Source organism: Bombus terrestris, chromosome 16 (genome assembly GCF_910591885.1).
Source record: "Bombus terrestris chromosome 16, iyBomTerr1.2, whole genome shotgun sequence".
Lineage (NCBI taxonomy): Eukaryota > Metazoa > Arthropoda > Insecta > Hymenoptera > Apidae > Bombus > Bombus terrestris.
In genome coordinates, this window is record NC_063284.1 from 6,760,104 (window position 1) to 7,890,615 (window position 1,130,512).

Consider the following 1,130,512-nt stretch of genomic DNA (forward strand, 5'->3'; position numbering starts at 1 on the left):
ACTTTCGACTAAATTTCCCTACAATTTTATACCATGTTTGTCTGTGCTGTACATGTGTCCACAATTGTTGGAACACTTTCTTCAAGCTTTCGGTTCCTCATGGTTTTTAAATGTTTTATCTTGCACTTTATCAGTTTGAATTGGTAAAACACCATGACCTATGGATTCACCACTTTCGACTAAATTTCTCTACAATTTTATACCATGTTTGTCTGTACTGTACATGTGTCCACAATTGTTGGAACACTTTCTTCAAGCTTTCGGTTCATAATCGTTGTTAAGTGTCCCATCTTCCACTTTATCAGTTTGAATTGGTAAAACACCATGACCTATGGATTCACGACTTTCGACTAAATTTCTCTACGATTTTCCCCGTATTTGACGAGTTATACCTTTCTCTCTTAATCTAAGGATCTCAGCTCACGAATTGAAATTGGTCGTGCAACGTTATTTCAAGCGTCATATGTACGTGTTCTCTGACTGCTAATACGAAGCAGACATACGATTTCACCTTTATTGTATGTGATTTGCCCTGTGCCGGTTTACTATGCTCCATCGCATATTTCAGATGCACAGGAGCCATCCTATCTTTTACAATTTCTATCTCTTAGTTTATGAAAGGAGGACGTTAAGAAATGGCCACTTTCGAACCCACTGGCGAACGAAAAATTCTTCCAAGATATTTGGCAGCATCTCTCCAGGAGCAATTAGCATTTATATGATGTTTATATAAATACAATTAAATACCATAAATAGCAAAAGTGTTAAAGAAGATGTTTGCAAGGATGAGAAAGTGGCCGCGGTCAAACTTACCCATTCATTACACTTAGTTTTCGTCTTTTTCTCATAGTGGCCCATTTACGAAACGGTGCTTTGGAAATTCCGGTAAATCGGACGAATCAATTTGAAATCGAGCAAATCCAAAGTACCGTAAGATCTTTGTCACGTACGAACAACAGCAGGTGCGCACTAATTCTGCGTGAAGTCTCATCCTCATGCTTAACTCTAGAACTACCACACCAGTCAAATTGACTGGGTTTACAATTTTATTTTAATTACAATTTCAATTACAACGATGTAATGAACTTCGCAACGATAACTAAAAGAATAACATAACGAATTTTATTTTGTCTTTTATGTATTCAAACTGAAAATAACTTTATATCAAGGCTACTTATACCAATACCAGTGAAGATGACTGGTATTTGTCAAAGTGTAAAAGGATCCTGCAATCTGTTTATCAAATCCCAATTAACCAGTTTCCTCGTTTTCTACAACTTGCCACACGTTTTTCAAATTTTTGCTGCGTATCATTCGATATAACGATATCAGTTATCAGGAAAATCCCGGATCGATCGCTGGATCATTAAATGCTAACACTAAAAACACCACAGCAGTCAGAATGACTGTTTCTACAATTTTATAAACGTTCCAACCCTCGTTTAGGAATCATGACCTCAGATGGATTAATAATAATGTATTACATAAAATGGAATTCCTTCCGTAAGAAATTAATAAATCAATAAATATAAAAATATTCTATTATTAGGTATTTTTTAAAGACCAGTCATTTTCACTGGTTTTGGTAGAAATAGCTTCGTATTAACTATCGGTAGTTCCAGTGCTAAGCAGGTGCAAGAATCAGCGTTTTCCTCACACTGTCCTTCATCCTTGCGTTTCAATTATCCCCAAAGATATAGCACATCGATGATGATGAACGTTTCGATGCACGTGTCACGCATCTTCTCACAACATTACAAATTCCTGCTGTTCGCTGAAACCGGGGCAAAATTGAAATATAAAAATCGTAGTAGCGGTCTTGATCCTTCCGCTAATAAATTAAACCATGCGTAAATTCGACAAATGATCCAACAGCTCGGATCTCTTGGTCCACCCCCTCCACCCATTCCCCCTCCTTTCCTTAACCGACGAAGACGAACGAATCGTCGACATGATGGATTAGAGCGAAGGGTCTCGTGTGTGGCACCGAATTTCTTCGAGAACACCCGAGACCGCGTACAGCACAGAGTATCGTTCCCTCTGGCTCTCGTAATGAACCGCCTATTCAGCCGACGGCAAATTTCATCTTTCCCGCTGCTCGCGGCTTTAAACCGCGATAACTCATCGAGCGGTTACGAGTCGTTGTGAGAAGTCGAAGAAAAAGTAGAAGAAGAAGAGAAGGAGGAGGAGGAAGAAGAAGAAGAAGAAGAAGGAGAAGAAGACGAGAGTGTTGCGTTGTTGGAGACCGGAACCTATGGTAAGAGGGACCTATGGTGCGTGTCGTGGACGGCGGCACGGTCGAAAAACGGAACGCCATGCAAATCGCGTGCACTCGGTGGAACCTGTTTTCGAAACGGTAGCTCGTCTCGGTTTTGCGTTTACACTTGGCAAGACAAAAAGATGGAGCGCGATAGAAATCCGATGTTTCTGCAATTTGTAGGTGATAAAACAAATTGAATTTTCACGATCCATCGTCTTTGTGTATATAACATGGAGTTTGGTTATTAGAAAAGAGATGATAGTTATATAGAAAAGGGCGTAGCTGGCCGATTTTAACGAGCATGAAATATGCTGTCTCAAGGTCAACATCCCGAGCACCTCTTCCATGTACAGATCACCGACGCTCGGCCTTAGTTTCCCAGATATTCGCAACAAGCTTCGATGTAATTTGTGTCACGATCGCGTTTCATTCTGTAAGAGACGTGTTTTTCTACTAACGCGGCCAGAAAGTGCCGATACAGCGGCTGGTCCGATAAAACGTACATTGTGAATTTATTAGAATGCGTTTGTGCCAACCAAGTTTTTGTATTTTTCCTTCAGCTACCTTTTATTGGGCTGGCAACTAAGTGATTGCGGATTTTGTCATTAGGTGGTATTGACAAAAGCCGCAATCACTTAGTTGCCAACCCAATATAACCGGCTTTCGGAACGCGTAACGTATTCTCATCTATCGCGTCTATCGACTGAAAACCGCGTGCGTGAAACCGTAATTTTAGCCGAGGAAGTGAGAAAAAGTCACAGGGAGCCATATCGGGCGAATACGATGCTCGCGGAAAGGCGTTGGTTGCATTTTTGGGGAAAAAATTACGAGCCAGAAGAGAGAGAACATTACTGAAATTTGGCAAATTGATTTAAGAATCGCTAAAAGCAGTTTCTCTCAATAACAGAGATCTCGTTCGATAACAGTGCTAACGACATAAAAAAATGAGACTTCTGAAGATCAGCAAAAGTATATAGCTTTGGAAAAAGGAAAAACTACGATCACAGACACTGCAGAACAAAAACATATTGAAATATATTAATATTGAAAATCACCCGAAATAAACAAACGAGATTCCTCCGATGCTGACAACAGCATCGGATACACCAAATGTATCGATGCAACGAAATAGCTTCGTTACGACGAAGACGATAACACCGACGATTTTGTCCGACGAACGACGAAAAAGAACGAAGAATGTGACTCTAATATTATATTACTTACGCTGAAAGAAATACCTGTGTTAGTAACCAAAGAGCTATGGGACGCATAAATATTGGAAGAATCTATCGATCAACGTTAATATGTGTTTGAACAAGTGAAATTTTATATCGGAAGAACAACACGTTATATCGAAAATTCCATCGTTCGAACAGTTTCGTCTCTTTATCAGTTCAAGAAATTAAGGGAAGCTATGCTTCGTGTTTAATAACAAAGTTAAGCGAAGCAAACAAACGAACGAGCAAAATAGTAAACACGAGGGGAAAAAATGGGCTGCAAGCGCAACGTGTATTGGAAAGAAACGAGGCTCTCATCCCACGTGGTTTAAAAAAAGGGAGAAAGAGTTGCCGCGGCGAATAAATAAATAAATGATTTTCGGCGTGTCGGCATTTAGACAGGCAGGGATGGCTTTTTATTTGTAGGAGCCCGGGCCTCGGCCTGTTCGCCGCCTAGTAATCAAAACCCGCCGAAATTCCCAGCTTTCGCAGCGGTTATTACGCCTTCGGGCAGGCTGCTCGCGCGGATCGTTGATACGATTTTTCCGTCACGGTGCTTTGCCAAATTGCACCCTCCGCATTCCATCGCCTTTCTTTCCTTACACCTTTGCTCGCCGCTTGTTTTATCTTCCCTTTTATTTCCATCTTTTTTTAACCTTCCTTTTCCTCGCAGCAGCCTTGCTTTTCTTTTGTCTTTCAATTTTTCGTTTCTTCTTTCCTTCCTTTTTCCGCGTACTTTTCTCTTTCGTTCTACGTATCTCTCGCTTCTCTATTTTTTTTTTCTTTTTTTTTTGCGCTTTCATTTTTCTTCTTTCATTTATTTTATTGATTTACCCAATCACAGACTAAACTAAAGAAATAGAATTGCTAATAGAAATTTGTTTCTTGGATATTCTTCGTATTGTCGCATGCATTTTGACATTTGCAGCTGCCGACGTTAACACTGACCTTACCAGGCCCGGTTTCAAAATTTCATTTCAAATTGTACGTTCTTTGTTATTTCTTTCGATCGTCCAACTTTGTGAAAATTCTTCTGTTATCTGATTGATCAATTTCTCAATTCTCCTTTTTGCTTCTTTTTTACCGAGGAAAATTCATCATCTGGCTTGTTTACCGCAACCGGTCGGCAAATATACGTCTTCTAAAATTCTCTGCCTGGGACCTTAGCTCTGAACTCGAGCGACCAACTATAGTTGTATACATCTAAACGCGGTATGTGTTTGGCTTCGTCGTAAGCGCTTGAATAGTCCGACAGAGTCCTTGTGAGGTGACGCATGAACACAACCGAGTGTTGTCGGACAGTCTCGAGAAATATTTCTCGAGAATATACTCGCTGCATGATGAGTTCTCTATAGCTAAACGAAATCTAAAGCAGTATCATTTTGAGAGTCACGGAGTACAGATCGAAGCCTCCGAGAAATGAAATACGACAAGGAGCGAACAAATCTCATAATATTTCCTACGTTGGCTTGTATTTTCTTTTATCCCAGAATATGTGCACGCGTTCAGTGAAAAAGTTATTGAAAAACATAGAAAATATAAGCGAGGAGTGTTGAGACGGACGAAATTCCAAGTCCGAAAACGAGCGAATCGAAAGCGAGAAATATTCAGACGGATGAAATTCTACGTCTGAAGATGAGCAAACTGAAAGTGAGGATGATCTGTTCGACTATCATCTCCTGTTTATATTACGTACAAAAATGAAAATATGCGATTGATTATTTTATTTTTTAAAAGTTATGTCGTGCGTTATTTCCTACAATAAATTGACAGTTTCTCTCGAAAAAAACACGTCTATTTAACAGTAAAAATAGGTATATGTGAAGTGTTAGTGTTAAAATAATGTTCAGAGTGCAATTTCCTCGTTGGATGATTTTATTTAACCATTTCACATATTGTTCATACAAAACGTCAAATTCAAAGTATACATTGAAAATATAAAAAAATATAGGTAAAATTGAAAACGTTAAAGATGACTGAAGATAAATAAGACGACTTGAAGGTGAAATTAAAAATTCATAATGCATTTTAATATCTTTTTACAGTGTGGTATCGTTCGATTATAACTTTATTTAGTCATAACCGATACTTTAACTTCTTAATTAATTTTGACACCACTAAATTCCTGTATTTTATTATATATTGTACTTTATAAAAGCAGAGAAAGTGGCGCAATTAATTGGCAATAATTCCAGGTAAACAATAACTGATAATAACAAAAAGAAGGGGAAAACGCGTTGCTAAAATCAAAAAGGAAGATCTCCCTATTCGGTTGACTAAGTGTTAATATATCGCTAATTATTTACACCAGGACACACCTCGTCGATTTTGACGACATTTACCACTTTGACAAAACATATTTCAAAGTCATCGAAATCGGTGAGGTGTCTCCATAATTCTTTAAATAGTTGGCACAGATTTAATCATTGTATTTATTAATATCAATTGATATCATTTCGAATGTTGAAATTGAATCTGCAACTTAATATTAAAACAATATAAATAGACTTTAATAAATTCTATTTATTATTCAACTTTTAATATTTCTTTTTCCTATGATAAACAGTGTAACAATCACCTACGTGTAATACTATACAGCAGCTTTTGCAAATGTATCTGGTTTCGCTGCGTTTTCATTTTGAACAGCATACTCTACACGCTCTAGTCGGATTTGTTTTTCTGTCAGTGACTATTTTTTCTAAGATCTGGTCTCTTAGAGTGCATCATTATAAGCAGCTGTTTTAGAAATTCGAGAAGTGTCGAGTGCAATGCCTCATTCTTTGGAATCCACGGTTATTCATTCTCTAGCTACTTCCAATAGAAATTCTTTGTATCTTGTTTTATTTTCTAGCGGATAGGTAGAGTACATTTTATATGCATTGAACAAGCTACAGTTTATCAAAAAAAATGCTAATTTTTTCCACCACTTTAAAGCTAAACGACGTTCATGCGAAAAAAGAATCGCATTACGAGTTAACTCGTGGTCGGTTGGCAACGTTTGGCTATGAAAACACGAGTTAACTCGTGAACCCGGTCAACAATGTGTTAACAAATTTCTCTCTTTGAATGTGAGTAGAAATGTCAGAAACGCGAGTAACGCAGAGGGCTAATCGTTTGTCGTGTAATTTACAACGCGTATCCCTCGTCGTATTAGTTTCATAAATTGAATTTCGCGAGTATTGTCACGAGCGTGTCGGATTTATAGCCGGCGGCCCCTTATAATTCTCGAAAATGGAGCATGCTTTTAATAATCCGCCGAGCGGAATGAAAATCCGCCGCGTCGGCGATTCCTCCGCCACCGGTTAATCGACTACGTTGTTCGAAAGGGGTTCGATTGGCCGCCACGTCGAAAAAATACTCTTCTCCCCGAATAAACGTTTACTTTTTCCATGACAAAAATCGAATTTGTCAAATTACAGGGCAAACCTTAACTTAACTCGATTGAAACACCTCGAAACATCTTAACACTAGAACTACCATACCAGTCAAATTGACTGGTTCTACAATTTTATTTTAGAATTCCTACTTCATATTATATTTTTCCCCCAATTACAATGATGTAATAACTTTCGCAACGATAACTAAAAGAATAATATAATGAATTTTATTTTGTTTTTTATGTATTCAAACTGAAAATAATTTTGTGTCAAGGTTACTTATACCAATATCAGTCAAAATGATTGGTACTTGTCAAAGTGTAAAAGGATCCTGCAATCTGTTTATCGAACCCCAATTAACCAGTTTTCTCGTTTTCTACAACTTGCCACGCGTTTTTCAAACTTTTACTGCGTATCATTCGATATGATAATATCAGTTACCAGGAAAATTCCGGATCGATCGTTAGATCATTAGATGCTAACACTAAAAAACACCACACAAGTCAAAATGACTAGTTCTACAATTTTATAAATGTGTCAACCCTCGTTTAGGGATCATGACCTCAGATGGATTAATAATAATGTACTACATAACATGGAATTCCTTCCGTAAGAAATTAATAAATCAATAAATATAAAAATATTCTATTATTAGTGTAGGATCTTACTACAATTCCTTTATTTATTACAAATGGATTAAACAGGTGTTGGTTAAACAGGAAACAATGGTTGTTTAACGTGAACTAAATACAATAACGTACTATAATTAAGACAATTAAATAGTTAATTTGCAACTCTCGTCACCACAGTTCCAACGCGGACCACACTCTCTCGACAGCGCTAGTGTCACGTCGGAGACACAAGAAATCACGAAAATGATAGATCACCGGTGATCTCGCGTCGCAGTTCAAACGTTTCACAAATAAGATGAAGAAATTAAACTTTGTATAGAATTTATTATGCAACAGAGTGACGGTTCAAAGTGTTACAACAGAATGATCTCTAGCGCTAATTTGAGAGTGTTTTTATACTGAAGTTTTAGTCCCCCTGGAGAGGTTATCATCGTATATATATCAAAGGTGGCTATTCCGTTACTATTTGGTTGGTGTTTCGATAGCTGTGGCATGCAGGATGTTTACCCTATCGTATTACTGTTTCTGAGCGTGTGACCTTCTTGAATGTGTGACACTAGCAACAGTCTCTCTCTTTACACTGATTGTTAATTCGTCTTTCTCCCTTAGCTTCCCTTTGTCTTTTCTCCCCACCAAGACAGTGTTCCGCAACTACTCGTGGCCAGGGTCGCGCAGGCCTTTTCCGCGAAACTATTCGATCGAAGGACCAACGATACAATGATGGGCCTGTCGGCACTTAGGCTTTCTCGCGACATTGTTTATGGTTCATCCGATATCTCTTAGGCCTCTTGTTCACGATACTACATTAGGTATTTTTTAAAGACCAATCATTTTGACTAGTTTTGGTAGAAATAGCTTCGTGTTAACTATCGGTTCTAGTGTTAACACTACCGACCGCTAGCGGTTCAACAACATACGCACGTCCGACCGACATCTCAGGCGCAGATTCTCCCTAGCGTCGGCTCTGTTTTAGTTTAGACTCTCCAATATCATTCTTTTTGTTCATCGCGAACGGTACGTTTTTCAAATTGTTATAAAACTGTGGGAGTTTGCAAAGCAACGCAACTGACGCAACTAGGCAAGGTACCTTAGTACTAAATAACAAATTACTGCTCAAATAATAAGAAAGATTGTCCACCGACAAAAAGCCGATTAATAGGCTATCGGTCGGTAAGCGTCGGTGACAAAAATCCGATTAACCGGCTATCGGTCGGTAAACTGTTAATAAACTCCAACCGCTTTACGTACTTAGCTTACAACCTCGACCACGTGGAACGCAGAAAAGGGGAGAAACGAGCCTATGGACGAGCATCTGCGTTTCATCCCTCGTATTGAGAGGCTTCACCCTCGACAATCTAATATTCTCGTCGCATTAACCTCGAAACACGTGTTAGAAAGTAATCGTTTCGACCCTAACGTGTAGAGGATTGGCCTTTGTGAGTAGGCGGACTTATCGACCAAGATAATCGCGCTTTGACTTCTCGCGTCGCCACGGGACACGGTAATAGCTTCTTTCCGTCTGTGACGCGTGTATTTGGATTAGTAGCTTCGCTACTACTGTTTGCTTTCGGTCCCGCAGTCATTTCGGATCTTACAGTGTGCCTTTTCTAAGACGATGATTCGCATCTTACGCTGATCTCGTACAATGTGCACGGTCGATATTTCAAGGTTCTCCACATCGTTGTACGTTGTAAAGAAATTGTCGTCGATACGTAGAGGGAACAGATCGACCTGTTGACGATATTTGGAACGTTTACGACGTGGGTCGACGAGGACCCAAACGTTTTCATCTCTCGTATTCTATGCGTTCGAACAGAGGTATAAGCCGGCTTATACGTGAAAACGTATGTTTTCTTAACCCTTTGAGTGCTGTGGGCGCATATAGGTGTCTGGCGAAAGCTATCGGTGTGGACTAAGAACATATATATGCGCTTTCTGTAAGTGCCCGGCATGGGCTAAGGACGCATGTATGGGTTTTTCAATTTTTCCGAACACCTACGCAGAAGTAATACTATTACGTTTGTGTGAAATAAATATAAATGCATTCCTTACGGCAGTAAACAAATGCCAATAGTGCCTCGTTATTGTTGAAATGGTCACCACTTGTAAGAAAACTCTACATCTGGTTTTTTTAGTTTTCTCAAGCACTGAATTTTTCACACACAACTAAATTATTAACTTGTGTTATATTTACTAAATTTAGTTTTTTAGTTTATTGTTTTCTAGTTTATTACCCAAATTCTAGTTAACTGTAAATTTCAATGTTTATAATAAATAATTAAAAATAACTAAAAAATAACGTTCTTGAATCATTTAATCTCGTGCAAAAAAATTACTATAACTTATTACGATTTGCGCTTTGAATAGTCAATCAACAGAGTTCAGTCTGACGAAAAAGTATTCCGTCCACAGCGATCGTCAGCGCTAGACGCGCGCCGTCCGTACGGACGACATAGGCCGCGAGTAGTCAGCACTCAAAGGGTTCAGCTATTTCGCACTCTTTTCTTCTTCGGTTTCTTCGTCGATGCTGAAATATTAGGTTATCCGAAAAGTTTTTTTCGTTTCATAAGGTGATGATAGATGAACAACAATTTCTGTTTTATATTATTTTATTGAATTAGGTATCATCTATTTCGTTCTATTTCTATCATGTTCCTGCATAATTCGATAAACTGATACAAAACAAAAAACATTGTGCGTCTATTATAAAACGAAAGAAACTTTTCGGACAACCTAATAATAGTCGAACGAGCTTTTTTTCTACTGGACGTGGTCGGACCAACGCTAAGTGGAAACTGACCGCTTCGTCAACAAATTTATCGAACGTACGAGGGAAGTGCGGTATGTTGATAAATATCCGCAATATCGTATCGATGATAAATATTGATCGCTTTAGTTGAGACAACCTTGATATATTGACGATATATATATCGATATTCTGAGCCAGTCTCAGAGCACTCTGGCGACCGTGTTCGTGTTTGCTAAAGAATACGAGCTACGTTGATAGAATTATGACCCACGGTGTAAGTGTTAAATACGCTTCCACTGAATAGCTCAAGTCTAATAACATAATGGATAATTGGCTGTTTAAGCACTTTCGTGATCCGAATCCCACGCAACCGGGACAAGTTATAGCTAGAACATAGAAAAGAATTTCATTACATTTCGAACGACGTACTACCATCCAGTGTACACTTCTCGCCTAAGAGATAGTCCAGGTGCGCTATCTTTAATTTCTCAATGACGCGTGTCAAGTTTTTCGTCTGTAACGTATGATATGAAAACATTCCGAGCTCAAAATATTCGGTTCGTTGAAAATAATTAAAAATATTACGAGGTTTAGTGTGTAACAAAAAAATTGTTTTATTCTAAGAACGAAATGAAAGCACACTGTGTTAATACGTTTAGAAATTGCTCAGTAGTTCATGATCTATCAACGAGTAAAGATTACAGTACAATATTATACAAATGTGTAAGTATGGGACGCGGAAAAAAATTAAACGAGTCTGAAAAAAAGCAAATTCTTGAACTGAAACAGCAACAGTTATCAGTTTTTTTTTTTTTATTTATTTATTAGAATATTTACAATCAATTCTCGTTGAGAATTTTCAGTAACTTAATTTGGCGTGATACAATGACATGGATTATAATAGTTTTATATTGTTGGTTCTAGTAGAAACTAAGGATTTAATCTAGAGGGTATTTTCTTTTTAGTCTGCGGATCTGGTCCGTTGTGTCCAGTAGTTGGGCGACTGATGGGTTGTGGTGGTTGTTGACTCTTGTGTTATATCTGCTTCTGGACTTGTGTATTTCATCTTTGACTGTAGGTATCTTGAGGTCACGGTGGAACAGTTATCAGTAGCAGAAATATGGAAAGTAATAAGAAGAGGTCGTAAAGTAATGGAGAATTTCTTAAAACATGTTGAAGATTATGGGAAAAAGAAAAGTACTGGTTATCCGATCGTGATAAGCGAGTAATTTTGAGTGTAGCTTCCAACTGGCAGTTAACAACGAAGCAAATAATGGAAAAATCTAATGTTAATGCCAGTGTTTCCAGTGTTCGTCAAGCTCTACTACCCGCAAAGATATTAAGAGGCTAAAATTGAAAAAGGAATCTTCCTTAACAACGAAACACAAATTAGGACGTTTACGCTTTGCAAAAGAAACAGTGCATTGGAAAAAGAAACGAAAAAGGGTACTATTTTCAGACGGAGAAAGATTCAACTTGAATGGTCCTGATGGGTTGCAATATTATTTTCATGACATAAGAAAAGAGACAAAGTCAGCAATTCGACGACAAATGGGAGGAGACAGCGTGATGGTTTGGGCCGATATCGGGTTTACAGACGAAAAACTTAACACGCGTCATTGAGAAATTAAAGATAACACACCTGGGATAGTTTCTTTCGTTTTATGAGGAAATCATAGACGCACAACATTTTTCGTTCTTTGTTATTTTATCGTATGATCCATTTTGTTCTATCGAAATAAAGATCACAACGTTCGACAGATTAGGTTAGGTTTCATGTTTGTATACAGATGCGTCGTTGTAAAAGACGTGTCCGTGTTAGAAAACAACCTAATACCTCGAAAAGCGGCGTTTCGAATATCTCGAAACAAAAACGCAAATTTTCGTACGTAAAGTCGAATCGATGGAATTTCGTATTCTCCGTAAAAAAATCATCGAAGGTTGATCGGTTTAAAAGACGTTGGAACGCGTTGATCTCGCGAAAGTTGCCAACTCGAGGAATTTTTCTTTTCAAGTAATCGACGGATTGATATCGCGCCAGATGTTCGATTAATTCCGATTGCTAATTGAATTATATGTACAATATATGAGAGGCGCGTGAATTATTTTCACACGTCACAGCGATCTAATCGTTGCGATATTCCTCGGGTTATTAATCTTCACGATGCCACTAAAACTTAACCCCGTTTGCTCTTACGTTCAAGAAAAAACATCCCCGAGATACGATCTTGCAAGCCTGATGAGCATGTAAATGAAGGAACACTGGTGTTTCGTCATTTTTCCCGACCTCCTGTACGCGTATCTTACGCGCTAATTTATATTATTAAAATTATAAGTACACCATATTATTATAATTATTTCACCGCAGCCATGAAAATCAGTGTTTTCTCTACGATTATTCTTCAACCAAATTAATATAAAAACGATCCATCGATATTATTGTCAACATTTACGATTTTCCACACGGTGGAACGATCATATACAGTGTGACAGGATGTAAAAGAACACGTGCGATTCGTCTCGCCGGATGATCGCACTGCACGAGCTAAAAACGATGGAAGAGCATACTGTACCGTGTATCGGGTTGGCAACTAAGTGATTGCGGATTTTGTCATTAGGTGGTAATGGCAAAATCCGCAATCACTTAGTTGCCAATGCAATATATCGCGCAGAAGATTTTCTACGGAGAATCCGAACGTTGAGAATAACGTGGAGGCGGAACGACGAAAGCAAGAAACCTCTTATCGTCGAATGTATAAATTCGATACGACGGGAAAATATCGAGCGTGTTAAAATAGAAAAAATTCGTGCGAGTGTTGTTTCGTCACGGTAAATCGACGCAAGCAGATTCGTTTACGATTGAATTCAGATTTTAATGGATAGACGGGCGCGTGCACGCGTGCCTTGCTGATTCATCGATAGCTCGAAGGCTTGCGCTTCATTATCACACAATGCGTGTTTCTTTCGTCTCAGTGGAACGGATAAAGATCGGTTCGTAAAGATGCCGGTGGAAAAAATCCGGTGAATTACGCGCGACTCGAGAAACCGCTCAACGTATCCGATCTTCCGATTTCTCAACTTCTTAACGCGTTAAGCGAGAAATAACGTGTCATCCGCAACATCGTCCGAGCGCCAGAGTAATAATTTATTCTCGGTCAGCTTGTTGCCGATCGAAATCGTTCGAAACGAGAGGTGCTTGTTAATTATGTTGTGCTTGTACTGTAGCTTTTGAAATTTCCGCCACGGCGAAGTTGTGGCTGATGAGAAACGTTGCGATATATCTTGGCAAATGGCTGGGGAAATCAATCGGCAAGAGAATCGAATATTTCGTTAAAAGAAAATCGCAAGTATATTGAGATTTTAGCTTCGCATGGCGATCTGTCGTCGAACGTAGCTGATCTGTTGCTGAGTTGTTGCGTTTGAAAATGTATAAAAAGAGTGTTTGAGAGAAGAGTTGTAAAAAAGTATCGCTTTCGCATGATTTATTTCCTAAACGATTAAACACCGTTCGAGCGTTCCAATGAAATTTACCGTTAGATTGATTTCCTTCTTACAATTAGTGTAATTATTACGTACGCGTGTACCAAGTATGGCGCACGTTCAACGTACGCGATATGGAACATGCCAGAGATGACGACAATGATACAGAATCCTATTCATTTTGAACGACACTGCAAACGCATTCGCTGTTTTCGTTGAGATCGAAGAGCGTGAAAATTAATGGAACATAATACGAGTTGAAAAGTGGAAGATGTTTGTTTACTCGTTTTTTTTATTTAACTAAGTGTGTATTTGTGACAGTAAATATTGAGTTCTTGAGATTCCTTGCTTCACGTGTGTCATTGTCGTGTTCAACGTAGATTGAGGTTAGGTTGGGGTTAGGTTTAGATGTTTATTTTTTCGTTTTCTTCATTTAACTAACTATGTATTTTTCGCAATAAAAATTGTCTCTTTTTTGTCATTCTCGTGTTCAACGTAGACGTAGAAGAGGAAGACTATTAATGAACATAATACAAGTTGAAAATTGGAAGATGTTATCTTATTCCTCTTCTTTATTTAACTAAATATGTATTTTTCACAATAAAAATTAAGTTCTTCAGATTCCTTTACAAATTTCTTCCATTTCTTCCATATAGTCAATTATCTCTCATAGTCATCTATCAGCAACACGAATATCTAATTTATCATTAATTTTAACATTAACTTCCTCTTTTCAACAAACACGTTTCTCTTTCCAGAAGCTTCTTCTATCAAATCAAGTGGTATCCTAATTATCGCAATCAGGTATCTTAACTGTCCTAATCTACCTTTATCAAAAACCATTCTCGTAATTTCAGCCGATTAATTAATAAAATTACTCGACAAAAATCTCTCATCTCCCCATCTCCTCTCATACACCTGCTTCCACGTTTCCACAACGCAATACCACGCGCGACAACGAAAAATCGCGCGATATAACGCGACTGTGTCTCGGTTCGCCGTCTATTGTTCTCCAATCGTTGGGATCGAAATCGATGATGGAAAAGTGAGAAAGACCATCGATGGAGCCGGAGAAGAAGGTGGCCGAGACGAAGAGGGTGCAGCAAGGAAGGCACTGGTCGGCAAAGGGCGCATTAGCGGCGCTCGTAAAAGCGTACGCGGTGCTCGTAGCGTAATGCAGCACGAAGCGAGCCAGCACGCCTCGTAACGCTCCTTAACCGAGCGTATTTACGCTCTCCGTGGCAGAGTTATGTAACATGGCGGCGCAAACGGCCCGTGCCGGCCATTAGGAGCCAGTTCGAGAGGCCATTTTGTCGAGCCACCCCTCGACTTCTCTCTTTCTTCGCCTCTTGTTTTCTTACTGTCGTACACGTAGCTATGTGTTCGTATTCGCTTTCGTCAGCGAATCTTCTATCTTTTCATACGCAATCTAAATTAACAATCTAGAAAGGAGCAGCGAATAGGGTTTCCTGGACGAGTAATCTTCCAGCTGCTTCTTTGTTTAAACTTTGCAAGCTTCGATCGAGTTAGAACCTGGTTGCTATAGAGAACTTACCAACTGACCGATACTTGCCAACGCTTCTCACGTGATTGAATTTCTAGACCGACGATAGAATCATTTTTCATTGTTTTCCATGGCCATCTTTGGCCATTTCGCACGGTTAACGTGCTTCATAAATTATTGAAACCCGATGCACGCGATCTAACAAGGATGAATACTGCAGATTCATCGATCCGCGTTTTGTGTTTCTGGCGGATTACGATCTTGCTGCCTCCACCGTTCCGCATTGATTTTATTCCGAAAACTCGTCTCCTTCTTCTGGTGGCTTTCGTCGGTTGCTGGTTACGTCGCTGAGCCAACAGCAGCTGTCTTTCGTCAGGTTGTCCGAAAAGTTTCTTTTCAAAGAAAAGTTTCATGAGGTGATGATAGATGAACAATTTCTGTTTTATATTACTTTAATGAATTTCGTTGTGTTTCTATTATTATGTTCCTGCATAATTCAATAAACAAATATAAAACAAAGACCATGTGTCTATCTGTTGTTTCCTTATGAAACGAAAGAAACTTTCCGGACAACCTAATGCAAGCAGCGTTCTGTTCTATTGGATTGGCAACTAAGTGATTGCGGGTTTTGCCATAAGGTGGTATTGGTAAAAGCCGCAGTCACTTAGTTGCCAATCGAATATTCGCTCGTTTCATCTGCCACGACAAAATTGTAAATAATATGCAAATGGATGGAATTTATTTTGACTGAGACGTGAGAAACGTTTGAGCGGTGGAGCGGAGAAAAATGGCGCGCTAAGGGATCGAAGAAGCAAAGAAAAGAGTCTGTTTGTACGTGGAGACAGCGAGTCGACCTTGTCGAACCACAGTAGCAAAAGCAAGTGGAGTGAAACGAAATTGGCGGTGACTAAAGCCCTCTGGCTTTATTATTTCGGGGCCATTGTTATTAATTCAGCGTGTGGCCTGGCTGTGCACTAAGAGCGTAAGCTTGTCACGGGTCTGCCACCCCGTGCCACCCCCTTTCACGTGGAACCGCGACCAACGTTGTTCTTTACTGAATTCATTAAATCATCGACATTCCACGCGGCACGTGGCCGGACCCTTTTACAAGCTCTTTCGCTAAATTAGGATCCGGCTTGCTCCTCCGCTTCTTTTTCCTTCCCTCGCTCACCTTCCCTGCTTTCTCTATACAGGGTGGAACCGTAACGCGATCGTTCAGATTTTCCAATTTGTAGAAGCGAAACGACAATTACGTTTATTTTGCAAAATAGACGAATCAACGAGAAATTGATCGTCGATAGGCTGAAGATATTTTACGAACACAACTGAACAGATGGAACCTAAAGCAGAAAATTGTGCCGTTCGCAAAACGCTACAGGGTGTAGCGTTTTTCTTTCTTATCTTTTTCTTTCCACGTCGCTTTTTCTTGAGGTTATATCGATCATTGTGGTCAACAGTCGTGGATCATGCAATTTTATTATCATCTTTAGACGCACCAACAACAAAATTATTATCAAAATCGGTCGTCCAATTGAAGTAAATAGAAAGAGAACATTTTTGATGATTTTGCGAACCGGTTAGTTGTTGCGATCTCTTTCAGAGCTTTGAAAGTGTGCACCTGAAGTGTGCGAGGAAAAGTATGCGACGACGAGTATACTCGTCAGACACAGACTACGTGTAGCTGTTGTATCGTAGAATTAAGATTGGAAAGATGATCGATAAATCGTTGAGAGAGGGGTGCAGACAACAGGGCACCAGCTAATTCGTTATTTATATGAAAATAACAAGAAATTTCGTTCATTTAAGGCTCAGTTTACGAGAAAACCGAGTTTGAAAATTTATCAAGTACATGGAAGATTGTTAATTGCGGACTAGACGGGACTAAATAATCGACAGGAGATTGTTGTACGCGTGAAAATAAGTGGAAAACGTAGAATAAAATTTTCTCTCAAGACGCTTTGTTTCCGAGAAAAATAAATTTGAATATCTACGAAACACGTTTTTAACTAAACACGTTGGAACTTTATTTTCTTGAAAATGATGGAAAAATCTTATTCTACATTTTCCACTTATCTTTACACATAGAACAACTTCCTATCGATTAGTTCAGGTATACCTGATGAATTTTCAAACTCGATTTTCTCGTTAACTAAACCTTCGATGAACAAATTTGTTCTTGCTTTGTCACAAGAAATAGTCTCGTGCTCGCTTGCACGTTATTCGGTTACACCCTGTAGTATCTGGCTTTATTTCAAATTTATTTTCCAATAAAATCAGCGTTCCTCTTATGCTACCTTAACGACTACCATATTTCGGATATTTAATTTAATTTTCAATATTTTATTTTAATTTGTGATAATAAATTTACGTTAATTTTAAACACATAGAAGTACGTTGACATTGATTCTCCGATGTCATCGCTTGACGTCTGTTCAAAGTCGTTCACACGACATTCCCCGGAGTTGGCCGCCGCGTCACGAAATCCCGTCAACTGAGAAAAAAGTGACGCCCTTTTAGGACGATATTTTTCAAACTGCGGGCTTCGCTCGACCGTGGAGAATCTCCCCGATATTTTGAGTGATCCAATTTGCCGCTTGCTGCCAGCCATAAGGAGCAGCCTGCGTAGCGCACGAACACGCGTGAAGTTGAAAGACACGTGAAAGGAATTCGCTTCGAGACGTGTTTGGTTAACGAAGAATGAAAGTTCATGTGCTCTGTTTGTTTCTTCTTTTATCTGAAACGATCCTAGAAAAGCTTGCAACTTACTGCGATAGACATTCGCGCAATCTCACAGTTTCGCTAACGTGCTGGACGAAATGCCTCGTTAAGTGACGATTTACCTCGCGCACGAAATATCGCTAACGAATGTTTTATTTCGCAAATTTCACGCTGTTTTTTCTTTCTCATATTACGTACACTCTTCGACTCTGCTTCTTCCTCTCGTTGTACGTAACGCGATAAACAATAGCAGATACAAAAGGACTGCGACAATTACAGTGGCTGCGCAAGGCTACCAAAAGGATGCAGACGACACGCGATGTACGTGAAACTATGAAACGAAGAAACATCGTCTCGTTTCCGAGACGCAGCATTTGCAAGACGACGTAAAGCTGCGAATTGCGAAGCTTGGTCGATCGAAAGCTGTCGTAAACGTAGAATCGTTGGAACATAAGAAAGTACGAGCTAGGGAAATGTTTTCAGTTAGTCTTTATTAAATCATAAACAGTGAGTTTTATCAAGTATTCGCTTATTCTATCTGCAGCGTCTAGCAATACCCTCGTAAATGGCCAACGATCGTAAAGTCGAAACGACACTGTGAGAAATACTCGTTCGTAGACCACAGAACACATTAAGAGGGATGAAAACCATAAACTGCGACTTCTCGAAGATAATGTAGTAGACATAATCTTCATTTTTTCTTTTTTTCTTATCAAAAGTCTGTTGTCCGATCATTGTCAGAAAGAAAACGTATTTTGCAATATAATTAATAGAAAATAAAATAGGAATTATTCTTCGTAAATACGAGTAATTCGATGGAGTGGGATAAAATCGATGGAAATAGTCGAGTAAGAAACGAGAAGAACGGACGTGTAAGAAAATAGGAAAATAATGGTGGTAAAGGATTTTCCTGTAAAGCAGTGTAAGGGAAACGATTACCAGAAAGGAATCGGAATCAGAGCAATCGTATAACGCACGAGGCGCGAACATCTCGATAAGACTATGCGGTTGCTGCGCTATTATCTTCAAACGAGCCTATAATTTGAGAATAATGGAGTTGGATTATCCTTGTCCTTTCTTCCTTCCAACCTTCTGCGTTTTTATCAGCCATAACCGCGCCGCTTACTATCCATTCGCGTTTATTGAAATCCTCAGCCTCGGATTCCATTTGCCTCCGTACAAAATCATCCGTATTATCCAAGCGATTTACATAATCTTCGTGTTACGAAGAGAAAGAAAGACGAATCGGCGAAATTAATATTGGCTTGGCAACTAAGTGACTGCGGATTTTGTCATTACCATCTAATGACAAAGTCCGCAGTCACTTAGTTGCCAACCTAATATTTTAATTCATCACAGAAGAGACAACGTTCGAACAATTGAAGCCTATTGTTTGTAAAATGATAAAACGCGTAAACCTTGCGCTTAGAAATCGATAAAGTATCGCTCTTCTTAACCGATACACCAAATATTTAACGCTATCTCGTGCAGACGAAACTACAATGTGTTAAATTAACCCCTTAACCTACGATTTACGTTCGAGAATTTTGAGCCGAAAACGTAAACAATCTCGCGCAGCTTTCGAGCCACTCGCACGACTTGTGTAGTATGTGACTACGGGCTATGCCCGTAATATTTACGTTTGACCCGATCATTTACTGCGGGGTGTGCCCGTAATATTTGCGTTTGGTCCGAACATCTACTACGGGTTATGCCCTTAATATTTACGTTTGGCCCTATTATATATCACGGGCTATGCCCGGAACATTTACGTTTGGCTCAATCACCTACTGCGGGCTATGACCGTAATATTTACGTTTGGGATCATCGTACCACGGGCTATGCCCGTAGTTATAGATCGAGGGATTAAGAAACCTGAATATTTCCTCTTACTATTTCACGCAATTTCATTCGGTTTCCTCGTATTATTAATTAACACTCGAATTATATTAATTATGGTTCGATGGTCTCGCGACGATTACGACAATTTGGCATAAGAAAGTAAACCGAAAGATAAAAGCCGATACTTTCTGCAGTCACTGTAAATACGAAAACTAGCAAAATGTTGGCGAACGCTGTGATAGCGTTCCATCGCGCTGCCTATCAACCCCAAACACACGTCTAGCCACCCTTAGAGCGACGTCGTAGGGTGAAGAATGGGAATAATGGAAAGAGAAGGGCGCGAGCCGTAGTGCATTATATTCGAATTACAGACGTGTTTTCGGGGGTAACGTTGTACATTGGGGAGGCAGGCGGCCCTTTAATGCCCAGAACAAATCGTAGCCGGCGAATCGGGCGGTTATATTTAAAATAAATTGCCCGTGGCTCGTTTTTCTTGCGAACCGCCGAGTTGGCGCTTTGTCGACGGCCAGACCGTGAATCATTTCTGCTGGAGGAAAGCTGCGATCTTGTTGGCCCAACAACGAAGCAGAAGGGCCACCGAACCTTCTCTGCCAGCTATTATACAGATAATCGCCGTGAATGCCATCCAACCGAGCACAGCCACTGATTTCTCGATCGGTTTCACGGAAAACTTTTCACTTCTCTTTTGTCCAATTTTCTTTCTTTTTCTTTCTTTCCTCTCTATCATCTTCCGTTTCTCTGCTTTGCTTTCAGTTGGATCGGTCGATTCGAGACGTGCAACCGTGTCACACTTTTGCAATTCTACGTTTCTAGGTTGTACGCGAAGCCATCGTAAATTGGTGGTAACGTTAGGTTGCTACGCTTTAGAAACGCGTCAGGCTGCTTCAAGTGAAACAAGACGAATATCGCGTAAGAAGGAAACAGGCGAAACAAGCGATACGATTGTAACGCGTTAACACTGACTGCCACACCGAAATCACGTGTTTCGCTGAGGACGCTACGGGAATATTTTTGTTATTCAAAGCTATTGAGATATGTATAATTTTGTGTGCTAGACTAGATTAGTCGCGAGTAGTGACACACGTATGTCAATATGAGTGTATAGAGGTATATGCGTGCGCAGCGTCTCGAAAAACAGACGAATACAACTGTTCCGTTGGTAATGTGATATGGAAGATGGCGAGACAAAGAAAGTATTGAGATGCGTGCAAATGTGTATCGACGAAGATCCTGGAAATCCTTTATTAAATAAATCTAAAACTATTTTAATATGAATTCCAAGTGTAACCTTAGTATTCCTTTACTATTATTTCGGCGATTAAGATCCACAATTCTCAACAATAAACGAAGAATATTTCATGAGAAAGCTAACCAAGCTGTAGTTAGTCGCGCGATAACAATGCAATTCCCGATAAATATGAATATAATTCTATGATGTGAAATATGAATTCGAAGTGCAAACTTAGTGTTCCTTTACTTTTATTTCGCCGATTAAGATCCACAATTCGCAACAAAAGCATATCATGACAAAATAATAATAAATTGATGATGGTAAGACAACATTCTTCCCAAAGGACAGTTTATCTTATTGGTAGTCACGGATGACCATCGTTGCGCCTTGGTAACAATTGATAGCGACATATTATAACAAGGCTTCGTTTATTTCGACGAACCATACGCTTTCGTTATTTCGTCGTGAACAAAACATGCAGAATATATTGTTGAAACGTGTAGAAGATATCAGTAAACAGTATTATGATTATTTTTATGATTTCGATAAAACATTCGGCTGAAATGGTAGAGGTCCGCAAAGAAAATTATGTTTGCGATAAACCAATGGTAATGGTAGATTACAAGAGAGGAAAATGTGCTGTAGACTTGTCAGATCAAATGATAGCATATTCTACACCACATAGAAGAACCCTCAAGTGTTATATAAAATTAGCTTTAGAGTTATTATTAAATACATGAATTTCAAAGGCGATGATACTCTTTAAACAAGCAACAAAAACAAAAATCAAGGTATCAGATTTTAGAATGGTATTGGCAATGCACCTTACACAGAGCCATTCACCAGAGCAGTCAAATATACCTATTCGACAAAGATTGCCACAGGAAATACAGAAGAAAGAAGGGCAAGCGTACCTGGCACGAAAATTTTGCAGAGAGTGGTATAAAAAAATGTTAAACAATTGGGATGAAAAATTGCTAAGAATCAGAGGAAAAAAGTGACCACCTATTTTCCAAATTCTATCAATGAGCCACATTTATGTTTAATGTGTTTTAACACAGTGCACCGTTAGATGCAAGATTTCTTCTCATTTCTTTTTATTGATGTTGCAATAAAAATGTTTAATCGTTCAATAGGGTACTTTTCATTTCAAAGTATTTTCTATTTATCTGTTATATTAAAAATACCCTAATTGTCAATTTCCATACAATTTTTACAATTGTAAGAAGTTGAAGCGTTCCGGTCACCAATGACCACCGTGGCGTCACAGGAGAAATCGTGATGGGTCATATATGACCCACGTGGCTGTCAAAGTGTTAAGAAGGTAGGATGAGCGAAGCGGTGGTAAGCTTGGATTAAGACTTACGGAGAAAAGGCGCAAGAATAGATAGCCAACTGACTGCGAGCCAAACGTAACGAGTGGCAATTACAAGTACGCAAACCAAATACATTTCTGAAGCCGAGAAATAAGTAAATAAATACATACAAAGTGTATCGTAATATGTGGGATCCACTTGACGAGTGGATTATCGAAACACCGAAATGGCTATAAATTTGAAAGAGGGTCGGATGGATGTCATATATTACGATACACCCTGTATATATCAGAGGGGAAAAAACGTACGTAATAAGTGGATCAGAAAGTTGTTCGTTTTTGCTGAAGCGAGAACAAGATTGAAACGTGAAGGTGGAAAGATCGGTGTGGTGTTAAATATTAAAACACGCGATCGTAGAAAAACTCGTTTCGTTAATTAATATGAAGATAAAAAGTCAGTAAAAGCGTAGTTAGATCGAAGATAACTAGTCAATGCAAATATTCACCGTCGCAAAAACCTTGTTAACCAGCGTTACTTCCAGTTTTTTTCGATAACGTTCGGTTTCTCTCTTTAAACTAAAGTCCTCTATTTGTTCAAGTGCGTACGCCATTTATCAATAAAAGCCCATTGTAAGCTGCGTTTCCTAGAGGCAGTGTTTTCACTTTCACTTAATAACGCGCCGTTTCACGTGAAAATACCACGTGTGCGATTTTAATACGCGTCTAGCTAATTGACTGCCGCGAGTGATCCAACTTTTACATCGGTAGACTAATTACCGATCTGTCGGTAAATCTGTTCGGTTGTCGGTATCGCGATGGAAAGCGTTAATGTTGGTCCGTTTCTTTTTATTTCTTCCTTTTCGTCCATACATCTGTACGTAGATATTTATCTAGACGTCTATTCAGAGACGTGCGAGCGCTCATTTCGCGTCAAATGGCGCGATATTTCGATCGTCTTGTAGAAAGCAACAAATATCGAGATCGTGCTGCGCCCGAACGTTAGTTCCAACAACTGTTCTTTACACTTTCTGAATAAGAAATTTTCACCTTTTGCGGGATTTCAAACGTGTATTGCAGCGTTGTATTTGAAATGTATAGATAGATTGTATATGTTGGATTGGTCAATAGATGGAAATAGTTGAAAGTTGGGTTTAGAAATTTGACAATTAGGTGGAAGAGTTTAGCGGTTGAGGAATTTTGGGATTCACAGGTTTGGATATTTGAGAATTTGACAACTTGGAATTTGGTTTTGTCATATGCTAAACCCTTTGCATTCGTATGTAGAGTGTGACTCGACATCAGTTTTTATCTCAGCAGCTGCTTTGTCCAGTCTCACGTTTTTTTGTGGAACGTGCGAGAGAAAAGCAGAATTGCATTCTAGAAATAGTTTCAAGATATATCGTACACTTAAAAATTAGAAAATACAACAATAATGTGAATAAAACTGGTATTTAAGTGAATTTCTTTCTTCCTTTATTTATTTAAATTGTGTTATTTTTTAGTTCAAGTAAATTACAAATAGAACACTTAAAAGCATTGCGAGATGCTACTAACGAAATTGAAATAAAATTCGTAGTGCAAAAGGTTAAATAACAAGAATTGTTTCGCTCAACTTTTTTCGATAATATACTGCGCTGTATTATAACGAAAATCATTGGTCATTAAAATTGGATGCATCTATTAGACATAAATTACAGAAATATCAAATTTCTAAGATGCACTATATTTCTGTTATATTGATTTTCGGTTACTTTGTAATGCGCTTAAATGGTAAGACTCTTTCGCTCGACTGTTTACGATAATAGACTGCGCTACATTATAACGAAAATCATTGGTCGTTAAAATAGGATGCATCTATTACCACAAATTGCAGAAACATTAAGTTTCTAAGATGCGCTATATTTCTGTAATTCGCTGATATAGCGATCCTTGTCCAATCATCTCTCGTAATAACACGGCTGACGGTTTTGTGAATTTCTATTGGCTCGATAGACGTTGCGTAGTCCGTGGAACAACATCGATTGTTGCGCCACGACATTGTAAAGCCTGTGACATGCCACGCGCCAAAAACGGAAAGACATCGTTCGCGGCAGCCATTCCAGACGAAACGAAAAATTGTCTTTGTCTGTAAACAGTTTCTGGCTCGTGCTTTCCACTTTTGCTTCCTTTCGCTGCAACTTCATGTTTTACCAATACGATGAAAACCGTGCCAAAATTCGTGTGCAGTGATTGTCGAACGAGATTAGCTCGAACACGCGGAAGCTTCGCAGTAACTTCGTTCTGCACAATGTATAGGAAGCTATCGATTTCCGGTTGCTTTTAATAAAACTTTGACTGCCACGCCGAAATCACATGTTTCGCTGAGGGCGCCACGGGAGTATTTTTATTATTCAAAAATTTTGAAATATGTATAATTTTGTGTGCTAGACTAGATTGGCCGCGTAGTAGTGATACACGTATGTGAATATGAGTGTATGGAAGTATGTGTGTGCATAGCGTCTCGAAAAACACACGAATACAACTGTTCCGTTGGCAATGTGATATGAAAGATGGCGAGACAAAGAAAATGCTGAGACGCGTGCAAATGTGTTTATTAAATAAAAATCGTTTATTAAATAAATCTAAAACTATTTTAATATAAATTCTAAGCGTAACCTTGGTGTTCCTTTACCTTTATTTAGGCGATTAAGATCCATAATTCACAATGAAAGCATATAATGGTAAAATAATAATAAATTGATGAAGTAAGACAACATTCTTCCCCAATGGACAGTTTATCTTATTGGTGGTCACGGGTGACCATCGTGGTATCTTGGTAACAATTGATAGTGACATATTATAACAAGGCCTCGTTTATTTCGACAAACCATACGCTTTCGTTATTTCGTCATGAACAAAACGTGCAGAATATATTGTTGAAACGTGTAGAAGATATCAGTAAACAGTATTAGGATTATTTTTATGATTTCGACGAAACATTCGGCTGAAATGGTAGATATCCGCAAAGAAAATTATGTTTGCTATAAAACAATGGTAGTGGTAGATTACAAGAGAGGAAAATGTGCTGTAGACTTGTCAGATCAAATGATGGCATATTCTACACCACATAGAAGAACCCTCAAGTGGTGTATAAAATTAGCTTCAGAGTTATTGTTAAATACATGAATTTCAAAGGCGATGATACTCTCTAAACAAGCAACAAAAACAAAAATCAAGGTATCAGATTTTAGAATGGCACTGGCAATGCGCCTTACACAGTGCCATTCACCAGAGCAGTCAAATATACTTATTCGACAAAGATTGCCATAGGAAATACAGAAGAAAGAAGGGCAAGCGTAGCTGGCACGAAAATTTTGCAGAGAGTGGTATAAAAAAATGTTAAACAATTAGGATGAAAAATTGCTAAGAATCAGAGGAAAAAAGTGACCACCTATTGTCCAGATTGTATCAATGAGCCACATTCATGTTTAAAGTGTTTTAACACAGTGCACCGTTAGATGCAACGTTTCTTCTCATTTTTTTAATTGATGTTCCAATAAAAATGTTTAATCGTTCAATGGGCAATTTTCATTTCAAAGTATTTTCTATTTATCTGTTATATTTAAAATACCCTACTTGTCAATTTTCATTCAATTTTTACAATTGTAAGAAGTTGATGCGTTCCGGTCACCAATGACCAGCGTGGCGTCACAGGAGAAACCGTGATGGGCCATATATGACCCACGTGGCAGTCAAAGTGTTAAGACTCTCTCCTGTTCAATTTTTTACCATAGCAGACCTCGCTGTACAATAAAAGCCGTTAATCGCTAAAGTTAGATGCATTTATTACGCGCAAATGGCAGAGACGTTAAGTTTCTAGCACGTGCATTATCCTTTTGTGTGCAAGTGTAGCCTGGAAACAAGCGTTCAGAGCCATCACAGGGCACAGCCATAGAGGAAGAAGAGTTCTGGGAGGAACAATGCGTTGTCCCGCGGTAGCTGCTCGACCAACCAAAGCAACAAACGAAGAATAAGAAGAAGAAGAAAACGATGCAGAAGTACGTAAGCACAGTAAGAGGAGGAGGAGGTGGTACGGTTCCCTGGCGAAAAGTGCACGCGCAATTGCATCGGAATGGCATATCGCGGCGCATTAATTTCAGTAATGCGCGGCTGAAACGACCTGGAACCGCGAAATAAGCGGTCCCTTGCTTCCTACCTTCGGCATTAATTATTGGCATTTGATGGGCCGGGTCGAGGATCTGGCCTGAACCGTGGGTAAGACGCCACGTTTCTACGCTGGCTTCCTCTTTCTGCGCGACTCCCATATAATAACGCGTTTCTTACAAATTTCCCTCTTTCTTTCTATCTTTCTTTGCTTCTCTTTTATTCCTCCTTGGTTCTCGTAACTTTTTTCCCCTCGTGTTTTCCCCATGTGCGACAAAATTATGCAAACAGGAAGATAAAATAAAGAAATAAACAGTCGAGTCTGAAATTCGATCGTCGAGATATATACGACGATAATAATTGAGATTGTTCGCGTAAAGAAGAGTGACGCAGAAAATCGCACGTTTTTGGTCTTCCTCGTGACGAGACAATTTCGAATTGAATTTGAAGAAATTGTCGCTAGAAGCTTTGCAAATGTCACCAGGACTAACGAAATTTTGGTTTGACGTTCGTAACGCAGAGCAACAGATAAAGCGACAGTTGGAAAGTGAATTTTCAGAACCAAAGTACCTAACATTTGTCACGGTTTTCGTGAATAATAATTTATTTCACCGTGGTAAGCAACACCGCACTTCTGCACTTGTCGAGAAGGCTGAAACTGGATGAGAATCAATCGCAGGATATCGCTCCAACTGTTGGCTGTTGCATTCACGTTATGACAGTTGTCAGCTTCTTTGGATATGGTCAGATTCTTGAGATAAGATTTTGATCAAAATCGAGAAAAGTAAATGTCGCTGAGAGGCGATTTTTTAAATGTAACATCTACCAAGTCGAATCTGCCATCGTGAATTTTCAAAATCCACGCTCCAATTTGTCGTTAACAGTCAGTAGAAGCTCCATGAACAATGTCAAATTATCAAACTGATGCGTCAAATCGCGTTAATGAAGCTTCGCTTTATCAGCTTCCTACATCCCAGAAACTATTGGGTTGGCAACTAAGTGATTGCTGATTTTATCAATACCACCTAATGACAAAATCCGCAATCACTTAGTTGCCAACCCAATAGTTGTCGACGTAACTTGGTAATTTGGTAAAATTGCATTGGGCACAAAATTGGGTTGCAAAATCGTAGGATGGAAATTTTGCCACAGTTTGTCGCTACGATCTGAGATACGAGAATCGAAAGATCGACCTTCGACCCAGGGATTCGTATCTTCCATGGAAACGCAATTTTACAGAAACGCTCGTTCTTAGCGTGAAATATTTGAAATATTCGCGGTTAATCTGCGCGGGATGTTTAAACACGCGGCCAGATTTAACTAAATTACAGCGCATCGTTGGGCAGATGCGAGAGCGTAAAACACGTAGCTGATAAACACGAGACTAAAATATACTTTTGCGAAACGGCTTGTTTATTACGGCATATAAATACACAATTTATAACGCCATAATTAAAGTTGCAGGCCTGAAGCGATAAATCGGCCGATTCAAATTGCTGCATAAAGCGTAATTACTGTAAATTGTACGGGCCGATTCTCGCAGCGTGTCACGCTGTAACCGTTATTTATGATATTTATTGTCAAATGACCAGCTGATTTTGTTACGTATTAACAAACCAGCCGCTGATTTACAAGCGGATTTTACGCGTTTATATAGATTATGCATACACGCCGCTTCCAACCTACAAGTTCATTTCTTATGGTATTTATCAGTTAGTACGTATCGCAAGGTTTATGGGTCGCATAACATAGAAGCTGGATGATGAAAGATGTGGCAAAGTATCGTCGTGTTTGCTATGTCCATTTCTATATTTAAACATCGCGTTTTTAAAATCGGTAAGTAGAGTTAATATTAGTCGTAAAGTTTGATAATCGAAATATCGAGGGAACTAGAGGCGAGATGGCACTTAGAGAGGGTGGAAAAAGCGTAGGGGTAGAAATTGGAACGAAAGCACGTAGATGGGGTAATTAGATCAGGCCTGGCATAATTAATAACTGCGGAGCCCCGTTTTTTCTTTGTTCCACGAGAGCAGGTCTGATTTATGATATCGGCCACGGCACTTATCGAAACTTTAAGGATAATAAAAGGCCGGAAGGAGCTGGAAAGGATTAAGGAAAGTGATGGACGATGACCGATCAGCGCCGTCACAATAATGATCCGCGTAAATAATAAGACTCGTTATGGTTCCCCCTTCCTTTGACCCTTTTCACCCTCCCTACCTTTATCTCTGTCTTTCTTTGTTTTTCAGCCTTAATAGCGAGCTGGCTGCTCTCCACGCCACGTCGCCGACCACCAAATTAAACTTAGCAACGTGACGCACCACGAAATGTCGTTTCTCGAATCAAAGCTGCTCGGTGCAACGGTTATTTTGCTAATTGTTTTTCGGCTAATGGTCCTGCTGGACGAGAATCTTCTCTTTTCGCTGGTTCGCTTCAATTTTCTTTCACGTAGCATCTTCACTGACTCGTGGGAAATTTAAAAAGCTGCAGAGATGCGCAGGATACGAACCATTCCGACCGGCGTTCTAATAATTTGTCGTCGTATTCGATGTTTCTATCCTGTGATTCTTCAGTTCCTGAAGACGCTTTTCGGTGTCGTGTCTCTTACGTCGAAATGTGGCAATCAGACGAATGGCCAGGATCCATTGCAAATATTCTAAGTTTTCTTCGAAGTTCTTCCAATTATCGTTCTAAGTTAAACGATGACAATATATCCGACGCAACTGTGAAAAGGTGACTTTTCAGCAGACGAAGGAGACCAGTTTCATGTGGTGAACCTTAGTTTAGTTAAATTAGGAAGAAAATGCGTTGGGACGGACGACGTTGTTTGCATCCTCCAGGTATTTTCAAGCTCGTCTGCGACGCCACTAACACTTGCGTCGTTATTGCTACTAATTATAATTAAAAATAATAATATATAATAATAATAATAATATAATGTAAATATATATAAATAAAAATAAAATAATAATTATAATTAAAAATAATAATATACATACTAAACTAATATATACTGTAGTTGGATATTAGTTTATATTAGTATATATATACCATAACCAGGGCGGGCGTGACCTTTTGCGGGGCCTGAATACACATTCAAATTCTAAATTTTTAACTTAAAAATTACTTAAAATTTACTGAAATTTCTACTTAAATTTTACAACGGGGAATTATTTATTTGCAAATGCTGTTACATATTATATATTTTATATAAGCAGTTTTTTTAAATAAATCCAAGTAATATTTTTCAGCATCCGTAATTCGCTTTCAAAGGGGAAAAAATTCAATGAAAGTACAAAATCTGTAATCATGTATGACTTTTCCAAAGAACTATTCATGTAGTTTAATTTCTCTAAAAAGTACATTTCACTGAAAGCGCCTGAATTTTGTTTATCTAAAGTAGTTTCCAGGATATGAGGACTTTATGGAGTTACACTGAACTTTGACGATTTTTGTCGCTCCTTTAAATCGAATCATCACTACTAAAAAAATATTTTGCATCTATTAATAGTATCATGGTTCTGCAAAAAGTTAATCAAAATCGGTGTTTTTTAATTGGGTAATTAACGCTGAACCTGCCTTGCGCCGGCCCTGACTATAACTATTAGTTTATACTATTAATTTATTTTACCATATATAACTATCAGTTTATTAATTAGTTTACATTACACAAATAAAAACATAACTAAAAATATAAGTAAACTACTAACACTAAACGCCATAGCCAACAACCGATACAATTTCCACAAGAACGTTACGATGTTGGGAAAATTATGAAATTCTTTACAACGGGGAGATCGGATACGACGCATTTATCTAAACATTCTCAAATTTCCAGTTACGTCGTTATCGCGCCGTAACGACGATACGCAGATATTTATCGTGTATCTGCCTCTGATCCTCGTACATTTCGCAATAATTTCGACACATGGATCTGGCAATCGCGACTCGTTTCTGTCGAAGTAACTACTTCAAGAAAAACTCTACATCTTTATTTATGTATATCCGTAACCTGCAGACTGCTATTACGCAGAAATATTCTAAATAAGAAGCGGTGTATATTATTGTACCGTTGAGTATACATTGTGTTTTGGGTTGCAAGGTCTAGGAATAAAGGAACTGATAAACAGATTTCTATTTATATTCCCTGTAGTCTCTAAACAAAGCTATAAGCTTAACTTTTTTAGTAAAATCCTTTTGCTATAAATATATGAACGTGCTCCTTATCATTGCATTGTCTAATAACACTAAGGGAGTAAATATCTGAATCAGCATAAACTTATACTTATACCTTTAATTATTTCAATATACTTTTCTATTACAAATTCATCCACTCGTTCTTCAATTAGTCAACCTTAACCTCAACAGTTTCCAACAGCTGGAAAGCCGCGCGTCGGTTCTCTTCGAATTGAAACTTCTTGGACGGTTCGTATTACGTGATTGCCGAGCGACCGAATAATGGCCGACTTCCGGTCGGCCGAGAAACACGCGACGCTTGAAATGTTGTTATTAGCCCCTTATTTGCTCAAGGAATGTCATCGGCTTCTTTCAACGGTCGTGAAATACCATTCAACCCGTCAGGATACGCACTCGGCCACGTTCTGCCCCGTTTCCTTCTGTTGCACATGGGTTTCATCGCTTATACACGAGAATTACAGGTTTCTTGACGCCAGGCAACTCGACGTCACGGATGTCGAACGGAGCGGACGTTGTCACGTGAAGATGAGCAGCGCAACGTCTCGAATATGGCGGTTTGCTAGCCGAATCGATGGCAATGGAATTCTAAGTTACCGATCGATGCGCTGCAATTTGCGGTGGCAAATGGCGAAAGTAAACAGTGTACGCGTATTTCCAGGCCACGTTAGAACTTCGTTTGCCGACGCGAACTCGCTTTACCCAAACGACACGTCAGTCAACTTCCGATCGAGCGAACTTTTTTTGCTTCGAGTCGTTCGCCCGAATCTTAGCTGCTTTCGCACGAACGAAACATATCGGGTTACAGCGATAATTGGTCAGCTTCTATTACATCAACTGCGATTACTATATGGGGTGTAACTGCGCGAACAGATCTAACAATAAGACGCAAACAGCAAGGACACGCTGTCACGCTTCGCGATCGATACAACTTCGAAACATTACTTGTTACGTATTTAAGAACAAATGTTTCGTGCAATTCTCTTACACGAACTCCTATCAACTGAACGAAAAATCATCGCTGATGAGGACACCTTGTATCTCTGATTACATCAACAAGCTTGTGTATGGGTTCGTAGAAGCCACGTTTTACTAGAAACTGTTTGTTCCCCGACAAGTTTGGACAAACGCAGTTCCACCGTAGTATGGCTCTTGAAGGAACGCGTGTGGGAATAAAAGAAGCGGTTGAACAACATTTTTTACAGCGAACGGTATAACTGAATACAAAGCCTTAACTCTGAATCTGTGTAATTAGATGGAGAAATTTATTGGAAATAGAATTGACCAGCTTAGAGATGATCGAACGTATTAATGTGATGTGTATTGTATATTTTTATATAAGTCAACACACACGATTTTGATTGTTCATTGTGTTTTAGATTTGTGTTCTAGATATTTAAGATATGTAAATATATTTTTTTTATTCTATTCTATTCTACTCTATTTCTATTCTATTTATATAAATATATATCTTTTTTCTATTGTATTCTATTTTATTCTATTTCTATTCTATTTTTATATATATATAAATCTAAAATACAATGAACAATGAAAATCGTGTGTGTTGACTTTCGTGTAATTGCGCAAACTGTTAATTGCTAATAGCAGCAAATGCAATTGTTTCTACGGCAAATGTTGCAAGTTTCTACCGTTCGATTTTTCATCGCTGCTGCTGTCGTCACTCGCAATACGCTTGGTTGTTTCATTGTGCTCCGTAGGAAGTAATCTACCGACGTCAAAGCTAGAGATCGTGATCGCTGGAAGAATTGTCCAACGCTGTCCTTAATTAACAGGTTGTACGTGGCTACAGTTAGTTGAGCGGTAATGTACGTATTAAAAAATAAAACGCGAAGCATTTAAAGGTTGTCAAAGCTTATCTACTCGTCTTGATACTTTCGAAGCTTGGCGTAATTTTAAATTCAAAAATAATTCAAGTACACTTTTTTTTATCCATATGAAATATTGTCGATTGTTAAATTGAAATTTTCGAAATAAATCGATATCGTCAAAGCTTATCTACTCGACTTGATACTTTCGAAGCCTGACGTAATTTTAAATTCGAAAATAATTCAACTACACTTCTTTTATCCATATCAAATATTGTCGATCGTTAAATTGAAATTTTCGAAATAGATCGATATCGTCAAATTCGTCGTATCATACGTAAAATAATATTTTGATATTTTTCCAAGCATCGTGTTTTGTGAGGGAAAAACACATTGTACGTGGATGCAACGAAACTTCAACAAAGTTAAATATTCTCGCGGAGAAGGAAGTAACAAAGCCGCGAAATGAAAATTATACAGTGGTAGAATACATTAAAGCTGTGCTTACAATACACTATCGTGGACGAGACCAAACGTTCCTTTTAAATCACGCATAAATCTTTCGCCCCTTTGTTGAAGATTTCTACACAGGCAAATAATTGATGAGCCTATAGGAGCACCTTTATACCGGCAACAGAACAAGAAAGAAAAGTTTCTGATTCTTATGCGTGACGTGTAAAGAGAACGGTGGCACGAAGCATTAACTTCCAGACAACTAGGTTATACAATCTGGCAAATAAACAAATTAGCTGAGAATACATTTCAAAAATTCATTTCGAACGTTGTCTATCGATTTGAACTTTATTAACGCAATAGTGCGGTACAAATGTGAAACAGATTCAAAGCAAATTTCAACTTTCCTTTAAACTTTGAATCTTCAGCAATTTCTGTTCATTTTATTTATCACTTTCTAAAACCCAAGTTATATTTATCGCGTTTGCAACTAAGTGATTTTTTAATTAATTATTAACGCAATAGTGCGGTACAAACGTGAAACAGATTCAAAGCAAATTTCAACTTTCCTTTAAACTTCAAGTCTTCAGCAATTTCTGTTTATTTTATTTATCAATTTCTAAAACCCAAGTTATATTTATTTCATTGGCAACTAAGTGATTGCGGGTTTTGTCAATACAACCTATTGACAAAATCCGCAATCACTTAGTTGCCAACGCAATATACAAAAATTCGATTTTTATTTCTCTTTGGTCGCTAAAACGCGGAGAACTTTCGTGTGTAATCAGGTTTGTTACGCGAAATGCTTTGAAATCTCATTAATTCTGCAATCAGACACGTGATTATTACAATGAAATTTGCAACTGATTTGATATTGTACGTAAAAGTATTACCAAATTTTACCATTACCATTACCATTATTATTTATATATTTATAATTACCATTATTACTTATATATTTATAATTACCACTATTACTTATATATTTATAATTACCATTGTTATTTATATATTTATAATTAACATTGTTATTTATATATTTATAATTACCATTATTATTTATATATTTATAATCACCATTGTTATTTATATATTTATAATTACCATTATTATTTATATATTTATAATCACCATTGTTATTTATATATTTATAATTACCATTAGTACTTATATATTTATAATTACCATTATTACTTATATATCTATAATTATCATTCTTATTTATATATTTATAATTACCATTGTTATTTATATATTTATAATTACCATTATTATTTATATATTTATAATTACCATTCTTATTTATATATTTATAATTATCATTCCTATTTATATATTTATAATTACCATTGTTATTTATATACTTATAATTACCATTCTTATTTATATATTTATGATCACCATTCTTACTTATATATTTATAATTACCATTCTTATTTATATATTTATAATTACCATTCTTACTTATATATTTATAATTACCATTCTTATTTATATATTTATAATTACTATTATTGTACGTATTATTATTTACCAAAATACACTCGGCAAACATCACCGACGTATTTGAACAGTCAACTACTCGCCATATCGATAAGCCATAAAATTTAGCAAGACCATCATCCACGCTAATTACGTGTTTAAGACTATTATTCATAGCGTATACTAATTTTTCACCAACGACAAGCGTATGTTCGCCATAAACATCTCGTAACTTGCACGCGTATAGATTTTCAGATCGCTTTCAAATCTTATTAGTCGTGTCCGATCGCTGTGCTAATGAAATTTCAAAACGTTTCGCATAAAACACGTAATATACTCGTAAAATGTTTCCACGAGTTGTTGTTGCAATACTTTGACGAAGCTGTGTGCACGTAATGTTTCCTACGATTCGCGTATGATTTGATCATAAGGTTTCACGGGGCTAAAGAAACGTCAGGTTCTTATTCCATTTGATATAAAACCACCGCTTCCGGCGCGCTTCTTCCTCCGTTCTTCTGCAAAGTACGCTTCATAACTTACCAATTAGGACGAATTTGCCCGTAAGAAACGTATCGAAATAAATGGCTTCGTGTAAAGCGGCCACCCTGCTCGCCTGATTTAAGCTCAACACGGTTTTTTCGCCGAGAACAGGGTGTAACATTTGTTGCCATCGAAGGGCCAACGAAACGTGGCAAAACAAATTGCACCATCGGCCGGAAGTCGGTGCAAGAAAAGGCCCGTTTTCGACCTGCCGCTGCTCGCTCTTCGAATTTTCCATCCCGCGCACCTTGCAAAACCAAATCTTCAATTTACTTTTTAACTTTCGCTTAGAGTTTCCGGGGCATTCGATCTCGCCACGTCGTGTCGATTACCAGCGCAAGCAATGTTTTATCACGTTATCAGTCGGTCACATTTGCAAGAATTTTTAACTGATTCTCAAAATTAGGGCGCTTTCACGTTTATTAAAACACTGAAATTTTGCTTCGGTTAATACTTCGCATTATAAAATACGCGTAACGCGAATGAGATAACACGCGGTGGTAAAATGAAGTGGGAAAGGAGCATCCAATTTGTACGAAACGTTGGGAGCCTTAGCTGGCCACTGTTCAAATTTATATTCGGCTGTTGTTGGGTGATTTTCACGTCGGATCTTTCGCAAACTGAAACTCCTATAAGAAAATCACGCACGTGCTGCGATTAGTCGTTCGATAAGCGTGATTTATAGCCAACTGTTTCTTCTTTAACTTGCTTAGCTAATGGTTGGAAATGGGACGAAACGTAGAGCGAGGTGGCTGCACGGGGACAAGAATTTCGAATTATACGAAGCGTGGAATATATTTGAAATGTGTAGCGTATGTTGCAAGTTATAAAGGGTGTCATGAAAGTAGCATACAGATATACTTTTTATTAACAATTTCTCGAGTCTTTGTTAAATTATGTACGGAATATCACATGGGGATATCAAATGAAATGCTCTGGCTGCTTTAAAGATGCCCGCTCTTTCGAGCCATTTTCCCTGACATTTTCACTCGTTTTCTAGCCAAGAGACCTCGCCACGAAAATTCTTTGGTACGTCAACTTCGGTAAAAATAGTTGCAAATTTTCAATCGCGCGAAAAATGGTCGTCTTCGACCGAAAATTTCTCGCCAGCCAGTTTCTGTTTCAGCAACGAATAATATACTTTCGCCATAGCCACACGTTGTTGAGGCGTGGAACGAGCCATAGTAAAATTTTACGGTCACATTGCACGTCTGTTAATCGATGATCGATGCAACTCGATGAAAAGAAACGGCGGTGAAAGAAATACGTATCGCCTCTTCTGTGACGCCCTGTAGCTGTTTTAGAAAATAACATTTCCTTCTTCTATGCGTAGCAACGCCAGGAATATTTTTAGCAATCTTTCATCGATAAATATTCGCGAAGATCAACATTAGAACTCCCACGCCAGTCAAATTGACTGGGTTTACAATTTTATTTTAGTTACAATCTCAATTACAACGATGTAATGAACTTCGCAACGATAACTAAAAGAATAACATAACGAATTTTATTTTGTTTTTCATGTATTCAAACTGAAAATAACTTTGTATCAAGGCTACTTATACCAATACCAGTGAAGATGACTGGTATTTGTCAAAGTGTAAAAGGATCCTGCAATCTGTTTATCGAACCCCAATTAACCAATTTCCTCGTTTTCTACAACTTGCCACGCGTTTTTCAAATCTTTGCTGCGTATCATTCGACATGACGATATCAGTTATCAGGAAAATCCCGGATCGATCGCTGGATGCTAACGCTAGAAATACCACAGCAGTCAAAATGACTGTTTCTACAATTTTATAAACGTTCCAACCCTTGTTTAGGGATCATAATCGCAGATGGATTAGTAATACCAAAAATATACTACATAACATGGAATTGCTTCTGTAAGAAAGTAACAGATAAATATAAAAATATTCTATTATCAGGTATTTTTAAAAACCAGATTTTCATTTTCACTGGTTTTGGTAGAAGTAGCTTCGTGTTAACTATCGGCAGTTCCAGTGCTAAATACTTTAATTTCTTAGCGCAACACGCTTTGTAAATACAAAGAGACACAATCTGGCCAGGGAAAGTGAACTCTCGAAAGGAAATTTGATCGCGTCGTGATATTGTACGGTAGCTGCCGTAAGGAAAATCCTTCTAATTCCTAATTTTCTAATCGATTTATACGCGGTGAGAAATAAATAAGCGTCCATAGATGTTCGAGTGGTAACGTACGTCAGCTGCGTGTTATCAGAGCTTAGTTTCTAAGGACGAGACACCCTGTGTGTTGGATAACCAGTCGCTTGAATCATCGGCTTGAAAAATAAAGGAAAACTGTGGATATCGCTAAACTTATCGTAATAAACATTTACCATACTCGTTTTTCCTTTTTTCTTTTTTTTTTGTACCAGGTGGTGTAATTAGTCGCGATAAAAATATTTCTGCGAGAGAAACTTGTTAATCACGTGAGAAATGGCAATATTCTAAAGGGGTGAATTTTCCAATAAAATCGACGCTTTTTGTTTCGTTTCTCATCGTACACTGTTATTTCGTATAGTTTCTACATTATATTGAACATTCTAAAAATAATATTATAATATGCTAGAAACTCTAATATTCCAAGGGGATTTCTTCTACTAGAATTATTTATTCTTTATAATTGTATGGCTTTATCGCGGAACGTTAGTTTGAATATCCCAAGATGATCATTTCCCCTTACTCGTATTTTCTTTTTCAAAATAAAACCACCACTTTTCCTTCGAGCTTGTCGTTTTACTTAGAAGTTTCCTATTCTCATTTCGGTATTTTATCTTTCACACATTTTCATTCGGCTTGAAACTGTATACTTGTTAATTTGCTTTACTTGGCTTATATTTTGCATGGCGATATTTGGCGGAAATATTTTTTAACGTAACGAAAAATCACTTTTTCGTCGTTAGAATACTGTACGAGCGAGAAAAAGTTATACGAACGAAGAGAAATAAATTGTAAATGTATCATTTATAAATAATACGTTTATAAATAACAAGTAGCATAGAATTCATATAAATGTATGATGATTGTATAAAAATAACGTGACGCTATAATGAAAAATTAAAATCATTGATTCTATACTTAATGATAATCCTGATTAACGCGTCAGACAAAAGTAATTATTTTCAAATTTGCATAAAGTTAAACGAACAGCAATTCAATGGAAACCAGACATAACGATGGTTATTTATTCAAAGAAAGCTTCGCGAAACGTGAAAATACGTGGATGTAACGAAGTAAGTGCAGGAGATTAAAATCATTTTAATCGGCTGAGCATCGATTTATCGAATATTTCTTGTCGTATCACGACTATTCCTTTGAAAGAAGTTCCATTTGTTCGCTTACGCAACGATATCGCGGTGAAAGCAGCCGTCGGACAAGAAAATTCCACCAGTTGACTATTATTTTTATTAAACTTACGATCGTTTTACTGGGCGACAGCGTTGAATATTTTTCGAAAAACCTTTCACGCGGTTTGCTACGACACGAGTGCTTTTTACAGCAAAGAGATTTCTAAATTTTGCTGGTTGTCTCGATAAGAAATGGAGTCCGACGGATGGAGAATTCGATCGCTGACATCGTGAAAATGTTCCATTGGTTTCGCTCCGTGTTAATTTATTTCATCGACAATGTACTGTATTTCTATGAAATTACTTTCTCTACCGTGTTGTTCTGATAAAATGAAGATTACAACATAGTCGAAATGATTTCTTCCTTTCTCGATCATTTTCCAAGCCTGATGATCGATGATGCTCAACTGGAGGTATTGGCTTGGCAACTAAGTGATTGCGGATTTTGTCATTAGGTGGTATTGAGAAAGTCCGCAATCACTTAGTTGCCAACCCAATAAATGCAACAGGAAGCACAAATAAGGATACCTTTGGATTGTCGATATTTCAAGTTTCTTAACTAGAAACAGATCGATATGTCTTGTTCATATAACATTGTCAATATTACACAATGACGTTGAGAAGGTAAGAAGATAGCAATGGAAGATCAATAGGCTAAATGAGGTAGACAAATATACAGTTGAAAAAGAACTGAGGCAAATATGTGAAAAAGTCAGAATGGATGAAACACGTGCAAACACAATGTTAAATGAATGTCCTAGTCTGGACCAAAGATATTTAAAAATAAAAATAACAGGCAAATTGTGGCAAAAATAATAGACTGCACCACTTGGCACAGAGTGCAATGACAATTGGAGTAATGAAAATCAGCAAAATGAAAAAGTAAACAAATACACAGATGAAGGAGAACTGTGGCAAATATGTGATAGGAAAAATTCAGAATAAAACACTGTATAGCGAACCTGGACCAAAGATACATAGAAATAAAAATAACAGGCAAATTGTAGTAAAAATAATAGACTACACCACTTGGCACAGAGTGCAATGACAATTGGAGCAATGAAAATCAGCAGAATGAATAAGGTAGACAAATACACAGATGAAGAAGAACTGTGGCAAATATGTGATAGGAAAAATTCAGAAGAAAACACTGCATAGCGAACCTGGACCAAAGATACATAGAAATAAAAATAACAGGCAAATTGTAGTAAAAATAATAGACTACACCACTTGGCACAGAGTGCAATGACAATTGGAGCAATGAAAATCAGCAGAATGAATAAGGTAGACAAATACACAGATGAAGAAGAACTGTGGCAAATATGTGATAGGAAAAATTCAGAATAAAACACTGTATAGCGAACCTGGACCAAAGATACATAGAAATAAAAATAACAGGCAAATTGTAGTAAAAATAATAGACTACACCACTTGGCACAGAGTGCAATGACAATTGGAGCAATGAAAATCAGCAGAATGAATAAGGTAGACAAATACACAAATGAAAGAGAACTGTGGCAAATTTGTGACAGGAAAAATTCAGAAGAAAACACTTATAGCGAAACTGGACCAAAGATATGTAGAAATAAAAATAACATATGTACCATTTAGCACAGAGTGCAATGACAATTGGGGCAATGAAAATCAGCAGAATGAATGAGGTAGACAAATACACAGATGAAGGAGAACTGTGACAAATATATGACAGGCAAAAATCCGCTAAATACTGCTAAAACACTGTTCAATGAATAGCTAGTCTGGACCAAAGATATTTAAAAATAAAAATAACAGGCAAATTGTGGCAAAAATAATAGACTGCACCACTTGGCACAGAGTGCAACGACAATTGGAGCAATGAAAATCAGCAGAATGAATAAGGTAGACAAATACACAAATGAAAGAGAACTGTGGCAAATTTGTGATAGGAAAAATTCAGAAGAAAACACTGTATAGCGAACCTGGACCAAAGATACATAGAAATAAAAATAACATATGTACCATTTGGCACAGAGTGCAATGACAATTGGAGCAATGAAAATCAGCAGAATGAATGAGGTAGACAAATACACAGATGAAGAAGAACTGTGGCAAATGTGTGATAGGAAAAATTCAGAAGAAAACACTGTATAACGAACCTGAACTAAAGATACATAGAAATAAAAATAAGAAAAATAGAAAATCACGGAAGCTAAGTTGGTCGAGGTTGTAAAAACACTGGTTCGTACAGAGCGCAGTGAGAATTGGAGTAATTTGTCGAGAGAACTGAGATAGCGTGTCTTCGTTTGGGACCATGTAACGTAAAGTGCTAGCAGTGAGACTCAAAGAAATAGTACAAATAATACGAATCAACACTGTATCAAAGAAAGATTACTATAATACGTCTTATCTATGCTTCTGTACTACCGCTTATTACTTAGTTAGCACAATAATAATAGCAACAAATAATAATAAAATATAAATTCAGTAAGAAACATTAGAATATCAGAAATAAAATATAAAAATGAAAACGCGAAATTCTAAATAAAACGAGAGCTGCGAGGAGTTCCAGTCAGGAAACTGACTTCGATTATTAGAAATAATAAGCTAAAATAAACATGCTCGTTTCCGATATTTGTTTTATTCTCGTTATCGATGGCTCGGTACTCTATACGTACGTATATTCACGTGGAGCTGTAAAGAGGAAAGAAAACACCGACGGTTGGGAACAAGGGCTGGCTCGTAACGAAACACACGAATTACGTCGATATCCTTGTTACCATTAGATCGTAAATGCTTATGCGCGCGATACATGCGATATTCGTGCACGTAAAATACGGAAAAATATGCAAAGCGCATACGATAACGCGCGTATAAAACGTTATCCACAGCTGTTATTGATTCTAACGTTTCAATGAATTTGTGGTTTATTGGTAGCGAGAACGCGATTAGCCGAGTGTCTACACATCGAGATGCGACAGTACTCGTCAAGTAGAAATTTGTACAAAACATTTGTACAAGTATTTCTACTCTGATAATTTGCTGCTTTAATGTTTGAAATTAATTTGTTAAATTAAATTAAATTTCTACGATTATCAGCATCTCGATTTTATCCCAATACTTTTCGATTTTCTTCTAAGTACGAAGTGTCCAAGAGTTGCAGATTTTTTTATTATTATTTTTTAACGCTAATTGCACGTTTATACGCGTCGATCTTTTTTTTTTATTAAATAAATATATGCATTTACTTTGCTATGTTTGCGGACAGCGCTCATTGCCTTGGTAACTGACCATCGGCCATCCTGTTCGTCGGTTTGCCTCGAAGCTAACGCTCTTTCGTTATGAGGCTTCTCGAGATAAGAAACACGAAAAAAGAAGTCGCAAACGGAGAATATAATTTACTGCGCGCTTGAAGATAATTTGCTCGGCAGGCGAGATAGCAAAAGGTAAATATTTAACATCTTCTTAAATCGGAAACAAATTTCTCTGTAATTAAACTCTACCTTGCTATCAACTTTCTATAAAAATACGCCTACGCACGATCTACTTTTCAACGAACCTTCCAAGTGCACAATATAAAATCGATCGTTTGATAGATCAAGCGTACGTTCATAATCGCTGTACGTTGTTCTCTACGTCGAACTCGTTGTATTCGTTTGGCAACTAAGTGATTGCAGATTTTGTCATTGGGTGGTATTGACAAAAGCCGCAATCACTTAGTTTCCAACCCAATATTTTAATATAATTATATCTTATATATATTATTCTCTTTCAGTAAAAATTCGCTCACCTAACGACTCTAGCTTCAATTTAAGTTTGTAATTATTATCCAAAAAGTTCGACGTTTAATATTGGCTTGGCAACTAAGTGATTGCGGATTTTCTCATTGGGTGGTACTGACAAAAGCCGCAATCACTTAGTTTCCAACCCAATATTTTAATATAATTATACCTTATATATATTATTCTCTTTCAGTAAAAATTCGCTCACCTAACGATTCTAACTTCAATTTAAGTTTGTAATTATTATCCAAAAAGTTCGACGTTTAATATTGGCTTGGCAACTAAGTGATTGCGGATTTTCTCATTGGGTGGTATTGACAAAAGCCGCAATCACTTAGTTTCCAACCCAATATTTTAATATAATTATATCTTATATATCTTTATAAGTTATATAATTTCCATTTTATATTTTGTATTATTATATAATTACGTAAATATAGAAATTTAATATTTTTAAACACATATACACGGCGTTAATATTGACAATAAATTACAAATATATGAATTTATCATGGCCACATAATTCACAAAAATATGGCGCACCGTTATCAAACGAAGAAACCGAAGTTTGTTGGACAAAGTTCAGGATTCTCACTTCGTTTGACCTGAATAGTCAGCACACATAAATCCAACTGTTTTTGGGCAACACAGAAATTAGTTTCCAACTGCTGTGCCAGCAACGACGGTTCTTCCTTGACAATTTTCAACGACGCAATGCAAAAAGCAATATTACTGTTTATCGAGAAAATCTCGACAAACTTACATAGAAAACTGTTGTTATTTCTATATTCAGAGGTAGGATCACAATAGTTATTACAATATTGCACGGATAAATCTATCACACCGTTCTGAGCCGAAAAAACATTTGTTGTACACGTTTACATGGTCTAGGGAAAAAACAAAGGAGCATCTAAAAACTATCGATCGAGTCTATCGATTGCATCTAGAACGATCTTCTAGTTACTGCTTTTTGTAACTAGCGCATCCGCATGTAGAGGGCGAGCGCGAACTCACGTTGTCATTTTCAACAAAAACTTTGCATAGAAAAACAGATGATCGCGTGTTTAGAAATACTCGGAACGATGAAAATGAATAACCTAACAATAAAATTTTCTACGATCTTACCAGTTAGCACGAGCAAAGTTGATTGTTTCCCGATTACAATGATCATAGGTTAATGCGTGTGTACATAAGATCGCGCTGGTATCGGAAGAAATCACAGCATACAACACGACATCAAACTATCGTTCTTTTCAATTATATCACGTAAATAGCTGTTCTTAACCCGAGTGCAGTGCGAAGAAATCCATTTAACACAGACTTAATAAGAGCATCGCAATATCGTCCTAAATGTTCAACGACCGTGAAGAAACAGATGTTATATATAGCCAGGGAAAATTAGAAAAATCTTTGACGTAGAAACTGAAATAACAATTCTTAGACGGTGGATTACGTTTCGAGAAATTCGATGAATTATGGATGATGAAAAATGATTAAAGTTAAGTAATTTAACAGGCAACGCTATTCCGAGATGTCTATATATACACAGTGTACATGTTAAATATTCTTCCCACGTAATACCTTACATTTTAACTTGGAACAAAACTCCTGTGTGTTCTAAATATAGCTATCGCTAGAGGATCAAGAAAAAAGAAAGATAAGGACTTATTAATATTAATTAGACAAACAGGCACGCGGAACGGGCAAACAAACAAACAGGAAGCCCGAGGAACAACGAATCGTTGGCTGCGTTCTCTGATTTTCAAAACAGATATCTACGTTCTGTGTATTTGTATGTATTCCGTTTTTTCCTCGCTCGTTTACCGCTAGATCTATCGGTTTTTCATCTGGCGAGCACGAGCCGTGTACAACAGCCGTAAACAGACGCTTGAAAGAAGAGAACCGGCCATTTAAATTCGACACGAGGATCCCGGGCGATGGCTACCGGACGCTGATAACCAGATAACGTGCACTCGTCTAATTAACGAAAACACGTGCATTTAATTTAAACAAATGTTCAGTGCGCACGGTGGTTGAATTTGACAACATTTCATGGCATAGAATTAAGCTGTTGTATTATACTTTTTTAAGATGACAAAAATAAATAAAAAAATTCTTTGAAATCGGGTCAAACGACGTGCTGTTTTTCAGAAGTTAGAACAATTACTTTACTGGATAAAATAATTTTCAGAAAATTCCGATTGATCGAGATGGCGAAGAGAAAAACAAGGGATAATTTTCTTTACAACTTTTCTAGCCTGTAAGGGAAACTTAAACAACGCGTTTTCAAGAGTTATGTCGCGACTGATGGTGTAAAAATGAGTCAAAAAGAGAGAAAACAATTTTTTCGTAGGACGGGAAAATTCAATTTCCGAGAAAATCGAACTTAAACATGTGACGAGTATACTTGAAACTTGGCTGAGAACAAGTCGAAAATTCAGGATAAAATTCTTTTATAAAATTCTTTGTTTTCGAGAAAAATAAATTTTTAACTCTTTGAGTGCTGAATTCTCACGGCCTATGCCGTCCGTACGGACGGCGCGCGTCTAGCGCTGACGATCGCTATGGACGGAATACTTTTTCGTTAGATTGAACTCTGTTGATTAACTATTCAAAGCGCAAATCGTAATAAGTTATAGTAATTCTTTTGCACGAGATTAAATGATTCAAGAGCGTTATTTTTTAGTTATTTTTAATTATTTATTATAAACATTGAAATTTACAGTTAACTAGAATTTGGGTAATAAACTAGAAAACAATAAACTAGAAAACTAAATTTAGTAAATATAACACAAGTTAATCATTTAGTTGTGTGTGAAAAATTCAATGCTTGAGAAAACTAAAAAAACCAGGTATAGAGTTTTCTTACAAGTGGTGACCACTTCAACAATAACGAGGCACTATTGGCATTTGTTTACTGCCGTAAGGAATGCATTTATATTTATTTCACACAAACGTAATAGTATTACTTCTGCGTGGGTGTTCGGAAAAATTGAAAAACCCATACATGCGTCCTTAGCCCATGCTGGGCACTTACAGAAAGCGCATATATATGTCCTTAGTCCACACCAATAACTTTCGTCAGATACCTATATACGCCCACAGCACTCAAAGGGTTTTAAACATCGATCGGAAGAGAATTATCCGCCGATCGATTTGTAATCCGCGAATAGCGACATAATTGTGTAAAATGCGTTGCTTAAATTTTAAAATAAAGAACGATCTTTACGATTCCGATCGATCGCAATTTTCTCAGAATGTTTTTCCTACGCGTCATCCAGCAAACTGATGCTCGTAGTTTCGAGGAACTCGTCGGTCGTTTGGTCCAATTTGAAAAGAATTGTTCTATTTTAAAAAGTATCCACGACTGTGATTAATCTTTCCGAAATAAATGTACACGTTATTTTAGATTTACACAAGCAGAGAAAATATTTCCACGAGTATCGGTTTGTTTGATTTTCTCGTTTGCTCGGTCCAACTTACACGACGTCAGACGGTAGGTTGTGAGGTTTCAGGCTGCAAGGTAGGTTATTTAAAGTCGTGAAAACTGTGACGTGAATTAAACTCAGCCGGCTCTTGCAATTCACCGTTACTCACGACTTTCGAGCTTCCTCAACTATAAAGTGTTTTATAGCGTGTCAACGTCACGCTGATGTTTTCCAAATTAACACTTGCTTCTGCAAACCGATTCTTTCCTATGAATAAATCAATCATATCGAGCAACGTGTCTATCTGTTATTGCTATTCCAAATACCATGTTACAGAGTATTTTCAGTGTATCGATATCAATCTATTAAAAGTCAGGCAAATAGAAAGTCATTAAAAAAGCATGCACAACCAAAGGTCGATCTAAACGTAACGCGATAATATTGAGTTGGCAACTAAGTGATTGCGGATTTTGTCATACCACCTAGCGATAAAATTTGTAATCACTTAGTTGCCAACCCAATAATAGCTCGATCGTGCGACACAGATTCGTCGATTACATGAGAAACTGTTAAAAATGACAGCGTGCATTCGCGCTCGCCATCTGTATGCAGATGCGCTAGTTACAATAAATAGTAACTAGAAGATTGTTCTAGATATAATCGATAGATTTAAGATATTCTTTTCTTTTTATTCCTAGTCCATGTAAGAATGTGTAATAAAGATTATTCAGCTCAGAATGGTATGATAGATTTATCCGAAGAATAAACTAATAGCTATTGTGGTCCTACCTCTAAATACAGAAATAACAATAGGTTATGAGTTCAGATACGATAAATAGTTATTATTTTATTGAAAATATTATTAATAGTAATAATATTGAGGAGCGCAGAAGATAACCTAAAAACCAAAAAAAAGCGCGATCGATGTTGTTACCAGTGTTGAATATCATAAAGAAGGCGCTTTATCGAATATATAATAAACGCTTACGTGATGATACAGTTATCAAAAGAATATAGTAATGTCGAGCAGGGCGAGTTTAAGTGCTGAAAGGCTAAATAAAGAAATAACAACAGAAACGTTTCTTGTTTTCTGTTTTTTTAAACTTGTGAAATTGAAACGAGTAGAGAACGTGGCAGAAAATTTGTCCCAATTGCAGTCTCGGTTTCGGGAAAATCGAATTTGAAAATCTATCAGGTACAAGTGTAGTTTTATAACTTTAATGAGGTACCTTGAAACTCTGAAAGTAAACACACACAGAGGGAACGTGGAGTTACTTGAAATTTAGGAATTCTAATTTCGTCCTTTTCTCGAATAAGAGAAATTAAAGAGAAAATATTTGATCGTGGTCGTACGGTATCAAAGGTATAATTAAGAAAACGTTCGTTTTGATATTTAATTAATCGTATTAATTACGTAACTGTCATGTCGCTAAAAACACTTTCAAGTGGAATGACGATAATTAACGGACGATTTTTAGATTTTATTTTCGGTATATAATTACAAGGTGTTTAAAGAAGAGGCCAGCTCCTGCTCGAGCAATTAAATTGGGAAAAGTTTCGCGTAATTAGAATCTGTCGTGTGAATGCAACAAAGTAATGAATCCTCGGGCTTAATTGAACGTAATTAATACCCCGAGAATTCCAGCCTTCTTTCTTATCGTTTCAGCACATTCGCGAAATATGAAATCAATAAAACTCCTCAAATATTCGTATTAATCGTAGGTTATTCTTTTGAAGCATCTGCCTTGTAAGGAGAATAAACGACGCTATTTCGTTTAACGCGTATCTTTAATTTCGAAATCGTTTATATTCCAAGAATCGATTTCTCTGGCTGAATTTACCGGGTCGTATGAAAAACGTTCGAAGCAAACGAGAGAGAATTCTATCGATCAATTCTTCGTTAATTTAAGATCAATAAAAGACGCGAGAAAAATAAACGAACATAAAGAGTTGGAGGAAAAAATAAACGTAAGAATTTTATTATACCGCTAGACATTCTCATTTTCAATTACGGTTCGTCCATTTCCATAAAAAGTTCGCTTCTTCAAACATTTCTACGAACAGTAAAATAAATCAGAGATCAAGCAATGGAAGATTCCATTCCATCAGCAAAGTCCTACTATTGCCAGTTTCCACGTAGCCTAAAGAGTGGCCGTCCGAAAATAAAACAGGCAACGTAAAGAAGCCAATAATGAAATTTGATTACCGTTTTAAAGCACGTCGGCAAATCCTCGCGAGAATATAAAGCACCTAATAAGTGAGCATCCTCTGGCATATAGCAGATTTCGACCGAAATCCCAGTGATCCTCGAAACGAAACAGCGCCCTCTTTTAGCGCACATTCGTACACAAGCGTTTGGGTCTCGTGAAAATTTTTGCAAACCCCAGTTGATGTGAAAGAATCGTCGAGAAGTTGTTAAGATTCTTAGAGACTCGAACAATGGAAAAATTATTGATCGTTACGTGTAAGAAAATTAGTCTTTATAGAAACTATTTGTCTGCATTTGCGCAAACAAGTGTTTCACTTGAACGATCCATTTACGTATATCGCGTTGAATGGAAAATTCGTGCGTTTTTGAACAGATGTCTCTGTATCGTTTCGCTCATAATTCTTACTTGGTTAGTCCCTTGTTCTTTGTAACTTTATTTAGTACATTTGTCGTAGGTAGGTAGGTAGGCCGCGAGTAGGTAAATTTTAAGCGCTCTATTTGCGTATTTTGTTGTTAAAAGCGAAAATGTCTATCAATAAGACGCGTGTTCGTCATGTCGTAAGGGAATTACAGGTACGGGAACAGTGGAAAGCATTTGTAAAGCGTATGGAGAAAATTCGTATGTGTCACAAAAATGGTTGAGAAAATTCCGATTGACAGATTTTAACTGAGACGAAAGTAACACAGTTGAGGATAATTTGATGGCGATAATCGCCGGAATTCGTCGAATTATTTTCGTTTTATTTTTTTTTTTTTTTTTTTCGAATGACTGGAAAATTGAACTTTTTAAAAATTGAAAGATTAAAACGCCCGAAGTTTTCCTGCAACCTGTTGCTTTTTTTCTAATTTAAAGCGTAGCTATTTCCGAATAATTCGCTAATTTAGCGTTGCAACAGGCTTCTTGCATTCTATACCAAATTCGAAATTAACCTTCCGACGCTGAAACGAATTTCTTTCATTTCGATGTCGAGATGACACTCTTCGTCAGTTACGAGCGCTTAGCGTGCAGCTTCCGTTTGATGTGTCGTAATTTTTCAACATGAGAATGCGGTCGTGTGGTACTCGTATTCACTGCGACCAGAATAGTCGCTGAATCGAAATATCAGCGATGGAACGCCGATCGAAATGACCTTGTATCGTAAAAAGTACTATACTTTGGTTTTGTATTTTGTAACTGTCAATGAACATTGTATTTTCGCATATTGACAGCTCTGTGCGCATGTTTACGATTAGAAGTCCAAACAGTATCTCTTCATAGTAACTTATGACAGTTTAATAGATAAATTGTAATTTATCGTATACTTTTGTGACAATTACAAGAATTATAGAATTAGAATTAGTATGGAATCTTGCAATATTTTCAATGGTTTTATTATTTTGTCTACGCAGTTTCATAAAATTAACCGCTAGATGGCACTGCTAATGAACGGCCACGTTTTCATATTTATAAGAACACTTGCTTCTTTTTGCTTCCTCGGCGTTGAAAGTCTCTTCAACGATTCATCAACGGCTGAATATTTTCAATTTCCTAGCTAAGCTACGCTCTCTGAAGAATAAGTTGTAACATCTGGGTTGGTTGACCACCTGGTGCAATTCCATCGAAAGCTTCACAACGTTGTCATACGTATCCTCTTCCTTTAAAATCCTTCATCACTCATCGGGTCAACTTCATCGCTAATCGTCCTTTTTCTGAATCTGAATTTCTTACCAAGAATCGCGACCGCAAAGTGTCACGAAGCAAACCATCATCTCGTCTTACCTAACGATCGCCCCTAAGCGAACCAAGTGGCAATATCGATGGTCTATACAAACTCCATCCATCCATCCAGCGATCTCCAAAAATATTGCCGCCGCGAGTGCTGCGAGGCCCATCACGGTGAAGGAGTCGTGCTCTCGAGCAGAGTCGGATCGCGGTCCAAGGTGCCAGGCGTATTCCTGCAAAGGCATTCGATCGTTAGTTAAAGGGCAATCCGTTAAAGGTGCAGAGAGGCGCAGGGGAAGGTTCCCCCGACGCCTGGTACGCACACAATACCCCGGCCGCAGAACAGATAGAGAACGAGAAGAGAAGAGAAGAGAAGAGAACGAAACGCGTCCGGAGGGTCCCGTGCCGGCAGATGAATCCTAAGCAATTTCTCGCTGGTCGGGCCTCTTTGATGCTTTGAACTCTCACCGCGCTAACCGATCCTCCTGGTAATCACGCGGCCCTCGCCACGCCCCGAAAAACACCTTCGATCCTCCAGTCTCTCGCCTCTTGCTCTCTTCTCAGCCTCCTTTGATCCTTTTCTCCGCTCGAAAACACGCTATTCCTTTTTCTTTTTTTATCCCTTGGCCTCGTCCTATCCTTCTTCGCTCTAAGCTGTAGCATTTACTCTGTTTCTATCTGTTCGCTCTACTCTTCAGTCTCTTCGAAGGTTCTTATATATCTCTTCTCTTTTTTCTTCTCTTCTTGCTCGCTTTTTGTCTTTTTCATTTGCTTTCGTTCGTTCGAGCTTGGATCACATAAGAGGAGAACACTGTTTTCGATGGTTCATCGACGTGTTTCTCGCTACGTGTAGCAGTTCGTTGCTGTGTTTCAGCGACTTCTCCACATCCAAAGGCTTCTCAGTCCGAGTTTACACCAAAGCGGCGATAGCGTTATACCGTAAACAGTTATCGAATTTCACGAATCTGTTCGCAAACTCGTCTACAACGATTCCAAAGTCATCTAAACTTGGTCTTGGTCCCCAAGCGCGCGATTGCAGCCCTTAAGGCTGGTTCACACACGGCCAGTAGTTTAAGTAAGTTCAAGCAGCGAGTTGAATTGACGCTTTTCGCGTTGCAGGATCACCGTGGACGAAGACGAAAACGTTACTTTTCTGCGAATCAATCAGCTCCGCTCGTCCGCCTTGCTCGATTAATCCTGTAGCCGTGTGTGAACCAGCCTTTACAGCACTTAGACGTTGGATTTCCGGTTCGACGTGCGATCGCCGAGCAACGAAACAGCGCTCGTCCGCGCTTGAATATTCGCAAAGCGGAGGGAAAAAAGGCGCCCGCAGAAGTCGGTGAAAACGCACCTTCACGAGGGCGCGCGACTGCCGACAGTGGCGACTAATGTCTGCACGCGCGAGCGCACGAGCGAACGTGTTTTCTTGGCACCTGTTTCACTCCTCGTTTCGAAGGTTTTTCTGCCTACCGCCACGCTCTGCGTTTCCTCCTTCGCTGGTTTCTTTGGCGAGGGTTTAGGAAGCTGCAGCGCTCCATGATAATACGCCGGAGCTTCCGTTTCTTTTTGTCCACCTGACTTGTACAGATCGCGCCCTACGTATTTATATTGGGTTGGCAACTAAGTGATTGCGAGGTTTGTCATTACCACCTAATGGCAAAATCCGCAACCACTTAGTTACCATCCTAATACATCGTGATCTTGTTATTCGGCCACGTAGTAGATATTTCTTCACATTAAACAGGTAACTTGCGACGCGCAGCTAAGTATATTCTGCGTATCTACCGCAACAACGAACACGCAGTACAAAACTGTGTAGCAGTGTGAATCCATCTATCCTCGTAGCGACGTGTTGAAATTTACGGTTGTCGTTGAGAAATATACAGCCACTTAATTGTTTTTCACGGAATATAAATCGGTTAGAAAATTGCAAGTGGGAAGGCTCGGCATGAGAATCCTATCGCGGTATATCGCGAGATAAAATTTGTTGTTGAAGGGCAGCGAAAAGATGGGCATCTAAGAAGCGCCAACCTGTCGATCGATAAACTATCTTACATTTTATTATCGTTTTATGTCACGGCAGGAAGGGAGCGCGTTACAACACTCCGTGTTTATTATTATAGCGTCGTTTTATCTTACGAATATTTTGGAATATCATGGAATTGGAAAGGCAGCGACGTGTATCTTAAAAATGGAAAATATGCACGAAAGATGAAAATAAATGGGAAATTGGGATACGTGGGATTGCGGACGTGGCAAATATTGAAAGTAATAAAATTTCAGGTTGATACGATCCCATTACCTCTCATGACGCCATAATCACAACCGTGGGATCTGATTTCAAGCTTTTGATCGGCAATTCCGGAGATTGTATCTCTAACGACCTCGATCGGCTCTTTAATTTTTCCTCCTTCCTCTTCCTTATCCTTCTGTGCGCAGCATCAAACTACATAATCAGTATAAATTATGCATCTTCTTGTTAAAAAAAGCCACGATAAATTTTCGCTTATATAAATTTGCCTGTTCATATTGCTCTTGCTTTTGCTTCTATAATTATGTCGCTATTAAATAGCTCGCTATAAAACGATTGATATTTTTCCCTCTGTCGTTTCTTCAGTTAAAAGTAACGAACGATCCCCTCTTTCGAGTAGTTATTTTTTATTTGTATTAGAAATCAAATTTACCCGAGCCTGCCTCCCATATATAATCATTCACAAAGAAAACATACAAAAGAAAGGACGGATGAAAACGTAAGGTTAATAAGTTTACAGTAGAAGCCAATAATACAGCAGGGGAGAAAAAAGCGGAATCTCAGATGTTAACCGAACAACTATAATCATTAATCAAATCTCCCTCGCCCTTTTCTCGCTGCCCCGATCCTCCCTCAGCGATAAGTAATTCATTAGGCATTGACTAACTCCATCTGGCCGTCTATTAAGAAGGCCAGCGAGAGGGAAGAACCGTGACCAATTGAGTAAATAATACACGTGAAATTTGAGAAAGTCCGCTGTCCTTCGCTGTGAAACTTGCTGAGAGCGAAACGCAGGATAATAGAAATAATGATCCGTCCAAGAGCTGATTAATTTCAATCTTCCACTGCACGCCTCTCCGTACAATCTGCCACTCTATCGGTTTTCTTCGTCCAAATTTCGCTTCTTATTCTTCTTCTTCTTCTTCTTCTTCTTCTTCTTCTCTGGCAACGGTATACGTAAACGTTATTGAGACGATTAAAAAATCAACGAGATACCGATGTTCATGTACTTGCGAATTTTGACTGGAAAATTTAATCGTGTGCATCAATGTATAGAAATTGTGAAAAATATTTCTACAGTATGTCAACATAATACTTACGGTGTTTAGGAAGTGAAAGGAGTCTGTGTTTAAGCGTCTTTTCTTCCAGGTGTCATCTGGCGCGTATCTGGAATATACGCGTATCCTTGGATTAACCGGTCATTCATTCATCCAGTTGAGGTCGTATAAAGACCGGTTGAAAGAAACTCCGCCGTAATTGCTACCAAAATTGAAATTCCTCCGCGAAATACCAGAAAACAAAAAAGAAACAGAAGAACAGCGGGACATCAAGAGTTACATCAAGACGCTCGTACCAAAATCTAACGACCACCGACAAACCAGGACGAACGAGCGGCCAAGGCAGCAGCGCGAGAAGGCGACGAAGACCCTAGAATAGGATCAAGGACACGAGCAAAATAGCCGGCGAAGAAGAAGACGAAAATCAGCGAAGAACAAGAAGAAGAGGAAAATAGCGGAGGAAGAAACAGGCGAAGACGAAGAGGAGGAAGATGCAAGGAAAGAAAGCAGCACAAAGGGAAGCAAAGGAGAGGCACGAGAGCAAGCAAGATGGTAAAAGGAGGAGAAGGATGCTCCTAATTCGTAGTTCGGGGCGGGGTTTTTTTCGGCGATAGAGAGGAGGAGAGCGAGGCTGAGCGTTGGTGAAACAAAGACAGAGCCAGGCACAAAGCGAGCTGAGGTATAAATTGGTTTGTTTGCCGCGGAGATAAAAGGGGCCGCTAAATGTTATCTTTAAGGTGTCGGATCAACGCAAATGTGGCTGAGTTACTCGTAATTATAGTATACACGGGCCGAGACCCTCGCCTCTACCTGCCGCGCCATCGGCCGCCGCTCTCCTCTCTTCTTCTCCTTTCTCTTTCTCTCTCCGCTGCCTCGTTTCAACCCATTGGCGTAACTATCGATCGCGATCCGATCTACGGGTCGAGATACCGACCGACAGAGGCGATACTTGTTTGGTTAGACCGGAATATCCACGGGTGGGGCAACGAGCAGCGCCAGGGACCATCCTCCCCTCTATCGTCGACAACCACTTGGCTTGGGTCAGAAGCGATATGCTGTTGCTCGCCTTGATATACGCACTCTATGAAGAACTCTCTAAGACAGTCAGTTTATTGATTTCTACAAGGGGGTGTTTTGTTTAGACACTTACAGATGGAGCTGACGGAATGCTGCAGTTAGAGAGAACATGAGCAAGGAAACGAATTATACTCACGGTTCTTGCGACTTATTGTCATTTAATTCTCTTGATACGCACAGTTCCAACTTCTTCGCTAGACAAACGTTGCTCTCGTTATCGAAACGAGATGCGATGTACGTAGATATATGTACGTAGGTGAGAAGACAGATTAGAATACTTGAAATTTGAATAGCCGACAACTCACTGCAACAGAGGGAGTGACTTGAATAACGCGTTGCTGATGATATGAACCTAGCGTACCTTGAAAATACGCGAACGATTTCTTTTCAACAGAAAAACGGGTCTTTCTTCTTTGTTTACATTTTCTAATATCTGCTAAAAAGAAGTAAAATGTTATTTTGGTGGTACCAACGACGCACAGAATTTCTAAGGGGCGACGATCACCCATCTTAGTATTCGCCGTGTCACGCGCTGCTTAACGTTGGAGATCGCATGAAAACCAGCGTTTTCAGCGCGCTTTCGTCGTTGGCGCAATTTGTATGTTTTTTTAGCAAAATCAACGACACAGTTTGATAAAACTTAAGATGAATGTTAAGTTAAATGAAAATAATTTTAATCAATTTTATTGGCTTTTCCATTGCCAGAAAATACAGTTTTAAATGTCTACGTATACGTGTACATATGTTTCATAAAATATGGATAGAATATAATTAACTATGAGAAGATATATATTATTAACGATTTGTTGGAGAATTATTTCGTTTCTTTCAATGATAACATAAAGGATAGAAAGATACAAAAGCATAGTACTTGTAAAGATCTGATATAGCACTTCCCATTTCCATAAATACAGGCCTTGTAGGACAAAGATAAGGAAAAAAGTAGAAATGTTCGGGAGACCATCTATCTTCAATGGGAAAAAGTTGGTAGGTAAAAAAACACAGTAAGGAAGTATACATAAAAAAGAAAGTAGAATACATATATGTAATTATATGTATCCCACGTAGATAATTATTTGCTTTGAGCTTCTATGTTCTATCGACGCTAACGTTTTATGTCTACTAATAATAAAGGGAAACACCGTGGAACATCGAAAATTACCAGTTAACAAGAGCAATAAGGAAATTAATTGTACGACGTAACAAGCATGAATATCTTTTTAAATCAATACTTTGATTCTGCCATGTATAAGATATATAAGCAAAGATATTAATTAAATTACCTGTAACTTAAGTCGATAAATAGAATCGAATACCGTTCGTATTATAAGCATAATATCCAAAGGTAAAAGTGTTAATGATCATTGATTTCTTACTTCGAAATAAAATATAATACGGAATTTATTGTTATAAGGAAACTAAAATTTTTCTGTTATCCAGATACATTTCATACGGATTTCGTATGGAAGCTATGAATTTTATCTGAAATGACAAATACCTCGTAGAAATGACAAAAAAAAAAAGGGAATTCAAATAATTTCCTTTCTTTCCTCCTGTGTTTTACAATCTCCTTCTCCCTAGTTCCTTCGTCGTGATACGAATAAACAACTTTATGGATCTTGGATAATTAGATAAGATTGCCGTAATTATATGCAATTTATATAACACAATGTAGAGTCTGTTTCATGTAAAATACGTAATAAATTAGAGACTACTTCTGCTGAGTCAATTTACATAATACATTTCTAATTAAATACGATCCTCGAGGTTATTAATAAACTCAAAATCAATTACTGAAATCGTGAATTAGTTATATCGGTTGAAACGTGCGACTGTTTAATTAATTCAGAATTAATTGGACATCACATTATTCGTGATGGATGATTATAATAGAGGATTTAAACAGAACTTCTTATCTTGCTGAATATAAGAATTATTTCGCAAGGATAGATCTTTCCTTTTTTCTGAGAAGCGAAGAAATATCCATATTATGAAAAGATACTGAAACAAAGAATAGGACAATTATTTTCTACTAGGTAAAATAAACGGAAATACCGGAAATCGGAATAATTATGATATTCGTATAACATTTAAAACAATGTACATATTTGGCAAAAAAAAAAAAAAATTCAATTTCAAGGTAAAGATGTATCGTTTTAGTAGATTTATCCTAAACTTCTGGTTTTTGAAGAGATTACGCCAATGGCGGTGCTTTTTATCTCAGTTTCCAACAAGATGGGACTCCCCATTGGTGCGGCTTGAAACAGCCGCGCGTACAGTGGGGCCAACATTATAGTACAAAATAATAATTCATAAATTATACGCGCCGCGACCGTTTAGAGGCTTAGGTATACAGCTCACTGCACATGCAGGTGATTCTGCTGCAGGTATATCAATAAGCTTCGCTAGATATAACGGGTGACTTAAAAACACTCACCTCTTGTGTCTTCTGTCTTATGGTACGAACATATGGGAAAACATTTTAAAGTCATAGTTTAGAATTAGTTTTAGAATTAATTCTTGCGTAGATATTGTAATTATCATAATCGTTGACTTGTTTATTATACCAAGCGTAGACTGCTGTAGAAATGAGATATTATTTTTATTTCAATTCTGAAACCCTGTTAATTTTTCAATTTTTCATATAGCAAAAAGGCGTATGTGTTTATATCTAAAAAGAATCGCAAATTAAATTATAAATTAACGAGTAAAATATATTTGTTAGGGTAGTTATCGCTGGCAAAATTTAATTAATTTAACTTTTAATTCTAACTTTTTTATTCAATTGATAACACGGAAAATTCTTCAAAGTATATCCCCCTTATGGAAAAGTCTTTTATGTATACAGTGTGAAAATATGTATATATTTTGTTCTAATTATTTAATTAATTAATTACATTCGTTTAATGTAAAATGCGCTATTTTGGGCATGGTAGCGTTATCTATCGGTTGAAAATTGTACTTCGTGTTAGTTCCACTGATTCGCCTGTAGAGTAAATAGACTCGTAGTCAGCAGATCTGAAATCAAAAACAAACGAGCTGAACAATAGTTAAAACATGGAAAATCAGTCAGAAGTAGAAGAAATAACGAATAGCGATTGTGACGTTAAGTTTCACGATTTTGTGGCAAAAGTCGGCGACTTGTCAATCTCATGTCATGTAATTAAAATGGAAAATTCCCTCTATTTGTGGGTAGGTGATTATAATGAGAATGCCATGAATGATTTGTCATTCGCAATCAAATCACCATACGAAAAGGAACCACTTACAACGAAGATTATGGGATCAATTGCCAATGAATTTTCAACCAGTCTTGCCAAGAGACTTTCAAAGAAACTTTCAATAGCTGTTTATGTCAGCTTTAACATTCAGGTTGATAACCTATCTCTACCTGCAATTGAGAAGAGGTTACGAGATGAATTTAACTCACATCCTGAGATTTTCTGATTTATATTATTAAGTTGTACAGAGACATTCTAAAAGTACAACTTTTGTACTGTCTAGAACATGTGTTTACAGTTAAGCCTTGTATATTTTTTATTAAACTTGATTTATATATAAAATAGGTATTCTTATTTATTTTAAGTATCTTAAATTTTAAATTGTGTAATAAGTACTAAGCGTGGTTTAAAAATTTCACAGAAACAAATATTTATTCTTGCAAATAAAATAATTTTATATTTTATCATATGATAAAAGAATTAATTTGAATTTCATCATCTAAATTGCCAATTTATATATATATAAAAACAATTTCATTGCAAGTGGTTAAAAGATTACATATTATTACCTTTTATTATTGTTTCATCTAATTGTTTCAAATAGTTATGCATAATTCTTGTTATATAGTCTGAAGATGATCTATAAGTTGAAAATATTAATTGTATTATAACAATGTTACATATATATGATGATAAGATTTATACTATAATATTATAACAAAACATATCAATTTTATTAGAAAAACTAAATTAATTAAAATTGCCACTTTTCATATATCAAATACATAATAATAATAGCACTTATTTTAAGCACTATAACAAAATAATGCTCAAAATCATCTATAACATACTATTATATATATAAAGATACTATTTTTATTTCTGTTAAAGCAACTTAATGGATATCTTTTCTTCTTTTACAATAAAGACATATGAAAAAACATTTATATACATTTAAAAAATGTATATTATTTGAATTTTGGAAATAAAGTTAATATTTAACTTTTCATTGGTAATTTATAAATCATGAAATTCTTAATATCTGCTTATATGAAATTATTTCTACCTGTAGCAAATTATATTAATGATACGTAATTTACGATTGAAATCATTGCAATTATTTTTTAGCTTCAAATTTTAACTACATACTTGATCTTATATTTCATAATGATAGCAAACTTATGATAGGTAGGTTTTTAGTTTTAAGAAACCGCAAGTAATTTAGGGAATTTTTTTGTTATGAGTCGAGGAATTGTACGGCTTAAAAAGGAACATCCGAACATTGGCTACTGATTGTAAGCACGTGGTTGCTTACGCATTGATTTCAATATTTATCCGGCACTGCACGTGTAACTTGATTTCTAGTTTTTCAAATATGTTTTCACAAAGTTTGTCAGTGTTTATTAAACGAAACGAAAAGTATGTGCAGAAACTCTCATTTTTTAGAATTGACAAAGTAAGTAAGAAACATCTTTTTGAAATATTTTAAATATCCTCTTTTCGTTTGTTAATATCACAATTATCAATATCTGTATTCTTATTTTTCCCTGCTATTACTATTTCTTATTGTATAAATTTCACATTGTAGGTTATTGTTAGTAATTATGAATTTTAGTAATATTTTCATCTAATTTTTAATATATAATAAATGGATGAAAATAATGTACCTTCAAACTGTGTTTATTTGTAATACATACAATGTTCATTTTATTCATTCATTTAATTTTATACGCGAAATAAACATGACAAAATTTATAGAAAATGCAAAACTTTTTCTAATGCTTTAATTACTGTTTATTTTTAAATTGAGTTTTGATTAAAATGTATCACGTGTCTTACTTTTTCATTATTTAATAATGTTATATTCTTCAAAATATATTTCATTAATCTTGTTTCATAACATTGTGTAATTTTATTGTAGGAACCAAGCGAGGATGAGCATAAACAAATTTTAGACATTTTATGTGAATTCTTAATGAATCCAGAAACAACAGAGGATGTAGCAGAATGTTTCCCACAATTATTGTCAGCATTAATTATGAAAAGCATTTCAATGGATAAAATTTCCTTTGATGACGAAGATTTGATTCATAAATTAAATTCAGTTATCTTAGCCAAATTACTTTCCAAGAATCAGGATATATTAGTGTATGTATTTTTAATGTTACATAGAATACTTTATATTTTATGTTATTTTGTATGTGTATATATATATATTTCTTTTACACTAATATGTGATTATTAACAGCGAAAATATTATCATGAAATTATATTCTCTTACTTATAGGCAATATATTTTAGGTTGAATAGTACTTTATTCAACATTATAATTCTTTCATATTCCATAACATTTTAGGTTGAATCTTTCAGGTTGGAGAATATCCTACAGGATACAAACAATATTTTTCTGATACTCTGTGTATTATACTTTTTTTATTACTTAAATTTAGAATTATCAATTGATGAAATGTGTAATAAATGTAAAATATATTTGGAAAAAATTAAAGGAGTTTGTAACACAGTATTCTGTGTTGTTTTCTTAGTTGTATTATTAATTTAGTGCAGACATATACAAGTAATCTTTTTCTTATTTCGTAAATATATAAGCATAGTCGTCTATGTTTAGTAGTATGTAAATTTGTATACTTTATAGCATAATTATATTAAACTGTAACGTTGAAAAGTGTGTTTGGGAAAGTCTTGTTTATTTTATAGCAATATTCAGTAGTGTAAAATATGTTTTCTACGAATCAAATATACAATTACGGAAAAATAAAAAATTATTAATTATTTAAAAAATAATTATTGCCAACAGTTCTCTATTGAAAATAATTATAAGATATATTTAAATGATATAAAATTTGAAATTGATTTGTAAATGAATATTGTTTTATTACAGATTTGTTCTACATTATTTTGATGTAAATCCAGCTCCATTTGAATTTATAGAAGTTGACCGTGGTCCTCCTTTAAAGAGACGTAATAGGCAAAGAGTAATATCTGTCACAAAAGTATCTGATTATGATTTAGTAACTGCTTGTTATGATATTCTATGTAGTGCACCAATACACTTTAAATATGCGTGGAATTGGTCTAAATTTTATAAATATTTGACTCATGAAGATGAAGGTGTTAGATGGTAAGATATGAAACTAAAAAATATGATATCTCCTTTTAATATTTTCAATAAAATTACTAATAGGAAAAGATTTTAATCCAATGATTTTTATTAAATGGAGTAGTTGTTTGGGAATAAATTTGATAAAATTCCGTTTTAAATAAGTAAAATAAAAAAGTGTCTTAAGTCAAAACAAAATATACAAGAATAATTTTTAATTATCTTTCAGGGTAGCAATAAATTGTATTGCTATTGTATTAGGAATGTCAGAATCTTGTTATCTATCTCATGTGAGTGATTTTGTTTCTAACAATCAAGAGTACTTTGTTAAAAGTAAAGAAGTTAATCGAAATAATATAACTTGTGAAGATACCAAAGAAATAGATGGAATTCCTGATGTACCTTCTGTAGTTTCCATTGGAGGAATTTTACTTCCAATATTTGAAAAATCTGGAAATAGAAATGAATTAAATCTAATTCCTGTACCATCTACACGGCAAAATTTACGAAATTTAGCTTTGGCAGTCTCTTCCAATAAATGTGTATGTTTACAAGGTGCAGTTGGTTCTGGAAAGACTGCATTAATAGAGTTTTTAGCTCAAGCTACTGGTCACGATGCACAGAAATTTGCAAAAGTGCAATTAGGTGATCAAACAGATTCTAAAATGTTATTAGGAATGTACAGATGTACTGATATTCCTGGAGAATTTTTATGGCAACCAGGAATATTGACTGAAGCTGTATCATCTGGCAAATGGCTGCTTTTAGAAGATATTGACTGCGCTGCGACAGATGTTATTAGCGTTATCGGACAACTTATAGAAACTAAAACATTATCAGTCCCTGGATACAGAGACTTGATACACGTGAAAAGTGGGTTTCAGTTGTTTGTTACTAGAAGATTGAGTTCTGGAGGAACACAAAAATCATTTCAAATGCCAATGCAGAAACAGTGGTCATGTGTTAACATAGAGTCGTTATCAAAGAAAGAACTCATTACAATTGTCCAAACCTTATTTCCAATATTGCATACAGTAGCTGTAAAAATGGTTGATGTGTTTTTATTGTTTTCTGCTGGAAACCATGAAGATGACATTGTGAATAGTGTAAGGAATACTAGACAAATTTCTACCAGGGATTTGATTAAGTGGTGCTTTAGAGCTGTAGTTGATTTTGATGTATCCTCACCTGCTTCAGGCCTGAAGATTTTTCAAGATGCTTTAGATGTCTTTTGCTGCTCTGTACCTAATTCTGGTATGTAAAGTATACTTTATAAAAATATCTATTATTGCTGAATGATTAATGATTAATTAAATGCTTATAAAGAAATTTCATAAGTGATGAATCATGTTGTTGTTTTTTTATTTCAGTACAACGTTTAAAGTTGGCAATAGCTGTGGCACATAAATTAGGTATTGTAAAAACAAAAGCAGAATTTTTTTCTCAAGTACATAAACCATCTGTAAATCTCCACAAAGAATGTCTTATTGTTGGTAGAGCAAAGTTAGAGATAAAAAAAGCTGATAGAGTTAAAATAGAGTCTAGAAGTTCCAATTTTTCTTATACAAGACCATCTGTATGTCTTTTGGAAAGAATAGCTAGCTGTATTGTACAGAAAGAGCCAGTTCTTCTAGTTGGAGAAACTGGCACAGGGAAAACAAGTTGCGTACAATACCTTGCGCAGATAACAGGCCACAAGTTGATAGTAATAAATATGAACCAACAGAGTGAAAGTACAGATTTACTTGGTGGCTACAAACCGGTAGATCTTAAACTTTTGATTCTCCCAATTCGCGAAGAATTCGAGATTTTATTTCGATCTTATTTTGCAATTGAACCAAATTTAAAATATTTAAATCATATTGGGCGTTGCTTTGAAGGAAGAAAGTGGAAGATGTTGATTACTTTAATGATTCATAGCACTAGTGCTGCTTTGAAAAGACTGAAGACGTCTACAAAAAATCAAAATGAGGTAGAAGTTTTAAAGAAATGGGAGAAACTAGCAGAGAAATTAGAAAAACTTCAGTCTCAGGTGCAAAGTCAGTTTTCTTTAGCATTTTCATTTGTAGAGGGTAGTCTAGTCAAAGCACTGAAAAATGGAGATTGGGTTTTGTTAGATGAGATAAATTTAGCTACTGCAGAAACATTAGAATGTCTTTCTGGTTTATTAGAAGGATCTTGCGGATCTCTATCTTTATTAGAGCGTGGAGACAAAGAACCAATTAAAAGGCACAAAGACTTTGCAATTTTTGCTTGTATGAATCCTGCAACAGATGTTGGGAAAAAAGATCTTCCCATGGGTCTGAGGAATAGATTTACAGAATTCTTTGTTGATGAACTCACAGAAAAATCAGACTTACAACTTCTAATAAGTTCATATCTGAATGATTTAAATCTGCCACCAGAAAAGATTGAAAATATTGTCAAATTTTACTTAAGTGTCAGGAAAGAAGCAGAAACCAGTCTTCTTGATGGAATTGGGCATAAGCCACATTACAGTTTGAGAACACTATGTCGTGCTCTAAGTGTATCTGCACAGAATCCTTGTGGAAATATAATGAGATCCTTATATGAAGCATTTTGTTTAAGTTTTCTAACACAGTTAGATAGTAAATCTTACCCAATAGTACAAAGAATGATTGTAAAGGCTATCTTAGGAGAAAAAGCTGCCAGTGCTGTTATTGGAACTCCAATTCCAAGGCCACGTGGTCATGCTGAGAGTTTTATATGCTTTGAGGGCTATTGGATCTCTAGAGGTGATCTTGAGCCACAGATTCCAGAAAATGTAAGTTTGTATTCTTTTAAAGAGAATTTTACTATTAAGAAGTTTTTAGCTTTCATTGCTATAAAAATTAAGCAGTGTGTTAAATATGTATATACAAAAAAAAAACAGATCTTGTAGGCAAAGTAAGATAAAGGTAAAATAAGTAAAACTTTAATATCTTCTTTGATTTTAGTATATCCTCACAGAAACAGTGAAGCAAAATTTGAAAGACTTAGTGCGAGTAGTGTCTATTGGTAAAATGCCTGTATTACTGCAAGGGGATACTTCAGTAGGAAAGACCAGTTTGATAACATACTTAGCGAAGGCTTCTGGACATACCTGTGTGCGAATTAATAATCATGAACACACAGACCTGCAGGAATACGTTGGTACCTATGTAGCTGATTCTTCAGGAAAGTTAGTTTTTAAAGAGGGTATTCTAGTAGACGCTATGCGAAGAGGTACGATGAATTTAATTTTTGATTATCCTTTTTATTATGATATTATATGTTTCAATTATTTACTTTTATACCTCTGAAATAATTTAATATTCTTCAGGATATTGGATAATTTTGGACGAGTTAAATTTAGCACCTAGTGATGTTTTAGAAGCTTTGAATAGAGTTCTTGATGATAATAGAGAGTTGTTTATTCCTGAAACTCAACAAATTGTAAAAGCACATGATAATTTCATGCTTTTTGCTACGCAAAATCCTCCAGGTTTATATGGTGGAAGAAAGGTAATATTTTATAAACAAATAATCCATTTTAAATAAATGTATTGGTCTATAACAAATAATTTCTTGTTAGTATTTCATGTGATTTTTTATTTCTATTTCTTACTAGGTATTATCACGTGCATTTAGAAATCGATTTGTCGAGTTACATTTTGATGAAATTCCACCTAAAGAGCTCCAAATAATTCTACACAAAAGGTGTAAGATGCCAGAAACATATTGCAAGCAAGTAATCAATGTAATGACAGAACTTCAAGTACGAAGAAAGGGTACTGCAACTTTTGCGGGAAAAAGAGGTATATTATTGTCTTAAGGCATTATTTATTAGTAAATATTTTTAAGAAGTAAATATTAAGAAGGTAATTTTTCCATTTTTTGTAGGGTTCATAACCCTTAGAGATTTGTTTCGCTGGGCAGAAAGATATCACCTGGCACCCGATATTGTAGGCACTTTGTATGATTGGAGTCAACATTTAGCGGACGAAGGATATTTGGTTCTCTCTTCAAAAGTTCGTCACTCAGAAGAATGTTTAGAAATCATAGAAGTGCTAAAGAAACATTTAAAAAGAGATGTTAGTCCAGATGCTCTATTTTCACTCTCTGAAAAAACTTCTACTGTGACTAAGCCAATCTTGGAATCTCTTTTGTCAAAGAAGATTCCAGGATTTGAACATGTAGTCTGGACATATCAAATGCGCAAAATGGCAGTACTTCTCTCGAAAGCCTGTGACTTTAAAGAGCCAGTTCTTTTAATTGGTGAAACAGGAGGTGGAAAAACTACAGTTTGTCAACTATTGTCTGTAATTAGACAACAAGAACTTAGTATTGTCAACTGCCATATGCATACAGAAGCTTCTGATTTTCTTGGAAGTCTCCGTCCAGTTAGAGAACATAGAGAAAATCAGAAATTGTTCGAATGGGTTGATGGTCCTTTAGTGAAATCTATGAAAGATGGAGGCTTCTTTTTAGTAGATGAAATCTCTTTGGCGGACGATAGCGTACTTGAAAGACTGAACTCTCTTCTAGGTAATTTATTATTTTTATTTAATTAATTTATTATCTTGAATTATTTTTAATCACATAACAGGTATTTAATTAGGATTGTTTTATTTAAATAATATTAGAATTAATTAATTTTTTCTAGAACCTGAACGTAAACTTTTAATTGCTGAAAAGCCATCAACTGAAGAAAATGCAACAGTTACTGCACATGAAAATTTCATTTTCGTTGGTACAATGAATCCTGGTGGTGATTATGGCAAAAAAGAACTTTCACCAGCTCTTAGGAATAGATTCACGGAAATTTGGTGCGAAGGTTGTGTTTCATTGGATGATCTCAAGTGTATTATGGTACACAATCTACATAAAGAATACAAGGAAACTGTTCCTGCAGCAATAATAGGATTCATAAAGTGGATACAAACTACAGAAATAGGAAAAAAGCTTGTCGTTAGTGTCAGAGATATCCTTACATGGGTGAATTTTATTAATTCTTGTCAAAATTTAGGGGTAGGGGATGCTTTTTTCCATGGTGCAGCTTTAAGCTATATCGATGGGCTTGGATCTGGTTTAACTGCAGCAGAAAAGTAAGCGCTATGAATTATTATCAATTAGATTTTATAAAATTTTAATCAAATTCTATTTTAATGAATCATTACATATTAGTTAATTATAATTATATTGATTAGTTTTTTACCGAAATATTTTAAATTATTTTAGTTCAAAGAAGTTGAAAAGTTTTAAGGATTCTGCATTGAAATTTATTAAACAGCAAATACAGAGTACATTAAAATCTGAATTAATATTAAACAATGAAGAATTTGATGTCGACAATTATAAGGATAAATTTGGAATACATCCATTTTATATTAAGAAGGGAAATGTACAAATTCCAAGCAATGTAGGATTTGCTTTTGCAAGCCCAACTACAAAAATGAATACTCTGAAAGTTTTACGTGCTTTGCAATTAAAGAAACCAATACTATTGGAGGGTAGTCCAGGAGTTGGCAAAACTAGTTTAGTCTCTGCACTTGCCAGAGCATCTGGACATCGTCTTCTTAGATTAAATTTAAGCGATCAAACGGTAACTATTCCTTCTTCTTTCTTTATTATATAATTTATTAAGTAATTCAACTGAATAAAATAAGATGATTTGCTATTTCTATATACTGGAATATTAAATTTGCAATTTTATAGTATCATCAGCTTTAATGTATTGCATTTATTTTATAAAACTTAAAATGTCGTTTATGAGTCTTTTGTAAAAAAAAGAAGAAAAGAATTCAATTGAACCAAAATGTTAAAACTTATTATTATTATAAAATTTTTAAATATTACGTAGGATATTTCGGATTTATTCGGAGCGGATTTACCAGTGGAAGGAGGGAAGCCTGGTGAATTCTCATGGAGGGATGGTCCTTTCTTAAGAGCTCTAAAAAATGGGGATTGGATTCTTCTGGATGAATTGAATCTTGCATCCCAATCGGTTCTTGAAGGATTAAACGCATGTCTCGATCATCGTGGTGAAGTTTACATCCCGGAATTAGGAATGTCTTTCATCGTAAAGCCAGGAACTCGATTATTTGGTTGTCAAAATCCTCTTCGTCAAGGTGGAGCTAGAAGAGGGCTTCCAAAGTCATTCTTGAACCGTTTTACACAAGTAAGTTCTTTTTATATTCAAAACAAAAGAGTAATAGAAGAACAAATATATTGCTATAATAAGGGAATGATAATAAATAATATTAGGAAAAAGTCTATAAAAATATAATGATCCATCTTTTCTTGATCATTAAATGTAGAGTTATCAGATATATCAGTTCATGATTTTGCTTCTTTTGCTGTTTTAGGTTTTTGTAGATGCTCTGGAACAGAGGGATCTAAAATTCATTTTAAATGTTCAATTTCCGGAGCTACCAGAAGATTTACTCGATAAGATGATTCAGTTTAACGAAGAATTGAGCTCTCAAGTTGGAACTACTTGGGGCCATTCGGGATCACCTTGGGAAATGAACCTTAGAGATGTCACTAGGTGGTGTGAAATAACCATGGCAGCTTTCAAAAAGAGTTCAAAAAAGATTTTCAATCCCGGAAATGGCGCTCAACTGATTTACGTTGATAGAATGAGGACAAATGAAGATAAAAAAAATGTAAGACATATATAACGTAATGTTTTTAATATTTGTAATATCAATAATTTTAATTCACGAGAATATTATTTGCTGTGTAATTAAATTTCATGTCTTTACAATTCTACAATGTATTTCTTACAATATATGATGAAATAAACTTCTATCTAACTTTTAAATGTTTTTTAATTACAGGTGATCGAGATATACAATAAGATTTTCTTACAAAATGATTGGCCTTTACCAGATCCAGAGTACCCAGTCCACTTGACGAGAGAAAAGGTCTTTTTAGGAGACGAAATATTGGATCGCAGCGATTCTGCAGTGTACGAGAACGATGATTTATTACTCCTGAGGGAACAGAAAACTGTCCTCAAGGGACTTGCGCAGTGTGTTAACATGAATTGGATGGCCATTCTCGTAAGTAGTTTGCAAACTGATTTAACTTCCTCGAACAAACTATCAAGTAATTATTTGCGACTTATCTGCTCTTTTAAATAATTCTTATACAATTTATATAATTACGTAATGCTACAAATATTAATTATATACTATTTTGTTAACTAATATATGTATCAATTCTGTAACAGATCGGTGGATCTGGAACCGGAAAGACCAGTCTCGTACATCTTCTTGCAAACCTGGCCGGGCGGAAGCTGAAATCGATCGTCGTCAATTCTGCGATGGATACTACGGAAATTTTAGGCGGCTTCGAACAGGTAAGTTATTTTATAAAAGTAATATGTTTTTTATTGCACGTTTAATGTATCTCTCGTAAGACAGAAAATTCTGTCCTTTAATCGCAACTATGCGAATACGGTATGAAAAAATATTTTGAAATTTAATTAGTAATGTTAGGAAGAGAAGCAACATTGCTTCCAGCGTAGATGTTAAATAGCAATACCTTATAAATAATAAACTAACATTCAGTAAATTCAGCTCTGGTAGACAAGATAATTAAAATAAATGAGCTCTCGACATTTACATTACTTCATGCGCGATCATGAAGTAGATTTATGACATAAAATGTAATTGGTAATATATCAAATTCAGGTTTCATTGCTTTTTATTGTCTAATAATTTCACAATCAATGTGACATAAACTTTATTCAAACTATATCATTTTTAAAAAAAGACAAAACCTATACATTTACTACGTACAAGGAGGGGAAATGTATCAAGCGATAACATTGAAATTTTTAATTAAATCAAGTAAGCTTCTTGCTTACAAATTTGCTGCAGCAATCTTGCTTAAGTAGAAGTAGTAGCGATCTGACCGAAATTTTCTAAACTCGTTTATGCACAGAGCGATCTCAGCAACCGGACCAACTCCGTTTCGAATAAAAATAAGGAAAAAATAAAAGGGGGAAAATTTGCATGGTTTAATGAGTTCCGTTCTCCGCCGACAGGATTTTTTTATGGGTGCATCGATTCGTCCGTAGTAGTGTAATGGAACTTTTCCCTTTGAGCCGAAACTGAAATTGCGACTTTTTCGTACAAATCGATTTTTCAACACGATTTTACGAATGACGGAGTATGGTATAGCCGTGGAAGAATTTAATTTAATTTACAATGCATTTCACGTTACATCCTCTAATAAATATTCAAACGGCGTGTTTGAATTTTTTGAATTAATTTGCTTGCGCGTTCAAATTTATTACAATCGCATTGAGAAAATTTATTTACTCTGTTTCTTTATTTTCTTTATCATTTATCTTCTTATGGTCGCGTCGTTAACGTTCTACTCGATTTGCTTGTACCATTTGTTTAGTCGTTTCATCTCAGTTCTTCCATTCTTCCATTGGCTCTGTATCTGGCGTACTATTTTCTTTCTATTCGTCGTATAACCAATGTTATTCTTGAAGAACTGAAATTAAACGCCCCAAAGGGAGTCTTTACTGTTATAAGTTGATGGATGAGCACCATTGTCAGACTCGAGAGGCCAGGTAATCGCACGCCACCAAAGGATCAATGAGATTTCTTTCGCAGAAGCTGGAATATAACGTCTGTACCCGACGACTTGAAGTGCTTCTAGCTTTTAGTCTCGCTTCGGGCAACTTTTCCTGTTGCTCATTGCCACTCGGGCCTCTTCTATTTAAATCCAACGAAATATCAAAATAACGTGTGCAGCTAGCGCAAGCAACATGACGTATCAATTAAATAATTATTTTTAAACAATTATTTTGTTCCACCAATACCATCACAGCCTTTGTGAAGTTTCTAAAATGGAGGAAGATTAAAAAATATTACCATTGTCAAAGATAACCTATCTTTATTTACACGCTTAGTAACATCGATGTCGTAATATTATAATATTATAAACGCAAATAATTGTTGTATAATCAACGATACAAATATCGCAATCAATGTTTTCACACGATCTTCGCGTAATATCTATCGATCTGCCAGGCACCGTTTATCCATCAACTTAAACTAATTATCCTTAACGCTATCGTCGTTCTGGCTAACACTCACGTTCTAATAATTTTTAAAAGACATACTTTACGAGTAATGTTCGTAAGTTTACTCCGCCTTCTCCTACGAAAGTCTTTCCAGAGAAATTGACATTGTTTCAGGGATTTTCCGGACTTTATTTCTTTCGTCTTTCGAATGTTGCTGGATTACGGCTCAGCTCGCGTATTTCCAGCGTTTCTCGCTTTTAAATTTCCTTCCACGCGTATCGATCGACGGCATCGACGAAAAAAAAGGAAAATTTCTTTCCAAAGCAAGAACTACGTGACGAATTATAGAAACAGAGAAATATAACGGATAATAAAGAAATGTTCATCCTGCAAACTTTCCCAATAAATATTACGGTTTTCAATTTCGCTTTTATTTCTTTTCTTCTTTTTCTACCACAAACGAAAGAGCGGCAGATGATTTCGATCGAAATTGCAAACTGTTCTCACTGGAACCAGTTTGTTTCTGTAATTGTTCTACCCACGTGATATAATCTGCAAGCCACAATTTCTCGATCTATTGCTATAGTTGGGTGAGAAATTATCCCACCAGAGGTCTATAACTGTCATGAGTTGTGCAATTCTCTTCTCTCTTTCTCTTGTTAGCATCGACACTGTTGTGTATAGGAAGCTGGAAATGTGAAGACACTATCGCAAGGCAGATGGAGTTTATATTCGAGGATTTCGACCGATAAACGTTCTAGTTATCGCAGTTTGCATTCGTAGATCGAATGCACGGATTCTCAGCGTTGCGTGGTAATTATATTATGAATTCTGTATTACGTTCGATCCATTATCGAAATATTCAACGCGATGACGCGCAATTGCTAGAATTGCGTTCCGAATGATACCGATTTTTCGCAGTTTACATCGTAAGAAGCAGCAGTTGGCCATTGTATTGCTAAATTATAAATAATTTATTATATATAATATATAAAATTTATAAAATAATTATTATAATATTAATAATATTAAAATAAAATAATAATCGCAGTAACGAAATATTCGGAGTCGTGTTCTACTGTTCCTTCATTATCGCAATTCTTAGATATTTCAACGATTTATTCATTTCTTGGCGGTTAGGTGGTTCTTGCGATACAATTTATGCAAATTCTTAAAATCATCTACGAAAATTATTCGTACAGAATGAGAAGCTTTCGTGATTTTTGTATCGTAGAAATTGATCGTTAATTTTTCTAATTTTTTGAGGATGAACCGATGTTGCTGATTTTCGTATGCTTTTAAAGTTTTGTATATTTTGAGTACTTTAGGAGATTTCGATCAAAAAGGTTTTTTACGCTTATCAACTGTTAATTATAGTGAAATATATCGTGGCTTGTACTGTTCCAAGATTTTTTTTTTCAAATTAGAATTTGCAACGATTAGGTGAAGATTTGTTTAAATTTTCGTCGATCAGTCGTCGTTAATAATTTCGATTAGCGTCAGTTACCAAAGATTTAGTTGCTCCTGGTATGAATAATACAGCAAATGAGGGAAAATATAGTTGGTTTTGTCTCAACTGTTTATTAGAAGTAGGAAATATACGTTTGGCAACGTTAAAAAATGGAAAAAACGTCGACCATAATATTTCTATAAAATTCAATTACAATACAAGTAATATAAAATTAAATATAATACAAATCTACAAAATTCTCAGACACGTTATGCGAGGTCGTATACCAAATATTGGCTTGGTAACTAAGTGATTGCAGATGTTGTCATTAGGTGGTATTGACAAAATCCGCAATCACTTAGTTGCTAACCCAATAAAACGCTTCGTTCTCATTTTCGATGGAAATTGTTTAGAACTCGCGTAAAAATATCTGGTAAATTTTCCATTAAATTAAAACCACCGCTGTTTTTCTATTTCCCTCTCAGCAAACTCCAATAATTTTTATTTACTGAAGAAAAGTGAAAAAAGATATCTTTAATCACAAACGAGAAATTCATGCATTAAAACATGTATGTATTTTTCTTTTTTTTTTCTTTTTTTTTTTTTTTTTTTTTTTTTTTTTTTACAAGAAAAAGTAGCTCAGAGAACGCACGTCCGGAAATCCCTAAATTTTTGCATAGAAAATATATAATATATACATACATATACATATATACATATGTATAGGTATATATTTATCTGCATATACACATATACAGAGTGACTAGTTTATTCTCATTACGTTTTCACTTTGACAACACGTTTCACTTTGACAACATTTCTCGAAAAGTGTCGTTTCTTGCAGATATTTGACGAATCTAAAATTTTACTAATTTTCATAAATTTCATTTGATAAATAGATTTCGATATACCGTGAACTGAAATTTTTATATCGAATTTCTGTCATCATTATATTCTCGACAGTCGCGAACGTGTTAATTTCTTACCATCGAAAGAAGTAAATGAGAAATTGTCAATACAGAGTCGTACAGTCTTTTATTCCAATACATAATTCCATTATTCACGAATTAAATATTTATTCATGGCTGAAGAATATTTCAAACGAAAACAGACAGTACAGTATATATATATATATATATATATTGTAGTATCGTGGACGAGAGGCCTAAGGGATATCGGGCGAACTATAAACAATGTCGCGAGAAAGCCCAAGTGTGCCATTGGTCAATCGAATAGTTTCGTGGAAAAGGCCTACGTGACCCTGACCACAAACGGTTGCGAAACACGTGCGTGGTGGGGCTAAGCAAAGGACAAAGGGACACTAAGCTGAAAGACGAATTAACAGTCAGTGTTAGTTGAGAAGTCAGGGAGTGCGAGATGTGTTGTCGAGAGAGTGTGGTTCGCGTGAGTGAGAGCATTGACGAGTGTTGCAAATTAACTATCTAGTTGTCTTAATTATAATACGTTATTGTGGTTAGTTCACGTTAAACAACGATCGTTTCCTGTTTAATCAACATCTGTTTAGTCCATTTATTATAAATAAACTAATTGTAGTATAAGATCTTACAATATATATATATCAAATATCCGTTAAACGAAGAGTCTAATTACAACGAAAATCATGTTACAGTTTCACCATTATACATCGTATATCGAACAATTTCACGCTCGACACCGCTACGAACAGCGTTTAATTATCGGACACCCTGTATATGCGCACATGCGACTCCGCTTCTGTATATAATTATCTGTATAATACGTGTATAATAAGGATAATCGTAATAGTAAATAATATATATATATAATAATAGTAATAATCGAGGCAAAATCTCGATCACTTTGAGTCCCCAGTTTAATGGAAAGCTCATTCGAAGGTGCAGACTATCTAACGTATCCCTAATTAATCGCTTAATTGATCGCTAATTGGTGCAGCTAATGCTCTGTTCGATTCACAATTTAAGGAACTATTTATGTTTTGTCGGTGACATTCTGCGCTTTTCTACTTTTCTTGAATAATCTCTAGCTTGTTTCTTCGTGTCGCTTTCGCTTCTGCTTCGTTTCATTTTACCATTACTTTACTTCGTTTTATTTTATTTTCATTGATTTTTTAGTTTCATTGAATAAAGCGTTATCTAAACAGAGTCGTCTAGAAAGCGAAGTTTTACATGGAAACGTGCTTAACGTTGGCGAAACGATCATTCTCCTATCTCTTCTTCTCGAGTTTTGGCAATCTTCGAAGATTATTGTTTGAACGGTTCTTTACAGAACCTCTTTGGCAACGATTTTCCTTTGTCTTTCCATCTCTTCGCTTGTTTCTACGCGCCTGTATCTCGTTACGAGATGCACGTTGCTTGTTACGACCGGAAAGTGAACGTCCCGCGGATTTGTCTTCTTTTTCTTCTTTTCATTTTCGCGCGTGTCTTGGAAAGTTTGCATGTTTCGAAGAGGATTCCTAGGCTATGAAGAGGAATTTGCAAGTGGACAACTCAGTTTCTCGGTTGTTGTCCATTTGCAATCTTCTGTCAGTCGATCGACATCATGGAGTTCTACTCTTCAGCGCTGCGAAGATATCGCGCGTACGTGCATATCTCTTTAGTAAATTGGACAAATTTCATTTTGGAAATATCTTTGGTCGTTTTTGGAACGGCTTCGGAGAATTCATAGGAATTTATAGAAATTCTAAGTATCTTTTTAATATTAAACGTATACTATTCAGCATTTTTTCGATATTTCTTTCGAAGGACGAATTGAACGTTTATTGCAGCTTTTCGTACATTACAAACATTAAATTGCTCTTTCATCAAATTCATCATCGCTGACGAATATGATCATTTTACAAAATTATCTCGCAATACCATCGATTAAAAACGAATGACAAGTATCTTCTGAAAATTGATAAAAATTTCTTCCATCGTCTTCTTATACACCAAATATTTATTTTTCATCTAACTGACATTTAATATCTACTGTATACTGTTTCTTGATTTTTTAATGATTATATTACTCGTACGACTAAAGATACGCCAAGTATGGTCACGACAATAAGAATCGAATAATTCGATCGAAGAGATTTTACGACAATGCAACTAGCGACATACAAATTTTTATTTTCTTCCGTTTAGTTATCGATTTTTCATCGATACTCGAATTATTATTAATTTTGTAACGGGAGGAATTTATAAATTAGAGATTTGTTTAAATGTAAATTATAGATTAGTTTCGCAGATTTCGCGACAATCGATCGCGCAATTGTGCGTGCGTAGTGTAACATGCGATGGATCAACTTCAATCAAAGACTTTTTTACACAAATTTACAGAGCTCTTTACAAACATTTTAACATTAAAAAATTAATTATTAATTTTTAATATAATAATAACATCACGCACAATCTATGCTCGATTAGATTTAAAAATAATTGAAACAAGAATTTACATAAAATTCTCGAAACATTCTTCTTCTTGTCGTTCGAAAATCTTCGAATTGTTAACGTGTTACACTTTGTTCTCTGTTGGAAGAAGCATTTGTTAAACAATTATTAACGTAAATTAACAATTTTTAACGTATCTTCTCTCAAATCTCAAAAATATCGTATTCTTATTTCCAACATAATTTGATCGAATTTTCTAGGGAAATTGTTGAAAAACTCGTTAGTATAGTTTGAAACAACTGCAAGGAAAATTTGTCTTTTTCCATCTAACAGGAATTTTCTGCTTTATAAAATAAAATAACGTACAAGCTATGGACGAACGTTTACGTAATTCGTAATGAAATTGTTTCGAAATTTTCTCGTTGAAACTTTCCAAATGATATGCATAATAAGCAAAGCAATGAACCAAGTTCGCGAAAGAAAGGGAATTCTGTAATTGAATCTTGCTGGTTTAAGGAAACATGTTAAGAAAGTTTATTCACTAGGTAGATCGCTGCTAGTTGGGCTGACGTTCACTTCCGAGTCGGTTATTTTCGGGGCCGGCGGTAACAAAATGCTCGATCTTCTACTAACGTCTTCCTCGTAAACGCTTGACGTGCTTTTCGACCTTGAAACCAGAGTCCACGGATCCGGCGGTACGATCATAACGTCGTCCTGTACGGTTTAATTCCGCGATTAATTACGATTAGTTAATCTTAAACAGAAAGTGTAGAGAGGGACACCTTTATTAATGACGAACATCATAGAGTCACCGGTGGTTTGCTTTGCATGCTGTTCTCGTGCTTGCAATTATGCTCGAAATTGTGCATACAGCAGATACATTGCTCGCCAAAAAGATAGGCCAAGTGTGCTATCTTTAATTTCTTAATGGCGCGTGTCAAGTTTTTCATCTGTAACGTATAATATGAAAACATTATGAGCTCAGGTCAGGTAATCAGATCCAGAAATGCTTTCTGCATGATTATTTATTTGTTCTTTGATTAAATTTATGTGTCGGACACTATTCATTCTAACATTGATGAACTTGATACTTGTCTTGGCGAAATAACCGACACCCGCCCAAACCATCACGCTGCCTCCTCCCATTTGTCGTCGAATTGCTGACATTGTCTCTTTTCTTATGTCATGAAAATAATATTGCAACCCATCAGTACCATCCAAGTTGAATCTTTTTTCGTCTGAAAATAGTACCCTTCTCCGTTTCTTTTTCCAACGCACTGTTTCTTTTGCAAAGCGTAAACGTTCTACTTTGTGTTTCGTTGTTAAGGAAGGTTCCTTTTTCAGTTTTAGTCTCTTAATATCTTTGCAGGATAGTGGAACCCGACGAACACTCGAAACACCGGCACTAACACTAGATTTTTTCATTATTTGCTTCGTCGTTAACTGCCAGTTGGAAGCCACGCTCATAATTGCTCGCTTATCACGATCAGATAACGATGACGGCCGACCAGTATTTTTCTTTTTTGCCATAATCTTTAACTTTTTTTAAGGAATTCTGTATTACTTTACGACTTCTTCTTATTACTTTCGATATTTCTGCTACTGATAACTGTTGCTGTTTTAGTTCAAGAATTTGCTTTTTTCCAGACTCGTTTAATTTTTTTCCGCCTCCCATACTTACACATTTATATAATATTGTACTATAATCTTTACTCGTTGATAGATCATGATCTACTGAGCAATTTCTAAACGTATTAACAGAGTGTGCTATCATTTCGTTCTTAAAATAAAACAATGTTTTTTGTTACACACTAAACCTCGTAATATTTTTAATTATTTTCAATGAACCGTATATTCTCAGCTCAGAATGTTTACATATTATACGTCACAGACGAAAAACTTGACACGCGTCGTTGAGAAATTAAAGACAACACACCCGGGCTATCTTTTTCGCGAGGAGTGTACGTATCTTGCTACTATCGCTACTTTTTTCTAATATTTTTTCTTCTTAAACGATTACTGTACTACGAAATTAGAACGAAATTATTTTTGAAAAATCGTTTATTAGCTATACGAATGAACAATCCAAGTATTTTCAGCGAAACTCAAAGTTTATTTTAAAAAAGGGATACCGCAAATCGTTCGATCAAAGTATTTGTTTGTCTGTTATTGGGCTGGCAACTAAATGATTGCGGATTTTGTCATTAGGTGGTATTGACAAAATCCGCAATCACTTAGTTGCCAACTCAATAAACCATTGCAACGTTGGATCGCACGCTGCTTCTGCGATGAAAAATCGTAATGAATGTTGTTGGAGACGCATTGCAGCAGCTACTTTAGTCGCCAGACATTACTCTCCTTATCAAATACCTATCTCCAATTAATGGATCAGATACTAAAGTAATTCGATGATCGGATCCCGGCCGGAAGACGCAGCATTTCTCCGATATAAATCCATCACTTGGCTGATGGATGGTTCGAAGTTAGGGAAGAAACCAATGGCGAATACTTTGATCGAGAAGAACTTGCTGTATTTTCTTTTAAATAAACTTGCAGTTTCGCTGGAAGCTTGCAATCGTCTGTTTGTGTACCTAATACTCGACAAACTTTTAATCATTTGACACAAAGATAAGAAATAAAGGAAAATTGAATACTCCTTTGCGCAAACTCATATTTATTAGGCTGGCAACTAAGTGATTGCGGGATTTGTCAATACCACCTAATGAGAAAATCCGCAATCACTTAGTTGCCAATCCAATAGATCAACAGAAACGAAACGTCGTGCAAGTCGACCGAATTATGCGAATATTACAACGAGTACCGTGTTTTCGACATTTTACGCGTATTTTTGCATCAACAAATTTCCCACGAACAGATGAACATCCACGGTGGTCTACGCGAATAAGCAGAGAAAATGAGCGCAGAGCTTTTCTAACAAGCGAAAAGCTACAAGCCATTTTTCCATAGCAGCCAGTTCTTTGATCGTTTCGTAAGCAACAAAGTTGTATCAGCAGCTCGTAAAGCAACGTGACCTTCTTTCCGCGATGCTATTCTACGATGACTGTCATAGAAAACGTAGAAAGTGGCGAGAAAGCGTTTCTTTGAAATACCAGTAAATGTTTGCCAGTGGGTGGCAAAGGTGGTTTGAGCAGTGCCACGTCGGTTAGATCCGGACACGCATCGGGTTGCACCAGCGGTGGTTCCGGCGGCGATGGCACCGCCTCCATGGGTTCGTGGTATCGTGGTGGCTGCACGCTTTCCACGGGGATGCTTGGACCCAGAATCCAGCTGGCGATCACCTCGCAGCAGCCGCAGAAGAACTCCGACAGGCCTTGACGTAGGCCGCGGTGCATGCTGAGGAAGAGCACCGGGTTCACGAATGCGTGGACGTACGCGATATGTAGAGTCACCTGGAATTTTCGTTGGCCCACGTTTGTAAAAACGATCGATTTCTATCAACTCGCATGATCTTAGAACGCAGCTGCTCTAGTTTGTGCGTTTACAAATATCTTTAAGCTAATTGACGCGTCGAGGATTCGTTAGGTAGGACAGCAAACAAATTGAAACTTTTTCTAAAACTTTTGCTGAATTTATATTCCCGGAAAGCTTCGTGAAACTGTCTCCAAACTTAAGCTCGTATGAGAAGATCGCTCGAATATTCCAATTACGTAGACGTTAGAGTAACGTCAGAGAATGTCAGGTGCCATTCATCGAGTGATGGGAAGGGAAGAAGCTAAATGCTTTTGTGGTGTGAGAAAGTCGAAGGAGAAGTGTTATTTATCAGAAGACTAGAGAAATTTGTATTTTTGTCTGTTTGAGGCAATTTGGGCAAATGAATTTGGCCTGTTTGAGACAATTTGGCCAGATCAATTTGGGCTGTTTGAGACAATTTCATCGACCATATTCATCTGTCGCTTGATGCATTCAGTTCATTGCTCACCGGTAAATTGTCTCACGAATAAAAGAAGCATTCAGCACTGTCTTCTCTTACGAATACTCGTGAGCTGCTTTCGTCTTTTCTCAAGTGTCTCGTATTAGAAATGTCTTGGATTCGAGGGAAGAACTGAAACTAGTCTGAGGGAAGTTTATCAGTGTTTTGTACTAACGACGATACTAACCCTTTGAGTGCTGTGGGCGCATATAGGTGTCTGGCGAAAGCTATCGGTGTGGACTAAGGACATATATATGCGTTTTCTGTAAGTGCCCGGCATGGACTAAGAACGCATGTATGGGTTTTTCAATTTTTCCGAACACCTACGCAGAAGTAATACTATTACGTTTGTGTGAAATAAATATAAATGCATTCCTTACGGCAGTAAACAAATGCCAATAGTGCCTCGTTATTGTTGAAATAGTTACTACCTGTAAGAAAACTCTACATCTGGTTTTTTTAGTTTTCTCAAGCACTGAATTTTTCACACACAACTAAATGATTAACTTGTGCTATATTTACTAAGTTTAGTTTTCTAGTTTATTGTTTTCTAGTTTATTACCCAAATTCTAGCCAACTGTAAATTTCAATGTTTACAATAAATAATTACAAATAACTAAAAAATAACGCTCTTGAATCATTTAATCTCGTGCAAAAGAATTACTATAACTTATTACGATTTGCGCTTTGAATAGTCAATCAACAGAGTTCAGTCTAACGAAAAAGTATTCCGTCCACAGCGATCGTCAGCGCTAGACGCGCGCCGTCCGTACGGACGGTATAGGCCGTGAGTATTCAGCACTCAAAGGGTTAAGACTGGAAATTGATAGAGAAACTGATCAAACGACTTGTTTTTGAATAAAAATACTCGCAAGAGGAAAGTAGGCACTTAACGGGGTGTTACTGAATCGATCGTGTTCGCGTAAATGAGGCGGAGGACATTGTCCTGACTTATGGCAGTTTTGAACTCTTGCGCAATGTTACTTCTTTGTTCTTAGAAATTCTCGTACGATACGTATGAAACAACGTGTTTCATATTTTTATCGTAGATCTACTTCACCTTGAATGTACTCGATTTACAGTAAATTTCCTCTTTTTCGATACAGTTGACGATCAACGAATAATCTCTCACTTTGACTGCATTCGCGTTTGCTATTAATCAATGCCTTTGATCTGGCGAACTTATTCTTGCATCTCGTTGTGGAAAGACGAGAAACGCGCGAAAAAAAGAGGAAGAAGAAGAAGATGGAGGTCTTTGTGACTGGAACAGAAGAGCGAGAAGATGGAACTTGAATTCGTATTGTGCATCCAGGAAGCGAAATGACAGCGCGTATCCGTTGTTCGTGAATGGTTGTCACGTTAGAAAAGCTTGTGCGTCGATGTTTGAAAGAAACTGACGCTTGCTCGCGTGAAACACAGGAGAAGTGCAGTAGAACAGTGTCGTAGCATTGTTCGAGTCGGAGGATTTTTCAGTAATTTTTCTTCTAATTCTGAAATCAAATTTCGCCTGCTCTTGGCTACCTAAACGTGAACTGATCAACCAGAAACCGGATTCTCCGGTGAAATTCTACGTAGCTTTGTGAAACGATCGCTTGTCCAATTCTTTGAGAAATCTGGTTTTCCAATGTACGCGTTTCCTATACGTTCGGTTAGTCTGCGTGTGGAAATAGAAATTAGAGTGGAAGGTGTTAATTGTTAGCGAGAAGAATCGTTAAGAAAAATTCGATATTTCGTATCGAAGGCAAAGAATCATCGGCAATTAAAGATGTTGAATCTTGGCGATTCGATATACCGTTAGGTGGCCTTAATTGCAGCTGTGTTGAATTAACGAGGCCCTTGTTCCTGCAGAAATTCGTCCAACTTGAATCCATTTAATTATAAAAACACGACTTCGACGTTAAATCAGAATCCATAAATGACGAAATTGTCTTACTCTTTGCTTTCTCGCGAAGTTCCATTTAAGCAAACAGCTACAACGTGTACAGTAGTGCTGTATCGAATTATTGGCTTGGCAACTAAGGGACTGCGGATTTTGTCATTAGGTGGTATTGACAAAATCCGCAATCACTTAGTTGCCAACCCAATACGTACGATTATTTGTCTACCGTGAACGACGCTTAAAAAGAATCGTAGAAGATTTGAATTTCGTCTGGATATAAGAAAAAAGGACGCTGTAGATTGCAAGTGATGTCTTTGACTGTAATAAGTTGTTCAGACGTTTATTCGTTGTTTAAAATGTTACGCCACTTCTGCCAGGAAATTCAATGAGCTCTCGTAACCTCGATATTTTCAGTTTTAGAACAGCGAAGAAGGGGCAGTCGCATAGTACTCGAGCGTCCTCGAAGCTAACATAAAACTAAAACTAAAATCTTAAGTAAACCACCTACACGGTGTCATAAACCCGCAACATAACACACCTGGATATAAGTAGACGGCCCTAATACTAAAAGCAACATAATGTTTCTTTAATCTCAGCGACTGAGAGATAAGAGAAACCAGTAAAAAGATAGGAATCTCGAAAAAAGGCGAAAAAGAGCGCGTTACCTCGGAAGAATTAACGTTCTGATCGTTCGACCAGAGATAGAAGAATCGGCTATTTCTGGTTCAACGTGCAGAAGTCGTTTCAAATTGTAATTTACACGGCTGGATTCGATCAGTTGGATCGTTTCATTATTTCAACTAAAAGTAGCAGTGCAATGTAAACGAGGTTTAACTGACTGAACGGAGAGAGCGTGAAGAGTCACGCAACAACACCAATAGAGTCAGTTTTACCTGTTTTCGTGCGGCCTTTTTGTCTTTTGAACTTGTTGGCGTGAATTTTCATAAAACTGTCATTTAGCGGGCGATTTCGCAATTACCTCGTAACCAGTTGGATTCCCGATGATAGGATGATTCACCAGAGTGACGAAGAACAGTGGTCCCCAAAAGATAACGTACGCGGCGATGACCACCAGAAACATCTTCACCCTCTGCACGCCCTCCCTCTCCATCCTCTTTAAGTAATTCCTCATTTTCCGGTGCTCCTCCGCCGCTCCGCTCCTCTGAAGCAATACTTCCTTTTTAGCGGATCGACGAAATCAGATGCGCTGACATTAGAAGAGCGTTTTGTGCCGGTCGACGCTGTTCCTCTTTCAGGGTGGCCGCAAAGGGGTCGACTCAGGTGTTAGACCAGCGAGAAATTTTAGCGAGTCGTCTCGTGTCAATGGAAATTTGGCGTCGAGTGGCTCGATCATTGACATATCAACATACACACACATTGTATATATATACATGTAAATTCTTACATTAACACGTTGACTGGCACGCGTGTCTTCAATGAAATCTCCTTCAGGCTACGCGTGCCACAGTACCAAGCGTTCTCTGCTAGGTACTCCTATCGATATTTTAGATAATTTAAAATCTCTGTCCTGATTCGTTAAAATGTCGAAAAGAAAGATGGAAAACTTATTTCTTAGTGAGTCAAATAGCAGTGAAGAAGCTTTTACGAGGCTTACACAAATTCGGATAGCAGCTATAAGAAAGAAATCAGATTTCCTAGAAATAGAAATATAAATAGAATTACATCGTCTGATTCTGATTCGGATATTGATAAGTGTAATCGTAGTGATACTGAATGTAATGAAGATACTGTTGACGAGATCTTACAAGAATTGGTCATTGAGGAAGAAAGAAGAACTGATGATACCGAGGAAAGTACGATTCAATTTGGTGAATGGGATGAATTTAGTGGTCGGCAGAAGTCATTTCCTTTTTCCGAGACAGATGGCCTCATTAGGCAATTACCTAGCGATGTTAATCCATATGATGTGTTTGAACTGTTCGTTGATAACGAAATAATAAACTTACTTGTATCAGAAAATTGCAACAAGGAAGGCTGTAAATATTAGAAGATTTAGAGAATTATTAGCTGGAAAATTATTAGGGTTGTCTGAAAATACAAAAAATCCTTTTCTTCGACGGAGTCAGCATAATATCGCCGTTTAGAAAAATGATTCCGGAAGAAGCATTAGACGCGCGTGCAAACTATGTTATGCAGATAAAAGACGTCGAACGGACCGATCAGAGACACGGGAGAATTTAAAGAAAACAACAACTTATTGTCCAAATCGTCCCGACCAACTTCAGCTTTGTATAGAATGCTTCAAAGTTTTACATTCTAAATAATTTTCTTAATAAACCATTTTCGCATTACTTTTATAATAATTCTATAGTTTTATTATTTCCAGTGGAATATCTTTTCAAATATCTACGACGATCCTTCGCAAGTAGTCAAATAATCGTCACCCGAATACGGGTGACGCGGCAGTCAACATGTTAAGTAAAGTTGAGAAATTGATATAATATAAAGTCAGACGAGCGAAAAAAACGACAGTGAACGTACAACTTCGAAGTAGATTTTGAAAGCGGTCGTTTGACCGGATCTGGTGGTTCTGTGGCAGGTTCGACCAGCGAATTCAACTTTTTCGATCTTCCGCTCCCTTCGGATTCTTCGCCAGGCGCTGCTTGCCGAACGACCGCTTACAATTAGTCGATTAAGCTAGTCGACTGTAAATTTGCATGTACACGAAGCGACTTGGTAAAATTTCTTGTCGGTCGACCCGTCTGCAACCATCCTCAGGTTAGAGCTGCCTTTCGAGCGTATCTCGCGATTGTCAGACGTATTGCAGAGGCTGTCTGTGATAATGAGGTGGCTCGGTTGAACAATGCAAATGAGGTTACCAGGAGAAATGAACCGGCCGTGCGTACAACATTGGGTGTCAGGGTTTTAATCTAAGCAAAAATAATATTCTGCATGGTGTTGCTTTTATTTTATTTTTATTTTTTTTTTTTTTGTTTTTCTTTCTTTATCACTCTGATTTGTAGAGAATACGATCGTAAGATCCTCTCTTTTCTTAAATGTTGTGCTACATGTCGGAGATGCCGGATCTATCGAAATGTGGCGAGTTGTTTGGAATTTTTAATCTGCGGGAGAATAAAATTGTCGATCGTGTTTCTCTGTCTGTTCTTTATTTCCAGAATATGTGAGGTTATGTGTTGTTTCTTTCAAACGTTCATATAGCATTTTGAGAAACGGATAACGCATGAATTTTTTGGTTTTTTTCTAAAGTTTTCAATGCGGCAAGCTTTCTACAAGAGAGAAAATCGTACGCTAGATAATTCGCAAAGAAACATTCTGAACAGAAATTTCTTCGAAATAATTGAATCTTCAACGAATGGTATCTTGAATACGCGAGTCCATATTTTTAAGGAACTGTTTTACGAAGAGACACGTAATAACAGCGTTTTCTTTTTCTTTTTTTTTTTTTAAAGAGAAGCAGATTCATAGCGAGTGATTTATTGTTCGTTATTACCTTGGGCGTGCCACCATTCGTAGATGCGGCAGAATTTTCAGGAACCGCGTTCGTTTGTTGGTTACCCGTTGTATTCACGAGAATCGTTAGTAGTGCTACCTTTACCTGATACAAAAATCGATTATTTTCAGTAGAAAATGAAGGAAAATTACGTTGGTGCGATTGATAGCAAAAATCCTTGTGTTTTCTATCTCAAATCCCTGAAATATATTTGTACACAGTGCGATCAAACTTTGAATAATTTAATAAAATTGTTAATAATAAACGAGAATTAATCGTATTGATTATGAGAAAAAAGTTAAGAATTTCGAGAGATATGTTCATTCGCAAAAGAACGAAAAAAAAATTCTACTACGATTGTTAGTTACATAAAAAGAAGATTGTAAATTAATCGTTTAAATTGTATAAACAAATTATACTTAAACACTTTAGTATACTATATACGCTATATCATGCTATATAAAAGAATTTAGTAACTACGAAAAAAATTCTAATTTACACGCTAAAACGACTTTCATATTTAATACTAAGAGGATGAGAAATGAAATTCCATGGTTAAAAGAAAATGACTACTCTTTCCTCGTCGCAAAATTAAAAAAAATGCAAATTATGAAAACCGCAAGAGAAAAAGAAAATTATGCTTCGAATTGCTGGTTCCACTAAAACGATTCTACTTCGACAGCAAGTTAAAGCCAAAGATTTCAAATTATAGAAAATCTAATTACTTCACTAACTTAATTATTTTCTCTTTACCTATTTTGCTAATTACAAGAAAAATGATAAATTAATCATTACCATTCAAATAATCGTTCTCTAAATTTAGCAGTAAATCTAATCGAATTTAAAAATTATGCTTAAAAACTACTACACTAAAATAAAATAAAAAGAAAAAGATAATAATGATAATAATAAGAAAAAAAATTCCGTTGACACTGCACCGAAGAGAATAAAAATTCTAGCTTTTCAAGCCACTGTCAGCTTCAAGTCATCGTTGTTCATCGGTGTTTTAACGAACGCTCATTTCTATTAATATTGACTTACAACTTCCTCAACTGGTAAGCGGATTGGCAAATTTGCCGAACAAAATGAAATCAGTGGCTACTAATTACAGCCTAATCAGTCGCCACCGTGTCTGACGTTTGCGTTAATAAAGCAAACTACCTGTTAAGTCGCCAGGAAACCGTGTTTCAGTTATAGAGGACGTAGTATTCTTTGTGTTTGCTCTGAGTCAACGTTTCGTAGAACTTAGCATGTACACTGTCTCGCGAAAATATTTTATGTGTTATACAGAACGTTTTGAAGTTTTATCAGCGTTCTACACCGCCTAATAGATTCCTATCGATGAAATTTATTAGACTTTGGTCGGCTTCTTTCTGCACGTTCATGAACTAGTGTAAAAATATTTCTTCCGGGCCATGGTGAATGCAGTGAAAGATGAAAAGAAAGTACGCGAGTCAGAAATAAATGTAGAGAATTCTCGTCTTTCTGGAAGAATTGTCTGGCAACGCTGTACATCTGCGATTGTTCTCAAACTCCAACATATCGAAAAGGACTATTTAACATTTTACCGACCTCTAGCGGTTCAACAGCATACGCACATCCGACCGGCAACTCAGGCGCCGGTTCTGTTTCGGTTTAGACTCTCCAATACCGATTCTTTTCATTCGTCGCGAACAGTAAGTTTTTCGAATTGGTATAAAACTGTGGGAGCTTGCAAAGCAACGCAACTGACGCAATTGAGCAAGTTATGTAAATAACAAATTACTGCTCAAATAATAAGAAAGATTGTCGGCGATCAGAAGCCGATGAATAGACTATCGGTCGGTAAGCGTCAGCGACAAAAAACCGGTTAATTTGACTATCGGTCGGTAAAGTGTTAAGAAGGTAAAATGCCATCAAACGAGTGTCGCTTCTGTACTTTTAATTTTGTATTATAACTAAACTTTGGTTTAAGCGTGAAAGCACTTGCTCGCATCGTAAACGAGTTTCCACGTAAAGTGAGAAAATCCAATACGAGTTTTAGGTTTAATTTTAATATGGGATTAAGATATACTTTTAAGATATACTTTTTTTTATGACGTTTTACATTTTTTTAAATGGTCCTCTCCAGTATATCGAAGTTGGAAAAGATCGCAGGTAAATCCGACTAAATTGTAAAATATTGCAATTTTTATATAATACATGGTTTATGGTTTTATTCTGCCCTGTACGACTTTATGCGGGCTTTCCGCGTTATGGGAATTTATAGACGTAAATCGTGCGGAATCGAGCAACTTTGAAATTTTGATATTTGAGGATTACGAAGCTTGGAAACGAACGAATTTAGAAACTCATGAAAATTGAATGAAATACACTGCTCTGGGCTATTATCAAACATTTTCATCCGTAGCATCGTTTTTAGCTACGTATTTACCTACGATAAAGGATCGTTCGAATATTTTTCGCTTTGCGATCGGTGCACCAAAGCTGCGCCGAAATCAACGCGTACGTAACGCTTCGTATCGTTCCTTTACGAGGCAGATACGCGATATTAACGACGGGAAGTGAAAGAGAAGGAGAGAGAGAGAGGAACTGACGAACGGCGCTAGCTTGGTTTCTCTGTAGTCAGACATGGATCGCGTTCAATACGTCAAATTCTCTACTTGTGTTATCGTAATATTTCTGTAACACACATGTTATATCGATGGATTATTTTCCAAACAACAAAAGCGTACGCTATTCTTTTAAATCGTTCGCTTAAAGCGGCTACGAAAAAAAGGTATCTGTGCATGCTCTTGTCTCTCGATGAAGCGTTTACTTGTCAGATTTGTTTTAGTCGTTTACCAAAAACAATGCAAAAGTGGTAAGTGTTAACACTTAGCCAACCGCGTGCGCCACAGCGAGCTATACGTTTGCATCGCGCTCGGACAAGCCAACTTATACGACGTTGTCCATCGCGCATTTTTCCAAGCATCGTGGACTAATATTAGGACTCAACATAATTAGTATTAATCTAGGACTATCAAAAAAACAAAGAAGTTTACATATTGTTTATACAAAACATCAAACTAAAAATATAAAAAGATATAGGTGAAATTAAAACCATTTAAGATGGCTAAAGATAAATAACAGGACTTGAAGATGAAAATAACATTCATAATGCATTTTAATATTTTTTTATAGTGTGATATCGTTCGATTATAACTTTATTTAGTCATAATTTGTTGTGTAACTTTTTAATTAATTTTAACACCACTAAAGTGGCGTATTTTGTTATATACTGTATTGGCAACAATTCTAGGTAAACAATAACTGATAATAACAACAACAAAAAAAAAAAAAAAGGAAAACGCGTTGCTAAAGACAAAAAAAGGAGATCTTCCTGTTTGGTCGCGCAGCGATGTTCTTCACAGAGGGGGGATCTGCCTACTCGGTTGGCTAAGTGTTAACACAAATAGCCAAAATGAAGAAGAGACGTCGATGTTACGAAAAAATCGGAATTCCATTTATCTTTCGTTGTAAAGTGCTGTGGAGGAGATTGTGCCGTTTGGATTTCTCTCTTGTATTCGAAAAATGATATTCGCTATGCATCACCTAGACATCATGCGGTAATTGTTCGCAACTTCAGCAAGTTATCGATGTATCGCCGCTTCGTTTACTGATTTCTACATTTTAACACTTTGACTGCCACGTGGGTCATATATGGCCCATCACGGTTTCTCCTGTGACGCCACGCTGGTCATTGGTGACCGGAACGCTTCAATTTCTTACAATTGTAAAAATTGTATGAAAATTGACAGTTAGGGTATTTTTAATATAACAGATAAATAGAAAATACTTTGAAATGAAAAGTACCCTATTGAACGATTAAACATTTTTATTGCAACATCAATAAAAAGAAATGAAAAGAAATCTTGCATCTAACGGTGCACTGTGTTAAAACACTTTAAACATGAATGTGGCTCATTGATACAATTTGGACAATAGGTGGTCACCTTTTTCCTCCGATTCTTAGCAACTTTTGATCCTAATTGTCTAACATTTTTTTTATACCACTCTCTGCAAAATTTTCGTGCCAGGTACGCCTGCCCTTCTTTTTTCTGTATTTCCTGTGGCAATCTTTGTCGAATAAGTATATTTGACTGCTCTGGTAAATGGTACTGTGTAAGGTGCATTGCCAGTGCCATTCTAAAATCTGATACCTTGATTTATGTTTTTGTTGCTTGTTTAGAGAGTATCATCGCCTTTGAAATTCATGTATTTAACAATAACTCTAAAGCTAATTTTATATAACACTTGAGGGTTCTTCTATGTGGTGTAGAATATGCTATCATTTGATCTGATAAATCTGCAGCATATTTTCCTCTCTTGTAATCTACCACTACCATTGGTTTATCACAAACATAATTTTCTTTGCGAACCTCTGCCATTTCAACCGAATGTTTCGTCGAAATCATAAAAATGATCGTAATACTGTTTACTGATATCTTCTACACGTTTCAACAATATATTCTGCGCGTTTTGTTCACGACGAAATAACGAAAGCGTATGGTTTGTTGAAATAAACGAAGCTAAATATGTCGCTATCAACTGTTACCAAGGTGCTTGTTACTAATAAAATAAATGGTCCATTGGATAAGAATGTTGTCTTACATCTTCAATTTATTATTATTTTGCCATTATATGCTTTGAATAATAAAAATACTCCCGTGGCGTCCTCAGCGGAACATGTGATTTCGGCATGGCAGTCAAAATGTTTTAATAACCTTCACGCACCATCCTCCAGAGTATGAACATGCACTTTCGAGTCACCCTGTATATCCATAATCAAAACCCATAAAGCAAAACCCCGATATAAAGATGTAAAGCAGCGTAATCTTTCTCTTTATACCTGAAACGAATCTGCGAAACATCATAATTCCCCGAGGAACACTTTGACCCAATTCTCCGGTGTAATCGCAATAATTCGCGAAAATGGCGAACACGTGATCTCGTGCAGCGATTTAGCGAGCAAAAGGGATGAAGCATGCGTGGAAGTAGCTCATTTATTTGGAAGAATAAACGCGAAAAGTGATACGTACCGCTTCAACGTTCGCCTTGGTCAGGTCTTTGTGCAGTTTTCGAAGATGGATGAGGGTGAGAGCGACGCAAATCATATTGATGGCGATCCAGAGGACGTTTAGGATGTAATGGCGGAATGGGCCATGTACCAGAGGGCAGCTCGGTGCATTGTGGCCCGATTCCGTGTTCGCGGCTAGCGCTCCGCTTAAAAATGTCGGGCCCAGGTTGATGGTGATGCTCGCGAACCATATCATGAACGTGCCGAATAACACGCACTGAAACAGAGCGCGTCTTTACGAGGCTTTGTGCTACTCGATACGTCTGTTGGATGCTGTGAAATGTGGCGTGTGATTTTTCACACGCTTCTACTTGTCGCCAGTTTTCTTCGAACTTTGTAGTCAGACTCGTGTTGGATGACAAAGAAAGAAATCAATGGGAAGAGAATTGTTAGGATATGAAAGGAAAATGAACGTAAGAACGACTTGGTTTATTTCAAATTTTCTTCACTGTATGCATAGGTTTCGAGTGGAATTCCAGAACAATTCTGCGCACAGAACAATCTAACACACTTTGTCTTATTAAATTTCGCGTTTTATGTTAGAAGCTAATATTGCTATATTAAAAACGCGTTATTAAATTCTGTAGCACGTTCCAGATAGTTCATTAAAGTAGCCAAGAAACGTTCAAGAGCGTTGCGTAACGACAATAATTATGAGTTAAATGAATTTGATTGAAAAGTTATTTTATTTGAAAATTAGCTGAAAAGTTGAGAATAGAAATATTAATTCCAATGGTTTAAAGACTAGATTTTATTCATAAACGTGACTAGAAAGTTGAAAATAATCTGCGTTCGTCGTATGTGACTTCTACGAGGCGTGGTTCGATTAAATAAAACCGTGCTTGCTGCATCTATTGTTAAAATGACACTCAGCGCTTCTTTCATGACATTTTTTGTTTCCATGAATGATGGGTCAACTAAAATAGCATCTATTGGGTCGCTCGGAAAATTCGTTCCGATTTTTGGAGAATTTAATAAAACAACAGATTTTGCTTTGTACCTCTCCATTAGGACAGTTGTTTTCAAACGTATGGCAATAAAAAACGTTACTAGAAGCATCTTCAAACATGCTCTTCCATTTTTAACAAAATATTACACTTGTCAAACGCTGTCCGGAAAGTTCGTTCCGATTTTTGGAGAATTTAATAAAATAATAAATTTTGCTTTGTACTTCTCCATCGGAGAAGTTGTTTTCAAGTGTATCGCGCTAAAAAACGTTACTAAAAGCATCTTGAAATATTCTTGTCGATTTTTAATAAAATATTACACTTGTCAAACGCTGCTCGGAAAGTTCATTCCGATTTTTAATTCTTTAGCCGGCATAAAAAAATCATATTGGAAGGTTCTTGGCCGAAGAACCTGAGAGATTACGGAAGGATGGAATATTCAAATTGCGTGAAAAATGAAGCAAAAATGGCACCTATATAATTCGGTAAATGTATATCGAATGGAAATGTAGATCGGAACGAACTTTCCGGGCGACCCAATATATTGTGAAGCGATGATATCCCGAGGCTATCGAACGAGATTGTGCATGATCGAACGATTCTTATTTAACGAATGGAAGCGCAAATAGGAAGAGGCTCGTGCAGACAGAAAGACGAAAGGTTCCCGAGAATATAATAGAACCATGACACGTATTGTTAGAACGAATTAACCAGCGGACAAGTGCGGTGTAAACTGTCCGCAACGGAATGCTGGCGTGTCGGGATTAATCGCCACGTGTCTCGTTTATTCGAGGCGACCTTTTGCCGACGTGCGACGCCTCGATTAACCCGATTCGACCCGACGATCGCTCCTATTAATCAAACTTTTAATTATTCCAATATCCCGTAGCCATTGATTCCGATCGCTCGTTATCGTTATCGTTTCGACCTCGTTTCTTAATTACGAACTTTGCATAATCGACTTTAATGTCAAGAACAGGTCCTATGTATATAGAAAAAGTGTTAAGCTTATTCTAAATTGTTGATTTTTAAATTTCTGCCGAGGTTTCAGGTGCGATCGTCGTTGTTCTTCGCAAAGTATACAGGGTGACTCAATCAAGTGGGACCATCTAAGTATTTGCCTTATCGACGATTGTACGGAAATGCCTCTCGGGACGACTACTTCGAAGGGCACGTGTCGCGATGGAAAGAACTTTTTCTCGTGACCATCTTTTCACGAGATTTGAAAGTCATCGGTATATTAATTTAAACGTAAACCTGTATTTTAATATCCATCGATCTTGTCTTCTTTATACAAAAGTATCAAAATGTTTAGTTTCTAAGATGTTTTGATCTTCATTTTGCAAAGTTCTATTTAAGAAAAATACCGAGATACTTGTAGAGAAAGTAAAATGGACAAAAGATTCTTTCCACTGCTGGACACACATGTGTCCACGTGACTTTGAAACCACATAACTTTGTCTTGAGAAACTTTTTCATGCAACGATACGTGAGCCAGATATTCAGTTGAGACACCCTGTATATTTTTTCTAATACATATCCAGGTCTCTTATAGCGTGAAATTAAATTAATTATTTTATAAGAAAAACACCTATTTTTTTCGTTTCGGAGTTAAGCTTGCCCCAATTACGTGGGACGCCCTGTATAAAAGTTAGAAAAAGCAAGCGTGAAAGTGTGAAAATCATCTGTATATCTGCGACTAACGCTGTACACAAATGCGGCAGCGATAAAACAAAACACAACTAAAAGAGCAATATTTTTCGATATGCACAATCAAATTGGCAATTGTTTCCGAGAGAAGAAATACAGCGACCGAGATTGACTGGATTTTTTCATTTCACGCTCTAGCAAATAAATTCGTAGGGGTTTTAATCGTTAAACGCGACAGAATCCACTCAGAAATCTATAAATAATTTTTCCAGTGCCACTTTGTCACAGTGCTTTCAAGTTCGATGGTGAGAATCGCGTTCTACACTCTTCCCTACGTGCTATATGCGCTCGTTAAAATCGATCAGAAACTTGAAGCCGCCTCAAAGGCAGCCGGTCGTCACTTAAGGCCGTGATCGAGTTAAACCAGACACGACTGTGAAAATGCACAGGGGAAAACGCGTAATTCTTCCAAAGATCCGCGGAATTCGATTTTGTGGGCTGTAGGAAAAAAAGCTCTTTGAACCTCGTGCTTCGCTTTATCGAATGGTTTCAGGTAAAAACGCGTCGAGACACGTGTAAGGATCCTGTTGTATCTCAAGGGTATTCCGCAACTTGTTCAAGTGTTTACGAATCCAGGAGTTTCGCAATCTGGAGATTCGCCAACTTCACTAGATTTGATCGTTTAGATGTTTGGAAATTTGGAATTTTTATTTATTCAATTGGAATAATTCTATTAGAGCTTGTTCGGCAGTTTAGGTGCGCATTTAGGGATTTAACGACTCGACAATTTGGATATTGAGAGATCTGCGAGTATTACGACCGTCCGCGAAGAAACGCGTCAGCGAGAGGCGTAAATTCTCGCTACGATTCTGATAGTCGACGTCGCGAACCAGTCGTTCCCCTGTTTCGATTAGGATAACAGAGGTAGTTCAAATGATTGTAACACTGAATTAACAGGGTTAATATAAGCTGCTATTTTTAACAATATTTAAAATTATAATTGACACGTTACAAATGATTTAACGATAATACAATTAGTTTATTATTATAATTCCACTTGACTTTATGATATTCCTCAACGTATTCGTTTGACTAAGCGATCTTGATTTTATTTCTCTGAACCTCTCGATGCATTCGGTTTGAATCCTCGTATGCTACTGACTGTCCTTGGATTTTTTCCTTTGTCTTCTCTTGGAGACGATCCCCACCACGCTCGGGTCTTGCAACCGTTTGCGCCTATGATCACGTATGCCACCTTTTTTGTGTAGATAAAATAACGGTCCGAAGGCGAATCGATGTTTCTAGAACTCGCTGCTTGACGACAACTGTGCGTTTATCGCTATTTTGTGTATATCTCGACGGTCATGTAAGACGATCTGTCCGCGACACTGTAGTACCAAGGGAGACAGTTAGGAACATGGCCTATAGTATAAGCCTCGGGGTGTAACAGCGAGTTTGGAACTTGGAAATTTGGAAATTTCAAGCGTTTCGTATTTTTGGTAACGTTTCCACTTTATTCTTTCCTATTTATTCTTTAATAATAATTTGTATCCTTAATTTGTAACCTTTAGAAATTTTTAGTATTCTTTGTCTTTTATAACGTTTCTAGTGATGCAGGAAATATTATCCATCGAATGAAATCAGCAATTTGTGCGAATTAGTGCAAATGCAAAGGAAGGGAGAGGTTGAAAGTTTCGTTCAACTACCCAGATATTAATCTAAATTTCATGCTTCGCTCCAATTATTGGTGAAGATTTGTAAACTCGTTTAAATACTCGTATTAGTAGCGTCCCCTGTGAAGATAACGTAGACCAGAGATTACACGGTTTCCAAGTTTGCACAACTCCTAAACTAGTTTAAAGGATGATGACTCAACGTATGTTGCGTTGCGCTTCGGTCATTAGGAAATCAGCCACGTTGTCAATGATATTATTAACATATTTTATCAATATCAATTTACTTTTTTTTATTAAATATTCACTTGCAAGGAAAGATAGCCAAATTTATAAAATTATACAACTTTGAGAATCATAGAACCATAGAAATCGTAGACGATAGACAGGCGTTGATCTCTGAAAATCCGGTTATTTTCCGATTTTCCGTTAAAATTTCTCGACTCTAAGAGACAGAAAAAAAGTTTTCAGGCGAAAGCTATTTTTGATGAAAAAATTTATCGACGCTATAGCGAGTTGTCAAGTGTCCACCCAAGTGTTCACCCTTGGGGTGAATTTGAACAACACCCAAAAACATTACGTAATAAGACTTGTAATTCTTAGAATTTCCGAGTTGGAGATGTTCCCTTGTTCGTTTGCAATCGATTGTTTCATCGTTAAATGATAATTTCTTTTTCGTAGTCGTTTAGTTTTTTTTTTTTTTTTTTTTTTTGAAATTAATTTTTTAATTTTTAATGACGAACATATATATTTCTTATATCTAAGTAATTCGACTGCTCCGTAATGAAACGTTGAATTCACAAGTAACCGATACGTACGTCCAAGTAGGATAATTCACAGATTCGGCTACGCTACGATTGTTTGAATGATACGATCGATGGAGCGTGGGTACGCGGCGCGTCATCCGATTACCACGGATGATCGTTCTATTGTAAATCTTCCCTCGCTAGAATGTACTTGTCCAGCAGAAGTTTCTTCATTACCAGAGCGCGTGCCTTTGCATCGGAATTTCCGTCGGCAGTTTCCTACCATCGAACCTCTTTTATCGTTCAACAAATTGCTTCGTAATTACAAGACACCTGTTTCCCTTTCGTTTTCTCCGATTTTTCTTTATTATCCTTTGTTACTCTACGCTCTTTCCTAACTTGCAGTTTAACACTTTACCGACCGTTAGCGGTTCAACAGCATACGCACGTAAGTTTTTTAAATTGGTATAAATCTGTGGGAGCTTACAAAGCAACGTAACTGAACAAGGTACCTTAGTACAAAATAACAACTTACTGCTTAAATAACGAGAGAGATTGTCGGCGACAAAAAGCCGATTAATAGGCTATCGGTCGATACGCGTCGGCGATAGAAAGCCGATTAATAAGCTATCCGTCGGTAAGCGTCGGAGACAAAAAACCGATTAATCGGCTATCGGTCGGTAAAGTGTTAAGCAACTAATGAGGGAAAGTTTGAAAGTGAAATTAACGTTTTCCAGAATTTCGTTACGTTCTTAGCACTTAAGTGCTAATTATCATTCATCAGGATTTAGGAGCTTCGAATTCTTCGAATCTTCTGTCAATTTTTATCGTCCAAATTGTACAACTTTACGTACGATTACGTTCGAGTGTAGAATGTAGAAGATGGAAGATCGCAGACGAGTAAACTGTGACGTTATTATTCAAAGCAAACACTATCCTATGCATAATAATTTAGACGATGTATAGTTAAACGTGTGGGTAAAAGGGTCGAAGAACACTTGCCTGAGGCGAATCCATGAGCAAAGGAGCCGCTAGATCTGCCTCCTCGTCGGTTTCCGGGAAAATCGGACTGTCGTTCAGCACTGTCGTCAACATATTCACCGTCGAGACTGTCACCAGCAGCAGAAACGCTGTCTCCACCAGGGAACACTTGGTCATCGGCTGACAGTTGAGTATGCTCGATCCGAGGGGCAATAAAATCGCAGCTCGAGCGCAATCCACCATCGCTTGGTGAAACAGCAACCCCTGTGACCATCTGAAACGCATGAAACATTTTCGTCTCCTCTGTTTTTCCCACATCGACTGGACGTACGTTTATCAACATCGATATTCAGCCTGTCGCTGTCCCTACATTTGCACAAGTGGCAGCAAATATCAGCGTCCAAATATTAATTTGTCGAGATGATAAACTCTCGCAGGAAGCAATTGCTGGTGTATTTTCAAGCTACGACGAATGCTGCACATTCTCGTAGAATAAACAGCACAAATCATCTTCTCTTACGCGAAGCAACAAATTACACAGATAACGTCATCCAAATATTAATGTTAGCAACCACGGTATATCACGCGCGCCTTTTTTCTTCTTTGTAAACATTGTTTAATTATTACAAAAGAGAGGACGTTTTTCTCCACTCAACATGTGGCAACTTCATGACGCAGCTGAACCTCGTACGTTGCTCGATCGCGCGTTTTTTCCTCGTAAACCGTCTGTTTTGTTGCGCTAGTAAACGTATTTTCATCGAGTTTTTAGAAAGTTTGCTGTTGGTGTTATCGGAATTACCTGCGCAACTGGCGTTTGGCCAGGATCAGCGCCATCAGCAGGAAGTTGGCGCCCATGCCGAGGGCGCCGAGGCTGAAGATGAGAGTGGCCTCGGTTGCACCACCTGGATGACACTGGAACACCTTGGTCGCGTTCGACGACCCGTTTCCCGACGCGCCGATGCCGAATCTTAGATTGGCCCCGATCATCGCCATCAGTTAACCTGTTTCACGAATTTTCAGTAAGCAGAACTAGCTTAAAATCGTTCAGATTTGATTTTTTTTTTTAGAAGCTGGAGAAAACTGTAAATTTGACAAAATTATTGCAAGTTGTTGGGAGAAGGTCGCGACAGATCGGCATCCTCTTGCGACGTTCAATATTTTCCATATAAAAATTCACGCTCCCAATGAAAATTTCACGTACTACTAATATCTACGTGATTAGGGATTAGTTTATTTGCGCATGATTAATACGATTGAAAGTAATTAAATTTGCTTCGCATGGATGATAGCGATGCGAACGTAAGCTGACGTGTGATGTGGTTGCGGCTGTGCAATCATCGAGAAGCGTAAACAGAATAATTAGAGAGCAGGTACAGCGTGCGCATTTGGCCAATCTCAGCGTTGTAATAATTTACAGTATTTGAATTCCATTGCAACGACACGTTCTCCTTCTCCTATAAATATTTATATCATACAATAGCAATGGATTTACTCGTATAAATCACTATGAATTATTTATTACGACGTATACTTGCGCAGCCAACATCACTTTTAATGCCGCGTCTAACCAAACGTATCGCTTTCTTCGCACGTGTTTCCACGACACCGTAAAAGTTTTGTTAACACGTTAGTCGCCACGTCACCCATATTTATGTGACGGGTCTGCTTCCGTGGGCCGCCCGTAACCCAAATACGGCTGACGCTCTTTTTGTTTGAGTTAATTAACCCCTTAACCTACAACTACAGACATAGCCCGTAGCACGATGATCGGGCCAAACGTAAATGTTACGGGCATAGCCCGTAGCACGATGATCGGACCAAACGTAAATGTTTCGGGCATGGCCCGTAGTACGATAATCGGGCCAAACGTAAATGTTACGGTCATAGCCCCTAGTACGATGATCGTTTCAAATGTAAATGTTACGGGCATAGCCCGTAGCACGATGATCGGGCCAAACGTAAACGTTACGGTCACAGCCCGTAGTACGATGATCGTTCCAAACGTAAATGTTACGGGCATAGCCCGTAGCACGATGATCGGGCCAAACGTAAATATTATGAGCATAGCCCGTAGTAGACTCGTTAAAACATTGCAAACACATTTGGGGCGATTTTGGACACTTCGAACAATATGTTTTAATTTTTTTTACGTTTTCTCTCGCTTCTTGGCGTGCGACAATTTGCCTCTTCTTCTCATAACCTAGGATGTACATTCTTCTTATAGACTTATCCTGTTTATTCTTACGAATCTCCAAATAATGGGACACCTTCTTCGTTTTCTTCCGATGGTTGTCAGACATAGTGTTTTCTGAGGACGCATCGCACCATTGGTAAACGAGAATTTCTCGAAATTTTCTTATCTGTATCTTTTTGTTTGTGGCTGTTTGATACACAATATGAGCATTTACTATACTTGTTCCTAAGAGTAAATGTAGTGCTAATTTCGAATACCACTTGATGCTTTTCCGTATCGTAGTGGCATATGAGACCATCTGGTCATTTCTGTCGATACCAGTTTTTCCATTATTCTATTCTTTTTATTTATTTCCACGCTATCTACTGAACATTTTGAGGATGAAAAAATCACTGATGTGCGTCTCACAAGAAGTATGCTTCTCGACTAAATGAGAGATCTAGGATATCTGCCGTGAGATCCCTCGGAATACTTTAGCCGAAAAGCGTACCGTCGGTCAGATTTGGGTCCCGCGGGGAACTTAGCCGACCAAGTTACGCTGGGTGACCAACGTGTTAAATCTTTTACAGTGGAAGATTTTGGTATTTTCAAATTTGCAGTCGCGTCGTTGCTTTATTCGGTCAGCGATATCATCGAAGGATTAAGTCAATTATTCATCTTCTCTTCACGTAGCAACGGCTTTTTCAGAAATTCCTGATGGAAGCTGTAGTCGACATCCGGTCTATTCGAAGACGGGAACACGTCAAGTTGCACGGTAGTCGCGCTTAGTGTTACATATTCAACGTTTCAGCCTTTAAACTTCGTTGTACCGTGCTCTGTACTAGGAAATTCTTGCTGAAACATGGTTCGCTGTTACGATAGAACCGCATGTTTCGTTCGAAGACTAACTTTCCTCGGAAAGTCAATACTTTTTGAAAAATAAGACAAACGTTTGGAAGTAGAATAAATGAAATATAATAAAATAATAATAAGTTTGGGAAAGATTCCAAGATTGCAGAATTCCCATGTTCCAAAAAGTTGAAAGATTCTCGGTTTCTCAGGATCTGCGATTGTAAAACTCTGAAATCCGAGAAATTCCACGATCTCGAAAATCTCAAATATTCGAATCTCTGTTCTATCAAGTTTCTAAATTTCAGAGTTCCGTGATTTCAAAAATTCTGTAGAAAGAATTCCTGTAGATCAGATAAACGCCAGTATACGCGTTCCATCTTGCAATTTTCTCGTCCTAAAGTCGACGAGAAGGCGAAAGCCTAATTAGCGAGTTGAGAGATCCGGAGATCACTTTCGTTGTAACGCGACCATGGCAATGACATAAATGGCCGTAGCAAAGGCATAAACCCAAGGGAGCCTGTCCAACCATAATTTAGGATTGCGGTTCTAGCAAATTAAGGACACGTGCATCGTCCTTGGCCCGAGCACCTGCAGAACTTCCGAGTCATGCGCAAAATCCGGCAAATTGCTCGAGATTCGGCTTTTCACGTCGTCGAATGAATGTTCAACCTGAGGAAACATTTCTACGAAGAAGATTTTTCTTATAATTTTCCCTTGCAACAGACCCATTCCATGTGGTACACGCAGTCATCTCGTGAACCGTATTTATTATGCAAAGAAATATTTCCAGCGAAGAAGCTTACTTTGATGAAATAAGAAAGAATATCGTTTATTTCCAACTGCTGCGTGCTTTCTGTACCGTGCCATAAATTACTGTTCAATGTATGCAAAGGTGTTTAAGCTTGCAACAAGGTATGCACCTTCTCAATGGAAATCAGCGGCTGCGTTAACGACTTGGAAAAGAAGTTTGCCCGCGAACGAAACTTTCTTAAGGTTTCTATTTCTCGCCAAGACGTGTCTCGGTTACTTTGATTAAATTTCTTGCGCCCTTCTGATCGTTACATCGATGCTGCTCGGGCTTCCACCCTCACGGCTTCTCGTTTGAACCGAAAGAATTCTGCGAGTACAAAGAGCTTCGTATTTGTATCTCGTTCAGCTCTCGCGTGATTCATCTGTATGAGCTCTGTAGTGGAGAACAAATTGCAGACAATTTGCAATTATTTTTCATCCCTCCTTTGCTAATTATTGGACAGACATTAGATAGTGAAGGAAAATAATTGCGAATCGAGTTGCTTTTATGGCTGAAAATAAACCACGCTACTACTATGTCTACTGACATGCTGCCATTATCGATGGTAGTTTCAATAAATCGACAATTTACCTTCTCGTTGTGAAACGATATTTAACATTGAAATAATTATTTTAGGAAAAACTCTACACCTTTTCTTTTGTAATTGACCTGGAGACAGCTGTTACGAAGAGAATAGAATTTAGTGAAAAGATTCAAAATAAGGAGAGGTGCATATTATCGTGGCCTTGAATATCAATTTTCTTTTCGATTACAAGGTCTAGAGACAAAAGAGTTATAAGTAGATTTCTATTGCTGTTTCTTGTAGCCTTCAGCTAGAGCTACACGCCAAGGTTAACTTTTTGATTATGTCCTTTGTTACAAATATGTGAACGTGCTTCCTATCATATCTTCTTCTTCCTATCGTACTGTAACACTGTAAGAGTGAGGATTTGGATCAGCATACGCTACACCTATACTTATTTCAGTATATTTTTCTATTAAAAATTGGTCCACTCGTTCTTCTATCAGTCGACCTCAACATTTAGCTACCGAACGCGGTGCAGTGATAAGGCGGAGATAAAATCTCTGTGTGATGTTCGACGAATATTCGTGGGATTATTACTTCTCCGATAGGTAACCGGAATGCTTCGATTAACGCGAGTATATTCGCGTGCAGCTGCGATCAATGCTCGCTGCCAGATAGCAATTTTTATTTATTCGCCCGCTCGTTCCTTTGATTTATTCCTTTCATTCGTTTATTCGCTCGTTCTCTTTTTTCTATGTTGTACGTGTTCCATGTTTCGATTGAAAGTACCGAAACGTCTAGATGGTGCCAAATAGTTTAACGAATTGTGTAAAACGTTATACATTTGTCGGAAGCTTTTGTCTTCTTTTATTTGGCATTTTATATTATTTGTGGGTGAGGATGAATTATATTGTTTATTACAAATTAAAGTAATAAATATTTGTTACAAAAAGGTTGTGTCTTCTTTTATTTGGCATTTTATATTATTTGTGGGTGAGGATGAATTATATTGTTTATTACAAATTACAAATAATAAATACTTATTATAAAAGGGTTTTGTCTCCTTCTATTTGGTATTTTACATTATTTATGGATGAGGATGAATTATGTTATTTATTACAAATCACAAGTAATAAATATTTGTTACAAAAAGGTTTTGTCATCTTTTATTTTATTTTACATTATTTATGGGTGAGAATGAATTATGTTGTTTATTACAAATTACAAGTAATAAATATTTGTTACAAAAAGGTTGTGTCTTCTTTTATTTGGCATTTTATATTATTTGTGGGTGAGGATGAATTATATTGTTTATTACAAATTACAAATAATAGATATTTATTATAAAGGGGTTTTGTCTCCTTCTATTTGGTATTTTACATTATTTATGGATGAGGATGAATTATGTTATTTATTACAAATTACAAGTAATAAATATTTATTACAAAGAGGTTTTGCCTTCTTTTATTTTATTTTACATTATTTATGGGTGAGCATGAATTATGTTATGTATTAGAAATTTCCTCTTCATTTCATATATTACATTATTTGTATTACGTTTATGGATTAACAAACTACTTTGTCGATGGAAATTATTTTATTTAATAATTTGTAGGAATCAATGAATTGTTAGGATAAAACATGGAGCGCGACTACCATGGCAAATAGACGAAATAGAAATAGAAATTCGTAGTTGTCCCGTTGCCGATCATCTCGAGTCGCAGCTTGCAGCTAGCATCGCGAATTTCTCGAAACTTGTGCCATCTGCGAATTTTCGTCTTTCATGCATAAAAGAAAAATACAACGCAGCAGCACACACGGGTCTTCTACCTTCGATATCTCTTTTACGAGTCTATTTTCCGATGCACAGTCTCAACTAGCTTTTACAGCTAGCCATGAAAATTCCCGTATACCAGGATTTTCCTCCTCTTGTCTCTAGAGCTCTTACATCGCCTGCCTTCCATTGATTCTACGACAAACAAATCCTTACATAAGCTACATAGGAAAAGTATCCGTACACACGCTGCTGCGTGCAATGAAGCGCCTCTTCACCATGTTAAGTTTTCATATCATTAACTTTAATAATAGAATCACAGATCGTTTTCAAATATTAGATCATTTTCCTCGTATTAAAGCAGCATGTTCAAATGACCATGAACTCATCAGGTGCCACATTTGTATCACATTCCTTCGGTTTCATCATATTCTGTATTATATTCTTAAAATTCTCACGATTGTTCTATAAGTCCTGTAGCGGCACTCAACAGCAAAACTTTCCAACGGGTTCTGTGTCCCATGGCTTGCTACACAAAGACCCTAACTTCGACCGGACGAAGGTAGAACTGTGGTTAGCGCAGTTGGTTACGAACGTTCAAGACCAGGTTCGAATCCCTGGTTTCATAGTTCGGTTTTTTACACAATTCCTAACTGGGAAGAAGGCAACCTAGATGAAGACAAAAATCTGATACACCAGCAGTACCTATCACGACATATCCACCTCAGTCCTAAGGTGTTAAAGTACAATTGTTCGTGGCACATTTGATGGTAAACTTATGGAATGACGTTTTATTAGAATCTTAGGTGTCTGAAGAGCTACCTTCTCATCGTCCTCCGTTCGTTTGTTTTGACATCTAAGCAGCCTATTGTTGGATTCCGGATGATGGGAATTTGACAACGAAATTAGAGGTGTTACATTTGTATCATATTCCTTCGGTGTTATCATATTCTGTATTATATTCTTAAAATTCTCACCATCGTTCTGTAAGTCCTAAGGTGTTAAAGTATAATTGTTCGTGGCACATTTGATGGCAAACTTATGGAATGACGTCTTATTAGAATCTTAGGTGCCTGAAGAGCTACCTTCTCATCGTCCTCCGTTCGTTTGTTCTGACATCTAAGGAGCATGTTCAAATGACTATGAATTCATCAAGTGCCACATTTGTATAATATTCCTTCGGTGTTATCATAATCTGTATTATATTCTTAAAATTCTCACCATCGTTCTGTAAGTCCTAAGGTGTTAAAGTACAATTGTTCGTGGCACATTTGATGGCAAACTTATGGAATGACGTCTTATTAGAATCTTAGGTGCCTGAAGAGCTACCTTCTCATCGTCCTCCGTTCGTTTGTTCTGACATCTAAGGAGCATGTTCAAATGACTATGAATTCATCAAGTGCCACATTTGTATCATATTCCTTTGGTTTTATCATAATCTGTATTATGTTCTTAAAATTCTCAACATCGTCCTGTAAGTCCTAAGGTGTTAAAGTACAATTGTTCGTGGCACATTTGATGGCAAACTTATGGAATGACGTCTTATTAGAATCTTAGATGTCTGAAGAGCTACCTTCTCATCATCCTCCGTTCGTTTGTTTTAACATCTAAGCAGCCTATTGTTGGATTCCGGATGATGAGAATTTGACAACGAAATTAGAGGTTTTATTCAGAAGTACCGAAATTCTCCTTGGACAATTCTCCATGGAGAAGTGGTTCTTGTAGCTTAGTGGCGAGGATGAGGACACGGTGAGGGAGAAATGACGAGAAAACAGGGTCAAAGTTCGGGATGATTGAGGAAGGAGAAACAGAGATTAGGCTGTTTGTTGCAGCATAAGTCTATGATGTTTGTTGCGGTATGAATAAGGAGCTGGTCATCCAACAGCATATTTTTTCATCCCCAAACTGTGTAAATTTACACAGTACATTTCTTTAATTGTATAAAGAACACGTATGGCATATTTAATAACCAGGAGAATTTCTCGTCAGTAAACTGACCGTAAGTCTCTCTGTTTGCTTTGAAGAAGTTTGAAGAAATGTTATACACCATCGTGTAAATCACGTTTAGATTTTCGACAAACTAGATTTCCCAAGGTTATCTTGTTTCAATAGATTTTTACGTTCATTTTCAGACACCTTGTACGTTTCAAATGAGATTTTCGTAGAAGGATGACGATGAGAATGGAGTGAATCTCGTCGATCGACTGCTTTATTCGATAACTGCATAATTGAATGGATACTGTCGTATGGCTTCCATGATTTTAGAACGATGGCGAATGAATTTAAGCCCTTCTGGCGCCCTTCACTCGTTTTATAAAGCCACCTTGTCGTAGAAATGAATAAAAGAAGAGGATAAAAGTGGGATCTAATAATTTCTATTCACGGGAAATTCGATTTCTATTTTTACACGATGATTCCTGCGTCTCTATTGCTCTGTTAGATTAAAGAGATTATTATTTTCTGTGAAAGAAATTATCGGGCTGTTAAAAACAGACAAGTTTTCAATGTTGTAACTAATAATCAAATGTTATAAATAATGAAAGACGATATGACAGGGAACGATAAACAATGAACGGGGAAGGGGAAAGGGAAATAAATTACGGATGACGATAAATCATGCGGATGGAGGAGGGACGTGTTAATTTTTGAAAATTTATTTCTGACTCGCGATTCATGATTTCGCAGTTGAAATTGAATTTCACTGGAATTTACATGTCAATAATGTTCACTGTGTATGTCATCCTGTGTTATATTCATGTTTTTAAACATCATGTACATCATAATACACTGTATATTTAATATTATCTATCGTAGATTTATTGTTTATTTGTCCACCAGCTAACAATAATTACGCTCATTCATTTCATATTAACGCGTTTGCAGAATTTTGCGATGTGAGAATTTTAGAATTATTATTGGGTTGGCAACTAAGTGATTGCGGATTTTGTCAGTATCACTTAATGACAATATCCGCAATCACTTAGTTGCCAACCCAATAGAAACCCGATTGAAGCTTCGGGTCTTGAAATATTCTCATAATGACGAGTTCCACTGTAATTAGATGTATATACCGTAATTAATTAGTATGTAAATGTCGTATTAAACGCAGTGGTGTGTCAATAGCTTGCGCAGCCACTGTATATATGGCATATCTCGTTTAACAAAAGAATTCCTGGTTCTTTGAACGCTTTGAAAAACATTGACGAACTTAGCTTATTTGAGAGCTGGTTGTAACCGCGAGAAAGGAAGAAATTTCCGCTTGGCGAGGAGAAGAAAATTCCTGGTTTATATAGGGCGTTTTTTTCGCCGTGGAAAAGGGCAAGAAAGCGGCGGGCCAGGAAGAGGAATTCCGTGGAAAGTAAAGTGGGAAGTTTAAAATGGCACTTGGCCGGCGAAAGTGGGCTGCTCTCTTTAAAATTTTAAATAGCTCCAGTTCCGTCAGTTCCTTTGCCGAAATAGACAATGAACCTTTCCCTCGGCTTCGCCACGCCCTCTTTTCGATTCATCGAATGTCACCGTCTAATTTTGAATCACCGCCGTGTTCAAAATTTATACAGCTTACTCGCATTAATATTCGCAAGCATACTCGCATTCTCCGAGTGAATCAAATTGCAACCTCGTGAAGAATTTTACTTTCCTACCCATACACAGTGACAGCGTTCCTACGCTATTCTATATATCACAGTATTCGTACACGGATTAATTAGGTCAAATTAAGATTCGTATGATTTTTCAATTTTTAACATGTTGAATTTCATGCCAGTTTTACAAGGTTTGATGAATTTTTTATTATACGATACATATAATGTTGAAATATTAGCTACAAAAGATATACTACGGTGTATAATCATCATTAATGAATTTATCTCACTGAGGTCACCGGTGACCCTCCTGGCGCTGTACTGCAATTTCGCTTGATTCACTTATTTTTTGCGATTATCAATTATCTCATATTGTTTCTTCGCGTTGCGAAGATAATTATTCTATGTTGTTACGTCTCGATACCTACCATAAACCATAATCTGTCCCCTCGGTCATACTTATTCGAACTCTCAATAATCCTAAAGAACCGTCACAAGATTTAGCATTTTTTACTTTACCGTCAAGGTCCTTAATTGCTATCAAACATCTTTCAAGTCGAAACGTTTCTTACAGTTATCCTTCGTTAATGTAAAACGGGGGGAAAGCTGGGTTTTCCATGTTCGACAACCACTGATGGGGGGCGCACATAATAGATTTATATTTCATGTATAAACAAAACTATTTTTCTATGTTTTATACTGCATTAATTTCGTCACACCATTGTGGTAACAATGGTAATAATACAAAATTTATAACTATTAAAATATATAATAATATAATATAATATAAAATTTATAACTATTGACATTTGTTCAAATTATGTATTTCTACTAGTCTTGGTGCGCCGGTCACCGGTGACTCCACGGTGCCATGGGCGTCGGATGCCGATCACCGGTGACTCCCACGGCACCACGGCCAGATTGCATGCCGGTCACCGGTGATCCCCACTGCGCCACGGCCAGATTGAGTGCCGGTCACCGGTGACCCCCACGGCGCCACGACCAGATTGAGTGCCGGTCACCGGTGACCCCCATGCCGCCGCGGCCAAGTTGAGTACCGGTCACCGGTGACCCCCATGGCCAAGTTGAGTGCCGGTCACCGGTGACCTCCATGGCCAAGTTGAGTGCCGGTCACCGGTGACCCCTATGGCATTCAACGTGTGAAATAAGTTTCATATCATTTGGAAGTGAAGTGAAATATTCGAAGACTTATTATCCGGATGTTCTATTGTCCGGACGTTTCGCTACATAAACCTTGTGTTAACCGAACGTTTCGCTACATAAACCTTGTGTTAACCGAACGATATCTCTCGTTTACGTATCCTTTATCGTTGGATGTCCTTTCTATAATTTCGTATGTTTCCTATTACTTGAATAGTTGGTGGAACACTTGGATCATAAGCAAATTACGAACGCCAGCTATAATAAAGGACTAATCGGTATGTGACAGCTATTAGTATAGTTTATGTCATGCAAATGTATGCGTTGTTATCAGAGGCTGGTAATTCGAAACTACACATCGGATACACATAGATGGATAAAATGTAGATCTGTCTTATCAATATTAATAGGATGCGGCGATGCAGATGTGGCCAAGTGACAGGAGCAAATGCATAGAATAGACAGATACGTGGAAAAGTTTACACAGTAAAGCGGAAAAGTGTCGTAAAATAAACGACGAGCAAAAGTTTCTGCATTTGGAACGTGACTGCGTCTGACTTATTTTATGATCTTCGTGTGTTATTACCGAATGTGTCGCTGATATCCGTACGAGGAAAACATTTCGAACGATAGCTGGTAAAATTGCACGAGTTAAGCGTCGGTTTACTTAGAACGTGAAATATACTCGGTGAATTTTTTACACGCGCACTTGTTTTCTTGTAGCTTACATGGGCGTGCATCAGATTTCGATTTAGATTCGATAGAACCGTTTTGCCAGATAGGAAGTCACGTTCATGGAGAAAATAGCGAATGTAATCTGCAAGATTTGTGATGCTATCGTGAAAAGAAATAATATTTTGCGGTAGTGAAATTTTGTTTCTCAAAATTTTCTTCGTCTTTCCATCTTTCTTCGAATGTATCAATGAGATATTAATTTCATATTAAAATATTAATATCTCATAAATCTAAATAATGAATTATCTTCATATTAAAATATGGATAATTCTCACATAAAAATGTAACATGCGAAAAGCAAACGGTCAATGGTTTAAATTCGCTGTATTCCTTTACGTAAAGTGGAATAACCTCGGAGAGAGGATCGATGAGAATAATTAAAACTTGAAACGCTTTGTAATTGGAGCAACAACCCAAAGATACCCTGTTAATTAAAAAGTAAACTCGATTCTCATCCATTTAGAGCGGATCTTAAAAATACACGCGTACATACGTTTAACTTCTGGCGAACGAATGAAAATTGGATTGGCTGCGACAAGAAATCGGTTTAAACCAGTACCTCTGTACGATCGCCATCTCTGGCCATGTTCCAGCTTCCAGCCAGTACTTTTTGCCCAGAAACATCCAAACAGATGCTTCAGCTTTTCTAAATTTAGTTCCTCCGCCGATGATATCGGACGTTCATATTTACTATCAGCTTGCACCTATTTTTCTGCTTTACTTTGTTTCTGTCCTCTGCTCTCTTTCTCACTTCTTGTTTTTCATCCTCGAAATAAATATATTTCTGTATTTATTAACGTCTGGTATATCCCTTAAAGCGGTTACTAAATATTTGTCAGTCTACCTGTTCGTCGTTCTAAATAAGCCAAACGACTTTGTTATTATTAACTAATTTAATTATGTTGCTAGATGTGTACCTTTATTGACACAAATAAGATGGGAATCGATAGAGGATAAATAAGGAAATTTCGAGTACGTGGCAAGAGAATGTGGGAATCAGAAAGGGTTATTACTTATAAGGTAGACTGTCGACGAAAAAGATAAAAAGGGAAGATAAATTGGGAAAGAAGAAAAATGGGATATCTAGTAGTATAGAATATGTTTATTCATCCTGACAGCCAAGAATTGCACATGGTTTGCAAAAACCTATAGTTCCAAAGCTACTTCTCCTCATTCACACTCTGTCTTACTCTGCTGACTAATTACCCTACTTATCGCACTCTTTCGTTTCCTTTAAAGCTGTCTTTGGTCTGCTTATAGCCTGGCTTTTCTTTTCTCTTCCAGCTTCTCCAGCCACTCCACGATCCTCCTATTCTCTAGCTTCCACTCATCGCCAACCTGACGCTTCTTTCGGTTTCCCTGCAGCCCCTTGTTAAGTGCTTTCGATTGCCCGATCTGTTCTGTGATATTATATTTCCTAGTGTTTGTCCCGAATTTCCCAATTTCCACGTTTTGCCTGTGCTGTTAACTTTTGATCTCTTTCTCTTTTATTTTCTTTTATTTTTTTTTTTTTTTGTAGATATTCTAGCATATGTTCTATTGTTTTATTTATTCATTTATTTATCTATATTACTTGGTATCTTTCGTTATTATGAAATATTTTAGCGTTTTTATTAAATAAAGTTTGCCAGTTTACAATGAAATTAGCGTTATTATCGACAACTCTTGCGCGTAAGCTTATTTTAATAATCGGTTTCGATTATCGGAATTTTAATGTATGTAAACGGTTTCAAGTTATTAACGAAGCGTTGGTTAATCCAGAATCGATTTATACAACAAATCCGCTGTACCATTGTCCGAATTAAACGTTTCGCTCGCTTTAAGAAAACATATCATAAATTCTCTTTTGCGCCACGCTGTACGACACGTTGGCTTTCACGTGCATCTCACCATGAATATTTCATTTACTTGTACAAAAGCCGCACCGATTGTCGTCCACTGGCTTGTCCCTATTACACGCGCCACATCTCATTGTTCAGCTATTCAAAAGGCGGTTTCTATCCTATCCATTATAGTCATTCATGTCAGTTATTCTTCAGTATCTAATTGTTGCGGCTTGTTTCGAGTTAGTGGCGTCTTTCCCGATCATTCGCCGCATCTCTGTTCCGCGACATAACCAACGATTTTCTATCGAAATCGTCATAGCGCTCGTAACTACACCTTTGATCTCTTCATCGATAGTCTTTAAACTATTTAACACTTTACCGACCGCTAGCGGTCCAACAGCATCGTCCGACCGGCATTTCAGGCGCAGATTCTCCCTGGCGCTGGCTCTGTTTCGGTTTAGACTCTCCAATACCATTCTTTTTGTTCATCGCGAATGGTACGTTTTTCAAATTGGTATAAAACTGTGGGAGCTTACAAAGCAACGCAACTGACGTAACTGAGCAAGGTACCTTGGTACTAAATAACAAATTACTGCTCAAATAATGAGAACGATTGTTGGCGACAAAAAGCCGATTAATAGGCTATCGGTCGGTAAGCGTCAGCGGCAAAAAAACGATTAATCGGCTATCAGTCGGTAAAGTATTAATTGCTAAATATCATGTGAATGGCTACCCCCAGAGGGTACCATCTTCGAGTTTGACTATTTTGTTTCTTTAGAGAGGTCAGTGAAGTGTTTTCTTTTCAGTCTTCTTTCTATGAAAGATAACAGCAGAGAGTGTAATATTTTTCTGTACGAAAGCTTTTAAAAACGTTTACGTATTGCGATGAAATGCGTTAAAACGCGGGAGATATAACAATGTGCGAAGAACGTGTTGTTTGCTTTTTGTGTACGATTTTTTTTTTTTTTTTGCACGATAGGTGTAAATGGGAAATTTGTAGGAAAATATTACAAGTAGCGGATATTTATGCGAATTCATATAAATGCGATTTAGATAGAAATTCGTGATATCTTATTACGATGTTAATTAATGAAATATCAGAAAGTTTTATACGACGCGCTTTCTATATTCCACTGTGACATATCCTCGAGAAGTTTTCTGACTCATTGCGTATCAGATTCGTTGGTTAGACGATAAAACAATTTATTATTTAATTATCACATCTCCGTAGAGGATGCAATAACCAGGGGCAGCTATGGCGATATATTCGTAGCGTTCGCCAAGGGTAGTTTCTCGAAACCGAGGTGTGACTTAGCTGCAACTTTGTCGTACTCTCCACGAACTTCATGCTTCTGTGATTCTACCCGTTCTGTTTACCCAAACTTTGTTTGGAATATATATAGGATGTCCCGTAAGTTTCTACTTTAATATACAGGAGTATCGGGGTATTTTTTAAATAATAATAATAATTTAATAAGAACTGCGTCGAAGGTCACCGATGGTAACTAGTATTAGCAGAGTCCTGAAGTCAGTGAATATCGCAACACCATGGAACGTCTACTTTTGCTACTTCGTCAAATTACAAGATACAAGACGTGTCTTAAAAATGGCTAACAATGTATAATCACATCTAATTAGCAAAATAGTCAAACTTGAAGATGGTATGCCGCTGGGGGTTGCCATTCACATGTTATTACCAAATATTCAGCTGAACAAATTGTAAAGTACAAATTAAATAATAAAAAAAAAAAATTTCTAATTAGTAGAACACACCGTAAAAAGCTCGGAAAAAAAAGAAAAAGAAAGTTTCCTAAGAGAAATAGTTCTTTCGCATGGCCTGTAAAAGTATACGCAGCTATATTAATTGTCTAATTATTTCTAATTAATAGTAAATTAAATAAATAATGGTCACCAACTAATAGCCATAAATAAGGTAATCGTAACAAATTAAGCGTGTAAATACTATTTCGATATTTATATTTTGTGCGAAAAAAGGAATAATTGAAAAAGAAACGTTAATATCAAATTACTCTTATCGAGTGTGACAAAAATTATAAAATTATTTCTTTAAGTTTGTAGAATTTAGAATGGTTTAAATATTTTCGATTCTCTTGTGATACGTATATTCGTTAGTTTATTTAAATATCTTAGGAATAGAGGGAAATTGAATAAACAAAGAGCACAGGTGGCAACGGGGAAATTAATAATTATCTGGCTGTGTGTATATCGCTAACCTGATCAACCTCTAATCCGACTGAAGCCCAGGTGCTTGCCAGTTAAGCGACTGTTAAAGGCTTGACTGGTTCTAAGACTGATTTACTATTAACTGGAAGGTTAGATTCCTGTTAACAGGTTCCAACCACGTGATTATTATTACCGGCTATACTTAGTTTCCATCAGCTTGATTGGAAATTTATGTTGCCTTCTAACGATATTAAGAAAGGAACTATGTGAAACGGTTCGTACGAAAATCACACGGATATTACGGTTATACGTTGATGTCGCGATAATGAAGGTTCGTGTTTTTACCGATTTATGGTAAATTTCTTCTTTAATACAGTTGATAATTGGTGCGGCAAATTCAAACTTTAAAGAAACTTTCATACGCATCGATCTAATAACTTTTATTTCTTGCGGCGTACAGTGATTTAACAAACAAAATGATAGGATAATCCCAGAGGTAATATGGCTGTACTAATGAGAAAGATACACGTAACGTCTAGTTAGAGTTTCGAGTATTTGTAACTAAAAAATGAGTACACTCGGTAACGCTAATGAGTTGTCGTTTACCGATCGCTGCGAAACTTTTTGATTAACTAAAGTGGATAGCACGTGTTCTGGATCTTCAAGGCTATCACGAACTTCCCCCACTGCACGGTTCGATCGTTCTTCCAAATTCCTTTGCTCTATCCCGTGCCAGTGCCAGGTTTAATACAGCTCGTAACCTTACATAGGGTGTCTCAGAACTAGTGTAACAAAATTTGGCAAAATTCTTCTTCGAAGTCGTTCCAAATAAAATACATGACTTTTTAGTATCTAATTTAGTTGATGAATTTTTGGTATTTCAATTTAGTTACAACTACCCAAGTACCGATAATGAAATGTTTTCAGACATGTCTTCCTACGAAATTTCTATTCCAAATAATTATCTAACTAACTCTGAGTTTTTTAAATCTATTTCAAATACATTCTGTATAGTGGAAATTTTAATATATAAGTATTGGATAACAATATTAGATGTAAACAAAAGCTAATAACAATATTTATCTTCATTTTGATGATCTTTGCGATATATATAGAATAGAAGTCCAGCTGTTCTAATAAAAAAAAGGATAAAGGTTAGAATGATAAGAATGGCAAGGATTATTCTAAAGTGTTATATTCTACAAAGAACAGGAAATTTCTTGTAAAACTGCTCATCCATAACTGTGTGGAGAGCTGAAAAACCGAAAGTTGGAAAATGGTACTTTTAACAGTCGTGTTTACTCTGCGCCGCGATTCTACCGAATTTGAATGACCAAAACACCGTATGCTGTTTTTCTATGCAAACTGTTGTAAGTCGCGAGATTTTCTCGATAAACAGTAATACGATATTGCTTTTTGCATCGCGTCGTTGAAGATTGTCGAGGAAGAACCGTCGTTGCTGCCACAGTAGTTAGAAACTAATTTCTGTGTTGCCCAAAAACAGTTAGATTTATGTTTGCTGACTATTCAGGTCAGACGATGTGAAAATTCTGAACTTTGTCCAACAAACTTCGGTTTCTTCGTTTGATAACGGTGCGCCACATTTTTCTGAATTATGTGGCCACGATAAATTCATATATTTGTAATTTATTGTTAATGTTAACGCCGTGTATATGCGGTTAAAAATATTAAATTTCTATATTCAATTAATTATATAATCATACAAAACATAAAACGAAAATTATATAACTTAAAAAGATATATATATTAATTAAGATATAATTATATGATATTATATTATATTAATTTATATATTATATTATAATATATTAATTAATTTATATATTAAATTAATATATATATATTAATATATATATTATTAATTTATATATTAAATATGTTAAATTATATTAATTAAGATATAATTATATTAATACCACCCAAAATCCGCGATCACTTAGTTTCCAACCCAATATTTTAATATAATTATATCTTATATATCTTAATTAATATATATATCTTCTTAAGTTATATAATTTTCATTTTATATTTTATATCATTATATAATTACGTGAACATAGGAATTTAATATTTTGTCATTGGGTGGTATTGACAAAATCCGCAATCACTTAGTTGCCAAATCAATATTAAACATAATATTCAATTACAAAATTAAATTGAAGTTAGAGCTGCTAGGTGAGTGAATTTTTACTGAAAGAGAATAATAGTTTCAGTGGTAGGTGGTTGTATCGTAGGGAATCTGCCAACTAACAAAGAAAAGACGATATTTCTGACAATACCGCTATGTCCTGTACAATAAGGAAGGAAAGTAACAGTTTGGATTGAGAAGTCGAAGAGAAGAGAAGAGAAGAGAAGGAAACGCGAATAATATAGAGCGGTAGATGGGAACGAGACAAGCGGAAGCAGGATATAAAATTTAATTAAAGCAGCGAAGAAACTAATAAGAGGAAACAGAGCGACGAGGAGGTAGATACAAGAGATGAAGCAGGATATCTGCATGAAAGACTATAAAGATTAATCCATTGGATGAAAGAGTGAACTACAAAGAAAGAAAGAAAGAAAGAAAGGAGAAAAGTATAGAAAAATGAAATAGCAGAGTGCAATAGGAAAATAGAAAGCGTGGAGGAACCTGCAGAAAGTAAGATTCTTCCTAAACTGTATTTCTCGTACGAAGTAAAATATGACGTGACTCTTCAGTGATAAAAAGTAAGCAAAGATAAAAATATCAAGACGGACGACGATAGAAAAGGAGAAAAATATGAAATCGATAATTTGGCTGAATAGAAATGGAGCGTGCGAGCCAACAAGCATCGTGTCTCTTTTGGGCATCGCGTCACTAAATTCGTCGAAACGACAAATAACACGCTTTTTTAGGTGCGAAGCTCGCACCTTGGAACGAGTAACGCAAGAAAATGTCGAAAACAGATTTGAGAAATTGTCTTGCGATCTGCACTATACATACAGTGGCACACGAAAGTATTCAAACGCTTACACTTACAAATTTCAATTAATAAAATGAGGTATACTAAACTAATTTGTTAAAACAATTTGATATCTATAGTGATTGAAACGTCTCAAGATTACATGAGTAAAATTTGAAAACGATTCAATAATATAGACAGGAGTTATGATACATTTACTAGAAACATTCATGTTAAGTGTCTCACAAAAGTATTCGAATGCTGTAACGCTGTTGATAGTTTTCTATCTTCCTTTGCACCGAATGTAAACATCGTTGCTAAATGAAAATATTGGTACGTTCACTTGATGTTAGGATTCGTTTTAGTAAGAGTAACGTAAAAATATGCACAATAGTATTTAAAACGAATACCAAAAAGTCTGAAAGAAAAGTGAGAAAGAGAAATAATATTCCGATTACACGAGGACGGCAAATCACATAACGAGATTGCCAGAATTGTGAACAGAAGTAAGAGCACGATACATTATATGATAAAAAAGTGAAAGAATGAGAGAACACTTGGAAACAAAGCTCGATCAGGTCGAGCAAAGAAATTGACTGGAAGAGAGGAAAAAGTTATCATTAGCGAATTAAAAAAAAACCTACTACATCCGCTACTCAACTCGTAAGTATGGTAGCTGATATGTTTCATAAAGAAGTTCACCCGGAATTACGTCGACGAATCTTATGAAACAATGATTTTCATGGCAGAGTATCGCGAAACAAGTCATATATGAATGTAGTAAATCATAAAAAAAGATTGACTTCTGCAAAAACCTATATTAATAAAGATAATTCTCTTTGGGACAAAGTCATTTTTTCGGACGAGTCGAAGTTCAACATTTCTGGCTCGGATGGTCAAAATTATTGTAGTATCGTGGATAAGAGGCCTAAGAGATATTAGGTAAACCATAAACAATGTCGCGAGAAAGCCGAGGTGCCGACAGGTCCATCAATGTGTCGTCGGTTCTTCTATCGAATAGTTTCGTGGAAAAGGCCTACGTGACTCTGGCCACGAACGGTTGTGGACACTTGCGTGGTGGGGCTAAGACAAAGGACAAAAGGACGCTAAGGGAGAAAGGCGAATTAACAGTCAGTATTAGTTGAGAAGTCAGGGAGTGCGAATTGCGTTGTCGAGAGTGTTGCTAGCGTTGTCGAGAGAGTGTGGTCTGCGTGAGAGAGAGAGCGTTTGATCCGTGGTGACGAGAGTTGCAAATTAACTATTTAGTTGTCTTAATTGTAGCACGTTGTTGTATTTAGTTTACGTTAAATAACCATCGTTTCCTGATCAATCAACATCTGTACAATTTGTTTATTGTAAATAAACTAATTGTAGTATAAGATCCTACATTATGTGTGAAGAGAACCAAATACGGAATTGGAAATTCGACATTTACATCAAACAGTGAAACATGGAGGTGGATCGGTCATGTTGTGTGAGTGCATGGCTGCCAGTGGCACCGGAAATTTGACATTTATTGATGAAATACTTGATAAATATAAGTGTATAAATATTTTAAAAAATGATGTTAAAGAAAGTGGCCGTAAATTAGGATTATTGGAAGATTTCTACTTCCAACAAGATAATGATCCTAAGCATACTGCTAGAATTGTGAAAGAATGGATCGTATATAACACGCCATACATGTTAATTACTTCACAGCAAAGTCCAGACATAAATTCGATTGAAAATTTATGAGCTGAAATGGGAAAAAGATAAAATAAATTCCAGATAATCTGAAAGCAAGCATTGAAAGATGAAATTATAGAAATATGGAACTCCGTTGAGTGTGGTTTTACAAAATCATTGGTTTACAGTATGGAACGTCGATTGAGACACACTATTGCTACTAAAAGTGGTTTAACAAAATATTAATATCAAATAATTTAATAATATATATCGCCTTCAAATACCTTTGTCAGTCACTTACAATGCGTGTTTCTTACAAATGTATCATAACTCTTATCTACGTTGCTGAATCCTTTTCAAATTTTACTGACATAATCTTTAAGACTTCCATCTTCCTATTCACATTTGCTTGTCTAAGCAAATTACTTCAATGTACATTATTTCGGCCATTCAAATTCACCGTATCTTTTACATTTCCCGATTTTTCCTTTTATAGGAAATCCAAAAATACTACAAACAGCAAAGTACTAATAGCGTTATTTCAACGCGAGACTTTAGTATCTTGAACGTAAATCTTCAATGTTCGATCGATCTCACTATCGGCCCGTGGAGGAGCAGCGTTACGTTAACGCAATATTTTATTCACAGCTTCTTTGGAAAGTTGCAGTAGAATTTTTGCACCAGTGAACTTTCGACACTTTGAAGACTATGCTACTATGATTTTAATTAACGCGAAACAAGGTTAACCGATTAGTATTCAAACAGCGTGTGCCATAATTAGCTCGCATAATCAAGATCCTAATGCAAAAGGAATTTCGTAGGAGACTTGGTCGCATGATTTGAATATTCCATCAATTTTAATTAGCAATATGAGACAATGAATTAAATGAATTCTACTTTAGAGTGCCCAGCGAGTTATCCTTGATGACTGTTCAGCAAATCCATTCTGCCAGCTCATCTAACGACGGAGCGAAAAACAAGCTTAGAGTCGGTCGTAGAAAATTTCTGCAAAGTGGATTGCCGGGCAAGAATCGATAAAATGCAGGAGAAATGTGCAACAAACGGAATTTAAATATTTACACATTCCAATGAGACGTATGGAGACGAAAACGGTGTGTTTTATCGCGCAAGTATAGTTTTCGCAAAGCGAATGTTTGCATTGTCGAATGTATGGAAATTGTAACACTCTCGTTAATTGACTGGCGATTTCTATGCATTTTTAGATTTTTATCTAACGAAACGGATCTAAATGGAAAAGTTAAATGGATTTTATTGAATTTCAATATCGTGCGAAATTCGATGAGATGTGTTATTGTTTTAAAAGAGAAATACGATGTTACTTGCTACTGCGTATTTCCATGACGATGATTGATCCATAATCTTTGATGTAAGAGCCATAATCGCGGTCAGTGTGTGACGAAGGACGTAGAATGACCCGTTTTATGCGCCGAGATGCTAAAAAATTTACGTTACGCCATGTCCCAGAGCAAATTACCGGATACGCGGTGACATTGCACGCTCCAATTGCGGTTATAGATGGTGTGACACACGCCAGATCATTGGCAAATGCCGAGGTTTGTCATCGAACTTCCATTTGCTTATTCGCTACTTTTATCGTCGCGTGTATTGCAATGAATCTAACTTTTGCAAAGTAGGCAAATTTCTGTGAAGATATTTCAGAACAGAATACCATTCTTCGTCTTCTTCGTTGTTTCCCCTCTTCGTTTTCGTTGCTGTATTATGTAACGAGAAATCTATAAAATGACGCTAATTATGTCTTATGTGCATTGTGTAATATATAATGACGCAAAATGCATAAGAATCCGTGGTGTGACGTGGCGATAGTATTTTTTGAAATTGTGTCTTATTCAGGATAATTCATTAGGACAAGGTATAACAAACTTGGATAACGAGAATGTGGACTTGCTTCGAGTAGATCATGCGGCAGACGGTTAATTGTCCACGTTCGTAGAATAAATGAAATGTAAATTAGAGGAGATGCCACGGTTAGTTTACCCACCAATGTCTGTCGAAGATAAAATAAATAGGATCGCGGCCTGATAAATCGTCGTGCGTGAACTGTGAGCAGATGAATTAATAAAATGGTAAGTCGACGTGGACAAGTCTTCTTTCTGCTTGAGGATTCGATCTATTTTCTCTGAGTATTTTTTCTTCCGTTCTCCTTGTTCTTGATCTATTTTTCTGGAATTTTTTGAATAATTTACGCACTAAAAAATTGTCCCGGCGAAACGAAAGTCTTTAACCTTCCCCAAGTGTCAAACTTACGCTTTCAACAGCTTCCATAGCCTTTTCACAAATTCAAAACTCGTACGAGGAGTCACTTATGGCAAATGGAAGTGTAAAAAATTATTGAAAGTAACCAAGGCATTGTTAAATTAAATGAAATATAGTAGACTATAGTATTGGACGTTTTTACTATGAATCTTCTTTTACATTTTACTTCGTGTCTTTTGCAACAATGCGTCTTTACACAAACGCGAAACCTAATGTATCAAACGTTGTGGTCTACGTCTTAATAGAACGAAATAGATGGTACACATTCAATAAAATAATATAAAACAAGAAATATTGCGCATCTATCATTCTCTTACGAAATGAAAGAAGCTTCTCGGATAACCTGATACATATATTTTCAAATTTCCCATAAATGCATAAATAAAGAAAGAAATAGCCTAGTTATCGCTATAGTAATCTATTCCATCGTCTGTCTACTTTGGCACAAGTTTCTTTTTTCTTTTTTTTTTTTTTTGTACAAGGTTTCCCATTAGCTGCCATCGTTTCACGAGTAACGACATAGGGTAATGTTTACGGGGCTTTCTCTCTAGTTTCCGTATTCACAGGCAGAAACATCTAAATCGGAAACAAAACAGCTAGGGCGGCGCGAGAGTTTACGCCCAGGGCGACTGAGACAGCTCTCGTGACGATGGGAAAAGGCCACACGTCTACTCGTGACGGTCGTCGACCGCTTTGCGGATTTATTTCTCTGTGTAAACTTGAACAAACTTTCCTTGAAATTGAGCGCTTCGTCCCTTAAGAACTGGGCTTTTACGTCGAGTATAAATATAAATTTAAATTTGTTAACACTAGAACTACCACGCCAGTCAAATTGACTGGTTTTACAATTTTATCTTCAAATTTTTACTTCATGTCTTTTTTCCACAATGATGTAGCGACTTTCGCAAACGATAACTAAAAGAATAATATACTGAATTTTATTTTGTTTTTTATGTATTCAAACTGAAAATAATTTTGCATCAAGGCTACTTATACCAATACCAGTGAAAATGACTGGTACTTGTCAAAGTGTAAAAGGGTGCTGCAATCTGTTTATCGAACCTCAATTAACCAGTTTCCTCGTTTTCTACAACTTGCCGCGCGTTTTTCAAATTTTTACTGCGTATCATTCGATATGACGATATCAGTTATCAGGAAAATTCCGGGTCGATAGCTAGATCACTAGATGCTAACACTAAAAACACCACACAAGTCAAAATGACTGGTTCTACAATGTTATAAATGTGTCAACCCTCGTTTAGGGATTATGGTCGCAGACGGATTAATAATACCAAAAATATACTACATAACATGGAATTGCTTCTGTAAGAAAGTAATAAATCGATAAATATAAAAATATTCTATTATTAGGTATTTTTTAAAGACCAATCATTTTCATTGGTTTTGGTAGAAATAGCTTCGTGTTAACTATCGGTAGTCTAGCCACGTTGGTCATATATGACCGGCCACGGTTTCTCCTGTGGCGCCGCGGTGGTCATTGGTGACCGGAACGTTTTAACTTCTTACAATTGTAAAAATTGAATGAAAATTGACAGTTAGGGCTTTTTGAATATAGTCTAAAAATAGAAGATGCTTTGAAATGCAAAGCGCCCCAGTGAACAATTAAACATTTTTATTAGAATATTAATAAAAAAAAAATGAGAAGAAATCTTGCATCTAACGGTGCACTGTGTTAAAATACTTTGAACATAAATGTGGTTCATCAATACAATTTGGACAATAGGTGGTCACCTTTTTCCTCCGATTCTTAGCAGCTTTTGATCCTAATTGTCTAACATTTTTTTTATACCACTCTTTGCAAAATTTTCGTGCCAGGTACGCTTGCCCTTCTTTTTTCTGTATTTCCTGTGGCAATCTTTGTCGAATAAGTATATTTGACTGTTCTGGTGAATGGCTCTGTGTAAGGTGCATTACCAGTGCCATTCTAAAATCTGATAGCTTGATTTATGTTTTTGTTGCTTGTTTAGAGAGTATCATCGCGTTTGAAATTCATGTATTTAACAATAACTCTAAAGCTAATTTTATATACCACTTGAGGGTTCTTCTATGTGGTGTAGAATATGCTATCATTTGATCTGATAAATCTACAGCACATTTTTCTTTCTTGTAATCTACCACTACCATTGTTTTATCATAAACATAATTTTCTTTGCGGACCTCTACCATTTCAGCCGAATATTTCGTCGAAATCATAAAAATAATCATAGTACTGTTTACTAATATCTTCTACACGTTTCAATAATATATCCTACACGTTTTGTTTACGAATGTTGTCTTACATTATGAATTTATTATTATTTTTCCATTATATGCTTTGAATAATAAAAATACTCCTGTGGTATCCCGAGGGAAACATGTGATTTCGACGTGGCAGTCAAAGTGTAAAGAAAATTAAAAATACAGTAGGATCTTACATAGTAAACAAAGAGATAAATAAACCGGTTATAGCCAGAAATCGCGACGTTTGTTTAGAGTCGAGTGTCGGTGCCGACGATTCCTCTTCATCTTGTAAAATTCGTCAACGCTGGAAAGTACAGTTGGCGCAAAATAAATATCGTAATAAACTCTTTTCAGAACGAAGCGAGCGAAGAAAATGCATTGGAATAGAAAGTTGCGCTGTTCTTTCGTCGAAGTATGCAATTTCGCGACTGACAGAATTTTCCAATCTTGCGAACTTGCTGCAACCCCGAGTCTCTATGGCTTGGAGAGATCGAGCCGCAGTTTCGATACTCTGAAACTTTTACGCCTTCATACGGTCTTTTCTTCGTTATCTTATATTGTTTAAGACAACATTCAGAAATGGTTACCTTTCGTCATTCGCCATTTCCCGAGCCAATAACATCTTTTTATTTACCTGTCGTCTAATTTAACATTTTCAGTGTTTGCCAATTATTTGCTTTCCGTAATGTTCGCAATGGAAAATTTACAGATTCCTAACTTGCCTCAACAACGTTTCCCTAACTTTCGCGTCGAGCACTGTACATTTGCATTTAAAATACGCATTTTTCGATTCTATTATCGTCGATACTTGGGTTTCTCGACATTATCGTGCGTAAGGAACCACCTTCTAGACACTACACTATTCATATACAGGGTGTCCTGCGTAATGCAACCCACTGTTTCTCTGTTATTTGCGGCCATGCAAGAGAAAATATTTCGAACTGTACTACAACCGACGATGAAATAATTCCGGAAATACTTAATTTTCCTCGCGAAACCAGGTTCAGCTTGGGTAACATGAATGGGACCTATACATAGTTATTATAAAAAATTGTTATTATGTATGAGTGTGTAAATAATAACTGCACTGGTAAATTGGAAATCGGCTTAAACACGAAGGATCGAAGATCGCGGGAAGTTACCGGTCGTATGCAACGAGGGGAAAAAGAACGAGCTGGAATCGATTATGGTCCTTTTGAAGGACTCTGAAAAGACCTTAAGAGCAGGAAGATATCGGATCCTTTTTGAAGCTGGTACACAGAAATTCAAGACGGCCTCTCGCAGTTCAATTTCCTCGGTGCTTTGTGAAAAAAATCGTCAGACAAAAATTGTCCTTGTCTCTACGCTTACCCGTATCGGGTGAAATTGTTCATGAAAAAAGAATCTCAGGACACAGATTCCCTCTTTTACAAAGCTATACTCTGTATATTTATTTTAAAACCGCTGAAACGGATCAGGTTGAATTTTACCTTCATCGCTCCTTCTTTTTACTGTCCCTTCAGTTTAAGACTCCTTTTTTCCATTTTGATCCTTGAACGTTTTTGGCTTTTCGATGACACTTCACATTTTGCTATTATTCGATCGTTAATTCATGAAATCACTAGTATAGTATAGTATAGTAGGAAAAGGAAAACTCTGCACTTTTTCTCGCGCTAGCGAGCCAAGCGTGTCGCAAGAATAAACAGCTATCGAAAGTCTTCATTTTTCGTGTTCGACAACTCGCTGTCGAACAAATTTTATTCCACAGTCAGTCACGGTGAATGATAGAAATCGTAGAAAAGTGTGGTTATGAAAATAGTCGTGCGACCAGGAACGCTCTCCGAAGTCATAGAAAATCAATAATCTTATGGAGCTATCGAGATATCTGAGGTGTTATTGGGTGTAGTGCGTTAAATAATCACTCGGTGTTTAGGTCAACAACATATTTATTAACAAGAGTCTTCTTTTGATCGCGTCGCGTATCGCTCTTGATTTCGCTAGTCAATCTCGCTGCCCAGTTACAACTCAACTTTATCGCTTTTTGGTTCGAACCTAACTGTCGATCGGATTCGATTCTCTTCCTTTAGTCGCCCCTCAATATCCCCACTATCCACGCGTTTATCAGGCGTCCGCGACCGTTGCCATGCACGCTTTCTTTTCGGCGGAAGGACCGTTGTGACATTGATAACTCATTAGGCATTTCGCATTGTTGCCGACTGCTACCACATATGTATAATTTTGTGTGTTAGACTAGATTAGCCGCGTAGTAGTGACACACGCATGTGAGTATAAGTGTATGGAAGTATATGCGTGCAGAGCGTCTCGAAAAACAGATGAATGCAACTGTTCCGTTAGCAGTATGGTGAGACAAAGAGAGTGCTGAGGCGCGTGCAAATATATATCGACGAAGACCTGTGAATCATTTATTAAATAAATATAAAACTATTTTAACCCTTTGAGTGCTGTGGGCGCATATAGGTGTCTGGCGAAAGCTATCGGTGTGGACTAAGGACATATATATGCGTGTTCTGTAAGTGCCCGGCATGGATTAAGGACGCATGTATGGGTTTTTCAATTTTTCCGAACACCTACGCAGAAGTAATACTATTACGTTTGTGTGAAATAAATATAAATGCATTCCTTACGGCAGTAAACAAATGCCAATAGTGCCTTGTTATTGTTGAAATAGTTACCACTTGTAAGAAAACTCTACATCTGGTTTTTTTAGTTTTCTCAAGCACTGAATTTTTCACACACAACTAAATTATTAACTTGTGTTATATTTACTAAATTTAGTTTTCTAGTTTATTGTTTTCTAGTTTATTACCCAAATTCTAGTTAACTGTAAATTTCAATGTTTATAATAAATAATTACAAATAACTAAAAAATAACGCTCTTGAATCATTTAATCTCGTGCAAAAGAATTACTATAACTTATTACGATTTGCGCTTTGAATAGTCAATCAACAGAGTTCAGTCTAACGAAAAAGTATTTCGTCCACAGCGATCGTCAGCGCTAGACGCGCGCCGTCCGTACGGACGGCATAGACCGCGAGTATCCAGCACTTAAAGGGTTAATATAAATTCTAAGTGTGATCTTAGTGTTCCTTTACTTTCATTTCGGCGATTAAGATCCACGATCCTCAACAGGGGCAATACGGAACCGTCCCGTTCCAGGATCAATTCAATTTTCACGCTCGGTCTCTGCTCGAAACGTTCACTCGTTAGGGGATTCAGGTCAAGTAAAAACAACATTATGCTCAGCGACTGTGGCCGGTGTGCACAAGTGTGCACGTCGAACAGAGGAGTACACGTGTTCAAACAAAGGGCGCCACGCTTTCCGATTGAAGTGAGGTGAATCGAGCGTTAATCGATTAACCATGCTGATAATGACGAGCTTATCGAAACGGCAGAATGGAATCATGAGACGCAAAAAGTGTACTGTGGCCTACGAAAATCCTAATCACGATAGTCGTATCGATACCAACGAGATTTCAAAAAGTTTCGCCTAACGCGTGTAATGTTACTTTTATTCCGGAACAGATGGGACCACGTAAAAAAGAAAAAATGTTCAAAGATGTTCGAAAGCTATGTGATCCGTCCGAATTGTGAATCTGTAAGTTTCATTCGTTTCTTGTTAGTCTGATATTTTCGAAATTATACGCAGGAGCGTGTCTGCCGAGCTTCGGTTTTTCAGCGAAACTGAAACCTTATTTTTAAAGGAGATATAGCGATCAAAGTACGCGCCGCTGGTTTTTAATTAACTTTAAGCCATCTATCAGCTAACTGATTGATTTCATATTAAGAAAATGCTGCGTCTTCAGACAAGATCGTCGAATTACTTTAGTATCTCATTGGTATCGGATAAGGCGAGTAAGGTAAAACTGTTGAAGTAATTACTTCAAGAAAAACTCTACATCTTTATTTATGTACATCCATGACCTGCAGACTGCTATTACGCGGAAATATTCTAAATAAGGAGCGGTGTATATTATTGTACCGTTGAGTATACATTATGTTTTGGGTTGCAAGGTCTAGGAACAAAGGAACTAATAAACAGATTTCTATTTATGTTCCCTGTAGCCTCTAGTCAAAGCTATAAGCTCAACTTTTTTGGTAATGTCCTTTTGCTATATATATATGAACCTGATCCCTATCATTGCATTGTCTAGTAACACTGAGAGAGTAAGGATCTGAATCAGCTTAACCTTATACATTATACCTTTAATTATTTCAATATACTTTTCTATTACAAATTCATCCACTCGTCTTTCAATCAGTTAACCTCAACCTCAACAGGAAGAATGTGTGTTTTAGCGACGTTCTCCTTTGTCAGTATCCAGACGATTGAATTTTATCTACAACATTTTGTCTTCAAGTTGTAGGAAGCAACGAGGAATACTTTGACCGAACATCTTGTGGTACCTTCTTCTTCTTTTTTTTTATAAATCATCTTTGAGCTTTTCTCAAAAATTTGAATTACTTCTAACATATTCCTTTTCTTTTTTATTCATATAATTTGTACTTTACAATTTGTCCACTTGAACATCTGATAAATTTGTCTAACTTTATTGCTAAATAACATGTGAATATCATCTTTGAGTTTCAGTGAGATGTTTTCTTTTTAGTCTTCTTTTTATATGCGTTTTGCTCGTTTCAGTAGCCAGCTGGTTTGCATCATTTCCTTGTATTTTTTTACATATCTACCGATACATATTCGTAAACGGAGATTCTGTAATAATCATTGTTAGAATATTCTCGTTAACGATCGCACGTAGCCAAAAATGTGTTAAACCCGATGTCGTCATTAGCCAAAATCCTACCGATCGTTCGTTTGGAAGCTGAACTCGTGGTGTTTGACTTGTAGAGGTCATCGGGCTACAGTTGGTCCGTTTGCCCAAGACTCATCGGCAGACAATGGCTATTTTCGTAACCCCTAGAGGGCAAACGAAGGAAACAGAAGGAAACCGACACTTTCAGGCCAAGTTGGATAATAATGGGAACGAAGTTGGCTCTCGTTTATCTTCAATGGGAGCGGGCAGTTTCGAATTCCTGCTGAATTCACCCTAATCACCCGAGTCTCGGCCACTCGGGTTCTGCAAGAAAAATAATCTTCGCTTGGTCGAGGAAAAACTTACTTATCCTGGCCGGAGTGAAACGTTGATTCAAACGTTGAAATGAAATAAGAAGCAGTCTATTCCTTCACGGTGAAGTAATTAAGCCAGTGTTCTATCGCGAGACCAGTGTTTTCCCGTCTCTTACGTATCTCCTTTCCTTTTTATCAGCAAGCTGTGTAACCATTTTCATCGGTGCTTCGGTACAGCATCGTTTAAACATTGGCAAAGAAGGGTGAGAACAGCTTCAGAATGTCAAACATCTGTCTGTCGCGAACTGACTGAAGACGAGAAAGAATTTTAACGTCTAATAAGGGAAGAATATTTTAATTTATTTAATTCTCCATCAAAATTACTGAGCGTGTCGAATCGAAGCTTTGCCAGCGTTCGGATTCTCAATATCATGGGATTATAAGGTTCTTGCTCTCGTACGATCAAACTCAATAACTCGAAGATAAACGATAATAAGGATTTCTTCAACTTTCTTTCTGTGACGGCGCATGGTTTTCACGACGCGTGAGAAGATTCAACGGAAGTGTAGCGAGTGCTTGCGAATAGCTGAACTTTCGTCAAATTATTCCTGAATTGAGAGGATGAAAAATAGCGGAGTTTCGGTGGAAAAGTCTCCTTCTATGCATAGTCGCGAACTTTCACGAGGACTGGACAGTTGCAGATAGCAACCGGTCTTATCGACGACGTCTTCGGCCGCTACTCGCCGTTTAAACTTTCTTGAAAGTAGCTTTCTTCCTGCTGAATTCTCAGCGCTTCTTCCGTGCTACAGATATACAGGGTGGTACAGATATCTCAGCCAAACGACATCGCCTAAATACAATTTCATTAATATTCCGCACAGTAACACCACTCTCTATCTGTTTCTTGCTTATTTACATATCGCGTTGCTTCTTCTACTTCATAGCTCGAGAATACGTAAATTGTTTCTTCCTGTGTGTTGGAATTTTCCAGCGATAAAATCTGCACGACACTTCGGCTCGCTCCAAAGTCTTTGTTTCCGCGGCTCTGTGTTTGGTTGCTGTTCGACCTAAGGACTTCGAATCAGTCGACAGACGACCGTTGACTGATCCTCCTGCCACGGAGCTTGAAACGGTGCCGAATGTAACACTTAAAACTTTACCGACCGATAGCCAGTTAATCGGTTTTGGCGCTGACGTTTACCGACCGATACCTTATTAATCGGTTTTTTGTCATCGATGCTTACCGACTGATAGCCTGTTAATCGGCTTTTTGTCGCCGACAATCTTTCTCATTATTTGAGCAGTAATTTGTTATTTAGTAGTTGTGTCAGTTGCGTTGCTCTGTAAACTCTCACAGTTTTATACCAATTTGAAAAACGTACCATTCGCGATGAACAAAAAGAATGGTATTGGAGAGTCTAAACCGAAACAGAGCCGACGCCAGGGAGAATCTGCGCATGAGCTGCCGATCGGACGTTCGTATACTGTTGAACCGCTAACGGTCGGTAAAGTGTTAACCATTCCAGTGTCGCTAACAACGACATATTCGCTTCTAAACTTCGGCTAGTCTCGGGTTAAATAAAACATAGAAAATGCAAACGACATATCGTCGTTAGCTACAGTTGCGAAAACGATATCGACAGGAAGTTTGGGCTTATGGTAACAGTTATTTAGGATAATGGTCCTCGATAACTGTTTCAAAAACCGCAATCCATGTCATCGTAACCGTTTTCAGTGCCTAGCTGATTCGACCACAGCTAAGTAACGCGAAGCGTAGTTTCAAACTACAGTTGCACAAAGACAGTTTAACATGGTATTATTGGGTTGGCAACTAAGTGATTGCGGCTTTTGTCAGTACCACCTAATAATAACATCCGCAATTACTTAATTGCCAACCCAATAGTTCTCGTAAAGAGTAGTCCATTGTATAGTTTTGCCTTGTCGCTGGCTTGATACGTACCCTCAATTGAATTATAACGACGAAATTCGCCGCTGTCAATACTAATCGATGAAAGCGTATGTTCATTTTCGCGATAGCTCTCGAAGAGGAGAATAAAAATCACAGTGCAATTGTTTTTAACGCTCTTTCGCAATCATTTCGATGAAATTTGTACAGGGACGAGCAGCTGACAATTTCAACACCTGTTTGCGTATCAATTGCTCGCATCCGCAGCTCGCGTGGCATCGATCATTTTGTGGCGCGGAGTCACATAAAAAAAACCAGTCAGTTTTTAAATTGAATCGGCAGAAATAGGGAGAAGAAGATGGACGAAAACTGTCTTCTTTCCCACTCTTCGTTCGCTCCTGAATTTCTTCATATATTTATTTGTTTGATATATTTCTTCTTTCTTCTTCCGTAATTTTTATTATTCTACACCTATTTATTTCTTCCTTTATTTTTCTCTGTTAGAATTATTCTATTTTTATATTTTATATCTTCATCATCTCTTCTTCATAATTTCTTTCGCGAATAAAAATTCTCCTCAAAATAATTGAATGAATAAACAATAAATCGTAAAAATAACGAAATGCAACGAGTATCTAATGTTAGATTCATGTTTCCGCAAGCCTTCGTGCCACTTTTCCCAAATTCATGTCTCTTTCCTGAAACGAAGAAGAAGAGAAAGAAGAAAATGGGAAACATCGTGAAGATCGTAAAACTAAATATTGATGAAAAAAGGAAATTCCACGTGTAACTATGCGGTGAAAAAGGAAAAGTAAGATGTATAGGTTTCACTGTCATCAACGACTAATTCTGCCACTGATTCCGGCTCAATTTTAATTAATTAACGGTGCGCCGAAAACACGAGGCTGAAAGCTGATAGAGAGAAGCCGAGGCGACGAGGAAATGTTGGAATTCTGCAAACAGGCTTTTCACTTTAAAAATGTGTACACTCACGAGGGAAAATGTTGACGATGTGGAAAACAGAAACATAAGAGCGAGAGAGACAGACAGAGAGGGGGAAGTAAAAACTGTGTGATGGCAAAAGTGGTTGCCGCGCTGCTAATTTAAAGTGAGCGCAGCGGGACGCGCGAAAAATAATTAAAGCGAACCTCCCAAACGACCGATCCCGCGGGATTAACACACGAAAGAAGCGCCGAGTTAATCCTTCGTCAATTTGCTCGTCAAAAGGACGAGTTAAAGGATGAAGTTCCAAGACTGATTAGAGAGGAGACAGAGTACGAAACATCCTTCTTTTTTTCCTTTTGTCTTTTTGTTTTAATAGAATAATCTTGATTTGAATATTTGAATTGTGATATAGTATATACTTGCCAACAGTTTCGAATTGTTACATTCCAATATTTCTTTTCATCTTGACAAAAAGAGGAATTTTAGCGAGATACGATTGTCATCGTATCGGTTCGAACAAAACCGATAACAAATTCTTCTCGTTTTCTTTGGACACGTGAGATATTTTTTTTTTTATTATTATTGTTTAATTTGTACTTTACAATTTATCTAGCTGGACATTTGGTAAATTTTTCTAACTTAATTGCTAAATAACATGTGGATTAAATTAAAATTTTAAAAATTCTACTGGCTCATTGGCAGACGTTGCAACTGAAGCGTGCAGAGTAAAATAATGTAGTATCGTGGACAAAAGGCCTAAGAGATATCGGGTGAATCATAAACAATTTTTTTTTTTATTTGGTAGAATTTTCACGATCAATTCTCATTGAGAATTATAGGTAAATTAAACCATAAATAATGTCGCGAGAAAGCCCAAGTGTGCCGTCGGTCAATCGAACAGTTTCGTGGAAAAGGCCTACGTGACCCTGGCCACGAGCGGTTTCGGAACACGTGCGTGGTGGGGCTAAGCAAAGGACAAAGGGACGCTAAGGGAGAAAGACGAATTAACAGTCAGTGTTAGTTGAGAAGTCAGGGAGTGCGAATTGCGTTGTCGAGAGAGTGTGGTTCGCGTGAGAGAGAGAGCGTTGGATCCGTGGTGACGAGTGTTGCAAATTAACTATCTAGTTGTCTTAATTATAATACGTTATTGTGATTAGTTCACGTTAAACAACCATCGTTTCCTGGTTAATCAACATCTGTACAATCTGTTTATTGTAAATAAACTAATTGTAGTATAAGATCTTATAATAATGCTATATAAAGCCATATTAAAACCTGTTTGGACCTATGGGATCCAACTATGGGGAACAGCGAGTAATTCCAACATAGAAATTCTTCAACGATTCCAATCAAAAACTAAGATTCTTAATAGATGCACCTTGGTATGTTACCAACGAAACAATACATCGCGACCTTAAGATATCTACAGTTAAAGAAGAAATTCAGTAATAGATGTAACATAAGAATTAACAACCACCAAAACCTGCTAGTTACTCAATTACTTGACACGACGGATCAGATCCGCAGACTAAAAAGACATTATCCTCTAGGTTTCAACATTAGATTCGGCTACAACCAAACATACGATAATCATTTATTATTCACGTTATAGTACTATGCCAGAATAATTGATTTATAATCCTCAATGAGAATTGATTGTAAATTAATTACAAATAAAAAAGAAAACATGTGAATGGCTACGCCCAGCGATACCATTTTCGAGTTTGACTATTTTATTTCTTTAGTGAGGTTAGTGGAGTGTTTTCTTTTTAGTCATCTTTCTATAAGAGTTTTGCTCGCTTTAGTAGCCAGCTGGTTTGCGAGAATTGCTGTTCTTTTCTTGTACTTTTCTGCGTACCTGCCGATTTCTTTTTTGACCGTTGGTATTTTTAAGTCTTTGCATTTATCTTCGTTTCTGACATTCCGTGAGGCGTTCACTATTGTTCTCAGTATCTTCGATTGTAGCGACTCTAGTTTATTTATGTGGCTCATTACTGCTGTCCCCCATAATGGTATTCCGTACGCCCAAATTGGTTTTATTATCGTTTTGTAGATTTTTTATTTATTTTCTATGCTGAGTTTAGAACTTCGACTAGTTAACCAGTACATTCGTTTTCTTTTTATCCGTATTTTGTTTATAATTGATTTAGTATGTTGCTTCCATGTAAGTTGTGTGTCTAAGTGGAGTCCTGGGTATTTAACTTGCCTTGTTTGTGTTATGTACATGCCATTCAATTGGACATTTGGTGGTTTCCGTTTCCTTAACGTAAATGTAATATGGTTGCATTTACTGGGCTTCTATTTCTTTATCTTGCAGACATTTTTTTATTTTTTCTGATGCTGTTTTATTTTTCTGACTGCTGTTTCTGGATTAGTGTGCCTGACTAATATAGCCGTGTCGTCCGCGAATGTCAGTATTTTGCTGTTAGTAATTGTTGGTACGTCGGCCGTGAATAATATGTATAATATTGGTCAACCCATTTGCATCATGGCCCTACTTAAGGAGACATTTGAAGACATCTGCGGCGTCCAACTGATTGGTCTCTATGACCGCGCGCGGTCGGTCGTTGGTGATAATCGCGTAATAATCCGCACTTGGTGATAGAAGACAGTTGCAGATCGCGTAATAATCTGCGCATGGTGATAGAAGACAGTCGCAGCGCGCGGATTAATCCGCGCTTGGATGCTAATGGGTTAAGACGCTTCCTTGCGGTGCCCCTACCTTGATGTCTTTTACCTCAGAGTATACATCCTTTATTTTTACTACAACGGTTCTTTTGCTTAGGTATGATTTGAGTAACTGGTGGATTTGTTCTGGGAAGTGTTTTTTCATTGTTTGTAAGAGACTTTCACGGTTCACTAGATATTTTTTAACGCGGAAAAGATACAATTGGATCGCGGGAAGGATGTGGCACGGTGAAACTCACGTGTGATGTTCGTATATATTGTTTGTTGCTATATTTAACTATAAATCCTGATAAACGCTACTGGTTTCTTTATACATCCATTTATACTACTTTTCTCGTACTACGTCTATCTATACTACTTGTTCCCTTATACGCTCCTTTATACTACTTACTGGATCACTAGAGTATTTGGGCACGAGAACCTTGAATGATCGTCTCACTGAAGATTACTCGTTGATACAATGAACAATTGGCAGTTTAAATACGTTTATGATCTTTGTAAAATCTACATATGATCTTCATAGTAGCATCGAATATTTTGTAGCGTCTGCGTGCATTTTCAGGTTCGTTCGTCTGAAACTTCAGCATCTCGATCATAACAGTTAAGTCTCGTTCTAGTGGCAATGAAATTTTTCAATGATTCATATAACACGCGTTATATATTCACGAAGAAACTGCCTATAAATATTTAAATACCTTCATGAATCGCTGTATTCGTTCATTCCTAAGACGATACACCATCAAGTATTTATTGCTTTTGTTAGTTCCACGAGTTCACGCCAGTCCAACTATTTTTCTTCTTTTTTTACGACCTACAATTTTTATTTATTTATTTGATTTGTACTTTACAATTTATCCAGCTGGACGTTTGCTAAATTTTTCTAACTTTATTCCTAAATAACGTGTGGATACCATCTTCGAGTTTGTCTATTTTATTCCTTTAATGGAGTGTTTTTTTTTTTTTTTTAGTTTTCTTTTTATTTCATTTCCTTGTATTTTGTTGCTTATCTGCCGATTTCTTCTTTGACATATTTTTAGATCTTGCGTGTGTCCTATGTTGCGTGTTTTTAACATACCATGGAGCGTTGACTATCGTTCTGAATATTTTCGATTGCAGTTTATGTGATTCATTGCTGCTGCCCCCCCATAATGGCATTCTGTGCGTCCAAATTTGCTTTTATTATCGTCTTGTATATTTCTCATTCATCTTCTATGCTGAATTTAAAATTTCGACTAGTCAACCAGTACATTTGTATTTACTTTATCCGTATTGTTGTTAGTTTTCTTTCTATCCGTATTTTCTCTACAATTAATCTACTATGTTGCTTCCATGTAAGTTGTGTGTCTAAGTGACGTCCTAGGCAAGTGCAATTATCTAGGCGTGTATTAACACTTTACCGACCGATAGTCGATTAATCGGTTTTTATCGTCGATACTTACCGACCAATAACTAATTAATCGGCTTTTTGTCGCCGACAATCTTTCTCATTATTTGAGTAGTAATTTGTTCTTTAGTATTAAGGTACCTTGCTCAGTTGCGTCAGTTGCGTTGCTTTGTAAGCTCCCACAGTGTTTTGAAAAACTTACCGTTCGTGATGAACGAAAAGAATGGTATCGGAGAGTCTAAACCGAAACAGAGCCGGCGCCAAGGAGAATCTGCGCCTGAGCTGCCAGTCGGACGTGCGTATAAGCGTTGAACCGCTAGCGGTCGGTAAAGTGTTAAATTGTCCAAGAAGTTTCTTCCTTCGTTCTACAAGGAAATGACAGATGCGCGACATTTCTCGTTTTACATTATTTTCTTCTATCGCTATAAAATGGATCACACGTAATTCAGAAAAGTAATATCAAACGAAAAATGTGGTGTATCTGTTATTTCCTTGTAAAAGAAAAAGAACTTTTCGGACAAGCTACTATTTACTAGCGACAATTTATGCTACGAAGAGAAAGACAATTCGCAAGGGAAGCTGCAAACACAGGGTACAGGGTAACAAGGTCAAAGCATCTCTTGATGAAGATGCACACCTTTACGGATATTCCCCTGGCCAATTACGAGGGTAGCTCTCCCTCTGCATCTCTTGCAATGAGATAACGTGCTAAGACAGCGAGAGAGAGAGAGGCTGGTGGCGACTGGCTGCGCGATCGATGGTCGGTCAAGGGCCATAAGATAAGAATCCACCGATCGTGTCCACCAGGAACTTGATCGGTGGATTCTTATCTTATGGCCCTTGTTCCACCAGGAACTTGCTCTGAAGAAATGGAAATTTCAAACTCGTTGCTTAGTTTTAGATTTAACTTGAATAGGCGGCTTATCCTTCAGGCGGATTCTCAATTTCGATCGAACGTCATAACTAGATTGAATTCTCGCTCAATTTTATATTTTCATTATGTACAGTTAACGAAATGGGATGATGAACGCGAACACTTATTTTACCTACTTTTTTTTTTTTATTTAATTTGTACTTTACAATTTGCCCAGCTGGATATTTGGTAAATTTTTCCAAATTTTACTTATGACGTGTTATAACAAACACCTCGTTTCCAATATGTATTTACATGTATACGTAGTAGGTTTGAGAAAGGAAACATGGAAACAGTTGGAAATGTAGAAACATAGAATGATCGACAATGAGAAAGCTCGTTGTACATTATCTGTGATAAGCCAGTAATATCCTGACTCGATACAGATACTGTTCAAATAAAATTGAAAACACTGGGACGTTGTGAAAACAAATCGAAAGAATCGACAATTTATATGTATTAAAATTGGAAAAGCTTGCGTTAGTTGCGACAAACTGCGGATATTCCTGCTGGCAAACGACTTGCTTTTTATCCATTGCAAAACCGTTACTCCATAAACTGTGTCGGCATTGTGGAGAAATCATGGACAAAGCAAATCCCTTAAATCATCGCGGTTTTAGAGGAACAGCCGAGAATAACCTCTGTGAAACCAGGACATCGAAACAATGGAGGCTGAAAGCTCGTGGCTCGATAATTCATTAGGCAATCCGGAGGAACGCACGAGAAAAGTGACGGCTTGTTTGGAGGGATGATTGCATCGGCTCTCCCTTGGGTGAAATAAACGATGACAGAGTGGGGGGGGAGGGAGGGAGAGACGATAGAGTGACGACAGAATCGGCTAGCACGCGTTACTGTGGTTTAGCGGTGCGTTCGAATCGGAATTGCTGTTAACTAATAAACGAAATCGCCCGGTTCTTCGAGTTAACGATGCTGTTCGGATATTCCCTGTGTTGTCTCGTTTGTTTGTCTTCGTTTGTGCATATTTGCGCTCACTTGCGTCTGCCTGCTACCTTTACTGCGCTACACATTTACTTTTGCTAACTATACAGAAATTTTTAGGAAATTTTTTAGGAGATTTTTAGGAAAATCTATATTTTTTAGTAGATTTCAATGAGCTACAAATATGTCACAGAGGACGACATTTTTTTTCCTGTTGCTGTACGTTGCCACTGATCGGTTTTAATTTCCGAGGTATTGGGACGCCCGGAAAGTTCCTTCCGATTTACATTTCCATTCCATGTACATTTATCGAATTATTTAGGTGTCATTTTCTTGCACAATTTTCTCCATTTTTCACGCAACTCGAATGTTCCATCCTTCCAGAACCTATCAGGTTTTTTCGCGAGAAGCTTCTCCGTATCGTCTTTCGTGTCGATCAAATTGCTGAAAAATCGGAACGAACTTGCCGGATGATCCAATATCATACAAAAATAGTTTTCATATCCTGAAATTTGCTTCTGAATTTCGGTTAGTCTCGGATTAGATGATACGTTAAAATGCGACACTCGTACGAAATTTTATGGTGTATTTTTATTCGTTTATTGAGGACATTTCGACCATAATACAGAGAAACGTAGTTATGTGGCTATCACAGTTGAAATAGCGACGAAATAAAAATTCAGCGGTGTAGTCAGCGTAATGCTTTTTATTCGTTCTGCGGTAGGCGGCTGCATTTTTATACCGCGCATCCTAAACCGTTTTTAATTTTGTGTAAATAGAAAAGGCAAATAAACGGGTTATGGGTTGCACTGGAACAGTATCCGGCAATGCTGGCGTGAAATAATTTCCAATAAATCTATCGATATATCAAATGTTGCACCGTGTATTATCCGTCTGTTCCTCACGTACATACAAATTAATTAATTAATAGAATCTTAGTTTATAAAACTCTTTGAAACAATTCGCTGGACAAGCTGGATGTCTTTAACGTTCCCTAAATGCTAATTTGATGTTTGCAGAAAACTTGGTGTCGCTTCTTCTTCCAGATCGAAGTACGCGTAAGAAAATCACACGTATAACGAAGTTTCGTTACTTTTAAATCTTCTTGACATATAATGCCGATTTACAGCGATGTTCTTCTTCTTCTTTTTAGGGAAAAATCGAATGTCTGATACTAGCGCGGCAAATTCCAATTTCAAAGAAACGAAGTTTCGTCCGTTTCGATGAAAATTCGCTACGTTTTACGATACAAAACAATAATTTACAAGGTCAATCGACTTTTGTAGGCTTCGCGTGCTATTTTTAATTTCCGCGCGTATCTGCTATTTGTCGTCCGGATTGCCGTTTGAAGCGGCGTTACAGCGTAATAACAGAGCCGGTTTGTTGAACAAAGCACAGCGGCAATAAAGTGGCGAATGGAATTTTTCGCTCGCCTCGTCTTGCCGGCTGCTTACTCATTTTAATTTTCCCTGGCTTAATTTCGGCCAGCACTCTACCGGCACTTAATTTAATACAACTATCTCACGCAGACTTTTTACCCTGCGTTTCCTTCATTCTCTCAGAGACGGAACAAAGCTTGTTCTCCCGTAGAAATTTTACGTCTCAAACAGGTCAACCGTTAAGTTTCGTGGTTAAAACGTTATTACGTTAGGTGTTCAAATGTTAAAGATATTTTAGAGTTTTGAAAATATAATCAACTAGATGTAATTATTACGATATAATTGAGCAAATAGTTTAACACTTTGACTGCCACGCAGAAATCACATGTTTCGCTCAGGACGCCATGGGAGTATTTTTATTATTCGAAGCATATAATGGCAAAATAATAATAAATTGATAATGTAAGACAACATTCTTTCCCAATGGACCGTTTATCTTAGTGGTCACAGGTGACCATCGTGGCGCCTTGGTAACAGTTGATAGCGACGTATCATAACAAAGCTTCGTTTATTTCAACAAAACCACTCGCTTTCGTTATTTCGTCGTGAGCAAAACGTGCAGAATATATAGTTGAAATGTGTAGAAGATATTAGTAAACAGCATTTGCCCACTCTATATATAATAATAAGATATGTTCACACATTTAACTTCAATTATATGATTATAAAGCAGTATTTACGATTATTTTTTAAGGTGTGTGGTACAACTGTTCGTGGAGAGACGCGATCGCGAGGAAAACGCGTCAGCGAGAGACGTAAATTCTCGTTACGATTCTGATAATCGACGCCGCGAATCAGTCGTTCCCTTGTTTCGATTAGAATAACAAAGGTAGTTCAAATGTTTGTAACACTGAATTAACAGGATTAATATAAACTTGTATATTTAGCAATATTTAAAACTATAATGAACACGTCACAAATGGTTTAACAATGATACAATTAGTTTGTTAACTGTAATTCGACCCGACTTTATGATATTTATCGATGTATTCGTTTGACTAAGCGACCTCGATTTTATTCCTCTGAACCTCTCGATGTATTCTGTTTGAATTCTCATTTGCCACTGACTGCTCCTCGATTTTGTCCTTTGTCTTCTCTGGGAGACGACCTCCACCACGCTCGGGTCTCGCAACCGTTCGCGCCTATGATCACGTATGCCACCTTTTTTGTGTAGATAAAATAACGGTCCGAAGGCGAATCGATGTTTCTAGAACTCGCTGCTTGACGACAACTGTGCGTTTATCGCTACTTTGTGTATATCTCGACGGTCATGTAAGACGATCTGTCTGCGACACTGTAGTACCAAGGGAGACGGTTAGGAACACGGGCTATAGTGAGCCTCGGGGCGTAACAGTGTGTTTATAGTAATATTCGTAGATTACCTCTCAAAGATATGGATGCAAACACAGTGCACCGTTAGATGCAAGATTTGTTCTCATTTTTTTTTTTTTTATTAATGTTCTAATAAAAATGTTTAATTGTTCAATGGGGCACTTTTCATTTCAAAGTATTTTCTATTTATCGGTTATATTCGAAATGCCCTAACTGTCAACTTTTATACAATTTTTACAATTTCAAGAAGTTGAAGCGCTCCGGTCACCAATGACCAACGTAGCAGTCAAAGTGTTAACGAATTTCGATAACGTTGTCTGCAGCAGCTATAAATAATAATTGCCAGCAATTCCATGTATATTACGCGACCAAATTTCCTACAATAGGCTGAATCACGATTATCACACCTGTTGTCATTGTGGTAAATTGAAATTGGCTAGGGGTTGTGGTCGAGTGGTTGGCTTATTTGTGTTAATGGAGAAGGATGGATGGCGCGGACAATCGAAGAAATTGAGCGGTGGTAGTGGAAAATACAAGTGTCATAAACGCAAACCTATTTCGTGGATAATAATTCGCAAGCCTGCGTGTGATTTCTTTCATGAAAAATTTTTACGGAAATATTTTGTGATAAACGTTTGGTCACTAGATCGGTGTACACGAGACGTCGTTTCTTTAGAGTTTGAATTTGTCACGCCAATATCATAGAATCTTTATTTTCTTCTATCGTTAATTTTAATTCTTGAGGTTATTAGATGTATAAAGAGAGAAAACGCGTGGATAAAGTGTAAGGTACAAAATATATATATTTAATTTAATAGAGAAGTGTAATAATAAGTAGGAATACAATTTGAGTTGGTCCAGATCCGCACGCTAGCAGTGTTCTCTTATAACTGAAAACCCCGAAGCCAACGTCGCCTGTTTACTGTTTATGGTCTGCCTTCCTGCTATTCTTCTGTCTATATGCTGTCGATGGCTTCAGCGCTTGAGAAAACTAAAAAGACCAAATGTGGAGTTTTCGTAGAAGTTGTGACCACTTCAACATTAATAATATTTTATAATTATAATATTTAATAATATTTTAATAATAGCCTACCGATAAAACGTAAGAATTCTTCAAAATTTAAAGCGATATTCGAGATTCCTTTGAAACGCTATATTCCGAAATCTAAAATCTAAAATACATTTGGAAATACGTTTCTTCGTGTTTTGCGCTCGGTAAGAGAGCAGAATAAAGCTGGCTGAAAGGGGAACGTAGAAAAGTATTTCCATTTATTCCCTTCCGTGGAATCCCATGGCTTAGGGTATTTTCAACTACGAAAGAGACCTCTTTGTCGCGAGTAACGATGCTACACGACGCGATAAACGTTTCACCAACGACTTTTACCAGCTCCCACGCGATCGAATCACCGACAATTCCCCGGCGGATCGGACGCGCTTTCTCTTCGCTGTATTTCCGGTTCCGCTGTTCTGCACGCGAGCATGCGCGTCTTTCCAGTCCCCTGTAATTTCGTTACCGAGTCTGCAAACAATTTCAACCGCACACCGAATTTCCAGAGAGCCACGATTGCCAATCGAAGTTGCTTGGATGCTGTTTTTTGTGAAGAAGTTGCCACAATTTCCGGTGAATATTTCGAACGTGGCTTGAAAACTTTCTAACACCGACGGTATAATTCGAGGAATTGCAGAGCACGCGGATACGTACGACATTCGACAAATTGTACGAAACACGACGCAAGTGGATTAATACAATTTTAGATGACGTAAAGGGAACAAGGAAATGAACAGAGTTAATTTACAAAAGGAGAGAAGAAGCAACAGTTCGAATAACGCCGTTATTAGCGACTAAGCCGCAAATTAAATTTATCGTGCACAGTAGTTACTTCGTCCAAAAATTGTATTATTGGACATTATGAACAAATTAAATGGGTAAACGAAAAACCAATTAAACGGGTAAACGAAAAACGAATTAAAACGACGGGCTAATGGGCTGGTATTGGATCTAAAAAAAAATGGAAAAAACGAAATGAGAGAAAAAAACGCCGCAGTTTTAATAATTCCGACGCCATCAATCCAAACCGCAAATTAAATCCTCCGTTTATGACTGCTTCCCGTCAAAAATATTCGAGCTAGAGGAAACGTACATGGTTGATACCGCGGAGGAAGATAATAAATAAATTAGCGTTTACGTTGTGTTATCTTATGTGTATTAACGTCATATATCTTATGTTTTTTTTATAAAAAAAAAGTATTCATTTCATATTTTTAGTTTGTCACTACATGGCCGACACGTCGTTCTCTCACATATCGTCACTCTTCGATTATCGCCAACGTTAGATATTACTATATAATATATTACAATACACAATATAATATAATATAGAATATAATATGACATATATTATATTGTATAGTATAATATATGTAATATACAATACCGTATAGTATACATAGTATATATAATAATATGTATTGTATGTATACTATACAATATAATATTTATTACGATGTCATCTATCAGCTATCGCCAACGTTAGAGATATTACTATATAATATACTGCACTGTATAATATAACAATGTACAATATAATATTTATTGCAATGTCATCTATCAACTGGTCGTCAACGTTAGAGATATTACTTTATAATATATTACACAATACAATATAATATATATTATATTATATTGCATAGTATAATATATGTAATATACAATATATATTATATCGTACAGTACACATACTATATAGTAGTATGTATAGTATGTATACTATACTACATAGTGTATACATACTAAATAGTATATATTGTATACTATACTACATAGTGTATACATACTATATAGTATAGTATGTATACTATACATACTACTATATTTATACAATAATATTTATACAATTGCGTACAGTACACATACTATATAGTAGTATGTATAGTATACATACTATACTATATAGTATATGTATACTATATACTATATTTATACAATAATATTTATACAATTGCGTACAGTACATATACTATATACTATATAGTAGTATGTATAGTATACATACTATACTATATAGTATGTGTACTGTACGCAATTGCAATATCACTATTGCAATATCATCTATCAGCTATCGCCAACGTTAGAGATATTGCTATATAATATATTATGCAATATAATATGTACTATATACATATAATTTAATAACATACAATATAATATAATATACAATATATATTATATTGTATGATATACATGGTATATATAGTAGTATATATTGTATATATATCATACAAAATAATATATACTGCACAGCGTAGTATATCATATATACTATACAATATAATATATACTGTACAGTATAGTATATATACTATACAATATAACATATACTGCACAGTATAGTATATATACTATACAATATAACATATACTGCACAGTATAGTATATATACTATACAATATAATATTTATTGTATAGTATGTTATATGTAATAGAAGAACTTTATATATAATATCTCTCTATAGAGATACAACTGTTTAATTCTACTTTATTCCGTACCTGTGAGAACAATTGCACAATAGGGACATCAAAGGTACCTGGAGAGAGATTTAACATGTAGTAATTGGAACGAATGGAGGGAATTTCAAGACGAAATCTGAGGCGTCGAATATTCGAGAAGAAAAAAATAAAAGTAAAACATATATCCAGTGAAATGACAGCAGCAAACTGCTTGACCAGACCTTTCAGTGGACCAACTTTATTAAAAAATCCGAGAAAATGTATGAACGCGATAGATCAATGAAAACAGCAAAATGGAGATAAATGATCACAAAATTTTCCTTTGCAAATGCAAATTAAAAGATCAGATGGTGAATTTACATTGCTCTAAAAAAATAAAACACGTTAGAAGCAAAAGTGCAGCAGTTGTCACATAATATAACATTGTCACGAGTGTCATCCACTTAATTAATGTCGCGAATTATATTTTCCAATTGTCACAAAAAAAATTGTAAAGAGAAGATCAATTGAAAAATCACAGAACAGATACATAATACTTTCCAATGAATAATTGGAAAAACAGAAAAAAAAGAAAAAAAGACACAGCGGTGGAAGTATAATAATGACGAACTGCATGAAACTGTGAACTAAATTTCACCGAACACGGCAGTTTCCGATTGAATCATCGGAAAATAAACAGACGGGCCTGGCATAAATTACGCGAAACGCTTTTCCATGAATTTAATGGCTGCGTGTCGTATTAACGAGAGGAACGTTAGTTTGCTTCTGTCGTTCACCTTGCCAAGTTGTTATTTCCACGACGTATTAACGCGCCGCAATTTGAAGGCTGCCGCAATAAACCACGATCTCGTTTTTCGTGTGCTTCGTTTTTCCCTTTTCACGAATTTTTCTCTCTGTCTTTTTTTTTTCTCGGCGTCATGATCCGGCTTGAAACGAAAACCGGAAAAATCATTGCAACCACGATGAACAGGAACGCGGTGAATAAAGAGACAGACAGATTGGTAGAATCGTTATTTGCTTGGTCGACGAGGATCTGCAGTGTCAACGATATTGTTAGATTAAGTTTTATCGTTCAGTTGAAATGTTATCTTTGATAATATTCGTCTGGTACGAAAGTTACGTTCAATCGATCAATTTAGATTGTAATATGATACAATAGAATACGCAACGTAATACACCGACGGAAACATCTTTTCTCTATGAAAAGAGACGCGTTTGACAAAATTTGAAGAATTTGTGAATGAAGAAAATTTGAAGAAAATTTGAGGAAATTTGAAGAAATTTTGTAGAATAATATCAAGCAGATGTGGAGAAACTATAGAAAGAAAGATGTTGCGTCTATCCTGAATTGTATTAAACATATTATAATTATGAAAACTAAATAATTGAGATACAATGTAAATTTTGTAGAATATTTCTAATATCAAGCAGATAACGCGAAGAAACTTTAGAAAGAAAGATGAACTGTATTAAAAATATTATAATTATGAAGACTAAATAATTGAAATATAATGTAAATTTTGTAGAATATTTCTAATATCAAGCAGATAACGCGAAGAAACTTTAGAAAGAAAGATGAACTATATTAAAAATATTATAATTATGAAAACTAAATAATTGAAATACAGTGTAAATTTTATAGAATATTTCTAATATCAAGCAGATAACGCGAAGAAACTTTAGAAAGAAAGATGAACTGTATTAAAAATATTATAATTATGAAAACTAAATAATTGAGATATAATGTAAGCAAATGATTCGGTTCAAAGATAGTAATTACTGCCTCTACTTTATTCATTAATTCGTTAAACTAATTTGTACGATTCGTTAAAATTGAAACAGCGTTACTACAAATCGATTAAAGCGTTCTAATGTGCTGGAACGTTGGTGCAAGTGGAAATGTTTGGCGAAACAGCGACAGTAAAAGCGGCAATGTTAAATCTAACAAGGTTGTAATTCTCGTCCCATAAATTTCGCCGCGTCTTCGCTCTGAATTTCGAATGGTTCGGTTATTTCCATGGCTAACTGCGTTTCGTTCCTGTCTGCGTTATCTAACGTCGTCCATAAACCGTTAAACCTTCCTGTTGTCCCTTTTTTTTTTTGGTTTTCGTTAATCGTCGAACCTGTTAGTCGCCGGTGAAATATCAGATTACTTTTTAACGGAGAATTATTTTTCCTCGTGGACGTTCTTGAGAATGTTAGGTGGAAAGCTTGCTCGTCTAACTCCGTGTTACAGAATATTATTAAAATTTTAGAAAAGCAATAAACGTCCAGATAATGGAATTTTCTAGTAATAGAAAAATACATAAATCTTTCGATATTTACGTTTCGTATATTTGCTGAAATAGATTTCAATGTGTCACAAATAAATTACGTTGAAATTAAAAGATATTGCTCGTCGTAACAGGTCTCAGAGATTCTATTTTTTCAATCTCGAATTTGCATGAATATCCGCAGCCTGATTACGATTATTTCCACAGTGAAATAATTCTTTGCTCAAGTTGCATCTGCTCGTTTAATTTAATTATTAAAATTAATTATTCTGCTGTGTAAAAATACAAATTTTAAATGAACACGCACTGTTTACCGGCCGATGTTAAAGTCAAAATACACGTGGAAACTGCGGAAAATCGCTAACAGCGACGGCTTAATTATGCATGGAAAAGAGCAATTCCGCCCGATATTCTACGCCATAGGAGACAAGATCACATTCTTGTGCCACTCGACTGCGCCCTCCAGCTCCATCTGATGGCGTTCCTCGCTTATTAGACCCACAGGGTGTAAAGAATCCTATCGTTCCTCCAATTTCGCTGAGTTCGCCTTCGTTTTCCTAGTGATGAACACATCTAAGTGAGAAACTTTTTCGGCAGAAAGAACTTAATCAACCGGCGAGATAAACTTTTTCTTATTTAACTAGTTTTTATTTAAGGAGCTCGTCGCACTCGGCTCGTCTGGTTGGCAAACTATGGATCAGATGGGAAATGATTTTCCATTTGTATCTTCCATGTACACTTCCTCTCATTAGTTTATTTTATTATAGCCGCTATTAGGCCATTTCTCAGCTTTCGTACATTAGATTGCTACATGTGAAATATCGTCTTTTTTTTTAAGTTTGTTTGGTAAGTACGAGGAAATTTACTACGAATCGGTACATTCGACGTTCAGAAGATTTTTCACAGCAACGTGAAACTTGGTTACCGCCACGTTCACGCACGATTGGAATATTCGTGCGATTTCCTTGCGCGAACTTCAACTTGGAAGAAGCGCGACGAAGCTTTCTGGAAAGGTAAAATTAGCATTTGGGAAAGATTAAAGACCTAATCCACTTGAGCAGTTTCTTCACGCGTAAATTGTCTTCAAGAGATTTATAAACGTTAGGGATCGTAGCAGCTCGGTTTTAAGACTCTCGAATTTTAAAATCCAGTCCTGCGGGTTTAGAATAACGAAACAAAGTAGTCCCTGAAACAGTTTGAAAGGTTGAATGATTTGGAGAATTTAATTTTAACGACATTTAATATGCATCGACGTAAGAAACGTAGAACGCAACGATTAACTCAAATGATCAAAAGCAATTAGTCAATCGATTAGAGTTTTGCGTTTATCTAAAGTTACAATCCAACATATCTGTACATAGAAAAAGTGCAACACATTTACAGAAATTTCAATAATATAGTAAATTACAGTAATTATATATTGTTCCCGAAAATTGTTTAATCATCAAAAGTGCAAAATGAATTTGATAAGAAAATTAATCACTAAAAATCTGAGTCCGTATCGTAAAATTGTTCATAGCGTGCATGGAACTGAATAACAACAAGTGAAATGATAAAATGAATGCCAAAATTAATCGAAATAGATAGTGGATAGAAAAGAAATTAATTTTACTATGGAAACAAAAGTTGATAATTATTGTTATAATAACTCGTACGAAATGATAATTCTTAAAATTCTCAGAAAAATTTCTTAACGATTGTTTAGATAGTCCCAATACTTATGGACGATGACGTATTGGGTTGGCAACTAAGTGATTGCGAATTTTGTCATTAGGTTAGGTTAGGTTAGGTTAGGTTAGGTTAGGTTAGGTTAGGTTAGGTTAGGTTAGGTTAGGTTAGGTTAGGTTAGGTTAGGTTAGGTTAGGTTAGGTTAGATTATCGAAACAAAAGTTGACAATTATTGTTATAATAATTCGTACGAAATGATAATTCTTAAAATTCTCAGAATAATTTCTTAACGATTGTTTAGATAGTCTCAATACTTATGGACGATGACGTATTGGGTTGGCAACTAAGTGATTGCGAATTTTGTCATTAGGTTAGGTTAGATTAGGTTAGGTTAGATTAGGTTAGGTTAGGTTAGGTTAGGTTAGGTTAGGTTAGGTTAGATTATCGAAACAAAAGTTGACAATTATTGTTATAATAATTCGTAAGAAATTATAATTCTTAAAATTCTCAGAATAATTTCTTAACAATTGTTTAGATAGTCCCAATACCTATGGACGATGACGTATTGGGTTGGCAACTAAGTGATTGCGAATTTTGTCATTAGGTTAGGTTAGGTTAGATTAGATTAGATGAGGTAATGCTAGGTTAGGTTAGGTTAGGTTAGAAGCAACTAGCAAATTCTAAAGAGTCACTTGATTATCGGAAGGTTGGAAAATTTCGCGTTTCGATAGCCTTTTGCTTTTCATGGAAATGTATTTCGCGAAATATGTACTCGAACGTTAGCGCTTTTACGTACTCTGTTTTACTAGAAATAATGCAAAGCTTTCGGCTTGCTGAATTAATTCACTTAAAATGAAAACTTGCGTAAAAGGGTATAGGGTTGGTTGGGCACTTAAAACTTTCAAATAAATTGCGGAAGTTTCATCGTTTTATTTTAATTCCAATTTTAAAGTGCATTTCATACGCGCCTGCCTATTTCAAATTCTCTTGCACACACTTCGAATAATACGATCGATATTTTTATACATTCAATTACGTTTCGATTAGCCCTTTTTAAACTTATTTTGGCCATCTAGTTACTAAAAAATAATAAAATATCATCCATCGTGGTCCAACAGATACTATCAATTTCTTTGGAACAAGAAATTAATTGTTCTACGTATACCAAATGTAAATGAATATTTTACAGTAATTCTATAATTCTATAATGGTAGAAAATTTCTGAAAATAAATTCTTGATTTATTCAATGGGTGTAGAACAGTTTCAGAAGAAGATAGACAAGAAAGATGGGCTCGGCCCATCAAATTCCATCGACTTCCTTGAAACAACACACAATAGCTGAAGCTCGGAGATATCGAGTGGCAACGACCTAATGGCTTAATGCCGCCACGATTATTAGTTAAGGGTTAATTATGACAAACGCGTGCTCGCTCTCTTAAGTCCGATTTGAAGGCTAATTAGCGCAGAGTGCTCTTGCAATCGAATTTGTGGCGGGCCTGGAAAATTGTTTCAAAGGTCTGCAGCTGCGTTTCAACCAGCTATGACACACTTTCCCAAGTCAAAAACCAATCGAACGTTGGTTCAACTCTGTATGGCGTTGAATACTTTGAAAGGGAAATAAGAAAAAGGATAACGAGGCCCATTTGCGAATCCAGGCGTTTCTCAAATCCTCCATTTCCATTTCCATGGCTCGTAATCGGATTCGCGTATTTTTTTTCTGCTTCGTAGTATCAAATAAAGCAGACAGTTGTTTCAACGTTGATTACAAATTAATACAACGAACAGTATAAATGAATTAGTGATGACAGCTTTTGTATAAATAATTTTCCTTGTGAGCCCTAAACTCTACTTTCGTGTGTTCGTGCTTTCGTTTCGAACTATTAGTAACCTCGATGATGTTCGTATTTATGTTCGTTTCGACGAATGTGAAATAATTTTCAAACGAAATATCAGTTTTTCGGATTTCTTTTTGAAGAATTTTATTTTATTTTTATTCGGCTGATCGTAAATTTAGTTTAACAAGAAGAAGAGCCACAGTTTGCCACTGCCTGCAATGTACATAACGATATATCCCAATCTCTAATTAATATGGATTAATATGTATTTTATGTGGGAATTCATTTCGCAAAGTCAACAACCCACGATGGTCCATCGTAACAAAAGCTTTCACAGGAATTCGAAACAATGGCGTATACTATCTTCATTCTAAATACAGAAATTCTTTTTTCTTACTGCAGACGTAAGACTGGGTAAATCGACTTATTCCATTCTTCTTTTCAATTTATGAAACGTAAGACTCTTTCCTTGGTATTTGCCCCTTAAATAGGAGCTTTTAGTTTTTACCAAAGGCGATTCAATCTCGTTCCTTTTCCTCGTTCTTCGCGGGCGAAAAAATGAAATTCTTTTAATCTTGCGAAGGAAGCGTAACACGTTTTAGTTAGAACAATGTTTGATCGATCGTTTAAGGAAATTTCGTATGGTCGATACGAGAGAATTTTCCAATATTCAGTAGGTTTAATATTGAAAACCGTGTCAAGCATTCGACAGTTGAAGAAAGAATCGTGATCAAGATGAAAGAGGCAGCGTTTCATTTTACCTAGAAATATATACCGTTAGACTTTCCGTCTTTGCTATCTAAATGAGGAACAGTATCACAGCCAGATAACCAGAATGAGAAGAGAAATTTACTTTTACATACAGAAAGCTAGGTAGCAAGAAAGCCGACTAAAAATATTATTTTTACTATGAAAAGGAAAAGCAGATAAATTAGAAATTAATAATTACATTATATAACAACGAGTAATTACATTCGTTGCAATGTTTTCTAATTACAAAAATTACAAAATCCCAATTATAACAACGTTACAAATTCTTCGATATTTCATATCGTGAAATTGTCGAATATTTCTTTCAAATTTTTCTTCCGAGATTTACATTCTTCCAAACAAAGTAATTTTTGTTTTTTAATTATAAAACTCGACCAATGACCTTGACTAAGTTGCTAATTCTATAAATCATAGCGATCAACGTTATTGCAAAGAATTAAGTTAAAAAAAGAAATCTCCTGCAACATGGAACACCAATCAACCATGATTTATATTCACGGAAAAGGGAAAAATTCGATTACGTTTCTCGTGGCAGAGTGAAAAACGCTGATCGTCTGTCATCCTTCTTTTCAGTGGAAATTCTTTCATAGAAAATTCTATTAAAGTAGAAACGCCGTTGCTGCAGTCGGCGCTCGAAACAGCAGCGAAGCTTGATTTTCGAAAATCCGGTTACGGTTTGTAAGAGGCTGTAATCAACCGGGTATTTTATTATCACAGCCGAAGAGAAAGGATTTACAATTAATACGAAACACCTAACGAACCGAGATTTTTCAACATTTTCTCGAGCAAACAAAATCTCGTATTACGGTCAGTTTTACAAACAACAGTAATTTGTGCCCTTAGGCATGTACATAGTCTCTGATTTATTCTTTCAAACGGAAAGAAAAAAGACTCAAATACGTATTGTCGAGAGATTTAAGTAAAATTGAAAGAATTTGCATATCAAACATTTTTTTAAAATAATTCAACTGTACCATTTATGACCATTGTTCGTAAAAGTCGTATAAAACTGACTATTCTTGAAAGTGGCGTCGTTCTAACAGATCTACGATATAAGCCACGATAAATCAGAGACATGTGTTAAATTTCCACATCCTCATATTTCAATATTCCATACTGTACATTTAAATAGCCCAACATCTATCATCCCGTCACTCTATGTTTCTCAAAATATGGTAAACGGTTCTTCTGGAATCCACGAAACGTGATCAGATATTTCTGATCAAAAAAGCATCCAAATTGAGCCTTAAACAAAATACGCAGAATTAACAATAAATGAAATTAGAGGTCAACAACTGACTCCCTTGGATCTTGGCGCGTGCGTGGAGTCGCATAAAACGCCACCCAAATCAAAGGGTAAACAAAAGAAGCTGACAATGAATGTTGAATCAGCCCAAAACGACTGATAACGTTGACCATCTTGAAAATTGAACGTATTTTCGGCGAAAATACTGGGAACCGCGATAGATCGAGACCCATTTCGCCATAGAATGTTCAGTTTTTGTCAAATGTATGGTTTCAGGTCGATTCTACCTGACAGTCTTATCCAAGTGATCCGCGCTGTTGAAAATTTCCTAATCCACGAAAAGGTATATTCTATGAATCATAAAAACATTGTATGAAAACGCGAGTGAACATGTGAACTATTAACGCGTGCACGGAATCCCATAGATACACGCGGCGCCTAAAAGCGAGCACCAGCTGCAAAATGGGTGGATGGGCGTTTGATCGTCCCAATTAACAAGGCGCTACGCAACCTGAACGAAAAAGAAAAAACGCTAATAAAGCATTAACCCAGATAACCACGCAATCTGGCATCTTGCTGGAAAGAGAAGAAGCGACGAAACTCGTTCTCATAGGGATCCTCACCCGGTCCAGTCTAAGAACCAGTCGCTTGCTGCGGGACTTAAATCCAACCGCGAGCCTGATCACCGGTCCTCTCATCCCCCTAGTGTCACGTCTTCTCCGGGGGTGTGTCTCCGTGAAAATTCACCATATTTACTACGACAAGTATCACCACCCCCTACCAACCACCACCACTTTCACAACCACTACCACTTTTCTTGCCACCACTACCGGTCTTCACCACCGCCACCACGTTTCTCACTGGTCAATGAAACTTTTGTCTCCGTGTGTCATCTGTATAACATGTACATATGTGTGTGTGCATATATATATATTTATACGAGCCGTCCACAGGTCAAAGTGGTTAACTCCTCTTTCTCAAACTTTTTACATTTTAACGGCAAATCACTGGTGCGTGAACGATGCTTATCTCATATAATTCCGTTTGTTTCCTCGCGGAGTTAACCGATTTCGTAACTAAACGGCTCATATATATATATATATATGTATATATTTACATGTATAATTGATTATACGATAACGCGAGAGATACGAACGTGTGGTAAGGTGAGTATGTAAATGCGAGGGTGTGTAAGAGGGTAAGGAGAAAGAAAATAGACACGAACGAGGATGCAGAGAGAGCGAGAGATCGCGATTCTGGCCTCCTGCGGTACTCTCGGCTCGGGGTGCGAGAGAGCACTGAGTTCCAAGTGGATGGAGCCCCTGATACTGAGGGTGCACAGGCCGAGGGAGAGAGAGAGAGAGAGAGGGCGAGAGAGAGAGAGAGGGATGTTGGGACGACGGAAGCGTCCGCTCGGTGGAATCGACGCGCGCGCGTATTTCGAGCGTGTTCTCGGTGTTGTTTCGCGAGCGCGTTTTAGGGGTGGGAAAGTGGGGTTGGCAGAGGGATACCGATGGTTCGTCGAGTGGCACTCGGGGCCTCGAACTCGACGTCGTCCTGCGCCAGAAATTCTGACGCCTTCGGTTATAGCCGATCCGCTTTTGTTAAGGATACCGCGGCGTGAATACGTACGAGGGTGAAGGTGAGCGACGAGAGCGATTTTCGGGCTGCGTGCTTTCGCCGTTGCTCGTCGACTTGGTTTGCAGTGGCTCGTGAAAATATTTGAACAGTTAGCAGAGAAAATTTCTATGTACGTACGTAGTACGCGCGTTATATAAGACGTTCTACAATTTTATATAGAAACGCTTCACACACAGACATTGTTTGATGTGGTAAGAACATTTCTGTACGTCGATTTGTAGCTTCTTTAGGCGTTGAGTAAATTTCCGATATGTAGAACAGACGAAGTTGCAGGCGGGATGTGGAAGTGTTGGAGCAATTATCAGAGAAAATTTGCATGTGCGTTGTATGATTCAGTTGGATAGCAGAATTTCTGTACGTGGATTTTGAAGAAGGCCAAGCGGAAGCTATCAGACCAATCGACTTGATCTATCGCGCGTAGTTCCACATGCCAGCGGCGTTACTTCCGCCACTGACACGAGGGGATCATACTTTTTGCTCGGGTCTCTGATTGTCCCGAAAGAGGTGGAAACGGCGCCAAGTGAATTAGAATGGGGGCTCGCAGCACGAAATATTCGTCTTAGCTCGGTCGACGTGAAAAATTAACGGCACGTAAGATACCAGCGCACGAGAGATATTTTTCAGCGGAACAGGCATCTGGAACGTCTTATTATTAGACTGTAGGCTGTGGGGTCAACGTTCACGACGACCACGATTCATCGAGCAAAAATGAAGAATTAATCAAGTTCTCGGGCCAAGTCGCGATGTCGGTCCTCCTGTTTCGCTGTAATTCCACTAACATTATTAGCTAACTTTCGCAACTCGGGACGCTCAACGCTGCGTCTAATACCAGGCTTTCCAGGCTTCCAGGCCGCATCCAATAGAAAGAGATTTTCTCACGTTTCGCCAACAGTTAGCTTCATCGTCAGTCGAAGAAACGCACCGATCTTGCCCTGAAACTGTGTTAGACACAGAATCGTCCTCGGCGTTTCTATATGCAACTAACTAATTCTTCTAACTAATTAAAAGATCTATACACTCTGTAGCTGTTCCATATTCAAAATTTTGTCCGCGTGTTTTTCTAAATTGAGATGCCTGGTATCCTTTCATCGACTAAATGCACATGACATTGCTATCGATTTCGCTTGAAACAGTAAAACACAGCGAGAAGAAAAACGAACCGGATCTCGCTTAGTTTCGGGGATATTTGAGTGCATTGATTAAAATTGCACACCTCCCATATACCGGGTGGCCCACTTCACTCGTACACCTTAAATATCTGTTTAACATTGGAAGGATTAGGTCTATTTCGCGCATCCTACCGATTCCGAATATTCGCGAACAAATTAAAGTAATTGCACACCTCCCATATACCGGGTGGCCCACTTCACTCGTACACCTTAAATATCCGTTTAACGTTGCAAGAACAGGGCTATTTCGCGCATCCTAACGATTTCGAGTATTCGCGAACAAATTAATATAATTGCACACCTCCCATATACCGGGTGGCCCACTTCACTCGTACACCTTAAATATCCGTTTAACGTTGGAAGAACAGGGCTATTTCGCGCATCCTAACGATTTCGAGTATTCGCGAACAAATTAAAATAATTGTGCACCTCCCATATACCGGGTGGCCCACTTCACTCGTACACCTTAAATATCTTTTTAACATTGGAAGAATAGGTCTATTTCGCGCATCCTACCGATTCCGAGTATTCGCGAACAAATTAATATAATTGCACACCTCCCATATACCGGGTGGCCCACTTCACTCGTACACCTTAAATATCCGTTTAACGTTGGAAGAATAGGTCTATTTCGCGCATCCTACCGATTCGCGAACAAGTTAAAATAAAACCACGTAAGATAGGTTAGGTTTACCGCGTGTCGACGATTAACAAGTTCTTTCTCCGCCATGGTACCAGATATTTAAAGATCTCCTGTTGGAATAACAATAAATTAATAACAATGAAACGAATGTTTATGATTCTACGGTAACATAATTATGGTGGCTGTGCTCAGGGTACGTCGTTTGACACTTTAAATCCTCGAATGGTAAATCGCGTGTCGGGTATATTTTACGAGTAAGAAATGGTCCAGCTAACAGGTTAAAGGACGATTTTGCTGGATGCAATATACGAGGCTACTCGTTGGTTTATGTTATAGCAAACCAATAATAGTAGAATCTGGCCGCAGTATCTACATTATCTAGAACAAGCAGGCCAGCAGCTGAAACTGTGTATACAAGCAAGAACCTTCGTATGCAGTTTCTCGTGAACATTGTATCCTGCTTGACTGTACGCGAACTTGCGTAGAAACGACGTCACAACATCTATTCTATGTCCTGGATAACATGGATATTATCTGCTTGTTTTCTGTGTATGTAGTTTCGATTTATGGATACAGCTTATGACAAAATTAGGCCAGCTTCGGAGTAACAATTATACGCCATTACGTTAACTTTAGTTAGGAAATTATGAGAGATTTGCAGTAATTCACGGTTAAACTTGTTTAATATTTTTCCGTATCCATTGAAAGTTACAATTTTCGATTTTCGTTAAAAACTGAAAGATCACACGACCTAGGAATAACTTCATTTTTTAAACTATGGTAGTAAAATATAATACTCGTTAAATTAGTTGATGGAATCATTTTGGCGCGAAAATTAACGCATTTAATGGTAGTGCGCTGATGTTCTCATAATCCTACGCCATAAGCATAAGCCGCGTGCTAAATCCTATCATAACAGATTAAGCCTCGAATAATACGAAACTCGACTAATACCATGCACTGTAAATGATATTTGCCAATTTTACATTAAATATACACAGAGTGTAGTTAAAATAATTACACCACAATTGTTGCCTTCTGCGCGCAATAATAACAATTTATTCGATGGACAAAATTTACCAAATAGCCGTAAATTGATCATTGAGGCAAGAGACTTTATCGCGAGCGTTACGGAAGAAATGGTAAAACGAGGGGAATATCGTAGCATTTGCTTAAACAATTTATCGTTGACCTACTTGATACTAATAACTAAAGGAAAACGATATTAATGGTTGGAAATTCGTGCATAGATTATTAGCAAAAGATATTAGGCGAATAAAGAAACCGATGGAACTATGGTACGTATTTATATGGTAAAACGGTAATTTCGCGCGGACCATCTGTTTCAAATGTCAGTCGTAGATTTCGCGTATCTGTGCGTGTCATTTGCCATGGAGCTTTGCTCGTACATCGGAACACAAAACTTGGCGTTGCTCTTACGTTAGGAATTTAATTAAATTTATATACAATAAATAAATATTAATTAAGAAAATTAATTTACAAATTAAGTTTAACTGGCACTAAATTTATCTTTATTAAAATTATTTCCTAAATTTAACTTTCATTAATTTGCTAAATCTAATTGTTAAATTATTATTAATATTTAATATAAAATCATTTTATATAAGTATATAAATTTAACTAATTAATAAATCAACATAAAATTTATTTTATATTATTAATACTTATTAATACTCTTAAAATCAAAATTTAACATGCAGTCGATCCTGGCAACAAAAATAAATTATTGCCACGTACGTTGTGTTAAATATAAATCGTCTATAGTCATAAACGAAGAATAAGAGACACTAGGTGCGATTCAATCAAAACGTCGATACTTTTATCGTATCTTCAACAATTTTCAAAGATACTTACCACGCGCGAAGAGCTTCTGAATGACAACATTTTTAAATCAAACGATAGCTTCTGAAACTTGTAGCTAGCTATTGAAAGTTGGCTTGTATTATTTTAACGACGACGAGGAGAAATCGTTTCTGCAATTTTCAAAATGTAATCTGCTACCAAGTGATAGATTTATTATTAAAAAATGATTCAAATTGTTTCTCGTTTCTGTTAAAATGCCGTAAATTTCAAGAACAATTTACGTGGAGAAACAGGAACCTTAGGCTCCGCACGATTCGCAGATTTTCAATAGAACCTTCCTTCCGTACTTTTAACCCGCAACGCTGGCGGCTACCTTTAGTTTTTGGCGAATCGATAGGAAAATATATTGATACCACTCTTATCGCAATGTGCAGTTGTCTAGAAACTTTGGTCTAGTTCGGAGTATTCTGAAGCATTTCCAGTTAAGAGACGAAATATAAGGCTGGACGAGGCGCTACAAAAAGTAAGATTGTTAGTTAAATTATTATTGAAATTTATTATACCACATCGAATCCGAACTGAGTCTCAGCGTTCTAAGCAAATTGCACTAACTGTCAGTGCAGCCTGCGCGAAATAGCGCGATCTTTTCACATGGTCTTCAGTGTTCGCTGTCATAATTTGCCAGTTGTCTTTATGTCGGCGTATTTTTAGTATCGGTTCACTATACGTTGCACAGCCTTTTGGGATGTATTCAATTGATTCTGACTTTTTCCTGTCGCATACTTGGCATAGTTCTTCTTCATTTATATAGCGTGGTTGGTAACTGGTGGTACAAGCGGAAAGGGGATGATTCTACGCGAAAAAAGAAGTCGAAAATATAGAATAAAAATTTTTCGTTTGAGGCTTTGTTTTCGAAAAAATCGACTTTGAATTTTCGCTCGGTACGCGTGCACTTTATCACGTCTCGGTATAACGGATCTCACTGTAGATCGTTTTCTCAATGGATATTATCGCAGTTTAAGTTTGTTTTTGCCGTAACGGAAAATTAGGAATACATAATGAAATAATATGAAGTAATCATAAAGTTTATTATTACAAAAATTGCTGAAAATATTGTCCATTCTGCCATACACATACTTCTGCTCTTCTAATTAAATTTCTATGAACACTTTCTAACGTATTCGATTGTTTTAAAGTATGAAAGAGTGCAATAAAATGCACGCGTACCGAGCGAAAATTCAAAGTTGATTTTCTCGAAAACAAAGCCTCAAACGAAAAATTTTTATTCTATATTTTCGACTTCTTTTTTCGCGTAGAATCACTCCCTTTCCGCTTGTACCACCAGTTACCAACCACCCTGTATATCGCGATACTTCGCTGATTCTACTGCTTTGCTATTCTTCTCCTCCTGCAAGTCTTATTTATCTTTGGGCTTCTGCTCGAATATAATGTACAGGGTGGATGATATGTAATTGACTGATTTCAAAGTTTCGCCACTCTACGTTACGTTATCTTTTGTTCCGCTTTTACGCAACCATTGCATCGAACATTACGTCAAAGCAATCCGTGGATGACGGTGATCGACATGACGACGTTGGCCATCTCGATCGCCTGATTGAACTGCGCTTCTTTTTATGGTGTTTCCTTAAACGCGAAGCGTATGTCGATAAAGGAAACACTATGCGACAGTTGAAGAAAGTTGCTATTGGAGAAACAATAGCCAACATGACTTGTGAAACGTAGCGAAAAATGCGATTGAAAGGACTGCACTTTGTACAGCGTCTGGAGGCGAACATCTGTCTGATGTTATATTGCATACGTAATTTTCAAATATTAATTAGTGACTTGTATTTAAAACACTGTGTTTCGTTTTGTTTAAAAGTTATAATTAGCTGGTGACGATTAGAATCAGTCAGTTTTATTTCGTCCACCTTGTATATTCAATTTATCGATACAAATACGATAATAAACAGCGTAATTTCAACGTAAATAAGATAAATAATGTTATTTGAAAATAAACGTAAATTTCGATAGAGATACAGAATAATACGGAATTTCAGCGATAATTTCAGGGTGAACAAAGTGAATGGAATGAAATAATGGACCGATATAAATTAGCTGTTGTAATGGATGAAGAAGATGGAATGAAGCGAAAAGAGTGTAAAAAGAAAGGAGTAATATACGAGCACGATTTCCCTTCGCTGTTTATTATCTCGTTCATTTACACGCGAATACATCGCGTGCAATGAGCCAATAATTTTTGGTACACCGCGTACATTCATTCAGCAGATCAAAATAAAAATACGAAATACTGTACGTTCTCGGCTTTGCTTTATTATTATACGTGTCCTGTACGTTGTATCACGTTTCACCATTATCTGGCCCATTATATGAATTTTTTAACCAAACGAAGATAAATTATTTTCAATTTGATCGACAGCTATCCCTTTTTATCGTTACATGCGTTGTGATTTCTATATCCTTTTTAAAATAATTATCAGACCTACGAATGAGCAATTCAAATAAACCTAACTAACCTTTACTCGCCTTCGTTCACACGTTTTGCTGTTATAAACGACATTTTGTTTGGCGAAGATCAGTGCAACGTAATCCCAATAAAATAATCAATTCGTAATCGTCAATAATGGCAACGAACAATTACGAATTCCAACGAGGAAAAGACACTGAAGAGAACGCGCGAGTGGATTTGTCGTGTTCTCGGTGAAGGCATCATCGTTATCGTACATGTACGTGCATTTCGCTTTTAAACGGTTTAACGCTAGAACTACCGATAGTTAACACGAAGCTATTTCTAACAAAACCAGTGAAAATGATTGGTCTTTAAAAAATACCTTATAATAGAATATTTTCATATTTATCGATTTATTACTTTCTCGCAGAAGGAATTCCATGTTATATATTTTTGGTATTATTAATTCATCTGCGACCATAATCCCTAAATGAAGGTTGACACGTTTACAAAATTGTAGAAACAGTCATTTTGACTAGTGTGGTATTTCTAGTGTTAACACTTTCACTGCTACGCCGAAATCACATGTTTCGCTGAGGGCGCCACGGGAGTATTTTTATCATTCAAAGCATATAATGGCAAAATAATAATAAATTCATGATGTAAGACAACATTCTTCACACAGTTGATAGCACACATATTATAACTTCCTTTGTTTCAACAAACCATTCGCTTTCGTTATTTCGTCGTAAGCAAAACGTGCAGAGTATATTGTTGAGACGTATAGAAGATATTAGTAAACAGTATTTACTCATTCTATATATAATAATAAGGTATGTTCACACTTATAATTTCAGTTATATGATTATAAAGCAGCATTTACGATTATTTTTTGTTGTTATTTCTATATTTAGAAGTAGGATCACAATAGCTATTATTTTATTCTTTTGATAAATCTATCACACCGTTCTGAGCCGAAAAACCTTTATTGTACTTCCTTACATGGACTAGGGATAAAAATAAAGAAACATCTTAAACCTATCGATTAAATCTATCGATTGAATCTAGAACTATCTTCTAGTTACTATTTATTGTAACTAGCGCAACTGCATATGGTTAACGAGCACGAACTCACGTTGTCATTTTCAACATTTTTTAAGGTGTGTTTATAATAAAATGCAAGATTTGTGCTCATTTCTTTTTTAATCGATGTTCTAGTAAAAATGTGTAATTGTTCAATGGGCACTTTTTATTTCAAAGTATCTTCTATTTATCGTTTATATTCAAAATCTTTTAACTGTCAATTTTCATTTAATTTTTACAATTGTAAGAAGTTGAAGCGCTCCGGTCACCAATGACCAACGTAGCAATCAAAGTGTTAAAGGCTTCGGTTTGATCGACGAGCAACACTCCAGAGGCCCAGAACCAGCTGACAATTCGGGACAAACGCGAGAACAGCTCGAGGAGCAGCCCGGGCTAACGCAAGAAACCGTTTCAAATCATCTGCATAAGTCGAGAAAGATGCAAAAAGGAGGAAATGTGGCGTGAAATTGCTTCTCATACTAATCAGATATCATAACGAGTCTTAGATGGGAAACTACGCAGTATCACCCGGTGTATCCATTTCACGGTGCTTCCTCAGCTGAACGACTTTATCGAGTGAAAAGATCATGGCATTCTTTCGAAGCGAAATTCGTTAGCAATCTGAATGATGACTTAACCGTTTGAGTCGTAGGAATCATGGAAAAAACAGGGTCGAAAATTTTTGTTATTATTATTATTATTATAAAATATTATATGCGTACTATTAGTTTATAAATATTTCAAGTTTTATTCAATAAAAATTATTGAGAACATAACAATGAAATGAGATGAAATCAGATGTCAATAGCGTTCAAATGTACTGACACTTATCGACACAAAATCTAAAGAGATTTTTAAACAAGGGGGGATTATTCTGAATAAAAAGTCTGTTTGACTTTCTCTTTAAATAAATCTTGATCTTGCCTGAAAAATATGGATTATTTATTTATGTATATATATATGTAATAACGTAAATCCTTAGGGTAAATCAGACGATCGATTCTGGAAAATCGAGTTTGTTTTGGCAATAATGAAATTAAATACAATAACAGTTAATAACAAATCTACTAAAAATTTTATCTGGCAAATCGAGGATCGATCTTCCAAGTCCTAAATTATTGCTCTTCTCTCGTGATGTATTGGATTGGCAACTAAGTGATTGCGGACTTTGTTAATACCACCTAATGATCAAATCCGCAATCACTTAGTTGCCAACCCAATATTCTATTTGGCAAATGACTGCAAAACTAAAAATGTCGATTGGCGGGTAATTTGAATTTTATAGAATTATAAGTATATAGATGTAATAATATGGTGAAAATGTAGCAAAGTACTCGACACGCTGAAGTGTCGCACAAATTGATAATAATTAAAGAGCGATCAACGAGAACCGTGAAGACGATCGAGTTTCCTCAGCTACTCGTATTTAGGCGATAATGGAGATCTCGTTACGCGGAAGAGCCAGATATTAATTAATTTTCATTCCGGAGGAAATGAAGTTTTCGAGGGTTCGTTTCCGTTTTCCTGTTTGCCTTGTTACTCGGCCGGTAGTCCGCGTTTTTCAATTCTACGCATCGGCAGATTACCTTTTGCTTTTCGCTCGCGACTTCTCCAATTGGAAACGAATTTTCCACCGTCTACTTTCTTCCGATCGAGCGTTGATCGCGTAGTGTTACCGGAATTAACGACGATTTGAAGTCATCGTAAATCAGAAGCAAAAGAGTATCAGGATGAATATTACACAAATTCTACCGGCGTTTTTAAATCAAAATAAATTATATATTAAATTGTTATAAAATTAATCACATTTAGCTAACCGATGTCTAATGGCGTAGCAATTTACGTAGCCCATTAATCTTCCTAAAATGGGCTATTAACGCTGCACCTTGATCAGCAACATTTAACGACGAATTCTTGAAAATTTCATCTGCTTCGTTGTAACTGGAAAATCAATAAACTCTAAATGTTGCAGTGCTTGTAGTAAAAATACTACTTTGGTGTACGCTAAATAATATGGGGAAAATTTTGTTCCAATAACAAGTGATGGATTAAGATAAAAAATAAAATAAAGATTCAATCGTATAAGTATTTAGCCGAATAAGAAATTATTCGTGTACAAATTTATCCGAATAAAAGTTTCATTTTAATCAAAATTATATATTATATGTATATAAACGAGGATAAAATTGGTAACGAAAATATATTTTCAAGCTTCACTGTCCACTTGTAGCATTGGCTTTTATAATTAACATTTTTCAGATACCAAATTGGTAAGCTTGTTTTTTCTTGGTAAATTAACAATAAGAATCGTATTGGAGTCTGCGTATATTTGTACAAATTCCCATTATTATTCGTTATTCGAATAAATATAGAACATAATTTGCTAATAACATGGATAATAAATAACGTGGATAAGAAATAATTATACCACAGGTAAAATATTCAGCTTATATGAATTTATCCCTAAGATAATTATCGTAAGAAAATATTTATTCGAAACAATTCGAACGATGACCAACTCTGGTGCTAAACGGGAGGAGAACGTCCAGTCACCATTTTTTAAATTGCAAACTGTTTAAATATTTTAAATTTAGAAACCGAGTTGAGAGGGAAGTTTGTAAGTTGGAAATTTTCTATGAAATAATAACGTTATTGTTATCAAACAGGAGGATAATAATAATAAGATCGAGGACATGGATAGAATGGATTTTGGCAATGAACAAGAGCCACTTTCTTACAATAGCTGGCAGCAGAGTAAGAACGAAAGACGATGAATCAGCCTGACAAATTTTCTCACGTGTACCCAGCGAGTGCTGTTGACGCGAAACTGTCTGCCAAGAATTCGCTCTTTTGTGACATAGGTAGAGATCATGATGTCTGATGAAATATAGACTTGAGTTTCTAGCCATCGGATAAAATTGATTAGCTTGCAACTGGTTACTTGGTTGGAAAATATTTATTAACAATGAAATAATGTAGAATCTGAAAATAATAACGAAATATGAGATAAACATAGGAGAAAATATTATTACATATTAAAATATAAAATGTACAATATACTTTATATATTTTATTATAATATTATATATAATTAAAATATATTTATATAATGTATTTAAATATACATATTAAAATATATTTTATGTATTAAATATAAAAATGATATATTAAATGTAAAAATATAATATATAAAATATATTATATGTCAATAATAACATATATAAAATATATAATATATAATATTATTAACATTAACTTTGCTTTTACGCGGGCGTTCCTTTGTAATTAAACAAACAATTAGACAAAAGGGCACGCCTCATCGATTTCAATTACCTTCAAATACGAATTTCATGCTAAGATCAACATTCCGAATAACTTTCCTCTACATACAGTAGATCCTCGAACATCGAACACTATCCGTTCCAGGAGACGTTCAACGGTTCGAGCCTCGAGTTGGTCGAACATCGAATTAAATTGTCCCATTTGAAATGGCGTAAGTTGAATCGATCCCTCCCATTCGACATGTTCTCAATATGAGACATTGCAAATACCTGTCCCTAAAATTCGTATTAATAAATGGTAAGAAAACAAATTTAGTACACTCGCTGAGACAATCACAGAAGAACTACACCGACGACTGCAAGAACGAGCGTCGAAACGACAAACGTCCCTTTGTTTCTCTTTCTTCTTCTTAACCTGCATTTCACTGTCCCGATCCCGGCCTGAGCAGAGAGATCAGGCGACAACGTGACGCTTACACAACGACAAGCAACTGTCCGTCTCTTTGCTCCAACTTCCAGTTTTCCTTCGAGTTCAGAAGCTGGATTTCCCTTGACACGTTCGTTCGAATTGAAATTGTTCGAATATCGAACCGTTCGAACTTGCGCTTGTCCTACTGTATATGTTACCGTCGCTTGCGACCTTAGTTTCCGACATACAATTTTGCTTGGAAATAAGCCGCACGCTCAGGATCGACGAGATGCTCATTACGAGTCTGGCATGCTATTCGGTTTCACTTTGTTCTCGAACGGGACAAGCGAGAATACGGAGAACGAGCGAGGAACTCGAGATAGCGACGGATCGTATAAAGCGATCGGTTGAGCAGCACGTAATACGCGAGGATTGCTAAACCAGAGTCAGGAAGCATTGTACGTATTCCATTGGTCTTTTACTGAAACGAGTCACTGTTCGTTGGATCATAAAAATTGATGGTTTCTCGCTTTTACGGATCGCTTACTCATTCTGCGATTTCTTACTCTGTCGGTAAATCAAATAAAAAAAACTTCAAATGGAAACATAGTGAGTTGTCTGTTTCCAGTGAGAAACTAGTTGATTGTTTTGAGGAAAAACTGTATCAGCGGAAACCTTCGATATAATTTACGTCACGATTACGTCGGATTGTCGAGTAGGTGGCTACATATATTTCCTTACATAATCCAATATATATTTCCTACATATATATCCTTACATAATCCAATGTAAACTTAATTAGCTAATGAGAGAGAGAGAGAAAACCACTTTAAATAGATAGAAGAAAAAAATGGGAAGGCTACTGGATAATGCTAACGTGAATTATTGGGTTGGCAACTAAGTGATTGCAGATTTTCACATTAGGTGGTAATGACAAAATCCGCTATCACTTAGTTGCCAACCGAATGATTTTCAGTGAATCTATCGATCTATGAAATGTTATACTATGTCTTACTTGTCTGTCAATAAATTAGAGTCAGCAGGTGTCTATAAATGCCCTTAACGCGTAACGTTTTCAGCTATAGACAGAAGCGTATAATAATAAACGATAGTAGTCGAATTTACGAACACTTACAAAAGCGAATGAAATGAATACCAAGTCGTGCCAACGTTGTGAAATATATTAATCTAGCATTTAACTAACATTTAACTAAATTCTAATTTAATAATCTACAACCCATTGATTTATCTTTTTTTTTATTTATATTGAAGATAATTAGCATCGATAAGTTAAGGTTAGGTTGAACTATACAAAAATTGAACGACTATCTATACACCAGAATGAAGCGTAATGGAACTCAAATTTAATTGAAGTTTTTTGGAAATGTCTCGGTAAAACGAGGACCGAGCTGTGGCTGCGTATGTAGAAAAAAGTAGTTCACTGTGTCGTCCTTGACAGCGTATCTCATGCCCATTGAAATCGGGAAGATGTTCTTTTTTTCTGTGTAATTACCATTTTCTTAAACGCTTTAGAAAGAGAAACCAATTCTCTTTCTGCTTTTCCCTTTTCTTCGCTTTTTTTTGGATTTAATTTGTCTTAACATGGTTGAAACGGTGTCTCGAGTTTCACGCTTTTGATGTTTAAAAATATCCATTTCAATGTAACATTTTGTACACGAAGAGATTTTTTTTTCTTCTCTGATTTTTTCTCTTGGATCTGCACTTTGATTTTGTTTCACGTTTTCCCTGAAATTTAATTACAAGCTCTTGCCTGTTGTTTTTTTATTTTACTTCCTCCTTTTTTGGAAAAATAGTTCAAAATATACTTGGCATGGAATAAAATAGTATCTTTCATTTCCTGAAATAAAAAAAAATTGAAAGAAATAGAGAAGATAATAAAATAAACGAAGTAAAAAATTACTGGAAACTAATTTCCTTTAATTAAATGGACTAACCACGTAAAACCTCGATAAACACTGAAAAAAGCTAACAACCGTGTCTGAATAGCGCAGGATAAACGTCGGATGATCGTGAATCCTGTGATTCGGAACAAATTAAGAAGGAATGTTGTCTCTGAGCTATAGATAAAAGAGATGCGGTCTCCGCAGTGCCGTAGAAAATCAATGGTGGGAAGGGAAAAGGGCGGGAAACGCGTATTTCCAGCCAGAGAAGCTCACGCCCCACCGAAAAAATTAGAATGTCAAGCATACCATGTTATTTACATCTGCGAAACTCGTTGTTCCCACGATTTTCACTCAGACCCGAACCTTAACAATTTTTAGAAATAACTCTGGTAAAAAGGGCGTATCTCTTTATTTCGCTTAAAATGTAGCCGCTAGCGCAAAATGCCAAATAGACAACACAAAAATCTATTAAATGAGAAAGTTCTGTCTTCATTAATTAAAACCGAGAGTATAATATTTTATATTTCAAGCCATTCTTGTGAAAACCAAAACAGAAATAGATTTGACCAGACACGCCTACTTGGTCTGAGAATAAAAATAAAGAGCCACTGTGCTTGCAAAGTCAGCAAAATAATTGCAAAAATATTCGCCACTTGGATCCTGCGCACTCTGTTGAGTGGTTTTTAGCAGTAGGAAAATTCGGCGACGACGACAACTCAACAGAGAAGAGGGAATTATGGTCAGGGGCGATATTTTGTATCTTTTCAGTTGCTGTTTTCGCACCGGTAAAATTGAAAGGCGGCCACGTCCTCGTTAAATCTTAAAAAGCTCTTGAATACACCGGCGAAAGAGAAGCGAAATAAAGAATTTGCCATTAAAATAATGCGACAGCACAGAGAGCTAATGTCATTATCCATTGGATCGACTGAAAATCCTCCTCGTTAACGCTCCACAACTTTTGTTTTCCACAGATTCGTTTTGCCGGATAATTATGAAAAATAACGACTGCGTTGTTACTTGCGTGTCGCGTTCATATTGTCACGTTCCTCCGTACCCGTCAGTTTCCTGCAATTTTTTTTATTCCTATTCCTAACTATTTCCATAACGACTTGGTTATCGTTTATCTGTTTTTCTCAACTGAATAACTTTGGCATTGAATCAATTCGAACGGAACTCGGCAATTGGGTTTAACACGAAACAAAATTTGGATACTTCGCTGGATCCATCCTATATCTTCATTTGCTCGCATTTCCTTCTTTTCTATTTTTCTATTTTATTTCTTCTCTTGCACAATATAGACAAATTACACGGCAATTTCCAGGACACTTCGGGTCACGTCCAGCCGAAACTTTGGCTGGCTCTATCTGGCATGTTGTTCTTTCACATCCTAATCTCTATAGTTCGAAAGTACTGTAACACTTACTTATGTTTAACGGTTTAATTTAACGACGAAGGAGTGCGCACGTATTCATAGGCAATTTTTGTCAACGTATTATAATTACTACGCGATATCTCTGATGTGTCATTGGGTGTAGTGCGTTAAATAATCACTCGATGTTTAGGTCAACAATATATTTATTAACAAGTGTCTTCTTTTGATCGCGTCGCGTATTGTTCTCAGTTTCGCTAGTCAATCTCGCTGTCCGGTTACAGCTCGACTTTATCGCTTCCTATTTCGAAGCTAACTGTCGATCGGATTCCATTCTTTTCTTTTAGTCGCCCCTCAATATCCCCACTATTCACGCGTTTGTTAGGCGTCCGCGACCGTTGCCATGCACGTCTTCTTCTCGAACACTCGGCGGAAGGACCGTTGGGACATTGATGGCTCATTAGGCAGTTTGCTTCGGCATATTGATATACATTGTTGTCAAGCGCTGCCACAAGTTCGCACGTATGTGTACGTTTTATAGACAATTTTTGTAAACGTATTTTAATTACTACGCGATATCTCTAATGCATCTCGAATATTTGTACGTATGCATTCCGTGCATTTTTCTTATACAGTTTTGCGCATGAACGTGTGCAATCTAAAAGCAAATGTCTAAATAACGAAGAAATTCCTTCTTCCGGACGGAATATTCATGGAAAATTCATGTTGCTGTATTAAAGTGGATGTCCAATACGTAGCGGCGCTCCATAAACGATTCAATAGAGGCTACAAAAAGTGTGAAAACACCATTGTATTTGTTACATCGTATTCAGATGAAATTAGCTGCGTATGAAACGTTTCTTTGAAACTTGAATTTGCCGCATTAATATCGCACGTTTAATCGTGTTCTATCGTTAAGTATCAATTAGATAAAATAAAAGGAAATTTATTACGAATCGGTACGTTCGATGTTTAAAGAGATTTGGAATAAAAATATGAAACTTCGTTATCGTGACGTTAATCAAAATATCCACGTAATTTTCTTGTGTGAACATTTCCAACATTTGGAAAAAGTGTCACGAGGGATTCTGGAAAAATAATATTAGCATTTAGGCGAAGGTTAAAGACGTTTCCATGTAAGCAACTTTCTCGTGCGTAGATTATTTCAAGCAGATTTATAAATGTAATTTTTAGTTGAATCCTAACGTCGATTTAGATTCTATCACGTCGTACGAAAAGTTTCTTTTGTTCCATGAGGAAATGATAGATGCGCGATATTTGTTCCTTCATATTATTTTATTGAATTACGTATGATCCATTCTGTTCTGTTATTATAAAATGAAAACTTTTCGGACGACCTACTATCTTGATTAGATATACGATATTTCGGACGAAGTAATGAAAATTTTATTGTACAAAACGACATTTCATATGCACCGATCTGATAATGAGATCGAAGTATGGTAAATTTCGTATCATTTTGTAGTATTTTCACACGAAAATTTTGAAAACGAAAGAGGAATTATGAAAGCAAAGCATTTCCAGTCTGATAGAGATGCTTCATTGAGAAATAAAAGCACGTAGAAATATTGTACTTTGTGCAGAATGTGTCGTCGGAATAATATTCGTTTTAATGATGATAACAACGTGACGTGTGTTTTCTCGCGTTTCAAACAATTTTACAAAACATTGTCTCTCGAAATTTCCCGCAGAAAGAGATATTAAAAGCGTTAGATCCAACGTACGAGCTATAATTTTATTAGATCGTTATCGCAAGGATCGGTTCCCGATGACATTTTTTATTGTGGCGAATCGAGCATAGACAATGCCACGTGTGATACAATAGCTGTCGAGGAATATCCAGCTGAACTTTAATATTGTAAAATATTATATCGAAAATGCAGCTTCGTTGAACAGTCAACTCCCTCTACAACACAGTTAATTCGTTTCGCGCACTGTCGAAGCCAAACAAAACTCTGTGATGGACACGTTCGTGCTATATGAGAGTTGTTCAACTTTATTAAGTCGCGCCATATGGAACTAATTTTAGTCGCCATTTTCCCACCCTGTGATTGTCGAAACTGTTTTTTTCAAAGTATTATACGTTGAACGGTTGATTGTATTTAGTCGAAAAAAAATTCATTTACGGAAATTTGATCGATGATCGGTACTCATTCGATGGAATAATTACGCAAGTGGAAATTTGCATATTTCTTAGGAATTTTTCCAGTTGTTATTTCGTTTATTATACGCAGTCTTCGCTTATCGGCTCAGGACGAACTTTCCATTTTACATTTTTTTTTCTGCCGCATTTTTCTGCTTAAACGCGTGATTCTTCGTAGGTGGTTTAATAAGAACATATTGAATTTTAATTTATTTTCTCTTGTGACCTTCGTATTCCAGCATATCGTAATTAGGCGTTTTTACTTGTCATGTAAGAATCGTACGTATCGTTAATCGTGCAATTTGAAATTCAAAGAATTTCAAATATGTTATCTTAGAGAATTTGAAGGATTTTGCAGAGGGGAAGGAAGGCTTTTAATACAGTTTTCGCGAGATTTTCACGAGAATGGATATTCCACCGTTCTATTTGTACGTTTTAAGGTGGCGATGCTAGCAGGCTATTTACTTTGTCTCTTGACGCGTGATTTCTGATTCATAGCTTGATCTCCGGGGATTCCAGGTGATTCAAACTTTCGTAAAGGGAAATTCCTTCGAAAGCAATTTTCGTGAAATCCGTGACATTCCGCTCAGCATTGCCGAAAAACCTGCCGCCGCAAACTCTCCTAGAATAATAAGTAAGGTTCCTTCATCTAATGCGAGCAACTCGCCGATCAAATTTTTAGTCGCCATACAAAATCGTGTCAGTGTACAATTTTTATCGTAAATATGCAATTTATTTTCATGTGATCTTATCAAGCCCGGTTTCAAAATTTCATTCAAAATTCTACTTTCGTTGTTATTTCTTTCGTTCGTCTAACTTTATGTAAATTCTTCTGTTATCTGATTAATCAATTTCTCAATTCTTCTTTTTGCTTCTTTTTTTACCGAGGAAAATTCATCGCCTGGCTTGTTTACCGCGACCGGTCGACAAATTTACATCTTCTTCTAAAGTTCTCTGCCGAGGACCTTAGCTTTGAACTCGAGCAACATCCAACCAGCTATTGTTACATACATCTAAACGCGGTATGTGTTTGGTTTCGTCGTAAGCGTTTGAATAGTCCGACAGAGTCCTTGTGAGGTGACGCATGAACACAACCGAATGTTGTCGGACACTCCCGAGAAATATTTCTCGAGAATATACTCGCTGCATGATGAGTTCTCTGTAGCTAAACGAAATCTAAAGGCAGTGTCATTTTGAGAGTCACAGAGTACAGATCGAAGCCTACGAGAAATGAAATACGATAAGAAGCAACCTAACCCCAAATCTCATAATATTCCCTACGTTGGTTTTGTATTTTCTTTTATCCCAGAATATGTGCCCGCGTTCAGTGAGAAAGTTATTGAAAAACATAGAAAATATAAGCGAGGAGTGTTGAGACGAACGAAATTCCAAGTCCGAAAACGAGCGAATCGAAAGCGAGAAATGTTCAGACGGACGAAATTCTACGTCCGAAGATGAGCAAATTGAAAGTGAGGATGATCTGTTCGACTATCATCTCCTGTTTATATTACATATAAAAATGAAAATATACGATTGATTATTTTATTTTTTAAAAGTTATGTCGTGCGTTATTTCCTACAATAAATTGACAGTTTCTCTCGAAAAAACACGTCTATTTAATGGTAAAAATAGGTATATGTAAAGTGTTAGTGTTAAAATAATGTTCAGAGTGCAGTTTCCCCGTTGGATGATCTTATTTAACGATTTCACATATTGTTTATACAAAACATGAAATTAAAAGTATATATTAAAAGTATAAAAAAATATATGTAAAATTAAAAACATTAAAGATGACTGAAGATAAATAAAACGACTTGAAGTGAAATTAAAAATTCATAATTTTAATATCTTTTTACAGTGTGGTATCGTTCGATTATAACTTTATTTAGTCATAACTGATACTTTAACTTCTTAATTAATTTTGACACCACTAAATTCCTGTATTTTATTATATATTGTACTTTATAAAAGTAGAAAAGTGGCGCAATTAATTGGCAACAATTTCAGGTAGACAATAACTGATAACAACAAAAAAAAAGGAAAACGCATTGCTAAAGTCAAAAAAGGAGATCTCCCTATTCAGTTGGCTAAGTGTTAATATGTCGCTAATTATTTATACCAGAACACAGGATTCGTTGATTTTGACGATTTTGACCACTTTGATAAAACACATTTCAAAATCATCGAAATCGACGAAGTGGCTTCATAATTCTTTAAATAATTGCCACAGATTTAATCATTATATTTATTAATATCAATTGATATCATTTCGAATGTTGAATTTGAATCTGCAACTTAACATTACGCATTTTCCATTAGTTTTAGCTTTACGACTAATAAAAGTCAATACCTGTTTACTCAGAATTCAACATTTTTCCGTATTTCTACATAAAAGATATAGCATTCCATTTGAAATAAAATTAATCTTGACATCTCCACCGGTATGAAAAATACTCTATAAATATACAAAATATAAAAATACAAATAAATACTGCACAATGTGCGTGCATATAAAAAATTCCTCTATACAACACCATTATCAATATCAAGGATTGTCAACATCGTATTGAGACAATATACGCATATTAGCACGTTGACTGTCGGGCGTGTTTTCAACGAAATCTCCTTCAGGCCACGAGTGCCGCTGTACCAAGCGTACTCTGCTAAACTCCCACCGATATTTTAGAAAACTTAAAATCCCTGCTTTAATTCGTTACAATGTCGAAAAGAAAAACGGAAAACTTATTTCTTAGTGAGTGAAATAGCAGTGAAAATGAAAGCTTTTACGAAGCTCACACAAATTCGGATAGTAACGATGAGGAAGAAATCAGATTTCCTAGAAATAGAAATATAAATAGAATTACATCGTGCGATTCTGATTCGGATATTGATAAATGCAATCGTAGTTATACCGAATGTAATGAAGATACCGTTGACGAGATTTTACAAGAACTGGTCATTGAGGAAGAAAGAAGAACTGATGATACCGAGGAAAGTAAGATTCAATTTGGCGAATGGAATGAATTTAGTGGTCGGCAGAAGTCATTTCCTTTTTTAGAGACAGATGGCCTCATAGGCAATTACCTAGCGATGTTAATCCATATGATGTGTTTGAGCTGTTCGTCGATGACGAAATAATAAACTTACTTGCATCAGAAAATTGCAACAAGCAAGAATGTAAATATTAGGAGATTTAGAGAATTATTAGCTGGAAAATTATTAGGGTTGTCTGAAAATACAAAAAATCCTTGTCTTCGACGGAGTCAGTATAATATCGCCGTTTGGAAAAATGATTCCAGAAGAAGCATTAGACGCGCGTGCAAACTATGTTACGCAGATAAAAGACGTCGAACGGACCGATCAAAGACACGGGAGAATTTAAAGAAAACAACAACTTATTATCCAAATTGTCCCGACCAAACTCACCTTTGTATAGAATGCTTCAAACTTTTACATTCTAAATAATTTTCTTAATAAGCCATTTTCGTATTACTTTTATAACAATTCAACAGTTTTATTACTTCCTGTGGAATACCTTCCTCTGGAATACCAAATACCTACGACAATCTTTCGCAAGTTGTCGAGTAATCGTCACCCGAATACGGGTGACACGGCACTGTCGGAAACTTTGCTGTCACCCGAATACGGGTGACAGGGCTGTCAAACTCTAAATCGACGATAACATTGATCGTCTGAACGCTCCTTAAAAAATTGCAATTACGCAAATTGCATAGACCACCTTATATAATCGTAACGCACACAGGTACATATGCGAGTTGAAATGAATAAAATGAAGACAGAATTTTCGTAAAATTCACGCGAGAAGCTTGCGAGGGAAGAAATTCAAATCAGTCGAAACGCTATTCGATGGAAATGGCACGTGTCACAGACAAAACGCAAGTGATTGTTCAACGAATCGAAGGGAAGATGTAAGAAATGAAGAGCGTGGGAAGCGGGGAGTGTCTTTCCGGGTGGATGTTCGTCGGTATTATCCTCAGGAGGTCGAATCAAAGTGATTGATGCATCCTGGTCGACCTCGATGGTATGGATTTTTCCGTGTCCATTTTTGCTGCAAGGATCGTCCTTTCGCCCGCACGACAAACCAGATATCATTATGTTCCTATTGATGTACGTTGGATCTTCCGAGGGATGTTAGAATTGTCAAATAAAAACTCGTCGAACGCGTATGTAAAATCGTATTACAAATCAGGTTTAAGATTAATTTGATAAAATGGTCATTAGCAGGAGAAATATCATCACCTACTACGAACACAACATAAAAGATGCTATTGATTATGTGAAAAATTAGTTTTCCAACAATTCTTATTGTAAATCTGTAAAACTTGAAAATTCTATACAATGAGATGGTTGTTTATTACAGTTGTATTCTGCGACTACGAACAATTAAAAAAAGAAAAGAATACGCTACCTCCGGTTTTATTTGAGATATCTTCGAGCAGAATATTCCAGATTATATTTTCCTCTGTTATTTTTTAATACGGCAAATTTTTTTGTTTCTTTTATACCCTCCACCTTTATTCCAACTTTCCCTGATTCTTTCATTTCCATTTCTCCATGCTGCTTCTTCTGTTATAGAACAGTCGTCGTTTTTCCCTTCCCCTATCGTTGCTTTTCTCCCCCCTGTTGTTCTACTGCTTGTTTATCCCGTTCGCAATGGACACTGCAGAGAGACGAGCACGAGGAAAACAACGTTAGAAGTTGAAATGCGTGACGTCCCGCGCTAACATTTTCCTCTAATGACGATTTACGTTAACGTTTTTTTCGTCGTTCCATTAAAACTTGCCGCGCGTACTAGCGGCCAAAAATCTTTATTGAAACATATTACGAAAGTGTGTGGAGATAAAAAGAAACGAAGACTTTGGAAAAGAATAGAAGAAGAGAAAGGAAAAACGTGTAACAAATAAATGTAGCAACAAAGAAAATTTGATATTGTAATTTATACCAGCATTTTATCTACTATCAAACAATCCTTTGACTGATAATTTTTTAACACCTCCTGATCGGACTTTACAATTTCACATTGCTCGGTAAAACGTTGGAAATAAATAAATAAATTTCATATTATTCGCACGCCATGTTTTTCTTTCTTATTTTCCTCTAAATATAGAAATAAATAGAAAAAATACATACGCATTTACTTGTGTTATATTTATATTTTAAATATATTTTAAATATTATACAAATATGTGTAAAAGATACGTAATATTTATACTTTAAACAAAAAAATAAGAAATAGAAAATTCGCAGGAGTTGAAAGCAATCGGTTCGTCCGTCAAAGACGTAAAAATTGATTAATCGTGAAAATAAGCAGAGAGATTTATTATGGAAGAGAGTAGGAAACGTTTGCATATTCTGTTTCAACGCGAATTAAAAGTTGCTTCGTCGTGAATATCGAAACGAATATGGAAACGAGTTTAGCCTTTCGCGTGACCAGAGATGTTAATGGAAAGTTGAGTCCCCTCCTGATTTCTTCGTTCATCGGAGATGAGTGGCTTGGACAAAAAGGAAGAAAACAATTATAGAGGAGAGGCACTTAGCTGCAAGCGGAGAAAATTAATGAAGGAAGCGGAGAAGCATTTTTCAATTTCTAGAGAGTAAAGGAAGGTACCATTCTACCTTAAGTACCTTATCCTGCCCAATGGAAACTCTACTTTCGCGTTATAATATTTAACCGCTCGTATATTCTTTCTGCTGATCTATTAGTTCGTGTTTCTTCTTACTGTTGCTCGCATTATCCACCAGACACCCGTTAAAGCGATGAACAACATGATATTTCTTGACAAGTTCAATTATTGGGATGGAAATTAAGTGATTGCGGGTTTTGCCAATACCACCTAATGACAAGATCCGCAATCACTTAGTTGCCAACCTATATTACGATCGGTTTACCAAACGACGCGTAAAGAGAATTTTAAAAGATCTACAATCGATAAGAGTTACATTTTTCAGATTGATTTCTCATCAGATTTTTATCCGAGTTTGTAATGAAAATTGAGCGTCAGAATCGTACATACGCTGAGATTCATCGATTCACGAAACACGTAGATTCGTTGCAGTTACAGGCTGCGACGGTGGTGAAAAATTGCGGTCTTCGTCGTTTGAACTTCGTAGCTCGTAGTAACGTTTACCGATTTCGTATGTCGGATCGGATATTATCTTCTTTGGTATCGTTCCAGTCGATACATTTCGTGTTATTTGTTTGTTGCAGACGGATTACGATAGACACTTGGAGGAATTACTGGAACGTGTGCAGACACTTTTGATTGGCATCTTAAGAAAGAAGTTGAAGAAGGAGAACTTGAACGAGGTGGCCCGTTACCATGCTCTCTTGGAAAATGTTCGACATACATCTACAGGTAAATCTTCTTACCCATTCGGAATCACCGTTGTCTTTTAAATATCAAACGTGGCGGAAACGTTAGCTCTACAAATTTTTCTCACACTTTAACGCTTTACCGACCGATAGCCGATTAATCGGTTTTTTGTCGCCGACGCTTATCGACCGATAGCCTATTAATCGGCTCTTTGTCGCCGATAATCTTTCTCATTATTTAAGCAGTAATTTGTTATTTAGTGCTAAGGTACCTTGCTCAGTTGCGTCAGTTGCGTTGCTTTGTAAGCTCCCACAGTTTTATACCAATTTGAAAAACTTACCGTTCGCGATGAACGAAAAGAATGGTATCGGAGAGTCTAAACCGAAACAGTGCCGGCGCCAGGGAGAATCTGCGCCTGAGCTGCCGGTCGGACGTGCGTATGCTGTTGAACCGCTTAGTGAAGTGTTAACATACGTTCATTCGACTAAAGTAAATTTCATTCGGAGTAAAGATCGAAGATAACAATTTCTAACGATAAATCGTTTCGACTGGTTTGTCATTTTCGTTGTAAAACACAGCGTAGTGACGAAAGTGGCGTAAAATTGTTGTTGAAATTAACCGCTGGCAGCAATGGTCTCTACGTTCGCTGCAGATGAATTTTAATGACGAGCGAATAATTTAGAATTTCTCTATTTGTTCCTGTTTAACTTCCTGCTTTCTTCCTGCTAATAAATTGCTCGCCTTTTAATTTATAATCAGTTGAAAATCTGCGAATAATATTAATCCGAAACTCGCTTCGCATCACCACCAAGTAAATTGATAAAGTGTAAATTTATTTCCTCGTTACTTGCACTCTCGAGGAAAGCGAGGATTTAAGTTTCTGCTTAAGTTGGTAACTTTTAAACAGTAAACGTCTTTAAAACGTCGCGGCGCTCGCGGAATTAGTCTCATGAATCACTGTTTTCCTTTTACTTTCACCATGATACTTCATTACGGGATTTTAGCTGTCCAGACTCGCTTATCGAGATCTAACCTTTAATGAGTCGAGAGGCAAATTTACCAAGCATAGCTAGACCATATATCCATCGTTAATTCGTTTCTAGAAACGAAACCACGTCGTTCCTGCCCTCCTTTCTTTTATTTTTTCTTTTTTCCTCTTTTTCTTTCTTTTTTTGCTAAACTCCGTTCCAACGAAATATTTTCGGTTTACGAATGTTTTGTTTGGATTCAGGGGATGAGGAAACAATGGAAACGACCATGTCGACGGAGACCAAGCAGTTCCTACGTAAAACGAAAGAATTATCGAAGCTGGTGTCGGCGATGAAAGAGCTCGAGGTTTCCTGCGAACAGGAATTACACGAGATCGAGAAAAAGCTGACCGATCTATCGATTGCTGTAGAGAAGGACAAATGCTTGAACGCTGGTGGAAAATTCGAGTGGGTTGACAGCATGTTGGTGAAGGTAAGCAGTTCTTTTCTATTTTATTTTTCTCTATTCACACACTGTCTTACGATGATATTTAGACACCAAAGCACAGAAAACTGTGTTAGATTCATATTCTACAGTCATATTCGCATTCTCTCTCTTTGTTTCTTTCATTTTGTATTTCAATAACGCGCATCGCGTAATTATCCTACGAGTTTCTATTGGGTTGACAATTGAGTGATTGCGGATTTTGTCATTAGATGGCATTGACAAAATTACTTAGTTGTCAAACCAATAGTTTGTGGAGTATGTTTAATCGTGTTGGTGTACATAGCGATGAGGCGAGTTGATGCTTAGTGTAGTCAATATATTTAAAACTATTTGCCGTACACATTGATGATCGCTCTAAGATTGCTCGATACTCACTAACTGACTACTGATTAACTAATTGATAACCGACTCCTCCAAAGACTGATTGTCTTAACGAACGTGCTCGGTTATTTATACTGGTCGAGGGAGTAGCGCAAAGTTTAAATTCAACTTCGATCGACGGTTGCACGTAGTGGCGACATTGTTTTGCCCGGAGTTTGTTTATCGCTAAGTTTGGTACGTCAAGACGGTGTCAATGTCCCAAGGCAAAACAACAACATGAGTCGCTCTCGATTCGCATCGTTCTCTGAGGGACAAAGAACAACAAGGAATTTTATTCCTTCGTTGTACCGAGATTTCTGCCTATTTACTTAATTGTTTGTACAATTACTTTCGTCCATTTACATCTTAGTTTACTATGATACAAACCTGTGTATGTTACTATGTGTCTTCTGTGCGTCAGTCATTGATATTATGTTTGTGTTCGTTTTCTTTCGTTTCTTTATTCGTTCATGCAGAAGGTCTTCAACTTCGTACTTTCCTTTACGAAGTTTGCCAGTTTTCATTTGTTTTTCTATCGTTCTTGTTATTGTTTCCGTTCATTCCTTATTTCTCAATGTGATTGGTCTCATTTTTATGTGTTTTGTATCCTCTGTCTCTATTTCTCTGGTGCTGCATAGCTGACATGCTACGTTCTCTTCCAATTTATATTTCATTTCTTGTCTTATCGCCGTTGTTCAACCTAGTTTGCCGGTTAATCTATCCAATAATTCTTTTTATCGACAGTGGTATACATTAAGGTCAGGTAGTTTGTTGGTTCTATCGCTGTGGAATTCAAAATTCTTTCGTATGTCTCGCTGTATGCAGAGTTTGTCGCTCTGCTTTTATCGTCTTCTTGTAGTTTCTTGTCTAGTTTCTAAACGATGCAATAATACATAATGAGACATTTATTTTATTATTTTATATCTTATTTTTAATAACGTGTAGTATTCTTTGTTATTCTGGACGATTTGTTCTCTAATCTCAAAAACTACCAACTAGCTATAAATGTATATATGTAGCTGGTTAAAGTTTTCATTTACATCGACCTAATTAAATTTACGTTTACTATATCGAGCACTTATGTTGCAGATAATTTATTTGCAAAACGTCTATTTATCAAGTTACATTTGTTGCATTCACTAAAAACATTATAAAATAATATCCATTTGTATTTGTTCTTATATTATATGGCTTTTTGCTTCTAATGATAGTTTCTTCGCTTTCTATCTATTTTTAATACAAATTTTCTGTTGCCATTTATAATCTTATCCGTTAAAGGAATGGAAAATTAAGATGAATGATTGGCTTCTATGAAATCTGTTATCAAAGCGTTGGGCTTCAAAGGAAACCGATAAGGGAATTCCATTCTCCATTGCAGTGTCTACAAAATGGCACGTGGTTACTGCTCGACCAGGTGAATCTCTGCAGCCCAGCAATTTTGGACCGATTGAATGGCTTGCTAGAACCAAACGGCGCTCTAACGATCGGCGAGAAAGGCGTCGATGAAGGTGGAAATGTGTTTACCGTGCAAGCTCATGAGAACTTCAGGTTGTTCCTCGCTATGGATCCTCGTCACGGGGAAATATCCAGGTAAGTAATAACCCTTTTATTTCTGAACGAAAAGATTGTACCTAAGCGAGGAATACCGAACTAATTTGATGTAATTTGATAATTGTAATTTTGGGAAAAATATCCCCAAAAAAGGTAAACATGATATTTAGAAAATTCATAAAGGAACATATCACGAAATGTAGCGGTATATGGTCGTAAAGAAAGGTCCAGGGGTTAAGCGTATATATTGGCCACATCACCTGCCATAAACCCTGGGATTTGGAAAAATGCGCAACGGCCTTCCATAAAAAAAGGAATCGTTTCCCCACCCCAAAAGAAAACTTTCTCTTTCGGGGGCAACCTATATAAAGGGAAATGGGCAGAGGCTCGAGACTGTTAGTCACAGACAGTCAGTCGGGGTCACATCTAGCGGATCCTTCTCCTAAGGGGATGGTCAACTTAGCCTGTGTCATACTACTGATTTTGACATAAGTATGGTAGATCCCAGCAGCGATAAGTGGTTACGTGTCATGTCTTCATTTAATGATGTGGAAACACCACCTGTGAGAGAAGGTCCGCTTCTCCCCTTAGAGATAAAGGAAGAATAAATTAATGCCAATTGTAGTTGAAAACTTGTTAAAAATCATAATGATAATACTTATTCAAAATCGTTAGGAAAAATGGAGAAATCAGTTTTCTTTTATAAACACAGTGGTCCGATCATAGTTTGATGTAGAACAGAGTATAAAGTATAAATACTGTATTCTCAATTATATGTAACACAATTTCTAATATTAAAATACAAAACTAAATATAATGCCATGATGCGCAATAATAGGTTAGGATTACTTGCTTCAGAACAAGTGAGCTAGTACAACATCACTGAAATAACATTCTGACGTTATTATAAACATTTATAGTTACCCGGCTATTGAAAATGTGTAATATTTACTTATTATTACTGACACAAATAATTTACTTGGCATCGATGATCACTAACGTAAACACCGTGTAATCCTTTATTGCGCAGATTACAAATTGTGCGCCATGTTCGCACAGGCCCGCAAAAAATTGTACTCTCGTCCTGTCGATGCAAGATTATTTTGTGAAACATAAGGAGATATTCTGTTCTAAACAGTGTCATCTGAAACCTGTGACTACGACCTCTAGCAAATCTCCCGTATCGGATTTCTATCTTATGGCATTGGCGTATACACAGTCTGGGTATCAAGTATCGCGGAATATAACAAAAAGTTAAACCCATAAGCAATTTTTTCAATTTGTGGAACATCTCACGCAGGGCTTCCACAGAGAAATTCAACCATTTATAACGTTTTACAAATTTATTTCGAGATAAAGTTGTCTCGCGATGCGAATAGTAAGGCGCCGTCGCATACGCAACGATATATCGTCGTTGGCCCTTTTCGCAAGTGTTGCTAACAACGATATATCGTTGTTCGGCACTAGAAACGTTAAGTTCTGTCAAGGGTTGCCCCAAAAGTTCTTGTCGTTTTATCGTCGGACATTAGGTGTGCGATATTTCATGTTCTCTACAATATTATCGAATTATATACGTTTCACTCTGATTTATCGCTCCCTTCCATCGCTTGCAAAGCCTTGTGATGCTATTTTTCCGAAATTTCTCTGCTTTGCTCGGAAAATATTGATCAACCGGGATTTTATACCGTCCAATGAGGAAATTTTATACCGTCCAATGAGGCATTTGAGGAAATTTTCTTAATCAAACTGGTACAAACTTACTTGAATTCTAGCTATTTCGCAGCTATTTCTCTATTTCTCTATTTTAATTATTTAATTTCTACTTTACAATTTGTCCAGTTTAAGGTAAACTTGAGATAGCAATCGCCACGGAACAGTTGGAATTAGCAAAGACGCGTGGGCGTTCGTTTCCACCAACGCTAAGCACCGCATATCTTCAGCCGCCTGAAACAAACTACTGCAATTTGATTGGCATATTCTACTTCGTCCTTTGTGCTCTGCAAACTTTGCTCCGCATCGTTACCATTCGTTTCTTTCATTAACAAAATTTCCCCGTAGTAAAAGCTTCGACTCGATAAATCAGATGGAAGATTCACTTTGTACGATATTTTCTGAGCAAACCGTAGCAATTTTGTAAAAGTAGATTTGTTTGCGATAACCCGATGTAAAACCAGTACAAAAGCATCTTTCTGCGCGTTGTTACAGAGCAATGAGAAACAGAGGCGTAGAAATCAGCGTGCCGACCCCTCAACACTTTGCACTAACCAATCCCTTAGACGTGATGTCTTTGTTAAACAATTGTGGCATGGGGAACGTGAGCCATCAAAGGTTGCTGCTAAAAATTCACGAAAGCCTGTTCGATAAACAGTACAAGCTAAACGAAATGTTGCAAGTGGCATCGTTCACTGTCCAACAAATGTCGAAAGGATTTGCTTTCGAGCAGTCGTTGAGAAACTCGTATCGTGAACTTTGTGGCACGTTTGACGCAAGGTCGAAGCACGAAGCTTTGAGAAAAGTCGACCAGATTTTGTCAGAGACTGTTGGAGACGAGGAATCTGGTCTGTGCTGTGAACTAAATCCAATGACCTTGAGAATGTGCGATTTTAGGAAGAACGCAAGACTGGCGATGATCAAGCAACAAGGATTCCTTTTGAAATTAACTTTAGAGAAACTCAGGTAAGGAAAGTCAACGAATAGCTTTAGGAGGAGTAAAATAGTCGACGTACTTCGTTATTTTTTTCACTCGTTGTGATACTTTATATGTGATATCTACGCTTGATAAATAAAGCAAAGCGTAGATAAATGATAAATAAAATAATTTACATAAAGAAACTCTTATATGTATATACATTATCGCTCATAAGTGTCCAGACACTTTGATCCACTTGTCATAATTATGTGTGAATTTTATAAAACTATACTTATAACTAACGTTCTATGGAATCGATTGGATGCAAATCTAAATTACATATTAAAATTTGCAACAGTTTATTTTAGTGTTTACTGTATATACTGATGTACTTGACTAATGTATTTGCTATTTGAATATCACTGGTTATACTAACGTCTTTCTACCTATTATTTATTATATATTAATATCTATATATAATATATATAAATTAGTAATAGTAAAATAATAATAATAAAATAAAATAAATATAATATACAATATACTTGTATAAAACCTATATATTAATATGTCTTGTAATAAAAATATAATTTTATATTTAATTTATATTTATTTTAGTGCTTACTGTATATACTGATATACTTGACTAATGCATTTGCTATTTGAATATTACTGGTTATACTAACGTCTTCCTACCTATTATTTATTATATATTAATATCTATATATAATATATATAAATTAGTAATAGTAAAATAATAATAATAAAATAAAATAAATATAATATACAATATACTTGTATAAAAGCTATATATTAATATGCCTTGTAATTAAAATATAATTTTATATTTAATTTATATTTATTTTAATGTTTACTGTATATACTGATATATTTGACTAATGCATTTGCTATTTGAATATCACTGGTTATACTAACGTCTTCCTACCTATTATTTATTATATATTAATATCTATATATAATATATATAAATTAGTAATAATAAAATAATAATAATAAAATAAAATAAATATAATATACAATACTTGTATAAAACCTATATATTAATCTGCCTTGTAATTAAAATATAATTTTATATTTAATTTATAACAAATTAATTATAAATATTTATAATAAATATTTGTATATAAAATATTAATGTAATTAATAAGATAGAGAAATGGCCAAGTAATGAAATAGACAATTATAAACACCAGTTCTGCGATTACACGTGTATCGATTTTCGAAAATCAATTTAACCGAGCTATAATGTACGAAACTATAGCAATTACGTAGAACGAAATCGTTGCAGTTTTATTTCACTGTAGCTTTGTCATTAAACTAAATTTGAGTATTAAATAACTAAACCGCACTATTAAACTAAAAGTAATTTTATCATTAAAGTATCGACTTTCGAAAATTAATTTAATCTGGCTATAATGTACGAAACTGTGGCAATTACGTAAACGAAATCGTTGCAATTTTATTTGACCATGGTTTTGCCATTAAAACGTGTACGTCTTCTAAGAGAAAGACACGAGTGTCTGCGAATACTCTTGAGCGATAGCGTATGTATAATTGTAAACGAGTTTCAATTTAACAAAAGAATATGATGGCTGGCGTTATCATTCATTTTATCAAAGACAAAATCGAAAAGCCTGAAAATCAATATCACAAACGTAGTATATATAACATTTCTAACTTGCCCCATTTTCAGCGGCGATCCGCGGCAAATTGATTTCCAAGATTTTTTCCACCGACCTCCCATCACAGACACAATGGCATTCTTCGAACACATTTTACTCGATTTTTACGGACGGTCGTCCCTGGATGACCTGCAGATACGACGACTCTGGAGTTGGGATATTTTTTCGGAAAGTAAACTCCATAAGTTGGCAAAGATAAATGAGCATCTTTACAACCAGGTTGAAAATATGGGATTTTTATTCAGGAAGAAATCTGCTCTAGAAATCCCACTGAATCTCGTCGAACCTCCGACGTCCTCCAACAATTTGCTTATCGTGTTGTACTTTCGATTGATAACTTTGCATTGCCAAACGGAGAGACATCTTGAGAAAAACGAAGATGTGATGTACTTGGAGGAATATTCGGCTGCTGTTTGCTCAGGTGAAGCGAGATATTTATTAAAAACTTATTGGAATTGCCTTTTCCATACTGCAAAACATTAACGTTATATTGTTGCTTATGTATGTATGTATACTATTTGTTGCTGTGAGACTTAAACTCGAGCTTTGTTCATACAAGCGCGCGTTTAGTAGAATTTTGTTTGTTTTTTAACGCGTTACTTGTATCCAAATGTAGCGCAATTATATTTTGTGTATTCCAATGTAATTTTTGTAACTTGTATCTCAAATTTTACTTATTGCTATATTGCGATATATTTGTGCTTTGAATTACCACAATTTTTAATTATGATATGTATGTGGAATATATATATATATATATAATATATATAATATAGTATATTATAATATAGTATAATACCTAATATTGCAATATATCTCAGTATTGCAATATTTTTGCTAGTTTGTGGTTTCTTTGAAACTACTGATGTTGCAGCTGGATCTACTCTTCCAGACATAATGTCCTTAGCTTTAGACTTCCTTTTATGAAATTTGTCAGCTCTCATGCTTGTTTCTCGATGCTTCTTATCTTTGCTATTTCTGGCCATTCTTTATCTTGTAATATGCTTGATCCAATTTCTTTATGACACACTTGCTTAATACATGGTTTCTGTCTTCTGTTGCTTCTGTATCGCGTTCTCCACATGGCAGATTTCCTTCTATTCTGTACCTTGTGCTTCTGTTATTGTTATGTAGCTGCTAGTTTTGGCTGTGCCAATATCCACTTAGTTAGTCGATAAAGGCTTTCCGAATATTTCCATATTTCTAATATTTATTATATAATATGTATTATAATATAACTTATTGCGATACCGTTACATTCATTTGGAAGAAATTTACGCGATTTTTCCGGAGATCTATACTAGAATTTAGAGGAAGAAATATATTTATATTATATATAAATATATTATAAATATTTTTAAATTTATTTATATTGTACATAAATATTTTTAAATTTATTTATATTATATAGAAATATAATATAAATATTTTTAAATTCATTTATATTATTCTTAAATAATACTAAATTAAATATTAATCTTAATAATTAAATAATAATTAAATATTAATCTTAAATATTTTTAAATTTATTTATATTATACATAAATATAATATAAATATTTTTAAATTCATTTATATTATTCTTATTAAAATATTATATTTATTAAAAAATGTAAAAATATTTATATTATATTTATATTATATTATATTGTATTATGTTATATTTATATATATTATATATAAATATAATATAAATATATAAATTTAATATTTTGTATATAAAATATTATATTATATTATATTTATATCATAATAATAATATAATATAAACATAATATTATTATATATATTTAATATTATATATTTATACATAATATAAATATATAAATATTATTTTATATACAAAATTTCTTATAAAGAGATACATTTAATTCCCTTCAATTCACTTATAAAGAAATATATTTAAATCATCCTGTACATATAAGTTTTCGATAATCCATTTTATTAAATATTTCCTATCTCTTCATAGGAAGAATATCAACTACGTTGAAGGACGAGCTACTAATACCGAAATTCGTAGAAATTTGTGAACATTCCGGAAAGATCATCGAAACGATACTTCAGAACGAAAACTTATCGTTAAACGACAAGGACTACGTAGAATTGCGAGATGGTTTAAAATGGTACCAAAGATTTCATGACATGGGAAAGATGGAATTGATCGATAAATCACAAGGAACATTCTTCGATCTGCGTGAAATCTCCTCGTCGCTGAAAGTCCATTATAAATGGCTGATGAAATTTTTCAGGAAACTATTTACGCTGATCGATGCAAAATTATATGATTCAAAAACGCAAGAAGATCTGTCAGACTTTTCGAAGAAATATCTAGACTCGTTGATCGACGTAGATAAATTTGGGAAAATTCGGAAGAAAGTCCGGCAGGTTTTGTGCATTCCGTCGCCTCATTTTTCCGAAAATTCAATGACTTTCCATGAGAAATTACGATGCATATCGAGAAAGCTGGAAATCACCGAAGAAGATTTGATCGATTCGTTGAAAACGAAATTAAAAATCATCACGATTGGATCCCCTGAAAATTTGCCCTTCAGAAAGAGATTCGCTGAAATTTGTGTCGAAAATTTCGGAAATAATCGAGAGAATGCGAATACAATTGGTGATATAGGAGAAATTGAAGAAATGGCCAAAAATATTATAGAAGTTAAAGAAATCAACGAGAGTGATGTTAGAACGAATAAAAATTTCGAGGAAGCTAAAATATGGCCAATTTACGAATTTTTCTTTTTGTTCTTCGCGTATCGTTTCCAGAGGAAATTTTGTGACGAATTTGCGCAAGATATTGGAGAAGAAATACGTCGAAGTTTTGAAAAGAATTTGAACGAGAGCAATGAAATTTCTGAGAATCTTATGGACTTGGAAGAATCGAGAAATTTTGTTGAGACAGCTTGCGGAGGATTTGGGAGAATTTACGACGAAAGCGTGTTTAGAAAATTCGAGCAAGTTCCAACGATACCGACGCGTTTGATCAGTTTGATGAAGGCTCTGAATGCTAATGAGATGCTAACTAAACGAAGGATCTCTTTGTTCCCTGAGTTGCTCTGCTCTGTCGAGGAATTTGCGGAAAGATCTTTCGCTGTTAAAAATTCAAATATTCTTTTACATTGGTATGATAACGAAGAAGATATGACGGAAAACGATTTTAATATTTCCCAGGTATATTTCTTCTTATTTAATTATTTGGTAATATCTTACAATCGTTTAAATGTATATATTTTAATTCTTAAATTGAAATTAAATTGTAATTAATCTATACCTAATTGATCTATTTTTAAGTTTCTAATCTACTATTTTTATTATACAACTTTCAGACAAATTTCGTCAACAAATCAGCCCTCTGCAACCTAATCTTTGAATTATTTCTAAATTCAAAATCTGGAAGCAAAAGAGAATTAATCAATTTTGGAAATTACAAGAACCAAAAGAAACTTCTGCAAACGATTCAGACATTGTTATGGAAAAATTCTTTGGTTTTAAACTCGGATGAATTCAATATGTCCAACAACGACTCTATCCTATTACGATTTCTCATAAATTATTACCTGTCTATCATGGAAAAAGTCATGGAAGAACAAAATGATTTAGGATATAGGCCCTTTAAACCAACTTATGCACTAACTTCACTGCAAAAATTTAAAGAAGAATCAGAAAATGGAAACAATGTCATTACAACAGGAAGTGGATGGTTGACCTTAGGCTATCTACAAATATTTCTCTTCAGTGATCTAGGATCCATTGATCCAGTTCAGAAAATTGCCTTGAAATCAAAATATATACGAGAAAATATTTCTGAACTGGAACATTTAATGTGTATTGAAAATTTGCAATCTATTATCCTTGGAACCTCTATGTCGAAAGACCAAAAAATATCAAGAATCAATCATTTGAAAATATCATCCAACAAAGCAAAAGACTTTGGAAACTTTCGGGCAGTGAGACCTATGTCAAGCTTCCAAAATTTGAGAGAAGAGATAGAGAACTTTTCTAGCAATATAGGTTCGTTTGAATCGATAATAAAACAAAAATACCAATTGACTGACATTGCTAAACAACTTAAAAAAGGGGAGTTGCAAGATTCACATAGAGAAAAGTTGCATGAAGCTATAATCTGGAAGAAATCACTGGAAAGATTCTCTCATAAATTGGAAAAGAATTTCCTGGTTGGTTTTCCTGACTTGGTTTCGCCAATGATGTCTGCAATTTTCAGTTTACATCATGGTGTATCAATTTTAATTCATGAACTCTCAAACATGCAATTTCAAAACGTAAATAGTGACATCTGTTATAACTTGCTGCGTTTTCCTGTAGTTGGCCTGTGTCAAGAGAATTATATAAACTTAGTGAAGCTGTGCTCTTCAGAAAAACTAGTGTTCATTCTAACAAAACAATCAAAATCAAAGGCTATTCAGAGAGACAGGTTTACAATGGCTAAAATTGCATTGAAGGAGCTTGAAAATTTGTCTCTGGTTAAAAATAATATAGAATCCCTGTGGGAAGAACTAAACAAAATATTTTTCAAAATAAGAATCTTGTGGAAGGAGCAAGAGAAGCAAAGAGAAGAAGAGATGAAAGAAAAAGAAAGTTTGTTTAAAACAAAGTCTGAGAAAGAAGAAGAGGAGTTGGATTTTAAAAATATGTTCCCAGGCCATCAACAGGAATTCCTAGAGTTGGCAGAAATAATCCCAGGTTTTCAACAGGACCTTTCAGAACTCCAAAAATTTCCAGAAAATATCTCCACTGATAAGGAATCCTTTATTGAATTGATATCTATGAAGGATGCTAGAATAATTCAAGAAATTCACTGGAATATCTTGAAAAGTTTTCCTGATGAAAGAAATTTAAGAACTCTTTCAATGAATATTTCTCCAAGATCTAAAAATAATTTAGGAACTTTTGAATCTAATGTAGAACCAAATTTCATTGAACCTCTGATACAAAGATTTGAAATGCTAGGATCCTCTGTGAAAACTTGGTCTGAAAATTTGTCCTCTCAATTAGTATGCTGCTTAAACGTGTTAATCTCACAAAAATCCAATTTTGATAATAGAAGTAGTGATCGAGAAGTCTATGACTTCTATAAAGACCCTAATATTCCAGAAATTGAGCAGTGTCAACCACTTTTTGACAGACTTTGTGAAAAAGTCAATGGGTTTCTAAAAGAATGGCCTGAAAATCCCATCTTAAATTCGATCAAACTAATAATTGACAGACTTCTCAGTTTCTCCATCGATTCTTCCTTGTCTAGATTTTTGGTTGGAGTGGAATTATTGCTAACAAAGATGAAACAGTGGGAAGAAAATGCTCGTTTCGATGTTAGTTTAGCAGAATTTATCGTATCTTTTAGTGAAAAGATACTTTGTTGGCGGAAACTTGAGATTTCAAGGTGGAGGGACTCATTGGAAGTACTTGAAGATGATTTGAAAACTGGAGCTTCAAAGTGGTGGTTTTTTTTGTTTAATTTAATAGATCAGTACCTTGTAGATGATACTGAGAATGTTGAACAGTTAGAAGAAACTGAGAAATTAGAAGATGCAAGTAAATCTGATAAAGTTTCAAAAGAAAAGGTGATTGAAAGTTTAGAACGTTTCTTGATAGAATCATCTTTGATTGAATTTGAAACAAGACTTCAATTAATTTACCTTTTTTATCAACATATTAATCATCTACAAGAAACAAAAAAACAGAAAGAATTATTGGCTATTTTCTGGAATATTTATTTATATTATAGCCAATTTCTTAATGATGTTCAAAATAAGATAAAAGTTTTAAAAGAACCTATAGCTAAGAAATTGAAAGATACCATCAAGATTATAAGATGGAATGATATAAGTTATTGGTCTGTGAAAAACACTGCTGAAAAAACACGTAGAACATTGCACAAATTTGTCAGAGAGTTCCGAAAAGGTTTACGACTAAATGTTGCATCCTATTTGACCTTGAAGACAAAAGCAGAGACAGAGGAAACAGGTTCCAGAAGAGAACTCCGATCTTCTGATTTCTTAATCAATTTGGAGTCAAGAAAACTAAAAAAGATTGAGAAACTAACTCACAAAACTCGTCAGTTCTGTGAAAATATTATTGAAAGAAACAATTATTCTCAAATTCGAAAGGATATTGAAACTTTCATAGAAGAGAGTCTAGAAGAAAGCAAAAGACTGAGAAATTTGGAAGTTGATAAAACCTTGACAAAAGGCAAGCAACAAGCTCAGTTAAAGAGCATGCTTCAACAAAAGAAGTTGGCACTGACAAATTATTTCAAAGCATTAAATCGACTTGGAATTTCATATAGAATTGGTATTTTGACTTGGAAAAATAGAAAAAGTGAAATTACAAACTTCACATCTATGCCTTTAGATCTGCAAGAAATACAGAGATTTGAATTCAAAAACAAAAGTGTAAATGTAGATAAAGGATTACTTGAACAATGGTCTGATTGTAACAAGTATTATTATGAATCTTTAATTAAATTGAATTTCCTTGATGGTATATTAAGTTCTGGGAAAAGTAATCTAGATATCCAAAATGCTGAACGTTGTCGCGGCCTTTCAGTTCACCTTATATTGTTAGCTCATCGGCAAAAAGAAACGATTGCAAATTTCTTCGAACGATTTCTTCCATTTAGAATCCAAGTGTCAAACCTTGCACTAATGGTAGAAGACATGGTAGAAAAGACTTCAAATGAAAATGACACGCAAGAAAATATTTCCAAAATCGTAGAATTTGAAAAACTTAATATTCCCGCACAGAGGAACTTACAGGTAATCATAAACAATTTCCAGGAATTATTAGAAGTATTACAAATGTCTATGAAACAAATTATAATTTTCTTGGAGAGTTGTCCAATGGAATCTCTCGCAGAGGAAAATCTTCTTGATTTAAATGAAACTGCGGTTCCCGTTTTAAAAGAGGCTAATATTTCGAAAACTTCAATTGCGTCTATGAGACATAGTTTAAATTTAATAAAAAATATGGCAAATAAATTAAATTCGTGGCTCATAACTTCAAGAAAGATTGTGAAATCAAGCCAAGTCTTCTTGTTTCATCAAAAGCACGTTGACTTTTTGCAAACAAGTTACGAAGAAATCAATGAAATCAAAAGAAAATTAATTGATCTTAGATGTACCTTCACGTTAGATCATCCACTCAGTGAAAATTTAGATTTCTTAGTTCAAAGGATTGAAAAAAGTATTGAATTATTCAAATCAACATTTACTTCAGCGATAAAACAATCTTTTGAATCTGAAAATTTAGCAGAATATGGAGCTAAATTGGATAAATTGATTACACAAATTCTGCTTGTCATTCAAAAGAAACTTCAAGATAGTCAGAAGTCTATTGGAGAAACAACTGATCCTGAGAAAGAATCTGCAGATGATTTTGAAGAGGATTTAATGACAAAAGGATTAATAGAACCATTAAAGAAGATTGTTCCAGATTTACGGTTGAACACCGTATCACAGATACTTGGAGAATTATTACAAATTATTTATGAATGTGATGTCAATTCTGCAAATAATTGCATAAGGTAAGTTTTATCATCACGCTTGTGGACCTTCCACATTTTTATAAGGTAAAAGTAAATAATAAAATAATTTTAAAATAGAGGATCTTTATTTTATTATCTCAATGTAGAATTTTATGCAATTTTTAACATCTAAAAATAGTTTAATGATTTGTATTATTTTTCTAGATCACTTCTGCAACATCTACCTCTTCTAGAACAATATACTTTGTTTCTTCACTATTATCTTCACGAACAAGTCGCATCATTCCGCCTAACTTGCAAATTCCTCTATCTTCAGTTAAACGTCTTTTTGGATTTAGCAACAAATGGATTTTGTCAGCCAGAAAACATGGATGCACCTGAAGATAATCAGGAAGATGGTGGTACAGCCGAGGGAGGAATGGGATTGGCTGAAGGCGAAGGTCAAAAAGATGTTTCAGAGAGAATTGAAACGGAGGATCAGTTGGATGAAACTAGAGGCACAAATGAAGAAGAGAAGGACAATGAAAAAAAGGATACAAAGGAAGAAGAAAAAGGTATAGAGATGTCAGAAAATTTCGAAGGTCACATGCAAGATCTTGAACAACGTGAAGAAGAGGAAAATAATAAAGAAGACGATGATCTCGACAAAGAAATGGGCGAAACTGATGAAACTGCAGAGAAACTTGATGAAGAAATTTGGAAAGATGAAGAGGAAGAAGAAGACAATGAAAATGAAGATAAAGAAAATGAGAAAGAAGAGAGAGGAACTGGTGAAAAGACTGGTCAAGAAGAATTAAGCGCTAAAGACACTGATGAAAACAAGAATGAAGATGGAAATGCAGAAAAAGAACCTGATGGTGAAAGGAAAGAAGAACAAAAAAAAGAGATTAACGAATTTGAAGAGCCTGAAGTAAATGAGGATCAGGTTGATCCTTATCATGGAAAAAATCAACCAGAAATAGAACCAGAACCTTTTGAACTTCCAGAAGATATTAATTTAGATGAAGAAATGAAAGAGGATAATCCTGAGGGCGAGGAAGAAGATCCTTTTGATATTGATCAGATGAAGGAATCTAAAATTCCAGAAGAGAAAGAAGATGAAGAATCTGAAAATAGAAATGATTCTGAAGAGGACAATCAGCAGGATTCTAGTGATGGGGAAAATGAAGAAGAAGAAGAAGAAGATCCAAATGCAGATGCTAATAAAAAGAGGGATGAGAATGTTATAAATCCTGAAGAGGATAAAGGAGATGGTACAGAAGAACAGAACATAGAGGAAAATCAAACAGAGGAAGATAAGGCACCACCTAGTTTTGACACAGGAAGCAAAGAAGTTGATGCTTCGCAAGAAATTGAATCAAGGAAAGATGGCTCTAGAGACGCGGTACAAAGTCAATTGAATGATGAACAAATGGAAATAGATCCTACAGAAAATAGTACAGATGACAAAAAAGATAAAGGTAATCTTGCTCCATTTTCTAAAACTTTAAAGTAATTATTATAAGTAACTATTTTTAATTTACATAAAATATTTGTAAAAACTTTAAAAGATTTAAAGTTTGCAACTGTTTAAATCTTATACATAATATATTCTTAAATTATGTTTTTCTATTTTGAAGGAACTGGTCAATCACAAACGGAAGAACGTGAAGGACATTCTGGATCTAAGCAAGAACAGAATATTCCTACCTCTGGCGAGGAGAAATCTCCCAATCCTGTTTCAAAACGAAAAAAACCAGGTGAAAGCGATGAAAATCGAAGTTTGCTTGATGATGATACCAAATCTTCAGTGAAGAAATTGAAAACCACTGCAATGCAGCAAGATCTAGAGGATCAAGAAGAAAAAGAGAAAAATGAAGGAGGCGGTGAGAGTGAAACTTATGAGCATATTAAGAATACAGAGAAATTTGATGATTACGTTTTTGATGCTGCAACTGAAGAACAAATTAAAAAACAAGCATCGAATTTAGAAGAAGGTAAATTTCTTCCCAAGTTTATTTATTTTTGAAAAAATTTCGTTATTTACTTGCTATCTAATATTTCCCTAATTTTTAGAAAATAATTTTATTTTAACTATAAAAAATCGAAAATTGATATTACTTAATGTAACAATAAGTTAAAGATAATATTCTGTATATAGTCTAAACTAATTACCTAATTACATTTAGATAAAAAGGATCAGATGGAAGATAAATTGGAAGACAATGACATTGAGATGCATAGAGATCCGGAATCGAAAGATCAAGAAGAAATAAAGAAAGAACAGCCTCAGAAAGTATCAGAAAGGAAAAAAGACAAATCTACAAATGTTAAGGGTGAAAAATCAGATGATGTGGAACAAATTGAAATAGGAGGTGAAGTTGAAGGTGAAACAGTGGCAACAAGTCGTGTTTTACGAGGAAACGAATCCACTATTCACACAAAATTGCCCGAATCAGAATCCTATGATCTTTCTACGGATGATATTGTACAAAGAAGGACTGAAATCGAAAATATGTTAGGTCAGTGGTCTCAAGGACCATCTTCGATAGAAGCAGCGAATGCTTGGAGTTCAATAAGTGCCCTAACAGAATCAGCTGCTAGAGAATTATCAGAAAAATTGCGATTGGTACTAGAACCTACACTAACCTCCCGGTTAAAAGGCGACTATAGAACTGGCAAGCGTATAAACATGAGAAAAGTAATTCCCTATATCGCCAGCGAATTTCGAAAAGACAAAATTTGGTTGAGACGCACAAAACCATCAAAAAGAGATTATCAAATAGTGTTAGCTATTGATGATTCTAGTAGTATGGCTGATAATCATTCAAAGGAATTAGCATTTGAATCCCTTTCGTTGATTGGTAAAGCTATGACATATTTGGAGGTTGGCCAACTTGCTGTTATCAATTTCGGGGAACGAGTGAATATCCTTCATCCCTTCGGGGAAAACTTTACAGAGGAAAGTGGTGCTAGGTAAGTGCAATAGGAAATTAAATAAATGTATTATTATTTAAAGTTAAACATCCCTCTAGGTTAATTCAAGAAATGAAATTTGAGCAAAAGAAGACAATGATTGGTGAACTACTTGATTTCATAATGGAAATGTTCACATCTCAAGACAGTTCTTCTGACAATGCGAAGTTGGTAACCATCTTATCTGATGGTAGAGGCATATTTTCAGAAGGGACAGAAAAAGTAACTGCAGCTGTGAGGAAAGCTAAATTGTTGAATATTTTCCTTGTTTTCATAATAGTTGATAATCCTTTAAATAAGGTGAGCATTTAATAAAATTTATAATTAAATAAAATGATATAATTTGAACTTTTTAATGAAAAATCTTTAAATTCTATTAGACATCTAACGAAAATTCATTAACTTTGAAGATACTAAATAAGCTTTTTCAAATATCTATATGTTGTTTTTATAGTTATATACTAATAGTCTTCAAAATTGCTTTCTTTATCATGTGTATTATTTTTTCTAGGATTCAATACTTGATATAAGAATGCCAATTTTCAAAGATGGCAAGTTATTGGGTATAAGTTCCTACATGGATAATTTCCCATTCCCATTTTATATTATACTTAGAGATTTGGATACATTACCTGTTGTGTTAAGTGATGCATTAAGACAATGGTTTGAGATTGTAGGCAGGATTGATATATAAAAGTAATTTGTGTAAATAATTTTATTTTAATTTTTATGTGTAATTAAACTTTGTACTTTCATTATACAGTGACGTTGTAAATATAGTGATTTTTTTACTACATTTTATTTTTAATCCCTCAACAACTCAACTTATATAAAGAAATTACTCATATTTAATGCTTAATAAATAGAAAAATATACATTGGTTTGCATTAATACACATCATATAAATTAGAAGAATACATAGTATTTTCAATTTTTAACTATATACCTTTTTACAATACAATTTTTAATTATATACTTTGTCTGTATTAAACTTTCATAAAATTTTAACTGGAAATGCAGTAACTTATATTAACAGTAAATGAATTTATGTAAATTTGTACTAATCACTGATAAAATAATTAATAATATAAATACTAAACACATTTACGCACGTAAACATATTTACATTATTACTGCTCATGTGGAAAGCACACAGGTTTTAAAAGCGGGAATTTAAATTTCATATAAAACGAGGGTATGAAAACTATAAAAGATAATTACACAAATTTGAAAATGTAATGTATTTATAATTGTAAAAAATACTAGTATAATCAAGTAGTTCAATATAGTTTTTTTTGGTAAAAATGTAAATCTTTCAAAAGAATTTTAACGAATATCTACATACACATTTGTAATAGTTTCATGAATTTAAAATATTTATGTAAATAATTAAAGATTTTTAAAAGTTTTATTCGTAATTTTAAATACGAATGCCTAACTACTCTTTGTAATTTAAAAAATAACTTCAATTAGAACATCACGGTAAAATTTCAATTCTTGATTGGAAACTTGCTTTTAGCTAATGATCATGTTCATGCACAATGTGTGTTCTATTTGTGTATAGCCTGTAGTGACAATATTTGAGCAATTGTATATCTTGTATCTATTAACTTATAATTTGTAGTTAATTTGATTGTTTGCAATACCTAGTTTATAAATAAATATGAATTCGCTAATAAGCTGCTGTAAATTACTAAGTACAAGAGTGAACAATGTATATATGTTTGGAGGTTATTTGAGCCGCGGAATGGCTCAAACTATCGACGATTATAAAATTAAGTGGACACGGCCAGCCAAAATTCCGAGCATAGATCCACGACAAACCGGTGATTTGGGAGTAAAAGTATCTGTAAAACCTACAGATATTAAAGCCTATTACCAGAATTCGAAAGAGTTACAAGAGTAAGTAATAACTATACATTTGTATTGTCCTATATAGAAGATAATTTGTTATCCCACAAAAATGAATAAAAACTACATTTATTAAAGTTCTTGTATCCTAAAAAATATATATTCTTTAGTTATGCCTATCTCTTGTGTTTTATTCAAAATAAGAGTCTAACTAATATAGACAATTAATCATTGTTCAATTATTAACGCAGTGCAGATGAAATTGTAAAAAGAATGTTCACTTTGGAGTTTCAACCAAAAAGAGAATTTAAAAATTTAGAAAGAGAAAGAGTGATAGGACTTGTGAAGAGGCATGTTTGTGATCGAGGTTCTGCAGAAGTTAGAAGTACATATACTTTTGTTTTATTTTTGGAAAGTATTACTGTTAATTTAGATTTATATATAATTTACCACATGCAATTTTATAAAAATTTCTAGATGTTTTCCAGTTATATATTCAAACAAAATAAATTATTTCAGTTGCTGCAATGACTAGTGAAATACAATATCTTCAAAAATATTTGGAAAAGCATCCAAAAAATGTAAAAACCAAAGTATTTCTAAAAGAATTAATTGATAAAAGAAGGAAGTTTCTTACACATTTGCGAACATGGGATTATAGACGGTTTGAATGGCTTCTTGAACGTTTGAATCTTGTTTATGTAGCTCGACCAGAGTATGATATTGCATACTTTTGTATATAGTAAATTGTTTATTATATGAATTCTTTAGCTTTTAACTGATTATAGAGTTCCTGGCTCAGTGTCGAGAAAAAATGCACTAAGGCAATTGACCAAAAATTACTGCGATGGTATTATTCAGCAGAAATTAAATGCATTTAAAGCTGAATTAAAAGAACAGCAAAAGACATTTTTCGCTCAAAAGGTTATAAACTTGGAGTATATTTTAGAAGAAGAAAAAAAGTATGGCCTAGAACCAACTGTAACTCAAGAGCAAATTGATGCTGCACGACAGAGAGTAGAAGAATTATCAAAAGAGATTGAATAAATAAATGTTTCCTACATTCCTTAATCATCTTTTTAATCTAACTTCTGATTTCCCAAAACTGGTTTCTGGTAAATAATAAAAAATGTAAAAATTTATAAGATTTATGATATACAGAAAATTCTTTTAAATTTGTAAAGCACATGGTATTTTGAAAAATAGAAAAAATACTTGAGAATTAAAAAACATCGAAATTTTTCTAAAATATTAATATTTTTACTTCATATTATCTTTGGTATTTTATAATACAAAATTATTTCCAGAATGTAAATGGGAATTATCTAATTATCAAACATATTTGAAGGAAGTTATTTAATTTTAAAAAAGTTATTTAATTTGAAGTTTGGCATTACGTGAATAATCGTAAAAAATCACCTTTTTAGAAGGAGAAAATCTGTTTTCTATCCAGAAGGTATTATTTAACATATTGGTTTGATAAATAATCAAATAAAAATATTTATTCTATGTAATTCGAATAACTAGTTATAAGTACAAACTTGAGTATTAATAGATATTTAAGAGTAAAGATAAACATATAAAATAATTTAAATATATTATGAGATCGTAAATTTTTTATTGCTATTGCATTGGTAGTTTAAGAACATCAGTTTCAACAGGTGATGACGTTCCCACGGTTGCCTGTTGCGCATCCCTTGTATCAAGAGAGATCCAAACAATGTAAGTGAATGTTCTCGTACATACCGGGTGTTTGAAATAATTTAATCATATACATAATTAAATTATAAGAACCATAGTATCTATAATTCTCATTTATCATATTTTGTACATAACAAAGAATAAATCATGCGAATTTCTAATTTCATTTTCTCTATTAATGTTGTCTAGATTTTCTTTCTTATTTACATAAAGATAGGAACAATATAGATAAAAATTCGCATGTATATAGAGTGATTAAAACAATTCAATTATTGTATCTGTAATTAAATAAAAGGCAAAATTTGTTTGAAAATATTGTTTCAACTATTAAAAATTATACCAAATACTTTTGTATCGAAAAGAATCGTTTAACATTGTTAACACCTTATATAAGCCGTATATAAAGATGAGCTGGATGCTGAAGTTCTATTCTTTGACGGACCGCCGTGAAAGTTTTAGTAGACCTTAAAATTTCGTTTAAGTTCTATTCATAAGTGCATACACATGTACAAATATTTACAAATATTTGAGAAGACTCTATGTGTATGTAATTAATTATCAAGAATATTTTTTTCTTTGAAACAAGAAAAATGTGATTTATTGATAATCTTTAATGGAAAATCAGGAAGAAATCTAAGAAGTATATCTCTGGTGCAAATTTCATTACACAACGCTGATTTTATAGTTCTCTAAATATGCAGTCGCAGTTCTCGAAAAGTGTTACCGACAAGGTAAAATGAAGATTACTATTTATACAATTAATTTTTAAAAAATAATAGATATTGAGTACTAAATTATTTCGATAAAACTTTTTACATATTATATTTCGAATAATTTATGTTAATCGTTTTAAATTTGAGAAGAGACGCGCAGAAAACATTTTAAAGGAATATGCATAAATATTTTTATAACAAGATATAAAAGTTGATTTATCAAATTTAAAAAAAAGAAACAAGTCACAATAACGATTATAATGGAGCATAAAAAAATGTTTGACGCACTTATGTAATCTTAATGCACTTCTCTACCTTAAAAAGACTCGATTTCATAAATCTTTATAAATGTATCGGTCACTTTTTATTTTGTGGCCCCGCGGTTGCTAGTTGAAAGTGCGGTTGCTTAATGTAGCGGTTCACAATCGGCAAGAAACGTATATAAATATCAATTCCCACGTTCGACTCGACTTCTTTCGACCTATGATATACGTTCTTATAGTTAAAGGAACATTTACATTGTTTTTTTTTATTTATTAGTCATCTGGTCAATCGTTTCGAAGGTTTAAGATTTAGGTTGTTTTTTTATTTCAAAACGTTGCTCGAGAACCACTGAATGTGAATAGCGACACTCCTTAAGACTGCAGTAGACATTGTGCAATGACAATCCAATCTGCGCATGCGCGGTAGATAGTTCGATTCTCGGGCGTCTTCGCTACAACTTCGCGCATATTTATACTTCCAAGATATTAAACATTTTTCTAAACTTTTCTAAACTCCTTAGCGCTCCCACAAATATTATGTATGTATATTAGAATACATCTTATTTTTCGAAAAACGAATTTGTTTTCTCTGTGTACCTGTGTAAAATTTGAGATCAATCGGACAACGTGAAGAAACGTGCCATATCGAATTTGAAAATTTGTGTATTTTTATAATTCGTTTTAGATTATAATATCGCACCATTATACGAATATAAAAATAAAATATATGAATACTTAAAAAAGAATTTTTAAAAGTAATCGTGAGAAAACTTTCTCTTCGGCACTATATTTACTTCGTCGAACCTTCGTACTCCTTTCATCTAAGAAACTTTTCCATATATACGCAAATAACGAAGACATTTAGATGTTCCCATTTTTTCTGTTCATATTTTCCTTTCCAATTTGCTCCTTTCTCTTACAGATCGTGATTTTGTGTTGTTTTCTGAAGCTGATCATTGCTGGTGTCCTACAACAGTAAGATTTCATAATCCATTACAGTTTTACAAACTTTCATTACTACCGCTAGCAATTCATTAAGCTTTAGAATCATCTTATATAATGAAACGATTGTTTGATATTTAGAAGATTTCCTTGCGCGCCAATCGATGCAATCTCCGCGAGTGGGGCAGCAGTGCCAGTGGCGTGCGCCCTTAAATCAATCGGAGGCAAAGTAGAACCAATACTTCCGACTTATGTGAAAGTTTCCACTCCGATCTCGTACAGACCATTGCCGAAGACGTCATCATTGGTATACGTTGCGCCACCGATTTTTAAAACAGCGTCTGCCGTTGTCGCGACCGATACGAAAAATGAAAAAGAAGCAGAATTCACGGTAATTTGTAAAGGACACTTTTAGCTATGTTATTTACAATAGATTTGTTTGAAATACGATAAAAACGATAATTATACAGAGCGGGACACGCATCACCGATTTCAATGAGCTTGAAATATGTTGTCAAGATCAACACTGAGTTTAACACTGGAATTTACGATACACTTACAAAATCGTATGGAATAAAAATTAAGTTGTGCTAACGTTGGGCTATGTAAAAATTTGGCCAGCTATATGCCAGGGTGAAGTATAACGGAAACTAAATTTAATTAAAGATTTCCATGAATATCTCGGAAACGAAGGCCAAGCGGTGGTAACATGTATAGGCAAAAGTTATTCTGAATGTTGTCCTTTATAATGTAACATATTTGACTATCATTAGACTCGGTAAAGTGTGCCCTTTTCTGTATAACTGTCATACAAACTTATGATATTATAAAATAAGAAACCTTTTGTTGAAGATAGCAACGTGAGTTTGTGCTCACCCTCCACATGCGGATGCGCTAGTTACAAAAGGCAGTAACTAGGAGATTGCTCTAGAGGCAATCAATAGATTCGATCGATAGTTCTAGATACTTTTTTGTTTTCCTTTTTTTTCCTAGTCAGTAAGCGCGTGCAATAATGTTTTTCCTTGGCGGCGCGCGGATCTATCCGTGAAACATAGTAATAAGTAATGTGATCCTACCTCTGAACATAAAAATAACAACACCTTTTTATTTCAGGATAAGAAGTTTTAGTACTATGTAGGAAGTACAATCTTATTTACGCAAGAAGTATAATTCTATTTATTCACATAGAATCTTATTTTTCTACAGACTCATCCAAGATATTCGTTTAATTATGGCGTCCTGGATGGATATACTGGCGATTCTAAGTCAGCGTGGGAAGAGAGAGACGGTGACACGGTAAAGGGTGAATATTCTGTGGTCGAAGCGGATGGTTCAATTCGAACAGTCACTTACACGGCTGATGACCATAATGGCTTCAACGCAGTTGTAACCAGAAACGAACCCCCGAAGAACGTGAGAAAAGATAGTAATTTGAAAGCATTTCTACCGGTAACTGTTATTTCCAATCCTCATTAAAGGTAAATCGAATGTTCTGCGAATAAAAATTTGTATTTAGTTGTTATCCCGCTGCGTTCTTCCGATCATTTTTGATCCAATTACATTTTTCTAACGAGAAACAATACTTTAAAATACTTGAGAAAAATTCATGTTGAAAATTATTGTTTTTTTTTCTTTGTTCAATACAAAGGCATTTAAAAAAGAACTCGAAAGTAACGGATAAAATGATAAAGATTTTCCAACGAGTAATGTATGTACATTTTATCTAAATCGTACAAAAACGATATTTTATACTTGATTTGATAAGGATAAAATTTCGAAGCGTTCATTTCTTTTGTTTAATTGTACTTAATTACGATGGAATATTCTTAATATTTGCAAATATTTTGAACGTATAAAAAGGAAGAAAAATATAATAAATGGTAATGAAAATGGACGTTTCAAGACTTAAAAAGTAAAAATATAGAAAAATACTCCGTTGTATAAGATTTTATAAATAAATAATTAATTAATAAACGAACATAGTACTTTGTAATTTTACAAATAAGAATATATAGCGTTGATTAATTAAAATTATTAAAAAAAAATGTGTCGAAAAAAATAAAATGAAAATCTACGCTACGGATCTATGATTCAATTAGGTACTTTCAAATCCTTTATTAATAATGCTTTATTTAAATACAGTGGTTACAAAAAATATTTTCCAATTTTTTTTATACTTTCTGTTAAAATTTTAATTTTACAAGTGTGAATAATCATATTTTGCAAAGGATAGATAAACATATATTACGTAAAATATCAATAAAAATAAAATTGACTTAAAAAAGTAAACAAACAGTTTGAACCTTTAAATTACCACAACGTAATCACAAATAATACTTTGATCATCCAACTTCATTTCTTTGTGCAATTATCAGTTTTATTTTCACTACAGCTACAAATATTATGCTATTTTTTATATACGTATTAAAATCATTCGAGGAACCTTATATATTATAAAAGTAACAAAATGTACCAACTATTTCTAACACAAATCTTTTATAAAACAAACTATCGGATCGTTAAAATTGGGACAGAAAATACGAATTACTAGGATCTCTTATAACGCTTAAATAGTGGAGATGACAAAATTTGACTGAGCTTAACTAATGGTAACAGATTTGATATTTGTCGTGAAACACGGAATTATAAGAAATAAAATCTCAAGAACTAAAGATTTCATAATTCTACATTATCTCTTAAGCGTAATACATACTGTTCAACTAACCGAATAAGACGATTGATATCATTTCATCTCTAAACCTGAAATTTATCTTTGTACAATACTATATACGTTGGTTTACAATCATAGTCTTTATGGAAACAGAAATAGAAATTCTATCCGGATGGTAAAACGACACCCTTCGTTACCCAAACTGCTATTCACTTACTAATCCTAATACTCTTATTTGTTAACAATAAGCCTATAACGTTCACTCTCCCATAAAAAGTCAGTATTCCGTGGTGCACTTATTGTATAAAACAGTGAGATCTGGTACATCGACAGAATCAAATGAGAATAAAAGGAAGGAATGTTTCGTTGATAGTCCTCACGTGGACTATCCAGAGATTACACCGGCTCGAGGTTATTCTACCTATTTCTGGACCTCTTGTTGCTATTCTTTTTCGCGCTGGTCCCAGACTTATTTTTCGAAGGCTCTTTTCCAGTGTTTTCCTTCAAGGAGACGTGCTCCAAGCTGCCATTGCTCGCGTGCCCGTTCGCAAATTGTCTGGCAATTTCGGTTGAAGAGGCGATAGATCCATTCTGGCTATACTGACCAGTTACAGAGTGGTTTTTCCCGGACGACTCCTTATTACCGTTGTTATTGCCGCTATTGGCAGCTGTTCCATGAGAATTTACGAGGCTGCAATTGTCCTCACTACCGCTGTTGCCGATCTGCGACTCCGATTCACTGTACCGGTCAACTGGAATCAAGTTTATAATGGGAAAACCGCGATCCCCGATCGGCACGTGGTACGATCGACCGAACTGAAGAATTAATTAGTCGATTACTCGATCGATAGTTGTGCATGATTTATCCAGATGCAGATTGACCGATTATTCATCAAACAATTAATCAGTCAAGGATTGTTTAACCGCGAGTGTCGTTTAATGAAAATATACCTTCGCTTGATCGATTAAACTATTGGAAAGATCGAGAAATTTCGAAGGCTACGCGTGAGAGAGAGTATTGGTACATTTGGAAGACACAAATGTGATAGTAGTAGTAGTAATAGTAGTAATAATAGTAGTTAAGTTCAAGTAGTTGTGATTCGTAACTTATAATATTTGAGTCATATCGAGGATATAGGATTTCTAATTTACATGTTACTATTATTTCTCTAATTATTTTTGAAATAAATCTTTATTTCATATTTCCTATTTGAAAAATCATTCTGCACTATAATTTCACACTTATACTACCATTGATACTTATAGTGCCAATACTCTTCGTTCATATAATGTTCATATGTATCAGATAAGTCATAAGATTGAATCGCAATTAGCATTCACTAGAGTTATAACACTAACAAGGAAACAGTAAAATACCAATAAAACTGGAAACTAACAATAGGACGATAAGTTGAAATTAAAATCTAAAATTGTTTAATCGATCAAAACATACATTTTTTAATTCTTTAACATTCTGCGACTTTAAAAAATTGGCTATCTAGAAGCAAATATAGCAAGTATGTATGAAAGTATACCATGTAAGAACGATGTTCTCATAAAAGTGAAAGAAACAACACGCTTTAAATGTAAATAATTGTTACTTTACCATATTTTGATCGATTTCATAAGCATCACTGTGAACAATTACTTTTAAAAATTATCTTGTATATTGAGAGTATAAAAGAAATGTTTCTGTTATACCCACATTAATACAGAAAACACGGATTTATTTAAAGCTTAGATACAGAGAAAAGATAAATATAGAAAATAAAGATAACAATACTCAAGCTAACGTTCTTCTACACTTTCGACATGTACGAGAAAAGCAAATTACAAGTTTACTACTGACATACACGGAGAACAAGACAATGGTAGCAGATAGAATTGTTAAATCGAGGAATAACTTTTTATAAAACTTCGAAACAGGTAAGAGAAATAGACATTAAATTTATTTATAATTAGATACAGAAAAAAGGTGAATATAGATGAAAATAGACAGAGAAAAATCAACACGTAAAGTGCGTATGATAAAAAGTTACTTTCGAAAAGTTCAAAAACGAATTATTATCAAACTAGGTCGAAAAAATGAACTAAAATTTATTTATAACTTAAATACATAAAAAAAGAAAATTACTCCACAAAAATTGGAAGCAACAATGAATATCCTTTGAATATTCTTTCTTTGTTAGTGTAATAAACTGCACTTTGCAACAATCGATATTTATTATGCTTTCTTTTCTTTTTTTTTTGGAAGACAGTCTGATCGATACATTGAAAAGAAAAAGATAACAATCAAGGATAACTTAAAAACTAAAAAGAATTATTACCAAGGAGAGGATAAAAAGAAAAGTTGGAAGGAGGGATAGGATGAAAAATAAGTTGTACTCTTTTTTTTTCTTTAAAGAATTAACTATCTCAGGAATATCCATTGAGGTCCTTACTTTTTTCCTGGGTGTTTTCAACAAGTCCACTGACTGCCTGTAAAAATGTAATACTTTTGATTTATCAACAGTACATTCAATATAAAGATTTAAAAATGCCCGTGCGATTAGTTTTTCTTTATAGCTCATATTTTTATAATACTGAAATTAAACGTAATAGTTTCTGTGTAAAATATATACTTTTATTAAGATGCTATAGCTTTTAAATAATTTCCTCTTATTAATAATTTGAACAATACATTTCTGTCTATTTTGACAAAGTACAACATTATATAAAATAAAATATTGATTACTAACAGCCATAGAGGTAATAGAAGATTTTGAGAATAGTCTTTCAGCTTCTTTGAATTTCCTATTGCGTTTATCTGCTTTACTGTTAGTATTTTTATTACTGGCTAAATATCTGTCCCAGCCACGTATTATATTACCATACAATTGTGTGTCTTCCAAATAACTACCTTCAAATGCATAGATTTGGCGTTCTAAATTGGCAAGAGTGTCCTGTAAAATTTTAATATTTTATGAAAGACACAAAACAAATTAATATTAATATTTAATTTAAAAAGTGTAATATTAATGTTCTAAAAAAGATAGTAATTACGCTTATATAAATTTTATTTAAACTTTGCTTTTCTTTCGTGTTAAGATAACAATTTATACAATAATCGCAATAACTATATTATTTTATTTTCATTTAAATCGTATTCAATATATTTCTGTAACATAGGTAAAAATCAGAAACTTAAAATATTAATTTACTATTTAGATAAATTTTTTCTTAATATATTATATAATGTTAACAAGGAGATCGATATATTATTACAAATATGATTTAAAACATTAAACAGAAACATTAGCATTATTCATATTTTAATATAACACAGTGTGAACTATTTTATACATTAAAAGATATATTTAATGGTAGAAGTACCAGCAATATGCAAGTTTATTAAATAATACAGAAGTGTGTTATACTACATAAGCAAAAGAGATTTTCTTTAATACTAAACAAAAGATGAAATAAAATAAAAGAATTATTATTCTATTTTTCAATAGATCAGATAAATAAACAAAAACATATAATGCGCCAAATCATACTAAATACAAATGATGAATATACTCACTAATATGAAAATTAACTATTGAGGTTAGGTACATTTTAAAAATTGAATTAGAAATTCACAAGCAATTAATATTTTACATTAGTGATAGTTTAGGAATATAAGTAAACCAAAAAGTAAAAGCATTAATTATTAACATGAAAAAATCAGAGGTCGACATAACCTTACAATATCTAAAAGACAATACAAACAATTTATTACAAAGTTTAAGCTGGTAATTGGGTGTAAATAAAATTGTTCTGTCTCGTGACAATAACAATAATCTCAATTATACCAAATATATAATTGATAAGAAAATAGAAATACATTACAGGAGGCACAGTTTGACAATTGCTTCAGTACTCACAGCTATTTCTGCTTTCCTTTTCACTAATTCAGCGAGTTCTGCTCGCAAATCGACGGAGGATTTCGTCGACATTATGTATTTAAATATATTGATAAAACAATAACAACAGATCCAACTTTCTTTGCGCAAATAACGTCTTTACATTCAACCGATTCAACAAATACCAACTCTAAACGAAAACACTCTTCATCGACTTGAAGTTATCATTAACTGGTTATCTAGTTTTATTTCCATCTTCATCTCTTCCTTCTTCATGACATTAAACTTTTTAAAACATGTAATTTGTCTTATATAATTTTATTTTCGCATTATATTTTTATTTATAATATTATATACATATATATAATATTTACCGTCACTTACTATTACCTTTGATTTTGGGTTTTTTTTTCAGGGAGAAAGTACGTGGATTGGTGCCCATGGAACGCTAAATTGCACTGCTTGTAGAAGTGCGCGAAGATTCAAAAAGCTGAATCGACTTGAACCCTCTTCCTCTCTTCTCGGACCAGCTACATTACAATATTTTACAATATTTTTTTCACTAAACCTTCCGTTTCCTACACAGAATATGCATTTATTTTAATAAAGTTAATTTATCTTCTTGTTTTTATAGGACCAGTTACGGATGTAACTTAATCTAATCTACGATTCAGAATTAAAAAACGTAACTTAGAATATTGAATTAGATTAATATCTGAAATTCAATTTATACTTTCCAAAATTTCTAAAAATCTAAACAAGATTGCAGATGATAATTCAGGAAACATTAAGTCGCAGGCCCAACTGTCAACATTTTATATCGAAGACAATTATTTAAATTCAAGAAAAACTTATTGTTAAAAGATTAAGCTATAGACAGTTTTATTTAATAAATGCGAAGCACCAGTGCACCACGAGCACGCATACTTTTTTCGTTGTCACTTTCGCATGAGAAGAGTTGTTATAATTTCATCGGTCGGACAACGAAATCGAATTATTATAAAACTAGGATGGCTGCGCCCATTTGCCGCTTATGACACCCCCCCCTCCCCCTACTAAGAACAACTTCCATTTCCTGGACAGGTTTTTGATATGGTCAACCATCAAAACTTGAAAAAGCCTAAGCAAAATAAAATTATGAGACTCAATTTCTGTGACGTTTTAGTTTATACATTTAATACGAAATAAATAGTCGAACAACAAGCACTTTTTCAATAAACACGGATAAATTTAGAAAAAGAATTACAGATATCATATAGAAGTATACGCAACTGTGAAGTTCGTTCCCAGTTAGATGCGTTACAAAGCAACATTGCCTAAAAGAATAACATGAAAAGTTGCAGATTTTGACTAATTTTGTTATGTATATGTATAGGGTAGATTATACAATTTATGTATTGTACAGAAAACTATGAATTCATTGTAAAACTGTACAATTATCGTAAATTTCTAAATTGAATTAAGTAAAACTTAACCTTATTTTGCAAATGAATAGAGCGTTTAATCGTTTAAAATCCTTCCATTCACGATCCTTAAATCCTTTCCAATCCTCACTGGTTTAAGAAACAAGTTTATAAAGAATGACGAAAAGCTTTGAGAAAATCGGCAAGTATTAAGATAAGTATTAAGGTAAGTATATGGTAACTATATAATAAATACTAAGAAGAATAAAATAGTATAAGAGGTATATGAAACTTTTTGGAATTTTTGGAAATGACGTCATTATCCAGGAGTTCGAGAAATTGAGATTTCGACAAAATTTTGTCGATAAAAATGGGGTCATTTCTAGGAATGTTCGAAAATCTTTCTGCGGCTTCGATTTTTAGAGTTGTTTCGTGAATTTTTATGGGATTGGGCAGCGAAAAAGTAAATAACAAGACTGTAAAATGCTGTTAAATTATTCTAATTTATTGAGACTCTTTTTAAGTACGTTTGATGTAATTATTTTATAATAAATAATCTCATTTTTTATTGCGTTATATAATTATTTCTAAAAAGATCGATGCTGCTGGCTACTTGTGGTACCTTGATTGTTGTGGCTTTTCGGTAATCAATATAAAAAATTTAAAAAAGAAATTTATTTCCGATGTTTAATTCAAGTTTTAAGCAACTTTATACTTTTTCTCGAAGGGTACCATCGATACTAATGAAATAAAAAATTTAAAGAAGATTAAAAAGTATGGTAGCTGGAAAACTTTACTTAGAAGTCTTCTTAATTAATAACCCAAGTAGATAGGTATCGTCCTTGCTTGGCTTATTTATTAAAGGCATTACGTAAACTTTAATAGATATAATCTCGTAAAGGTAAGTACAAACTTTAATATATATAGTGTATATAGTATCATATATATGGAGTATTAACTGAGTTTTAAACTTGCACTAATGTGAACCATAAAATGCATACTGCAAGTAACCACACAATCCAGTTCCCAGAACAGCCATGAAAGAAAACTGTAATTGCTACAATCTAACACGAATTATACGTGCAACAACGCCCAATCGTGGAATATCAATATTCCACAATACCTGGAATAGGAACAAGATTCGAAGCTATAGTATGTCCGTAACGAATTCAGAATCTTTCTGCTAGCTATTGCAAATAACCTAAAACTAACAAATTTGTTCCTCTCATATTCATAAAATAAAGGGAAACTTTGTAACAATTCAATAATTATTGTTTCATAACAACATTGTATGACCAATTCGTTGCGATCAGTTATTCCTACAAATCTCGATAAACGCTGGCACGGCGTTTACACCGAATCAGAATATTTCTAACATGGAATTTCTACGAACGAAACTCAATAAACGTCCGGACCTGTTGCTCGTCTCGTAACAACGACGTTGCGTGATTTAGCACAATAAAATAAGAAGAATTCGTATAAACATAGCTTAGCATAGACTTTGTTTTCGAATTACAGCTTATTTTCTACATACCTTGCTTGCTACGTACCTTCAAAAAAATTGGCCTCGGAATGATCAGGTCCAGTTTCGATAGAATCTCAAATGCATCGCGTCGTAGATCGTCAAACTTGTTCGAACAACTTACAGACTTGTGGGCAACTTCGCTCTCCACTTGTTGAACAGAACGAGAGACACTGTGACCTTACGTTTCATCGACGTCAATTATTGATATCTCAATATAAATCGGAATAATTTCAACTCATTATATAACTTTCACTCTTTTATCTATGATAACCTACAAGTTGTCTTCCAGACATCGTTGACTACTGAAAAGTAGACGTCGACATCATTGAACTATTTCAGTTACGAAACAAGAAATTTCACTGTCCTCGAGTTTTTCCAGCGGCGCGAGTTTTTCGTTCATCCAGGGTCGTGGAAGAAAAAAAGCAACGGGAAAGCAAGAGAGTATGAATGTGTCGTTTCTCCCCTCTCACGAGCGATACATATACGACGTGTTGCCGATGATATATGAAAGAACACGTGTCACCAGGTACTCAGTACACCCACGCGAGTCGTTATCGTTAATTCGTTACATTTTCAAGAGATTTCTGAATGAAAGTTTGGTGTTTCACTTGATTTTAATATCGTGTTGAATTCGAATAATACTATACATATATATATATTCATATATATATAGTAGTAATAGAACAGGAGCTTTTTGGACAAGAATGGATCAGAAAAATGAAGTCAAAGGATACAATGGGAAAATTAATCACGTGAGTTTTCGTTAGTTCTTGCTCTTCGAGTTATTCGTATTTAGATTTAGATTACTACTGAGCAATTGGGATTGCCTCTAATATTCACGATTTGTGCATCGTTTTAAGGAAACGAATTAAGGAATAAACAATATTTGATATACGGTTTTGGTCCCAGCTTTCTCCCGCAACGCTTAACCGGCATACTCTATCGTCACTTAAAAATAGAAAGAAAGAAGTGTTATATGAATATAGACTCCTGAGTTTTGCTTTATCAAGAAGTCACATGAAAAAAAAGGAAATGACAAGGGACTGCTTTCTTGCTCGATACTACATAGGAATAAATTAACACGTTATAATTCTATTTCAAGTTGTTGCTCCTTTTTTCTTATTCGTTAATCTTCTTTATCCTTTGTTCCTTGTTTGTTTTATGAATCCTTTGTTTTAACTCCTAACCAGTATAAATTGTCCGCGAGTAAACGTCCATTGACGCGATATTTGATGATCTCGGCGGGTCAAACAATGGATTCTGCTCGACTTATCGTTTAATTTGACGATACCTAACATTTCTTGCTTGACATTTTGATTGACGCGATGATCGCTTAATGATTTTCGGGGCGATCGATTAAACCAACGGTCTCAACAAGTAAACAAGTTAAAGTTTGTGCAAGCATATCAAACGGATATGGAAATATATTCTTATACTGCGTCGATGAAACAACAAGTTCATTATCGTCACATTTTGATAATGCGTTTAAGAGTCTATATTGACATAGTGTTTTTGTTTTCATTTTACTTGTAGTTTTAAATGGCAAAGCGTTTCGCCGAAAGAACGTTGAGACATTCTGCTTAAATATGCATTATAAGTAAAGCATGCATTAATATACGTATATATATATATATATATATATATACGTAATATATATATATTAATATATATATTAAAATATGCATTGAAACTAAAGTAGTTTGCCATTTTTTCTATGTCTTTCAGTGCGATTGTTGAAGGTTTTATTCGCTTATTACGCGTTGTTTTATTTGTATTTTCTTTTCGCAAGCAGCAGTTTTTCATTGCCCTTAAGTCATTGCACCTTGCGCGACTCTGCCGATTGTAGGATTTTGCAATCTAAACTCATCGTAACATGTTATAATATTTTGTTATAAAACATACATTTAATTAAATTATATATAATAATATATATTATACATAATATATGTAATAATATAATTATATTAGAATATAATTATAACATAATTTATTAATTATACCATATATGTTATAAACATATATAAAACATAATATTTAGTTTTAATACATAATTCACTTTCCATAGCACATAAGTACAGTGCATAAACGTGATTAGTATGATGAATAAGATTACTGGTACGTAGATAACAATGTATTTTACGGTGCCCTGTCAAGAATACAGTCGTTGAAGCATTTAGGATAAACGTGAACTGCATATAGTTAGAATAATTGAAATCTAATCTTCTCTCATGAAATCATAAATTTAACAAACATAATTTTTATTGTAACATTCCAAATTAATTATGAGAAAAATTGATAGCAAGAAATAGATCACAAAGCTATTCCCTTTCCTTGAGAGACAAAATAATTTGTACACCGAATATATTGCATTTGTATCGTCACGTTCGCATTGACATTAAATAAATAAAATTAAATAAAATGATATTTCTAGCAATTAAATCATTTACAGATATTCCGAACCTATTTGCCCTGTTTTTATTGGTCTGTCAGCAATAGGATTTCGAAACATTTATCAACGTACTTTATGAAAATATGCTAATTGCATTATTGCGAAACTAGTCGCCAATTATTCTTCACGCGTTCTCTTTTTCTTCTATTTGCGAAGAAAAATGAACGTGTAACCCACGCATGAATCGATGATTTGTAAACTCGTTTGTAGCATCTTCGTATTTGAATCGATAGCCTAAGTTGCCTAATCTACTTTAAGCGATGTAGACATGATTAATACACGTAATTATACATTGATAAATATAATAATCTTTTAAAGATAGTCTAATAACAATAACAATAATTATTATTATATAAAAGTATATGAAATAATAATAATAATAATAATATAATAATGCATATATATTATTATATAATATATTATATAATTATATAATATATAATATATTACTATATTAATATAATACATAATATATATTATTATATTAATAATAATATATATGTCGAGTTTTCGTTAGGATTTCGGGCGTGTGATAATTTTTCATTAGAATTAGCCATCGTGATGCACAATAAAGATTATATTTACATGTATAAATATGTCTTTACAAAGTTTAACGAATAATTAGTTTAACGAACAATAAATTTAACGAATGCTTTTGACAATGTTCTTGGGTTCAATAACGAATCCACGGTCAACGGGAAAACTCTTTGTACAATAGAATATATTTTGTAGCACCCAGACGCGTCAGCTCAGTCGCTGGGTTACTTCCAGACTGACTGCCTAGACGATATCAGTAAACTCTCCAAGGTGATTGCAAAAATAAAAGACAGATACGGTCACATTTGTCAATTACATATTGATGGGGAATATCAACAAAATTCCAAGCGCCGTTACTAGGCAGTCCCGCGTAAAGCCAATATTGCACCTGGCTGGGGCTTGATTGTTAATACAGCGTGTCCCTCAACATCGGTACTTCTTCTGTTAGACATAACGTTCATCCCGTGACCGTGGCTACGTTCTTCCTAAAGAAAGGCCTGATGTCCCTACATCTCTGACACATATAATATATATTATTATTTACAATAATAATTAATAATTAATAATTAATAATATTAATAATAATATATATAATATATATAATATATATTATTATATTATAGTTATTGTGTATATATAATATATATATTGTTATTATTATTATTATATTATTATTATTATAGGTATATGTAAATCTAGAATATAGGACGAGCGTGAGAAAAAATTCTGGCTTTGTGTATAACAAACCGCGAATGATATCTGAGTTAGACGATGACTTTTATTTAAATAAGAAATTGAATTCTTATTCACGGCCGAAATATTAGTCTTTTCATTCATAACTAAAATATTAAAAAATTTCTTTAATTTGTTATTTATCATTTAATAAGGAAATGAAATATTGGTCAACCGTAACAGCGACGACACTTTAAATCACAGATTCAAGTAACAGATAATTCATAGTATTTCAGTTTTTGAAAGTCTGTGTTACAGTCTTTTACAATGAAACTACTAATAACCGTTACGTAATTGGTCAATCTTGTGTTCGCTTGTAGAAGTGAACTTCTTATCTTACAGGTGGGCTCGTATTTCGTGAAGTAACTCGCCTTGTCTTTCCGGTATCTGTAATTGTAATAATATAACTACTTCCGAAATGTTGTCTTTCTTTTCAGTTACGTTATAATTGTACGTAGACGAAGTTCGCAGAAAAAGCGTTACGTAATGGAAAAATTATATTAAATTTCCAAATCATTGAGGAAAAAAAAACAGGTTACCTTCTCTCCATTTTGCACGAGTCTTCTTAGAATTTCGCAAATGCTAATAAAAAAGACGAAAGCGTAATTTTATTAGAGCAGAAAACGTCCGAGTGTTAAAGGACAATTTAATCTCAAATAGTCGTTCTACTGTGAACAAATGTAAACAACAACAAGTATCAGTAAACAAGTAAAGCGGACAAGTATCAGTAAAGCGTATTACGTAAAGTTCAATTCCCTTTATGATTTCTCATTTCCGATATTTTTCAAGCTATTTCTCCGAGTACAGTCGCTGGCAAAAATATAGCACATGGAAGTGCGAGAGAGCGCACGCCAGCACGTGCGGGGAAAGAAACAAAACTTTTTGGGCAAACTGAACTCGCTATCTCCGCGACACGCATCTATGAAGCATCATATCTATGCGCACGCATACTTACATTCATTCAAAATTTCATCGAATTACGTACTTTGTACTTCTTTACCTTCGTCATTTTTGCCATTTTTCAATATAATATTCCTGACAGTTTCACGTCGTATATTAAGCTTCGGATAAAATATAGTAATAAGTAAGGAATAATAAATAAATAAATAATAAATGAAGAGGATTATCTGTTAATTGTGGAAACCTTGAGGCTCGCTAGCGTATCTTACGTAGAGTGAAAAATTCTCCGATCCCCACTCGATCCAACTTTCCTTTTCACTTTCTCGTTTGACGGAACTCGCTGGACAAAAATGCTCGATAGTCGCGCAGTCGATGCAGAACTACACGCCTGGATAGATAGCAATCGATAGTGTTCTCTATCGAGTGAGAAAATCGAACATCCGAACGACGTCATTGGCTCTGTTTTAGATCTCGTTATTAAGTTGAATTTATTTCATTCGCAAAGAAACAAATTGATCGAATAGATCGTCGCACAGTGGACATTTAAAAATAGTCGAATCAATAGTATTTTATAAGAGTTCTTATCGTTGTACGAAACTTAATGATCAAATATTGCGTATAATGGGGATATATACGAAGCCTTCGATGGAAAATCGAAATACACAGAGGAATAATCGGGTATAATAACATACGTATTTTTAATAATTTATCCAGTCGTATGTAAAATAATCAACCGTCGAATGAATTATTTTCAGTAATAATATTTCGATGACTCTAAAAAGTCGGATAAAGTGTATCGATCTCCTAATTTACTTGAAAATTTCAAACAGCAAATAAAAGATACGTCGTCTTGAAACGTCCCGCGTTGAAATATTTGCAGGTTCTCGCGACCAATGTGATCGAACAAATACACCACGTGTCGAGGGAGAGACGAGGGGAAGCCTGTGGAAAATTCAAAGAATTCCGTGGCTGTACGATTTGGTTGACAGGGCTGTCCGGTGCTGGCAAGACGTCCATCTCGTTCGAGTTGGAGAATTATCTGGTTTCTCAGGTAAACTTTTTGTTTTATCCGGCCAAACGTCTAAAGTTACAAATTCTCAAATGGTCATATCTCGAAATTTGCAAATTGCCAGACTCTTGATCGGACCATAATTTTCAAACGCTTCAGGATCATGTAAACTTGCTTTTGCAGGGACTGCCAGCCTACAGCCTGGACGGCGATAATCTTCGTCACGGATTAAACCGGAACCTGGGCTTCTCAAAAGAAGATCGCGAGGAGAACGTGCGAAGAGCGGCTGAAGTAGCAAAATTGTTCTCTGATTGCGGTGTGATCACCATTTGCAGCTTCGTTTCGCCCTTCGAGGCGGACAGAAGGCTGGCGAGGAAGATACACGAAGATTTTAACTTGAAGTTCTTCGAGATCTTCGTGAAAGCTTCCATGGAGACGTGCGAAGCCAGAGACGTGAAAGGCCTCTACGAGAAAGCTAGAAAAGGGATGATTAAAAGCTTCACAGGCATCGGACAGGAATATGAAACGCCCAAAGCTCCTGATCTCATCGTGGATACGGAACTTCATAATTTGCAGACCTCGACGAGGATGGTGATCGAGTTGTTGAGGACCCAGGCAATTCTTCCCAAGACTCGAGACCAGGTTCAAGAACTGTTTGTCGAAGAGAGGAGGATAGAGGAGGCGAGAAAAGAGGCGGAGAATCTTCCGAGTACGTTGCAAGTGTTTTCTCACTTAATTCTGTATTTTGCATTTTAATTAATCTTCTGCCTTCGTTTGCAAAATAATTCCACTTTTTGTTGACTTTTGTTGATTGGACAAGTGGCTACTACGCTGTGGCTAAAGAACACGTGGACGGTTCTTTATTTCTGACATCATGTAATTTGCTTATGAAATTACGGAAATATAAAGATTTGGTGGTGTCATAGAATGTTATGACACGCAACATTTCTGGCTAAAATAATTTACGTGCAAAACGTCAAAGATTTATTGCCACAATACACACAGATAAGATAGAGACAATTTTTTTTTATGTTTCCAATTGACAGAGAGATAAGCTTTTATGTAAATAATTTCCATTAGTACTTGATAATTCTCTAATTCCTTAAATCCATATGTTCGATTTAAGATATCCACATCAGTAAGGTCGACTTGCAATGGGTTCAAGTACTCGCTGAAGGTTGGGCTGCTCCGCTCACAGGTTTCATGAGGGAGTACCAATATTTGCAAGTGTGTAATTAAAATTTAATTAACGAATTGCATGAGATTTAAGCATTAAGAAACGAGTTCTATCTTTGAACGATATTAATTATAAAACACTAAGTTTGTAAAGGTAAAAAGTTGTAGAATAGAGGCAGATTTTTCCAACGAGATAACAAATAGAATGCATGTGCATGTGTGTGTGTTATTTTCAAGTGTCAACATTTCAAAACTATCGAAGAAAATGGGGACGTGATTAATCAATCGATACCTATTGTGCTTGCGGTTAGCACAGAGCAAAAGGAAAGCTATACTGATACACCGGCACTGACCTTGAAGTACAAAGGAAAAGATATTGCAATTCTGAGGAGACCAGAGTTTTTTGCTCACCGAAAAGAAGAAAGGTTCGATTATGTTTTTTCAGTAAACTTTTATTTCTCAAACATTCTCCAGTTCTCCTCTTATGTGAAAATAAATTGGAAACATTGCGATGCAACAGATGCAGCAGAGAATTTGGTACAAACGACCTTGGACATCCTTACGTCAGAATGATCCACGAATCGGGCGATTGGTTGGTTGGAGGAGAATTAGAAGTTCTGGAAAGGATTAGGTGGAACGATGGTCTCGACAAGTACAGGCTCACGCCAAACGAAATTCGTAAAAAGTGCAGAGAAATGGAAGCGGATGCTGTTTTCGCCTTCCAGTTGAGAAATCCGATCCACAATGGCCACGCACTCTTAATGCAGGTTTTTGATTAGTTCTCATCGAAAACAACAAATTTCAAGTATAATATAAAAGATAAAATTATTTGCTTTAAAGGAGGTTCCATACGAAGCAAAATTAATTCAGTTTTCATTATTTTGATAACAAACTAGTTGAGGGTTAAAGAAAATCCAATAAATCCAATCAATTACGATATTTACTTTATCCTGCTCAAAAATTCCTATTCTTCTTTTTTTTTAATGTAATTATTATTCAAATTGATACCAGGATACGAGAAGATACCTCGTGGAGGAACGTGGTTGCAAGAAACCAGTTCTTCTACTGCATCCTCTGGGAGGATGGACGAAAGAAGACGACGTACCATTATCAGTTCGGATAAACCAACACCAAAGTGTTCTCGAGGAGGGTGTATTGCACGAAGACACCATCCTCGCTATTTTTCCAAGCCCGATGCTTTATGCCGGGCCTACAGAGGTATTATTTATTTCCCTAAAAAATTAATGAGCAATTAAAATATTTTAAATTTGAGAACTGTTTAAAATTTGCGATTTTTATTTTAGGTGCAATGGCACGCCAAAGGAAGAATGATGGCTGGGGCAAATTTTTTCATCGTTGGTCGTGATCCCGCGGGTTTGCCGCATCCTGACAAATCTAAAACCCCAGACGGTAATATTCCGATAAGACGAATTTCACTTGTCCCTTGATTCCTAAGATTACTCACATAAAAAATTAAAAATCGTACGCTTTTATTCTTGATTTATTGTGCGAAGTAATTTTATTGTTATATTGAAGGAATTCTGATATTTCATTATCGTGATAAATCAGTGGTCGCTTTAAATGTAAAATTAGGAAATCTGTACGATGGAACGCACGGCTCGAGGGTACTGTCGATGGCACCGGGTCTTCAGAATCTGGAAATCATTCCGTTTAGGGTAGCAGCTTACGACAGTAGAAAAAGAAAAATGGCTTTCTTCGAGCCAGAACGATCGCAAGATTTTATTTTCATATCAGGAACTAAAATGCGAAGTGAGTTATATTTCTTTTCATGTACGTGTTTCTTTTCTTTTTCTTCTAAATCTTCCTGCAATTAATTTGTATATCCTATCTTGTCTATTTCATTAATGAAATCATTAGAAATGAATCATTAGTAATGAAATTATTTTAAAAAACAATTTCTTATTTCACTTCATATTTAAAAAGGTCTGAAAAAAAATGAATTAAATTGCCAACTATAAATGTAAATTACATTAAAAATACGAAATATCGCATTAAAATAAATACAAGATTTATATAAAAGCATTTATATGAAACATCCAAATAATAATAAAAAAAGCAGTACTAATAAACATTAATATACTGTTATTTCAGATTTAGCAAAATCCGGGGAAAATCCACCAGAAGGATTCATGGCGCCAAAAGCATGGCAAATCGTTTCGGATTATTATAAAAAACAACTGAAAAACTAATTTTAAATTACTGTTAGCCGCAATTCTTGTACTAGAGGGTAATTATTTACAAGGACCAAAATATTTTCTGTTTAAATTAAATTTAATAATAATTTAATTAAAATGATAAATACAAACATCTGTTCCGCACAAAAAATGGTTGATTCTTATTGTTCATTTATAAAAGATAATAATTTCGTCAGATACAAGTAAGGTACACCGAAGTAATTTATTTATAATCTTTGTTAAAAATGATTCCTAAAAAGGTTGGGAATGGGGGATGAAAATAAATAAAGTTAATTTATTTCTCTACTAATAATGATATACATATGTGTACTTATATTTATATATATATATTTACGTTTATTGCGTCAGACACGAGAAATTTGTAATTTAGAGCTTTACCTTAGAGACGTTTTCCTCTCGTATTTTTTTTCCTACTTACTATTTTTTTTTTCTCTGTTACTTAGAAAGACAGTGGAAAAGAGAAGAAAGTACGACGACTAGGATTTAGTCCGTTTAGTTTCTAACAAAGTATCGCTTTAGTCTGGTACACCTGGGGAAAAATAAGATTTCAATCTCAGCTTCTAATGACATTTTATCATCTCTCTCCTCGGTGTAGCAAACAGTTTTGCTGGCACGAATAATCAAACTTTCCTTAATTAAATTAAATAATTCTCTTAAGCTCACCTTCTTCCTCAGAATCTGATATTCGCGTAGCTTGCAAAGAACTTTGCTTTGACAAAGTCCTACCATGAGCACGAGGTCTAGCAGGTGGCGACTGTTTGTTCCAAAGTGCTTCGAGTTGATCAAAGTGTTGCGACTGGGCGAGTGCAGCCTGTTCCGGTCCTAAACCGGATGGACTGCTCGTTAATCCAACTTTGCTGATTTCGTCCATGGAAGCGCTTACGCTGAATCGTCGTTGTAATCCATCTTCTATCGATGAAGTTAAAACTCCTGGAATTATATAGTAGTTTAATTTTGAATATAATTAATAGTTTAATTAAAATATAATTTTGAATATAATGTGATCTTCGTCAACAATACCTGATGTGAGATGGCCATATTTCCTATGCCACGTGTCGCTATCCAATGACACTTCTTTCTTCAATAATCTCTTATTGGGTCTCTTCCGTCCAGGTGGCCTTAAATCTCTGGTATCGCACCAAGGTGCTACGTAATCCGGTAATTTCACATATTGAGCTGGAGTATTATGCAAACATAGAATAGGCATGCATTTGTGTTCGAGTAAATGCAACGCGAGCCTCGACATATCCGTGGCAACCTCAACACCTAGCACAGGGACGTGTAACATTATGCTGCTCAGTGAACAGCCCTTCTTCGTGTCCCAAATGATCAAACTCTTGTCTTCGCTTCCAGACGCTGCTAGAGTTCCATCGCACGACAATTTTACACAAGTTACGTAACCTAAATGGCCTTTTAAAGTATGCAAATCGCTGCCAGTATTTATATCCCAGACGATTAGGTTCGCATCCTTGGAACCAGAAACTACGATGGATTTGTCGAGCACAGAGACTGCGACGCAAGTGACGTGATCCGTGTGACCAACGAGGACCTGAATGAAAATTTCTTGTACTTTCTTTATTTCTAAAGACTTTTCTAAATTAAATATACTAATATAAATAAATAAAATAATTAAATATAGAATTTAAAGTTATTATTATAATATGTATAAACCTGAGATAATTTGCCGCCAGCGAGCTGCCAAACCTTCAAACTCATGTCTCTCGAGCCCGTAATCAGTGACTGAGAATCTGGAGTAACAACTAGACAAGTAATTTCTTGAGAATGCGACACTTGGTACTTTTCTTCAGGACCAACGCCTAAACTTACTATCCTTAATTGATTGTCTCCTATTCCGCATACCGCGTATCTGAAATTTAGAAAAGAAAAGAACAATTAAATCTAAAAATATCGCAATTGCTAATTTATTATAATTACAATTATTATTATTAATCACTCATTAATTATTAAGAAATTATTCAAATAACAATCATTATAGGAAAAATTGAAACAAAGAGACTATTGGTATTATAAAAGATTCAAGAAATATTAAGAATTAATAGAAGAAAGCAAATTTCAGTATGCAAATTAAAGTATCTCAATTTATTAATTATAGCCACTATATCATACCTCATATCGGAAGAAACAGTGAAACAGCGACCAGGCCCACATACTGATTGGATTAGGGTGCCAGTATCAGCTGCCCAAACTCGAATTGTACCAGCTCTATCAGAACTCACTATTCTTCGGCCGTCAAACATAGATGTAACTGCAGTAACAGGTGCTTGGTGTCTAAATGTCGATACCAGCAAACCTAAGGTCAGACCCCATACACGAACTGTTTTGTCCTCAGAACCTGTTTCCAATTTAATTTCCTGTTACTGTATTGTATCAATTTCATTTTTTGTTACTTGCTTATTGAACTATCATACTTTACTATATTTTGATTGAAAGAAAGAATGGATTTCTTCGGTTTTGGAGGCAATACAAAATTATGGTAGTATTTGCAAAACTGGTATTGCAAAAAAAGCATACAAACAAACGAAATAAATGAAATTTGTTTGTAATATCTGCTATATACGTATATGTATGGGAGGCTCTACTGTATTTTATCTACAGACCTACCAGAAGCAACAAATAAACCAGAAGCTGAGAATGCAATGCAGGTGACGCTAGCGATATGTCCTTCGAAAGTGGAAAGCAATTCGTGAGTATTCAATTGCCACAGATTTACGAGAGAATCGACTCCACCGGTAACTGCCATTGCTCCGTCCCTGGATATATCCAAACAAGATATGGGAGCAGTGTGTGGGTGCAACGATACCTCCTTCACGAATTTTGGGGGTTTAGCGTGTATCTCCTCGCCACGGAAACTCCAGTAAGCCACTCGATCACCGGAGGCTGTTATCAGGAAGTCGTCCTTCTCCGTCACCTTTTCGAAAAGATCGAAGTGAAAAATTATACATATTTCGCTGTTCCTCTTTTTTATCTTTCTCTATTTGTAATTTACTCATTTTCGATTCTACCTCTTTTTATTAATATAAAATCGTAAATACGAAATTTATAATTTACCTTGACAGCGGTAACATCCGCCGAAGGATTCGCCAGCAACGTTCTCGTCAATCGTCCACTGTGCATATCGAAGACAGAAACCTTGCCCTTGGCTCCTCCGGCAATAGCTCTTCTGCAATCTTTTGCCAAGCAGATACTTTTCACTTCACCTTGATGACCTCTCAACGTGTGAACCTCAGTTCCCGTGGCCAAAGATCTCAAATATAATTTCTGATCTTCGCAGGCTGCCAATAGAAACACCGAATCGGCCGATACGTCGAGCACAGTCACGGCGGATGGTAAAACGATGCTTTTTAACAGTGTGAATTTTTCTAGACACCATAAACAGACTGTACAGTCGGAAGAACCGGAAACCAGAATTTCTCCCGCAGAATCGACGCGAATGGATTTCACTGGTCCTCTGTGGTGGTCCACTTTGATGAGAACATCGCCGGTTAGGAGACTGGTGACGATTATTCTTGAGTCTTCGCCACCGCTAATGGAAAGTGGAAGGTTTGGTGTTAGTTGATAAATACGGAACAAAATAACTTAGGAAATAATCTATAATTAATGCAAATAAGAAATACTCAGAGAAAATTGAAATCTTTTCCTATTTTTCCAGTTACTTTTTTAAATAAAAATTAGGAAGAAAGAGCTTTTTACACGATAAAGCTATGAACCTGACAATCACTGAATTCTTGAGCGCGGACGTCAAGCACAGAACTGGGGCAATGTGTTCTTGGATTCTTAACTTCAAGGTCAACTCTTTCATATCCCACACTATAATTGAAGTGTCTTCAGAGCCTGTCAATAGATATTGCGAATGTTGTGTCACGGCTAAACACGAAATTGGATTTGTGTGCCCTGAAATGAAAAATATTTCTCATAAAATATTAAGTAGCAGATAAAAATCCGTTTATTTGATATTTGACTTTGGCGGGCTGATACCACATATTGGAACGAGAATACTTATTTCGCACGATCAATATACCAGACTTGTATTAAATTCCATCTTCGTCCTTTTGTGAAAAAGCGAAAATACCATAGCAATATCGCGTGCTTAAAATGGCACTTCAAGTATCATATACGTTGGCTGGATTATATGCAACTATATTCTCACAAAAGCTGACCTATTTTGAATTGCAAATTAAAGCGACGCTGCTATTTAAATGCTCGTCAAATACAGATTCAGGGACAACGTACAAAGGAGGCTTTTTCACAGCAAATTACCAAACTGAATATAAAGTGACGAGTTTTCATCGTTGCTTCTCCTTCCTCCTCGATAAGAGAACTTTTAAGCTTTAGAAGCTATGCTAATCTTCTTAAAAGAAACAAATTTATTCTCCTTCAAAGGGCTCAAATTAACGTTACAATGTAGATTGTTTGTTATTTCCTTTGAAGGAGTTAATTGAAGGAAAAAATTGTTTGATCTTAACGAGAAATATGAATTTATTTTATCTACATTATTCCTAACACGAAAATAATAAAATAATTGAGACAATTTCAAGAAGCATTGTTTGCCATTTCCTTTGAAGGAGTTAATTGAAAGAAAAAATTATTTGATCTTAACGAGAAATATGAATTTATTTTATCTACATTATTCCTAGTACGAAAATAATAAAATAATTCAGACAATTTCAAGAAGTTTCGTATAACGCATACAATGTATAAAAATATTCTGTGCTAAAAATTCGAATATTTTCGTGAGCTACCAGTAATTAAATAGTTACCTTTAAACGTATGAACCAATTGTCCAGACATCACGTGCCATAATTGAGCGTCTCCCTGGAAAGGGATAATGATAACGTGTTGTCCCGAAGGAGCAGCTTCAACGAGTTTCACACCTTGCGGACAAGACAAAGTGCGAATTTGAAGAGGTAGAGGCGGTTGGAGCCACCCATTTAATGGCACCAATAATGGCGCTGTATAACCATCGCACCACGCCATCGCTGCTGTAACCATTCTGCTGACCTTCAATCACAAAATTTTCTTCCATTCATGGTCAAACAATTTTGCAGTAATTATTGTTATTACCATTTTGAATTAGAATATTTTGGTGTTATTTTATTGAAGCTTCAAGTACATAATTATATTATCAGCTATTTCTTACCAAATCGCCGCCATCTTCAGCCACAGGTCTAAGCCAACAGATTAGCTGCGCCCCAAGTTGAAGAGGATCTCTCGTCAAAATGTCACTGGACTTTCTCACTGTATAATAAACCAATTCCAAATCTCTCTCCAGCAGATACTTCCTCGAATGCTCGAGAACACATCTCAAATAACTAACAGAAATCATTTGTACGCTCGCCAAGAGGAAATCAAACGCGCAGACTGCCAATTTCTTTAACTTTTCTACGTCTCCGGCTCTCAATAAATGTAACCAAGCTTCTTCCACGTGTCTCATATTGTACGCTGTGTCCTGCGACCTCGGTCTGCTCTGGAAAGGCGTTTCTTTCTTCGGAGTTTCCTCTTCGGGCGATGATTTGTCATCCTTGTCTTCGAAATCTTCGGAGAAGAAGAGATTTGCTAACTCGCCGTGGTAGCTTTTCAATGTTTCTTGATTGGGGAAGTACCTTTTTCGGGCTAAGTCGCGAATCGGATAACGCCAGGAGAAAAGCAGCCTTCCGCCCATTACACGAACCTGTGAATAGCGAATGATGGATTTGTCAATTCTTCTGCTCGTTTCTAAATAAGAACAAGATCTTTGAAGATTATCGAGTCGAGACGTTTAACTTTTTGAGAAGATCTGTTCTCTAAATTTTATGCGAGAAATTTAAACGAAACTTACCTTAAGATATTCGTTGAAGGTTCTCCTCACCAAGCACCAGCTGCCAAAATTGAACAGCCCTTCGTTTAGAAATAATGGCCCGTCGCCTCCGGTTGGCATGATCACTTCGAGAATCTCCGTTTCGGATAAACCATACTCCGTGGAAGCCAAAATGGCACCGATTCTATTAGCCGCGTTTTCACCTATCAATTTCTCTAACGTGTCGAAAACGTTCTCTGTCTCGTGGAAATCTGTACCCGGATCTTGCAGTTCGATTAAAATTTCATTGCTGCGTAGTCTTTCCTTTTGTATTGGGGTGAGACGCAGCACTTCCGGTGGAAGAGCCGTAGTCACGATTAAGTGCACTCCTAAAGTGAATGAACAGAGTACGTTTCGTTTTATGCTTTGCAACGATTGTTGTTTGCTTTCTTATTTATTTATATATTGTATATCGTATATATTATCGTTATATAATGATATATATGAAACTTTGCGAACATTTGTGACCATCGTTCAGAAATTCTAGCAATGGCAATTACCTGGTGGAAGATTCAAGGGCAACCAAGACAGAGCAGCGACGATATCGCAGTCAAGAGGATGTAATCGATGAAGATCGTCGAGAAGAATCACCAGTTGCTCTATCATTGGTTGCTCTTCGATGCGCCTCAGAATTTGGCCCAACCAATTGTTCAGGTAAAGCGGATCAAACGAGGCGTCTTTAGGAAGATTCCCGTCCAATAAACCAGAAAGAAAACCTACATGTTGACAGAGCACTCGAAGTAACTCGAGACTGTACGCTGATCGAGGAGTGGAAGCACAGAGTCGAACCACTTTAAACGTGGTGCAATCCAACCAGGAAGAGGCATCCGCATAGATTCTTGACAATAACGATGATTTTCCAGAATATTTGCTACCCTTTATCAATATCGGACCGTGTTTCTGCGATTTGCCTGTTAAATATAAAAAAAAATAGCTTGTAAAAGGTAAATAGATGCACTTTGAAAAACATAATGAACATTTTTTCATTGCTTTAAAAAATTAATTTTCTCGTTCAAGCAACTTGCCAAGCTGCATAAAATCGCGGATAAAATATAACCCTCTTGGTTTTTCCTTCTTTACTGTAATTTAGACGAGTAATACGATACGGAATCTGTTCAAAGCAAACTGCCTTGTAAGATAGAAATTAATAGGCAGAAAAGTGTGTTAGGGGAGCTGTTGCTTTAATAAACAGACATCAAAGTGTTCTGCCGAGGAATCGTGCACGTGCCTCTGCCTTTAATATTCTCAAACGTTCAAAGGATTATGCCTCCGGATAGCGTGAGACGACGAATTAAATGTTTCAATTAAAATCTCTGCCATTACTTTGCTGCGTTAAAAAATTCTTTCGCTTTAGAAGGCTTGCGCAGGTATAGTGGAATAAGTTGAAACTTAATTCGATGGTAATGAATTACATTTGAATTTCGTTTTAGCGAATTCACCTAACATTAAGCGAATAATAAAACTATGATATTAAAATTAAAGCAAAGCCAATTGACATGCTTATGAACCACTCTGTTCATAATTAGACACCAAAATTGTTATTATTAATCTCACCAGCTATCAAAAACTCCTTGATCTTCTCCACGTTCTCGTTATCCTCGCAAGGTGTAATTTGCCTGAGAAGTGCCAAATGCATCAAACTCTCCGCGTAGATCTCCTGCACCATCTTCTTCTTACTTTTAATTTCCGGGTCGGCCTCGATGGAGGCGTTTACCAAATTCTGCACGCGATTCATCACAAGGCGACAAAGATGAGCCAGGTAACCCTTGTGCGACCTATTGTCAGGATTAATTCCACCTTGTTTTTGATCCACTTCAACGTTGATTATATTGTCAGGTGGGAGACGACTGTTCACTAAAGACGTCAACGAAGACACTGCTCTGGCGGCTTTCTTGCCTTTCCACGAACGTGTCACGGCTATTACACCATCGCCTGTTTCGTCCAGCTCTGGAAAAATTTGTTTTAGGGTGACAGAGTAGAGAGAAAAGGAATCGTGTGGCAGAGATGTCGTATTTTCTGACAAATTACGTTAACAGCAGGTGGGTGTTTTAGTGGAATATCTCGTGTTAAACCATTTTTATAAAAATAAATTAAAATTTTAACTACATATACACGGGTTCTTCACAACTATCAGATGCGCAAACGAATAATCCAAATTTTCCAATGAAACTCAAGTTTCATTTTTAAAAAATACAGCAAATGCTTGCTGTAACTTTCAGCCATCTATCAGGCAAGTGAAGCATTCCATCACGGAAAAATGCTGTCTCCGGGCAAGATCCAATCATCGAGTCATTTTGTCTAGTGAATAAGCTGGTGCTACGGGACATCCCAAGCAACATTCGTTACCATGTGTTCCGTCGCAGAAGCAGCGTGTGGCGTAACGTTGGCAGACAGCAATTTCACAGAACATTCTCCTTTGTCAATGTCCTGACGATCGAGCCTGGGTTGGAAGATACAACATTTCTCCCTGATGGAATTCAACACACGCCTAACAGATGTCCTATACTTAGGTGTATAGGAAGCAAGGATAAACACTTTGATCGAACAACTTGCGGTATTCTTCCTTTTTTTTTTTTTTTTTTTTTAATAAACTGAATTTCAATGAAAAATTTGCACTCGCTTGTACACCTAAAATAAAATCACATTAAAATTTTTAATTCAATGGGAAGCATGTGATGCTAATTCAATGCAGACCAGAGCAATTGAACAAATATATGTTAATATCAGTAGCTTACTCAAAGCGTACTCCAGCTGTCTCTCCGCAGTGCTCTTCAATATATTCTTAATTTCTTCGTCATCACATTGCTGCGAAATTGCAGCTTCCGCAGCCTTCTTCAACGCCAGCCTTATCGTTGGTTCCGAATTCTGCCAATCGTCTTCCGCTGTTCCTAATCTGTTAATTCATTTTTTCCAACGTAGACGATACTCCATAAATATCAAATATCTACTATATTCAATTTTCCATTATTTTTCACATTACTATTTCACACTCCTATTTTCTATCTAAATTTGCCGAAGCTTGGCGAAAGATATCATGCAGCTACGCGGAACAAAATGCTAGCGCGAACTTTTGTACTCTTCTCTATCAAAATTATTCGTTTCTTCCATGGAATCGCCGGTTGAAGCTAATGGTACGAGCCTATTATTTCCAGTAGAAAGCGGCAGGAATTCAGCGAAAGAATAGCCGAGACAAAAGTAATTGTGGAAGCTTTAGGAAAGCAGCGACGGGAACGACTAGGGGAAAAAGGGAAAAGAAAGAAAGGGAAGGATGAAAATTGGAACGGATGGAAAAGTAAGTTCAAGGCGACAGGGAAATCTCGAGCAGATGCGAAAACTGGGCTGACAAAAGGCAAACGAGAAGCCTATTAAAAGGGGAAGTACGAAGCGAGCTTGGTAAAAAGAATTAGTTAGGGTGAAAATAGAAAGGAAAAGGCGAAATTTTTATAAAAATGGCAATTGTATTTGTCAAGTGATCGCATAAATATTACAAAACAATAAACATACGCCGAGCATCAAATTAAAGAGTTTGCTGAATTTTCATCAAACTATTCGAATAAAAATGAAATTCTCAAATCTATATATCGTTCCTGAACTCTGATGTTCCTAACTTTCTGAACTATAGTATCAGGTACATTATCGTAAAGGTAGTGGAATCGCGATCAGTACGAGGCAGTTGGAGTCGAAACGAAGTTATCGAACTAACTTTCACGCAGAATAGAGTTGATGAAGGTTTGTTGACACGTGAAAGAGGATTTCAGATTTGCGTGATAGGAACTTGGATTCATCGAGCTTCGCCCCCATCTGTTAGATCGCTTCAACTAATATCAGAATCTCCCCTTTAATTCTAAAACTGTTACCTCTGTTATTCTCTATTCTCTGTTATTACTCGGATATAGTCGAATGTTCTGCAAGTAAAATCATTTCCAATGGAACTTACCATTTATTATTCATTTTATTAGTTCATAAAGCGAAAAATAAGGAAATATGGGGTAAAGCAGAAGAAAGGAAGAAAGTGAAAATGAAGACAGTGGAAATTGTGGGTCAACTCGGAGTAATAAAAGCAGCTTTCTTTTTTATTGTCCTCGCTCACGCCTTCACCAACCGCGCATTCCGCATCAATGCAACGGCACAGTAAAAAGTAACTACTTGCCTGCCAGCCTTTAGAACGTAGCAATCATTGTTGTCGCGTTCGTAGTACTCTTGCATATTGTCGCAGTGACTTGAAAGAACATCGTACGTTCCGCAAGTGAGCTTCGTTGGCACCCATCCTACGTTGTACTCGTCACCGATTAGTAGCTTCAAACGAAAGGGTATTTCATTTAATTATCATTTCATTCAAAAGGTATTAATTGCAATGTGAAAGTGTTACTTAGATGGAATGAGATTCGTGGAAAAGAAGAAAAAGAAAGGAAGATAATAACTCTTCCATCTCTGACTCAAATAAAATTTCTGCGGGAAATGAAGAAATTTTTCTTTGGTAGTTATCGTTGACAGAAGCTTACCAATAAGAAACAACCCCTCGAGTGTTGATAAGCGGCGTGTATTTCGTCGAAAAAGTATTCAGCTAAATATGGATTTCTATCAGGATTCACATTCGTTGCGTATTGCATATCCACCAGCAGAACCTATAGTGTTTCGATTTTTAATCAGTCGTTCGAACACGCAAATAGAAGAACAGAAAATAAATGAAAAATGATCGAGGACTTTAATTAATTTTGTTAAGAATTTCATAGTAATGACATTAAGGAGGTGTCTTGAATTACAATGTTCTAAAACAGGGTTTTCTGTGATTTTTTTAGAAGGGAAAGAAAGAAACGAAGTTATTGAATTTTGAGGTATGGTTTTATATATATTTAACGAATACAAAAACATTTTTTTTTAAGTAAAAAAAGAAATTACAACAGATTTCCAAGCCTATTTCATGGGCTGCAGTCTTCAATCGACGGGAAAGATCCACCTCGTAATTCTTGACTGAAACAAAAAACCAAAAAGGGATTAAATTATTATATATTTTTCTTCTGGCTAAACTAAACAAAGGCAGAAAAAAGTTTATTTAAATAATTGTTATAGCACCGTAAAGTCTATTTAAAAAAAAACACACATTTTTTTAAACCAGCCAAAATTTTTAGTTTCACATTTGTTCTGCCGTTGTTTAGTTCACCCAGAAGAAAAATATATAATAATTTAATCCTTTTGTGGTTTTTTGTTTTTTGTTGTAAGAATTACATTAGTGTGTGGATCTTTCCCGCCGAGTGAAGACCGCAGCAACAAGACGCGCATGAAATAGGCTTAGAAATCTGTCATAATTTCTTTTTTTAGTTCAAAAAAAATTTGTTTGTATTCGTTAAATATATATAAAACCGTATCTCAAAATTCAATAACTTCGTATCTTTCTTTCACTTCTAAAAAAAATCACAAAAAGACGCTGTTTTAGAACAATCTAATTCGGGACACCCCCTTAAGAAATAGATATCCAGTGACATCCACAAGAACAATTGAATATTATTATACTACTTTATGCTATATTGATATTATGTTCGAGCATATACAAGCATATTATATTATTATTTCTGTATACTACATTTGCGTGTATAAGCTGAAGAATAATTATCCCTGAAATAAGAAAATGTGTACTGAGGAAAGCAATCGGCTGTGTGAAAGGACCTCCTTGTCATAAACGTGCAGTCGAATGTACAGAAAAATAAATAAAAAAATAAATATTATTATTATTATTACTATTTTATTATAATAAACTTTATTTCCGAATGAAATGCCCTTAACGTTATAAAATACAAAGTTTGTATTATTTGAAACGGATTTTTCCAGAAAATAATATGTTTCGTTACGATTTACTTTAGAGATCAAATCAACGCTGATTTTAAATGAATTTTGAATAAAACAGCTCTAAACTATTACCTGGAAAAAAAGTAGTAAAAACTACAAAGGAACGTTGACTGAATTAAATTGTAGAGTTTAACGAGCTACAAAGGAAAATTCATTAAGGAAATTCCACTGTTTTTCGTACCTCGATTCCCATGTCGTCGTAAATCGATTGCAGTTCAGGCCCGACAAGTTCCAATAATTGCTTCCTTTCTTCGATAAATTCTGGAAATATTAGAAACAAAGAAAAAGTGTTATAACGGCGTGACCCAAAAAGGAAAAAAAAGAATGTGAAACAGATATCGAGCCAGAAACATCGATAAGAAGCATATGCGCGTATAATTTTACTTGGAACAATTTGATAAAGCTTTCGGTTCTCCCCAAATAGGAAATATTCCTCCGATAATATATTCGATCTTTAACTCTGAAAATGATTTTATTCGTTCGTCTAGTCGCAAAGATCATAAAAAAGTGTAGCTAAGTAAATTAATATAAAAATCAGGCGAAATATCTGCGAGACTGTGCGATTCTTTTATCCCTGTGCAATAAATTTAATTTCCTTTTTAAATGGAAAAAGCCAATTTCCACGAAAAGCAAAGAGAATATCTTCGAGATTTATTTCTTCGCTGGTAGAGGACAGAATTTTTTCTTTATGGTCTTTACTCCTGGACATCATTCTTTCATTTTCTTCGCACGTAAAAGCTCAACGATCCTGAAAAACCGGGAATTCTCCGGCGATAACTCTTTAAAGAAGCATCTCCCGGATCCACGTTTATTGAAACAGCTTTGCACAGAATAGTTTTCGTAGCTCACCCCATATAACAGAACTAAGGAAGAGTGCGATAAAATAAAACGATAATAAAGTAGGTGGGAACATCGAATGAAAGCACTGGCAGGGAAAAATGGACAATTTTATAAACAGACAAACAAGTGAACGGATCGACAAACTGGTTTATTCAACGATTAACAAAGTTTATTAATTTCCCCTCGTTGCCTTCACCGGTTCATGCGAACAGGATATACACAGTGTGGTGCAAAAGTTTTTCATCATTTTCTCTCCAATACTTTATTTTGGCATGTCAGAGAGCCGTCAGACTATCGATATACAGGATAGATTGTGTCACGCTTTTAGTTCGAATAAAAGCAAATTGCAGGAAATAAGCAAATTTTTAAAATGGAGATTTTCTTCTTTTTTACGTACATCGAATTATCTGATTGTTCTACGAAAGAAATTCTTAGGGTAATCATGGTCGATAACTGGTTAGTTTAAAAGATATTTTAACTATAATTTGATAGAATTTATCATACGTAAGGCAAAAAGAACATAAATACAAAATGTACTATTGCGTTATGTCTTTCCTTGTCTTTCATAATATTCTACTACTAATTTCATTATATTGTATATTGTATCTTATAATTTTATTATATTGTATATTGTATCTTATAATTTCATTATACTGTATATTGTATCTTATAATTTCATTATATTGTATATTGTATTGTATAATCTCATTATATTGTATATTGTATCTTATAATTTCATTATATTGTATATTGTATCTTATAATTTCATTATACTGTATATTGTATTGTATAATCTCATTATATTGTATATTGTATCTTATAATTTCATTATATTGTATATTGTATAATCTCATTATATTGCATTATATTTCATTGTATTGTATTATATGTATGTATAAAATATCTTTCACACTAATCACTTTTCAACCATGGTTACCCTGAGACTTCTTTTAGTAAAACGACGAGAGGATTCCATGTATGCAAAATAAGAGGAAAGTTTTCATTTATAAAAGAGCAGTGCAACTGCAAGATACACGTGCATTCTTGCACTTGAGAGAAAGATATTACCGCGAGTGTGTAGCTCACTTTCAAGCATTTATCTTTCCTCGGTTTCACCTCTCTTCTCAACTCGGTTTCACTTTCCCCTCATAGCTATCGTTTACAAGAAAAACGCTGGGAACTAATACCGTGAACACTCTGTATATTGTCAATATTTGAACACTCTCAACTAAAAGGATCAATATGTATTGTTAATACAGTATCGTCAATATTATACGATGATGTGAGAACCTTGAAACATTGACAATATTATTAATTGTCTGAGGGCATCCTTACATATTGTGCATACAATACATATGTAATAACAAATAGTATTTATTAAATACAACAGCATAATATTTTCTTTTATAGAAGATGTGCTTAAATAAAAGAATTAAATGGAATTTCTTTGATTGCAGATTTTTCAACAGAACAGCGCTATGCATTTGTTTATCCAAATACTTTTGCACACCAGTGTATATACATGTACGTATATGTATAATACATTCAACATTCGTGACAAGTATACAGATATCGAAAGGAAATGACGTGTATGTACACAGAGAAACGCATTCGTCGTCTAAAACGCAAGCAAATTGATGGGCTACGTATACCTATGGGTTCCATATTTTTATATTTTTATAAGAATTAAATATTAAATTTGTTAATCGTCTTAATCACACAATAATAATGTAATAAATAGAAGAAAATAAACGCAATAAATAAATGATAATGAAAATATTAAATTTATCGGTATTTCTAAATTGTATTGTTAGATGAAATTCGATGTAAAAATTCATGACGTTTAGATTATTTATTCTTAGATATTTCGAATGAAAATTTGTATTTTATTATCTTGACAAGGTTTACGTAGCCCCTTTCGACAGACAGGTTCAATAAATAATTGTGAACAAAAATCGACAGCTACACAAGCATATCAAAAGACGAACACACGAACTGAGAAAATAATTAATTGGTCACATCGACTCACAGAAATAAATATGCACGCCAACATATATTGCACGATTTATTTCATAAATTAACAAACAAAGCGTTTTGTATTGGTTTAACCCGTCAGACACCAAAGATATTTCCAACAAACATTTTTCTTTTCCTATTTAGCTTCTTTTCTCTCGTTTAATATAATATTGGAAAGAAAGAATCTGAAATAATCATATTCCCTTGTTTCCATCTTTCTCGCTTACTATTTGCAGCCACATTAACCATTAAAAAATATTGTTAGAAACGTGATCGAAATTGTTAATTAAACTCGACCAGAGTTTCTGTGAACGTTTTTCTCTTCTTCATTCCTCATTTAAAAACCCATTAACAAATTCTATGAATTAAAAATGTTTCATTCCTGTATTAAGCAAGTAAATGGGAATTTTAAAAGAGAAGAAGCATTATTTATAAATATATGAATATCATTTATCTTTTAAATATTGGTGCCTGATGAATTAACGATGAGGATACACGTGTTACAAATAAATGTACCTTTTAAATGACACATTTTTCTGCTGCTGCTGTTTCAAGAAAATCTTTCAACCCGATTCTTTGCTCTCCTTCAAATTATTTGTCAAATACAAATCTCTGATCGTACAATTAAACGTTTGAGTTAGGGGAACATTGTTTAAAGCAACAAGTACAAAGACGGTGATATGTGGCGATATTAAAACGTAAGTAATTGTATTTAAAGAAAAACGTGTCATTTAAGAGGAAACAGACATAAGCAAGTTAGAATATCTATAAAAGAATGTGATTAGCAGATAAGACCATTCCGTTCTCCAGCGATGAAGATTTTAATGAGCCTCGGTGCGGGCAAATTTTTAGGGGGTGGCCCACCCTTAATCACCCCAGCGATAAGTTCCACCTCCAAATTCATTTTGGTGTTGCCTTGGCCTCGCAATTCAGAGCAGCATTCTCCCCCTCGTGAAGGTATTCTAAAGCTCAGACTAATGCAAAGTGATTAAAGGATTAAATGGTTGTTGTATGAGCAGGCAGGGTAAACTTTTAACGTGGACACAATTCCATCATATTTCAAGTTTTATATCTTGGCACATATTTTGCGAGAGTAAATTTTTAATGATGAAAAATCCAAGTTTATGACAACAGAATATTTCAATGTTAATAATAAAATAGGAATTTTCACGATACATACTTTATTAATTGTTCTTAATTATCGTTCGTAGTAATAAAATTCAAATATATATAATTGTTCTTCACAAGTCATAATTATCGATTACGAATGTGTATTAAAATTTTACATATTGAATTTTACTCGTTTAATATATTTATAAGTTTGCAACTGAGACAATGGCAATCATAAATTTGTCGTTTTAAACGAAGCTCTGTTTTAACAAAAATAGGATTAATAAAAAGATATATTGAATCAGGAGAAAATACCTTTTATTAAAAGAATTACGATGCCTCGATTATTCAATTGATTTTCATTTAAAATTATTGTAAAAAAATAATCAGGAAAATGGCATAAAATAACTTAAAGAACACTATTATACAATCAAATCTATAATAAACAGTAAAATAATGCAATAAACAAGCTACCATCGTGTGAAATATTAGATATTTTATACTAAATAAATAATCACCTCTATCTGTAAAGATTCTTCTTCCTTCTCAAGATTTCTTCTTTTCCCTGCTAATATTTCTCTTCTATCTTCAGTGATAACAATAAAAACAAACTTTCTTCTGTTCGATAATCTCTTTAAACATGGACCCCCATGGATATTATACAACTATACACCAGTATTTTTTTAACATCTACATATACAATTATATATTTCTCAAGTACAACGAATTATATTCGCCTATAATATCGTTTCTTCATAAATTGATTAGTCTCTTCCTTTTGTTTTATCGTTTAATCGTTTATCGTTTATTCTGCCTATAATTTCTCTGTTTACACTTTCTCCTTTTCGAATTTCCTTAGGAAATTATTTCGTTTTTCCGCATGTTTTCAGTTAAATATTAAATCGACGATACAATCCATAAAATCGAAATATTCCCTTTTCACAGCTCGTACTAATTCTCGTTCGTTAATATTTTAAAACATCGAATATCCCTTAACATTAACAATGATTTATAATAATCTCTCGTATTAATCTTTAATATATAATATACATAGATGAATACATATATATATATATATACTCTCAGTCGTCAATAGAAATACGTACAATCGATTAAATCTATTAATAATCAATGTATGTCGGTTTTTAATTTAATTAGGTAACTTTGTTCTAGATTGTCCTCGCTTTGTCTTTGTTCCTTACTCCTCTTCGCTTATCTTCTTCCTCTTTATTGTACTTTCCTTGCAAGTGATTCCCTTTGATTTCGTTTCCCTTTTCTTCTTAAAAGTTTAAAACTTCCTGAATTTCTAATCCATTCATTATTTTTTTTCGCTTATTTTTTAGACTTTTCTTTTTTCTCTCTCTCTCTTTCTCTTTGTACTGAATTTATATTGCTGATTTATGGTCCTAGTCAAATGACGAATATCATACTCATGTTCCTCCTGTTCGCTCGACTCTTCCTCGTTAATTACGTTGAACCCATCTCTTTACTCTTCTTTCGCTATTCTGGTGATTCTGTAACAGAGAAACGAAGCAGCTAGCTCAGACTTCATTTAGTATTTCAATGCAAAATTAATTGAAACGCACACCCGGATACTATTAAGTCTCAAAGGAAAGATAAGTCGCCGGTCCTTCAACTTTTAAATTGCAATTTATTATTAGAACAGTCATGCTCTTCGTTATAATAAATTTTCGGTGTATTATATCGGAAAGCAGCGAAACGCATAAAATTACCACTCGCTATAATAAATTAATTCATTAATTAATTAGATAATCATGGTCGGATGTAATTATACGGTTTCATAGAAACGTTCACGTCCATCGATGCATTCGAATTATTTATCAAAGTGCATAGCTAGCCAAGTTTGCGCTAATATGCAATACTTAGTCAAAATGAATTTCCATAATAATACTGTCTGTACTTATAACGTCAACAATGCGCGCTGCATCTCTTTCATCCACTTGGCCAATTCAATTTCCATTTATCTATGCTGAATAGAATTTGCCACACGCGGCAACGTGAACGCCAAGCCATGGGATTGTGAAAAAACAGAAAATTCCACTGAATGTAAAATTAGAGGAGCAAGCAAAAGGTAGAAAGGAACTCTGGTTACATCGACATTTATCTTAAAGAAGAGAACAAAAATTGCCAATGCTACCCTTAAGAAATACAAACTGCAAGAGACGCCTCTCCTTATTTCGCCATTTGCCGCATAGCAAGCCACACTAATCACTTTAGAAACGTGCTTACGCCATGGTTAAGGGACAATTTAGTTTCTAGCAAGAAATTTTATTACTGCTAAACGTATTACCTACGATTTAACAGCTCTTTGACCACTTGTTGTATTTGGCTAAACTAGACGCATCATGTGTTTTATGGTGTATCCTGAATTAGAATATTCTAAAACAGCGTTCTTCTGTGATTTTTTTTAGATGGGAAAGAAAGAAACGAAGTTATTGAATTTTGAGGTATGGTTTTATATATATTTAACGAATACAAAAAAAATTTTTTTGAAGTAAAAAAAGAAATTATAACAGATTTCCAAGCCTATTTCATGGGCTGCAGTCTTCCATCGGAGGGAAAGATCCACCTTGTAATTCTTGACTGAAACAAAAATCTAAAAATGGATTAAATTATTATATATTTTTCTTCTGGGTGAACTAAACAAAGGCAGAAAAAAATGTGAAATTAAAAATTTTGATGGTTTTAAAAAAATGTGTTTTTTTTTTAAATAGACTTTACGGTGCTATAACAATTATTTAAATAAACTTTTCTCTGCCTTTGTTTAGTTCACCCAGAAGAAAAATATATAATAATTTAATCCATTTTTGGCTTTTTGTTTCAGTCAGGAATTACGAGGTGGATCTTTCCCGCCGATTGAAGACTGCAGCCCATGAAATAGGCTTGGAAATCTGTCATAATTTCTTTTTTTTACTTTAAAAAAAATTCTTTGTATTCGTTAAATATGTATAAGACTATACCTCAAAATTCAATAACTTCATTTCTTTCTTTCCCTTCTAAAAAAAATCACAAAAAGACGCTGTTTTAGGACATTGTAATTCAGAACACCCCCATAAGTAGATAAGTATTAGGTCGTCCGAAAAGTTTCTTTCGTTTCACGAGGAAATAATAGACGCGCGACATTTTCTTTTAGACTATTTTATTGAATCACGCGTGATCCGTTTTGTTCTATCGGAACGATAGATTGAAACACAAAATGTTGGGCATCTATAATTTCCTTATAAAACGAAATACATACATAAATATATGTATATATATACATACATGAATATACTGGATTGGTAACTAAGTGATTGCGGATTTTGTCAATACCACCTAATGACAAAATCCGCAATCACTTAGTTGCCAACCCAATATATTTAACTAACGCGTATTCTATGAAAAATAAGTGTCCATATCCTCTTCCAAGGGAAGTTTGAAAAAGTACATTTACACCGACAGGTCTATGAGTACCTGTACTCTTCCAAACAACGTGGGTCTCTAATGTTGATAACAGTTGTTCTATTTGATACAGACTGTCCCAAAGTGTATACACCAAGTGTATATACGCGCTCTGAATGATAAATCTAGCATTGACTAAGGTAGAAGCAAGATTCCAACTGCAAATTCAAGAGGAGAGACATGGAATTTTTGTAGTTAACGCGAGTGCTCAAATTGACGGTCGTGCTGATTCAGACTACGTGAGCCGATAGATCATCGCATCACGAGCGTAGCTGGGAGGTGCAGTATCTTGTTGAAGATAAAAAGATGCTGCTCGCCCTTAAAAGCGTGTCACGAGTACGTGGTGTGACAAATTCCTGCAGCGGAGCGTTATGATCGTGCAAAACGTGCGTAAATTATTTATTTTTTTAAACATACGCGCAATAAATTCACGTGTTTCATTTTTAATTCATTCTATGTTTCAATACATTTTACAAAGAAGAAAAATCGTCTGTTCGGTGAATGTGTTACGTATCAAACGCTAGTTTCGATAAATCTTAGACATGCGACGATGTGCCTGGTACGTATCGTGAACATTAGCATGATTATCGCGGTATAATTGAAATGTGGACAGAAGATCTCAGTGTCGAGAGTACAAGAGATTACACGAGTGACGCTGAGATCGGAAATCCAGGTCAGATGAGACGGCGGTCTATTATGCTCGAGGGTGCTGATGAAAGATTGCTGGGGAATTTGGTTAACGAGCAGTTCTGGCGAACAATTATACCAGGTTAAATCGATCCGTTCTAATCAGATCTATTGATTAACGAGATTCGACGAAGAAAAAGGGAAACGAGTCGTTTCACATCCGAATGGCTCGTTTAAGATGGAAATTCCTGGTGCTTTGCAGCATTTCAAAGAACAGTAATATCTCTGTTGTTTCATCGATACTTAATTGCACGACTGAGTTACCGCACAGATATCTCTGCGATCCACTAATCGACAATGTAGTTTAACACGTTGACTGTCTCGTCACCCGTATTCGGGTGACGGCGGAATTTCTGACAACGTTGTCACTTAGATTCGAGTGACAGCTGGCTTTGGCATGACCGTGTCACCCGAATATGGGTGACGAAAAGATTTCTGGCGGCGCCGTGTCACTTAGATTCGGGTGGCCGCGGGCTCTTGGTATGACCGTGTCACCCGTATTTGGGTGACGGTAAAGTTCTCGGTTGAGTCGCGTCACCTGTATTCGGGTGACTACTTATTTGACTACTTGCGAAGGATCGTCGCAGGTATTTGAAAAGAGATTCCACAGGAAGTAATAAAACTATTGAATTGTCATAAAAGTAATACGAAAATGGTTTATTAAGAAAATTATTTAGAATGTAAAAGCTTGAAGCATTCTATACAAAGCTGAGTTTGATCGGGACAATTTGGACAATAAGTTGTTTTCTTTAAATTCTGCCGTGTCTTTGATCGGTCCGTTCGACGTCTTTTATCTGCATAACATAGTTTGCATGCGCGTCTAATGCTTCTTTCGGAATCATTTTTCCGAACGGCGATATTATGCTGACTCCGTCGAATGCAAGGATTTTTTGTATTTTCAGACAACCCTAATAATTTTTCAGCTAATAATTCTCTAAATCTTCTAGTATTTACATCCTTGCTTGTTGCAATTTTCTGATACAAGTTTATTATTTCGTCATCGACGAACAGCTCAAACACATCATATGGATTGACATCGCCAGGTAATTGCCTAATGAGATCGTCTGTTTCAGGAAGAGGAAATGACTTCTACCGACCACTAAATTCAGTCCATTCACCAAATTGAATTGTACTTTCCTCGGTATCATCAGTTCTTCCTTCTTCCTCAATGACCAATTCTTGTAAAATCTCGTCAACAGTATCTTCATTACATTCAGTATAACTACGATTGCATTTATCAATATCCGAATCAGAATCAAACGATGTAATTCCATTTCTATTTCTATTTCTAGGAAATCTGATTTCTTCCTCATCGCTACTATCCGAATTTGTGTAAGCCTCGTAAAAGCTTTCTTCTTCGCTGCTATTTGGCTCACCAAGGAATAAGTTTTCCATTTTTCTTTTCAACATTGTAACGAATTAGGGCAGAGATTTTAAGTTAAGTGGGAGTCCAGCAGAGTACGCTTGGTACAGCGGCACTCGTGACCTGAAGGAGATTTCGTTGAAAGCACGAGTGGCAGTCAACGTGTTAATCGCAGAGAGATCTGCTACCAGACAATGCCAGCCTGCGATACGAACGAACAAGAGGAATTAATTATTAATTAATAAACATTACTTACAAATATTGAAAATCATGATAATCTTCTGAAAGTTTGTCCTCTTGTTACGACTACTGTTTTCTGTATTGCCTATTAACAATATTACTACGTTTACTGTAAAAAGGAGACAGCCATCTATTCCTGGAATATCGTAGAACAATTAAAATTTTAGTAACTCGATGTTTCGTAGCGTCGCGCTTTTTTCACGTAGTTGATTAAACCGAACGTATCTATAGTAGCAACTATAAATACTCGAAAGCAATAAATGTTTTCGCAATCGGCTGCGCGAAGACTGTTAAAAACTCCAGACAATTTACACCTACACGGTACACAGTAACCATCTCTTTTCTAAAGCGAATATTCGTTTGGAGGAGACTTTCGGAATTTGAAAATTCCCATTCAAGTTGCCGAAATAAAGAAATATAGATTACAAGAGATACGTAAAGCAACGTTGATTAATTTTTGTCTGAGAAATTAGAGAAAATGCAACACCTTATTTTAAATAGATATTAAATTGAAGAAATCTGTAATAATGAGAAAAGCGTGAAGAAAAGCGAAACAACTACAAAAGGGGGCATATAAAAAGCGTGTCGACTAGTGAAAAGTGAAGAAACTGTGAAATAGAGGGTAAAGAAAACTCGGTAGAATGTGTCTTTAGTACCGTTAGCTGGACTCATTGTTCTTCTTCCCACTTCGTCCCTTTCTTCCTTCCTTTTTATTCTTTCAAGCTACATCAGAGAAAGTTTCAAAAAGCGCGAGATAGAACTTTCGAACAATACATTTCTTTGACAACAGTTTAGCCAAGTTTCAAATACTTCGTTCATGCCTTTCTATTTATACCTTTGCAGCATTTTCATCGATTGTGTAAACGAGCAAAAAAAAATAACACTTTGTCAATTTATTAGCGAGGCTTGTAAGAAGCGAACAAAACATTAGTTTACATTTATTAACGCTAGAAACAGCAGTCGGGTCACTTTGACCCATTAGCGAATCGATAAAAGTTACTGGTTTCGCTAATAACTACACCACGCACTTTTATGCAAATTCATATTTCTGACGATACGATTTAAAAAATCGAACCTCGATAAAAAATTGTTTCACCTACCGGGTATTATACAGCACTATACTTCAGATTTCTGTGCATTTCGTGAAATTTCGCAGTTTCAAATTTCCCATAAATCCATGGAAATTCACAGCCTACTAATAACTACTCGAATTTGCATATTTTACATATTTTTGTATAACATATATAATTGTACCTAATATGAAACTCAACGAGTATGTGAGAAGCTCAATCGACGACAGAATAAAATATTTCGTTGAAACGAAGGGACAAGCACATTTCAGCTTCGCTTGGAAATCTGTCGTCGAACGCAGTCGATCGTTGTGTCTGAAAGCTTTCGATAGGCGATATTTAAATAGCGAAATGTTCTAGCGAAGATAAATTGAAGAATATTACTTTTCCATGATTTATCGTTGAACGTGTTTGTTTCCGAGTGGTCGAAAGAGACCTACCGTTGAATTTATTTCATTCTTAATGCAATTGCAACTTGTTTCAGCAATATGCAGCATGTCGATGATGCTGTTATTGGCGACGACGATGATACAGAACTACATATATCGTGGCGACAATTACAAAGGAGACAACGATAATAAAAAATAGGTCAGATGTATTCGCTGTTTTCCTTGGGATCACGAAGAATGCGCTTTATGTGCAACGAGTAGAAAACAAAGAAAATTAATATACTACGATAGGAAATATTTCTTTGTTGTTTTTCATTTAAATAAACATAATATCACGTCTCTTTTTTAATCAAAACAACTATAAATTCGTCGTAGTAGAAATAAAGATTCTTGAGATTTCTTTGCTTTCGCTATTTCTCCAGCTGCACGTTCATTGCATTTTTTACCATAACTTCGGCACGCTTAATCTTTCGCATAGTCGTCTATTAACACGCACGGTGTCTACCGATTTTATCGCGTTTCAACGTTAGTCTCATCGAAGAAAAGAAAGCATGTTGCTGTTTCTGGGAAGCTTTTAAAATCAAGTGTCTCGTACCACATTCCGTGAATTGTTGCATCTTTATCGTAGACGCATGAAAATCAGCAGCCTAATCGTAAGCGTTTAAGCACTTTCGTGAGCCAGTGTAATTGGTCGATTTAAAATATCGATCACCATTTAAACTTTCATATCTTCGTCACCTACTTTGCCTGCCATCGAATTCCAACCCCATCTATCCCTCAATTTATCCATTATACTGTATAATTTCCCTTGAAAGTTTCCTCGATCAATCTAGCTGCAGCGCATGGAAATACGAAAGCGATGATAAAAGGTAAAAACGAGCGTATTCTCCTCTAACTGTTTTTCAATAGAGACCGCATTTTCCGGCAGGTTGCTACAAATGAAATATAAATCGATTGAGCACAAGCTGGAACCACACTGAATAGGAATGTTGTGCAAGCATTTCGCTGCTAATTCACGGATCGTTCGATCGCCGTTTCGTTCTCTTTTCAACGAATCACGGTATCATCGATCCAGCAGCCTTTTATTTTTATTTCTTCGTGCCAATTATTGAAAACCAGGCTGTTTTCGTCGTCAGTGGAATTTGTTACCGGATGCCAATCAACCGGCGTAGATAACTTCAATTATTCTCTCCGATCGGCAAAATAATCCTGTCTCTTGTGAACCTTCCTCTTGTTTCATTTTTTCCCTTTTTTTTTTTCAATATGAAAATTTCTTTTCTGCCTATTTAAATCGCATCTACCGCTTATGATCATTAATCGCATCTTTGGTATTTTAACATTTTACCGACCGCTAGCGGTTCAACAGCAAACACACGTCCGACCGGCAGCTCAGGCGCAGATTCTCCTTGACAACGGCGAATTTCATAGTTATAATTCAATTCCGGAGTCCGTATCAAGCCAGCGACAAGGCAAAACTATACAGTGGACTACTCTTTACGAGAACTATTGGGTTGGCAACTAAGTGATTACGGATGTTGTCATTAGGTGGTACTGACAAAATCCGCAATTACTTAGTTGCCAACCCAATAATACCATGTTAAACTGTTTTGTGTAACTGTCGTTTGAAACTTCACGTTATGTAGCTGTGGTCGAATCAGCTAGGCACTGGAAACAGTTATGATGACATGGATTGCGGTTTTTGAAACAGTTATCGAGGACCATTGTCCTAAATAACTGTTACCACAAGCCCAAACTTCCTGTCGATATCATTTTCGCATCTGTAGCTAACGACGATATGTCGTTTGCATTTTTTATGTTTTATTTAACCCGAGACTAGCCGAAGTTTAGAAGCGAATATGTCGTTGTTAGCGACACTAAAATGGTTAACACTTTACCGCTAGCGGTTCAACAGCATACGCACGTCCGACCGGCAGCTCAGGCGCAGATTTTTCTTGTCGCTGGCTCTGTTTCGGTTTAGACTCTCCAATACATTCTTTTCGTTCATCGCGAACGGTAAGTTTTTCAAATTGGTATAAAACTGTGAGAGTTTAGAGAGCAACGCAACTGACACAACTATTAAATAACAAATTACTGCTCAAATAATGAGAAAGATTGTCGGCGACCAAAAAACCGATTAATAGGCTATCGGTCGGTAAGCATCAGCGATGAAAAGCCTATGAATAGGCTATCGATCGGTAAGCGTTGGCGACAAAAACCGATTAATCGGCTACCAGTCGGTAAAGCGTCAAATTCGATTTGTTAGATTTGTTCTGGATCTTATTTGCCTTATTAGGCATCTAAGTAATTTCTATATTTTCCACACTGGATAATTATACGTTCGATCGCCAGTGGAATGTGGCAAATTTCGCATCTTGGTGGATCCTTTTGTTCCATTAAGTACAAGTGTGTTATTCTTATGTATCCTATTGGAAGTCGTGTTACAATCGTTTGTTCTCCTCTACCAAGAACACTTCTCTGTCATTTCTTATTTACATTGCCCATGATTTTGTCCACGTTCGTTTATTTTCCCTTTTTCCATGTCGAGTTTCTCTTTTTCTTCGATTACTTTCGTTACGTCTTTCGCGATATCTTCGTATGCTACGACTCTACTCGCCTCACTCACTGGTTTGTTCATCGACACGTGGCTTCTGCTAATTCATTGCCTCTTGCTCCTTGATAGGATGGTAATCGTGCAATGACGATTATATAACACGCACAATGATTCTCTATAAGCCAGCCTTTCGTTCCTTCTCGCAACAAAATCAAACGCCTCTTTTAAGAATCAAGTTTGGTCACGCGAAATTAACTCGTTCGTACCTTTAGGTAGATAGAAATGATTTTGTGAGAAAGCGCGTTTCTAGTTTCTCTGATAAGTCAGATAGATAGACTTGGGTAGCGATAGATAGACTTTCGTGACTGACTGTGTATTTTTGCTCTTTTATTATGGCGGCACGCACCCGCACTAGGCCGTAATTTCACTTAATTATGGTTTCATCGTGACGCACCATGCAGGACAAAGGCTTTAATTTCAAGGCACAATCGATAACGCGAGAAATTCGTTGCCAGGCTGAAGAGCGTTTTCTACATAGGATTGCAGCGGGCTTGCATATAGTGCACTTAACATCAATAAAGCTAGCATGATATTACCGCGCAGAATGCTATAACAACCAGTGAAATCTCGTGTAACATATTTAAGTTTCAATTGGAATTTAAATCAAGCACGCAAGTCATTTAACGATACATTGCCGCAGAGAATTTATCTGACGTTCCGCAATCGGATTATATACGTTGTCGTTCGATATTTCTACGCGGATTGTGGATTTTTTAATGCGATAATTTACACTTTTATAAATCCAAACTTGAATGGCCACTTTGAATAGTTGGTCCGCTTGTGGAATTTTACGTTTCAATATAAATGCATAAATATTCGCAGTGTACTCGTTACAATTTAAAGCTGACTCTATTAACATACTCGTAAACACGTGGCAGATCTGCACGAAATCAGTGACCCAAATATCGCACATTTCCCCAGCGAACGCGGCAGATCAATCTGCGTATTAATTTCAACAAAATTCACCGAAGAACGTGTTTCTTTCATCTCGTAGCCTGTTTCCATCAGTTACACGTCGCTTACTTTCCATATTTTATAGCCAACGTGCCATTTGCTATCCTCGTCTCCGCGAAGAGATATGAAAAGCTAAAAGCACCTTTTAAGTTTCAAATAATGATGGCATATTTTTCACTGCACTCGTTAAGTGGAAATTGCACCGATATCTACGCTCGACGTATACACCTTCTGTGATATATGGCTGCAGTGTACAGATCTGATGATATATAGCCCAATCATATCGATAGCGTGTAGTTAAGTAAGAAACATAATCTCCTATCGTATACGAGCTATGTACACTATGATTTAGAAGTTCGGAATTATTCTAAATTTAACAGCTGAAAATTGAAAAAATAGATTTTAGTTTAAAACCTTGTTAGATAAACGTTTATACAGTTTACTTAAACTATTTTTACAATATTTTCAGAAGCTTCTCTTACGTTGAAAATACACATAATGCAAAGTGTTTAATGGGTTTCTGTATAACGCTTTTATCTACGTTCTGTGTTATAAAATTTTCAAAAATGTTGAAACAGCAAGGGATATAATTTATTAATCGCTGTCGCGACGATATTACGATAAAATGCACGAAAGTTTCAACGTTGAAACGTTTGTACGTACATCGCGGAATATCCGCAGGAAATTTCCTGATAACTGTGAAGTATATGAAAAATATTTGCTAAACTTTGTGGACACGAAACGTCATTTATATGATACGCCAAGGTATATTTATCTTCCATCGCCTCTGTATACGTCTTTCATATTTTGCTTCTGAAATAAAATAGAATCCCAAGATACACATAAGTCGTTCGCAACAAAAGATTTAAATATCGGAGGAACAGGAGCGAAATTTAAGCAAAACGAAATACAGTAATGTCTCGATAATTGTCGGCCATGACGTTCCTCGCAATTACCTGGTTGTCATCTCTATCGCTATAGGAGCCCTATTGTCGCTCAAGGAGCCCTAGTCTTCCCTTTGACATACCACGAAACTCGAGGACCGAGTAGTGTAACTTAATACGAATTCAAGCGCTCGCGAGACGATATTAATCGGATAATGAAAATATTGTGTTTTCAAAACTTTGTAAATTAAACTTTTACCAACGTCTTTGTGAGATTTTTCTGATTAAAGTAACACCAAACACGATATACCTTAAATCACATTTACCTATATATTTAATGAAGAAAATAAGTCAGCGTCATTAACCAGTTAGCTGTTGCGACCTCGTTGAAAAGCGTGTACCTAAAATGTATTACTAAAAGAAAGACGAGTATACTCGTCAAACACAGAGTATGCGTGACTGTTATAATATACAATTAAGTTGTGATGAAACGATTGTTTTATCTTTTAATTCTATTACTGACAAGGCTCGTCATAACACAAAATATTGCAATTTCTTCGTGACGAATATACTCGTCATAAAATAGCTAACTAAAATGTGCAGTTAAATAAGCAGATATGCTTCGAATTATATAATGTTTGGTTCTATTTCAACTCATTGAAAAGCGTGTACTTAAAATGTGTCGCTAAAAGAAAACGACGACGAGTATACTCGTCAAACACGAAGTATGCGTGACTGTTATAATATACAATTAAGTTGTGATGAAACGACTGTTTTATTTTTTAATTCTATTACTGACAAGGCTCGTCATAACACAAAATATTGCAATTTCTTCGTGACGAGTATACTCGTCATAAAACAGCTAACTGGTTAAATAAGCAGATATGCTTCGAATTATATAGTGTTTAGTTTTATTTCAACTCATTGAAAAGCGTGTACCTAAAATGTATCACTAAAAGAAAGACAAGTATACTCGTCAAACACGAAGTATGCGTGACTATTATAATATACAATTAAGTTGTGATGAAACGACTGTTTTATCTTTTAATTTTATTACTGGCAAAGCTCGTCGTAACACAAAATATTGCAATTTCTTCGTGACGAGTATACTCGTCATAAGATAGCTAACTGATTAAATAAGCAAATATGCTTCGAATTATATCGTGTTTGGTTTTGCTTTAACCAGAAAAATCTCACGATTGCATTGGTAAAAATTTTATTCAACGAAAATTAGAAATAAAACGTCTCATCGTTGAATAAGTATTGTTTAAACGATATGTTTCTTTCCATCAAGCCGACCCTCAGACCTGTTTCTCTTTCACTCGCGCTATTCTTCTTTACGTTCGGCAAAACACCGGGCCGTATCTATACTTAGAACCAAGTCCTGTACGCGATAATTGCTGGGCGTGGATCCCGATTTTCAAGCAATTATCGAGACATTACTGTACACCTATATGAAGAAGAAGGCCGTATCGCAATTAGGGGTAAAGAGAAAGAAGAAGAAGAAAAGAGAAATAGAAGAGAGTTAAGGTAAGATCGGAAGGAGCCTTTTAGTTAAAACCATTTCTTGCTTAAAAATCTACTGTACTATTAAATGTTATTGTTGGAAAACTTACATATTTCCAAGCTACGATAAATGGTTGATGTTTTCATAAAATAGTAACAGTAATGGTAATAATATTTTAGCATATATCAGACTTTACGTCTATTAAAAGGAGGTTCCTTTGCCTTAAAACATACATTAAACATAACATTGCATATAGTATACAGTAATAATATACAGTATAATACAGTATATAGAGTATAATATACAGTAATAATATGATATGCATAAACATAAACTACAATACTTGTAATATTGTACAGTGGCTATTCCTTAATTATATCATATTATACTCATTGTTATATTACTTGACTTGAGTATACTAATTATTCTAATAATAAAATCTCTTTTTTCACCTTTAAAATACGATATTTAAATCATTGTCTTTTGTACAAATAATAAATACAGAGATAGAGCTATGCTTTATCAATATTAATGCGAGTAACTGTGTAAGATAACAAGAAAACGTCTAGAACGTCCGTGTAATCACTGCTCTCGCGATGCTCGAAAGAAACTTAATATTCCTTAATTATCGACGGTATCTAGGCTGACATAAGCGTTTTTCCCGAGGGTGCATTGGACGAAACAGGTCGTCGCAAGGGCGAACACTTCACGTCAGCAACAAGAACCCCTCGAACATGGCGGAACATCCGTTGAACCGGGTTCTTTGGAACATTTCACGGGACTTGAAATCCATTAAAATTGAGCAGGATAAAACTGAGCCTGATTGAAATGTCTATGGAAGCTGAACCATGAAAGGATACGGGCTCTTCTGCTTTCAGAGGCTACTGAATCGATGAAAATGGATCGAGAACCGAGGCAGAGTATAGAAGCATCTTAAAATTGCTTGAAACGAATTTCATCCGAGAGCTGAGCTATTTGCGGAGAAAACGCCGAGTTTAGAATGAAGTTTACAGATTCTTTGTAGTGTATAAGTTATCTTTATGTTGGTATATAGAGATATATTTTCATGTTTTCAATTTATAATTATAGATCATGTCTAGATATAATACATTATAGATCATGTCTTTCTTTTTGTGATACTAATGTATTAGTATTTATATTATCGGTATTAGCATATAAGTATTAACTTTATAGTCTAATAAAATTACGAATTCCAGTTAAAAATACGTACATAATCTTTCGCTTTCTAAAATACTAACTCACGTGGTAAGAGATTTATGAAACGTATTTTAGAAGTGCTTTTTCAATAATTACGCCGTACGTGATAAATTTAGAAACACGGGTTACACGGCTCCATGTTGCAATCCGGACTCCAATACCTTGTCGTTTTCCTAAATTTCGATTACCGAGGTATCGTATTCATTTTACAAGCGGCAACTCAGAAATATGAAATATACAAGTTCGTTCTATGTTTCTTCTTCCGCTATTCCAGCAGACTAAGTCTCACACAGTAATTTCAGTTGCCGGCTATTGAAATAGAACCGCTGGTTATTAATTCCAGGAATACCTACAATTTAATTTAATTACGCTGAGATATACATATATAATTGAAATTAATTAGTTCATCTTAAACCGTTTGCAATTTGCTCCCCATACGTTGCTGTACTGCGTTACTCAGATTTTATGTCTTTTGCGTATTCCTGTCAGCAACTGCGATGAAACAAAATCTCTGCATCGGCGAAAATTTGCTATTATTCCAAAGTAGATGTTCTCTCACGCGTTTTATCATAAACGCAAGTATTCTAGAACATAAAAAGATATAATTTTTTTTCTGGAATTTGAGATTTTATTAGACCGTCAACGGGCTGAACTCGTCTCCTTGAATATTCTACCATCTTTGGTCGAATAATAAAAACACACTGCAGACGTAGCTTCAAATCAAAGATTGACAAGTCACTGACAGATTCTATATGGCAATATTAGGTCACCAAGTATGTTCGTGCCACGTTGCGTTTACACGTTTCGTGTCTAACGAACGTAGAACGATGAAAGGGTGTTCCAATATCTGTGTTAATATCTGTGTCGTTTACAGAAATGTTTTGTCGTTTCGTATTTGAGTAAAGTAGTTTATGATCCCTTAAAATCACAATCTCAACGCTGTTGTAGGTTTTCATTTCACCTGTATACCTTTTATTACAAATACTCTTGGCTTATGAAGGTTTATTGGAATAGCTAAGTAACGTTTTGAATTCTAAGATCTACGCAGAATAGTCTTTGGTTATTTTTAACTGACAATCCGCTAAAACACAGAACTCTCTACTGAGAAAATTTCGTTAAAATAAGAAAACAGTCGTGCGTGAACTTCGTCTGGTCTTCAAAACTGTTCCAATTAGAAAAGGATTTTTGTGTTTCTGTGGGTGCACGGTGATGGAACGTTTGAGATGTTTTAAGAAATATTCCTCCTATTGGCGACAGGAAGCTTCAGGGCACTTTAACTCTGTTGAAGAATTTAAAGAACGAATCTTTTACCAACGATGGTATGCAATTAGCGCGATGTTTTTACGAGAACATCGTTCCCATGAGATAAGTTTCGCCGGTGGAAATGTTTCGGTGACGGGGGAACTCTAACGAGGAGAAGATTTTTCAGCTTGGAAGCTCAAGAGGAAAATAAAGTTGTGCAATTTTATATCGGTACTTTTTAAGTTACATTAATACTTGATGCAAATATCTAGAAACTAATTCGTGAGAAACGTTTCCTATTGAACGAAAAAAATGGTAACAACGATGATGTGTTTGCAACGAGCGAAAATAAACGAAACAGAAGATTATAAAAAGCCATCCATTTAAAACGAGAATAATCTGGTTTTTAATTTCAACGATTTAACGCAAGGTAGATACGTAAAAAAGCAACGAAGTATTTATTAATTGAAGCACGAAAAACGTTTCGTTTAACAATAAGAGGATAATCTGATTTGGACGGTTTAACTAAATTTACAAAGCGACAAGCAAGTTTGGAAAACGCGAAAAACCTTTCGTTTAATCATAAAAGTATAATCTGTTTTTAACGAGAAATAAATCATCGAAATATTCAGCAACTGGAATATGTTAAAAATCTATTGCACGGTCGGACGATATCGTTGGGAAGAAATTGTTCGCGTGTTTCCAAGCTACGATAAATGGTTCGTATAATCGTAGATCAAGAGCGACACGTTGGTGTCCCCATGTTAATAAGAGCCGCTGTATCTCGAGTGGAACGATTTTATCGTTCTCCTTTACAAAATACTCTTCTAGAAGGACAACGAAGAGAACGAACGCAGAAAGTAGTGCACAGAATGGAATAATAAAAGCTACAAGCATTTTTCTTGCCGGCTGTATTTATAGTTGCAACAACTGCAACTAATTCAGTTGCAACACATGCAAGCTGCAAGTGAACCTCTGAACTTTTGACCCGACAAACCAGAAACCAATATGCACATATGGCACGTATATACGACATGTAGCGCGTATACAGGAGACTCGTACGAGGTAACAAGTCCGCATAAACCGATCCGAGGCGAAACCACCAGATTCTAATTATTGCTTTCGAATAAATAAATGAACGACCGTTCCGCTATGGAAACGCGCGTAGGACGAAAGAATTACGTAATTAGAGCATCGTCGGAACTTTCGGAGCATCGACCAAATTTTTATCCGACGTCAAGAGAAGACGATTGCAAACGTGGCGCAAGTGATTTCAAACTACAGGATCACTGCACTAGAGAGTTTCCAATCCTTTCCGATATGTTTGTGATTTATTGAAAGAAAACACAAGTACGAGAGTAGCTCTGGCACGTTGAAGCCTGGCCATCGCCAATTATCAGGTTGTCCGAAAAGTGTCTTTCTTTTACAGACACGTCTTTCACAACGATGCTTTATACAAACATGAAACCTAATCTGTCGAACGTTGTGTTCTTTATTTTGATGGAACAAAATGGATCATACGTAATTCGATAAAATAATATAAAACGGAAAATATTGTGCATCCATTATTTCCTTATAAAACGAAAGAAACTTTTCGGACGACCTAATATTATACGTACAAAGAGATTTTGAAGTACAGGGTGTCTCGGCTAGATGAGATCAGCTAGATATTTGCTTTGTTTGGTCGGGACTCATTTAGCCGAGACGCTGTGTATAACAAACGATTGTTTATATTTTATTGATTCTTTAATCGGGATCTTATGTGTTTTATAATTACTTATGTGATTTATAAAATTCTGCTGAATTTCATGAAATTTTGGATGGAAATTCGTAAATTCGATTTCAAGCGAAATCCACCGAACAGTGGTAATTTATTCTTTAGGGAAATTTCAGGCAAATTTATTCCATGAAAAGGACATTATTTCACATTTCCTTCCAACAAATAACAATCTGAAACCTCAAACAATAAAACGCTGTGCCCATTGTACAACTTGGTCGAGTCTTACAACTCCTGGAGAAGTAACTTTCAGCGGGCGTGGAAGCCTCTGAAATCGAAAATCGAAAGAAGAACACGCCACTCTGGCCACCTTTTCGTTCCGTCGAATCTCACGAACGCTTCTCGTTTCCGCTGAATTCCATTTTCCTCTTTGCTCGCCTCGAAACCGGATCGTGCACGTTTTCAAACACTGGCAACACGTTTCTCTGACGTTGCCACGCTGAATAGAACCATTTCTCACGTATTTCCCCGATACGTGTATATACGTATTGAAATGGTCGCAAGCTGCTCAGCTTTCTTATCAAACATTCAATAGGAAAGCTACATAGGACCAAAGCGAGAGAACCCGCACGAAATCCACCTTACTAGACGCTCGCTACCACGCAGGATAAAGATAAAATCTTTTTCTCATAGAAGAGCTGTTCCTTGTTGCTGTTTTCTCTCGCTGAAAAATTTAGAGATATTTGGCAGAAAAGTTTCAAATGTATGTCGTAGTATGATTGATAACAATTAGGGTAACAATTAACAGTGTTGCAGTGTACCTGATGATGGAGGATGATGGAGAGGTGCAAAATTTGTGTCCCTTGAGGCGCCTAAAATTCTAATAAGGCGTCGTTCTAAAAATCCTGTGGTACAAAAATACCATATTTTTATTATTATCCTGTTTCGAAAAATTGCCAGCAACCTTGGAAAATTGAAAGACCTGATAATTCGTCATAATTTCGTCAGAGTCTGGTATTCGTTACGACACAGGCGAATTTATGTCCGATGATAAACAATTATTACTTCCTCCATAAATATAAAATATATTCGTGCTAAACGTATCTACAGTCCGCCGCTGTAAGATATTTGGAACGTGAATAAATATACATACGCATGTTACTCGATGACACCTCATTAATAAATCGTACCCATTGTGTACCTTTTCGTATCGTATATCATCCATAGGCCAATTAAATCGATCGTATTAACCATATCGTGTTACTGAGAATAGTGTTGTCATACTAATTACTTACACGCTACTTCTATGCCCGTAATCCAAATTTGACCTTGAACTATCTAGGCCTTTGAACAAAAATGTCCAATTTACTCGCGTAATCGAAGAAACAAAAAATGGCCTGCGTAATCAAGTTGTCTAAAAGTTCTCGAAATTTACATTTATGCTACGCCGGTTGTCACCTTCGGATGTAGTTTCGTTGTACGCTTGCGAATCGCGTAAAGCCAAGTTCAATTCCCGTCAGGCTGAAATAAGTAAATACAGGCATTCGATTCGATCAAATGGAGCGTTTACGACGCACTGCTGTATTCTCACGAGTTTGGACATTTTTCACCGGGTACAGCGTGTACGCAAGTGATCGTTTGGAAAAAAAAAGAAAAGGGTCCGTAAATCTTAAAGTATGACTCCTCTTCTGTCCGTTTCCGATTTCTGATTTCCTGTAAATCACAACGGCTCGGGACAAATCACGCGAGAACACTGCGCCAACGGTTTCTAAACTCTAAACAATTTTGAACCGTGACGGATGCACGCACGAAACTGTGAAACGAAACACGCTAGAATTGTCCTATATCGTTTTCCCAGTTCTCGTCGCGAGTTTCTACTAACTGTAACGCGATACTGTTATCGAATTTGTATTATCTTTTATTCCGAATGATCGTAAACCAAGAGACCTTGCATAGAACGATTTAACAAAGAAAAGGAAAATTATCTATTTGCAGAGAGAGAGCCTCGTCTCTTGATTCAGTATCATCGTGTGTTCTCATAATTTCAAAGAATTATTCCGCAAATTATTCCTCAAACTTAATAATCTAGCAAGTACCTTACTTTACAATAGTACAAGGTACATAATAGTACAGTAGTACAATACTTTTACATATACTTATACAGAGAATAAGAAAACGTATCGATATATACGATAACGAAATATGGGGTTCCATTAAAAAATATACCGGTGACTTTAAAATCGTCATGGAGAAATGACCTTGAGAAAGAAATTCTTCTCGCTGATACATCTACCACTCGAAATGGTTTAACTTAGTCCTGAGCAGTTTTTTCATACGATAATATCTATAATTGTCTGCGACATTTTTTTACGATACTCCGGATTGTTAAGTAGCCTCTTGCAACGTATTAAAGTTTGAACAATAGAAAGGAAGAACGTTATTGATATCGTACAAACTGCTCGCTATTACCGAATGTTCTTTTCATTAACCCGTACCATCTTCTCTTTAACTAATGTATTGTTCGCGAGGTATACAGTAGATACATAGAACTATTGTTAAAGGGAAGCACGGTACAGCGTGAACGTCTAGAACGAACATCTAGAACGTGATAAATGTCTTTTCAGTTTTCGAGCTTGAGGAAAAGCACTTCACCGCTTCATTACCTCAGCTAACGCCGCCCTCATCCTTAGAGCTGTCTTAAGACAGAACAGTTTGAAACGAGTTTATGGCACGTCGATTTTACTGTCAACGAAAGTTGGACGGCTGGATTACGGGGTTGACAGCGTGTTATACATAGTTTGGAATAATCTCGAGTTTCCAGTGACGAGCAGCCACCTTTAATGAAAGTCGTACAACACGGTTATCATCGTAGGATGGATATTTGAAAATGCTCAAGGAAGAGAAATATCCTCGAAGAAGGCAGTTTCTTTCGTTACAGGCAACTCTTACAATTCTTCAATGCGTTGTTGGTGGATAGTTTAAGATACGTGGTATGACTGATTGAAGAACAGACTGTGCACAAAAGCAACTCGATCAGCAATGTCAAAGGAGGATGGTGAGGGAGTGTCAAATTTGTACTTCTTTGCACACCTGAAACTCTAATATAACATTGTTCTGTAAGTAGGATATCATCTGTGGTAAATGTAATGGGAAAGTTGTAGAAAATGTAAGTGAAGTAGTTAAAATACTTGTTTTAAGAGTAAATCATAGTACAATTTCATGGAATATTGGCATTGTAATACTTTACCCTAATTTATCGGGTTTTATCGTTATTAATTAACAATTTCAGCAACACGCTTCTACACGCTATATAAATATCGACTTTTGTTTATAAAATAGCACTTGCATTTCTGTTTGAAGTTGAAAAGTTTTCATTCGCTTTTTACTACTTTGCTATCACATTTGCCATAAATGTTTGCACTTTCGCGATACTCTAAGATATTTACATGGTGTCTTATTAGAATTTCAGGTACAAATTTTTAGGTACAAATTTGGTACATTTTCATTGCCCTCGATTTTCTGGAAAACGAAACATCAAACAAACAAATTCTTATTTTGTATTTGAATTTATTATTCTAAGGTAATAATATTATTTTAAGGTCGTTACCCTGTAAGAAGTTCTCTGGAGAGATAATGTTTCTAGCGTGTTTGTTTCGGACGCGGCTGACCATAAACTATCCAATTTCACTGATGCTCTCCCGCCGCTCTTTCGCACTTCCTCGTTTCTGACGTTGTGGCCATACGAATGAATCACGTTATACGTCGACGTAACGTTTTCTGCGTGCATCGGAGATAGTTGGAAAGTTGTTTCGATCGAAAGTTCAAAGCAACGAGGAAAGTTTAAAAGCTCACGCAAATTCATCCTAAACTGCGTTTGTAACATTCTCGAATTACACGGCGGTTAATCGAACAATTGCTCGAGCACGGAATTTACCTTTATAATTTGAAAATAAAGTTTCTCGATTCTCCCTCCAATTGTCTGCCAATACAATTTTGCAAACTGTAGCGCAGTTGCAAACACACGACTATTTAGAAAATACAGGGTGTCCTAAAATTGTAACAAAATTGTAAAATCGAATGTTTCTTTGTGTTGTGCCATTTTTGAAACTTGGATATTGCATGGTTCATGTAGCGACGATTATCGTCCGCGAGACTCTGAGCTATAAATCATCAACTGACAAATTGTAATTACCTTGTGGAGTGAATCTCATTACTGGTAAAGGAGATATGCCTTGAATGAGATCCATTACGCAATGCATTGATTCTGAAATAACCTATTAATCAAACGAACTAATGAAAACCGCCGTTACTGGGCAAACCGATGTGAAACTCTATTCATGTCCATTAATAAATTAAAAACGCCAAACAAGTTAATTCGTTGGTACTTTTCTTTTCCCTATACCGAGTGCCATCTACCGAGTTTCTTCCTGCATTATATAAGATAGACATATTAAATAATTAAATTTTCGCTGATACTTGTTCGAAGCAGATCGATTAACTAAAGGAGGAAAAGAAGAGGGGGAATTTCTATGAAAATAAATACTGAGCCAAAAAAAAGAAGGAAAAACGAAAAAATACAAGAAAAAATTAGATAAAATAGTTGGTATTGAACGTATTAAGGATAGGATAGAATCGAAACCATAAAATCTGTGCATACATAGAACAGACACATAGAACATAAATCTCGTGGAATTTCCACTGTACCATCGTATCGATAGAAAGTATATTGAACAATAAATCTTGCATCATATTTGTATGCCTTTATGACCTTAATAAAATAAAAATTGTCTGCCAATATTGACAACAATGATACATACACACACATATATTATAAATAATTTTTTATAATACACATATATTATAAAAAATATAATTACTAATAGTAATATTATACTGACTTAATATTATATAATACTAAATTAATGATTATTATAAAAAATGCATGTAATATATATTGCATACATTTTTTTATTTGTAATATATATATATATATATATTACATATATTTTTTATAATCTAGTGAAGAAATTCGAACTTGTAATTATTATAATAGAAAAGTTAATTATACTGTCGTTTAATAAAAAAGGATGTGTTTGTGTATGGTGTAAAGTAGTGACGACAAGTATATCTTGCTCCTTTTTCAAAAACAGTTTGAAGAGACAAACAAGAGGGAACAAAATTTAAAAATAATCGCGTGTAACATTCTAAACAACTTGTATTTACATTACCACCGGTGTGTAACTTCAAATTGAAACAATAATACTGTAAAAATACAGTAATACTGTACATATGTATAGGAGATAATAGATAATAAATCTACATATAATGATTAATAATTAAAAAATAATTTGAAATATTAATAGATACAACGATGGCTATCAAAAATCTCCAGGTTAAAATACTACCTTCTAATAGATTGTAATAGATTACTCTGCATAATACTCGTTATTATACATTATTATTTGGTCACAGAGAATTACTATATACAAAAGAGAAGCTATTGGAAGCGTAAGACATTTTTATACTCTGCACGAACCTGAAACTTGCCTTTTTGCTAAAATAGCCCACATTAATAAGCAAATTAGTTCTATATATGTATTAAAATCAATAAGAAAGATATAGAAGCCAAACCCATTAAGTATGAATATTACGCCGAAAAAAACGCAAAGATTTCCCTCCCAAAAAAATTCTTAAGTTTAATAACTTCTCGTTAAAATTTTCTCCAACTACAAATTTCTAATCTCAATTATAGTAAAAATTCATTCCACTGGAACTAATATCGAAAAATTGTTTAAAAAAATCTTCTATTAATATTATACAATGTAAAATTCACTAACATAACATAGAACATTAGAAAAAATACTTAAAAATCGTTTGTTCGCAAGATTAAGTAAAACATATCTCCCAGGATAACAGAGATTCCACGCAATTCAGATACTCTAATATTCAACGTATTAAGCAGCTAATATCTCCAAAGTTGATCGCGTAATTAAAAGGAAAAAATAGCTACCGAAGCGGGACTCAAAGGAGATCCTACTTAAATCTTAGATAAGACCGCGAGGGAGAACCGTTGAGACGATACAACTTACGACGAAAAAACCTAAGCGCCACCTGTCCATCGATAGGTGATAATTATTTTTTTAATTCGTCGCGGGGAAGAAACAATCATCGTGTCGGTAATACCGCCGATTATCTTCTTCCTATCGATCGGTAAGGACGAGTCAAAATGGCGGTGGGGGGTGTTTATTGAGCCAAGAGGGCCTCAAAAAAAAAAGAGCAATCCTGAATTCCTCAACATAACAATCGTGCATGCAGCATCCTTATCCCGCCAAAGTTTCGACATTTTATTACAGTTTGGAAACTGTAAACGTGAATGATGAAAAGAAAAATTAGAGAATGCATGTTAAGAGCGTGTAGCAAAGCGGCTACAGGACGAATCGGAAATCTGAAAGAGAATGAAAAGGTGCTTACCGGTATTGTTGTCCGGGATACAACGAAAAGAACCAGCCCTCACTGTGGCCGCCGCACCACTACTGACAACGAAAGCTTAAGCACCGCACGACCAAAGTGATAGGTCGACGCGCACGCGTCCTGCGAACGTTCACCTGGGAACAGGTTGATAAAGCACCATCTACTGGGGGGTTGATGGAGCAAAACTTTACCGCTTTATCATTCCTTAACACTAAGAAAGTTTGCAATCCATTTACCGTGCCCGTGCAAGAGCATAACTAATAGTAACTAGTAGGAACTTTCTACTACATAACAGATAGCAAGGCCTGTGTAGAAATTTGAGAATGCTTACAAAAAATCAAATACGTTAGGTAAACATGCCGGAGACGGTCGTGACAACACACAACAAGTAACGCCTAACTCTGAATCGAAACATGCCTGATCGTGTTGTTCATCTTTTACAAAAATAATAAAAGGTGTCTATACTGATTTAACAACGATATTTATATAAAGAATTCATGATCAAAATATGTCAAAATATAAAAGTTACTTCGATTTCTACTGTAAATATAATAAAAACTGAATGAACCTATATCGTTCACTGTTAATAAACTATATATAGTTATTTATAATTTAATCATATTGTGTATTAATTGGATACCTATCATACGTGAATTAATTAAAAAAGAATATAAACGTACACATATTTACGTCTATCTTTGTTAAAATAAATCAAGCCTTACCAAATGTTTCGCATTAAATGTCGAACTGTCATCGTTGCTTGTCACATTTATACGTATCTCCCCTTTCGGAGTCATCTTCGTAATCAATCAATAATCTACACAAAAAATACCCAAAACTTTAGAATAAATGTATAAAACTCAGCCAATTATATCAAAATAAAGCAATAATTACAATCCAATTCAGTCTCAGAAATGTAATACAAGCAATTGATAACACAAATACTTAAATAGATGGTCGACAACAAACGAGCGATATAAATTTCGCTATAGAACTTTTACTATATAAGAACGCATTGTTTACACATATCTGATAAATATCAATGGAAAACAATGGAGTAGAAAACAATGGAATAGTAACAGAAACACTACGTAATTGAAATCACGCACGTCAAAGGACAATACATCTTGACACCGTTTTTGAACGGTATAATTACTTTCCGCGCCAAAACTTCAGCTAGCTGATTCCTGATTAGCTAGAGCAGAACAGTTCCTCATTCGTTCGAAGCCGCGCGCGAAATTGAAATATTGTATGGCGGGAAATTTGTATTGGTCAACAAACTATAATAATTTTAGAGCAAATAAATATAATTGCATATAGAAGAAATATGTTTAACAAATCAGCAAAGGTTATAATAAAGTATATAGGTATCAGAAATTGTGGTCTGTAGATTTATTATTAATTAATCACATAAAATATATTGTTTGGTCAATTTCTTAAAACTATGTACATTGATATATACGTTTGAAAACTTGTAATATTTCTTTTCTTCTTTCTTTCTTTCTAACAAGAAAATTATCACTTTAAGTTAAATAAGAAATAATCCACGTATAATACATAGATACGTGTACCAGACAATTAATAATATTTATGTTAGTTATTTTATAAACTAGCTGATATACTAATGAATTTTTTTCACATTACAACTAATAGCAAAGTTAATTTTTTAAAATAATTTAAGACTAACTTTCCATATTACACATATATGAATGTTATTGTTACTTTTCACAATTTTTGGTTGCTCACGCACACGCACATACACTCACATACATAATAAAAATTCTAACATCTTATAATTTTTCAACATTAAATGTAAATTGGGGACTGATCTATATGTTCATAAACTGCATACGTTATATTGGCATCGCTTTAATCATTAAACAGGAACAAAAAAGGGATCATTTTCTTTCAATTAAAGAATGTTTCATATTTTTGATGTTTGTATCATATATATGATTGTACGTTTTCAATATCCCTTTCTTTAATTACTTAATTACACAATTTTATTGCAAATTTTTTTCAATTTTTCATTAAGTTTTGGTTCTTCTTTGATTAGATTTGTTCCTTGACATAATGTTATTAATTCAGTTTTTCCCAGATGTTCTCTTAAGGCATCTGAAATTTAAATTTAAGAGAAGCTTTAGCAAAATTTCATCAGTTCTTCGTGTCTTTAATTATATGATTAAATTTCATATTGTATTTCAATAATACCTAAATTAAGAATATTTTCTATTAGACTTAAAACATTATGCAAAATTGGTACTTCTAAATTGTTTAAAGTAGTAAGAAGTGTGCAAAGTTTTTCTCCTATATCAGCCTCAAGAAGAAGATTTTCACATTCGATCAGGGAAGTTGTAGTCAATATCATCAAGCTAATTAAAGCTTCATTTAGCATTAAAACGTGTGGTGTTGTTAACATTTTGACTAGGTGCTTCACAGCTCCATGTTCCATTACTAGAAGTGCTATTTCTCTATTTCTAATGATGAAAAACATAAATATTAATAATTATACATACATATAATATATATAAACTTTATGCATAAGATATGTAAATTTTACAAATATGTATTTATTAAACTTAATCAACCTGCTATTATTAATTAGCCAAGCGATTAAACGATTTGCTTCGCCTTGAACTCCAGGATGTTCCTCGACTTCGCACCAATTAACAACTTTCTTTATTAAACCATCCCTTTTTCCTAATTCTATGGCAGCCTCACCTGTAATAATAAGTAAACTACCTATTCTTCACATCTTTTACTTATCTGCTAATTTTATCAAAATATATATTTCTTCTATGTATTTAAAAAAATGTTCATGAAAACTACTGTTAACATACTTTGGCCATCAATAACAATCCTTAAAGTGCCCAGTAGCTTAAATACAACTGGATAAGATGAAACATTCAGCATAGAATACAAAATGTTTATTAACCCATCTTTTAATATTACAGGTTTATTATCCACGGGAATAACAAGATTCCTCAAAGCACTGAGTAGTGCATGTTGAAATCTTATATCAGCTATATCCGTATTATTTTTCTGCAGCAGTTTCAGAAGATTGCAATGAACACCTTGCATAACCATGAGTTTACAATGGGCATCGGTACGCGCAAAATTGCCCATTGCTAAGACGGCTGTAATTTGTAAATCTTTATCTTCACTTTCGAGCCACTCAATTAGCTTTTTATATGCAACACCATTACTTTCATCATATAGATAATTCATACTGTCATCTAAAATATTACGTTACACATAATATACTTATAAAATATAGTTAAAGTACTTATTACTTCCCTTTTAATTAACATACCTCCAGTTAATATAAGAACAATTAAGTTGCAAGCGATCTTCAACACAGATCTTGTTTCTTCATCTGTACAGTACGGACTATGTTTTTCCAACAACTTTAACAGTAACTCACAAACTCCTGCTTTAGCAAGGATCAATTTGGCATTCTCTAAAATATCAATATGAATTAATACTAGTCAACATTTTACATTATTATTGTAAATAATTAAATTAAACATATATAAAATGATACCATCTTCTGCTTGTCCATGAAGAAGTTCTAAACACATTTCAGAAAGTTCTGATGATGTATCACTGGATAAGATATTTATTAAAATTTTCATAACCCTTTCATCTAAAAATATTATGTTAGCATCATTCAGTATTCCTAGTATCAAAAGAGAATGCATTGCAGCCTCTCCACCTGTAATTCCATCAATTTCCAGAATACTGCAGATAATTGGCACTACTTCTTGTTTCAATGCCTAAGAAGAAAATAAAGAAAGACTAGTATTTAAATAAAATTATTCTAAATGAAAATTTTATATTCTATATAATATACAGAAAGCATGTAAGGTAAACTGTTTGACAATTATACTAATACGGCTACAATCATAGAACGATACAACAAGCAAGAGAAATATTAATAAAAATATTATACCTCTGTATGAAGAGATGGTCGGTCAATAAGAAAGTTTAACAAAAGTCCTGCAGCAACATTGCGAAGAAATGGTGCACCTTCTACATTTTGCAATTTAATACTTTTCTCCAATACTGCCAAAATTGATATCAACCCATTTTTGTCCTCAACAAACTTTTTACCATTTTCTATAATAATTTTGTAAATATTGTTATAATAATATCCATCTAATCTTAGATTTCATGCAAAATAATGATATTATAATATTAATTTACAAATTAGTTTATTAATATACAAATTAATTATTTTTTAACAGTACCTATAACATGTCTTTCCTTTTGTATAGATTTAATTTTAATAAATTGAACTTGTAAGTTGCTATAAGTTTAATTTCTGGAACTTTATTTTTTATGAGAGTCATTTTAATGATACATCATGCAGTTAAAAATGTATATTCAATAAATATAAATTAATCAAAAGATAAAAACCATTCGTGTTACTACTATTAGTGATATATTATAATAATGATGGTTTTAATGTTAACTACATACATGAACAAAATTTGGATCATTAGGGATTAAAGCTCCCTACCATTCTCGTAACAAATATTTCCCAAGGCTCTGGAAGTCTGTGTCAATACATCAACGCGATCCTCTTTTAATAGATCTATTAGTGCATTTACTAGATCTGTGGTAGTGCATTTTTCTCTTCCCCTTTCACTTTTAGCAATCTCAGCAATTGCTTTAGCAGTCTTTGCAATAATTTCTTTAGATTCATGACGCAATAAGGTTAGGAAAACATCATCTATTGTAAATTCAGTAGCCTCTAAAAACAAATAAAATTTTTCTGTTACTAGAAGTATAAATTATAGACTAAAATATCAAAGTTGATAGCATTTCTCATGAATTTATAGTAATAATTTGAAACAAAAGTAATAAATATTATATTTTGTAATAATTAGTAATTCTTATATATATTTTCCAAATATTAATTTAAGTCTAAACTGAAACTGGAAGACAAAAAACAGCTAATACCTCCAATTGAAGTTTTGCTAACATTCACAATAGAATCTAACACTTGAATAATATCTTCAATTTCTTTCTCAGATTTTACAACAAATCGCAGTTCTTCAACTAATTTATCAATATTGTCCTTCAATTCACCTAAAAAAATTATGAACATATAGTGATATAATTCATAAACATATAATCAATAAATCATATATATTAAATATATAAAATACATAAAATACATATTAGACAGCTCCAAATTTATATAAGTATTTTATTTAATATATTACAGATATAATATATAGAAATAATGTCAAGTATACAGGGGAAAAAATGTATTTCTTTAAATATTTAATTTACAATATTTTATCTTTAAATTATAACGCTATAATTATAATACAGATAGTTTATATTTTCTTAAAATTGTAGACACTATAGAATATATAAAATCAATTTAACATTAATTTCATAAAAGCACTTTAAAAAAAACAATTTAAGCTGTCAACAAAATAACTTGTCAATAAGGTTTGACATGAAATATTCCTCTAACTTGGAATTATTGCTAAAAATAGACGGAAATTTATCACCGATTATACGACATTTAACATAGTTCTTATTACACTACCTTCCATCATATTTTTCTTATTTTAATTTCGAATTTTGTACAAATGGAACTTTTTTGTAAAGTAAGTAACAATTTACTTAATGTGAAGGAAACATCTTTTTAAAGAAACTTCCATAAATTGTGAATCATTAGATAAGAAAGTGACATTTTTCTGTAGAGTAGCAACTAAAGGAAGCTTAATGCAATTTCACATGCTACCAATAAGTGACATTGTGATATTGAATAATCATATAGAAATAGAGGACTAGTTTCAAATAATATAAATTTAAATTGATATTGTATTGAAATATTTGCGTCTGAAATGTGTATATATATGTAATATTTATGTTCAATCGACAGGTGGCAAAATGAAACAATCCAAATTTTTTCGGCTCCTAGAACTTTTTGTCTTCTAAGGCCTTAAGTTTAAAACGTAAAGAATTATTTAAAATTAGTTTTATCTAAACATCCTTCCTGATTTTTAGTTATAAGCAAGTTTTAAAAATCGTTCAGTCCATAAACTATAAACCACCAATTACGTGCTGTTAGTGCAAAGCGCTCCAAGGAACTAGCTAGACATTTTAGATAAAATTAAACTTAATTAATTCTTTAAGTTCTAAATTTTCATTTGTATATTTTGCATTTTATGCAATAGCAATACATTTATTTAATGCGAAATATATTTATGTCTATTAAAAATTATAATTTATACAGTAACCGGTAAAGAAACAACTTTGTGCCGGTTCTGCATCTTGTTTTATTTGTGTTCCCTTCGAAATTTTGTGAAAAACCTTTTTAATTCTACTATTTCAATATTATGATATATTACAACAATAAATAGAAAGTGATATAAAAATAATCATGTCAGAGGCAGTACCAAAGAAGAAGAAAGATAAATTATATGGTATGTATTTAAATTTAGATTGTTTGATAATTCAAATATTAATACTTCTTTAGTTAAAGTGACTCGTAATCCACATTTAAATACAATTTAAAAGTATTATTTTTTTGTATTGTTTCATTTTATATTATTTTAAGGTTATTAGATATATATGAAAAGTACAAAACTTATATTAACCCTTTACAATTTAAGGAAATAGTATAGAATAAATTTATGTTTAGTTCGCTAGTAATAAATTCAAACATAGATGAATTTCAAATTTATACAATTTTACATTTCCATGTGATAAAGTTTGAAATATCATACATAACCTAGTTTTATTTTTACCAATTTTATCAATTTATGTTTCAGAAACATTGTTCCTGGCTGGAGTAGCAGGTATATCTGTTATGGCTGGATTTTTCAATGCTTTAGCATCAGTTAAAAAAAAAGACAGTAAAAATTTTGATATTGGTTTCATGGGAGGGAAAGGCCTTCCTGAATCTGGTGCAGCACTTGCTACAAGAGCTTTATTATGGGGTTCTGCTTGGGCAGTTGGTGGTTGTGGTATACTTTTTTATGGTATTTGGAAACTTTCTGGAGCTTCAACTGCCGAAGAGTTTCGATTAAAAGTTGGAAATATTTTACCAAAAATACCAAAAAATGATCCTCCTCAGAGTAGAACTGAATTTGAAAACCTTACAGATTTACTGAGATATGTCTCTGAAGAATGGGATAAAGAAAAGTAGTCTTATTTATATATAAACTCAAAAAGACTCTAGATTTAAAGTATTTTTTACAGCTTTACAGATCTAAGAAATGTTTTTAATCTGAAGTCTGTAAAGATCTAAGAAATACTAAAAACTAAAAATCACAAAAGTAATTATTTGACATTAAGTCATAAAAGGATAGTTTTAAATGTGTACAGTAAAATAAACGAAGAATCTTATACTGCTGGTTTGTCATATAATAACTGATATTTATAATGTAATATTTCATTTTGTATTTGTGTATATATAGTGTATATATATATATTTGTACATTATTAATATACAAACCTAAAAGATTGATCATATTAAATTTTATTCAAGGAATATAAAATATTATTTTAATTGTGGTTCTTCTAAAAGACAAATAGTTAAACATATGTTTGTTCATAAAAGTAAGCTATTATGTTTAATAGCTATGTTAGTATATCTGTGTGTAAAATAAATGTCTTTTAATTCCGTATTCATTCATTTATAAAATGTGCAATTTTATTTTAAATAATAAGTTTTGTTTAGATTAATAAAATGATATACAATTAATTTTTCACACTGATTAGATATATGATAACATCGTTTTTGTGTACCATAATTTCGTAAGGTCAAAAAATGACCATAAGTAATCTTAAACGAAATAACACGAAGTTCTCTCATGAAATTTTTAAATCGCGCGTTTTAAAACCTTTGATTCTTGATATATCCCGAATATTTACAAATATTTTATTAACCCTTTCGATCTCACTTTGGATTAATGGAAGAATTGAACATTATTTTATCAAAACAGTTACTTCAAATTTTATAAAATCATTTATTTATGCACGAAAAAAACAAGATTATAGCCTTATTGCAAGATTATTGCTAATATAGACATTGCCTAAATGAAGATTGGCTAGACCATGATTATGATACAAAGATAATGGTATGTAGTTAGATTACAGGAGACAACATAAATTTTGCTGTTCTTTTATGGGTAATAGAATGACTTTTAAAATTGATAGTTTTAACACATAGTCCTCATAAGAAGCCACTGCAAAAATGACTTTTTGATCAATCGCGGAAAAATAGTTCCTACGAAGTCGTTAAAAGGCTAGTATGTTATGTGAAATGGCTAGAAAAATCTTTATTAAAGAAAAATTCAACTCGGACTTCAGCGTTTTCGAATGAAAGTTTTGTATTTATAAAAGTATATTATATCGGTATTTTTAATGCCCAATATGCCTTATATCTATTATACCCTAAGTTGCGACGAAATTGCGCCAAAGTTGCCGCACTATCCCTTTTTAAATGACCTGTTGGTATGCGTACGAAGAAAGTACAGACAACAAAGAAATTTATTCGTGGAGGGAGAATCTCAAGCATGCGCGGAGCGCAGCGATCTCGAGTTTCAGCGTGCTTTACTTTTGAGGGATATTGTCGCGCTACGAATACCTTAATATTGCAGTTAACTTTATCAGATATCAGACTTTTAATGTACATATAAAATATAAATCATATGCAACTGAATTTCGATAACTGGAAGCTCTGCACTAACTGAATCGCATACTAACTGATGTCGTACATCTAACAGCGGTGAGATATTGTTGTCGTCTGAATAATCAACCAACGCGGTAGTAATACATAAACGAAGCACGTTCTACGGCCGCGTGCAATGCGACAACGTCGCATTCACGATCGTGGTCGTATTTGTCGGTTGCGCTATTGCACTGTATGAGATTCAGACGATTCAGACCAGTTTGTTCTTTGTCGCATCGCACGCACGACGTCTAGTATGCATACTTTCGCACAGTTATTGATTTCTGAAGTGCAAAAAAGGCCTGTTTTATGGAATAGATGGGATGAAAACTACAAAAATCGAGTGTTAGTGGACAAGGAATGGGAAAATGTGGCAGTAGTATTAAAAAAAGACAGTAAGTTGTCTAAATGTACTTATCTGATAGTTTGAAAATGTAAAAAATATGTTTCCTTCTTTATGTACATAATATCGTTAAAAAAGTATGTAAGTAGACGATTTTTCTCTCATCCCCAACGCTGCTACCAACGGTTCTTCCGTAATTTGATAATTCACTTAATCCCAAATAATTTCTCTTTATATCATTGTAATTCGAAGTATCGTTTAATACTGTGTAATATTAATCGCACTGTCAACATTGGTTCCTATAGCTTCAAAGGCTCATACAGACGGGTCGTGCAAGACGGAGGACATCGCGCTCTCCCCTACTTCTTCCGGAAGTGCGACGGGAAAAAGACGAGTAGTTACTTCTGATTCTGGCCACTCGCCACTCATTCGACTCGTCTGTAGAAGCCTCTAGAAGCTGTGCCCAAATGGCAAGATACATTTCAATAGCAATGGCTGAAACAGCACTTTGTCATATTCCAAACGAAGAGGTAATTTGTCTGAAATGGGCAAAAGGGTATTTTATTTCAGAAGTGGAAGCCAAGTCGAAATGGCGAAATTTGAGGGACCAGTTCCAAAGAGAACTGAAAAAAGTGAAGAAGCTCCGTTCTGGAGAGTCTGCTAGTATATCTGTGAGCGATTATAAAGGGAAGTGGGTATTTTTCGAAATGCTCTTTTTTTTAAAAGACACTATGGTGCTAACAAAATTGACGAGCAATTTCGACAATGTACCCAGCGCGGATACATTGAATTCCGAAACGGACACAAACTCTGAAGATTTGGGACAAGAAGTTGCGGATACAACGGAAGCATCTGAAAGGATAACGCCACCGCGTCATCTCGAGACTTTCGATACTCATAGCTCTAGATTTGAGGAATCTCTCGAAATTCCACGTCTCCATAATACGCCAATCTACCACCATTCGAAAGGAAGAAAAAGGACATTATCTGACTTTGGAAGAGATATGTTAGAGATGGAAAAGAAAAAACTTCCGGCATTCGTCGAACACGGCCTATGCGAGAGACACGAGCAAGATGACGAAGACATGCATTTTGCAAAGTCGCTGGTACCGTCCCTCAGACGATTAGATCCTATCCGAAAATTAATAATTAGGAATAAAATTCAAAGTTTGTTAATTAAGGAGTTAATTCATGAAAATTCGAGTTTATCAAGTGATTCGCAGGCTGGGACATCTACCGGCGATCCTTTGGCACTGTAATATGTATAATAGTATTACAATGTGTATAATTAGTTATGAAATAACATAAAGAAATATTTTATAATTCTATTAAATTTTATACGATTTTAAATATGTATTCAGTTTTGTCCTGTATATTACCCAATAACTTATTTATAAGCACAGTTAAAACCACACAAGCTTTGTTGATTATTCTGTATCAACAAGATCACGAACATATAACTGAATAAGATGAAAAATAAGGGATAAACAAAGGATTTCAACTCTTTTTACCGTTTTTGGAATGCGACACCCCAATCTACGGCTTTGTTATGCGATCCTCTCGAACACGATTATATATACTAATCGCGCTCTCGAGTATTCGGGATCTGATTAATGTTTAGAGCGTGATATAAAACGGTTGCTAGGCCCGAACGACGTTTATACGTACTTTGGCGGAGGCCATACGAGCGTTGAAACGAGGTCCGCTGTATGACATCCGTTGTAGAAATATTGAAGCCCTCTCACTAGGAACATGCGTCTTTTCGATATACGATAATATGTACATATTTCTACAACGGGCATCACGCAACAGATGTCGTTCCAATGATTGTATGGTCTCGGCTTTACCGATACCGATTCCCATTTATATTAAGGCGAAAATAAGAAAGAAGCAAGACGAGCTTACGAAAAAATTTAGAAACGCACATCGGCATGGTTCTTCTACACTGAAGCAGAAGATCAAGAAACCAACCTGTCTGAAATTAGGAATAGAATTGACAACGAAGTTAAAGATGAATGGCAATAGCAACCGAATGCAGTACAAGCGAGACAACTGGACAAGAAGGTTTATCAAGGTCGCATACTTCTTTAGAAAAAATAAAGTAAGAAATTGGTTACTATTGCGTGCAGCTTCTGACAGGATACGGAATATTCAATTCGTTCGGGAAAAAAAGTTGGGAGTCGTCAGGTAAAGTGAGACGAACCGGAATTGTGGACAAAGGCTGGATAAACTAGAACATTTTATTTTGTGCTATTCTAAATGGAGTCTGGCCAATTTTTCTTGAAAAAGTATGTAAATTTAGTCATTCTTGAGATCGTTTCAAGGTGACTATAATAATTATAATGAAAGATAGAGAGTGGGAAGAAAAGGAAATTCAAATTAGTTAAAGGAGAAGATGAAGAATCGTAAGCACGCGCTTCTAAAATAAGTAACAACAGTGTGATACAAACCTGAAATAATAGAGGAAGGACAAATATTAATGTTCGATGCAAATAAACGGACTTGTTTAGTTCAAAGTGGAATCCATTCCCCAAGGTAGCACATTTTATACCGTGCTGCAAAGGTGGCCAAGGGTTTTAGTGGGTTTTGTCGCGCATCATCTCAGACAGCTGAACCATACAACCACATAACCCGATAGTACGCTGCCGGACATGCATCAAATGTATTTTCCGCCCTCGCGCGCGTGAATAAAGTTTCAAACGCCGTGCGTACGATGCGATAAGAAACAAACCAGTTCGAATTCCATCGGACCGACATTGGTGAGTCGTACGACAAGGTCTATATACCACCGGTCGTCGAATACTACATATTTGCGACTGGTTAACTTTCAAGGTATCTTTGTCTATAACACTTATATAGTAATTAATCAGGTCCAAGTATATTAAGTTTGGTGTAGTGACAAGAAATTGAATCAGAAAATTCAATTTAATATCCAACAATTAAAAAATAAACATCTTTTCCACACCTTCCATCATAAATTATTATTATTATTCATATACAATATTTATGTATAGTAAAGAAAAAGCATATATAATAACAAATAAAATTATACAAACATTAATTTAGAAAAAAAGAAATCGTACAATGATATTTTTTTTCGTATCACGCTAGTTTTATTCCTTTCTCACATACACACATACAACTTTTTCTCTCTTTCGTCCTCTTTTCTTCAATGAGTTACTTCAGTTTTTATTTCTCATTGCGCATTAAATTATATCATTAGAAGGACATCGAATCGAGTCAAAAAATATTTTTCTCCCTAGATTGTTCCTATGGATTTACTGATCTTCCATTGGTCTCATCAAATAGGAAGAGGAAAAACAAGGAATGTTCATCTCTCGTGATTTTACATTTTGTAACATACTTTGTGTGTGAGAACTCGGACTGCAGTACTAACAAATCATAATGCTTGCAACGTTCAAAATCTCTCCATAAGATAACGTTAAAGATTTTATATATTCGTTGAAAACAGGGAATGTCTGTAGATATTAGAGCGAAAGACAAATAAAAATAATTAATAGTTTACTAATCATTCTCCTTTATGACGTCTAATTAAGGCGTATACTTCATTTTACGAATAATACAGTTAAATTGACCGAATATTGTTCCCCTTCTAGTGGGCTAAAATATGGAAACTTCATTTTTTCAAAGAAGCTATTTTGTGACATTCCTTGTTTCTTCCCCCTTATTCCTCAATTATAACTTAACGAGAGAAGTTGAAGGTTCTAGAATTCGTTTAAACAGATATCAAAGCATGCAGAATTCTCTTTTTGTTTCTCTGCATTTCGTACTTCGTTGTTGACGTCGAACTTCTTCTAAAGTTTTGATTTCATTCCGCTTGCATTCACTTGTTTCAATCGTAAGCATCATCTTACTTTTGTTTCAAATTTCAAAGGCGAAGTTCGTCTGTTTACTTAATTAGTCGGTCCTCGAATCTATCTTTACACTTCTCTGTGTATTTAGTTCTGGACGATCTAAAAAACTATTTCTTTTCGATTCTGTCTAAAAAAATTTCGCTGAAACGTTACACGCGATTACCGCCAATCAACGGCGATATAGAGCAGTTACAAGTGTTTTCCTGCGACGTAGTAAATGTAATGCTTAATTTTAATATTACCTGTATAAATATTTGAGGCTTTCGTTATTTTGCTTCTCTCTATAATTCCCCTATGAAAAATCTATGGAAAAGTCAGCTCTAGAGTTAATCCGATTGCAGCGCCATCAGTGAATAAAAGCAACACTCAAATAACTAATATCTTAATTAATAATCAATCGATTATGATTACAGCATCGACACAAGAGAACAGTGATCATCTGCTTGATCGATATCTAGAAAAATTTCTTCAACGCAAGTATTTGCAATAATTTTGTTCAACGATATTTTGTAATACTCAACAATCGTGTAACAAATTCTTTAAATATATAATATTAACCTAAACTTTGTTAATTTCTTTTCTATACATGAAAATAACATTGCGTAGTTAATAAAATATATTTCATGCATGTAAAATTTACATGGGATCTAATCATACGTATGTTTTATATATGTTTACCACATATATTTTTATGCTTGATTAAAATTCTTAATCATTGCAAATATTTTCTATAAGTTTGCGTATTTGTCTTTATTCACCTTGCGTCACGTGTAATCATGCTTACAATATAACTTACGCATCTAAATACCTAACGCGAATAATGAAATTCTTTTTATTCACCAAATGAAACACGCACCTTTCGACGAGTACCATCGTCGTCGTTTTAATATTATCCTGTTAAATAAATAAGCAAATTCGAATCGAACGTAAGAACGCTTTGGCAACATTTACTATTAAATCAAATATTATTCGTTGGCCTGGGTTTTCCCCTCCGACATTCTCAACCGAATAAGCAAACAATTAGAAAAGGAACATATACAAACTGGGATAATTATTACCGCTTCGTACAAGCTAAACGCATATTTTTAAATTAAAGTCTCTGCATTAAATTAATTAGTGTATACTTCAGTCGAAATAAGGGTTTCGAATTTTTCATTGGCAATATTTGTGCGATTTTTGAGGAATTAAAAAGAATGTAATAAATCACAAAAAGAAGAAAACGTTGCATCCAATCAAGTATCATACAAAATGTGGAAAAGGAGAGCGTTTAAAAAATGTCAAATATGAAAGTGCGCGTCGATCAGCGGCGTGAATAATCGTTTTGAAAATTGAATTCGTTAATTTAATTTCCATTCCAGCTAAAAAATGCTCTCGTTTTGACTATGCGACTAGAATCGGACAACAATTCATCTTTCAAAGAACAGCCATTCCTGCAGAAAGTATCCATTCAATTCTTGCTTACAGATTATTGACTCGTCTATGACATAAACAATTGTATACATAAAATCAAAAATCATCCCTTTTATAAGAATTAACGAAAAAGTTCAGTGGTGGCTAGGTATATTGCTTACTCTTACACTCTTAATATTTTTCGTAACAATACCATATACCACATACTTGATACATAATAAAAATTCTTGACATCTTTGAGTGGATTGACTTTACAATTAATCCTAGTTATTGGCTCATGTTGTCCGTACCACGACGGTTAATGATACAAAATTATGTGAAAGAGAATCCATTTCTATCGCTTTTCTTCTTTTGATTAAATTTATAATTTGAAGATTTATCACATCCAATGACTTGAATAAAAATTCTAGTTGTGTTCGTTATGACATGCCAAAAGTGTTTTTATTAGCAATGATTTAAATAAATCAATATAAATATAAATAACAATTTGTACAAAAGTTTCATACAAAATAAATTATGCGATATAAATATTTCTAAATGAAAAAAGTAAACACTCTCTATAAGACTGATTGCACTTTGAAAGTAAAAAGACGTCGGCAAGCTGCCCGTTTTATTATTCCTAGCAGCACAAAATAGTCACGATAGAAAATAGTAATTATAAATCCTCTTCTTTCTTTTATTATTTTTTTTCATTTCTTAAGTGGTCATCAATTGGGATTGCGATTTCGGTCTTCGATTATTACCTATCGTCTTTTTTTACTATTTTCTACGAAGAATATCTTAGCTCGTTTTGGAGGTAGGCCTAATGAAATTTCTTTTCTGGTTTTCTTTCTCTATACTTTCTGACTTCTTCAAAAGTAATTCGTTTTTTTTTTATCGTTATTCCGGTAGAACAGGACTTGGGAACAATTCTTTATGTTTGCTTTCTTTTCTTCTCGAGCAACGTGAAAAAAGATGTCGGATGTTCTTACGAAAGATCGAAATATATATCGATCACGATATATATTTTTTAATATTATCCATACTTTACGTATGCAGATCATTATATATTCTTTATGATATCTCAACATATTTATACATTTCCATAACAATAAATATGTCAAACATATTAAATGTAATAAGAATATATCAATTGTTTGCTGACGAATTTCATTAAAATCTAATATTCTTTCTTCATTATTAAATAGTTCAATATTAAATGATACATTCCTACTATGTTTTTAAATATTATGTCTCCATCCTCGTTCTACCAAATTTTGTGCTAACTTCATAAAGAAGCGTAAAGAAAAAAGTTCACCAAGAAATTTATTTTGAAATCGTTCCTAGACAAATGAAAGTTTCAAGACGTCTCTAAGGAGAAGCTCCTTCTTCTTTCATTAATTCTATAATAACGTGTTTAACGCGTCTCACGCGTTAAGCAAGTTATCATGAAATTTATTACTAAATTCAATGTGCAACATTTAATATTATTGTAAAATTCAATGTGCTATATCTTCAAGTAATTTCCACTCTATCTCTCTCACCACTTTCACCCTACTGCAACCAGTTTTTACGACTTTGAATTAACAAAGACTCCTAAAAAAAATTTTCAAGGGCCATTTCTTGAAATGCATTTCCACAACGCCTTTGAAAGAAATCTTATTGAAAAGCGTTTTCAAGGAATGTTCCTGGAAAGGGTCTATAGAAAAAGTTTTCAAAAATTGTAGTGTGCTTTAATTAACCTTGAGCTTGTCATACTCCACTGTTCCATTAGCGTAAACCTTCTTCCCTACTTTGTTATTAGATTTAGATAGATAACTCTTCTGGAAAAATTTAGCGAAGAGTACGAAATAGCTGAAGTACATGAGCAGACTAAGTTTAACGTTGACACGCGTAATGTGGCAATCGATTTGGCCACTTTCCAGGTACTGGTGAGCCGAAATATTTATAAGGCAACCAATAACCATTTGTGCTAATTGTAGCGTAGTGATCAGCATGGCGATCCCCTTTGGTGGTCTATATCGCATTGCTTTCAAAGCGTAATATGTGTACATTATGGAGTGAACAAAGTAATTCATTACGACAAACCACCTGGCTGATGCTGTGTATTCCGAGTATGAGAACCACGAGTAGAGAAGAACAGTTATATGATGATACCAATGTAAAAAGATTAGTGGCTGTTTCCGTAGCACAATGAAGATTGTGTCACCAAGTTCTGGAAGCTTCGACAAGACAAACATCCACGTCCAGAAACCAGACACACAGTCTTGTTCAATGAAGCTGGAAAGAAAATATGCAAGCATTAGATCAAACTGTCCGGCTTTGAAATTTTTCAAATATTCGTATGTCGGGGGTATCGAGATCGCAGTACATTTTCTAATAAATACATATACAAGCATTGAATTCTACGCTTGAGTAAGACTTTTAAACTATCAACAGCTTTAAATATCAAATATAAGAAATGGTTCCATGATAATATCTAACTTATAGATAGTAATATTCAAACTATTATGAATATTTTACAGAAAAAGATACAGAAGTGAAATCACCTAGGTATGCAAACACTATGGTAAAACCCATAATGCCTTAACACATGAATCAACTCTGGTGCTGTTCTAGTAAATCCAATAATAGAGAACGTTGCAAGCAGTGTGTTCCATAGTGCAAGTATGCCTCTCAGTTCAAACTTTGGTCTATTCGACATGTAATGCTGTCCTCCAAAAATTAGGATCATGTAAATGCCACAATAGTAAAAACAGTTTGTCCAATTCTTTGTCATCCATATCTTAGTATCCATATGAATGAATGTCTCTTCGAAGTTGAAGACATATGAATAATTAGGTACAGTGACCTCCATATAATCCACTTTATTCATCTTGAAGTATCTTTTTTCTATCCGCTGGCCGCAGAAGAGTTAAAGAAATTACACTTCCTCTTGTCTCCGTCGCCTATTGACTGGAACAGAGAAGAAAGCAATCTTTAAGATATTTTTTTAATCTAGAAAATTAAAATAAAAATTAAAAATTTTGCAAACGATAAATTATAAATACGCTACAGTAAGGTATGCTACAACGAACCACGTCAGAACCAACAAGTTTCATGACTCAAATCAAAATATTGTAATAAACTGTACAAAGATGCTACAACGAATACGAAGAAATATCAGCTACTCCCCCGATTTTTTCATTCCGCCCTCGCTACGATGATTGAGAACTGCCACCAACTGACGATTCTGAGTCTTTTGAATTTCTCTTTTCCTTCGTTTAGTAATATTTATTTTCAAACAAAAGAGCAATTGCGTGAGAGAGTATTTGTTACCGAATAAAGGAGTTGACAAAGAGTATTTGCCAGCAAACAAAAGGGCTGATAAAGATAAACGCCTAAACATATAAATGAATAAAAGCATAAATCCACAATGTGGCATGAGCATGAGAAGGAACTATGAATTGGTATGTATAATTTTCTATATAGTGAATCGTACAGCATATCTGTGCGTAACAATAGTTATTACTATTATTACATGCCATATCAACAAGAATTATCCCGCTTCTTCAGCAATTAGACGACACATCGATATCGGCACATGTTTGTTAGTTAAATATACATGTAGAGTATTCCAGAATAGGTGATACAACCAGGCAGGAGCTTATTCTACGTAAGTCGAAACCCTTATGCAATCGCTTGTTGAGAACACGTGCTAGGTTCACGATGATGTTGCAAGACAAAGCGTTTTTTTTTTTTCTCTTTTTTCTGTTTTCTTAAAGAAGTTATTCGCAGTACTTAAGGATCGTATATACATTTTCCAGTGCATTTTGGTTTGGTTGAGATAAGGCTGAGATGAAATAAATATTTGGTCGAAGACCGTGAGAGCTGCGAAGACATTCTCAAGGTCATCTTTCCATTCTTAGTAAGTAAGTCGATCACAAGAGAATATTTTGCGAAGTTTCAATCAAATACCCATGGATCAGTTTTCACAACAGGATAAATTTTGGTTGTACAGCACGTACTTCGAGTCTGATAAGATATATTACTCTATTAATGATATAGCTGCATAATTATTTGATAAGCGTCTAGATAAGACTAGGGTACAATGTTTATAAAAGTTTTCAAAAGCAATACAAAAATGCTATTGATGATTAATTGAAGAATTATCGCGTTTCACGGAGGTATTGATGTCTAAATTTGAATCGTTGAATATAGACATTTTATGGCGAAGTAACATTATACATAGGTAATGAAATGTGTGAAATATGTGAGAAGTAAAAACCGGAATTAATTGAATATGCTAAGAGGACTGTCCAATTTATAGCGAACATAGAAATAGAAAATATATGCAAATAAAAACAGCAGGCAAATTATGAAAACGAAAAGGAAAGTATGTAAATAAATTTTGCTAGTTTGTACAGAGTGGAGTGAAAATTAAAGTAATTTGCATAGAAATAGCATACCATCGTTTAGGAAAATGTGATACTAATTACTACGTAGTAATAAGGACAAGAATAACACTAGCTCGAAAGCATAGTAAAAACCAACATTATATCAAAGAAATATCATTACTTTCCTATTTATAGTCATAACCCATTTATTATACGAGCTCGTAGTAATAATTACTCACTACATTTATCGCTAATTTATCACCTATAAGAGAAGCGCTAAGTTGATAACGTAAACACTTTGCATATTTATTTATGCATACTGCCATAAATTAAATAATCCTCAGCTTATTAATGATTGATCAAGTATAGTGTCAATTACGAAATTGGTGGAATATTTGTTTTATAATTTATTTGTATGTAGATTTCTGTGACCGATTGTATGTAATTCTTATTACATAGAATCTATACAATTACACTGCAAATATTAAATTTGCAGTAATAACCATGCACAATATATTTTATTATATATGTATTACTATTAATCAATTTCAGCGGTTTAGAATTGGTTTCAATGTTAAAGTTTAATATTTGTTATACCAATAAATTATCTAACTCTCTAATTCTAATCTAAATAGTCCAATTTATAAATCCTCTTATTATATAATATTTCGCATTTTAGAAAATTATATCAATTTAATAAATTTATGTGATAAATTTATCACAGTAAAATTAAAATATCCAGGACTATTTCCTTTTTCATGTTATCTATACATCATACAAATAAAAAAATATAAAATGTAAAATTTGCACCCCCTGTGAGTGACAAATGAAAATTTGTCAAGTACGTGTTTTATCACGCAATAGTATACTATTGGTAAACTGGTAAAACGCAAAAAGAGAAGTATGTTGTATGAGTTATAACTCTTGAAAGTCCAAGTAGCGAGTGAATATGCATACATATATATTAATGTACATTATCAAATATTACTTTATTTACATATTCAAGTATTCCTTTTCAACGTCAAATAATCACTCGAATGAATTATAATTTCTGGCTAAAAGAAATAAATCAGCTCCTTATGTATAAGTATCGTGGAAACTAAAAGTTATAATAATAATAAATTACATTACATTTGATACATCTCTTTTTAGAAGTCAAACTGATTGACTATTTGTTTGATTATGATCTATAGTAAATAATTCACTTCTAAAATTTGAATTTGTCTCTTCTCCCTGTTCCTCGAAAAATTCGATAAAACAAATCCTTCGCAATTCGAAGATTGTAGCTCTTCCCTTGAGATTAAAGTTCGATATACTTACGTATGATATATTCGATTTATATATACGCACATATAATATAATTCTTACAATGAATTATGTCATGCTTATATATATTTGGAAAAATCACAATCGGTACTTAAAATTGGTTTGCATTTATTATCTTTTAATTTCACGATTGTAAAAGCTTTTAATTAAAGAACAGTTCGATTATTAGGTTAAAGATCAATATTATACGTGGTACTCGTTTAATATGTAAAATAATCCATAATGACGTGTATTAAGCATACCGCTGTACAGTGACCTCTATTGAATTGCAATGTTCGTGAGATTATTACATTTATTTAGAGTAGTGTTATTAAATTTATTATTTGTCGTTTTTTGTAATGTATTAACATTTCCTTAATATTTTAAAAGCATTTGTACCATTCTGGACGGGTAGTGACGTTACACAGTGTCTATATAGATTTCCGTTTCTATCGTTCAATATATTTTAGTATAATTATTATCAGCGTTATAAAGCTTCTTATAATTATCTCAAAATTTTGTAGAACGCAAACGAAATAAGATAATTTTTTGTTAAAAATCTGTCGTAAAATTAAATGTTATTATTATGAAGAAATTTTCTATGTATTTTTAAGCTACAATAAATGGTATTTATAATAATTTAAAGTATTGAAATACTTATAATCGGCAGTGCATATCAAAGCGCGGGCACACTAGTCTTCGAAAGTTCAACTAAAAGTCGCCAGATGTCTCGTAGGAGGCACCAGTCTTAGCATTTAAGAAATCTTTCCTATTTTCTTTATTATTATCATATGGCTTGAATGACTATTCCTCTATATTTACCAGCGCGAAAATATTGCATTAGAGTATTGGTATTATCTGCACTAATGCGATTTTCAAACAATACGTAGTTAACTTAGAACCCAGAATTCTTGCTTCTTTTGCTTTCTACAATAAAAGAGTAGTGGCGGGAATAATCGTTGTAAACTCACTTCTCAAGAAATTTAAAGGAAATTAGCTTTCAACTCGATTAGAAATTAGAATATCTGCTTCTTTTGCTTTCTTCAATAATAAATAACGATAAAGAGATGCATCACTAAGCTCTTTAAACAAGAGCCCGGGGTTAAAAGATCATTTTTAACTATTTCTAATAATGTGCTCATAGGATGCATCATCATAAATTATGTACACATCATGTATTAAAAAAATGTATTGAAATACATATTTCTTTGTAAAAATAATACGTGTAAGGATATATTGCAGATATAGTACCTATTTTTTGTCGACGATTTGGCTGAGATTATCAATGAATTCTGATAATACAGCTGTATTATTTCTTTAATTATTGAAAATACGGAAAAATGTTTTATATATAATGGTAATATTGACAAATATATCTTGCATTTTGTTATAAATTCACTGTTTCTTTTTTAATATGTTATAGTTTATACAATTCTAAAAATGCTTAATTTTTACCTATTAAAAGTAAGTTTTGACTTTTAAATTAAAAGAATGTTATACATTTTATACATCAACACGACTAAATATTATACATGTATTAAAAGAATATTTTTTGTAGTACGCTGTGAGTTATTTGTGTAGCGTGTTATAATACTCTTAGGAATGACAAATAAAACGTTCAGGAATCGAGTGGAATTATTTACGAAACGTGGGGCTTAGAATGGCTGGCGTCCGGTGTATCATATTCGATATAGATATTATGTTATTAAAGTGGTAACTTGTTAATGTTCGCTTTTTCTTATGAGTAGCTTTTTTTGAGCTTAGTTAAAGTAATTAACAAGCAAATAAAATAACTAAAGTTTCGTAATTAATCTTTGCACAAAATTATATAAAAATAAATCATATGCAATCTTTCATTTATTTACATATACGTATGTGTTACGTATATATATGTATAATTATATGTAGATATAATAGATACAATGTAGGTTCTGAACAGCAAATTGACAGTACGTGGGAGATTTTAAACAAATTTATGAGTCTAATATCTAGTAGGTTTTCCCCTCGGTGAATATACTCTAGTTTCATCATACCAAGGGGGAAACCATTAATTTACACCGATAGGTAATATCAAATAATATTTTTTAGAACTCATTTTCGAAGTGGAAGAACTTGATACTCTACGAAAATAAAATGGAAAATTTGATTAAAAAAAAAAGAAAAAAATACACTTCATTGGAAAATAAGAATATGTATTGTATATATCTTTCAGAGTATAGGCAGTAATTTGTATATGCAGAAAATCATTAGAATGATTTCCTAAATTTAAAGTCATCTAAAAGTGACAGGATATTAAATCTTTAACTTTGATTTGATGTTAATCGCAATTCTGTAAGATGTAAATTTTATTTTTCGAAGGAAGATCCTATACATGTACTAAAACTGTCAAGATAATTTTATCTTATTATTCGAAACCAGCTACCTTTTTAATATTTCAAAGGAAGATCCTATACATGTGCTAAAACTGTCAAGATAATCTTATCTTATTATTCGAAACCAGCTACCTTTTACATTTTTTATATTCAAATGTGAAATGTTCCGACCGAAAACTAATTAATAACTCAAGTCTCACTATAGCGCCGATAAAATTTCAAGCGATAAATAATTCTATCACTGTCGCTGGCATCTTTAATTACAAACTGTACATAAATATATATATATATATTGAAGACCATTGATATAATAATCGTCGATATAAAAGTTGAAAAATTGTAATACAAATTCACAAATGAGACAAATGCTTCGTATAACGATAACTCTGTATTGTTAAAGACTATGTGCTTAAAGGCTCATTTACAATTATTATCTTAATTTATTCCGTGGTATACCTCATTTAATATTTCACACCACGACCCACTTTTCCTAATCACTCTCTGCTTCCTTTCTCTTTTTCACTGCGCTAACAGTCTTTAAACATCCAGACACACTTTTCTCGCATTTCCCATTCAAAATTTTATCCACTTCTAGAGAAAATATTCATTTTGAACGATGACCTACATCGTGACACGTAGTTCATTTTCATTTTCTTACGCAGCTCGCTTATCAATACAATTATTGTTATTTCTATAATTATTACGTTTCTATAAACAACCGCTTATATAAATAAATGTCCGTTCACAGAATTCTTGCTTTTTTCGTGCGTCATTCTAAATGTATTGCCTTGTAATATGAACCTCGATATCAAAACATCGGGAGTTATTTTCAAGACTATGATTTTACTGAAGAATGTTTTAAATGAAAGTTGAACGGTTTCGGAGGAGGACATAATTTAAAATATTATGAGTACTTTTTTCGGAGAATGCGTAGAGGCCATACAAAGGTTAAGTTCGTTTCTTTAAGTGGTGCTATGTCTTTTTCAACACAATTATGTTTACATACTATATTTATCGATTCTTCGGAACATTCTACGTGAAAAAGAAATTAAGGTCAAATATTTCAAAAATTAACAACGCGTAAGATTTCGTAGTATGTTTTGACGTAGAACGTATTGAAGAATCTATATGTGCAAAAAAAAAAAAAAAAATGCAATAACAACTTAAAAACTTGACATTTACATGTGCCCTCTGTGCATCCTCCTACGGAAAAATTAATCGCGTCAAATTACGTTCCCCTCGAAACCATCCAACTTTTATTTGAAATATTTCTCGACCAATCGAAGTGGTTTCAATTACGCGCCAATTACACCCGTTCCAATTAGGTTTATCCTAACATATAACACACAATCTATCAGCATGTGAAAAAAGGTGAAAGTAAAAAAATTCCCAAAATTGCTTCCCAAAATGAGTTGCTTATCATATAGAGTAATTTATCGCAAAATATGTTAAATCTGTTATTAATAAGATAGATAATATATGTATGTATCTACATTAATGTACATGTAGACACTTAAGTGAAATTCGTCCCTTGGAAAATACTATCTTTACGATAATAGTAGTATTTTTACTATCAACTCGAGACCATCGTAAATTCTATTAGAAGGCCTCATTTCCAAAAGAATTCGTTTTGAAAATTAGAAAGAATTTGATGATCGTATTCCATTATCAATTGTCCCTGAGTAAGACTTGTTTCACTATCTATCGTTAAGAATAACGTTTCCAAATTGACGCTAATGTGGAAATAGAAAATGTCTGCTGGAGACAATTGAAAGTACGACGGGAGTTCAAATGCGCTAAACCGGCCAATAAAATTCGTTTTCTCTCTCTCTTTCCTCGTTACAAGTTAACGCAATGAAATTGTACATTGCTGGAAAGTTAAAATACCGATATGCTATTTGCTTTACAGTTGCAAGTAATGACTCAACTATAATTTTTTTTCGATGACTATAAATTATTCTTGAGAAGCTTATCGCAATTACAAAGATAGATACGCATATTAATTAGAAACGCCACAATGCTATAGCGACCCAAGTCTCCTCGTAAGGCAAGTTCTATAACCTCACTTACAACACTCGGCTCGTAAAAAGTACCAATGACAACTTTTTTTTGCCTCTCTATGTTATTAACTCAACGACTACAAATTTTCAATAATGTCATTGTGGTAACAAACGAGCAATATATATCAGTGACAAACGTGGCTTCTTTCCTTGACCCGTGAATCATATCGCGAGTCTCACGCGATGCCGTAGGGCAAGAGGTTAAACGATCTGGCAAGTATCATCTGGCTATTATCAACAACAAGAATGTCAACAAGTTAGGATTCTCACGCGACTCGTTCCCCTTCCATTCTTCGATCGTACGTTCATTCGACAGGCTCAAATTGTGAGGTCATAATTAAACTAGGCATAAATTCGATGAATCAGGCAAATTTCGAGTGCGAATACACGTGGACAATAGCCATTCACTATCTGGCCATAGGTCAGAAACTTATCTGAGCAGTTATAGAAGGAGATATATTTACAGGAAATTGTCTCTTTTTCTTAACCCATTGTATGTAATAGCCAGCGTTATAACTGGTAAAGGAGAACGAAAGGAGAGATATAAATCACGGTGTTGATATCCAACATGCATGCATGAGTTACAGGACGCATATAAAAGTTTATATACGTTCATATGACGTTGAAGTGTACAAAAAGTGACATCAAAAATATTAAACGACGATGAATATCCAACGATTCTTAAAACTATATGATATTTCATTCTGATATGTTTTCTCCTCTAGGTTTAGATTTTTAGAATTTTTGCGACTGCAGTTACAAAAAAATTGTTTACCGTTTACATAGCTTGCAGTTATAAATAGTTCTGGATTCCGGTTAAATTAATTTAACCCATTTGTATCCAAGCGCGGATTATTATGCGCGCCTGCGACTTCTTATTTCAGTCGCTAAGTATTCTTTAGATGTGAGAGATCACGTTTGATCCGTTTGTCAGTATCTCGCCTATATCAGTTTATTGTATTGACCATTTTAAAGAATTCCATGAGAAATAATATGATTTAATTTCTTATTTCCTATTTTTTTTTTTTTTTTTTTTTAAGATAAATAATTTTTTCTTTTTTCCTCTGTTATAAAGAATGTAAGATGCGATGTTTGCAAAGTAACATTACCAATCGTTTTGTACAGTAAATTTTCGATAAACTCCATGAAGAATTCCAATATCATTTACTGCACCTACGACCGACCGCGCGCGGTCATAGGGACCAGTCCTCTTAAGTAGGGTCATGATGCAAATGGGTTAATCTCAACTGTTAACTCGGCAATTAAGAACCGAGTTTATGAAAAAACATTGAAGATTAATTTATTTCAACATTTCGCTACCGCCGTTTAAGGAAAAATTTAAGAATAATTTATAGTCATCGAAAAGAAGTTATAGTTGAACCGTTACTTATAACTGCAGTTTAAGCAAATGCCATATTGGTATTTCAACTTTCCATCAATATACGATTTTATTGCGTTAACTTAAAAAAAAATATTCTCAATGTGCTACATAATACGATATATATTTCTATATATATAATAAAACAAAATGTTCAATAGTTGTAAATGTTTGAATACAAGCGATTTTCAGACCTTTTAGTCCACATACGTGTAACGCTGAGGGCTGTAGGAAGCAACTAGTGCGTCATATGCGTGCGACGCATGTAATGGGAAAGATAAGCTATAATTCAGACATATCACCATCCCGATGCAATAACGACATAACTGCGAATTTGTATTTGTAAAATACGTAACTACTTGCGCACTAAAATCTAATGTCTCATCTTCCGACTATACAAATTTCGTAACTTTCAGGGTACGTCCCTGGCCACTAGGTGACCGTTAACAATGCCGTTATCGAAATATTCGTTATTGGCTATCGCATTTCGTAGCAATATCAACGTACATAAAAGCGTTATGTTCGATACAAGCGAGAAACTTTTTGACGCTGTTCGATAAAGTTTTTTTTTCAAAATATTAAGTCGTTTGTTGAGCAATGTTAACCAGAAACTCGATATATTCAATACTTAAATAAATATAAGAAATAAATAATAATATTTTGAACACGTTTTGAAAATTACAGACCAACTAGCATGGACCTATAGAGTGGAAAATATATCTCGTTAGTAATTTCAAATATACAATTCATATTTTCGACTTTTTCTCGACAATTATTCAATTTCGAACAAATAAGCCTCTTTAATTTTAACAAACTTCGATTTTATTTAAACACATACAGTTTTACTAATAATTACTTAAACGAATAATCCTTGTAATGAAAATTAAGGGAGATTCGTTTAACTTTGCGATGAAATAATTCTCATTACACTGTCAAGTACATTACATTAGCAAAAAAGAAAGGTATTTTCGCACGCATATAGCGGAATACGTTTGTGAGACTCGAAACAATGTGTCAGCACAACTAACAATCCGATTTGCAAGAAGGAAGAATGAATAATGTCAGCACAACTGACATCTCTATTGTGAACAGGTAAAATAACATATTTGATTCACTTCGCTGTGTAGAATTAATTCATTTATAATTATAAATGGATAATTACGTACTGACAAATGGGGTTATCATAATTGCATTGTAATTGCGATAATCACTAAACGATTATTTATTTCGTGCACGCAACAGAAGATTCAGTTACTATAGAATTTACTCTGTTGCATAATGGATTCTTGTATCATAACTTTACTTTTAAATTTGATGTCAGTACCCCCGAAATAACTTTACCTTTTTGCAAATTAATTCGCAAGTCAACAAGTTCCGAATACATAAATAGAATCCGATAATATTAGTGGAAGAAAGCAAGCTATAAGAATTTAAAAATATTGCGAAATTTTCTGACCAAATATGAAGATAAAGCTGTATTAAACATAAATAAATAAGATTATTTCATTTTTGTAGAGTAAGAATTGCTCGATATGTAACGTAAATAAGCGATATATAATTACTTAAAATCGTGGAATTACTGTTTCTTGATTGTTATATAAAAATTACAAAAATATAAAGTACTACTACCGAGTAATATCGTTATTAATCTATAAAACGAATCTGAATTCATTTCTTCAGAAATAAAATCTAACGAAGAAGAAAACAGAATTTACGTCGATAAAAAACATTTCATTATTACATAAGGAACAACGTTCTGTTCTATAATAAAGATAATCATCGTGATTTTTATTTCATCTTATGTAACTGTATTAAAATCGTTTCGTAATAATAATAATGAAATAAACAAGTCAAAGAATACAAAAAGGACGAGACGAATAGATGCATAATTTTACGTTCTGTTTCTATCTCAAACGTGTCTAATGGAATTTAAAGATACTCATTGTGAAAGTAAGGACGAAAAATATTACGAATAATTGTTATCAGATAAAATAAGCATGAAAAATAATTAAAAATAAAGAACATGATATAGCTGTTGCGACGCGAAAATAAAAGTGCAAAACAAGATAATTTTTACGGTAAAAATCTATCGTACGATTATATTATTGTTAGAAAGAAATTATATACGTATTTATGTGTTCGAATATTAACACCAGTAAAACTATATGCTAGTACAATGACAGTTATTAAAACCGTTCGATGACAGTGTTACCAGAAACAGGGACAAGTGTCCCTCGACGTTACCATTGCCACTCTACCCCTACGTCGCATGTCTCACTCTTGCGTCTCTCCACGTCGCGTCTATACAACACAACGTTATTTGTACACCCGACTCCCCTCTCCCACCTCCACTTGCCAACAGTCTACATACAACTACAACGATAGTTGTAGACTGCGATGAGGAGAATAGAACGGCAGTGGGGGAACCTGAGGGACGAACTTGTCCTGTTTCTAGTAACGCAGTTCGGGAGAAGCAGGGCGATTCGGATAACTAAATCGTTTGGATAATAGGAGCCCACTAACTCTCTCTTCCACTATCGTTTCTTCGTTCGTATAGGTGATAGGAGCTAATGTTCGTATAACTGAATTTATACTCACCTATTCGAATACATAGGCGGTGGAGCAATAAGTTTAACACGTTGACTACCGCGCATATTTTCAATGAAATCTCCTTTAGACCACGAGTGCCGCTGTACCAAGCGTACTCTGCTAGATACTTCCACCGATATTTTAGATAACTTAAAATCTATACCCTAATTCGTTACAATGTCGAAAAGAAAAATGGAGAAGTTATTTCTTAGTGAGTCAAATAGCAGTGAAAAATAAAACTTACACAAATTCAGATAGTAATAGAAATGTAAATAGAATTATCGTCTGATTCTGATTCGGATATTGATACGTGTAATCATAGTGATAATGAATGTAATGAAAATACTGTTAACGAGATTTTACAAGAATTAGTCATTGAGGAAGAAAGAAGAACTGATAATACCGAGGAAAGTACAATTCAATTTGGTGAATGAAATGAATTTAGTGGTTGGCAAAAGTCATTTCCTTTCCCCAAGACAGGCGGCCTCATTAGGCAATTACCTGGCGATATCAATCTATATGATGTGTTTGAGCTGTTCGTCGATGACGAAATAATAAACTTACTTGTATCAGAAAATTGCAACAAGAAAGGATGTAAAGATTAGAAGATTTAGAAAATTATTAGCTGGAAAATTATTAGGGTTGTCTGAAAATACAAAAAACCCTTGCATTCGACGGAGTCAGCATAATATCGCCGTTCGGAAAAATGATTCCGGAAAAAGCATTAGACGCGCATGCAAACTATGTTATGCAGATAAAAGACGTCGAACGGACCGATCAAAGACACGGGAGAATTTAAAGAAAACAATAACTCATTGTCCAAATTGTCCCGACTAAACTCAGCTTTGTATAGAATGCTTCAAAATTCTAAATAATTTTCTTAATAAACCATTTTCGTATTACTTTTATAACAATTTAATAGTTTTATTACTTCCTGTGGAATATCTTTTCAAATAACTACGGTGATCCTTCTTAAGTAGCCAAATAAGTGTCACCCGAATACGCGGCCCTATCAGAAACTTTGCTGTCACCCGAATACGGGTGACGTGGCAGTCAATGTGCTAAGGAGAGACATATCCCATTCCTCGATCATTAACTCTTAGTGGCGGCCAAAAGAATTGTACCTAAGCGTATATTATAATATATTATATATCTTTTAATTATATATTATATAATATATATCATAATTGTACTTTACCTTTAATATAAATTGGTAAATTTTGAGAAAAAGGTCATAAAAGAAATGTAAGAATGATATTTACAAAATTTAAAACGGAACATATTATTATGAAATAAAGGGAGAATAAATTAATGCCAATTGTATTTCAATATTTGTTGAAAATCACACTAATAATACTTATTCAAAATCGTTAAGAGAAATGGAAAAATCAGTTCTCTTTTATAAACACAGTACTTGCAAATAATAAGAAGAATCATGATTTGGTCATAGTTTGATATAGAACGCGTAGAGTATAAAGCATAAATACTGTATTCTCAATTATATGTAACACAATTTCTAATATTAAAATACAAAACTAAATGATAATCCCATGATGCGCAGTAAGCGTGAGGATTACTTGCTTGAGAACAAATGAGCTAGTATAACATCATTGAAATAACATTCTAACGTTATTATGAACATTTATAGTTATCCGGCTATTGAAAATGTGTAATGTTTACTTACTACTACTCACACAAATAATTTACTTAGCATTGATGATCACTAATGTATACACCGTGTAATCCTTTATTACACAGATTACAAATTGTGCGCGATGTTCGCACAGGCCCGCCAAAAGTTTTACTCTCGTCCTGTCGATGCAAGATTATTTTGTGAAACATAAGCAGATATACTGTTCCAAACAGTCTTATCTAAAACCTGTGACTACGGTCTCAAGCAAATCTCCCGTATCGGATTTTTATCTTATGGCACTGGCGTATACACAATCTCGGTATCAACTATCGCGGAATATAACAAAAAGCTATAAACCCATAAGCAATTTTTTCAATTTGTGGAATATCTCACACAGGATTTCCGCAGAGAAATTCAACCATTTATAACGTTTTACAAATTTAATTTCAGATAAAGTTGTCTCGCGATGCGAATAGTAAAGCGGGACCGCATACGCAACGATACATCGTCGTTGGTACTTTTCACAAGCGTTGCTAACAACGATATATCGTTGTTCGGCACTAAAACGGTTAACAGAAGACGCATTACGATTGGTTTTACGAATGTCATTAGTTCGGATAAGCGGTACGCCGCGAAGGGTTAGTGCAATAACAGGAGCTCAGCACCGAGTTCGATAAATTGCGCATTCCGACGATGTTCATTCATGGTAGATAGAGTTCGAATAAATCGAGTTCCATTGTATACGTGCAGTTGGTTTCGACAAATCACAGTCCATTGTGTATACCATGTTTAAACGATGAATTATTTCCTACGTTATTCTCACGTTATCCAAATGCTTTCGTTACTCACTGGAAATATACGTACAATCGCGATTGCGAATTGATGCCCTCGGATAGGTAAAGCACAGGAATTACAGCATATGTTTGTGTCACATTTTTCCGAGAATGATAACGTGTGATGCATAGAATTCAATGTTTAGAAGTTAATGTTGCCTGGTTCTGACGTACGAATAAGCAAATGTTATGACTTGTATATGCGCGAACCAATTCAATACTATTGACAAAACAGAGGAAACATGGGAAACGAAGAAAACAACGGAAAAACATAGGGCGATTAAGATTGGATTTTACATCGAGAAGCATAATTTGAAACAATAACTTTTGTAGAAGTTCTATTATGTTTTTTTAAATGGTTGCCGTATATTCTTCTGCTGGACGAACAAAAGAGTGTAAGTCAGAATTATTAATTTTCCAGAGGTGCACTTATAACATAATCCATCTTACGTTGCGTGATATTTTACAGTTGTATTGCATAAATTCATAAGAGATGTTTTTATACATGATAATAAATAAGATATATGGAATAAGATTTATTTATCAAACATGTTAATTACATAACTAATATGTAATACGACGATTATGAATGTAAAAAAGATCAATATTTGTAATTTTGTATGGAAAAGATGACAATCTGACTTGCACACGTAGATGAGTCGTAGTTAGACATTTGTATTTCAAATGTACTTTTTTACATAGCACGTTTTTTTTCAGGCGATTACCATGTCGCTTGCATATTAATGAACAAAAAGAACAAATTTATCATATATGCAAAAGACACGAATATTTCCAAGTATTATAAATTGTTACATCAATTGAATATCAATACATGTACATAAAAAATTCATTAATTTTTAATCAACTATTTTAATCGACAGCTTTAAACGCTATATTTCAAACGAATGGAATGCAATTCCATGAAAACTCGTTAGAAAATTGTACAAAATTGTTCTAAAGTTATATAAAACCTAAAAATTCACATTGAACATTTTCAAATTTTTCTGTGTTAATTAATACAGTTTTGAAATATCCTTCAGATATTTTTTATAAATAAAACATTAATCTATTCCTCTTTAAAATCATTTTTTCGAATATTTTTCTACTTTTTTATTGATGTATTTTATAACTTCATTAGGAATAGAATATTTTCGTGTTTCATTATCACCTGTCCTAATACGTCTTATCTATTATTGTGTACTTATAACTTCCAATCAGTTACATAATAACCACTCTTACTATAATTTTATTAATCACTATTCTTATATAAATAGGAAGAATTAAGAATTCTCACTCTTCAAAAATATGATGAAATGACTAGACTCCGGATGTTCATGCATTTATGGGAAACTGAAAAGTGCAAAAATGCTCGGAATACACATACGTATACAGTACGTGCTATTTAACTGGAAACGATCAAATATTTGAAAAAATACGAGAGACCTTTAGATGGATGTCTTCCTTTCTCATTATATGTTCTTATAGGTGAATTTAGATATCTTCAAAACATTACAAATTTATGTCTTCCGTACCGACTATTATTTATCGATATGAACTTTTAAATTCGTTACTTGATATATTCCACCAAAACACATAAAGATATTTTTCCTAATGTTATTCCTGGTACGTCATTGCCAAAACATAAGACCACAGTTTCTTACTATTTCTATAACAGCCAGTCTATTCCGAACATTTACTTTTACCTAATTCCTTGCATCGCTCCATCAAACTTGGATGTTTGTAAGCAGAAACGGATGGTGCTAAAGACACAAGAAGCTTTTGTGTTTTCAAAACATCTATATGTCAGCTACAGTAAAAAAATAAGGCCATTAGCGCAAAGTCAAATAGATAAAAGCACAGTATGTCCTCTCAATATCATACAGCTTTTGTCCGAAACACTTTTCTCTATTCTTCGCTTTTTTTCAGGCATTCCAACATTTCCAATTGTACAGAACGTACTGTATTAAATATCCAATGTATAATATCTAGTACATATTCAGTGGCTGAAAAGAGTCTTTGCCTAGGTTCTATATTTTTAACGCGTATCCATTCGTATATTTACACTTTCCAAAGACATCTGAGAGGGATACGCTACTGAATTATTCTACATATGTACGAAAGTAAAAAAGCATAGCGAGAAGATCCGCATCATTTTGTAGTAGGGTCATTCTTTCTCAAAACGGCAAACTATTCGAACATTTCCAAATAGTATCGGACTGGAATTTATATGAACATACGAAATTTAAAGATTACCATGGCCTTGTACACGTGTTTCAACCATTACGTTACTAGAATGATCTAATAATCAAACGCAATTGTGTACCGAAGATTCAAAGGTTAAGACTAGAGTCACACGAGCGTTGAAACAACATCCGTTGCGTGATATCCGCTATAAGAATATATTGTCGTATATATTGAAAGCTACACACTAAGAATGTACGTTAATTTTTCCTCGAAATATTTATAGTAGAACGGACGTTGGATTTTGTTGACGCATATTCTGTATTGTATACACGTGAAGAGGTTGTACGGAAGTTTATAAGACGCGTGTTATATACATATGCATTTTATAAAGAACGTTCTTCCAATGATTCGCAAACATTTTTCAATTCGTTTATTGTTATTACAAGAAACTTCTTTGTTGCATATTTATACAAATAAATTATTTTATATTTTTCGCGCACTTCGAAGTGTACATTAAAAAGAAAAAAGATTTTTTTATTCGAAGCTATAATGCCACATTCACAAATATTTTTCGATTCGTTTATTGTGAATTATTACAAGTTATTACAAGTTATTACAAGAAACTCCTTTTCTGCATATTTATACAAATAAATTATTTTATATTTTTCGCACACTTCGAAGTATACATTAAAATATTCTTTTTATTCAAAGCTATAATGCCACATCCCGAAATTTGTTGGGTATATAATGGGCATAATTAACGTCAATTTAATTATTTAAGCTATAGCATCAGATAGAGATATTAAAATATAAATTACAAGCAAATTTTAAATCTTATAAAAGAACGTTCAATGTTTATGTACTTATTATGTACTTTTGTACCGTTCGCCTCTCCCCCTCCAAGAAAACCTTCTGGATCCGCCATTGACTGTATCTGCTACAAAATAACGTTCATCGCAATGATCGTGTGTAACGCAGTGTAAGCATACGTGTATTCGCAAGAAACAATGTCCGTTGTGACAGACGTTGTTTCAACGCCCGTGTGGTCCCAGAGACAAAAGACATCAATGCGCGCGCAGATCATCGTTTACCGGAGTAACGGATGACCATGTTTTGGTTGAATCGACTATGGTTGAGTAGAGCTATAGCATAACTAATGAAAATACGGATCGGAGAATACGCACGAATTAAGAAACATCATTTACTGAAAGTGATTATTTCCTACAGCAGTTTTTAAGTTTCCTAGCAAAAATTACCCCCTTTCCAGAAAGTCTAATTTGATTAAAATGTAATTCAAGAAAATGGGAAAATTTTGAAAGCATTTCAGGCTTCTCGCCGAAATAAAGAAAGCGTAATTAACTTAGCTTTGATATAAATATAATTAACGAATGTTACAGCAGGCAAATTCAAAACAGAAATATTATTATAATTTAAACTAGCATAGATTGCAAGTTGGAATTAACTTAAAAGAAGGGAAGATAATGCTCGATTTAAAAATTTCAGAATTTTGATGGATAAAAGATATTCGTGGAAGGAATAAATTAACTATTAATATTCGTACAACTTCTTTTTTTTTTCTTTTTTTTATTTTTTTCTGAAGCAACTAAGTATGTTAGACACATGTTCGAATTCCAAGGAGCATTATATTCACGCATTGCATGATGTTACATATATGCACGCGTGCACGATGGAATATGTATGTATACGTATTGTACTACTATCATACATGATAGCTTTCTCTATCATTTCTTTCATTACGTTTCAAATATAGGGCAATTATACATATTGCATATGAATTGCAAAAGTGTCACAATTGAAAACAAGTCTTCCAGGAAAAGCGAAAGATATTTGGAAACGTAAAAAAAAATTATTTGTTCAACACGTAATGCTGGCAAAAAGATAAACTCTAAGAAATGATGATCAAATATCAAATTTTTATAAGTTTTCATTCGTGCAACCTCCCCTTGACGATTTTTATGTTCTTCTAACACAAGATTGGATTATTTTGAGATAATTTTAAAATACATGTGAAATACATGGTCATCCACTAGAAACACATTAATTAACAATTTAAAGTATACAAAGAGTATTATAAACATCAGTTGCAATTATATTATCTGTCTATTCCCATAACATGGTAATTACTAATTTCTATAATAAACGACTATCGAATTGATCCTATGCAACTCAGTTGCTCGAATTCTCTTATTTAAGTTAACCTACATATATATGTAGGTTTATTTATTTGTTTAAACCTAACTTTATTCTTTATATTGATCGTTTAAATTTTTTTATGTACGTTACTTAATTTTCTCTAGATAGAAGTTTAAGAATTAATAGATGTATATCGGTAATTTTTAAAACGAATATTGAATATTTATATAAGTATTTTAATACAGTACAAAGTACTTATATTAAATATTTCACTGTGTATTTTAAATTCTGACTATTAATTCTGATCCGTGATTTTTAATTCTGACTAAACATTTTCTATGAAACATGATATACAAAACGGACGATAACATAAATACTTAATAAAGTTAGAAATTAATAGAGGTAATAATTAATAATAGCTATGTATGAGATACGAGATAAATTATACAGTTAAAGGAGTTTTAAATTTAAGAAATTTTGTAGGTCTTCATACTATCTAGAATCTAGATCAACTCATTAGCAACAGAAATAATCAAGGCGCGCAGAAGAAAGTGCAAATTACGAGGAACCGACGCCACATTAAGATTTCATAACATAAACTTAAACGTTCCCCAGATAAAAATAGTCCACATATCCTGTAAACTTTTATAAATTCCAAACTTTGTTAACCGAAACAAGTAATCTATATTACGCGATTTGCACGAGTGTATAAATAACCTACGTTTAGGAAAAAAGTGAAATTCCAATCTTTTTTTTGTGATACAAAAATTCGTGCGATAAAATTCAATATTTAACACAACATGCGAAAAACTAGAGGAAATTTCAAAGAATTACAATTTTTTAATTAATAAAATATAAAAGTATGAGATAATAAAAGTTTGATGAAAAATTAGGGTAAAAAGAATTTTTTATACGATATGGGAATAATTCATGGATGTTACGTGTTTTAAATCTCTACTCTTATGTCCACAGTTTCGCGCTATTCTGAATTCAGCTTTCAGTAACTTGAATATCCATCGGTTATACGAAAAATGTTTTCCTCGAAACTAACGTGTACTAGCATAAAATTTGCGAAATGCAAAAATCTTCATTCAACAAACGCGACGTCACAAAGTCACGGCACGAAATTCTGTATCGTTACTTATAACAATGTTAAAAAAAAATGCTATTTCCAGGATTTCCTTAGCAGTTTCCCCCCTTAAAAGTTTTCGCAGATATAATTTACTTACATTTACATGGTCAACACTGAATGTTAATATTAATACAAATTCTTAAATTTTAATTCCTTAAATTCTTTGAAAGTAATAAATAGAATATTTAACTTTTAAATTAGCATTTGTCTAGATCTCATTCAAATAAGACATTATATTTACCATAAAAAATTGTGGAAAGTGTAAGAATTTAAAAAAATAAGTGAAAACTTATATAATAAATATAGTTCCAACAGGAATGCAATTTATGTTGAAATACAATAAGACTTAATTACTGTAAAAACCCGAAACAAGGTAAATATGAAAATTATTATACATATATTTATGTAACTAGAAAATATAAGCTAAAAGGTATTGCGAGATAAGATAAAATATCGAATGAGGTATCACGCTATCCCAATCAAAAATTTTAATACCATCTAAAACAAACAATCAATCAGAGATATATCAAGCAAAAATCAAGACTATATAGAAACATATGAAAAACAGCGAAATAAATATTTAATAAACGATATGTATCAGATTTGAACTTTCACAACTGATTTTGGATCACTGAAGTTAAAATTCAGGACGGATACTTTTACACAGGAAGAATGACATAAGCTTTGTGTAAAAGGACAAAATTTTGGAACGAATAGCAAAAAAATTGTAGAAAAGGTGAGAATTAAGAATACATACCATAAAGTGGGCCGAGGAAGTGATGGTTTGAGAACAAGTTGATGGAGGAAGAAGACACAAGGTAGATCACGAAGGATCGTTTATATTACTTTGTTTGTGCACACCAAAAGACAGAGACTCGCACTAATAAGCGGACAATCGCGGCGGCTTGCTTTAAGTAGGCATATTCGTTGAAGACGATGAAACAAGACTGACTTTCAGTGCTAGTAGTTTTCACACACGCTGCCGGCCTAGCAGGATTAAAATGGTAGAATACCGCAAGGCGCCATCTTTAGTAGATGGCACGCAAGCGCTGTTTCTACCGCGCTTCTATTCTATATTGTCGATTGTTGGACTGAAACTTGAGAAAATTACTAGACATTGATCCTGGAAATATATATGGTGGTTAGACTTTATTTTCGAAAATTAAGAATTACTGTATAACTATTGACAATCTTGTAATTTTCAACATGTAGGATCTGAAACTTTAAGTTTTAAGATGTGTAATCTATTGACTCAAAAATTATGAAAATATAAAATTGAGTATTTTTAGGGTATTTTCCATGTTACTTTGACGTCAGATTGGTTTCTAGCCGTCAAAACGACCAATGAGTGGACCGCACAGAGACACAACAATTGATTGGTTCGCACAGATGAGCTTTCACATGCTCTTGACTTCCATTTATCTTATTCAAAAATGTACGCTGAGGATTTTTACATAATTTTATATTTTTATTAGTGGTTTAATGGTTCTTTCACAGAGTATAAAAATACAAAATATTTAACTATTCTTTGCACTTCTAGAAATAATGTTTCAGGAGTAATAAAAATAATTATATGCATATCCTGTTGAAAAGTAGATAAAGTGTGCTCTTCCGGAGTCGTTGCTTACCTCATTGAAAAATAGCTTTACAAAAGCCGCTGAAATTTTTAGTAAAAAATTAAGTATCTCGCAAATTACAATCCCATCGGAAACCATTCTTTGTCTCATATAAGGCTCCGGAAACTAAATAAGAAAAGAAGAGAATCTTATAGCAAAACAAGAAAAGCAGATTAGTTAAAAATCAGAAATTTCTCATTTAACAAAAATCATTAACACAATTACTAAATTAAGTGTTTTTATATATTTTAATGAATGTTTCATAGACTACTAAAACTAATTATTTAATTTAAAAAATACCTTACCCACAATTTATATTAATTGATATTTTTCGTACATTTGATTTGTTATCGTCTTTAAATGTTTTTTTGTACATAATCTTTTCGAATTTCAATATTAAAAATTACTTTTTACTGCATGATACTTTTCAAACTTCCCTCTACTTGTGCGAAATATAATTTGTGAATAAGGCAAACATGATGGCTAGATGGGGGGACATGCGATTGGTTAATAAAAAGGCTGTGCAAGAGCACACCTTATTTGCCTTTCATTATGGTTCATATACTTTAATAGAAATCTGTATATGAGTTTCTTATCTTGTAATATTATAGACGTAGGCAATTTATTAAAAACACATGTTTCTTGACTTAACCTTATTCGTGATTTGTTTATTTTAAGAAACTTCATAAGTAATTATGAATAGAATGTAGTAAAAGTATTATAAATGATTAAACAAAAATAATTCAGTAATATCATAGACAATTTTAATATTTCGCAATACAAGAGTTTATATAATTTATGAATACATAAAATATGAAGCGGTTAACTGAAGATAAGACGAAACTTGTTTTGGAAAAATTAACAAAATAGTAAGTTCTGAATAATTTCTTTGTATTGAGATTAAGTAAAATAATTTCAAAAATAAATAAATATAATAAAATAAATGTTAATTTATAATCTTCTTTATAATCTCTTTTAATTTCTTATGCTTTTTCTAGTATTGGGACTAACGTAAAATTATTACTTGACCGACCAGATGGTGTTTATTGTTTTCGAGAAAAGAAAGGCAGAGTATATTACGTTTCCGAAAAGATTTTATCATTAGCAAGTATGGTAAATCCAGAAAAATTGGCAAGTCTTGGAACATGCTTTGGAAAATTTACAAAATCTGGAAAATTTAGGCTTCACATCACTGCTTTATATCAGCTGGCTCCTTATGCACAAGTAATTATGTTATTTTTATTATAATGTTAAATTTCAGTATATTGTTTCTTACTAATATTTTATAGATACAATGGTAATATATCACTGAAATCCATATAGCATTTACATTCATTACAAGTGTATTTTCCACATTGCTTGAAACAAATAAATCAATCACTTAAATTTTATTATTAATATCAATTCAATTTTAAATTATAATTTATAAACCTGTGTGAATATATATAAATATTATAATGCCTTCTTCTAGCATAAAATTTGGGTAAAATCATCAGCTGAACAACAGTTTTTGTATGGACATCATATTTCTAAGTCTGGTATAGGTCGAATTACAGAAAATACTCCTCAGTATCAAGGAGTTGTTATTTTTTCCACAAATGATATTCCACTGGTAATTAAAGTATTTTTACTGTAATTCATTTCTCGAAAAATTTCAATATCTTGTGATTAATCTATATCTCATTAAAAATTTGTAATTGCCAAAATTACTATTTTAGGGTTTTGGTGTCACCGCTAAAAGTACAATGGATTGTAAATATGCAGACCCAATGGCAACAGTATGTTTTCATCAAGCTGATGTAGGAGAATATATTCGGTCAGAAGACTCTTTAATATAACAATGTAGAAAAATCAAATATTTAATTTTTTTATCAAATAATTTGTTATATCTCAAGATTATAAAAAATAAAGACGTTTTTTTATTAAACATTATTTTTTATAATGTCAAGAAAATTACGACTACCGTACATATTTAAAAAATCAGAAGGAAATTACTACTTTAGTATCAATAGACCACATCTTCTGAATGTATTATAGTTACATAAATTTTAATCATAAATAGTTTATTTTATAACCACCGTACAACATGATAATTCTTTTTTCCAACTCTAAGTAATGATATATTATTACTTAATATATGTATTCCAGGTACAATGAGTTCTGCTGGATTCGTAATTTTTTGATAATTAATGGAAAAACCTCCAGCTGCTATAATTCTCTTTGCATCATGATCTGTTTTAAAACAGTTTGCTTTCATAGCTAAGTCATAAGCACTAATACCTGGTTCAGATAGAAGTTCTACTATAGTAGCACCTTCTAATATTTGTACTAGATCATCCGCTTGGAGTTTTGCTAAAGAATCAATAGATTTATCATAAAGAACAGCAGATGCCCTCTTTGCTGCAAATAATCCTTCTTCTGCAACAAAATATGTACAATTAAACTTGCATAGAAATGAAAATAATTTAATAGTTTTTAATTCCTAGATGGAAAACTTGTTTGATTACCTCCATGAACCAATATTGTAACTTCCTCAGCTAGAATTTTTTGTGCTTGTCTCAGTTCTGGTCTTTTAAAATGCTCTTCTACAATCTTTTTAATTTTGCATACAGGTAAAAATGTGAATAAATGAAGGAATTTTTCTACATTTGCATCTTCTATTCTAATAAAAAATTGATACAGTTGAAAGCTAGAAGATTTTGTAGGTGAGAGCCAAACTGCATTGCCTGTAGATTTTCCAAATTTTTGTCCACATTCTGCTGTGACTAATGGTAGCGTTAAGCCATAAACTTGATCTTTAGTACATTTAGTGACTAAATCATAACCAGATACTATATTTCCCATTTGATCTTGTCCTCCAACTTGAAACAAGCAGTTATATTTACGGTGTAAGTGAAGCCAATCATATGCTTGGAGAAGGGGATAAGTGAATTCTGTAAAACTCATTCCACTTGTGGATTCTAATCTACTTCGCACAGATGAACGACCAAGCATTGTACCCATTCTGAAATATTTTCCAATTTGCTTAATAAATGAAAGCACATTCATATCTTTATACCACTCTATATTGTTTAATATTTTTATGGGAGCTAAATGTTGATGGTTTCTACAAAAATATTTCGCATGATTCACAATAATATTTTTGATATCACTTCTTATACATTCTATGTTTTCCTTTAGTATAAGATTGTCTATTTCAACACGTTCTGTTTTTCTAAAACTTGGGTCACCGATTAAGCCTGTTGCACCTCCTAACAGGATGATCACTTGATGACCACAACGTTGCCAATGTAAAAGATTTATTAGAACTAACAAATTTCCTATATGCAAACTGTCCGCAGTGGGATCGAATCCAGCGTATATACATTGTGGTGGACTTTTCCATAACTTTTTTATGTCTTCCCTAAAATTTTATTTCGTTTTTTAAAACTTGTTTGTTTTATATGAAGATTTAAAACAGGTGTTGATGAAACTTACATACAAATATCAGGGAAAATATCTTCATATAATTGTCTGTTTTCGGCATCTAATATGTATTTTGGAGAATATTGACGAGTACTAAAACTCTTGGCGATAGAACGTAACCTCAATACGTTATTCATCTTTACTTAACTCTGTTTATATACGAGAATATGTAAAATTTAATTACAATATGAATAGTCCATATAACTATTCTTTCTTACAACTTTTTAAATTATGAAATTTTTATTTAATTGATTAAATGTATATATACATTGAAAAACATAACTTTATAATTCACTTCTGGTTTCTAGCTCTGGATCGACAGATGGCAATACAGTTGCAATATAAAATTTTACATAACGTAGCAGATTTCTAAGTAATCTATCATACATATCTTTATAATTTTTAATAACTTTTTTATACAAACTTATATATTACTATTGATAAAAAATATATTTATTGCTGCACTAAATTTTCATTTCATTTTTTAAAAAGCAAATATATGAAATTTTTACTATTGTTTCTAAACAAGGATAGCAAACAATTGTACACAAAAAAGGAAATTAAAATACGTACAAAAAAAGGAGAAATAAGCATTTCCACTTTATCTTCACATTTTATTTATAAGTAAAGAAATTATATTCGAGTATAAAGAGAAAATAATAAATTTAAATATAAATTTACATTTGAGACAAAGAAAAATTATCAAAAAATGTTTAAAGAAATTACACAGTTAAAAAATATTATTTCTTTCAATAGATCATGATAATTAATATGAATTTATATTTCCTAGTTTATGCAACTCAAGAGGAGAAGAAGAAATAATTAAAACTTCCTCGTTTCACTTTTATTTGCAACGTAATCATCGGTTCTTTACTAAATTCATTTACTGTACCACTAATCTGTAAGTGAGAACGGAATTCGGTTTTCTAGGTTGCTCGAGACAGAAAATACTACCACCTTTCGTTAACAATAAAAAGTAAAGTAGAGATGAGTGACGTAACGTCTTAGTAAAATAAATAGAACGGAGGAGAATTAGTTCCTGGATGTTCTAAGAAGAGTTTAATTAAGAGGTATTGCCATTATTGTATAAAATAAGTAGATAGTTCAGTACATAAGACAAACTCTTTTATTTAATATCCCTGAAAATATTATATAATTTATGAAGAAGCTAATGCTGTCTTTCAATGGCTTTGTTGTAATTAGGGATTATTTAAATTTTTAAATAGATTTTCGCTTATAAGATAACTAATTTTACTTAAGTTGAAGCAAACGTTTTACTATAAAGTGCAATGTTATTGATAATAATAAAGTTATTGATATACACGTATAATTAATTTAAATTAAAAAAATAAATCATCTTCCAATAATTATACAATTAATTGTATAATTCTTAAAAGTATTTGTTACTTCATTAATTTCGTAATAGTGCGTAACGGTCCCTTTAAAAAGTTAATCTCAGACAAGAGCAACAGCTTTTTATAACGCGTATACGTGTTTCTAATAATGCAGTAGCCAGGTGGTTGCTCTAATGAATGGTGCAGCTCGCTCGGTTTTCCGTGATTTTTCTTCATGCTACGTGACACGCTTAAATAATTATCTAATGAACTCTCGAGCACGAAAATACTTTCTATCGGTTGTTAAAAATAAATGTTTCGAAATTATTCCTCTTTCCTTCTTTTTGTATATTTCCTAAAATAGGAATGAATTTTGATGCGCTCTTTTTTTTTTTTTTTTTTTTTAAATAACATCGACGTTCCTTTGATTTTTTAATAATTAGTTTATAAACTTTTCGTGGATCAGGTTGAATTTGAAAATACCTGTATACAAAATTACGCACTATTACATTATTTAAAGAACCTTCGCTTGTATAAATTAATAATAATAATAATAATAATAATATAGACATATTTGCGATAGAAATAAATAACATCTGAAGTACAAAAAAGGGAGTTATTCTGACCTCAAAAGGTTCGACGTATAGTCTGACCTTGATTGCCTCGATTCTACTTTCGATCTTATTTCAGATATTCATCCTTTCTATTTGCTAATACGAAACCAATGGACGAATTCGAGTTCGAATATTTTGCCTTCAGCTATACTGCATACTATTCAGTAACTTCAATGAAATTGCTAATTTTTAAAATATACGTTATATTGCAACCGATTGTGTTATTTTGTAATTTACACAATATCGGAATTTCTTTCACTTTTTTAACCAAGTATAATTACTTAGCTGCTTTTGTTGATCATAGAATCTGTTGATTAGACTTGTTGATTAGCACTTTGATGGCTATCTTGATCAATTACAGCCAAGTGTTTGTTATGGACTTTTGCTGAAAATTAACTGCGCCTAAAAAACTAAAAATAAGTTTCCTAGGCCTCTTGACCCAATGTTTTTCACAGGATGATCGCCGATGATCGCCGTGATAGTGAATGAATAGATTTGAGACTATGGAAAAGGATTTATGCTTTACGGTTTAATAAATGGACGACTGTCTGCGGTGGAAACCGAATTTGTTGCGGCTATGATGGCTCGTTAAGTTGACGTCATGATCTGTTGAATGATTTGTTGTATTTAATTGATATAATTGTTCGTTCATAGAAGGGAAAGCGCATTAATAGATCTTCGTTAGTTTGAACTGGTTTTTTAATCGTGTTTTAATGGAATTTTTCCAATCAGAGTTTAATTAATTTCTTCTTTTTTTCCTGGATTCAATTAATTTACTTTAGTTTTAGCGTTTACCTCTGACATGTAGTTAATGTATTTGAGTTTCTTAAGTTATAATGGTAAAATTGAAAAGAATTTAGCATTTTATACTTAAGTAATTAATCCTATTTTTAGAGTATTTGCCTTTCTCCTGTGTCCAAAGGTGTTTAAACTTTGTCCATTTTTGTCACGCCATTCTTTCAGCCAATTCTATTCAATAAGGTATTCGAACTGCCATCCATCATTCTAAACACCTTTAATTTCCTTTATAATAGCTTCTAAATAGCAGAAAAATCCCTTCACTGCCCTGGACTTTTCCTAGAATGTTTACCGTATAAGAGAATACCATTTGGACCGCAAAACGTCGCTGACAAGCCTCATTCCACAAAACTTCCTTTCCAACGCGCTTGCAATGTCTCTCTTTTGTAAGGCGGCTCTAACTCTCTGAGATTCTGCCCTGTTTTCCCATGACTCCGTTTCACATACAGATCTGATAAAAAAAAAAGTTTTATTCCGTCGAGTGGTCTCGACATCGTTACAATTGCGCTTACTTCTGCGTTTCTGTTTCTCTGCGACGTTATTTTTTTTTTTTTTATAAATATTTTTAAGATTTAAGATTTGTATGTTTTCAGGCATCGAGGTTCTACACTGGCTCATGAAAGTATTTGAATACCTACAACATTAACAACTACATATTATTCTTATAGGATGCACGTTCATCCATAAAGTGTGTTAGAAGAAATATCGCTGTTTGGACATAAGTAAACGTGTGGTGAAGATAAACTGCACGGAATCACGGTCAAATAAATCTCCGTACACTGCGAACATAATGAATGCAATTGCAATTGCGAACACGAACGAAGTCACGTACAAAGGTGAAATCTTGTGTCAGTTTCGTTTTAGGAAATAGAAAGAGCGGAAGAAGCTTCCGAGTGTACATAATATTTATTATAAAGAGGAATGTTAAAGCACATTACTTTTACTGTTTTAACTGTAATTTTAACATCTCTTTAAAAGAAGAGACGGAATCGCAATTTACTTAGCCTCTATCGATCAATAATATTTAATTAAGGAAAACTTGTACCAGTTGTAAAATTAACAATTAATAATTTTAATATTTATAACAAAAAAAGGAAAAGTTGTAAGAAAATGGTCTCAACGCAATTCGCAAGAGTTGTTAGAATTTCGATTTACTGCAAATTACCTTTCTAACACACTGTCGCTTTTCATTGTCTTTAAGATTCTACTCCATGTTCCCATGACCGTTTCACATGCATTCTTCGTAGTTGCACTTATTCATGGTTCATCTTTGAAAAAGTTTCACTCTCAAATCCATCGAGCCATAAAACAATCTCCAATCATTAAACTTTTTCTTCTTTCCTTATACTTTCCTCTTTTAATTTTCAAATCCATTTGCCGTTTTATGGCTTTGCCATTTCATATTACATAGGAAATAAAGTAGTGATAATGAAAAAAGAGTAATTATATTGGAGAGAGGGATATGTGTTTCAATTTCTACCATTTGTCACGGTGTACTTCCAACTGTATGTATTATAAAAGAACAAGAAAGAAGAGATTCATTTTATGAGAAAGAGAGATTCTATTTCGCAGTAATCCTATTACTTAACGTATACTTCACCATAAATCACACTGTTCAAAACTCTTACCTTTTAAAATCAAAATGCTCACTGCCAATTCAACCTAAATCGTTCATGAGACAAAAAAGCTTTCTCTTCATATCGATCTCACTACCTAGTATCTAACTGTATAAAAAACAGTACAAAGTACGAAACACGCTATTCAGAATACAATTCTATAAACCAAAATTTCTATTTCAGACTTTGATTTAAATTTCTCACGGCCTGGGAAATCATTTTCAAAAAATCATTTTCTATCTGCCCTGAAAACGTGAACTAGAATATTCACGAAATCTCAGAACAAGCGCGATGTACTAATAACACGATTGAAACCCAAAAGATCACAAATATATAATATACAGTACATTAAAAAATATAATGGCTATGAAAGAAAAAAAAATATAACGAATGACAAAAGAAACAGTTTCCACGCATCGCTTGATGCCCGGCTGAATTTCGATTTACTGAAAATTCCCTTTCTAATGCACTGTCGCTTTTTACTCGCTTTGGGATTCTACTCCATGTTCCCATGGACGTTCCGCATTTCGATCGGGACGAAAGAATCTACGAACCTTTCTACCTTCGAGCGTTTCGTACTCTTAGTGGGACGTCCGGCGTTGACTGGTCCACACGTATATAACGCAACGACACGTGTTTATACCAATACATACAGGCATATACACAACGGGCTTCTCCTTTTCCCATTCACCAGACTTACGCGGTTGGTTACGTGCTCGGTCGTTGTTACTCTTCATGATGTCTGTTTGCGATGTCCCATCCTGAAGCCAGCGATTAAAATCGTCCGCTCTTCCTAGCGATTCCTCATTGCCAGCGGTTCTCATGCGAGGACATTCTCACGCTTCAGTTCCCTTCACGTGTCTTCATGATGATGATGTCTTCATCATGTTCATGATGATGTTTCATGTTGCTTGACGTCGTTTGACATAGTTCGACATTGTTTTGATATGGACAGTTACTTCACATTAATATTGAAACACAGCACTGTCTCTCTGTACAGAAGAAGTCTTTATCCGAACTGCGTTTATTCTGTTGCTGGTTGAATTCATTTATCTGAACGTGAGCTCCTATTGTGTGAACAAAAGATAATAGGTAATGAGGAAAATTGGTGAGCTACTATTATATGAATTTCAATTGTATAAACCATTTGTCACCCCAACAAATGGATGGTTTAGATATCACCCCTCTTATGCTAGTATCACGAATCTGAAATTCAACAGATTATAGGAATTTACAATTGATTGTAAAATTATCGGTTGGTTCTGAAGATAATGAATCAAGTTTATAGTCTATGTTCGTTATAACACTCATCTTTTTAATCTACATAGATAAGAACAAGTAGGAGATAATCGATCTATTTCTACAATGAAAATGGCTTTTGGAATAAAAGGGACGATATCATGTTGCTTATTTTAAGAGAATATGAATCATTGTCGTAGCTTGAAAATACGAGTAATTGTATCATAGTCACCCTAGAATCCAACGACATTAGCTGAGAATTAAAACGATGATTTCTCCATTACTTACTGGGAGTTATAATGAACACCACGTTTTTGTTCGATGATCCACAAAATATAAAAAAGCAATAATGGCTCTGGTCACATCGGTTCGCAGGAGAAGAGACGAAGTACCGCGCGTATCTCCACATTACGAAACTGAAAGTCTTTCCACTTCCTGCAGGGAAGTCCCGTCCTCGAACGGAGAAAGGGAACCTCGAAAATGAATTTGACCTAAATCATTTTTTTTCATGAGTACGCATACACGATACTTTCTTTTTTCTTTTATGACCGTCTCTCAGCCACTGTGTTCGGTTATCGAATCTCGAACCTCGATACATACCTTCATCGATTACAGTCCACTTATTCCATTTGGAGCGGATTTCCTTCGTTTCCTTTTTCCTTGGACTTTCTTCTATTATAGTCCACTTATCTCATTTAGGTTGTACTTTTTCTAAACATCACATTTTCCACCGTCTCTCTGTCAAACGAGCACTATAAGAAACAAAGTATCTCTATGGAACCTCAAAATATCCTCATCATGAAAGAGACAGAATAGTAGGATAAGGTAGATTAGTTTAGCTATGATAAGAGCTAGAGAAATAAGTGTTATAGCGCTGAGAAGAGAAATAGTATTGTTGTATTGGATAGGGATTACATACGGTTGTAAACCTGATAGCTGGAAGTCATTCAAAGCCGAAATGCAAAGATTAAATAAAATAAGTAAAAATGAAAGGAACACTGAATGGATGCTTCTAACTAGCGTAAGAGTTGAGCTTTGGTTGGCCGAAAGAAAGCAGTAGATTATGCAGGGATTGCAAATCGTCCTTGTTGTGCTTGCCCTTCGTAAAAGATAGCAGCGACCCAAATAGAATATTAGAATCCATTATATATATATACACATATGTATGGATTCTATATATATATATATCACTGGCCAACGACATGAAACATACGAAGATTTACATTTTCATGTACTCGCTATCGTAAGAAGCTTAAAAATAGTCTCACAATTTAAAAAAAGGAAAAAATCCGCCATCACGTCTCCATTACGTAAATTCGTATTCTCTATATTGAAACGCTGAGCAGGAGTCATACTCGCAGGCATTAGGTGAGTTTAGAAAGTGCCAATCCTCTTGCCGGCCAAAAAACCCATCACCTCGCGCTGACACGTTTGTCACCCGTGAATGCAGAATTTTTGAAAGGGACGAAGGTTCGAGGATAATCGATCTTCGATTAAAAAAGGGTTAACAACGAGTACCGAGGGAGTCAAGTTCGTAGTGTATAAGGAAAAGAGCTGCAGCAAGATCGGCGACAGCGGAGAAAGAGGGAAAGAGAGAAAGAGATTCGCCAGACGGTCTCATCAGCATAGGTGATGGGTCGAGATACGAGTGGGGCCAGGGCTGGTATAAAAGGGGAACCGTAGCATCTGTGGAGCATCAGTCCTCAAATCCAAGGAACAGCAGCAACCATGAGGGCATTCATGGTGAGTTGAATTTCTTTCGTCTACTCGCTGACCCTTTTTGATCGACATCCTCTTCCTGACCAGTGGAGCTAGTGTCCTGTGACGTTCTAGATAGTGTCTATTTGCCATTGCCGGATTATTATCCATTTATTTCATGTCTTCCTTCTTTTCGCTAATCTTTTGTTTCCTTCTTCTTTGATATTTTTTTTATTATAGTACATTTATTCTACTTACGTTGGATTTCATCGTTCCTTTTTCCCTTGAATTTTCTTTGAAATTTCCTATTAGGAACCTGACCAAGTGGAGGGTTGAGAATCACAGTAGTATAAGTCGACCCATTGCTACTTTTCTTGATAGATCTACCTATATTGTTATCGAGAAAATTCATTATATTTTTCCGAGTCATGAAAACGTGTCGCGGTAAAAAATAAGATTACAGAACTTAGTTAGTTATGAAACTGAAGTACTAAAGTACAAACAAACTGTGCTTTTAAGAATCGAAATACATGACTGAACTGGAATTGTCAAAATCTTGAATTACACGTAGAATTTAGATATTAGAACGATGAAAGAGATAGAAAGAAAAGGAAAATGGGAATTTGTGGGGAGCATAGAAAGGGAGAGGGTACGAGAGAAAGTAGAGAAGAGTAGGGATTCTGCCGATCCAGAAGACAATACAGATGCAATTGCGTTCGATGTCAATGCATTTGATGATCATATTAAGATGCACAATTATGAAAGCATAAGGAAAACTTTCTAATCCCGTGTAATCACGTATTCCTCGTTCCATTTCCTTTAACTTACGTTTCATTGATTACTTTCCTATAACTCCTTTCTTCGTCTACTGTTTTCGTTAAATTCACCACTCTAACCATATTACTCTCTCTGTTCCTAGATCGTGATGCTCGCCGTTTCGGCGATGGCGCGGCCAGAAGCAGGTTATTCTTACTCTCAGCCTAGCTCCAGTTACGGAGCACCGGGAGGTGGAACCACCGGAATAGGTGGTGGACTCGGTGGCGGACATGGAGGAGGACTTGGCGGAGGACTTGGCGGAGGACTTGGCGGTGGACTTGGCGGTGGACTCGGCGGTGGACTTGGCGGTGGACTCGGCGGTGGACTCGGTGGTGGATTCGGTGGAGGCTTCGGTGGTGGCGTCGGAGGCGGTGGCGGCGGTGGATTCGGTGGTGGCTTCGGTGGTGGAATCGGTGGAGGAGCCGGCGGAGGTGGCGGTGGTGGATTCGGAGGTGGTTCTCTCATCCAGAAACACATCTACGTACACGTACCACCACCAGAAGCCCCAGAAGACAGACCTGCCAGACCCATTTTACCACCAGCTCCACCCCAGAAACACTACAAGATCATCTTCATCAAGGCACCCACTCCACCAACTCCCACTGCTCCTGTCATTCCTGCTCTTCCTCAACAAGATGAACAGAAGACGTTGATCTACGTGTTGGTGAAGAAACCGGAAGAAGCTCCAGAAATCACTCTGCCTACTATTGCTCCAACCCAACCGAGCAAACCAGAAGTTTACTTCATCAAGTACAAGACCCAGGTAAGCGACCCATAGAAGGAAATTTTATGATATGAAATATGGAAATGTTTTTTCATGGAGATATTCATCTTCTTTTGTTTCTTTTGTAATTAGAATCCATTCATTCTTCACAGCCACTTCTTACATTAAAGTTATTACTATATTGCTTGTATAGGTTCTTTACTCGAGGTATTTAGTTTCTCAGATTAATCTATGTGACGAAACTTTTCCTAATTTGCAGAGTTACATATGTTTGTCAAGGTTTAACAGATACTAATAAGCCTGTAGAAAATATAAAATCGTCATACATAAGTTGCCGCCCTAGAACTATACACTTAAACTCTTACTTGAATTAAAGAAAGGATATCCATGATAAATCTGTTATTATATATCATAATTTTCGTCTTCAACAAAGCAGTTGATAGTTAGAGTATCTAAAACTCACACAGAAACCGTCATGCGTTTATGAACTCTCCATCCAAACCTCCAATATTCGTCACTCTAATTCAGCATACAAAACCTGTGTACCTAAAAATTCTCGTGTTTAATCAAAACTGATCAGACTGCATTCTACGAATTACAGAAGGAAGTTACCTCTGGTGGTGGCGGCGGTGGCGGTGGCGGAATCGGCGGTGGAATCGGCGGTGGAATCGGCGGAGGAATCGGCGGAGGAATCGGCGGAGGAATCGGCGGAGGAATCGGCGGAGGAATCGGCGGAGGAATCGGTGGAGGAATCGGCGGCGGCATCGGCGGAGGTGTCGGTGGAGGGCTTGACGGTCATGGCGGTAGCGGACCAAGCGGACCCAGTACGTCTTACGGGACTCCCGGCGCTTCAGGGCCTTACTAGTCACTCAAAATGCCCGTTGAACCCCCGCAGCTCCTCCTCTACCCGTAATCGAACCTATCTTTACGTTCCGCGACACGCACGCATTCACGGCTTCGGCCACGGCTTCAGCCACGGCTCAACTGCGATCCTATTGGACGCAACACACTGTGATCCCACGTGGACGACCGCGGCGACGAGCAGGAACAGGACAATCGAATGGACTGTCGATAGTAACATGAGGCTCCTGCTCGCGATTCGGAGTTACACGATTAGTAAGAATAATACGACCACGATCATGATGATGACCGTGATGACCAGGATGATGACGACGATCATAACGATGATGATAATGGTGATGATAATGACGACGATCTTGATGATGATGATGACGATGGTGGCTCTAACGGAAGTTAGAAACACGGTAATCAAGACGACGACGACGACGACGACAATTAGGATTAAATGTTTTTTTATACGTTACTTTTTGCAAGAAAACGGTGGCGAAATAAAGCTTTTTTTATGTATTTTTACATAAAACCATGATGTTTTCTTTCGCATTATCCCTTGACCTTTTATTGATAAATAAGTTAGGTTACAGTTGAGTTTTTTATTGGAGGTTTAAGTTTCGAATAAGGACGTAGAAAATTTTGAAATAACAGATCGATGGCTGGGAATTCAAATTAATTCTTTGGTTAACAAAATATCGTTGTGAAATAGTTTAATATTATTTACAAAATTTGCTACAACATTTTTATATGGAGTATGCCTTTGTTTAAAATAATGAGCAGAATCAGTTGTTTCGTTGCTAAATTATTGCAACGTGAAAGCACGTTCGATTGATCTTCCGACTACAATCTCCCACATGGAGCGTCGTGAACTTTCAATTTCTATTCGTGCTCCTTTTCTCCTGTTTAAGAGGGCCAGAGAAAGTCGTCTGTGAAATCATCCTTCGAGAACGTACTTCCTTAAAAAATAAAAATTCTCGTCCTTTGCCAAAATAAACTTTCTATTAGAAGCAAAACAGGCAGCGGGCGAGTAAAATAGAACTAAAATCAAAATACTGGGTTACATTACATTTACTGATATTATAAAAAATAGCTTATAATAAAAAATGAAACAGTCATTCTTGATAGTAGGAAATTTCTAAATGTAAATTTACGGATCAAAAATAACAAGAAAGAATGTCTTTTAAAGAGAATTTCAAGTCTTCATAAATAATAGAAAAACTCTGTATGAACCTAGAAGGGAAAATTAAGAAAATAATAAAAAAAGATATATGTGTACATATATAAATTAGAATTAAATTAAAAAATATTTAAACAAGAGAAACATCCAGAGGTAATTTTAAAATAAAAATTAAAAAAAGATACTGATCCAGACGCAACAAGCTAATTTCTATTTTTATAAATGTAAAAGTCATTTTAACATTCATTATATATACTGCTATACACTAGGGCGCTTTATAACACAAGGTCATCATTATGGGAATAATTACAGAATGAGAATAATGCAATCGAAAATTTAGCCGCATGAAATCACGTTTCACTTTAATTTCTCCGTATTCTCAGGAACACGTGTAACGAAAGTCTAAATTGGCACAAAGTCATTAAAATATTGCAAGAACTGACCGCATTCAACAGTAGTGCTGATTGGTAAACGCTGTGAATTTTAGACCCTGAGATTCTTATTTCGCATAAGATGAAATTTAAACTTTAATTTTACTGAGAAATATTTATAAAATTTCCTTATCGACATTAGTAACATTAACATGCTAATAACAATGACATAAACAATAACAGAAGAAAACAAACAAATATTAAAACAAAAAGAAATTACGATGATATTAAAATTAAATATTATGAAAGAATAAATATTGAAAACCCATCAATTATAGTATGGTACATAGAAATTAGTTTCAACATAAATGACATCACATTCCGTGAATTAGGTACAAACAGAAAACACGTTAAATCATTTTTATTCGCACTCTTAGCCAGGTAAAAGATATCTTCAAATCAACATTTCGAAAATGCTTCTATACATTTGCTAAATAAAATACACAATTGCGTTAATCATATGGTAAATAATTTCCATTCGAATCTAGAAGTAACATGTTCACGTAAATAAAGAGAAACTATCCTAGCACGCGGTTTCGTATCATTCAATCCTGTGTGTGATGAGGTAAAACGTATAAAGTATAAACGGTGTATTGTGCAATGATTCTTCGTCTAAAACATTATACAAGCTAAGAAGAGTTCTGGCCCACGCCACCCTGTGTGGGAAACTAAGTGCTCTGTGGTCCACCAACGCGGCTTATTCGCATGAACGCGTCACTATTGCATCATGTGCGCGCGTCACGTCGAAAGATTTATATCAACCGTATTCAAACTTTCAACGTTCCGAATAATTAACCTTATTATTATGAATCACATAAAAATATGAAATATAAAAATTAAGAATTTATAAACCAATGAATCTTAATAGTGATTGATTACACGGAAGTGCGTTGTTTTTCTAAATGTATATGTATAAACACGTATAAATTAATCCTCTTAGAAATATTTAGATGTTTAAGTATAAACACGAATATCATTATGTGATTACGCATGTTATAAAATGATTGATTGCATTAGAGATCAAGATACATGTATGTATATATACTGAAACTTGTTAAAAGAAAGAAATGTTTTGATATACGTAACCTCACAAATCCATCATACTAGAAATATGTACATATGTTAGTTAACTTACTATCCACAATCTAATAAATATTCTTTACAACGTTAAATTTAACTCCTTTCGCATTTTTATATAAATTATTTTTTTAATTAAATTATATTCGATGTATAATCTGAACAAAGACTAATAAGACTTTCATTAAATTATATAAATTAAGTTGTCTAATATCTGTAGTTAAATAAAGTAGTGACATTCTGTATTAACCTCGAAGTGATTAACGTTTTGATATAAAAAAGACATAAGAAATTCATTGTTGACTGAATAAATATCAACTCTCTAAATAGACTGTAGACTTTGCATTTTAGTCAGACGTACTTCATATAGCACGTAACTCGGATTATTATAACTACGTATATAATTATGTTTTAATATTGTCTTACATACATAACAAATAACAGATGACAATCATTAATTATTGAATAAAGAATGGAAAATAATATATAAATAAATTATTTTTTAAAACGAAATTAAATTATCTCAAAATTTAAACAAAAATATATACAGAAAGAATTAATTCTTCCTAAAAATCCACAAAATCATTCAATCATAACCTTAAAAATTCGCAAAAAATGTGACTATTTGCCAAATATCGCGATTTTATCAATCGATGAAGTGTTCAACCACCAGTAGTGACTTTATACAAAACCTAACTCGGCAAAGGTTCGTCAAGAAGACTCGACCTCGAGGACGTTCATCGAGTACGGGTTTTCAGTGATAAAAAAAAAAAGGGAAGAAAGGAGAGGAAAGTAACGTACCTACCTGGTAGTCGTCTTCATCTTGATTAGTGGTTGTTTAAGAATAGTGAAAGTTTCGCCGGCTTGCGTCACGACGCCTTTCCCGAAGAAGACGCGGAAATCGATGCCTTCCTCTTACATGGACGATCGATCTTTTCCGCGGCTTGCTTTTTCTAAGTCGACTGCTATATTTGATAGCGCTGCTGTTTAACCTGCTTTTTTTCCTCTTCGAGTTAGCTGGCCAAGGGTGTGTGTAATTGATGGTTTTAACGGTCTTTGAGAAAGAGAAAGTGCAACTGTGCAGCGATAAATCTTGAAACACCGAGAGGTACCATTATTAACCACTGCATTGAACCTTTGACCATGTAATATGAGCAGTGTAGAAGAAAGTCGACGATTGAAATTCGTCTACTTTCGATGCAAAATGAGTTAAGTGATCAAAAGCTATATTATGAGAAGACAATGTAACAATTAATTTATAATTGAGATATTAAAAGTAAACAGTGAAGTTGCTCCTTTTTCTGGATGTGAGATTAATTATTAATCATAAAAAAAATGGAGATAATTATACACATTTCGTATTAATAATACTAATATATATACATAAATTACTTTCTTGGCTTATCCAGGTTTCGACACTTGTGATGTCATTCAACAGTTTCGAAAACTGTTTTTATTAAGATAATTACCTTCAAGTTTCCAGTTACTCACAAGTTAATACAATATTTAGTTGAGAATTTCACTTCAGTAGCTTTTTTTTAAGTATTACTCATTGCAGTACTCACTTTCTATTTCAAAATACTGTCTAACCTGAATATAAGGTATCCTTAAAGAAAATGATTTTCTTGAAAGAAGTGGTTTCTGAAGAAGGCATTCGTCCTATATCAAAACTTTTATTGCAATATATACCAATTCTTAAACCATTACTCATTTTATTTTATTATTTTTAAACACAATTTTCTTTAGAACGAAGCATGGTCCGAAAAAATTTTGTTCTGTATTTTGTTATTACTTGTTATTATTCGCGCTTTCTTTTATGTAAAATCACCCTACTCCCGATTGTACGACAATTGCTAGGACACCCTGTATAGCAAACAAGGAAAAGGAATCAAGGGTAAATCAGAGATCTACCTGACCGCTGAGGTAACTGAACCTCTCTATAAAAGAAGAAGCGAGATTAAGAAGAAAGAAAGACAAAGAGGTTAGATCGAAATTCGTTCCGATTTTTTCAAAGGAGGTCGAGGAATGACCTTTCAGGTAAATTGCTTGTGTTGGTGCCTCTCTTTTCGCAGTATAGCAACGATACTTTTAATCCCGTGATGTTCCAGGAAGCCGAAAAGGGGCTTCGCGTGGTGACCATGTGAAAGTTGCCTTTTGATAGACGTTGCTCTCCTCCGTTCCCCCCCCTATCTCTTTCTCGATAGTTTTCCAGTGTTTCACAGGTAAGATTTCTTACGAGAGCATCTTCTCAGCTGCGTAAGAACGTGAGAGAGAGCTCGCTTTCGTTTCCTCCTTCTTCCTTTCACGACGTTAACGCATTCCGCTTTCCCCTCGGTTCATGTCGCTTCTTATCCTTTTTCTCCTATTCTTATTTCTTTTAATGTTAATTCTTCTATTTTTTATTTCCTTTTCAATATTATATAGATCTTCCTTTTTAATAGTTTTATTAGACTAGTGGTAGGTGTTGATTGAATCTGATTGTTTTTGAAAGTGATGATTTAGTTTGGTGAGACATACGTTCATCAATTTGGTGTTTTTAACAAATTGGAGGTTGTATTCTATTGACTGAGATCTTCCTTATCTGTTTTCTTGGACTTCGTCACTGACAATGTTTCTTTCCCTTCCTCTTTTTCTTTCTTTTTTTTGGGGTATTGAACTTTATTGTTATTAATTATTTAATTGTTATTTAATTACGATTTAAAGAACTTCAGTTAGGTATCAACAAAGGTTTGTATTAATTAAAGTAACATTTTTATATCATTAATAAAAATAGTACTTTTCTGTATTGTTCTTATATTATTCAAGTAACTTTATGTGTAATTAATATAAAAACATAATTATTACCAATATTTTATCATAATTTTGAAACAGAACTATAAAATTAAAGACAAAAGAAAATTAGCATTATGATGATTTCAATGCATATTATTGAAAGAAACAGAGAAAAGAATCAGAGAAAAATTTGCTTATGAAATAAGCCAGAATTAAAGAAACAAACTGAGCAAATTTAGATAGGAACTTAGATAATAACACATTTCAATGGAAACAACAACGTGACCTGAAACTTAGGTTTATGAAAGTTCGTATGCTCGATCTGGAATGTAAAAACGTAAATTTTATCTAAAAATAACCGCATGCTCTCATCTATTATCAATTTGCGAAACTACCAAAAAGTAGTACAATTTACAGTTAAACGAATCGAATACCAGAATTGAATTCGAAAAATAGAAATCGTTATAACTAGTTTCACAATAAAAAGATTATAGTCGATTATCATTGAATAATAATTCCCTCATACGTATGTATTTAAATCTCATACATCTTAGACGGTCATTACTTCCTCCTCTAGTTTTTCTTCATTGAACTGAAATATACTGAATCATACATCAAGCTCGATGTTCCATTTCTAATGCGCTTGTTCCTCTCGAAATTTCGCAAAATCTACGTGTCGAGATTGACGAAGAAAATTCTAGACAGTTGGAATTGCTTCTAACAGATATATAAGTACTGCACATTCCATGACCTCGTCTTGCACTCATTCTCGTTTTGAAATACGCACAACCCGCGTGGGGAGTAACCGTAAGTAATACGCAGCGTCATCACCATCGATCGATCATTTTAAACGTACGAATCGTATCAGTAATAATATTTCATTTTATTATTTAATATTATTGTTTTAATATACTTAATTTTTAACAAAGACATAGTAGGATATTAATTTAAAACATTTCTGTTTTTCTAATGAAGTTGATTGATACAACAAAAAATTACACAGAGAAACTTAAATGTAATTAGCAATAGCATGAACTTTAGCGGATACTAGACTTTCCAATATTCTATTATATCTCTCAAATAATTAAAATGAGATTATAGAAATCGAGAAAAATCACTCTCTTATACTTTCTTCGGTGTTTGGTCGTTAGATAAATCGAAATTCAATTATGAGATACTAACGCTAATTATAATGATGAAACAAACATGAAACATGGAAACTATGTCAAATTAGATTAAAGAATCATTGAAAATGATACATTGAAAGTCACGCATCTTACGATTAATATTTCAAACAATGGACAATAATTATCGAGCCCATTTATTGAATTTTCCTGTCAGATATATCAAGCTTAATTAGTAGCTATTTTTATCTGATACATATTTAATTACAAAGACTTTTCTCTTATGCCCTCCCATCAAAGACATATTATGTTCTTTTTCTATAATTTCAATTATAATTAACATTTTACACGCATATTTTACCATTTTCGTCAACGTCATTTTTTTTGTTAAATTTAAAAAACTTAAATTCATGTAACTTAGCAAACCTAAAGCACTTCTACTATTGAAAATCAATCCATGTCCCTGATTGACTGTACAGGTAGCATGATATCGTAGATATCGAATGAGAAAGAGAAAAGCAGAGAAATGCAATTGGTATTTTGCTATTATGCAGCTTATCGGCTCGTCCGAGAACGTTTATTGGCCTTTTGACCTTAGCTTTCACTCAATTAGGTCTTCTTCCTTGTTTCACTATTCGCATACACACACTCGTTGTATCAAGTTATCCCATGCTCTCTCATGTTTAATCATTCTTATCGATTTTGTGGTTGCCAGCAACATGATCGTTATTTATTGCACAACAAAGTGTTGTTAAACCATGTAATATTTCTAAATAAAATTATGCAAGAGGATATTATTATTAACCAATGGTTCGAAAAAACCAGAAATGTGGATTGAATGCAATTGCATTAAGATTAGGATTGCATTCTTTACGTAAGTTGTAACCAATTTAATTTTATGATAAGTTATATGGTTCCGCCTAATTGCGTTAATTATATCGTATAATATGTGATATTATCGTATCCGATAACGAAATGAAGACCTATGTATGTATATGTAGATGTATTGTAAAACTTGTTCTTTTGTATTACAATAATGGTGAAGAGACTACTTATATAATTAATACTTACAGAAACAATTTCCATTATCCATCAAGCAGTTTCCATTGTATAGAATGTTGACTAATTTGTATAACGATAAAACTTTTAATTCTAATTTGTTTATTCTTGAATTGTGATATAATATTTGTATTTGATATAATATCTCCGCGGTACGAGTGTCGACTATAGTTGAAAGCGGCCAAATGTATCTCCACAGCCAAGCGTCGATTAAAATGGATAATCACAAAAAGCATATATATATAGTCTATTGTCATTTTTTGGGGGGTGTTGATGTTCTTCAGTTTAGCCGTTATTGCCAAAATAAAAAATTTCTCGGTAATAAAAATGTATCACATTGTTATTCTTCAATGACATTTTAATATAAAGATTAAATATTTAAAATCTAATAACCATTTTACAAATGCATTGAGACAAATATTCGTTGAACAATCCAAAATTATAATATTTTGTTAAAACATTATATTTTTGTACAATTACTAATTGTGCAGTAATCTGATTAATGCACTTGTTGGAATAAAAATTGTCTTTTTTGAACACACAATATACTTGGTCACTGCAAGAATCTTATTCGCTAATATGCGATAATTAAGGATTTCTATTTTTTTTAAAAATCCTTATTCCCTTTTATAGTTTCTCTATTTTGCTTAAAACACTAAACAGTTTTCTTTTAAAAAATGAGATGTAATTTGAGCAGTTTAAAAAATAATGTAATCTATTATGCCACTGTAAAAGATTGTGCTAGAAGAAGTCAAAAAATAAAATTTAAGATTCATGTACATAGAAAACAATTTAATATTTATGTCAGAAGTTCCTAAGAAAATATGTGTGTTGTATATATATATATATATACCATATTATATTATATCTTTTCCTTGCATAATATATGTAAAAATTATGACGTATAACAAAAAAGATAATTAATTCTACAAAACTTCCAACAATCTATGTATATATATACGTATGCATTAAGTCACTTCATTTTCTAAAATTATTAAGATATGAAGAAATCTTAAGAATCTCTGACTTACTTTAATTAACATATTAATTTTTTAGTTAATACTGCAATTGCTTGAAATAGAATGTTTAAACAAATAACAAAACATTATACACAACACTAGTATAAACATATCACTAGGATATCCAAATTCAAATAACTGAACATGTTATAATAAGGATAAAAAATGTGTAAATAGATTGATATTTTCTATCTAAATCAAATGTTTACATACATTGTAAACTTAAAAAATTTCTTCAATTTTGTGTAAAAATATTTGCAATTCCTTCGCCTATATTTTGAATACGTTAAAAACCGTTTTGGATTATGTTGAAGGCGGCGCCGAGAGCCCAACTTAATTCATGTCCATTGATCTTCTTATAAAGCTGATAAAAGAACAAAATAAAAAGTATTAGATTAAATATTACTTCAATAATTAAGTATATGGCTTTCATTAAAAACTTATAATAATTAAGTTTTAATAGTTTATTTCATATAAAAAAATTATATCTGAAATAAAAATATATAAAATGTAGTATAGAAATGTATTTATATTCTTACATAAAGTTTCGTATTAGGTTCCAGACCAAATCCATCACGGAGGAGAACATAGATAAATGTCAAATCAAGACAAATGAAAGGTTGATCAGTATTTGGATAATCGCAGGCATCCCTTGCTTGTTTTTGAAAAGCATTTACTTGGATAACTCCACCAGAAAAGGGATCAACTAGACCAACCTAAAATATTGATAAAACTGTACATCTATTTGTATTTTTTATAAAGCTTATCATTTTTCTTCAAATTTAAAAATTTACCTCAGTGGCACGATCGAAGTAATAAGAAAACGCATAAATCTCATGATCTTTTAAACCTTCTGGTTTATTTTTTATCTTGCCAACATATTTTTCAATAATTTTTGAGCATTCTGGAAAATTGACAATTGGCCTGTCCACTTCTCCACCAGCGAAGTTTTGTGTTTTGACTAGTTTATGAGTTGCATTCACGGGTCCTTTAATAATATAATTAAATCCGCCATAACTCCATTCCGTTGAAACTATGGGATTTACACATTCTGATCGTACTTCTATTGTATCTTTTGGGTTTACACTATCCAAGTTCATTCCATATGTCAGAATCTCTTTCCTTGCTGCCATAAGACCCATACCCAAGTAACTGTGTGTGTAAACACTCATGTTATGGCTGAAGATATTGACAGAGTATGTATGTCCATCAAGTCCTTTTTCCTGAACAAATTTTAAATATGTTTTAAATAAATTAAAAATTTGTTTTCTTTTATCATCAATAAAGACAGTTGCATTTTGTGCAATAAATAAATCCTAAGTTAAATTTTAGTTATGTAAAAAAGTAATAATTCGTATTTATGTCATCATTTTTTAAGTCCATAAAGTTAAAAATCCTATAAATGCTAATATCAATGTTATAAGTAATATATCTATGTATAAATATAATACTATTACAATTTTTATCAATATATATTTTATTTTGTTTTATTAGGAGTTCATATGATTCTAATTAAATATATTTAATACCTTTGATCAAATACTATATCATGATTATTTTAATTATGTTCTTATTCATTATTCCACATTTTCAAATATTAAAATTATATTTATTTAATTATACCTGTATAGAATTAGGTGAAAAAGTCACTTGTGTAGAACCTCCACCAAGATCTAGTGCAGCAACTGTGCTACCAGGATTGTGTGTATTAAAACGTTCCAATAGAAAATTTACAGTAAACCAAGAAAATATTCCTTCGTCTGTTCCATCCATTATAGAAATCGAATTTTTAGAAATCTAAAATACACATAGAATAAACAATGAACGCCTATTTTAATGTTAAAACTTAAATAGCAAAGAAGCATCTTTTTATTTTACAGTCAGCTATTGTTATATATACAGTCTTTAAATTTTACAGTAAAAAATACGTGTATATATATATAAACATATATCTAATATATAAGTATGGAAAATTATTTTATGAAATAATTAAATAATACTTTTAAAAAATGTTGTGTACAAAAATGTTATAATTTTGTATTTGCTATTTTGCATATTATTTTTAAGCTTTATACAAATCAAGCATCTAATTTCTCTAATATGATATTCATGCTGTATACTGATCTATTACATACACCACCTAGTTTCATCCTCAGGAAGAAATATGTGTGCAATCCTACTGAAGACAATACAAGAATATTTTATCACTGAGAAAAATACATTTAAAACAAAGAAACTACAACAAAGTGAAAATGTAAGGATTTTGAAAATATATATAACTTTAATTTATTGTTAGATGTTAAAAGCAATTTTAAATTAGCATACTAAATAACTTCCTTTTTTTATGTAATGTGTCCAGAATCTACTACATTTTATATATCTTTATTTTTTAAGATCATGAACATAAAAATCATTTAATATGCTAATTAAAGCGATCTAAGACATGCTGAAATCCTTAGAAAATTTTAAGTCAAAACGAAGAGTAATTATCTAAACATAAAACAAATTGTGTGTATAGAAGACATCTTTAAAATAGAAATTTTATTATGCATTATTAGTTTCATAAATATTAGGCACATACTTGGAAACCACTTTCTTCAAACATTTTCCTACATTCTTGGAGTATTTCTTGAGCCTTATGTCCAGGAAGAAGTCTCAAACCAGCTGTAGCTTTCATGTTGAGAGGTGTACGTTGCCATTCTACTTGTGGGACAACTTCCTTCACCTTATCTAATAATACAGTCAGAGATTTTGCCGCATCTTTAGGTCTTTCAGCATAAGCACTAACGCCTGGTTTTGTTTCTGTATAGAGTTCACCATCCAAAACCAAATTGCCACCAAGGATTGATTCATGGAAACTAAAGGCCAACGCACGGCTACCAGTGGAGCCTGCATCAATTACTACGACATAAAATGGTTTTTGTAAATTGAAGGAAAAAGCCAATGTATCAATTGCCTTACTCCCAAGATGTACTGGCTTTAAGTCATATCTGAAAAAACAAAGTGAAATTGTTCAAATTATTATTATGTGATTACTATTTCAAAAAATATATTTTACTTAATTTTTTATGAAAAATCACTCTTTACTCAATTAAACTATAAAACAATAGAAAATAATAATAATTTTAAAAAATATTAATATTTATTAAATTGTCCTAACTATTATAATATATTATAAAACATACGCTATTGCTATATATCCTAGGAAGAGAATTCCCAATAAGGCAATAACGAAAAAATATTTTTTGCCTGGATGACCCTTCCTAATTCGAGGTTTGTGATCTGCTTCAATAATACCATCATTTTCTGTTCTTAGCTGAAAATGCAATATGAATTTATTTTACATATACATTAAACAAATATATAACCAATGAAACATTTTATACTACATACAGTTTGTTTTCATTTAAAATTAGAGTTTTGTTGAGGATTTTTCTAAATTAATTGCTTGTATCTCAATTACAAAAAAAAACACAAAATTTTATAAAGATTTTTAAAAGGAAAATTTGTGAAGGTAATTGCAATGTTTAAATTGATCAACAAATTAAAGAATCACCTATATTTTTTGACACTGAAAACATATGAAAGTCGATGATTTAAAAAAAAACATTAAAAAATTATTGTAGAAAGATAAACATATTGATTTCAAGTATATAAAGATTACTTCTCATGAGAACTCTTATTCCTAATTGGCATAAAACATGATTTAGCTTATAAAGTGAATTTAAATATTTTTATTATACCATTTTATAACAAGAAAAATGCAAAATAACAAATTTAAACATGCAAAAACATTTTTATTTCGGTCAGAATACAGTATACAAGTAAATATATTTAAAGCTATTGACATCAATGACACTTTTATAATTATGAAATTGGAAGATTCGATAACCTTAGATTTAATAATTTTCATATCGATAATGTTTACAATATACAATTAAAGAAATAAAATTGCAAGGAATTTTAAACTCACTGAAATATATTGCATCTAAAATGCAATTCAAGTAGCTGATGTAGAGAACGAAGGTAGTTTTGGTTTCTTTATATGGAGAAATAGTTAAAGAAAATAAAAGCATCACATACTCGCTATATACGGAACTTTCAAAATTTTACGTATGCTGTATAGCAGAAAAATACAGTAGAATATAAAAAAGACATTCTATTAAATATTAACATTTAAAACCACAGATTTCTGATTTACTAGAAAAATTCATGTATTTATTTAATACTAATATTAGAACATTTCTTGTGAAAAATTTTGCGAGATTTAATACAAATATATTACTACTATATATTAATTCATGATTAATTTAGAAGTGTGTATATATAAATTATAATTAATTTTGAATACTAGAAATATTTCTATTCTTTTAAATATAAAAAGCATTAAAAAAAAATATACATTTTTTCGTTTTATGAATAAAGATATTAATTAGATAAAATGTATTTTTATTTTATTCAAACTTTAAAAAACTCGGGGTAAAAATTAATTTGAAATAAACTCTATAATGTCATAAACGATGAAGAAACATAAACTATACTGATATAATATCAACATGATGAAATTCTTTGCAATCGCTTTGATTTTTTTATTACAGTTCAAAATTAACCATAGCTTGATATGAAATTATTCAACAATTTGTAAAGATTTGCAGACTTTTGTGACATCAACAAACATATATGTGTTATAAAGTTAGAAGTTTTCACAAAATGGTAAAATGTTTTACATTTATGGAATTTTACTTCAAAAGTTACGTAATAGAACTCTCGATTATTAATTGACATTACTTCATCAATCATTTTGTAAGTGTTTCGTCATAAAATCGTTTTAATTAGAAGAAATCTTTCTTAATTAAAGAAAAGATATATTAATCTATATCTACGAGATTATCTACACCATTTAAATTATTGTAAATGCATTGTCACTAATAACTTACACTTTCATATACATGTAAAAGTATATTTGCTTTGAATTTAGGTTATATTACAATCCATTTTTTAAATTTAAACGATAATACGAAATACATGTAGAATCGATGAGGAAAAGAAAATCCTATTTAAATACCCTATACAAATTTTACTAAGAAAATGCTGAAAACAAACCTTTCTATGTCTAATGTCCATATTATTGAAATTTCGTCCGTATAGAAATTAAAATATAACAGAAATAAAAAAAGATTCAGCGAAGCAACTATTGGTAAAGTGACGTTTCGTGACTAGCTATTTGATTGTCAGTAGTCAGTAGTATATAGTACTATCGACTATGATATGACATTACGATGATAGGCAGAACGGCAGAAGTAATGCCACAGAGAAGTAGTGGTGGTGCCGCGTTAACTGGCCAGAATTTTACCTTGTTTATTGACTATCTTTATCCCCACCGATGTTTGCAAGTAGCTTTGTGAAGTAGGCCACTGGCTAAAAGACAGTGTCCCATAGACAAGTATGTTTAATATTCGTACCTAATTTGCATTCATTTTGTGAGCGATTCCTATATTTTCCATATTATTTCCCTCAAAAACTGATTAAGCTGACGGTCAATCAACAAGGAACTACTGTAACTACAAAATGGTAGCGATAATAATTCAAGGCTGCAAATACGGTTTACTTAAACGAAACGGGATATCACGAAGGTGAATAAAGAATTCATTATTATCTGAGGCTATTTCAACAACTGATAAAAGTATCTATACATACAATTAATTTACCCAATCAGAATATCTTGGCACGATGGATGCGATTAAAAACTAACAGCGATCAAATTATACTATCGTGCTTTAAAACATTAATATATAATTAATTCATCGTTTGTTCTAAATTTATATCTTCTGTAAATAACAATGCCAGCAGTAATTAACATTCCTTATATTTTTGTGGCTAAGAAAAGGATTAATTGGAGTGTTTTAATACTGTAACAAAGCAACGAAGTGTTTGTTTGATCCCAAAATAAAAATATTCAATTGAAAAGTCAAGTTAAATGAAAATGTAAAACACTAAATTTATTAGATAGGAATATTCAATTTTTTAGTGTACAAAATTCTTTACTGTATACAATAACTTTGTTTTAATTAATCAAAATTTTGTAACATCTTTTGAAAAAATATTTTGTAAATTTTCTATAAAAACTATTGTGTGTAGAAAACATACTCTTTTTTAAGTCTACTGTAACTAGAATATATAGAATATACAAAAGTTAGCACATTGCATGGTTAAAGATCAAGGTATTGTTGTTTTATGTGTTGTTATGTGTTTTATGTTTTAAATTGCTTAGTTATACTTTTGAAGATACTAGTATTAGTAGTAGTACCACTATTAATACTATATATATATAGTATGTACTATTATTCTGTTGATTTTTCCAAAAACATAGAGTATCTACACTTATCCAGTATAAAATAGAAAAATCATATCCCTTGTAATATTTTCAACTTCAATTTCAGTTCAATATTTTTGAAATATATTAAAAAATAAATGTTATATACTTTAAAAATATTTAGAATTTTTTAATTATTCCTCTTAATCTCTTATTTATAAAATCTTTTAATTCTATCTTTTAATTGTAAAAGTTATCATCACTTATTTGAATGTAAAAGATATGAAATTTTTATATTATTGCATAAAATGGTATAATGAAAAATATCTACATTAAAATTAAGTCTTTGATTATAAAAATCATAATATATATTTAGATATTCTAATACAAATGTGAGAAAAGTCTTCGATTATAAAAATAATAATGTATATTTAGATATTCTAATATAAATGTGAGAAAAATAAAAGAAAAATGTATCAGAAGCGCTGCACAATTTTAATACCCTTGATTGAACAAAGAAACTAGTATATTTATAAATTAGTTTTCGTTTCTGCTAGTTTAAGAAATTGAATTATTTGTATGGTCAAGAATATATTTGTAATTGTAATGCATGTAATGTATTTAAGTAAATTAAACAATATTTTCTACTTTAATATTTTGATTTTATAACAATTAATAATGATGAATTATTAATTATTCTTTTGACTGATATATAAATTGTATTAAATAATATTTGTTATAAATATTTACATTTATCTATTAATTAATCGATTTTTTTTTTGATGGTTAATAAATACTTTCGATGATTAGTTTTAAATCGACGATTTGAATTCAAAATAAATAATTTTGAAAATATGTAATGTACATTCATATAATTGACATAAATTCAGCTGTATGATAATTTTCTAAAATTATACACAGAAAAGTAAAAAAATGTTTTTGACTAAATATTTTATACATAATTTTAACTTAAAATAACGTATATAGCAATGCATTTGAAAACGAATCATTTCAGCTTGAAGATTCTGGCTTAACTTACAATTAACTTAAAGATTGTAATTACGTAATATTGTTCAAGAGAATGACAAGATATTGTCTTATCATGGTTTTATAATTGTCTATACTTTAGTTCAGTATAAGTTTGTTATAATCATTGTAAAACCGTATATTAAAGACGTAATTATCTGATTTTCTTCGTTATTGTTATAACATTTTTTCTTCTGCATGAAAAAAATTCATTTTTGTTAAAAAAAATTGTTCTGTATAATATGTTTTTTATTAACCCAATATTTTTATAAAAATTAAAACAAGCATGTGTTTACCAAAAACATATTTTTTGTTTATTTATGTTTGGCAATTTGCAACATGGATCAATTTGACAAATCATTTTACTAAACTTTCTATATCAAAAAGTATTTCTTCTTAAGTACTTAAATGCTCAAAAAATATTTTCTTAAAAAATTTATTATAAAGTAGATAATTGCAATATAGTAGCAGTGGTAATGAAACTTGATCAATAAGAAAGAGTAGTTAATTTAAATTTGATTACTAACAAAACATTTTTGTTATAACTTCATTTATTCAAATTCTTACTTACATGATCTCTTATATTTCCTAATATTTTTAATAGTAAATAAAAATATTTAATAAGTAGATAAAAGAACACAACATGAAAAAATATTTAAATTGTATAAGTAGGTTAATATTTTTAATATGTTAGATAAGTAAAACTATAAGAATCAATTGTATAAATGAATAATATTAATTACATATGTATATATATGTATCATTTTTTAAATATATATATATATATATATATCAAAATAAAGTATAAGAAAAATCTCTAGAAGAAAATTATAATGTTTTCTCTTTCATAAAAAGCTAAGAAAATTAATGAATTAAGCACCTAGTAAAAAAGGCTGAAACAAAATGGCACATATAGAAATTACCCAACGTAAATCAAGTCTTATAAAGGAGGCTATCATTCAGATTGGTGCAGGTGGTTCTGCAGGCTTTGTAGAAGCTTGTATAATGCACCCCATGGATCTTATTAAAACACGTTTCCAATTGCAAGTTAAAATGGGAACTCAAGATGCTCTTTACTATACAGGCATTGTATCGTTTATTTGTATATGTTTTTATTTTAGCATTACTTTTGTCATTTTATTATGATATGTATTTTAATGTCTTGTTTTAATTAGTTGTAAACATTTTTTTTATTTATATTTCTATCATAGGAATTAGAGATTGTATGAATAAAATGTATAACAATGAGGGAGTTGCAGCATTTTGGAAAGGTATATTACCGCCAATTATCATGGAAACTCCTAAAAGAGCTGTGAAAGTATGTAATATGAAACAGTTCTTTTTTCATTATTTTTATTGTAAATTGTTAAAATGAAATTTAGTTCAAAGATTACTAATTTAATATGAATATTATATATACTTTTTCTACGTCTTTTAATTTTTTAGTTTTTCTCGTTTGAACAGTACAAGAAGTTTTTTAATAATCACACGTCACAGTCAATGGTATGTATTCCATTGGAAAATTTCCTTGATGTACTTCTATTAATAAAAAAAACGTCTAGAGAAGGTTTTATGAGATATGTAGGGAAACAAGTGTGATCTACTTCTTAAAAATAATTATAGCTATAAGATTATTATGGTATATTACAACTTACTTGGATAAGATACAAATATCCTTTTTATTTAATTTTATTAATTAATTAGTTTCTTAATATCTTAGCTATATTATTGTAAGTAGTGTATCATTCTTTTAAGTAAACTAGCTATACTTGTTTACATATTTAAACCTTTTATAACTGAATGTTTCAATGTGTAATGTACGTTATGAAATAACATATTGTTTAAAGCATGTTACTAAATATGTAAATTTTTAACAATTATATAATGCCTTTTTAGGCATTTTTTTGTGCTGGATTCTTAACAGGTGTAACAGAGGGAATTTTAGTAAATCCTTTTGAAGTAGTTAAAGTACAAATGCAGTCTAATCGTAAACATATCAATGATAGTCCATCAACTATTGCTGTTACTCGACATATTCTTTACAACCAAGGTTTTGGACTAAATGGTCTTAATAAAGGTTTATCTGCTACAATAATGAGAAATGCTATTTTCAATGCTTTTTATTTCGGGATTTATCGTTCTATTATTCCTCGACTGAATAAACAAAAAGAATATGTTCCAGAACTGTTTCTGAAGGTATATTTCAGCCTTAAAATGTAAGGCACTTCATTTATATTAGTCATAATTAATTTAGTAATGAAAAAGGATATATATTTATTATAAATGTCAGTATGTAATTAAAAAAGAACATGTATCTTTTTAGTTCGCTATAGGTTTTACAGCTGGAACAGTGGCATCTTGTATGAACATACCTTTTGATGTTGCTAAAAGTCGTATTCAAGGTCCACAAGGAACAATCCAGTATAAGGGTACTCTGCAAACTATTTACTTAGTTTATCAAAATGAAGGGTAAAAAATTATTAACTCAGATTCTTATATTTATTTCTAGACATTCTGAATTATTTTTTTTTTATTATTATACAATTATATTATTTTTAATAATTTCATACATGTAGTGTTTCTTCTTTTATTTGCATAATCTCATTACATCTGATTAACAACCAGTAAGTACATAATGAAATGCTTTTTAATATTCATAGCTTGTGAATATTTTTATTTTAGATTTAGAGCCTTGTATAAAGGATTGTTACCAAAGATCTTACGATTAGGTCCAGGTGGTGCAATTATGCTTATAGTTTATGATAAAATGATAGCATTTCTCAATATGCAGTTTGGTGATTAAAATAAAATTTTACTCTACAGAGCAGATTGGACAATGCATTTCTTACATTACCAATGAATTTAAAAAAAAAAAAATGGTTTCTTGATATGTATTTGTTTGTATGAGATTATAGTTAGAAATGTGATTTAGCCTTAGATTTAGTGATATTGGTAGTGTGTTTAAATATTAATAACTTACAAATAAATGTTTTATATAAGTAATCCAGTCATCCAACAATATAAAATATGTGTCAGATTTATACAACATGTTGTTGAAAAGAAAATTGTGTAACTATATCTTTTATAAAATTTGAAATGTTTATGTAAAAAAAAAGTTAAAATATATCACAAAAAAGAATATACTCTAATTTTTATTAATCTATTTGTTATTCTATTTAATGCCTACTTAATAATGTCTATTCAGAAAACAATAAATTTTTTGTTTTGGTTCATATATAAATATCCAAAAATATTTATCTTGATTTTCTGAAATTTTTGCAGAGATAACAATATAATCAATTATTCATAGTTAATCATCCAAAATAGAATCTAGCCACTTTTCTAAGTCCAAAGATTTAGTTGACGTATTGGGTTTATTTGTTATTTTTGAATCTGTAACAAATATGTATTTCATTAGCCTTTTAAAAGTAACAGTTTCAAATAAAGTATTTCATTCTAAATACGCATAAACATATACCAGAGCTGGAAGAAAGAGATATAGATTTCACAATTGTCAAAGGATCAGTCACAGGTTCACGACATGACAATAAAAAGTCTAAATCATCAGCTGTATTTTCTGATGAATCCTGATTTTTGTCTTCATCTCTTGTATTATTTACAATCATCTCTTCTGAGTCACTTAATATTTTATTATATTTTTCTTTACCCCGTTCCACAGTATTGTAAATATCTGTTAATTGGTCATCCTGCAATGACATTTCATTAATATGTACTTATTTTTTAAAGAATCAGGATTAAGCTAAATTAGTCTGATATATTATTAAACTTACAGTAAAATACTTTGCATCAATGTTAACATTTTCATTAAATGAAATTGTTTCTATTGCTGCAGATAATGTTTTTAGATCAACTGTAAAAAATTCAGAATATTTGAAAACATCAACATCCCAATTTTTTTCTGATTGAAAAACAAAGTCATCATTTTTAGAAATTGGAGCATTTGATAAAAATTCAAAATTCTTTGTAGTATTTTCATCTACATCAATGATTTCTTCGAAGTACTGCTTTTCCTTGTCTTCATTAACTTCCTTCTTTTCTTTTTTTGTTTTACCTCTATATGTATATAAAATAAATATTATTTTTTTAATTAAAATTGAAAAAAAGGAATTAAATTTAAAAAAAAGATGTAAAAGAATAATACTTCTAATACTAAAAAAAATAGTAAAGAAATAGTTATTTTTTAATTTAATTACATTTATATTAATAGATAACTGAATTTCATATTAATTTTCTATTCTGTTATTATTTTAACGTTGATAAGAATGAAACTCTAATATTTATTTTATAACCTAACCTCTTTTGATGTTTAATGTATTATTATATAAATTACACATTTTGTATCTTTATGTTCACATATAACTGGACGTTTTTTTTTAATATTTTAACGTTACTAACGTTTATTAAGTTACACACAGTTTAATTATTATAAAGTAAGAAAATATAAATTTTTGTAATAAAATATTCTTCTGTATAATAATTTAAAAAGTTGTAGTTAAGTAAATTATTAAAATTATTATTTATTAAGATAACTTCACTAACCTTCCTTGCTTCTTTCTAGGCATTTTTTCTATTTTCTATTTCCTATTTTTATGTAAATATATACATATATCGAAATTTATACACACAGAATGTTTCGCGAAGAGAAACTTCGAAACAATGAACTTTGCTGGAATACTTGGGAAGCCATTTTGAAGAAAATATGTCATATATTTAATAGATCGATTCAATTTCATGGCGTGAAATATTAATACGTTTAATTAATTAATTATTATTTTTATTATATTTTTATTTTATTATATATATAATATTTATATTTAATAATTAATTTAATATTTATATTTATAATATATTTATTATATTATATAAATATTTATATTTTATTATATTTTAATTAATTAATAATTATTTTTATTATATTTTTCTACATGACTGTATAAAATTTAAAGAGTATTTCAATCAAAAAACCTATGTATATGTACATTGTATAAACTTTTAACATTAAATGCCTCGTAAATGAAATATGCTCTATTGTATAACCAATTAAATTGCATTGCTTTTAATTCTGTATTTAAAAAACGGAAATATTATTGCGCATCTTTTTTAAATTACCAATATAAATAAAATGTTAATATTGTTTTAAAATCATAAATATTGGGAATGAAAATATTATTCTACAAATATAATTTTTGTATTATTTAATATATATGGCAATGTAACAATTACCACAACTAAAATATACAATACAAAATTGGTTATTCTTTAGGAGAGGAAACACTAGAACTAATATCACTCAATAAGCAAGATGATATACATTCCAAGTCTTTCAATGATTCTTCTTCTTCTATTTCTTCTTGAATATCTTTCTTCCCTTTTTTAGCTACCTTTCCTTCTTTAATGGGTTCAATAAGTCCCAAACATCCCAATGTGTATTTACAATCAATATTATCAATCTATAAAATACGTGTACATCGTTTTTAAATTATAATTAAACTTTTTATGTACGATTTAACTTTTCGACTTATGGTTCTTTATTAGTTAGGTTCAATATTAAAATATGTACCTCGGATGCTGAGTAATCTACGGCACTAGTAATGGTCTCAGTTTGCAATATTTCCATGAGAGACTGCAATAGCTTTGGTGCCATTTTTCCAAGGCATTGTTGGTTATTGTAAGCTTTTTCTGCGACCTGTATAAATTTATTTATATAAAACAACTGATAGAAAAATAGATTTAAATGTCAAGAAAAAGAAAGGGAAATTAAATAATCATAACCACCTGCAAAGCTTCGTTAAGAAATATGGTAGCAGTATTCAAAATAGTTTTAAGTGCATCCAATTCTTTTTCTTTGTTTTGAATTAATTTCACTAATCGTTTATTTTCATTCCTAGCCATCAAGATATTTTTTTCGTACTGTTTCATTTCTTTATCTAGGAGGGCATCTTTTCGTTTAATTATATTTTCTAAGATACTTTGCAATTGCTTCAGACGAACATTACTTCTCTGTACTTGTCCATAATACATAATCAACGATTCATATTCCTGTGGAATTATTTATATACACTTGTTACTTGTACTTTATGTCTATCTTTATGTGAAATGCGTTATTAGTTAAACTATATTAGTTTGTTGATAGGAAGACGATAGAGGTAGCTAAATTTCATTTTGATCTTAACGATAATAATAATAATAATATCACCTCGACGACTTGATGAATCGCATGCCTTTGTTTCAGAGTTTTATTCAATATTATCTGCGTCTCGGTTTCGAACAATTCGCATTTCAGCCTTAACGTTTGTTCCGTTTTCTTGCGTTCGATGTTGATGGCATCGAGCTCTCTGTTGGTTTTTAGCAATTTATCAAGATCTCGATTCAACGCTACGTTTTCATGAATTGCACGATTCATGACTTCCGTTATCCGCAATGTGACCGCCTTCAGAAGTCTCTCCGATAAAATTTGCAAATGTTCTTTCATCTCTTTCTGCATCCTGCACACATTCATCGCGATTGCATACAGTTACCGCAATCATCGGCTCGTAAATTTTTCTATATTCCTAGATTTAACGATCGCAAGCGAGATACATAGATTCACAGTATTTCAGAAAGTATCTGCAGACATCTTTCATGGATAGTAAATATCCAAAATACTTTAATTAAGTTGGAAGATGCAGTCAATCCTACATAATTTGAAAACCTCTACAAGATTAAAACTACGTTCATAAATAGAATTTTGTCTTTTCACAAAATATCTTACGAAATATTTAGAAACTTAGACATATTTATTCATACGAAATATTTTAGACGAATGAATCATTTTTATAAAATATTCTGGAATTATTAAAATTTATCACCTATTAGTTCATTGTAGAAATATATGGAAATATATAAAAGTAATTGTATATAAAAATATGGGATATTAAATGTAAATAAAGGTGAAATTTCTTTTTTAAACATAATCAAGTCTTTTAACAAAACGTACACTGATTTCCCGACTACCACAGACTTCTCAGCTTCGTAAAGTTCTTCCTTATGTCGCTTTTCCTGTTCAGCCATTTCCTGTTCTTGTTTCTCGAATTTTTGTAACAGATCAAGTCGGGCTAATCGCCAATCTTCCAGTGCATTTAATTTACCAGCTAGTCAAAAGAAAAGAATTATATTACATAATAAAATTTTGTTGTCTTACAATACACTTAAAACAGTTACTAATACTACGCATAAAGAAAGATTTTCGAAGAAAATGATATCATATCATCGATATATTGACATTGTTGCTAATTAAACCAATCGTAAATAATTAAACTTAATTTAACTGTTATATTTCACCAGCTAATTTAACTTCTGCGCTCAAATTATTCTCCATCGTGCGATATTCGTTATCCATCGCTTCTTCCTTCTTCTTATAAGCAGCCAGTTCATCTTTTCGCAACTCTTCTAAAGCGGTGAGTCTTTCAGAAAGCTCCTTTGACTCTTCGATTTTTTCTTCTAAACTTCTTTTTAAATGTGCGATTACATCCGAGCGATCTTCTTCCAACTGCCGGAACTTCTCTTTTGCAAGTTCTGCTTGTTCCTCCAGTTCTTCATTTCGACTTCTCAATCTAATTTATTTCCATTAATCCAAACATTCTTTCGAATTTGCATTGTATTTACATTTCAACTGTTTCATTTTTTAATTCACCCTTTTTATTTTCTTATTTTGATATTCTTTAAATATTTTCGTTAGTTCTAGTAGCACAAAAACTATTTTTAAAAGAAACTGTTTTTGTAGGTACCGTTTTATATCCTGTTGGTGTATTTTTTATTCTTATTACCATTTTCACATTTTCGTTGATAAAAAAAAATATCTTAAACAAAAAAATTGTTCATTTATTTTATAATGAAAACATTATATCGACAACTGTTTCCGAAAATATTTGGATGTCGATCGTAAATAAAAAAGAAAATAATTTCAATTGTACATCACATATTAATTATTAATTATTAAATAATTTTAACGCTAAAATGGATTAAACGATGTTCAAGTTCATAAAATGTATATTTATTTTTTAAAAATTATCGAGTCTTATCGATCATTAAATCGCTGATTGTTTAATTTTTGTTGTATGCATAAAATACAGCGTCATAACATCTTATTAGCCTTTTAACGATTTCTTTCTTAATATAGTATATAATATATAATTTATATAGTTTGTACATATGTATTCATAAAATACAATATATTCATAAATGTTGAAATAAATTTTTTAAAATCAAACACGATATTTTGTAATAACACATTTAATAATAAATAAAATGAAATCAAACTCAATTTTCGATTAATCGAAATATTTATCACGATTTGACTAAATAACCTGAAATCTACTACATTTGTAAGTAAATTTACTTACCGTGCCAACTGTCTGTTGTTATCTAAGATCTCTTGTTCGTAAGACAGGGTCTCCCTTTCGTCGATACATTTCTTTTTCACTTTCTTTTTTTTACTTTTGCTTTTTTTCCTTCTAGCCCGTTGCATTTCTATCAATCGGATGCCGGTTATAAACGATTTAAACCTTTGTACGTCACATTAAGGAACAATATACGAAGGTATTTCTTGTTAGATCGATAATTCTATAGTTTCACGGTAACGAAAGAATTTGACAAATCATTTCATAATGAAATAATTTCTTCTGTTTAATCTTCAAAGCCTTCTCGAATCTTTTTCAGAGATTTTAATATATATACGTAATTTAATTATAACATCTCTAAATTACTTTGCGCAAAAAATTAAATTTGCTTTTTTTCTGTACAAATAACTTTTATAATTATGCTTAAGCTCTTTTTTCATTATTATCATTCAAAACATTTTTCAATCTTTGCATTAAAATTATATATAGTTCAGAAAAAACCTAATAAATAATATTCTTAATCCTTTCAAAGAATTATAATAAAATTTTATTAGTTTATAATAATAAATAATACATTTGTAAATATCATAATCAGTGAAGGAATGTTTATACATTAATACATGAAAGATGTATTTTCATTCATAGATATTTATAATTTTAATCAAAAGACATCTTTTAGAACAAAACATATCCATATCAATATATGAAGACATAATTTACAAATCATTTTAAGTAAAATAAAGTATTCTACATAAATCTTACCTTTATCAAAAAACATAATTTTAATGTTATTAATTTATACATACATTTTATACATTATCATAAAAATATATTTCCTAGAAACTTACCTGTTGTATATAAATGTATAATAATGAAAAGATGTTTCCTATTTTATATTTTTTCTATCTTAAACATTATACTCACTCTATTTGTAAGTATTTACACTCTTTTTTGTGATTCTATTATCATTTCTATATTTTTTCGAAATATACATACATATATATATGGAAATATTAAGTATAAAAATCTATTCCAAATCAATTTATGAATAATTTGTGATCCAAAAATTTAAAGAAATCCATACAAACTAAACAAATGGCAAATGCTTAAAATTTGAAGATATCTTTAAAATCTGATTTCGTTTTGTATACATACAGAAAGAAAAAATCAATGTATAAGTGAAGTTAAAGAATTCTAAAATATTACTTAACCATTATCAAATCTATCAACTTCAGAATTTGACATAATAAATACAGATCAATAATACATACATAAATCTGTACATACTCACACACTATCAAATTTCTGAAATACAAACTGTTCACAATTTCACTAGAATTTCAAACAATCTCAACATAAACAAGGTGGCTCAATAAAAACAACATATCGATATGCACACATGTGCATGTATTTATGAACCATCAGTAACAAACTTTACTTCATCTAAAAGAAAAAGAGAAATAGATTCGAAAAAAGATAATTAAGAACTAGTTAATTCTAGGTGGAGGTGGTGGTTGTGGCCTGCGAAAATAAATAATTAAACTGAGCATGCCAGTGAGCAATCCGATAAGATATAAGTCCCAGTTCTGACCCAAAAGCTGGTCCCACTTATTTAAATGATCAGCAAGGCTAAATTCTTGCAGATATTCCAGTCCAAAGAAAAATGAAAGTTTAATGAGAGCCAGTGCTACAGGAATTCTTGCATCTGGACTAGCTTCAGCCGCTAGATCATAACATCGTTTGGCTAGATGTCGATCTTTTGCAAGACCCAAGCCACGTTCATGCATGTATCCCAAGTTAAACATTGCTTGCGCATTATGTTGTTGTTCAGATGCTGATCGATAATGAGTAGCTGCAGCCTCATAGTCAACTTTTGTTCCACGACCATAGTAATGAGCATCTCCTAATTTGACCTGTTATAATAAATTTTTTGCAAACAATAGTAGATAAAATTTTTAATAATAATTCGATAGTTTTCGGATAAATTATTTTCCTTACTTAATTTGCGCAGAAAATAACATACCTGAGCAGTAGAATATCCTTGAGCAGCTGCTCTTGCCCATAAAGCAAGAGCCCTAACTAATCCCTCTTCTTCTGATAATATTGTAGTTTCTCCTTTATCCAATATAAATGCAGCATTACTCTGTGCTACTTCATAACCCATTTCTGCAAGGAGAGCATAATTGACGAAAGCCTCGTTTATTCTACCTTCTCTGTAATCTGTGTGAGCAACCATTAGCTGGTCGCTCCATTTGCCCCTTTCTGCGACATTTTTTAGAAGTTCGACAGCAGCTGGACAACTACGCATCATGCCTGTTCCAGTAGCATGCATTTGTGCCAAATTATAGAATGCCAAAACATGACCAGATTGACTAGCCAAACTAAAATACTTGTTGGCTAATTTGTAATCGCGTCTTACTCCTGTACCACCTATTAGACAATTGTTTTATTAGGATAACTATAATAAATTGTATAAAATTTATTATGTAAAATAATGAATTTTTTTAATCTTACTGAAATACATATTGCCAAGTTGAAGTTGTCCATCAACCCATCCTTGCTCTGCAGCTTGGCTAAAGTACTGAAGAGCTTTTGCAGTATCTCTTTCAACTCCCCTTCCATAAAGATACATAAGTCCTAACCCACTCTGACCAACAGGATTTCCAAGTTCAGCAGCTTTTTTGAAGTATTTGTATGCTGTTTCATTATCCTGTTTAACTATATCACTGCCTTCTAAATAAATCTATAAAAATACAATATACTATTAAATATAATTTAATGAATATCAACATTAAATAATTTCTAAAAATATCTGTAGCATAACAGAAAGTAATAAGTTACTATTTAGTTTAAAATTTAATATTTATTACCTTTCCTAGAAAAGCCATAGCAAGGGGATTTCCAGCATCAGCAGCATGTTGAAAATATTGTAATGCTCTTTCATGATCCAGTGGTACACCTCTTCCTCCTTGATAATGTAATTGCCCTAATCCCACCTGAGCTTGTATATCTCCTTTTTTTGCTAACAATTGGTAATATTCTATTAGATCTTGATCAAAGATTCCTGAGCTGTATGCTGGATTCTCCTGTTCATCTAAAAGTCTAATTCTCTGAACAACTGGTCCTCCGCTAAGGGAAACTTCTTCTGCAACCTTGTTGGCTACTTTACGATAAAAATCTAGAGCTCTCTCGCAAGAAGCTGGAGTTGTAATTCCAGCCCAATGACGATAGCCTAAAGCCATTTGTGCACGAGTATCTCCACCAAGTGCTGCTACTGTGTAATGTAGCAGTGCCTTTGCTTGTGATGCTTGTACTCCACCTAATCCAGTTGCATATAGAAAACCCATACCCTGAAAATAATTTGCCCATAGATATTAATTAACTTACAACTCCTATTTATTAAGAATTCATTTATACATATAATAATAACGTAACATATTGTAGTATTGTGGACGAAAGGCCTAAGAGATACCGGGCAAAGCATAAACAATGTCGCGAGAAAGCCTAAGTGCCGACAGGCCCAAAAATGTATCGTCGTTCCTTCAATCGAATAGTTACGCGGAAGAGGCCTACGTGACCCTGGCCACGAGCGGTTGCGGAACACGAGCGTGATGGGGCTAAGAGAAAAGACAAAGGAATGCTAAGGGAATTAATAGTCAGTGTTAGTCGAGAAGTCAGAGAGTGTAAATCGAGAAGTCAGAGAGTGCAAACTGCGTTGTCGAGAGAGTGTGGTCCGCGTGAGAGAGACCGTTCGAACCATGGTGATAAGAGTTGCAAATTAACTATTTAGTTGTCTTAATTATAGTACGTTATTGTATTTAGTTCGCATTAAACAACCATTGTTTCCTGTTTAACCAATACCTGTTTAATCCATTTTAAATAAACTAATTGTAGTAAGATCCTGCAATATAATAAATAAAAAAACATATAAATACATATAAAAAAAATGTACAAACCATATGAGCAGATGGTAAACCAGTTTCAGCAAGTTCCTTAAAAATTTCATAAGCTGCTGAAATATCTTGACCAGAAGAAGCTGAACCAAATTGTGTACCCAACAACTGGGCCCACGCTAACATAGACCAAGCTTCTCGATGTCCCAGAATTGCTGCAGAAGTTAATAACTTATAGGCTTCTTCTTTATTTGAGCGTGTTGCATTTAAGAGACTCTGTGCCTTCTTAAATATTAATTCCGCTGAAAATGTTAAAACATTTATTTTAATTAAATAGTAAACTAATTATTTATTCAAAAAATATAAATTAATTATATTATAAAAATTGCAATAAACTTTGATTGAAATACCTTCCTGTTGCTCCGGAGTAAGAGGTTCTTGAGGCTCATCACTAAGAGGTTCAAGTTGCTCTTCTTCACCCCATGTTTCATTATCCTCTTCTTCAATTCTTAAATTATTATTTAGTAAATCTATATTTTTAGTTTGAGCTATCATTGTTTTCATCCAGACATTTTTCATTACAGGACTTTCATCCCTTGTTTTTGGTTCATTTTCCGTTCCCTCTTTCCTCTTTATAATTTTATCATTAAGATATGGTTCATTGGCTGGTATCATTTTCAAAATACTGTCATGCAAAGCCCTTAGTTGTTGCACACGTTCAAACGCATTTTCTTCTAAACTAACATCTTCTTCTGCTTCTTCCTCAGAATTATCTGATCGTTTCTTGGAAACATCTGACTCTGAGGCAGCAGACATCACCAGCAAGAGTAAAATCAACTCTTTTCTTAGCTTCATTTTTCCAAATTATATTTTGATTGTAATTTGTTAATCAGCTGACCTTGATGTGAATATAAAATCAATTCAGTTGTCACTTCAATATCAATAAGATAAATGTCAGTTATCAATCAATAACTTTTATTAGGAAGAACATGTATTATAAAAATGTTTCCACTGATAATCTACACATATCTTTTATGATATAAATGTATTATAAATTAAAATTTTTATTTTGTTACTGAGCTATCATAATAGGAAAACTTCGACTTTTAAACCACGTTTGACATATCAACATTTTTTGTATACAATATTTACAAAAATGTTATTTTGTTGTGTTCTATAACCTAAACTTCAACGAATATAACGTAAAATATGAAAGAAATTACATTGTAGTAATTATACTTAGACTCTTACTTTTAGTTTGAATAGCTTGATAAAGACATTCTTGAATTCATTTTAAAATATCCTTTTGGTGGATTCGACTTTTCGTGGCAGAAAGACAAAGTTACGTCATTGAGACACGTCAACGCACATCTTTTCGGTTATCACGTAAATGAGTATTTATGATCACTTTCAAAAATATAATCTTTTCATACGAAAAAGATAGTGCTTTACAATTGTTTTATTATCACTAGGCTTTCGAAATATGTTATTCACTTAAAAATCGATGGATCAGCTGTTTCATCACTGCTTTATAAAATTTTACGTGTTATATTGTTCTGTTGTATTGAATCACTGAAGTTAGCTCCAAATTGTACAAATATCGGCTATATGCTTCTAAAACTGGAAAAATAAAAATTCGAAACTAAAAAAAGTTACATTGTTGACGATGATATACAACTAATTGTGTATTTATACGTATAAATTTACAGTGATGCTTGGTAACATAACCTACAAATGAACAACACAATTTGTTCTTGACATTGAAATTTTGCTCACAGAGGAAAATATACAAATTAACAAAGTATATTTATAAATCAAAAACATACAGTTCATTGAACTGAAACTGAAGTCAATTATTATTAATAGTCACTGTTGTAAGTTAATAAACGATCATTATATATATATAACACCTTTATTTTATATATATATATATATATATATATATGATCTTTATTTTCTCTTTTCAATTACTATATAAATACAAAATAATTTATTGCTGTAGTAATAAATCTATATGTGTATAAGGAAAAGAAGATAATACATATGTAGAAAAACTTACTAATACCAAATAAAAAAGGATAATGCAATATTTAATAACAAATTGTAAAAATGTGACATAATATCGTTTTTATTTATAACAATAGAATAACATATACAATATAACATAAATAATATATAACATTAACATTCACATAATATAACATCAACATAATATATAATATTAACATTCACTGACAATCTTCTTTTATATTATTTTCTTTCATATACACTAGTATATGGTATATGAAAGAGTATTCAATTTTTATTTTACGAAAAATGGTGGATTTATTCGGCAAAGATAAGGGAAATATTTCATTGTCAACACAATTACAATCTTATGAAGATGAAGACCAAAAAAGACTGCCAACGATTATTAATTTGCAAAAAACCTTTTATAGTATTAAAATTGCAGATATTGAAAATAGAATAAATAGGTTAAAAACGAATTTAAGCTTCATAAATACATTTCTAAATTTCGTTATGCTATCCTACATCTTAGTACTATATAGTATAATAAAAGATAAAAGTTAGGACATTTTTGAAAGTATTAGAGATCAGTATCGAAATTAATATCTAGGTTTGACGAAAGAAACGACGAATTATTAAATGCAATCGAAACTACAAATGAACAGACAGCTATAGTAGATGCAGAAACGACTGAAGAAATTGCAAATTTAAACAAATTACTTTCAACCCAAAATAATTTAGTAGAAAATTTAAAAGGAAAGATCGACATCATAGAAAATGATCGAATAGAAAGTGAAAAATTACACGAAGAGAAAATAGAACTGTTTGCTCGAAAGTACAAAAAAACGAAGGTTGAATTAATTTCTCAGATCAAAGTCTTAAGTAACTTATAAAGATTTCTTTTCCTTATTCTTTTTACACTCTGCCGTTCTTTGATATTTGTTCATAAGAAATTATGTTTCTAAAAAAAGTTCGACCATTTTTCTAGATGTAAGAATTAATGTTTTGGAAGATTTTAAAAAAATGCAAGATGTACTGAAAGAAAAGTTCCAAGCAAATGAGGTGCAAATGGTGGAGAATGAAGAAAGGATAAAAGAAACGATGGAAATTATTAATCGAAAAATTGAATTCGATAAGGAAATGTATTAATATTCTATTCGTTATACGTTTCACTGAAAAAATTTATCTTATCATGAACAAAAAATGAGGAGAATGTTTTTCGTTAAAAAATGATTTACAGGACTTTTTCAATGCAGGGTCAAAAATGAAATGTACGATTGTCTTCATGATCTAGCGATACAGTTTCAGAAAGAAGTTAACAAACATATAAATTTGCCAAATCAAAGATTAATGAGAGAAAATATTATGTTAAAAAATGAATTGTTACAAATTTCTACAAGAGTTTCATCGAATATTGACACCAATATCATTCTTAAGTAATACTTTAGATTTCATTTTTCTTTATCTTTTTATCCAAAAATTTAAAATATACTTTTCTTCCTTTTAAATATATTTACATTGAATATTTCTTATTAGTAATTTTTCATAAAAATGTATAACAAATAACGCATTATATATTAATAATAAATTAATATATATAATTATTTAACTTTATGTATATTATTTTGTAGTAATATATATTTATGTAAGTTTAGTAACATTATGTTCTTTTTGCGTATAGAAATGCAGCAATTGATTACAAAAAGAGAATGGGTGTACGAACTGCCTTTATAAGAGAAAATATAGTAATCGCGAAAGTACAGAATGAATTACTAAAACGATTAAGGAAGAAGTTTTACAATACAAAAGGATATCTTTCATCTATTAATATTCTTGATCCTGATGCAGAACAGAAATATTTAATGTTAATAGAAAATGCCCGTCGAGAAGAGAACGACATTAATTTTCGTTTCTCATCACTGAAAGCTTTACTTCATAAAGAAAGAACGAAAATTAACGTTGCGAGATATATTTTGAAAAGATTAGAATGCAAAATAAGAGCACTTTTGGAAACAATTTATGATTTGAAGTATAATGCAATGTGTTTACTAAAAGTATGCTAAAATATCTTTCTATATTAATTTCAGTTTTTAACTGCATAAATAACGTTAAAGTATCGATATCTATTTTAATTATTTAAAAAACTAATTTTGTATTACATTAATTGGATGCATATCTGAATATTTTGTAGTATCCCTCTAGTCGCAAGGATCTAATAACATTAAGCTGTATTGAGTCATTCTTATTCTTGAGAGATTTACTTATTAAAAGACAATTAAAACTTCGAAGCCACATTATTAAATCGTAAGTAATTTCATTAATTATATATTAGATATATATACTTTTAGTTTTGCAAAGTATTGCGAAAATGCAATATTTTTGTATAAGAAAATTTTAAAAAATTAACATATGTAAATAAATTGAGGTCTGAAACTATACCACAAGAATTAGAATCTGTGTCACATATAGAGGACATCTCTGAAGATATTGATTTTGACATAACAGTAAACTTTATAGAAGAAGAATCAAGTAAAGAAACTTTAGATGAAGTAAATAAATATTATCAAATTAATATATGTGGATTATTTAATTATATTTGAAATTTTTATTATTCAATTTTATTAGATGAAATATATTGACGATGTAGAGGAACAAAAAGAAATATCTGTTGAAGATAGGGAATCTCAAGAATCATTCATTGAAGATATTCTCAAAGATACTACTGATTTTCATGTAGAAAATTAATATAAATTAAATGCAAACTATGAGTTTGCAAAGGAATCATTATCTGACATCATAGAAGAATAAAATCTACTATTTAAAATTGTTTGCAAAGGTATTTTTCAATTTATCAGCATTATTATTTCTTTGGAAAAACATAATTTTTTATTTTTTATACAAAATCTACTTGTTATTAGCATAACACTCGAAGATTTTAGTATCCTAAATTATTTGATAGAACTTTTTATGCTTAACAAAAATAATAAGTCATGTCATAATATAATGTTTTAAAACATGTAATTCAAATAGTAATTTAATTTTTCTATATAGACAATAAATTATGTAAAAAAATGTTTCCTATTTATTAATATTGTACATAAACATAGCAATTATTACTTAACTTTTATTTATATACATAATTTTACAAAAATTATAACTTCATGTTTAAACTATTTCATGTTAATTTTTGTCATATCAATTTTGTGATCTGGTTTTATAAAGCGTTTCACTCTAGCTTTGTCTCGTTTCCTGTAATAATAAAAGGTAGATATCAATAAAATCCATGAATTTATTAAAAGGAAGTATCAAAAATATAAAATATAAAAGAAAATGTAATTAATATTTAAGAAAAAAGAATTTATGTAACTATTATAAATATTTAAATTACCATGGAGAAATTTAGTAAAAATTAATCTTTTAGCACATTCACCTAACAGAAATGTACTATTTTTTTTATATTTATATAAAATAGTATTGTATACTTACAATTTAATATTAGCAGGAGCAACAATATTTCTCTTTTGAAGAGACTTAAATCTGTCTTTCAACAGACTATTAGCTGGCTCAGTATTTCGTAAATTTCCAGTTAATTCATTAGATAATTTAAAATCAGGTTCTAAGGGTTCAAATTTAACTTTACTAAGAGTTTTAGTACCGGCTTCTTTAAGTGCTTTCTTTTTTAACCTCTTTTCTCTTAATATTTTTTGTTTCCTTTCTTTAGCAGCCAACTGATTGTTTAATAATTTCAATTTATATATATCTGAGCTTTTTTTTCTTTCTACCTTTTCCTGTTTTTTTCTATGTGCCAAGTCTTTCTGTTCTTTTTGTTTGCGCCTTTGCACACGTGTTTTCTTCTGATTTCTAACAACTGGATTTACAAACTTTACTGTTGGGTCATCATCCTCATCTTCATTAGGATTTCTATCATTTTCTGATTTTAGACCCTCTGACATTTCTTTTATCAAGTCATTCTCTTTTTCTTCAGGTGAAACCTGAAATAAAATTCTAATATGATAATCTACTTTCAATGTATGAATATAGATAGGTGTACCTTTCTGAACATCTTTGTGGTAACTCTATTAAGATGTTCTTCTTCTTTTATAAGCTCTATTTCCTTTTGAGCCACCTCATGTAATAAATTTTGATGATCTTCAAACGAAGGATTATAAGACATTCCTGGATGTGGTGGCTCAACTGCCGGTATATTAGATGGTTTTTTGCGCAAAGAAATAGGTATTCTCCTTTTTTTTACTCCAAAATGTTTTAATGTATGTCTGATTGTATCCGAAGACATCCAATTGGTATCAATGTCTCTTGTGGTTTCGTCTTTCCATAAATCAACATTAAATTTATTTCTTTTCAGTTTATTCAATTTTTTCATTGCTACCATTATTTTATTCTTCAAACACAATCTTTGTTTTATTTTAAAATCTTCTAAATATAATTTTTATATTCTTTTAGTTTTAAAACACTTTTTTGTGGTTATAAAAGAGTGTACAATATGTATAAATCATTAAACTTATAGCTATTCTAGAGAGAAATTCTCCTTCTTATAGAATACATAATAGTTTATAAAACTGGCGACCATCTTGGTTTAGTGCTGCCATTTATATTACTTTAAAATGAAAATCTCTATAGTTAGAGATATAAAATAACCTTTGTTATTATAAAATATTAACCTTTATATAATTAGAGTAGTTATAAAGTACTTTTAAATTTATATTAATTGAGACAATATTCATATAGTACATCACAAAAATGATGAACACTGCACTTTGTTTTAAAATAATTATCGATCACATTTTTAGATTAGGTAATTATTACATTATTAAGTAATTTTGTGAATAAACAGAAAATAAATTACACTACATAATAGTTCTTAAATAAGAAATGGCCAAATCATTTTTTTTCTCCATAGGATGTTCAAAGACATTCTCTTACATTATAATTTTTTCTTATACATACTCTTGTATTTCGATCCTTAAAGATAACACACAATATATTTTTATTAAATCAAGATACTTTACTACCTGAATCTTAACTTGTAAGTATATTTTGCATTTGCAATTTAAATGAAAATTAAGAAAGTGATAAAATAATGTTTTGCAGATGAAAAGTGAAAAAATCCGTAAAAGCAAAAGATTGTTATAATTCTGTATTACAGTTTATCAAAACTAACAATATAATGAAAGCACAAAATGAAAACAAAAGTGAAAATATATATTCACTTCTACTAGGTAGTATTTATAAATATATATTTATTATATCAATTATATTTATGTTATTCCTTTATTAATAATGATATAATTTGTAGATGAATCTTTTAAAGGAAATAATAATGCTGCAGTTGCTTATTACAATTTTATATAAAACAATGATATGGTAGTAAAAATTCAAGCAAATTCAGGAGGAATTTCAATTAATATGTCATCATTCATACTATAGACACCTTCTATAACAGAACCCAAGTGGCATGCACCATGGAAATTATATAGGATTATTAGTGATCATCTTTTATTATTTTGGTTATTGAATCAGGAAATGTATGGTTTATAACAGAATTTGCAGACAGAATAATTAAAGTAAGATTATTGTTTTATTTAATATTTTTGTTAAATTACATAATATATAGCAATTTCATTTTATACAATTTCATGGACTAATTTTACCTATAAATTTTGTAGATCATAGTAACCCTTATCTTATTAAAAATTTCAGATATTGGATCTTACAAGTGGAAAATTAAAAATTTCTTTAAATGGTGACATAACTAGTGTTCGTGAATTTGTATTTTCTCGAAGACATTTATATCTATTTTCTTGTGGAGAAGATCAGCAAGTAAAGTTAGAAGAATTATGGTCATTTATCAGTTGTATATTCCATGGCATTAGATCTTAATACTGATGTATTAATAACTGTAGGTAGAGATTCTACTGCAAGGGTATGAAACATGTGAACCAAAATAAATGTACATACACTTGTTGGTTACACTACACAGTTACTAGTGTAATTCATTAAATAACTGAACCACAGGTACCAATGTTATATATCCTAAAAAAATATTTAACTATATATATTTTTACTTATTTTTTTTACTAGCTCATCATTGGAAGTCACAATTGTACTGTATGATTATAGGATTTAGATATTGGAAGATCTAGAGCTACTTTAAGAAGTTACAAGAAAAATAAAAGAGTTGACTTTTCATCCATCACTGTATGTGTACTTTATTTCTTTAGATTGTTCAACATATATAAATTCCTTCATCTAATTTATGTTGTTCATTAGATATATGTTTGCATCAGCATCTCCAGATAACATCAAGCAATGGAAATGTTCAGAAGGATAATTCATTCAGAATTTATCTGGCTATAATACAATAGTTAATTGTTTAGCTGTTAATGCTGATGGCGTACTAGTTTCTGGAGCAGGCAATGGAAATCTTTGGAAGTGAAGAATAGGGCAAATATGATACTTCATATAAAAATTGTATTTTTTCAATTGATTTCCAGCATTGTTTATGATATTTATATAGATATATTTTAAGGTATAATTTCTAATGCTTACAAGTACCAGTTCAACTGGACTCAATGGACAGTGAAGCTGGAGTATTTAGTAGTACATTTGATTCTGGTATTCATATAATTACAAGAGAGGCAGACAAAACAATAAAAGTATATAAAAATGATACTGCTGTAAGAAAATTATTTTTTAAATATTATCGTGCCAATAATTAATATAAAAAGACACAATTTCTTTTTTATTATTATTTTCATACTAAAGAGATACATCCTGTAAATTGGAAGTTGGATATAATAAAGCAAAGAAAATATTAAGCATTTTTATATGTGTAATAAATATTATTAATTTTAAATTTCCTTTCAGTTATAATTTGTAGTGAAAACCAGATTGGCAAAACATGTTTGTGTTTTATAGTTCTTCATTCAAGTCAAATTCTTCTTCAGGAAAATCTCCTACTTTCACATGTATTGGTTTGACAAACCCACCATATTTCGGTAAACATTCGAAATAGCTTTTTCCGTTGACACTATAGCAGTAAAATATGCAAGAAATTAAAAATAAACTGCATAATGATAAGAAATAGCAAGCATAAAATAATAATGATCTTACGTTCCATCATTCTTTCCAAGTGGTTCATCATATTTTACTCCAATCCACCAACCTTCTTTAAACTCAGTTTTACCTATAGACAAATCATAAACAAAGATAATATAATCAAGCAATAAATTTAAACAGGAGTATGTATACTTACCAACATACATTATTGTAGCTCTTCGTTTTGGTTGATTTGGTACAGAAACTTCACAACGATCACCAACTTTACATAACTGTGCAGCTGCTATTTCTGCTTCTTCTTCTTGCTTCTTTTCTTCTGCTCTTCTTTTCATTTCTTCCTCATTATATTTTCCTAGTTTATTTTTCTCCAAGAATGCTTTTACAGTATCTAAAACATTAGAAATTTAATATTTAATACAAATATACGAAATAGTCTATGCAACTTTTTCAGATCATAACTCTGTTATCAGTGCAATTAGAGAAAAAAGTCAAGGGATAAATGGCTCAAAAAGTATTACATTTATAGAAATATATTCTTTTTATAAGTGCAATTGTGCATGTGCATTCAATAATTACATTATTTTTTAAAATAGAAATGCATATTTTTGGATAGATTAAATCCTCTCTGTATTTACATTTATATAATTATAATTTGTACATTATTAATTATTTTACCTGATCTTTTAGCATATTCTTCTTCAGATATTTCAAATTTCTCTACATTATTTAAATTTTCCTCAGTACGAGAAAAATTATCTATCACCTAAAATTTTTATATGTATAATACCATTGCAGTTGAAAAGAATTTTTATGCTATATTACTACGTTTATATTACAAATGTATCTTACATGTATTCGCATTCCATCGTCAATAGGATATGATCCTAATAAACGTTGACCATTGTCTAATACGCAAATTAATTTTTCATTTTTGTCATATACTTCAATTTTCATTGTTGTTGGATTACCACCAGTAAGAAGTTCCAATTTTCCCTTTAATATAATTAAAATAAGAATATATAATAGCATATATCAAACAATAATATACAGTAACTATTACAATAAACTCTTACCTTAAATTCATCAATTGTTATTCCTTTTTGAAATCGCCGTTCTATGCAATATGAGTTGTGACCAGAGTTAGTAATGGATACATTTACAAAATCTGATGTTATTACGTTATAAGCACTCATGTTTTTGTAATAGAAAGGAATGTATCACAGTATGATCAAATCAACTTGCAAGCAGCAAACTTTATATAGGTTATGTATATTATGGTACTGGAATTAAGACTTCATCAAATGATTCATTTATTTAATAATGACAATTGCAAGATCTAATAACAAATGTAATATTATTTTCTATCTTTTTTATGTTATGAATGTATTAAATAATAAATTCTGAATAAAACGACTGAGACACTTCTGCATAATATGTATATATATGCGGATAAACAGTATAGTTTGACAGATCGTCAAATCAATAGTTCGATGCTTCAACTACGAGTTTCATCTTATGTATAAATATCAAAATAAAACTTTTATTACAAAAGTATAAGAAAGTTTTAATTACATGTTTAGTATAGACGAAAATTAAGTGATCCTTTAACTTTTCTGATCCGAATTTATATACAGTGAACAAAATCCCCAAGTAGCAATATTGTTTTAGATAAAAAACATTAAATATAATTAAAAGATGATTGTGAAATGATTAAAGAATAATAAGAAATAGAAAAGCAATATTAAGAACTAAAAAGATTGTTTTATTTTTATTATAAACTAAATGTAATATTTTAAGATATAGCAGTGTAATAAAATTTACAGTTTATTAAATTAGAGAAAAACAAAAGTTATAATGTTAGTAACTCTGATGTTAGTAACTAGCATCTATCTACTAGTATTATCTTTGCTTCAAATATTCGATTTTTCATATTATAGATTACTTTTTGTTCAATATAAAATGTAAGATTACATAGGAATGATTTAAAGTATATAGTACGCACACACTCCGCAGGTAAGAATGGCGCTTTTGTCAAGTGACCTGCCACGTAATGTTGTGTGTCGCGTCAACGAGGTATCGGATACGTTTCTTCGGTAATTAACGGCGACTTATGTTGTAAAAAGTGCAATGCACGTCTTATAGTGCAGTGAGATTTAAATTTTTCTCCATATTCATTGTGGTAACCTCGTCAAAAAGGTAAAAAACTTTCTCTATGCCATAAAAACTGAAAAAGCTTAAACTTCATAGTATTTCAACTTCAATGTAGCGTTTTAACCTCTTGATCTTCTTGGACTCTTAATCTTTAAAAACTAATTAATTAAATTAATCTTTGAACATTAATGTTGAGATACCAGTTATCTATATCTTGTATTAAAAAATGTATGTCGCAAATGTAGTTTCTTAGATGGTACAAAATTCTGTGGTAATTAATAAACTGTATTACATTTCTACATATAAATTCGATTAAATTATTATATGTTAAAGATATTTTTGAAGTACTGTTTTTGATCAAATAAATATGAAAAATGTTTAACATTTTTATGCATGCACTTTGTACATAATGTAAAGTTTGTATCTGAAATTATAATTGAAAGAAAGTATTTAATCTTCTTTTTCAGTATTAAAGTTAGTCACCAAATCCAATGAGTATGCCACCAGATTCAATGAAACGATACTCAGAATCGTATCCTGATCAAATGAATCACTTAAATAATCAAATGAATATGATGCCACCACCACAGCACGGCTATAACAAATTATTAGTAAGTAATAAAAAAGATGTCTCAATAATTTTACATTTGATTAAAAATTATATTGCAGATGTTTGTATAAATTCAAATTTTTATAACTATAACTAAACCTAAATTGAAATTTATTTTGTTCTTTTAATATTGTAACAAGTTCTTTGTTATTAATATTTTATACATTCATGTATATTATATGTACTTTGTATATATTTATGCATTTGGATTTTTTATTAATGCGTTAACATCAACAGTTTAAAAATGATGTATGAGGTACAAATTTGTTAAACATTTTGTAATTAAAAGATGAGTATTATTATGACAATAATAATTAAAATGACAAATATAACATGGATTTATTAATTTCTAATTCACGTTTAATATACAAAAGTATATTATAGTGTAATTATGCTATAGCCTATATTTATTTTATATTATATGATTTAAGGTGTATGCATAACTGTAAGTAATCAAATAATTTAAATAACACGGGGAGATTAGGTTCATTCAGATATATATATATATATATATATATATATTTATTATATTTGTAAATTTTAGGTTAAGTTAGATTAATACATCACTCGTTTTTAAAGTAAAAAATGAATAGGAATATTATAGAAATTTTTATTGTATTATCTTTGAAAATATGAAAAATTGAAATTATAAAATAATTTCAACGTCAAATATATTGGTAACAATTTTAAAGTATAGATTTTTATACAATACAAAAATAAAACTATTTGGCAGTACAACACATTTCATAATACAAAAACTAAACTCGTACATTACTATTAAAAAGTTAATTCAGACATGCATCTTTCACTCAATATATACATTCTAAGGCAAATTTTTTCTTTTTTTATTTGTCATTATATACATTATAGAAATTATTTAAACATTTCCAAGACACGTTCGACTACGTAAACTTTGAGTGGCAACACCCTCTTTCACACGCCCTAATCTCATTATTAAATTCTTTAAAGAATTTTTAATACTGGAAACTCGATCACTCGCAATGAGAAATCATACTAAATGTATTTCTTTTACCATCTTGTATCTATATTAAGAGATATTAAAGTGGGAACGAACATTGTCATTATTTTGTAGCCTTTTCAAATTTGTACGCTCTTTTTAAACGTAAATCGAACATAAGAAATACAGATATGTATATGCACACATCTGTCCCATAATTATGGTAAAATCGGTAGGAGGATTTCTACGTAAAAAAATGTCAAGAATATAAAACAAAATTTTTCAAACGCTACTTCGTTTTTATTAAAATCGAGTTATATGTGTGTGGTTAGCGAATATTCCACAGAGCGAAAATGGCGCTTCTGTCAAGTAAGCTGCCACGTAATGTTATGTTGTGTGTCGCGTCGACGACGTACTGTCGGTTCGACAATTAACGGTGAATTACACTGTAAAAGTGCAATGCACGTCTCATGTGGCAGTGAGATCTAAATTTTTCTTCATATTCGCCGTAGTAAAGTTGTCCAAAAGGTGAGAAATGTTCTCTATGCTAAAGAAACTGAAGAAAAGTTTAGGCTTCACGGCATCTTCACTTAGACATGACATTTTAACCTTTTGATTTTCCTGACCGCTTTATCTTTAAAAATCAATTGATTTAATTTCGGAAAATTGATATTAAGATATCAAATTCAAGTACGATATAAACTTAGTAAAAGATATAATTATTAAGGGACATTACAATTAAATTTTATTAAATGTTATTACATTTTAAAGATGTTATTTGAATATTATTTTTAGTAAAATAAAAAAATATAAGAAATGTTTAATATTTTTATTTGTTTTCCATATCTTAAGATTATATATTCTTTTATTTCTAGTTTTATTTTTAGTGTCTTTTTATCTTTAAGATTTGTATTGTAATTTCTTAAATCTTGTATTTTTATTGAAACAAGTTTCTGCATGTTAGTAGCCTTTCCTGTAAAGTATAAAGTTTGTATCTGAAATTATAATTAATAAAAATCATTTCTTTCAGTATCCAAGTCAGTCACCAAATCCAATGAGTATGCCACCTGATTCAACGAATAAACGATATTCAGAACCATATCCTGATCAAATGAATCACGTAAATAATCAAATGAACGCGATGCCTCTTCCACAGCATGGCTACAATAAAGTATGGGTAAGTAAATACAAGAGCTTTTAAGTAATTTTGTCATTTTATATGTATATTATAAAAATTAGACATTAAGTATAAAATGCAAAATCTTTTAATTAATAAAAAATGATTCTTCCTGTTCTTGTTCAACATTTCATTAATTTTGGATTGTGTAATAATAGACTTTTTAAATAATTATAATAAAATATTATTATTATTTACTTATTTATTATACATAGTATCAACTTAGGACTTTATATCTTACTTGTATCTTGTACTATTAACTCTCATATTTCCATACTTTTTGTTCATTCTTTTTCATCTTCATTTTTATTTATATATATATTCTATATATTCTACCTATGGACTATTCTAAGATTTCTACATTTACATATTGTTTTCCTTAATTCCCTCCTTTGTTCTTTCTCTCTCCCTTTTGCCTTTTCCCTCCCTTGTCCACTCTATCCTCTTTAGTATTTCTATTCCTTGTCCCATTTCTCCTAATATCATTTTCAGATCTTCTTCAAATTTTGGTCTTCCTCACATACTTGTAACACGTATCTCATTGTCTTCTTCCACTTCCTACAGATTCTATATTTTTTTTCTTCACTCTCCTTCCAATAATCTTTAGTTTTAGTTTTGTTTCCATATCTATATTTTACTAGCAGTCTTATATCTTTGTTTTTCATCTTTGTTACCAAGTATCTGTGACTTTGTTTCTCCATTATTTATAATAAATTATTATTTAATGACAGATTTGAAATATAACTATACAAAAAAATTATTAAATTACTGAAAGTACTGATTTGATTTGTACATTTTCATAATTTAATAATTGACATCAAAAAAAATCATTTTTATGTATACTATTTACAACGATAATTAATGTACAGTTTGTGTCTATTTTTTCTTTTAGTATCCAAATCAACCACTAAATCCAATGAGTAGTATGCCACCAGATCCAATGAATAAGCGATACTCAGAAACATATCCTGATCAAATGAATCACTTAAATAGTCAAATGAATATGATGACTGTCACGCAACATGGCTACAATAAATTTTGGGTAAGTAATACAAGAAAGAATGTTTAAATAGTTTTACATTTTATCAATAATTATATATAATGGCTATTCGTTCTAATCATGTAATAATGTTTGTCAGATAGTTATTAGTATTATCTGTTATTTTATTGTCTCTTTTTTCAGGGAATGGAAACTGTTGATCTTTTGCAATGTAGGAATGTCCTCCCAACAGAGAAAGTAGAACCACCAAAAATTAAACTTCACCAAGAGTTTTTAGACAGTGTTAATTGTAATCCTGAGTAAGTACTTTCTACAATAACTTATTAGGCAGATTGAGTTGTTAAATATAAATAATATTTCTATCATCGTTATTTATTTAATTTATTACTCAGTTAATGAACAGTTAGTTAATTTATTATGACCAAGTGGGATTAGTTAATTTTCTAATTTTATTTTTTGACGGTTTTATTCCTTTTTCAGCATTTTCCGCTGCACACTCACGAAGATTCCCGAATCAAATACTTTACTGCAGAAATCTAGGTTGCCTTTAGGAGTTTTAATACATCCTTTTAGAGATCTAAATGTAAGTAAAACTTTTTTTTGTTTAATTTGAACATATAATGTATAAATTTATTAGTAACGAAGCATTGTTGTACCTCCAGCATTTACCAGTGATACAATGCAGTACAATAGTTAGATGTCGTGCTTGCAGAACATATATTAATCCATTTGTATACTTCAATGACTCAAAAAGATGGAAGTGTAATCTTTGTTATAGAGTAAACGAATGTAAGCATAAATTTGTGTATTTTAAGTTATTTTTATTCAATTGTTATATTTTAATATTTTGTTCACTTTGTTATTGTGTTAAAATATTAAATTTTACATGTTCCGAAACTTATACGAATATTATTTTTATAGTACCAGAGGAATTTCAGTTCGATCCCGTAACAAAATTATACGGAGATCCATCAAGAAGACCAGAAATAAGAACTAGTACGATTGAGTTTATTGCACCTAGTGAATACATGGTAAAAAATTTGAAAAATTAATATATAATTCATTCAATTATATTGTTCATTCAAGTATTCAAATATTTGTTTGTTGATATTTTTATAAAAATGATTTATATAAAAAAAATTTTTCTTTTAATATATATTTCATAATGATAGAAATTGCATAATTATTATTGAATTATTCTTAAAATCAAAGTTGAAATTAAAAGTTGGAAATAATGTGAAATTTGGAAAAGTAAATAATTAAAACAATACATATGTTTAAGCTACGTCCACCACAGCCAGCTGTATATCTGTTTGTTTTGGACGTTTCGAGACTGGCAGTTGAGAGCGGTTACTTGACCATAGTGTGCAACGTAATTTCAGAAGAATTATCAAAGCTGCCTGGCGATAGTAGGACACAAATTGGATTTTTAGCAGTAGATTCCGCAATACACTTCTTTGGCATACCTGACAATGTATCACAACCTCAGGAAATGATCATGCTTGACATTGATGGTAAAATCATACTCATTTTACTTTTTAAACTTATTTTACATATTGAGTTTGAAGTATATATTTAACATATGTGTCTAATTGTAAGAAATCTTTATGCAGATGTGTTTCTTCCATGTCCGGAAAATCTAATTGTCAATTTAAATGAACGAGAAGAATTAGTAAGAGATTTATTGGCTCAATTACCTACAAAATTTCAAGGAACTCATGATACAAATAATGCTTTGGGTGCGGCGTTACAAGCTGCATATAAACTTATGGTACGCGAAAAGTATATTTACATTCAAAGAATAATTAAGTAGTTTGAATTATTTAATTTAAACAGATTCTGTGAAAGGGTATGTTAGATTATCTTAAAGAATCTTTACAATAAGATTTAATATTAAAGATAAACCAATAACAATAAATGTATTACTAAGTAGAAGACAGAGAATATATAAAAAATAAGTGAAATTTTTTAGCTCAATCACCAAAATCTTATTTTTTCCTATTTTAGTCACCAACTGGTGGACGTGTGACTGTCTTCCAAACTTGCTTGCCAAATATAGGTCCAGGATTATTGCAAGCAAGAGAGGACCCAAATAATAGAGGGGGTAAAGATGTACCACATTTAAATCCAGTTACAGATTTTTATAAAAGGTTGGCGTTAGATTGCAGCGGACAGCAAATTGCAGTCGATCTATTCCTATTAAACTGTCAATACTGTGACCTAGCTACTCTTTGTATGTATTAATTTATTCTCTGTATTGTTTACCAATTAGTGATATTTCAACGTGTTATTAATGCAAAACTATTGGAGATATATCGAGTTTTTTATCATTTATGCATAGAAATTCTTTTCTTCTCTTATCATAAATTTTAAGTATTTAATAAATTTATTAATGTCTGTATAACTAAAAAGATGGTTAAAGTTAACTATACTAAAAAATAGAGACAATAAAAGTTAAACAAATACAAATTTTATTTTATAGCGGGTATGTGCAAATTCTCTGGAGGTTGTATATACCATCTTCCTCTATTCCGGAGCTCGAAACCACAACACACGGAGACTCTCGATAGAATACTGAGACGTTATATTACCAGAAAGATCGGTTTTGAAGCAGTGATGAGAATACGATGTACACGAGGACTGAGCATTCATACTTTCCATGGAAATTTCTTTGTAAGGTCAACTGACCTCCTTAGTTTGCCTAACGTCAATCCGGATGCTGGTTTTGGAATGCAAATCTCTATAGAAGAGAATCTTTCAGATGTGCAAAACGTCTGTTTCCAGGCAGCTTTACTTTATACCTCAAGTAAAGGTAGATATATTTTTGTATTATTATTTAAAGAGTTTTATTATGATAAAAGATTATGAAAATATTAAGAAATATCACGTATAGTATTTATATTATTTATCATTACTTTCATGCAACAAAAACTATTTTGTTTATTTCGACTATCTTATATAAAAAGAACTACAATGTTGTGAGGTCCTGTGTTATTTACGATATTCTATTTAATTCTTGAGAATATAAAAATTTTATATATTAAAGCACTCTTATGATAGAACTAGAAGTGACAAAATTTAAAAAATATATTTTAGGTGAAAGAAGAATTAGGGTACACACATTATGCCTACCGGTAGTATCTACCATATCGGATGTTCTGCATTCCGCTGATCAACAATGCATAGTGGGCCTACTTTCTAAAATGGGTAAGATTTCTTTCTTGGTAATATACAGTTCTTTTAGATATTATTTATAGTACTTCGTTAAATAGCACAGATATTAAAAAATTGATTGTTTGTTGATTGAAATTTGCTTTACTACATTTTATGGCAAGAAAGTATAAAAATATATACAAAAAATGAATATACTTTCAAGAATGTTACAATCTCTTTTATTGTTTATATTTTATACTATTACACATGTACTCATTATTTTTGACATATTCTTTGTATAGTATTTTTATTATTTATGCTTTTATAGCTGTAGACAGATCTCAGCAGTCCTCTTTATCTGATGCAAGGGACGCTCTGATAAATGTCGCCATAGATGTTTTATCAGCCTACAAATTGTCTCAATCAGTGGCCTCTGGTGGACTTCTTGCTCCAGCAAGCTTAAAACTACTGCCTCTTCATATTATTGCTCTGCTCAAATGTGTAAGTGTTATTTAAAAACTCATACTTTTTATATGATAACATAGATATGTTTTATATACATCATATATATAGTCTTAATGATTGTGCTACTGCAAAGTACTTTCCACTAATATCTTTTACATATCTTACAAAACAATTTGAAATTCATGTCTTATAACATTCATTTTGATAATGTATAATAATCATGTGATATTTTATTTTCCATTTCTTTATAATTAAAAAGTAATAATTTTTTAGGTTGCCTTCAGGTCAGGAACAAACACGAGACTTGATGACCGGGTGTTCGCAATGTGCCAGTTGAAAACTCTACCACTGTTTCAATTAATTCAAATGATTTATCCAGATCTGTATCCTGTTCACGCGCTTGAAGATCGAAATGCGAAAGATGTCGATGGGAAAAAATGCCCACAACCACCTAGACTGCATCTTTCCGCAGAAAAACTTGATTCTCGGGGTGCTTTCTTAATGGACATCGGTGATCGAATATTTATCTTAATCGGCAAAAATATTAATCCTTCGTTTTGTTGTAATGTTCTTGGAGTCTCTGCTTTTCCCTCGATACCGGAAGAACTTGTAAGTTCATACTTACATAATTGATCAGTAATTTAATATTTAGTTTAGACAAAACTTAGCTTTTATATATTAAATCTCCTTTTCAATATTATGTTCATATTTAATATAGGAAATAAAAGGAAAATATTTTTATTTTCAGTATGAGTTACCAGAGATTGAGACACCCGAAAGCGAAAGGTTACGAAATTTTATATTTAGTTTGCAAGAAGAGAAACCCTATCCAGCTTCTATACAAATTATTCGGTAAGTTTCTTAGTTTTACTCTTAAAATATGTAACTCAATAGAATGTATGTATAAAATGTGTAATTTTTTATTTTCAGGGATGACAGTCACTTCAGGACACTTTTTATTGAACGATTAGTTGAAGATCGTTTTGAGAATTCTTTGAGTTATTACGAATTCTTGCAACATCTTAAGACTCAAGTGAAATAATAATAGAAGAATTTATTTTGGAGTTAAATGAATACAGAAGAAGAAACAAACAAATCTTAACACACAGAAGTCATTGTTTATTACAGTGAAAGTGTTTAGCAATCGCGAACTGTGTTCAAAAAATACGAACCTCTTAAAAACGATTGTTTGATCGGTTAATTAGAATGAAACACCTAGAAATATAAAAAACCATATATATATATGTATATACATACATGTGTATATACATATATATAATATATACACATATTTCTGTGTATATGTCCATATATATGTATGTATATTGGTAATTATATACATGTATACATATATGTACGTATATGTTTGTAGGAATGAATGTTATTCTTGTTTTAAGAAATGTTAAAGCATTTAAATATAATTCAATTGTAATTATTATTATTATTTTATTATTATTATGATAATTATTGTTATTCGTATTAGTTGCAGTATCTTTTTGCGTTCGTCGGTTAAATTAACTTAAACAAATTTTGTTTTTCTAGTGTCTTCTTTTTGTCCTAAGAATTTTTATTTATTTGATTTTACAATATTTTAAAAATCGTTTTGAGAATTCAAATTGTTCAAATTTTGTGATTCTAAATTCTTTGTTTAGTTATTTTTTATTAACACATTTACCTATCTCCAGTGAGATGCCAAATTTTACGAACTTTCTGATTTAGTATTGAAGCCTATATATTTTGTGAAATTTGGTTTTTTAATGAATCGTGTCTTGTGCGATCTATATATTTTAAATGTAATATTTTCTTCATAATAATTAGTTAGTAAAATATTTCCTCTTTGGTCGGAATGATTTTGTAAATACCGTCATATTTTGGACAGAAATTTTACAATAAATTACGAATTATGACTTATCATCTACGTAATATAAAGCAATATAATATACATATATTTCATAAGGTATGGTGTATCCAAAACAAGAAATTCATACGCTCAAAATAAGATGAGTCTTGGTTCTTTTAATCCAACTCTGTTACTTTTTTATGATGGTAGCGGTATACTTACAGTATTTTAGTTCTATAACGAGGATTGATTTCAAGTAAGGTAGCGTATGTTGATAATTCTAATTTCTTTTTTTATTTACTAACTCTTATCATTGAAATGATTGAAATAGAAAAATTAAATTATTAGTCTACATATTATATACATGTGTGTATAAAAATTGTTTGCCTCTTGTAATACAGAGCTACAATTATTATTACGATAGAAACGTAATTTCCATAATGACCATAAAAATATTTTTAATGTCATCTTATTTTTCATGCAAGAATTACATCTTTGGAATATACCACCCTTTATGAAGCAATATATTATATGCAGAATGTCTCACTAAATATCATATGGCAGTACAATTATTCTGTTATTGATCTTACAAAAAATTATATATTGACGTTGATACAATTGTTATTCTAATTATTATGTAACATTCATATTTATTCTATACAAAAAATTTGCAAATAAGAATTAATTTTTTGTATTGTTAAATCTTTCTAAGTTATTAACTTTTTATTAATATTCTAAATTAAAACAAATTTTCTGTGAAGAAGATAGTTATATAATTGTTTTATTAACATATTTAATATTCAGAGAAAAATGATGTACGAGAATTTTAAATTCGGATGAAACATTACATTTCAGATTATTTAATTAAGGAAAAATAGCATTTCTTTATTCAATTATCATTATCGCGAGTCACAATACATAATGTAACATGTTAGTTATGCAACTGAATGATTTAGCAATTGCCAGCATATTTCTTTCTGATATTATTGATAAGAGAATGTTGCACTTATATTTAATGAGATGTACTGTGAATGAATGTACGTACGTATATATACATGCGTGTATGATGTACGTGTATATATGTATATGTATAGACTAATCTCGAATTAACAAAGCTAATGACACATTGTTTGCAAGGGTTGACGAATTGTAGAAATGTACAAACAAATTTCATGTGAATATACGTAACTCATAGAACATGATTTTAGAACAAAATGAATACATTCTATTAAATGAAAATGAAATGGAATTTCACATTATATACAAAGACTAGTTGTCAGTCATTTCTAAATACTTGATATTACTTCAATTTTTATATTTTACCTTGATATTTGTTTATTCCTTTAGAAAAGTAAAGGTTTTGATATCAAGATCATACACAAAAGTAATTATTTTAGATAAGATATACCAGTACAAATCATAAGATGACTATGCAATGAAATTTTTGCAACCTATATTTCACCTATCTTAAGTGCAAAGACCTTTTTTAAATAGTGGAAAATTATAGGAAATTCGAGATTTAAGAACCATAAGGCAACTCTTTGTTCTAAAACTTTTATTAATGTTATAAATTACTATAATAATAACAAAATTAGATATATATGTAATTAATTTGCAAACTATTTAGCTTTATGTAACTAAATAAATTTTTATTGTACTTAATTTTTAAATGAAAGTAATTTCTCATTATATATACAGTATGGAGCAAATAACTGGGATCGCTTCGATTACTGCGTAAGTAATGATTTTAATGAAAAATGTTTCAAGTAAAAGTTGAATGGTTTCAAGAAAGGCATAATTCGGTGTGATTAGTTTTTGTTTATAACAGGATGCATTGAGGACATATGCAGATCAAGTTTGTTTTCTTTTTAGCTATTCTGTATAAAAAAAATATGAGCCAATTTATATAAAAAAACCATATTAGTTTAGGAGATATTTTAACTTTAATTATTCAAAATAGCATAACAATAGATGTAATTTAAATCTCCCTCTATTAACTCTATTCATAAAATGCAACTCATGTTCTATGAAATGATATCAACATAAATATCTTTGCAGACAGTACAGAGATCGGTACATTATGTAGTGATACTTATCGTTGGATATACGTATATTGTATGTATATGGATGAATATATCTCACTTAGTTAATTCGAGATAAGTCTAGGAAAACAGGAGATTTCTAAATTCCGTTTCTCCTACCACCAATGCTGCCAAAAGAAGAAAATAAGTATCCAAACAACTTTCGTAGATTCAGACGAATCATAAATCAACGAGATGAAAACAGAGGTGGAAGGATGATCTAACTCGTTCGAGAATATAAACTGTGCTGTGAAAGGTGCAAGAAATAAAACTCTCAATACTGTAGCATTGTTTTTAATGACTGACCTAATGAGTTAATATATGCAACTAATTCAACAAAACATTTTAGTTTATCATAAAATAATATATTTGTTTGACATATTAGATATATAAAAAAAAAATATTATGAGAGATATTAAAAGAAATATGTATGTAACAGTTTTTCTCATACATTATGTTTATTTCTTATTGAATAAATAGCGATCAGTAATGATAAATTCTGAATGAGATAAATCAATAATTATCTCCATTTTAAACGTATATAATAAAAAAGCCAGAAACCTCGTAATTTTGCTTTAATTATCAAAATGCATATTATAACTAATTTTTAAACATTTTACCATTGATTCGATTAGTTTGACAAAACCAGTATCTTTTGACTTCTCTAATCCTCTTAGAACCCTATTTTTCATTACAGCAACAAATTCTTTGTTACTCAATTGGCCGTCCACTAGAAATAAACAAAAAAAAATATTATTACTTCAAAATTAATCAATCTTATAATGTACAGAATGTTTTGTACCTCATATTAAGGAGAATGTTAGTATCTACGTAGAAATATCATAACATACATTACTTCTTACTAAATAGAAACTTTTACATAATATGTCTAACAACATAAAGCTAAATTTGTTATGTATTAAAATATAAAGACTTATACGATTTATACAATTTTAGTAACAGTATGTAAAATATCAAACATTAAATTATGTAATGTTATAGATATTATAATCAACTAACTGTTTTCGTCAAAAATAATGTAAACCACTTGTATTACATGGTCACTCAGATCAATATGAGCCACTGTTTTTGCTACATGTTTTAGGGTAGCTGTAAAAGATATAAAGTTATAAGTTATAAAGTTAAAGAGATTTAATTTAAAAAATAGAAAGAATAGAATTTAATTTATGACAAAAATATTTTTTAATATTATGGAAGACCTGGATCAATTGATGCTCCAGCAATATGATAAAATGTCAGTGCTGTATCCACGTCATTGATATTATTTAAAAAATGAAAAAACTTCAGATACTCGTCTTTGTCTATTCCCTTTGGATTATCTTTAAAGCTGAAAAAATAAAATACGTTATTGAAATATTTCACTTTTTATGTAGAAATTATATTTACATTAATTATAAATATATATATATATATATATGTGTGTGTGTATACCGCTTTTTTACAGTTTTCCTAATCTTCGCTTTTTTTTTGTCGGGATATCCAGCATATGCAAGCAACAATTCTGTGAAATCTACTTCAGTTATTCGACCGTTTTCATCAGGATTTCTTCGTTCGAACTATAACAATTTATGCTTTTTCAAAATAAAATAATGTATAATGAGGTATTGTAAAACTGACCTCTAAACTAAGTATTTCTGTTTGCAATTGCTGTTGAAACTCTAAAAATTTCTCAATGGTCAACTTCCCTTTCATGTTTTGACCAAAGAAATATGTAGTCAATGCTGAATTAACACCCTGAAAGTTGTAGATGTATTGATTATATGATAGAAAATTATAATTGAAATAAATATTGTCGTCTCCGACTTTTTTTTCACATAGGATCATCCTATTGCCAATTGTACTATGATTACTGGAACATCATATATAAATAAGTTTGTATTACCGGAATCTGTAACTTGTAAGTTTTTATATTACTTTGTTCGTTTTGTATAATTACTAAAATCATTTTCAGGGAAGACATGAAAATGATTACAGTAACTTACACTAATATTACAGATATTCAAGACAATAATAAACATTAGTACCTTAAACATATTACCAGTGGTAACGTGATCACGATGTCGATTTCCGATACTGGTTTGTTGTCGAATTAAAGTAGCAACTTTTCCAAATTCCTCAGAATCAACGTCACCATCGCCATTAAAATCAAACATTCTGAAGGCGATTTCGAAATGTCTCCTAGAAGCTACAAAAACATTTCTTAATATAAAATGTTTGATTAATTGATGTTCGAGTAAAAATATAAAATTAATAGCGATAACTTACTGGATAATACGGTGAGTAAGAATATATAATCGGAGAAACTAATTAAACCAGCACTTCCAAGTTTGTAAAAGATGCTATCTTCATCTAAAGCCAGTTCTAACTTTGTGTGAATATTCTATAAAAATATATACATACTCGTAATTATAATATTAAATACATTTTATTTTATTATACATGTATTAAGTATCAACTATCATTTACAGTTAAAAATATTAAAATATTAAGTAACTAATAATGAAAAAATCGTAGAATTATCAGAATAATAAATATTGTACCACAATAAGCAGTTGTAAGTGTGGAAGTTATATCTTATTTGAAACATAGGAACTAACATTTACTTTTCTTTGACCGAAAAACTGAATTTGAGCTTACCTTAGGATCGTAACGTTTATATTTGTCCAACCCAAGTCCTGAAAATAAATGTATCATTAAAACACATTAGATTGAAAAATGGGATCTGTAGATAAAAAGAAGTCATTTATTACAATACAAATTACATAGAAAGATATACTGTTGCATGCATTTAATATATAAATATGCCTATATATAGTGGCTACAAAAGACATTATTGTATTTATTGTAACATTTACATATCAATTAATAAGGTCCAAGTATATTAAATTTCGCATCATTTAGTAGTATGTACTTTGGAACAATTTGCAGAAAGCATCATAACAGAGTAAACGGAAAGGCTATTTATTGAATAGAAATAGAATGGAGCGTTTTACGGACATTTATATATATACAATAATTCGATCTTGTTGAAAAATTACCGTCCGGCTGTTTGATACCAGGCGTTATTGATCTTAAAAAGTCATCAGGTGTCATGAAGATTTCATGGATGTCGTTGTTCATCACTTGCAGAGTAGCAAAATAACGAAATACTTTGTCAGGAGTAGAATAGTGTCTTATACGATTTTCGTACTCTATTATCTGTGTAAGAAATAATTTTTCATGTATTTAACAAAAATATAATGTGATAATATTATGAAAATTATAACATTCAGTTTGAAATATAGTTTAATCAATAATAAATTTCGGTAAGGACACATGTAAAATTCAATTCAATATAACATTAGCAACATTTTACTAATCTTTAATTAGGAAGGTCACAGATAATTCAAAAAGAGTCTCGATTATATTATTTAATTTTGAGGTACTCTATTTTAATTTATATTGTGTGTTTTACATAATAAAAATTATCGATGGTATTTATTATTTATCGCATAAAAGTTGATATACATGCACTTGGTAAATTTTCCAAATTAATTTTTTCAGAAATGAAGCATCCGATGAAAAAATTGTATTCTACATTTTCGACTTATTTTCACACGTAGAACTTCATTTTCATTATTCTCTGTCTACTTCGAAATTATCCACGTTTAAGTATACATACTTGACAAATTTTCAAAGCCGATTTTCTTAAAAACAAATGATGAAAAAACATATGAAAACTTTTTATTCTATGTTCTCAACTTATTTCTTCACGTAGAATCGCCCCTTGTCAATTCTATCATGATTACTGGAAACTCTGTATAATATTAACTCTTTGATACTAATAGTGTGCCAACTTTAAATATGCTACGTTCGCAATCGTTTGTGATATACTTTTGGCAGCAATTCACTGTATTTCTGTTATTGACAAAAATCCGTATCGACTAGCTTCAAATTCGCTTTCTTAAAAGCAATTTCCAGTTTTGGAAAATTAAAATTGTTAGCATATTATGAAAATGTTAGTAAATAAAGAAATGGTTAATTAAATCTGATTTGACATTAGTAAGAGTACAAAAATTATAGTCTGTGTTATTATAGTGTCAAATTCATTCAACATAAATGACAGGCTTTAATAAGATAAGTTATAACAAAAGTAATAAAAAGATGTAAAAAGAAATTATTGTGAAAGATAAACCACAAATAAAATTATAATACCATCTGGTTGTCTCATGCCAGGAGTAATTGATCTGATGAAGTCATCTGGAGTCATATAAACTTCGCTACCTTCTAAACTCGATATTTTTACGGTAGCGAAGTAACGAAAAATTTTGTCAGGCGTCGAATACGCTCTCAAACGATTTTCGTACTCTATAATCTGCAAATATGCGTTATTTGGAAATGATAATACATAACAAATATTTATAACTAAATCATAGTAGTTAAAATGATGTAAAAAAGCAAATATAGACCTTGAATATACGATAGCTTTGTCATGATTGAAATAATTAAATTTTCTATTAAATCTTAAAGTACTATAATCTTATTTAACACTAGGTTTACGGGACCAGTCAATTTGACGGATTTCGAACTTCGAAATGAAATATCTCAAAAGCCATAGCATCAATTTGAACCATTTTGCATCGTAAATTAATCATTCCATCTAAAGAATTTGTACACAAAATTATTTTTTCCTAGACTTTCTAATTTTTGAAATCTATATGTAGTAGACCTATTTCTACGGGACCCGTCAAATTGACGGGTAAACGAAAATAAGCATTTTTCTTTAAAAAATCGATTTATTCAAATTAAGTCTGAAAGGAACAATATTAGGCTTCACATTTAAATAAATTATTAATAAATAAAAAGTCTTTTTTTAAAATTATCACTAAAAAAAAATAACAATAACATTAACGGTACAGGGTAATCATATCTATTGAGCACATTTTTTGCAAATATACTGAATGTTGTTTGTGCATTTTCCGCATACGATCTTTTTGCAATATATACAATAGTTATTATTTCTATTTTTTTGCAATAACCCACTTGGCAACTTTTTCGCACTTCTGACGTTGAAGGTGACAGAAATGAAGCGTCTAATCTTTGGCAAATGTTCTCCTTGTTTTCTCCAGCTAATTCCTCGGCTAAACAAAAAATGAATTCCTTTCTGGATATTTTCGATCTGGTACACTCCTTATATAGTATCCATGCGTTTATCGCTGTCAAATCCAAAATATTGAAAAAGACTTGAAGGGGCCATCGGAAACTCCCTGCTTTCACACTATATTTACGTGCCATTTGGTCAACGACGTCCACACCATACTTTGTTTTATTGTAAAAAGTAATGGTTTCTGGAACACGTTTATAATTACCTTCTATTCGTACACCTGTATGTTTGGTGTTTAGAAGGAGGACTTTTATTTTAGGTTTACTTTTATACACAGTAAGTGTGCAGTTTTCTGATTTATACAAATTTGAGGAAAACAATGTCATCTTGTCCTTTTTTCCTTTGAACATCGAGTTTCATCTTTCCCGATATAAGGGAAACAATTCAAAATATATTTTGTTTGGACGTCAACTGTTAACCCAAACTTAATGCCAAATTTATGAGGCTTATTCGGTATATATTGCGTAAACCTGCATCGAGCTTTCATTGGAAATAATTGTTCATCTATTGAGATATTTTCATATGGCTTGTAACGAGCCTGGCTATTACTTATAAATCTGTTCCATATTTCGGACATCAGCGCAAATTTATCTGTTTGTAATTTTTTGGAGGCTTTCAATGATCTCGCTTCATATGCGTCCCGGGTATATAGAATTCCTAGAAAACTATACAACTCAGCAACTGTAATTGTCCAGTCTTTTTTCAAAACTCGATGCGCCTCGGTTTCAGTGCAATCGTTTATGTGTTCCATTATGTGTCTGTCAATTATCAATTCGAAGGCACTAGTTACATAACCCGACATAATATTTCAGGTATATATTTATACCCCTAGATCCGCCTCCTTTCAGTTTTATGCACTGTGTCCCCTCAATTGCAATTTCAATTTCACCTATTACATTTTGGGATATGATTGGAATGCTTGTCCTTTCATTCTTGGAGTCAGAACCAGAAGAATACGCATCCTTTTCTTGTTACGACATACTTTCAAGAAGTGTTCCTCTTTACTATCCGAAGATCCTTCTATCTCTTCACTTTCAATGTATTCAGAGCTTTCACTGTCAGCTTCGCTTTGGCCTAATTCATACTGATCTTCTTCGGAGGTATCCTCAGAACAATCTTCATTGATGTTGACAATTTTGTTCAATATCTTATTATATCTCTTGGATTTACTCATAATTGCTAAAAAAGGGGGATTGTTCAAAATAAGAAAATACTGTGCCCAAATTCAATTATCCTATTGTAAATACTTACAATAAGTGGAGACAATAATGGGAAATGTCTACAATAACTGAAACTTTTGCACATTGTCTTTGAAAAACGGATTGTTTATGAAATCAGCTAAGCCGTCAATTTAACGGGTCTCGTAGAGGTAGATATACTACATACAAATTTCAAAAATTAGAAAGTCTAGGAAAAAATAATTTTGTGCATAAATTCTTTAGATGAAATGATTAATTTACGATGCAAAATGGTTAAAATTAATGCTATAGTTTTTGAGATATTTCATTTCGAATTTCGAAATCCGTCAAATTGGCGGGTTCCGTAAACCTAGTGTTAATGTTATTGTTATTTTTTTAGTGATAATTTAAAAAAAAGACTTTATTTATTAATAATTTATTTAAACGTGAAGCCTAATATTATTCCTTTCAGACTTAATTTGAATAAATCGATTTTTTAAAGAAAAATGCGTATTTTCGTTTACCCGTGAATTTGACGGGTCCTCGTAAAAATAGGTATATACGAAACGCCCGTAAACCTAGTGTTAATTACATATATAATACATTTGATAGTCCAGTCGCCCTCCGTACAACCCGTATCTCTATAATGAGGAATATATCCCTCGCATTATACCGAAATCCATTGTATTTATAACGTTCTACCACAATATATTTTATACTATACCATACTATACTATATGTATATAAAACTTTTTGTATACTTAGCAATTTTGAAAATTTTTAATATGCAAACATTTTGAAATTTTAACTATGCATTAATTATCCATTTTTTAAACAATTTCGGTTTAATAATAAACTGTTTAGTTGGACGTAAATAATTATATAATTACTAACCTTTCGATCACGAAACCCAATTTTCGCCTTCTTCTTCTTTTTCTTTTTATCTTCTTGTATTTCATCCAATTGCTCATTTTTATCTTCGTCATTTGATTCTTCATCGGTGATCATTTCAGCCGCATTAACCGTGGACAAATATTTTTGCCTTATCCTGAAATAGAATTTAATAAAAAATTTCTAAGGTATGTTATTTGCAATTTCTTTGAACCAATTAGCATTATCGAATTCTATTCTTTGAAATTGTTGCTATAAAAGAAAATTTAAAAGATTTGTTCTTACCTCTTCCAGGCAATAAGGCTGGTGACAAAACAAGGAATGACGTATAAAAATCGATAGCTTTTCTTGATCTTCTCACTTTCACGCGAAAAGTATGTAAAATTGTTTCGAACTGAACATTTTTCAGAATTATTAATGTTACCAATTATTAAAAGGTTATACGTTTTGTTAATATAGTTACATGAAGCGCTTTGTCTTATAATAAATCTAACCTTATTAGTAAACATGTTTTACACTTATTGAATAAATTTTGAATAATTATATATAGAGAAATGTAGAATATATTGAAAAATTTTATGTTGACAGTACTATTTTCCTTTCAAATAGAGATTGTACTAACAGAGTTTAATCTTTATGCGCATAACCTTTAGTGACACTTCTTTATATACATGTTTTTCAGTTTTAACTTTTATATTTACTTTATATTATTCTGTTCGCATTCTCTCATTCTAAGAATGTCAAAATAAATTGTAGAACACAACATAATTTAATGCGGAAGCTAACCTACTTATATCTGTTTAGATATATCGAACCTTCATACAACTGTACTATTTAAACTGTTCATTGCAGAGCTGAAAAATTCGGAATTTGTAATTCACGTTACGTACACAATGGCGCTGGAAACATATTTATGAAAGGAACTTTAAAATGATCTTGTATACATAAATTTTTTAAATATTTCTTACGGTGATGACAAATTTCATTAAAAAAAGCGACCTTGAAAATGGTCTTATAAATAAGTTTAAGTTTAAATTTGTTTATTACTCTTTCAATATAATACATATTATTTAGTTTGAGAAAAGTAGTTTGTTTAACTTTTATTTTTCTTTCCGTATGTTAGGTGTAATATTACACCGAATCCAGAGAATCTCTAGAATTTTTTTATACAACAATAAATAATGCCAGGTTCTATTTAACTGTAGCACTCGGTAAATAGAATAATACATGAAATTTCGAAATAATTGAAATATCTGCCCATATTAAATAAAGAAACTAAAAATACATTTTTTAAATTTTCAGATGTAAAATATAATATATATTCATTTCGTATTCTTTAACAAAAGGTTTATGTTCTATAATTTTCTGCTAATATATAGTTGATTAATTGAAATGCTCAATATATATGTTATATTTAAATACATATTTATGAGATATTAACAGTTGAGGAAAGAAAATTTATCATGAAAATAAGATTTTACTAATAAATATGAAAAGTAGGTTTCATATGTCTCGTGTATTTATTAACTATGCAATGTCTAAAATGGCGAAGTACTGGATGATTGTTTCTTTCATGATATAGGTTATATGATACAATTGTAATCGTCGGAAATTGTAACAAAATAATTCGATTTGGCAGAGATACAAAAGAATATTATGATTACGTCCAAATAATTTGTGTTTGTGTAACGTTGCTTAATGTTCTAATAATTTAAAAAAATAAAATAAATAACAACGTGGATAATGGCTGAAAATGTTGTTCACTGCGATGACGAATTTGTACATTCCATCAAAACATTACTCTGGGGCAATACTGTTAAAAAAGATGTTTTTAAACGATGGGCTCAAGGTAATTTTATATTTCTAAATGTTCTTCTTTTCGTAATAAAAGGTTTAATAATAGAGGTTGGGTTATTTACATTAAATTAATCATAATTATTATCACCAAAAAATAAAATAATAAATAAGTTTAATCAATGTCCTTAATTGATTGTATATAATCTATTACTTCCCATTGCTTCAGGATTTTACTTCAGCTCTGATGAACCAACAGCATTGATACAAACAGAAGGTGGTCCTTGTGCAGTAATAGCTCCTGTCCAAGCTTTTATTTTAAAAGAATTACTCTCTGAGACTGATGTTTCAACATGGAAAAATATCAATTTGGATACATGTTACCAGCTCCTTGTACGAGCTTCTATAGAAATTTTAAAGCAAGCAGCTGGGGAGAAAGTTCCAAAGTTTTGTATTGTATTTATGGATTGTAAATTTTCAAATGAAGATAATGGAAGAAAGGCTAAATGGGTGGAAAAAATACCAGAAATTGAAAATCGTGAAGAAGAAATAAGCGTGGCAAATAATGAAAATCGAGAAACAAATAAAAAGATATTACTGATGGATATGAATGAAGAATGCAGAGCCATAGATTCTGACCTTTTCCATTCTCAATTGAGGTAAGGAAATTTGTCATGAATTATGAAAATGATCTATCTGGTTTTAAGAATAACTTTAAGAATAAATTGAGATATACTTACATACATATTGGCTCACAAGAACAGTACAATCGAATAAAGTACATTTTTCAGAAAATCATTACCACGAATGTGCTATGATATGTTATTATTAAATTTAAAGTACTTCAATTAAAAACATTTTAAAACTCATTTTTATTATATGTAGATCAAAAATCCAGTTTTTATTATAAAAACGAATATTTTATTTCAGGTTATTTACAACAAATACTTCTGAACATGTAGAAGAATTTTTTTTAGAAAGGTTAGAGATGTTAAAAGATAGATATGGTATCTTATTGCTTCTTTATAGTGTAATTGTTACGAAAGGTGTCACTGAAATTCGTTCAGAAATGTCGGATCCCTTAGAATCAATGATTGATTCAACATATGGTTATGGGAATCAGAGTCTTATAAATTTGATGCTCACAGGAAGAGCAGTTAGCCATGTATGGGATCATGATCAAGATGTTGGAGGACTGAGTAAGCTATTCTTATATTCTATGCCATTGTAATATATTTAATAAATAATTAATAATTAATAATAATAAGGAGCATTACTTAAATAATACACGTTAATTGTGATTAAATGCTTTTGTTGCTGTTATTGACTGCAAAATGTTGTCAAAGTTGATTATATAACAAATAAATTAATACTTATTTGCTAACAAATAGTGTGATATGTGCAAATTTTGTTTGTAAAATCTTCTTTCCCTTCAATCAAGGACAGAAGCATGAAGTATCTTACTCCTCTAATGTGTTATTTAACATTATAAACTGTCTATATTATTAATATTGAAATAATTTACAAATTTCAGAATTGCGTGGGATAGATAAACAAAATCCTATAGGATTCCTTGCACTTCTTGAATATTTGTGTTACTGTGAAGTTGGAACTTTCTTAAAATCTCCATCATATCCTATTTGGGTATTGGGTTCAGAAACTCATTTGACTGTGCTATTTTCTACTGAAAAAAGACTTGTGAGCCCTGAAACACCTGCAGACCAAGCGAAAAGAATTTTTAGAAAATTTGATCCTGAAGGAAATGATTTTATCCCTGCCAATTTATTACAAGATGTTCTCGCTGAACTTGGACTGGTTACAGACACAGATTAGTAAGTAATATATATTTTAAATTATACATATATCAAATTGTGTTATAACACATATATTTTTATTACAGTGTCAACGTAATGCAGAAAAAATTGGATACTGAAAATTTGGGAATTATTCTACGTACTAACTTTATGGACGAGTTCTTTCCTGAAGAACCACGAACTTGTCCCGATACATTTCCATTGTACCATCATAATAGTCTCCAACACAGCAATCCAGAAAATAAAGTAAAATATCATAAAGGTCAAGCCGTGTTACTGGAGTGCACTATTAAGGGTATTATGGAAAGCAATCCTATGTTAACAGTACTTCAAACAAAATGGCCCAGAATTGAAGTTCAATGGGATATTGGGCAGAATCCGAGCCTTAACTAATAAATTCTGCTCACATTCTGATGAGTTATTTTTAACTATATCATTGGAGTTGTTATACAAGGAAATAAGTAACAAAATTATAAAATAGTTTGAGGAGTACTTAAATTTACAAAGGAAGTTTTTGTGCTTGAGAATTCTAAACAAAAATCATTAGAGAAGGAATTAGATTTAAATAAAGAAAAATTGTTTAACATATTTTATGTTAAATAGAACTTTATTTATAAATTATAATAATTCAATAATTTTACTAATTATTTAGAGTAGAAAGCATTCTTTTACAAATGAAACGAGATTTAAATATGTAGTATTGTTTTAGAAATAACTATTCAACATACTATTAAAAACTTCAAGAACATATATTTTGAAGTTTAAAATTATTTGATGTTGATGTTAAAAAAATTAAAACGAATTTACTAATAAACAAAAGGAAAGGGATATGCGAATGCTAGTAATAAACAATAACAATTGCAAGTGAAATGTAACGGAGAAAATAATAATAATAATGTAGTAAGAAAAAGTGTGAATATTCAGATAAACAAAGTAATAAAAAGTAGTGTAAAGAAAAAAATCAATTTAAAAAAATAATGCGGAAATAAAATTGTAGACAATGTACAAATCTATGTAAATCGTATCCATGGCTAAATGTATACATAGGTAGATCAAAGTTATAATCTAGTCATTGTATCGACATTCTAATAATATTTTTACTATTTCCTTCTTTTTTACATTTAATAAAGGAAACACGTTATATTGTGTTGCCGATTTCGCTCAAAATGTTGCAAAAGGTCGCGTATAATAACATTCTAAACGAATAGGACACACTATACAGAATGAAATGAAAAGAACGCATTTGAATTTCCTACATGCTAGAAATGTATTTATAAGTACAGCTGAAGTTGCAGATAGCGAACAAAATTAATGAGGAATCAAATTAAGTTACATTTCAGAATTTTTCGTATTTGAATTTGATTCTTTATATAACTTGTTTTTATGCGTATATTTTTATGATTATATGTTTACACAGACATAAATATATTATTATAATTATTATATTTATTGTAATTAAAATGATTAAAACGAACTAATTCTTCTTTTAAAAACTGATATGTTATGAATATATAAATCGAATAATAATATTAAAAATAAAAGAATAACAAAAACGAAAATGTGTTTATGTTTTATAAACATCTTATTTTAATTATATTTAATTATATGTTAATTTTATTACGAATTGCTAATGATAAAACCATTTCTCTTTTAACAAGTAGGTGTGTTTTGAAATACAAAAAGAATGTTTTAAAGTTCTAAAATAGTGCGTTCTACGTATTTAGGAAGTTATTATACTATATATTTTGATTTTACTATTTAAAACATTTTCTTAGTTCTAATATTCAATACGAAATAAAATGGTGAACATACGAGAGCAAAGAAACATATAGAGAATTCTGCAGAGATTTCTTCAACAGCATGATATCACAGCAAGACTGTAAAGTTGGAAAATTAATATGTGAAAAAAATGGGGATTTAATGGTATTTAAAAAGTATTGAAAAGTAATTTATATTACATTTTGCGCAATTAATGCAAATTTTATTTAAATTATCCGCCAAGTATATTATTGTTGCTTCTTCTTTGCAAGATGTCGTTCTTATCTAAGAGAAAATATTCGTTGGAAGTTTCAATCTGTATTGTATGACGTGGCTCACAAAACAGTACAGTTTTCAAGACTCCGTGCCTAGCGATGGAGATGTATTTTCGGTAAAATAACTATTGTGCTCACAACGAAATGTGCTTTTGAAAGCGTGTGAAGAAAGTGTTGTGATCAATCTAATTTTAAGAACTTTCTATGATTGATATATGCTCTGGTAAGTTACATTTTATTATTATTATTATATATAATATACGTATATATACTGTGTATATGTATATAAATATAACCTTATAATACTTAAAACGTAAAATTTTTTTATTTTGAAGTAATATTTTTGATAAAGTTGAGGAAAGGAGAGAAACACATTTTATTTTTCACCGAATTAAAGTCGTTAATAGTTTATTTACAAATATAAATATTACGAAACAGTTGATAGATACATTTTCTTATTGTTAAAAAAATAAACGAATTTTAACCTTTTGTTACTAGAAAAAAATAACATATTTATGAAGTTGCAATATATGCTTATATGAAGTTATCAAAATATAAATTGTAAATAGTCAGTGCTTATTAGAATGTTATTGTTAGAATATAGCATTAATGTATTTCTATGTTTTTATCATATGATTGTATATCTCCATTGATCTGTTTATTTAAATATAAAATATTAAAGCTTAAAACATTTTGCACAAAAATATTATTGAACATTTGTTTATCTGTTAGATATTGTAGTATTTCCATACTTTGTATTATATATATGGTAGTACAACTAAGGAGGGAGTGATTTTATATAAAAAGGCAAATTTGTTGAATTGGTCCATAATATTTAAAAAATTTGCATTTTAAAATTGATTAACTCAGATTGACACATATTTTCATTATATTCCAAAACATAAGTGATTCTTTATACACAAATAAATTAAAATTGTGGAACAAATTTTTAGACAAATAATTACTTGTTTTTAATATATTTGATTTGTTTGTAACTAAAAATTTAAATGAAAAATGTTGTAAATTCTTTAGTCTTTCTTTCTATTAAAAAATCACATTTATAGCTATATTAAATATATTGATAGTATATAGCTATACTAATTTTATAATAGAATATACAATTTGAATTTAATCGTTTGCCTTTCTTGATTATCTTTTGTACCATATACATTGAATAAGTCCAAAAATTATTTGATAAACAAGTGCACTTAATGATTGCTAAAAAATCTTCTTGTATATAATACACATAATAAAGAACATTTACCAATTGTTTATAATTATAGATAAGATAAAAAAATATATCTATAACTTATTATCTTTAGATAATGTAGTATTGAATATATTTTTAAAATATAGTAAGTTAATACAAACATAACTACAAAAAATCTTACAATCTTTTTTCTTCCTTTTATTCTTAGAATTATAATTATATTATAAATGTCATGATTGTAAGAATTGCTTATTTAAGATATAAAGATTTGTATGTAAATGTTAACATAACCTTTTCTTATGTGAAATAAAATGATTATTCTATGAAATACATTGCATTTTGTATAAAAATGATACAAAGAAGAAGAAGTTAAATATACTTGGATAAATTTTGAAGTAATTTTCCTTATCCAATCTTGATAAAATTTATTACTTACTTATTTAACATCAAGCATTGAAAGATAGAAGTTTCTCATAAAAACAAGTTTTGCCATAGTAATTATTTTTAAATACAAAATTTCCAGAATTGTTTCGTGCAAATTAATTTACATTGTATATATTTCATTAAATCATTAGATAACACTGGCAAATAATAGAAGTTTGATAAAAAATCTACTTCAGAAAATTCTATTTCTATTTTTTATGAGTAGTAACCTTTTTTTTGTAATATTAGAAAACAGTTTTAGAAGCTTCAAGTTAAATTAATATATCCACAATGTTTATATTTAAACCAAACAATATTTACGTTACGTTAATAATGAAGTTAAGATGATTAGAATGGGAATATTTAATATCTTATAGTCATGCAATGTAAGTTTCATAACCTTTCATCAAATTAGTGTTTGTTTGTATTAAAATATAAGTAAATCCCCTAAAAAATTTTGTAAAAGCAGTGACACAAAAATGGACAATTTAATTCATTTAATTCTATATTAAGATTAGTTTATTAAATTTCTCTTTCTTATTTTCTATACAGTCATAAATTCGTTTTATTTTACTCTACTTTTATTATATTACTATTAATTAAAAAATAAAATTTCGTTTTATTTCATAATGCTTACAACGCTTTTTACTATAGAATGAAAAAGGAGCGAATCGAAAAGAACATTTCCTCCACTTTCTACTCTTGCGTTCTCTGATTTCAAATGACAACCAAACTACCGGAAGTAAGCAATTGTTACGTTACAAATTTGCTCACGTGTATGCAATCTAAGTACATATTATGTACTAGCATTATGATAAAAAGATATTCAACTGGAAAGACATTTTGCCTCAAAAACGATCAATAAATAATAAAAATTAATGCAAAAATTTAAAATTAATTCGTACCTTTATCTAGATGTATATTGCGCATATATCCAACGCAGTAATAAATGTATATTAAAAATTTCAATGTAGTTGAATATAAATTAGGAAAAATCATATTTTTACATTTATATATTTTATTTTATGTGTATCTAGACATTAGCAATGATTTTTTAATCGATAAATATTTAATTCAAAATTAGTTTTGTTATTTTGGAAATAAATTAATATCATATTACGTAGTTCAGAATATGATAAAGACTATAAAGTTATGTTTAAAAAATAGGAAAATATATTTATTCTATAAATGTTAGAAATAAGCATAATTAACATTTCATCATATGCATATACGTATGCGTATATGTGTGCGTAAGTAAGAAGGGTTGTTATACTTTTGTTTTCAAGAGGTATAAATACAATAAGTGTATGAATGCAAATAAATAAAACTGCAATAGTAAATTATAGTAGTGAGAAAGTTGTCGCAGTAAAAGGGCAGACGTGCGCTCAAGAGAATAGCACGCGTTGTACACGCATAGATATTAGTACACTCTGTAGGTAAAGATTGTACGTGTACATATATCTACGTAGGTAGAGTATCACCTTTAACGGGTCGATAATTTCCAAATCTTACGTATAGGCATGTGGTAGTACGATGAATTTTTATTATTCCTTATAATTATTTCATAATTTGTAGTAATGTTTTACATAAAATTAAAGTGAAGGATCCTATATAGATCATAAAATTGTTACAAGTTTTAGATGATAGCGCCATGTAACTTTGCATAACTGTGCAATTGGATTACATGCAGGATATTTCCTTTAACATTAATGGTTAAAGTATTTGCTCATTCTCATAGTACCATAAAATATCAAAAATAAAATCATTTTGGTTGGAAGAATCGAACTTTCTAATATATAAAATTTTGTTCTCAAAGTCACGCCTTTGAATTTCAAGGTTACCGATGTTTGTAATACGAGATGGCATAAAAGTGATATAATTGTGCAAATATGTATCTTTTTTATAACAGGATATATTCATTTTTTCAAGGTCAAGTAATAATGAATATAATTTAAAAATATTAAAAGCGTATGAGAATAAATTTGAGATTTTAAAAGGAACAACCTTGAGAAAAAAATGTTGCATTTTACTCTATAAACAAAACAGTTTGCTTCTTCGATAATTTATGATTTTATAGAAAGCATTTTATTAGTATAATATTATTTTGTCTAGTATAATATAAATAATTCGCATATAAATATTAGCTACATCATCACAAAATAATAAATATAAAAAAATAAGCATATATATTTTTTAAAAGTACTTAATTATTATTATTTTAATATACTAAAATTAAAATATTGCAAAACATTTAACCTATATTTAATTGTATATTCGCGCGTAAATCACATTTAGTTATTCGCAAACAAATTTTATCGAAATTCAATGCATAAAGTATGAAATTTCTGCAACGTTTTATTTTATGTAACATTACTAATGTCAATGTTCTCAATTACATAATTAAAATTCTATAATCTTATCTTGGTACATTTCTTCTTTAATCAGATTTCTGCATCATTTTGTAATCATCTGCGAAATAACGATTGAAAACATATTACCTAATCTTGTTATAAATAATTTTATTAAAAGACGATGAAAAAAGTATAGGTATAAGGTAGCATAAGTGTATTTTTCTTCTTTCCTATTTGAGTATTTTATTAAAAATATACTTTGCAAATATCGAATGTTATTAATTTGATGTTTTTAACTTTTTTTATGTATTTTAACAAAAAATAAAATTCGCATTGCTTATATAGGTATAATTATCTAAGAAAATAAAACATATGTTAGAAAAAATATTTATCTTTATAGGTTTCAATATAATTTTTCTTTTTATCAAGAAGTATATGGAAGTTAATATGTATGAGTCATCCTTATCTAATCGAAACTTCTCTATTCATTATTGATGTAATACATTTTTATACGTATATCATTTTTTAATTTTCATTGTTTTGCATATTTTATTATTTTTCATTAACTTTTATTCCATCAAACGAGAATCTGAACGAAGAAACGAGAAAGAAAAATTCAAAAGAATCATTTTAATTGTGTCATAAAAATTTCTCTAAGTTTCAAAATTATTCCTTTTCTTATAAAATTATATATATATAAATTACATTAATGAAATATGACTATTTCAAATTTTTTATTATAACTGTTTATGAACCCATTCATTACTTGTATTAAATTCACATGTTATTATTGACATTATTAAAATGTCTCAATGAATAGCAAAAGAATATTTCAAAATTTAGATATAGTCTCTGTTTTGTAATACATATATTTTTGTAAAATATAGCGTATTTGGCCATCAGTTCAGCTATAAATTGCAGTTGAATTAATTATTTTATATCCTACTGAAATTAACTATATAGCATCGAATATTATTTATATCAAGTAGTAATCTGTTTACTGATCATTTTGAAATGTGAAAGGGTCTTTTCACATGTACAACTATGAATCGGGTCTCGGTGCGCGCATCAGCAACACCGAGCTCTCCAAATCCGGGGGAGTAGCGCCACTCGCGGGAATAGCCCACCAGCGGAGCGGTACTCGCTCTGCCCGTTTCGTGCGCCAACGAAATATCTTCCACTAGACTGAAATCTTCTTCGGGCACCGAATCTAAAAAGTAAGTTCTTGAATTTCGTTCATTCTCGAACGTTCTATCTAATGTTACGATACTTAATTCCCTGTGATATTTTAGGAAAGGGTAGCTAATTTCTCTCCTGTGTTCCTCATCCTTCACATTTTACATTTTACGTTCTTTTATCAATACACATACACAAATCACATACGTGTGAATATATTTATGGTATTACGGTATTACGTATAAGTGGTGCGTATAATGATAAATATACGGCACGCGTATATATATATGCTTACGGATGATTATATACATTGATATACATATGCATATGCATCCATATGTATAGTTTTACGTATATGCACGTAAGAACATATAATTGTTGTATATACTGCACACATAGGGGCGTGTGTGCGCGCGCGCAAATACATGCACATACAGCGTGTCAATGCACATGTATATATATACATATATATACATATATATGCATGTATACATACACGTACATGTTACGTGAATCTATACGTGCTTGTGAACAATACATGGTGCCTATATTGCTAGAAATATCTATAAATGTACTAGTATTTTACATAGATGTGTACGAGTTTCAGACAAGTTAAAAACATTTTTTTCCATATTTAATGCGTAGAATATTTTGTATTTCGAATGTATATTTGCGGATACATGTATAACATATGCCTGTAGTAATTATTCGTGAAATGTACAAATTACGTCTTCATTTTGTACGTCTACTTGTTATCTAACCTTGTATTACGCACAGATTTGGTAAGTTGTGCGTTTTGATAGTGTATCCAGGGCTTATATGTCTATTGGTGAAACGGGGAAATCGATCGAAACGACGATTTTCGTTTTGATGTTTAACGTGTATTTACAACGTTTCAGTAGTAAAATTACTTTGCAGCATTTGCCTTGCTCATTGATAAATTTATAGTACTTAGAAAATATTTGGATTTATCATAATGAGAAAAATGTAGTCATAAAATAGAAACATTAGTATTTTTGCAAAGCTTCTAGTTTACTGTCAATAATGTATATCTAACAATTATAGAGTTATAGTCAGGTATTACATGAAATATGTGATATGTATTATTGTCACTTGGAGTAAACATTGAAAAAATTAATAATTGCTATTAATAGTTTCATAGCATAATAAGGCAGTAAAAAATTTATATTGGCAAGAAATAGGGAAAGGCAATCTTAACTATTTTATCTGCTTCATTCATAGTAAACATTAGCAATTATATTATGCGGTATATGGTGCAATTAAAAACATTTACTATGTAGTTATGTACTTAATAGTTTAGAAAAGTATATTTACTCATGCAGAGAATTAAAAAATAAACTTATATTAGAAACAAACAATTTTTACTAGCGCTCAAAGATTTATATTTGTTTAAAGTAAAATAATATTATGTTATTACAGATCTCCACTGGCATGGAGCTAGGAGCACACTGATAGTGATAGTCTACAAGGTTTGTACTTCAGTTTGTAGTATTCATAATTTAATAAATTAATTAAAAGAGACTGATACATTCACATTGTTATTGTCAAAACTATCTTTTTATTTACTATTCAATACTCGCAATATATTTTTTTATTTTGCATTATATCATAATAAAGTAATACTTATTGCACATCAATAATGTTAAATTGTAGACAATTGAATTTCTCATGTAGAATCCAAGACTCATTAATATTACAATGTGGAATAATAAACAGATTATTGGTTTAATAAAATTAATAACAACATTTTCTTTAATTTAAACATTAATATTATGATTCATAATAAGTAATAATAAATTCATAAAAAATTATTCCTTAGATCTTGGTTTCTATGCATTGCCTGCCAAAGAAGAACTGAGCCCAATGTTTCCACACAATTCTAGTTCACATGAGATTTCTACAGAAACAAATGCCTTCGTACAAAATTCCATGGTAAGTATAAGTCCTGTAGTTTTTAATAGCTCTGTTTTAATTTGTTAATATTTTTTGAAACTAGTTTTGAAATATATTGTAAAGTGAATTTTTGATGTGTTTTTTCTTTTTATCACATAGTAACTTGTATGTGTAACAAAAAAGATTCTAAAAAAATATATATTTGAATCAAAATACTAAAAACTATGTAATATATGAAATATATACTATATTTAGATCTTTATACGAGTATATAAATGAATGGCAAAGTTTATTAAATTACATTATATAATCTAATTTACTTAAAACATAAAAACACAAATTTAAACGCTATGCGTACATAATATAAAAGAAATATGAAATAATTCCTTTCTTGTTTTAAATCAAAAATCAATATTCACCTCTTAAACATAAATATGCCTGTCAGTAAAAAGAATATATATTTATTATTTTAGATTCAATTCCCATATGCAGAATTTTATGTTATAAAAATATATTTTATGTTAATAAAAATTAACGTGCATTATTTGAAGATCATTTTTCACAATGAACAATATACATAGGACAATTTTCAATTCGATTTTTGAATATGTTCCAAGTTACATCGTATTTGAATTTAAAGTTGGATATATTTTTTAGAATAATCAGTACTTATATTGAAATACACTATTTTTGTTAAAATATTATTTTTTGTTATGTTTCATTTGTAAAGCTTTTTTATGTAGAGAATGCGCCTGCAATTGAAAGCTTTTTGCGCATAATCATGTCGCGTAATGTTAACATTTATAATAACTCATAGAAATATCTGTAGGAAGCAGCTCCTGTGATTTTGTGTGAACATTTTAAAGTTAATAATAGTTTCATCATTTTCGTTGTAATATTAAAGAGTCTAACGAATTGAAATTATATATATACATAACCTTATTATACAGCTAATATTACGTATAGACTGTTGTTTACTTGCATCGCAAACACAATAAATTTTTATGTCATACTGAAATTCAATTATTCACAATTTGTTATCTAGATATATCATAATCATAAATCCTCTTCAGACATTATTTAAGGTATATTAACATTATATACATCTGAATACTGTTTCAGAGATAAAATTTCACTGTTGAAGGTTGTTTCAATGTCACATAACCGCACATTATCATGTTCATCGTGTCTTGGATGATTATGAAAGCATAAAAATATTTTCCACTTTAAAAAAAATAGAATTTTACTCATAGTAGTAGTAGTATATATTTATTTCGTTATCCACAAAGAAATGCAATTGGTTTTACAGAATTTTAAATACTTTTACTTTTATCATACTTACATTGTTAGAATTATGTTTATATTTCACAAATTATCTAAAGTGATTTTGAAAAAATTTCTAGAATCTTGCTATATTAATTGGCTATATTACATTTTCATTGGATATTTTACTTCTGAGAAGTGTGAAATTTTCAAGTAGTTTTAATGTACATTTCTTACATACATAAGCATATATTGTGTAATTGCTATAAATAAAAGAAGCTTTTATTAGTGTCTTCTTCATTTATCACTTTTCAACCTTTATATACTGATTAAATCAATTTAGTTTATAACAAAAAGTAATACATAATATGAAAAGAACAATCAAAGGTCAGTGGAGTGAATGAAGACAAAAAGAATACTATATTGCAAATAGAAATAAAAAAGATGTTTTAACATTTATGTTTAATTCGCAATGAATTGTCAAATATTTGTAATTGAATAAAAGTATTTTTAATTTTATATTTAGAAAGTAAAATAAGCATTATTTGTATTCTGATGAACAAATCTTGTTGATTTAAGTATATGATTGATAAAAATTTTAGCACATAAACTTTTAGACTAATTAGTAGAAGCAAGCATTTTTATGATAATGTTACTTTTGATTTCAGGGGGATGTAGTAGTATTAGGGAAAAGCAGTCCGATAAGGGTTGGGGAGGGAAGAGAATCAGAGAATGATAGGTACTGTGATATCGAGTTCATAAACAACATGATGGCCAAACCTAATAGCCATCGCGAAAATACCGCCGCCAATGACTTTTTAACCGTCCTGTCGAACCAAACTGGTAAATATATATTTTTATAATAGCTTATATGTACGCATATGTTAAATATTATGATATATAAAAATTTCTTTTTAATACATAAATGAAAATAAAATTAAACTTATAAAATGGAAATGAAATATATGCAATTACATCGGGTAATCTTATTCAGTAGTATATATGTATATTGTGAAATACATTTCCGTATATCACTATTTTATGCATTAGTATAGTTATCAAATTTCTTGGTTAAATATACGGATGAAAACAAACAAATGCCATTTAAAAAGTATGATCTCCTATTTTTTATAAAAAAAGCTTCTTTCTTACAATAATATATTCTCTATTTTATACTAGTAATACAAACATAACAATACATGCGTAGCGACTTACCTCATGCAAATTGTAGAGAAGAAGATTGACATTCTCGATGTCGTGAGCGATCGTGCATTTTCTAACAAAAATCGCAGATTAAGCATTAAACTTGCTTACTCACGAATCCATAAGAAAATATCAAAGCCCACCTCGCTATGAAATTTTCAAATGGGAAGGATTAATGTTTTTTCAGTCTATTAATTTGCCCACATAATTTAAAACAGATATTACTATGCAGAGAATATACACAAGTTACTAAAAAATAACTATTATACAGTACGGTGTTCATATACACATGCACAGGCACGAAATAAAAGATGAAAGAAAAAAAAAACAAAATAGATTAAATCGACATTAAAACTACAAACTAATACATAACTAAAAGAAGGATTTAAATTTATCGCGTTGAATAGACGTATCGCTACCGTTGTCGAAACGGTTCTATTCTCCTAAATGTGTTCTAAGTAAGGAATAATTATCAGGTAAGCAATTATTACTTGAGAAGTCGCTCCTAAGCAAAAAACTTAAGAAAGTAGACATGCTTTTTACCAGATGCATTTGAATAACGTCTGTGATCCCAGGTTAAAAGCTAGAACAATTTTGGAAGGACAGAATTGTTTCAACAACGAAAGTTGAGATTCGAATCTAATGAATGCGATAATTTAAACCTCTTTGTCAGTTATATATTAATTTGCAATTAATTAGTTGTAGTTTTAATACAGCTTTAATTAATTTTTCCATATTTTTCGAACAATATTACACTTATTCTATTTAAACAATGAACCTCGTGCTTTGTTATAGTAACTTTACAATGCGAAAGTTTCCAATTCGATCTAAATGTATTAATAAATAGAATTTTAAAACTTTGCATATGGAAACATTTTTTAATAATTCTAAGCAGTTATAAATATGAATAATTAAATATACAGCAATAAATAATGCAGATTACGGGGTTTGAAATAATTTATGGTTAAAGAAACTGTTTTAAATTATAAGTAAAGTATGAATAGGTATTTCTTTTTACGATGTAGTTTTAGTACGATGATGTAATCAACCTATTAGTATTCTGCATTGTATTCTTCGTTTAATAAGTGTAAACGTCTACGAACACTTTCTATTTCGTATTATGCCTCGTACTACTGGTCGCATAAACTATCAAGAAAGCCAAATTTATTTTTTATTCTTAAACCAAATTAATTAAAGTTATTGACTCCTCAAATTTTACTCTGAATTTTGGCTGATCCGATACTTTTTGCGTCCATAGGTTGAGAACCTGGGACTTAGAGCCTTGCTTCAGTTCTCAGAATCACTGTTCTTTTTTTACTGTATTAAAAAATATTTATCCTTATTTTAAAAGGAATTATAATTTATTCTAACCTGTATTCTGAAATCCTCGACACATTATTGAATTAATAGAAATTGATTTAAAAAATTTTGGGTGCGTTTATCTGTGAAATAGACTCTAGGTGGGGCTAGATTAAGTGGTGTCATCTTTTATTTCTCTATTTTACAATCTCACTATATTGATTATACATATACATACAAGATATCCATCGATCCATAAGATTTCCATCGATCATACATATACATACAAGATATATGAGGTAGCAGAAATAACGAAAAAGAACTATTTAGAATTTGAAAGATTTCATTAAAGTTATAAATGAATGATTTTGAAAAATTAATAGAAGTCATAATGCTCTTTGTATTCAAATATTCAATGATAGGTATAAAAGTCCGTAAGATAATTATCATAAGTATGCCGATAAAAAATTGAGATCGTTTTACGGTAGATTGTACTTTAATGTCTACATACTATTAAAACGTTATCAATAAAGCCATACGGAATTGATAGTATGAGAAAAGTAATCAATGGTATACAATTTTTTACATAACTACTACAACATTTTGCTTTAACGATTTAATGTCTCTTGCTTAAAGCCTTTCTAACGCGAAGTAGGCGGCGCTAGTGTTACAAGAAGCCATTTTGGTACAGATCGGAACTTTAGCGGGACCAACAGTTTGTCTTTTTATAGTTTAATCTTTTTTCTCAAGATTTAACATTAAATCATCTGTTTCTTCGAAGAAAATAACTGTTTTCATTTAACATTATTGAAATAAATATATTTCAATATTAAAAGGGAATATTTATTACGCCGTGGCAACAAATGATAATATGTTTAATATAGGCTATTTTGTTTAATTGGAAACGGTATCACAAATTATTTTTTTGTAGTTAGAGTAGTAGAGGAGATTTCAAAATCAACTTCATTTTTTAAAATAGAGTCATATATGTTTTAATACATTAATCGATCCATCTCGGTATTTCGTATAAAGAAGTATTAACTTATTTATGTCGAAACTACACTATTAGTTTAGCAGATGTTTTAGCTCTAATGTGTCAAATTTAACATATGAAAAATAAGGGAAGATGCGAAGCGATACTCCTGTATTTACGTTGTCTTTGTCTTTCATACATTAAATTTGACAAACTAGAGCTAAAACACCAGCTAAACTAACAGTTTTCCGACATAAATAGGTTAATAATTTTTTATAGCAAATCCCAAGATGAATCCTAGATGGAAAGAATATATGGCCCCATTTTAAAAAATGAAATCGACCTTAAAATCTCCCTCACTAACTCTATCCGCAAAAAAAAAATAATTTGCATCATATGATATTCTCCTTCGAATCAAACAACTTTTATTAAAACATTTTTGTGGTAATTTTAATATTCGCGAGATATTTTACTTTTCCACGTAAACAAAACTATATATATTTAATATACATTTCATTAAAAGTTTTAAATTAGTATCTAGCTACTGAGCTACTTAATGTTTACATATATGCTACTCGATATTTGTAATACTATGAATAACTATTTGATTATGGAATATTTTGGTAGTTACTGTAATATTTAAGAAATTTTTTTGATATAACATTTTAATTATATCAAAGAGCTGGTTGTTAAGGTAATATTATTTTGTGTTTTAGGCAAGTTTATCTTGTCCAGTCGAAGCTCGACCTGCCAGTCAGTGGCGTCGTCAACCACAAAACACCCAACAAAAAATCATCTTCTAACTAGCTTTAGCGTACTAAACATTAGGGTACTAAGTATAAGCGTAAATCTAAGATTAACAGGAGATAAGTGCGCAATCGATGAAGGGGTACCTAGCCTAGTTAGGATACCCAAGTCTGATCGCCCCTCGTCAGGCCACTTTTCTCTCGACTCTCTTGACAATTACTCCTTACTAGGATCCTGCCTTCATCCGGGCAAATACAATAATGTTAAGTCTAATTCTAGCCTCCTAAGTAATAATAACGATAACTACAAGTCTGTGATATTGCTCAGCTCAACCAGTAACCATTATTTCCTCCGCGTTGAAATGGACGGTGGTGCGATTGCAATGAGACTAAGAACCTCGAAAATATTAATTTTGAACTTAAAAGAAAAGACGGTGGAGATGTTGTCCTGGGTAATTAATGGTATTAGTGACGTGGCAACAATTACTGTTGGTGCTCTTTCATTTCAGGATAATGTTAAGTCTAACGAGCCTTCGGGCACTTATTTCGCGAGCTATAGGTACTCAGGGTCGTATACGCGTCTTGGCCCTGAGTTTGTTAAGTCTCTTTCTAAGTCTACTATAGGGGATAGGTTTAGGGTTAAGGGGGAGAACCAAGACGAGTTCGCTCTCTACATTCCTACTATGACTACCTGCAAGCCTACGATGACGCTTACACGCCAATCTGCATCCCGAATAATCGGTGTACCTGGATCTCGGCCGAACTACTTCGAGATATTATGGCCCGACCAAATGCACACTCCTCACAAATTTTATGGCAGTTTATCAAACTGTTTAACGGAATATCACAATGATTCTCTTCCAGAAGGAGAAGAAAAAGAAAATAATTCTTCTAAATGTTTCGGTAATTTTAACGAACAAATACAATGCCGAAACATTGATGAAAATACGATTAACGATAACGAAATAAAAAGGATCAGACCTCAAACTGCTATCTATTTCAATGACGAGCATTATACTCAGACAGGAGTATTTTGTTTTTGCGGTTTTGAGAGAAACTACAATTGCCAAAATTCGCACGAGTTGATAGAAAGAGATGTTTCTATTAGTTTATCGTGCTCTAGTTTACTTAAACGAACGAAGCTGAAGTATCAAGCTTTCACTGGCGTGATCAATGGAAAATATTCTTCAGAAAATCTCTGTGATTTGTACCAATCTAAAGAGACGTTATTCAAAGTACTCCAAGCTATTGGATTTAATGTTGAGAACATTTTCACAGAAAGTCTGGTAAATTTTAAGCAATTCAGTCTGACCAGTTCGACGTATCAAACTGCCCAGTTCATTGACAGTGAGAATTCTAATGAAGCAATGAAGATCGATGCCATTGCAGTAAACTTACATAATTGCAATCAGTTAAAAAAATATAAAGCTGCTGCTTCTGGTTCAGAAGATAAACGAACCACAAATGGAAATTTAACTGTTTCTACTCCAGTGGAAGAAATATCCTCTAGAAATTATCCAATTTCTAGTTTCTCAAGGAGGAAGGAAGTCGACAACGCAAATGGCGTGAGTCGATCTTACCTTATTCATTGTGCAAGGAATCTCATAGCAGCGTCCGTTGGAGTTTCCAAAGACATCTTACAAGCTCACAGAACTGATCTTAAGCACGTGTTAACGCTCCTTTTTGGACAGATTTGCGATCTTGATGAATTCAATTTGGGGTATAAGAAAAGGTGGGGAATTCCTGGCATTTTGAGATTGGCTGGCGGGGGTGAAAATTCATTGAATAGCGGTGGAACTACAAATTGGGGCTCTACACAAACTAGTACTACAAATAACAACAACAACAATCAATCGGGTTGGGGAGGAAACTCTGGGAATCCTTCCGGAAGTAGCGGAGCACCTGGTAATTGGACTGGAAACAGTGTAAACAGGTCTGTTGCTGGAAATCCAAATTCAAATCAAAATCAGGGACCTCCAGGTGGACAAAATGTCCCAGGTAAGTATTTTGTATTTGTTTTGTTAAGTTCTTTTCTTAAGTAATTTTAAATTTGTATTTAAGGAGTATTAAATTGAATATATGAAATGACTTTCATAGTAGAATATGCTTGGACGAATAATTACTTCTTAGGTAACGTGAATAAAGTGAGCAATCCAAATCAACAATCAAATCAACAATCAGGTCCACCCACTTCTCAATCAAGTGGCACAAGTCAGGGTGGTCAAAACAGCAACCAATGGTCACAGGGAAAATCTAATAATCCTGGAGGATCAAGTCAGAACTCTTCTGTTCAAAATAATAATACTTCAGCCCAACAACAGCAACAACAGCAGCAACAGTCGAATTCCAGTAACAACAATAATCAGTCAAACAATCAGGCTCAGGGATCTGTTAACAGTAGTAATACACCTGCAAACAATAATCCTTCAACAAAGCAACAATTAGAACAGTTAAATACAGTGAGGGAAGCACTTTTTAGTCAAGATGGTTGGGGTTGTGTGAGTATCTCTGCTATCATATAAGGTATTAGTGTAGACATAAATCTGTCTTCGATCATTTTGCACACTTATATTTTATATTTGAGTACTGTAACATACTAACATCGAATTTTGCATTTTTGTTATAGCAGAATGTGAATCAGGACACAAACTGGGATGTCCCAACATCTCCAGAACCTAGTATGTCAAAAGATGGAGTTCCAATCTGGAAGACACCAGTAAACAATGGCACAGATTTATGGGAAGCTAATCTCAGGAATGGTGGTCAACCTCCACCTCAGCAGCAAGCTAAAACACCTTGGGGTCATACACCAGCAACAAACATTGGTGGAACTTGGGGTGAAGATGATGAAGCTGCAGATACATCTAATATGTGGACTGGTGCCCCCACATCTTCCCAACCAAATTCTGCAGCTGGCCAATGGACGACTGGTACCAGTAACCAAACTGGTATGTGGGGAGGTAATTATTATCATATTGAGATACTTTCTTTTTTCCTCCATTTCTTGTTTTGGACATTAAAATTTGCAAACCGAAATATGATTACAAAAAAGATTATTATTTAATTGCAATTTGTACAATATTAAAAAAGCATTATACTTTAAATTCTGGTTGTTTGTGTGTTTTATTATATGGTCAATTTTTTAAGAATATATTATATTAAGATTTTTCCAATATTCAGAAAGTTAATCGAAAATAAAAACCTTCTAACTAAAACTTTTCATGTTATTGAAGATCTCATTATAAAATAAATTACGAATGACGTATTTTATAGGATCCAACTGGGGTGATCCAAGGATCGATCATCGAGATCCTAGAGATCTCCGTTCTGTTGATCCTAGAGAGATGCGAGATCCCCGTGACCACAGAATGTCTTTGGACCCTCGAGAACACATACGTGTGATGGATCCAATGGCTCGTGATCCTAGGATGGCAGACATGCGTGGGGATCCCCGCGGGATTTCTGGAAGGTTAAACGGTGCCAATGCGGATGCAATGTGGGGTCAACCACCAGGTCCTCCACATCACCAAATGGGACATCAACATCCTTCAGGCCCTCCAACAAAGATGTTAAATCCTTCCAATATAAATCAGTGGGCTGCACCACCACCAAAGGATATTATGCCAGGGAAACCATCAGGTTGGGAAGAACCTTCTCCACCAACACAAAGAAGAAATGTCCCAAACTATGACGATGGCACAAGTTTATGGGGAAATCCTGCAGTTAATCAGAGGACCATACCTGGTAGTAAAGTTTCTCATTGGAAGGATCTTCCAACGCCAAATATAGGGAGAGGAGGTTTGTTTGTTTTCTTTCTTTATATATATATATATATATTGTTCATGCTCTTTGAATTTTATTCGTAGTTGAGAACTTCTTTGCGAACTGTAAGAATTTAATAAAACTACATTTTTGCAACTTACAGGAATGCAATGTCCTCCGGGCATGCCACAGAATAGAATGCCAGCTCAACCTGGAATGAAACCAGATGTTAGTGGACCAATGTGGGGACATCCTGGTGCTGCTGGTGGACGAAATGGTAGTTGGGCTGAAGGACCACATGATACAGGTTCATGGGATGATCCAAAAACACCAAGTACCTGGAACGAAGCTCAATTAAATCCTGGCACTTGGGGTGGACCCAGTGCGCACAAACCTAAACCAATGGGGCCCACTGGAAGCTGGGCTGATACTGATATGGATCCTACTCCTAGTTGGGGTCATCCTACGAAACCAACCCTTACAAAGGAAGTTATATGGAATAGCAGGGAATTTAGATATCTCTGTGACATGGGATACAAAGTACGTATAAATTATTTAAATTGATTAAATAAAATATGTTTCAAAATATAATTGAGGATACTAAAACACTAGAAATATAATGATCCATTCTAATATTGTCAATAATAATTATTGATATAATAATTTTATTATTGTATAAAAATCTAACAATTTTGAATATGTTTATTGTGATACGGTACTTGTCAATATAGTCATTGTTGTTGGTTTAATTCAATGTATTTAACGGATTTATTTCTTATATTTATGTTTTGATTAAGCAAATGCATTTAATGATTATTTTTGTTTACAGAAAGAGGATGTTGAATTGGCACTGAGAACTCGTGAAATGAATAGAGAGGAAGCTTTGGAACTTCTAAGTCAAGTGCGGCCTTTAGACCAATGGAGAAGACATGACGCACACTCCACTTATGATCCGACAAATCAAGCTACAACTGCGCCAGCATATCCTAGATTTAATCACGTCGCACAGCAAATGTCTTTTCCTCCGGTAAAAACTATTAGAGTTATTTGATAATTTCCTGAACCAAAGCAGTTCATATTATTATTTAAATGCTAGTTTACTCCTTCTTTTTACTTTGATTATAATAAAGCACGATCAAGTGTATTTATATTATCCCTTAAATATTAACGTGTTTTTATATGCCACGATAAACATAATGCTTTGCACATTTAAATTTGCATTAATTGTAAATTTTCTCGCAATTATAAAACACTTTTGATTGGCACATTCTTATATATTGATCTATTTTATGCTATGGTCGTATAACTCATTTTGCAAATCTTAATAAATTTTCACCTCTTGATGTTATTTTTAATGTATCAAATGTTAAACAATGTGTATATAAATATGTGTGTTTATAGACATTACTTACCAGTATGTTTATATCTTAAGTGACATTTATATACTGAAATTTAGAATTAGCTGTAATATTGTATATGAAGTGACAGTTTGTGTATACTAATTGTTAATTATAGGGTGCTGGAGTGCCAAGTGGAAATGCAACTGGTAGTGTGGGAGGATCGGTTGCTAGTGCAAGTTTATTGAAATTACAACAACAACAGCAACAAACTGCTGTTCCATTACAGCAACAACAACCTAGTAGTAATGCACCTCAACCACCTTTCAATCAGGTAAATGTTGTTAGTATTGCTAATTGATAGATATTCAGATAATTATTTAAAATTTGTCTATTAAGATTTGTTATACTTGTAGCAAATAGTTATTTTTTCTTTTTTTTTTTAATTCTAGGTTTCCAGAGCTCCTCAGAATCAACCCAGTACTCAACAACTGCGTATGTTAGTACAACAGATTCAGCTAGCCGTCCAGGAAGGTTACTTAAACCATCAAATTTTAAATCAACCACTTGCACCTCAAACTCTAATACTTTTGAATCAACTATTACAACAAATCAAAGTCTTACAACAGCTTCATCAACAACATTCTGTGCAAAGTACAATGAAGAGCAATAGCCAATCTGTTCTTCAGATCAGTGTACAAATTACAAAAACAAAACAGCAAATAGCAAACCTTCAAAACCAAATTGCTGTGCAACAAGCTACTTACATGAAGCAACAACAGCAGCAGCAGCAGCAGCAACAACAGCAGCAGCAACACCCTGTGCCACCATCTCAAAGCTCAGAATACTATAAGAGCTCAGTACATGATCCTATGTCAGCTTTGCAAAATAGTTTCACAGATTTGACAATGAATAAGGAACCTCCTGTTGTAAGTACATTTTTTATTTTAAGAAGTTATATATACTTCATAGAAAAATGTATATACAATGTTTTTAATTTCTTCTCGTGAAAAATGAACGAAATAATTAATTTTTGTTGTATTAGAAAGAAACAATGGGAGTAATAATTAGATTTGTGATGTGAAAATTAATTTTTTATTATAGAGTCAGCAACAGTCAAGACTGAATCAGTGGAAGTTACCTTCTTTGGACAAGGATGGAGAGTTAGTTTCGAACGAGTTCTCGAGAGCACCAGGAACAACCAGTAAGCCAGCAGCTACACCGGCTGGTTTAACACGATCACACAGTAGTCCTAACATGAATCCTTTGTTGGGTCAAGGAGATGGTACATGGTCCACCAGACTTGGAGAGAGTGGATGGCCAGACCCAGGTAACTCGGATTCCACTGATGGAAAGGATTGGCAGCCAACTGGTGCAGCTGCTGGTGCTGCTGCTTTCACCGATCTTGTACCTGAATTTGAACCTGGCAAGCCATGGAAGGTAATCCATTTCCAATATCGTACTTCCTATGTGAAGAAAACCTTTTTCAGTATAAAAAAAAGCTTATTCAATATTTTGAATCGATTGTTTATGACGCAAGTTTAAGATATTATTGAAATATTTGATTTCTTTGAAATAATTGTATTTAAAATATATTTATGCAGATAAAATGAAAAGAATAGAATGCCGTTTGCACAAAATGATAAAAATTATTCAGATCTTCTTCAGATTTTATGTTGTAAAAGTTGAAATAATGAAACATTATTAAGGTATTGTTTCATTTACGTTAATAGAAAATAAAGTTGTTATTTATTTGTTAATCATAGAATTGCTGTCATGAAATTTGGTTGTATGACGAAATTTTTGTCTCGCAGTGCCTGACGTCGAAAGGGGTTAAACAGAGTATGCGCTGGTAATCAAATTCCAAAATAAGAAATGACCTCTTAAAAATAGTGAAAGAATGAAGGGTTTTTTTTAATTTGTCGTAAAGAATACAGATTAGATATGTATTATCTATATATAGATTAGGTAATATGTATTAATATTCTAATAAAATTTAATAAAATCATTTTTCATTTTATTTTAAATTGTATTCATTATTGTAATAAAAATTAATTTAGGATATTTGAATTTCTCTTTTTTGTTAATTATATTTAGTGATTCAGATTTTGTATGAGTAACAGAAAAACAAAAAATTCTTACGTATGACGTTTATTCGGGTCCACCTATATTTAATTTCATTTTAGGGTACCCAGATGAAGAGCATCGAGGATGATCCAAGCATTACTCCAGGCTCTATCGTTCGTTCACCGCTTTCTTTAGCAACGATCAAAGATCCAGATGCCATTTTTTCTTCAAGTAGTAAGACTTCGCCGCCACCACAACAACCTACCAATCCTGATACATCAATACCAAGTTTAAGTAATTCTACTTGGACGTTCAATCCACCTGCTACTACTCCAAACGCATTTACTAGGTAAATATTGCTTTAAAATTTTAATACTTTACTTACCGTATATATTCTTTATTTTTATTACTTTCTTTATTATAATTTAATATTTTAAATTTTAATTTAATATGATTCGTTAACTAACTACTTAATGTTTTTATTCAACTGTCATTATACAAAATATAATTTATAGCTCGAAAAACACTTGGGGTGAATCTGCTCCACCGCCGACTGCGGTTACTTCAGAGCTCTGGGGAGCACCGATGAGTAAGGTTCGTGGCCCTCCACCAGGCTTGAGCAGCAAAACTACGGGAAATACGAGCAATGGCTGGGCAGGTTTTGGCACCGTCAGTAGATCCAGTTCATGGGGCTTTCAATCGAGCACAAATGCTGCCTGGGTTTCTACCTGGTTACTACTTAAGAATCTGACGCCTCAAATCGATGGTTCTACTTTGAAAACCCTCTGCATGCAACACGGTCCTGTTCAAGATTTCCGATTATACCTTAATCATGGAATTGCTTTAACCAAATATTCATCAAGAGATGAGGCTATTAAGGTTTAGTGTCTTTTACATATTTTTGTTATTGCATTAATTGCATTAACCTTTAGCGGTCTTATATCCTTTTACAGTTCAACATCCGTGACTTTAACTAAAAGTATTTAAATATATTAGATTCTCACTTATTGTAAAATTTACTTTTTATATATGAATAATCTTAAAGTATAGTTGATTCTGTTGATTCAGATCTAAAAAATACAGTGTAGTATAATTTAGACCGCAAAAAATTAAACTTAGGTTAACCACCCAATAATTAGTTGAGTTGAGTATTATCTACTATATTTTTATTTGTATATATGATTCATCGTATATATCTATAGACTAAAAATTTAAAGTTTTCATGCACTGGAACTGTATTAATGTTAGGTGCTCCAGGAAGTTTGTATATTGAAGATCGTATAAATGTGTCCTTATGTAAATTTTTACGCGATTTTGAAATTCTGAATATATCTACAAATTTTTGTGCACAATTTTTCATGTTCATTTTCATTTCCAGTTTTTAGTAAATGAATATGCACTCTTCCCAAGTAATTAGTAGATTTACTTAATAAATCCTATTGTATAAATCTTGTTTGTTTACATATATACATATATATTACATACACGAGTGTAATGTACAATTTTTATCATTTAGATATTATACAAAACAATGATTAAAAAATCACAAATCTACTATTATGAAATTATCAAAAGTAGAAAGTAATAAGAGAAATGTTTAATGATGTTTACAGGCACAAGGTGCTCTGAACAATTGCGTCCTGGGCAACACAACAATTTTCGCAGAATCTCCAGCCGATACCGAGGTACACAGCTTGTTGCAACAACTTAGTCATGGAGGTCAACAACAAGCTGGAGCTACTACAGGAGCAGGTTGGGGCTTGCGACCATCGAACAAAACTGGTCCACCACCAGACACATGGGGCGGTAGTTCCAGCCAATTATGGGGCGCTCCACCGAGTAGCAATTCTCTTTGGAGCAGCGCTGGCATCGACAGCAATGATCAACAACGTGCTACGCCCAGTTCTCTGAACTCGTACTTACCCGGAGACCTTCTGGGAGGTGAGTCGATGTAGAGTGCCGCACGGAGGAGCGGTATCACTCGTGCGACGACCAAGCCTTCTACTTCACGATACGTCAATTATATTCCGCATTGTCAGATGGGCCGGTTCTCGCGATGAAGTTACTTAAATCAGTGCCGCGTATAATTTCGGCAGCAACAAGGATCTGATTTGATTTTTTCAACAGAAGATTTTTCAATTTGGGATTCGGGGATAATGGGGGCAAGGGAGGGTATATCATGAATTTCAAGGCTTTTGGCGTGCGCCGTGCTTTATTAATTGTTTGGTGTAATGCCGACTACATTTAATAATAGGCACGAGAGAATGCTGTTGTTATATCGCGCGTACTACACATTAAGTACGTACGTACGACGTAATACTAAATTAGTATTGACGTTACGATATTGCTTCTGTCGCAGTTCATTTTGGTATTTTGGTATTTTGATATCTTAAAATAATATTAATTTCATCTGATATAATATGCGCGTATGTGTATACATAGTGCGCACCCATCTCTAATAGGCACGTTTTTCATGATCTTTCAATTACTGAATTAGTATTCTTCCCATTCAGGTCGTGTTCTCATTAACGTTTCAATCGAATATCCTGTTTATTCAGAACAATATATATTAGTATGTTGAAGGTATTTAAGTTGATCTTTGTTATGCTACATTTTTCGATGTTTTAATATTTTCAATGTTGCGTACACACTTTATGCATTCATTACATTATGAATACATAAATTATATACAGAAGAAAATTTTTATGAATATAATTTATGCTACTTTCATATTTTATCACATTCGAATATAGCAATAATTTATATTTCATTTTTTTCAATATCGACGCGTGTTACAAATTCATTTTGATCAAAATAATTTATAACTTGCAAACGGTGCGCACCAATATATCGTATATTAAAACATCGTTGTGTAGGTAATTTTTAACTATTTTGAAAAATAGTATAAATTCTAGCTCCTGTTACATATTTTGAGGATCGGAGCACAGAAAACAGTAGGAAAGTTAAAAGGGTGCGCGCATACACCGCAGCCATTAGCTTTGAAAAAATGATACATTGGCTAATCTAGATAATGGCGTCGCCAACACTTTCTTAAGGATGCGCGTGTAAGAAAGTAAATTATGATCAATGGTCTCACGAGTGTTCCACTTTTTTGCTCTGAACAGTTTCCTCTAATCGAGACTGCCATGCGTATCAAACGTAGACTGTACCAATCTAATCAAAACAAAAACAACCAGAAAGAATGAATAAGATATGAATGAAAAGAAAAAATATAAAAAAAAAAGAAAAAAAAAGGGAGGAGGAACGTTACCTCTTAAAGAAATTAATAAGCGAGGATCCACGTCGATGCTTTGGGCTATACATACCTCTTCCATTAGCAACGGTGATACAGAATCGAATTTTTAGTGAATTTTTCTTTCATATGGCAACAGTTATCAATACAGAAAATTTGGTTATTGTTGCCACAAAATTAACGATAGTAATACGATTAGTAATTTGCTTTTATTTGTATATTGTTATTCCAACGAGCAAGTCGAGATTATACGAATAATATTGTAATAAAACTATGATTGTAAAAAGTTTGAATCAATAGCTTCACTAGCTAAGAATTGTATTGACAGATATCGTGATCTTCTGTGGGATATTCAGAGATCGTTATTTAAGCTAAAAATCGATTCTCTATCGTAAAATGCCCACAAACTTTTAATGGGATGATAAATCGGGGTCCGAGTTCTTGCGACGACAACAAAAACGATACCAAATGTTATCGCAATAACGTAAATTTTATTCTACATATATTAAATCTAAATGCCACCCGTCGTGCCAATGTCCAGCGTGTCTCTTTACCATTTACTAATTATAGAGTTATAACGAATATGGTAATTCGATGTTTTTCTCTAGCTATCTTTGTCTGTTGTCTGCCTATCTGTGTGTGTCTTTGTCTTTCTCTCTTCTCTTTTTCACTCCCCTTTGCAAAATGAACGATACTGAGGAGAAGAATATGCCACTTCCCATTGGTTTATTATTAAGAGACAAAAAAGGAAAGCATTTAAGAAAGCTGAAATCCTAATTAAAGTTTTCAGAATGACTTCGAATTTTCGAGTGAATGGTATTTCCAATTATACAGTGACGCAAAATTTTTATTTAAAAAATTGTGAGTTTTTCTTTTACTATCTATCTATAGTTTTATCTATGGAACCTATAGTTGGTAGCTTGACAATCTGAGACAGTTTTCCAGTGATAAATTACTTACTACACTGTCTCAATACTTTTTTCAGACAGAGGATATTATTCTTCTATCTATTTCAGTTTAAATTTAGTAAACGATACGGTAGTATTTATGCGTGGTTTTTAGTCTAGTAACATATTGTGTAATATTAATTCTCTTTCCAGTTATTATATATATAAAATAGAAGATATTTTAAGTGCTAAATAATATTTAGTGACATCGATTAAAAGGCATAGAAAAATTGTAACAATATTATTCTATTATTAATAGCATATCCAGTACTTTATATTGTATAATAGAGACTCATTAATTGCTCTATACATGGGTTAAATCTACTATATATATTCTTCAATTACTTATACTAAAAATATTTTAAGTTCTTTTACACTTTGAATGAATGGACAATTAGATATCGTTTTCGTTGCAAAATAGATGAAACTTTTAAAATTCGTGTTATTCTTATCGGCCTTGATCAAATCATTTTGAGTTAAATAATAATGCTCTCTATCATGCTAATGATATTTGCAAACACAAAAATAAAATAATTTAATTTAGAATGTGGTTAGTGTGGACATTCTCAGAAAAGTCGTTATTTATGGATTCGAGATTATCGTGTGCTTATATTGCGTACTGCTAGAACGTTGATGCGCAGAAGAAATGCGCGATGCAATGTGATTGAATTAGTCATGACGCGCAGTCACAAAGGCAGACTACACGAATTTTTGTTATTGACTAGTGTTTTATTTAACATTTATTCAAGTGGCATATCTTTAATACGTATACAACGTGACAAACTTCAAAACGTGGGTGTAGAATAGACCACCAAACGATCTAAAATACTACTAATGTCGCCAAGAATCTAAATTCTTTGGAAGAATTAGAGCATGCCAGCTTTCCAACACCACATAATACGTATATTATATTTATATACGTCTTTATTTTTATATCGCTCCATATTTTGTAATTAAATTCATTGTTAGACCTTTCAGATTCCCTCCCAAAGCTAAAAGTTTGTAGACAATATCGTAGTAGTAAAATGGTATTATCATCTAGAAAATAACCGGAGTCAAATATCGTTTGAGTATTATAGTACAATGTTAGTACAGTTCCTGGACATGATTTATTTTTATGACAAAAATGTTAGATATCTATTAAACGTTTCTTTTATTATGATAGAATGGAAACTATGAAAACTTCAATTTTTATTTATATTCTTTTCTCGCACTTGATAAGTGGTAGGATTTCGTTTTTATAGATTCAATTCTCTATTGGTTTTGTTAATTGGAATTAATTAAAATATAAATCGAAATCATACAAGTTTCGAAAGGAAATTTATCGTAAGCCAGATGATTGTGTAAGTAGTTTGACAATATTGGCTTCGCGACTATGTTAAAGAAGGATTCACGAATGATTTGTAAATAAATTACGAATGACTGAATGAAATGTATGTGAATGATTTAAATTTTACTGATTTGATAAAAGTGCCCAAAAAGTGAGGGAACTGGAACTTTCATGCAGACACTGATTCTAAGTTCGTATTTGTGTGGCGTTTCCGTCATTCTCGCTAAAGCTTAATTTGCTGAACTGTGTCAATAACTCTGTGCAATTAATGAGTCTTGCTTGATATCTGCTCGAACAAACAGCAGAAAGATGTTGATTCTGGAAAAAGGAAGGATAGAACGAGCGTCGTAACAATTTTCTGTTTATTTATTTGTTTGTTACACTTTTAACTTTCCCCTTTATTACATATTCTTTTCTGTTCTTCAACGTTACAAATAATTATATATACAAGATACAGAAAGATATAAATGTAGTTTAATTTCTCAGTATGTACATATATGATACAAAGATTGCATTTAAATTTGGAAATGACTTGACCGGGCATGTGTTTTGCCCGTTTGAATATTTTTCGTTGTTCGTGATCGAGCACGACCGATACTTTACTTCGTCACTATATATCTCACACCTAAACAAGAAGTGAATCTCGAAAATTCGATAGAACAAAAACAGACGTTGATGGATATAATGTTTTGAAGTTCTGATTGGACCATTGGGAGGAGGTTCGGTTAAAGGAAGGGGTAAAAATGAGTTCATTCCCTGTGCCCCTCCGTTGCGTGCGCGCGCACGCGCGTGTCATGAGAAATTTATGCGTGCATGCCTACGTGTGCAAGGGAATGTGATTGCGCGCGCGCGCGCGCGCGAATAAGCGAGCGAGCGAGCGCGCATGTGTGTATGTGTATGTTTTCAACGTCAAAGGTACCTGAATGGACTGATAACCATACCGATGGGAAAAAGAGTGTTTAGTATTCATTGCACAATATTTTCTTTCCAACATTCTGATATATCTCTGAAATATATATCCAACGCCCTCAGATCTTCTCGGTCTTGTTCAACTGCGAGACTAAAGAAAAAGTTCTTTTCTCTTTTTTTCTCTCGAGTCTGCTGTTAAGAGCAGATCCATAGATCTTGCCGTGAACATACGCATAACGTGTGTACCTACATAAAGGTTTAAAGGTCAATCTCTCTCAAGTGCCGATGCATTTCAAATAATTAACGTGAGATTTTCTTGATCTTCTGGGATTTGATTATTTTTCATGACTTTTTAGCATTTTGCGTGTTACAGATATTTAAGTCATTCTGTGTGTTCTAAGTTTTATTGATATATATATATATATATATATATATATATATATACATATATATATATAAACATATATATGCATAACGAGTATTCCTCAAAGGTTAATGAATTCGAGTCATTAAAAACTATGATAAGTAATCAAACTATCCGTAGATCGATTTCCTAAATCAGAAAGTTAGGTTTCTCGTATAATAATGAAACAAATGAAGGGATCAAAAGGGTCCTAATAAATTTAGTTTTGGGACTACCTGAAATGTTTAAGGATTTAATTCATTAAAAAAGGAAAAAAAAAGAAGAAAAAATCAAAAATTCGAGGAATGGATACGTTAGAATTCTATGATTATTCAAAAAATTATAAGACTTAATGAATTTATTTGCACACTGTTTATCGATAAAGTGTGTAAGTAGGTAGAGAACTACTTAAAATACATGCAGATAAATGCCGAATAGTATGTTTGGTAAACCAAAGAGGATCGATGTTAGGAAATGTTTGTAATTAACTACTGACGTTAGGAATAAAAAGCGAACGTTTTACGAGCCAAGGTTAGGTATTATGGTAGATTAACATTCATAATATTCGATCACGAACGATGAAATCTTAGTTCGTTTTCCTTTTTTTTTTTTTCTTTTAATCGAATTTTTTGTTGAATATAGCTTTATTAAGTGAGATGGACAGTATTTGGCTTACAATTAGTAGAAAATGTCTTCGTTTTTTTAAGAAAATCATCGCCAACATCTATGTACTACATATATATTTAACTTTGACGCAACTAAAATGAGTGGAAATTTATTGAAATTATATCTTCTATGTTCATTTTGTAATATTTTCGAATACGCTTATCGATATTTCTCTATTACACTAACATTCACTGTTAATATAAGAATATTCGCGTATTAAATAAATTATTAGACAATTTTTTAAACAAGTTGATGAATAGTTGACCCTACAACTTGAAACATATAACATCGCGTAATCGTCTTTAAAAAAAGGAGAGGAAAGTAAAAAGACGAAATTGTTATTATCTTATTCCAACGAAGGTAGTTAACAATGAATCTAAAGGGTTTCTTTCTTATTTTGACGTACTAGAAGGGTGAGAGTGCATTTTCGTTAGTCGACTCTTTCTATTTATGGCAATTCAATCCGAAGACTTACGTTCAGTTTCGCGACTCAGATTTCACCTATATGCTTAACTGAATACCGTGTGTGTGATTTCAGGTGATTCAATAATACACGTATAATTCACAAATTTTATATCTTAATGCTTGGAAAAAGCTGCCTCTACGATTCATCGAAATTAGTTGACACTAAGCTTCTATCCAGATTACTCAGGTTCCACGGTGGAATCGCTGAATTGTAACAACAATAATAATAAATAATAATAATAGTGGAATTAGTCGTAGAACTAAATAGGTACAGTTAGTGGTAGTAGTAGCAAGTAGCAGCAATAGTAGTGGAATTAATAGTAGTAACAGTAATAATAATAGTAATGCTAAATGATAAATAATATTTATAACACTTAATAACAGCAACAACAATAGCTATGATGATAATAAATAATGATGGTTAAAAAAATGAAAAAAAAAAAAAAATAAAGATAACGCTAGCAATCGTGTAACAAATATAGCAATCGAAGTGGTAATAGTATCAGCGGCAACAATAGTTCTAACAGCAGTATTAAAAGAAGTAAGTTGTAATTTCAACGAGGTTGCAAATGAAAGGAATGATAATTGTAGTTATAGCAATTACAACGATAGTAGTGGCGCGACAATTATAGTAATAGCGGCAATATTGTATAATGTGATAATAGAGTAATGATAATGTTACCACTATTATTATTACTGCCTTTGCTACTACTACAATTGACATCTTTGTAATCATATTATCGCTGTGTGGATTATCAACATTTTTGCGATTATTGTTGCTGCTATTGCTGCCATTAATTTCGTTTGATTTCTATTGCAGCTGTGGCTACTACTATCGATTCTAATCTTATTTCTCGTTATATTTAGCTGCCTCTTACGTTTTGCTACTACTAACGCTGGTTACTATCGCTGTTTCAGCTTCTACTATTGCCACTCTCTACTGCTTTCTATCGCAGTAATACAATTTTTATTTCTACTGTTCAGTATAGTATAGTAACGCATCATTACCATTATTGTTACTATTATTATGGTCGTAACTATTGTTAGTGTTACACACAACTACTATTACTGATGATTAATATTAGAGAGTACTAGGATAATTGTTGGTGCTGTTAATTTCTGCTATTATTATTATTATTAACATTGCCATTGTATTGTCACCAATCTTTTTGTTACAGTTATTAAACATTATCATTACTTATTATCATGACGCTGTTACTGTCGTTGCACAGTTAATAGTAGCAGTAACGATAAATCATACCTAGTGGTGGTGGTGGTACACGATATTAATAATAGAGAAACGCCTGTCGCAGTAGTCAGGATACCGTGAATGGAATAAAAAGTTAATCACGATATAATAATAAGGGGTTAATGATAACGCGATTTATGTAATATAAACAAAAACATAATTGTTGCTGATTATGATATTCATTAATCAATAATCCGTAAAAACAATAATAATAGAGTGATGATCAAGAAGACGATAATAACGATAGTAATGAAATATTAGAGTATTAAAGTAATTGCAATTTATATTAGTGGTAGTGATATTAACAAGCGGCAGTGGTAATACTTGCTAATTAACAAGGATTATCATGACGGCAGCAGTAGTGTAATGTTTTTAGGAAAGCAGCAGTCATATAAGAATTGCTAGTGATAATATTAATGGTAACGAATAATAGATAACATTATTGATAATATTACGAATAATAGAGGTCTGAGGGCGTTCGAACATTATGAGTGTACCTTTTTTGCTGTTCCAGAATGGAACGTAAATTTAGATTACGAGACGGGAACTAAATTTGAACGAGCGCTGGTACTTCCAACGATAATGGTTTCTCTTTTTCATTTGAGATAAAACATAAGAAACAAGTCCTTTATCTTGAAGATAGGCGGCAGCACTTCAAGCATGATCGACAAACGCTTGCAATCGTTTGATAAACTAAATTAAAATAAAATAATACTGGTACACGTGTGGGATTTTTACGACACTGGGGGTTAATTATATACGTATAATATACATACGACACAAACAAACACACACACACACACACACACATCTCTATAGTTTTATACTGTAAACACCTGGACACTTTCCTAAACGGTCGTCTTTTTATTGCAATCTCCTCGAATAAGTTTACTTGAAAGTTATAGCTGGACTTTGTATAGTTTTTTTCAATTCTGTTGCTAACTAATTGTCCTAGAAGCAAAGCATTATAAATTAGTATTATTAATTTGTCGGCTCTGTAATGTTTTATTCGTCGTATTGTTAATTTAAAAGATTTAAAAATTTAGAATATTAATTTAAAAGATTTAAAAATTTAGAATGTTAATTTAGGATCTTCTATTGCCTTAATAATTCCTCGTTCTATTCTCTTTTGCTTTGTATATATACACATAGTTATATTATAATACTTTACATTTGATATCTGAGGAAAAAAACATTTCAATTATTCGATTACAGATGATGGTCTATTTTCATAAAATTTGATGATTCGATCGAATAAAAATGCTAGTATTATTTCCTTCGAGGCTTGTAAATATTCTAACATGCTTTGCCTTTTAAGTACTTTTCGAACAAATAAGATACGTTTCAATGATGCAAAATGTATATGTAAAACTAAAAGTCTTGTGATTTACTTATAAACGTTTCAAACAATGAAGGAAGAAAAGATTAGTTTTGTTATATTTTAAAAAACGAATTGATTTCTGATACATATCACCGGAAAAATGTGTGAATAGGTGAATGAAAATAAGTAACAAGTAAGCTTAATCTAATAGCCACTTACCTCAGTGTCGTTAATTATTATTTTATAAAAAGGCATATTTCAAAATACTAGAGTTAGCATGCTATATTTAAGACCAATCAGCTATGTAACACCACAATCTCTTGTGCGCATGCGCTGAAACTACGTATTCTTTTTCCCTTCTTATCTCCTTGTTTTCACTATTTTTCGTCTGTAGATCTAATTGTATTTAATTTGTTGTTCTCCTTTTATTTCTCTCGTTAACCTCCTACACCTTTCCCCGCTTAATTTTCTGTTATTACACAAACGCGTATGTACTTTATTGCACTTATTGTCTGTGTTCTTTTGAAACCGCACGAGATCGCGACGCCATCTCGTCTATATTTATTTTTCTTGTTAAAACTCTAATGTGATATTGATATTAAATACCATTCGATTTAACACTAATAATTTAGATTAAATTTAAAGAGAAAAAGAAAAAAGTTCGAAATTTAAAATATGAAAAAATTTTCATAATTTTCGTGAGAACTTATTCGTCTTCTGCGTAAGATAAATTAGTCGTCTTTAGAACCATGTAATTCGTGAAATTATATTTTTGTCTAACATAAAATAATGGCAACAAATCGGTTTGATTAACGCCAAATTGTAATTGTTTCTGACCTATGTAACTTTCTTTAGGGAGTTATTAGCGACGACATTATTATCAATTTTACGTCTATTTAAACATTTCAAATTCTTGGCTGTGTCTAGCGAAGCATGCGGTATATTGAATGTTAAGTCTAAAAGGTTAGGCATTTATATTTAGTCCGAGACAAATCGAATGAACGTTTAGGAAAAAAAAGGAGAAAAAGAGAAAAAAGAAACCGGGAGGAAAAGTTTTAAAGGAATACAGCCAATAACAGGCGTATGCATACTTGTGCGCATATGCACCACTCTTGGTGGTTTACGATGATACGAATTTCTAATACGCTTACGCGCATGCGTGTTATACCGCGTTTTTATTTCGTGCATTCGACGTATCGGTACGCATGCGTGCTATACTATCGATGTGCACACAGGTGTCACAGGGGTATCTAGTATATTTTACGTCCGTGTATGCAAGTGTATATACGTGTTACAATTAATTGGTGCGTGTATTAGTTGAGGTTTCTCGGTGGTCAGTTTACGTATTTCGAGCGCATGCGTACACACGCGCCAGTAGGAAAACGTACACATATGCGCATACTCTTCTCTTTCGGGATGAATCGTTTTCCCCTCTTTTTCTTGAATACACACGCGTGTGCATTTGGGGCATGTGCCATTTATTAATTTGATAATAACAAGAGGACGGGAAAGAAAAATAAATATGCGACGTGGATAAGGAGAAATTCTAATCACAATAACTGTTGCAAACGGAACAAATTTAGTCAAAACAAAAGGCTTTTGATAACTCGAAACTTGTTAACGAATGTGTCTTTACGGAGGAAAGATTGATACAAATACTTGAATTTATTTTAGGAAAAGAACGATTGAAATACATTTGAAATAGTTAACTTATATGTTTCTTTGTATTTTTAACGCATAACGTTTTAATAATGTATTACTATGAATATTATTCTTGTAATTGTAAATTTGATTTCTCAAGTCACTAAATTTAATGGTAAACGAAGTTTTAGAAATATTTTATATAGTCATACAGGAAGGTTGCGCAATATGGCGAATAGCCAACGATGCCGGTGAAATTGAAATAAACAGTTATACATACATAAATAGTTTTATGTTCGACAATTTTGTTATAATATATAAAGAATATTAGGTGTAATGCAATATTAACAGAGATAAATGATATTATTAAACATCGTTATAAAACCTTTCCTTTTAATTAATCTTTTAAATTATTAAACTTTCGCATACCTATGCTCATTGCGTTGCAATCTATTAGTAATAATTATATTCCTATAGTCTGATTTGTTTTAATTGTGATACAGTATTATTTAAAGGTCGCGAATGCGTGTGTTCAAATTTTAATTACTCTTCTTCATCTTTTTTCCCCTTCGTCCAAGAGAACTCTACAGTTCTTTGTATTTCTGCAAGAAATATGAACGAAATGTGCTTAGAAAATCAATTTTAATATATGTCTGAAAATGTAAGCCAACTATTATTTTTATCTGGAATGTTAAATGTTAAGGTAAACGTGAATATCTTTCTCTTTTCTTTTACGTCTTACGCAGCTCGCTGAGTATGATCGAAATATAGCTTTTTTTCGATATATTGAAAACGCGAGAACTTTGAGAACTAACCTTTTATAAATCTTCCCCAAAGATTTCGTTGGTTGTCGTGATTATTACTTAGAGTTATATATATATGTAGTGATTTGAAACGTTCGTACTAATAAGTTTGATTAAAACGGTTCTTCGAAATTTTATTCGAAAATTCAAAATAATACAAATAACAAAGAAAGAAAAAGAAATTTAAAAAGATAAGGAGAATCGCTTCACTTGCAATATCAGGGAAATATATGACTTAAAATATACGGAAGACCGGAGTATTAAATTATATGATTCTGTTGTAATAGGTTTCGAAAAATAGAAAAGTATTTGAATAAATTTGAAAATTTCAAAATCGTTTCGAGATAAACGACATATTTTTTTCTGTTTTGTTGCCTAAATACGAAATTATTGATGGTGAATGTAAATAAATTTGGTAAGAGTGAGCAAAATTCCTCGAAATATTTCGAACAATTTTCGAACCAGAATTTAACCTAAACTAATTGAATCAGAAAAGTAATTAAAAGAACGAAAGTATTTTTCGAGTGTTTTCCGAATCGAAATGAACTTGAAAAATTTCGGAACCTTTAATAAGGGTTTCTTGGAAAGACATTATCGAAATTAGAACATGTGGCAAATAACTTATAAAATAAAAAAAGAAATATAACTAAGTCTAGATGCCTAATAGTAATTAACGATATGTATCTGGTCGTTATTCGGCGATTAACATATCCAAGAATTATAAATAAGTATGATTCCCATTCTTTTTCCGTGAATATTATTTATTAGTTAATCGTGACCAATTAAATTTTGAACATACGGAAACTGAAATGTTTGTACATACGAAGTGATCAGGGCCAAATAATTCAGATTTAATGTACAATCTATAGATGATCTTATTATGAATGTAAGCATGTGAAATTTTAAATGAAGCTTTTACGCACATTTATTGTCTAATCTAGTTATGAAGTTAATTTAATACGTGTTTGTAAGATGCTGTTTTTTTAAATTAATTATATACGTATAATATAAATATACATTGAAGAACTGTACGAAAAATGCTGATTTCATAAGATATTAGGAAAAAGTCATCAAAAGATGAAGTAATTTCTCTGTTGTAAAAAATGAATGAGCGAGAAAAATTAAAAAATTGGCTGCAATGCGCGTTTTGCAACCTAGGACCATTTAATGAAGATGGAAGTGCCATGCACTGATTTCGTAATTAACAAACATGGAAGGTTCTAAAGATATTACAGAAAGTTAGTGTCATGTTATTTGTTAGATTTAGGAGAAGTACCCCTTGTGCACACGCTTCGAAAGAGAACAGCATCCCGAAAGGGGTTCTAAATGAAAAAAGAAAAGAAAACGAAGTGAAAATCGAGGTCCGAGGAGTAAAGTTTGAACTTGTCATTTTTAACTATTAACATGTGAACAACATAGGGAAGAAGGATAGTAAATATAGTAAATACGGGGACACACGCAGGCACGCACGTACGAGCGCGCGCGCAATACACACATAAGACACACGCACATACACACATACATATTTATTAATAATTTAGGATTTATCAATGATAAAGAAAAAATGAACAGACATTTATGTATACATTGTTTGTCTACACGTATACACACTACATGCTGCGTACACGTATATGTGTATGCATATTCGTGGATAATATAACCCTACGCGTCCACAGAAACGTACACGTACACACAGACACCCGACAACCCACCCACCCAACCACCCACACACATACAACCACACACATACCACACACACACACACACACAGACAGTTATATATTATATTACGATAATATATATATATATATATAAATATATATTATAAGAAAGCATTTTGAAGAGAGTACTAATTAATAAGGTGATTCATTATTGTAAAAAAATGACTACTGATTAATGCAACAAAGTGGACTAATTCGCGAGTAACCTCTATTCCTAACAATAATGAAAAATTAATTAATTTTAGATAGATTAATAATAAACTAACAATAATGAATTAATAATTAATGAAATAAATATTAGGTATTAACAGTAATAATGATCGTAATGTTCATTAAGATGCGATATAATGCTAATAACAATAATATAAAAATAGAGATGAGAAGAAGAAACGGTACGAAATAATAGATATAAAATGTTAGTTATTACAATTTTGCGATTTTCATTGTCTAACGGTATTGAGAGATATATTCACAAGTAGCGTAGTATTCTAACGACTCTGATGGTGAAGCTTAGTGTAAGATTTCCAAATGATGAATATTGTATGCGTGGTAGGGGGTAGGAGGTTATGGAGTATAATAACGATTACAGTGACGAATGACGTTTACGATGACAATGACGTTGAACATGGTTCTGCGGAGTTTTGTGTTTACCTTCTACTTAAATGTTGTTCAAGAATTTTTCACCAATGAATTTTCTCTGGTACCTTTTTCTTCGTCTAGTAACTTTTCTTTACGTCCAAGTTATTAGCGTCAATGACATTACAATGCGAACGTAATACGTTTATGCGGGCGCAAACTTTTTAAAAATACTATATTTCCTTCTATTCTCTGTTTCTTTCCTTCAGTTTTCCACTAGAAATTATTCATAGCGAAATACTACGATAGGGCGTTGAAGTCTGTGAACAGCGTTTCAAGATCGGTGATGTTCCTCGAATTGTTTGTTTGTTTGTTCGTTCGTTTTATTCTAATTTAAGAATACATTTTGATCAACTTCACGATGAAGAATACGTGACATGTATACTTCTATTCTTAGTCTTTTTATATTTGACTTTTTTTTTCTTACAACGATTGTTGAGCGTTGACAGTCGACGAGTAGTCATCATTTGTTACGAAACTTCGCTAGAGATATTTTTTAAAATTTTCGAATTAATTTTTTTGGACATCATTTTTTCAAAGAAGCGTCGTGTTACACATATCAGAGTCTGATGAACATCGAAAAAGAAGATTGGTTTTCTACTCGATTTTAATCGAACAATGTCACAAAAGTGCTTTGGGCGCGTGAAAATTCACAATACGAGTTAATAGTTCCACATAATCTAGAAAATGGTGTGTCCTTCGTTTCTTGCCAGAAAGAGAAAAAAGGCCAGAAAGAATTCAAAGTGGAAAATGTATAGGATAATTGAATGTCGCGTGTTTTAAGTACACTCATTACATCCATATAGCACGCACATATACGCCCACACACATAGGAACACACATAGGAACACATATACATATAAACATATACACACATGAACACGACACACAAATTGAATCAAAGGGCGAAAAGCTTTCTCAAACTAACGGAAAGATATTTGTTGTGATAATAAATATTGAATATATAGCTGTTTTAGGGTATGAATCATTACTATAAAAGATTAGAATTTAAATAAATGCGCCGGGTTAGTGTGGAGAAGTGAATTTTCAAAAGCCTCGACTTTTTCTACTCGAGAAAAGGTTCGCGCTCACGCTCATGCACGCTGAACGAACCTAATCTCATTTTCTACCTGCGTCTCTGTATGTGTGTTGATTGTGATGAAGGACGATAATTTTTCTTGTGGAAGATACACTCTCGTATCGTGTGTACGTATTTAAATATGCTTGTTAAACGAAGAAAAAACAAAACAAAACAAAAAAAAAAAAGATAACAATTCAACATGTACAGGGTGTCACATAAATGATAGTACAAGAGCGCAGTTACAATTCCTCTGCTAAAAATAAGATGATTTTGTGAAATTGATCCCACTTTGCTTCTAAGATCGTCCCGGTTTCAAAGTGAATCGTAAAAAGTAAAAAAGAACAGGCGGAGAGGAAGAGAAACGTTATCTCTGCACTTAGTTAACATCGATTTTCTGAAAAAAGAAAAATGACAAAAAAAAGTTAAAAATAATAGGGATAAGTGATAAAAAGAAAAAATATGATAGTCGGTCGAGTCTGGGGGAGAAAGTAATAAATAGGCACATGAAATGAGTAAACGTAAATAATTGCCTGTTTTATATCGGACAAAACAGTTCTGTACACTATAGCGCCTCCTATATTAAGCACCCTTATGTAATACGTGGTCCTTAAAGCCTTAGAGCATAGATTAGTCTGGTCATCGAAATGGTTGAAGTGAAAATATATTTTGTTTCTTTGTTGCCCTCCTTATCGTCTTAAGTGTATTCTTCAAATTCTTTATACTACGCGTGTTCTTATACAGGGTGTTTGGGAAGGTACAACAACAGGCCGTTGTACTATTGTACTAACTAACGAATTCCATTTTTAGTTACAAAAAAACATACGGATGATATTTGCGGACAAATTGTTTCCAAGTAAAATCGATCTTGAACTGAATTGAATAATACAGCAATCAAAGTTGAAGTGCAAGAACGTGCACACGCATCCGCAGTTCAGCGATTCACTAATGATACGATTTATTTGGAAAAAATAACAGAATTTTTAGCTCGAACGAAATTTGCGTAATTTGAATCCGGGAATCTTACATATCGCACTTTCAGCTTTATTGCACACCCTATATACGTCTACACGTATATACGAATAATGTGCACATATGTGTACGCGTGCGATCGTATGTGAATATGTATACGTACACGTATTATATACCTATATATGTATGCGTACATATATGTATACGTTCGTCCAGGTGTGTACATGTGTAAATACGTGCACAGCCACGTGGGTATGCATGTATGCATACGTACTTATGTGTTCATACGCGTACGTGACACGTACACATGTATACATATAATATTACTTAGAATAAACTTTCCTACGTACAGGGTGTTTTAAAGATTATAGTACAAGAGAAAACTGCGGCCTTCCTAGATATAATGGAATATTATTCTTAATCGTGATTTTCTTTACCGCTGACGGACTATGACGTTTCGCGCGGCTAATTACAACTGGAGATTGTAAACGTACTGTGGCTGCAAAAACCTGAGAAACATTTTTGAGTTGAAAATAACATGATTCTCTCTTTTCAGTTTCCCGGTCTCTTTTCATATCTTTTCATACATTTTTTGCTCTTCGACAAGTAAAACTTTAGGCACTGCTAGTGACCGCATATACCGTACTATGATAAGTAGTAAGAATTGTATGTATATATATATATTTATAAGAAATGCTTTATGAAGAACTTTCGAATAATTGAATAACCGTTATATTATAGAGGTATAACAGTGTGAAAGTACTTGTACCAAATATTAACGAAATGTAACGCAAACTATTTTATTATTACAGATATTATGATAAAAAATAACTCTTATCGTTGCTACTCACAGTACACCGAACCGAATATTTCTTTTTAGCTTTTTATGTCGCTTCTTTTAAATTTTATTCCGAGTAACTATACATTAGGCATTATCTTATGTTGTTATTTTTATTATTATTATTATTATTATAATTATTATTATTATAATTATTATTATTATTATTGTGACGTTATCATTTTTTATTTATTCTGTCGTTTCGCGTATTTGATGATTTTTGAGGTTAAGCTAACTTATTACCGAATGAAATTTGAAACTGACGCCATATACTGTGAGGATAATCGGCTTGAATTTAGATTATAATGACGGTGGAATGTGCGACCAATTACGCCTAAAATCGAACTTCGTTTTTTAAGGGTTAACGACGGCTTTTTTATAGTATTGTTCAGTACCTATCCTATACGTACGTTCATCGAGCGTCGGGAACAGTTCCGAAAATCGTCTTATTTTCTACTCAAAAGATTTCTTAAAATTGTCTCTTGCACCATTATTTTTCGATCACCCTGCATTATCGAATACTATATATTTTTCCCTTTAAAAGTGCAGACTCTTTTTAACCGAATGAAAAAGATGTGTAACCCAATTGCGTACGCTTTTTTCAGGATTTTTAGATAATCACTGCGAAGGTATTAATTGATTAATTTTAGAATCGCACCGATAAGCGAATTAATTAATTAATTAATTAATTATTTAATTAATTGATGGATTAGTTAATTCATTCTGCAGGTATTAAAAAAATATCACGCGTATATGAAAAGTCTGGAGGTAAATTAACATGTTTCTTTCTTTTTCATTTATTATTTATTTTTAATCTGAAACTGTAGAATTTAATTGTATTAATTAATATATATGTTATATATATAAAGTATATATATATATATATATATATATATGAAATGCATATGTATATTAATTAATTGTATGAATTTAATATATGTTTATATTAAGATGTTTACTTTTTTCTTCTTTATTTCGAAAAAAAAAATCTCTTGGTTGCTTTCGTAATTACTTAATTATGTAATCGTTGAGTGAGAATTCAAATAACGAGTGATTAAAACGATCATGGGTGTTCTCTCGTCTTTTTCTGATAGCTATAATGATAAATAGAAATAAAGTTATTTAAAATCAAATTGAACATTTTCCCTTTTTTTTTCAATTTCCCTAATACAAATTCAACCGGCTTTCAATAATTTATCATTTTCTTTGCAGCATTCTTCGTTTTCGCAATTCTTTTTCAGTTGCAGAACCGGACCATTTTTCAGTCTGAAAGTTTAATCATTTCTTTTACTAGGTAACCGCGAATTATTTTAAACAATTCGTCTAAACAGCATTATACGGAACTCTCGCTATCATTTACTTGTCTATTAAGAAAACGTAAGTAAATGGCCCAGGTTTCCTTATTTCTATCGCATTACTTTGCGCGTTGAATGTATTGTTTAATCTATTCTATTTGTTAATACGCTATTGAAACGACGTGCAAGTTTATTTTTGTTCGAACAAAATTATGTTACTTGTTACGTTTTGTATCCTTTGTTCTCCTTTTATTTTCGTTAAACCGATCCAATTTACAACAGAACGATTACAATTCAGTGAGCGAGAAAAAAGTAAAAATTGTTTAACGATTGAGCTTCTTTTATTGTATCAATTTGCAAACATGTTTACTTGCAAAGAAGAGCTTTATAGCATTCATTGAAATCTCAGAATTCATGGTATTTTTTACTATAAATGGAACAGGAAATATTCATTAAAATATTGATGACAGTTTGTCGTTAAAATTTTACTCTAAAATATATAGAACAATTTTTTATACATAATTGTACTAAAATTGGTACGAATGTAATTCTAATTTTTGAAGCGGCTCGAAAGAATTTTCTGTTAATGATATATTTTTGGTGATAATTTATTTATATTTGTGCAAAGTTAATATCGATATTTATAGCGAATCATACAAAATTCTAACATATCCGTTTTTTCTCCATACTTTATATGTAGAATTAACGTGCGTTAATGTATTACGTACATACTGTTATGAAGCAATAATATGGTTAATTATTTATAATTTATAATTTATTACATTGCGTTTATACACCAATTAATTATATCCAACTATAACAAATTTCGTACTATTTAATAATAATTTCATATAATTATAAAAATATGGAACTGAAATGTAGAATCTAATAAACAGGATACTTCGTTTCGCATTCAATCAAATAATTTTTGGCTAAAAATAAGTACGTATGAATACTTCTTGTAGCCACTGTATGTATGTACATAAATTACGATGAGCGGGTGAACAGGTGGTGCTATCGTGTAGAGAACATTATTTCAACGATGTACTTTGAACTTAGTGTTCTAACAATTTGTTAAAATTTATTCATAAAAAGGTACCCCCCCCCCTACGAACGTGCATATACGTAATTTATTCCGAGATCATGCCATTTTTCGTAACGAACCGAATAGGAAAGTAGCAAGAATTTCGCCTTTTGCAAATTAGCAAGAACATAACGTGATCAGCGTAACATTTCGAAACGCTAACATGTGATGTCGAAACAAGACAGTATGTAACTGTGAACCGTCCCGCAAAATTTTTATTTGGCTATCGAGATTTCTACTACATATTTCCGATATACGCATCTTTCGTTAAAGCCTCTTAATTTTCTTTGAAAATGGTAAATAATTTCATTACTGAAACAGATGATACATAATTTTATTAATATCTATTACTCACCAAATGTAATGTTAATCATGTCCTATTTTTCTATTTCGTGCTAGACTCTAAATGTTTACTTGTGTTTTACCGACAAACTTATAATGAGTAACATGACACAAGTTTGGTAATATCGCTTGCGATATTTGTATGACAATCAATTTTATAAAGGTACCTTATATAACCTTGTTTTCAGCATGCTGTCTATATTGTTTCTTGTCCTGTGATGACAGAGAAATAGCACAATGAAAATAAGTCGGCAAATTTCAAACGTAATCGAACAAAAGTTTTATTAAATCAAACAAATATTTATTACGAATGTGAATGACTTTCTGTACATTTGTTGGTTACGTTACGAATGCGCATTTTTATCGACATACATATCTGCATTGATGCAGATATAAATGCAGAGAAAACATTAGTTGTCCTTTTTCATTAGAAAAAGTCGAGATGAACGCGTGTAAGACTAAACCGGTGTATAATAATGTGCAACTATTTGGTGATAATCTAACGACTCCGTATTTATAAAAGCGAGTCTCGTATCTATTTGTTTGGAAAGATCGGGAAAGATAAGAGAAGACTTATCGTCGCCATGACGTTCAAAATCGAATTGGACGCTTACGATAATTACCTTATTTCCGAGATTTCCGAGGTATTACATGTATTTAAGAGTGTTCCATATCATCGTCTCTCCGAATATTCTTTTTCGTTCTTCTTTTATTTTGTCCCTTGAAAATATTCATCGTTTCCTTGATAGTTTAGAGAAGAAAGGAAATATCAAGAATAATTTATAACATGATATTATTTGCTCAAAAAAAAGCGCAATAGAAAATGGAGAAAAACAGGCCACGTGAAGTATAGCAGACAAAAACAACTATACTTATGTCCTCTACGCATATATTTCTCTTTTCGTCGAACTATATTCCCGTTAAAAGTATTTCAACAAAGTATTTTAGTCAGTGTACTTAATCGCAAAGATGAAATACACAGGTACGAATGGAAAGTGTAGTAATACTGTACATTCATATAATGGTGCAACATAAAAGAAATGAATATCCCTAGATTTAGCGATAAACGATATATCAATCGATACTAGCGACTATTAAAAGCTGCTTCGTTACTAGTGTGTAAATTTTTTCAAAGTTTATCATCACATATGTACATGTATAATAATCTTTACATTTCATTTCTCTCATTTATTTACGATCCAATGAATTTCGCGAATCAACATCGTTTCTGTTTAATCATTGGAGTATTAAAAATTTTTTTTGTAGTATTATTTTCTAGGGTTCAAAAATTTATTCTATTAATGCAAATCAGCTTATGTTCCAATTACCGGTATAAAAACGGCCTAGGAACGACAAAAACGGGTACAATTATGAACTATTTTCATTATTTACATCCTTTTTATTAAAACAAAAATGTTTCCAAAGTAGGACGTAACGTCATTGTCACCGTTTGATGGAAAATCCCTGAGAAGTGTTTCTTAAAAGCTTTTCGATAATGGATAAAAAAGAAATAAGCAAGGTACATATAATCAAGAAACTTGATATGAGATTTAATAATTATTCCTCCTTTTCTTCGATTAATTTTAAATTTTCTTTTCTTTTTTTAGTTAGACATAAACAGTGATATTAATAAGAGATTCTAGTCTTGCTCGCTCTTGAAAACAAAGTAAAAGGAGACTTTCATTCAGTGGGACACCAAAAAGATGTTCTTGAGAAAAAAAATATTACGTTCGTAAATCGAAATTTACCGCGCTTGGAAGTTATGAAACATAGGTTATAGTATAACGAACCGTAGATTGTAATCGTGGGATGTCGTAAATGGTAAATCAAGAGTATTTACTTACGTTGAAAAAAAAATGAAAAATTGACAAAAAATATGTATAAAACCGCGGTAAATTTAAAATAAGGTGAATAAGATTTAAACAGGCAGATTAGTTTTAAGAGATCACAAGAGATTTCTATTTAGAGAAATACTCTTAAGAGAAACTGTCGAATCGAAGAGACGAGAGATGTGATTTATCGATTAGAGACAATTCTAAAATGGAATCGAGAGAGAGAGAGATGAAATGGTACGAAGCTTTGTTGTAGCCTTGCTACGTTTCAAGCAACTCCATGAATGACGAATTAGAAATCGAAGCCTAAAAAGACGCGTTTTCACCGATACAACGCGATCAATTATGTGCGTATATTATTTAGGTTACCTTTAGATTACAGACAATCATTTCATCGACAGCTTAAGCGAGTTAACCTTGCGTATATAGCTACACGTTAAAATCATCGACATTTAATTCATATTTATGAATATATGTTTGTCATCATCATCATTGTTGTATTTCGATTTTTCTTAATTTATATTAATTTTGTCTAATTCGTTTTTCTAGTGTAGTATTATTTTCAAATATATCACATATATTTCAAAATGTCCTCAGAATAATTCAGTCCTATGTCAGGAGAACATCAAAATCATTAAAGAAGGATCTGAAGGTCTAAGAATGGAAAGTTACAAAAAAAACATTTAACCATTGTTTGACTAATATGTGTAAGCACATAAATTTGAAAGAAATATTTCAAGTTAAGTAAATGATAAGTACACTGATAAAGTGGTCTCAAGTTGCTTCAATTCAAGTAGCTTTATTATAGTATATATCTCTAATAATAATTCTTTAGTATATATAATAACAATTCTCTAAGAATTCAATATATATATTGTACTAACAATATAAAGTCACGATATAAGGTTAGTAACTTAGTATAACTTAAATGAGGCATGACAGTATAAGTGTGATGTAATAATATTTTATCATTTTCATCATTTCTTACATAAAGAAATAAATGTATTGATGGAAACTATCATCGATGATTTAAACGCGTGACTAGATAGAGTGCCGAAAAATCGATGAAAGCATCGTCGAAATTATCGAAAATATTGTGAAATGATCGTCGGTGACTTGAAGGTAACTTAAAATATTATTCGATGCAGAAATACTCGAGGATAATCGGTTAACGATTTAAAAAAGAAAGGAGAAAACGAGGAGAAATACCGATTGTGAAACGGTATTTGAAAGTGTGTGCGCGTCTGTGACCACTGTACCTACACCGTTAGGCCTTACTTTAGAAAAATCATAAAGAATCGATACTATTTAAATATTTTTTCCAAATGGGTAGCATTCATTGTAACTTGGCGTCATTTGAGCAACAATCAGAACGTAAAATAACAAGGAAGATTTTGCTTTGCCAACATCGAGGGAAAAATATCAAAGAAACGTATATTTGCTCTGTGTGTTTCAATACAAAGTAAGGTATTAAAAGAATGGCAAGGGACACGATTCGACTTAATCCATCATAAATTTCAATTCTTCCCAAACTGTTGAACCGTCCTTACGATCTTCATCACAACGCATTGTCCCGCGATTTGTTTCCTTCTGTGATTTTACACTCTTTATTGTGACTATATATCAAGTGCCAATATAGCAGGGAACAATAATAATCAAAAGAAGAAAACGGCGAACGTCTTTTCTACTTGTCGTGACTTTTATTTACGATCGACGTAAATCGTGTGATATCTTGGAATTTCGAAAAGACATCAAACTAGCGTAAATAGTTCATTTTAGGAGGTTAGGTATCTCGAAATGCACAAGCAATAATAATGACAGGAAACATGTAATTCTCTAAAATTCAAGATCAGTTTTACTTGAAAGAAATATATTTATTGTTTCATTGATTAATAATATAATAGTATTAGTTACATAATTAATTAATTGAACATGAAAAATCAATAATTTCTTAATAATAACTTTCTATATTTATCTGATATTCTGTAAATGTCTTAACATTTATGAACAGCTGTGTATGTACTCAATTTTAATATAGTAATATTATACGTTTGCTATGATAATGATGCTTATTTCCAACGAATAAATTCTCGTCTTCTTGGAAGAGTGTGAAATTTGTTTCAACGAAAACTGTATCTCAGTTGAACTATCGATTTTTAAATACAATCACACGCGAGATCAAACTAGAACATAATAGAAAAATCATCAGAAGTGCCGTAATATCGACTGAATGCATTATTTTTTTAACTAAAAAGACGCTCTTTCTATGAAGCATACAGTTGACGTATCGAAGGTGTCGATGAAAAATTTGACATTTTTAATTTTTTTACCTATGTGTCATTATCAAACTACGTAACAATTAAAAGACTATAAGTAGATAGCGGATTTTTACGTAAATTCACAATTTTGGGGATATAACTAAAAAATTAGAATCTCGGTAAAAGATTATTTTACCTACCAAGTATCATAGAAAGTATTATACTTTGGATATTTTACATATTTTTTCATATCACGTTTATTCTGTGCAATTTTGCACTTACAAATTTCCTATAAACACAAAAAAATCCGCAGTCTAGCTATGAAAAAACATCTCTTACAATAAGAACTTATCATTGAATTTACAATTATATTTTTCCATAGTCGTGGAGGTAATAATTCATCTCCAAAATTTGAGACTGAGTGAGAGCAGATTAATAATAAACTGCGAATATAAATATTTTTTTAGACTTTCCTGCTTGACAGCATTTCTCTGATGAAGAGGTGAAAACCACAGTTCGATTAGTAGAATCGTGTCCCTTGTTCAATTTCATAGCTCTCGACAAGGAGGGCAATCTTTTTCCCTGATAACTATTACAGTTACAGTTTCATTCTATGTATTCTACGAGTTGTTTTTTCGAATTCGAAGATCCTTGATGTTTGTTTCGTGATTTTACCGAATATATTCGTTTTCGAAAACTAACGAATCAAAGAAGACTTTCAGTATCATTGGAGATAACGTTAAATATCTATACGTAACTAACGACTAACGATTGTACAGGGTACTTGATACTTGTTTAAAATTTCATTTTGTTCGCTTGTTCGGAACTCTAAAGTCTAAGGATTCCAATCATCGCTTTAATATCGATTATACTGATCGCGATTAGAGGTAAATAGAATAAAAATAATCATTCGTTTAACTGCCTGACTTTTATATTTCAACGAATCCCAATGTGTTTGAAAAGGAAAAAGAAGATATGATACTTCAAAAGACTATTACGACGACAGGTTATCTTTATTTCTTTATTCGCTCTTTTCTTTCAAATATTATTCTGAAGTCAGAAATTATTTGAAAATATTAAAGACACGAAAAATGATCTCTTTATCTTGATTATCACTGAAGAATATTGATCTACGTTCTATAGTTTTTTCTAACATATTTTAAACGCTTATTCAAATTTTAATTAAGATAAGTATTTTTTTCTAAAATTCTCTTTTTCGTATTGTTCGTGTATTAATACATGGTTGAGGGGTTCAAGGTTCGTGAATGATCACAGGAATACAAATAAACATGATTCCCGCTTAAATTATTTAGTTATCACAATTTAATTGGAATTTATTCGCTAATTGTGTCAAGTTTCCCTTAACGCGTTGACTGCCACGCGTGTTTTCAAAGAAATCTCCGACAGATAGCAGTGCACGCGTGCAGCAGTACCAAGCGTTCTCTGCTAGATGTTCCCATCGATATTTTAATAATGCGAGTCGCTCATGTGGTGATCTCAAGAATGATCTTTCGTTTCGTTTGTTCGCAACATTAAAACCACTAGCTGTTGTTGAATATAATGAAGGAAAGTGTGGTATAGATTATTCCAACCAAATGGTGCCACCACAATTAGAAAAGGAATCAAACGGTACGGAAAACTTGGCGTTCCAACTCCATCTGGGAATTTTTGTTGTAAACGCTTTGACGGTTTACAAAATTGCAGCAAGCAAGAATATAAATATTAGAATATTTCGACAATTATTAGTTGCAAGATTATTAGGGTTGTCTGAAAATACAAAAAATCCTCGTCTTTGACGAAGTCGGCATAATATCGCTGTTCGGAAAAATGATTCCGGAAGAAGCATTAGACGCGCATGCTAACTATGTTATGCAAATAAAAGACGTCGTATGGACCGAACAAAGGCACAAAAGAATTTGAAGAAAACAACAACTTATTGCCCAAATTGTCCCGACCAACCTCAGTTATGTATAGAATGTTTTAAAGTTTTACATTCTAAATAATTTTTTTAATAAACCATTTTCGAATTACTTTCATAACAATTCAACAGTTTTATTATTATGGAATATCTTTTGAAATACCTACGACGATTCTTCGCAAGTAGTCAAATAAGCGACACTCGAATATGGATTACGCGGCCCGACCAGAAACTTTGCTGACATCCGAATACAGGTGTCGTGGCAGTCAACGTGTTAATTCATACGATTCTCTTTGAAAATTATTATATTCCTGTAACATATGCTGTTTCCGTGTACACCGATGAACGAAAATATTGACAGCAAAGATCAGATTTTATGCTGTAGAATTCCATGTAAATTTGTAAAACGTAAATTTTACTAGTATAAACTTTAAATACATATGTATATGGTAATTCAATATCATTAAAATACATCTTGTAAAAGATAACCAAATGTTCAAATACGATTTTGACATTTTAACGGCAATGTACATTTCATTAAGAAAAGGAAAGTTTCATTGAAGTAACAAGTAATAAATAAATATTATTTTATCCACGATTTACGAGTATTATAGGATTCAACTGCTCTGGCTTTTCTTGGTTGATCGAACCATTTATGATTATTCCATATTATATTTATAACACTGATCCTCCACTCATCAAATCAATATACAGTGGAACTCCATTTATTCGCACTTGGAGAACAAACAGCAGTTTATATGTATAATTGAAGTTGACGTAATACCAAGAGCTCACCAACTACTTGTTATTTTCCGTTCACATAACAGGAGCTCACGTTCGACTAAGTAAATTCAAGCAGCTAAAGTCCAGTTAATGAGTCGCATTAATTAAAATCTCTTTGAGATAAATGAAGTTCTACCGTATAATGATCGATCTAAACGTTCAAGTAATGGAACTGTAATTAATCATCGCGAAGGGTAAGCTGCGAGTGTGATTCCAAGATACGTCTCGATAGAAGAAATATTGTATTTCATGTTTCCTCCTTCCCTTCTTCCTCTCTCGCGATACGAGAAAGCTACGCGTTTATATCGTATAAACATACATACAGGGTGTTCCACCAGTGAAGCTATGCTCGCAGGTTCTGGGACGGCCTGTATAAGCAGGAGTTCATTTGACGAATTGGATTATTTCCTTCCAATCGGCTCGATTCGTTTATCCACGGGCATTTTTGCGATCTATAACGATGTTTGTGATACTAGATAATTTGTAATCTTATTATAATCAAACTAACCATCAGTTGTAAGCTTTTCTCCCTTCGCTTTCTTGCAAACTAGTCGAACGACAAATCGTGTACGAGGTTAGTTAACGTTTTACCGCGTGTATCTCGATTACGATGTATAATGACCGTCAATATACATACACAGTATCGCGTGTGTAAATCGCGGAAATACGAACGATCAATGTGATTCGATCGCACGGTAGCGATTAAAATTCAGGTACCGTAATCGCGTTACGTTCTTTGTTTGAAGTGGTTGCAAGTAGCTTGCACGAACCTATTGCGAGGTTTCATATGTACGTAAGACGGAGAACGGGGAGAAGGTGTTCTTAAAAGTATTAAAAATCGGGGAAAGATAAAGTTAAAACGTGGGATAAGTGAATGGACAGTTTTGACGAAGGAACGAAGGAAAACGAAATAGAAGAACGACGGGAAACCAAAAACAGAAAATAGAGGAACAAAAAAAAAATCTTAGCTTATAAACATAGAGGACTGCAGAGAGTATTTTTTCTAGGAATGTTAGTGGACCAGCCAAACAAAAAAGAAAAATAAATAAAAAAAAAAAAATAACAATTGAGGAGGACGATTGCGAGGGAGTAACACATACTGAGATATTTATTGAAGCGGGTAAGGGCGAAAGCATAAATGTGTTTCATAAGGTATGATGTATCTGAGAGAACAAAAAAAAGTGTTTAATATCTATCCAAAGGATATAAAAAAATGCGAACGTAATTTCTATAAACTAACTCTAAAGTGACACGAGCATTCTCTGGTTTAAAGTTTATAAATCATTAAGAGACAAATATCAGATATTTTTTAATGGCGGTACAATTAATTGCTAGAAAAAAGATAATGAAAAAAAAGTAAAATAAAACGAAAACGAACGAACTGCGTAACTTATTGGAAAACGCGTGTAATTCTCCCGGGCCATTCGAACATGGAGCAAATCTTTTGCAAATTAAAAACTGATTCGATAAAAGGAAGAGCAAGCAAATAAAGTAAACTAATAATAGTAGAGATTAGGTAAGGGCATCGATAAGCTCGTATTTCTTGTTTCGATTAAACCGTATTTCCTATCTTTCATTTGCCGCATATGCCATACCTTGTAGGACACTCTGTACTCGTTACTATGCCGGTGTAGTGTCCTGGAAGGATGTCATACGTAGCAAACAATTTTCTTCTAACCTCTTTGATCACTTCTTCTATTGTGCAAATCTATTTCGTCAATTTTGTATCTTCTTATCGCTTCTTTATTTCTACCACTTCTCCTTTTTTCCGCTGTAGCGTTTAAGTTTACTCTTCACAACATTTCCTCCTTTTATCGCCTCTATCGTATTCAACGTTGCAATTAGACTGCGAATTTTCATACGTCCGTATGGCAAGTTAGTTAGTTGACAGTTCATAAAATTCAGAAAATCTTTTAAAATGTGTCTGAGAAACGCATATTTCAAACGTCCCAACAACCCAACATCGAACAGACACGCTTATTTATAGTCACTTAACTTGCTTGTCTCTGCCGGATACGTTATCGTTACGATACAAATTACACTACGGTGTAACAATATCCCAATAGAAACAATTCTTCGCTTACAGTTCCTTTCATCAAGATTTTGTTCGTTCTACTTATAGAAATACAAATTTCTATAAATATTCGCAGTCCGATTGCAACAAACTTTCCTTATGACGCATGCGGTCGTTTCTAAAAATGCAATAGAATAAATGGTCATGGATTAGGAGAACATTGTGAGTTATATGATAGTCTTCCAAAGTACCACACTTGCATAGCGCTGGACTCGCGCGCACACACGTCTGCCTGTAACGTGTGTGTGTCTGTGTGTGTGTGCGTGCGAGCGAATGAACGAAGAATAAAATAACAAAAAAATTAAAAAGCAAAAAAACAAATCAACGGCTAGAACTAGCGAACTGCACGAAAGGAATTTCTCACCGACATCTCGGGCGAGGGTGGGGACAGGGGCGGGAACGGGGGTTTGCGTGATATCGGCCGATATTCGAAAGAGATTGATGAGAAAGGAGCGATCATACAACGCGAAAACGATTGTCTAGTATTTAAAGAAAAAGGAGAAGACGAGGAAGAAGATGTAAGATAAAAAAAAAGAAGATTCTCGATATCTGTAGTTCGTAATGTGTCTTAAGTTTTCCTTCCGAAGCTAGTAAGAAAGCCGAAAGAAAGAAAGACGTAAACCTCTTTTAAGAATGTAAAAAAAAAAGCAAGAAAATTCCTTTACGGATGTCGCGTATAGTAGAAGAAAAAAAGAAACGAAGTGAAAGAAAGAAAGAGCGTTAGGGGAAATATGTGGGGGAAAAAGCGATGCGATAATTAAAGAAGAAAAAAAAACAATAATATTATAAGCAACAAAAAGTGCTTTTATGAAATACAATATTATTTATACCATCCTGATGATATATAAATATATATCTATATATATATCTATATACACTATATGTATTCGAATTAGATTTATAAGATTATAAGAGATAAGATATGAATTCATGTACCGCGTAATAATACAAGGGTATAATAAATATCATATATGTATACATATAAACACATACATACGTGTACATGTAATGCACTAAGTGTAGGGGTATTACGAATAAACGAATAAATATGTATATGTATATGTATATGTATATAGTTCATACATACGTATGTATTTATTTGTTTATTTGTATGAAAACTATCATATATAGATACATACACACAAGTGCGCGCGCGTACACGCATGCACGCAACGGCACGCACGCACCCACGCCGCAAAAAACACCATTAAGAAGAAAATCTCAGATTACAACCAATATAATAATACTAATATTGTAATAATGCGTAGTATTATGTTATAATTAGTACTGTATTAAATAATAAAGGTTGTCCTACATGTGAACATACCAGTTATTTATTCATAACCCTGTCTGGAGATATCTATAATTACCTACGATATAATTTGAAATTTAATTAAGCTTTAATTTGAATTCTTACACATCGAAAAGAAACGCCTGAAAGACAAAGAATTAACACTTTTCTTCGAGGATACCATGACGATGAAACGTTATGAATAAAATCACTCAGTTACACAAATTATTATACAGAAAATTATGAATTGTATGTAAAGTTGTACGATTATTGTAAACTTGCACATTCGATTGAATAAAACGACCTTATTTTGCAAATGGACAAAATGTTTAATCACTAGTTAATTTAAAATCCTCCCATTATCTATATCCTTAAATACTTTCCAACTCTCATTAGTTTAAGGAATAAGTTATCAAAAATGACGAAAGAGTTTGAGAAAGGGTTTGGTAAGTATTAAAAGAATAAAATAGTATAAGTGTCACGTCCCGCGCTCCGCACTATCCGTAGCGCGAAAGTAAAATTGATAATTTCTTTCAAATCAAGGTAATTTAAAACGTTTATTTGAAATCATGTTTACAGTATTTGAAATGAAAAGTGTAAAGCTGTTAAAAGCTATATCTTGCGAAAACTTATCTAACTATATTTTTATAACGATAGTAAGACAATTTAAATTGTAAACAAAGTCGGCAGTTTGAACAAACATTGGGGATCTTCCCAAACATTTTCAAAAGAAAGACCCCGACGTTTCTTCATTTCCGACAGATATAAATAAATGTAGCGACTCAGAGAAATCAATAATTAATTACCCTTCGTCAACCGAATAAGAGTTGAAGAGTTAGTTATCATTTTGTCAATCGAAGAATCATCATTTTGTCAAGCAAAGAATTACCATTTTGTCAACCGAAAAATTTTATATCCGTCAGTCTGTCAGTCAATTGTCAATATCGAAATCGAGGAAGGTTTGAATAAATCATTACATATTGTTAATTTACTTTGGAACAACTTTAATCCTCTCCCGTGCCAGTGTTCCCGCACATAGCAGGTTAGTCGAAAGTGGAACTTATTGCCAGTTACATTAAATGTCAGTTAACGCTACCTTCTCGTCGTCAACTAAATAGAACGTAACAATAAGACGTAACTGAAACTCTTCGAAATTCTCAGAAAGGTTGAGGATTCCTGATGTTGCACCAAAAGCAATCCTGTAACACATAGAAGATAATATTAGTTTAACCTGTCTTATAATATAATAAATTAAATCTAAGAATATTATAACCTTTTCTGAATAATATTAATAAAAAATAAATTTATTTGATTCCACAGAAATTACTGAAATTATTTAACAAGTATCACGTTAGTGGTTTTATTTACTGAACAGAATTTGCAAACGTTTATTTATCTCTTTCGATGTTTAAATGGAATATAGGAACAAAGTTCAGGATCTAATTAAGATGATATACGATTGCAAAAGAAACAGTGAAAAAATGGAACTAATTTATATATCTTTCTTCGTCGCACAGTATACCCTAATCTTGTCAGGATTGCATGATCACACATTTCCCCTCTTATCTAACCTATGCTCGTTTCTCCCACCAAGAGCGCTGGAGACGAGGTGTGTTGATAATGCAGCTGTTGACCACGAGAGGTCCTTATTCTCAGTGTACATTTTTTGACAGGATTTTGCCTGACAATATCCCTACTAATCTCTCTTTCAGAATCACAGAAATAAGACTAATTTCAGTTAATTTCTCGCTACATTGCTTTTTTAATTTTACCATCTGTTGATTGATCATTATTAAGGTTATTAAAGTCGTTGAATTTGTCTACACAATATATAAATATATTGGAAAATAAATATAGGGTACAATTTAAAAAAATATTGATGACCTTGAAATCTTGTAACGAAATGATCATGATCGTTGTATAGTGCAGAAATAATCGCTAATTATGAACATGTCACCAAGAGGAAAGATAATTTTAGAATTGCTTATGAAAATTAATAGTGTCCCCATCGCGCCTTTATTCAAATTGTTCTTAGATTAGTCGATCGGATGATACATGGAATCATTTATTTTGTTTAAAATATGTTTTGTATTATTGGCTAATACGAAGAGGTTAGTGTTAGTGACACCGAGTGTGGCAATGTTTTGACTAATAGCGGTGCAGTTACGCGTAGATCAGCCTTGTCAAAAATGATCAAGAAAAATGAGATTTTGTTTGTGTTTGCATCACTTTTAATAATTTTTTGCGAGCAAACTTCTTCAGAATGTAGACAATTAACGGGTTGTTCGTGCATGTTTCCAAACTGGCAAGGGTACAGTTTGATGCCGCTGGTTAATTCAAGGTCGGTGGATCAAATATCCTAACCTCTTCATATTTTGCTCGTTAATTTTTATCCGAAAAGAAATCTTTCCTTTTAGGTCTATAAATAGTACCGAACAGGATTGCGCTTTCTTCTTCCATCCTTGTACAAATAAGCCACTGTCGAACAATCAAACAAGCGAATGTCACAAAGAAGATGGTGCTTCTGTAAGGAAATGTTTAATTAATATGCTATGGAATTTTCTCGTTTGCTCTAATTCTATTATCGATGTCATTCAACGTACAACGATTCACGATAGTATTTGAATATTTTTAGAAAGCTTTTATGAACATATTGTACAAAACATTGTGAAAATTCATTGATATTGTAATATGTAATGACACACTACTATCATGATTCCAGTTGTGCGCCACATGCAACAACAATACTTTTGTGCTGGGTAAAGCAGAGGAAACAAAGATAATTATAGAGAGTGACGATTCGAAACCACCTATTTTCATGTTTCATCATAAGAACTACACAACAACAATAGCCCTGTCATGTTGTAGTTCATGTGAAACACACTTGTACGTGGAATCTATCAATAACACTCTTAAAGAATATGTAAGTTTCAAATATTTTAAAAGGAATAGACAGGTGTTTCTCTTGATTCTCTTAAACTCTTGCGTTTTTGTTTCAGCATCTACTCTTAACATCTACTTATGCTTGTAAAACATTGATGCACTCTAAGGGCCTTTCCATTGGTTCTACATTACTCATTTATCTCTTTGTGATTTCTGGAATATACTTTATTGGTGGAGCACTAACTTTGAAGTTCTTGAGGGGTGCAACAGGTTGGGAAATGATGCCTAATCATAGCTTCTGGCAAAGTCTTCCTTCACTCGTTAAAGTAAGTTAATTAAGACATGATTCAGGTTTTTCTTCATTTGTTTACCCTTGCAAACAATTTAATATTATATTTACAGGATGGAATCACCTTCACTTTTAACTGTTGTCGTCTAGATAGCTACGAAAGAATATAAATTTACATTTTCTAAGATTATATTTTAGTATGTTTCAAATGCAATGAAAATTCAATAGATTATTGGAGAAAGTATTTAGTTGGCTTAGTTAGCAAACGGACAGGTAAATAATTTTTTAGTTCACTGGTGTAGAATTGTCAATGATTGTATTTTCTAAGGTATATACATTTCTCATGTCATCTTGGCACATGTGTGTGTGGATGTATTGTGTTTATCGCATGAGAAATAATGCGCGCGAAGATTGTTGTAAATGCAGGTAATTTTGTGATACATGTAATATTTTATTAATGAATACTAGCAATATAAAAATATAAATACTTGTATGTATACATATAACGTATACACAACACACATGCACGTACGCACGCATACATATATATATATATATATTTTTGTATATTTTTAGTTTTCAATACATGTGTACGTATGTAAGATTTATAAAGATGTTTAATTACATGTGATCATAGTACAGGTGTATTCACCAGAAACACAACTCATTTGTGTTTCTTTTTCCTACATTTTCAATTGGAGCAATAAATAATACATCGAACAGAGTCGAACATTGATATAATTAATCTACATATTGATGTAACAAAAATGTAACTCGATTTGCGTGAAACTGAGTCATACCGAGTTTCAAAATACTGCGCTTTTCTCTTAATTGAAAAACTTGGGCTTCAGAAGGATTCGATGCTGTCAACACGTACGGAAACTTCTTGATCGGTTTGAATCACCATCCAGCTTCCGCTAGCATTCAAGTTGTAAACGTTGATGCCTTTTGTAGAGAAAGCGTTCACAATTTTTGCCAGATCTTGGACGTTGTTGGTTTGATATAAGGAGACGTAGTTCCCTAGAGCGATTCCATTGCCGAATTGTGCATCATTCAGCGAGAGCAACAGTGGTTCATTGTTACGGACCGTTCCTGGATAAAATTGAGGGAGAAATGGACCAAAACAGTAGAAATAAATATACCGAGAACGTCAAGAATGATAATACATTGATAAAAAGTGTTTTATTCTCATCTTACCTTTGATCTGATGACCTTCAGCTTCAACAACGATTGCTTCCCCATCAGTCGACTCTTTGTGATTTCCTTTAACATCAATGCCTATGTCCTCGGCTAATATAGGTGCACTTATCAAATTCAAACCGTTCTTTGTTTTCCCTGATAAAATTCCAACGAGAACGGCTGTGTGGACGAATACTTTTTCTCGCATGCTGACATTACCAACTGTTTGACTATGTACAATTGTATTCAGTTTCCCCTTCAAGAACCGACCAATCAGTTGACCCAACTTTTTCGACAGTTCGATCCACGATGCATTCTCGTCTGACATGGCAGCGTGCAACATTGGTGCATTTACGATTCCGGTAACTGCATATTCTGTCGATTTACCAGATAATGCTATAAACTGCTGGGCTATCTCTTCGGCCACTCGCTGCTGAGCTTCCTCGGTACTTGCTCCTGTAAGTCAAAATTGAGTTACAACGAAGTTATGGGTAAAGATAAAAGATAACAGTTATTTGAAAAATATCATTGAAAAAGGTTGTTACCTAAATGAGGAGTAGCGATGACCTTAGGATGTGCGATTAATTCAAGAGTGACAGGGTTTTTCGGTGGTTCTTCAATAAAGACGTCCAAAGCTGCTCCAGCGCAGTGACCCGACTTCAATGCATTCAGCAATGCTTCTTCGTCCACGATACCACCGCGAGCCACGTTTACAATACGTACTCCCTTTTTACACTTTGTCAAGGTTGTAGCGTTGATCAGATCTGAAACAAGGTGTATCTATTTGTAAATTAGTTAATAGAACGCGAATAGATTATTTCTTCAAAATATTTCGTTCCGATACTGTAATGAAAATAACTGAGAAAAATTTCAAAGTACTTCTTGTTTGAGGAATAAGCGGCGTATGTACGGTGATGTAATCAGCTATGGGCCATATCTCATCTAAAGTGAGCTTCTCCACACCAATCTGGTTTGCGATTTCGCACGTGAGTAGAGGATCAAAGGCGATCACACGCATGCCAAACGTTTGCATCCTTCGAGTCACTTCGCGACCGATTCGACCCATTCCGAGCACCGCAAGTGTTTTTCCGGATAACTCGAAACCGGAATACAATTTTCTGTCCCATCGTCCTTCTTTCAACGACTGAACCGCCTGAGGAACGTTGCGTGCCAAACTAGAGATTAACGCACACGTCAACTCGCAAGCGCTGATGCTGTTTCCACCGGGTGTACTGAAAAAAATGCATAATTGCTTAGCATTTTATTTAATATATCGTTGACCGAGCGATTTATAATATTTATTTGTAATATTTAATATTTCCAGTCAAATTAGCCTTGGACGCAACATAATGTGCCACCTGAAATTTTATTGCACGAATTTGACAAAATTATGTTCAACAATAAATCCTATATATGTTTACCACTTTGCATTTGTACAGGTTTGGTTATCTGCATCTCCAAAGTTGCTGAAAATAGTTTTTTTCATATTTCAACGAACGTAATAATCAAATGACAAAAAGTTTCGAATGAAAGAGATAATATCGTAGATGTAAAGAATATCTATGAAATGAAACGTTTTTCAATCGTTAATTATTCTTGTAAAATTAAACCTACGAAGTTGAGAGTTGGTGAAAATCTAGCTTACGTCATTCTTAAAAAATGTGCCAAATTTCGTTGTTAAATATTTATTAGTTTTTGCAAAGTGTTATTTACAGTGTTAAGTAGTATTTACTATTCTTCATACATATTATGATATTTACTACTCCCCATCACGTCGATCGGCCTTAGGTTTCGAGATATTCGCAAAAAAATGCCCCAACCTTAATGCGCGACGTTTCATCCGATAGATATTTCCAACATCTGCAAGCCTTGTTCGAAGTTTTCTGTTTTTGTTCCTCAACATGATTTTAACAAATTCGAGCAATTTCAGGTATGTACAATTATCGTGAGAGTTAACGAAGTTATAGTAACAGAAGAGTAACAGAGAGAAAGCGGACATACTTTAACACGATGACTCCCTTTCTCGTGGCAGCTTGAAGATCGATGTTATCGACGCCAGTGCCAGCCCGGCCGACCACGCGAAGCTTTGGACAACTAGCAAACACATCGTTGACCACCTTTGTCTCCGATCGCACGATCAATCCTTCGTGATTCTGTTTCATACGTATAATTATGTGAATAGTACGTTACTTACAGCGACTAGAGAAAATATTCGTATGCATTTAGACATTTTTTACGTATTATATTATTATATAAAACATTTTGAAATGTCATTAGTACTGTAATGAGACACGGCTACCTTAACTGTTGGTCAAATCTAAAACGGATTTGAAAATGTTTACAATAGAAGTTATAAGAAATGTATTGGAAGCATACATTTCGCAAATACCGTCAAAATACTTGGATGGTTAATTGTTGTCACTATATCAACAAGCCACAACATATAGCGAGACCGTCTTTAGCGCTAATTGTACGTTTAAGATTGTCAATTGTTCGCTAAGTGTATGTTTGCAATAAACGTTTTGTAATTTCCAATAAGCACGATAAAAGTATCGGCAAATCAAATGGAACTTACGATACGTCGATGGGAGGAGCTTTCTAGGGAAACCATTTCGACAAAATTTTAGTCCTATTATTAGGATAGTTATTGACCTAAACATGATTTCTTTTACTGTATGGCGTTACTTATCTGCAAATATCTGGCAATTTTTCAAGACCTTGCGTCTGAAAATTTTTATTCAAGTTATTAAATTACGACACTTATGCCTATCTGCTTATCATGTCTATTAACTGATAATTTTTTCAGATTTTTCGAAATGTTGCTTTATACATAAAAAAAAAAATTATCGTTTTTTACTTTCCGGGCATGTAACAGTGACCTATGTACAGATTTATATAACTGATATAACGTGCACATCGTCCAAGTATTATCATCGCATGCAATTCCAAGTAGCTTTATTTTTACTAAAGGAATGAATTTTAAACTGTCCTACCTTTTACTAATCATTGTCACCGCTGTCGATCGCAGTATTTGCTCAACTATTAGCTCAAGGGTGAAGATTTTGCTGAGTATCTTAGCAGGCCTCATAACGTGTGCGTAGCGTGTACGTAGCATGCGACGAATAACGAATTATCGTAGCGATATGCCAGTGACATCCAATAGGTAGCGCGACTGCCGTTTGCACATTCGCATCAAAGTGTTTCTTTATTCTCGTGCAGCCATGTATTATTATCTTGTTTTTTCAAGTAACGCGAGTTTATATTGCTTTCTGAATCCATTATTTCTGTCAAATATATCACTGCCTGAAATATTTGGTAGGACCCGGTAAGAATAAATCGTTATTTCAAGAAAAGTAACTATAGTACAATTTCAAGCGAGATCCCGACATATTCACAACAAAATCTACAACTTCTATACACAGAGTACATATCAAACTCAATTGGCTGCTCGGGAATAAAAGGGCATTTTTCTTGCTCATATATCGTTGCGATAACCTATTGTTTATCGCACGTTAGATACATGGCATCCATTATAAAATCAGACAGCGATAAAGATTAACAAAAAGTATATTATCTCATTTAATAAAAATAGAATTATTTAGAATTGCATATAATACTGGTACGATATGCACGTTATATTAATTATATGAATATATGTACACAGGTCACTGTTACATGCGTGGAGAGCTAAAAGCTACTATTTTGAAAAATCTGATAAAATTAATAAACGCGACAGACTGTACCTGTCTTCTACTGTAAAAACGTAAATAAATCATTTAATAATTTCGATAAGAAAATTGGCATTTTCAAACTTCCCTAATTTTCCCAAAAATTGGTGTTATGCGTACTCAACTATGCTGTTATAGTGCACTAACGAGATTTTAAAAAATTTCCCATAATGCACATGATATATCGATGAAAAAAAAATTCTCTGACAAGCGTTCGAATATTTTCGCGAACCACTGTAAATGCGCTCTTCACGCTCGTCCTAATAGTGATAAGCGGTGGCGGATTCAGGTGCCTTTCTCGGGATGCGTAAAAGTACACAAGTATGTTTTTCAACCTTCCTCTACGAGATCTAAATTTGTTTGTAATTTATATTTTAATATCTTTGATACCATAACTTAAATAATCAAATTCGCGTTATGTAATTAAATTAATCAGTAAGTCGTCGAGAATGTAACATTTTTATATTTTGTTGCTCTTGGGAATTCGCCATTGATAATGGCCTGTCGGGAGCTATCACGGAAATTGCGCGTCTACGGGCGCACAATAGGAGAGAGGATTCGGCCGAGACAGATAAGTACAACGACCCGTGTAGCTAAACCGGTATTCGCGTTTGTCGACCGAACTGGATCTAGCCGGTTGCACCGACTTCGATGTACGCGGCAATTGATCGAGATCAAAGAAAAGAAAGAGGGACGCGAGAACGGGAATAAAGCGGTTTACACACGCTCAAATACGTCTGCGATAGTTCGATATAACATCGACGTTCGAGTTTCATGAAATCACGTAAAGTGGAACTCACAATCAGTCTATTGAAACGAAACCTTACAAACACTACTTATGGCTTGATTAACTTAGATAAAATAACTTTACGTTTCTTTTATTTGGGGATTAAATTCGCTGCATCATAATTAGCGATTAACACAATTTTTTTCCATTATATATACTGCTATGGAGTTTTTGAAAAAATAGTCATAAGCTTCCTGTACGAAAAAACCAATTACTTGGGAAAATGGTTCTTCTGGAGGAGCGATGGATATATCTGGGTTATATCAACTCTCGGCGATTAAATTCAGTTATTTGAATGTGAACTCGGATTTTACGTACTCTAGCTGTGAATATGAATGTTTGTTCCCCGGCGAGTTCGAATAAATGAAGTTCCATCGTAGTTTGTAATCTGATACCTATTCCAATACCATTGCTATTATCAATAATGCAAGCTATTATTAAACTCTGTTGAGCTATATTAAATTTCGCATAAATGTATGAACATTCGTAATCTACCAATAAACATATTATGATGCTCAATCCTCAAGACTGAAAATTCGGCATTAATGTCATGTTTTACGTCTATTTGAAACTTCTTTACATCAGTATGGGACCCTGCTCGCCGATTAAGATGGAAGATTCTCTTGCTATTGCTAGATGATTCAATTTCGTTAATCGTGTTGCAAATCACACCCTTGTTTAGATACAACCGGGTTATGGCAACCATATCTCTCTTTGATGACAAATTACACGTATACACAATCGTGTTTGTAACATCGGTTATCGTCAGAATGTAGTCGTTGATACCTTCTCTGAATTAACTAGGAAGAGAATTACCCTGTGAACTTTCGACCACTCGCGGAGAGACGCGATGGCGAGGAAGCACGTCAACAGGAGTTGTAAATTCCCGTTGCGATTAGATAACCGACGCTACGAAATGATCGATCCCTTATTTCTTTTAGGATAATAAGGGTAGTTAAATAGAATATGACACTGCTATAACAAGTTACAAATCACAATTTATTCCAGTTACGCTGGTGCGTATGTATGAGTTAAGTGACTAATCTAAGGGTGTAAACTCGGTCAAAAGGATGTTGACTGTTTGAAAGATGGAAAATCAGTGAAGCTCGGCGACGATGCCATGGAGAAGGAAAGCTAAGGATGGGTGTGTCCAGCGCACGGGATCATCGGATTTGTTGATGCCAATTTTGGCTAGAAGAGTGAGGGAAATAGGCTTCGTTTTTAATTGGTTATTTGCTATGGTGGTGGGTGAGGAAGGATGCCAACCGCCCTCGAGATAAAGTTGCTAGTGGGAGGACTCATACGTGAGAAAAGGCAACTTTCCCGTGTTAACCCCTGGTGGATAATAAACTTTAGAAAACAATGCAATGAAATAATGTTTGTTCGGTCTGAAGGACCTTAACTAGAAAATCCCTGGGATTTATGGAGAGTACTTGAGACTATTGAAGGTACGCAGGAAGGATCTGCCGATATCTGGTTGCCATCTTGCTCACGGTGTGTGGCCTGGTCTAGGCAGAGTGTCGCCCAACGTAACACCCTGTATAAATTTATCGACGAATAAGGAATTCATAAGTTGCATCTGATTGTGACGAGAATTTTACACGGTACTACTTCCACCAGATTAATTGTACGTGAACTACGATCTGATTAATTTCTGGTTCCATTCTACTGCCTTTAAAAATGTAGTTTATGTGAGAAGATTCTATCAAAAGTTCGACACAGTAATAGTGTACAAATATTTTTGGTAATTATCTAACCCACCTTTCCGATTTCAAGAATTTTTCAATATGTTGTAGAAATGAACATTTTGAACAACTCTATTCTTCACATGAAACTGACCTTTGGCCTTAGTTCCCGAGATATTTGCGAAAAACTGCCCGGTCCGATATAGTATATTTTGCCTATAATTAATTGTACTCCCGTTACAACACGACGCGGTGGGCGGATAAAACAGCATCTAACTCAAATCTAACAAAAATATGCTAATAATGTGTCTATCTGTGACACAGTCACAAGCATAGCCGACACGTTTGCCGCCTCGCTCAATTTCCCTTTATATAAGCTACAAACAAACGCACCGATCAGGTTTGGATTAAGCGTCATTTTATCCGGTCGTTTCATGTGTAGAAAAAAGTTGCATTCAATAATCATCGAAATCGGTGAGGTGGCTGAGATATTGATATTTACCATATTTCTTCCATTTTGTGTACGTTGAAAAATGAGGACATACTAGACAGAACATCTTAATTAGGAAAAGCAGAATCAATACTAGTTCACGCATCTTGTTACAACCTGAGTCACGAAAAATCTCTATGCATGCGTCGCCATATTACAACGTGCGCAGTCGACTGTGTACGCAGCATAGGGGGAAAGTGCAGTTAAGCCTAATCGTCGCTAAGACTAAATCGAAATGGCGTAAACCGGTTTCTCCATTCGAAGCAAGATAGAAATGTACATTACCGTGCACTTGTATTTGCGAAAAAGCAATAATATAATCGAAGGTGGATGAAAATTGATTCTGCGAACAGTTGCCTCATGACAGTGCTAAGAAAATTTTTAACGTCTCATATAACGCATGTAATACATTCACAAAACGGGGCTCACGATCGTGACAATTTCATCGCGTCTATGTACAGAAAACAAGAGAAAGGAAGAAAGTTTCGATTAATGAAAGATTGTGTATACCTGAAGCTCTTTTATTAGTTCCTCCTTTGATAGCTTGTATTTAGTGGTGACCGGAATACCGTGGCGAACAAGCAGTTCGCTGCAACACGCGTCCACAGGATCGCTTATGAGAACGCTTCCGAGTGTGCTGAACATGTTATCCTTGAACAGACAGAACCCCTGAGTGTATTTCTGGCATGTAGATTTTCATTAGATATAACTAACCCACGTTCGTGTTCTCCACGATTTCGATAGCTTGTGTTCGATATACAGAGTAATTGGAAAATAATGGTACAATAGTGCTCATTTAGTTCGTCAACGTGTTCACTGTCACGGTAGTCGTCGATAACCTATGTTTCTTCTTTATTAATTTTTTAGGTGCGATTAAAATAATATACACTTCATGGACTAGAAAATTTTCAATGACCTAGATATAGATAGATACGCTTTTAGATTCAAATTGTTCATGAACTACGAAAGACCCGTAAAATTCCACTTGTTACGGAATGCGATGGATGTGATTCCCGTGAAGTGAGAATTAACCAACAGTTATTACATACATACTTTTTAAAACAGAAAAACTTTTTTAAATTTGGACGGAACAACTTGAGATTTGTTGACAAGTTAGAAGAATTAGTTTATTCCATGACGTATAAAAATAGTAAAAGTCACTGTTTAGAACTTTTTTATCTGAGCCTGTAATGAAAATTCAAATAATACGTTTTGTAGACTTATCTCGGTCATATACAGTTTTATATAGAAATCTATTGATGCAGAAACAAGCGACAGGTATCAAAAACTGTATCAAGTCTCATTATAATTTATTATAAGCCGAAAGTCGCGAAAAACTGTGATTTTTCATCAGTTTCAACTATTTGTAAATCATACCAACGTTAACGATTTTCGATAACATTTTAAACACGTATACAAATATAATTACATAAATCTACAAGGCATATTATTTAAATCCTCATTACAGATTCAAAGAGAAAAGTTGCGAACAGTGACAGTTGTTATTTGCACGTTATCTAGTAAATTAATTTTTCTAACGCTTCAAAAAGACTCAAGACTTTGGTCCAATTTAAAGAAAGTTGTCTTGTTTTAAAAAGTTATGAGAGTGACTACATGTAAACGTCCGCGTTGAAAATGTAGGTAGAAAATTGTGCATTCACGGAAACTATCAGTATAGAATGTATTACCAGAGGTAAATATTAAAGGTCATTTCATATTATACGGCACGGACTGTCACGTGACGCCAACATGACTTATAGGTCGGTGGCATTCAATAATAGTATAAACGAGGTCCTGTTTAAAACAATTAAAAGATATGTTTGAATATCTTATCATGCCGACATGTTCTCTAAGTAACGTGTTTACACTAGTTGCTACACTGTACAATATAAACATCCGTATTTGATAACCCAGAAAAATGTTCGTCTGAATCGATTGGTTCCATAAGCGTATCGTTTTTCAACAGATGATATAACGGTAGCTATAAAATATATTTACACATAGTTTTATTTATTGTAGTATTTACATACTAATTAACTAAATTGAAGTATATTACATATCATGTCATTTAATACTATTTTCGTATGAATATAAAAGTTGTATACTATGAAAACGATAAAAAATCGTGCTATTGGAAAATAAGTTTATGTGCGAATATCTTCGTATTATTTAGTAGTATTACACTTTTATATGATTACAAAAATTTGGTACTAGGAACATGAAATATAGAATCTGACAAAAAAATATATACATTTCATGCATGATCGACGTTACATGTAAACAATGCATGCAACGTCCGTTTGATTGACAGATACATACCTTGTAGAACGCCTTTCAGTGTGTTCGAATGTGTGTGAAGATTCGTTGAAAAGGTAAATTGTCTGTCTGACGATTCAACTGTAAACTGCCTGTTCCTTGGAGATTTATCTTCTTATAGGGGTCTCCCCACTCCTCATTCGCTCGAAACTCGAGCGTCTACCGTCGCTCTTACTCTTGTTATTTACCGGATTATTGCTCTGCATAAGAAAGCAAATATTGTGTCGGACAAATCGCGATACTATTTCGTGTTTTACCTATTTGTTGTTGGATTATTCATTTAATTGACGTATGATTCTGGTGATTCACGAGTGAATTTTGGATTATGTTTGGCTCACCAAAGGAATGAATAACTTATTTTGAAGATTATTGTGTACGTTCGTAAAAGGTATTATACAAATTTATTGAGATTTTTTAGCAATTACATTATTTTTGTATTTTTATAAACATAACCTAGGAAATAGAATCACAAAAGTACTTACATAAAAAGTAATAGAAATAACAGGAAATATTTCGCATTTTTGTGAACATAACCTAAAAAATAGAACTTTAATATGTGAAAATATACAAAATGCATATGATATAGAAAAATATGGATAAATATGAAGCGAAAGTAGTAATATAGTTGTAATATACAATAGCAAAACAAATCTCTGTTTACGGTTTTCTATAAACGTACAAATTACTTAAACTACAATATTTAGGGTACAAATCACAAATCTACTTAAAGTTATCCAAAAATACATAAATACTCGCAATCTAGTGATCAGAAAATACGATGGGGAAAGAAAATTTTATTGTTTATCTCTTTTAATATCGTTTTGAGAATGAAAGAAGAATATTTTTGCGTACAGGCGCATGATACACGACGATTACAGACTGCAAAATATATTTTTCATTTCGGGGTCATCTAATGCTACGTGATGCAACGCCTGCTGGGGGTCTGATTTTGCAATAATTATTACGTCGCTATCGCCAACTCTGGATCCGTTCGAACTCTCGTTTATTTCTTCTTGATATGTTCGTCTCCTTCGACAGATAAATCGAGCATATTGTAACCCCGGAGCATCCACGCGGTGCAACGTCCTGTTTACAACTTTGCCGAACTTTGATCACGAAAGACACCTATTGTGAACAGACACACGTTGGTTCATGAAGATGTTCGAACACTCGCAGGTTACACGAACGCAACCAACCTTTGCCAATATAGAAAAAGTTTATTCGCCAGGAGACTAAAGTGACAATTTGTAATCAAGAAACTGCATTTAAACTTTTCTGCATTTATAGGACATTTGCAGGCGGAAAATCGTGCAGAATACATGTAATATGAAAGAATATATAAAATATTCAAAATATATATATACATAGCTTTCTATAATACTTGGCAGGTAAAACAAATTTTTACCGAGGTTCTATACTTTTAATTATATGCCCGAAAATATGAATTTGCATACAGATATGCGATCTAATAAACAATTTTTCTTAAGATTATTTCTTAATCTCACAATCATCAATGGATAAGAATAAAACTGAAAGGTATCTTTATTGAAAGAGGATCGCCCATTATCCGATAAAACGTCAAAGCTGTACGGAGAAGTCGATAGACCGGAGTTAACCGGTTACTTGGCTGCGAACCCGAGACCCCGACGAGATAACGCGGAAAACAAAACAGCGTAGGAAAGAAAAAATGCAGATAACACTCACATGATTCGACAGAAACAGGGAAAGAGACGAGAGCGAAAGAACGATGATAATTTAAATGAGAAAGAAATCGTTTAATGAAACTCTATATGATACATATATTTAATTACTTCCAAAAGTGTTCGCACAATAACAAAATGTGACTACAGTTATTTATGAAAGTATTCACTTACAGATTTACTTTATGAATATATTATACGTGTTGCGCGGAACATTTTGAAACGTCATTAGTACTGTTATGAGGCCGACTATCACGATAAATGATAGTAAAGTTTGAAACAAATCTGAAAATATATGTAGAAATTACAAGACATTTAGTGCAAGTATTACACAGAGATTGTAAAAGTATTTAGACAATTAATTATTCATTACGTTAATAATCCTCGACATTCATGAAATAATATTAAAATCAGAGTATTAATAAAAATATACTTATCATATTTTGCTTCTGATATTCATTCGTTGATTTTATTTTTTATTTTGTTTCATTTCTATTACCAACAGTCGATGTAACAAACCGAGGTTCTATTAACGAGTCTTGTATTTCAATGAAATTTTCATCTCTTTTTTCCCCTATTCTCGTCGAATATGTATGATCTCGTAAAGATCCATATGTCTGTCTGCTAAAACCACATGTGCCGATGCCAAATGTCAAATACGAGTTAGATTAATGCAAATTCCGTGTAATCGGAAAACTCGGCAACCATGAATCTGCAGTATTGGTTCAGTATTCTGAAAATTGTCGATCAACTCTGCAAAGATATTACATTACGTCTGAATTCTCTTACGCAGTAGTTTACTAATTTACAAGCTGTAAACTGTAAAATTTTCTTTATGATTCGTTGCCTTCTGATCTTTTATCGATTTTCTGAAAAATAATATGAAAACTATAATGTATTTTTCCGCATGTTTGTATTCCTGTCTCATGTGAAATCACGACGTTATCGTACCTCGTATTAACAGTAAAAAGAGAAAGAAGGAAGTTGTTAATACAAACATTGTAATTGTCAATAACTAAAAATCAAAACTGAGAGCGCAATATTTTTATTCTTGATTTTTGTCTTATTTCGACGTCAAGAATCACCCTTTAAATTATGTAAAATCAGTAGCCGAACACCCAGTATATATATACAACGAGAAAGAGCACGAACGTACCCGAATAGGATCGATTTCGTTTCGAACTAGCGAAAGAACAAAGTCATTCGACAGGAAGATCTTCGTTTCAGTTGCGTCGGACTCTGCTTAAAAAAAGATACTCTTAATAACCTAATCTCGAAAGGTTTGGTGAATGGAGCGCAGCTGAAAGTTCTACCAATAAAACTAATTAGTAACTGGATTTTTCGTAAATGGTTTGCTCTGTACTCGGTGGAACTGCAACAGAACTGTCTCGATTAGAACTAAGACAGACCAGTAAACTTCGCCGAAAATCATTTACATTCCCTTCGTCGTTTTCTTGTCGCGTTGCTGTTTCTCTTGCGGTACGTCCCATGACCAAAACGCTGCTCCGATTTCTTGTCTTTCCGCAGTTCAGAAGTTCTCTTATTCCTTTTTGAAAGTTTCGCGAGAGGAAAGCATATAGAAAAGGATTCAGACAAGAGTTTGTGTAGGAAATTAAAAAAGTGGATAAGGTTAGGAGGGTGCTGAAGTTCGATGATCGATCATAACTCGAGCTCCAGTGGCGCCAGGCGATCCGTGCTTGTTGCGGCAGATTGCATACGGCGAACATCACCACCACTGCGATTAGCATTCTAGAAAATTTCGTCAGTTTCAAATTAACCCGAGGCACTATGCTTGCGGCGTAAAGCTCGAGGTGAAGTCTGCGTGACTCCTGATTCCTGAACTTGCAGATATATGTATACGAATATACAGGGTGCCCGCTCACTATTTCTTATCGCTATCTGCGGCCGTGTAACAGACAATGTTTTGAACCGTTGTTTACCGGTGTCGAATGTACTACGAACAACGATAAAAAAAAATCTCGAAAATACTTTATTTTCATAGCGAAAGCAAGGTAACTTGGGTAAGATAAATGGGATCATATTTTTATTAACTTGATACTGGGTTTATCGTTGTCGTTATGAAAACAAAGTCGTTCGTACTACACACGACGCCGTTAAAGTTCAGTTCAACAGATTTTTTGTTACATGGTCGCAAACGGCAGAAAAATAGTGAGTCGCGTTAGAGAAATAAGACTTGATTTACTATTTCTCCTGAATTATCATACACACATGTCTCTGTCGCACATTCTCATACTTCCACATCCTTTTCCCACATTTTTCAATTCTGTCCACTCTACTCTATAACAATCAGATAATCAACGCTATGCATTTCTTCCTATCCTATCCGTCTTATCGTTGTTCGACTCTGTCTACTAATCCTTTTATTACATATATCTGTTCTTTGATATCCATTTTTTCTCTTCTCTATTTATCTTTTTCCCTTTTTACTCTATCTATGTTTCTAAATCATTCCACCACTATCGCAATATTTTTCAGTACTTACATTTATTCTTTCCACGCCTGTACATCTTCCCTATATTCCTTTCACGTATCTTGCACATTCCTCTTAATACGTACCTCTCTCCGCTAAGTACCGTGGCATATTCGTCTTCTAAACACGATGCTCAACTTGCGGGTAACTTATACACGAATATAGGACAGATTTCTGGCAATCTTTCTTACCGACTTACCGTTCTTGCAGATTTCAGTGTATTTGCGCGAACGCGTATGCATGTAGTAGTACTGGCGAAAGCAGACGAAATCAGACTTATCTTATTTCTAAATAGAATGGAAGAGAACCAGACAGATAGAATCAGCCAAGTCTCCGAGACTCTACCTCGGCGATAGAGAGTCAACCCTCGACCGATAATATCGGGATATTGCAAGAACCAGAATTACCTCGGATTTTCAATTTAATTTCATTTTATCGCTGATCTCTAGACTGCGGGTTTTTATACGTTTATGGGAAATTTGAGAGCACAGAAATGCACGTGAAACGCGCATAGCATAACAGGCAAAATAGAAATATTCAAAGAATCGGTATATCTTTAATATCGATTAGCTAAAACAATTCTTCACCTTCTCTTTTGCCTTTATGGACGAGGGATACATTTCAAACGTTATATCCATAAAGATACAAATGTGCATAAATATCCGCAGTCTGCTAATAAAACACAGCTCGTACCTTATTACACCGCGTCTGGCGCGAAGCACATTCCTACCGGAACTGTGAACACGATGGAGGCTATCATTTTTGCTTTTAGTCGCCAAATTCGGTCCTCCGAGGGTAGTGCCGCTTCTCCATAACCCGACAGCGATTCTCGTATAAAGGCAGCACATCAGAAGTAGCGGAAGTAAGTAAAGAAAGACGAGATTTACGGCGTCTAACAAAGTTTTGTTGTGCTTCTGGATATTGGCTATGCAAATGATGTCCACGTCGCCGGTAATTAAACGATTCTGTATGGTCTCAACATAGAAGAATCTCGGCAAAGCATAAATCGCGGCAACCATCCAAACTATTCCTATTACCAGTTGTAGTCGGCTTCTTGTCAGCACCGACCTGCACTTAATCGGGTAAACGATAGCCAAGTATCGTTCAATGCAAACCACCATTAGGATTAATACGCTGGCTGTGTAGGAAAGCGCGTGGACGAACATGTATACTTTGCAGAGAAAATCGCCGAGTCGCCAACTGTTCATTAGGTAATTTGTCAACGTTTGATACACGCAAAAGATACCGACGCAGAAATCGGCTACTGCCAGGTTCGCCAAAAAGAAGTTGGTAATACTTCGTAATCGCCGTGAAAATGTTACCACAAAGATTACCATCGAGTTACCTGAAAGCAGAATTCAAAGGGATACGACCTTGAATTTATACATTGCGTCGTTTCTTCCATACGAATGTTTCTCTTAATCCTATCGAAATCGAACGTTTCGCGAACCTTTTTACGTTTATCATTTGTCGCTTAATGCAATGCTTAACAAACTCACGTACAATCGGTCGGTATATTCCGGAAGAGATATTTTTCAGTATCAAATATTTTCTGCATAAATGTTCTTCGATATAGAATTCACGTCTAATATTAATCTTGTAAATTGAACACGTCTATAAGACGCGTGTATTATAAGGAAAATTAAATTATAGGTACTGCGCTTTGAAGAATTTGTTACAGACCTATTTTATCGAAAGCTTACGTTCGAAGTTATCACGTATCTCGTGATTCGTATCTCGTGAGAGTATAGATTATAGTGTTTGAAGGTATTTTTTTGGAACAATTGCCTGACTTGAAAGAATAATTATGAAAAGGAATTTGTTCTTTGAATCCTACTGCAAACTCATTAAAATTGATAATTATCATTCTTAGATAAAAATGTTCCACGAAACAAGTCACGAAACAATTAACGTTTTGTTTGGCTCCTTACCTTCATTTTCACATAATTTAACGTTTGATTCCTTTTTAAACGTACCAACAAAATTTACATAAATCGATCTCAAGAGAGAATATCTTCGAAATAAAAAAATATATCTTTAAGTTCTAAAAGTTTGTACTTAATAATTTTGCAAACTAGATACGTTTCAGAGGCGCGAATATAAATTTTGGAAAAATTTGCTAATTCTTTTATATCAGGCTTTTTCAAAGATAAAAGCGAGTATCCTGCATATATTTTTGAGTCGTTGTCTAAATATCTATAATACAAATAAGTAAGGAAGCTTCAAATTTTATCAAAACTTTCATTGCTTTACACGATATTCCTGCTTCTCTTCTTGTGATAGGCCGATGGAAAGTTTCAAAGCATGCGATGCGGATACGGATCAAATTCGTTTTGACACTCAACTGGTAATTTGATCGATCTAGATCGAGACGATCACTTACCGATAAAGCAGAAAACGAAGACGATGGAATAGAGCGTAATAAAAATTACTCTGACATCGGTCCTGTCAAGAATGTACTCCTCGTTTAGAGATATATCGTGTAACGAAGTTTCGTTGTCCATCAAGCTTTTTTTATCACGAATTTTACGAAAGACGGCGTCACGGTTGTCGATCATTCTGAAACGAGACTACAAGGAATACAAAATTATTACTCTGCAATATCGAAAGCGTAACTTGTTGAAGATACAAGTAAAAATAATACAACATAAAGTTTATCTTTATTAATCTTCTAATTCACAATTCGTAGATGGCTCACGAGAGGTTAAGTCAAGTTACTTGTTACTGAATGAGTAATCCAAATTTTTCAACTCAGTTTCGCAACAAAAGATTTATTTAAGGTAAAAGTATAGCGAGATGTTCGGTCAAAGTATTCCGTTATATATCTGGTATATTCCGTTAGCAACTGTCTCACGAGGGCGGCAAAAACCCTTCCTGGTCTACCAACCGTCTTATTATCCAATCGCGTGTCCTTAGACACACACACCCCTAGGTTTCCTCAAACACAGTATCATCAGTAAGAGACACTTATTCTGTGTTCTTGGAATAGTCAACTTATCTCTACCGGTCTCTTATAACAGTCGCGTACTTAACATATCATTGTAACTCAGTTTGTGTTCTGTTGTGATTGCTGAATTCGCAATAAAGTTTAACTAATATTAATACGATTTACTAAAATTGTGTTACGACTCAGCTATCTTATTTTATCCAACCCTCAAGTTACGTGACACTTTCTATGACTTTAAGCCATTTATCAGGCAACTGATGAATTCTATCACGAAGAAATGCTGCTTCTTTAGACAAGATGCAGTCATTGAATTACTTTAGTACCTGATCGATCAGCTGGAAGTGGGTATCGGACAAGGCGCGTTGCATCGATCGAGACCAATAGCATTCCGACGCAGCAACGTCTAGCGAAAAAGCTGGTTGCTACGGGACGTCCTAGTGAAGACTCTCGTGTCTTTTCTCTAGGAGAAGCACCTAACGTTGTCACGCGGCAATTTCACAGAATGTTCTTCTTTATCGATCTTCCGACGATGGGTTCTTGTCTAAGACACGATATTTTGCCGTGATGGAATTTATCATTTACCGAATTTACCGAATATCCAGCTGGACAAATTGCAAAGTACAAATTAAATAAAAAAAAAAAAAAAAAAATGTATCACTTGGCTTAATTGTAGAAAGCAACGGGTGATACTTTGATCGAATAACTTGCAGTATCTTTTTTCTTAAATAAACTTCAAGTCCCAATGAAACATTTGGACTATTTGTTTGAACTATTCGTTCGTAATTTCATTTCCTCTAAATGAGATACTTTGAACGGAAACGCGGCTGGTATCGTGGTCAATGTATATTATTAAAATGTTTGTAATTGAAACGAGGTTTGATTAGTAGCGCGTGTTAAATACTCTGTATCCTATCGGATCGTGTAAACTTAATCGTTCGGAATCGAGGGATTCGTGTTAAGCGTTACACGCGATTTCTATGTGGCGAACAGAAAATGTCGGACAGAAAATCGATAAACACACACGCGCACGTACTTTATTGTTACATGTATAATGGAAATTAGTACGAATCGTGTATCAGGTCGAAATCGAAGGAAATAATGAATTCGCACAAGGAAATATTCGTAAACGTGCAACGTCTATTAATACGAAATATTTTTCGAAAGATACACGAGACGCGATATTTTCGCGGACGAAATATCGAGAAACTCTAAAAAAGAGAGAAAACCCGACGAACAAAGAAAAGCTTGAGCAAACCTGAAAGAAATAATAATGAAAATGACTGTTGCGTGTATTGTGGCAAAAAGTATGACGAATCGCTTAAACAAATATTGGCTACAACGTATAACATGCAGTGAATGGGAACATGAAAGCTGCGCCGACCGGATTCGAAGAACGTGACGATTTCCAATTTTATTATTGTTAGCTTAGATCAGGGACAATATCGCGTGTATACAGTTTTATCGGAAAAATCGGAGTGTTACGTCGCGTGGGATGGTCCGTACGACGTCCTTCATTGAATCTTATTAGTTTGCAGGGACCTTTAATCCTGCAAGTATTTTCGGCTTATAGCTGCTACCTAACACGTTCGTCGCCGCGTCACCCATATCTATGTGACGGGTCTGCTTCCGTGGGGCGCCCGTAACCCAAATATGGGTGACGCTCTTCTCGTTCGAGTTAATTAAATATAACATATACAACATAAAAATATTAAAAACACATTATACCATACTTTTTATTAATTTATATTCTGGATAATATATTATATTATTCTATATCGCATGGTATTTGTTAAAACATTCCAAACACATTTGGGGTGATTTTGGGAACCTCGAACAATAGTTGTAGACTTCGTTGTAACGTCAATTTACATCAGAGACCAGGTCACATACCGCGGGCAGGATGGCACCTGGATGTCTGCAAATCCTTGGCGCGTACCCTCAATAATCTTAATCACCATGGATCTTGGAATTTTTATGGTTAAGGTCCTTCACACCAAGCGAGTATCTTTTAAATTACTTTTACAATTTTTGTTTACTACGGGTAACACAACAAAGTTGGCCTTCCTCACATCTAGTATATTCCGTTAGCAACTTTCTTCCGAGGGCAGCTAAAACCCTTCCTGGTCCACCAACTGCCTTATTATCCAATCGGAGACGGTGTCTACTGCCCTCATTTCCTTAATCAAAATTACCATCAACAAATCCGATAGTCCCGTGTCCTTAGACACACCCACCCCTAGGTTTCCTCAGACACAGTATCGTCAGTAAGAGACACTTATTCTGTACTCTTGGAATAGTCAACTTATCCTTACCGGTCTCTTATAACAGTGGCGTACTTAACATATCATAACTCAGTGTGTATTCCGTTGTGATTGCTGAATTCGCAATAAAGTTCAACTAAGATTAATAGTTGTGTTAGGACTCGGCTATCTTATTTTATCCAACCCTCAAGTTACATGATACCGTCATCACTACTCTTCTCACTTTCAAATATATTTCCACACTGTTCACTGAACATTTTCTGGAAAAAAATCACTGATGTACGTTTCACAAGTATGCTCCTCGACTAAATGGAAGATCTGAGATATCTGCCATGAGATCCCTTGGAATACTCTAGCTTGAAAGCTCATCGCTTTCTCCATTTCAGAACTAAATAATCTTCTCTTTACAATGAATCGAAGGCGATAAACAATGAATTCCCGCTTGTCGCTCTATTTACGTTCTGCGTACTGGCGGTCGGATTTGGGCCCCCAGGAAACTTAGCCGAATCACGCTGGGCGACGAACGTGTTAAAACAGTCCTTAGGTTTATTGCAAATAAATTTCTTACAAATTATGAAGAAAGCGGGTAGTTATCTAACGGGAAAAGTGGATATTTGTCTAATGGAAAAGCCAGCTTTTCCCATGAACAAGGTCACCCTCAAGCCACGTCGGTAGGAGGCTTCCTCCTCCAATCTCCACTTATTAACGTTGGCTATAACCAATGGGCATCGCAGATCGTTAGCCTCACTTTTCTAATGGAAAATGTGAACAACGAATCCACGTTCTTAGTTCAGAAGGTACACCCGCACCGAGCTTTCCTCCGTAATCACACAAGAATAAACTTGACTTGTTCTCATAACGACAGAGCAGTCACTTCATCCCTCTAGACTTGTGGTCTGGACTACAGAGAGCCGTCGCTTCATCTCTATACTTCGTCTACGACATCAGGAGGGTCAACTCTACACCAGGAGACTTCTACTTCTTCTGCATCAAGAAAGTCAACTTCTTCTTATCTTATATTCAACTGTAAGGGCCTTGCTCTACTACGAAAGAACATTCAGTGTTTATCTATCGGATCTTCATACGTCAAAGTATCGTCTACGACATTTGTATCATACGTAACGGTGTATCTCTTTAGTGTAATAAGTTGTTGGAAATATAAAATTTATAACCTGTTAATCGTAGTGTTATACCACATCAATCCCTATTATCCCACAAGAAATAAGGGGATCGATCTATTCGTAGTATCGATTATTATAATCGTAACGGAAATTTACGATTCCCGTTGACGCGCTTCCTCGCGATCGCGTCTCCCCGCGATTGAGAAATCTCGTTTTATTACCAAATTGAATACCAGTTGAGTGCTCCAACTGTTTCATTCCATTTTCTGATCTTCTGTTCATTATGAAATCGTTTGACAAATAGACTTTTTAATTCATCAAACGTAATTTACAAACAACTAGTAAACAGCTTGAGAATTCATTGATTTGCTGTCAAATAATTTCCATCTGCACAGTGATTTCCATTATTTTAGACGAATACAAACTGTAAAGCTAAATTAACACGCACGGTAATTCTAACAACCAATTATTAACTTTCACATAAAATTAGCAGGTGTTTGTGAACGAAGGTGGATAAATCTAATTTCACTCATTGGTCGGAGCAAATTTCGAAATGTACTTCACTCGCAACACAAAAGTATATTTTCTCGCTTTTAGTTTAAAGCTTTTATTTTAATCTTGCTTTTTATTTCAAAATCGATCGATAATTGAGGTAATTCCAAGTTTTATGAAAGCAGGAAAGCGAAAGTTTTCCATTTGCATTGTAACAAGTCAATTGGCTCTTAAGCGTTAAATATGCAGCTAGAAAATTTGAATTGATTTCCATTATTTTGCATATCATTTCAAACTGGTTTATTTGGTTTCGAAATTTCTCAGTCACGGCCGTGCAAGCAGAAGAACGTGCTGTTGCATGAACGTGTTCTTCTTCTTCATTGTTAGCAACGTAGCATTCGTGTGCTTATTGGAACAATAAAACTATGATCAGTCCAATATCAATTGTACACGGTCATCTACAAAATGTTATGGGAATCTTTTACGAATATTAAATTCTATCCACATAATCGCGTTGATTGTGTCTCGTTAAAGCCTAGTTCACACTGACAGACGATTATCGGGGAATAGTTCCGTAAAATGCACGCGCACGGGCAAATATCTCGTTTTCATTGCAATGGAGAAGAAGAGCAGTGTCCATGGGCAGATGCAGAGAGAATCTTTTTTACCCCTGGTAGGTCTGCGAAGCAACGATCTCGCTATGGGATGGTGAGATTTATGACGCGTTACGTATTTGCTGTTTAGATGGAAATCAAAGGCGAAAGTAGAAAATTTGAATTTGAAAGTAAGTAAAGTTGAAGACAGTGGCAAAGTGACGTACAGGCCTCTTCTTGGATGCATCGTAAAGAATCGTTGCGAAATCGAACAAAGGTTCGCTTGTTTTTCAATGGGATTATACATTTTTGAACACTTTACCGACTGATAGCCTATTAATCGGTTTTTGTCGCCGTCGCTTACCGACTGATAACCTATCAATCGGCATTTTGTCGCTGACAATCTTTCTCATTATTTGAGCAGTAATTTGTTATTTAGTACTGAGGTACCTTGCTCAGTTGCGTTAGTTTCGTTGCTTTGTAAGCTCCCGCAGTTTTATACTAATTTGAAAAACTTATCGCTCGCGATGAACGAAAAGAATGGTATTGGAGAGTCTAAACCGAAACAAAGCCGGCGCCGGGGAGAACCTGCGCCTAGACTGCCGGTCGGACGTGCGTCTGCTGTTGAATTGTTAGCGGTCGGTAAAGTGTTAATACGATCTATCGTCACATTTCCTGCAAAATGTTATTAGCGTATTATTTACGTTGATATTTATGTCGGTAAAGTATCGGTATAGAAATTTTTGGAAAAATTCGAAAGATCGTTAAATAGGAAGAAAATCATGAAATTCTGGGTTTCTGCAAATATCAACAAGGAGAAAATTTCATCGTCGTTATAACGCTAATTATTTATATTTAGATGATATTCCACTCCTCAAGTGGGCGTATGTGCTTATCGTTCAAAAGTCAGCATTTCAAAAGTTTAAAATCTCCTTCGTGCTTGAGTGGGAGGAACCGTTCCCTCTCCAACAGATCCTCAATACTGGGATACCCGATTAGTGTACAAACGACATTGTCTGCACATATCTTGGTGGCTGTCGGCGGGCAATATACGTAGATTGTCTGTAAACAATGTCGTTTGTCGACTAGTTTCTGGCATAGCAGTGTACTCGCGATCTCGGATCGGGCCAACACTGATCGACTTCTCCCATGCCCAAGTCTCTAATGTCCACATGTAATTAACCCTTTGAGTGCTGTGGGCGCATATAGGTGTCTGGCGAAAACTATCGGTGTGGACTAAGGACATATATATGCGCTTTCTGTAAGTGCCCAGCATGGGCTAAGGACGCATGTATGGGTTTTTCAATTTTTCCGAATACCTACGCAGAAGTAATACTATTACGTTTGTGTGAAATAAATATAAATGCATTCCTCACGGCAGTAAACAAATGCCAATAGTGCCTCGTTATTGATGAAGTGGTCACCACTTGTAAGAAAACTGTACATCTGGTTTTTTTAGTTTTCTCAAGCACCGAATTTTTCACACACAACTAAATTATTAACTTGTGTTATATTTACTAAATTTAGTTTTCTAGTTTATTGTTTTCTAGTTTATTACCCAAATTCTAGTTAACTGTAAATTTCAATGTTTACAATAAATAATTAAAAATAACTAAAAAATAACGCTCTTGAATCATTTAATCTCGTGCAAAAGAATTACTATAACTTATTACGATTTGCGCTTTGAATAGTCAATCAACAGAGTTCAGTCTAACGAAAAAGTATTCGACAAAAAAGTAGACGACATAGGCCGCGAGTATTCAGCATTCAAAGGGTTAATATAATTATTATGTAGTATATAATATAATACAATGGACAAAGGAGAAATCGACAGGTACACAGAAAAATACAAGAAAAGAATGGCAATACATCCAAAGGAAACCCATATAAAAAGAAGACTAAAAAGAAAAAACATCTCAGGCACCTCACTAAAGAAATAAAATAGACAAATTCGAGGATGGTATCCTCGTGTTATTTAGCAATAACGTTAGAAAAATTTACCAAATGTCCAGCTGGACAAATTGTAAAGTAGAAATTAATTAAAAAGAAAGAGAAATGCAATTAGTGTCTTCAGCCACGTCTTTGAACAATGTTGCTTCATGGGGTATATGGTGTATTTCTTAATCTGCGGAAGAAGAAAGAGAAACTTGTCTCAGTAAAGTAAAAGAATCGAGTAAAAGAAGCTTGTTAACGAAAAGACGATTAAACTAAGCTGTGTGTTGCATGCGTTTGCACGTTCTTGCAACATTTGTCCGACAGCGTCCGTACTAGGCACTTTTATCCGCTGTCTGTCTCTGGACTTGAATTTTGTTTGCGAATTTTCCACGAAAGACAGATTTGGATTGTCTGCGGACGATTATCTGTCAGTATAGACAAGACTCGCAATGTTAATGAGATGTCAAAATGTTTCGTATAATACGCAGGGTGCGGTCGAATAACATGTACAAACGGGCATAAGTTAATCATGAGAAAATAAGAAGAGAATACAGAATAGAGCGTACAGAATGAAATTTGTTCGTTGGATGCTTAGTTTCCAAGAAAACCGAGTGAAAAGATTTGTCAATTACACGTGAACATAGGTAATTACCACTTAGGTATGAGCAACAATTAGGAAACATTAATTCCACTTGCCAAAATAAATAAAAAATGTTTCTTTTTTTTATTTAATTTGTACTTTACAATTTGTCCAGCTGAACATTTGGTAAATTTTTCTATCTTTATTGCTGAATAACAATATGTAGATGTCTACCTCCAAGGGGTGAAGTAAAAAATGTGGAACAAATTTATTCCCTTTAAGACTCTACTTTCAAGAAAACAGAGTTTGTACGTATTCAATGGAGGATCAGCCTAATACACTGTATGACAATTTTTCAATTGATTTTCACACATAGAATCTCCTCCACCCATAGAACAACCTCTCACCGGTTATTTATTATAATCGGTAGATATTCATGTTGGAAAATAGATGTATGTACATCTGTGTGAAAGAGTATGCGTTCAATGAATGAATGTGCAATAAAAGAAAATTATTTCTGTTTGAGATGTACAAGAGAACAGAGCGTTGTTCGTTAATACTTCAAATTATCATGTTACATATAAAATAGTTATTTTGTTCTATATAAATTTTGTATCTAATAAAACAATATATAGTATTACTTCAACAATTCAAATTCGACTTTCTGGAAAATTAATCCCCGGCTGAAAAAATCGTTACTCTATATTTTCCTCTTATTTTTACCTAAAGTATCGTCTTAAAGTATAAATAAAAAGTTATTAAGAATTTTCGAATATCTCCGCGAGCCACTTTATATACGTAAGCTTAATTAGTCCAGCACATTCTTTGGCAAACGTATCTACAAAATGCCACCTGCGTAGATAATACATATGTATATCGGTATATTTTGTCCAACAATAAGATTGTTGTCTTGCCTGTACGAGTACACCTAAGCTCGTGCCTAATTCGTAAGTATATCGTTCAAGGGTCGATCTTTCCTTCCACTTACATGTTAATCCGTTACGTGTTTAACTTTATCAACGATAGCAGCCTGGAGCAGCTATGGAAATATCCTTGCACGATATCGTTCGGTCGATTCTAATAATATTCGAGTATTAATTCGAGTACACGTTTAAACGAACGTGTGAACGTTTTAATTACACGCGTTTAATATTCTCGTAAACCGAGATGCTGCTAATTTACAGAACGCAGGTTTCTTTAATTCGTTATTTTACTGTTGATATTTTAACACGTGAGCAACCTCGATTTCGATCATTAATTACGAGTATGTAACGTTTATCTTAGAATTTAGATATAGTTAAGATAATTGTCTTAAGACAATCATACAGTTGGTTGCATAATTGAACAAACAATCTTTAAGTTCCCGTTAGAGGTAAAGAAGTTGTTAAAAAGAACGATCTTTATCTTTTCTTTCGCGACTCCGAGCAACTGAATTTCTTTGAGAACTTTTTCACGCGACGTATGATAAACTAATCATCCTAACTTCTCAAGAGAGAACTCAAGTCGTTTGGATCGAGTTGTTCTGTTTTAAAAAGTGTTTGATCAGTTACGAAGATCGCAAAGAAAATACGACGAGTACATTTTGATCGACGCCTTTATTTTCACGTCGTACGACCAAAAAGGAATATTTGAATGTATGAAATATCTTGAGACGGGAAAAACCTATTGGATCTTGCCAATTGTACATTGAGAAGCTTCAATGATCCGCACGATAAATTGAAATTTAAAGAAGACGCAAATATTATTCTCTTAAATTTATCTTCGGGCTTTTTGTTATTCGCGTTCTTCGCTCGCGATAAGCGAATTTGTGCAATTGAAACATTTGTATGCCTTGGGAATTGGATATTAATTGGATTGCCAATTAGACGTCTTAATCGAGAAATTTGGAAAAACTGAAATTGATCGGTATATCTGCAACGTTATGAATGTTCGATCGTCAACTCATATTTGATAGATTTCATAAATTCGTATAAATAAATAAATCGGCATAAATAATGCGATATAACGTGTCTTAATGTCTAATCGTTTGACGACGAATCGAATTTTACAAATATGTTTCTCCACATGTGGCATTCAAATTCAAATAGCACAGAAAAATTAATACGATATGAACGAGAATTATTAAATCTTATTATATGTAAAAATGAGATTTTTATTATTCTTGATTTATCTTACGATACTATAATCTCAATTTTATCGTCGTACAATTCTCAAACGAGATATATTTAATTCTTCGAGCTTTTAATCATTGCATACCGCAGAGAAAACGCTTGATAAATCTATCCTCGTTAATTTTCGAAAATCAAGTTTTCTAATTCGATATACTTGAGAAATAAAACAACTTATAGTGGGTCTAGAACTGTAACTCTTGGAATAGATACATATGCGAAATCTTACCTATTATGTGTTACCAAATGAAGAACATCAACTTCATTACACAATCTTTGAAGCTTCCACGATGTATTACAATATTTCATTCGATCTGATAAGATGCGAAAAGATATTGTGGAATTCCCAAAACATTTAAACCGAATGAGAAGCTTTTTCCATTCACGTATCGCGATAGATTAATCGAATCAGTTGGCGTTTCATCGCGCGCTCGATCGACGCTACAAAAACCAGTAAGTTTCACCATCGATCTTTCGCTAATTTTTCAATTACATTTATTATAAATCACCAAACGAACGCTAAATGAACGCAACACTTTGCCTAATGCAATTCTTATTTACAGTTACGTACGTAAACAATTTTTTCTTTCATATCTAAATCATCCCTTTTTAAACAAAGCAACAAATACAGAGACATTGCATATTCCAGCAGAATTTTTACAAAAGAAACTCTTACAGAATCTTTTAATTTCCTCGATGTCTATCACCGAAAGATTATTGGAGGCTCGTTGTTAGTGGCGCGTTAAGAATTAATCATTCGTATCTTTTGGCATGTAATCGATGGATTAAACGGGTCAAGTGACCGAATTGCTTTCTCGTGGACGATAGCACTGATTACGAAATTGCACGAGATGAAAACTAACGTAGGAACGACGAGGCCTCTATTTCGCGCGATACTGCAAGCTCGGAGCTTTCATTCATACCCACTAGCCTGTAAGTTGGCCGAGAATCCTGGATTTCGCGCAGGCGTTGCGCCCTCCTTCTATTACTTTCGTTATCCGGCGAAAAAATGTAAGGAAATCGGGAAGATAAACGAGTCGAAAACAACGGTTAATAATTCTCAACGAAATAATCTAACCAGGCAATAATTCTTAAAGGTGGAATCCTCTTGTGCAAACTCCTTAGACAATCTGGGCTATTTGTGCATCCAGTGAAGTTTCGCTGCTACGTTTCTTCAAAGTGAGTTTTTCTTCCTCCCAAAAAAGTGATTCTATAACATAGTAGAGACTTCAATGAAATTCTATCAGAATATTTGGAAGCCTACAATAATCTAAAGATTGGCGTGAACGATTCAGCTTACCCAGAGAGAGAAAGAAAGAGAGAAAGAGAGAGAGAGAGATAGAGAGAGTTAGGAAGCGATTAAAAAGCGATTAAAAAAATTAAAAAAGAGAAGAACACGTCTTGAGTATCAGATAATTAAGAGCGCGTTCGCAGTGACAATCGGTGAATGGTCAAGTCTGAAAGAAGTGGGAGTATCGTGATAAATATAAGTCGTGATAACTGGTGTGACTTCTCGAGAGTACAAGGCAACGATACTTATAATCAGTTTGCTGTTATAATCAACGACGCTATCGAGCGTATCGTTGTGCCTTGCAACAGGCTCACGCGTCTCTTATGTCGATATTTTCTTGTCTCGTTATTGTTCCGACGACAATTTTTTAACCATTCCCTATGAATTCTTTACGAAGTACCTTCTCTACGATAATCTTCTATCGATGATATTCGCCGTAGAATCTTTGAGTGAAACTCGTTTGGAGATACGAAACTCCTATTTGGAGATATAATTATGAAAATAAAAATTGAACATTGTAAAATTGCGAATATAGAAATACAGTTGTGCGTATAGAAATTAAACGTAAGAGCAAGTTATTTATATAGTGTTTCACGGTGTAGTGTTTCAAGTGTTGGAACAATTTTAAGCATGTTGGAGAAAACGAGGGATATAGTTTACAAGAAAAGTAAGTTCACCTAATTTGGGTCACCGGGGAGATATCAAGAGAGTTAAGTTTCTATTTCCATGTTTAAAAGCGGCAAAGCTATTCGATTTGCTGGATCATTTTATGGATCTTTCGTGAAAATGTTGACGGATACCTTAGAAGTTCAAATGAAATTCAAATATACCATTGTATCGTTTCAAGTGTCACGATGCAGCAGAGACTGTTGCTACAAGTACATGAAGAGGAGGCTGCCGATTCTGTCGTGGGCTAGGAATTACAAACTCACATGGCTGCCTCAAGATGCACTGGCCGGCTTCACGGTTGGCCTCACAGCTATTCCTCAAGGCATCGCTTACGCTATCGTCGCTGATTTAAGTCCCGAGGTAAATTAACACTTTTCTCTCTCTCTCTTTCCCATATTCGGATTTTTCCAGAAAGCAGAATACATTTTCCATAAAAAGGATCGATTTTCTGAACATGCGTCAAGATTAGTAGCGACAGTCAAATTTCTATTGTAAAACTTTCAACGTTCATGGATCTCTTGGAAATAATATCAATCGAATTGTGATTCGATAGATTTAATAGATGAAGTATGTCAAAGCCAGACCCTGAAGATTTTTCAATTAGAAGCATCTTCTTTGCAAAGGAAAGATATCAGAAATTTCTGACTTCTTCTGAAATTTTCTAAGATTTCAAAATTGATGATACAATCATAGAAATTGCAATAGGATTCTGAATAACATGATCAAAAATTGTTTCAAAAGACTCTATATACATATGTGTACGTGTATGCGACAAAGATTTACACTTGCGGCGTTGTTTTTGCTGTGAACTCCTCAACTGACATCGATAGAAGCGTATTAATTTCTACGTCTTTTAATTCAAATGTTACACCATTATGTCTCTTTTCTCCTTTAGTATGGGTTATATGCGTCTTTCATGGCATCCTTCCTGTACATTATTTTTGGTTCCTGTACAAGTATTACTATCGGTCCAACTGCTATTATGGCAACGATGGTGCAACCTTTGGTAACAAAATACAATGCTGATGTCGCGGTTCTGCTTACGTTTCTGAAAGGCTGCATTATCGCGTTACTCGGCTTCTTTCATTTAGGTGAGTGATTTGACTACAGATTCTCATGCATGTCTTTTTTGATGATGCAAATTTGAAGATGCAAAAATGCACAGAATGCAGACAATATGCAGAAGTATACAAATTATTCATAGTACGTATAACGTATTCGTTACAATATTTGTCAGGTAAAACAAATTCCAATTTAGGTGACATTTCCTCAGTTGTGATCACAAACATTTGCTTACACGAGAAGAATTGCAAGTGGAATTTGTTAACAGAACCTTAATTATAAATGTTTTATTACACGTTCCAGATTCTGACCTTCGTCTTTAACCTTTTTATGTTTCTTTGTATTTCGTAACAATTAACCCTTTGAGTGCTGTGGGCGCATATAGGTGTCTGGCGAAAGCTATCGGTATGGACTAAGCGTTTTCTGTAAGTGCCTGGCATGGGCTAGGGACGCATGTATGGGTTTTTCAATTTTTCCGAACACCTACGCAGAAGTAATACTATTACGTTTGTGTGAAATAAATATAAATGCATTCCTTACGGCAGTAAACAAATGCCAATAGTGCCTCGTTATTGTTGAAGTGGTCACCACTTGTAAGAAAACTGTACATCTGGTTTTTTTAGTTTTCTCAAGCACTGAATTTTTCACACACAACTATATTATTAACTTGTGTTATATTTACTAAATTTAGTTTTCTAGTTTATTGTTTTCTAGTTTATTACCCAAATTCTAGTTAACTGTAAATTTCAATGTTTATAATAAATAATTAAAAATAACTAAAAAATAACGCCCTTGAATCATTTAATCTCGTGCAAGAGAATTACTATAACTTATTACAATTTGCGCTTTGAATAGTCAATCAACAGAGTTCAGTCTAACGAAAAAGTATTCCGTCCACAGCGATCGTCAGCGCTAGACGCGCGCCGTCCGTACGGACGACATAGGCCGTATTCAGCACTCAAAGGGTTAAAAGAGTTGCGCACGAATTTCAGGTTTCTTGTTAGACTTCATTTCCTTACCCGTAATTACGGGCTTTACCGCGGCTGCATCGATTAACATAGCCACTTCGCAGTTCAAACCGTTGTTAGGAATACCCGGTAGAAGCGAAGACTTGGTAGATTCTTTGATCTCGGTGTTCTCGAATCTGAGGATGATCCGGTACCAGGACACGTTGCTGGGTATTGGAACGATAGCGGCGTTGGTTCTACTAAAGGTACAGTCATATAAAGCGAAATTCGATCAAAGATAACGGGTCAAAATTAAACAATTCTATAATTCATTCTATTCTTTAGTTTGCGATACTTCGATTCAGTGTTGGACAAAATTTTATTCCAATAGCATATAAAACTCTGGCAGGAGCTATGTTCCCATCGAACATAACTTAATTTTCATATTGCTTTTTATCGAAGAATTTACCTGGACGTCGAACCGGTACTTGGTCACAGAAAATCGCTTGGGCCACAATTCTCGCGCGTAACGCATTGGTGGTCATCGTAGGAACTTTGATGGCGTATATCTTTTCCATCTACGGTCTATATCCTTTTAATCTAACCGGTGAGAACAACACGATAATTGGAAAATCCGTCTCGCGAGGAACCCGTTCTTTGATCATTCGTTAAACCGCGTAACGCAAGAAGGAACAAACTGGGAGCAAAAATAAATGATTTCTAGGATCGATGGGTCATGGATTGCCACCGTTTGGTCTGCCGAAATTCAATGCAATAACCAATGATTTCTTTACGACTGCTGGTGCTATGGGAATGTCGCTTGTCACCGTCCCAGTTGTATCTACCATTGAACATATGGCGATAGCAAAAGCGTTTGGTACGCTATATTACGTACAATATCATTCATAATCGTTCGAACGATTCACGTATTATACAGTCGAAGCTCGGAACTGAAACTGATCTAATTTGTTTTCGTCAACCTGTAATGTAAAAAATAATTACAGGTTAACATATCAAACTATTCAACAAATGTTCATCCGCTATCAACAATTGTCATTCGAACAATTATGAACGTATACGTATATTCGTTAGATAGTAATACAATTTTGAACATTATTTTAATAATTAAAATTACTTGGATAATTTCGAACGAACTATGAACTTTTAGCAAAGGGCAAATCTCTGGACGGCACGCAAGAAATGCTCGCGTTAGGATTGTGTAACATAGGCGGTTCGCTTGTTCGATCAATGCCAGTTACAGGTTCTTTTACACGAACTGCTGTCAATAACTCATCTGGGGTGAAAACTACTTTTGGAGGTTTATTCACAGGTAAGTGTGTGTGTGTGTGTGTGCATATGACTTCTCAAACAAGCGTTATAAATGTCTCACCGATAATATGTATCACTAAGGCAGAAAAGAAAGATGAAATACAATTATGTAATATCGCGGGAAAAAGGATAGGATTAGGATAATTTAGATTTGTAAAATTCTCCTAATACTATTTATTTAAGATAAATAAAAATAACAGAGATTAATTGGACAGAGAACGATAAATGTTCAACTTGAACTAAAACACAAAAGTCTTATTCCGCTCAAATCACTCTCGCAACTCTATAACTCTAACAACTCGATCTCTCTACAACGCTAGCAACTCTACAACTCTACAACTCTAGTCTTCGGCATCTGCACTCGCACGCTCTCGCTTCTCAACTCATACTGCATGCCTTTTGCATTCGTTCTCGCCGGCGTCTCAACTAACACTACCCTTAGCGTCTCTTTGTCTTTTCTCGTCCCATCGAACACGTGTCCCGAAACCCCGTGGCCAGGGTCACGCAGGCTCTTTCCACGAAACTATCCACTCGAAAGGACCGACGACACATTGATGTACTCGACGGCGCCACGGCTCTCGCCACTTTGTATACGGTCCGGCCGATATCTTAGGCCTTTTGCCCACGATACTACAATTAGATAGTTGGAGAACGTGCAAATGAATCCCCTGAATTTTTTTCTTAATCGTGACAATTGCTTGCTTGCAGGCGCTATCGTATTACTCGCGGCTGGCTTGCTCACATCCACTTTTCGTTTTATTCCTAAAGCGACTTTAGCTGGCGTTATAATATGCTCTATGTACTACATGCTCGACTTCAAAACGTACGCTCTATTATGGCGCGCAAAAAGTAAGTAAATTGGATCGTGACAAACGCGATTCTCAATTTCATATTCCTGACAGTTGCGCCTCATTTCAGAAATCGACTTTTTCCTCATGTTGATTACCTTACTATTCTGCGTTTTTCTTAAACTGGAATGGGGAATCATTATCGGTATATCGTTAAATCTTGCAATATTATTGTATTTCACGGCTCGACCTTCGGTTCAAACCGAAATTGAACAGGTAAATTAAATGGATTACTTTTATATTATATATACATATATATATATTTTAACTATTTAAATATTTAATGTTATTCTAACATTCTTAACTCACTGTGCACTAACTATTAATAAGTTTCCAGCCAAATGTAATAGTACCAAGCTAACTAAGGTACTTTAGTAGTTTTAGTTAGCTTAGCACCGTTGCATATAGACAAATTTATTGTCGTGTGTGGTAAAATGATTCCTGAACTGTAGGTAGAAGATAGAACCGTGATTCGCATTATTCCTGATGAGAGTATCACGTTTCCAGCAGCGGAACATTTTCGAGCTTACATAATGAAGCTTTCAAACGAAAATTCATACGACGTTGTACTTGATTGTAGAAATTTGAAGAGGACTGATGTAACGGTTGCAAAGGTAAATGATGTATTAAAATCTTCTTCTTGTAAAGGGCCATCGCTTGCGAAGAAAATTACCAATATGTATAATAATTAAATAATATTTTGATCCGTTAATTCAAACAATTTCCGTTTTATAGAACCTTAAGCTATTGGCAAACGACTTAGGACTGCAAGGAAAGAATATCATTTATGAAAACTGTCAAGATGATGTTGAAAGTATATTGAACACTGTTATTCCAGATCACTGAATAAACATGTTAAAATTTAAATGCATAGACGAACCTATGATATTTATATTTCTTGTACATACTATATGATTTGTTAAAAAACTGATGTATTTTAATTATAAATGATTAAAATATAATAAAAGCATTGTTTATGATTGTGTGATCTTCTATCGTGGACAAACTTTATAAGCTACGTATTCAGAAACAAACAAAATGCCAAGTAATAGCAATGAGACACAGTATCTCAATGATAGAAATCCATATAGGTCCATCGCATTTACACAATGTACGGAACATTTTTGTTTTGTTGTCAAATTTCGCTTTTACAATATTGACATTTAACAGTGATTGACGATTTATTCATATAGAAAAATCCAATGTACATATGTTCATACCTGGATCGATTCGATGAGTACTTTCGATATGCTCTTTCATCGTTTCGTTCTCTGGTAGTATCCAGTAGCAATACTTGCAATATCTGCGTCGATGAAATTTAATGTGAGTGGACAAAGACAAAAGTGTAGCAATTTGTTCATGGCAGAAATTGCACTCGAATTTCAAGGCTCGTTGCTCTGAAAGCTATGAGTAAAATGAATTTGAAATTTTCTGAATGATAAATATCGATACGATTGTTGTTCGATACGATATTGAACTAGATTCCGAAAATTGATAATATCGATCGATTAATAATCGAAGCAAATATACATAATATTTATACTATATGCAGATATTCCTGAAATACACATTGGATATAATAATAATTAATACATGTACAATGATACATTAATTATACAAATTATATAATAAACGATGAAACCTTGTATATAATAGTGCAATTAATAGTACAAATTGCATACTGAATGATAGGATTGCATACTTACATTCATTTCGTCGTCATTTGAATTGTAATCGTTCTTTTCCGAAATAACGGAGTATTGGGGCATTTTCGAATCGGTACTATGTTTCTTTCGCAGTTGTAGTGGTAATACGATTGGATATTTTCCTTCTTCCAACTGTAAACACATTTCTTTTTTTATAAGAGCACCTATGATAAATATCTAATAGTGCCCAAAAGTTACAAAAGGATACTACCGATGTCAAGGTAACGTATAGAATATCATATAAGCGTATACGAAAATCTAGAAACGTTCAAATTTACGAGATTAAATATTGCAACGTTAAATGCCAATTATCGTTTACATTATTTGCATTTAAAATCAAAATCACATCAGTCCGATATACTTTAAAGTATCTAATGTAAACAACGTAGTCGTTTTCGTAGTTATATTTATTTCATTACTAGTTGTTATAATAAAGATTCTTTTATAGCATTTGGAAATATTTCCGATAACGAAATCATTGCAGAGTCGTAAAATCGAAAATGGTAGTTACGTTTCATGAAATTTTATCACAAGTATTGCTTTTATAAACATAAATTCTTACGAATGTTGAACATGTGTATTCAAATGACACAGAAACTGCGCAATGCGCATGATTACGTCAGTACAAATTTAACCGTACTGACCCTTTCGAATACTGCCGTCAATTTTTATAGTTTATTCCGTATTATATGTAGTTTGCTAATATAAAGAGAACTGTGCGTATTCAGTGATTACAAGTTCAAAATATCATGAATTTCGATAAAGTTTCGATGAAATAAAAATAAAAATATTCGTAAAAAGTTGTACGCAGTCAAACACGACGCCACGTTCGTTCATTCCAATATATATAATAACATAGTTTAAAATATTAAAAGTTCTTGATATTCCATTTTCTTAACAATCATATAAGATACAGATAACGTTTTAAAATGTAAATTATCTATCTAAACTCATTACAAACAGACCAATATGAAGTATAATTTAATATTTCATGACAATCGTTTCAATATTCCTTGAATATTCTCGCACGGGCAAATGATACGTTATGTTGGTTTATTGTACCGGTAGCGTCACCTTCGATTTAAAATCTTGGCGTCTCGTTCAAGTTTTATTATTCATATTAATAAAATACTGATTTTTCTAATTCTCGGATTCATGAATCTAAATCTCGTATTTATAAATTAAACGAAAACCAATAATTCATGTGAGGCTGGTGTGCATCGAAAGAGAGAAGGATATTTGGTTATACGAGTTATAATAACCTACCTTTCTGGAACTTTGAATTGGTGGACGAATGTCGTATACGAAGTCTTTTTTCGTCATCTTTTCACTGATATTTCGGTTACACCGTAAATTGTACTTCATGGCTTCCCCTAATCCGTTGATGAAATCCTGCAGCTATGGTAGGCGTTCATATTTCATAATTATTACAATACTTTCGATGTTCATGTTTTTCAATATTCGTTTGTTAAACCACATTCGCATTTATATATAGATTTGTATATGACACATATGAACAAAAAGTTTCGCAGGTTTTTACGAAAACTAATTTATTACGTAATGTATTTATTTGTCGTATATTATAATGTCGTATAATATAATTATAAATTACAAAGAACCCTTAAATTAATATTATCTCTATATTAATATTATTATTATTCTTCTTGCTTTTTATAAAATTTATTCGTAGAACCGTATCTGTATTATGATCTTTATCTTTAAGTGATAAGATTCCTATTTATTTTCGTTACGCATCACTTAATTAAAAAATCCTTAAAGTACATAAATCATAGTTGTCTTAATTACAATAAGAATCTGTATTGTATAAGTTCCTATACATTACACATAACGAAGAATAAACACGAGTTAAAGCCGCTTCTAAATGTATACCTCGTGATAACCTGCCAGTTTGTGAAACGTAAACGTTCGTATTTTAGCTGCGTTCTGTGACAGTATTAAGGAAATGCTCGGATACGAGTATATATACAGTGTATAAGCGATTTCTCGCATGCTGTAGCCGTTAACGTTCAGCCATCGTGTTTATCGAGTAACTACATTTTAAGAAATAAATAATTCTTTATGCTATGGCGTGTGATTCATTTCATATGACTAGAGAATCGTGGCATTGAAAACTAGAGCTGATCTTACCACACACAGACACACACATGCGCGCGCGCGCACACGCATACATACAAAAGATTCGTATCTTTATAATTGCATTTACTCAAAAAAAAGAAAGAAAGATTTATAGCTTTTTTTGTCTGTTGCAATATGTATACAAGTAATGAATTTTTCTCACAAAAATTTCGACGTGGAAAACCCGATTGGTTCTTCATGCTGTACAACACAACAACCTAGCACAATTTTGAGAAGCGTTTTATTCGTAATTTGATGCACAAAATGTACACACGCGTAGGCCTTCGAATAGATTAAAATAGGCATTCGAGATCGTTTCGATATTGTATTTACATCGATAACACAGATTCTTAAACGTTCTAGCTATTCTCTTGCTATAAAATAAATCACGAGGATATCGCATCGTTAAGCGAATGAAAATATTTTATTCTGTTAAAAGTGGCGATATCACTGCACGAATAATTCAGATACTACCTAAATGAGTGTTCACGTTATATTTAAATTCTCTATTGTTTCTTATAGAAGAATCTTGATGTAAGAGCAAGGGTGCTCTCTCTTGTCTAACTTCAGGAAGCGTAGCAAGCTCTTGAACAGGGCTTCGTTGCCATACGCTTCTAGCAGCCATTTCTTGATAGCCTCTCCTCCGAACCTGTAGTTGATAGATTATTTAATCCGACACTTAATTTTTCTATATAAATATAATTCATATATGAATGTACATATATCAATATTGATATTTAATGTTTCTTGAAGAGCATTTTATTCTAATAACGAATAACACCAGTGACTCAGCAATTTTTATTTTAATCGGTCACTGGCGCCATTCAATAATACAGCTGGAAAACATACTTGTCTGTGATGAAGTTCATGCAGGTACAATGTAGACAGAGACATATCGGCAGCGATTAACTCCACCGGTACAGATAAATCGGTAGATAACTCGTGGCTCGATACAAAAACAGAGGCGCCTAGGGATTGATTCGAAATTTCTTGTTGTAAACCATACAGAAATCCTTTTTCATTGTGTACGGGTCCTTCGGCTTTGCTTAAACCACGTTGCACGGCATATGGCAAAATCTCTGATTTCACATTCAACAATTCATCTCCAGCGGCAGAAACTGTCGAGGTACCAGGTTGGTTCACGAACATATTACTCGCGCTTAGCCCTCCTGGCTGATTTACCATTGTGCTCCGAATTATGTTCGATACTATGTCATTGTACTGAAACGATTGGACAAATTAAATTCTATATCGTTTTGATTTCGAATAGAGATGCATTAAACACTTACACCCGGTTCCAAGCTAGATAAACTGTTCAAACTTGTCAAAAGGGGATTAATTTCACCGTGTATACCACCTTGCACTTCTTTTTTCACTCTTTCTCTTAAAGCTGTGACGAAATTCTCAGCGTGACTCGGTGGTTTCCACTCGGGGTTCGTTAAGGTGAAATGAATAAGGGATAATTCGGTTTTCCCATCTTCTGCTTGCGTATATTGATCCGATACAGGAATTTGAAGTTTCTCCGGATCCATGGCGTACTGGTTAGCATCGTATCTACCAGTCTGATCTATGACAGGACTTCGAGTCACCGTTTGCCACGTTGGATTTCCATGTTTACGCACATCCATTTGTGCAAAACTGCAAACGTCCCCGACGCCTGTAACTTCGATCGTGAAATTACGATAGAAGTCCACAATATCTAAAGCTCGTTGTCTCATCCGAAAGCACAGAATATATGGTGTAAGCAGAGGGGAAATTAATTCTTCTAAGAGATGAACTGCACGATATTGAAATAGTTGTGCTACTTCTGCTCTCGTGGTTTGAGTATGAGCGTGACCTCGCCAACTATCCGGTCTGTAATGTGTATGCGCTAAGACAGCCGTTAAGAGAGTCTCCGGACACCAAACTAAATTCTCATCCGGTATAAACGCTCTTGCTCCTGCGACCATAGCACCCAATATGGTCATGGTAGTCAACACGTGTTCCACCGTAAGTACGTCTTCATCGTATACGGTTAATATTAATAAAACTGCTAATATACTTCCAGCTACGAAAGTAACGTTTTTCGCGATAACAGTCATAATGGGGGATGTAAATATGCTCATGTATTTCGAAGCTGGACGGTATGCGCGATTTAGACGGGCATTCAATTCGTGATCAAGTTCGTTGAAATGACGGAGGTATAACCGGCCGTATAAAGACCACATTCTTGTACCTAAAGTTCCTGGCTCTCGCTTGATGATCTGTTCGAGACAGAAATATTTTCCAATAAGATTATTTCTACGAGACGAAATATATATATCGAGCAAGAGATTTATTTTGAATCAAACCGTGTACTCACCTCGCCGTAGTTAAAAAACGAATAGAGTATCTGCCAGAGTAAAATTAACGGGCAAAGTAGAAAATTCACTACTCCAACCCATAAAATATGTTTAGATAGTACTCTTGCAAGTTCTTGTCTTTTGTTTAACTTTTTATAGTCTTCTTTGAGATGCCAATTGTTTTCAAACGGAGACCATGGTCCCCCTGTGTGAAAACAATTTATATTTTTATTTTTATACATATATTATTTTTAATTAATAAATATCTAAGTATATAGAATCTTACAAAACAATAGTAGCTCCATATTGTATTTCAATCCTCTTGTCATGAAAATAATTTCTCCTATAACAGGGATTTTAAGTCGAACGGGTAACAAGGATTTATTGATCATAGCCACCATATAATTTTTAAATCTTAATATTCTATGGTATATATCTAATTCCGTAAGCTCTCTTTTGTGGATGCACATTTCCTGCTCTTTTTGCACTTCTCTGACTCGCTTTTGTACCTCGTGCCAGGTGAGATTGTCCAAATCGCAGTCTTCAATTTTCAACGCGGTATTAAAGAATAACTTTATGTCCCAAAACTGCGTGCAATGATACAAAACTTTTACTAATCGTAAAATCCAAAAAATCGCGGCTACTAAAATACAGATCCAAGTAACCAGACCCATAGATGCTACACATTCGCTCGTTGGTAAAATCACGTCGCTTATCGACGTTTTGTGCGATGTTTGGGGCTTGTTCCTGGAAATATATCAAACCTATTAGTCGAGTTTCTCACTTATGTTGCTATTTATCGTATTGATATTGTCAAGCAAATCTCACTTGAATAATACGGAGTAATCGATGCAATGAAAGAGAAAAGTTGAAAAAGTAACTACGAAAATGAATTGTCCTAGTTCAAGTGCTTCTTGGAGTATCATACAAGCGAATCCATGTTTTTGATGGTAGTGGTACATTCTTGTAAAAAAAGAATCTAGATCTTCAATATGGTTCCATCTAGCTTTATTTCCTTCTGGTACTACGTGTATCATAACACCAGATTCCTGAGGTGTTTCCTCGCGTTCATCATCGTCTTCTCCATCCTCTTCTTCCCCATCGTATGGCTCCATACGTTGGTAGCTGCCATCCAATACCGTCGTCATCTTGAAACATAGTACATACTGATTTATTTTTCAATTAATTAATTCAATTTTATAAGAAGACTAGAACACATAGAATTAATCAAAAATTTATATTTGGTACAGAAAATACATTGAGTGTAATGTATTCTCTTATGGTTTTGAGAGGATAGAAATAAAGGTAATGGATATTGGATTACTAAGTACCTAAAAGTCACAGCCTTACCGTTTTTGCTCGTCGGTTTGGCTCTACACAGGTAATGACAGTTTCTCGTTTCATTCTCACATGTCATTAAGAATAATTAACTACCGGTCAACGGTTGGTCCACAAGCATCTAAAATGCAAGCCACCCACCAAATGAACTTGTTAATGCGACAAAAAATGCATTTATATCGGCCTATTAGTTTCCTTATTGTATTTCATTTCTATTATTACATATATATATATAAATATCAAAAGGAACAAAGCTAGCGTACTGTTTCTTTGTTTACATTTTAACAATTATACTCTTATCTGATGATTGTATCAATGTTTCTCAATCAAATTGGTCATCCTTTGTGTCACAGAATGTATTAACACATAAAAAGATATTTTTTAACCACTATGCTCTCATGCAATTTCTTTGCAAGTATAAGCACAAAGTGAATATTTTCCAAGATGTATCCTTGACCATTACATTTCGGTTTAAGTTCTTTGCAAGCATACGGTCGAAGTTAACATTGTGTTAAATTATTAAAATATTATTCGCGTGGTTGATGATATTGAGAAATTAAAAACGTGACGCATACATACATATGTAACAATAACAGTTTAGTTCTTTGGACTAAGAAAAATGAAAAATTGAATGATCGGTGAACGCGCAATAAAAAACTCGATTCGTTTTCCGATAAGAGAATGCATTTGATTTTTTCAATATTTTTTTAAAATGAAGTTCAAGATCCGATTTTTCGAGATTATCAATAATGTGGTTAAATTACGATGTATTGTTTGTGCATCAAGCATCGCTTTTATCTATGCTTTTGGCTGACCTTTATTCGACGAAAATAGAAGCGTCGTAGACGCTGCAGCGAAAGCGATAGGAATGTTTGGTAACACAGCTGATCTCCATAAACAAAGCATCCTGTCGTACCTTCGTTTTTGCCGATTTTTGTCCCGCTTTCCAAATTGACACGTGTTTATTACTATCGTCTGCAAACTCATGAATCCCCACTCACATGTTGACTGGAACACGAACGATTACTTACTGCTAATTTAGATATCTAATTGTTCGAAACATTCGACCACTTCCCCGTCTATCACCATCTTTACTGAATTTTCCTTCTATTTGTAGTCCACCTTGTTCTGTTAGTCACGAACCACACGTTGGTTCTAGAAAGCATTACTTCCACTATTTTCAATTGAACAGTTGATAAAAACGATTTCTATATTAACACTTACCGATTCTGCTTTAGACTTCTTATTTAGCCATAGAATGCATACATAGAATGTGCACAAACCAGATGTGTACTTATATTTTAATACTTACATATTAACCCTATCGTATTAACCCACGCATCACACATAAGCGACACATTCTAAAAGCCGCTGGGATTGTTTATTTGTCATTTTCTATTATTATACGTACATGTAAAAATGTATATTACGTTACGTAACACGTTGAAAATTTGAAACTTGGAATGTGAACAGCGACAAATCTCGACTAAACGTCGTTTCATATGCACCGAGCTGATAGTTCAAGTGTTATGTCGCGCAAGACATCCGGCGCTGCTTGGCAGCCAACGGTCTTTTTTTTTTAACTTTGTTTATTAATAACTATTATTAACTTTGTTTATTAATTCCAGGATTTTTACATATTTGTTTTTACATGGTTTTTTTCCAGAATAAACGCTGAATTCTAATTGTAGGGTGGTACAGGTAAAAGTACCGATACGCAACGGTACGACGTAGCCATGCATTATTATATATATATATATATATATATATATATATATACCACCTGTATATATATATATATATATATATATATATATATATATTTTTTTTTTTTAACGCCTATTATTGTAAGTTAAATTTAAGCCGCTGTTGCGCTGTGCTTATGTGCGATGTTTTAGTTTATGTCCTGAAAGCCTGGACGCAAAAACAGGACAGTTGGCAGCCAACGGTCTACATGCCGTCCTTCGAACCGTCAATAAGCCCAAGGACCCACCATAAACTTGAACTTCTAAAGTCATTGTTCGGTCATATGGTTCAAGTCAAGCTGTTTGCCCGGAAAGACTTCCTAATTTTAGAAGTGAAAATCCTCAGGACAATAGTAAACGGACCTTGGTATGTCAGAAACGAAGATATACGAAGGGACCTGGGAATGCCAACGGTCAAGGAAGAAATCAACAGATACTCCGAGAAATACAAATTAAGAATAGCAACACACATAAACCGGCTAGCTGCGGAAACATACAAAATCACAAATATGGACAGAAGACTAAAAAGGAAGCACCCAGCAGACCTTATAAAGGACATAACCTAAGAAACACGAGGATGGTACCCCGCTGGGGGTAGCCACCAACATGCTAATTTAACCGTTAAAAAATTCCACCAAATGTCCAAATTGGACAAATTGTGAATTTTAATAAATAAATAAATAAAAAAAATAATTTTAGAAGTGTTTTCGGCTGGTTTTTAGAAAGGTCCTTGGATTTATTACGCGCTCTTAAGAATTACGGAGAAAGCGGGTAGTGGCCTAACGCAAAAAGCGGAGATGTACCTAACGGAAAAGCTGGTTTTTCCCATAAAAAATGTCGCCCATAAATCATGTTGGTAGGAGGCTTCTTCCTCCTATCTTCATTCCCAACATTGGTCATAACCAATCGGCATCGCGGATCATTGTCCTCACTTTCCTAACTAAAAATGTGAGCAACGAATCCGCATTCTTCGTTCAAAGAGCACACCCTTTCCTCCGTAATCACATCAGAACGAACTACTGAGTTCCTACGACTCTCACAGATCCTACGGCTCGGACTGTTCCTACTGCTCCTACTTCTTCTACTGCTTCTACGCCATCTCAACTCTACTGGGTCAACTCTACTGGTTCTCATAACTAACGAACAGTCAAAATCAAAGTCTAGTCATTCGGTTGAACAAAGTCTGGTCTGTTCAGTCGCCACTTCTATTACAACACGAGGGCTTTAACTATCTATAACTCTCGTCTATGTCCTTTATATCGTACGTAACGGTGCAACTCATTGGTGTAATAAGTGTTGGAAATATACATTTTTATAACCCTGTTAATCGCAGTGTTATACTACAACAACCACCCCTATTATCCTAACCGAAATAAGGAGATCGAACTATTCGTGGTGTCGATTATTATAATCGTAACGGGAATTTACGACTCCCGTTGAGGTGTTTTCTAGCGACCGCGTCTCCCCGCAATAGCCCGAAAATACATTAAGAATTAATGTAAATTGTATTTTCAGGTTTGGTTGTCCTTAAAACTTCTTTCAGAGAACTTACGATGCAAAGTGAAAAGTAAAAAGGGAATAAAGTGACGATATATCTGGGTTTACATATTTTTAATTGCAATATCATATTTACAGCGTATCATGGAACATTGTAATTACAGAAACATTGTCTTACGATACGACGCGAGTTGTATATCGTTCTAAAAGTGTGGAGTCGAATGCGACCACGTATCGCTTTAGCAAAGTGCATCTGACGATATCTTTCTACGAGAATCGCGTTTATTTATTAAATAAAGATGAGAAATCGCGTTATTATCTTCAATAGCGGTCGCGTGATATTCGTGCGCGCACATTCAGTGAAAATTCTCTGAGTGAAAACCGGAAACGGTTTTCATCATGTACGTACTTACATCCACCGTCTAATTCATACGTTCGTTCTATACGCATGACAAAAAAAACATGTCAAATATTTTTTTCAACAACTACGTCATTATACTTAATTTTACTCAAAATTTACGATTTACATCCGGGGGATAGTCCCTCGCCTCGTCAGCAATTTTCGAGATTGTCGTTCGATCGAGATAAACTAACGCGATAGAATTTCCCTTTTCTCCTACGAAATTCGAGCTGAAAAATGACACGAATACTGAAGATTCAGGAACGATGCGATCTTTACTATCTTAAGCCTTTTCTTCTCGAATTCTCGCGTTAATTTTCGCGATAAGAGCTTCTCTATCGGCCTCCCCTCAGATTCGTAATTGATCACGTTTTCAAGTGACTTTGATCCTTCTCGATTCCGACTACGACGAGGAATAGAAACGGCTCGATGGATAGATAGGATCGTTCGTTTAATTATTCACTGTTACTCCCGCGAGATGATTTGTCCAGGTCGTCGCGGCGTTATCCTGCGCCTGGGCGCTAAAAGTCCACCGAGTCCTCTGGTTTCCTCGTGTTTTGTGCTCGCTGCTGTGCTCGTTTCAGCCGATGTGGCTTCGGTCGCCTCTGTTTCGCTGGAACTGTCTGCTTCCTCGGACGCTTCCTCCTGGCTAGATTGGGCAACTGGTGCCTCGGTTACCTTACGACGTGGTAACAATGGCGATCTTCTCGAAGCAAGCGACACTGGCGCTCTGGTGGTTGTTTTTGGATGTACTTGTAGTCTGTTTCGATTTCGCAGTTTGTTTAGAGGGTTCACAGTGGTGGAACGCGTTGGCGGCGGGCTGGTCTCTGCCGGTGCCTGGAAAAAGAAATATTTTGAGTGAATGGAGAAATTGTTAATAGTACAACGCACAAGCGTTGGAAGATTTTCACGAACCGCTGTATTTTCATAGCCATAACCAACATTTTCGTGGTGTATCGTGTATCGACTATTGAATTACAGACCGATGCTCGTAGCTTTTCCAACGTGCAAGAATAATTGAACATGAAATTGACTGACTGAAATTGACGACAAGAACGATGCAAGGCATTCGTCGTACGTAACTGGTATTCGAAAGATGAGAAACAGACGCGAATTAGTGTCAAAGCATGCACGGCATGTGACATTTTGCGAAAGGGCATTTAGTGAAAGCGAAATGCAGAGAGAAGTTTGACCGAGGGACATTCAGGCAAACGTGTTTACGAACAGTGTTTACAAGGTATCTTACGATTTTCTCGCCAACAGCAGCATAATCCAACGTTACAGAATACTATAGAAAATGTATAGTATCTTCTGTCTACCAAACTGTTCAAGACACTGTATAAATATTTCCCAAATATAACATCACCGAGTAGTTTCGTTAATTTTTCATAGAATCGGCATTGTGTACCGCTATGAAACGATAAATCTTCACGCTTCCTTCTGAGTACAATGCCTTTTCATTTTAACTCTCCGCCTGCATACACCGTTTTTTTCCGTATTTTTCTTACATTTTTCTGTACTATAATAACGTAGCGATAAAAACTACTGTTTTATTTCTGTGTTTTATTATGAAACTTCAGACTATTGGAAGAGTGTTTAAGAATTTTGGGTGATCCTTCGAAACACGAGAACCTAAAATAAACTAGCTAAGGATTTAAACTACCGTCGTATGCAGTCGACGCCAGCAAAGAGAAGATTGCAGACGGAGGAAGACTTAAAAATCGTCGGATATTTCTGCTGCTGCGCTGTGTATCATCGATCGTGTGTATGCTCCTTAAAACTCACCTCATGAGTCTCCTCTTCGGTTCCCTCTCCCGCTGGCTCATCGATAGATGATTCTTCCTCTTTATCTGCAGGCAGCGGCGTGGTAGTCGTAGTGGTCGTCGAATGTCCCGGTTTGGTTCTCAGATTTATCCTCGCCCCAGGTTTAATGACTGGTCTGACTCCTGTGGCCGGAAGTCGCCCACGAACAGTAGACTTTGGCGCGGTCGTAACAGATTCCTGCGCGGTTTCCTTCGCTGTTTCCGAGCGAGTCGACTCTTGGCTCTCTTCGCTAGCGTTTGGAGCATTCGTAGTTGGTCTTCCACGTCGCCGATTGATGTTTAATTTATTGAAAGACGGTCTTGATATTCCTGACGGTCCATTGGAGGCGGCGGTCGACCCACCATTCGACGTAGCTGGTGTCGTCGACGAGACGGATCTCGTGGATCCAGTGCCACGAAATCTGCTACGAGTACCGGAGGAAGGACGTTCCGCGTGCACTGAGCTGGAACTCTCTTTCTGCACTGCGTCCTCTTCCACGGACGTTTGTTTTTGTCCAGGACGGTTTCTCTTGAAACCACCGCCGTTCGAACCGTTTCCTCCGAAGCGGTTTCGTGTACGCGGCGTTGGTTCCGCCGGAGCTTCGGTGGTTGTCGTACTTCCGCTTCCGTTGGATTTGAATCTGGAGAAGGAAATAAGACGCTGTTGAATCTGAATCTAACAAAGAAAATTGTCTTCCGCTTGCGAGTGACTCGCGCATGATACCATAAATTTCACATCTTAATTTCTATTAACATTCAAAGACGATTATATTCATATTCGACGATTTTTCCCAATGTTAATCGCAACGTTAAGGAATCAGATCGTCGTACAAAAATCCTTTGTTTAAAATCTTTTCCTACCTATTTCTGGAACCTGTAGTTCCCCCTATTCCTGGCCTCCTGAACTTTCCCCTGCCAGCAGGTGCCTGAGTAGTTGTAGTAGTAGGAGGTTCGGTCGTCGTAGTCGTAGTAGTCGTGGTGGTACTAACAGTAGTAGTTGTAGCAACCGTAGTAGTCATTGGTTCGGTGGGTGGCGCCGCAGTGGTGATCGTCGTGGGTTCCAGGGTCACCGTGGTGGCGGACATTTCCGTCACAGCTGCCAGATCGGTAGTAGCTTCCTCGTTAGAGATCGTAGATTCGTCTGACGAAGAATCGGTAGCTCCGCTACTAGACGCGTCCACCAAATTACTTTGACCTTGTTGCACGAAAGCGTACAAGTCGAGCGCCACTTTGTCCATCGAAGACGGATACTCTGTGGTTGGATCTTCCGTGGCAGTTGAAGCGGTGCTTGCCGAGGTCGTTGAAGAGGAATCCGAGTCTTCGTATTCTTGCTTCTCCAAGGATGGTTTGTCTCTGCTCTTCTCTGTTGACGAAGATGGTTCTTCTGTTTGCTCTTCTTTCTCTTCGCTACCGCGCGAGGATCCTCTGACTGCTTCACCTTCGGTCTGCAAGGAAATATAAATACACAGCTGTTCCGGATACGCTCAACGGATAATTGTTATGAATTCTATCTTTAGTTATACGAGTTGTAGCATTAATATTAAAGAAAGATACATTTAAAAAAGCGGTGTAATAATTACTTGAGGCGACAGTGTGGTGATCGGTCTCCTCCTAGTCGTGGGAGCGGGCACGTCCTCGACCAGCTCTTCTACAGGAGCAGGTTCTTGGACCCTTTGTGGTCTGCCGCGTCCTCTAGCTGTCGCTTTTTCTTCTCCATTGTCCTCGTTCGGAGTAACACCGAGAAATCTGACGGGTCCCTTAGGTAGAACCTGAGGAAACTCCGGACCCTCTTGATGCGTTCGAAAACTGCTCGAGTCAACGAGGTCTAGACCAGGTCTAGGACGATTCCCGCGCGTTCTAGAAGGCTCCGTGGTCGCCGTGTTGTGATTCGATCGTGATCTGTTGTCGTACAAGTTTGTAGCTATATTTATTACTCGAATAGCAGCGCGAAGGAAAAATGGAAAGGAAAGGGACGTTGGTTAAGGTTTCACATGAAACACGCACCTAGGTGGAAATCTAGTGTTTGTAGGTAACCTTTCTTCGGAGACATCTTCCGCGTCGACCAATTGCCTGCCTCTGTTGTTAGTGCGATTTGGTATCACTTCGTTGCTGGCAGGTTCCACCGTGCTGGACCTTTCCACGTTACTGTACTTGCTTCTGTTGGCGGAGGATCCTCCACGCCTAGGCGCGGACGTAGTTCTAGAAGGAACGTCGTAAGAATTGGTGACAGCAGAGTCCGCTGTACCCGCCTTGTTCTCGTCCTCCTCGTCATAGTAATAGTATACGTACTCGTATTCGTAGTCCTTTCCGTTCGGTCCTTTCTTTACCTGTTGTAGCCACAATTCTACATTAATTCTGGATAGATATTAGGTTGCCCGAAAAGTTCCTTTGGTTTAACAAGGTGATAATAGATGAACAACAATTTCTGTTTTATGTTATTTTATTGAATTAGGTATGATTCATTTCGTTCTATTTCTATTATTATGTTCGCGCATAATTCAATAAACTAATATTTGGGGGCACTCGGCAACAATGTAAATTGCCGAAGCGAAGTGCCTAATGAGTCATCAATATCCCAACGGTCTTCCACCGAATGTTCGAGGAGAAGGCGTGCGTGGCAACGGTGGCGAGCGCCTAACAAACGCGTGGATAGTGGGGATATTGAGGGGCGACAAAAAGAAAAGAATCGAATCCGATCGACAGTTAGGTTCGAACCAGGAAGCGATAAAGTCGAGTCGTAACCGGGCAGCGAGATTGACTAGCGAAGTCGAGAGCGATACGCGACGCGATCAAAAGAAGGCACTTGTTAATAAATATATTGTTGATCTAAACATCGAGTGATTATTTAACACACTACACCCAATATCACCTCAGATATAAAACAAAAAACATTGTGCGTCTATTATTTCCTTATAAAACGAAAGAAACTTTTCGGACAACTTAAACGAGAAAAGGATAGAGGAGTTTCTTTGATCTATGACTTTTATCGGTTGACTAGCGCGAGAAATGATCGGCTTGAGAAATGATTGGACGTAAGAACGCGTTAAGATGGAGAGGAATTGTCACCTGGATGCGCGAATTCGTTCCAGCGGGCACTAAACTGACGTCGCTGAAGTCGCCAAAGTTGCGTTCGTGGAACGACGTTTCTTTACCATCGTCACGGATGATGTTCACCGGGACGAAATCGAAAGCGCGCGCCTCGCGTGGCGTCGTGAGAACCGGCATCATGGTAGTCGGATACTCGTCGCTGAAAATCAACGAAATTCGATGATCAAATTTATGCAGACTCAACTTTAACATTTCAAACGACTGCTACGACTTTCATATATTCATCGAAGTTTTTTTACGATAATCGTTCAAGCATGTTGGCGAATCGGTGTAATTCTAACGTTGAAACAGCAAATGTCTTTACCTGATGTGCACTCCAGGGATGACCGAGTCTTTGTTACCCTGCAGCCGCGATCTGTGCGTATCCGATCTTCGGATACCATCTTCTTGAAGGACTCCGGTGTCGCCGAAGTTTTCCAATTCGACGCGAACCTGCCGTTTCGCGTTGTTACCGTTAGTCGCTTTGTCTTCGTCGACGAAATCGAAACGTCTGACTGGATCCAGATCGCCCGGCTTCTTATCGAAACTCTCGAACTTTGGTATAACCTTCTTCGCGTGTTTCCCGTGCTTCGAGATCGTTTTTCTTTCCACGTCGACCACGTCGTCGTCGTCCTCGTCGTAATCCCACGGCCGTGCGATGTTCTCCGGCACTTTGTGCGAGGTTACGAATTCTACGAACGTTAGGAAAAGAAAGCAACGTGAAAGACGTTGCTCGAATAATTGAACGCAGCGTAAAATAAGAAAAGACGTATTACCTTCGATGGACACTGCTTTACTTCGAGGTCCATTGTCTGCCAGTGTATTTGCGATGGTACAGGATATCCTGAATTAACAAGAATTCCACTTTTATTACCATTCTGAATTCCTTTGCTTAACCCCTGAAGACTATCGTGAAAGTTGGCTTACGAAAGTGTTCGAATGCTTAAGTGCTAATTAATAAAAAAAAAAAAAATAATTCTAAAGCAGGTAGCTAGCAAATTAATTTGGTAGCGTGCAATGGGTTAAGATCGTAGCGAAATCAAACGCATTATCTCCGAGAAACCCGTACAGATTCTACCACGAGACAACGCTCGGTATGGTGAAAGTTCGTGCCTGGCCGGTGAGCTGGAAGCTGCAACCAACTTGGCTTGTCCTTTTTCAACTCGTACTCGATCTCTAAAACTGGCGATAAGCTCCCTTAGACTTAAAGTTCAACCGCAAACTTATCAGTTTTATCTATTTAATTGCGAGAAAATACACGGTTGACGGTTCATTTGTGTCCATGGTTTCATTCATTGCAAATAGCTGACGCGATAAATGATAGCAAATGCCGAGTTTAATTTAAACAAATAGTAAATGTGTAGCGTTTGTAACATCGTTGCGATCATTTTTCTACTCTTCTTAATCCAGTTCTTTTTTTTATTTAAATAATTAGAAATTACATATTCCGAGATTATTTCTCGGTAGAATTGCACTTTATCCATTATCCAATAAATTGCAATTATTCTTTTATTATATTTCCCAATGAACAAGTGGAATTACTAAATAAAATACTAAACGACGTTGGGCAGAGAAATTCGATATTCGCGATTATCTAATTTTGTAATTTTAAAAGGACGAGCTACTCTAAACTTTCACCTATGATGACCTTTGAAAGTTGGGCAAAAAGCAATTATACGGGTGAATTAATGATTCGTGAGATAATATTGCCAACGAATGCGGAATGATGGGAGAAACCATTTTGGTAGTTGATTTTGGTTTGCGAAATGATGGATTTTTCTGGCGCGCGAATAATTTAAATGAAAGAAAAAGTCAAGGTCGTCTAGTAGCGTGGCTGAGAATACGAGCGCGACCTCGTCCTCCTTTGGCTCAAGGTTGTTTGCACGGATTCACGCAAAGGTCCGAAAATTTCATACGATCGGCATCCATCGATCCGCTTATCGTTAGACGATCTTGTCGCTGATCGAACGAGAAGCAAATTTGTAAAAGCGTCGATGCGAAAGGGTAATTTGATGATGTACATACGTCGGCCGATTTGGCGAGACGAGACGAGAATCCCACGAGAAGAGGGAGAAAAGAAAAAAAGAAAAGATGGAGCAGCTACAAGGAAACGAGTTATCCGCAAGGTCGATCGGTTACGATCGATTACCTCTGTCGATGAAGGAGAGCCGCTACTGTAAAATTAACCCTCTGACATTGTAATAAAGCAACGGATTTTTACGTACAGTCAGCCAGAAAAATCCACATCTTCCTCTCATTTCCAGATTATTCGCGCGATAATTTATCTCGATGAAAATTTTATCGAATCGCTTGATCGTAGAAGATTTGCTCGGATAAAAAGTGTATTTATTGGATTGGCGTTATAAGTGATTGCGGATTTTGCCATTAGGTGGCATTTGTCAATATATTTGTCAATACGACCTAGTGACAAAATCCTCAATCACTTAGTTGCCAACCCAATATTAGGACGAACGAAACGCCAGAAATATTTCGCCGGACGTGAAATACGTTTGCAAGCTTGTTTTACGCGTGCAATTGTAATATCCGCTTTTACAATGAACTTTTACTCGGCATCTGAAAGAGTATCGTTCTCTGGCAAAGTAATTGTTTTAACAGATTAATAATGCGAAGAATACGCGGTTTACTGTTCTCGTTAAACAAAAAGAATAATAGTCGTGCGAAATATTCGAGATCCTTTTCCATTGTATGCGCTTCGGCGTGTTTCCGTTCGATAGAAAGTCGATGGCTTCGAACAGTTGTACCGCGACATTTGCGAACACGATCGAAAGCAACGATATATGTATATCCTGTCTCTTGCGTGTACGATCGATCGATCGATCGATCAAACGCTGATCCTACCTGTAGATATATAAATATTATCGTAATTGGACAAATTGTTGTCGGAAAAATCAGATTTTCATTTTCGCCTGGTTACCGACCTATCGATTTAAACACTTTCATTTTACCAAGCGAGAGCCTGGCGGAAAAAATCTCCTATCTGCTTGCATCATCTTCTTAACGGATTTATCGAGATCTAATTAAATCAGATTTAGAAGAAGACGGTATGCGGGCTATGAAGAAACAGAGAAGATGTTAAGACGAAGTTTTACGAGAGAGAGATGGGAAGGTTGAGCTGGAGACGCAAGCACAGCGATAGAATTTAGCGTGTTTCCATATGGAGAAAGCTGTCTCGCTCACAAGCCACTATCTACGTAAGCATACAACGTGTATACGCGGTATCTGCAGTGGCACGAGACACTCGCGTTACGTAACTCACAACATTACCGCGAAAGCCTATTTGAAAATCGGCAAATATTTTTTGTCCCACTGGTGCAACGTAATTTTATGAATCGCGCGTTAAACAGCTTTGCAAACGTTCGAGGATGTAATCGAGAGAACTTTCTATTTAACCTGTTTTCCACTGTTGCGCAAATCGCATGGAGATGTTGGAGCAACGAGAAGAAAAAAAGAACCACATTTCCCTATATATTTAGTACGATTTTTTCGACAACTAATTTTTCTTCCATTGAGATTCGTCGATCAGGTTGCAAGAAAAATTTCATTCTCGTCGATTTCGTAGAATTCAGAAATTCTCGTCGCATTGAATTTTTACATTCGTCGATACTTTTCCCACGATTACAGACGCTGCAACGACAGTGGAATCGGCTGTTGGTACGAAATTCTATCTTCCTCTTGCCATGAAAATTTCTCCACATACGCGAGATATACTCGTTCTTCAGGAAAATTGCCGAGATATGCCGGAAAAGGGAAACACGACCAGCTGAAACAGCCGAGAGAACAAAGCCACGCGGACTGTTTTTTCCAGACTACGTTACCGGTTAATCACCATTCTCGGCAGACGTCGTTAGCAGCGCGGACGAATACTTGCCGAAAATGAAAACAGCAGCGCGATAATGTCACTGCGCCCCATTAGCCGCGCTTTCGAGCGCGACGGCTTGCGAAATAATTTCCAATGCTGCACCGTGACGATCCGTGATTTACCATCGCCGTCGACTTCTCCATAAAAACGTATTCCTTCGAACGTTAAAGTTCAAGGATGTTCAAAGCCGAAGAAACACGATATACAATTGTACTTACAAAAGAGCGAATTTGATCCACATGTTGACTTATTCTGCACTTCTTCTTGCTCTCGCTAGTTCCTCGACGATGTAAAGTAGAAGATGTGGTGGTGCACGTTGGTCGAGCAACCTTCGAAACTTCGCACCAGCGAATACTATCGTAACGGAAGAAACGACCGTAGAATACTGGCAACACGTTTTGTCACCGGACACTCGCGGTCATCGTTGCCCTTTCTTCTCGACGACACTCGGTTTCCAGCTGCGACGATCCGAGAAACGAGCCGTGTCTCTCCGACGAACGCCACGACCTGTACCTTCGATACGTTTCACGCGTTCTCTCTCTCTCTTTCTCTCTCACTCTCTCTCTCTCTCTCTCTCTCTCCCTCTTTTTAACCCGACGTGACACGCAGAGGACTCTCCGACTATGTTGTACGAAACTACGAGAAGAGAGACACGGATATGGAAAAGGAGAGAAAGAGAAGCGGAAAAAGACCACCGGTGTGTGTATATATAAAAGTAAGAGGTAGTCGAAGGACGTGGTGAGGGTATGAGAACGGCGGCGAATGCAGGCCTCTACTTATACGCCACCCACCACGGCCACCTGGAGTACACCCCACCAGCCCATGAAAACTGGACACCACGTAGTCGAACTCGACTCGATGTACGCCACTCGAGAACGAGACTCAACAGATCCTGACTATTTGGTTGGTTACTCACTGGAATCGCGGCGAGCGAGTTAGCTGCTGGTTTACCTAGTTAACCGTCTATTCCGCCGCAGAACTCTCAGTTTTATTCTCAGACAGATCCAGTTTGCTTTGTATCGTATCATTCGTCCACCGTCTTCTTACATCTACCGTTTCCACGTTTATGTGAATCTTTGTGTTTCGCTGTTCTTTCTCCTTGCTTTTTCACCTCTTTGTTTATATCGATCTTAACCATCGTAAAGATCGGTCCATCTCTTCTTCGTTTTCTTTTTGTTTTTTTTTTTTTTTGCTTCTCCCGACGACCTTTGCAAAGATCATCGGACTTGTCCGTTTTCCCTTTCGTTCGCAACGGAGATTCGTTTTCTCGGGTGTTGGAGGAATCGCGGGAATTCCAAGGAGGTGTCGACTCGGTTTTTGTTCGGCGTAACCGCTTTCACGAATCGCGTGAATCATATGGCGGTGTTGAAAGGCACTGCTCGCGGCAGACGAGCGAAGATTATCGAACACAGACGCAGCTAGAACGTTGACAAAGTGAAAATGCTCGGTCTTCCTCCCAGCAACCGGCTGCTTTTCTTTCGCCTCGCTTCGAGGATTCCACGTTTCAAGGATTCAACTAACATCGCTCTTACTTTCATCGTGTACCGCTACCTGTATCTATAGTATCTGAGTGGTTTGTTGCGCGAAATTTTCCGCCTTTTCCATCGAACGAAAGGTCGACAACGATTAGTCGATCGCGTTTCCAGAGCTTCGCGATCGGTATCGTAGGTGTCAAGGCCCGGTAGAGCCTGCGAGTTCCGTAATCCTACACATACAAAGTATCGAGGCACAGCGACGAGAACCAGAAGGTAGGTGCCGCGTTAAAGGTCTTTACGTCTCGTTGCGCAAGAAGAATGTCGATCCATTAGGACCAGGCCAGGCCAGGCCATGCCACGATAATCCGCGATCAACTATACCCAACATTCGCATTGACATCGTTTCTTTATCATCTTTCTACCCCCCATCCCTCTTCATTTACGTTTCTAATCATTCTTCTATGTAAACTCGTCACTCGAATCCTGCACGAAACTTTGCAACGCTGTTGTAGACTATTTGAAGGTATTAGAAATTTCAATAATCGATAAATCCGTAGTAGACGAAGAACATGGGCAACCTTGCCGCTTGAGACCATTTTAGACACCTGAATCAAGGTTGGAATGTACACGTTGGATCGTTTAGCAGTGTATTGCGAAAGAGATTGGAATCGAAAGTGGAGGTTTGGTGTCTGTTGGAGGAGGATAGGATAAGATTAGACTGAATGTCAGATATTTGGATATTTGAATGTGTTTGATCACTCGCTTCTCTTCCATCTGATGTAATTAAAAGTTAAACGATGCGTTTATTATGTGTAGCGTGATTACGTGTTGTAACGTAGATACGCGGGGAATCTAGTTATATATAAACAAGTAAAGAAGTAAATAAAGGCCGTGGTTGATACACGAAGCGACAGAAACTGCTACGAATATGTATAGCTACGAGACTTTCTCTCGACAAGGAGAGCACTCGTGCGCGCCCCTTTACCGAGCAAGCACGCGAAGCGACAGAGAACAATGTCTTCTCTCGTGCGTTATTACAGTACAATGCGACCCAACCCGAGTCAAGTTAGGCTTGTTCCTCGATCGAGGCTAGCGAATACGACTTGTGCAAGTAAAGTCAAACGGCGGTTACGAATTCGCCTGGTCGTATATGGATGATGGATGAATTAGCCACGCTCGATTACCATTCAACCTGGCGCTTACTATATCCGCTGCACCTCGGACCTTCTGCGTACAAATCGAAGGCTAAATACGGTCGGCCATTGACTGTACGCGCCCGTGAACACAGGTGCGTCGTATACCAGAAATTACGACCGGCATTCTCCGGCCAGAAGGACGCTCTCTCGTTTCAACCGAGCTATTACCTTCGTTCTTGCCTTCGTTTTTTTCCCTAACTCGCGATCATCGCCAGCAGCGTTTCGCAAGGATATTCGTATTTTACTCGAATCTCTGCTACGCAAAACTTTTGCAAAATGAATCAAGCAGCAGCGGATGCAACTGTGTATGACGCATCGAGCAAACAGCTTTACGTAGGCACGCTTTTTGCACGAAAGAATGTTGGCGTAGGCAGATAGTAACCGTGATCCTGTTGTATGACACTATTTCTCTATGGTTCGCGTGGTGTTCAAAGCGAACGATCGAATAGTCGAATCTGCAAGAAAGAAGCCACATCATCGTACAGGTTTCGTCTTGTGGAACATATCCAGTAAGAGAAGCTGAAAAAATTAATACGAGGTGGTGTTAGATGCAAGTACCCAAAGAATACTCTCGATGTTCAACAAAAAAGTTTATTAAACAGTCAACAGTCAACAGACAACAGTCAACTATCAACAGTCAACAGACAACAATCAACAGACAACAGTCAACAGTCAACAGTCAACAGTCAACAGACAACAGTCAACAGACAACAGTCAACAGTCAACAGTCAACTATCAACAGTCAACAGACAACAGTCAACAGACAACAGTCAACAGTCAACAGTCAACAATCAACAGTCAACAGACAACAGTCAACAATCAACAGTCAACAGACAACAGTCAACAATCAACAGTCAACAAACCACAGTCAACAGTCAACGATCAACGATCAACGATCGACAATTACGCTTTTCGAATGTGTTTGCTTTGCTGTTACGCTAGACCCTTTGCATTTCGCCATTCGAAACGGAATAAATCTTTTGTTCAAAATCCAACGGATTTTTTTCTTTGTTGCCGCTCGATATCCCCACTACGCACACGTTCGTTAGACGTCCGCGACGGTTGCCGCGTATACATTCTTTCGAATATTCGGCGAAAGGACCATAAGGATATCGATGGTACACTGGGCATGTCAGCCTTACGGTTTGATGGTAAACGCTTTGTGTCGCGAAGCCGTCGGAAAATTCCGTCGTCGAGTGCCACCACAAATACGAGGGTGGATATTTTTCAAATTTTTTGTTAGAAACTCGAACAACGGTATCGACGGAATATCCAGGTTGACCGTGAAATCTATCGATGAAATCACGACGGTTCGTACGAGATACATACGCGGCATAACATATCGATGCACGCGTGTACGGGATACTCGTGAACAACTCGAGAACCTTGACTGCACTTTCGCGGAACTCGGCCTGCATTTCAATGGACCTTCGCGATTCGCGCGATTTCTCGATACACTTTCGAGAGACGTTTGTTCGTGGAATTTTTTCAAAAGTTATATATAGGGAAATTTCCGCAGTAACGTTGCAAAGTTCCAGAGGACGTCGAGGTTGTTGCACAGTAACCGCTCGTCTTGTGCACGTGAACCGACATTGAAATACGCGTTTCCAAGGAAATTCTTAACACGGATGATGCTTTAACGCTAAAAGCCCACGCCTTTTCGATCGGCGATTTACAACGTGGCGATGCCGGATTCACTTTCTCCGTGTTCGCGTTCTAGGTAGCATATGTAACTACAAAGTTCGTGAACACGAGCGTGGCTTATCGAACGCCGCGCCTCGTGCGTCATCCTAATCGAAATTAAGTTGGATGACAAGCCAAGAACGAAAGCGCACCGTGTACACGGTACGGTGGAAGAACGCGATTGCAGAAATCGAATTTACGTTGGTTCAAGTTTGCCACTGGCTCGTTATAGCGGTGAGCAACTATTTCGAAATTCTACTCGTTTAGGTATGACGCGGACGACCGATCTTTTCTCCAGTTTTCGCCATAGGTTCGCGATGTTGGGATAGCAAACAGACTACGATGCTTGCGTTCCTTGCACGGTATGACGTTGTAGCAACCTACCTGAAGACAAATTCAATTTCTCGGCGCGGAGACAACGCCGTGTCCCAACACCGATGTAAATTATTTTAGAAATAAATCAACGCTCCTCCAATTTTATTACATCGCGATATCCTGCAACGCGAAGAAACGGCACGTACGTTGCAAAAGAGCGTGTCCGATGCGAGAAGAAGGTGCCGATACATTTCGTTTCTACTTGGGATTTGCTTTTACAAAATTCACTTTCTCTGGTCACGGGTGTGTCCGACGCTTCGAGTATCGCCAGGATGTGGTCGAGATCGAGGATATTGGCGATTCTTGGTCGATGTCTACGATACCGTTTCGTATTATCTACGGTTGCTGATCAGAGCTTCGACACAGCTCGTGCCTTCTCTCAAAATGTGACGCGTGTTCGCCATCAGCAGCTGTATCCTAGAGAAATGAAATTTCTACCTGCGATTCTAATTCCATAGCCGAGTACTATGCTCTGTCTCGATGGTAATAGCAGATGGACGCGGTGGACGCGATTGGCCATTGCATCGGTGAGAATGCAGGGTATCGAAGTGAAATCTGCAAGTTGCAAAACATCCTCTCGACGTAAGGTCGAACACGACCAGCCCGTTCAATGTTAAGGACAGCCAAGAACCGGAATCTAAGACACGTGTGAATATCGTGGATGACTTTCGCTCTCCAACACAATAGGCGCCATTTTGCATCTTCCACGAGGCTTACGAATATTCGGCCGCAACAATGCGTTCGGCGTCGTTGATAGTTTTCGATTTCTTTGGGTAAGCGCGATGATGAAACCTGCCGAGAGGCGCCTTCAGGAATTTCATGGAAAGTGCCTTCCATCGTCATCGATTCTACCTCCCACCGGTCGACCGGTCCGGATGCCTTCGTTTTTCATTTCTTTCTTTTTCTCTTTTCATCCTCTTTCGTCTTTTGGCAAACGAGTACGGCCAAATGATCGACGAGTCGTGGCATTTGCATAGCAGAGGTGAGAACAGTAACGCCAGGGCCATATTTGCGTCATACGGTTTCCTCTATTCCCGACTATCGTAAAACAGCGTGGTAAAGCCAACCGTTCGCCACACCATTCACCATGGCGAAGAATCCGTGAAAGTGGTCACGTGCGTATATTTTTCTACGATACGTTGAATAGTCGTTACTTTATTACGTAAGATGATGTCGCCTAGATTACTCGTAGATCTTTCTACGCCAACCAAACACTCTTACTCTTCTTTCATCTACTCTTGACTATTTACGATAAGGAATGCGCCTCGGTAGATACATTTCCAATTCTTCGATGCGTTTTTAGTCGGTGATCGGCGATCGCGTTTCTTTTTTTCCAATTTTTCAGCATGATTGAAATAAGGCGAATTTCACGAACTAAGAAAACTTTCAACGCGCCACTTTGCTCTTGCGAGTGTGAATGCGTTGGTTCGTTGTAAGGAACTAGCGCCAGGGAAGATTTTACTGATACATATTCCGGTTTCGCAGAACCGGACATCAACTTGACCTAGATTTCGCGTTGACGATCGCCAATTTCCATTACGTTTCGTTACGCGGCCACCGCAGATGGCACGACCTTAACATTGGTGTGTATATTGCTACACGGTGGCAGGTAGGCGTTGTAGCCCGTGCATCGAACGATATCGATCTTGGAAAACTTCCTAAGATTTCTTAACTCTTCGATGATTCTCCATGGTTCTTAATGAGTCACGTTGTAGATAGAAATTGAACAGGATGCTGCAAGAAGAAGGCGACTTTGCTTTTCGGTAATTTGGCAAACCGGCAGAAACCAATTCGAAAGTAATTAAAGTTGTGCACACACGCACGTCGTAGAGTAATCGCGTTACGAAACATTGTAAAATGTAAGTTGCCTTTCAATGGATCGATACGCTGAAAATTAGGACGTGGATCGTACGTTTGCAACTTTGCATCACAACGCCCTTACGTCGAACCTTTGGGACGCAGAAACGCGCACGGATACGATATCAGGGAAAGCGAACAAGGATCTCCGCTCGGAGAAAGTCCTTTCCTCTTCCTCTCCATCGAGCAATGCTTCGTTTTATTCTGGGCCGTCGGCCGTATTATCGCGCCAGACGTAATGCTCGTGTTCAGAGGTCGTAAACAAGGCGTTTGTATGCCGTGGGCCCTAAATTCACGCCACGAACCAAGTGGAGAGGATTCCGTAACATATCTGGAAATGAGGAAGTCTCCGACGCAAGTTTCTCATTCTTCGCTTTCGTCTTATTCTAAATCATAGTCATCGCGCATCATGCTCGTGTTCACAGGTCGTAAACAACGTATTTGCACGCCATTACGCAGCGTGACCCGTGAATTCGTGCAACGAACGAAATCGAGAAGATTGCCCGACGTGTGTAAAAATGAAGCACGGCGGATCTGGCGAATCATCTTCAGGAGATAAAAGATTGTGCGGTGGGATGTCGAAGGGGCAAAAAAGTTCTGGCTGAAAGAGGAAAAGGAAAAATATACGTTGCCCGGAAAAAGGGAAAGCTCGTCGAGATACTGCGAGGAGGAACGTGAAATGATAGATGGAATGAATTTCAGTGTCGAAGAAATGAAGATGTACAAGCTGGTTAAAAATAGAGAAGAAAAGGAGGAAAAGAAGGAAAATCACCAACAGAGAAGCTCAAGAGCGGAAGACGAGGGTGAAGATTTGTGGACCTTGAATATATAAATTATGTTTTCAAATACAAGGTCTAGAAACAAAAGAAACATAAGTAAATTTCTATTGTTGTTTCTTACAGCCTTCAGCTAGAGCTACAAGGTTAATTTTTTGGTAATGTTCTTTGTTATAAATACGTGCTCTCTATCATAGCTTCTTCTATTGTATCGTAAGACTGTAAGAGTGAGGATCTGAATCATCATCTGAACTTATATTTATACCTTTATTTATTTCAATATATTTATCTATCACAAATTCCTCCACTCTTTATTCTATGAATCAACCTCAACGATCAGCAACTGACGCATGGTTAAAATAACAGATAGACAAAGGATAAGCGGAATGAATGAAGCGTAACGAGTAAAATTTGTATAGGAAGATATTTCAAGACAAAGAGGGAGAATAACCAAAGAATCGATACAGCTGTCGTATAACCGTATTATGTTCAGTTTTAATCAGTTCTAACTTTGTTTCTGTGTATAGCAAGTAAAGCCAAGTTCAATTACTTGACCATCAGCCTGAGATAAGTAAGCGAGTCTGCAACTTAATTCTATTATTCTTCACTTTCGTCTTATTCTATGTCGTAGAATCTCGCTTCTTCGCTTAACCTACAAAAATAAAGCTGACGGTATATCTTTTTACGCGCTCTTTCCACTCTTTTCTCTACTTACCATCGTCGATCTTCCTTCAACGACTCGATGCCTTTTCCGCTCCGTGTTGTAAGAGGCGTCGCGTTTGAAACGTTTTCAAGAGCATCGAAAAGAACGATAAATCCGATTATACGTGCCTTTCAAGCAGGTGAGCACAAGAGCTGACGAGCTCCGCTAAATGAAGTACAATTACGAGTTATTCTCGTCGCGCAGACGTATATTTGCCTGGGAGAAATGCACCATACAGCTCATAACGAACAACCGAGCGCGCCGCGTTACAGTTTTGTGCAATATAATGAGAAATAATACCGTTGCATTTCTATAATCGTTTCCTCGTTTCGCAACAACTTTCCGTTTTGCGACACGAACTGTTGTTCACTGTCTTCTCCCGTTGTTCTCCTGAGAATACAATTTATGTCCTCTTTTAGTTCTTAGCGCACTAAGGTGTGGTGTTTTAAGGTGGCTTCCTTCCAATTTCTTACTTCCACGTTTCCATTCTTCGTTTTTCACGTCCACAGCAGCTTCTCTCTTCTCTTAGTCTATGGCTTTTTAAAAATCCGTATCGATTTTACGATTTCTTCAAGTTTCATTCAAATTTCAGTCGATCTCCATTCAATTTCATTTCATTCATTCAATTTCAATTCAAAGCATTCAAATTTCAAGTTTTGCGAAAATTTCCATATCGATTTGCAATTCGATAAAACGATCGACAAAATAACGATCACGCTGTGTTTGGTTAAATGTGAAGCGTTCAGCCAACGTCTGACAAGTCTTATTTAACAACACTCGTAGTTAATAGATTCTATCGAACGAAATCGACCATTTCATACGCAATAGAACGCAATAGGAATGACTAGGAACGAAGGAAGATTTATAATCTTTGCAAAGTAACTAAAAACCACCGAGAACACATTCTGCGTGACTTCGTTGGTATTACGTTTCTGTAGGTTACTTTCTTTCTTTTTCAATAATCCACGCGTTTATGTTACAAAGACCGTGATAGACGACAGCCAACAGCATCGCTAATTATTACTAATTTCTTCGAAAAATACATTTGTCCTGAAAAGAATTCCTCACAGTATTAATACTTGCCGCGACGAATAAAGTATGTCGATCATGCTATCAAAGATTGATATAATCGATACGTGAAAATCCCTAGCTAGAGAAGTTGCAGTGAATAACTTTTCGGAACGACTGGCGACACGAGATATTTGAAACTTTCTAACGTTCGGGCAAGCTCGAGAAACGTTTACGCAATTTCCTTCCGGCAATAGCCTTACTTTCGATCGTCCTCGACTATGTCGTACTCGATCGAACAGAAAGGTTCGGGACTGATAACTTATCGACGTTCTACACTTTTGCATGCATCTTCTCGATCGCGTTAGAAAGTGCAGTGGCGTTAAAATGACTCGGAACAGCGATTCTTAACCTGCTACGAGGTCCTTGCTCGCATAGTTTTGTCCAAAAGGTTGGACACTGCACGGGTACCAACGTTACAACGTTTAATTTTCGAGGATTTCAAGTTCGAGTTAGATGTTGGTGGCTCGTGTCGACAGAAAAATTATCTAAAGGGGGTCCGTGGTATACAAAAGGTTAAGAACCACTGGCTTAGGAGAAGGCGCCACGTACACAGATGAGAAGCACGATCGTTATTAGCGTTGCATCTGCCGCAGCTGCAGCCGCCGACTTCGACGACATTATCGAAAGGTCAACGTAGCACTGGTCGTCTCTGGACACGAGTCACGAATATATGCATGGCGAGGTGCACTTTTAAAAGTCACTTGCACGTGATGCGCCAAGTAGGCTCTCGGGTCACGTAGACGTGTAATATATTCGATCTTATAATAGCTGTTTATCTCGGTAATTGGTAATCGATGGAAGGAAAAATGCGCCTGCCAAATATCTTTCACAGTACGTGATAGTTAAAACTAGCAATTGAAAAAGTAAACGTTAAAACGAATGATACGTGAAACTAAAAAAAATTGATCGTCATTGTGACGATTTTTATAATCATTGCGAAACCTATAAATAAACGCGCTGTATAAACGAAGAAGAAAATAGACAGATTCCGTTGCTGAATTCGCCGATTTAGGCGCATACGTTACATAACCTACAACACTGCCGTGACAGGAATCGATCGAGACCTACAAAGTTGAAGTCGGTTAAGCCGTTTTGAAGTTACAGGGCCAAACGACGAACATACATCGAGGCCAAACACGATACTCTCCTCGTAGCGTAGTTTTGCCAGGGTAAAATGCTTTTAAATATTAAAATAACCTGGCAATTTTCTCTACCCCCGGTTGAATATTTTTGACGCTCTGAATAAATTCGACACTTTGTAATTAGAAAACTGGTTGTTTTATTATACGAGAAATTCAATTAACCGAACAACAGTTTTCACACGTCGAAGACTTTATTGTATTATAGTGATACGTTTCCAGAGGTTAATGTAACAATGGAAACGGTCGTGGTTTGTCTATATCGGTCGTGTACCGTGGTAGAGGTCGAGTGAAACGGGAAATTCTTAATGGAATGTAGTCCCAGTCAAGGATTACCAGTGAATAGGACATCTATCATTCGCGATTCTTAATTAAATGCCATCGACTCGAAGATACGTCTAGTTTTTTTATTTCTTGAAATAGCGTTCATCCACGGCAAACAAATTCTTAGCTTAATAACGTAACAGTATACGTAAGCAACAGTAGCCGCCAAAATTTGAATACTCGTAGCTACTCGAATATAAACACTACACATTACCGAATATAAGCAAACTTTCTAAATATTTCGCTAGGATATTCCAGAGGTCGAAAACATTTCTTATTTTTTCGCGTTTGGAAGATATTTTTTTGCGGCATATTAAATCGTAAATTAGAAGACAACGAAACAACATTATCGATTATCCTCGAATAATAATACGCGTTCAAGTTTAATCGTATACGTAAGACATCGTAAGAAAGTCTGTCACTGATAAAGCGATGTGTCATTGAAACAATCATTTTTCAGATATTTTATTCAAATAATTGGTAAGTGTATGAAGTACGTTTTAAGGAAAACAACTTCTCCCGGCTTCTGCCGACGACATTTCTCGATTTCTCGATTTCTCGAGTTCGCTTCTCAACGTCCTCCCGTGTTATCAGACCGGTGACGCGACTCGGATGGTCTTTGCGAGTGAAATGCTTCTCGCAAAGGCTTCAAGGCCGACGAGATACTGCCTCTCACTTTCCTACCTCTCGCGTATACACAACAGAGCCTGGTCGAGTTCGCCTTTCGCCCTCTCCTCTCTTCCTCCTTTTCGTCTTCTTCTTCTCCTATTCCATCCACTTCCTTTCCATCTCTCATGTTCTAATCGTCTTTCTACCAATACGTTTGATTTTCTAGCTCCTTTGTATTTTTCGACGGTATATCCCGTTTGCTTTCAAAATTCTTACCTTATGCGTACTTTACGCTTCAAAAGGTCATCATTCTTTCAGGTCATAGCGCCTGCGTGAACATGGCTAAATTAACAAACATTAAAGGAGAAGACCGATAGAAGTAGAGGCGGCAAAATGACGCGACGAAGACGAATCGTCGATGCCAAGTGTGTTCTACAAACATGATGGTTGTAAGGCTGTCGGTTGCTAGCGGCGAGATTTCAAAGTTTGGGAGTGGTGCACGCGCGAGATGTATAAAAGATGAGAATGCGAGAGTGCAGATGGAGCACGCCCTCGACATTCCAAAGTCGGTGGTTGGAATTTCTCCTGCTTACATCCCACACCATTCTCGCGGCTATGTAAATACGCCCGAAGGAAAGTAACTTACGAGATAAAGATCGTGGCGTTAGTTGCCGATTCCTAGACTCGTCAAGGTTAGTCACATTGTAACGCTCACCAGATCTCGAAAATTCTAATTCGAAATCCATTACGTTACACCCGTTAATTAATAAATTATGTACGTATTTTCCAAGTGTTTGTTTCTAGAAATTTTATTGTTATTAATTTACATTTATACAGTAAGTACCTTGAGTATTCGGTGAATGGCAGCCTTCTTCTATATACATGTCATAGTTTTCGAAATGTACTTTTAGTACGCAAATGTTACACGAGTATCTGGCGCTTTTCTTTTGCCGCGTGTTCATTTGTCGCGTTCTAATTTTTCAAACGCGGATTATAAAAGAGAGACTTTCGTTGCAAGTTTCGTGTGTTCGTCCGAAAGAAGGGAAAAAGTTCACGCCGCTCCGAACAGATCGACGTTGGTCGCTGCAATCCTTTTAATTGTTTCGTTCCGCGTTCAAGTCAAACAAAGCTGGAAACTCGCATCCCTTTCTACTATCGATTTATCCTCTGCGATAAGGTTTCGGTTTCACTTGCACCTCCTCTCGTTGGGTTTCCTCCACCTCTTCTTGCAAAGGTTTGCTTCCCCTGGATCCTCCGAACCTGCCGCGTCCCGATGATTTCGCTTCGTTCGCACCGCTGGCGGTGCTTTTGCTGCGGCTGTGTGTGGTCGCTCTGGAAATCAGAACATTTCATTGTTCGTAACCTACTGAACAATCATCTTCCTGCTCCTCGTCTTATACCAAATAGCCATAAACAAACGTTTGGTATTTTATATTTCTATAATTTTGTTAATTTTTTCATTTCGAAAAAGCTGTCCTGGACGAACCGTAATAACCTTAAACGTTAAAGATGACGTGACTGCTGTCTTAAATATCACTGCCTTTTTTCCGGTTACTTACTCGTATGTGGAATAAAGTGCCATTAATGTACACGCTAGAGGTTAATGTAAAATCGTGTGCTACAATAGAAAGACTATTAAAAATTCTGTGTCATAGTTACTTGGATTTTGGTGTTGTCGATTCCAAGGCGGCTTGCGTACCAGACGTTTCTCGGTGCGATGGTCCTACTTGAGCTCTTCTCCTCTTTAACGCGGCTAAGAGATCCTGGTTCGACCTTGAAACCAACCGATATTTTTCGTTATCTTATTCGAACAGTATATTCGAATTGATGGAAAATTTCAAAATTTCTATCTCGCCGGAAACCATCCGCGAATTCTAATCTACTGATCGATGTTCCAGCAATCGAGATTCCGCGCTGTTCCACCATAACACGCTCGGAATTCTAGACAATGGAAGTTGCGATTACCTGAAAGGTCTGACACCGCCGCGAACTTTCTTCGAGGATTCGGTGGTCGTGGTAGGAATTTCTTCCTGCTGATCTTGATTATCGTCGAATTCCTCTTCGCCCTCTTCCTCCACTTCCACCGGCTGCTCGACCGCTTTGGCGGTGGTCGATTGCGCCTGGAACGAGAGAGACAAAGCACGTTTATCGGTTCGGTTCGATGGTTCGTTCCAAACGAGTCGCAACTCACCGGCGCTGACGATTTCCTTCCAACGTTTACTCGTCCTCGCGAAGATAATAGTCCGCCCAGTCGACCAGAATTCGATCTAGCCGGTGCAGGGGTCACCGGAGCTGCCGGCTCTTCCTCGTAATCGTATTCCTCTTCCGCCGATCTTACCACGGCTATCAGACAGCTGACCACCACCAATCTACAAAGCAAACACGTTGTAAATACAACAGTTGTTACTGGAACATACTTGCCAATGCAAAAATCTCGCCAATGATGAAAATTCTGTTACTTTACAGCGAACAGCATAACTGAAACGATAATGATAGATTTTACAGATAATGGTCGTTGTTAACACTCTACCGACCGATAGCCGATTAATCGGGTTTTTGTCGCCGACGCTTACCGACCGATAGCCTACTAATCGGCGTTTTATCGCCGATAATTTTCCTCGTTATTTGAACAGTAATTTATTATTTAGTACTAAGGTACCTCGCTCAGTTACGTCAGTTGCGTTGCTTTGTAAGCTCCCACAGTTTTATATCAATTTGAAAAACTTACCGTTCGCGATGAACGAAAAGAATAGTATCGAAGAGTCTAAACCGAAACAAAGCCGGTCGGACGAGCGTATGCTGTTGAGCCGCTATCGGTCGGTAAAGTGTTAACGTCGATCTAAACGATTTTCCAATGTTGCCAATGTTTTTTATTCTCCCGTATCAGTGGATATTCGTTTGTTCAGTGTTGTCGCGTGTTGTACGGATACGATCGTCGAGTCGGCATTGGTCCATTATATAGAATGGCCGGTTCAACGTCGATACGTGTTCACAGATATTTTAAAGGCGAATTGATTAGGTAGAGTTAAGAATTTGTTGCTTGCCGAGTAAACGATTATATTTTAACGCCAGCTTGGCCTAGTTACCACGATAACCGTGCACTGCAAGTGCAGAATCTCGCCAAGTTGAAAAGCGAAGATGTTGAGCGATAGTGAAAGGAAGCGCGATGATCGTGCACACGGAGGATAGCTCAGGGCTAGGAAACGCTTTCGTTCCTGACGAACGCCAACGAACTGAATAATCGATCGCAGCTGCTCTCGTCCGCTTCCTAGTTGGTGACGATCTCTATCTTTTCGACCATCGAGACTCGAACAGTTGCACGTGAACGTGCAAATTTCTTCTTACCAAACTATGGATATTTATGCAACCTTCTATTATTCGAATATTTCAACAAATTCTTATTGGAACACTGCGGACATTTGTAGAAATTCGTATGTATATATAAACGTTCTAACGTTTCGTACGAAACCGATCTAATAGGATGGTTCGATCGAACAAGAAAGAGAAGCGTGCCGAGCGTGTTTTAATAAAAGTTCTATCCCCGAAAGGAATCAGGTTGGTTCCGCGACGCGTTAACGCGTCCCTCGCAGGATATCGGACTCGACGGTCGTACAACTTTCGCCAAGGATCGAAAATAGAATCCGAGGACGTTGCTCGTCCTCCCGAAGGAGGGGAATCTGGTGTGTGCACGGGGATCGTAACGTACGATCGGTGGACAAAACCGGCGTGCGCCGGAGAGCACGATACTCGCATGCTTGTCGTTGTAGATCCGCGTATACACCAGCTGGATCGTGACCTGTGACATTCACGTACGAAACTCACTTTCTCTGGCTTGGCTCGTGCAACTCGCGCTACTCCCAGCATTTGTCGCCCCGTTTCGAGTACGAATCACACGAGTACGTGAGACGGCTGACAAATGTCACGGGAACTAGCCGAAACCCGTGGCCGGCCTCTACCTCTAAAATAACATTCACCGAAAAATCGGTGAAACTCGATCGCCTCTACATACATATGTATACAGGGTCCGACCGAATAACGAACAGCACGTAGGAATCGGGCACGAGGTGATTCCTTATGAAACAGAAGAAAATACGCCTCCGTAAACCTTCTTGGAAAACTTAGGCCAAGTTGGCTGAAGAATATAAAACAATGGCTTTTCGTAACACGATTTCAAAGTAGCCGAGAAATTTCAACTTTTCTCGGATCAACCGAGTAAAACGTGATTCCACGGTCAAAGGATTAGGTGTTTCGTGCTTTCTCGTGTCCGGCCTTATCCTGACGCAATTCTATTGCTCGCTCCAGCAACCGTGATCGCGGTTGTGACATAACGTTACGGTTGTTCGTTTTCGTGGTTACTTGGAGAAAAATATGAAAGAACGGTGTTAGTGCACGTTCTTTCGTCACGTACGGCGAGAAATTACACGCAAACAAAATTTCGATGGCTTTCAAAAACCGTTGCGTAAGGTGACTCGTCTTTTAACTGGTCTCGCTAATGTAGCGATAGACGATGCACGTAGATAATGTCAAGGGAAAGCAACGGTAACTGAGAATCGAGAATAACTGCGCGAGACACGTTGCGCGATGTTTGCGATCCTGATTCGTTGATCGATTATTATTATTATTACTACGTTTTAGATGGCTGTGTTTTCTATTTGATTTCCTGGTTGAGAACAGGATCGAACGGTCTATCAGCGTTTGCATAACGCATTTCTCTATTCTTTTATTTATTACTCGCTCGCTCTGCTTGCACTCGCGTGGCGATGGAAATTCGCTCGAGCCTGATTTCAATGATCACTTGCAACAGATACCGAATACCAGAGGGCTTGAAACGTGTAGCTCGTTTAACTACACCTTTCGAAGGCCTTGATTCAAAGTGGAAGTCGAAAGGATCACCGATTCAATCACTGTCTATCGTAAATACCCGTAATCCGTAAATGTCGCGCTGTATCCAAACATTTGCAACGTCTTGCGCAAATTTCAAGCCAGGCTACTACTCGGAAAAAGTGACGTGACACGGCGATCGAAGGAAAATGTACAATTTTTGAAAGATCACTGCTCGAGAGAACAGGAAATTTGAAAAAATACTCGTATTATTATGCGTGGAGTGGAATCGTAGCACTGGTCACGGGGAAAGTGCAAAGATTCGCGCGAGCAAAGTAAAAGGCAAGAGTGAGCTATTCGCGTTATATTGGATCGCGGATGGAATACTTACGCGAAAATCGCGAGCTTCATGGTAGTGGTTGGTAGGTCGACGAAATGATGATGGACGAACGAAAAGCTGGTTCCGGAAGCTGTCCTGCTGCAACGCGTGCAACGTGGAAACGTGGATCGGACTGTTACCACGGGCGCGAAGCCGCGAAGAATGAATATCGTGTAGAGGGAACCGAAAGCACACCACTGCAATCGCGGAGGCTGTATACTTTGGAGTGCCGAGTCTAGTTTCCCCTTCTCTCTATATATATATGACTCTCTCACTCTCACTCTGGCACCAACCACCCGTGGCCGAACCCATCCACATCCACCTATCGTGCATGCGACTTTGGTATATCCTGAGCCAGCGAAACACGCGATATCCACGCGATATCCACGCCATTGCCCACGCGCCCGTCCAATTTCGGTTAGAGTATTCCTTCGAGTTACACGAGCTTCCCCTCAGACCCTTCCTCGCCGATAAATTCAACATTTTTCAAAAATTCGATACTTTACGCGAGCAGAGTCTCGTAGAAGAATCGAACTTTCACGCTTTCAAAGCGTGAACTTGGAACGTTGATCGAGTAATGTCTCGCTGGAAAATTGCTTTTCCAGGGCTAGTGAATCACAGTTTGGTAACACGAAGCCGACTGAGCGAACGATTGAGCGGCGATCGAATCGATCGTTCCCCGAAACGAACGAATCGGTCCGCTTAGGACGTGTTTTATAGTTAGATCGAGCGTAAGCAGTGAAAGTGAACGACACGGACCTCGTACCTGTCCGTAGGCAAGAATGCCAGATATCCTGCTATCGTCCCCTGAGTCCTGACTTTGTTTCCCTTTTACGAGTATCAGCTTATTATTGCTCGTCGAAAAAACTTCTATTATTTATTATTACTTGGAATGGTTTGTCATGGCGCTTGCCTCCATCGGATACGTTCATTCATTGCCGTAACGCGTTTCAAGTACATATAGTTCTGAACGAAATTGAGAGAAACGTTGGGTAACAAAGGCGAAGGATTGGAAAGACAGCGTGCTATTTTTAACTTGATTCCACATAATCCTTTGTGTGGAATCGACGGAAATTCATTCGAGAATATGGTGAGAGGTCGTAAATTTCCAAGAGGCTAAAGAAAGCCTCCATGGTCTTGTTGACTAGACACGACGATTATCCTTGAAATTCCACCGTGTCGTCCGTAAAGGATAAAGTTACCTGACAGAGAAATTATTAACGGCAGGAAGCTCGACGCTGTTTAGTTCGCTTGGTTATTGCAAAACATATAAAGAACACGATTTTTTCGTTTGACTTTTAGTTTCTTTCGATTTTGCACGTGGACTCTGGAAATTTACTAACCTCTTAACCGTCCTGTCCATACAATATACGTTAGTATTACGCATATTATAGTTAGTTCTACATATTATAGTCGCTATAGTTCTATCCTGGTACAATGCCAACGAAATTTCAGAATGTTTCCTATAACGCAAATAAATAATATGCTCATAAAAATTTCGATTATTTTCGCGAATCACTGTATCTATAACCTAATAATTCTAGAAGGAACAATCGACATCTACGAAAGGTAGCACCGTGTCGGCCTTCCTTCGATTCGGTTCGTGAATCGCTTTGTTTACCGATAAAATCAATTCTAGACAGGTCGCTGTTCGAACTCCTCTCGGCGTCGTCGCGGTTGGAAAGATATTCAGGATCTTCCGTGTGTAAATGTCAAGAGGTGTATTGCGGCAAGTACAATTGCGCGTTCCACATTTCAGCTGGCATTCGATATTATGTATGCGAATATGTACATCGAGCTACCGTAATTCTCTTAATCCTTACAATTAGCATACCAAGGTGAAACGATCCACGTTATTTACCAGGACAGATTCAGAATTTTTTAACACTTTCACGACATGTCGCGGCGGGGCGACTATCGCGCTGTTACGTGTCGCTATATTTTTTCGCTTTCGCGATTACGCGATTTTTTGTGTAAAGGCTTCTCATCGTTTCGCAGAATTCTGTCGCGTCTTTCTTTAGTTTAATATTTTTTCAATATTTTGGTACACCCGAATTCTATTCGTTCAACGTTTCGTAAACAAAATCGAAGAGATGCGAAAAAGCGTTCCACGTCCTCTCCTAGAAATCGGTCGGCTGTGTGTCGAGCCGACCGACTCGTATCGTTGGTAAAACTCGTGCTGTCACCTCTCGGCGATGTTTAGCAGCATTCGAAAGGATTTTGTGATCCAAGGATTTACCATCTTTTCAGGATCGATCAAACGATCGAACCGAATCGATTGTGCGCTCGCTTACTTCATTTTGTTGTTTTCTGTACGATCACTGCCACGCGAATTTTATTCATTTTGCCTCGAGAACAAGGATATATTGAAATATTTTGTACCATGACGTTTCATTCTTGCCAAATATTATATCGTTCCTGTACATATTACACAGTATGAGCAACCAGTTTATGTATTACTTACATGTAATAAGTATTACCCACCGAATAAATATTTTGTAATCTCTACGTTTATTTTGAAAACGATGTAAATCCATTTTCTTTTGATTCGAGATATCGAGATATTTGCATCTCCGTCGATTGTCAAATCCAAATAAATTCATCATAGCTTCGAAAAGGTTTATTGAGAATTAACTATATCTTCTTTCATGGTTATGAATGAATTTACGCCATCTTCAAAATGACTGTATCGTACAATTCGTGAAATTTTGATTGATTGAAATTTACGTTTTATGCTTTAATCCACTTTCGCTTATAAATAAGAGCAGAAAGAACAAAATGCTGTTGCTTCATTTCAACATTTACTTATTTACCGTAACAGAATGCTTGTAAGGTTAATGTTAAGTACATTCTATTTTTTATTTCGGTGTTATGTAAGGCAATAAATGCATCGTATACTTATATTTCCCGCGTGTAATCAGTCTAACGTTATTACCATGTGAAGTTGTTAACGCGATGTTTTCAAATTTTTGCAATTTCCCCGGTTCGATCGATGACAAATCTGCAGTTCTAAATTTGCTCTTCTCCGTTTTACAACAAAATTGTACATGGAGCACTTCTGCGGATTACTGGCAACCACCTGTTTGCAATTACACCACTTTCTAAATGAACGATCGTACATCAACTCCATTGATGATCAACGAGATTTCGATCGATCAAAACAAACGAATATTTCGAGATTGAACTTATAAATTGTATGTAAGTATCAACGATATATTTTTGCAAAAAATTTTGCAATGCATTTGCATACGTCATTTTCAAAATAGGCGATCCTAGTATTCTCAGATTTCTTTCCAGCTTCTACTTTGTAATCGAGTTTCGTGCGTAACCGTATCAATGAAATTTCGAAGTGTTTCGTACAACGCTTATAATGTATTCGTAAAGATGTGTATACAAGTGTTGGGATACTTTCGTGAAGCGACGTTTCCCGTCTGGTCGAAAAGAATTTCGGAAGGACGAAGGAAATGGCGGCAAAAGACGAGTGCCATTGAATTTCGTATTCGGCTTGGGCCGAGCAGTAGCGCCATCCGGTAAAGTAGCCGCAACGCGAACTAAAAGAGTCGAGCCTCTTGTCTGTCACTTGTTGCATCGCCGTCGGCCTGACGTTCGTCCGCTCCGGGCCCGGCGTGCCTTTACCGGTGCACTCTCGTGATTTTTTATCTCCCACGTTCTTTTCTTTTCCCTATCATAGCTCACGCCGAATCGCCGTATTTTTCTCTCGACAACGGTGCCAGTTATTCATCAGAACCTTTTTCAATCAGCTACTTGTCAGTGTCGCGTGTTTTTTTTCATCTCGTGTATCCTTGGATGTTCGTCGAAGTTTGCTGCTCTCGCACCAGTGTATCATTTTCCTTCATCATGGTGAGTAAACGATCTACGTTGATAGAACAGAGGAAAATATCTCCTACTGTACATATATATATGTAGATTTATTATTATTCCTTTTTTTTATTTTTTTTTATTTTTTATTTGTTTTCTTTTTTGTATATTATTTCTTTTACATTCGATTTTGTATATATTGCTTTTACTTTAATTCGATCCACGTTGGCGCGTAACTTGGAATATTCAAACGACACGAGCGATTGTTATCGATAGCTTGGATATCTTCGTTGATAGGAGGTCTATCTTAAAAAGCTTACTTTTCTGATTCATTAAGTATACTCGCGCAGGTGAAAGGTGAAAGAATGTGTCGGAGGTATACGGCAGGTTGTTCGTATTCACGACGAATCTCGTTGCTCCCTCGAAAGAAGGGAGCACAATGGCTGCGTAGAGTTAGGTATGATCACGCATGCACGCTTTATCTTAAATCGTCTCTTCCTCTTCTCTCTCCTCTATCTCTGAAAATAATTCACGATTAACTTGATTCGATCGGAAAGATCGAAATCTCGCGACCTAAGAAATTCGAGTTCTCCTCTACAGCTATAACACGTATGTACGTGTATCGGACGTGTTCGTCGAACGCGTTTCGTTGAACTTCGTGAATGCTTAACTCGTGTGCCCCTGTATCTGTTGTTCAGCGTTGCTCTTTGGGTCGTTCCTTTGTTTCCTGGTCCGATACCTCTGTACTCGGAACACGATGGACGCTGTACTACGTCCATTTCTCCGCTCTTTCTCTCTTCCATCTATTTCTGTTTCTCTCCTTGCCTCCTACTCCTCCTGTTTCGTCTCATTCTCGCAAGCAACTCGAGTACGGCCGTTCTCTAGAAACCAGTTTCCAGCTGTCAGCGTCCAGTTTCACGTACGCGCGATATACCTACCTACGTGTGTATATAGCTACATAGATATGCGCGGTATATATATACAATGATTTTTCGTTTCTCGATGCACACTGCACGAGTGCAGCAATCTCGCTGACCCACGGCAACCTCCATTGCAACTTTCGTCGAAGCGGTTGCTGCATCAGTTTTTCTCTCGCGTCTTATTTGTTAGATTAGATTGCAGACTATTGTGCATATTATCGCGTTGATGTTCACAGCACGCAGTTTCCGTGTAGATTTCCAGATTTCCAAAGGAAAAACTAGATTTACAGAAATAATCACAGTGCTAAAGAGATTCCAAAATCTTTTACAGAATACGCATAACATATTCGTGAAAAGTCTCTACGAGCGTCCAACAATACTTCCGCGACTAACTACATTTCGCACTCTAAGATTTTCTTTTTCGACTAACTCTTTGAATTTGAATGCTACGTTCGAGTTCTATGAAACCAACCGTAAATCTTCAAACAAAAAATGTGGAAAGACAGACAGGCAACTCGAAAAGTTTTCACCGAATACCTGTAAATAAGAATGGTTGAAAGCGTACGAGGGGATGGCGGTTTGGTCTCATGTGATTCGTCCTAATACCACATCTTCAACGACCATCTGCTCCTCCGCATACTTTGCTTTCCTTCGCAGCTCCCTGCAGCCAGCCATTCCTATCTTCTTGATTTCAAAGAACCGAGACGTTCCTCTGGCACAACAGAGAAAGCAGAAGCTACGAGTAGGTATAAACACAACGGTCGAAGACACGGTATTCCCCCGGTACGAAACGAGAACGATCACAACGACTACGGCGGATTTAAGCCTCCGACACTTGAATCACAGCTCCCTCCCTCTATTTCTCTGTCTCGTTCTTCTTACAGCGCTCTTCCTGTACGTGGTACAGCCGTCTCGCTTCTATGAATGAATTCGAGAACGTAAAGCAGAGGCTCACGCATCCGCCTATTTTGGTGCAGACGCGCGCCCTTCGACTTTCGTTAGGGGAGAAAATTATTTCGGTCGAGGCGAGCTCTTTTCTCCGACCGCTGTTTTATCCCGTGTCGAACGACTAACCTTGCTGTATTATTTTCGCGCCCAGAAATGCCCATTGTCGAGAAAGAAAGTTTCGTTGCAGTGAAATTTCGTACGAAGAGCTAAGCAGTGCACATAATCGACAAGAGTTACGTAAACTCTTACTGGCTGAGGCACTGGCTCGGTACCTACGACAAGTAAGTAGCAAGGAATCTATTGTGTTGGAAACTAAATGATTGCGGATTTTGTCATTACCACCTAATGACAAAATCCGCAATCACTTAGTTGCCAACCCAGTAGTAACTTGCCATGCGCGAACACCGAAATTTAGAAGTTGATATTTACATTCGCGTTTATAAAACCAGGACGTTTGCTGATTCTGTAAACACGAATTATTGCTCGGTTGATGTCGCATATTTTTTGAAAAAGGAAAGAATTTCCGAAAGACCCGTAGCACGTAAATGTGGTCGTTAAGATTTGTCTTTCTGTCAGATATCAACAATCAGTAAGAACCTAAAAAGTTGTGGTCGGGCCTTAAACGTTTGATAACAAGTTGCTTGCTCGTTACTTGCCACTTGACTGGTCGTGGCTGAACCAGACTCGTGAGTTGTCGGCTTCAGGCTGAGACCTAAGACTAACTTGCACCATTTTCTTTATGACAAACTACAAGGTATCGCGAGATTGCGCGCTTATTAGTATTAATTGTAACAGACGGTGCACGTGTCCGAATATTACCGCGAGTAACGATATTCGAAAGAAATTCGAAGATATCGGGAAGAGTAAGGAAATTATAGGCGGAATGGGCGAGATACGCGTGCCTCGTGGTGTACGAGAGCGCGTGTCTACGCGTATTATCCAGCCAACGACGTTTCCTCGCGTAATTGCACGTTTCAACTCTATAAATATTAACGAAGAGTGGAAGAAACGATGCTCGTCTAGACGACCAAGCCTCGAACCGTTAACCGAGACATAGCGAGAACGTTTGCCGCTTTCTCGCTCGCTTCTATAAGAAGCTTCCATTCCTTCCAGAAAAATGCTCACACTCACGCACGTTGGATGTGTGCATATGTACATAAGTAGTACTACCAACAAAGAATAGAAGTGTGCCTTGCACAAAGCGTATTACTTTTCGAAGAACTCAACGTAGATAAGAAAACTTGGCCGTTTCTTATCGATAATAACCAGCGGCGCGGCAACGTTCCTGATCGCTTTCTACGCTATTCTCGGTCTATCGCTTTGCCCTTTTTATTCTCCTGTTTATTGCATTATTTCTTATTATACGTACACGCTCGCTCTACGATGGCATTAGTCGAATCAGTTTCTCGTTTTCGATATTTCCTCTTAATGCACCTACGGTTTAAGGCAGTTTCTCATTCTTTCGTTATCGTAGGTATGGCAAACTGTCGGCGTCTCGTAATACACGACAAATCTGTTTAGTCCGTGTCAAAAATTTGAACACGTTGAAGCTTATGCGACTTATTGTAAATAACCTTGCCGTACGTGTAGGATACCGTGCATGAGTATTTGGATACTTTCAATTATAGCAAATATATCAAATATATTTCTTATGAAATTCCTTAATCTAATTCTTGCGCCTGATCTTATCTCGGCCAGCTATATACAGTTGGTTGATATCGATAAACTCGATAGTCGGTATTAATTAGTGTAAATAAAAAAATAAGAAAAAGCTAAGGAAACCGAAGCTAAGCGAAGTGAATTTAATTGCATCCGTTCGATGTTGAGGTTTTGCAATTATTTTTCAATCGATCCAGATATTCTTCTTATTTCAGTCTCAATTTACCATAATATTTAACGACTTACGGCAACAAGTAAAAAGTTAACAGTAACCAGACCTCCTATTATTATAATGTTGAAAATATAATATTGGCCTGGTAACTAAGTGGTTGCGGATTTTATCAATACCACCAAATGACAAAATCCGCAATCACTTAGTTGCCAACCCAATAGAAACGTGAATATTTCGATTGAGTTGTACCGAATGTTCAACTATTTTTTCTATCTCTAAATCCTAAACTATCGAAATCATTGAGACGTGTTCTATTCTCTGTCGTTGCTAGACTGCGGATACTTATGCAAATTCATATCTGGCGAACACAACTAAGAAAGTAGTACCTAGACAGCGATTTATTCCACCGAGCAAATATTCCAGCAGGTACTATATCTTTTTCTATTTTTGCATATTACACGACATATTCAATCATACTTGCACCTTTCAATTTCTGCCCTTAAACGCTTAAAAATCCACTGTCTAATAATTGCTAATCGAAATACCAAGAGCTGCAAACTTCGCGTTTTTTTGTTTCTTTCTTCGAAAACGCTTGCCGTCGGTGCCGATAATGTTTCGCACATGTTGCACAAGCAGTCGTTTACCTTGCGGCTAAATCGCGACACGGTTTCCCCGGCTTGCTCGCTCTCGGCAAATTGTATTCGGCCAGGCCGAGCGCTTCGACGAGACAAAAGTCGGCGAATGGAATCGGCTCGGAACGAGGTAGACCGCTTTGGACAGAACATCGTCGGGATCGTAGGGATTCAGCGCGATCGACACAACTGCAAACGACCGTATATCGGTGTCGAGGTCGGCACAGACGATTCCTTTTATTCGCGAAAGCTGATTAAGTCGAGAAAGAATTCGAGACGATTGTAACGAAGAAGGAGAACGTTCGGGGAAAGCAACCAGGGCCTCGTTATTCTTTGCTCGCTTATTATCAAGGGTGTTGCTTATCGTAGTTCGTAGTACGTATCAGTAATGTTCAGAATAGTTGACAGATCCGTGGAGACTGGAGAGTCGTGAGATGATGTGAGAATGGTTCTAAATAGACTGCAATTATACCCGTGTAATTATATCGGTTTATGCCATTTTGGCATTCTTATTATCACTAGAACTACCGATAGTTAACGAAGCTATTTCAAAAAAAACCAGTGAAAATGACTGGTCTTTAAAAAATACCTAATAGAATATTTATTGATTTATTACTTTCTTACAGAAGGAATTCCATGTTATGTAGTACATTTTTGCTATTATTAATCCATCTGGGGCCATGATCTCTAAACGGGGGTTGACACATTTATAAAATTGTAGAACCAGTCATTTTGATTGATGTGGTATTTTTAGTATTAACATCTAGCGATCCAGCCGGAATTTTCCTGATAACGGATATCATCATATCGTATGATATGCAATAAACATTTTTAAAACGTGTGGCAAGTTGTAGAAAACGAGGAAACTGGTTAATTGGGGTTCGATAAACAGATTGCAGGATCCTTTTACACTTTGACAAGTACCGATCGTTTTGGCTAGTATTGGTATAGACAGCCTTAATACAAAATTATTTTCAGTTTGAGTACATAGAAAACAAAATAAAATTCATTATATTATTCTTTTAGTTATCGTTGCGAAAGTCATTACATCATTGCGGAAAAAAATATAACATGAAATAGAAATTCTAAAATAAAATTATAAAACCAGCCAATTTGACTGGTGTGGTAGTTCTAGTGTTAATACGTAACACGTGTACAAGGTGTAAAGAAACGTTTGCCCGAAATCCACAAATATGTCTCGATAGTGTCCGAGTATTTATGGTCAGGATTGTGCATGCAAGATGTTCCGAACTTAAATGGTCACACTGCGAGACTTTGATCCACAAGCAGAAAGAAGGAAAAGAAGAAAAGGATGTTGGTAATATCTGGAAAACTAAGGCGGTAATATGTATAAGAGAAAGGTGGCCAGAGTGTTGACCTAGGCAACATATTTGAAGCTCGTGAAAATCAGCGAGGAGGAAATTAATGTACAGACAGAAAGAAGAAAAAATGCTATGCGAAGTTATTGAAATTCAGGAAAATTCTCAGGATCGTCGTAGTGTAATTAATTCCATTGTTCGTTAATGCGAAGCATGTGTCCGTCCGCAAGGACGATATTCTGAAACGAAGAATTAAAAGTAATCATCTTTTCTTATATTGTTACATTTCATGATTATTCACGTCACGATATTACAACGTGCACGCCACATTTGTTGTTTCTAACTCTGTAACAAAGCGTCTATCGACGAACTTCGTATAACATTATTTTTTTCTTTTTACCTGTAGAATAAACTTTCGCGGTTTGGCCGTTTAAGTTCGGGACACCCTGTATATATGCAACATATAAAATTAACGAAAGTGTAACATTTTTTTCTAAGAGAACGGTCGAGTTGCGACCTGATTTCTTTGAGATCTTCGATCCTCGCTGTGCAACACGAAAATCTTCACCGACACGTGTACAAAGTGTACGATACGTTTGTGACAGCCAAGAGATTTCTTCGTATCCTTCGTACTGTACAGTGGCTGCGAAATGTATTAGCGCGTAGCCTTATCTTTAAACGAGACCGTTTTTCAAACGATTTTCATAACACCTGTCGTACTTTCGTACGAACGTTATTTAATTAATGACGGAATCTTGTAAAAATCGTGCAAAAACTCGTAGGAACGTTTCAACAAATGCCATTGACAACAGATTATCTTGTACGGCTGCACGTCGACACATTATGACCGAACATATTTCTCGACGAGGCGAAGCTCTTTGAATTCGTTGCGAGACATTTCAATAGATAAAATCACGAAGATTCCCGCGAAAATAGAGTTAATACCCAAACAAGTATCGCCAGCACTTTTCAAACTATCTCGATGAACTTGTGGCGTGACTCTATAGACGACATCAGAATCTGCGCGATTCGTATCGTTGGTCGAGTAACTAAATACATAAACAAACAAATATATACCGAGTATAACCTCGGAGAACAGAACGCTGTAAAAAACGTTTGAAACGATTCACGCGTGAATGCTACCGCTTAGCGCTGATACATGTAACACGTGGCTCGTTTAACGCCGCTCGAGGTTTGCGGCATAAAGTCGTGTCCAAAAGAAAAAAAATCCCAACGTTTCGCTAAGATCGCAGTTGGCAATATTCAAGCGAAATAACCTTAAACTGTATCTGTAGTAAGTGAAATAACGCGAACAACTATGCAGGCAATCCAGACGTGTAGTGAAAGCCTGAAAACTGTCCAAGTTGGTCATGTTGAGAGTCACTGAGTAGCTGATCGCTGATACGGCGATGCGTCATAAGTAAATACGCGCCTACCTGTAACTCGTTATCGGTGTTAACTGTGGTCCCCTGTGTCGAATAGAAGTGGCGTCGGTTGGCGATCAGTTGGTCGGACCACGAAACGAAGCGTGTCGGTCGTCGCGAGAGTTCTCCTCGCGTTCGCGGTTACTTCCAATCCATTCTCTTCTGTTCGTCATTCTCGACGAGCCGTTTCTTGCTCTTTCTCTCGCCTTCCACCCCCCACCTTTTCTGTTTCACTTGCTCTACGTGCATTACGCGAACGAGAGTCGCAGTCGGTCGCCAGTGTCGGCACAGAGGCATCGTTGACGCCGTGTCCCTTCTCTCTCTCTCTCCCTCTCTCTATCTATTCATCTCTTTCTCTCCTTTTTCTCTTCCTCCTTTTACGTTCTTTCCCTTCCTTTTCGCTCTCTTCTCTCGATTAATTCTTCCCTCTCTCCGTTTCTGTTCTCCTTCTTCCTAGCGATGCGCCGTGCATCTGACGGTACTCGCTCGCTTTCCATCCACATTCGCCGCATCTTACGCCTTTTTTCCATCCTGTTCGTTGGATCGTCGCGTTTCCCGTCACGGGTTATCTTCCCATCGAATTGTAATAAGTCGAACGATCCTGCGTAAGGTGGATTCGGTGATCTGTCAGTCGCACCGTGTTCCAGCAGTGAGTGTGATCTTTCTCTTTGGCGAAGATTTGTTCGAATCGTGGCGTTGAGGACTGCGATTATACGCGTAGCAGTGGAAATACCATACAGCGGTGGGAGTCGATGCTGTGAAAGAGATAAGCGCCACAGGTTTCAGGAAGGCTGAAAGTTTGGTAATTAACCTTTGACAGATTTATACAGTGCCGCGGATCGTAGAATGGCTTTGCAAGCCGATAGATGGCGCTTCAATGATCTTCGTTTCACGACAGCTTTTTACAATTAATGAACCCAGTCTGTTTCTATAATTATAAGATCGCAGATTCATAGAAATAATAATCGGACTTTTCAAATGATACGTTCGTGCAAAAAGTTGTCGAAGGACGAATAAAGTAGCAAGCGACGAGGTCGCGATCGCCGATAGCCAGCCTAGCGTTCAATCAACGATATCTCTGCGTTTGTAGGAGACTTAAAACTACAGAATTGCACAGGATGCACGTAATATGAAAAAACGCATAAAATTTGGAAAATAATAGCTCCTTCTATAATACGTAACAAGTAAATGAAGCTTCTAACGTTCTTGACTAGACATTCTCAGAAATATAAATTTGCATGGAAATCCGTGCATCTACCGATGAAGAGGACGCGCGTTTATCGCTACGATCACCGATGACTCGCCCTTGGTGCTCTCTCTTTAAAACGAGTCTTTTCACGTATGATACTTACACGTGTCTTTCTCCTGGATCTTCGCGCGCAACAACTTCGTAGCAAATGTAAAACATTTATAAAAGATTTTCACAAGCTTTGAAATATTTTCCCACTGTGTATTTCGGTAATTATATTTTTGAAAAATATCCAAACAGTCAAAATTGACATTTTTCGAGTTTCACGATAGAACAGCCTGTTGAAGGTTTTTCTAATGGGAACGTTGAAGAAGTGAGGCGTTCCACTGTTCGTGTAATCGTCGTTCAGAAACTTTCAATCTCTTCTCGTTGATGCTAGGCACGGCTGAGAGTACTCGATATTTATCGCGAGTGCTCCTCCTAACTGCCAACCGATAATTCCACGAATGGTTACGTGCGTACCTCGAACGTGAACGCCCAAGAGTATTTGCACGTTAATCCCTTCAACGTTCGTATGAACTTATTTTCTTAATGCCAGCAGTTGTTCGCGAAAAGAAACCGTAACGGATTTCCTTTATCCTTTAAGACGCTGTAGTAAACCCGATGCGTTTCGGAATATGTATGGGCTTGGCAACAAGTGATTGCGGATTTTATTTTATTATTAGGTGGTAATGATAAAATCCAAAATCACTTAGTTGCCAACCCAATAGAATTTGACAATTTTTCTTTCTACAAGTAATTGCGATAATAAAATATTCAGATTTGTTGATCGGTACGAACGTTGCTACGCGGTTTTGGTTTTGAAACTACAATTTTTGAAATTATTGACAAATCCTACGTCACGTTGCAAAATATAGTATGCGGAATATGTTTTCAAAATTTCAAGAGCATCGGATCGGCGATACGTGGCTCGGAATATTTCGCGGGTTAGAAAAATATATTTTCGAGAAAAACGTAAGAGAAGCTTTCGCATAACATTTTTCCATAATGAATCTTCCGCGTTTTCGTCGCTGTAGCTTCGTCAGGAGTGTGAAGTTTGATCATCGTTTGAAAAGCGATACTGTACAAAATTTTAGTGAAATTTTAAGAAAATGAAAAGAAACTGAAATTTGTACAATTAAAAAAAAACATTTTTTAGTTTTTCATATGTATTGTTTGATTTATGCCCAAACTTGTGGGAATAGCCAGCTGCAGCGTAAATGTCCCGTAACAATTTATCGATAAGATTGGCGATTTAAAAAAAGAACTGTGTCGCGACTAAAATCGTCTCTTAACGTCGCCTGCAATTCGTTTCGTAACGAGTATGCGTGGAATGTGCTCATCGACGTTCCTCATTTATGTAATCGTCGCAAGCGACGATTATTCGGCCAGGATGCGTCTTACACAGGGACATTTTGAAATGCAACAAACGTGGATAAATAATCGAATCTTCTGCTCTGTGTAACGTTGTTATTTCGTATTTTTCTCGTAATTTCGTAACGAAGCATTTTTGCGCCTACGTTTACGTGACATTTTTCTCTTATTCCGAATATAACGTGTCTTACGTTGATCCCACACTACCAATGGCAGTTAACAAAGCGAACAGGTCGCTTGGATTTATTTTTAGATTTCCTGGGAATTTTAAATATCCTGTTACTCTTACAACCCCTTCCAACCTTTTAGTTTTATTCATCTCATGCGGAATATGCTAATGTTCAGCGTCGTACGATCCGCCTGTTGATCCTCAAATGTTGGGTTGGCAACTAAGTGATTGCGGATTTTGTCATTAGGTAGTAATGATAAAATCCGCAATCACTTAGTTGCCAACCCGATACAACAGAGTCGTGGAAAGTACACGGCATAAATTTTTGCGTTTCGACGCTCGCTCGCTTGTCCAAAATATTGTCCTGAACGCGATTACGATCGCATGGGAATGGTATTTCATAAATGGGAATGGTTTCACGCTAAAGAACAGGAGAAAGATGGCTGATATTCTTTTTTTATTTTTTATAAATAATCTGCTTGATCGCTTTCCACTTCTTCGTGTTATAAATTTGAACGCACGTTCGCGTTTCCTGCGTAATTATCGTATGATTTTCCGGGTTGAATTCCTCGCGAGCGACGTTAGAAACAGCGAGCCGATTTATCAGGATACTTGCGCGCATACTAATGCCATATCTGATCCAGTTGATCTCTTTTCTCTATCCCTTCGCAACTTTAAACATTCCGCGTTTACGATGTTTAACGCTTAAACAATCATAGCGTAATATCCTCTTATACTTATTTATGCATTAGGTTGTCCGAAATGTTTCTTTCGTTTTATAAGGAAATAATACACGCACAACGTTTTTGTTTTATATTAATTTATTGAATTATGTACGAACGTAACAACAGAAATAGAACGAAATGAATCATAGCTAATTCAATAAAATAATATAAAACAGAAATTGTTGTTCATCTATTATCACCTTATGAAACGAAAGAAACTTTTCAGACAACCTAATATTTGTGTGCATATTGCGTAACACGTAAATGTAACATATAGCGAGCGCCTGATGTCGTTTCATTCTCACAATTATGGTTTTCGATTCTCACAGTACCCTTGACATTGTAAATCTTCCGATACTGCACAGAAGGAGCATAATATGTTCTGTAATCTTCGTTGTTAAAATAGCTAAAGGTATCGTTGACCATCAAGAACCTCAAGAATTCGCATGTTGTTTCATATACAACAACGTGTACGTAACATATGCGTGGTTACTGTAATTCCATAAATCGCATTAATCACGTAAATTCTCTTTTAAAAAATTCTTCCGAGCCTTTTCTCTGACAATGTTATCTTATAATTGTTACATTGCTTAAATAAACGAACGTTCTAGTATAATATAACATAATGTAATAAATAAGTTTACTATTTAATAACTTAACTGTGCTATCTTTATCCTTTTCTAGCATATTATAGAGCTGATGCTAAAAAGTAATGTTAAAACCCTTTGAGTGCTGACTACTCGCGGCCTATGTCGTCCGTACGGACGGCGCGCGTCTAGCGCTGACGATCGCGTGGACGGAATACTTTTTCGTTAGACTGAACTCTGTTGATTGACTATTCAAAGCGAAAATCGTAATAAGTTATAGTAATTCTTTTGCACGAGATTAAATGATTCAAGAGCGTTATTTTTTAGTTATTTTTAATTATTTATTATAAACATTGAAATTTACAGTTAACTAGAATTTGGGTAATAAACTAGAAAACAATAAACTAGAAAACTAAATTTAGTAAATATAACACAAGTTAATAATTTAGTTGTGTGTGAAAAATTTAGTGCTTGAGAAAACTAAAAAAACCAGATGTACAGTTTTCTTACAAGTGGTGACCATTTCAACAATAACGAGGCACTATTGGCATTTGTTTACTGCCGTAAGGAATGCATTTATATTTATTTCACACAAACGTAATAGTATTACTTCTGCGTAGGTGTTCGGAAAAATTGAAAAACCCATACATGCGTCCTTAGCCCATGCCGGGCACTTACAGAAAGCGCATATATATGTCCTTAGTCCACACCGATAGCTTTCGCCAGACACCTATATGCGCCCACAGCACTCAAAGGGTTAATAAGTGAACAAATAAATAAACTATCGGCGCCGTTTTGCGCAAGAAAATAAGTGGCTGTTTGTATTAGGTTGGCAACTAAGTGATTGGGGATTTTGTCATTAGGTGGTAATGATCACCTAGTTACCAACCCAATACATGGTACGAGGTTATAGAAAGATCGAAAATCGCTGTGATATTCCACCAACAATGGTTCGTGGTGAGCGCGCCACGGTCGTTGAAACGCGTGCATCCTGCAAACCGACGGTCGGCAATCGACAAAGAAGCTCGCTTCACCCTTCCGATACTATCTAACGACGATAATGGGATAACGAGAGTCAGGATAATTAACCGAGAACGGTGGTACTCGTTGAACCAATCGAGTCTGTCAATTATTATCCCGACAGCAGACGCTCATTTCAGACTTTCAGTTTATCTCATTCTCTGCCTCTCTTCTCTTTCGATTTTTCCCCAATTCCATGTAACTTTTCTCTGCTTTCGTTTCTCGTGTTCGTTCTACCTTGGATGGAGATTACAGTCGAATTTAGTTACGGTCAGCAAACTGTCCGTGTTAGGAAATTTATGGCCCGTAGAAAATTACTCTGTGTTTCTTCGGCAAGAGTTATGGTTGCTCTGTTAACGTTTCGTGGAACACACCGCTACTTCTCCATCGCGGCTCTTAATTCCTCCCCTTTTTTCCCCCTGGCAACCGAATTAACGTAGTTCTACCGAAACTTTTATCGATATTTAATAGCGCGTAATTTATCCACGAAAATTCTATTTTTATTGTTTCACGTTCGTTACGAAAGCCTTTGACAAATGCAATTTCGATTACTCCAATTGTTTCGTCAATTAAAAGATAATAAATTTGGAAGCTTAAGCCTTGCTACAGTCTTCGGTTCAATTTTCGGTTCAACAAGCGTTTAGGACTTTTACGGTGTTTGAGTCGAAAGCGACTGGAATATCCGAAATTCGTAAATAAGTAAATGCTCAAGGAAATGTAGAGGTACGTCGTGTTATAAATATCTTTTACGATATTTCTCGTCGCAAAAGTCCAATATGTTCAATGGCCGAATTAATCGCCCACTGCCGATTAATATAATTGCCGATTATGTAATAATTATTCTTAATGACATAATGTAAATTTATCCTTAATATTTATCGATAATACATCATACTTATAAACAATAACACGTATTGGTATAACAGTGCTATGTCAACATAAATTTATGCTGTTGCAAATACAACTTCATCCGGACTTAATTCCATTATTCTTCCACCCATAATTGTTTACACATCAAAATACAAATACTGGAAAACGTATAATAATGTCCTTTTACGTTTGAAATATTCTTCTCTTACAGTATGATATATTGTGTTTAAATTAAAACATATTTTCAATATATATATATATAAATTTTATATTAACCATTGATAATAAAATCATCCCTATAACTGAGATTATTATATGTAATACTCTTATATATATGTAAATGGCAGAACTATTAATATCAGAAAAATTGAAACAATAGAAGCCAGCCCGAAGATCATCAACAGTCCTGTTCTCATAGTTAAATCAAACTGTAACATTATTTACATTATTTATAATCATTATTTATAATATTTTCTGTTATTTTATATGTCATACAAGTTTTATAGCTAAGTACCTTAGAAAATGTTATAATACTCTTATACATGTAAATAGCAGAACGATGATTATCAGAAAAATTGAAACAATAGAAGCTAGTCCAAAGATCATGAACAGTCCTGTTGTCATAGTTAAATCAAACTGTAACATTATTTACATTATTTATAATCATTATTTATAATATTTCCTGTTATTTTATATGTCATACAAGTTTTATAGCTAAGTACCTTAGAAAATGTTGTAATACTCTTATACATGTAAATAGCAGAACTATGATTATCAGAAAAATTGAAACAATAGAAGCCAGTCCAAAGATCATGAACAGCCCTGTTCTCATAGTTAAATCAAACTGTAACATTATTTACATTATTTATAATATTTTCTGTTATTTTATATGTCATACAAGTTTTAGAGCTAAGTAGCTTAGGAAATGTTGATAAGACCTATTTCTAATGTAAATAAAGTTGTCATACCTAGTCCCATCAATATTATTTTAACCTCTAAAAAGACTGATACAAAAGCAGCTTAGATATGACGTAGGAAGTGCCTGTAAATAATAATTTTTTAGTACTGAAAGTTAAATTGCATGAAAGACATCCAATTAACAAGGTCTTAGTATGTCTAAGAACCTTACCAATTTAGTTAGCCATATTATAATTGAAAGGTGGAGCGCGTCTAGCTCTTTCAGATATAAATATAGCGCAAAAAGAAATGATGAAGCATATGCTAATAAAATTATGGATTATTTACTAGACAATATATGTGAAATAGTTGCCAACCTCAATAATTGCAATATTTACGCACATAGCTATAATCCATATATACCAATGAAATTATCATAAGTTCTCTGGCCTTAACAGGAAATTTCAAAAAAGATTATATAACTTTGCTCGACTCGTAGAGGAATCATAGTTCTTGAAAATCCGGTTATTCTCCGATTTTACGTTATAATTCGTTGTAAAATCGACAAACAATTTTATCAAACGATAGCCCCAATTAAAAGAAGCAACTTTCGTCCGATAGCGTGTTTCCTATCTCTTACAATTAGTATCGGAAAATAACTGGATTTTCAGGGGTCAATCTTATCCCTTGGTAGTAGTTATATATCCTCCGTATATCCCCAAAGTATCATAATTCTTCGAATTCGCGCGTCTTCCCTTGACAGCGTTATTTTATGTTATTTACCTTCCCATTCGTCTTTATTATTTCTCACGATTTCGAAATATTGGCTTGGCAACTAAGTGATTGCAGATATTGTCAATTCAATACCACTTAATGAGAAAATCCGCAATCACTTAATTGTCAACCCTGTAGTATCTCACTTTGACCATTGATTTCCATCGCTAAATTGTGTTCTAATTACTTGGGCAGAAAAAAGGCGTTGTATTTTTATCGCATTTGACCAGAGACAATAGGATTTTAATATAACAGCCAAGGGAACAGAAACATTCATATTACACAGTCATATTACAGGAACAGAAACAGCAATACAGGCGCAAGAATGTTCTTTAGGAATGATAAACCTGTGGAGGAAGAATGAACTCATTGACGACGAGAAAGAGCGGAATTTCGCAGCAGCGTTAAGCATAAGGACCTCTCTATCCAAGCGAACACTTTCAAATTTACATCGATGTTCGATGATGGTTTTCTTCGTTTGTTTATTGGAACAGCTCGAAACCGACCCGATTACGTCAACCTTCGATACAAAACGTTTATGTAATCGGTGGCGACAGAGTGTATTTTTGTAATCGACTGCTTCGTAATGCAACACCAACGTATTAATTTCAATAAAGAACACGTATTGCGTTTCCTTGAAGCGTACCGTTCCTTCAGGCTGCCGCCAGTATCTTTCTCTTTAGTTATCTTTCGTTGTTCCAGTTTCGGGAACGATCGTGGAAAAAGCGGAAGCGAGGTCTAAAACCAGCCAATTTGCATCCTTCTGCTCTCAAGAAGTTTCGTCTAACGCGCACGGTATATTCGCGTACAAAAATTTTCTAAGTGTTCGAATATGTTCGCCAGCCGCTGTACGTACAGTAGCCGGCATTAATGTTCCAGCACTCTACTCGGCTAAACTTTACTTTACGGATTATCGTTCTTTTCTTCGCGATCTTGTAGTTCTCTACGTGTTTCGACCGAGAGAAACAACGAGTTTGAATTGTTAGAGGTCATCGAATTCGCTTTTTCTTTGACGGTTACAACGGAGCGCAAAAGAAAATACACGGTGACTGTTAAGAAACTGAAGATCAGCTTGATATCTCAGAGAATGTAAGGCATCGAAAAGTCAAAATCTATTCGTTCGATCAAGCTCCTTAGACGCGATGTATTTTATCTGGTAAATAATAAGCTTAGCTGGTTAACGAATCAGCTGGTGGTTTTTATCGACTCACCTTATACATGTACGTAAACGTGGCGCATGACCCAGCTGTTCTTAGATTCGTAAAAACGTTTGCCGGGACTGGAAAGAGAGAAAAAGGGAGAAAGAGAGAGAGAGAAAGAGAGATGGCGGACGAAAGGAAAGGTAACGGGACCGCGAAAAACGCGCTAAAAAATAACTAAAGAGTCTCGCTTCGGGCTCTTTGCGGGTTGCCGAGGGAATCGGTTACGGTCGTTGCTCTTCGCTACTGTACGACGTTGCTTCTTCCGTTGCAGCCGCCAATCCGATCACCGCTCTGTCGCTTGACTCACCAGTTAAAACTCTGTTTATCGCGATTATCCGAAGAAACGTCGCGGCCCTCTGTTGCACCCGAACAAATCTTCGCTTCTGAGAACTTGGCTCGCTACAGTCCTATAGTCCTCGTATAGTCCGAATCGAGCGAACACGTATACAGCGCAACCGCTGCAAATCTTCAGATAAACGCGTGGCTGGTCTCACACATATCTAGTTTCCCTAAAACTACGAAAGTTTCGTAATTTTTGCAACAACCCTGGCCGGTAGGTGGCAGCAACGTCGTCGTTGAGATATTCGTTGGCTATCGCGGCAGTAACCACCACGTAAGTGGCAGTTGTGTGGGAGAAAAGTAACTGGTAAATGGAAACAATGTTGTTTATCCCGAAGTTATAAAACATATAAGCCGTTATTAATTCCAAGTTTTACCAAGCGAAATTGGCTTGCTTCGTCTGCTGGAAAATCACTTTCTACACGAAGAGTATAGAGGCAACTACAAACGTCGGGAGAGTCGTTCGGAAACCGCAGGCAAAGAACAAGTTCGTTTTTACTTATTTCTTGGCTTTTACGGGAAATTATCTGCCAGAGTCAAGAGATTAGTATCATGCTTATTATTGTCGATTGCAGAAAACATTCCAGTAATCTGAGATATCGTAAATTCTAATGAAACTTTGATCATTTTTGTCGTGTGATTCAAGAAATCTGTAATTCGATATATCTATTGGATTGGCAACTAAGTGATTGCGGGTTTTGTCAATAAGTGGTATCGATAACATCAGCAATCATTTAGTTGCCAACTCAATACTAACGAATTTTTACGAGATATCCGTGACGTTAATTTTTCCTTTATTATTGTCATTAACCCTTTGCACTCCTATGTCTCAGGGGCACCTTTGTCGAGTCCCATTTTTTTTGTGAAACATGCGAAAGAAAAGCAGGATTGGATCCTGGAAATTGTTTCAAGATATGTCCTACACTTAAAAATTACAAACTACAACAATAGTGTGAATAAAACTGGTATTTAGGTGAATTTCTTTCTTCCTTTATTTATTTAAATTGTCTTATTTTTTAGTTCAAGTAAACTTCAAATAAAACGCTTAAAAGCGTTGAGAGCTGCTGGTAACGAAATTGAGATAAAATTCCGAATGCAAAGGGTTAAAGATGCAATGTCCAGCGATATTTCTGCATATTACTTATCGCATTTTGCACTCGCTGCATCTACGATAGCATAAACAAGGTTTTCGTAATATTCCTGAAAACGTGAAGACACCAAGGGGCGACAGAATTTATTACGCAAGCAAATAATATAATATAATAATATAAAATAAAATAATATAATATAATATAATAATAATTCACAGATGGAAAAATGCACAGAATCTATACAACATGGCGAAATATTTACCCTGTTCACGATACTCGTAGAATACTCGTAATATTCGTAGAGCGAAAAAATCCTTATTTTCGTTTAATTTCCTTAGTTGCGCGCCGCAAAATAATTTCGGTATTTCCACAACCTATTAGCTTGGCAACTAAGTGATTGCGAATTTTGTCATTAGGTGGTATTGAAAAAATCCGCAATCACTTAGTTGCCAAGCCAATAACGTAACGTAAATAAATGTTGCGGCTAGTTATCAACACGTACGCGATCGGCTGAAATTGCGAGTATTCTCGTGGCGGCTGCACATGCTCCTAGAAACAATGAATTTTTCTAAACAAAGAAAAATCAATTATTTTCATTTAGTTCGTATTTAATGAAATTTCCAACATTATTTTATTTCGATTATTACGAAATTAGGCTGTCGTATATCTGTCGACTCGGTTGTACCGACAGTGTGAAGCTGACACTCTCAAGATACGTCGACTACGAATTCCAATTAATTCTACGATGTATGTTAGCCCAAAGAACGTAATACGCACGTAATTAGTTAGCGAGCGGAGAGATCGAATTTGCCACGAGACGCAATGAAATTCTTTCGTGTCAGAGACGAAGCACGAGTCACGTAATATGCTAGTCGAGATAAATGTACGGCTGAGTTAGATCGGTTTCTCGTAATCAAGGTAACACGATACCATGTGCCAACCGCGACCGATATTATCCTGGCGCCTGCATAGCGTCTCGCTAAACTCGCCACCAGCCTCTATCCTTTCCCTTCGGCCTCGAAACCGTTTGCTCTACGGTTCGTTAGCGCGAACGCGGAAACTCTGTACAGTACATACCGTTTCCTCTGCACGTTGACTGCTATGTCACCCATATTCGGGTGACAGCAAAGTTTCTGACGGGACCGCGTCATCCGTATTCGGGTGACGCTTATTTGACTACTTGCGAAGGATCGTCGTAGATATTTGAAAAGATATTCCACAAGAAGTAATAAAACTATTGAATTGTTATAAAAGTAATACGAAAATGGTTTATTAAGAAAATTATTTAGAGTGTAAAAGTTTGAAGCATTCTATACAAAGCTGAGTTTGGTCGGGACAATTTGGACAATAAGTTGTTGTTTTCTTTAAATTCTCCCGTGTCTTTGATCGGTCCGTTCGACGTCTTTTATGTGCATAACATAGTTTGCATGCGCGTCTAATGCTTCTCCCGGAATCATTTTTCCGAACGGCGATATTATGCTGACTTCGTGGAAGACAAGGATTTTTTGTATTTTCAGACAACCCTAATAATTTTGCAGCGAATAATTCTCTAAATCTTCTAATATTTACATCCTTCCTTATTGCAATTTTCTGATACAAGTAAATTTATTATTTCGTCATGAACGAACAGCTCGAACACATCGTATGGATTAACATCGCCAGGTAATTGCCTAATGAGACCGTCTGTCTCGGAAAAAAATGACTTCTGCCGACCACTAAATTCATTCCATTCACCAAACTGAATTGCATTTTCCTCGGTATCATCAGTTCTTCTTTGTTCCTCAATGACCAATTCTTGTAAAATCTCGTCGACAGTATCTTCATTGCATTCAGTGTCACTACGATTGCATTTATCAATATCCAAATAAGAATCAGACGATGTAATTCTATTTATATTTATATTTCTAGGAAATCTGATTTTTTCCTCATTGCTATTATCCGAATTTTTGTAAACCTCGTAAAAGTTTTCTTTTTCGCTGCTATTTGACTCACTAAGAAATAAGTTTTCCATTTTTCGTTTCGACATTGTAACGAATTAGGGCATAGATTTTAAGTTATCTGAAATATCGGTGACAGTCTAGCAGAATACGCTTGGTACAGCGGCACTCGTAGCCTGAAGGAGATTTCGTTGAAAACACGCGTGGCAGTCAACGTGTTAACGTGACGTCGCGTCGTGTCGATGTACGGTACTCTTTTTTTCTTACGAAATTTTACAATTCGCTAATAAGTAGCATGCACGTGACAACAATTATCATGTCTCGGATTGCAGCAATTCCTCGCTACTCGTTGCTTTTCAATGTCTCTATCTGTTATAAACATAACGTTAGCTCTGTTTATTGTTGAGGTTGAAATTGACTGATTGAAGAACGAGTGAATGAATTTGTAATAGAAAAGTATATTGAAATAATTAAAGGTATAAATATAATGTATAAGTGTATGCTGATTCAGATCCTTACTCTCGTAGTGTTACTAGACAATGCAATGATAGGGAACACGTTCATATAATTATAGCAAGAGGACATTGCCAAAAAAGTTAAGCTTATAGTTTTGGCTAGAGGCTACAGGGAACATAAATAGAAATCTGTTTATTAGTTCCTTTGTTCCTAGACCTTGCAGCCTGAAACATAATGTATACTCAAGGATATAATAATATGCACCTTTCCTTATTTAGAATATTTCTGCGTAATAGCGGTCTCCAGATCACGGATGTACATGATGTAGAGTTTTTCTTGAAGTAGTTACTTCAACACTTGTGAAGTAGCAGGACTCGTTAAGCGTGTCGTTGTCGAACTATTACGTTGCTCGTTTGTCAGACCGCTGCGTTGTTGAAGTATGACGAACAATTTGGTCAGCAAATCAAGCTAAATGCCTACAGTATATAATATATATATTATAATAATATTAATTATAATCATTATATTGGTACTATTAATTTTATTTACTCTATTATTAATTTATTAGTTTATAAATTTTATAAATAATTTTCTAATATAGTTTAAAATATTCAAATGTTATATGGTGATGCTTGTGCGACTTATTCCTGTTTGTTCGATAAATATAAACAGCTAGTAAGCAACTATGGCGCATTATAACTATTCCTGTTGTAATCTGAACGTTTCAGCGAAATTTAGCTAATGCACAGAAAGATTCGACGAACGCTTGATTTCAATTCTAGGCGGTGGCAAGCTACGCTTCCTGGGTACGGGAGGATGGAGGCGGCGGAGGAAATCGTCGATGAGAATCCCTGGAATACGGACGCGCGAACCGATCACGATTCCACGCAGCAAACTGCCAAGAGCGAAGATCAAGAGGAGCAAGAGAAAGTTCTGTCGATAGACAAAGTTACAGTAGAAAAGATCGTCTTAGAATCTGCTGGTTCTCGCGAGGTTCTTTTAACGAAGAATGAAACTTCGTCGAAAAGAAAACTGTCGATAAAATCCGAACCTGGTAAGCCAGCGTTCACGCGATCAAAAACCAACGAATCGGCGGATTCTAGTAAATTTCGTGCTTCTCTTCGGGAAGATATTCTTGCGCCTAACAGTACCGATATCTGTAACGATGCTCCGTCAAAAGAAAACACGGAATCGACGATTATAGAAAAGAGAATTGAGCCTGTTAAATTAAGCAAGAATCCATCTATAGGCAGCATAGCGGTTTCACTGAAAAATCCTACCCCGAGCAAGATTTCGAGAAAAGATTGGCCGAAAGACGAACTTGTTGGCGACAGATCGGAAAATAAAAGGAAGAACGAGCCTAGCGGGAAAATCGAAGAGAAAGAAGAACGGGATAAAGATACGAAGGAAGACAAGAACAACGAGATAGAAGAAATCGACGCGAAAAATCGGTTAGAGAAGAGCCAAACAAACATCGAAGTATTGCAACAGAATCTGAACACGAAAATCGACGCGAACACTGCTCAGAAATATAAAAAGAAACTACTAGAATCGCGAGAAAACCGGGTTCTCAAGTTATCCGACGCGGAACCTAGCGAGAAGTTGGCCAGTAAAATCACGTTCGACGAGGAATTTCTGCAGAAGCATAATCTCGACAAGAGGTTGAAGATCGAGGAGTACGGTTTGCTGGACGTGAATCGCGAATCTGTTTCCACTGTAGAAGAAGAGTCAGACTCGAGGAAGAGGCCTATCTACAGCGAGAAGGTGCTGGAAGTGGAGAAGAGGTGGTCCGGGGAGTTCCTGAAGAACCAATTGGATCGTCACTCCTCGGAATCGTCCAAGTCCTCTTACGTCGAGGAGTTGGGCAGTGTTTCCTCCAGGGAGAGCGACGACTACGATCCTCAGACGCCGCTCTTCGACCAGAGAAAACGCAGGCCAGAGTTTGAACGATCGATCGATCTTCCTGGCAACAGAACTTGCGAGGAAATTCTCGCTGACAGCACGCTCAGTACCGTCGACTCGGATTCCTGTCTCGAGGACAGGATCAAGTCTTTGGACGAGGACATCAGAGAAAAGGAGTACGAGAGAATCGAGGATGATTCTGACAATGTGGAAGTTGATCGGCGAAAAGAGATAGAGTTGGAAGCTTCTAATCTGTGGAACGAGTCCGTGTATTTATTGTCGAAGGAATTCTGGAATCCTAGGAACGAGACAGCCAAGAGTTTCACAGAACAACCGAAGCTCGAAAGCGAGAAAATTTCGAGTTCCACGAACACAGACAGCGTTGATTTTGCGTTAGTTAGAGAGAGTTGTAAAACAGACGGCTACGCGAATCTGATAAGAGAGTTCACCATGGAGGCGGGCACTTCCTCTCGCACGAAGAAAGAGGAGAAACAAAAGAAGAAACTGGGCCTTCGTCGTCTGCTGCCTGGTTTCTTCTCTCCGAAGGATTCTCGAAAAGACTACAAGAAGAAGGAGTCTAAAGAGAGAAAGAGGCCCGACGACAGACACTTTGCTCGTTACCAGCAAAATGGGAACTACACCAGGTCTCCTGACACGATGAATCTGAACGAAGATATAAAGAGGAACGTGAAGTTGGACAACAGCCTGAACGGATCGATAATCGAGGAGAGGCTGGACGAAATTAAACGCGAGCTCTTTCCGGATCAAGGACCCATAACGAGCACCCCGGATCACCTAGCCAGAGATGAGGATCACGAAGGTCTGTTACGCGATCGAAGCGGAGCTCCGAGATCTTATACGACTGATTCCAGTCTAAGCTCTATCGCGCCGGACGAAAGGTGGAACGAGCGGAACGCGCAGCTGGGAATCTCGCCCGATATCAGGAAATTCGAGCAGAGGCAGAAGCGTGAGGAATTTAGCCAGAGATACGGCCAGCGATACGCCCAGCTGGAACGAAAACACAGTCTGCAGGAGCCGAATCACGCGAGTAGACCGCCTTACTTCTTTCAGAGGAATCACGCACCTTCTGGAAGGATCTCTGCTCCACCTAGCGAGAGGTACTTAGTTAGGCCCAGGGCCATTCATCCGATGGATCGACCGTTACCCGCGATACCTCACTCAAGGACCGAATTGGCCAACTACGAGAACTATTTGGAGGAGCAAGAGGAAAGGCAAGAGCAAATAGCCAGATTTGGAAAGAACGCGTACGATAAGCCGTCGGAATATCTGAACGAACCTGGATTGTATGAAAATGACAATCCTCCTGGTCTGATTTTGAAGTCTGTGTCTGCACAGGTGAAGATCACTAGGCAGCCGATAGTAAATCAGAATCACAGAGCCCCTTTGGTAGGTAGATCCCCCAAGTACCTTTCCTCAGGGTCCAGTCAGAAATCTGGAGATTACGGGGATTCGAGTTGCACACCCAATTCCAGCCAGAAAAGCGAATTCTCGCCATCCAGTTCGAAGAGCGGCGAATATTATTTACATTCGCCTCGAAATAGTGGGTCTCCCAATGGACGCGAGTTCGACGAGGAAGATTCTAGGCGAGAAGGGATCTACGAAAATGAGAAATCGCCCTCCAGATCGTCGACTAGATGCATGGATGAGAGGATTTATGACGAGACTCCTGCTTCGCCTTCTCCTTGCCAAGAAAATTCGGCCAATGCTAAGCAACTCGACCGTTCGATCGAAGACTCTTTGGACAAGAGAGTTTCCCCGTCTCAGAGAACTCGTTCGAGGGGAGAAAGATCTGTTTCGCCGAGAGAAAATCTTGTGAATGAAAAACGCGAGGATGAAAGGCAAGCTGGAGAAGCGAATAATCGCGAGGAATCGAATCGTGGTCCGACTTCTCCTAGCGGAAGCCAAGGCAAACCGATTTCTCCCTTTGGATCGCGACAACGTCTACCAGCTTCCAGGAGAGCTCAGCCCAACGAGCAGATTCTGATAGCTTCTCCGAAAAGAGAAACCACCTGCGAGACGAGAATACCACGTCCTTCGAACGACTCCAGACGCTGCGCTATAGAATCACCTGTTCACATGACGAACACACCTCGTAAACTTGTTAACGTTAATTCCGTGGATCAACGTAACCAAGATTCCAGCCCAAATAAGGATGCTACTATGACTAAAGGCACTGCAGGGGCCAATGGAAACTTTAATACAGAAATACCGAGACCAGAGCCCATTTACGGATACAAAAGTCAGAGAAACGCGGTTGTTAGCTCTCCAAGAATTCATTCACCGGAAAACATAAACCATAGATCGGATAATGTAAATAGGAACGACGGTGATGACAGAGTGGCTTGGGTTCAAGCACACACGTCTTCTCCACAAGCAAGTCCACAGCAGCCAAGCGAAGCTCGTACGAGTCCGCTGAAAGAAGTTCAACCAAACACGCAGAAGTCTGTCCATTTGACCGAGTCAGGATCCAAAGAAAATCATCATCATCGAGAGCAGACTCATTATTCGCAAAATGCTGTTGCTTCTCGTCAGGCGGAAATTCAATTAGCACGAAATGCTAATAGAGTTGGCGTAGAAGAGCAAAGTATTTCACAGCAGCAAGAGTCTCGGCCAGAAACGATGTACGTTCAGAAAATCTGCGAACCAATGTATGGACAACGGGGAACATTGAGCATTAATAGCGGACCTTTGTCACCTTCGAAACAAAAGACCAGACAGCATTTAGAAGCATTCTACTGGCAGCAGAAGGCGTTGGAAGCACACAGAAAGTCGCTGGCCTCTCCTGTGAGCGCCAGCTCCAGACAGATGGCTCGAAAAATTGATTTACCCGAGGTCAGGGAAGCGGTGTACTGGCAGCAGCTCAAGAAGCTGGATGAGGAACAACAACGACGTATTTACGAGCAGAATCTGATAGAGGAATCCTCTTATTGCAAGAAGAATCCCGTCAGAACGTCGACACCTAGACAAACTGCGATTCGAAGTCCCACGAGTGTTGCCGTGCCTGTTGCTCACGGTAACCCAGCTTCGTGGTCCGCTGGTAATCTTCGATGTTCTAAATCGAATCCTATAGGAAAACCGCCTCTAATGCAAAGTCAGAAGGGCCAGAATCAGCCTGTTTTGATCGTCAGACCTCAACAGGCCATTCGCGATCGTCGCGATTTGGTTCCATCCAAACCTCTGGAGCCCGCTAGACAAGAAGCGCAAAGAAGCAAAAGTGCTTCTCCACATTTTCACAGAGGAGAGGGGCAAATGGTTCCGAGGAAACTCGAAGTTTCTTCGATCTACGAGCAGGAGGCGAATGACGTCGACGGAAAGACAGTCGCGCCTCCGCCGATTTTCAAGAGGGGAAGCTTGATCGGCGGAGAATCTGTGGAGTATGGAACCGCCGGTGGCGCGAAAAGGGTCAGTTTCTCCAACCAGTCGGCCGTTGGTCAGGATTTGGCTAGTGGAAGCTGGCCAACGAAACATGGCACTGCCCCGGAACCACCGACTAGGAGACACAGGAGCGAAGACAGTGTTTCCGATTCCGATTCCGTGTTCCTGCATCAGGAACGTAGGGATGTGAATTGCCTGGATGGTACGGAGTATGACGCTGACAGACCTCTGCCGCCTTTGCCCAAAGATGTTGCATGTGGCGCGAAAAGCGTATCTACAGCTGGACCAGGACCCGCACGGAGTGTCGCCTATAGCGAAGTTCGTTGGAACAGTGGGAACGACCCTAGGAGGGCTGTTAGTCCGCAACGAGTACTTCAGCAAAAGGGTGAGTGCCGTTTTAGTCGATTTCTTTTTCGTTAAATCATTTTCACCAACTAGTGGATTATGGTTACGTTCTTTGTCTTATTAACACTTTACCGACCGCTAGCGGTTCAACAGCATACGCACGTCAGGCGCAGATTCTTCCTGGCGCCGGCTCTGTTTCGGTTTAGACTCTCCAATGCCATTCTTTTCGTTCATCGCGAACGGTAAGTTTATCAAATTGGTATAAAACTGTGGGAGCTTACAAAGCAACGCAACTGACGTAACTGAGCAAGGTACCTTAATACTAAATAACAAAATACTGCTCAAATAATGAGAAAGATTGTCGACGACAAAAAGCCGATTAATAGGCTCCCAATCGGTAAGCGTTGGCGACAAAAAACCGATTAATCGGCTATCGGTCGGCGAAGTGTTAACATTCACCAGGAAAGAAAGAACAATTTCGAAAGGCGGATGTGACGGATTATTCGACTGATCGTCAATTTCCTAGCGTTCTTTTCTTTTCTCTTTTTTTACGACGTTTTCGTGTCAAAGCAACCGCGTTTCGGCCGCATTGTGCTTTTATCCGGACAAGGTGCAAACCGCGTGGCACGGCGTATGACCGTGCATTTCAATGAGCCTCTTAAGGCAAACCGGGCGAAGCATCGCGTAGAAGCACGTTCTCGTTCGCGGCAGACAAATCTCGCTCTTACGCTTTAAGCTTCTTGCGAGTCCGTGGTGTTACCGTTTCGCGTATACGTATTCTCACCTATACATATTCACACATCCGTTTCTTCAAATACGATTTCCAGACACATCAAAGGTTTTGTAATTGTTCATAGAGCTGTTCAGCTTTTATTCTCATCTCTTGCGCGATAATCTCTTGGCTACACTCAAAACTCTATAATCTGTGAAATCTTCCTGCTGTTACCTTTATTCCTAATAAAAATGTTTTTTTAAAAAAGTTACATTGGTTAATTACATATATATACATATATATATATGTACGTAGAATTTTGATAAAAAATTTCAAGTGCTAGAACGTAGAAATTTGTGTACCTTGAAATGTTTGAAACGGAAGGTAGTTGGTAATATTCTGCAAAAATGAATTGGTTTTTCGAAACACGTGTTATTGGCAGGCCATCTGCGTGGTTTATTTGATTTTTGTAAATCCAGTTTTCACACTGCGATACCTCCGAACGTAATGCCCGGGCCTGTTATCGTAGCGTCGCTCCGTGTTATCGTAGCGATGTTTTACACTGTCATTTGCAATTTTTGCTTTCACGAAACATTTCCATTGCGAAAATATAGCACGTCGACCGATACGTTTTTCCTTTTATTCTAGTTTCATTCTATATATATCGCAATCGTTTTACATAAACATTTTACGTTTAGTTAGTTTTCTAGGTCTATAGCTTTATTTGAATAGCAAAGAGTGACGCGAACAGGCAAACCTGAATACGATAAAAAGAAAACCGAACAAACAACGAATCGAGCGACACCGTGGCTTTCGTGCGAACGAAACAATTCGTTGTTACGTTTCTCGTCTCAAATGAAATCGCCAGCGGCGGACAAATTGGGATGCACAAAATGTATCACAGCGCTGGATATCGCGAGAATCGGTGAATAAACTCTTCTATGAGCAATGTATCGACGATCGGTATCGATCGACCGTGCGAAGGAGATGCAAAAACCGAAAATGTTTCCATTACGCATATTTCGGACAAATATCATAGCTATTGGATTGGCAACACACACTGTGAAATTGGTAGAGGAAGTCCTTACATTGGTGGTAAGCTGATGTTGATTTCCTGGACCAGAACTGCAGTTCGTATTTTTGGTGGAGCTTTGTTGAAGAACGTTGCCAGCGATTGTGGCAATTTCTAAGAATTCACAGTAGCAGCTCTTTCATACTGTACGATAGAATCGAAATTGCTGTAGACACAGCCAGTAACCATGTTTTCGAACGTAGAGAAAGCGTTTAAATTTAAAGAGTGGGGCATCAGACTGGAGTTGTAAGATCGTCGTCGCCAATATGCTCATACGCATATGTATTATAACGCGTGAAGGATAGAACATTGGTGCAAACGTATTTACATGTAATGTCACAGTTACTCGTCGTATCGAAGTTCCTGTCGTCTCTGTATTTACATCGGATTGGCAACTAAGTGATTGCGGATTTTGTCAATAGATGGTAATGACGATATCCGCAACCACTTAGTTGCCAACCCAATACATTAGCCGGATTTTTATGCGCGCATAATAAACTTGAAAGCGTAGGATGCAACATTTTTCCACCAAATATCTACTCTTTTAATTATATTCCAAAAGATACGAAGTCGTATTGTGGGTATTACATTTTCTACGTCTATCGATGTGTGCAGACTGCTAGGAGTTTGTAGAGTCGTGTCTGCCGGTTGCAAACTATTCCATAACAGCCGCATCTCCGGAGCTGTTGCAAAGATTTAACGGTACAGAGGCGAAACCGCGACAACTTTGCAGCTGTGCGTTCGTAACTACAACCACATGACCACGCGATTCCAGACTAACTACTTTGTCGCGCGAAGAATGGAAATCTTTTAATTGCCTATACACTCGGTCATATCGCGAATTCATTACGGAGCTTAAATCGAAGCTTGCAATTAACGACGAGTAATTTAACCGACGCGTCGATTCGTTCGGGAAACGAGGTGTACCGCGTAATTCCAATGTCTCTCGCCGATTATCTATTGTTTCCGCTAGCTTTACGTCCTCGTCTTTCCCTCCTTTTAGTCTGCTTCTTGTTCGCCAATCTTTCGTCGTAATTCCAATAAGAGGAAATGCGGCGCGTGAAAGCGAACCCGAAGCTTCGAAACGTCCCGGTAAAGTAGAATTTATTCATCAGTTGATCGAACAATCATGGGTTCTCGTTAACAATGGCATCGCGTTCAAAATGAAACATTGTTTATTAGATCGAGGTTAAATCAGGCAAACAAAGTTATTGTTTAATTTAAACATGATTATTCGATTAACTGGCGCTGGCTCTGTTTCGGTTTAGACTCTCCTTTACCATTCTTTTCGTTCATCGCGAACGGTAAGTTTTTCAAATTGGTATAAGACTGTAGGAGCTTACAAAGCAACGCAACTGAGCAAGGTACCTTAATACTAAATAACAAATTACTTGTCATATAATGAGAAAGATTGTCGACAACAGAAAGCCGATTAATAGGCTATTGGTCGGTAAGCGTTGGCGACAAAATGCCGATTAATCGGTTGGTAAAGTGTTAACAGGAGCAAAGAAAGTTCCATATTTCGAGATTGTAACGCGTGTTTCTCGTTTCATCGTTTCGGCAAAGATTCGCGCGGAAGCGCGGCCGTCGATCGTAAAACGCCTCGGCCACGGCGAGCCCATGTGAAAACAAAGCTTCCGCTTATGATCTATATTTATAGACGCAGCGCTGGGCCTCTGAACTCTACCGCAATTCGCTTACACGTTTAACCGTTTTAATGGCAGGGGTTTTTAAGAATCCGTGCAGCGCGATACCGCTTCGTTGATTTGTTTGCGAAAAATGCCGATCTCTTTTTTTTCGTTTATGCGGGTGGTTTATGATTATTTGAAAAAAAGTAATTGCGAGGGAAATCTCTGATACGACTCGCGACGAACTATATTCGGAACCGAGCGCGTTGCGAATTGACGATCGTAACGAAACATCGCGATACAGTTCACCACAGTACATAAAACGGTTAACAGAAACGCTGCACCGTGCACGCACGGGTTAAAAACGAGAACGGAGTACGCGCGTTTTCTCGTTGACGAAGGAACAGGACTCATCGAGCGACGCCCAATCTGGTCGATCGCATTGGAGATCAGAGTCTGGAAGGAAAAGTAAGGACAACGAAATTGTTTGTCGAGTTTTCGATTAGTCGATACGCCGTTCAATATGTATGCAAATTAGGCAGCTCGGATGCAAATTCGAATAGTCGATATCCGGATGTTAGAGTGGCGCTGATGCCTTTCTGAATCGTGTCACGAGTGGAAAATATAGCAGAATTTGATAATAACAGTTATACGTTTGTTCTTGATCTGTGGATACCATTTGTTTAACATTAGAACTACCGATAGTTAACACGAAGCTATTTCTACCAAAACCAGTAAAAATGACTGGTCTTTAAAAAATACCTAATAATAGAATATTTTTATATTTATTTATTTATTACTTCCTTATGGAAGGAATTCCATGTTATGTAGTACATTTTTGCTATTATTAATCCACCTGGGGCCATGATCCCTAAACGGGGGTTGACACATTTATAAAATTGTAGAACCAGTTATTTTAACTGGTTTAGTGTTTCTAGTATTAGCATCTAGCGATCCAGCGATCGATCCGGAATTTTCCTGATAACTGATATCGTCATATCGAATGATACGTTTATCGAATGATAAAAATTTGAAAAATATGTGGTACGTTGTGGAAAACGAGGAAACTGATTAATTGGGGTTCGATAAACAAATTGCAGGGTCCTTTTACACTTTGACAAGTACCAGTCATTTTGACTGGTATTGGTATAAGTAGCCTTGATGCAAAATTATTTTCAGTTTGAATACATAAAAACCAAAATAAAATTCGTTATATTATTCTTTTAGTTATCGTTGCGAAAGCCATTACATCATTGCGGAAAAAATATAACACGAAGTAGGAATTTGAAAATAAAGTTGCAAAACCAGTCAATTTCACTGGTGTGGTATTTCTAGTGTTAAAGCACTCGTTAAATACTTGGAAGATGACTAGTTAGATAATACACAGACAAGAAATGTTCCGCGTTTGCTCCTCCTCCTATCCATAGATCAGCTGAATTGGCTATGGGAAGGCGAACATGTTCTTGGCTATGGCTTAGTAGTAAATTGAACGAATGAAATAATCCATATATATTTCGTAATAACATTATTCATAATAATTTGGACAATCAATTGTAACGTGGTATTCGCGTAGCACAGGCTGCGTGTTTATGACACAGTGTCGTATTAAATTGTAACGTAATAGTAACTAGCTACAGAAGACATAAAAATTAATCTCGATCACGTTACGTGTTAGTAAATACATGGGACACGCTTCCACCATTCTCGTACTAATTCTAATACGTAAATTGCGTGGTCATAAATCTTCTAAACCTACGTAGTGTACCTACTTTTCCCACCTTCCACCGCCTCATTCCACCTCCCTTTTTTCCCAAAACACACGTTGCCAGTCGTCTGCGATCTGCTCGTCTGCGAGAATCTTCGACAACACCCTAATCGAAGCGAAATGAAACAGCCACCGAAGTCAAGTGCAAACTGAATGCAAACTCTAGCGAACTCTGTTCGCCTCTGCATAGTCGAAAACAACGAGAAGAAGGTTAGTCGGTTGCATCGGTACGCAGGTCGCTGAATCCTGCGATGCGTCAGGAAACCAACAATCGTCCTATCCTCTCGTCCTCGTGAGGTGACGAAGGAAGAGCAGCAGGAAGAGAAGGTCGACAGAGGTCGCGATATCGGTCGAATGTTTTCCATCCGGTGAGTAGAGCAACTGCGTTCGGGAGGATGCGGTGTCGAGGTGGGCGTTCGGGATCGATCCCCGACTCCATTCCCGTGACGTCACTGTGCGGCAAGATAGGATGGGGAGAGATGGCAGGAGAGACAAAGCGGGAGGTTTAGGGCGGAGCGGGGCGAACGTGGACACGCGAGCGGTGCCGAGGGGTGTGTAGGTGGTGGGTGCAGTGCCGGGACTCGGGCAGATCCCGGCGACGACGTTGGCCGCGTTTTCGACGGTGGTGCCGCTGCTGCCGGCGTTGACGCACCTTGTGGAACGGCGCGTAGCTCGTCACGATTGTGGTGGTGGTCCTCGTGGTGGTGGTGGTAGTGGGTGTGCGACGTCGCCGGTGTCGATGCCGGTGGCTGTGTCTTATTCGCCGGTTTCCGAGCTGCAAATCTCATAGACAGAGGTACGATCGATCGCGACCTTCGAAGACGCGTGTGAAGCGAAGGAGGAGCGCGCAGCGATGCTGGCCGCGATCGTTGGAGGAATCAGCAACCTCGAGGGTGGCGGTGGCGTGCCGGTGACACGACGGTTTAGTCGCTGCTAGTTGACGCGAGGTTCTCCCTTCTGCCGACCGGTGCTATTGTTCTTTCTCACAATTTCCTCGAAATTCGTTTCGCGATCATCGTTCCTCCAACAATTCCACGATCCTTAGGTTTAGTGACTTCTTCTTCGACGTCGTCGAGTTAGTCGTTTCTCGGCAGATGTTTATTGGCGAGTGTGCAACACCGAGCGAATCTCTCGCTTTGACTCTCTGACGTCTGCAATACGCAGTCACATCGCGTTACTCGATGATAAGAAGCTGGTCGTAGTAGCAGTCGGTGAACGCGTGTGCATTTGCTTGTATACATATACATGTATATATAGCTGTTGGTTCTTCCTCGGTCACGACCTTCACCGTGTAATCAAGTTGGTGTCTGAGGTTGCTCGTTGCGCTACATGTGTCAAGGCAATTGTACCACACGTATCCTGCAAGTTAACTGCCTGGTGTATAGGCGTTGTTAGTTGCGTACGTGTGCAGGGAAGAATCGTAACAACGCGTGGTGACGGTGCATCGACTGAGCTGGTTTCTTCGTTCGCAAGAAACGGTCGATAGCACTGAAAGTGCAGCTCCATATTGCTTAAAATACGAGGTGGACCTATCGATTTGGAAGACCGACGGGATCATGAGCAGGATACACTTGATCATTTTCCTCGTCTTTTTCCTGCTCATCGTCTTCTTCTCGCTGCTTCTCTTCTCCTTCTTTTTTCAAGTAATTCTATAATCTCCGAATGGCTATTTTTCACTTAAGCTTCCACGTCCTCGCTTATCAAGATAATCCGTGAAAAGTGGAATATTCATCTGTTTTGCGATAACGCGCGTGTAATTCAAGTGTTAGCTCGCACAGCCTCTGTCCAGTGTTGTTTCACGCTCGAGATAAATTTACCTCGACTGAGAAATCAGTCTGCGATGTAACGCGGACGTAGGTAATTTGCATTCGATCTGTCGCGATTAATTTCATTCATCGAATATCTCGAACGGGACTGGCAGCGTTGGCAGGGCCGGCCGGTTCCTTTGACCCAGTGATCCGGTTCGGTACGTAGCGTGCTCCGAGTACGCCACCCACCCACGGCGAGCGATGGAATTCGCGTGCGAAAAATGGCGACGTGAGAGGCGGCCGAATCTTCATCGGCATTGCCAGTTCTCGTAATTCTCCAACGATCTAACCTTCCACGCGAAAGCTCGTTCGCAATTGTTTTTCCCAACTGTTCGCTAAATTCGGGAAAGAAGATCGAGCGATAAAGGAAACGCAAGCTTTTCGACCGGCGAACGCCTAGAAGCGGTCGGTTCGAGGTAAACGAACGACGATAATACGCGTTGGCGTTTGTGATGCACGGGACGAGGAAACGAGAAGATGGCGTGGAAACGCGGAAATCGGTGCAGGATCGCGCCAGTCGATCGACGATAGCGCGATCCAACTTCAGCCGACTATCGTGAACGCGCGCGCACGCGCGCGCGCGGTATTTTCGAATGACGCGCAACGATCTATCTTCGAGACGCTGAAGCGTTTGCGAAACATGTTGATGCGCTGGAAGAGCAAGGACAAGAGCTCCGGCAAGAGCTCCTCAGCCGGCACCAGTCTTGGGAAAAAGAAGCGTAAATTCGGCAGAGAAGGTAAGAAGCAACTCTTCTTCTCGTCGTCGCTCTTTTACATTACGTTTCTCTCTCTCTCTCTCTCTCTCTCTTTCTCTCTGTGGCTTTTAGTTTTTCATGTTCGTGGAACGCCCGGTTTCTTTTCTATTCTTCCTCTCTTTGTCTCTGTATTCTCGAACAATTTCCCTGGTGATTATGTTATTTGTCCATGGAACGCTGGAATTGGCCGCGACAAAGCTCTGCCGCGAGAACAGCATCGATTTTCGATAACCGATTCGGAGGACCTGATGCAACAAGGTCGCAGCATTCTCTCGGTTTACAGTGACGAGATAACGGACGCAAAATGCCTCGTCCCTTGGATGACGATTCTCGTCATTACGCGAAAGCACGCGAGTATCCGCACACTTTGATCGATCACAGTAGAAACAGAGTACGTGAACGCTATCAAAGTATAAGTGAAAACGAATGGCAAACTAACAATTGGAAACGGTGGCTGTTAGGTTTTTTAATCGAGTCCAGTTTTATCGAAACATCGAGATAACTTTAATGGTAATTCTACTATCTGCTATAGGCGAAATCTACGATAAATTAAATTCCTTTTTTTCTGCTTTATACGAAAGTAATTATTTTGGAAATTATTGCGTTAGCAATTAAGTGATTGCGGATTTTGTCATTAGGTGGTAATTTTGCAAAATGTTCAGTAAAATATCTTGGTCGCATCATGGAAAAAAACGGTGTGCGACCAGGAAGAGATAACCTGAGAGCAATACGCGAATTTGAACGCCCAAAGGAGAAAAAAAATGTAAGACAATTACTGGGGATAATGAATTTTTATTATAAATTTATAGAAGATGCCTGCAAACTTTTAGAACCACTTAATAACTTATTAAGGAAAAATGTTGAATTATGAAAAAGAAGAAGCAAGCTTCAGCTTAAAACAATTTGATGGAACACAAAAAACCGGAGATTGAATATCAGAGTATGAAACGGAGTGGGAAAAATTAAAAATCCAAAATGGGGAGAAGAAAATCAAGTGCTTGAAGGTGTATTTGAAGTTGTAGGCGTATCGTGCTGCAAGCCAACCCTTGTTGCTAGAAACTTTTAGAAATGAAGTTTTCCAATTTTCCCAGCTGTACCATTAGGTGGTAATGACAAAATCCGTAATCACTTAGTTGCCAACTCAATAATTCACAAAGTTCATTCAATTTCCACCGAATAGATATCGACTTTCCTTTAGAAGAAAACGCGCGAATTTTTGCAATTTGTACATTCGTTTCGACGTCTTATGATCGTTCGAAACAAGAAAGTTGTCTTCGTCAGGTTCATCTATGCTTTTCATGATCGTGTTTCTACGATACTTTACGTCTAACAGAACGACGCCTCGTTAGAATTTAGGTATCTCGAGCTGCATTTCGACTATTCCCCTTTTCATAAACGCGTAGATACCCGTGCAATATACTTATTAAACGTGCAAATTATACTTTTTAAGTTTAGCGTGTTACAGTCCATATTATATTGGCAACTAAATGATTGCGGATTTTGTCGATACCGCCTAATGACAAAATCCGCAATCACTTAGTTGCCAACCCAATAGTATGCTTCGAAGCAATTTCATATTACCAAGCCACGATTTCCTTTTGTATACTTATTTTACGATTACGTGTATGCACATTATTCTATTCTCGTAAATGTAGAAGCAGTCGTGTCGTTTGTTTTCTGCAGTTGTTGAAAATTTATCGCTGTGTACAACGTTTAAGTGAATTATACTTTCACGAGTTGTCCCTATTTTCAATCATATCGTATCACTATACTCGATTTTCATCGCTGAGTTAATACCAAAGTCAAAGACCCAACAGAAATGGAATTATTCGATTTTTCCTTTGCGCTCTTGTTCTGTCGTTACGTACACGTCCTTCTCGATCATTCGAGAGCAAAAAGATACATTTGAACGACAGATGGATTAAAATGAAATGTTTCTGTGAACTGGAACACGCCAGTGCTTCAGCGTAGTCGAATATCGCGGCGTAAAGGTTAATCCTGTGACGGTGAAGGCTGCGTCATCTCGTGACATATACACACGTTTCACGTGTATTGTTTTCTAAGCTACGTTTATTGTTGCTGTATCAAAGTGCACGAACGACGTTTATTTTTCGAATTTCCAAGCGAACATTATTATCACGTAACATCGATAAATTTTTGAAAATTAACGCATTTTAATTCGATTAGGGATATTTATACATTTTCGAAGAGCGGAGAAATCTACAGAATGCGCGTAGTATGTAAAAACATACCAACAGCAAGAATAACAGTGACTTAAAAAAAGTATTTTAATGCGAAGTAGTTAAGAAAGGAAATAATTCGATAAATTGCCATTAACACTTTACCGACCGCTAAAGGTTCAACAGTATACGCACGTCCGACCGGCAGCTCAGTCGCAGATTCTCCCTTGCGCCGGCTCTGTTTCGGTTTAGACTCTCCTTTACCATTCTTTTCGTTCATCGCGGACAGTAAGTTTTTCAAATTGGTATAAAATTGTAGGAGCTTACAAAGCAACGCAATTGACGCAACTGAGCAAGGTACTTTAGTATTAAATAACGAATTACTGCTCAAATAATGAGAAAGATTGTCTGCTACAAAAAGCCGATTAATAGGTTATCGGTGGGTAAGCGTCGGTGACAAAAAGCCGATTAATAAGCTATCAGTCGGTAAACGTCAGCAACAAAAAACCGATTAACTGGCTATCGGTCGGTAAAGAGTTAATATCTCTGAAATGTTCCAAAAGATGAGAAAAATTTAATTCTGTTCCTAAAAACCAAAAACATGAAGATAGCAATTGATTAACAGCATAGCTTTAAAATTAGTTTTGTTTGAAAGACGAGAAATATGTATTTCCGTTTTCGGCGCGTTCTTCCCGAACGAAATAGTCGATGACGAGTTAGACGCGACGTCGATCGTTCAAACGAACCTGCAGGTGTCCTCTGATGCTATTTACAAACACTAGCTGAAATTTCACAACCGGATAAAGCACGCGACGAAGCGTGCTATTTGAAAGATGTGCGATAAATTTCCTCTGCTGTAGTATACGGGGTGTCCAATTATAGTCGACCCAAGGCAATATTTTCTAAATTATATATCGACCGATGATCTCTATTTCTTCGTACGGAACTATGTGGCTTTGTTATATTGAATTGGCAACTAAGTGATTGCGGACTTTGTCATTACGTGGTATTGACAAATTCCGCAATCACTTAGTTGCCAACCCAATATATGCAGTTTTTAATTCTCAACGAAAAAAGAATCGCGTCACTTTTACCTGAAAATGCTTAAAACGTTTAAAAATATATAGCAATGTTAATTTCGTGGAATCGACCGTACGAGAAAATGTACGGTTCCATTTGGAAGAAAAGAAAGGTCGCTTTGGAACCTCGGAAGGAACACAACGCGTCCCTCAAGAAACCAAGTGAGTTTTATCTTCGAATAATGTTTAGCTCAGAGACGTTTACGTGGATCGATTAAAATGAGACACTCTGTATATATAGATATACGTGGGTTCTTTCACTCTTGGCTGCACAGTCTGTAGCATTTTTCTTTTACGCGTTCAAGCGCCTGTTCGCTTTATATTTCCGCAGAGACCATTTCGAAGTAAATAATAGGAAGAAAATAGGTCGTACGTCTGTTCGTCGACCGAAGTTCAGCCAACTGGCGCGATCTTTCATCCAACGCAAAACAACGTTAGTTAGCCCTTACCTTGATCTTTCGGACATGGCAATATATCTCATGTTTTGTGATATATTATTTAGTATATAATTGTAACGTAAACAAATTATTTATCGAAAAGTTGATCATAATCTTAATCTGGAAAGTTGATTTTTCCAAAATATTTTTTGAAGGCTGTTACCGCCCATTTTTGAACGCGTTAGAATTCACTCTAAGATACAAACTTATGTTAGGTCATCCGAAAAGTTTATTTCTTTTTATAAGGAAATAATGGATGCACTACATTTTCCGTTTTATATTATTTTATATTATTATTATTTTATATTTATCGAATTACGTATGATCCATTTTGCACTATCGAAACAAAGATCACAACGTTCGATAGATTAGGTTTCATGTAAAGATGCATCGTTGTAAAAGACGTGCCTGTAAAAGAAAGACACTTTTCGGACAACCTAATACGTTGTCGACCTGATGCAAGTTCGAGTCGAGGAAAAGATCGAACGTTTTAAGATCTTCAGCGTACGATTTGATCGTCAGATGTTGCTGCATCTTCTGACATCTTGAACCATTTCTCTTTAAATATTAGTAGAAACTTGATGTTAGTACACATCTATCAATCAGATTGTCAACATCGTCTTTGCCAAAGACGAAGCGTCGATCGCGGAAACTTTGTTCCACATCTTCCGAGAAATCTCATCTTTCGTCGAGGAATCATACGTCGGTCGGTTGCCAGTTAGGTAGCAGGTACGCGTTAGCCATACAGGAGGAAATGCTAAGGGAACTGATGGGTCGGACAACGATAAGGGACGCGTTGTTGAAGGGCCGATTACCGACCAAACGACAAAGTATCTGAGTTTCTCAGCTGTGGCGAACGTGCATCTCAGGCAGGCAGGTTGACAGGCAGAGAGCGGCTACACCCTGTGGCTGTTCCTCCACGCTTGCGCGCAGGTTGCACACCCCCGATCCTCCTTCTTTGCACCTCAATTCCCCGCAACCCGTTCTCCTTTCCTCCAATTTCCTCTCCCTCTTCGTTGCTTCTCTCTCTTTCTCTCTCTCGCCTGCTTTCTTTCTCTTTTCCGCTCTTCTCTTCCTCGACAGTATTCTATCGAGTCCTCCTCTCGGTCGTGTCCCGGGTGTGTACACACCCCGCGCGTGCTTCCGCTGTCGGCAGTGGTTACGATACCACCACTGCTACTATCAGTAGCACCTCCGCTAGTAGCAGCAGCAGCAGCAGCAGCGTCGGCGGCGGCAGCCTCCAATCTGTCTGTCCCTCCCTGTGGCAGCGCTGCTCCTGCCGAGAACAGTTACGTCGCATCGTTGCCTCGCGTAAGATCGTTATCGTGCATTGTTGGGCTTCCATTGCTCATCGATCGTCGGTCAAATCGATCGTCAGAGCAACGTTGACCGTGGTCAGGCGTCAGTACCAAGGGGAAGCAAATCGAAGAAAACTCGGACGATGCTGGCCAAGCGAGTCAGACAGTTGGGTATTCGAGGAGTACGTTGCCGCGAGGCGTGTTTCCGCCACGATCTCACAGAGCCTGTCCCTTGAGATCGAAGAGGAGCAAGTGTGACGCGGATCCACCGCTCGATTCGTGCGCTCGAACTGCTGCCCTCGCCGAATCATTCGGCGAATGCTTGATCGTCGGCCGCGAAATCTCACGTTCTCAAGTCGGCATGCGTATTTTCGTCTGGAGGCATTGCGTATCGTTGGACGGTAAGGAAGCGACGATCTAATTCATACGACTAGTTTTGGCCCAATAATGGCGATCGACACGGTCTCGGTCGATAACGCGTTCCACGTAGCCGTAGTTGATCGGTAAAAGTATGCCACCTCTGGAGCAATCGCGTTTGAAAAAAAAGTCCGATCGAGCCATTATTGCGCAAAACTGTTTCATCTCTGCGTCTTTCTCTGTCCACCTGCGCCCTCGGTTCACCAATCAGGCGTTTCCCGCTTCGTTTCGTTAATTTTCCTGACTCGCAGGGAACGTGACAATGCTCGGTTTGTATTAAAATCGTTGCTTGGAAATTTGCTGCGACAGTGTAAGCTGTGTAAACGTTGGAACGCGCGAGGGGAGCGCTTTAAATGAGCGCATTCGAGCGTTTGTTTACGTTCGCCGAATTACCCCATCGCGAACAAGCGAATTCCCTTTTCCATTCCGACTTTCCATTCTCGCTCGATCGCTTATTCGCTTGTTCCGAGAAAATGGAGGTAGAACACCGAGAGAGTAGGTCTCCTAAACCTCATTTCGCGAGATAATCGTCGGAAAGATGGTCGGTTCGCTTCGCGGCAAACCGCCTGCCAACCAAATGATTTGGTTTTTTAACCGCCTCCGCCTGTGCATCGGGTGAATCGCTACTTTCGCCACGACACTTTTCTTTCGTCGTTACTTTATTTTACGTGGGATAGGATGTGCACGCGCCACCCATTCCCTCGTCGAAAATATACAGTGATGGTAGTTACTTTACGACAACGAGCGGAACGAAGGGATGCACTTTGCGTTTAGTAGGTAAACGGCCATTCGTAGTATACGTTGCGCCTGCATCCTGCTGACCCACTTAACTCGCGCGAACTTGGACCGTGACGTGGCAGGAGCCAACGATCGAAACGCAACCCCATTCGACCAACGGGAACCTGCCTTGCATCGTATTTTGGTGCAATTTTTATTTTTGAAAGGAGTAGAAAAAATTTTTTTCCTTAAAAGAGAAATTGTTTTTAACACTTTACTGACCGTTAACGGTTCAACAGTCCGACCAGCAGCTCAGGCGTAAATTCTCCCTGGCACTAGTTCTGTTTCACAGTAAGCTTTTCAAATTGATATAAAGCTGTGGTAGCTTACAAAGCAACGCAACTGACGCAATTGAGCAAGATACCTTAGTACTAAATAACAAATTACTGCTCAAATAATGAGAAAGATTGTTGGTGATAAAAAGCCGATTAATAGGCTATCGGTCAGTAAGCGTCGGTGACAAAAAACTGATTAGTCGGCTATCGGCCGGTAAAGTGTTAAGAAGAGTGAAATAAAAATAAGGAATTAACGATTCTCTGATCTATGGTCGATTGAAAATTCAACACGAATTAAGGCTGTACTATTGACGCAGGTGTTGGTCATTCCGCGCGTTCCAGTTCCATGTAGCCCATAACGAGACGAAGAGAAAGAAAGGATTTTATCTCTTCCGCTCTTGTTTTTCAGTTTACGGCTATTCTCTTTCTTTTTCTATTCTGTCTACGCTATTCCTAGAATTATTTCGCTATGTAGATAGCGAGTCCTTGGTATAATCAACTTTACTGCGTGTCCTTTCAATCATTTGCGACTCGATGTCATACTCTTTCCATAGACAAGAAAGTTTCTGTCAATAGGTGGTATTGACAAAATTCGCAATCACTTGGTTGCCAACGCAATAATTTCAATTTGTTTGTAGGAAATTTTCTCAAAACGGCAAAGCTCGTCTGTCTATCGAAACTTACTTAGTTATTATAACGATCGTATAAAATAAAACTCCAAATTTTATTCCACAATGATAGAAAGTTTGCAAGTAAAAACAAGTGCGAAGTATGCTCGATAGATGGATTATGGTTTATGGTAGATCCCTGACATAACAACATAGAACAATTATTTCGCAACGCGAAGAAACAATATGAGATAATTGGTGATCGGAAAAAGGAAGTGAATCGAGCGAAACTGCGCTACAGCGCCATATGGGTCACCGGTGACCTCGGTGAGATAAATTCATCAATGATGACTATATACCGTAAAATATCTCTTGTAGGTAATATTTCAACGTTATATGCATCGCATATTAAAAAATTCATCGTGGCGCCACGGCCAAACCTCGTGAAATTGGCGTGGCATTCAACGCGTTAAACCACAGAAAAATACGATTGGGTGGGAAATAACTGAGAGCCAGGGTTACAGCGTTAAATACACGCGAAACCTGACACTCACAGTCCATTCCAATTTCTCCAACGACGAACGTATCACTCTGTTCTTTGTTCTTTCACAGCAATTACCATCGCAGGCGTACGAAACGACGAATCAAAGTAGATACGCGGCTCCGCCGTGGCCCAATTTCTCTGCACGCGTTTCGATCAGAATTTCGGGATTGCGGAGGTCGCGACAGGTTATGTTTTACGATCGTCTGGAATCGGCCGAATACTGCCGATTTACGTGACCTAATTACTAGGACGAATCCTTTGTCGTTTCCGGCGTGTGTGGCATGTTCGATGCGCTATCGATTAGTCGTTTCGACCACCGCCTCCGCGGGACCGCGTTAAAATGACAAATTTCTACGGAAGTCGTTTCTTCAACTTTTCTCCTGTCCTTTCGCGTTTTCCACGTTCGAGCAACAGTTTCGCTTCGTCCAAACGAAATACAAAGCTCTCGACATTGTTTTCGATGGAAATAACGAGACGTCTTAAAATTAACTCGACCTGTGTCGAACGAATCGGTGACCCAATTGCGACGGCCCAAGCGAATTTCGATCTCGCCGCGTAAATTGCGTTTGCCCTGCCCCACGCACGGGCTTCTGCAACCTGCCTGCCAGCCCCTTCCAGTCCAATCATTGATTCTATATCGATTAGCGCGAGAAACACTGTTTTCGTTGCTCTGCAGTTCACCTCGGCTCTTCGATGCTTCGATGAAACTTAGAAGAGGATTTTGCAACTACAGATTTGCAATATAATCCGTGATATCGTGAAACATCATTTTCCAAATGTTTCGTTTCGATGGTTTTGCAGCTGCGATTTATAACGTTACTGCGAACGCCTTGCTCGAGTTTCTTTCATTCTACCGCGTAGACGCGGGTAGATCAATCGCCATAGTTGCGTTTCTATTTTCCAAATGTTCTTTCGATCGACGTATTTAAAAAATGAGTTCGATCTGCGCTGTTGTATTCGACATTTTGCTCGCGTTTTTCTCACTTTGCGTAACAAAGAGTTTAATCGCGAGGAACAAGAGGAAAATTGTAATCGTAATGTTCTATTCCCAGCGACGAAGTTGGCGAGGAGAAGCAGAAACTAGAAAAGTAAACGAGCAGGTCGTAGCCCAAAGGAATAAGCGCGTTCGAGGAGGGGCGAAGGGATCGATGCCGCGAAAACGCTTAGATTGGGCTTAGGTTTTTCTTTCCTCCTGTGCTTCCTTCTTTCGCCTCGTTTCCTGGCTGTATCCGGGCGTCGAGCTACGTGTTTAGAAGTCTGCAACTTTCGTTTGCTCGGATGCCGAGTGTGCAAGAGAGGATTTCCCTCTCTTAGCCAAGCTTTCTTCTTCCGCTGTCGGCGATAAAGGAGCGGCGGCTGGTTCAAACCCACGTACCTCTGTGGCGTACCATTTATGATCGTCCCTTGCCAAACGGAAGAGAAACAACGTTGAATTTTAATCGAGCGATCGTATCCTTTGCAAACGAATTACGTTCCTTTATCTTTCTTTTTATACAGTTCACATTTTAATTGCCACACCGAAATCACGTGTTTCGCTCAGGTCACCACGGAAGTATCTTTTTATTCAAAGCATATAATAGCAAAATAATAATAAATTGACGATGTAAGACAACGTTCTTCCACAATGGACCGTTTATCTCATTGGTGTCGATAGCGACATATTATAACAAGGCTTCGTTTATTTCAACAAACCATTCGCATTTGTCATTTCGTTGTAGGCAAAACGTGTAGAATATATCGTTATTTCTCTGAACCTCTCGATGCTTTCAGTTTGAATTCTCAAATGATACTGACTGCCCTTCGACTTTTTCCTTTGTCTTCTCTGGGAGACACCTCCCCTCCCACGTTCGGGTCTCGCAACCTGTCGCGCCTATGATCACGTATGCCACCTTCTTTGTGTAGGTAAAATAACGGCCCGAAGGCGAATCGATGTTTTTCAGAACTCGCTGTTTGACGACAACCATGCGCTTATCGCTACATTGTGTATATTTCGCCGGTCATGTAAGACGATCTGTCTGCGACATTGTAGTGTCAAGGGAAACGGTTAGGAACACGGCCTATAGTGAGACTCGGGGCGTTACAGTTATTATAAAATACATGAATTTCAAACGCGATGATACTTTGTAAACAAGAAACAAAAACAAAAACCAATCAGATTTTAGAATAGCACTCGCAATGCACCCCACACAGTGCCATTCAAATATACTTATTCGACAAAGATGGCGACGCGAAATGCAGGAGAAAGAAGGGCAGACGTACCTGGCACGAAAATTTTGCATAGAGTGGTATAAAAAAATGTTAAACAATTAGGGTCAAAAATTGCTAAGAATCGGACGAAAAAGGTGACCACGTATTGTCCACATTGTATTGATGAGCCACATTTTTGTTTAAAATGTTTTAACACAGTGCAAAATTTGTGCTTAGATGCAAAATTTCTTCTCATTTTTTCTTTTTTTTTATTGATGTCCTAATAAAAATGTTTAACTGTTCAATGGGGCATTTTTTATTTCAAAGTATCTTCTATTTATCGGTTATTTTCAAAATACCCTAACTGTCAATTTTCATTCAATTTTTACAATTTTAAGAAGTTGAAGCGCTCCGGTCACCAATGACCAACGTGGCAGTCAAAATGTTAAAACGGATTTTTTATACAGTTAAGACACACAGAAATACAGTCAGAATTTGTATACACGTTGAAATAAATTGACACGAGACTCGCGTTTGTTTCGTAAGGCGATCAGAAGGTGTAAGGCAACAACAAGAATCGCGCATTGGTTAAATCCGCTTGCGGAGCATACGTCGCGTTAAAGAAGACAATCTCATAGAATACACATTGTCGCCCATAAGTAGGGAAAGGTTTTCGTCGATTTTTATCAGCAACTTTGTTATTTTAAACTGTACGAATTACTGGCGGACTGGAAGATTCTTTTCTATTTTGTTTATATGCAGACACGTTGAATACAAAGCACATGTTGAGAAAAAAGGAAAGAAAGAAAGAAAAAGATTGCTCTACAACGCTTGACATTTACAGATGCTGATCTTGTTATCGCTCGTCAACTTTCAAAAGGTGGAAGTTTCGTCGCGTCGCGAGGCATCTCGTTCACGGGAATCAAAGTTCAGATTATTTGACATTTTTATGGTTGATTCTATGAAAATGTACAAAGACACAGAGTTACTTTTCCCTACTTGATACACGACATCTTTGTTTCTTTTTCATGGAAATGCTAGTATCCACCCTGCGGTACCATAAAGCTTAGTTATTCGAGCGAAATAGGTCGACCTGCCTGTGAACTTGCGACCCGCTGTTAACTTTGTTCGAAAGTAAATCATTCTCGCTCGCGCTTTTCCGGCCAACCTCTTTCGATTTTTCGGAAATCCTTTTGCGACAGTCGTCGTCGGCCATACACTTCACGTCGTAAGACTCTAGTCGCATACTGCCGCTCTAAAATACGTGGACATCTGCACTTATTCTTAACAGAGTATCAATTAGACAATTCCAACAGATAGAAAGAGGCAGCACGATTTTTCCAACGTCTATACGACAGTGTATATCATAGTTGTTGGGTCGATACAAACACAAATTTTCCACGTGAAAAGAAATTTTATGGACAGTTTATATTGGGTTGGCAACTAAGTGATTGCGGGCTTTGTCATTACCATCTAATGACAAAGTCCGCAATTACTTAGTTGCCAAGAGAAATAGAAATGTCGAGGCGCGTGATAGGAAGTGCGATCGTCCGGTCTACGTTACGAACAGAATTCTATCGCGCGATTAAACGTTGTTGTTAGGGAGAAATTGTTCGCGTGTATTCGAGCTACGACAAATGCTTCGTATTCTGATTCGATAAGCAACAGGATATTTAAATCTGCTTTTCTTATGCAAAGCAAACAATACAGGGATAGCTCAATGTTCAATAGCGAAGAGTACAGAGGCGAGGGACAAAAGCGTTTATTGTGAGATAAAAAATACAAGCAACGGATAGGTAATAAATAACAGAATGAATAAAGCAAAATGAAGTGTAGTAGGGAGCGTGTTTATACAGGGTGGTGCTTTCTAACTGGTCGAGACGAAGAAACAAATTTTCCATGTGACGCGTTGTTTCCGTATCCGATAAAGTGGAGTTTGGAAGTTTATCAAATATACTTGGAGGCCGAGCACAGGCTGGCTATGAATAAACAATCAGCAGAAGGTTCTTATTACGCGAGAATAAAATTGTAAAATAACATTTTCATGGTTTTCACGCAAATAGACTTCGAATGTGTTTAGTTAAGAACCGAACATGGCACACGTGCACGACACATTCGAAAATTTATCTTCCTCGGAAAGGAAGCAGCTTACGAAACCAATCTCCTTCTACGTTTTTCACTTATTTTCACACGTAGTTTAACCTTCTGTCGATTATTCGCTGCTGTCCAATCGGCGATCGATCAAGTTCCAGCGTATTTGTCAAATTTTCAAAGCCGATTTGCTCGGAAACGACAACAATCCCATTCTACATTTTCTCCAATGACGAGCAGAGAAATAACCAAAGAGTCGACACGTTTTTACGTTACCCTAGTTACTCGCAAGTTTGAATTTCATATTTTCCTTGTAATTTACGTTCGCAGTTTGCGTGTTGTTGGATTGGCAACTAAGTGATTGCGGGTTCTGTCATTACGTGGTATTGGCAAGATCCGCAATCACTTAGTTGCCAAGCTAGACGGTGCAATTTCTGCACCGTCGACCTGAAACTAACAAACAGATAGATGTGCCGTGTTCAATTGCTAAGACGACTGTAGGTGTACGAGCGATATCAGCGGTGGGTGCGTGCACGCATTCTTCAGTGGGTTATCGTGTGTCGGTGAAAGGTGGAAGAGAAGAGATGGGTCGGCGACTGTGGTGGGGCGAGGGGGTCAGACCGAGGTCGGGGTCGGAGCTGTGGGGCAGGAGAGATGAGGAAGGACCGCACCCACCCCGGTTTATCGACCGGGTTACACCCTTAGCCAGCGCTCTCACAAATTCTCCACCTTATTACTTACGTTTTCCTCTTTTCTCTTCTCTTCTCTATCTTCTTATTTTCTCGCCAGCTTGGCGGACGCATTTTCCGAGAGGAAAAGCTCGACGAATTATTACGTTCGCGAAGAAGAACTGGGTTACGAGAATCGATCGCGTTTCTCGCGGTCAATGAAGAGAATTTGACGAAAATATTTCCGGTGGAATGGGAACGTTTGGATAAAAATTACGACCAGGTGAACACGATCAACGTTCACGGCTAATCTGTTGAGGATTTTTCAAGGTTGTTTTGCGCATCGCTCCTTTCGTTTCTTCCTTTTCAACGTTACGATCGACGCGCTAGAAACCAGTTTATAAACGGACGACTATCTTTGTCCGCCTCAATGTTTCCGACTGTCTCGCGGATTACGGAGATAAGCTTGCGTAATAAAAAAGATTTCGCGATAATCCGTTGGAAAATCTGTTGCGAAGACGTTTCACGACTCTCTGTTACAGTCGCCTGAAAATTTGAACTCGCCAGCTATCGAGTCGTAGCTTGGGTGGAAGCCAACGTCTCCGCTCGCGAGGACGTTGCTTTCCAGTCCTTTGACCTCGTTTCCCCAACAGATATCATCGCATAGGTAAACGAAGGGATGAAACAGCGACGAAAGTTAAGAATCTCGTGAATTGTTCGTCAACCGTTTAGTTTCTTTAGACTGTTTCGCGTAGCTGGAAGAGCGACGATTTTCCATGACGCGTCTCTTCATTTTGCATCTAAGTAGACTGGCTATTAAATATCAGCACACCCACTGATACAGCGTAGAACCTAATGAACAAAGTAAACCCACAAAATAATCTATCAATCGTATCGACTAATCGTTTGTTTTATAAAATACCAAACAACGTAGAATTTGTTCTGATAAAACTGACTCGTTGGAAAAAGCGTAGCGCAGCCGACGTGATTATGGCGTTAGTTCGTAGCGAGGAGCCGAGAAGAGAAAAACGTGGAATGAGCAGGCAATGTGTGAAATAGGAGCGCAGGAAACAAATCCTTGGGGCCGCTTCCGCTCCGTTTCGTATTTCGCGGCGCGGTGGGTCGAAACAATGGGGTGTGAGGATACGTAAATCGACGCTGGAATCGAATAAAAAGTCGAGCAACCGATCACCGCCCCTACCAACGACATAAACCAACTTCCGTTCGAAAGTAGACGACGAAGATGATTCAATTGCGCGGTTAGCGTCGATCGAACAGTTTGCAGCGATAAGCAGCTGCGATGGTGCAATTACGTTCGATATCATTACGTAGCAAAATTCTGTTTGAAAAAGTAGGAAACTTTTGATAAATTTTATATAAATTTATATTTAAATTCTATGGAATTCAAACTTCCCGCCAACCGACATATTTTACTTTTGCTTTGTTTTACCGGCAGCCATTTTACTGAACAGATTAATTTAAGACTTAGAAAATCGATTTCCAGGTAAAATTTGTAGTAGATTTGCTATTAATTGTTATTGGATAGAATTTAATTTATTCTTAAAATAAACTCGATTTTCCATAATCGATCGTCTTATTTACCCCAAGGATTTACGTTATTTCATATAGCATACAATGTTAGTGTGTTTAAGGCCATTTTAAAAATTGATGGAAACCTCGTCTCTGTTGCAAGCAAATTTTACACGTACGTCGATTAATACTATATAATAGTATAATAAATAAAATAATATTAATAATAACAGATAAAACTCGGCCAAGTCTTCTTGGTCCCTTAACAGACAGAAGATCGACATCTTTCATTCCACTGGTCTGTGGCAGTTGAAAAAATCCAACGCATAAAGTCACAAGCCCTTTTTATTTGAATATCTAACATCTACATATTTTTCTATCTTGTACAATATATTAGGTTGTCCGGAAAGTATCTTTCTTTCGCAAACGTGTTTTTTATAACAGTTGACCTTCGTACAAACGTGAAACCAAGTCTGTGAAATGTCACGGTGTTTATCTCAACAAAACAAAAAGAATCCTACGTAATTCGACGAAATAATATAAAAGAAGAAACGTTGTGCGTCTATTATTTCCTGGTAAAACGAAAGAAACTTTTCGGACAACCAAATACCTTCACTACCAGCCTTTCCATTAATTATTTAGTCAAAAATTCCTTTCAAATTAAATTTACGTGTTCTCAGTATGAGCAAAATTAATGTAGATTATACAGTTTTTTAACATGCGGATTTAAAATAATAAATATATAGCTAAATATAATTATAAACAAATGAAACTCATTAGCTGTCTTGTTAATATTTGTTACGATACTTTTTCATATAATAATGCGAGTCGTCACCTATCTGTTAGAATATGCACGCATTACCGTTGCTTTGTTTTCGCAAACATAACAGTTTTTATCTCAACAAATGAACATTTTGATTCTTATTCATTTTACATAAATAGAAAACTAAAATCAGTTATAGCTCCGAATAAAAATGAAAGATGACATTAATTGTACTAAAAATTCATCAAAACGTTTTTATATGTCAGAAATCTTTAAATCCTGAATGTTATGTGCTAAACATAAAATAAATAATATGACAAGACACAGTGATGATTTAAAACATTTCGTTCTAAAACCATCGACAGATTTTCTTCATCTTTTCGGACAACCTACCATATCTATCCGAAAATGTGAAGTTTCGTCGTTGATAGACCGCGACGACCAAATTACTGTAACGTTGTATCGTTGGAAATCCGAGTTCGTTGGTACAGCAGTCGCTCGTACGAATGCTACGCGAGGTCCTCGTGAAGGAAGATCGAGGTCAAAGGGAGAGACGACGTGATTGGCAGCGAACCAGCAAGGGCTAATCGATGCGCGAGAAACCGGAAGTCGGAGACGGCAGCGGAAGAAGAGGAGAGAAGAAAAAAGAGAAAAGGGAAGCAATGGAACGGAGAACGGAACGAAAGACGTTGAAGATGAAGAGAGAAGATCAGAGGTGAATGACGCAGAAAGACAGATGGAAGGGTGACGGAGTCGGCAAGGAGAGGATGGAGAGCGCGCGGACTGCAAAAGCAACGAAGAACGTCGAGTGCGAGGGAGTTGGAGGAAACGCAGAACGCCATGGAGCAGCGAGAGGAGAGAAGAGGAGCGAAGAGGAGAGGAGAAGAGAGGAGAGGAGAGGAGAGAAGAGGAGAAGTGAGGAGAAGAGGGTAACGCGGTGCAAGCTTGTAGGGAGCGTCAGTGTCAGTGTGCATGCGGACGGCGAGTCGGCTGGCGGTGTGGGAGTTGGCGTTGCGTCGCATCGGCAGCCAACCTGCAATTGCAACTGTGAACGCCAACTCGTAGAGCGCGAGTTTCGAACCGATCCATCGGCAGATCGAACGTGTCGACTCGAGTTCCGTCCGTTCGAGCCGACAGTGCGCGACGTTCCGGACGATGCGAGACAAGTTCGTTGCTTCGCGATCGCGGAGTGGCTGGTTCATCGAGCGAGATATTTCTGCGTACGATTGCTCCTCCGATCGATCATCCATAGGAAGCTCGTGTATGTTTTGATAGAGACAGAAGTAGAAAGAAGTCTATCGTTAAAAGAGGAAAATGTAGAGATAGGAGAGGGAGAAGAACAGGTTCTGCCGTCGCGGCTCCGCCTTTCCTCTTCCGCCGCCGTCTCTGCCAACTTTTATCCGCCCCACGGTGTTCTATTAAAACGCGTCTGTATCTCGTCCCATCTTCTTCCCTTGATTCGTGCACTTTAAACGCTCCATGTCCTTGGGTGTAGACCAGATTCAGCTAAGTGGCGAGTTTCCTCGATGGAACAGGAAGAATTGGGAATTGGCGCGCTTGACATTTCGCGCCTGTCGATTATTCATCCTCCTCTTGCTGCGATAGAATCGCGTCTCTACGACCGGATAGCGTAACGGATGCGAGGGTTAAATAGCGGACGAGAGACGATTCATCGCATGTGTCCTTGACCCAACTCGAAGGCGTATCCGACAGCGCTTCGGTGAACGCTCGTTATTCTTCCCTTTCCTAGTTATTTATTTATCGCTCGCGAGAGAAGCCTAGGATGTGTACGAAGAATACAGAAATTACATGGACGTGACGATAAAATATGTACATTGTACATACGGTTATTCTCAAAAGCATTGAGAGCGGCGGTTAAGTTGTGCTACAGTGGCAATACTCTTGGGAGACAGCGTAGATGGAACGGCCTGAAAAAATAACGTTCACACAGACGCGTTATATTTTATGAAATTACCGTTCAATCCCCCAGTGGAGCTCGGTTTTCAACCAACTTGCCATTACGTGCAAACGTATCGACTCTGTCAGCCTTCTAAGTATTCACCAGAGTGCATGATCTACAAAATGGATCAACTATATCGGATCCAGATAAATAGAACGATAGCCTATAGCACGCGAAAGTGTGCTTGTGTATCTTGTTATAGTGCACGCACCGTTGCCACCCACGTCAGATACGTAGAAGCCAGACCCGTGAACTTTGCATCTGCAAATTTTTCTAAAAGCGTTCGTTCGTCCATCCTTTCAAATAAAATTACCGTCGGGTCAATGAATTCGTCATTGACGCTCTCGCGAACATTTTTCATCGATTCGTAAGTGGAATACGATTGTCCACGATCTGTCCAATCGAAATCTTTTCGTCGGTCTTCCGGAAAACGGACAAACGAAAATTATTCGTTGGACAAATCGTGGACAATCGTGTTCCACTTACGAGTCGATGAAAAATATTCGCGGCTATGTCGATGAAGAATTCTTTCGTTTGATCGTAATTTTATTTTAACACGTTGACTGTCACGTCACCCGTATTCGGGTGACAGAAAAGTTTCTGACAGGACCGCGTCATCCGTATTCGGGCGACACTTATTTGACTACTCGCGAAGGTTCGTCGTAGGTATTTGAAAAGATATTCCACAGGAAGTAATAAAACTATTGAATTGTTATAAAAGTAATACGAAAATGGTTTATTAAGAAAATTATTTAGAATGTAAAAGCTTGAAGCATTCTATACAAAGCTGAGTTTGGTCGGGACAATTTGGACAATAAGTTGTTGTTTTCTTTAAATTCTCCCGTGTCTTTGATCGGTCCGTTCGACGTCTTTTATGTGCATAACATAGTTTGCATGCGCGTCTAATGCTTCTTCCGGAATCATTTTTCCGAACGGCGATATTATGCTGACTTCGTGGAAGACAAGGATTTTTTGTATTTTCAGACAACCCTAATAATTTTGCAGCGAATAATTCTCTAAATCTTCTAATATTTACATCCTTCCTTGTTGCAATTTTCTGATACAAGTAAATTTATTATTTCGTCATTAACGAACAGCTCGAACACATCGTATGGATTAACATCGCCAGGTAATTGTCTAATGAGGCCGTCTGTCTCGGAAAAAAATGACTTCTGTCGACCACTAAATTCATTCCATTCACCAAACTGAATTGCACTTTCCTCTGTATCTTCAGTTCTTCTTTCTTCCTCAATGACCAATTCTTGTAAAATCTCGTCAACAGTATCTTCATTACATTCAGTGTCACTACGATTGCATTTATCAATATCCGAATCAGAATCAGACGATGTAATTCTATTTATATTTCTATTTCTAGGAAATCTGATTTCTTCCTCATTGCTATTATCCGAATTTTTGTAAACCTCGTAAAAGCTTTCTTTTTCACTGCTATTTGACTCACTAAGAAATAAGTTTTCCATTTTTCCCTTCGACATTGTAACGAATTAGGGCATAGATTTTAAGTTATCTAAAATATCGGTGGCAGTCTAACAGAATACGCTTGGTATAGCGGCACTCGTGGCCTGAAGGAGATTTCATTGAAAACACGCGTGGCAGTCAACGTGTTAAAGGGCGAACGAGCGAATGTCGTTTGCTCTTTTACAAAAGTTTGCGCTTTGTCGACGCCAACTTCTCGGATCCGTAAAAGTCAGTTGTACGCCGTTTAAATCTGTGCGATATTTTTGAACGTTTCCACAAGTATAAATTCCTAATATAATTTCCTAACGTAAATGCATCCGCTGGCTACGATAATCCGAAGGTTGTACGACATGAAAATCACACGAGAAAGACACGACATAAGCTCATTCGTGTTAATTTTTTAGCCGTCGATTCGCATACGTCGTGCTGCAGTTTGGATCAAGTTACCTCGTTTAAAAATCTAGTTTTCCTGCCTAGTCGTTGTCTATGTGACGATTAAACGACGGACAAATATGCTCTCCGACAGGTTTCTCGGCTTCTCGGTTTCCCGGCCGCGACAGACACGAGAAGGCACGTTGTATTATATTTAGACGATCGATCGGCGATCCGGCAGTTTTTACTCTGCAAATTTGCATGGACGTGGTGGTGATTTTAAAAATAAACCATTTCCCTGCTGGTAGCGCTATACGGCACGTTACGATTGTCCTTGACCCGTAGAAAGCCCATTCGGGTGGACGCGAAGTAGACTCGCGCGTTCCTTCACGCTCCAAAAGTTGCGCGTACTCGGTCGATTCGCTTTAAAATGGAGCACTAGAAACAAAAAAAAAAAAGAAGAAACGAGAACGAGATCCATGGCAGGATCGTTTTCTCGATCTACGAGAATTTTCTTCCATTTCGAAGATCATCTTTGTAGGAGAACGACGTAGGTGACGTTCGACTTTAACACGCATCGAGTATTGCACGAACAAAGCGAGCAACCATAAAAGAGTTGGAAATTGTCGTTCTAACTTCTGCTACAGGCTACCCCATTTCACGTTATGTTTCTCTATGAAAATGTGGTTAAAATAAAAAATCCAAAGAAGAGATCATGGTTCGACTATAATCATCGGTCGTGAATCGAGGAAAATCGTATGCATCGTATTTGCAGGACGAAAGCTTTCGTTTCCGCTCCCTTTGGCAAGCGTGTCGATTGCATCGGTAGAGGCGCGACGCCCGGCGTCGTCGTCGCCGCGACTCTTTTTATATCCCAACTCTCTGTTCGTTCTGATGGCGTACACCTTCGAAAAGCGCGTCTCGTCGTTTCTTTTTTTCCTCCTCCCTTTTTCATTTTTTTTCTCTTTTTCTTTGTTCATAGCATGCTCAGGGCGCAATCCTCTTTCCGCCAAATGCCCCGCGGATTCGCCTCGACGATAAAACGACGTCTGGCATCGGCAGAGAAACGCGGCGACCGTAATTAACAGCCACTAGCTTTTTTCCAATCGTTCGAAGCTGCGAGACGTTATTTTCCAACGAATGATCGTATTAAGTTTAAAATAAGTGCTCTTTTCGATTTAATCTGGTCGTTCGATTTTACGATCGATAAAAAGAAACTCTAATCACGGAAATTTTATGAAGAGGCTGCGTTTCGGTCGTTCGTCTCGGCCGCGCGAACACAACGTTAAATTGCTTTCGATAAACCGGGCAACACACTTTAAACGCTAGAAGTTATTTTATCCCTTCGTAGATGTCGTATTGGTCGCGGACGATGATTCATCTAACGATATGTTCGCAAGGAAAAGGAATTTCTTCTGAGCGAAGTCGAATCGCAGTTTCCAATTCATCGCGTTTACGCGATGCTCCTGGTTGTTGGTTTTCTCGTCGCGTCCCTCTTTTCGTCTTGTGCATTCAGCGGCGTTAACGATCTCTTCTAAACTACTCGTAGGCCGGTGAAGAGGTACGGCGCGTCGCCAAGACAAAAAGAATCGTAGCGTCGCGAACGAGAAAGAACGGCAGTTAGTAAGCGGAGTGGTCTCGTTTCATTTTGCTCTTACCGCCTCTTTTCTTCTCTTCTTCCTCCTACTGCGTTTCCTTCCTTTTACCCCACCCCTCGTTCGCTAGGTTTTGTTCGTCGAGTCGCGACCAACTCGTCCAAGTCGAAACCTGGTGTCCTCACTACGTGCACGACGTCTCCGCAACGTCATGTTGTCCGCGCATTCAGATTAACCTCGCGAATTGGTCTTTCCTACATCTTTGATCAAACTACGATCACCATTTGTGTTAATGTTATTTTATGATGTTTCGTGGTGAAGCGCATTCGTGTTCTTGTTACGCGTGTAATTTGGCACCAAAACGAGTCGTAAATGTGACGTGTCTCATCTTACATTTGCCGGCTTTTTTATCACGAAAATTCAACATTAACAATGACGTTCGCGTTATGAATTTACAATTTTTCTAAGAACATGGATGGCTGACAGAACTAGAAGTACTTGCCTACCTTAGTCGGTAGCTTCATGACCAACTAAATGTCATGATATTAAATTGCGTGGAAATAAGCGAGAAAAAATGCCACGGCCTCGTGCAATGTTGTCAAAGCCGTAACATTTATTCTCGTTACGCGAAGACGTACGTCGCGTTCTACAACTAAAATTGTTGAAACTAATACGATTCGGTTACTGATATTTCATTAGTTGCATTTTATAAGAAGAAACGATTTTAATACGCGGTTTGGTCGATATACTGTTTGAAATATGAACCATTCGTTCTCGCTTTAAAACACCTAAACAATTTCTCTTGCTAATAATGCACAACACTATAGTGTTGTAGTGTTATAGCACCAATAATGCACAACGCGTTTCGTAACTCTGAACTCGAATTGAAAATTACTACGAACAGATTAATTTGGTTTAACGACCGAACATGTTGAGAGTAGCGGGCTGGTGCTAGGAAGCAACTAGGGAGGAGTAGAGTTTGTAGTTTCACGGTGGACGAATTAATTTCGCGATCTTCTCGTTACATTGGTGCAAAAGAAGAGACAACTTGTCGTTCGTTGAGACAAGGGAAAAAAGCAAGTGGTAGAAGTGGTGCGACGAGGAGACGCGAGGAGCACAAACGAAGTTAAGCTCGTGGAAAGACTCGTCTCCAATTATCCAGCGTGGCACGAGTGCCGACCGAGTTGCGACAGAAAACGCGACGCTGATTCCGTTCGTCCAATTACTTTCGAAACAGTCCTCTCCGTATCAATTTCGAATCTGCGTTCTACTTTGAAAGATCATTAGGGTTCCATGGATTCCAGCTTGCCAGTTACGCGCTGATAAAACTCCTTTCGCAAGAATTTGTCGAATATAGCACGTCGTGAAACGCGACACACACTATCACTGTTGGGCAACTCTTTCTTCTCCAAAACTCTTTCTCTCGACGTTCTCAACGGTAACAGGATTACGTTTTGACTCAGAAACTTCTAACAATCACGATATATCAAAGCTGTGAAAAAAAGTTGTCGTTATAAAAATCCGACACCTTTTACGGTCTTCGCGCACCACACACGCGTTCTACACGGTAACGTGAAACACCCGGTATAACTCGATTCTCTTATGCTTTCGTCGTCCAATACGAGGCATAACGTGCTTTCATTTGGCCGAATATATCCAGTAGCAGCGGAAATTACCCGAATTTGAATATTGCAAGCATATTTTATGATATTGGGAATGCGTTGCGAACAGCGAACTGCGTTAGTCAGATCGGCCAACTACCAAACTGACGGAACAAAATTATTTGTGGTTAATTAAGACCGTTAGTCGACTGAGTCGCCTCTCGTTGCTTTCTTCTCTCATGCGGCTGAATATTTAGCTGCTACACATCCACCTAAACTTTTTCGCTTTGTTTTCACCCTAAAACCAGAGACCTTTCACCCTAGACACGGTCACGATGTCGATAGGCACGCGCCACAGCCAGAAGCAGAACGTAAAGAAGGAAGGCGCGCCATCACGCATCTTTAGCTTCCAATGGATCCTACCGGAAGTCAGGGACGTTTCTAGATTTACGCGTTGCGTCATCTATCGTATTTTAAGGCTTGCACGCATGCACGCACGCACGCATATTAGCACGAACAGATGGCAGCACGCAAGCCGCACCACAGCCACAAGGTGTAAGAACACCACGGATTGATCACATCCTGCCTGATCGGTTTATTCTTCACCGACCAGTAATCGGATATCGCGGCTCTTCTTTCGGCATCTCGCGTAACGCGCACCGTGCAAGAAAACGCGAAGCTTTCAACGATCGTTGGGTTTCTGCCAGCGTCAACCGCAAGAAGAGAAAGTTAAATACTCAAGGGTGCCATAAATTACGTTCTGTTCAAGTTTATAGACCTACTTAAAAAACAGTCATTTTGTATCGCACAACACATTCTACTTTTCGGTTAATTGTTTATAAGTAGACTTCCATAGCTCATAGACTTCCATGATTTTTTAATACGTTGTAGAAATCAACATTTTACGCTACTATCTTCTATATTTCTTCCACCATATTGCACTATGTTTCCTATACGTATAACCGCCGCTCGGCCTTCATTTCCGAGATATTGGGAAAACAGCAGTGGTCGGTATCGTACAGCGAATTCTACCTGCAATTGTCGCTAGTATTAGTCGGCGGGTGCCTTACAGCGGTCGGATAAAATAACAACCTACCTGAACCTAAATTCTTATCTTTTGCTTATATAGATTTTATATGGATTCGAATCAGATGTCATTTTGCGCAATTGTACGCTGAATTCACCATAATGGTAGCGACAGATTTCTGCGATTCTCTCGGAAACTAAGAACGAGCGACGGTTAGATGTAGAAGAAAAAGGTGTGCAAAATGTTGACTTCTGTAACGTATTTAAAAATCATAGAAGTAGGTACGCTAGATGTACCCCTATTGGGTGGGCAAATAAGTGATTGCGGATTTTGTTAATACCTCCTAATGACAAAATCCGTAATCACTTAGTTGCCAACTCAATAATATAAAAATGCAGATAATTACCAACATTTATTTCTTATAGAATCATTGCAACATTTTATCAATTTTGAAGAACATTATACGAATTATATTTTAAAGCTTTATTTACGTGGTAATCAGATACTAGAATCAGCAGAGTTTTAGCAATAAAATGTTTCGATAAAAGATTAAGAACAAAAATGTACAATTTATCTTCATAATATATATATGTGAAATATCGAAGTCCTTATCAAAAATGAAAGCTATGCTAAGATTTTTGGGCATGAATGTACATCAGCGGTAAATTTTAATTTAATTCCAAGGAAACCTTTTTCAATTTACTCTGTGTAATTCAAACCACAAATAGTACTTGGGATAATTCCGATTGGTTAATTACGGCCTTTGCAGTTTGCCGAATACACCTGGCCGGGCTTGCAGAACAGCGATCGATTGTTCTCTCTCGTTCCGACGTTTTCGACGGACCCGTTATTAGTCCGTAATTAACGTTATTACGAGGAAACGCGCGTTTATGGTAATCGGGATGAAACCGTACGACACGAACACTATACTCGCGTTGCTTATTCTGGCGAGGAGATTATTCCAGCTCGACTTACACGCGATGTATAATCGGTGGCGGATCGTCGAGAATCTCGCCTAGTTTTTCCAACCATTTCGCCAACCTTTGCTCTATTCCGCGTTTCTCGTTCAGTAAGCCTCTTAACCGAGAGTCGAACGCGGAAAGAAAGTCGCTGACTCGAGAACAGACGTCGCTAGCTTCTCTCTGCGTCTGTTGCAAACTTCAGCTTAATCGCTACTTAAGAGTCACGTGATCGCGCCTCGTTCTGCGATTTCGCAAATTGCCACGAGGAAACGTTCGCTCGTCTCATCGTCCCACCGCACCCTACATCCTTGAAGAGAGATGTTATCGATTCTCGTCATATTCCTCGCAAACATCGTGCAACACCATCTTTCCTTGAATAACGAACGGACCAGTGGATTCGGAGAAGAATTCGCTTGCAGTGGAGAACCATAATCGAACTCGAATTAACGGTACATCGAACCGAGTAGAATACTTTTGAAACGCACAGTATAGAATGCAGTATACAGTTACGTTCTTTTATAATCTCCGCTTGTATCACGAAAGCTAAGTAACGGTTTTTATTTGGCTCTAACGTTCACCGCGATAAAAACTGACTGGCGCGAAATGCTCAGCTGTTAGTTCAGTGGTACACTTGACTGTAGGATCAGCCAATTAACCAAATCATCGGCTGCATGATAATGACGATTAAAGGGCAACGAATGGTTCGATGGACGATAGGCCGTCACAATGGACACGCCGCTTAACCCAGTTCCAAGACGAATTTCGACCGGTCGTTTATGGAAATCCAGCGTTGGCGCGCAGTTGCGCGAATTCCAGCCACCGAATTACATCGAATTTGAGGTGGCGGAAGCGCGCGCGTCATCGCCACCCCCTGGCCACCGCCGCCGCCCCAACCCCATTAGTCTCCGGGTGTACGGGCTGGCCCGCAAAATGCCTCTCGCGTAATTGCGAATTGCCATCGTTGCGTTCGACGATCGATTTCCGTGAGAGCGCAACGAGGTGATTCGTCGTTGTTCCTCCACCGAACCGGGTTACTAGTTAATTTCATGTCGTTCGCAGCACAGCGGATCGTATTACGTTTCGTAACAACGTTCAATTTAAGCTCAGCCCGATATCTCTGAATTTCGTTTATCCCGATATACGATTAACCGCGATTCTCCTCTTCCTGCTTTGTTACTTTGATCTCTGCCGCGCCCTTCCACCCCGTGTCCACGTCCAACCGCTCTTTCTATTTCGCTTCAATTATTGTGTTTCCTTCCACCAGAGTAAATTGCCTCGACCCGATGGGAAAATTTCAACGTTTTAACGACGCTGGTAGCGGTCGGAAGACGCGTTTCTCCATACCGAAACTAATCTCTGCAGCCACTTTGCCTTTAGCCCGTTACTACCTGTACGTGTAGGATAGATTCCGCGGTACAAATTCACCAGCACACGGATCACAGATACGTTCAGTCGTATCTCTTTGGTTCACGAGGTTGCCTCGAGAACACGACTATAGAGCGACGTGAGCTTAAACTTGCAACGTAGAGACAATTAATTTTACGCGTCACTGGATTTGAGAGGTACTTGATCGTAATTACGAACGACGTATGTTTCTTTACGGTTCGATCGCTTCGCTTCGAGCGGATCTTCGACTGGGAAACTTTCTCCCTTTGAAACTGCCGAAGTTCTCGCTCGAGATATAAGATTGTATCGCACGGTGCAAGATACCTTATTTTACGTCTTTTTGGACACCTACTCTGTTCGGACGTTTGAAATAAACTCCTCCTTTCTTACGATTAGACTTAAATCGATAAATCTGACAAACGACGAAGTATTGGAAAATCTTTTTCCCTACATATTAAAAACTTCGTTAGGTAGCTCTCGATTATCGAGGTAAGCGACACACTATTCATCCATAAACTCGACACAGATTGCTGATAAAGAAATATCGATTGACCCTTTAGTTATTAAATATTGATCAGAGGTTAGGAGATTTTTGTATTTTCATTACTATTCTTCTATGATTCGTTACTTGATAGAATTTGAAATAATATTACGGAGAAATGAACGCGAGAATGAACATCGTTTAATAAATTTGTTCGTCATCCCATCGTCATTGGCATCTGACGTTCGAAATGCCGAGCAAAATCGCGATTCTCGATTGTAGTTGGTTGAGCGGCCGATAGAGGGCAGGACCGCGAGGGCGAACCAATGCCAGGAGTAAAAAACCGTTTTCCATCAGATTGACCGGGTTTCAAGGGCCGCGTTAGTGTTTGTGGTGGTGATGGTGGTGGTGGTAGTGGTCGAGAAAATCGAGTGGTTACGGCGGTGTCGATCGATCGTCGGAATTCCCGGCTGCTGTTCGGACAGGTTGTCTTTCACGGAACGATGAGACCATCCGTCTATCGATAACCGATCGTCTCGATACACCGCCGCGTGGGTGCATCTAGTGCGAAAAAGTGAACAGGATCCTTGTCCGGGATATACCGCTCATTCAAGTGTTGAGTCGCAAGACAGAATGTGCAGCAAGTGCAGCGAGTGTTGCCAGGGATCTAGGCACAGTGTGGATGCTAGCCCCACGCCAGGATCAGATTCCGAATCTTCAGGTAACCATAGCGGCGCTTCCTAAGAATTTCACGGTTAACCTCAAACCTATTTATTTTCCCTTACTTTTAAAACAAGAGGTGTAACCAAATTCTTAACGCAGCTTTCGTGTAAATGCTTTTACGATACTTTTTAAGATACACGAAAAAAGAAATATAAGAGGAAGCATTGTGAATGGTTAAAGCTAACGTCAAACAATTTCTTAATATTACGAATGTTGTCCTTGATTGCCTGTGAGATATATTCGTCGAATCAGTTCTCCGATTCCATAGTAGCTTTTGGCATGTAATCAGGATGACTGGCATTCTATTATTCTTCGTCGTCATAAGCAGATAAAAAGAAGACATTCGTGACGGTAAAAAATTATTTAGATTAGCGTTAATTCTGCGAAATATTTCTGTTACATGTATTTTTTTCTCTACCTTAACACTGGCGGCGATGAATAATAATTTACGCGAAATCTGCAGTTATCGGTTCGGTTTTTCTCTTCTCAGATGTAAATCCGATCTCCTCGGAATGGACAAAAAGTCGGACGTACTTGAAAATTGCGCGCGTTATGGGATTACAGACGACCGATACGAAAGAAAACGACTCGTTTGTTTCCTTCTACCGAAGAAAACTTCCGCTAGCTTTATCTAACGGAGAATGAAAAAAAGCGTTTGGCGAGACGTTTCACGAAAGGCTAGAATTTCTCGCGCATCCGCCTAATCTCCGCTCGAGTCTTCTCGTTCCCTTGCGGGCGTCTAATCGGTAGAAACACGGACGCGGATATTTCCTGCGAAGAGAACACTACGTATCTAGGGACTTTCTCTAGGATCTCAGTCAAACTTTTAATCTCTCGTTGTTGCAGTCTATGCAATGTACATACAGGGTGTCTCCTAACACGTGGGCAGTATTTCCGATTAGGGATGTTCGATTCCGTTTCTCCAGATAATCAAATCTCTGCAGTTTCTACCCGAACCGATTCTTTGTTTTAAAAATTGAGAATTGAATATTTTTAGCGTTACTAAGGAAGGTTTCTCGCCGCAACTACTCGACGAAAGGCCGGCAGACACGTGCAGCAATTTAGCTTGATAACTTTATCGTGGTTCAAGTGTGTACAGTCATGGTATTTCATGCTTACGTACATTTGCCCGAAAGATACACGAATATCTTTTTGCTTTTCTAAGTATACGATTTAATCTACATGTAAGAACGCGATTTACGCCTATTTACAGTTTAACATTTCCAGAGATTAACCTCTTAGGTACGGCGGAATTACGTGTAAGAGATACAGCACTGCAATGTGTGACGGATAATTCTCTTCTCTACGCAAGCACATCGCAATGAAGATTTTGATAACTAAATTATCATTTTTCTTAAAGATACGATGCATAGACTTTAACTTCAATAATTTACTTTAATAATTAAGAATACAATTGTGTGTAATATATTTTAAGGCGCGGAACGACACATAGGCCCACGTCACAATTTTCATACTCATAGCATGATAGTGTTTTTCAAATTGCTCTTCGTTTTCTATTTTGAAGCGACATTTTGAGGTTGGAGATTCTAAAAAATTATAAGGATACGGATCGGCATGTTAAAAACAGCAACTAACAATGGTATATTTAAATTAACGAAAAGCAACAATTGATACCTGGCACTGGCGTATCAAAAACAAAGACTATATATTCTATCTGTATATTGCTAACACTGTTATAAAACGTTGCGAGGGCAAAAAAAGGGTGAAGCAAGACAAATGAAAAAGATCATTTAGTTCAAACGGTGAACGTATCAGTCAGTAGAGTGAGCCACTATAGTGGCGCATAGTGCCTAAGAGGTTAAAAGATAATTATTTAGAAAGCTGTGGTCATCTTCGTTTCGATGATTCGTTAATACGTTGTTCAGGTCATGATTCTGGACAACTTTCTCCTACACGTATAACCGTCGCTCGGCCTTAGTTATGGAGATATTTGCAAAGAACTGCCGATACCACTAATTCTTCCTAGAATCGTACATCCGTGACACAGTACGCGTCTCTAGCGGCCTCTTTACGGCGGCTGGATAAAGTAACGTCCGACCAAACCTAACACTTATCATTTGTTTCTGTTTATATCAATTCTTTGATGTCGATTTTCTGGGACTTTTAGAAGAGTCGGTTCTCACGATTCCATTCGGATTCAATTTTTTAATGCGAGTTGAACATCCTACTAAATCGGATACTGATTCACCATTCAAGAACGATGGAGGAAGGTTGCGATATAAATTGGTATTCTCCCTGCGAGAAATACGAACCATTTATCGTAATTTGAAAATACGCGAACATTTCCTTCCAAACGATAAACTCGCGTTTATGCGCTCTTTCATCGTTCGTGAATGATGAATCAGCCCTTGAAATATTGCCCACTTGTTACGGTGATTAAGAATAAAAATTGCGAAAATTTCATTCGACCATTCATGTTTCTCGTCGCGTACCAACTTTCATGCTATAAAGTAGGTGGTTTTAGAAACATTGCGCTTTCTGACGCATCAATGTACCTGTTTTCCTACAGGGTACGATACTGACGGTAACGAGACTCTCTTCCGGCGGTCGCGTATGAACGAAAAGAGGATCGCTTAGGCGACACGAAAACGGCGACGGGTCCGTATCGTAAACGAGGTTACGAGGAGCGCGAAACGAGGAAAGGGTTGAAAGGAGGAGAGCAGAGAAAAAGCTAACGCGAGCGGCATAGCCTCGAGCCATCCTTTTCCTCCCCTCTTCTCGTCCCATTCTCTCTTTCATTCCGTAAATATACCGACCTTTTGACTTTTAGATTTTGCAGGACTTTCAGAGGGAAAGAGAGTTTATCGGAGGGCGTTTTCGCGCGAGATGTTTGTCATGGAAATCTTGCTATCTGGCAGAGCGCTTTTATTAAAACGTTGTCTCGATTTTATTAAATCCCAGATGCTTGTAAAAGGCTATCGTATCGGCGTCTCGCGTCTTGACCGCGTCGTGAAAAGTGCCTTTCCTATGCCAACGTTTCCAATATACCGAGAAAAATCGAAATAAATCTTGATCCTATTTGGAACACATGTCCGCGAGGATGAAAATGTAGCTGACTATTCAGCTGTCTGAGAGAATAAAAACAATTAAAACAAAAGGGTCTGCTCACCACAGTAAAATGACCAGCAGCTGTACGCGCCCTCTATCCTAACTTAACTTGATAGTCAGCCGAATAGTGAGCTACGTAACGCGACCTAAACCTAACTGGCTATGCTTTTACTCTGAGAATTTGCGCAGGTCCTGGCTACGGGGACAAGCGGTCCGCTTCGCGGATTAACCCTGCAACTCTGGGAAAATGGGTCGACAGGGTCGATAAATTTAAATTCATATCTCCCGCGTGGCTAAGAATGCGGAAGTAGCGAGAACGCGGGATCCTTATAAATTTACGCGACGCATAGCCCGTCGTCCCTCTGCAGGAACAGCGTGTTCTGTTCCTGAAATATGTAGGATGCATATATGTACCTAGCTCGTGCAACCAACACACGTACTCGCCCTTACGTTCATGGGTGCAGCTAAGCGCCGCGCTCTCCATTTCTATCCTGCTCTGCTCTGCTCTCCTCTCCTTGTTTCTCGAGCTGCGAGGTTTCAGCTGTGCTGGCAGCCGTTGCCGTCGAGCACCGAATAATTTTCAGGCAAACGACTCGCCTTCCAATTATCCCCGCGAGCGAGCTAGTCAAGTTGGAAGGAAGCGTACGTAGGATGATCAGAAATTAAGGTTCCTTGACTAATATATGTAATAGAGCTTGCCACGTGTACATGAATTAATAGACGATGAGAATGGCTGAATAATAATGGAACTTTTAGGTAACGTGAGAGCGACGGGCAAGTGGTATTTTGGTGCTACGCGTAGGGTGAAACTGTCAACGATGTACGTAATATACATGTATTATGATATATTGGGTTGGCAATTAAGTGATTTTGTCATTAGATGGTAATGACAAAATCTGCAATCACTTAGTTGCTAACGTGTCTAGATGTTAATCCTTGCGAATTCTGACCCATGCTTTCAAGAGCGTCGAACGTTTACAAACTATCCAGCAAATTGAAGTTGGACAATTATAGTTTCGTTTTTGTATAACTAGCGAATAATGGTGAAACTTGGCGAAACAGCGAACCTTAGTTTCTTATTATCCCTGGTGAATTATCGTTTAATCCTGCGATGGGATTAAGGGAGCTTTCGTCAGAACTCTCGGTTGCCAGATATCGTTGATCGGTCAAGATTTCAGGCTACCTTTCGGTGCTCGAAACTCGACAGCTCGATCACATCTCGCAAGTTTTCAAAGCTCTCGCAAGAAGGTATATTCATCGACCAATTAGGAGAAGTTTGTCGCGCGCTCGCCAATTAAATTCGAATCCAATTAGTATCGTACACGGCAAGGTAACGAAACGCCGCAAGACCGAACTTTTCGAAACCGTTCTTTTGTCCATCGTTTTTTAGCGCGTCCGTCGACGATCTTCTCGTTTCGTAGCTTCCACGCTAATAGACTCGTATCTCCTTTTATTGTTGCAGAGGAAGAGTGGAATTCGGATGGCAAGGGTCGACAGTCCAACGACATCGGTGAGTCAGTCTTTTCCCTCGTCTTCGAGAATTCGGTCGAGCACTCGTCTCGTTCTTTTGTATAGGAAGCGATGGTATAGCGAAGTCGTGGAAAAAAGCATGTCAAGTAGGGTCATTAACTGATCGCATAATTACCTTTGTTATCTCTACGAAATATACCCGCAGTTGCGCTAAACGTTCTTATAGCTTCTACAGTAAGAGTAAAGAACGAGGTTCGTATATATATTTAATTACGTTTTTCATTGATTTATATTCCCACGTATTTCATACCTTTTCAAACAACTTTCAACTTGTGCAACACACGTGTAAGATACTCGTTTTTCACTGTCACTATACACACGCAGATTTGTTTGAAATTTGACCTGTGTAATTACCAGGTTCGAATGGAACTTCGAAATTATACGATAGCCGAGCAGGCTAGAGATCTGCTGCAAACAATTTGCGTGTGTTGGACAGATTTTTTATACGGTCAACTTTAAGCGAGCTGCAGGCAGTCGAAACTTGAGAAGGGCTAAACGAAATGAAATTAAGAAACACGACGATTCCGTGACCATTTCGAACCCAGCTGCATGCGTTACAAAAAAACGTTGCGTGTAAACGTTGTAGATTTTGCTTAATCTTTTCGCATACAGATATAGATATATCGCATATAGATATATCGATGGATAGATGGCAGACTTACGAGTGGTGAACGTGTAGCTTAAATTTCAATCCTCCGATGATAAGACGGCGCGCTACTAAAAGCAGATCCTTCGTTCTTTTTCACAGAGATATAAAGATAGAGAATACGAGCCATATGTTACCGTACAAGTGGATGCGATGCAGCAGAAAGAGAACGCTGCACAGAGGCGTCTTTTATTCTTGTCTAATCAAGAATACGCACCGACGTTGCTCGTTGATCGATCTTACACTCGCGTATTTGCTGTGCGAATGTGCATGCATTGTTAAAGATCTCTATGCAGCATTTTCTTTTTATTCCTTTTTATTCTTATCGCTTGTTCAGCTCGCGCTCGCGTGCGCTGTCTTTATATCTCTGTTGTATTTTCTCTTCGTTTGTTTAAATCAACTAATTTATTTACGTCCTAAATATTCGATGGCTTTTAAAAGCGTTAAAATTTTTGTAATTGAAAAAATGTTCTTCGAGAGCCACCCTATCCACGAGTGGTCTTTTCTCTCGTTAAGAGGCTTCAACGACTCTCGATGGTACTACGCTCTGTATTTTAATCGAAGAACCTGGTAGGTCGACCGATGGAATCGCTGTGTTCTTTAAACGACGCATGCGACTATATAGTAGAGAAAACTTACGCAAATTTCCCACACGATTTCCTAAAAATCATCAATTTTATGACCAGCTCTATTTACCATTACATAATACCGACTGATATACACTGTACACTGTATACTTGGTGAGATAAAATATTTTGTACAGTGGTAGCTACGAGTGGTAGCTACCTTCATAGAAGATGATACATATAACACTCTTGTGCATTTTTAGAACTTCCACCCGTGCGTCGAAGCGGTCAATAATTTCCCCTTGATTTAATTTCCTTTTATTTCTTTTTAATTTTCCCGGGCAAAATGATAAAAGCGACAGTGTCATTTTTACGTACCACCATACACACAGCGATATATGTACTTTACTTTTATCCTTTCTGGAAGAAAATTTCGTCGCGTAAATTTTTTTATACCGATCGATTTGAAAGCATCGAAGGAAATTTCTAAATAATTGTTTTTCGCCTCGTGTCCGTTTGAACATCGGCGATCGTATGGATATTGGACCTATCGTCGGTGATTTGATTCTCTGTCACTGATTGGACGTATGGAAATTCTCAATTTTCCAGTGCGCAGAGTCTGTTCGAATACTTTTGCGGTCCTATTTATCGGCTAGATCGTCCCGTTTTCTTGATAAATTAGCGGTGATTTTGTTCTGTGCAAACTAAGATCTGTCGCTCAAGTTTTACCGGCCGGTGTTTAATCAATTAACTGCGGAATTTACTTTTAGAAATTTCTCATGGAGTTAAGTCATGGAGTGCGTAAATAAATAGAAGCGACGATGAGTATATACGTCAAACGTAGCGAAATAGTTTTTGTTTGACGTGTATACTCGTCAAACGCAGTTAACTGGCTAAGTAAGTAGGCGTTAGGAGCTTAACTTAACCCCTGGAATCGACGTGGCGTCTGTCGGGTTTCCTCAGGTTCGAATTTCAGCCCCGGCCACGGCATCGGCCTCTTCTCCCTTCCGGCTGCTCTTCGGCGCGCGAAAGGGATACGTCGACCGCCCTTCCTTCCTTCTCGTTAACTTCACCCCGGGCCACGTTTTGCCTTTTTCCTCTTTTTCTTTCTTTTGCCGCTCTGTCTGCGCAACGTCACCGCCTCTTTTCCAACCGTTTTTTCAGGCAGCTACCCGACGTCTCGACGTCGAAGCGTGCTCGTAATTCGCGCCACTCAAACACCGCGTTAACGTTAACGCGATTTTAAACGGATTTTCGACGTATTTAGTGGCAGTGTATTTAGTACAAAGCGCGCGAGTTTCGACGAGTTTCTCGGAATTTGGAATTAGACGTAGTCTGAGCCAAAATATAGCGAATCCGTGAACCAAAGTCTTAAGAATTAGGATTGATTGTTTCAGAGTTTCGTAGAACGAAATCTTAATTTTAATTACCGCTTCGAACATTTTGAGTATTTTCCTGTGTACAAGTAACCATCACCTTGTTCACTATTTGACACGTTCACACCAGCGCTGCTATTTGTGTTTCTCTATTTTTGAAATTTTCTATTCCCTATTATTTAAATTTTCAACTATATGGCAATTTTCTCTAGTTGCTAAACTACATTTTTGGTGGTACGCACCGTTTGACGGAAGATTCAAGTGTGAGTCACCGGTGGTGCACGCTGTCTGATGAGAAACTCGAGCGTGAGCCGCCGGTGGTGCACGCCGCCTCATGGCAGACTCGAGCGTGAGCCACTGGTGGTGCACGCTGTCTGATGGGAAACTCGAGCATGAGCCACCGGCGGTGCACGCCGACGTGAACGTGTTAATACGTCATACTTGTAATTTAATTAACTATGATACGAAGCATCGTTTTTAATCATTAGCCTGTCGTTAATTCTATGTTCTTAGTAGACATCAACTGTTTGTTCATTCGTTAACAGTTATAATGGTCACTTAAAAAGTCATCGTACAAGAAGTTGATTGTTCTGATTAAAAAACTTTCATTACGAATACCCATTACAAATGATCCAAACTTTTTTGATTACTGGTAATCATTATCGATGGCGGAATTTTGTTTTGCTTACGAATAACCATTATCGACGACGGAAATTGAATTTTCGTTGCCGGTAAAATGATCGGAATTTTGTTCCGTTACCGGTAACCATTACCGACGAGCCGAATTTTATTGTTGGCGAAAAAAAAATGTTAATCGTTCATGATGGTTATTCGTAATTAGGAGAGTTGAAAGTCATATAATCGTTTAATCGTTTTGTACTTTGAGAAATTTCTTACTGAAGGATTCTTTGTAAAAAAAAAAAAAAAAACTTAAAATAACGGTTTGGTAATAAACATCGATCAAAATGTCCATATACTTATCTGCGATAACAGGAGTTTTAAATTGACATCTCGATACATCAGATGCGTGTTTAATTCGAGGAACACGACTAGCAATCGAATCGAACGTCCTTAACACCGAAAAGCGGATTTCAATGAGAACGAGACTCGATGTGATCGAACTTAGCCCCGTTCCTCTCACTTTGTTTCTTTTGTACCATCCAGCTTTGAGCGTGCAACCGGAAGTAACACGGCAAAGCGACCAGCAGCGGGTATAACTAGCTACGCAGAGATGTCGCTTCAACCGGGTAAACGAATTAAAACGGGTATTTCCGTTGACGCTTATCTTTCCACGTCTTCGTTCCAAGTTCCAACAACTTTTACGAAAGTTCGTTGCACGTTACGAAGGTTTTAACGATTTTACCTAACTAAGTACGATATTCAAGTGCTGAATTCGAATTTCGTTGCTTTCAAATTGGGCGAACGATTCTTCTGTTCTCTACGTAAAGATGGTTATAATTACTCATAATTCATAACGGTATAACGTTAAGGGAATTCACAACGGAATTCTATCCACGTCTAACATTGGCCAACTTCGTGACCCATTTTCTCTCAAACCACTCCAGCAAATTCAACGAAACTTTGACCGAGTACTCTGCCAATGGCGGATAAATAAATTGAGTGTACGAGCCTTTTTATAAAAATGGACTTTTAGAAAAAACCAATGACACGATTCTTAGGTTTAATCGGAAAAAATTTAATCAAACGTGTTTCTATAGATGGCGAGAAAATGAGAGCCGAGGATGGGTGGAAAAAACCAATTTTACAGTACAGTTAATTCCCCGATTCTCCAAGAGGTGGTGATTTATTTCTTAATTGGTGTATCGATTAATTTGCATATTACAGTTATTATATTCTCGAACAAAATGAAAATTTCCATATGCTTCAAGATATATTTCCCATTTATAAAGCTTGATTAATATTTGCTTACTTTTCCGATGAAATAAAAATTTACGCGCTTCTCGCGTCTAATAAAAGCATGACACGGCATTGCCCTGGCCGACCGATACGTTTGTTCGATCGCTTTAGCAACTGCCTCGGTACGGCAACTATTTATACGACGTATACAATGTTTTCCCGATTTCTGCCTTTTCATTCGTTCTTACATTCGCCGCACAAAATCGCTTACCCATTTCAGTTTTCGCTATTTTCTAACGTTTTCTAAATCCTAATCTCTTTCTATTATAGTCAAATAATCTGCTTCCATCCATTCTTCTATATAAAAAAGACACTTTTAACTTGCTGTTAATCGGAAAAAGCGAGTCAACGCGCCATTCGGATTTCCAATCCGTCGGAAATAATGATTTCTTTGTTCGCGAATCTCCAATCGTCTCTGTGCATTTATAACGACTGAAAAAGATCAACCTAACCTAAATTGACTCGCGTTTCTTAATTTTTTATTATATAAAGTTCGACAACTACAAGTGCAAGTTTCTATAAAAAATAAACCGTATCCGTTTGTTTGCTGTAAAAAAAAAATGTTGCGACCAAAGAAATGATGGGTAGACAAATGTGGACAAACGAATATCGTTTGTAGTTTTGTAAACATTTGCACCTGCAGCTGTAAATTTCAGAAACATCTGAAAGCGGTGGTTCGTGAGCCGCCGTGGATTCGCACAATCTCCGCTGATAAAACCGCATATCCCTCGTCCGGTCGGTGATAAGGGCAAAGCAGCGACCAGTTCTCAACGATACCATGGCAGCTTGGCGCGGCGATCGCCAGCGACGAGATGGCGCGATGCGTCGCGCCGCGAGGCGAGCGTCGACGGCGTCGCGACGGTCGCGTCGTCTCGTGCGCCCTCGCCGCCGGTGGACGCCGGTCGAAGCGAATCGCGTGCCAATCTTTTAAAACGTTCTCTCGCCACACCCTGCCGCCAGTTTCTCCACGAAAAACACGCGACACCATCTTCTCGCTTGCTCTCCTCTCTTCGAATCCAGTCAAACGACCTCGACATCCCCTAAATCGCGTGTCTCGTGCAACCAATAGCGTTTCGTTCGACCGAGGACGCCACTCTTCCGCTTTCGATTCGTCTTTTCGCGCGACCATGCACTTGGACGTCGAGTATCCTCGTTCGAAACGACCACGCGATTTCGGCGGATAGTTGACGGTGTCGTGAGTACGAGACAAGGACAAGGTTGGGATGCAGATCGAAGGAGACTCGAATTCTGGAGGTGCGTCTGATCCCCCTAGCGAAAACTCCTGATAAAAGAAGTAAGTGACGCGGAAATGAAAACGATCTCTCAACGAAAGCTGCTTTGTCGCTTATCTGGCGCATCTTGCGAGCTTTAATTGCGAGGCAACGTGTGCATGCGAGAAATCGCCGGTTTTCCGTCTCTCTCAGCGTCGAACGGCGACGCTCAGCGGATCCTCCGTCAACTAATATTGATTATAAAAGCGGCGGCGGCACTGGCAGCAACGGCGAAGGTGGCGGCAGCAACGAGGATTCTAGCGATGCTTCCTTTCGACTCGGTTTTCCTTCTGGCGTTCTGGCAGCCGGCTGCCGGCGCTAGCCAGAGTTAGTGCATGCACCTCGGTTACGATATCTAGTAAAGTGTTTCGCGAGTTTTGTTTCCCTTTTCGATCTCTCTAGTTCATCGAACCGTTATCGTCTCTCGCGTGTGTCTCTGATCAACGTCGAAATGTAAGTAAGCGGGAATTTCAGTGGACTACGCTGCTCTCGCTTCTGGACGTGCTTAAGCTCGTTATTAAGCTTGTAATTAATCCATTTGATTTATACACGTTTAGTGAGAAAAACAGAGGGAAAGATAGTGGTAAGTAACCTGTACTGTGATAAATGGCGATAAATCCTGATAAATAAGGCAGCCGTCTCGACGTTCTTTTCCATCACGCGCGTTTGGAATTCTCGCTTCAACCAGATCGATGATCTCGAATATGCTGGGTTAGACGAGGTTCCGTTTCGTGAAAAGCCGTCGATTTCGCGTACAAAGAATCGAAGACACGTGGACACGGCGGCGACGCTGCAGACTCGCCGCTAAATAACGCACGTACTCACGCACGTAATCGCGCACGCACGTGCACGTGCCGCGAATGTTTCCTCTCCCCGAAATACATTCTTCGGCGTTGAAAGGCGATATAGATTTTTTTTTCTCGCGGCACGCGCTCGATTCACAGCCATCCACACACGCGCGCACACACACATACACACGGCTGCGCGAGGCACGCAGGCGTACAAGTAGCATGCTGCTTTTCTACTCGCGTTCCCTACGAAACAGGGTGAAATTAAGAGAACGTTGAATGTACCGCCCTATAACCCAGACCCCTTTTCGTCCCTCTTAACCTCTACACTTTGGCCCTCGCTGTCCATCTGTCCCCAACTTCAATAACTTTCTTTTCTCTTTGAAAAAACACCGTTTAATTATCGATGATTTTTCATTACCCGATCTGTCGACGTACAGTCACCGTACACGAAAAGCTTTCGTCCTTTTCTCCGATTTGGTGCAAAACGAATATACAGTGAGAAAATATAACAGCTGGTTTTCAGACCAATTGTTAATAACATTTTCCTAAATATTTTTTCACCTTTCTATATGTATATATATGTATTTTTTCCATTTGCGTTAAAAAATTATGGCAATTATTAACAACGAAAATTGAGTGCTTCTCGATGGGCTCGTTGCTTCTCGTTAAGCGTCGTATCGTTAAGCTTTAATCGTCGATTGTGATTAAGACAATGAATTATTCGATGGTGTTTGATCGAATGGCTTTTGAAACGTTGGCGAAGCACGCGGTTTCGTTCGAAAGCCTTTCCAACGGTCCCGTTCTGTAACAACCTCGAACAATTACGGTTAATTAACGCGCGTCGTGGCCAACCAGTCAGTTCGCTGAACTTTCGTCCGAACGAATCTTAACGTACTTCCTACGTACTTCGAGTCGTCCTCCACTCGTATTCTTTTATCGATCGAAGCGGAAACACGATTGAAACGAAAATTTCAAGAATCTCAAGATTCGGAGTTGATGTTGCGATTCTCGTGAATTTTATTTATGTACTTCGCGCACAGGCAAATACTTTGTGGTGGTTTTCTGTTTGGAAGATTTTTTGCTTGTGGTTCGCTCGGTCCGTGAAATTTTTTGCGTGTAAACAAGAAAAAAAAGAAATGGCATAGGAGCAGCGCACTTTCGAGCGCGTATTTCTCACCGAAAATAATCGATAAACGGCCTGTAGAGTTCGCCGAGAAATTATTGTCTGTTTAAATTTGACAGTTAATTCCCGGAATACGTATACAGCACGTATACGTATAAGTAAGGCAAGTTGCGACAAGATTGGAACACGAAGAAAAAATCTGTTCTAGAATATCGTGTTTATCGATGTTATCTCTACAGAAAATATTACGTATAGTATGGATATCTGCTGTGTTTGAAATACGTTAAAGCAGACTTGCAAAACTTAATACAAAAGAAACAAGTTTAAAGACGGTAACAATGTTCTTGCCTCGGGGCATCTGTCTGCACGTGTCCGTTGCTGATAGACCAAATAATAGACCCTCCGTTTCTTTTAAATAAAATATGAATTCTGCCTCCTGTTGCAGCGAAAACATAGTTTGGCAAGGTCCTAAACTAGTCTTCGATAGAAAGCCAGCTTGCTCTCCATAGTACAGTTGCGGGAATCTTAAAATCTGTACCTTCCTTCCGCGTTGACTCTTCGGTCCAATTCCGTCACTTTTTCTTCTATATGCTCGTTGCATGTAAAGTTCCGTTTGTACAAATATTCCCATTCTGTTGCATGGAAATTAATCAAACGATAGTGTTTTTATTTCCTTATGAATAACGTTCGTGAACACTAAACACATATCACTAAACAATATGATAATATGCAAGACAAAATATTGAGAAATATAATATAATAATTATGAGACATAACATTGAGAATATGCAGTTACTTAGTATCTTGCGATATTGAAAAGAAGGTAGGAAATAAGATTATAATCGTTAGGATCAGAAAAATTCTCGCTAAATTCATAAAGACGGTATAAGCTGGCTTTAACTACCGGTCTTGTACAAAATTTAGCTGTTTATTTTCAGTAACACGGAAGCATAGCAATGCAAAATAAACATTAATCTCGTCTTATCCCATATTCCCGTATTAGAGCATCCTGGATATAGTTAAAGCGATTAATTACCGTAGGCAGTGCCACGCGAATTTTATATAAATATATATTTTGCTCTGCCAGCCGCAGTAGATTGCAATGTACTACAGCAACGATTCTTAACGCGGTAGTTCCCGGAAAACCCGGAAATCCTCGCGTTTTTAAGTTATTATCGCGTTATTCGAATAAAAAATATTTGCTACTTGTGTTTTTTTATTTGTAACGAATCTCTTCTCTCCAAATTTGAAAGTTGTCGATGAACAGCTAACTAGTATTTTAAATATACATTTAAATATATTTTATACTTTAATATAAAATATAAAATATATTTAATATAAAATATATTTTATACTTAAAAATACTAAAATATAAAATACTATTATATACTATACTATTATACTAAATATAAATATAAATATAAATTTAAAATACTATTATATACTATACTATTATACTAAAATATAAAATATATTTAATATAAAATATATTATATTAGATATTTTATATTATGAAATATATTATATTAGATATTTTATATTATAAAATATATTATATTTCAATATATCTTGAACATACATTTAATATATTTGGCTCGTTACGTGTTTAGATCTTGAGTTAAGCCTTCTTCTATCGAAGGGAATTCGCGACAACAAGAAATTATTTAGAGGAGGCCCGTGGTAAACGAAAGAAGTTGCTTAAGAATCGCTGTACTACGGCATATTTCATTTTTGAAAAATATTATATCGTATTTGCGCGATATTTCCGGACGACGTTGTTTAAGTCGTTCACATTATTGGAAATTTTTCACTCCATGGAATTTTTATCGCTTTAAAAAATTTAGCAACGTGGGTCACCGATAACCACCGTGGCAGTGAAGGCGTTGACTATAGGCGTATACTATACCGGCTGTAGACTCAGCGCCTCTCTCAACATCTCTTTTTCCTCTGACCCTCGTCATAAAAATCACCTTTTCCCCTTATAGTCATCGGTTATAAAACATACTGTGTCGGAGCGGTTGTGGGATATAAAAGCCAGTCAAAACTTTTTCGCGCCTAATCAACGGTCATTCTCATCAATCAGATTCATACGTGACGTTTGTTCCCGTATGATCGTGTTTCGTGGTCGCGAGTTCGCCTCTTTCTCTTACTGTCGTTACGATGGCGTCCACAAACCAGGACTGCAGAATCAGCAATGAAAATTCGTCTCTCCTTTTATTTTTATTTTTTTGGCTGTTAACATATTAATTGTATGTATGTATGTACGTATATAATTAGATTATTAATGTTTTGTAGACAGTATATTTATATATACTATATACAGTGTTGTAAAAAGCTAAAAATATTATGCTCGTAGTAAAAGCAAATAAAGCAAAGGAACCATAAGAATAAAGTTTCTATTGCTAGTGAAGAAAAAGACTTTAAATTCAGTTGATAAATTAAATTACAGTTTTTTGAATAAATACTGTGACAATATAATGTGATATGATGATAATGTAATGATACAATGCAGTTTGTCTAAAATAGAAGAACAAAAGAAAGTAGTACGAAATGAGTATCAAGTAAAATTCCTTCCATTTGAATAATGACAAAGTAAGATTCGAAACTAGGGTTTTTATAAAAATAAGAAAATATATAGCTTCAGTCAAATCCTCTTTCACAGATCCTCGTAAATCCATTTTAATTATCCCCAGTGTCGAAGATAATCTTTGCAGACTGACTGGTGTCAGAGTTTCGACATAATTTGCAATCATTTTCTGCATATTTTTGATTTTTGTAAAATTTACAAAAATATTGGAAAAAGTTAGAAACTCACAAAAAATTTTAATTGCGATTAAAATTTTGTAAAATGTTCTTCCAACTCCGACTCCGGCGATCATAAATTTCTTCCAAATTCCGATTTCGTCTACACAGTCTTGCCAGAAACACGTGCACATTTTGCTCGATTTTTATTAACAATGGCTGATTATTACTAATAATATATGAATATAAGAATTAAGCGGTAGTATAGGTTTTGTGATCTATTCGTGGTGACCACAGCGGAAACGCGCAACAGTTGTATCGGACGAGGTCAAGAAACTAAAATGGCTCGCATTAGTTCGGGAACCGTGTCCGTGTCGGTAATCAAGTTCGATCGGGCCACGAGCATACGCGTAATGTAATTCTAATCGCGCAGGATCGCGAGATACGCGCGGTGCATGCGATCGTGTGCTATGGATTAAAGTCGATGAATTTCTCGAACGTGTGATCGATTGCCTTTTCGTGGGGTATTTTGAGGAATCAAAAGTCGAATAACTAAGCAGACGGCAGATTTTTCCGTAAATTCATACTTCCGGAAATATAATTAAAGATTATATTTTATTTATAGAATTATAATTTAGAATTATAAAAAGGTGAAACTTGCATAGGAAACTATTTTATTCAAAAGTCGAATAACTAAGCAGACGGCAGATTTTTCCGTAAATTCATACATCCAGAAATATAATTAAAGATTATATTTTATTTATAGAATTATAATTTAGAATTATAAAAAGGTGAAACTTGCATAGGAAACTATTTTATTTCATTTAAATCTCATTAATAGTACAAGAAGAGAAATGTTACAAAAGTAAGTGAATGATCTAATTATAGATTAATAAATTGCGATTATCAAGAGTTTAATAATTAAAACCGATTATAGCTAATACGTAATTACTGCATAATAACCAAGTACTTAAATAGAACTTAATTACCAAGAATTAAAAACAAAGACAATGACACAAACAAGATCTAAAGTGATGTAAGAGCTCGTCCATGTGTTTAAATAAACGAGGAAAAGATCAGTGAATATATGTGTGCTATTAACACGTAATATCATACGATTGAAGCAGTTAAAAAAGATAATTATAAAATGTACGATGATGTTCGGGTCGTGATATTTCAGGATGACGTAAGCTTTTCGATGGAGCATTAAGTTTCAATTTCTCTGTAGTATCTGGCCAAGTTGTTAGATGATGCGATTCTTCACGTACAAATTAGACATCAGATACTAACTTCTTTATTTTCCTAAATATTACAGAGAGTACCATAGCTCGGATATTTTCTATATTTCCGCATTTCTATAATTATGCGTTCTGTACATTATTGCACCTTTCGATTTCTTCGAAGCATCGTTGTTCCGCGTTCTTCGTCGCATTTGGAAAAATATCGTGTGTACATATTACATACATTTACAGTCTGAATTAATTTCGTGCGAATAGATTTAATTGATTTAATTTGAAATTTAGATTCAATTTACGCTCTCAGTATTTATATAACACGATGAATATTTTCCTTTAAAAAAAAAGAAAAAAAAAAGATGAGAACCTATGGGACAAATATTCAAGACGACATATAGTACCATTTACATTTTTGGGAAGAAAAAAGAAAGAAGAGAAGTTGGCAAGGGTTGTTTTTCACGCAAACATTCTCACCGTCGGCCTTTCCTCCTACCATTCTACGTTCGCTATAATTACTACAGTCACACTATTTTCGCGTGGGTGTAGTCTGTCTAGTCGAAAGGGAACGTTGAACTTGTGATTGCACGAGGGTGTCGGTTATTTTCGTTGCGCTTATCGGAACGAATTTATCCACCGTCCTCGTTACGTGGCGCTGAAAACGGAACGCGCTCCAATTTCCTACCTTCGATACGTTCAGAGAAAAAGAAAATTACTTTAAATCATAACCAAATAGATAATTACTCGGAATAATAATAGAAGATAAGGGATAATGAATAATTGTTCTTCCCGTTGTATAAGAAACAGACGTATCGGCGTGAAATGTTCTCGCTTGCATGGACCGAGTGTCCGCGTTATCTTTAATCCCAGATTAACGATATTTCACGAGCAACAGTAATTCCATTCACGACAGACAGATCTTTTGATACGAATTGAGAATAGTACACCAGAAAACTCGTACAAGTATTATTTAAAACTCCTATCGATAGACCACGTAGCTTTGAGTCAGACTTGGACAACGTTTGAATTAAACATTTCACAGCGAGTCGATGCTAATTGAACAAATATTTGAAAAATGGCGATACTGGAGCTATCGTAACGTCGTATTTCTAATGAATAAAATGGGTCTTCTATACGAGAAGGGAAACGACATATTAAGACGAATTTGCGCTGTTTTACACTTCGCAGAAACACGGTCGATGAAGGTCAATTTCAACCTTCGTTTCAGCCGCCGTGTTGCTGCACACCGAAACAGTCTAAATTCGGCTTTACACGAGAAATACATCGTGTTTGATGTGGAGAACGAGTCGATGTTGCTCGTATCGGGTTACAGGTATTCGCAGCCGACCGTACGGAATCTTATCTACGGTGACGAATTATCGAATACACACATATATCCGAACGTTGAGATTAGATTTCTCGACGGACAGCCGGCGGACAGCAGGCTTTCGTTGATTCGTCGGTTTCGTTTCCTCGCTCGCGTGCATGCTCGCCGGCTATTCTGAAAATAAACGCGTTCGAGAATCTCGCGGTGTCGTGGTGGTTACCAGTGCTGGTCGTATCGTCGGCCGCGGCGCTTCGAGTTTTATCGAACCGGTCAGTGCAGGGGAATATGTATCGCGTACTGTAGGTGTAGGTGGAAACGATATAGCGTCGTTGTAAAGCGAGGAAGTTGAAGTTTGCTTTGGTCGAAGCTTCGCGTGTCTCCGTGTTCTAGCTCGTTATCAAGTTTCTCTTTTTTTTTCTTTTTTTTTTTTCTTATGTAGCAAACACTTCTGTGATTTCGAGGACGCAGAAGGTTTAGTTAGAAAAATCAATTGCAGCAAGCTGAAGGTGACAGCCGGATCGATCGTTCGCGCGAGCTTAATTTCGCTCGTAGCGTTCGCTTGCGCGTACTTGTCACCGATAATCACGCGTGCCGATGCTTTTAACCGATTTCAATACGGTTAGAAAATTCTCGTGTTGCCGCTAATGGATTTCATCGAGCACATCTTTCTCCGAAGATAAGTCCACGACGAATGACGTTTTAATTGCGCGAGGCGGTCCTGCTCGTCGGTAGAAGACGATCGATAGGCATCCGACGACAGAGAAGAAACTCTTGGGTTCGTATTATCGATCGTTTTAACCCTTTCACAGTGTCGTGGAGCCCCGATACCGTCACTGGCTCATGTATCTCGATAGCGTATATTCGTAATGTTTGCCCAGTTCTTGTCATATTTGTTTTGTGGTATCGTAAGAGCGAGTACAGCTTAATTTAATCAATAGCTAGATAGATTTCCTATAAATCATTTTTTAAAGCTGTGAAAGTTGGAGTATGGAGAAAATACACGCAACTGAATCTATAAATATCTTTCGTTGCTCGGTAATAATTCACCGAAAATATCCAAAATATTTTTCACATTTAACAACATCACCAACGTATCCACTGTACCTCGCATTTTTACTTTTCTCGCGTTAAAACAATTTCCCCGATCAATTAGCAGCAAAGAGAAGAGTCAAACTTTTTTTAATAAGGTTAATCACTGTCAATCAGCTTCAAAGATTGCCGATTATTTTTTATTTCATCGATAAACGCCGCAGGTTCTTCGTGTCGATAGCGCGTGTCCATTCGTGCAAATATGATGGCGAAGATAGAGGCAAACACGTTTGCCCCGGTGTGCCAGAATTCGCGAAGCTCGCCGTTAATTGGACGTCGACGTCGAACAGGCGGACCGACGAGCGAGCAACGGATGAACAACCGTTTGCGACCTACATTTGCTTCGCGAGCTTCCAACGCGCTGGCCCGATTAAACTCACAGACGTTTCGTCGTTCAGCTTCCTCAACAGACTCGCGTGCCATTCGGATTGCGATCGCATAGATTACGCGTTGATCGCTACTTGGCGAATAGTTTCCATTTAGCAGGCTATTCCGCTGGAATATGTTGGAAATCTGGCGATCGATGTGGATCGCGCCACGAGCGATAGCCGTTGATCGAACTGCATTTTCTGCAATTACATTCTGACGATCATTTGGTCGAGAGCGGCCAAGTGTACGATCGACTAATGGACAAAATCGTAAACACGAAACAGGCATCTCCGATACGAAAGTAGAAGTTAGAAGGCATTCGTAGCGTAGATGGATTTTCGTGCAATTTCATCGAAATTTTCTATATTTATATGCGATTTACTAAAATGGAGATATAAGTGTCTTTTCGATTAATTACGGAGAAACAGTTTCTACTAGCTTGTTGAGAAACTAATACGTTGCGTAAAATGGATAGAAGAGTGGCTTTTTAAAGAAAAATTTTCCCTCTAATCTCACAGTTTTCGAATAAAAGTATCGTGAAATATATGATATATATATATTTAAAATCCCATATATTATAAGGCAAAGTTACAGCGTTCTCTTTATATCTGAATTGTTTGTTAGCGTGCGCGCATGAAGAGTACACACAGGCAAGAAATTTTGTTTGTGCGAAGAATATCGCTTTCGAGTCTGGGCGCGTTTTACCGTTGAGGGATATCGTTCACGCTACAAATACCTTAAGCGGATTAAGCAGAAAATTTGTCGTTTTCTGTGTAACGTGGAGCCGACCTATTTGGCAGAAAATCGTAGGTAAACTCGGCCGAGAATAACGCGTTCGCGGAAGTGGCCGGAAATAGTTACGGGAGACACGTGCGAGCAGTAAGCGCCACAAGACACGCGCCACTTTATTCGCTCGTTTGTCGCTCCCTCGGCAGTGCATTCATGCGTGAGACCGAGCAAAATATACAAGGCGTTCTCCATGTTCTTCCGGTTAAACTTTGTTAGGATGTTCTACGGATACAAACAAGAGAAAGATCCAGTCGAATAGCTTAGAAACTTTGCTATGAATTTAGAAGAAAAATGAGAAATAGACAACGTGTCTATTTCGAGCGTTATAGGGGCTCTCTCGCATAACGTTGCCGTGTACATATATTTGAAAAGTGTATCGCTCAATGACGCAACAATGACGCAAAAAATCGCGATTTTAGCGGTTACGAGTTTGCGATAGCGACACAGCTGCCCTCGCGTGGTGAATCGTTCAAGTTGGCCTGTAGCACTCTGCCAGTAGAATGTACACACGGGGAACGTTGCACGGAAATCTCGTTCCATTTTTACAGCCAAACCGAAGAATGCGTTCGTTTTCCTTTATGCGTTTTCACCACCTTTCTGCCAACTTTGTTATTCCGTCGGCACAGAACTACTCGGTCTTCCGAGAGAAACAAACGTTTCCAATTCGTTTTTCCGATCTTCCGAAGAACAAGACAATCTGTTTTATCGTTAACGTAGTTTTGTGACGAGCGCACTAAGCGATAGTCTGTGCCAGGCCGAGGAAAAAACGACTAGCTAATTCCGACTAGCTAATTAAATCGACTAAATTGTTATTAAATTAATGGTCATCGTTCAAACTTGAATCTCGTAACGAAAAAAGAAACGAATTCGACAGATCGCAAGCAACATGTTGAGAATTATGGAATCGCCGAAATAAACGTATAGCAACACTCACATTACACGTAGAAATGATATTAAAATAGTTTCAGATTTATCCAATATGTGATTTACAAGATATTCGTAGATATAGATTGCACGCGCCGCAGCACTTTTTTTGTCTCACTATCTTCTTTACTACCATACGTAGGGAACAGTTGCATTCTTCTGTTTTACGAGACGCTGCGCACGCACATACTTCTACACATACTCATACTCATATATGTGTATCACTACTTCGCGGCTAATACAGAGTAGCACACAAAATTACACATATCTCAATACAACATCTGCCCTTTCTGTGTCGCGCGCGTGTGTGTGTGTAATAACGTAAATCTTTAGGGTAAATCAGACGATCGATCCTGGAAAATCGAGTTTATTTTGGGAATAATTAAATTAAATACAATAACAGTTAAGTGTTTGCGTGTTAGGGGTCCTTGAAAAAACAGGGGTCTTAATCGATTGCGAAGAGAAACAAGCGGCGCAATAGCGCTTGTCATGTTTCTTATTTTTATGAAATACGTCTATACTGTTATATATGCGTGCTATTATATTTCTATTTATATTTATATTTCTAAATATTTCAAGTTTCGTTCAATAAAAATTATTGAGAAGATAACAATGAAATACAAAATACCGACAGTCTTCCGTAGCGTTGAAATGTACTGCGACTTTTCGACACAAAATCTAAACAGCGCGATCGCGCTGCTTGCGACAAACGGTTAATGACAAATCTACTAGAAATTTTACCTGAGAAATCTAGAATCGATTTTGTAGGTCCTAAATTACCGTTCTTCTCTCGCGATCTTTCTATTCGGCAAATGATGACTGTCGGTAAAACAACACAAAAGTAAAAATGTCGGTTGGCGGGTAGTTCGAATTTTTATATATATATGTAATTAGAAATATATTATAAATTGAATTATAAATTATAAAATATAAAGTAAATTATATATATGTAAATTCTATAGAATTCAAACTACTCGCCAACTGACATTTTTACTTTTGTTTTGTGTATGTATATATGTAAATTTTATAGAATTCAAACTACCCGCCAACCGACATTTTTACTTTAGTTTTGTATATATATGTAAATTCTATAGAACGTACGGATAAACATTTTCACTGTATCGCATAAAAGTGAGGATGCATATTGTATAAAAGTGAGCATCGACTAAAGGGTGATTTTGCATCGTGTTTCAGGTGGGTCCGGCAGGGGGGAGGGTGAGGCGGGCTCGAACGAGGTTGCAACTGGTCGGCGAGGCGGCAGTGGCGGCGGCGTGGGTAGTGGAGTCGGAGGGGGCGGGGGCGGAGGTGGAAGTGTGTTGGGGGTTGGAGGTGGCGGAAGCGTCGGCGGAGGCTCGGGGGGCAGAAGCGGTTCAGGGGGTGGTGGCCGATCGAGGGACGAGCCGAGGAGGCACACCCTCGGCGGCGATCACCAACCGTCCCTACATCATCAGCAGTTCAACGCGGCCCAGCAGCTACACCCCCTTCATCCCCATCATCTGCCGCCGCCACACGGCCAATACGGTACGCCGCCGACGCGTCATACCACCATGGATCTCGAGGTGAATCTTTGCTCCCGCAACATGTAAATACATATTGACTTTTATCGTTTGTGCTCTCGTTTACACTTTTTTCGAGTCTTTTTCCCCTTTACGTTCCCCTCGTACACACCCAACTTCCCGTGGATGCTTTCCTTTTGGGATCGCTAACGATCCACCCAGAGTCTTCTCTAATTTTTTTTCTATGTTTCTCTGATATTTTTGATCTTTCCGACTCGATCGACGCGCAGGGGTTACGAAAATTGCCGATGTTCCTGGAAATTTTCATGCAACGGAGTAGTTTGAATTTGGCCAAAGAAAGTTTACTTACATCGACCCCTTTTTTTTTTATTTCTACGCCATTTTATTTGTCGGAGTAATTGTTTACACAAAATAGAGACTTTTTAGCAGCGAAGGTATTACACGGGCTTGTGTATCTCCACTTTACGCTTCTTTTCGATGCTCGATAGGAATTAGCGGTTCGCGTGCTACGATTACGTAAGCGACGATCTTGTGCAAAGTATCTGGCCAACAACTTTAGCGGATATATTCCGAGGTCAAGAGCCGAGCGTAACGAAGGGAAGAGGTTAATTAAGCTCCGTATCCACCTACGCCGTCCTCGTTTCTCGTCTCGCGTTGCCCCGATCGTGTTCAAACAGCATGTACATATACACACACGCCGAGTTTCGTTTATTTTCGACCGTGCCCTTTTCGCGCTTTTGTTTGTCCTGGTTCGAGCCAGAGTCGGGCGAGGGAAAACGAAAAGAAAGAGGGAAAAAAAAGAAGAAGAAAATAAAACGAGTTCGGGGAAACAGAACAGCCGGCAGTCGTCAGCCCCTACGAGTCGTCTATATCCTTAATCGTTTACACACCACCTATCTTGGTGGCGTACACGTGGCACCTAATCGTTTCACGTTGTCGTGCACCGTCATGTCTTCCTGCTCGTATCTTTCCCTCGATATTTTCGATTTTTATTCACCTTCGATCCCTTTTATCCGTCCACTCGAACCGCGTCGTCCACTTCGTCTTTGAAAACGACGTGAAACGATCTGCAACTTTGTGAAACGTCTTCGAACGAAGACGAAAAGAGCGCATGGGAAATGTTGGCGATCGTGAGAGATTTTTACAGGACCAGTTGCGTGCAGCCTGGAAACTCAAGCAACGACCAACGACAGACGATCGATCGATCGCGATCGCGATCGCGATCGCATTGTTTCACTCTTACCTTTTCACAGTACATTTCCAGCCAACCTCCTTTTCTGCTCCATGCATATATACGTCTAACTGGTTTACTTGTGTGTGTGTGTTTCCGTGTACCTGCCGCCGCCTAACAGATGGGGACCAAGTCTCGCCAGAGAAAGGTAATTCTTCTTTTTCCTCTCTTTTTCATACACGTTTCTCCCTTTTCTCTTTGTATCGTTTCGAATCGCACGATAGCATGCGTCCGTTTTTACATCGTTTTTTCACTATCGTATCGTCGTTCACACACGACTTTTTCTTTCTTTCGCTTTTTTTTCTATTGATGCGCGTTGGATTCGAACGATCGTTTCATAAAAAAAAGAAAAAAGAAAAAAAGAAACACGCGGACGAAACACAGGCAAAAGCAGAGAAAGGACAATGCTTTGGTGATCTGACAGATTTCGTTTGGTTGTTTCAGTCGCCTCTTCCGCGTGGGTACCCACCTCCCTCTTCGACGATGTTATTCGATGACGACCCGGGCATCATGTCCGAGGTGGAGACATCGAGCACTGGATTTCGACGGGGTGGTAAGCAAAGAAGCAGCCTCCCCGTCGTACGGACCCCCAGCAAAACTCTGGAGCGACCACTAGGTAACGATCGACCCGCGATAGAATTAGGAGCGTCTTGTTGCTGCCTCGCTGCTCGATGCCCTTGTCGGACATTCCTGACGAAACGATGCGTTTCTGTGGACGATTCCTTAGGTCTAGTGTTCCTGCAGTATAGAAACGAGACGAAGCGGGCGCTCCTACCCAACGAAATCACTAGCATAGACACCGTTAAGGCTCTCTTCGTCAGAAGTTTTCCCAAACAACTCACTATGGAATATCTAGACAGTCCTCACGTCAAGGTTTACATACACGATAGCAACAAGGACATGTTCTACGAACTCGAAGACCTCAGGTACTTGACTGTACATACCGCTCAGAGCGACTACAGAAGAATCGACTAGACGGTGGTCGTCTAACGAGAAATTTCACCAGGTCGTTTCGTGTAAATCCAAATTTCATCGACTGAATGGTCGACCAACAACGAGTCTAAGATTCTCGCGTACGAACACAAACGCTTGATCGTGCAGCTTAGTTCAGTCGACGACCACCGAATTCGACTTTTTATATTCTTTAACCGTCTGACGCTTCTTGTCAGTTTCACATCGCTTTTAATCGACCAACAACCTAGTTCGTTAAATTTCCATCTGTACAAAACGATTTATCAAAATCTACTCGCTAGTCGACAACCTAAACCTAGTCGATCCGTCTGTAGCTACGCTTATTCGATACTGTCAAAGATATTTCAACAAGAACATTGAAATCTCTTGATTTTCATTTTCGCGTTTATGTCTCTGGTGTAGACACACGAGGACGAATGAATTTGGAAAAGAAAAGATCAAAGGTAATTTTCCTAATGGGATATATAGCTGCATTTGTAACGAGATTCAATGTCCAAATTGGTTTCGATGGTGTCAAAGAAATTATAACAGCCCATCAATGTTTTATTGTTTCATTAATCTGGGAAACACAAACAATCTATATATTCTACATTAAACGTAATAAAAATCTTATCAATTACATATAATACGATTATTTTTGCATTACCTTTGCATCGCTGATGAATTTTCACATTTATCATGAAATTTTCATTGCATACATTCTACGTACGATTTCACAGACCAAATTCAGATCTTCCTCTAGTGTTGTAACCATGACAGAGAACTATAACAGAAGTGTTCACTTTTCTGCACGTCGATCGAGAATTTCCGTACTGGAATATCATAGCCGTATCGAAAGGTTCTCGTCTGGATTTCAGATCGCATCTGAGAGACATCCGAGACCGCAGCGTCTTGCGACTGTTCGAGAGCACTGACGGTGTGACAGGGATGCCAGGACCGTTGGGGATACCGGGAACAGGAACAGGACTACCTCCTCACTGGGAAGACCAGAGTTATTTCAGCGAGCCGGAATTCGACAGCGAATATCAACATCAGCATATTCACAAAAGCAAGGTAATCAGCTTTCGAATGTTTGCAAATTGTATAGTTTCGCTTCGTCGTTCCTCTTCGGGAACACGCAAAAGCTTCTCGCACTGTCGATTTCCGTAATACGTAACACCGACGCTTAAACTTTATACGTGTTCGCATTAGGCAACGATCCATCACGACGTCGATCGGGTTGAAAATTCGCTTTTGAATTCCGTATATGGTATTCGATGATGTGATAGAAGAAGAAGCTCTAACGCGACAAACGGCGAATGATAAACACAGGTTTTACAATGAACGTTTTATTCATCTTAAATTCTAACAACTTCGCACGTTGATTTTAATTGTATCTCTCTTTAAATACTTCCGAGTATGTGGCCGATCGACGACATTCGGTTCACACCAGGTGTGTTTCTACGATCGACGATTTCTCCGATCAACGGCGCGCTAAACGTCAGCCGCAACTTACAACTCTAACTAACCTAGACACGAGCCCGCGTCAAGAATTAACCCAACGACGGAGCTACTATCGGAGATCCAGCAGAGCATAACTTAGGGTAAAAACATAGCGAGCAGATTTGGGTGGTGGTGTAGCCGACGCCCACTATTCAGCCGACTGTTGAGTCAGACGGAGGATAGACAAATAGTCAGCCGAATAGTCTGCTGCGGCACCGCCACTTACACCTGCTCGCTACTTTTTTACGTTTAGCTTAGCTTAGTTTTAGCTTCGCGATGGATTCCCTTAATAATAAATACGTCTCCGAATGCGATCGGAGTGACTCTGTGTAATCAATATCCGCCCGCGGCTATCGTTTCTATCCGCAACGCTTGTAATCGCGTAATCGAGCTAACGCGTTCGAGATCCGTTGGCCTCGGGTTCACGGCACGTAGAAGAGATCCTGTGTCAGCGATAGCGGTCGGCTACCGAGACGCGATAACCATAAATCTCTGGCCGACTCGTGGTCGATGCCGCGAATGGACCCGAGCAGACCCGAGTTCGCCGAGTCTCGTCTCCTGTTTCCGTCGAAAACGCCTTGTTGACACTTTGATGGCGTGAAACGTTGGCGATTGCAACGGCGTACGAATAGCGAAAAAATGATCGCAAAATGAAACGCACGAAACACGCGTTCGCGGAACGCGGAGAGAAGATAGAGACGTGGCAAAATATTGGAAAAACGTATGTTCAAAGGGAATAAGAAACTATCGGACGAAATGCCAACGACGAAACGCTCCATCGTGAAAGTGTTTAAAACGCTTTGCACATTGACGCGGCTGGGATGTGCACCGCGCCGGAGTACAGTTTCTTAGGCACAGACCTCCAACCAAAGACGAGAGCTTTGGCGAAAGGTTCCTCGCTACAACCGTCGCAGACGTCCATGATAGTTCTGACTTCACCTTCTGCTGGTTCCCTTTCGTCGTCCTTGTTTTCGTATTTTGGTAGTTGCAGACCGAAGTTGGTCAGGCCTACGAAATAATTGTTGTCTAGGCCTTGACTAATGTAACCGTCGTCGACGATTAAACCGTCGCCCAGTTGCACCAGGCCTCGTTTCTTTTTCGTCGAGTCGCGTTTTTCTAGTTTCCTGTCTTTCGCAGACTCCGCGTCTTCTCTTGGCACGAACGTTACCTGAAAACAAAATTCAGCGTCGTTGATGATCTTTCCAGTGCTTAGTCGACCCTGTATTTCCTTACAGCGTTCAAACCATGAATGTTTCTAATTTACAATCGTTTTTAATACGGAGGATCGAGAAAGGCAAACGTCAGAACCCGAGTTCCATGAAAATCGTAGCTCGTTGCTATGGAAAGCTTCCGAGATACAATGGCCGGCGGAACACCCTGTACAAACAGCCTTAGTCACGTCTCCTTGCGCGCGCAACGAAATTTCATAAATTTCGCGCGTATGATATACACCATACGATAACAAGTGCTCAGCCATTTTCGCCGACCACTTCATCCAAAATCATATCGCTCGTACGCATTCTAATTATAAAAATAATTCTAATGTGCATTCTGGTCTCTTACCTTCCCATCGGAAGATTTTCCCTCTGAAACTGTCTCTTTGTCGATCTGCCTCTTCGCCACGCTGGACGCTTGCTCCGCGCTCGAATCCGACTCGTTGCTCTCGGTTTCAACAGCCGACGAATCCTTCTCTCTCTTAAAGAGATTGTGATACGAGCTGGCTCCTATGTCGGTTGTTTCGCTCGCCGGAGGCAAACTAACGCTAGAGCGTAAGTTGCCGAAGAACTGGCTGGATTGCAAAGGGAACGCTGCGGAGACGGAATTGGGATTCGCAGGAGGGAAGGGCTGAGGTGATGGATTGCGGGGAATCACCGCAGGATGCCTCAGGGTGACGCCTCCTTGAACGATTTGCAGCGGCGACCCTGGATTGATTTTTACCTGAAATTCAATGAGGTCAGCGGGTTCTGCGATGCTCTTTGAAGCTTAAATTTCCATAGATTGGATTTTAACGGTTTTAACGCGGCAGCAACGATAATTCGTGTGCATCGAGCAAGGAAATTGAACGAATCTAGCGACAGTCGCTTAAATTTAGGCGATGCAGCTGTATCGGAATTTTCCTGGCAAATAAAGCGAGCGCTACTGTATACCGTGACGTGGGTCAAACCTGATGATTGATTTGTCCAGCAGTGAGGTAGGGATGTTGCGGAAGGGGTCGGCCTGTTACGGGAGGACGCGTAGGTCTGGGCGTGTTGTTGGTGGTGTCGTGCTCGTAGTGATGGCCGTGATGGTGTTTGTGATCCTTGTGGGCTTTGCCGGCCGTCAGTGCGACCTCGTACAGCTGCACCATTGTTATTTCACCCACAAGACCGCCGGATCCTGAGCAAATGTGTTTCGTTAGAACAACCTTAGGAATGTAACGCGTATTACCGCCGTGTATGAGGAAAGTTGATGAAACGCTTTGGCACTGATATTTCAACATTTTTAAAACATGGTATAATGTACACTGTTGTAAGTAGAAGTATATCTACACTCTCAAATTATAGCAAATATGTGAAACACTCTTCTTCATGAAGCTCTTTGATACAATTTTCGTATCTGATTTTAGTTGTTAAATGCGTTAGATGTTGTGCAGGGTAGCGTAAATGAATAAAAATTCATGGTCTGTATACGGAAAATGACATAGCACTACAGCCATAGTTGCCTTGGTTTTATGACGATTTGCGAATTCTCACCTGGAGGAGCGCCATCGCCTTCCAAAAAGCCGCCGCCCAGCTGTCGTTGCTCCTGTCCAGTGATCGCAATTCCACCCCCTTTGATGACGTGGCCGACCAACTAACGAGTCGAGAAGAAAGACAAGCGAGCGAATTAAGGTCACGCTGAATTAGCTGCAGGGTCTGTTTGTTAATCGCGCGTTACGTCGGAGAGCACCGGTTTTAATTTGCATCTGACAAACGAGTCGCGAATTGCCATTATAAACTCTGCGTTTAAGCACATCACGAGATGGACAGTTTTTTGTCACGTCACTTTCTTGCTGCACTGAAAATATTCCCGTTATTCAGCGCGCTTTAATCTACACTGACACAGTCCAAAGCGAGTACAGATACAGTTTCTATCAACTGCATTTGTACGAGCGAAATCTTCGCAGCGTCCGACTAACTGATCTTTAGCTGAGCGTTGATCAACCTACGCGAACTCAGCGGGGACACGCGTCATGTAACGCACATTCTCGTGGTCGATACAAGTTTGCAACGTTATCGTGCGTCCAAGAGCGAATATTCCACGTTTCGTGGAATTTTCTTGAACGAACTTGTCAGCTCCTATCGACTGAACAAAAAGTCACAGACGAGAAGAATAGAGAAATAGGTGGATTCTTATGATATTGGCTTGGCAACTAAGTGATTGCGGATTTTGTCAATACCACCTATTGACAAAATCCGCAATCACTTAGTTGCCAAGCCAATATATCCCGACAAATTCGTACAGAGGCAGTTGTTTCAGAAGCTTCTGCACGTACGTTGGACGAATGGAAAATCGGCGGGGATGGAATAAATAACGCGAAAAACGTAAATCTGTGAAGCGTCTATTCACTGTATTTGATCGGTGGCGAATGCGCGCGGAAAATACGAAACGCAAAACCTTCTATATCTCGAGGCGAAGTAAAATTCCTTTCACCGCGCATTCTCTACTTCGATTATGCTTATCCGCTTATCGCTTCGAGCGAAGCCGCCGCCCGTTCCTTCCTCGATATTCACCGGAACGAATAACAGAGTTTCCTTCCGAATGGGTTCGGCTATCTGGGTAGACTCGTACGGAGAAAATCGAGGCCGTGTACGGTATCGTAGAATATGCAGAAATATTTCTGCGTTGTATATTTTAGACGATTTGTAATACAGAGAGGTGCACGTGAAAGTGTAGGAAATTTTGAAATATTTTCTGCACATTTCCTGCTAGTCAACCTGACTATCTGGATATTTTTGAACGATAGCGTGAAACGACTTTCGCGTGAAATAGAATCGCGTTGACAAGACGAAGAGAGAGGGGGGAAGATAGCGAGCGCACGGAAACTCGCGGAAATTCGCACTCGTCTGGGAAAATTCTTCCCGCGATTTGCATCGCGTTGAACGAGACTAGCGAAGAGAGAAAAATTACGCAAGAGAATTCGCACGAATGCCAAGGAGAAATGGCTGGCAGCGTGGAATCGACCTAGAACCGGACGCGATTTCCTCCGGTGGAAGAGTACCGCTGCCGAAGATCGCTTTCTACTCGAGTTCCGAGTCACGGTATACCGCCTGCATGATCCACTTTCGAGAATTCATGGCGAAAACTATAAACACACAGCCAGACCCTGGCATTGCTCGCATATAGAAATCGCGCGCGTGTCTTGCCTTCGTAACGTAAAAGTGCATTATACTGTAGAAATTTCATGCACATGCAAGTCCATAAATATCCCGACACTTATGTGTTTGCGAATTCCGTACGAACATCTTGAGAATTTATTACCTTGTTCTATATTGTACCGGCGTTATTTTTGGACTATATCGAGCGATATTATGTACAAATAATAATACGATAAAATTGTTGTAAAGATAGGTAAGCTGAAACGTGTACGTGTACGTATAGAATACGAAGATGTCGAGATGATAAAAATTTTGTTTCCATAGTACAAACTGTTTACGACCGTTCGCGAAGAGACGCGATCGCGAGAGGCGTAAATTCTCGCTACGATTCCGATAGTCGACGTCGCGAACCAGTCATTCCCCTGTTTCGATCAGGATAACAGAGGTAGTTCAAATGATTGTAACACTGAATTAACAGGGTTAATATAAGCTACTATTTTAAACAATATTTAAAATTATAATTAACACGTTACAGTTGATTTAACGATGATACAACTAGTTTATTATTATAATTCGACTCGACTTTATGATATTCCTCGACGTATTCGTTTGACTAAGCGATCTCGATTTTATTTCTCTGAACCTCTCGATGCATTCGGTTTGGATCCTCATATGATACTGACCGCCCTTCGATCTTTTCCTTTGCCTTCTCTTGGAGACGACCCCCACCACGCTCGGGTCTCGCAACCGTCCGAACCTATGATCACGTACACTACCTTTTTTGTGTAGGTAAAATAACGGACCGAAGGCGAATCGATGTTTTTTAGAATTCGCTGCTTGACGACAACTATGCGCTTACCGCTACATTGTGTATATCTCGCCGGTCATGTAAGACGATCTGTCTGCGACTAGTACTAAGGGGGACGGTTAGGAACACGGCCTATAGTGAACCTCGGGACGTAGCACAATCCGTTTATAATATGTTGATACTTGTTTGCCTATCGAACTTTACAATAATTGTATCGATATTATTTGTCTTTGATAACGTCAATATCATGGCACAACACGACAAATTCATGCAAGAAACTAGAGTATCAGATCTGCAAATACGCAAGTGTCCGGATATTTGCGTATGTGTCTTTTTCTGATGTTAGAATCTGCTCTGGTTATGTACAAACAATAGCACGTGCAAAGCTTCCTTGTAAAGAAATCAAAAAGTAAGAAATCGAGGAAACGTACAATAGAATCTTCCCGGCTGAAGTTTCATCGTCGAGAAAATCGATCTCGAAAATTTGCCAAGTAGATATGCTCGAACTTGCTTAATTATCGACTAGATCTGACTGAACGATCAGCTGCAGGTTATTGGACGTGGGAAAATAAATGACGCGTTTTACTCGCGTGCAACGCGCTTGAATTTTCCACAGCCGTTGGTAACGGTGCACTTTCACGGGCGCGAATTTTTTCGTCGATGGCTCGAGAGTTGGATGAAAAGCACGGCAAGCTCGCTTACCCTGTTGTTGAAGCCACGACCTACACGCTCGTCGTTGACCCAGATCTGCCATTCTCCTGTACGACCGTTCCAGCTTTGGCAGCTGTGATACCACTTGTTCAGACGGAGCGGATAATTCAATCTGTACAAGTTGTGCCCGTCGATGTTCATCATGTAGTAGGAACTCCTGGCGGTGTTGGCGACCCAGGAGAGGATGCCACGCGGTTGATCTCCCACTTGAAAGTCGAGTGGATTCCGTTAACGTATGCTTTCTGCGCATTTCTGCGTCTTCGAAGCAGGTTTGGCAAAAAGTGGCAAACTTCTACACCGTTTCAAATTTTAATGACAATTCTATACAGAGGCTTAGGGTATAAAAGTAGGATCGTTTATGGAAAATTTGATGGGGAAGTTGAAAGGACAAACGTGATTTGCTGTTATTATTGGGTTGGCAGCTAAGTGATTGCGGATTTTATCATTAGGTGGTAATACCAATTTTGCAAAAAGTACAGTAAAATATCTTGATCACATCATGGAAAAAAACGGTATGCGACCAGGCAGAGATAACCTGAGAGCAATACGCGAATTTGAACGTCCAAAGGACAAAAAAATGTAAGACAATTACTGGGGAAGATGAATTTTTATTATAAATTTATAGAAGATGCCTGCAAACTTTCAGAACCACTTCATAATTTATTAAGGAAAAATGTGGAATTATGAAAAAGAGGAAGCAAGCTTCAGCTTAAAACAATTTGATGGAACACAAAAAGCCGGAGATTGAATATCAGAGTATGAAACGGAGTGGAAAAAATTAAAAATCCAAAATGAGGAGAAGAAAATCAAGTGCTTGAAGATGTATTTGAAGTTATAGGCGTATCGTGTTGCAGACCAATCCTTGTTGCTAAAAACTTTTAGAAATGAAGTTTTCCAATTTTTCCAGCTATACCATTAGGTGGCAATGACAAAATCCGCAATCACTTAGTTGCCAACGCAACAGTATCGTTGTATTCTTTACGTTTATGATTTAGAGAATAAAATTTACAATTTTGTATTTTGTACTCTCTAAGAAAAATTCTTTTGGGGATGGTTAAAGGAACGAAAAATGAATAGTAAAACGGATAGTCTGACCTGATTGCTTTAACTGTGGCAAATTAAACGACGCCTCGGGAACGGACGTTCCATACGATCGCGTCATGCTTATGTCGTATTTACGCGCGATTCGTCAGAACATTCGCCTCGAATCCGCTTGCGACACATGAATCCGCTTGAAACACATTGCGACAGTTTTTCCGGAATTCGAGGTTCACGCGTTGCGCAATTTTTATCGAATATTATTATTGTTATTGTTGTTATTGTTGTTGTTGTTACTATGCAAACAAAGATACGCGCGATGCGAGGAAAAATAAATTACGCGCGCGAATATGCAGCGTGTCCTGTTGAACAGGAAGCGTTCAAACGTCTGGAAAGATACGAAAAAATATTTTAGAGAAAAGCCGTGTGATATCCAGGGGCAAACGTCGTGTTTTCATCCACTTGACCCTGCGATTAAACATTTTCGAACGGATACCTACATTCTCATTATATATTTTATTTTATCATATTTTATTATCATATTTGAAGCGACGTTTTAAAACACCGGAAACCCGTGTCCTTTGCACTTTAAATTATCGAGATACGAACTTTCAAATTCAATGTGACACCGATATTAAGACGTTTCTTACGCTGCTACGACCGGTATGGCACGAAATCCCAGTTTTCTGACATTTCCAAAATAGTCGGTGAGCCGCGAACAGTCGCTTCTGTTGGGTTGGCAACTAAGTGAATGCGGATTTTGTCAATATCACCTAATGATAAAATCCGCAATCACTTAGTTGCCAACCCAATAGGTCCTTGCATCGGTCAAATTTTGAAATTTGCTCACGTTTTCTCGTATTTTATCGATCGTATTTTTCCAAACGTTCGATCGTTCCCAATTGTACAGGACGTATACTGTACACGAAAAAGAAGAGCAACAAAGAAAAGAGAAAGATACCTGGCATTGAAAGTGTCCTAAGGACGATAAGGATTAATTATTGTTATGATTAATTAAAACAAAAAATCGACATCGTGTGGTGATCAGAGGGTTAAAGCATGTAGGCAATTGGATGAACAGAGCGAAAATAGCGATAGATGAGACGGTGCAGTTGCGTGGTATATTCCTAGCAAAAGGAAAGTGGTGATTCAGTTTCCACGAAAAGTGCGAGGCGGAACTTTCGCCTTTTCGCTCGTCCGGTCTCTTCGAAGTAAAAAAGAAAAAGGAAAAGGTGAAAGGGAAAGGAAACTAGCGGCGTGTCTCTCACCTGCGTACGAAAACAAAGGATGGTCGTTGCTGTGATTGTAGAATTTGGTCCACATGCACAACGTGAACTCCTTCATGTCCGGCAGCTGCGTCTTGTAGTGAACGTACTGCGGAAGGAAGAAAGCGATCGTTAATCAATGGAAATCGGATCCGTTCAGAGATCTGTGGCGTGGTCGCAGCGTCGTTTACAGATCAGAGAATTACACGACCGAGACACGTTCTTACGCGATTTGACTTGTTCCGCGATCGCCGAGAAGTAAACTCGATTTGTAAGCAACCGGAGAACCTGTCGGCGCCGCCGGTTCTTTTTACCATCGTCACCTTTCCCTCTGCGTTTCCGCGTGTACACTGCGTTTCGCTTTCTATTGGCAAAATCGGTCGTATACATTGGTCGCATATGTTGTAACTGGTGATACGACTAGGAAAAAGGACGGTCGTAGGGGGAAAATCGAACCAGCAACGTGCAATACAATTTTTTCACGTTGAATTTTGTTTTTCGGAAAATTGATTTTGTATGTTTGTAAAGGTATATTCGTCGGTTTACGCAAGAATAATCGCGTATTTCGAAGCAGTTATAGATATCGAGTAACATCGAAAACAAATATTGTTGCAGTGTTTGTTAAAATAATAACTCGCGCAGTACATTCTCTGTATAGTATACAACTGTATAGAATATTTGTCAACATTTTTGTCCATACGATTTCTGTCTGTTACAATAGAAAATATTTTCGAGAACGTCCAAAGTATACGATCAAATTTATCTAACGCTATGATCATAAACAGAAAGACCAATTGCTGTATTTTTCAGCAAGACGATATGTCCGGGTATGTTGACGCTATGAAATTGCACACAGACAAACGAAGAGTCTATCTTCAGATAAATCATGTTTGTTTTATTATTTGGCTAGAATTAACACTTTGACTGCCACGTTGGTCGTTGGCGACCGGAGTTCTTCAACTTCCTATAATTGTAAAACTTGAATGAAAATTGACAGTTAGGGCGTTTTGAATATAACCGATAAATAGAAGATACTTTGAAATAAAAAGAGCCCCATTGAACAATTAAACATTTTTATTGGGATATCAATAAAAAAAAATGAGAACAAAGTGTTAAAACACTTTAAACATAAATGTGGCTCATCGATACAATCTGGACAATAGGTGGTCACCTTTTTGGTCCCATTATTAACAATTTTTTATCCTAACTGTTTAACATTTTTTTATACCACTCTCTGCAAAATTTTCGTGCCAGATACGCTTGCCCTTTTCTCATCTGCATTTCGCGTTGCAATCTTTATTGAATAAGTATATTTGACATTTCTGGTGAATGGCACTGTGTAAGGTGCATTGCCAGTGCCATTCTAAAATCTGATAGTTTGATTTTTGTTTTTGTTGCTTGTTTATAGAGTATCATCACGTTTGGAATTGATGTATTTAACAATAACTCTAAAGTTAATTTTATATACCACTTGAGGGTTCTTCTATGTGGTGTAGAATATGCTATCATTTGATCAGATAAATCTACAGCACATTTTCCTCTCTTCTAATCTACACTACCACTGGTTTATCACAAACATAATTTTTCCGCGGACCTGTATCATTTCAACCGAATGTTTGGTCGAAATCATAAAAATAATCATAGTACTGTTTACTAATATCTTCTACACGTTTCAACAATATATCCTGCACGTTTTGCCTACGACGAAATAACGAAAGCGAATGATTTGTTGAAATAAACGAAGCCTTGTTATACTATGTCGCTATGAATTGTTACCAAGGCGCCACGGTGGTCACCCGTGACCAACAATAAGATGAACGGTCCATTGGAGAGGAATGTTGTCTTACATCATCAATTTATCATTATTTTGCCATTATATGCTTTGAGTAATAAAAATACTCCCGTGACGTCCTGAAATGAAACGTGTGATTTTGGCGTGGCAGTCAAAGTGTCAATATTATCATCATTATTATTATTATTATTATCATTTTTCGTAGTTCGTGGTTTTTGGCTTACTTTATATTTACGTTAGAATTGTGACAGACATTTAAAAAATACAAAGTAGATCGCTGCAGGATCGTTTGCCGACAAGATAATGTTAATTTCAATAAGAAAAAGCCTATTACACGCATTGTGTAATTAGAAAGAGGCGTACGATTATCCAAGTAAAATGCGTTGGGAAAGAAAAGAAACAGCTTAATCGATTGCGTCTTACGCGGAACGATCTGTTGTAACGTAATCGTCGTGTTTCCCGATCGCACGGCTTAACCATTCCACGAGAACAAGGTCTTTGCCATAATTTCCTACTTTGCGTTTACGCATTCGCGTTGCGCAACAAAATCGTTCGACACGCTTCGAAATCGACTGCCAAGTGCGGCTCGATTTTCGCTGCATCTGTAGGCAAATGATGCGCGTCGGTGAATTAAGTCGGGAAATGAACTCGGGAGGAATAATAGCGGTGGAAAGCGATCTCGCGACAGTTCGATGCACTTGAACGTGGTGCTGCGTTCCACACGAATTCCCGGGCGTGAGATTTACAACGAACGAGATAATCGAATTTTTGTTTAATTTACATCGTCTCATTGTTTCGCTCCTGCACGCACTCTTTTTACTAATTTGCTAATGAAACCAGCATGAAAGCCGTGTTTCTGCAAAGTGAAACAGTGTAAATTCGGCGTAGCCGACAGCTAGCGATGCGATCTGCGATACTTGGAATTTCCGTGCAACGTGTACGACGATAAAATCCAATCACTTGCAACCTGATTCGTATCTTGAAGCTTCTGCGAGCAGACACTCGAGATAACAGTCATTTTCGGCATTTTTTGGAAACAGTAAAGGCTAATTTCTCGAAAGATGAAGAGGAGGAAGATAGTGATATTTAATTGTTCCCATCGCGAATAACAGTTGTGAACGATTAGCATTTTTTTTTTTTGGCTATCGACGAACCGAATTTCATTTTGGTTACCGATAACCATAATCGATGGTCCGAAAACAATTCGTTCGCTTATCGTAAAATTTATTCTCGTTACGATCGATTATCGTCAATTATTGTTAACGTTGCCGATAATTGGTATTCATATTCGTATTTGTAATTAGTATTCATCGATACGAAACAATTTAATTATGAAGCTTGCGTATACGTTTTATTAATCAAAGAAACGATATGAAAATATATGAGATAGAGAATATCTTCTGTTTCATATATTTTCATGCTAGATTTTCTGTTTAATAAAATATACAACTTTCATAACTAATCTTACTTATATTGTTAAATTTTAATCGTTTATATCGATCAAAAATATCAATTCTTATAGCTTAACTTTGAAAATTTCTCTTGCCTAACGATTATGACATCAGTTTGAAAATTTTGATCAGTTCCTGAGTCTTTGAAGTTTCTTAAGTTTTGTTGATAGTCTTGCAGGATATTCGAAATTCTTAGCTCGAGAGTTTCAGGATGCAAATGATGTACAGCGAAGTCTGTACGGGGTTTATCCTATCGAAAGATCAGCAAGAAGGAAACGACCCACAGAATTCGACACGATCGAAGATTTTTCAAGGTTTGCAAAACGAGCAACACTCGCAAACTAGACAAAACCTACCAAGATTCAAATTTGAATCTGAAGATGATAAGATCAAAACTATTTCAATGTTAATACTAGAACTACCGATAGTTAACACGAAGTTATTTCTACCAAAACCAGTGAAAATGATTGGTCTTTAAAAAATACCTAATAATAGAATATTTTTATATTTATTGATTTATTACTTTCTTACGGAAGGAACTCCATGTTATATAGTACATTTTTGGAATTATTGATCCATCTGGAGTCATGATCCCTAAACGAGGGTTGACACGTTTATAAAATTGTAGAACCAGTCATTTTGACTGGTGTGGTGTTTCCAGTGTTAGCATCTAGCGATCGATCCGGAATTTTCCTGATAACTGATATCGTCATATCGAGTGATAGGCAGTAAAAATTTGGAAAACGCGTGGCAAGTTGTAGAAAACGAGGAAACTGGTTAATTGGGCTTCGATAAACTGATTGCAGCACCCTTTCACACTTTGACAAGTACCAGTCATTTTCACTGGTATTGGTATAAGTAGCCTTGATGCAAAATTATTTTCAGTTTGAATACATAAAAAACAAAATAAAATTCGTTATATTATTCTTTTAGTTATCGTTGCGAAAGTCATTACATCATTGCGGAAAAAGATATAACGCGAAGTAGGAATTTTAAAATAAAATTGCAAAACCAGTCAATTTGACTGGTATGATAGTTCCAGTGTTAATTTTGTCGAATGGAGCGTATGAAAGACGCTACCTTTCTTGTCTTTCGTACAATAAGTCGTGCAATAATTAAAATTAAAATATCCTGTTCAAGTACCTCGATACTCGTTTCGTAGAAATTAAAAAATTATATCTGACGGTGTATAGAAAAGTGTGCAGTTCTATCGAAGAAAACAGGTGACGTTGAAATCACACGAAGGCACGTCCGACTAAATAAGGTTGCTGACCATCCCAAGGTATCTGCCTCGAAGCAAAGTGATGTTACACGTTATAATTTAGCAAATGTTTGCATGGGTCGATTAAACTAGGCCAATCTCTACAGGAAATATTCGTCTAAGAAATTTTGCTCAAAAATAAAATATTCGGTTGGCAACTAAGTGATTGCGGATTTTGTCATCGGATTGTATTGACAAAATCCGCAGTCACTTAGTTGCCAAGCCAATAACAGACTCGCGTTGGTCAAGTGATCGAAATCGAGTTGTTGTCGAATGTAAAACTAATCGGAATGTAGCTATACAGCTGGCTCGATGTATCGACGAACTTGGTATGACCGGTTGGTCAGAATTTGTTGCTTTTGCGTGTTTCATCAGCCTTGATCGGTGGCACGGAAAACGAAGCGGCGAGCAACAAAGTCGGTCGATTTCGAGAACTTCTGAAAAGAGCAGAGTCTCACTCGCGTGTCGCGTTTTCTCCTACTTTCGTTGCCACGATTCGTGTCGTTTTGCTCGCATCGAGGCTCTCTCGACCGCGGCTAAGCCTTCCAGTACGCAACCACGATATTTCGTTTTGCAGCAGGAAGCGCGTCCCGTGTAAATAAAAAAGAAAACAATTGGCAGTCTATCGAAAGATCGAGTTAAAACAAATTTCCGTTGACAATTGACAGAGCCAACGCTCTGGACAATTGTCAGCCCTTCGTCCGCGTACTGCGTCCTTTTCCATGGGAAACGAAATCTTCTTTGAAGAGAAGCTATCAGATGATATTCGGGAGAAATTTTGAAAAATCGTACGAGAATTTTTGCCGCATTTCATAAAGGATGGACTGCTTTTTACACTTAGTATAGTCGTTTAGACTCAGCCAACGTGCAAACGACGCGAGTAAAAATGAGCTTTGGTGTCGCAGGGTTCGAGCAGACGCGTTAAATTAAATTATTTCACACCTCGCCCTATCTTCGTTCACGCTCTGTTGATCTGCATTACAATTTCATCAATTTTCAGAATTTTTTAGTGAAACTTTCACGCGATATTTTAACGAGTCCATAACAGAAAAACGAAGTTTCGAAATTCACGAACCAGCTATATAGTTCATATCTAGAAATTGATTGCTAAGTCTGTTAGGTTTGTTCACTTAGGTGTATCCGAGGCGAGAGTGAGAAACGTGTTAAGACTCTATGAAATCGAAAGGTACGCCGGCTCCTCCAGCTGATGATGTATCGCGTACATTCGCCTCTCTAATTCAAAATCGTTTAATCATAGTCTAGTTGTGTTTTAACTGGAGAAACCTTAGAAATCGGATTAACATTCCCATCGGAACTATTCATCTGTAATTGTTAATAATTATTTGGACAAAGCTGCTGTTAAACACCTGCTGCTGATAATATAACGATTATAATATCAAATCGCTATCGCTGTATTTCACGTACAATGTTAGAGAATAAAAGCGCAAGCATTGAAATAAACGGAAGTAATTGTCGTGTGAAAAGTACAAGACCCGTGCGCAACCGCGTTAACTCGATCGTAGGAAAAATGCTAAGATGAGAAAATTGCAAGACAAATATCCAATGTTTTGTCGCGAGATCATATTTCTTTTACATTAAATCATTACGGGAAAAGATATAACATGAAGTAGGAATTGGAAGATAAAATCGTAGAACCAGTCATTTTGACTAAATTTTGTGATATTTCTAGTGTTAGTGTCTAGCGATCTAGCGATCGATCCGGAATTTTCCTGATAACTAATATCGTCATATCGAGTGACAGGCAGTAAAAATTTGAAAAACGCGTGGCAAATTGTAGAAAACGAGAAAACTGGTTAATTGGGCTTCGATAAACTGATTGCAGCACCCTTTTACATTTTGACAAGTACCAGTCATTTTCACTGGTATTGGTATGAGTAGCCTTGATAGAAAATTATTTTCAGTTTGAATATATAAAAAGAAAATAAAATTCATTATATTATTCTCTTAGTTATCGTTGCGAAAGTCATTACATCATTGTGGAAAGATATAAAATGAAGTAAGAATTGGAAGATAAAATTGTAAAACCAGTCAATTTGACTGGTGTGATAGTTCTAGTGTTAATTATCTTTCTGTTTTATTTATTACATCGGAGTTTCATATTTTGTTTTCAAGGCTTAGGAGAATGTAAGTAATAAGAGATTGAGAAATGTAAGAGGTGCTTACATTCTAAGATCAAGTTTAAGCTGCAGGTTCGACCGCGTAGAATGTTAAGCTCTGTGATTGGAGATAGAACGTAAACGTGAACCAAAGTAGAAGACAAGCACTGTGATAAATAAATAAATTTCCAGTAGAATTCACCAGGCAATTTCGAAAGGGAAACACCGCACAATGCGCAAGTACGCGTTACAACCTTCGCAAAGACATCAGTGTACTTAGTTTTGCTTAAATTCGCGAATAAATTGCATAAAGGAAATCTGACAGGAAAGCATGATTTTATATAAGCGATCATGGTCGAATTTATTATTTGATTAAAATTAAAATTAAATTAAAAGTGTTAACGGAACGATCAACGAGACGCACCGTGTGCGTCAGTAAAGGACGAATAGTGAATTTTCCTTACCTCGAAGTAGAGTTGCTGTTTCATAGCGATTTTATACAGTGTACATCTGTCTTCTTCGTGTTGTGCCAGTAGCGACGAGCTTGCTGCGTCGTAAAGAGGCTGTGCACTTTCGAAGATAGCGGCTGTTCCTTGGTGCAGGGCGCTGGCAGTTGGCGTTGGGAACGACGGACTCCAGGAGGTAGAGATCGCCTGGGCCGCGGTTAGAAACCCGTAGAAAAACGCAAGGATCCACATGATTCTCCTCGAGGAATCTGAAAAATATGTGCTAATGAAAGATTCGCTGACATAGCAAGTTTGAAAGCGAAACGCATGCGACGTTCAATTTGCATGGAATTTGCATATGGAATTTATATTCTTTTGAAATTGGATTCGGTGAAGATAGTTGGGCAAACTAATTACAAAAAATTATAGATAGCACGGGTACAAACTGGAGGATATCACGAGCCGCGAATTATTATCGAAAGATAATGATCGATGCAGGAAGTAGCCAGTCGAAGGATGGAACGCGTCTCGTTGAACGTTAGGTTGTTACGCGAGAGGCTTGCTGTTGCAACATTTCATTCACCTAAGCGGAACGATATCGCCTGCAAAACGAAAGAAAATCAACGCTTTTATCGAGCGTTGCGTTGTAAAAGCGGTGAATTCTCGCGGGTTTCACCCCACGTTGATTTGGCCGAATGCAACGCTCGCTCAAACACTAACGAAATTAGCGACAGCATAGGGCAAGGTTGTACGGTATCCAGCGCTTTAACTTCCTTTCGCTGTGACTTGTTTCGCAGTTGGTAAAATTCGAATTCGGAAAAAGTGCAGGGAAATCGAAAGAAATAAGAGGAAAGTTGAAACTCGATGAAAGAAGAGAAATTATTTCTTGTAATCTAACAATGAGTTTTTACAAGAAGTAATTTAATGTACATAATATAATTAATAAAATAGTATAGGACAAATGATAAATAAATCTCTGGAGCACGTATTTAGTCCCTAAATCGGAGGAAAAATATAATTCAATTAACAGTAGAATTTAATATACAGGGTGGTTGGTAATTGGTGGTACAAGCGGAAAAGGGGGTGATTCTACGCGAAAAAAGAAATCGAAAATGTAGAATAAAAATTTTTCGTTTGAGGCTTTGTTTTCGAGAAAATCGACTTTGAAAAAAAAAACAAAATTGAAAGAAAAGATTATTAAAAGATTAATAATAAGATTAAAACAATCGAATACGTTAGAAAGTGTTCATAGAAATTTAATTAGAAGAGCAGAAGTATGTGTTCGGCAGAATGGGCAACATTTTCAGCAATTTTTGTAATAATAAACTTTATGATTACTTCACATTATTTCATTATGTATTCCTAATTTTCCGTTACGACAAAAACAAACTTAAACTGCGATAATATCCATCGAGGCAACGATCTACAGTGAGATCCGTTATAACGAGACGCGATAAAGTGCACGCGTATCGAACGAAAATTCAAAGTTGATTTTCTCGAAAACAAAGCCTCAAACGAAAAATTTTTATTCTATTTTTTCGACTTCTTTTTTTCGCGTAGAATCACCCCCTTTCCGTTTGTACCACCAGTTACCAATCACCCTGTATATTGAGTTGGCAACTAATTGATTGCGGATTTTGTCATTAGGTGGTATTGACAAAATCTGCAATCACTTAGTTGCCAACGCAATATGTATTATTAGGTTGTCCGAAAAGTGTCTTTCTTTCGCGGACACGTCCTTTACAACAAGACATCCTGATACGAACATGAAACCTAATCTGTCCAACGTTGTGATCTTTATTTTGATAGAACAAAATGGATCATACGTAATTCGATAAAATAATATAAGAAAGAAAATATTCTAAAACGAAAGAAACTTTTCGGACGACCTAATACATTCTACCATCTACTAACTATCAATAGTTCGAACAAAAAAATTTCTTTTCCCTTAGAAAATAAGACCATATGCTTTATCTATTACCACTTCAAGTTGCTTCTAATTTCTCATTAAAATTGTTCTAGCGGCAAACGAGTCTACTGCCGCGTTATTTAGCTCGGTTTTCCGAATATCCATCGTTCGAGATAACGATCTGGTTTAATCGAAATTTCAAAAGTTATTTCGATATCCTGCCGGTGGTTTCCAGGCAGAATTAAAAGCTGACGCGTATATACAGGGTGACCCGCGCAACTGTGCCAAATAGAGACTATTAACACTGAAACAGCACAAGATGTAAAACGAATCCCATTAAATAAAATCAAACGCTATTTAATGACGTTCATTTTCATATACAAATTTAACCTACTAAATTAAGTATCCTAATTTACGTCTACTTGGCGTATCAAACGCTATACACTTTATACGGGGTATGTCGCGCAACTGTGCCAAACAAGAGCTATAACGCTGAAACAGCACAAGATGTAAAACGAATCTCATTAAATAAAATCAAACGCTATCGAATGACGTTCATTTTCACATACAAATTTAACCTACTAATTTAAGTATCCTAATTTACCTAAACTTGGCGTATCAAACGCTATACACTTTATACGTCTGGCTACGAAATCTTGGAAATACCGTCACTTGCAAAACCAACGTATACACCAGATAGCGTTTAATCTCGCTTAATGAAATTCGTTCTATCTTCGTCCCATCCACCGCTTCAAAGCTGCAGCTTGTTTTAGCTACGCTGAACACCTTGTATGTACGTAGCCTGATCCGATGGATATTGGTATCTCGGTGTGTAGCGGAGGGAAAGCCGATAGAAAATTTGGTGGCGGAAATCGGTCAATATAACTCACCGAGAAGCAATCACCGATTTATTCGCGGCGATAACGAGAGGTAGATGTTCGCGGTCTCGAAACGGAAAGGTAACTGTCCGTTCGTTCAGTTCGACGTAGGCCTCGTAAACTCGTAAGAGGTGTGCACACCTCCTACCCACTTTGAATCGCCTTTTTCTCTCTCCTCCAGTCTCGCACATCCTACGATTCACTACGAGCCCAGAGAATGCTTGTACAATGTACAATCAACTCTCCTTTTCTCTGTATACTGTCGAGTCAACTGGCGCGTTTTTCTCCTTCGTATTTCTTTTCTATTTAATCTCGTAATACGCGATACAACCACGTATCCTGACAGCAATTAATTGCATCTAGATCTTTGTTTATCGTAGCATCAGCTCGCTGTGGTATGCAGGCAAATATGTACACGATCGATCAAAGGTGTATACAGTGGCAGCAAAAAGCACTTGTGCACTGTTGCGTTTATTATTTGCATTATTTATTTATATACGAATTAATTAGGTGCAATTATAGCGGTTTCTTACATTTGTAATTTATAATATTCTGATTTTATTTGTACGAACTGTTTGTTATAGCGTTTGCTTGTTTTTATAGTTATCGTACGTTACAGTTAGGTGCGTGAGTCACGGGATACTAATCTACTAATTTTAAACGTAACCTTTCATGAATCAGGTCTGCGGTAAAATATTCAACGCGGTGTAATTTAGTTTTTCTTATAATTAGGGTACGCATGTTTATGCAAATTTGTGTTTCTTTCTAAATACAACTAAAGCAACCTACTCAGAGACTCGTTTCGCCTGATTAATATTGTATATCAAGTAACCATTGCTTTATTGAAACTTGTTATGTTGTGTCTTTAGAAAGAAGGCGCATCGCGAGTGTTTCGACCAAATTATCGTTGCTTTGTACAACTTTGAAGCTATCTATCGGGCGAGTGATGAATTCCATCGTGGAAGAATTCCGCGTTATTAGACAAGTTCTAATCGTCGCGACATTGGAAAAGGAGAAGATTCTGTGAAATTGCTGCGCAACAACGCTAGAACAAACGCTGCTGCTTCTGCGGCGAAAGACGTCACAGTGAGAGTTGGTTGGCACGTGCCTATGCAACACACCTCGTTAGATTCAGCTCGCTTCCGAATGAGATAGAAAAATCACTGGACGATCAAATCTTGGTGAAAGACAGCATTTTTCCCTGTTGAAATTCCTCGCTTGCTTAATGAAAGATGGTTTAACCCTCTGCACTCGTATGTCGAGTGTGACTCGACATCAGTTTCTATCTCAGCAGCTCCTTTGTCGAGTCCCACCTTTTTTTGTGAAACGTGCGAAAGAAAAGCAGAATTGCATCCTGCAAATTGTTTCAAGATATATCATACATTAAAAATTAGAAAATACAACAATAGTGTGAATAAAACTGGTATTCTTTTTCTCCCTTTATGTTACGACCGTTCGCGAAGAGACGCGACCGCGAGGAAACGCGTCAGCGAGAGGCGTAAATTCTCGCTGCGATTCTGATAGTCGACGCCGCGAACCAGCCGTTCCCCTGTTTCGATTAGAATAACAGAAGTAGTTCAAATGATTGTAACACTGAATTAACAGGGTTAATATAAGCTACTATTTTTAACAATATTTAAAATTATAATTAACACGTTACAGCTGATTTAACGATGATACAACTAGTTTATTATTATAATTCGACTCGACTTTATGATATTTCTCGACGTATTCGTTTGACTAAGCGATCTTGATTTTATTTCTCTGAACCTCTCGACGCATTCGGTTTGAATCCTCATATGATACTAACTGCCCTTCGATTTTTTCCTTTGTCTTCTCTTGGAGACGACCCCCACCACGCTCGGGTCTCGCAACCGTTCGAGCCTATGATCACGTATTGCCACCTTTTTTGTGTAGGTAAAATAACGGACCGAAGGCGAATCGATGTATTTTAGAACTCGCTGCTTGACGACAACTATCCGCTTATCGCTACATTGTGTATATCTCGTCGGTCATGTAAGAAGATCTGTCTGCGACACTGTAGTAGTAAGGGCGACGATTAGGAACACGGCTTATAGTAAGCCTTGGGACGTAACACTTTATTTATTTAAATTGTCTTATTTTTTAGTTCAAGTAAATTTCAAATAAAACACTTAAAAACGTTACGAGCTGTTGGTAAAGAAATTGAAATAAAATTCCGAGTGCAAAGGGTTAAAATAGGAGTGGAAAGTGGCTGGGCAAACAGAGACGAAGGTCGTATTCTTTTGCCTCGTAACAGTTACACGTCTGCATCTCTACATTTAACGTAAGCTTCTCTGCAACTTGTACGATCATTCTCTCCGCCTCGGTAGAATTTGTCAAAATAATAAAATACTTTGCAGAGAAGATTAAAAAATTGACCTGTAACATCTAATCAACTTGCAATCGTAAAAGATCGTTTCTTCACGTGCTAGCTTCTTCAGGACAATTAATCGGTGCATATGAAAGGCGTTTGCTTGTGGTCCATCGACGATGGAAAAGTTTCTTTCGTTTTATAAGGTGACAATAGATGAACGACAATTTCTGTTTTATATTATTTTATTGAATTAGGTGTTCTATTTCTATTATTATGATCGTGCACAATTCAATAAACTAATATAAAAGAAAAAACATTGTGCGTCTATTATTTGCTTATAAAACGAAAGAAACTTTTCGACAAGCATATAAATTTCCCATTTTTTCGTCGCGATCCTCGTTCGTATCGTTGGATATCGCGGAAAAAGCAGTGGCGAGTGACGCCGTAGCGAGCGGCCGGCCTTCACGAGTGCAACTGGGCTTCAACAGTTAATTAAAGCGCGATCGATGGCTGATCGAGAATGTCGACGAGAAAACTCGTCTAATCACGTAATCGGTCGATTGAGCAGGCTGCGCGATTAATTATTCGACAGGCAATTCACGCGTTGCAGCCTCTTACCGACGAGATTATCTCGCGGAATATTTTCCGTCGTATTGGTCCGTGGAGAAAGTCAGCGGACATTTAAGCGGAGGATATTACGAAATTCCAGTATGAAACGTCCTGCTGGAGATCCTGTCTGCTCGTTTCGATGCCCCGAGGTTTTGACCAAATCGCACGAGGTCGGTTTCTCGAGAATTCCCTTTCGGTGCCGAGTCGAACTGGATCGAGTGACCAACGTCGATGTGGCAATCTTCCTTTTGCCTTCCACCTCTGCGTACACTGTCATTCAAAACTATATGCTCGTTTACTAACTGATTTTTGGCAGGGATGGTGAAAGAAATTAATTAATTAGAAAATTAGAACAGATCGGAGGATTCGAGGTGATTTTATTACAATTATTGCAGAGTATCACAATAAATATTCAAATTATTTTTGTAATATATTGTTTTATAAATTGTTTTGTTTTTTAATTAGTATGCGATGAAAATATTAGCATCCATAAGCGACGAACATTGTAGGGAACGTAGGAAGTGCTTACTATTATACAGGGTGGTTGGTAACAAGTGGTACAAACGGAAAGGGGCTGATTCTACGTGAAAAAAGAAGTCGAAAAAATAGAATAAAAATTTTTCGTTTGAGGTTTTGTTTTCGAGAAAATCAACTTTGAATTTTCGCTCAGTACGCGTGCACTTTATCGCGTCTTGTTATAACGGATCTCACTGTAGATCGTTGCCTCGATGGATATTATCGCAGTTTAAGTTTGTTTTTGCCGTAACGGAAAATTAGGAATACATAATGAAATAATATGAAGTAATCATAAAGTTTATTATTACAAAAATTGCTGAAAATGTTGCCCATTCTGTCGAACACATACTTCTGCTCTTCTAATTAAATTTCTATGAACACTTTCTAACGTATTCGATTGTTTTAAAGTACGAAAGGCTACAATAATCTTTTCTTTCAATTTTGTTTTTTTTTTTCAAAACCGATTTTTTCGAAAACAAAGCCTCAAACGAAAAATTTTTATTCTATATTTTCGACTTCTTTTTTCGCGTAGAATCACCCCCTTTTCGCTTGTACCATCAGTTACCAACCACCCTGTATATATTGTTTTTATATATATTACATATATTATTATATATATTATATTATATATATTATATATATTATATTATATATATTATTATATATATATTATATATATTATATATATTATTATTATATATATTACATATATATTATATATATTATATATATATTTTACATATATCGTTCGCATCATCCACACGAATACTACCAATACACTTGTAAACATTTAAACACATTTACACGTGCCTATCTGAAATTGCACACAACTAAGTGACAACATCTTGTAGATTACGACAAGATTATATTACTCGCAATATCAGGCAATACCATTGCATATGTATGTATATTTTATTGCTTAGTCTTAAAATTTTGTTTGGTAATGTTTACTAGATGAAGAAAATCTGTCAATGTTTTTAGAACACAATGTTTTAAATCATCACTGTCTTATCATATTAATTATTTTATGTTTATCACATAAAAATTGTTATGTTATTTTCAAATACTCTTACTTTAAACCCATTCATACATTCAGAATTTAAAGATTTCTGACATATAAGTTTTGATGAATTCTCAGTACAATTAATGTCAACTTTCATTTTTATTCGGAGCTATAACAGATTTTAGTTTTCTATTTATGTAAAATGAATAAGAATCAAAATGTTCATTTGTTGAGACAAGAACTGTTATGTTTACAAAAACAAAGCAACGGTAATGCGTGCATATTCTAACAGATAGGTGACGACTCGCATTATTATATGGAAAAGTATCATAACAAATATTAACAAGACAGTAAATGAGTTTCATTTGTTTATAATTATATTTAGCTATATATTTATTATTTTAAATCTGCATGTTAAAAAACTGTATAATCTACATTAATTTTGCTCGCACTGAGAACATGTAAATTTAATTTGAAAGGAATTTTTGCATAAATAATTAATGGCAAAGCTGGTAGTAAAGGTTGTCCGAAAAGTTTCTTTCGTTTTATCAGGAAATAATAGACGCACAACGTTTCTTCTTTTATATTATTTCGTTGAATTACGTATGATCCATTTTGTTTTGTTGAGATAAACACCGTGACATTTCACAGACTTGGTTTCACGTTTGTACGAAGGTGGACTGTTATAAAAAACACGTTTGCGAAAGAAAGATACTTCCGGACAACCTAATATATTGTACAAGGTAGAAAAATATGTAGATGTTAGATATTCAAATAAAAAGGGCTTGTGACCTTATGCGTTGGATTTTTCCAACTGCCACAGGCCAGTGGAATGAAAAATGTCGATCGTCTGTCTGTTAAGGAACCCAGAGGACTTGGCCGAGTTTTATCTGTTATTATTAATATTATTTTATTTATTATACTATTATACAGTATTAATCGACATACGTGTAAAATTTGCTTGCAATAGAGACGAAGTTTCCAACAATTTTTTAAATGGCCTTAAACGCACTGACATCGTATGCTATGTGTCTATTGAAAAACGATTTGTCTTGTGAAGTGAAAGTGACGCGTTCGTCACGGACGATTGTAAAATCAAAATATCCAAGCTTTTTCAATAACGTGAAATAATACCCAAGCTTTTCCCTCGGATAGATTTAATTCTTCATAGGAAAATCAACAAGTACTTTTATCTCATCGATATGCAAATTTCGCATCGCCGTAATAAGCGTGTAAAATGAAACTTCTTTGATTTATTATCGATTAACGTTATATTTCTAGATTATCTTGCGTGCGGATTTTCCATGCGATCTTACGTACAATTTTCCCCAACAAAATAGAAAAACTTCCATGGGTGCTGCTCTGATAGACCAAAGTGTACAGTATCCTTTTGGACGGCAGTGTACTCGATCTATTGGCCCGTTCGTTCGCAGAATACTAATCGGCGTGGTCATTTGAGCTGCGCATTTGAGAACTTGTAACGAGCAGAAAATTAGAGCGAACGGCTGTCTGGCCGGTGCCGCCTCGAACTTCGACCTATCGATTTGAGGTCGGAACTTTCGCCGATGGTAAAACCTCAAGCTGCAGAGGCGTCGAAATGGATAGCGCGAGTCGCTGTTCTCATACCGGAAGTCTTTGGGAAACAGTGGACAGAAGAAAGTATCGGCGTGCAAATACCAAGATATTCCACGGTTATATTGGCTTGGCAACTAAGTGGTTGCGGATTTTGTCATTAGGTGGCAATGACAAAATCCGCAATCACTTAGTTGCCAGCCCAATAGTGCGAAAGCATTTGACGTGGAAAACTCTTACGAATATATTAGACGTGCTAGAAAAATTGTTCTGAAACTTTTATATTATCGCAACGAGACAACATTTTCGCACATATTTCCATACGTAGAATATACAAGATACAAAGTGCACATGGTTTAACTGTGCTAACTGATTAACGTCACCGTCATTCTGCAACGGTGTGTCATCTTTCGTTCTGCTTAGCAATTGTCTGGCGGATTCATGGCAAAATAATCGCGGAGCGTGACATGGCTCAAGAACGAGCCAAAATTGTTGAAACATTTGTTCGAAGTAATCGTTGCGCAAGTTACGTTATGATTTCGATAACGTTACCGAGTATTCTTAAATACGTTAATCGTATTCTATCTTGACATTCTTTATAAAAAATTGTTAACTTGTACGTGTGGAAGAAGCATTAACACTTTGACTGTCACGTTGGTCACGGTTCTTCCTGTGACGCCAGAGTGATCATTGGTGATCACAACGTTTCAATTCCTTAGAATTGTAAAAATTGTATGAAAATTGAGAGCATTTTGAATATAATTGATAAATAGAAGATACTTTGAAACAAAAAGTGCCCCATTGAATAATTAAACATTTTTATTGGAACATCAATAAAAAAAATGAGAACAAATTTAAACACTTTAAACATAAGTGTGGCTCTTCGATACAATCTGGACAATAGGTGGCCACCTTTTTGGTCCGATTCTTAACAATTTTTGATCCTAACTGTTTAACATTTTTTTATACCACTCTGCAAAATTTTCATGCCAGGCACGCTTGCTCTTCTTTCATCTGCATTTCGTGTCGTAATCTTTGTCGAATAAGTATATTTGTCGGCTCTGGTGAATGGCACTGTGTAAGGTGCATTGCCAGTGCCATTCTAAAATCTGATAGCTTGATTTTTGTTTTTGTTGTTTTGTTTATAGAGTATCATCGCGTTTGAAATTGATGTATTTAACAATAACTGTAAAGCTAATTTTATATACCACTTGAGGGTTCTTTTATGTGGTGTAGAATATGCTATCATTTGATAAATTTACAGCACATTTTCCTCTCTTGTAATCTACACTACCACTGGTTTATCACAAACATAATTTTTTCTGCGGACCTCTACCATTTCAACCGAATGTTTGGTCGAAATCATAAAAATAATCATAATACTGTTTACTAATATTTTCTATATGTTTCAACAATATATCCTGCACGTTTTGCCTACGACGAAATAACGAAAGCGAATGATTTGTTGAAATAAACGAAGCCTCGTTATAATATGTCGCTATCAACTGTTACCAAGGCGTCATCACGGTGGTCACCTGTGACCACCAATAAGATAAACGGTCCATTGAAGAGGAATGTTGTCTTACATCATCAATTTATCATTATTTTGCCATTATATGCTTTGAATAATGAAAATACTCCCGTTGTGTCCTGAGCGAAACATGTGATTTTTGAGTGGTAGTCAAAGTGTTAACCCCTTGGCATACGATGACGTCTCCGAGACGTCAGCAACTGTCTGCAGCGGACACGGAAAGTCCTGCGTCGATTCTGTTTTGTCTAAAATGTTCTTTTATCTTCTTGACATAGTTATTTATAACGCTTATGTTCTGTATTCTAAGTTGCCTAATTCAACAAAGCAATCGATTGTAAATTTTCGATTGAATATCGCAGAACATACGCTACACAATTTGTCCGTTCCTAATTATCCGACACACGGTAGACGGTCGCAAAGTGAGTGCCCAACTTGGCTGCAGGCAAAACATTGGCCACATTTTCGACTAATAAAAAGGAACATCCTGCAAAAAGATGCCATGTGTGCGTAAAAAATAATATAAGAAGCGAAACAACTTGACAGTGTAGAAAATGTCTAGTTCTTGTACATATTGCAAAATGTTTTCAAATGTATCACACTTTATAGAATTATTCATTTATTATTTTGTAATGTTACTTAATTACTGTCCATTAACAGTATATATCAACCTGATTAAATATTATAGTTATTTTGCAATGTGAATTTCGAAATAAAATGTTCTGTTTCTTCGCTTGCATATAACTGTTCAGTTGAACCAGATTAAATATTATTCTTCGGATGCATCAAATTCCATTTTATTTGTACGTCAAGGGATTAATAATATTAATTTAGCAGATATTTTAACAGTTACACTATGAAACTCGTACGAGATACAGGAAAATTCGCAACATACCACTTTTTTATTTTTATCTTCCTCCTTCTGTTTTATACGACCGATTTCAGCAAATCAAGGCTGAAATATCTACTAAACTAGTCACTTTCTCCACGTGTAAAAGCTAATAATGTTTTATGGAGAATGTGAAGATTGTTCGAGCGGTGCATTCTAAACGATATGATTCTATTATTGCGTTGGCAACTAAGTGATTGCGGATTTTGTCATTAGGTGGTAATACCAATGTTGCAAAAAGTTCAGTAAAATATCTTGATCACATCATGGAAAAAAACGGTGTGCGATCAGGAAGAGATAACCTGAGAGCAATACGCGAATTTGAACGCCTAAAGGACAAAAAAATGTAAGACAATTACTGGGAAAGATGAATTTTTATTATAAATTTATAGAAGATGCCTGCAAACTTTTAGAACCACTTCATAACTCATTAAGGAAAAATGTGGAATTATGAAAAAGAAGAAGCAAGCTTCAGCTTAAAACAATTTGATGGAACACAAAAAGCCGGAGATTGAATATCAGAGTATGAAACGGAGTGGGAAAAATTAAAAATCCAAAATGAGGAGAAGAAAATCAAGTGCTTGAAGATGTATTTGAAGTTATAGGCGTATCGTGCTGCAGACCAATCCTTGTTGCTAAAAACTTTTAGAAATGAAGTTTTCCAATTTTCCCAGCTGTACCATTAGGTGGCAATGACAAAATCTGCAATCACTTAGTTGCCAACCCAATAATTCACAAAGTTCATTCAATTTCCACCGAATAAATATCGACTTTCCTTTAGAAGATAGCGCGCAAATTTTTGCAATTTGTACATTCGTTTCGACGTCTTATGATCGTTCGAAACGAGAAAGTTGCCTCCGTCAGGTTCATCTATGCATTTCATGATCGTGTTTCTACGATACTTTACGTCTAACAGAACGACGCCTCGTTAGAATTTTAGGTATCTCGAGCTGCATTTCGACTATTCCCCTTTCTCATAAACGCATAGACATCCGTGCAATCTACTTATTAAACGTGCAAATTATACTCTTCAAGTTTAGCGTATTACAGTTCATATTATATTGGCAACTAAATGATTGCGGATTTTGTCGATACCACCTAATGACAAAATCCGCAATCACTTAGTTTCCAACCCAATGTCTAAGAAAAATATATTATGTCACGCGTCCATCTACGGGAAGACTATAATTTCTCCTCTAACGTGTAATTTACTAGCAATGTCCACTCGTACATTAAGATCGGACACCCTGTATATTTCTTAGAAGAGGAATATCGAAACAATCGTTTCTCTCGAACTACGAAATTCTTTCGCTTTTCTGCTTTCTCCGTGGCAGAGCGGAGGAAGGTGCGGAGCACGGCGAAAGGACGACTCACCCCGCAAAATGAAAGTGGATTCCGCGTGCAGCAACGACGATGCAGAAACGCGATTGCGTCTCTGTAAAGCGAGCCTGTTGAAAAAGCCGCATCGACGATTCGACAGGCGACAAAATAAAAACCGCGAGCGAATGTAGACGAATTATAGCATGCAACGGTGTTAAAAAATCCGTGTAATTGTTCCGCTCCTAAAGCAGAAGTTAAGCGAACGTGGCACACGACCAACTCGATTGTCGACTATTCACGTTCACGACTCGGTAATGACCGTGAATCACACGGTTGCACGGCGGGCTGCTTGTGTGGAAAAACTTGTAAAATTGATTGTGCGTGCAAGTCACGTTAAACCGAGGTGATTTATTATCCTCAAGTAGAATGACCGAGGAATAAAAAGCTGAATAGAAGAAAGTGCAAATGGCGCTTATTCCTACGGTTGATGTTCGTGACTGGGTCCTTCGATTAGAAGGGAATCGAGTCGAACAGGACAAATAGAATCCTTCGTTGAAATCAATCGATCGCCAGCAATCAGCCAGAGGGCAGGCTCCGCTCATTTCTAACCCAGATACTCCGACCCATGCTGACGTGATCTCCGAGTCATTTTTTTTTTTTTTTTTAATAATCCAACGTTGCGGGTCTCCATCGATTCTCTCGAGTTTTCTGCCGAGCTCGCTTTAACGAGCCCTACGCCTAACTCTTTCGTAAGCTTCTCCCGCGGTTATGTAAATCCAGACACTGGACTTGATACCGGTTATCCATTGGCTCCGATTAGGCGATCTACGTTGTAATAGTCGTCTGATCGACTTTCGACTCCGAATCGACACGGTGACAATCAGGTTAGCAGGAAGCAAACGAGGCAGGAGCGAGGCGATGAACAGGAAGTTGGACGTTTAATGGACCGATCGGCTGTCGAGACGAATGCGTGTATTTATTGCGACATAATAGAAACGATAAAAACGACATTCCGTAAGAGAGTGGTGAGAACCACGATCATACTTTTTCTCGGATTCTATCCACGTTGTGAAACGTTTCATCCGCAAACTTTTTTTAAAACCTGACTACGCGATGACGTGACACGTCGTTTCCTGCGTGCAGTGAAACTGTTTTACAAACTTATTCGTTTGTACTTATGCAAATGCCTGTAGCTATTATTTCATGCAATGCAGTTTCACGGCTAACGTGAATATAACATCGAATATTTCCGAGTTCATAATGTCGTGCATTATAACGCCAAGTTGTATGTCTTCCTGTCCATTTCTGAATTGTTGTTTGCGCGGACGTGTGGAAAATACAGACAGTCGGGAAATATCTTTTCGGAGAGAAAATCTCAATCATGCGCGAGGAATATGTCTCTCATGTCCCAGCGTGCTTTACTTTCGCGTTACGAATTCCTTAAACGCATCTGTCCAATCGAGATCTTTGAACGATCGAAATATGCGTCTGCAGTCACGTGCCAGGGATTTAAAGGGGTTGCCAGAGGGGTAAGCCCGTTTCTATGGATTTTATCAAGTGTCAACTATTTCATATAGAGGTGAACGTGCAACTCGATCGATGCAGATACGCTCCTTGTTTCGGATTCGATTTATCGGATCATGTGAATCAGTTTTGGGTTATTGGTGAACCGGAGAGCTTCAACTTCTTACGATTGTAAAAATTGTATGAAAATTAACAGTTAGGGCATTTTTAAAATAACCGATAAATAGAAGATACTTTGAAATAAAAAGTGCCCCATTGAACAATTAAACATTTTTATTAGAACATAAATAAAAAAAAATGAGAACAACTCTTGCATCTAACGGTGCACTGTGTTAAAACACTTTAAACATAAATGTGGCTCATCGATACAATCTGGACAATAGGTGGTCACCCTTTTGGTCCCATTCCTAGCAATTTTTGATTCTAATTGTTTAACATTTTTTTATACCACTCTCTGCAAAATTTTCGTGCCAGGTACGCTTGCCCTTCTTTTATCTGCATTTCGTGTCGTAATTTTTGTCGAATAAGTATATTTGACGGCTCTGGCGAATGGCACTGTGTAAGGTGCATTGCGAGTGCCGTTCTACAATCTGATAGCTTGATTTTTGTTTTTATTGCTTGTTTATAGAGTAACGTCGCGTTTGAAATTGATGTATTCAACAATAACTCTAAAGCTAATTTTATATACCACTTGAGGGTTTTTCTATGTGGTGTAAAATATGCTATCATTTGATCTGATAAATCTACAGCACATTTTCCTCTCTTGTAATCTACACTACCATGGATTTATCAGAAACATAATTTTCTTTGCGGACCTCTACCATTTGGTCGAAATCATAAAAATAATCATAATACTGTTTACTAATATCTTCTACACGTTTCAACAACATATTCTGCACGTTTTGCCTATGACGAAATAACGAAAGCGAATGATTTGTTGAAATAAGCGAAGCCTCGTTATAATATGTCGCTATCAATCGTTACCAAGGTGTCATGGGTGGTCACCAGTAACCACCAATAAGATAAACAGTCCATTGGGAAGGAATGTTGTCTTACATCATCAATTTATTATTATTTTACCATTAAATGCTTTGTCGCATTTTGTGCAATCAAAGTGTTAACATTAGAAAAGCAGTCGATAAAAACGGGGCCGGTGTGACCTTTTGCCGGGCCTGAATACACTTTCAAATTCTACTCTTAAATTTTACAACGAGGAACTATTTATTTACAAATACCGTTACGTATTATGTATTTTTTATAAGTAGTTTTTTAAACAAATCCAAGTAATATTTTTTCGCATCCATAATTCGCTGTGAAGGGAGAAAAAATTCAATGAAAGTAGAAAATCTGTAATCATGCATGACTTTTGCAAAAGACTATTGATGTAGGTTAATTTCTCTAAAAAGTACATTTCTCTGAATCCGCCTGAATCTCTTTATCTAAAGTAGTTTCCAGGATATGAGGACTTTATGGAGTTACACTGAACTTTCATGATTTTTGTCACTGAATCATCGCTACTAAAAAGAATGTCTTGCATCTGTTAATAGTATCATGTTAGTATTAGTTAAAAGTCAATCAGAATCGGTGTTTTTTAATTGGGTAATTTTTGTACACCGCGCTGAACCTGACTTGCGCTGGCCCTGGATAAAAATATCAATCTATTCAAACATCTTATCCAGGGTAGTGAAAATCCATTTTGTAAAATTTCTGTTAACTTTCTTTTGTCCGCCACTGCAAAATGCATCCTTAACACTTAGCCAACCAAATAGGCAGATCTTGCTGTTAAGAACATCGCTGTGTGACCGAACGAAGAGATCTGTCTTTTTTTACTTTTGCAACGCGTTTTCATTTTTTTGTTGTTGTTATTATCAATTATCATTTACCTGAAATTATTCCAAATTAATTGCTGTTCTGCTTTTATATAGTACAGTACACAATAAAATACACCAATTTAGTGTCGTTAAAATTAATTAAAAAATTATACTATCAGTTGTGACTGAATAGAATTATAATCGAACGATACCACATTGTAAACAAATACTAAAATGCATTATGAATTTTTCATTTCACGTTTAACTCGTGTTATTTATCTTTAGTCATCTTTAATGTTTATCTGACAAATGTATAAAAAATCGACTTGTTACTAATACCGAGACACTAGTACGACTGCAAACAGACATTCGTCAAATTTTAACACGTCCATCGCAAGATGACGATCTCTCGACTCATCGATTCATCGAGGCTGTAGCCGTTTCGTGGACAGTACGCGTGAGCCACAACGTCGGATGGATTACGTGAGCGAGTCTGTTGAAAAGGGTCAAAAGCGGCCCGTGGAACCTGACCACGCATTTTTCGGTGAAAGTGAAAGCAATTCGGCAAACAGGATCGGAACCGGTGAAACGGCGCTTTACTTGCTATACCGGCGAGACGCGGTCGATCGCGTGGCGCCGTCGTCACGCAACCCTCGCCAGCTCCGCGCCCTTCGATCGTAAGTGTAAAACACGGACAAGGTTCCAGCGTTTCACGGTCGAAATAGACGTCGAGCGAACGAAACCAGAAACTAACGAGCAAAACGTCGTTCGATCTCGTAATCTCGCATTGAGAAATATTCTTAAGCGGTGAAAGTTTCGAAGATATGTTTCGGACAATTAATCGGACTTCGCGTTGAGCACGTTGTGTAACTGCGTGTCTGGCTATTTGTTAGCAGCTACATGGGGTGTTTTACGTTGTTGGAACAACAAGTCGTAGATATTTTATTTTCTAGTTAATCGACGCACGTGCGTAAAGGTTTTCTCTGATATTTTTCAACGAGACTGAGAGTTCACTTACAAAATCGTACAGCAAGTTGTTCGATCGAAATATTCGCCGTTGCGTTCTACATCTTTAATTTTTCTATATAACAATAAAAATGAAAAATTGGAATTCTAAATCTAAAAGTATAGTAATCTAAAAGTAAATTTAATAGTAATCTATAGTATAATAGTATAGTAATCTATAGTAAATCTAAAAGTATAGTAAAGTAAATCTGGAATTCTAAATTTTGATTAAAGTTTTGACTGCCACGGTTGTCATTGGACCACCCGAGCACTTCAACTTCTTACAATTGTAAAAATTGAATGAAAATTGACAGTTAGGGCATTTTGAATATAACCGATAAATAGAAGATACTTTGAACTAAAAAGTGCTCCATTGAACAATTAAACATTTTTATTGGAACATCAATAAAAAAAATGAGAACAAAATGTTAAAACACTTTAAACATAAATGTGGCTCATCGATACAATCTGGACAATAGGTGGTCACCTTTTTGGTCCCATTATTAACAATTTTTTATCCTAACTGTTTAACATTTTTTTATACCACCCTCTGCAAAATTTTCGTGCCAGGTATGCTTGCCCTTCTTTCTTCTGGATTTCGTGTCGTAATCTTTGTCGAATAAGTATATTTGAATGGCACTGTGTGAGGTGCATTGCGAGTGCCATTCTAAAATCTGATACTTCGATTTTTGTTTTTGGTTGCTTGTTTATAGAGTATTATCGCGTTTGAAATTGATGTATTCAACAATAACTCTAAAGCTAATTTTATATACCACTTGAGGGTTCTTCTACGTGGTGTAGAATATGCTATCATTTGATCTGATAAATCTACAGCACATTTTCCTCTCTTGTAATCTACACTACCACTGGTTTATCACAAACATAATTTTTCCGCGGACATGTACCATTTCAGCCGAATGTTCGGTCGAAATCATAAAAATAATCATAATACTGTTTACTAATATCTTCTACACGTTTCAACAATATATCCTACACGTTTTGCCTACGACGAAATAACGAAAGCGAATGGTTTGTTGAAATAAACAAAGCCTTGTTATACTATGTCGCTATCAATTGTTACCAAGGCGCCACGGTGGTCACCCGTGACCAACAATAAGATGAACGGTCCATTGGGGAAGAATATTGTCTTACATCATCAATTTATCATTATTTTTCCATTATGTGCTTTGAATAATAAAAATACTTCCGCATGTGATTTTGGTGTGGCAGCTAAAGTGTTAATGATATAAATATTATAGAAATAATAATATTATAAATAATACACTTCACAAGCTAGTTACTTGATTCCCCTTCGCAATCTTACGATAAAATAATTTTATCACACAGAATTTATCGCTCGCCCGATGGACGGTACCTTAAAGTTACACGAACAGCAGCAAACATCTTGATCGAGCAACCTGCCTCTCTTTTCCAATCTTTTCCAATCGGAGATTACTTTCTAGATATGTCTCGTATTTCCATTGCCAACATACGGTTAAACGTATGTCAACAACATACGCAAGTACATAGATAAACACGTGAAATAAGAACCGCGTTAAAGATCTATAGATCGGTGGATGCAAAGACCGTGTAACGAGACGTAACTCGTGAGAAAGATTACGAAACTCGTAGACGAATTGTCGGGCTGTCTGGTTTGGTCTGATCTGGTTGTTATAACCGTGCGTGCATGACGTTGTACGTATCCGACTATGGCGAAAGTGCTGGCGGACCGCTATGGAAAGAAAGCCAGGAAATAGGTCGAAAACGCGAACCGTTTTCTGCATATTTCCCATAACGATCGACACACCGGTATTCCTGGCTGAGTTTCAAGTTGCACGTAAATAGCTACTCGTGCGACCTTTTTTACCTCGCCTCGCCTCGATATCGATCTGTCCTCGGTTTTCTAACGTTCCGCGCGTTTCTTCTACTCTCGAGTTTTTCCGAGATTGCGGCAGCAAGCTGTTGCACATAGATTTTATCTCGCAGCGAGCGAGATGCGAAACAATGACGCTGCCTCTCATCGCTAAATTGCCGATGATATAGTTGTTTAATCGTTACTTAAGCAGACGCTCCAGTTTGCAGTGGTTTTACGCGAATTTTCTATTCTTTTATTTACGACTGTTAGGTTGTCCGGAAAGTTTCTTTCGTTTTATAAGGAAACAATACACGCACAATGTTTCTGTTTTATATTGGTTTATTGAATTATGCACGAACATAATAATAGAAATAGAACGAAATGGTTTATACTTAATTCAATAAAATAATATAAAACAGGAATCGTTGCTCATCTATTATCACCTTATGAAACGAAAGAAACTTAATTGTTAGTAGTAGGAAATTGTTAGTCTTCGCTGATAATTAAGAATATTAGATCATTGCGCGAATAATGCGCTTCTTTCGAAGAGCGTACGTTAGGTGAAAATTGTATACAACTATTTATTGATAATCGATCGATAATTTGAATATACATAGGAAGAAACATAAACGGAAAATAAATAAGGTAAAAGGAAAGCTCGTGCTATTCGTAGCTTTCCGTTTTCTATTCGATTTCTACGGGTGTTGCAACCACCCGCATTCTCGCGTTTCTTTCGCGAAATTCGATTGGGACGCGCTATGAAACGAGATTGTGGTTCGCTGATCGCAAACTAAACGCAATGGTACACGATGCTTACCGTGTGTTTAACACTAGAACTACCGATAGATAACACGAAGCTATTTCTATCAAAACCAGTGAAAATGAATGGTCTTTAAAAAATACCTAATAATAGAATATTTTTATATTTATTGATTTATTACTTCCTTACGGAAGGAATTCCATATTATGTAGTACATTTTTGGTATTATTAATCCATCTGGAGCCATGATCCCTAAACGAGGATTGACGCGTTTATAAAATTGTAGAACCAATCATTTTGACTGGTGTGGTGTTTCTAGTGTTAGCATCTAGTGATTGATCCGGAATTTTCCTGATAACTGATATCGTCATATGGAATGATACGCAGCAAAAATTTGAAAAACGCGTGGCAAGTTGTAGAAAACGAGGAAACTGATTAATTGGGCTTCGATAAATAGATTGCAGGATCTTTTTACACTTTGACAAGTAGCCTTGGTACAAAATTATCTTCAGTTTGAATACATAAAAAACAAAATGAAATTTATCATATTGTTCTTTTAGTTATCGTTGTGAAAGTCATTACATCATTGCGGAAAAAGAATATAACATGAAGTAGAAATTTTAAAATAAAATCGTAAAACCAGTCAATTTCACCGGTGTGGTCGTTCTACTGTTAACAGCATAACGCATAAATGTCATCAAATCATCGGAATGTTTTATAAACGTGTTATGTAGAATCTGAAATTTCACCAGCAGTGTAACGATTATCGCCATTATAACAGTAAAATATGAAGGCAATCTGAAAATATATAGAGAAGTACAAGACATTTATTGCAAACATACGCAGTTAATACATACATTGTTAGTGAAAAATAAATAAACAGCGTGAATAGCGGTCTTAACATACGTATACAATTAGTGCTATACATTGGTATAGATGTGCTCGCATCGTGTGTGCGTATTATAATTTATAAAATAGTATGATCTTTGCTAGCTAAAGGTATAGCTTTTGACAAATACCTTGTAACATGTATTAGATTATCCGAAAAGTTTCTTTCGTTTCATAAGTGAAACAATAGATGCACAACATTTTTTTATTTTATATTATTTTATGGCTTTATGTATGATCCATTTTGTAGTAATAGAATGAAATAGATCAAACATAATTCAATAAAATAACATAAAGGGAAAAATGTTGTGCATCTACTAGTTCCTTGTAAAACGAAGGAAACTTTTGGCATAATCTAATACGTTCACAGATTCGTTTCAGCGACACGACACTTAAATCGTACCCTCTTATACAATTCGATAAATATAGAAATGGCAAAGAAATACAGAAATAGTTGGCAACTAAGTGTTTAGTTTAAGTGGAGTTTGTCATTAGGCGGTATTGACAAAATCCGCAATCACTTAGTTGCCAACCCGATATAAGTACAGAGACGTTGGAACTTCGATACGACGAGTAACTGTGACATTACATGTAAATACGTTTGCACCAATGTTCTATCTTTCACGCATTATAATACATATGCGTATGAGCATATTGGCGACGACGACCTTACAACTCCAGTCTGATGCCCCACTCTTTAAATTTAAACGCTTTCTCTACGTTCGAAAACGTGGTTACTGGCTGTGCCTACAACAATTTCGATTCTATCGTACAGTATGAAAGAGCTGCTACTGTGAATTCTTAGAAATTGCCACAATCGCTGGCAACGTTCTTCAACAAAGCTCCACCAAAAATACGAACTGCAGTTCTGGTCCAGGAAATCAACATCAGTTTACCACCAATGTAAGGACTTCCTCTACCAATTTCACAGTGTGTGTACGACAATTTTATCAATTGCAGTCCTAGAGGTTGTTCTTGCAACCTGGACAGTTCTATGCTCGTAGCATCGCGCCATGGATCAGTCGTTCCAGAAGAGGTGGATTTAGCTGTGCCGATCAGCAGAGGCAGAGACACGGCATTCTCGTCGTAACCATGTCCTCGAAGTTTATTAGAATTAGTCGGCAGGAATGTGTAAGGCGTTTTCGTTCGCATTCCATAATCGATGGCGCGTTGCATCAGTTTCGTTGGAATCCTCGCAAAAAGCGGAACCGTGGCGTAACTCGAGGTGGACACCCGAGTCGAATCGTAGGAGGCTTCGAGCTGGTAGTCTGTGTGCGGCCTGTCGAAAGCCGAAGCTAAAAGAAGGTTGAAGCCCAATACGGAACCCTCGATACCGTCTTCCAGCCCTTTGTCAAAATCCGTGTACTCCTGTCCCAGCACGATGTCTCCTCCGCTCGGGATCGTCTGTCCTATCGTCTAAAATCGATCACGAGTTTCGTACAAATAATTTGCCTTTCAGCAGCGTAGTAAGTCAGATTTCTATGGAAAATTCCGCGTAGTGGCGAATGGTCAGAAAATGGGAAATTTCTATCCCTTCAGGCACATTATGTAAGCTGTAATAAAGTATGGTAAAAACACAATCAATTGTGGGAAATCTGATGGGAAAGTTGTAAGAAGCGTGGATGAAGTTGATAGTTTCCTGAAAGACGAGTCGAAACTTTTTCGCTTCCACACGAATACGTGAAATGCAAATATTCGAACGCTATCCCATGAAGAAAAATTTATAATTTTATGATGGGGTAGGTAAGAAGATATCGCTGAAGTTGTTAATTGATTACAACGAAACGCGACGAATTAACACTTTGACTGCCACGTTGGTCACGGTTTATCCTGTGACGCCACGGTGGTCATTGGACCATCCGAGCACTTCAACTTCTTACAATTGTAAAAATTGAATGAAAATTGAAAGTTAGGGCATTTTGAATATAACCGATAAATAGAAGATACTTTGAAACAAAAAGTGCCCCATTGGATAATTAAACATTTTTATTAGATCATTAATAAAAAAAAAATGAGAACAAATCTTCCATTTAACGGTGCACTGTGTTAAAACACTTTAAACATAAATGTGGCTCATCGATACAATCTGGACAATAGGTGGTCACCTTTTTGGTCCCATTCTTAGCAATTTTTGATCTTAATTGTTTAACATTTTTTTATACCACTCTGCAAAATTTTCATGCCAGGTACGCTAACCCTTCTTTCTTCTGCATTTCGTGTCGCAATCTTTATTGAATAAGTATATTTGACGGCTCTGGCGAATGGCACTGTGTAAGGTGCATTGAGAGTGCCATTCTAAAATCTGATACCTCGATTTTTGTTTTTGCTGCTTGTTTATAGAGTATCATCGTGTTTGGAATTGATGTATTTAACAATAACTCTAAAGCTAATTTTATATACCACTCGAGGGTTCTTCTACGTGGTGTAGAATATGCTATCATTTGATCTGATAAATCTACAGCACATTTTCCTCTCCTGTAATCTACACTACCACTGGTTTATCACAAACATAATTTTTTTGCGGTCCTCTACCATTTCAGCCGAATGTTTCGTCGAAATCGTAAAAATAATCATAACACTGTTTACTAATATCTTCTACACGTTTCAACAATATATCCTGCACGTTTTGCCTATGACGAAATAACGAAAGCGAATGATTTGTTGAAATAAACGAAGCCTCGTTATAATATGTCGCTGTCAACTGTTACCAAGGCGCCACGGTGGTCACCAGTAACCACGAATAATGTTGGTTATAAGGAATGTTGTCTTACATCATTGCCAGTATATGCTTTGAATAATAAAAATACTCCCGTGACGTCATGAGATGAAACATGTGATTTTGGCGTGGTAGTCAAAGTGTTAAGGCAAACTATTACGCATTGGCACCATCAATTTCATTTACATTTTTAGAATTTCACCATTGGGTCTGCCACGAGTGATTGCACTTTTGATAACTTACGACCTACTTGGTATGACGTGTTGTTAGAATTTTAAACAAGTACCAGACGAAGGGATAGAGATTCCTCGCTTTCTCACCGTCCTTCTTTGCAAAATAGATGAAAATTCGACGAACCTCATCGGAATGACCTTGAGCCCAGAGCTGGCCGTTGATCCAGAGTCCATAGAGCCCGGCCTGGTTCTCCCAGCTGAGACAGAAATGGTACCATCGATTCTCTAGAATATCGGTCGGCATCGCGAGCACCTGTTTTCCTCCGATCTCAAGGTGAATGCTCCTGCCATGTGGCGCTATCCACGATCGTACCAGTCGCTCTCGCTCGTCTTCTGTCGGAAGCAACCGCGTAAACAGTTATTAGCGTTTCATCTTTGCAGCATTAAAAGCCACTTAGTCAAAACGAGCGAATGAAATGGGACTAGCCGGCACGAGCCAGCGATCCTCTGAGCGGTGAAAATGCTTCTCAAGGCTGTTTTCTTAATTGCGTAAAGGCACGAAAGGGGCCAGAAGATAATCACGAAACGGAGAAACGTTCACGTTGATCTTTGAGTCTACTTACTCGAGTAGGAAAATATGGGATGAGAATGAGTGAGATCGTTCGATTGCATCCACAGGCAGAAGGTGAACTCCGTCATCTCCGGCACTGGCAGCTCCCATCGTAGAAACTGCAAATCCACGTTTCCTCTGTTTATACAGATGCAAAAAATCGACGAATATATGCACGTGGCAATCGAAGAATTGCGAAATTTTACAGCGAGTTCTTGCGTTTTAAGTGGTAGAGAAATTTTTGAAAATTTGTTTCTTCGGAACGATGAAAGTGTTCATGAATGATGTGGAAAAGTTACATAACGAGATTAGAGAAAAAAGCAGATCGAATGGAAATAACATGGTAGAAAAAAAGACAAGAACTTGCTATGACCAGGATTGTTCGATACTGTAACCAAATCAGGCATTTTACTTTTAATGATCTCGCATTCCGTTAAACGTTTCCAGTGGCGTACGTTCGATCAAAGCCTTAAATGTGCATACAAGATTAGCCAATGAACGACTGTTACAATTACGTGTCCGGAATAAGATGATTATGCGTTTCTACATAATCGGTAACGGGGCAAAGAACGCAACAAAATCTTGCATCCTATGGATAAACTTAATGAAATTAAATTAACTATGATTTAATCCATCACTCGCTATAATCAAATTAATCTCAATTTGTTAATTTGTCGTACATCTATCTCGTAATATCTTTTTGTTAATACTTAGAAAAGAATTTCTTTCCCTTCTGAAAAACAGATATTTTATAAACTTTTGCAAACATTGTAGATCTCATTGTAAAGAAGAAAATGAAGCGATTTCTAAGCTTTCCAAACTTTCTCACCTGAATGTATCCCTTCTGAGTGAGCTCCACCTTGTGCATAGGAGTCTCGTGTTTCTTTTCTATCAGCATCGTTGACCCCCAACATGGAACTATTGCGTAACCCAGTAAAATCAAACAAACGGTTTCAATTGCATAATTTCGACGATTGTCGAAAGATTGAGAAAGTTTCGACGAGTTCTCCGTTCGTCCGTTCGATCCGTTCATCCCTTTAGCCTCTTCCAAGAAGCGATCGTCTGCTGATGGTCGTTCGATTAATTTCGAAACGAAAGATCCTTCTTCTTAGCGAAATCTGGATAATTGCGAGAGTTGGTCGGTTGCTTGTGCGCCCGATCTCGAGCAGGAGAAACGAAGCCCGGTGTGGCGAACAGTCGACGCGAGTAAACAACACTAAGCAAGGCTAGTGGCAAGGTAAGGCGGGCGGGCACAGCCCGCGTAAACAGGTTGAATAGCGAAGAGGAAGGAGCACCTTGTCCATGATGCCACTCGACGAATCGTTTGACCGCTTAATTCGAAGTAATTCCACCGTTTCTTTTCACCTACTCGCGTCTTACAGTTACTTCGTACGATGATACTCACGTTAATGTTCCGCTTTGTTGTTTGTTGTTTCTTGCTTCGTATAAAAGGGAGGATGTAAATGTCGTGTATCACGGACCGTGTCGCGTATTTGTTGCAATTTTTGTTGCTGGTCTGGTCTCAGGTTTAAATTATATTTAAAGCGATTGGAGAAGAGACACAAAATCATTGAATTTTCGGAGAGTTTCTCATCGTTGGAATATTAATCGTCTGAAGCTATGACGACCCGATCGATGTTTTTTAAAAGGTTTAGATAATGTGCTTTTAATAATGTCTGTATAAAATCTGTATTATGGTTTATTATTATATCTTATTATTTGTTATTAATTATATCGATAAACACATTGTACGTCGTATTTTTGTTCATATTCGTAAATACATAGAGAGGTTCATGAAAGTATTCGAAAGCTTACATATGCAAATTTGAATGGCCGAAATAATGTACATTAAAGTAATTTGCTTAGACAAGCAGATGTAAATAGGAAGATGGAAATTTTAAGATTATATCAATAAAATTTGAAAAGAATTGTAAGTGACTGACAAAAGTATTTGAACGCTACATATATTTTTAAATTATTTAATATTAATATTTTGTTGGATCAACTTTAGCAGCAATAGTGTGTCTCAATCGACGTTCCACACTGTAAATCAATGATTTTGTAAAACTACACTCAACGGAGTTCCATATTTCTATAATTTTATCTTTTAATACTTGCTTTCAAATTATCTGAAATTTATTTCACCTTTTTTCTATTTCAGCTCATAAATTTTCAATAGGATCTATGTCTGAACTTTGCGGTGTGTTATATACGATCCATTCTTTCACAACTCTAGCAGTATGCTTAGGATCATTAGCTTGTTGGAAGTGGAAATCTTCCAATAATCCTAATTTATGGGCACTTTCTTTAAAGTTATTTTTTAAAATATTTAAATATTTATATTTATCAAATGTTCCATCAATAAATATCAAATTTCCGGTGCCACTGGCAGCCATGCAGCCCACACCGTGATCGATTCACCTTCGTGTTTCACTGTTTGATCTAAATGTCGAATTTCCAATTCCGTATCTGGTTTCCTTCGCACATAATTTTGACCATCCGAGCCAAAAATGTTAAACTTTGACTCGTCCGAAAAGATGACTTTGTCCCAAAAAGAATTATCTTTATTAATATAGGTTTTTGCAAAAGTCAATCTTTTCTTATGATTTACCGTATTAATGTATGTCTTCTTTCGCGGTGCTCTCTATGAAAATCATTGTTTCGTAAGATTCGTCGACATAATTCCGTGTGAACTTCTTTATGAAACATATCAGCTACCATACTTGCGAGTTGAGGAGCGGATGTAGTAGGATTTTTTTTTAATTCGCGAATGATAACTTTCTCCTCTCTTCCAGTCAATTTCTTTGATCGACCTGATCGAGCTTTGTTTCCAAATGTTCCCTCATTCTTTGACTTTCTTATGTAATAATGTCTCGTGCACTTACTTCTGTTCACAATTCCGGCAATCTCGTTATATGATTTGTCATCCACGTGTGATCGGAATATTATTTCCCTTTCAGACTTTTTGGTATTCATTTTAAATACTATTGTGCACACTTTTACGTTACTTTTACTAACATCAAGTGAACGTACCAATATTTTCATTTAGCAATGATGTTTACATTCGGTGCAAACGAAGATGAAAAACTATCAACAGTGTTACAGCGTTAGAATACTTTTGTAAAACACTTATCATGAATCTTTCTAATAAATGTATCATAACTATTGTCTATATTATTCAATCGTTTTCAAATTTTACTCATGTAATCTTGAGACTTTCCCCTCACTATACATACCAAATTGTTTGAACAAATTAGTTTAGTACACCTCATTTTATTAATCGAAATTTGTAAGTGTAAGCGTTCGAATATTTTCGTGAACCACTGTATGTACGTATCTGTACGAATCGTTCGTTGAACGAGAAATCTCGCTTGTCCCCAAACTTCAGCGAAGCAGATGGCCCGCTTGGCAAACGAATCTGGCAACTACTGTGACAAAGTGACAAGCTACTGAATGAGCGAACTCCATTGAAGAAACGGATAGACGTAGCTGGTTAACAGCGAGTGGTGGGGCAAAGTTGTTTTCTTTACATACTTGACCAGAAAGCCTAAAAATTCCCATCAATTTTGTTAATTAATTACACTACTGGACAGTGGATGGCAGCTTGCTTACTTGTCACTTGCCATTTATTTCACTGGCCGTCACTGTGTGAGCTTCGAGCGTACACTCCTCGTCAAAAAGATAGCCCAGATGTGCAATCTTTAATTTCTCAATGACGCGTGTCAAGTTCTTCGTCTGTAACGTATAATATAATATGAAAACATTATGAGCTCAGAATAAGCGTTTCGTTGAGAATGATTAAAAATATTGCGAGGTTTAATGTGTAACAAAAATATTGTTTTATTTTAAGAGCGAAATGAGAGCACACTCTGTTAATACGTTTAGGAATTGCTCAGTAGTTCATGATCTATCAACGAATTAAGATTACAGTACAATATTACATAAATTTGTAAGTATGGGACGCTGAAAAAAATTAAACGAGTCTGAAAGAAAGCAAATTCTTGAACTACAACAACAACGGTTATCAGTAGCAAAAATATCGAAATTAATAAGAAGAAGTCGTAAAGTAATACAGAATTTCTTAAAAAATGTTGAAGATTATGGCAAAAAGAAAAGTACTGGTCGACTGTTATCGTTATCCGATCGAGCAATTTTGCGTGTAGCTTCCAACTCGCAGTTAACAACGAAGCAAATAATGGAAAAATCTAGCGTTAGTGCCACTGTTTCAAGTATTCGTCGAGTTCTACTATTCTGCAAAGATATTAAGGGGCTAAAATTGGAAATGAAACCTTCGTTAATAACGAAACACAAAGTAGAACGTTTACGCTTTGCAAAAGAAAGAGCGAAATTGGAAAAAGAAACAGAGAAGGGTACAATTTTCAGACGAAAAAAGATTCAACTTGGATGGTCTTGATGAGTTGCAATATTATTTTCGTGACATAAGAGAATAGACAATGTCAGCAATTCGACGACAAATGGGAGGAGGCAGCGTGATGGTTTGGCCCGGTTATTTCGCCAAGACAAGTATCAAGTTCACCAATGGCAGAATGAGTAGTGTCCGATACATAAATTTAATCAAAGAACAAATAAATAATCATGCAGAACGCATTTCTGGACCTAATTACCTGACCTAAGGTCATAATGTTTTCGTATTATACGTTACAGACGAAAAACTTGACACGCGCCATTGAGAAATTAAAGATAGCACGCGTGGGCTATCTTTTTGGCGAGGAGTGTAGTTGTAGGAGTTCAAAGGAAATCGAAGAAGTCGTTAGGATTCGAAGCCGCGGCATTTGCAATTGCTTTGTCGATTGGCCACTCTCCTCTCGCTCCTATTCAAACGATGACGCATAGGACGAAATGATTTTCGTTCGAAGTAACAGACGCGTAATTAAGCGATAGATCGGTTTGAGGCTCGTACAACGATTGCACAACTTTGACAGCAGAGCTAGGATATTAGACAGTGAAAGAAGCCATTTCAAAATTTCAGCGTCCTATAAAAAACATAGTGTTGCCTGGCTAATATTTAGGCAACTCTTTCGCCTGGTTAATAAACATAGACTTGTGCAACTGTTTCAAGAGAGCAACAATCCGCGTTATTGTTTATATCTTACTCAGCAAAATAAGAAAAATCAAATTTCTCCTATCCTTTTGATTTTGCAATCGCTCTATTGTTATAAACGAATTGTTAACGTCGTATTATTTTTACCATATTGTGTCTTATTAAATGGCTATTGGACACGAAGTATATTTAGATGATTTTCGATCAAACACTTACACGGCTGTGTACGAGGAAATAACAAATCAAAGTAAAGGCAAAGAGAAAGCAACTAGACGTCAAATTTAAAAGATTGAGTTAGATTGTATTACCTGAGCGTAAATTACCGCTCTCACTAAACGATAAACTTTTCCTATATTACGTCATTCTCGTATCAATTTCGAATATTACATATCGAATTTTATGAAAAACAAGGAAGAACACTGTGCAGGAACCGAACGAGTTTCGCATGGAACCAGCTTTTACTTAAAACACGGACCATGCAATTTCTTTGTAGCTTTAGATGGATGAAAAAAAAGATCCCGTTTAAAGATATAACGTCGAAAGCTCGTGAGAAAATGACTTTGAGAAAGAGCTCTTTCCAGCGTTACGCGTATCCTTGCGTGCAATGGTAGAACTTTGTCAACTGGAAGATCTCTTCATAAGATGGCAAAGAAGACCTAAATAAAAATTTAGCTGATCTCGTGTATCTAAGACGTCAGCCTGTTTATGTACGCAATTTCAAGTGTCACAAAGCTTTTACGTAATTTGTTCACGTCGCAACGTAGTTATCTGCATGTGTGATCTGTCTCGTAGGTCGAGGTAAACGCGAAAGTTTCCCGATGAATCGTAAAATCAGAGTGAAATCGACGACACGTCGGTTTATTGCGACCTTCGCGTAAAAACGAGATGAGAAGACACAGTCTGCCTTGATTTACACGAAGATTATCTTCGTCATCGTTGGACGAAACGACACCGCGACTATGTCCGCGTCTCCTTCTTTTGCTTATCTTGCGCGCGTTTCCTCTCAAACCGGAACGTTCGCATTTTCACAAAAATGTAAAGTCATGTTCCACATAAGATTCTTGTCGTCCGAGGATCGAATGCACGCTCGAAATGCTTTACGTATTACTTTCTACCGGTAGTTGCTTGCGTGCGCTTTTTCTCCTACAGTGAATTAGTCGAAACTTGCCACAACTGAAAAATGAAAATATTCTTAACACTTTACTGATCGATAGCCGATTAATCGGTTTTTTGTCGCCGACGCTTACCGACCGATAGACTATTAATCGGCTTTTTGTCGCCGGTAATCTTCCTTATTATTTGAGCAGTAATTTGTTATTTAACCCTTTGAGTGCTGACTACTCGCGGCCTATGTCGTCCGTACGGACGGCGCGCGTCTAGCGCTGACGATCGCTGTGGACGGAATACTTTTTCGTTAGACTGAACTCTGTTGATTGACTATTCAAAGCGCAAATCGTAATAAGTTATAGTAATTCTTTTGCACGAGATTAAATGATTCAAGAGCGTTATTTTTTAGTTATTTTTAATTATTTATTATAAACATTGAAATTTACAGTTAACTAGAATTTGGGCAATAAACTAGAAAACAATAAACTAGAAAACTAAATTTAGTAAATATAACACAAGTTAATAATTTAGTTGTGTGTGAAAAATTCAGTGTCTGAGAAAACTAAAAAAACCAGATGTAGAGTTTTCTTACAAGTGGTGACCACTTCAACAATAACGAGGCACTATTGGCATTTGTTTACTGCCGTAAGGAATGCATTTATATTTATTTCACACAAACGTAATAGTATTACTTCTGCGTAGGTGTTCGGAAAAATTGAAAAACCCATACATGCGTCCTTAGTCCATGCCGGGCACTTACAGAAAGCGCATATATATGTCCTTAGTGCACACCGATAGCTTTCGCCAGACACCTATATGCGCCCACAGCACTCAAAGGGTTAATACTAAGTCAGTTGCGTTGCTTTGTAAGTTCCCACAGTTTTATACCAATTTGTAAAACTTACCGTTTGCAATGAACGAAAAGAATGGTATTGAAGAGTCTAAACTGAAACAAAGCCGGCGCCAAGGAGAATCTGCGCCTGAGCTGCCGGTCGGACGTGCGTATGCTGTTGAATCACTAGCGGTCGGTAAAGTGTCAACAATTTGAATATGCTCACGCTGGAACAAAGCGTAGAACCAAAGAGGACGTGGCCGCACTTTTGAATCTTCCATCTGTATATTTGGTGGTTTTCGACTAGTAATTTTAAGTAATCTTGCATTTTTTCCACATCTTTGTTTAAATTCTGCTCTGCTTAGAAAAAGCTAACACGGTGAAGGTATAGGATGATGTTGTAGAAACTAGGCAGAGTATTCAAGAATTTTTGGGGATTTTTTGGAACACAAAACACTAGGGAAAGCTGCATACCCTTAAACGACAGTACGTACAGACGATAGGGTTAAAATCTTCGATCGGTTCGTTGATCGTTCAGAAATCTTGGAACTTTTTAAGTTATATGTTTTGAATTATCTGTTAGAAGGAGGCAACTTCTTCGTATAGCTGCATATCGGACGATAGCTTAGGTAACTTGGATCGTATCGGGAGATTTTGTTCAACTGCGAACGACGTTACCGAAATCGTTGATTTCCTTTTTGTTACGAATATAATATAATTTCCTCCAAAGTATGCATATTAATTGATATAAAATTGTACAAATCGTGGCTTAAAAATTAGCGTTCGTCCTTTTATATTTCGCGTCATGTACTGGTGTAATTCGTTAAATAAATAAATAAATAAATAACATGCAATACAAGTAAACCATGTAACCAAAATTTAGTTTATGGAATTGACAAGTTACAAGTTTATTTTATTAGAAAAATCTTTCTCATTTCTACGATATTTTTCTCATTCTAACAAGGCACTCGAACTTTTGCATTTGAACAAATTTCATCGGTTTTATTATCAAACTTGTTATCATTATACAAGAGAGAATTTATCAATACTAATAATTTGTAGGTCTTATCGACGCTCCATTCACGTTGCATATCGTTGGAATTAAACCATGATCTGCTTGCCAATGTAAGGAATAATACATAAATGCAAATAATCTAATTTTAAAATCAACAGCACATCCAAAAGCAACAGTCGATAGCATGGTATAATGTAACACAGCACCACTCCATAATATCTTAATATACTGTCAGGTTACCCTTTTTATATTATAATTCTCTATATCTGTAAAATTATGTCTATTCTATCCTTATTATTATGTATAGTACATATATATATACATTACTTTACACATTTACGCATGCCCATACACATACATACATGCTACATCAAACATACTTAATACCTTATGCATACATGTATTGGGTTGGCAAGTAAGTGATCGCAGATTTTGTAATTACCACCTAATGGCAACTAATGGCATTAGGCATTAGGTGGTAATGACAAAATCCGCAATCACTTAGTTGCCAACTTAACATATCAGTCTCCTCGGTAATGCAAAATAGATTCTGTCTTACCATTGTAGTATATACTATGACATTTTGCCATTCTGACTAAAATGCGAAAATGCAAAGATTTATCATCTTTTGTGTACAATGGAGTCTGCGGGTCATGGGTTATCCGAGTCCCGTTTAACCGATGTTCCGTATTATTCGAGATACTTTGAATTTTGCCATAACTGCACTCTTCCCTTTTTTTCGAAAATTTAACGTAAAGAGCACAAAAGAGTAAATAGACGACTATTGTTAATGCGATTGATCAAATAAATAGTTGGATCGACTGAATCAATTAAATAGTTAATTGATATTAAATATTGGACTGACAACTAAGTGATTGCGGTTTTTGTCATTAGCTGATATTGACAAAATCCGCAATCACTTGGTTTAACCGATGTTCCGTATTATTCGAGATACTTTGAATTTTGCCATAACTGCACTTTTCCCTTTTTCTCGAAAGTTTAACGTAAAGAGCACAAAAGAGTAAATAGACGACTATCGTTAATGCGATTGATCAAATAAATAGTTGGATCGACTGAATCAATTAAATAGTTAATTGATGTTAAATATTGGACTGACAACTAAGTGATTGCGGTTTTTGTCATTAGCTGATATTGACAAAATCCGCAATCATTTGGTTTAACCGATGTTCCGTATTATTCGAGATACTTTGAATTTTGCCATAACTGCACTTTTCCCTTTTTCTCGAAAGTTTAACGTAAAGAGCACAAAAGAGTAAATAGACGACTATCGTTAATGTGATTGATCAAATAAATAGTTAGATCGACTGAATCAATTAAATAGTTAATTGATGTTAAATATTGGACTGACAACTAAGTGATTGCGGTTTTTGTCATTAGCTGGTATTGACAAAATCCGCAATTGCTTAGTTGCCAACCCAATATATCTGTAATATTACACAATCAAAATGTTTCTTATGATCTTATTATCCGAGTTTTCGATTATCCGATAGGCTTGGTAGGCTTGATAGGCTCGGTGCACATCAGCTCGGATAATCGAGACTCTACTACTGTCATTCCTATGTACATGTGTATAATATCCCGTTTAATATGTGTCCCTTTCGCCCCAACTACCACTTATCGTATCAGTCGATTATGTCAGACGAGTAACGTTTCGACGTACCATCTGTGTTTTAGACGGCGAAGAATTCGACTTCCGGAAACAGCGGCTATTACGTCGGAGGAAGCAGCACTCTGCCACGCGGAGGCCAACTAATGAGAGCGTACAGTCCTGCGGCGTCGTCGGTAGTCGGAGGACCCAATGCAACGCCTACTCAACCGAAACCTCTCGCCACTCCAGGTACACGAAAATCCGCGATACTCGAGACTCAGTCTTAGAAAGCCGATTACGCAAGGCCCACTGTCCACGAAGCGTCCCGCGCCGGGTCTAATAATTAACACTAGAGCTACCGATAGTTAACACGAAGATATTTCTACCAAAATCAGTGGAAATGACTGGTCTTTAAAAAATACCTAATAATAGAATATTTTTATATTTATTGATTTATTACTTTCTTACGGAAGGAATTTCATATTATGTAGTACATTTTTGGTATTATTAATCCATCTGGAGCCATGATCCCTAAACGAGAGTTGACACGTTTATAAAATTGTAGAACCAGTCACTTTGACTGGTGTGGTGTTTCTAATGTTAGCATTTAGCGATTCAACGATCGATTCGGAATTTTCTTGATAACTGATATCGTCATATCGAGTGATACGCAGTAAAAATTTGAAAAACGTGTGACAAGTTGTAGAAAACGAGGAAACTGATTAATTGGGGTTCGATAAACAGATTGCAGGATCCTTTTACACCTTGACAAGTACCAGTCATTTTCACTGGTATTGCTATAAGTAGCCTTGATATAAAATTATTTTCAGTTTGAATACATAAAAACCAAAATAAAGTTCATTATATTATTTTTTTTAGTTATCGTTGAGAAAGTCATTACATCATTGCGGAAAAAAATATAACATGGAGTAGGAATTTGAAAATCGAACTGTGAAACCAGTCGATTTCACTGGTGTGGTAGTTCTAGTGTTAATAATTATAAATAAACTTATTAAACCAATTAATACCAACAGTACGTTTCCATGCAACGGTCGCTGGCGTTAACGTTGCCAATAGCGAGGCGTACGTTGCAGCTGTAAACGATATCGGATGAAGGCACCTTGGTGTGTTGCTCGAAGTTTTCATAACAAGGCAAATTTGTACCCTAACACTTAGCCAATCGAACAGGAAGATCTCCCTTTTTGACTTTCGTAACGCGTTTTCTCCTTTTTTTTTTTCTTTGTTATTATCAGTTATTATTTACCTGGAATTGTTGCCCATTAATTGCGCCACTTTTTCTGCCTTTATAAACCACAGTATATAATAAAATACACGAATTTAGTTGTGTTAAAATTAATTAAAAAGTTACACTATCAGTTATGGGTAAATACAGTTATTGGATAGGCAACTAAGTGGTTGCTGATTTTGCCATTACCACCTAATGACAAAATCCGCAATCACTTAGTTGCCAATCCAATATAGTCGAACGATAGCACACTGTAAAAGAATATTCAAATGCATTATGAATTTTTAATTTCACCTTCAAGTCCTGTTATTTATCTTTAATCATCGTTAATGTTTTCAATTTTACCTATATTTTTTTACACTTTTAAATACTTTCAGTTTCACGTTTTCTATAAACAATATGTGAAATCGTTAAAGAAAATCACCACCGCAAAATGTAATTCACCACTTAAATAATTTTTAGACTTGTTTGTTTCTTAAGTAACGAACATTAGTCCTCGATACTTGGAAAAATTCGACATGCACAACGTATAGGTTGGCTTGTCGGAGCGCTGTGGCGGTTGGCTAAGTGTTAAGACGATTGTCTGCAGATATCTGTCACAGCCAATCTTTTTGTGCTGTGGATTTTCCAACAAACACGGACTTGGCGTAAACTTATAATTACCTTTACTGTACGTTTTATGAACTAAACAGCAGCGTAGACGTATCATCGTCTCCAACAGACGACGCTGACGCTTCGTGATCGGTGGACCGGACAAGTTCTCGAGGATGGGAATCGCGTGGTTTCGGGAATCGAGTCTCGGGCGTCAATGGTCGCTTTTCCTCCTGCCTGTGCTTGTCATGTTTGCTCCATGCTTGTACCACGTTCTTCCTTGAGCTTCAGCCGACTTTCCACGAAGAATGCATCCGCCCGACGACATTGCAACGATTCTGGTCGTATGTTCGGACCTGCAGGTGTCCGGAACGACATAGACGGCTGATTAATCCCTCTGCTCGCTGCATTCTCCGCACGCTGTCACTCGTTTCAGTCGGATTTATTTTAACCGTCCGATGCTCCTAACGTTGCTGCATACTCGTTGTTACTTGTCCTTGACCTCGCTTGTTACTAAGAAAACGCTCGATAGTTCCTCTTCTCTGTGGCGGTCGAACGAGTCTCGCGTTGCCTCCGTTGCAACGATTTGGAGGAGGTGACGCGAAATATACAGTACACAGGGTGTTCCTCGCAACTAGGCCAAACCATATGTAAGTTTCAGACGATGAAATATAGACGAACGTTTCACTAAACACGTTTACAGCGATTAAAGAGATTACTTTCTCGTAGACATTTCTTTCAAACCGTTCCAATATTTTGCTTAATGAAATCTTTTCCTATCTTCCACTCTTTCTACGTTATGGTTTGATCTAATTACAACAGTCGCCGTGTACGTTGGCCGAGGAAAGTATTTGAACGCTTTTGAAAAGCTTTTACGTCTAGAAAACTCGAGTCTCGTAATAACAATGCTAATGAAACTTCGAAATGTGACACATGCAATGTACAGAGCGTTTCAGGACATGTTGGAACTACTACGATTCAGCAGGCTAAAATAAAAAGAAACTTTCGTACAAACATATGTATGCTCGATACGACCTTGTTTTCGAGTTACAGCTCATTTCGTGTTCTAATAGTTGATTATATATCGCCAGAGAAATTGCTTCAAGCCACAACTTCCAGTTTCAATACAAACGTGTATACGTCGTGTCATGGATTTTCAACTCGTTTGAACTGACCTGGTCTTAAACGAATTTGTCGGTGATTTCAGTCGACGTGTTGACAAAGTGTCGAAACACAGTCAACGTTCACTGTGACGTTTTATTATAAACTACGGACTTTAAAGGAGCGAACTCAAGTTTGGAGCTGAAGCTAGTCAGGATGTGGGCCCAGCACGACCCATCCATTTGTCGTGAAACAAAGTAACGTTTTGGGTGCTGCATGGCATAACAACCACATACGTTTTATCATATCCATCACATGACGTTCAATCTCGTCGTATCTGCACGAAAGCTTGTTCCGTGGAAAAATAAGTTGTTTGTGACTCGAAAACAAGGTCATACGGAGCATGTACGTTCATACGATCTTTATTGCCCTTATTTTAGTTTACTAAATCAGCTCCTGCAGTACTTGCCACGTGCTCTAAAATGCGCCATATTCAGAGACCAGATTGGCCAACTAAGTGATTGCGGGTTTTGTCATTAGGTGTTATTGACAAAATCCGCAATCACTTAGTTGCCAAGCCAATATTACCAAGCAAATTTCAAAAGCTTTTTGCGAATATCTCGGAAATTAAAACCGAGCAGCGGTAACATACATAGAAAAAAATTGTTTAGAATGACGAGCTTGACGAGGTATTTCAACGTCGTTGAAATCGGTGAGCAGGCCACGCTCTAAATATTTATCATATTCATATCTTTGTTGAAATGTTTTTGATTACGAAAGGCCGTTTTCTTGATCAATGGCGGGCAATTTTTCTGCCTACATCCGATCAATGGTTATCGGTAACCAAACTAACGATTTAACCAAAAAGAACGTTAATGGTTTATCGATACCAGCATTCAAAAAAAATTTTAATCTTTTATGATGGTTATTCGTAATCGAAACAGTTGAGGCGTAACCCATTTTCGATTGCCGCATCATCATTTTTTCAAAAACTTCGTCGACACTTTGACTATCGCGTTCTTACAATTGTAAAAAATGAATGAAAATTGACAGTTAGGGCATTTTGAATATAACCGATAAATAGAAGATACTTTGAAATAAAAAGTGCCACATTGAATAATTAAACATTTTTATTAGAACATTAATAAAAAAAATGAGAAGAAATCTTCCATTTAACGGTGGATTGTATTAAAACAATTTAAACATAAATGTGGCTCATCGATACAATCTGGACAATGGGTGATCACCTTTTTGGTCCCATTCTTAGCAATTTTTGATCCTAATTGTTTAACATTTTTTTATACCACTCTGCAAAATTTTCATGCCAGGTACGCTAGCCCTTCTTTCATCTGCATTTCGTGTCGTACTCTTTGTCGAATAAATATATTTGTCGGCTCTGGCGAATGGCACTGTGTAAGGTGCATTGCGAGTGCCATTCTACAATCTGATAGCTTCATTTTTGTTTTTGCTGCTTGTTTATAGAGTATCATCGCGTTTGAAATTGATGTATTTAACAATAACTCTAAAGCTAATTTTATATGCCACTTGAGGGTTCTTCTATGTAGTGTAAAATATGCTATCATTTGATCTGATAAATCTACAGCACATTTTCCTCTCTTGTAATCTACACTACCACTGGTTTATCACAAAGATAATTTTTTTTGCGGTCCTCTACCATTTCAGCCGAATGTTTCGTCGAAATCATAAAAATAATCATAACACTGTTTACTAATATCTTCTACACGCTTCAACAATATATTCTGCACGTTTTGCCTACGACGAAATAACGAAAGCGAATGATTTGTTGAAATAAACGAAGCCTCGTTATAATATGTCGCTATCAACTGTTACCAAGGCGTCACGGTGGTCACCCGTGACCACCAATAAAATAAACGGTCCATTGGGGAGAATGTTGGCTTACATCATCAATTTATTATTATTTTACCATTACATGCTTTGAATAATAAAAATACTCTCGTGCCGTCCTGAGCGAAACATGTGATTTTTGCGTGATAGTCAAAGTGTTATTTAGCAACAACTCCCATCCGTTTGAATAAAAATGCATTTCTACGTGATGATTCTGTGGCATACAATTTTCAAAATAACCGTGTTGCTACAGGAAAAGCTCGCCACAAATGTTCGAATACTTTCCTCAGCTTGTATACTCGTTCGTATCGTTTGATGGAAAGTAACGCACCGATCCAACGCTTTTCGTCCCTTGCGGATGCAAGCACCGAATCCTTGTGCAATGTACACGCGCCGTCCGTGAGATCGGCGATCGCGGGAGGTCGTCTCGATTCCGCGAACACGTTCATCGACTCGAGTCCCGACTGTCGTCTGACAAACTACGATCGACGACCATCCGTTTCGCGCCTTTGCTACGACGCCCTGGAAAAGTGCATAATACACAAGCAACCTTGGAGTAAGGACGCTTTAAAGGGAAAAAAACTGTTCGTTTGTCACATCTCATTAAGAACAGTGTAAAATGGTAATTTATTCGTTACAATATATAAGATGCATTTTATCAGGCGTATAGACGAAGTATGTGTTACGATACGCCCCATTTTAAAATCGAAAGTTAAAAGCAATTAATATTTCCTGTTGGTTTTTTCATAAATTCGGTTACGTAGTTGTCAAGTAATTAGGTTGATGCACGATATACGCCTGTTTCTCGTTGTGAAATTTGTCATAAATCGATGCATTCGATGATTAACGAGGAAGATTTATAATAAAAATATAAAACTTCTTTATCGCGACGTTAATGTATAATCAGAAAGTTCGTGCGGTTTCTTTACGTAAAGTTCAATTTTAAAAAATGGTTTCTAGAAATTAGCATTTTGGAGCGGTTTGAGGCATTTCCTGCTCCATCTAAGCGATTCTTTGACGCGTAAATTTTAAGTTTTAATTACTTTAAGGAGAATTATAAATGGACAAATGTTCGACTTTTTCTATTGGAAAATACATATTTCGCAATAACGAAACGAAATAGTTTTTGAGAAAGTTTTGTTGAACGACGTGGGAATTATTTTGAATAATATACGACGTTTTAGAGGTTCAAGTTTTGCCGTAGAGGACGACGTTTCATATTCACAAACCTAATAATAACAAATTAGTTGTTAGATAGAGTAGAGCCTGCGTTATACGAACATCCGCTGTGTGAACGTTTTATTATGTGAAACGTACGAAAGTGACAGCAATAAAGAAGATGATAATGATGTGTCACCTCATTTACATGTCTGAAAATTGTGAGCCGCTTTCAAGCCCATGTGATTTAGGCAAAAATGTTTGCCATCTAGCAGTTCGATTTCTTTAATTTCTTTAAAAGAAGAATATTGCCTTTTTGATTTTATACTCTACGTATGCTGTTATCTACAAACAAATTGCATTAATTTTATTTCATTCCATCTGAAGTATTATATCAGACATGCTTTGTTTTGTCATGCAAAAACTCTCTTTCGTCTGCCAACACCTTTGTTCTCCGATCAATTCGTATAACGTACGCTGTACAATGATCGCGTATAATACGAGAGAAAATTATATAGGTAAAACCTGTTTGCCTATGTAAAGGTACAATTTTTTTATAAAATGGGGCTATTTATTTATCCAGGAAACACAGCGTGTTATATAGAGCATCGATTTTCTCACATTCGTCGTCTAATTCGCCAATATTCTCTGATTATTGGGTTGGCAACTAAGTGATTGCGGGTTTTGTCATTACCACCTAATGACAAAATCCGCAATCACTTAGTTGCCAACCCAATATTTCCGAGTCGCGATACCGTGCACTTTTACTAGTCGCAAATTAGCAAAGGAACGAACGTCGGGCAGAAACGCGACGTACACCGGACCAGCTGGGTACATTGGTTTTTGTTTGGTTTTCCGGATGGTTGGATAGGTGGTGGCGGGGTGCCGCCGGCCAAGCCGCTTCGCAGCTACCAGTGTGGTAAGAGTCCCCTTGGAAGCCTCGGGGGCTCGGCTCGCTTCTCTAGAGACAGCTCGGTCTCCCTCTATAGTATAACAGGTCAGTAGTAGCCTTAAAACAACCCTCTGGAAACCTCGGACCAGAGTTGGGCAAAATTGATTCGAACGACGAGTAACAAATAAAGATGAAGAAATTTGAATTGAATGTTATTGGCGAATTTTATTTTATTTATTATATATATATTACTTATTATTTGTTAATATATATTAATATATATTTATTTATTATATATTATATTTTATTTTCTATTTATTTCGACTGATTGTGCGCGTAGAGATAATCAGATTTTAGTCAATTTTGTTATTTACGGTTAGAAAATACGTTGACGAAATATAAATTGATTAGAAAATTAGAAACTGAATTTTGGAATAATTTGTTCTTCGAGATTAATATGCAGTAAAAGGATTGGCATCTGTGAACGACTAGTCTTCATGCAAAATGACACATAACGAGGTATCGGTGAATAAATTTCGAATAATTTATTTGTCTAGATAAAAGTCTACTCGAACTATGCCCAGCTCTGCCTCTCGGTCCTTTTCAGTCGATCGCGACCGGCTCTCTGCGTTAAGTTTGCTCGATTTTCGATCCGCGATCTTTTTCGACGCCGAACCCGATATTTCTCTCTCTCCGATGGCGTGGCTCGTTCGAATATCGAAACTGTGTGTAGAGAAAAGAAAACGAGGTCGAGGGTTTCCGTATTGGGTCGTTAGACAATGCGCGATCTCGTGGTCGCTCGGATTCGTACGCCAGAGTTGACACGGATGGATCCGCTGGCAAGAAGATTCACAGCCGGTGAAACTCGGCTACGAACCGAGAGGCGAGGAACGCATTGTTTTATCGAGCGAAAGTGAAAAATATATTTCCAGTTTAACGAAGTATATTTTTGAGAATGTTATCCATCTCGATATCCAGCTTGCTAACTGGGCCATATTACGCAGGAATCCTGCAACCCTCAAAATAAGAACGAATTAGGTAACATTGTGATCTGTAATGTGAATAATTTTGCGATCTCTGGTTTTGCAAACCAACTCTTGCATTATAAAATTATTGAAACTGTCTCATTTTAGGCTTGTCAGTTATTTTGCAGAAAACTTGCAAACTACTTGGCTGAGAGTGAAAGACACGCAGCATCAGTTCTCCATCCTCTTGAAACAATAAACGTAAAGAAACTCACTCGTGGCAATTAATTTTAACGCTTTACGTTTAACACTTTACATTTTAATCTTTCTCATTATTTGAGCAGTAATTTGTTATTTAGTGCTAAGGTACCTTGCTCAATTGCGTCAGTTGCGTTGCTTTGTAAGCTCCCACAGTTTTATACCAATTTAAAAAACTTACCGTTCGCGATGAACGAAAAGAATGGTATTGGAGAGTCTAAACCGAAACAGAGCAGGTGCCAGGGAGAATCTGCATCTGAGCTGCCGAACGGACGTGCGTTTGCTGTTGAATCACTAGCGGTCGGTAAAGTGTTAACATTATACGCATCTGCCGATATGCTGATCGTACCGGAACTGAAATTGCCGAGTAATATCAGCCAATAGACACTACATAGACAATTTTAAATAATATTAATTATACTGCTAGATGAGTCATTAAAAAACATGCTAAAACAGCAAAAAGAAATAAAGTATAGGAAATAGCTACAACAGTGATAAAGCTACTTTTCTTTGAAATGAAAAACTTCACACTAAATTTACTCCATTTCAGATCGTTGAAGGTTGATAGGTTTTTGCATAACATTGCCCAATTGACTCTGAAGATTTTGACTATGGAGGCGGTTTGGTCGCAACGGAATGGCTTCGAAAGAGAGTGAAAGAGAAAGAAAGAGAGAGAGAGAGAGAGGCCCTGAGATTGGCATTTTTGAGATTCGGTCGAACGAGACGCGACCCCTTGGAACACTCTCAAAGTATCTTGCAATGTATACGTAACCTTCCCCATGTGTGGTATACAGTATCTAAAGTAGAGCATCGCCGTCAACCCCATGATATCGTGTCCGATCCTATTATCACCAATAAAAATTCGTAGAACTCTTTGACATCCCATAAGAAGCACGTTCGAAGTCTGCATAGTCTGGATCAAGGTATAGCGAAATCATCAGATTACTTCACGATGCCGCTATATCTTGTACCTGGATAGTCCATTTTCTCTCTTGACCCCATCGATACCGATAATAATCTTTATTCTGGAATCGCGATCCCATAAGTGCAATTTAAAATTTTCCCCGCCCGCTAAACTACGAATTTATTAAAATAATTTTCGGTTGCATAGGCGGATCGTTTGCCCTTGACGTGGTTGTACTAATCCTTGCGATTCTACAGATCGATTGCACGGGGAAAGCGGTTATATGAGCAGTCCAGAAAGAGGTGGAGGAGTTGGCTCTGGAACTGGAAGATATCCACCTGGTCCTTACAGCGCTGGAAGCAGCTACGAGGACCCGTACTACTCGCAGTATTCGGGAACAGTGACACCGGTCATCGACGAGGAAGCCAGGTAACCGGAGTTCCACGGACCACCGCTTGGGTCGTTTCATGTCGATTTTCTCATACTTTTTCGCTAATTTCTCAATATTTATACAGAATTTTCCCATATGTATACGTATAAAATAGACTGCGGTGGAAAGTAACCATTCGACTTTGCAATAGTATTTTACGAGAGTTACAAGGCTTACGGAGAGCGTAATATTATTTTAGCCTTGTGACAAATAATATTAAAATTATCCATTGAAAACGGGAACGAAGAAGAGTAGTTGCAAGCTGAACTGAGCTTTTTCTAAAATTTTGTCAAGCTGCTCTACTGCAGCATACTACTTGAACAAGGTATAAAGGTAGTTACTTTGAACGTGTTCTATTAAAAAAAAAAAGAAAATCTCTTCTATTTGTCTTCATAATAATTATTAAAAACTCGTTGATAATTCGTGAAAGTAAAAATTGAGAAACTATTAGGCATCAGTAATCGTTCGTTTTTGCTACTTTCGTTTCTTTAACTTCCTCCGAAGCCCAGTCTATCCGACAAAAAAAAAAAAAAAAAAAAAAAGAAAAAGAAAGAACCACAAAAAGCGCGTGCGACGAGATACATCGTATCAACGACGTAAAGCAAAAGTTGGTCGTGGCGATCTCGAATTTGATTCTCGTGGATGGCTGATAGCGCGGATACGTATATCTCTGTTGTGGGTGGTGCAGCGATACGGAGCTGTTGGAGGAATCGTACAACCTTTACGGTGTGAAACCGCCAGGCCGTCCGCCATCCGGTCCTCCGCGATCCCCGTTTCCTCCAGGGGCACCGCCACCTTTGCCATCCGGTGGCCAGAGCTACGACGCTACTCGGTACTCAGCTACCTTCTCTAGTTTTCGATAGAACCGCGACCTCAGACCTCGAAATTCTCTGTAAATGGAGATGCTGAGTCTGACCGTGACCGGTTGTCTCTACTTAAGCTATATATCGTCTGATCAGAATATACGAATGCGCTTGCGAACGCGTCGCACAGTGGCACAAATTTTACCGATACACAAAATAAAGATCATCGTTTCGAATCACTTCGACAGAAATTATCAGCTTGGTCCAATTGTATTCTGACAAATCGTGATAGTTATATTGGCTTGGCAACTAAATGATTGCGGATTTTTTCATTAGGTGGTATTGACAAACTCAGCAATCACTTAGTTGCCAATGCAATATAACGATTACGATTTATCAGAATATTGTACGTGTAATATCAGATTTATTGTACGTGTCCTCACGTCATAATAAATTGTGACGAGTAATGAGACAAACCGAACGTGAATCTCATAGATCATTTAGGCGTTGAATATTCACCATGCATTTTAAAATTTCTCTATTTTCGTCGCTGTATTCGCTTTCTCGTTGCTCTATGTTTCGTTGATCATCCGGTAATACTCCATCGTTCAATTTGGCCACTGTGCGTCGCTCTTGTCGTGATGGTCAGCCATAGATACGACGACTACCGTTCCCAGGGGAGAGGAAGCAATCGATATGGTAGGTGCCTTGACAAATTTATCACGGCAGAACGGAGGATCGCGAGAGAGTAACGACTAGGGAAAGTGAAAAGCGCGCTGGCTTCCCTCTAGGCTCCCTTAGCCGAGTTATTTATACTCGTTCGTCGTTGCTATTGGCGCCTGGTGGATAATATTCCACGATATATCAACCGTTTCGAGTTCATCGATCGGTATTCTCGTCGATTCCATTGACCTGAGGAAACCTCGCCTCGAAATCCACGTATAATACCTCCGTTCACGGCTATTGAAAAACTCGCACTCTGCCCAGGAATGGTCGTCGTTCGTTCAATGCATGTGTATAGTATGCGTCGAGGCATGCATGGAGAACGATAAGTTATGTTCCATATGGAAACGCAAAATTCGATACGGTCCTGCGTTTCTCATAATGCTCGAATTTATCAGGTACACGCATATGGCGGCGCATTTTCGCCCAAGTTTCTGGACTGATGTTATTTACACAAATGTTAATATTTATTATTATTAGATTGTCTGGAAAGTTTCTTTCGTTTTAGAAGGTGACAATAAATGCGAAACATTTTTATATTATTTTTATTGCACGTATTAATATACTGCACGTAATGCAAAATCGATCATACGATGTAAATTGTAGGATAAAAAAAGTAATGGATCAAAATAATATAAAACGGAAAACGTTGTACATCTATTGTTTCCTTGTGAAACCAAAGAAACTTTTCGAACAACTTAATAATATTTAGCAAATATTTTCGATTCTAAACTGTTGCTCTTACGAGGCGCTCACTTGTATATCCTGTTGCTTATTTTACGAGGATATAAACCGGACAATAACGTTTAAGCGAGTATTCCAAACGTAAAGCGCTAAACTCTTTTAGGTCAGGCAATTTTTGTACAAACAGCCTGTAACACTTTTTACAGTCAAACTTTCAGACTATATTTATACATATTTTACTAAAATCTACCTGTTTTTTTTTGCCCCAAAAAGAAGTCAAAATCGATGGTATTACATGGCCACGTACACATTGCCATCGTGGTCCATAGTTCCAACCGTTTTACTATAGTTTGAACAAAAGAAAAAAACTCGGTAATTAGAAAAATGGCACTATCAAGTTCCATCATTTGACTTTCGGAAGCTTAAAGAAGCAGAAGGAAAAAAGATATTGAATTCGTCCTAGTTCAGGTCACAACGATGCATACATGCATCGAAAGTGCACAGAACATTTGAAGCCACGTTAAGAAACATAGATCAGAGAAAAACGTGTTTGAAATTTCTTGTTGCCAATAACAATCGTTCGTATAAGAGCTTCTCGAACAGTATACGTATAACTTCGTTAGTTATAGGAGTTCAGACATAGATTTTCCCATACATACAATTCTGAAATTATATTCTTTGAGAAAATGCAAAAAGAAAGCGATCCTTCTTAACTTCAATTAATTGCACATATACTTACGAAAGGTTTATATTCCTGAATTATAAGTAACGCGATATTTAAATCAGCTCCTCCTGTAACATAATAAGAATAATCGTGTCACATGCTCGATAAAATTTCGAAAATTTGTCGACAACCGTGCGTCGAATAAGAAAATTATACTTAGCTGGGAAACTTTTCTATTAGACAGAAGTCAGTTTTCGGTCCAGCAACTTTCGAATGCGCCGTGTATTCCGCCGTGTCCGATCGAAAGGACGGGAATTTCGAGAAAATTGGCATCCCTTTCGTCCGGAAAACGGCTCTGCGCTGGAAATACGGATCGGTGGAATGTAGCATGCCGACTAGCGGTCGTAGAGAGAATGTGTATCTGAGCGCTTTTGTGTATAGCCTTCTGGTGACGTAGGCTTTAGAAAGATCGCGAGTTATGCGGAACGAACCTTGCACGCGATTCTCATTATCGTCAGTTGATATTTTATTATATCTAAGCGTACGTGCATCCTGTGGAACGCTTCTTTGGAAGATACTAAGCCCGATTAGATTTAGATTTTGTCTCATCCCATTCTCGGTTTCTACAACATGCAGAAACCGGAACCACCCCAGACAGCACACGATGTCTCAAAGACGTATGTACGTTTCACGTCCGTTTCAAGTTCCATCATCCTACGACTTGATCGGAACGTTTTAATTTTTACACTGCGGCATTCGACTGTAATTAAACTACGTACAGCTTATGTATCTATGCGTTCTTTAAATTTCTCAATGTGTTACAAAAGACCAGGAATTATTTTATAATAATTTTGCTATTACCGCTGAACTGTCCTGAATTTCCGACGCAGAACGTTCAAACTGCATCTTCGCCACACGTTTCTAGGACATTAATTGTACGTCTTTACGACATCCATAAACAGACTGTGTGCTGTCCGGGCCGTGGTAACAAACGCGCCGGTTAACCAAAATTTGCTCGTTCCTTGTCTAGGATAAGGGTAGAACACATGGAGAGGCAGCTGGCAAACCTGACAGGTCTAGTGCAGAAGGCTCTGACCCACGCACCTCACACGAGTCCATCGCCTCGTGATTATCTACAAGTTCCAGCTGGACGCGATCCTTACGCGAGAGGACCAGGTACGTCATCTGTCCGCTTTCTCAAATTCTCCATTCACACTAACTGCAACATGTGCGTAATCTTTTGGTCGTTAAACGCGCCACACCCGGTTTCTCTGTTATTTGCGAAAGAAACTTTCGTCCCTTGGTTTCGCGTAGATTTTTCTTTTCATCGGCCCACCTCTTCCCATCATCATCTTCTCTTGGCCAATTTATTTTCACAGTCTCTTGCGTTCACGCCGTCCGACTCGCCTCGACGAGAATAATTCGTCTCGTCGAAACGAACGGATTCGCATTTCTTTTCCATTCGATCTTTCGTCGCACTTAGACACATTAGAAGCATTAGCTCGTTACGTTCAACGGATTTATTCTGCGACGCTTTACCGCCTGTCCCGTTCTCTCTGCGTGAATGTTCGTCCGCCCCTTAGAGCTTTCTTCGTTTACGTCGTTCCTACGATCGTTCGCGTTTTCTCTCTCGATTTTCCTTCTTTAGATACCACAGAGTTTAAAAGATACCGATTCCGTTCGATTCGGAGACAGCAGAACAGACGCCCGTGACTGTCTGCCAGGCTGCGCCTTCATTAGATCTAACAATACGTTTTTGCGCCACGGTTTATGCAGTGACAGCGGTACGACGCGGTTCTTACAAGTAATTCCACGACTGACTTTCAATTCTGTTATCTTTCCAAATTTCACCAATATAATTTAAATCTCATGTAAATGCCAGGTGTGTTTTATTAATATAAAATTAATTTTTCAAATATTCGTTGATGGACGTCCTCTCCTTCTAACGATAAAACCATGTAATTAAAAAATTGTGTTATAATAAAATAAAATTAATTCTATCGCGACGTTACCGCTGCCACGTGTTGTAACGCGGTGTTTAAGTTTCCTGAACCCTGCTGTACAACTGCTTTGTTATTCCGACTGACGCACACACCAGGCGCCGGGGACGAGTTCGACAAACACTCTAGCTCCAGCTCTGCCTCATTGCCAGGTGTGTCTTCTTCATCTTCTTCTATCTTCTATTTTTCCGTCGAATCACTGTAACCGCTGTAATACATAGTTTATATATATATATATATATGTACTTATTCATACATTATATCATTATTGTTACTCATATATACTTATATTATTATTCTTAACATTATTTTTCTTCTACTACTTCTTATTCTTATTCTTATTATTATCATTACTATTGTTATTATTATTATCGTTATTATTATTGAAATTACTATTATATACTATATTACTCTATTACTACTTATATACATTTTATAATAGTGCCCTACGTTTAACCAATGTGATTAAAACGGTTCTCCTTTGTAAAATTCAAGTGTCTCAACCTGCCGTTACAGATGACTCATACTTAAGGACTGACGTAAAACCACCAAAGTTAGGCAAAGGTGCGGTTCACAAAGTATACACGTTTCTCCTGTTTATCCATGCAACAAACGCATCGTCGCCTTATTCTTCTTTTTTTTTGTTTTTTTGTTTTTGCCAGTAAATCGTAACACATAGCAGCGATTCGTGCATTGCACTCGCTTTCTCCATCTTTCTCTCTTTCTCTCTCTCTGTCTTTTTCGCGCGCGCGCCTACTTTCACCCTCAGCTTATTTCTGACGTTTCTTTTGCATCGTTCAAGCACAATACGCGGCGCATCTTCCGAAAGCACTTGGCACCAACCTCCTTACTTTCGTCGTTATCGGTTTCTATAGAATCGACCGCGTCTAGAAAATCCTTAAACCGTTTCGATAAATACGTTTCGACATTTGTCCCGTTCGCTTGCAATCGGTCCTATTGGGCTGACAATTAAGTGATTGCGGATTTTATCATTAGCTGGTATTGACAAAATCAGCAATCACTTAGTTGCCGACCCAAGAAAAACTATAAGCAAACTGCGGATTTTTATGCATTTATGGTACACTTATTTTCGATTTTTCTCTGCTTTTTCTTTTCTTCTCGTTCTTCCTTACCTTTTTTTTTTTGTATATACACTACCGTGTATTAGTATTTGGACTTCGCACACTTGGGCTACAATGCGATCAGAATATTCACAGTTTTATTATATTTCCAATGCTATGGAACATAATGAAGATACGCAACGTAGAAGAATATTTCTATAATGCTAATAGTCTGCTTCTTAGCCGTAAGTGGAATCGACAGTTTTATTCAAGTGAAATCGAAACAAGGAATACGCATCTATCAGATTGTACATTCGCCTGTAGTAAATAGTCGGTATTACAGAGACCTATATAACCATTTTTCGTTAAAATCTTAGCGTAGTAATCAAAATGCTTTCACTTGTACGTCTCAGACGCTATGCCATCGCCTGAGATAATATCAGAGACGAAAATTGGTAAACTGTACCTTACACACTTGCTATAATTTCAGAGTGTCAAAATACATGAGCACATTTGAGTAAAATGTATTTATGTATACGTTTCCTTCACGTTCTATCTTTTGTTCAAAGGATTTATCTGGTAAATAAATAAATAAATATTTGAAAGTGCAAAGATACATAGAATCCATATAACGCGAAAAATGTATATCTATAAAATATCAAAAGTATAGTAACTGTTACAATATTTGATAGGTAATTTTTACTTAGATTCACTTAAATTCTATTTTTTTTTAAATTTAATTTTAACGTGAAGAAATATTAATTCGCATAAATATCCGCAGTGTGCTATAACAAATTTGGCCCAGGTCATCATTTTTCTTTTCTTTTTTTTTAACTCTCCGTATATATGTCTGGTGATATCTCAGTATATAGCGTCAGATATATTTCTCTCTCTTATTTTCGTCGTTGGGATTTATGTGTCTCACTTCATGCCAGATGAAGGCTACAGACTTTTAAATTACAAGATCTTTTTCAGAATTCTGCTTAGAAATTGGAAACATGCAAGTGCTTTTCACTGAAAATTAACGTTGACTTTGTTTCGGCTTACATCGAGACGTAGGTAGAGATAGACCCAGGCACGGTTGACTGCGTCAGGGTAGCCGCGTATACACAACGTCTCATTTTAATGGATCTACTCAAATGTCTCCTAAACTGTACGCTATCCGAAAGAAGACGTTTCAAACAAAACTCGTTCTTTCAACAAATTCTGATCTCTAAGAAATCTCAAAGTGATGTTTGCTTCTTCAAACGGAACTATACATTTTTTTCATACGCCGTTCGATATCTAGTTTTTAATTCTCCTGGAAAACGAAGGTATTAAAAGTGCTTAGTATAAAAGACATTTCAAAATTAATTTTATCGAGCGTAGGAAAGGTACGAAAAAAAAGCATTAATATAAAAGCACGGTATTATCTTTCGTAGGAAGTTTCAGTTTTGTAAGATCAAAGCTAAAATATTACAAATACTTTAAATTCCACCTCGATGCTTTTTCTCCTAGAGATTTAAAATTGCATTGTACGTTGTACAAAAAGAATGTATATTTCCAAAAAAAAAAAATACAAAGCCGAGCATTGCAAGATCCTCCCGAAAAAAGTAGATTTGATTTGGAAAAATACCTTTTCAAACAACGTGTACAGTTTCGAAGAAATGTTTGTGGATCGCTTAGAACGAAACGTTCTATGTCCGCGTATATGAGTTTAAGCTTTACGTTTCCTGTCCTATTGATGCACGAAAACTCGTCGCACTTACTTTCGGTTTACGGCTCGACGTTTAGCACCATTTCCTTTAATTTCGAAAGTTTGTCGCGCGCACGCCCGTTCGCTATAACCAAAAAACCCACTTTAGCACGAGTATCGCAAGAAACATGCTCTGATCATCCTCTATTCCAGACAAGTCGGTGTCGTTTGAAAAGTCAGTGTCCTTCAGTGACGAGCCACCAGATATGAATTCCCCCAAGCAGCATTCCCCGCAGCACGCAGGTAATGGTTACCGCACATTCTACGAAATTATTATACGATACTTTTTCACTAAGCACGCTCCTCTCGGAGAATCGAGTTATTCTTCAATTCTTCAATCGAAGAGAAAAAGAAAAACGTGGAGCGGCAGATGGAAGCAGAGTTCCGTTCGAACGATTAAATCGAACGAAAGCCTGTTTCGACAATACGGAATCATGCGGTATATAGGTATTGCAATTATCATGGGAATTATAGTAAAATCCAACTGGGGCAACGACGTCCTTAGCTTAATCGCCGGCAGATGTCCCTAGTCGGCGAAGAAAATCGCTGACGATCTGTTCTTTCTCGTTCGCGGTCTGCCCGTAATTACAAATCGATCGGTAACGGTTTTGCAAACCACGCGGATATCGGGCTCGTTCGATCCAAGCAGATTAAGGAACCGCCGATGTCGATCGTCTGCAGCTCCGCCGTCTTTCTTTCTCTCAAGCACCAAAGGTTAAAGATGTACTCAGAGAGAGAGAGATAAAAAAGATATCCTTGTCGGAGTAGTTCATACTAACGCAATAATCTCTAACGACTTCTCGTGCAATGCCTTCCATCACGACTAGCGGACACAAAACCAACAAAACCGGCGATCAAATCCTCCACGTTGCCGAGGATGTCTTCGCAAGGTAAACCTGTTTCGTGTTTTTTTACGCTTCCACCAACCCTTGTGTCTCGTTACCTCCACTTGTTCTTGTGATTAACCTTATTGATCGTTCTTTCTTCTTTTTACGCCTCTGCCCCTCTCGTTCCTTCTCTATTTGTTTCGTTGGGTTTTTGGTCCGCAATTGTGTGTTTAAATATCCAGATACGGTGTATTACCCAATCGTTTCTGTTTTAATCGTTCGTGCACCTAGCCAATCACCGAAGAACACGGTTCTTCCGCTTGCGTGCGAAATTTCCGACAGTGCATTCGAGAACGAGATGGTCGAAAAGCAGCATCGACAGATCCATTTTTTAAAGCAACCAACAAATTACACGTAGTAGGGTAAATGACGCTTTTCGACGCAACTCACGGCTCGATCGCACACTGTCTATAGATGGGTGATTGCCCTGGAACTCGAGAGGATAATTCAGAGGTAAAACGTCCTATAAGACGCATGATCGTTGATCGTCCACGATACCATCGTCCATACTCATCCATTCGTTTCTCTCGTCCCTATCCCTTTGCTGCCCTCTGCACAGCTTTCATCGCCTAGTCGCCGATAAAATGGGGACGATAAAAATGACAGCGAAATTGTACGACTGGTCACTCGCCCTTCATTCATATTCTCGTGCACCAGCCGCCCTTTGATCGTGCGAAAGGCGTCGCATTAACGAGTGACAGATGGCGCCAGCCGCTAAATCCGGCCGGCTGACAGCGCTCATTACCTCATCCATAAATTAAAACGCGGTGAGAGATAAGGATGTTACAAACATCATTTTTTAAATTTACCGTTAAATCTATCGTCTGCCATAGTTATTGCCACACTGTCATAGTTATTTTTACGGATCATTCAATCTCATTGATCGATCGCCACTGCCCCATTTTCAATTACGTTTCTTGCTACTGGCAAACTCGATCCGATTTGACTGGATCGCAAGGTAACAAGGATCAAAGAACGATGATCAAGTTGGACGATTTTCGCACGGTTTAACGGGCGGAAATGCCAACGCTTGTGTCCGTACATGTGAGCACGATGTATCGTGCGAAATCGATGGGAAGGACCAGAAACATGATCTTTGACGCTTGACCGAATCATTTTCAGAGAGAGACAGGCACAAGCCGACACCGCCACCGAAACCGGCAGCACTGGTAGCTGGCCAATATGTTTATCGTGACATGGCTCTGACACCGGAAATGTACAACCAGCTGCGAGGTTTGCAGAAGAAGGCGAAGGACCTCAGGCAAGAAGTTAGGAATCTGAGACGCATGTCTCAGGCCCAGGCGCACACCATACGAGAGACTATATTGGATACGTTCATCACCATCAGGTGCGCAAAATGAAACAAGTATGAGAAGAGCTATGGAACTTTCTTCAAACTTAGTCCAAGTGATTTATACATAATTGGAAGAAACATTATCATTTATTGTATATCAGACTAGTCGTTCTTTATTTTCATCATAATTACACGTGTTTTTCATCCTCGCCGTGTTCTTTTTCTACACGGAAAACGATTCTTCCATTGCTTTCTCGTGTGTAACATATATTTATTTATTTATTGCTTTATATCTCAGGCTTACATAGTTCCAAAGCCGACCACACACTGCGTGTAACTGCCTTCTCGAGCGCTATACACGTGTAAACTCAATGCACAAGTATGCCCAACGACCATATGGTCGGTTATATAGCCTGCGCACGGCACAAGTATACTTGAAATGAATACTACTTATGTTTATGTGTTTCTATATAAATATGTACTACGGCCACATCTGATACAGCCACACGTATTGTGGCGTAGTCGCCTCACACCTTCTAAGTTTATGTATACTAAACTACGAACGAAGACTTACTGACTTTCACGTGTACGGTCGATTTCATTTAATTTCTTAAATATTGGGTTGGCAACTAAGTGATTGCGGGTTTGTCATTACTACCACCTAATGACAAAATCCGTAATCACTTAGTTGCCAACCCAATATTAACACATTGAATTACAAGGTTTGGCCGTATCGTCACGATGAATTTTTTATTATGCGATACATATAACGTTGAAATATGACCTACAAGAGATATGTTACGGTATATAATCATCATTAATGAATTTATCTCACTGAGGTCACTGGTGACCCACGTGGCGTTGTAGTGCAGTTTCGCTCGATTCACTTATTTTTTGCGATTATCAATTATCTCATATTGTTTCTTCGCGTCGCTAAAATAATTGTTCCACGTTGTTATGTGCCGGGATCTACCATAAACCATAATCCATCCCTCGGTCATACTTATTCGGATCCGCAATAATTCTAGAGAACCGCCACAAGATTAGCATTGTCTACTTTACTATCAAGGCCCTTTTTTTCATATGTTTTATACTGCATTAATTTCGTCACACCATTGTAGTAACGATGGTAATAATAAAACATTTATAGCTATTCACATTTGTTCAAATTATGTATTTCTACTAATCTTGGTGCGCCTGTCATCGGTGACCCGCACGGCGCCACGGCCAAGTTGAGTGCGGGTCACCGGTCACCCCATGGCATTCAACGTGTTAAGCGTAAAAATTGCTTACTGATCTTTGTTGAGAAGAAACTTGGTTGAGCCCCGGTGGGTCTCTGACTTTAGGTTTGGGTCAAATGTTATTTCATCCGCAACCAATTCTAACGCAAACGCTGTCACAGACGCTCAATTAATAGGTAAAATTCAAAATACAGTAGAGTTTACTCTGTACTTGTGCAATGAATTTGGACCTGTATGTTGTTCAAATATACAGTTATGTGCTTTACTTTGAGCAAATCCAAAGGCTCATTCACATTTCTATTTCAAACACTGGTACCTCAGACGTATCTCTTCATCTTCTTGAACACGTATAATTATATTGTTAATAATATCATTTAATATAATCATTGGCTATTTTTATTAATTTGTGTGGACATAGGACAATGTTGCTGTCGTGCGGCGACGCAGCTTGGGATGCGGAGAAGATTCGACTGAGCCGCGAGGAAGACCTCTACAGGCAGGAGATGTTGAGGCTGGTAAAAGATCTAACGTACGTGTTTCATTTTATTCTCTCATTTCTTCTTGTATCTCTTAGATGCATTTTCTATAACCGCTGATACATGATCTGCCGCTTTCAGCGAGCTGGAGAACACGGTGGAGGAACTACGTGGCAATGTCATAAACAGAAAGACAAGGGTCAATATGTCGGATGTGGAGAACATGGCCTTGATAATGAGCAAATCCAGGTAAAGAGAGAGAGAGAGAGAGAGAAAGAAAGGCGAATTACTAAATTGGTAAAAGCTAAACGGCTGTTGCAAAAGCTTTCAAGAACTAAACCTGTGTACTTTCAAGTTTGACTAATTGTATAACGTCACATCCATTCTTTTACTTTCAAAAGCAAATCCTACATCCTGATTGAAAACAATGTGACAGACCGCATTTTCTATTTCAGCAAAACGGTGGCGGACCTGAAGGTGCGATTCCCGAGTCTTCAGGAAGGTATGAAGGGTTTATTGAGCTCTGAAATGGAGATGGTCGTACGAGCGGAGAAATTCCTGAAAGAAGAGCCAGAACGATTAGAGTCGGCGTTGAAGCGTTGCAAAAAGCTCACTAGTACCCTCGTGACGCTCAAACGGTAGGTAACATTGCTACGGTCCCTGAATACGGTCCACTGAATTAGGGTCATGTAAGCGTGCAACGAAAGATGCACAAAATTAACTGGGAAACGAGTGAGAATTATAAAAGGATAGAAGAAATTTGATCTTGCGTTCGTCAAAACTAACTGGTAATCTGTATATTCCGCAGTTTGGCGTCGGTGCAAGAGCAGCGATTACCAAACGCAGCAGCGAGCGTAGATGCCGAGGAGACGCCACCGATAACACCGACCTCTGCTCAACATTCCAAGGTAACGCTTCATTTGCCCCGCTCGCTCGCTCGCTCGCTGTCTTTTATTTCTTTTTCTCTTTTCTAATGTCTCTGTCTATCTAATCTGGATCCTCGTTCGACTTCTTTCTCAGCTATTTCCGTTCCAATAATACCCGTTGCATGGAATTCCTGAAGAAAAAACCTATCACGATCCTGTGATCCAGTTTGTCGCGCTTTGGAAACCTCTCTGCCCCCTTCCGAGAAGGATGAAAAAAAGAACGAAGCGTTTGATTTACGGAAATCTCGATGAAAGATCGCGTACCGTTGTTGGTAAAAGGCACTCGACATGGAGCACAAACGCAACTTCGCGTTCTACGTTTCTTCGTGGGACGTTCGCGTGGATTGTGCCGAGAAATCTTTGCAAAGTCGATGCACGTGGTTCCCCTTTCTTCGTCGTGTTTGTACGATTTGCTTGACAAAGAGAACTTCACACGCGGCTAGAAGCGACAGAAGCGTCGAAAACTTTTCGCGAGTGATTAAAACAGAGCAAATCCTGTGATGCCGCGAGCGAAAATGTGACGCGATCTTTTGGCATAATCTCGTTGTTTAAATGAGAGTAGCGTCAGAAACACCATTCCAGAGCTTTGTAGATCTATCTTTGCCTAATCGAGTAAAACAATGTGGTATCTTGCAGTGACGTACGTTAAGTCTGACCACCGCTTACCCCGTATCCTATTATGCTAAACAGCGCATGCAACGAGTGACATAGAATTTTGTCTACACATATATATTTATATAACTGTATACATAACTATATATGTATATATACATATCGTACTTTTGGTATTGGTACACATACTCTCTCGTATATTTTGTATGCGTATCGTATGTACACCCTCGTTCATAAGTGTTAGAACACTCGTGAAAAGTTAGATTTGGATTAGGTTAAAAAGGATGTCGATGATCTTCAAATCCTGAAGAGATAACTTTACGTCAGTTTAAGCCAATTAGCTCTGTCCTCGCACCACTCTTTCTATTGATAAAAAAAGCAACGAAGATGTTTTGGGAGTTTGAGATGAACAATCTGCATAGTTCTATAATTTTATAATTCTATCATATCATGATACTTTCAGAAATATACATAGAATTATACAATTATACGATACTATAATACTATAATGTTACAACTCTATAATACTATGCTAGATATGCTATACCAACGAGATTGTATAATTTTCTCATTTGAAAAATTCTTGCAAACAATTTCTTCGCCAAGTTGTATCCATATGTTACTGGATATTGTTTTATACGAATTGAAAATTCTGATCGGTTTAAATCTTTTCCTACCAATGTATACTAATGTATCGCATTCTGTACAATATACCACTAGGTGTCCTAATACTTAAAAACGGGAGTGTACGTACATACGCGAGTCCATGCGTGCATTCGTGATCTTTCACGCAATCGGCACCAAAACACTGCGAAACGCGTGCCACCGAAATACACTTTGCTTGATTCGCCTGTATCCAAGAGTAAACTCGGTCTCGGGATTCGTCTCTGGAAACGATCTCGTGCGTACAGTGCCTTCTCTACGGCTTCAAGTTCGCGAAAGATACGGTCTTCGCGTGTTCGTTACTCCAAGAAGGATCCTCGTTGGATCCATGGATCTCTTCGTCGACCGTTGGATCTCTCGGTCTCTCGATCGAAGTCTAGTCGAAATCTAATGTAAACCTTTCCTCGATACGAAACGAGCCGCTCGTTTCTCGGACGAGCTTTGTCGCGAAAATTCAGCGGCCAGGACCACAAATCTCTATAGAGGTAAAGGATTGGGGCAGTACGCCAAACACGCGTTTCTATCGAACGTCCCAGTGACAAAACGAATCTTCCTTCAACTTGTGTCTCTTTGTGACATGGACCCTGACTTCCACCCTGATCAACCCCCCATCACCAATATTTTCAGTGTTTGCTGTGTCCCGATAGTATAGATATTTTTTATACATTTAGCAGCGTATGATGTGACAAAACGAGTTTCGGTCGTCGAGCCACGATACGAAAAGCTCTTTTTCCCAATTTTCTCTGTCTCCTTGTTTTCTTTGCTTCTGTATCGAATGACCGCGAGTGCCGACGACCGTGTTTTGTCAGATCATTCTCAGTGTTAGTTGTGACTTAAGGGGAAAAAAAAGGAAAAAAGAAAGGAAAAAATCTGCGTCGCGACGTGATTAAAGAGCGTTTGTTCCCACTATATTTTATATTATATATATATAAAAATCTTGTCTTTTTTTTTCAATTAAATCTTGTTCGAAAGAGACGAATTTGGAGCGGCGGGCTGGACGCGAGACAACAACGACAAAAATTTGTTCGCCATCGTCGGTTGTTGCTCGCGTTTTGATCGTCCCTTCTCTTTCCGATAATACGAGCGAAACGAGAGGTTCGATCGGCCCTAACGATGATGATGATGATGATGATGCTTTGCCACATGTAACGTCGTCCTGATACGAGTATATGCCTGACAAGCGACGCGGGTTACGCAGACCTTACGCCGCTGTCTCGACACAGCGAGTTTTTTAATTAGACTGTTTATTAATTAAAGAAATAATATCTCTCTATATATTATATATATATATTCCTCTCTATCTCTACTTTTCCTTTTTAATAAGAACTATAAAACGCAGGTTGCAGGCAAGATAGTGAATATTATATTAATTTTTTAGTATGGCTGGAAGTGGAGTACTAACTTCAAGGAGGCCATACAGACCAGTCACGAGTAATTTTTTAATGATTCATATATTTATAAATTATTAATTATTATTATTAATATTTCTACTTTATTATTATTATTATCATTATTATTATTATTATTATTATTATTACCATTATTATTACCATTATTATTCTGTACTATTTTATATACTATATATATATATATAAATATCCATACATCCAAACGCACATATATATGCAAACACATATGTACACATATACAATCACCAATTCCAGATATATATTCACACACGAAATATATATATATATATATACACCCCCCACACACACCCCTACGCGCAAACGCACACATACATACATACATACATACATACACACACACGCGTGTTTATATATATATTATATATATATATTCCTTTTGTCGGTATGATGTCTGCCGCACAAATCGTCATATTGTTCATATAACTGTTTATCCTTCACGACGCTCGAAGCATTTTGCCAAATTCCTCCCGTCTTTCTTTTTTTCCGTGTACACGCGCGAAAAGAGACTGTCCTTTTTTTTTAAGCGGTAGCGAGAGAGAAAGTAAAGCCTTGCGTGGAAGTTTGGCGGAATTCTTCGAGGGATTCGCCGAGCGAATTCTTGTCGTCGTTGCTCCGGATCTATACATATATATAACTCGTATATACATATACATATATATCGTTTAGACGCGATAGAGCTCTGTTTTTTACTGTCGTGACGAAAGGTTGGGAATAATCGCGGTCGCGAATCAGTTTCTCTCTCTCTCTCTCTCTTTCACTCTCTCTCACTTTCTCTCTCTCTCTCTCTCTCTCTCTCTCTTTCTCTCTCTTTCTCTATTTCTCTCTCTTCGCACCGAGGAGTTGTCTGACCCGCACCGGTTCGTACTACTGAATCGCGAACGTTTCATCTAGAGGTCAGGATTTACAATTAGAACGTGCATTAACCTTCAGTCGATGAAAGCTAGATCATCGTTGTCGAACATCTTGTTTTCCAAGACGATTGAAAATGTTTTTACCACTGCGTGATGGTAGTTTTCATTCGAATAAACAAAGATTTGAATTTGGATAAAACGTACTATCACATGGTCACTGCCGGAGCAGAAATTTCGTGTACCATACATAGACATCTTTACATAACCTGGTAAAATCAGATAACAGATACCTATAATTCAAATAAAACAATAAATATTAACGTAATTTATTTTTCAAGCACGCTACGATATTACCGAAGGTATATTGTATAAGAAAAAGTAAAGCGAGTAGCAAATAAGAGGAGAAATTTTACTCGAATGAAAGTTTAATTCTAAATTTATAAAAAAAAAAAAAAAAAAGAAAAGAAATAGTCCATAGTAATTTCTAAAGGAATAAACGTGAAATATTTGCAGGAACGAGACGTGACCCAGCTTTCACCGTCCAAGGATTATACGTATATCAGATATGTCGGGAGTTCGATTCGCGAATCTTTTAACGCACAATACATACGCGTATCTGTTTTGTTAGGTCATTTAACAGATGAAAATGGCCGGATTGTTAATAAAACCATTCAAGGCCTCTAGTCGCGTTGCGTTGTTTGCATCTTACCGACACACCTAGAGCTTTGTTATCGTTGTCCCGCTATGTCCCAGCGCTTTTCAGACCCGACACGTACCGGCAAAGAGCATACTCGACACGCACGAAACATTTCCGGGATTGATAAAAGCGTGCAAAAATCCCTCGGCTGTGCTACGCGCTACGCGCCTTACGAGCTCTCACTTGGCCTTCTCGCAATACCTCCTTCTTATTACATTATCGCTGTATACTCTTATATTTAACGATTTATTCTCTTAGATGCATATACCAATTTTTACGACGACCTTTTACTCATAATTTACGTCGGAGTATCGTCCGAGTAACGCTCGATGAGCCACGCGGCATCATTTCCAAGGAAACAAAGTAGTTGCGATCTCGACTCGTCAGACACACTCGTTCCAATCCATTTCTTATAGTAAGGTGTAACAATCCCCCAACCCCCGTCTCTATTCTCGACACACAAGGTTTACATTGGATTTCCCGAGATTAAGTTCGCGGCGACGACCACAACAACGACGACAAACACGACGATCACGATGATCATTGGAAATGAAAGAATCCTATTGAATAAATTGCAATCCTAAGAATAAATTGCACGTGATCGTCGTCGAATGCGCAACTGCTCGTTCCTCGCTCGGTCCTGCAGCCCCCTTTCTCACTATTCGCACTTTTCGCTAACCTATATTACGAATACATGCATCTACGGGGAGAGAAGAGAAAGAATTTCTCGCCGCTCGAATAGGCGTTTCGTATCCATGATTTCTATCTACCACTACGTCTTAAGCTAAATCTCACACTGACGAACAATTGTCCGCAGACACGCGTCGCGTCCAATCAGCGTCTGTATTTCCTGGGGAACAGGCAGTAAAACAGACGCCGATTGACCGTGACACGTGTCCGCGGACAGTTGTGTGTCAATGTAGATTTAACTTTACGGGATGATTTCACAAGAAAAGAAAGAAATAACTCGACAACAAGGATCATGCACTTTGTCAATTTGTTGTTTCGTCAAACATTCGCCGAATTATTTATGCCGCATATTTGCCAATTAGTTCGGTTAACTGCAGCGAACGAACAAACAGCGGTAGAGAAAATTCGAGAAATAACGCAAGATATAAGCGCGTCGATAACAGACGCTTCACGTATAAAATTGGAAAAATCTCAAGAAGCGTGAACGACTCTTATTTGTCGATTTAAGAAAATGAACCTGTACAATTGGTAAATCAATTCTCCAGATAACTCGACGATCATAGATCGTATCTATTACGTTTCTCTTGTATTTACTTTTGCAAACACATTCGTCGAGTTATTTATTGGAAAATCAACCTGTAGATATTCGAGCGAATAAAAAGTTTCGTTGCTTGTTCCATTTATGATTTTGCAGTCGTTTGGGACGTTCGCTGATGCTTGGTACGCGCAAAACTCGATCATCGTCATCACGCCATTATCATCCTCACTTTTTCTTTGGTCATTCTGCTCTGACTGTCGCGTCTCATATAATTTTTCACCGTTGCTTTCGATTTCTTGCGAGATTGGTTCACAGCTCGCCGGCACCCTTGCTTCACCGTCCAAACTTTCGGTTCTTTCAAAACGGATCGATTCGACGTCGTCACTTTGTTCCATACACATGTTTCTGTACACACGCCCCTTTTCTCTTTTTCTTCCTTCCTCTCTTCTCTCTCTCTCTCTTTTTCTTTCTCTCTCTCTCTCTCTCTCTCTCTCTCTCTCTCTCTCTTACTATAAGGATTGGACCAAAGGTTTTGACTGTGTGTATCTTTGATCGGCCAACTTTTACATTACTTTATACCGTGTATATACCTGTGTTTCTTTCTTCGAACCAGACCCCACTCGTTTGCAACTTTTTTCAAGCATGTTCCTTCGTGTGTGCGTAAAGGAATGCGCGCGTATCGTACGCGCAGCATGCGACATGCACGTGATCTAAATATGTTGTACACACGTACAGGAGTTGGCGATCTCCGTTTGCTCTGCACGTCGAGCTAGCGTGTAGCCATGCATGCTGTTTCAAGCTTCGTTTTTTGCCGAACAAAAAAGACGCAGTCGAGGCGCGTTTACCGGGTATCGAGTAACACTTTTTTTCTAGAGGCAACAAACAGCTAACGTACGTTTTCGGGAACGAAATAGAGGATTTTTGATGGATGCCCGGCGAACGTTACTCGACTAGCACGACTTTCTTTTTCGTACACGGACTGACAAAGAGAACACGGATGATAAATGCGGGACGAGAAACGTTCTGGAAGCGTCGATCGCCGCGCCTCCATGAGAACTATTCGCGAGCGAATTAGGACACAGAGCTACGCCGATTACAACGGCCGCAAATCTGATTTTGGATTTTTGATTTTTGGTTTCTCTGTTTTTTTTTTTAAGTTGACTAATACTGGACGACAACAATCGATGCCAAATGTAAAAGAGCCCCAAACGAGTACTGACTTGTAACACGCACAACGCACGCACAAAACGTATAACCCAGACCGCAGGTAACTATTTAACGGAATTAATAATTACGTATGTTTATTCCATTGATTTTGTTATAATTATACTTTTTTTCTATTTGCGCTCACCGACTCATTGACTCGCATCGTTCGATCGATCTCGCGCCTTCCGATTTTCTCGGTCATCCTACTTTTTTCGCCTATTTCTCACGGTTTTTTTCTTTCTCTCTCTCTCTCTCTATCTATCTATCTGTCTATCTATCTCACTATCACGCTCTAGCCCTCGATCGCTCACCATTTGTCTCACCCACAGCACCCTTGCATGCGAACATTATATTCGCGCACATTTCACTATTACTGGCATGACGTAGCCGATACACGAATGGTCGATTCGCGAGCCATCGTCGCTCGATAGCGGTGCGTCCTACTACCAATCTCTCTTCCGCTTCATACGGGGATACGTATAGTGCTTCATGAAATTGTTTGAGTCATTAGAAGCGTTTCACGAATCCATTTTGTACCGTTAACATATTAATAAGATTCGAAGATATTTTGAAATTTGATTGTGGCTACGACGCGAGTGGACTTTTATGCAAATTCATATCTTCGACGACATAATTCGTCTGTTATACGTTATATACGTACGTTATGCGGTAAATAGCTGTGCAACTTCCGTGTACGTTTTCGGATAACATTCAAATACAATCGAATCTCAATGGCGAGAAATCCTGCGTCATAGTTATTGCAAATAGTTTCGTAAGTCACTATATATTCCTCATTTCCTGAAAATACATTCGATCCCGGATCATAATGGCGCACCGCCCTCTGCGACGGTTCTCGGCGTCATCGAAAGTTGATCACATCGATGCCGCATATAACCACCAAAGATCTTCTTTTTTTCTACTATCTCCCATCTCACACACAACTTTCGACGATCGCTCGAGCCTCCATCCGCAAGTTGCAAGCCGCAAGACCGAGAGAGCTCGATCTATCGAGCTCGATCGGCCTCGCGTCCATGTGTACACTAGCCGTGTACAGTCGCGTTCGTAGAGCCGAAGAGGACAGTCTTTGATAACCGGTCGTCCACGTATCGAACGCAGGCAGCTGCCCCTGTGCCAGCGGAACGCACTGTCGTGGGGTCAGCGAGCGTCATCGGGGGAGGGCCCCACTCTCACGAACCACCCGCCACCCATCAGCAGCGTCCGGAGAACGCACTCGACGCTCTGCTAGACGAACTGCAGACGTTTTCGAGGCCAAGCTCGCAGCTAGGTCACGCGCAAGGCTCCTCGACGATGCTTTCCGAGCTGGGCAGGTCAGGAAGCAGAGGAGAGGCAGTCGGTGCATCCACGGTAGCAACAACGGGTCGACCGCCGTGCATCTCGGACATAGGACGGAAGGGGAGCGTAGATTCTTCCAGTGGAACGTTGTTACCAAGCGGCGGAACACTGGCGCCAACGGTAGGGCCACCAAACGCCGGAGGAACGCTTCGCAGATTGCACTCTTATCCGTCTAGTTCGGATACAGACACGTCGCCCCCTATAGCGAGACTTCAGGTGTCCCTGCAGGAGCAGCCGAGTCTGCCTACGCTGCCGCAAGGATTCGTTCCCGGACAGAAGCCACCGGTGCCTGAGAGAAACGCGGAGCTACTTCAGCTGGCCAGCGCCAGAAGGGTGCCACCGCCTCCACCGCCGCGCACCAGCTCCAGGTCTCCCTTGGCTAGTCCCACCAGCCCTCAGCTACCACCTAGAAACCATTCTTATAATTTACAGAGCGCCAACGCCACGCTTCGAAGGCCACCGGCACGCGGTACCCTTCCTATTAAAGAGGGCAAGCCTCCCATGGCTCTACCAACAGAACAGCCTGTGGCTACGCTCGAGAGCACAGCACCCAATCCAGTGCTTCATAACAACTCAACGAGCTCTCAGTCGTCAGCCGTGCTATCCACCAGCAATTCCAGTTCCTGCGAGAGCGTCAACTCGCAGGAAGGTCTGCAGAGCAAGAAGGGTAGGCAGGAGCAGCTGGAGCAACGGCATCAGGAGCTGTTGCGTAAACAGAAGGCTCTGCAGGAGCAATACGCGAGACTGCAACAGTTACAAAGGAACACGGCAGGTCTGACTACAATTCCGCCTGCGCCACCAGATCTTTTGAAGAAGACAGGATCCGAGAGTAATTTGTTGGCTAAGATGGGCTTGGGACTGAGCACTGCCAGCTCTGGATCCTTAACTAGTCTAACTGCTGCTAAGCAACCCTCTGTTACTCAAGAGGTAGTTTCTGTGGATGGCGTTCATGCGCGACAAGAAGAGTCGAACGAACAGCAGAGGATGGCCAACTGCAACGTCGCGTCCAACGTAATCGCAACGACCAACTCCGGCGAATCTAACGGCAGTCAGACAGCGATCGTTGCTTGTAACACGTCGGCAGCGAGCGTTTCCGCCGTAGCGTCAACGACGTGCAGCACCGCGAGTACGACGGCTACCACTACCACTAGCAAGATCTACGAAACGGATATTCTGTGACCGAGAAGCCGTTCGTTGCTCGAGGCGAGCGTAAACGTGGCTGCCGCCGAAGTCGTGCTCGCGAGTTAACCGCGTTTTAAGCAAGCGAAGGATAAAAACTGGGGAACGAAAGGGCGCTTTTTGTGGGAAGATTAGATCGCGACGAGGCGACCTCGCCGGCTGGAAAGTAGAGAAAACAGCGTAGAGAACTTAGCGAGTCACGCGTAATTTATAATATCGATTATCATAATTAATAACGATATATAGTATTACTAATCGTAAACGAAAAGCGCAATCTCTCTCTTTCGGAACGCATAATCCGGACGCATAATAATAGGGAGGCGAAAGAGGCTGGGAGTGATCCCCTCACGATCGTTTAGGAATAAAAAAAAGTTGGGCGATTCGAAGATCTAGTTCCTGGTTTAGACAGGATAAAATGATTGTATCGTCGAGCATACGTCAAGTTGTAGCGACGATTGTGCCAAAATGGAGAGCGAAAGCCGATAAACAACCGATAAAACGACACGCCCCTTTACTCGCGTTTTCTCCTCGAGCCAAGCTCTGCTAACTTCGAGCGAATAAAACCGACTGTCGCTATGATTGTGGTCTATCATGCATACCTATGAGTATATCTAACTATATCTACGAAAGAGAAACGATAAATTTATATACACAAAGCACAGGAGTAAGATGAGAATTTCTATATAAACGAATATTTAAGCGAATAGAGTTAGATTGATAGAGAAGCAGCAGAACAGCGTCGTAATACACTGTCGTGTCATGTCAGATATCCTTGGCAGAGAACGTTTAATGGGAATGTTTATTCCTGTTTAAGAACCGGCTATGTACGAACTCGCACAAAGTGCTAACGACCGCGCTGAAAGAAACTATATCTCTCCTTATATTTACTTGTAAGTCACGGTGTGTGAAAGATTCTTCGTATGTTTCTAAGTAGCTTTGATCGGAAAAAGAAAAAAGATGTAACCTCGATGGAAAACGCGAGGGTAGAGTGCGATCTTATCTCGTGTCGTGGTAAACGCGTTTCGGTTAATGCTTTATTTCCATTATATTGGCATAATAATTCCAATATATTGGAATCGATTCTCCAATAATGGAAATTCCGAAGAAGATCAATTTTTCGACGGACAATGGCAAGATCGAAAGGAACATTGCTCAATATTTACCGATCGAAAAATGCAGCGAGTGTTTACACGGCGTTGTCAAACTGCTTGTCGATTCGTTCCAAAGTATGGTTCGTTTCGTGAAAAATTTCTGCAAAATCTCGTGAGATCGGCATGTAAATTATCATTCGATGTATCATGTGATGACCGACTCGTTTGCTGGCTTCACGAATTTGCCGTATCTTCGACCGATCGAACCTAACCCCAAATCTACATCTAATTAGCGCGTTCTTGGAACGATTCGCAGCGCTATTCCACGCCAAACGTTCATTCCTAATTCGATTAGCTGATTAAATTGATTCGCTTGAATCGCGTCAGAGTTCGTTGATAGAGCATGTCGCAGTTGTCACGCGCCAATCCCAAATTTCTGTCAGCCTTTAAGAAACCGCGTGATCTGTTGGTGAAATTCGCGGTATCCCTGTTAAAAAAAAACGCAGGAAGCGCGAGAGAAAGAAGAATGAGTAGAGAACGACGATATGATGTAAGATTCGGTAGTAACGTTGACAGCGAAGAAGAATACCCGCTGCTTTTGTTATCGAGGTCGTAGAGAGATGTCGGACTAGCGATGAGCTAAACGGAATAAGATAACCGTGCTTCCCAGTGCTCGACAGAAATCAGAGATACACATTTATATAATCGATATGCGCATACTTTGCTTCGAGAGGCCTAATAGCCGATAGATTTGATTCCGTGCTTCTTCCTTTCCGTTCATTTTCCTATTCAACTGGAATGATTGCTTGCCGCGGTTTTCCCTTTCTTTCGTCGCGTCGTCATTCTTTGATAGTCGATTAGTAAAGATTTCGTCTACTACGCCGATCGTAATCGTGGCTATTATTTATTTTCTACATACACCATGAAACGCATCTATATGGAAGTAATAATTAATATACATATAACGATAAGAAGTAATATGAATAAGAATATGGATAATAACGATCGATCACAGTATTCAGTTGCGAGTGTTTATCAAATCATTAAACGATCAAGACGGTACACGATCCCAACGAACAAGCACTTCTCGTTCGATCTTCACAGTCGAACTTGTATATTGTTCCATTCACGACAAGTAGGTACTTACATGCAGCAGCCTCCAGTCGCATAATTTGCATTTGTACAAAGCTGCTTTCTCTCAACGCGCACTTCTTCGTTTTCTGCCGATTCGATCCCTTTCCTCTCCTACCATCCTTCCTTTGTTCCTCCGTTTATCTACTCACGAAAGTATACGTTTCCTATTTTACGTAACCGAGTCACATCGCATCCTCGACAACCACCCCATGGCTCATGATCTATTATCCATGGCCCAACCCATCCCCAGGCAATAATTTCTCCCTCGAGAGGTGTGAAATATCGATGCCACACCTTTCGACCACGAGACGCAAAAGCGGGACCCGAAATCGATTCAGTTATTTCCAGAATGTTAGCCAATAATCGATATGTAATGTTTTCCGACGATCCTGTACGCCAAATCGAATTGACTTGTTACATTTGTAAATGTTTGTAAGTAACTATCACGTAATAAAATAATCGATTAATAATCATCGAAATTCTGTTATTCTGATTGTATACCGGTTTTATTTAGTCGCAAATGCAAAGTATTTGTATATAAAATAAAGAGCAACAAAGCGGTTGACTGAGCGGCGAACTCCAACGAGCGTTCACGTTCTCGGTTACACGTCCTCATTGTCGATCAGCCCGTGTGCTTTCATTATACCCTTCTCCACCTTCTTTCTCTCCTTTTGCATTTTATTGTACCTCTGTATAGCGTTTGATATCGCGTGTCGCTCTAGAGAATTCAATTCGGCGTAAACTTTGATTAATTCTATGTCCTCGTGTATCGTTTCCTGAGCCGATTTAACATCAGGATGAAGCGCGTAATACAACCGTACCAGCGCGCCTGCCTCTTCTATGTTTTCAGTGTCGATTAATTCCAACAACAACTTATTGATATTTTTCTCCCAGGCAAGTTGAAATACCAACGGACCAAAATGCCTCGTAGATCGCAGAGCATCGAGTTTATTTAATTCATACACGTAGGAATACACTTCTTTCGTAACCCTGTGGTATTCTGGATCATCAGGTTCAAACTGCAAACACGCTCTATCTAAGATGAATTCGAATTCTCCTTGGTCCAAAAGATCCTATAAATATATTACGTATTAAATAAAAATATATATACATGTACATGAGATACAGAGTAAATTATAAATAATAACAGTGAGACGGCGGCAGAACCAGATCTCAAGCAACGATTATATAGGATTTAATGAATATTTAAGTTACTGATAAAAGAGATCATTAAAAAGTATTTTTTTTATAAGAGAAAGGAATATTAAAACGTTTCTTACACTCAAATATGGATGGAAGAACATCTTTGGAGTGTGTAACTCTCTACCATTTATAGGAAAGTATATTTGATTCATTCTGTGCCTCTCGTTGCAAGTTGCTTGTCTCAATGTACCGTTCGGCTCTCGTATCACAATTAATCTGTCTCTATTATTTTTTCCAAAAGATATATCTGTAAACACGAGATTATATTGCTCGTAACCCTCTAATTCAGGCTCTTTGACCAGTACTTCAACCTCGTCTGATCTGATTTTCACAACAGGTGGCATCTGGATGCATCTTTTTGCTTTTGTTGCTAATAGAGCTCGTGCCTCTTGTAATTCTTTATCCGTCATAAAAGCATACTGTGGAACTTCCAACTGCGTTCCATCTCTGCGTATTGCAAAAACCTTTTCATAATTGATGCGAGTCAAGGTCGTCAATAATTCCTGTACATGTCCATCAAAGAAAAATGGAGCAGGATCCCTTTCATCTGCTGTAAATTATATATTAATAATTTCATTCGATAGCTATAGACATAAAGCAATAAAGCTAAAAATATAACTTGTACTTGACTTGACAAGAAGATAAATGGAAATTTCGATTTATCTACTTACTTGTGGAATTATCAAGCGTAAACGACAATTTTAGATCGATTGTTCGCAAGAATTTCTTACAGTGAAGTTTATTCGACTATACATTATTATCAATATAACCTCTATTCGACTAAAGATTCTGATACAACGAGAAAATGAATAAAAATTCCGTATTTGTACTTACTTGTTTGTGGAATTGTTGAGCACAAACGACAGTTCCAAATTGGTCGTTTATAAAAATGTTTCAAAACGAAGTTTATTCGGTTACACATCATTTTGACCAAATAAACCGACTTAACCTCAATCCTAACAGACAACAGAGTTGTCAGACATATTTACGTACCAAGCACGTACATGAATGGTTTCAAAATATACCAATCACAATTTAGTCTCCATCAGACTTAAGGGCAATGTAACGTTCAATGAAAAACGGGTGTATATACATATTTGATTTCCCGCCATTTCACAGAAAAGTTTCGTGATACTTTAAATGTTTTATTTCCACAATAAAGTCTAAAAGAGAAGAGAAAAAAATGGAATATACGTTGCAAGATGCTTTCGAAGCTCTAAAAGAAACCCAGATGGAGCGACAAAAAGAAATAGAAGACACGATGAATGTAATCTCAAACAATTACGAACAAGTTGCTTTGAATAAAACTTGTAATCCAGAAGATGTAAGAAAGAAGCAACACAAATTGTGTAACAGTTTATTTAGTAAAATTATTTTAGAAGAACCAAAAGATTATCCCATTCCTAAAACGTCTGATTTGCACGTTGAAGTCTTAACAGAACTTGAAAAGGAAGTTCAAAATGCTCACCAACTTTTTGAGAAAATGAAGACGCAACTTTCGGATATTAAAAACGATATATCTTAGTTCGTAAAATAATAGAGTATCACTTTGTAACTATTTTGGTTTGACATTCTATAAAATCGTATATGTTTGTTTCAGCTTGCAAAACAAAAGAATGGGTTTGGAGAAGATGAAAGAAGCCTACTTAGGTGCAAACGAACTGACGGCCAATACAACCTATAATACGGAACATGTTATAGCGAAACGCATGTTTCGAACTGTAAAAAGAGATTTGGTATGACAAAAAAATATAAATATATAAATTTAATATTTAACGTTTTATCTATAATGAATCTATTATAATTATATGTGTGTAAATGCTTAGCATGCAGTAGTAGAAAAGTTATTCCCAGAAAATCAGAATTTCAAAGAGTTTTTAGGGGTAAGTACAGAATATTTAAAGTCATACAAAAATTTTTATTATTCAAAAGGTAGAACAAATGGATATAAATTTTCAGGAGTTGACAACATCATACACAAGAGGTGGTAATGATCTGTATGTAGATGTTACACCGGAAACTCTGGATTTTGTAAACTTCCTGATCGAAGCTGACATTATTATGTATCATAGAAATGATAAAACTAAAGTTAGATTAATGGATATGTTATAGGTATATAATATGTACTATAAATTCTATATTTTTAAAATAAGGTTTATTTTTAATTACTTAAATTTAAGTGCTTAAAGATAGGGAGGTGATAATATTATATGGTAGATAATGATATATGTAATACATAATTGTAAGAAATGGCCAAATCAAAATTTAAGTTTAATATTTTACATTAAAATTTTTTAATTTTAAAAAAATGTTTTATTCGAGCATTTTTACCACATAAATGGTGCTCTTTCTCTCAATACTCTGACACCTGTTCGTTCCCATTCTTGTCGACCAATCCATAATTCTTGAGCAGATTCTAAACAACTTAGAATTGCTGCCCCTTTCCATGCTGTCATACCAGGATCCATTTCTTTTGGTTGTGTTATGATATCCAATTGTTCTTTGCATTATATGCAAAATAGAATATATAGTATCTTTTTTATTTAAGGACAAAACAGCATAGATATATATATACATACCAGCCCTATACATGTAGGGAATTTGAAGGGAAATCCGATTGTGTAGCCACATACCTATACCTTGAAATTTCATACCAGAACCAACAACAAGTACACAACTGTACATTTTTCTTTTCAGATCTTCCGTGGCTATCAAAAATGCAACAGTAATTAAAGTCTATTATATATATTATATATATTTCACATTTGATGAGTCAACTGAATATACATACGACAGCGATCGATACTTTGAAGTACAGCATGATCTAATCCTAATAGTTGCTGGGGGCCCACTACAAAGTCACGTGGAGCATCCAGATCGCGATTCGATAAGGTCGGTGCTGAATCTACTGCATCTACGACCACTTCTTCTTCCCCTCCTACAGTTGGTGCAGTTGCTTCTTCTTGCATTTCAGATGTTTGCTCAAGATTTTCTTTCATACCTCTTCTCTAAACAGTTAGTAACGAAACTAATGTTCATACTAGAAAAATAAGCATACTCACCTCTCTATGTAAATCTACATACACTCGTTTCTCGCAGGTAATTTTCGTCGTGCGGGTCTTCCGGATCTCCCATTGACCTCTTTTGTATATGTACGCTATGTGTTCCAGTAACTTTAAATAATTCAGGTTGAAATAAACTTAAAGGTGCGACTAAACACTCATCGCCTACTTGTAGAGTGTATTTCTCGGTTTGTTGTTTCGGTTTTCGAACTACAAACGTCTTTTCCTGAGATCCGCATACATTCAAATCAACGTGACAGAAATCTTTTTTTAATTGACTCAAGAGTAACGCGTCTAGCTTATTAGATGGATCGCATGTTTTGTAAGGGAAAGCGCATTTCTGAAGTAGCCAGAAGAATGTCTGAGTGATATCTCCTCCGCCATAATCCATTCGTACTCTAGTATTTCTATGAGAGATTCCATCTTCTACGCAAGAAACTGATGTTTTTTGATCTCCAACATCAACTACACATGCATATCCCAATCCTGCACCAAACGTAGCTGCGACGTGATCCTTTAAAACATAGTAAAATATTAATTCACCAACAATAGAATACTCTAAGAATAAAAACAAAAATATTAGTACCAACTTGTAATAAAAAACATGCTCCAAATCCAATATCACAGAGCATCAGCGTTGTTAATTCTTTCAAATATTGCCTGTTATAAATATCTGGAATTATAAGAACAGCACGATAATGTTTCAAATCTCTTAAAGGAATGTCCATTTTTTCTGTGAGAACATATTCCCAAATCGTTTTTAAATCAGCCATAACAGATCTCAAACTACCACCAGGACCAGAATGAATGTTAAGTTCACCTCTCCTATATGGAAAGTGAATATTGAAATTATCATCTGGATTCAACGATAATACATCATCTCCAACTACAATGTCTTTATCTGTCTTTATCCATTCGACACTACATGGAGATGATATTTCTGGATTGGATCTGCGATTAAAAGCAGCTATTTGTTGGGGTGGCGTAGCATATCTTCTTCTTCCATCGGATTGGAGACAGGATTGTAATGTATGAGATACTTGTAGACGAGATTCCTCCATTGCTTGTGTCAGCTCTTTTGTCTACTAAAAACAATAAAAAATGAAACATCTTTATAAAAGTGTTATTTGTAAAAAGAACTTACTCGTGGTACAGTTGGTGGTAGTAAACTGTCTTTATATTCTAACCCTCCAGCTAAACGTTTTCTGGCAACAGCATTTAGCATTGTACAAGGATTTAAGTCAGATGCTCGTCCCATCCTAAGATACATGGATCCAGGATGAATTATAATGATCGTTTGAGCTTGAATTTGCTGAAACACATTTAAGATAATTGTACAAAAAGTTTTATATTTGAAATATTTATACTTCTATGCTGTAAACACATTGTAAATTACCTCTGCACATGATTCTTGAAAAACCGGCATGATTATAACTTTCGTATCACTTTATGCTATGATAGGTTAAGTGTATGTTTTGCTATTCGAATTTTTAATTTCTGAATAAGTCAGATATTAAATATGATTTTATTACTTTTAATTCCACTTATCCATCTCATATAACCACCATAGTAAGTTTCCCATGTCCAAAAATATTTATTTTTCCAATAGAAAAATTCACTTCTAATTCATCGAAAATATTCTATAAATGCTTAGATACATAAAAACATAACATATACATATACAACATGCATCATATAACTTGCATTCTCTTTCATACATACTACGTATGCGTACCCTACTCTTATACGTAAATCATACAAGTGTGAAGGAAGGATACTTAAATATGAACGTCTCTTTTTTACTCTAATTTTTTATTATTAATAGTGATTTTCTATGATGAAAAAGTAAAATTCCTTCGAATGACTATTTATAATTTTATAATTCACAACTAGTTAGGAAAATGTGGGATAAAGAAGTTGTGTTTGTTTTTATTAGTACTGATTTTTTTATAGTATAGTGATATTATGTACAGATTAGTCCAACTAAATAAGATCATCTAAATAATCTGCTTTAGTTATTTTTGTATAAAAAGACTTCTCAGAACAAAGTTACATTATTTCAAGAGCCACATGCAACGATAAAAATAGTTCTTCTTCATATATACTTTTTTTTTTACGAAATTTCAAGATCACCATTTTTTTAAAGTAGAATTATGCATGTATTTATTTTTCGATATCCGTGTAGAACGTAAAAGCGTGAAATAGAAAAGAACGTTATATATATATATATAATATTTAATTATATACTTAAACGACAGGTGAATGAAAAAATCTGAATTTTTCGACTACTACATAAAATTTTTTAACTTTTAAGGGCTCAAATGAAAGTTTAGAACGTAAGAATTAAGATTAGTTTTATCTAAATACTTTTCCCGGTTTTTAAGCTATAGGCAAATTTAAAAAATCATCCAATTGGTGGTCAATAAAGAAATTTCTTGATCTATAAGGCGAATTCTTCAATTATTCAGAAATTAAATTAAAGTTTTAACTCTCCGAAATCATCTCTATAGGATATTATTACAAATCAAATTATTGTAAAATTACACATCTACATAAATTATTACATAGGAAATCATAAACTCATTGTAAAATTATACAATTATCGTAAATTTCCAAATTGAATTGAATAAAACAATCTTGTTTTGCAAAACATGTAAACATTACTCTGAATTAAGAGCTGTTAGTATTAATTATAAGTATAGAATGAAAAATATATAAAAAGGATATTTTGTATAATTGAATTTATCAGTAGACCACTAACTTTTATACATTTATAGGGAATTTGAAAGCATATCACTTTACAGAATGTACATTATATGTAAAAATATATGGAATATCCAAAATAAAGTACTTGTTATAATATTTAGTAAATTAAACTATTATTATCTACCTATGTTTCATTTTTTAATTCATATTTATAGAAATATAAAATTAGATAAATATCTGTAATCTATTTATCAAAGTGTAGGAAATGATTAGAAAAACTGACATTGTCCTAGTGTAAGGATCAAGATACTCCCTATGGTAAGAAATAAACAAAGGTATCTACCCGTAATTGGTACCCTAAAGAGTCGTGCATACATTTCCAAAGATGACGTATATAATAGTATAGTATCAAGATCTTCACCAGGTGTACTTTGATAAACAAAGGGTCGAATACGCACTTCGTGTCCAATGCTTTGAATCATAGAACAAGCGGTTGTTAAACGTGCTGCCTGTCGAAAAATAATAGAGTATCAGTTAAAACTTTCTTTTCTATGCTTTGAACTTTTCAATATTTGAAATGCATAATTATCAAATATCAAACTATTTATTCTGATTCTATTTCACATAAGAGCACATAGGAAAAATATAATGTGAAAAATAATTTTTGTCAATTTTCTTACTTTTAGGCCATTTGATGGTGAGAAGAAGTATATTAATATCTGAATTAAAAAAAGAGAATCTAACAAATTCAAAGACATAATATATGACAATAAGTCTTTTAAAGATAAGTGTCAAATTTATAATGTTGTTTTGTAAGAAACAATATGGAACTGATTGACAATGTATTGAATTTTAAAAGTACTCTTCTATAAATAACAAAAAAAGAAACTCATTATCTTTTCCACCTGTGATCCTTATATAGAAACAAACGTACCTGGATAAAAGGGACTATCGATATTAGAATCCAAAGAACTACGTTTGTTATTTCAATCCATGTGACAGAATTAGTTTGTATGTCGCTATTATCATATCGGAGTAACCAAATTGTACCTGCGGCTGCCCATGATAAATTTACAATTGTGTAAATGCATACAGCAGGCCCTAAATCGTTATTGAAATATTTCAATAACTTTTTAAATTCACTAATCTCCTGTAATATAAGAAATAAAAATAATACTGGTTTTTCCGTTCTATTTCTTTTTTCTCTCTAATTGTTATTTTTTTATTTTTTATCTACTAATAGATCTGAATTAAAGGAAACAATTGTATAGAAATCAAATTACAAACCTTCATCCAATCAATAGGAGCTAAAATATGATGAAGTAGTTTTCCACGAAGAAAATACAGATGCGCCAGTAAAAGTTGCCCTTGCAAGCAATAACTGGTTATAATTGTTCCTTGAACCATATCATGCCATAATGTGCATACGATTAAAAGTACTTTCATTGTTATTTTTACTTGATACGGACTGTGCAAACAATAAACTTGGAAGAAGTACAGAATAAAACAATGCTAACAGTATGAATAGAATATTCAAGAATATATTGAATTGAATATGCTTCAATGGGAAAAAATGTATAACTTTAATTATCATTTAAATGATACTAATATTACATTAGGCAACTTACCTGTTTTCTAGCCATTGAAATATAATGTTTCCTCGAGCCATTAACACATTTACTGTAATTAATGCCATAATTATCCATACAAGACTCAATGCTATGAAAAACCATAATATCCGTACAAGTCTCCTTTGATTTCCACGATTTACTGAATTAGAAGATAGAAGAAATGCTCGTTCCATTAAATTTTGTAACTGTTCGTTTTCTTTAATTCGGAACAGATACACTGTATATATGTATGCAACTAAATGTAAAATACTGGGAACCAGATAACTAAATATAACATTTCCAAAGCAAGTAATTTCTTCTGAATCTTCCTTATTCAAATTGGATGCAAATTGAAATTTCAAAGGCATTGTTTTATAACAAAAACCTCTGTCTCTTCTAGAAAACCAATTACATTTAATAATAGTTATATTAAAAGTATTATATTAGGTGTTATTACCTAAAACATGCCATGTATTGTAGTATATATCCAATGCACATAAATATTGTAACTTGACAAGTATGAAGATTTGCAAAAATACAATAACAAGTGCATCGTTGTGAATCATCATTGCTTATTGGCTTTAAGCCCATTACTCCTAATAATCTCAAATATGGTCTTAATATTTTATGTTTGCAATAATGAAGTACTGCTGATGTATTCAGCATTTCAAAGTCTGGCATTTCTGTGATTTCACCAATCTATCGTGAAATAAAAAGAACATGTAACTTACATGTACTAAAAGGGAAAATGGTAAATAGTCTTACTTCTGTACTTTGCATGTGCAGGTCTGACAATCCAGATGGTGTAGATTCCTGAATTGTTCCTTCATGATTTTGCTGTGGAGGATCTTTCCCATTCTTTGATTCGTTATTCGAGTTTACCTATAAACAATAATAATTAGAATGTAATTAGAACTTTTTAATGATAATTACGTTATAGATAAAATTAATTTTATAATCCATCAAAAATGGAAAGTAAGAAGTAAATGTGAAATATTAAATTATAGATCTAGATTAAATTATAGATCTATAGATAGTGATTTGAATGTAAACATACTAGATCTACAAAATCAAAATAAGCAGTAATTAGCTATATATAGAAAAATAATTACCTTATGTTTCTAGCCAAACAAGTATGTTAAGTGTTAATTTCCAAAATTCAAATTCGGCAATAGTCCACGATAAAGTTGCGATATTATATGATAAATATATTTCATAATAAATAGTATATAACTAGTAAAAATAAAAAATTATGGGAAATATAATATAAAACTTACTAATGTCATTTTTCTCGACAAACGGGCACAGTACTTTTGAACTTGAAAAGAAAACATTTGTATCGATACTCCGCGTGATTCACCCTAGCGTATAAAATTTATTATATCACTATTTTGAGATGACACTTCACCTCTGTCAAGATATCCATATATACATCGCGTCGAAATAAATTATTTTATTCGTTGTATGGACAACTTCTAGTATGGATCGATAGAGCAAAGGAATCCGAAAAGATATATGTTTTAGAACAAAATAATAGATGATGTAAAAATATTTTTTATTCTAGAAAAGAATTACCTAACATTTAACAAATTAAATACAATGATAGATATTAATATTTTCTTTTAGATAAATTTCCTGCTGGTCTTAGTAGATGTTTATATTCTTTTTCATGTCTCTTCACCAGTAATTTTCTTCGCTTTGTCTGTTTCTGTAAATAAATATACATATATGGATATAAGAATATACATGTTATATACATTATATATGTCAGGTGTAACGTTTATAACATATATGTACCTTCTCAATAGAGAAAGTCATTTCTCTGTTACCACGTGAACTAGAAATTTTAAGACCCTCATTTTCATTTCTTCTCAATCTCTCTCCCAAAGTAGCTCTAAAACAATTAATCAAAATGATGGTAACAATAAAAAAAGATACGAAAATAAATTCGTAGAAGCAGATTTACGTGTTGATATTTCTCAACTCTCTATATATATAACAATACGCACTTGCTTTGTTTCTTTGCCACCGGTTTCGCATCTTTAAATTCGACATTCTCTTTGATTTCATAGAATTGAGGTTCATTCTGAATACGTTCGTTATTATCTGTCACGCTTTCATCATTCTCTTGCATTTGTCTTTCGTTCTTTTTTATCAACCGATATTGATTTTTCATTTCTTTAACCCATTGTTTCTCATCTTCTGAACTACTATCATCATGAATAAAGCTTTCATCTGAACTATTATCTGAAAATATAAGTCTCATTATCAAGTTAATTCAACATATATATATATACAAATATTTCTACAACCATGATGTTCATCTCCCATTGGATCAATTTCCATCTCTTCTTCCATTTCTTTCTCAACCTTGGCTTTTAACTTCTTTGCTTTACTCTTACTAAGTTGTGAGATAACGGGATTTAACAACGTATATTCTGCCGAATTTTTGTCCACTTGAAAATCTGGATTAGTAAACAGTTGTTTGAAACGTTCATCTGTTAGAAGATTGGAAGAAATATTTTTCTTTTTCTTCGCATTTGTTTCGTCATCCATTAACTTTAATGCAAGTTCTTTATTTACACTCGGCATTTTTTGAATCTACAAATACATATAAATATAGGAGAAAAATATATGATATTCCATAGATAACGCTATAGAGTAATAAAATATTTAATACCTGTACTCTACTACCGCGAGTTTCTTCCATCTTTTGCTGAATTTTCTTTTTCTTATATTGTTCGAATTCAAATGGTTTCATTACATCTCTTGCTTTCTTATACAATCGAATATCCATAAAGTAGCCATGCATATAAGCTCTAAGAAGATTAGTGCCTTTCAAGTGCGAAAGGCTTAATTCTTCTAACTCTTTTTCAGTTACAAATTTATAATCATCATAAATGATATCGTAATTTAATTCTTCTAGTTCTTCAGTCAGATTATCCAGAAAACTACACCAATGGGGAGCTGGGCCAAGGGAAGGAATGTAAAACGTTTGCATTTTCGTATGTTCATTGGCAATTAAAAGCATTCCAGTGTTTGGTATAACACATATATCATTAAAATCGTGCTGGGCTTCTATGGATGTGTACAATTTACCCTGTAAAACATTTTTTCAAAGTATTCAAAGATGTTTGTAATTATTATTCACGTTTCTCATCCACCGACTCATAAATTTTACTCACATTATTTTTTTCCCATATTTTCACAATAGAACTATCCATAGAATAAACCATATCCATTGTTCGATGGAATTCAATATTTTTAATAGGCAACCCATACATGTGATCTTTAACCAAAAATGGTTTACTGGAACGAATATCGTATAATAATATTTGTCCAGTCAATGTACCTACTCCAAGTGTTAAACCTCCTTGATAGCTTAAACTAGTAACCGCAGGTACTTTTTCTAATCTAAATAATAATAAAGTAAATACCATAAGTGAAAATATCAAGAACTTTTGCCAGTAGATTGCATTACAGTATACTATCATACTTATTATCTTCTCCAACACAATGTAAAGCACAGTCTAAACTACCAACTTTATTTCTAACTCGGGGGTCCCACATTTCTACTTTTCCCTCTTCTGTTCCAACAGTAAGAAGATGATGTACAGGATTTATTTCACATTTATTTATGGATGGTGCCTCTGTCAAGAAAGACTGCAAGAATTGTCCTCTTTCAAGATTTATTCTGTAAATCTCGCTACTGTAACATAATGCAAGCTAATGAAAGTAAATTTTGACTATTTAAGATCTTAAATAAAGATTACAGTGTTGAGAAGAATGTGCACCAGACCTATCTCCCACAACAAAAAGATCACAAGATGGATAATGATATTTTATATCCCTTCCAAAACGAGGTACTCTGATTACATAATATTTCCCATAAGCAACATGGAACTCTATGCCTCTGTCATAGCGTAGAAATACCAGCTGAAAGGTAAAGAATAAAATGATAAATTCAATTACCGGATATTTAATATATGGATAATATATGAATAATATAAATACATTTACATACTTTGCTATAATCATCTGATAATATGTCAAAAGCAGCAACTTCAGAATCGAAGCATCTTTCAAATTTTAAAGACAGATTCTTTACATCAAAGCATTTGACACGTGGCTTATATATACCTGTCGCTAATATATATTGTCCATCATTTGATATTTTGATTGAAGTGCTAACACCAGGCATATCAAAATCTTGGATAAGTTCGATTCGACGCCGAATATCTATCAAAATAATATTGTGATTTACATATAATATTTATATTTTATCACTATATAACAGGTAACAGGTTTATGAAAAGTTTACTTACCAACATTTTTCTTCAATAAATTACGTCTTTTACGTTCCGATAACCACTGATGAAAATTAAACGATGAAAAGTTAGTACTATTAAAATGTATTGAACGATATTTGATATAACAAATAAATATTTACCTCTGGAAGAGACTTCCCAGCGCTTAGATTATATATTTTCACATCATTCGGGCAAGATACTTGCATTTTGGAAAGACAGATATATATAACAATATTAAAATATATCAAATTTGTAATTCATATTATGTATAATTAATTAAAAATCAAAACCACAGAACACGTGTCGAAACTCTCTTATAAATTCGAGAGATCATAAATTCATGTATGTATAACGTTTACATAAATACTTAGCACGTAAGTTAGTTATATGTATGTATATACTTTAAACAGAGAGGTCGCCACAATGTTCTTTGTTATGTATAAGTGTGAAAACTATTAAAGCGAATACCAATTAACGAACTTGCAATTAAAAGGCACTTCCATTGCTATTCTGTTGATAAAAAAAATTATTTAAAAGTATGTAAGATTAGAGTATGAAAAGTCGATAGAATACAATAATATGTATGGATATAGTATGGTACATTCGAGTAAAAAACGAAAATTTTTCTTTTAAATGATGAAAGTACTAGAAATGATGAAATAAAAATGTATAATTTAATCCTCAAATAGTATTGTTGAATTATATATTACAATAATTTATGTCAGATTACTGAAATTTAGGGTATTTCATGTTATTTTATATTGGGCATTCTCCGCGACAAAGATTAGTAATAAAATGAAATTAAATGAAAGCTTTTAAAATTAAATAACCGAATATCCGATGAGCTAATGCACGAGGAAAATTAAAGCGGTGAAAGAATATAATTTTGCGAATATCGAGGATTTGAATATATCGATTGGTGAATCTATAGGTTGGCAGAACTGTTTGGTTTCGGTAGTCAATTACCGGCCGGTTAGCAAGAGTGGGGAGAACACGATCATCGGGCGAGGAGAGTCTGGAGGGGTCGAGAGGGGTCGCTGCTAACCACGAAGAGAGGAGAGGAGGGGCGAGAGAGAAGTGTGGCCGGCGTTGAGCGCATATAGGTAGTCGTGAGAAGAGTCAGTCAGTGACGGGTTGTGTCTTTAGTGGCGTGGTGAACGATTGAGTCGAGCCGCTTGTGTTAAAAAATGAGCTGGCAGGATTACGTTGACAAGCAGCTGCTCGCGTCTAGGTGTGTTACCAAAGCTGCAATCGCGGGACACGATGGCAACCTTTGGGCAAAGTCTGAAGGCTTCGAAGTGAGTATGTCGTTCGACTAACGCCTCGGAAGCTTATTATTAGCTAGCCGACAAGAGGGAAAGTACGCACTGAATATACTTCAAAGAAATTTAAACGTATCATATCAGTAACTTGCACTTCGTATTTTTCATCTTTTCTCCCTTCTCCTTAGTTATCGTTCACCTCAGTTGATCCAGTATCGAATATTTTTCTCAGTTTCTTTATATCGGGCTAGAATGCTATATATTAGTGATTAGCACGTAATGTATGTATTTACTGCTGATAGAGTTTTATGCCTATTGATTGACTATATATTACTAATAAGTTTCTTGTTTAATACGTTCCAGTAGAATCTTAATGAATTTCGCGAAATAACATGATCAGTGTAGAGAGGGTTTTTGTCGTGAAAAAGATATTGCCACGTAATCATCGGTATATTTTGTTTTTCCAAAGCGAGGAAATAAGTATCCTTGGGTGTGTAATAAATGGGAAAAATCGTTGAAGTTCCGCGTGTTGACCCGGCATGGTTATCCCCTCGTGTTACCGACGCCGGTTAGATCGAGTAATATTCGACATTAAGTTGTCGGATATAGTTGAAACTCGTTACCGTTCAATCAACAATAATTGAGATTTTCGTTTTTGTCGGAAATTTTCCCAAGGTATTTCGTCCACCGCCCAAATATGTCTGCAGCAGAGGACCGGCCGTCGTAGATACATCGCATAAATTCTCGAATCGATGGGAAAAACTAACCATTGTATAAGCAAATGAATTTATCTCCAGCTAGATTTCGAAAGAAAATTTGTTTCGTGCGGCTATAAAGGTGGTCTAACAGGGTAGGGTGTGGCAATTTTCACCAGAGAAAATTTTGTCTGGTCGAACTTGAATGGTTTTCGACTAAGTTTAACATGGCTGCCTGCCGGGCACGTTGCCGCTGCCACCCATGGAAATGGTGGCTCCTATTGTCGGTAGTGGCTTCTATTCCTTATCGAAGCTGTTCCATTTTCAACATTTCTCGTCACTTACGTTGGTATTCGCCCCGAAGCGAACGAAAATTTTAACGTTGATGGCATTCGTTACGAAGATGACTCATTTCTTCGGAAGCTATCCTCTGTTATCGAAAGACGTACGCAGTGACGCCTACGTGCATGTTCGATTTCGATGTATCTATCTCTTTTGTGCTTTTTCTGTCTCTTTCTGTTTTTTCAATACCCGGCCGAAATGACTGAAAAACACAAAGAGTTTACATGAAATAAAGATTTTGTTTTGTATACGTGAGATTTGGATATTCAGGCAGTTCAAATTTTCGAGAATTGTTACTTGGAGATTTGTTATATTCGAGTGATAGAGTTTTTTTGTTATATACTTTCCTTTCTTTATTTTCACCAATGTCCCAAGTAAAATTATTTAATGTTACAAAAAACGACCAGAGACAGTTCTAGAAAAGTTGAGGTCGATCGACGCGCCATCCGCGTTGCATTTAAAAAGCTCTTGTGAATCGTGTCGGTAAATCTAAGGACCTCGAATTAGCGTGTGCGATAGTAAAATGAAACGATGGGGGGTTAAAAATGTTGAGAAAGTTGGAACAAAGAGGTTGTCTCGCTTCCACAAGGGAGGAGCCCCCCTCCTCCCATGTAAATTTTACTAGATATTCTTTGCGTATACGTATACAACCATAGAATCTTTTTCTAAGGATACTAAGGTCTTCCTCTTGTCATTTTCGTCAATCGATTGACAAGACATTTAACTTTTTTTCATAATTTTACTTTTCATTCGCAAACATAATCTCGAGTTCTGGGAAATATATTAAAGTATTTTTGGGATATGCATGTTTTGGAAACAGCAAAATTGCGTCTTAGTTTCTGAGAAAGATATGCAATGCAAAAGCGTGTTTGGTTACAAGGTAAAGCAGTTCTTTCTTGGATTCGAAGAAAGGCTTTACGCGAAGAAAGACGGCGAAACGTATAGATAAAGGTCGCCAGCTGCACCGTGGCCTCGCGCGCGCACACACACTTTCCGGCTACGAATGCCAAAATGGCGATGCCGGCCGGGCAGCAACCTTCCACAGTATCGTACCTGGAGTCTCAAAATGGGCGTTTTGGCGCCTGACCAAAATTTTTCGTAGAATCTTGTTTTTCCATTCTGTCACTACGCTTCATCTTTTCATGCTTCACAATCTACTTTACCCTCGGAGCATCTACCAAAATTTTGTTAAATTTTTTCACGAGTATATTTCAAGAGATTCGGAGTGGAGTAGATAATAGCTTGAATGCAAAAGTTAAAGCAAAATAATTTAAATTATATTTATGAGGTAAAACGAGGTTAGATTGCTATAAATAATGACATTTTATACAAACTAACAAATTATCATGGAGTTCTAGATAACAGTGATACTTTGAATTTAAATCCAAAACTACCGTTTCGAGTTATTTTTAAACACGAAAATGTCACGAGGTCGTCGACGTGCGGCCACAGTTGCGCGCGAATCCTTTCTCGCGGTAATTATACTTTGTGGAAATTACGATAGGTTTTGGCGCAAGGTAGGATTACGGACGTTGCCCAATTTAATGTAAGATAATTTCGGACGACCTTGACGTTCGATAAATGTATCCGATTACGATTGTTAAATGTATCTCCCCTTATTGTTCTCTTATTCGTTAATTATTCACACACAAACACATACGCACACGTGTGCGCGCATAGCGGTCATCTGTTTGCCATATAACTACCGGAAAGATATTTTTAATTCTAAATCTTTAACCGCGTTGAAAAAATGAAAAAATAGTTAAGAATTATGAGGATAATGGTTTAACATTTATATGATGGTCATCGTGCATCAGAAAAGCGTATCACGCAGTGCAATTTTTCTGTAACAAGGTGACGCGAGTCGTTATCAAAAATGATTATAGATAGAGATATGTTTTCTATGTATCTATATCTGATACAAGTGGTATCGCAAGAACACCGATTAATCTATTTTGTCATGATTGCTAAACTTCACTTTTATATCTGATATACACAAAAGTATTGATATATGACTTTAATGAATAACAGGAACGACAAAACTATGTAAAATCGAATTATATTAATTTCTATTTATATAAGTCGTATTTACATTGCATTGTACAGGGGATTTATGTTATATTATGTATAGGGGAGACACAAAATAAAGAACTATACTTATGCACTGTCTATCATTTAAATATGGATCGACTTTTGTACGAAGATGAAAATAATTTCTGTGCATAGGTAAGTAAAGAAGAGTTGACAAAATTGGTCCAGGGATTCGACGAGCAGGATATTCTGACGTCGTCGGGTGTCACCTTGGCCGGCAACAGGTACATTTACCTGTCAGGTACGGATCGAGTGATAAGGGCAAAGCTTGGCAAAGTCGGTGTCCACTGCATGAAGACGACGCAAGCGGTAGTTGTTTCTCTTTACGAAGACCCTATACAGCCACAGCAAGCCGCATCGGTCGTTGAAAAACTCGGGGACTACCTTGTGTCCTGCGGCTATTAGGTTGGTATATACGTACGTATGTATCATTCGAGTATATGTATCCTTAGGCTTCGAATATAGTAGGACAACGAGGAGCGAGGATAACGGCGAGTAGCTCTGAAACAATTCGAATTGAGATTCAAGTCTGAATCAAAACTTTCAAGAGTTTTAACTTTCGAATCCTGTTTGAACTAGTTCGAATTTGTCGCCACGTACATATACAATACAGATAAGAACTTTTCCAGATCATATCACTAGTCATCACTATCCTCGCTCCTCGCCACTTCACTATAATCTCATATTTAGTACTCGAATATTAAACCTTTGTCACGTCTCTGTACAGTAGTTACCATGATATAGGTTATGTCGAGGTGATAGATTAAAACATAGAGTAGCAGCACCAATTGTTGAATCATAAGCGGCATTTTCACATTTTTTGGTAAGGAGAATTGAAGCAAAGCTAACGGTATACCTTTTGTGCGACCCTGACTACTTTATGTTTCGGGACCTTATCTTGTTAGGTATAGGTTAGTTCGCTCGAAAGCGCTGACGGTCGATTACTGACCAATTTCGTAATCTCTTTGTATCGTGATGGCTACTGTACGTGTATATTTTCAATGCATGAACTACGCGCTACATAGTCTTGAAAAAGTTTCCAGCCGAACGAGACGAACGGTGAAATTCAAAGATATTCGTTACGCGCGTTCGAAATGACACATGCATAAGTGAGTCACTCTCGCATAATTTCAGTCGACCGCTTTGGCTCGATGTATCAGTTTGCCACGATGACTAATCACGGATTTGCGCGCGTCCCTCGTGCTCGGATCGTACGCGCACACTGAGAAGCATTGACAAATACATACTTCTTTTCTACCAACGAAAGAACAGATAACGCGTGTTCTTTGTTTGAGGGCTATAAACTAGATAGAGAACATAGAATAGAAATTAATCACATGTAAAACATTACTATTACTATTGAATTTAAAAAAAGGGAAAGACGCTATATATAATTATATAGAGGATGGGGCATAATATGTGACAAATGGGTCTTTTTTACAAAACTGACTTCCTCATTTAAAAAAAGAATAGATAGGCACTAATATTTTATCGCTTGAAAAATGTATATGGCATCGAAAAAACGAAAATAAGTAGATTTTATTTTTCACTATCCTCCCCCACTCTTTCTCTTTTCCTTCACACTAACTAATTAATTGTGTTCATACAACCAAATTAACAGCGGGGTGTTTTCCACTCTTCTTTTTGTTTCAGTAACCTCTGGGACCCAACATAAATATCTAATATTAATATTAAACGATACGATCGATTATTTTAATGAACAGCGAATGGAATGCGTCATGCCGCACGAGTCGCGCCGGAACTGCCGCAAGCTTGCCGCGCGACATTCGATGAAGAGCAACAACTACATCAGCAACAACACCAGCAACACAGCTATCATATTCCAGTCGTCGTTCTCTCCTCTTCGATTCGGCCGATCGACGTTCGGGGAACAGATGCACGCGCTCACGTGTGCGTAATAACTTCCGAAAAAAGCTCCTAAGCATTTACTTGGAAAATGATCGCGCAAATTGTAATCGATGAAGGGCGGTCTTTTCATTGTTTTCGTTTCATCGTAGCATCCATATTTCGAATTTTTATGTCCGTTTGTGTATTTACGACCGAGATAATGTCAGTACTATAACGACAGGAATTCCGAAAGCTTCGATGAAGACAAAGGAAAAAACGCTTTTTTACAATTGAATAATAAAACGAAAAATTATGAACCGCAAGTACCATGCAGTTTTACATTTATACGCACCATAACAACAGATAAGTATTTACCTCAGAAGTGATAATGACATATACAGTGAGCTAGGATGAATTAAACGAGGGGAAAAAGAAGAAACATCTTTTATTTGCGAACGATCGTATTATGTCGATTCGTTGACGGAGAGACAAAAATACACGAGACGCATGCATTAAGTATAAGAAATAATGATAATAAATAATAGTAAACTATTGCGTGTTAGGTTTACAGTCTTTTTTGTAGAGAATGAAAGGATGTTAGAGACGGTGAAAGAGAGAGAGAGAAAGAGAGAGAGTGCGAGCATTAGAGAAAGTTTGATGGAATAAAAGAAGAGGTGATGATGGAGAAATGGGCGTGAAAGAAGAAGCGAATGATCGAGAGGTAACTAACGAATTAGAAAGAGAAGGAGTGAGCGTGTGAGTGAGAATAATAAGGGAAACGGGGGAGGTAGAATATGAGTGAAAAAATCAATTTCAAGGATTGAAGAATCGCGAAGAGGAAACAAGAGAAGCGGTGTCTGGAAATGTGTAAGAGAGCGCAATAGAGGTATAACACCGATGATAGATATGGAACGAGATGATAAAAGAGGCAAAAGCGAAGTGAAGCTACAGTCGATGAGACAGTTGACAGCAATGGTGGCGGTGAGAGGACGGTGTGGACGATGCAGGCAAACGTGCGGTAGGGGGTGAAAAGGTGTGGATTGATTGTAATCCTGGCTGGCCTCTCCCTCCCCCATCCAGATCGATACAACCCTTTTAACTATTTACTCTCTTTAATATTGCTATGTGTAAGAAGAATAAAACAAATCGGGGGATGTGTCACTTATCGATAAGAGGAAGAAATACAGAGAGAGAGAGAGAGAGAGAGAGAAAGAGAGAGAGAGAAAGAAAGCGAGGGATAGGGGTGAGAACTGGAACGAGAAAAAGAGTCGCAAGATGTACACCAAGATAATATAAATATATAAATATGACATTTTCAAGCGCGCGTGGCATGCATACAAAACACGAACACGATTGCGAAAGTTGAAAGGTAGAACTATACACGGAACAAGAATACACATATAATTCGATTTTCTATAATTTTTATATCTTCATTTATTCATTTACATCTTAGTTTTAGTTTTTTCTTTTATGTAATCAGTGTTCCCTATCTAATACAACTGATTATAATCGAAGATAGTCTCTTACGTTCGATACGTGGGTCTAATAAGAAATCAAATCTATGAAAGTAAAAATTTGGATTTATATTAAAACATACTCGGAAGAGCAACGTAGTTCTCCTTGACCGTGTAAACGTTTCTCATTCGACTAGCGCAGTCTTCTATAAGTTATACCAAGAGGAACACTCCCGCAGTCGTATACAGATGCGCATGTACACATACACACACATACACACACATCTAATACACAATACCGCTATCATTTATTATTACTGTAATATTACTGCTACTATTATTATTATAACTGGTTGCTTGTCGATTCGGCTGGTGTCAAGCAGCAACCCAAACTACTATGTAACGATTTTTATTGATAACAAAATAAGGAATAAACATTGAAGTAATAATTGTAATAAAAAGGTAACTCCCAGGCGTCGTTGAAATATTCGCATCCGCCTCATGCTTTTAGCTTTTCCTTTTTTGTTTGGAAAAGGATATATATATATACACATATATATAATATATATTTTGAGATCCTTTCGTTTTATGGAAAAATCGTTCTCGTTATATCGAGACAAACGATGCGACGATTATATACATACATACTACATTTTTCGTGTCTTATCGAAACTGGATCGAACTTAACGGCCGATAAAACCACTTTCGACTTTTTGAAAAAATAATATGTACACCGGAAGATGGTCGACGTTTATGGTTCAAGAAAGGCAGAAATAGAAAGCAAAAGCGGGTGGGATAGGGGGATGAGTGAGGGTGTTGCGTGCGCGTCGAGCACGCGCGCGCTGGGATGCTTGTGCGCATGAGAGCGAGAGAGAGAAAGAGAGGGCTACATTTGGTTGGTTAAAATTAGGTATATAACTTTGTAAAGCCGATATACTTGCTCTTAAGATTTTTTTGCAAATGTCGACAAGAATCTTTAGAATCGTGACACACGAATAATGTTTAAGGAAACAATAAATTTGTATAAAGCGGTGTAATGAAACGCCTTTTGTTTTCATTCATTCAAATAACGTTCAAAATAGAGAAATTATCGTAGAATTCTATACCTCACAACTGCATATCTCGCGGTGATAAATAGACGATAAAAACCGCGTCCTTCCGCGACCATGAATAAGATTAAATCACGCGTATGTAACTTCCGGTTCTCGGTTTCTGGACGCGTTTATTCTCGTTTCAAAATGATATTATTTAACATAAATTATTGGGAAATTACACTTACCTGTACGTGGAATAGAGGTTCCTCATGTAGTGCATATAAATTGCGTGTTTCATTATTTCCCGATTTTTTTAAAGGAGTTGGATGAAGAGCTAAAGTGAAAGGGAAGAGGTTCCTGTAAATCAATCGTGAAAAACAAATCGTTTATTCGAATAAACGGCATCAAAGCCACCAAGCATACAAGAGAGTCAATGTTATTTTTACTTTCGAACCATGGTACTCGATAGTACTAAAATTTTGCTTACTTTTTTTTCTTTGTTTAATAAAATTAATTTCCTGCAAATACGCAGTTCTTCAACCGTATTTTGTTGGTTTTATTGAGAAAAAAAAGCAGGAAACAAATAGCTATGTATCGAAGAAAATATCTATTTTGGTGTTCTAACTCGTGAAGCCTTTGATGTTGTTTATCTTACTCAACGTTCTTATTTCAAAAAAATCGGAGAATGGAATAACCTGCATATCGTATACGTGTACATGCATATGTGTGTGTGTATATATATATATAATATCGGTTCATCTTAATTTATAAACCGTTATTTAATTTATTGGTAGATTAGAAGATTAAATAAAACTTTTTACAAAATTATCAAGAAAATTTACATAAAAATCGCTCTCGCTTACTCGCACTGATTTTGTTTCATCTTAAAAAACATTACTTCTAATTACAGCGACCAGGATCGCCACACTTTTATATTTTCTATCAATCAACGCTTTATAGCCTACTATTTTTAGATCGTTCTCGCGAAATTTATTCGATTCGCATCTCAGAGTAAATAATTGGATGATTCTCCAAATCTCTTTCTGTCATAAATAACGACTAGAGAGATCAGAATGAGAGGCGCAAGCCTTTTGCGGTGGAGAGAACAATTATATAGATATATCTATATCTATATCTATATATATATATATATACATAAATATATATATATATATATAAGATACAAACGAACGGATGGTCTCGGTTAAATGTTACGTATATACGGAATTCGAAGGAAAGACTTGGATCGTAATTCACGAAATGTCGTCGATATTAGTACCGAGGCGTCGAGCGCTTGATTTCGTCGAATGACTTTCCTAATCGTGCATTCGTAATCCTGCGTTCGTGCATTTGCGCTACTCATTTATTGCCATATCGTCTTTTTTCATTTTTTAGTACCTTTAATTCTTGTTCTTCCAACGATGAAACGATAAAGCTATCGAATTTGTACTAAAATGTTCTCCTCATTTGCTTTAGTCCTTTCACAGACTTTGTCCATCTACTCTGTGTAATCTACAAATCGTTAAAACTACGCGAAGCATACACATTTTATTTACCCGAGTTTGTTTCCGCTTTTGACCCGTTTTTTTTCCCAACTTGTACACGCTCGTTTTCATTCAGGGAGACAAAGACTAGAAGAAACGATGCGCCCAACGAACCGGTCTTAACATCGTGGCTAGTTAAACAACAGTGGATTTGATAATGGCGTACACGAATATCGTATCGTATTACATGTCCGGCAACTTCGGTAACTTGGCTTTAGCGTGCACAGTGTGCGTCTCTTATTCTATCGGTGATGTATTGGAATTTCTCGAATACAATCATGTTCAGAACACATGTGAAAAACGTTAATACGGATGACAACATTTCGATACTTAGCTTTCGAAATGTCTCACCTGTTACCGGGATTAAAATGTTCAAGATCTGTATTACACGAGTATCGTGCACATTTTTCCTTCGTATTTAACGCATATTTAACACGAGAAACACGAATGAATCCCTCGACTCGTTTCGACTCGTTTCGAAACATTCGAAACTTTCTTCCGAAGAAATCCATCTTTCCCCTCGTTCTTCGTTCTATCTGTTCTTGGCTATTTGTCAAGAAAGTTTAGGCATTTCGATGCTTCTCTTCTTTCCAAATGGGGTCTCCACGGCTAGCGGTGATTATTTCACGATACTATCCGTTCGAGGGAAACAACGGTTGTTTTGTTGAAATCGTAGATAAGGGGGAGAAAGGGAGAGAACAGGGGCAGAAGCAAACAAGAAGAAGAAGAAGACGAAAAAGAAGAAAATGATGGAAGATGACGAAGAGAACAGAAGACACCGTTGAAAAAAGTGATTGAACACGTACACGCGTGTACGTGAAATGAGATATAGCATACCGCGCAACGCTGGGACGAAGATTGCTTTACAAACGTTCGTTTAAATGGCATTAAGTTTAAGTAGCATTAACCTTTATTAGATTACCTTTTAAGTTATCTTATTAGATAGGTGTGCATGCATGTCAACGAATGTGCGACAAAGCGGCCAGCGTGCCCTCGGGTTTTGTAACTGTAGTACTTAGTAACAGTAGCAACGGTAACAGCAATAGCAGCAACAGCAGCGGTAGCAACAACTAGCACGCGGCCGATGCGTATCTCGAATGCCCATCGTTCTCACAGTCCTAGCTCGATCTTTTCGCGGCGAAAAGATCGCGGAACAGTTGCTCTCTTCTTACGTTCCTTTGTCACGTATCCTTATGATTCGCGATCGTTATTTACAAGTGCCACTATACATAGAGTGTGTAATAAAACCGCGTTAAAATAAATAAATATATCACGCAGGGAGAAAAAAAGCAGTATCATAACCTATGTTGCGGCCGAGCGACATTTGCCAATTTTCTTTCTTTCTTTCGTTTTCTTCTGTCTTATTTCTTCTTTCCTCTTCCTTGAAATTCCAGCGTCCTTTTAAGTCACGTGCTCGTGTTATCGCCCTCGTAATCGTTCCAACGACTTCCACTGTATTCGATATATCGAACAAGCCGCGAACGATACGATTATTTAAAATACGTTTTAAATAACCTGCAAAGTGAAATGACGTGCAAACATGTTTCCACGATGAACATGATTCATAGGGAAATTCTGTTTCCGCGTATTTCGAAAGACGACGACGACGACAACGATCATGACCACGACCACGATGGAGAAATTCACGTTGTTGCGTTTGGTTGACGCTTGAAACGAGAAAAGGAAAAGGAATTAGGAAATGAAAGAGAAAGGGAAACGATTGTTCGTTCGATTGATCGACTAAAATTTGCACTTAGGGGTTCGTACAAAATTGTATAAAGAATCGAAGTAAAATGAAAGTCGAACGAATACCAAGAAATGTGATTTTCTATAGGTTTGTATGCGTTGGCCGAGTTGACGATATATTGCGAAGGCAATCTTTGGCATTCAAGCAATTTTCCGATTGGAATCGACTTTGTCGATAATTCGAGAGGAGAATGTCGTCTGCTACATCCTATATCGAATTTTCCAATTCTCTACTAGATGTAATTTTCGCGATAGTTATCGTTATTATCGTGACCATTTTGTTACATTACTGGCTATATAATCTTAATCCGCCTTCTATATATCATACAAATAGAGGATTATCGATAATAGTAATTGTGTAAGTAAGCAAGTAAGTAAGTAATTCAACCGCTAGTTCTAGATAACATTGGTTACCGTTCCGTAACGATAACGCATTTATCGTCTCTGGCGTTTCACTTGCGTGTTTCAACGTTCTCTGCATAAGCATTATCATTTTGGTGATAGCGTTTCAGGATTAACAATGGTAATAACAATGATCGTAACAACAACCCTACGATAATAATTCAAATAAATAGCAATAATAATATTAATATTACAATAGTAAGTCCTTTTAGGTCCAGGAACTCGATAGGCCCAGATATGCAATCCCTGCGTGCCGTGAAAGGCGACTAAAAGGGAAAAATTATGATAATAAAGGAGGAAAAGATATAAATAAACACAGTGGCAACGATTGTGGAGGCGAGACTGGTTATTGGTACTAATTATGTGTATTAAGTTGGTGCGTATGAAATGTTTCTTCAAATTCAAATTTGGTGCTCTAATACCATCCATTTAATTTTGATCTATTGTCAATTATCAAACATATTATAAAATTTTCCATAAATCATGTATGTTTACCGTAAGTCTTCATGTAAGAAAATTTATAACAAATATACCGAAAGTTTATTATTACTTCTAGATAGCCAGAAAGTTTGTAACCTTTATGGGCTTAAATTAAAAATAGAAGTGGCATGAAAGTTGCTGAAAATGAACATTTAGTATTTGGTAAAGTTAAACACAACTTTTTATCCCATTTTGCAATCTTCCAATGCGTAAATTACTGAAAAAGAGAAGCTATAGCCGAAGAAATTGATCTGAATTTTTCAACCGATAATTCTCATAAACTTGGAATAATGATATTAATTAATCATTAAAACAGAGCATTCAATCGATATAAATATATCGATTGAAATCTTACTTGGCGGGGTGGCATATTTCATACGTACCAACTTAACAACAAAAATGAGAAATAAATAACGACGAGGATGATAACAATGGTGGTGATGATGATGATGATGACGATGATGATGATACAGGTAATGAATTGCCGTAATAAAAATAGTTATTTATATGGTAACGTTGAAACTAGAGGGAACGTTTCGTTGGTATAATTACAAATTGCTCGAATAACAATAAATACGTATAGTAAATACAATGTGATTGCTTTTTACATGGTCATGATTCCGCACGCATTCGTCCCTCCGTGCGTTTTTCTACGCTCTCTTCTTTCTCTCTATTGCCTCTGCCATAATACGCGAGTAATAAACGCCGTCTAAAGTACACGTATGTAGATAACCGAGTACTCGAATACTTGATAACTTATAGTTTATTTGCTCGCCTTCTATAAACGCGCTGGCGTGTCGGATACACACAAGGAAGATGATGGGACAGAAACGCCTATGGTGTTCCGATGCACGCGATCGGTCGCAACTCGTCGATCGGTCGTCGATCAATCGCAATGATCGTCGATTATCGATCGAGTCCGTCAATCAGAAAGTCGACTACCGTGTACTTTTTGGCATTTACTAATCAAGCAGTTGCCCATTCCAATCGACTCTGATCTAACCTTCCACCCCCGATGACATTAATAATAAGTCGTAAGACTTAATCGGTGCTGTTACCTCTGTAAAGTAAAAGTTCCGTTTAATCGAAATCCATCTAACAATTAGGTTAAGCCGTACAGAGCTTGCGATTTACCTCTCGAATGGAAAAACTATTGAACGTTTAGCTGCTCGTGACGCGAAACTCAGCACGTATACACGTCTTGCGAGCAAACTCGAACCATCTTACCATTTGAAAAATCTTGCTATATAGTGGTGTCGTGTCAGTTTTCTTCTTCTATGCGTTTCAGGAAATAGAAATAAATAGAGTAAACGAACGAGTCAACGGATCAACTGCTGCCGCTGTGTCGTTGCTCGAATCCTTTTTTATATCGCGTACTTCATGTTGTTTACACGACTTAAATTCGATTTAGATTCGATTTAGCAAAAATCGATTCATGACTCGCTCGAATGATTCGAACAACGCCAGCTGGTGACGAAATCGACACGATTCGCGCAGCACTTTGCCTCGTTGCTTCTATTCCGCTTCGCGCTTTCGAGCAACGCGCTCGCACGAGCAAACGAGCTGTGCGGGAGGAACGAAACGATTTAGTGTGGTAACGAAAACGTAACGTAGCGTAATCTCATTTGCAGGTTATCTTGTAATTGATGGTACAACCTCGACTTCGAGACAGGCAAGACCAACAAGCAAGTGACGATTCTATGCGACAAAATAAGTTGAAAACGTAGAATACACCATTCTTTTGTTCTTCACAAGCTCTATTTATTCGATCTTTGGAGAATTTGAGTTTAATTAATTAAAATATATTTATTACGCATGCGGCCTTAATTCTAACACACATTTTGGCTAATCCTCCATCCAATTAATTTCTTCTTGCTCGATTCTATGAAGCTACAGATTGTCTTGAAACAGTTTAAAAGCGTTTCTTTGCCGTTGAAATTAAAGACAGACGCATTAAAAATACGAGGAGCTCTGCAAGGTTGTCTATGTTTCGACTTGAAGGATCTCGCTGCATACTAATACTCCTACTTGGATTTATATTTATCGCATTGCGTCAAGCAGAATAGACAAACAAGGCTTTAAATCAAAATACATTATTCTACATTTTCGGCTTATTTTCCGTATAGAACCCGCCCTTTGCTGTTCGTAGCATAATTTACGAAACAGCCTAATTACCGCATACGACCAGATGTAACGATAAACGGAAGGAATGGAAAGAAAATCTTTTAGCCGAATAGCCAGAGAGTGTTTAAGAAAAAAGAAACAAGGAGGGACAGAGAAACGTAATTAATACGCAAAAAGATTTTACCCACGGGCTGACGCAGCTTGTTGGACTCGGAGACCACCGATCGGGCGGAATAAAAGCTCGATGAAATGGACGAAGGAACGCGAACCTTGTCGCTGCATCTACCACGAAGCAGCACCGAGGTTACTGGACGATGCAACAGCAAGCACTGTGTGTCAAAGCGCTCGTAGCGACGTGGTGTCGATAATGGTGCTGTTGCCTTGGCGCCTGTCTCTGTCGTTGCTGGTCCGTCACCCTACCGCCTAACCTGGGCTATTGGTTCTCCAGCGAATAATGACGCGACCTCTTCCAGAAACCTTTGAAGAACCCTTTCTTCTTCGGCGCGTCCCCGCATTCGGCAGCTGAAGCAAAAATATGACGCGGCTCTTTCCCTCCTAATATATCTGTAGGCTTACTGTCCACGAAGCGTCTCTTCATAGAAGCGTAATCGTAGTCTATTATAAAGCCAAGTCCACACTGACAGACGATTGTCCGAAGACATGCTCTGTGCCTGCGGCAACTGTCTTCCGTTCTTAGACAGAAGATCCGCAGACAATTCACATTTGTCGACAGATATGCATCTTCTTTTTCCATTGGAACGTTCGCGGGCAAATGTAGGCAGAATGAGCTTTTCACATCTTTTGGGAGGCAACGATCCCGCTGTGCGATCGTCACACGGTACATTTGCTACTTTACGTTGAGTCAAGATTAGAAAAATTTACCGAATGTCCAGGTGGATAAATTGTAATGTACAAATTAAATAATAAAGAAAAAAAAGAAGAAAAACGTTGAGCCAAGAAAGAAAGTAAAATCGAAATCACTGCAAGTCACGTATCGCCGTATCGTGGATGTGTCATAACGAACAAAGGTCATCTCTCATTTTTCTTAATCGTACTATACATTTTAATACGTTGACAAATACATTAATCAATATGTCATGACACTTTCAAAATTTGTTCCTCGTCGTATTAATTAATTATCTATATTTACATGATATCCAATTCTACAAATGGACATTCTACAAAGTAGGTGTTTATCATTATTATTAACTTATTAATGACTATTAATAGTCAGCATTTAAAAAGATTAATATAGTCTTTTCTTTGTATTTTAGGGTCGACGATGGTCACGTTTCTCCAAAGATATATTTCAATAACCCGCTTGCTCCATCGCGTCTTCGACTCATCGACGCCTGTTGGACAAACGACGTTGCCCTCAAACAGCGTAGAATGTCTAGATACATCTTTTGTCGACTGTCGGCGGACGATGAACGCAGACAATACCTGTCAGTGTAGACGAGTGCAGACGTGACGACGATACGTCTACGCTGGCGTTAGTAGTCTGCCAAATGTACAGCGAGATACGTTTTGTCCCGTCGTTAAAATATCGGGCAACGAGAAAAACGCTTTCATCCTATATCGTTACACTAGTTTATAACAGCTGGAGAACGCGCGCCTCGCTTTCGACGATATTAACGCCAATCGTCATAATGAAAATGCGTAACAACGAAAACGGTTCGCTGCTGTTTCGTGACTAGGTGACTTACTTTACAACCATCGTTGTATGAAAGCGTACCTACCGCGAGTATCAACGCGTCTAATACGCGTCTATGAAACGACGTTTCGTGGACAGTGGGCCAAACTCTTTCTTTTTTACATGCTACTTCGATACCCATCCAAATCATCCGCATTTCTTTACCGATAAAAATTGCTCGCTTTGTAATTGAATTTTCTGTCATCATGTGTTATATAGTATAGTGCGTATACTTGTTTATCTCATTGGATTATTAAAATCTGAGTGTACAAGCAAAGCTGGTACTGGAGCGACGCACCAACTGCGTCGTGTATTTCAGCCACGTTTTTACTCTCGCTATATGTTAATAGGGGAAGCGTTGGCAATTGTCTGTCGCCTGCATAATAATCGACGGCCTTTCCGGCCTTTCCTTCGAATCGACGGACGTTAAAAACCAGCTACGACCGTCGCGACGGCGGATACTCTTCCTCCATTTCTCGATGTGTTCCAACTCGCTCGAGAATATATCATATTCGGAAAATACAAACTCCATTGTATCCGTACGAAACGATTCTATCCTTCTGTTATATCTCTCTGTTATGTTTAAAGTTCTCCTGGTTACCATCATATCGGTGCAAGTTCTCAACTCTGGTGCCGGTATCCTGGTCGCTTCACGAATACAGTTAGCCGCGTTAATATTCATACATGCCGCTATCTCTGTATTCGTTGTTGATAAGAAATCGTGAGAAGAAGGCCACATCTCTGCGATGCCAGGAGCTGGAGAAAAGGGATAAAGCGAGCGAGAACGAGAGAACGGTGCGTATGGATCAATACCGATAGTGTGCAGCTACGTAGCGCACGTAGTACACGCAAATTGTTGGGTGTGTCTGATCTCTGTTACTTGACTAGCCAAACTATCCGAACTTGACAGCAATGTTGCTTGTTACTGGCGAGAAATCATGTCGTGGCAATGAAGATACTTCTCGAGCTCTTTGTGTAGAGTGTTAAGATTAGACGAAACGACCATAGAACATAGAGAGAGCAGGAGCAGCACTCGCCTACACTCGTTTAGCGTAAACGTTCGTCGAGCAATTTGTTCGTTGATCGATTCACAACGATCAGACGAATATTCTTCCGGCGTTCTTAGAGGCCAGCAATCGTCAAATACCGATAGAATTTACATGTTTCGTTTATGCTTGAATTTTATTCAGCTCGCTCTAGACGCACCTTTACAGACAAATTGAAGGAAACGTTGTTTGGCTTGTACATAAAGTTCTTCTCTATCCTTCGTTCTGTTTCTCTTGGTAAGAAGAGCTTTTTCAAAAATAACCAAAGAATATTAATAGAACTGCTGTTGGCTGTTCAGACTAGAGGCGGACATTGGTAAACTGCTGGTGGAAAGGGAATGGATATTTTGGAATGCCATGTGTGTACCGGTTATGTTACGTGTGCAAAGATGTATGCGTGTGCACACACACAGCCACGTTCCCCCTCTACCAGCGATAAAATAAAAAACTTACAAACAAGTACTTACAAGGATAAGTATCCGTGTGGCATAGAATATGACCGAATCGTATCGTATGGTACAGGAAGGGCACCAAACTTGGACCAACAATTCGTCCTCTTAATTATATGCGAAGAAAAACTATTGAAATTCGAACAATTACACAGATCGGAAAAATACGAGTCAAATTATTAATCTCACTATTGCACAATAATATTCCATCATAACGGTGTTCTTATCACCATGATTTAATAGTGATTTTATTATTTTATCGCCTCGTTTTCAATTAGCTATTCCACTCATTGTTAGTCTCTCCCTGTCTCTCTTTTTCTCCGTTTCTCCGTCTCTCATTTTATTATAAATCGTGGATCGACTTTGCTGCACTTTTTGAACTGTATTTACATACATACTTTACATATTTTATGACGATGAACTTTATTCGGTTCATTATCGTATTTTATTGTTGGACCAGCGGCTTGGATATTCTTTAACACGAAACATAATTTGCATTGGAACATAATTTACCGCGCTATTCGTGCATGGTCTGTTTAAAAAGTAACGAAACTCTATTTATAAAAGGTTTTTTAGCTTACAGCTTTAAGTCTTCCAAGCAGATCCCTCGGGGAGCGATACACCGAGAGAAGGGGTCTTTTTTTCATTACTTATGTCAGTGCTACGGATGTTCATCCTAGAGAACTTTCACTGGATTTGGATTAGTCGTAGCTTTCCCAACATTTCCAACTGCACGAGAACTTTGAATTATTTGTTTAATTTTGAGGAACAGAGAAAAGTCACGGAAACCAGATAACGTTCCTTCTGATACATTCGAATACTCACAAGGTGCGAAAATAGCTTGTGAAAATGGAATACTTGTGACAAGAACAACGAATAAATTATTACATGTTACGAGTATAGTACTCGAACCGTGTGAAGTGAACTTTCAACTATTGGACTTGAACTCGTCACTAGAAAAAATCTTCACAACTTGACAATTTTAGCTGTTTGAGCTTGAGATTCCAGTTGCCGATAAGTATTATCTCAATCGTAAAAGTATAGCAAAGACAGATGGAGGATATAAAATGCGAACTTACCTGCGTATGGGCCACACGGTGATGCATTGTCCTTTCCACTTTTGCCATCCTTGCTGCCGCTTCCTGAAACAGCCGAAAACCAGTGCTGGTCTAAGAAAATGGAAAACATTGTTTTCTTTCGAATTATACGGCTGAACGGAATGGGAAACCACAGATCACTACGCAAAAGCTAGCGAAAAATAAATGCAGTTAAAAAGTGTAACGTGGAAGAGGAGAAACGCGCGTACGAAGGACATAAGCGAGTACCAGATCACTCGTATAGCAACGTTTGCAGATAATCTTCAAGTACAGCGCGTGTTCCCCTTGAAAATTCACCAAATAAAATCCAGAGGCTGCCGCATGCCAGGTAAGAACACGACACAGCGAGGACACACTCTGATCCTAACGAGCAACATTTCTAGTTAAAGCCGCTTTCGAGCAGATTACATGTAGAATCTATCGATTCGTAAAGTAACGTGCAAATGGTTACGCAGCTTCGCACAACTTCTTCTTAATTCTCTAAGATTGTCTCAGCGTTAGACCAAGCCATACCAAAGTCCTTTGCTCCCTTTCCATCCAGAGTTTATTCGGCCACCAGTAATAACCACTAGTATATACGTTCGCCACTCTATTTCTGGCAGGATAATAATAACCTCTCCATATCTTGTTTCAGCGGCTAGCTTTGGATGACAGGACACGAGATCTTTGCCAACAGCTTTAACTTTGTAAACGACGCGACGATTGGAAATAAAATTGTTGGAAAGTCTGGCCGATCTGTGTCTTTAGTTTCTACCGAAGGCGCCGTTTCAATTCAACGCTTCTGTCCTATTTGCTTCGTTTTGTGGAATAACGTCACGGAAGTTATCTTTACCGTGCAACTGTTGGAAATATTATCGAAAATTTTCTAGATATTGTACGAATTCTATGTACGTTTTAACTAAAGCAAATCACCTAAACATCTGACTTATAGGCGTATACGTATGAAGAATCTTCTCAAGACAGAGTTCAACCGCTTCAAGGGACACATATAACGAATGGATTTTTCCTCAAGGTCATCTCTTCACGAAATTTCAAGACATTTTTATTTTCCACGCAAAGATATTCAAGTATTTGTGTCTGAAAATTCCTGGTTGAAATTTTTATATTTTAATCCTAAATTTGTAACACTTTCGGGTCGTGTGAAAGACAAAGAGAGAGGCAAAGTGACGCTCTTACGTTTCTGTTTTCCCTTCTTGTCTCTGTTCTCTTCCTTTCGTACACTACATTTCAATTAAAATCGAAATATCTTTTAAACTCTTCATTTCATAAATACCCATAAATACTTTAATACTTTTGCGCGGAGAATACAAAATTACATTCATAGTGCGAATAATTCTATATTCTATTTAGGAAATACCGATGACCTTGAAATCTCCTTCCTTAAAGAGAAGAACAGGGAAAGAGAAGAAAAGGGGGAAAAAAAAGAGGCTGAGAAAAGATTCTTTCCACCGTTACACGAGTCTCTTCATATGATTTAACTTCGTCTTGAAAAGCTTTTTCGTACGATCGTAGATAACGCAGGTATTCAGGTATTCGTTTCGCCGAGACACCAGGTAGATTATAGATTTTACAAACGCGCCTACAAACATGTAATTCGATCTCTCCCGTACAATTTTTCGACTTTTCCATTTCCACGAATTTCTTTCTCTGATTACTAGTTCGTTATTACGATCATCCCATTAGATAACTTCAAAAAAGTTGTACCGATAGCTGTTTAGGAATGACAAAGAGTAACAGAGAGACGACGAACAAACGAGCAAAAGGGTAAAAGAGGAAAAGAGCGCGAGAAACGAATGAGTTACCTTCGATCGAGGTCATGGTCGTGTCTAGGGTTCTTATTCAATGCCATGGTTAAGTGTCGTTACTATTATCTAACACGTGACAATCTAGACGATAACGCACAACTTATGGCTTAACCATGAAAATAAAGAAACCTGATCTATCGAAACGAAACAAAGAGCGTGGAGTCGGTCGATCGTGGCGATACGGTATTTTTAGTTGTTCCTCGAAGATGCAGACACTAGTTGCAATTTTATGTTCGTTGCGAGCCAAAGATAGCGAGAGTGAATGGGTTTGGCATTCGTGCTACAAGTGATTTTGTTCACGATATTCGAATCGATCGATAATTTTCCGAACAACCAAAACGAGGTTCCCTCTCGCTTTTCTTTTTCTATCTTTCGTCTACTGTTACTTTCCTTGCCATTGCACTGCGGATTTCTGTGTGCTTATGCAAAATTTACAGGATGCACTGATGCACGGAATACATATAACGTACAGAATGCAAAGATGTACAAAATATTGAAGTATGTGAATGTTTGAGAAGTTTAAATGTACAAAAGTATACAGAGTACATACAATACACAAATATATATGTTTAAAGTATAAAAGACATAAAATATATAAAATATCAAAGTATACGAATTTATAGAAAGTTTAAATGTAGGAAAATATACAGAATGCACGTGACAGTACACCTTTTAATATTTAATAGATGAAACACATTTCATAAACATGATTTTGAATAAATATTTGCAGTCTACTCATCGCGTTAACATAGAACATACATAAATAACATAGCATATAAAAATTTTTTGGGTAGTTTTATAGTTGTGAAACGTAACGTAGGCGTGTATATTTTTCTATTTAGGAATAAAAGGAAAGAAGTTGGTATTTACGTTTAAAAAATGCCTTCAAGTAGATCTCCAGCCCCGGAGATAAGACGAAGGGAAGCAAGATTAAGTTTGTTCAAGGACAAACGGAATCTCTCTTGGCAACATACTGAAACCAGCTGACATTCTAAATGTCCAAACGTTCACGACTCACAGTCTGGCGTAGTTTGCTCTGACCCATCCTTTTATGTCCCCCCCGCCACGCACACAGACGTACGCACGTGGGTACACTCCCTCTTTCTCTCCACACGTTCTCTTAAGTGATAACGACGAAAATTCTTCATTACCAAAACAGTTTCGTTCGACTTGTCAATGTTGAGAGTGAATTTTGAGACGGGTTATCAGCTGCTTCGTAGAATAACGAACGATACGGATAAGTAACGTACGATTTTTCAAATGCTTTTTTCTCAATTTGTCAACAGTGGCTGGAAATATGTACGTTGATTATTGAGAAACGAGAGAAAAAAAAAAAGGAAAAGAAAAACAGCGGATTTATCATGTAACTGATTGTGAGAGGATACAGTGACAGGTAGAGAGCTGAGAGCGAGCAAGCGAAATGCTATACCGGTTTTTGGTTGCTATCGTGCGACGCGACGTAGAATTTAATTTTATAGAGTAAGGTGTTTTGAGTTAATTTGAGTTAATTGCCGTATCTACACAGCAGTTATTAACTGGCTCATTCTTCGCTTAGAAGCTTATATAATTAGGAAACTAAAAATTAATATAGCAAATTATTAATCCCAATTACATTTAGTCCTTGCAAATTTAAATATTAAATAATTTTTTAACGAAATATTTCACAGAAATAAAAGGACACATAAAGGGGTAAATCATTAAATAAAAATATATAAATAGAATCTTTAAATAAAGGCATGGCAATGTTGAACCTCATATATCCAAAATATTTTAATTCGTAGCTGGAACGTTCTCTTTCATTTGTATCATTCACCGAGTATAGAAACTTTCGTCAGATATTTCTGACCGCCCGGTAGATCAATCTCGAGGCATTGGCAAATGCCACATGTATCATCAGTGAGCTCCTGCATGCTGGCAGAGTGCAATGACGTAGGTATAATTAGAAATATCGATGATAACAGTTATAGCACAGTTTCCATGAAAAACGTGCAGTCATCGAGCTGGTGGCCCAGAGAGAGATAGAGACAGAGAGAGGAAGAGAGAGAGAGACTCATCGATTAAAGTATTTTTCGTAACTTTGAAATAGCAAAAGATGAAGAACAAAAGGGAGGAATCAAAGAAGGGAGGTAAATGAAGGGAAAATATCGCGTAAAATAAAGGGGAAAGGAAAGAGGAGATGGTGAAAAAAAAGTGATAGTCCGGCAATTTCTATTGGGTGGAAAGTCTCACTGAGAACGCAGCTCGACGACCATGATACAAATTCCCGCTTTGGTAGGGATGGCATTTGGTCGACTACGGAGGGTTGCTAGACAGACCAACAGCAGACGGGAGTAACGATTGCCACCACCCCTGGTTCGAGTCGAGCTAGTCACCCCTTCCGTGTCCTTCCGGCTTCCCACGCGTCCCTGCTCTGAACCCAACCCGTCCAGCGAGCCGGCCGCTTACTAACCAAACTGAAAACATCCCCTCGTTGGTCAATCGCCTTTGCTACCCCATGCTGTTTTTCTCCCAATCATTTTTTTCAACGGTTACACGCTACGTCGTTCTGTTCGAGCGATACCCAGCTTCTATATGGAGCGAAAAGGTCGAGACTGGAAAGATGCCTGACTGAGAGTCTACCGAAAAGTTAAGCGACGCCAAGCTATGCTATGTTTGCTATATTTGTTTCAGTACATATTATGTACACTGAACCGTTTCCACCGAAAGCTAAGCTTGTACTACGTTTTAGCTTCTGGTCGACACGCTTCGGTATTTGCGTATGCATATGTATGGAAAGAAATATTTTGAAACTTACGATTAGCACAGTACAACGTAGCTTAGTTCAATTTCCCGACGGATCCCACGCTTTAAAGAGGGAAAGCTGAATAAAGGATAAGCGTTATCTGGTTCGCATGCGCGGAAGCTCTTTTTCAGAGCATCGATACCGCGACGTTCTATAAATAAATAACCGGCGGTGATAAGACTGGAGGCACAGGGTTGCGCACATCCATGTTATTTTCGCTTTCTCTCGCTGTGTTCAGTGTTGGCTTGATCGCCGATGTACACGAAAATAGAAGAAACGCTGTATATGTATAAATTCAGATAAATTCTGAATGATGCTGTCGTAAGCAGGATGACGTAGAATACTCTTTGATTCTATTTAGCGTAAAAAAAGACAGACTAAGACATGGGTCGTTGACTCGAGTTGGTAATGTTGGATGAGTAACATTCGAAGAAAGAGAAAATGCAGTTCGGTCGACGCTATCTCCGCATGGATGAGTATTGATCCGTGACGCGCCCGTTTTCTCTATCGGCACAACCAAATTCATGTTGCTTACAGCGAATTTACTCGTACATAATTTAGACGTATCCATCGTAGGGACCGACTATACAACATTGATTCATACATTCGTTCGTGTAAAACGTGTATAGTCGCTGATAAAGTGTCTCCTCTATAGAACCTCGTACGAACGTAGAGGCAATGAAATCGGAAACAGCATTGGAGGATGAAACGTCGCGCGCCGCGAGAAACAAGTGAACATTTTCTTCTATATGCGTAGTTGAATCAATAACGTGAACGACTGGTGGAAGGACGTGGGATGTATTGTTCGTACTAGGAGATATTTCGACGTGGAAATCGCGAGCTCCAACAACGTCGCTAGTTTTCTAGTGAATCTTTAGCATTTACCATTCTTATTATACCGGTTCTTCGACTGCCCTAACCGGCCGGCGCAACGTTGCGCTATTCGAAAAGAGAAGAGCACACACCTTATCCACGTTACAAGATTCGAGAACAGGTCGACGACTGTGTATAGTCTAACCTGGACCGATATGATCGATTCTCGAGTCTCTTTACACTTCGAAACTATATGACGATACAAGATAATGGGGAACGTCGATAAGCATTGAAATAGAAAGAGTGGAATGACATAAATGTGTTTTGATGATAAAATGAAAATTGAGTAGCCTCGTGGAAATGTACAAGCTAGCCTTGCAGCGTGTAACGCGGAGGAGGGAGGCCTTGTTCCTCTATCCTTCTTGTCTTGTACATTCATATTTTCAAGGTCAGTTGATTCGTCCCACCTAGTTGCGGAGCTTTCGCCAGATGGAACCACTGTACAATCACGACGCGACGAAATACACGTGGCTTACCGGAAACTAAGCTCCCCATTGGGAAAGATATGACAGCGATCGAAAAAAGAAAAAGGAAAAAAGATAGAGAAAAGATTGTTTTAATAATTCTGAGCAAAATTTGGAATCAATCGGTCAAACTGATCTTGAGAGGTCGTTTTTAATCGTTTAAGAAAAATGTAGTTTCAAGAAAAACGGACATCCTTTTAAAACCTGTACGCTTTTAAATTCGCATCCTATATATTGTATAACATCTTCAAATTCCTATAACTTCGTTCATTTTACAACTTCGAAAAGATCCTGTCATAAACTTATGCTTTTAGAAAACCTATACTTTCAGAAAATGAGAAAAAGAAATCGATTGTTTACAAGTTCTAGGTTAGAATACCCCCAGGAGAGTTTTATTTATGTGGCAGGAATACACATATAGCTGTAGCGCTACATAAATCTGTCAAAGCATCTTCCAAGTAATATAGAAAAAATTAGATTAAACTAGTAAAGTGTACTAAAGTAATAAATCGACCATCTGCAGCGTGTTAATGGCAGTATAAAAATGCGATAACTACATATAGATATATCAAAGTATTATCGCGAGAAAGAAACTGATTTCTTAAGATAATAAGATTCAAGTTTACAGTTTCTTTCTTACAATAGGAGATATGAGAATTATTATAAAAAGCAAATTATTTAAACAAACCATGTACAGCAGTAAGATAGCCAGAATTAAATTGGTGACACTCAGTGCCACGAAAGGTCACGCAAGAAGTAAGTCAGAGAAACTATTGGCGTTGCTTTGAAGAGGTTATTACATGGATTCCGATAAATGTGTCAAACCGCTTGAAAACTCGATGCGAATGACTTTTGAAATAACGATGATTTACCTTATATACTCATATATGTAAATTTGACCAACTTAATTTTGACGCTAGGTTAATTCGGTCGACGTTGACTTCGACTTATCGATTATTGTAACGATGTCGTCGTCGTAAACGTTATATCTCTAAGAATAAAAATACAAATGTTTTCGTTTCTAGAAACGATAACGATTTATCGAATAAGGGAGAAATCGATCGTTACTTCGAAAACCATGTTCGCAGCAATACTCGGTTTGTGAATCTATTTACATCACAAAACGTTATTTTGTGATCTACCTAACCTTAATTCAATCAGAGAATAAAACAAATTTCATCAGAATACAACGTAAATTCTTTGAACTCGATTTATTGCGAAGTTAGAGATCAGAAAACGACGATTTGTGAAGTAAACAGGATTCACAATGAATCGAGATGGCTTGGCGACTGACATCGTATTTTCTAGAGGCCCGGCCGCGGCGACGTTCACTGCTTCCACGATCGCGGGCTCTTGTAATAGCGCAAATTCCAGCGCTTACCTTTCTTGATGAGCAAGCTAGTGACCCTCCGTAGCGCCTCGCGAGTGCTGGAGGCGGAGCTGTGCTTACTTTGGCCGAAGTATTTGTTCGGTGTGATGTTTGTCGGCAGAGTCAATGGTTTCCTTTGGTCTCCGGAGCCAGCCAAGCGTGGATCGTACGCGTTGTTTAGTCTTTCGAGATGCTCGATCGAGGCTGGCCGCGGTTGGTTCGCCTTTCTCGTCGGGTACCATCCACGATTCGGGCCACCGGCTAATCGCAACAACTCGGTTCCGATTATCGCCTGTTCCAGACCCGGGTTATTCCTGCGATACCTGTTCACATCGAATATCAATTTTTATACTTTTTATTTTATTCATTTTTATCGTACTCTTGTTATCGCTATTGTTTTTGTTTCCTTCGTTGAATTGAGTTATCAATTTTAAGTTGTGTATACAGCATACACGTGCATATGCAATCGGTCAATGATCAACAGTAATTGCTTACGCGGGAATTCGTGGCTATGTTCGCGCAAGCGCGCTCGTGGCACGCGTACGAAGCGCCATTTTTCAAGTTTTTAAACTGTTGTACAAGTTAGAAATACATACATCGTTTTTGGCAATAATGTAGTTATATTTTAAGCTTTCTATGTTCTCCTTAGTAAATGATTCTGTTTCTTCAGATCAGAAAACAGAGAAACTGTTCTCAAGAAACAGAAAACGCATACATATATATACGTATATATATATATATATATAGTGATACGTAAAAGTTTATTTTATGTTTTAAAAGTGATATTTTAAAGAATATTAACTCCTACTATATCGGTGAAAGAAAATGGTGAAATATTTAGAAAAACAAAAGCGGCGTAATAAAAAACTTGATAATACAGTGGAAAACAAGATGTGTAGTAATATTGAAATTTTGATAAAATCAATAACTTGATCGAAAAAGACGATTCTTACCCGGTGGTAGCCGTGGTTGGTGCGTACCAACCAGGTTGTCGACGCATCTGTGTCGAATTGCTGGCATGCTGGGGAGTTCTGGGAATGTCGCTCCCTCTAGCGAAAACAGGGGTTTCTGGAAGCGAACAAGAAGTTTGCATTCCGCTGGTACCAGTCGCTATGTTACCGGTGGTTCCACCACTGCTACTGCTACAAGCTCCGTTGTTTGCTCCGTTTGCGTTAGTACTGCTACTACAGCCTCCATTTCCAACTGAGGAGCACGGTTCCGCCGACGGCGAATGTCTCTTGGTGAAGGGACGTCGTCGTGAAGGTCCAGGTAGGTCCGTAGGCAAAGTCCTTCGTTCTACGGGTATTTGCTACGAGAAATAAATCACTAGTAATAATGCATGACAACGACAACAGCAACAATTAAAAATTGATAATAATTTTTTGTTACAGCTTTGTATACAAAGGTGAACGACGAGAAGAAGCAAAAACAGAGTAACAGATATAGAGTTTTACACAACTAAGTTAATCAAATTTATGAGTAAGTATTTCGCTATTTGTAACCTTGTAATTACATAATCCTCAAATACTGTAATTTTTGTACTGAGAAGTCATTCATTAAATTAAAAGAAGTAACGGAGACATCTACATATCATTTTTCTCGTGACTCACCTTCTTATTGTTATTATTAGGTATCTTTTTACCTGAAACACGATAAAACACCTCGCTTAAATTTCGTAAAACGCACCTCTCGTCTGGAATTGGTGGCACTAGGTGTTGTTCTTTTACCCCGAGAAAATCCAGCATCCATGGATCTGGTATTGAGAGACGTTTGTTGATCTTTCGAATCCGAGAGGGAATGATTAGCAGCAGGTCCACGATGAGGTGGTACCCTAGGTCTGTACTCCATCGTTCGATTGCTATGATTTTTTGGCTTAGAGACGATTGCGGCAGTCTGACCGATGTCTGAACTTTCTTCGTCCGCTTCCTCGACAGGCGATGGTGGTAACGGAGGAAACTCAAGAACTTCTACGCTCACCTAGAAGCAAATATATCATCAATACGATGTCATTAATTTTCTGTGCTATTAGATTTTTCTTTGCTAATGTGAACAAAATTGCAATTGAGTATTTTAAAAGTTAAAAGTTACATCATTAGTTTTATATATTGTATCTTTATATTTAATTCAAATTTCTTTCCTCTCTGAATGTATCATATTAGAATATTTCTATTTATCCATCAAGCTTATCGATATTATAATCAAATTTATCATATTTTTCTTTTGTGGTCTTCGTTCATATGTATACTTTCGCCATTATAATGTGTGAAAATCCTGAATTTCCTCCTTCGTTCAAGTTGTACAACTTACGACATCAATGAGGAAAAGCTCACCTGAAAATCTGGATTCTTGGAATCTTCAAGAATAGCGTCGATTACATTTTCAATCTGCTTCTGATCATTCTTATGAGTCTCAACAACTCCATTTTGTCTCAATCTTTTCCCTGACGCGTAGATATCCGACCCATTAGTTCTTTTTGCCTCTATATCCGTTGTTTCAGGACTGGTTTTAGACGCTGTATCCGAATCAAAATCCGAATCATGGTGCTGTTTCCTCGCTCCACTTCGATCCACAACTCCACGATCATTCGATTCGCTGTCAAGACTGCTTTTCCTCGCCAATGGTTGCTTCGCTTCTCCACTCCTTGCCCATCGTGTCTTGCTCTCCGAATAAGACTCGCTGTTCTTCACATTCTCAATTTCCTTGATAGCATCACTGACCTTCTCCAGTTGTCTACGATTTTCCTTCAAAGCCTTTTTCACAATCTGATCTTCAATCAGCAAGTTAACAGGGATCTTGGACGTTAATCGATGTTCGTTACTAGAATTTGGAGATTTTCTTGGTTCCTCGTTAAACACATTCCCACTAGACGGTGTTAAACCAGCGAACCCTTTCGAATAGCTGTTAGAGGCTGATAGCGAAACTCCGTTGCACGTGCTGTTCAACTCTGTAGTAGCGTTTCTCGACTCTTGATTCGACAAATCGACATCGATTCTGCCTTTCTCAGGATTATCGGTGGACGATAACGAGGACGACAACTGGAGCAGCTCGAACATCTCCCGAGGTTTTTTATCCTTGTCTGAAAGGTCTGAACTTTCTTCCTCTTCGACAGTTACTTCCAATTCTCGCGGCCAATTGCTGGTTTCGTCGTTAATCGCTGGAAGAGAAACGACTCTGACCAGGTCGGGTGGAACCGACGGTGGAAATTCCATCGGTGGATCGTTCATCGGTTCGTCCAGTTTATTTTCTCTCAGCAGACTTCTAATATTATCGAAAGTACTCGAGTATCGTTTCACATCAGACAACCGATTCTCCTCGTTATTCTCAAACGATAAGCTTTTGGTTTTGGTCGGGACTTTTGGTAAACTTTTTCGTTCTTTCTTTCGACCACGACGTATCACGTAAGTGCCGTTCTTGGTTAGTTCTTGGGGTCGTATCTGATCAAGCTCGTTCGTCGAGGAGTCCGAATACGGAGAGACTAGATCATCGTCAGTGGTCGATAACCGGGGGTCTTGCCAGTCGTCGAAGTCGCGTAGTTTGGACGCTGATCCGACGCCTGAAATTAAAAATTTAGTTGACGAATATTTTCATTTCGAAGAGATCGATTATATTAATATACCGTGAGCGATTATGCACCTTTATATCTTTACGATTAAAGAACGTGATTAAAGAAATGAGAACTAGATCAAAATTTGTTTCACCTACCGGAGATATTGTATCAAATACTTTATTATATATTTACTTATTTATTAAATATTATAGGCATTCTATCAATTCTGACACCCTTAAATTTCCCGAAAACATCTATTAGATAATGATACAATTGATACTTACTTACATCACTTGCTAAAAATGAGTATATTTTTCGAAAATGGAATTAATCTAGGATATAGGGTAAAGTTGAGTCGTTTACGTTAATGTAGAACAATTTGCTTTGCAACTAGCCAAATTCAAATATTTTTCAATGCATCTTAACAATTTCCATAATACAATGAAAGAGAATATATTGATTTGCTACGAAGAGAAACTATTTTAAAAATGTTTGTTTTCGTTGCAGACATAGCTGTAGTTGATGTGCAGGAGATACGGATGAATTTTGATTAATAGCTGTTTCTCATACATGTTCGCAAATGGCTGAAAAATAGCGTAAAGTTTCGTTAGAATGAAAAATTGCGCGTCATGTTAGAGACGTCTATCATGTCGGATGTATTTGGAAACAGACCATGTTTTGCTTTTTTGAGTGGTTTTCATAAACAAGGAAATATATTGACAACTCGCCATAACGTTCATACAACTATTTTCACGCGGAGCTGTGCGTGTGATAAAAATCCGCAGCCTACTAATAGCAAATAATTCTATAGACTCTACCCTATATATCGACTAACATGATATTGGAGTTACAAGAGTCGAATTTCGTCAGCAAGAGAATAACTTACTGGACACGTCGCTGCTTTTACGTCGTCTCCTACCAATCACCTTGGTACTTCCGGGAGCATAAAGTGGATCATCCTCCAGAGGTACTTCCCAAGCAATAGAATGTCTCTTACTGATGGGCGGGGGAGGAGGCAGAAGCTCCTCCAACGAGTCGTCAGAAAATCTTTCCTCCTCAGATTGAGTCCTAAAGTCTGTGGAATTCCTCGTGGAGAAGTCCGAATTCCTCGTGGAGAACATGTCCGAGTAACGTTCCTCCGAACACCTGTCCGAGGTTGGTGCCGAGAATCTTTCATTGGAGTCTGTTCTGGTCGGCAAAGAGAAGGAAACAAAGTCGAGGTTTCGAATGGAGAAAGGATCGGACGTTGGCACGGAGACTCGATCGTTGGAACTGGCACTGGCCACGGCTATCGAAAAATCTGAGTGGAATCTTTCGTTCGAGGTGGAGTTCGCCCTGGAAAAGTCGGATGATCCGCAAGTGGCTCGCATCGAATATCTTTCGACGCTGACCGAGCTCGACCGTGGGATAGAAGATCTCTCTGATTCGGAGTTTCTCGAGAATCTGCCTTCGCTCGAGTCAGAATCGTTTCTTCTTCGGCTGTTCTGCTCGGATTGCTCGTGATTCATCAGCAGACGATCCTCCACGCTGCTCGACTTGATGATTTCGTTACTCTGACGTTGCTTTCGTAGATGAGGCGTTCGATCCTTGTCGAAGCTCTGTCGATGAGTTTTGTCCGCCTCGAGGCCATCTTCTTCCGATGATCGACGTCTAACCTCGCGATGTTTCTCGATAGTAGTTGGATTGGTTCGTGGCGGGATCCAACCGAAAGACACCTTACCATCGTATGGTAAGCTGGCGAATTTGCTCGGCGGGCTCGGAGGTTGAGCCAATTTCAATGCTTCGCTGTTCCCATTTTCCCAGCCATACGGTCTTTGATGTCGAGTTTTGGGCTGTACGAAAATACAATTTACCTACAGTGGGGAGCATTACTGAACCGTAATAATCATCATTTCTTATTGCTGCCATGTGAACTGCAGATAGGCTCGCTAAAATATCTCCCATATGTGATTGTGACTAAGAAGAGTAGCTCGATTATAGAAAGATAAGGGAAAAGGGAGAGGAATAAGAACGACACCAAAGATTAGTTATAGTTGTTTGGATGTAAATATGCGACGAGTAAAATAAGTACGTATACCGTATTATACGTATAAAGCGAGTTTATTTCTTGGCCGTGTGTTTCAAATTGAACAAATCTATTGGTTCAGTTGCACGTTACACCGCCGTACGTTTACATTACGAATAAGAGCTGCTCTGCCAACCTTAGCGATAAAGATGTAGTAAGAAAGGAACGATAGTCGTGAGAATACTAAAAGGCGAGCATTTTAGATTCGAAGAAGCTCGCAAGGATACTCACGAGAGTCGTTTGAGTGGTAACCGTGCTACCGTTTCCATGTCGTATGCTGTCCTCCATGGCTATCATCCACTGTTGGCGACCACTTCGACGAGAAGAGGAGTGACCTTGGTTTCTCTTCGAAGAATTTCCAGGCGATACCCTACGATTATACGTAGCGGTTACATACTCTGATTCTTATTATCGTTATTTATTTGTTTAATTAAAATTGCTTTTCCAACGTACAGCCGTCTTTAAGTCGATGAATTCAAGCTTACAGTTTTTCCATCGTTTCGCGAAATTTCTGATTAGAAGGTTATCCGACAACGAGATAACTATGCGACATAAGCACCAGATATACAATACATTCTTGCATATTTATGCTTCGATGCATAAATATGCAAAGCGTATGGATTATGCAGAAAATGCAAAATAGAGAAGATAACAAATTTCTATCTAAATTTCATTTCTCTACTTGCATTTTATTACATAAAAATATGCACTTGCACGAACAACCGTCTTGACTTGAATAAATTATCAATTATTATCAGTCGTTATGGTCAGAACGTCAGACACCTATTAGCTACCTTTGATCTAATTTAAACAAAATCTACTAACTCAAAGATTTCGACAAAATGTCAAAGAAAATCATTTTAACGAAATGCTTTTCGAAAATTCTTTACTACCATAGTATATGGAGTGTACATAGTTTTCGTAAATATTTGCAAGAATATGAAAATTTGCAACTCGTTCGAGGCGTCGTCTCATTCTTAATCGATAGTTTGTTAAAATAAAAAAATGATTTCGTTATCGCTTCAAGTATCGCTGTAACTGTACTGGCTCGCGATTCCACGTATTTCCACGCTCACCGCAGAAAACTTTTACGTTCGTAGTCATTAGCTCGTCCGGGTAGTACGTATTATACGCGTATAAAACATTTTGAAATTTCATTAACGCTACGTACTTTCAAATACTTTCGTGAGCCAATGTTTCCTTAAAAGTTTCCAGCTTTTCTGAATTCCCTTCGATTCTTTACTCTCTTGTCACTGACATTATTATAGTTCGTCGTTAACACTTTACCGACCGCTAGCGGCTCAACAGCATACGCACGTCCGACCGGCAGCTCAGGCGTAGATTCTCCCTGGCACCGGCTCTGTTTCGGTTTAGACTCTCCAATACCATTCTTTTCTTTCGTCGCGGATGGTCAGTTTTTCAAATTGGTATAAAACTGTGGGAGCTTGCAAAGCAACGCAACTGACGCAACTGAGCAAGGTATCTCAGTACTAAATAACAAATTACTGCTCAAATAATGAGAAAAATTGTTGGTGACAAAAAGCCGATTAATAGGTTATTGGTCGGTAAGCGTCGGGGACAAAAAGCCGATTAATCGGCTATCGGTCGGTAAAGTGTTAATATCGAACCATATACGAAAAGTCTGTTTATATACAATAAGATATAGATAAGGTTTATATACGACAAGACGAAGGGCTAAGCGTGTCGTTGAATCGATCCCTTTCATTTCAAGTGGCTCGAACGCGACGAAGCTGAGATGAACTTACATGGGCAACAAAGTAGAAATGATTCGTTCGGCTTCTTCCGGCGGTGGCGGAAATTCTTGCGTAGATATTCCCGCGAGATCCTGTGGCTCTGGACAATCTGGAACTGGACGCAGCGCTATCAGGGCCATCTTCGCTTTTCGTCCATTCATACTCATGTAACCGTCGTCCTCGGATTGATGCCCTGTGGAAAAAAACCAGCTATCCTTACCGTTCTTTAACCATATCTTGAACATTATCAGAAATGAAATTTCACATGAACCTTTTATTTTAATCCTTTTAACGTCTCGTCGATTTAACAATATCGTCACTAGACTGCGTATTTTTAACCAATTATGGGAGTTGGGAGATTTAAGGTTCCGTAAAACGTATATAATATGGGAAAATATAAAAAATATTTTAAATGAAGTATATCTGTTATAACGTTTAGTGGATGAAATAAATATTTATGTAGGTTCCATTTCTTTAGCTGTCTCACTAGAGGTACGAAATTGCATAAAAATCCGCAGTTCTAGTCATTAGGATCGTCGCCAGAAAATTACATCTTTCGAAACATTTCGCTAGATTATCGTGGTCGAGAGGAATTTTTAAATGAAAGATTTTTCCTTCCGTTTCGAACGATCAGATATTCTCCCTTTTTTATTACTCGTTAGAGAGATAGAGTGTCAGGACGAAAGGCATTATCCGTTAATGAATCAATTCGTGGCAAATAATACATAAGATATGAGACATAAACTTTCACAGCTTTAAACCGATTACAGCAATTAGATCGAGCATTAACCAGTCTCGTTGAAATCCCGTTTATCATACAGCATTTATAGCAGGAAAGTTTCCTAAGCGTTATTAATATCATTTATTTCTGTCTAATTTGAAATCACGTGGTTTCTCCACGAGCAGCCCTGACAAAATAACGTTTGGTTACGCAAGCCAACAAAAAAAAAAAAAGAAGGAAAAAATGCCGCGTGCGCTTAGAAAGCGAATCTGATTAATTGCGAAACTCACTGGTATTCTTATAGCAATTTTAGTTCTACGCACGAGTCGCGTATCAATGTTCCATCGAGTCGCGTGACTTCCTTCTCGTGCAGCTCGAAAGTAGAGCTATTTCAACGCAGCTGACGTGTTGAGTCACGAGATAGACACTTTGTACATTTTCTCTAATCACCCATAGCTCGAAAACTACAGTACATAGGACGTACGTGTATTCGTACGACGCTTTTTACTTATTTTAACGAAAACGAAAAAAGAATAAAAGGGAAAAAAGAGGAAAACATTGGGACCTACGCTTTTCATTTAAAAAGATACCGGAAATCATTTCCAACCGTTGTGATAATTAAAGAACGTAACTGACGAAACCCGTGGCGAATTATCGGAAATAATAAAAAGTGTCTGGAAAAGTAATATGATAGTATACGGGACAGGAAAGGGAGCGGGAAAGATAAGAAGCTTTCGGAATTTGCTAAAAACGAAGATAAACGAGCATGTAATCGATACGATCGAGATGACGAAAATCGAAAGAACGAAAGAGGAGAAAGAAGGAATAAAATAGGAAAGAAATTGGGGCGAAGGAGAGGATAGGAGGAAGGGAGAAGAGAAAAGAGGATAAAAGATACCTAAGGACGGACTTTCGTCGTCGGGTGTGAGGCCAATACTCGGTTCGGTGCTGCTGCCACAATCCCCAACACCTCCGCCGCTGCCACCTCCACTACCGTCGCCGCCACCGCCACCGCCACCGCCGCCGCCACTGCCGACGCCGACGCCTCCACCACCTTCGCCCTCTGCTTCGTGCTCGTCGTACTCTGAGAGCACTTTGTCCAGCAGCTCGATCGATCGTTGCACATCGTCACCTCTGGAACAAACGTATCGTTCGATTCTATAGAGATCACGCATATGATCCGATCGTTTTAGATTCGAAACTTTCACGATGATTAAACGACTATATATTTGCTTTTAGTTCTTAGGTTTTCTACCCAAGTCCGTTTCTTCGGGACAGACGTGGAGCAGTTTCGGTAACCGGAAATATCGACGAGACGTCAGGACATAGCTAAAACCACGATAAAAACCCGAAGAACTAGAAATTTATGTTTACACAGATCTTATTAGGAAACAAGTTTGTACGAAGATGTTTGTCTGGTATTAATCTATAAATAGGAATTACTGATGTAACTGACGTAACTATCTGTTGTGCGAAGAAGATGTTTACACAGCAATTAAATTCGAGTTTCGACATACGTTTTTTTAAACGCAGTCGTATAATTTCTGTCGCGATAGTCGATACGTCCTCGCATTTCTTATACAAAATTATTAATCTATTCACATCGGGGAGCTGTTATTATTGTCAATTTGCTGGATACTTCAACTTTTATTTTCATTAGTCCGTTAAAAATTATATAATCTCATTTAAGAAAACGTATGTCACCTTCGTACGATCTCCGTTCTGTGTCCATCCGCAGAAAAACTGATTACCCCAGATTATGTCTGCCTCGAAACCATTAAAACGCTGCCTGAACATTTTTTTTCATATAGCGATAAGTGTACCAGTAATTGGCATTTGTAAGTCGGAATCGGATAGCCGTTACAAAAAAACATGGAACGTGTCCAGCGATGCAAATATGCCCCCCGTTTCAGCTTTTTATCATATCAGAGTACTTGACCGCAGTTACAGAGAAACTTCTTCTATCATACCGTTGCCAAGTACAAATGTACTTGACAAATTTTCAAACTTTATCTTCTCATAAGCGAACGAACAAATTCCACTGCATTTATTATTCTTATTTTCTTTTTATCTGTTCACGTAGAGTTAGTCTATCCCAGCCGATTGTACCGCGATTGCTGAATACACGTTGCACGAAAATATGTAATCTGATACTTAACACTTTACTGGCCGCTAGTGATTCAACAGCATACGCACGTCCGACCGGCAGTTCAGGCGCAGATTCTCCCTGGCGCCGGCTCTGTTTCGGTTTAGACTCTTCAATACCATTCTTTTCGTTTATTGCGAACGATAAGTTTTTCAAATTGGCATAAAACTGTGGGAGCTTACAAAGCAACGCAACTGACGCAACTGAGCAAGGTATCTTAGTACTAAATAACAAATCATTGCTCGAATAATAAGAAATATCGTCGGTGATAAAAAGCCGATTAATAGCCTATCGGTCGGTAAGCGTCGGCGACAAAAAGCCGATTAATAGGCTATCGGTCGGTAATGTGTTAACACCATTCCTACTATTGGCTCGATTGTACACCACGCTGTTTATCAATTTTCATAACTAAACGTTTGATTAAATCGTGTCGAATTGCGACTGAAAAACACAAGAGAGGACACGAAGGGTTAGCGACGATGACGGAGACTGGTAGTAGTGATAGTAATAGCAGAGAACGTAACGGCGACGTCAATGTCGACGACGAGGTTGAGGTTGAGGAGGTCGGGGCGTTGAGCTTCGAGAAGGGAAGGAAAAGAGCGAAGCCGACTAAAAGGGAGCAAGACTTGCCGCCAGTAGTGATGGGATCAAGTTCAATATGTACTTATTCTTTTAAGCTTTTTATCCTACATATCTATTATGCTATGCATTTTGAAGTGCATTTCAATTATTAACATTATTAGCTTATGTCAGTATTTGAAACTTAAAGCGGATTTGAACAATGTATATAGATTTTAAAAACAAACTTTATCATATGGTGATATCCTACGACAGCTCCATTGAAATCCGGCACAATCTTCCTCTTTGTAATTTTCTAACTAATTTATTATTTCTATGAGAAGTAAGCAAATATGCATATATTTTTGAGCGGTAGCGTGTAACTATAACATAAATTCATAGCGACCGCATTGCTGCAAAGAAGACTTAATTGCAAAGAAGACAGTAATTTTATCTTATTTATATATGTGACACTTTCAATCATACGCGCGCTTAGCTTTATGAGTCGGCTTAGGTAGCCAGTCTACACGAAATAATCGATCAGACTCGCATTTCTTAGTCTTCTTTCCAGCGATGCAGTGTACTTGAGCCCATCGCTAGTTGCTAGGAGCATGAAGGGTGGTAAGAGCGGCGGCAAGTGGGGTGGGAAGGGAAGAACGCGTAGAGGTCAGGGGGAGCAAAGAGGAGTGGTAGGTGGTGGGTGGCGAGGGGAATGAGCGAGAGGAATAGCGAGAGTAGCGAGAGTAGCAAGGGATGGTTGGCTAGGAAAGTTACAAGGCGGTACCTTGCGATAAACCTCGCCGCGCGTACTGACGCAATGCGGTGGTCTTTGGTTGGTCGAGTGGTAATCGCGATTGTTAATTACTGCAGAAACCTAACCATCGACAAACTTTGTCGTCGAAATGAGCGAAAAAAAAGAAATACGCGCTTACTATTCCGACTAATCATCGATTCCCTTTCCTCTTTCGTACTCTTTAAGGTGCGTACGTCGTAAGTAAGTTGGAACATCGACCAAGTACATTCGAATGGTTTGCAAGCATTTCGGAAAACAGTCGGTACAGTTTGAAAATATTAACACTTTACTAACTGCTAGCGGTTCAACAGCATACGCACGTCCGACCAGTAGCTCAGACGCAGATTCTCCCTGGCGCCGGCTCTGTTTCGGTTTAGACTCTCCAATACCATTCTTTTCGTTCATCGCGAATGGTAAGTTTCTCAAATTGGTATAAAACTGTGGAAACTTACAAAGCAACGCAACTGAGCAAAGTACCTTAGTACTAAATAACAAATTACTGCTCAAATAATAAGAAAGATTGTTGGCGATAAAAAGCCGTTTAATAGGCTATCGGTCGGTAAAATGTTAAGTTTAAAAATGACGAACCTTATTTTTAAAAATATCGCGCGTTGTTGGATCGAGGCATTTTTCTGTGACGCTGCTTTCTATAACGTTAAGCCATACATGAGGCAAGCGATGAATTCCATCAGCGAAAGATATTGGCTGATTGTCCTTAAACAAGATGCAACTGTCAGGGCACTGACAAAGGAGAACGTTCTGCAAAATTACCGCGTGACAACGTTAGGACATTCGGTGCTTCTGCGACAAAAGCATCACGAGTCTTGGCTTGGATGTCTCACAGCTTATTCGCTAGACGTTACTCCTTCGGATTGCTACCGGTTTCAGATCGATGCAACATGCCTTATTCGACGCTCACTTGCAAGTAGTAAATGAGACAGAAACACGACCTGACGACTGCATCTTGCCTGATAGATGGCTTAAAGTTATAGAACGCAATGAGAAATGCGATTAAACAATACGCTATATATATATATCTTCTTTTTTTAAAATAAGCTTCGAGTTTCACAGAAAATCAATGTCATGTTGATTTAATTTGTAAATTGTTCGTATTCGTCTTATTAATATTTTTGAAATGCTCGATACGATGATAGAAACATATATTTTGATGTGGAATTGATATATAGTGTGTCTAACTTAAAAACTGCTATTCTATAAAAACAAAGAAGGGAAATGTAATACATAGTAATATATGTTTCTCATTCGTGACGGTCTACGTCCGTAATTTTGCAGAAGAAAGAAAAATTTAACAAAAATGCTTGGTAAAAACAAGTGCTTGGTAATGTGCAACAGTTATCGCAGATAGAAAAACCGTCTCGTAATTGCAACGTAACAACCACGCACGTCCCTCCATACCTTTTCTTCTCTGTCTCTATACTTTCCATTCTCTGTTCGTTCGCTCGTTATAAGCGCGCCAAGATCTATCCAACGATCGAATCGAAAGCCTGTGCCAGGGTTTGCGCGAATAAAGGAAGAGAAATTCCGTAGATACGACAGAAAAATAGCTGAATAAACAGGAGGGTGGGCGAATTCGAGAAAGACCGTTTTTCGAGAGTCTGTCCAAAGCAAAATCTTTTAATGGCGGAACAAAGACCAGAAATCCATTCCTCTTTTCTTTTTTCGTCTCGTTCCCCTCTTCGCTCTCCTCTCTCGTTCTCCTTGTTCTGCTTTTCAACGTTACGCCACGGAATACAGCAGCTCGTCGTCGAACTCGTTAACGTTTGATTCATAATTCAAGATCGTAATTGTTCGAGAGCTGCCGGAATAAAAATCGCGAGTTATTCTCTCTCTCTTTTTTCTTTTTTTTCCCCTCCCTTTCCCCTCTTCGCAGGATCGTTTCGATGAACAACGCCCCGACGTACAACTTTACAGACTCGAATCGTTCCCTTTTTTTTTGCCAACGAATTACAACTCTAACGTGGAATTTCGTGTAAGCGTCAGGTGACAATACACCATGGAAATACGATGGAGAAACACGCTCCTCTTTTCTCTCTTTTCCTATAAGCGATTTTCAAGTGTTCGATATACTGTGTGGCTCGTAAATAACGATGCGTTCTAGCTGAATATACAGGATGTTCCGCATAATGTGGTCAGTAGTGAAACGACTAGAGGATGATCATACGTTTAAGAATAAGTCGAAAATGGATGGATTTTGAAAATGGTGCAAGTCCATGTTCCTTTGTTTCGAATTGGGCTATTTGCGTTTCCATTGATTGACAAATTCTGGTAACATCTATTTAGTTTATTCGCGTCTCTATGTGCATAAATATATGTAAATTCATTATGCAAATTGTCTCTTTTTTTTGGAAATGATCTAGACTAACATTGAAATAAGCGGTCCAAATATAGAACCCTATATTTCTATTTCTATTCTCAAAGCTCTATTTCCGGGAAAGATACGTTTAAACGCTTATCATACGCTTGATGAAACACGTTGAAATTCTATATCCTCGAAGATCGAACCTTAAACCACTCACTGCCAACTACGAGATACCTCATAGTTTGCGGTGCCATGACAGGAATTTTATTCAGTGACGCCAGCTACGTAGTGTTTTTTTCATTTTCAAATTAGTGTAAATGCCATTTTAGTACTATATCTACAACTAATAAAATTTGTCTGACAGTAAATGAGTTAAACGGTAAAATTTTATTCCACATTTTGGATCTATTTTCGCATATAGAATAACCCGTCTCTGATTACTTATTCATATTAACCCGATAATTAGCCAAGTTCGAATATTCTTCACACGTTTATCATATTTTCGATTTTTTTAAATTATACTTTTGCACATAGAACAATCCTCTAATCCGTTGACCAAATTATGCTGGATATGCTGGATATGTATTTGCAATCGGTCACGAAAGTCTATACGTCTCCAATTTTATGTAGCTGAATTAGCCAAAAAAGATTTGTTACAATTTTTCCGCTTACTTTACTTCGTTCTTTACACTGCACATTGAAACCTCGTTTATCCTGTCACTATCAGTTGTTCGACTGCCATCACGACAGGTTTATAGCTTGTGTTTCTGTGTTTTATTACCTTCCGCAACAGCAGATTTTCATCGATCGCTTTTACTTTTGCCGCAGAGAGTTTCGAATATCGTCGTAAAATAATCTCGTCGACTTTCTACGATATCGAAGAACGCCGAGCCGGTTTAGACACACGATATACGCTTCCTTTCTTTCTACAGAGCCATGGCAGAACTACACTACCGTGTATAAGTATTTGGGCACTCGAAATCATTACAAACATACAGGATATCGCAAATTTTTTCCCGCTGAACTTTACCGGTATGTTCTATAAGTAAACATAAGAAAAACCACTTATATACCGCACAGGAATAGAATGTCGGTTCACATTCTAATTCCATTTCAAAATGTGTTCCGTTATTACGAACGTAGGACTAACATCTACGGGCAATAAAATCTATCGCACGATTAATTTACTGTTCATTTTCCTTAATTGAAACGGGTACGTCGCGAAACTTTTGTAGCAACTCCTGACGTATATTAATTTGTGTTTAATAATATACCGATAATATGATAAACTTCTTTCACAAGTAAAAATCCATTGGCATAATATCTGGTGATGTCAGTGGTCAAGAAATTAATCCTCATTGAAGATCATGCCCGACTGGTTGACTAAATCAACGACCTCTTTTGGTAAACTTTAGTATTTATGTAAACATATGGAATAATAGAGCGAAACACCAGTGGTTATTACATCGTTTCGCATTTTTGTTACAGCTTTTTAAAAAACCATTTAAGAATGTGTGTTCATATAACATTTTTTATTAATTTTTCTTATAGCATAATTGGCAAAGTTCCACAGGAAAAACTGGGACACTGTGTATAAAATATGCTTTGAATAAAGATCCTCAAGATCTACAGTTAGTAGGTAAGTAGATTGGGAAAAACAATGTTTGATATTAACACTTTGACTGCCACAGCTAAATCACATGTTTCGCTGGGGACGCCACGGGAGTATTTTTATTATTTAAAGCATATAATGGAAAAATAATAATAAATTGATGATGTAAGAGAACAATTCTACCCCAATGGACCGTTTATCTTATTGGTGGTCACGGGTGACCACCGCGGTGCCTTGGTAACAGTTGATAGCGACATATTATAACGAGGCTTCGTTTATTTCAACAAACCATTCGCTTTCGTTATTTCTTCGTAAGCAAAACGTGCAGAACATATTGTTGAAACGTGTAGAAGATATTAGTAAACAGTGTTATGATTATTTTTATGATTTCGACGAAACATTCGGCTGAAATGGCAGAGGTCCGCAAAGAAAATTATGTTTGTGATAAACCCATGGTAGTGTAGATTACAAGAGAGGAAAATGTGCTGTAGATTTATCAGATCAAATGATAGCATATTCTATACCACATAAAAGAACCCTCAAGTGGTATATAAAATTAGCTTTAGAGTTATTGTTAAATACATCAATTTCAAACGCGATGATTCTCTATAAACAAGCAACAAAAACAAAAATCAAGCTATCAGATTTTAGAATGGCACTCGCAATGCACCTTACACAGTGCCATTCGCCAGAGCCGTCAAATATACTTATTCGACAAAGGTTACGACACGAAATCCAGAAGAAAGAAGGGCAAGCGTACCTGGCACGAAAATTTTGCAGAGGGTGGTATAAAAAAATGTTAAACAATTAGGATCAAAAATTGCTATGAATGGGACCAAAAAGATGATCACCTATTGTCCAGATTGTATTGATGAGCCACATTTATGTTTACAGCGCTTTAACACAGTACACCGTTAGATGCAAGATTTGTTATCATTTTTTTTATTGATGTTCTAATAAAAATGTTTAATTGTTCAATGGGGCACTTTTTATTTCAAAGTATCTTCCATTTATCGGTTATATTCAAAATGTCAATTTTCATTCAATTTTTATACAATTTAAATACAATTTTTACCAAGTTAAATTGTTCAATGTGAAGATATGTTCAATGTTAGGACAACTTTTCTGTTGCTAAAAGAAGAAGAGAGATTAAACTTTGGATCGATGCGATGAAAAGCGACAAATTGTATTGGAATACACATGTAATTAGAACATGTGTTTCCAGCCATAATCTAAAAATTTATATAAATTGAATCAAGCGTCAACTATTTATTAGACACAATGATGGAATTTGATCGGTGCAAGTGTATTCTTTGTTTCAATTTAAATTCAACAGAACATTTCATCTCAGTTGTGGCAAAATGTAGAGAATTAACAATAAAGAAGTATCCTTCTACAAGTAACATTGAAAATATAATATAAATATTTGATTTTTCATCGGATAACATCGAGCGTCCAAATAATTATCTACCATAGTGTATAATACGTCTCTGCTTTGCGTTTTACACTATTCTTTGAAAATACACAGAAACTTTACTTATTTTTTGTATCAGTTACGTAATTGCAAACAGAAAGATTTCGGGAAGATTTTATTCTTTGTTAGACCCATCGTATTAGGTTGGCAACTGAAGTGATTGCGAATTTTGTCATTACCATCTAATTACAAAATCCGCAATCACTTAGTTGCCAACCCAATAGAATATCACGACAGGACAAAATTTGTTTTTAAAAGATAATATGCGATAAGAAGTTTGGCATCTATAAGCGTCGAGTATTACAGAGCCGTTTTTCAAGACTTCACTGTACCCGATTTGTCTGGTTATCGAGCTGTAGATAACATAGAGAAGGGCACACCTCGTTGATTTCAATGACCTTCGAACATGTCCTAAAGCAGAATATTTTGTTGAACAATATTTTCTCTAAACGTGTTACCGTCGCTCGGCTTTACTTTTCGAGACATTCGTAAAACTGGTTTTCCTACTTTTTCGTTTCGTTGGGTTTGCGTTAGATTTGAAATTATTTCCGCCAATGGAGTGGAACGAATCGAATGGAACAATTACAATTACCGAAGAGAACCTTGAAAATTTTAGATTGTAATATTATCGTGATTTATTTCAACAATAACATTTAAAACCATTTGATACTCGGATAAGTCATGCATTTAATTTTAATATGCCATTGATAAAATTACAAATAAATAGTTAACATTTCACTGGATATGCAAAACATCTGCTAATGCAAAAGAGGATATTACAAGTATCGTTTCTAATCATTCATCTAGTCATCGAGCCATTAATTCATATATTCTTAATAATAATCACAGTACTATTAATAAAAATCAACTGAAATGCCCATATCCACGTACACGTTTGAAATTTGTATTTAGCTTAATTCGTTTGAGATAAAAATAATATATAACCGTATGCGTTGATTCCAACTTTTTGCACATCAACTTCATACGTGCTCGTATTAAAGCGTATGTATACCGGAGAAAAAGCTACGTCAAACTACCTAAACAACTTTCACGGATAAGCGTTGCTCTGGTGGTAATTGCGACCATGATTAAACGTTCCGTAATCTCGTTCGAGATTAATATTTCACTCAAACGTACCTATTATTTGTATGCAAGATAAATTGTCTTCCATATCACAGCTGTCTATGTTCTTATTAAATGAAAATACTGTGCATCCAGAATTAATACGTGACGTGTTCTAGTAGAAAAATTTAAGTTGCGAAAAAATCGATTTCCACCTTTTCACCTTCATGTTTTACAAACAAAAGTACGCTGCTTGCAACGACAGCAAGCCTAATTTTCTAAAATACTTAACACTTTACCGACTCGGTTAGCTAGCGGTTCAACAGCATACGTACGTCCGACCGGCAGGTCAGGCGCAGATTCTCCCTGGCGCTGGCTCTGTTTCGGTTTAGACTCTCCAATACCATTCTTTTCGTTCATCGCAAATTGTAAGTTTTTCAAATTAGTATAAAATTGTGAGAACTTACAAAACAACGCAACTGACGCAACTGAACAAGGTACCTTAGTACTAAATAACAAATTACTGGTCAAATAATGAGAAAAATTGTCGGCGACAAAAAGACGATTAATAGGCTATCGGTCGGTAAAGTGTTGAAATCTTCGTGTATGATAATGAATATTCCTAATGAAAGCAGGCAATAATGTGTTACGTTAATGCAAATTACGATACACCTTTAATTGATTGTATGCGCAAACTTCGTTGCTGAAAAATACCATGAACCACACGTGTGTAGATACTCTCATCAAGCTCAAATGAAATACGTAACACAGCTGAAAAGAAAACGGATAAACGCGTTATGGGGTGCGTAACTTTAAACGCGTTTATCTGGAAAAGTCGTTTACGCGCGTTAATCTCTTTTTACCAGAGTGCGTCACATATGGAGATCACAGGAGGGAAAGATAACGAGTACATTTTTATTGATTTAAAACTCGCTCTACAATTCGTTCTAATCAACGCTCTTTCACAAAAGGTGGAAATCAATTCAATGATTCGATTGGAACTCGTTCGCCAATTAGCAATGGTACTAGACGGTGCTTGAGCAAATTTTCTCTAATCAGCTTTCTAACGATGAAATTGTTTTCGCAAACAGCGAAATTAGTGAAAAGCCGAATGAGATATTCGGTAAACGAGTCGCTTCTCTTTATCCTCGCTCACTGCATCTCTTTCCCGAACGATTGTCAGAAATTTCATGGAAAAAGCAGCTCGATCTACGAATGGAACTCGTTGCTGGCTTACCTTCCAATTAGAATTGTTTACGTACCCAGTTAGGTGGCAATCGTCCCTGTTCCCATCGAAACGACATTCAACTTCGCCGATGTAAATTCAGCCTGGCGCGTGTCCCCGTGTCATTAACCTTTCTCACGAATCAATGTTCCTGCTGCATCGTTTAATCGTGCTTGCCTCTATTCCGTTTATTCGAGTGGATGCAACCGAAGGAAAATTATTTTACTTTTTTCGCTTGTTGCTACGCGTGCGGCTCGAATGGCTTGTGGAAATTGCACGAGGCAACGCGAAACGAGAGACTAAAACGAACAGAAGGCGTACACAGAGAAATCTAACTGTCACCGACCAGAGTTTCTGCTTGCAAAATGTCTTTCATCATCTTCTTCCTTTGCTTATCGCTCCGAGAAAGGATAAAGGATATTGTTTTTATCGTGTACGGAGGTTGTACATAGTATCGTGCACGCAGTAGTTCAGCAAAGTATCGAGACATTTGGAAGAGAATTTTTTTATGAATATATCAGGTGCATTATAAGAGACGTTTCTCTTTCATTTCCGCTCAGTGTAACTTTGTCGCGTTAAGACGGTTCCTGTTTGAACTTCTGTATTTGCGTATGCAATGCCTGGCATAGTTGTCACAACCGCTTAATCTGACCAAAGGACGCTAGTTTGCATGTGTTCGAATACTTTCGCCAGACACTCTGTATATTTACAATAATTTGAAAGCGTTCTAATACTATAATCATGAACAGAAAGGGACGACGAAGTGGAAGGAGAAGCAAGCAGAGAGGAAACGGAGAATCGATTGTTCCGCCGCGTGTTGTTTCATTTAGGTAATTCAGCGAATCGATGAGTATCGAGTGGCGCGCAGCCGTTTTCGAATATGGGTCAGTGGTCGATACGCATGTCCTGTGTCGCGCACCTATCTACGCAATATGGACGTCCATAGAGTACGTACGTATGTACTATATATATATAGGGAACAGGAGCGTTCAAAAGTATTTGGACATTTTGGTTAATTTTTTAGCAACCATATCATAACAACGAATTAACGCGTTAACTTCACGATTGACCGAAGGAGACGAAATCGCGAGACCCTTCAGCGTGATTGGAATTTTCTTCTTTTCCTAACCCGGTTTCAGTTTAATCATGCAGTTTAAGCAAAATTTCGTTGCAATAAATTCTACTGTACATTCTATTGGAAATAAGCAAGCGTCCGCGTACTTCTGAATCACAGTGTACCTACGCACGTACGTATGTAGATACACGTGTACTTACGATACGGATGATTACTTGATAAGCACGTATCTTGTTACCTAACCGTCCTAACGACACGCGTGGCAAAGCTAAACAATATATGTGCAGATACATGTAATCAAAACACGTAGTATAAGCCTGGTGTATCCCTTTATTCCTGCATCAAAGATTAGCCTATATACAGCGGCTCACGAAAGTATTCGGACGCTTACATATGCAAACTTGAATGGCCAAAATAATGTACATTAAAGTAATTTGCTTAGACAAGCAGATGTGAATAGGAAGATGGAAGTCTTAGGATTATATCAGTAAAATTTGAAAAGGATTGTAAGTGACTGACAAAAGTATTTGAACGCTATATATATTTTTAAATTATTTAATATTAATATTTTTGTTGGATCAATTTTAGCAGCAATAGTGTGTCTCAATCGACGTTCCACACTGTAAATCAATGATTTTGTAAAACTACACTCAACGGAGTTCCATATTTCTATAATTTTATCTTTTAATACTTGCTTTCAAATTATCTGAAATTTATTTCATCTTTTTCCGATTTCAGCCTATAAATTTTCAATAGGATTTATGTCTAGACCTTGCGGTGGAGTAATTAACATGTGTGGTGTGTTATATACGATCCATTCTATCACAATTCTAACAGTATGCTTAGGATCATTATCTTGTTGGAAGTGGAAATCTTCCAATAATCCTAATTTACGGGCACTTTCTTTAAAGTTATTTTTTGAAATATTTAAATATTTATATTTATCAAGTGTTCCATCAATAAATATCAAATTTCCGGTGCCACTGGCAGCCATGCATCCCCACACCATGACCGATCCACCTTCGTGTTTCACTGTTTGATGTAAATATCGAATTTCCAATTCCGTATTTGGTTTTCTCCACACATAATTTTGACTATCCGAGCCAAAAATGTTAAATTTTGACTCGTCCGAAAAGATGACTTTGTTCCAAAAAGAATTATCTTTATTAATATAGGTTTTTGCAAAAGACAATCTTTTCTTATGATTTACCGTATTAATGTATGTCTTCTTTCGCGGTGTTCTCCATGAAAATCATTGTTTCGTAAGATTCGTCGACATAATTCCGTGTGAACTTCTTTATGAAACATATCAGCTACCATACTTGCGAGTTGAGGAGCGGATGTAGTAGGATCTTTTTTAATTCGCGAATGATAACTTTTTCCTCTCTTCCAGTCAATTTCTTTGATCGATCTGATCGAGCTTTGTTTGCAAGTGTTTCCTCATTCTTTGACTTTTTTATGATATAATGTATCGTGCACTTACTTCTGTCCACAATTTCGGCAATCTCGTTATATGATTTGCCGTTCTCGTGTAATCGGAATGTTATTTCTCTTTCACACTTTTGTTTCAAACTTTTTGGTATTTATTTTAAATACTATTATGCACACTTTTACGTTACTGTTACAGAAACGATATCCTAACATCAAGTGAACGTACCAATATTTTCATTAAGCAATCATGTTTACATTCGATGCAAAGGAAGCTGAAAAACTACCAATAATGTTGCAGCGTTCGAATACTTTTGCGAGACACTTATCATGAATCTTTCTAATAAATGTATCATAACTACTGTCTATATTATTGAATCGTTTTCAAATTTTACTGACGTAATTTTGAGACTTTCCCATCACTATAGATACCAAATTGTTTTAACAAATTAGTTTAGTGCACCTCATTTTATTAATTGAAATTTGTAAGTATAAGCGTTCGAATACTTTCGTGAGCCACTGTACATGTAGTCAAAACGCATTAGCCTGATGTATCCCTTTATTCATGCATCAAAGATTAGCATATATATTAATATATAATATAATATATAATAATAGGAATATACGTATATTGGCTGACGAAAGCATTTGGATATTTACCATAGAAGATTTTTATATTCCTGTGTGTATATTAAATAAATCGTAGGACTTGGGAAATTCATTAGTTCCGTAACAAGACACGACGGCCGTGATTCTTTTATATCTGAAACCCATCTGAAGATGTAGAAGAAACATACCAATCGTCAAAATGACAAAATGTTAGTTACACATATTTAATCATGGACCCTATAACTTTGCGATCTTTATCTTGCAAACAACTATCAACCCATAGAACAACTCTTACATTATACAATAACCAAGTTAGCAAGCTATAATTCTATTTTAAGAATTTTATAATTTTTATAACTATCTTATTTTATAACTATTTTATAATTCTATTTTAATTATTTTGGGGAAACCACTTCCAAATTACTTTGACGTTGGTCATGTTGGTTATCACTATCGAATAAGCTCGCTAAGTTAAATAAGTTAAATAAGGAAACATTAGAAAACAAGAGAAATAAGAAACCAAATATACTCGACAGAAACGAAGCTTACTTTTTTAAATTAAAATCTTCGAACTAAAGTAAAGCTCAATTTCAGATAATCGACGGTTGGTAATTTTCTGCACAACCTGGCCAAGTTATTTCAAGAGTATTATACGTTCTAAGTATTAAATATGGTCTCGCTGAAACTGAATATTCAAGTTTAATAATACAGGATACTATTGTAATCGCTGCGAAATATATACTTGTACTAAATATATTGTAACTTCTATACGTATACATATTCAGATGTGTTTCAAACTTTACCAATATAATCACGATAGTCGAGTCCCATAACAGTGCTCGTGAAATTTCAAAACGTTTCAAATTTCACAACATAGATAATATAGTTATACAATGCGTCTGCACATACAGCTGTTCCAGTACTTTCGTCAGCCTGTGTACGACTACAAATGTTGCCACTACAAAAACATCGAATCTAGGGGAAACTGAACTTCTCATTTATCAAGGTGAACTCGATACACAGAGTTTTGTCACCAATACCGACGCGAGTTTAATCTACCCGACGGAAAACTAATAGAGTAGAACGATAGTGCGAATCGGGTTCATCGACCTAAATCGCCATATCGATCGATTAAAAGGATGCGCGATGGATGTGCGGTTCTTCGCGAGTATAGAAGCATGGGTGGGGTATGGGTGTGTCGGTCATACTTCGGTTTATTATTAATCGTTAGCCCGTTATGTGCGTCGGTTACTTACTATTACCAGCACATTTGATTTACTGTATTGTCTCGAGGACTAGATACTCATAGCTCGTAATCGCAATTGTATATAACGGGTATCCGAAAAGGATTATAGGGAAATATAGAATAACGTATCTTTTGCTTCGAAGCCTTGCGTTCTAGTAAATTCAGTTTAAAGAAATAATTCTTCACTAAACATTCGTTCTATTTTCTATTTTACATTTTCCACTTATTTTTGCACCTAGAAAACTCCCTGTTTATTGCCTACTCGTATCCAATTCGCACTAGCACACTTGGCAAATTTTCAAACTGAACTTTTTCAGAAACCTGGCTTCGTATGAAAAAATTGTAATCTGTATTTTCGATTCACTCTCAGCCTCTCTTAAAACGAAATCGCTCCATTGTCGAATTACGATTACTAGAACTAGATTATTAAAATTTTTCTTCCACACTTTCCATCTACTTTCTCGCGTAAAGTCAATTTCACAATTGTACCATGATTACTAGGACACCCGATATAAACGCGGTAGGGTGGAACAAAGCACCACATAAATCGTGTTGTACGATAGTTGCCCGTGGCTCGATGGTGAAACGCTTTTTTACAAAGTATAATATCGACTCGACCGAAATCCTTGATCGAACCTCGATGCTTTAAGATAATTTTGCATCGTAGTTGACCTGCTAAATATTGGGTTGGCAACTAAGTGATTGCGGATTTTATCATTAGGTGGTAATGGGAAATCCGCAATCACTTAGTTGCCAACCCAATATATGTATGCAGGATCGAGATCGATATTTCTCGGGCGAAATAACTTTCAATTAATTCGTCGGATGTAATAAGATCGTAAGCAGCCCTTCCGGCAACCAAGCAAACGACGTTAACGCGTCGGCTAATGACTTAATCGCATTCAGACCTAACTGGTGAAACTCTCCATCGGATTATCCTGTGGTTCGTCTCGAAGATTATCTTTTCCTCACGCTTATACTTTTTTTGTCATGGAATATGTTAAATCACCGAACATTCGATCATATTTCATGCTATTTGTATAATCGAATAACATTGTATCTTATTCTGATCTTTAGTCTAACGTACTCGCTTTTCCAAAATAATAAATACGCGATAAAGTTAAATTCTTTTCTAAAGATAAAGCTAAATAATCACGTGAAATTTCATAAAATGACCGAATATTAATTCGGCTTCCTATATATAAGATTGTAAATTGTACATTGATTATAGATTATAGAGATGTGACGTCGAAACCTAACCGTTCTTATGTTGATGCTATTAATTCCAAAGACGAAACGTCGCGGGTTCGCTAGTCCTGGGAGAGCCGCCGTCTATGCCTATAATTACCGTATACGGTGGTGAGAAGGATATACGAGTTCCGAGGATGGACGTAACATTAACTGTGAAGCTTTCCAAGATAATGCAATTGCTGGTGTCTGACAGGATTTTCAGTGCTGTCAATTATCGAATAAAGTGACATCGGCTCTACCTAACGTAAGTACATATACACATACACTTGGAAAGGTCGTTGCACGCTCTGTACACGCTGCCTTCTATTTCCTACGGATTCAGTTAATAAAATCTGCGAGATAAGTGGTTTCGATTTAAAAATAACATTCAATACGCAATATAATGTGATGTATTAAGGGATTCGAGATCTTTCATTGAACCGAGATATTATATCTTGCAGTCTGTGTTCTTAAACGATTCGATTCGAGAGTGCAATTATCCACCGTTACCTATTATAATATAAGAACAAAGCAAATGATATCAATACCGAAGCATCGTTCTTTTTTCTTCTTTCTTTTTCTTTTTTTTTCTTTACGAGAATACATTCGTTCCAGTCGGTAGATAGAATTTCCCCGTTCGATTTCGAATCAAAGACTACTCTTTTTTTTTTTTTACCTCTGGCATCTTCTTCGCTCGTTTTCTCATCGTATTATCATGTTCTCCTCTACCTGCGCCCTTCCTTCCTCCTTGTTGTTTGTCTATTTATTCACCGAGCTAGAGAATACCTTTCGTGGATCGATAAATGGCAGAGCCGATTTGCAAGACCGACTTACAACGGTAACTGACCGGCTATGAAAGGAGCCTAACGAGCGGATACGTATCCATCTCGGTCATAGATGCTACGCAATATCAGTACGTAGAACGCGACTAGAAAAGTTATTCACCCCGAATCGATCCGGCCGATTGTCGAGCCGATGAAAGCTGCCCTATAAGTAGTTAATTGGTCTGCTGCCGATACAGCTACTCTCCTTCACTCTGTTCCTCGTACTCGCTTGCTATTCTCCATCCCTTTTCCATTCTCATTTTCGCTTCTTCTCCGTAACCAGCACCAGCAGCAATAACTGATAATTAATCCGCGCGGTGGCGCCGTCTATCAATAGGATTGCGAAAAGACAAACACACCCTCTACTCTTCCACCACGTTATTCTCTTTCTTCTGTTCTAGGTTAAAACCTTTTTCCCTCGAAATACGCTGTAATCTAACATTCCGTGAAACTAACGAGATTCTCCTCCCGTTTCTTCTCTCTACTTTCTTTTCTTACGTTAAATTTCTTTTCCCTGAAAAATGCATTACGATGTAATCTGTTCAGAGATTAACAAGCAGTTCTTTTCTACGTATGTATGCTTTGCGTGAATGGGATTGCTTGTTATTATTATTTCCTGTTTCGCCTTTTATTCTCCTTATACGTGTCACTGGAAGTGAAATCTTGGCAGTTCCTTTCTTTTTAGTTTAGTTCACGCAGAAGCATCGCGTTCCTCGATGATAATTATCGCGATCTCATAGATTCGAAAACATAGATAAATAGAATCAAAGTAGGGATCTGTTTTGCCCATGGAGAAGTCAATTATAGTGAATTATTTACTTTGCATATCTTCTGGGATATATTCCTGCGTCTGATTGCGTAAACATGCACGGTCTAGCGATAATAGAGGCTAGATCGATGCAAGTAAGAATAAGCTGGATGAAAAACGAAATTTCGTTATTTTTCGTTTCTTAGAAAATCAATAACGTGACAAGTTGCCAATTAATTGCAAGGCAAAATAACGCTTACGACGTAAATTTCCCTAGGCGCGCTTCTCGATTATTCATAATTAGAATCACGACGGAGCATCCAATCGAGACAGTCTCTGATAAAAGATGCTCGAGCTCGAAGTCTGACAAGGCTGAAACCTTCTGCCTTGTTCATCGAGTCTGAAAGGTAGAGTGGCCAAGAGTACCGAGTATACATATCGATTTCGCAGTCGAAAGAACTCGTCTATTACTGCTCGTACCGCTTTGCCATCCAGATTTCTTTCCGCGTTTCGAATCGATCGAAGGCCAATGTCGATGTCAAGCCGATACTTTGACTTCTTTCCTCTTTTTCTTCCACTCTTTTTCTTCGACTCGATTGACAACGTGAAACGACAGAGAGCAACTTCAGTAACTGGAGTCTCACGGGAAAAGCTAAAATGTGACTTCTTCCTCGAACTTCTCGAGTAAGAAATTTAACGAACAAAAACCACTTAAAAAACTTTGTACGACGATTAATAGTTTAAAATTTGTCCTACACGTGCCTCGTTTAAAATCATTGATTTTTTAAGGTATCTGCACCGTGACGATGATATCTGGCAAAAGTAAAACATTCTGAGATTCGAAAGTCATATTCCTCGCGCGTATCTGAGATTCTCCCTCCGGAAAGAAATTTCTTGACTGTCTGTACTTTCTACGGGCGCATGCTAGCGCGCGAATAATTCGGAAATACAGAGAATGACAACTTCGCATTATGCTGTACTGCATTTTGGACATTACTTTTATTCGAGACGAAGACTAAATTTTTCTTGAAAAAATTAAACAAAATGTTTCTTCGCATCGATTTTCAAACATTATTGTTTTAACAACTTTGTAGATAAGGCGGATATTTAGATGATCTCGTTTAGCTGAGACACCCTGTATACCTTAAAGGAAGAAGAATAAAGGCTGGATAGAAGAAGGCTTTCTCAAATTATTATTACAAAGGCTCGAGTTACGGCGATCCGAATATCGCTATTGATTTATCGAATATGAAGGAAAGTAAAAGCCGCACGAAACAAGTTTTCATCTCTATTCCCGGCCATTTGTCTTACAAAGAGTTCTACTTACTCTGGAGCAGGATTTCTCCAGCGTTGCGTTCCAGTCCACGCCATCGGGCATTGATCGCCCCCGACCTGGAACAAACAACAGTTCTGTGAATTTTCGTCGATCTCGTGTAGTTTCGAGCGAAAGAAACGGAAGCCAGATAAGACACGATTGTTCCTAGAAATTAGAGTTCCGTATCTTACCGGTTATGTACAGAGACGAGAAAATGAGATTTTGCATGTTACAAGTTAAACATCTGTTTAATCTACTCTATCAATGGCATATGTTTATTATACACTTTTTCCCTTATCTTCTCTTACAAAATATAAATGACGACGTTAAGCCGGATAAAGCTGGCATACCACGTACATCGTCAATATTTCAAGGTTCTCGACTAAAGTGATTAACGTGTACTCTCCTACAATATCGTCAACATTGGGAATCTTGAAATATCGACGATATTATCGATTACACGAAGGCACCCTTATACGCAAAACAACAAACTGGGGGATGATACGTAGTGTCGCTAATCGGACGTTAATTGGAACATTAATGGTAGTAACCGTATATTATGATATACAAATATCCTATACAATGGCGAAAAGAACGAAAGGGGATGCAGAGATTCGGAACGATAGATCGGTTAGTTATGAAAATTTTTTGCAAACGCGGCAGAATGAGTGCAAGAGGGACTCGCAGTTTCAGCAGTATTACGACCGGTGGTGCTCTTCAAAACGCGCGGAGGGTAGGCACAGCTTTTTCCTCTTCTCTTTTTCGGCCTATGGTCTCCTTCTCTCTTTCGTCTCCTCTCTCAGGACCCTTTTCTTCCTGCCGGTAGTATCTGTCTCGGCCCACGATTCTACTTCTACTCTCGACGTTGCTATCATCCATCCCTTGCCTGCCTCCGCCATTCTTCCCACTTCTCCCCACCACCCTTTGAACGTTTCACTTCGCAACTTCTCTCTTTCTCTCCTTCTCCACTCTGCACCCTCCACTTCCCCTCTGTTCTGTCTGCTCCCTTCCTCCAGTTCCTCCATCCATCCCTTGCTCGACTACTCCTTCTCCTTCTCTCTTGTTCCTGACCTTTTCTATTCAAGAGACGTGATTGCAGCTTGCATATTTCACGAGACCAACCTCGAAGCAGTATGCTCGTCCCTACCCATCCATCTATCCGTCCATCCAACCGCGTGTGTATCCGTCTGTTCGTCGACACAACCTAACCTTGCACTTTTCGTCGCATCGCCAACGTTTAACCCCTTCGCGCATTCCCTCTTTCTAATGCTTTGTGTCGTGATTAACCTTTATAGAGATATCGTTATTTGTAGCGGAAATTTACAATGCAAATCATGCGCCCTGCTTTTACACGCTGATTAGCTTGTCCAGGCGGCGTTAAATCAACAAATCGTAGATAAACATGATAGCGAGATCAGGTTGTTCTTTTCGACGTGTTTGTTTTGATCACACGTTAGGAACGTTGTAGTACAGCCAAGTTCTCCCAGGCACGTTTGCTGAACTAAGCCTCTTGCTAAGCGATGCGTTCAAAATGTTTTGCCAGGGCAAATCACGCAGCGGAAAAATTCAATTGGCTGCTTACATCAATCGCAGCTTTCAATCAATTTTCGATTTCACCGGGTGGGATCATTGTCAGATCAGATAAAATTGTCCATGCCAATGAGATGCAAGTGCATAATATTCACGTACATGTATATTCGACAGATCATAAACTGAGAGATGAAAGTCATTGAAAATGTCTGTATAAGATAATAAGATGTCTACTATAAATCAAACAATAAATACATACAACTTAATTTGGATGGATGCTTTATCTACAGTTATCTTCTTTCTTTTCACTTTTAAATGTATTATTCGACTTACTGCTTGTAGCTATAAATCGTCGAGTGGAGCGAAAAGATTTGTTAACCCTGTGATAATTAAATTTACTTACTAGAAAATACAGTCGTTTATATAATTTTGATAGAGTAATAACAGGTAAATGTAAATTTCTTCGACGCTTTCTACGGCCGTAAACAACAAATTAGATCGTTTTTACTTGAAAGCACAACGCTTGGCTAGTTGTTTCTTGGAGTAACTCATAATAAAGCTTTCACAACGGTCTCATAAATACCGTAATTAGGGTACGCAGATTTTCACCGAATAATGCGAGTAATGTGAATAATGTGAATAATATGACACGACGCGCTTAATTGATTCTTCTCTCTCTTTTTGGCTGCGATACTATCTTATTTCTGCTTCGCATAAAAACCGTACTGTATGTTTCATCCTAATATCAAAATGGATATTTTCTTTTCCATTCAATCCTAATCAGTTTCTCTGTATCTGAAATACATTACGTAACTACATGGATTTAATGAAATTTTAAAACCGAAAGAAAGACACGAAGAGAAGATAGATAGAAAATTGAAATAAACGAGAATTAGATTAGCGGCGATTAGAACAAAGGAAAAGTGAGAACTTACTCCTCGTGATATGCCTCCATTGTTGTTGCAATGGATATTTCTCAAACTAGTATCATTCTTCCTTTATTCGTTATATTGCACTTAATAAAGTGTACCGCTGTCAACTAGTTTACAAGCAACCATCCATTCCAAATGTTTATCGAGTAGCGTTGTAAAAAACAGAAAACACAACATTAATGTTCCAATTATCCTTTTGGAAGATCGGTAGGTATATTAATATATAAAAGTAACTGATTATGGAAGCGTGACGAATATGGCAACACGCGATAACCAGTGGCTGTAGAGGCGGCAAACGAATAAAATCTCTCGATATCGTCGCCCTATATCTGATGGTAATCCAGTGGAGGCTGTCACGCGAAAACACGTTTTGCATGCTAAATCGGCGGACCGAATAACCGAGAGAAGCGGTTCAAATTCTCTGACCAGAGAAGCCGCCGCTGTCGGAAATCGATATCTGCCTCGAACGAGCGCTTCTCGTTCTGCGATGCAACCGATTCCTTCTACCTTTCCTTCCAACGTACACATTGTAGTTACACACAGATTATATAATATCGGCGTCCGTGTACCTGTGTACGTAAATCGATTTTATCAGCGTGGAAGCGGCAACGAGATGGCACCGTTCGCCCTATATGCATAGCCATAGGTATAGCCATAGGGTATAGCTATAGGCATAACTATCTTAACTGAACTCGCTTCGTACTTCTGAAACATGTATCAGAGGTGTCAAAGATGTTTCGATTCCAATGCCCTGAGATCCGTGTCACGATCGAATTCAGATTCCATTTCTCTGCTGCACCCATGACAACCAGAAATCAGACGATTTCGTACGATAGTAATATCGTTGCGCAGAAACTTTGTTTATTCGAATAATCGATATGGAAATACGATAGATGTAGAGATACTAAAACATTCTATTATGATATTATTATAAAAAATTATAAATGGCCATTTTTTTATTAATATATAATATTAATAGGATTATATAATGACAAATAAATTTCACTATTATTTCACTTGACTAATATGTTTATCCATTAAATTATTATTACTAGCATATTTATCTATTAAACTGAAGCATTGTTGTTTTCTTTTAAATATGCAAATAAAATGGTCTTATTATTTAGAAAAAGAGAACAATACGACTATATCAACTTTACTATTCTATACTGTATATGTATATATACTACCTTACAATTATGTTCATACATATGTATAGTGGTTTCTATTTTATAATTTCGATAAAAGAATCGGAAGATCTATCTGCCTGTATCCAACCACCGTGAACAATTGCTTTTCGTACGAGGAATTTTACCATGCTTCAAGACAGAAGCGAATCTGGTGTAATTACGAGAACCTTACACAATCAACGCATGCAACGTTAAATGTAAACTATACGAAAGCGAAATGTTTACGCAGGCGTTCATATGTACATTACCGTGTATGAATATCTAGACGCGTGGTGTAATCAGATCAAAGCTTGATATTTCTATTCAATTTTGAATGCACGTAATATGCAAAAATATACGAAATATTCAAAGTATTTATTTATCGATACCTCATTTGCTCATTCGGTCCTTAAGGTGATTTTTGGTTTTTACATTCTTATTCCCCTACTTTCCTCTACTCGTTAGCATAAATGTATCATACACACATGTAAACTTAAAACCTAGTATGAAATTAGTATTGTTAGAGCTAAAAAGAAATAACCCATATATACAGTAGTAAATATGCATACACAATTCTCAGAATTAAGATACAAAGCACAACTGAATCTGCCTGTTCCTTGTTACTAAATACATACATATATATATATATATATATATTTTTGGCACAGCTGATAATTCTTTCTTTGTCTTACGTATGTTCTCCTTTTCACCATATATTTCCTTACATTTCTATATATTTCATTACATTTGTTATGCTATAATAAAACAAATTCCTGCTTAGGTTTCACTTGTTTGTAAGCTATGATGAGAAAAATTTGAATTCGTATAAATATGTACAGCTTAATGATAAAGCAACGTAGAGTGGGAAAAATATTCGATTCCATCACTTTCTACAAAGTTCGTTGCAAACGAGATTCTGCTCTCTATTTATGGCTTAGACTACAGCTAATTCTCTCACCGCGCCGGTGAGATAGGTGAAGCGTAACGTTATGTAAGAGGCACCGATAGAGAAAGTACGAAGGCAAACTCTGGCAACGAAAGGAGCAGAGTTAATCCTCCAGGCAAAAAACAGTAGGGATCATCGGACAAATTCAAGTTTATCATATCATTGTATACATATACAACATATTTGTTTATTCAAGACCAAAACTCTATAGCATCACATATTTAGTGTGTATTTAAATTCATCGGTAGACACTGTGCATGTTTATCCAAACTCATATTTTCATCGGCACATCTAATGAATTGAAACTTAAATACTATTCCTTTGAAAACAAAAACTTCGATTCCTTGCAAGAGTTATCCAGAATGAAGTTTCATAACTGTTCTAAGAAATCTGTGTCATAACCGTTCTCCACCATCACTACCTATATATACCTGACAAAAAGGTCGAACAAAAGATCGTGATTTTGCAAATTCATATGGAAATTTGCAAAATCAGCTGGTCTGCGCCCATACTTTTCTTCATCGCTGCATACAGAGTGGGAATGTATCGCCCAAGCTCGTATTATCTTTTTTATTGCCTAGTTGTACCTCTTCGATGATTATCCATGTACGCTAAAATCGTCACTGACGTAAGATTCAACACAGACAGAAAATCTACAACCGAAGAACAATCTATAATACAAATGAATCCGTGTTGATTAACATTTCCAGGAAGATTCTCATTTCCATAAACTAAAATGTTTGTCGAAAAATGGTAACTTCATTTGAGGATAGAATAAAAGGGTGGGGGACTGTGTGAAAAGCAGGACACAGCGTTCCCACATCTTGTATATTCTATTGCATCCAAGTTGGTGTATATGTATGGTGTACATGTATATAGAAGAAAAAGGGGGGGCAGCGTTAACATCCGCATTTCACTGTTTTGTCGATCAACGCCACGTTGTACGTTCAATGCTATTGAGATTCTCGAATTTTTATATTTCTATCTTCCTCGCATTTGGCGAAAACAAAAGATTTACAATGTTTTAAGATACTGCACATAGAGCTGAGACGAGAAATCGCGCTTCAATTGCTTGAATTTCTTCAATGCGAAAATTGTCTTCGTCGGATTAGTCCGCGCAGAGTCGGCCATGTCTCAATCCCACTGAAAACCTAGCTTGAAATTTTAAAACGAATACTACTCTGCAAAACTTTTATGGATCTTGGTGAAATCGATTTTCGAATTGCTGAAGAGAATCGAAGAACAAAGTTATCCGAACTGCAGCAACTTGACTAATCTAAACGAGGCTGTTACTCTTTTCTTCTCCGGTCATCTTGTATCATTATGATCCGTTTCTCCGTCGAACAAATAACGAGAGATACGATCGAAGAAATCGTCGGCAATTTTTGCAATCGTCCAAAGCATTTTAGGAAATGAAATGAAATTAACTTTCCCTCAATTCCTAAACTTTTGTCCACTTAACATGCTAGCCTGCGGAAATACACACTCGGGTTTATTTACATGTAAGCAGAACTCGATTCCATGTATCCTGGTTTGTGTATCGCTGCGGCTACCGAAGATTCCTGCAAACTGCACGCTCGAACCGTGATTCGATGCGTGTATCTATGACGTTTGTTTGTGGTGCACCAAAACAGACAGGGTTTCCACTCGCACTTGACAGACATATATATATATGTATATATTGCACAGATGTTTGTACATTTGATGAATAAACTCTCCATGTATACGTCTCCATGTATATTCGATATATGTATCGAAGGTATTTGAATACTTGTAAAAACTTCTTATGTATGTAACATGCAAAAGATCTTGAAATTTTATCGTAGGTATCTCGCGAGTATGCATCGTTAAGGAATTGTTGACAAGCTAGCAACGCATTCTGTCAATTCCGTTTCGATGATGCTCGAACAGAAGTAACACTAGAGCTAGAGAATTTTTTAAGGATTATTTAACGATCTATGATATATGTATGTTGGGAGTCTCCAACGTAGTGCTTTTCATACATATGTAAGATTAAGATCAAAATAAATTTCTTCGTGGATCAATCACTTGTGAATTTCTACGAAGCATAACGTTTATTTTTTCCAGGAAACCTTTCAAACGTTTCACTTAAAAACTGAATTTATAGTGTAGCAGACTAATAAATTCCAGAATCTTTTGCGATTCTTTTTGATAAGCTAGAATCTAGAACATTAAAAAATGTTGACGTGAGTGAGTACAAGTAAAGTATGTTTGTTTAACTACAGGAGATTTAAATTTCAGTAATACCAAAAAATATGTTTTGCATGTAAAAATTTAAACATACGCAGTAAATTTTTACAGTGCATATCACACATGCAGCATCTAGCTAGTATCAGGTACTTCAAGTATTTCATCAGTGTCCGTAAGCCCATAGTTGACAATCGCTAATTTGGATAATTATCCTGACAAAAATTCGGTCCATGTTCGTTGTCCGAATTTTAAGTTTACGAATGTCGAGTAACAAGCGAAACGTATCGTATTTATAGTTGAGGAATTGAACTAAAATTGAATTCTATATCAGCAGGTTGTTTTCGAAATATAAAACGAAATAGAGGAAGTGGAAGCACGAGCAGCAAAATTTCAACAAGAGGAAGCTAATTCTAATAATATCTCGTGTTTGAAATCTTCGTCCTGTGATCTGTGACACACAACGCTACCGTTTATAAATACTTTCCTCAATGTATATTATCAGCATTTCGATTAACACAAGGTGTACAAATTAATGATGAATTAATAATCAGAAGCAGCGCTCGTTATAGCCTTTCTATAAATTCAGCCAACTATAAACTTAACCTTAATTTTCTTTTTCTAACCTCACTTTCGTTCGAGCAAGCCAGAAGCAAAGCAACTTTCAATGTTTTAAGAAAATTTTCAACGTAAAATTCAAGCTAGATATTATGGATGTCAAAGATGATTCTGTAATACTTTTCTTTGATAAGAAGACACGATTGGATCGGAAATGATTCAAAGAACGCAATTAAACGAAAGGATTAAATTAGCTACTAAAAGATGTAACAATATATATTTTATTCTTTACTATATATGTTACTATATAGATTTATTATTGCATTAACGTTCTAAGTGTTTCTGCTATTTTAAAAGAATATTCTTAATTTAATCTATAATGCAAAAATTAAATAATCTGAAGCTAACATTAAATAACATGCTGACTTTTAAAAATTCATTCAATCGCATCGTAATATCCTATTATATATAACTACAATAGTTATAAAGAATAAAAACACTGCAGTTCAATCTATCCATAATTTTCTACTTAAAATACATTATGACTAGCATAACGCTCTTGGACAACACTGTATTCAATTGGTTGCGAGGTAATCTAATAACCTAATGATACACCTAGTATACAAAAATGTGCGTGCGAGCAAACGGAAGTTAGCCTGGTCCAGCGGTGACTAGCTCTGCCGCTAACTTTAACTTCTTCCTATGATATCGATTTCGTACCTTAAATGATCCACGCGATTCTCGTTGCACGATCCATCGTTGTCCCGAAAACGTATTGCTCTGGAACGTAAATGAAATGCTACGGTTAAACCTTGTTCGAACATGATTTCGTTAAAGAAAAGTGAACGTAGTATTCCGTCAGCGATTAATTTCAATATATGAATCATCTCTTTATACCATTCTTCGTTGCGAGAGATCAATGAATATTCTTCCTAACCTCAATCGACTGTGTCGTGAAAAACAATGGCATTCGTTTAAATTTCAAGGTAAATCAATGACGTAGAATCATTTCTATATACCGTTCTTCGTCATGAATCACGAAACATCAAAGAAATTTTCCCTAACCTCAATCGACTATTTCATCGAAACAAAAACTAATTTAATTTTCAAGACAAATCAGCCGGAATTATTTAATCTTACAAGATGTACTGACATTTTTCCGCTAGTAATTGACTAATTAAGAAGAAACTCATTTCATGTACGAGTTCTTCGAGTATCCGATGTCGAGACGCAAAGTGTAGATTAAATGTAAGATTAAACGCAAGACTAAACGCAAGTTTTTAATCAACGATGAATTAACGACACTATAATTACCGACGATCTCGTATCAAAAACTGGAAAATGCAGAAACAGCTGATATTATTTTTTATTCCTTGCGATTCGTTCATATGTGCGCGCGCGCACGCACACATATGCACATAGAGTTTCAAACGAATGGCTATACCTAAGAATAGCCTAGGTAAACCAGGTCACGTTCAATGTTTGCGTGTTCTTTTTTTCGCAGGAGAGACACGCGGTAATGCCACTTTAAACAATCCTCCCTGCTCCTCACTCTTTGATTGTATCATCTCGTCCCTATGCGAGTGTCTATGAAATATTGCGTTACAGTGAATTTCGTAGCATATTCGAAATCCTAACATATGTGTATTACACGATGTGTATTACAACGAACTATTTCATTCATAGTGTGAATGCAGCGTGAACTTGAAAGGAACAAAGAAAATCGCAAAAATCTCAGACGATTCAAAAGATGAATCACCATGAGCAAGCGGCCCAACGTACTAACAGTTGGATTACGTAAGTAAACTACTACATACGCTGAAAGAATCGCACCCATCGATGACAGCGAACAACGCAATCACAATGATGACAGCTAATAAAAAAAGAACTCCTGCCCTATCATTGACTATCTAATCTGGTAACGCTTACCGTTCACCGTTTTTGATCCTATCAAATCTGTCTCAACACATGACAAATCGATGTACGAGTTAGCCAAGCCTCAAACCTTAGAAAGGCAAACGAAAGTAAAGATCGTTGGCGTTATTTCGTCGAGAAGGAGATTCGCGACGACTATGCGAACCTCGATCGATCGGAGAACCGCGAAAGTGGCTAATCAATTTTTCCTCGACTTCAGACAGGATACGCAAGTATATTAATTAAAGAACATGTCTTCATTCCAGTTGTCCATGAAAACTCGAAATTATTGGTAAATATGTTCTCGAAGCTGGCCACGAATTAACATTCTGTAATCATATTCATAGATGGATTGTTTCTGCTTCGAAGCAGATACACACTCTGAATGTGTACACTATATAAACACTGTATATACTATATAAACACACGTATATATATACATATTATATATTAACAAGTATATTTTCATTAATAAACATATAACTTATAATTCTAGTTCCTATTTCTTTTCCAATATTTCCCATATATACATATAGTTGGTCCGCACAAATGAAATGGAAAGGACGCGACGGCCATTTTTCGACCTCGCGATATAAATTTTCTGACATATACACAATAATCGACACCAAGAGAGATATCATCGTGGAATTATATTAAGTCGAAACAATAACCCAGGTTTATCCTCGGCAACGTTTTTGTTCAATTAGACGCGTCGTGAAAACACGGTCGTTTATATTGACAAGACTTTACACGAACGACAATACGAATTGAAAGAGTGAATAAACATACCTTCTTAGCGCGAAACTCGCGCCTATTTAGCTCTTAAAATACGACGTGTTAATCCAATATGGCAGAACACACACATGTCAAAACAAATCGGCGAGTGGCGCGGAATGACGCGACGACGCTACACAACTCTACACAGCTACACGCTACACGTTCGTATTCACTTCACCCGAACGTCGGATCGATATAGTTTTCGGAGCGATTTTAGACATATTTGATGTGGCTACTGGAAACGTAGGCAAAATTTACATGACACATCTGTTAGAATATCATTCTCAGATCAATACGCAGAGTGTGTCGAAGATAATACAAGTTGTGATTGGAAGAAACTGTTCTTTCGATCACAGAACTGTAAACTCGCTGCTTTCAAGAGGCACGTAGACGATCAAGCTCCGTCGGTGACTGGCAACGCGAAGCTACATGCTACGTCGCGACTCGCGGCACTCATTGGCAACTTGGTGCCAGACCAGGGAAAACCGAATACGCCCGAACGCTAAACCGAGTATGTAGCGACCCGAAGAGAGGCGCTGCCTCTCTCGACTCCCGACGTCGTTCATCGAAGTTGCAGTGACGCTCAATTCGAATCGTTCTCTTTTTACTCTTTTATTCTTATTACAGTATGTTATGAAAGAAGCGTCGTTTTGCCGTCACCTTCTTTTCTTTGGTATTATGACAATCTTGTGTTATATATATGTGTGTGCAACACTTTGACATTTATTTAACACTGTAATGGAACACGGCTGTCATTATTGTATTGATCAAATTTGAAACCGATCTGAAACCACAACATATTACATAGAAATACATATATCATAATTAATATACACGTTGATAAATATTGGAACACCTAAGATGTGATAGCTGATTCAAGGAAATGATTGGTCAATCAAAACTTTGCATTCATATAAAGTGAACATTCAAGAATTTGCAAACATTATTTGTAGGAGTTACAAAAGGCATTATGAATTAACAATCGTATGTTGGACATCATAGTCTCCAAATTTCATTGAAAAACGTTGAAGACAGTGAATGTAGCATGCAGAGAAATTCAATCAAAATTTGATTGGGTATTTGGAACCAAATAACACGAAATATAATAAAAGAATTAATATATACGTGAACGCTGTGATTGGCAATTGGATTAGCGATGACAAGAGACGTGAAAGATGTAAATGAGAGAAATTTAATCTTATCCGATACAATAACGAGATTTTTATTGTCATCGTGTACATCTATGAGAATATTTTATTCAGATAAAATCCGGAGCCTCTGTTTATCTCCATCTAATGTTTCAAATCGAATAGTAATAATCTTCAAGTTTTTAATGATATCCAAATAATTGCTGAGTTTTATCCCAGTTTCCCTAAGTGTCCTAATACTTATGAAGGGAGTATATATGTATCTACAAAGAATAGGAAAGACAGATTGTAAAATTATGAATTCACATGAATCTTATCCCCCAAAAAAGCTACTTGCACGTTTATACCACACTTGCATTTACTTGGTTGCACCGATATTAACGCAAGTGCTTATTTTAGATTAAAGGTAAAGTTCAATCGATTGCTAATGAACATTACCGTTGCTTAGAAAGGATAAACTACGCTAACAATAAGAATTTTTACCAACGATATAAATTCACGATATATAAATTTCTGATAACACATAAATCTGTATTATATGAAAACGACGGATACAGTTGATAGTCGAGCAGTTAATCAAACCTAGACTATCATCCGGTTGGACATAGTCCAACGTTTCCTCCATCTGCCTACGCTTGCACAGCGGTCCAAACGTGTTCCGTATAATCAAGTTTCGGCTGAATATGTTTTTTCTATACAACATATGTTCCACGAAATATGAAATCGCACGATTTGCATACATTAAGTACGTAAGTAGTTACTACACCCTGCACTGAAGATGCACGTCTCAATAAGCTCGAAATGATCCATACAGAGAATTCTAATCGTCATAACTCGACTGCCTGGTCTCGTGCAGGGTTCATCCCCTGTCGCCCTGTCCCTACTTTCCTCCCTTCTTTAGTTCCTCTTCTTCAAGGACTCATACGTGACTCCAACTTTGATACGTCAACAAAATTTTCCCTGTGTATGTTCCCGCATAGTCTAGACCAGGGGCGCGCAACTTAAACATTGCCTTTAACTCGTCTCGGTGCTCGAATCTTCACTGCAATGGAATTAGGAAAGGAAATTTCCCCGAGAAGATTGCACGAATAGGTGACTCGATAAAATGAAACCTGAACATGGATGAAACACTTCGGAACGATTTTACTGTGCTTGTAGTGTGCGCCTAATCTGGGATAAGAGGACAACGAGAGAGGGATAGAGAAACTAACTATAAAGAAGAGAAACCATGTTTTTAGCGAAGAGAGGCGTGAGAAAACGTCGCAATGAGAATGGGGTAAGGGAGATGAGCTAAAGGTAAAGGAGAAGAAGCAAAGGTTGAAAGAAAGGGGGAGAGGACAAGGGGGTAAAACGGGACGTAGAAAACAGTTTTATACGCAAATGTAGAGAGGAGCGGAGCGCGACGGATGAGAGAAAGACGAGTGCAAGAAAAGTCTTGAGTTACAATACAGCCACGTCACACCGTGCCCGTAGACGTCGTTCGTGCTTCCCCTCCATGGTTTCGCGACTCTTCAACCCCTTTGCACAGCCTCTTGTTACACGGTTACCCTGCCCTTCCCTCTTTAAGGCTTCGTTTAGGATGGGGTTACCGGTCGTTACGGCCAGTTTCGAGGGTACTCTTTCCACGCGTACGACACGAAACACGGACCCGTGTACGCTAAGTAGGAGCATCAAAAGAAGAAAAGCCTCTTTCGCATGGTTCTCTGCTTTCTAACTTGGTCTCTTTCTTTGGTTTCTGCTCTATTCCCTCCTCGTTATCCTCTCTTTTGTAGAGAGATTAAAATCGTCGCTAATAAACTAAGCGAATGCTCGTCGTCGTTGAGACGTAGTCGACGAGTGGAAAAGCATTAGCGAACGAACACCGACGGCGAAACGTTGGCGAGGATCGGTTCGAAAAAGTTGCAAACTTTTTCAAGGCGAGTACAGATCGTTCGAAACAAAGACGAATCGGTTTATCTTTTTCTCTCGTTCTCTCTCTCTTCCCTGCATGTTTGAGAACATAGAGGCGCAGAGATCGAATCTTCGCGGACGTAAAATGTCAGGGAAGCATAGGTATGTCGTTAGCAAAATGAGAAACAATGTTCACCGAAGCACGTTGTACCGGTAACTAGTTGAAGCGCACAAAGAGGATCTTTCGTTAACGGACAGACAAAGGAAGAGAGGGATGGGATAGAGACGAACGGACAAACAGACGCGCGACGACGCACACTGATGTATAGCAAGGGATGGACGAGCAAATGGACGAACACGGAACGCGAGAGACGCGATATGTAAAGCGATACGAAGACTAGCAAGCGTCCCATGTATGTTCCACGAGATCGTGAAGTTACGTCCTTACTGAAGCAACAACGAGGAACTTCCTGTTTATATTCCACGTTTCCTGAAAATGTTGTCCTGATTATTATACAATGTTCCTTCATTTTTCTTCACATTTCTATGTAGTAATTCTATCCAGCAACAAAAGTTACAGCTTCTTGCCTATTTCCGTTTAGAGCGAACGAAAACGAAGAGAAATAAAATAAAATAAAATGAAATGAAATGAAACAAAAAAATCAAATAGAAATGAAAAAACACGGCAATATATGGCACTTCAATGTGTTTTTATTGCTAGGAATAAATATCTACTTCAGCAATGTCGGTGTGGACGCAATGTTTCTGCAAGTTGATTTCTTGGGTAGATACGTGTTTGGAACATGCAGCAACGACAGGCAACAAAAAGTTGCTTGTTATTGTTTCAGTGAAAGCGCAGCTTAAGACTTTGTCTTAAGGATAATTATCACGACCCTCGATCTTCCTTACAAAAATCGGAGGAAGAAAAGGATTGACAAAAACGTGGAATCACACTACGACGATGAATGTATAATTAACGAAAAGTAGATGATCGTATAAAATAGTTTACCATTAACGTGTCGATGTTTGCGCTCGGTCATTATTTGATGGCTGTCTCGCAATGCGAATACACGGTGAATCGAGTGGCGCGGCGCATTGCGACAGTTTGTCGAGAACTAGCTAGCAGATATACGTGTATATGTAAATCGTCCAGGAATAACGTACACAAATCTCTCTTTCCTTTCTGTTGCGTTTATCATCGGTCTATATATTTAATACCTATCCTAACATTGCTGCTAATCTTGCATGGGATTGTAGACTATAGAAGATGATTTTAACAAAAGTGTTCTCAGAAGAAAGATAGGCTTATACGACGGCCAATATCAGCAAATATAGATGAGAGAAATGAAAATTGATCTTTCTACATATAAATAAAAACTTTTACAGTCCTAAGCATCCATACAATATAAACAGATATGTAAATAAGGAAAATAAAAAATATTTCCATTTTTCCACTACCCAAATTTACTTAACTTTTTTCAAATGCCCTAACACCTATGATAAGGAATATACATAGCATTGATATACATAGAACTGTGTGCACACGTGTGTTTCAAGAGTTGACGATTCAGCAGATATTAGTAGTATTGTAGGAACAAATATGGAAGCCAAGAAGCTCGGAATTCTTGACCGTCGATAATCATCGATCGTTAAGTGTTATCGATCGTTGATAGATGGAATGTTTGCCGCGTTTGGTTAAATTTTCATGCGAGTCGAATTGATGGAAGATCGAAAGAAGGGATAAAGTATGGAAAGGGTGAGAGACGAGGTGTGCCGTGCTGGTGCCATGCCGATGTCGGCGAAATCGCATCCGGGGTTAAAGGTGTTGGTGGTAGGCGCTGCTCGCGGTAACTCGATGGCAAACGCGCGTCGGTGTACGGAAAAGGATCAATGAGCAGGTTCAATAACCTGAAATCCACTTGACGTCCGACTACCTATTGGTACGAACGACTGCGTCGTTTCAACAACCAAAATAGATATTCATTTTCCAAGAGTGCTATTTTCCCAGCCAGACACAAATCCAATACCGGTGATTTAAGTGGTTAGCTCGGGTCAAAGACCTGGGGGAAAATATATGCTCGAATGACTCGCGACTTTTCGCCGAAATCGTATTAAAAATTATCCAAACGATAATTAAAGCCGCTTTGATATGTATAACTGCGGACGAAAGACAGGGAAAGGAAGTAGTAGAAGCGAGGAAATGGGGGGTTCGTTCCGTTCGTTGTACCGCATTGTAGCTGGAAACTATACGTATAGCTAGATCATAAAATCATCGGGGAGCTAAAGTTTATACATTTCGAGTGTTGAAATATAAACGGTGGCTCATGAAAGTATTTGAACATCTAATAAAGAATTTTTATGAATATATTGTGTACATTATATGAAACGTCATTGGCGCTTTAATAAGAATCGACTAACGTGACTATATTGGTAAAATTTAAAAAACAATGTGAAAAAATGTATGTATGTACAAATTGCAAGATGCATATTTCATATTTATAGAAGGCTTCTATAAACGTTCTACATGAATACTTTCGCGAGCAACTGTAATTAATTGAATACATTTTTGGATAAATAAAATTACCCTTACTTAAGTTATTCTTTCAGAGCTGTGCGATGTCAACGAAGAGCTGTTTCTTGCAGCCTCTTTAAAAAATATGCGTTATAATCTGTAACAATTACAAATTAATCCTTATTAACGAAACAATAAGGAGATAGTTTCAACATTTAAAAATTGTATTTACTAAAAGATTACTAGGAATTTTATTACTACGAATTATAGTTATTACGAATTTATAGCATGTTTGTTAGTTTAGTTTTGATGGATATTGTGTTTGCTTTTGTCGTAGCGAGTGATGAGGAAAGTTTCAGTGTCCACACGCGATAAGTTAAAATGATAAATAATTTGACACACAGTTACGTACATCATTGAATGTGTCTGCTGTACGAGCTTTTAAGGAAAAATTTCAAACGTGACGATTGCACAGTTGGCGGTATATTTTGGAAGGCAAAGGGAAGAAAAGGAAGATGGAACTTGTGTCGCAACTCAGGCGCGAACTCAGGTTGAGGTAAGTGGGACAAAAGGAAAGAGGAGGGAGGCCAAGTGGGACCGACCAACAGAAGCCGAGGAAGATTTTGCAAGAAAAGCCAAGAGAACGCGTCCTTCTTGTCGAACTAAACCGACGAAAAAAGGAAGCGCTGATGCAACTACCATTTTCCGTGAAAACCGATCGAATTTCATTGCGAGTCGACTTTTAGATCGGCAGACTTTTCCTGCACAATAGTTTACTAACTACAAATATTAGTGAATTTACAAATAACATATTAAAGGTTATAAACTATTTTTTATCATTCTACAACAAGAGACCATTTTCCGGTAATTTGGGTAAACCAATAAAAACCAGCACACAATCGATCAAAATCAAATCACTTTTTTTCTAACAAATACAGAGATAGCGCTGTATCCGAATATTAATTTAAGTAAACTGTATTGATACTAATAATAATCTGTAGTTTGTGAAATATCATGAATAACATTAGTTCAATCTTGTGAGACACACAATCTGAACGAATCTTATAATAGAAAACACAAATCGACTATGGTTATCGACACTCGATGCAAGCAAGTATCGATCAGTACCGTTCAAAGCGGAAGAAAACAATCGAAGAAAACCTTAACCTCGATGTCACAGTGTCACGATTACTATACGTGGAAAGAATAATCAGTTCCTATGTTAATCGACTGAATCAGGATTCGATCGATCGAAGCTAGAAAGATTACGATAATATCAGTAAATTAAAGGACTAAAATTTGAAGCAAATAGAAACGAAGATTGTAAAAAATGGATAATGAGCTACAAAACGAATATGAGGATATCACGTTTTGTCATCGAATAACCATATTTCCTCCTCTGATACGCAACGCAATCGTAATGAAACCTATTTCACAGTGTTTCGGATACAAATTTATCACCTGGGCAAAATTATTCCATTTAATGACTATCGTATTTATAATGTGTATGGGTTGGGCGGTTTTATATTTTATACTGGGCGACACGATGTTACCGACAAACGACGGTTTTGGTTTATACATCCTCGCGTTATTCTCAGCTTGGCTCGGCTGGTGCTTGTCATCAATTCCTTACTTAAGGATTCCACCGGTGTTCGGCATGCTAGTCGCCGGTATAATAGTTCGGAATTCTGGACTTTACAATATTCACGAGGAACTCGGTGCAGTGACAACCTCTAAGATCAGAACATTTTGCCTAACCTTTATCATGATACGCGCTGGACTTCAGCTGTCAACTACCAGTCTGGGAAAACATAGTATTTTCATAATGATGCTGGCCATCGTTCCTTCCTCGATCGAAGTTCTCGTTCTCTCGATATGCTGCAGATACATTCTGTCGTATCACTGGGACTGGTCCTTTATGGCTGGGTGAGTGAGCAGTCTAAAACAAGACAATATCTTTTTGTTTTTTGGCAGATACCTGGCAAAGCCATGTTTTACAAAATACGATATATTTATACATCGTTAATTTTCATATCCTATTTCTATTAAACAGAAAATGGACAATTAACGGTGTGTGCTTTGTTATATGTATAATAAAGACTCGCACATATAGCATCAATTTTCTGATGCTTATATTCAAAAGCGCAAGAGTTTATTAATACATACAAATATTGATGAACGCGATCGATGTCAGTGTCAATGTATAGTGATGTGCACATAATAAGAATCGTATATGCATGTCACAACAGAGTAATTAAATAAAATCTTGTCCCAAACTAAATTAGTTCACTATGAATTTATAGCATGCTCGGAAATGCAAAATGATTTTGAGTTGGTTTTTTTTATTGGTTTACACAAATTACTGGAAAGTGGAACTGCATTCTCATTGCAGAAAATCCCTCTTAATTGAAATACAATATTACAAAGTACGTTATATTTTACCAAATACGGTTCTGCTAGGAATATGCCCTTTTTTCCTTTTCGCGCTCGTTTACTTTTAAATTACTGACTATTTTTCGTTTTTATTATCAACTTATATTGGTGCAAAGAACAATACTCGGCTGTATGTCGCCAGTGTTAATCATGAACTCTATCCTGGCTTTGGCTGAACATGGTTATGGCGAAGACCATGGGCTCGCTACGATTCTTTCCACTGCTGCCTGTATCGACGTTGTGCATGTTATCTCCCTGTTCACGATTTGCTACTCATTCGTCTTCGCCAACGGTATGATCGTATAATTTAAGAATTATCTTTGTAACATTCGAAGAAATGTTAAACTATAAAGGATTCATATATTTATTTATGTATGATAATAACAATCATTAATTCGATATACGCAATGAAATTCTCTTCTTCTTTACGTACATATATTTTTCGCGTCTTTTGATCACCATTTTCATTAATTTTAACATTCACATCTGTTGGTGAATGAAGGTGAATTTTCGTCTACAATAAATGATCGATAATTATAATTGTTTTTCAGACGAGGATAGAAGCAAATGGTGGTATTACATATTATCCATCGGTATTCGTGATTCGATATTGGGCATTATGGCAGGAACATTTCTAGGTATCTGCTTCGTATTTATCCCTCATCGTAGCCACGTGAGTATCCTTTCTTTCACTTTCCTTGCCCTCTCCCTGTTTCCTCTATCGGTGTTCAACGAATTAGAAAAACTCCAACTGGTATCGAATAATCTGCTTGGTGCTTGGCTCTTTGATGTGCACAACAGCAACTGCTAAAATGACCATCTCTGGAGGAGGATACCTCGCCAGTTTAGTCATGTCGTTCGTCAGCATGGTTGGTTGGAGAATTTTGACCGTTTCTTTCGACGTAAGTGTTCCGTTTTCTTTTCATTGCGCTCGTCTCCTCATAGCTCATAAGTATTTAGTTTCTTTGATGAAACATGCACGAACCAAAAATTGCAGTTATTCTCGAAATTTTTGTGAGAAATGTCATTAATAAAAAAGTAATTTTCGTCTAAACAGAAAACAGTGATCACTAAATGCTCAACCAAACTCCTCAAAAAACTAAATGATTAAAAAAAGATGATTTTTAAACATTCTGGTTGCAAATAAACGTGATAAAGGATCAAAATGTTTTTTGTTACTGATAACCATCATCGATGACAGAACTTTTTTCTTGTTACGTCCTGCGATCCAACCACATGTTCTCGTCCATCTTTCGCATAAGATGATCGGCAGCTGTGTAAACATACTTGCTCGGACCCGCAATAATCCCAAGGAACCGTTAATTGCCGTCATACAATTTCGCATTTTTTTCTTTACTGTAGAGACTCTTAACTGCCATAGTACGTTCTTCAAGTCGAAACGTTCCGTGGGACTATTGCTCATTACGGTAAAACGTGGGATAAGCGAGTTTTCTCATGTACGATGTTCGAAGGCCATTTCTACCGTGAGCGACGTTGGTGGGGGGCGGTCAGCACCCATCACTAATTTTCCTTCTAGACATCACTGTCAAAGAAAATCACTTGCTATTAACTCTTCGATCAGAAGACACATCGCTGAAAACACTTCGATGTTTCTCGCACGCACCACTCGCAGACACTTATATTCTTCAAAAGTTGTTGGAAATAAAAGTTATATTTAAACTGTTAACTCAGCGTTACTATCATTCAAACCAGCCCTATTATCTTAACTAAAATAGGGGATCGACTGATTTGTGACGTCGATTATCACATCAAGAGGACAATTTACGACTCTCTTTGACGCGTTATACTGTGAACGGAGATGCTCCCCGCGAAACGGTCGAACATTTCTGGTTACCAATAACCATTATTGGTGACGAAATTTTGTTTTCGTTACTTTCGGCCATCGTTAATTTTGATTTTAACATTACTTTAATAATGATCAATACTATCTATACTTAGACGAAAGTCACCTCTATTCGTTTGTTATACAAGGGGGAAACATTTAAATCGCAACATCTAAATATATTTTATTAATAGTCGTGCGGAAAAACTCTAAAGGTCAAAGTGAAATTTCTTTTGGATATATTTATATAGATTAATAGATCTATCTCGACACTCTCTATAAGAAGGTATTAACCTGTAGTAGTTATTGATAACAAAAGACAATGTACTGTCATCAGTAATGGTTAGCAGTAACAAAGAAAAACTCCGTCGTGAAAAATGTTTATCAATAAGCAAAAAAGAATTCTGTCACGAATAATGGTTATCGACGACAACAACAACACTTCTCTCGTACATAATGATTATAAGCAAACGAAAAAGAAATTCTCTTATCTATAATGAGTTATCAGTAACCAAAGAAAACATCTTGATGATCTATAACAATTATTCGTAATCAAAATCAGTTAAACTAATCTACTAATTCTTATACTGTAACTTTTAATCATATTGGTTATAAATAAAAATTAGTAAATGTGGACGTAGATTTTGTGAATGATCGTATGAAAACACGTTCGTATGAATTTAGACGACGTCCTTTCGACGAGTGACGCATACACTTTGGCAGCTGGTTCAACCGATTTTGGTCGGAGTCATTGGTGCTGACATTGAATTCGTGAATTGGTCTGTATCCAGATTCGGACTCTATATATCGTGTATTCTAATCGGATTGATGGTAAATTTTTAATTAAATATGTTAAAACTTTATTTTCTTGAAAATGAGACCTTGAATGCAAAAATTTTATTCCACGTTTTTTACACATCTTTGCGTGTTCATAAAATAATCAATTATCTGTCGATTGTTTACTGATACCTAATAGTCGATAGCTAGCCAAATTCACATACGCCAAACGAATTTTCAAAGTCGGTTTTCTCAAAAACAAAACCTCTAATGGAAACAATTTATCTGATATTTTCGATTTGTTGTTTTCATGTAGAATCACTCCCCTTCTCTGTTATATCGTCAATACTGAAAAATATCTTGTATACATACATGAAAGTTTTCTACGATAAATGTTGAAATATTTTCGAGAATCACTGTATATGTATCACCAAAAATTGCAACTCGTTTCTTTCTTGTTATATACGCCTCCTTCGTTATACACAACGAACACAGGGAAGAAGTGCCGCCACTTATTTGGCGACCTGTCGTACTCCATTGACGTGGAAAGAACGATTGTTCGTAGTGGTTTGTTGGCTACCGAAGGGTACCATACAGGTATGCCATGAAGAACACAGGTATTTATCATATAGTAAGAGAAAATTATACAACCCTGGCTATGCTAGTTCTTTCGCTATAACTTTGGTTAGAGCCGTTAAAACAGTTTCTGTTTATATGTCTATAATATTTAGTTTATATATTTCGTAATATCATTATTATTGGCAGCAGCGATTATAGCGTAGAAAAAAGCTACTTACTCTCTTGTTACTAGAATTGACTTTGACAACATATTTCAAGGTCATCGAAATTGATGAGGTGTATCCTATTTTATACACTTAAACATATCGGATCTTTTTTAGATTAGCCAAATAACATTGAATTAACAAACAATCAGTGAATTAAACTAATAATCGAATTAATAAACCAATGATCGATTTTTCAAACAATAAGAGACAACGATTCAATAGTTAAAAGCAAGTAGCCTTACGAAATAAAAAAGTATTATATATATATACATATACATATAGAATCTCCTTGACTTCGCTTATACTTCGAGGTTAGGTGTATGTAATCTCGATTGCGCGAAAGCGAGATTTATCGATTCCTTGAATTTTAAGGCAGCTTTGGGACCGATGGCGTACGAACACTTGCGGAACGGAGAGGAATCTGAGGAACTCCAAATGGCTATGGACATCGTGAAAGTATCCGTGGTTACCATTTTGTTTCTATCGCCGATCGGAGCCAGTTTGATTAGCTATACGGGGCCAATTCTCCTTGTTCAAACTACCGCCGAGCAACGTCAAAGAGATCGCGAGTTGAGCTATTTGCGAATCCTCTCCTTTCTACCCATGTCAGAACAGATCCATCAACAGAACCCCTGATGCTCTGAAGTCCTCATCTTCTGCATACTAGAACCGATCGATCGCTCTCGCTTAGACGTTCTCAAGCTCGACGACTAACCGATCGACTAACCGAGTGCTCTTGATATCATCTTCGTGGGAAATCATCGGCGCTTACCGCAGACAACGAGTTTACCCAGTTTATTGAGTTTACCACGTGCTACAGTTTTCACAGGCAAACGCATCACCTCTATTTGATGTTATCCTTTTTAATTTACCATCTTCTGCCTAGTACTTGTATAGGAGGATGGTCTGCTGTAAATTTGTTATTCTTTTCATTATTATTCAACCGATTTTAGTAAAATAAACATTTTACTTTATCAAATTTTATAGTTGCATTGTTATAAATTGGAGGTTATAAATTCTTAATAATTATAAATTCTTTCTTTAAAAAAACTAAAGAGTAGAAAGACGCTGAGGAATTGAAGCTCTTTTTCGAAATTTTTCTACTCGATTTTTCTATCACTCGAACTCATGTGTTCTTAATTATTTCTGCTATTTTGGTTTGATTTATTTAAGCTTCTTCCTAGTATATTTTATGGAACAATTTACAATAAATAATTCCATTATATAATATACAATCGTTTGTCAAGAGATTGTTGTTACATTTGCAACGGTATTTTGCTGATTTTTCTGTAATCAATACAAAGATATCAATTTATTTTTAGTATTTAAATAAACTTCCAAATAATTTCTGATTTAAAAAAGTAACATATTGCAGATAATTGTATTTAATTGAATGCAAATCATTAAATAACAATGATGAAACAGCTACTCAATAATCAATTAAAATAAATTGTTAGTATTTAGAATTAAATCAAAATTACCTTCAAACACTATAAAAATACATAATAATGATATCCAATACTTCAACTATAATCGTAAATTGTCAGTTAATTAATAAATTAATCAATAGTTGGGCTACTATCTTATAATGTTATAATATAAAACATGTAATAATAATGATCAGTAATACTTTAACAAATTTCAAATTCTTAGCTAACTAATTAATAATACATACAATACTATCATACAACTACCTAAATACTTAAATTATTAAAAGTATAATTGTTAGTAAAATTAATTTAAAACTACTATTTTATTATGTTAAAGTACGTAGAAATAATATCAAATACATATTCTGAAAGATTTCAAATAAAAAATAATAGGTAATTAAGATATAAATTTACTATCTTATAACTATCCGAATAAAGAACATACAACATAGAAGTAATAATTAGTGAGATTAAACATTTTCAATAAATATTTATTGCAAAATATTAAGTACACGAAACTGCATTAATTAAAATTCATTTGAAAATACCTTAATTTTCACAAAGCCATCAAAAATACACCCACTATCAGCGAAGATTCACGGTAGACTGAGTAAACTAATCCTTCGGTCCCCTGACACTTCCGTTGCACCATTAAGATTCCCTTCTCAGCCACGAATTATTCTTTTAATATTCCTGGCTCCTAATTTTCCTAATTCTGCGCATAGTTTGCTCACATGACTACTACAAGTACTATTTAATTAAATATACAGAATGCTATATACTAGATATACTAGATCAGCAAGTTACGATTCTGATATTATTCAACACAAAAAACCTAACCTAAACTATTATGTGCAATTCATTCTTCGTATTTAAACGATAAGTTGATCGCTGATGTTTATGGAAATACGCTTTTTTTAAGTATAACTAAATAAATGAAACTTAAATTGCTTACTTAAATTACTTAAATTATTTCAACTACAAAATAGGACGAATACTATCAATATTTTGTATATGTTTGTATATTATGTATATTTGTGTACCCTTAACTGATAAAGTCGGTTAAATCATAAATGCATAAGCTAATCACAAATGTATCCTGTTTTCCTAAATGTTTATTTAGTATTTTCGACAGAGAAACAGAAAGAGAACTTAAGCGTGTTTTTTATTGTTGAAAATGTGGTCAATCGATGAACAATGCATGTACATATGTATATATATATGTAGGCCTATGATGGGCATACGAACATTTTACATAATTATCTAGCGGTGAAATAGTGGTAGTAACTAAGTATTACATAGTCGATGAAAAATACTAATTTCTTGATTTTGTAAACATTTATTTTATCTGAAAAGAACTTAAATTAAAGTTTGGAATCTCAAAAATGCCTTATCTTCGATATTTAATCAATAAAAGGAATTTACTGAATAAAATCTCTAAAGAAATACAGTAACAAGATTTTTTATATCAACATGCTTTATTGCACAGATACACTTTTCTTTCCATATTAATTACATATAAATACATCTATATACACTTTTCCTTCCATATCAATCACATATAGATATATTTATATTATTCCAACCTTATTAGCAACATTAAGTACATCATAATCACGAGTTAAGCGTACACATGCTTTCTTTTTACCATCTGGCCTAATTAACCCTTTGCCTACGAACAGCGCTTATAGGCGCTTAGCCATAGTCGCTGCCTCGGAGCGAACAGCGCCTATAGGTACTTAGCCAGAGACGCCTTCTCTGAGCGAACAGCGCCTTTAGGCGATGCATTCATTTATTATCAACAACTTCCCAATAATGCACATTCAATCGTTTTCTTTCGACACACTGGCAGCATACATATCTTGTTCAGAGTCTTTTTTCACAAAAATTAAATATAATATCCATAAATTGTACCTCCATCATGGACAAATTGATGAATATGGCCTGCGATGATATGGAACTGTCATCAGATTCTGACAATTCTGAAATTTTTGGACAAATTAGATACACAGGTAAAAATAAAAATACATATCACAAGAAGCGCCTACTGTCAAGTAGCTCGGAATCTAATTCCGAAATTAATCCACGGCAATTTCTTTGGAGTGCGCAAAATTTGATTCCAAAAGTTTTTAATTTTGATGAAAATCTACCAGGAATTAAAGCAATTATTGATGATAAATCATCAATATTAGAAATTTTTCAACTTTTCTTTTCCGAAAATATGCTTAAACATATTGTGGGAAAAACTAACAATTATTATACCACGAAAACTTCACACAGTAAGTGCTCATGATTGATTGCATGGAAAAATACAGTAAGCGAAATATATCGATTTTTTGCTCTGTCGATGTTAATCTCAAGAGTAAGGAAATTATCAATAGATGAATATTGGTCAACCGACGAATTGCTAGGAACAGAAAATTTTCCAAGAATCATGAAAAAAGACAGATATATATCTCTCTTATAAATGCTGTACTTTCACAATAACGGTGAGACAACAAATCAAGATGCGCTAATAAAGATACGGAGCATCATCGATAGACTGCGAAATTCTTTTTCATGATCATTTTACCCATATCAGCATTTATGCATCGACGAAAATTTGCTGCTTTTCAAAGGGCAATGTTTTTCCAAGCATTTTATTCCTTCAAAGCAAAGAAAATTTGAGATTAAGTCGTTTGTTGTTTATGACTGTCGTACCGGATATATTGAAGATTTTATTGTCTATTATAAAGCACGTACGAATATAACTAACAATAATCATTTAGCAGAATTTGGCAAATCAGGGAATATTGTCATGGTGCTGATGGAACCGTATCTGAATAAAGGTCATGTTTTGGTCACCGATAGCTGGTACTCAAGTCCAGCTTTATTTTCCCTACTACACCAAAATAAGCCAAATGCATTTGGAACAGTAAGGAAAACCAGACGTGGAATGCCTAATATATCTAATAGATTATATAAAGAAGAAGTTGCGTTTTAGTGTACGGATAAACTGTTAGTACTAAAATGGATGGACAAAACAGAAGTGCTAGTGTTATCAGGTTGAGTATGTAGAAACAAAGAAAAGTGATGTTAAAATGGGAGCACCAATACTGAAACCAAATGTCATAGTAGACTATAAACGCATTATAGGAGCGGTTGATAAAACTGATATGATTCTAAATTCCATTAATATCATTAAGAAAACTCTGAAATGGTATAAGAAATTTTTTTCCACATGCTTGAGCTTTCGATTTACAATACTTACATACTCTACAAAATTACGTCCAGAAAAATATAACATTTGCGAAGTTTCATTTATGCCTTATTCGAGAAATTCTACTAAAATATCCAAATGAAAATACATGTAGCAATAAGTCTGGAGGCCAAACTGCATCCAAAGATAACCTCTTACGACTGGTTTCAAGACACTTTCCATCAAAATACACCAATCCAACAGGAATGCGGCAGAACGGTCGGCGGAAATGTGTGGTTTGCAGCAAACACAAAATGCGAATCGAAACACGATTCCAATGTAAAGACTGTAACGTTGGATTATGCATCGAATCCTGTTTCGAATTATATCGTACGAAAAAAGATTATTGAAGATTATTAAAATTACTATTATTATTAACATTATCGTTTGTCGCAAGGAAAAGCAAAATGGGCTCCGCGCTTCATATTAAGAACGACAGACACATCATGCCATTAGCGCAGCTGATCTCCCACTGTCACACCAGCTGCCCAAAGTGCAATTCGTTCCTGAGCGCTCCACAGCAAAAAGGTTAAAGTATTAACTTTAGCCACATTAACGTAGTACAGTTTCTTAATGGAAGCTTTGATATGATATTTATTCGCAGGAGTATGTGCAATAAAAACTTGTGTTGTTGTCTTCAATCTTTTTCATGGCAGCTTCAGTGATCAGTGGAAATTTTATGATATTAAATGCATCCAAACTGAGGTAAATATAATTATTTTGGATATTTTTTATTTAGAATTGATTTTATATGATTAATGTATATTATAAAATATGAAAAATTAAATTTATATAAATAAGTAGATACATAAAAATAACACCAGTATTTAATGCTTACTGGTTTCTATTTGGGACAAATTTTCTCACATATTTGGAGTTTCTTGGTGGCTTAAATGTTTTTGTCCAATAGAAATATACAGATGCCTTTACTTTCTTTACTCTTGATCCATGAACACCTTTCAATATCTATAAATAAATGCAGATTCAGATAAATTATATTATATGTGTGAATCAAAATTTGTTTGTTAAAATTATGTATATTGACCTTTTTCTAAACTTTAAATGCCTTCTGAAGTGGCACAGCTGATTTTTCACCTTTCTGTATCTTTTCACAGGTTGAACATTTTTCTTAGATTTTGCAAGTATAGGTTTCGCTACAGGCAAAGTTCATAGCACTTGTTGATTTAGCAGCTGCTGCTTTCTTTGCAGTGGTGGATGTTTTCACAGCTGGCTTTGTAACTTAAATGTAGATGTTGCATTAATTGACTTCTACCCATTATCAATTTTCTTTTCTATCTTATTTTCAGCTGGTTTACTGGCTGAGAAAAAAACAAAACAAATGATCAAAATATTATACATACTATCTACATTTTATATTAGCAAAATAGTTGTAACACCAAATTCTTAATTATGTATAATTTCTAAGTTATACAAAGCATATACAAAGCCTTGATCGAAAATGATCTTGTTAAGTAATCTTTCGAAATGTAGGAAAGTAATATAACCATACTCATATTGATAATCTTTTTAAACAGAGACAAAACGGGCAACAAACCACATGGTTAAGGTTAAAACTGAACGTGTGTTGAATTAAAATTCTTACATCACTAATTTTATAAATTCATATTAGTCATGCTTTACAGGTTTGCAAAACATTTTTCAAATTTTTCAATAAAAATTTTACGTGTTATTAATAATTTTTTAATATACCTAACTTGTCCGTGCGCTTCGGTTTAGGAGCCATTATACTAAATAGAAAGAAAATCTTAACCCAAAACAGACATGTGAAGAATCAGTGACTTTATGCAAGCGGTTAACTCATTGTAATATCTGGTAATATCTAGTGATATTAAGGCGTTACGTTAATATAATCTTGCTTTTTCAATGAATTAAATTTATTCAGATGTAATTTTACACCTGTTTGAAGGAACTGTAAAAAGATCGAAATTTCTTTACAAAATACATATACATACATACAATACATATACATCTCTATTAATTTTATGATGGCCACATCTTATTGCATATTCCAAATACATACATATTGTTACTAATTACAATCTTTGCTACAGCTCCACGCAACCTAAATATAGGAAATCCTAAATTCTACATTGTTATATAAGAAACTTTTCACAATAAAACTACATTATTTCAAAGGTCATATTATTGCAAAGGTGCAAATGGTTTTTCATTGCAATTCTTTTTTCAAGGTCATCGTCATTTTTTCAAATGAAATCATATAGTTATTTTTTGATATTCTTGTACATCATGAAAAAATAAATGCAACGATCTTAATAATTATACCGTTCCCATCGCTTAATTTTGAGATATTTTATCTGAAGTGTATAAGTATATATCTGTAATATTTAATCGTATTCAATCGACAGGTGGCAAAAAGAAATAATTCAAATTCCTCAACTTTCAGGTAGAATCTTTTAACTTTCGAAAGCTCAAATGAAAACGCAAGAAATTAATTAAGATTAGTTTTATAAAAATATTTTTCTCGCTTCTTAATTATAAGCAAGTTTTAAAAATCGTCCAATGCATAGCAACGAAACATTATAGCCACCTAGCGATGAAACAGTAGAATTAATCTTCTTATGGGAAAATTAAAAAATTAAATTTCTCGGTCTATAAGATGAATTCTTGAACTATTTAGGAATTAAATTAAAGCCATAACTCTTAGGAATCATCTCTGTATAATGCTATTCCAATTTTTATCGTAATTAGTTAATTATATGCAATTAGTGTAAAGTGTCCTATTTTGAACATAATGGTGCCATCTATCAGTCAGAAATTTTACTTTTTGGTAGTATCGTTGCGTCGTTGTGCATTTAGTTTAGTAAAGTTACACGCGACAACAAAGAATATACACATCCCGAAATTCTCTCCTCTCGTGCGTGCAAGCTTGTCGAGTTTATTGTAAATAAGATTATGGATTTGCTGGGATCTATCTTAAACTCAATGGATAAACCTCCTTCGATTAGTGATAAACAAAAAGCGTTGATGAAAAGTTAGTTAAAAGTTAACCTATGTTAGTTAAATGTCCAAGCAATTACCTTAATATTTATAAAATACCTTTTACTATGTAGAGCAAAAAGAGGAGTATCAGAAGCGTCAAAAAGCAGAAGCTGAAAGATTAAAGCTTTTTCGTGAGAAGGTATAATTTTCTATCAATATCCTGATTGTTTTATTAAGTAAGGTTATTACGCGTGCAGTATCGTTTCTTTTATGTTGGTTTAGGTAGAAGGGAAAATTAATAAATTTCTTCAAGATGACGATGCAAAGGAATACAAATTTCCCCCAATGGATCAAATTTATAGGAGTATAATGTATATAAAAGAAAGATAATTATTCAAATTATTAATAAAATAATATCTTAATACCTTTTATCATATTCTAGACATGATGTTGCTGAAGTGGCAAACATATGGGCATATTCATTTGGTGAAGAAGGCATTGATCGTCATATCGTTATTTTTAAAAGGGAATATGCACCATCTGAAGATCAGTTAAACGCATTACGTAGAGGAGAAGAATGGAATGAAGAAATAGCAAAGAGATTAGCGGAGGAGAGAGAAAGACGAGCCAAAGAAGAACAAGAAGCTGCTGCTAAACCTAGAAAACGAAAAGACGATTTTGTACCAAATAGTTATTACAAGGATAAGTATCAACATTTAATTGGAAAGGAAGCTGCATTAGAAGCAGCTAGAAAAACAGAAGCTAATAGTAGTTATGGCTGTGGTAGGTAAACATTCATTGTACATCTACTCAAACATGTTTTCTCATTAATTTGAATGTTTATTTCAGTTCCTAGTGAAAATAAGAGAGATCAAAGAAGTATAGAGCAAACATTAGCAGACATTCGAGCTAAGAAAAGAAAATTGGAAATGACTGTTAAGGAGCCAGAGAATATAGATAAAAATATAGATAAAAGTCCAAATAAAACTGTATAATATATTTAATATTCGTTTAATTTCCGACCTGTAAATATTTTATATTAATTATGTGACAGGAAATCAACATTTCATTGCAAAACTATTTGCACTTTCTTGATTATAACTCACATAATTTCGCTTATTTTATGTACGAGTATTATTTTATGTACCTGCGATAGAAACAAGGAAAAATATTGAAATTCAATATATGTATTTACCAAAAAATTCAAATTAACTTATATGTACAATATAATACAGAGAGCACATACACTGTCTATTATTTTCTTTGTAAATTATTTCCTACACTTCTATGTATACACTTATATTTTGCTTCATAATTAAATATATTCTGTGGCAGAATATTTAGGTATTGCAGTTTTAGGAATAGATTTTGGTTTAATCGGAGATGATGTATCGAATACGATTTGTTCCTTTAGAGCCAACAATTTCTTAAAAATTTGATTTGTCGTCGATTTGTATAATTCTAGTCCTCGCATGATTACGACATCTCGAATATATGACGCATTATTATGCACCAATTGTTTCTAAAGATACATTGAAAAAACATTCAAATGTTAGATATCGTGACAAACAAACGATATATATATATAAATAAAAAAAAGAAGAAGATCGATTACCTCCTGTTTTAATTTAGGGTCCGTAAGCGACACTATTATGTGTTGTACTTGAGTTCGCATTACCGATATTAAAACCGTGTCTATTATAGCCATTAATTCTGGTGTAGCAACACTGAGGCAATCTTCTAATAAACTTACATAAATTCTTGAAAAAGTTAAAGTATTATCAGTCAATTCTATCCAATAGTCATTTTTTAAATAAGATTGTGGAACGGTTATTCCAAGGCCATCAAATTCTGATAGCAATTTTTGAACATTTTTGCAAGTTTCCAAATTAGTCGGCCGCCACATGTCTTCGGCTATATGCTTTTTTACAATCTCAACATACTTCTCTCCAGTATCTTGTATAGCTTTTGCTAATGGGGTTCTGAGCTGACCATCTAATTGATAACGAAAATCCATCCCTAACTGTGTTAACTGTAAATTGAACATATAGCATAAAATTATATTCTGTAATATTATAATAGTATATATAAAGATAGTATCAATGCTGAGGAATGCCATACCTGATCGCAGTGACTTCGAACACAAACTATACATTCTACTAATGTGTTTAAAGACACTTGTGGAATAAAAAGCTGTTTAGTTAAATGTGTTGTTAAGTATTTTACTTCTTGACTACACCAAACAACCAGACCTAAATTACATACACAAAATGGGAGAAATTAGAAGAAATGACAATTTGATTTATATATTATCCACATATAATATTATCCATTCATAATATTTTCAACTTACCAGACGTACAATTTGTCGATTGGGGAAAAATTTTTAAGAATTCTTTCGTAATCTCAACGATATTACTAAAAGCAATTGCACTAAGCTGCTTTACATAAGGTGTAGTAGCTCCTTCGCTTTTAACTCGTTTTAAACGTGCCTTTAGCACGGCACTACATAGTCGCAGATATAGCTGGCAGGCCTGAGCACTTCTGCTTAATTGTATCAATAATTTCACCACGCGCCGCGCACTTCTCAAACCTCCACCTTGTAATGATTTCGCTTCCGCACTTAATTCAAGTTCTTTTGTTAAAACATCGACCAATGATCTCCCTCTATCATTTACTTTTGATTGAATTTCAAACAAAAGTGGTGTCATTTGTGCATCTTTTAAATAGTCTTTTGCTTTCTCCAAAAGACTATAAGCTTCCTCAAAGTGACGTTGCGCTATACAAGAATCTAAATCTTCTGCCACTTCTAGCATCCATTCTGGTGGAGGTTCATGATATTCTGTATCTTCATCATCTACACCTATAAAAGAACAACTGAAAAATTTAATCCAATTTAATCTAGTTTCATCTAATTTAATTATATAAATTTCACCAAATTATTGTACATACCGAGGGTATTAGAGTCGAGTGACATAGATCTAGAAGGTACCGTTTTTTCCTCTTTTGATCGTTTATCATTCTCAGATGCTTCATTTGGATTATCTTCAATCAACTTCATTCTCTTTGCTTGTTCACATTTATCTAACCACTCTTTCTACAAAATAAACGCCAATTCAAAGTTTGCTCTCATGATTTTTATAAATATTTTCTCTCTAATACACTAACTTTACTTGTTGCTGTCGCACATTGGAATACTCTTGTATCAGAAAATGCCAAAAGTTTGAATGCCAATTTGACCGTTCCAAGATCCCTAACATTAACAATTGCCAAACTTTCAAGATTATAAACAGCTTGCATCTTATATTTTGGTGGTCCTCTTCTACTACCATTTGCTAACCAAGAAGCAATCATTAAAATATCATTAAATAAATATGCATGAACTCTTTTTAGTGGTGTTCCTTCCAATGGATCTAATTCCAGTAGAGAACCTTCATGTAAACATATGCGCCCAGGTGTTTCTGCTAAACTCTATTAAATCAAACCCAGTAATCCTTATTATTATAGGCCTGTAAATTTACAAATGATATTTCTATAACTTACCATAGCACCTTCTACATTTTCAAGTAATTGTACCAATTTTTGTTTATGTTCTTCTTCTTTGGCAGTGGAATCGTTAACATCTTCTAACTGGGATTCAGATAAATCTTCAAAAGTAACGCCAGTAGTCCTAGTGGATCCTAATGTACTTAATAATGAACGTTGTTCACTGAGTAGTTGAGACAACTGATACATTTCACTTTCCAAATGTGAAATTTCCTTAGCAGTTTCTATAAACTGCATATAATTCTGATAAACATTACGCTTTAATTGCGCAGAAGTATTATTTGCTAAATCTTGAATTTTAGCTCTTTGTTGCCTTAATTCATCTGCTCCAACACATTGAGCGCTAAGTTCTTTCACAACTGTGAAAAAGACAAATGTTGTACCATGTTTTACACATATTTTTCAAATCCAACGTTTGATTGTACATGTTTACCTACATTTTTCGGGATTAAAATCTTCGATGGTGAAGACTTTTGCTAAACTGTTAGCCATAGTAAAAAAATATCCGCCACGTTCTAAACAAATATCTTTCATTTATCTTCAGTTAGAAGAATTAAAAATCAAATCTTCATCACGTCCGATCTCTTATTACTTTTGTTCTCATCATCCACACGAGGACTCCCAATACACTTGTAAACATTTAAATACATTTACTCGTGCCTATCTGAAATTGCACACAATTAAGTAAGTACTTTTATAACGTCTCGCAGAGTACGACAAGATTGTATTACTTGCAATATCAGGCAATACCATTGCATATGTACGTATATTTTATTGCCTAGTCTTAAAATTTTGTTTAGTAATATTTACTAGATGAAGAAAATCTGTCGATGTTTTTAGAGCGAAATGTTTTAAATTATTATTATGTCTTACCATATTATTTATTTTATGTTTATCACATAAAAATTGTCATGTGATAAACAAAATATCCTTTCAAATACTTTTATTTTAAACCCATTCAAACATTCAGGATTTAAAGATTTCTGACATATAAAAATGTTTTATTGAATTTTGAGTACAATTAATGTCATCTTTCATTTTTATTTAGAACTATAAAAGATTTTAGTTTTCTATTTATGTAAAATGAATAAAAATCAAAATGTTAATTTCTAGAGATAAAAGCTATCATGTTTACGAAAACAAAACAACGGTAATGCGTGCATATTCTAACATATAGGTGACGACTCACATTATTATATGGAAAAGTATGATAACAAATATTAACAAGACAGTAAATGAGTTTCATTTGTTTATAATTATATTTAACTACATATTTATTATTTTAAATCTGCATGTTAAAAAACTGTATAACCTATATCAATTTTATTCACACTGAAAACATGTAAATTTAATTTGAAAGGAATTTTTCATAAATAATTAATGGAAAGGCATGTACTTTATAAATATAGTTTTTAATTTTAATGGTGTGATAATAAAATAGTATTTGGAAACAATGAATATACAAAAAATGCTACCGATTGCAACAAAAGATTTAGAAACTAAGGATGGTGATAGCAGAGGCACAATTAAAGTTATAGACCGTCCAACATTCATATTGAAAACGAGAGAAGGCGAGAACAGAGCTGTGTCACCAAATCAACGCAATGGTGGTTGCAAGTACAGATAGTTCCTTGTTTAAAAATATATGTAAAGCTATGTCTAAATTTTTAATCGTTATTAGATATTTTATTAAATTGCAGGAAACAGGGTGATACACCTTCCAATGTTTCATCAAAAATACAGGATCGTATGTTCTTTACTCTCTTCTAAACTTTAAATCTGGATTCTTAATATAATAATAAACTTAATAGATATGTTTTTTTTAGCAATTCGTACTGTATTATCTACATGTCCTGAAATGACAAGTTGTGTAAAATTTATGGATGAAAATATGCAACTTTGTGAGAGCCCTCTTGAATTCCTATATGACCAACAAGATTTTTTAGTTGTAGGATGCTTAGGGGCTCAAGGTGTTGGAAAATCAACTATAATGTCCTTTTTAACATCTAATATTGCGTTAGTATTATTTAGAGGTTTTACCTGTACAAGTATGAAATTTTATTAAAAATATTTGCTTCTTTCTTTTCCTTTTTCTTGTTGTTGTAATGTAGATTTTATTAATGTAGGTCTGGTATATTTCCAACTCAAGATACAATGCATCACGAAAGTGGTGCAAATTGCACTATTGGTATTGACTTTTTTGTAACAAAAAATCGAGTAATATATCTGGATACACAACCCATACTCTCAGGATCTACTATAGATTACTCTACATGTTATGATCAAAAAAAGTCAACGACAGATTTTATAAATACAGAAACTAATTTAGAACTGCAATCTTTACAATTTGCAGCATTTCTCTTTTCAGTTTGTCACATTATCATATTTGTACAAGATTGGTTTGTTGATCCAAATTTAGTTAGGTAAGTATAGTAATATTTCTATTGTACCACAAACCATTACAAATTATAATATAATTTGTAGGTTTTTACAAACTGCAGAAATGTTAAAACCATCCTCGACTAGCAATATGGATCAAGATTATGTTGAATACTATCCTCACATTGTATTCTTACATAATAAAGCTGAATTACAAGATCTCACGCCTCACAGTATGGAAAATGTGAAAGTAATACATATATATGTATATACATATATATTTTGTTAAAAGCATAAAAAATTACTGATAACTTGAAAATGTTACGATACAGTTTAACTATATATGCACTTGCAGGAATTTTATGGCAAATTATTCTCCAGTTCTAGATTACAAATCCATAGTGGTTTGGATATGAGTAATCATTCTATGGAGGCAGGTTTAAATTTATTTTTTATACCTCGTATTGTAAACGAAGGTACAGTGTTTAACATCACTCAATATTCGCAACCATTTTAAAGTTTGTATTAATTAAATCTTTACCTTTTAATCTTAGATGAAGTTACAATACACCAGAACGAGAAAAAGCTAATAGAAAAACTAAGAACAAAGATACATGGTGTTACCAGGAATCCAATGACACCATCTACCTTAACAGAAAAAGATTGGTAAATATAAGAAATAAAAGTAATTCCTTCTCATTAAATTTTATAATATTTATAATTAAATTACTTAGGTACCACTATGTTTCAAGAGTGATGGAAGCAATTAAAAAAAGTCACCTTTCCTCCGAATATGGGAGATTAATGCCATAATCTTCAAGTACGGTACATATGCGGCGAATGACTTGTGCATGAAGCAATGTGCGCAGCACTATATGAAACGAAAGATCGAAATGGAGATTGTTCAACACAATTGACCCATTTTTTATATAAAAGGGTCATCCTTTTTTTTTTTATTTATTTATAGCACAATCTCAGAAGCAGGAAAGCAATGATTTCGTAACTTTTCCCAAGTTATGTATAAATAACAATATGTAAAAGTTGAATAAATCAAAGAAAGATTAGAGTAATATACATTATTATAATTATCCAAAATTTGCTACACTATTTAGAAATTGTGTCTTATTCGTTTCCAATCGATCTCGACGAAATACATTGACAAATCGAATAGAGTAAACTTCATTTACGAGTAATCTTCTTGTTCACTATCAGACTGTAACATCGAGGTCATTTTTGCAACTGCTTGTAATTGTTGCCACTGTTGTTGTTCAGCAACTGCTTGTTCCTCTCTTGCTTTTGCAAATAATTCTTGTTGTTGTCTAAGAAGTTCTTCTTCCGGAATTCCCAAATTTTCTAATCTAGTACTCTGACGTCTTCGTTTAGCAGCGACAGCTTTGCAATCTCGTAGAACCGCCTCAGCTTCTACGCTATAATCTCCAAATCCAAGTTTTTCAAGTGCTTGAAGAATATGTTCAGCGTTAATGGTTTTCTTCTGTTGTTGATTACAAATTTCATTCGCCTCGGAAGAAACTAAATGAATAAATTCTGTGCAACAATTTAATATCAATTCCCGGGATTCGTTTGCTACGCGTACATGTGGTAAAATTTCTTTGATTATCTTGTTGATCGATGCACGCGGTAATGTTAATTCATCGTCTTCCGTCGGTGATGTAGCAGCCGAGGCCATTTCTTCTTGTTTCTGCAATGTTCAAATAAAAAATTAATCCGTTTTTTAATAAATACCTATAGATCATGGATTTATAATTGTTACTTTTCGTTTATCACTTATCCAACTTTCTTGTCGATTTATTGAATTTGTCATAGATAATAAACATCGTTCCAATACGTACATATATCCATTGGTTTCTTAAATTATTCTGAACAATTATATACTAGGCAATAAATGAAAAAGAAAATAAAAATAAAGATTATGTACCAAATATCGACGTTGTCTATATTTATCTTTTATTTTTTGTCTTGATATACTTGATGCACTTTCAGAAATTTCGGTACTATTTTAAAATATATACACTTTAAATTATTCAAACTTTTAATACGCACGTATAACCATATCTTTTAATTTATCACGAAGCGTATCATTATATCGCATACTTGAAAATTGTATGTACTCCTTACTACGAGAGAGATTATTAGATAAATCGTTTAATGATAATACTATGTTCATTCTGTAAAAGAAGATAACTTTTATAATATACTGTCTGGTATTTGATTCCACGATTATGTATAGTGCAATAATTTAATTACTCGTGATCAAATTCATTCGAAAATGAAATGTCGGTACGAATTCAATCGTTGTTAATATACAGTACGCTTGTTTCATTTTATTTATGTAATGGAAGCTATGCGGGAGATACGAATGAATTTGTTGGTAGTGTGCGAAATTTGAGTGTGACAGTTTTAAAAGATCCAAAATATGTAGGAAAGCAAAATGCATATAAATATTTACGATTGAATATATCTTGGTTACCACCAGACAGTGTTAGGCAGCCTTCCTCTTACAGGTAAACATTTACCAATGAATATAAAAGATTGACTTTGTTATTTCATTACTAATTTTTGATATCAATTTTCATACTTTTATATGATAGTGTTATAGTCACAGGCATACCAATAAGGGAGGGAACAAGTATCACAGAATGTCCAGAAGGATCACTTTTTTTTATACTGAAAGACAGTACAAAACATAATGTAGTGCTTCCTGAATACAACGATTTATTTGATATTGCAGATCTGTATATACAACTCAATTGTTCTTATAAGGTGCAAGTCCTGGCGAATCCAAGGTCAAAATATATAATAAATACACCTGAAGTAAGTTATTTACAGATCATACAAGAATATACAATAGATGTAAGTTATTTACGCAAAACTAACAAGAAGGTTACATAAATTTTACAGGTTCTTTATACAGTTCCTGAATGTATAGATCATTTATGCAGTTGTGTTAATGCTAAAAAAACACTGCCGATTCCAAAAGTAAACATTTCTCAAGAAGAAAGTGAAATTGTCATAACTTGGAGTACAAATTCTAACACATCCAATATTCAGTATTATACAATTAGGTACATATATGACAAAACTTGATGTATAATTAATATGGTTAGATTTGTCTAAATATGTATTTTGTAGCATTGGTGTACCAATTTTTATATCAAAGAAAGGACTGCCTGTATATAATATGACAAAACTAGTACAAGTACCCGTAGATAAAACTGTATTTTCATGGGATTTAAAAGTCAATAATCAGTATATAGAAATTACAGATGGTTATAAAATAGCAGTTAATGCTGTTAATCATCATGGATGCTCTGGACTAGAGGGAGATATTATTATACATTTCATATCATCAGCAAATCGCAATATAGTAAGGCACTATTCAAAATTGAACTACTCAAAGTAATATATACAATTGCTCCTATTAATATTCAAAGAGAATAACTTTTTTAAGATTGGACCAAATGACTTGAGCATTTTTGAGGAGACAGAAGAATTAGTTTATTAGTTGATATATAAATATAATTTCGAAAAAATTGCAATTAGTTGGAATCGCGAAGAAGAAGATAAAAATCACTTTTTATAACTTTTTTATCTAAGCCCATAATGAAAATTTAAATAACAGCTTTTGAAGGTTTATGTCAATTATATACATTCTGAAGATCCTATAAAGATCGGATGATGCGGGAACAAGCGACAGGCATCGAAATATGTAAGGATTTTCAGATTTCAAGCTAAAAGTCTGAAGAAGTACTATTCTTAGCATGTATATAACTGACATAAACCTTTAAAATGTGTTATTTAAATTTTCATTACAGTCCTAGATAAACAAGTTACAAAATGTGACCTTTACCTTTTTCTTCGCAATTTCAACTAATTGCAATTTTTTCAAAAATTTTTTTATATATCAACTAGTAAACTATTCCTTATATTTTGTAAAAAATTCTCCAATTTGGTCCAATTTTAAAAAAGTTACTCTGTTTTAAAGAGTGCCCCAACATTAACGGGAGTATAAGAAAACATTAATTTATGTTTTTCTTTGTTTATATCTTTCAAGTATTATTTTTTAGTGGCTTATACTAATTGGAATACTAACCAGTTGTATTCTATTTGGAATTGTAAGTTTCTTATTGTATCGTAACTATAATTTCTTTATGGTACATAACAGCAATAAGTCTGGAATATGCACAATTTCTGAATGTAAATGTAAATGGACAAAAGCAATACTACAGAAGTTCAACATTTTGTATATTAAATACGAATCAGAGGTAGAAAGATAATTTTATGTGCACAACATGCAATTCTTCTGTTATTAGCTAAAATAATTTTTGTAGGAAGGATATATGGAAGGGACAGATAATTTGAATGTGGCATTCAAAAGTGTAAAATTAATACATGAGTTGGGTACTGGACAGTTTGGAAAAGTATATCTTGGTCAGTTAGATGATAAAAACAATACTTCAGTTGCTGTAAAAATGTCTCAACAAATAGATATACCCAACAATTCTGAAATCCAACAGGAATTTATAAAAGAAATTGAAATAATGAGAATGGCTGGAAATCATCCTCATTTAGTAAGCCTCATAGGTTACTGTATTAAACCTACACAACCAACGTGTATCCTGCTTGAATATATGCAAGGTGGAGATCTATTAACTTACTTGCATGATCAAAGAAAGCAACAAAGTGAGAAATTAATAAGCTTAATATATAATAATTATCTTAATTCTCAGTTTTGTATGATAGTATGTATTCTGCTATAGAAAATGAAACAAATAATTGCAAACCTGGACAATATACAAATATTACTAATAATTGTAGAGAAGAAATTGATGTTTCAGAAAGTAAGTAGTTTATTGGCTTATTATAGCTTCGAGACCTTAAAATGCTTGATATAATCTTAATTTTCAGCTTTGTATTCTATGTGTTCTACGATACGAAACACAATGAATAGTTACAAATCTAGGCAATATATGAATATTATCAACAATTGTAAGGAAGAAACAGAATATAGAAAAGAAGATTGGATTGGTAGAATAAAAGAACATCAATTTCTAAAATTTGCCACAGAAATTGCTATGGGCATGGAGCACTTAGAAGCTAAAGGAATTACTCATAGAGATCTTGCAGCAAGAAATATTCTTCTTAGTGCAGATTTCACTGCCAAGGTATTTAATCTAAATTTTATAATATTCTCAATTTCCTTGATATGCATATAATTTTAACAACAGCTAATAACAATATCTAGATTTCCGACTTTGGGCTTTCTCGCAATAGTGCATACGTGATAAAAAATATTGAGAAAAAAACACGTCATCTTCCAATTAGATGGATGTCTCCAGAAGCTTTGCATAACTTAGCTTTCTCTTCAAAAAGTGATGTATGGTCTTATGGAGTGGTACTTTGGGAAATTAGTACATTAGGTGCGTTTCCTTATGCAAATGTACAAGATGATCGCTTATTTCGTTATATTGTTCACGAGAACGGTCGCTTAGAGCAACCAGACAATGTTCCTTCGAACATTTACAAATTAATGCATTCTTGTTGGGCTACAGAGTGTGAGAACAGACCAAATTTTACGCAGTTGCTCTCCGAACTACGAATTCTAACCTCACATTCAAACAATTCTTTCTGGACAATGTCTAATCCCTGTTACGCATTACCATTCTCAGACAATATTGCATAACATAATTTGTTTTTTAAATATTCAAAAGAACAAATATTCCGAAAAATGAAAAATATATATTTATGTAAAAAGAAGAAATTAATGTTACTTACGTGTTATTCTATCTATCTTATCTATTCAATGTATTCACGAGCGTCAATACAATCGGAATTTTTAAACAGAACACCAGTAAACACGTTTATGTGTTATCCTACATCTATTCACGGTTTTGATGCAAATATATTTCATTTATTGTATTTTTACAGCTTTATATAACACAAGTTTGCATATTTATTTGTTCATATCAAAACAAATATGAGTACAGAGAAAATAATAAAAAAGAAATTTGATTCAATGAATCAACATGAAATTTAGAAGCACTCTTCTTATTATAGACTTTTGTTTTAAAAAGGCAAGCGTTTTAATTTTAATCTGTAGCCAACAGCCATAGACATACATATACATATCTAAATGTATAACAGGCCATGGTCTTGATACTCATATACCGAAAGCATAAAAAATGTCCGAAAATTGAGTCGTAAAAAAACAATATGGAAAACAAGGAACGCATGCGCATGCTATGAATGTCTCAAATAGAGACCGAGATACTCTACTTCTCCCTGTCTATCTCGCAAGAACGAAGACTCTGTTGTCTTCTATGTTGATTTTTCATGACATAATTTTCAAACAGTTTTCCTAGCGAATGTCGAGATTTGTTTATATCGTGGACATGAGTGCGAGCTGTATAGAGATAGAATGCGTGAGCGAGAAAATGATATAGAAATAGAAAGAGAACGTTGCATAGAGACTCTTTGTGTCTTTGTCTAATAACTAATAACACATGACACGATTCATACAATACAAATATTTAAGTGGACGATAATATATATATATATATATATATATATATAGGTGTATAAGAGTAGTTTCTGTGTATCTTTCTATTCTCACATCGCATCTACTTAGATACATGATAACATATGACTATCTTTATTGTATCTCTATGGTGAGCATTTTATTTCCCTTCTGCTTATACACATGTATATACATATAGCTTCGTACGTGTTTCGTGTGGTAGAGGATGTTCTCATTTTAAGACTAAAATTCTCGTACTGGCCACATAGTGGTGTTACTGGTTTAACATCCACCTGTGAGAGTTAAATCATAGAACGCTTATTTTTTTTTTGTGTAACTTTTACATACATCTAGTCGGTCTGTCATTCTCAAATTTTCTACTTTAGTCACGTGCCTTATTGCCCCAATCATTCTACTTCGATCCTCGCTCAATCAGCTGCGAACGCAATAAATGCTAGAAGCGCAAAAAAGAACCAAGCGTGCGCATTCGCATCACTTATCAATAATCAGAGTCATGCAAGAAGTAGGGAGAAAAAAGAGAGGTGAGTAGAAATAGAGAGAAAAGTATGTATACATACGATTGTGATTTGCGATTATGAAAAAAATTATGATAAAGATGCCTCTCGTGTGCGCTGTGCCGGATTGCAAAAGTGGCTCTAACTGTCGCAAAAAGTATTCGTTATTTAAAACACCCAAAAATCTGGAATTAAGAAAGAAATGGGAAAAGGCCATTCCTGGAGTAACAGAACTAAAACAACGGCAATTGATATGTGAAAAACATTTTAAAGATAAATATATAATGAAAAAGTTCGTTCAAAGAGATTATTGTGGCAACATCATTTCTGAGGTAATTGGTATTATTTTGTGTATAGTTTATATTGTTATTGTAATAAATACGAAATGTTAAATGCATATATAGAAATATTTTTATTTAATTACTGAGCGACAGTTAAAATATTATATTATGTAATTGATATTAAAGATAATGCGCCGACCTTATTTACGAAAGGGCGCGGTGCCAACAATTTTCAGTAATTTAAATGCATCTTCAATTATTGAAGAAAAAGAACATAAATTACCTTCGAGTTCAAGTATAAACGCTCTTGAGGAAGAACTATATCCCAGAGGTAAATAATTGTGGGAGTAATTTATATTAATATCTTATACTATTTTATAATGTTTTATGTGTATATATTTTTTACAGTTAGTAATGAAATTGTAGTAAGTATTAGCGATACTGATTTAATGAAAATCAGTAGCAAGGATGATTCAGAAATGTTAGGTAATAACAACAATTTGTTAATAATAAGTCATTTAGATAATACATTAAATTATGAAACATGATAATGATCTATGATAACTAACATTTATTAATATTAAGTCCTCATTTGTTTTTACAGTTGATGAAAAATATGTGAATGATGAATTCACACATGATAAGGACAGCTTAATTCTAATTATAAATTCTAATGATGGACATTTCATAGAACATAATTATGCATTAAATAATTTTTCAAAAACAGTTGATAATGCTTGCACAGGTAAGATAGAGGTTGGGGTTGAGAGGGATTAAGAGATGTATTTGATACATATGTAGCAAAATTATTTATACTTCAAGAACAATGTTAAAATGTAATTTTATATTTTACTTAAACTCTTGTATATTCTTTCACATATCATAAATTGTAACTATAGGATTTAATCATATCAAATAGGATATGTTATTTACAGTTACCACAACATAAAAGTAAAAAAAAATGCATAACAGAGCTATATTCTATTATCGTTGTTTTTTATTTCCAGATTCTATTGCAAACACAAATGCCTTAACTGATCCTTCGAATGTTTCTATAGAATATGCTAGTGAAGTTGGTAAGCTTTTTTGCTTCTTTTCTTTGTACCGACTCAAATTTAAGTTTTAGAAGGTATATTTACAAGTTGAATGCTATATGAATCCTTCTTTTAGCTATCGATAATACTAAAATGGAAGTTCCAAAAGGTTGGGGTGTTTCTGAGAAAGTTAAAAGATTTACAAGATATTTATTATTTACACATACAGTTACACAAATAAAAAATAACGTTGACGTTCAAATGCTAGAGAAATACATAATTCTGAATTGCTCTGATGGCACCGCGCGTTACTTCGTACGCGAAAAAGAAATTAATAATAAAAATATACCGCAATTTAATTTAAAAATTATTAATACAAGAATGTTAGTAGATGCAATGACAAAGTTTGAGAAAATGCATATTTGTGAAGGACTGGGTTCGATAGATTCAAACTTACTTCGACAAAATGATTTGTGTGAGAACATATCGAACTGCTGGCGTCATAGTAAATGTGTTTTATTAACAAAATACAAAAACTGTGATTATTGCAAGAAATTAAAAAGAATAATTATGCAAAGACGTATAGATCATTGAAAATAGGTGAAAAAGAATTCATATAAAAAATTATAATTTTTTGAAAATATATATCATCCCAGTATAATAATTTACAATTTTCATAATTTGCACAATATCTGTTTATTTGATAGGTATTACGTAATCATCATTGAAATGGTTAAATAATTGGAAGTAAGGCGAAATAGATAACAAAATAAAAGATGATGAATTTTTAACTTGGACATTTTTGACTTGCTCACAATTTATGACTTTCTCTTAAGTTTACAATAAATCTGTGCATCTAATTTAGAGGTAAATATCTACTCACATGTATATGAAACTTGAAAATAACTTCCTAGTATGACTATAATTATAATTAATAAACGTTTCGATTTAGTGGAATGTAGGTAAAAGCCTACTGAAGAAGAAATATAAGTTTTTATTAGAAAGTTATAGTTCACTCATATCAGTAAAAAATAATATTGAACCTTGTAATGTACAGAAATTTGTCGGTATTATACGCCAAGCTGCCGGTTACAATGATCACCATTGTTGCTCAGCTTTTCTTTCCTTTTATGAAACATTGTCAGTTTATCATATTTTGCAATTATATGAAGCAACAATTATATGAAGAATGAAGAAGAAACATAAAAAATCCTGACAACTACTAAAGTCTTGAGAAGTTTACATGACTTCTTACTCAGCAAAATTATTATTAAAAAAGAAAAACTCGATATACACAGTTATCAGTTATACTATATAGATAATGCAATTCTAGCGACTGATCATGCCTATTTTAAAATAGAGATTGTTGATTGTATAATTTATTCTACAATAGGTTTTTTGTCCTACATATCTTTTCTCACAATTGCATAGATAATATTTTATTAAAGGTAAGAAAGATTTATTTTTATAACAGAAATTTTTCTTATATCTTTAAACAGCCATTGTAATGCGATATTTAATAAAATATATGATAAATAAGTGGAAAAATGTTGTCATTGCTTAATTTAAGTCAAATTTTATTTTCATGATTTGGTTAAATGATCCTGTATCATATTAAGCAGTAAGAAATCTTTTTTATTAATGCAATCTACTTCGGAAATTAAATGCCGATTTTGTGAAATTATTTTAATTTTATTCATTCCTGTAAAAAGATTTAATTTTGTACTGTTTATTTTATACATAATAACTATATTTCATTTATTTCAAAATGTTTCTAATAAATAATATCTTTGCTTCGATTATCAAGTGCTTGAAGCTTTGGTTTTTTAACTTCGCGCTATGCAGCTAGTATAATTCTCGCAGGGAATTTTAAGCACTACCGCAATGACGGGTAAATGTGTTATGTATAACCACACATATATGTATACATCAATTCATAGACAGTATATCATTGACGGCGTATGGTAGGTTTTCATGAAAGTAACTATTGCTAATGCAAGTTCAATGAATTTGTCAAAAAGAGAACGAATTATTATTAATTGACCGATATTTAATTACCGGTATTTTTTTTCTCCGTTCAGTTGTAGATGTACAATTATATGGGTGTTTGTCATTTATCGTAAAAATGTGTTTACTCTAAACGAGTAAAGGAAACTCTGCTTCTCGTATAGGAAAATATACGCTGTATGTTACTTCTGGTTGGTTAAGTTTCTCAATATTGTTTAATTGCAAAATTTTGTACATGTATTAAAGCAATTTGTCTCCTTTTAGTGATAAGTGTTGATAACAAGAAGGAAAGTGAATACAACATGAGTGGGAGTGAAGTATCGGTTACTATAGGTTATGATACAGCCGTAGATGGTAAGTTAGTTTATTTATCTATTTGATTTTCATATTTATTTTCTCATTGTAACTCTCGTCCTTTATGGTTACAAAAATTAAACAGTTGTCACATTCAGTCGGACAATCGACTGTTATGTGAGCATTGTTTTTCGTCGCTTTAGTACATTTGATATTTTTGTGAAATGTTATTTATAACGTTAGTTCGTGACTACCGATTACTCGTGTTTAAAATTTGTACAAGCGAGTAAACATGAAGTAAACACCACAATAAAGTGCTTAAATATTGTATTAAGTTGCCCAGTCAGGGAACTCGGACAGATTAAAGATGTATGTGCCCCAAGTGGAAAATGCAAATGTTGTAACGAGAAGTGTTATAACACTAGGTCCTATCCCAGCCAGCGCGATATCTCTAGTTTTTATATGACCAGCTGCAGTAGCAATTGCATTTGGCGGTGTACCTACTGGTAAGTGAAACGAGAAAGAGCAACATAGAGAGGCTGGCATCATCAAGTATAGTGGATGTATTCGTAAAGCTACACACTGAAAGAAACAATATATAAATACATAGTAAACAGTAAATGCATATTAAACAAAAATGTGAAAATAAATTGGCAAGTGAAAAAAGAAGATATTATTTAGACATCATTTAGGATTCCTTACCATTTCTGCCAAAACAGGCAAAATAATGTTTGCAACGGCAACATTAGAAGTCAGTTCTGTCACTATTTCCACAAACATACATACAATAACCAATATTGCAAATGGATGTATCGATTGTAAAGCTATAAGAGCATTTCCTAGAATGGAGGAAAGCTTGGAACTGGTGCTTCCAGCTGAGATAGCGAATCCACCACCCAAAACTAAGATCAAACTCCAATGCATTTTCTGATTTATCATTTTCCAACTAATCATGCTTGGCGATGGTTTGGTCGGACGATTAACTGGATCCGGATCAAACGATCGAAGGAAATCAAGTTTGGATGGTAATATGAAGAAGAGAATGGTAACGCAAGCAGCTGTTGTTGAGTCTTTTACGTTTCTGCAAAGAACTACGTTTGCTGAGTACATTTTGTTAAGACAAGCTTTTATTCGAGGAAGGGGAATATGAGGAGACGCAGTAATAATAATTATCAATGAATAAAAAAAAAGATACCTACAAATCAGTAAGGTAACTTGGCCAACCCCGTACGAATCCGGGGTTTCTGAAGAACCACAGGAATACAACTGCAAGGAAAAGGGTACCAACAGCGGATTCGTGCCACGTAATTGGGCCGAGTTCTTTGTATTTTTTCTCGATCACGGTCGCTGCAACCTTCTCTCCTTGCGAACCGATATCAATAGCTTGTGCATCTTTACTATTTGGTCTGAACATTCCCATGTACATAACTTGAAGCCAAAGCCACGTGAGGAAGCCCATCAGAAGCATTGGTGGGACAGAATAAAGCATCCAAGATGTTAGACTAATACCTGAACTGTTTGGGAATCGTCTGCAACATAAACGAACGATTGTTTCTCTTTCTTTCTCATCACAGTTAATCATTTCATAGTTTACGAACAGTCGGTTGATAGATGAATAGACAATTCGGTGGATGATTTGAAAGTGGGTCGTTCATCGAGAGCGCTTACTTTTCGAAGAATCCTTTCAACGTCAAGTTGGTGCCCGTTCCAACCAACGTGCCAATGCCTCCGAGACTGGAAGCGTATGACGTTACAAGATAGTAAACCATCGTGATATGAGTCGGTTTCTTCGTCCTACAATTAATACAGAGGAAAGTTACAGTAATAAGCGTTGAATATCAATAGCGAAAAAGTTTGTTGTTTCTCTGTCATTTATTCTTTTCCTCCCTATCTTTCTTCTTTTTTCTTATTTAAATGCATTAACATTTTCATTATTAATGAAATTTAATTTTTTCTTCCTCAGAAGAAATATAATTATTTTTATCAGAAATGTCTTTGCATTCATCTTTATTATTAACTACTATTTAAGCAAACAATTGTCAACAATCAATGAGTAACAATAGTATACAGCTATCTTATTACACATTATTCTCCACCCAAGTCAGAATATGTAACAGCAACAAATATTCGATAAAGTGCAGTTGATACGGTCATTTGATTTAGTCTTATTGATTCTATTAAGGAAACTTATCAATTGATGAGTTTGCGACTACGTACGGTTCCACACCCTCTTCACAACCACAGCTATTTTCTTCTTGAATAAACATTTTACCCAAACCTTGCTGAAAATCCAAAGAAAAAAGGATGAAGTTCAATATAGAAGATGCTTGCTGACAGTGCATTAAGTATATTTAATTGCTTACTGCTTCAAGTTCTAATAGAACAGTTTCAATAATGGGTAACATCATGGTCGTGGCAGCGGTATTTGAAATCCACATCGACAGAAATATGGTTACACAGAACAAGCCCAGTGTTAATCTATAGATTGCATAATATGCATATTTTATGGCATGAATATACACTTTTGTTCATAGATATGTATTAGAACCCTATCTATTGGTTTCATGTAAAACGTGATAATCGAGTTAATGAGGGGAATGATTGATTATTCGGAATTATGTACTTATGCAAGATAGTAGAATTGAGAATTATGTAAAAAATTATATAATCATGCGAAACAATTTAAAATCGTAAAAATTATCTGCAAGAAAATGACGAATTAGCTATTGTATATTGCCATTTCGAGTACTTCGATATAAACTTCATTGAGAGAAATTTAGAAAATTCAGAGTCGTTACATGATATAAAAAAATGATAAGTAGATTGATAGAATCAAAGAAGTGGAATGTAAAAAGAAATTCCATCCGTAGTCTACCGATAAGAAAGCAGGATATGGTGAGTAAACGAAAGACTATTAAATGCTTTTTGGCATCCTGAATTACCTTCGGTGACTGCAGCCGATCATTTTAATGATCAGTAGCGCGATGCGCATATGCAGGCCAGAGTTTTCAATAACGATCGCAATCACCATGCTACCGATAAACATCATTGTGGTATCGTTCATATAACAGGTACAGGTATCGCCAGTATTCATTATACCCATCAGTGGATAGAGAACGACAGGAATTAAACCTGTGATTGGTAAGGGAAGCACCTCGGTCATCCAAAACATCGCCATCAAACCAACCACGTATAGACATCGCATCGCTATTACCTGCGTTCAATTGACACGTAATTCTTTACATATGACAGACAATGCGAGACAACGAATGCACAAATAGACGCACAAGAAAACTAGAAAGAAAAAGGTAGAAAATAGGAAATATAAAATAGAAAGAGTAAAGATGGAAATGGAAAAAGTGTATAAAGTAAAGAAAAATTAACACTTTAACAGTCAGATCTTTTTGAGTTGGGGAATGTACTATTGAAATGTATTTGCTCTTTGTCAGTATAGTAACAGCAGGTTTTTTATATTTTCAATGATGTATAAAGTATTTTTATTGAAATAGGAAAAGGAAGTGAAAGATGGAACATAATACAACAATAATAAGAAAAAGAGTAAAAGATAATAATAGAGCAGTAGAAAAAAGTGAAACTCTAAACTATGGAAAAGAAGATAGTATAAAAAAAGACTACTGAACACTGATTACACAAAAACTAAAGGCACGAATTAAGAATTGTGCTATTATTTAATTTTCAATATACAAGGGACGGCGTTAACAAGACAACATATTACAATATGTTTTAACGTTAGATGTTTGTCACAATTTCGATTTCATAATGCATCAGTGGACAAACCGATCATTAACGTTCTGAAAGGACTGTAAACAGTCACTTTCTGAAAATTAAAAAGAGATGATGTTATGAATTACATATGTGCGGAATTCTTATGTTATATATTTCCACGTTTGTGATCTAACGATTTTAAAGATATTTATATGCGATGTATAGGATATTATGATAGCTTTGAATTATTAAGAATCAGAATGGGAGTAAAAAATGAATGACAAAGAGTTACACGAAAATAAGTTATAAAATTAAAGAGCAGAAAACAGCAAGATAAAAATAGGAGAAAGTTACAGTAATGATAAAACAATTGTATAACTAATGTAAAGCAAAACTATCTTGGGACGAACCTCGGTAGTTTCGACCATAACAATAGGAAACAGAATCAGTGGCCATAGTACGATCACGAACGATCTCCAGTAGATGAAAAGGAATTGTATCAACAATCTTGCAAACCCGTCTGTCTTTCTGAAAGGATAACATCAATGACTGAAGAGATAAATAGTAATGAGAAAGGAAAAAGAAGATTGAAAAAGAACATTACTACAGCTGATAACAAGTTTAGCCAAAAACAATATGGTACTACGCTAATTAAAAGTTATTATTTTCTATATATATAATATAGAATATAAGAAGGATATAAGAAGTGAAGATCTTGATTAAATCTCTTTTTTGTATTTGCATCATATCAAATCGATTTAAATTTCCCATGTATTTTTTATTTATAATCTATGGCTCAAGAAGTTTGAGCTGGATCTAATAGTTTAAGCAATAGTTCCTTGAATAAACAATTTTTGTCGATATGAAAAGAGACTTGAAGAAGTTCCCATAAGAACAGTGTTATTTTGTATTTTTTAAATTTATTATTATTTTTAATAACGTTCAGAAATCTGTTTTCTTTTACAGATTAAGAATGATAAGAAAAATATTATATGTACATGTCTAGTGCTACTTAAGAAGTACGAAGGTACTTTTGAAGCCTTTTCACATTGATAAATTATTGTTTAAACTATTATTTAAACCGTTAAAATTAGTTAAAATATTTAAATCGTGAACGATCTTATATGTTGATATAAAATATACAAAGAAGTTCATTTGGTCTGAATGATGATCTGATACGAAAAAGAAAAGATAACAAAACAAATAAGATCTTCAATTTATTATCCGGATTATTCAGAAAGAAAATAGTGACTTTTAGTTGCTTTAGTGATATTTAGATACTATCATATTTGATCGAAGACCTACTATTAGAAATAATACGATGATTTCATTATTTTACCACAAACGTATTTCGCCCCTTTTTCTGCCTTTTGCATAATAAACGATAAACTATGATCGATTGTCAATCCGATGCGTACCTTCTGTTGGTGGAATCGATGATTTCCGGATACGGATCATCGGTCTGTGACGCCATCGTTCTTTGTCCAGTCAAAAGCCATGTACCTAGCCAGACAAGAAATCCAAATACAGTTGCGTTTATGAAGCGTTTTTTCTATGTAATCGAGGAAAGAAAAGGAGAAGGTGTCGAAAGACTTATCGCGGATTACTCGAAGCGCTCGCTTATGAAGTTAACATGGGAGATCGCAAAATTCAAGACGAGCGTATTGTAGCGCATTGTTTTCTTATGATTGTTAATACAATGTCGAAACGATACAAGTAGTTCCGCAATTGGTCATTCTTCTGCCACTACCTCAGTCCTTCTCTGTGCTCCCTTCTTTTATACAGCATGCTCGGATTACGGGCTAAGTAATTTCACTAACAAGCGACACCGAACGAGATTGACCTGAAAGGTCTCGCTCGATGGGTCATCCTAACCATGTCGTGCCATTTTACGGTGTTCGCCGTTGAAGTTTCTTTTTCTACGCTATTGCGTATTCGCGTCTTCAAACGGATTCAATTCCGTGCTTTCTGGTATTGTGCTATTTCAACGGAACTACAATCAACATATCGTCCCGTTCCTATTTCGCATGTAAAAAAATGTATGTTAACAAACAAAATATTTGTACCGATCCGTATTAGTGCGATCTTGAATTTGACTTTAGAAGTTTCAGGACAAGAACAAATCTTGTAACAGATGTTCGTGAATGTTCTACTTCTTTAGTTGTGTTTACAAAAATATGCGTTTGCATAAATATTCGCTGTCTGGTTATTATGTTGTTTTAGCCAAGTTAAAATATCGTTCGATTGCCATTTGAAAAATTGAAAAATATTGTACTACACAGTATCGATGCAGCGCACAACTGCACATTTTGCGCCTTTGCTTTTAATTATCCGAATCGGTTGTTGGCATCGTTGTATTAAAAAGGCAGTCGAGACAAAAATAAAGATTCGTGTTTACAACTGTGCAGCAATTAACCAGTTATATCAAGTCTGTACGGTTTCGAAGCGTTTGCAATTAAACCACGTTCCATTAACCTTTTAACCGAATCATCTGTAGAACAAAAATATGTATACTTTTGAAAGTAAATGTCAATAATGACTAGACTGTGAATATTTATACATTCATAGAAAATTTAAACACGACAAAGAAGACTGCCATTTATAAATATCAATCACCCAGTTTTTTCTTATTGAAGGAGTTCATTATACTTGACATCACTATATAGGCGTCGTGTATTTAAAACAGATTATAAGGTGCAAATGATTTATTTAATTTGAATGTACTATCGGCAAAGTTTTAGATAGACAATTTAAGTTTTGTATAATACACATGATATTCTTAATTCCACAAGAAGATACTAACAATAAGTATTACTCTTGATTAGTCTGTCATTAATTCGTATATTCTTAGTTACAATCAAGGTCAATTGACCAAAATATCCACATACTTATGAACGATCGTATATTTACAGCTAAACACTCTGAGGACCGGCTGCTCTGACAAGCATATAGTCTGCAAATAGTCTTGAAAAAAAATTCAAACCGAGCAATATTTACTATTATTATAGTATTTAATATTTAATTATAGTATATGATATTATTATTGTAGTACGATTCAAACATGTAATGTAAAAACACTTTCATAATATTTCGTTTATAGCATCTATTGTTTTTCTTACTGTTTTATTTAACAGTATTTAACATTTTTATAGGATACTGCATGAAGTTTGGAGGTCCGCAGAGTGTTAAAAATACGATCGAAACCCGAAGGACGCTTAAATTGTAGAATTTACTTTCAGTAGAAATAAACAATAGCAAATTATTATGTCTAAGAAGTTTCTAACGAAGAAAAAGAAGAAGAAGTAATTCAATGAGCAGCGATGTTGTTCGTGTGTGTTCACTTGGATCGATTTTTTCTTATTTTTACCAGTGCAGAATGTTTAAGAATGCCTTTTTATCGGTTCTTTTATCTCAAAGTTTGCCTCTTGACTGGTACCGAAACGGCAACAAGCCATGAATTCCAGAAGAGTCAACATACTGAGCTTATACTTTATAATAGCTTATACCACTGCACCGACATCGCAAAGTCGCATGACCGTGAGAAATCAGGAACCAAAGATAAAATAAAATCCTAAGTCGAGTATCATTGCGAGCAAAGTCACTATTACAACGTGAATTTTTATGTATTCGTCGAAGAAGATTTTAAGGAGCAAAAATGCATGGAATGCACACAATAAGCGACGATGATTCTTCGTCAAAATATTTGGATATTTACCATCGAAAACTTCCGTGTATATTTTATATCTGTCAGATAAAATATTTTGAAATTTCATTAGCGCTGTGACGAGACACTAACAAGACGATCGTTATGATTATATTGGTAAAATCTGAAAGTAATCTGGTAATATACTATATATATATATATATTTTTATTATATATTCTAGATTCACATTGTGTGCTAATTTTGTCATAAATATATGTTTGCAGTAAATGCCTCGTAATTTCCACTATACTATACTATTGCATATATAAAATATATGATATATTAAAAATATAATATACTATATATAGTATATATTATATATATATTTACTATGCTATATAATATATATATATAGTAGTATAATATAGTTGAAATTACGAGACATTTACTGTAAACATATATTTATGACAAACCTAGCACACAATGTGATTTGTTAATAGTAACCTTAAATATATCAAGACTTTTTATTATAATGAACAATTGATTGTTTAAATGGTTTTGTGATCTTTGGAGAATGCATACTTGTACTGAATATCCTGCAACTTCTATAACGTAGTACGTATTCAAATCTGTTTCGAACGTTACTTTATTTAAAATAATCATGATAATCACATAGTTTTCCGTTATATGTTTCTTCTGGAGTGCGAACGTATATTCTATATGTTTTGTGGATAAATAGTATATTAATACTTTCGTATCGCGTTAACATAGATTATCTACAAAAAACATTTTCACGTATGCTAATTTTTTAATAGATTTTTCTCTATCGTATCTCATATCAATCTTCAAATCAAACTTTTGTAAACACGTGAAAATGGTACCGAGTGATGTATAACTTAATATACTTGGTTCTAATTAATTAATACGTAAATGCTATTATAACTACAATGGTATGCGAGTACTTTTTCATAGCCACTGTATAAAGATATATATCATCCAATATAAAAATTAGAAGCTTCTATTAGCTTTCTATTCTTTTAGCTTTCTATTCTATTCTAGCTATTAATAAAATTTCCAAATATTTCATACAACACATATAATACTCATATTTTAATGACAATGCGAGTTATTTCCGTAGCTTATTGTTGTCTCTCAAAAACGGAGTGCACAATATCAATGATAAGAATTAATAAGCAAAATATTAATTGGAAGAAAGACATTTGATCGGCAGAAGCTTTGAAAAAAATCTTAATACAATTTTAAACGTGTTATGCTTGGTTCCTTATTATTAGAATTTCAGATGTTTACACGCAGATTTATATTTTTATGAACACAACTAAAGAAACAGAAAGACGTTGGTTTCACTTATTAAATATTATAACGAATATTATTATACAAACATTTTTTTATATTAAATGCTTTCTATGCATTTGTGCAACCGTCGATCATCGATTTTCCATAAATAACAAATGCATAAACATACGCATATTATATAAAAATATGTAACACAAATGACAAAAATGGAATGTTTTTAGTTGGCCTCATAGTTATGTCTGCATACAACCCTTAAATATAAAGTATTATGGTAGAAACGTTGGTTCTACGAATTTTGTTGGTACGTTAAGACACGTTTTGTTAAAACGTGACACGTGATATATTGATTTTTAATATTCATGATAACGAATATGAATAAATGGGCAAAGATTTGGGACATTGAAGATCGATATATCGTACGTATACGAATTGAAATCGTTCGATTGGATATCGCGTGGCCGGACAATGAACGCGACATTCAAACATAAACGGGATCTCTAATCACCGTTGATTCTTCAATCACCGTAATACAGCTCGTACGGTATATCGTCGGATGATTATTATTGTATTTGCCGCGTATTCTCATTCACTCTCCCGCGAACCGATCTCACCAAGACAGAATCGAGTCGTTCGATTCGCTTAAAAATCGAGCGTTTCCTTTGATCGTCGCGCACACTTTTCTCTACCACTGCCTCGTTTCGTTTGAAGAATCGAACCCACTGTCGATTGAACTATCACCCCTCTCTTTTACTTCTCTTTCTCTTATTCAGTTGTCGTTCCTCCCGCTTCTTGCTCCATCTTTTCTTTCTCACTACCACTCTACTAATACTCTACTACCACTTTTTCTTCTTCTTCTTCTTCCGCTTCTCCCTCTTCCCATTCGTTTTCTCGTGTTTTTTGTTACTTACCCCTACTTTGTGGTTTGTCCTCTGCCTGCTTAGTTGGTTCTCCAACGACTGGTAAGTGAACTCAACGAAGCAGCGACTCGTGACAAACGTATCGTTGCCCGTCTCTCGACCTTGATACGTCGATGTTCTTATTGCAGGTTTACCCGTGAACATAATCTACCAATCACCCACGTGGAATTCGGATTTTGACATGATCAATCGCTTTTTGCTACCTTTGTTTTTTGTTTTTGGCGATACTCGGGAAAACGCGCGAAAAGAGAAAAAAAGAATTCGACCATAGCTCAGAGTTTCAGGGTGTGATATCGCGAGAATCGTGGAAACGTGTCAAAGAACGAAATTACATTTTCAACAATTTTCAAGTTCTTGTTACTTTTCTCACATACATAATAAAGATTGTCTGTCGTTTGACGTAACGAGCTAATGGATATATTCTTGATTGTTATTTATTTAGTAAGATTAATTGGAATTTTTTTTTAATAAGTATACATTTCAATAAAGGAGAATAAAGTACGCACGGCGGCGTTTAAATCAATTTAATCCCGCTAGTAATTAATCCCGCTCACGCTATCGTTCGTCCTCGTGTTTATTACGTGACGCATCCCATGGTTCAAACAGGCCGCTGAACGTAGTTAGAGAAAATGCAAACTTCGAATGTGTCGAAAATATTCGCCAAATATGACCGAGCAAACTGTACAAATACAGTCAGTCAGGAACTTGTTGTCTCATCTCACTTGCCAAACAAACTAAAAACGTACATTGTCACAAAATTATTTATATTTACGAATTCCTGTTTACATAAAATTAGTTGCAACAGTCAATTTATTTTGTGCAATTTATTTACATGTTCTTGTCTTTTTCTTTAGCCTTGTGTAATTAGTTTAGTGAACGAAGAGTGTCGCGCGTAACACGACTCTATTTTTCCACCGTTTGCCACGATGTAGCAGAATATATTTTGAATCTTGGTTCAACGCTGTCGAGCGTACTATGAATGTCTACGAACAAAAAAGTTTCGAAAATACTTTATATTCATAACGAAACCACTGTCACCTTCGGTAGAATAAATGGGAACGTATCTTGTTTTTTTCATGAGATTGTAAACAGGACTTTACAACAAATTCAAAAAGCATGATATTTTTATTAACTTAATACTGGGTACGTCGTAGTGGAAATAATATTTCATTTAAAATATTCAATTTACATTTCAGAAAGATAGAATTGCTAAATGCGGCATGTGGAGTTGCACATGCAGTCACTGTAGTAATAAATAGCAGGTTATTCAAACTTCTGCAAAATTTTCTATTCCAGAAGATTGTATGCAATTTGAACAGGCATTAAACTAAAGTATACTGTAAACCTGGTATTGAGTTAATAACAGTATCGTGCAATATGCTTTTTGAATTTGTCATAAAGTGCTCTACAATGTTATGAAAGATTTGTGTTTTTCAAGGCGACCTTGGTTTTGTTGTGAAAACAAGGTATTTTCGGATTTTTTTTTATCCTCATTCATAGTACGCTCGACACCATTAAACTACGGTGTAAAACATTTTCTGCTACACAACCGCAAATGACAGATAAATAGCGAGACGCGTTGCACTGGACGTAACACTGTAATTGTATATGCTAGTAAAGTGCAATTTGTTTTAATAAATCCCTATCCATTGTACAACTTTTACATGATGAATTACTTTCTACCATGTCGTTCGAATACTTTCGTTATTTATTAGATACAATTAGCCAAATTCACGTATACTTTGACGAGCTTTTAATCTTGACTTTTTCGAAAACAAAGTTTCCTACGTAATTTTATTCCATTTTTCATTTCTCTGTTATTTCCAGTCACATAATCTTTCTGACTCGTGTATACAGATTTACGAACATCGTATGGTATATACCGATCTTGTGTCTCCATTTCCCTTCTAGTACTTGATGCATATCATGAGATACACCACCCCCTATTTTTTGTTAGTCTCTAGCCTTTAGCTCATCTAGGTCTCCTATATCTTGACGCATATCGATAGAAGCAAGCAGAATAAATTATGGCTAAAAATACGAGAGCTTTGTTACCCTATGTTATCAGATTTCCTTCGAGTCTCTTTCAAGTTTCAAAACTATTAATTGTCATTTATTTAATAGTACCGTTGGAACACCAAGGTAGTTTTGGACAGAATTTAATATTATAGAAATAAAGAATTATCTTAAAGAAAACTAGTCGAGTAATTAAATCTATTTGAAAACGTAAGTTATTTGAATATCTGTTGTTTCATTTCGTGTTGTATATTTCGTATTTGTTACTTGATTTAATCAGAAGGCAAATATACAGATGTTTATCTATGGTAGAATTTGGTATCTCTACTAAAAAATCCTGATGTCTACGTCTATGTATGTATTTCTTACATATTTCTTTTCACTCTTTCCAATCTGATAAAACGTTTCAGTAGTTCCAATTCTTTTTAAAACGATTTCACGCGAGATAAATAGGTAAATATATTTCGTATACGCGAAAGATAATTATTTATTATCATTTAGTTTTCACTATCATTTGTAACGATCGAATATTTAGAAAAAAAAATTATTTGGAGATTGTAATATTAATTTATTTCACATTAGTAAGCTTGGCATTTACGCTATTTACAAACAATTTTATTTTCAAGTAAACTCGTTTGCTATTTTTTTTTTTTTTTTTGACGTAATTATTTATATTTTTTCATTCGCTATTTTCATTTCCAATGAATTTCGAATAAATATACTGTTCATTATATATATATGTACGTATGTTCAGTCTATTTCTGTACACGCTGTTATCTCCTAAATTATTGAAACTTAATAATATATTCCGATTTCTTTTTACATGTTTATTTAAACAGTGATCAATGTCAATATAACTTTTTTAAATGGAACTATACATATTTTTATACACCATTCGATGCATCTTTTAATTCTCTACAAAGAAGAGGTGCGAAGGTACTTGGGTCGAAAAATGATTAGTTTAAAAGATATTTTAATTTTAATATTGTCAAACTTATAGTACGAGTAACAAGAAGAAGATATATAGCAAACAAACGTAAAAACGACCCAAGTACTTTTATAGCTTTATGTAGAGAATTAAAAGATGCATCGAATTGGGTATAAAAAAATGTATTAGCATTAGTATTCATTGCACCATCCGTACATTGTTCAATGTTACACTTAAAAATGTTGCATTGGCATTGAAATCTCTTCAAATAAGAATGTAAAAAAAGGTTACAAAATCTTCTCTTTTCTTTTCGCTTAAGACAATGATTCCCTTCTTGGAGTACATGGTTTTACTTTTTACTTATTACATATATGCAACATTTACAATTCTATTTAATTTATTTCTTTCTTTCCTTTCTCTTCCTCTCTCCTTTTCTTCCCTTATTTTACTTGTTCTTTATTATTTATTGTTCTTGTTATTTTGTATTCTTTCCTCTCATATGTTATTATGTCTGTTCTTTTTCTTCACAAATTCTACATATCTTTTTGTTACTTTCTTCCCTATATCTGTCGCATCTCCATTCGTTGCAGCATCTAAATCTTGCTATAATGGTTTTAGTTCTATGACCTTTCCTTTGTGTCCAAGGTCTACCCAGGTTGTCTAATATAATTTGCTCTTTCTGCTGTCATTCAATGTTTGTATTCCATACGTACTCCTTTTGTATTTCTTTGCCGAGGTTGATCCTCGACTTTATTTTGTTCCTCCTTCCTCTTACTTTCTTTTCCCTATACTACTTATTAATCCATTCATCTATTCTGCACTTTCTCTTATTTTCTTTTTCCTCCCTTTGTCAGTGGTTTGTTCCACCTCCTTTGTAATACGATCTCTTTATTGGCACTGAAACTACCACACCAGTCAAAATGGCTGGTTTGACAATTTTATAAATGTGCCAACCCTCACTTATGGATCATGGTCCCAGATAGATTAATAATACCAAAAATGTACTACATAACATGGAATTCCTTTTGTAAGAAAGTAATAAATCAATAAATATAAAGATATTCTATTATTACGAATTCTTTAAAGATCAGTCATTTTGACTGGTTGTGGTAGAAATAGCTTCGTCTTAACTGTCGGTAGTTCTAGTGTTAATTTACCTCAAATCTATTTCCTCCTATTCTCTTTTATTTACCTCACTTCTGTATTTTTTCAGTATCACGTTCTCTGTTTCTTTTTTTATTCTGTCTTGATACTTTAGTACTCTGCTTCCTGCTTCTATACTTATTTCTTCTATTTCTGTTTCTCCTCACATCACATATCCAGCTGTCTACCCCGTCTATCCCGTACTAATATTATAGTGTTTCGCGTTATCGCATAAAGTAAAGCACTTTCCACCACTATTGAGATATCCTACTAACTTTCCCTCGTGAAGTCAAACAACTTTTATATAAAATACTTTTTCGTATTCTCAATAATTAAGGAAATACATAATTGTGTGTACAGCGTTTACGAATAAATCGAACATATTGTACTATACTTAACATGAGTCATTGAAAGCAAAAATGGATCAAACCATTTTTCCTAAACGTGTATTGACTATACACAAGTAAAGGAATTCCTTTTTTATAAATCAAACCTACATAACATAACGAAATCATAATAATAACTTGCGTCTATTCTAAACACTAAATTGCTCAATTTGTTGTGTACTGGAGGCTACTACTTTTGCCCTTTGCCCCATACATGTATTTGCTGTTCACTATCTAAATATAACAGTTTGCATTAACAAACAGTTAATGTATAATTCACGAACTGAAAGAATCTACAAAGGGGACAAAGATTATAACCGCCAGTTCTTTTTATTACATATTAGCTTTCGAAAAATGTGTTCGGACAATAAAATTATAATTACAGTCATTCTCTCCTCTTTCGATATCAATAAAGATAACGAGAAAAAACAAATACATTTTTATTGACCTTTCTGTTTTGTTTGTCACTTTATGACTGAAAAGAATATTTTCATATAGAATAATTAAAACAGCCAAAGGTATAACTGTTGAAACAAATAATACTTGATAAATTCAAACGATATTTGAATATCGTTCGACGTTTTGATATTGTGATAAGCAATATCTTTTTAATTATGACCAGACTAACATAAGATTAAAAACTCAATCGTGAGAAAAACATAAGATTAATTGATAACCCATTAAGAACTGCTGCTTTCTAAAAAAAAAAAAAAAAAAGAAAAGAAAAAAGAAAGACATCTTGAAAGTGCAAATATCTTAAATTAAACACATGGATACGAACATAGCTGTTGGAAGAAACGACTTTGAACGACTGACAATGGCAAGTGAAAATTACGTGCATAAGACGAAGGACAACTGCATTGTTGATTACAAAATTACAGTTAAATCCTCTATAATCACAATTAAATTACGGCCACATAATCAAATGTGTACGTACCACCAATCGCACTCAACGAACGTATCTCTGCGGGGTGTCTCGCAATCAATAACTCTGTTACAAAGTGATATCTCCGCTGTCATCGAATGATGAACACGTTAATTGTTGGACCGAGGAAACATGTATTAGAAATATTTAAGAAATTATTTATGTGAAAATTTATCCAAATACAAAATAGATAATAAAACGAAGGTTATTCATTTCGTTTAATAGAGATCGAATAATGAAATAATCTAGAGAAAAGCTATTTCACGTTCAAGTAAACTGAGATAATGTTCAAGATAGTAATGCATTATTGGAATTCTTAAAAGAATTAAGTGATCTACATATCTTTCCCTTATACCTGTTTTTTTACCTATTACTGCCCACAAATGGCTGAAAAATGATGCGTCGCATTTAAATGGAACACCGTGTACATGCGGTGATGTAATTTGGCGCCAGAATAGCTAGCAGAAACGGCGAACGTTCGATTACCATTGACCGTGCGTACTATGAGTGGGTGGGTCGTCGAGTTCGATGCGTTTCAACGGTCACAACCAAGGGAATGAACTCGTGTATCCTTGGACTCGGTCCAATTTTATTTTCAAGGTTACATTGCAGCCATTTCTTACCTGAGATCATTGATCCAGTTGAAGCGAATCGAGCTATACACGGCATATGCAACGAACACGCGAATAACAAATATTTAATAAGTCGCTTTTTTTTGTTTATAAAAATTAAGTCGATTAGCTAAGCTATTTCTCATTTTTTGTCACGTAGATTGACACTTAATACGTGACTTGCTTTTATATATATTGAATTCAATTACAGAGGCTACAAAATGTATCGACACATAACCTTTATTTTGTAGCGTTCTTTTTATCGGGTTTTACATTTCATCTACATGGTATCAAATTCTCGTGTGACACGAAATTTCGTATACTTGGACTTGATCAATTAGTATTTAGCAATATGCCAATACTTTTTTGTAGTCACTGTAGTAAGGAAATAATAGCCAGAAGCAATACTTATCATTTTCTTATAAAGTCAATAAATAATACATTTTAATTATTCGTTTAAAAATTGATTGACAATGTATTTTAAAGTTTGAAACGCGTTTCATCGATGTATAGTTCTAAATATACTTAAGTTAAAAATATGTTTGAATTAATTACGGTATAAGTTTAGAAAAATCTTTCTTGTCCGATCAATAAGATAAGTCTTACCTAATCAATTGCATTCTCGTAGATACCAATATTTCTGCATTACGTATCTATTATTTACCCAAATGTGCATTTTATAATAATAATAATAACAATAATATGTAATAATAAAATAATAATATAGATAGCAATAATAAAATGATGATATAGATAGACTGAAGTCATTATTTGTCAATGCATAATTTTTGTATACTAAATTGCATTTTGCCAAAAATAGACAAGTATCCGATTTATGTGTTTTCCGGAAATAATCGTTTGCTCAAAATAATATTTTTCAGAGAAGTACAGTGTTTACGCGAGTATCTCCTTCGCTGTGCTATTGTTGGGTGTCGGAGTTCCACTTTGGTGGCACACTACTGCAATTCCGCGTGTATCGCTTCCTTACGCTGGAATCGAAGCACTCTCCGACCTAGACATCAATATTAAAACGAAAATTGTCGTCGTAGCTCTGTCTCGAGATCGAGCTGAATCCTTGGTGCACCACATAACGAATGCTTTTAAAAATTCCAGTGAGTAAATGAAAATTACATCCTCCTTTTTCTCTACATATTTTTTTCATACACGGTAACATGTAGATATAATACATTTCAAGAACTAATTCAGCATCCAGAAACAATGTACATCGTACAAACGCATGTCCTATTTGGTCTTGTTTACCAGACACAGCGAAATTTTTATATAATATATTTCTATAACAACAATTTTAATCCCTCTTCTTTTTCCTCATTGAACTTCAATAAGTTATGGATTAAATATAATATCAATGATAGAAATTTTACACTAAAGTATGATATATCATGCGTTAATAAAGTATTATTAAATATCAAGTATAAAATATTTTCGCGATCCTTTTAATTAATCCCTTAGATTTTTATTTGCGAGAATACTCGAAATCATTTGTTGTTGAAATGTTTGCGCAAAATTTGTTGAAAATTATATGTTAAATTTATATGTGCTTCGGTACAAAATTGAATAAGGGCTTGAGCAAATTTGAAGAATGTTAAACATATTTCATTTATAATCTAATAGAATTTAATGGGAAAGAGATTAAATCTTTTTATTATAAATATTATATAAACATTTTTTTCTAGGAAAAGTTCATTATATCCAGTGAATAAAGTCAAGTAGAACATATGTTGATATAAATCTTTTTCATTTTTTGTAGATATCGTATCGAGTGCTGAAATATAGTCCATATGTTATAGGACACCTTACACACACGCGCGCGCACACGCATATAGGAGCTTTATGTGTTACAGATATCTGTCGCATAGAAGTTATTTACCATGTGATATCCAGTAATCTAATAGCTTCTGCGTTTACGCATCATGAACTAGAGAAAATAGCATCAGCTTTCAACTTGGACGTCGGACAACTTCTACTTTTGGAAACAAACAACTTGAACGATGCAGTTCTCGTCGGCTCGAGAAGAACCATTTACTTTTCTACAGAAACCAGTAAGCAGCTAATCTTATGATCAAGATCGAACATCACTGAAAATTTCACCGTCCTTTTGCAACCGTTCATTTTCGTTTCAGCTGCCTTCACTTTGATTCAAGTATTATCGGAATGGATGTTGCTTGAAAAGTCACTGACTTTAACGAGAAATGCACTCACCGAACCAACTCTTTACAGCCTAGATGAGGAAAACAGGAGAAGGTTCCCGGCTAGCCCGGCTTACGATGTACTCATCACTGTGGTCAATCCAGATCCAGAAAAACTGAAAATTGCTTGGGATCTCCGCTTGATGGCCGAGGGTGGGTAAGAAAGAAAAGCTCATTTTTCTAATAGCTCTGCCTTTACCGCCATATCCACAATGAACAGCATAATTACAGGTTTCATAACTGAATCATTTTTTATTACCATTAACATTGTCATAATGTTAGTCGATTGCATCGAATGAATCGTATGAGTTAGTACATACTAAGTAAAACTCCATTTCTTGAAACGTTGACCCCTGACAAGTTCAGATAAACGAAGTTCCACTGTACGTATAAAATGATTATGTTTGAACATTAATATGATCCTAAGCAGTAAGAGGTATATAAAATTAGCACAGAACACGAAAATTTTCCGAGCTGAAATGATTCGCACAGAATTCCGATCCTGAACCCATTGAGAATCGATACAAAAATTTTAAAGATGAAAAAGACAAAGAAAAAGTTGTAAATCTTCATTTATATCGATTCTTGAATTGCTGAAGAGAATCGCAGAACAATGGAATAAAATTCATCTTCAATATTGCCAAAATCTTGTACAAACTATGCCAAAACGCATTAAAATCACCCTAAAAGCTAAATGATAACTCATAGAATAAATACTACTCAATTAGGTTAAAACTGGCAAATTTTATTGTGAGAAATATTGCGCGAAACTGAATGAATCAATATTTCTTGTTACAAATTGCTTATGTTATTAGCTCTAATTGACCAAAATGTGTTTATTTCATGTATATCTTGACATTAATGATAATAGAAAAGGTTTTATACAAAATCTGTGATATTAGTACAGTTATGTGTATCTTTATTGAATATCTACATATTTTTTGCTTGTAGAATACGTCGAACCATTTCTCTCTGAGCTTTCGATTCTGAGTAACTTCTCTGTCAAATCACAGTGGTTGTATTTGCTGCCATTGGATGTTAGCCCGAAACGAGTGCCTGATAGTGGCCCATTAGGTAGACATTTTGCATTATCAGAGGATGTTTTACCTCAATTAATTACACCATTGGAGAAAAAACTAGGTATATTATTCGTATTTTCACCTTCTTACGAAGAACGAAATAAAATTTGTAACTCTAACATTATCACTATTTATTTTAGCCTCACAGGTTAGTCTCCATCCAACTATCAATTTCGTTATCTATGCTGTTCCTTGTGACAGCGCTCCGTTACATATTTACACACGTTCTGGACATCGATCGAGAAATAACGCTAACGTCGAAGCGTTTCTTTCTCCAAGGTAATACTCCTAATTTCGAATCATCTCCAGTTAAGATATATTTACGTTGCCTTTTCTATTTCCTGGTATAGATGGGGTGGTGTAGTTTTGATCAATCCACCCGTTGAAGCTTGCATGGCTGCGAAACTCGATCAACCGGTTACCATTATACCTGAACAAATTACCATTGTTGGAACCTTTCTTACCCAATTGAAACTTCTTTTAGGCATTCCTGAACCGGTAATCAAATCATTATCTTTCTTATTCGTTTACTCTAGCTCTATGCGTTTCTTTCATTTTCCATTCTACTATACATTCATCGATATGATGAAAAGTGTCTCCACGATGCATCTATTTTTTTCCAGAAATTCTTAAATGGTGTTACCGCTGTTTCTTTGCCCGGATTGAAACTGCATGATTGGGAAGTCGATGCATTGCTACGTGTACGCACGATCGAGCAATTAACATCGGCAAAATTGACTCTGCAATCGATTGCACAACTTCTTCAAGAAATTGGTAACATTGTGATTACAGATATTGTAGGAAACAGAATTAAAACAGCCTTGCGTTTGGTGGAAGATTCGGCTGAACAATTAAGGCGTGGCAATCTAGCTGTAGGTTTTTTGCTGAGTAAAGAAGCATTTGTTACTGCGGAAGCAGCATTCTTCGATCCAACGCTCTTTGCTTTGTTATATTTTCCCGAAGATCAAAAGTAAGACATATTTGCTATCATTCATTCTTATCTATACCAAGTCTTTCTCATCTTATTGTACTTTCTTTGATTTCAGATACGCTGTATACACACCTCTTTTCTTACCAGCCATGGTACCAGTCTTGCTTTCCTTAAAAAATATTTATCGCTATTATTTCCATCGAAGAATTAATAATCCATTGAAGGAAACTGCACCAAGCCAAAATAAATGAGAGCAGCAAGTGTTTCACAATAACGTCTTCAACCATTTGCCAAGTTTTTACTTCATATTGTTTTTTTCTTTATCAATTTCATTGTATCCTACTGCCGATTCATTTCTATACATCATGCTGTTTTATCTAGATAAAAAGTCGATGAAACAAACGTCGCAAATAAAAACAATATTTTTTTATTGTACAAAGAAAATGTTCATCAAGTTATAAAAACAGCAGAAAGTGTGGGATGAGTCAGTGAGTGAATGAAAAAGATAGGGAGAGGACTGAATGAGTGAAAAATTAGGAAAGACAGGCAAAGACGAAAAATGAGGAGGGACGGGAAGCGGCAGAGAATGCGCTGAACTGTTTAAATTATTTCAACCAATATCGAATGAGTTTAAGATACTTTACGTACAGTTAAATTTCACTTTTGTTTGTCCTGCATATTTCTCGTACATAGATAGAATTCTAGAATTACAACTTTCTTGTAATTTCTGTTACGAACGAAACACGGATCCGCGTTATGCGTCACAGCATACAATATAGTATAAAGTAGCGCTAGATAAAGGTTTCTGTTTGTACACAGGTACGCGTCTTTTGTCCACATTTACGCACACAAATTTAATACTATCAAACGTCTCCCACGCATGCTCATACATCCGTTTTAACAAATTTCAAATTAATTATCATTAGATCGTTAGAAACAGCTAATAATCTATGTACAATACACGTATATCAATCCTCAACCAGTTATCAAATGGTTACAAAATTATTGAGTTGAATCACTATAAAATGTATGTTCAACTACCGCGAGAAAATTTCAAATTCAAGTTAGTTTAATGTAGCTGACTCGATACGAGCAACTTCATGACAATAAAATCCGTTGCGTGTCCGAAATGTAAATATTTCCCAATTTTAACAAATCGAGATAACGCTATTATTTTTTTTCGCTAATACACTGTCAAGATTTATCATAAATCTCACAGCTACTGTGGATTGGATGGATTCTTCACTTAATCAGGACAAGCCCAAATTTGTTTTTGTTTGTTCGATTAGTAGTTGAACATTATCACTAATAATAAAAATAAATTAATTGGTGAATTGAAAAGTTTACTCGTATGAAAAAAAAAGAAAGAGAAAAAGATAAAAATATAAACAGGAAAAGAAGAGTAGGAGCGGGAGAGGGACGGAAGGGGTTGAGGAAAATTAAAAGAAAAAAAGGGAGGAGTAAAAAGGAGGGATGTAAAAAAAAAGAAGAAAATTAACAGAGATGCTGAACTAGCTGTATCGCATGTTGCAAAGCATCTGCGATATTCTGAAAAACAGGTACACCTTCGCGCGTCGCGTAGTCCGACAGGTACATTCTTCCCCGATTGTAGTCTTTTATGGCTTGTTCAGTTAGCTGAAAGAAAATGTTACCTTCTATATAAATATATGTAAAATTTGGTTCAATGGAAAAAAGAAATACAGAAGAAAGAATATAGAAGCTATAGGAACAAAATGATACTTGTGTATAGTAATATCTATAGAAGTGTATATTATCTATAGAATACATACACAAAAACGCTCACCTTTTCACCAGAAACTACGCAGTCTTCGGGAAGCGCTTGAACGCATAGGACTAATTTTGCGCGTAATCCAATCAGGTGAGCTGCCAATGCCATTATAGTGACACCACGCGAATGTTGCGGTACGATCAATAATATTAACCGTGAATTTTTCATCCTCTGCAATTCTTGTGGCAACACCTTTACGTTGTACTCGTTCAGGCTTGATCGATATAAGGATAATCCAATAGATCTAAAACGAGAAACAATTTACGTGTAAACTTACAACGACATTGTCGTAATGGAGAGAATCGAAAGAACGTTACATCTCGAATGCTCACTCGATCGAGGGTATGGCGGTCGTTTCTAACCAAAACTGATCTTTACCGATTACTCCAATGTACAAGTCTCTCTTCTCGGATTCTGGCACGAAGAAATTGGTCCAATCTAAAAAGTTGAACGGTCGAACGAATCGTACACTCGACTGCTCGGACGTTTTCGTGAACAATTAATCGAGGCACGAACGTCTCGTAACGACCTGTTTGCTAGTTGATACACGCTAACGATACACACGCTACTACAGGTCGTGGCAAATTTTTGAGAATAAGAAATACCTAGGAAACGGTTAAAAGGTTGCACGATAGCTCTGCGAAGAAATTTCGACGCCTTCCTACATAAAATACTCCAAACTGAAGGTATCTCACTTTCACAAGAGACGCCGTTGCTCTTCGTCCTCCACGCTGATTCGGTAGCTAAGGCACAAAATTGTTCGAAGTTTATCCGTAATTCCGTTGGATCCCTCTTCGCTGGAAATCCATCGTCTATCAACGTCCTATACGCTTCTGAAAGCACATATAAACGCAGACAGTAGAGAAAATATAGCTGAGCTATAATCCAACGCCTACACGCTGTTATTACCATATATGGCATTGTCAACGCGTTAGATGTACACGTACGATTTTCATTATGCGAAAAGTATAATATTTATTACCCGACTTGTTCACGACACTAAGAAGCTCCGACATCGATGGTACGTTGCACTTGACACTCGATTGTAATGCTATCCAAGCCTACAAAATCAAGAGTGCAAAGCAAATGTAACAAGAATATGTTATAATTGTAACAATTGTAACAAGAATATGTTATAATTTGTTTTTCACAAGCAATATGTGTTTTTCTACAAACATGTGGCAAATAGACGCTAGTGAAACTTACTTCTTCCAAGTTCACGGCCCCATTATCGTTCATATCCATAGATTTGAAAATCTCCCTGAGCATACTGCAAGAGAGTAGGTTAAAATCGAATATTCGACACAATCACACTTACATAAATATGTATGTACAGTTTCAGCGAAAAATCCTTACACCAGATCCATTCCATTTTGACCGAATGATATTTTAATCGGCCTAATACCATCATCGGCATGCAGATCTTCCACGTTAATTTCCTCACGTAGCATCTATGGAGAAACGTAGATCAGTAGCTTTTTAGTATAAACAATTAAATTTATTTCGCTCAATGTAATTTACAAAATATATACTACAACAATCATTTATTGTTACGTATTTTATTCACTAATTTATCTATTTATACCTTGGATGTACAATTCAGAGCAACTGATACACTTTCAAATATTGGTATCCTCTGTCTCTCCATTAGATACTGAAGTACTAGCAATCCATTCATCAGGTCACAATATTCTCTAAATAAGAATTAACATTTATGATACAAATACTAAAAATGAGAGTAATCTATATCAACAAAAAATAGAGAAAGTGAGAACAAGACACTTACTGTAGAGATACAGTTTCGCCAAGTATCGTTTGACCCTGACGATACGGATAAATAACAAGAATTAAAGACTCGCGGCGCGTAGCTGCCAACTGAGCTGCTTCAATGATGCCTGCGCTATTGCGTGTTTGATTATCGATTACGAAGAGTAATACTTTCGCTGTTTGTTTCGCTTCGTATTCTTGAGCTATTAATTCCGGTCCCCACTGCGACACTTGCTGAAATATTTATTTATTTTTACAATTGTACCAACGACTAATCAGTAGGTAGATCAGGCTAGAATGAATACAAATGGTCACGTACGGGATTGTAATAAGTGATCCCGAGTCTCTGTAGAGTCGGTATCGCTATTTCTGACCTCCATGTGGTTGGATTACAGGATCCACCCAGAAATACCTCATATGCCATTCTATCTGTAGAAATAAACGCTATAAACATGCGATGCGTGTCAATACACGCAAAATTCTACATATCTGAAGTCTATGTATGATATACTCACTTGAAGCGCTTTTGTTGTTAGTATCTTTTCCATCACAGTGCAACAGACGAATGGTACTCATAGAAGCGGCTGTTCTGGAATAAAATATACACGAATTAACCATAATTTGATGAAACAAACTATTTATAACTTGAAACAGTATTATCACACTCGAATTAGAAAAATGTTAATCTTTATCCGGTTTGCAAGAGGATTCGATATATATACATTCAATATTTTTTTCTTAATTTTATTTTCAACTGATTGTAAAATAGTATAGATAAAAGTTGAATCAATTTCGGTTAGAGTGTGGTAATGCTAGAATCATCTTATTACCAATTAACTTAATGTATGTAAATCTGTAGTAGCAAACATACTTCCAAATATCAAATCCTTTTGCAACAAGGAAAAGCATGCTACGCTGCATCGTTGAAAAACTATTTCTGCTTTGATTAATGACACAACCAATTGTTCGATACTTTAAGCCTGCAACATACATATTTCCCTTTTGTCGAATTGTTGAAAGAAAGTAGCAATAGTTGAAAGAAGATCAATATTTGCATTACCTTTCTCTGCACAAATGTGCCAATTCAGTGACAAAAATATAATTTTCTTGGAGCATTATATAAGCAGGAGGACCAATAATCAAATAATTTTTAGTAAGTCGCCACTCTTTGTGTATATGCACCCAGTATGCAAGTGACAACATTACGTATGTTTCTTTTCCCTGAAACAAAATCACTCATTGATTGAAGATATTTATTAGCTCAAGATGGACAAGGAATGTGTTTGTAATAATTTATATTCTGCAAAAATTGTACTTACATAGACTTTGTCGATATCCGTTGACATAAACTTGAACAGATATATAGGAAGACTTCATTGTTCAAACTGATGTGTGATTAGGCAAGAGATTAATGCCCATCCAATATATTTATCTCTTAATCATCCAACAGAGGAGAATTTTGAATTTTCCTATTTGGGAAGAAAATGATATCATCATTATTATTATCATTCGCTTTATTTCTTTATTTTGTTCAATGCATTCTATGCGTATAATTACAGATATTACACGGTAAACATGAAGATCATTCAAATTTATTTTAAATTTACATCTTTTAAGTAAAAATGTAAGAATATAGAAAGAAAATTGTGGTTATCGTGTACACAAGATATATATTCGGAATGGTTGAGATGTAGCGTTACTACTAACAGACATACACATGAAAGTGTACTATTTAATTACCTACTGCAGCTACTCACTGCTACCCATTGAGAACTAGCGTAAGTTCGCAAGGCGATGGAGAGCCTGTCAGGCACACTAACCTTGACGATAGTTCGGTGCTGCATGCCCACGCACGAAAAACATATGTGGTAAACTTCAAAGGCAAACGCATTGATTCCGACTGCATTTCACGTGCATTCGTTGACGAGTCTCAACGACGAATAAAAAAAACACGCGACAATGAAATTCAGATTCTTTGGAAAAATGAACGATGAGAGATCTCTGATTGTGCACTCCCGCTATTGCTCATACTTATTTATACACCGTTATATTTAAAATGTAAGAACGCGTCGTCGTCAAAGAGGCACTGACTGCTTGGATGTATCACAAATAAATTACATGCTCGTGAACATTCTTTTCGATATTATCGGTGACACCGCACGCGATATTATTGCCGCGCGAAAAAGTACTCTACAGTTCGAAAGCTCACTAGACTCGATTCATATCGAGCTCCCTCGAAATCAGTAACCGTCGATGAAATCACAAATCAGCGCTACTACTGTTAAACGTCGCGCTTCGTATCCTTCTCCTTTTCTATCTTGTGAGCCTTCTCTCTTTTTTTCTTTCACCCTCTCCTCTCTATCCTTCTTAGTTACCCTCACTCCTCGGTTCGCATTGACACGGTATCCTTTCTCCTTTTCTTACTTATATCCAATTAATTCGCTATTAGTTTCGGTTTAAAGGGAAAACTCGCACTACCGGACGAACAATAATTTCGTTTTGACGAAAAACGACACGTCCAACATGTTTCGCGCAGTCGCGACGGTAATTCGCCTGTTTTTCGCCTCTTTCGTCTCTATCACTTCCCGCCACTAGTCTGTACGCGTGTCTACACTACTGTAGATCGCGCGCACCGACTTAAGACCAGTCTCGAGAATGACGTAAACCTCCAACAATGAAGAGTGATGTCACACACATCGAACTTCGTAGAGGTTTGCTCTCACCGTCGCCATCGTCATCGCCATCACCATCCACCCAGGGACTTTCGATTCACCGATTATCTTATTCCGCCTTTAACTCACGATATTTCAATTTTTCCAACCGTCATTATAAATCTGCTCTCTATATGAATCCTTCCTTTTCTCACATTCTATTTCTATGTAACGATCGAATAATAACGAGAAGCAAGCTTTTCTCAATGGTTTGTCATCTGCCGTAAGATTAAGGGAATCATTAGGAAATTACTGACGTCATTGATTTATGCTACACATGTTGAACAAACATTTCATTTTCGTTAGATACGTGTATTTGATCTTCCGTTTTTTCCGACAGAGATGACATCTTTACTGTAAACACGATATAAGTGTGTCTTTATCTTCCTTTTAACTTTAACGCTACTCGACGCTGTTTATACATAGTTCATCCAGAACACCTATTCATACTACCTTAATATCGAGGACAAGAACTGATATTCTTATACTACTGTATACGAAAAGAACATTATAGTTAAAAAAGATTTAATGGAAACGAAAAAAAGTACTCTCAAATTGTTTCAAACTTTCTTAATCATACCTATTTTTACGAAACTAAGATCATTGTCTATTTGAATCTGTAAATTTAACATACATAATATAAAAAAGTAGTTCAATATAATATATAATAATTATGAATTGTGCGTAAAATGTAAAATTCTAAATTTTTCAAATACGATTCTTCAATACATAAAATATATATGTATAAAGAAAAGAAACAAATTGGATACATAAAGTATATAGATTAGAATCACTAACAGGTGGTATTGTTATAGCATAGTTGAATTAGTATTTTGCCTTTGTCCCGTGTTTATCTCGAATTATAATATAAAGAAATATAATAAAAGAAGACGATAGGTAACTCAAAAAAGTAGCAAATTATGGAAATTATATCATATAAAAAGAACATTTTGAATGTTGGATCTTTTTATTTTGGTTTCGAAAGTAAAAGCATGGAGAAAAATTATTCATATTAAGCTTCGTGTGTACACATGAGGATACTACCTTAGATATTAGTAACTAGTATTACTTTAGTTTCCACTCTTTATATAGCCACATGAATCGTGATAAACATCATTCTAGCGATTGTAAATGTTTGGATGGTGTGACAACGTTGTGTACCTATTATATACTTGCCGAACATTTGCTGGTGTAGCGTGATAAGTAGAAAGCGATAGAATGATCTAGATTCGACATAAAGATGCTTGGTATAATTGTATCTGGTCGACTCGTAAGTATCAATGCTTTGCTATGCAAGTACCAACATTGTATTTCATTTTCGATGCTAAATTGTCAATTAAATGTAAATGTATCGTTTGTCACAAACATATTAGTGTTCCTACGTAACATACTTTTTTTTTCCTGATTTTCGCTAATGTCCTATGTTTGCGTCGTTTTGTTTCGTATCTTGTTTCTGTTACCTCTCAGTAATGCTCGCATCTTACCCCACCCCGTCACCAACTTGTCACGAGCGTCTCTGCATTTAATCGAATATGTAAATATCATGTCGACGAATCTAGATTTTTTCAAGTTTCAAATAGTAAACCACAATTTCCAAACATACAAACGATATGTAATTGTAAATATAACATCTTTCTTAGGTCCAAACGGATTTTCAACAGATAGGAGAGAACCAGTTTTTAATAACAGTACCTGATGCAGACAATATAAACCATATCGTGGTTTTTCTCACTGGTGCTATACCGTTCCCTGATGGAACAGGTGGCGCAGGTATGTGCTACAATAACAATTAAATAAATTCACTTGCATATTCTTATTGATCCTTGGTATTTACAGTGTATTTCAGTTGGCCAGATCCAACTGCTCCGCCTAATTGGCAGTTTCTTGGGTATATTTCAAACGTCAAGCCATCTGCCATATTCAAGATATCCACTCTGAAGAAGAACCATGAATTCGAAAATAGTAATTTAGGAATTTTTGGAGTGGGAAAGATTTCTCACGTAGCACAAATAGGGGTTTCGGTGGAACCCATTGGAGCTATAGAACAACAAGCAGCTACAGTAACACAAGCCACGTCAAACTCCTTTTTAGAATTTGTTCAGAAGATGCTTACAAGTTTTTTGAATTACGTTTCGAGTTTTTCTGTGACACAAGCACAAATGACACCAAATCCAACAGAAAACTTTGTACCGCTATCTGTTATTCAAGGGTGGTACGAAACTTTTGAGAGGAGGTTACAACAAAATCCAAACTTCTGGAAAGCATGATGAGAAAGTGACTGACTCTCAATAGTTCGTTTCCATTTTGTATAGTGATGCGTCATTTCTCAGCACTCGTGCTTGTGTTCGCAAAGTATGATATAATACCGAACCACAACACGTTATACGCATGAATTAAAATTTTTTATATTTTCACTGAAGAACAATATGATGATAATAACAAGAGTAATTATGACGCTGCCACGTACCTTATCCGAAAATGCAAAATTTGTTATCTGTAAGTGTTTAGCATAAATTCATTGTGTTTTTATTGTTTTTGTTTTTACTATAAAGTATGTGCTCTCTAATTTGGTTATGGAAGAGCAGATAGCTATTGTATTACATTTATTTCGATCGTTCTGCATTTTAAAAACATCGTATTAGCAAAACGTAAACATGTAAATATTTTTAATTTCTAATAATATGATAAGAAACAGAAGAAAAAAATCCTCGAATCTAATCTATGATGAAAGCGATATAAGGGAATAACGCATGCGTCAACTTCCATTTTGTTCATAAAGTTTATGGTTATCCACGAATGATTCTAAAGGTAGAGTATTATGATACGTGAGAAAAGCAACTAATGATTATCAACAATTTCGCATCATGATGCTTTTTCTACTCTTAATGCATTTAAAATTGAGGTTTATCAATATGCATTTAAATAATAAAATTCTTTTGAATATATCAACTATTTGAATAACATTTAAATTAACAACGAATTTCGAGTTTATTCTTTTCTAATATTGATATTACCAATGTGTTATTGATCTTGAAAAGTGGAAAATATTTTCTCACGCCGTTTCGACCAATGATGTAACGGCTTTGAAAAAACATAGCTTCGTTGAAAATGAACACTAAGAAGCGTATCGAACAATGGAAAAGCGGCTTGATTTGTATATGGACTAATCTGTCAGTGTAACTTTCACATTGAGTAGAACGAGTATTTTTCAGGAAGAATAATCTGAAATCGAATCCTTCGTGATATTACAAGCTTAATTTAATTAAAAAATATATTAAAAAAAAGAGAAAGAAGAAAAGGAAAAAAGGGAAGAGAAGCAAACAATTCAATTAATGGAGATCGCTCCTTGTGATGCTGGCCATTCCCCTGAATTGCCGTAACGAAAAGTGATCGCGTTTGGATTGAGCTGGCATAAATCTAGCGGAATCGTTTATACCGTAAGCTATCTACGTACCTGCTAAAAACAAATCTGAAATACTTAGATACTTTCAAGTTTGGCGTCAAAATCGTTATATTTTTTCCTACACGGGGAAATGTTCTTTTTCTATCTCTTTCTCTTTCTCGCTCTCTCTTAATTGAGTAATGTCCACATTGTACTCCTTGTGTAAACGACTGTTCATGGATGTTGTATGAAGTATCAGAACGGTTGGATATCGTCCATCGCGGAGAAACTTCGCAATTCAAGGTGAGACATCGTTGTTGTTGTAAACTTGTCACCTTTCGTTTATTACGGCTCTCTAGAAAAAACAACACAAGCAATTTTCGATCGTTTTAGTTGAAATTGTTTCTCTTATTCTTCAATGTTTTCTTAGAACCTTCTCATGGATACAAATTTATTTAGTTTGGTAATTGTATGCAATTAAATCGGTTGTATAGTGTTATCAACCTTCGACAGTTGACGAATATGCATATGTCGATTTAAACGATTCTACTGTCTCGATAGATTTTTTATATTTATCATATAAATTTCTTGATATCTAGGTAAATACAAATTAACATTTTCATCTTATGAAGATGGAATACATTTTTTTGTAATTTGTATATATTTGTTCTAAGATATTTTTATCAAGATATTTCTGCATATGGTAATGTCCCAAAATGACACAAATCGATAAGCGATAATAAACGAAAATCCTATCGCTTATGTTACGTCGATGTTTCGTTTATAGATGCATCGTGTTATTTCAAATAAGTTTAACGAATTTTCTGTTTATCCATAGCTCAAACGATCATATACTTATCAATCGTTATAATATATGATACTGCGACTGTTTATAAATTTTCGATAACGTATATTCGTGATTACTTGAACGTATTGAAACAAACAGGCCAAACGCATATTTTAATATATGCTAGTAAATAACTAGAACTAGTATATATCTGTGACAAATTGGAGTAATCCAATTCCATATTATGTCTATAAACTATGTAAGAAAGATATAGCCCGCAATTAGAACTTTTCATGTTCAAGAAGCAGACTGAAGTTTGTATATGATGTGTCACATAGAGAGGAGATGGAGAGTTCTGAAGAGCCAACAAGTTTGCAATCCATTTGTCATTTACATGCTTCGGAATTATTTCCAAAGCATACGCATTTCGAATGCGAGGATCAAACACTTACAGTACCATTTACACCTTTGAGCGGGGAATCCATTGTAGCACTTGGACGTACGTCGGATGGAGTGTTGGCTCTTTCTAATTATAGACTCTATTTACAATTAAGTCAAGCATGTTACAATATTCCACTGGGTTTAATAGAACAGCTAGAAGTTAAAGAGATTTTTTTCCTGCATATTGGTTGCAAGGATGCTCGTTCACTGAGGTATGAAATTTTTGTATTTTGTTGAAACTTATAGCATTCCTATCATTTTGATATTGAAAACAACTTAATGATTTCAGTTGTGTCTTTGCCACAAACGAACATTGTTTGGAATGGTTTAAACGATTACATAAGGTGACTTACCCACGAAAGAGTATAGAAGATATATTTGCTTTTGCATATTATGCTTGGTCTATCGAGGAAGGCAAAGATAATACCAAATTAGGGAAAGATAACATATCGTATAATGCTACCTTTAATTCAGAAGTAAGTAACTTGTAAGTAAATACATGTAGATAAGACACAATTTAAATATAATTTAATCTCTTCACTTTCTTTTCTTAGGTGGAACGACTAAAATTTAATTTGCATGGTACATGGCGCATAAGTCAAATCAATAAAGATTATCGCATATGCCCATCCTATCCACCATTGCTTCTGGTTCCTTCCTGCATTCCTGATGACAGACTTGAGATTGTGGCAAAATTTAGGAGTTTTCGACGAATCCCTGCCGTTGTTTGGAGGTATAAAAAAAAAAAAGAAATAAGAAAGAAAGAAGTATTTATGTTGATATATAAAACGAGAAGTATCCCTATTATGCATCTTATTATAGTATGTCACATTCTCGTCTTTCATAATTTCGAAGGCACGTAAATAATGGCGCAGTAATAGCACGAAGCAGTCAGCCAGAAGTTGGATGGCTCGGATGGCGAAGTCCAGATGACGAACATCTTTTAAAGGCCCTCTCAGATGCATGTTCCTATGATAAAGGTGAATCGACGATGATGGATTCATCTATCATCTATCCCGATACTACCGATGATAGCGTCACGTCAAATAGAACAAAGGTGAGCATCAAATCAAAAAAGATTCCAATTATATAAATATTTGAAACTGATGATCCTTAACGAATTAGCATATGTTGTTTGCAGAAAGTCTTAATCGTGGATGCTAGATCATATACAACCGCTGTGGCGAATAGAGCTCGTGGTGGTGGATGTGAGTGTCCCGAATATTATCCTAGTTGTGACATACAATTTATGAATTTACCAAATATTCACTCGATACGAAAGAGTTTTCACGCGGTGAGACAACTCTGTGCCTCAGATGCGGATCAACCTAAGTAAATATTCTATTTGTTTTCTTTACCTTTTCATATTAAACCAATATTATTATGCTATTATTACGATTGGAAGTGAAACGATCTAAAACTTTTCTAATCTTCTTTCATAAAATACAGTTGGCTCAGTCTTCTGGAAGGGACACGATGGTTACAACATATGTCTGGATTATTACGTGCTGCGGTGACTGTAGCGTCGGCGATAGAAAGAGACGGCCGGCCAGTATTGGTGCATTGTAGCGACGGCTGGGATAGAACACCACAGATAGTCGCTTTAGCGCAGATTCTTCTCGATCCTTATTATCGAACTATGGAGGTATGCCAAAGGTACTTTTCTCGTTTCTTGTTTGTTATTTGCAATTGATAATCGTTTCGTTATTTCACTTGATCGTTGCTAGGGATTCCAAGTTTTATGTGAGAGAGAATGGTTAGACTTTGGACACAAATTCGCGGATCGTTGCGGGCAAACTGTTGGCTGCGAAGATCCGAACGAGCGATGCCCAGTATTTTTGCAATGGCTTGACTGTGTACATCAGCTAATTTTACAATTCAAATGCAGTTTTCAAATGTCTCCTGCGTACCTTGTAAGTAGTTAGAAATTCATACGTATCTATTTTGAAAAAATCAAGTAGATTGAGTTGGCCGATTATCGGAAGGCTAATCTACTAAAGCTGGCACACTTTTGATTGATTTTAGGTGAAACTTGCACAGCATACATATTCACAACTTTTTGGCACATTTCTTTGCAACACGAGGCAAGAAAGGTTTCAGTTAAGAATACGGGAACGTACATTTTCAGTTTGGCGTTTCCTCAATTCCAGTTCTTTCATAAATCATTTGTACTCTCCGTTAAAGAATCAAGTAAGATATTTTTTATCGTATATACCAGCCGTAATAAAGTCGTCATTAGTCGTTCGGTCAGTTCTGTACAGCATATGCTATACGTTGTTCTCGCATAAGTTTTGTTATATAATAAGCAACATATTGCTTTTCATTTCAGCCATTTAGTATGTTTAGAATAATTTTTGTACATTTTAGGTATTATGGCCAAGTTGTAACGTACGCGACCTTGTTTTATGGTCCGAAGTATATTTAGGTTCTATGGAATCTCCTCTCGGCATCAGAGACGATAAACAAAGAGTAACGATGATAGATATCGAAGGTGGTGAGAACGAAGAACCACAGGGACAAATGACTAAAACTCGCTCATACGGTGATCTTATGCACACTCCCGATCATGCGGCCTATCTTCACCGTCGACTCAGCGATCCAAGCGCTTCAGTAGAGAAGTAATTATCTTAATTTAATCTTTGATAAAACAAGTCCAATGTGAAAATAAGTTTAGTACGTCATTTTGTTTAGTTTGTGTTATTCATGAATATAAAGTATTCATGAATCGAGAACCAAAAAAATGTTATATCATTTATTGTATATAATGACAGGAAATTTGATTCGTTAACGCTCGACACGGAAATAGGCGAGAAAGGAAAACATAATTGCACGGAGAATTGTATTATTAGTGACACAATAGAGAAAAACATAACAGAGAATCAGGACAAAGCGAAAAGTTACACAACGACGACGCAAACTTTGAACGACTCGCCAGTAAATCCATCGGTAGACAGTTCAACAGACACACTAATACCAAGTAACGATTCTGTACTCGAGGCGATTGATAAAGAAACGTAAGTACCACTACATACGTATTGCCGTACATACTACGGTACAAGGAATTAAATGCAAACGTAATAAGCTAATTAACTAGATAACGGATAACTTAATTGTTACTTGATATTTATTTGATCCTGAGTTTGAGTCCGAAATTCAAAATGTAAAAGTAGAGTCGATAATTTGAATTCGTATCGAACGAAACAACACAAGTTTCTTTTTTATTTTTTCAAGCAGCAAAATGGAGAAAAATTCGTCACCGGACATTGTATCTCCATGGATCGAGAACAACGCGACCAGTCGAATCGGTTGCTCTTGCAATCGAAATTACAATCATAACCATAACGAGGGTAGTGACGTTAGTGATACTAGCATACCGCAGATATCGAGAACACCTAGTAGCATTTGTCCAGCTTCTCCAACTTATCAAGATACGGTACCAGATAACCCTGATAGATTGGACGATGTCGATGGTCTTCCCCTTATACATTGTGACGTTCAGATGCGTGTGCAACAGATTATCGTGGAACATAAGGTACTAATTTCGATGAGCATAATAGTAAGGAAGAGATGTTTGGAACTGGAAGATTATGATGTTATTTCCCTTCTTTTTCTTTTCTTTCTTTTTTTTTTTTATTATTTTTCAGTTGAAGGAGGAAGCGTTAAGAAAGGAATTACATACGACGAGAATGGCTCTGATCAAGCAAGTTTGTAATCATAATGCAGAGATCGATCGTGTTGATGATATTGTGAGTTGATTACAAATTATTCCACATAAAGTAATCAAAACGTACATTATTGAAAAATAAATACAGTTTCTCTAATAAGACACTTTCACGAAAGAGAGAGAGAGAGAGAGAGAGAGAGAGAGAGAGAGAGGGAGAGAGAAGAAAGGAGGAAAAAAAGAAGAAAGATAGAAAAAAAAGAAGAAAGAAAATATCAGAGCTATAATTAAAGGAAGTCGATTGAATATGATTTTTTGTTTCAGGGATCGTTACCAGATTCAGTTGGAAGTACCGGCGATCATGGAGAATCATTACCTTCAGACATGTCTTGGGAAGCAGTGGAAGAATTGGGTCCTGCTCCTATTCTCTGGGTACCCGATCATGCGGTAAGTCGATGCATGGGATGCGATACGGAATTTTGGCTGGGACGACGTAAGCATCATTGCAGGTACGCGGCACACAGAGCAGTGACATTTGTAATGTCGTAATCACTGTTTAGTAATATCTTTGGATAAACTAGTTATATAATACAGTTCAATGTAGAATGAATACAAGAATATAATTTTACAATGAGTTATTTGCTCATCTATCGCAGATGCTGCGGTAAGATCTTCTGTGCGGATTGTTCCGAGAATTCGACACCACTACCCAGCGAACAACTGTATAATCCCGTGAGAGTTTGTAGCGAGTGTTTCTCTCGACTTCATCGGCACACAAGTCCTTGTCAGTGTAATGCTCGTCATCAAAACAAAGGAGAAAACGATGCGGAGTTAAATTCTGAGAACTTGATGACTTGTCAAAGATCGAAAGGTTTGAACCTGACGAAAGATAGTTGCTGCGATAATTTGCTGCAGGCTGTGCATCAAAAAGCGCAACCTCCGGTTACAGCAGCCACGGTAAATTGAACACTCTCGCGCGAGCGAGGAACCTCGAGGAAGTAACATTCGCAGCAATCTGGTTACTGTTTGGTTTTCAACAATGCAGAAAGTGTATCCATAATACGATAAGTCAGCTGCGATACACATTCACACGTTTATCATTTATGTCTGTATGATGTGTGTTGCAAGCAGACGTATAGGTCGCGCGCGAGCCGATAGCCAACCATCACACAGTTAGATATTTGGAGCGATCCAATATTTATTGCTAGAGTAATTTGTACGAAAAAGAGTGCATAGAGTGCATCGGACAAAGTGAAAGAAAATGAGTCAGTATACGATAGGTTGTATTTGTCTTATACAATCGTATGTATACATAGGCGTATAAGTTGATTCAACGAGGAGATACCTGGCTTCTTCAAACGAGACTATTCAAGTTTCCCGTTTTTAGGCGATCTTATTCCCTTCTCAGAGATACAGCAAGACGAGGCCGAGGAATATTTTGGATAGGCTGTGACTGACGTCTAGTTCTAGACACCGTACGAGGTGCGCTCTTAATTAAACGTCGATCGTTCGATCGATGGAACAACTCGTTATTATTAGTAGTTGGATTACGATACGAGTAACTTGTATTTGTATATTACCGCTGTTTACGAGAATTGGTATATTAAATGTCATTATCGTAATATGCGATTGTCTCTCTATCACTCTTCCTCTCTTGCTCAGTATTGTACCAGGATAACGAGATACGTTGTTATAACTCCCGCGATCTAAATCATATGTGCGTACATGCACACAATCAATATAAATATAATAATATATGTTTTACGTATTGCTTAAATGCATTTGCTTTCATACGTGTAATCAAGAATTCTTACCGACGTTATTAAGTTTCTGTCCAAGGAAAAGAGTCCGCATGCTGAGAACTCCAAAGGTCGATGCAACAATTGAAGCGAAAATATTTCCAATTCTCGTCGGGCGTCTGCTTCAAAACAACAAGAAAGTAACTGACTAACGAGAGCTGCCGTTTTTTTTCCCTGAAACCGAAATAGTTTTAAACTATCGTTTTTCCCTTCTTCCCTCTTCACTTTGCTTTCTCTCATCTTTTACCTCCGCAACTGTGGAATAGCTAGGTTGAACGATTATCAGCATTCTGCTTATGTGAAAGATACACCATCCAACTTGTACGACTAGAAATATCCATTCGTGTTTTTCATTAGCTTGCACGATCAAGAAATACGGTGTGATGACTAGATGTAATAGACAGGATATAGTGACGGCTAGTAGTACGACACCGAAAGCAGCATTTATGAGGGATACTGTGTCGCAAAGTAAAGAATGAACCATTATCAATTCAGATATACTGCTTACGTAGGTTTTGCTTTCTGTAAATAATCAAGATAGGTGAAGTCGAATTAATGTATTCTTCTACCGATCAGTTTTCATTAATTATTTAGCAAACTTACCATCCATCTTCCGTGACAATCTATAGCTGCCTAATACGAGTTGCCGTTTTGGTGTAATGTTCCATCCTTTCTTGTCTCCAATGTCGTTAGCTGCTTGGGTTAAGCAAATATATCGTTCCGGTTGTATTGGTCGACAAAATGAAAGATTAAAGATTAAGCATAGATTATTAGGGGAAAGTACATACAGGAAACTTTGTAAATATTCGTTAAAATATTTACATCTTCGAAAACGAAGGCTCATATGAAAAAATATTATTCTACGTTTCCGACTTATTTTATTTACCTCTTTCGGAAAATTTTCGAAAATAACCGATCGCATCGTCGTTGTTACTGTTATTTGTATCCAACATACTTTTCAGGCTACTGTTCAAGCGAACGAATCTTTGTCCTATATTATACGTTGCCACGCTATACTGGATTCCTGTCGAAATGATCACGGTGTACATTACGTATAGAGGTGCATAGTTAATAGGGCCTTTGTCAGTAAGTGTTTCGTTTTTTGTTTTGCGACTCCATGAATAAAAGTCTAAACACGAATTGAACCAGAGAAGGACGAGGCTATATATCGTTAAACAAATCGTGAACCTTCGAGCTTTCTTTGCAGACGATACACCGATTTTTCTATCTACCTGAAATGAAAATGCGAAAACGCTTTACTATCATTTCGACCGTTGATGGAATGGTAAAAGAAATTTATAAAACGACTCTTCACCTCGATTAATTTGTTTATCACAAGTTGCAGGGATTTCCATCGGAAAGGGGAGCCAACGATACAAACGACCGTTAAGCTCATTACTCCAAGCACATCGCTCCATGTCGCGATCATCGCTGTCCGAGATTTCAGTCTGGTACTGTGCTCCCAGCCGTCTTTCAGATCTCGCCATAGGCCCCAAATTTCCGCGCCGAGCAGTAGTATCAGTGCGCACAAACTACGAAACGCACAACGTGCATCGTTACTTAATTCTATTCAAATATTCCCAGTAGAAACAAAAATTTTCATGTTATCAAAGGATTTCTCAATTTATACAGAGTACATCAGGAGGAAACCAAATAACTTTATCAGTATATATTTAACGGATTATTCTGAATCAAAAAGGTCCTGTACACTATGGTCTTTTTCTTATATTTATTTATTTCATTCATTGCTCTTTTTTACCTATAGACGAGGTCTATGATATTTAAACGAGCCTGACATCCTTCAGAAGCGTGCACGTAAAATCTTACTGGAACCACACCACACAATTTACCAAGGTAATATATCGGAAAGATCGCTCGACAAAGATCCCCATTGTACGGAGCTTTTTGTCTTTTCTCTATCCGTTTCAACTCCATCTTCAAATTTTTCGATCGATTTTCTAATTTAGCTGTATTGTATTTGAAGAAAAGATTCGATCTATTTCTATTCCGTTGTCCTTTCCATACGTAATCGATCAAATACAGAAACGAGCTTTTGGTCTTCTTCCTCACATTTCAATATCACACATGTTTCAACATCGATTCACTGAAATTATTTTCTATCAGCAAAATGGAATAATAAATATTACTGTTCTACATATTTTCATTTAGCTCCTTGAATATTAGAATTATTAGAAAGGACAAATATCAATCAGAGATAAAAAAAAACAGCACAGCACGGCACAGCAGCTACGTTACACTACACCTTTCTCGTAGAAACAAATGCCAAATGGTTTTAAACATGTTGCGAGTGAAGAGGAAAATAGCACTTTATTACTATTTAATGCGGCACAATCTCTCTCTTTCTCAGATTTTTACAATCGTTTAAAGGGGATTATATCAAGTACTAGTCTCGACTGTTCATTCATTCTTGTCAAATTGTTGGCAGGTAGTTATCGTTGATATTTCGATATTGACTTTGCCGAGAAATAACACGTTTCTTCGTTGAGCGCTTAATGGTATTGTTGGGTGCGAGCGTCCGCAACCAACAGATGTTTATAGACATAACATATACATATTTAGTTATTGGACAGTTTGCGCGAGCACACTGAGAAAGAAGGAGAGAGGGAGAAAGAGAGACTTTTTAATTAAAGTTTTAAGTTTGCTATATGTTTTGCGTATATGATTATTTTTATTAAATTTGACCAATCGAAAATTGATAAACATGTATGAACAAACGAGAGGAACAGTCGTTCATATAGTATAAAGAAGGCATGAGATAAAGGATCATGTAATACGAATAGCCGAAAAGAAAATAAGATCACCTGGAATAAATAAATTTGGTAGAAGTTTCATTTCATCAAAGTACATACATATTCCTTTCTTTAAACGAATAAAGGTAGCATGTTGCGCTAAACAAACATTCGTATCATGGTATTGTGACATGATTTAGCATGATATGAAAATCGTGGGAAAGAACATTCGTGCCGATAATATTCAATACTCGGTATTTCGCCATATCGTATTTGTCGATCTACTTCTCTATCGTTTAATCATGTCATATTTCTTATCCTTTCACAAATGTCTACATTATTTAGATAAACATGAAATGTATCAAAATTAACCATTAAGTTCTGGAGTTTTGAAAGGGCGAATTGGATTTAATTGGTTATTTCAAACAGAAAGTAGTATACTAATCGTCTATTTATAATATCATATATTTTCTATACGTATATATACGACGACTATGTTGATTTGATTTCATTTTTTTAATTACGCATTCGAAATTTTGAATTTACACGTTGATCAATAGCGACAACTAGCGACGTTATCGGTAACTAAATTTTGTTATTACGATTGGCATGGCTACTGATGTTAGCCGAATGGTTTTGTTTGAGGTTAAGTGTTGAATTTGTCTTAACCTGATCCTACATGCTTTACTTCGATTTATATTAATTATTTCATTGAGATCCTTATATAACTTGGAGGTGATAAAAGATGGAGCGCAACGAAGAAGATTGGTCGATAGAATGTTCAGACGACGAGAAATACGAAATGGATGGAAAAGTGAGTAAAAGATGGAGGAAGGACTAATAGAATGTTCTTTATTCAGTTCGTTCAGCTCTCTCCCTTTTCCTTTTACCTTCGTGCTCATTTAGAACGAATGGACTTTGAAACCCGACGATATTCTAACATTGATCGAGGCCCTCGAAGCCAATAACAGAGCTTTGGAACTCGACTGGAAGTGTCCAGGTAGAAGAGGACCATCACCTATTCCTTCAAGCAATCGGCAACAAGATAATGGCTCGCAGGAGTACAAGTATCTACTATTTCACATTTTAACTTTAAATGTTGAGATTGATGCACTGTGTCTCACAGAAGTATTTCAACACTTAAGGTGATAATGAAGTTTAGCCATAATATGAGATACAAGATTGTCTCTTGATTATACTAAAAATAATTGACTATTTCAGATCTTTTCACAGTATACACTCATAATTTATAATTTCTATTACATTTTCAGATTGACTACAAATTTTATCAATATAATTATGATACTTGTCTCTCGTTACAGTGCTAATGAAATGTCAAAATGTTTCATATACTGTGCATAATATATTTGTAAAAAGTTTCTGTACTCAAATACTTTCATGAGTCACTGATTATCATATAATTCTAGTACATAGCTTATCATATCATAGTTTATTTTCGTTCCATTGTATCAATTCCATTTGTATTTTTGTTTAGGACAGAAGAGAAGTCAGACTTTGATTTTATGGATGAGATGTCGTCACCGAGATTACCGGTTCGTAGAACTGGAGAAAGCACTCCAAAAGGAAGTGCTAAGAAGAAGACTGCAAGTTTTAACGGTGTACTATCAACTATGTTACGACATCGTAGATTAGAACAGCAAGAAATTAATTCGAGTCCAAAAAAGATTGAATCATCCGTATCAAAGACGCAGCCAACGTAATAATCATCCGTATTAAAGACGCAGCCGACGTAATCGTTACATTGATGCATTGCGGTATAAATGTTATATATATTTATAAATTATATTTATAATAAAGTTTATATTAAATTTCGATACATGAATAGTAATCGAAATCTAATTGGTTTACTAATCGAAGTTATATACATCGGTGATTGTATTTCGGGCGATTATTATTTAATTATATACATATTCACGTATATACCGTGTCATCTCTCACACAGAGTGTATTATATTCACTTATGAATAATATTTTAATTTGGCAATTAAACACAGTTAATCAGTGTACATTTATTTAACAGAGAAATGAACGAAATACGATATATGTTACAAGCATAAGAGAACTGAGAGAAAACTCAGAACGAAAAAAGGGAAGAATGAAATATACGATTTCATGGGTTTCCTTTGGCTGGGTGACTGCTTTTAGCCCAGTCTGGAAATCCTTTGACATCAAAAATTAAAGTACCCCACATAGCAAAGCAAATAACATTTACTATGAGAGAGAATATAGAAGGACCGCAACCTCCTATTATTAGCCATTTGGTTGGAAGTTGTCCGACGACTGATATGATTGCATTTGGGGGTGTACCAACTGGTAATCGAAAAGAGTAAGAACACGATATAGCTGCTGGTACCATTAAATACATGGGATGTATCTCCATTGCAACACACTGTACAATAAAGTGATTATTAACAAGCTGAGGATAAATTATTGAATAGCATTATCATGTTCATGTAATCTTTTACCATTTGTGCAACGACTGGTAAAGTAATGTTTGCGATACCGACATTGGAAGTGAACTCCGTAATAGTGCCAATAAACAAACAAACAAACAGCATGATCAATACAGGGGGCAAGTATCGTAGCGGCACCAACGTCTCACCGACCTTTTTAGCCAAACCGGAAGCAATGCTGCCTCTGGATATCGCGAATCCACCGCCCAAAAGAAACATTAAACTCCAAGGCATCTTTCTTTGGATCACGTCCCATGTGATCAAACCTTCTGAAGATTTAACGGGTCTCTCACCGGCTACGAAAGCAAAAATAATGTATAGATAAACAGATAAGTTATATTATACAGAAGAACTATTGCCCATACATAATTGCCTCTTTTATACTCACGGTCTTTGTTGTAGCTACGGAGAAAATCCAAATTTTTCGGAATGAAAAACATCATGATAGATATAAATATGACAGGCGTTGAATCTCGAACATCTCTGTCAATGAAATTCATAGATGAGTAAAATTGCACAGTGAATATGTATTTATACGTGCGTGAGTTCTTTTTTCATTATAAGAGATAAATGAACCGTGTGTAAACAAATATTTAACATTTCTGTTATTGCTTCAGACCATCCTCGTATGAAACCTGGTTTTCGGAATAACCATAAAAATATACAGGTAATAAAAAGGATGGAAACTGCTGCTTCGTGAAACGTAATGTCACCTAGTTCTTTGTATCTTTCCTGTATCACCTTTAAACAGTTTTTAAACAGATTCAATAAATGAATGAAAGAAAATCGTGTAAGAAATTAACAACTACTCGTATTACTTGATTAGTAATCGTTTCTCCTTCGGTTCCAATAGTCGCTATCTGTGCATCTTTGCTATGGGGTCTAAATAAACCCATGAACATTAGCTGAAGGTAAAGCCACGTTAAAAAGGCATTAATAATCATTTGTGGCATTTGTGCGATCATCCAATGCGTGAAGCTAATGCCCTCGGATCCAGGAAATGTGCTTTCAAAAATACCCTTAAAAGTGAGATTAGTACCGGTGCCTACGAGCGTTCCTGTACCTCCGAAAGTTGAACAGTACGCTGCGGCCATTAAATAAGCTTTCGTTATCTTGGTTGGTTCCCGTTCCCTACGATGTGTAATGTTAGAATCAAAAAATTGTTATCTCCTTCTTTGCTTTCTTTCTTTCTTTCTTTCTTTCCTTTTTCCTTTATTGTTCTTTCTTTCTTCCCCCTCCCCCCTTCCTCCCGGCTCTAATGCTTATTCATTCTCTAATTCCCTCCTTACTCATGTTTTGTTTATCTTTCATATTATTTCGTTCCATATCTTACGGTGGGTCCGTTGATCCCGGAGGACTCGGTAGCTCCTCGAAGACGTGGCAGAGTCCAGCCTGAAAAGAACACAATAAGTAACACAAGAAGAGAATTAAAAAGAGAAGAGAACAAAATTAGATATCGCACCTGTTCTAATTCATTCAAAACCGCAAATATGATCGGCACCATCATGGCAGTTGCTGCAGTATTTGAAACCCACATGGATATGAAAGTAGTTACAACACAAAGACCGCCAAGTAATTTTCCATGAGTACAGCCAACTGTTCTCATCACCCCAAGGGCGATTCGTAGATGTAGATTACTGTGTTCAATTGCGACAGCAAGAACCAAACCTCCTATGAACACCATTATAGTGTCATTCATGTAACAAGCACAAGTATCTGCTGTGCTTAATGTTCCAAATATTGGGAATAACACCAGTGGAATCAACGAGGTAACTGCCATGGGGAAACATTCAGTGATCCAATATCCAGCCATCACTAATACAGTGTAGGCGCATCTAGTTTCCTACAAATATGATGAAACGAATATTCTATCATCATATTCTGTTATAGATACATAAAAATCGCACGCTTGCTTTATATGTATCACGCAACTCGAAGATCTTAATTTTTCAACAGAAATATTTTTAAGCAATATTTTAACTATTTTGTTTTGAAGCCTTTCAAACATAATGGCAATATTTTATTAAACAAATTTATAGAATAAGTAAACTAATGATCAAGTGTGTTTTTTTTCTTTTTTTCATTTTTAATTATACATGTAATATAGTTGTGTCACATTTGAAACGAGTACCGATGTGTGTGTGTGTGTACTATACTACTAATTTAGATATTATCAAGTCTGATACCGGATAATTATATGCGAGCAGCGGTGGAATCAGTATCAAAGCCCAGGTTATAGCAAACAATATTTTCCAGTATATCTTGATAAACTGTCCAGTGAGGATTAACTTTTCTTGTATTGATAACATTTCTTCTTGCGCAGTTGCTCTCGTCGCCATATTTTTTAATCCTTTTTATCGTTTCGTCTAGAGAAAATTTGATATCTTTAATTAATTAGCAAATCTTTTCTGTCAATATATGAAAAGTATCCATTGACTATTTGTTCGTATCTACGAATGTTTACTTTATCTATCTTTCATTTGTTATACACGTACATTTCATGATTGTCCTTGTCCTGACACGTACAGGGTGAGACATCTGATATTGTGATATTGATTACGGTAAGCTTGATTAATAACTAAAACAAGTATTTGTATACTATTGTATTTGTTATGACATTTACTTATATAATAATTAGTTACGTTCAAGTACAATAGTAAATTAATAGTATTAAATTTCATGTCAATTACATATTAAATTTCATATCATTTATCATTAGTAATACTTTCATATAATTACAAAGAATTGATACTGTGGAAATGAAATGCAAGACTTGCTAAAAAACGCTGCATTGGAAGATAAGGTTATGTAAGTACAAATATTTTTTGTAGTCACTATATTTGTCAGAAATCACAAAACTATTTAAATAATCAACTATCAGCTATATATATTAATAAGGCTCAACATTGGATCTGTTATGTTTAAGATGTCTATTCATGCCCTGTATATTAATATTTTACTAAATAAATTACTACAAACATATGTTAGATATAAAGTTTTGTAACTTCTCTACTTGTATGTATATACATTCTTGTATTGATTTCAAATTTTATCATATATCTAATCATGATAATCATATCTCATTACAGATTTAACGTAATTTATGTAAAATATATAATATAATATATAAAAGTTTCCTTCATGGTGAATGTCTAAATACTTTCGTGGGTCACGAAATAAATGTTATTTTTATTTCGTATCTGTAGCGTGATCTTAAACATGGCGCGCCAATCTGTGTTCTGCAATAACGAGCGAGAAAGAGGGCGATCTCGAAACCCTTTGCACCCCTTATGCGCTCTCATTGCATCGCTCTTAACAGTAGTTGTTCGATTCAACGTGCCTCACTCCAACCCTCGTATTCTTAGGCAATATTAATACCGAAAAATATCCTAAACATTTAAGTGAACGTGCGTTCAAAGACGTGTGTTTTAAGTAGCACGTTTTCGATAAGGTAAGTAAATTGTATATTATGCACAATGTGCATGTGTATTTGCAAAATTTTGGTATTTTATGTTTGTTTGAAATACGTCGATTCTACTTGACCGTTGAGCTGAATCGCGTATCTGTTAGAGGATAGAATTGTTTCGATTTCGTTTTTTAATATTTTAGTAGTTGACACGATGGGACGAGATCAAATATTACAGGACAAAATTCAGTATGAATGTTACTGTATTTGTTATCCTTTCTTTATCTAGTATTAATACTAATGTAGTTCTTGAATAAAATCAATGACAGCTTTTGTGTTGTATCTAAATGTTGTCAGTTTTTACGTCAAATCAAACAAACGAATAAATAAAAAAATGGGTTTGAAAGAAGGAAAAGAATCGAACGCGAAAGCGATCTGTGTAGAAAGCAGAGGGAGTTATCTTTTTCTTTTTGTGCTCGTCCAAACTTTATGTAACTTTTCGTGCTTGTCCAAACTTTATGTAACTTTTTTTCTATTTCGAGTACAAAATCGTACAAAACCGTACAAATTCGACAAATCGAAAGAAAAGGAAGGAAATGTGAGTTATAATTATCAAGCCTATTACAAATTTCCTTGCCGTTGTAGCTCAGTTACTGCAAAACCAAATCCACGTACGTATAAACACATGGTTCCTTTATCGATAACAGATTTCGTAGCCTTCGCTGTGATTGCCAGAAAAATGAAAAAAAAACCAACGAAATTTCAAAAATGTCGGAACCATACGCAGAGCGTCGAAAGACATTTTTGCAGTGGGACACATTTGGATTCTAGACGTTGAAACAAACTCAAGAATGTACAAAAATTGTACAAATTGACTTGTACAAAAATTTGTTTATTCTTTAAGTTATTACATAAGTAATCGAATTTTATACACTATGCCAATACGTCGAGTTGATAAGCCGATAAGAATAGCAGAAGGGAGTGAAATGATAATGATTGTGGCAAAGGTGGGACAGAGGGTGCGAAGAGAATACGGTGGTGTTGGCAAGTAGGTGCGGGTAAGAGACAGTGACATGAAAAGAAAGAGGCGAACAACTAGGCTCCAGCAGAGAAAAGGAGAACACATGCACATGTATTTACCTATACAGTCAGAGAGTAGCGTGTATATATGTACGTCGGCTGGAAGGATGGCGAATGCCGCGATATCGATCCCACGCAATATTCCCACGCGTTGTTCCCAGTAGCATTTCCGCGGGCGTAGCGACGTCGAACGTGGCCGCGGTGGTGATAGTGTCTTTTTTGCCGGTGTGACCGTTACTTGTCAACTTTCTGCACATTTATACTTATCATTGCTGATATATGCGAATATAATCATTGGCCTTGACCACTGAACACTCGTATTGGCAATCGGGTCTCGATTAAGGAAACGAATGATCGAGCGATTTTCAAGATCCTGAAGAATATAAGAATAGTTGGCTGAAAGTAATAGTGTGAATACAAAGTAATATTTAATAATGCCATAGACTGTGTTTCATAACTGTAAAATCATTCAAGAATCTTCGATCGATTCGTCATTTCCCTTTTTTCCCCCAAAAACAAACTACACGATACTTTTCCCTAGAAAAGGACAGATTACACGTATTGTCTGGAAGGAACAAAAATGTTAGAGAACTCAGACGGCTCGTGAAAATGTTTGAATGTGTATAAATATTGAATGAACTTGTAGATGCTTTTTGTGGGTATATTGTGGCTAAGTATACGGAATATTTTGAAATTTCATTGGCACTGTAACGGGTTGACTTGCGATATTCGTTCATATTTTTATCGATAGAATGAAAAAAAATGAAAGCTACATAGAACATTGTTTTACAAGTTCAAAATGTCAAACATTGTAACGAATACTCCGTTTTCTGGAAATTTTCTGTATTTTTGGATATCATGCGAATTCTTAAATTAGTTTGAAATTTTTTTTTAAACGTATCAAAATCCGCAGTATAGTATAGTAATGAGACTGGATTATATATATATGATATTTGTATTGATTGTATAGGTATTATATTGGTAAAATTTGAAACAAATCTGAAGATATTCCCTACAGAATATTTTAGCCTCAAATTGAAAATTTTAGGGTGGTTTCATAGTTATGAAACGCAGTGTAGATGAAATTAGGCGATGAAAAGTAATAGAACGTTTTAATTATTGTTAATATTTGTTGTCTTTCAGGTAATATCGTGCGATCATCGGTGAAAATGTGGGGAAGAGCAAGTATGGCAGCTGTAATGGTCCTGTTTCTAGCGTGTTTGTGCACGTTGAATGTGGCCTATGCCAAAGGTATAGTTTTTCTTTGCAGTTCTAGCCTTTTGTACTCGTGACTCATCTGTTCACATCGATTTGGATATAAACCCTTTGATAGTGTAATATAGTGACGAGACGAAGAATTCAGAATGATTTATAAAATGACTACAGTCTTTTTGTTGTTTCGATTTTTTGCATATTTTTACATTTCTGGTATATTATCGGAAAAATATGTACTTTCAACTTTTTAAATTATTAGTATAAATAATTAATAATCAATAACAAATTATTCGAAGAAATCGGAAAGGTAATTACGGGAAGAAGTTTCTTTAAGGAGAAAGATCTTCTTCCTTTTCTAAACACACTGTGGTCTCTACATAATTTTTAAGCTACTAAATTAATAATTAGGAACAATACTTATTACCATCTTATAAACTCAATAAATTATACATTTGTTGAGTTCTATTAGAAAAAATGAACGATGATATATAATGTATATTTTCTTTACATTTCATTTACAATTAAATTATGTTTATTCACTGCTTGGAGTAATGTCGATGGCATTTGTGTTAATAAAAGAAGAATCTTCTTCATCCGACTTATATATTACAATCTACAATAGAAGCTATCCGAAAATATGGGAGGCTACTTGTAAGCTTGATTTTAGATGTTAAAACAATGAAAAGAGTATTTTATAAAAGAGTATTTGTTTCAAACTTCACCAATACATTCACGATTATCGGATCATTGCCAGTGAAATTTCAAAATGTTTCGTACACCACACACAGATAATACTTTTACAAGAAATTACTATATATAAGAGTCCAAATACGTTCATGAGTCATTGTACAGGATACACAATAAAAATAAAAGAAAGTTAACAGACAATTAATTAAATTTATAGTGGGAGGCATCACAGAGTCCACTTCAAGCGGTACTGATGCGGAAGACATTTTGGAACGAGCAACTGCATGGTTATGGAGTCAACGAAATAAAAATGCTGGTTGGGGAAACGACACTCATCGAGTGTTGCTGGTTCTCCGACTAAGCAATCTCTCGCGAGAGGATAATGTTGCACCTGCCGCTCCCCTCGAACTGCAACTCAGCAGCAAACAAATGGAGCTAGAAATAGTCTTGTTATTATGGAGGTAAAAAATACTCGTTTTTTAATAATTTCACAACCGGTAGTACAGATAAGTACAAGGATCTATACGTAGTTGGACGACGTTCACAATTGAATGATTTATAACTATAGCAAAAACAATCCTCATTCATGTTCGTCCTTCTCTAGGAAGTCAAGATATCATGACATGTTTGCAGTTCTTCGAGTTTCGAACGTATCCTTAATGGACAGAAAAGTTTTTTTTTTTTTTTTTTTTTTTTATTTATTAGAATATTTACAATCAATTCTCGTTGAGAATTTTCAGTAACTTAATTTGGCGTGATACAATGACATGGATTATAATAGCTTTATATTGTTGGTTCTAATAGAAACTAAGGATTTAATCTAGAGGGTATTTTCTTTTTAGTCTGCGGATCTGGTCCGCCATGTCCAGTAGTTGGGTGACTAGTGGGTTGTGGTGGTTGTTGACTCTTGTGTTATATCTGCTTCTGGACTTGTGTATTTCATCTTTGACTGTAGGTTGACAGAAAAGTGAAAAGGAACTCCAAAGAGGAATAAAATAAAGCGCAATGTATTGTTAGATGCGGGATCGAAACCCGAAGAATCACAAATACGTTTGTCAAAAAATATTTGTCATCTAGTAAACACCGTGAAAGTTTAAAATTTAAAATTTTTTAATTAAAATTCGGCTATAGATCTTGGTAATTATCGATATCTCGCTCAGCTCACCGATTTCGATGACTTTTGAATATGATTCTGAACAACTGTTTTCTATACATGCAACTGTTTAGTTTCCAAAATATTCGTAAAAAACTGTCGGTGTGTCGTTACAGTGACTTCTGCTTATAATAGTGCGCCCATGACAGCCTATGTGTCAGTATTGGTTGCCGGTCACCTCACATCGGCGCGTTAAAATGGGATCGAATCCAAACCTATATGAACGTTAAACAAAGGACAAAAATTGTTTTGTTTTATTCATCTACCGCGCCGTTGTGAACCGGTTGGCAACCAATACTGACAATATACGCTGTCACGAATGCACAATTGTAGACAGAATTCAGTGTAGTGGTAACGACAGTATTTTGCAAGTATTGTAAGTATAATCAAGTATGTTGATTTCTTCATCATATTTAAAAATTATCGAAATGAAATGGGTGAGATATCGATAATTACTTAGATAATTCCTCTTTTTGCAAATTTATGTTTTCATACAGTCAATTAATGAAGTAGAATTTAAGCAAACATGCGTTTTACCTATTAAAGATTATAGCGAACACTCTATTTTGAATATATTTTAAACAGTTTTGTATTTTGTATGAGTTTCGTATATCTTTGTATCCTTAAGTTCCGCATGAATGCGTAAAAATCCGCAGACTTGTTATTATTCATTCAAAAAATAATGACAGCATTTTTCTATAGACACAGAGAAGTTGGTTTTTCACCGGTTCGATTAGCACGCTACACTCTTGCCTTAAACGCCATGTGCACGGATCCAAGACAGTTTCACGGTCACGACTTGATTGGGACGCTTCAACATCACGAACCACCGACCGACTATGAGTTCGCCCTTACAACGCTAGCTGCGTGCAACGCACAAGCTCATGTAAGGAAAAGACAGATACGTCGATTGCTTGACATTGCGAACGCTGCTCAGGATCACAACGTGGGTGAGTGCTTTCAGAGTTTCCCGATATTCTCCTGATTGAGTCGGAGTTGTTAAGAGTTTTTTTATATGGGGATACGCAGGCTCATCAAAGTATTTATAAACATTTGTGTTCGAACATTGGTATCTATGAATATACAGAGGATGCGTGTTATACAAAACTTCTTAAAATGTCGTTAGTAACTCAATAAGACACGAGTATCATAATTATATGTATCGCAATATGAAACCAATCGGAAAATACACAGTATTGTTCGCTTTAGCTTTCACAGTCTGGGGCAAATCTGCGTGCTTATCTGGCTTGGTGACTTCTGAGAATTTAGCTGATCGCGAGGGAAGACGAAAGAACGAATGTGAGTGAGATATTGATATCGGGTACGAGAGCACGAGGCCTGCAGTGAGGCAATGAGGCAACAACGTAAAGGCTCCTATACACGTTGAGACATGTTGCGATGCATGCATCGACACTTAGATTTTACGATACATGTTACTATTCATGTAGTTCCATATCAGCGAATCGGTATCAAAAGCAACTTGTATGGATGAAAAGATCAGAATCCGATTTTAAGTGGCGAGAAAAGCCCGATTTGGATGCAAGTTTCAACGCGTAGAGGTAGAGGGTAGCATACTAAGCATACCATTGAAGGTAGCCGAAGATAATTTACAGTAGATTCTTATCATTGAATTTTGTTTATCAATCCTTTGAATTAAAAAATCTCTTTGTCTCGATTAACCATCGTTATGCCCATTTCTTCCAGACTTTTAATTTTTTAATTTTTGTAATCAACATAATAATACTGAGAAGAATTGGTAATGCCGAGGCGAACTGATGCTGATGCAAATTTCATGAAACCTATAACGTGTATAGAGAGGGGCCTGCACGTCGAGACTCTATTTCCAAGAACTTTTGGCAAAAATCCGAACATCAAAGCGAACACTACTGTACAGAGAAATTATGAAATATTTATTGCAAACGTATATCTAAGCACATAATAAGTGTTAACTATGATCTCACTGAATATTATTACCGCTTTATTAATATAATGGATAATTGACTGTTTGAAATGAAGTATCACTCAAGAGCAAATGGTCGACATCCTGTTACGGAATTATATGGATATTGTATCACATGAGTATTTCCCATATTTTAGTCTCGAAAGTATATCTCATACACGTATTGCGATATACGTATATACATTGGCTAAAGAATTGGCAAACATCCTTATTTTCCATTGAAGCGTTTCTTTTATCAGGCTCTACACACATTTCATTTTCTCAGTACCAAATTTTTGCAGACATATGAAAGTACATACCTGTATCTAATTAATTAGTATGCTAGAAATTTGTCAGGATAGGTTTATTCCTTCAAGATTCTGGAGAAATAAGTGTCGCGCGGTCCTTCACAGTCACAGTCCGCTTACAAAAAAAGGTATCATTGCCTTCCCTACTCATCCGGCCAAATCCTTTAGACTTTAGATTTAGATAAAGTCTTTATTATTTGGCAATGTGACCTTGCGTCGCGTCAGTCAACTACCTTACGCATCCTCTCTATAAGCTCTATAAACTCTAAACAGTAGCATCACCGACGCTTCGTTTCATAGTTCAACGTCATGGGATCGCGCCGGCTATTGACTTTTCAAACATGCACTCAAGCGTCTTACCAAGGTCCTTACCCGAGCCCTCGGCCTAGTCACAAATTACGGTAAGGTTAGATAGCGGTGAGCTATCTGCTACAACGTCGTGAAGAAAATGCATTGCCTCTAACAAGTATGTAAGTGCTATAGTAAATACGATAACGTGCGATTACTTTTTATAGCCCCATATGAAAGAGCTCTTATTGTTAGACTATTTCCGAATTGGTTTCTCAAAACAATCACTTTCCTTCATCTTATAATTTCTCTTTCTGATCTTAGATACCGTCGCAATGGTAATCTTAGCCTTAAGGTGCATCGTTCAGGACCACAGACATCGAAATCTCCATCATTTTGTGCGCAAACCATCGATTGGTTTAGCACAACAGCAAAGACTCGATGGTAGTTTCGGAGACGTTCGTACAACGGCCTTAGTAATGCAAGCCCTCGAGGAAGCAGAAAATGAGCCTGCTGATAATTGGAATAGATCAGCTGCTTTAGCATGGTTAGCCAGTCAGCAACGAGCCGATGGTTCTTTCGCTGGTGATGTTCGTGCGACCGCTGAAGCACTTTTAGGAGTGACACCACGCGGTTTAGCGAGTATCAGAACGCTTGATTGCGGACAAGGACCTAGCGAAACTTCATTACCGAAATTCACTACAAGTGGTAATGGTAAGTACTTTTCCCATTCGTCATTCCTCTTTTCTTCTTTTTCATACACATAAAGGCTCATACAGGCACGTCCAGTAATCGTTAGTCGAGTAATTTAGTAACTTATCGCGTATGAGCATAGAATAATTTAGTCAAATATAATACAATACATTCAATTATTTGGCCCACGAACACTTACTACGGAACCTTTTTTATGGGTATATTATGTGCATTATGCGAAACTCTTTGAAATTTTGTTAGCGTTATATCGATGTTCGCGATCATAATAGTTGAATCTGAAAGCAATGCGAAAATATATATGTCTATAACCTACAAGACATTTATTGCAAACATACAATTATTGCTAATGAAAAATTAGTATACAACATGAATAATAATTTTAAAACATACGTGTACAATTAGTGGTAAAGACTAATACTTGTACTAATAACTAGAGACTCACTACATATATATGTATTATGGCTTATTAATATAACAAGTAATTGAATTGCTTCAATTCAATTGCTCAAATGCTTTGGTTATCTTCGCGAAGTGTATGCTTTTAATACATTTAATACATAATTTGTACGTAGATTTTCAGATCTGTTTCAAATGTTATCAATATGATTTCGATTATTGTCTTTTTACATTGTTAATGAGACTTCAAAGTGTTTTATATAATACAGAGTGGTAGGAAAAAGAGGTTCGTAATTTTTAAAGCAGATGGTACTCGTCAAACCATGAAAAAAGTTCTAATGAGCATGGGTCGAAAAATTAACGTTATTAAAATTGTGAATAACTTTGTTTCGATTAAAGCGACTGACATTCTTTTTTTCCTGATTACAAAAGATTCCCTCCATGTGCTCCTTCCATTTCTACATGCGCTTGACTCCTTCATATCAGAGAATTGCATATTCTTTCTAAAATTCCTGGACGTGGAATTCTAATTGTCTCACTGGCATTTTGTATTGACACATAGACATTGAGACGCGCATATATACACGTCGTTTTCTCTCTTCTATATGTATGTATGTATATGACGGGGCAGCGTATTACATTTTGAATAACTTTTCAAAACCTAATCCTACGAGTAACGAACCTCCCTTTTTTATCATCCTATATATGTATACGCATAAAAAGTTCCGGTAATTATCGATACCTCATCCACCTGATCGATTTTAATGATTTTTGGATGTATGAACAACTTTTTCCTATGTGTACATATAAATCGCTGCTCAGCCTTAGTTTCCGAGACATTGGCAAAAGTTATCGGTATCACCACAGTGAATTCCTTCACAGTGAATTTTCAATTGCGCATGCGTGACACCGTATACATATGTCTGCATTAACGAACCTTAAGTCTCGCCTCGATGCGGTGGTCGCATATATTGTAACGCCTAACCTAATTCATATCTTTTGTTTGTAATTTATACAGGTTTTGGTTGGGCGCGATTTTATCCCATTAATAATAACACTGGTACTGTAAGGGACACGCAATTATAAGCAGAATTCACAGTAGTAGTATTGACAGTTTTTGCAAATATCTCGAATACTAAGGCGGAGCAGTGGTTACACGTATAGGAAAAAGTTGCTCAAAATATTGATTTCTATGACATATTGAAAAGTCATCGATATCGGTGAAGCGGATGGTACCGATAATTAACAATATTTTCGTGGGCCGCTTTTTGCTCTTTTTGATGAGTACTACATTACATGCATCTGAAGTTTGATAGCAACTTTCTGAAGCACCCTGTATAAAAGGCATTGGGGTACAAACAGTCTTTTTCATGTAGCGTAGATAGTTTTTTTTATGACATTATATTCCAAAGTGAAATTGCTATTTTTTGAGCCCGATCTACGGTATAGTTGCTACCTGTATGCTACAGTTACACAATTTTACAAATATTTCAATGCAATGCCGCAGAGCCAGCGGCGATTCCAGGCAATCGCAACGACAGTGTATCGATATCTGTAATTTCTGGAGGCAGTATCGCGGGTAATGTTACCGTTGGGAATATCGAAACTAATGGAAACAATGGGAATAACGGGAACAATGGCAATAATGCAGTAAACACGCTCAACACGAGCAATACCGATGGTATGATCGTTACCGCTGCAACACCGATTATGGTGAACGTCTCTTACACTCTATGGGTTGGCAGCAACGTAAACGAGACATACAGTTTGATAGTGACCGCATCTAAAAACGAAACATTTTACGAAGTGATGCTTCTAGCCGCAGAAATGTCACCGCATTTCCAATTTGTTGCATCCGAATGGCCGAATGGGCATTATGTTCACACAATAGCAGGTTACAAAGAGGAACCAATGTCCTATCATTATTGGTTGTTATATCGACTCACTTCTCCGCCAGATCCAGCCTCGCCACCGGGTAATCAACTGGTTGCACCTGGGGGTATGTAAAAGCGGAAAAATACACTGCTCAGTACAATCAAGGGACCACTATACTATCAACTTGTTATTTTTTATTTATTATCATAGATAATCAAGATAAAAGTAAAATAATATTCATAATACTATTTCTAACGTTTGTATTGTATTATAATGTATATTTATATGGTTACTTATTAATTTGTCAATATTTCAATATGGCACTACATCTGTATGTTTTGGTTTGTACAAAAGGGGATGATTCAAATGTCGTGTTGCTTATTCCATTAACATACGAACTATTTATTATTTATTAGTAATTTGAAAATATGTAAACAATTTTTTCCTTTTGTTAGTCACTGTACGAAGACTGTAGAGAAAGTACATGATAAGTCATGTTTTCTATTTTTCACTAGAAAGCAGTTATGATGCACCAGAAGATATCGTTAATCAAACTCGTATTACAAAAATTGTCTTTGTATTTTATTTTGAGGTTAAATGTACCTTTCATCCTCTCAAAAATTTTAAAAATATTGCTCGTCATAACATTAATTTGAATAACATCAAGATCGACAATTATACAATTCCTCTATCTCTAATAGAGATTTCCAAGATATCTCAAAAAAATATTCGACATCAATTGTAATGGCTGTTGAGACTTCCTAAATGTGAAAAAATATTTTATACAATATTTTGCACACTACATATGAATCTACAAAGTTTTATCAAATTCGAGGTGTCAGACTTGGGTGATTGGCGTCTCTTGTTAAAATTTCCTTAGACTCGTATATACAGGGTGCCGCACGTAATTAGGACAAGTTATACATAGTTCTGAAACGATGAAAGATAGAAAAGAATTTCGCGAAATTGAATAGTTTCGAATAATACATGGTCCAGTGTGTATGTATATCCGTATCCATTCTGGAAGTGATAGGATTTTAAATATTTTAAGATCATCTCTACTTTTTAAATAGATTTATAAATCTTTCTACATATCAACCGCTGTGTCTTTTGATTCTCTATACACTATACAGAAGTAATAGAATTAAAGGATATTTCAATTTTATATAAAGTTCATTAAATCGAGTATATGGGAGATATGGAAAACATAAACATACAAGTGCTGCATCGTCTTCTTCGTATTTTATACGATAACAATAAGATTTTACAAAATTAATGTTAAAATCTCTTTTAAACTAAGCAATTTTCCATCTATATGTTTTATTGTATATGTATATATATCTTTTATAGATAATACAACGATTCAACGATTGGTGTATAAATAAATGGGTATATAGATCTATTTAAAAAAATGGAGGTGATCTTAAAATATTCAAAAGGTTACCAACTTCGGAGTAGTCACCTACTCTAGAACATGTATCACTCAAAAGATTTTAATTTTGTCTAATGAAATTTTGTTCTATCTTTTACCTTTTACTATAGCTATAATTTGTCCCAGTTACATGGAACATCCTATATACATATTACATATATCCTTAATACCAAGAGTATTTCATGCGTCACTTCCTCGTCCTAAATCGACATATCGACATATGTATGTACATGCATATCATCATCCCAACACCATTACTATGCTCTAACTAGAACAATCTTTTAGGTGTGGATGACCTACAGATCAGCGAGGGAGATCACTATCTGTTCTGGTATAAAAAGCTATGAGAATCTGCAACATGTTGATTTTCGGTTGAACCAAACGAGAACCAGAAGGAGACAAAGGAACGGAACTACTCTGAGTGTGTGTGTGTGGAGAGAGAGAGAGAGAGAGAGAGAATTGAAGAATAAGAAGAATGATGCAAGAACAAAGAGAAAAAATTCTTATCGTTAGTCACGCGAAAAGGGCTCACTTTATTCACTGCCATCGCTAAAACTTACGTACAACACTGTACGCGACATTTTCCTGGAACATCTTCGCATCGTTCGTATGTCATGTTCTTAGGAGGGTGCCGAAGAAAATAGAGCTGGCAGTGACTGATTTTCTCAAACTCTGCTCTAAACCGGAGCCGATTCAATGAATTGGTGAATTGGCGAATTGGCGACACACGACATCGCTACTTGGACTGACGTGGTACGGGGCAATAACGAAAATACCATGAGTACCGTAATTTAAGCTAACAGCATATTTTCTATGAAACTGCAATGCACAACCACATTGTACCTAAGTACTTATACGATATGGCGATAACGTATGACGTATAGTATCAACGTATCGATTGATATTTCAATAAATCCCATATCCATATTATATTAGTAACCTAACCTATTTCTTGGTATCTTGCTGCGCAATTGCTTTATAATCACCGAATTCCTGCGCTACAAGACGAAACGTCTGCTTGCCACGATAAATAACATACACGAAAAAGAAATTTCTCCTCCAGGGGGAAGAATATATTTCGATCGACGGTTTTTGATAATTTGCCTAACGTTGTAATATGTATACAGTATGTTTTGTTTCTTGGAATGAATAAAATGTCAAATTACAAATTGTACATGGCGTTTTATCCCCTCGAAAAACTGCAATATGCACATAGGATACCATTATAAATGGAACTGCATATCTTATTTAAAAAATTATATTTAATATATTTTTCATAGACTCGTTTGTATCATAGATTATATTGTTACATTATTGTCGTTGTATTTATTATTGAAAGAAACTTTTTGTTTCGAAAGAGTTAAGAAGTTCATTATACACAGTTCTTGGAATAGGTAAGGTACAGAAGGTTTTTTAAAAGTTGATAGAGAAACTATTGTGATTAATTCTATCAATGACATTTAAAATCGACTAACACTTGGACGAATCGTGTATTTAATTTCACATACCATTAACAAGGTTTAAAATAAACAATTTAAATTTCATGTGGTATATGCGTAGGTGCTACAAAAGGTATTTGTACACCATTGTATTTCTTATTGACTCTAGATACTAATTAGTCCGATTCGACTACAATAAATTTTACATCATTTAATAGTATGTACTTTCATATTCGCAAGAATTTGATACTTTGATGGAAACGATATGCAGAACCTAATAAAAAAGAGCTTCATTGGAGAATAAAGGTACGTATAAATACTTTTTGTAGCCCTTTGTATATCTGTTGGTTTCACAAGGAGATAAGAAATATTGTTTTTGATTATTAGTTGCCCATTAATTCATATAGTTTAGCAACATACATGTATCACTAATATAAATTGACGAAAATAATCACATAGCAGTGATGTAAATGATTACGCTGTTAAACGGCAGCAGAAGGTTAATTATTTTGCATTAATTACTTGCATAAAGGAAACTGCTTTAGATACTAGCGTTAGCCGCATATTGTTATTTGAAATTGTACCGTAAGTACATGATTGACTCAATGTTATCAGCATCGTAACTTCGATTTATCAGTAATTAGTTGCAATAATAAACGGAAGTATTGACACAGATCTGTTTCTCATGTAAAATCCTAATAAATCTATACAATATAGATTATTTATCCAATCTCTTATAAATTATAAGATATAAATTTCGACTTTAAAGTTTAAATATGTTCAGTAAATTCCGGTTATTTGGAACACATCGGGACTAGTGTATCATATATATAAATACATACATATATACATATATATCTACGTGTATGTATGTAGGTGCATACGTAAAATGTTATAAAATAAACAAACTAGTTGAAGACAGTTTTGAAACAAGGACAAAGTTACAGCAAGTGGAAACAAACGCGAAATACAACACATAAGCAACGCTCTATGTTGTGTCTATGAAAAAAATGGCAAGGCAAAGAAACGCGGGTCTGATTGGTTATTTCTAAAGGAGCGTTCAGACGATTAATATTATTATGAATGTTATCGTCAATACTCAGGATCCTCAACATTATCCTACGTAACAGACTTTTAGACTCTATACATAATTTGTCGCTTACGCCACTTTGGTCGCTTACGAAAAAGGCATTCGTTTATATTACTTTGTATCTTTTTATATGGACCGCGTAGAGACGTGCGCGTATTTGAGGACGCAACTGTATGATGACTATTTTATTCTCGAGACTTACCAACTGGACTGATCTGTTTTCCTGTTATCGTTGGTCTCATAAAATTGATCAAGTACGCGTACTAGCGATCGGACTGTCTGTCAAATAGCATTTATATATGTATATGTATGACGCCGGAAGAAGAACTTTTTTCCGGTGGTATAGCCAATCGAAACGTTGTATTTTTATACACACATATGTGTGTAAGTAATGGCTTTATTGATAATAATAGTTCATCAAAACTGTCTATGTTGATTCGAAAATAAGCGAAAAATTTGATAGGACAAGTTCTTAGATCATCGCACAGTATAGCATGTAATACTTTCGTTTCAACAATCGTTCGCTGGAGAAAAGCACAAATTATTGCAGTTTTTTCAAAGTATATGGCGAAAACAGCAACAAAACTGTTTCGCTACATTATGTGAGCGACAGCGACAAAATAGACCGACGTTAGTGCGCAGGGGCCCTAATAGACTCAATACGATCATGCAGATAAGCACTCGTTTTGTCCGAAAGCGTCACGTTACAGACAAGACCATATAGCAAAGCGTGATGGAGAGTGAAGAAGAGGAGTAGTCCACTCTTGTCCTTGTGTTGTCCCGTTTGCTATCTTCTCATTCTCGTATAGAGTACTGCAAACTGCAGTCATCTGTCTCAAATAAGCAGCACACTGTCCCAATTAAAGTGAAGAAAACTAGAACTATTTATTCGATTAGGACTTTTTATTTTTTAAATCGTGTTCCAAATAAACTGTTACCTCGATTAATTGCTGTGGCTCAAATAAACGGAATCCATTATATATCGTAATTTATTATTATTATTTTACAAATATGTAAAAGACATTAACAATTCCTTGGCATTTTACCTTTTACTTAACCTCATGAATTGTATTATTTTCGTATAACCTCTTTCCACTACTAATTAATTTTCTTTTTGATCATTCCTCTCGCGTCACGTGTCCTTATGGTGCGTTTAGACTACACCTAACGTGTGAACGCACGTTTCTCCATTCTGACAAAATTTCGTAACTAAAAGACATAAACGAGTATTCGATTGCTCGTCGAATCGGAGATAGAAAATCCGAATGCTTTAACAGTAAAAGTGCTCTACGCCTTTACGATGAACGCGAACGAATGGAACGTCCGTAGAAATTAGACCGAGCATCTGAAATGTTTAATAGTTATATTGGGACTCGTGACAGTGATATCTGACGAAGGAACTATAATTGACTTAACGGGAAAAAAAATGGGAGGAGAAGAAACAGGAAAGAAACATTTTAAAATCGCGTTAGCACTGTGAAGAGGTACGATTGTCGCGATTATATTGGTAAACTTTGAAACTTTGAAGATCACACAACTATTTGAACAATTAATTATTTATTATGTCAATAAGCTACTACATGCAGTGAAACCATCTTTGGTATTAATCGTATGTTCAAGGCTGCCATTCATGCTGTGTACTAATTTTTCACTAATAGTAAGCGTATGTTTTCAATAAATGTCGCGTAACCTCTATGTACATTTTCTGTTAAAAATGACAACGTGAGTTCGTCCTCGCCATCCATATGCAGATGCGCTAGTTACAATAAATAGTAACTAGAAGATAGTTCTGATACAATCGATAGATTTAATCGATAGGTTTAGGATGTTCTTTTGTTTTTATCCCTAGCCCATGTAAGAAAGTGCGATAAAGGTTTTTCGGCTCAGAACGATATGATAGATTTATCCAAAGAATAAAACAATAGCTATTGTGATCTTACCTCTGAATACAGAAATAACAACATTTTCAGACTGATCTCAAATTTTATTGTTACAATCACGAGTATCGCTATAGCGTTAACGAAATGTCAAACAGTTTCGTATAATGCACATCTTAGTATATTCATAAAAATGTTCTGTGCTAAGCGATCGAATACTTTCGTGAGCTACTGTATTTCATTGAAACTAGTCTCTTCATTTCTCTTTCTCCTCTCTTTTCTTCTTCTCATTTTCCTATTGTTTATAACCATCGATTACATCGCGCCAATTATGCGGATATGGTGAACGAGGATCAGCAAGAGTGTACAGGCGATCGATGCATACGTTCGAGGGAAAAACGAAAACTCAGACAGAGAGTAAAAACCGGCGTGAGGGGGAAAAACATGAAACAGATATCTACGCTTGCGAGATATTAGCCGGGAAATTGTTGACGAGACATTCGCCTGGAAAAATTTGTATGTAATCGGTTCGTGGTAAGTCGATGTTTAAATTTCGACTTGCTACCGTATAGATAAAAATATTGCAGCATAAAAATGCCACGCACACAAGAAACTTCGCAGGCTATGGAAGATACGAACGAAAAGTATTAATAATATCTACTATTGGGTTGGCAACTAAATAGGTAGTATTGACAAAATCCGCGATCATTTAGTTGCCAACCCAATAACATGTAGCGCGTTTAGACCAAATGAGCGAATGCTTATCCTTTATCCGCTTTAAAAAACATAGAAACAAGAGTGTAAACGAGCCATGCAGCACAAATAACGAATGCCCGGCGAATTGGAAACCGAACATTCGAATGCTTTGACGATGCTCTAAAAGTGTTCTAAAATTCTCTAAAACCGCCTGTTCGATAGTTTTCATTTTCATTGAGGCAAAAGTGAGCCAAGTATAGTACACGCAATATGTACATACGTTCAATGTTGGATTCTTTTCTAAATATGTATACGTAGATGCTAAAAAATGTGCGTGAATATTTTTCATCAGTTTAGAATATTTTTAAGAAGGGAAAAAGCATTTTTATCCAATAACTTTGTAAATCGGATACGTTTATGAAAATTATATTTATAACAGCGCAAATGTCATTCTGGTTGCAAAAGGTTAAACCTTAAAAAATAGATATCTTATTTTTGAAGAGTCTATTCTTGTATATACTATAAATACGTGGCGATTTATTTATTTATTGATGAGAAATTATTTTCTTAACGTATTTTATAAAAAGAAAAACAACTAATTCATCTTATTAATTGCATATTCCAATTCCAAATTTCCCATTCCTCTTAATCGTCTCTTTTATTTAAATGCGAAAAAAGATTACATTACATTCAAATTTCGCATTTGAGTTGCTTCGAACGAAACTCGTTCTATTTCAAAGGGATCACCATCTTTAAGGTATTTTCTGCTTTAAATCGCACGCCGTAAAATGCGCACTGTACGACTTTTAACGGATGGTTACGAAAAAGAAACCACAAAATTATTAATCAGAAGAAAAAAGATTATTTCTCTGAAAGAATGATTTCCAAATAATTGGAATTTAATAGATGTTCTACAAAACATTTGTCAAACTATTCCTACGTGGAAAGCATTAACTTGAGTGAAAATTAACTTTAATTACGAAAACTACAGTGAAATCAAACTGCAATGATTTGATTTTTTATAATTCGTTATCACCGTAGCTACCTGTGTATAATGATACTATTAAATAATAACCCGATTAAATTCATTTTCAAAAGTCAATATATGTATATATGTATAATAATAAAACTGGTGTTTGTAATTGTCATACCTTAGAGAATCTTTTTGTTGCTTTACAATTACATTCTCTTTATCCCCAGACACTTCAATTCTTCAATTGTAAGATAGATTAAGGAGGATATTTTATATTCTATATTGATAGAGAGATTCCCAATATGAATACAACTGCCATACATACTGCCATTTAAACAGCATGCCATTAAAAATAAAAAAATATATATATATGTTATATTATTTCATATATATACATATTACTATATACAAGAAATGCTAAACGAAATTATTGCTACATTTTTTAACAAATATTGTACTATTCACATAACAAATACTATTTATATTCTAGTTCACATTCCATGAGAAGTGAATATTCCAAGAGAAACTGCAATGATTTGGTTTTTCATAATTCGTTATCACCGTGACTACCTGTGTATAATGGTACGTTATAACCTGATTAAATTCATTTTCAAAAGTCAATATATATATATATATATGTATAATAATAAAACTGGGGTTTGTAATTGGCATACCTTAGAGAATCATTTTGTTGCTTTACAATTACATTCTCTTTATCTCTGGACACTTCAATTCTTCAATTGTAAGACAGATTAAGAAGAATATAGAATATAGAATATAGAATATAGAATATAGAATATAGAATATAGAATATAGAATATAGAATATAGAATATAGAATATAGAATATAGAATATAGAATATAGAATATAGAATATAGAATATAGAATATAGAATATAGAATATAGAATATAGAATATAGAATATAGAATATAGAATATAGAATATAGAATATAGAATATAGAATATAGAATATAGAATATAGAATATAGAATATAGAATATAGAATATAGAATATAGAATATAGAATATAGAATATAGAATATAGAATATAGAATATAGAATATAGAATATAGAATATAGAATATAGAATATAGAATATAGAATATAGAATATAGAATATAGAATATAGAATATAGAATATAGAATATAGAATATAGAATATAGAATATAGAATATAGAATATAGTATAGAAGAATATAGTGTATAGAAGAAGTGAAGATTATAGAATATTCTATATTCTATATTGACAGAGAGATTCTCAATATGAACACAATCATATACTGGAATTTAAACAGTATGCCATTAAAAAAATATATATATTATATTATTTCATATATATACATATTACTATATACAAGAAATGCTAAAAAAAAAAACATTGCTATATTTTTTAACAAGTACTATACTATTCACATAACAAGTACTATTTATATTCTAGTTCATACTCCATGAGAAGGTAGCAAGCGACGTTTCTGACTATTAATCCCAAATTAATTTATTTCTATTAAAAATTAAATCATTAATTCCCTCAATTTGATCGAATTACTGTAAATTGCATACTCTTATTGTAAATTATAAATCGACCAAAGTCTCCGGATACTTATGAGCGGCAGTGCATGCATGTTAAGATTATGAAGACATCGGTGTTTGATAGTTTGATTGTTACTGGAAAGCGAACATTAATTGTAAATGAAATTCGTCGCATCCAGCGAAACCAGGAAAAAGGAAAGAAACAAGGAATCACACAATACATAATTAATCATTCAACACGGTATTTCGAGGTTTGAATGCAAAATGGCTACGATCGATCCATCGCACTGCCGACGAAATGATTTTGTAACAAGGCTCTCCCGACAGTTTCGTTCCGTCCCGTTCTCTCGATCTCTGCTGTTCTCTCTTCCTCCCCCTCGCCATTTCTCTTTCCGTCTGACGTTTGTTCGTTGGACGTCTGGTTCACGACCTCGTTCTATTCTTGCTGAAATTACGACGCTCTGTCGAGGCTTCTAAAGAGAAACTAGCCGCACTTATACTTGCGAGCGGAAACTGGTTGAACATCGTGCAACACCGAAAGAAATCGGTTAATTACTATAACGATGATCGAACTAACGAGTTACTCGCTTCTCTTTGTCACCTTTTCTTCTACCTAAACGAAATCAACTGAATAGATCAGAAAATTGCAATTTTTAATTTCTATTCATCTTTATTCATGAATTTCTTTCATTTAACGTCATAGTCTTCGTTCGTACACTTTGATCAAATTTTACATATCGTTACTACAAATCGGCCAAGCTATCCACATATTTAGGACTAATGGTGCACCTGAACCAATCGCTATTTTTAAGATTTTACCACGGACATTCGCTGCATGGATCCATAGAATTAAAAAAGACAGAAAATAAGGAAAATGAAGGAAAAACTGAAAATAGTGAAAATAGGGATTAGAACAAAGGATCAAGGTGAATATCGCTGATAATTTCCTATCTTTTGAATTTTTGGTACAGACACGCCGCATAGATTAATAAAATGAAACAAAATGAAAGTAAAGGTAGGATAAAAAGATTGAGCATAAGAAGAAGAAAGAGAAAAAATTGAAGGTGAAAGAAGAAAGTAAGAAAGTCGAAGTAGAGTGGGTAGACGGTTTCGAGGAGTAGGCTCTATATTTATCGCGGCAATAAGGCGGCTCGAGGCCGAGTGTCGTCGTCGTCGTCGCCGTCGTCGTCGTCGTCGTCAAGCCAGAGGGCGAAGGGAAAACGGTAATAGTGTGGGAAACGTCAGAGTGTAGACCGGCGTCGTCGGGACAATCGGTGGCCGTCGTTATCGTTAACGACGCACCATCCAATACCGTCGTCACTCTCTCCTATTTCTTTTCTCTTTTCCATTTCCTTTTTCTTCCTGTTTCACCCTCTCTACCTTTTCCTCTCACTTTCCTAACGCGCGCTTCTGTTTTACTCGAATCGCACGGCCATTCGGCTGCTTAACCACCGAACCATCCAGCCCTCGCAATCTTTCCGACCACCCAACTATCCAACCAGCTGACCGGCTACTAAACCGTTCGTCGGAAATTCGTATTAGTCGAAATTCGTGCTTGAATTTTCGTTAGGATATGAAACGCAAGATTGTGGAATATCAAAATAAACCCTATTCGAACAGTTATCGAAACAAGTATGAGAAGAGCTTCGAAATGTTGAAGCTTAATTATCTGTAGAAAAAGAAATTTTATTAGGTTGTTCGAAAAGTTTCTTTCGTTTTATAAGAAAATAATAGGCGTACAGTGTTTTTTGTTTCATATTAGTTTATTGAATTATGCACGAACATAATAATAAAAATAGATTATACCTAATTCAATAAAGTAATATAAAACAGAAATTGTTGTTCATTATCGCCTTATGAAACGAAAGAAACTTTTCGGACAACCTAATAGTATACATTTGTGTACATTTTCGTATCGGTTCCAAATTACACCAACACAATTATTACGATATCCACTTGAAAGTTTTCTATAGGTAAGCGAAATATTTTGAAATATTTTCGCGACTCGCGAGCCAGTGTACTTGTTAACGGTAACAACCGGCGATCCGTAGTTTGAGTTGAAACCGTCAAGGCTGCCGATTTTGTCGTTCGTCTCGTTCTTTTCCAAGGGTTTATATCGTTCTGACACTATTACGGAGCTATCTCTGTTAAGTTAGCGCCGCGTCGCCGCGTCATCGTGCCGCCAACAGCACGTTGCTATACCACGCTACGATGGCTCTCTAGTTCTCTCTGGTTCTCTCTGTTCTGACCATTCCCTTGCCGATTCACGACACGAGGCCACGCCAGACCACATCTAGCGTGACCTAGGCTGGCGTGGCACGGTATCGTTTATCGCACAGAGCCAAACTCTTGGAAGGGATCTACGCGACGTCTCACGTATCTAGCATCGAATGCGGCAGGAACGAGGCTATTACGCGAGTGCGCATACATATCCACGCCAAACGATCGACGGTGTGCTTGCACGCGAGTCTCACTTACCGTGTATGAGTTTATGCTTGACTTCGTGAGAAGAATAGACAAAGGCCGAGCGAGAAGATTACGAACGAATAGAAATGCTAGAAGAAAACAATGTTCACTTCATAATGTGTATAAATTGCTTAAAATGTTCAACATCGAGTTAATTTTTCAGCGTCGAAGTATCATTCTCGTTGGTTAGCTGAAAACTAGCTTCGTCAAAAGTTGGATATATAAAAAGATATTGTCAAAGGCATTTTCGGATGTAAAGAAAATGTGTTAAAGTTAGTCGTTTTAGGGAAGACAGCCGGTCGTCTTTTTATATGTAGCTCCCTTAACGTTAAAGATTATATTAATGTTTCAATGTTGAATTATTCTTTCGAGAATTATATAAAAACTAGCTTCGTCAGAGATTATGTAAAAATGTTTTATGTAAAAGGCATTTTTGAATATCGATAGGGATGAGTGTCGGAAATAATGGTTTTGAAAAATTGTTTCAAATCCAGACTCCTGCTTTATCGCAAATTTACCTAAATTGTTTAATATCGATGATTACTTACGAAAGAAACTAAGACAGGCTTTGACTATATGCGATAGAATGATTTATTTTAACTTTAAACACACGTATATTTTAGACATGGAAATATTTAACAAATATTTTATTTCTTACGAAGCCCAAAATTGTAAATAAAAGGAGTCTTTACATCTTAATTAGGAGAAGCAGTCTGTTACGTTCTTCCGATCATTTTTGAACCTATTTCTTCAACGTTAACAAATATTTTTAAGTAATCAGTGGTAAATAGTAACAGTTAAGCAAATATTAGTTATTTAAAGACGATATTTGCTATAATTTATGTCAATAGATGAATGACGCTAGGTGATAAACATATAAAAAATTCTACAAACAGATATTCCATCGTTTTATATGGCTTCTATTTCTATACGTAAACGGGCATGTTTTACTTTCTACAATAGACAGGGTTACAGGTCTAGCTATATCAAATAGAAAAGACATTGAAATAGTTCCACATATCTGAAAGATAAAGATCAACTTGTCATTCATTATTGCACGATAACAATTGATATTAAAAGCGACTGTACTGCATTTTTTTTATCGTATTTCGGAGTAGTTATTCCATTTATTATTATGAAATTTTCTCAATTCGATATAATCAATCATACTCGTTAGAACTCAATATCAACAAGTTGGACGATAAAAGGAATGCAATTTTAAAAGAAAATCTTGGAAATTATACAAGATATTTGTCGTAAAACTGTAAGAGAAGAAGTAAGTCTATAACCCACAACTTGCAACTTGTCAGCTTACTCGTATTATTAGTTGATAAATAATATCGTGTTGGTAAATTATTGGCAAATCATTAGCGATTTGAGATCAGTAACAAAATTAAAATAATGGACAATGAGAGAAACTAGCAACACGTAGCTATGGCTTCTACTGGCATGTCTCGTGATATTACGTATCGTAGGCACCTTCACTTTTATCTTTAGCGCGAAGCAATAAGCAATACTGGTATCAAGTACCGCAGAATGAGTACTGGAGTTTCAGAAACTCGTGTGGCGCGTTCACCAAAACGGTTTATTTTCATCTATCTTTCGTTATTTCATTCTGTTTCGTTTTTATTCTCACGATAGCTCCGCCGATTAATCAACTGATCGATTATATGTGAAGATCGGTATAGGAGGAGAAACATGATACCTAGCTTTTTGTAGATTTTCCGATTTTAATGTCACTTTGTCAATGAGCAAGAGAATTTTAACATAACATTACCGAAAGACAATGTTGTCCTTTAAAAATGGCTGATAAGACTTTCGTGGATGTCCAGGGTACAAATATTAAGAGAAAAAATATTTTAATATCTTCGATACCTTAACATGCATTACGACGACCAATATTTTGAATATTTTGGGAAATTATTTTGAAAGAGTTGGAAAAGAACACACGTTCAACTCTGAAATTAAACAAGAAGATAATTTCTTTCTTCCTCGTAAAGATATAGAAAATGCGTAGAAGGAGAAACAGAATGTTTCAAACTGAACGTACACTTAATCCAAATCTCCACGCGTTTCACGAAAATGCCAAGAGAGTAAGAGAGAAGACGAAATAAAGATAATCGAAGGCAAAACGAGGAAACAGACAGCAAGAGTAGAAGCAAAGCGTAAAAGAAGAAAAAGATTTCTTCGCCTGCCAGGTCCATAGACATCGGTTTCAACGTTTCAAGTCGAGAGAATAGGGGCTACAGTTATTAATACTGCAGTAAACCCTTAACGGGGGTTAAACTCTGCGTGAACGTCAATCTCTTCAAAAATCTCGAAAAATATTTTTTTTCTAATTATACATATCCTTGAAAAAGTAAAAACCGAATAAAATAAAAGAGTGATGAGAAATTATTAAAAACATTCTACGTATGCTAGTAGCTTTTTTAATCATAACCAAATAAGAAGAAAAGAAAGAACTCGTCCGATCGACAGGAACGAAAGAAGAATAGAAAAAATTAGCGTGGCAACGAGACAGTACACATTAGAAACGTCTAACGAGAATCGAGCGATTCGCGTTACTACAGTCGGCGAACCAGAGAGCTGACCAACTAGATAGGCTTCTACCACATCTAAACGAAGCCGCACATACACGTTCTGGGTACGCCGGAGCTGGGCGAGAGGCAAGGTATGCGAGAGATACGGACGTGCCTAGAGGCCACTCCGCTGTGAAACTCGCCTCCTCTTACCTCTCCGGTGGCATCGTTACGAGGGCGTCGCGTTTACGGCGTCGACGTTCCTCTCTAGTCGAGCTTACCACGACACGGGAACGCGGCTGTCGCGATCAACACATATGACAGTGGCGCACGAGGCCGCGATCGGTGTACCACGGACTTGGCTGAGAAGAACAGGATGCGAAAGAGGCGAAGAGAGACGGAGGAAGAGGGAGAGGAATTCGTAGGGCGTAATGTCGGGTCGATGGCGTAGCATCCGAGAGCTACCGACGCGCGGTGGTAGTGGCACTGTACGGTCAACGCGATAGCATGGCGTGGTAGGATGCGGAGGATAGGGTGGCAGCGGCGTGGTCTGATGTCGTGGCTCGCGGAGAGGCGGCGCGGCGTGTGGCGTGATGCGACGCAGCGCGGCGTGGCACGGTGGGGCTCGGTTCGACTCGGCTCGGCACGGCCTGGCATGGCGTGCCGTGCCGTGCCGTGGCGTGGCGTGGTGCGACAAGCGCACCGCTCGACGCACGAGGGTAAACGGGGTACGGAGGTGGTAGGTAATCACCCGGCGGCTCGCGTTATAGCGTCGTTACGCCGCAGCGCCGCTATCGTACTCGTCTCCTTCCCCAACCCCTCCCACCCTCTCTCCCTCCCTCCCTCCCGCCTCACTGCCAACACCCGCTGCGTTCTCTCCCGATCCCTCGTAACGTTTTCCACCCGTCTATCCCTGCCCCCACCTCGACCGTCCTTTGCCGCTCTGCGATCTTCGCTCTATCTTTCTCCGATTTAATGCTCGCCTAGCTAACGCTCCCTCTAGTTTCTCTTTCTTTCGCGCACTACCTCTTTCTCCGTCTTCCGATCGTTTCGGATTCTTCTCATCTACCAAGCTACCACCATCTAAGCAGACGAGGTGGCTGTTTCCTTTCACACTACCATTTCCAAGAGGAATATGGTTATGTCTCCGAGCGCAGTCCTCGCTTTTTTAAGAAGTCTCGATTTTAGTGTTGTTAATTTATAGTTTAATTAAATGGTAATACGTTGTGTGCAACGATATGAGTTCGGTTCAGTTTAATCTATCGGCGACGTATTCATTCTTTCGCACTGGACGTTTCTTTGTTAAATGTATGTTGCTTTTTCTCAAGCAAAATTATTATTCTATAACGTATTCTTTTAATGCAATTCTTTTCTGCAATATATATTGTTGCATTATATATATTACAAATATTTGAAAAGAATGACAATCAAAAAAGATTAAATTAATAATTACATTTGTACGTTTTGTAAGAAATGACCACAATGTCTCGGAAACAGACTACGTAATATGCATGTGAATAGGCGTTGCATTGCTTAGGATGGCGTTGACTGATTTGTCATTAATCTATTCCTTATGATTAGTTGATTTCTTTAAACATATACTGAACATTTTTTCAAATAGGTATACAATAAATTTTATACGTCTACACAAACATTTGTACGATTAGTATTTAAACTTCGTATATGTATAATTCAAAAAAACAAATAGCAAGCCTTTTTCTAAAAATTTAATGAATTTTGTAAGTCTTATGTATATTAGAAATGTTTGATCTATACAAATGTTCGTATGATTACGAAATTTTTAGAAATTATTTTTCCGAGAAATAGTAGATATACAGTAAATTTGATGTTTACTGTAATACATATACAGACTTGTAACTATTATGTAATATCTTTAATCTATGAAGGTTTGTATGATCAGTAGATACTTATCGCATTTATTAAAATTTATTATCACATTTTAAGAAGAAGAGGAAATGAACGTTTTTTCAAAGATACAATGAATTTAACGAGCCTATGCACATATTTGAAATCTTCAATACTTAAATTATTTTTTTTAAAAACAGAATCGAACGTTTTTTTTAGACATAGAACGTATTTACGTATGAGATGTATAAAATTTCTCTGAATATTACAAAGAAAATTATCTTCTTCTTATATAAATAATAATCTTGATTGCCAATAATTTAGTTATTTTTCAATTCTACATTTAGCGTCAGAAACTCATGAGTTGGTGAACGTGTCGCAGCTGACAATGATATATAGTACGATAATATAGAATCAATAAAGAGAAAAAGAACAAGATCAACAACAAAACCATCAATGACAATGGTATGACCAAGGAAACTTGACGTATTTCTCGCGAGAGGTCGAGATGGAAGTAGCTAAATCTTAGAAGAGAAGGACGCGCGCGAACCCGAACAAGGCTGTTGATCCGAGTAGGAAAAATGCAGACTAGACGTGAGAAGTGAGAAGTGAGAAGATCGTCGGAGGCGAGAGACGAAGATAGAGAGATTTTACACGTCGCGGTGAAGCGACGGGATACTCTCTTCCAGGTGTTCGTCTATAGATGATACCCTTCGACTCTACGTGCCCTCGTAGATAGTACCACTGGCGGTTTCAGTCACGCGCGCTCGCGAGTGCGCTCACAGTTATAAAAGTCTGTTCGTAGAGAGGCATACATACGAAGCCATAGTCACCCTCCTACATCCCCGTTCTCCGGCTCACAGCGCGGCAACCCTCGCTCGACCGACGTGTTCCCGCCCTCTCCGTGTTTCCGCGGCCCGTTCCAACCACCCCGTTCCGTGTCCCGCAGGGCATGTCCCTATACACCACCGACTTCCTATTGTCCAATCCACCATTTATGCATGCGATTCCTTCACTCGCTCTTACATGTAAAAAAAAAATTTTCTCTCTGATTTATCATCGATCATAGAAAACAATTCTTACGTAACAAATATTGTTCGTTTGGTATAATGGTTGATTTTTTCAAGATATTTTGAGTTAGATCAATGGGGACAATAATTCTGCAGCTTGTGGAAAATTCTCATCCCCTTTGGTGGCACGCTCCGCGGCACGCCCGACCGTCTCTGTTATACTGCCGGCAGCGACCCAACTCCCCTGCCCCTCGACTCTTCGCTCGCCCATCCCGATGCTGCCTCATCCTACTTTGGTCTCCTGCTACCGCTTCTACCCCTGCCACTGTTCTCGTCCGTGCTCTTCTTCCTCTTTTTCTCTTTTGTCTGTCGTTTTCTCGTTCTTTTCTTTTCCCTCGCTCTCACCACCTATCTATCCATCCATCCATCCATCCATCCATCCATCCATCTATCTGTCTCACCCTCGACCTCCATCAACCTACCTACAGACTTTGGGAGACCTAGCTACTTCTCTCTTCCCCTTGCCTTCTCTTTCTCGCTCTTAACTTTCCTATCTATCTCTTTACCCCGCCGCGCCGTCGCGCACTCTACGAGTCGCTCGTTAACCTGCTAGCGCCCCTATAACCATCGTTGCACTGCCGCTACCGGAGCCGCTATATTTACATATCAATATTCCATGACCATATATGTATATGTGTGTATCAGCGAGGCATGTCGCTAAGCAGGATGCACGCTTTTCTGCGTCGCGTCGATGTACCGTACGTGTTTCTCTCTCTCTCTCTCTTTCTCTCTCTTTGTTTTGTGTATATTCTTACTTTCTTTTTTTCATGATCGGTTCTGACCTATGTACATATGGACTTGGTATACTTCTTTTGAGTTTTCATATGAGTTTTATATGTGTTTGAGAATTAATAGATGAATGACGAAGCAATCGAAAGAGAGAAGGAGAAAGAGAGAGAGAAAGAGAAGTGGAAATGAGCAACTTGATTTTTAAGGAAGTCGTGAGCTAGTACCTCGAATTTTAAAAAATACGTGATTTATTTTTATACATTTGTTTGTTATAATTTAAGCATTGTTGATAGCATAATTTAATTATTCTAGATTTTCATTAAATTCCATTATTCTGATAAACAATTAGTATTCAAGATTCCAAAAAATAAATAATTTATTTCTACGAAAGTACCTATTTGTTACAAAATGACGTTATAAATAATCGCATGTTCTAAGATAATTTAAATACTCTAGATTTTTCTTTAATTTCATTGTTCTGGTGAATTATTAGTATTCATCGTTTCAAAAAATAGATGGCTTATTATTTATAAATTTATATTTCATCCGATAATAATGTAGATAATTGTGAATGGTGAGGTAAATTTTATAAAATAATGCTGTAATTGTCATTTTTCTGCCTAAAGGTAAGTTAAGATAGATAGAAATATATATTTCTGTAATAATTCCTACAGATAGTTTAAAAGTATCTATTTTGTATCTAACTAATACCAGAAATGCAAGAAATCTTTTAAATTATACATTATCAAAGATATGAAACGATGATATGATTCTTTATAATATATCTAATTCCACTTATCTATAAAATATTTGAATTATTATACTAATCTATATATCTATTTAATTATCTAATATAGAGTTATTTATTACTTATTTATTCTGCATTTGTTTAATAATTATTTGTTCAGGACGTTAAATGTTAATACTTTCTTTACTACCTATATCGAATTAGCGAATTGTGCATCTATTTAAATTTCTAAGAATACGGTGTAAACGAAAACTTCTAAACCTTCAACTGCTTTTCTTCCTTTTCCTGCTGCGACACTTCTCAACACGAAACGCGTAATTTTTTCACCGATCAAAAAATTAGATTTGGTAAATTTAATTGATACCTTCGAGTACGCATGCGCGTTTACGATATACCTGTGTATGCTAATTTTAAACGTTTCCTTAATCTGCCTATTTATAGACGTCCGACTCTCGAGACCCTTTAAAACGTCTCACTGGTCCATTTGTCGCTCGAAAGCGCCACGAATAATTTAACGGTTCACTTTGAAATCGGGCCGCGCGCGCTGCACGCTCGCACGACCGCACGCTTGCACGTCCGACTTACACACCGGACTGCGCTGAGAGATCCACGTTGACGGGGATGCTGCTGCAAATTCGTACAAATGTACAAAACCTACAGATTTTTTCTTCGGAAATAGGTGATTTTCGATAAACCGCTACAAACCATAATATATGAAGCCAGGACATCTGTAACATTGCCTGTATGTTTAAGATTACTATTAACGCTATATGTTAATTTCTCGATAAGCGTATGTTTGCAATACACGTTATTTTTAATTTTTATATACATTTTCCAATTGGTTTCATATTGTACCGTTGTATTATAACGAAATTTTGAGAGATTTTATATAATGCGTATAATATGTACATGTACCTATAAGAAAAATTCTAAATGTTTAAATAATTTCGTGAGCCACTATATACAGTATGCAATAACTGGCTATTGTTTCTATACCATTGACACAAACGTCGAGATTGAATGTTTTCTTTTTTTCAAGCGAAGAAATCTTAAAGAATGGATAAGGCAAATGACTATAAGTAGGATTGTACCATACTAGGAGAACAGAAAATATAGTTTGAGTTAAACGAGAAAAGTAGCTAGCGTATGTTGCGTATTCGTGTATCTGGAGCCACCACGATACCAGTGGGAAGCCATTAGCTAAATTGCGAGGTGTCTGCTCGTTGCACCGCTCTATTACCTTCGAGCCGCTTTTCACCGCACTTCCTAACCCAGACCTATCCATAGTCTTCCTATCATACCAACCTCTTTATTTCGCGTATCTCTCTTGCTCATTCTTCGATCGTGTTTCGAGAAATTTTGTCTTTACTGATTCACATCGTTGGATTTTATAATAGTCACAGTTGGCGTGCTCATAAGTAGACTACGATTATTTGAACAAATTCATTATTTTATCGATATAAATTAAAAAAATGAGATCTACATGAAGAATCGTTTTATCCACTCAAACTTGTAACGAATATTATTATATTTTCGTTAATATTATATATTATATTATTATATTATAGTTTACATATTTTTCTAGGTTATGTGTATCCTATGTACTTTTACACGATCAAATTTCATATAAATGCATAAAATTCCGCAGTCTATTTAGAAGTATATATTTATGAAGAGAAGTGATTTTTTATGACTCTTAGGTCAGAATTTAAGTAACTTCAAGGTAAAGAGCTTCTTAACCCATTCGCAATCCACAGTCAATTTATTATGTGCGTGTACAGTTGTCGTGGTAAGTCGCAAGGACGTATCTGCAACTTTTGCTTAGATCAAGTCATTGCTATCAGATAGCACAAAAATGTTTTAGGTATATGTACATTAAATATCAGGCCGTATCTCCATTGAAACTGAAGATATAACAATCTTTATATTAGACGTATGTGAAATCGATTTCTAGTTGTTAACTTTTGCTTAGATCAAGTCATTGCTATCAAATAGCACAAAAATGTTTTAGGTATATGTACATTGAATATCAGGCCGTATCTCCATTGAAACTGAAGATATAACAATCTCTATATTAGACGTATGTGAAATCGATTTCTAGTTGTTAAATATTAAAATTCATTTTTCTTCTTTTGACCACCTTTTTGCCAAATATGGCAATATGAATTAACACGATAGTATGATTTATTACATCATTTATTACGTTGCCTCAGAGATAAACATCTTTGAACAATATTGTATATTTTTCAATATTTTTCATAGGAAGAAAGCGGATTTCTTCCATTTTCTCTGTAATATGTATTTCAAATAAGTTGAAAATATTTATATCAAATAATTTGGGAAAATTTTAAGAAAATCTCAATTTTTACGAGTACACCATACATCCTAAACTTTCGACGTTTCGATTTTACTTTCATTTCAACAAACAACGAGATTTCTAATATAAAAAAAATCTGTGTATATGCAGAAAATTGAGACGATAAATCACGCATACGTATCTATAGCAATCGTTTCGTATTTTTCTTAAATTTAAGAAATTCAAAAATCTTACAAATACATTTTAAGATTATATCGTATCTTAAAATGAAACATAAAAATCGCTAAACCAAAAGAAACATCTCTTATGGAAGAATATAACTGTGTCAAAAATGATTCGGTGAACGCGACAGAGTTAAACCGCCAATATTCGTTTGTAACATCAAATTGGATTACCTTATTTCAAAAATCATGAAAAAGAAACCAACGAGTACAAAAGGACAGAATGTGCAAAGTAAAAAGCTATTTGAAAAATCTGACCTAAATACTGGAAGAAAAACTTGCTTTTAGTTAGAGAGCCGCGAATCAAGCAACGAGAATATCGTCCACGTTTGATTCTCTGGAGAATTCTTTCGCTAGTGGTTCGTGCAAGGGACCAAGTTAAAATCCGAAGGATCTCTAGAAGCAAGGGTCGATGTGGCTTAAGAGAAGAACCGGAGGGTGAAGCAAGGGGGTGGATGACGAGATCGCGGACGCCGGATTGCGGATTCCCGAGGGGACTCGACGGAAGAGAAGAACGGTTACTCGTTCGTTCATCTGTGTCCCCTTTCTTACTTGCTTTGTGTCTTTGTCTACGCATACATGCTTACTGTCGCGAACAACGTAAAGAGCGAGTGATAAAGAAACTGAAACGAAGAGGAGGGAAGAGAGAAAGAAAGAGAAAGGAGTAAGTGGCTAAGGAGGGGAAGAGAAGGCAGTCAGTTGGGGGATGTGGCGAATGGCGATTACGACTTGCGACTAGCCTAGGCTAGGTATAGCTATCTTCTACCTTGAGTCTACTCTCTAGAGCGTGGACCTGGCACGTAGCAGCGTTCAAACCCTTATAGGCTTCCAGGACAACCGTACCTAACGTTAAGCACATATCGTATGTTTCAAAGACGCGACGACCAAGGATTTTGTGAAAAATTCAAAATTTCAGAAAAAAGAAATATTGTTATTTGCTTTGAGTATTCGTCCGATTTATTATCGAAAAAGCTAATAGTAAGAGAAATATTTTGGAAAGTACTGGACTTTAATATAATAAACACTCGCGGCTAAGTGTTATTTGCCGGTACGTATTTGGTATAAACTGAACGTTTTTCACTGCTTTTATTTTCTAATTATTTTACTATAAATCTGTTATTTCACGCGCAACATTTGTGCTCTATAGTGTAGGATACTAAAGAGTGTAAATTCTGTTAGAGTTTTCTAATAAATGTAACGAGCAGTTGCTCTTATAACCGATAATTCACATTCACACAGATACATATACAGCACATATACATCCTATACAAGATGTCTTGCTTATATTCTTCGTTAATATTTTAATTATTTTTGCTGATAAAAAGAGGCGTGTCAGAAGAAAATTAATTAGTTCAGAATAATAAATACCGTAATTCATCACATTTTTGCCTTAAGGCCATGTTTCTTCAATTTTCAAAGTCATCGTCAATCTTTAAAAAGGGACCGCATATTATTTCGTATTTTGTTAATTGACACGTGTCTTCATTCTTTATAAAAGAACTTACGTACAGGTTTAAATTAAGCTTTGGATAATCAAGGTTACAGAAGAAGTGTACTTAGAACGTTGAACAGTTACGTTGAAAAGTATTTCACACTTATAGAAACCTGCTATAAATATCTCATGTATATTGTACGAAGCATTTTAGTAATCTACTTTCATTATGATTACATTCGTGAACTTTGAAACCCATCTGAAAATGCGCATAAAAGCTACAATATACTTAATGCAAGTATTACTTAACAAAGATCACAAAAGTCCTTAGACAGTGATTTATCTTCATCGTTATTTTAACACTTTGACTGCCATGCTGAAATCACATGTTTCGCTCAGGACGCCACGGGAGTATTTTTATTATTCAAAGCATATAATGGCAAAATAATAATAAATTGATGATGTAAGACAACATTCTTCCCCAATGGACCGTTCATCTTATTGGTGGTCACGGGTGACCACCGTGGCGCCTTAGTAACAGTTGATAACGACATATTATAACAAGTCTTCGTTTATTTCAACAAACCAATCGCATTCGTTATTTCGTCGTAAGCAAAACGTGCAGAATATATTGTTGAAACGCGTAGAAGATATTAGTAAACAATATTTGCTCACTCTATGTATAATAGTAAGATATGTTCACACTTCTAACTTCAATTATATGATTATAAAGCAGCATCTATGATTATTTTCTAAGGTGTGTTTATAATAATATTTGTAGATTACCCCTGAAAGATATGGATGCAAACACAGTGCACCGTTAGATGCAAGATTTGTTCTTATTTTTCTTTTATTGATGTTCTAATAAAAATGTTTAATCGTTCAATGGGACACTTTTTATTTCAAAGTATCTTCTATTTATCGGTTATATTCAAAATGCTCTAACTGTCAATTTTCATTCAATTTTTACAATTACAAGAAGTTGAAGCGCTCCGAATGACCACCGTGGCAGTCAAAGTGTTAATAAGCCTCGATATTCAATGGGATCATCTTTAACATTTATTATACATTTAAGATAGTTACTCATGCTGTATACTAATTTTTAACTAATTGTAAATATACATTTGCAATAAATGTCTTATAACTCGTATATACAATTTCCGAATACTTTCAAATTTTACTATTAATATATAGTCACGATAGTCGTGTCTCATCGGACACTTCATAGTTAACAGTTTAAAGCATTACACGTTTTCCGACTTGAGATACGGCGTCTGCTGCAGTTGCATTCCCATTGCAGGTACAGTGACTACGAAAAGTATTGGCATACAAAAAGCACATACTCTTATTTTCCAATAAAGCATTTCCTTATCAGGATCTATATATTTTATTTTCACGTCGCTTAAAAGTATAATACTATTAAATGATACGAAATTTAACATACTTGCACCTAATTAATTAGTAATTAATTAGCTATGCAAATATAATAATTTATACAATGGTGTGACCAATGTTTTTATAGCCACTTTATTTATGTATGCCTCTTCTCAACATTTTCGTGATCGTTCAGCCATGTACGTCTTACTGGAACGTCTCCTGACGGAAGGCTGATCCCTCGAGCTGCGATGCCCAACTACTAAACTGCGACCTCCGTTCGAGTTCGCCGTTAATCTGTTTATCGCGTTACCGCCACTACCAGTCTAGCAACCCCCGACCGATTCACCTATCACCCTCCACTCCACCGTGCAACGCACACGATATCAACCGATGTCGGAGACGCATATCGACTTTAGATGTTAAAGTAATATCACAAAACTCAATATCACGTGCAGTTACTCAGATCATTTCGATAATTATCCTTAGAAACCATTCGTTTTATTAACATCCTTGGAAACAGTTGCAGCTGCAAAATAAATGTATCTTCTATAATTAACGTCGAAAGAAATTAACAGGAATATTTTTATACCAATATTTTATAGGTACACCTATAGGATATCGACATGTTAGAAAAAGGAAGGAAAGAATTCCAGTTTTGATAAAAGGCAATTAGTAATTTATTATAGGCAAAAAGGGTGAAGGTTACCGTAAAATTGCACAATTATTAGTTCTTAATTGTTGCAGATATCCCTAGAAGATATATGTTATATAAAAAAAATACCGCATTGAATTTAAGAAATAAAAAGGACGATCTCTTTTCTCCTATGGCTAAACGTTATCGTTAGAAATTTATATATTTTCAAGTTACAATAAATGATTGATATAGCCGTAAAATCACGAGCTCCTATGCAAACCAGTAAATAAAGAGACAGTGCTGTGTCCGAGTGTGAACGCGAGTAATTGTATTGTACATCGATGAAATATCGAATATTGCATTTCTTGGTTCGCAGCGTTTCCTCATATTTCGGACATATCATCGAAGATGAGGAGAGTAGCCGGTAAATACGAGGCGGGGGGATAGCTATGCTGAGAGCTGAACCAAGACGGGTTGACGCGGTATCACGTCGAGCCACGCCACGATCGCTCCTGTTGAGCTGAAACGACGTCGGGTCCCGCTAATGAGGACGTCCTTTCTTGCATACCGGATAACGTTTCGCCGCCGGGCGACGCCGGGCGTCTCGAATTTCTCGTGTACGCCTCTTCTTCGTTTCGCTCGGCTCCTTCTCTTCTTCTGGGAACGATCAATGCTGAAGCCACCGGGCAAACTCGCTCTTTCCCTCTCCTATCTTCGCCTCTCCCTTCTCTTCTCTACCCTGCGACCACCTTATCGCGAAAAGTACGTGGCACGTTGAGTTTGCTGTCGATCGATCGAGTTGTACTCGATGGAGACGACAGTTCCAAAGAGTGATGACGGAAGCTTCGAAAGAATCTTTCAGAAAACTATCGCGCCTCCATGCGACTCTAGCTTCTGATTAGAACGTTGTGTGGTAGGTTATTTGATATCGTTACATACTTATACGTAGAACCATATATAGAGGTGAGGATATAAATAGGAATAGTAATTTACAGCAAATTTAATCTAATTCAGTTTGTAATTGTTATTCGAAATAAACATTTTGAAACTATCTCTGTTCTATACTTATTGTACTGACAATGTATTTTTAAATTTTATATTATAAGTATGCAAGAAAAGGGGAAGAAGTAAAGTGCTTATAATAAAATTAATTGAATTTACTAATAATCATTCGTCAATTTATGTGTTCGTATGCGAGGAATCAAAAAATTGAAATAAGAATTTTTGCTTGAAAGCATTAGATTACATTTTTATGAAAAACGTGACTAATAGATTAAATTACTAAGAAAACGATTAAATAATATTAAAATCAAAATGGTATATTCATACAAAGTTGCAATCTAATCCTACGAATGTTCGAATTCGATTTCGTTGTATCAATTTTCTAGATCTTCCCTTTTTTGACAAATATTTTTACCCCGCCTTATGCAAAATATTTTATACATTACCTTAAAAATAAGAATTTTCTGGCTTATATACAGTTTTAATTTCTTCGTTTTTAAGCACACCCCCGTTTATAAGCGTACGTATCACGTGATAATTAGCTCAAATTCAAAGAAATGATTAATCGTTCAAAATCTTTTATTCGTATCAGATGATGATCCGAGAATTTTCAACAAATTTAGCAAGCATTAGCACTAGGGAAAGTAAAGGTAAAAACTAGTGATAAGAGAAAAAGTAAATCGATATTTAGCGAGATATTTAGTTGATAATCCTTCATTGCGATCGTTATGGTTTCACGATTATTCGTTGGCTAGGCGTTCTCTTTTTTCCTTATCTACCCTTTCTCTAGCCATTACATCCCTCCTTGTAAAACAAGAAGACGAGGTAAAACACGTTGACGAGGTGCGTATAAAACGCGTCTTTGTAAGTTTCACCTCGCCTCACCTGGTCGCATTTAAGAACTAAAACGAAAGCAAGCGCTTCAACGGAGAGAAAAAGAAAAGGAGAGCCCTCGATGTAAAGTGTACTGCAACGTTGGCGAGGTATGCCACGATGCATCGCGTTATGTGTGGCTTGAAGTGGTAAAGAGTAAAGAACGATGGGATAACGGCGTGGTAACGGCTTGGCAATGGCGTGGTCATGGTATGGCCGCATCGCAATGCCTCACGCCGCGAAAAAGTTTCGTAAATTTTTTTCCTTATTCGTATGCGCTTCTAGGTTTCGCGACTGCTTTCTCACCACTTCCCTTCACTTCCCTCTTCCACTTCAAACTACATCCACAACGGGATTCTCTCATGTGTGTCTGTCGCAACAGAAAAAACCTAGGTAATCTGTCACTTCTCTCACTTTCCCTCGCTCCAATCTTTACTTTACGTTCCTTTCTTTCCCTTTCTTCTCCAGGGTTTCTATGTTTTCCATTTACTCATTTCAATTTCTATAATCTAATATATATTATTTTTGTTCTTTAGCCCAGTTTCTAGTTACTAGCCCAGTTGTGGTTTTTTCATTTCTTGTCTATTTACTTTACGCTCTTGACCTAACAAGTATTTAAGATATCCATTGGATTTAGAACAAACGTAACTATTGAGCTTCCTAGAAGCTAAACTGATAATCTCCACCCTTTTTCTTTATTTATTTGCATTTTCGGGAATAACTAAGTATTCATATAACATTAGCCGTAATCCTTGATTTGCGATCGCTGATCAACGTGCCTTCCAATCGGTTCGATTATTCACAGCTAAAATGTGTCTTATCCAGCCAAAAACTGCGCAAAAAAATTGAGCATAGGCTACATCCCCTGTCCGGCATAATTGTTTCGATCGCGGAGATTAATTTTAAAACACGAAATAGTAGAACCATTTAATTAGCTCTGTCACTGGACGAGCGCGTGCAATCCAACATCAGTTTGTTGCATTCGCTCCAACAGAGAGAGGAGGCATGTATGTACTATACGTAGGCAGAGGAAACGGTACGCTGACACGGCTCGGCGTGGTGGTCGAGCGACGCGACAGGGCGGCACGCTGGCACGCAGGCAGCTTGACACGCACGCTCTCACGTACGAGCTCGTTCGCACGTACGTTGCTACGTTTGCGTGGGTAGAGAGAGGTTTGCGCCGCGCGTGCCGACGACTATCTCCTCCGACCCCACTGTGCCGACGCCTTACCACGGCGCGGCGTGTGCACACTTCCTCGCTCTCCACACCCACCGCCGTATCTCTCTTCTTCGCCACTGCTGCTTGCTAGTTCACTCGTTTCTCCCCTCAAGCGCCACCGCTTCATCGCGCTCGCCAACACACTCGAAATACTTGTGTGTGTGTATATGTGTGTTGGCTGGCTGTGCAGAGCACGCTTCACGGTCTCCACGGTCCATCCGTTCGACCGGTCGCTCGTCGGGATCGTTCTTTCTCCCTCCCTATAATCCATGAAGCGGCCGCCGCCCGTCTCTACAGCACGCTAGTTGCCGCACACCGCACACGGCTCACGCTTCACCCCGCGTACCGCACACCACGCCACCATGCCGCACGCCACACGCCGCCAGCATACACCTCTCGCCGCATGCCGTCCATCGTCCGCCGCGCGCCGCCTGCCGCTCGTCACCCTTTGCCCACCACCCGCCTCGAGGGCTCATCACCTCGACGAGCCGAACAGCACGGATCGAGCTTGTCCTGTGACGGCACTTGCTCCACTCCCTCGACCATTGCCGCGCTACCGCTGCTGCACGCCTCGATTCGGGCCACGCCGCGCGCTCCGTATCGCGCCACGCCGTACTGCGCCGCGCCACGCCACTGCTTCCGAAGACCACGCCGCGTACCGTGCTGGCTCGTGCCATGCCAGCACCGACAACGAGCCATCACCCACCCTCATCCCACTCCACTACCACCACCTTTCTTCGGCAACTCGTCGTAATTTCCTACGCCACGGCGTTATCCTCGTCTATATCCAGTCACACGCACACGACCTGCTGCCGCTGCCGTTACCATCGCCGCCTTTTCGTTCGCAGCGTGCGACAGCGAGTTACCAAGCACGAGCGAAACGGACGAACGAAATATAAAAAAAGGGAAAGTGAAGGGAAACCAAGTAGACGGACGGATAGACGGATAGCAGCAGATTAAAGGTCACAGTGGACAGTAACGATGCTCGCTCGTTGCGTTTAATACCGAGTCTTCTTTCATTTCGTACGATGTATATAGGAACGACGATATATACGTAACTTCCAAAATTATATGTTTTTTAAAAAGTTCGGAGTTCTCTTGCCACTGGAAGATATATTTCTAGATATTTCCATAAAATCATTTAAAAAATCGTAATTTGCAATTTTGTAAATCGGTATACCAAGGATTTGTCCATTTCCTAATAAATTATACATATCGCGGTAAATAGAGTACTCTACACTATTGTGTTTGAATGTTTGGAAATATATGGTTTTAAAGAAAAAAATATCATGACAATCAAAATTGGTTGCTGTTTTAACGACGCATAACGGTTGTTAGATAGTAAGCGACATGGCGAAAAAGAGAAGAAGGAGATCAAGGTAGGTCGCGTGCAACTAGCAACTCGCTAGAAATGGCAAAAAGAGAGAAAGATTGGGGTGAAAGAGAGAGAGAGGGGTAAAGGTAGCCGCAGGCAAGGGCGCGCGTGAGCGGGCAAGCGAACCTCGTCCTCTCTCTCTGCCCCTTGACAGCAGCGGTTCTGGCAAGCAGCCACCATCCTACCCCCGCCACACGCACGACCAACCGCGGCGCGATCCTCTGTGCGGCTCCCGGCTTCTCGCCCACGACTCACACACGCGCGAATCTTGCTGAAGAGCCGCCCGCCAGCTACCGCTCTTCGATTCGCAGTCTGTCACCGTTAGCCGTCCAGCGAGGATGAATCCGTGTTTCGCAACGTAGACGAGTGCAGAACGCACCAACAGGAAACAACGAAAATGAAATCTTCAATCTCGCTCGTTTTTATATTTCGATAAATCGGATAGCAAATTTTTTCGCGAGTTTAGTTTCCAAACAGTAAATATGACACGCAGGAAATTCGATCTCTTCATGACTAAAAATCGTACGTCTCGTGAGAAAATATCGAATAATATATTATAAGATCATAAATTTTTGTTTCTGAAATCGGTTTGTGAAAATTTTCGAAAATTCTTTATGGGAAAAAGCTCGAGTCCAATATGAAATGAACAGATTACGATACGATTGAAAATCTGTCGTTTCATGTGCACCGTGTAAGGAGCCACGTGGTGACCTAAAATGTGCTCGCGTCTTCAGTGAAAACTTTGAAACGGGCTAACGACAGTTTAGTGATCGAACTGAGCCGCACCGCATGGAAAACGCGTGGTATCGTGCAGGAGGAATTACACGTTACGGTGGAACTCTTGAAATAGAGTAAGATGCGACGAGGGTGTTGCAGCTGATACGACATTGCAGCTGATGCGTGTTTATATTGTGACTGGCGGAACCTTTTAAAATGATATGTTAAAAGAACGATATACAGGAGGATGATAATCGAGAATTATATATTAGTGTCAAAAGTGTTGGAATTAAATGAAAGTACACCTGTGTCAGAGTGGTGCCGCGTAACTTTTTAGAACGCGAGATGCTGAGTGTCTCAGCCGCGTCCAGTCGATTACTTTGGACGCTGAAATCCATTCTGTCACTGACACCGTCACCGACACCGACACCGACTCCGACACCGACACCGTCACTGTCGCCGTCGTCGACGTCGACGTCGTCGTCGTCGTCGTCGTCGTCGGTGTCGTCGTCGTCGTCGTCGTCGTCATCGTCGTCGCCGTCGCCGTCGCCGCCGTCGCCGTCGTCGCCGTCGCCGTCGTCGTCGCCGCCGTCGTCGTCGCCGTCGTCGTCGTCGTCGTCGTCTTCGTCGTCGTCGTCGGCTTCGTCGTCGTCGTCGTCGTCGTCGCGGCGGCCACCGTCGTTGTCACCCCTGTCATTACCGTTACCATCGACGTCCTCGTGGTTCTCGTTATCGCCACCATCATTATCATCATTGTTGCTGTTATTCCCATTGTTATTAGTATCGATACCAATTTTCTTGTTATCACCGTTCCCATTATTGTCGTCACAGCGGAAGGCCCGCGTGGCCTACTAAGATGACCGCTCGTCTTCATTCGTTGAGGCATCAAGAAAAGAAATCGGCCGGCAACACTCATAGACATTACCATCATCATCAATCGCAACATCAACAGAGCGTGCACCAAGGACCGAGTCCGTCGGCCAGTCCTAGCCCTAGTCTCAGCCCGAGCCCTAAACACTCGGATGGTCGTCGAGTGAGTAAATCTTCATTTTCACTTAATGCTTTTTCTTCTTTTTTTCTATAATTACTTTAGTATATTTCATTCATGTTTGTATGTATTATATAAATACTCATTCTTATATTTTAAACATATATATATTGAGTTTTAATTTTTTTGTTACAAGAATTATAGTTATGAATTTTTTATGTAGCCCGATGTAGTTATTTTTATAATTATTAGATACAACGAAGGTTAGTAAGTTGTTTGAATGGAATCGTTTGGGTGTTTAAAAAAGCGCGGGAATATCGACGATTTTGAACATATGTTTATCGTGGATGTAGTATATCTTCCAGTAGGAAGTAGATAATGAATGAAGCTTGGATAAATACATATAATTATTATGTCATCAGTAATTTTGTGAATGTATAATATACAATATACATATAATATAATTATATAATATAAAGATAATTTTTTAATGTTCAATATAATTGTGAAATGATGTTTGTAATTTCTAACAACGATAATACCTAAATCGCTAATTATTAGATTGTGGACATTTATGAAAATTCATAGTTTCGTAAACATAGTTAAAAAGATATACACATAACCTCAGCGCAAATTGATGTCGTACTATTAAATATCATAGAGACTAATCTATTTTGGATATTTTATACGTTTTTGCGTATTATGCAATTCTAATATGCCACATAAAGTAGAAAATAAAAATTATATAATACGCATACAAATTTTCGATTTGTTGATTTGTTGATTTGTTGATTACACTATAGTATGTATTTTTATCGTTTAAAATACACTCATAATAATGTGATTATTCAGTCGATTTATTTAATCATCATTCTGTATCACCTCCATCGATTTTCCTTCGATTTTCATTTTGCCACTTCTTCCAACTCTGACATGTAAAACAAACTCATTTTTCTTTCAGTTCTGTAATGATTAGATCCTTTTATTTGTATCATGATACGTAGATTATGCCTATGTATTGTACGGAGTAAGAAAAGAGGGTAGACAAGAAAGGAGGAAAGGAGGAAGAAGGGAAAGAATAGATATTGGTAGGCGAACATTTTTAGAGACGACGGTCACGCGTATAATTTGATATTGTATTATTCTAGCGACAGGTTTGTTATTTTTCAGGCTAACAAACCACTAATGGAAAAGCGACGGCGAGCTAGAATTAATCAGTCGTTGGCGGCGCTGAAGGCGCTCATTCTTGACAGCGCCCGGCTGGAGAACACGAAGCATAGTAAACTTGAAAAAGCTGACATTTTAGAGTTAACGGTTCGACATTTACAAAGGCAAAGATCCCTTGCTCAACCTGGTTTGTCGAGATATAAGGCTGGTTATCAAGATTGCTCCAGAGAGGTATGTTTCACTCAACTGTGTTGCATTTAGTGCAGAAATAGTTCTATTTATCTTTAACATTGATAGTGTACTACTAATTCGAAGAAAGCTGTAGATTAAGTTAGAAACAGTTACGAGATTCTCTAGTTCTCTATTTACTTGAATTAACTTTTCTCAGCTATCATTCTTAAACAACCACAAGTACAAACGTAAAAATAAAATTTGTAAAAATAATGTGTATCGTCTATAATTCTAGAAGTTTCCTGAATTTGTTTTAACAATTCAATGAAATGATAATGTCTTTCTGATTCTCGTAATTTGATTGCTATTTGTAAGGAGTTCGATTCGTTTAAGTATTGAAATAGTTTATAAGTAAATTTTCAAAAATTACAGATACTGCTCATTCCGAGATTCAAAACTATCTTGCGATTATCGAATCCTAGAATTCGAATAATATGTAGCGAGCCTTGGACATTGATTCGAATTTATACAGTTACTCGTATTAATATTAAGACACAACACTAGCCTTATATTATTTGTTGCTTTATATAAGAGGGAATGATTTAAATATCGTATTGGTTATTCTACGAAAATACAGTATTTTCTTTATAATTCATCGCCACTATGTTCTTCGTAATTGATCTGTCGTTATCCCCACTACTGAGGTGAGATCATTCCCCCAAGGGGCCCTAGTGTTGCTTTTGACACACGGCGAAGTTCAACGGCTGAGTAGTGTAACCTGATTCGAATTCGATCAACTATGAAAAGATATTAATTATCTATGAGACAATGATAAAACCTTTTTATTTCTGATTTTTACAAAATTAAACGTTTACTAACGTATTAGTAAGATTTTTCTGATTAAAATGAGACCGAACACGATATGGTTTAAATCGCATTTACATGTATATATAATAGGCGAAAGAAAATAAGTTAATGTCATTAAATAAACGAATATTCTCCAAATTATATCGTACTTGGTCTTATTTTAATGAGCAAAACCTCACAATTACATTGGTAAAAGTTTTGTTTGATGAAGATTAAAAATAAAAAGGTTCCGTTATCGCATTAACATTATCTAACCGATATGTTTCTTTTCATCAAGCCGACTGTCGCGCCTCTTTTTCTTTCACTCGCGTTATTTTTTTCTAAATTCAGCAAAATGGCGGATCGTATCTATTATAAACAATCGAGTTCTGTACACGATGATAATTTATCACAGAGAAGTCCCGATTTTCGATCAGTTATGGAGAAAATACCGTATGTATCTCTTATTGTAGTTTGAGAACACGTAAATAATTCTTTCTTAACAATAAAGCTTAATGGTACAACAGATTTTTAACAAAAATTTGTCTTATTTTGACGTCACGCCAATATTCAGACACTTGTTTATATTCTGCAATTTAGCAATTTTTAGAAATAGATCGAACTGCGAAATACATCAATTTTTTCTTTTTGTTTTAAGTACACGTTTAATGTTGCATCAACTGCTGCAGAAGAAATTAACAGCAATACTTTTCTAATACAGCAAGAGATTTAACATGTCAGAAGAAGGAAGGGGTACTAGATATGATAAAATACAATTTGTAATTTATCATTTAAAGAAAGAATAAACGCTATTGTGAGATTGCACAATTGTTAGTACTAATTGTAAAAAAAAAATACCGCATCAAATTCAAGAAACACGGAAGACAATTTTTCTCTTCTTAGAAATCTCTTGTAGAATTAAACTTGTTATTGTCGTTAAATGTTGATTAACTGCAATGTTTGCGTATTTTCAAGATGCAATAAGTGGTTCATATTATTGTAGAATAAGCAATACGATATTTAAATCATGATCTCCTATCCAAAGCAACAAATATAGAGCTATAGTCCCGTGTCCAAATATTAATGTAAGTAAGTGCAAGTACATATTGAATCTGATTCCATTGTTATTACTATACTACTGAAACAAACGGTATCATCGCCCATATTTTACTTTCATTTTGACTTTGCGTTGCAGGTAAGTCGGTATCTCGATGCTCCTGATATAATCACCGGGAACACGACACCAATGGACCCTGCAGTGAAACAAAGGCTACTACGGCATTTGGATAGTTGCGTGTCGGAATTAGACTTGGATCTGGGTTCGAGGCCGGATAGCGGATTAGGCAGCAGTCCCGGAAGCGTGACGGATCGAGTGACAGGCTCGGGAAGTCCCGGTCCGTTGGAGCATCATGTGCCATCGACTGCACATTGTAGTACAACTTTGAATCCGGTCGGCTTGATAAAAGCCGAAATACCGGATATCGAACCAGCCCGACCGGATAGTAGTACTACCGCTGGCGATGAAAACAACAATAATAGCAACAGCAGTAGCAACGGCAACAGCCGGCCAACTTCTGCCTTCGGTCAGGTTAATACGACCAACCTTGATTCTCATCATCATCCACCTCCGCCTCCTCCGCCTGGTATACCAGTTATCGACCAGGCGTCTAGTTCACAGCAAAATCCAAACATGCTTTCAGTCGTGCAAGTGATACCATCCAGATTGCCCGATGGTCAAGTAGTTTTCCTTCTTCCTAGTCATTACGTTCAGCTCGCAGCTGCTGCCGCAGCGAACGGTATCAGTATCGGGCCGAATCCACCGACGGCCATATGGGCCGCCACTAACATGTCTTTTCTCAAGGCGACGGACAAACTCGCCGCGAAACGGCCTCACGAGGATATACAGGAATGGCAGGACGCGGCCACCGTTGCCGTGAATGCTGCTGCTGCTGCTGTTGCCGCTACCGTCGCCGCTGCCGCTACGTCCGGCAACGCTTCTGTTTCCGCTTCCATTTCCGCTTCCGCCCCCGTTTCTACCTTTGCTACCAATGCCATCTCAGCCATTGGTTCCAAACCAAGTAAGAGTCCGCGACTCGAACAGCCGGAACAGCCGCTTGATTTTACAACTACCTCCAAGAAACCAAAATCTAACACGAGAGCTTCGTTACCAGCCGTCGCTAACGTCGAGCATCACCTCCAGCAGCAGCAGCAACAACAGCTTATAGGTCGTTTATCCACGGAAGGAGCGATCCCGTCGCACTCGGAAGACAGGCCGTCCAGCCACGCGAGTGGAGAGTTCGTCACGGGAATTCGTTCGCCTTCTCCTCTTCAACAACCGCAACAACCTGCAAAAGACGAAGAAGGAATGTGGAGGCCTTGGTAGATTCTTATTCATGCCTCTGTGGTTGCGGATCTACGAAAATGTGCTATCGTGTACATTGTATAGTATCGCTGTTGGACGATGGAACGATAAAAAAAGAGTCACTTTTGAAATATCATTTTCTACGTGTACGACAAGACACGATGCACGTATTGTATTTTCGGAATTCTGTAAAAGTGAAGCGAATCTGTGTTTGAACCTCGTCGTCGTTTAAAATACTGCGATAAGGTGTGGAATAAAGTTTGAGAAGGATAATAAAAGCGTTAATGACTAGCCCGATTCTTGCAATTAGTACGCACTATAATCGATAGAGGGACGATTGGCAAGTTAATTGGCGCATAGTAATTATTTACAGTGTCAGTGTCCTAACAAAACTGATGTACACTTGCTATTTAGATGTACGAATTATTACGTAGTGGTTTGTTACGACACGATCGTTATTCGTTCGTTTAGTGCAAGGAGTGCCTAATTGAAGAGAAGCGCTAATCAGGGAAGAAGGAAAAGACATTGTGCAAAATCTGCGTATTACGAGGATTCAACAAGCATTATCTGTTCCAAACATTCAAAACTAACAGTATATATGTATACATGTATATGAGAAAGATCTAATACGTTATAGAATCCGAGTAACGAAAAAGGGTTTCGCGCATAGTACTTTTATTCCGCCGTCGTGTACATAAACCCCGATTGGAATTATAACTAATGCCAGATATAGATTTATTTTGATGTTAACTAGGTGTATATGCGTACGAGACAACGTAGAGAGAATGAAGCGAGTGGGAACGAATCTGTGTATCGTGAGTAAATAGTGAAGAGACGTCAGTTCACGTTCTAGATGAATCACAGTTTTCATCTAAATATACTTCTGTAACTGCTATGTTGAGATTCAAAAATCCTTATTCAATGTACTTAGACATCGGTCAATATAAATATGCATACTGACAAGTCATTAACCTTTTCGTGATTATCCTCTGAAATTTAAGTGTGACCTTTCGAAAAGGCTTATGTGAATTCTGCGTTCCAGAATCCCGCAGACGAAAGAAATTGATAATGACTTCAATATAAATCTATAAAGTTACATGAAAAATTCTGCTAATCAAATTAGAATATATTTTTAAAAACCACCTTTTATCCTCTTATATTTTACAAAATATCATTCGAATCGTCGGAAATAAATCTTTTTTGTATATTTATTCAATTTTCATAAAAACAATACGAATTTCGGACACTTACTAATTTGGTAATTCTGGAAATTGTAGTTTTAGAAATATTGTAGAATCTCGATTATTATTGGAATATCGATTAATGAAAAATTCAGAATAATCCCTTATAAGATGAACTGAGACATACAACTCAGAATTGAAGAAAAATGTTATACTTTTATTCAAAAGTTTTTATTTCTGATTAATATTAATATTTACAAAAAAATGCAAAATAAATAATTTTCTCTCATGTGAAAACGAAGTTGTTCGATTAAAATGTGGAACAATATCCGAACAGCATGTGTTATTAAGTTTCATCGTAATTTTTAAAAAAATGTAGTTGAAACATTGATATGATGATGACATACAGTAGCTTATGAAAGTATTCGAATGCTTATAGAAACTTTTTATGAATATAGTATGTATTATGTGTATTATACGAAACTGTTTTGAAATTTTATTAACATTCTATGATGGACCTGATTCCTATGATTATGTTGGTAAAACTTGAAACAAAACCGAAAATGTCGGAAATGTAATAGAAACTACAAAATATTTAGTACTAGTATGTATATATTTCGCAGAGATTACAAAAGTACTTAAACAGTTATTTATCCATTATATTAATAAAAAACTCAATATTCAATGAGAACATCTTTAACACTTATTATATGTTTAAGAGATTCATGCTATATACTAATTTTTTATTAGATATACGTTTGCAGTAAGTGTAACTTCTATATACATCTTGAAATCAGCTTTTATCAGTATAATCGCCACAGGTTCCATTACAGTATTAATGAATAAATATGGATCCAAATATCAGGTGAGTGCAAAAGTTCTGCCGTGATCTATCGATTTCTTCACTGTTGAATAAATTATGATGCATTTAAATGAGAGATAGTTCTGTATAAATAACTACAGATTTCCTATTCCAATGTAATATACTGGGTACAGTCGAATAACATGTACAAATGGTTATAGGGTGGTTTCTTATGAAAAGACAAAAAGAAGATTAATAGAATAACATTTTTTCATATGTCACTTTGTATTCGAGAACATCAAATTTGAACCAATGTCGTATACATAGTCTGGAAACCTCCATGGCAGTGGTAAGGCTTGTAATATCGAAAGATGTGCTTGACAAATCAACCGCTGGTCGTAGCGCTGGGGTCGATTTGTTAAACTTCTGCATTTAATCACCAGCGACGACTCGTCAACGAGGTACATAATAGAATTGACGTAGAATGCTTTTTTGTGTCCCATATTTCGAGGATCACCTGACGGCTGACCCTGTATACCATTTTCATATCGTATACAACGTTACCGATTCAGTATAGTAGTGATTTGAATTGAAACTAAATTTTCCTATGAAATTACAAGTAAGGTAAGAACAAGGCATCTTGCAAATAAAGTGTAGGAATCCTATACTTCTCCAATCTGTACTTCTTCAATCATATCATGATACAATTGTTTATAATGGTACAGAGTCTGTTACGTACAATATATTTCTAATGTTTTTCAATTTCAATACATCCCGACTGCTGACACTTCTCGATACTTTTGGAATTATTAATTTAATATCTACGATTTTCATTCGCTCCCATTCACAAAAGTTTAAGTTTCTTAAACAATAATTTTTTAAATACAAAAGACTACTTTTATCACCCGAATGTCGTAAATCAATTTTTAATTGGCGAAACTGTGCTGAATTGTATTGAAAGCTACTCCTCCGATTTCGATGATTTTTGAATATGTTGTAGAAAACAACATTTTGAACAACTTTTTCCTCTAACTATCGCCCAGCCACAGTCCTGCGATTGTGCACAATAAACTATCAATATTACTACAGTGAATTCTGCCTATAATTGTAATGTTAATTGACGATATAAAAATATAAAGACAGAATATATAGCGAGTTATATGTTACCGTGTAAGTGGATGCGATATACGAATAGAAAGAGAATATCGCATGGGAGGCCTCTTCTGTCCTTGTCTAATCAGACATGCACACTGGTTTGTTAATCGGTGTTATATACTTACATATTTACTGTACGGATGTGCACGCGTTATTAAACAAGAACACAAACTTCTATGCAGCGTTCTTTCTTTATTCTTATATCGTTCTTTTAGCTCATTCATGCGTCTTTATGATTGTCGACTGCCTTGCGACAGCCGGATTTAAAACCTAACTTCTATCTTTTGTTTATATATAGTACATATGTATAAACGAAGGTTGGCCGAGCTTGAGTATTCCACGGATCCTTTGAATTACGACACCGTGCACGACTGCATATTAAAAATGATTATCATTAATGGTCTTAGTTAGATTTTTGGATTAGTCTTTCAAATCCGTTGTGTGGCCATAGATTTAATTAATGAATAATAACATAATTGAAATTCATATTAAGCTTTATTTTGTATTGCTCTGAAATTTAAAATGATCGACTCGTTAAAATTTTAACTATGATAGTTAAAATTTTAACTATGATCAAAGAATTTAATTATTCGGTTGTCAAAATCGTGTTATCGTCGGAACAGTTTTTCGAAGACTTTTCTTGTAGCCTTGCATATGCAATTGTGGATGATTATTTAGATTTGTAAAACATGGCACAAAGATATAGAGATCAATGACTGTTGGATGTAAACAGATCGTCTAACATTTTTCATCAAACTCATTATTCGCGTCTCAGTTACCTGTATTATTGAGATTTTACGCAAGTTACGAATGTTGCTCATTCCTACTTTCGATCATTATTTATATTAAGGTCTTTCTCTCTCCGATTTCAATGATTTTCGAATTTGTTGTCGGCACAATGATTCTCAACAACTTTTTCCTACACGTATAATCGCCGCCCTGTAGACCATCGACAACTTTATGAAGATTTCATGAAAAGTATGGGTATGTATACATATATATGTATATTATTGGCATTTTATACATTCTTACTCCTACTTTCACTCATTCACTTTTTTTCGATCGTCTGTGTAATCGTGTCAAGTGACAAATAAACGGCGAATGAAAGGAACAACAATGTATTAGGTCATCCCATAAGTTCTTTCCGTTTTTCGAGCGGTTATATATGTTAAGATTGTTTACATACTTTTCAGTTTCATGAAAAAATGTAATCCCCCTCTCGTTGTACAACTTCTTCCCATTTTTCAAGTGCATTGATCCCTTATCGCCGTATGTTTATAAATCGACACATGAAATGTATACACAAAAGTCGGCGCGAACTTATGGGATGACCTAATATATAGATCTTAAATTTCCTAACGAAAGCATAGTTGATAAATCTCATCCTAGAACGTGATTGCCACATTTCGATTATTGTTCTACGCTCGTCAGAATAAAATCCGATAAAATAGCTATGGCAGCGTTACGGTTTCATAGAGGTAACACTATGCGACCTAGTAACTTTATGTTTTCAATAGTAAGATGGCACGATATTTTTATCTTTTTGCAAGTTAACATATGTTCTGATTTTAAAACTACGGGTCTTATTTTCTACATCTTTTCAATACTTATATCTCTCAATCGAAACTTTTTTGTGTAAAAACATCATGTTTCTTTCTACACATGAAAGAACTACTCGCTTCTTTACGTTTTTATGCGTATTTTTATCCAACGACCTTCCGAAGTTCTTTATGCAAGGCATAAATGCCTTCCCTGAATAAATCCCTGATGAGGCATTAGATGCTAAATGTAAATTTATGTTAATACATAAATGTATGATATAAAGCAATAAATATATATCCATTAATAATAGAATAAAGTAGTACGAAAATTATTTATTTGCCTACAATGATATTAATAGTAATAACAGTTAATTTAATGGGCATATTTAAATGACAATATATACGCGATTTTAAATCTGACTGAAGTTGTGCAGAATCTGCTGGATTTCTGCTGCCTTCCTGCCGTCTAATTACGCTGCGCAGAGTTTGTTACATTCTGCTGCCAATCTGCACGCAAATGGTCATCAGTGTAGTTATTAGGCTAGTTAATGTTTTATTGGGGAATGTAATAACGAATACAAAATACACGATATAGTTTATATTTTATAATTTTATAATTTTATATTCGCTGCTTTGTACCAAAGGAAACGAAAAATGAAGAAACAAGATATAGATAGAAAGAAAAAAATAGAAGATGACAGGAGCTAGATTAAGTAAGACGATACTAAAACTATATGGAAGATAGGGAAATAAGACTATTTCGACACGATAGCTTAAGAAGGGAAATACATTGAATCTTTTATATGGGTTAAATTTATTCGAAAATAGGAATAGAATAGTTTATTGGACGGAATCGTCGAACTGAACGCTACGTAGTTCATGACCGATATCTTGTCCGTGTTGACTCGGCCATCTGACGAGTACATGTTCCATAGTTGCGAGTTTTACGTGGTCGGAGCTGTGTAAGATTGCTGTATCTGGAACGTAAAAGTACCTGGAAGTTTAACGTAAAAGTATGTTGATCGTAGATTAAGGCAAATATAACGGGAAAGGTATTCTAGTTGTCATATTGGTTATACGTTATACTGGTTTGTTTCTTTTGCTAAAAATTGCCAGCGAACATGTGTTGCAGCTGGAGAAGTGAACTGTGGCGAACAACGACGAATAGCAAGAGGATTAAAGAAGAAGGGAAAAAAAGCGTTTAATCGCTGATAATGAGGAAATGGTGAGAAGACGAATTGCATAATAAAAATGTGTAAATAAAATAAGGGCGTACGAAATCTGGATGTGTGAAAGATTAAGAATGGAACATAATAGCGATGTTGATTTAGTGTAAGAGCTTGCGGAAACATGGATTAGTTTTGTGGAAATTGTAAAATATGTAAAAAGATTGTAGGTTAGATATATGAAAATTGAAAGAAGTAAGAAGAGAGTGAAAAGAGAGTATAAAATGATAATAGTTACTACTTAAGATAATATAATTTTGTGGATGGTAGAAGAATGGATTTATTTGGGTTTTAGGAGATTAAAGAATAAATAAAAATACATTTAGAAAATATATGTGAGTTTTTCATTTAATTATTAATCATAAATTGTAAAATTAGGATTGAAATATAATTGGTATATAGAATATAAATATAAATATAAATATAAGAAATATGTAGTTGTAAAATATGTGAATAATGGAATAGAATGCTATGATCAAAGGTAGTAATTATAATCTGAAAATATATTAGTAAAAACTAACACGGTTGGAATTTTGTAATTGCAGGGATACTATATGGAAAGTGATTAATGTTAAATAAATTCTATTTAAAGGAACGAAAGGTATTAGTAATAAAATATAAGAGTATTATTAAAGATAGTAATTATATAATTATAGGAAATGTGATGGTAAGTATGGTGGGTTGTAAGTGTGGATGAGATTTATGGCTTGGTACTCAGATAGAAAGGAAAGAAAAATGAATTCACTTGGCATCCGCGTATCTGTGACAGTCTCCAGGTCCGGTAATCCACGAATGAACGCATCTATTGCGTTATCTGCTAGCGGTTTAATGCTCTCATTCGTGATCTTCCCGTATTTGTCCTTGAGTGCAATCTGAGTTCCGTTGATAACAATGTGAATATGGTCATAGAAATTACCGACGATTTCATTATGGCACATACACCCCTAGCTATTTCACGTTGATAATACAGATACGTTTTATCGACTGCGAATTGATCTTTGAAATGTTTAATCAATACGTTATCGACGTAAAGTATATCTGTAAATGCTATAGTGGGCGTGATTCTATAGTTTAGATAATACTGCATTTACGAACAAACCTTGCAGTTCTTTAGGAATATGTTGCCATTCTTAATGTTTTGCAGAAAATCTTCCAAGGCATACTCGATCCATCGAAATATGGAATGTTAACGATCGTGTGATGATGTGTGAAGCACTCAGTTATCGATGACATTACCGTGTCGTTATTATTATTAGTAGTATTATTAATCTCTTGCCATACTTTGACGAGTCTGACTCGTATGAGAATTTTGAGCCAAACCTAAATATCACGAGTCAGGTTCGTGGTCTTAATCTCGGGCCAAGTATGAACGTCTCGAATGGGGTCTTTTGTCCCAATGTGCTACTTAATAGACATTTTCGTGGCGCAGATAACAGTTAAAAGCTAAACAAACATAGGCATTCGGAGAGACCAAGAAAGCTTCAGTCGTTCTTCAGTTCTTGCCATTGCACTGCATGAGTTGCTTCGACTTGCACGTTTCTTACGTATACTCTACAAAATGTAATATTTTTACGATCTTTTTTTTTTGTCAAACCCTCCATCATGTTTAAGAAAAGGAGCGAAATTACTAAAAAAGCAAATAATTCTAAAGAAAGAATTACAAGCAGTGATGAAGATTCTAATGACAGCAACGTGATTGTGCCAATGAGGAATCTCGCGAGAAGATTCATCATAGATGACAGTAGTGAAGAAGAAAATACAAAATCTGAATTGAGTGTTAAATGGGACTGGAAGGAAACTGATAATACACCAATAATTTGGAAATATTTCGAGTCTTGTGGTGTAAAAGACTATGTTTTAAATCAGCTAGGCGCGAATCACGGATTATTAGATTTATTTTTTATTGTGTTCGAGGAAAATTTGTGGGACATATTAATTACGCAACAAATCTTTACGCCCATCAAATAATAAACAATAAGAGAAAAAGGAAAGTGGATGATGCTTGGTTTCCAGTTACCCACGACGAAATGATGGCCTATTATGCGTTTTGTATTTTGATGACACAAGTCAAAAAACCAAATATACAAATATATTGGCCTAAACGAAAAGTCATACAGACACCTATTTGAAAAAGTAATGCGTTTTAAAAGATTTTGCTAGATATTACGATATTACTGGAACGAAAAATTTAATAACATTTACACGCCGGATAAAGATGTAAGTATCGATGAGTCATTAATGCGATAGTCAAACTCGAAGATGGTATCCCGCTGAGGGTAGCTATCCACGTGTTATTTAGCAATAAAGTTAGAAAAATTTACCACACGTCCAGCTGGACAAATTGTAAAGTACAAATTAAATAATAATAAAAAAAATTTTTTTACTTTTGTATATCCGTAACCTGAAAACCGCTGTTATGCAAAGAATAGAATTTAGTGAAACAAAAAAATTATTCTAAATAAGGTCCATGTTATTGTGCCCTTGAATATAAACAATGTTTTGAGTTACAAGGTCCAGAAACAAAGGAGCTATCAATAGATTTCTATTGCTATTTCTTGTAGCCTTTAGCTAAAGCTATAAGCTTAATTTTTTGGTAATGTCCTTTGCTATAAATATATGAACGTGCTCCGTATCGCTTTTATTGTATTATAACACTATAAGAGTGAGGATTTGGATCAGCATACACTATACACTATACTTATACTTAGTTTAATATATATTTCTATTACAAATTTATCCACGCGTTCCTATATCAGATAACCTCAACAGTCCAGAAGCACTTTTTCGGGTGACAATATTATGATAACTACGTTACACAGAAGATTTCATTACATTATCAGTCAACCCTAATAATTTCATAACTAATAATTTTCTAAATTTTCTGATATTTGTATTCTTCTTTATTATAATCTTGTAGACTATTAAAGCGTTTACAACTGTAATTCCCAGAAGCAGCTGAATGCCAAGTTTCCGGTACTGTTTGAGTCCTTTTATTTTTTTCAATATATTTTTCTATTACAAATGCATCCCCCCGTTTTTCTATCAGTCAACCTCAACAGTATTATTACTTATACAAGATTTGCTGTAATATATATGCTGTAATAATAATATGACCCAATTAAAATATTTTTTAAAAGTTTCTGGTTCAAATTCATTTGAATTCCACAAGAGCAGCATCGTGTGAAGTCAACACGGGCGCGGCTTCTCGCACTCAGTCGAAGATATCATGTTTCAAGTTCCGACGCTCTGTCTCCGCCGCTTCGGCTCCTTTCCCGACCATTCGAGCGCATTGCTTGAGCCCAGATTCTTCCGAGTTAAATGTGTTAAAAGTATGGCAAGGGGATAAGCACCGGTCGCGTTTGCACTTACGGCATTTTGGTAAATCATTTTACCTTATCGTGTCGGGAGATTCAAGTATGTTATAAGACAGTTCATGTACAAATTAATGCTAATTGAGAGAAAGAAAGAGCGAATTTGTAGAGTTAAATAATTTAGAACGATTCAGATATAGAGTGAATATATAATGTTGAAGTGGGTCTCATTTCAAGAAAAACTCCACATCTTTTGTAATGTTTAGTTTCCTTAGTCCTCAAAGCCATTGAGTATTGTTTAGCACTAAATCAATTTGATGGTCCTAACGAAATCTTGCAGCCCATCGAAACAACAACGTAGACAGTTTTCCAGGGTCAGCAGCCAGTAACAGTATGACTATCTCTGACTCTGGAACTCGGCGACATCCCTCCCAAAAGAGCCAAACCCATAGTATATAAACCTAACCCCAAAATCAGCTCTCGACACTCTGTTCTAACATTCTTAACCATGACTGTTGAATTCACATAACAAACTCTGCCAGCATATCTAAAGTCTGAATTTTTCTTACCTTGTTCGTGAAACGTTTAATCCTACGCGAAATCATTCGAACGATGCGAAGATTTAATTAAAATGATTTCTTAATTTCATCACTCTCCGTGTCTTCGATGTGACACCAGCATGCGGATCTGGAGTAGCATACACATTATACCAATACTTAAACTTAATTAAATATATTTCTATTGTGGTGGCACTCGAGCACGGAACTTTCCAACGGCTTCGCGACACAAAGCGCTATACCTTCAAAGCGTAAGGCCGACATACCTAATGTACCATCGATATCCCTACGGTTCTTTCGCCGAATATTCGGAAGAATGCATACGCGGCAACCGCGGCGGTACATCTAATAAACGCGTGTGTAGTAGGGATATCGAGAGGCAACTAAGGAAAAAATCCGTTTGGTTTCGAACAAAAGAGTCATTCTGCCTCAAGCCGCGAAGTGCGAAAGGTTCAGCATCATAGCGAAGCAAACACGAGCCGAGATACGCGATTGTAAACTTTCGATGGTTAATCATAATTGTGGATCGTATAAATTGTTGACTGGTGATTGTTAATAATAATAAACTTTTTGTTGAACATCTGAGTATTACCACGATATACCACCTCACTATTATACATTCATCCACGCATTTCCTCTCTGTATTACGAGGTAAAACCTTAACATATAAAGATCGGGTTATCTCATTGTTGCCACCAATTCGGTTGACTCGCGGGCCTATATTGTATATTCATGTCACTTATGTAACTACCCATTTGAGCGCTCTTTGCAGGTAGAGAGCGTCCTCTACCGAAGCTTCGATCAGAAGTGAAACTTCGAGAAACGGTTAGGAATGGGTCGCAGAATTTCTTTTGAGCTGGAGGAGGGGAACCACCTTCGACGAGGTACTGCACGTAGGGAAACATTACGCCAAGCTTATCTTCTTCGGAAATATCAAATTTATGATACCTTCTATTTTTGACACACGAAGTGCATAGAGAATCTAAAAGTATTGTTCGAAAATACTGAAGAATAGCTGCGTCCAAGCTAATTGGTCCGATTCAAAAGTAACCTCTTGTATTCGAACATGGATTAGAAAAATATCTATGAATATTTTCACATTTTTGTTTCATCGCATCGGTCGGAACAAAGCTTTCAGAGTAAATTAGAATATTTAGAGTAAGAGGAAAGGCATTGTTTTATTTTAGAATTGAACAGCATGTTTAATTTTGAAATTATTCTTTTGTCCTCCTAGCTTAATTATAAACGCATTTAATAAATATAGTCTTGTTTCTATAACTGGTTTTACTAGTTGAGCTTACAAGTTATGGACATAAAATATTAACTGTATTTTCACCGATTTTATGTATGTACAGAGAGTTAAATATAAATATAAGATATGTCCTATTTTTGACAAATGATACTATACCTTCGGATCGTTGGAGATTTGTTAGAAAAGGCTATCGCAAAAATGACTTTGATCTTAAATTTCAAGGTCAAAACTACAAAATAAAACAAATAATAAGTGTTTCTTGAGTTGGTTTTTGACATAAGTAACTTAATACTTTCCTAGATGGAATACTAAGATGCATCGACCAACGTATGAAGAAATGTTATTCTATTTATGAATAAGTATTTCACTTTCATATATCCTTTACATGTTTATCTGAAAAAGAATTAATAATATCAAATCGTGCTTTCTTCGACGCCATTAGATTCTTGCGTGAAAAGTTTTTTCATATAGTAAGCAATCTTGCAACAATGTAAGATCATGAATTTAAGTGCTTCATTCTATTTAAGATGGACTATTTCACGCGCTAAGAAATAATTTGCTGTTTCCTAATTAACATCAAGTTACTTACTTTTTATCTAACTATGAAACGTAAACGTATTGTAAATAATGTCCATGCAATGCATTCATCAGTAAATGAAGCTTTAAAATTATTTTACAATACAGCGATTGATTTGGGATTCATGGTTTTTTTTAAACTTTCTTTCCTCATGATGAGGTGCTACACGCTATAATAAAAAAAATTTGACTTTAAAATTCACCTTATTTGGATAAACTTCCGAATGTTACCAAACGCCAATCTAAACAAAATTTGATGAGAATCATTATATAAGATAATATACTTCAAATATAAAATATCAGCTTCGGGAAATCATGCGTTTCGAATATACTGACCCCTATATAATAATAGACTTGTTAGCTGCTATTAGGTAGCGTCGGCGACAATATTTCCGACCGTGATTTATCTAATCCAAACCAATTCTGATATCCTTCTTTAAAACGAGTGGGTCATTTTTTTCTGCCCATTGAACGTTTTTGAGCTTAGCTGTAAATATCTATTACATATTGGATCTTGTATCTTCTGGAGGTATGATTTCCCCATAAGATAAGATTTTATATTTCAGATCTACTACTATCTCGTCCTATGATATCCACCATATTTTGTCTTGATCGACTATCGGTATTCGGAACTACAACTCCTTTTCCAATAGTTCTTCGTCGATCCGAAAGTGTAGAATCACGTGTAAAAGCCGTAACATATGTTTGCAAACCCTGTACCAAGTTTTCCCCGATATTATACAGTGCATCACAGGTTTGTACAGTCGAACTTTTTCTAGATATTTTATGGCTATTATATAGAAACTCAACAATGAGACGTGATAAGTTTAGATCATTTTCTTGTTAATGGATCGATCGAAATTTTTTTTTGTTTGATATAACATGGTTCAAAGAGAGCTTTAAGATGGTCATTGTAAATTTTTTATTAATTTGTCTTTTTTCGAGTTTTCGAGGCTACCTCTAGTTTCTTATGGATAAACCTATTATCTTTTTACACTTATCATAACAAATATTATGCAATATATTCGTGCATATGCTGTCAAATATAAATATGTATAATGCTTTACTTGCTTTCTATAAAAATATGTATATGTATATACATCCGCTATTTTAATAATAATAATTACTAAAGGAAATAATGCCGTGTTTTCAACACACAAAGATATTCGGAGACGTAGCACATAGTGACATGTTTCGAAAAATTAAAAGTGATTGTTTACGAACGTAACGTTACAAGCTCATGTTTTCTACTACTTCTCACTACTTCTCATTAAAATTTTCGTCAAAATAGATCGCAAGGACAAGAATACGTTATTTGTATGCGTCAGGTCATACTTTTCTGCCAGTTAAAGATAAAATATTATTCGCAAAATAGTTCCATGTTTGGCATGGGACAAACTACTATTGCAGATTGTACAGGAAAGAGCTGCTGACTGTGGTACACGCATGGGAGAATTGTCTGGAATACTCAGCGTTAAGCAAGGGCTCAATGACGGAAACTCGATGGAGGATGGATGTTGATGAGAATAAAAAAACTGCACGTTTCAAATATATTGACCACACAACATAACTTAAACAGCGGCATGGGGACAAAACGAGTGTTCCATAAAATCTTTTCCACAATCTAACACGCCAAGTCTCCTAAGTACGAAAGTTGTATCGTAGGGAAAGTGAAAGAAAATCCACAATTAAATATACCAAGACTAGCGGAAATGAAGAACCGTAGAAAACTTAGATCTAAATCTAAAGGTCTTGGAACCGTTACGAGAAAAATGTAAAAAGTTTCAGTACAAAGAATTCAGAAAATGTTTAAGACTAACTGGGTACAGTGACTGGTAGAGTAGCCAAGAATGAACTCTTTATTTATAAGGTAAATGGGAGAAAACGAATAAACTTCACAAAGGAGTTAATTTTTATGACTAAATCGAGATGGAAAAATATGACGTCTGTGAACGAAGGCAACTTTAATATCCATAATTTTGATACAAGAACTAGAGTTGTGCACTTTTTATTTGAAAAGAAAATAATGAATTAATAGATCAAAAAATTATTCCAGACGAGATAAATAAATATATTCGAATATTGTTGAAAAGCAATAGTTTCCATATAGGCTATACACAGTTGAACTTATTTTATGTATTTTTAGAGTCACGAGTTTGTTTCGTCACACATTCGTTTCTTTGGTTAGCTAGCGTTTACCGAGTAGTTACTTTTATTTATTATTTACATGTAATAAAATATTTTCAAATTTAATTCATATGTGTTGGTTGGTGATCATCAATCAACTCTAGTCAATGGGATGTGAGTCGAGATGATCATGAGAGATAGGAAACTAGATGTAAGACAAGTGCTCGTGATGGAGAATTTTGAGGTTAGCCTGAGTGCAGAAACTCTGTGAATCAAAATAACCATGCAAGTTTATCAGGGCTCTAGATATTGCATGAAAACAACTTCGACACATGGAAGATACAAATAGAAGCACTGCTCATAGAAAACGACGTGTGAGATTTGGTGAACGGAAGAAAAATGAAAACGAGCCACGATGATGCCAGAGAAACCGGCGATAGTGAAATGAAATTCAATATAATTCTCTTGGTAAATCCGTTGGAAATAAAAGTCAAAGGATGTAGTAGCGCCTGCGAAGCATAACTAATGTTGGATAGTATATATTAATCTCGGACGACAGCTCAGAAAGGCATTCTGTTAAAATAACACATCTTGTAATGAATGCAAAATTATGGCAATGTATGTAAATTCTTTGATACAGTTGATAAGCTAAACGAAATAGAGGTTCTCCGAAAAAGGGGAAATCGAAAGAGAGTAGGTTGCGCAATCGGAAGGATTTCAAATTTAGATGTCATCGGTGTAGAGAAATCACCTACAAAGCCAATGAATGCAAGAAAAAAAGGGAAAGAGCTAATCGCTTGCGAACAGCCATAAACTGTATTGTATTGCGCGCGAATGAAGATTTCTCGGATACGAAAACAGCGAATCGAGCGGAAAGTAGCGCTGCGATAATGTTTAGTGTTTGGACTGCATAGCGAACATGGAATTTAGCTACTAGTGCGTCGTTTGAAATTGTTGCGAGGTGAAAGGTACCATTCGCTGTCGATGTTAAAAGAGAGAAGGAAAATATGACCTTGAAAAATACGTTGGAAGACTATAAAGTTGCCGCTTACAAATAGTTCGGTAAGAAAAGACGAGATATTCGACTTGATACATTCGAATCTTTGCGGCTCCATGAAGATTCTATCTGTTGGAAAGGCCAAGTACTTTATCACATTTATCGACGATAAATCATATTGCGAGGTAAGCTTTTTCAAACGTAAAAGTGAGGCTTCTGACGCTTTTAGGGATTTCAAAGTTATGGTAGAGAAAACCAGAAGGAGAGAATAATAAAATATCACTGATCGGACAATGGTACCGCTTTCTTGCCTAGAATATTCTGGAGATTTCGTTAGTACTATCGGCAATTGTCTATAACGTGAGCGTGCCAAGCGCACGATTTCTTTTTGTTGTGTGCAGTAAAAGCGATACATTGTTCTTTTTGTAATCTCTATTATATTAAAGCGATTTACAATAATTTTAATCATCAGGTGTAGAATACTTGAACAAGGAATTCGAACAATCTTCGAAACAATAGGGAATTCTTGCGAAGACTTACCGTTTTGAACGAAAGCGATTTTAGCTACGAATTACATATGCAATTGCTGCCCAAGCAAGTAGGACAAACAACATTCTACACCTGAATTGAAATTACACCAGACGTGAGACATATAAATATAAACCTATAAATATAAATATAAATATTGATTATTTGGGAATTTGCATTTGTTCTCGATCAGAAAACTAGAAAAAGAAAATTTGAGGAACATACCAAACAAGGAATACTTTCGTGCTATTCATGTCCGTGGGATACAGGGTCTGGAACCAGGAAGAGAGAAAGATAATAGCGCCAAGAGACGTCTCGTTTTTAGAAACTTTTAAAGATTATGCCCTGAAAGAAGTCGAACGTTAAAGATGAAACGCTTGAAGATGACGAGGTTGAAAGTGAAAAGATATAGTAGACTAAGTAGACTAAGTAGAGTAAAAGATTAAGTAGACTATTAGGTTAGATAGTGTTACCTATTAAGTAGGCTATTGCAGGGGAATTAGGTCGTGCAAAATATGTTCAATCCGGATGGAGCTCGACTGGTGGCTCGAGGATTTGCCGAATGTTTCGGGATCCACTTTAACGAGACTTTTCCATCAGTAACTCTTATGTCCTCTATGCTCCATGTTTTGGCCATAACGACTAGAAACGGAATGCACACCGTTTATGGATTACACACCGTTCTGTGTCGTATCTCACACTCGCGCACTCGTCTGCATAAGAGTTCACACTCATTCTTCACACCAATCATGTACTAACTGGTTCGGAATTTTTCCCTCAGTAATATAGAAAAATCTTTTCACTTTCAATAGCCATATGTCGTCTGGTAATCCTCAAACCTTTCACCAACCCTGTTCAACTGAAATAAAATTGTTTGCAAATAAATACTAAAATATAGTTCGAGAATATAATTTTGTCATAACTTATTTGTTGTTTGATGTATTGTCTCTATTTTGATGTATATATTGAGTATTGATAATATAATGAGTAATTAAAACAATTACTTTTACTTAAAATTTCACATCTCAAAAAATATTTTTATATTGAAGTTGTGAATTTTGATTTCGGCCACGAATATCCACTTTTTAGTCCATTCCAAATGGATTCCAATTCCAAATTGTGTAGCGGTCAAGACGAACAATGTTTTCCTATATATATATATAAGGAATGAACTCGCTAAGTTGAAGATATTCATGAAAAACTGTTGGCCCAACACAGTGTATCTCTGCCTATAGATGTACGCTGTGGCAGCGACTGCGTCTGTATTCGTTACTGGTCGCCGGTTAGTTATCTTACGGTTGGGAGTTGTGCACAATTCCATTTGTGAAAGCGCAAGAAATGTCCATCATAACAATTAAAAGCGAATATTAACAATGTATTGGCTTTAGATTTAGGTTAGACTTTCCAATCCGGTTGTTGCGAGGTGATTGTCAACGCTTGCGTAAAGTAATAATGATTATTCTGTTGCATAAAATAATATCAATTATTCATTTGTCTATTTTTTTTTATAATTAATTTGTTACAATTTCACGCAAGCTGCCTTGTGGTGACCGCATTGAGAAATCTAACTCAAACCAAAATCCCGCATATATAAATACGTTGCTTTACGAGGCCTTTAAGCTTGCTTGATAATCATTTACAAACAGAAGATAAGTGACCGACATTTAGTAACCAAACTGATGCGTATGCTGCGACAGACGCATAAGTATAGGCAGAACTTATTGTAGTGGCATCGGCTCTTTTCCGCGGACATCTCGCAAACTAAAGCCAACCGTCGGTTATATATGTATAAAAAATTCTTCAAAATGTTTATATCTATAATATGTTTAAAAATCGTCGAAATCAGGAGGTAGTTAACGTTTCTATAGTTTCCAATTTAGATTTTACCAGGTTAATTTAAAAACATATTTTTTTACAAATTTATAACATTTAGGCGCTTCGAAATCCATACATACTATTCCTGTTTGATTCTGTGATTAGATATAGGATTATGAAGATAAAATTATGAAATTTTAAGTGAAACTAATTGTTTTAATTTCTCGTTGTTTTTAAAATAAATAAATCTGCAAACATGTTTTCCTCGCCAGCCGTGAGGTGGCTGGTAACCAATTCTAACACACACGCTGATACGGGAGTACAATTATAGGCAGAATTTACGAATCGTGGATACCTTGGAAAGTAAAACCTACGGTCGGTTATATGTATAGGAGCAAATTGTCCAAAAGGTAAAGCTTTACAACATATTTAAAAATTGTGGAAATTGGAGAGGAGGTAGCTCTTCAGAAATTTCATCTAGTTCTATATTTCATTTTTATTTTAATTTTTAAATATTTACTCTTTTTTTATTGCACCAATTAAAAATAACATTTTGTCTACTTTATGATGGTTACAAAATCGCTTGAAATATTCATATAGGCGTTTGCCAAATTCTTCATCGTGGTAGTCTGATTTTCCTCCAAACCATTGTTTTACTGGTCATCATTCTGTTTCAATATGTTAGGTGTGAGCCTCATCTAGTGCTGTAATAAAAGAATTGCGTATAACACTTTTTCCCTTCTCATTAACTTCACCGGCTATCGGGAGGGGATTTAATCTATCTTAATTTAAATCTAATTTGTTTTCTATTTTTACAATTCACTACGTATGTTCACAGATTCAATCTATATATAAATTCAATAGTGTGATTAACAGTTTTATGTATATAGCACTCTGTTGCTAACCTACTGCAGCTTTTAAAACTATTGGTATGTATCTCTGAACCAATGATAACATATTCTTTAGTAACAGAGATGAGAATTGATGATTAATCCAGCAATCATCTGTATGTGTATCGATGATTCCAAGCAGTCAGTGCCTGCAAATCATCCTTCCTCGATTATACTTTCTTTTACCTGGTTTGGTTTCATCAATCTAATTAAAGAATGAGGACATACAATTTTTGAAATGTGTAAAAGTTAAGTAATAAAGGTGAAAGAAACTTGAAGTATTAGCGTACATTAATAACGATAGGAGAACCATATTCTACTTAGTTATAGACAACTCATAACAACTTGGCAACTCAACTCTCGACTCCTCACAACTCGACTCTTAGTTAACGATTCCCCATATCTCGACTCTCAACTTACGACTGCTTGTTAATTCGTCCTTCTCCCTTAAGCATCCCTTTGTCTTCTCTCATAGCCCCACCACGCATGTGTTCCGTAACCGTCCGCGGTCATGGTCACGTAGGGCTTCTCCCGCGTAACTATTCGACTGAAGGACGGACGACACATTGATGGGCTGTTCGACTCATTAAAGTTTCCAGACCTTTTTGTCCTGTTGACATTTAGGTTTTCTCGCAACATTGTTTATGATTCATCCGATATTTCTTATGCAATTTGTCCACGATACTACAATATTACAGCTTATCTAACAAATATCAGGATAAATTGAAGAATAAACTATCTGTTAGCGCAAAATATTCGCAGTTATACGCAGATTAGACTTTGAACCTTTTAACGAGTCACATCTCGCACGTGGCTTTAACTAGCATTATTAACGCAGAGCATATCGAATCGCGCCATCAGTTACGTAACGGACATGAATATTTTATTTTGAAAGTGAATGTAGTATTTGAAACTGAGTTTGTGTTACGAAATGAGATCACAGTGAACAGTTTCAGCACACGGAAACATGAAATATACAGATCATACGATTTATGCAAGTGTTATTTGAGGGACATTACAACAGGAGTTTCAAGAACGAGACAGCAGTCTTTCAAAGATATTGCATCTGTTGATAAATTGCAACAAGCATCAACCTTTTTGTGAAGTTTGCAATCTTTCCTTACCTTGGATAATACAATTTCAAATATCAGTTATCAATATCAAATGTGACGCATGTTTCTTTTAGTCTGTCGTTGCGGACTTTTGTCCAATTAGCGAATATTCATACCGACAGTTATCGTACCTACACTGCTCTAACGTACTTTGTACCGATGGCATTCAACTGCCTATGTCGCTGAATCAAATTAGCAAATTTAAGAAATGTAATGATATATCTATAAACGTTCATAGATGGGAAAATGAAGAGTACGTATCACTTCATCTAACTGCGGAAGCATGTCAATTTGCTATTCATTGAAGATTATTTTGCTGGCATATAATTTGCTATGTATCAATGCAAATTAGCGCTCATTGATATAAATAATATGTCACCATCGCGAGGACCTTTTTTCAGTTACCTCACTGTCTTATTTCGCAAAATGAATTAGACATCTATACTATCAATTGCGAGCGAATGACATTTCTATCCCAGCCACGAGAAGAAATAGCGGAATAAAAAATCGGTTTCGTTATAACTGCCATATTATCGACAAACTCGATATATAATCAACCATCGTTATTTGTCGCAGTGTTTAAGACACGAGATTGAAATTGGGAAGTGTACATCGTATTCTTTAATTTCAACAATCGCGGTGATTGCGGGATTGCATCGATTTAAGTATCAGGATTCATACGAACGCTGTGAGGGATTTTTCGAAAGATTTGTTTAAATTAATGAATAACGTGATCTTTGGTAAAACAATGGGCAATTTGCGCAACCATACAGACGTGAAATTAGCCACGCGTTGAGACCGTGCTGAACGACTGATTGCCAGACCGAATTTCTATAGTCCTTGAGAATTTGCGGAGTTAAATAAAGCGTTAAATGCAACAAACTTTTGTACGTGAAAATGTGTATCTTGGATATATTCAAAACATTAATTTATTGGGGTACGTGTCGAATTTGACTCAATATATCGTGGAAAAATGAATTAATAAAATTAAGGCTGTATATAGGCAGACGTGCATCTAACATACATTCAAACGTTTACATTTGCATTTAAACATCTACATTTAAACATGTACATGTACATTTATATAGACATCATTTTGTACAATTATCTATATACATCTTTAATTTTAGTAATCTGTGTATACATTCTTTGCTGTTATCGATGGCTACAGATGTACATATACAACATCAATTTTGTGGATATTGCTAAAAAAATAAAGACACGGAGTAGTAATAAGTCTCTTTACTTAAATTAAAATATATAGTTTTGTTTATCCATGAGTTATGAGAGGTATCGGATCCTAGTCATTTTACATATCTTTTATTTCCTTTTTTGCATAACCTTGTCCAGTAGAGGTATGTTGGCGACAATACATCTTCGTGTCAATATAATATTATAGATAGCCTGTTGCTATTTAAGATCATTTTATTTATGTGTTATTAACTTCTCTATAGATTCTTTTTTTTTATTTAATTTGTACTTTACAATTTGTCCAGCTGGACATTCGGTAAATTTTTCTAGCTATTCCCTGCAGATGGGCACATATAGAAAGTACGAAGGTTAACTATGTCATTATCATATTAAGTTGGCAACTAAGTGATTGCGGATTTTACTATTAGGTGGTAATGACAAAATCACATTCTTTTTTGTTTGCAGTTTTAGGACATAACTAAATGTTTCTTTAATGTAGATATTTTAATATGTATACATACGTGCATCTGTTAATACAATTTTTATTGGTACTATCCCACTGATAATTCTTTTGACATTTGAATATAATTTGTATTATTTAGACTTCAATTTCCTCATACATTTTTGTTCTGCATAAATAAAATCTTTGTTATCTTTCAAATTCGGGAACAATATTTGATAGTTATTAGACGTAGAAACAAATATCGTGCTATTTTTACCTAGTGTATATATCTATTGTTAGCTATCAGTAAAAAATGTAAGTGATGTATGCTATTACACAAAAAACGCCAGTTGATGTAAGACATATGTTAATAAACATTCAATATATAAACAATATTTTTTAAATAGTAACTATAAAGTAGAAACTATATTTTTTTTAGAATCCTCTAGCAACAACTTGTCCCTAGAAACAAGAAAAGTAAGAAATAAATGGAATAACGTCGAATACAAGTGTATTAATTTGCATGATCGTACTGCTTTTTGCAAATTGCGCAAGCTTTTTATCGTTAACAATTCCAAAGGAGTATGTTTTATTTCGAGTAGGAAGTGCGACACTGCACACTGTACGACACGCTGCGTGTGATGATAGTTAATCACTAATCATCAGTGACAATCTTCCTTGGTTGATTATTTGTATATGTTATTTGTATAAGAATTCAGCGCAGATTAAAATCGATTTTTGCTGATTTCGTCTAAGGAATATATACACTCGAACTCACTAACGGCGTCGATCATTGCCTCGAGGGAAAGAAATTGGTATGGACCGAAATTATTATCATCGAATTTTATTTTTTGATTTAGAAATGAACGCTTCATTTTCAAAAGTTTAGTGTATCCTCTAAAATCGAAAGCCAAGGTTTTCCATAGCTAAATATGACAATGATGAATAACTTGCTTTAGTAATTAATTTACCAATTAATTAATAAGTTATTGACTTAATTTCTAAATTTGAATTAAGTACTAAAATTATATTAATTGATTTATTATTTTGAATACCGATTTGAAAACAAATTTCATGTAAAAAATAACAATTCGTTACATTTAAGTTAAAGATACAGATATTATATAAATATGCACATTTCAATCATTTTCGTAGTTTTCTAAAAAATTTTTTATGTGAATAGTTCCTTTTGTGGTTTGTGCTATATAACACACGTTATGTAAATAGACAAATCAATGATATACTACATATGAAGTGCACACTTTCAGGTCTTATTTCGTATCATATCATTGTTTACGAAGCTGCGAATCGATATTTTGCATTTTATCGAAATCAAAAATATTTCAAATTTCTTATTTTCATCGGCATCATAACTTTTCTAAAGATTTTATATTGTTCAACGGCGAGTGTAGCAATCATGTGGTTGTGATTGGAACATAACTTTCTAATTACGTATTTTATGTTACCACCTCATCATACATTATTTGCCTAAATTAGGGGTATCTATGTCAATCGCATTGTTTGAAGACCTTTATCAGATCAAACCGTTAGATTCAACCATCAGATTCAACCGTTATTTTATCTATTCATGAAAACATGAAAATTGTAAGTTTTTGTTAAAAAGTTTCCGGCATATTATAGTTTTTGAGAAAGTGAGACCTAACGTGGAACACAACTAAGAATCAAATGTGAAAGACAAATGTAACAGAAGCATTGAATTTTTATAACTTTTCTACAATAATGAAACTTATTTATTTTTGGGCAAAGTTGAAAATGTCATTTCATATGTAGGAACCTCATATGTAAATTTAATGCTTTAGTGTACCGTTGGCAATTAAACGTTGTAGTGTTAATAATTTTATAACAATAATTTAAAAATATTTGAAAAATAACGATTATTCCTTTCTTAACGTATATAACTCATGCCGTGCCTTCATTTTTTTAAATCCTTAGATTAATACTTACTGCTAATGCTTACTAATTGCAGCTTAACATTCCTTCAAGGAACTTAAGTAATTTAGTCACATTTCCAAAATGTTTAATCACAGCTTGCTTCTTGCTTTGGTTCACTTCAATTGTTTTGTTTTTCCAAAAGGAGGAGTTAAATCTATATCTAAAAAAAAAAAAAAAAAAAAATGGTGTGAGTTGAAGTCTAATTAAAAGATGTTGGAGATGAGTGGAATGTAATAATAATGTACATGTAAACCTGTATATTTTTAGTATACGCGGTAATCGTATAATAGGGTATTACTTCAATTATTGAACTCTTGTTACTAAAAGTAAAAATCTGGCGGGCCTGTGTTAGTTTAGTTCTAAAGTTTTCTAAATTTTAACATTTTCAAAGGCTCTATGTGACTACAAAAATCTCAGATTCTTGATTACAGGCAAATATTTTTTCGTTTTCATCTCGTAATCGTTAGAGAATTGCTTTCCTTGCCTTCATTAGAAATTTCTTTATCCAAAAAGTTCGTCAAAGAGAAGTGTTCGCCTAATGGAGGGTACATCTCAAGATTGCAGTGAATACGCTAGTTTTTTATTTTTAATAATATTAGTTGAATAATTATTATTACATTCAAGTACTTCATCTCGAAGATAGTATCCCGCTGGGAGCAGCCATCCACATGTTATTTAGCAATAAAGTTAGAAAAAATTACCAAATGTTCAGCTGGACAATTTGTAAAGTACAAATTAAATAAATAAAAAATAGTATTTAATGATAATGCTGTTTAAGAAATTTAAGATGATTAAGGAATCTTGTTTTCTTTCTAGTATATTTTTAAACAAAACCCTTTTCGTTTTAATTGTGTTAATTTTTTGTTGGGATCTCACTTAGAGCAAAGCGAAAACGAGATATAATTATATCACTATTTTCATTTAGATTATCATTACTTTCGTTGTTCTCATTTTCATTTTTATAGTCATCCATTACAAATATATATTAATAATCGAAATACATTTTTCATTTATTTAGCAGAAGTACAAATGTACATAAGTTAATTTATATTTGTTTATTTAATATTTGTTTTTCTTTTCTGTCCGATATTGTCCGAACAATCAAACTACTACAATCAATCAAAGTACTACTGGAAAATGTACAAAAAATTCAAATCCTGCTGTAATTAAACATTAACAACGTAACAAATTCGAATGAATGACGAAGCTCATAAAAACAGAACAACATCAACAATGCATTATATTAAATTTTAATTAAATACGATAGACAAAAAGAACTAATTTATTATTTTGTATTGTCTTATTACTTTATTTTGAATATTTTACATTGATTTTAATACATCATTTATTAAATATTTCAATTTCCATAGTTTTAACAGAAAATGTTAACAGTTCTTCTTTTTACGTTTTAGTTAATTGCCAACGTAGGCGAAGGACTGCGTGTTTTCTTTAATTGCGACCAGTGGATGTAAAAAAAATGATGAATAAAGAGGATTCTCCGCAGATCATTGAACCTACCTACTCGCTTGTCTTCAACTTTGAAAAAAACTACTTTTATCCAGATACTCAAATATGGCTCCAGAACAATTTTCAGTACTGCTACTACTGCTGTATTATTTACGTGATCCTAATTTTTGGCGGGAAATATTACATGTCGAGTAGACCAAAGTTTGATTTGAAGGGTCCGCTTGCATTATGGAGTGGATTGTTTGCAGTGTTCTCCATTATCGGATTTTCTAGAACAGCACCGGAAATGTTCTCTACATTGAGACACCATGGGTTTTACCACAGTATTTGCATACCTAGGTAATGCTACTTTCATATTTTTACCTTTTAATATATTTTCAGGTGAATGGCGATTTTAAAAAATAATTGTTAATGAAACATTATTAATGAAATGAATTGTTATATGAAATAATTTCTTACGCTTGGTATTTAGTGAACATTGATATATGGAAAGCGTTAGTGAAATAGGAAATACATTTTTAATAGTTGTTTACGATATTATTCTTATAATAATTCTCTAAAAACATTTCACGTATAAATTTGTATCTGAAATGAGTTTTATCGATTGATATAATCAGTTATGTCTACCAATTCGCAACATATCGACCTATACTATACACATTGTATGATTATATTTCCAAATCAAAATAACAAAGTTCTTATTGTTTCATTGTATGGAACATAATACATGGCTTTGATTTAAATGTCATATTCACAAAATGAATCGATATTTTAAATATGTTAATTTATGATATACAATAAGAATGGAATTATTTTCTTTTCAGCAACTTTTTCCAAGATCATGTTTGTGGCTTTTGGACATGGGTATTTATCCTATCAAAGATCCCAGAATTTGGCGATACGATCTTCATTGTGTTACGAAAGCAACCATTGATATTTCTACATTTTTACCATCATTTAACTGTTGTTCTTTACTCTTGGTTCACATATACGGAGACCACAGCAGCCACAAGGTGGTATACCGTAATGAACTACTTTGTTCATTCCTGGATGTATTCTTATTATTCTTTGAAAGCAATGCAATACAAATTACCAAAAGGCTTTGCTATGATGATTACTACGATGCAGATGTTACAAATGGTGATAGGTTGCGTTGTAACTATTGCGGCTTATTATTATCGAGAAAGTTGTGGACTTGAATGCTATACTACGCGTAAAAATTTTATATTTGGTTTTGCCATGTACTTCAGTTATTTAATCCTATTTGGAAAATTCTTCTTCGAGGCTTATCTTTTCGACAAACGGAAAAACAAAGTCGAAGAGAACATTCACGTCAATGGAAGAAAGGAGTGTTATAAACCAAAAGCTAGCTAAAGTATATCAAAGTTTTTGAAATCTTTTTCTATAAACGCTTTCTGATAACATTTCGTGAAAACACTTATAACGTGTTTTAGGAGTCTGCATTAGTTTACAACGATAAAAATTGGTTGTGACATAATGCAAGTGATAAGATATTTAATTATTGTAAAACATTTAGTGTATTTGATCTTAAGGTATGGGAGATGATGGTTTTCAAAAAAGTTGCTCGTGAAGAAGTTAGAATAAATGCAAAATCAAGAGTGAAATTTCGTTAAGCATATCTTCGAAATATTTTTAGGTAACATTAGTAAGAAAAATGGATTCACAAAAAATAAGATACGTTCGGATATGTGATTTTAACCGTATTTTGCCGAATAAATTTATTCTTAAATATGGTATATCATTTTAATGACAAATAGTCATATTTCATGTAATCAATAATTGATGACTTCTTGGAATTTTTGACTTGACTGACACTGATTAAATGTCCAATAATATTAAAGGTTATTACGACGCTTGCTCTAATATCGTCATTATACTCATTGAAAATCTCTGATCGTAAAATAAATACAGAATGAACAACAGTGCATATCAATGCATAAACATTGTGAAAAAAGCTTTGTTAATTAAAGAACAAAATTCAGTGTGTCTATGTATATAGTGTAATCGTAATCCATGGCTATATAAGGAAAGAGGAAATTAATAAAAGCAGAAAGAAAGTTTATATTTTCGACTTCCTTTTACAAATACCTACTTTTACCATCCGTACAAACTTTCACAACGTAAACAATCTTACAAAACTGATTATCTATTTCGTTTATTTCTAAACTATTGTATTATATTGCATGATTTATTTCTGAACAATATTTTGTGCAAATTGTTATATGCTAATTGGCCCAGTGACCTAGCTGGGTGGCTTACCCAAATGGGATCATCTAAATATCTTCCTTATTTACGGAAAAACTTCACAGGACAAAGTTACACGACTGAAGAGGCACTACAATGGCGAAAGAATATTTCCTGAAATTAATTTCTTTTTCCTAGAATTTCAAGGACGTCGGTATATTTTTAAACAGAAACCTATATTTCTTTACCCACCTATTAATGCATTTTTTTTATTTTTGTTGAAGTGGTCACCACTTCTAGGAAAACTCCACATCTGGTCTTTTTAGCTTTCTCAAGCGCTGAAGCCATCAACAGCACATAGACAAAAGAATAGCAGGGAGGCAGACCATAAACTGTAGACAGGCGACGTTGACTTCGGTGTTTTCAGTTATAAAGTAACACTGCTAGCGTGCGGATCTGGACCAGCTCAAATTGTATTCCTGTATTCCACTATCAAGTTAAATATATATCTTACACTATATCTTGCACTTTATCCACGCGTTTTTCTCTCTTTATATACCGAATAACCTCAACAGTTTTCTATATAATAGGAGATAAGATATTTTTGTCTAAAAATACATGGTTTAAAAGACATTTTATTCTGAATTTAGTAAAGCCTGGCGTATGAAGAATGAGGGAAAACACCAAGTATTGTGTTGGCAACTAAGTGATTGCGGATTTTTTCAATACCATCTAATGACAAAATCCGCAATCACTTAGTTGCTAAGCCAATACTTATGTTTATATTTTCTTTGCTTTTCATACAGTAAATTTTCTGAAATTGAGATTACAATGTTTTTTTTAACTAAGCATTTTTCGACTTACGTATCCTAATTCGGGTTTCGTACAGAGAATAAAAAATCACATCATTAGTATAAAAAAACATGTAGAGTTCTGCAAAAAAACATAATTTTGGAATATCGATTACAGCGAACTGTCGTTTAAATATTTAATATTCTTGAAGAAAGTGTCACGACCGGCATACTTCAAATTCGATGGACCGATGATGGAGATAGAGATGTGGCGGCCTTGGCGACAATGTATATCGCCGAAGTGCCTAATGAGTCATCTGTATCCTAACGGTCCTTCCACCGAATGTCCTAGAAGTGTGACAACGGTCACGTACGCCTACAGGGTAGTGGGGATATTGAGGGATGACAAACAAAGAAGAAACAGATGTTACCGAGAGTCAAATTGTAAGAGCTTCAGTCTTGGAAAGTCACGGCTGGAGCTCAGAACAAAATCGCAGTCAGTGTAAATTCAGAAATAAATTCTCTTGTTTTTTTTGTTATCTTAATTTTTTCTTTTCGTTCGAGTCTCCTGCTTTTTATTTTACGTGACAAAAGCCCGATTAAAAATATACAATGATAATTCTTAATTGTTGGCAATTATAGACGATGAATAATTTTATTCGAGTAATAAATGTGGTACAAGATGGAAATTATTGAAGAAGAGAATGTTACAATGTGTAAGACTATCACTTTGCTTATGTGTATTATCGATCGCACTTTGGAAATATCGCACTAAACTGTCTAAATATAATTGTTTGAAGACTGACTTCTTCACGTTTTTAACACTAGGTTTACGGGACCCGTCAATTTGACGGATTTCGAACTTTGAACTGAAATATCTCAAAAATCATAGCACCAATTTTAACCATTTTGCATCGTAAATTAATCATTTCATCTAAAGAATTTATACACAAAATTATTTTTTCCTAGGCTTTCTAATTTTTGAAATCTGTATGTGGTATACCTATCTCTACGGGACCCATAAAATTGACGGGTAAACGAAAATACGCATTTTTCATTAAAAAATCGATTTATTCAAATTAAGTCTGAAAGGAACAATATTAGGCTTGTAGAGGTGTGTGTGGCGTTGTGTTGTCGTCGGTGATAGTAGTAGTTACCGGCTGTAGATGTCGCTGCTGGGGCACTGTTAATTATTCTTTTATTTTGATGCGTGGCAGATAAATAGGATCACGAGCGCCCCGGGAATCGAACCCGGGGGTCCCGAACGTTCGAAACCTAGAGCGCTAATCACTTCGCTACCGTGTCTGTTGCTTAGTTAGTGTCGTGTAGCGGTATTTGTTGTCGAGTGCCGCTAGAGGCTTCACGTTTAAATAAATTATTAATAAATAAAAAGTCTTTTTTTTAAATTATCACTAAAAGATAACAATAACGTTAACGGTACAGGGTAATCATATCTGTGGCGGCACTCGACCTCGGAAATTTCCAACGGTTTCGCGGCACAAAGCGCTTTATCTTAAAAGCGCTATGCCGACAAGCCTTATGTGCCATCGATATCCCTACGGCTCTTTCGCCGAATTTTCGGGAGAATGCATCATACGCGGCAATCGTCGCGGACTTCTAACAAACGGGCGCGATATCGATGGACAACAAAGAAAAGAATCGGCGTGGCTTTTGAATAAAAGAGATTCAGTCTGCCCCGAGCTGGGAAGTGCGAAGGATTACGCGAAGCGAACGTTGAGAGACGAGTAGTCGACTTCCGATAACCTGCGTTAAGCATTGGTTGTCATCAAGTGTTGTTAATTGTTATTTGTCGTCAGTTGTTAAAAAGTCAATAAACGTTTTTTGTTGAACATCTGAGTATTCCTTTCGCACCTATCACGACATACCACTTCATATCTTTTTTTTTTTTCTTTTCTTTTTTTTTTTTCCCGTGAAGGAAATCCGCACGGACGCCAGGCCACTTCGGGGGGCGAGGGGAGTGGGGTGGTAGTGCCGGACTCCAACCGACTAAAACCTCCACGATGACCGACCCAGCTGCGATCGAAGGAGGTCCGGGAACTGGTGCGAGCGACGCTACGGGCCATACCACTTCATATCTATCCAGCACATTTGTTGCACATATACTGAATGTTGTTTGTGCATTTTTCGCATACGATCTTTTTTGCGATATAAACAATAATTATTACTTCTATTTTTTTGCAACAATCCAATTGGCAACATTTTCGCACTTCTGACGTTGAAGGTGACAGAAATGAAGCGTCTGATCTTTGGCAAATGTTGTCCTTGTTTTCTTCAGTTAATTCCTCGGCTAAACAAAATATGAATTCCTTTCTGGATATTTTCGATCTAGTACACTCTTTATATAGTATCCACGCGTTTATCGCTGCCAAATCCAAAATACTGAAAAAGACTTGAAGGGGCCATCGGAAACTCCTTGCTTTCACGCTATATTTGCGTGCCATTTGGTCAACACCATACTTTGTTTTATTGTAAAAAGGAATGGTTTCTGGAACACGTTTATAATTATCTTCTATTTCGTTGGAAATAATTGTTCATCTATTGAGATATTTTCATACGGCTTGTAACAGGCCTGGCTATTACTTATAAATCTGTTCCATATTTCGGATATCAGCGCAAATTTATCTGTTTGTAATCTTTTGGAGGCTTTCAATGATCTCGCTTCATATGCGCCCCGGGTATATAGAATTCCTAGAAAATTACGCAACTCAGCAACTGTGATTGTCCAGTCCTTTTTCAAAACTCGATGCGCCTCGGTTTCAGTGCAATCGTTTCCGTGTTCCATTATGTGTCTGTCAATTATCGATTCGAAAGCACTAGTTACATAACCCGACATAATATTTCTCTTAGCATAGCCAGTATAGTATCGTAGGCCCTGCGATATCCTTGAATATCATACGAACGGGCGTTCTATCCCTAAATTCGCCTGCTTTCAGTTTTATGCACTATGTTCCGTCAATTGCAATTTCAATTTCACCTATTACATTTTGGTATATACTTGAAATGCTCGTCCTTTCATCCTCGGAGTCAGAACTGAAAAGAATACGCATCCTTTTCTTGTTACGACACACTTTCAAGAAGTGTTCCTCTTCACTATCTGACGCTCATTCTATCTCTCCACTTTCAATGTATTCAAAGCGTTCACTGTCAGCTTCGCTTTGGCCTAATTCATACTGATCTTCTTAGGAGTGGACTTAGGAGGACTGATCTTCTTATCCTCAGAACAATCTTCATTGATGTTGACATTTTGTCCAATATCTTATTATATCTCTTGAATTTACTCATGATTGGTAGAAAAGGAGGATTGTTCAAAATAAGAAAATACTGTGCCCAAATAATGGGAAATGTCTACGATAACAAACTTTTGCATACTATCTTTGAAAAACGGATTGTTTATGAAATCAGCTAAGCCGTCAATTTGATGGGTCTCGTAGAGATAGATATACTACAAACAGATTTCAAAAATTAGATAGCCTAGGAAAAAATAATTTTGTGCATAAATTCTTTAGATGAAATGATTAATTTACGATGCAAAATGGTTAAAATTAATGCCATGGTTTTTGAGATATTTCATTTCGGAGTTCAAAATCCGTCAAATTGGCAGGTCCCGTAAACCTAGTGTTAATGTTATTGTTATTTTTTTTAGTGATAATTTAAAAAAAGACTTTTTATTTATTAATCATTTATTTAAACGTGAAGCCTAATATTGTTCCTTTCAGACTTAATTTGAATAAATCGATTTTTTAATGAAAAATGCGTATTTTCGTTTACCCGTCAATTTGACGTGTCCCGTAGAGATAGGTATATACGAAACGCCCGTAAACCTAATGTTAAGGATCTGTATAATGGTAATGAAGAATGTCGCACGGACCATTTCACGTGACGTAACAGACTCTGTTAGATTATTCAAGTGTATTTCGACCACTCGCGGAGAGAGACAATCGCGAGGGAGCACTTCGACGGGAGTCGTAAATTCCCGTTGCTATTAGGTAATCGACGCCACGAAATGATCGATCCCCGATTTCGATTAGGATAATAGAGGTAATTAAATTGAATATGACACTGATATAACAAGTTACAAATCACAGTTTATTCCAAAATTTTGTAAAGAAGATAGTTACGCGGGTGCGTATGTATGAGTTAAGTAAGTGACTGATCTGAGGGTGTAAACCCGGACAAAAGGATGTTGACTGTTTGAAAAATGGAAAATCAGCGAAGTTCGGTGACGATGCTATGGCGGAGGAAAGCCAAGGATGAGTGTGTCTAGCGCACGGGACTATCGGATTTGTTGATGCCAATTTTGGTTAGAAGAGTGGGGGAAATAGGCTTCGTTCTGAATTGGGCATTTGCTATGGTGGTGGGTGAGGAAGGATGCTAACTGCCCTCGAGATAAAGTTGCTAGTGGAACGTGAAAAAAGGCAACTTTCCCGTGTCAACAGGAGATTAACATGGAAACAACACATCATAGATAAATTGAAGCAACTCAAGGATAAACTTAAAAAATTCTACTGGCTCACTGGCCGATGTTCCAACCTAAGCACGCAGAACAAAATTACACTCTATAAGACCATAATAAAACCTGTCTGGACCTACGGAATCCAACTATGGGGAACAGCAAGTAATTCCAACATTGAAATACTGCAACGCTTTCGATCGAAAACACTAAGATCCCTAATAAATGTACCCTGGTATGTTACCAACGAAGCAATACATCGTGACCTCAAGATACTCACAGTCAAAGAAGAAATAACAAAATGTAACAATAGATATATCAAAAGAGTCAACAAACATCGAAATCCCCTAACTACTAAATTATTTAATACGTCGGACCAGATCCGCAGACTAAGAAAACACTATCCGTTAGACCTAAGCACTAGATTCAACTAGATATTTCTAATAAGTAATATTTACTTATTTATGAGATTATTATTTATAAATTATACTTACCTTAATAAGTTTATTAACTTATTATAAATAATTAGCCATATCACTGTGCCACGCCAGAAAAACTTACTCAAAATTCTCAATGCGAGGATTGATTGTAAAGTACTTGTAAAGAAAAAAAATGCAAAGTTCACTTATACTATTCTCTTCTTACTTTAATGATGTATTGAATTTGTTTGACTTTAATAATTATCCGGATAAAAACGATCGCATTCGCAGACGGGTTTGTTATATACATTAGTCATGAGAAACCCTCAATTATTAACAATTTTTTATTAACAATTTTGTTATTAACAATTTTATTTTATCAACAATTATTATCGATTATTTACACTATATTATTATCAATTATTTACACTTAAAAGGCTAAAAGACTTGTTTAACAAAGTTCAAATATATTTTGCAAATTGGAAGCTTAGGACTAACGTTGACAAGTCTGAAACAGTATTATTTAGATCGTGCATACCTAAATGACATAAACGCAATTATGATATCACTGAGTACTCCCACAAATTTAAACTTTATGATCTCACTTTTATTTAAATACCTAGAAGTTAATATTACCTTCAGGTTCAACGCTGCGATTGGTGATCGCATTAAGATGCAACTAGGAAAATCTAATAGAGCTTTCTTAGTTAATAAGGTATATTATTATATAAAAAATCCTAATACAAAAGTGGAACTCCTTTGTTATAAGATTTTAATTCGGCTTGTTATTTTCTATGCATTCCCCGTGTGATCTCGCCCAGCCTCGTTGAACAGATTAGATGTTTTGAAAGTAGGTACTTTAGGGCAAGTTTGTGCCTTTACCGTAGATTCACATCTTGGATTAGGAAGTATATGAGTAACACTATGCTTTATAATTCTGCAGCAATGTTGAAAATAGATTTGTTTATGCTGAGATTGGCCCGTAAGTACTGGAACTGTTGTAAGTCCTGGAAGTTTGTGCCTTTACCGTAGATTCACATCTTGGATTAGGAAGTATATGAGTAACACTATGCTTTATAATTCTGCAGCAATGTTGAAAATAGATTTGTTTATGCTGAGATTGGCCCGTAAGTACTGGAACTCCATAAGAAATGTTCTCTTTAATTCCCTCATTCCCTACCTTAGTTTTCAGAATGAGTAATATTTCGAGTTATCAAGACGGACTGGATGTTTACCTTGTCAAGCTTTCGTTTATATGGATTCCTTTGGTTCAATCCAGGATGAGTCCTTTATACTTATCATTTATTATCATTACAGATCTATTTATGGTAAAATCATATCTATACTCTAGGTGATCATTATTGGGCTGACCTAAGCCATGTCCAACCTGACTCAATGATTTTTCTAATTTTCATAAATTAAATGTTAGATATTGGTGGCTGAATGGGGACTATCTTTAGTATGATTAATCCTTTCGCTACGAAGCGCACAGAAACAGTGGGCGTAACAGTGGGAGATCGGTCGCAAGGATGGCACGATGCACAGAGAAATATATTATGTGGCTGAGCGTCTACAGGCGATGTTCGCAGAGAAAGAGTTAAATCATTATACCGTAGTACTTTTATTTGAACACTGTAGTAGTCTTCAACTGTACATCGTTCTTCTATATTGAAACAAATAAAGATATCAAAACTACAATACATCATAAAATGTATCACGTAACACGTAAAAAGTAACAAATATATTTTGCATAAAAACAAAATATTTGCACAAAATATTAATACACTTGATTGCAATTATTTATTTCTTACTTAATTAAGTACAACTTATACTAAGCAATATTTAGGTTCAATAAAGCCACAGTGATACAGTATTTATTTATCACCAATCTCAAAATAATGTTAATAATAAATTTAAAAAAGCCGTCTGTTATATGTTTATAAATGTATTATCGAGCCAATTCTAGCGGCACTGCAAGACTAGATTGACCCACGACAAAGGTGGAGCAAGCTCTCATCCTCCGTCAGATTCCAAAAATCAGTTTAATATTCTGACTTCCTAATGGGAAGTGTATCAGATATTAAGCTGATAAGAACAGATACTACACTTTGATCTTAGCCATAAGGCCGAGAAGCGATAACAATTTTAACTTTGTCTACGAATATAACATCTCTATCTCCTAAATTTTCCAGCGAGAAACGGCACCTTGAAAAAACCACCTAGCGGTGGTATCTTCAAATACTCTAGCCTGATCGCATTCTACTGACTTTTAGCGACTTTCGGCGTACAGTCTATTTCGTCCGCGAAGCGTGATTTTCCGTCTTCTTATACACTATGAACAACGTCGATCTTTTTTTTTTTATATTTATTCATTGAAATTCACAATTTGTCTAATTTGGACTTTTGATAGTGTAGTGTCGGAAAAGGATAGGATTAGGATAATTTAGATTTGTAAAATTCTCCTAATACTGTTTATTTAAGATAAATAAAAATAACAGAGCTTAATTGGACAGAGAACGATAAATGTTCAACTTGAACTAAACGCAAAAATCTTATTCTACTCAAATCACTCTCGCAAACTCTATAACTCTAACAACTTGATCTCCCTACAACACTAGCAACTCTTTTTTTTTTTTTTTATCTTTGTTTATTAATTCCAGGTTTTTTACATATTTTTTTACATCATTTTTTTTCCAGAATAAACGCTGAATTCTAATTGTAGGGTGGTACAGGCAAGAGTACCGATACGCGACGGTACGACGTAGCCATGCATTATTACATTCTTTTCTCTTTTTTTTTTTTGAGGTTATTAATGTTAAATAAAATAAAATTAAGCCGCTGTTGCGCTGTGCTTATGTACGATATTTTAATTTATGTCCTGAAAGCCTGGACGCAAAAACAGGACAGTTCGCTAGCCTATTAGGGAGGGGCTGGGAGGGGATGGACTGGGAGGGGTGGGGAGGGGTGTTCTGTGGGATTAGTATAATATTTGTTTATTTATTTACATATTTACATATTTACATATTTACACTTTTATTCGGTGAGCGTTGCCGTTCTGTGGCTCTTTATCTTGTTGTTTTTTGTTGTGGATTCCGTATCCACCAATATTTTTTTGTGTTTTTTCTGTGTTTGTCTTCTGTATCCTTTTGGGGGAGGGCCATGTTGTATCTCCACCTAGTGTCTGCCGTGCGGCCATCTAGGTTTTCCTCGTATTGAATAGATTTCATGCCTATTTTCCTTTGCATATGATAGATTATGGGTATGTTGTTTTGGTCTTGGAGATAGTTTCTTTCGTCTAGGTATAGAAAGGCTTCGGGGGGGATGTAGCCTGTTAACAGAGTGTTTTTGAAGTATGCGTCGTTTGGGTATAAGCAGCCGAAGATTAGGCTGTTTTCTTTGATCTTCGCGGCTTGCGAGAAGTGATTTCTCGTTAGTTTTAGGATGTGCCAGTCGATGCGGTGGATGTTGGCTAAGTCGTATATTTTTTTATTTTTTACGTATTTTCTGTATCCGCTGTGTTCTGATCTGTAAATGCTCAGGCAAGCTCTGATGCATTTTCTTTCCAATATGCGAATTTTTTCCATTATTGACGCTGGTATGTTGTACCATATTGGGCAGCCGTAGGTTATAATGGGTCTTATTAGCGATTGGTAGCACATGATTTTTACTTTGCTATCGAGAAGTCTGGAATAAAACAGCCTTTTTGTATTCCAAAAAGCTTTGCTGGCTTTGGAGAGTTGGATTTCGATGTGTTGCTTATAATTTAGTTTTTCATTTATGTTTATTCCCAGGTATTTTACGCAATTTTTGTGTGGTATGAGGTTCTCTTCGTTTTCTTTTTCTTTTAGGCGGAATTTCCTGACTTGTTCCCTTTCTGCTGGGCCGATTTTGCTTGTCATGGGTCTGAATAGTATGGTTTCGCATTTGCTTGCGTTAATTTTTAGTTTCCATGTATGATAGTAATCGCTGATTTTGTTAAAGAGTTCTTGCAGTTCTTATCGTTTTGGTTTTGCGGCCTGTTACGTAGATGATTAGGTCATCCGCGAAGGCTATGGAGCGTTTATGTGTGGATGTGTTGAGGTTAAAGAGGTTTAGTAAGTCGTTATAGTAGATGCTGAAGAGTAGCGGAGAATTTACTGTTCCTTGTTGCAGGCCGTTCTCTATGGAGAATTCTTTGCTTGATGTGTTGGAGCCGTCGGTCATTATAAATGTTTTGTTTGTTATCATGTCCCAGACTATTTTAATCAGGTATTCAGGGAAGTTCTTTTTAATCATTTTATAAATGAGCCCTGGGATCCAGACGGTGTCGAAGGCTTTTTCGATGTCTATTAGGCAGGCGGCTACTCGTTGATTTGCGTTAAGTGCCCAGCAGATATCCGACGTAAGTTTGTTTATTGCGTGGATTGTGGAGTGCTTGTGGCGGAAGCCGAATTGATTTTCCGGGATTACCTTATTTTTTGAGCAGAAGGCGGCTAGGGGGTTGTTTATGATCATTTCGTATACTTTGCTTATGTTGGGGAGGAGGCTTATAGGTCGTAGGTTTGCAGGTGATGAACCGTCTTTATTTTTTTTTGTAATGGCTATGAGTTTGGCTTTTTTCCATTTTTTGGGAAGTATGTGTTGTTTAGCGCGTTATTAAACAGTACTGTGTAGTACCATTTTATTTTGTTTGGTAGGCGTTTGAGCGAGATGTTTGGGATTCCATCGAAGCCGGCGGATTTTTTGTTGTTTAGCATGGAGAAGATTGTACTTAGTTGATTGAAGTTTGTAAAGTAGTTTATTTCTGGGTCAGGCTGCTTGGGGTCGTCCGATGTGTTTTCGTTTGAGAATGTGCAGACTGTTTTGTTTAGCGCTATGTCTTTTTCTATTTTATTTTTTAGTTTGTTTGTTTCGGCGATGATAATTCTGTTTAATTGTTCTCGGCCCATATGTTCGTTTTGTGTGTGAGTTTTGGAAAAGTGGGTGCCGATAATGTCTAGTTTTTCCGTTGTTTTTGATATTATGAAGTTACTTTGTTAGTTTACTCTGTGTCTTTGTTGGTGTTGTGTATCTCGATGCCTGCTTCTTGGATGAGGGAGGCTTTTTCTGGAGGCAGTTTGAGGGGCGGGATGGAGTTTTGTTCCTTTGGTCTGAAAATTTGATTTATCTGCGGGAACATGCTAGCAGAGTCTTTTTTGGAAATATTTTTTATTTTATTTGTCCAGTATTGATTTATAGAGTTTGCGAATTCTTGTTTTAGTTGTGATTTTATTTCGTGTAGCAGGTACTTTAGGAATTCTATGTCTTCTCTTTTGTCGTAAGAGTAGTTGTGTCTTAGGTTGTTTAATTTAGATAGTATGTAGCTTTTATCTCGTTGTAGTTTTTTTATTTTATAGTTTATATATGGCTCGCAGGAGTCCTTTTTTTTAAATGTCGGTACGGATTCTTGTAGGGCGATTTGTATATGTTTTTCTATTTCGTCTATGAACGAGTCGATTTGTCTGTCTGTTAGGTTGACATTGTTGTAGATTTTTAGGTCGCAGTTCTGTTCGAGCAGGTTTTGGAACTTTTTCCAGTCTGTCTTTTTGTAGTTGTACCTGGGTGTTTCGGTCTGCGTTTCGAGTGTTAGGTAGTCGGATGTGTTTTTGCTTATCTGAAATACTATGGCGTTATGGTCGCTGTCGTAGTCTATGGTTTTGAGAGTGTTATTTGGTCGTAAGTTTTGGAATTTTATTCGGGCGTCTGCTAGGCATATGGCTAGGTAGGAGCGTCCTTTTGGGTAAGAGGGTAGCTCGGAGCCATAGAGGTTTGTTTTGTAGAAAATGCTTTTATTGTCTAGCCAGGTTCTGACGGAGTTTCCTCTCGTGTTGTTTATTTCGTTTTTCCAGCTGGTATGTTTGGCGTTAAGGTCACCGGCTATTATGTAGTAGTTTTCCTGTTTGTCGAGCTGTAAAAGTTGGAAGAGATTGTCGAATTCGTCGTTAAATTGTTTCTGGTTTCCGTAGGCTGCGTAGGCTGCGGAGATAAATAAGTTTTCCTTATTGTTTATTTTTATTTTTATGATCGTCGTCTCTAGGATTTTGAAGTTTGTTATTTTGTCGTTTTGTATTGTTTTGAACTTCAGGGGGTTTTTTATGAGGATTGCCGTTCCTCCTCCTTGGGTAGCGTTTGGTCTGTCGTGTCTTATTATAGAGTAGTTTTTGTATTGCACCTTATGTCTATAGTTCAGTTTGGTTTCTGAGATAAGTACTATGTCGGGGGTTTCTTTCTTAATTAGTGTTAGCAAGCTGTATCTTTTTTGGTTTGAGATTAGTGAGTTGGCGTTTATTGATATGATTTTCAGATGTTTAACTTTTATCTGGTTTATTTTCTGCTGTGATTGGTGGGCGGGTGTGTTTTGGTTAATCTTCGTCTATATTTTCGATGATGTTGAAGATGGAATCGATTCTTTCTTCATGCGTATTTAGTGCTTTTTTGATTTCGTTTAGTTGTGTTTGTTGGTCGCTTAGAGCTTTTAGGATGCTTTTTTTGAAGTCTTCAATGACTTTTATTATGCTTATTTGGGGTGAGTCTATTGTTGGGTTAGGGTTTTGTTTGACTTGTGCCGCTATGTTTGTTACTTGCGGGCTTGTCTCGTTTATACTTGTTCTTTGTTTTACTATGTCCACGAACTTTAGCTCGGGGACGTATTTACGGCTTATTTTGGCGATTCTTTCGATTTTTGTTGTTTTTGCTTTGGTGATTTTTTCATTAATCTTTTTCCGTAATTCGACGAGTTTTGGACATCCTTTGTATGATGCAGGATGTCCGTAGTTTTTGCAGTTTACGCAGTAGATTTTTTCTTTGCTTACTGCTGCTTCTTTTTTTATTTTGCACTCGCCTGGCCCGTGCGGTTCAGTGCATTTTACACAGCGATAGTTTAGGTTACAGTTTTGTGCTGTGTGGCCTATTCGCTGGCATTTGTAGCACTGCGTGATATCGTTTTTTTTAATTTTTTCCCAGGCTATTTTCAGATAGTTAAGTCTGTTTATTTTTAGTAGGTTCCCAATGTTGCTATCGGGGGAGACTTGGATTATATAGATTGGGAGCAATGTGTTGTACTCCCTTGATTTTCTTGTTGTGAATCGAGTCACTTTGGTGAAGTTAACTTCTTCTATTTTCAGGGCTTTTAGGTCTTCTAGTATTTCCGCTTCTGTGTAGCTGTTTCCTAGCCCTTTTAGTAGGTATGTGTGGGGTTTTTGAGATTTTGGGGTATATGTGAAATAGGCCGTGTTGGCTGCGGTCAGTATTTTTTTTGCGTTCGCGTGGTCATTTAGGTTTTGAAGATAAAGTACGTGCTTACCTGAATGGATTCTTTTGATATGGAAATTCTTGATTTTGAGGGACTTTTCCATGAGTGCTATTGTGTCTTTCGGGTCTTGTAACGTTATGTTGATGGGGGGTGGCCTGGCCTCTTTTGCTGATGTGGGGGGGTCTGCCTGGGCTTCAGCGGGGTGGCTGGGTGGCAGGCCCTTGTGAGTTTGGTTTTTCAGTAATGATGAGGGTTGTGGTGTTGTTTTTTTCGGCGGGGTGGCGGGGGGGGGGTGCTTGTCCGGGCGGTATAGCTTTTGCTTGTGGTTATTGGTGACGTGTCCGGGGGAGTGGGCTGTCTGGTTGCCTTTTCCCTTAATACGTCGTTTTTTTTTTTAATGTTTTCGATACACTCCTGCTCGGACAGCCGAGGAGGACGGACGTGTCTAGACGGTCGTCCTCTCCAGGTATAAGTGAATAGTGAAAAAGTGCTCCAAAGTAATAGTGCTGCAAAGTGATAGTGAGGAGGAAATAAAATAACAATGCAGATACCAACTATAAACATAGCAACAAAAGGAGAAACATATTATATAAAAACCAAACAAATTAACATGGAGACAGAAGAAACAAAAGAGCATCGGGGACAGGAAGATAGCAATTCAGAACATGAAAGATACTACCAGGATGAAAGCTGGAAGCCAGTGAAGGCTAGCAAAAAACGTAAAACAACCACAGACACAAGTGCCATAGGAAACCCAGTCACAGAAAAGCAGCGATGGCTGCAAGAATTACCATTAAGTAACTCCTTCAACTCACTAACTGAAGAAATAGACGCTGACCCCGTAAGTAAAACCAATATCCAAACAAACCATATTACAAAACCACCACCAATCTTTGTCGAGGCCCAAATAATAGACCCGCTCATTGATCTACTAAATAATCTAGATGAGAAAAACAATTACACAATAAAGCAAACAAAATTGGATCAAGTAAAAATTCAAACAAACACACCAGAATCATTTAGGAAAGTTATAAAAGCATTAAAAGAAAAAAATGCTATCCACCACACGTATCAGCTTAAAACGGAAAGGAGCTATAAAATTGTCATAAGAGGATTGCATCCTAAAACCAACGTACATAAACTAAGCGATGAGTTAGCTAAAATTGGACATCAAACAAGAACAATAAACAATATAACAAGATTCGACACAAAGCAACCACTACCACTATTCTTAATAGAACTTGAACCCAGAATCAATAACAAGGAAATATATGATATCAAACAAATACTAAACACAATAGTAACAGTCGAACCACCACGACACAAAAAAGATATACCTCAATGCATGCGGTGTCAACAATACGGACACACTAAAAACTACTGCAACAGAAGCCCAGCCTGCGTCAAGTGCGCAAAAAATCACTTAACTGCACACTGCCCATATTCAGGAAAAATAGAAAAAGTTAAATGCTTCAACTGTAAAGGAAACCACCCAGCCAGCTATAAAGGCTGTGAAGTAAGAAAACAACTACAACGAAAACTGTTCCCGCCCCTACGAAGCAGGACAAGCACTAACACACAAGCCCATCATGACAGCACAAAACCTGAAATATTACCAAATACAGAGCAAGCAATAAACACCAAACCTATCAGCACCAACACCATTGGTGGTCTAAGCTATGCTCAAGTAACCAGCCAACCAACACACACATAACCAATACCACAGCAATAGTAACAACGACACTGCAGAAATCAAAGAACTGCTCAAACAATCCATAAAGAACACCGAAATGCTAACCAGAATGATAAGCGAACAAAACGCAGTACTCAAACAGCAAACCCAACAAATCACAGTCATGCTACAACTAATTACAAACGTGCTAAGCAAAAAATAAAAACGGACACTCTAAAAATAGCAGCCTGGAACTCAAACGGCCTACAACAACGGGCCCTCGAAACTAAAACATTCATATACAATAATAATATAGACATACTACTTGTCTCAGAAACACACTTCACTACAAAAAGCTATTTGAAAATACCATACTACACCATATATGATACCAAACACCCCTCAGGAAAAGCTCACGGAGGGACAGCAGTGATAGTCAGAAACGATATCAAACATTATCTTCACAGCCAAGTCAACAAAGAATATTTACAAGCAACCACTGTTACAGTTCAAACTAGCAGCAACTACTTCCAGTTGTCAGCAGTATACGTGCCTCCGCGACACAAAATAACAACACAAATGTGGGAAGAATACTTCCAGGACCTAGGGGACAAGTACATCGCAGCGGGAGACTACAACTCAAAGCACACGCTTTGCGGATCAAGAAACATTACACCTCGAGGTAGAACACTGGAAAAATACATTAGAAATAATAACCTCAATATATTATCCACAGGAACACCGACACATTGGCCGACTGACCTGAACAAAAAACCAGATCTTCTGGACTTTGCAGTTACAAGGGGACTAAACACAAATAAACTAAAAATAACACCCAACCTCGAGCTCAGCTCCGATCATACACCCATAATAATTGAATACAGAAACAAACCAATTCACTATAGCAAACCAGAAACACTATGCAATAAAACCACCAAATGGCAAACTTTCAAAGAAATAATAGAAAGCAAAATAAACTGCAACATCCCGTTAAAAACTCCTGAACACATAGAACAGGCAGTAGCAACATTGACAGCAACTATTCAGGAAGCAGCAAGGACAACCACTACTCCCGAACCAACCAGCAGACAAACAATAACAATCCCGCAAGAAATACTCGACAAAATCAAAGAAAAAAGAAAAGCAAAAGCAAAATGGCAAAAATACAGAACCCGAGAAAACAAAAAACACTTAAACGAACTTGCAAAGGAAATAAAAAACAAAATAAAGGAGCACAACGATAACGAATTCGCAAAGTTCATAGGGACACTCTCCACACACGAGAACACCAACTATTCACTATGGAAAGCCACGAAAAAAATAAGGAAGCCAATAATACCCGTCCCGGCAATCAGAAAAGCAGATAACACATGGGTAAGAAGCAACGTAGAACAAGCTGAAGAATTCTCCAACCACCTCTGCAACACATTCACACCACACATTATCAACAACAGCAACCTCAAAAGTCATACGGAGGAGGATCCACAAACCACTGCTACCACAGCCGACAAGGAATACACCATACCTAAAACATCGGCACAAGAAATTAGAAACATAATTGATAAAACAAAAAACAACAAAGCGCCAGGAATCGACCTAATTAATGGTAAAATCTTAAATAACCTTCCGCCAAAAGCAATAAGACTAATAACAGTAATATTCAACGCAATTCTAAGAATTCAATACTTCCCCAAACCATGGAAATTAGCACAGATCAAAATGTTACATAAACCAGGCAAAGACCCGCACCAAACTGCATCTTACAGACCAATATCACTGCTTCCAGTATTTTCCAAAATACTGGAAAAGATAATATACGACCGCATAAAACCAATAATAGAGACAAAAAAACTAATACCGGATCACCAATTTGGTTTCAGAAACAAACACTCCACGATAGAGCAAATGCACAGGCTTATAAACGAAATAATAGTAGAACTAGAAAACAAGGAATACTGCACAGCCCTCTTTATAGACATAGAGAAAGCATTCGATAAAATTAACCATGAAAGTCTACTACAAACAATTAGGAAACAATTCCCGGAGCAAATACACCACCTAATAAAATCCTACCTAAGCTGCAGAACCTTCGTAATAAAAATCAAGGACACACATTCTCAAGTTAAAGACATCAAGGCCGGGGTACCACAAGGAAGCGTCCTAGGCCCAATACTATACACATTATACACGGCGAACATACCAACAACTACCAACAGCACAGTATTGACATTCGCGGACGACACAGCTATACTAGTCAGGCATACTAACCCAGAAACGGCAGTCAAAATACTACAAGAACACATCGTAAAAATAGAAAATTGGCTACAAGAAAAACAAATAAAAGCAAACCCCAATAAATGCAACCATATTACATTCACGCTACGGAAAAAGACACCACCAAACATCCTATTGAACGGCACGCATATAACGCAAACAAAGCATGTCAAATACCTAGGACTCCACTTAGATCAAAAACTCACCTGGAAACTACACATCAAATCAATAGTAGAAAAAATACAGAAAACAAGAATACAAATGCATTGGCTAACAAGCCGAAAATCCAAACTAAGCACAGAAAACAAGTTAAAAATATATAAAACGATCATAAAACCAATCTGGACGTACGGAATACCACTATGGGGGACGGCAGCAATGAGCCATATAAACAAAATAGAGGTAATACAGGCTAAAATCCTCAGGACAATAGTAAACGGACCTTGGTACGTCAGAAACGAAGATATACGAAGGGACCTGGGAATGCCAACGGTCAAGGAAGAAATCAACAGATACTCCGAGAAATACAAATTAAGAATAGCAACACACATAAACCGGCTAGCTGCGGAAACATACAAAATCACAAATATGGACAGAAGACTAAAAAGGAAGCACCCAGCAGACCTTATAAAGGACATAACCTAAGAAACACGAGGATGGTACCCCGCTGGGGGTAGCCACCAACATGCTAATTTAACCGTTAAAAAATTCCACCAATGTCCAAATTGGACAAATTGTGAATTTTAATAAATAAATAAAAAAAAAAAAAAAAAAAAAAATGTTTTCGATAATGGTTTCATGCGGTTGCGGTGTGCAGGGGTCTTGGGCTTGGAGGGCATCGAATCTGTTTTTTAATGTGATAGTCATTGGTTGAGGTTGTGGGCTTCTTCTTTATTTCATATTTTCGTTTTTATCGTCGTGCTCTTCTTGTGAGTCGCTTTCTTCTCCTTTTAAATTTTCTTGTTTTGAGTTTATTTTGTTCCTGGCTACCAGGTTTGGAGGCGGATTGAGTTTCCGCGTCTTTTGTGTAGCAGTTCTTATGCTGCTATCTTTAATTATTTGTTGCTTTTTTATCCTTCTTTTGATTCCTTTTTTTGACGAGCTTATGGCGGATTCCGCCTCCTTGGTTTCGATTTCATTCTTTTCTTCTTCTATTTTTATATTGTTTGTAGAGTGGTTGATGTTATCACTATTTTTTCACTGTTTAGCACTCTTTTTGTTTTTCTTTTTTTTTTTTTTGCTCTCTCACTGTCTACTGTGCACTGTATAGCTTGCCGCGCTCACTGTTAGGGCCTACGCCTGTTTATCCCTTAGCGCCGAGAGGTCCAACCTGCTCGGAGGATTACGGTCAACTGCGCTAGCAACTCTGCAACTTTAGTCTTCGGCTTCTGCACTCGCACACTCTCGCTTCTCAACTCACACTGTACGCCTTTTGCATTCGTTCTCACCGGCGTCTCAACTAACACTGTCTTTAGCATCTCTTCGTCTTTTCCTGTCCTATCGGACACGTGTCCCGTGTTACGACCGGCATACTTCAAATCCGATAGACCGATGATGGAGATAAAGATGTGGCGGCCTTTGCGACAATATATATAACCGAAGTGCCTAATGAGTCATCTATATCCTAACGGTCCTTCCACCGAATGTTCTAGAAACGTGGCAACGGTCACGTTCGCCTACAGGGTAGTGGGGATATTGAGGGGATATTAACAAACAAAGAAGAAACAGATCCCACCGAAAGCCAAATTGTAAGTGCTTCAGTCTTGGAAAGTCACGGCTGGAGCTCAGAACAAAATCGCAGTCAGTGTAAATTCAGAATACAAGAAATAAATTCTTTTGTTTTTTTTGTTACCTTAATTTTTTTCTTTTCGTTCGAGCTACTCCTTTTTTTATTTTACGTGACATAAACATAGAGAAACGAGTAGTCGATTCTTGATAGCCAGTGTTAAGCGTTATTTGTTATTAATTGTTGTTAATCGTTAATCGTGGTTAATCGTTATTTGTTATTAATTGTCAAAAGTTTAATAAACGTTATTGTTAATAATTATATTGTTATATATATATTATAATTATATTAATAATTATATTGTTTATAATCGTGTATCTCGGCTTGTGTTTGCTTCGCTATGATACTGAATCTTTCGCACTTCGCGGCTTGAGGCAGAATGACTCTTTGTTCGAAACCAAACGGATTCTTTTCTTAGTTGCCCCTATTAGATGTACCGCGGTGGTTGCCGCGCGTGCATTCTTCCAAACATTCGGCGGAAGAACCATAGGAATATCGATGGCACATTAGGCGCGTCGGCCTTACATTTGAAGATATAGCGCTTTGTGTCGCGAAGCCGTTGGAAAGTTCCGTGCTCGTGTGCCGCCACAGTACCCCCTTACCAGTGATAACGTTTTTTTATGTGTCGCAAGTAGTTCTTACATATTAACTTATCGCAGACCTGCCTGAAAGCGATCAAGGAAACGAACTTTTCTGCCCGCGCGCGTGGTGTGATAAACTCTTGAGTCGTCTTCGCTTTGCTGTGCCCGCTCGGCGTTTTGCGTAGATGTGGTTTTAAGCGGTATAAGCGTATCGTGGGTTCCTGCGCTAGTTTCTAGTTGCTGTTGTTCGATGTCGTCGAATACAATAAAAGCGGGTTTCAAACGATCTATGGAGACTATTATATTTGTCGGATTAGGGTCAGGATTATGGAGAGGGGCGTTTGATGAATTCTCATTACAATTAGCCATTGCCGTGATATAATAAAGAGTTTACTAGCACAGTCTTATCAACAAGATTAGGCACTCGTAGCACTAGTGATAATGACCTTAGGTTCGAAACGAATCCGCGGTCACGGGATGATAAACGTATGTTCTCGCACAGTTCAAGTCTAACTCTTTGTTAACTAGATGTGAGGTATTCACTGGTTGTAAGGTGGTACTGTCATTCGTCGATAAGATCGTACGAAAGAATGAATCTCCGTCTCGATGATGCCGTCGAGGAAAACTATAATGGGTGTGTCTAAGGACATGAGATCCTCGGATTCGTCAACGAAAGCTTTCGTTCCAAAGGTGAGGGAAATTAGCGCTGTTGCTAATTGGTCGATCTCCATATCGGCGTTTTGAAAGAGATGCTGGCCGCCCTTGAGGGGAGGTTGTTGACGGGGGGCATCGTTCGTGGAAGAATTGGTTTCTCCTATCTTCCCGTAGTTGCTTGTCTATTTGAAGGACTTTGCTTGACTAAATCTTAAGATTTATAGCAGGTCCTCACGTTAGCTAAACATATACTGCGGAGGTATGTTGACATCTGGCGATCATCTTACCCGGAGGATAGAATCTGCGTGTGGCGAGCCACGGGACAGAAACCATTGAAATATTTACTGCCGCGTGTCGCCACGACTATTCCTTTTAAGGAGAGATATAGAGTTACTCTGTGCCTTTGTTAGATAAAACGTTCATCCCTTTGACCGCGGCTACGTTCGGCGACTGATTGTCGCCTCGAGCCCAAGCTCATGATCATAAATCTCGAACAATCGGAGCGGCATTTGTTTAATCTAAGTTACAACGTTACGGTATTCCCGCGAATCCAAGGAGGGGTTCCGGTGTTCTTTCATCTCCGACACGGCCATTCTGACTATCACACGTCCTCGGGTGTAACTAAAATATTGAGTTTTCTAACATTAAATTCGATACAATTAGCGTTATTTACAGTTTGATTAAATATCCAAATAAGCCAAGGGTCCAGTGCAACAACAAAGTTCTGTTCAGAGATTTGATAATAAGAAATTAGGAAAAATTAAAAATTAGTATTCAAGATGATAGTTGCATCCTGCGGGTCAGTCTGATCGTAACGGCATGATGGACCATTTTCGATTTCGCATCCAAATGAATTTCGGTTTTCTAGATCGTGTGAGCACGTAGAGCTTCGTTTCTGGGTCTCACTGAGCTACATCACATAACCGCTCCAAAACGCAAGTGAAATGTCTCACATGATCTCACCGAGCTACATCACACAACCGCTCCGAAACGCAAGTGAAATGCCTCACATTGTCTCGCTGAGCTACATCACATAGCCGCTCCGAAACGCAAGTGAAATGCCTCACATGGTCTCACTGAGTTACATCACATAACCGCTCCGAAACGCAAGTGAAGTGCCTCACATGGTCTCACTGAGCTACATCACATAATCGTTCCGAAACGCAAGTGAACTCGCTCTGCCGGGTGCTATTGGCATAGTGCTGCTGATCTTCCGAGATCGGAGTACTCATATCGTCGTGGTCGCTGTGATTGCCATCACTACAGACATCCAACTCAGCAGGAATACGACTATCTGGCATTTTCCTCAATCTGTCGTGGCTGTACTTATACGACTGCTTTCCATCCAACGTCTTTAAGATGTATCTGTCTCCTTCCAGAACTTCTGCTATTACCAATGGACCTCTAAACTTTGGGTCTAACTTAGTTTGGTTCCTTTCTTCGTTTTTACGTAACACGAAATCGCCGAGATTAAACCTAACCACTTTAGCTTTAGTTTTGCCAAACCTATCTTTATCGTACATAGCATTCGTTGTTATTTCTCTTATTGCCTGTTGTCTTACGTTGGAGATATCTATTTCCCTTTCCTCGACATTGTCAGGTAGCAGTAAGTCGTACGGTCTTGCTGTCCTACCGATTAGTAGTTCTAATGGACTTGCTTTAGTCACGCGGTTCGTGGTGCAATTCAAGGCCAATTGTATCTCCCCAATCGCGTCTTGCCATGACCGTCCGGTCGTCTCTACCGTTGTGAACATATTTTTCAACGTGCCCATTACACGCTCTACCTGTCATCTTCCTTGATCCGCTATTATCCGGCAGGGACTGCCGAACAAAAATATAGCGGACTTAAGCGCTTTAATAGTGTTAAGGGAATCTATCTTACGGGTATGATGCAGGTATACAAATTTAGTAAAAGCGTCGATCAAAACAACGACGTATTCTTTCGAGTCACTTTTGCCGCTTAGCTTGCCCGTTATGTCCATGTGGACTGTATGCCAAGGTATGCTGGTCTTAGGTATAGGATGTAGTTCGGCTTGTATCTTGCCTGAACTAGCCTTCAAAACTCCACAAGCATAGCAGTTCTCTACGAACTTGCGAACGTACTTCGCCATTCCTTCGAACCAGTAATACTCGTACAGTTTCTCGAGCGTCTTATCCCAATCTAAGTGCATAATTGACTGATGCACATGGTTAATAACGGACCATCTAAACCCTCTTGGAACAATAGGTAAACTGAGAGTCCTGCCTCTTCTTTGGATGTTACGGTAGAGTGTACCGGACCGTAATTCGTAAGTGTTCGCGATGTCTTCCGCGAGCTCATCATTTTGCAACTTTTCGACAATTTCCGAAATTTGGGGGTCACGACGTTGTTCGGCTAGTAGCCAATCTTCCGATATTTCGGCCAAATTGATCTCCTTTTCCGCGATTTTATCAATCTTACGGTGATCCGGATCTACGGGGTATCGTGAAAAGAAGTCAACGTGGGCCATCCTTTTGCCCTCCCGATACATAATGTCGAAGGTGAAAGTCTGTAAGTAAGCCCACCACTTGTGGACCCTGTCATTCAAATGTGCCTTACTACTTGATGAACGAGTTACAATCGGTAACAACAAGAAATTCCCGTCCATGTAGATAGTGACGGAAATGCTTGACGGCGTTTACGACTGCCAACGTCTCTAGCTCGTAGGAATGATATCTAGATTCCGTAGGGGTAGTTCTTTTACTGTAGTACTCGATCACTCTATTCTTACCTTCGACTTTATGCATCAAGATCGCCCCGTAACCCTCCGAACTAGCGTCAGTATGTAGCTCGATGGGGTAATTAGGGTCGAATATTATCAGTACCGGCGCGTCTGTCAGGACGGAAGCTATCTGTTGTCTGATTTTCTCGTGCCTATCTGACCATGTTATGTTTTTGCTACCTGAGGTGAGCGCATACAGGGGTTTCATCGTCTGTGAGAACTTGGGGACGAACTTACGGAAGTAGGAAGCTAACCCGATAAACTGTCTGAGCTGAGTGACCGTCGTTGGCGCAGGTAAGGAACTCAAGGCGTGTATTTTACTCGGGTTGGGGCGAACTTCCCCGTTATGAATTACGTACCCCAAATAAAGTACCGACGTCTTCAGGAAAGAGCACTTAGAAAAGTTAAACGAAAACCCGGCGTTTACAAGGGTACTTAACACGATGTCCAACCTCTCTAAGGCTTAATCTATTGAGTCGGCAATAATTAGGACGTCATCCAAATAGACAACGACGTAGAAATACGCAAGGTCGCCCAGGGCATTGAGAATGGCCCTCTGAAAAACGGACGGGGCATTTTTCAATCCGAACGGCATCGTTACGTACTCGTACTGCCCGTCGGGTGTAACGAACGCGGTATACTCCGTTGAATTGGGATGTATGGGAATCTGATGAAACCCGCTGGCCATATCCAGACTAATGAAGTATTTCGCGTTCTGCAATCTCGCGATTTGATCTGCGATAAGGGGTAGAGGATACCGATCCGCGACCGTATTCTTATTTAGCGCTCGGAAGTCCACGCACAGTCTATCTGATCCGTCTTTTTTCTTCACGAGCAACATCGGGCTCGCAAATGGCGAATTACTGGGTCTTATGATGTTAGCTTTAATTAGTTCACCGATTCTTTCTCGTACCGTCCTACGCTCTTCCTCGCTAAGTCTGTAAGGGCTTCTTTGGACGGTGACGTTGGGGCCGATTAGCCTTATTTCTAGCTGGCCTGTGTTTACGCGTGTACGCGGAAAACCCGTGATGAATGAGTTTTTAAACTTTTCTAGAATAGAAATCAATCGGCCTTTATCACTACTAATTACCTCTGTGTCTACTTCATTAAGATCGATCTCTTTTTCGACGGTCCTATCACAGACATTGACTACCTTCGTTTTGCAAATATCGAGACTAGTGCGCGTGATGTGCACGTCGAAGCCCTGACTTAAAATTTCGCGACCGATCATGATATCGTATTTCAAGTATTTATCAGGGAGAACGTGAAAAGTTATCTCCAACGTAAAACCGTTGATACACACAGTGGACAAAATCTGAGACGTACTCTTAACACACGTATTTCCTATCCCTCGCATTACTACTATATCGGTGGTTCTTTTGCCAGAAAATTTCGAGGCAGCGGATTCCTTAATTAATGAGCACTCGGCTCCAGAATCGAAGCAAAATGGGAACGACTCACCCTGGTGACTTAATTTACCGGTTGGAGCCTCCACCACGCAGGAGTCGACTCGCCGTTCCTTGTTGTGACCGCTTTTCTTATCTCCCGCAACGGACAATCAGGTGCGATATGACCTTCCGCACGGCACCTGAAGCAAAACACCTTGGACGATGTGGCTGGTCGGCTCCCTTCCCGGCGCCTTGTCTCCTTCTGCTTTTCGGTCCGCATCTTCTTGCGGCACTCTGTCACCTTATGCCCGATGATTCCACAGTAATAACACTTTGTCCGGGAGTTTGATGTCCTGCTCCGTTTAGCTTCAGGTTCTGTCGGCGGATCATCTGCCAAGGGTAACGGCCTCTTCGTCGGATGAGGGAGAGCTCTCAGTTCCCGAAGAAATTGGTCCTGTGTCCGGACGTCTTGCGTGAGTGCTATCCGTTCGACACGCCGGTCATATGAAGTCAATCGAAGAAGGACGACAGCGTTAATTAATTCGGCGTTGGATAGACCACTCCATCTCGCAGCCAGGAGAGAGCGAAGTCGATTGCCGAAAGTTACCGTGGGTTCGTTCTCCTCTGGTGGTTCCTCGAACATCCTTATCAGCGCTGAGGTTGCCGTCTCCTTGCCATCATAGTGCGAAAGGAAATACTCCTTGAATCGTTCCCAAGTAAGGCCGCAAACCGGGACTTGCGTAAGCCACTGTGCTGCAGTACCCCCCAGCGCACGATTTAGGACGAAATATAACTCACGGTCTTGTGGGGGCTCGTTGCCCATAAGCTTACTAACTGTTTCGCACTACCTCATTGGGTCAGCGCCCGCCAGTTCAGGGTTAAAAAACGGTAGCGAAAATTTATCAAGTTCTACACTCTTTTTCTTTGTTAGCGTATGAAATACGTCACGCATGAAATCCATTTGCTGTTTCATCGATGTTAACAAGTCCTTGTATCCCACTTCTGATGTCGGATTAGGGTCAGGATTATGGAGAGGGGCGTTTGATGAATTTTCATTACAATTAGCCATTGCCGTGATACAATAAAGAATTTACTAGCACAGGCTTATCAACAAGATTAGGCACTCGTAGCACTAGTGATAATGACCTTAGGTTCGAAACGAATCCGCGGTCACGGGATGATAAACGTATGTTCTCGCACAGTTCAAGTCTAACTCTTTGTTAACTAGATGTGAGGTATTCACTGGTTGTAAGGTGGTACTGTCATTCGTCAATGAGATCGTACGAAAGAATGAATCTCCGTCTCGATTATGTCGTCGAGGAAAACTATAATGGGTGTGTCTAAGGACATGAGATACTCGGATTCGTCAACGAAAGCTTTCGTTCCAAAGGTGAGGGAAATTAGCGCTGTTGCTAATTGGTCGATCTCCATATCGGCGTTTTCAAAGAGATGCTGGCCGCCCTTGGGGGGAGGTTGTTGACGGGCTACGTTCGGCGACTGATTGTCGTCTCGAGCCCAAGCTCATGATCATAAGTCTCGAATAATCGGAGCGGCATTTGTTTAATCTAAGTTACAACGTTACGGTATTCCCGCGAGTCCAAGGAGGAGTTCCGGTGTTCTTTCATCTCCGACATATTTTTATTGTTTATTTTGACGGTGAAGGTCTTTGTTTCACGCTGTATAACCTGGTAAGGTCCGTCGTAAGATGGTTGTAACGGGCCACCGCTCGTGTCACGTAAAAAAAGGAAACTCTCTTGATGATACAAAAAAACTTTATTTCTCGAGAGTCCAAGACCCTTGGCTACCACTTTTTTTTTATTTATTTATTGAAATTCACAATTTGTCCAATTTGGACATTTGGTGGAATTTTTTAACAGTTACATTAGCGTATTGGTGGCTACCCCCAGCGGGGTACCATCCTCGTGTTGGCTAGGTTATGTCCTTTATAAAACCTTTATGTCCTTTTTAGTCTTCTGTCCATGTTTATGGTTTTGTACGTTTCCGCAGCTAGCCGGTTTGGGTGTGTTGCTATTCTTGATTTGTATTTTTCTGAGTATCTGCTAATTTCTTCCTTGACCGTTGGGATTCCCAGGTCCCTCCATATGTCTTCGTTTCTGACGCACCAAGGTCCGTTTACTATTGTTCTAAGGATTTTAGCTTGTATTACCACTATTTTGCTTATATGGCTCATTGCTGCCGTCCCCCATAGTGGTATTCCGTACGTCCAGATTGGTTTTATGATCGTTTTATATATTTTTAATTTATTTTCTATGCTTAATTTGGATTTTCGGCTTGTTAGCCAATGCATTTGTCTCCTTGTTTTCTGTATTTTTTCTACTATTGATTTGATGTGTAGTTTCCAGGTGAGTTGTTGATCTAAGTGGAGTCCTAGGTATTTGACATGCTTTGTTTGCGTTATATGCGTGCCGTTCAATAGGATGTTTGGTGGTATCTTTTTTCGTAGCGTGAATGTAATATGGTTGCATTTATTGGGGTTTGCTTTTATTTGTTTTTCTTCTAGCCAATTTTCTATTTTTATGATATGTTCTTGTAGTATTTTGACTGCCGTTTCTGGGTTAGTATGCCTGACTAGTATAGCTGTGTCGTTCGCGAATGTCAATACTGTGTTGTTGGTAGTTGTTGGTATGTTCGCCGTGTATAATGTGTATAGTATTGGGCCTAGGACGCTTCCTTGTGGTACCCCGGCCTTGATGTCTTTAACTTGAGAATGTGTGTCCTTGATTTTTATTACGAAGGTTCTGCAGCTTAGGTAGGATTTTATTAAGTGGTGTATTTGCTTCGGGAATTGTTTCCTAATTGTTTGTAGTAGACTTTCTTGGTTAATTTTATCGAATGCTTTCTCTATGTCTATAAAGAGGGCTGTGCAGTATTCCTTGTTTTCTAGTGCTACTATTATTTCGTTTATAAGCCTGTGCATTTGCTCTATCGTGGAGTGTTTGCTTCTGAAACCAAATTGGTGATCCGGTATTAGTATTTTTGTCTCTATTATTGTTTTTATCCGGCAATATATTATTTTTTCCAGTATTTTGGAAAATACTGGAAGCAGTGATATTGGTCTGTAAAATGCAGTTTGGTGCGGGTCTTTGCCTGGTTTATGTAACATTTTGATCTGTGCTAATTTCCATGATTTGGGGAAGTATTGAATTCTTAGAATTGCATTAAATATTATTGTCATTAGTCTTATTGCTTTTGGCGGAAAGTTTTTCAAGATTTTACCATTGATCAGGTCGATTCCTGGTGCTTTGTTGTTTTTTGTTTTATCAATTATTTTTCTAATTTCTTGTGCTGATGTTTTAGGTATGGTGTATTCCTTGTCGGTTGAGGTAATAGTGGTTTCTGGATCCTCCTCCGTATGACTTTTGAGGTTGCTGTTGTTGGTAATGTGTGGTGTGAATGTGTTGTAGAGGTGGTTGGAGAATTCTTCAGCTTGTTCTTCGTTGCTTGTTGCCCATGTGTTATCTGCTTTTCTGATTGCCGGGACGGGTATTATTGGCTTCCTTATTTTTTTCGTGGCTTTCCATAGTGAATAGTTGGTGTTCTCGTGTGTGGAGAGTGTCCCTATGAACTTTGCGAATTCGTTATCGTTGTGCTCCTTTATTTTGTTTTTTATTTCCTTTGCAAGTTTGTTTAGGTGTTTTTTGTTTTCTCGGGTTCTGTATTTTTGCCAGTTTGCTTTTGCTTTTCTTTTTTCTCTGATTTTGTTGAGTATTTCTTGCGGGATTGTTATTCTTTGTCTGCTGGTTGATTCGGGTGTAGTGGTTATCCTTGCTGCTTCTTGAATAGTTGCTGTCAGTGTTGCTACTGCCTGTTCTATGTGTCCAGGAGTTTTCAACGGGATGTTGCAGTTTATTTTGCTTTCTATTATTTCTTTGAAAGTTTGCCATTTGGTGGTTTTATTGCATAGTGTTTCTGGTTTGCTATAGTGTATTGGTTTGTTTCTGTATTCAATTATTATGGGTGTATGATCGGAGCTGAGCTCTAGGTTGGGTGTTATTTTTAGTTTATTTGTATTTAGTCCCCTTGTAACTGCAAAGTCCAGAAGATCTGGTTTTTTGTTCAGGTCAGTCGGCCAATGTGTCGGTGTTCCTGTGGATAATATATTGAGGTTATTATTTCTAATGTATTTTTCCAGTGTTCTGCCTCGAGGTGTAATGTTTCTTGACCCCCATAGCGTGTGCTTTGAGTTGTAGTCTCCCGCTGCGATGTACTTGTCCTCTAGGTCCTGGAAGTATTCTTCCCACATTTGTGATGTTATTTTGTGTCGCGGAGGCACATATACTGCTGACAACTGGAAGTAGTTGCTGCTAGTTTGAACTGTAACGGTGGTAGCTTGTAAATATTCTTTGTTAACTTGGCTGTGTAGATAATGTTTGATATCGTTTCTGACTATCACTGCTGTCCCTGCGTGAGCTTTTCCTGAGGGGTGTTTGGTATCATATATGGTGTAGTATGGTATTTTCACGTAGCTTTTTGTAGTGAAGTGTGTTTCTGAGACAAGTAGTATGTCTGTATTGTTATTGTATATGAATTTTTTTAATTTCGAGGGCCCGTTGTTGTAGGCCGTTTGAGTTCCAGGCTGCTATTTTTAGAGTGTCCGTTTTTATTTTTTGCTTAGCACGTTTGTAAGTAGTTGTAGCATGACTGTGATTTGTTGGGTTTACTGTCTGAGTACTGCGTTTTGTTCGCTTATCATTCTGGTTAGCATTTCGGTGTTCTTTATGGATTGTTTGAGCAGTTCTTTGATTTCTGCAGTGTCATTGTTACTATTGCTGTGGTATTGGTTGTCTGTGTGTGTCGATTGGCTGGTTACTTGGGCGTAGCTTAGACTACCAATGGTGTTGGTGCTGATGGGTTTGGTGTTTGTTGCGTGCTCTGTATTTGGTATTATTTCGGGTTTTGTGCTGTCCTGTTGGGCTTGTATGTTAGTGATTGTCCTGCTTCGTAGGGGCGGGAACAGTTTGCGTTGGAATTGTTTCCTAGCTTCGCAACCTTTATAACTGGCTGGGTGATTTCCGTTGCAGTTGTAGCATCTAACCTCCTCTATTTTTCCCGTGGATGGGCAGTGTATCGTAAGATGATTTTTTGCGCATTTAACGCATGCCGGGGTTCTATTGCAATAGTGTTTTGTGTTCGTATTGTTGGCACCTTATGCATTGTGGGATTTCTTTTTTATGTCTAGGTGGCTCCACTTTTACTATTGTGTTTAGTAATTTTTCTATATCGTATATTTCTTTGTTGTTGTTTCTAGGTTCTAGTTCAACTAGGAATAGCGGTAATAGTTGTTTGGTATATTTGTTAATGTTATTAATTGTCCTTACCTGGTGTCCGATTTTTGCCAGTCCTTCACTTATTTTTCCGGTATTTGTTTTTGCGTTTAGTCCCTTGATTACTGCTTTGTAGCTTTTGTCAGTTTTGAGTTGAAAAGTGTGATATGCTGCGTTTTTTCCCTTTAGTGATCTTGTAATTTTTCTGAATATTTCTGGGGTGTTGGTTTGCACTTTCACCTGGTCTATTTTTATCTGTTTGATAACATAGTTGTCTTTCCCTGCAGTGTTGTTTAGGAGTTCGATGAGGGGGTCGATTATTTTCGCATCTATGTATATCGGTGGTGGTTTGGGAATGCGGTTTGTCGGACTTTCCATTGGGTCCGTTGCTGCCTCTTCTGGCAGTGCGCTGAATGGATTATGCAGCTCATATCTTGTAGCCATTGTTTTTTTTTCAAATGTATCAATTTTCCTCGCGCTTGCGAGCGGGGTTACCTTCCGTTTTTTGCTGGAGGTTGCCACCGTCCAGCTTTCTTCCTGGTGTATTGGTATGTTTTCCTTCCCGTCGGATTGTGTTGTTTCCATGATATCGTCTTTTTTCTCTACATATGTAGAGTCTGTAGCTCTATTTATGAAATATGTTTCTCCTGAATTAACTATTTTTATTGGTGGAATCTGCATGATTCCAGGTTTTGTAGATGGGCGTTTACTTTGTCCCTTTCTCTTCCCTCTTGCCGCACTTTCACTGGAGCACTGTTTCGTACGTCCGTTGAGGTCGCCTGTCCAAGCGGAACTGCCTAAGGTGACGTCAGGGTAAAAGAGTTCGGGGTTACACTCGCGTCGTGGCGTACGAATACGTGATGTTTCGAGCTCGCGGAACACGAAGGTTTTCTTCTCGCCGTGTCGCGTAATCGGGTGAGGCCTGATTTTCTCTATTCGCTCTTTTAAACGATTCGCAAATTCCGAGTTGGGCTGTTGCTTTGTCGGTATGAAGAATTCTGTCGGCAATCGTATGCCAGTACTGTAAACCATTTCGGCGGCCGTTGCGTTCAGGTCCTCCTTGATAACGGTTCTTATGCCGAGTAAAACAATTGGTAGGATTTCTACCCAGTTGCTTGTATTGTGACATTTTATTGCTGCCTTTAATTGCCGGTGTAGACGCTCTACCATCCCGTTGGACGCGGGGTGATAGGCTGTCGTGCGTAGATGCTTAATGTCGAGCAACCGGCACAGTTCGTTAAATAAGTTTGATTCGAATTGGCGTCCTTGATCGGTCGTTATTTTTGCAGGCACGCCAAAACGAGCTATCCATGTAGAAAGGAGGGCCGAGGCAACGGTTGTCGCTTCCATGTCGGCGATGGGAATGACTTCAGGCCAACGCGAGAAACGGTCGATGCACGTTAGACAATATCGGTAGCCTTGCGAATATTGCATCGCGATAATGTCTATGTGTATGTGCACAAAAAGGCCTGCTGAAGTTTCGAGCGTTCTGACGGGTGAGGATACGTGACTGGTGACCTTGCATCGTTGACACGGGATACATTGTCGTGCCCAAGTCCGGCAATCTTTATTTACGGACGGCCAAATGAAACGCGACGTCACCAATTTTTGCGTGGCATGTATCCCTGGATGGGAAAGTCCGTGGAGCGAATTAAATACGTCGCGCTGCAAAGATTTCAGTACGTACGGTCTTACAATGTCGGCTGATACGTCGCAGTATATTTCTGCGTCGTGACCAGGAAAGCGTATCTTCTTTAACCGTAACGCGGTTGTACCGGAGTTGACGATATCGCTTAGTTCATTGTCGTTTTCTTGCGCGGCGGTGAGAGTTTGATGATCCACGACCTTCCCTATTGCTTCGATGCGTGACAGCGCGTTGGCTACGTTGTTATCTAGCCCCTTTATGTAACGTATATCGGTGCTGAATTGCCCGATGTAGTCTAGATATCGAAATTGTCGCGGCGAACACTTTTCTAACTTTTGTCTGAATGCATAGGTAAGAGGTTTGTGGTCGGTATATATTACAAAGTTTCTGCCTTCTAAAGCGTGTCGAAAGTGTTTGACTGCGGTGTATATTGCGAGTAGTTCGCTATCGTACGCGCTATATTTTTGCTGAGCGGGGGTCAAAGATTTCGTTGCGAACCCTAGCGGTTGCAATTCGTTATTCCCGCGTTGTTGTAATACTGCACCCATTGCGTAGTCGGATGCATCTACCGTGAGGCTGATAGTCGCACCTGGTATCGGATGCGCCAGTATCGTGGCATTCACGAGAGCACGTTGCGATTCGCGAAAGCTGTTTTCCGACTGTTCCGACCACTCGATGGGCGTGTTGCCCTTTTTCCCGCCTTTTAACAGGTCATTGAGCGGTTTAAGTGTTTTTATAAGTGTTTAAGTGTTATTTTATACCCGGTATAAAACGTCGGTAGAAGTTTATCATACCGAGATACCTACATAGTTGTTTAGCGTTCGCGGGTTTCGACAATTTTATAATTGCTTCGACACGTTCGGGCGGCGGCTTAATTCCGTCGGAGTTTACCGAGTATCCGAGGAAAGTAATTTCGTGCACGCCGAATTCGCATTTCGTGGGGTTTATCACGACGCCGTAATTATTGAGGCGGTTGAACAGAATTTTCAAATGTTCGCGATGTTGACTTTCGTCGTCCGATGCTATGAGGAAATCGTCGATGTACGCGTAGACGAAATCGAGCCCACGTGTGATTTTGTCGACGAATCGCTGACATGTTAGCGCGGCGTTCCGAAGCCCAAACATCATGTTTGTTGCTTCGAAAAGACCGAAAGGTGTTGCTATCGCGGTTTTTTCGACGTCCTCGGGCGCAATCGGAATTTGATGGTACGCGCGAACGAGATCGATCTTTGAGAAGACTCGCTTACCATGCAGATGTTGTGCGAAGTCTTCGATATGTGGTGGTGAGTATCTGTCGGGTATGGTGCGGACGTTCAACGCACGCTAGTCGCCACATGGTCGCAGTTTTCCGTCCTTTTTCGGCACTACGTGAGAATGAAATCGTCCGCTAACGCGTTGGTGGCTAAATTTCTTAGATCTCGCTAGAACTGGGATGGCTTCCTATTGCCCATTTGTTCCTTCTCGATTACTTGTCGGAGTCTCTTGGCGTCCGACTCTCCCAATCTCTTGATGAGCTCCTTTTTGACGAACTCGTAACATCCGGTCGCCGATGGGGCGGTCAATACGTCTCGGATTAATCTCGCGTACGACTTATTGAGGTGTTTAACAGCGGTCTGGAATTTTTCCTGATCGCTCGTGATCCGAGCAGTTGCGAACTGCACTTCCAGCAACGTAAACTACAACTCAACATCGTCAGGCCAGAAAGGTGGTACACGGAGGAGTGCGTTTATCGAGTCTACGTTGCCACGCTCGGCCATCGCATGTTCAGAATCGGCGGTATTGGTCATTTTGAACTGTCTTAATTTCGCGGCGTTTGAAGTCTCAGAAGCACTATCACAGTCACCTCTTTCACTGAACGGTTCACGTCGGGGTCACCAATTTGAGGTGATATGTCGTGATAGGTGCAGAAGGAATACTCCGATGTTCAACAAAAAGTTTGTTACTTATAACAATCAACGAGTCAACAATTCATACGATTCACACTATGATTAACCATCGAGAATTTATAATCGCGTATCTCGGCTTGTGTTTGCTTCGCTATGATACTGAATCTTTCGCACTTCGCGGCTTGAGGCAGAATGACTCTTTGTTCGAAACCAAACGGATTCTTTTCTTAGTTGCCCTTCGATATCCCTACTACACACGCGTTTATTAGATGTATCGCGGTGGTTGCCGCGCGTGCATTCTTCCAAACATTCGGCGGAAGAACCATAGGAATATCGATAGCACATTAGGCGCGTCGGCCTAACGCTTTGAAGATATAGCGCTTTGTGTCGCGAAGCCGTTGGAAAGTTCCGTGCTCGTGTGCCGCCACAATTTATTTGTTGAGTTTTTTTAGTCTTTGTGAGATTATCTGAGGAGAAAATACGCCATGGCCGACTAGGAGAGCGTGATTGATGTGTACAAGGATATGAATCCGATTTTGAGAAAAGGTAATTGCGAGTATTGGAAAACGACGACAGAAGCTCCGTTAGTTTTCCTGAGCTGCTGGTATGCAGTAGAGCCAGGATTTACGCCAGCAGAAAGGTTGAGACCAGACTAAATGAAGATGGATGAACTAGAGACCAGAATAGATGAAGAAATGAACAAAGCACGTGCGTACATTTTCTGGCATGTACGCCGCGAATACTTTGGGGATATTAGAACCCTAAAAACAGCAAGGGAGTGCTGGAAGACATTAGAAGATATCCACGGGAGATCCACGTTGATGGACATCGTATTATGCATGCGAGAACTAGGAACAATGGAGAAGACCCCTAGCATGGATGTGTCCGAGTACTGCGGAAAGATACAAGACCTATGCGACAAATTATCCCGCGTAGGCATAAAGATCGAAGACCACGTTATGGCGTGTTTTCTCTTAACCGGCCTCGTGGCGCAGCCAGACTACTCAACTTATCTCAGAAAAACGAGAATCGATAAGGATCTGAGCGCGAAGGTCGTGAAATCCGATCTACTCGAGGAGAGAAGGCTCGACGCGGCGGAGGGATCATCCGAGAGGGGCAGCGCAATGGCGACCCGGAGACAAGGGAAGTCCAAGCAACACAAAGATGGCGCTAGGCCGAAGGCAAAGGACGCACATGATCAGAAATGCTACAAATGTGGCAAGATGGGCCACATATCGTATCAATGCCAAGACCAAAAGGGAGACAAAGAGGAGAGGAATCAAAGGGAGAAGAGGAGATAGGAGGACAACAGGAGAGATAGAGGATCGGAAGAAAGGCCAAGGTCCAAGGGACTTATATCGACGCTGGCTCTGTCTTCAATCAGTCACATGAGCAGGGAGATGATAAGTTACCTTGACTCAGGTGCCTCAAATCACATGATCTCGGACAAACATCGATTCGTGGAATTCACGCCTGCGACGGGACAGATCAGAATCGGCAAGGGGTACCTGGAAGTCAAAGGAAGGGGAACAATCGTCGTAAAGATGGCTGAGTCCTATGGTGGCTGGACGCTATCCCTATCCAACGCTCTGTGGGTGCCCGAGCTAGATGTAAATCTAATTTCGATTAGACAACTGGCGAAGAAGGGCGTTACCACAGTGTGCACTAGGGATGAAGCCGTTGGAACACACGACGACGGAGACCTCGTATTCAACTCGCGAAGGTTGGAGACGACGTATACTATCTGGAGACGATACCTGCTGGCAGGCCTCTCTGTGGAGCATGATCAGGAGGAAACTAGCCAAGATGACGGAGACGTTGAGGTCATTGAGGCCAGGGCATACAAGGGTATCACATCGTGGTACGAGGGATTGGGTCATTTGCATGGAAATGCAATGAGGAAGATTCCTATAGGGAGCGTGAAGGAGGAATCCAGGAAACAAGAGGAGGTATGTGGAGTCTGCGTGAAAGGAAAGATGACAAGGGTGCCATTTCCGAAGACAGCCCACCATATGTGTCAACGTCCTCTAGAAATCGTACACAGCGATGTCAGTGGCAGAGCTCAGTGCAAGTCGTTAGGCGGAGGTAACTATTTTGTAACGTTCATAGATGATTTCTCCAGGTACATGTACGTTAGGATCATCAGTAGGAAGAGCGAGGTATTCAAGTGTTTCAAGGAACACCAGATGGAAGTAGAAGCCTTACATCAGTCGAGAATCTGTGCCCTCCAAACCGATAATGGAGGAGAATATACAGGAGTTGACTTTGAGAGCTATCTGAAGGAGAGATGTATTTTGCACAGAAAGACTGTTCTAAGGAACCCTGAGCAAAATGGAGTTTCAGAACGGGCAAACAGGACACTGGTTGAGATGTCTAGATGCCTACTAATCCAATCAGGACTTCCTGACTACCTGTGGGGAGAAGCTGTGAACACTGCATGCCACATTAGGAACCTATGCCCATCCACCGCTATCAGAGATAAAATCCCACTAGAAGTGTGGAAAGGTAAGGGATGCGACATCCAAGGGGACATCAATAGGCTAAGGGTATTCGGATGCAGGGTCTGGTACCTGAAAAGCCCAGGTGAAGGTAAATTCGACAGCAGGGCGGATGAAGGGATATTTGTAGGTCATGACAGACAGGTCAAGGGATATAGAATCTACCTACCGAAGACCAAAAAAGTAATAATCTCTTGTCATGTCAGGTTCGAGGAAAATGTATTCCCCTATAAGAGCATGAAAGTGGACGCAAGGAACATCAAAAAGAGATTCTCCGAATGGATATGGGACGTTGAAGATTTCGAATTTCAAGGAGAAGGTAATACAAGCGATATAGAGACTCAAAGTGACGGTGAAAACGATGACGGACACAGTGACTACTTTCTGGACAACCTAACAAATGAAAACAATCAGCAAGAGGTTGTGAGTGTACCAACCGTACCTAGGAGGTCAGCGAGGTTGCACAAACCAAAGACGTGCAATAGTTGTGCTCGTGTTGCCACAGTTTGTAGAAAGCAAGGTTCATGTGAGTCTGTGAATGTGCACGATACCCTGAAGGGGCCAGATGCTCAAAAGTGGACCGAGGCAATTGCGAAGGAGTTGGAAAATTTAGCGAACAAGGATGTGTGGGACATAGTGAAAAGACCTTTGGGCAGAAACGTAATAGATTGTAAGTGGGTATTAGTCATGAAAAGAGACCCTGATAGGCATAAAGCTAGACTTGTAGCTCGAGGATTCTGGCAAAGGCCTGGAGTAGATTATTTAGAAACCTTTAGTTCAATAGTAAAGCGTAGGACACTAAGGATTTTGCTTGCTCTGTGTGCGGAGAATAAGTGGTGTTACGAACACATTGATGTGGAGTGTGCGTATCTAAACAGTCCTTTGGATGAGGACATATATATGGAGCAACCTGAGTTCTACAAGGTCCCAGGGAAGGACAGGACTCAGTATGTGTGTAAGCTCAAAAAGAGTTTGTATGGATTGAAGCAAGCGGGGAGAATGTGGTTTAAGTACATAAATTGTATTTTGAGAGGTATGAGTCTGAACTCACGCGTGAGTGATCCGTGTATGTATGTGAATGCATCCAAAGATCTCATTGTGGCTGTGTATGTGGATGATATTCTTGTATTTGGAACAGACGCTATGATTCACGCGTTCAAAATTAGAATTAAGGAGAAATTAGATGTGAGGATGTTAGGAACCGATACTCAATTCCTATCCATCCACTTGAGTAAACCAAACAGCACCACGGTTGTGTTCGACCAATCCGTGCAGATAAGTCAAATGTTGGAGCTGTTTGACGTTACCCAAGAGGTTGGAGTGTCTACACCGCTAGCCAAGGAGTGCGAGGCTGGTCTAGACATTGTGGATAACGAACTGGTAGACAACAAGTTTTACGAACAGGCTGTGGGGCATATAATGTACGTCGCCACGGTGAGCCGTCCTGATGTCGCGTGTGCAATAGGAAAGTTAAGCCAAAGATGTGCGAATCCGACGGTGTCTAAAAGGCAGTGAGATGTATTTTTAGGTACCTGTTAAAAACTAAAGACTTAAAGTTAGTATACCAAAGGACAGGACAACCTTTGAAGGTGTTTTGTGATTCCGACTTTGCAGGCTGTGCAATAGATAGGAAATCTAGAAGCGGGTATGTCTTCATACTTGCTGGTGGGGCAGTATCTTGGTTGTCGAAGAAACAACCAATCATATCTCAATCGAAATGCGAAGCGGAGTTCGTAGCGATGCAAGAGGCAGCTAGAGAGACTGTGTGGATGTCCTTATTGTTAAGGGAGTTAGGTCAATCGTCATATTGTCCTCGTCCACGCAAAATTTTCTGTGACAACATTGGAGCTATTTCATGGTCCAAGGATGAAGTAGTTGCCGAGAGTTCTAAGCATGTCCAAGTGCGTTACTTTTATGTTAAGAACTGCGTGTCGAAAGGGATACTAGATTATATCTATATATCTAGTTCTGAGAATGGTACGACTCCTAACGACGCTCCTTTGTCTTAGGAGTCGACCACGCGTTAATTACTAAGACGCATTCTGTGTGATTAGGCATTTTGTGTAAGAAACAAAATAAAAGGTGTGATAATCAATCCGTGTGAATCAGCTTGAATATCAACCCCAACCTATATAAAATAACAGTAAGAGGGTACTGTGGCGGCACTCGACTTCGGAAATTTCCAACTGCTCCGCAGCACAAAGCGCTATATCTTTAAAGCGTAATGCCGACAGGCCTAATATACCATCGATATCCCTACGGTTCTTTCGCCGAATATTCCGAAAAATCAGGAGATTTGTTGTGTGCGCAATCACAACATATACCATCACTCCGTGTCTATAGTTTTGACTTTAATATCGTAAGAAATGCTCTTGGGAATGCCACTGATTCTCATATGGTTGTTTCCATATAATATATCTATAGTTAATTTAGATTTCAACAGAGGGGTTTGCTTTAGTTTGACGATTTGATGTCCTTCTTCAGAGAATATATTGAGTTCTATTGGTTTTTCTGGTATGGCTATGGTGTGAGTTTTTGAGTGGTATAATTATATATTGATCTTATAGACTGTGAATTTGCAAAATCTTATGGTATTGTCTACACTAATTATTTCGGATGCGCAATCGTGTTTTGAACGTCTATCATGTATGGGTTGAGTTTGTTTGCAAATTTACAATTCATGTTTGATTCGACATTGCTTACAAATACATCTGGTCTACATCCATATAAGTTAACCCTGAGGTGAAAAATATCGGATATTCGACTAATGGGGCGAGGAATGCTCCATTTTTGAGTCGGTATGGGGTATATCTGTTCTATATCCCATTATGAGTCAGTTATTGTTGGAATCGAATTTTAAAGAAGATTTTTCCGCTTTGGACAAACAGTGGAAAATTTCGCTGTTGGGTACAAGCGTTGGCTAAATATCCCGTTTGATTACATTTGAAACATTTGGACGGTGGTCGTTCCATTATCGCTTTTCTTCCCATAGGTGGATTTATTGACTTTGGTTGTGCTGTGTTGCCAAACGTGATATTTCTTCTTGCATTGGGTGTTCCTCAGAATTGGACGTTGGCTCTCGCAATTGGTTGAGCCATTGTTCTTCCTCTCATTATGTTTTTGTTACGTTCGATTTCCCCTATAAATAACTCTGCCTCGAAAGCTGTATCTTGTGCTTCTTGGAGATTCTTCGGTCTTGTAGCCGATGTGCGTATTTCTATTTCGGGTTTCAAATTCAGAATGAAGACTTTGGCTCGTTCAGTTTCAAGATCTATAGCAACTGCTCGACGTATTGGATCGCGAATTTCGTGTTGGAGTGCGTATATCAGTTCGTTGAGATCGTGTCGGAACCTCTTCACATAGCTATGTACCGATTCGTTGACACTTTGTCATGTACGTTGTAACTTATCACGAGCTCCATTGGATGTAATACTTACAGATACAAACTTCCTGAGGCTTTTAAACAAGTCCCCGTAATTCTCGATCTCAGTGTGACGAATACTGCGCTCTGCTTCTCCGATGATTCTTTGCGTCAGAATTAGCCGTAATAATGTGCGTTTTTCTTGATATTCGGCTCGAGCTTCTCTTAGCCGTTTAATAAAGCCTGCTACTCCTATAAGTGCGGAGCCAAAGACCACACGATAGCTGCCTGCGTTAACGCACCCTGCTGCTCCATCTGCAGCAAGGAGAAAGGAGTGAAATTTGACCACGTAACCGGATCCCTGGCTTGTCCAGAATATAGAAGGCGGTTGAAAGCGAATAAATGAGGATACTGCAGATAAACCTCAACAGATGCAAGCTGGCGCAGGACATGATGCACCAATGCGCGATCGAACTTAGGCCGGATATAATAATAATATCCGAGCCGAACAGGCAGCTACCGCACTGGTTTAATGACACCAAAGGAGACGCCTCGATATGGGTCACACTCCTCAATGGCAAACTGCCTGATGAAACAACAGAGGTCAAGAGCGACGGGATAGTGGGCGTTCGCGTCGGCGACGTCTTCTGCTTTAGCGGATACTGTTCGCCCAACATAAGTAAACTAGCATACTCCAAGTACATAGACACGCTGTCAACTATGACGAAGAGCGTTGCTGGAAGACACGACAAGGTCGTCGTGGCCGGAGACTTCAACGCAAAATCAACCTGTTGGGGAGGATCGACCACAGACAAGAGAGGGAGAGTCTTAATGGAGGCACTAAGCGGCCACCGGGTGTTTCCAGTGAGGCTCAAGGAAAAGTACACCTTCTTCATGAACGGGAAGACGAGCTTCTCCGACATAATAAGCGTATCCAACAAGGTCAGCGAGATACACGCCGGAAGCGCGGTCTTGGACAAATACTCGGCCTCGGACCATCTGTATGTGCTCCACAGGTTTAAGACGAGGAAGACCCGGACCGTATCGAAGTTCTACAGGTACGTGACCAAGGACATGTCGCCGGAGGAGTTCCTGAGCAGATTCGACGACACACTGAAGAAGGAGGACCTCAACGCGGCTATCGGAGCGGATGGGGCCGAGCCCTTGCAAAAGAGCATCGAAGGTACGTGCGAAGGGATGCTAAGGAAGTCGAACTGTGCGGCGAGCCGCAAGTACGCGAACTACTGGTGAAACCCGATGATCGCGGAACTGAGAGCGCAGACGCACAAAGCGCTCAGGAAGGTGACGAGAGACAGGAAGAAGAATGCCGGCAACACCGAGCCCCTCGTCAACGCCTACAAGGAGATCCGAAGGCAGTTAAAAAAGGAGATCGCCCGCAGCAAAAAACAGCTTGGGCAGAATACTGCAAGATACTGGAGAGCGACCCTTGGGGCAAACCCTATCGCACGGTCATGAGGAAATGTAAAAGCAAGGGACCAACCAACGACATGCCGATCGACATGGTGAAAGCAGTCCTACAGAGGCTATTCACCTTGGGACACGGACCCCCCTCCCCTATTATGAGGGCCGCGAAGAGGCAGAGACCGAAGAAGAAGGAGATATTAGCCTCAGCGTCGCCATCGGCGAAGGCGATGTCGTCGATGCCGCCGGAAGAATGAACACCAAGAAGGCTGCAGGAGTCGATGGCGTGCCGGGCAAGATCGCGAAGCTGATAGCGAGTCGCAGGAGCGAGCTCGTGACAAGGGCGTTCAACGGCATCACCGAATCAGGAAGGATCCCAGACTGCTGGAAGACGGCCAGAGTAATACTGCTAAGGAAACCGGGAAAGGATCCCAGTCTCCCTAACGCGTACCGGCCGATAAGCATACTCCCAACCATGAGCAAGATCTGGGAAAAATGCTTTAAGAAGATCATCGAGAGATGCATCGGAATGGATCCGTTCCATCGGAGGCAATATGGCTTCAGAAAGAAGAGGAGTACGGTAGATGCCATCACGCAAGTGATGAAGTTTGCCAACATCTGCAAACAGAAGAAGGTAATATGCGTGATGATCACCCTGGATATTAGCAATGCCTTCAATTCGCTCAGGTGGAAGAGCATATACGAGGAATTTGACAAGAGGAAGCTGCCATGGAAGGTCAAAAGGCTAATCGGCAGTTACCTATCCGGAAGGAAGATTATCGTGAGCAACCAGCACGGCACGGTGGAGCACGAGGTGGCGGCGGGAGTTCCGCAGGGATCCATCCTCGGACCATTCCGGAACTTGGTATACGACCGGTTGCTCGAGAGACTCGACAACATGCCAATGGTCAGATCAACCGCCTCCGCGGATGATCTGGCCATCACATGTTCCGTCGGGAGGAACGAAGAGGCCTCCGCCAAGGTCAACACGATGCTAAGGATCGCCAACGATTGGTGCACGAGTGTCGGGCTCACCCTGGCGAGAGAAAAGACGGAAGTCATGCTCATCACAAGCTTGCGAGTGCCGAGGGTGGTGAAACTCAGATTGGGCTCCTCGGACATCGAAACGGTCGATCGCATCAGGTATCTCGGAGTCGTCATCGACTCCAGTCGGAGGTTCGGTGCGCATATCGAGATGGTGTGTAATAGAGCCGACAAGTTAATAGGAGCCCTTAGGGGAATTCTACCCAACATCAACGGGCCGCCCAGCTTGGCTCGTAAGCTCTACTACAATGTGTGGGAGTCCATCGTAACTTACGGAGCACCGGTGTGGGCTAGAGCAGCGAATACCGATAAGAACAGGAAAAAGCTGAAACGAGCGCAATGAACGGCCCTGTGCATAACAACGACGGCATACCGTACCGTCTCCCACGCGGCACTTTGCGTGTTGACCGGGAATCTCCCGATTTACATAAGGATAAAGATGCTCGGAGAGACCTACGAGAGGAACAAGATCCATGGGTTCAGGATGGGCACGGATGACGGCTGCAAGCTGAAGGAGGAACTGGAGGCGATTCGCAAGAAGGCCCAAGAGGACTGGCAGAAGGAGTGGAACAACTACAAAAAGGAAAATATCACAAAGAAGCTAATACCGAGTGCGCTGCTTATTTACCAAAAAGAAGATGGACATCGGTCACCACACCATGCAGCTGCTAACCGGGCATGGGAGCTTCGGTGTCTATAGGAAAAGGATTGGCAGGGACAGCGACAGCAACTGTCTCGACTGTGGAGACCCGAACGACGATGCAGAGCACGCCCTCTTCGCGTGCCCGAAGTGGATGGACAGAAGGATCGAGCTGGAGAACGCTCTGGGCGGGATGATAGACGTGGACAATCTGATCGCCACGGTGACCGCCAAGGACGAGAGCTGGAATAAATTCAGGCAATTCTGCAAGACCGTCATGTGTCACAGGAGGGTGACAGCGAGGGCCTGGGAAGAGGCAAGGAGGAGAACGAGCGAAACAACAACTACGCCGAGCAATGAGGGCAAGAACACGAAACAACGAAAAATCGCAGAAGGAGACCAGCCCAGTATTCTGAACTGGCTGAGAGGACGACATGAGCAGTAACTGCCCGAAGAAGTAGATACAACGGGGCACGAAAGGACAACCCTGATGACTGCCGACAGGTTTTACCGGGGTTGTCTGCCCTCTAAGCGGAGGAAGAAGGAGGAGGGGTTTTTAGTGGGTATGGCAACGACATCCGACCGACTCCCACATAACCCAGTGATGCGGGTCACTGGGCATGCGTAATAGCATTTTCCCCTCCCCACGCAAAAAAAACTCCAATATCGTCATGTCCATTGAGTGTAGAAATGAACTCTAGACAGGTTTTTGCATCGTACATGGGATTGTCATAATTTACCGCTTCTTCTTCACTGTCCACATTGTCCATTTCGTTAGGTTTTGTTTCGGTTAGATGCTCGGAGAGACTTACGAGAGGAACAAGATCCATAAGACCAGGATCGGCGCGGATGACGGCAGCGAGCTGAAGGAGGAACTGGTGGCGATTCGCAAGAAGGCCTAAGAAGAGTGGCAGAAGGAGTGGAACAACTACAAAAAGGAGAATGTCACAAGGAAATTAATATTAATAGCAGCGCGAATGCGCTGCTCTTTACCAAAAAGAAGATGAACATCGATCATCATACCATGCAGCTGTTAACCGGGCATGGGATTTTCGGTGTCTATAGGAAGAGGATTGAGCGAAACAGCGACAGCAGCTGTCTCGACTGTGGAGACCCTAACGACGATGCAGAGCACGCCCTCTTCGCGTGTCCGAAGTGGACAGACAGAAGGATTGAACTGGAGAACGCTCTTGGCGAGAAGATAGACGTGGAGAATCTGATCGCCACGGTGACCGCCAAGAACGAGAACTGGGATAAATTCAGGCAATTCTGCAAGACCGTCATGTCTCACAGGAGGGTGACAGGGAAGGCCTTGGAGGAGGCAAGGAGGAGAACGAGAGCAACAACTACGCGGAGCAGTGAAGGCAGAGATACAAGACAACAAAGAACCACAGAAGGAGATTAGCCCAGTATTTTGAACTGGCTGAGAAGATGACGAGAGCAGTAACTGCCCGAAGAAGAAGATACAACGGAACATGAAAGGACAGCCCTGATGACTGCCGGGGTTGTCTGTCCTCAAAGCAGAGGAAGAAAGAGGAGGGGTTTTTAGTGGGTATGGCAACAACATCCGCCCGAGTCCCACATAACTCAGTGATGTAACTGAGTTCCTATTCCTAGTTCAGTGAGTCTTACCTAAGAGTTCAATTTCTCTAAAGCGTTGTTGACTTTCATCGTGTATTAGTTTATGCAAGTTATTTAAATCTAATTAGTGTCTTTCGTTCTGATTTTGCATAGCATCTAGTATGACCCGAATATTTGGATTAACACCTGTAGCCACAGAGCTAACAGAAGTTGTGTCTTCTGATCTTTTGCTCATAGTGGTTATTATACCGTCATCGGAGTCTGTACTATTGAAGCTGTTGCGACGACATATTTGACGGACTGCGACAACAATATTTCGTTCTCGTTATTTCGCATTATCTATTTTCGACCAATCCTCCACATTGGTGATCCCGACGTGATTTGAATTAGCGAAATTTAATCATTGTGAGTCTGAGCGCACTAACGATGTCGAGCAACAACAACGGTTACGACCAGTCAAACAATCCGCGTGCCTCCGCTGAAGCCGCAGAAGATCGTGTTCTGGTTCTCTTTATTCGAGAGACAGCTCGCGGCGATGGGCGTCACAGGTGACGTAGAAAAATCCACTGTCCTTCTCGAATGGACCGTTTAAAGTCATAAAAAAAAAATTACTCTGTCAAAATAAATAGACCTGTGACCTAGCGCAGGCGATACTCATACAAATGAGTGGCGAGACGGTGCAGGGATAATCGGCTGCAAAGCCAACCTGCTAGGACCGAGCTACATGCCGGCAGCCTCCGCCTCCTCGTGGTCTCCGCTGATAACGGCGTGGCGCGATGCGTGCACTTGTCCAATGACCCGAAAGGAGAGGGCAGGGTTTTTCCAAGTCGCGCGCCGACCACCTACGCATGCCGTTCCCCGGGCATTGAACGCTTGAAAGTAAAACATAATTAACATCTATTCGCGAAGCCCGTATGATTCTATACTCCAGGAATGGCGCGGTCGACCCAAAGGTCAAGCCCCGAAACGCTCAAACTACTTGTCAAAATAAATAATCGCGACGTAACGATTTCCACAGACCGTTTAAAACCTGTGTTTGTACTTACGGACGACCTAGAGAAAAAAACCGCCGAATCTCATGACATATTAATTCCGGTAAAGCAAGCGAACGCGCACGATGAAAACAGCGCAAGCAACGATCGAACCGCGGAAGGAAACACCAGAAATAGGTATGTTACGCGGCCCGGACATAGAGTTCGTTTTCCCGATTAGTTCCAGGCAGGTTTCGGTTAGGCGTCGTAAATTGTCGAAACGATTGTATCGATAATTTTTTGTTTTTAAAGTAACGACGACAAAGAGATACTCTTTAAATATTTTAAAAGTTTAACCTAATAAAAACGTTATCACTGGTAGGGGGGTTGATGTAGCGGCACATGAGTCAGAAGACAATTCAAATCATGTTGTTGTTTTGCCTCGGAGTATCAAGGCCGTTAGATTACAAGTAATGTAAGAACAAATGAACCCCGGGCAAAACAATGTCGCCGCTACGTGCAACCGTCAAATGTAGACAAATTCGAATTTTCCGGTTTTCCCCTAATCAGTAAAAATAACCGGATGCGATCGCGAGCGAGACAGTATCTCACAGTATATACCGAATGATACAAATTAGCGATCGATATCTACGAGTCGGGTTTTCCGCGAGCGAACATACGCTATCGTTGTGAATACAATGAACTTTTGTACTTTTGTTTAACTTATTCTAAATATACTTGGTGAGTTGCAACAGCAATCTCTCGCTCACGTTACTTTAATATTATCGATCCTCAACCAATCTTCTACACTTCGAACGGGGTAGCGATTGCCGTTTTTTCGACGTCCTCGGGCGCGATCGGCATTTGGTGGTACGCGCGGACGAGGTCAATTTTCAAGATTCGCTTACCGTGGAGTTCAAGGGCGGCGGTGAATACCTGTCGGATACGGTGCGGGTGTTCAGCGGCCGGTAGTCGCCGTAGGGTCGTAGGCCTCCGTCTTTCTTCGGAACGACATGCAGAGATGATGCCCATAGACTCTTTGATGGTCGTATTACTCTTTGCTCCATCACCAGCTCGAATTCTGTTCACCTGTTGAGACGATCGGGGGCAAGGCATCGAGGTCTGCTGCAGGCGGGAGGTCCGGGCGTGGTCTTGATGTGGTGTTCCACCCCATGTTGAATTTTTTTTTCGTCTGAAAACAGGAGGACGCATTAAGACCAAGAATTCGGCCAGGAGTTGGTCGTACGTCATTTTGCCGATTTATCGACGCTGTATTGGTCGCGGCCGAGTATCCCCTTGCAGACAGGTTGGTGGTCGTGTCGATTAAGTGTTTGTTTCGTGAATCCGCCAGCAGCCTGTAGTAGCTCAAGAAGTCCAGGCAAGTGATATGCATATTAATGTCTGCTACTACGAAGTGGCATTTAAAGTCTCGTCGAAAAGAGATTCAGTGGCACCAGAATCGTACCGTAAGTCACGATGTGCGTCTCGTTGGTCACAGTTCGTAGCCGTCTTTGTTGCTGGAGGTATAGTTTATTGTACGGGTCGTATAGCATAGGTCGGCAGAAGAAATCCTCGAACTCCTGTCTTTCAGGTAAATGCGGGATGATAAGCCGCTACCGTATGCCGCGGTCACGGACGTCAGCCCGCGTTTCCTTGGTACCACCAATTACAGGAGCAACAACATTTTCCTGCGCAGCCTCGGGAGTAGTAGCAGGAACCATTTTGCAGCGTGCAAATTTGAGCCACTAATCGAGCCACTAAACTTACGCAATTGTACCCGTGGGTGCGCGGGGTGGTTCGTTTGCTTGCTGGCCGCTGCTATCTGTTCGGTTTCTGGACTCATTTCGTGGATCCTGTCTCCCACCATGGTCAGAGCATCCGCACTCATTTCCCTTATGGCGGCCAGAACCTGTTGCGTATTAACTGGGAGGCAGTTGTTACAAAACATCAGAACGATGTCGTTTGAGATCGATGGGGCGACCAGCTTCTTCAGGTCCCTGTAGAACTGGGATGTGTTCATAATGGCGAACCACAACGAGGAAGGATGCGCAACGAACGCCACAGACCGCGGAGACACAATAAGTTAACTATTCCGCGTAATTTCACTACGGCCTTAAAGAATAGCGATGTGATTTGCCATGTTGGAAGCACACTTCGAGACGACACACATCACGAATGACGAAACTAAATTTACCGCTCTCGTCGCGAACCTCGGGAATGAATATCTAGATCAAGTCGGGGACAGAGTGCTAGATCCGCCGGCGACGGGGCCAACGGGACGAGCATCGCGACGTACGATACAATCGTCCCTGAATCTATCTTTTGGACGAGAATTGTAATATCAGTATGTAGTAGCAGGCATTAACATGCTTATCATCGGCCTCGACTACTTGAGCTACTACGAGTTGCTGGTGGATTCATAAAACGAACACCAAATCGACACGACTACCAACCTGTCTGCAACGGAATACTCGACCACAACCGATACAGCGTCGATAAAAACAATAATCGGCGAATCAATGCAGCACCACCTCCTCGCGGGATTTCCAGACTTAACGCGTCCGTCTGTTTTCCATATCAATACCACGCCCAGACGTCCTGTCTGTAGCAAATCTTGATGCCTCGCCTCCGATAGTCTCAAACAGGAGAAAGCAGAATCCGAGCTGATGATGGAGTGATATGGCCATCGAAGAATCCATGGGCATCATCCCTGTATGTCCTATCCGTTCACTCCGTGTGCTTTTCCTGAGGGTTGCTTGGAGATGATATAATACGGTATTTTCATGTAGCTTTTTGCTGCGAAATGTGTTTATGAAACATGTAATATGCCAATATTATTGTTATACAGAAATGTTTTAATTTCGGGGATCCGTTGTTGTAGACCATTGCAGTTCCTAGTTGCTATTTTCGGCGTGTTCATTTCTATTTTTTACTTAACGTGTTTGTAAGTAGTTGTAGCATGACTGTAATTTGTTGTGTTTGTTGTCTGAGTACTGCAGTTTGCTCACTTATCATTTTTATTAGCATTTAAGTGTTTTTGATGGATTGCTTGAGCAGTTCCTTGATTTCTTATTGTTGTTGTTTTGGTTGTTTAAGTGTGGTATTTGGTCAGTTACTTGTGCATAACTTCGGCTACAAAAGGTGTTGATGTTTCTATGGTTAGTGTTCGGCACGTTTTGTACATGTGATGTTGCCTTTGATCCTGCAATTACTTGTTGTGAGAGATAGTTGCTATCTGTTCTGCTTCGAAGCGATGGAAACAGTTCTCGTTGTGGTTGTTTTCAGACTTCGTAGCTTTTATAGCTTGCTGAGAGGTTTCCATGACAGTTATAGTATTTTACTTCGTTTATCTTTCCTGTGTATGGGCAGTTTGTTGTTAGGTATTTTTTTACACATTTGTTAGTATTGTGTTTAAGATTTTTTTAATGTCAAAGATTTCTTTGTTATTAGCTTTGGGATCAAGTTCTATTAGAAACAGTGGCAATGGCTGTTTCGTATCATATATCTTGTTATATTATTTATTGTTCTTGTTTGCTATCCGATTTTTGCTAATTCCTCATATATATATTTTTTGTGTTTGTCCTTGGGTGTAGTCCTCTAATTACTATTTTGTAGCCTTTTTCTGCTTTGAGCTGGTATGTATGATACCCAGTGTTTTTCTCCTTTAATGCTTGCGTCACTTTTCTAAAGATTTCTGCACATTTTGTTTCTATTTTTACTTGTTCTAGTTTTAACAGCTTTATACTGTAGTTTTCTGTTCCAGCAGTGTTGTTTAATAATTCGATTAGGAGATCTATTATTATTAATTTTCCTAATACTAACACATCTTTATTAATTTCAAAAAGTTTAAAATCTTCAATATAATCGGAACAAAATTCTGCGGTAGATATTAGTGCTATTCGTGTGTCGCAGCGTTTGCAATAAGCTACGAATGTGTAACTCAAATGTACTCAAATGTAGTGACGTGTCGAATTTTCCTGTACGAGTTCTCCATACATCTCTGAGTGATAGGCTGGAAGTTCTCCAACCCGTGGACCGTAGTATTCCTCCCCTTGTTCTTGTTCATAATAAACGACACCAATTCTGTACATAATAGGAAACATTTCTATTATTAACGTGTCCCTTTTGTTTGTTGTCCTTGGTCCGCCCGTTTGTCGGTGCGCCACTGTTTATTGCGACTGTGCGCTAATATTAATGTAGTATCGTGGGCAAAAGGCCTAAGATATTGGCCGAACCATAAACAATGTCGCGAGAGCCGCGGCATCGTCGGTCACATCAATGTGTCGTCGGTCCTTTCAAGCGAATAGTTTCATGGAAGGGGCGTGCGTGACCCTGGCCACGGGCGTTTTCGGGACACGTGCGCGATAGGGTGGGAAAAGATAAAGGGATGCTAAAGACAGTGTTACTTGAGAAGCCGGACAGAGTGAGTTGAGAAGCGAGAGTGAGCGAGTGCAGAAGCCGCAGAGTGTGAATCGGGAAATCGAGAGCCGAATATAATAATAAGACGTGTGACGATATTGTAATCATTTCGTTGTTTTGAATATTATTTATTAAATCAAAACATCATTACTTGTCCTTTCCTCTAAGACCCATTTAAGATACTACATTAATTTATCTATATGTATTTCCGTGACATTCCTTTTATTTCGATTTTAACATTATAGTTGTTGAGAATATCGAGTACTTTGTGAGGTGAATTGTATACTGGTTTCAGAATTTCCCTTTTTTGAGTTCTCTCGATAAATATCTCAAATTTCCCACTCTGAAATCTTGCCCATTGATTTGTCTGTCGTAATATTCTTTAAACATTAATGTTGATTACATTAGATTATCCTTTGTTGCGAGTTGTATCGTGTTTATCTTGTCAAGTAAATCCCTTAAAAAGTATTTTCTTCGATTACTACTTTACCGGACGGTTGCCATGTACAATCCGAACTTTCTAAGTGGCTTCCTGAGGAAAAAGTTTTGCAATTAAATACTCCCACTGATGCTTTCAATGTTTCACGATGTGTTGGTACTCAAAAACAAAGAACTGCATCATACAGAGACAAAAGAGCTTATTTGTTAGCAGAAGAAATAAAATTTAAATGTAATGAAGTAGGTATTGATGTAATAATTATCTATACTAATTAAAAGATAAGTATATATCCAAATTTGATTTCATTTAGAACTCCACAGAGCTTGAAATTTTTATGATCTCAGGATATCTTAGGAACGTCCCATTAATGGTCTAGTTCACATACTTGAATTGGGAGATTTTCAAATGTCTCAAATTGATGTACCTGAAGATACATATCCAGTGCAGAAAAAGTTGAAGAAAGATTGTAATACAATGGACGATGAACCACCCACGCGGGTTCTTGCACGCGCAGATCCAGGGAAACAAGTAATTTCATGAAATAAATAAATAAACTTTGAATCTTTAAAAGCACTAATCAATTTTCTTAATTTTTTAGGAATCTCTCGAAAGTGAAAATATACTTGACCCTATTGATGCTGAACAAACTTGGCCTACAGAAGAGGAATTAGCCAAAGCTAAAGCTCAAAGGAAAAAAATTGTAAAGAGAGTTCCAAAAGTAACTTCTGAATATCAATTAGCTTGGATTCCTGATGAGGATGGAGGTATTATTTTTTTTAGTCATAAATTAAATTTGGAGACACATATTATTCTTTGTTTCTATTTTGCAGAGGAATTGAGTGAGTGCTCGAACGAGATGTCTGTTGATGAACCAAAGTCTGAAGCAGATAGTGGACCAGATGCAAAAGATGAGGAGGAATACAAGACAATTACTGTGTCCGAAGTTCCTGATGAACGATACGATATCGATATGACAAAAAAAAGCAGCAATGGAAAACTTGAAGAGTATGTTTGTCGAATATATGTATATTACATTATCGAATATGTATTATTGAAATCTTTAACCACAATTTTTCAAATATAGATGCAAAATTAGACGCAAAATTTTCTGACGAAGTAGATACACCTCAAGATATGTTGACAAAACAGAGGTTTCAGAAATATCGTGGACTTGAATCATTCAGAACAAGTCCGTGGGATCCGGAAGAAAACCTTCCTACGGATTACGCTAGAATATTCAAATTTGAAAATCTTTATAGGACGCGAAAACGTACATTTAAAGAATCTCAGGAAATAGAGGGTGCTATGGTATGAACATTTGATTAATTAAAAACTAATTATCTATTCATGCTAAATTATACAAATATTTTTAGCCTGGTTGGTATATCACAATTTACGTTGTAAATGTAGGGCAAGATCTTTTTATCGCATTTTCTTCATTGGAAAATCATCCGTTAATTGTATTTGGTTTACCATCGAACGAGCACAAAATATCTGTCTTAATGTGGCATTGAAACATACTGATATTAGTCCACAACCGGTGAAATCTAAAGAAAAATTGATTTTTCAATGTGGATTTAGAAGATTCACTGCGTGCCCAATATTTAGTCAACAGACAAATGGAAACAAACATAAAGCATGTATTATATTCTGTAAGATTTTAATATACTCTATTTATATCTTGTTACCAAGAATAGAAATATTTTTCAGTATGAGCGGTATTTTCGTCCAGAGAACACTGTCGTAGCAAGCATGTACGCTCCAATTATTTTTCCACCATGTCCAGTATTATGTTATGTTTAAAAATTGAATAAATCATTGGTAAGGAGGCAATAATTATATGCAAGTTAAAGGTTGATTTTATTCTTACATCATTACAATATTTTTGTAGGAATTAATTGCAACCGGAAATGTATTACTAGTTTACCGGACGGTTATCTGTTCAGATGTCCGCAAAATAACTCATGAGCAGAGAACTTGATTCTTTCATGTACAGAAGTGTTGTGGGAAAACATGGATCCCAATTCCTTGCATCCTCTGTATATAATTTGAGGTACTCGACCACAACGTAGTGCAATAGTGAACGTATTTCGACAAACGTATCCCACTACCGATTTCCCCGACGTTCCTTTCCCTTAAGTTATCTGCTTTTAGTTCCATTCTCGTAATAGTTCCAGATTGGAAGTACTTGATGACTGGGGAAAAGAAATTATTATGCCCTGTGTTGCTCAAGGTTTGACAACTCCTCTGATAGCACTTACAAATGTTGAAAGTCTTCACATAAAGGTATCGATTTCATGAACTTTATTACAGAAACGTCAAGATTTTAAAAGCCATGTACAATCCGAACTTTCTAAGTGGCTTCCTGAGGAGTTCTAAATGAAATCAAATTTGAATACATACTTATCTTTTAATTAGTATAGATAATTATTACATCAATACCTACTTCATTACATTTAAATTTTATTTCTTCTGCTAACAAATGAGCTCTTTTGTCTCTGTATGATGCAGTTCTTTGCTTTTGAGTACCAACACATCGTGAAACATTGAAAGCATCAGTGGGAGTATTTAATTGCAAAACTTTTTCCTCAGGAAGCCACTTAGAAAGTTCGGATTGTACATGGCAACCGTCCAGTAAAGTAGTAATATACTTCCGGTTGGAATTAATTCCTACAAAAATATAGAGAAAAACTTGAGAAAACATTGTAATACAATGGACGATGAACCATCCACGCGGGTTCTTGAACTCTCAGATCCAGGGAAACAAGTAATTTCATGAAATGAAATAAAACTTTGAATTTTTAAAAGCAATAATCAATTTTCTTAATTTTTTAGGAATCTGTCGAAAGTGAAAATATACCTGACCCTATGGATGCTGAACAAACTTGGCCTACAGAACAGGAATTAGCCGAAGCTAAAGCTCAAAGAAAAAATATTGTAAAGAGAGTTCCAAAAGGAACTTCTGAATATCAAGCAGCTTGGATACCTAATGAGGATGGAGGTATTTTTTTTTAGTCATAAATTAAATTTGGAGACACATTATTCTTTGTTTCTATTTTGTAGAGGAATTGAGTGAGTGCTCGAACGAGATGTCTGTTGATGAACCAAAGTCTGAAGCAGATAGTGACCAGATGCAAAAGATAAACCTGATGGCCAGCCGCCGCAGTCTCCTGAAGGTCAGGAGGTTGCACAGGATGGTGGCCATCAGGGTAGTGAGGGCCTTCCGCACCATTTCGGCGGCAGCAGCAGCGGTACTCGCCGGGTTCCCCCCGTTCGAACTGCAGGCACTGAGGTGTCGTGAGATTTACCTCCACACTCGGGATCTGTGGAACGGGGTCGATTCGGTGCGCGCCGACGTTGAGGGTCGGGCTCGACCGGTCCTGCTCGACAGATGGCGCGCCAGCCTCGACATGAAAGCGGGCGCGCCAGCCTCGACATGAAAGCGGGCGCGCCAGCCTCGACATGAAAGCGGGCGCGCCGGGGCTAATGGTCCTCGAGGCTGTTCTTCCAAACTGGGACGTTTGGCTGGACGGGGCCGAGCCCTCCCCCCCCCCTGACTTACATGGTGACGCAGGTGCTCACCTGGCACGGGTGCTTTGGTGAATACCTACACCGAATCAGAAAAGAGGCGACCACGCGTTGCCACCACTGCGATGCGAGCGTGGATTCGGCGCAGCACACGTTGAAGTACTGTCCGGCGTGAGCGCGGCCGCGCCGCGACCTCATTGTGGAAATCGGATGGGACGTCTCGCCTCCGGCAAACCTCGAGGCACTGTTGGTGAGCGAGAGAGGGAGGAGGGCCGTGACCTCCTTCTGTGAGCAGGTTATGCTTCGGAAAGAGGCAGCGGAGAGGGTGAGGGTGCGGAACTCCCACCCCGAGAGGATCGACCGGCGGGGGGCGCGGCAGACGTCGTGGACGCGCTTGGACAAGGCGCTCTAGGGCTGTCGCTCCCCCCGGTGGAGTCAAACTTTGGCGCTGATTGATCAGCGCCTCGGGACCGTCAAGCAGTTCGGTAGGGGAACCAGACTGCTTTGCACGGCGGCTGCGGAGACGATGCATTCTGTGCGAGGGAGGGGCCCGGTATGTCGCTCGCACCGGTTTCCGGGCCTCTTTCGATCGCAGCCGGGACGGTCATTGTGGAGGTTTTAGTCGGTTGGAGTCCGGCACTACCACGCCGCTTACCCCCAGAAGCGGCCTGGTATCCGTGCGGATTTCCTCCACGTAAAAAAAAAAGATGCAAAATATGAGGAGGAATATGAGACAATTACTGTGTCCGAAGTTCCTGATGAACGATATGATATCGATATGACAGAAAAAAGCAGCAATGGAAAACTTGAAGAGTATGTTTGTCGAATATTGTATATTACATTATTGAATATGTATTATTGAAATCTACCGGCCGGCGACCTGCTAACCGAGCTCGGCAGTTCCAGATGGGACTCACGTAAGCGGGGGCCTCAAGGTACAATGTACCCGGGAACTTATCCCGACAGTCCCACCCTTGGCTTCAGGATCGTGGGTGCGCTACTACCCAAGGCCACGTAGAGAGAGTGTAATCATACTTAAACCCCTTACACTCCCGACAACCTTCCCTGCGGAGTACATAGAGAACTGACGCAAGCGGGACGCTTGTCCCGACGGTCCTCCCTGGCTTCGGGGACGTAGGTTTGCTAGCCCCCATAGACTCACATAAGCGAGTCCACTCTGTGGGAACCGACACAGGACAGATTTTCGCGGCCAGCACGTACTGAATAACGGTGGTAAGCAACCCACCTACGAGCAAAATGTCGAGACGAGCGATTCGACAGTCGCCGCCATCAACGCGTTGAAAAAGCAAATAAATCAGATACAAGCGCAAATGAACGCGTTATGCATGAATAACCGCCGACAACCGCGACCACGATCACGCTCTCGTACGAGATCCCGAGATCAACCGCAGCAAGATGTTTTATGTTTTTACCACGCGACGTTTCGGGAACGCGCCAGAAAATGCAACTTACCATGCAATTGGAAATCGGAAAACGGGGCCAGCCGTTCGTAAACGCGGCAAACGACGGCGGTTTGAAATCTTACCGCATTTTCGTAATTGATAAAGACACGCTCGTCTCATATCGGATAGATAGCGGCGCCGACATTTGTGTCTACCTGCGTAGTAAAATCCGCGTACCTTCGAGAATAGTCAGTGCAAGTTGTTCACGGCTAACGAGACGCGAATCGCAACGTACGGAACCATCGCTATTCGTCTTAACTTGTCCTTTCAGCCAGACTTTAAGAAACGCCAAAAGCAAAAAGGAATCGTAGAGGTAGAGGCTATAATTCAGAACAATCGGGCTCTGTATACGACCCATGAACCCAATATTTTATTATCGAATCTACGATAAGAATAAATATAATATCCTGGCCCTTCTCGTTGGGGCATTCGATTGTTGCATATTAACTATATATTGCACTATCGTAATCCTCAGGTGGCAATATACATTGACAAATTTTGAACAGATGTTACGATTGTGGCGCCACTCTACAGCAAATATATCGGACAACGGCAGCGCAGTGGTTATCGCCGTAGGTTACAAACGTTCGGAATCCGTAGTCCGATTTTTCTTCCACGACACGTAAACAATAAGAAAATATAGCAGTACCCCGCAACGACATCTATTCGACGTACTCATTTTTTTATTATTTTCATGCAAAGTTATGTTATTTTCCCAGAACTTTATAATTTAATTTTCTCAAGTTAATTTACTGTTTGAAATTGACTTCCTTCTGCGGAAACATTTTTGACTAAATTTACCCGGATATTTTCTTTATCCAATACTCAGATCCGATGAATATGCGGAGCAGTTCAAGGTTTGAATTTCGAAAGAGGTCCCGGGGCACCTCTGTTAAGCGTCAAGTAGGCCATCGTGGGGTGTTAGTCGGAAAGTCCGACACTACCCCGACACTGTCCATGAAGATTTCTCCACGAAAAAAAGTTCAAGGCTTGAATATTTAAAAAAAAAATAATAATTTCACTGATCTTAGTATCAATTTCAGTAATTTTAGTAGAAATAAAAGCAATTTTCAGTATTACTAACAATTTGTTTTATCCTCTTCTTACCACATTTCGAAATACAAATTTTTAAATCTAAAATTCAATCTAACAATCATCATCGAGGTTGATACATGTTTCCGTTTCGAATATACATCAAAAGAAGTGTCTTTTTTCTTAAGTTGAGATCAGAATGAGCATCTTTAGTTTATTTCTGTCTTAATGGCGGAAACAATCAAAATATGTAGTATGGGGTATGCATCAAAATATAATACAATATATGCTCAAATATACTACGACCTACTTCAATATACTGCAAGAGCGATATAGGCAATTGTGACCGAACACAGAAGACCAGGAATGATACCGTCATAAGCAGCTTGTTCCTTTTTGTTCCTTATTTGGAGTTTTAGCTTTCCTCCCTTACATTAATCAGCTCTTTGTGTTCTATCTGTTTCCTCTTTTCTATCTTTCTATCTATTCTTTCTATCTTTTTCCACCTACTTAGGGACTCATTTCTTGGAATCCGCGGACACAGTACGTAATTGATCTTCATCGAGCAACCTTGTCAATACGCATCATCATTCGCCACTCGCTCATTTGAAAAGATTTGGGAGGCAATGATTCTGATTTATTTTCCCTTAAATATCATCATCTCGATAGTATTCCTATTACAGCATGTATATATTTCATGATATAGAGTAATATCATATGATGGTGATAAAAACATACATCGAGTTCAACAGACGTTCATATAGATCAAATTTTTGATATCCGAATTTACTACAGTGGTGCAGTGCAACATATGATTAAGTAATTTCACAAAACGATCTGAGTTAAAAATTTGGCAGGAGTCCCATTTCAGGAATAGGTTATCCAGAACAATATTTTAGGGTAGATCATATGAGATGGTTGTCACGACAGACTCAATTGTCAGCAAGAACATCTTACAGGATTTTCAAATCCAAGTCGAAAATGCATTCGTAAGCAGTTGCAATTTTCATACAGCGATGATTGATTTTAGTCTCGTGTGCAAGCACTAAATATGTTTTCACTTGAAACCTTTTTGACTTCAGCTGTCTTTAGGTTTTTCTTTGCATATTATCTATTGACAGTCTTGAATGCAGTGACGTTGGTTTGAAAATTTTGAGTGGGCTCGACACCTGTGCTTTGATGAGAAACGTAATTGTTGGCAATACATCTGTTCGGTTGGAATGTACCACTGCACTGATACATTGTATTTATTGTATTGTCATCTACACCGTGACTATGGCCAGTTTTCAATGGTACGAGAAGTATTTTAATTCGTACAAGGATGACTGCAACGACATAAAAGAGGAAATTAGGGAGTGCGTTGCCTGCAGCAAAAACAGTGAAACTTTGTACTCCTGTTTAGCAAATGGAGGTCGAATTACGCGAATTGCATTTTTCTGTATAAAAAAATGCAAATACGTCTGTAGTAAATGTCGCATATTCATCGAAAAGTAAGTTGTTCATAAGATTTTCGATTTTCAAATATTTTTGAGGTGTTCGCTAATTTTCTTCAAGAGGCTTTTGCATCTTACAACCTTTTCCATCGATTGCGATCTCACTGCGTATAGTTTTTTTGTAAGTATTACGTAAGCAAATGTTTCATTTATTCGTTTATCCAAATTGAAACTTGATATTATTTTATATTATTGTTGGTATATTACATTGCACAATCCTTGTATCAAAAGAAACATGTTAAAATTCTGGATATAGTTTCCCAACAGATAAATCATGATTCTACATTTGAAGTATACAAATGTATTCGTTTGTGAAATAATGAAAATAAAATCTTGTCTTCGTGATTAGAAAATTGATGTGCTGCATTGCATATCTGACAAAAATAATTGCACGTTTTAAGCGAATCACGTTCTTCATCTTTTTCCGTTATTGTGTCAAACATCAAAATGCAATTTTTTTTCTTTTATTTGTTGTTGATAATTATTTACGAATCTGCCAAATTATTTAAATTCCCCACCACATAAATAGATATCACAAGTTCAAAACGTTGCTCTGTCATCGACCAATCTGCATAGAGTTTTCGACGATATGATGATCGATATATATATCTTTAGATTTGTTATAGATATCTCCAACATATGTTGATATACGACAAATTACAATGTAGTAGATAATACATTGTTGGCTAGGAACTTCCTTCCTTCTATTTTACAATTCTGTTCATCTGGACGGATTGCATTGGAGTCGGATTCATTTTCATCGTTAAATACAACTTTTCTTTAATGTTTTCTACATTGTATACTGTACACGTATATTTATGAATTCTATACATTTTTCTTTACATTGAGATGTGAATGATACCTAACGTTGCAGTGTTGCATGTTGCAAATGCTTATATCGCTGTAAAATACATTGTACAGTTTATCGCAAGACTTGCTATTTTAGCAAATCCTTTTATGCCAATACGATTGCTCCCTGCTCTTTCTTGTTTTATGTTTTGTAGCACTTCAAAGCAATTCTGTTGCTATCTTTCCATTTCTACTAAAAAATTTTGTAACTTCTATGACGATGTAATTAATTGTTTACTGTATTAGCAGAATCCTGCCAATTTTATTATTATTTAAAATTTTCTCTTGAAGGGAGATTTACTTCTAAAATTTAGTGAGAAGTAAAAGAATGAAGTTTTGGGTAAACTTGTACTATATTAATTTGCTTTCAAAATACCTCAACAGTAATTCATAAAAAATGTAATAAGATTCCTTCTATAACTTTAGATTTTCTTCTATAACTTTCATAATTTATTATAGCGATTTTCCATATGCTTTGCATGACATGCATAACATATAGAATATAAAATTTAGAAAATATATACTTGTAAAACTTATATAAATATTAAGTATGTTCTTGTAGTGTCAGTTTATAATATAACCGATAAAAGAGTGTCAAGAAAAAAAAACAAATAGGAAATGCAAATGAACAATGGAAAAAGGTAGGATATTTCTTGTAAAAACAACACAACCCCTATAATCTGCTGTTTCAGTTTCTTCTTTGTATATATTTGATATATCGATATTAACTGCTGGATTCTGTAAATTTTTTAATGCATTTGCTAGCCATAATGGAAACTCTACTTTGGATCCAACTTGTAAATCCTCAGATTGACACGAAAAATCCAAAAAACCTTAAACAATAGTATTCATATCTTTAACAATATTATATATCATTCTTATCAGGTATTGTATACCTAATATGAATATACTGTGATTATTATATAGATTATATATAAATATAATGTCCATATCCAGATGCTCCAAGTTGCAGTTCCTTTCATCTTCTACAGATGGCGTTACAAGCCTTATCGCACAATATTGCATCCCTGGTATATGAACAAGTCATGTGTTGTCACTTATAGAAGATGGAAGGAACTGCAACTTGGAGCATGTGAGGATGTGAAGCAACACACGTCTTATCGTGGGGTTGTACACGCATGACAAACAGTTAGATTTATTATAAAGATATTTCATTTAGAAGAATATATACTTTCAAACAAAATAGGAACAACAAAACAAGAAGTACACCGACCTGGTGCATTTAAGCAAGTTAATAAACTACATAAAATGGGTAGACATCGTAGTAAAGGATCAATAAATAGTGAGGTTAAAGGTAAAATTCTTTGCAATTTATATTATTATAGCTTTTTAATATTTTACTGCTTTCTATATTTTCTAATTTGCAACCAATATAGGAAATGTTGGAGTAAAAGTTTTATCGAAACGTGCTACTAAAAATCTTGGAAAGAGTGCCCGAAGGCTTCAATCTTCACAAATTAGAAAGAACAAGAGAGAGGAAGTGTTGCAGCAAAAAAGGAATTTTGGTGGATCCCATTCTGCACCTATTCTTATATGCCTTATTCCATTACAAGAAGATGTTGATACTGATAATATATTATCAATAATAACAAAAGCTGACGAGTCTGCAAATATAACTAATAATCCATGTGGTCTAATACATTTAAGGTATAATGCTATTATGATAAATGATAAATGATATTAACACTAGGTTTACGGGACCCGTCAATTTGACGGATTTCGAACTTTGAACTGAAATATCTCAAAAACCATAGCACCAATTTTAACCATTTTGCATCGTAAATTAATCATTTCATCTAAAGAATTTATACACAAAATTATTTTTTCCTAGGCTTTCTAATTTTTGAAATCTGTATGTGGTATACCTATCTCTACGGGACCCATAAAATTGACGGGTAAACGAAAATACGCATTTTTCATTAAAAAATCGATTTATTCAAATTAAGTCTGAAAGGAACAATATTAGGCTTGTAGAGGTGTGTGTGGCGTTGTGTTGTCGTCGGTGATAGTAGTAGTTACCGGCTGTAGATGTCGCTGCTGGGGCACTGCTAATTATTCTTTTATTTTGATGCGTGGCAGATAAATAGGATCACGAGCGCCCCGGGAATCGAACCCGGGGGTCCCGAACGTTCGAAACCTAGAGCGCTAATCACTTCGCTACCGTGTCTGTTGCTTAGTTAGTGTCGTGTAGCGGTATTTGTTGTCGAGTGCCGCTAGAGGCTTCACGTTTAAATAAATTATTAATAAATAAAAAGTCTTTTTTTTAAATTATCACTAAAAGATAACAATAACGTTAACGGTACAGGGTAATCATATCTGTGGCGGCACTCGACCTCGGAAATTTCCAACGGTTTCGCGGCACAAAGCGCTTTATCTTAAAAGCGCTATGCCGACAAGCCTTATGTGCCATCGATATCCCTACGGCTCTTTCGCCGAATTTTCGGGAGAATGCATCATACGCGGCAATCGTCGCGGACTTCTAACAAACGGGCGCGATATCGATGGACAACAAAGAAAAGAATCGGCGTGGCTTTTGAATAAAAGAGATTCAGTCTGCCCCTAGCTGGGAAGTGCGAAGGATTACGCGAAGCGAACGTTGAGAGACGAGTAGTCGACTTCCGATAACCTGCGTTAAGCATTGGTTGTTATCAAGTGTTGTTAATTGTTATTTGTCGTCAGTTGTTAAAAAGTCAATAAACGTTTTTTGTTGAACATCTGAGTATTCCTTTCGCACCTATCACGACATACCACTTCATATCTTTTTTTTTTTTTCTTTTCTTTTTTTTTTCCCGTGAAGGAAATCCGCACGGACGCCAGGCCACTTCGGGGGGCGAGGGGAGTGGCGTGGTAGTGCCGGACTCCAACCGACTAAAACCTCCACGATGACCGACCCAGCTGCGATCGAAGGAGGTCCGGGAACTGGTGCGAGCGACACTACGGGCCATACAACTTCATATCTATCCAGCACATTTGTTGCACATATACTGAATGTTGTTTGTGCATTTTTCGCATACGATCTTTTTTGCGATATAAACAATAATTATTACTTCTATTTTTTTGCAACAATCCAATTGGCAACTTTTTCGCACTTCTGACGTTGAAGGTGACAGAAATGAAGTGTCCGATCTTTGGCAAATGTTTTTCTTGTTTTTTCTAGCTAATTCCTCGGCTAAACAAAATATGAATTCCTTTCTGGATATTTTCGATCTGGTCACTCTTTATATAGTATCCACGCGTTTATCTCTGCCAAATCTAAAATATTGAAGAAGACTTGAAGGCGCCATCGAAAACTCCCTGCTTTTATACTATATTTGCGTGCCATTTGGTCAACACCATACTTTGTTTTATTGTAAAAAGCAATGGTTTCTGGAACACGTTTATAATTATCTTCTATTCGTACACCTGTATGTTTGGTGCTTAGAAGGGGGACTTTTATTTCAGGTTTACTTTTATACACAGTAAGTGTGCAGTTTTCTGATTTATATAAATTTGAGGAAAACAATGTCATCTTGCCCTTTTTTCCCTTGAGCATCGAGTTTCATCTTTCCCCATATAAGGAAAACCATTCAAAATATATTTTGTTTGGACGTCAACTGCTAACCAAAACTTAATGCCAAATTTATGAGGCTTATTCGGTATATATTGCGTAAACCTGCATCGGGCTTTCGTTGGAAATAATTGTTCATCTATTGAGATATTTTCATATGGCTCGTAACAGGCCTGGCTATTACTTATAAATCTGTTCCATATTTCGGATATCAGCGCAAATTTATCTGTTTGTAATCTTTCGGAGGCTTTCAATGATCTCGCTTCATATGCGCCCCGGGTATATAGAATTCCTAGAAAATTACGCAACTCAGCAACTGTGATTGTCCAGTCCTTTTTCAAAACTCGATGCGCCTCGGCTTCAGTGCAATCATTTCCGTGTTCCATTATGTGTCTGTCAATTATAGATTCGAAAGCACTAGTTACATAACCCGACATAATATTTCTCTTTGCATAGCCAGTAGGTCCTGCGATATCCTTGAATATCATACGAACGGGCGTTCTATCCCTAGATTCTCCTGCTTTCAGTTTTATGCACTATGTTCCGTCAATTGCAATTTCAATTTCACCTATTACATTTTGGGATATACTTGGAATGCTCGTCCTTTCATCTTCGGAGTCAGAACTAAAAAGAATACGCATCCTTTTCTTGTTACGACACACTTTCAAGAAGTGTTCCTCTTCACTATCCGAAGATCATTCTATCTTTCCACTTTCAATGTATTCAAAGCTTTCACTGTCAGCTTCGCTTTGGCATAATTCATACTGATCTGCTTCGGAGGTATCCTCAGAATAATCTTCATTGATGTTGACATTTTGTCCAATATCTTATTATATCTCTTGAATTTACTCATGATTGCTAGAAAAGGGGGATTGTTCCTGTGCCTAAATTAAAGTTGAGAAAATTGATTATTGCTTTTAAAAATTCAAAGTTTTACTTCATTTCATGAAATTACTTGTTTCCCTGGATCTGCGCGTGCAAGAATCCGCATGGATGATTCATCGTCCATTGCATTACAATGTTTTCTCAACTTTTTCTCCACTGGATATGGATCTTCAGGTGCATCAATTTGAGACATTTGAAAATTTCCCAATTCAAGTATGTGAACTAGACCATTAATGGTACGTTCCTAAGATATCCTGAGATCATAAAAATTTCAAGCTCTGTGGAGTTCTAAATGAAATCAAATTTGGATATATACTTATCTTTTAATTAGTATAGATAATTATTACATCATTACATTTAAATTTTATTTCTTCTGCTAACAAATGAGCTCTCTTGTCTCTATATGATACAGTTCTTTGCTTTTGAGTACCAACACGTCGTGAAACATTGAAAGCATCAGTGGGAGTATTTAATTGCAGAACATTTTCCTCAGGAAGCCACTTAGAAAGTTCGGATTGTACATGGCAACCGTCTGGTAAAGTAATAATACACTTCCGGTTGCAATTAATTCCTACAAAAATATGGAGAAAAAGTTGAGAAAACATTGTAATGCAATGGACCATCCACGCGGGTTCTTGCACGCGCAGATCCAGGGAAACAAGTAATTTCATGAAATAAATAAATAAACTTTGAATCTTTAAAAGCACTAATCAATTTTCTTAATTTTTTAGGAATCTCTCGAAAGTGAAAATATACTTGACCCTATGGATGCTGAACAAACTTGGCCTACAGAAGAGGAATTAGCCGAAGCTAAAGCTCAAAGAAAAAAAATTGTAAAGAGAGTTCCAAAAGGAACTCATGAATATCAAGCAGCTTGGATTCCTGATGAGGATAGAGGTATTGAGGAGAGAGGTACCCCTCACCTACGCGTTTCGTCAAAAATTGGAAAAATGTTCGCCGCGACAATTTCGCTATCTCGATTTTACAGCCCAATTTACAACCGATATCCGGTACGTAAAAGGCGTAGAGAACGAGGTAGCAGACACGCTCTCCCGTATCGAGACAGTCAAAAACTCGGTAGATCGCTACCCAAAAGCACGCGAAGAACAATACGAGTGCGGCCCAAGTAACGCGTGCTAGTAAAACTGTCAGGTCTTCCTTGTATAATTAATAAGCTCATTATTAAATCAATCCACGGAGTATTTCTTCAGCACCCTACATCTCCTACCACCTCACTATAGATGGAATCTCTACAGCCGAATTGGCAAACACATTCTAAAAACGATTTATTTGTTGTTTCGGCTCCCCAAGAGCGATTTTAACAAATCAAGGAACGAATTTTACATCGTCGTTAATGAAGAAGGTAGCACACAGATTTCGAATAAAATAGTACACTACAACAGTATATCACCCTCAGAGCTGTGGATCAATTGAAAGACCGCACTACGTATGGTCGGATATCTCAAATTATATGCAGAGAAAGCAAGGAATTAGAATGACTGGTAAGAATTAGCCATGATCTCCTAGAACACTTCTGTATACGAAGGAACGAAGTTTTCTCCTAATGAATTAATTTTCGAATGTCTGGCTAGGTCAGAGAACCGTCCGGTAAAATAGTAATTGAAGAAAATATGGAACCGACCTATGTAAATTTTTAAGGGATCTACTTGACAAGATCAACACAACACAGCTCGCAGCAAAGGAAAATCTAATGTAGAGGCCTATGGTCATAAAGAACGTACCGACAATAGTTATTAACCATCAAGTAGTTATATTTGGACAGTTTAATCTGTATATCACATAGTACGATGTAGCGGCACATGAGTTAGAGGACAGTTCAAATCATGCTGTTCTTTAGTCGCACAGTTTCTCAAGATCGTTAGAATACACGTAATGTAATAATAAATAAACCCCGGGCCAAACAATGTCGCCTCTACGTTCAACCGTCGAACAAAGATGAATTTGAATTTTCTGACTCTCCTCCGATTAGTATAAATAAACGGACGCAATCGAAAAGAGTTTAATTATCTAAAGTTATCAACTAGTTATCTATAGAGTATTTATCAGCGATTTTACTTTGCGACTTATACACTGTAGATATTGTCTACAGATATTGTCTCAGCAGATATTGTCTGTATACTAATTTATTTAATTATTTTAAATATATTTGACGGTTTCTACAACGAGCAATCTCGTCTAATACATTTCACGATCAAACATCCTCTACAAAAGTCTTTTACAACAATATTTCTGAAGTGCGATCAACAATACATAAAAAAGAAATGCCAAAAGCAAGAAGGAATCGTAGAGGTGGAGGCTATAACAGTAGGAAACGTGCAGAACGTTGATTTAAACGTTAGCCGAAATTAGAAGAGAAGCAAAAATTATTATTTATTTAATTAGTTTTCTCCATAAAACCCACCTATACCCGAACGCGATCTAGGGCTGCATTGCCAATAGTTTACGATGACGATAATTATCTTCGTTTTATAAACTACATAGAGAGTTAAGATCAAAATTTTGGTAATAAATATATAACTAAATAAAATCGAATAAATTACCAGTTATGAGACATTGAAATTATTTATTTATTAATAGAAAACTTTAATCCTTCTCGCGTTAGTACTCTCTTGCCCATAGCAGCTAAACTGAAACGTGTAGTTTATTTACCAGTCGCATTAATACGCTAGTTAACGCTACTCCTACGGTCATATTAACAAATTAGAATATCAAGAATATGATAGTTTGAAAATTCAAAATAGTGTTGCACTTTAGAAAGGTGCGGCAAGTTTTGAATCTATTCCATTCAGTCGTTCGCCTTGTTTCAAAAATAACGAACGAGAGTCGAACTAATTGAAATAGTTTAATGACTATTTCTGGTGACAGCAACTACCGTTTAGATTTAAGCGTCAATTTGAGAAAGATAAAACCCGAAATCGAGAATAATAAGTAACAGTTACGAATACCAAAGATTAAGACCGGATCGTAACAGTAAATAATGACTAGGAAAGATAACAAATAAATGGAATTTGTTAATAATAATAATGATAATAATATAACGGACTTACTATAGCACCATAGTAAAGAATTTACGAAGTTTTGTCTTATTCAGGAATAAGTTTCCTTCAATATCATAAAATGCATTTACCTTAAATTTCTGGCAACGAAAATTCTTGAATTTGGTAGAAACTTATAGCTAATAAAATGAATGAAATAAAAACTTCGAAAAGCAATTAATATTAACAGAAATGGGAATAAGGAAAAAATTGTATATACAAGGATGCGTAAGAGTGCATTTAGAAAAATCAAAATAATTGAAAATATGATTAGAACGTGAAAAGAAAATATCGCCCGAAAATTGTATATTATTTATTTAGTAATAAATTTTGTTTATTTCTATTACATATACCTATGGAGGCTTCAGAAGCCAATTAGTGTAAATCCTACTTTCTCTGAAAAGGACTTACGTAGCTCCAAAAGTAAGTAAAAGTAAAAATTTTAATTGATAAATCACTTAACACGCTACTTTTATACATATAAAATAGATTACGGTATTGACCACGAAATTACTAAGCACAATTATTCCAAGCATAAGAATAATGAGAATCATTTCGAAGTCGTGACAAGTCTAAGTATTATCGTTTGTTATGTAAAAAATAACTGTACGCTGCTTAACTGAAACATTAGGCAAAAAAGATGAAAATACGTGTATTTTCAGGAAATGACCTTTTTTCTGCTAGTGAATTCGAATATTTATCTAATGAGCAAAATTTATCTAATTGTGATAATGGTAAACGAGACGAAAATTAAAAAAAAAAAAGAAGATTGTTACAAGAAAACTCTGCTGAATGATTTTTTATTTTATGAGATCAACGGTTCATCATTCAATGTTTTTCAAAACTCATTGTACAGGAGCGTTATGTGTATTTTATGTTTTTTCTTTATTATAACCATTTTTAAATTTCATGATTCATGGTATATTTAAATATTACAGTTGTCAGTTATATTTTACAAAAAGATTAAATAGAGAATTACCTCCTTTACAGATTTACAAAAAATTTTGTACGAAGATCCGGGATGTGCCAATATTCCTGTTTGGCACTGTATACTGCAAAAATCGAACGACTAGCACAAAGTACTAACAACTGCTTATTTTCCATAGCTCGGAATACAGTTATGGACATTGGAACGAAATTGTTACCGGACAAAATACAAAAGTTATGTAGTTCAATACGACAAGATTTCTACAGGTTTTCTACATGTTCTACATTCTATATGTCGGAGATGAGGGGACATCGGAGCCTTTCTTTTGGAATTTTTGGGAAGATCACCAATACTTTAGTCTAGACTATTTGTTATAGCTGTACTTAAATGATAAGATTTAGGAATAGTTGTTATGATTCAATCCTATTATGTTTGCCCGAGATTTGTGACGGTGGGCTTGGGCTTGAGGTGACACAACTGGTCACCTCATGGTCACCTGGTGGGACACACGTTGTATTAACAATCAAACCCCGGACAGGAGCAATGTCAGCTCTATGCGGGTTTGCCTAGCAACAGCGGCTGGAATTTTGTTGACATCCTCGGGCAATATGTAACGAACAAACGCTATCGTAAGGAAAGGAAAATTCCCACCAGTCTATTATTTTTGCGATCATTTTGGAGAGTTTTACATGTCGTCTTTACGTGCATTATTATATCGAGCGTCACAGCAAACGTTACTTTGTGCTTCAAAATATATTCTACGTCTAACTATCACCACGGTTATTTGTCAAATTTTGTAAAAATCAATATTTATATTCGTAAATATAATCTCTATTGCACAACAACGATGGCTAATTCGAATGAAAATTCGTTACACGCCCATGAACCGAACGCTAACCCGACATATATACATAGAAACCAAAAATGTAATAAAAATAAAAACCTAAAATAAGAAGATTAAATATATTTGTTTTCACGACTTACCTTTACATGTAAATAACTTCCTGTCCGGTTACTGCATTACCCTATCTATTATTGAACAAATTTTTAGGTTACAATTATTTACACAAAGCTAATACGTGTACGAATATCTTATGTATAAGATATCTATCCACGTTAAATCAATCTCTTTTTATAGAAATTTAATACGTTGATTTTCTAGAGAAAAAATTAAAAACTTCAATAAATTCTTGTACAACGCGCACTCTACTTGTCTCGGATACAAATGTCGAATGAACGTTATCAAACTTTACGGCGACCGCTTATATACTGACGACGACGGATTAGTATTGCGGAGTGATTGGCTACGCTTCGAGTCTATAGGCGGTACCTATACGCGATCACTGTGCAAAAATCATTTCGTGGCATGCTCCCTTCCCCCCACTATCCAACGTCCACTGTTTCCACAGCCCCACGCAACTAAAAGTAGGCTATCGATCTGTCGTGTTTTGCGATTCAGTTTTCAAGACAGGAAAAAAGAGAAAAGACAATATCGTATAAAAGTACAGTTTTTGAGTAGCTTAAATTAAATTATAAACTGTAATGTTAAAAATGCAAATCCAATACAAAATATGGTATGGCTACGTCGTACCGCTGCGTAACGGTACTTTTGCCAAAACCACTATGAATGATACCGTCGTACTCAAATGAGGAAATTCGTGAGATTTATCAGCAAAGTACACTCCCATCAAGGTATTAACTACAAGAAATATTCGTAACATTCATGCTGCTTCTACAAGCCAACAGTCATCTGGAAAATTGAAACCACTAGCTGTCCTTACATACAATAAAGTGTGGTATAGATTATTCGGATCAAATATTTTCTTATGCCACTACAATTAGAAAAGAACTCAAACGGTACCGGAAATTTGGCATTCAGCTTCTTTTGGAAATTACAGTCGTAGACGCTTTAATAGTTTACAAGATTACAACAAAGAAGGATACAAATATCAGAGAATTTAGGGAATTATTAGTTATGAAATTATTAGGGCTGACTGATAATGTAATGAAATCTTCTGTTTAACGTAGATATCGTAATATTGTCATCCGAAAAAGTGCTTGTTGAACTGTTGGACTGTTGAAATTATCTGATAGAGGAACGCGTGGATAAATTTATAATAGAAATATATATTGAAGTAAGTATAGGTATGGTATATACTGATCCAGATCCTCACTCTAGCAGTGTTGCTGTATAATAGAATGTATAGGGAGCAGGTGGATACATGGACAGTAAAAGACATTACCAAAAAATTAACCTTGGCGTGTAACTCCAGCTGAAAGTTACAAGAAACAGCAATAAAAGTCTACTTATAGCTCTTTTGTTTTTAGACCTTGTGACCCAAAAACAACATTCATATTCAAGGACACAATAATATGGACCTCTCCTTTTCGTTAACTTTTTTGCTTCACTAAGTTCTATTTTCATCGTAACAGCGGTGTCCAGATCACGAGTATACAAAAGAAAAAGATGTAGAGTTTTTCTAGAAGTAAATACTTCAACATGGACAAAGCATTATATTGCAAATAATTTTTTTTAATAAACCATGTTTCTATATTATTTTTATAACAGTTTAATAGTCTTATTATTGTTGAGAATTGTGGATCTTAGTTGCCGAAAGAAACATATAGCAACACTCACATTACACGTAAAAATAATATTAAAATAGTTTCATATTTATTTAATATGTGATTTACAAGATATTCGTAAATACACATTGCACATGTTTCATCACTCCTTCTGTCTCACCATCTTTTTCACCATTCTTATGTTCTACGAGACACTGCACACGCACATACTCCCACACAATCATACTCATATATGTATGTCACTACTACGCGGCTAATACAGCGTAGCACACAAAATTACACATATCTCAATAATTATATTCTGTGAAATATCTTTCCAAATAACTTTCCTACTAACTTACCTCGTAAGTACTCAAATAAGCATTGTTCAGGATTTTGATTGTAGAAAACACATCATTCGCATACGAAAAATTAACCACTAACCTGACAGCAATTGAGGCGATTTTTGTCCGTATGGCAAAAGATACGACTACTGAGACTGCACCGGTGGAGCAGATGGGATAAAGAATATCTCAACCGACTAGTGATTAGGAAAAAATGGCATCAGCACGGCGCAACAAATTCCAAGGACAGCATGATGGTCGCATAAAGGGACGACAACGCGACAATGCTAGGATTCGCCCTAAGTAATCTCCAATCCACTCATAAAAGCAAACGAAATAATTCGTCGTTCGTCTTGCCGATATTTTTGACTCTGCGATTTACTTTCTGACCAGATTTAATACATTGTTACATTTCATTTTATAAAGTAGGGAAATTCATGATCAAATACGAGATACAATTGGATCATTCTAACAATCAATAATTATTACGCCATTTTATATGTCGGGTTCACAGTAGGATTGGAGGTGCGGGCGTTTAACGAATCTTCACCAGTATTAGCAATTGTTATGGTACGATGCAGAGTTTATTGGCACAAGTATGGAGACGATAGATTTGACAAATAACTGCGGCGGTTAGACACTCGCGACACTAATGACAATAGTCTTAGGTTCGATAACGAATCCGCGGTCAACGGGACTCTTTACTCTTTACTCTTCGACAACGTCTAGGTTATACTCACAGTTAGCACATGGAGTAAGCACTCTGTCGGAATGATACCTCCATTGTTGATGAGATCGTACTCAAGACTCTCCCTCCGTCACGGTGACACTGTCCAGGAAAAACTATATCCGCAGTCGCGGCACCAGGTCTTTATATTCGTGGAGAAAAGTCTTCGTTCGGAGGGTGAGGGAAATTGTCGTTACTGTTAATTGGTCAGTCTCCGGAAGCGTCGTTCGCAGAAAAAACTGTTTGCCTATTTTTGTTAACTAAAGCTTAAGGTTTATAACGGGTCATCAGGCTGGCTGAACATATATTGCGGATATGCCTCGACATCCGGCAATCAACCTACCCAAAGAATAGGGTCTGCGTATGACGGGCCACGGGATAGAAACCGTTAGAATGTTTACTGTCGAGTGCCGCTACAACTATTTCTTTTTATGGAGGGCTATAGACTCTCTCCATAACTTTGTTAGATAAAACGTTCGTCCCTTGACCGCGGCTACGTTCGGCCACTGATTGTCACCTCGAACCCAAACTCACTCTCATAGATTTCAGACAATTACAATCGAGCTGAAAGACGGTGATTGCTTAACTACGGCTATGGCAGAATCCAAATTACAGTATTAGGTGTCTTTCCATCTCCGACATATATATTAATCGTTTCGAAACGCGAAACAAGGTATTGAATCTACTCTAGGAATACGAGAGAAATTTATGATAAATCCATTTTATTACTTAACTTTATTAGTTTGCATAACGAACGAGTGAACATATTTAAATCTGTATTTAATCGTAAATTTAAACCACGATAGATAATGTTCGGTTAGCGATGTTTGTTACGTATAATAGTTGTATTATCGACTTTCTGGTTTGTCAATGAAAGAGGAAATAAGAGAAAAGAGGAATATGGTTGTGTAAATGAAATAAGCAAGCGTATATAGTATGTATGGCTTCCTTAATCAACGGGATAACAAAATGCGCTTTCTTCCAAAGCCCAAGTTGCACTCAACTTGCTTGTCTACGGTGCAAGTATTACTGAACTAACTCTTTGTTAAGACGTGGAATATGTACCTGTACGTATGTCGCTAATGCGACCTCACGAGAAAATGATTTTCCATCATGATTATGCTGCAGAGGAAATCTATGATGGGGTGTCTAAGAACACGAGATCATCAGATTCATGGAAAGATGCCTTCGTTCGGAAAGTGAGGGAAATTGACGTTGCTATTAATTGGTCAATTTCCATGTTGGTGGTTAGAAAAGGATGTTAACCGTCCTTGAGGGAAAGTTGCTAGCGGGAAGCATCGTTCGTGAGAAAAATAGATTTCCCCTATCATCCCGTAGTTGGGACAAATACTATTTGCCTGTTTGAAGGACTTTAGTTAACTGAATCTTAAGATTTATAATGGGTCCTCATGCTAGCTGAACATGTACTGTGGAGATGCATCGACATCTGGGAATCATCATGCCCGAAGAATAGGGTCTATGTATGGCGACCCACGAGGCAGAAATCGTTGGAATGTTTACTGTCGTGTGCGGTTACAACTATTTCTTTTAAGGAGAGCTATAGAATTACTCCATCCCTATGTTAGGTAAAAACGTTCATCCCTTGACCGCTGCTACACAATTATAATCGAGTTAAATTGTAGTGACTAAAATATTGGGGGTTTTCTGAAGAATTCCAAAGGGAAGGCTCCAGTGCCCTTTCATCTCCGACATATATATGTAAATTCTCATATGTAAAATATGTAAATAGAAGTTAGAACACCAATCGACGGTTTGACCTTCCCTGTGTTTACTGGGAGTCGATCGAACGATATGAATAGAGAAGGACGGAGACTTAGGATAGAGAACAAAACAGGACTTCGAGAAGCGAAGATTGAACAAAGAAAAAAAGCAAGTTAAGAGCTAGAAGGAGAAAGAGAAGAGGGATTAGAAGCGGAGAGTTTTGAGGAAATACGGAAAAAGACTTAGAAAATCGATTCTTGAATTTTCAGGAATCGGTCGCTTGAAAAACATTGATCACCAAAAATATTACAGTATTACATATATATATATTTGTGGCATGCTTGTAAAATCTAGACATAATTCTTTTGTTAGCTTTTCATAATTGTATCACAATTTTAAGATTAATTAAACGAATATTTAATAATGATTTTAATATCGAAAATAACGATTATTATACTACGAATTTAATTTACGAACAAAATATAAGAGTTAGGTTCACGTTAGGGCATTGTATCCGGTAGCAATCAACGCATATGTTGCACGGACGTACAATTATACGCAGAATTCATTCAACCGATACCGGCAGTTTTTCGCAAATATCTCGAAACTTAACCAAGTTCAGTGCTTGTATGTACAGGAAAAAATTGTTCAAAATATCGATTTGCACGACATACGCAAAAATCATCAAAATCGAAGTTTAGTAAGTATTTCTATAGTTTCACCGAAAGTAAATAATGAACATAGACTAATGTTTACGTAACATAGTGTAATTAATATCACAATCTCGTTATACAAACTTGAACGAACGTATAAAGTGTCAATTTTGAATGATCCTTTAGTTTTACGGTTTCTTTCTTTTTTCGCTAGCCAAAACGGTGACCTCAACCAACGTGGCGCGGCGGAAGTGTAACCCCAAAATCTTCTAGTCTGACGTCACTTTAGGCGACCACCTCTATGTTTTTTTTTTATATTTATTTATTATTTGAATTCACAATTTGTCCAATTTGGACATTTGGTAGAATTTTTTAACAGTTATATTAACATGTAGGTGGCTACCCCCAGCGGGGTACCATCCTCGCGTTTGCTAGGTCATATCCTTTGTTTCCGCTGCTAGCCGGTTTGGGTGTGTTAATATTCTTGCCTTGTATCTTTCCGCGTTCCTGCTGATTGCTTCTTTGATCGTTGGGATTTCCAGGTACCTCCGTATGTCTCCGTATGTCGTTTCTGACATACCAGGGTGCGTTTACTACTGTTCTAAGGATTTTAGCTTGTATTATCTCTATTTTGTTTATATGGCTCATTGCTGCTGTCCTCCATAGTGGTATTGCGTACATCCAGATTGATTTTATGATCGTTTTATATATATTTTTAATTTATTTTCTATGCTTAATTTGGATTTTCGGTTTGTTAGCCAATGCATTTGTCTCCTTGTTTTCTGTATTTTTTCTACTATTGATTTGATCTGTAGTTTCCATGTGAGTTGTGTATCTAAGTAGAGTCCTAGGTATGTGACATGCTTTGTTTGTGTTATATGCGTGCCGTTCAATAGGGTGTTTGGTGGTATCTTTTTTCGTAGCGTGAATGTAATATGGTTGCATTTATTGGGGTTTGCTTTTATTTGTTTTTCTTGTAGCCAATTTTCTATTTTTATGATATGTTCTTGTAGTATTTTGACTGCCGTTTCTGGGTTAGTATGCCTGACTAGTATAGTTGTGTCGTCCGCGAATGTCAATACTGTGCTGTTGGTAGTTGTTGGTATGTTCGCCGTGTATAATGTGTATAGTATTGGGCCTAGGACGCTTCCTTGTGGTACCCCGGCCTAACTTGAGAATGTGTGTCCTTGATTTTTATTACGAAGGTTCTGCTGCTTAGGTAGGATTTTATTAATTGGTGTATTTGCTCCGGGAATTGTTTCCTAATTGTTTGTAGTAGACTTTCATGGTTAATTTTATCGAATGCTTTCTCTATGTCTATAAAGAGGGCTGTGCAGTATTCCTTGTTTTCTAGTGCTACTATTATTTCGTTTATAAGCCTGTGCATTTGCTCTATCGTGGAGTGTTTGTTTCTGAAACCAAATTGGTGATCCGGTATTAGTTTTTTTGTCTCTATTATTGTTTTTATCCGGCAATATATTATTTTTTCCAGTATTTTGGAAAATACTGGAAGCAGTGATATTGGTCTGTAAGATACAGTTTGGTGCGGGTCTTTGCCTGGTTTATGTAACATTTTGATCTGTGCTAATTTCCATGATTTGGGGAAGTATTGAATTCTTAGACTTGCATTGAATATTATTGTCATTAGTCTTATTGCTTTTGGCGGAAGGTTTTTCAAGATTTTACCATTGATTAGGTCGATTCCTGGTGCTTTGTTGTTTTTTGTTTTATCAATTATGTTTCTAATTTCTTGTGCTGATGTTTTAGGTATGGTGTATTCCTTGTCGGTTGTGGTAATAGTGGTTTTTGGATCCTCCTCCGTATGACTTTTGAGGTTGCTGTTGTTGATAATGTGTGGTGTGAATGTGTTGCAGAGGTGGTTGGAGAATTCTTCAGCTTGTTCTTCGTTGCTTCTTGCCATGTGTTATCTGCTTTTCTGATTGCTGGGACGGGTATTATTGGCTTCCTTATTTTTTTCGTGGATTTCCATAGTGAGTAGTTGCTGTTCTAGTGTGTAGAGAGTGTCCCTATGAACTTTGCGAATTCGTTATTGTTGTGCTCCTTTATTTTGTTTTTTATTTCCTTTGCAAGTTTGTTTAGGTGTTTTTTGTTTTCTCGAGTTCTGTATTTTTACCATTTTGCTTTTGCTTTTCTTTTTTCTCTAATTTTGTCGAGTATTTCTTTCGGTATTGTTATTGTTTGTCTGCTGGTTGATTCGGGTGTAGTGGTTGTCCTTGCTGCTTCTTGAATAGTTGCTGTCAATGTTGCTACAGCCTGTTCTATGTGTTCAGGAGTTTTCAACGGGATGTTGCAGTTTATTTTGCTTTCTATTATTTCTTTGAAAGTTTGCCATTTAGTGGTTTTATTGCATAGTGTTTCTGGTTTGCTATAGAGTATTGTTTTGTTTCTGTATTCAATTATTATGGGTGTATGATCGGAGCTGAGCTCGAGGTTGGGTGTTATTTTTAGTTTAATTGTGTTTAGTCCCCTTGTAACTGCAAAGTCCAGAAGATCTGGTTTTTTGTTCAGGTCAGTCGGCCAATATGTCGGTGTTCCTGTGGATAATATATTGAGGTTATTATTTCTAATGTATTTTTCCAGTGGTCTGCCTCGAGGTGTAGTGTTTCTTGACCCCCATAGCGTGTGCTTTGAGTTGTAGTCTCCCGCTGCGATGTACTTGTCCCCTAGGTCCTAGAAGTATTCTTCCCACATTTATGATGTTATTTTGTGTCGCGGAGGCACATATACAGCTGACAACTGGAAGTAGTTGCTGCTAGTTTGAACTGTAACGGTTGTTGCTTGTAAATATTCCTTATTAACTTGACTGTATAGATAATGTTTGATATCGTTTCTGACTATCACTGCTGTCCCTCCGTGCGCTTTTCCTGAGGGGTGTTTGGTATCATATATGGTGTAGTATGGTATTTTCATGTAGCTTTTTGTAGTGAAGTGTGTTTCTGAGACAAGTAGTATGTCTATATTGTTATTATATATGAATGTTTTAGTTTCAAGGGACCGTTGACGAGTTCCAGGTTGCTATTTTTAACGTGTCCGTTTTTATTTTTTGCTTAGCACGTTTGTAAGTAGTTGTAGCATGACTGTGATTTGTTGGGTTTGCTGTCTGAGTACTGCGTTTTGTTCGCTTATCATTCTGGTTAGCATTTCGGTGTTCTTTATGGATTGCTTGAGCAATTCTTTGATTTCTGCAGTGTCATTGTTACTATTGCTGTGGTATTGGTTGTCTGTGTGTGTCGATTGGCTTGTTAGTTGGGCGTAGCTTAGACTACCTATGGTGTTGGTGCTGATGGGTTTGGTGTTTGTTGCGTGCTCTGTATTTGGTATTATCTCGGGTTTTGTGCTGTCCTGTTGGGCTTGTATGTTAGTGATTGTCCTGCTTCGTAGGGGCGGGAACAGTTTGCATTGTAATTGTTTCCTAGCTTCGCAACCTTTATAACTGGTTGGGTGATTTCCGTTGCAGTTGTAGCATCTAACCTCCTCTATTTTTCCCGTGGATGGGCAGTGTATCGTAGGATGATTTTTTGCGCATTTAACGCATGCCGGGGTTCTATTGCAATAGTGTTTTGTGTGGCCGTATTGTTGGCACCTTATGTATTGTGGGATTTCTTTTTTATGTCTAGGTGGCTTCACTTTTACTATTGTGTTTAGTAATTTTTCTATATCGTATATTTCTTTGTTGTTGTTTGTAGGTTCTAGTTCAACTAGGAATAGCTGTAATGGTTGTTTGGTGTCGTATTTGTTAATGTTATTAATTGTCCTTAACCTTTGTTATTAACGGTCCTCCGACTGTTTAGGTCGCCTGCCCAGGCGGAACTGTGGAGCGAATTGAATACGTCGCGCCACAAGAGTTTCGGTACGTACGGTCGTACTATGTCGCCTGATACGTCGCAGTATATTTCCGCGTCGTAATCCGGAAAACGAATTTTCTTAAACTGCAACGCGGATGTATCGGAGTTGATGATATCGCGGAGCTCCTTGTCGTTTTCTTGCGCGGCGGCGTGAGTTTTGCGATCGACGGACTTTCCTATCGCTTCGATGCGAGATAGGGCGTCGGCTACATTATTATTAAGCCCTTTTATATACCTTATATCGGTCATGAACTGCCCGATATAGTCTAGTTGACGGAATTGTCGCGGCGAACACTTGTCGGGATTTTGACTGAACGCATAAGTGAGGGGTTTATGATCTGTGAAAATGATGAAATTCCTCCCCTCTACGGCGTGTCTAAATCGCTTGACCGCGGTATACATAGCGAGTAATTCGCGATTGTACGCGCTATATATTCGCTGCGCGGAATTTAAGGGTTTAGTTAGGAAACCCAACGGTTGCCAAGTGTCATTTGCTCGTTGCTGCAACACCGCTCCTATTGCAAAGTCGGACGCGTCTACTGCGAGGCTAATGAGCGCGCCAGTTATAGGATGCGCTAACATCATGGCGTTAGCTAGGGCGCGTTTTGACTCGCTAAAGCTCGCTTTCGATTCCTCTGACCAAATAATGGGCATGTTGCCCTTTTTCGCTCCTTGTAGCAAATCGTTGAGGAGTTGTAAAATTTTAGCGGCCCCCGGTATGAAACGTCGGTAAAAGTTGATCATACCGAGGTATCTGCGTAGTGTCTTGATGTTCGCGGTGAGCGGCGCTTCATTTATGGCTTTAACGGGATCTGCGAGCAGTTTTATTCCGTGTTCGTTTACTATGTGGCCTAGGAAGGCTATTTCATTAACGCCGAATTCGCACTTTGCGAGGTTGATCACTACGCCGTACTGGTTTAAACGTTCGAACAAAATCCGCAAGTGCTCGCGGTGCTGCTCTTCGGTTTCCGAGGCTATCAAGAAATCATCTATGTACGCGTAAGCGAAATCTGAGCCTCGCGTGATTTCGTCAACAAATCTTTGACACGTTTGCGCGGCATTTCGAAGCCCAAACATCATGTTGGTTGCCTCGAAAAGGCCGAATGGTGTCGTAATCGCGTTTTTTTACATCCTCAGGCGCGATCGGGATCTGATGGTAGGCGCGCACTAAATCAATCCTAGAAAATATTCGCCTACCGTGTAAATGCTGAGCGAAGTCTTGTATGTGCGGTGGAGAGTTCCTGTCAGGTACCGTGCGGGCGTTCAGCGCCCTGTAGTCACCGCAAGGCCGCAGACTTCCATCCTTCTTTGGGACGATGTAGTGGAGATGCCCAGGAACTCTTTGATGGGCGCATAACTCCTTGCTCGATGAGTGTTGCAAATTCCGCCTTGATTTGCTTGAGACGGTCCGGTGCGAGACGGCGTGGTTTGCAATAGACGGGTGGGCCGGGTGTGGTTTCGATGTGATGCTCCACACTGTGCCGGATTTTCTCTCGCCTAAAGGCCGGTGGACGCGTTAGATCCGGAAATTTCGCCAACAATTGGTGGTAGACCGAATCCCCGTTTATGGTCTGAATCATAAGCTGTTTGCAGTTGGCGGCGTATCCCCTGGTTGACAGCTGGGTTGTCGTGTCGAGAAGTCGCTTTTTCCTTGGATCCGCAAGCAACCCGTAATGACTTAGGAAGTCTAGGCCGATGATGGGGCTTTGCACATCAGCGACAATGAAGTGCCATTTAAAGGCACGTCTTAGGGACAGGTTCGGCTCCATCGCTAAAGTGCCGTAAGTTGCGATGCACGTCTCATTGGCAGCGAATAGTTCATACGCTGTTTTTTTTACGTCCCTAGATAGCCTGCTTCGGGGATAAACGCTGATGACAGCACAGGTGTCAACTAAGAACGAAGTCTTCGTTCTCTGGTCCAAAACAAAGATGCGGCGAGATCCCAAGTCGTCGTAGTCCGCCGCTTTTACGGACGGCTGGGGTCGTTTCCCGACTTCCACTTACAAGGGATGGTACATTTTGTGGCGCGATCGCCGAACCTCGCGTGATAGAAACAGATTCCGTCCTGGCGCGGGTTGTCTCGCGAACGCGAACGGCGGCGGGGTCGAGTGAGAGAATTCGAGCGTCTTTGTGGTCGATGATACCCGCCGATTCCCATAGCCTTAATTTGTTCCCGCAGTCTGCTGACCTCGGCGGCCAGTGCGTCGTTTTTACATTCATGTGGTGCCGGTGGCTCGGCGATTGTGACTACCTTGTGAGCGCGCTGCCCGTTACGATCATACGCCTCATCAATTTTATCCGCTGTCCTAGTCAGTTTCTCGATATTCGTACCGTCCACGGCAGCCAGGACTTCCCTGACACGATCAGGGAGGCGATTCCTCCACAAGTTGAGGATGAATTCATCGGACGCGAGGGGGCTGGCTAATTTTTTTTAGGTCATTATAAAACTGTGAGGGCTTTCTGTCGCTCATCTCTTCACGTTCGACTTCCGATGATGAGGTCGCTCTTCAATTTTTCGTACTGGCCTGCGGCGGGGAGGTTGGTTACTGTGTCCTCAATTTTCGCGAGGTACTGTGGCTCGAGGAATCCCATGAGGGCTAAGGCTTTTTCATAGTCGTGGATGATGCCGGCTACCCCGAAATATTTCTCCAAAATGGAAAGCCAAATCCCAGTATTCGCGGGTATGAAAGGCGGCACACGGAATGATGAGCCGGCTGGAGTTCGTTTGCTCTCCGTTTCCATTGGTGTGAGTTGCGGACTATGATATTCAAAATTCGACTAGCCTATCGCTGTCACCTCTTACACAAAAATCACGTAGGGGTCACCAGTTTGAGGTGTATGTAAGCGATTTAGGTTTAAAAACACCAAGAGTACATTTAACTATGTAGTTTATTAAAGTATATCCTACGTGTACACTAGTCGTATAACACAACTGCTGTCTTGATTCGTGATTACGAATAGATCGGCGCAAGGGAAGTATCGACTTAGCTGCTACTGCTCGTGTCACTCGATAACAACAGAATGCCTCGCTACCCTGTTCGCTATATTTATAACCGTCGGAGTTGACAATAGGCGTTAGGATTTTAATTTTGAAGATGTTCTCGAAAGATCCCAACGGACGCTGAACTTTCGACCTTGTTTACGAATTTTGACTTTTCGGGTAGTCGACTCGAGGGCATATGATCACGACAAAAACAACGGATTTTGATTAACCTTCGGTAACCGCCTAAAGTTGTCGGATCTATAATAAACTCATCTATCTGTAAACACGATTTTTTGTGTAGCGGGTTCACTGGACGAAAACCGTTATGAAATTTAACGACGAGTGCCGCTACAACTGGTCCCCTTACCCATTCACCCAGATCCAGACGAGTCCGAACACCCACACGGAGCGAAGGAAATTCGCCAACGACGCGCCTGACTCCACAGCCAGAATTTTAATCGGTGCCCCCTCAAGGGGGGGAGGATGTTATGTCGCCTAAAACATTTGCATTCCAGCCCTTGCGACCGGACAGCGAACGGTCTGCGTAACGTCATTCGTTCATACGTAGGTTGGGCAATTATTTATTCCGATACCTTTATCCCTAGCAAATTTATAAATTCAATTATTCAAGTACTCTTTTCCATTATCACATTTCAATATTTTTAACCTCTTGTCCGTTAAATTTTCGGCTTCATTTATAAACTGTACGAAACAATCGAAGATCTCATCTTTTGATTTTATACAATAAATTCTGGCTATTTTACTATAATCATCGATAAATGAGATAAAATATTTCTCTTCATTGAATCCGGTAGTCTTAAAGAGACCGCACACGTCCGTATGAATAATTTTCATTATCTCCCTAGGCTTGGTTCGATTATTTTTGAATGGTAAGTTATGCATTTTACTTTCCATGCACACCATTTCTATTGGGAAATTTCTATTGGGAAAGTTGTGGTAATGGCGTCTACGTATTTAACCATGAATTGCCTTTTGGTTAGGTAGGACTTTAGGATGGAGTAGTAAGTGTGTGGTAGGACTTTTTTAAGTTTGTAAAGAAGCCCTTCATGCCATACTTTGTCGAATGCTTGTTGAATATCAAGGAATACCGCTGAGCAGTATTTTTTCTTTTCGAGGGTTAGGCTGATATTGTGTGTTATTCGGTGGATTTGCTCTATTGTGGAGTGCTGCTTCCGAAAACCGAATTGATGATCTGGCAGGGTTTTCAGATCCTCTAGGAGTGGAAGGAGTCGATTCGTTAGCAACTTTTCGAATAGTTTTGACAAAGTGGGTAGAAGACTAATTGGGCGATAGGAGCTAGTTTCGTGTATTGGTTTTCCGGGTTTAGAGATGAGCGTAATTTGTGACGTTTTCCAGGTTTTGGGATAGTATTCAAGGCGAAGAATTGCGTTCAAGATTGAAGAAATGAGTGCAATCCCTTTTACGGGTGGTTCCTTAATTGCTTTGTTACTTATTTGGTCATGTCCCGGTGCTTTCCTGGGGTTCAGACGATGGATTAATTCAGTAACCTCTAGAGAAGTGAAAGGTTTAATAGGGAGAGACATTTGGAAGGGAGAATGCAGGTATTCTCTTATTTCCGGAGCGGTATTCGAGGAATGAGGTTTAAAAACGTTGGATAGGTAGTTGATGAAGAGGTTGGCTTTTTCTATAGGGTTTCGTGCCCATCCGCCTTGCGGACAGCGAATTGGTGGGATTATTTGCGGGGGACGCGTGAGTTTCCTGGAAGCCTTCCATAGTGAGTAGTTGAAGTCGGTAGAGGGGGACAAATTGATGAGGTACTTTTGGAAATAGTCATTTTTGTATTTTTTAATGATTTTGGTTAACTTCCTGGTTGCGTTGTTTAGCTTGCGTTTGTCGTCCGGTGTTCTATGGGTTTGCCATACTCTTCTTAGTCTTCGTTTTTCTGTGATTTTGTTTAATATGTAATGGGAATATTCGTGTTTACTGATAGAAGTCTTAGTAGGTGTTGAGGAGCGGATAGCGTTTATTATGCTCGTGTTTAAGTATTCTGTGGCAGTTTCGATATCTTCCTTTGTTTTTAGTGAGATTGAGGCAGAGGTTGAGCGGTTAAAGACTTCTCTAAAGAGCTGCCAGTTGATAAGTTGGTTGTGAATAAGGTCATTAGGTGGGTTCTCGATTATTGCTGAACCGACTGTTGCTATTACGGGGGAGTGGTCGGAAGAGAGTTCAGTCGAGGAGTTGATTTGGACATATCTAGGCGAGATATTTTTGGTTATGAAGAAGTCGAGTAAATCGGGGATTCTGTTAGTGTCAGTGGGCCAGTATGTGGGTTCATATGGATGAGGTAGTTGAGATTGTTGGTGGTTATGCTTTTCAAGAGGTTTTTGCCTCTTGCTGTGACAAGTCTGCTGTCCCATTGGGTATGTTTGGCGTTATAGTCTCCTCCATCTATGAATCTATTGCCTAGGGTATCAAAAAAGCTGTCGAAGTTCTCTTTAGCAATCGAGTGTCTGGGAGGGCAGTATACTGCTAAGGTGGTGATTGTACCATGGCGGTCTTCTATTGCTACGCTTGTGGCTTGAAGGTAGTCTTTCTGGGATGATGGAAGCTCGTAATGCTTAATGCTGGATTTGATGATGATTCCGGTGCCGCCGTGTGCCTTTCCAATGAGGTTTGGGTGTGGTAGAAGTTGTAGCTGTGTATTTTGAGGTAGTTTTTGTCGGTGAAGTGGGTTTCAGATATGAGCATTCGTCGATTTGCTGTTGTTTTAAGAATAGTTCTAGTTCAAATTTGTGCTGAGCTAGACCGTTGGCGTTCCACAGAGCTATACGCATTGGTTTTATTTTGCTTCTGTGCGTATTAATTTGTCCATGAAGAGTGTTAGTACTGGTAGTAAGTTGCCGATTTGTTCTGATTGTTTCGCGATTAGTTTTTCGAGTCTGGTGATATTGTCTGTGTTTTATGAGGTGGGAACACTATTTTGTGAGTGGCCACTGTGGGTTTTCGTATTGCTTATATTTCCTTGTACTGCCTGGACATAGGAGATTGATGGAGTGGAGAATTTTTTAGGTCTGGATTCTTGTTTGGTTATCTCCTTGGGTCCCAGTTTTGGATACTTATTGTTGTGTAGTGTTTTATAGGCTGAGCATCCTTTGTGGTTCGCAGGATGCTCTCCTTGACAGTGGATGCACTTCGCGGGGGTTTCTGGGGATTGACGATGAAAATCTCCCTCTGCACCCAGGTATTGCAGCGCCCCCGCTGGCCGATCCTCTCGGGGTGGGAGTTCCGCACCCTCACCCTCTCCGCTGCCTCCTTCCGAAGCATAACTTGCTCACAGAAGGAGGTCACGGCCCTCCTCCCTCTCTCGCTTACCAACAGTGCCTCGAGGTTCGCCGGAGGCGAGAGGTCCCATCCGATTTCCACGATGAGGTCGCGGCGCGGCCGCGCTCACGTCGGACAGTACTTCAACGTGTGCTGCGCCGAATCCACGCTCGCATCGCAATGGTGGCAACGCGTGGTCGCCTCTTTTCTGATTCGGTGTAGGTATTCACCAAAGCACCCGTGCCAGGTGAGCACCTGCGTCAGCATGTAAGTCAGGGGGAGGGGCGCTCGGCCCCGTCCAATCAAACGTCCCAGTAGGGAAGGACAGCCTCGAGGACCATTAGCCCCGGCGCGCCCGCTTTCATGTCGAGGCTGGCGCGTCATCTGTCGAGCAGGACCCGTCGAGCCCGACCCTCAACGTCAGTGCCCACCGACCGACCCCGTCCGGTGTGTACCCGAGTGTGGTGGTAAATCTCGCGACACCTCAGGGCCTGTCTCTTTCTTTACAAAAGATGGTGCGATCTTTACTATTGAATTCATCAGATGATTGAGGTTGTAAATTTCTTTATTATTTGGTTTTTGTTTTATATCAATAAAGAATAAGGATAGCGGGTTTTTCGTGATTCTAATGTTGCCAATGTTGCTAATGTTAGTTACTTCGTGGCCATGTTTTAAAAGTTCGAACTTCAGCTCGTCTAGATTGGCTGAGTGGTGGATATTGCTTGAATTGGTATGTGTGGAAGTTTGCATTCAAGGTTTTTAGTAACTTAGTTAGTTCTCTATAGGCGTCTGGGTTGATCGGCAGAATTTTCACATGGTTATTATTAATTTTTAGTTTGTAGTCCTCTCTGCTGATATCTTTTTCGATAGACTTTGTCATTGTTTGAATGTCAATGACATCGTCAATGAAGATTGGCGGGGGAGGGGGAATTCTTTGGGTATGTAGTCTATTTACCGTTTCGGTTGTGTCCGTGGAGTCTTCTGTTGTCTCCAGTATTGAGAACCTGTTGTAAGTGGTCATTTGGCTAGCTGGTGAATTAGTTTGACTCTAGCTCACATTCGTCTTGAATGCTTCCAGCTTGCGTTTTTTCGTGTGCGGGTCGTTTGCAAAGAGGGACGTATTGCCCCTTTGTCACGGGGAAGGAAGAGCGGCGCTGTTATAACTTAGCTTCGGAGAGCCCGTTTGAGATGTTTGGGCCATCATCGAGCTAGTTAATTCAATTTGAAATAACTTGTTGAGAGGCTGTGATTCGGGTCAGAGATTAGCAGCGTTGGATTTTCCACTAGCACGTTTGAGAACACTTGACTAGGTTTGTTAGATTCGCTTTCGATAGATGGGCGTCACGTGTTGTTTTGTGAACTTCACAGGGCATTGGACTAGGCGTCAATGTGGCCGCTGACGATCTTTCTCGCGGACCGTGCACTGTTTCGGCGCGGCGACTCGTTCAGCGGGAGTGCCGCGCCGGAGAAGCCGTACGTAGCGAAAGGACTAGCATACTTTGTTAATGATTTTCCGGAAATGCTCGCGTTTATAACACGCTCGACTATTGAGGGCATGATGAACATAGAAAATGAAATGCATTATTGCAATTATTGGAAAGAAGTTGTCATAAATACTGATGTCCCGTTTCTAAAATAGCTTCTTGTATTCGAATGTATAAAATAGCCTACGAAAATCCTCGCGTATTTGTTTTTTTGGATGAAATGTAACAGTATAGTGGAATTGTAGAGGATTGATAAATAGGCAACGAGAACATCCTGTTGCAACCCGTCAAGTATATTTGAAATAAACTAAATAAATTATAAATAAATATAGACAATGACCAAAGTCGCCCGTACAAACGTATTCGCAAAGGCAGTGTATTATCGCTCGCAGATAACTCGTAGATATTAATCAATAATTCGTATAACTCATATAACTGATTCGCTCGCGATCGCGTCCGTTTATTTATACTGGTCGAGGGAAAGTCGGAAAATTCGAATTTGTTTTTGTTCAACGGTTGCATATAGCGGCGATATTGTTTTGCACGGAGTTTATTTATTCTTACATTACGTATATCCTAACGATCTTGATACTCCGAGGCAAAGCAACAACATGATTTTAATTTTCCTCTGACTAATGTGCCGCTACAAATGAAACAACGATAAGATTTTAGTATTTTAAATATGAATTCTGTCAAGAGTTGCAATACAGTTTTAGAATATCATAGATTTGACTTTTTCAGTGTACAATTTTGTATGCACAGTAAAATTAGTAAAGTTGAATTCTAGTGTATTAAATGAAGATTCTATGAGAAATGATAGTATAATTTTCGTCTATCACAAAAATAATGTTGTATGAATCTGCATTGGACTGCACATAAAAATTGATTCAGCGATTCCGCATGACGAGATTGAGTAAATTTTTTATGTATTTAAGAATGTAAAACATATATAAAATATATTCAAGGCGTACGTAATGTAGATCAAGTTTCGCATATTTCTGCATATTTTTGTATGCGTCTAGATATTTTTGCATATTTTTTTATATTTAAATATAAATTAATATTTCAAAACATAAGTAAAGCTAATAATAAGTGGGTTATCCCGTGACCATATGTTTCATAACAAAATTACTCTGATTCTTAGATACTTGTTGACACGTTTTCAAACTCTTCTGCTAGTCATATCTTTTTGCTCTTATACATCTTTTTACACTTGTATTAGTTACCATATATACTGCTGCGAATAATTATGAACTCAACCCTATTTTCAGATTTTTCATGATACTAAAACAAAAATTGAAAGAATCGCTTGTATAATTTCATATTGTAATATAAAATAAAAGTGAAGATAGAACAAACAAAAATTTTCTTCTTTCGAACTCTGGAAAAAATTAAATTTTCTGTTAAAATTGTGTTTTTGGCTGTGAAAGAATATAAATTCAATGTTAATTTTGTTATCCTTTCATTTATATTTAATGGATTTTCCCTTATTTTTTATTACCTCTATCGATCTATGAGGTACACTATCCACTAATTTATTTAAAAAACAGGAGAGATATTATCCAGAGACGTTATTGCTTTTTTTTAATAATTTAATATATATTAATCTATAAGTTAATATATGTATTAAAGAGTATGTATATGTACACAAATGAAGAGATTCGTGAGATTTATCAGCAAAATACACTGCCATCATGGTATTAACTACAAGAAATATTCGTAACATTCATGCTGCTTCTACAAGCTAACAGTCATCTGGAAAATTGGAACCACTAGCTGTCCTTACATACAATAAAGTGTGGTATAGATTATTCGGATCAAATATTTTCTTATGCCACTACAATTAGAAAAGAACTCAAACGGTACCGGAAATTTGGCATTCAGCTTCTTTTGGAAATTACAGTCGTAGACCCTTTAATAGTTTACAAGATTACAACAAAGAAGGATACAAATATCAAAGAATTTAGGGAATTATTAGTTATGAAATTATTAGGGCTGACTGATAATGTAATGAAATCTTCTGTTTAACGTAGATATCGTAATATTGTCATCCGAAAAAGTGCTTGTTGAACTGTTGGACTGTTGAAATTATCTGATAGAGGAACGCGTGGATAAATTTATAATAGAAATATATATTGAAGTAAGTATAGGTATGGTATATACTGATCCAGATCCTCACTCTAGCAGTGTTGCTGTATAATAGAATGTATAGGGAGCAGGTGGATACATGGACAGCAAAAGACATTACCAAAAAATTAACCTTGGCGTGTAACTCCAGCTGAAAGTTACAAGAAACAGCAATAAAAGTCTACTTATAGCTCTTTTGTTTTTAGACCTTGTGACCCAAAAACAACATTCATATTCAAGGACACAATAATATGGACCTCTCCTTTTCGTTAACTTTTTTGCTTCACTAAGTTCTATTTTCATCGTAACAGCGGTGTCCAGATCACGAGTATACAAAAGAAAAAGATGTAGAGTTTTTCTAGAAGTAAATACTTCAACATGGACAAAGCATTATATTGCAAATAATTTTTTTTAATAAACCATGTTTCTATATTATTTTTATAACAGTTTAATAGTCTTATTATTGTTGAGAATTGTGGATCTTAGTTGCCGAAAGAAACATATAGCAACACTCACATTACACGTAAAAATAATATTAAAATAGTTTCATATTTATTTAATATGTGATTTACAAGATATTCGTAAATACACATTGCACATGTTTCATCACTCCTTCTGTCTCACCATCTTTTTCACCATTCTTATGTTCTACGAGACACTGCACACGCACATACTCCCACACAATCATACTCATATATGTATGTCACTACTACGCGGCTAATACAGCGTAGCACACAAAATTACACATATCTCAATAATTATATTCTGTGAAATATCTTTCCAAATAACTTTCCTACTAACTTACCTCGTAAGTACTCAAATAAGCATTGTTCAGGATTTTGATTGTAGAAAACACATCATTCGCATACGAAAAATTAACCACTAACCTGACAGCAATTGAGGCGATTTTTGTCCGTATGGCAAAAGATACGATTACTGAGACTGCACCGGTGGAGCAGATGGGATAAAGAATATCTCAACCGACTAATGATTAGGAAAAAATGGCATCAGCACGGCGCAACAAATTCCAAGGACAGCATGATGGTCGCATAAAGGGACGACAACGCGACAATGCTAGGATTCGCCCTAAGTAATCTCCAATCCACTCATAAAAGCAAACGAAATAATTCGTCGTTCGGCTTGCCGATATTTTTGACTCTGCGATTTACTTTCTGACCAGATTTAATACATTGTTACATTTCATTTTATAAAGTAGGGAAATTCATGATCAAATACGAGATACAATTGGATCATTCTAACAATCAATAATTATTACGCCATTTTATATGTCGGGTTCACAGTAGGATTGGAGGTGCGGGCGTTTAACGAATCTTCACCAGTATTAGCAATTGTTATGGTACGATGCAGAGTTTATTGGCACAAGTATGGAGACGATAGATTTGACAAATAACTGCGGCGGTTAGACACTCGCGACACTAATGACAATAGTCTTAGGTTCGATAACGAATCCGCGGTCAACGGGACTCTTTACTCTTTACTCTTCGACAACGTCTAGGTTATACTCACAGTTAGCACATGGAGTAAGCACTCTGTCGGAATGATACCTCCATTGTTGATGAGATCGTACTCAAGACTCTCCCTCCGTCACGGTGACACTGTCCAGGAAAAACTATATCCGCAGTCGCGGCACCAGGTCTTTATATTCGTGGAGAAAAGTCTTCGTTCGGAGGGTGAGGGAAATTGTCGTTACTGTTAATTGGTCAGTCTCCGGAAGCGTCGTTCGCAGAAAAAACTGTTTGCCTATTTTTGTTAACTAAAGCTTAAGGTTTATAACGGGTCATCAGGCTGGCTGAACATATATTGCGGATATGCCTCGACATCCGGCAATCAACCTACCCAAAGAATAGGGTCTGCGTATGACGGGCCACGGGATAGAAACCGTTAGAATGTTTACTGTCGAGTGCCGCTACAACTATTTCTTTTTATGGAGGGCTATAGACTCTCTCCATAACTTTGTTAGATAAAACGTTCGTCCCTTGACCGCGGCTACGTTCGGCCACTGATTGTCACCTCGAACCCAAACTCACTCTCATAGATTTCAGACAATTACAATCGAGCTGAAAGACGGTGATTGCTTAACTACGGCTATGGCAGAATCCAAATTACAGTATTAGGTATCTTTCCATCTCCGACATATATATTAATCGTTTCGAAACGCGAAACAAGGTATTGAATCTACTCTAGGAATACGAGAGAAATTTATGATAAATCCATTTTATTACTTAACTTTATTAGTTTGCATAACGAACGAGTGAACATATTTAAATCTGTATTTAATCGTAAATTTAAACCACGATAGATAATGTTCGGTTAGCGATGTTTGTTACGTATAATAGTTGTATTATCGACTTTCTGGTTTGTCAATGAAAGAGGAAATAAGAGAAAAGAGGAATATGGTTGTGTAAATGAAATAAGCAAGCGTATATAGTATGTATGGCTTCCTTAATCAACGGGATAACAAAATGCGCTTTCTTCCAAAGCCCAAGTTGCACTCAACTTGCTTGTCTACGGTGCAAGTATTACTGAACTAACTCTTTGTTAAGACGTGGAATATGTACCTGTACGTATGTCGCTAATGCGACCTCACGAGAAAATGATTTTCCATCATGATTATGCTGCAGAGGAAATCTATGATGGGGTGTCTAAGAACACGAGATCATCAGATTCATGGAAAGATGCCTTCGTTCGGAAAGTGAGGGAAATTGACGTTGCTATTAATTGGTCAATTTCCATGTTGGTGGTTAGAAAAGGATGTTAACCGTCCTTGAGGGAAAGTTGCTAGCGGGAAGCATCGTTCGTGAGAAAAATAGATTTCCCCTATCATCCCGTAGTTGGGACAAATACTATTTGCCTGTTTGAAGGACTTTAGTTAACTGAATCTTAAGATTTATAATGGGTCCTCATGCTAGCTGAACATGTACTGTGGAGATGCATCGACATCTGGGAATCATCATGCCCGAAGAATAGGGTCTATGTATGGCGATCCACGAGGCAGAAATCGTTGGAATGTTTACTGCCGTGTGCGGTTACAACTATTTCTTTTAAGGAGAGCTATAGAATTACTCCATCCCTATGTTAGGTAAAAACGTTCATCCCTTGACCGCTGCTACACAATTATAATCGAGTTAAATTGTAGTGACTAAAATATTGGGGGTTTTCTGAAGAATTCCAAAGGGAAGGCTCCAGTGCCCTTTCATCTCCGACATATATATGTAAATTCTCATATGTAAAATATGTAAATAGAAGTTAGAACACCAATCGACGGTTTGACCTTCCCTGTGTTTACTGGGAGTCGATCGAACGATATGAATAGAGAAGGACGGAGACTTAGGATAGAGAACAAAACAGGACTTCGAGAAGCGAAGATTGAACAAAGAAAAAAAGCAAGTTAAGAGCTAGAAGGAGAAAGAGAAGAGGGATTAGAAGCGGAGAGTTTTGAGGAAATACGGAAAAAGACTTAGAAAATCGATTCTTGAATTTTCAGGAATCGGTCGCTTGAAAAACATTGATCACCAAAAATATTACAGTATTACATATATATATTTTGTGGCATGCTTGTAAAATCTAGACATAATTCTTTTGTTAGCTTTTCATAATTGTATCACAATTTTAAGATTAATTAAACGAATATTTAATAATGATTTTAATATCGAAAATAACGATTATTATACTACGAATTTAATTTACGAACAAAATATAAGAGTTAGGTTCACGTTAGGGCATTGTATCCGGTAGCAATCAACGCATATGTTGCACGGACGTACAATTATACGCAGAATTCATTCAACCGATACCGGCAGTTTTTCGCAAATATCTCGAAACTTAACCAAGTTCAGTGCTTGTATGTACAGGAAAAAATTGTTCAAAATATCGATTTGCACGACATACGCAAAAATCATCAAAATCGAAGTTTAGTAAGTATTTCTATAGTTTCACCGAAAGTAAATAATGAACATAGACTAATGTTTACGTAACATAGTGTAATTAATATCACAATCTCGTTATACAAACTTGAACGAACGTATAAAGTGTCAATTTTGAATGATCCTTTAGTTTTACGGTTTCTTTCTTTTTTCGCTAGCCAAAACGGGGACCTCAACCTCAATTATTACTGATATTTCGTTGAATACAAACATGGACACCGAAGGAATGGTGCATTCACAGTGGTGCGACGTCACACATGTGCTGTGACATAAACTGTTTTGAATCCATAGAGCTAATCAAAAATCAAAGGGTAAGATTAGCGAATGACAAATTAGCACAAATCAAAGGTAAAGGTACTGCAATACTATTTGGTTACAAAAAAAAAAAAAAAAATAAACTTGAGAAATTCCGATTGGAAAACACATTGTACGTACCAGAATTAAAGGCAAATTTGATCTCGGTATCAAAAGTTACAGCGAAAGGAAAAAGAATCGTGTTCACAAATAAGATGGCCACAATACTTGAAGAGAAGGATGAGATCATTATCACTGCAAGTCGCAAAAGGGATTTGTATATTATAGATACAAAATCTAAACATGTTGGTATGGTGTGTGAAAACAAAAATACACTTATGGACTGGCACTATCGATATAGACACATAGACGAATTTGATCTTTGGAAATTAATAAATAAAAATATGGTAAACGGTCTACCTGACATAAGACGGAGTAAAATGAATACTTGCGAAATACGTCTGAAAGGCAAACAGGCAGCAATCCCAATACCAAAGAGGTCCGAATCAAGAAAATTGGAAATATTGGAACTGATACATTCTGACGTATGCGGCCCTATAAAACAAGCATCTGTAGGCGGAGCAAGGTATTTTGCCACCTTTATAGATGACACGTCAAGGTTAGTACATGTGTATATCCTCAAGGCAAAGGATGAGGTTAAGAGCGCATTCTTGAAATTTAAAGCCTTAGTTGAAAGATAAACAGGAAAAAAGATAAAAGTCCTCAGGACTGACAATGGTTTAGAATATTCTAGGAAAGGAGTTCACAAATGAACTGGAAAATTGTGATATTCGCAGGGAATTTACAACTCCCCATACACCTCAGCAAAATGGAGTGGCTGAGCGAATGAACAGGACACTCGTGGAGATGGCACGATGTATGTTGATCCAGTCAAAGTTACCTATTCATTTTTGGGCGGAAGCTGTTAATACAGCATCATATATGTAGTATCGGGGCCAATAGGCCTAAGGTATCGGCCGAACCGTAAACAAAGTTGCAAGAGCCGGGGCATCGTCAGGTACATCAATGTACCGTTGGGTCTTTTTAAGTGGACAGTTTTGGTGGAAAGGATCTGTGTGACCCTGACCGCGGGCGTTTCGGGATACCTGTTCCGAAGGACGGAAAAAGGCAAAGAGACTGTGAGAGACTTAGAGACTGAGAGAGAGTGTGAGTTGAGATGCCGGAGAGGACGGATGCAAAAGGTGTGCAGAGTGTGAGTTGAGAAGCGAGAGCGAGCGAGTGTAGAAGCCGAAGAGTATGAATTGAGAAGTCGAAAGCCGCCCATGAGAATAAGACATACAATAGTATTGTAATCATTTCGTTGCTTCGAATATCATTTATTAAATTAAAACATCATTACTTGTCCTTTCCTCTAAGACCCATTCAGATACTACATAAATTTTGGGGGCTCGGTCCGGGATCTAGAGCGCTAAGTGACGAGTGAAAGTGATATTTCGGAACAATGAGTGACTACAATGCAGGAGAAGCAGGTTTGACTGACGAGCAGGTGGCTCAGATGCAAATACCTGAGTTAAAAGACGAGCTGAGAAGACGACGGCTGAGATTAGCGGGTAGAAAGCGCGATCTGGTAGCGCGATTGCTGGCTGCGGTACGTTTAGAGCGGGAACATGGTGCACGAGAAGAAGACGACGACGACGACGATGATTTAGAAGACGACGACGACGATGAGATGGGCGTGATTGGGGACCGTTTAGACGGCAAAGGTCCAGGGAATCACGATCTTAATAGTCAAGATGGCGGAGTTCGGGTGACTCCAGTGGGAAGACGACGAAGGCAAGACGAGCGTAAGTGCATGGTGTTAACGTGTAAAGACGTGGAAGACTCGTTAAAAAATTCAGCGGAGATGACCTGCCGAATGTAACTCAGTGGATAAGAGATTTCGAGGAAATGGCGGAAGTATGTGGCTGGTCGGACATCCACATGGTGGTTTTCGCGAGGAAGCTTCTCACAGGCTCTGTTCAAGCTTTCGTACGCCAGGAACGATGCACGAAGTCCTGGGCGAAGTTTAAAAAGGCGTTGGTAGATGAATTTCCAGACATAGTGAGTGACCGGGAGGTACATCAGGAATTAGCACATAGAACGAAGAGAACAGACGAGAGTCTGCTTCAGTATATGTATAATATGCGTGAGATTGCGGGACAAGGAAGAGTCGATACACAGTCGGTAATCGACTATATTATCCAGGGTATTCCCGATGAGGTCGCGAATAAAGCCATACTATACGAGGTCAGGAATATGCAGCAGTTGAAGGAACGCTTCAAGCAGTATGAAGCGATGAAAAGTGACATGAAGGCGAAAACAAAATTTGGGGAACGCAAGGACGATAAAGCAGAACGACCAGCAATGCGGAATCAGTCGAGACAAACGAGCAGTGATCCCAAAAGGTGCTTCAATTGCGACGGTGACGATCATATAAGTGTTCAGTGTCCGGAGAAAGAGAAAGGTGTGAGGTGCTTTAGCTGCAACGAATTTGGGCATGTTGCGGCGAAGTGTACTGCACGACCAAAGGAGACTGACGTCATCTCGAGATCCGAGAAGGAGTGCGTGAAAGAAGTGTCGATAGATGACTGTAAGTCTACATCGTCAGAGGATACAGGCAGTGAGCTTACGCTTATACGATCAGACGAGTATGCGAGGTTAGGATCACCATCCTTAGGAAATTGTAAACTTGGGTTTGATGGTTTGGGTACCGCTGACAATGAGACCTCGGGTGAATTTATGAAGGTAATGACGGCCGACGGGCAGGCTGACGGTCACGAAGACGCGTCGGATATATTGAGGGTCAACGTGGTAGAACAGACCGACGAGATAGATTTAGCGCGCGTAGAGGAACCTCACCACCGTGAAGCGAATCGCGATATCGCTAGGGGGTATAAACCGGAGAAAAAGCAGGACGTCGGGATAACCGCGAACATCGTTTTGAAAAGCGACAAACCCATAGTACGAAGACCGCGAAGACTGGCGCCGTCTTAGAAAAGAGAAATAGACGACTTGGTGAAGTTGCGAAAAAACGAAGGCGATTTTAAGTGTCAGGTATGTCATAGGCCGGGCAAAAATATGGAGTATGCGGATACCCCGAGTAGAAATCCACTGCCGGATGCTGTGTATGAGGTTGAGTGTGAGGACGGGCTGATTGCACGTTTGAGAAGCGCACAGAACAAGGGCATTTAAGTTCGTAAGATTTTAGATGCCGCATCGTGCAGTCAGGCCGATGGGTATGTAATCAAAAGATTAATCGACGAAGAGTGGGGTATGAATTTCGAAAAACAGCGTCGTGAGTTATGTGAGGACGCAAAAAGGAAGATCGCTGCGACGCAAGAAGAAAACAGAAAGAATTTCAACAAAAGACGGAAGAGTGCGAAGCAGTACATAAGGGGAGATTTAGTGGCCATTAGAAATAGATGCCCAACAGTTCATGGTAGAACACCATATGAAATTTGGCACAAAAGGAAACCAAATGTGAATCATCTAAAAATTTTTGGCACTGAAGCTTATGCACTAAATAAGCGGCCCGAAAATGGTAAATTCCAAGCAAGACCAAAAAAATGCATTTTTGTTGGATACGACGACGAAGCAAAAGCATTTCGATTATGGAATCCAAATAAAAGAAAAATTATAATAAGTAGAGATGTTTCCTTCTTAAAAAATATTGAATACCACGATGATGAAACTGAAAATGAGCATGAACAATTCAAATATGAACTGATAAACCAAAAACTTGATGAAGAAACCGCAGAAAAGATTCATGAGGAAGAACACGATGATGATGATGAAAACATGGATCAAAATGAAAATGGTGGTCAAGGTAGATCTGTGGTTAAGAGGGGGCGAGGAAGGCCAAGCATAATACGAACAGGAAATGTAGGCAGACCAAAAAAAATTTACAAAACAGTCCCAATAGATCAAGAAACGGTGCAATTAGTTAATGATAATTTGACCGAGTCAGTAGATGAATTGTTATCTGGACCTCATGCCGAAAAATGGGTGGAAGCCATGAAAATAGAATATGACGGTTTGATTAAGAATGACGTTTGGCAATTGGTAAAATGCCCAGCGAATAGATCTCCGATTGGATCTCCGATTTGGTCTTAAAGACCAAATACAAGGAAAATGGAGAAGTTGGGCGCAGAAAGGTTAGATTAGTAGCGAGAGGTTTTGCTCGAAAACCAGGTATAGGATACAACGAAACCTTCGCTCCCGTGGCTCGATTGACTTCCATTAGAGTCATAATGGCCTTAGCTGCCAAATTGAAATTGGACTTATATCAATTGGATATAACCATGGCGTACACAAAAGAAGATATTTATATGCAACAAGCCAAGTATTTCGAGGTATCGGGCAAGGAAGATCATGTATATCACTTGAAGAAATCATTATATGGATTGAAGCAATCCGATAAACAATGTGTTACGGTTTGCCAATCATCGCTCTAATCAAGTGTTCAAGTAAACTTTAATTTGTGGCGGCATTGACCACGGAACTTTCCAACGGCTTCGCGATACAAAGAGCTATGCCGTCAAAGCGCAATTTATCATCGATATCTCTATGTTTCTTTCACCGAATTCTCAGAACACACACGCGGCGACTGCCGCGGTACATCTAATAAACACACGTGTAGTAGGGATATAGAGGGGCAACAAAAGAAAGATTCCGTGGTTTCGAATAAAAGTATCAGTTAGTCTATCTCAAGATGCGAAGTACGACAGGTCTCGTTATAAGCAAACCACTAACCAGACCTTAATTGTTATATTTTCGTTCTTAATTGTTGATCGTTGACTGAAATTGTTGCTTCTTTATTTATTATTAAACTTTCGTTAACAAATCCAGTGTAGTTTTCCGTATGCACACATTCCAACCACCTCTATTCTCGTAATAGAAATAGGGAATCAATCAGTTCGTGGCGTCGATTGTTTAATCGTAACGAGAATTTACGACTCTAGTTGACGCGTTATCTCGCGATCGCGTCTCGCCGCAAACGGTTAAAAAAAAATGGTTTGATAAATTAAATAGCTTCTTGAAAGAACTCAATCTTAGACAAATGGAAGAAGATCCTTGTGTTTACTCAATAAGAGATGGAGAAAAAATCCTCATACTGGCAGTTTATGTGGATGACTTGATAGTAGCAACTAACAACCATAAGTTGTTTGATTATTTAAAAGAGAACTTAGTAAAAAAGTTCGAAATGAGAGATCTTGGAAAGTTGAATTTTTGTTTGGGTCTGCAATTCTATCAAAATGACGAAACCAAAGAGATAAAGATAAGTCAAGAGAAATACATTAAAGATATGGTGAAGAAATTCGGTCTTGAAGATGCTAAGATAGCACTTACTCCATTAGAAGCAAAAATAAACCTAAGTAAAATAAAGATGACGACTCACCTGAATTTGACTCGGACATCTATCAATCATTGATAGGATCATTAATGTATGCCGCCATAGCTACCAGACCAGACATAATGTATGCTGTGAGCGCGCTAAGTTGTTTTAATGACAACCCGAAGAAAAGACATTAGTTATCTGCCAAAAGGGTTTTACGTTATCTTAAGGGAACGTCTAACATTGGTCTGTGTTTCAAAGATACTGGTGATGATCTAACCTGTAAGGATATGCCGACTCCGACTGGGAAGGTGATATTGACGATAGGAAATCTAGAACTGGCTTCATATTCAAATTATCGAATGGTGCCATATCATGGGAATCTAGGAAACAAAAAAGTGTGGCGATTTCCAGCACCGAGGCCGAATACATGGCGCTAACAGAAACCACTAGAGAAGTCGTATACTTACGACGATTCCTAAACAAGTTCGATATAGTAGCTGAAGATAAAGCAACCAAAATATACTGCGACAACCAGAGTGCAGCTAAGCTAGTGCAAAATCCAGTGTTCCACAGTCATACGAAACACATAGATGTCCGACATCACTATATTCGTCAGATTTTCCAACAGGGGATCTTTGGAATTTGCTACATGCCCTCAAATGAGATGCCAGCAGACTTGTTAACGAAAACTTTGGGAAGGCCAAGTCATAATGCTCACCTAGAGACTATTGGTTTGACGAGCACTCCAATTCCGTTGAGAGGGGGTGATGAAAATAACAACGTGAGTTCTCGCTCGCCATCCAAATGCTGACGGCTAGTTACAAAAGGAGTAACTAGAAGTTATTACTAGACACGGTCGATAGACCTGATCGATAGTTTTAAGACTTCTCTTGTTTTTTTTTTTTTTTTCATTCGTTCGTGTTCCTTCCAAGTGTGTGCAATAAAGTTCTGCTCCGAGAAGTGTGGATTTATTATCCAGATAATGTAATAATAACTAACGCGATACTACCTCTAAAATATAAAATAACAACATTTCATATTTATTTAATATGTGATTTACAAGATATTCGTAAATACACATTGCATATGTTTCACCACTCTTTCTGTCTCACCATCTTTTTCACCATTCTTTTGTTCTACGAGACACTGCACATGCATATACTCCCACACAATCATACTCATATATGTGTGTCACTACTACTGCGAGCAAGTTATGCGCGTGAAGGAGCGAGCGGAGCGGGATAGGGAGAAGAGACAGGATTCTGTCAGGCTGCCGTACCCAAGGGACCCTGCACGCTGCAGGGTTGCGGAATCACCACCACTGCCGCCCTAGGTGCGTTTAAGGAGCCGTCACGCAGAGGAGGGTCTGGGCCCGACTTGCACGACGGTACGGGGAAGAGGCGTTAGAGGGTTTGTGATCCCCCCCCCCCAGCGGCCCAAGTCAAGACAAGGACGCCTCCCTTAACAATAAATAGGGAGAAGACGAGGAAGTGCTCCGACAGGATTTCGCAAGAGAACCCGGGTGCCACTTCTGCGAAGCGTCAGGAAGACCACCGTGGGGTTTTAGTTGGTTTGAGTCCGACACTACCCTGTCGCCACCCAGAAGGGGGCAGGGTGTCCGAGAGGATTTCCCCACGGAAGAAAAAAAAAAAAGAAAAATATAGATATTAGTGCAAAGTCCAAACATGACTGCTTATCCCAAAAAGCCAATATGAAAATATTAAACAAAAATATTAAATTTTCGAACAATAACAAGTAATCTTTAATAATATTAATATTAAAATAACGAAACATGCTTCGACCTTCTCTGAAAAATTATTATTAAAATCTTCACTTTCGTGAAATAGAATTAATAATAAAAATATAAGAAGTAAAAACACAAAAATGAAAATGAATAAATAAACTGTGACAAATAAATTAATAAAACTATTTTAACATATTGAAAGAGGTAAGTTAAATGCATAACAATTAATGTTTTAAGGACGGTCAAATTAAGAAAACTCATTGAAAATTTAGTTTCTATTAAAGGCTTTTAATTCGCACATTTAGAAATTATATCTGCGTGCATCTCTAACTGACAATTATTTATAATTTTCCCATAATCATTTAATAGCCCACCTAAAAAAAAATTGATAATAATTTAAACAAAATACTATGGTAATCTCGACCATAAATGCATGTATTTGAAGATGCTAAATAATGTATATCTAATTAAATACTAATGTATTTTAATTTGCATAAGATGTGTTTCCGATTTTCAAATTGCAAAAATTCAGATTTTTAATCATTTATTATGGTTTCTATTATCAAATACATATGAGTGAACGAGGTAATCACTTCTGCAACAGAATGAGATACGTAAGTAGATAAGTAAATTTTAATGGAATCATCAACAACACAGTTGAATAAGTAATCGAAGATTTGAAGTTATCGTACGAAATCGTACGTAATCTGCATGTAAACCATAGAAAATCATTAAATCTAGTTTCTAGCTATTAGTTCGTCTATATAGTAGTCGATGAAAATGAATATTTTATCTAAATTTGTTGTATCTAACCCGTTATTTCTTACGTGTACCTTTCGTTGCTTGAACGAAATCGAAAGAAAGAAAAATAATTTTATTAGATTCTGAAGGATTAGGAAAACCTATTTTCCCATTGCTTTCTATCGTTTTTGATGATATAGTAACGAGACAATGTTCGTTTTTTTATATTATTATAAGGTGTAGTGGCCATATTTGACGAAAGATAAAAGTAAAAAACTCCTTAATAAATTGTAATCGAGCCTATGGTTAGCTATATAACGTAAAGATCATAATAATGATACACGAACTGTATTTATGTTTTTATTTTTTATTTGTCTTATTTGATCTATAACCATTTCAACATTTTTGGTGCAAGTGAATTCAATTGATTATCAATGCTCATATCGAGTTGAGTGCATTTGTTCTGGTCGCCCTATTCGACTGTGTTAACGGGGCGAAGCATAGACAAGGTGCCGTGCACATAATCCAGTACACCAGCTTTGCTGAGATAAGTTAACTTATCTTGAACTATATTACACCACGAATCTTCACTTTCTAGCAGTATGCAGTGGGTAAGTGAGTGTTACATAAAACAAAATAGGGGCAAGATAAAACAACGATTTATCAACTATCCTAGGAGAGGATAATAACAAAAGTGAAAACGAAACACGTGGTTTTGGTAAGATGGTGAGACACCTTAACAATAAAAAGAGAACCGAAGCTGGAAACGAAGAAGATGGTATGGAAAATTAGTGACTTTCAAATATCTGCAAGAAATATGATGATACTGATACGAGATGAGAAACGGAGACGCGGTGACGTCCGAAGGGAAAACAAAAAAGCCAAAAAAGCTACAAATTAGTGAGTTACAGGGTAAGACGCGAATGTGTGAAACATAGTATATAAACAGTGCTCGTATAATATGATACTTACAATATGACAGAAAAATATCGGGTTGGCAACTAAGTGATCGTGGATTTTGTCATTACGTGAAAATCCAATAGAATTAAATAGTAAGTAGATTTTTTTTCAATCATATCTTGCCAAAAGATACGAACACTCTTAAACGTGTTATCTCAATTGCCATGCTACTGCAAGAAATAGCTAACAAACCAACAACATATAACATTGGAAATTACAATTGAAGGTTAAGTTACAAGCAGAAACTTCTGTGTATACAAGTCTTAGACAACTCCTACGTTAATGTAATATATAATATATTTATGTCTTTGTTAAAGAAGTAAAAATTATAAATGTCCTTGTTGTTTCTTCTATTCTTCCCAATTATTTTTTTAGTATTACCCGCGAATGTTAACGTTATGGTCCGATACCTGTTCCTCCATACTTTTGTTTATACATTTAAGTACGTTTGCGTGCTTCGTATAAATCGTTGTATAGCATATAATCATAATTTCGTGAACATTATACACAGAACTGTGAGCTATAGTTCATGAGCTGCACAATAGATCTAGCGCATCATTAAAACGAAATTATGCCTATGTTCTGTTTTAAAGTGGTATATAAGATAGTTTAAATAAGTTTGAAGCAAAAATTAATGCATATAGTAGAATTAGATAGAAAAATAAAAATACTATAGAAGAAAAAGAATTAGATTTCGAGCATTTTATTAATATACCAATCCTTTGATATTGTTATATATTGTTATCGACACTGCAGTTGTTTATTTATTTGCTTCGTGTCTTCTTTGACATGTGGCGTTCGTTGCGATATTTATAAATTGGAATGCCTTATGAAAATAACTTCCTGATACGTGAAGGCAATGACAGATAATCTTCGTCTTGAAGATAGAAGATATGGTTATACTGCAAAAATTCTGAATCGATTCAAGAATGCAATTGCTGATTATGTTACAAAGAGACGTAATCATAGAGAAAAAAGGCTACATCGGCCGCAAAAATTATTTCGAAATATTTTCGTGTTTCAGGTGTCTGGAGCTGGGGCACGTGCAGCAGGGTTGCACATCGACGACTGATAGGTTCGACTAGGGATTGTTCGGCGCAGGCTCCCCGATGCCCGATTTGTGCGGATCTCGTGTTGTCTGCGTCGAATCGCATGGAGTCGCCGGCGTACGTGCCGAAAGCACCGAAGAGGCCGAAGAGCGGAGTCAGGGATGAGAAAGAACATCTACACCGACAGTGCTCACGGAGACGGATGCCGTCAGCCGGCCCGTCCGCAAGGGGGGAGGCTGGAGGAGGCAATGGAGGCTTAACCCTCACCGATATAAGACTCCTCCAGGCTAACCTCAACCGCTCCCGCCGGGCTCAGGTCTTGATGTTCCAAGGGAAGGGAGGGGGTCCGATGGGTTGCCATCCTCCAATGCGCGTGCGAGTGAAGGGAGAGAAAGAGGAAGTTGCAAGGGGATAACGAATGGGCAGGGGAGGAAGGAAGCGATCTTAATTAAGGTCGACGAAGGTCGTGACTGGATTGAGGTATATAAAAGGATAATGGCTGCCAGGAACACGATCGAGGGAGCGACAGGAATGAGGAAAACTAGGGTTGGACACATACTCATTGAGCTCGAGAAGAAGATAGTGGTGAGTGATGTGGTGGAGAAGTTCAAGGTTGCCTTGAGCGACGCTACGGAAGTAACTGCAGTAGTAAGTAGGGCTACGGTACAAGTAAAGAATATCGGCCCCCTTACCACTAAGGAGGAGTTGGTAGAGGATATGAGAAGAAAGTAAGGGATAAAGAGGGGTGAAAGTGTCCAGCTCAAAGCGTTAAGGATGGCGCCCTGGTGGACGCAGTTGGCGGTGGTGGTGTTATGCGCTAGCATGGTCCCATGGGAGGAAGCGGCGAGAAGGTTTAAGACTGGCTTGGCAATCGTTCCGGTTAGGCTACCGCCGAATGTACAGCGATGCTTTAAGTGTCACATGATTTATTACATGAATTCGCGAGAAATTATAATAGACCAGCGCGTGAAAATTTTAAATATTCGACGAAGTATGTGGACGCAGAAAAATTCCTAAGGAAGTTTGACAAATATTTGGGTATTATGGTGGCACACGGCTTTCAATCCCAGAAATGTCTGGAACGCACGTGTGTCGTTGAATTGAAAAGGACCTTCCTGCCGGGTGACAGGAGAAATATTAATTATTGGTGGAACGAAGAATTGTTCGGGTTGAGAAGGACAACACTGAGTTTAAGAAGGAGAGTGCAGCGGACTGTGGCAGCTACTAGGGACAACGCTGGCCAGTTAGTAACTGAATTCAAGAAAGCAAGGAGGGGGCTAAGAAGGGCGATCGAACGTAGCAAGGAGGAAAAGTGGAAGGAGTTTTGTGCAATTCTGGACCAAGGTCCTTAGGGGAGACCATATCGAGTTATAAGAGTTAAAATGGCTCGGAATACACAGCCGGATGGTCTCCGTAAGGACAGAGTGGCGAGAATTTTGGAGGATCTCTTCGTCATTAGACGAATGGAGCAGGGAGACGAAGTGCATAGGACTTAGATCCCGCAGACGCATGAGGAAGAGGGACAAGATCTGCGCATAACGGATGAGAACCTGCGAAAGGCAATTGAGAAATATGACCCGAGGAAAGCTGTGGGCGTGGAAGGGATTCCTGGAAAGATCGTTAGGATCATCACGGAACAACGACCTGGGCGGCTCCTGGACTTGTTCAATAATGTAAACAAGTCTGAATGAATTTCGGCGGTATAGAGGGTGGCGAGAGTGGTTCTTCTGTGGAAACCGGCAAAGGATCCGCTGTTACCACCATCGTACAGGCCGATAAGTATTTTGCCGGCGCTGAGTAAGGTCTAGGAGCATACGTGAAAGATTTTAATCGAAAGGTGCCTAGGGAGGGACCCCCTCCATAAAGAGCAATACGGTTTCAGGAGGCGCAGGTGCACGTTAGATGCGCTGAAGAGAGTGTGCGGGATTGTGGAAATATGTCGGAAGAAGGGGCTGTTATGCGTTTTGGTCGCTCTGGACGTTAAAAACGCCTTTAACACGCTTAGTTGGAGGAGGATCCTTGAAGAGGTTAGGGAAAGATATTTACCAGGTCAGTTGCAAATTTTATTGAGTGACTACCTCTCGGAGAGGAAAATTTTGGCGTACTGCCGTGATGGTACGGTGAGGAAGAATGCTTATGCGGGAGTGCATCAAGGGTCGGTAATAAGTCCTTTGATATGGAAACTAGTGTATGATGAGCTCCTAAAGGAGTTGGCCCGGTTAAGGATTTGGATGTGATTGCGTTTGCGGATGATCTGACTCTGCTGATCACTATACGTAAGTCGCAGGACATTGGCGACAGGGTCCGTGAAGCCATGGAACTGGTCACGGATTGATATAACGATATGGGGCTTCACCTGGCGCAGGAGAAAACGGAGATTATCCTACTTACCAGAAAGCGAGTTTCGAAGGTTTTGAAGATTGACGTGGGTGGTGGGGAGATCATCACCAAAAGCATGGTAAAATATTTGGGGGTGCTTTTGGACAATGCCAGGAGGTATTCCCCCCATCTGGAGCAGGTGTGTGATAAGGCGGAGAGGTTTGTGGAAGCCATTCGGAGCTTGTTTTCGAATGATAACGGAACCACCGACACCGCGAGAAAACTGTATTACGGTCTGGGAATCGGTGGTCTTGTACGCCGCACTGATATAGGCATCAGCTCTCAGCATGAAGAAGAATAAAAAGATCCCGATAAGTGCTCAACGGGCGGCGTCGCACGAGGCATTGTGACTGGTAACGGGCAGCATGCCCATTCATATCAAGGCCAGGCTCCGGTGAAAGGAGTACGAAGCAAAGAAGTGCTTTAGTGAAAATCTGCTGGGCGAGGTTTATGATTTGATGGAGGAGTTGAAGAACCTGAAGCAAGAGGTCGAGGACAAGTGGATTTTGGAGTGGACATTCCACAATCCTTGCAATTGGATAAGAAGACTGATCAGGAATCCCTTGATCCTCATTAGAAAGAAATGGAAGATAAATCATTATGTGATGCAAGTCCTTACCGGACACGGTATCTTCAACCACTACCGACACAGGGTCGGTAAGAAGAGGTATACCAGTTGCTGGGATTGTGGGGACGACCTGGATGATGCCGAGCACGTGTTATTTAAGTGCTCCAGATGGGTGGTGGAGAGGACTGCGCTTGAATCCGAGGTGGGGGTTGAATTCAAACTGGATAACATTTTCGTAAGGATGGCAGCTGAGGATCGACTATGGCGGAGTTTTACCATATTCAATATCAGAATGATGAAGTTACGCCAGCTTAAGGAGAGGAACATGGAGGTGCTGAGTAGCCGAATAAGAAGGGGAAGAACTACGTGAAGTTGGTACAGAGATTTAGGATACGTTTATGTAGAGTCCAACAAAAACTATTGTCGAATGATTGTGTCGGGTTGGAACCTCGAATACCACTTTAGACCTGGGAAGGAGGAGGGATTTTTAGTGGGTATGGCGATGTATGTGGGTATGCGTAACGCATTTTCCCCTCCTCGCGGAAAAAAAGGTCCTGATGTTCCAAAGTCTGGCGGAGCGGGGGTTCGACCTGGCGGTGCTTTTGTGTAGAGGGGAACGCATATCGTTGAGAAAAGGTACATAGCCTCGAAAAAGAAATAAGTCTTCTTCATGGGTCGGTACAGATACAAACCAGAGGATAGGAGAGGATGGAGAAGGCTGCAATTGGAGGATTCTGCACCGCAATGATGTTGTCTTTACGACCCTTACCTTGCAACTAAGCGACAGAACTTTTATTCTGCAAATTTCTACATTAGCATATTACAGTGAACGTTTTTTAAACATGGGAAACATTAATGTGAATTTTTTGCCGATTATGAACCAAATATTTTTACATTGTTTCGGTAACATATTCTACAGTGCCATTTTACGGAATTGAAGCTGTCCTCTTTTTTCAATTTTATAGCGATTTCTCTTTGGCATATATGATACTATAAATACAGTTCAAATGTAACCTTTTTTGTACCACTTGACTTATTTTAAATTTCGTATTTTTTTACAAAGTAAAGAGAAAAAGAGACATAGTAAGTGCAACTTTAGAACAATGTAGCATACATTGACGGATCAATTTCCCTATTTATATGCTCGGTACTCTATATATATTACTTAAAGATGCATGTATGTTTTAGCAAATGACATATATTCCTTCCTGAGTTCCACCGACAACTTCTTTCATGGACAAGTATTAATTTTTATGAAATATTTCAAAGCAGTAAATGTTGCCGGATTTATCTGACCTCGATCAATACCGTTTGCTAGTTTAATTTCCCACTTTTATGATTTTAAAAATCAGACCTAACCTAACCCAAAATCAAACGTAGAAACGGAAAGAAATTTGATGATACGAAACGAGAGGTGCGCATGCTGAAAACACGTACCAAGGTACGGAAAGATGATGTCATACCCCTTGCAGAAAATTTTAGACATTCCGGTAATCATTATCAGGCCCAACATACTTTCCTCTAAACAAAAGACGAAAACGCTTCACTAAGCGTTCAAGATTCAGTGTATATAGTATGTAGTATCAGCATATTTTTATTAATATATCTAGCATATATTGTTTGTTGTATATACATTCTTATATATAATATCGGGAAAGTTGAAATATGTCAAAGTAAGAGCCCCGACGTTTAACATTTGAAATAAAAGATGGCGGAGATGCTATACGTTGGCCCTGAAATTACAATCTCCTTCCGGAAAGTAGATAGTCGGTAAAGTATCAGGAAGAAATGATGCTACTCCTCAAAACGGGTTTGCAACTTTCCGATGCAAAAAGAAAGGAGAACAGCATGAAATTGCCATCACAAAGGGCACGTAATTTGAAAATATACCGGGAAATAGTCACCAGTGTCAGAAATGTAAAAAACAACTTTTTGAACAGTTCTATGAACAGCCCCTTCCTCGCGGGAGGCTGATCAATGAATAAATGTCGACTTGAAACATAAGAAGATAAAGGGCAAACGCTTAACAATCGCGCCATTTGCGATTGGTACAATTTTTGTCGAAACGTGATTATGTTTACCTATTTAAATACCCGTATTTAAGTTACCTGCGCGAATCATTGTTCGTCGTACAAGTATATACAATATATTCGTTTGAAAAGTATACACGCAATTATTTCTGTAAATATCAAAAACAGGAAAAAAAGTTTTAAGAGAAAATTGTATAATATCAATGGGGATGTAGTATGATGTAATTAGTTCTCTTCGTAGATAGCCGAATAGAGGTTGCATAAATACGTCTTTTTTCTTTTAACGGAATCATATAATTTTAAATGCAGTAATCGATCCTTCTCGGCATTCCCTAGATAAAAGCATTAACCTGCTTGGGTGAAAAAGTCATTGATAGATAAAGATATTTTAACTTTACTTTGCTAAATTTAACGCATGAAAAATAAGGAAAAACGCGTGGCGGCATTGTTGTGTTTACGTTGTCTGTCTTTTATACGTTAAATTTGACAAATTAAAATTAAAATATCTTCTGGTTCTCCCACATAAATAGGTTAATAGCTTTTTATAGGGAACTGATCTACTAACACATCAAAATTTAAATATTATAAAATCATGCATAGAATTTATTATTGAAGGCGATTTTATTGACACACTTGTCATAGAATTCAACAGGTATTATTATTTAAACAATGATAGTAGAGAAACGAGTAGAAGGAAAAATTAGATCGACACAAATAAAACATAGATAAAAAGTTTTCTCGGTCTGATTATTCCAATGGGTCTCGTACAAAAAAATATGAGAGAGATGAGTATTAATCCACAAAACCTGTACTTCGTACTGATACTATGATAGATGATAGACATTGTCAGATGTGGAGATAATAATTTCAGCAATAACGAATATTCCGTAGATTGTATAAAATTAAACCTGTCATCACATATTTTCGGGAAAAATTTCTGACAGCATGTAAGCTAGGAAAAGAACTTTCACATGATGGAGAGTATTATATCTTGGAGGGAAAGACACTCATTTCGGACAAGTAAACAAGCCAAACTTACAAAGTTTGTATAAATATAGTATAAGTAAAGTATAAATATAAGTAAAAAGCTAAACTTACTAATGTGCATGGTGAGTGAAAGCATCACGGGCTTTTGTAATTTTAGTGTACATACCGTGCGCAGGAATATAGACTGAACACTATCTATTTGACCGCTTCGTGGGGAGACGCGTTCACAGTATAATAATAATAAGATAAGTCGCAAATAAGCGACGGTGTGGCCAAAGTGTGGTTTGTACCAATTAAAGGCCTTGACTGAAATAAGTTGAACTTACGGTTTCTTAGGATTATTACGGTTAACATAACACTACCGTATATTCATTATTGCGTGGTGCACGTTACGTGTTGATTTATACAATAACTAGACGAGTTGTGTCAAATGTATTTAACACTAGGTTTACGGGCGTTTCTTATATATTATACGTATCTCTACGGGGTCAAATTGACGGAAAATATGAAATTTTTTTTTACAATCGATTTATTCAAATTAAGTCTGAATTGAACAATATTAGACTTCACGTTTAAATAAATTATTAATAAGTAAAAAGTCTTTTTTTTTTAATTATCACGGAAATAATAACAATAATATTAACGGGTATTATAGAATATCATAGGGTAATCATATTTATTGAGCACGTTTTTTAGAAATATATTGAACTTTGTTTGTGCATTTTTCGCATACGATCTTTTTGCAATATATACAACAATTATTGTTTCCGTTTATTTTTGCAATAGCCCATTTGGCAACTTTTTCGCATTTCTGACGTTGAAGGTGACAGAAATGAAGCGTTTGATCTTTGGCAAATGTTCTTGTAACGTAAATCACGCCAGAGACCAGGACACACACACACCGCGGGCAGGATGGTGTCACAATCGGCATACTTCGAATCCGATGGACCGACAATGGAGATAAAGATATGGCGGCTTTGGCGATAATGTATATCGCCGAAGTGCCTAATGAGTCATCGATGTCCCAACGGTCCTTCCATCGAATGCTCTAGAAGCGTGGCAACGGTCCTGTACGCCTACAGGATAGTGGGGATTATTGAGGAGTGATAAACAAAGAAGAAGCAGATCCCCCCGAAAGTCAAATTGTAAGAGTTTCAGTCTCGAACGGTCACGCCTAGAGCTCAGAAGTGTCTTATAAGTGTATAAACGAAGTAAAAATAAAGTTTCTTTTTTTTTTTAATTTCTTTTTTTATTTTACGTGACATTTTGGCGATCCGTGCCAGGATCCATCAACTTCAAGAAAACGAAATTACGCATTTCGGGCTACGGTCAACTTTGAAGATTGAGGATCAGTGGACCACTGTAACAGAGCAGACACTTTCGACGTTTCGACAAAGGAACACCGCAACGGAACCTTTCCTACGGGTTAAACGATCAAGGTGAGCAAGCCCTGGATTCTTTTGTCAAATACAGATCGAGAACAGACAGCACAATTAGTATAACAATGGCAACGCCACGAGAAGACAAAACCGAAACTGTTAGCGCCGCTTTAACTAACAGCGGAATAGACTCAACAGTTAAAGCTTTGCTTGATGCAATGCAGAAACAAAATGAGAGACTGACCCAACAAATGAGTATGCTTACACTGCGTATGGATGAAGTTGTAGCAAACACAAAAACGGGAAATGTATCGGAGGCCAGTTCCCTAATAACTGTAGACGAAGTAACCCACACCGCTAAAGATCAATCGGTCCTTCGAGAACCTCGCCCATTACTTCAAACACCACCTCAACCATCCTGGGAAAGGACTTTTCCTGAACAATATACGCAACCAGAGCTAAAAGCTGAGAGTGCATTAAAATGCATTCCGATATTAAACGGAAAGGATGATATAGACGTGGAGGATTTTATTCATGAAATACAAGAAGTAAGAATGATGTGTAGCGAACCAACACTATTACTAAAAATGATTAAAATAGAGAAGATTGTAGGAAAAGCCGCAATGGCAATCCGCAATATTCGTATTACCGAATTCGAATCTCTGTATGAAGCATTGAGACGTAATGTAGCTGCGCAAGTATCAGTGAGAGAACAACAGGACGAATTAAGAGGAATGAGGCAAGGATTAACTGAGAGCGTGCAAAACTATAACATCAGATTTCGAAGCGTTTTTAACAAACTCCAACACAGCATTACCAACGAGTATAGAGACGAACTAACTCGACGGGTGATGAACGAGCAACTATACATGGACTCTGTGACCGACTATGTAAGAGGCCTTCGTCCAGAAATAGGGCAGGCGCTAATGGCTAATCTCCCCCCAAATCTCATCGAAGCAGAAAGGAAAGCAATGAATATGGAAAGATACTTTCGCGAGCACAGCTCTCGCAGACAAATGACGCGACAAACAATCGCCCCGCCATTTTATCGTAACCAGGCTTCTCATCCAGTAGACAATCGCCTCGCTATTACAAGTAACACAAATAATAAAACTTCACTCACACAAAATATTCTACCAAGAACGAACAATTTTACGAAGTTTGGGAACAGACCATTAAGCGAAAGGACGCAAGCGAAATGTCCCCAAATGCAATCGATTGGGACACCTTCCAAATCAATGCCAAAATTTTCCGATACCGCTTCAAAGAAAAGCCCCTCCAGGAATAAACCACGTTCAAGAACAATCAGAATTAACAATGCTACCTCAGGAAGATTACCCACAATACTATTACAATTACCAGGACGACCAGGATTGCGATTTCTCGTTGACTCCGGGGCAGGAATCAACTTGCTTAAACAAAGATGCTACCCAGGAAAGACAACAATACCAGACACAAAGAAATTCTCCATGGGACATTCCGAATACGAATCTAATTCCAAAGTCAAATTGAATTTGTTCGACAAAAAGATAGACTTCTCTTTAATAGATGACGATTTCCCAATTATAGAAGATGGCGTATTAGGCTTACCCGGTTTGAATCAATATCGATTCGAACTCTCCAACGAAACATTGAAATTAGATAACAACACCCTTCTGCTGCAACAAGAACCAACCCTTGCACCAGGAGAAACCATTCAAAAAATTGTATACCTCGAAGGGAAGCCAACGCCAGTGTGCTTTATCAATGGTGGTAAGTCCTCAATTCAAGTTTCTAACATTATCGAAAATACAAATACCATAGATCAAATCCAAAAATTCAAATCTTCGATTCGACTATCGCACATAGAAAAACCTCTCAGAGAACCTATAGGAAAGATTCTTCTCTATTACATGGATGTATTTAATTTAGACAGTGAAACATTACCGTGTACATCTCTTGCTAAACATTCCATTACATTGAAAGAAGATAAAATCATCAACGTAAAATCCTACCGTCCTCCCGAATACCATAAAATCGAAATAAACAAACAAATGACGGAAATGTTAGACAAAAAGATTATAGAACCCTCCGACTCTCCCTATAACTCTCCCGTCTGGGTCGTCCCAAAGAAAATCGACGCGTCGGGGAAACAAAAGTGGCGAATAGTGATTGACTTTCGGAAGTTAAACGAATTAACGGACCAAGACGCATATCCATTACCCGACATTGACGATATACTATCGCAACTAGGGAACGCAAAATATTTCTCCGCTTTAGACTTATCCTCGGGATTCCACCAAATACCCATGGATGAGAATTCGAGGAAGTACACTGCATTTAGCACACCACAAGGACACTTCCACTATAACAGAATGCCATTCGGGCTCAAGAACGCACCCGCTACCTTTCAAAGAATGATGGACACCGCGTTAAGAGGTTTAATTAATAATCATTGTTTCGTCTATCTCGATGATATCATTATATTCGGGCAATCGATAGAGGAACATAATAAAAACTTAGCCATTATACTCCAAAGACTCAGGGAAGTAGGTCTAAAAGTACAACCGGATAAATGTGAATTCCTAAAACCCGAATTGGAATATTTAGGACACTTAGTGACAGCAAACGGAGTAAAACCTAACCCTGAAAAGATAGAAGCAGTAAAGAACTTCAAACTACCCAAAAATCCTACGGATGTAAAATCGTTCCTTGGGTTAGCCGGATACTATAGAAAATTTATTAGGAATTTCTCGAAAATTGCCAAACCGTTAACGGAACTAACTAAGAAAGACATACAATTCCACTGGACTGACAAAACACAACTTAGCTTCGATACATTAAAAGAAAGACTATGCCAAGCACCGGTACTAAAATACCCCGACTATACGAAAACATTTACGTTAACAACGGACGCCAGTAATGAAGGTCTAGGAGCCATCCTTTCACAAGATGGACACCCTTGTTGCTTCATTTCAAGGACATTAAACCCCCCTGAACGAAATTATACTACGACGGAAAAAGAATTATTGGCCATCGTTTGGGCAGTTAGAAGATTTAGGCAATATTTATTAGGCCGCAAATTCAAAATTCAAACAGACCACCAAGCCCTTAAATGGCTGCACAACTGCAAGGACCCCTCTAGTCGATTGATTCGATGGAGATTGAGATTAGAGGAATACGAATACGATATAGAGTATGTAAAAGGAAAGGAAAACGTAGCCGCTGACACCCTATCCAGAGTACACGCGATAACACAAACTGACGTTTTATTAAGACAATTCAGAGACTGGGAAAAATCAGAAGAAATACCAAAATTATTGAAACTAACATCTAACAAAGACAACTTTTTCCAATTAACAAAACCATATCTGGGCCCATATGACGAAACCGTATGGTTACAGAAAATATCAGACATACTTAAAACAAATAGAAAGATAGGAATAGGAGACAATAACTTAAACGCACAAGACAAAGCACACATAAAAAGATTTCTTTTATTTTTCAATGACCAACGCGACGACATAGAATTTGCTTACGAACCAATACAGAGTTTAAGCGAAGAGGAAATAGAACAAGTACTAAAAGAAAATCATGACTTGGTAGGACATCCCGGAATACAAAAGACGTACGACAGAATCCGAGGCAAATATGATATCCCACATCTAATAGACAGAATAAAAGGCAGAATAGGAACTTGCGCGACATGTCAAACATCAAAGACTACTCGGATAAGAGGAAAGGAGGAACCACAGATAACAGACACCCCGTTAGAATCTAACGACAAAATCGCTATGGATGTGATAGGCCCGTTGAAAAAGACCAAGATAGGAAACCAATACATTCTCTCTATACACGATGAACTAACCAAATATTTAATACTTGTGCCCCTAAAAACACAACAGACCCAATCAATCTGGAATGCTTTACTGAATCATTACATTTATATATTCTCCGCACCGAAACGTATATTAACTGACAGAGGACAAAGTTTCATTAGCGAGCTAATGCAACGATACGAAGAAGCATTTAGGATCAAACACATAAAAACCACCTCATTCCATCCACAATCCAACGGAAGCCTAGAACGAACACATGCTGTAATATCCGATATGTTAAAAGCTATACAAAACGATAATGAAACAGAATGGGATCAAAACCTAAATTTTGTGTGTCTAGCATATAACACTATGGTTCATGATGCCACTGGATATACCCCTTTCGAACTAACATTTGGACACAAGGCCAATCTCCCATCTACCATATCCCAAAATCCGCAAAGAACATACGCTGATGAGGTCAGCTTCAGGAAACGAGAATGGGATGCCAAGCTACTTAAAGCCAGGGAAACTCTAATGAAGAGTAAACAAAGATACCAAAGAGATCAAAGAAAAAAAATTATTAAACCTCAATCCATTTTTAGAGAAGGAGATTTGATATTAGTTCATAATGATCATAAAAAACACAAGTTAGATACTGAATGGCTAGGGCCATACACCATTGAAAAAGTAAAAACCCCTTATTACGAAATAATGGTGAATGACTCGATTAGGAAAATACATGGTAATCGTATTAAACCTTATTTTCCAGGACGGTCTTCACCTTCTCCATAAGTAGCTGTTATGCATTTTGTTTTTGTTTTGTTTTGTTGATTAAGACAAAGAAGAAAACACACTTTTAACCATTTAGTCCATAAAACAATCCTGAAGAAACACTAAGATTTTGGAGGACCAAAATCAATCTAAGGAGGGGGGTATGTAACGTAAATCACGCCAGAGACCAGGACACACACACACCGCGGGCAGGATGGTGTCACAATCGGCATACTTCGAATCCGATGGACCGACAATGGAGATAAAGATATGGCGGCTTTGGCGATAATGTATATCGCCGAAGTGCCTAATGAGTCATCGATGTCCCAACGGTCCTTCCATCGAATGCTCTAGAAGCGTGGCAACGGTCCTGTACGCCTACAGGATAGTGGGGATTATTGAGGAGTGATAAACAAAGAAGAAGCAGATCCCCCCGAAAGTCAAATTGTAAGAGTTTCAGTCTCGAACGGTCACGCCTAGAGCTCAGAAGTGTCTTATAAGTGTATAAACGAAGTAAAAATAAAGTTTCTTTTTTTTTTTAATTTCTTTTTTTATTTTACGTGACATTCTCCTTGTTTTCTCCAGCTAAATCCTCAACTAAACAAAATATGAACTCTTTTCTGGATATTTTCGATCCGATGCACTCTTTACATAATATCCACGCGTTGACAAATCTAGAAATTGTTTGTCGTTATATTTCTGCCTCGTTATAAATATGGTTTGGCTAATTTTAATGTTACAAACTCGCGCAACGATTTTGAGCATTGAGTTTTATCTTTCCCCATATAAGGGAAACCATTTAAAATATATTTTGTTTGGACGTCAATTGCTAACCAAAACTTAATGCCAAATTTATGAGGCTTATTCGGCATATATTACTTATATATATGGTTTATAACAAGCCTAACTATTACTTATAAATCTGTTCCATATTAATCAGGATATCAGCGCAAATTTATCTGTTTGTAAACTTTCGAAAACTTTTGATGATGTCGCTTCATATGCGCTCCGGGGACACAGAATTCCTAGAAAACTATGTAACTCAGCAACTGTAATTGTGTAACCCCAAATTCTTTTATCCTGACGTCACCTTAGGCGACCACCTCTAAATATTCTCCGGACAGTTGATACCTCTAAATATCCTCCGGACAGTTGACACCTCTAGATATCCTCCGGACAGTTAACACCTCGCCACCCTAGTAAGGAACTTCCAAGAACAATATCCCTTCCATCATTTTCATTGTTCCTGCTTAGTATTTAGACTCCGAATAATGACGGCCGAGCCAGTCTGAATCATAAGCCGATACTGGAGCATTGTAATATTGGTACTCAAGGGCCTTCGACTCTTGAGAAATAAAGTTTTTATATATATCACCACGAGAGTTATTTTTTACGTGACAATTGCCCAGTCTTATTTTAAAACTCGATGGCCTCGGTTTCAGTGAAATCTTTTATATATTCCAGTATGTGTCCGTCAATTATCAATTCGAAAGCTCTAGCTACACAATCCGAAATAATATTTCTCTTAACATAGCCAGCAGGCCCTACGATATCCTTGAATATCATAGGAACGGGTGTCCTACCCCTAGATCCGCCTGCTTTCAGTTTTATCCACTGAGTCCCGTCAACTGCAATTTCAATTTCACCCATTACATGTTGGGATGTGCTTGGAATGCTCGTCCTTTCATCCTCGAAGTCAGAACTAGGAAGAATACGCATCCTTTTCTTGTTACGGCACACTTTCAAGAAGTTTTCCTCTTCACTATCCGAAGATCTTTCTATCTCTCCACTTTCAATGTATTCAGAACTTTCACTGTCAGCTTCGCTTTGGGCTAATTCATACTGATCTTCTTCGGATCTATCCTCAGAACAATCCTCATTGAGGTTGACAATTTTGTTCAATATCTTATTATATCTCCTGGATTTACACATGATTGCTAGAAAAGGAAGATTGGTCAAGAAAAGGAAATACTGTGCCTAAATTCAATTACTCTATCGTAAATACTTATAATAAGCGAAGACAATAATGGGAAATGTCAACAATAATTGAAACTTTTGCACACTGTTTTTTAAAAATAGACTATTTATGAAATCAGCTAGCCCGTCAATTTGACGGGTTTCGTAGAGATAGGTATATTACATGTAGTATCGAAAAGAGGGAGGTGTACGTTCTGTTACGCTGCGAGGTTTTAGTACAGGTCGTGTTTCTGGCCGTTGCTCGCGGTCATACAATGTCGCAGGCGGATTGCCTTGTCTGCCCGACGAGGGACATACAATGTATCGACGAGCGCATCCAAGCAGCGACTTCCAGAAACGTCGATTTCGGCCGCTTGTTTCAAACGAATGCGGCATATCTGATCATAGGCACGAACGATGGCGTGATCCAAGCGTAGTGGGGGTGGTCTGCCCGAGAAGACCAAGAAATGATCTAAGGTCGAAGTAGTCCTTTTTGAAGATTCTAAGAGTACACGTCGAGAGGTTGGGTGTATAAAGTCGCTAAGCTAAACGAATATGTTGATATTGTTTATCACTGAATAATCTGTCACTCTTTATTATTATATCCATCGTTAGTAAATACACAAACTATACCAAATAAAACATCATTACTTGTCCTTACTCTAAGACCCATTTAAGATACTACATACATGCAAATTTCAAAAATTAAAAAGCTTAGGAAAAAATAATTGTGTGTATAAATTCTTTGCGTGAAATAATTAATTTACGATGAAAAATCGTTAAAATTAATCCTATGGTTTTTGGGGTATTTCATTTCGAAATTTGAAATCCGTCAAATTGACGGGTACCGTAAACGTAGTGTTAAAAGTATTTTTGAATATATAATACAGAATATAGAGCAACCTTGATTGATTGAACCTGACCAATCGCTATTTAGTTGAGAATTCGCATCAAGTAGCGTTCTAAATTCCAAATATTGTATACATGATAGTGAACAATACTTCAAAGAAAAGAAGAAAGGGCAAACGCAATTGATGTTACAGATATCCAAAGAAACAAAAGAACAAACAAACCAATATTTTTTTATTTATTTAATTTGTACTTTACAATTTGTCCAGCTGGATATTCGGTAAATTTTTCTAACTTTATTGGTAATTAACATGTGGATGGCTATGTTGTATTATTTTTGGGTATCTTCCGATTTCTTCTTTGACCATTGGTATTTTTAGGCCTTTGCGTATATCCTCGTTTCTGACGTACAATGGGGCGTTGACTATTTTTGTGAGTATTTTCGACTGCAACGATTCTAATTTATTTATGTGGTGTGTTTACGTTACACTGAATTTTCACCGATTAATGGGAAACAAAAGAGCCACTTACATTGTATTTATTGCATATATTATATAAGGGGACGTAATCTGCTGTTTCAAGCCCATCGTCTAAAACATATGGGAGAACTAGAAAAAACCGGAGAGGATACAAACATTTATTCACAGTCACTGATGTTTTCACAAAATATATCAAGTGATATCTGTGCAAATCAACTTGGAGAAAGTGATTGACAACATTTACCAATATTTTAGAACGTCTAGCAAACTGATACTCTCAAACCGATAATTTCACCTGCCATATTTTCAAAAAATACGTAGAAGATGAGAAGATAGAACGTGTTCCATTGCGATAGAAACCGCATACATGAACAGGCAAGTAGAGTGATACAACAGGGTAATGAGAATGTTGACAGTGTGGAAAAGCGCGTGAAGCGTGAGATAGCTTTATGAGTGAATGAGAAGCATAGATGAATAGGATGTGCGTATGAACAGTTAAAACAATGATCGAATATGGTTGAGAGTTGTGACGAATTGTGACGATTTATATATATGTAGTATCGTGGAAAAGGGCCTAAGAAAAATGTCTAGTTAACCATAAACAATGTCCCGAGAGCCGAGATGCCGTCAGGTCCATCAATGTGTCGTCGGTCCTTCAAGTGAATAGTTTCGTAGAAAAGACCTACGTGACTCTGGCCACGGGTCTTCGCGGAACACATGCGTAGTGGAGTTATGAAAAGACAAAGGGATGCTAGCCCAGGGGGTATTAGTTAGTTGGGAAATCGTACAGTGTTAGTTGAGAAGCCGGAGAGTGTGAGTGGAGGAGCCGGAGAGTGAATCGGAAAGTTGAGAGCCGAGTATGATAATAGGACAGTATCGTAATCAGTTCGTTATATTGAATATTACTTGTTAAACCAAAACATCATTACTTGTCCTTACTCTAAGACCCATTTAAGTTACCACATATAAATATTAAGTTGGAAAAGTGTCCATGTCAATTTACACTGTCACCTTCTCCCACAATGATGAAATTGTGTGACTCGCCGGAGAAATGGAATCACGTAATAAAACAGCTAGAGTTTGCCCTCTCAGTGTTGCTAGGGAAAAACCGGAGCACATTTGTACATGGAGTGTTTTCAATTAGCCGCCATAAAAATATCTTATGTAGCTGTAATATCGGCAGAATCAATGGTATGATAATAGAAAATAATACATTTGGTAATAAACGGATGTCGATTGAGTGGTACGATTAGTTCGTAATGTAAGAAAAAATCAAGCAGTTGGTGAGTTTGTCGGACAAGGTAAACTTAATTGAAATTATTAAAAGTTAGAATGTAGATTAAGCAGTTGATGATGCATATTTTCATGGCCTGAACTTCGGCTTAATGGGCATAAAATTATTGTTTTCTGTTTTATTGCAATTTAATAACTTTCAATGCACAGAATCCAAAAATGCAAGTTTTAGGCAGTCGTCTAACTTAAACTTAAATGATCTCATTTATTTGAGGGGAGGGGGGTGCGTACACTTGTCAAGATATCCACCATTCCACACTCTGTCAACTCGGAAAGATGCCGATTTTCGAAAAGGGACGACCGAATTGGTAGGAGAGTAATGCAATTTTCCCTTACCAGCTATGGTAATTTACCCATATAAGCGGATTCCTAATGAAATTATACTTCGCGCCCCATTGTCAACATTGCATTTGTAATCTCCTCCTTGTCCGCTATATGCCGCAACGTTTCGTGTGAGCGTTGCGACGCCGCACACTTTCGCAAAATCATACGAATCATCTTCGTTAAACTTAGATCTAGGGTTATTCTGTCTTAAATCCAATGGCATATAAAAAACCGCCTCAGGCACCGTGCACGATATGAAAAGAAAGAAATCCTAAGAAAAGAGGAAAACCGCACGTGGAATCTGTTGAGTAGTCGGAAACAGTGATCAAGTGTAAGGAGTAAGGGAAATATAGCGTATATATGTACATAATGACAGAATCGTTATTCAAAAGCCAACCTTCATCCTTACGACTTCTAAATCGCGTGTGAAATGTATTCAGACCAAGAACAGACGGATAATCAATTTTATTTCCGCAAGAAGTTAAAGAAACTACTATACTAACGATTACCGCCACCTTGCACCAACACGCAGCCGGACACTCATTTCCGCTAGAGTCGCTACATGCTACATACGTAAATACTGTAAATAAGTAGATATCATGTGGTGCAGCGAATCACTCCAGCGCAGCAATATATTTTGTAATTACATGATTTGTGTAGAAATTAGAGGCTACCTTTGCGCACAATTACTGAGAATGAAATTTATAAAAACTGTAGACTGCGCGTTAAGCATAAAAATGTAATGCAAAATACCACTACAATTTCGCACCTGGTCAATCTGAAAACTAAAGGAGAATTGATTCATGGAAATTTGCGTTTTTTGAGTTTAATCAGATAGAAGACGCTTGAAGGATCCTGAAAGGGAAACTGAAGGTATCGCTGGAGATACTGCAACAGCAATACAGAAACATTTAGTATAATTCATGCAATAAAATGATAACACGTGTATCCGTATCGTTTCCGATTAGTAGCCGATCTTCAGGAGCCGGACCATACAGCGTGAAAGCTGTATTATAGATAATTCCTGAAATCTCTGGAGGAGAAGGGAGACACGCATTAAACACTTTGTTTTTCAGTGACGATCCATGGTTTCATCTAGGCTGCCGTGGCAACTCGTAGAATAGTCTAACGTGGGTTACTTCTAGTCTTCGGGAAATTAATCTTAATCTAAAGGTCGCGTCTTGAGCATTTGTTTCGAAAAGTTCTAGTAAGATAAGAAAATCTCCTATGACTTTTTACCAAAAAGTGCAAATAAAGCAAAAACAAAAGTTTAATTTAATATTTTCCAATTTTAATTTTACGAAATTGTATTTAATCGTATTGTATGTTTATTCAATTTATATACCGTGCGGTTCAATCTATCTTGAAATTCTATATATCTATATTAACTTTACGTAAAATGCGTTGGTTAGTTGTAGATCGGGGACACGAAGATGGAAATGACAATTTGCTGTTCTTGCTCTGAAATTTCGCGAAATTTCCCGAGCATTTTGCGAGTATTTATCCGCGATTTTATTTTGCAACAACAAACAATAGCCTCCAATAAATCTCAAGATCGAACATCCGATATATCTGTCCTCTACAAAAGCGGTGACCCCGACGTGATTTAAGCGAAAGAGGTAATCGTGATGGTGCTATCAAAACTTTAAATACCGCGAATATTAGAGACTCGCGATGACCAGCACTGACAAAGCCCGAAGTATGATGACTGGGTTTGGTAACATAAACGCGGTAAACGCTCTGCCCCGCATACCACCGTTCTGGGCGGACGACGTCGCGTTGTGGTTCACGATGCTGGAAGCGCAGTTTAAGCACGCAGCATGTCCTGGCCTCCGTGCAGGATGAGAGGCCCGAAACGCTGACCCGGATTGCCGACAGCATCCACGAGATACGCCCGGACTCAGGACATGTTGTCGCGGTCAGCATAATAACAGCGGTAAGCAATTCACCTGCACAAAACATCGGGACGAGCAATTCTACCGCCGCCGCCATCAGGGCGTTGAGAGAGCAGATGAATCAGTTGCAAGCGCAAATGAACGCGTTGTGCGTGGATAACCGCCGACAACCGCGACTCGACCACGTACGAGATACCGCCGCCATTCGAGATCCTGAGATCAACCGTAGCAAGATGTTTTATGTTTTTACCACGCGACGTTTCGGGAACGCGCGAGAAAATGCAACTTACCATGCAATTGGAAATCGGGAAACGGGGCCAGCCGTCCGTAATCGCGGCCAGCGACGACGGCTTGAGGTCCCGCCGCATTTTCGTATTCGACAAAAACACGCGCATTTCGTATCTGTTAGATACCGGCGCCGACATTTGCGTCTACCCGATCAGCAAAATTCATGGACTCGCGAATAAAGGTGAGTACGAGTTGTTCGCGGCTAACGGGACACGAGTCGCAACGTACGGGTCCGTCGCGATCCATCTTAACTTGTCCCTACGACGTGCCTTTAAGTGGCATTTTACAGTGGCCGACGTCCAAATGCCTACTATCGGTATGGATTTTCTAAGTCACTATGGGTTGCTCGCGGACTGACGTAATAAAAGATTTCTCGACACGACGACCCAATTATCTTCGAAGGGATACGCGGCCACGAACAACGTCCCATCCGTGAAGACTATCTGCGGTGATTCTGTGTATCACCAACTACTGGCGGAATTTCCAGACCTCACCTGTCCGCTGAATTGCGGGAAACAAAAAGGCCCGACACAGCGTGGTACATCACATCAAAACCACATCGGGCCCGCCAATTTACAACAAACCCCGCCGTCTCGCACCGGATCGGCTCAGGCAGCTGAAAGCGGAATTTCAATTAATGATTGAGCAAAGAGTGATACGATCATCGAAGAGCCCGTGGGCATCAGCCCTGCATGTGGTACCAAAGAAGGACGGGAATCTACGGCCATGTGGCGACTATCGTACGCTAAACGCTCGCACGATACCAGACAAATATACGCCACCACACATAGAAGATTTTGCACATCATCTATACGGTAAGCGCATATTCTCAAAAATTGACCTTATTCGCGCTTACCACCAAATCCTAATCGCGCCGGAAGAGATAGAAAAGACGGCAATAACAACACCGTTCGAACTTTTCGAAGCGACTAACATGATGTTTGGGCTTCAAAATGCCGCGCAAATGTGCCAGTGATTTGTCCATGAAATTATTCGCAGTCTCGATTTCGCCTACGCGTACATCGACAACTTCCCCATCGCTTCAGAAAACGAAAATCAACGTCGCGAACATTTACGAACTTTGTTCAACCGCCTCAATAAATACGGCGTAGTCATAAACCCTACGAAATGCGAATTTGGCGCGCGCGTAATCACGTTCCTCGGATACACGGTGAACTCTGGCGGAATCAAGCCGCCGACCGAACGCGTCGAAGCGATCGTCAAAATCCCGAAGCCCGCGAACTTCAAACTACGTAGGTACCTCGGTACGATCAACTTCTACCGACGTTTCATACAGGGGGCCGCAAAAATTTTGCAACCACTTAATGATCTACTAAAAGGCGCGAAAAAGGGCAACGCGCCTATTGAGTGGTCCAACACGCGGAAGACAGCTTCGACGAATCAAAACGTGCTCTCACGGACGTCACGATGCTAGTGTCACACGCTCAGAAACAGTAATTAAGTAGACGAAACATCCTGCATGCCACAGCTATCGAAATAATAACAAAACAGTAACTGAACAGCCACCTCTGATATACATCCGACTATAACCCCTCCAAAGGGATTAAAACCTTAATATAAAAACGCTCCTAAATTAGCGCTCAACACCTTATTCTATTGTAACACTTTGAACAGTCACTCTGTTGGATTTATATAATAAAATTTCCATCATCTTATACGAAGTTCAATTTCTTCACCTTATTCGTGAAACGTTTGAACTGCGGCGCGAGGAGATCACCGGCGATCTATCGGTTTCGTGATTTCTTGTGTCTCCGACATGACAAAATTGGCGATCCTGCCAGGATCCATTCATCGCATCAAGAGGAAACTTCAACGGGAACTCTACGGATTCTACAGCGGAGGACCACGGTCACCTCCTTGATCAAAAGGAGGATCTACAAAGAATTTCGGTAAACTGGCTTTCGTACATTATCGAAACCGTAAACACGAAATACGTTCTGAAAATAATGATTCTTCTGAGAATATCATATCTATCGAGATGAATCCAACTGACCTGAGTACGGCAAAAAAAAAAGGAATTAATCGCTACTATCCTCGAACAACTTCAAAGTCTAATTCACGAGTTTAGAAATTTTAGAAGTAATACGGATCAGAACATCAACAATATAAAAGAATTCACGGAAACTAGTGATAGAAATCGGGCCAACAAACTAAATTACGCAGTTCAAAACGAGAACCGCACGCCGATTGAACGACTCGTAGCCATGGACATCGAAGAATGCGAAGCACTAAAAACGTATTTACTCAATTTACGGCACGAAATAGGACAGATAGTAGTAGCTAGCGATCCAAAAAACCTGAACATCGTCCAACAATTAGCAGCCGACAAAGAACAATGGTTACGAGAATCAAATCGTGTTGCCCATCTTCAGAATCAATCAAAGAATCAATCTAATAACACTCCGCTCGTACCTAAACGAAATGCTACCGATCTACAACCATGAGGTTTTAGCCAACCGTTAGATAAACGAAAGATATTAAAATGTTCCAAGTGCTCGCGAATCGGATACACAGCCGAGATGTGCTACTCTCGAAATTTTCCATTAGGAAATCAAGAAAGAATCCCACCTCGAGTATACCAAACAGCAGAGAATCCAGAGGAAACATTCCAAGAGTCAACTGTATTACCACCGGAAAATTACTATCAATATTATTGCAGCGAAAAGACGGAAGAAGAGCCAGATTTCTCATTGATACTGGAGCAGGAATAAACCTAATAAAAGAAAACACTTGATTGAACGTCAAAACCTCCAGCCCAAAGACTTTCCTAATGAAAAATGACAAAGACACCACCGACAAAATTTGTAATCTAAACATGCTCAAAAAGAATCACCAATTCCACGTAGTTCCTGACAACTTTCCTCTAATCGAAGATGGAATAATCGAACTCCCATTCTTTACGAAGTACCGATATAACGTCATTAACGATAAACTGACCTTAGACGAGATTATATTACCATTCCAGAACACCGATAACGAGATAGGGCCAGGCGAAACTTTAACTTCAACGCAATACATCGAAGGAAAGCCTACAACAATATGCTTTATTAACACTGGTAAGCAAATCTGTCATATTACAAACGAAATAGAAAAACCCGATAGACTAAGACAAATTAATAAATTTGTACAAATAATACGTATCAAACATATTGATTCAGAACTTCAGAATCCCTTGAGAAAATCCTTATCAATTACCTAGACGTTTTTAACATGGAAACAGACTCACTATCATGTACTAACTTAACCGAACATACAATCACACTAAAAAAAGACACAAATCAATGATATGCTAAACAAACGAATCATAGAACCATCGGACAGTCCATATAATGCACCAATTTTGGTAGTTCCAAAGAAATTAGACGCATCAGGTAAACAAAAATGGAGAATTGTTATAGATTTTAGAAAATTAAACGACTAAACAGATCAAGACGCGTATCCTTTACCGAAATCGGACGAAATACTCAATCACTTAGGTAAAGCTAAATTTTTCTCAGTCCTAGACTTCTCGTCAGGATTTCACCAGATACCCATGGAACAAAAATCTAAAAAATATACTGCATTTTCAACTCCACAAGGTCACTTCCACTATAATCGCATGTCCTTCAGACTCAAAAACGCACCGGCAACGTTCTAACACATAATGGATACCGTGCTACAGGGATTAGTAGGAAATAACTATTTCGTATATTTAGACGATATCATAATATTTGGAAGCACCATCAAAGAACACAACCGAAATCTAGCCATTCTATTAGACAGATTACAAAATTTAGGATTAAAGATACAACCGGACAAATGTGAATTTTTGAAATCAGAGTTAAAATATTTAGGATACATAGTAACATAGTAGTAAAAGGAGTAAAACCCAATCCCAAAGACTCAGGCCGTGAAGGATTTTAAAATACCAAACACTGCGACTCGCATAAGATCATTCTTAGGACTCGATAGATACTACAGAAAATTTATACGCAATTTTTCTAAAATTGCGAAACCACCGACAGACCTCACAAAGAAAGACACTCCATTCCACTGGACTGATAAACAGCTTGCATTTGACACACTGAAACAAAAACTCTGTGAAGCTCCTGTACTGCAATACCCGGACTTTGAAAAAACATTCACATTAATAACAGACGCAAGTAACGAAGGATTAGAAGCAATACTCTCCAAGACGGACATTCATGCTGTTACATATGCCGAACCTTGAACCCTCCTGAGAAAAACTGTTCCACAATCAAGAAAGAGTTACTAGCAATAGTATGGTCAATCAAAAGACTAAGGTAATATCTACTTGGTAGAAAATGTAAGATTCAAAGTGATCATCAAACTTTAAAATGGTTAGAAAGTGTTAAGGATTACTCATCGAGACTCATGCGATGAGAGTTCTTGAGACTCGAGGAGTATGATTATGAAATAGAATACAAAAAAGGAAAAGAAAATACAGCTGCGGACGCTCTATCCCGATTGTATCCTATGACCAATGAAGAAATCCAATCCGATCTAGAAAACCCGAACTATTATGACGAATGTATCGACTGGACCAGCTCCAATAACTCAAAAACCTAATAGACCACACTTTAAACAAATTATAAAGACCGAATTAGGAGACTTTAACGAACAGCACTGGTTGCATCAATTAACTAAACACTTTATTAAACACCAAATTGGACACTTGCATATAGGAATAAACAACAATAGCTTCAGCACATTAGAAAAAGTAAACTCATGTTAAGGTTTCTAACAACCAGAATCCCTCAAATTAAACTGATATTTGGAAAAGATTCGCCAGTAGATTACGATAACGAACAAAAACAAACTATACTATACTTAGGTATACACCGCACCGTGTAACGAATACAATAACACCATCACTGGAAAAACCTAGAGCAGGACGTGACAGAATTTATACAAAACTACGAAACCTGCCAACGAGAAAAATTAAACTGTATCAGGGCCAAAGAGCAACCCATAATAACTGACACACCCGTTAACCCTAATGATAAAATCGCAATGGACATATTCGGACCTCTTACCAAAACCAAACAAGGCAACCAATTTATCCTATATATCTAAGATCAATTAACCAAATATCTCGTTCTCATACTTTTAAAAGACCAAACAACCAACTCGATCATTAACGAACTTTTGGATCACTATGTATACATATTTTCCCCACCGGAAAGTATCCTCACGGACATGGGACGAAATTTCGTATGTAAACTGATGAATACATTTGAAGGGGCTCTCAAGATTCGACACATAAAAACCACTTCTTTTCACCTGCAATCGGATCTCTCGAACGAACACATGCTGTATTAAAAGATCTTATTCGAACTTGTACGACCGACCGACAAAACGATTGGAACGAAAATTTAAAACTAATATGCATGGGATATAATACTTCAATACGCGAAACGACCGGACATACCCCATTTGAACTAACATTTGGACGACAAGCTAACATGCCATCTTCAATATCAAACATCTCCACGCTAACTAAAGATCCTCCACCCTAATTATTTAAACTCTGGAAAAATCGACACAACGCCTACATAGCAAAAACAAGACAAATCACTGAATTAAACAAAAAGCGATATCACAGAGAGCAGATTCGAAAAATTATCAAAATACAAACAATATTCCAAGTAAAAGATAAAGTATAGGTACATAACAATCATAAAACCAACAAACTAGACCACGAATGGCTAGGACCGGCTGAAATTCTCTCGTCCAATCCACCTACTTATCTTATTGAATATTCCAACGGTCAAACTCAAAGAATCCACGGTAACAGACTAAAACCTTATTTTTCAGGAAGGCGACCATAGCATGGATAATTCTAACTCTCGAATACATTCGAAGCGATCTAGTAGTAAGACCACTAAATTATGCCAACGTTTTCTTAGAACACATAGATGATTGTTATCTGTATAACGAACAAGTAGATATCACCCTTATATTGGACCTTAGCGAATCAATCGACCAAACCAATAGGTTACAACATGTAACTGAGCTAATAGACCGACAACGTAAACCATCTTGCGTTTACATACCAGAGATGAATAATCTAAAAATCAAGTATAAAAATCTCCAAAACCTAACGCATTAACTCAAATTCTTATCACTCTATAGAAGCAAACGCGGACTACTCAACGTCATAGGCTCAGAATCTAAAAATCTATTCGGAACTCTTGACGAAGAAGACCTAGAATTCATTAACAAAAATATTGACATATTGTTTGATTCCAACAACAAAATAAAAACGATCCTTAGTAACCAAACTGCACTCACCAAACACGTATTAGACGACACTAAGACAGATCAACTGGAAAACCTTACCAACGATATACGCAAAATTGAAAACCATAACGAGAAAAACGAAATATTGATCTCTTTACTAATTCAGACTGAATCTATCATATCGGAACTCCATATTAACATCGACGAAATTTTTAACATTATTGTTACGTCGCGTGAAAAGGTCCGCGCGGCATTCTTCATTGTTTGACCGTCAAGGCCCAATCACAAATAGAGAGACCCTCAATAAACCTAAGGCCCCACCATAAACCGAGTCTTATTAGCTTGCAGAAACCTTTAATTTTGCAAGTATTTTCGGTTTATAGCTGGTATATAAAACAGTTCTTAGGTCTATTCGATCGACGACCGATCGCTCGATGACCGTCCGCTTGATATCCGGGAACTGACATTGGTATGTTCCCGATGTAAATATGTGTGGTGTCGGTGTTCACATATGCGACACGAACCAGTTGAACATTGTTTAAGAGAGTGCCCTTTGCTTAAACAATTAGTACACAAGGAGGCCACTTTTGCGAGTTCAAAACGTTTTATTGCCGGCTTGGCTTTGAAGATCTTGTAATGTTTAATTTTGTGTGGACCTTGGCACGTCGGACACACCAACATCCTGCTTGCTGTGGTGATTCACCAATGTATGTCCTCGTGGCGCGTTCCGACGATGACAGGGGTGTTGATAGGAATCCCCTTTTATCATTGGTGTTGGAGTGTTCGTCTGATCGCCGTTTGCCCTTGTTTGGAGGAAGTTTATTAAATATGTATAATCAGGCACTCTTTTGTTTGGGAACGTGCGATATCATTGGCGGACGGTGGACTGAGGTAACTTTGAAGTGATCAGGTCGCCTATCACGTTATTCGACGTCAGCGGATCGCCTAATTTCTCTAATGCTTTCAAATTTATTTTGAACGTTTCGATGAAGTCCTCTATGGCTTCGGGCGTTTCTTTCGCCAACTCGGGATAATAAAGAAGTGCATACCAGTGACGCATGCATATTTGACGATGGCAGTCAAATTTGTCTCGCAAAATGTTAATGGCGATAGAGTAATTAGGCTCCGTGATGTCCAATGACTGGATGGTTCGCGCGGCCTTTCCAGTCAATGCTGATCGAAGATGATAGAATTTTTGAAATGGTGTCACTTGTTCATTCCGATCTATCATTGACGAGAAGAAGTCGTAAAATGACTGCCAATTCTCGAGGGTACTATCAAAGGTAGGTATCCGAATCTCCGGTAGTTTAAGCGGTGCAGACTCGCGACCGGCGGCTGATTCGCCGTTTGTAGATTTCGACGGCGTGGCTAGTCGTATGTTGTTCGGTTGGTTGATTACTCGAAGCTCTAATTTGTCATACTCGTCTGCTATTTCAAAGCCGCGAGGGATTTCTCTGTCATCTATAGTTATAATCTCGTTTTGAATGGCGCGGAATTCCGTCTCATATCTTTCCAGACGATTTTTAATTTGAAGTAATTCGCTCCATCGCGGACAGCCGGATTATTCGATTTCGTCAAGTCTTTTTGATAATAAAGTAAAGTGACCGGTACAATTGTCTCGGCGTCGGTGCAAGGCGGCGAGTTCGTTTCCGATTGCCATTATTTGTTATATAATTGATATTAAAATGGTTGGAACTTACTTCTGTTGACGATAATACAACTGCGGCAGGAGATTGCGTGGATTCGCATGGCACTATATGGTCAGTGGTGAGTGCACTCTTTACTGACACTGAATCCGGCTCAAAGGACCATGTATTTTCGATCTATCGTACATTCCCGTTATGATTATAAGAATCGACGCCACCAATAGATATCGATACCCTTATTTCTTGTGGGATAATAGGGGTGATTGATGTGGTATAACACTGCGATTAACAGAGTTATCAAATTGATATTTCCAACACTTAATACACAAAATAGTTACACCGTTACGTATGATATAAATATCGTAGACGATACTTTGACGTATGAAGCTCCGATAAATGAGCACAATGTTCTTTCGTAGTAGAGCAAGGCCCTTACAGTTGAATATAAGACGAAGATGACTTTCTTGATGTAGCAAAAGTAGCAATTGAATAGACTAAGTATAGATATGAATGAAGTGACTGCTCTGTAGTCAATTGAATAGACTAAGTATAGATATGAAGTGACTGTTCTGTAGTCAATTGAATAGACTAAGTATAGATATGAAGTGACTGCTCTGTAGTCTATTCAATTGCTATTTCTGCTGCATCAAGAAAGTCATCTTCGTCTTCTATTCAACTGTAAGGGCCTTGCTCTACTACGAAAGAGCATTGTGCTCATTTATCGGAGTTTCATACGTCAAAGTATCGTTTACGATATTTATATCATATGTAACGGTGTAACTATTTAGTGTATTAAGTGTTGGAAATATCAATTTGATAACCCTGTTAATCGCAGTGTTATACCACATCAATCACCCCTATTATCCCACAAGAAATAAGGGTATCGATATCTATTGGAGGCGTCGATTCTTATAATCATAACGGGAATTTATGACTTCCGTTGACGCGCTTCTTCGCGATCGCGTCTCCCCGCGATAGATCGGAAATACAACCATCATATTAGGAAAGCAAGGAATCATAAACCCACAAATTATAGAACCTAAACAATTCTTAACAACACTCGACCAAATAACAAAACAAAACTTTATGAGTAACCATATCGAACCTTCAGTTCAAAACTTTCAACCAATTCTAGATCTAAGTAAACTAAAATTATGGGCAAATGATAACAAACTTATATATAGGATAACTGTACCACATTTAGAAGATAACGAGTGGAAAATAACAAAAATTTATCCGATACCTTTCAAGCAAAACTCTGTATTTATCACACCTGTAGTAGGAACTGACTTAATACTAACCAACTCAGAACAATACACCTTTGTCGATAGCCACTACTTAAACAAATATTGTAAACGAACGGCAATCATCCACATTTGTAAAAGAACTCAACCAAGCCACAATAGAATCAATTCACCTGAATGTAGAATCGAATTAATTAATAATCAACAAACAGTCAAAACTTGCCCAACTGCTGTATTCAGCAGCTGTTGGGAGAATTAACGTTTGTACCTTTACAGACTGAAAATCATTATATCATTTTCCCTACGAAAAATGTGCAGATCGACGTATTATGTAAAATACATAAAATCTTAGAAATCAAACAACCGAGTTTAATTAGCAGCAAAACTGGATGTATAATCACATACGACCGTAGTATCATGAAAATAGAAGAAACACATAAAAATATTTCTTACGAAATCAAAATTAAGAATAGTTCACACAGTTTCAAAGAAATAGACATCCCAACGCTAGAGGAAAGTAACTCCAAAAGTAACTCACAATTTTGATCAATATAAAGCCAACCTCGATACGTTACAAACACAAGCCAATAGCTTACAATTCGAACGACGTATAAATTCATTCAGAGAATATGACATTTCAACATTATAAATATTAGGATACGTAGCCCTAGGACTAGGAACAGTATATATATTGTATAAATGTAAACTTTTCGAATGTCTAAGTCGAGTAATTCCTAAAAATGTATGTATCAAAATACTTTGCCCAGCCAGCCGGTCGCGTCGGCGATCCGACCGCAGCTCGGACATATAGTCAATACTCTAAAGATACTATTGGCACGTGCCACATCATCAGAAGCAAAATACTCGATTTCGATTTAATGCTTCCAACTTAAATATTGTATGTGCACGTGCCGTTTCAAACATTGCGCTCGGCGACTAATATTTAGAATCAAGTTAAACTGCATACAGTTATGTACGATACGACAGCGCGACGCACGTCATGGACAGCGTAGAATCCATGACTCAACTATTCCGCGCCCAGTCATTCTAGTCCCAGAGTATCGAACTGTGGTTCATCGCATTAGAAGCACGTTTCGAGACAGCTCGCGTCACTGACGAAAAAACAAAATATATCATGACTGTCACGAATATCGAGCCATGATATCAAGATCAGATTGAGGACGTTGATACATGATTTAACAACCACAAGACGGTACGAACGTTTAAAAAAAGAATCAAAAAGTACCGATTCAAATAGTACCAGAGTGCGCAAGTTGCTGGCAAATGTGCCAGCAGTGCGAAGAAATGGAGATAAAACTCCATCCCGATATTCCCGATACATGAAAAAGCTCGCTACACAGGGCAAACTATCCGCAAACAAGGATAAATACGAACTGTTCGCGGTCAACGGGACACGCATCGCGACTTGCGGTACTGAGGTGGATGTTGAGGTGCCCAAGGTGCCCATTTGATGTTCAACAAAAAAGGTTTATTAAACTATTAATATTCAACAATCAACAGTCAACGATTAACAATCAAGAATTAACAATCACATATCTCGAATGTGTTTGCTTGGCTATTACGCTTATCTTTCACACTTTGCAGTTCGGAACGGAATGAATCTTTTGTTCAAAGCCAAACAGATCTTTTTCTTTGTTGCCCCTGGATATCCACACTACGCACGCGTTTGTTAGATGCCCTCGATGGTTGCCGCGTATACATTCTGCCGAATATTCGGCGAAAGAACTATAGGGATATCGATGGTACATTAGGCATGTCGGTCTTACGCTTTGACGGTATAGCGTCGTTTTGTGTTGCGAAGCCGTCGGAAAGTTCCGTCGTCGAATGCCGTTACAGCACCATCCTAGTGTCTCTCGACTCGTCACTTCGACGCACATTCAAATGGCGTTTCACGGTGGCGGATGTTAACACGACTATATTTGGCGTGGACTTCTTAATCCAGCCCAAATTGGTGTTGCCTTTTTTTCTGCTTCGAATGCGTAAATCCGTACCGTTGCGGGGCGAATTTCATGCACCCCATCAGTCATAAGAATTAAACTTTTGACTTTCGCTTCTTCCGTGGTGGCCAGAATGTACTGAACGTGTATCGGTAGTCGGCTAATCCAGAGGCTGAGGACGAAGTCGTCTGCTGTTGAGGGTATAATGAGCTTTTTTAGGTATCAGTAAAATTGGGACAGTGTCCTGCCGCTCATTCCTTCGCAACTTCCAACAACTTGTGCACTCTTACACCATCTGAATCGGCGAGTCTTGTACTAGGTTCTTTGTTTAAACATTCATATCGTCCTATCGCTGGTGGATCATACATCATGTCCCCAATTTGATCTTGATATCATGGCTTGATATTCGTGACAGTCATGGTATATTTTGTTTTGTCGTCAGTGATGTGAGCTGCACCGAACTGTGCTTCTAATGCGATGAACCATATTTCGATACTCTGATACACGGATTCTACGCTGTCCACGGCGCTATCGTCTTTGTTGGCACTAGTCATTTTAAACGTAACACGTTCGCCTCTTTTCACTTTTGATCACGTTGGGGTCACCAAATTGATGTGGATAATTGTTATACTTTCTGCGATCGGCATAATAGCATTGAGCGACGATTATAACTGGCGTACACTATGTCTTGTATTTATACGGATTTTAATGCAATTGACTAATACAAATTCAACCACTTGTTTCTTATCAAACAACTTACACGTTTAATCCATCTCAGATGTATAGTGCGGCTACGAAAAAGTACAACTGGACCAATCTTTTTTACAATTACCGTAATAGCGGAAGTTTATCAGCGAGTTATTCAGAAATTCATTCCGTTGTTCCTGGCAATGCTACTGAATGCAAGTAGGTAGGACACCGGCTCATGCAGCGTGGATAACGGGAAGACGCTGAAGGAAATTTTTCGAGATAAAATGTTCTAACTGGATTTCAACAAGCATAGCACGCAAGATCATCCGATTTGACATGTGGATAGTGTATGATCGCTCGCGAATAACTCGATAACTCGTATACTCTGTTAATCGCGTCCGCTTATTTATACTGGTCGGGGGAGAGTCGGAAAATTCGAATTCGTCTGATCAACGGTTGCACATAGCGGTAAACCCAGTTATCGCTTATTAAAAATAAAAAAATGGGCCACATGAAGGTGCAGAATCAGGTGCACTAATTTATTTCGAAGCTACAAGAAGCGTAGAAGAAAATTAAATTGTCAGATGAAAACACCAGGATCGCTTCTCTTCATCGTACGAACAACAGCTCAGTAGCAATAGCTCATAGATGGCGCGTAACATAACCTATACGCTATACGTTACATGGTACACTATTGCCATGTTCAGTGCTCACGCGAGTGGGAGTTTCGAGTTAACTGAATAGCCCAGTACAAAAGAATATGTATAACAGCGATAGAGCGAACGAATTGCCTGACCTTAAATATACCACCGCCGATAAAAAAAATTATCGTACAAGATAGATTCGACAACGACGATAAGTCGTCAATGCATGAGTATCGAGATCTATGTATGTGATCGGATCCGGAGTGTACGTAGACTCCATTTTAGAGTCACATACAACACTATCTGCATTTTATATATTAGTAATGAATTATAATTAAGCCAATTGTCGATATAATTATAATCAGGATCGACATATATTATATATAAGTCAACCAGATTTAGTTAATGAAAGAAGATAATCAATTTTTCCTGGGAACACGAGGCTTCACCACGATGAAGAGTTGCAAAATAATCAGCTGCAGATTAAAATTAATATCTCGACATTGCTTCTTTATGGACAGATTAAGTGCTTATATATTATATTGTGCATTTGCAATTTTCTAACTTGTGTAGTGGATAACTGTATATAATTTTGCTTAGTTTAAGCATATGTGTTTGCTTGCTTAGTTAAATCATTTAAAAAATTCAACGTCAGAAATTGTTTCGAGTAGAATTGATTATAAAAAGTGCATATGTTCGAATAGTGATTAAACAAACCGCAATTCAACCACAAGTTTTCCTCCTTCTCGTATTTTCCGTAATATCATTATAGCGGTAATACGTGCACATAATGTGTACCTGAGCCATCTGTGTCCTGATGGCAGAAATAGGAATGAAAAGTTAAAATTACAACATTTTGTACGATGTCATATTGAAAGCTGAAAGCAATTGTCAGGACTCCGTCATAAATGTGAACAATTTAATACAGTGGCTTGTCAATGCTTCAAAATAATGAGAATCTTAACATGAATATTCCTGTACTTACAGTTATTAACATGTTGAGTGTCGATCACGAAAATTCTTCTATTTTTACGGTTGTCATTTATAGAGAAACAATTTAATTATATGGGCATATTTAGTAATAAAAAAAAGGTAGTCCGGAATATGTTAGCACAATATATAGTGATTTATCGTACTTCCGTGTATATAGACGGATATCGGAATAAATTTCAAATAAATCCGAATAGACATGTTTTCACCACTTTAATTTACAATTCCGTTATCTTCATTCAGTTAACATGCGGTTTTATGTGATAATTTATTATAACATATTATCTTTCCTCCTTTCATTATCTTTTTGGTTATCACATTTGCCAGTAGTCAGTCGTAGTTACTTTCAGAAGCAACTAGATTATCGCTTCACTTCGATATCATTTGAATGTTTTCTTTTATGCAGATTATTGCTCGAATTCCAAGAAGACTTGATAACATTAACGATTGATGAAAAATACCAAACACTTCTACATCATCAACGTCTAATGTCAATGTTTTATAGATGTTTGTGTGAAGAGGACGTAGACCGTGAGGATTAATGATGAGATTACTTGTTGTTGTAACCGTCGAATATGTTTAAGCCACTAAATTAATATACAAACGTAGACGTTAGTCGTTAGTACGAAGTATAAATTAGAAAATATAATTACAGATCAAATACTCGTAAATGCTCGTCGCGCAACTTGATATACATGTTAGATACTCGATATGTACTGCATATGAACTCACTATGTACTCGCTATGTACTCGCTTTCAAAAATGAAAATATCAATGATACAAACTATTACTTGAAAAAAATGAAAAAGTGCAAGAGAATGGAATTTATTCAGTTTTTATTGCGCATTGGCTAAATACTTTTTCCAGAATTTCCAGAATAGAAAGAAACTGCAAATTTCCTGGAATATTGGATACACGAAAAATATGCTTATTCCGATTTATTTATTCTTTCAGAAATTTTGTTATTCGTATTTAGTTGGTATAATTGTAAATTTCTATTGAAACAGTTATTGAAGTTTCAATGTTAAAATACACAATAAAAATGTCTAATGTGGCTCAGAAATCACTAGGATCTCAATTCCTGGATTTTTCATTTTACATTAGGGACCTAATTTTTATAGCAACTAAACTTTATTAAAATTTCAATTTTTGTTTGTTATAAAAATTCCACGGTTAAATAGGAATATGCTTTTCATGACCTTAAATATTCTAACACCCAAAGGTACATTCTTATGAACAAATTACAGTTCGCATATTTTGCTACAGATATACGTATATTTTGTGTACATTTATCACAACTGAACTATTCTTCACATTTTACGATAATTATTATTCATCTTCCATGATTGCGATGAACATTCTCTACTACAATTGGTGACCCCGACGTGATCGGAAACAGAACGTGGCGACTACGAAAGACGATGTTAAGGCTACGAGTAGTGTCGCGGTTACAATGCCTCCGCTGCAACTCTTCAACATTACAGTTGGTTTGTCTTGTTGGAAACGCAACTAAACGCGGCGGACGTTACGTCCGATAAGGTGAGGTTCGCGACCCTTGCAAAGAGCCTCGACGGCCAGCTCCTCCAGCAGGTAGAGAGCGTTATGACGGACCCGCCATCCACCGGACAGTATGCGAAACTAAAGAACGTACTTATTCGCATCCTTACGGATTTGGATAGCGATCGCGTAAAAAAGTTGGTGGAGAGCGAAGAAAAGATCAATAGAAAACTGTCCCAATTTTACCATCATCTGAGGAAGCTCGTCAGCCCCTCCGCACCAGATGAATTCGTCCGATCGCTGTGGAGAAATCGGCTCCCCGCCCGCATCAGGCGCATCCTCGCCGTCGTCGACGATTCCGACCCAGAAAAACTGATGCCATCAGCGGACCTCATCGCGGAGGAATTCAAAGGAGACACGGGACATACTTCGCAAGTAACAACGATAACGGACCACCCGGCGCACGCGGAACCGCCCAAAGCTCCCTGACTCGCGCTTTTCAACAACGACCAGATGAACCAATTAAGGGCTGATGTGAGTGCGATGAACATTCTCCACTACAATTAGTAAAAAAAAAAAAAAGAAGAGTCTGACTGAAAATTTATCAAATGTAAACTCTCCATTCTTGAGTTGAATACTATCATTGGAATTGTGCGTTTAATAGAAATCAATCTTTTATTATTTCAAGCTTTCAAAATAATTAACACTGTCATTAAGAACAAATTATGATATTCTATGTTTTGTTCTAGAAGGGATTTTTTTGTTCTCGAGTCACAATATCAATGAAACCGTCCTAATAGTAAATCGCATCGAATTACGAGTAGTATGCATGTTGGTTCCTTGGAGTCATTCAGCCATGTCATAAACTAATAGATCTGAATCGACATGAATAACTGATGGTATTACGCAGAATTTTTGAATAGAATCACTGCTGCTATTTATTACATTCATGCATGTACGGAGTGTAACTTGAGTGTACACTTTCGATTGGTGCGGTAATGATTATTATTGACCTAGGTCGCGTACTTACGAGTGTAAACGCGATGGCCGGTACGATAAATTTAAAGAAAATATGTGTGTATTAATGAACGACGAACCAATAAGCACTAAGAGTAAGTTGCACTCTCTTCATTAGTCTTGTCTTTTCTTTGGTACCGTAAATAAAAGTGTACTCCTATCCATAGTAGCAGAATCTCTCTCTCTCTCTCTCTCTCTCTCTCTATCGCTATCGCTATCCTCTTTACACACTTTTCAGGTAATCCAGAGTGAAGATAACCTGTACAGAACCGATGAAGTTAGGATCCACAGTAAAAATGATAAAGATAAAGTCCGGACGTTTCTCGCTCAGCTGTTGTTCCTGTCTGTTATGTAGAAACGCGTAGAGGACTGGTAGTTAGAATAACGAGAATTTGCTGTTGCAACCCGTTAAAAAAATTTTTAATTTCGTCTAATGTATCTCAGAAAATAAAAAATACACAATAATCTTCAAGCAATCACAATGTTTCTCAACTTCTGACAATAAGTGTATTTCAAATTTATTTTGTTGCTCAAATTTGGCCCATATATCAGTCTCTCAAGAGCTTGAATTATCAAACAGATTTCGGATACGGGGAAAAATAATATATTCAAGTTCCCCAGACACCAAACAGGGGAGATAAAGTTGCAGATTGCGCCGTTGTTATACCGACTTTGCTATGCCGTTGCTATGGAGAGCATAGACGCTTTCAAGGAACTGTTCCATGTTCATTTGACGGAGATGAACGCATTGTCACTAAGATTTATAAACTCTGACAGATTTACCACAAGTGACTTTAGACGTCTAACAAACTTCGCAATTGTGTAATTCAATACCGCTTGTCTCCAATAATCGTTAAGTTATTACTGCTGCAGCCCCTGCAAGCTCATTCGTTTGAGGTGGTCCTGCTGGCAAAGACGAAAGTCGCGGAGAGGCATAAGGTGCAGTTCAAGAGTCTTCATTTCGAAAGAGTGTGACCATCCAAACTGGAAGTTCGGGGGCGGAACCGCTTTATCATTTAATTCATTCCGATTAGCATATCATATAACTTTGAAGCGATAATCACTAACCGTGCAGACAAGGGGAAAATGGAACTTTCAGTTGTCACAATAAACCTAGCAAACAAAACGTGGCTTTTCATATATTCTTTTCACGTTGCAGGCTCCTCAGCTTGTGTCTTGTCACAACGTCTTTGCCGCAGAATGAGACGAGCTTTTCGAAAAACTATATCTGTGCGATACAATTTTTTCATCCTCTGTGGTGATTATAACGCGAGACACGTTCCCTGGAGCAGCACGTTAAACAATAGCAGAGACGAGAACCTGTGACACTGATTTAACGAGAGACAGGTGGATCTGGTCCTCCAGTTCAATGACACTGATTTTGATGGCATTTGATTTGTCCAAGCGCAGTTATTCTTGGATTTGGTACTCGCGGGAAAGCTGGATATTTTTCTGCACCGACTTGTCAGAATTTGATATCTTTGTGCACGAGAATAAAGACACTGAGTCGACAGTCACGAAGTAGAGGTCGTCCTCCAGACCATAAATAATAATATTTTTTCGGCTCTAGAAGCTTCCATTCCAGCTCTCACATGGGATTTCAATTGCGTTGGGAGATATCTGGATTTCCACTTCTTCCCATCTTAAATCAGCTGAAGAAGCGCTTCGGTACACTATGTTACTCTACCCAATCGTTCATCGAACACGGCAAGTGATACAGAGCCATAAAAATGCGTATCAGTATGGCCTCTGATAGATCCACGAGTTCTCTGGATCCAGAGAATTAGAGATTCCAAAAGTATGTTTCCGCAATTTAGACGAGTGCTAGGCAACAGGGCTAATCTCTTCATCGGCACCCTCAAATTTTCTTCAGACGATTCTCACCGTCTTCCACAGTTGAACAACCTCTTCGCCTAGTGTGACAGAGCAGAAGATTCATCGTTACTGATACCAAGCCGACAAATAAGTCGAGATCGCGACGTCTCCGGTGCCGCCGGCTCCCCAGAACTTACTAGTAACGCGATGACATGCCAAGAATAAACGTGTACGCAATACGTGCTTCTGTTATTCACGATCGTGTGCCGTAACTTTCTTTCAAGATATAAACTATTCACTTAAACTTTTATCACTCATTACAAAAGCACTTGTCATTTGTACGTAGCGAAACATTTTTTCCCTGGTCTTCTTTCTACCGCGCGGTAAGCTTCGTAAATCCCACAAGACTACTGGGGACAAATTTTGAGAATGTGCGCTGAAATGTGTGTGATGATATTCTCAGATTCCCAAATTTAATAACCTTGAAAATTTAGATTTTCGTTGAGTACGGGCCGCTGGAACAAAGTCTGTTGCTTCACCCGAGGAAAAAGGGTTGGTAATCACTCCGGCTCCGATGTTTCAGAGAATTATTTCACATCGGTAGATTCATTAACGATTCAATTTAAGTATCTGAATGAGAAAAGACTTATATAAGACTTATAAAGACTTATGACTTCGATATCTTCAACGCAGTACAAATATAGCTCCCGCAAAGATACACATTCTTCTTCTCTTTGATCTTCAATGATATCTTGAACGTGCATACTTTCCTAAGATATGGAAGATGGGGAAAGTAGTTCCCTAGCTGGGAAAGGATAAGAACAAACATAATCCAGCCAGGTACAGATCAATGAGTTTGCTGTTTGCAGAGTATCCATTAGTAAGGTCTTTGAGAGGGCGATACAGAGACTCATACTGTTTCATTGTAAAGAGGCTTCCATTCCTCCCGATCAGCAATTTGGCTTCCGGGTCAAATATAGTAAGGTTCACGCAACAATAAAATTCGTGTCAGACGTTTGCTGGTAGAAAAGCTCTATTCATAGACCTGGAAAGGGCTTTTGACATGTTTCGATCGAGCGGTTTGCTATAAAAGCTGATACGATACGATTTCCTTAAACATTTAGTTCAGGTGATTTGGTCCATAAACTCTGAAAGTTGTCTCATTGGATGGCAGGCTCGAATGTCGTCTTCGAGGTGAATGACGGGCTGCAACAGAGAACGTTCAACACCTCCATTCTGTTTAATTTGTATTTTAGTCGTGCTTTGAGCCTCTTTCATCTCAATAGCGACTTTAACGTATGCGCGTTGGTATTTGTTAATGGTCTCCTGATTTACGCGATGGGAATGTATTCGTCCAAAATTAATTCCAAGCTGCAGCAAGTTTTCGATCGCAGTATGGTTTACTGTGGTAACTGAAAGTTCCGTATAAATACTAGAAAGTGCGAATCTATCCCTTTCGGACGGTGCATGTCTAGACATTTCAACCGTGATGTGACTCAACATTCTCGCTGATTTCTTATCACCAGCAATAGCCCCTATCCGTTCCGCATAAGAAAATGGTCAAATATCCCGGTATATATTTGTATTGTAAATTACAGATTACACAACACATTAAGATACAAATGTAAAATAAATCAGAAAAGACTTTTATAGCAAATAATGCTTCGTTCTTCTCAAAGCATCTCTGTGCGAAGTGTAGTCTTCTTTTGTACAAATTGTTGGCAATAATTCTAGCCTGACTTATGCCTGTCCGATTTGGTTCAATGTCACAACGAGCCAGATGGACCAGCTCAAGCGTTTCAAACGGAGATGCCCGAGGCATTGCATGGGGCTGTATCGCTCGAGCTATTTTACACATCAATACAAATATTTTATATAATTTTATATACTATATAGAAATTACACATAGCTTTTAAATTCCTTGTGTCTGTAGGACGCGGTGAGAGTGCCATGCATTGACCTGTTTATGTTAGAATTAGCGAAGAATCATAAAGCCAAAGTACGTCTAATCGTCGGTCAACTTTGATGGAGATTTATCTAATCCAAATCATTGCTTATATCAATTTTTAAAATGAATTCAAAGTAGAGTATGCACCATATATTTTCCTCTTCAGGATTAATATTTCAATAAAACCACGCACATGCATAAACTATGATAAATAATTTACGATTGCAACTATAATGCATTTTTATATGCTACTGAGAACACCTACATTTCGTTATATGCAGTGTAATCCTCGCCAAGGAGATAGCATTTGTTAGTTGTGTGTTACTTGTATTAATATAGAGATGTAACGATACTAATGGTTTAGTACAGGAATGAATTAGTACAAATGCAACTACCGATCAGATTTGTTAATAGGTTAATTAACCCTTTTGCTCCTACTGCGGGATATATCCGGCATGTACGATGTGACGTGATAAAATCGTTTGTTCTTTGTGACTGCAAGACGGGTTACATTTCAGACTTTGTTATTTATACGGAGGCTGGTACTCTTATAGAAGCTGAACATGAAGACTGTGGTAAATCAGGAAATATTGTAACGTCCCTCCTAGAACCATATTTAGGTAAAGGCCACGCCCTTTACGTCGGCAATTGGTACACAAGCCCCGCATTATTTGATATATTACACAAAAATTTTACAAATGCGTCCGGCATCATAAAACAGAGAAGAAAAGGAATACCAGAAATGAACGAAAAATTACAAAAAGGAGAACCGTGCTTTCGCATGTCTGGAAATATATTAGCCATAAAACGGCACTATAAAAAAGAGATTTTCATAATTTCAATAATACATACAGAAGAATTTGTGGATGTACCAAAACACTACAGTGCACAAGAAATTTTTCAGAAACTGTCTTGTGTACACGACTATAATGAATTGATGGGTGCTATAGACATGGTCATCAGCACTATAAATTCTCGCAAAACAACGAAATGGTACAAAAAATATTTCTTCCATATGATTGATATGTGTTTATAGAATTCATATTGAAAATCATATTCAAATTGAAAATCAATACAAATCAATATCAATCAAAACAATACAAAACAATATCAATTGCGAAATTTCAACTGTAATTAATAGATCAAATTTTAAAGAAATATCAGAAAAACAACAAGCCGTCCTATTACACTCGGAAATAATCACTCACCAGACTCAATAGAAGACATTTTCCTTCATTTTTTGAAGCTACAGGAAAAAAATAGATCACGAAGATGTTTTGACTGTGCGAGAAGCGATAAAAGACGAGAATCTCGTCATCGATGCCAAGAATGTGATGTTGGGTTGTGCGTGTTTACATGTTTCAAAACATATCATACTGGATTAAATTATTAATCACTGTATATTATTCTTTTACTATTTTCAATCGTTTATACCCATTAAATAAGTTTATATCTTTTATGTAGAAATTATGAGTATATTGTTTTAAAGAAAAGTCCCTTTTCTTCCAAGATAAACTGTCCACGCGCAATGTGTACACTTTCGGCGCGGGGTCCACTTTAGTGGCAGTGCTATGGTGGACCGAATCGCCGTAACAAAATTAATACCGCTTAGAGAATCCCCAGGGCTGGCTGTCTTTGATCAAACGGCCATTTGACTTAGTACGCGAAAAAACAAAGACTTAGTGCGCGAGCAACAAAAAAATTTGCCGCGGAATTTAGTTTTTGTACGTGTTAAAAAAAAAAAAAAGGAAAAGAAAAAGTTACATCCCGCTGGATGCAGCGTGTGAAAAGCGGTACGTTGCTGATCTGAGTGCCCGTGGTTAAAATACGCCGCGAGTGAAATCTGCGGAAATATTAACATACGATGTCAACACAAGGGCAGTCGCAGCCTGCCACTGCCGAAGGCAAAGGCGGGCCTGCAGGCAACAAAAGCGCAGAATCCTGAGAGAGGGGCAGAGGCGACAACCCCTAAAAACGTGAGTGCTGGCGTTATGTTACGTTAGGAAAATTAAACAGCTCTGAAATCAAGACGGGGGCTGATGGAGACAAAAAAGACACGATGGAGGAGCTGCGGCTAATACCCGATATAAGGGAACAGGCCGAGGATATAGAAAAGATGGCCCTGGCATTTTGTTTGGACCCGAACAGGAGAGTCAACATGCACCAAACCGTAACAATTATACGATACTTCAAGGATATGAGAGGCATCATGGAGGAGCTCCTGCTTCCTAACAGCTATCTAGCCGGAAGGCTAAAACAGAGTGCGGGAAAAGCTAAGAATAATGAAAGCGCAATATTAAGCGTTGTAACAAGTCGCTGCAAGCCAGCGAGCGGCTTGGCGCCCCATGGTACGTTAGAAATGAGGACATATGGAAGGACGTGGGAATACCAACGGTCAAGGAAGTAGCAGTTATGCGAAAGGATACAAAGCAAGAATAGCAACACATCCAAACCGGCTAGCTGCGGTAACGTTCAACACCTTAAATATAGGAAGAAGGCTAAAAAAGAAACAGCCAGCAGACCTCACAACGGATATAACTTAGCAAACGCAAGGATGGCGGTAGCCACCAACATGATAGTATAACAGATAAAAAATTCTACCAAATGTCCGAATTGGGCAAATAGTGAATGAAAAGAAATAAATAATAATAATAAAAAAAGCGGCTTGAGACGGTTGTCAAGAAAATGACCATAAGGTACCAATTGCATTTACTAATCGTACTTTAAACCAGACCGCAAATATTCAGGAACAGAACAGGAATATCTACGGTATATACTCCGCTATTTTCAACTTTCTGTGCTAGAAAATTTACACTCATCGCCGGGTACCGATCCATAGTTTAAAAAATTTCAGTCAGACACTCCACTTAAAATTGGTTAGGCGAAAATTGAAACTCCTGGAGTACGGATACGATGCCGTACATATGTCTGAAAGGACAAATTGCAATGACACCTGTTTCATAATTTGGTGGTCTGCTTTTCCTTTTTTTCTTGCTGAATTTCTCCAATTATCGAAAACCATTTTCAATGGAGCGAAAGGATGTTATGCGAATAACGTGTTACATGAGAATTTGTCCAATTTTCAAACCGTACTAGACAACGGTTTTCATATTATCATAGTATATCGTGTTATGTGGACAACATTGTCGTAGTCTACTCTTTGTCACTGCGGGAATAAAGGCTAAAAAATTGCTAAATTGCCTCAGTCAGAGACGGTCAGAGTGGATGGTAGTCCAATTCAAGACTAATAAAATGAAGATTGAAACTGTTAGGATAAAAACGTTCTGGAAGAACAAACAAGAACGGAATCAAGCTGTATCGTAATTGAGTCATTCCGTGAGTGACCCTGCACAGTCTGTCGTGAAAATAAAGAATTGACACATCAATTGTCCAAGCTAGACATTACAGCTGATAACAGCTGGCCATTTTCTTCAAGGAATGGACCGTAGCCAAGGAAAATTTACACACACAAAAGATGCAACGATAAGTCCTACATATACACATAGAAACACGCAGGCTACAGTGCAATAGTTCGCTTCAACATTTTCTTGCCACGCGTTCGATCTATGATTGTAAAAGCATCCCAACAAACGATATCCCATCTAAGAGAGAACGAGTTATGTTCACGCAATGTATATCCTTTCATATTTATTTAGAGACCGTACGCCCGATTTAGACGATGGAAAAGTTAGGGGCAGCGCAAAGTAGTGTAGCGGCACATGAGTCAACGAACATTTCGAATTATGTTGTGGTTTTGCCTCGAATTGTCAAAAACGTTAGATTATGAGAAAGGTAAAAACAAATAAACTCCGGGCAAAACAATGTCGCCGCTACGCGCAACCGTCGAACAACGACGAATTTAAATGTTCCGGTTCTCCTCTAACCAATATAAATATACGGACGCTATCGCAAGCGAGAACAGAAGATTATAAGAGTTTAAGGTAATTAATTGCGAATTATCGAACAATCTATATCGAGATTGACGAGTATCTCCGCGACGAAGACTAACGAGATTTGTATTGTGTCAGGGAGTCTGTACACGTATATTTATTCATTTTAAATATACTTGACGAACGGCTACGATTTTATTTTGGTTTTCCTTATTAATCAATACTCTACACGACCAATCCTCCACAGTAGAAATCCTTTAAACGAAAATCTCACGAACGTCACGACTTCCTCTTATTCGCCAGTACTAATTTTTCCCCAATTTCTTAGGTGTGAAAAGGGCAGTAACAAATGTTATATGGGTTCAGTTAGTCAACAGATTCGCTACGAGGAATCTCTGCAAGATTGAGTATCGAAATCACGCGCATCATCGACTTCAGGAACTATGCGGTACATCGAATTGCTACTACACATTATTTCACATTACCTTTTTACCTCCGGCGATCCATATGACCAGAAGGATTAGATTCTTGGTTCGTCGTAATCGAAATTTAACTTCAATTTAATATCCTTCTTGAAATGTCTTGTTTTCTGAGATAGGGTCTACGCGGCGATACAGTTACTATTACACTGAATTGTATGTCGCGACTCATAACGTATACAGCATGTCCATTTTGAATGTATACGAGCGATTACTTCTGCAAGTGTCAAAAATATGAATAAATGTTTCAGGTGGAAGTTATATGGTAGTGGACATAGTGGACAAAGTGGACATGGTCTAATTTAATTGGATTTTTTATAAATAGTCAGGTAGTAGTCATATTAAAGGACTTAATGTATCAGAATGGCTGCGAAGCTAAAGTGGATGTGGTGTTCATTTCGGAACCATACCAACAACAGGCACATACGGGTACAACGATGACAAAGGGGATGCTTCCCTATGAATTACATTATTTCAAGAGAAGCAGGATAGTACCTTATTTAGAGGAAAGGGAATCGTGAAGATCAAGGTAAACGATAGATACTGCATAGGCGGCTATTGTTCCCCAAATGTCAATATAGAGCAATTCAATGCTTATTTACATGAATTGGACTATATGATCAGGATAAATAAGAGGGACCTTCCTACGATGATAATCGCCGGGGATTTTTGTGGTAACGCTACCGCATTAAAACCGATCGTAAGGGAACATACCTGTTGGATATGCTAGGCAAAAATAGGATCGTAGCTATTAGACTAAATAAGAGGTATATATTTTACAAGAATAGACAAAATAGCTTCCTTGACGTAATTAGTACGGACAGTGGATTGGCAAGGAAATACAAGGGTGGTAAAATACGTAACGTATGGTCAGAGGTTATTCATACTTATGTTTTACATGAATTAAAACTACTAAGACGGGACGTAATGTTAAATATTTTAAATACTCTAAGAAGAAAATGGATATGAATAATTTAATTTAAAAATTTGACCTTAATTGCGATAACTTATTTATGCATAATTTTGAAGACGAAGAGGCATATGGTGAGCGCTTCTAGGCTACTATAGAAGCGTAATGTGTCTCCGAATTAAAGAAAATTTATCCTCCTATAGGAAGAAAGTATAGAAATTACTGTTGGTGTGAAAAGCTAAAAATGCTTACAGCGGAGGTGTTTAAGAAAAGAGGGGAAACTCAAAGAGCCAAAGCAAGAGCATTATAGTTCGCGGATCTATTGATCCAGGAATTTAAAATTAGAAGGTATGGTCTAGCGAGAAAATGTCGCGAAAATAAAGAAAAAGGGTGAAAGGGGTTTTGCGTCACGTTGAACAGGGGGAGGCCTTATCGGGCTATTATGTCCAAGATAGTCCGAAAAATCCAAACAGACGGCCTCCACGTTAACAAGGTCTAACAAATTATCCATAAACTCTTTCAAACCAGGCTAACTGAACGAATAAGAAGAACAGATGAGGGTTATAATGACGACGACGACGAATGTGATCTAATAATTACAGAGGACGATCTATTAGAAGCGAGTAGAAAGATTAATCCGAATAAAGCGGCGGGAGTGGACGGGGTACTGTGGATAGAAGATAAATTAATAGCAGAAAGAAGAACGGAAAAACTGCAAAGAGTATTCAATGAGGTTAATAGAAGTGAAAAGATACCAGCGATATGGAAGACGGCTATGGTGTTTCTCATTCCGAATCCAGGAAAAGATCCTACATACCAGTATTCAGTAAAGTCTGGGGTTACACGTTTAAGACTCTAATCAAGAAGATCTCGACACCTTCCATATAAATCAATAGGGATTCAGGAAAAAGAAGAGTACGGTCGACACTTCGTGCCGGGTCGACGACCTCGCGGAAACCTGTGAGAGGAAAAACATGATATGCGTAATCGCAGAGATCGATATCAAAAACACGTTTAATACTCCTGTTGGAATAAGATCCTCCAAGAGGCAGAAGAAAGAAAAATGCCCCGAAGACTCCGGATACTTCTTAGTAGCTATCTGCAGGATAGGTAAATAATTATATACAATATAAATGGAATAGTAAAAAGAAATGTTTTTACTGGAGTAAATTTTTTGATCCACGTTAATTTAAGCTTTTTTCTTTCGTTTCACGAGTACTATGACCTAAAATTTTTAACAATATTTCCTAGCACCCTGTATATAAGCCTACGATCCAGTTCGGCCCCCCCTCACATTCTCAATAAATTTAGTTTTTATATTTCAGTGTAGACATGTAAAGACTGGATCTGCAAGGGTAGAACAGTAGAAGAAATCTGGAATGAAATCAAAAAGAAGATAAACGAAGCAATGCCAAAGAAGAAAATGAAGATAAGGAAATGGTGCATGGGAGAGAAAGCATAGTACTACAAGGAGTGAAAAGAAAGGAAAAGAGAGATGAGAAGGAAGATGACAAACTTTACGGAAGGAAAATGCAGCAGAGAAGCGCTCATAGAGGAAAAAAAGACATTCAAACAGTAGTGCAAACAAAGAAAGGAAAGACGCGAAGAAGAAATGGAGAAAATAAAGAAGATCAAAACAGAACAAGAAGCGTGGAAATACATAAATAAATATAGAAGAAGAAGAGAAGGTATAGATGAGGATATAAGCGAAGAAGAGTGAAAAAATCACTTTATGGAAATTTTAGAAGGGACAGAGCACAAAGAGGGCAGAAAAATGGAGGGGCATAGAGCGGAAGAGAAAATAGTGGAGGAAAGAGAAGATAATGTAGAGAAGGAAGAGGTGATCTACCAGCTAAGAAACTTGAAGGAAAAGAAAGCAATGGTGGAAGACAGGTTAGAAAATGAGGTATGGAAGTATGCACCGAAGAATGTGGGGGAGGTATTATGGGAGTTGTTAAGGAAAATATGAAATGGGGAGGGGATACCAGAAGATTGGAAAAAAGGAGTAATATGTCCGATATATAAGAAGGGGGACAAGAGAGTAGAAGAGTTACAAAGGAGTAACATTAATGGATACAGCATACAGATTGCACATCTATGCAGGGATACTGGACGAACGACTGAAAGCAGAGATTGAAAACAAACTGGAAGAGAGCTAATTCGCATTCAGAAAAGGAAGAGGAGTAACCAACGCGGTATTTGTAATAAAGCATATCTTATTTCAGTGCAACGTATAAGAACACACGATCTCTTCGTACCCGAAACCTACCACACACTTTATAGCTAAAATAACAGCTTGGAACATCTAGTTGTAAAAGCCAACGACAGTCTACTAAAATCTTTTGTAGAAAGGAAATCTTCGTAACAAAATCTTTATGTACATGTTTTACGATATCCCCTGGTTAATTAATTAACGTAAAATGTTAGGTTGAATAGCTCTTTTCGCTTTCATTGCCTAAAACATACTACTACTACCTTTGAAAAAGAGTTTCAACAGTTTACAAAGTCTTGTAGGATTTTAACTGCTTGAAACACTAAAAAGTTGGTGGTTGAATGATTTGTTCAAGATTTCCATAAAGTGATTTGTGAAGAAAAATTTAGGATTTCTGTTGCCAATGATCTTATGATCAGATGGACTATTATTACCAGATGGATTTCGGATATATTTCTATTTCTTTTCTACATTCTTCAAGCCTTCAATAATAGCTTTTGTTTGTTCACGCCCTAATTCATTACTAGCAGAATGCCCTCTGTTCTTTAGTTCCGCACATTATTCTGAAATGCTTAGGTATTTCATCATATTAATTTTAAATCGCCAGGTATTGCCTGTTCGAACTATTTGCTGATTTATTTAGTTTATTACGCCGCATAATTATTTCAGCCTTGAAAACTGAAGATATTATTACATTCTGACAATTTCAGATATCACGTATATAACATCATACAATCATATTAATCGCGTTCCTCTGCTCACTGTGCTCACTCCATTGTACTGCACTGTCACGTAAATCTTGCGCTACGTATAATTCAAAAATACATACTTTGTAATTTGTCCAACTAGACACTCGGTAGATTCTTCTAGCTTTATTGTTAATTAACGTGTGGATGGCTATCCACAATGGCTATCAAGCGGGATACTGTCTTCCAGTTGCTCTATTTTATTTCATTAGTGAGGTCAGTGAGGTGTTTTCTCTTTAGTCTTCTTTTTCTGAGAGTTTTACTCGCATCAACAGCCAGCTGGTTTGGATTTGTTGCCATTCTTTCCTTGTATTTTTCTTCTTTGACCGTTGGTATTATTAGATCCTTGCGTATATCCTCGTTTCTGATATACCATGGGGCGTTGACTACTATTCTGAGGATCTTCGATTGTAGCAACTCTAATTTATTTATATGACTCAACTGACTATGAACTCTAGCGGGCATGTGGAACAACACGACCCAGATCTTGAAGGCAGAATATTGCAACGCGATTAAAAAAATTCAAAATAAACTAATATGAGCTTAGAGGGAAGGAAATTCGAGCAATTTCTACCTTGAAACTGAAGCACGATATTTAAGCACGATATAAGCACGAAACTGAGGCTCGATATTTGGGCAGTACGAGACGGGTATCGGTTCTCGTGGTGTAGTAACACGTCTTGAGAAATCCCAATGGATCTGATATTGTTCTTATGAAGAATTTCGGACAAGTTGGCGGGTCCATACAATGCAGCGGCCGAGAGTAGCCGAATTCAACGGGCTGGCTGGTACGCCAGGCCCCGGGGCGTGTTTCTGCGTCTGGCGAGCAGGAGATGAAAACCGGAGTGCGAAGGAAGATGTCGGTGGAATCGGAAGCGGCAATAAGTGACCCGGGATTCTTTTTCTGGGACAAGCAATCATTACGGGAGATTGTGCTAAGGGGGGGGGGGCGATGACAAGATGTCGTCCGTTTCGTTCGTTGCTACCACATTGGGTAAGCGACCGTAAAAAAGAAAAGCTTACCGAAGAGTTTAGAAAAAGATAAAGACACACGAGTATAAAATGCATAAAAAGCCGCTAAATTGCAGTGATCCACGTAAGACTTCAAACGGAACAAAATTGAAGAAATTTCTTATGTATTATTAGTTTATGGAGTCATTGCTGAAGAGTTTGAAGTTGTAAAATTTATTGCACCTACACATAATAATGCAACTCTTGAGTAGAGAACAAATAGAAGGAATAGAACTGAGTTGCTGTCAGTTGCTGTGCAAGGTGCAAAAATTGTAGAAATCAAGATCAAATAAAACACCGTTTCATTTGCCCTAAAAGGATATCCAGCTGATAAATATTTGGGGATTGAATTTTGCACACTTTTCAAAAACGAGAAAAGTTATATTTCCACAAAGCTTCAAGTTCACATATTAAATTGTACATATGTAATACACAATTTAAAATACAAGCTTTACAGTGATCCACGTGAGACTCCAAAGGGAACAAAATTGACAAACCTTCTTATGTATTATTCGTTTATGGAGTCATTTCTGAATAGTTTGAAATTGTAAAATCTATTGAACCCACACATAATAATGCAACTCTTGAGTAGAGAACAAATAGAAGGAATAGAACTGAGTTGCTGTCAGTTGCTGTGCAAGGTGCAAAAATTGTAGAAATCAAGATCAAATAAAACACCGTTTCATTTGCCCTAAAAGGATATCCAGCTGATAAATATTTGGGGATTGAATTTTGCACACTTTTCAAAAACGAGAAAAGTTATATTTCCACAAAGCTTCAAGTTCACATATTAAATTGTACATATGTAATACACAATTTAAAATACAAGCTTTACAGTGATCCACGTGAGACTCCAAAGGGAACAAAATTGACAAACCTTCTTATGTATTATTCGTTTATGGAGTCATTTCTGAATAGTTTGAAATTGTAAAATCTATTGAACCCACACATAATAATGCAACTCTTGAGTAGAGAACAAATAGAAGGAATAGAACTGAGTTGCTGTCAGTTGCTGTGCAAGGTGCAAAAATTGTAGAAATCAAGATCAAATAAAACACCGTTTCATTTGCCCTAAAATGATATCCAGCTGATAAATATTTGGGGATTGAATTTTGCACACTTTTCAATAACGAGAAAAGTTATATTTCCACAAAACCTCAACTTCACATATTAAATTGCACGTATGTAATACAGAATTTAAAATACAAGCTTTATAGTGATCCACGTGAGACTTCAAAGGGAACAAAATTAACGAACTTTCTTATGTATTATTAGTTTATGGAGTCATTTCTGAATAGTTTGAAATTGTAAAATCTATTGAAGCCACACATAATAATGCAACTCTTGAGTAGAGAACAAATAGAAGGAATAGAACTGAGTTGCTGTCAGTTGCTGTGCAAGGTGCAAAAATTGTAGAAATCAAGGTCAAATAAAACACCGTTTCATTTGCCCTAAAAGGATATCCAGCTGATAAATATTTGGGGATTGAATTTTGCACACTTTTCAATAACGAGAAAAGTTATGTTTCCACAAAGCCTGAACTTCACATATTAAATTGTACATATGTAATACACAATTTAAAATACAAGCTTTACAGTGATCCACGTGAGACTTCAAAGGGAACAAAATTGACGAACTTTCTTATGTATTATTCGTTTATGGAGTCATTTCTGAATAGTTTGAAATTGTAAAATCTATTGAACCCACACATAATAATGCAACTCTTGAGTAGAGAACAAATAGAAGGAATAGAACTGAGTTGCTGTCAGTTGCTGTGCAAGGTGCAAAAATTGTAGAAATCAAGGTCTAATAAAACACCGTTTCATTTGCCCTAAAATGATATCCAGCTGATAAATATTTGGGGATTGAATTTTGCACACTTTTCAATAACGAGAAAAGTTATGTTTCCACAAAGCCTCAACTTCACATATTAAATTGTACATATGTAATACACAATTTAAAATACAAGCTTTACAGTGATCCACGTGAGACTTCAAAGGGAACAAAATTGACGAACTTTCTTATGTATTATTCGTTTATGGAGTCATTTCTGAATAGTTTGAAATTGTAAAATCTATTGAAGCCACACATAATAATGCAACTCTTGAGTAGAGAACAAATAGAAGGAATAGAACTGAGTTGCTGTCAGTTGCTGTGCAAGGTGCAAATATTGTAGAAATCAAGATCTAATAAAACACCGTTTCATTTGCCCTAAAAGGATATCCAGCTGATAAATATTTGGGGATTGAATTTTGCACACTTTTCAATAACGAGAAAAGTTATGTTTCCACAAAGCCTCAACTTCACATATTAAATTGTACATATGTAATACACAATTTAAAGTACAAGCTTTACAGTGATCCACGTGAGACTTCAAAGGGAACAAAATTGACGAACTTTCTTATGTATTATTCGTTTATGGAGTCATTTCTGAATAGTTTGAAATTGTAAAATCTATTGAAGCCACACATAATAATGCAACTCTTGAGTAGAGAACAAATAGAAGGAATAGAACTGAGTTGCTGTCAGTTGCTGTGCAAGGTGCAAAAATTGTAGAAATCAAGGTCTAATAAAACACCGTTTCATTTGCCCTAAAATGATATCCAGCTGATAAATATTTGGGGATTGAATTTTGCACACTTTTCAATAACGAGAAAAGTTATGTTTCCACAAAGCCTCAACTTCACATATTAAATTGTACATATGTAATACACAATTTAAAATACAAGCTTTACAGTGATCCACGTGAGACTTCAAAGGGAACAAAATTGACGAACTTTCTTATGTATTATTCGTTTATGGAGTCATTTCTGAATAGTTTGAAATTGTAAAATCTATTGAAGCCACACATAATAATGCAACTCTTGAGTAGAGAACAAATAGAAGGAATAGAACTGAGTTGCTGTCAGTTGCTGTGCAAGGTGCAAAAATTGTAGAAATCAAGGTCTAATAAAACACCGTTTCATTTGCCCTAAAATGATATCCAGCTGATAAATATTTGGGGATTGAATTTTGCACACTTTTCAATAACGAGAAAAGTTATGTTTCCACAAAGCCTCAACTTCACATATTAAATTGTACATATGTAATACACAATTTAAAATACAAGCTTTACAGTGATCCACGTGAGACTTCAAAGGGAACAAAATTGACGAACTTTCTTATGTATTATTCGTTTATGGAGTCATTTCTGAATAGTTTGAAATTGTAAAATCTATTGAAGCCACACATAATAATGCAACTCTTGAGTAGAGAACAAATAGAAGGAATAGAACTGAGTTGCTGTCAGTTGCTGTGCAAGGTGCAAAAATTGTAGAAATCAAGGTCTAATAAAACACCGTTTCATTTGCCCTAAAATGATATCCAGCTGATAAATATTTGGGGATTGAATTTTGCACACTTTTCAATAACGAGAAAAGTTATGTTTCCACAAAGCCTCAACTTCACATATTAAATTGTACATATGTAATACACAATTTAAAATACAAGCTTTACAGTGATCCACGTGAGACTTCAAAGGGAACAAAATTGACGAACTTTCTTATGTATTATTCGTTTATGGAGTCATTTCTGAATAGTTTGAAATTGTAAAATCTATTGAAGCCACACATAATAATGCAACTCTTGAGTAGAGAACAAATAGAAGGAATAGAACTGAGTTGCTGTCAGTTGCTGTGCAAGGTGCAAAAATTGTAGAAATCAAGGTCTAATAAAACACCGTTTCATTTGCCCTAAAATGATATCCAGCTGATAAATATTTGGGGATTGAATTTTGCACACTTTTCAATAACGAGAAAAGTTATGTTTCCACAAAGCCTCAACTTCACATATTAAATTGTACATATGTAATACACAATTTAAAATACAAGCTTTACAGTGATCCACGTGAGACTTCAAAGGGAACAAAATTGACGAACTTTCTTATGTATTATTCGTTTATGGAGTCATTTCCGAATAGTTTGAAATTGTAAAATCTATTGAAGCCACACATAATAATGCAACTCTTGAGTAGAGAACAAATAGAAGGAATAGAACTGAGTTGCTGTCAGTTGCTGTGCAAGGTGCAAAAATTGTAGAAATCAAGGTCTAATAAAACACCGTTTCATTTGCCCTAAAATGATATCCAGCTGATAAATATTTGGGGATTGAATTTTGCACACTTTTCAATAACGAGAAAAGTTATGTTTCCACAAAGCCTCAACTTCACATATTAAATTGTACATATGTAATACACAATTTAAAATACAAGCTTTACAGTGATCCACGTGAGACTTCAAAGGGAACAAAATTGACGAACTTTCTTATGTATTATTCGTTTATGGAGTCATTTCTGAATAGTTTGAAATTGTAAAATCTATTGAAGCCACACATAATAATGCAACTCTTGAGTAGAGAACAAATAGAAGGAATAGAACTGAGTTGCTGTCAGTTGCTGTGCAAGGTGCAAATATTGTAGAAATCAAGATCAAATAAAAAACCGTTTTATTTGCCCTAAAAGGATATCCAGCTGATAAGTATTTGGGGATTGAATTTTGCACACTTTTCAATAACGAGAAAAGTTATATTTCCACAAAGCTTGAAGTTCACATATTACATTGCACATAAGTAATACACAATTTAAAATACTGTGTAGCATTCACCTAAATCACTCAAAGATGAGGAGTGTTGGACCTCCAAATTTCGCGATAATAAATTATCAATTTATCATCTATTGTCTATTTCCATCATGTTTGTTTTCTATTTCCACCGTACACGTAACAGATTTTCTTTTCCAGCATGCGACTGGAGTATGAGACATTTTTCAGTCCAAGCGGATTAAGCCCCGGTACCCCAAGAGTGCAACCCTATAAGTAGCCTGCTTCTACATCTCCAACTTTCTGCAGCTACACACCACGTCTCTTGCCGGATATTTAAAAAAAAAACTGTTTCTCTCCACTTCCGAATATCGCGAATTAATAACTTCATTTCACTTCGCGGCATATTGTGTCCAAATGTGACTGAACGAAATTTAAAATCTCTGCCGACGTTCTTCTATACGTGCTTCTATACGTTCACTTGTTACCGAGAAGTTCACGCCAACATTATTAGCTGCGCACTTAAACTAGTGCTTTCTGTTCCCATTTCAAAACTGGTTAGGCAAAAATTGAAGCTCCTAGAATACGGTGATATACGGTGCTATACGGTGGAATACGATGCCGTACATATGTCTGAAGGGACAAACTGTTATGACTGTCGACTGCTTTATAATTCAATGGTCTGCCTTTCGTTATTTTCTTATTCAATTTCTCCAATGATTGAAAACCATTCTCGATGGAGTGAAAGGATGTTATGCAAATAACGTGTTACACGGTGATTTGTTCAATTTTCAAACCGTATTAGACCACAGTTTTCAAATTATAAGTATATCGTGTCATGTGGGCAACATCGTCGTAGTCTACTCTTTGTCACTGCGGGAATAAAGGCTAAAAAATTGCTAAATTGTCTCATTCAGAGACGGTCAGAGTGGATGGTATTCCAATTCAAGACTAATAAAATGAAGATTGAAACTGTTAGGATAAAAACGTTCTGGAAGAACAAGCAAGAACGGAATCAAGCTGTATCGTAATTGAGTCATTCCGTGAGTGATCCTGCACAGTCTGTCGTGAAAATAAAGAATTGACACATCAATTGTCCAAGCTAAACATTACAGCCGATAGCAGCTGACCATTTTCTTCAAGGAATGGACCGTAGCCAAGGAAAATTTACACACACAAAAGATGCAACGATAAGTCCTACATATACACATAGAAACACGCAGGCTACAGTGCAATAGTTCGCTTCAACATTTTCTTACCACGCGTTCGATCTACGATTGTGAAAGCATCCCAACGAACGATATCACATTTAAGAGAGAAGGAGTTATGTCAGCGCAACGTATATCCTTCCCGATTTATTTAGAGATCGTACGCTCGATTTAGACTATAGAAAAGTTAGGGCCAACGCAAAGTAAAAATACTTTAAACGAAAATCTCACGAGCGCCACGATTTCCTTCTTATTTGCCAGTATTAATTTTTTCCTAACTTCTGAGGTGTGAAACGGGTAGTAAGAAAGGTTAAACGGGTTTAGCTGGTCAACAGATTCGCTACGAAGAATCTCTGCAAGATTGGGTATCGAAATCACACGCATCACCAACCTCAGTTAGATACTTGGTTCATCGCAAGCGAAACTTAACTTCAATTTAATATTTTTTCTTAAATTTCATGTTTTTTGAGATAGAATCTACATGTAAATACCGTTATAATTACATTAAACAGTCATAAGTCATAAAGTCATAACGTATACAATATGTCCATTTTAAGTGTATATGCGCTATTATTTCTATACGTATAAAAATAGGGCAAAATGTTTCATATAGAAATTGAATGGTATCAAGGGGGACTTGTACTCCTGTTAAGTGCACCAATCTATGAGCGGCAATCGGAATTTGAAATAGATATATCGCTAGAAAAGTAACAGCAAACGAAAAGAAATGCGTTTCGAGAGGTTTCTGTAGCGCTGTATTTTTTCGCTAGTGGTATACTACGTTATTTCCTAACATTTGAGATCGTATTTCAACTAAAGTATATAATTCTGTAGCGGCACTCGACACCAACTAGGACCGGACAACGGCAGCGCAGAGATTACAAACGTTCGGGATCCAGGTTCAAATCCCGGAGTCCGTAGTCCGATTTTTCTTGCACAAGACTTAATTTGGCCAAAAATGCAGCAGTATCCCATTAGCGACATCTACAGCCAGCAGTTACAACTATCCGGACAACACTCACACCTCAATTCTAAGCTTTAGTTTTGATGCACATTGCTTCTATTTTCATATTCAAAACTGGCAATCCTGTTCTCTCGCTTCTTGAACTCTCACGCTCAGAAAATGGTTTCCTGCCTAATTTCATACCTCGAGAAAGATACGAAAGAACGAAATCAGGAACGTGTTTATCAGAAAGAAATCCGACATAGAGTCATCGATCGAAATTATCAAACCTGTGAGCTGTTTTATATGTGATAATAAGTTTTCAAATAACGCGGGGAAAGAAAAGCGAGTTAGGTGCATCCTGTGTTTCAGAAAGTACTATGAGCTGTGGACATCTATATCAGAAATTAAAAAAGTGATATTGTAAAGATACAAGACCTGTATAAGTTCTATAATATAACATACTTCACTGAACAAGGCATCCCTTCACAAAGTAAAATATGCTTCCTGACACTCAATTTAGTATTGGAAGGAAAGGGAAGAAACTCCAGAACATAAAAAATGGAAGGAAACAGATGCTTATGAATGTTCTGTCAACCACAAGAGAAAAGTGCAGAAAAATTGGGGGTAGACGCTATGACTGAAATATTTTTGCTCTCAAAAAAATTATGATGTGTGAAATATGTGAATCATATCGATAACGGTAATACAATGGTATTTAAAACATTAAGTGCGAATCTGATTTTGATGTGCTCTCCGTTCAAGCAGCGTGCAGATGTCGGGACGGGAGGTACGAGTTAAAGTATAAGCAGACGATAATACACACATCGCGGTGACGATTTAGTTTTTTTATAGAAATTATAAATGGAAAATAATGAGATGGGTCAGACAACCCTCGTAGTTTCCGTTAAAAACGGAACTGCGCCTTCTTATCTCGGAAAATAATGTGAAAAGGAATTGTTTGTGTTGTTCGATGATTCCGTTAAACGAAATAATGTTAGCATCCATATATCTTTTGTGCGTTCATGTCTACAAGTATCTAATTACATAATTATTTACATTATTACATATTAAAGGAGGGGGTTTAAAACAGGCGGATTTTAGGCTACATTCTTATAGTACAATATAAATATATATAACAATAAGTATAGTTAATAACTATAACAAAACAATATTCATAAACAATATTACATACGTTCACCGCGGAAAGTATGTTAACATCCTACAATATGACCTGTTTGATGAAAGATTCGGAGGTAAACGAAAGGTTCGTCCTTCCGAATCGGTTCTTTCTTGTTATTGTTTTTTTTTTTTAACCTACCAATCAGCCGAAACTCGTGCTTTGTAAACAACAGTAGTGTAACCGATAACGTAACGTTTCATATCATATAAAAAAATATTAACCTATTTATGTCGAAAAATTGTTAATTTAAATTATATCTTCCGTTTAAATTGTCGTATGAAAGATAAACACATGACACGAAGCAGTATTGTGTTTACGCAGAAATAAACGAAAAACAGGTACAACGTAAACACAAGAGTGCCGTTTCGCGTCCTTACCTGGCTTTCATACGATGAATTCAAGTTAAGATATCTGGTAAACTAAGACCTAAGAACTAGATCTTTTTAATTTTTTCATAAGAAATACAAAGATTGATCGATGAATGTATAAAAAAATATATGGTTCCATTTGTAAAAATGAAGTTGAAATGAAACCCTACTACTGGATCTACAAAAAAGTAATTTGCTCCGTATGTAATGTCTTCATCCGAACTAAACAACTTTTGTTAAAACTTTTTCTGATAACATCAATCTCACGTGAGATATTCTGCCGCTTTCTGTTTCGCCATTGGTTAAATATTGAGGTTAGGTTTCTATGTATAATAAATTTCTGTGTATAATAAAATATCTACATATAAAATACATATAAAAATTGAAAGTTTTAGGCGATTTTGTAGATATCAGACCCGGTACATTATTCAAATCATGTCCATATCTAATTGTAATGACTTGCAACAGAATCTGAGAACTGAGATTTGTGTTTTTTCATTCATAATTTTTGATTAATAAATAGAAAAGGTAACGAATGAATATACTGTATCACTTTTTTAAAAATGAAACTGCATTTTACGATTAAAATGCGGACATTATAACAAATAATACAGCAATAGTAAATAATCAAAAAGAAATAGGGTAAAAACTTACCATAACAGCATGGAAAAGAATTTGTGAGGAATTGTGTTACTGGAAGAAGCTTCTTTGTGTATCACGAAGTGCATCAGGGGAGGGTTCTTAAACAAATTTCGTAAAAAAATTACTATCTATGAGATAAATACAAAACGAGATTCGAAGAATAATTAATATTAACAAAAACATAATTATTTTATAAGAACATAATATTCAATTAGAGAAATAATTATACGTTAAGTTCTGTTATTAGTAACCATTATCGATGACTGACTTTATTTTTGGTTCTCAATAAGCATTATCTTTGATAAAAGCATTTTTAGAGGAAGAAAATAAAATGGGAACAACGATATAACTTTTATATAAAAAGCTATAATCAATATATTTAATTAAAACTAAAACATAAATACGTATAACATCACTCTTATATGAATATAAATATGCAAATGCATTAGAGACGAAGGATATAATAAAAATAAGAAAAAAGGAAAAAAAATAAGAAAACTGTACTGGTTTCTACGACTTACTTCCACATGTGGAATAATCTATCTGGTTGCCGTATGGTCCATCCTAGAAACAGAACAAAGTTATTAGATTAAAATAATTCACAGGAAGTTTATAATTCTTAAAATTTGCAAGTATAAAATATTTACTCTGAATAAATCCTTTTTATAGATAATTTACAAGTCGACTTTCGAATAATTAGATTTTATATTTTATCCAGCATCTAGCACTTCTTACCAATCGCTAAAACACTTGCTAAACACAAAAATTGTAACGTTCAAGTAGGTAAGTATTCCGTAGCACGTTCACGCTACCGCGTCTCGAATATGAAAGACTGTTGAACAATGCCATCTCTAACAAAGGCAGATTCGTACTGCTTGTTGATTGGCTATGCTTCTGGACTATAAGCGGCGAATCCTGTACGCTGCGCAAATGTTTCTGCGCCGATTATATTTCAATTTTACTACAATACAATAACGACTTTACATCTTGAAAATTGTCACTATTACGCTGCAAATTTTTATTTAGATATTATATATCAAAGTGTATAAAATATGTAAATGCAGAATATATTCAAACTATGTAATAATTGTACAATATTTTATATTGTGAATACAATCCTAATTGATCATCATGATTTTTTACTACAGTTTGTTTACTGATTTTCAAATTCATTGTAAATAAAAATTTCAATTAATATATATAACGTATAGAATATATGTATATATAATATGTGTATAATATATGGTATACTATATGTATATATTATGTACATAATAGTAATTAAATTATGTCTATTATGTCTATATATATATATATATATATATATATATATATATAATAAAATATATAATATATGTAAATATACATATAACGAATAGAAGAATTATTCAACAAAAATCAAGTTTTATATGGTAGCATACAATGTAATAGTCTTTTAAACAAAGTTACTTTTATGCTGCTATGAATAATTTGAAAATCTGGAAAAATCTACGGCCAACAAAGATAGTTCGATTCTATGGATATATGTGTATGCTGCCCTGGAATCAATATAAACAAGAAAATAGTTAATTTAATGATTGTTCTTCTCTGAAGCATAAGTAATGCTAGAAATATTTAGCAAAAGATGGAGGCTACATCTGCAATTGCCACTGAAAATTGTGGAACTACTACACATATATGTAAGTATAATACATAGCATAAACCGCTACAATGCTTATAGCTATATCGAAGAAGATACTCTATACGTAACAATTCTTTAACCTCGACAGGAACAAACTATGACCCTGGGAAACAGTGTATACAAAGCCATATTATACGTGTACGATGTCTATGTACATATTTTGCTCACTGTCAACAATATATAAGAAAGGTATTCTTACGTGTTTTCACAACAATGTCTTAAAAGCAATTTCCTGCTTTCCTATCCAAATAGAGGATAGAGGATCAGATAGAGGAAAGAATACTAGAATTCAATAGGATATTTTGTTATACGTAACGAGTATAGCAGGGATAGATTTAGCATACTAAACGAGAAAAGAAGTTTATATAAATATACATATACGCGATGTGACCTTATTATCGAGTTATCTATGGTTATTAGAAATCCACATCTAAAGTAATACAAAATCGGTTTACAAACTTTATTTCTTTCTTTGTTAGCTTTCACACCACCTGCAATATCCACAATGCGAAATATTTCTAGAAAATCAGCTGTATACAAATAATTGAAATCTTCCAATTGTTACAATTGTATATTGATGAAAAATATTATTGACGAAAAGGATCTTTCATCGGTCAAAATTATTAGGATATGATTTATAGTTTAATTTATAAACTTTCCTGGCAATTGAATGTTTTTAAAGATCCGCACATAAATCACGAAATCGTACATAATCTACACATAAACCGTAGTAAATCTAATTTTGTTATATTTAACCAGTTATTTCTTACGTGTACTGTTCATTACGTCAACGAAATCGAAGGAAAGAAAAATAATTTTATTAGATTCTGAAGGGTTAGGAAAACTTATTTTCCCATTACTTTCCATCATTTTTGATGATATAGTAACAAGATAACGTTTGATTTTTATATTATTATAAGGTACAGTGGCCATATTAGATGAAAGATAAAAATAAAAATCTTAATAAATTGTATCGAGCCGATGGTTGGTTATATAACGAAAAGACTATAATAATGGTGTACGAACTGTATCTAATTCTTTATTTTTTATTTGTCTTATTTGATTTATTATTATTTCAACATTTTTGCAAGAGAATTCAATTGATTATGCAATGATATATACGTTATCCAGTTCTTCTAGAAACTTCTCAAGATGTTCTTTAAGAAGAAAATATATCAGTGTTAGAATGTGCCTTATATAATATTTTATGTTTAGTTAATAGGTCCTAAAGTTGAGACCGCTTTTATTGACTATTTCTTGTCAATAGACAGTACTCATTGCAAATCGTTAATCGATAAAGGATTATCGTCTCCTCTTGAGAAGCTTGTAATATCGTGTCGTTCTATGTATTAAATATCAAAAAATCAGGATGATTATTACATACAAACACGCAGAAATGAAAGATCAAGCAGAGTAAGCATAGGGTAGCAGCTAATTTTTATTTTAGTTCTTTGCTAAACAATGTTCTTCGCCAGAAAGGCCATTTCGTAAAATTTCCGATTTCTGCCTCTCCGTTTAAGTGTAATATAGGGTAAAAACCCTAAACTTTATCATTCATTTTCACACTTATTATTTAAGATATTTAGATACGAAAAAAGAAGAAAAGCGTAAGAAAGATACAAACTCTACTTGAAATATTTCTTCCAGAACTGTAAATCGACTATTAAATGTAAAAAGGAAATAATTTATTTTTTTGGAATGGCTTCTGCGAACAGACTTTTGAGAGACACCCACCGAAAGTCAGGAACAATACTCTGTCATCGAATTATTATATATGAAAGTTTTAAAATAGTCGAATTGGTGGAACAAAATTAAATAATCTAAAGAAAATTAGAACATTATGAATATGTAGGGTTTTTTTTTCTAAAGAGAAAGCGTATTTGGCACTACCCTGAATGCGTGTCATTTAAGTACAACTGCGAAAGGACGATTGCGATTTCTTTGGAGAATCGAAAATATACCAAGTGTAAAATGTAAAGATAAACAAGATATCAAAAACAGGGTAGATGTTATAAAAATTCGAAAATAATATATTGTATTATTAACATTGACTTCTTCGTCCTCAGTGTATTAATATTTAAAGTTCCTTGTTATTTTCCGAGCAAGACTTTATATCATCTCAATTTCCTTTCATCTTAGTTTAGTTTAGCTCACTTCGAATTCAATCACACGTCACACAAACTTTTCTGAAATTTAAATCACAAAGATCTTGTAACAAAAGACTGCATGCTCTCTCTCTTCTTATTTTAAGACCACAAGTATTGTTTTTTCGAGACAAAACTGATTCATGGATCGAAAGTATATCGCAGAAGCGTGAAATTCTTTTACGTTATTATTGCGCACGAGAACCACCCGACTCGTGCAATAACTCGATGCGGTCAACCAGTCCATACGTGATGCTGATCTCTTCGATATCGATGATTTCAAAATATATTGTTTTTTTTTTTTTTTTATTTATTAAAATTCACAATTTGTCCAATTTGGACATTTGGTGGAATTTTTTAACGGTTAAATTAGCATGTTGGTGGCTACCCCCAGCGGGGTACCATCCTCGTGTTTCTTAGGTTATGTCCTTTATAAGGTCTGCTGGGTGCTTCCTTTTTAGTCTTCTGTTCATATTTATGATTTTGTATGTTTCCGCAGCTAGCCGGTTTATGTGTGTTGCTATTCTTAATTTGTATTTCTCGGAGTATCTGCTGATTTCTTCCTTGACCGTTGGCATTCCCAGGTCCCTTCGTATATCTTCGTTTCTGACGTACCAAGGTCCGTTTACTATTGTCCTGAGGATTTTAGCCTGTATTACCTCTATTTTGTTTATATGGCTCATTGCTGCCGTCCCCCATAGTGGTATTCCGTACGTCCAGATTGGTTTTATGATCGTTTTATATATTTTTAACTTGTTTTCTGTGCTTAGTTTGGATTTTCGGCTTGTTAGCCAATGCATTTGTCTTCTTGTTTTCTGTATTTTTTCTACTATTGATTTGATGTGTAGTTTCCAGGTGAGTTTTTGATCTAAGTGGAGTCCTAGGTATTTGACATACTTTGTTTGCGTTATATGCGTGCCGTTCAATAGGATATTTGGTGGTATCTTTTTCCGTAGCGTGAATGTAATATGGTTGCATTTATTGGGGTTTGCTTTTATTTGTTTTTCTTGTAGCCAATTTTCTATTTTTACGATATGTTCTTGTAGTATTTTGACTGCCGTTTCTGGGTTAGTATGCCTGACTAGTATAGCTGTGTCGTCCGCGAATGTCAATACTGTGCTGTTGGTAGTTGTTGGTATGTTCGCCGTGTATAATGTGTATAGTATTGGGCCTAGGACGCTTCCTTGTGGTACCCCGGCCTTGATGTCTTTAACTTGAGAATGTGTGTCCTTGATTTTTATTACGAAGGTTCTGCTGCTTAGGTAGGATTTTATTAAGTGGTGTATTTGCTCCGGGAATTGTTTCTTAATTGTTTGTAGTAGACTTTCATGGTTAATTTTATCGAATGCTTTCTCTATGTCTATAAAGAGGGCTGTGCAGTATTCCTTGTTTTCTAGTGCTACTATTATTTCGTTTATAAGCCTGTGCATTTGCTCTATCGTGGAGTGTTTGTTTCTGAAACCAAATTGGTGATCCGGTATTAGTTTTTTTGTCCCTATTATTGGTTTTATGCGGTCGTATATTATCTTTTCCAGTATTTTGGAAAATACTGGAAGCAGTGATATTGGTCTGTAAGATGCAGTTTGGTGCGGGTCTTTGCCTGGTTTATGTAACATTTTGATCTGTGCTAATTTCCATGGTTTGGGGAAGTATTGAATTCTTAGAATTGCATTGAATATTATTGTTATTAGTCTTATTGCTTTTGGCGGAAGGTTTTTCAAGATTTTACCATTGATTAGGTCGATTCCTGGCGTTTTGTTGTTTTTTGTTTTATCAATTATGTCTCTAATTTCTTGTGCCGATGTTTTAGGTATGGTGTATTCCTTGTCGGCTGTGGTAGTAGTGGTTTGTGGATCCTCCTCCGTATGACTTTTGAGGTTGCTGTTGTTGATAATGTGTGGTGTGAATGTGTTGCAGAGGTGGTTGGAGAATTCTTCAGCTTGTTCTACGTTGCTTCTTACCCATGTGTTATCTGCTTTTCTGATTGCCGGGACGGGTATTATTGGCTTCCTTATTTTTTTCGTGGCTTTCCATAGTGAATAGTTGGTGTTCTCGTGTGTGGAGAGTGTCCCTATGAACTTTGCGAATTCGTTATCGTTGTGCTCCTTTATTTTGTTTTTTATTTCCTTTGCAAGTTCGTTTAAGTGTTTTTTGTTTTCTCGGGTTCTGTATTTTTGCCATTTTGCTTTTGCTTTTCTTTTTTCTTTGATTTTGTCGAGTATTTCTTGCGGGATTGTTATTGTTTGTCTGCTGGTTGGTTCGGGAGTAGTGGTTGTCCTTGCTGCTTCCTGAATAGTTGCTGTCAATGTTGCTACTGCCTGTTCTATGTGTTCAGGAGTTTTTAACGGGATGTTGCAGTTTATTTTGCTTTCTATTATTTCTTTGAAAGTTTGCCATTTGGTGGTTTTATTGCATAGTGTTTCTGGTTTGCTATAGTGAATTGGTTTGTTTCTGTATTCAATTATTATGGGTGTATGATCGGAGCTGAGCTCGAGGTTGGGTGTTATTTTTAGTTTATTTGTGTTTAGTCCCCTTGTAACTGCAAAGTCCAGAAGATCTGGTTTTTTGTTAAGGTCAGTCGGCCAATGTGTCGGTGTTCCTGTGGATAATATATTGAGGTTATTATTTCTAATGTATTTTTCCAGTGTTCTACCTCGAGGTCTAATGTTTCTTGACCCCCAAAGCGTGTGCTTTGAGTTGTAGTCTCCCGCTGCGATGTACTTGTCCCCTAGGTCCTGGAAGTATTCTTCCCACATTTGTGTTGTTATTTTGTGTCGCGGAGGCACGTATACTGCTGACAACTGGAAGTAGTTGCTGCTAGTTTGAACTGTAACAGTGGTTGCTTGTAAATATTCTTTGTTAACTTGGCTGTGTAGATAATGTTTGATATCGTTTCTGACTATCACTGCTGTCCCTCCGTGAGCTTTTCCTGAGGGGTGTTTGGTATCATATATGGTGTAGTATGGTATTTTCAAATAGCTTTTTGTAGTGAAGTGTGTTTCTGAGACAAGTAGTATGTCTATATTATTATTGTATATGAATGTTTTAGTTTCGAGGGCCCGTTGTTGTAGGCCGTTTGAGTCCCAGGCTGCTATTTTTAGAGTGTCCGTTTTTATTTTTTGCTTAGCACGTTTGTAATTAGTTGTAGTATGACTGTGATTTGTTGGGTTTGCTGTTTGAGTACTGCGTTTTGTTCGCTTATCATTCTGGTTAGCATTTCGGTGTTCTTTATGGATTGTTTGAGCAGTTCTTTGATTTCTGCAGTGTCGTTGTTACTATTGCTGTGGTATTGGTTATGTGTGTGTGTTGGTTGGCTGGTTACTTGAGCATAGCTTAGATCACCAATGGTGTTGGTGCTGATAGGTTTGGTGTTTATTGCTTGCTCTGTATTTGGTAATATTTCAGGTTTTGTGCTGTCATGATGGGCTTGTGTGTTAGTGCTTGTCCTGCTTCGTAGGGGCGGGAACAGTTTACGTTGTAGTTGTTTTCTTACTTCACATCCTGTATAGCTGGCTGGGTGGTTTCCGTTACAGTTGAAGCATTTAACTTTTTCTATTTTTCCTGAATATGGGCAGTGTACAGTTAAGTGATTTTTTGCGCACTTGACGCAGGCTGGGCTTCTGTTGCAGTAGTTTTTAGTGTGTCCGTATTGTTGACACCGCATGCATTGTGGGATTTCTTTTTTATATCTGGGAGGCTCAACTTTTACTATTGTATTTAGTAATTTTTCTATATCGTATATTTCGTTATTGTTGTTTTTAGGTTCTAGTTCAACCAGGAATAGCGGTAATGGTTGTTTGGTATCGTATTTGTTTATGTTATTTATTGACCTTACCTGATGTCCGATTTTTGCCAGTTCTTCACTTATTTTTCCAGTATTTGTTTTTGGGTGTAGTCCCCTGATTACTGCTTTGTAGCTTTTGTCGGTTTTGAGCTGAAAAGTGTGATATGCTGCATTTTTTTCTTTTAGTGATCTTGTAATTTTTCTGAATGTTTCTGGGGTTTGCACCTTCACCTGGTCTATTTTTATTTGTTTGATGATATAGTTGTCTTTCCCTGCGATGTTATTTAGTAGTTCGATGAGGGGGTCGATTATTTTTGCGTCTACGTATATCGGTGGTGGTTTGGGAGTACGGTTTGTCGGACTTTCAGTTGGGTCCGTTGCTGCCTCTTCTGGTAGTGCGCTGAATGGATTGTGTAGCTTGATATCTTGTAGCCATTGTTTTTTTTCATATGTATCAATTTTCCTCGCGCTTGCGAGCGGGGTTACCTTCCGTTTTTTGCTGGAGGTTGCCACCGTCCAGCTTTCTTCCTGGTGTATTGACATGTTTTGCTCCCCGTCGGATTGTGTTGTTTCCATAATATCATCATTTTTCTCTACATATGTAGAGTCTGTAGCTTTATTTATGAAAAATGTTTCACCGGAGTTAATTATTTTTATTGGTGGAATCTGCATGATTCCACGTTTTGTCTATTTTTGGCGTTAACTTTGTCCCTTTCTCTTCTCTCTTGCCGCACTTTCACTGGAGCACTGTTTCGCACGTCCGTTTAGGTCGCCTGCCCAGGCGGAACTGATTTAAGAATGTGGGCGAAAATATGCCATATAATGTTTTTCTTAATGTAATTGTGCCATCATTGTTAAAAGCAAATGCTACTATTAACGCAATCCAGCTTGGAAATTGTGGCCGAGCGGCAGAATATTTTTGCGAGTAACTCGAAAACTAAGCTCGATCGCCCATCGTATCGTGCAGGAAAAAGTTGGTCAAAATGTTGAGCTTTCACAATATATTTTGTCGACTCCTGCTCGGACAGCCGAGGAGGACGGACGTGTCTAGACGGTCGTCCTCTCCAGGTATAAGTGAATAGTGAAAAAGTGCTCCAAAGTAATAGTGCTGCAAAGTGATAGTGAGGAGGAAATAAAATAACAATGCAGATACCAACTATAAACATAGCAACAAAAGGAGAAACATATTATATAAAAACCAAACAAATTAACATGGAGACAGAAGAAACAAAAGAGCATCGGGGACAGGAAGATAGCAATTCAGAACATGAAAGATACTACCAGGATGAAAGCTGGAAGCCAGTGAAGGCTAGCAAAAAACGTAAAACAACCACAGACACAAGTGCCATAGGAAACCCAGTCACAGAAAAGCAGCGATGGCTGCAAGAATTACCATTAAGTAACTCCTTCAACTCACTAACTGAAGAAATAGACGCTGACCCCGTAAGTAAAACCAATATCCAAACAAACCATATTACAAAACCACCACCAATCTTTGTCGAGGCCCAAATAATAGACCCGCTCATTGATCTACTAAATAATCTAGATGAGAAAAACAATTACACAATAAAGCAAACAAAATTGGATCAAGTAAAAATTCAAACAAACACACCAGAATCATTTAGGAAAGTTATAAAAGCATTAAAAGAAAAAAATGCTATCTACCACACGTATCAGCTTAAAACGGAAAGGAGGTATAAAATTGTCATAAGAGGATTGCATCCTAAAACCAACGTACATAAACTAAGCGATGAGTTAGCTAAAATTGGACATCAAACAAGAACAATAAACAATATAACAAGATTCGACACAAAGCAACCACTACCACTATTCTTAATAGAACTTGAACCCAGAATCAATAACAAGGAAATATATGATATCAAACAAATACTAAACACAATAGTAACAGTCGAACCACCACGACACAAAAAAGATATACCTCAATGCATGCGGTGTCAACAATACGGACACACTAAAAACTACTGCAACAGAAGCCCAGCCTGCGTCAAGTGCGCAAAAAATCACTTAACTGTACACTGCCCATATTCAGGAAAAATAGAAAAAGTTAAATGCTTCAACTGTAACGGAAACCACCCAGCCAGCTATACAGGATGTGAAGTAAGAAAACAACTACAACGTAAACTGTTCCCGCCCCTACGAAGCAGGACAAGCACTAACACACAAGCCCATCATGACAGCACAAAACCTGAAATATTACCAAATACAGAGCAAGCAATAAACACCAAACCTATCAGCACCAACACCATTGGTGATCTAAGCTATGCTCAAGTAACCAGCCAACCAACACACACACATAACCAATACCACAGCAATAGTAACAACGACACTGCAGAAATCAAAGAACTGCTCAAACAATCCATAAAGAACACCGAAATGCTAACCAGAATGATAAGCGAACAAAACGCAGTACTCAAACAGCAAACCCAACAAATCACAGTCATACTACAACTAATTACAAACGTGCTAAGCAAAAAATAAAAACGGACACTCTAAAAATAGCAGCCTGGAACTCAAACGGCCTACAACAACGGGCCCTCGAAACTAAAACATTCATATACAATAATAATATAGACATACTACTTGTCTCAGAAACACACTTCACTACAAAAAGCTATTTGAAAATACCATACTACACCATATATGATACCAAACACCCCTCAGGAAAAGCTCACGGAGGGACAGCAGTGATAGTCAGAAACGATATCAAACATTATCTACACAGCCAAGTTAACAAAGAATATTTACAAGCAACCACTGTTACAGTTCAAACTAGCAGCAACTACTTCCAGTTGTCAGCAGTATACGTGCCTCCGCGACACAAAATAACAACACAAATGTGGGAAGAATACTTCCAGGACCTAGGGGACAAGTACATCGCAGCGGGAGACTACAACTCAAAGCACACGCTTTGGGGGTCAAGAAACATTAGACCTCGAGGTAGAACACTGGAAAAATACATTAGAAATAATAACCTCAATATATTATCCACAGGAACACCGACACATTGGCCGACTGACCTTAACAAAAAACCAGATCTTCTGGACTTTGCAGTTACAAGGGGACTAAACACAAATAAACTAAAAATAACACCCAACCTCGAGCTCAGCTCCGATCATACACCCATAATAATTGAATACAGAAACAAACCAATTCACTATAGCAAACCAGAAACACTATGCAATAAAACCACCAAATGGCAAACTTTCAAAGAAATAATAGAAAGCAAAATAAACTGCAACATCCCGTTAAAAACTCCTGAACACATAGAACAGGCAGTAGCAACATTGACAGCAACTATTCAGGAAGCAGCAAGGACAACCACTACTCCCGAACCAACCAGCAGACAAACAATAACAATCCCACAAGAAATACTCGACAAAATCAAAGAAAAAAGAAAAGCAAAAGCAAAATGGCAAAAATACAGAACCCGAGAAAACAAAAAACACTTAAACAAACTTGCAAAGGAAATAAAAAACAAAATAAAGGAGCACAACGATAACGAATTCGCAAAGTTCATAGGGACACTCTCCACACACGAGAACACCAACTATTCACTATGGAAAGCCACGAAAAAAATAAGGAAGCCAATAATACCCGTCCCGGCAATCAGAAAAGCAGATAACACATGGGTAAGAAGCAACGTAGAACAAGCTGAAGAATTCTCCAACCACCTCTGCAACACATTCACACCACACATTATCAACAACAGCAACCTCAAAAGTCATACGGAGGAGGATCCACAAACCACTACTACCACAGCCGACAAGGAATACACCATACCTAAAACATCGGCACAAGAAATTAGAGACATAATTGATAAAACAAAAAACAACAAAACGCCAGGAATCGACCTAATCAATGGTAAAATCTTGAAAAACCTTCCGCCAAAAGCAATAAGACTAATAACAATAATATTCAATGCAATTCTAAGAATTCAATACTTCCCCAAACCATGGAAATTAGCACAGATCAAAATGTTACATAAACCAGGCAAAGACCCGCACCAAACTGCATCTTACAGACCAATATCACTGCTTCCAGTATTTTCCAAAATACTGGAAAAGATAATATACGACCGCATAAAACCAATAATAGGGACAAAAAAACTAATACCGGATCACCAATTTGGTTTCAGAAACAAACACTCCACGATAGAGCAAATGCACAGGCTTATAAACGAAATAATAGTAGCACTAGAAAACAAGGAATACTGCACAGCCCTCTTTATAGACATAGAGAAAGCATTCGATAAAATTAACCATGGAAGTCTACTACAAACAATTAAGAAACAATTGCCGGGGCAAATACACCACTTAATAAAATCCTACCTAAGCAGCAGAACCTTCGTAATAAAAATCAAGGACACACATTCTCAAGTTAAAGACATCAAGGCCGGGGTACCACAAGGAAGCGTCCTAGGCCCAATACTATACACATTATACACGGCGAACATACCAACAACTACCAACAGCACAGTATTGACATTCGCGGACGACACAGCTATACTAGTCAGGCATACTAACCCAGAAACGGCAGTCAAAATACTACAAGAACATATCGTAAAAATAGAAAATTGGCTACAAGAAAAACAAATAAAAGCAAACCCCAATAAATGCAACCATATTACATTCACGCTACGGAAAAAGATACCACCAAATATCCTATTGAACGGCACGCATATAACGCAAACAAAGCATGTCAAATACCTAGGACTCCACTTAGATCAAAAACTCACCTGGAAACTACACATCAAATCAGTAGTAGAAAAAATACAGAAAACAAGAAGACAAATGCATTGGCTAACAAGCCGAAAATCCAAACTAAGCACAGAAAACAAGTTAAAAATATATAAAACGATCATAAAACCAATCTGGACGTACGGAATACCACTATGGGGGACGGCAGCAATGAGCCATATAAACAAAATAGAGGTAATACAGGCTAAAATCCTCAGGACAATAGTAAACGGACCTTGGTACGTCAGAAACGAAGATATACGAAGGGACCTGGGAATGCCAACGGTCAAGGAAGAAATCAGCAGATACTCCGAGAAATACAAATTAAGAATAGCAACACACATAAACCGGCTAGCTGCGGAAACATACAAAATCATAAATATGAACAGAAGACTAAAAAGGAAGCACCCAGCAGACCTTATAAAGGACATAACCTAAGAAACACGAGGATGGTACCCCGCTGGGGGTAGCCACCAACATGCTAATTTAGCCGTTAAAAAATTCCACCAAATGTCCAAATTGGACAAATTGTGAATTTTAATAAATAAAAAAAAAAAAAAAAAAACATTCTTAAATATATATGTCGGAGATGAAAGGACACCGGGGCCTTCCCTTTGGAATTCTTCGAAAAACCCCTAATATTTTAGTCTCTATAATTTTTTTTTTATTTGATAAAATATTTACAGTCAATTCTCATTGAGAATTTCAAGTAACTTCATTTGGCGTGATATAATGACATGGTTTATAACAGTTTATATTGTTGATTCTAGTTGGATCTAATGATTCAATCTAAAGGGTATTTTCTTTTTAGTCTGCGGATCTTGTCCGTTGTGTCAAGTAGTTGGGTGACCAATGGGTTGTGTTGGTTGTTGTGTTATATCTGCTTCTGAACTTGTATATTTCTTTTTTGACTGTGCGTATCTTGAGATCGCGGTGTATTGTTTCGTTGATAACGTACCAAGGTGCATCAATTAGAGATCTTAGGGTTTTCGATTGGAAGCGTTGGAGTATTTCAATGTTGGAATTACTTGCTGTTCCCCATAGTTGGATTCCGTAGGTCCAGACAGGTTTTATTACGGTCTTATAGAGTGTAATTTTGTTATGCGTGCTTAGGTTGGAGCGTCGGCTAGTGAGCCAATAAAATTTTTTAAATTTATCCTTGAGTTGCTTCGATCTGTCTGTGATGTCTTGTTTCCATGTTAATCTCCTATCCAGAGTCATGCCCAGATATCTCACTGTGTTCTTGTTAGGAATTGTTATATTGTTAATAGTGATCTGAGGGTAGGTTCGTTTTCGCAGCGTGAAGGTTACATGTGTGGATTTTTTTTCATTAATTTTGAAGCCCCATTTATGAAACCACTTTTCCATAGAGTCGAGACTTCGCTGGAGAGTCTCTATAATTTAACTCGATTATAATTGTCCGAGATTTGTGATAGTGAGCTTGGGCTCCAGACGACAACAAGTCACTGAACGTAGCCGCGGTCACGGGATGAACGTTTCTACCTCACATAGGGATGGAGTAATTCTATAGCTCTCCTTAAAAGAAATAGTTGTAACTGCACGCGATATTAAACATTCCAATGGTTTCTGTCCCGTGGCTCGCCACACACAGACCCTATTCTTCGGGCAAGATGATTACCAGATGCCGATGCATCTCCACAGTATATGTTCAGCTAGCCTGAGGACCCGCTATAAATTGGAAGATTTAGTTAACTAAGGACTTTAAAATGGGCAAACAGTCTTTATCCTAACAGTCCCTAAATCTACCACGTACTACGGGAAGATACGGGAAATCTGCTTTTCTCACGAACGACGCTTTTCGCTAAGAACTTTCTCTCAAGAGCGGTTAGCATCCTTTTTCAACCACCAACATAGAAATTAACCAATTAGCAGGAACGTCCATTTCTCTCACTTCCCGAACGAAGGTTTTCATCGACAAATCCGATGATCTCGTGTCCTTAGACACACCCCATCACAGTTTTCCTCTGTAACATCATCGTGACGAAAGTCACTCTCTCGTAAGGTCGCATTAGCGAGTTACATAGCGTCTTTGCGCTCGGTACGTATTCTACGTTTAATAGTTCAGTAATACTTGTACCGTAGACAAGTAGGTTGAGTATAACTTGGACTTTGGAAAAAAGCGCATTTTGTTATCCCGTTGACCGCGGATTCGTTATTGAACCTAGGATCATAGTCATTAGCATCTCGAGTATCTAATTACCACGATTACTTGTCGAATTCTGTAATAATCATATTTGCACTAGTCAATATCTTCTCTATTGCATGACTACAATGTCTAATCCAAATGGAGATTCGTTTCACGCCCCTAACCTTAATCGTAATGTGAACTCGACATATACATACGTCTATGTCTAACATGTCTATCTCCAATCCTGGCCGAAGTAGATAATAAGCTTTGATTCTAACGGAAATATGGCAAGCTGCTAATAAAGTCCGTTAAAGAAACGCGTCCGGCTAGAGTTAGTTGGTTAACAGTGAATGGGAGAAACGGCTGTTCTGTTCTCCTGTTTGGTTAGAAAATCAAGAATTTGAATCTACTCGACCAAAATTTTTGACTACATTGCTGGTGTTACGTCACGAGGCTTAGTATGGGTCGTATTTCTAACCGTCGCTCGCGGTCCTTCAGTGTCGCAGACAGATCGCCTTATCTGCTCGACGGAAAATATACAATGTATCGACGAGCGTATAGTTGTCACTAAGCAGCGACTTCCAGAAACATCGATTTCGGTCCGTTATTTCATCCCACAAAAAAGGTGGCATACGTGATCATAAGCGCGAACTGTGGTGTGACCCGAGCGTAATGGGGGTCGTCTCCCCGAGAAGACAATGAAATGATCGAAGGGTAGTCAGTCTCATTTGAAGATTCCAACAGTATACATCGAGAGGTCTGATGAATAAAGTTGCTAAGTCTAACGAATATATCGAGAGATATCACAAAGTCGAGTCGAACTTCTGTAACAACAACTGTATTTATCACTAAATAATTTGTGACACTAATTATTATATTCATTGTTGTTAAATATACAAGCTATATTAACCTGTTAATACAGTGTTAAATTCATTGAACTACCTCTGTTATCTTAACCGAAACAGGGGAACAACTAATTCGCTGCGTTTATACGGCGGATTATACGGCGATAATCTACGGCGATAATCTTAGACGATAGGGATGAGAGTCAAACAATGCAGGAACGTATTGACCTACAACAGATGTTCGATACCATTACGGGACTCGCGATAGACATCACTAATGATGCAAACAAGCGATCAAAGCAAATATCTCGAAGTATTACAACAAATTCATCGAGCACATCAATGTCGGATTCCGTCGATTTACTGAAAATTCAATTACCCATATTTTCGGGAGCTTACGAAGATTGACCAGGTTTCGCGGATCAATTTCGCTCCACGGTTCACGACAACCCTCGTATTGAGGTCTGTAAACGGTCGATGTATCTCCGCTATTGTGTAACACATAAAGCGACTTTCGCTATAGCATCGTTAAGCAACGCAGCAGTCAATTACTTGGCCGCTTGGGACATATTGGAAGAACGATACAATAAACCGGCTAAAATCGTAGAGAAACATTTGAAGGAGATGATTGACACGGCCCCCTTATCACGGAATCACATCGAGACTTACAGTCCTATACAACAAAGATAGAGTCCCACTACAAGGCTTTGCAAGCTCTCGGACAACCGACCAGCTCAACCCTAACCAGAATGTCACTTCCGGTGACTCACCGGTACATCTGAAGTCGTCGAACTACGTTTCGAGCTTATCGCAGAATCGGATTGAAGTCGAGTACAAGCGATCGCCTCCGTTTCTTTACTGTTGCGACGTTGGTTCTTCCTCTTCGCATCATCTTCCGTACTACCAGCATCTAGCCGTGGTCGATGTATCTTTCGAAATCGAGCCCATCGTTTCTTGCAATCTCGCCTGTTGCATGGACGGCCACGTCGTAACAGCGGTCGCTTCGTGCTACCAGGAAACCTCCTTAAGAAGATCTTGCTACTCCGACTCGGACACTAGGCTGTACTGTTATTCGCCTCGAGAATATTCCTCGGAGATCACCTCGGCTCCCGAGCACTCAGAGGAATTGTCCTCGCCGTTCAAGAGACAGCACTGCACGCTTTCCTGCTGTTACAAAACTCTCCCGTCGTCGAAAAACCTCTGCCCGGAAGCCGAAGGCCCGATCAGGACAAACTGCTGCCATGAAATGCCTCCTGAGGAAACGCCGTTCTGTTTGGTGAAGCCAAAGAGAATCTTGAAGCTAATCTTGAAGAAAGACGCCATTCTGTTGAAGCCGTATTTGAACAATCCTGTGAGCAGACCCATTAAGGAATACGCGATCCAAAGAAGCTTGTCGCCAGTCAGTAGCCAGAGTATAATCATCAACAACAATTGCCAATTATTTGAACGAAGGCAGGAGCCACGACTATACTCTCGAGTTGAGCCCGAGATTGGCGGCAGAATTCTTCTTACCAGCGAATCAACAGGCCAATTCGTTTTCCGCGATCTAGGAACATCGCCCTACGTGTTTTTACGCCATGACGCGATCGGAACCCCTTTACAACTACCCTACGATGGGCCATGCCAGGTAATACAGCGTGGAGAAAGAAACTATACCATCAGAATAAATAATAGAAATGTAATAGTTTCCATAGATCGATTGAAACCCGCATTTTTATTAGATGACAATATTGAGCACCAGAGTATCGAAGATCATGACGTAATAATAATACCGCTGGGTGTTCAAACCGAACAAAGCGAAAGATAAGAAATCGCAAATAATAAAAATATGCAAAATAATAAATAATAAATAAATACGTCACGCGTTCGGGCAGAAGGGTCAGATTGCCTGATCGGTTTCAAGCAGGTTTCGGTTAAGTGTTGAACATCGTCGGAGACGGGAAGTACGTAAAATTTCAAAAATAGCGATGGACAAAGAAAAACTGTGTAAACCTACTATAAATAAAAAAGAAATTTATCACTGGTACAGGGGTGATGTGGCGGCACATGAGCTAGAGGACAATTCGAGCCAGGCTGTTGTTTTGCTGCGAAGTACTAATATCGTTAAGATATACATAATGTAATAATAAACCAACTCTGGGCAATACAATGTCACCGCTACGAGTAACCGTCTAACAAAGGCGACCGTCTAACAATGGAAATTTACCGGTACCCCGTTGACCTGTATAAATAAACGAACACGATCGTAAGGTGACCAGTTTTTTAGTTTCAGTCTCGAGTAATTTTTATTAGTGATTAACACACAGTCTTTAGCGAATCAGTTAATTCCCGTAGCGAGCAATCTACGGTTGACTCTGTATTTATAATTATTTTAAAATATATTTGACGGTTTCAATATCGAGTAATCTCGTCATTTAGACTACCAATCAACCATCCTCCACAAATACACCACCAACACAATCATGTCCTAGTCCATCATCCAATCCTCAACGACAGATCAAACAATGACGGCGACGGGCAGATGCTACAAAGGAGACTGACTCACTGACCATAACTTCATCCAATACATTATCTAACGATCTATTAATCACTGCATGCGTCAATATTCTGAACAACAAAATCCAGCCAGTGCATTGTCGAGCACTGTTAGACACTGGTTCCAGTATGAATTTCATAACCGAACGGCTTGCAAACTCATTAAGACTCCCTCAACATAAATGTTCTATCCTATTCATGTTGTTTTACCTCGAAGTATCAATATCGTTAGGATACACGGAATGTAATTGTTACGTCGCGTGGGATAGTCCTTGCGCCGTCCTTCATTGTCTAGCCGTCAAGGGTCCACGTACCGTTATTCAAACCCTCGATAAACCTAAAGAACCATCATAAACATAATCTTTTTAACGTCATCTTTATAACTTAATCTTATTAACTTGCAGGAATCTCTAGTCCTGCAAGTATTTTCGGTTTATGGATGGTTCTTAGAACAGTCCTTAGATTTATTGCACGCTCTTACAAATTACGGAGAAAGCGGGTAGTTGTCTGACAGGAAAAGCAGGTTTTTCCCATAAGCAATGACACCCACGAGCCACGTTGGCAGGAGACTTCCGAGATTTCCTCCATAATGACATAAGAGTGGATAGTTAATCATTACAGTCGCCAAGACCCAAAAACAGTCAAAATATCAGCTAGACAACAGTCAAAACTCAGTCGTCAACTCAAAAGGGTGTCTCAGTCTCAATCTAAGTCTCAGTCGTAATGTAATCTGTATTCAATCAGTCGTCTAATTCACTTATACCTTACGCAACGGCGTAACTATCTACTGTACAAAGTTGTGGAAATATACCTATATTATAACCTGTTAACCGCAGTGTTATACGAATTCAACCACCCCTATTATCCTGACAGAAATAAGGGGATCGATCTATTCGTGGCATCGATTATGTTACGTCGCGTGAAAAAGTCCGCGCGACGTACCTTAATGTCTGACCGTCAAGGCCCAAGCGTCGTTAAAGAAACCATCGATAAATCTAAAATCCACCATAAACTGAGTCTCATTAGCTTGCAGGAACCTTGAATCCTACAAGTATTTTGGGTTTATAGCCGGTACTTAAAAAGGTCCTTAAGTCTATTGAACGCTTAAAGATTACGGAGAAAGCTGGTAGTTATAACGGGAAAAACTGTTACTTATATGATAGGGAAAACCAGGCATTTATAGACTAGAAATGTCTGGATTTTCCCACGAGTCATGCCGGTAGGATGTTTCCATATTCCAACTTCAACCGTTAACGTCTTAGCCAATGGGTAGCGCAGATCCTTGTCCTCACCTTTCCTAACGAAAAGTATGAACAACGAATCAGCTTCCTTCGTTCCAATGGGACGCCCATACCGAGCTTTCCTCCGTAATCACATCAGAACGAACATCAGAATTCTCTATGGTTCCGACGAAGAGGTTCTTTAGCACCGACGGAGAGTTCCTACGGCTCTCACGGTGCCTAGAGTTCCCATAGCTCTCACAGTCAGTCGTTCGAGTCAGTACCAGTCAGTCGTTCGAGTCATTACGAGTCAGTTGTCAGTTCAAGCCAATCAAGTCACACAGTCGGATTCAAGCAGTCGACGTCTCCTCATTCGGTCTTTCGGTTGATCCTGTTGATTCGATTCAGTCAAAGTCGGATCTGATCAATCGCCACATCTACTACGACACGAGAGCCTTCCTCTATCAGATTGGCAGTCAGAATCTGAATTGTGTGTGATTAAACGAAGTTGTTGGAGAAAAATATAATCATAACCCTGCAAATCACGGAGTTATATTAATTCAACCACCCCTATTATCTTAACGGAAATCAGGGGATCGATCTACTCGCGGCGTCGATCATTATAATCGTAACGGGAATTTACGACTCCCGTTGACGTGTTTCCTCGCGATTGCGTCTCCCCGCGATTGGTCGAATTTTTACAGATTATTCGAATCGTAACGGGAATTTATGACTCCCATTGACGCGTTTCCTCACGAACGCGTCTCCCCGCGACTGGAAGAAAATACAATAACATAATAAAAACGTTATTACTGGTTGGGGGTGATGTAGCGGCACATGAATAGAGGATAATTTAAATCATGTTGTTGTTTTGCCTCGGAATATCGAGATCGTTAGGATACACGTAATGTAATAATAAATAAACCCCGGGTAAAACAATGTCGCCGCTACGTGCAATTGTCGAACAAAAACAAATTTAAATTTTCCAACTTTCCCCCAACCAGTATAAATAAACGGACGCAACCGAAAAGAGTTCAGTATACCCAGCATTTATCAGCATCTACCAGTTATTTGCGGGCAATTATACACTGTCTAGCGAATACGTTTGTACGAGCGTCTTACATTACTTATTTATTTATATTTATTTAATTATTTCAAATATATTTGACGGGTTGCAACATCAAGTTTTTGTTACCTACTTACCAATCCTCTTCGAATCTTTTACAGCTCTAAACCTATCCATTCACTATGATGTATCCATACTCCAAATACATAGACACGCTGTCGACTATGACGAAGAGTGTTGCTAGAAGACACGACAAGGTCGTCGTGGCCGGAGACTTCAACGCAAAGTCAACCTGTTGGGGAGGATCGACCACAGACAAGAGAGGGAGAGTCTTAATGGAGGCACTAAGCGGCCACCGGGTGTTTCCATTGAGGCTCAAGGAAAAGTACACCTTCTTCATGAACGGGAAGACGAGCTTCCCCGACATAATAAGCGTATCCAACAAGGTCAGCGAGATACACGCTGGAAGCGCGGTCTTGGACAAATACTCGGCCTCGGACCATCTGTACGTGCTCCACAGGTTTAAGGCGAGGAAGACCCGGACCGTATCGAAGTTCTACAGGTACGTGACCAAGGACATGTCGCCGGAGGAGTTCCAGAGCAGATTCGACGACACACTGAAGAAGGAGGACCTCAACGCGGCTATCGGAGCGGATGGGGCCGAGCCCTTGCAAAAGAGCATCGAAGGTACGAAGGGATGCTAAGGAAGTCGAACTGTGCGGCGAGCCGCAAGTACGCGAACTACTGGTGGAACCCGATGATCGCGGTACTGAGAGCGCAGACGCACAAAGCGCTCAGGAAGGTGACGAGAGACAGGAAGAAGAACGCCGGCAACACCGAGCCCCTCGTCAACGCCTACAAGGAGATCCGAAGGCAGTTAAAAAAGGAGATCGCCCGCAGCAAAAAAACAGCTTGGGCAGAATACTGCAAGATACTGGAGAGCGACTCTTGGGGCAAACCCTATCGCACGAGAGTGAACGAGAGCTGGAATAAATTCAGGCAATTCTGCAAGATCGTCATATGTCACAGGAGGGTGACAGCGAGGGCCTGGAAAGAGGCAAGGAGGAGAACGAGCGTAACAACATCTAAGCGGAGCAATGAGGGCAAGAACAAGGAACAACGAAAAACCGCAGAAGGAGACCAGCCCAGTATTCTGAACTGGCTGAGAGGACGACATGAGCAGTAACTGCCCGAAGAAGTAGATACAACGGGGCACGAAAGGACAACCCTGATGACTGCCGACAGGTTTTACCGGGGTTGTCTGCCCTCTAAGCGGAGGAAGAAGGAGGAGGGGTTTTTAGTGGGTATGGCAACGACATCCGACCGACTCCCACATAACCCAGTGATGCGGGCCACTAGGCATGCGTAATAGCATTTTCCCCTCCCCACGCAAAAAAAAAAAAAAAAAAAAAAAAAACTATGATGTATCACAATTCATGTGCAAGAACATTTTGCGGTAGAAAGAATTTAAGATGAAAACAAGCTTGGAAAAATTCCTTATGTTTTAAGGACGTGTTTTGATCAGAGAATCAACTGAGGACATACCTGCTAATATTCCAGTCACAATCATTGATCTAAAACATTATTCGGGAATTAACAGAGAAAAACTTAAAGCCGCAATGGCCATACGTAATATACCAATCAGCGAATACGGACATCTGTACGATGCCCTACGACGAAACGTAGCCATCCAAGCCTCCGTTAGGGAACAACAAGACCAGCTACATGAAATAATTCAACGCAACGACGAAAATGTTCAAAGTTATATCATCAAGTTCAGCAGAGCATTCAATAAGCTACAATATAGTATAACAAACGAATACTCTGATGAAATTACTAGACGAGCAATGAACGGTAGAATTTTAAGAGACTCCGCAACCGATTTCATTCGAGGCCTAAAAACCGAAATACGTCAAGTATTACTCGCCAATCCACCATACAATATCGTCGAAGCTGAAAAGAAAGCTGCCGACATCGAGCGATACTTCAGGGAAGATCCAAGTCGACGACCAAAACCAATGGAATGATCACGAATTCCCGAGCAGCAACGACCTACGACCAGTAATTCTAATCCAACCATTAGAAAACCAATTCCAACACCTAATCCAATGCCAAGAAAATTCTGGCAAGCTGAACGAACGCCACTTGCTCAAAGAACTCAACTAAAATGTTTCAAATGCAATCAAATCGGACATGTCTCCAGTCAATGCAGAAATTTTCCAACACACAGCCAACATCCGCGACCATCAGCAGTCCACAAACTCGAGACACGCAAGGAAGAAACAGAGGAACCAATAGACTAGACCTACGAGTTAACGCCACAACAGGAAGATTACCCACCGTGGTTCTACGATCCAACGGACAACGGCATAAATTCCTCGTTGACAGCGGAGCAGAAATTAATATACTCAAGCGAAGATGTGTATTACAAAAGAACGAAAATTCTCGATGGGACACTCGAGATTTAAGACTAACGAATACGCCTTTGTAAAATTATTTGATAAAACTTCAGAATTCCTTGTAGTAGATGATAACTTTCCAATTATAGAGGACGGCATAATCGGTTTGCCAGCCCTATCTAAATTCAAATTTGAACTCTCGAATCAACAACTAAAACTTGACGATAATATTCTTTTATTGCAACAGGAAAACGACGTACCTCCAAAACAAGTAGTGTCAAAGATAGTCTACCTGGAAGGAAAACCGACGACGATATGCTTTATCAATGGTGGTGAGTGCTCGGCCCAAATACCCAATCTTATCGAAAACTCAAATACATATGATCAAGTCTCGACATTTAAAGATTTAGTCAGACTTTCGCATATAGAGAAAACTCTCCGTGAACCAATCGAAAAGATATTGCTGTTTTACCTCGATGTACTCAATTTAGAGACCGACCTTTTACCATGCACTAACCTTGCTAAGTATACAATAACATTAAAAGAGAATAAAGTCATTAACACAAAATCCTACCGACAACCCGAATGCCACAAAGAGGAAATTAAACAACAAATGGACGAAATGTTACAAAAAAACATCATAGAACCATCTGATTCCCCTTACAATTCATCAGTCTGGGTAGTACCAAAAAAGACAGACGCCTCAGGGAAACAGAAATGGCGAATCGTAATAGACTTCAGAAAAATAAACGAGCTAACTGACCAAGACGCATACCCATTACCCGACATAGACGATATACTATCCCAACTAGGCAACGTAACATTCTTCTCAGCCCTCGATTTATCCTCCGGATTCCACCAAATCCCAATGGACACAGATTCTAAGAAATACACGGCGTTCTCTACACCACAAGGACACCACCATTACAATAGAATGCCATTCGGTTTAAAGAATGCACCTGCAACGTTCAAACGCATGATGGATACCGCGCTAAAAGGACTCATAAATAAACATTGCTTTCTATGTTTAGACGACACTATAATATTCGGACAGTCGATTGAAGAGCAACTTCGCGATAGTATCGCAACGCTTACGCGATCTCGGACTCAAAATACAGTGTGTGCGAAGGTGGTTGCTCTGACCATTGGCATGTTGTCGAGTCTCTCGAGCAACCGGTCGTATACCAAGTTCCACAGGAATGGTCCGAGGATGGAACCCTGCGGAACTCCCGCCGCCACCACGCCTGATGAGATGGCGACCAAAATTAGAGGAATACGAATACGATATAGAATATACGAAAGGGAAAGATGATACTGCAGCCGACGCACTATCTAGAATATATGTTCTGACCAGACGAAGCGAAAATTTAAACATAGAACTCGATAAAAAGTATAACGATTGGGAAAAATCTACCGACGCGTTACCCAAAATTCTCAAAGTGATTCCGAATCGTAAATCTTTTTATCTATTATCCAAAACAGAGCTAGGAAATTACGACAGAGTCAAATGGTTAACCAAACTAACGAAATTATTCATACAAACGAGAAGATAAGTATAGGCGACGACAGTTTCACGGAAACTGAGAAGAACGCGATCAAACGAATTTTATTATTCCTGAACGATATCGTGAAAGAATTAAATTTTGCATGGGAACCAATCCAAACATATAGTGACGAAGAAGTAGACGAATTATTAAAAGAAAATCACGATTTAGTAGGACACCCTGGTATACAAAAGACATATGAACGCATTCGTAAATGGCACAGAATACCAGATTTGATGATACGCACACAACAACACGTAGAATCATGCGACACTTGTCAAACATTTAAAACTACGCGTATCAAACCGCGTGAAGAACCTTGTATCATTGACACGTCCCTCGAACCAAACGATAAAATTGCTATCAACTTATTAGGCCCATTAAAAAGACAAAGAAAGGCAATCAGTACATTCTAAACATACATAACGAACTGACAAAATACTTGATACTCGTGCCACTAAAGACTCAGCAAACGGAAGCAATTTGGAACGCACTCTTGAATCATTACATTTATACCTTTTCCGCTCCCAAAAAAATACTAACCGACCGCGGACAGAATTTTATACCTAGTTTGATGCAACAGTACGAAGACGCGTTTAAAATCAAACATATCGAAACGACATTCTTCCACAAACAGCGATATCAGCGCGACCAAAAACGTAAAGTTATAAAACCTCAATCAGTTTTTAAAGAAGGAGGCTCCGTTTTAGTACATAACGATCATAAAAAGCATAAACTCGATATGGAATGGTTAGGACCATACATGATTGATAAACCATGCACTCCATTCTATCTGATTCAAGACAAAAAGATACACGGTAATTGTTTAAAACCTTACTTTCCAGGTCGACACTCCTCATTGTCGGAATGGTATCCGCGCAAATAAATATTACACCATTAGAAGGAAACTCTGTATTCGTACAAAACGTAAAAAAAGGATATTTGTATAGCGATACTGCCAATATTATTGTAGGATTCGATACTAGCGACATATACGAGCAAATAAGCACGATTGTTATGTTTTATCAATCATCTCTCTAGTCAAATTGTTCGAAGAAACTTTAATTTGTGGCGGCATCGACCACGAAACGTTCCAACGGCTTCGCGGTACAAAGAGCTATGTCGCCAAAGCGCAATACCGATATGCCCAATGTACCATCCATATCCCTACGTTTCTTTCGCCGAAATCTCGGAAGAATGCATACGCGGCGATCGCCGCGTTATATCTAATAAACGCGTGTGTAGTAAGGATATCGAGGGGCAACAAAGGAAAGACTTCGTGGTTTCGAACAAAAAAGTCAGTCTATCTCAAGCTGCGAAGTACGAAAGGTCTCCTAATAAGCAAATGCGTTCTCAAAACTTCGATTGCCATCTTTTGTTATTAATTGTTGACTGAGATTGTTGATTCACTATTTATTATTAAACTCTTTTTGTTAGCAAATCAAGTGTAGTTTCTCGTATGCACTTGTGGCGGCACTCGACCTCGGAAATTTCCAACAGCTTCGCGGCACAAAGCGCTTTATCTTTAAAGCGTTATGTCGACAAGACTAATGTGCCATCGATATCCCTACGGCTCTTTCGCCGAATCTTCGGGAGAACGCATACGCGGCAACCGTCGCGGACTTCTAACAAACGCTCGCGATATCGATGGCCAACAAAGAAAAGAATCGGCGTGGCTTTTGAATCAAAGAGATTCGGTCTGCCCCGAGCTGCGAAGTGCGAAGGATTACGTGAAGCAAACATTGAGAGACGAGTAGTCGACCCCTGATAGCCAATGTTAAGCGTTATTCATTATCAAGCGTTGTTCATCGTTAACTGTTGTTAATCGTTATTTGTTGTTAGTTGTCAAAAGTTAGTAAATGTTATTGTTAAAAATCAGGAGTATTTCTTGTGTGCGCAATCACGACATATACCACCTCACACTCATTCTAACCACCTCTATTCTCATAAAAGAAATAGGGGATCAATCAGTTCGTGACGTCGATTGCTTAATCGTAACGAGAACTTACGACTAGCCGCAGAAGACTTTCTCGAAGTGGTCCAGGTGAATCTCCGAGCGCTGGAAAAATTAGGCGAACCTCTTATACATACTTGATAGACGTTCTTACAACACGGGCGAAGGGCGATCAAATCAATTCTACATCAAATGAGACAAAAGGGACGTTCTACCAACGTCCCCATCAACGACAACAAGCGCCACGAGGATGTCACGACCGGCATACTTCAAATCCGATGGACCGATGATGGAGATAGAGATGTGGCGGCCTTGGCGACAATGTATATCGCCGAAGTGCCTAATGAGTCATCTGTATCCTAACGGTCCTTCCACCGAATGTCCTAGAAGTGTGACAACGGTCACGTACGCCTACAGGGTAGTGGGGATATTGAGGGATGACAAACAAAGAAGAAACAGATGTTACCGAAAGTCAAACTGTAAGAGCTTCAGTCTTGGAAAGTTACGGCTGGAGCTCAGAACAAAATCGCAGTTAGTGTAAATTCAGAATACAAGAAATAAATTCTCTTGTTCTTTTTGTTACCTTAATTTTTTTCTTTTCGTTCGAGCCCCCTCCTTTTTATTTTACGTGACAAGGACACGTATTTATCACATCCCCAGCGCCGTCAACCTGTCCCACTTGCCAAGGATCACATTCCATCGGGATGCGTGAAATCTTCAAAACAAAATCCCTTCGCGAGCGTCTTCGAGAGGTCATACGAGCATCCTTATGCATCAACTGCCTCTGGAAGGGGCATACAGCGCGAGATTGCCACGTCGGGTCATGTCGGGCGTGCGGAGAACGACATCATACGATGTTGCATAGGGCAAAACACCACCCAGGGTCTCGTTCCAGTACGTCCAGTCCAAAATCCTCTCCTTCAAACAGTTGATGCACAACACCTTCTTTGCCACCCTATTCATCACCCACTCGCCACAGATGACACACAAACCACAAATCGGAGACGCCGGGAACAGCCTCGCCTCCAAGCTCATCTTCCAGTAACAGACGAGCACATGACTAATGACTCCGACAATCGACGAATCAGTTGATGACGGAACATATTAGACCAGTAGCATCCGAATCATTTTCTAGTGATATGTCATCACTGCAGAAATCAACGTTCTGAATGATAAATATAAACCAATCCGTTGTCGAGCGCTGCCCGAACGGCGAATGCTCGGCTAGCATTAATTTCATTACTGAAAAATTTGCAAAATCGCTTGAAATAAAGCAAAACAAATGTTCGGTCCCAATTGGAGCTATAAACACCTTTACGACGACTTCTATCGTGGCGATACATCACGCCCACAAACACTTACACTGACGGCGCGTACGAACGAACATTAACGTTCCTTGTATTCCCAGCCATTTCAACCTTAATTCCAAGTGAACCCGTCGATCATTCAACACTTGAGATACCTAGAAATCTGAAATTGGCCGAACCACGATTTCATTTACCAGCCCCGATCGATGTTCTACTAAGCTCAGGTTCAACACTTGCCTCGACGTGTGTTGGACAAATCAACCTAACTCAGCCAGACGAGCCTGAACTGCGTCTGCAAAAAGACGTCCAACTTTCCAAACTGCGACAAACACATTTCACGCATCCACGACGGCTCTACAAGCAGACCTTGCGCGGTTTTGGGAAATGGACGAAGGACTCTCGATCAACCACATCTCAGTGGCAGATCGACGATGCGAAGAACAGTTCCCAGCCCACATCCGACACACTAGCGAAAGACGATACAAGTATTATCATCTTTGGTAACGGGTGTTTTGCTCGGAGAAAATTCCATACAGTATCCGGGCATCCCTAGGGCCATTGGGATTACGCCCAACCATCGCGACAACGTACGCGTTACCGCCGCCGTTCGCGGTCCCGAGACCCGTCGCGGAAAGACGGCCTTTGTTACTACCATGCGACGTTCGGAGATCGCGCGAGGGGCTGTCGTTCCCCATGCACGTGGAATTCGGAAAACGCGACCAGCCGTCCGTAGACGCGGCCAACGACGACGGCTTGGGTACCCGCCGCATCTTCGTCAGGGATAGGAAAACGAGAATATCGTTCCTCGTAGACACCGGCGCCGACACGTGTGTATATCCGCGCAGCAGCATACGCGAACAGGTGAACAAAACTGATTACGAGCTGTTCGCAGCCAACGGAACGCGAATCGCGACCTACGGTACTATTATGATGTCCCTCGACTTATCGTTACGTCGGATCTTCGAGTGGCGTTTCGTGATAGCCGACGTCCAGACGCCTATCATCGGCGTAGACTTTCTGAGCCATTATGGGTTGCTCGTGGACCCGCGAAACAGATGACTCCTTGACACGACAACCCAACTGGCATCAAAGGGATATCCCGCCTCGACCGAGGAGATGTCCATTAAAACAGTATACGGCGAAACGGTCTACCATCGACTTTTGGCGGAGTTTCCGGATCTAATCCATCCACCGGCCTTCGGATGGGAGAAAATTCGACACGCGGTGGTACACCATATCGAAACCACATCCGGCTCCCCCGTTTCCTGCAAGCCTCGTCGCCTCGCACCAGATCGACTCAAGCAAGTCAAGGCAGAGTTCGCAACCACGATCGAGCAAGGAGTGATGCGGCCATCGAAAAGCCCGTGGGCATCACCCCTACACGTCGTACCCAAGAAGGACGGAAATCTACGACCATGCGGCGATTATCGTGCGTTGAACGCTCGCACTGTGCCCGACAAGTATTCCCCCCACATATGGAGGATTTCGCGCAACACCTCCACGGTAAGCGTTTTTTTTTTTTTTTTTTTCAAAAATCGATCTCATCCGCGCTTACTATCAAATCCCGATCGCGCCGGAAGACGTCAAGAAAACCGCGATCACGACACCCTTCGGACTTTTCGAAGCAACCAACATGATGTTTGGGCTTCGAAACGCCGCGCAAACGTGTCAAAGGTTTGTCGATGAAATCACCCGAGGTTTAGATTTCGTGTTCGCGTACATCAACGACTTTCTAATAGCCTCCGAAACCGAAGAGCAACACCGTGAACACCTCCGAATGCTCTTCGAACGCCTGAATCATTACGGGGTAGTCATCAACCCCGGAAAGTGCGAATTCGGTGTGAACGAGATCACATTCCTGGGACACACCGTAAACGCATTCGGAATAAAGCCGCTGGCAGAACGTGTTGACGCCATTGTAGAAGTACCGCTCCCCGAGACCGTTAAAGCACTACGCAGGTACCTCGGTATGATTAACTTCTACCGACATTTCATACCGGGGGCAGCAAAAATTTTCCAGCCGCTAAACGACCTGTTAAAAGGAGGAAAAAAGGGCAACGCGGCCATCGAATGGTCGAAGCAATCCGAAGCTAGTTTCCGCGAATCGAAACGCGCCCTAGCTAACGCCACGATGTTAGCGCACCCGATACCTGGCGCGCCCGTTAGCCTCGCGGTAGACGCATCCGACTATGCAGTAGGAGCGGTACTCCAGCAACGCGTCAACGACTCTTGGCAGCCGTTAGGGTTCCTCACTAAACCGTTGAGTTCCGCCCAGCGAAAGTATAGCGCGTATGACCGCGAACTACTGGCGATATACACGGTGGTCAAGCGTTTCCGACACGCCTTAGAAAGGAGGCATTTTATAATTTACACAGATCACAAACCCCTTACGTATGCCTCAAACAAAACCTCGACAAGTGCTCGCCGCGACAATTCCGACACTTGGATTACATCGAGCAATTCACGACCGACATCCGATACATAAAGGGGCCCGACAATAACGTAGCCGACGCTTTATCACGCATCGAAGCGATAGGAATGTCTGTGGACCACCGAACTCTCGCCGCCGCGCAGGAAAGCGACGACGAACTACGCGACATCGTTAACACTGGCACATGCGCGTTGCGATTAAAGAGAGTGCGCTTCCCTGATCACAACGTAGAATTATATTGCGACGTATTAGGAGACATTGTACGACCGTACGTGCCGAAATCCTTGCGGCGTGACATATTCAACTCGCTCCACGGACTTTCCCACCCCGGGATACGCGCCACCCAAAAACTGGTGACAACGCGTTTCGTCTGGCCGTCCATGAACCAAGATTGCCGAACATGTACACGGCAATGCATCCCTTGTCAACGATGCAAAGTCACCAGGCACGTATCCTCACCTGTCGGAACGTTCGGAACCTTAGCAGGCCGGTTCGAGCACATACACGTGGACATTATCGCCATGCAATATTCGCAGGGGTACCGATATTGTCTAACGTGTATCGACCGTTTTTCACGTTGGCCCGAAGCAACCCCTATCGCTGACATGGAAGCGCCAACCGTTGCTACGGCCCTCCTTTCGACCTGGATATCTCGTTTTCGCGTACCTTTGAAAATTACAACTGATCAAGGACGTCAATTCGAATTGCGCTTATTCGAGGAATTATGCCGGTTGCTCGGCGTCAAAAATCTACACACGACGGCCTATCATCCTGCGTCCAACGGGATGGTAGAGCGCCTCCATCGACAACTCAAAGCGGCAATTAAGTGCCACGACACGAGCAACTGGGTCGACATTTTGCCAATAGTTCTGTTAGGCATTCGAACCGCTATCAAGGAGGACTTCAACGCAACGGCGGCCGAAATGATTTACGGCACCGGCATACGATTGCCGGCAGAATTTTTCTTTCCGACGAATCAACGGGCCAATTCGGAATACGCGAGCCGACTAAAAGAACAAATGGGCAACGTCAGACCGCACCCGGTTACGCGACACGGTGAAAAGAAAATTTTCGTTTTTCGCGAGTTAGAATCTTCCCCGTACGTATTCTTGCGCCACGACGCGATCGGAGGTCCCTTACAGCCGCCTTATGACGGGCTATTTAAGGTAATCCAAAGAGGCGAAAAAAATTACACGTCAAAGATAAATAATCGCGACGTGACGGTCTCCATGGACCACTTAAAGCCCGCTTTTATCGTAAAGGAGGACCTCGAACAAAGAACCGCCGAGACTCGTAACGTGTCGATTCCAATGAGGCTTCGGTACGAACAAAACACCGATAAAATGAACGCCCGCGATGAAAGCGATGTAGCCGACAACAACCGGACGAACGAAGGAAACGCTCGGAATAGACACGTTACGCGATCAGGGCATAGAGTCCGATTTCCCAATTGGTTTCAGGCAGGTTTCGGCTAGGCGTTAAAAGTCGTCGAATGCGGAATCAACCCCGACATTTCTAAAAAAAAAAAATTGTAACGTTGTCACTGGTAAGGGGGTACTGTGGCGACACTCGATCTCGGAAATTTCCAACGGTTTCGCGGTACGAGGCGCTTTATCTTAAAAGCGCTATGCCGACGAGCCTTAGGTGTCATCGATATCCCTACGGCTCCTTCGCCGAACTTTCGGGAGACCGCACACGTGGCAGTCGTCGCGGACTTCTAAACAAACGCGCGCGATATCGATGGCTGACAAAGAAAGGAATCAGCGTGGCTTTTGAATAAAAGAGGTTCAGTCTGCCCTGAGCTGCGAAGTGCGAAGGATTACAAGATACGAGCGTTCTACTTCCTATAACCTGCGTTAAGCACTGATCGTTACCAAGCGTGCTAACTGTTAATTGTTAATTGTTACTTGTGTTAATTGTTGTTTGTTGCTTGTTGTCATTGGACGTCAGTTGTTGAGTTAATAAACGTTTTTTGTTGAAACATCTGAGCATTCCTTGTACACCTATCACGACACATCAACCAATCCGTTGTCGAGCGCTGCTCGAACGGCGAATGCTCGGCTAGCATTAATTTCATTACTGAAAAATTTGCAAAATCGCTTGAAATAAAGCAAAACAAATGTTCGGTCCCAATTGGAGCTATAAAAACCTTGACGACGACTTCTATCGTGGCGATACATCACGCCCACAAACACTTACACTGACGGCGCGTACGAACGAACATTAACGTTCCTCGTATTCCCAGCCATTCCAACCTTAATTCCAAGTGAACCCGTCGATCATTCAACACTTGAGATACCTAGAAATCTGAAATTGGCCGAACCACGATTTCATTTACCAGCCCCGATCGATGTTCTACTAAGCTCAGGTTCAACACTTGCCTCGACGTGTGTTGGACAAATCAACCTAACTCAGCCAGACGAGCCTGAACTGCGTCTGCAAAAAAACGTCCAACAGTTTGAAATTCCTTACTGCTTCTATCTTTTTAGGGTTAAGTTTTACTCCATCTGCTGTCACTACGTGTCCTAAATATTCTAATTCGTGTTTTAAGAATTCACATTTATCCGGTTGTATTCGTCCTAATGTCCTGTATAGACCTACCTCCCTTGTATAGACCTACTTCCCTGAGTCCTTGGAATACAATGGCTAAGTTTTTATTATGTTCTTCTATCGATTGCCCGAATATAATGATATCATCGAGGTAAACGAAACAATGATTGTTAATTAAACCTCTTAACGCGGTATCCATCATTCTTTGAAAGGTAATGGGTGCGTTCTTGAAACCGAATGGCATTCTATTGTAGTGGAAGTGTCCTTGTGGTGTGCTAAATGCCGTGTATTTCCTTGAATTCTCGTCCTGAATCCTGAGGATAAATCTAAAGCGGAGAAATATTTTGCGTTTCCTAGTTGTGATATCGTCTTGGTCTCTCCGCGTTCAGTTTGCCTTTGACAAGCAGCCTTTCCATCTTCTGTGCCGATAACGCTAATTTCCTCCTGGTGCACCGGGCAGAGACTCGGGTAACTACCTCCTGCCCTTATTCCTGGAGCTCGTTGCTCGCGTTACCTGCGATCAGTGTCATTATATCGACCGCGTACGCGATAGGTTCACACTCTGTCGCGCCTTCCGTTAGCTCGGCCAGCAGGTCATCGAATACAAGGTTCCAGAAGCTTGGACCCAGTAACGATCCCTCCGAGCATCCTTTCGTGACGGGCTTGCTCACTGTTTCGTTTTTCCCAACGATCTGCACAATTCTGTCCGAGAAGTAGCTCCTTATCAGCCGGTACAGGTTGTCGAGGCAGCCTCTTCGTTTCAGTTCGTGCAGCACGCTCGGCCACCAAACATTATCGAAGGCTCCTGATATGTCGAGCGCAATTGCGAGGACGTATTTCTTCTCGCTCATTTGCTCAACTATCTCGCGTCCACCGTCGATCTTCCGGGACGAAATCCGTCTTGTCTGTCCGAGGACGACGCGTGGTCCTGGAGGATGGGCGCTATCCTGGTGGCCATTAGCCTTTCCAGCAATTTGCCTATCATGCAGAGCAGGCAGATTGGCCTGTAGGACTTGAGGTCGCTTCTGTCCCGATCCGGTCCTTTGGGGATGGTGATGACATTTCCAACATTCCACCGTTTAGGGAAGATCCCCCAGGCGAGGCAGCCGTTCATGAGCCTTAGGAGCTCCTGGTGTATTCCTCCCCAGGCCCGTTGGATTGTTTCTACCTCGATCAGGTCGGGGCCTGCGCATTTCCCCTTCTTCAGCCGTTTCACAGCGCCACTGAGTTCCTCGAGTCGGAACTCGGGGGTGTCTTCGACGTTCGGAGGGTTTGTCGAGTTCCGTCTGATCTCTCTCTGTTTTGGTGTTTCTGATTCTTCCTGGTCGTCGGGTAGGAAGGCAGACAACATCGCTGTCGCGGTCGTTCAGCAGTTGGAGGTGTCTCCTTGTAGCGTTTTCAGAGTTGTTGTTTCCTCCCCTCTGAGTTTCCCTGTGACTGTTCTATATGCGATACCCCAGGGTTCCCTGCTACCTTCCTTAGTAACGAAATCCTGCCAACTTTGGACTTTTGTTCTTGATATCATTCGCTTATACTCTTTTCGGGTTTCCCTGTACCGTAGCTTCTCTTGTTCCCTCGTTTCGGGGTTTTTGGCCCCTTGGTATCTTCTTCTCGCCTGGTAGGTGCTCCTTTTTGCTCTGGTGAGCTCGGGCGTCCACCAGAGTACTGATCTGTAGTGCCACTTCTTCTTTGGAATGGCAGCATCGCAGGTTCTTATCAAGGTTTCCTGGAGTTGCCCGACCATTCTTTCGACGTCTTCAGCCCGCTGGAGGGTTAATTCTTTGAGTGTCTCTATTCCTCCGTGACAGCTCTCTGAAATGCCACCCAATTGGCTTTCCGCGTATTGCATCTTCTTTTCCGAAGCTGTAGGATGGTACTTCTCTTCCCGAAATCCAGGAGCGTCTCCAGTATCCTATGGTCATTGGAAGTTCCGCCCTCGTGTACTTGCCAATCCTTCACGACCGATATTGCCTCTGGGCTCGCCATAGTCACATCTATATTGGATTGCCCTCGTGTTGTCTCGAATGTGTAGGGCTGTCCTGGTTGATTCAGGACATGGAGGCCGTACTGTGCTATCACTGCCTCTAGGGCTTCACCTCTGTCGTCGGTGCTCCTGCTGCACCACAGCGGTGATTTCGCATTTGCATCTAAGCCAATGATGGTCTTCTTGCCTCTGAGACTCCCCAGTACTTTGTCCAGCTTGTTTGGAAAGTATGCCGACTTTGATATTTTCTGTCGGCGGAAAGTACTGGCTTACTACGTATAACTCTGTCTCCTCGTCGCTTATCTGCACGCAAACGCAGTGTGTTGTGCAGAGTTTGGCGACTTCGAGAGGCATTATGACATCTGATTTTGTCCCTACAGCCGCCATTGGTGGGTCGTGCTTCGACTCTCTACAGGCGATCGCGGCTCGTGCCGGGTCCAGGTATTTTCCCTTCGACGCTGTATGGTACTTGTATTAACAGGATGTCGTCGCCATCAGCATCCACCTGCGTCCCGATCTCGTAGGGAACTGTTTAGGATCGCTGCATGTTATGCTGCAGGATCCTTATTCCCCATTTTCTCCCATGTCCTCTTCCGTCTCTGTTTCCTGTTTCACATACTGTGTGCGTGAAACAATTGCTTCCAGTGCTTTCTTATACATCGGGCAGTTCACGCTGGAGGCCGCGTGATTGCCCTTCTTCCCTGCCTTCCTGCAGTTTACGCAGCTGGCATCTTTGTTTTTGCTTGTGCACTCTTTCGTGCTATGCCCGCTTTCTGCGCAGTGTGCGCAGATTTCGTAGTTAACGCGACAGTATTTTGCCACGTGCTCATAGTCTTGGCATTTGTAGCATCGGCTCGTAGCGATATAGTCCCTGACTTTGCATGCGTGCCATGCTATAAATACTTTCCCAGTTAAGAGCTTTTCCCTTACCTGGGGGGGGGGGGGGGGCTTACTTTCATTACCCAGTTGGTTTCCACGGCGTACGAAGGACGATACATTGTCGCTCTATCGTTCAACGACCAGCTTCAATCACTCGGTTCCTCTAAAACGATAGCAATTAAACGACTCGCCTCACTCAACCGCCGATTCCAGCACGATAAACGCTTTGTATCGAACGGTATTGGAGGAGTACCTGGTATTGGGACACATGACGAAGGTCAACAACAAACACTCCGACGGTAACGGATACTTCTTACCGCATCACGGCGTAATCAAAGCATCGAGTCAAGCCTCCAAACTTCATGTAGTCTTCGATGGATCGGCAAAAAGCACCACAGGAATCTCCCTAAATGACACACTTCATACAGGACCCAAGTTACAGGAAGATTTATTTTCCATACTAATTAGATTCCGCTCTCATCAACATGTACTCACTGGCGACATTGAACAAATGTATCGGAAATTTCCCGTACGACCAAAGGACCGAAAATATCAAAGGATATTATAGCGCAGCGCGAGTGGAGAAACTGAAATCAACTCAACACAGCAGCCCCGTATCTAGCCATTCGGTGCCTCAAGCAACTGGCAGAAGACGAGGGACATCGATTTCCACGTGCAGCGCAGGTACTGCAGCAGGATTTCTACGTAGACGATGCTCTCACCGGGGCCGATACAAAGTACGAAGTCCGTACACTTAGAACAGAACTCGCCGAACTACTCCGACTAGCCGGTTTAAATATACCAAATGGGCATCAAATGACAACGAATTGTTACATGGGCTCTTCGCAGAAGAAACAAACTATCAACAATTCTTGGGCGATTCGCAAACCTTGAAGACGCTGGGGGTGTTCTGGAATTCACCCGATGACTCCATTCTTCACTCAGTTGAAGTCAAACCCACCCCCTCTCGAGTCACAAAACGAATCACCAGTTCGGAGATCGCCAAAATCTACGATCCTCTTGGTTTACTCGCGCCGGTGATCGGTCGGGCCAAGATGCTGCTTCAACGAATATGGACATCGAAAATCGATTAGGATGAATCACTTTCGATCGATTTACATACAGAGTGGGACACGTACTGCGCCCAATTAGCATTACTAAAGAATATTAGGTTCCAACGCAAGGCAATAATCAAATCCGCAACGGAAATTGAAATGCACGGTTTCTGCGATACTAGCGAGAAGACTTACGGAGCCTGCGTTTATCTACGGACTCTTAACTCTAACGGTCGCGTTTGAACACAACTTTTAACAGCAAATTCGAAAGTCGTCTCGCTCAAGTACCACACCATTCCTCGGCTCGAGCTAAGCGGAGCACTTATCCTTACGTCCCTGATGTCGATAATACAGCAGGCCCCATTGCATAAAATAACTCAAACGGTCTATTGGACCGATTCCACTATCGTCGTCCACTGGATCAATTCGTCGCCTCACACTCTGGAAACATTCGTCGCAAACAGAGTCTCCGAAATTCAAACAAAAACCAATATCCGCGATTGGCGCCACGTACCTACCATCGACAATCCCGCAGATCTAATATCGCGCGGCCAAACGCCCAAAGAGTTTCTGCGCCCTACCATTTGGCAGTACGATCCTACATGGCTCCAACCGTCGGAAAACTATTGACCGACATGTACTCTAACACCGCAAATTGAATTACCGGAACATAAAAGGGCGATTTGTCTGTCTGCGATCCCCGCCGATTATAGTTTGTTACAAAGATATTCATCCTGGCCCAAGTTGATACGAATCATTGCTCGTTGCCTCCGTTGGAAACAAAAACAGAACCGAACGGCACCCCTAACCGTTACCGAATTACGCTTAACACACGATAAGTTAATAAAATTGTTGCAAAACATCTATTTCTCCGATGAAATTCGTACGCTCCAAAAGGATCGAAATGCTGCTATAAAAGGGAAACTCACGCACCTCAACCCGTTCATAGACAAGAAAGGAATATTGCGAGTCGGGGGACGACTCAGTCAGTCGTCGATGTCCTTCGGCCAGAAACATTCCATTATATTACCTAAGTCATCACACAACACGCATCATCGAACACGAACACAAGGTCCACATGTACTCGGAACACAGGCCACGTTATATGCAGTAAGACAACGATACTGGCCCGACGGCCGAAGTCAAGTCTGGCGTACCATAGAAGGTTGCGTCTATTGCTATCGCGCTCAACTACCGGTGGATTACATAATGGGTGATTTTCCGGAGGCTCGAGTGGCGGAATCTCGTCCATTCACAAACGTCGGCGTCGATTATTGTGGGCCATTTCACAGCAAGGATAAACGAGATCGTAACCGCCGTCAGATCAAGGTATACGTGACTATCTTCGTATGCCCAGCAGATAAGGCGGTACATATTGAGCTCGTTGGAGATGTCACGAGCAAAATCTTCATCGCCGCTCCTCGCAGATTCATCGCTCGGCGAAGATTTTGCTCGATCATCCACTCCGATAACGGCACAAATTTCATTGGTTCAAACAATGAATTAAAGGAGCTTCATAACCTACTACAGTCGGACGAGCACAAGGAATAAGTAAACGCATTCCTAGCAGATATGCAAATCGAATAAGCGTTTCATACCCCCTCATTCCCCGCAATTCGGTGGGCTATGGGAAGCAGCGGTGAAGTCATTTAAACGCCACCTTAGACGCGTTGTCTGCAACGAGTTACTCACCTTTGAACGATTTAACACCCTCATCATAGAAATAGAATCAATCCTCAATTCACGACCGCCAACGCTAATACCCACTGATCCAAATGATCTCGTAATACTCACTCCTGGCCACTTTCTCATTGGTGACTCACTAATGAGTTTGTGTGAGTGAGATTTCCGGAACACTCCATTCAACCGACTTTCCAGATAGCAACATAGAAAGCATTTTTGGAACCGCTGGCATAAGGAATATTTGAATGAGTTGATTAATCGCAATAAATGCAGCAAGGGTGGACACAACATCGAGGAAGGATTTAAAAAACACCTACAGTGAGAGCTTGAAGGAGGCAGCAAGCTGCATTGCCGCGAGCACGGTGGAGCTGACAAGGAAAACGGGGCCTACGGCACTGGAGCTGCCAGGATGGCGCAGATGCGGGTGGAGGTACTAGAAAAGAAGATCGAGATCCTCCGGACAAAGCAAGCAGGAAAGGCCGGGTGTGTCCGTCAGGAGAACGAACGGTGTCACGCCTCCACTTCAGACCTGTGACACTCTTTGGAGGATATCGGGGAGGGGGGGCCGTCTCTCTGCCCTCGATAGGAAATTCGAAGAGCTAGGGCCTTCACTAATGAGGGCTCAGGAAGGACGCCTACTACACTGGCGTTATAGTCCGGAAACAAGGCAGAGAAAGACAACCACCGTTGAGGGCAATGCCACCCAAATATCATCGCCCACGAAGGGGCAAGAAGGTGGTGAATGGAAGGTGGCCGAATATAAGAGAAAAAGGAGGGATGCGAAGAGACCAGCTGCTGCCAAGACGTATAAGGCCTCACAATGAGTCCCAACGGGAAGGCCGGTACAGGAGAGCGGGAAGTTCGAGTATTAGACATCAGGACTTCCTAAGGTGGCCTTGTAAATACATGTAATTTGTGATAATACTCAGAAACAAATTAAGATAGGCAAACCTTCTATAATTCAATCTCCAGATAGACAATGTCATTTAATATTTAACGATAGTGTAATGAAAATAGGACAATCTAAAATCAACGTTACGTTTGAATATAAACTTAAAGCGATTCCTTTTGAAAACGACACTAGAACACTTGTTAGACAAGATTGAGAGAACGCCTAGAATCTTTAGTCATATTCCAAAATATCAAAATAATTTGGACCAAATGTATGATCAAATCAATCAAATAACGTATTCTCATGGAATACATTCAATTAAATCATGGGGACTTTCATTTCTGCAAATAGCAGGTTCCTTTACCTTAGGATTGACAGGAATCTACCTTCTTAACAAAGTAGGAATATTCGATCTATTGAAGAAATGTTTACCAACGAAATTATGTATCCGCCAACTATGCTGTAAAACCAGAAACAACATTTAAAGTATTACGACACCCCTAAATAATTATACAGAAGTACCGTAGACACCACTGGCATTAAAAAGATTTAGAAGCATAAAATACCACGACGAAGAAGAAATAGAGATCGAGCCAGCCAGAGTCCAATTCCACCGCTCCGTACTGAAAGAACATTAAGATTTTGGAGGACCAAAATCAATCTAAGGAGGGGAGTATGTGACATCAATTCTCATCAGGGACCAAGGCAGCCACACACACCACGGGCAAGATGGCAACCAGATGTCTACACATCCTCAAATGTAATAATAAAATAATAATAATAAATCAGGGTATTTTGATAGGTAAGGTCCTTCAGACTAAATAAGGATTTTTTATTTCAAGTGTCCTTTACATTTATGTAGTATCAAAAATAGAGAGAGGTGTACGCTTTGTTACGCTGCGAGGTTTTAGCATGGGTCGCGTTTCTGGCCGTCGCTCGCGGTCATACAATGTCGCAGGCGGATCGCCTTGTCTGCCCGGCGAGGGACATACAATATATCGACGAGCGCATCCAAGCAGCGACTTCCAGAAACGTCGATTTCGGCCGCTTGTTTCAAACGAATGCGGCATATCTGATCATAGGCATATCTGAACAGTGGCGTGATCCAAGCGTAGTGGGGGTCGTCTGCCCGAGAAGACCAAGAAATGATCTAAGGTCGAAGTAGTTCTTTTTGAGGACTCTAAGAGTACACGTCGAGAGGTCGGATATATAAAGTCGCTAAGCCGAACAAACATGTTGACATTGTTTATCACTGAATAATCTGTCACTCATTATTATTATGTCCATCATCAGGAAATACACAAACTATACCAACTTGTTAATAAATAAAGCATCCTTACTTGTCCTTACTCTAGACCCGTTTAAGATATTACTTATTTTGGGGGGGCTCGAGCCGGGATTTAGAGCGCTAAGTGACAAGTGAAGACTTTAAGTGACGGTTTATTCGTGAAAGTGATATCTCAGAACAATGGCTGACTACAATGCAGGAGAAGCAGGTTGACGAGCAGGTGGCTCAGATGCAAATACCTGAGTTAAAAGACGAGCTGAGAAGACGACGGTTGAGATTAGCGGGCAGAAAGCACGAGCTGGTAGCGCGATTGCTGGCTGCGTTTCGCTTAGAGCGGGAACATAGTGCGCGAGAAGAAGATCAAGATGACAACGACGACGACGATTTAGAAGATGACGATGACGATGAGATTGGCGTGATTGAGGACCGTTTAGACGTCAACGTTCCAGGGAATCGCGATCTCAATAATCAAAACGGCGGAGTTCGGGTGCCTCCAATGATAAGGCGACCAAGGCAAGACGAGCCTACGCGCACGGTGCTAACGTTCAAAGACGTAGAGGACTCGCTAGAGAAATTCAGCGGAGATGATCTGCTGAGTATATATATTAGTGGGTAGAAGATTTCGAAGAAATGGCAGAAGTGTGTGGCTGGTCGGATATCCACATGGTAGTTTTCGCTAAGAAGCTCCTCACGGGCTCCGCTCAAGCTTTCGTACGGCAAGAACGATGCACGAAGTCCTGGGCGAAGCTAAAAAAGGTGCTGAAAGACGAATTTGAGAACGTGGTGAGTGACCAGCAGATACATCGGGAGTTAGCGCCTAGAACGAAGAGAGCAGATGAGAGTTTACAGCAGTATATGTATAGCATGTGTGAGATTGCATGTGTGAGATATGCAGTCGGTAATCGACTATATTATTCAGGGTATTCCTGATGAGGTTATAAATAAGGCTATATTATACGGAGCCAGGAACATGCAGCAGCTGAAAAAACGTTTCAAGCAGTACGAAGCGATGAAAAGGGACATGCAAGTGAAAACAAAATTTGGGGAACGCGAGGACGATAAGGGAAAACGATCAGAAATGCGAAATCAGTCGAGGCAAACAAGTAGTGACCAAAGAAGATGTTTCAATTGTGGTAGTAAGGATCATTTAAGTGTTAAGTGTCCGGAGAAAGAAAAAGGTGTTAAATGTTTTAAATGCAACGAATTTGGACATATCGCGGCGAAGTGTACAGCACGACCAAAAGAGACTTATGTCATTTTAAGACCCGAGAAGCAGGAATACATGAAAGAAGTGTTGATAGATGACTGTAAGTTTATATCGTTAGTGGATATGGGTAGTGATCTCACATTTATACGATCAGACGAGTAAAATTTAGGTGCCACAACGTGGAGCCAGGTCAATGGTTGTGCAATGGGAAGTAGTATTTTGTATAAAAAGTGTGAAGGCGATTTGTTAACAGTAGCACCGAAAGCTATGCAGACTCAGGTAGTCAGGCAGGCGCACGAGCGTGGACGTTTTGGGGTCACCAAAACAGAAGCTATAGTTAAGAGGGATTTTTGGTATAAGAAGTTACGTGAGGACGCAGAAAAGAATCTTCTTTTCTTCTTTTCTGATGGCTGTAACTTAAGAAAAGAATCGAAGCAATTACAATAAAAGAAGAAAAAGTGCGAAACAATACCTAAGCGAAGCCTTGGGTCATAAGCGCCGAAAAGGACGCATCCGACGACAGCGAAAGCGAAGACAACCAACATCTGAGGGCAGATGTTATCGCAGAATGGTCGAGTGTGGTATCAAAAAAAAGAGGGAGGGGTAACGCTTTGTTACGCTGCGAGGTTTTAGCATGGGTCGCGTTTCTGGCCGTCGCTCGTGGTTATACAATGTCGCAGGCGGATCGCCTTGTATGCCCGACGAGGGACATACAATGTATCGACGAGCGCATCCAAGCAGCGACTTCCAGAAACGTCGACTTCGATTTGTTGTTTCAAAAGAATGCGGCATACGTGACCATAGGCACGAACGGTGGCGTGATCCGAGTGTAGTGGGGATCGTCTCCCCGAGAAGACAAAGAAATGATCTAAGGTCGAAGTAGTCCTTGAAGATTCTAAGAACACACGTCGAGAGGTCGGGTATATAAAGCCGCTAAGCCGAACGAACATGTTGAACGAACATTGTTTATCACTGAATAATCTGTCACTAATTATTATTATGTCCATCACCAGGAAATACACAAACTATACCAAGTTGTTAATAAATAAAGCATCGTTACTTGTCCTTACTCTAGACCCGTTTAAGATACTACATTTATTGTTTACCGCAGGAAGATACGGGAAACTTGATTTTTCTCACTTTCGGTATCTTCCGTTAGCAACTTTCTCTAGGGCAGATAATACACTTCCTAGTCCACCAACCTTCTTATGATCCAATCGAAAGCAATGTCTATCGCCCTCATTTTCCTAGCCAAAGTTGTCCTTAACGAATCCGCTCATCTCCTGTCCTTAGAGAAACCCAATACTAGCTTTCTTCCGCCACAACTAAATGTCACTTATTCTCTATCTTTATGAGGTGCGTTATATATCGTTGTCCGTCCGTGATAGTTGTAATAGTTGCTGGACCTCATCCAGAGTAATTGTCGCTAGGGGCTGTAGATGTCACTGCCGGGGTACTGCTGATATTTCGAACCCGGGTTCCGAACGTTCGCAACCTAAGGTGCTAACCACTGCGCTGCCGTCGTCCGACCCTAGTTAGTGTCGAGTGGTGGTATTTGGCTTGTCGAGTGCCGCCACATTTAGAATAGTCAACATCTTTTTACCGAGTTTCAATTCTTAGACCAGTCGCGTACTTAACGTATCAGTATAAGTAGGTTTTATATAAAGTTGTTGGAGTGAATTGTGATTTATGTGTTAATTCAGTGTGTATTCTATTGTGATTACTAAATTCATAATAAAGTTTGAGAAAAGAAGAATTAACAGTTGCGTTACGGCTCAACCTTCTTGTTTTATCATCCAACCCTCAAGTTTACGTGACATTTTGGCGATCCTGCCAGTATTGTAAAAAGTGCTCCTTAGGAAAACAAGGCATCCTACCTACGTGGAAAAGGATTCAACTTGGACTACGGATCATCTTCGATGACGAATTCACAATCTACGAACGCAGAAGACCTTTGGAACTGGAAGTATCTTCGGAAGTTAACAAATTAAGGTAAACGCTGGATTCCTTTTTTTACATACAGAGACAAGCGATCCAGCTTTGAACAAGACTCAGACGAAGAGGTAGAAATATTTAGAAGGATGTCGAAAGATACAGCATCCACCGGTAAAAACGATAACAAAGTGTCACAATTTATTGAAATGATAAACAAAATACAAGAAGAAAACGCGCAAAACCAACTTGAAGCGCAAAGACGCATGGACACATATTGTGAGTGGAGAGATCGCAATGGCAGCCGCTGCGCGTCGGATCGTTGACAGCAGCAGGAGAAGAATTGGAACACCACTGCCAGAAGACCCTATGCCCCCTGTCGCTGTATCACATGATGTGGCTGGATCCTCGGGTACCCAGGAACAGAGCTTGTTTTACATTCCTGAGGAAATTAAAGTTCATAAAAGGCAGCGTTTAAATCTACGATCCTCTTGGTTTACTCGCGCCGGTGATCGGTCGGGCCAAGATGCTGCTTCAACGAATATGGACGTCGAAAATCGATTTAGGATGAATCACTTTTGATCGATTTACATACAGAGTGGGACAGGTACTGCGTCCAATTAGCATTACTAAAGAACGTTAGGTTCCAACGTAAGGCAATAATCAAATCCGCAACGGAAATTGAAATGCACGGTTTCTGCGATACTAGCGAGAAGGCTTACGGAGTCTGTGTTTATCTCCGGACCCTTAACTCTAACGGTCGCGTTTGAACACAACCTCTAACCGCAAATTCGAAAGTCGTCTCGCTGCAGTACCACACCATTCCTCGGTTCGAGCTAAGCGGAGCATTTATCCTTACGTCCCTGATGTCGATAATACAGCAGGCCCTATTGCATAAAATAACTCAAACGGTCTATTGGACCGATTCCACTATCGTCCTCCACTGGATAAATTCGTCGCCACACACTCCGGAAACATTCGTTGCAAACAGAGTCTCCGAAATTCAAACAAAAACCAATATCCGCGATTGGCGCCACGTTCCTACCATCGACAATCCCGCAGATCTAATATCGCGCGGCCAAACGCACGAAGAGTTTCTGCGCCCTACCATTTGGCAGCACGGTCCTGCATGGCTCCAACCGTCGGAAAACTATTGACCGACATGGACTCTAACACCGCAAATTGAATTACCGGAAGATAAAGGGGCGATTTGTCTGTCTGCGATCCCCGCCGATTAGAGTTTGTTACAAAGATATTCATCCTGGCCCAAGTTGATACGAATCATTGCTCGTTGCCTCCGTTGGAAACAAAAACAGAACCGAGCGGCACCCCTAACCGTTACCGAATTACGCTTAACACACGATAAGTTAATAAAATTGTTGCAAAACATCAATTTCTCCGAGGAAATTCGTACGCTCCAAAAGAATCGAAATGCTGCTATAAAAGGGAAACTCACGCAACTCAACCCGTTCATAGACAAGAAAGGAATATTGCGAGTCGGGGGACGACTCAGTCAGTCGTCGATGTCCTTCGGCCAGAAACATTCCATTATATTACCTAAGTCATCACACAACACGCATCATCGAACACGAACACAAGGTCCACATGTACTCGGAACACAAGCCACGTTATATGCAGTAAGACAACGATACTGGCCCGACGGCCGAAGTCAAGTCTGGCGTACCATAGAAGGTTGCGTCTATTGCTATCGCGCTCAACTACCGGTGGATTACATAATGGGTGATTTTCCGGAGGCTCGAGTGGCGGAATCTCGTCCATTCACAAACGTCGGCGTCGATTATTGTGGGCCATTTCACAGCAAGGATAAACGAGATCGTAACCGCCGTCAGATCAAGGTATACGTGACTATCTTCGTATGCCCAGCAGATAAGGCGGTACATATTGAGCTCGTTGGAGATGTCACGAGCAAAATCTTCATCGCCGCTCCTCGCAGATTCATCGCTCGGCGAAGATTTTGCTCGATCATCCACTCCGATAACGGCACAAATTTCATTGGTTCAAACAATGAATTAAAGGAGCTTCATAACCTACTACAGTCGGACGAGCACAAGGAATAAGTAAACGCATTCCTAGCAGATATGCAAATCGAATAAGCGTTTCATACCCCCTCATTCCCCGCATTTCGGTGGGCTATGGGAAGCAGCGGTGAAGTCATTTAAACGCCACCTTAGACGCGTTGTCTGCAACGAGTTACTCACCTTTGAACGATTTAACACCCTCATCATGGAAATAGAATCAATCCTCAATTCACGACCGCTAACGCTAATATCCACTGATTCAAACGATCTCCTAGTCCTCGCTCCTGGCCATTTTCTCATTGGCGATTCACTAATGAGATTGCGTGAGCGAGATTTCAGGGACACTCCATTTAACCGACTCTCCTGATAGCAAAAAGTCAACAAATCAAACAGCATTTTTGGAACCGCTGGCATAAAGAATATTTGAATAAGGTGGTTAATCGCAATAAATGGAGCAAGGGCGGACACAGCATCCAGGAAGGTACAATCGTCATTCTCAGGTAGGACAACGTGCCCTCAATGCAGTGGCCTCTGGGTCGAGTTATCAAGGTCCATCCAGGTGCCGATGGTATCATCCGGATAGCTACAGTTCAAACGGCAAAGAGCATCTTCGATCGGGGTTTCAAAAAGCTTGTTCCTCTGCCAATTCAACCCGATCTCGAGGAATCCGAATAACCAGCGACCGGGACGAAAGAGGATGGGAATTCAAACAACACTATACCTCGCTAACTTTGACTGGTACCCTCTCAACGGGGGGAGGATGTTACGTCTGGCGGTTCGCTGCATTGACCAGGCCACACACAGCGGTCAAGATGGTAGCCAGATGTCTATACATCCTTACTGCGTACCCTCAATATTCTCAAGTACCCTCCATAAATTTCAGGGATTTTCTAGTTAAGGTCTTTAAGACCAAACAAATATCTTTTTACCGAATTATTCTTAAAAGTTTATTGTTTACTACGGGCTGACACGGGAATGTTGGCTTTTCTCACGTATGATGCTTCCCACTAGCAACTCTATTGGGTTAGCACCCTCCCTCACCCACCAACTTGTCAAATGACCAATTAACAGCAAAGTCTATTCCCTCACTCTACCAATGAAAACTTGTCCTTAACAAATCAGCTCCTTTCGTGTCCTTAGACCCACCCATCATAAGTTTCCTCCGCAGCATTATCTTCACAGAAAGTCAGTCTCAAAATATTTTTTGAACCGTTATCATCTATGTTTACGTCGCGTGCTCCACACTTTATCTATCAATCAAAACTTAATTATATTTTGTCAATTTATATCTCTCTGGTTAAGAAGTTGTTTGAATAGACATTAATTTATACCTGTTAAATCAGTGTGAACTGAATTGAACCACCCCGTATTATCCTAACAGAAATAAGGAGATCGATCAATTCATGGCGTCGATTATTTAATCGTAACGGGAATTTACGACTCTCGTTGACGTGCTATTTCGGGATCACGTCTCTCTGTGAACAGTCGAAACAATATCTGTAGAACGCATATCATAAAAATCTAACAGATAGCTAGAATGTTCTTATCTAATTTTTTTATTCAAAAATCTTCTTTTATAACGAATGGCCAGAAAGCTTATTTTCTTCTCAATATTTTACATCTATTCAAGAGTATTCGGAATAATTTATTTAAAAATGATTTCTCAACTAATGGATCCTTACTTTCTTGGTCCGATAAAGTCTGACTGTGGAATTTAGGAAAAAATAAATATACTAGAGCAATTTATAAATTACCAAAAAAGCACATAGAGTCAGATTCTTTCGATAAAATGAAATGTAAATTTGCTCTCGATGTCTTTAGTAAGGAACAGTCATATTACTTCACCGCTTCATTGACAGGTTGCATACAGGCAACTATGGTTCAACACACTGCTACCTTCTTTGAAATATCGCATAATTTATTGAATAATTTAAATAAGAAAGGTGCTCGTGATCCCATTCTCATGCGAGTTTACTCCAACGAAGCAGATAATTTGTAAAAGCAATTACATGATATGGAAAATTGGTTTCTTGTCTCACGGGAAGATTTAATACTGTAATTACTGTATTAATTAAATGATCGATAAGCTATTGAAACCAATCGTACACTTCTGTGATTAACGTTTGATGTCAATTGAGAATTCAATCTTAACGCAAAAAATTACAAAGTGTGGTGTGAAACATCGACTGCGTTGCGTGTACGATTGATTGAATCAGTATCATGCACATAACGTGTAATCTTCAAATGCAAGGGATATAAGAGTTATCCAAAATCTTATTAGATTTTTTATTTTTTTATTTTTTATTATTATTTTCTTTTTTTTTTGTTGAAAGTTTTTGTTACAAGTAATTATATGATACGAACAATATATGGTTCTTAACTTTTATCGAAAAATTTCCTGATTCAGTATTAATCTTACACGAGTCTAATCGAAGAAAACATATATGATTTTGATTTCATATATACACTGTTATCTTTTTCTATTATTTCTAATTTCGTCAATGTATCTCAGAAAATAAAAAATACACAGTAATCTCCAAACGACCATAATACTTCTCAACTTCTAACAATAAGTATATTTGAAATTTATTTTTATTGCTCAATGCTGGCCCATATATCGGTCTCTCAAGAGCTTGAATTGTCGAACAGATTTCGAACACGGAGGAAGATTATACATTTAAGTTCCCCAAATACGAAACAGGGGAGATAAAGTTCCAGATTCCGTTCTTGCTATACCGATGAACAAGAGGAATAATGGGTGGGCAGGCCCAACGATTAATTTAAAATCATGTAGAACAAATTGAAAACTGAAAAAGTGAAGTTCTTCACATTCATCCCCCAGGCGGAGAACCATATAAATGTCATTGTGAAATGTATGTGTGAGGACCACTTTCCTTTTTAATGTCGCTAAGATGCTACAGATAAACTTTGACAAATTCAGCACAAGTGACTTTGGACGCGTAACGAACTTCGAAATTACGAAATTCTATACCAATCCGCTTGTTTCTAATAATCGTAGGTTACTACTGCTACAGTTCCTGCAAGCTCACTCATTTGAGGTGGCCCTGTTGGCAAAGACGAAACTCACGGAGAGGCATAAGATCCTGTTCAAGGGTCTCTGTTTCGATAGGGTGTAACCATCTGAACTTGAAGTTCGGGGGCGGAACGGTTGTATCATTTAATTCATTCCGATTAGAATATCATTTAACTTTGAAGCGATAATCACTAACCGTACAGACAAAGGAAAAATGGAACTTTCAGTTGTCACGATAAACCTAGCAAACAAAACGCGGCTTTTCATATATTCTTTTTACGTTGCAGGCTCCTAAGCTTATGTCTTGTCACAACGTTTTTGCCTCAGAATGAGACGCGCTTTTCGAAAAACTATATCCGTGCGATACAATTTTTTCATCCTCGGTGGTGATTATAACGCGAGACACGTTCCCTGGAGCAGCACGTTAAACAATAGCAGAGACGAGAACCTGTGACACTGATTTAACGAGAGACAGGTGGATCTGGTCCTCCAGTTCAATGACACTGATTTTGATGGCATTTGATTTGTCCAAGCGCAGTTGTTCTTGGATTTGGTACTCGCGGGAAAGCTGGATATTTTTCTGCACCGACTTGTTAGAATTTGATATCTTTGTCCACGAGAATAAAGACACTGAGACGACAGTCACGAAGTAGAGATCGTCCTCCAGACCATAAATAATAATATTTTTTCGGCTCTAGAAGCTTCCATTTCAGCTCACACATGGGATTTCAATTGCGTTGGAAGATATCTGGACTTTCGCTTCGGAGGTTTGCTACAAGACAAACACAGAATCTCTCGCATCTTAAATCGGCTGAACACTTCGGTACACTATATTACTCTATCCCATCGTTCATCGTACACGCAAGTGGTATAAAGCCATAACAAGGCGTATCAGGAAGGCCCCTGATAGATCCCCGACTTCTCTGGATATAGAGAATTAATGATTCCAAAAGCGTATTTCCGCAATTTAGACGAGCGCTAGGCAACAGGGCTAATCTCTTCATCGGCGCTCTCAAATTTTCTTCAGGTGATTCTCGCCGTCTTCCACAGTTGAACAACCTCTTCGCCTAGTGTGACAGAGCAGAAGATTCATCGTTACTGATACCAAGCCGACAAATAAGTCGAGATCGCGACGTCTCCGGTGCCGCCGGCTCCCCAGAACTTACTAGTAACGCGATGACATGCCAAGAATAAACGTGTACGCAATACGTGCTTCTGTTATTCACGATCGTGTGCCGTAACTTTCTTTCAAGATATAAACTATTCACTTAAAGTTTTATCACTCATTACAAAAGCACTTGTCATTTGTACGTAGCGAAACATTCTTTCTCTGGTCTCCTTTCTACCGCGCGGTAAGCTTCGTAAATCCCACAAGACTACTGGGGACAAATTTTGAGAATGTGCGCTGAAATGTGTGTGATGATATTCTCAGATTCCCAAATTTAATAACCTTGAAAATTTAGATTTTCGTTGAGTATGAGCCGCTGGAACAAAGTCTGTAGCTTTACCCGAGGAAAAAGGGTTGGTAATCACTCCGGCTCCGATGTTTCAGAGAATTATTTCACATCGGTAGATTCATTAACGATTCAATTTAAGTTTCTGAATGAGAAAAGGTTATAAGGCTTCGACATCTTCAACGCAGTACCAATATAGCTCCCGCAAAGATACACAGTCTTCTTCTCTTTGATCTTCAATGATCTCTTGAACCTGCATACTTTCCTAAGATATGGAAGATGGGGAAAGTAGTTCCCTTGCTGGGAAAGGATAAGAACAAACATAATCCAGCCAGGTACAGATCAATGAGTTTGCTGTTTGCAGAGTATCCATTAGTAAGGTCTTAGAGAGGGCGATAGAGAGACTCATATTGTTTCAATCTAAAGAGGCTTCTATTCCTCCCGATCAGCAATTTGTCTTCTGGGTCAAATACAGTAAGGTTCACACAACAATAAAATTCATATCAGACGTTTGCTGGTAGAACAACTCTATTCATAGACCTGGAAGGGGCTTTTGACATATTTCGATCGAGCGGTTTGCTATAAAAGTTGATACGATACGGTTTCCTTAAACATTTAGTTCAGGTGATTTGGTCCATAAACTCTGAAAGTTGTCTCATTGGATGGCACGCTCGAATGTCGTCTTCGGGGTGAATGACGCGCTGCAACAGGGAACGTTCAACACCTCCATTCTGTTTAATTTGTATTTTAGTCGTGCTTTGAGCCTCTTCCATCTCAATAGCGACTTTAACCTATGCGCGTTGGTATTTGTTAATGGCCTCCTGATTGATGCCACGGGAATGTATTCGTCCAACATTAATTTCAAGCTGCAGCAATTTTTGGAACGCATTATGGTTTACTGTGGTAACTGAAAGTTCCGTATAAATACTAGAAAGTGCGAATCTATCCCTTTCGGACTATGCATGTCTAGACATTTAAATTTCAACCGTGATGTGACTCAACATTCTCGCTGATTTCGTATCACCGGCAATAGCCCCTATCCGTTCCGCATAAGAAAATGGTCAAATATCCCGGTATATATTTGTATTGCAAATTTGAATTACACAGCACATTAAAACAGAAATGTAAAATAAATCAGAAAAGACTTTTGTAGCAAATAATGGTTCGTTTTTCTTAAAGCATCTCTACGCGAAGTGTAGTCTTCTTTTGTACAAATTGTTGGCAATAATCCCAGCCTGACTTATGCCTGTCCGATTTGGTTCAATGTCACAACGAGCCAGATGGTCTAGCTCAGGCGTTTCAAACGGAGATGTGCGAGGCATTGCATGGGGCTGTATCGCTCGAGCTATTTTACACATCAATACAAATATTTTATATAATTTTATATACTATATAGAAATTACACATAGCTTTTAAATTCCTTGTGTCTGTAGGACGCGATGAGAGTGTCATGGATTGACCTGTTTATGTTAAAATTAGCGAAGAATCATAGAGCGAAAATTACGTCTAATCGTCGATCAACTTTGATGGAGATTTATCTGATCCAAATCATTACATATATCATTTTTTAAAATGAATCCAAAGTAGAGTATGCACCATATATTTTCCTCTTCAGGATTAATATTTCAATAAAACCGCGCACATGCATAAACTATGATAAATAATTTACGATTGCAACTATAATGCATTTTTATATGCTACTGAGAACACCTATATTTTGTTATATGCAGTGTGATGGATCCTCGCGAAGGAAATAGCATTTGTTAGTTATGTGTTATTTGTATTAATATAGAGATGTAATGATACTAGTGGTTTAGTACGGGAATTGCTGGAAATTTCAAGAATAATTACCATTTCGGGCAAATTGTCTGAAAACTAATTTCTCTACGATTTGGGTGATACTGAAATATGTTGCAAGGCTCAAGGTTGTGGATAATTTTTTTTTCTATACATATAACTTGCGATCGTTAGTTTACAAATTATGTACAAAAAATGTACAAATGAAACTACCGGTCAGATTTGTTAATAGGTTAATTAACCCTTTTGCTCCAACTGCGTGATATATCCGGCATGTACGATGTGACGTGATAAAATCGTTTGTTCTTTGTGACTGCAAGACGGGTTACATTTCAGACTTTGTTATTAATACGGAGGCTGGTACGCCTATAGAAGCTGAACATGAAGACTGTGGTAAATCAGGAAATATTGTAACGTCCCTCCTAGAACCATATTTAGGTAAAGGCCACGCCCTTTACGTCGGCAATTGGTACACAAGCCCCGCATTATTTGATATATTACACAAAAATTTTACAAATGCGTCCGGCATCATAAAACAGAGAAGAAAAGGAATACTAGAAATGAACGAAAAATTACAAAAAGGAGAACCGTGCTTTCGCATGTCTGGAAATATATTAGCCATAAAACGGCACTATAAAAAAGAGATTTTCATAATTTCAATAATACATACAGAAGAATTTGTGGATGTACCAAAACACTACAGTGCACAAGAAATTTTTCAGAAACTGTCTTGTGTACACGACTATAATAAATTGATGGGTGCTATAGACATGGTCATCAGCACTATAAATTCTCGCAAAACAACGAAATGGTACAAAAAATATTTCTTCCATATGATTGATATGTGTTTATAGAATTCATATTGTCTGTACAAATTGAAAATCAATACAAATCAATATCAATCAAAACAATACAAAACAATATCAATTGCGAAATTTCAACTGTAATTAATACATCAAATTTTAAAGAAATATCAGAAAAACAACAAGCCGTCCTATTACACCCGGAGATAATCACTCGCCAGATTCAATAGAAGACATTTTCCTTCATTTTTTGAAGCTACAGGAAAAAAATAGATCACGAAGATGTTTTGACTGTGCGAGAAGCGACAAAAGACGAGAATCTCGTCATCGATGCCAAGAATGTGATGTTGGGTTGTGCCTGTTTACATGTTTCAAAACATATCATACTGGATTAAATTATTAATCACTGTATATTATTCTTTTACTATTTTCAATCGTTTATACCCATTAAATAAGTTTATATCTTTTATGTAGAAATTATGAGTATATTGTTTTGAAGAAAAGTCCCTTTTCTTCCAAGATAAACTGTCCACGCGCAATGTGTATGCTTTCGGCGCGGGGTCTAATTCAGTGACGGTGCTACGGCGGACCGTATCGCCGTAGCAAAAGGGTTAATACCGTTTTGAGAATCCCAGGGCTGGCTGTCTCTCTGACTTCGTTTATAGACTGCGGAGCGACGTGCACGCGTCCGTCCCACTTGCCGCCATCTTAGTAGGCCCACCGGGCAAATTAAAAAGTTCGGGCGTAAAAATTAATTTAAAGCAAAGTGGGAGTGCCAAAGAAAATGCATAGTTAAAAAGAATTGTGGAGATCGCCGAATTCAGAGCGATAAAAGCTAATGAAAATCGCCACGTGCGAAAAGTGAGGTTAGCGGACGCGACGGATAAGAAAAAACCGAAAAATCAAAGATCTCGGGAGCGAAAAATAATTTGATAGGTAGTGTGAGTGCTAAAAACAAAGTGCACACAAAAAGGTTAGTGGAGATTTCCGCAATAAGCGCGAAAAAAGCAAAAGAAAGTGCCGCGTGCGCGAAGTGAGGTTAGGCCACGTGGCGGACAAAAACGCGAAAATCAAAGATCTCAGGCACGAAAACTAAATTAATAGGTAGTGTGAGTGTTAAAAACAAAGTGCACACAAAAAGATTAGTGGAAATTGCCGCAATAAACGCGAAAAAAGCAAAAGAAAGTGCCGCATGCGCGAAGTGAGGTTACGCCACGTGGCGGACAAAAACGCGAAAATCAAAGATCTCGGGCACGAAAACTAAATTAATAGGTAGTGTGAGTGCTAAAAATAAAGTGTACGCCAAAAGATTAGTGGAGATCGCTGAATTAAGCGCGAAAAAAGCAAAAGAAAGTGCCACGTGCGGGAAGATAGGTTAGCGGACGAGCGGCAGCCATCTTGGGTCGAGCGACCGAAGCGCCGCCGCCCGGGCATCTTGAGAACCAAGAGCACGCTGCTAGGCGGCAAATTTAAATTTAAACTCAAGGGTTTTGAACCGTGAAGGGCACGCCGCCGGACTCAGCGCGGGAGTGCTCGCGGGAATAAAGCGCCAATTGAAAGTCCGCGTCGGGGAATCAATACGCCGCTGGACATAGCCACCGGGAAGCGAACAGCCGCAGCAGCAGCCGCAAGACGCGGCAAGGAGCCGGTGATGCCGACGCTAGGGCACTCGTCGCCAGGCGCAGAGGCCAGAGTGGTCCTCCAGCCCCTGAGGAAACAGAAGGAAAAGAACGAGGCCACTCCAAGCCCGAGGATACCAGAGAAGACGATGAGAGCAAGCCTGGGGAGAAACAACCCCCCCAGAGATGAGGAGAAATTGGCCGGGGAGGACAAGCGGCAAGTGCCCGATATAAAGGCACAGGCCAGTGACATAGAGAAGAAGGTCACGGCGTTTTGCTTAGACTCGGCCAGAAAAATAAACAAGGAACACGCTGCAGTAATCCTGCGGTATTTTAAAGAAATGAGGGGCATTGTTGACGAGCTACTGCTCCATAATAGCTATCTGACAGGCAGGCTAGAGCAGAGTGCCGGAGATGAGAAGAACAAGGAAACGGCGATATTGAACGCCGTCAACAAAGTAACCAGGCGGCTAGAAACAGCCGTCTTGAGAACGACGCAGCAGGAACAGAGGAAGCTGACATACGCGGAAAAAGTAAAGATAACGAGCAACAAGGTCGAACAGACGGCGGTAAAGCCGCCGAAAAATGTGGTCATAATTCGACCGGAAAGAGAAGGTGGCGAGATTCAATCGAGCGAAGAAGCACTTGACGCGGTGTTCACCCTAGTGAATCCCCGCAAGAGAGGAATCCAAGTCACGGCCGTCCGGAAAATAAAGGGGAACGGCCTAGCCGTTGAGACGACGAAGCCGGAGAGCCTAAAAGAGTTCACCGAGAACTCGAAACTAAAGGAGGCTGGACTAAAAGCAAGCACGCCGCAGCGGAGACCCCCCAGGATGATCATTTACGACGTCCCGAGAGACATTCCAGAGAAGGAGATCCTGGCCTGCATGAGGAAGCAGAACCAAGAAAGACTAAATGAGGACGACGTTGCAGCCATCAAGTTCTGCTTCAGGACCGGCAGAAAGGATCAAGAGGAGACGAACTGGGTCATCGAAGTGCCCCCCCCCCCCAGGTAAGGGAGAAACTATTGAGAGGAAAGATCTTCCTCTCATGGAATGCATGTAAAGTAAAAGATTACATAGCAATTAGTCGCTGCTACAAGTGTCAAGGATACGGACACGTGGCAAAATATTGCCGCGTTAACTATGAAATCTGCGCGCACTGCGCAGAAAGTGGGCACAGCACTAAAGAGTGCAAAGACAAGGATGGGCACGCCACCTGCGTAAACTGCAGGAAGGCAGGGAAGAAGGGCGACCACGCAGCTTCCAGCGCGAAATGCCCAATGTACACGAAAGCCTTGGAAGCAATAATAGCAAGGACGCACTATGTATAAAGAGCGACACAGTGACAGAAGAGGACTTGGGAGGAAAAGGGAAATAAGGATCCTGCAGCACAACATGCAGCGATCCAAAACAATTCCTTATGAGATCCGGACGCAAATGGACGCTGATGGTGATGATATAATATTAATGCAAGAACCATACAGCGTCGATGGGAAAATACCCGGATTCGGCACAGGAGTTGCGATCGCCTGCAGAGGGTCGAAGCACGACCCGCCAATGGCGGCCGTAGGGATAAAATCAGAGACCCTAACGCCCCTTGAGGTCGCCGAACTCTGCACAACACACTGCTCCTGCGTGCAGATAAGCGACGGGGAAACAGAGGTGTACGCGGCAAGCCTGTACTTTCCGCCGACAGGAAACATCGAAGTCGGTGTGCAACAGTTGGAGAAGGTACTACGGTGTCTCAGAGGCAAGAGGACCATCATCGGCCTGGATGCGAACGCAAAATCACCGCTGTGGTGCAGCAGGAGCACCGACGACAGAGGCGAGGCCCTAGAGGCAGTCATAGCGCAGTACGGTCTCCATGTCCTGAATCAACCAGGACAACCCTACACGTTTGAAATTACTCGAGGGCGATCAAACATAGACGTGACGATGGCGAGCCCAGAGGCAATACTCCTCGTAAAGGGCTGGAGGATACGCGAAGATGGTACCTCCAGTGACCATCGGATACTGGAAACGCTCCTCGACTTCGGGACGAGAAGCACCACACCGCAGCTTCAGGAAAGACGCTATAACACGCGAAAAGCCAACTGGGAGGTATTTCAGTGAGTTGTCGCAGAGAAAATAGAGGCACTCAAAGAAATAACCCTCCAGCAGTCGGAGGACGTCGAAAGAATGGCCGGGCAACTCCAGGCAACCCTGATAGGAGCCTGCGACACTGCCATCCCAAAGAAGAAATGGTATTACAGTTCAGTACCCTGGAGGACGCCCGAGCTCATCCGGGGCAAAGAGAAACACCTACCAGGCGAGAAGAAGATATCAGGGGGCCAGGGACCCCGCAACGAGGGAGCAGGAGAAGCTGCGGTATAGGTGAACACGAAAGGAGTACAAGAGGATGCTGACAAGAGCAAAAATCCAGAGCTGGCAGGACTTCGTCACCAAAGAGGGTAACAGGGAACCTTGGGGCATCGCCTACAAAACAGTCGCAAGGAAACTCAGGGGGGAGGAAACAACATCGACGCTGAACACGCCGCTTGGATATACCTCCAACTGGCGAACGACCGCGGCAGCGATGTTGTCCGCCCTTCTACCCGACGACGAGGAAGACACCGAAACGGAGAAGCAGAAAGAAATAAGGCAGAACTCGACAAACCCCCCGAACGTCGAAGACACCCCTGAATTCAGCTTCGAGGAACTCAGTGACGCCGTGAAACGACTGAGGAAGGGGAAATGCCCAGGCCCCGACCTGATCAAGGTCGAAATAATCCAACGGGCCTGGGGAAGAATACACCAGGAGCTCTTAAGGCTCATGAACGGCTGCCTCGCCTGGGGAATATTCCCCAAACGGTGGAAGGTTGGGAATGTTATCACCATCCCCAAGGGACCGGATCGGGACAGAAGCAACCCGAAATCCTACAGGCCAATCTGTCTGCTATCCATGATAGGCAAGCTGCTAGAAAGGCTAATGGCCACAAGGATGGCACCTATCTTCCACGACCACGCGCTCTCCTCTGACAGACAATACGGCTTTCGCCCCGGAAGATCGACGGTGGACGCGATCACCAAGCTCCGCGAGAAAGTCGAGCAAATGAGCGAGAAGAGGTACGTCCTCGCAATCGCACTCGACATATCAGGAGCCTTCGACAACGTCTGGTGGCCGAACGTGCTGCACGAGCTCAAAAGAAGAGGATGCCCCGACGACCTGTACCGGTTGACAAGGAGCTACTTTCCCGAAAGAACCGTACAGATTGCTGGGAAAAACGAAGCAGTGAGCAAGCCCGTCACGAAAGGATGCCCGCTGGGATCGGTACTGGGACCAAGTTTCTGGAACCTTGTATTTGATGACCTGCTGGCTGAGCTAGCGGAAAACGCGACTGAGTGCGAACCCATCGCGTACGCAGACGACATCGTGATTCTAATTGCCGGTAACACGAGGAACGAGCTCCAGGAAAAAGGACAGGAGGTAGTTACCCGAGTCTCTACCTGGTGCACCAGGAAGAAGCTAACGTTATCGGCACAGAAAACGAAGATGCTGCTGGTCAAAGGCAAGTTGGACGCGGAGAGACCACCGATTATTAAGATCAGCGGCAGGAATGTAAGGATGGAGCAGGAAATCAAATATCTTGGAGTGCACCTCGAAGGAGGGCTAAAAGTCAACAAGCACGTGGAGGCAATAACAGGTAAGTGCCAAAAACTCTTCAACAGCCTCGCGAGGGTGGCCAAGGCGAAATGGGGACTCGGACACGCGGCCATGCGTACCCTGTACAGAGGGCTGTACGAGCCGATAACCACATACGCCGCAGCCGGCTGGAGCGACCTGCTGAAGGGGAAAGCGAGGAGTAAGCTGATAAGGTCACAGAGGATGGCACTCCTCCGAGTGACCAAGGCCTACAGAACCACGTCAACCGAGGCACTGCAGGTTATCGCCGGAGTCATTCCTATTAACCTCCTAGTCGAAATCAGGGCGAGACTTCACAATAAGAAGAGGAGGCGCGACGAAGCGCCCGACGAGAAAACCATTGTCGGCGAGGTGTTAGAGAAGTGGCAAGAACGCTGGCAAACAACATCAAAGGGCAGGACGACCTTCGACTAATTTGCTATCATCAAGGACAGACTTGAGAACCGCTGGGTGAGACCCGACCACTACACGACACAGTTCATTAGCGGCCACGGGGATTTCAATGGTAAGCTCAAGTCATTCAACCTCAGCGAATTGGACACATGTGAATGCGGCGAAATAGAAACAGCCCATCACATCCTAGAAAACTGTCCAATCTTCAATGAAGAAAGGCAAGAATTCTGAAATGCATTGGGAGAACTCGATCTGCGCTGGCCGGAAGAAAAGTGGGAGTACGTAACAAAAGACGTATACCCCCACTTCTGCCAGTTTGCAAGGAAAGTACTCTAAGCGAAGGAGGAGAAGAGAAAGAACGCCCTACGAGAAATGGGAGGCGCAACGCAGCCAGGGCGACTACCAGAAAGAGGATCGACGCAACTGGAGGGGCAGGCAGGCCGGCCTCTAAGGCATAGTCCAAGACTGGCCCAGCGAGTGCCCGAACAACGATAGGAACAAGAGGCAGAAACCAACGAAGAGGGACCCACCGAAGAAGAAGACGGCGACACCCAATAGTAGAGGAGCGGGAAGGAGACGAAGAATAAAACAACGAAGAAGAAAAACACGCATGACAACACAGGACCCATGACAGGACAATACACAAAACATTGGGAACGGAAATGAGAACTAAGGATGAGAGGACAAGAAAACCAGTACGAGAGAAGACCTGCGACCGTCAGTGCAGGCGACGCTCATGCAAATGAGTGACGTAACGGTGCAGGGACAATCGGCTGCAAAGCCAACCTGCTGGGACCGAGCTATATGCTGGCAGCTCCGCCTCCTCGTGGCCCCCGCTGGTAACGGTGCTGCGCGATGCGTGCATCGCGCGGCGCCGGCTAAGCGAGCTGCCGCCCGAAAGGGTAGGTTCAACTTGTCCATTAACCCGAAAGGAAAGGGCAGGGTTTTTCCAAGTCGCGCGCCGACCACCTATGCGCGCCGTTCCCCGGGCATTGGACGTCAGAAAGTAGGATATAAATAACATCTAGCGAAGCCAGTATGAGTGCTATACTCCAGGAATGGCGTGGCCGGCCCAACGGTCGAGCCCCTAATCGCTCAAACTACTTGTCTCTGACCAAACATCCCGCAGGGAGGGCCTCACTAAACGTCCAAACCTCTAATCCACAGAGCTTCCTAATGGGAAGTGACAAACATACCACTAACGAAATTTGCAATTTAACTATGTTCGAGAAAAATCATCAATTCTACGTAGCTCCTAACAGCTTCCCTCTAATCGAAGATGGAATAATCGGACTCCCATTCCTTACGAAGTACCAATACAGCGTCACTAACAATAAACTAACCTTAGACGAAATTATATTACCATTCCAGAAAACAAATAACAAGATAAGACTAGGCAAAACTTTAACTTCAACCCAATACATCGAAGGAAAGCCCACAGCAGTATGTTTCATCAACACTGGTAAGCAAATTTGTCACATTACAAACGAAATAGAGAAACCCGGCAGACTAAGCCAAATCAATAAATTCGCGCAAACAATACGCACCAGACATATTGATCCAGAACTTCGAGAACCAATTGAGAAAATCCTCATCAATTATTTAGACGTTTTTAATATGGAAACAGACTCATTACCATGTACCAGCTTGATACCATGTACCAATAAATTTAATAGACTAAAATTTAAGTACAGAAATCTTCCAAACCTTACTCGGCAACTCAAATTGTTATTGCGTTATAGAAGCAAACGCGGATTGCTCAATGTCATAGGCTCAGTATCCAAAACTTTATTCGGAACTCTCGACGAAAAGGATCTAGAGCTCATTAATAAAAACATCGATACATTATTTGATTCCAACAACAAAATAAAAACAATCATTGGTAACCAAACCGCACTTATTAAACGCGTGCTAGATGACACCAAAACAAATCAAATTGAAAACTTAGCCAGCGATATACATAAGATTGAAAACCACAATGAAAAAAACGAAATATTAGTCTCCCTACTAATTCAAACTGAATCTACCATGTCGGAATTCCATACTAACATTGACGAAATTTTTAACACCGTCATGTTAGGGAAACAAGGAATTATAAACCCACAAGTTATAGAACCCGAACAATTCTTTAAAACACTTGACCGAATAACAAGACAAAACTTTATGACTAACCATATCGAACCCTCAGTTCAAAACTTTCAACTAATCCTAGATTTAAGTAAACTAAAGGTATGGATAAGAGATAACAAACTTATATATACAATAACTGTGCCGCTTTTGGAAAACAATGAATGGAAAATAACTAAAATTTATCCGATACTTTCCAAACAAAACTCTGTATTCATTGCACCTGTAATAGAAACTGACTTGATACTAACCAACTCAGAACAATACACTTTTGCCGATAGTCACTATTTAAACAAATATTGTAAACGAACGGCAATCATCCACATTTGTAAAAGAACTCAACCGAACCACAATAGAATCAATTCAACTGAATGCAGATCAGAATTAATCAGTAATCAACAGACAGTCAAAACCTGCCCGACTGCTGTCTTCAAGTTGGAAGAATTGACGTTCGCACCCTTGCAAACGGAAAACCATTATATTATTATTTCTATAAAAAATGTACAAATCGACGTGTTATGTAAGACACATAAAACCCTAGAAATTAGACAACTCCAAGCTTAATTAGCAGTAAAACCGGGTGCATAATCGCATACGATCATAATCTCATGAAAATAGGAGGATCACATAAAAATATCTCTTACGAAACCAAATTTAAGAATAGCATGTACAGCTTCGAAGAAACAGACGTTCCAATATTAGAGAAAATATTAGAAACCGCTCCAAAGCTGACTCACAATTTTAACCGATATAAAACCAACCTCGATACATTACAGATACAAATCAGTACCCTGCAATTTGAGCGACGCATAAATTCACTGAAAGAATATGGCACATCCACACTAAAAATGTTAGAAATCGTAGCTCTAGGACTAGGAATAATATATGCAATGAACAAATGTACATTTTTCGAATGTCTACGCCGAACACTTCCTAAAAATGTATGTATCAAAATACTCTGCCCTACCGATCGCGTAAACAGGATCGATCAAGCATCAACAGCTCCAAGGACGGTCACCTTCCAAAATATCACCGAAGACGAAGATGGGGGTGATGATGAACTGATCATTCAACTTAAAAGCCCCACTAGAGCGAAATTTTAAGTCAGGGCTTCGACGTGCATATCACGCGCACTAGTCTCGATATTTGCAAAACGAAGGTAGTCAATGTCTGTGATAGGACCGTCGAAAAAGAGATCGATCTTAATGAAGTAGACACAGAGGTAATTAGTAGTGATAAAGGCCGATTGATTTCTATTCTAGAAAAGTTTAAAAACTCATTCATCACGGGTTTTCCGCGTACACGCGTAAACACAGGCCAGCTAGAAATAAGGCTAATCGGCCCCAACGTCACCGTCCAAAGAAGCCCTTACAGACTTAGCGAGGAAGAGCGTAGGACGGTACGAGAAAGAATCGGTGAACTAATTAAAGCTAACATCATAAGACCCAGTAATTCGCCATTTGCGAGCCCGATGTTGCTCGTGAAGAAAAAAGACGGATCAGATAGACTGTGCGTGGACTTCCGAGCGCTAAATAAGAATACGGTCGCGGATCGGTATCCTCTACCCCTTATCGCAGATCAAATCGCGAGATTGCAGAACGCGAAATACTTCATTAGTCTGGATATGGCCAGCGGGTTTCATCAGATTCCCATACATCCCAATTCAACGGAGTATACCGCGTTCGTTACACCCGACGGGCAGTACGAGTACGTAACGATGCCGTTCGGATTGAAAAATGCCCCGTCCGTTTTTCAGAGGGCCATTCTCAATGCCCTGGGCGACCTTGCGTATTCCTACGTCGTTGTCTATTTGGATGACGTCCTAATTATTGCCGACTCAATAGATTAAGCCTTAGAGAGGTTGGACATCGTGTTAAGTACCCTTGTAAACGCCGGGTTTTCGTTTAACTTTTCTAAGTGCTCTTTCCTGAAGACGTCGGTACTTTATTTGGGGTACGTAATTCATAACGGGGAAGTTCGCCCCAACCCGGGTAAAATACACGCCTTGAGTTCCTTACCTGCGCCAACGACGGTCACTCAGCTCAGACAGTTTATCGGGTTAGCTTCCTACTTCCGTAAGTTCGTCCCCAAGTTCTCACAGACGATGAAACCCCTGTATGCGCTCACCTCAGGTAGCAAAAACATAACATGGTCAGATAGGCACGAGAAAATCAGACAACAGATAGCTTCCGTCCTGACAGACGCGCCGGTACTGATAATATTCGACCCTAATTACCCCATCGAGCTACATACTGACGCTAGTTCGGAGGGTTACGGGGCGATCTTGATGCATAAAGTCGAAGGTAAGAATAGAGTGATCGAGTACTACAGTAAAAGAACTACCCCTACGGAATCTAGATATCATTCCTACGAGCTAGAGACGTTGGCAGTCGTAAACGCCGTCAAGCATTTCCGTCACTATCTACATGGACGGGAATTTCTTGTTGTTACCGATTGTAACTCGTTCATCAAGTAGTAAGGCACATTTGAATGACAGGGTCCACAAGTGGTGGGCTTACTTACAGACTTTCACCTTCGACATTATGTATCGGGAGGGCAAAAGGATGGCCCACGTTGACTTCTTTTCACGATACCCCGTAGATCCGGATCACCGTAAGATTGATAAAATCGCGGAAAAGGAGATCAATTTGGCCGAAATATCGGAAGATTGGCTACTAGCCGAACAACGTCGTGACCCCCGAATTTCGGAAATTGTCGAAAAGTTGCAAAATGATGAGCTCGCGGAAGACATCGCGAACACTTACGAATTACGGTCCGGTACACTCTACCGTAACATCCAAAGAAGAGGCAGGACTCTCAGTTTACCTATTGTTCCAAGAGGGTTTAGATGGTCCGTTATTAACCATGTGCATCAGTCAATTATGCACTTAGATTGGGATAAGACGCTCGAGAAACTGTACGAGTATTACTGGTTCGAAGGAATGGCGAAGTACGTTCGCAAGTTCGTAGAGAACTGCTATGCTTGTGGAGTTTTGAAGGCTAGTTCAGGCAAGATACAAGCCGAACTACATCCTATACCTAAGACCAGCATACCTTGGCATACAGTCCACATGGACATAACGGGCAAGCTAAGCGGCAAAAGTGACTCGAAAGAATACGTCTGTTACGCCACGAGGCTTAACACAGGCTGTATTTTCTAACCGTCACTCGCGGCCCTACAATGTCTCAGTCAGATCGTCTTATCTGACCGCCGGATCATATACAATGTATCGACGAGCGCATAGCTGTTGCCAAGCAGCGAGTTCTCGAAACGTCGAATTTGGTCCGTTACGTTTTCCACGCAAGAACAGACATACGTGATCATAGGCGCGAACGGTGGCGTGACCTAAGGATAGTGGGGGTCGTCTTAAAGATGAGACAAAGAAATCATCCAAAGTCGATCAGTTCCTTGTGACGCGTCGAACATTACACATTGCCAAACATTCGCTTATTCTGTTAAGTATCATATCGTGCTACGTCCACCAAGAGACTAACTTCAAGTGTAAGAGCCTTGCTCGATACTGTATACATTTACATTATCTGCGTGCGATAAAGTTGTTAATTGTTTATATCTTTTCAATCGTGTAGACTAGTTGTTGGAAATATAAATTTTAACTCTGTGAGTCACAGTGTTATCATACCTGAATCACCCCTATTATCTTAATCGAAATACGGGGATCGAACTATTCGTGGTGTCGATCATTTTAATCGTAACGGGAATTTACGACTCCCGTTGGCGCGTATTCTAACGACCGCGCCTCCCCGCGATAGCTCGAAAATACAACGTCGTTGTTTTGATCGACGCTTTTACTAAATTTGTATACCTGCATCATACCCGTAAGATAGATTCCCTTAACACTATTAAAGCGCTTAAGTCCGCTATATTTTTGTTCGGCAGTCCCTGCCGGATAATAGCGGATCAAGGAAGATGACAGGTAGAGCGTGTAATGGGCACGTTGAAAAATATGTTCACAACGGTAGAGACGACCGGACGGTCATGGCAAGACGCGATTGGGGAGATACAATTGGCCTTGAATTGCACCACGAACCGCGTGACTAAAGCAAGTCTATTAGAACTACTAATCGGTAGGACAGCAAGACCGTACGACTTACTGCTACCCGACAATGCCGAGGAAAGGGAAATAGATACCTCTATACCTCTCCTTAAAAGGAATAGTCGCGGCGACACGCGGCAGTAAATATTTCAATGGTTTCTGTCCCGTGGCTCGCCACACGCAGATTCTATCCTCCGGGTAAGATGATCGCCAGATGTCAACATACCTCCGCAGTATATGTTTAGCTAACGTGAGGACCTGCTATAAATCTTAAGATTTAGTCAAGCAAAGTCCTTCAAATAGACAAGCAACTACGGGAAGATAGGAGAAACCAATTCTTCCACGAACGATGCCCCCCGTCAACAACCTCCCCTCAAGGGCGGCCAGCATCTCTTTCAAAACGCCGATATGGAGATCGACCAATTTGCAACAGCGCTAATTTCCCTCACCTTTGGAACGAAAGCTTTCTTTGACGAATCTGAGGATCTCAAGTCCTTAGACACACCCATTATAGTTTTCCTCGACGGCATCATCGAGACGGAGAGTCATTCTTTCGTGCGATCTCATTGATGAGTGATAGTACTATCTTACAACCAGTGAATACCTCACTGAGGTATACCTCACTGTTAACAAAGAGTTAAACTTGAACTGTGCGAGAACATACGTTTATCATCCCGTGACCGCGGATTCGTTTCGAACCTAAGGTCATTATCACTAGTGCTACGAGTGCCTAATCTTGGTGATAAGCCTGTGCTAATAAACTCTTCATTGTATCACGGCAATGGCTAATCCTAATGAGAATTCATCAAACGCCCCTCTCCATAATCCTGACTTCAATTCGATATATATATCGGAGATGAAAGAACACCGGAACCTTCCCTTTCGAACTTTGGGAAGACCCCTTAATACTGTAATCTAGATTCCACCGTAGCCGTATTAAGAGACTGTTGTCATTCGATTTGACTGTATTTATTTGAGATTTATGATAGTGAGCTCGGGCTCGAGGCGACAACCAGTCGCCGAACGTAGTCGCGGTCAAGGGATGAACGAGTGTCCTGTGAAGTTCACAAAACTCCACGTGACGCCATCTGTCGAAAGCGAATCCAACAAACCTAGTCAAGAGTTAACAGCCTCTCGACTAGTTCTTTCATACTGAATTAACTAGCTCAATGATGGCCCTAACATTCCAAACAGGCTCTCCGGAGCTAAATTATAACACCGCCGTTCTTCCTCCCCCGTGGCAAAAGGGCAACACATCTCTCTTTGCAAACGACCAGCACACGAAAAAACGCAACCTGGAACCAATCAAGACAAATGTGAACAAGAGTTAAGCTAAACCACCAGCCAGCCAAGTGACCACCGTGAACAGATTCTCAATACTGGAGACTACGGAAGACTCCATGAATACAACCGAAACGGTAAATAATCTCCATACCCAAAGAATTCCCCCTCCCCCGCCAATATTCATTGACGACGTAATCGGCATTCATATAATGATAAGGACCATTGAAAAAGGTATCAGCAAAGAGGACTACAAGTTAAAAATTAACAACAACCATGTGAAAATTCTGCTGACCCACCCAGACGCCTATAGAAAAATAACTAAGTTGCTAAAAACTTTGAATGCAAAATTCCACGCGTATCAGTTCAAGCAAGAAAGACCTTTTCGTGTGGTGCTACGCAATATCCAATATCGGCCTATAAAACACTACATAATATTAAGTATCCAAAACTGAGACCGAAGGAGATAACCATACAAGAACCTAGACCCCAAAAACTCACCTCACCATCAGTATCCTATGCGCAGGCAACACAAGGAAACGTAAACAACTCGAAAACCCACAGTGTACACACAGAAAATAGTATTCCCACCCCACAAAACACAGACAACTTCACCAGACTCGAAAAACTTATCGAGAAGAAAACTGAGCAAATTAACAACTTGCTATCACTACTCACACTCTTCATGGACAAATACATACGCACAGAAGCAAAATAAAACCAATGCAAATAGCTCTGTGGAACGCCAACGGTCTAGCTCAGCACAAATTTGAACTAGAACTATTCTTAAAACAACAGCAAATCGACGTAATGCTCATATTCGAAACCCACTTCACCGACAAAAACTACCTCAAAATACACGGCTACAACTTCTACCACACCCAACACCCCAGCGGAAAGGCCCACTGCGGCACCGGAATCATAATCAAATAAAACATTAAGCACTACGAACTTCCACCATTCCAGAAAGACTACCTCCAAGCAACAAACGTAGCAATAGAAGACTGTCATGGTACAATCACCACTTCAGCTGTATACTGTCCTCCCAGACACTCGATCGCCAAAGAAGACTTTGACAACTTCCTGGATACCCTGGGCAATAGATTCATAGCTGGAGGAGACTACAACGCCAAACACACCCAATGGGGCAGCAGACTGGTTACAGTAAGAGGCAAAAATCTCTTGAATAGCATAAACACCAACAGACTCAACTACCTCACCATATATGAACCCACATACTGGCCCACTGATACAAACAAAATACCTGACTTACTTGACTTCTTCATAACTAAAAATATCTCGCCAAGATATGTTCCGTTTTGCCCGAGCAGCCTAGCTAAACGAACGTATGAAACAGTTCTCCAATGAAAGTGCGGCAAGTAGGGAAAATAAAGTGTCTAACGAGAACGCCCATCGCCAAATGGTGGAAAATCCAAAATGCAACAGAAAATACCACAAATAAAAATAACAAGCAAAGGCGAAACATATTTCATAAACAGAGCTACAAATACAACAAATCTACGACAATCACTAAACGAAGATCAGGAGTGCTCAGATATAAATGAAATAGAAATGGAAACATCACAAAATGATGAGAAGAATAAAATTAACAACAAACTAACCCACCAGGATGAAAGCTGGAAGGAGGCAACTTCCAACAAAAAACGTAAAATAACTCCAGGCACAAGCGCCGCAGAAAACCTAGACACGGGAAAGCAGCGACGGCTGCAAGAATTACCATTAAGAAACTGGTTCATCTCACTAACTGAAGAAATAGACGCTGACCCGACAAGTGAAATCACAACTCATACAACTCACATTGCAAAACCACCACCAATATTTGTTAAGGCCCAAATTATAGACCCGCCTATTAATCTAGTAAACAATATAGTCGGGAAGGATAACTACACAATAAACAAACAAAATTAGAACAAGTAAGAATTCAAACAAACGCTCTAGAAATTTATAGGAAATTGATAAAAGCATTAAAGGAAAAAAATGTCATATACCACACGTATCAGCTCAAAGCGGAAAGGAACTACAAAATAGCTATAAGAGGTTTACATCCAAAAATCAACACAAAACAATTAAGTGATGAATTAGCAAAAATTGGCCATCAAACAAGAGCAATAAACAATATAACAAGATACGATATGAAGGAACCGCTATCATTATTCTTAATAGAACTTGAATCCAGAACCAACAAGGAAATTTATGAAATCAAAAAAATTCTAAACACAACAATAACAGTGGAACCACCACGCTACAAAAAAGATATATCACAATGCATGCGGTGCCAACAATACGGCCACACAAAAAATTATTATAACAGAAGCACGGCGTGTGTTAAATGTGCAAGAAATCATTTAACAATACACTGCCCTTAGACAGGAAAAATAGAAGAAGTTAGATGCTATAACTGTAACGGAAACCACCCAGCCAACTATAAAGGGTGTGAAATCAGGAAACAATTACAACGTAAACTGTTTCCGCCGCTACGAAACAGGACATACACTAACATACAAGTGCAACAGGCAGCACAAAATCTGAGACAACACCAAGTTCACAGCACGCAATAAACACTAACCACAGTAACACACACCTTTGGTAGCCGGAGCTACGCTCAAGCAACCAGCCAATCGACACACACAGACAACCAATACCACAGCAATAGTAACAACGACACTGCAGAAATCAAAGAACTGCTCAAACAATCCATAAAGAACACCGAAATGCTAACCAGAATGATAAGCGAACAAAACGCAGTTCTCAGGCAGCAAACGCAATAAATCACAGTCATGCTACAACTAATTACAAACGTGCTAAGCAAAAAATAAAAACGGACACTCTAAAAATAGCAGCCTGGAACTCAAACGGCCTACAACAACGGGCCCTTGAAGATAAAACATTCATATATAATAACAATATAAACATACTACTTGTCTCAAAAACACACTTCACTACAAAAAGCTACTTGAAAATACCATACTACACCATATGTTACGCCACGAGGCTTACCACAGGCTGTATTTTCTAACCGTCGCTCGCGGCCCTACAGTGTCGCAGGCAGATCGTCTTATCTGACCGCCGGATCATATACAATGTATCGACGAGCGTGTCACGACCGGCATACTTCAAATCCGATGGACCGATGATGGAGATAGAGATGTGGCGGCCCTGACGACAATGTATATCGCCGAAGTGCCAAATGAGTCATCTGTATCCTAATGTCCTGCCACCGAATGTTCTAGAAGCGTGACAACGGTCACGCACGCCTACAGGGTAGTGGGGATATTGAGGGATGACAAACAAAGAAGAAACAGATGTTACCGAAAGTCAAATTGTAAGAGCTTCAGTCTTGGAAAGTCACGGCTGGAGCTCAGAACAAAATCGCAGTCAGTGTAAATTCAGAATACAAGAAATAAATTCTCTTGTTTTTTTGTTACCTTAATTTTTTTCTTTTCGTTCGAGCCTCCTGCTTTTTATTTTACGTGACATTTTTGGCGATCCTGCCAGGATAGTGAAAAGTGTTTGTTCGGAAACCAAAAGACATTCATCATCTACGGAAGATAGAATTATTTGGGACTACGGTCATCCGCAACAACGAAGTAACTATCACGAACCGAGTGAAGTGACAAAGGAAGGTAAACTGGATTCCTTCGTACGTTACCGTGAAAGAAAATCTAGCTTCAGTAGCCAAGACTCATCTTCGCCCGAAAGCAGGAAGATGTCTAAGACAAACGAATCTCAAACTTCTACCTCAACGGATCCAACGTTGCGAACAATATTGGATAGCATTCAAAAACAGCAAGAGAGTATTGCCCGTTTACAAGAGGATATGTTACGTTTGTCTATGCAAAGTGACGAAACAAATAGATACTGGGTAACAGAATTCGGAAGCCTTGGGAGAACCGTCGCAGAGCTACGGACTGGGTTCGGATCCCTTGCGACCGATGATTCTGGTTCTATCATTACCGAAGGCAACGAAAGTGAATCGACGGCGATTAATCGCACCGGGAGTACGGTTAGGGCACGCGAACCGACCGGGTTAACGATTCCAGGCATCCTACCTGCGCACATCGACACCGAACAACCCGAGGTTGAAGAAAGAGGCTATTTTCCACCCGCTCTTTCCACTCTACGAGTTAAGGATGCAATACGTTGTATTCCAATGCTCAACGGAGACGATGACGTAGGTGTCGAAGAATTCATCAAAGAAGTGAGAAGTATGAAAGACCGTTGCATGGAGCAAGATTTATTGCTAAAAGCAATAAAGGCAGAAAAAATCGTAGGAAAAGCGGCTCAAAGTATCCGCAACATCCCCATTGAGTGCTACAGTGATCTGTACAACGCACTGAGGAACAATGTGGCAGCTCAAGTGACTTCGGAAGAATATCGGGAACAATTAAAAGAGTTGAGACAGGGACGGGAAGAATCAGTGCAGAGTTTTAATATTCGGTTCAGAAGAATACTCAACCGTTTACTGTACGCAGTAACCAACGAGTACCCACAACCACTTCTACGCAAGCTAATGATCGAAGAAACTACAAAGAACATTGTCCGTGTGTACCTAAAGGGACTCAGGCGCGACATAGGCCGAACATTATTAATCATTGAACCCGTGAATCTTGAAGAAGCTGAAAAGAAAGCAGCCGACTTAGAACGCTACTCACGAGAAGAACGGCAAGCCAATTGGTCAAGTAGTCGCTTGCCTTCCGCTAGTAATCGCCTCAACAATCAATCAATGCAGGGAAGACGATCTAATACACTATCTAGATCGCCTAACGCACCAGTAGCTCAGAAACCTACCACATTTGACCGAGTAGAGAATAGGCCACCCGCTGAACGCGCGCAAATGAAGTGTTTCAAATGCGGAAAGCTGGGACACATGGCGAACAAATGCTAAAATTTTCTACAACCGAGCCAGTACGACCGACCACCCGCAAGAATTCAAGCAGTCCAGGATAGGGACGAAACACGAGAAGTAACATCGAACCAGAATATAGACGACCCGCGCGAAACATACGAGTCAACATCACCACAGGAAGATTACTCACAATACCTTTATCAATCCGAACCACAGAACGAGTATTTCTGGTCGACACAGGAGCAGCGACAAACCTAGTGAAACGTAACAAAACTGTCAACGCGATACAAATAGGGCCTAAACAAAAATTTTCTATGGGACGAGACAAATACGAAACGAACGAATACGTAACGAAACGAATTTTTGGACAAGACCACATCTTTCACATAGTACCGGACAACTTCCCAATCATCGAAGACGGAATCATTGGGCTACCATGTTTAGAGAAGTATAACTATTCAATATCCAATGACAGAATCCGACTAAATGACAAAACCATTTTATTTCAGAAACCAATACGATTAACTCCTGGAGAAAACAGAGTTCAAACAATCTATCTGGAAGGCAAACCAACTAAAGTATGTTTTATCAACACTGGTGAGCAAAACATTGAAATTTCTAATAATATTCAAAATTCCCATGATGTTTCCAACGTATCAAAACTAAAAAGCCTAGTGAGAACAGATCACATTGAGAAGCCAATCCGCGAATCCATAGAAAAGATTATTCTCCACTACGTTGACATCTTTAATTTAGAAACCGACCTTTTGCCCTGTACTAATTTAACCCAGCACACAATTTCATTAACCAAACATAAAATCATTAACACACGATCGTATAGACCACCGGAATGTCATCGAGACGAAATTTCGCGACAAATAGGAGACATGTTAAAGAAAAATATTATAGAAGAATCAGATTCCCCTTATAACTCTCCGGTATGGGTAGTTCCGAAAAAATTAGACGACTCAGGAAAACAGAAATGGAGGATAGTCATTGATTTTAGGAAACTAAATGAACTCACGGAACCAGACGCTTATCCTTTACCTGACATAGACGACATTTTGACACAACTAGGAAACGCGAAATTCTTTTCGGCGCTTGATTTATCCTCAGGATTTCATCAAATTCCAATGAACGAGAAATCCAAAAAATATACCGCTTTTTCGACACCGCAAGGCCACTTTCAGTTCAATCGAATGCCATTCGGTCTTAAAAACGCACCCGCTACTTTTCAAAGATTAATGGACAGAGCCTTAACTGGACTTGTAGGAAAATATTGCCTTGTTTATTTGGACGACATAGTGATATTCGGAAAAACGATTCAAGAACATAATGAAAACCTCGCGATAGTATTTCAGAGACTCAGAGAATTAGGACTTAAATTGCAACCGGATAAATGCGAATTCGTAAAACCGGAACTAGAATACTTAGGCCACGTAGTTTCAGCCGAAGGAGTTAAACCAAACTTCAAGAAATTAGACGCTGTAAAAAACTTTCGATTACCCCGCAATGCCACGGACGTTAAATCATTCTTAGGTTTAACAGGTTATTACCGCAAATTTATTCGGAATCTTTCTAAAATCGCGAAAGGCCTTACAGACTTAACAAAAAAGGACAGACCATTCCATTGGACTGACAAACACCAGACTAGCTTTGATACTTTAAAGGACAAACTCTGTAATTCCCCAATACTAGCTTATCCGGACTTTAACAAAACCTTTACCCTAACCACCGACGCAAGTAACGAAGGACTAGAAGCAATACTGTCACAAGACGGTCATCCTTGCTGTTACATTTCAAGGACACTAAACCCACCCGAACGAAACTATACCACGACAGAAAAGGAACTCTTGGCCATCGTATGGGCCGTGAAAAGACTTAGGCAATACTTGTTAGGACGACGCTTCATTATTCGAACCGACCACCAAGCCCTTAAGTGGCTACACAATTGCAAAGACCCCTCTAGTCGACTGATTCGTTGGAGACTTAGACTCGAAGAATACAACTATGAAATCGAATACACAAAGGGTAAAGATAATACAGCTGCAGACGCTTTATCTAGGGTTCACGCGGTAACTCGCAACGAAATAGTTAATCCCGACCTATTAATTGACCACACTAATTCATTCAACGAATGGAAAAACAACAACGAAAACCCGAAACTCTTAGAAATTAAACCGAATGATCAAACATTTTACCAATTAACTCGAAACGATTTAGGAGAATACGACGAGACACTTTGGATCAGAAAACTTTACAAAATTCTTAAAAATACAACAAAAATCGGCATAGGAAATAACGATTTCACTGAATTAGAGAAAACACAGATTAAACTCATGCTAATATATTTTAACGACACATACAAGGAAATTACTTATGCGCCCAACCCCATCTTAATACTTGACGAAAGCGAAATACTACAAGTAATAAAGGAAAACCATAACGATACCGTAGGACATTTAGGGATACAGAAAACGTATCAACGGATTAAGGATAAGTTCAAAATCCCCGGCCTTTTTGAAAGAGTAGAAAACTTCGTGAAGACATGCGACACATGTCAAAAGGAGAAACTAACACGTATCAGACCCAAAGAGTCCCCACAGATCTCAGACACACCACTTCACCCTAACGACAAAATCGCTATGGACATCATAGGACCGATGACGAAAACCAAACGCGGAAATCAATATATACTTTCAATTCACGACGAACTTACGAAATATCTAATCCTTGTTCCCCTCAAAACGCAACGAACTGAATATATAATTAACGAGCTCATTGAGCACTATATTTACATATTTTCGGCACCAAAGACGATTCTGACAGACCAAGGACAAAATTTTGTTAGCGATTTAATGACGAAATTCGAAGAGGCCTTTAAAATGAAACACGTCAGAACAACTTCATTTCACCCACAGAGTAACGGATCTCTCGAAAGAACACATGCCTCGGTTAAAGATTTAATTCGTACTGCGTTACACGACAATGACAAAGAATGGGACGAAGTACTCAATTTCATTTGTTTAGAATACAACACTGCAAAACATGAAGGAACAGGATTCTCCCCCTTCGAATTGACTTTTGGGCGAAAAGCGAACTTACCTTCCGCAATATCCAAATTCCCCACATTTACCTATGACGATATGTACTCACTTTGGCAAAAACAGTTAAATAAATATTGGGAAACAGCTCACAAAACACTTATTCAAAATAAGCAACGCTACAAGCGAGACCAAGAAAGAAAGATTGTTAAAACTCAGACCGTGTTTAGGAAAGGAGACTTTGTTTTAATTCACAATGACCATAAAAGAGATAAGTTGGACATTGAATGGTTAGGACCCTATAGAATCAATGATGTGAAAACTCCTTACTACATTATATCTATCGACAATATTAAGAAAAAGATACATGGTAACCGATTGAAAACGTACTTTTTCCAGGATAATGCTGACCCTAGCACTAGTAACAATACCCTTGGTTAGTTGTCTTAAATTCACAGGATAGGAATTACGATTTATAAACAAATCCAACCAATTCTACTACGATCTTAGAGGACCAAGATCAATCTAAACTGGGGGGTATGTCACGACCGGCATACTTCAAATCCGATGGACCGATGATGGAGATAGAGATGTGGCGGCCTTGGCGACAATGTATATCGCCGAAGTGCCTGATGAGTCATCTGTATCCTAACGGTCCTTCCACCGAATGTCCTAGAAGCGTGACAACGGTCACGTACGCCTACAGGGTAGTGGGGATATTGAGGGATGACAAACAAAGAAGAAACAGATGCTACCAAAAGTCAAATTGTAAGAGCTTCAGTCTTGGAAAGTCACGGCTGGAGCTCAGAACAAAATCGCAGTCAGTGTAAATTCAGAATACAAGAAATAAATTCTCTTGTGTTTTTATTACCTTAATTTTTTCTTTTTGTTCGAGCCCCCTGTTTTTTATATTACGTGACAAGCGCATAGTTGTCGCCAAACAGCGAGCTCTCGAAACGTCGAATTTTGTCCGTTACGTTTTCCACACAAGAACGGACATACGTGATCATAGGCGCGAACGGTGGCGTGACCCGAGCATAGTGGGGGTCGTCTTCAAAATGAGACAATGGAATCATCGAAAGACGTTCCTTCCGACGAATCGAACGTTACGCATCGAGAGGTCTGACGATCAAATTGAAACCGATCACATCGAATAATCTCGTAAAGCATTGAGTCAATTGTCTGTACTACATTCACCACATTATTATTAAATATATTCTTTTATATTAACCTGTTAATACAGTGTTACATTCAATTGAACTACTTCTGTTATCTTAACCGAAACGGGGGAACGACTATTTCGCGGCGTTGATTAACAGAATCGTAGCGAGAATTTACGTCTCTCGCTGACGCGTTTTCCTAGCGACCGCGTCTCTCCGCGAACGGTCGTAACACCATATATGATACCAAACACCCCGCAGGAAAAGCGCACGGAGGGACCGCAGTGATAGTCAGAAACGATATCAATCATTATCTACATAGCCAAGTTAATAAGGAATATTTACAAGCAACCACCGTTACAGTTCAAACCAGCAGCAACTACTTCCACTTGTCAGCAGTATATGTGCCTCCGCGACACAAAATAACATCACAAATGTGGGAAGAATGCTTCCAGCACCTAGGGGACAAATACATCGCAGCGGGAGACTACAACTCAAAGCACATTCTATGGGGATCAAGAAATACTACACCTCGAGGCAGAACTCTGGAAAAATACATTAGAAATAATAACCTCAATATATTATCCACAGGAAGATCGACATACTAGCCTACAGACCTGAACAAAAAACCAGACCTACTGGACGTTGCAGTTACAAGGGGACTAAACACAAACAAACTAAAAATAACACCCAACTTCAAGAGCAGCTCCGATCATACACCCATAATAATTGAATACAGAAACAAACCAATACTCTATAGTAAACCAGAAACATTATGCAATAAAACCACCAAATGGCAAACTTAATCAATGGCAAAATCTTGAAAAACCTTCCGCCAAAAACGATAAGAATAATAACCATAATATTCAATGCAATACTAAGAATCCAATACATTCCTAAACTATGGAAACTAGCACAGATCATAATGTTACCTAAATCAGGCAAAGACCCACACTAAACTGCATCTTACAGACCAATATCACTACTTCCAGTGTTTTCCAAAATACTAGAAAAAATAATATGTGACCGCATAAAACAAATAATAGAGAAGAAAAAATTAATACCAGATCACCAATTTGGATTCAGAAACAACGTTACGTTAGAAATGAGGACACACGGAGGGATCTGGGAATCCCAACAGTCAAGGAAGCAATCAGCAGCTATGCGGAAAGATACAAGGCAAGTAAAGTAACACACCCAAACCTGCTAGCTGTGGTAACGTTCAACACCTTAAACATGGACAGAAGGCTAAAAAGGAAGCACCCAGCAGACCTCACAAAGGATATAACCTCGCATACGCGAGGATGATACCCCGCTGCGGGTAGCCACCTACATGTTAATATAACTGCTAAAAAATTCGACCTAATGTCCAAATTTGACAAATTGTGAATATTAAGAAATAAATAATAAAAAAAAATCTGACTTCCTAACACTCAAAACACAGACCGAAATACCCAGGTTCAATTACAAAAAGAGACAAATCAACTCATTCGTGGACGAAATAGAAAAACATATACAAATCGCCCTACAAAAATCCGTACCGAACTTAAAAGAAAAAAATTCTTGCGAGCCCTATGTAAATTATAAAATAAGAGAACTACAACGAGACAAAAACTACATACTACCCAAATTAAACAATCTAAAATACAACTATTCTTACGACAAAAGAGAAGACATAGAATTCCTAAAGTATCTGCTACACGAAATAAAATCACAACAAAAACAAGAATTCGCAAACTCTATAAATCAATACTGGACAAATAAAATAAAAAATATTTCCAAAAAAGACTCTGCTAGCATGTTCCCGCAGATAAATCAAATTTTCAGACCAAAGGAACAAAACTCCATCCCGCCCCTCAAACTGCCTCCAGAAAAAGCCTCCCTCATCCAAGAAGCAGGCATCGAGATACACAACACCAACAAAGACACAGAGGGTAACTTCATAATATCAAAAACAACGGAAAAACTAGACATTATCGGCACCCACTTTTCCAAAACTCACACACAAAACGAACATATGGGCCGAGAACAATTAAACAGAATTATCATCGCCGAAACAAACAAACTAAAAAATAAAATAGAAAAAGACATAGCGCTAAACAAAACAGTCTGCACATTCTCAAACGAAAACACATCGGACGACCCCAAGCAGCCTGACCCAGAAATAAACTACTTTACAAACTTCAATCAACTAAGTACAATCTTCTCCATGCTAAACAACAAAAAATCCGCCGGCTTCGATGGAATCCCAAACATCTCGCTCAAACGCCTACCAAACAAAATAAAATGGTACTACACAGTACTGTTTAATAACGCGCTAAACAACACATACTTCCCAAAAAATGGAAAAAAGCCAAACTCATAGCCATTACAAAAAAAAATAAAGACGGTTCATCACCTGCAAACCTACGACCTATAAGCCTCCTCCCCAACATAAGCAAAGTATACGAAATGATCATAAACAACCCCCTAGCCGCCTTCTGCTCAAAAAATAAGGTAATCCCGGAAAATCAATTCGGCTTCCGCCACAAGCACTCCACAATCCACGCAATAAACAAACTTACGTCGGATATCTGCTGGGCACTTAACGCAAATCAACGAGTAGCCGCCTGCCTAATAGACATCGAAAAAGCCTTCGACACCGTCTGGATCCCAGGGCTCATTTATAAAATGATTAAAAAGAACTTCCCTGAATACCTGATTAAAATAGTCTGGGACATGATAACAAACAAAACATTTATAATGACCGACGGCTCCAACACATCAAGCAAAGAATTCTCCATAGAGAACGGCCTGCAACAAGGAACAGTAAATTCTCCGCTACTCTTCAGCATCTACTATAACGACTTACTAAACCTCTTTAACCTCAACACATCCACACATAAACGATCCATAGCCTTCGCGGATGACCTAATCATCTACGTAACAGGCCGCAAAACCAAAACGATAAGAAACAGAACTCTTTCACAAAATCAGCGATTACTATCATACATGGAAACTAAAAATTAATGCAAGCAAATGCGAAACCATTCTATGTAGACCCATAACAAGCAAAATCGGCCCAGCAGAAAGGGAACACGGCAGAAAATTCCGCCTAAAAGAAAAAGCAAACGAAGTGAACCTCATACCACACAAAAATTGCGTAAAATACCTAGGAGTAAATATAGATGAAAAACTAAACTACAAGCAACACATCGAAATCCAACTCTCCAAAGCCAGTAAAGCTTTTTGGAATACAAAAAAACTGTTTTATTCCAGACATCTCAATAGCAAAGTAAAAATCATGTGCTACCAAACGCTAATAAGACCCATTATAACCTACGGCTGTCCAATATGGTACAACATTACAGCTTCATTAACGGAAAAAATTCGCATATTCGAAAGAAAATGCATCAGAGCTTGCCTGAGCATTTACAGATCAGAACACAGCGGATACAGAAAATACGTAAAAAACAAAAAAATATACGACTTAGCCAACATCCACCGCATCGACTGTCACATCCTAAAACTAACCAGATACCACTTCGCGCAAACTGCGAAGTTCAAAGAAAACAGCCTAATCTTCGGCTGCTTATTCCCAAACGACGCATACTTCAAAAACACTCTGTTAACAGGTTACATCCCCCCCCCCAAGCCTTTCTATACCTAGACGAAAGAAACTATCTCCAAGACCAAAACAACATCCCTATAATTTACCATATGCAAAGGAAAATAGGAATGAAATCTATACAATACGAGGAAAACCTAGATGGCCGTACTGCAGACGCTAGGTAGAGATACAACATGGCCCTCCCTCAAAAGGATACAGAAGACAAACACAGAAAAAACACAAAAAAATATTGGTGGGTACGGAACCCATAACAAAAACAACAAGATAAAGAGCCACAGAACGGCAACGCTCACCGAATAAAAGTGTAAATATGTAAATATGTAAATAGATAAATAAATATTATACTAATCCTACAAAACACCCCTCCCCTCCCCTCCCAGTCCATCCTCTCCCATCCCCTCCCTAATAGGCTAGCGAATTGTCCTGTTTTTGCGTCCAGGCTTTCAGGACATAAATTAAAATATCGTACATAAGCACAGCGCAACAGCGGCTTAAATTTAAGTTACAATAATAATATTTAAAAAAAAAAAAAAAATGTAATAATGCATGGTTACGTCGTACCGTCGCGTATCGGTACTTTTGCCTGTACCACCCTACAATTAGAATTCAGCGTTTAAAAATATCATGGATAAATATAAATTGGATAAAATGGAAAATATAAATGGAAAAAATATTATGTAAAAAAAAATATGTAAAAAACCTGGAATCAATAAAGAAACATTAAAAAAAAAAAGTTAGAGTATAAGCAGACGGTAATACACACATCGCGGTGACGATTTAGTTTCATTTTATACAAATTATAAAAGGAAAATAATGTGATGGGAACTCATTTCAAGTGTGAAAATGAAGTTAAGAGAGCAGTGAAGTTGTTTATCAAAAGTTTACCAGAAGTATCCAGCAGAATTCTTTGCTGACGGAATGAAGAAACTTATCACGCGTTGCCAAATATAGATTGATGCAAATGACAATTATGTCGAAAAATAATTAAGATATTTTATAGGTAATGAATTGAATTTTTATTTCTTTTCTGTCTCATTCCAGTTAACCGTCGTAGTTCGCGTTAAAAACGGAATTGCGTCACCATATCTCGCAAAACAATGTGAAAAAGAATTGTTTGTGTTGTTCGATGATTCCGTTAAACGAAATAATGTTAACATCCATATATCTTTTGTGCGTTTATGTCTACAAAAAGCTAATTACATACTACAATATAAATATGTATAGCAATAAGTATAGTTAATATATATATCAAAACATGTGAAAAATATATATATACGTTCACTGCGGAAAGTATGTTGACATCCTACAATATGACCTGTTTGATGAGAGATTCGGAGGAAAACGAAAGGTTCGTTCTTCCAAATCGGTTCTTCGTTGTTATTATTATTCTTTTTTTATCTACCAATCAGCCGAAACTCGTGCTATGTAAACAACAGTAGTGTAACCAACAACGTAACGTTTCATATCATGTAAAAAAATATTAACATATTTATGTCGAAAAACTGTTAATTTAAATTATATCTTCCGTTTAATTTGTCGTATGAAAGATAAACATAAGGCACGAAGCGGTATTGTGTTTACGTTGAAACAAACGAAAGACAAGGACAACGTAAACACAAGAGTGCCGTTTCACGTCCTTATCTGACTTTCATATGACGAATTCAAATTAAGAATCTGGTGAACTAACAGATCTTTTTAATTTTTTCATAAGGAATACAAAGATAGATCGATGAATGTATTAAAAAGAAAATAATCCATTTGCAAAAATGAAGTTGAAATGGAACCCTACTACTGGATCTACAAAAAAGTAATTTGCACTCTATGTGATGCCTTCTTTTGAACTAAACAACTTTTGTTAAAACTTTTTCTGATAACATCAATCTCACGTGAGATATTCTGCCGCTTTCTGTTTCGCCATTGGTTAAATATTGAGTTTAGGTTTCTATGTATAACAAATTTCTGTGTATAATAAAATATCTACATATAAAATACATATAAAAATTGAAAGTTTTAGGCGATTTTGTAGATATCAGACCCGGTACATTATTCAAATCATGTCCATATCTAATTGTAATGACTTGCAACAGAATCTGAGAACTGAGATTTGTGTTTTTTCATTCATAATTTTTGATTAATAAATAGGAAAGGTAACGAATGAATATACTGTGTATCACTTTTTTAAAAATGAAACTGCATTTTACGATTAAAATGCGGACATTATAACAAATAATACAGCAATAGTAAATAATCAAAAAGAAATAGGGTAAGAACTTACCATAACAGCATGGAAAAGAATTTGTGAGGAATTGTGTTACTGGAAGAAGCTTCTTTGTGTATCACGAAGTGCATCAGGGGAGGATCCTTAAACAAATTTCGTAAAAAAATTACTATCTATGAGATAAATACAAAACGAGATTCGAAGAATAATTAATATTAACAAAAACATAATTATTTTATAAGAACATAATATTCAATTAGAGAAATAATTATACGTTAAGTTCTGTTATTAGTAACCATTATCGATGACCGACTTTATTTTTGGTTCTCAATAAGCATTATCTTTGATAAAAGCATTTTTAGAGGAAGAAAATAAAATGGGAACAACGATATAACTTTTATATAAAAAGCTATAATCAATATATTTAATTAAAACTAAAACATAAATACGTATAACATCACTCTTATATGAATATAAATATGCAAATGCATTAGAGACGAAAGATATAATAAAAATAAGAAAAAAGAAAAAAAAAAAATAAGAAAACTGTACTGGTTTCTACGACTTACTTCCACATGTGGAATAATCTATCTGGTTGCCGTATGGTCCATCCTAGAAACAGAACAAAGTTATTAGATTAAAATAATTCACAGGAAGTTTATAATTCTTAAAATTTGCAAGTATAAAATATTTGCTCTGAATAAATCCTTTTTATAGATAATTTACAAGTCGACTTTCGAATAACCAGATTTTATATTTTATCCAGCATCTAGCACTTCTTACCAATCGCTAAAACATTTGCTAAACACAAAATTGTAACGTTCAAGTAGGTAAGTATTCCGTAGCACGTTCACACTATCGCGTCTCGAATATGAAAGACTGCCGAACAATGCCGTCCCTGATAAAGACAAATTCGTACTGCTTGTTCATTGGCTACGCATCTGGACTATAAGCGAATCCTGTACTCTGCGCAAATGTCTCTGCGCAGATTATATTTCAATTTTATTACAATACAATAACGACTTTACATCTTGAAAATTGTCACTATTACGCTGGTGATATTTATATAGATATTATACATTAAAGTGCATACAATATGTAAGTGCAAAATATATTCAAACTATCTAACAATTGTACAATATTTTACATTATGAATACGATTTTAATTGCTCATCATGATCTTTTATTATAGTTTGTTTACTGATTGTCAAATTTAATGTAAATAAAAATCTCAATTAATATATGTAATGTATAGAATATATGTATATATAATATATATATAATATATAGTATAGTATGTTTATATATTATGTATAAAATAGTAACTAAATTATGTATATAGTATATATATATAATAACATATAGAATAAATTTAAATATACATATAATGAATAGAAGAATTATTCAATAAAAATCAAAAGTTTTATAAGATAGTGTCACGTAAAATAAAAAGCAGGAGGCTCGAACGAAAAGAAAAAATTAAGATAACAAAAAAACAAGAGAATTTATTTCAGAATTTACACTGTCTGCGATTTTGTTCTGAGCTCCAGCCGTGACTTTCCAAGACTGAATCTCTTACAATTTGACTTTCGGTAACATCTGTTTCTTCTTTGTTTGTCATCCCTCAATATCCCCACTACCCTGTAGGCGTACGTGACCGTTGTCACGCTTCTAGGACATTCGGTGGAAGGACCGTTAGGATACAGATGACTCATCAGGCACTTCGGCGATATACATTGTCGCCAAGGCCGCCACATCTCTATCTCCATCATCGGTCCATCGGATTTGAAGTATGCCGGTCGTGACATACCCCCCAGTTTAGATTGATCTTGGTCCTCTAAGATCGTAGTAGAATTGGTTGGATTTGTTTATAAATCGTAATTCCTATCCTGTGAATTTAAGACAACTAACCAAGGGTATTGTTACTAGTGCTAGGGTCAGCATTATCCTGGAAAAAGTACGTTTTCAATCGGTTACCATGTATCTTTTTCTTAATATTGTCGATAGATATAATGTAGTAAGGAGTTTTCACATCATTGATTCTATAGGGTCCTAACCATTCAATGTCCAACTTATCTCTTTTATGGTCATTGTGAATTAAAACAAAGTCTCCTTTCCTAAACACGGTCTGAGTTTTAACAATCTTTCTTTCTTGGTCTCGCTTGTAGCGTTGCTTATTTTGAATAAGTGTTTTGTGAGCTGTTTCCCAATATTTATTTAACTGTTTTTGCCAAAGTGAGTACATATCGTCATAGGTAAATGTGGGGAATTTGGATATTGCGGAAGGTAAGTTCGCTTTTCGCCCAAAAGTCAATTCGAAGGGGGAGA

At 36.7% G+C, this 1,130,512-nt stretch overlaps 64 protein-coding genes, 17 long non-coding RNA genes, 2 other non-coding genes and 2 pseudogenes across 202 annotated transcripts; 41 read left to right on the forward strand and 44 right to left on the reverse strand.

The window, feature by feature from the left end:
* Window positions 1–49,094: 49,094 nt before the first annotated feature.
* Window positions 49,095–51,816, reverse strand: LOC125386509. Its single transcript, XR_007226734.1, has 2 exons — window positions 49,773–51,816; window positions 49,095–49,682 (listed from the first exon to the last, which is right to left on the reverse strand). It is a non-coding gene; the product is annotated as an uncharacterized LOC125386509 (long non-coding RNA).
* A 186-nt stretch (window positions 51,817–52,002) lies between these two features.
* LOC125386510 lies at window positions 52,003–53,868 on the reverse strand. 2 transcript variants are annotated; one of them, XR_007226736.1, is made up of 3 exons: window positions 53,569–53,868; window positions 52,801–52,867; window positions 52,003–52,723 (listed from the first exon to the last, which is right to left on the reverse strand). It is a non-coding gene; the product is annotated as an uncharacterized LOC125386510 (long non-coding RNA). The 2 variants fall into 2 exon arrangements; XR_007226735.1 differs by lacking the exon at window positions 53,569–53,868 and having other exon boundaries at window positions 52,801–52,980.
* A 4,214-nt stretch (window positions 53,869–58,082) lies between these two features.
* LOC100645391 (midasin) lies at window positions 58,083–190,325 on the forward strand. Its single transcript, XM_012317813.3, has 27 exons — window positions 58,083–58,512; window positions 58,978–59,204; window positions 59,956–60,195; window positions 60,404–61,428; window positions 61,545–62,959; window positions 63,132–63,399; window positions 63,497–63,678; window positions 63,785–63,971; window positions 64,057–64,701; window positions 64,820–65,261; window positions 65,395–65,758; window positions 66,017–66,334; window positions 66,522–66,821; window positions 66,996–67,220; window positions 67,391–67,519; window positions 171,246–171,393; window positions 172,583–172,812; window positions 174,566–174,777; window positions 176,944–177,414; window positions 179,082–179,491; window positions 181,040–182,244; window positions 182,400–186,613; window positions 186,779–188,034; window positions 188,194–188,550; window positions 188,743–189,529; window positions 189,589–189,829; window positions 190,041–190,325. The coding sequence occupies exons 1-27, from the start codon at window positions 58,432–58,434 to the stop codon at window positions 190,221–190,223; spliced, it is 15,762 nt and encodes a 5,253-aa protein (XP_012173203.2). The 5' UTR covers window positions 58,083–58,431; the 3' UTR covers window positions 190,224–190,325.
* LOC100645506 lies at window positions 67,849–148,376 on the reverse strand. 7 transcript variants are annotated; one of them, XR_007226883.1, is made up of 10 exons: window positions 148,216–148,370; window positions 147,683–147,952; window positions 95,197–95,398; window positions 94,419–94,671; window positions 88,363–88,617; window positions 83,303–83,407; window positions 80,810–80,992; window positions 77,131–77,430; window positions 69,302–74,734; window positions 67,849–69,020 (listed from the first exon to the last, which is right to left on the reverse strand). XR_007226883.1 is itself a non-coding variant. In XM_048413449.1 (9 exons), the coding sequence occupies exons 3-9, from the start codon at window positions 95,388–95,390 to the stop codon at window positions 74,555–74,557; spliced, it is 1,470 nt and encodes a 489-aa protein (XP_048269406.1). In that variant the 5' UTR covers window positions 95,391–95,398; window positions 147,683–147,952; window positions 148,285–148,376; the 3' UTR covers window positions 69,053–74,554. The 7 variants fall into 7 exon arrangements, 5 of the variants coding, with proteins under 5 accessions (XP_048269406.1, XP_003401815.2, XP_048269405.1 ...); XR_007226882.1 differs by having other exon boundaries at window positions 69,276–74,734; XM_048413449.1 differs by lacking the exon at window positions 67,849–69,020 and having other exon boundaries at window positions 69,053–74,734; window positions 148,285–148,376.
* On the reverse strand, window positions 158,197–163,224 carry LOC110119975. The gene is made up of 3 exons (XR_002308493.2): window positions 161,535–163,224; window positions 159,223–161,437; window positions 158,197–158,871 (listed from the first exon to the last, which is right to left on the reverse strand). It is a non-coding gene; the product is annotated as an uncharacterized LOC110119975 (long non-coding RNA).
* A 720-nt stretch (window positions 190,326–191,045) lies between the features above and the next one.
* Window positions 191,046–192,451, forward strand: LOC100645611 (28S ribosomal protein S15, mitochondrial). Its single transcript, XM_003401768.4, has 4 exons — window positions 191,046–191,431; window positions 191,632–191,765; window positions 191,900–192,095; window positions 192,169–192,451. Exons 1-4 carry the CDS (start codon window positions 191,193–191,195, stop codon window positions 192,425–192,427), a joined length of 828 nt encoding a protein of 275 aa, XP_003401816.1. The 5' UTR covers window positions 191,046–191,192; the 3' UTR covers window positions 192,428–192,451.
* Window positions 192,452–192,687: 236 nt separating this feature from the next.
* LOC100645731 (cuticle protein 19) lies at window positions 192,688–196,521 on the forward strand. The gene is made up of 4 exons (XM_003401769.4): window positions 192,688–193,812; window positions 194,980–195,032; window positions 195,141–195,390; window positions 196,206–196,521. Exons 1-4 carry the CDS (start codon window positions 193,777–193,779, stop codon window positions 196,473–196,475), a joined length of 609 nt encoding a protein of 202 aa, XP_003401817.1. The 5' UTR covers window positions 192,688–193,776; the 3' UTR covers window positions 196,476–196,521.
* Window positions 196,522–197,099: 578 nt separating this feature from the next.
* Window positions 197,100–204,642, reverse strand: LOC100645965 (chromatin modification-related protein MEAF6). 2 transcript variants are annotated; one of them, XM_020867238.2, is made up of 6 exons: window positions 204,511–204,642; window positions 201,948–202,135; window positions 201,579–201,842; window positions 200,409–200,612; window positions 200,112–200,148; window positions 197,100–198,422 (listed from the first exon to the last, which is right to left on the reverse strand). In XM_020867238.2, exons 3-6 carry the CDS (start codon window positions 201,648–201,650, stop codon window positions 198,088–198,090), a joined length of 648 nt encoding a protein of 215 aa, XP_020722897.1. In that variant the 5' UTR covers window positions 201,651–201,842; window positions 201,948–202,135; window positions 204,511–204,642; the 3' UTR covers window positions 197,100–198,087. The 2 variants fall into 2 exon arrangements, with proteins under 2 accessions (XP_020722897.1, XP_048269294.1); XM_048413337.1 differs by having other exon boundaries at window positions 204,495–204,632.
* A 175-nt stretch (window positions 204,643–204,817) lies between these two features.
* LOC110119993 lies at window positions 204,818–205,433 on the forward strand. The gene is made up of 2 exons (XR_002308519.2): window positions 204,818–205,237; window positions 205,346–205,433. It is a non-coding gene; the product is annotated as an uncharacterized LOC110119993 (long non-coding RNA).
* Window positions 205,434–209,625: 4,192 nt separating this feature from the next.
* On the forward strand, window positions 209,626–213,694 carry LOC100646080 (bifunctional 3'-phosphoadenosine 5'-phosphosulfate synthase). The gene is made up of 10 exons (XM_012317816.3): window positions 209,626–209,781; window positions 209,984–210,154; window positions 210,296–210,821; window positions 211,239–211,339; window positions 211,526–211,713; window positions 211,809–212,055; window positions 212,300–212,506; window positions 212,593–212,698; window positions 212,882–213,058; window positions 213,401–213,694. Exons 1-10 carry the CDS (start codon window positions 209,725–209,727, stop codon window positions 213,496–213,498), a joined length of 1,878 nt encoding a protein of 625 aa, XP_012173206.2. The 5' UTR covers window positions 209,626–209,724; the 3' UTR covers window positions 213,499–213,694.
* On the reverse strand, window positions 213,562–253,131 carry LOC100645930 (protein qui-1). Its single transcript, XM_048413335.1, has 20 exons — window positions 252,984–253,131; window positions 229,687–230,682; window positions 228,854–229,032; window positions 225,384–225,463; window positions 223,861–223,983; window positions 223,509–223,654; window positions 222,094–222,251; window positions 220,913–221,305; window positions 219,859–220,269; window positions 219,341–219,687; window positions 218,663–219,193; window positions 218,283–218,523; window positions 217,233–217,416; window positions 216,574–217,048; window positions 216,127–216,433; window positions 215,632–215,857; window positions 215,176–215,371; window positions 214,525–215,053; window positions 214,168–214,434; window positions 213,562–214,033 (listed from the first exon to the last, which is right to left on the reverse strand). Exons 3-20 carry the CDS (start codon window positions 228,960–228,962, stop codon window positions 214,020–214,022), a joined length of 4,737 nt encoding a protein of 1,578 aa, XP_048269292.1. The 5' UTR covers window positions 228,963–229,032; window positions 229,687–230,682; window positions 252,984–253,131; the 3' UTR covers window positions 213,562–214,019.
* A 1,229-nt stretch (window positions 253,132–254,360) lies between these two features.
* On the reverse strand, window positions 254,361–258,693 carry LOC100646274 (rap1 GTPase-GDP dissociation stimulator 1-B). Its single transcript, XM_003401774.4, has 10 exons — window positions 258,550–258,693; window positions 257,949–258,077; window positions 257,506–257,739; window positions 256,936–257,102; window positions 256,528–256,759; window positions 256,297–256,443; window positions 255,824–256,219; window positions 255,572–255,704; window positions 255,195–255,460; window positions 254,361–255,098 (listed from the first exon to the last, which is right to left on the reverse strand). The coding sequence occupies exons 1-10, from the start codon at window positions 258,557–258,559 to the stop codon at window positions 254,977–254,979; spliced, it is 1,836 nt and encodes a 611-aa protein (XP_003401822.1). The 5' UTR covers window positions 258,560–258,693; the 3' UTR covers window positions 254,361–254,976.
* Window positions 258,694–258,972: 279 nt separating this feature from the next.
* LOC100646392 (transmembrane protein 242) lies at window positions 258,973–260,476 on the forward strand. Its single transcript, XM_003401775.4, has 2 exons — window positions 258,973–259,432; window positions 259,781–260,476. The coding sequence occupies exons 1-2, from the start codon at window positions 259,390–259,392 to the stop codon at window positions 260,155–260,157; spliced, it is 420 nt and encodes a 139-aa protein (XP_003401823.1). The 5' UTR covers window positions 258,973–259,389; the 3' UTR covers window positions 260,158–260,476.
* A 979-nt stretch (window positions 260,477–261,455) lies between these two features.
* LOC100646519 lies at window positions 261,456–265,262 on the forward strand. Its single transcript, XM_012317817.3, has 2 exons — window positions 261,456–262,079; window positions 262,598–265,262. Exons 1-2 carry the CDS (start codon window positions 261,941–261,943, stop codon window positions 263,284–263,286), a joined length of 828 nt encoding a protein of 275 aa, XP_012173207.2. The 5' UTR covers window positions 261,456–261,940; the 3' UTR covers window positions 263,287–265,262.
* An 851-nt stretch (window positions 265,263–266,113) lies between these two features.
* On the reverse strand, window positions 266,114–270,166 carry LOC100646637 (elongation of very long chain fatty acids protein 6). Its single transcript, XM_003401777.4, has 2 exons — window positions 269,841–270,166; window positions 266,114–269,571 (listed from the first exon to the last, which is right to left on the reverse strand). Exons 1-2 carry the CDS (start codon window positions 270,164–270,166, stop codon window positions 269,025–269,027), a joined length of 873 nt encoding a protein of 290 aa, XP_003401825.1. The 3' UTR covers window positions 266,114–269,024.
* On the forward strand, window positions 269,570–272,880 carry LOC105666634. The gene is made up of 4 exons (XR_001099447.3): window positions 269,570–269,706; window positions 269,817–270,740; window positions 270,847–270,946; window positions 271,098–272,880. It is a non-coding gene; the product is annotated as an uncharacterized LOC105666634 (long non-coding RNA).
* An 18,659-nt stretch (window positions 272,881–291,539) lies between these two features.
* Window positions 291,540–292,850, forward strand: LOC100647085 (60S ribosome subunit biogenesis protein NIP7 homolog). Its single transcript, XM_003401780.4, has 4 exons — window positions 291,540–291,792; window positions 291,922–292,147; window positions 292,395–292,535; window positions 292,642–292,850. Exons 1-4 carry the CDS (start codon window positions 291,737–291,739, stop codon window positions 292,759–292,761), a joined length of 543 nt encoding a protein of 180 aa, XP_003401828.1. The 5' UTR covers window positions 291,540–291,736; the 3' UTR covers window positions 292,762–292,850.
* Window positions 292,851–292,943: 93 nt separating this feature from the next.
* LOC100646848 (tyrosine--tRNA ligase, mitochondrial) lies at window positions 292,944–294,717 on the reverse strand. Its single transcript, XM_003401778.4, has 3 exons — window positions 294,401–294,717; window positions 293,431–294,326; window positions 292,944–293,341 (listed from the first exon to the last, which is right to left on the reverse strand). The coding sequence occupies exons 1-3, from the start codon at window positions 294,523–294,525 to the stop codon at window positions 292,992–292,994; spliced, it is 1,371 nt and encodes a 456-aa protein (XP_003401826.1). The 5' UTR covers window positions 294,526–294,717; the 3' UTR covers window positions 292,944–292,991.
* A 1,427-nt stretch (window positions 294,718–296,144) lies between these two features.
* LOC110119996 lies at window positions 296,145–300,960 on the reverse strand. Its single transcript, XR_007226768.1, has 4 exons — window positions 300,590–300,960; window positions 300,278–300,480; window positions 298,300–299,817; window positions 296,145–297,768 (listed from the first exon to the last, which is right to left on the reverse strand). It is a non-coding gene; the product is annotated as an uncharacterized LOC110119996 (long non-coding RNA).
* Window positions 300,961–301,633: 673 nt separating this feature from the next.
* On the forward strand, window positions 301,634–304,608 carry LOC100647203 (glycine-rich cell wall structural protein). The gene is made up of 3 exons (XM_012317820.3): window positions 301,634–301,732; window positions 302,607–303,266; window positions 303,829–304,608. Exons 1-3 carry the CDS (start codon window positions 301,718–301,720, stop codon window positions 304,090–304,092), a joined length of 939 nt encoding a protein of 312 aa, XP_012173210.3. The 5' UTR covers window positions 301,634–301,717; the 3' UTR covers window positions 304,093–304,608.
* Window positions 304,609–312,059: 7,451 nt separating this feature from the next.
* On the reverse strand, window positions 312,060–317,980 carry LOC100647321 (ectonucleoside triphosphate diphosphohydrolase 5). Of its 3 annotated transcripts, none has more exons than XM_003401781.4 (7): window positions 317,842–317,980; window positions 315,924–316,054; window positions 315,320–315,728; window positions 314,362–314,535; window positions 313,533–313,961; window positions 313,278–313,454; window positions 312,060–313,102 (listed from the first exon to the last, which is right to left on the reverse strand). In XM_003401781.4, exons 1-7 carry the CDS (start codon window positions 317,860–317,862, stop codon window positions 313,025–313,027), a joined length of 1,419 nt encoding a protein of 472 aa, XP_003401829.1. In that variant the 5' UTR covers window positions 317,863–317,980; the 3' UTR covers window positions 312,060–313,024. The 3 variants fall into 3 exon arrangements, with proteins under 3 accessions (XP_003401829.1, XP_012173216.1, XP_048269181.1); XM_012317826.3 differs by lacking the exon at window positions 317,842–317,980 and adding an exon at window positions 316,712–316,864; XM_048413224.1 differs by lacking the exons at window positions 315,320–315,728; window positions 315,924–316,054; window positions 317,842–317,980 and adding an exon at window positions 314,874–314,984.
* Window positions 317,981–318,268: 288 nt separating this feature from the next.
* Window positions 318,269–323,175, forward strand: LOC100647442 (mitochondrial 2-oxodicarboxylate carrier). Of its 2 annotated transcripts, none has more exons than XM_012317821.3 (7): window positions 318,269–318,371; window positions 320,933–321,161; window positions 321,289–321,395; window positions 321,524–321,580; window positions 321,974–322,273; window positions 322,401–322,546; window positions 322,760–323,175. In XM_012317821.3, exons 2-7 carry the CDS (start codon window positions 320,981–320,983, stop codon window positions 322,878–322,880), a joined length of 912 nt encoding a protein of 303 aa, XP_012173211.1. In that variant the 5' UTR covers window positions 318,269–318,371; window positions 320,933–320,980; the 3' UTR covers window positions 322,881–323,175. The 2 variants fall into 2 exon arrangements, with proteins under 2 accessions (XP_012173211.1, XP_012173213.1); XM_012317823.3 differs by lacking the exon at window positions 318,269–318,371 and adding an exon at window positions 319,834–320,227.
* Window positions 322,651–324,792, reverse strand: LOC100647558. The gene is made up of 4 exons (XM_003401783.4): window positions 324,638–324,792; window positions 323,869–324,151; window positions 323,556–323,784; window positions 322,651–323,470 (listed from the first exon to the last, which is right to left on the reverse strand). The coding sequence occupies exons 1-4, from the start codon at window positions 324,658–324,660 to the stop codon at window positions 323,388–323,390; spliced, it is 618 nt and encodes a 205-aa protein (XP_003401831.1). The 5' UTR covers window positions 324,661–324,792; the 3' UTR covers window positions 322,651–323,387.
* Window positions 324,793–325,278: 486 nt separating this feature from the next.
* On the reverse strand, window positions 325,279–328,819 carry LOC100646275 (cilia- and flagella-associated protein 157). The gene is made up of 7 exons (XM_020867190.2): window positions 328,480–328,819; window positions 327,419–327,690; window positions 327,075–327,228; window positions 326,295–326,583; window positions 325,874–326,137; window positions 325,659–325,784; window positions 325,279–325,548 (listed from the first exon to the last, which is right to left on the reverse strand). The coding sequence occupies exons 1-7, from the start codon at window positions 328,602–328,604 to the stop codon at window positions 325,351–325,353; spliced, it is 1,428 nt and encodes a 475-aa protein (XP_020722849.2). The 5' UTR covers window positions 328,605–328,819; the 3' UTR covers window positions 325,279–325,350.
* Window positions 328,820–329,862: 1,043 nt separating this feature from the next.
* Window positions 329,863–334,242, reverse strand: LOC100647755 (protein sel-1 homolog 1). 2 transcript variants are annotated; one of them, XM_012317830.3, is made up of 8 exons: window positions 334,102–334,242; window positions 333,621–333,989; window positions 332,780–333,267; window positions 332,433–332,671; window positions 331,347–331,826; window positions 330,991–331,219; window positions 330,500–330,906; window positions 329,863–330,389 (listed from the first exon to the last, which is right to left on the reverse strand). In XM_012317830.3, exons 3-8 carry the CDS (start codon window positions 333,222–333,224, stop codon window positions 329,964–329,966), a joined length of 2,226 nt encoding a protein of 741 aa, XP_012173220.1. In that variant the 5' UTR covers window positions 333,225–333,267; window positions 333,621–333,989; window positions 334,102–334,242; the 3' UTR covers window positions 329,863–329,963. The 2 variants fall into 2 exon arrangements, with proteins under 2 accessions (XP_012173220.1, XP_048269180.1); XM_048413223.1 differs by having other exon boundaries at window positions 333,621–334,241.
* A 278-nt stretch (window positions 334,243–334,520) lies between these two features.
* Window positions 334,521–337,184, forward strand: LOC100648301. The gene is made up of 8 exons (XR_007226832.1): window positions 334,521–334,843; window positions 334,987–335,258; window positions 335,365–335,518; window positions 335,633–335,812; window positions 336,058–336,430; window positions 336,568–336,680; window positions 336,802–336,925; window positions 337,002–337,184. It is a non-coding gene; the product is annotated as an uncharacterized LOC100648301 (transcript).
* A 296-nt stretch (window positions 337,185–337,480) lies between these two features.
* On the reverse strand, window positions 337,481–339,178 carry LOC100647999 (ribosome biogenesis protein NOP53). The gene is made up of 3 exons (XM_003401786.4): window positions 338,428–339,178; window positions 337,863–338,368; window positions 337,481–337,625 (listed from the first exon to the last, which is right to left on the reverse strand). Exons 1-3 carry the CDS (start codon window positions 338,764–338,766, stop codon window positions 337,547–337,549), a joined length of 924 nt encoding a protein of 307 aa, XP_003401834.3. The 5' UTR covers window positions 338,767–339,178; the 3' UTR covers window positions 337,481–337,546.
* Window positions 339,179–339,267: 89 nt separating this feature from the next.
* LOC100646393 lies at window positions 339,268–341,215 on the forward strand (annotated as a pseudogene).
* On the reverse strand, window positions 340,846–343,057 carry LOC100647878 (tubulin-folding cofactor B). Its single transcript, XM_003401785.4, has 6 exons — window positions 342,527–343,057; window positions 342,303–342,446; window positions 342,129–342,216; window positions 341,650–341,841; window positions 341,508–341,580; window positions 340,846–341,424 (listed from the first exon to the last, which is right to left on the reverse strand). Exons 1-6 carry the CDS (start codon window positions 342,644–342,646, stop codon window positions 341,307–341,309), a joined length of 735 nt encoding a protein of 244 aa, XP_003401833.1. The 5' UTR covers window positions 342,647–343,057; the 3' UTR covers window positions 340,846–341,306.
* A 435-nt stretch (window positions 343,058–343,492) lies between these two features.
* LOC100648491 (protein transport protein Sec24A) lies at window positions 343,493–355,173 on the forward strand. Of its 4 annotated transcripts, none has more exons than XM_003401790.4 (17): window positions 343,493–343,649; window positions 344,072–344,215; window positions 346,203–346,349; window positions 347,242–347,391; window positions 347,533–347,648; window positions 347,830–347,932; window positions 348,012–348,138; window positions 348,271–348,380; window positions 348,632–348,863; window positions 348,963–349,120; window positions 349,357–349,582; window positions 349,832–350,161; window positions 350,446–350,556; window positions 350,831–351,003; window positions 351,241–351,576; window positions 351,716–351,819; window positions 351,898–355,173. In XM_003401790.4, exons 2-17 carry the CDS (start codon window positions 344,096–344,098, stop codon window positions 352,007–352,009), a joined length of 2,655 nt encoding a protein of 884 aa, XP_003401838.1. In that variant the 5' UTR covers window positions 343,493–343,649; window positions 344,072–344,095; the 3' UTR covers window positions 352,010–355,173. The 4 variants fall into 4 exon arrangements, with proteins under 4 accessions (XP_003401838.1, XP_020723022.1, XP_048269179.1 ...); XM_020867363.2 differs by having other exon boundaries at window positions 343,495–343,649; window positions 344,080–344,215; XM_048413222.1 differs by lacking the exon at window positions 344,072–344,215 and having other exon boundaries at window positions 343,499–343,649.
* A 273-nt stretch (window positions 355,174–355,446) lies between these two features.
* LOC100648611 (calcium uptake protein 1 homolog, mitochondrial) lies at window positions 355,447–362,986 on the reverse strand. Of its 2 annotated transcripts, none has more exons than XM_012317833.3 (11): window positions 362,407–362,986; window positions 362,125–362,278; window positions 359,104–359,263; window positions 357,547–357,584; window positions 357,175–357,289; window positions 356,934–357,094; window positions 356,527–356,643; window positions 356,341–356,465; window positions 356,109–356,236; window positions 355,909–355,998; window positions 355,447–355,618 (listed from the first exon to the last, which is right to left on the reverse strand). In XM_012317833.3, exons 1-11 carry the CDS (start codon window positions 362,628–362,630, stop codon window positions 355,464–355,466), a joined length of 1,467 nt encoding a protein of 488 aa, XP_012173223.2. In that variant the 5' UTR covers window positions 362,631–362,986; the 3' UTR covers window positions 355,447–355,463. The 2 variants fall into 2 exon arrangements, with proteins under 2 accessions (XP_012173223.2, XP_003401839.2); XM_003401791.4 differs by lacking the exon at window positions 359,104–359,263 and adding an exon at window positions 357,948–358,107 and having other exon boundaries at window positions 362,407–362,984.
* A 614-nt stretch (window positions 362,987–363,600) lies between these two features.
* On the forward strand, window positions 363,601–366,948 carry LOC100648726 (ubiquitin carboxyl-terminal hydrolase MINDY-3 homolog). 2 transcript variants are annotated; one of them, XM_048413225.1, is made up of 6 exons: window positions 363,601–363,617; window positions 363,704–363,970; window positions 364,145–364,574; window positions 364,846–365,114; window positions 365,450–365,747; window positions 365,816–366,948. In XM_048413225.1, the coding sequence occupies exons 2-6, from the start codon at window positions 363,865–363,867 to the stop codon at window positions 366,120–366,122; spliced, it is 1,410 nt and encodes a 469-aa protein (XP_048269182.1). In that variant the 5' UTR covers window positions 363,601–363,617; window positions 363,704–363,864; the 3' UTR covers window positions 366,123–366,948. The 2 variants fall into 2 exon arrangements, with proteins under 2 accessions (XP_048269182.1, XP_003401840.1); XM_003401792.4 differs by lacking the exon at window positions 363,601–363,617 and having other exon boundaries at window positions 363,641–363,970.
* A 405-nt stretch (window positions 366,949–367,353) lies between these two features.
* Window positions 367,354–406,851, forward strand: LOC100648841 (protein Gawky). 8 transcript variants are annotated; one of them, XM_012317841.3, is made up of 18 exons: window positions 367,357–367,985; window positions 372,770–372,963; window positions 374,363–374,412; window positions 374,763–374,875; window positions 376,768–376,942; window positions 380,291–382,318; window positions 382,451–382,818; window positions 382,947–383,280; window positions 383,594–384,118; window positions 384,246–384,622; window positions 384,912–385,109; window positions 385,598–385,753; window positions 385,872–386,348; window positions 386,524–386,623; window positions 386,699–386,859; window positions 387,606–387,835; window positions 388,002–388,365; window positions 389,100–406,851. In XM_012317841.3, exons 4-18 carry the CDS (start codon window positions 374,807–374,809, stop codon window positions 389,439–389,441), a joined length of 5,904 nt encoding a protein of 1,967 aa, XP_012173231.1. In that variant the 5' UTR covers window positions 367,357–367,985; window positions 372,770–372,963; window positions 374,363–374,412; window positions 374,763–374,806; the 3' UTR covers window positions 389,442–406,851. The 8 variants fall into 8 exon arrangements, with proteins under 8 accessions (XP_012173232.1, XP_012173230.1, XP_012173229.1 ...); XM_012317840.3 differs by having other exon boundaries at window positions 367,355–367,985; window positions 382,502–382,818; window positions 386,524–386,859; XM_012317839.3 differs by having other exon boundaries at window positions 367,356–367,985; window positions 386,524–386,859; window positions 387,615–387,835.
* A 12,282-nt stretch (window positions 406,852–419,133) lies between these two features.
* Window positions 419,134–420,149, reverse strand: LOC125386578. Its single transcript, XR_007226872.1, has 2 exons — window positions 419,869–420,149; window positions 419,134–419,794 (listed from the first exon to the last, which is right to left on the reverse strand). It is a non-coding gene; the product is annotated as an uncharacterized LOC125386578 (long non-coding RNA).
* A 111-nt stretch (window positions 420,150–420,260) lies between these two features.
* Window positions 420,261–422,491, forward strand: LOC100649072. The gene is made up of 5 exons (XM_012317843.3): window positions 420,261–420,936; window positions 421,013–421,121; window positions 421,318–421,518; window positions 421,595–421,804; window positions 421,881–422,491. The coding sequence occupies exons 1-5, from the start codon at window positions 420,785–420,787 to the stop codon at window positions 421,935–421,937; spliced, it is 729 nt and encodes a 242-aa protein (XP_012173233.1). The 5' UTR covers window positions 420,261–420,784; the 3' UTR covers window positions 421,938–422,491.
* On the reverse strand, window positions 422,067–432,073 carry LOC100648957 (D-3-phosphoglycerate dehydrogenase). Its single transcript, XM_003401794.4, has 7 exons — window positions 431,956–432,073; window positions 430,147–430,287; window positions 424,948–425,099; window positions 423,826–424,178; window positions 423,492–423,710; window positions 422,965–423,402; window positions 422,067–422,859 (listed from the first exon to the last, which is right to left on the reverse strand). Exons 2-7 carry the CDS (start codon window positions 430,279–430,281, stop codon window positions 422,615–422,617), a joined length of 1,542 nt encoding a protein of 513 aa, XP_003401842.1. The 5' UTR covers window positions 430,282–430,287; window positions 431,956–432,073; the 3' UTR covers window positions 422,067–422,614.
* LOC125386579 lies at window positions 426,382–426,743 on the forward strand. Its single transcript, XR_007226873.1, has 2 exons — window positions 426,382–426,511; window positions 426,611–426,743. It is a non-coding gene; the product is annotated as an uncharacterized LOC125386579 (long non-coding RNA).
* Window positions 432,074–432,136: 63 nt separating the features above from the next.
* Window positions 432,137–455,369, forward strand: LOC100645549 (sodium-independent sulfate anion transporter). Of its 7 annotated transcripts, none has more exons than XM_048413435.1 (13): window positions 432,137–432,340; window positions 436,916–437,005; window positions 449,338–449,419; window positions 450,379–450,560; window positions 451,096–451,291; window positions 452,255–452,475; window positions 452,672–452,816; window positions 452,934–453,086; window positions 453,378–453,539; window positions 454,247–454,387; window positions 454,457–454,602; window positions 454,839–455,000; window positions 455,122–455,369. In XM_048413435.1, coding segments are annotated over exons 3-13 (1,620 nt in total). In that variant the 5' UTR covers window positions 432,137–432,340; window positions 436,916–437,005; window positions 449,338–449,418; the 3' UTR covers window positions 455,233–455,369. The 7 variants fall into 7 exon arrangements, with proteins under 7 accessions (XP_048269392.1, XP_048269395.1, XP_048269391.1 ...); XM_048413438.1 differs by having other exon boundaries at window positions 432,137–432,325; XM_048413434.1 differs by lacking the exon at window positions 449,338–449,419.
* Window positions 433,727–448,756, reverse strand: LOC100646520 (trissin receptor). 4 transcript variants are annotated; one of them, XR_007226871.1, is made up of 5 exons: window positions 439,414–439,522; window positions 438,527–438,713; window positions 436,837–437,488; window positions 434,604–435,401; window positions 433,727–434,521 (listed from the first exon to the last, which is right to left on the reverse strand). XR_007226871.1 is itself a non-coding variant. In XM_020867205.2 (5 exons), exons 1-4 carry the CDS (start codon window positions 439,456–439,458, stop codon window positions 434,978–434,980), a joined length of 1,308 nt encoding a protein of 435 aa, XP_020722864.2. In that variant the 5' UTR covers window positions 439,459–439,522; the 3' UTR covers window positions 433,727–434,891; window positions 434,966–434,977. The 4 variants fall into 4 exon arrangements, 3 of the variants coding, with proteins under 3 accessions (XP_020722864.2, XP_048269398.1, XP_048269397.1); XM_020867205.2 differs by having other exon boundaries at window positions 433,727–434,891; window positions 434,966–435,401; XM_048413441.1 differs by lacking the exon at window positions 439,414–439,522 and adding an exon at window positions 448,470–448,756 and having other exon boundaries at window positions 433,727–435,401.
* LOC110119983 lies at window positions 455,355–457,883 on the reverse strand. Its single transcript, XM_020867206.2, has 4 exons — window positions 457,875–457,883; window positions 457,359–457,490; window positions 456,093–456,224; window positions 455,355–455,790 (listed from the first exon to the last, which is right to left on the reverse strand). Exons 1-4 carry the CDS (start codon window positions 457,881–457,883, stop codon window positions 455,572–455,574), a joined length of 492 nt encoding a protein of 163 aa, XP_020722865.2. The 3' UTR covers window positions 455,355–455,571.
* On the reverse strand, window positions 457,772–463,020 carry LOC100649396 (autophagy-related protein 9A). 4 transcript variants are annotated; one of them, XM_012317844.3, is made up of 8 exons: window positions 462,804–463,020; window positions 461,900–462,008; window positions 461,378–461,697; window positions 460,836–461,296; window positions 460,570–460,754; window positions 459,518–460,471; window positions 459,078–459,449; window positions 457,772–458,877 (listed from the first exon to the last, which is right to left on the reverse strand). In XM_012317844.3, exons 2-8 carry the CDS (start codon window positions 461,951–461,953, stop codon window positions 458,692–458,694), a joined length of 2,532 nt encoding a protein of 843 aa, XP_012173234.1. In that variant the 5' UTR covers window positions 461,954–462,008; window positions 462,804–463,020; the 3' UTR covers window positions 457,772–458,691. The 4 variants fall into 4 exon arrangements, with proteins under 4 accessions (XP_012173234.1, XP_012173235.1, XP_003401847.1 ...); XM_012317845.3 differs by having other exon boundaries at window positions 462,703–463,020; XM_003401799.4 differs by lacking the exon at window positions 461,900–462,008.
* Window positions 463,021–465,228: 2,208 nt separating this feature from the next.
* On the reverse strand, window positions 465,229–484,057 carry LOC100649715 (mucin-5AC). 3 transcript variants are annotated; one of them, XM_048413021.1, is made up of 11 exons: window positions 482,664–484,057; window positions 482,376–482,528; window positions 482,211–482,312; window positions 471,195–471,262; window positions 470,744–471,110; window positions 470,398–470,578; window positions 469,336–469,658; window positions 468,912–469,230; window positions 468,193–468,776; window positions 467,315–467,972; window positions 465,229–466,366 (listed from the first exon to the last, which is right to left on the reverse strand). In XM_048413021.1, the coding sequence occupies exons 3-11, from the start codon at window positions 482,216–482,218 to the stop codon at window positions 465,995–465,997; spliced, it is 2,880 nt and encodes a 959-aa protein (XP_048268978.1). In that variant the 5' UTR covers window positions 482,219–482,312; window positions 482,376–482,528; window positions 482,664–484,057; the 3' UTR covers window positions 465,229–465,994. The 3 variants fall into 3 exon arrangements, with proteins under 3 accessions (XP_048268978.1, XP_020722878.2, XP_003401849.2); XM_020867219.2 differs by lacking the exons at window positions 482,211–482,312; window positions 482,376–482,528; window positions 482,664–484,057 and adding an exon at window positions 474,517–475,079 and having other exon boundaries at window positions 469,336–469,530; window positions 469,621–469,658; XM_003401801.4 differs by lacking the exons at window positions 482,211–482,312; window positions 482,376–482,528; window positions 482,664–484,057 and adding an exon at window positions 474,517–475,079.
* Window positions 484,058–486,299: 2,242 nt separating this feature from the next.
* Window positions 486,300–491,047, reverse strand: LOC100649829. Its single transcript, XM_003401802.4, has 5 exons — window positions 490,719–491,047; window positions 487,698–487,875; window positions 487,472–487,626; window positions 487,166–487,279; window positions 486,300–486,838 (listed from the first exon to the last, which is right to left on the reverse strand). Exons 1-5 carry the CDS (start codon window positions 490,736–490,738, stop codon window positions 486,667–486,669), a joined length of 639 nt encoding a protein of 212 aa, XP_003401850.1. The 5' UTR covers window positions 490,739–491,047; the 3' UTR covers window positions 486,300–486,666.
* A 3,290-nt stretch (window positions 491,048–494,337) lies between these two features.
* Window positions 494,338–662,631, forward strand: LOC100649948. 24 transcript variants are annotated; one of them, XM_048413128.1, is made up of 25 exons: window positions 502,048–502,401; window positions 515,051–519,951; window positions 558,620–558,667; window positions 576,044–576,408; window positions 577,719–577,745; window positions 578,042–578,213; window positions 578,325–578,523; window positions 579,427–579,622; window positions 627,242–627,304; window positions 628,890–629,052; window positions 635,625–635,762; window positions 638,042–638,213; window positions 638,891–639,046; window positions 642,119–642,264; window positions 643,187–643,240; window positions 643,584–643,652; window positions 646,038–646,127; window positions 646,712–646,774; window positions 647,894–648,119; window positions 649,725–649,835; window positions 649,924–650,031; window positions 650,238–650,420; window positions 650,591–650,690; window positions 653,362–653,414; window positions 658,512–658,812. In XM_048413128.1, the coding sequence occupies exons 2-25, from the start codon at window positions 515,085–515,087 to the stop codon at window positions 658,639–658,641; spliced, it is 7,899 nt and encodes a 2,632-aa protein (XP_048269085.1). In that variant the 5' UTR covers window positions 502,048–502,401; window positions 515,051–515,084; the 3' UTR covers window positions 658,642–658,812. The 24 variants fall into 24 exon arrangements, with proteins under 24 accessions (XP_048269068.1, XP_048269085.1, XP_048269086.1 ...); XM_048413129.1 differs by having other exon boundaries at window positions 638,903–639,046; XM_048413130.1 differs by lacking the exon at window positions 653,362–653,414 and adding an exon at window positions 657,347–657,456 and having other exon boundaries at window positions 658,512–658,645.
* On the forward strand, window positions 543,333–557,931 carry LOC125386506. Its single transcript, XR_007226731.1, has 3 exons — window positions 543,333–543,766; window positions 553,723–554,086; window positions 557,914–557,931. It is a non-coding gene; the product is annotated as an uncharacterized LOC125386506 (long non-coding RNA).
* LOC100650059 lies at window positions 579,882–598,207 on the reverse strand. Its single transcript, XM_012317849.3, has 8 exons — window positions 598,077–598,207; window positions 595,296–595,546; window positions 588,214–588,319; window positions 585,899–586,113; window positions 582,784–582,883; window positions 582,216–582,427; window positions 581,615–581,989; window positions 579,882–581,219 (listed from the first exon to the last, which is right to left on the reverse strand). The coding sequence occupies exons 2-8, from the start codon at window positions 595,527–595,529 to the stop codon at window positions 580,842–580,844; spliced, it is 1,620 nt and encodes a 539-aa protein (XP_012173239.2). The 5' UTR covers window positions 595,530–595,546; window positions 598,077–598,207; the 3' UTR covers window positions 579,882–580,841.
* Window positions 615,599–622,890, reverse strand: LOC110120006. Its single transcript, XM_020867349.2, has 5 exons — window positions 622,522–622,890; window positions 620,008–620,865; window positions 619,192–619,297; window positions 618,753–618,961; window positions 615,599–617,095 (listed from the first exon to the last, which is right to left on the reverse strand). The coding sequence occupies exons 2-5, from the start codon at window positions 620,209–620,211 to the stop codon at window positions 616,481–616,483; spliced, it is 1,134 nt and encodes a 377-aa protein (XP_020723008.2). The 5' UTR covers window positions 620,212–620,865; window positions 622,522–622,890; the 3' UTR covers window positions 615,599–616,480.
* An 8-nt stretch (window positions 662,632–662,639) lies between the features above and the next one.
* LOC100650179 (28S ribosomal protein S22, mitochondrial) lies at window positions 662,640–664,325 on the reverse strand. 2 transcript variants are annotated; one of them, XM_003401805.4, is made up of 3 exons: window positions 664,190–664,325; window positions 663,433–663,905; window positions 662,640–663,225 (listed from the first exon to the last, which is right to left on the reverse strand). In XM_003401805.4, the coding sequence occupies exons 1-3, from the start codon at window positions 664,278–664,280 to the stop codon at window positions 662,755–662,757; spliced, it is 1,035 nt and encodes a 344-aa protein (XP_003401853.1). In that variant the 5' UTR covers window positions 664,281–664,325; the 3' UTR covers window positions 662,640–662,754. The 2 variants fall into 2 exon arrangements, with proteins under 2 accessions (XP_003401853.1, XP_012173238.1); XM_012317848.3 differs by having other exon boundaries at window positions 663,433–663,902; window positions 664,190–664,324.
* Window positions 664,326–664,531: 206 nt separating this feature from the next.
* On the forward strand, window positions 664,532–665,507 carry LOC100650304. The gene is made up of 4 exons (XM_003401806.4): window positions 664,532–664,879; window positions 664,956–665,091; window positions 665,182–665,238; window positions 665,315–665,507. Exons 1-4 carry the CDS (start codon window positions 664,539–664,541, stop codon window positions 665,465–665,467), a joined length of 687 nt encoding a protein of 228 aa, XP_003401854.1. The 5' UTR covers window positions 664,532–664,538; the 3' UTR covers window positions 665,468–665,507.
* Window positions 665,253–668,875, reverse strand: LOC100650422 (actin-related protein 8). 2 transcript variants are annotated; one of them, XM_003401807.4, is made up of 7 exons: window positions 667,814–668,875; window positions 667,562–667,729; window positions 667,008–667,499; window positions 666,440–666,931; window positions 666,147–666,363; window positions 665,935–666,063; window positions 665,253–665,855 (listed from the first exon to the last, which is right to left on the reverse strand). In XM_003401807.4, the coding sequence occupies exons 1-7, from the start codon at window positions 667,841–667,843 to the stop codon at window positions 665,683–665,685; spliced, it is 1,701 nt and encodes a 566-aa protein (XP_003401855.1). In that variant the 5' UTR covers window positions 667,844–668,875; the 3' UTR covers window positions 665,253–665,682. The 2 variants fall into 2 exon arrangements, with proteins under 2 accessions (XP_003401855.1, XP_012173236.1); XM_012317846.3 differs by lacking the exon at window positions 667,814–668,875 and having other exon boundaries at window positions 667,008–667,502; window positions 667,562–667,703.
* A 292-nt stretch (window positions 668,876–669,167) lies between these two features.
* LOC105666635 lies at window positions 669,168–672,206 on the reverse strand. Of its 4 annotated transcripts, none has more exons than XM_012317865.3 (8): window positions 672,011–672,190; window positions 671,846–671,854; window positions 671,499–671,615; window positions 671,191–671,432; window positions 670,752–671,129; window positions 670,411–670,591; window positions 670,058–670,273; window positions 669,168–669,632 (listed from the first exon to the last, which is right to left on the reverse strand). In XM_012317865.3, the coding sequence occupies exons 1-8, from the start codon at window positions 672,065–672,067 to the stop codon at window positions 669,393–669,395; spliced, it is 1,440 nt and encodes a 479-aa protein (XP_012173255.1). In that variant the 5' UTR covers window positions 672,068–672,190; the 3' UTR covers window positions 669,168–669,392. The 4 variants fall into 4 exon arrangements, with proteins under 4 accessions (XP_012173255.1, XP_012173258.1, XP_012173257.1 ...); XM_012317868.3 differs by having other exon boundaries at window positions 671,507–671,615; window positions 672,011–672,152; XM_012317867.3 differs by lacking the exon at window positions 671,846–671,854 and having other exon boundaries at window positions 671,507–671,615; window positions 672,011–672,206.
* Window positions 672,207–672,267: 61 nt separating this feature from the next.
* LOC100650545 (nucleolar protein 10) lies at window positions 672,268–675,477 on the reverse strand. The gene is made up of 11 exons (XM_012317869.3): window positions 675,184–675,477; window positions 675,059–675,104; window positions 674,758–674,972; window positions 674,533–674,669; window positions 674,230–674,442; window positions 673,919–674,147; window positions 673,414–673,833; window positions 673,046–673,334; window positions 672,743–672,980; window positions 672,531–672,627; window positions 672,268–672,441 (listed from the first exon to the last, which is right to left on the reverse strand). The coding sequence occupies exons 1-11, from the start codon at window positions 675,247–675,249 to the stop codon at window positions 672,343–672,345; spliced, it is 2,049 nt and encodes a 682-aa protein (XP_012173259.1). The 5' UTR covers window positions 675,250–675,477; the 3' UTR covers window positions 672,268–672,342.
* A 643-nt stretch (window positions 675,478–676,120) lies between these two features.
* On the forward strand, window positions 676,121–682,516 carry LOC100650794 (profilin). Of its 3 annotated transcripts, none has more exons than XM_003401810.4 (3): window positions 676,121–676,341; window positions 679,569–679,854; window positions 681,087–682,516. In XM_003401810.4, the coding sequence occupies exons 1-2, from the start codon at window positions 676,231–676,233 to the stop codon at window positions 679,836–679,838; spliced, it is 381 nt and encodes a 126-aa protein (XP_003401858.1). In that variant the 5' UTR covers window positions 676,121–676,230; the 3' UTR covers window positions 679,839–679,854; window positions 681,087–682,516. The 3 variants fall into 3 exon arrangements, with proteins under 3 accessions (XP_003401858.1, XP_012173261.1, XP_012173260.1); XM_012317871.3 differs by having other exon boundaries at window positions 679,569–679,850; XM_012317870.3 differs by having other exon boundaries at window positions 676,125–676,341; window positions 679,569–679,838.
* Window positions 682,342–739,894, reverse strand: LOC100650668. 12 transcript variants are annotated; one of them, XR_007226725.1, is made up of 15 exons: window positions 738,053–738,158; window positions 737,459–737,518; window positions 729,408–729,472; window positions 710,629–710,862; window positions 709,022–709,202; window positions 707,487–707,625; window positions 706,077–707,022; window positions 703,974–705,196; window positions 703,330–703,620; window positions 702,597–702,952; window positions 701,656–701,966; window positions 694,333–694,395; window positions 693,835–693,982; window positions 691,882–693,726; window positions 682,342–690,587 (listed from the first exon to the last, which is right to left on the reverse strand). XR_007226725.1 is itself a non-coding variant. In XM_048413135.1 (14 exons), the coding sequence occupies exons 1-14, from the start codon at window positions 738,148–738,150 to the stop codon at window positions 690,499–690,501; spliced, it is 4,047 nt and encodes a 1,348-aa protein (XP_048269092.1). In that variant the 5' UTR covers window positions 738,151–738,158; the 3' UTR covers window positions 682,342–690,498. The 12 variants fall into 12 exon arrangements, 8 of the variants coding, with proteins under 8 accessions (XP_048269092.1, XP_003401857.1, XP_020723003.2 ...); XR_007226726.1 differs by having other exon boundaries at window positions 691,882–693,051; window positions 693,272–693,982; XR_007226727.1 differs by having other exon boundaries at window positions 691,882–693,982; window positions 701,725–701,966.
* On the forward strand, window positions 693,982–695,765 carry LOC125386507. The gene is made up of 2 exons (XR_007226732.1): window positions 693,982–694,678; window positions 694,985–695,765. It is a non-coding gene; the product is annotated as an uncharacterized LOC125386507 (long non-coding RNA).
* A 6,251-nt stretch (window positions 739,895–746,145) lies between the features above and the next one.
* On the forward strand, window positions 746,146–751,797 carry LOC100651105 (sodium/hydrogen exchanger 9B1). The gene is made up of 7 exons (XM_012317923.3): window positions 746,146–746,905; window positions 747,529–747,704; window positions 747,964–748,085; window positions 748,153–748,314; window positions 749,940–750,086; window positions 750,528–750,629; window positions 751,190–751,797. Exons 1-7 carry the CDS (start codon window positions 746,310–746,312, stop codon window positions 751,451–751,453), a joined length of 1,569 nt encoding a protein of 522 aa, XP_012173313.2. The 5' UTR covers window positions 746,146–746,309; the 3' UTR covers window positions 751,454–751,797.
* Window positions 751,798–752,795: 998 nt separating this feature from the next.
* LOC100646758 lies at window positions 752,796–757,985 on the reverse strand. Its single transcript, XR_007226730.1, has 5 exons — window positions 757,527–757,985; window positions 757,196–757,415; window positions 756,531–756,804; window positions 756,324–756,451; window positions 752,796–754,229 (listed from the first exon to the last, which is right to left on the reverse strand). It is a non-coding gene; the product is annotated as an uncharacterized LOC100646758 (long non-coding RNA).
* A 34-nt stretch (window positions 757,986–758,019) lies between these two features.
* Window positions 758,020–759,450, forward strand: LOC100651938 (sperm-associated antigen 7 homolog). The gene is made up of 5 exons (XM_003401819.4): window positions 758,020–758,498; window positions 758,578–758,645; window positions 758,729–758,817; window positions 758,889–759,229; window positions 759,296–759,450. Exons 1-5 carry the CDS (start codon window positions 758,420–758,422, stop codon window positions 759,439–759,441), a joined length of 723 nt encoding a protein of 240 aa, XP_003401867.1. The 5' UTR covers window positions 758,020–758,419; the 3' UTR covers window positions 759,442–759,450.
* On the reverse strand, window positions 759,423–762,572 carry LOC100651226 (exocyst complex component 8). Of its 2 annotated transcripts, XR_007226728.1 has the most exons (9): window positions 762,430–762,572; window positions 761,990–762,351; window positions 761,615–761,917; window positions 761,399–761,543; window positions 760,800–761,309; window positions 760,568–760,698; window positions 760,062–760,478; window positions 759,693–759,968; window positions 759,423–759,593 (listed from the first exon to the last, which is right to left on the reverse strand). XR_007226728.1 is itself a non-coding variant. In XM_048413140.1 (8 exons), exons 1-8 carry the CDS (start codon window positions 762,524–762,526, stop codon window positions 759,762–759,764), a joined length of 2,172 nt encoding a protein of 723 aa, XP_048269097.1. In that variant the 5' UTR covers window positions 762,527–762,572; the 3' UTR covers window positions 759,423–759,761. The 2 variants fall into 2 exon arrangements, 1 of the variants encoding a protein (XP_048269097.1); XM_048413140.1 differs by having other exon boundaries at window positions 759,423–759,968.
* Window positions 762,547–765,441, forward strand: LOC100651466 (nonsense-mediated mRNA decay factor SMG9). 5 transcript variants are annotated; one of them, XM_012317885.2, is made up of 9 exons: window positions 762,547–762,676; window positions 763,434–763,609; window positions 763,693–763,739; window positions 763,819–764,008; window positions 764,119–764,415; window positions 764,477–764,621; window positions 764,727–764,847; window positions 764,926–765,037; window positions 765,106–765,441. In XM_012317885.2, the coding sequence occupies exons 2-9, from the start codon at window positions 763,446–763,448 to the stop codon at window positions 765,182–765,184; spliced, it is 1,155 nt and encodes a 384-aa protein (XP_012173275.1). In that variant the 5' UTR covers window positions 762,547–762,676; window positions 763,434–763,445; the 3' UTR covers window positions 765,185–765,441. The 5 variants fall into 5 exon arrangements, with proteins under 5 accessions (XP_012173275.1, XP_012173274.1, XP_020723017.1 ...); XM_012317884.2 differs by having other exon boundaries at window positions 762,617–762,752; XM_020867358.2 differs by lacking the exon at window positions 762,547–762,676 and adding an exon at window positions 762,922–763,142.
* On the reverse strand, window positions 765,433–771,600 carry LOC100652060 (protein Dr1). 3 transcript variants are annotated; one of them, XM_003401822.4, is made up of 2 exons: window positions 771,485–771,600; window positions 765,433–766,070 (listed from the first exon to the last, which is right to left on the reverse strand). In XM_003401822.4, the coding sequence occupies exon 2, from the start codon at window positions 766,056–766,058 to the stop codon at window positions 765,555–765,557; it is 504 nt and encodes a 167-aa protein (XP_003401870.1). In that variant the 5' UTR covers window positions 766,059–766,070; window positions 771,485–771,600; the 3' UTR covers window positions 765,433–765,554. The 3 variants fall into 3 exon arrangements, with proteins under 3 accessions (XP_003401870.1, XP_003401868.1, XP_003401869.1); XM_003401820.3 differs by lacking the exon at window positions 771,485–771,600 and adding an exon at window positions 770,165–770,299; XM_003401821.4 differs by lacking the exon at window positions 771,485–771,600 and adding an exon at window positions 766,308–766,435.
* LOC100651348 (vascular endothelial growth factor receptor 3) lies at window positions 766,462–771,432 on the forward strand. Of its 4 annotated transcripts, none has more exons than XM_048413139.1 (10): window positions 766,463–766,893; window positions 766,981–767,203; window positions 767,291–767,454; window positions 767,522–767,756; window positions 768,457–768,654; window positions 768,721–769,118; window positions 769,208–769,230; window positions 769,298–769,554; window positions 769,635–771,057; window positions 771,293–771,432. In XM_048413139.1, exons 1-9 carry the CDS (start codon window positions 766,664–766,666, stop codon window positions 770,070–770,072), a joined length of 2,166 nt encoding a protein of 721 aa, XP_048269096.1. In that variant the 5' UTR covers window positions 766,463–766,663; the 3' UTR covers window positions 770,073–771,057; window positions 771,293–771,432. The 4 variants fall into 4 exon arrangements, with proteins under 4 accessions (XP_048269095.1, XP_048269096.1, XP_012173270.2 ...); XM_012317880.3 differs by having other exon boundaries at window positions 768,721–769,027; window positions 769,120–769,230; XM_003401814.4 differs by having other exon boundaries at window positions 766,464–766,893; window positions 768,721–769,072; window positions 769,150–769,230.
* Window positions 771,087–774,275, forward strand: LOC100651820. Of its 3 annotated transcripts, XM_012317878.3 has the most exons (9): window positions 771,087–771,448; window positions 771,523–771,753; window positions 771,889–772,033; window positions 772,111–772,188; window positions 772,307–772,447; window positions 772,710–772,778; window positions 772,873–773,336; window positions 773,444–773,603; window positions 773,689–774,275. In XM_012317878.3, exons 2-7 carry the CDS (start codon window positions 771,523–771,525, stop codon window positions 773,328–773,330), a joined length of 1,122 nt encoding a protein of 373 aa, XP_012173268.1. In that variant the 5' UTR covers window positions 771,087–771,448; the 3' UTR covers window positions 773,331–773,336; window positions 773,444–773,603; window positions 773,689–774,275. The 3 variants fall into 3 exon arrangements, with proteins under 3 accessions (XP_012173268.1, XP_003401866.1, XP_012173267.1); XM_003401818.4 differs by lacking the exon at window positions 771,087–771,448 and having other exon boundaries at window positions 771,502–771,753; XM_012317877.3 differs by lacking the exon at window positions 771,087–771,448 and having other exon boundaries at window positions 771,502–771,753; window positions 773,444–774,275.
* Window positions 774,276–774,693: 418 nt separating this feature from the next.
* On the forward strand, window positions 774,694–798,196 carry LOC100642425 (GPI transamidase component PIG-S). 3 transcript variants are annotated; one of them, XM_003401825.4, is made up of 10 exons: window positions 774,694–774,934; window positions 775,008–775,097; window positions 791,529–791,759; window positions 792,510–792,707; window positions 792,789–793,007; window positions 793,806–793,994; window positions 794,074–794,212; window positions 794,284–794,431; window positions 794,557–794,903; window positions 794,980–798,196. In XM_003401825.4, the coding sequence occupies exons 2-10, from the start codon at window positions 775,046–775,048 to the stop codon at window positions 795,113–795,115; spliced, it is 1,659 nt and encodes a 552-aa protein (XP_003401873.1). In that variant the 5' UTR covers window positions 774,694–774,934; window positions 775,008–775,045; the 3' UTR covers window positions 795,116–798,196. The 3 variants fall into 3 exon arrangements, with proteins under 3 accessions (XP_003401873.1, XP_012173294.1, XP_048269263.1); XM_012317904.3 differs by having other exon boundaries at window positions 774,694–774,920; XM_048413306.1 differs by lacking the exons at window positions 774,694–774,934; window positions 775,008–775,097 and having other exon boundaries at window positions 791,600–791,759; window positions 792,416–792,707.
* On the reverse strand, window positions 775,092–784,744 carry LOC100642306 (protein I'm not dead yet). 3 transcript variants are annotated; one of them, XM_003401824.4, is made up of 10 exons: window positions 784,630–784,744; window positions 780,182–780,266; window positions 779,174–779,291; window positions 777,980–778,251; window positions 777,401–777,515; window positions 777,255–777,319; window positions 776,706–776,831; window positions 776,237–776,566; window positions 775,740–776,118; window positions 775,092–775,619 (listed from the first exon to the last, which is right to left on the reverse strand). In XM_003401824.4, the coding sequence occupies exons 2-10, from the start codon at window positions 780,235–780,237 to the stop codon at window positions 775,368–775,370; spliced, it is 1,713 nt and encodes a 570-aa protein (XP_003401872.2). In that variant the 5' UTR covers window positions 780,238–780,266; window positions 784,630–784,744; the 3' UTR covers window positions 775,092–775,367. The 3 variants fall into 3 exon arrangements, with proteins under 3 accessions (XP_003401872.2, XP_012173290.2, XP_012173289.2); XM_012317900.3 differs by lacking the exon at window positions 784,630–784,744 and adding an exon at window positions 784,333–784,460; XM_012317899.3 differs by lacking the exon at window positions 784,630–784,744 and adding an exon at window positions 784,227–784,406.
* Window positions 795,490–801,618, reverse strand: LOC100652329. 10 transcript variants are annotated; one of them, XM_012317891.3, is made up of 14 exons: window positions 800,161–801,618; window positions 799,740–799,889; window positions 799,481–799,641; window positions 798,936–799,009; window positions 798,740–798,864; window positions 798,440–798,654; window positions 798,239–798,347; window positions 798,010–798,104; window positions 797,860–797,923; window positions 797,636–797,714; window positions 797,349–797,486; window positions 796,986–797,091; window positions 796,669–796,897; window positions 795,490–796,499 (listed from the first exon to the last, which is right to left on the reverse strand). In XM_012317891.3, exons 2-14 carry the CDS (start codon window positions 799,764–799,766, stop codon window positions 796,359–796,361), a joined length of 1,563 nt encoding a protein of 520 aa, XP_012173281.1. In that variant the 5' UTR covers window positions 799,767–799,889; window positions 800,161–801,618; the 3' UTR covers window positions 795,490–796,358. The 10 variants fall into 10 exon arrangements, with proteins under 10 accessions (XP_012173281.1, XP_012173279.1, XP_012173278.1 ...); XM_012317889.3 differs by having other exon boundaries at window positions 797,259–797,486; window positions 800,165–801,617; XM_012317888.3 differs by having other exon boundaries at window positions 797,259–797,486; window positions 800,241–801,616.
* Window positions 801,619–802,195: 577 nt separating this feature from the next.
* On the forward strand, window positions 802,196–804,080 carry LOC100643222 (protein OPI10 homolog). Of its 2 annotated transcripts, none has more exons than XM_003401832.4 (3): window positions 802,196–802,401; window positions 802,772–802,901; window positions 802,968–804,080. In XM_003401832.4, the coding sequence occupies exons 1-3, from the start codon at window positions 802,372–802,374 to the stop codon at window positions 803,396–803,398; spliced, it is 591 nt and encodes a 196-aa protein (XP_003401880.2). In that variant the 5' UTR covers window positions 802,196–802,371; the 3' UTR covers window positions 803,399–804,080. The 2 variants fall into 2 exon arrangements, with proteins under 2 accessions (XP_003401880.2, XP_012173295.2); XM_012317905.3 differs by lacking the exon at window positions 802,196–802,401 and adding an exon at window positions 802,473–802,665.
* Window positions 804,081–804,221: 141 nt separating this feature from the next.
* On the forward strand, window positions 804,222–811,026 carry LOC100642665 (myotubularin-related protein 3). 2 transcript variants are annotated; one of them, XM_020867253.2, is made up of 15 exons: window positions 804,222–804,816; window positions 805,603–805,953; window positions 806,031–806,217; window positions 806,296–806,474; window positions 806,597–806,798; window positions 806,883–807,073; window positions 807,191–807,386; window positions 807,469–807,654; window positions 807,767–807,931; window positions 808,109–808,359; window positions 808,513–808,755; window positions 808,973–809,273; window positions 809,386–809,487; window positions 809,727–809,911; window positions 810,059–811,026. In XM_020867253.2, the coding sequence occupies exons 1-15, from the start codon at window positions 804,761–804,763 to the stop codon at window positions 810,366–810,368; spliced, it is 3,105 nt and encodes a 1,034-aa protein (XP_020722912.1). In that variant the 5' UTR covers window positions 804,222–804,760; the 3' UTR covers window positions 810,369–811,026. The 2 variants fall into 2 exon arrangements, with proteins under 2 accessions (XP_020722912.1, XP_020722913.1); XM_020867254.2 differs by having other exon boundaries at window positions 808,976–809,273.
* On the reverse strand, window positions 810,669–813,738 carry LOC100643101 (gustatory receptor for sugar taste 43a). 2 transcript variants are annotated; one of them, XM_012317913.3, is made up of 8 exons: window positions 813,465–813,738; window positions 812,961–813,305; window positions 812,517–812,733; window positions 812,088–812,433; window positions 811,805–811,894; window positions 811,449–811,723; window positions 811,217–811,375; window positions 810,669–811,108 (listed from the first exon to the last, which is right to left on the reverse strand). In XM_012317913.3, exons 2-8 carry the CDS (start codon window positions 813,134–813,136, stop codon window positions 811,061–811,063), a joined length of 1,311 nt encoding a protein of 436 aa, XP_012173303.2. In that variant the 5' UTR covers window positions 813,137–813,305; window positions 813,465–813,738; the 3' UTR covers window positions 810,669–811,060. The 2 variants fall into 2 exon arrangements, with proteins under 2 accessions (XP_012173303.2, XP_012173302.2); XM_012317912.3 differs by having other exon boundaries at window positions 812,961–813,738.
* LOC100643346 (PAXIP1-associated glutamate-rich protein 1) lies at window positions 813,736–817,230 on the forward strand. 2 transcript variants are annotated; one of them, XM_020867257.2, is made up of 5 exons: window positions 813,736–814,765; window positions 814,858–815,018; window positions 815,447–815,726; window positions 815,993–816,966; window positions 817,043–817,230. In XM_020867257.2, exons 1-3 carry the CDS (start codon window positions 814,697–814,699, stop codon window positions 815,670–815,672), a joined length of 456 nt encoding a protein of 151 aa, XP_020722916.1. In that variant the 5' UTR covers window positions 813,736–814,696; the 3' UTR covers window positions 815,673–815,726; window positions 815,993–816,966; window positions 817,043–817,230. The 2 variants fall into 2 exon arrangements, with proteins under 2 accessions (XP_020722916.1, XP_048269265.1); XM_048413308.1 differs by having other exon boundaries at window positions 815,993–816,962.
* On the reverse strand, window positions 815,843–820,989 carry LOC100646882 (protein I'm not dead yet). Its single transcript, XM_020867258.2, has 10 exons — window positions 820,972–820,989; window positions 818,921–819,003; window positions 818,612–818,791; window positions 817,888–818,268; window positions 817,759–817,817; window positions 817,244–817,556; window positions 817,024–817,166; window positions 816,814–816,908; window positions 816,438–816,721; window positions 815,843–816,361 (listed from the first exon to the last, which is right to left on the reverse strand). Exons 3-10 carry the CDS (start codon window positions 818,762–818,764, stop codon window positions 816,083–816,085), a joined length of 1,707 nt encoding a protein of 568 aa, XP_020722917.2. The 5' UTR covers window positions 818,765–818,791; window positions 818,921–819,003; window positions 820,972–820,989; the 3' UTR covers window positions 815,843–816,082.
* LOC100642782 (uncharacterized protein CG3556) lies at window positions 818,719–832,092 on the forward strand. Of its 6 annotated transcripts, none has more exons than XM_012317909.3 (7): window positions 818,719–818,986; window positions 822,055–822,162; window positions 823,031–823,274; window positions 824,669–824,916; window positions 826,826–827,215; window positions 829,119–829,610; window positions 831,204–832,092. In XM_012317909.3, exons 2-7 carry the CDS (start codon window positions 822,081–822,083, stop codon window positions 831,263–831,265), a joined length of 1,518 nt encoding a protein of 505 aa, XP_012173299.1. In that variant the 5' UTR covers window positions 818,719–818,986; window positions 822,055–822,080; the 3' UTR covers window positions 831,266–832,092. The 6 variants fall into 6 exon arrangements, with proteins under 6 accessions (XP_012173299.1, XP_012173298.1, XP_003401877.1 ...); XM_012317908.3 differs by lacking the exon at window positions 818,719–818,986 and adding an exon at window positions 819,159–819,233; XM_003401829.4 differs by lacking the exon at window positions 818,719–818,986 and adding an exon at window positions 819,671–819,876.
* A 26,666-nt stretch (window positions 832,093–858,758) lies between these two features.
* On the forward strand, window positions 858,759–865,591 carry LOC100643547 (protein hairy). 3 transcript variants are annotated; one of them, XM_003401834.4, is made up of 4 exons: window positions 858,759–858,895; window positions 859,922–860,123; window positions 861,249–861,476; window positions 863,458–865,591. In XM_003401834.4, exons 2-4 carry the CDS (start codon window positions 859,947–859,949, stop codon window positions 864,643–864,645), a joined length of 1,593 nt encoding a protein of 530 aa, XP_003401882.1. In that variant the 5' UTR covers window positions 858,759–858,895; window positions 859,922–859,946; the 3' UTR covers window positions 864,646–865,591. The 3 variants fall into 3 exon arrangements, with proteins under 3 accessions (XP_003401882.1, XP_020722881.1, XP_020722882.1); XM_020867222.2 differs by lacking the exon at window positions 858,759–858,895 and adding an exon at window positions 861,040–861,166 and having other exon boundaries at window positions 859,987–860,123; XM_020867223.2 differs by lacking the exon at window positions 858,759–858,895 and adding an exon at window positions 861,083–861,166 and having other exon boundaries at window positions 859,987–860,123.
* A 4,341-nt stretch (window positions 865,592–869,932) lies between these two features.
* Window positions 869,933–881,219, reverse strand: LOC125386553. 3 transcript variants are annotated; one of them, XR_007226817.1, is made up of 4 exons: window positions 880,882–881,219; window positions 880,351–880,736; window positions 880,103–880,222; window positions 869,933–870,280 (listed from the first exon to the last, which is right to left on the reverse strand). It is a non-coding gene; the product is annotated as an uncharacterized LOC125386553 (long non-coding RNA). The 3 variants fall into 3 exon arrangements; XR_007226815.1 differs by lacking the exon at window positions 880,882–881,219 and having other exon boundaries at window positions 880,351–880,871; XR_007226816.1 differs by lacking the exon at window positions 880,882–881,219 and having other exon boundaries at window positions 869,933–870,297; window positions 880,351–880,871.
* LOC125386552 lies at window positions 870,219–870,861 on the forward strand. Its single transcript, XR_007226814.1, has 2 exons — window positions 870,219–870,355; window positions 870,436–870,861. It is a non-coding gene; the product is annotated as an uncharacterized LOC125386552 (long non-coding RNA).
* Window positions 878,449–890,830, forward strand: LOC100643669 (elongation of very long chain fatty acids protein 6). Of its 2 annotated transcripts, none has more exons than XM_003401835.3 (3): window positions 878,449–879,534; window positions 888,693–889,086; window positions 889,572–890,830. In XM_003401835.3, the coding sequence occupies exons 2-3, from the start codon at window positions 888,758–888,760 to the stop codon at window positions 890,119–890,121; spliced, it is 879 nt and encodes a 292-aa protein (XP_003401883.2). In that variant the 5' UTR covers window positions 878,449–879,534; window positions 888,693–888,757; the 3' UTR covers window positions 890,122–890,830. The 2 variants fall into 2 exon arrangements, with proteins under 2 accessions (XP_003401883.2, XP_012173305.2); XM_012317915.3 differs by lacking the exon at window positions 878,449–879,534 and adding an exon at window positions 885,915–886,142.
* Window positions 890,831–898,579: 7,749 nt separating this feature from the next.
* On the reverse strand, window positions 898,580–898,771 carry LOC125386607. The gene has a single exon (XR_007226941.1). It is a non-coding gene; the product is annotated as a U2 spliceosomal RNA (small nuclear RNA).
* A 39,240-nt stretch (window positions 898,772–938,011) lies between these two features.
* LOC125386558 lies at window positions 938,012–941,622 on the forward strand (annotated as a pseudogene).
* A 7,970-nt stretch (window positions 941,623–949,592) lies between these two features.
* LOC105666898 (pre-rRNA-processing protein TSR1 homolog) lies at window positions 949,593–951,288 on the forward strand. 2 transcript variants are annotated; one of them, XM_012319470.3, is made up of 3 exons: window positions 949,594–949,870; window positions 949,953–950,223; window positions 950,408–951,288. In XM_012319470.3, the coding sequence occupies exons 1-3, from the start codon at window positions 949,825–949,827 to the stop codon at window positions 950,421–950,423; spliced, it is 333 nt and encodes a 110-aa protein (XP_012174860.1). In that variant the 5' UTR covers window positions 949,594–949,824; the 3' UTR covers window positions 950,424–951,288. The 2 variants fall into 2 exon arrangements, with proteins under 2 accessions (XP_012174859.1, XP_012174860.1); XM_012319469.3 differs by lacking the exon at window positions 950,408–951,288 and having other exon boundaries at window positions 949,593–949,870; window positions 949,953–950,335.
* A 1,086-nt stretch (window positions 951,289–952,374) lies between these two features.
* LOC125386490 lies at window positions 952,375–961,891 on the reverse strand. Its single transcript, XR_007226666.1, has 3 exons — window positions 957,977–961,891; window positions 953,079–953,579; window positions 952,375–953,007 (listed from the first exon to the last, which is right to left on the reverse strand). It is a non-coding gene; the product is annotated as an uncharacterized LOC125386490 (long non-coding RNA).
* Window positions 961,892–993,673: 31,782 nt separating this feature from the next.
* LOC105666904 lies at window positions 993,674–994,153 on the forward strand. Its single transcript, XM_012319474.2, has one exon. The coding sequence runs from the start codon at window positions 993,674–993,676 to the stop codon at window positions 994,151–994,153; it is 480 nt and encodes a 159-aa protein (XP_012174864.2).
* A 10,013-nt stretch (window positions 994,154–1,004,166) lies between these two features.
* LOC105666905 lies at window positions 1,004,167–1,004,682 on the reverse strand. Its single transcript, XM_012319475.2, has one exon. The coding sequence runs from the start codon at window positions 1,004,680–1,004,682 to the stop codon at window positions 1,004,167–1,004,169; it is 516 nt and encodes a 171-aa protein (XP_012174865.1).
* Window positions 1,004,683–1,033,273: 28,591 nt separating this feature from the next.
* LOC125386487 lies at window positions 1,033,274–1,036,918 on the forward strand. Its single transcript, XR_007226663.1, has 2 exons — window positions 1,033,274–1,033,885; window positions 1,034,168–1,036,918. It is a non-coding gene; the product is annotated as an uncharacterized LOC125386487 (long non-coding RNA).
* Window positions 1,036,919–1,040,684: 3,766 nt separating this feature from the next.
* On the reverse strand, window positions 1,040,685–1,048,582 carry LOC105666900. Its single transcript, XR_001099653.3, has 3 exons — window positions 1,048,361–1,048,582; window positions 1,048,235–1,048,277; window positions 1,040,685–1,047,811 (listed from the first exon to the last, which is right to left on the reverse strand). It is a non-coding gene; the product is annotated as an uncharacterized LOC105666900 (long non-coding RNA).
* Window positions 1,048,583–1,126,628: 78,046 nt separating this feature from the next.
* Window positions 1,126,629–1,129,133, reverse strand: LOC105666751. Its single transcript, XR_001099575.3, has 3 exons — window positions 1,128,968–1,129,133; window positions 1,128,754–1,128,796; window positions 1,126,629–1,128,327 (listed from the first exon to the last, which is right to left on the reverse strand). It is a non-coding gene; the product is annotated as an uncharacterized LOC105666751 (long non-coding RNA).
* Between the last annotated feature and the right edge of the window lie 1,379 nt (window positions 1,129,134–1,130,512).

Coding starts and splice junctions, on each gene's coding strand:
- LOC100645391 (XM_012317813.3), top strand. CDS start 58,432: ATGTTTTCACAAAGTTTGTCAGTGTTTATTAAACGAAACGAAAAGTAT. Junction 58,513..58,977: donor CATTTTTTAGAATTGACAAA/GTAAGTAAGAAA, acceptor ATTTTATTGTAG/GAACCAAGCGAGGATGAGCA. Junction 67,520..171,245: donor TTTTAGGCGGCTTCGAACAG/GTAAGTTATTTT, acceptor TGTTTGTTGCAG/ACGGATTACGATAGACACTT.
- LOC100645506 (XM_048413449.1), bottom strand. CDS start 95,390: ATGGCGATGATCGGGGCCAATCTAAGATTCGGCATCGGCGCGTCGGGA. Junction 88,618..94,418: donor TGCTCATGGATTCGCCTCAG/GCAAGTGTTCTT, acceptor GCTCTGTTTCAG/TGCGTGTTATTCGGCACGTT. Junction 74,735..77,130: donor CCACTGGCAAACATTTACTG/GTATTTCAAAGA, acceptor TAAACCGTACAG/GACGACGTTATGATCGTACC.
- LOC100645611 (XM_003401768.4), top strand. CDS start 191,193: ATGAATTCGCTAATAAGCTGCTGTAAATTACTAAGTACAAGAGTGAAC. Junction 191,432..191,631: donor AATTCGAAAGAGTTACAAGA/GTAAGTAATAAC, acceptor TTATTAACGCAG/TGCAGATGAAATTGTAAAAA. Junction 191,766..191,899: donor AGGTTCTGCAGAAGTTAGAA/GTACATATACTT, acceptor AAATTATTTCAG/TTGCTGCAATGACTAGTGAA.
- LOC100645731 (XM_003401769.4), top strand. CDS start 193,777: ATGCAGTCGCAGTTCTCGAAAAGTGTTACCGACAAG. Junction 193,813..194,979: donor CGAAAAGTGTTACCGACAAG/GTAAAATGAAGA, acceptor TTTCTCTTACAG/ATCGTGATTTTGTGTTGTTT. Junction 195,033..195,140: donor ATTGCTGGTGTCCTACAACA/GTAAGATTTCAT, acceptor TTTGATATTTAG/AAGATTTCCTTGCGCGCCAA.
- LOC100645965 (XM_020867238.2), bottom strand. CDS start 201,650: ATGTCGACGAAATCCTCCGTCGATTTGCGAGCAGAACTCGCTGAATTA. Junction 200,613..201,578: donor AAAGGAAAGCAGAAATAGCT/GTGAGTACTGAA, acceptor AAAATTTTACAG/GACACTCTTGCCAATTTAGA. Junction 198,423..200,111: donor TGAAAACACCCAGGAAAAAA/GTAAGGACCTCA, acceptor ACTTGATTCCAG/TTGACCGGTACAGTGAATCG.
- LOC100646080 (XM_012317816.3), top strand. CDS start 209,725: ATGGGGATATATACGAAGCCTTCGATGGAAAATCGAAATACACAGAGG. Junction 210,155..210,295: donor AGAATTATCTGGTTTCTCAG/GTAAACTTTTTG, acceptor TTGCTTTTGCAG/GGACTGCCAGCCTACAGCCT. Junction 211,340..211,525: donor GGGAGTACCAATATTTGCAA/GTGTGTAATTAA, acceptor GTTATTTTCAAG/TGTCAACATTTCAAAACTAT.
- LOC100645930 (XM_048413335.1), bottom strand. CDS start 228,962: ATGAATTTGGAGGTGGAACTTATCGCTGGGGTGATTAAGGGTGGGCCA. Junction 219,688..219,858: donor GCCCTTGAATCTTCCACCAG/GTAATTGCCATT, acceptor CATTCACTTTAG/GAGTGCACTTAATCGTGACT. Junction 215,372..215,631: donor ACTGTTTCTTCCGATATGAG/GTATGATATAGT, acceptor TCTAAATTTCAG/ATACGCGGTATGCGGAATAG.
- LOC100646274 (XM_003401774.4), bottom strand. Junction 256,444..256,527: donor TCATGGACAAGCAGAAGATG/GTATCATTTTAT, acceptor TTGATATTTTAG/AGAATGCCAAATTGATCCTT. Junction 255,705..255,823: donor GATTGTTATTGATGGCCAAA/GTATGTTAACAG, acceptor TTATTATTACAG/GTGAGGCTGCCATAGAATTA.
- LOC100646392 (XM_003401775.4), top strand. CDS start 259,390: ATGTCAGAGGCAGTACCAAAGAAGAAGAAAGATAAATTATATG. Junction 259,433..259,780: donor GAAGAAAGATAAATTATATG/GTATGTATTTAA, acceptor TTTATGTTTCAG/AAACATTGTTCCTGGCTGGA.
- LOC100646519 (XM_012317817.3), top strand. CDS start 261,941: ATGCATACTTTCGCACAGTTATTGATTTCTGAAGTGCAAAAAAGGCCT. Junction 262,080..262,597: donor AGTAGTATTAAAAAAAGACA/GTAAGTTGTCTA, acceptor ATTTTATTTCAG/AAGTGGAAGCCAAGTCGAAA.
- LOC100646637 (XM_003401777.4), bottom strand. CDS start 270,166: ATGAATAAAGTGGATTATATGGAGGTCACTGTACCTAATTATTCATAT. Junction 269,572..269,840: donor CATAGTGTTTGCATACCTAG/GTGATTTCACTT, acceptor TTTTCTTTCCAG/CTTCATTGAACAAGACTGTG.
- LOC100647085 (XM_003401780.4), top strand. CDS start 291,737: ATGAAGCGGTTAACTGAAGATAAGACGAAACTTGTTTTGGAAAAATTA. Junction 292,148..292,394: donor AGCTGGCTCCTTATGCACAA/GTAATTATGTTA, acceptor GCCTTCTTCTAG/CATAAAATTTGGGTAAAATC. Junction 292,536..292,641: donor CCACAAATGATATTCCACTG/GTAATTAAAGTA, acceptor TTACTATTTTAG/GGTTTTGGTGTCACCGCTAA.
- LOC100646848 (XM_003401778.4), bottom strand. CDS start 294,525: ATGAATAACGTATTGAGGTTACGTTCTATCGCCAAGAGTTTTAGTACT. Junction 294,327..294,400: donor ATTTTCCCTGATATTTGTAT/GTAAGTTTCATC, acceptor ATAAAATTTTAG/GGAAGACATAAAAAAGTTAT. Junction 293,342..293,430: donor TACAATATTGGTTCATGGAG/GTAATCAAACAA, acceptor ATTTTGTTGCAG/AAGAAGGATTATTTGCAGCA.
- LOC100647203 (XM_012317820.3), top strand. Junction 303,267..303,828: donor TCATCAAGTACAAGACCCAG/GTAAGCGACCCA, acceptor TACGAATTACAG/AAGGAAGTTACCTCTGGTGG.
- LOC100647321 (XM_003401781.4), bottom strand. CDS start 317,862: ATGGACATTAGACATAGAAAG. Junction 314,536..315,319: donor TTGAAGAAAGTGGTTTCCAA/GTATGTGCCTAA, acceptor TGTGTATTTTAG/ATTTCTAAAAATTCGATTTC. Junction 313,962..314,361: donor TTTCACCTAATTCTATACAG/GTATAATTAAAT, acceptor AAATTTGTTCAG/GAAAAAGGACTTGATGGACA.
- LOC100647442 (XM_012317821.3), top strand. CDS start 320,981: ATGGCACATATAGAAATTACCCAACGTAAATCAAGTCTTATAAAGGAG. Junction 321,396..321,523: donor CTCCTAAAAGAGCTGTGAAA/GTATGTAATATG, acceptor TTAATTTTTTAG/TTTTTCTCGTTTGAACAGTA. Junction 321,581..321,973: donor ATCACACGTCACAGTCAATG/GTATGTATTCCA, acceptor ATGCCTTTTTAG/GCATTTTTTTGTGCTGGATT.
- LOC100647558 (XM_003401783.4), bottom strand. CDS start 324,660: ATGCCTAGAAAGAAGCAAGGAAG. Junction 324,152..324,637: donor CCTAGAAAGAAGCAAGGAAG/GTTAGTGAAGTT, acceptor ATATACATATAG/AGGTAAAACAAAAAAAGAAA. Junction 323,785..323,868: donor TTGATGCAAAGTATTTTACT/GTAAGTTTAATA, acceptor ATGTCATTGCAG/GATGACCAATTAACAGATAT.
- LOC100646275 (XM_020867190.2), bottom strand. CDS start 328,604: ATGCAACGGGCTAGAAGGAAAAAAAGCAAAAGTAAAAAAAAGAAAGTG. Junction 327,691..328,479: donor AACAACAGACAGTTGGCACG/GTAAGTAAATTT, acceptor GAAATAAATTAG/ATTGAGAAGTCGAAATGAAG. Junction 326,138..326,294: donor CGATTCATCAAGTCGTCGAG/GTGATATTATTA, acceptor ATAATTCCACAG/GAATATGAATCGTTGATTAT.
- LOC100647755 (XM_012317830.3), bottom strand. CDS start 333,224: ATGAAGCTAAGAAAAGAGTTGATTTTACTCTTGCTGGTGATGTCTGCT. Junction 330,907..330,990: donor ACTTGGCAATATGTATTTCA/GTAAGATTAAAA, acceptor ATTGTCTAATAG/GTGGTACAGGAGTAAGACGC. Junction 330,390..330,499: donor AAGGATATTCTACTGCTCAG/GTATGTTATTTT, acceptor TTATTATAACAG/GTCAAATTAGGAGATGCTCA.
- LOC100647999 (XM_003401786.4), bottom strand. CDS start 338,766: ATGGTAGCAATGAAAAAATTGAATAAACTGAAAAGAAATAAATTTAAT. Junction 338,369..338,427: donor CCACAAAGATGTTCAGAAAG/GTACACCTATCT, acceptor ATTTTATTTCAG/GTTTCACCTGAAGAAAAAGA. Junction 337,626..337,862: donor GCTCCTGCTAATATTAAATT/GTAAGTATACAA, acceptor TTATTATTACAG/GAAACGAGACAAAGCTAGAG.
- LOC100647878 (XM_003401785.4), bottom strand. CDS start 342,646: ATGAGTGCTTATAACGTAATAACATCAGATTTTGTAAATGTATCCATT. Junction 341,842..342,128: donor AGAATATGCTAAAAGATCAG/GTAAAATAATTA, acceptor CTAATGTTTTAG/ATACTGTAAAAGCATTCTTG. Junction 341,581..341,649: donor AGCTACAATAATGTATGTTG/GTAAGTATACAT, acceptor ATTTGTCTATAG/GTAAAACTGAGTTTAAAGAA.
- LOC100648491 (XM_003401790.4), top strand. CDS start 344,096: ATGAGTATGCCACCAGATTCAATGAAACGATACTCAGAATCGTATCCT. Junction 349,121..349,356: donor AAGCTGCATATAAACTTATG/GTACGCGAAAAG, acceptor TTCCTATTTTAG/TCACCAACTGGTGGACGTGT. Junction 350,557..350,830: donor GGGCCTACTTTCTAAAATGG/GTAAGATTTCTT, acceptor ATGCTTTTATAG/CTGTAGACAGATCTCAGCAG.
- LOC100648611 (XM_012317833.3), bottom strand. CDS start 362,630: ATGTTTACTAATAAGGTTAGATTTATTATAAGACAAAGCGCTTCATGT. Junction 357,095..357,174: donor CTTACTCACCGTATTATCCA/GTAAGTTATCGC, acceptor ATGTTTTTGTAG/CTTCTAGGAGACATTTCGAA. Junction 356,466..356,526: donor CAGAAATACTTAGTTTAGAG/GTCAGTTTTACA, acceptor AAATTGTTATAG/TTCGAACGAAGAAATCCTGA.
- LOC100648726 (XM_048413225.1), top strand. CDS start 363,865: ATGGCTGAAAATGTTGTTCACTGCGATGACGAATTTGTACATTCCATC. Junction 363,971..364,144: donor TTTTAAACGATGGGCTCAAG/GTAATTTTATAT, acceptor CCATTGCTTCAG/GATTTTACTTCAGCTCTGAT. Junction 365,115..365,449: donor TCAAGATGTTGGAGGACTGA/GTAAGCTATTCT, acceptor TACAAATTTCAG/AATTGCGTGGGATAGATAAA.
- LOC100648841 (XM_012317835.3), top strand. CDS start 374,807: ATGTTTCCACACAATTCTAGTTCACATGAGATTTCTACAGAAACAAAT. Junction 386,349..386,523: donor TGAATAAGGAACCTCCTGTT/GTAAGTACATTT, acceptor TTTTTATTATAG/AGTCAGCAACAGTCAAGACT. Junction 388,366..389,099: donor CAAGAGATGAGGCTATTAAG/GTTTAGTGTCTT, acceptor TGATGTTTACAG/GCACAAGGTGCTCTGAACAA.
- LOC100649072 (XM_012317843.3), top strand. CDS start 420,785: ATGATCAAGAAAAATGAGATTTTGTTTGTGTTTGCATCACTTTTAATA. Junction 420,937..421,012: donor ATGCCGCTGGTTAATTCAAG/GTCGGTGGATCA, acceptor CTTTCCTTTTAG/GTCTATAAATAGTACCGAAC. Junction 421,519..421,594: donor ATAACACTCTTAAAGAATAT/GTAAGTTTCAAA, acceptor TTTTTGTTTCAG/CATCTACTCTTAACATCTAC.
- LOC100648957 (XM_003401794.4), bottom strand. CDS start 430,281: ATGTTCAGCACACTCGGAAGCGTTCTCATAAGCGATCCTGTGGACGCG. Junction 423,711..423,825: donor GCTTATTCCTCAAACAAGAA/GTACTTTGAAAT, acceptor ACCTTGTTTCAG/ATCTGATCAACGCTACAACC. Junction 422,860..422,964: donor TGAAGGTCATCAGATCAAAG/GTAAGATGAGAA, acceptor AATTTTATCCAG/GAACGGTCCGTAACAATGAA.
- LOC100646520 (XM_020867205.2), bottom strand. CDS start 439,458: ATGCAACGCGCCTTGTCCGATACCCACTTCCAGCTGATCGATCAG. Junction 438,714..439,413: donor ACTTCCAGCTGATCGATCAG/GTACTAAAGTAA, acceptor TATTCCTTGTAG/TCTCGTTTCAGAATGATCGA. Junction 437,489..438,526: donor CTTCGTTTTCTGCTTTATCG/GTAAGTGATCGT, acceptor TTCTGCTTTCAG/GTAACTCGATGGTAATCTTT.
- LOC100645549 (XM_048413433.1), top strand. CDS start 450,162: ATGTTGGAGAAAACGAGGGATATAGTTTACAAGAAAA. Junction 450,561..451,095: donor TCGCTGATTTAAGTCCCGAG/GTAAATTAACAC, acceptor TTTCTCCTTTAG/TATGGGTTATATGCGTCTTT. Junction 452,817..452,933: donor ATATCCTTTTAATCTAACCG/GTGAGAACAACA, acceptor AATGATTTCTAG/GATCGATGGGTCATGGATTG.
- LOC110119983 (XM_020867206.2), bottom strand. Junction 456,225..457,358: donor CAATTCAAAGTTCCAGAAAG/GTAGGTTATTAT, acceptor ATGTGTTTACAG/TTGGAAGAAGGAAAATATCC. Junction 455,791..456,092: donor CAAATGACGACGAAATGAAT/GTAAGTATGCAA, acceptor TTTTACTCATAG/CTTTCAGAGCAACGAGCCTT.
- LOC100649396 (XM_012317844.3), bottom strand. CDS start 461,953: ATGAAACGAGAAACTGTCATTACCTGTGTAGAGCCAAACCGACGAGCA. Junction 460,472..460,569: donor CGTTTTTTAACTACGGCGAG/GTGAGTACACGG, acceptor TGTCTCGAACAG/ATCATCAAGCGAGAGCCAGG. Junction 459,450..459,517: donor TATCTAGCTTGGAACCGGGT/GTAAGTGTTTAA, acceptor CAATCGTTTCAG/TACAATGACATAGTATCGAA.
- LOC100649715 (XM_003401801.4), bottom strand. CDS start 474,539: ATGTGGATCAAATTCGCTCTTTT. Junction 471,111..471,194: donor TAAAGCAGTGTCCATCGAAG/GTAATACGTCTT, acceptor TAACGTTCGTAG/AATTCGTAACCTCGCACAAA. Junction 469,659..470,397: donor GAACGAATTCGCGCATCCAG/GTGACAATTCCT, acceptor TGGCTACAACAG/GTAAAGAAAGGACCGAACGG.
- LOC100649829 (XM_003401802.4), bottom strand. CDS start 490,738: ATGAAGCTCGCGATTTTCGC. Junction 487,280..487,471: donor GGCGGTGTCAGACCTTTCAG/GTAATCGCAACT, acceptor GTTGGTTTCAAG/GTCGAACCAGGATCTCTTAG. Junction 486,839..487,165: donor TCGACAACACCAAAATCCAA/GTAACTATGACA, acceptor TCTGATTTCCAG/AGCGACCACACACAGCCGCA.
- LOC100649948 (XM_048413111.1), top strand. CDS start 515,085: ATGGAGGCGGCGGAGGAAATCGTCGATGAGAATCCCTGGAATACGGAC. Junction 558,668..576,043: donor TCGACAGTCCAACGACATCG/GTGAGTCAGTCT, acceptor ATCGTGTTTCAG/GTGGGTCCGGCAGGGGGGAG. Junction 648,120..649,724: donor GATACGTTCATCACCATCAG/GTGCGCAAAATG, acceptor GTGTGGACATAG/GACAATGTTGCTGTCGTGCG.
- LOC100650059 (XM_012317849.3), bottom strand. CDS start 595,529: ATGTGGATCCTTGCGTTTTTCTACGGGTTTCTAACCGCGGCCCAGGCG. Junction 582,884..585,898: donor GTCGTGGCTTCAACAACAGG/GTAAGCGAGCTT, acceptor TCGACTCGTTAG/TTGGTCGGCCACGTCATCAA. Junction 581,990..582,215: donor CTGGACAAATCAATCATCAG/GTTTGACCCACG, acceptor ATTGAATTTCAG/GTAAAAATCAATCCAGGGTC.
- LOC110120006 (XM_020867349.2), bottom strand. CDS start 620,211: ATGAACGGATCGAACGGACGAACGGAGAACTCGTCGAAACTTTCTCAA. Junction 619,298..620,007: donor CTCAGAAGGGATACATTCAG/GTGAGAAAGTTT, acceptor GTGGATTTGCAG/TTTCTACGATGGGAGCTGCC. Junction 617,096..618,752: donor CTCAAGGTCATTCCGATGAG/GTTCGTCGAATT, acceptor GATCGATTTTAG/ACGATAGGACAGACGATCCC.
- LOC100650179 (XM_003401805.4), bottom strand. CDS start 664,280: ATGATGTGTAACCGAATAAACTTCGTTTTGAAACATTTTTATAAACGA. Junction 663,906..664,189: donor CTCAACAATTCCACAAACAA/GTAAGTACAAAT, acceptor TATAATTTACAG/CAGATGAAAGGGATCCTGCT. Junction 663,226..663,432: donor TCTTCCATCCATATTTGAGT/GTAAGAAACGTT, acceptor ATATATTTATAG/GATCTTTTGGACCAAGGAGA.
- LOC100650304 (XM_003401806.4), top strand. CDS start 664,539: ATGGAATATACGTTGCAAGATGCTTTCGAAGCTCTAAAAGAAACCCAG. Junction 664,880..664,955: donor ATTAAAAACGATATATCTTA/GTTCGTAAAATA, acceptor TGTTTGTTTCAG/CTTGCAAAACAAAAGAATGG. Junction 665,092..665,181: donor GAACTGTAAAAAGAGATTTG/GTATGACAAAAA, acceptor GTAAATGCTTAG/CATGCAGTAGTAGAAAAGTT.
- LOC100650422 (XM_003401807.4), bottom strand. CDS start 667,843: ATGCCGGTTTTTCAAGAATCATGTGCAGAG. Junction 666,932..667,007: donor GAGCATGTTTTTTATTACAA/GTTGGTACTAAT, acceptor TATGTTTTAAAG/GATCACGTCGCAGCTACGTT. Junction 666,064..666,146: donor TCAAAGTATCGATCGCTGTC/GTATGTATATTC, acceptor CATTTTTGATAG/CCACGGAAGATCTGAAAAGA.
- LOC105666635 (XM_012317865.3), bottom strand. CDS start 672,067: ATGTTTTCTTTTCAAGTTCAAAAGTACTGTGCCCGTTTGTCGAGAAAA. Junction 670,274..670,410: donor CTCCTATTGATTGGATGAAG/GTTTGTAATTTG, acceptor CTTATATTACAG/GAGATTAGTGAATTTAAAAA. Junction 669,633..670,057: donor CGATAGTCCCTTTTATCCAG/GTACGTTTGTTT, acceptor ATTTTTCGACAG/GCAGCACGTTTAACAACCGC.
- LOC100650545 (XM_012317869.3), bottom strand. CDS start 675,249: ATGCAAGTATCTTGCCCGAATGATGTGAAAATATATAATCTAAGCGCT. Junction 674,973..675,058: donor TTTATTGAAGAAAAATGTTG/GTAAGTAAACTT, acceptor TTATTTTGATAG/ATATTCGGCGTCGAATCGAA. Junction 673,834..673,918: donor AAATATGGGAAAAAAATAAT/GTGAGTAAAATT, acceptor AATGTTTTACAG/GGTAAATTGTACACATCCAT.
- LOC100650794 (XM_003401810.4), top strand. CDS start 676,231: ATGAGCTGGCAGGATTACGTTGACAAGCAGCTGCTCGCGTCTAGGTGT. Junction 676,342..679,568: donor CAAAGTCTGAAGGCTTCGAA/GTGAGTATGTCG, acceptor TTCTGTGCATAG/GTAAGTAAAGAAGAGTTGAC.
- LOC100650668 (XM_020867342.2), bottom strand. CDS start 738,150: ATGTGTGCGTGCGCGCGCGCACATATGAACGAATCGCAAGGAATAAAA. Junction 737,519..738,052: donor TTTTTGATACGAGATCGTCG/GTAATTATAGTG, acceptor TTTACGTTCCAG/AGCAATACGTTTTCGGGACA. Junction 709,203..710,628: donor CGACGAAAGTCCGTCCTTAG/GTATCTTTTATC, acceptor TTTTTTCCACAG/GGCATCAATCCGAGGACGAC.
- LOC100651105 (XM_012317923.3), top strand. CDS start 746,310: ATGGATAATGAGCTACAAAACGAATATGAGGATATCACGTTTTGTCAT. Junction 746,906..747,528: donor GACTGGTCCTTTATGGCTGG/GTGAGTGAGCAG, acceptor ATTGGTGCAAAG/AACAATACTCGGCTGTATGT. Junction 747,705..747,963: donor CTCATTCGTCTTCGCCAACG/GTATGATCGTAT, acceptor ATTGTTTTTCAG/ACGAGGATAGAAGCAAATGG.
- LOC100651938 (XM_003401819.4), top strand. CDS start 758,420: ATGGATTTGCTGGGATCTATCTTAAACTCAATGGATAAACCTCCTTCG. Junction 758,499..758,577: donor ACAAAAAGCGTTGATGAAAA/GTTAGTTAAAAG, acceptor TTTACTATGTAG/AGCAAAAAGAGGAGTATCAG. Junction 759,230..759,295: donor TAATAGTAGTTATGGCTGTG/GTAGGTAAACAT, acceptor TGTTTATTTCAG/TTCCTAGTGAAAATAAGAGA.
- LOC100651226 (XM_048413140.1), bottom strand. CDS start 762,526: ATGAAAGATATTTGTTTAGAACGTGGCGGATATTTTTTTACTATGGCT. Junction 761,310..761,398: donor ACTCGACTCTAATACCCTCG/GTATGTACAATA, acceptor GTTCTTTTATAG/GTGTAGATGATGAAGATACA. Junction 760,479..760,567: donor TTCGAAGTCACTGCGATCAG/GTATGGCATTCC, acceptor TTCAATTTACAG/TTAACACAGTTAGGGATGGA.
- LOC100651466 (XM_020867358.2), top strand. CDS start 763,092: ATGTTAATTTCTAGAGATAAAAGCTATCATGTTTACGAAAACAAAACA. Junction 763,740..763,818: donor TTCATCAAAAATACAGGATC/GTATGTTCTTTA, acceptor TGTTTTTTTTAG/CAATTCGTACTGTATTATCT. Junction 764,848..764,925: donor ACCTCGTATTGTAAACGAAG/GTACAGTGTTTA, acceptor TTTTAATCTTAG/ATGAAGTTACAATACACCAG.
- LOC100652060 (XM_003401822.4), bottom strand. CDS start 766,058: ATGGCCTCGGCTGCTACATCACCGACGGAAGACGATGAATTAACATTA.
- LOC100651348 (XM_003401814.4), top strand. CDS start 766,664: ATGTCGGTACGAATTCAATCGTTGTTAATATACAGTACGCTTGTTTCA. Junction 767,455..767,521: donor ATTCAGTATTATACAATTAG/GTACATATATGA, acceptor TGTATTTTGTAG/CATTGGTGTACCAATTTTTA. Junction 769,555..769,634: donor GTGCAGATTTCACTGCCAAG/GTATTTAATCTA, acceptor AACAATATCTAG/ATTTCCGACTTTGGGCTTTC.
- LOC100651820 (XM_012317877.3), top strand. CDS start 771,502: ATGAAAAAAATTATGATAAAGATGCCTCTCGTGTGCGCTGTGCCGGAT. Junction 772,034..772,110: donor GGAAGAACTATATCCCAGAG/GTAAATAATTGT, acceptor TATTTTTTACAG/TTAGTAATGAAATTGTAGTA. Junction 772,189..772,306: donor GGATGATTCAGAAATGTTAG/GTAATAACAACA, acceptor TTGTTTTTACAG/TTGATGAAAAATATGTGAAT.
- LOC100642425 (XM_003401825.4), top strand. CDS start 775,046: ATGAGTGGGAGTGAAGTATCGGTTACTATAGGTTATGATACAGCCGTA. Junction 792,708..792,788: donor TTACTTTTCTACAGAAACCA/GTAAGCAGCTAA, acceptor TTTTCGTTTCAG/CTGCCTTCACTTTGATTCAA. Junction 794,904..794,979: donor TATTTTCCCGAAGATCAAAA/GTAAGACATATT, acceptor CTTTGATTTCAG/ATACGCTGTATACACACCTC.
- LOC100642306 (XM_003401824.4), bottom strand. CDS start 780,237: ATGGCGTCACAGACCGATGATCCGTATCCGGAAATCATCGATTCCACC. Junction 778,252..779,173: donor TTATGGTCGAAACTACCGAG/GTTCGTCCCAAG, acceptor AATTGAACGCAG/GTAATAGCGATGCGATGTCT. Junction 776,567..776,705: donor TTGAAAGGATTCTTCGAAAA/GTAAGCGCTCTC, acceptor TTTATGTTGCAG/ACGATTCCCAAACAGTTCAG.
- LOC100652329 (XM_012317889.3), bottom strand. CDS start 799,766: ATGTCAACGGATATCGACAAAGTCTAT. Junction 798,105..798,238: donor CTCTGAATTGTACATCCAAG/GTATAAATAGAT, acceptor GTTTCTCCATAG/ATGCTACGTGAGGAAATTAA. Junction 797,487..797,635: donor TAGTGTCGTGAACAAGTCGG/GTAATAAATATT, acceptor ATGTGCTTTCAG/AAGCGTATAGGACGTTGATA.
- LOC100643222 (XM_012317905.3), top strand. CDS start 802,546: ATGTCCTATGTTTGCGTCGTTTTGTTTCGTATCTTGTTTCTGTTACCT. Junction 802,666..802,771: donor CTCTGCATTTAATCGAATAT/GTAAATATCATG, acceptor CATCTTTCTTAG/GTCCAAACGGATTTTCAACA. Junction 802,902..802,967: donor TGATGGAACAGGTGGCGCAG/GTATGTGCTACA, acceptor TGGTATTTACAG/TGTATTTCAGTTGGCCAGAT.
- LOC100642665 (XM_020867253.2), top strand. CDS start 804,761: ATGAAGTATCAGAACGGTTGGATATCGTCCATCGCGGAGAAACTTCGC. Junction 809,274..809,385: donor AGATTATCGTGGAACATAAG/GTACTAATTTCG, acceptor ATTATTTTTCAG/TTGAAGGAGGAAGCGTTAAG. Junction 809,912..810,058: donor CGACGTAAGCATCATTGCAG/GTACGCGGCACA, acceptor CATCTATCGCAG/ATGCTGCGGTAAGATCTTCT.
- LOC100643101 (XM_012317913.3), bottom strand. CDS start 813,136: ATGGAGTTGAAACGGATAGAGAAAAGACAAAAAGCTCCGTACAATGGG. Junction 812,734..812,960: donor ATCATAGACCTCGTCTATAG/GTAAAAAAGAGC, acceptor TGCGTTTCGTAG/TTTGTGCGCACTGATACTAC. Junction 811,724..811,804: donor ATTGTCACGGAAGATGGATG/GTAAGTTTGCTA, acceptor GATTATTTACAG/AAAGCAAAACCTACGTAAGC.
- LOC100643346 (XM_020867257.2), top strand. CDS start 814,697: ATGGAGCGCAACGAAGAAGATTGGTCGATAGAATGTTCAGACGACGAG. Junction 814,766..814,857: donor AATACGAAATGGATGGAAAA/GTGAGTAAAAGA, acceptor GTGCTCATTTAG/AACGAATGGACTTTGAAACC. Junction 815,019..815,446: donor AATGGCTCGCAGGAGTACAA/GTATCTACTATT, acceptor ATTTTTGTTTAG/GACAGAAGAGAAGTCAGACT.
- LOC100646882 (XM_020867258.2), bottom strand. CDS start 818,764: ATGGCGACGAGAGCAACTGCGCAAGAAGAAATGTTATCAATACAAGAA. Junction 817,818..817,887: donor TTTTGAATGAATTAGAACAG/GTGCGATATCTA, acceptor TGTTCTTTTCAG/GCTGGACTCTGCCACGTCTT. Junction 816,362..816,437: donor TACCAGTCGTTGCACAAATG/GTAAAAGATTAC, acceptor TTTATTGTACAG/TGTGTTGCAATGGAGATACA.
- LOC100642782 (XM_012317909.3), top strand. CDS start 822,081: ATGTGGGGAAGAGCAAGTATGGCAGCTGTAATGGTCCTGTTTCTAGCG. Junction 822,163..823,030: donor GAATGTGGCCTATGCCAAAG/GTATAGTTTTTC, acceptor TTAAATTTATAG/TGGGAGGCATCACAGAGTCC. Junction 824,917..826,825: donor TGCTCAGGATCACAACGTGG/GTGAGTGCTTTC, acceptor TTCTGATCTTAG/ATACCGTCGCAATGGTAATC.
- LOC100643547 (XM_003401834.4), top strand. CDS start 859,947: ATGACCGCTCGTCTTCATTCGTTGAGGCATCAAGAAAAGAAATCGGCC. Junction 860,124..861,248: donor AACACTCGGATGGTCGTCGA/GTGAGTAAATCT, acceptor GTTATTTTTCAG/GCTAACAAACCACTAATGGA. Junction 861,477..863,457: donor ATCAAGATTGCTCCAGAGAG/GTATGTTTCACT, acceptor TTTGCGTTGCAG/GTAAGTCGGTATCTCGATGC.
- LOC100643669 (XM_003401835.3), top strand. CDS start 888,758: ATGATGAATAAAGAGGATTCTCCGCAGATCATTGAACCTACCTACTCG. Junction 889,087..889,571: donor CACAGTATTTGCATACCTAG/GTAATGCTACTT, acceptor TTTTCTTTTCAG/CAACTTTTTCCAAGATCATG.
- LOC105666898 (XM_012319469.3), top strand. CDS start 949,825: ATGGGTAGACATCGTAGTAAAGGATCAATAAATAGTGAGGTTAAAG. Junction 949,871..949,952: donor AATAAATAGTGAGGTTAAAG/GTAAAATTCTTT, acceptor CAACCAATATAG/GAAATGTTGGAGTAAAAGTT.
- LOC105666904 (XM_012319474.2), top strand. CDS start 993,674: ATGGAGGAGTTGAAGAACCTGAAGCAAGAGGTCGAGGACAAGTGGATT.
- LOC105666905 (XM_012319475.2), bottom strand. CDS start 1,004,682: ATGTGTAAATCCAGGAGATATAATAAGATATTGAACAAAATTGTCAAC.